The 1,153,433-nt window shown below is 45.0% G+C and overlaps 24 protein-coding genes and 1 long non-coding RNA gene across 56 annotated transcripts; 8 read left to right on the forward strand and 17 right to left on the reverse strand.

Moving 5' to 3' along the window:
• Positions 1 to 19,062: 19,062 nt before the first annotated feature.
• Positions 19,063 to 86,901, reverse strand: LOC119172084 (glycine receptor subunit alpha-2). Of its 2 annotated transcripts, none has more exons than XM_037423064.2 (9): positions 86,492 to 86,901; positions 31,581 to 31,663; positions 31,085 to 31,152; positions 29,096 to 29,319; positions 26,570 to 26,652; positions 25,732 to 25,866; positions 23,328 to 23,710; positions 20,521 to 20,553; positions 19,063 to 19,660 (listed from the first exon to the last, which is right to left on the reverse strand). In XM_037423064.2, exons 1-9 carry the CDS (start codon positions 86,617 to 86,619, stop codon positions 19,484 to 19,486), a joined length of 1,314 nt encoding a protein of 437 aa, XP_037278961.2. In that variant the 5' UTR covers positions 86,620 to 86,901; the 3' UTR covers positions 19,063 to 19,483. The 2 variants fall into 2 exon arrangements, with proteins under 2 accessions (XP_037278961.2, XP_075749013.1); XM_075892898.1 differs by having other exon boundaries at positions 31,581 to 31,666; positions 86,492 to 86,807.
• Positions 86,902 to 267,901: 181,000 nt separating this feature from the next.
• Positions 267,902 to 278,000, reverse strand: RpS27 (ribosomal protein S27). The gene is made up of 4 exons (XM_037423066.2): positions 277,883 to 278,000; positions 277,368 to 277,476; positions 276,558 to 276,668; positions 267,902 to 268,038 (listed from the first exon to the last, which is right to left on the reverse strand). Exons 1-4 carry the CDS (start codon positions 277,886 to 277,888, stop codon positions 268,010 to 268,012), a joined length of 255 nt encoding a protein of 84 aa, XP_037278963.1. The 5' UTR covers positions 277,889 to 278,000; the 3' UTR covers positions 267,902 to 268,009.
• Positions 278,001 to 278,324: 324 nt separating this feature from the next.
• Positions 278,325 to 287,175, forward strand: Rab8 (RAS oncogene family member Rab8). Of its 2 annotated transcripts, none has more exons than XM_037423068.2 (7): positions 278,325 to 278,486; positions 278,974 to 279,034; positions 279,118 to 279,178; positions 279,247 to 279,324; positions 279,437 to 279,526; positions 281,254 to 281,367; positions 286,944 to 287,175. In XM_037423068.2, exons 1-7 carry the CDS (start codon positions 278,363 to 278,365, stop codon positions 287,034 to 287,036), a joined length of 621 nt encoding a protein of 206 aa, XP_037278965.1. In that variant the 5' UTR covers positions 278,325 to 278,362; the 3' UTR covers positions 287,037 to 287,175. The 2 variants fall into 2 exon arrangements, with proteins under 2 accessions (XP_037278965.1, XP_037278964.1); XM_037423067.2 differs by having other exon boundaries at positions 278,328 to 278,486; positions 281,254 to 281,370.
• An 8,779-nt stretch (positions 287,176 to 295,954) lies between these two features.
• Positions 295,955 to 320,478, reverse strand: LOC119172714 (uncharacterized). Of its 2 annotated transcripts, none has more exons than XM_075892900.1 (13): positions 320,224 to 320,478; positions 318,858 to 319,031; positions 317,238 to 317,301; positions 316,428 to 316,504; positions 316,234 to 316,335; positions 314,790 to 314,991; positions 313,725 to 313,862; positions 304,920 to 305,020; positions 301,657 to 301,984; positions 299,253 to 299,336; positions 297,801 to 297,983; positions 296,489 to 296,610; positions 295,955 to 296,394 (listed from the first exon to the last, which is right to left on the reverse strand). In XM_075892900.1, exons 1-13 carry the CDS (start codon positions 320,347 to 320,349, stop codon positions 296,257 to 296,259), a joined length of 1,839 nt encoding a protein of 612 aa, XP_075749015.1. In that variant the 5' UTR covers positions 320,350 to 320,478; the 3' UTR covers positions 295,955 to 296,256. The 2 variants fall into 2 exon arrangements, with proteins under 2 accessions (XP_075749015.1, XP_075749014.1); XM_075892899.1 differs by having other exon boundaries at positions 313,692 to 313,862; positions 320,224 to 320,477.
• Positions 320,479 to 327,219: 6,741 nt separating this feature from the next.
• LOC142814299 (uncharacterized) lies at positions 327,220 to 340,598 on the forward strand. 2 transcript variants are annotated; one of them, XM_075892902.1, is made up of 4 exons: positions 327,220 to 327,436; positions 329,277 to 329,482; positions 330,691 to 330,710; positions 338,383 to 340,598. In XM_075892902.1, exons 2-4 carry the CDS (start codon positions 329,318 to 329,320, stop codon positions 340,211 to 340,213), a joined length of 2,016 nt encoding a protein of 671 aa, XP_075749017.1. In that variant the 5' UTR covers positions 327,220 to 327,436; positions 329,277 to 329,317; the 3' UTR covers positions 340,214 to 340,598. The 2 variants fall into 2 exon arrangements, with proteins under 2 accessions (XP_075749017.1, XP_075749016.1); XM_075892901.1 differs by lacking the exon at positions 338,383 to 340,598 and adding an exon at positions 335,115 to 337,249.
• Positions 340,599 to 340,648: 50 nt separating this feature from the next.
• On the reverse strand, positions 340,649 to 349,485 carry LOC119172087 (cholinesterase). Of its 3 annotated transcripts, none has more exons than XM_037423069.2 (3): positions 349,436 to 349,485; positions 345,648 to 347,176; positions 340,649 to 341,431 (listed from the first exon to the last, which is right to left on the reverse strand). In XM_037423069.2, the coding sequence occupies exons 2-3, from the start codon at positions 347,144 to 347,146 to the stop codon at positions 341,299 to 341,301; spliced, it is 1,632 nt and encodes a 543-aa protein (XP_037278966.2). In that variant the 5' UTR covers positions 347,147 to 347,176; positions 349,436 to 349,485; the 3' UTR covers positions 340,649 to 341,298. The 3 variants fall into 3 exon arrangements, with proteins under 3 accessions (XP_037278966.2, XP_075749020.1, XP_075749018.1); XM_075892905.1 differs by lacking the exon at positions 349,436 to 349,485 and adding an exon at positions 349,331 to 349,404; XM_075892903.1 differs by lacking the exon at positions 349,436 to 349,485 and adding an exon at positions 349,078 to 349,283.
• A 9,473-nt stretch (positions 349,486 to 358,958) lies between these two features.
• On the forward strand, positions 358,959 to 475,038 carry LOC142814300 (uncharacterized). The gene is made up of 2 exons (XM_075892908.1): positions 358,959 to 359,323; positions 474,823 to 475,038. The coding sequence occupies exons 1-2, from the start codon at positions 359,057 to 359,059 to the stop codon at positions 474,958 to 474,960; spliced, it is 405 nt and encodes a 134-aa protein (XP_075749023.1). The 5' UTR covers positions 358,959 to 359,056; the 3' UTR covers positions 474,961 to 475,038.
• On the reverse strand, positions 372,146 to 405,347 carry LOC119172088 (beta-1,3-galactosyltransferase 1-like). 2 transcript variants are annotated; one of them, XM_037423070.2, is made up of 2 exons: positions 405,113 to 405,347; positions 372,146 to 373,498 (listed from the first exon to the last, which is right to left on the reverse strand). In XM_037423070.2, exon 2 carries the CDS (start codon positions 373,487 to 373,489, stop codon positions 372,380 to 372,382), a length of 1,110 nt encoding a protein of 369 aa, XP_037278967.2. In that variant the 5' UTR covers positions 373,490 to 373,498; positions 405,113 to 405,347; the 3' UTR covers positions 372,146 to 372,379. The 2 variants fall into 2 exon arrangements, with proteins under 2 accessions (XP_037278967.2, XP_075749021.1); XM_075892906.1 differs by lacking the exon at positions 405,113 to 405,347 and adding an exon at positions 401,292 to 401,420.
• On the reverse strand, positions 440,749 to 519,047 carry LOC119172089 (uncharacterized). 4 transcript variants are annotated; one of them, XM_037423071.2, is made up of 19 exons: positions 518,825 to 519,047; positions 516,347 to 516,423; positions 513,686 to 513,824; positions 512,858 to 512,977; positions 510,153 to 510,203; positions 507,505 to 507,555; positions 497,825 to 498,089; positions 491,430 to 491,651; positions 480,786 to 480,873; positions 473,160 to 473,220; positions 472,700 to 472,777; positions 465,132 to 465,317; positions 458,516 to 458,565; positions 447,074 to 447,156; positions 446,934 to 447,004; positions 445,371 to 445,472; positions 444,131 to 444,232; positions 441,969 to 442,032; positions 440,749 to 441,114 (listed from the first exon to the last, which is right to left on the reverse strand). In XM_037423071.2, the coding sequence occupies exons 1-19, from the start codon at positions 518,888 to 518,890 to the stop codon at positions 441,008 to 441,010; spliced, it is 1,983 nt and encodes a 660-aa protein (XP_037278968.2). In that variant the 5' UTR covers positions 518,891 to 519,047; the 3' UTR covers positions 440,749 to 441,007. The 4 variants fall into 4 exon arrangements, with proteins under 4 accessions (XP_037278968.2, XP_037278969.2, XP_037278970.2 ...); XM_037423072.2 differs by lacking the exon at positions 512,858 to 512,977; XM_037423073.2 differs by lacking the exon at positions 465,132 to 465,317.
• A 1,050-nt stretch (positions 519,048 to 520,097) lies between these two features.
• Positions 520,098 to 593,434, reverse strand: Sin3A (SIN3 transcription regulator family member A). Of its 3 annotated transcripts, none has more exons than XM_037423076.2 (20): positions 593,303 to 593,434; positions 588,216 to 588,546; positions 585,084 to 585,180; positions 582,524 to 582,678; positions 580,620 to 580,920; positions 572,356 to 572,562; positions 570,989 to 571,075; positions 570,670 to 570,810; positions 558,493 to 558,681; positions 557,275 to 557,361; positions 557,030 to 557,148; positions 551,170 to 551,300; positions 550,289 to 550,386; positions 550,080 to 550,196; positions 544,161 to 544,451; positions 538,111 to 538,854; positions 534,632 to 534,979; positions 532,524 to 532,699; positions 525,071 to 525,395; positions 520,098 to 520,370 (listed from the first exon to the last, which is right to left on the reverse strand). In XM_037423076.2, exons 2-20 carry the CDS (start codon positions 588,518 to 588,520, stop codon positions 520,149 to 520,151), a joined length of 4,140 nt encoding a protein of 1,379 aa, XP_037278973.1. In that variant the 5' UTR covers positions 588,521 to 588,546; positions 593,303 to 593,434; the 3' UTR covers positions 520,098 to 520,148. The 3 variants fall into 3 exon arrangements, with proteins under 3 accessions (XP_037278973.1, XP_037278974.1, XP_075749024.1); XM_037423077.2 differs by lacking the exon at positions 593,303 to 593,434 and adding an exon at positions 592,031 to 592,168; XM_075892909.1 differs by lacking the exons at positions 520,098 to 520,370; positions 525,071 to 525,395 and adding an exon at positions 532,103 to 532,190.
• A 6,254-nt stretch (positions 593,435 to 599,688) lies between these two features.
• On the reverse strand, positions 599,689 to 726,198 carry row (zinc finger domain-containing protein relative of woc). 9 transcript variants are annotated; one of them, XM_075892913.1, is made up of 20 exons: positions 725,917 to 726,198; positions 687,085 to 687,481; positions 680,850 to 681,041; positions 679,168 to 679,368; positions 677,603 to 677,677; positions 675,625 to 675,721; positions 675,090 to 675,196; positions 660,466 to 660,619; positions 660,178 to 660,346; positions 638,846 to 639,161; positions 636,745 to 637,090; positions 631,719 to 631,916; positions 626,698 to 626,840; positions 621,356 to 621,526; positions 619,265 to 619,441; positions 612,923 to 613,154; positions 608,374 to 608,596; positions 605,473 to 605,660; positions 603,570 to 603,824; positions 599,689 to 600,266 (listed from the first exon to the last, which is right to left on the reverse strand). In XM_075892913.1, the coding sequence occupies exons 2-20, from the start codon at positions 687,418 to 687,420 to the stop codon at positions 599,755 to 599,757; spliced, it is 4,092 nt and encodes a 1,363-aa protein (XP_075749028.1). In that variant the 5' UTR covers positions 687,421 to 687,481; positions 725,917 to 726,198; the 3' UTR covers positions 599,689 to 599,754. The 9 variants fall into 9 exon arrangements, with proteins under 9 accessions (XP_075749028.1, XP_075749029.1, XP_075749030.1 ...); XM_075892914.1 differs by lacking the exon at positions 725,917 to 726,198 and adding an exon at positions 725,789 to 725,908; XM_075892915.1 differs by lacking the exon at positions 725,917 to 726,198 and adding an exon at positions 690,230 to 690,252.
• LOC119172093 (uncharacterized) lies at positions 700,288 to 705,343 on the forward strand. The gene is made up of 3 exons (XM_037423084.2): positions 700,288 to 700,428; positions 703,621 to 703,800; positions 704,803 to 705,343. Exons 2-3 carry the CDS (start codon positions 703,626 to 703,628, stop codon positions 705,018 to 705,020), a joined length of 393 nt encoding a protein of 130 aa, XP_037278981.2. The 5' UTR covers positions 700,288 to 700,428; positions 703,621 to 703,625; the 3' UTR covers positions 705,021 to 705,343.
• On the forward strand, positions 708,607 to 719,913 carry LOC119172094 (uncharacterized). Of its 3 annotated transcripts, none has more exons than XM_075892910.1 (3): positions 708,607 to 708,716; positions 718,472 to 718,656; positions 719,485 to 719,913. In XM_075892910.1, exons 1-3 carry the CDS (start codon positions 708,622 to 708,624, stop codon positions 719,667 to 719,669), a joined length of 465 nt encoding a protein of 154 aa, XP_075749025.1. In that variant the 5' UTR covers positions 708,607 to 708,621; the 3' UTR covers positions 719,670 to 719,913. The 3 variants fall into 3 exon arrangements, with proteins under 3 accessions (XP_075749025.1, XP_037278982.1, XP_075749026.1); XM_037423085.2 differs by lacking the exon at positions 708,607 to 708,716 and adding an exon at positions 713,317 to 713,455; XM_075892911.1 differs by lacking the exon at positions 708,607 to 708,716 and adding an exon at positions 715,528 to 715,598.
• A 39-nt stretch (positions 726,199 to 726,237) lies between the features above and the next one.
• Positions 726,238 to 848,859, forward strand: LOC119171412 (kunitz-type serine protease inhibitor PPTI-like). Of its 2 annotated transcripts, none has more exons than XM_075892917.1 (3): positions 726,238 to 726,699; positions 846,699 to 846,940; positions 848,682 to 848,859. In XM_075892917.1, the coding sequence occupies exons 1-3, from the start codon at positions 726,588 to 726,590 to the stop codon at positions 848,745 to 848,747; spliced, it is 420 nt and encodes a 139-aa protein (XP_075749032.1). In that variant the 5' UTR covers positions 726,238 to 726,587; the 3' UTR covers positions 848,748 to 848,859. The 2 variants fall into 2 exon arrangements, with proteins under 2 accessions (XP_075749032.1, XP_075749034.1); XM_075892919.1 differs by lacking the exon at positions 726,238 to 726,699 and adding an exon at positions 845,074 to 845,232.
• LOC142813971 (uncharacterized) lies at positions 726,739 to 797,376 on the reverse strand. Its single transcript, XM_075891936.1, has 3 exons — positions 797,106 to 797,376; positions 736,912 to 737,146; positions 726,739 to 730,355 (listed from the first exon to the last, which is right to left on the reverse strand). The coding sequence occupies exons 1-3, from the start codon at positions 797,374 to 797,376 to the stop codon at positions 730,118 to 730,120; spliced, it is 744 nt and encodes a 247-aa protein (XP_075748051.1). The 3' UTR covers positions 726,739 to 730,117.
• A 440-nt stretch (positions 848,860 to 849,299) lies between the features above and the next one.
• Positions 849,300 to 889,053, reverse strand: LOC119172095 (BPTI/Kunitz domain-containing protein). Its single transcript, XM_037423086.2, has 6 exons — positions 888,899 to 889,053; positions 886,892 to 887,076; positions 881,022 to 881,028; positions 862,548 to 862,617; positions 853,670 to 853,749; positions 849,300 to 849,595 (listed from the first exon to the last, which is right to left on the reverse strand). The coding sequence occupies exons 1-6, from the start codon at positions 889,026 to 889,028 to the stop codon at positions 849,408 to 849,410; spliced, it is 660 nt and encodes a 219-aa protein (XP_037278983.2). The 5' UTR covers positions 889,029 to 889,053; the 3' UTR covers positions 849,300 to 849,407.
• Positions 864,251 to 881,806, reverse strand: LOC119172716 (uncharacterized). Its single transcript, XM_037423865.2, has 10 exons — positions 881,671 to 881,806; positions 880,263 to 880,360; positions 879,764 to 879,817; positions 877,546 to 877,777; positions 876,687 to 876,846; positions 875,702 to 875,847; positions 873,774 to 873,894; positions 869,412 to 869,576; positions 868,860 to 868,988; positions 864,251 to 864,522 (listed from the first exon to the last, which is right to left on the reverse strand). The coding sequence occupies exons 2-10, from the start codon at positions 880,330 to 880,332 to the stop codon at positions 864,340 to 864,342; spliced, it is 1,260 nt and encodes a 419-aa protein (XP_037279762.2). The 5' UTR covers positions 880,333 to 880,360; positions 881,671 to 881,806; the 3' UTR covers positions 864,251 to 864,339.
• LOC119172717 (uncharacterized) lies at positions 881,223 to 884,818 on the reverse strand. The gene is made up of 3 exons (XM_037423866.2): positions 884,731 to 884,818; positions 882,853 to 883,313; positions 881,223 to 881,854 (listed from the first exon to the last, which is right to left on the reverse strand). Exons 2-3 carry the CDS (start codon positions 883,300 to 883,302, stop codon positions 881,630 to 881,632), a joined length of 675 nt encoding a protein of 224 aa, XP_037279763.2. The 5' UTR covers positions 883,303 to 883,313; positions 884,731 to 884,818; the 3' UTR covers positions 881,223 to 881,629.
• A 29,423-nt stretch (positions 889,054 to 918,476) lies between the features above and the next one.
• Positions 918,477 to 920,115, forward strand: LOC142814301 (uncharacterized). Its single transcript, XR_012894911.1, has 2 exons — positions 918,477 to 918,748; positions 919,806 to 920,115. It is a non-coding gene; the product is annotated as an uncharacterized LOC142814301 (long non-coding RNA).
• Positions 920,116 to 920,756: 641 nt separating this feature from the next.
• Positions 920,757 to 944,628, reverse strand: Scp2 (Sarcoplasmic calcium-binding protein 2). 3 transcript variants are annotated; one of them, XM_037423088.2, is made up of 7 exons: positions 944,510 to 944,628; positions 935,445 to 935,862; positions 929,204 to 929,256; positions 925,380 to 925,517; positions 923,993 to 924,104; positions 921,746 to 921,843; positions 920,757 to 921,115 (listed from the first exon to the last, which is right to left on the reverse strand). In XM_037423088.2, exons 2-7 carry the CDS (start codon positions 935,539 to 935,541, stop codon positions 920,996 to 920,998), a joined length of 618 nt encoding a protein of 205 aa, XP_037278985.1. In that variant the 5' UTR covers positions 935,542 to 935,862; positions 944,510 to 944,628; the 3' UTR covers positions 920,757 to 920,995. The 3 variants fall into 3 exon arrangements, with proteins under 3 accessions (XP_037278985.1, XP_037278984.1, XP_075749035.1); XM_037423087.2 differs by lacking the exon at positions 944,510 to 944,628 and adding an exon at positions 937,469 to 937,641; XM_075892920.1 differs by lacking the exons at positions 929,204 to 929,256; positions 935,445 to 935,862; positions 944,510 to 944,628 and adding an exon at positions 927,745 to 928,592 and having other exon boundaries at positions 925,380 to 925,506.
• Positions 944,629 to 950,302: 5,674 nt separating this feature from the next.
• LOC119172718 (neprilysin-1-like) lies at positions 950,303 to 954,755 on the reverse strand. Its single transcript, XM_075892921.1, has one exon. It carries the CDS (start codon positions 954,447 to 954,449, stop codon positions 950,784 to 950,786), a length of 3,666 nt encoding a protein of 1,221 aa, XP_075749036.1. The 5' UTR covers positions 954,450 to 954,755; the 3' UTR covers positions 950,303 to 950,783.
• Positions 954,756 to 960,473: 5,718 nt separating this feature from the next.
• On the reverse strand, positions 960,474 to 970,140 carry LOC142814368 (phospholipid-transporting ATPase ABCA3-like). Its single transcript, XM_075893089.1, has 6 exons — positions 969,945 to 970,140; positions 968,637 to 968,831; positions 965,253 to 965,374; positions 963,620 to 963,793; positions 962,254 to 962,476; positions 960,474 to 960,668 (listed from the first exon to the last, which is right to left on the reverse strand). The coding sequence occupies exons 1-6, from the start codon at positions 970,041 to 970,043 to the stop codon at positions 960,474 to 960,476; spliced, it is 1,008 nt and encodes a 335-aa protein (XP_075749204.1). The 5' UTR covers positions 970,044 to 970,140.
• Positions 970,141 to 972,413: 2,273 nt separating this feature from the next.
• On the reverse strand, positions 972,414 to 998,467 carry LOC119172719 (phospholipid-transporting ATPase ABCA3). Its single transcript, XM_075893090.1, has 18 exons — positions 998,207 to 998,467; positions 996,371 to 996,604; positions 994,931 to 995,218; positions 993,805 to 994,137; positions 992,930 to 993,047; positions 988,397 to 988,578; positions 987,485 to 987,607; positions 986,870 to 986,984; positions 986,338 to 986,492; positions 984,349 to 984,504; positions 982,760 to 983,230; positions 982,117 to 982,293; positions 980,277 to 980,612; positions 979,170 to 979,367; positions 977,097 to 977,403; positions 975,061 to 975,186; positions 973,770 to 974,027; positions 972,414 to 972,754 (listed from the first exon to the last, which is right to left on the reverse strand). Exons 1-18 carry the CDS (start codon positions 998,465 to 998,467, stop codon positions 972,414 to 972,416), a joined length of 4,179 nt encoding a protein of 1,392 aa, XP_075749205.1.
• An 88,289-nt stretch (positions 998,468 to 1,086,756) lies between these two features.
• On the forward strand, positions 1,086,757 to 1,090,612 carry LOC142814302 (uncharacterized). Of its 7 annotated transcripts, none has more exons than XM_075892928.1 (4): positions 1,086,759 to 1,087,360; positions 1,087,968 to 1,088,103; positions 1,088,162 to 1,088,563; positions 1,089,991 to 1,090,612. In XM_075892928.1, exons 1-2 carry the CDS (start codon positions 1,087,091 to 1,087,093, stop codon positions 1,088,007 to 1,088,009), a joined length of 312 nt encoding a protein of 103 aa, XP_075749043.1. In that variant the 5' UTR covers positions 1,086,759 to 1,087,090; the 3' UTR covers positions 1,088,010 to 1,088,103; positions 1,088,162 to 1,088,563; positions 1,089,991 to 1,090,612. The 7 variants fall into 7 exon arrangements, with proteins under 7 accessions (XP_075749038.1, XP_075749042.1, XP_075749043.1 ...); XM_075892924.1 differs by having other exon boundaries at positions 1,088,002 to 1,088,103; XM_075892926.1 differs by having other exon boundaries at positions 1,086,762 to 1,087,360; positions 1,088,017 to 1,088,103.
• A 346-nt stretch (positions 1,090,613 to 1,090,958) lies between these two features.
• Positions 1,090,959 to 1,091,607, reverse strand: LOC142814369 (uncharacterized). Its single transcript, XM_075893091.1, has 3 exons — positions 1,091,222 to 1,091,607; positions 1,091,063 to 1,091,162; positions 1,090,959 to 1,090,964 (listed from the first exon to the last, which is right to left on the reverse strand). The coding sequence occupies exons 1-3, from the start codon at positions 1,091,416 to 1,091,418 to the stop codon at positions 1,090,959 to 1,090,961; spliced, it is 303 nt and encodes a 100-aa protein (XP_075749206.1). The 5' UTR covers positions 1,091,419 to 1,091,607.
• Between the last annotated feature and the right edge of the window lie 61,826 nt (positions 1,091,608 to 1,153,433).

The following is a 1,153,433-nucleotide window of genomic DNA, read 5'->3' on the forward strand; positions in this document are numbered from 1 at the left end:
GCTTGCAGTACGCAAAGAAATGCTTCGCATATAAAAACAAAAAAGTATGCATAGCTAGTCAAATGGCCACTGGATTTCACTGAAGACACTTAGTATTTACAAAGCTCACTTCTTATATATATATATATATATATATATATATATATATATATATATATATATATATATATATATATATATATATATATATATATATATATATATATATATATATATATATATATATATATATATATATATGCGTGTGTGTGTGTGTGTGTGTGTGTGTGTGTGTGTGTGTGTGTGTGTGTGTGTGTGTGTGTGTGTGTGTGTGTGTGTGTGTGTGTTAACTGTGATTCGTTTCGTTTTAGTGCATAACCACTGCACTCCGTTAGAAAACTAATTTTATATCATAACTGCATCTCCTCACAGTTAAAAATATAAATAAAATTCGGCAGATTACACGTACTTTGGGAAACAACGTTATGTGAAGCATCCTAAGAGAACGGGAACATGCTGTAATTTTTTTATTGAGGAACACGTGATAGATATGGCGGTAAATATACGTACAGCCGTGGCCACATCTGTGTGTCACACGTGAGGAGCTCTGCTACTTTTCGCAGATCTACTACTTTTCAACACACGTCTGTGCATGCAACTCTTGTAGCCGTGGCCACGTCTATGTAGAGCCTGTGAGGAGCTGGTTTTCGCTCCGCGGGGCGAAACCTCGAGGCAGTTTCGGGCTCTGATGGAGTCAGCTTGACAGCTAGGCCACACATGCTATTGATACAGCACTTCACAGCCCGAAACTGCCTCGATGTTTCGCTCCGCAGAGCGAAAACCAGCTCCTCACACGCTCTACATAGACTTGGCAATGGCTACAAGAGTTGCATGCGCAGACGTGTGTTGAAAAGTAGCAGACCTGCGTTTAGAAAAAGTGGATGCCGATTTAGAGCAATTGGCACTCGACTATTGGAGAGCACAGAGCCGTCCCGTGAGCCTCATACTCAAAAGAAAACTCAGCTGGCATATAACCGGCTGTTTGCACTTGCACAAGTATATAAAAGGGAACATGAGCACTAGCAACAACAGAGGTACCTGATAACTTGGTATGAAGCACTGGTTCTGGTGAGCATGGTAGCCTTGGACGCTGCTACATAAATACTTACGCGGATGACACCTAACTACATTTCACGTTAACCTAACGTGACAACTGTATTGTAAGAGTACATATGTTGTGTTTATAAAATGGGATATCATCCCCATGGCACTGCATCCCCACTTGTCGTTTCCTGAACATTGATGTCTTTTGGAAAAGTAGTTCCGAGACCTGACGTGGCTCTGTAGTAGAGTACGTGATCGCCACGCAGTATGCTGGGGTTCGATTCCTGCTGGGACTCTCATATTTATTCTTTGCATTTGTCGAGCCAACGCTTCCGAGCCTTTTCTTAACGCTAACGCGTTGAAAGTATCCATGCGTTCTCTTGCCGTTGTTAATGTCAATCACCTGTGGCACTTACCTGCGGGCAGGTATGTGCCACTGTCCGGTGGAAAGTGTTTGACGACGTACCCGGCAGGATTGTTTTATTAAGCATGTCTTGACCAGCGCATCATAATCGTGAAAGCATCTTTCCCTCCCGTACTAATTTTGGTTCGTGCCAAGGGGTGATTACAAGCACACTCAGACATACGCGGCTAATTATATTGATACATAGACGCCAAAAGTCATTGCAGTACACGAAGAAATGCTTCGAATTTTATAGCCCACGTCTTTTCTTTGTATTTATTATTTGTTGGCTGCCCCGCCGCGGTGGTCTAGTGGCTAAGGTACTCGGCTGCTCACTCGCAGGTCGCGGGATCAAATACCGGCTGCGGCGGCTGCGTTTCCGATGGAGGCGGAAACGTTGTAGGCCCGTGTGCTCAGATTTGGGCGCACGTTAAAGAACCCCAGGTGGTCAAAATTTCCGGAGCCCTCCACTATGGCGTCTCTCATAATCATGTGGTGGTTTTGGGACGTTAAACCCCACATATCAATCAAATTATTTGTTGGCTTCAGTAGGTTGCGATTGGCAACATAAACAAGGTCTTAGAACCATTCGCCTTATTTCAATCAGTTTTCTGATTACCAAAACTGTAATTTCTGAGTATTTTAAGGATGTTCAATATGATAAAATTTCCTCCTTCAGCTTGGCAGAATAAATTTAAAGAGGACTGTATTGAAGTTCAAATCAGCAACGCTCCCAGACCCGGCAGACGCTGAGATCAGATACTTTCCTGTGATGCGCACGGCGCATTCGGGGTTGGGACATTGCCTCAGTTTCAAAGATGAATGAACTTCATAAAACGCCCACGACACCAATTTCGGTGGTGGCCAAGGCCACAACCACGGCGCCTTGGATGCTTGTTCGTTCTCGCGTTATGTATGACAAAGCAAATAACACCTTGACAGACGATTGGTTTGCGAGATTGAGAGGAATGACGCCTAACGTGTAGAAACATAAAAGACAGCAATAAGCGTGAGCAGCCGTGGCAGAAGATGGACGCTGTGTCGCGAGCAATACAAATAACCACATTTTCTGCACACAACCTCGCTAGAGAGGCAACACTCTTTGCGAATGACGAAAACAAGTCACCTTGTCTTCCTCATCTGGCACTTGTGAAGCCATATCCATCATACTCCGCGTCTTGGCAAACTACATAACGCAATACACTAAACTGTCTCATTGGGGGGGGGGGGGGGGGGGGGCTTTTTTTTCTTGTCCCATGAAACACTATGCAGTACAAAAAAATCAACAACACTAGTGTGCAACACCTTAAAAAATGAATAAAAGGTCATAATTCTTCAGACGTCTCGGCGATATTACGTAATAAATATTAAGAGACGAAGTACGCTTTGTGATACAAAGAAACCATTGTGGGGAATCGAGAATTCTGGACAATGCAATTTGAGATACGCAATTTTTTAAAAAAAACGCCCCCTAACATTCTGACGGCTTTTCCTGGCTGTGTGTGTGCGTGTGTGAAAACAGCTTCCTCTGCTTCGAAATGTAGTGAAAGTAACTTTCATGCTTTACAAACACACTTGTCCCGTTGACATGCTTCACAATAGAACATGAAATACTGCCGTAATACTGCGTAGTACTAGCGACCATTGCCATCAAGTTTCAGAACATGAGATTATATCGACTTCATATTTTAAAGCTAGTCAACCACTACAAAACGCGCACATGCTACTGCACCTTTAAATGTTGGTGCACACCGGCGACTAACAGTAGTCGCGCGACCATTTGCGACTGGTCGCAAACAGTCACGAACGGTCGCAAAGTGACTGCTTTGGCTAGTCACTTCCTCACTAATTTTTCAGTGGCGCGACTGCAGTCGCAAAGCTACTGGAACTAATCAGTGATGCCCAGATTTTTGTTTTTTCATTGCGTGCCACCTGCCACAAGATACAAACGATTGCGTTCCTCTGCGTCTGTGGCACCATGACCACCGCGGAGTACTTGGCTTGGAGATGGTGGGGCACAGCAGCTCGAGCAAAATGTCCAATTTACGTGGCGGCAATCGCAAGAAGCTAAACACCGTCAAAATAAAGAGAAAATGGAGTGTGCACTATCTTTTCTTGTATTCAGAATCGTTTTTTGTCTTGAACTTGACTTGTAACCACCTTCAATGCAGTGCATTCGGAACGCATTTGTGCTTCGCGCCTTGCCAACGACTAAATGCACCGCATTCGAGACGCGTTTGCGCTGCATTGTAGGCTGTGGCAAGTCAAGTTAAATTCAAGGACCGTTTCTGAATACATACCACTCTCGGAAATACTCCTCGTAGTCTCAGCGCAGCTCGGGAGGAAGGCGGTTTGCATGGCCGGCCAACTCTCGCGAGCGAAGGGACGGTCACACCAACCACCAGCTTTTTTTAGGGGCGAAGCTTCTTATAGCGGCACCCGTTCGTTCCTCGTAATCATAACAAGTCTTACATGTAACAAGTCTTACATTTTGACCTCCATGATGGTGCCGGTGAGAGATTTCTTCGGTGCGTTGTTGAACAATAAAAATACGCAGTGTGCACGTTAACTAAAAGCCGAATCCTCCTGTCTCTCATTCCTTCTTAGCAGCCATTGGCATGTACATTGAGCATAGAATGCATCCAAGCTCAATGGTTGCACACATGTTTGGGCTTACCTCAATGCACATCAACCAAGAGAACTCTCGCCGAAGCTCGGGCTTGTACAATCAAAGTATATGTGCTCTGCGAGCCTCTTCGAGTCCACTTCCGCCTGTTGACTCGACATAGGCAACATTCCTCATCAGCGCTCCCTGCCAGCCACCAAGACTGCAGTTATTCAAGAGCCATATCGCGGCTCGAGAACATCATACCGCCAAGATTCTCTCCCTCAAGTGTTCCTAAGTCACCTCCGTGGCTTCTGCCTAGACCACTTGTCATACTTCAGATTCCTTAGATTATGAAGAAGTACCTTGTATCATCGATAGGCCTAAAGCAACTTAATCTGCTGCACAATTATACTATGTACGACGGTGTGGCACACGTATATACTGATGGATCTACCACGTCGCGTACCTCCGCCGCAGCCTTTGTCATCCCGCAGATGAAGATAGCTCGACGTTTCAAGATAGATCACAAGACCACATCAACAGCCGCGGAACTTCTTGCAATTCGGGAGGCAATACGTTTCATGTCGACAGAACCCGCTCGTAAATAGACGATACTGTGCGATGCCCTTCAAACCTGCCCTTCAACCATCGATGTCTTCATGAGACAAGGTTTATATCATACTTTATCGATTGAAATTGCAGAGCTTCTTGGCATTTCTACAAAAAAAGGACATCATGTAACATTTCAATGGATACCTGCTCATTTTGGCATAATGGGCAAATGAAGAGGCAGACGCTGAAGCTAAGAGAGCTTTAAATAGTGCCCCGGAAGTGTGCATCGCATTTTCTCGACGAGATAGTAACATCCTACTGCGACGCGTAACGCGCAACTCCATCTTAGAGCACTGGCAGAAACCAGAACACCAGCACAAGCGGCTGCACAAATGGGACCCGGAAATGAAGTTCCGTATGCCTCACAAGTTAAAGCGAAGCATCTCATGCATTATCCACCGCATTCGTCTCGGTGTGGCTTACATGAGACGTTACACCCACTTCATTTGCTGTAATGACAAAGGTCCCAATTGTGGCCACTGTCGGTTACCAGAAACGTTCGAACATATATTTTGCGACTGTCCAGCATATGCAAGCGAACGTCAGCAACTGATATCTTCGATTGGCCGATATATTAGTCGACCATTAACCGATGAGGTTGCGTTAGGACCTTGGCCTGACGCCAGCAGCACACATGTGGTTATACGAGCCGTCATCGCTTTCTTAGAAGCCACTGGACTGGATGAACGTCTGTAGAGCTACCCAGCCTAATAAGAACATATCATCTCCCTACCTTACCATCGTCATTCATCACTCTTTCAATCCTCAGTCACCCTTCCCCAGTGTAGAGTAGCAGGTCAGAGCAAACTAGCTAAGGCCGACCTCTCTACCTTTCTGTAAATAAATTCTATCTCTCTCTACATTGAGCACTATCTGACAAGAAAGGGTTGCTACGTTATACTCGCTGGGCATAACCTCCTTGGTTTTAGAAACGTTTAGCGAGCGTTGGGTCGGAGTGCCATGAATAGAGAGAACCAGCAGCACACATGTGGTTATACGAGCCGTCATCGCTTTCTTAGAAGCCACTGGACTGGATGAACGTCTGTAGACGTTCATCCAGTCTATGAACTCGAGGTAATTAAAGGTGGAAAGTAGACACGAAGCGCAAGCCGTAAGTAAGTGTGCGTGTGCCACCTATCGTTTAGTCCTTGGAATGTCCGCTGTATGGCGGTGCATATGCGGAATATATGATGAAAGGTGCGAGATGGTGGTACTTAGAGTGTTGAATAGATGGACGAACGGGCACGCAGACAGATGCATGGACGGACTCACGGATGGCTGCACCGACGGATGGACGCATGGACGGACGCAGGGGCAGATGAATGAATGAACGCAGGGACGGACGTACAGATGGATGTGCGGAAGCACGAACAGACGCACGCATGGACGGGCGAACGGACGCACGGACGGTCACACTGATGGACGCGTGGACGGACGGAAGCAAGAACGAATGGACGTTGGATGCTTCGCCCCACTCTCATCATTCACTCCGTGGATATGCTGCCATTTTTTTTTCTTTGGAGGCTTCTGTGCTGCCGGTGCTGACACCATGGCGTAGCGCATCAATGCCGTGACAATATCTTGTTCTTGGCTTGAATCGAACTCCTTGATGCTGCTGGGAACGCTGTGTGAGAACGGACGAAAACACTAAATGCGGCGCGCTCCGTTCGCTCCGCTAACTCAGCTAGCGGCGATCAGTTGATCGGCGCCGGTTTCCAGAGTACTCGCTGATAACGAGATCCGGATGTAACTCTCCGATTCGCGACTTCCGGTCGCTCGCATGCAGCTTCTACCGGTGTGAGCATCAGTCACTTCCTGGTCGCCAGTCGCAATTGGTCGCGCGACGACTGCTAGTCGCTGGTGTGCACCAGCCTTAAGACCACGGAGTAGGGGCATAGCAAGTTCGAAAAAATTTCATACACTAAGTATTTGAAGTACACTCTAGAAACAGAATATCACGATTACGTTCAACATTTAAGGGCGAAGTTTAAGGGTACTCAATTTTTTAAAGATAATTGGATAAAACTTTCACCCTGCGTAACACTTGTCCAACGTAAAATGTGGTACCATTTCAAAACGCAGCTTGTCTCTATTTTGCTCCTAAAAATATTTTGGCCATACCATCACGTCGAAGGAGAATCTTCTGAAGAGAACGCGAGCATAATACTCGTGTATGCACTTCTGAGTGTCTGGTAATTGTTCCCGCTGGATAACCAGCACATAAATACTTTGTGGTTTAAGCGTGAGGCCCACGGGATGGTTTTCAGCTTTCCCATGGTAGGGTACCAACTACACCAAATCTCTAACCACTTTTTCTAAACACACATAAACACTTGGTGATTTATTTGAAAAATCAGTAGTGTCTTAATTGGAAGTGCATAAGAGATTTACAACAAAGTAGTGATAGTCTTTCAGGGACTAATGAGCATTGTACCATGATAGAAAGGAAAATTTCTCTTTTGACGTCAGACCTGCAAATAATTGTTTTGACTAGATAGGCATGCTTAATATATGTTATGAATCGTCTATGCAGAGAGAGATAGAGAGGGAAATGAACAACAAGAAAAAATTCAGGGAAGCAGCTACCCTACGCTGCAGCTAATGCAGCTACCCTACGCTGGGGAAATGGGAAGGGGGGCATAAAGATGAGAGAGAGAGGAAAGAGAACAGAGAGAGAAAAAAAGAGGATTGTCAGTCAATGGGCTGGCGCGTATGCAGCGGTGGCACTACACAAAATTTAAAGGTGGTCACGTAAACCTGAGGTCCTCAAAAAGCACAAGGCAGCAGCTTTGACTGCTTTTTGAGCCGAAAAAAGGCGAGGACGGTGTTCTAGTAGCATCTGCATAGAGAGTGGCCGATCGTCCGATTGTCGCAATGCGTCCGAAAGCTTCTGTCTTTCAGAGGCAAATCGAGGGCAATGGCATATCAGATGGTCGATGTCTTCTTTGATGCAGCAGACGTCGCATTCCGCATTGTCGGTCAATCCAATGAGGGTTGTATATGCTTTTGTGAAGGCAACCCCCAACCAAAGGCGACATAGAAGTGAAGCTTCACGTCGACGAGGTCGAAGTTCCAGCCGAGGGTTTATTTGGTATAGTCTCGTATGTCTTATGCTGGTGTGTTCCACTCCAGCAGACACAGACTACGTGCCAGGTGATGAAGTTGCTTTGCAGCATCAGTCTTTGACAAAGGAATCGGAAGGGTGTGCTCTTCTTGGTGCGATGTGCGAGCCGCGTTATCTGCGGAATCATTGCCACTGATCCCACAATGGCCAGCAAGCCACTGAAACTTGACCTCGTGGCCTGTTTCTGTGACGTGGTGAAGAAGCTTTACAACCTCGTAAGTTAACTGCTCATGGCCAACTCGTCGAAGGACTGACTGCATGCTCTGTAGGGCTGGTTTCGAGTCGGAAAACACAGCCCATTTACTCGGTCTCTGGTATTTGATGTACTCTAGGGCGCCAAGCAAAGCCGCAAGTTCCGCCGCCGTAGACGTAGTGACGTGTGACAGCTTGATTCGCAGAGTGATTCCTCTAGCTGGAATCACCACCGCACCTTCATAACCAAACTTTGTGGTTGAACCACCGTTGTATATGTGCACGTGGTTATTGTACATTTCGTGCAGAAGGTGCAAGCTGAATCGTTTTAGGGCTGATGAAGGCAAATTTGATTTTTCATGTATTCCTGGAATTGAAACACGTACTTGCGGAAGTGTCAGGCACCACGGAGGATACACCAGTTTCTCAGCAGGCGTAAAACCTGATGTAAACGACGCACGATGTGCACAGACAATTGCACTAAATTTTGTGCGGGGCCTCTCAGTAGCGAGGGTTGCCAAGTGGCGGCAAGGATTCCTAGCATGTTGCCTGAGGTATACGTACGCATCGTTTCACTGGTGATGTGCGTCATAATCGAGTAGTCCTGTGCAATGGCAATCGTTTCAGCTGTCGCTGCGCAGTGGGGTAAACCAAGGCATATTCTAAGCGCCTGGGCTTGAATATCCTACCTTTTATATCTAACACGTTCAAAACAAACATGCACACAATCCAAAATATTCAACATTGTCTATGCAAGTTTAAGTAAAACAAACCTACTGTACTTATTTTGTCACGCATTTCACAAGCCCACAGAGCGTTACCGAGAAACTAAAGCAGAATGGTGAGAAGAATGTTACCGACAAGCTAAAGTGCTGCTCCCTTGCACAATAATTTCCCAGCACTATCGCTCGCTTTAGCCTTTGCTCAACTCTTCACGCAAAGTGAAAATGTTTCCACTCATATTTCTATTGCGTATGCGCTCAAGTGAATAATCAAAAGGTTTGCTGTGTAGTTTTCAGCAACGCCCACAACCGCCTACACATCTGGTTTTCTTGCAAATCTCAATGGTGTTTTGAGACCTCATACATCATTCGGCTGCAAGCTACTTGTTTATTAGGAACCTTATGAAAATATTTCCTTTCCTCGTCTACTGTAATGCTCACAAGGATGTCTCCTTTATCATACCCGCAGTGAGTGCTCAGAAAATTGGGATACTCTTAAGCTTCGCCTTTAAGAGTTGAACGCGATAGCTATATTCTGTTCCTATAGTGCGTCCTTCAAACACTTAGTGTATGAAATCTTTTCGAACTTGTTATGCAACCCACTACGTGGCCTTAAGGGTGCAGTAGCGCGTGTGCGTTGTGTAGTGGTTGACCGGCTCTGAACTATGACATCATCCTAGGAACCCCGTGTTCTGACGCCAGATGTCAACGTACGCTTGCACCACGCATTATTACGGCAATAGTTCATGCTGTATTGTGAAGCATGCATACAGGACGCGTGTTTGGTAAAGCGTAAAGGTCACTTTCACTACATTTACAAGCAGAGGAAGGTATTTTCACTATATTCACGAGCAGAGGTGTGGCTGCGTGGTAGAACACACGCTTGCCACGCAAATGACCTGGGCTCGAACCCCCCACAAACGCGGATCTTTATTATTTATTTTGTTTGTATCTTTCTCAATTTTTCGGTCATGCAAAGACAAATTTTAGCTCACAACCAACGACGCCGATGCCAGAACTGCTGCGAAACAAGCTTCTTAACGCTACGGAGGTAAATCGAAGAATTTTATAGTCTGTCACTGTCATCCTCCCCACATGCCTCCATTCCTTTACTCTCAGATCAGCGTACTACATGAACCCACCAAAGTGCTAAATGTCTCAAATGGAAGAAAAAAACTTTATTGAAAAAAATTAAAAAAAACAGCAAGGTTACTGAGCCTGGCACGGGACACCCGGACATTTTGTGGGGTGAGGCGTAGCCTTTACACCGTTGTCCGGGCTCGCTAGATTGCCCTCAGTTTGTCGTGCAGATTTGAGCAAGTCAGCGCATTTAGCCAATGCTACTCGAGAAGGTCCCGTCCTATATTGTCCTCTCGGAATATTACCGAGACCTGTGCGCATTATCATAGAATATGTGCCGTATCTCCGTCTTCGTGATTACTGATGTTACAGGTCTCAAGAGAAACACGCGTGCAAAGAAATTTCAAACAAATGCGAGAATAAAAGCCATTCAACGCTACTGATATCATTCCTCTCTCACCACAACGCTTCAACATTCAGAAGCCGTGTTTACGACACAATGCGTAGAAATATAAATTAGGTGACAAAGCAATAATATGTTCTGGATGACGCATTTTTTTAAAGAAATATAAAAGAAATTAAAATAATTCTCGATTTACGTGTAGGGTATATGCCTTTTTTTTCCTAGCAGTGCGCATCAAGTGAGTTCGGAGTGCATTCACTTTACGAGAATAAAAACATGGAAACTCTCTTCTCAACATAATTGATCTATGCAAAACACCGCGATACGCAACATTTCAATAAATATCGCACTCGAAGACTCAGCATAAAAGGATTAATACGAGAAAAGTGACTATCGGTAAATATCTTGAACTCGAATGCGCAGCAAATAAAAACTTTATGATGTGTTCAACAGACGTTAGGCGTCGCAGGTGGGGTCAATAGTTTGAGCGTCGGCGTGACAAGATGTAGAAGAGGTAGACCGTTGCAACGTGTCCATGAATCTGTTTTCAAAATCGGGTTCAAGAGAGCCCTGCTGTAGCGTAAAGTTGCATTGACATCTTCCCATTCAATTGACACTGTTTGATTAAAGCCTTTACTAAGCTCTCGTCAATGACAAAATACCGCGCGGCGTTCTAACTCAGTGTTCCTTGTGACATTGCCTAAGTAGACAACTCGAAGCCAAAAGCAATGCTGTGTGCTCATATATCCGTGCACTTTTTATAGACGTCGAAAATTCGCTAATTAACATCGCTAGTGTAACTTTTAGTAATTATCTTTTCTCAATTGGCCTAGTGTTCACCTAGTATGCTTGGCCTATCTTTGTATATTTAACCTTCACTAATAAAACGTTTTGATTAAACTTCAACAATTGTGTTTCGCCTCATTGTGTTTGTGAGATTTTTTGTACGACATCTCTGCTTTTTTGCCACGTCGTCCTTCTGATTAGTCGTATAAGACGTTTGCTTAATGATTTGATTATCTGAAATGAAAATCTGAATAATCTGAAGTTCATGGGCTTCGATGCATCCAAGTTCGCATAAGTCTCTCAAGACGCGTGGTTTTTTTTTGTTTTTTTTTACAGTAAACCATTCGGTATTACAACATTGTCACTTAAAAGCACCTCCACTTCAGCACGAGCTTTGTCTGAAAAAAAATTGCTTATAACAAATCATACCTCGCTCTCGTCCAACTAGATTATATGACTGCCAATATGAAACATATAGCCCCAACCATGACAGTGGCAAGTCCTGGCGTATTCCGATCTAGTTAGCAGATTAGATACGCGGGAGCACTCTTCCCACATCTGATCACGAATCGAGTCCTGTCCTCAGCGGTGGCAAAAATGCAGTCTTCGGAAAACAGATGTCATTGTGCACATGGGATGATCAGGGGTTTTTATATACGTTAGACGGCTAGAGAAAGCGCGTCTCTTCCAGTCTAATCATTCTGTAATGACATGGTGCAGGATAACAGCAATAAACCGAGTAGACGGCGCATCATGCTAAGCACGTCGTCTGACTGGAAAAGCACGTTGGCTTCCGGACACGACAGGCCTAATCTACATCGGCTCTGATGGCACAACGTTGGACGCTTAGTGCTTATCTTCTGACTACTCGATCTGGAAGCGCGTGAAGAGCCGCGTTCTGGCTGAGAACTGGTGACACCTCTGTCGTCTTATGACAACGTCACGCTCCAACCACCCCTTAAGCGGGAGCAATATCTATCAGCCTCCAGGGAAGGGCGTGCGTTATATCGCAACAAGCGCAAACGAGAGCCATATGACGCAGTTCATTACGCAATTACGACAGTACGAGAAGGCAGCTTATCTTTAGAAAGAAAGGTTTCGTAATACCATTGAACCTGGGCCGTTCTGTTTTGGTGCTTCACGAAATGCAATTTATCGGCAAAAAATGCATAATACTAAGAAACATTATTTCCTTCACTCTTTACACGAAGGCAGTTTACACGAAGACAGGCGAGATGTTCTGATGCTATCACATAAAAGATAATATGGGACAGCAATTCACCAGTGGTAAGATGGAGAGACGGAGGAAATGGTGGTTTTCCCTTCCTCCGTTACCTCATCGTAAGCATACCTTTTTTACCCACCCACTGACATACCATACTATTCGTATACTATACATAATATACCTAATATGCTGTACTGTTATATATATATATATATATATATATATATATATATATATATATATATATATATATATATATATATATATATATATATATATATATATCAGTCACATGGTTCACGAAAATGCCTTATTTTCTCTAGTGGGAGTTAACAGCCGAGTTGTTACGACAATGGCATTGAGACCACGAGTACGCCTGTTTTATGAATACAGTTATCAATCACAACTCAAAAACTTTGATTACATTTACTTCGAAAACTTTGATTTCTCCCCCTTTTCACCAACTTGTTCAGCAAGATTTACTACGCCTCTTCTCCCCATTTCTTCTTGTCTCCTCCGACTTTCTTTGTACCAGCGCTTTGCTGTGTCAAGTCAAGTTGTTGCAAGGCAATGCAGTGATGCCGTAGCTCACTTTGGTGGTTTCACGTGACGGATTTCGGCCAGACTAAACAGCTCCGATTTAAAATGCACTGAACTGCAAAGAGAGCTTCAGCAGAAACTGGACAGTCAGATGGCCCCTGAAGTTAGTATTAACCCGGCTCTTTTGAATGCTGAGCGTTTCCTAGTCGCACAATGTCGCGCTTCGGCGTTGGCGGCAACGCTGTCCACACGCCCACTGCGTATGCTGGCGTCTGGCGTCTCGTGCCGCATGCTCGTGTCTCGTGCAGGCCCAAGAAGACACCTGCAAAACTGTCGCTCCCCTCCCTCTCTCCGACCTCGCAAAGCCGAAGCAGGCAGCATTGCTAGTAGAAAAAAAAGTGGCAGCGTATCCACGGAGTAAATGATGGAGAGTAGGGCGAAAATTCGTCCGTCCATTCGTTCTTGCTTCCGTCTGTCCATGCGTCCATCAGTGTGACCGTCCATGCGTCCATCAGCCCGTCCGTGCGTGCGTCTGTTCATGCGTCCGTCCCTGCGTTCGTCCATGCAGCCGCCCCTGCGTCCGTTCATGCGCCCATCCATGCATCTATGTGTCCGTTCGTCCATCTATTCAACACTCCAAGTACCACCATCTCGCATATTTTCATCATATATTCCCCATATAGAAGCACCACCATCCAGCAGACATTCCAAGGAATAAACGAGAGGTGGCACACGCACACTTTCTTACGGCTTGCGCTTCGGGTCCACTTCCCACCTTTAACCACCTCGAGTTCATGGTATATACTAGTTCACTGTATTCATGGCACTGCGGCCGAACGCTCACTAAACCTTTCAAAAACCAAGGAGGTTACGCCCAGCGAGTATGACGTAGCAAACTTTTTCAGTCAGATTGGACTCAATGTACATGCCAATGGCTGCTAATGGGAAATGAGAGGCGGAGAATTCGGCTTTTACTTTCTTACGGCTTGCGCTTCGTATCTACTTCCCATTTTTAACCACCTCGAGTTCATTCATGGTATATACAAGTTCATTGTATTCATGGCACTGCGGCTCAACGCTCGCTAAACCTTTCTAAAGCTAAGGAGGTTACACCCAGCGAGTGTAACGTAGCAACCCTTTCTTGTCAGATAGTGCTCAATTACATGCCAATGGCTGCTAATGGTAATCGCAGCTTGCGCGATAACTAAAAGTCGAATGCTCCTGTCTCTCATTCCCCATTAGCAGCCATTGACATGTACATTGAGCACTATTTTTTATTGTTCAACAACGCACAGTAGAAGTCTCTCACTGGCACCACCTTGGAGGTCAAAATGATATACTTGTTACATACTACGGGAGACAAACGGGTGCCATTATAAGGAGCTTCGCCCCTAAAATGACGGCTAGCTCTGTGGAATGGTTCCCTGGCCTCCCCTTATGTGTAGGCACTGGATCGCGCGTTCAGAATTCAGTCAAGGGCGTCTTTACATGTATTTCACTTGACGTTGAAGGCAACGCTTCTCCTTCATTCAATAAATAAGAACAATATACCGGGTGTTCAAAATTAAGCTTTATGATTTTTTTAAAATTAGGCGCTCGAAGGCACGTGAGAACCACTTGTGCAAATAAGTTAAGCGGCCAGGGGGACAGAAAGTTAGATGATAATTATCGCTGTCAGCAGCCCAATTAACTAAAATTTAATAATTAACTTTTTACTGGCTGCGGTAAGTTGGCATGTTTATATTGAAAAAATGTAGGCAGTGGTGTTTGTACACAGTTTCAGTTGGAAGATTTTTTCTAGCACGCCTGTGTTCCGAGATATCCGGCTCCAAAGTTTAATTGTCTTTCGCACGATTACGCATGCAAGAGGGTGAGGGTCCGCGCAAAGCTCCTCCCTAAAGTGACGCATCTGTTGCGTGTGGTGTTTAGTGTGTGAAGAGGGTGGAAGCGTAGGCATAGGTGATAGCAATTACCCTTGCCCTCTTCGGCCGGCGAAATCAAAAATCGAAGAACGCTTGCAACCAGTGTCGTAACACGCAACTGCAGAGCCTCTAACGATAGTGGCAGATACCATGCCGAGATAATGGTGCGAGCGGAGAATCTGGATGCCAGTGCGCGTGCGTAATAATCACTAGAGAAGCATGCGTGGTCGTTGCCTGGGCTACGCGAATAGCGTGACTGCTGATGTCCGAGTACTGTAACTTTTATTGAAACAAGAGCAACAACTCCACCAATAATAACTGAAACAGTTTTATCCTTGCTAACGCATATTTCCTGCTGCTACATAAGCATATTTCGGTCATGCACAAATCTCATCGAAACTCTTCACCTCTCAAGACGTCAATGCCCCAAAAAGTGTTCAAAATGCCTGCCTTCGGCAGCAACGCAAAGCATGAACCGCTGTCGCGTCGACTCGATGACTCGGCGCAGTACTTCTGCAGGAATACTCGCACAGGCAGATGTTATCCTGTCCTTCATGTCATTAACATCGCTGGGCTCTGTTACGTAAACTCGATCTTTAACGTAGCCCCAAAGGAAAAAGTCGAGCGGAGAAAGGTCAGGTGATCTTGGTGGCCAAAACATCGCTCCTGCGCGCCCAATCCACTGTTGTGGAAAACGTCTGTCCAACCAGTTCTTCGCCCTGGTAGAAAAATGTGGTGGTGCTCCATCGTGCTGAAACCATACTTGGCGCAGGTCATTCAGGGAAAGACTGCAGACAAGATCATCAATGACAACACCTAATATTTCTTCTGTGTACATCTTTCCGTTCAAGTTGTCCTCAAAAAAGTGAGGTCCGATGATCCTGTCCCCGAGTATGCCGCACCACACATTCACACTCCAGCGAACTTGATGCTTGTGCTGCCTCAGCCAGTGTGGGTTTTCTTGTGCCCAATAATGGGCGTTGTGAAGATTAACACTTCCATTTCGGCAAAACCGAGCTTCATCAGTCCAAATTATTCTGTGCAAAAAGTCATTTTCTTGATCAGTTTTGATGAGGCCCCAATTGCAGAAGTCAACTCGCCTTTCAAAGTCCGCCTCATTTAGGTCCTGATGAAGGTAAACGTGATATGGATGGAACTTGTGCTTTCTTAAAACATTTGTGACTGTTCCGATGCTGCGACCGCACTGATCGGCAATCTGTCGGATGCTGAGCTCTGGCATCGAGGTTACGCACGCGACAACGTCGATTTCAAAGTCTTCATCGACGATTGCCTTCCTGGTCCGTCTCGGAAGGTGGACAGAGCCTGTTGTGCAGAAGCGTCGAAACAGGTTTGTGAAAGTGGGCCTTGTTGGAAGGGGACGGTGTGGGTGGCGAGACGCGTAAAGCTCCATTGCTAACGAAGCGTTGCCATTCATTTCAGCCATTGCAAGCACCACGTCTACTTTTACTTTGGTAGAATACCTCACGCCAGAAGCAGCCATATTAGCTCGAAAGGACTCCACGTGGATTTCCTTGGTAGACCTTCAATGCAGAGACGCTGTGCTCTAACCGGAGGCACCCTAGTGCAGGACGGTCCTGCTAACGCGTTCACAAGAAGATGTCTCAGTGTGATCTAAAGTCACGAAAAAACGTCGCGAAAAATGGTCTCCTGTTATCGCGTTCATCAGGATCATGCGTAAGGCTCATGGCGCACCGCGCTGTCACATTTTGATTTCGCCGGCCGAAGAGGGCAAGGGTAATTGCTATCACCTATGCCTACGCTTCCACCCTCTTCACACACTAAACACCACACGCAACAGATGCGTCACTTTAGGGAGGAGCTTTGCGCGGACCCTCACCCTCTTGCATGCGTAATCGTGCGAAAGACAATTAAACTTTGGAGCCGGATATCTCGGAACACAGGCGTGCTAGAAAAAATCTTCCAACTGAAACTGTGTACAAACACCACTGCCTACATTTTTTCAATATAAACATGCCAACTTACCGCAGCCAGTAAAAAGTTAATTATTAAATTTTAGTTAATTGGGCTGCTGACAGCGATAATTATCATCTAACTTTCTGTCCCCCTGGCCGCTTAACTTATTTGCACAAGTGGTTCTCACGTGCCTTCGAGCGCCTAATTTTAAAAAAATCATAAAGCTTAATTTTGAACACCCGGTAGACGAAATAACAATTAGGCTTTTCGAAATCACATCCAATTACGCAACATTCACGCGATACCCCCCACCCTCTCCGACGCATTTACTCAAGTCCCCCTTTCCCGTGGGTAGATGCCGGCGGCAATTGTTTTATTATGCCCGCACAATAAGGTTGCATAATGCTCTAACTGATAAACAAGTATGTGAAGTTACAATTCGAAAGCCGACATGTGATGCGCAGCCACATTCTCTGTTGTATTTCATAAATAATAACACATTCGGCATCTTTCACGGAGTACGCTTTTATCAATTATACTCTTTTACATTACAACATTGAGCAAGGCAGGCAGGCGAGCCGTCAAATATTCATTATACATTTGTTTAGTTCAGTTAAGCAAATCAAAGCAAGAAATACTTGGGAGAGGGTGATATTTTTTATGAGTGGCAGTCATTATTGTGAGCATACCTATTGCTTTAGCAGCTTCACAGTACTACGATCCCCCGTACTAGTGCTGTTGAAGCTTTATTTTGTTAGTGACATGTCTGTATTACTAAGGAGCACTTTAAATTCAGTTCACCCTTAACATGCTAACTTACGAAGTGCCTTCTGCGTTTTCGATACTTGACTGAAGTCACTCTTTCTAAGATCAGAGTCACCATTGGCTCCTACGAGTTCGAAAAAATAACTGCGGCACCTTCGATCTATTGAAACCGAAGTAAAGAAATCTAAACATATCACCATTTCCAATGTATGCAAGGTATAAGCAAAAGTGTACCTTGATGTCTTGAACGCGATGCTTTGACATCACAACTACCAAACATGGTCGTCAATTTAAACCAACATTTTTGTCTTGGGTAACATCTGCCAAGCAACAATAAACAAGCAGAAGAACAATAGAAACACATCTACGGTGAGAAGAACACACACAGGAAGTTGTATTGGTCTGAATATTTATTGATTCGAAGTATTTCTTTCTCGAAATGATACACTTACACAAGTTACGCTGCAAGATAACTAGCACTAATCTACTCGCATTTCGACGATAATTACAAAAACCGAATGTACGACACCTGCAAACGCTTATCTCTCCTGACTAGTGTATAAGCTCTGAAAAAGTTCAACATCTTAAACTATCAACACGCAGTAACAGTAGAATATATCGAGAGAAAAAGACACTGTCGACAAACAAGCATGGTTGGGTGCCTGCTAATCGAGCGAAAGGGAAAAAAAGTATATTATAATGGTAACTTGATTTAAACATTCAATCGTGAGGCAGTTCTCATCTGTGTAGTTTGCGAGCTTTATTTTCGTAAAGTTGTGTTTATAAAGATGCTGAAGCAACTCGGTTGGTTCATAGTTATGTAACCTACACAACGGGCTATCGAGAAGCACTGGCTTTACTCCAAGTATGCAGAGTTTTCAGCCTTGAATCTCTTGACCAAATACATGAATACCAGGAAAAAAGCATTCATCTCCACGATCATTGCACCATGTTATATGGCTAGTTCCATCTACTAAGTTTATCCTGATCATGTGACAAATCAGATGTTTTGTACATGTTACTTCTATACAGCCATCATTTTATATACAACAATCTGTTTTTAAAAGAAATTTATTAAGATTTCTATATGAAACAAGTCATCTCTTCATTCTATACCTTTCTAACAAAGTATTGAAAGAAAACATATCACCAAGTCTCTCTAATTGGACAATATTGACATAATGAACACTGTTTGAAATGTATTGCTGCGTGCGGAGCCAAGCTTTTTCGAATAAATATTTCAGGCGCAGTCTAATTGCATCGCATAGGCTTGCAACTATAGGTCAAATTAACTGAGATTTACAGGCTCTAAGTTAATACTTGCTGTTTGCATAGTCGACGATGTTTCTTGTTTAAATGTGCAAATTCTCAAACTTTGCGATTGAATTTCATCTTTTCAAAATGTTTTACCTTCCTAAAATTGTAGGAAATCTTCCTGAGAACTGGGGCAGTAAATAAAAGTCTTCTTCCAAGAAATGAGAAGTCAAATTCAACATTTTTTCTCTTTCACAAGTTATTAAATGAGTGACATAATTTGAGGCTCCCGCCATCGCCAGCTAATACCTTTTAGTATCATACATTAAAAGTTATTTACAGTGCAGCAACTTTAAAGCCGTGCATGCACTAAATCACACCTGTGCATCTTTCTTTTGAAAGAAGAGCGCGTTTACCTCCCGGTAAATACTGCTTTATTGAAGAAGTTTCCAACTCGCTATCTAAGTGTGGCATCATTGTAAAGGACAAACACTGTGTCATTTAATCCGTTTCTGAGCTCTTCAAGCTCGTATAATATTGATCGGTAGTACCTCAGTGATAGTGACAATGAGAATAATCCGAGATACGCTAACAGACACAAAGCGTGAGGTGTATGAGTGATCTTTAGTAAATATAGATGTGCAAAAAAAGTACAGGAGCATAAATATCTGAACTTTTGAGATGCGCAAAACGTTATGCGGTAAAAGTAAGGCTCGTTCTTTACAAACAGCCAATGGGGTTGCGGCAACAACGATCAAGACTCGCGTCACATTCGTTTCATCGCTACTGGTGACCTTGGCCCGTTTACCTGTTCTTCTGGCTACAGGCCTCAGAAAAGATAGTAAGGCCAGTAAGCGATGCTGAACGCCAGGAATGCCATCGGGAATGCTATCCTGCATGTTTGGTCAATCCTTTTGGCCTGAACCTTGTGGTTATTTTTGATAGAGTCGGCATCAGTCGGTGAAGGGTTTACATCGGTGCCACTGGAAATGAGGTTGCATGGTGCCTGTGGGTTGGGAAAGAATTGCAGCGTTTTAGTCCCCGTTGATGAGGTCAAGCAATGAGAAGTTAAAGGAGAAGCCTGCATACACTGAGTTTATCCGCTTAAATTTGGCATGTGTAACACGTATTGCCCACTTTCCCGTCTTGTATTGTATTAAAGATGCTACAACACTTAGATTGAAATATTAATTGTAAATAATCAATTAAATCATGCTAGTTATGAAACCACAGAGAAGCGACCAAATAACGCTTTGCTACATGTACTCTGCTTTGCTTTGACATTAGGGAAAGCTTTATTACTATCACGCGAAAATTATTTTCAATCAAGCTATTATGTCTCTGATTGGAGTGAGCGACATGCAAAAGCACAAAACGAAAGTAAAAAATCTGTCGGCGTGTATTGGTGCAATCAACATTTTATCAAAGCACTCGAATACACCACCTGTTTACACGGAAGTTTCATATTGTTATAGAAATTTATAAGGTTTGAGACGCGGCACCAGTAGATTATTCGTTGCCAGCTACATCAGCTGCTGAAATTTGCAAAGTATGAAGTTTTCAGGAACCAGTCTTTGAAGTAACCTTTTTAAGAAAATGAAGTTCGCCAAATTAGGGCAAATTTTAAAAGCAGCAAACCAAGTGTTTTTTTTATTCATCTCTTTAGCGTAAAATTTTAATTTTCAAATCTATGCAAGATATGACAATGCATAACTCAGTAGGAAACAATGTCGCAGTTATTTGTAAGATAAGTTGTGTTACGCTTTCAAAGCATCAGTCACTGTACTATTGAATCTCGGTTATTTTCCTCAGCACTGAAGACACTGCTGATTGTATAAATAAAGCTAAATATCTGAGAAGGCTTACCAAGTTACCGTTGCACGCCTTTTCCGGAATCAGCTGAAACATGTAAAAAAAAACATATTGTAGACAACGGGAATAATTCGAAATATCCAGACATGAAAAAGCCCCTCACGTGCGTGATGAAGTGCTTCTGGTATAGCAGGCCCTTTCTTTTAAATATTTTTGCTTTCAATCATGCTGCTTTTTCACATTGCTCCACATTAAAAACACAGAACAGTTAGTCGATACTAGTGAAAGGCGCAAGTATGTGGCATAACAAAAATTATAATTATCTTAGGCGTATTGGGCGCCCAGCATTGTGCTTGTTGCAGTTACCCAAAGAGTGTTTAGAAAAAGCTCTCAAAGGCTGCTCTTCTAGCTTTCGCTGTGACTGTGCTGCGTGGTCCGCACAGGCATGACCTCATTATTATTATTATTATTATTATTATTATTATTATTATTATTATTATTATTATTATTATTATTATTATTATTATTATTATTATTATTATTATTATTATTATTATTATTATTATTATTATTATTATTATTATTATTATTATTATTATTATTATTATTTTCGCATCACAACTCGTGGACTCTCCTTAAACGCAGCGTGTTTCGAATGGCTTTAACAAAAAGAACTCGCAAATTTCAAGCGGGACCAGCTGGCTTGCTACACGTAAGGCCCTTACTTTAAAATTCCCTCTGCGTTTAATTGTGTGCATCAGCGCAAACTTAGGTCACTCGAAGCACTACAGAAGTTAGGCAGCACTATGCGAACTGTTTATGGCGACCGGAAGCCGTTAAGCCTTAGCAGGACAAAGTCGTTCCTTTGTCATTCTGTGCAAGGGTAAGTGGGCGAGTTACATGGGGTTTCAAAATAACGTCGCCACCTCACAGCCAGAAAAATCAAAAAACAGAGAATGCTTGTTAGAACTGCTGGTCACTGCGAGCGAGGCCTCTGCCCTTTAAATCGCAAAATATTTAACTAATATAATAACAACTTACAATATTTAAATGCGGCTAGCCACAAACTTACACTTCACTGTTATTCCTTTCCACTTACAACTTGCTCTGAGCGGTACAAACTGCAAAGCGTGCGTACATGGACAAAAGAATAAACTACCGCAGAGAACATTATGATCGTGTTAAATATTGCCTGAGGCGCCAAGATAGAGGACTGTGAGGGAATCTATGTGTTAGTGCCTCTTCACATGCTCATAAAGTCAGCTGAACGAAAAATATGTAAGCTATATTCTATAAGTACAAGTTTTCAGTCAGTAACTTGATGTATTTAATGAATTTCAGAGGAAAGTGTTACGAACTCCAAATATGTCCGCCCATCACACTTTACATCTCCAGCGGTCGGGTTTGTCTATTCGCTGTTTCACGAACTAACAGTAACTGAACGTGTGTATGTTTGTATTTTGTTGTTTATTTAAAAATAATTCAATAAATTTCACCCTCTCCTGTCGGCATTTTTTCATGGTACATATATGTCACCTGCTTTAGTGCAGAGGCGCAGATCTAAAGTACAAAAGACAAACGCTGACTAATTGCAGAAGACTTTACCTAAATATAAAATAGAGAGATAGAAATAGAGAGGTACGGCAGGGACGTTAACCAAGCTTTAGCTCAGTTGGCTACACAACACTGGGATGAGAAAAAAGGGGAATAATAAAAAAAAGAAATATAGAGCAAAAGATCCGTAAAAAAGAAATTGACAAACAGCCAGCCTGAAACAATGCAATTCGGTTTCACGCTGTTATTTCACAAGCGCTCATGAAGTCCAGTGGCCTTTAAGAAGCGCAAGAGAGCTGTCGTGCCTTTGCGCATACATAAAATATATATATTGGTGACTGATCCGCGACGGTGGTCTAGTGGCTAAGGTACTCGGCTGTTGACCCACAGGTCGCAGGATTGAATCGCGGCAGCGGCGGCCACATTTTCGATGGCGGCAGAAATGCTGTAGGCCCGTGTGCTTAGATTTAAGTGCACGTTAAAGAACCCCTGGTAGTCGAAATTTCCGGAGCCCTCTATATTCCATTCTCATAACCGTATGGCAGATTTGGGACGTTAACCACCAACAAATAATATTATTATATATAGGCGATTTCCGGACGCAATATTGAAAGTCAAGGAACGCTCCTTAGTATTCACATGCCATAATAAAAAAGCTTCACAAACGCGAGTGCAACCAAAAATGGAAGCTTCAACATTTATGTATAGTATCAACCCATTTGGTAAAAAAACAAGTCTATGCTTTGTACGATATAAGAAAACAGTTTCACCGCAATGGTGAATAAATTATTGTGATAGCAACAAACTGTAATATCATACGTTGTAAGACAGGTAGCTAACCCTTTTGCATGGGGTCTCGCATAACCCCACGAAACACTGGTGAAAGAGAATGTGGCCTATCAAGGGAGAGTTGTTTTTCGCGCAGTCTCTTACGCCAGTCACCATGATGGCGTAATATTAATTTCCTTGTGATTGCCAAGTTTTTCAATTGTTTGTGACTATATGCTGAAAGCGTCTTCTCACTACTACCCCCTGCTGCGCAGGTATTTTGTGCGACTCAGATTTTTCAAGAGAAGACCACATTCATAGAAAACCGTATTATCACCTGTACATTTCTTAAACACTGATGCTTTCTCTATCGCATGGTAGAGCTCAATCAACGCAGCAGCGACTTTTTCTAGAATCTTTATCTCTCTTTTGTTCTTTCTTTCTAGCCATTTGTCTCATTTCTCAGATGTTTTCACCTGCTGTATTTGCCTGAGATGGACGTCAAGCCTTGTGTCAACAATATTGTTTACGATACTCACAACAGCGACTTTGCTCTCCGGGACAGCTGTGAGTACTGAAGACGGTGACTTGGCAGTCCCGGGCCGCTTTCTCCACAGGTAGTTGACAAAAGTGAACTCGAGCAACGCGGCAAACACGAACATGGTGCATGCCCCCATCCAGACGTCGATAGCCTTGACGTACGAAACGGGTGGCAGGTTTCCTTGTATGCCGGCCCCCTTTGATGAAATTGTTAGCAGCGTGGTTACGCCCAGAGTGATTCGTGCCGGAATCGCTTCCACGTCGAGCCAGAACGAGACCCATGAGATGACCACGATCAATATGGTGGGCAGGTACGACTGGACAAGGTGGTAGCCAATGGACCGCTGCAGGTTGAACTCGGCTTTTAAGCAGCTGTACTCCCCTGCATGTTGAAGAGAATGAATTCAGCGAACCTTTTGTACCAGTGCTGCTAACGCGTGTGTTGGACACAGCATGTACACTTAAGTTTTTTTGTGCGTGTGTGTCTCGTGATAATTTTTTCCTTTTGAACAAAAAATATTAGGCTATGCAATATTCTACACCACTCATTAGGACTGATACTACAGCATATTACAGATGGCGATATGAAATGTTCTACTGTTTTTTTTATGTTCATTAGGAAATGATAGCGCTTTATACCGCCTTTTCCTTTTCGCTGAGAAGAAAATTCGCGAGAATCAGACAAATAAGAAATATCACATAAAAAATAGATAGGAGAGTCTATGCAAGTCAGTCAGGCCATAGATTATCAAATATTCACGAAGTTCAGCTGTGTAGCAAAACGAAAAACAATCCAAAATACAATCCAGCCATCTTACACAATAAAAGCTATTTAATTGTATGTGTTTCGGCTCGTCATCAATTATCCGTTTCATAACCATTTCGCCACCATTCCGCAGAACGCATTAAATATGCATAATTCCACAGTTCGTGGGGTTTAACGTTCCAAAACCATTATATCATAATAAGAGGCACCGCAGTGGTGGGCTCCTGAAACTCTGATCATAATTACCGTACACTGACAGCGCACAATACACGTGTCTCTACGATATCGCTTCCATCTAAATGCGACCGCCGCAACCGGGATTCAAGCACGCAATCTTCAAGTCAGCAGCCGAGTATCTTAGCCACTAATCTACCGTGGCAGATCAAAATGTTGTCAGACTAACACTGCATATGCACATGAATGTGCTAAAATAAATATAAAATTTTTTTTATGAAAGTTTCACTTAGAATATTTACGAGCGCTAATTCGTGAAATCAGACTTCAGGTTAGGTCATTTCGAAATTACAGTTGACTTTTGAATAACCTTCTTACTCCACTTACGCCTCAGCTACACATGTGGTAATTCTCTCGGTATAGTGTAAAACTGCTTTCAATGGCAAGTAACAGTGGCACGGATACATGCTAAAAACTTTCGCTGATATTCAACGGCACATTTAATGTCCTCTATTACATGTAGTGACAGCACACCTTTTTAAAATAATAACTAAATTACTTTTAAGGGCTGGAAATAAATGGACTATATGCCTCGAAACTCGCCGACACAATTGATAAGAAGGAATTTTGTACATTTTAATCTCACATCTTTATAGGACCAAGTTCGGTGAGCTCACGCAATGAAAGAGAATTAAATTTGTCGCCAAATTAGGCTTCAATACAACAAACCTTCTATTATCTTGTTACACGTAATATTAACGCATCTAATAGCCATCTTGTGGAAAATCGTACTCTCTAATTATTTTGTAAGGTGCGCAAAGTGTTCGGACCATAGCCATTCCCGAATGAAAATCGCTGTTTTTAGTAAAAAATACTCTGAAAAGCAGTTTACGACAGTGCTGTCCGGAACTACATATCTTTTTTGGCAGACTGATCTCTTGGCCACCTGGCCTTGATATTTATTCGTATGAAAACAATTAGGTGGGCACTCTGTTGACTCTTGCATTTAGGACGATTCTCCTATGTTTTCTCAACCATTCTTTTAATGCTTTTGTATATTCTATATTGTTTTTGAAAATGACACTTCTTGCTTCTTCCATTTGAGTGAGTATGCAGTGCTTTTGGATATATTTTTTTCATTATATTAACAGTGCTTGGTCAACAAAGTATTTATATTCCGACACTCAAATTTCACCTTTCCGCATTTCCACGTTAAAATAAATCATCGCCTTTTGTTTTGTTTGTATTGATAGATTTTCAAACGTAAGATAATTGACTTTCTTTAATTTGCGGTGCGTTTTTCAATGTGTTGCTCGTCAACCGTCAATTATACGCCTTATAAGATATGACAGCAATAAAATAACAACAAAATCCCGCACTAAACTCCTTCCTTTCCTGTAAAGGCCCTTGGCGTTAGGAAATGGTCATCGACATAACTAATTGCTCGAACACTGCACACTTACCAATATGGAATGTCTCGTTGCACAAGGACGTGTTCACGTTTTGAATTTCGAATTGAGGCAGCTTCATGTTTTCGTAAAGGATCACAGGAGCTGCTTTGGACCAGTGCAGTTGCAGCTCGTCCGTCGTCTTTGAGACTGCAGGAGAAGTTATGAAGCAAATATAAGAGAAATATACATTCTGTTGGGTAAATAAACTAAATATTTTGGATCAAACCAGAAGTCATGGCAGACACACACGTACAAACAAACACGTACATGTATTAATTATCTTGATATATTGATTCATTGAGCAAAGTGGCCGCTCACATGCAACACATTCATGAATCTCTTAACTCGACTTTGCCATTCTTTCATCAAGGTCGTTTGAAAACGAACAGCTTTTGTAACTTCTAGAACAGGTCCACAAAGTCTCCTAAAATTTCGCATCGCGGAAATTTCAAACTAAGGTTTATAAACGACAATACTTCTAATAAAAATTTCTACGTAACTTTCCACGTCTGAAAATATTATTGTAGGTTCATGTGCACTCATCTTGAAAATCTTTTCTTCCTCCAGTGATCTCGCATCTCGTTTGTCGAACTATTATTACTAAATGAAGAATTTTTAGTTCTTTTTACACCACACAGACCACGAAGCACAGGAAGCTCTCGCAATATACTTTAATCTAAATGGCCTTCGAGTGGTGTGGAAGAGGTTGCCTGGCATGTGCGAAGGAGTGATGTAAAGTTGCTCCTCACCCTTTATTTCCCACCTCATCGCCTACAGTGACCAAGAGTCGTCCTTTCCATTAACATACCCTACATTGATTCATTCGAGTTTCATTTATTTACCCACTTACATGAAGCAAGTTCAATGGTGCAGACTTGCGAATCAAGAGGGTACCGGTAAAGGTCCATCATGCAGGAAAACGTCAGCTTCAGCCTGCATGAAAACGAAAGCCAAATCTATTGCCCAAAAATCAGGCAACCAAATAATTTCTCATAAGAGGTCGTGTGGATAGCTACAGTTGATTTACTTGCTAAACAAGAGAAGCACAATCCGGTTACCAAGTTCAAATTTATGGTTGACATAAAAAAGACACAAGGTTGAAGCTCCTCGCTTCAATTTTTCGCCGTAAATATGCACTAAAATGACACATTCTTGACGGTTTTCAATTATAATCGAAAAATTATTGTTCCCAAATTCACTCTAACGCTTACGCAGGTGTCACGGTCAAAGCTGTGCCTAACTAAAAAATGATTGATGCACAGAACTTCCAATGCATATCCGCTTAACAATTGACCTCTAGGTAAATGAGTTCAACATTTAGTGTGAATTGCACAATGAAAACAGCCGGTCAGATGTGGCTGACATGAACCTAATCGAAATTTAAGCTACCGTTCATCCTCCAGAGTCATCGCTTGTGCAGATGTGTCAACTTCAGAAGTGCAAGGAGTATCGACGTGAAATAGACCTCTTTGTTAAGCCTGAAGTGGCACGCCCAATTTTGAATGGGAAATTTTGCCTCAGTACGAGTTTTATTTGAGGGTTGCAAAGAAGTGCACGTTAAAAAATTCTGTAGAGCTAGCGCACAATAACGACAAAAAAGAAAAAAAAGGGGGGCAAAGTGTCCTCTTTTTAATATTGTTACAAAAAGAATGAAAGACAACACTTTCTGTGGCTGAATGAACTTTTATATTCCTCGATTTCTTTTGTCTTTTTTTCAATTTTTTACAAAAATTTTTTTGTTTTAGGGGTGAAGCTTTTTTTTTTACTTTAACCTTATCATGCGTCACACGTAAGCGAGAGAAGAAGAGACGAAAAAAAGATGGCAGTATCTCCCGAACAGTATAAAAGATGGCTCTGTCTCATAGAAGTACATGCCAACTGCAGTTGAGTGAGGATATTATAGACGGCGCTGTACCACTACTCTCTGATTGGCTGCTACACGATCTGTGCCTGGGTACGCGGAGAACTAGTGCCTCTCTCAGTCTCCTGAATAGTCACCGTACGTGGCGTATTGTTTGTGGGACATGGACGAAGCCGAAAAGCGGGCGCGTTGAATACGCTTGCGCTCGGCTTCCTTTGCTCGCGTCTCGTCGGTGTTACCCACGCGCTGTCTGCATTCTCGAACGTGGTCAGACGCATGGACACATGGGCAGGCGGACGGACGGACGGACGGACGGACGATGGATGGATGGATGGATGGATGGATGGATGGATGGATGGATGGATGGATGGATGGATGGATGGATGGATGGAGGGAGGGAGGGATGGATGGATGGATGGATGGATGGATGGATGGATGGATGGATGGATGGATGGATGGATGGATGGATGGATGGATGGATGGATGGATGGATGGATGGATGAATGGATGGATGGATGGATGGATGGATGGATGGATGGATGGATGGATGGATGGATGGATGGATGGATGGATGGATGGATGGATGGACGGATGGACGGACGGACGGACGGACGGACGGATGCTTTGCCTCACTCATCATCATTCACCCCGTGAATATGCCGGGATTTCTTTTTTGAGCACGTGTCTATCTCAGCGTTTCTACGCTACAATTACAATTATTACTACCCTTCATCTGACAAAAATGCGAGGTGTTAACCGTCCTTCAAATAAATCAGATTAAACGCAACTTTTATTAAAGAGCATTGCCAATCTCGCTTTTTTAACATTATCGAATTGAAGTGGACAATTTGTTTTTCCCGTATGATTGTAACACATGAACAATGAGAGGCTGCAAATATATTGTGAAGTTTACCTTTTCACTGACTAATTTAGCCTTTTTTGCAGAAAAGTTCATTTGTACTTGCAAATATTTTTAAGAATAATATGTAAACGCTAATGCTCAAGTTCTTTTAAATGACTGGTGATAATTATACCACTATTTTAGCAGTGTGGATATTCTTTATTGATTTTGGTAGAGCTTAATGTACACGATAAAGCACGAGGTTATTAATCGCATATTCATAATGGACATAATGCTACGCAGGTTTTAATGATTCACGCATGTTCTCGTGGCATAAGCTGTGATTGCCCTATTTATTATGTAAACGCTATCTGTTTATCGCATGAGGCTTCGCAACTGAGTATATATGTAACTGAAGATACTGTCACTTAAATAGAGAGAGGGTGTTGGAAGCTTGTGCATGCCTTTCTTAAAGTATAATATTTTTACAAGTGAAATGTGTATTTCCTTAAATGAGTGTAAAATCATGAAATAACCTGATGCCACTTTCTCTCTTTTATTCATGTTATGGTTATATAAGGTGCTAATTAACATTTTCTAGTTTTGATAGGCATTCGTTGGATTCTAAGCAGTAAGTGGAAGTCCGAAACTTCTCTAAGCCTTCATACCCTCACCTGAGCATGTAGAGGATGTCACCCGAAGGGCTGATTCTAACCAGTACATTGGGCACCGTGACGTACTGGAACTCTGCGTGCTTCGCGTTGGCGAAAAAGACCTCCGGCTTCCAGATTCGTTGCACTAGTTTAGGGTCATTCAAGTCGAGAGGTCCACTGATGCCACTCATCTCAAAGCGGTCATCGTGCCATCGCTGACGCAGGTACAGGTCTACTTCGTAATCCTGAAGAGAGGAGATTGCAGCATTTATATTAACAAATAAAAACTTCTTTGACTTCTCAGTGTTACCAAAACAACTGGATTCCAATAGAATAAGGACGAACATTTTCTTTATTCTAAATTTACTCTTAGAAGAAAAAAAAATAGTACCGAGACCCCCTCTCCTCTTTTTTTGTGAGTTCTGGTTAGTGACGTATATGAATATTTAAGAAAACACGTGAACTCTTTTTGGGAATCATTATACTCCCATTAGAGAGTAGAGACACCGAAAGCGAACTAACGTGGCTTTTTGAAGACAATCATAAGCCTAGTGAACCAGAGTTATCGAAAGGAGTTACGAATGCTTGTTTTGTTTTAGGAGTGTTGGTTAACATATCTCCGAGTGCATTGATAAAGTGTGTAGCAAGAATTGTGAAGCACACTTCCTACGAAGCCTTCTTTCGTAAGTGCGAACCCCTGTTGGCGGTAACATTAGAAGTGTCCTCAATTCCCCGAAAATGTTAAAGCAGAGCTATTTACGCGCATGCCAGGAGTAATTACATTCATCCACAGCGGCTAACCAATACAAATTATTTATTGAACAATAACGGGACAATATTCTTGACAACTTTGCATAAAAAAAAGCGCTGCGCCAGACTTCTAATTTATTTGAGCCGTAAACAGAGACGTAAAACGAGAATAGCATCTGCTTTTTTTTAAATTACACGAAATACGCATTCCTTCATGCGCACAAAGCTACATGTTTCTTCAGAATAAAAAAAAAAGATGCAAGGTTAAAAAGTAATAAATGAGTTACAGGGTCGAACCACAATAACGGCTCTTTCCTTTTAAAAACGCAAAAAAAAAACGAAACATTAGCACGCGTGTGTTGATGCGGGCAAACCCACACACTTATTTCCAACAAGTGCTTCTTTCTCTCTGACACAGTATCTTATATAGAAAGGTCTCACCGAAGTTACGAAATACCGCTAGACCAATAATGTTTTTACTAACGTTACAAAATTATCATACTTTTTGATATTTTAGCAAAGAGCCTTATATTTCGGCATGTTAGGTTGCGACGACCAAAACCACACAGCAAGACCTAACCTTACTTGGTTATCACACATTTGGTATTCCGCTGAACTTACTTACAAAAGACGAACATCTGGTACGGTTTCACGCATGCTGGACGCAATTCGAGAACTCGGGCATCGGCCTGTCGTTCAGCCTAATGGCCTCCTAAACAGCCGCCGCATTCGTTACACGTGATCCACCAGACCATGAAATGCGAACGGCCATTTATTTTACTCATTGTTTCATTCTGCGTTCATGCTGTCAGCGTCGCGGTGCGGGGTAAGTTGGTTTCATGTTCTCAGCAGCTGGCGCTTTTGTAATCAACCCTGATTCCGGCCATCAGTTTTGTATTCTTTTTCCTAATACCCTAACGCTTGTCTATATAGCGAATACTTGGCAAGGTTAGGTCACATCACTTCAGCGGACAAGGAACATGTGAAATCTGCTTCTTTCACTTTAATTATATTATATTTTGCGCATATACCAACAGTGTGGCTAGTGCATTTGTAGGAGCTAAAATATCTGAATTTAAAGTATAATAAAACCGTACTTCTGTACTTTACACGTGATATTTTTACACGAATGAAAGAAGCTTAGTGTTTTCTTTCTTTCTTTCTAATTTATTCATAGAACCATATCAAGAATGTCACTTTTACCGCCGTCAAGCATATGCATTCGTCCATTTTTCAAGAAACAAAGAATTACCTACGTACCATGGTGGCCGGGTTGATAGAGCCGAAACTTCTTATGTAGATTTCGCATGCGACTTGTGTAGGTCCACCTAATAAAAGTTGTGATTATAATATTAAAAACGAAGTATAAAAGTCAATATTCAGGCATAGTGTTACGCGAAACACGGTGAATAACGTCTACGTTTTGGGTAACACGCCTCCATAATCTGCCGAGGCCTTTCAGCTATTTGTCTCAATCTAATCGTGTCTCCCGAAACAATCTATGTCCATACTAAAATGGTCCATAATATGTTCACATAAGAGTGTTTTGGAAGTATGTGAAAGGCACTTATATGTATTCCTTAATACTATAAAACTATAGGAATAGCCTAAATAATGCTGTGGCAGGGTTTTAATGGAGCTAAGTAGGCTGAAAGCTTAAACAGCAATGCGACAACAATTACAAAGACAAAAGTTTCACCGACACTGTGTACCGCACCAGCCGCATCATCATGATAAACAGAAAACAACAACTCACTCATGTGGCCCGTGGGCAGAGCCCTTCTGTCATATTTGCTCAGCAGTTTGTCCAACTTGTCCAAATCACCGACAGTCCCATGTCTGCTGCGAAAAAAAAAATTTTAAGAAAGTCGAGACCAGCGCAAGGCCATCGTGAAGGCTCTCTACTGCTGCTACTTAATTCACAAAAAGAATGAGATCGTCTGGAACCTATTCGCAAAATTTAGCCATGACAATGTCTGCCAATTAGGTCGTAAGTTCCTTTCTGAGATTGTACTTCCTGCAATCTTGTGGCTTGTCGTAGCGGCACGCGTGTACCTGGGACTCCATTGTGAGTGCATCTTGTGAGTGCAGATTCTTCAGCCAACTAGGAGTCCTAATCATGGTTTACTAAGAATGCGTCCCTTTCAAATAATTGTCCCTTACTGTTTTTCTCGCTCGACCCCATTTATTAGTAAACACCAACATCTCTCGCTACCAGATTTACTTTCATTTCGACGCTGTATGTTCTAAATGACGAGACTTGCGCGTGTGCACGTGGCATTTGTTACATTAAAGTAGTACAGTTTTTCCAAGTTGAAACCCTTTAAACTATTAGTGCATTTGGCGCAGCCGATGAGCGCTTAGAACACCGAGAGTGGTCATTGCTTTATCTAGTGGTAGCTAGAGAACTGGTGTCGCATTGTAACAGCCTCCGACTTCTATAGGCGATCATTCATCCGCAGTGGCTGGGCAAAAAAAAGGAGGAACAGTCGCAAATCAGGCCGAACGTCAATTTGCGTTTCTTGAGAACTGTGCGTTACACACGTTATTTTGAAGACATTATTTATGATATTTGAAAAAGAGAATTTCATTCTATACTAGTAACAACAGTTCAGATGAGTACAACTGGACCGTGTAACAAAATATTTTCAGTGGGACGTACAACGAAGAGAGCACGGGAATGAAGTAACTTACAGCTCTGCAATACTACCACAGATCACACATCACTGAAAGGAACAAAGATAATAAGAAACCCAAAAGGTCACTAAGCTTGAACAGAATCACGTAATATTTGTGAAGGACAGCAACAATTTCTTTCTCTCTGTCAGTCACTTCTAAAACGGGATTGATTGATTTGTGGGGTTTAACGTCCCAAAACCACCATATGATTATGAGAGACGCCGTAGTGGAGGGCTCCGGAAATTTCGACCACCTGGGGTTCTTTAACGTGCACCCAAATCTGAGCACACGGGCCTACAACATTTCCGCCTCCATCGGATATGCAGCCGCCGCAGCCGGGAATACTTCTAAAACGGGAGTAACAGAAATTCAATATTCTGATTTTTCATGCCGAACAATGGTATATAACGTCTTCTGATGAAGGCTTCTTCACTTTGCGTTTTGATCTTTTTGGTAAGGCACCAAACACGAACATTCTAACCTTCTGTAACGCTAGGTATGCAGTTCATTGTGATCGTCAGCATGCTTCGGCTAAAAAGCGCGGACGCCACAATACGAACAACATGACAGAAAATAAGAGTTGTTCAAATTAAACCCTCTTGCGCTGTCCGCCCGAAAAATCGGAGGCTCTGAATCGATGCCAAACAACGTGCCTCTGTAACACGTCTTTGGCCGCTACGCATTCAAACATTGTATTATGGATTGGTTTTTTTTTGCCACAGTTGGACAAGCGATCATTTGGAACCAGCCCCGATAAGACAGTCTCTGACTAGTGGGCAACGCATCCTGCCGTCGCAGTCAATCAAATTCTTTAACGACTTTTGGCATCTGGTTCAAGAAGGGAAGCTTTATTCCACACGTAACGGGCACATAAACAAACGAAACAACAAAAAACAAGCGAAGACAGTGTATACTCCTTTCAAACGAGCACTGCAACGCAGAACTTCCGGTCTATCTTTCTGTCGGTCTGTCTGATGAACGGTTTATTGTAACCCCATCCTCAACGCCCACCCCTCTTGATCTGGTGGCTGCGTTAATACTTGTGAGCATTGTGAATCAAAAAGCAAATATTACAATATTTGAGGCATAATATCACAACGTGAATGTTGGACAGTCTGTCTTTTCGTTTATGAAATGCATAGATACGTTATTTTAAAGGCCAAAGTGTCCATTACGCTGTGCTGACAGTGCGATATCCAAGGGGTGAATGATTTAGAGTGGGGCGAAGCATCCGTCTGTCCATTTGTTCTTGCTTCCGTCCTTCCATGCGTCCATCTGTGTCACCATCCGTGCGTCCATCCGCCCATCCATGCGTGCGTCTGTTCGTGCGTCCGCAAGTCCATCTGTGCGTCCATCCCCGAGTTCGTCCATGCACCCGCCCCTGCATATGTTCATGCGTCCATCCGTCCATGCAGCCATCCATGCGTCCGTCCATCCAACTGTTGGTGTGTCCGTTCGTCCATCTAGTCAACACTCCAAGTACCAGCATCTCGCATCTTTTCATCATATATGCGTCTGTCTGTGTGACCGTACGTGCGTCCATCCACCCATCCGTGCGTGCGTCTGCTCGTGCGTCCGCGCGTCCATCCGTGCGTCCGTCCCTGAGTTCGTCCATGCATCCGCCCCAGCGTCCGTCCATGCGTCCATCCGTCCGTGCAGCCATCCGTGCGTCCGTCCATGCATCTGTCTGTGTGTCCGTTCGTCCATCTCGTCAACACTCCAAGTACCACCATCTCGCACCTTTTCATCATATATTCTGCATATAGAAGCATCGCCATCCAGTGGACATTCCGAGGACTAAACGAGAGGTGACACACGCACACTTTCTTACGGTTTGCGCTTTGTGTCTACTTCCCACATTAAACAACCTCGAGTTCATAATATATACTAGTTCACTGAATTCATGACACTGTGGCCGAAAGCTCGCTAAACCTTTCTTAAACCAAGGAGGTTACGCCCAGCGAGTATAACCTAGCAACCCTTTCTTGTCAGATAGTGCCCAATGCACATGCCAATGGCAGCTAATGCGGAATGAGAGACAGGAAAATTCGGCTTTTAGTTAACGCGCACGCTGCGAATCTTTTATTGTTCAACAACGCACAGGAGGAATCTCTCACCTGCACCACCTTGGAGGTCACAATGTAACACTTGTTACGCACTACGACTACGAGGAGGAACGAACGGGTGCCGTTTCAAAGAGCATCACCCCTAAAAATTCTGATACTTTAACTAAAATGACCCGGTGCTGCTATCTACCAGTATCTCTGCGTTAACTCATGCGGCACCTCCAGACTTTCGTCTTTCGACGTCCTTTGCAGCGAAGCAAAGACGATATGTTAAATATTTTTCAACACTAGAATGCAAGTTGCTAAAATCGTGTTGCTAGCATGCCTTCCGTCTGTGACGATACTTTCTCCCCGTTCATTATGTTCGAAATCGCTTATATTAAATTCTCCCTGATTTATGTGTTTGTTTATCTCTATATGTTATTATTGAAATGATCAATGACTGGAATTTAGCTTCCTCGTATTAGACAATCTCTGCAAAACACGTGAGGAAACAAATGAGCAAATACGGCAATTAGCCTTAATTAAGAGTATCCAGCGACGCTGAACGACTCCAAGGCTAGTTTAACAAGGTTGGGCTTTCATTATATGTCTAACTGAATAAATTGCAACTAACGACCGGAAAGCGAAAAACATAGTAATTCCTACTTTATGTGTGTGTGTGCGTGGGCGAAATGGACCTCGAGACACACTGAGAGCGCAGAAACGAGCACCTCGTATCGCCTGTCGGTATAGAATGGAAGAGAAACGCAGCAGATACTGCGAAAGATGATGGAGGTGATTCAGGGAGGGTAATCTGCCAGCACGACTTGTTTATTGCTGCTTTCCAATGCGGCACCACGAGATTGCAGCCAGTGTGCCGTGAGAAAACTCGTGCGATGTCTCTGGAAGGACCATTTGTAGGGGGCACCCTGCAATCATGTGCTGCCTCCGGCTACAAGAGCTTCTTTTGGGGACTTTTTTTTGCGCACACTTCTTCATTTTTTATGCCAGCACAGTGGGCCGACCGAAACTAACTATGATGTGCGGAGTTTCCAAAGAGACAGATGATGACGAGAAACAGCGATAGCTTGGTCTGGCAAGAGTGTATCTACGCTGTCACTCCTCATCAGGTGAGAGAGAAGTGGGATAAAGGCTGTAGCCACAGACGTGTGCTGTATTTGCCGTTAGGTGAAGGGAAGTGTCTCAGCGCTGAGGAAGCCCCTCATTGGAGGACTGAAAGTATCGCAGTGTTTAGAAAGCCCCTGATTGGTCTAACACGACAAAAAAAGAAAACGAGATTAGGAAAGAATACAAAAACAAAAATAAGCGCCTACTCCTAAGTTCTGCTCTTAATCTGTTTCTTGGGAATAAAGAAGGGAAATAGGGAAGGAGTAGCCAGTGCCGCCATAATGACAAGAGCCTCTCCTATTTCAAGATTTCAATGAAAAAAAACAAATTCTGAGAATAGAACACCAGAAGTTTCAGCCCCTGTTGTCATGAAGTCCTCGCGACCATTATAATAGCCGTAACCTTGTACTTTGTACAATAACAGGACAGATGACTGCGTAAAAGTATGAGACCGAGTTGGGATCATACTTCGATAATTAAAAGCAGCTTTTCCCTCCTACCCTCTGACACACACCAATCATTCTATTATTCTGTATCAACACGGCCCAGAAATATCTGCTCCTAAATACAGTTTATAACGCGTAACGACAATGCAGAAATATTCCCAGCGTAAAAACCACATATAAAGAAAACATTGGTAGCTTATCTGCATTAACCCTAAATATTGAATCTGTGGAACATAGTCTTACTGTTCCGTAATTTTGGGCCAACAAAAAACACCAGGCCTGAGCGTTAGGCGCAGCACAGTCACAGTGAAAGCTGGAAGAGCGGCCTTTCAGAGCTTTTTCAAAACGCTCATTGAGTAACTACTGCAAGCACACTTGCTTGATACCTACTGGGGCAACAATAATAAACTTTTGAGTAGTAGGCCAACATTCGCTATGCTATTTTTCGTCATTCTTCTGAAAAGCGTGGTACCCGCAAAACACTTTCATGGAATCTTGTGCCGATTGTCCATGCAGTGGCTGACGACGATGAGGAATGATGGCTAAAGTGGGTATGCGCCACGTTTAATAGGCAAACAAGAACGAGCTTTTGTGATTGTTTTGAGCATTGTACGGCCCACTCGTTATGCTATTCACATTGTGCGACGACTAGTAATTCTTTCGCTGTTGTAAAACGCTTTAAAAGTCGTATTAACGCTATTGCTTTCCCGACATCAAGCCTGCATATGGAAAAATTGACAAGTCGCAAGCACCGTCGTACTTCAATGGAAGAATGTTGGGCTGGTACCCAGCGGACCCGGGTTCAAGCCCCACTGTGTCATTGGTGCAAGGTTCTTTTTTTCTAATTTCGCGCGATGTGGTTATGGAAATCGGCGGCGGCGGCGGTGGCAGCGGACAACATACACCTGCGCGTGATGCGAAAAGTTATCTGATAACAGCTTTAGCTGTAAACGGCTTGAAGGAATGTTCAAGAGTTAAAAAAGCAAGCTGCTTCATTCCTGTTCAAAAAGATACATGACTAGGCGCACATTATTGTGGGTTGCCAGTTCCTAAATTCGCCTGCTTGCTTTGTCATGAAGTTTCTACGCACCCATTGCGAAACTTTTGAACAAAGCCATGTTCAGTGAATTCACGAGTACCATTCTCGCATTAACGCTCCGCATTCCAGATTCTCCCGTCTCTCTCTCTTTTTTTTTGTAATGTTTTGCAATTTTTGTAAATTTTTGTAAGCGAGAAACCGCTACCGTTGGGCACCGCCTTCGTAACGTGAACCAACAGCCGAATAGCATTCCTTCAAGAGGTAATGCATACACTTGCAAAAACGACGACTCGATAGAACGCAGCTTGAGGAGCCAGGCGCTCGATGGAGCTGAGCCAAGCTAAACAATGTTTTCCTGTAGTGAGTCATTTGAAGCGTGCCAGGTGGCCTCGTTCATACCGAGGATAGCTATTGATCCGGTGCATCGTAATCATAGCTACCGTACTCCAGCAAGAAATAGAATAAAGGACAAAATGTTCTTTTCATTTCACTTTTGCCTGCAGAGCCACAACAGAACTTCATGGGCCATCTTTGCCGACTTGAATAAAGCTCGTGGTGTAAATATACTTCAGCCAACTCACCTCAACATGATTCTTGTTATCCGGGAGACAGGTTCTGTAAACTTACATTATTTTTTTTACAAAGCTGGCCCCTTCGTAATGTCATGTAAACAGCGTTTTACGAGTATGCGTTCAAAATACTTTTTTAAATCGCCACGAGGGAATGTAAGGTATATTTGCAACATCTTTAATGTTGAATTCAGGAACGTTTTCGTAATGCCTCTTGCATACCCACTCAAAGCCGATAACTGAAAGCAGCATTCTAACTTTACATTGAGGGAACCATTTCTTCGTCGTGCACCAAAAAAAAATATTTTACATGCAATGTTACACTCAATCGCACAAAAGAAAATGGTCGCAGAGTGTTTCTAGAGAATGAGATACTTAATCGCTAATATACGAAGCTCTTGATTTATTGCATTCTATTCTAAGAAGGGAAAAATTGCAGATGTTACTACTGCAAGTTGTGCCTGCCACGACGCTCGGGAGAGCGTACGATGATCTCCAAAAACAAAAAAAGTTAACGTATACTTTCAGAGAGAGCTGTATCTGTCGTCTCTGTTGTTTTTCTATTTTGTGCAGGTTTGTATTTGTACTGAATTTGTTGAACGCTACGTGCTCAGTCCAGAAGCCTTTCCAGATACCCGAAACGAACCCACTTCGTCTGCCGGCATCAAGGCAACGTACCACCTTGTCAGGACTGCTTTTGATCGCTGCCGTGAAGGAAGAAGGGCGGCATGTTTAGAACTTGTAAAAGCAGTATGGTCAAGTCGACACGAAAGGATGGACTGCGTGGTTGTCTGTTTGAAAGAGAGACGCTCAGTAAATCCTACAAAAAGTGGACACGCTTCCTTACGATGCAATGTTTCTTGTTTTAACTTTGCATCATCTCTTACATTAAAAGGTTAACAGTTTTTTAACCAAATTTCGAGTTTTGTGTTTCTTGAGTCGTTCACAGCCTCAGTCCTTGCTGCTCTATGACAACGAAGGGAGTGTCTGGTCTCAATGTTAGTCTTGCAGAGTTATTAAAACCAGGCTATTTCAAAGGTTGTGCTAGGCGTCGACTTGAGCTGCCGAACATAGGGGCGCACACCGTCCGGTGCGAATGCTGCTGCCAAAACTAGGCAGACCTCTCAATTATGGTGTGTTCCTGAAGATCATTCAGTTCCGATAGCATTAGAATTAGGGAGCGGAAACCAGTGATCAAAGGATCAATGAAAATTGTACATACGGTCATCTGCTCCACCATTAATTGATAACAATTACAGAGCTATTGAAGACGAAAAACTTCAAAGGACGGAAAGCACGCCACACATGCAGGGGCGGTACAGTACTGTTTGTTATCAAACAGATAGAGATTTGTAGCTTCTTGTTCGCGGCTCACTGCAGCCCTTGAACTACCCGCAAAGTAATGGTATCAAAAGGAAATAATGAGGCCTCTCTGACAAGAGCAAGTTACCAGTACGCTATTTATGCCACCAAACCTTATATTGTCTTTGATCTTTAGTTACGCTTGCCAGTACTGTTAGTTATCAAACAGATAGCTATTTGTAGCTTGTTGTTCGCGGCTCACTGCAGCCCTTGAACTACCCGCAAAGTAATGGTATCAAAAGGAAATAATGAGGCCTGTCTGACAAGAGCAAGTTACCACTACGTTATTTATGCTAACAAACCTTATATTGTCTTTGATCTTTAGTTACGCTTGCCAGTACTGTTTGTTTTCAAACAGATAGAGATTTGTAGCTTGTTGTTCGCGGCTCACTGCAGCCCGTGAACTACCCGCAAAGTAATGGTATCAAAAGGAAATAATGAGGCCTGTCTGACAAGAGCAAGTTATCACTACGCTATTTATGCTAACAAACCTGATATTGTCTTTGATCTTTAGTTACGCTCGCCATGTGGATCAGTGATTGCAGGGCCTTCTATGAAAGGTTAAAAAAATGTAGGTACGAGTGTTTCAGGTTCAAACCTGCGCTAATGTACTAACGCTGCTGTTATACAGATCACGCTGATCGATGTAAAGCCCTCCATCTAGTCAGGAGTTTAACAATTGAAATGACCAACGCATGAGGGAAAAAGAAGTTATTATAGCTTTTGCTGCTGCGCCGAGCTCCAAAATCCGACAGACGACATAAATTGGTGCCATTTTTTCTGTGATAGAAAAATCTATGGTACTTTTCTAGGAAAAAGTAATAAATATGCAGTCGGATAAAAATGAAAACGTAGAAAATGGTTGTCTTTTTTTTTTTCATGACAACCACGTGTAATTACGTGTTTCTATTTTGTGTCGATTCTTATTTGTACTGCATGTGTTGAACATTGCCACGTAATGTTTCTTCCTAAACAAACTTTATCTCTCATTTTTTTTCCGTTTCCTTGCTAGTGTCTCAATCCAGGTTGTTTCTTGCTTCCATTCGTGTTTTATTACTGGAAGTTTGCCCTCAGCTATCAAATGCACGAAGGTGCAAGTACAATTAAAATACGTTGTGCTCGATAACGATTATCAGGGTAATATGTACGGTCATCACAAACAAAAAACGGAGGAGAGGATCAGCGCAAGCCACTATCCGCGATGCGATCACTCGTGCTTATGTTTTTCTACGGGGACCGTACATTGCAGAATGTAGATCCACACGCAGTAGTCAGGAAAACAGTTTTCGTGTAACATCCCCATCTAGAGCTAACAATGTTTTTAGCTATATTCGTAAGGTCCGAAATCGTTTGGTCGTCTTTCTATGGCCGAATGGGACAAGCTGCACTCAAAGCCCGTAGATGGTCTGGAGCCAAAACACAGGTTGCCGATGGCGTCGGTAAAGTAACAGTTATTATTCTAGGCAGTGGGAGATACGGAAGGGGATGTCTTATCACAGAAGCACTATTATTGAGTGTTTCTCACACCACGAGCTTGCGAGAAATGTCATTCATGTTGTTTTCGTTTCATTATACCCATCGAAGATGCAATAACGAAAGGAATGAAATGGTTCGAGGGGTTCCTTTCTTCGTTAGTGATTTGAAGGTTGTTTGAGCCCCCCCCCCCCCCCCTTGATTGCAAAGGTATTCTTTTGGTTCACTTGAATAATTTTCTCTTTACGTCGCAATTACTCGGCTTCAGTATGATAAAAAAACTGCAGATAACATCCTTGGTGTTTTTTTTGTTTTTTGCATCACTGTTCCCTAGCTTAATTACGTCAGTGGAGATTATAAGACGTTATGCCACGAAAATTACTTGGCTGATTGCAGAGCAGCGTGTGATTTTGTAAATGCGTTTCCTGTCACTTATATTCCCATTTCCCCTGTGTCAATGGTATTGCACAAACATTTTACAAATCCCAGCCATATCTGTAATGATTCGCGATATTTTAGAATGCGAATAATAGAACACTTTTTTTATTCCAGTACTTACAAGTTTTCATTTGTAACATTATGTGAGGGGGTTCATACATAATAATTCAAGCATCACAGATCGTGAGTTAGTTAATACAGGAACAGGTAACTTCTAAAAAGTGAATAATAAATACAAACTATTCAATAGACTGAACGTATATGAAGGCGGAACACGAAATGTGCTATAAAGACACTTGGCTCAACCATATGAATTGAACAACGCTCAGCATTTTTATGTACTAGCCGAAAGTCCATGATATGCGAGAAAAAACACAGAATGAAAAAAGCTATGAAAGCATATTATGTAGGTGGTTTGTTTTTTTAAACGCTTTAGGGTCACGTATACTAACAGTTTTATCTGGAAGGTTGTTCAAAAACATAAGAGCACCCTAAAGCTTCACCTTTAGGAGTTAAACGCGATAACGACATCCTTCTCGTAGTTCGTACTTCGAACACTTAATGCATGCAACATTTTTGAATTTGCTATGTACCCAATACGTGACCTTAAGGGAATAGCTGCTGTAGCGTGGGTGCCTTTTGTTGTGGGCTACTGGCTTTCAACCACGGAGTCATTATGATAAACACATATTCTGACGCCCTTTGGCAATGGACGCTTGTACCACGCATTATTACTGCACTATTTCATGTTGCATTGTGAAGCATGCATACAGTACGCGTGCGTTTGTGAAACATGGAAGCTACTATCACTGCATTTCCAAGCAGTGGAAGTTCTTTTCACTGTTTTCACAAACAGAGGCGTGACCAGGCGGTAGAACATAGGCTTGCCACGTAAACGACCCGGGTTTGATTTCCACTCAAAACCAAACAACCCTGGTAAGGTTCCAAGTTTTTTATAATTTATTTATTTTAATTTCATCGTTCCCGATTTTTCGGTCACGCATAAGATGATGTTTTCTCGCTCACAACCAAGGACACCGACACCACCGCCGACACCGACGCCGAAATTTCTGCGAAACGATCTCTTTAACGCTATCGCGTTAATTTTCTATGACACGAGGTAATGCCGATGAATTGAAAGCCTTTGTTCGAATGAACAGGCGTTCCAAGCTTGGATGATTGTGAAGACGACCAGATATACGATGAGCACGGGTAAGCGGTAGTAAAGATGGGTGTTGACTGGAGATTAAGTTATGAAGGAGACTCATAAGTGCGATGTTCCTACGAAACTCCAGCGAAGGAAGTGATAGCGTTGATTCGATATCAGGCACGCTTGATGTGCGCCTGTTATCACGCAACATGAAGCGAGCTGCACGATTTTGTATACATTCGATTTATGATAAGTGGGGTTTAACGTCCCAAAGCAACCGTATGATTATGAGAAATGCCTAGTGGAGGGCTCCAGAAATTTCGACCACCTGGTGTTCTGTAACGTGCAACCAAATATGAGCACACGGGCCTACATTTCCGTCTTCATCAGAAATGCAGCCGCCGCAGCTGGGATTCAATCCCACGACCTGCGGGTCAGAAGCCGAGCACATTAGCCACTAGACCACCACGGCGGGGCATAGATTCGAGCGGATTAATCGGGCATGATTGATGAGAAGACCATGCAGACGAACCAAGTTCCAGCTGTAGACGGACAAATGATAAGTAAGCTAGTTGTTGCGTCGTTGATGGTGCATCCGGAATATTTCGTTTTAGGTAACCAAGTGTGCGTGAGGCCCTGGTTGTAAATTGTTTTATATGGTTGGACCAATGTAAGTCCGAATTCGATTGGTTCGACCAAGATAAATACCTAAGTATTTATACATAGATGTCTGGCTTACAGAATGATTGCTAAGCGAATAATCAAATGCTGAGTTGGTACGTTTACGACTCAAAGTAACTAACTTGCATTTGTCCGTGTTCAGGTTCATTTGCCAAGATGAACACCAGTTGCTGATTTCATCAAGATCCTGCTGTAAGGCAATGTGGTCAGTACTAGATGAAATCTTACGATAAACCACACAGTCGTCCGCGAATAACCTGATGTTCGATGCGATTCCGTCGGAGAGGTCATCGATAAAAATAAAAACAATAAAGGACCTAAATTAAAGTACCGTGGGGGACTCCAGATTTGACGTCACTTGACCCGAAGGAACGGTTGCCTAAAACCATGAATGCGAGATTATAGGACATTTTGAATCCACGAAGTTAACGAATGAAAATGTAAAGAGGAGAGTTAAGCTATGAGGTGGGTATGGGCCACAGGATTAAAGGCTTTAAAAATGTCAATGATTATACAGTCTGTCTGGAAGCCATCGGCCATATTCTGGTGTATTTCATGGATGAATTTTATGAGATGTGTTTCACATGACAGTCCTTTCCTAAATACATGCTTATTTCCAAAAAAAGACTTTCTTATTCTAAATACTAAGCAGAGTTGAAGCAATAAAGTGTTCGAGTATTTTTCATGATATGCTTGTAAGTGATCTGGATCTGTAGTTAGTGAGACCCCGTTTATCACCTGTCCTAAAGACGGGAATAATATTTCCAACCTTTCAATCAACGGGAATCTCACCTGTTGATAGGCATTGCTGAAATATGTAGGACAAGATAGTGCTAGAAAGGCTAACGGTCTTTTTTCAGCATTTCGGAGTTTTTGCCGTCTATGCCAGAACTACTCGACAATTTGTCTGTTTATCACTGTTTACCACGTATTTTGTCCGTTTGGCTTTGCACACACCGAGCCACGGGATCTGGTCATGTCAGGAAAGCCATTGATTGATCGTTGAAAGCAGCGTGGTCTCCTGGATTCGGCTCCAAATTGTCCGCTGCCAACTGCAGCCAGCCACCTGAATGATGGCACAGCCACGCCGACTAGCCGCACTTCACGAAGTTCGACAACCGCAAAAGTGACGTGTGGGGCGAGACGGTGGATCTCGAACTCTACTGCACGTTGTCAAACTTTTACAGCAATTTTTTTCAGATGATGGTCGGTGATGTTTTAGTGTATAAAGCGTGTGAGCAAGTAGAAACTACGGTTCGCACAGCATTCATCCTATGAGACCTACTACGTTCGTCTGTTTACGAGATACCAGCTTATGCTTCGCAAGAAATGACGTCACTCTAATGTCCACGTCTTAATTGTACCTCTGCTAACAAAGATCCCCTAACTCCTCTTTTTATTATCATATAATATTTAGGAGAATGGAATGGACAAACTTTATTTTTTTTTCTGCATGACGTGCTTAGCGCGTAGCCTGCGTCTCCCACGTAGGGTGGTACTAGGAGACGTTGGCACTTTTTCCAAAGCACTGGCGACACCTTTTCAAGGATATGAAAAGCACTAGAAAAATTCATAAAGAAAACAACAGTTAGGCATACTTCGCTTATGTCAGTTCATTCAACAACATAAAGAAAAACACACTATAGAATTCCTTAGAAGTGTGGCAGCTTGGGCTAGTTGGTATGGCATGACGATAGTTATAGCGCGAGAACAAAACGACGACACAGATTCCGTCAACCAACACTACAGTTCTCACAAGATGCAGTTAAAAGGACAACATATATGTTTTAAAATAACACCCCAGAGCTACCAGTCATATAACAGCGCGCAAATGGGGAAGAGAGACAAATAATTAAAAGGAAGAGACAGGGAGGTTAACCTAGACTAACTGGTTTGCTACCCTGTACGGGGGTGGGGAAAAGGGTCCGAAAGAGGATAGATATAGAGAGATATAAAATAAATGAGAAAAAAACACATGCACACACATTGCAAATGGGGGAAAGTCCCGTTAAGGGGATATAGGATGAGTCATCCCACCAAGTGACAAAGTGATACTCGGCAAGGTCCAACCCCGTGCTTAAAATCTGTCTAACGACGTTTTCTCACCGATTTCCAATTATACCACTTTCTTTTAAGCATTTCTTGATGGCTGGATGTGCGCGTTCTTGTAAGGCACTCATTGGTCATGGACGTAGAACTTTTTTCTAGACTGAAGGTCATACGGTCCAGAGCCATTATAACAGGTTCAGTTCCAGTGCCATTATAATAACTATTCAATCATGAATCACTCATAACACAAGGAGTGACCGGAATCTTTTAGGGGTGAAGCTCCTTATGCCAAAAGTCGCGCGTCCACGATGTATCTAGTAGTAGTAGTAGTAGTAGTAGTAGTAGTAGTAGTAGTAGTAGTAGTAGTAGTAGTAGTAGTAGTAGTAGTAACAGTAGTAGTAGTAGTCGGAGTCGTAGTAGACTGAGTATATACCTCATCAATACTAGTCGCATGTAAAGACAGACACTGTTGTTAGTGGCAGAGGACTAATGTCTACAAGTCTTAGTTCTTTACAGTGTACACTCAGCGCGACGTGTTAGAAAGCCTTTGAATATCGCTGCATTTAGAGCGCTGAAGCTGCGTCACGATGTAGCCAATGCGTTGACGGCCCGTTTTCTTGACCAATATCAGAAGGTTGCGTTTACGCTAATAACAAGAGTTCTTAGCACGAAGTAGGACAAATTCTGGGTGCGCTTCATCTCGATATCAAGTGATGGTTCATATCCATGTCCTGTTAGCGTACACTAAAATGCCCTGTTTGATTAGAGCAATTTTATTTGCGCTTTTTTTAAATGCAAATGGAATAAATAAACCATATCGCCACCAGTTCCTTTTGTTGTTGTTGTTTGCGTTGGGGTAAGCGCTGGCAATGGAACATAGAAGACCCTACGAAGACGGCCCGTTTTCTTGACCAATATCAGAAGTTTGCGTTTACGCTAATAAGAAGAGTTCTTAGCACGAAGTAGGACAAATTCTGGGTGCGCTTCATCTCGATATCAAATGATGGTTTATATTCATGTCCTGCTAGCGTACACTAAAATGCCCTATTTGATTAGAGCAATTTTATTTGCGCTTTTTTAAAATGCAAATGGAATAAATAAACCATATCACCGCCACTTCCTTTTGTTGTCTTTTTTTTTGCGTTGCGGTAAGCACTGGCAATGGAACATAGGAAACCGTACGAAACTATTCAGCCTAGCCAAAAATTAGCAAATGCTGCAAACAAAATAGCAAAATTAGCAAATTGGCAAAATTATCAATTAGCAAATTAAAAAAATTTGCAAACAAATCATGTGGTATGGAGTAGCCGAGGCAATATTAACCTCAACCTCTCCCCAATTAAACAGTTAGAACAGAACAGAAACAAATAGCCTTTGTGCAAGCGTGCATACACTTCCGAAAATTTCTTGGCTGTTCGAAGTAGCCTATAGAATAATTTCTTGTGCGCAAGCTCGATCCTTTACAAGTATCACAACAACAAAACTACATCAGAAATATAAGCAAACAAAGCAATTTGTCTTTTCCTCACGGACCTGCTCTCCTACCGCAAAATGTATTCAAACTCTCCAACGAGGTAAATGTGTGTTAAGCGAAAAAAACGTCCTTATCGTACATGTAAGCATGCCGAGTTTTGCTGTTTTTTAAGCTCCTTGAACGAGCGAATTTATTTGAAGCTTCACTGTATGCACATTCAATCTTGTCTGGGCATTTCTTGTTTGTTTCAAAAGACATGACCAATATTTCTACTGCACTTGAACGCATTCAAGGACGCGTTGAGGGTACTCCTTGAAACGGGATATCCTGGCGCAAAAGGAAAATAATCAGAGAAAAATAGCAGTTGAGTGGTCTAGCTATTTGCATAAAAAAGCCTGAGGTGTTTTTCCTGTCTTTTTTTCTTCAATGGGCTTCTCTCATTTCGCGTCTCAATTTCTCCTTCGCCATTTACACCCCACATTTTTTTTTCCAACAGCAAGAACTTTCATTCCTCATATGTCATCCCTACTGCGTTTTCCTCTTCGGCGCGATAAACATTGCTTGTTTAAGTGCTGCCCAAGAAGGAAGGTATTCGCTTAAATAGTTTTGATGTGTACGGGCTATTTTCACGCTCCAAGTGTGTGACAAGCGCTACACTTTACAGTGAACGCTCTTGTGCGGTCACAACAGCCAGTCTTTGTGGCGTATATGTGCGCCATCACCATCGCTGGTGTTCGTTACCGTAATTTCACGAAATGTAAAATAAACATTCAGAATCGAATCAGTATTGAACATGAACCCTCTGCGTGGCACTCGGGTATTCTACCGCAGAGCCAGACCAGTGCTTGAAACTCCGTTACAAAGAAAGCTACATATGTGATATGTCAGGAAGGAATCACGTTAACATACGGTAAATAGCACGGTGGCAGTGTAAAAGAAGAACTATAGGTGTCACACAGTGCCGATTGCGCCACGAGTAATCTGATGCTTCAAAACCCATTACAAAGAACTCCGCCTTAATTCGTCATTTTCATCAACCACAGTCCTAGCACAGTGCACGTAACGTCTTGCACATTTGTAGCGGGTACCTCGCTTCTGCGTTGAATGACGAATGATGTCATAGTGCGTGCGTCCGTCCTTCACAAAAGTTGTGGCGATTTATGGTATGGTGGGCACATTGCAAGTATACTTGTATGGTACATCCAACAAAGTTTACAGCGGGCTTTAGGGCCGTTCCATGCGCTACCCGCACAGCCACAACGCACGTGCCGGCACACGTGTCGCACACAAGCAGAGAGTGAAAGAGCGTCGCCAATTGGCTTGTCTCCCGCTTGCGTGCGGGAGGGGTCCCGGCACGTGCGTTGCGGCTGTGCGGGTAGCGCGTGTAAAGGCCATTAGAAAGGCCACACTTCCCGCTGTCGTTGTCACTGTGCTGAGCGTTCCGGGAGTGTGTATCCTTTTTTCAATGCCTGACACTGTCACGGGCATTAGGGAACCTCTCAACTGTGAGAAAAGATTACCAGATTTTGACTCCCCACGCTGTTGTTACCCTAGGGCAAGATACGCAGCAGTATCCCACCGATGGCAGTAAGTGGATGCGATGGACCGAAGTAGATTTCAGGAATGCCGAGACACCTCATCGATCACACCGCAGGCTTTCCCGCTATACTGAACGCTGGAAGCAGGCGGAACGAGGGTCGACGCAGACGTCACGCCACGTCATCGTGCGTCACTTGAGAAAGAAAAAACACGTTAGTCACATGACACTTACATTTTTCTTGAGAAGAATGACGTGACAGTGGGTGAGATGGAGTAGCACAAGCCCACTCGGGTATCGGGAAATGTCGTCATAGTACACGCCATCGACCAACACGTGCGTCTACGTGACAGAATAGGTTACACAGGGGCATAACAGCTCAAACATTTCCCACCATACCTTTTTTTTCTCTTTATTTTTCATTTGCAGAAACGTGCTGTCTGAACACACCTCCCTCCACTACTTTGTTTTTTGACACATTGCATAGAGAACGTCAATTTCGGTGCAGCAGGATTGTCAAGCCTGCTCATTGAATTCACGGGCTGTTTCTTTGTTTGAGGTCCACACAACAGGCTTCGAGAGCGCTGTACGGAATCACTCAATAAGTGTGCCGTTCCACTTTTCATTTATCCATTTTAGTTCATTTTCTATGCTGCAAACGTCTTCCATTCCGTAAGTCAGCCAGTCAATCATTTTCCCGCATTCCTCAATGTTCTTTTTTTTACCTCCTTTGGTCTTCGAATCGTTCTAAATAATTTCTGGGAATCTCTATTTCTTTGTTCCCAAGCCAGATGCATCCCTGCGGATGGGCCTCGCTCTTCAGCATCAGCAGATGCCTACTTGTGTCGCAATTTACACCGAGTGTGCTCGTGATTGTGTGTACCTTCTCATCTCTCTGCAACCTCTTTTCTCCCCTTCATCCCTTCCCCAGTGCAGGGTAGCAAACCGGATGTGCGTCTGGTTAACCTCCCTGCCTTTCTTTGCATTTTTATTTCTCTCTCTCTCTCTACACAAACTTCGTTTGATAAAAAAGAATATTTGGAACTTCGTCTACTGTTGACTAAACTTAGCTTAACGCTTTTATAACAGAGAAATGATGTACTGCATGTTTGCGGCTGCATGTGTGCTGACTTCATCAAATATTTCACGTGCTACGACCGTTTCTATTAATCTTTTACTTGTTTTGTTTTAACTTTAGTTGATCAATATGTTTGCACTTCCTTTATTAGCACGTGCCTAAACAATGTCTCCATTAACATCGTAGGGTTTTATATGAGAAGCATTCCTGATTTTTCAGGTTGGTCACCTAAATTCATGATGCTTAGCTTCAGGTCAAATGACAACTGTTATTAACTGCTAAACTGAAAGGCGGAAAAGAAAATACTAATCAGGCCAGCAATTCAAGTGAAGTTGAATACAAGTTACAATTATACAGCTCAATTTGTATGTCAGTCACGTCGTAAGAAGTAGAGTGACTTTCACGAAGTTGTTTTTGCAGTGGAATAAGTGACACCAATCTAAACGACGACAGTGGCGGCTAAACGACGTACGACAATGCAACACATCTTCTGTGACAATCTGCATATACTATCGCTTCCTCTAGCCCACCTTGACCGTATACCAGTGATGACAGTAACGATTCCAAAATGTCTTCCTGAAAAGTCATCACAGATTAAGGTGGCAAAGGTGCTATGGTTTATTTTGAGGACAACAGACTTGGACAGGCAGTTGTAGGCTAGAAGTGAAATCGTATACCAATAAGGCTGACCAACTGTGATGCTGTGTGATGGCCTCATTTCTTTCTTTTTCTCCTTCTTTACTTTTCAGACTTTCAAACTTCCCCGTCCAAGTTCTAGGTGTAGGGTAATCATTCTCGTTACTCCACACTTGTTGACATTCCTATTCTACTACAGAGCCACGCCATTTCTTTAACATTCCAATGTTTCTTTGCACTTCTGTTAAGATTTTTCTTTACGCGTAGCAAATGAGAATGTGGACAGGTTTCGCTCTGTCATCGCAAGCCTGCTAGACATTACTAACTATGCCTGCAGAGAACAGACAACGCTACACTCTGAAATTTTATAATCACCACACCATAGTTGTATACCTCCCCTGTTTTGCTTGCATGTGGGCGAAGTTCTAAAATGGCTATCTTGAAATCGTAATTTTATTCTGCTCCAAGGCATCATAGTGCGCCTTGTGCCTAGCGTACAAAAGCTCTTGGGCGAAAAGCATACCAAAAGATGAGCCATTCAAGTGCAAGCCAGCCATACCTGCAGTACCCAGTCATCTACTTTTCTCGGCAGCCGGGAGTTAAGTTTTAGCCGCAAAATAATGAGCCTTTTTTTTTTTTTGGTGAAGTCTAAAAATAGCGCCTGACTTCCAAAGCACGAAATCGGTTAATCTTGAGAGTACTCGCTTGCAACCTATTACACTTGAGCACTTCGCTAAGAGCTATTGTAAGCGCAGTTTTCTTTATCGTAAAAGGGCTCATATAGAAATGCACGCAAGAGAGACGAACGTGCCGAAACCGTCTTCAATGAGAAGGCGACTGCGGCCTAAGTGATGCTCATCTTAACAACGCTCTTCTTCTCTGCTGTGTTTTAAACTAAATGTTACGCGGGTATTTAGCACACAGCATGCAGCCGCCGCAGATGCTTTCCTAAAGTTCCAAAATTTCGTCTTGAGGCAAACTTTTAAACCATCATTTAAGACCAACCTTAATACTAGCAATAACTGGAGCATGCCTTGTGGTTCTCGAAACGACATATAAAGTTAGTCGACTTTAGATGTGGCGCGAGTCGACCATCAAAGGATGAGACTTATTGTCGGCTGCGTTTAAGAACACTTTGGCTTATCAAATCATGATCTATATTTTGTGCTCAAGTGTACATCAGCTCGGTCCTTTCGGCTTATTCATAATAATGCGAGTACTAATTCACAAAACGTTTCTGGGGTGAACGCTAATTGCACATGGCCGGCTGCTTTCAATGTTACTTGACGTCCTGGCATCTTCACTGGCATCTGCTCTGATCAGCACATTTAGAGTAACCATTTTTTATACGTATGTACAGACGACCTTTGCAAGGTCCATACGTCTCAATAATTGATATACTAATGCTTCATAATCACCATATGGAAGCCATCTAGTCTGTTTTTATTTACTGCTTTGCCGCGACTTTCTGCTGAAAAAAAAGCATATCTCGCTTTCTTTGTGAAGTGAATAAGGTTATTCATTTTTTCAGTGAAAGACTAGACAGCTCGGGAAAGTTGCACTCATCGAAATTCATAAATTTAAAATGAAGAAAACAGTCTTACTTTAATTCTTAACACAATAGCACATAATATCCTGTGACAGGGCTAATGCGGTATCAGCCTCTGCAGTGTTGCGCGTGCGCTAAAACGTGAATTTGGATGCGAATAATAAATATCAGGGTCCAGTCCGCTATTTCACCGACAAATTTTTATGGCAATAAAGCGTTCCACCACAGAGCCAGCTTCAAACTGCTCGTAAAAAATCTCTGCACAGGTGTCGTGTTGAACGGGTAGTCATGTGGGCATATTGAGCACTGAGTGGCAGAAGCGTAGAATCAAACCAGATGTTACACTCAATAAGTATGTAACGAGTAGGTTACTTAAAGCTGTTTTCTCATTATACAAGGCTCAGCCATAGTTCTTCATTATATTTATTAATATCATCCGCGACGCATGTTAGGCAGGGACGAACTCCGAGGCCAATTGCTGCTGCCACCACCGCACGAGGGCAGGGGCCGGCCTTCGCTGCAGCTGCGGTCACTGTTGCCGATCGGCGGCGTGAGCTGCGCTGCCGCTGGGAGGCGGCACTCACCAGCGACGAGCTGGCCGACCAGCTTTGGGCCGTCCAGCAAGCTGAAGATTCCGACCGGGTGCAAGGACTTTGAGCGGTCACCTGAGGCACCACCATCATAATCGACGGAGAGTGGGAAGAGACAGAGGTTAATCCCCTCTTCCCCCACCTCGCCCGATAAAACTGCTGGACTTTGAATAAAGTCTATTCATTCATTCATTCATTCATTCATTCATTAGTTCATTGATTCATTCATTCAACAAGCTCATCATCAGCATTTCGAGCCACTAAAAATTTCAGCAGTTCCCACGCACCTGGGAATCGACGTTATGCGAAGCACGCGGAGGGTAGGCGACCATGTTGCAACTTTTTTATTGAGCGTCACGTCATGAAATGACGCTACATTAATGTACAAATGTTTCACGCACAGGCATATGTTGAAGAGTTGCAGATGTTTATATAACCAGTTGTTTGCACTTGTGCAATGATGTCAACTAGAACATGCGTATTAGCAACACCAGAAGTTGATAGGAAGAGCTGATGCTCGCGAGGATACTGGCCCTGGACACTGCTACATAAATGAACTTCAGCGTATGACAAGTAACCACAATTGACTTTAACCCGATGTGATGGCTGTATCGAAGGAGTACATATGTAATGTTTTTAAAATTGGGTAGGCAGCACTGCAAGCTCTATTGACGTTTCTTGAAGATTAGCGTATATTTGAAAAGTAGTTCGGAGACCTGGAGCGGCTCTATGGTAATATTCTTCATTCCCACGCACAATGCTTGGGTTTGATTCCTGCTGGGATCCTGACATTCATTCTTTGCATTCGTCGGGTCGACGCCAGCGATGTCGGGTATTTCTTAATGCTCGCGGCTTAAAATTGCCCATGTGTGTTCTCGTCGTTCCAGGGTAGATAAAGTGTCAATCACCTGTGGTACATACCCGCATACCAGCGGCACATACCTATCTGTGGGTATGTGCCACTGTCTGGCGGGAAGCGTTTGATGACGTACGTGACAGGATTGTGACATTATTCATATCTTGACCAGGTGCATTGTATTTGTGAAAACATCTTACCCTCCCATGATAATTTTGGTTCAAGCCTAGTTAAGGTAATGACCACGAGAGCACCCAAACGTAAGCGGACAGACAGACAGACAGACAGACAGACAGACAGACAGACAGACAGACAGACAGACAGACAGACAGACAGACAGACAGATAGATAGATAGATAGATAGATAGATAGATAGATAGATAGATAGATAGATAGATAGATAGATAGATAGATAGATAGATAGATAGATAGATAGATAGATAGATAGATAGATAGATAGATAGATAGATAGATAGATAGATAGATAGACAGACAGACAGACAGACAGACAGACAGACAGACAGACAGACAGACAGACAGACAGACAGATAGATAGATAGATAGATAGATAGATAGATAGATAGATAGATAGATAGATAGATAGATAGATAGATAGATAGATAGATAGATAGATAGATAGATAGATAGATAGATAGATAGATAGATAGATAGATAGATAGATAGATAGATAGATAGATAGATAGATAGATAGATAGATAGATAGATAGATAGATAGATAGATAGATAGATAGATAGATAGATAGATAGATAGATAGATAGATAGATAGATAGATAGATAGATAGATAGATAGATAGATAGATAGATAGATAGATAGATAGATAGATAGATAGATAGATAACCAGCCTGCTCACGGCTGGTTATCTTTTCACCCACTTTTCTGTCTTCTTATTTACATTCCATTTGTTCTAATAAGTTCCCCTATCAATTTCTTGGCATTATTGTCTGTTTGGTCTCATTATTATTGTGTCAAAACACGGAACAACGAGCCCTTAGGTATACACTTCTTTCTCTTAATCATTAACGAGGGTCTCGTACTGGCAGACTTGGTGTCATTAGGTTGTATACGAGGGACTATTAATCAGCTGCCCGCTCGTATTAAGTTCACGTGCTACGTGACGCCACACATGCGCATAAAAGGGTGCTTCACACTCGCCGCTTGGCTACAGAGGGCGCTGACTGACACTCCCACTTCTAAATTCACGTATAAACCCCAAAAAAAGTGGATGGAGGGAAGGCCGCTGTGATAGCTCAGTGGTTAGAGCATCGAACGCGTTATTAGAAGATCGTAGGTTCGTTTCCTGCTCACGGCTGGTTATCTTTTTACCCACTTTTCTGTCTTCTTATTTACATTCCATTTGTTCTATTAACTTTTCCTATCAATTCCTTGGCATCATTGTCTGTTAGATCTCAATATTATAATATTATTGTGTCAAAACACGGAACAACGACGAGCCCTTAGGTATACACTACTTTCCCTTATATATATATATATATATATATATATATATATATATATATATATATATATATATATATATATATATATATATATATATATATATATATATATATATATATATATATATATATATATATATATATATATATATATATATATATATATATACTGCTTCTCTGTCTATTTGTGGCAAAATTTGTACACATTCGTCAAATTTCGCCTTAAGTGCACAGGGATTCGGAACAAGCACAGCTGAACGGCTGTAACTGATAGCGACAAACTGATCGTGTGAGCCGTAGTAGGACACTCCGGACTAACTTTGACTAACCCATTTGTTTAACGCGGCCTCAAAACTATGTAAACGATTGTGCCTGTATTATGCCATCATCGACATGAATCCGCTGTGGTTGGCAATCAAACACACACCTTCGTGCTTTGTATACTATAACATATAAGCCCCTAAGCCTGAAGCTATTGGTAAGTCCTAAGCTAAAATTGTCCTCAGAATAAATCAGTTCATATATATACATTTCAGATAGTATGCAGGTAAATTAAGATGCCCGATATTTGCATAGGTCTCGTTCTGCAAATATGATATTGTTATTATAAGCATAATCAAGTAATTACGCATGTTTCTCCTGGTCAAGCCCACGATGAAACCATGAGAATAAACTAAATATTGGAACCAGACCACAAGTAGCAATACAAATGCTGGGGATCTGTAAGTACGACATATTAACGACGTTGACAACGTGAACATGTAATCATATTTATATTTTCTTACCAAAAGCCTGCTTAAACTGAGAAGAAACAAAAAAATGGTACTTTAAAGTAGTGACCACGGCCTATTGCAATTTTTAACCCCGTCATAAAATTAGTTTTCATGCTCGTATTAGAAAGAACACCGTCAATAATCACGCACCGCAACTGAGATTGCCCGCAGCTGTGGTTTCCCGATACCACTCATTCCGCGTCTGCGCAACCACAATTGAATAATTCACACCGTGGATGGGCGTCCAAAGTTTCATCGACTGGTGCCATTATTTAGCACGTACTGCGAAGCTTGAGAGCATCCGGCAACACTGAGGGAGCGTGAATGTAGGCTGAAGACAGGACTCTGTACTTACTCTTTATTATTTGCATAGTTTTTTTTAATTGCTCAAAGCAAGCTCCCGCAAAAATATGTAAAGCTAGTCCAAACTTGAAAGCTCTTTTCGAACCGAACGACATTAGCTGTCGCTGAAAGGGTTAAGCTAGCGCGCTTTTAATCAGGTCAGGCCAGTGTAGTATGGTCAATATGGAGACATTTTTTTGTGAAAGCTACTTCAGTGTTAAGTCAATATGCCTTTTTGGATGGCTTTTCATTTCTATTTCTAGTTTCATGTTCAATCGCCTTTTTACTATCATGATGCCGTTGCAGCCAACCAGTACGTATGGCTAGCTTTATTTCGAGCTGCTGTGGTGTGATAAGTTATATGAAGGTCAATCTTCACTCGACGCTTTCCGTCTAAATGTCCAGGAAATCTTTACAACCGTCTAAAGTGTTTCCATGGCGTAAATTATGAACCATTAATGTTGAACTAAACCTTTGACGACAACGCAAACATCCAAGATCGTTGAGTATTGATTAGAAAACTGTGGATACTTCTAACCTTTAAACATTAAAATTTTGGATATTCACGCTCGGGTCTGAAGCTACCAGGCAAAAAAAAAAGCGGTCTATACGTCACCCATTTCATCAAAGTAGTGCCGCGACACTGTGTGTGGCTTAAATTTTTGTAGGCCGAATTGTTTGCAAACTTTTTTCTTCGGGCAGCGTTAACAGCCATTTAACGCATCTCGGTACTGATTCAACCCACAATTCAGCAAATTAAGATGAATCAAAATTACAAAGCACAGCTTAAAGTCGTTTTCTGAATGGCAGCTCTAACATGCCGATGTGCACTCCGTTTAAATCATCCACAATAACGTATTTTGAACAACTACAACAAAGGGCCATTCTGAAAAATTTATATGCAATATCAGTGTATAATATACCGTACAGCAAGAAATTATTAGTTTTGTAGAGGCACCGGGTGCAAGAAGTTTATGAAATATAACAAACGGTCGCCCTTGAGCTTACACTGTCTGACGCTGTATCGGTGAATGTAAAGCGCGATTACCGTCGTAATTTACAGTTGCCACGGTCACTTCTAGTCAATGCTTTGTCCCTGACAAATTTATGGCCTTTTACAAACAGTTGAAGACAGGCGTAATGTCGCCTGTGCACACGTTTTTCATTTTATCATCTCTTCTGGGCACGAAATTTCCAGCTTTCAGATAAACGAGACCCCACAAATATACTTTATGATGTTGAGCGCATTTCGTAATCATCAGCAAGTGAATGTCACTGTCGAAATTTCAAGCTTCCCTACTCAGACAGTGTCCTTCCTCCTTCTCTTTTTAATGCGAAAGAAGAAGGCTTGGTCAGCGCTTCTGGAACCTTTATTCACTCGGCTATAACGCCGGTGCAACTACGGATATTTCCTTCCCTTACGAGATGAAATGGGTGGTATCAGGCCCACTTTTTTTTTCTGCTAACACTGGGTAACGACACGTTGTTAAATGCTACCTAAAGTGCTTTAGTGAACAGCTGCGTCGGGTGTTTCGCGGACACTCAATTACAAGAAATAGGGCTCTGCAGTTCGTGCTTCATTACATTTGCGAGATCCACGTATTTTCAGCTATTTCAGTAGTAGGGGCACTTTCTACTTTTCTTACAGCATATCTGAAACTTCATATCGTCACCAAAAGCATCTTTCATTTAGAAGAGAATGCCGATTAGGCTCTTGTGGTCCAAAATAAGTGATTCCTGGCCACTCTGTAAACACAAGTTTCGCTCTGTACGCATGAGTTAGCTAGACCTTTAGTCTATTACAACCGAAATGCTTTAGAGTACGTTTGCGAGTAAATGCACGTACTAAGAATATTCAATGTGATAGGCGCAAGCAGTGAGATCGGAAGTACGTGTATTGTTCTGTTCACTTAAACAGGTCAATGGGCAACGAGCGACGCAAGTAAGCCAATGTTACACTGAAACGGGAGAAAAAAAAGTGCGAGGGACATGGTAATAGTATTTTGTTGCCGAGTTCAAGGAAACAATTGTACAAATAAACAAATAATTTCAAATTGTTTTTAAACAGGTATAGTTATACAGCGAAATCATCTAAAATATATTGAATTCAGCCAAGGAACCTACCGGATTATAGAGAGCGCCCCCAACCGAACTTCGTTCAGTTTTTTTTTTCTTCAGTGAACTCGTTTTATTAGTGCTGATCAGTTTTACACGTTCTCCTTTGTACCCGATCATAAGTATCATTAAGACAAAACAATTTTCTAAGCTCAACTTTATCTCAAGTCAAAACAAACAGAAAACCTTGAGAGTCATTGACGCGTTACCACGACAACCAAGACTTCTGTCACGCTCTGTCTCTTCCGCCCTTCCCCCTCACTAAGCAACTTTTGCTTCCGCGTAACATGTCCGCAACTGCAAACGCGCACAGAAGGCACTTTATCCATAAAGCACAAGTGAAAGAAACGCCTAGCTTACAGGGCCTAGTAAAACGTGGCTTCTTCTTGCCTAGTCATCAAGAACCAGCGAGCCATGTAAGCGAAGGAAGCGAGTGTGGCTGCTGACTCGGCAAATTTCTAATCAAAGTGGACCACTTGAAGGTGTGGCAAGGAAAAAAAGATCTAGTTGCCGGCACATGAAGGTCCATTGGAAACTTCCTCGCCAGTTTACACGAACAAGGCGCCACGTAACATGAGTAGAGACTGTCCGAAGAGAACTTTTGACGTGTTCCCAACAGCCTCGAAAACTAATTTTCTTTTTATTTTTCGCCTGCCTAGCAAGAACATCTCGCAGAATGCCTCGAATTGGCGTCCGCTGATCGGGCGTTTTTACACCTCCGAAACTAGAGAGAAGGCAGTCACGTCTGGGACTAATCCGATGTCTGCCGAGAGCCATGATTCGTATAAAGAAGCGCCGAAGGTTCTGCTTCGCCAGTCCACGCAAAACTTTTTTTGGGTGCTTGGGCTGATCGGCAAACCCGGCCTTCAACAATGTGGAACCAGAGTCCTTCAAGATAAGTGTGGAGAGATCAGAAGCTTCAGGAGTATACGAATAGTATACAAAATGCGTGACGTTTCTAGCATTCAGGAAAAAAATGAAGCTGAGACTATCAATCGTGGTCATTAAGTGAGAGATCACTGCATCTCATACCTGCAATTTGCGTGATACTATCATTAGAAGTTCGTAATGGTCTCAGTGTAATGATACTGTGTAGTGCGTGTACGTTTCCATTTTTCCTTTCTCGGCCTCTCTCTATCTCTCTCTTCTAGTCTGTCTCTTTTTCAACACCGAAAATGTTCTAGGTCGAGCCTTTCATGCCCGGTACCCATGGTAACGCTTGTGGGCATCATGAAGGGGTATGTGCCACGGACATTCGGTAAATCCCACTACTCAGCACTGGTCAATTAAAAAATAAAGCAGCTGTTAGCCCAACAAACGAATATGTGCCAGACAAACCTGTGCAGCCTATCAGAAAACTACCATAACCGTAAACGGGCATCTGCCAAAAAATTGGGTATATCCCACTATGGAACACTAAAAAAGCCCAACAAACAGTGGGCTTGCTACCATTGCCACGCCACTGTCCCTTGATACTCCGTTATTATTAAGGGGGTGGCTTTACTACAACCTCAGAGCTTACCAAAGAGTGTTGAATATATCTGAAAAGCTAGCAAAACATAGAAAAGTGTTAGCCTGGTGAAAAGAACGCCACTAGCTTCTCAGTTTTGTCGCTGTCTGGGAAGCGATTTAACTAAATGTGTGTGTGTGCGTGTGTGTGCGTGCGTGTGCGTGTGCGTGTGCGTGTGTGTGTGTGTGTGTGTGTGTGTGTGTGCGTGTGTGTGTGTGTGTGTGTGCGTGTGTGTGTGTGTGTGTGTGTGTGTGTGTGTGTGTGTGTGTGTGTGTGTGTGTGTGTGTGTGTGTGTGTGTGTGTGTGTGTGTGTGTTATTATATACCGCATTTATTATATACCGTATGTAAAATCAACGTTAAATTGAACTGATCCCCTGGCGCAATGTACAAGTATTGCGTGTGATTAAGAGCAAGAAAAATGGCTCTTGCCATGCTTGCTTCTCGGTCTTGGGCATTTGATGTAAAACTGTCACCAAAAATGGCGTGACACGAAGATAATTGAAGCCAAGTATACTGCGCGTTCTATTCAGCTGTCTAGGTTATTCAACTAAGAGCTTCAACATGCCTAGTTTGCTCCAGGTGAATCGCCAAGTGGACGTGCTGTTTGAATATTTTTTGAAGATTACTGAAGTCAAATATACCGTGAGTTCTATTCAGCTGTTTAGGTTATTCAACTAACAGCTTCCACGTACCTAGTTTGCGCCAGGTTAATTGCGAAGTGGACGTGCTATTTGAATTTTTTTTCATCCACTCTCATGCAACTTCAATTACCTGTACTTACTCGTCCCATCGTGAGGCACACACCTTCAACAGAAATATTTACCCGTTCTGTGCACGCCAGTGGGCACAAACTTAATACGTCTATATGAAAGAATCTCGCGTTTAATAAGCCTAAGTCCTGTCAACGTCGCTTCTTGATGAACATCATACTTCATGTGTTATAATAGAAGACTCTTCTGTCCGCCTATCCCTGAGGGTGCCAGGACAACGCAAATTTTGTGCTCTACAGCATCAGCTGGCAACGCGCGGTCAGTCTCCGCTATTCGCCGTCCAACCACATTACTGCGCAGGCACGCTCACTATTAAATTCCCCGAAACCACATTTTCAGGCACGCATAAAGGCTGTGCGAGAATGGCGACAATGCCTGGCTAGCGTTGCTGGGTCCAAGGCAGACACTTTAGCGTCGATGGCACATGCGGCTGGTGCACGCTGTTGACCTTCAGGCATAATGCAAGAGTTCGCTCGCATAAATGCAGCGCTGCTGGCCTTCTTTCAGTGAAACTTTTACTGAACGATAGACGCAGCAGCACGACCTTCTAACCATGCAATTCTGAGCAGATGCCTGAATACTACGACGCGCAGATTTCATTAAAGGGTAGCGGTGCGTGAGGCGCGTTGATTGCTTCTTCACACGCCAAGCAGATGGAATATTCGTCTCTGTGACAAGCAGGCTTGTCCATTCGTTCACTTATACATTATCTACAGCATTACAAAGACTCCACATAAACTTGCGTAACAAAATGATTGATTCATATGTGGGGTTTAACGTCCCAAAACCACCATATGAATATGAGCGACGCCGTAATGGAGGGCTCCGGAAATATTCACCACCTGGTTTTCTTTAACATGCACCCAAATCTGAGCACACGGACCTGCAGCAATTGCGCCTCCATCGAAAATGCAGCCGCTGTAGCCGGGATTTGGTCCCATGACCTGCGGGTTAGCAGACGAGTATTCTAGCTACTAGACCACCACGGCGGGACGTAACAAAGAGCCACTGCAAAAAGAAAGCGCATCAGACGCAACCGTCGCTGAAGATTTTAAAAGGTATTTGTTTTATTATTTCTGGATTGGTAACCTCAGAATTTTTCGCAAGATGGACTATGGAGGTTGCCCCAGGAAACTCCAACCACAACTTAAGAAATACAATAGGCCGAAACATTTTAACGCTATAGCGTTGAAGAGCTTGTTTTGTAAAAACTCCGGTGTCGGCGTCTGTGTCGTTGACTGTGAGCAAAAAATCCCCATTTTCTCAATGACTTAAATATTTATAGATATGCAAGTAAAAACAATGACAAATATATTTGGTTCAAGAGAGAATAGAACCCAAGCCGCCTGAGTTGCGAGCAGGTGTTTTACTCTAGAGCAACGCTATTGCGAGAAACTGCTTTAAAAAGACACACAACATGAATGTCATCTAGTGGAAGGCGTCTTTTTAACGTATCATATGTTGCGCGGGAGAAAGCATAGAATTGCACCGGTTGTGAAAGCATGTGATGTGCGCAACGAGTGGGTGCTTTAAAGACCAACCCATTACAAAGCGTATGGACATATTTATTCACGATCAGCTGCAAAGCAGTAAAAAATTGCCAAGCATTTCCCCGAGGGTGAACATGGTTAAGTGCGAATGCACGGGATAATGAAATGAGGGGGAGTAAAGTTAAAATCCGTTGGCATTCGCCAGTGAGTTAACGTAAACTGCCCCGTGTGATCACATTGCGATTCCCAGGAACCATTAGACCCTCTCGGGAAATCTTGGTGAGTTTACGCGTATATGTGAGAGTAAATTCACACTATAATGATGTTTATGTCCGCGGCCCGCTTCGCCCGCTTGCGATCGGCATCACGGGCCCTTCGCCGCGCTGCTTTGTCTTCAACCGACGCGACATCTTCAATGACGCCTGCAATGCTCGCATTCGATTGCGTTGTACTCGTTGTTGGAGGTATCGCCGTCGAGGTTGATGCCTGCGATGGATTCATACCTATGATGACTTGCCGATCTCGAGCAAGTCGTGGCTGCGCCGCGCAGCCACGGAGTGGAGGGCGGAGCGCGCGCAATCACGTGGTGTGTGACGTCACTGCGCCGTTGCTACAGATGCTCCTCTCCGCTCCTTGCGCCGTTGCTAGGGGAGAGGAGGAGGCACACCGCAGACGGCGGATTCAGGGTCTCTTATAAAGTGCGTTCGCACTTTAAAAAACCAGCAGGAACTCGTATTGAGCACTCGGCAAGCACGCAGTTAGGTTTTCGTGTTTGCAAGCAGCCTTCGAAGTCTATATTTATATCGTGAAAAATGCCAACCACCTAATGTAGTTAGGACAGAAAGTGTGGCCCGCGCTTTTGTGACAGTAGATCAACTGGGAACCACCATGATACGGAAGAACGCAAGCACTTTAGCCTAGTTTTTTCAGCCATTTAAGAGACGTTTGCTTTGCACAGAATGTATTGACCCAAACATGGTCACGCTCCCAATGCAGAATTTGCGTCAAGTTGTAGACTATTGTTGATAGCATGAAAGCCGAGCTACTGCGCCATGAGAGGCGTGTCATGAGCTGTAAAAAAGGTTCGGTAAATTTTCATCTAAATAAAGATGCAGTAATGTTCGCCGGGAGCAGTACGGAGAAGTAAAATTGGTCAAAGCGGCTTGCAATGTCGTGAAGAGATACTGTAATAAAAACAACTGTTTTCTTTTATTAAGTTGGTCTAAAATTCACGTTATGCTGCGCATAACAAACACATATATAGTTAACTTGTGTTACGAGAGTTGTTGTCTTAGGCGAAATTAGCAATGAATGGGATCAATTATATGGATAAAGGTATACATTTTTTTTTCACCCCATGTACACGGTAGCATACTACATACAGTGAACTCTCACTTGAGGGAACTTGGAGGGACCCGAGAAAGTAGTTCCCGTAACTGAAAGTTAACTAAACTGAATAATAACTATAATATGAAGCAGCATTTCACCCAGCAGATTCCGAGTCATAAGGATGAAACGCAATTTGATTGGGAAGGAATTCTGTAATTTTTATTTAAACTGGAACCCTCAAAGCACAGAGAGGGACAACGCTGTACTGTCCAGAGAGTCTACGTTTCCGTGTGCTGTCTCTAGCATCAGCTCGTTTCTGTGACCCAAAGTCTCGAAACTTTCTGATAAATTCTACAGCTTCGTTACAGGCACAAGATTTGAACTTGCCTGCAGAGCGTCAGTGCGGCAGAATGCAAAACTTTACTGAATTCTAAAAATGAGCTCGAGTACGTGTATTAAGCATGTTGAACTGAAATATTTACCATTCAGTAGTTTGTTCACCTGAAACATTCTTGTATAGAAAACATAAGAAAAACCGCCGGCGATTCTTTAAAAGTTTGTTATCCTGAAATATTTGTTAACCCAACATTCTTCAAGCGAGATCCCACAGGAATACCACCTGGTTGAAGAGGCCCGGTGACTCAATCTAAAGGTGTTCTTTTCAATGCTGCGTCTGGACCGATATCGGTGGAATGCACCGATATCGTTGCGCTAGTGGTAACGCGAAAAATCAAGCTGTTATAATTTTATTTCAACGGCGAAACTACATTGGTTTTAGATATAGTGACCACACGACGGCTATTCTCGAAATCATTACTGTTGTTTTCTAACGAGCGAGTGATGACATTGACGGGGCATTTTCATTCATCTCAAGCGGCAAGTTGCTTGTAATATTCATAGGATCTCAGCCAGGTCGCACTAACATCTGCTAAGTATTGTGAAAGCACTTCTTGTGCTTTCGTAGATAAAAAGGGATAGCTCTTTTTAAGTGTTAAATTATGAAAACAATTTCAAAACGAGGCTAGGGCCGCTGCACTACTGCCACCGCAAGGTTAGAGGTTATTCTTCCGGTATGTCACTGGAAAAGGCACGCAGTGATTGTAAGCAGCCTTTGACGTCAATGGGGGATAAATGTAAAAGTGGACGTTTTTACGCCATTGCATACTAGAATTTTCAAGCTTGAAGAGCCATAATCTCCGTTACCAGGCACCAATTTCGGTCATTCAATATTTTCTGGAAAAATATCCATCACGCTTTTTTTTTGGGGGGGGGGGGGGAGGGGCATTTATCGTAAAATGAACTTCTAAGTATTTCGTACATGTTAGTTCTGCCTATTGCAGAGCAGCGGTAATGTTTTGATGTAAAAGCAAATAATATGCAATGAGAGACGCTGTTTACGCTTCAATGATTAGCTGTGTTTACATGTACTTTGCATTCGAGCTTGGAATGAATAAGCTAACGCAGAAATAAATCCTTACAAAACACTAATCTTCTTATACATGCCACCCTTCGTACACAGAGGAAGAGTTACGATCAGAATGGCACTTCCACACAAACACACAAAAGTAACAAGCTAATCAAGTATGCGTGCACCTAATTAACTGCAGACTCGGTGCTTAGCGGTTCGCAGTGCAGGGGGCTTCAGTTTTCTTGAAAAGCCTTAATGAAGCACCCCGCCAAACTTTTGGGCTGGTAATAAGATGTTATTTCAGATTGATGGCTTACGCAGCCGCAATTATGTGCTTCGGAGTCAGTCACAGCGACCAACTACCCCCCTGACCCTCACTTATTCTTTTTTACGATAGCCGAGCATTCTAAATTTTTCTGGTGTTTTTAGCGCTATATAGTCGACTACAACCTAACAATAAATATAAGCTCCACTGACTGCCATCGCTGCCCCACTGAGATAATTTGTCTATGCGTTCTGTCAAATCACATGCACTCGTTTCCGTGACCTCGAGCACTTTTCGCTTGATTCAAATAGCATACAGACGCCTGTTGGTGGCTTTCGTTCTAAGCCGAAAAGTTTAACCTCCTGGTGAATTAATTCTTTGATTCACTAACATAACCTAACCTAACCAAGGTGCATTTTAGGTAGGAACGATGATATTTACTTCTCAATGCGCGCGGTACTTGCAATGACACTCGGAAAGAATTAATGGCTTGAGTATAATCTAGCTTTTGCGACCTGCTTACGTAGGGGATTGACAAGAGCACCGAGATCATGCAGGTAGAGCTCGTATCCATTCCTATGTTGTAACCGACTATACAGCATTCTTTTAGCAGTGTGATTTTCTAGGCCACTTGATACATGATGTGAAAGGTAAGGCTGTTACATTTCATCAATAAAGTGATGTACCGTTATATACAATCTTCATTGGTCATAAATGGTATGCTGCGTCGAGAGGTGGATTTGGTTTCGTCTTCGTTATTACTTCTTCGTGGTCCATAAAATGTAGAGACAGCGGTTCTTCTGTCGAATCTAGCCCAAAATTGCCAAAGACGAGGTATATTGCATGTTCCCCTGGTGGTTGCAGGATATTTCCATTCACAACAGATGCATGGTAGAGCGTATCGAAACTTCTTATACACTACAAGCCAGTCGTCTATGATATCAGCGTTAAAGTCTCTGAAAAATACGAGTTCCTCAACTCAAAGTCCGCTTCACGTTTTTGAAATTTTCATGCCGTTTCCCGCGTCTTATATGTGTACATTCATTTTCAACCATAGCAGAAAAAGAACGTTCCGTGGTCATCGTCGTCATCGGTACTTTGCATCTGCTAACGGGCTTCTTCATGCGCGTCATCGCCTTCACCGGACAACAATGGACATTGGACAAGCCTAGACCTTATGGTGCTTCAGCCCCAAGTGTGAGATTGAAGGTCTATAGCTCGTGATATACACAGACATCTTTCTCCTTCGTCCTCGTTCACGCTATAAGCTACACTCACAACGCCAACGGTGACTGCGCTCAACGCCTGAACGGGCGCCTACGAGCTGGGCTCTAAATGTGTGTGTTTAGAAGGGTTTGGATGATTTAGAGTACATGGTACTCTACTATGGAATAGCATAAAGCCACCCTAGATTAGGGTGGAAAGCTCTAGGGAACTCACCAGTGACCATACCTTCTGTAAAATATGTCTTTATAAAGAGCAGTTTACAATTTAGAGTACTTGGTCTTCTCCTACGGGAAAGCATAAAGACGTCCTGTGGGCCTCACATTTGATAAGGTCGTGTTGACAAAAATTACAGCCTGTTTAGAGAAAGTGTTTAACAATTCAGAGTACTACGTACTTCACCATGGGAGAGCACAAACACGGCCCTAGAAGCTTAGGAAAATGTTGAAATGGTGATTTCGGCCTCAAATGTCATGAGGCCGTGTCGGCAATTTGTGCTGAGGGGAAAATTTCAGAGAACAAAGAAATACTTCCGACCGAACTGTAGACGCATGGCTTTGAATGTTTCATACTTGCAGTGTCTCGCCGAAGTCCATCCAAGACTAGTCACGATACGATACAGACCCAGGATCGTGTCACTGGTTTCGTATCGGAAACTTGAACGTTCTTTTAAATTTCGCAAGATGTTCTGAAAATGCTCTCAACCAGACACAATCACACTGACAGTAACGGCGAACTTTTAACTAATATAATGTGTAGTGCTTATATTCGCCGAATTAACATGCTTGCGGTTGAAGCGGAAACCAAGTAGCGCGACCGTCTTTCACGGGATGACAGCAGGTGGGCCGGCAAGTGATTCCACGACAAACGGTTCAGAGGAGTGCCCCAAGAATGTTACTTTCTGCTGCCACAAAAAGTATGCCTCCTGCTACAACAGGTATTCCCCCTATAATGGCGAACGCTATACAAGTAAAAAAAAGAAAAGGCCATGGCATAGTCAGTCGAATGGCCACAGGCTGTCGCCGAACACGTTTTGGAGTTTACGAAAACTCCTTCAATTTTAACCAACCGTAATGGTTCTAGTTAGAGGTTATATCAGACACATTTGATATCGTTGCTCAAATATACTTAAGGGCCCAATAATAGTCAGGATAATTGCTGAAAGTATTTTACTGGATCCATTGAGAGGTTGTGAATATCTGCGATCGTCGCAGCTTCTGGTGGCGATGTCAACCACGCACTGCCTTCTACGTAACCTCAGAGATCCACTTTGGTGGCTCGCGAAACACAGCCCATGAACTACACCAGGGGGCGCACGCGTCGACGCGTGCGACTACTAGACGCCTAAGCATTGGATGAGGGTCAGCGCCCTTCAGAATATTTGCCAACGGAGTATAATATTGCCAAAAGAGTCAAGTTAGTAATTATTAGTAATACGTTAATAACTGTTAGTAATTAGTAATTTATTTCGGAGCCCACAGTATGGTCAGGTTGCTTCCGGCTCCCTCGTGCTTTTTCATTTTCGCCAACTGAAATTTCGTTACGCTGTCCCACTGTTTACGCAACGCACATGTTATTTTCAGCAGACCTCGCCGAGAAGCACCAACGCCTTTAAAAAGCACTAGCACTCCTTTCGGCACTTAAACATTGCCTTGGCGGGGTAATACAACACTAGGATCACCCATACCAGTTGTAACTTAAGAGGAACTTCTGTACCGTACTGAACAGCAAAACAAAGAAACAAGCCCACTCTAAAAGACCCGTGCCACTCACTATTGAGTGTGTGGAAATCTGTGCATAACTTATGCACTTCGCATTATTAATGACGGTGCAGCGACACAACAACGCACTTCTCACTCTTGAATACAACACAACCTTTGCAAAGTGCCGGGTCGATACATCTACGGCATTCGATATGCGTTCGTGTTCGGGCATGTCTGAAAGCGAAATGTGGCCCCTTCCTAACGCTTCTTTTAGCTCAATACCCCGCCGACTGTCCGCGCATCTATTTGTGTTTCTTTATTTTGCTGAAATACATTAAGGCACGCTATAGCATTTCTAATACGCGCTTTACGAGCCTGAACATAAACTTCCCCGCCTTGCTGTTTACGATTGCGAACAGCAGCTTCAGAATAGCAGTGTACGCCCGGCATCCGTCTCCTTTTCACGCATTGTAGCTTCTCGGCAATTGTATTGAGCATTAGCGCTGAATTGATATACACGGGTACAGTAGTCGTTCCTTTTACGAAGTAAAATTCGGTTTCACTGCTGTTTTAATGCAAATCATGCCATGAAAGGTAAACAGGAGAAAGAAAGAGAGAGAGAAAAGCAAAGAAAACGCAAGGAGGTTAACGATGTTGCAGCTGGTTCGCTATCCTACACGGGGGAGGAGGAAATAGCAAAAAAATAATGGAGAAGGGAAGGTGTAAAGAAACATAAAATAATACAATTGCACTTTCAAAAGCACTGTCGGGACCAGCATCAAGTAAAAAAAATATCTCGCGATGAAAACGTGGAAATAGAAGCCTAAGCATGAAAAATAGTACCGAATAAATGTGCAGCCAAGCATAAGTTTTTTTTAAGTCTATAATTTATGTGACGCCTATGGTGTTTGCGAATATGACAGCAAAGCAAAATCGATCGATGATGGCTATAGTACCGTATGATTCCTCCGAACTTTTTGATCATGATGGTGATCCTATCTTTTAGCAAGGTGATAAAACTGAGAATGTTTACTTGAAAATGCCTCTACCTTACTTCTTTAGGCTCACAACACTAAGACACTTTTCCTTAACAGCAGTCTACTTCAAATCAATATCTACCATTTGACATGGTGGAAATCGATTCCACCATGCTAAATGGTGAAATTAATTGACACAGTTTGACATGATGTAAATTCCTTTCTTTATTAATTTATTTCTCTCTTTTTATTTTCTTCCCGAAAAAAACGTGCCAAATCTTTCACCACGAAGCACCACACGGGCATAAAGGAGGGGTGAGCTGCTTTCATTAGCCAAAAACGCGGAACAAGCCTCAGAAGAAGCCATTGGGAACAGAGTTGACGTGAAAGCGAGAAAACAGACGGCCTTCTCAGCCCCACACGGGAGAAATTTGCATAACTGATCGCACATGCCCCTTCCCTGAATTTCTTCCTCCTGCACGCACCAGTTTTTTTTTTTTTCTTGCTTACGCAGGGAGTGGTTCCGCTTGCGCTACGCGTCTCCAAGTTCGCACAGGAAAAAGCACCTTCTCAGGCGTCTCTGAGATACGACTGGGCCACTTTTCCTCATAGAGAGCCTCATTCACGACCCCTTACAGGACACGTGGCCCCTTGAGTTTAGCTAGGCACTTGGATATGCATGCCCCGGCAGAGAAAAGCTGCGGAAACCAGAAGTTTAGTTGGGATCTGCCGTGCTTGTCAACAGAAGGGGGTGGTAGCTCAACGCTACCTAACTTTACTGTAATCTTCTGCGCAGGAATACTAAAGCTTCTTTTTCTTTTTCTCGCACTGACAAGTGACGTACGTCAATGGAAGCATCACCGGCGCAGCGTATGCACCGTATTTCTGTTTTTTTTATTATTTCTAGATTACATGGTTCTCCGTACCTTGAGCGCAGAGAAGGGAACCGTATTAACCTCCCTTTGATGCACCTCTTTCACTTCTTATTTTTGCAAGAAAAACGAGGGCGCTAGCGTGTGCTTACATACACGCGTTCTCAGTATTCATGACAAGTGCTATAAACGCGCACTTATGACGTTAACTATATATATACACTTCATCATGAATTACTAAATCATGCAAACGGGCACCAACCCAACAGTGTCCTTTGTGAGAATTGTGGCCACGGTGGTATCCGATATATTACAGAAACATGCACGGCTGTGGCACGTGACACCTAAGATGCACCGATTGTACGTTGCTAAGGTAACCGTGAACTTAATCGATCCAATTCATGGCCTTCCTAAGAGCTTTCGCCAATGGATAACCATACATGATAGCTATCTTCGGTGCACGTCTCTATTTGTGCACATCCACAAGCACATAACAAATTTCCGCTCCTGCAAAAATTTCTTTTTCAGAATAGTCGTATGATAACACTCACAAAGGGTGATAAGAACCAAAATGAAGCTTCCGTACAACTGTCTTATTACTTTCTTACACAATGAAGATAAATGCGTTTACGTACCTTTTTGAGCAAGCGGCTTCTTAACTTTTACAAAGAAAGCTGTTATGAGATCACAACTCGGGTTTCGCGCAGCGCCACAGTTGTCCACCACCACCACTGCCGCCGCCGCCGACGGTGTCCGTAACCACATAGCACGAAAGTAAAAAAACCTAGTACCAATGACACAGTCGGGCTCAAACCCGGGTCCGCTGAGTGCCAGCCCATTAGTCTACTACTGGGCCACGTCGGTGCTTGGGACTTATTGGCAAACTTGCATTAGGAAGGCTTAAAGTCGAGAAAGCAATCGCGTTATTACGACTTATAAAGCTTTTGATTGATATGTGGCGTTTAACGTCCCAAAACCACCATATGATTATGAGAGACGCCGTAGTGGAGGGCTACGGAAATTTGGACCACCTGGGGTTCTTTAACGTGCACCCAAATCTGAGCACACGGGCCTACAACATTTCCACCTCCATCGGAAATGCAGCCGCCGCAGGCGGGATTTGAACCCGCGACCTGCGGGTCTGTAGCCGAGTACCTTAGCCACTAGACCACCGCGGCGGGGCGACTTATAAAGCTTTTCAGAACAGCGAAAGAACAACCAGTCATCGCCCAATGCAAATATAGATTCGAGTGGGCCGTCCAATGCTCGAACCCACTACAAAAGCTTGTTTTTCTTCAGCTATTAACTGTGGCGCATACCCACTTCAGACATAATTCCTCATCGTCGCCAGCCACTCCATGGACGATTGGCACAAAATTCCTTGTAATAATTTAGTGGATATCACGCTTCTCAGAAGAATGAGGGCAAATAGCATAGCGAATGGTGGTCAACTACCCTAAAGTTTTTATTACTAATGCCGTAGTGGGAATCAAGCAAGTGTTCTCGCTGCAGTTACTCAATGAGTGTTTAAAAAAGGCTCTGAAAGGCTCCTCTTCTAGCTTTCGCTGTGATTATGCTGCGCCTTCCACGCAGGCCTGGCATATTTTTGTCGCGTAAATACACACACACGAACACACACAAAAACACACACACACGCGCGCACGCGCGCTTACACGCTGACAATAAATGCTGGATGGTATATATATATATATATATATATATATATATATATATATATATATATATATATATATATATATATATATATATATATATATATATATATATATATATATATATATATATATATATATATATAGAGAGCATGACCACATCATTTGACAGCTAAACTTCGCTAAACCTAAACTATTAAAAGCATACAGTCTTCTAGACATCGCCTTTCTTCTCGGTCTCATACTTAAAGCTTTCCGATACTCCGCAATTGTGCCATATTTATTGAAGTCAATATTTCTTTCTTAAAAGCAGGCAGCGGCTCTCTAAGGACCCATAACTTTTAATTTAGCGTTTCCCACGCCGGAACCAATTAGTCCGCCGGGTGAAATCACAAGGCTACAATCATGGTGATAACAATAGAAGATGAGCTTCAAATAACTTAGAAAATAATCCCTGACTTCATACTTAGCGAACGGTTCTAGACGAGCTCGTATGCTCTGGGGTTCGATTTTTATTTGCTGAAGGAGAGCAAAGCATTTCTCAGTGACGTTGACTATTCGCGATGTATTTCTCTTCGGGAAATTTCCACGCACCATCACCAGCTTCTTCAAAAAATAATCTTTACTGCCCTCTTACTGGGCTGCTTTTGGGTTGATTTCTATCTATAAAAAAAAACTTTCACGTCATCGTTGATCCGCGATACAAACACAACGTTAGCGGACGTGTTTTTATTCCATACTTTAACGCAATAGACTGAAAAAGCTCGTTTAGCAGAAGTTCCCTTGTTGATAGCCTCGGTGGTGACGTTTTTGGTTGGGAGCGAAAATTGGAGGTAGGTTCAAGAAAACATGGAAGACAGAGGTCCTTATCACTTTGACTTTTCCTCTGGCTCATTCTACGTCTCCAACTAAAAGCGAAGAAAGGCTAGCGATTGGGAAGCCTATAGGCTGTGTTTGTCTGTGATAGTTTGTGTGCGTGCTTGTAGACCTTACTATCGCATTCAACTCCTAAAGGTGAAAGTTAAGGGTCCCCAATTGATTAGAACAGCCAACACATTTATTGCGTGCATTTCATTCGCATACTTCAAAGCACTTTCCGTGTGCAAATTAAGAAAGCTTCCTTTTTATGCGAACAGAAATTCACAGGAATACTACGAGTTTTACTATTCTAACATCGTACGCTTTCATGTGCGCAGTCTTGAAGCCTTAAATTTGCTAGCCTGATCTATTGAGTAAAAGAAAGAGCGAAGCATGTAATAAAGAGTGGTTAGGCTCCACTAACGGAAAACCCGGAGAGGGACTAAGTATGCAGTATTCTGAAAAAGATTTTTTATGAGGCCCTAGTGGTGCCAAGCATGAAACCAGGTATATGGGGAAGCGCGTTTTCACTCCACTAGCGTCATCGGAAATCTGCACGTCGGAATGCAGCTTACTGCATAAAATGTAGCTTCTTCATCTTCTTCCTCCACTTCTGTTCCTGCTTTGTTTTTGCTTCTTCGTCTTCTACATCTTCTGCATCTTCCTGATCGCCATCTTTATCTTGATCTTGTTCATCATCCTCGTCGCCATCTTCATCTCTTCCACATAACGACATCGAGAACTGCAGGGCCAACACGATCGCTATTACTGTTTCCTTCAGTTCTTTCTCCAGCTCCAAGAACTGAACTTTTATAATCATCCAACTGCAGTTTGCATGCATCTTTGTAGGACAGTGCTTTCTATTGTACGATAAGGGAACACCGGATACGCCTGATGGATCTGCGATCGACAACCGACTAGGTATCGCTATAAGAAGCTTCGATCCTAAAACTCGCATTAATTGAACATCATGGGACTTCGTAGGCGTCGTGATTCTTTGAACGGACTCCTGTTTAGTACTCTTGGTAGTTCCATCGAACACTCTTCTAAGGAAAGCGATTTTTACTTCACTCTTTTCCTCATTGTTCTTCAGGACCGCGTCACTTGTAGCACTTTTCCTAGATGTTTAGAGTGCTCCTCTACTGACCGCAAGTAGACGAGAATGTCAATATAAACGTTACAGAAGATTCTCAAGTGTGGCTTCAAAACACTGTCTATCATTTTCTGAAACCGGGCTGGCGAACTTTCCCAGGGAATTCTGCTGTATTCATACACGTCAAATGGTGTAATGAACGAGGAGAAGCTCTTCGTTTCTTCTTGCAAATGCACTTTGCAAGAAGAAATGGTCCGCTTGTTTGCACTGCCATGCCGCTGAAGGTTCGCGAGCCCTCAACTCCTAATCAGCTTGCCGGCGCTGCCGTTTCGCTGCAGCTTCGCGAGTCCGCAACTCTGGATCCGCTTGTGTGCGTTGCCGTGCTTCAGCCAGTCTGCGAGCCCTCAGCTACGCATGCAGATTTGCCGCCTTGTATTCATTGTCTTGGCTGTCGAAAAGAAAGACATCGCACACTGGTAGCGAGTGACACAACAACGCCCCTAGCCGTCTTCACTCAAACCCAGAGCGCACGGTGAGAGTGAGCACTTTGCTGTCTTCGCTGTCGAAGAGAGATCGCGCGCCGGTAGGGAGCACGTGCTGCCGTGCCTGTCACGTCGATGAAGGGGCAAGCCTCGACCCTAAGAATCTTCGCCCCTAAATGTGCGTTCATTTTGTTTTCCTTCAAGACAGAGAAGCTGGCAGGGCTCACCTCTTGCGCCTCAACACTTTTAAAGACGATAGTCTTTCTTGGGGACCTTCGACGCCAATATTTTGGTCTATCTATCTGTCTTCACATTTGTCTGTTTGTCCGGGGTGACGATCGCTTTAATGGCACCAGACGATACCTCAAAAGGCCAACCCCATCCACAGCGCCCACCGATATTGCTCAAGTTTTAGCGTTCATACTTGTGCGATTGTCAATTAAAAAGCTATTATTGCGCATATCTGAGGCACCAATAACAACACGTCGTTTTGTATGTGAGCCTTTGTACTCGAGAAGGCACACACAGGTAATTCTAAGGACCTTAATTCTAAAGACACAGGTAATTCGAAGGACCTTATCATGCTACGCTGACAGTGCAACACGATGCTCAAAAAGGGAAGTGTTTCCAATGCTTTGCTAAGACGACGCCGTGGTGGCGACTGCCCGTCGCCTTACGTTTTACACCTTATCACCTCCGAGACAGGCGCGAATCTTTTTCCACGGGCGCGCACACGTTCCTCCGTTTTCGAGGATAACTGTCAGATGGCGCTCGTGTCTAAGGTGCCTCGATGTGCTCGTTCGCCTTCGCTGCAGGGATCGAGACTCTCTATTGCAGTGCTTCCAGAATACAATTCACTGATTTTCTTGCACGGAACATCAAATAAACGTTTTGTTCATTCTCTCGACACGCAAGACTATCGTCTTTCGGCGACATTTGCAGTGGAACATCCAAATACGGAGCCAATTTTTGTTTCTGTGTTTCACCAAAACGCTTAGTCCCACATGAAAGTTCAATTCTCCACGCGACTTTTATAGACTAGAGAAATAAATAAAAGAGGAAGGCAATAAGGTTGCCCAGAAGGTAGTACATGGTATGCTAACCTGCACTGCGATTGTAGTATCGGTGTTTGTCCGCAAATCATGTGTGTACAAATCTGGATATCGCTGACAGTTGTTAACGTCATCTGTAGGCTACACTTTTCCGGTATTTGCACACACAGCCGGTACTAGCTGTAATTTTTATTCATGACTTGATATGAATCTTGTATGTTGCTAGTGACGTAGTTGTAATCGCTGTTTTCCTTCTTCTTTTGAACTCTACGTCATCGTCAGGACGCTGCGTGTATAAATGAGCCACTTGCACCTTAACTGCTATGAAAAAATTTAAAAATTGCGACGCATTCACGATGACCTAATTTATGAAACCACATTTTTCAAGAGAAGCGCGCGAACTTGTATCTTGTGGCTTGATATTCGTAGTAACAAAAACACACTGCGACGAAGAAGAAAGGCAAGAGCATCTACAATGAACAGACTCACCGCTGTGTACACGATCCCTTGCGTGAACATTGTAACAAGATGAGAACTGAAACAAGTTGCGATTGGGCAATACATTGCGCTGAATGCGAGCGCATACCGAACTTCCGCCAGACACGCATCGCGCGCGGTTACTGAGATAACCTCGTCCACGAAATAAATGAGCCGTCGCCATCCATGTAGCAGGTCATTCTTGCAGCATCTCCCCTTCATCAAACTTTCAGACAAAGACATTGCCTATGTCCGCTGTAGCCCTTTCCACGCTATTATGAATTTCCCTTTTCTCAATTTTTCTTCGGCCTTTACAATCTTCGTATATTCTTCTTCTGCAAAAATAAATACGGTTGTTTGTTGTCGGCACTTGTCTTGTTTGGTCTTTCTGGTCTTTGCTGTCCTGCGTTTTTCTTTAACTACGAACATGTTGCGACGTTCAACTTATCATAAAACGAATGTTTTTGCATCAACGAAAATAACCACAGCCAGATCAACGTCTGCCCTACTTTTCATTGTGCTTCATTGTATCCGCTGATGAAAGCTCAAACTACGGTGCAATACTTATCTTTAGAGGTTGTAAGAAGCAGGGAAATATTGAAAGAGCTCTGAAGTAAACGCAGGACAAAGCAAGCTAGCACATTCTCCATATTTTAACCGCCACAATGAAAACTCGCTCCTGCTTCCGGGAATTATTATTCTTGAGCCAACGTTAACATTATGTGATAGTGTTACATTAGTTTGGGTGGAGCTGCACTCATTTATTTGTGGAAGAAAAGAAGTCATCATGGTTATCCAACACCACTTTCAAAAACATACGTCTATTTATTTTTTTGTTCTTTTCTAGTTGTTATATGGGTCCACGCACGAAAAATAAATCTCCGCGTGTGGTCACTAATATACATTGCCTCTTTGCAGTTTCTCTTTTTCTTATTTTTTTAAGTTAGTACCTGTCTCGTGGAACCCCCCCAATCATCCGTCTAGAAAACTAAGTGATGAATTGTGTCGTTATGTGCGCGAGATGAACAGGAAAGCGCGCATTGATAAATTAAGGCGTCAGTTACCATTGAACGATGTTGTCTCATTCCCATTGGAGAGTCACAAGGATTGCTACACTTTTCACAAATGTATATATATATATATATATATATATATATATATATATATATATATATATATATATATATATATATATATATATATATATATTTTATTTCAAACACAGAACGAGGTTTGGTATATTATATTACAGGTCGAACTTTGCCACACGTATTCTCAGAAGCACTAGTTCCTACAACTTGAGGCGTAGCTGTTAAATAAATTTATAATAGCCAAATATGTTCCATTCCGCTTCCCTTTCTGCTGGAGTGGGACATCACTTGGGAAGAATGGCATATCCGCACACATTTGTCCTAATATCTTCAGCGAACATTATAAGGCGAAACATCAACATCAAACTTAAAGCAGGATTGAAGACGCTTTGTCTCCCCAATAGTTTTTGGTGCAGGCAGCTTGATCATGACATAAGCTATTGGTACGGTCCCCACATATTTCTGAGGAGAAAATTAAGTACCGGAGCTTTCTTTTATCTGTCTCATGAACTTGACACCGACGTCATTCTTATTGCTCACGACTCTACCCGTGAAAAAGATGTCAGATTTATTTTTACGAATGCTGATAAGAACAAAAACATCTCTTGTAAGTTGAATATTTTCATTCGGCTAATCAACTTCAGAAGTGTCAGGCTCCTCATTACCAAAACATGACATGTTACTATAATAATTGTCAAAGACAACGGCCACAATTTCTTCCATTTTAAGGGTTTTGCATATTGATACGCTAGTGAGCGAACCTGCATCCTCTTAAGTCCGTAATGCATTTTGCTAGCCTTCAGCAGATATTCCTTCAAGAGCACTTCATCTTCTACAGTAAAAATCATTCCGCAAACGAAATTGGACTTGAACAAGATGTTATCTTTGTCAGCGCTATCCTTGTACTTCTTGACTGCTCGGCCAAGCACCGATTCCGACATCTTCAGAGCTTCTGCTACTTCCCGTATACTTTTCTCTTGGTCGCACACCAATGTCACAGCATGAAGCGTAATACTGTTCAATTCTTGCGCCCTATAGAGATGTTTTATTTTGTGCACTTTTATCATCAACCTGCAACTTGAAGTGAGCAATAACTTGCAAATGCATATTCACGCGAGCGATCCACGCTCAAGATTTATTCATTCACAAAACTTTATTTGTGTCCTGAAGCCTGGTCTTTTGAGACGGAGGCGGGCCGCGTCCACGTCGGTACCATCAGACCGAGCCTTGCGGTGTCATCGTGGGCCTCTTGGACTGCCCGTAGCTGGTCTCGATAAAACGCGCTTCGCACCATCGTCTGCCAGTAAAGCCAATGTTCTTCGGGGTCGTCGAGAGTCGCGGGACAGCCCGCTAGCATGTGTCTGATCCCAATGGTGCCATCGCACGCGTCACACTTGTCTTTAATTTCACTGTCAGGGAGAATTTTGTCTCACCTGATTTACCGAACGCAGTTCACAGCACTCCTGCTGTAGTCGACCTTTCGCGCTTATCCCATGTCACTCGACAACTTGAAGTCAACTAAAACTTTAAAACAGAGTAATATCAATATTTAAGACGTCCTCTTAGTACAGGCCTCGATACAGGTGATTTGCATGTAGTCTGTCTGTGTGCTATCTAATCTGATCTTCATGTCATCAGATATTTCAAAGCTTATCACGCGAAATAAATAAAAATAACTGTTTGTTGAGCTAATTTGCCTCAATCTTGAAGCTTGATTACTGCTCACAGTACAAATTTAACTGTGGGGAGGACTGGGACAAAGTCCCGTTCTGACCACACTTAAGCTGTCCCACTCCTCCCTAGGTCCATTGCCCAAGGTTAACAACGTTTAACGGCAAACGTTCTGGCATTAGGCCTATAGTTGTTCTTGGCAAAATGTACGACAATGATGCGTGTTTTGGAAGACAAATTGGTACTAGCGACTAAAAGCAGTTTCACTCTCAGATAGCAGATACTCAGATAGCAGAAACTTACTTTCGTCACGTGAAAAAGACGATTTCCTGTCCCAGAAAGCTGCACAAACCGGAGACGTCTACCAATACAGCAAGGCTGTCGGCATGTTAGCTCGAGAAATGGGACACTCGAGAAATACTCACTAGAGTGAGTATTTCTCGAGTGTCCCAGAAATAACTGTAAGAGAGATACACCAAGTGAACGTAAACTGATGTGAACTAAAATACGTAGTGTACAAATATTTACCCCTTTCATCGGTGGCACCTTGACCCTAAATCTTTTAATTTTACGTGCCCGATGCGTTACCCCTTCAGGTATTACTTAAAGCGCTTAACCGTTCACATCACTGGGTATCTCTCTATGTGTAATCCCCAGGACTGTTCATCAACGCCTCTCGTTGTAAAGGCGATCAGTGTGGAACGATTTCTTTTTTGCAAGAGGGTATCACGTCACTTGTTATCTTTGTACAAAGCGGCACCTGACCCGTCAAACCTCGCATGCTAACTTAAGGCATCAAATCTACCGGGGCGAAGGCCTTCCCCAGAATGTAAGAAAGCAGGAGAATTTTCGGATAGTTACGTTTCCGACTCATGAGGGGCGTGAGACCAGAAAGGTTATCTAATATACCAAAATGGCACCCGAAGAAGCATGGCAAAATGCGATGGCACGTACTCGTTCGTTCTGATATAGATCAGTGTTCACGATTATGAATGCTAGCCCTTCGGTGTCATGCGTGCAAGGGTACTGTTAACAACAGCGTGTTATATCATCCATACAAATTTATACTATAATGTTGTTTCGACAAAACAAAACTTTTGTGTACTTTCGTCATAGTTTTTCACTCTTTTGAAGACCTTGTCTGACTTGGATACACGGAAGTTTTCGTGTGTTTTTTTTCTGCACATTGTCTGAGAGCGTCATCAAGATGTATTGATCGCACGCAAAGGTTCGGTGGTGTTTTCGTGGTAATCATCTTTTCTCTTGCACTTATTAAGCAAATATCCTGAGAACACGGCAGCTCGTAATTCAATCAGTGATGAACCTATTTGCTAATTAAAGTTAAGGATGTAGGCCCTTCAGCTTTCCCTACAACGTCCCTTCGGCTTCCTCCATATTAAACTGCGCTGTGTAGTATAGGAAAAAAAAAAGTTTAGTATGTCGATAAATCTGCGCGAAGGAAACGACAAATGAAGTTTCAAATATCAGTAGGAGATGGAGGAGGAGGAGGAGGAGGAGGAGGAGGAGGATGGGCAACTGGTTCTGGTTTATCGTCTTCTGGTTGAAAGAAATTGAAGAACTAAGACAAAAAATTTAAAAAATGGCAGCATATCTGCGGGGTAAATGATGGAGAATGGGGCGAAGCATCCGTCCGTCCTTTCGCTCTTGCTTCCGTCCGTCCATGCGTCAACTTGTGTGACCGTCCATGCGTCCATCCACCCGTCCATGCGTGCATCTTTTCATGCGTCTACACGTCCATCCGTGCGTCTATCCTTGCGTCCGTCCATGCATCCACCCCTGCGTACGTCCATGCGTCCATCCGTCCGTGCAGCCATCCGTGCGTCCATCCATGCATCTGTATGTGTGTCCGTTCGTCCATCTAGTCAACACTCGAAGTACCACCATCTCGCGTCTTTCAACATATATGCATCCGTCTGTGTGACCATCTGTGCGTCCATCCACCCGTCCATGCGTGAGTCTGTTCGTGCGTCCGCACGTTCATCCGTGCATCCGTCCCTGCGTTCGTCCGTGCATCCGCCCCTGCGTCCGTCCGTGCAGCCATCAGTGCGTCCGTCCATGCATCTGCCTGTGTGTCCGTACGTCCATCAAGTCAACACTCCAAGCACTACCATCTCGCATTATTTCATCATCATATTGTGCATATAGAAGCCCCGCCATTCAGCAGACATTCTAAGGACTAAACTAAAGGTGGCAAACGCACACTTTTTTACGGCTTGCGCTTCTTCTCTACTTTCCACATTTAGCCACCTCGAGTTCATGGTATTTACAAGTTCAATGTATTCATGGCACTGCGGCCCTACGCTCGCTAACTCTTTCTAAAACCAATGTTGTTTCGCCCAGACAGCATAACCTAGCAGCCCTTTCTTGTCAAATAGTGCTCAATGTACATGCCAATGGCTGCTAATTTGGAATGAGAGACAGGAGAATTCGGCTTCGAGCTAACGTGCACGCTGCGATTTTGTATTGTTCAACAACGCATAGGAAAAATGTGCCCCGCCACGGTGGTCTAGTGGCTAAGGTACTCGGCTACTGACCCGCAGGTCGCGGGATTGAATCCCGGCTGTGGCGGCTGCATTTTCGATGGAGGCGGAAATGTTGTAGGCCCGTGTGCTCAGATTTGGGTGCACGTTAAAGAACCCCAGGTGGTTGAAATTTCCGGAGCCCTCCACTTGGGCGTCTCTCATAATGATATGGTGGTTTTGGGATGCTAAACCCTACATATCAATCAACCAATCAATCAATCACAGGAGAAATCTCCCACCGCAACCACCGTGCAGGTCAAAGCGTAAGACTGGTTACGCACTACGACGGATGATGAACGGGTGTCGCTTTAGGGAGCTTCGCCCCTAAAACAGGACTGCGCTATAGGCATGAAAGGCGTGTCTTTGTCCACCACATGTCTACAACTGATCCCTTATGCTAGATGATTTTGAAAACTGTAGCAAAACCCACGTCACTTTGCTGGCCTCTCATGCGTTCATACTGTCTCAATAGATCAAGTGATGGAAAAATTGCATTAGTTGCATAAGTGGCTACTCTCGTTTAAAGGGTATCGGTGTGCCAGCTTGCTGTATACTATCGATGGTTACACACGAAATGACAGATCCGGAGTCCAACTGCATCTAGAGTACAGCCACAGACGCCCTAATGGTTGTATTGTATAAATAGAACAGCATATTCTCTCGGTATGAAAAAACACAATCTATGCTGCTCAGATGCGAAGACTCAATGATTAAAAAAGGAAAATAAGGAAGATTTTTTTCCGAAAGCTAAGGAAGAAAATTCTAATTTATTATCTCTTCCTTAGCTTGTTATTCTTCACAGGGATGGAGTTAGGAAGAAGGCAGAACTAGCACGTTACTGTGATACAGTACACTGAGCTGCGCACACCGTTTCATAGCTTAATGTGCGCCACTGACGCATTATAGTAATGTATAAGTAGAATATATTCTCGCTATGAAAAAAAATAATGACGGGCACCTGGCTGGTTGTGAAAGTCTGTTGTGGCTCTTTTACGTGCGCTTCACCATTCAAGATTTTTATGTTTTTGTCATTTTTTCTGACACTGCTCAAATTGTAGCCACTGAGGAACAATCAAAGCCTTTCATCTAGTGTACAGCACCACTATTCTGATAATAGATTATTAGATATGTGGGGTTTAACGTCCCAAAACCACTATATTATCATGAGTGATGCTATAATGGAGGGCTCCTGAAAATTTGACAACTGGGGTTCTCTAACGTGTACCCAAATCTGAGCACAAGGGCACAGCATTTTCACCTCCATCGAAAATGCAGCGGCCACAGCCGGGATTCAATCCCGCGAACTGCGGGTCAGCAGCCTAGTACCTTAGCCACTACACCACCGCGGCGGGGCAGCGCCACTATTCTAAAGCCAATGGATCACCACAATGAGATGTGTAGAAAAGCTCGAAATGAGCAAGCCTAAGACGAATGGCTGCGAGCGTACTTCATGGATAAACGTATATTAACATTCATGCGCCTCTTATCGAAGATAACTCTACAAGAGAACTCTGCAATGGCGCAGGGCCTGCTGAACAGTTGTCAGCAAGACTACGTCATTATGTAAGCCTATTCTTGAGGCGCCCAGCTACATCAAGTTATCCACTAATCTTAGCGTCTACATTCAGACAGTGTTCCAACAATATAAAGAGACGTGGAGAATAATTAGTGTTCAAGGTAATACCGCTTCCAAATCTTTAAGCTCACTATCTCATGCCCGCTCCATGAATTTCAGATAATCAAGCGTTATTGCGAAATTTTCATGCCACAAGAAAGAAAAGAAACAATTTTTTACTCCTTTTTCAAACTTGTCAAATAGTCATTTCTGAGAGATTCATACTCGACACGTCCCTCGTTCGATTTCCTTTCTCTTCTGAGATCTCGTTGTAAATTAGACGTGTAATGCAATTTGCACGCCTACTTGTACGCACTTTCCAAGATTATATCGTCGAGTCACGTTTACATGTTTGAGCACCACAGAATCTCATTTGGACAAACGCAGCACGCCCATTGCGTTCCTAACTTACCTAATGGCTTCCGGTCGAATTTGCTCCGGCGCGAGCATCTTCTCCACCAAACACAAATTCTACTTAGGACTGAAGTCATCGATCTTCTGTAAGATTTGTACCGTAAGCACAAATATTTATCTCACCAATAAACTCCGTGAAAGACCATGTACACAACACCACTCGAACGCTGAAGAGATCAAGTCCTGCGAGCAGTATACGTAACGTTATTTTTGTGTGCGTTTTCAATACTTCCCAGTAGCGATCACCGATCTTCGCGCGCTGCTGATTACCGCTAAACATTGTGCATCTTTGCTGTTTTTAACACACTTGTGCTTACCGCGCCTCACCGCATTACGACAAATGGGATTCCGTCACGCTAAAACAATAAACTCGAGCAAACACTCGGATTTAAAGGCAAGTGACAGGCTTTAAACACGAACGCATCGTCTAGGTACTTTTCCTAGCTGTATCCATGGTGAATGTTGGCGCACAATAGAAACACACACCTTATTTTCTCATAAAGGTGGCTTACGCTGTGATTATCTTGTCATTGAGTGTATTCAAACAGCAGGAAACGTATCTTTTAATGAATCACCGCACGTACAAAGAAGAACGAAAAGAATGCACAGGAAAGAAAGCCTAAATTTAATAACGCTAGCTTCTATTCAACGGCGCAGTTCACGCCTCTGTCTTTACACGTTCTGTTCATTCCCTTTCTTTGCCACGAAAGCTGAATAAGAAAACAACGCGGTGGAGATAATTTTCTATTTTTTTTTAGCTTCTGTGTGATTCGAATACAAATAGAAAGGCGATTGCAGCATCCGTTCCACGTAACGCGCAGCTCGTAAGCCATCACTCATTCTCCGTTGGAAGCACAAAAATGCGCGCCATGTGGACCATTTTTCACAGTGGTCACGCACGTCGATAGCTATTATTCTGCTCACATCCGGTCCATCAGAGGCTGTCCGAGTTGCTCTACTGGTGTGCCGCAGCTGCGTTGCTTCATTACAACAGATTCCGCAGACTCGATTACGCCAGCATCGCTTTCATCCCAGGACTGACACACTATACCGCGATGCTTCCTGTTTTCTCCTCGGGGGAAATATCGTGAACCGAACTTCAGTGCGAAACCTTCTCTTTGGTAGCTCCTTTCTCACACCGCAAAATATTCTCTTGATATCAGGCGAACTTTGTCATCCAGCGTTGCTTAGAGCTGGAAGAGCGGACAATGAAGTAGATCAATTTAAGAATCCCTTGACGGAAATCTCATGAACAGCTTGTCGTTCGCGTTTGTTTGGTGAGTATTAAGTGTCTGCTACCTATCATCGAGCAACAATTTGTCATTATTTTTATGAATATAAACATGTTTCTCACAACTATTTACTTTATTAACTGCATCTCCTTACTGCCCATGTATTTTGTCTAGCTTTTAAAGACATCTATGAAATGTATGTCCGGTACAAGCTTTTCATTCTCTATGTTTTTATTTTACTGCAGATGTCTTAACAATTGTATACCTACTTCGATAATACGATCACGAAAAAAAAATAACCTCGCCAGTTGCGTAAGCCTCGGACCTTCTTTGATCAAGCAAGTATGATGCTACGAGCTTTGCGTTTGGTCCTTGTAGGAATGGCTTAATGAATACTTCGAGAGCTTTTCACACATACGATATAAACAGCGTTTTTCCTATAGCAATTTTCAATCGTCTCAGAGGGGTGATTTAGGTTAGATCCCCAGACTTTTTTAGGGGCGAAACTTCTTATGGCCTAGGGCAGTCCCTCGTCTCTACGAAGTACCTTGTAGCGTCTGCTTTATCATACAACAGATGGTGCTGCCCCATAGACATGCATGCAAGCTGCAGTTGGGTGACGATATACTAGATGGCGCTGTACCCATCCTACGTCGTCATCGCCATTTACCGTCTAGTTTCCTAGACCGTGCTGTCCCATAGAGATGTGTGCAATATGGCGATTGAGTGAATGGACACTATATGGTGTTGGAAGTGCCGCTGTTCTCCGATTGAATGTGTGGCGCGGGCTAGGCGGGGCTGCGTCGGCGCGCCTGTTATCTCTCATTCTCCTGTATCATTGCCGTACGTGTCGGATCGCGCATGGTGGCTCGAGAGGCGGCCGCCAAGTGAGCGCGGCGCCGGGTGCATCCGGAGACGGTGCGCGCCTAGGAAGCCGCTGCGAAACGGACTCAACGAGAAGCGAACTCCGGCAAGCGGTGGCGAAGCGCGCGTGGAGCCGGGCAGACCCGATTGATTGATTGATTGATTGATTGATTGATTGATTGATTGATTGATTGATTGATTGATTGATTGATTGATTGATTGATTGATTGATTGATTGATTGATTGCGTGAGATTCAACGACCCAGAACCACCGTACAGTAATGAACGACACCGTAGTGGAACGTTCCGCCAATTTCTACCACCAGGGGTTCTTTAGCGAGCACCCAAATCTGAGCGCCGGTGTGCTAATACTTATGTGCATGCTGGCGTAGTGGTTAGCGCCACGCGCTGCGAATTGAAAGGTCACTGGTTCAACACCCCGCGGCCGTACCTCTGTTTTTGTTTTTGTTTTCTTCGCAATTTGTTGATATATATTTTAAAACGTCATATCCATCACGCAAATACGCCAGCGCAGCCATAGTGAACCCCAGGCATAAAACACCTTTGTGTTATAATGTAAACCTACTTACTAAATTCTTCTTTATGGAGTTCAAGTCATACCATTCATTCCTATAGCATGATATGTATCTTCCACATCTCTACTTCCTGTATCTTGTTCTGCACAAGCTGAACTTAACAAACTTGAGTGGCCGCCTGTAGACCGGCTGTGCTACCACAAGTGCGTTCGTGATTCTGTGTATTTTCCCTTCTCTTCTTCTGTCTTCCTTTTCGCCTACTTTTATTTCTCTCCCTCGGAGTAGTGTAGCACACCAGACGTGCATCAAGTTAACCGCCCTGTTTTTTCTTGCATCTATCTCTCCCCCATACCCTTCCTCAGTGAAACGTAGCCTACCACTTGTTCTAGACTGGTTGACATTTCAGCCTTTTTTTTTTCTTTCCTGTTCCTCCTTTCTTTACACAAGTGAATAGAGTGAGCCTTGTAGTGAAATAATGTTATCTCGAGAAGTCATAATGAACTAAGAGAACACAAAAGGCACGGACATAAGTGCTCCGTTCTTATGTTTTAATGTTCGTACCTACTTAGTTTTGCTCTGTCTCTTGGTCCTTTTCTGGCTGTCGGTGCACGGCTCCAATCAATCAATCAGTAAGTAGATTAAATAATTAGTCAGTAATTCAAATTGTTTTCCACCTGGAAAATCTCAATGGCGTTTAGGGCTGAAAGCTGCTCTAAGAATTAGGAAGCTTGATTGGGTTCCTTAAGACTAATGTGTTTCGAAAAATGTGTTCGATGATATAAAGTACTCGGTACTCTACTATGGGAGAGCAGAACGCCGTCTTTAGAGCGAAGCTAGTGATAGTATGACAACCATTCCACGTTCTCTACATCGTCAACATTTAGCGATCATATTAAAAATATTCACAACAGATCGCAATACAACGTGCGCAGATTGTACTTTGACAACATTTTTTCAGTACGGACTACATCCAGTATTTACCATAGTCCGCAGAATTACGGTGGCATCTGTATTTAACCCAGCATTCATAACTCTATCATAAGAACGACGCATAAATAATTAAAAATATTGTAAATTGTGGTTTTAAAATTGAATAGGTTTAGTATGCAATTAAAGGAGTAGAATGGTGTGGAAAACAGCATCGAATTAAAATAACAATACAGCAAAGAATTCTATGAAGACGGTATACGCTAAAAGTGCGCGCAAACAAAAGAACAATACCCCATCACAAACTTTACGAGGTTAAAGCTGTTGCCTTGGGTGTTTACAACACACATAAACCAGTGGCGAGTAAAGCAGTAAATGGTAAATATTTTGCTGTGAGAAACACTGGCGCGCACTGTATGCTTACCCCCCGTCCCCTCCCTCCTCTGGTTTTGACAATACGTGAGCTCACTCTTCTCTGCATAGCCCTTCGCCACATATTCTATTAGGTACACAGATTCTTTTATGAAGATTCAGGGCTCGGAGAAGTTTCCAGACCATCCATTGAAATAAATTATCACTGTTATGCTTCACAGTGTATAACGCATTAGCCCACGCCTTTGACGTGGGCTAATGAAGCAATTGCCTGGTTTAACACGTGTTTCGAACCTATAAATATTGACTACAGAGCATGAGAGGTCATTGTGCCTCTCACAAGCCCAGGGTATCAACAATAGGGCATTTTAGCTATACTCGTGGTATCAGCGCGCACTAAACAGTTAAACATGTCGACCTAAACTCTTTTATATCTATATCTTTTGTTGACATCGCATCACTTCTACATTTCAATCCATATCCGGTATTAAATTTCTCATCATTAGCGCCAAATGAGGTACTTTACCATTATTGCAGCTGCCCGCATACCGATACTACTACACTCGCGAACTCGCGTCTCTCCTAACGTAGTTAGTGACGTGAAGTTCATTACAACTCACAGTTCATGTGAATCGACTAACTGCTTCAATATCACGAGAGCAAAACAATAAAACTATCTTGCCTTTTGTAAGTGTGTGTTACGAGAGCTTGGTCAAAAAGATCACCTTTGTGCCAGAGATAACGGTGCTGCCAGCAGCAGCAGCAACAGCGACAGGTAGAAACCCGCCGGAGGCTGCCCCGTCATGTACCTCGTAGACGACCCAAGCACCAGGCTCACCGTTGACGCAGGCATGGCATGTAGAAACGACGAGACAATGCCAGTTGTTACGCCACGTGACCAACGAGTGGCATAGAAGGAGACAACGGCCGAGTGATTCCCTGCAGTAGGCGAGGACGGTGGCGAGGAAGATGCTGGAGGCGTCCAGGAACGCGGCAGAGCAGCACGGGCGAACACGCGACGACAACGGAGAGTGTGGTGACGCTATAAGATTCCCGCGCAGCCAGCCTCCGCTTCTTCGGGACGCGACAGGAGCGGCCGCGGCTCGGCGTCCCCACGAGTTCCAGCACACCCGTGCCACGCGGCGCGCTGCTCCCCATCCTCCGCGTGCGTCCTCCTCCCTCTCTGCTCTCGCAAATATTCGCTCTCCGCGCCTCTCTTCCGCCTTTTGCCTCGTTCGCCCTCCTTCTCGTGCACTTCTCGTTCATAGCCCACTCAGCGCATGCGCTCTGCTCCTCGTCCGCGGCATGGAGGCCAGTAACACGAGTGTTTGAAAACATAAACCGAACTACGGTGCTCCAGACGGAGAAGAATGTAAACGGACGGTGAAGGCCCAGCGTGCACCGTCCCGTTATTCGATTCCGCGCCGCGTGCTCCCGTCGTAGTGGGCCACACTACTGCGCTAACGCCCTTTGGGTTGTTAACATTATTGTTTATCTCACCCACCTTAGACACACATTCTTGTGGCCTTATGATTGCATGCCACTCCGCATCCTTGCACCAAAGCTCTACATCTATTTTCTTCACCTACTGCACTCCCCTATACGATCCGTCTTCAAGAACTTTATGCTCACATGCCAGTGCGTCGACAATGGATGATGATGATGAAAATTACAAGCCATTTTTTTTTTCAAGTGTCGTATATTAAGCTCAGTGGCGTAACTGTAGCTTAGTGCATTAGAGCGCACAGGCTAGCAAAGACACTCGCACTTCCTGCTTCACCGGCAAAGATTTTCTTGACTGCGCATTTTCCGGTTAACCTCCCCGCCTTTCCCCTAATCTTTCTCTTTTGACTACGCAGCTTCCATGGCGCGCTGCTCATTCACGCAAGCGAAGCGTAACCTCGCACGGTTTCCTCCACTTCCCCACTAAGCCCCGCCTTTTTCCACAGTCACGACCACGGTCACCTACTGCCCTGATAGGGAACGGTTAGAATGCGCACATATTCACGGAAAAGGGTGGTCGTTTAAGTAGCATCTTTTATTGGTGCTATCGGTTTCTAGTTGGAATTTCATAATCAACGTCAACACAAACTTGATAGTGTGAGCCGTCACGTTAGGTATACGTTAAGTTAGAACTATTGGTAGCGAGAAACTTTTTAGGAAATAATAAGGTTCTCGGGGCTACGCGCCAGAACCGCCACCTCATAATAAGGCACCCGGAACTAAGAAAGGAAAGTTTGACCACCAATGTTTATCATATCTCGAGCTCCATGTTTTTGGATAAAACCGCAAAATTCCAAATTCCAATAAACAATTGTCAGTAAAATGTTTGACAATTTGAATTTATACGATACGCTGCAATTTTAAAAAGGACATTTCAATGTTCAGAGGACATTTTCAAAGCAGAAAGTCGTCAAGGGAAAGGAGCACACCTTCATCAGTGGCAGCAACCTATGAAATATTCTTGCGCCTATTGCACCAAGCTTCAACGTTGTATTGCGAACGTAGGTGTTCTGAATTCAACAATATGGGTTTGTATGTATATATGTTTGCGCTTTCAAACCTTCAAGCCGTCTAATATAAACTTCGTGTGTTTACATGTATCAGCGTTCAGGTATCATGCCATCGAAGATATTGGAGTATTGTGAATAATAATAATAATAATAATAATAATAATAATAATAATAATAATAATAATAATAATAATAATAATAATAATAATAATAATAATAATAATAATAATGATAATAATAGGTCATTTATTTTTCTACAAGAAAATGAGAATACTTGGACAAAAAGCTGAGAAGCAGCTTCACTATAGCACCTGCTCTACCCAAAGGTACACTTTCGCGATCTTAAATCAGGGCACATCAACAGTCTTATTAACAAGGTAAATCGACAGAAGTGGGAAAAAATGAAAGGTTGTAAAAACAGGATTATCAGCAACAATGGAGTGCTTTTTTCATTGAAATTAAATATTGTTACACAAGGCGAGGTAAATTAATGGGGGTTTTTAATGGGCCCTGAGTCCGCGATCACCGTATAATGATGATGATCTCCACCGCCATCGCTCGTACCCACTCAGAGGGATCGCAGTGGAGGCAACGTTGTCTTCATTTTCTACCCGCGCTTCCCTTGTTTTTCCTGGTAGTGATACTTCTTATCATTCCTCCGGTCTCAGACGAAGCCCTCTGGGCGAGTCATTCTTGCATCCTCCGTGTAAACGGCTTCAGGCACATGCGTGACATGCGTCACCTCTGTCTTGCTTGAACGTCGGCCACTAGTGGTGACACGTGCAATTTCATAGTTGACCTCGCTGAGACGATGAAGTATCACGAAAGGACCGGCGTAGTGTGCCAGTAGCTTTTGGCTCAAGCCACGTCTGCGTATTGGGGTCCACACCCACACTAGATCACCGGGGGCATAGGTTACATGCCTGTGTTGACTGTCGCAGCGAGTTTTGGAGGACTCTTGCGCTGCCAGTGTACGTAGGCAGGCAAGTCGACGTGTCTCTTCCGCACGACACAAAGTTTCCGCAATTGTTAAATCGTCATGGACGACAAAAGGAAAGATAGTGTCCAGCGTATGTCGAGGTGAGCGAGCGTAGAGCAGATAGAAAGGGCTGTAGCCTGTCGTTTCGTGTTTCGACGTGTTGAAGGCGTACGTGACGAATGGTAAAACTTCATCCCAGTTTTTGTGGTCGGAGGCGACATACATTGACAACATGTTGATCAACGTTCGGTTTGTGCGCTCGGTGAGGCCGTTAGTTTGTGGATGATACGCAGGTGAGTGTCGGAACTTGGAAGCACACAAATGAAGTAATGATTCGACAATATCAGCGGTAAATTGTCGTCCATGGTCACTTATTATCACGCGAGGAGGTCCGTGTCGGAGGATGATTGAATTCAACAAGAACTCCGAAACCTGGACTGCCGTGGCGGAGCATAAGGCAGCCGTCTCGCAGTACCGCGTCAGGTAGTCGGCGCATACAATTATCCACCGGTTACCTTTTGAGGAGCGTGGAAATGGTCCCATCAGATCAATGCCGACCTTTTCAAGAGGGGAACCGGGAGGCTTTACAGGTTGCAGGTGACCAACTGGACCCGAGGAGGGCCGCTTATGGCTCTGGCACTGCATGCAGCTGGCCACGTAGTTCTTAATTGTCTTGCTCATTTTCGGCCAATAGAACCGCTCTTTCGTGCGACTAAGTGTTCGTGCGGTGCCTAGATGGCCAGAGGTGAGGTCATCATGCGTGAGACGCAGAACAGACGTTTGGAAAGACGCAGGAACAACTAGCAGAAAGCGGGCGCCCGTCGTGGACAAGTTTCTCTGGTAAAGAAGACCATTTCGGACGCAGAATCGGTCTTCGCTTAATGAATTTCTCGCTCCAGGGAAGAGAGCTTTCAAGCTTGGGTCATTACGCTGCTCAGCGGCGAAAGTCACAGCATCGCGAAAGCCAGACGACAGCGAAGCGATAAGGTGGTCAAAGTTATCGCCTTCACAATCTGTCGATGGTAGCGGCATTCTGGAGAGGCAATCCGCATCAGCGTGTAGACGGCCGGTCTTGTATGAAATGGTGAAGACATGTTCTTGCAAACGAATGGCCCATCGTGCGAGGCGGCCGGATGGGTCACGAAGGTTGACCAGCCAACACAGGGAATGGTGATCTGTGACGATAGTGAACGGGCGACCATAGATGTATGAGCGAAACCGTTGCACGGCAAAGACTACCGCTAGGCATTCCTGTTCGGTCACTGTGTAGTTGCGTTCAGGCTTGCTTAAAGAACGACTTGCGTACGCCACAACGTGTTCCTTCTTGCCAGAACGCTGAACGAGAACAGCACCGATACCGATGCCACTTGCGTCTGTGTGAATTTCCGTGGGCGACGAAGGATTGAAGTGGCGAAGTATTGGCTGCGAAGTTAACAAACACTTCAGCTTGTGAATAGCGGCATCGCACTCGGAGGTCCACTGAAACGGGCTGTTCTTGCGTAGAAGGCTCGTCAGGGGGTGAACGACATTCGCAAACTTGGGTACGAACCGGCGGAAATACGAGCAGAGCCCGATGAAGCTACGCAGTGGTTTCACAGATTTAGGACGCTCGAACGATTCAACGGCCACTGTCTTTTGCGGGTCAGGTCTAATGCCATCTTTGTCGACGAGATGTCCTAACACCAATGTCTTTCGCTCGCCAAAGTGGCACTTTTTTGAATTCAATACAAGGCCAGCTTTTTCAATGCAGCTGAGCACGAGGTCTAGGCTAGTGTTGTGCTCCTCAAACGTACGGTCGAAAATTACGACATCATCAAGGTAACACATACATATATGCCATTTTAAACCACGCAATATAGAGTCCATAAATCTTTCGAATGTCGCAGGAGCATTACATAATCCGAATGGCATAACGTTGAACTCGTAAAGTCCGTCGGTCGTAACAAATGCCGTCTTTTCTTTGTCAGCTGCGTGCATCGGAATTTGCCAGTAACCTGATCTCAGGTCGACAGATGAAAAGTAGGACGCGGAATGCAGGCAGTCTAGAGCGTCATCGATGCGCGGCAGTGGATAGACGTCTTTCTTGGTAACAGAATTCAGTCGGCGGTAGTCAACGCAAAATCTCCACGAACCATCCTTCTTCCTCACTAGAATGATGGGAGCAGCCCACGGACTCGCCGATTCCTGTATTATTCCCTTTTCCAGCATCTCTTGAACTTGCTCGTTGATGATCTTGCGCTCCGATGGTGCCACTCGGTAAGGTTTCTGCCTAATGGGATGCGCCGATTCGGTGTGGATCTGATGACGTATCCGGGACGCTGGGATTAAGGGCCTTTGGCTGTATTTAGAAAAATCGAACACTTTCGAGTGCTTAGACAGAACGTCGAGCAAAGTATGACGTTCGCTTTGGTCAAGTGACTTGCTGACCATTTGTAGCAATTGGGCATCTTCTGAACCTTCTAAGCCTAGATGTTCATTTTGGCTTGTAGCATCAACAAGCGCAACCAGCGTCGTACATGACTCGGAACTAAATACTGCAAGTTTCATGCCGCCTGGCAGAATTGCAGGCTCCATGGAACTGTTCATTGTCCACACACCTGCCCGTCCATCAACGACTGACACTATACAATGGGGAATGAGAATGTTCTTTTTCAGGCATGCCGAGGGTATCGGTTCAAGCGTGGCGTCAAACGTGCCACAGTTGTTACTGGAACATGTCACAGGAACACACACAGCAAAAAATGCAGGAACGACTGTATCCACGGAGACGAAAAAGATGCATTCCTCTGGACAAGAATTTTCCAAGAGCGCCGTTGGGAAAGTACCGTGTATAGAAAGATGCCCACTTCTGCAGTCTACAGTTGTCCCACACTCACACAAGAAGTCAATACCCAAGATAACGTCATGTGTAGACCGCGGAATAACCGCGAACTCTGTGCAAAACTCCTTGTCACACAGCGAGACGTCCACAGTACAATATCCCACCGGAAACAACACGTCACCACTTACACCACGAAATGTCACCCCACAGTTCAGGCAAAACATCACTTTTTGTCCTAGCAGGTTCTTAAAATTTACACTCATCACTGAGACTGTCGCGCCTGTATCCACAAGTACCATAGTAGCCACTCCATCGACAACTACACGAACTTTATTCTTCAACATAAACGCTGACGGGGGTATATCTGTAGATAGCACCTGTGATCTTGCGGCTTCACCCCCACTGGCCGCACCGACTAGTTTTCCGGCGGCGGTGTACGTGCGCGTCGCCTTGGCGACGGCGATCGTGGAGCACGGGGAGCTGGAGGTGGCGTCAAACTTCGATCAGAGGCCGGCGAGGGGTAGCGTGACCCGGTAGGTGCGCGTGGTTTCCGTGACGTGGAGTGCGTATAGTCGAAATGTTGGTGATACAAAGGCCAAGACTGTCGCTGAAATGGGTGGTGGTCACAAGAACGTGCGATATGACCAGAGACGCCACAGTTGTAGCATGCCGGAATTGGTCGAGGGGCACGTGGCTGCCCAGTGCAACGACTCCTCTCGGAAGGCATGGGATAGTGGTGCCGCCCTTCAGGGGCACTGTAGGCAGGCGATGTTGGGTAAACAGGCGGGCGAAAACTTCGTTCGTAGTTGGGAGTTGGATGACGGGGGAATCCAGCCTGCCGTGTGCCTTGATATTCATAAGCGTCTGCAGCGTTGATCGATGGTTGCCATGGTGGAAGAGAAACAGGAGTCCGCGCACGTTCTGGTTCGTTTACGTACACATCCTGAAAATCGCTGGGGCGATGATAGGTCTGCTGAGATCGAAGCAGCTCTTCTCTGACAATCTGCCGTATGGTCAAAGCAAGCTTTTTAGGCGGCACTGTTTCAACACTAGCAACAGTGGGGACGTTGGACAGACGGCCGAATGTAGGAGAAATTCGTCGCATCTTGAGGGATTCAAAGGTACGACAATGCTTCATCACGTCAGACACGGAGTTCAAGCAGTCTTTCCCAATGAAGAACTTATACACGTCTTCGGCTATACCCTTGAGAACGCGTCCAACCTTGTCTTTTTCAGACATCCTCCCATTAACGATCTTGCACAGCTTCAATATTTCTTCAATGTATGTCGTACATGTTTCTCCTGGAAGCTGTGCCCTCTGAGACAATGTCTGCTCCGCGCGTTTCTTCTTTGCATCCGAATCACCGAAACAGTTCTGCACTTCTTCAACAAAACGTTCCCAAGTAGTGAACATGTCCTCGTGGTTCTCGTTGATGATTTGTGGGATTTAACGTCCCAAAACCATTATATGATTATGAGAGACGCCGTAGTGGAGGGCTCCGGAAATTTTGACCACCTGAGGGCGGTGTCAGTTAACGAGAATACGACGTGATTGAGCTGTTCGTTCGAGTCCAAGCCATTGCTTCTGCTCACCCGCTTGTAGTTCTTGAGCCACACGTCGACGTCTTCTCCTGAGGTTCCGCCGAAGTTTGGCGGCACTCTGTAGTACGGCGCGGAACCCATCGGAGTTGACCTCGAAGCGTTGGATGGCTGCTCTTGGGCCATTACGATCGGTGAAGGTGGAAGTCCGGCGAGGTGGCGGCTGCGACGAAGTCCTGGTAGTGAAGCTCCCGTCTTTGGGTTCGTCCTACCCAGCACCTCCAACCAAATTGTTACACAAGGCGAGGTAAATTAATGGGGGTTTTAATGGGCCCTGAGTCCGCGATCACCGTATAATGATGATGATCTCCACCGCCATCACTCGTACCCACTCAGAGGGATCGCAGTGGAGGCAACGTTGTCTTCATTCTCTACCCGCGCTTCCCTTGTTTTTCCTGGTAGTGATACTTCTTATCAATATTAATCAGTGCCAACCACCTGTAATGCAAAAGTAAACATCCAATATTAAAGAATTAGTGATCTAAAAGAAATATCCTCCGATAAACGCCGAATGTCCTCCAAAAGATAACTAAACTTCAAAGAACAGCTTGCAAATTTAAAAAAGGAAATAAAATACAAAGACACGCAACCCTAATTATGTAGTGCACTATTTATCGAATAACAGAAGTTGCTGTTGTGCATACCGAACGTGGAAGACCTCTCACAAAAAGCAAACCCTCTTGTCAGAAGGATTCTTCTGAACCGGGATTGCAAAACCATTGCAAACGCTGTAAGTGCGTCTCGCACCGTGATGATCCGTTGTAAACAAGTGCAGAGCAAACGTAATAACAACTCTCTGAAATGCTTTCTAGCACCAGGAGCGAGCCACGTGTGGAGATTTGAAAAGTTCTGGCATGGACAGTCTGCTTGTTCTCTGAACGAAACAAAACGTTGTCACAAAACTTTCACTGCCCCAGAAAGGAAACAATTGGTTCTTCGTGAACGCGACGTGACTGAACTTCACTACCACGTGGCGTCCTTTCCTTTCCACACATTTCTTTTTATATTATAACTACGTTCTCTTCAAAGTGTGGCTCAATCCTCCACGTCTAATATATTTTTTGCTGATACAATGTTGTCAAACTTTGAATTTCTATTCACGCGATCTTCGTGTATTAGTCTACGTATATGACAGGTTTTTATCGTAATACCACGTGACAGAAGCAGCGCAAAGATTACGAATCCTTTGTTGTAGATATTCAAGCATTCGCTCTTTATTTGGTTGGCCAAATGTCTGTTTCCCGTGCTAAATGATTGTCTGAACTCGTAGGAATGCCGCAAGAAGAACATAAAGTTTCCGTGCTCTCTGTTAGAGATTTGCGTGCTTTGTTGCAACGATGGGAACCTAACGTTTCTCGTAGTGAATGCTGCGTTTCGTGTCCTCAAAATGTTTGAGTATATAATAAGCATCTCTCAAGCAATAGACTCTTCCGCATTACTGTCACGGAAAGAAGTAGTGTCTGTACGAGCAATTCACGGAATTCTCAAAATAGCCTAGAAATAAAAAAATGGCAGCATATCCACGGGGTGAATTATGGAGTGTGTGGCGAAGCATTCGTCCGTCGATTCGTCCTAGTTCCCGTCCATCCATGCGTCCGTCTTTGGGACCGTCAATGCGCCCATACACTCGTCCGTGCGTCCGTACCTGCGTTCGTTCATGCGTCCATCCGTCCGTGCAGCCATCCGTGCGTCCGTGCATGCATCTGTCTGTGTATCCGTTCGTCCATCTATTCAACACTCTAAGTACCACATTCTCGCATCTTTTCATCATATCTTTCCCATAGAGAAGCACCGCCATCCAGCGGACATTCCAAGGACTAAACGAGATGTGGCACACGCACAACTTCTTACGGCTTGCGCTTCGTGTCTACTTCCCACCTGTAACCACCTCGTGTTAATGGTATATACTAGTTCACTGTATTCATAGCACTGCGGCCCAACGCTCGCTATACCTTTCTATAACCAAGGAGCTTACGCCCAGCCAGTACAACGTAGCAACCCTTTCTTGTCAGATAGTGCTCAACGTACATGCCAATGGCAGCTAATGGGGAATGAGAGACAGGAGAATTCAGCTTTTAGTTAACGCGCACGCTGCGAATTTTTATTGTTCAACAACGCACAGGAGAAATTTCCTACCGGCACCACCTTGCAGGCCAAAACGTATTACTGGTTACACACTACGACTACGACTACTACGAGGGACGTGCCCCGCCGCGGTGGTCTAGTGGCTAAGGTACTCGGCTGCTGACCCGCAGGTCGCGGGTTCGATTCCCGGCTGCGGCGGCTGCATTTCCGATGGAGGCGGAAATGTTGTAGGCCCGTGTACTCAGATTTGGGTGCACGTTAAAGAACCACAGGTGGTCAAAATTTCCGGAGCCCTCCACTACGGCGTCTCTCATAATCATATGGTGGTTTTGGGACGTTAAACCCCACAAATCAATCAATCAACTACGAGAGACGAACGGGCGCCGCTTTAAGGAGCTTCGCCCCTAAAAGAAAAGTGTGTTAGCTAAAGGAAGTGTTTCGTTGGGCTAGTGGGTCACACACTGTAAAAGGTAAAAACAACACAAAAATAGGCAAGACGAACAAAGAATCACGCAGAAAGAGCTGCTAGCGCTCATCATGTGTGCTTTTTTTTTTGTTCGTCCCGTCTATTTAGCGCTGTGTTTCACTTTTTGCAGATTTAGCCACCTTTCAGTTGCTTTGCTTGAGAAATAAATCCCGCTCCTGTCGTCTATTCATTAGGTATGTGATCGCAAGTTGTGCCATATGCACTATTCATGAGGTTTTTTTTTGTTTGTTTTTTTCTACCAAATCGCACCAATTCCAAGGCTGTTCAATGAGTATTCTAAAAAAAACGTTTCTTAGAACGCGCCGGTTTATTTGTTTCTCTTCCTTGTCTGCATGTGCTTGCGCGACAGTCGCGAAAATTAAATTGCCTGTTTTATCACATATGCGTGCTTTGTTTACTAGCTGAAACTTGTGAGCTCTTGTGTTAATAGTACTCTATGCTAAAGCTCGTAAGTGTTGCTCTCAGCTCACCGGCTATGTTTTAGTCATGTCGGTTTTGGTTTCAAAAAAGATATTCAGCAGGCAAAATGCGCTAAAAATTTTAATGTCTCAATAAAGACTCGGTGATGAAGGCACGAATCAGGAAACGCAAAAATAGACACACAAAAAAAACCATTCCATATGTTGGTATTGGTGTAGAATACGAATACAGATATTAAAACTACGTGGAACTATACTTTGTCAGTGACAACGAAAACAACCATTCGTTTGTTTTGGGGTGTGTTGTTTTTCGTTTTACTTTGTTTTGTTTTGTCTTGCTCTTTTTATGCAAGTTTACGCTTGAGTTTCGCAAACAGTTCACTGCGCTTTTTTTCTATTCATTTGTTTATTTATTTCTTTTTATTTATTGCTTTATATCGTCTTCATTTACACTACTGTTTTTTTCTAAAATGTTCTATTCGACATTTTTATTGTAACCCCATTCTTCAACCACTACACAGGAGTTAACAGTATTGTCCAATAATGAAATAAATAAATTTACAATTCATGCCTCCCCAAGTCGAGCAAGCACAGCACGTGTAATGCATTAAGGTCGCATTTTTCATTCTTGATAACCCTGGCGTAAATATATTATGCAAGCTAAACAGCTATTTCATGACTACATTATTAGTTGCACCTTCTCTGGTGGTTCTCGCTTTTTCTAAAGAATGAAGACCACACGACGGATATGAGTGTCATAAGAATGCCGCTAAGAAAATCTGAGTTCACTTAGGATAGTCTCTTATTGCAAGTATGCGATTTTTATTGCATAAAGGGCAGTTTCCAAGATTATTGGATCACTCATAGATGCCACTATAAGCAAATCATGGCGTATTAATAGGGTAAAGCTTTTCTCTTATTTATTGTCCTGGTTGACCTACTTGGATGGCAAATCGACGAGAAATTACGTCCGCCCAAGAAGCTACGCAGAAGGTAACTCTCTGAGCGTGAACCGCAAAGCATCGATAAGCCACTAATATTACGCAAGTCACTATTGTTACTAAAACTCACAAGGGTGCCTTATCGATTCACCTAAGATAACCCGCAGGCAAAAGCTTCCTCTTTTTTTTTTCTTTTTCTTCCCAAGTCGATTGTGTTGAGCCCCCGCCCCGGAAAGCTTATTTAATTCCTCCTAGGAGGCGTTCGTTTCCTGCAACTCATGTGGTTCTAGTAGCCTACGAGATTGGAGGTGTTACGATTTCTGGCACCATGCTTACATTCAGGATAGGCCGACCTGTGACGAAACAAAGATGTGAGGACGTCGTCATGGGTCTACACTTTATGTGACACCGAAATGGCGGCGCTCTGACGCCATCACAACGTCACAAGCTTTGGCGGTCGGCGATGTTGTGATTACGTCATATGGAGCCTCATCGCATGATAATCTTTCGAATCAGTCGTGTGGGTGCCCACGCCGAAGATCACCTTTCGTGTTTGATGCGGCATCTAAGGCTTTCAGATTAAAACTAAATGTCACACCATAAAGAAGGCAGCGCGTAAAAGTGCCACGGCACTCTACTATCCTCACCAGAGGGGCCAGTAAGAGTTCTCGATGCATCTCTTTTCTTATCACTTTAATTAACTTAAATCACTTAGCAAACAAATGACAGCGCGCAGTCTACAACCCGTGTTAGACTAAGAGCGAGGGAGTGTAGAGCGGATTTTCATTAGCACATCCCAATAAAGTTGCCAGCCCCACCGAGACGGTCGCAGAGCACCCGGGTCATCAGGCAGTCAGCGCCGCGTAACATTGTGGTAGATTATCGAGTTCCAGCTACTAGGCTTTCTAACCGCGCGTTTCAATGGAGCACGAAAACGATCTACTGCACGTGGCTGACAGAACAAAAAATACAATAGCGAAGACAAAAGTAAGTGCCGCCAAAAGAGAAGTAATTGCTTTTGTATGGCAAAAGAAAATAAACGAGTGCCTTCGATTTTCCTGACCGTCGAGATGTAATGGCCGCAGAGAACTCACACTTTATCTGAACATAGATAAGTCTACACGTTCATTTGAGATTGCCACAAAGTCATTTTCGTGGAGTTCAAACCCCATTACGACGCACAAATAATGTTGATACCCTAATGTCCCTTGTTAGATGTGTGTTACTTCTATTGTTACAAAACGTTACAACACATAATGTACACAACTACATGCACGAACAATTACGTCTTTTTGATTTCTTCATTATGGCAGTGATCACGTTGCAACTGACAAAGCTAGCCTGGCATTCGTAGTGGACTACTCCATTATTTCACAGAAAAGTGATTACAACAGGAGACACTTCATTGCGCCCTATCAGCGGTTCTTCTCAGAAGACGATCCGATGAACGCGGTAGTGCGTAAACCTCTTTCTCTCGTGTTCCTTGGGAGCCTCCTTCGTTCCACACTTGAAACGTTTGCTGGACCAAATGAAGTGCCGTCTATCGGCCACTGTATTGCATTCAGTTCATGATGGAGAAGTGACAAGCGTGACGCTGAAGTTCCTAGTGTAACAGCGATGCTTCTCTTACTGTTTAGAGCATTGATTTGCTTTTTTAGACATCCTGGCTTTTTTTTTTCTCTAGAAGTACGTCGCAATCTTAAAGTTTTGTTGTCTCACCATAAGTACGCCTAGTTACATTCTATGATCACGCTGTTTCGTGACCATCTAATGGTAAGAATAAGGCAAACGTTAAGACAAAGTCATTCAGATCGAAAAGAAGTTTTTTTTTTTTCGATCCCGCTGTTCTTCCATCGACAATCAGAAAAGATGTTACGAAACTGTTCCGCCTAGAAGAATTGGCACTATGCTATAGGCAATAAAGATAAGCAGATGCAGGTGTTGACAGGTATCATCCCGCAACTCCGTCTGCTTCTATCTGCTGCCTAGACGGAGGAGTGGTGGGAATGCAACGTTAATCAAGGTAATTTACGCCAAGTTTCCTCTGCGGTCAACCATTGCAGGGTTGTCCTATGCTGTCATGAAAGCTGTGTCATGAAAGCAAATACTTCAGCTGCTCGAAAGCAGCCTCACACTCAACGGTACATCGGAATGGGGCGTTTTTGCGGAGCAACTCTGTCAGAGGATGAGCAAGCTGGGCGAAGTCTTTGATAAACTGGCGAAAGTGAGAACACAGGCCCATGAAGCTACGGAGATCCTTCACAGACGTTGGTTGCTTGAAGTCTTGGAAGGCACTTATCTTTTGCGGGTCTGGCCATATACCGTCCCTGTCGACTATATATCCGAGCACATGAGCTTGCGCTCACCAAAATAACACTTCTTTACGTTTAAAACGAGACCAGGGTTTTTGACGCAATCTAGAACAACGCTAAGCCGATTGTTGTTTTCGTGGAATGTCTTGCCGAAAATTACATCATTGAGATAACGCATACATATATCCCATTTGAGACCGCGGAGGATGGAGTCCATGAATCGCTCGAAGGTAGCTGGGGCATTGCATAAGCCAAACGGCATAACGTTAGATTCAAATAACTCATCAGGCGTGACAAAAGCAGTGTTCTCTCTGTCAGACGGATGCATTGGTATCTGCAAGTATCGAGACCTTAGATCGACGGACGAAAAGTATGCGGCCGAGTGCAGACAATCAACAGCATCATCGATGCGTGGTAGTGGATACACGTCTTTCTTTGTGACGGCGTTGAGACGACGGGAGTCTACACAAAATCGCCAAGAGTTGTCTTTCTTTTTACCAATATAACAGGAGCTGCCCATGGACTGCTTGACTCTTGGATAACGCCTTTCTGCAGCATGTCGTTGACCTGATCGGCGGTCGCTTGCCTCTCTGACGGGGATACGCGATCGGGCTTCTGGCATATCGGTGTAGCATCTCGCGTGTTCATGCGGTGGCGCATACGGGATTCGGACAACATGGAACAATGCTGGTCTTGAGCGAAATTAAAGACTTCTGCGTAGCGTGTAAGCACCTCCTGGAGGACATCCTGCTCGGAAGGCAACGACTCATTGATCATGAGTTTCATCTCGGCTAAATAGTTGGGCGTAGTCTGACTGATGAATGGAGACGCTGAGACCATTCTGACATCAACTGTGGCCTGCTCCACAAAAGTTCCCAGTTTGAATTTAGCTGGTAGAACAACGGCCTTTGAGGCTGCGTTGACGCCCGCAAACAAGCATGCCCGTCGATGGCTGTAAGGACAGACCAGGGGACCAGCACATTCTTCTTGATGGCGTTCAGGCTTGACCAGTCCAGTGCAGGGTTCTGAGCGGACGTGAGAAGAGCATACGGCAACCAACATTGCTGTCCGACCAGGGATGGTCACATCTTCAGACAACGAAAGCGCATGGATGGGCAGAGCCGGAAAGTAGGCAACGCACTTTGTAGAAGAATCTCTCCAGTTCCACAGTCAAGTGTAGCGCGGCTTTCATTAAGGTCGTCTATCCCTAAAATGACGTCATGAGTTGCGCGAGCCAGTACAGTGAATTCAACTCGGAAATTTTGTCCACCAATCGTGAGTACAACTGAACAAATACCAACAGAGCATAACGCTTCGCCTCCAACTCCATGAAAAGTTTCTTTACGATTCCACGTGAACGTAACTTTGGGACTCAAGAAACGATGCTTGAAATGAAGACTCATAAGCGAAATATCAGCACCAGTGTCTACAGGAGCAAGAGTATCTACACCGTCTATACACATGCGCACTTTGTTCATCAACATCACAGCAGAAGGAGGCATTGCGAAACTGACCATTCCGCGACCACACCTCCATCGGCCGCAGCTAGTTTCCCAGCTGATGCGAGGAAGGAGACCGACGACGCAGAGACGGCGGCCGGCGGGAACGTGTCGGAGGTGGCGTTAGGCTTCGCTCGAAGGCGAGGGACTCGCTGCGAATCTCGTTAGGTCATTGCTGTCGGGGACGGTGGTCGGCCGAGTGAGAGGTTCAGGTTTCGTGCATACGAGGCGGGTACGTCGAAAAACGTGGCGGCGCAAGTGGCCGGCTGAGACAGAAGCGCGCAACATGCACTGGGAGACCGCATGTGTAGCACACGGGGACTCGTAGGCTTATACTAGCAGGAGCAGAGGTGGTAGAGGTATGCGGAGATGAGTCATCCTCCACAAGAACATTTCGTGAGGACGCATAGTAGTCTTCTGGTAGAGGCCTAGTTGACAACGGTCGGAGGTCCGCAGCGGCACGTCGAGATGATGACATCCGGTGGTGGCCGTGACCCGTCGGGGAAAACGGAAGCCGTGGGGTGAAATCTGCAGTTTCTGTGCGCGGTCAGTTTTCGACGTGGCGCTTTCGCTTCCAATAAGGAGGTCGTTCGGGGCACGCGGTGAACGAGCATTGGTGGCGAGCGTCACCTGCTTGAAGCCGTACGAGCTCTTCTCGAACTATTTGACGTACGAGGAAGGGAATGTGTTCGCAGGCGGCGACGTCCACACTTGCCACAGTGGGAACATTGTCCAAGCGCCCGAACCTGGGTAAAATTCTCTGGGTCTTCAACGCCTCCAATGCGCGACACTTCTGCTTGAAAATAGAAGGAGTTTTCAAGTTTTCTTTCGTTATCAAAAAATTGTACACGTCCTCGGCGATGCCTTTTAACAAATGACTGATAGTGTCTTCATCAGACATACTTGCGTTTCCAATCCCGCAAAGCTTCAATACCTTTTCGATGTGGATCGTGCACGTTTCGCCTGGCAACTGAGCCTTACGTGACAGCGCTTGCTCAGCTTTCTTTTTCATAGAACTCGTGTCCCCAAAGCAGGCCTTCAGTTCCTCAACAAATACATCCCAAGTGGTGAGGACATAATCATGGTTCTCAAGCCAAAGAAAAGCGGTCCCGGCAAGAGAAAATACTACGTTCACGAGCTTCGCCGGCGCGTCACATTAGTAGTAGCGGCTCACTCTGTTGTAGAGTTTTATCCAAGTATCCACGTCTTTGTCAGTTTTACCTGAGAATATCCGTGGTTCAGGTACCCAGTAGTTTAATTTTCAAGGTAAACGGCCACCTTGTGTCATGTCGGTGCACTGGTGGATGCAGCAGCGTAGTACGTCAACGGGATTGCTGTGTCGTCGTTCATGCTGATGTTGTCCGGGAGTACCCCAGCCAAGCGTCTGCTTCTTCAAAGAACTTCTGCTGCGGGGACCAGGATGGCAAACTACCCCGCACCGCTCCACCAAAGCTGTTACAGATGTTATGGGTTTATTTACACTGAAAATGCCAGCGCTCAACTGTCACTGCCGAATCACCATCACTCGAGAGCGTCCTACCTCTTCTTCTTTCTTGCTCTTTCAGTTCGCGTTATAAATATTTTCATTTCCCTTATGCCACATGTATCATGTGTCATTATATGAAACGTAAGGTTTTTGTGGCTAACTATTTGGAAAATAGTGGCTGAAAAACTTGAACAGCGATAACGGCAGTTGCTGCTGGCAGATATTGCCTCATTTGTTGGCCTGATATAAAGTTCGACACCGTTTTCACTTTAACGTTTCAAACGGTGTTCCTGAGTTTCAGTTCCTTCACACTTTCATTTAGAAAACTCGAATGATGCAAATTCGCTTTGCTGTACTTGGCTTTATAATGCTATGCACCGAATCAAATCGTTGCGTTCACAGTATTGTGCCACTATTTCACTCATGTTCTCCTGCAGGCTCAGGTCTTTCTTCCCACCACCCTAGCAGCCCTGAAAAACGTACGATAAGTGCGTGGGGTGCACACCTCATTAACGGCTCAGAGCAAACTATTCTCTCTACACACACGCGTGCAAAGGTGAACTACATGCGATAACGTCATTTCGAAAGTAGTTTCGTGGGATTAAAAGAATACTCAATGTATTCGCACAATAGGGACTGCATTTACTGACCTTTAATTTGCCAACCCTGCACTTTCCAAAAACAGCTTGCTTAACTTCTAAACTCGCCCTGTTCTTCTGGAGTGATATGAGCACGCAACGCGGTGACTCACGCCGAAAGTGCCTTTGGTACACAGAGCAGTTTAAGGGGAGACCTGGAGAGGACTTCCCGGCTTCGGGTGTGTTGTTTTATAAGTATTAAAATATTGTGGAAAGTTTAATTCCTCCCATTCAACTGAAAGGGCGTGATAGAGTGTGTTTTGATGTAGTTCTTTCTGGGTGCACCGAAGTTAGGAGACATAACAATCCACAGCTTTAATTTCGCCTTCATCCTGTGGTTGAAGTCTTCAGCTGAGCAGTTTTTTGAAGATTTGTAAAGTTGGTGCACTTCGCTTCACATGGGTCTTATTCTTGTGCGTCCCGTCAAATCCTTCGAGCACACAGCGAGCGTTTCGAAAATCGTCGCCAATCTAGGTCCACAGTATAATCTTCGCGACGCACACTGCGCTACTGATCAGCCAGAGCAAGAGTTCAGAAATAAACGCTCAAGTAAATTCACGAACGCTGTATTGGGAAAAATATTGAGCCATCAAAATAAAAATAAATTGTGGAAACAAGAAACAGCGAATTCTATCTCATGTGAGCAGTGTTTTTAAAAAACTTTGGCTACGTTCAAAAAAAACTTTAGATAGCAAACACGTCATTTTACGTTTTTATCGGCTCTCACAATCTTGATCAAACAACGCCCGAGTTTGCTGTAAGGTAAGCGGTTTTAGTAACAACACCTCTTTCCAAAAAAAAATGAAGGTGAGGTGAAAGTCTCGACAAGAGTGAATATTTTCGTCAACACAGCAAAGCGCACGTGAAATCAATTACTGTCATGGCAAACATGATTCATCTTGACAAAACGCTGTCTCAAGATACATTTTCTGTGCTGGCATTATTCATCAATTTAAAAGAACAGGCCACAAGCTCCCATAATTGAAATTAAGTGCTTCGACTATGTCTATCAATGGCTACTTATACTCATGACTACTTGGTAGAGCGAAGAGATCTGGCAGTTTTGCAAATTGTCTTCTTCGATATACACTATAGTAAACGACTGCACTGTGTTGGTTGTATCACGTGTTTCTGTTCATCTATCTACCTATCTATCTATCTATCTATCTATCTATCTATCTATCTATCTATCTATCTATCTATATATATATCTATCTATCTATCGATCTATCGATCGATCAATCGATCTGAGCTCTTCCTTTCCCTCTAATATTTATTTCATGCTTTGTCCAATCATTTGTGTCTATCGCTCTCTCTGTCCCCTTTTCACCCCTTTTTTTCGGACAGTTATTGTGCACACCAAACCCCCTTGTAATATCAACGACGGAATCACACACGCACACATTAAATATATATATATATATATATATATATATATATATATATATATATATATATATATATATATATATATATATATATATATATATATATATATATATATTTGTGTGTGTGTGTGTGTGTGTGTGTGTGTGTGTGTGTGTGGAGGGAAGGCCGCTGTGGTAGCTCAGTGGTTAGAGCATCGAACGCGTTATTCGAAGGTCGTAGGTTCGATTCCTGCTCACGGCTGGTTATTTTTTCATCCACTTTTCTTTCTTCTTATGTACATTCCACTGGTTCTAATAACTTCCCCTGTACTTTCTTTGGCATTACTGTCTGTTAGATCTCATTTATATTGTGGCAAAACACAGAAAAACGAGCCCTTAGGCATACACTTCTTTCCCTTATATATATATATATATATATATATATATATATATATATATATATATATATATATATATATATATATATATATATATATATATATATATATATATATAATAGGAACATACACTACTTCAATTCGTACTTCGTACCCCTTGGATACTCACCATCCAAAAATATACCCAAATGGAATTTAGGCAAGAATAGCTCACTAACAAAAATACCATAAAGTCAACATAAGCGAAAGTTAGAGTAACTATGTCTTAAGGTTCGATGTATAGACATCGTTTTCCGACTGCTTGTTGGGTAACGGCTTCCTTAGTGTCCCGGAACAGCTTCAGAAATGAATAATCAACTGTAGACAGGAGTGATTTTCTTTGTTTTCTCACCTTTTCTGCCCTTTCCTCATCATGCATGCACTGTGTCTTAGCATTATTTATTGTTACCTTACTTGTTTTTCTCTCATTCTCTCTTTTTTCTCTCTCTTGAACTGTCATCGAAAGAAACAGGTCTCCCTTCATGTTCTTTACGCCTGATCACCCTAAAGATTTCGTCCTTCGAGTGGAAATTCATCTTAAGTAAGAAAGATGGAGATGGGATATTTTAAGCACTGGTCTCCATTAAAAACGTTCTGCTCTGCTCTTTTCGCAGAGACTACACGTATAGCTGAACGGTAACACGCACCTCACCGAGTCGAGGGCGATCACCTATACTGGCTGTGAGGTGCAGCACCTATAAGAACACTTTAAACGATATCAGGTGTTTTTTTCTGAACACCGGCTCGATGTACCCGGATGAATAGGTTCAGAATGACGATACGAAACTGAAGATCAAAACCTCGGAAAATACGGGGGAATTTTTTCAGCTTACGCAAATTTCTAGCGAATATCCTAAGTGAGCTGCTTCGTTCAGCTCGGCCCCCGCGTTCGGTTATTCTTCGGAAAACTGTGTTCCCCATTTATTAACAAAACTTTCTGAGAGCGGGTGTACCGTTACGATAATTGAAAGTTTTCTTTCAAAGAATTGTTCTACCTATTTGAACGATGTCAAAGTTTCATGATGACCGCTCGTTTGACAAAATTTACCGTGCGGAAAAGCGAATCAAAAGAAAGAGATTGAAATAAGCGCTCGTTCTCGCAAATATACTCCCAAGCCGTACCCGTTCTTACAGCGAGTAATTTTTTCTTTTCAATCAATGTTTGTCAGAGTTCACAATCCAAAAATGAAAGCAAAAAAACTAAGAACAGTTATAGCACAACATGTAGGTTCACAATTCATGTGCACATGTCGCTTTAAGCAAATAGTCGAGCAACATGAGGAAAAGGCTGCCCAGAGAAATGTGAATATGATTGACGGGGTTTTTATTTCACCATCATTGTATTGTGCAGGCAGTTTTTAATGCTCTCCCATGCCAGGATAAAAAAATTCTGCTTTTTTCCCCGAGCACAACACTAACTTGACTTTTGGTGTATTGTAGCTCGTAGTCAAAAGCAGCAAATTAAATATTTATGTTGCTGTATTGACGCTGGATTAGCTTTATGCGTGGATCCGAAAGTTTGGCTAAGCAGAATTTCAACCCCCTTCCTTTTTTTTTTTTTGACGGGTCACGAGCACACCTACACCAGCCACATTATTTATCCCACGCGCACACTGTGAGCAATCATCAACTTTTAAACATGAAACCGTGGACAAGTACTAGCACTTATAGCTGGAAAGAAAAACAAAAAAGTAGTTTTTTTTATTAGCTACAGAGGTCGGCAAAGCCGAAATGGCCATGTTTAGCCCCGTGTCTCATTTTACCCCACCCTACTCTACACAAAACACCATGCTCTTGCTAAGTGGAATGTGAGCTTTTATCTTGATGCCATTTAGGTTTTTAATGCAGGTCAGTTATAGAATAGATGGCTAGTGTATTATGTCGACAGTCAAGACATTCTTGGGGGAAGGGGGGGGGGGTTGACGCGTACATCCTAGATTTTGTTTGTCGCCAAAGACTCGAGTTTTATCGAGATAGTTTGCCGATTGAGGCACTTGAGGTTGTCCGATGGCGTGATTGGCACAAATAAGACGGTATAGTTGTTCTAAATCACCTTCTGCTTCACAGTAAATGTTGCCGAATGCTTGTAAAGCATCCGGTGATCTTCGTTTTGGTTTCCGACTGTACACTAGGGTGAGGTCATTGTCGAAATCGTCACTGCTCGCCGAAAACAATTCGGTGTACTCGCTGTTGGCGTCGCTGAGTGCGCTGTTTAGTTTTTTCGAGGTGGCCACCAACGGTTGCGGCATGCTTGGACGATGCGGTGGTGAGTCTACTTCGAGAGTGGCCAAATGAAATTCCGATAGTTACGAGAGAAAAATGAAAAATTAGCCAGAAAACTGTCACCCAATAAACAAAAAACTGTGACTTCCAAGTATAAGTATGGGTCTATACGAGTGTTGCGAATTCGAATGTACTACACTAAAGGCGTGAATGTGTAATAAACCAGCTGAAGAAAGAAAGGCACGTTTTTTTTTTCATAAATGGTAGTCTAAATGGTGAAACTACACGTTACTTTATTGTTCTTATTGAAGAAAGTGGTGGTGGAGGCCTTCTGGCAAAGTGTTAAGGGTCACGAGCGATCTCAGCAACATTGAGTCACGCACTTAATTACGTACGTGCGAATTAATTATGAGGAGAACCCTCTGCTGAGCCGAACCGACGTTCCTGTTTCGAATCATTAACCCCTTACCCCCCAAAACTCGCGGACATCTGCGTCGTTCGCTGCGCTCCAGATCCGTAATTAATTACCTGCACACCATCGATGTTGAAGTCGTTTCTTGGGCTGCAAGAGGCTTACCCTATATCCGACTCAGTCTTTCGTCGTGATCAAACTAAGCTCAGAGGAAGCGATGTCGGCACCTTCTTGACCTTTCTTTCCATTTCTCGTTACTTTTTATCCTTATTATTAACTCATTTCGCTGTTATGGTCGTTTGCTTCATTGGAAAAAAAAAACAGCGTCATCTACTTACCGACAAGCGTGGGAGGCAAGCTGCCGTTTTTTTTTCTGTATTTGTGATGACACAATCTGTCGTAGACTGTAGCTCAATAAAAGCCTGATTAAAAGGTCATGTGCAAGGAAGCTACCCTAGCTTAGAGTAGTAGTACCCGGATAGTTTGTACTTTATCTCTTATAACCCTGCACTGCGTGTACGACGTCAACGGTTCGCTGTCGCCAGAACACGCTTCCCATTCTCTATGTAATCGAACAAGGTTGATGAAGAAGCATCTCCCGCTCAATTATGTCAATGCATCGCGGGGGCGCCTTAACCCTCCCCCCAAGTCTCCTCGCCTCTCCCTCTCTATAACGTCATTGTATGGGGCTTACTTTGTGCCGGACCCTCTTAGTTGACTGTGGGAACCACAAGGAAAACTTAGGCGAATAGCTCGGAAAACAACGCCGCGAAAATGTGTAAACCAAAAGAGTACAAGCAAGCCAGAAAAATCTTTTTATCACCATCGTTGCATGGCAAGAGAGCAAGAGAGGGAAAGAGACAACGATTAAATACACAAGTTAACTGGAATGATTGATGGCTGGGCGAGTTCGTAATCTATTACTGCGAAGAACTGCGTGAAGGAAACTGGGACGGGGTAGATACACGCACAAGCGCAGGGGTGGCCCCCATCTTAATATACCATGTACGGGGGTGGTTTGGCGTTTGTTCGCGCGTCTTCCTTTCCCTGGCTTAGTTCTCGCAGTTCTTCGTAGTCAGAGGTTTTCTAGATGCAAATGCTACCAACAAATAAGGAGAGAGATGGGCACACAGGTTCGAAAGAGAGAGGAGAAAGAGAGGTTAGAAAATTACAGGCTCCCTCATGCATTTGCATGAGACCCTAGAGTTTTCTATTTACACATTGAGGGAACTCTGGAGCTGGGGTTCATGAGAACTGTAACGCACGGCACTTCAATGATCACGGTAATGATTGGTAGTAAACAAATTTTTCCTTCGTACTTTCCGCTTCATTTGCTTTCGCGTGGATTTGAGTAGCTTTGTCACGAAACAACAATCAGCAAATGTTCTACAATTGCACTTCACCACCTTAGTCTTTTTGGCTCACAAAGTTCCCAACGGTTCGTGTTTTTATTCGAAACGAAACCAAAACACAGCAATAAACTAAGCCGCGAGTGTGTTTGAAACTGCCAGCACGAAGACTAGGCAAATTAGTTCACTGCCAATGGTAGCTGAACGATCACAGCACCTGAGTCCTCTCTACTCTATTCGTGATTCGAATTGGCAGCGAAAGCTACGTTCTCTTACGTCTGAGTCAATATACTTTGATCCTGCCCCGCATAAAATATACACACAAAAGAAGGTCGTTGTAGTTATAGTTATATACAAATGCAGCTGAACAGCAGGAAGCGCAGCTTTGAACAACATGCTCGAAAAGTTGAAGGCAAGACCTCTGTCAGTATAATAAGGACATCGATAGACCTTAACGTTACGTAAAAAGGAAGTACAAACACAGTTCCTTGCCAGTATACAGTATAGGGAAATACACATTGTGGACCACAATAAGTGATTTATCTTCACTCATAGCAATCAGTTATAGTTTGTCTTAGTAGTAATTAGTAACACTTTGTTCAATAAATGCGTAGTGGCTTGTTCGAGAAAGACGGTAAGTAACTTCAGGAAAAAAAGACAAAATAGTTTCAAAAAATGTGTTATCTGAAGTAACATTTCCGTGTTCAAAACTTTAAGCTCCGTATTAACAAAATGAAACAAACCAGATGTGAACCCCAATGCATCGCGAACAAAAAAACTGCCGAATATTTCAGAGGAATAGCTTGATAAAATTTTCACTTCGCTTCCTAGCGAAGCATCTGGAATCACGCAGACTAAGCCCCCTGTGCTGTTTAAATCCACTGCACTTTGGTGAACTCCACGGCTCGGGCAACTACAGACAGGCTAAAAAGCTTAGTGCCTTAGTGTGATTTCACTTCATGATCCGGGAGTATGTACATAAACAGCTTCGCGGTCACAATTAAGGGTGGAATTTGCAAATGCGATTTACCATTGGCCAGCCGTTTTCATTCATGATATGCCCATCGTCAAGATTGGCTGAAAGTTTGTCCCGAAGAATGTGCTTTTGAACGGTATGATTTGTGAATTAAAAGAAGCAAGTGGCTCCAATCAAACGGGGGAAAACGTATGCAAAGTACGGCGCAATGAAAATTCATGTAACAATAAATTTCGTCAAAAAAAAACGTTTTTGTTCTTGCGGGTGCTGTTATTTTTAGATTTTATTCATTTGTAAGCTAATGAGCGTATGACACAGGGTTCATGTGGAAGGTACGCGTTTAAATAACGCGTCGTGTCAACATATAGTCTCAGAAATTGTATGTCCTAAAGATTTGCCGTATTTGCTGACATCTTTTGGCATCGTCTTCAATGGTGTACTCTTCTGCCTCTCACTCCACTTCAAAAAGAAACCACTGCAGTTTTATTTTTGTCTCAAAGCGTGAACGCTTTGATATATGTATAATGTGCTGCTTTTGTCGCACAATACCTGTAATAAACATAATATTTAGGTCAACAATAGTCAGATGCATAGATAACATACACCTAACTGCCCTACACTAAAACGCTATAAAGGCGATGATTTAGAACCGTGAGCTTATATCTTGCATTGTGACAAATACCTCATGAACAATAAATTGTCGCCCTCAATATTTTTTTTTCATTCTGATTCATTCATATCGAAGATCTAGTTCCGGAACACTTGATGCCTTTAGAGGTCTTTTTTCGGTATATTTGATGTTTTAATAGAATGCGAGAGCTTTTTTTTTTACTTTCCGCTCATTAAAGTTCTATTGCTGCGGGGGGGCCAACAAACAAACAAAACGTGTACCACACTCGCCATCATTACCATAAGTGGCCCTGACTAACACTCCCAGATTCGCCTAAATATTTTCACAGCTGAAGTGCAAAAAAATAGACAGCGAACGAAGGGGACCACAACGAAGACCTTTTTTTTTCAGCTCCAGCTATAAAGATATCAAATACAAACTACCCGCACGAGTTTAGCATCTGCATCTACAAACTACCCCGCCTCACGCCTTGCTTCACATAAATACTCTATAACTTGAAATGGGGGTGACCGCTGCCGTAGCTATGCTGGCAAAAATAATAAGCTCGTATTTCTGAGCTTGCAGGTTCGGACTCTGCCACCGGCAAGTCGTTTTTTCGTTCATTTTACTTTCTTCACATGTATTACAGTACACTGCACATAAAACATTAACTTACCACATACTTTCGATTGCTTCATTATAGACTGCTTTTCCTCAAATGCTGCTTAGTAACATTGTGCTCCCATTGACAATCTATTATGTCATTTCTAAAACAAATTGGCTCGAATCTACATGTCACACTGTAATGTCGTCGAAAGACGATAGTCTTGCGTCTGGAGAAAGTGAACAAAACGTTTATTTGACGTTCTGCGCAAAAAAAAATCGGTGAATAGTATTCTGCAGGCGCTGCGTTAGTGTGCCTCGAGCGTGCGGTGTAGGTGAACGAGCGCATCTAGGCAGGTTAGACACAAGTGCCATCTGGCAGTTTTCTTCGAAAACGAAGGCGGGCAGCCCGCGGAGAAAGATGCGCGCCAGTCTCGGAGGGGATAAGGTGTAGAACGCAAAGCGATGGGCAGGTGCCACCACCGTGACGTCGTAGCCAAGCGTTGGAAACACCTTTTTGAGCATCGCGTTGCACTGTCAGCGCAGCGCGATTAAACGCTACATTCCTTAGAGTTACTTGTGTGTGCCTCTTCTAGTATAAAGGCAGACATAAAAAACATCGAAGCGTTGTTGTGGCGCCTCAGCTATGCGCAATAATTGCTTTTTAATTGACAATCGCACAACTATGCACGCTAAACCTTGACTAATATTGGTGGGTGATGCGGATGGGGTGGGCCGTTTGGGGCCGTTTGGGGTATCGTTAGGGCGGACAGACAGACAGACAGACAGACAGACAGACAGACAGACAGACAGACAGACAGACAGACAGACAGACAGACAGACAGACAGACAGACAGACAGACAGACAGACAGACCAAAATTTTGCGACGAAGGTCCCCAAAAAGACTATAGTCTTTAAAAACGAAGAAAAAACGACCATTCTCTTTCTATACAGGTAATGCTAGAGCACCGTCTCCACCGCTCGTGGGTTCACAAGGCAGTGGAAGCACTTGTGCACTTTTTGAGGAAGGTGGAGTTGTGCGAACGCATTTGGTTAGGTGGCACAGTTCCACAGCGTCAGCGATTTCAGTGATCATTTACTTGTATGCCTCTCTGGTGTTTCTGTTCCTGTTTGCATTCTCCCAACTTAATATAGCCAGCTAGACACTTGGGTAGTCTACTGCAGTGGTGTATCACTTACGGTGTTGGACTGCTGACCTAAAGTAACGGGTTACATCCTCGTAGCGGTGGTCGCATTTCATTAAAGGCGGAATGCTAGAGGTCCATGTGCTGTGCGATGTCTGGGCCCGTTAAAGGGGCCCTGCAACACTTTTTGAGCATGGTCATAAATCGCTGCTGATCGGTGGTAGAGAATTCCGAGAACACGAGAACCCAATATTACAACAATTCACGATAAACTATCAAAGTGAGCTAAAGATTGCTTTCCTTTCTCTCAACAAATGACAGAGCACGTTAAAAAATCACTTGTATAGAGCCTTCTATCAGCTATTGGCTCATTTGAACATGGCGCACCCGGTTGTTACAGGGATAGCCACGGGAGGCCGCAATTTGTCTACGCATGCATGCGATCACACTGAAAAAGTCCCTTATTCGAATAAAAAAAGCGCTCATGGTAACTAAACGCGCGTGACGTATTGTCTTTGCTCATGCCATCCCCCCTTGCTTAGCTTCCAGAGCTTTCATCGTCTTCGACGCTGCTTTCATTTGTTCGACGCTGCGACTGCAGCGTCGAACAAATCTTTGCAACTCCGTTCTTACTGGACGGAGTCGTGAAATTTTTGCAGCGTTGAATTTGTGAGCCATTGTGGTTTTTTTTATTGAATGCATTTCATGGTTACTTGAAAAATTGTTTCAGAGCCCCAATAAATAACATCAGATGGTCAGAACTTGCGGAGCCTTCCCCTACAGCGTTCCTCGCAATATTAAATATATCATAGCTTTAGTACGTAAATCTCTGATATATAAGATATTGGATTATTAGAGTTTTTACTATAGAACTCCTTTAAGTGCAAAATATTATGCTGAAACATTCATCGTTATTACTACACTAAGCGCGTATTGCATGTGTTGCCAGTTTCACCACGGTACATAAGACTACTTTTCTTTTCGTACAGAGATTGCTATTGAAGCAACTGATTTACTTGATTTTTACGAAGGGCACACACGGCTCTTACACGTGCACTCAGAAAAGAAAAACTCCAGTAATATACGAACCGTGAACTGAAAACCGCCAGAGTGTTATTTATGCGGCTTGAGCGAAATATCAATATAATATAATGGGTTTGTGACACCATAGGTACAAAGGAAAGCAAACAATGGCATTGTAAAGCACTTTCGCAAAATGAAACTTCCATGTATTATCATTCAGACAACATGATTCTGACATGAAACAGGTTTTAACGCATTTTGCTGTCGACCACTAATGTGTACTGCCAACGCCTAACACACAAGACTTGCGCGAGGGCAGCATTTGTGTGAACGCGGCGTGCCAGTCAACCGGCGAAATGGAATGCCACTGTTGCGGGGGGTAAAACACCCGCGGTTCATTAGTATAAGACGCGGTGACAAAGTGAAATTAATTATAACAAGTCCCATAGCTCCATTACTTTAAACAAGCAAGTGTGACCTGGGCTTATTCATTTACAGACTTCCGAACATATGCGTATATAAAACGTACTTAGAAACAAATACTGGCGACGCAGTAACTGTGGACCCCAGTGACCAATCACAACACTCTCGGACTGTTGTTCATTATATTTTTATTAGTCAGTGATCTAGTTCACCTTATTAGCCCAAAAACAAATGAGTGCGGTCACTTAGCTAACAGTGGTGGTGGAGACTGTAATAATGTTCGAAATATTCGTCTGCGCTGTTTCAATAAGAACACGATATTGGAACACGTTATTGGATATAACATTGGTGTCACCACCAAATGTTATATTTCTTCATTACTTTTGCCTTGTTTTCTTGGCAATTTATTGTTCCCACCTAACTTCATTGACTGCTCTTCGCAAACATTTCTTCCACACAATGACGGAAGAAGCAAGGCAGTCATATGGCCTGATTTACGCAATTTATAAGGTGATATTATCACCTGAATAATATTGTCCCGCTATCACAGCTGTAACAAAACTAGCAACAAAAGCATTAGTTCACAATTAACTTCTTATGGCAAACATTCATGCTCGGCTAAAGCAGATAACACTGAAAATAAGAGGGCATCGGTAAGCCCCGTATTATTATATTATTATTATTATTATTATTATTATTATTATTATTATTATTATTATTATTATTATTATTATTATTATTATTATTATTATTATTATTATTATTATTATTATTATTATTATTATTGATTCCGCACTCTAGAACCATAATATGGCCATAAGGCACGTCGTAATGAAGGGCTCTGGAGATATCATCAATTTGGTGCACTTTAATGTTCACTGATATCACATATGCAGTACCCTGCACAAACACCATATGATTGCTCTGGGCATGTTAAATAAGTTATTGATTGATTGATTGATTGATTGATTGATTGATTGATTGATTGATTGATTGATTGATTGATTGATTGATTGATTGATTGATTGATTGATTGATTGATTGTCGTCATCGTGCAGTTGAGTAAAGCGCTCCAAAGCTGAGCTCTGTTTATCTTCTCAATGAGAGATATAGCCACGTACACCATTCTAGGAACACCAGAAAATATTGCCACGCGCGCTACTTGCTTATGTGACTTCCAGGCAGCACCAAGATACGGCCAAGTAAACTCTACAGCCGTTGACCGTCCAGTCGTTATCATTCTGCAGGTTTCCTTTGGGCATTGTCAAGGCAATGTCATTTAAACATGAAATTGTCATTAGGATCTCGCCATTCCTTTCTTGCAAACTCCCGGTCTTCGTCACTTATTGGTTCCCTGGTTTCATCTATACTGCCACCCTTTATTCGGGCTTGGTGCGAGAGATTATTGGTCAGCTGCCAGTTCGTATTAAGACCACATGCTACGTGACGCCAAAACATTGCAGCACTGCTTTCCCTGCAGTCTTTTATTCGTTTCTACGGTTAGTCAAGTAACTTTCACTTGTCTAAAAAGAGTCTTCACGTGGTTTTTCATGGTCTCATTATTGATTAGTATGTGAGGTTTAACGTCCCAAAAGCACCATATGACAGTCTCGTTATAAAAAACTTGTCAGGACAGCAACTTGTAACATAAAATATAATGCTTTAACGCCAGTATAATCCACAACTGTGCAAATAAAATGAACTCTAACATTTTTAGCTGTCACAAGTTATCCCAGCCTTGCTGTTTGCTTTTGTCAATATGTACCATGCCATTACGAGCCCTCCATTGATAGTTTTGCAGCTACGAATATAGAATATCAAGAGACACGTGCAATATAATTGTGGTTAAATACAGGCAAGGGGAGCATTATAAGCTAACACGCAGAGTTAATATTTCGCAGAAGTGTTACCCGTCTGCACACAGCACCCTCACGAAAACACCTAGAATTTCTTATTTATTTTCTTAGGTTCAGCACCGCTCATTCAGTTCCAGCTGGTTTCGTTAAGCGTTACCTGAAGCTATCTAAAGTGAACCGTTAATTATTTTCAAAACAAACAGGCACACAACGGAACAAAACGGTTGCTCTATGAAAACAATATGTATTATTCTTTCTTGGTTTGGAACCGTAATTACGATCACATTACTGCAACGTCGCGGATGACGTTTCCTCAGAATACGTGCGTGTCGATGGAAAGCTTTTTAAAGCTTGCAAGCTTCTGCCTATAAACATTGTTTTGGTTTTTATGTGCTTTTTATATAGTCGAATGCGGTAAAAAAAACTACGGTATCTCTACTACCTTAAGTTCAAGAGGAAGAAGTAATCCCTTTCATTACTGGTTGACATGCTAGAGAGTCGAAGGGGTCTCAGCTATGTCACGTATCTCTGAACCAAAAAACATTTTAGTAGTTTACGTAAGAAGCCCGTGAATATGCTTAGTTTGGTACTTATATATTCTGACATCGAATGTCACAGCCCACTCGTTGCCCCCTTAGTGTCCCTGACAGCACCAAAATTAGAACGCCAATTCGGCATACCCTACTCATGTTTTATTCAGCTAGCCTCTGTCCAATTACGCGAAACAGTGAATGGCGTTGTTCGTTGTTGCTTCTCCTAGAAGAAAAATCTGAATACTAAGAGAAGACACCGAAAGAGCTGTGATATGTCTAATACCTGCGCAACTAAGAAAGAAACAAGAACACGTATAGATAGCCCACGTCATATATAAAGGGATGGAAAGTATGAGAAAAATGCTGGCAGCTGTCAAAAAGCATATATTGGCAATATGTTTGTTTATAAAGCTCGCTATCACATCCACAATAAAATATTTATCCGGGCCTGCCTAGTTACATGTGAATTGTTTTTTCGATCCCCTCGAGAGACAGAACTTATGTATGGCAGTCAAGATGAATTGTCGGCGCTCGCGATCGTTTGAAATATTGTTGCTGGTGTTTCGGTACTTTTCTGAAAATTATCAAGCTTGCACTGCAGCGTACGTATGTAAGACTTCATAGAATGGCTTTTTCGCGGCAATATTGTGCACAGGCTTGAAAAACAGTGCAAGAAATACATAAATACTCCACGCATCTAACAGAATATTCAATAAAACTTTAAAAAAGGCAGGCCTGTATTTTTTTTCTTCACCTCAACACTTTTTAGGGCATTGCGCAGAAATAAAGTCACGAATAAGATGAAGTATTCACGGCCCAACAAACGACATTACTTTCAAAAGTAAATAACTAATCATTACAAATACAAAATACGAGTTTGTGGATCAATCATTCAGGTGTGATTGTATGCTTCTTTGATCCTTTTCTGCGTTTTATTGTATATTACGTGAAATAACACTTTTCTCTTAAATTTATTCTTGTGGGCAACCCCTTTCTCCCCGAGAAGCTTAAAGCCTCCGCTTAGCGTGTAGACATCCTCAAAGGTATCGTTACTGACACAACTGCCTCGCATACAGTTCAAACAATTTGCCGGGTCTCCACGCACAGCATATAATACACATATCCGGCTTTCTATACGCATATCCTTCAGTTGTGCGGAATATTCACACCTCTCACATATTTTATGAGTTATGGGTGATATCAGCATGCACAACATGTCGTTTATTTGTCTAAAATGTTTACACACTATATATAGATATGCTAAATTCGAATTTCTCGGCTAGCTTTTTTTTTGCATAGTTACGTTCCGAAAATATTGAGAGCATAGCTTCGATTGAGTCATAATATTACACTGAAGTCTGACATCTTTGCGACATTTCGAGGTAACTTTAAAATACATCAATAAAAACGTACGTGACGCAAACCTTTATATAGGTTCATTTCACTTAAATGACTTCTCAGTAACTGAGAAGTAATAGAGACTTTGCCAAGGCACTACGAGGCCTAAAACCCATTCTTTGCAAAATTGGCACACGCGTTGGCACAAGGAATGCATTTATTGCTTTTCTTTGGTTCCCTTGGCTTATGTATTGTATCTTTCTTTATGCTAGCTCTTCTCACAATGTTATCGTGAAACTTAAAGCAATAATGAAATGGTAGTTCTGCGAAAAGAGAGAGGGAAAGAAAGATAACAATTTATAATGAAATTCCCGAAGATATTAGCCTGGTTTTATCTACTGACTTGCTACTTCAGCCATCGCATTATGACTATGATATACAAAATGATCACATATTCACGCAAATATTCATTACAGTCCGAAACACGCATATATTCATAATGTTTTCTGATGTGGGTCGCCCTCAAAATAGAATAAGATATGCAATATATGCTCCCAACTCTATGTGATACGTAAATAATATCAAACGGAACTAGCGTGGCGACCGAAAAAGGTGCCTGCATGTTTTGTGCTTTCGTTTCAGTGGCATGCTTTTTTTATCCCGTGCTTTTTAGGAACACCAAAAGAGAGCCTAAGCAACGACCTTCTGTTATATATTGCATTTTTCTTCCCACTGGCTCTTCTCACAGAAATTTAGTGGCCTTCAAAACACAATACAGTAAACTTTATTTTGCAGAATATATGAAGCTTATTTATCTAAAACAGCCCAGTGCTTTTTAATTGAAACTGAGAAAAAAACACTTTTTCTACTAACAAAATGGTGGGGCCTGCTCAAACAACTTCTTTCCAGAATACAAGTTTATATTATGGATAAAATCTACATAGCCCAATATCGTCAGTATTGGGGAGTAAAGTTGCTATTTGACTCGTAAAGATTTGAAGATTTTATTTGTGCATGCACTAGCTTGTAAAATAAGTGTAACAAAATTCTATTGCACGGTATAACCATAGTTTGAGATATAGTTAACGTCATCCTTGTGCTTTCGTCGGTGCCGTGTTTTGTCGCACGGGCCTAAGGGTGATTACTAGACTTGAAGAGCGAGTGGTGCTTCCTGGCATAATGCGCACTTTTCTGGACTGTCAGCAATGAGGTCTTCCCAATTCCTGTGGCGCATAGCCACTTAAGGAGTTTTGCAGGATAGAGTACGAACTACAGAGGGCCTAAACGGCTTCACACTAAATATAAAGAGTAGTGTGCACGCAGGTTGTTCATGATGAGGGTTTTTATAACGGAGCAAGGGTCACCGACCCCTTTAGAGCTTCACTGTTATAACGGAGCCAGAGAGAGAGATGGTATGACGAAAGGCAGGGAGGTTAACCGGAAAGCAAATACCAGGTTTGGTACCCTGCACTGGTGAAAGGGGTAGAGAGATACAAAAGTAAGAAAGAGGGAATTATAGATAGGAAGGGAAGCGAAAACACACACACTGTAATGTTAAAATCGACGAGGCGGGTTAAATTTGACGAGGCGGGTTGCTCCCAGAAACTTCAAAACGGCCTTTGACACTTTTCGGCGTGAAACTAGATAATTTCGGCGTTCCAAAACTGATTTTTCGGAAAGCGACTGGTCATCGAGGCGTGAAAACACTGCTGACGGGGACTGCCTTTGACAGCTGTACTGAGAGCACAAAGAAATATATCACAAGGAGATGCCACTCTATAGTAAGTAGACGTCGGGGGCGCTACCTGGGAGAACGCATGCGTATGTTTGCGTCTTTGTCCGAGTATTGTTAGCTTATTCTATGCTTTCATCCTTTTTGAAACATTGAGATCTCTTACACACTCTCGCTGATTTACATGGTTTAGATAATGGGAACTGACAAGGATTTGTTTGTTCATGTTTTGCCACCCTCTTGTGTTATGACAAAATACACACAACACACGGTTAGGTCTCTGAAAATCACATTACAGCACTCAAGGAAAACACGAAGGCTCTAAATATTTCCATTCCCAAAGCATTCTTGTGCCCCCAAGGCTTTCAATTATAAATCCTAATTAGATGAGAAGACTGCTCTTGAAGCAGTGCTTTAACCCTCGCACAATGAAACTGTGGCTTCCTTTCTTCCATCGGTCTTAGGAGAAATTATAGAAAACATGCTGCTTCAACTACAGCTTCCTTAGCGCCTTTACTGAATATTAATTTACCACTTAGCTTTGCTTTCTCGCTGCCGTATTGATGCTACGTAACCATCTGCTTACAGACGACCCACTTGCCTGTCTCAAACCATCTCCTGCTAACGAGCTCCAGCATTAACCACCGCAGATTACTAAGTTCCTGGCAACTTGAGCAGCAGAGGCTATTTGTGAGGAATATGTCGGTAAGCAGATGAGGCTGTAACTTATAAGTTGGTGAAAAGGCAAAAAAAACAATTCTCTACTTTTCAATACATCAAACTACACAGGAATAGCGCTTCAAGTACGTATGAACTTTATAAACGAGGCAGCTCTAAACAACACCCCTGTTTTCTTTTACCATACGTCATACCAAAACCAGAATGCTCGAAATTAGTAATTATGCTATCTATATTATATACCCAATATCTTCAAAGGCCATTTCATTATTTCTTGTTGCAGAGCTGTTAATATTTTCATTATACCAAGTGGAGACACCAGGAAACTATCATCACTGCCAATCGCAATGTGCTCTCTTTATTTTCTTCATCTTTGTCCTCCGCTTCACTACCAGTTCCGTGTGCCGATTTCTCGAGCACGGAATGAAAAAACGCGTGAATTAGTGACACTTTGCGAGCTTGTTCAACAGGAACAATAATTGTTGCGTCCAGATATCTATTTTTCTTCTTGGCAGCTTACGTCACTTCCAGTCATTTTCGGCATCATATCGATGGAAAAAAATCCTCGATACCCTACCTTGAAGCCAAATTTGTAACGTTTCAACAAATGTGCAATTATCAAGACCGTTTGACATTTGTATGTACGGATGGTTCTACATTGGACTAAAGCTCGAAAGTGGCTTTTGAAATGCGCACATATTAAATAGAAAAAAAGATTTCCGACTTTTTCGATAGACATCGTCTACAGCAACGAAGCTTGTTGCAAAATTACAAGCTTCAAAATTTATTGCTGAAAGCCAGCAAAAACAAAACTTTGTAATATATTTTGAAACCAAAGGAGCGCTGCAAATGATTAAGGAATTTTATTTTTATATATAATATAGCATCATATATGAAATGTTAAAAACAATTACCATCGGTTATTTGGATGGCCACAAGATATCTTTTCTGTGGCTTCGAAATTACGTAGGAGTGATAGGAAATGAAATTGCTGCCAAATTACTCACTGCAGCACACGAAAAAGTTTACTTGACACTACCGCCTATTTATTTCTCAGAAATCAAAAAGGTTGTTTCTGAACTGTGCCTCAGATTATGCAAGGACGCTTAGTTTGACAAAAATACAAAGTTGTCACTCTTATATCAGATAGATCCGTCTCTCCGATTTTCACCTAATCAAAAAATCGATAGACCACTTGACACACTACTGCACCATCTACGATTAGGTGTTCATACACACATTACTTTTCATGCAGCATAAAAAGAAGAAAGTCCCCGCACTGCGACCACCGCAATCATGTCGATGTGTCAGAGGAGCCTATTCCTTTAGAATGTCCGCAATACAATCAACAACGCGCTGAATTGAGGGATCGGTTCAACCGACTCGACAGCCGACCATTTACAATTAATAAAATACTTGGACCTTGTCCACATTCGGATAATGATAGGTGCGCAGTGGGCGCCCTCCGTGATTCCTTAATGGACACAAATGTAATCCACTGTATTTAGTCCATGCTATAGCATATATAAACATCCTGGATGATATCTACAGGGAATCAACTGCTACCATAGTGCTTCATAAAGGAAGCAACAGAATACCAATCAAGAAAGGTGTAGGGCAGGGGAATACAATCTCCCCAATGCTATTTACCGCGCGCTTACAGGAGGTTTTCAGAAGCCTAGAATGGGAACAGTTTGGGATAAGAGTTAATGGAGAGTACCTTAGTAACCTGCGCTTCGCCGATGGCATTGCATTGCTGAGTAACTCAGGGGACGAAGTGCAACTCATGAATACGGCGTTAGACAAGGAGAGCAGAAAGTTGGGTCTTAAAATTAATCTGCAGAAAACGAAAGTAATGTACAAAAACCTTAGAATAGAACAGCGCCTCGAGATAGGTAATAGTGCACTTCAAGTTGTAAAAGGCTATGCGTATTTAGGAAAGGTAATAACCGCGGAGCCGAACCGCAAGATTGAAGCAACTGGAAGAATAAGAATGGGGTGGAGCAAATTTGGCAAGCACTCTCAAATCATGACAGGTAGATTGCCACTATCCTTCAAAAGGAACGTATGTAACATCTGCATCTTGCTGGTACTTAGCTACGGAGAAAAGACTAGGAGACTTACAAAGAGGGTTCAGCTTAAATTGAGGACGACGCAGCGAGCATTGGAAAGAAAAATGGTAGGTGTAACCTTAACAGACAAGAAGAGAGCAGAGTGGATTAGGGATTAGGTCAATAGGACGGAATGGACATGGGCTGGGCATGTAGCACGTAGACAGGATAACCGCTGGTCATCACGGGTAACTAACTGGATTCCTAGAGAGGGCAAGTGGGTTAGGGGGAGACAGAAGGTTAGGTGGGCAGGTGAGATTTAGAAGTTTGTGGGTATATATTGGCAGCAGCAAGCACAGGACCGAGTTGAATGGCGGAACATGGGAGAGGCCTTTGTCCTGCAATGTACGTAGTCAAGCTGATAATGATGATGATGATGATGATGATAACTTACCGCTGTTTGTACGGAATCTATCCGCAATGTGATCTCGATACATGGCCTGTACTATGACGATGCATACTATGATAATTCATGCATTATAAGCCCTATAATGTATACTGTATTGCCGCGAAGGCGGGGATGGCCGTCGTTGGTGCGGGAATTTCGCGGTGGCCAAGGCATTGGAGGGCGATGCATCTCATCCTCGCTGCTTTTTAGCCGGTCAGAAAGCGACGCGATGGAGACAGCAATTGCCTTTAGGTCTCTTTCGCGGTTGGGAGCCTCTCGCGGGCAACGCAACTTGGCCGCGGCGCAGGTGGCGACACATGGAGGGGGCTGTTTTGTTACTGCGGTGGGTGCTATCCCAACGGGTGCTATTACAACCAAACGAGCGAACCGCCGCTTGCGTCCTCCGGGGCCATCGGGGAGCGACATTTGAGCACTTGTTTGCGCGTCAAGGCCATTTTATAGAATGCGCCCGTTTTCAGAAGCTGCCACAGTTTTGTTGCAAGGCAGGCTTCATGCGACCATGAGAACTCGGGTTAGATTGGTTATCCTCGGCTTGCCTGATTGGTCCACGCACCCGTGGATGCTGAAAAACCCTATTTAGGCAGCGAATCGAGCCCTTTTTTGGGGTGAGCGGACTCGGGGTCAACAGCGCATCTCACTACCGGAGACCAGTCATGCAAGCTGAGGGGTATGCCATCCTTTTTCATGTATTATATTACTGACTTAGTGCATTGTGTAAATTTAAGTTGTATTAGATAAATAAGCCCCCAATGAGTGCTCCCCGAAATCATCGTGTCCACTTGTCATCGCTTGCCTGTGTGGAGTTGCTCCCACACTTCTTCGTCTGGATGGTTATCAGATGTGCCTATAGCTTAAACAACCCCAAAGTTTCGCTACAGTATGTACATAGTGCCTCCGACTTGTTTTTTTTTATTTTGATCTTGATTTTTCTTTTTTGTGTGTTTATATTGTACTATACTGTTATGATGTGGGGATAGCCAGCTCTAACGTCGCCTACCTTGTCATGTTCTGCGAAATATAAATAAAAAATAACTCTTATGGGCGAAAGAACGAGTACAAAGATTGATTGATCGATTGATTGATTGATTGATTGATTGATTGATTGATTGATTGATTGATTGATTGATTGATTGATTGATTGATTGATTGTGATTCAACGTCTTAAAACCACCATATGAAAAATAATTTTCATTAGACACTCATAAAATCAGATGTTTTGCAATATAGAATGATGATGAATTATCTTTTGATTTAATCATGATGACTGCTTTGCACAGCACATGGTGCTCTCGAATGGCTGGATATCACTGTGGCTCTAACAGGAGACCAGTAAGAGAGTATCTTATCGAAAGTATCCTATCGTTTCTCAAGTTAGCAAGAACAAATGAGTGTGTTCATTTATGGTTAGAAAGAGTAGAAGCTCTGCTGACCATGAAAGGATTTTAAGACGTTATGTCTTATAGCAGTGCTAGACGGCCACCATAATTTATCTGTCATGATTGTTGCGTACTGTAATATTTTGATATTGGAGAATTGGGATTTGAGATTTGGTTTATTTCACCATAATTGGTACATAATAATATATACAGTCTGAACAAAGGTCGAATAGAAAAGAGGAAAAGTATCACACATGGGGAGGATAGCAGGGTACAAGCTGCAATATCTGCAGCTTGACAAGCCCCGCCACCTCGACACAAAAATATTTATCTTATCCCCCCATGTGTGAAGTTTAACCAGGAATAAAGACAAAAAGATTATGAGAGACGCCGCAGTCGAGAATTCCGAAAATTCTGTACCCCTGGGTTTCTTAACGTGCACCCTAATCTGAGCACACAAGGCTCAAAAATTTTCGCCTCCATTGAAAATGCAGCCGTTGCCACCGGTACTCGATGCCACGACCTGTGGATTAGCAGCGGAGTACCTTAGCCCCTATACCACTACGGTGGGGCAGAGAGAGAAAGAGCCTACAGATACGAATTGAAAGAAAAAAGTATATGATATATGTGGGGTTTAACGTCCCAAAACCACCATATGGTTATGAGAGACGCCATAGTGAAGGGCTCTGGAAATTTCGACCACTTGATGTTCTTTAACGCGCACCCAAATCTGAGCACATGGGCCTACAACATTGCCGCCTCCATCGGAAATGCAGCCGCCGCAGCCAGCATTCGATCCCGTGACCTGCGGGTCAGTAGCCGAGTACCTTAGCCACTAGACCACCGCGGTGGGGCTGAATAAATAAAGGCAAAAATAACGGGCAGGGAGAAAGAAAGTTGAGAAGGAACGCCGCGCGGTTAACCTGATACCAGCATCCAGTTTTCTACCCAGCACTGGTGTGGGGTACTAGGGGTAAAAAAGAGGGTGTAGAGAGAGAGAGAGAGAGAGAGAGAAAACAATGGAGATAAAAAATTGGTTCAAACCTACATTTTACACTCTAAATGTCGTCGAAGGACGATAGTCTTGCGTCTAGAGAGAGTGCACAAAACGTTTATTTGATGTTCTGCGCAAGAAAATTGGTGAATGGTATTCTGAAGGCCCTGCGTTAACTCGAGCGTGTAATGGAGGCGAACAAGTGCATCTAGGCACGTTAAACACGAGTGCCATCTGGCAGTTATCTTCGAAAACGAAGGCATGCGCGACCGCGGAGATAGATACGCGCCAGTAACGGAGGTAATAAGGTGTAGAATGCAAAGCGACGGGCAGGTGCCACCACCGTGCCGTCGTAGCAAAGCGTTGGAAACACCTTTTAGGGGCGAAGCTCCTTAGGGCGTGGGCTGTGCGTCCCCTGTAGCCTGTATGTAGCCACCTCTAGTTTAGTTCTTGCAGTGTTCACTAGATGGCGGTACCGTCCTCTGTATGTAGCCACCTCTCGTTTAGTTCTTGTAGTGTTTACTAGATGGTGGTACTTGTAGCTGATGATGAAAAGATGCAAGATGTTATAAACTAGAAAGCGGTACTTGTAGTTGATGAAAGACGCGAGATCTTATAAAATAGGAATGATGACACATATGGCGCGTGTCATTGGTTGAAGGCAATCGTTCGATTTAGTGCGGCGACGTACGCTAGGGGGAGCGATGTAATAAAATCGAGTGGGCGAAATGTACAGAGGATTCATGGTTTACCAGGTTTACCTCCGGAGCTTCGCCCACTCAGCATCATTCACTTCGTGGATATGGCGGAATTTTTTGAGCGTCGCGTTGCACTGTCAGCGCAGCGCGTTGAACGCTACTGTCCTTAGAGTGTTTTGTGTGTGTCCTCTTCTAGTATAAAAACGGACATACAAAACATAGACACGTTGTTATGGCGCCTCAGATATGAGCAATATTTGCTTTTTTAATTGACAGTCGCACAGCTATGAACGCTACACCTTGAGCAATATTGGTGGGCGCTGCGGATGGGGTTGGCCGTTTGGTGCCGTTTGAGGTATCACAGGCAAATATACAGACCAAATACCAAATACATACAAAAAGGAAAATACATACCAACATTTTTCCGTCCAAAGTCCTCAAAGAAAGACTATCGTCTTTAAAAAACGCAAGTTAACTCAGAAGAAGAAAACCCCCTTCTCGACACACACAGGAAGGGTTGTCTGGCTACAATCTTTCAGAAACGACGGTCGATCGCAAAAAAAAGAAAGAAAACGCACCAGTGCTTCGAGCGCCTTCTTTGACAACACATCCTGACGATGGTGTAAAGAAAAGAATATAGGAGACGTGGTCCTAACGTAACCTACCTTCTCACGGTCTTTCTTATTCTCACTTATAAAAAATGAAGAGTTAAAATAAGGTTACCGATCATAAAACAACCCACAAAAAGGACGTGTAGGCTCCCCCAATGGAAGCCTTCTTGTTGCCTCAGGCGCTCCATTGCTGGGCCACTGCGTAGTCTTCTATGTATTGCCCATAGCGACAACATCGCGCAATAGGACATAATCTAGTTTCTTTCGTTCGACTGCACACAGAACACTGCTTGCTACGTCATTACGCAGCCCGTCATTGTACTGACGCGAGAATCTATCAACGTAAGCGTCGCCACTGCTCCGCCACATAATGCAGCGAACTTCCTGAGGGCAAAGAGCTACGGGTCTTTGTCAGCGACTGAGACAGCGCGGCCTCATTTCTCGAGCTGCAGGTCATTGTCGCTCACCCGCCACATCATTCTCAATCAGCTCCTTCTCTTAACATTTTTTTTCTGCACACAGAAAAAGGGGGCAGCGTTGATTGATTGATATGTTGGGTTTAACGTCCCGAAACCACCATATGATTATGAGAGACACCGTAGTGGAGGGCTCCGGAAATGTTGACCACCTGAAGTTCATTAACGTGAAACCCGGGGAAGCGTTGGTAGTAATTCCAATATACTAATATAACTCTAGTAAATAAATCACCTCTTGCGGCAATTAGTGGTGTATTGAATCGCATTTCTAGACCGCTACTGCAGTAATACAATGACTTCGCGCCAAAGCTTTGCGAAAATTGGGTATTACTTTTTTTCAATTACTATTGACTAAAACACAGCATGTATCTTTTTTTCTTACGACAAGAAGTATTGACCAAGAAAGAGAAGAAATTTCTTGGACAAGTTAGTCTGAGTGCCGAACCTCAAACGGGAATACTTCATCAAAGACCTCCAAGATTTCAACGCAAATATATTCCCGTGGCCGTGAAGGTAAAGAACGCTCCAGCAAGACTCGGAATAAACTACGATTTTTTTTGTGCTCTGAAAGCTCTCGAATAAACTTGCTGATTTTTGTGCTGCGTGTAATCTTAACAACAGTCATAAACATTCTCTAAGCTTCCCAAACATTGTACCGTGGTCTGCTCCCATCATTGCTAACTGTTTTAGTGGGTTCAACACAAGTAGAAAAATCAGACAATAAACGCTACGCAGGTCGCAATACAAGGTACAAGAGTTTTGCGTGAACGAAAAAAGTTTGTCAAGTTTCGCAAAAGTAATCTCAAAATGTTGCAAAATAGTATCAACGTAATGTTGTCACTTGAAACTAACTGTGAAGCCAAATACAAATAATTATAAAGTCAATAATTTTAAAGTAGTTACTCCTGCAATTCAATGACATTTTATGAATAATCTTGCCATCTTTGTAAGGGGGATAATGTACTGCAATTTCACCTGCTTTTCTACAGTTGCATAACTTCCTTCTCTTTCATCTATATATTATCGATTATCTAACCCTAGTGACCTTATTCAAGGCTACAGCTGAAAGCTTGCCGATAACCATTCTAGTGGTGTGAACACGGTACAAAACTGTCATGTGGTGAAATATGTTTTGTACGGCTTTATTCATCGCCTTTTTGAGAATATTTTGCCTATTGTCACTCATTTTGTACAACCACTACGAACAATTCGCCCCCATTATCACTAACTCAGAGCATTTTTTCTAATGAAGTGCTATGAGGTTGAGTAAGCAACCTCTACTTTCGGTTTTGCTTCTGGCTCGGTGTATCTGGCTCCAGCTGTGACATGGCTATCGTTTAGCGATTTCATCTTCAGAGTGCACAAAACTTTTGATCAGGCAGTGCGGCTTATCGAGCGATAATCTATAGAGAGCAGCGAAAAGGCAGCTGAAGGTTGTATTGGTCAGGCATCGTCCCTTTCCGGAGGTAATGAAAAAGTGCTATGCGGAATGAACAGGAAAAACTTCCCTCTTGTAGGCTTGTCAGGAGATATTGGATCCAAAAAAAACTAAACTCAGATAAAAGGTAAGTTATGATCAGTGCTTAATCGCGCATGGGCTACTTCTCGGATGAGCAGAAAATGAGTACAGTGAGGCAAAAACTGCTCTTCAAAGGATAATGTTTTTCACAGTGGCTCGGATTTTTTTCTTTATTTTTTTTTGTCTTCGCGCAGACTGCTAACGAGTCCATATGCAATAGCCCCTTAAAACTAATAAACTTAAATACGAAAAATAAATATGACGAAGGCTACGCAACGTTTCACCACATGTTAAATTAAATGCCTATTGAATACTTGTTAGACTATTATTAGAATATGCCCACTTCGTCTGGAGCCCCTACATAAAACACCTAACCAATAAAATTGAGCCCATACAAAAACTTCCAGGCCTCTGCGGACTGCGCAACGCAGTCACAGCGAGAGCTGGAAGAGTGGCCTTTCAGAGCCTTTCCTGAACACTCTTTGGGAAACTAGCCGGGTACAAACTAAGTCATAAATAATCATAATTTCTGTGTAGTAGGCCGACATTCACTTTGCTATTCTTTGCAATTCTTCGGAGAATCATAGTGTCCGCGACACACTTGCAAGATATTTTGCGCTGACATTTTATGCAGTGGCTGACGACAATGACGAGCTGCCGTCGTCCTAAAGGCGCGCAATACGGTAGACCCGAGATAATTTTATAGATGTTGTTGCGGAGATAAAAGTATTTGCCGTTCTTATCATGTTTATAGTGCATGTGGGCATGTTGTATGAGCTGCTAACGCTAAGGAATATAAAAATGAAGAGCTGTACTTTCACCCAAAGTGACCAGCGAACCCTTATTGCATGGTGTTTACATCAGATCACCACTTCATATCTTTTGAAAAAAAAAAGCCAATGGTTTATTTTTTGCAAGAAAATCAATTTGTGCAAATTATCTCACCATTTTTTTTCTATAAAACTGTGTTTCCCACCAAAAACGTAGTTTTGTGCATGAAAAAGTTGAAAGGGTCTTTTACTGAGGGCATTTTAAGCTATCTGCATTTCGCCTGGTTTACCACTGCCTCTGCGATCGGCTCACTTACAACTAAGTGGCGATGTCACGTGATCAAGCTTCGTGTGACGTCACAAATATCTACTATCTACCACATCCTTATGACGCTATATGGTCGTGTCATCCCGGGATGGAGAATTTTTCCATCACTCATATCGACGCAAACGCCGTGGTACGCCTATGCTAGCATTTAATTTTTACTCCTGTTGAGCCATAGAATATTTTCTGTTTAAAAGCAAGAGGGAGGAAAGCGTTATCAGGGATGAGCACGTATCCCTCTCAATTACACAATAGTGTTTGTAAAACGTGTTTATTCTGTTAGGCATAACGGCAATACAAATCAAGCAACCTTGCATTCCTGGTTGACGAAGACCGCACACTTGAACGCAACCATATCAAGATCAGGTTAATCACATTACTGTTTTTATCCTCAGCCACCATAGTTTTTCATAAAAAAGCAACAAAATACCAATAAATAAGGGTGTAAGGCAGGGAGACAGGGCCTCTGCAATGCTATTTACTGCGTGTTTACCGGAGATTTTCAGGGCCCTAGATTGGGAAGGGTTAGGGGGTACGAATTAATGGAGAGTATTTTAGTGACCTGTAGTTTGCTGATGACATTGCCTTGATAAGTAATAAGGGGACAAATTACAGCTCAGGAATACGCCAAGTGGATTCAGCAAAAGCGTGTTGTCTTTTCCTCGTCTTCTTCCGCGTTGAATAGCACAGTCCGTACGCATTTAGGGTGAATGTAAGTTGACTAGCCCGGCTCCATGCCTTACTTTAGCAGAAAGTACACCGCTTACCATCGCTTGCTTTTCCCCATGACTTCTGGTCATTTCACCACCAGTCCTTCGAACCAGTCTCACTTCACTTCTTCACTGCTTTTTTTAGCACGATGAATGCCATAAAACGGTAGAAAATGCGATTTTTCCTAAAGCTGTCTGTGATCGGTACAGTCTAATGTGAAGAACCGCTACGTACGCCATCCTAAAAAGCACACTTGGTACAATATTAGAAAACAAGTCCCACATTAGAGCGAAGTCAGTGTACAAGATTCTGGTACCCACAAGAGTACTCAAAGATGCGTATGAATATTTTAATACACTATTTGCACCTGCACTATTTTTTCCGGTGCCTAAACAATGCTGTATATTGGATTGTGCGTTGCATGTTCCTCTATAAACCACACAGAAACAAGAAATTTCAAAAATTGCCGAGACTCAAACCTTACATACCGAAATTCGCATTATAAATGCAATGATTCTATTAAAACATCTATATCAAATTGCCGATGTATAGAACTAATCACCGTTCTTGCTATTTTTATGCATAAACTTGATATATGACAATTCAACTGTGATCAAGCTATGATCATAAAGAGAAAAAAAACGTGGCTCATCTATTCTTTGTAGGAATTGGTATCACACGAAGGTAAAACGCGTCCTTACAGAAGTATTCGAATGTTTACTGTATACAGATATAAGAGAACTTCCACCTTGTCTCTTGGAGTTTGTTAGCCATACGCCCCTTTATTACCAATGTACCCACGTTGCCGCTTGGTGACATATATGCATCGTGTCGACTAGCGCCCACGACTAATTATTATACAAACCTTTATGGTAGCTATAGTAATTAACAATGAGAGCCTTATAACAGAAAGTGGTGCGACCACCGGAAGAGCTTCGCTGATTCGACGTGGAACTTGGGCTAAGGCCGCTGCCTTGCCACCTGTTCAAAAGCTATTGAACAACACAGCTGGATTAGAGGGAAACTCAACACACGTCCTATCTTCGCTCTAGCCCGGAAGCACTTTTTCTTGAGGCAAGCGTGGGCAGGTATCACGCGACGTTAAATCCAAGAAAAAGGGGGCCCCGCGTCGCAGAGTGATATGTAATGTGAACGAATAATATGGGTGAGTCTGAGACTTAAGCGAAAATCACAATATACCTTATGGTGTATTAAACACTCACAATATTGACCCTTCCGTATTACAAAGGCCACGAATGGGACAGATGCATATCAACGACGTGTTGCAGGAGTTAATTGTGGAGGAAACTGTCATGATGCATTACTTCATTTTACCGCTTCCAGACGTCAAGAAAATCCCACCGAACAAGAGTACTGAGTAAAAAAAGTGGCAGATGTAAGACGCTCGTTTGTAAACACTTCATAATGTTTGACCAAGATGCAGTAGATAAAATGCCCGGCATCTGTTTCCGTGGACGGCAAGGTCCTTTATATGACTCTCACTGACAGATTTTTTTGCTGCACTGTCTAACTTTATGCAATTTTTTAATCATTACTGTAAAAAATACGTCACTGAAGTCTCTCAAGATACCGGCATAAAACACTTTGGTGCTAATAATAAGGAGTAAAATAAGGAAACGTAGATATGTCAAACGGGCGCGAGTCTCTTGCTTTTTATGGACTGTCAGGTTGAAATATGTGTACTTGTGCATTGCAGTGGCATTGTCTCAAGCAAGTTTCGCCTGTAAAACACTAGTGTAATTCATCAAAGCTGCCTTAGATGATTAGTTGACTAGGGAAGTAATCAAGCTTTTATCTGACGTCACGCGTGATTCACACAATAGGAATGTGGGAGAAAATATACAAGGGTAAGGTTGTCAAAGAGGCACGAGTCTGTTTGGATATGGTAATGTAGAAAAAGTGTGTGTGTCTGTGTCTGTGTGCGTGTGTGTGTGCGTGTGCGTGTGCGTGTCCGTGTGCGTGTGCGCGTGTGCGTGTGCGTGTGCGTGTGTGTGTGTGTGTGTGTGTGTGTGTGTGTGTGTGTGTGTGTGTGTGTGTGTGTGTGTGTGTGTGTGTGTGTGTGTGTGCGTTTCTGGGTGGGTTGTTAGGTATTGCTGTAATGCAAAAGAACACATTGCACCGTTTGTAATAAACAAGAAATTATCTGAAATCATGCGCCATTCCCCAACAACTGAGGCACAAAAGATGCAATGGTAACGTAGTAAATTCACCACGAGTTTGTTTAGTTTTCCTTCTCTATACAAAAGAAACAAAAAGAGACGAATGGACATCAGGTTGACATATCGTACCTGTTCATTACACTGTCACTCTCTGTAAAGCGTGTTTTGTCTGTAAGGTATTGCTGTTAAAAACAAAGCTACCTTGCAACATTTGCAGAGGTGGCAGTAATGAATTTTTCATCAAAAATCATGCATAGTTTTAAATAAACAAATGAGGCAATGAAGATTGATTGGTAAGGTTATCAAGCAGGCGTCAATCTGTTTCGCTACCCTACTCTGTACATAAGAAACGATAAGAGGCCAAGGCTCATCAGGTTTAAATAGGCGTACCTGTTCCTTACACTGTCATTGCATGTAAAGCGTATTTTGTCTGTTAGGTATAACTGTAATGCGACAAAGCCACCGTACAATCTTTGTAGAGGAGGGCAGTAATCAAGCATTCATCGAAAATCATGTGGAGTTCGCATTAAACATACGAGGCAGTAAATATGGATAAGCAATGTTGTCAAACATGCGAGAGTCTATTTTGCCACTCTACTCTGTACAAAATAATTGAAGAGAAGTGAGGGATCATTAGGTTTAAATATGCGTACCTGTTGCTTACACTGTCAATGTCTGTAAAGCGTGTTTTGTCTGTTAGGTATAACTGTCATGAAACAAAGCCATTGTAGGACCGTTGTAAAAAGTGGTTGCACGAAAGTTTTTGGTTTACTTTTTGGGGTAAGTTTGGGTTGGCATGCCTACCATTGCACTGCATTTGCTCCGGCTTTCACGCCCCCTAGTTCAAGCATGTCCAATCGGATGAGCCCTCAGCACACAGACGCGGCCGTTGTACGACCGTGGTTAGAATTGGTTGCGCGGATGTCATTTTTTTTTTGTTCCATAAGCTTGTGGTACACATGTCAACATTTGGCCGGCAGCATTACTTTTGTGGCACTGGGTCGAAGCATGTCCGGCCGGATTTGCCGTGAACGCAGGCATTACGGCACCAGCATGGTACCTCGCGTAGTTCAACAGCGCCGGAGACCGCCGAGCGTTCGTATTAACTCGGGATAAAGAAACCGGCCCCCATGAGGGGAAAAAGGTGGGTTTAGAAACGTCATTGTGACGACCCTCTAATTGCTTCACGGCGCTTTCAATGGGCCTTTTTTGAGACCCAGCGCAGCGCGTTGACTCCTCACATCGACGGAGCTGCGGCCCAGCCGCATGCTGTGTTCAAGGCAGCGCGCGTCGCGAAAATTTGGGGGTCACAGACAACCTTTCGTCACGGTCCCGTTTAGCTCCGGTAGCTCTCGGAAGCGGGTGGGCGGGCGACACGTGATAGCGCGGCACATGTAGCAGCGATCGGGCGCCCAGTTGACGATTTGGTGTGTATTGTCGCAGTGGCATGCCTTCGACTGATCCCGCGTTAATTCTTGCAAGTGAGCTCGTAAGTGGAACCACGGGTGGTCAGCAACTGGTTCTTTTTACAGCACGCAGGGGACAGGCGGATTATTGCCCCGTCGTCAAGAAGTTGACGTTTTACATGGAAGCCGTTCTATTGCTGCAAAAGCCCAGTACGTCTAGCTCTAAGATAATTGTGCGCTGCAAAGCCCGCACATGATGCTGACTTTTTCTAGTTTTGTGTTGTTTACGTTTTCGTTGTTGTGCTGTTTGTGGAGAGAGCATGAGCCCTCACGTGCAAGAAGGTCACGCTCTCGTATTGGGGTTTTGATCGACCAAGTGTACTGTCCTATCAGAGCACAAACAGGTGACGATTCACAGAGAGTTGTGTAAGGGCGGAGCACCGATGAAATAAGAAGAGGCCCCAGAGCTCTGCCAAACGTTCTGAACCAGGCTTGAGATGTTAGGCACCATCGGCTCTGTTGAGTCCCACAAGGTCGCCCTACAGAAGTGGGTTTACTTCCAAAGTGTTCCTTTTTTGTAACTTTGCTGTCTGTTCTCATGTAAGCTATGTACAGCTTTAAATATAAGTTTTTCACAGCTTACTAGGAGGTCTCCAGCGTTTCTGCTTCATCTTCAAGCGACCAGCAAGTCAATCGCCGCTATCGGAATAGCGGCAGCACGTTTCGTCTCCCACTTTGCTATACCACCTGGGGTGGTGCGTCTCCGAGTGATGAGAGTTGGTTTCTACAACATCGCAAAGAACCTGGATTTTACTGCCGTGTACCACATGGCGCCCTGCGAAGGACTAAGGCACCTGAGAATACTGAACCTAACGGAACCGACCCCCACGAGGGCTACGAAGCAGTAGGAACCCGCCATCCCCCCACCCCCCGAATGTCTCACGGGTTTATTTCGGGAACCCTCGAATCGGTTCAGCTGCGGCCCAGCCGTATGCTGTGTTCGTGCACGCCGTTTAAGGTGGTGCACGTAGCAAAACCACGGTGATCGCCGCGAACTTTTCCTCCCGGTACGGTGAGGTAGCTCTCGGAAGCGAGCGGGCCAGTGACACGTGAAAGCGTAGCCTACGTGGCGGTGAACGGGTGCCCGGTCTTCGTCCTTCGTGCGCATTGTCGCATTAACATGTCTTCGACTGCTTCTGCGTTAATTCTTGTAGATCAGCTCGTAGGTGGAACCACGTATGGTCAGCTAACGATTCCTCTTGCAGCGTACAGGAAACAGATGCATTATTGCCCGGTCGTCAAGAAGTTGACGTGTTACAAGCTTGTCGTTATTATGATCACAAACCCCAGTACGCGTAGATTTAGGTCTAGATAAATCGACTTTTTCTAGTTGTGTTTTATTTACATTTTGGCTGTTGTCTTATTTATGGAGAGGGCATGAGCCCTCATGTGCACGAAGATGACGTCCTTGTGGCGGATTTTTGATCAACCAAGTGTACTGTCCTATGAGATGATCAACAGGCGACGATTCGCTGAGAGTTGTGTAAGGGCGAAGCAACGAGGGAATAAGAAGAGGCGCCGGAGTGGCGCCAGACGTTCTAAAGTGGCCTTAAGGTGTTAGACACCGTCAGCCTGTCATTTCAAAGTTTTCTTTTTTGTAACTTTAATGTCTGTAACTATGTAAATTCGATACAGTCTATAAATACAGGTGTTTCTCAGCTTTCTAGAACTTCTCCAGCAATTCTGCTTCATCTTCGAGTGACCAGCCAGTCAATCGCCACTATTTGCATAACAGCGATACGCTTCTTCTCCCACTTTGCTATACCACTTTTGGTGGTGCGTCTCGGACGCCGAGTGGTGAGAGTTAGTTTCTACAACAAAACTTGAATTTTGCTGCCACCTTGCAATCTTTGTAGACATTGGCAGTAAGCATGCACCTATGAGAAATCATGCGTAGTTCCCAATAAACAGATGGTGCAGTAAAAATGGCGATAAAATTGGCAAACGGACGTGATCCTGTTTTGCTAACATACATTGTACAAAAGAAACAAAGAGAGGCGAAGGGACGTCAGGTTGAAATATGCGTATCTGTTCATCACACTGTCATTGTCTGTAAAGCGTGTTTTGTCTGCTATGTATTACTATCATGTGACAAAGCCAACATGCAATCCTTGTAGAAGTGGGCAGTAATCAAGCATTCATCAGAAATTATGCGAAGTTCCCAATGAACAAATGAGGCAGTCAAGTCGGATAGAAAAGGTTGTCAAAGTATCGTGCGTCTATTTTGCCACCCTACTCTCTACAAGAGAAATGAATAAATTCAGAGGCTCATCAGATTGAAATAACTGGAACTGTTCATTACACCGTCATTACCTGTAAAGCGAACTTTGTTAGGTAAATCTGTAATGCGAAAAGGCCACCTTGTAGTTTTGTAGAGGTGGGCAGTAATCAAGCACTCGTTAGAAATTATGCGAAGCTGCCATTAAACAAATGAGGCAGTAAAGTTGGATAGGTAAGGTTGTCAAGCGGGCATGAGTCTGTTTTGCTACTGTACCCTGTACAAAAGAAACGAATAGAGGTGAAGGTACGTCAAATTAAAATATGCGCACCTGTTCATTACACTGTCATTGCCTGTAAAGCATGTTTTTTCTTTGAGGTATTACGGTCATTCGACAAAGCCATCTTGCAGTCTTTGTAGAAGTGGGCAGTAATCAAACATTCATCCCATTTAAATGGGCTCATCAGATTGAAATAGGCGTACCTATTTATTACACTCACGTTGCCTGTAAAGCGTACCTTGTTAGGTATAGCTTGTGAGAATCGAGGCTAGCCCACCGCCTCTGCGCTGACTTTGCCGCCTCTTTCTGCGTTCTCATTTCAAGACATGACTTATCTTCTCCGCAGTCTGCTACACTGGGAGAGCAGGGAGTGACGTTTAACCCCTCTCACCTGGTAGCCGATGTCGACTGTGGCGCCATGTGCGGAGTCTCTCGAGACGTTTCGAGCACGCGCGTTGGGAGTGAGTCAGATCTTTCCAGAACGACTGAGGGCGAGCGCTTATCTTTTTTCCGTCCGTCTATTCCTATTGTTTGGGACTCGTCGGACTTCGAAGACGTCGACTCGCGACTGCAGCAAACGCTCACCTTTTGTCGCCCCCCTTCCCAGCGCTAGGTTGAAGAACGGTGTCGTGTCCTAGTGCGTGGCCACGCTACGCCGACCCGAAAACTTTCCGAAGCCAACGCGAGTGCATTTGCCCTCGCTCGAGCAACGAAGCCCTTTGCCTCGGTGTCCCCATGTATCATCTTTGCCCACGGAGACGTGCTCGCGGCACCCCTGAGTAGTACTTCGCGCCTTTGGAGCGGATAAGCCCATTTGCTTTCCCGCCGCACCTTTGCAACGGGCTCTGTACTGCGTTTTGGTGTTGCCGAAGACAGTAAAGTGTTGCAACCTTGAGCAGTACCACGTTCTCGCCACGGTGACGAATAACGCGTGCCCCTCGGGTCGCTAAGACCGCACCCACGCTAGTGGCCGCACGCCTTCGGGATTCGTGTACACTACACTGACGCCAAACGCAGTATCAAAATCTCTAAGATTTTGACTGCTCTTAGAGAGTCAGTTCGCCTGCGCAATACGGGCTCGTAGCAACATGCCTGCTTCGTGGCATTTTGTCCGCTGACATTTTTAGGTGGATACCGCGTTGCACAAAGACGCCATTGCCTCTATTGCTGGGCACCCTTCGGCACCCGTCCTTGTCGTCACCCCCTTTTGAGTTGAACACACAACCAACGCGGTAGCTGACGCGCTATCTCGTGCCCCCTGTGGTCCACCGAGAACCTTGATCCCGGTATGGTGGTTGCTCGCGGTGCCTTCGCGCAGGCAAGCGTCGGGGAGAAGCAGCGGCGAAAAAAGGGAGTACTCATGCGGACAAACCTTGGCTGCTAACCAGGTAAGCAGCGCACCCCGAAGTGGTTGAGCGGTGGAGCTTTCCGATGGCCACGATGCCGAGAGCGAACCCGTGACGCCGACGCAAGCGGTTGTTGCTGGGGTGCTGGGTGAGCACGGTACCAGATCCGCCATTTTGGGAGAATGGGAATCGCTTTCAGCAAAGAAGAGCTTTCGGCAGAATGATGCATTTGGTCGCGAAATGTGCGATGGTCTCGGAGAGACGGAGTGCCATGACGCTTCTTGCCCTGCAGCAGACGCTGATAGCGACTATCTCAGCGAGGGGGCGCGCTGATACGTTGCTTGCTTTGCAGTGGGCGCGGATAGGGGGCTCAAATTAGCTTGTGTCGCTGAGTCCCTGGCGGATTCGTATTTTCTGGACCATGACGGGCTCGTGCTGAAATATATAACCACTGGGGCTCTTCAATTTTCAGGCATCTGGCAGCCCTCTGGCAGCCAGAGCTAGCCAGAGGTAGCCAGAGGGTCAGTCCGCTAGTTCCGGTCTGGACAGAAAACAGCGTCGTGGTCACGTGTGTGGAGAATCTGTGACAACCCGAAGCCATCCGAAGATCGCAAAATCGAACGCGGGGACAGCCAGCGTAAACGTGAACAAACTCTACCGTCATGGCGGCAAACGAAACAATGCGCCGCGTGTGAGATGGTTTTTTTCTGCATTGTCCTTTTGGAAATACGTAGCTAAGCTCGCCAAAAAAATTGCCCGCAGCTTCCCTCGGGGGAACACTGAGGAGGATGCGGACCATATAATTGGTTAACGGGGTGTTAAAGTGCGACTTACTTGGGTCGATGGCTAAATTGGTTAACGTGGTTGTGAAATGGGGTGTTAAATTGCGACTTACTTGGGTCGATGGCTAAATTGGTTAACGTGGTTGTAGGAGGGGGTGTTAAATGAGTGAACACGTACACACGTATGCGAAAGGGTGGCGCTGGTCGAAGGGACGTCGATCATTGTGTTTGTGGATTCGTTGGAATTCATTTCACCGCGACCTTGGACGTCGACGCGCCGTACAAACCAACCGACGAGCGGCAACTGAGTGAGCGAGCGCCGACCTTGAGTATATATACAGCTCGACGGCGCATGCACTGTCAGCTGTTGAATGTTCTCGAAGCGCGACGCCACATGCGCGTCCACTGGAGAATCAGGAGAATTGTAGATGTCGAACGCAGTGTGTAGAGGAGGAAGGGTGCACAGATGGTGGAGGAGTGAAGCGCGCGCGGTGTGTAGAGGAGGAAGGGATGCACAGATGGTGGAAGAGTGGGCGACGGCACGACGGCGCATGCGCGCGCGTCAGCTGTCGAATGTTCGAGAAGCGGTGCGGACGGCGCGGACGGCGCGGACGGCGCACTACAAGGCGCGAGTATAAGATGCTCCGCATCTAAAAGCTAAAACAATATCCTCGAGTGTACGCATTCGGGGTACGACTTCGTACGCTCGCACGATCACTCACCGCGTTCGCGAACGAAACAGCCAGCTGACGAACGCTGCCTTGAGAACAATGCAATGTGAGCTGCCGCGACGCTCACGGCTTAACAAGCTAACGTCTCTTTAGTACATGTATCAGTCACTGCACAACACGACACGAAGTCACGCGAAAATGATCGTGTTCCCAAAAGAGCTCGAGGATATATACCTGCTCAGCTATCACGTATTATACGTCGCAAACACACGTTTGGTGAACTTACGTTTTTGTCTAAAGTTTATTATATGCACAGGCATCGGTATCACGAGTGCGCGTCGTATATAAAATAAACATTTGCATTACACGTTCTCGACCCATTTTAGAACTTGCCTTCGCCTCTTTTTCATACTTAAGTGGCACTTAACGAATGTCATGTATATCAGCTTTGATTTGACCTAACAGGTTATAGAACATACTCCGCGGCATTATTACGAAGAGGTAAAAAAATACAAAGCCAACGATGAAATGGGCCACGAAAGGATGTATACATTTCTGAATTCATTCCCTGTTTTTTTTCTCGCGCCGTATCATATATTATCATACCACATATGCAGGCTCATATATAGAAATAGGTTCGCACGCCGTTCGTGACCAGCGAGCATCACCAACAGTGGCAATCTAGGGCCCTCTCTCACCATCGAAGATCAATCGAGTAGTCAGGACAGAGGTTCTAATAGGTTCACGTACGCAAACATACGACGGAGCGAGCTAGTTTGACCACAATCATCTTCGCTAAGTGCACAGAACGCAGGCACAGCTCCACAAACGACTACTACGAAAAAAAAACTAACTCCATAGTTGTCACCATGCGTGCGCACGAACGTGTAGTACCTGCATAACTTTTAAGGCATGTGCACGACGGTGTCAACAGGCAAAAGTTCACCGCGTTATTCACAGAGAAAGCTCCATGGGAAACATAACAAAAGTGATGAACAGTAGCTTCAAACACTCGCCGCCACTCGTAATTGCCTCATCTGGCAAGGCAGTGCTCAACAAGCTTTAGAAGATAATGCCACGTGCACTGTGCAAGAATGCCGTGGCCACGAGTAATGACAAGGGAAGGCGCAGTCCTCAAGCTCTCACATTGCAATCCATCGAGTCCTCACAAATATCGCACCAAGCGCACATCGCACCTTTTCGGCGTTTGCTAGCCCGAAACCTGTCCAAAACCTTCCAGAAAGCTTCCACGACTAAAATGTCCTGGAAGCGTCTGGCGATCCTCGGGCTTCCTGCGGGTTGCCAGAACCGTCCAACCCGAGAAAAACGAACGCCAACCGGAAGTGCGCAGCAAGCAGCCCGAGAAAATCGAGCCCGTTCTGACTGGCTCTGGCAACCCACGGGTAGCCAGAAGTGTAAAATCGAAGAGCCCCCCTCACGACCAGTTGATCTACCCATTTAAGGTGGTTATGCCCAAAAGTCTGAGAGCCGCACTGTTCCGATACTCTCACGATGAAACCATGCCCGGTCACCTGAGTGGCTCGAAAGTTTTTGCAAAACTGAGCCGCGTTGCGACCTGGCCCAGCATGAAGCGTGATTTTTTAAATGCGAAGCATTTCTTAGCGAACTTGCGATTTTGAGCGTATCTATCTATCTATCTAGCCGCCTACGACTTTTAACTCTCCTGGCCATTTCTATAATGGTATTGATACCAAACTTGGAATGGCATAACATGACTCTATGAAGAACATATTTGACTAGTCGTAACATTAAAATCAGATATATATGTCATGAATGTAATGATTAATATTTCATGGTCCTGCAGCTCTTGCGGTGGTTTCGCTCACATAAGATGTTGCAAAACTGGTATGCTATGGCATGATTGCATGGCAATCACAAGCGACATACCCTAACACGAAAATCATGACATGCTTGTCATCTAACAACATGACTACATGTCGCACTCATGATGCGCTCGCGGTTGTTTCGCTAGCGTCACATATACCAAATTTGTTATTACAGTACGTGAATGCATGACGAAGGTACGCGACTGGTGCAAACAAGATAAACGTGAAATGCGTGTCATGTAACAACATGACTACACGCTACGCTCATGATGCCTTCGCGGCCGTTTCACTAGCTCCACATGTATACCAAACTCGGTATTACGCGAACGGACGGCATGGGTATATGACACATCCAATTATGATAGTCACGACATGCGTGTCATGCAACAGCATGACAACATGCCACACTGACGATGCGCTCGAGGTCGTTTTGCTAGCTTCACATATGCCAAATCTGGTATTACGTGACGCCAATAAATGACGAAGGTATTTGACTGGTGCGAACATGATAATCATGAGATGCGTGTCATGTGACAACATGACTACATGCCACAGTCAAGGTGCCAATACATTTCCACGTGAGGCGGTGCACGTGCTCGCCGGCGTTTGTTTCGTCGCGTCACGCCGGCGTTGCCACGCCAGGCGCTGGTCCTGCCATATACTCGCAGGTGCGCGCCGCGCTGCGTTGCTTTGACGCATGCGCGTTTCAGCGCGTTCGGCGTCCCTCCGTTTTGAAAGGATCGAGACGCAGTGTTCTCTGGTTAACGCATCGGCGCGAAATACAGCATGTCGCATTTCGCGCCGGTTGCCGGTAGGCCGCGCCGATGGACGCTGGTCGCGCCTGGCGTCCGTCGGGCCGGGTCCTGACGGACGCCAGGCGGACGCCAGCAACCGGGCCCTTTGTCTCGGTATCCCCGTGAGTCACCTTTGCCCACGGAGACGTGCTCGCGGCACCCCTGTGCAGTACTTCTCGCCCGTGGTGTGGATAAGCCCGTTTGCTTTCCCGCCATGCCTTTGCAACGGGCTCTATACTGCGTTTTGGTGTTGCTGCAGACAATAAAGTGTTGCGACCTTGAGCAGTACCGTGTCCTCGTCATGGCGGCGGTTAACGCGTGCCCTGCGACTCACTAAGACCGGGCCCACGCTAGTGGCTGTACTCCTTCGGGATACGTGTACACTACAAGCTGTTATGCGACAAAACCACCATGCAGTCTTTGTAGACGTGCACAGTAATGAAGAACTTATCAGAAATCATGCGAAGCTACTATCAAACTAATGAGGCAGTAAAGTTGAATAGGTAACGTTTTCAAGTAGGCATGAGTCTGTTTTGCTGCTCTACTCTGTACAAAAGGAAAGAATAGAGGTGAAGGGACGTGAAGTTGAAATATGCGTACCTGTTCATTATACTGTCATTTTCTGTAAAACATGTTTGTCTGTTAGGTATTACTGTAATACGGCAAAGCCACCTTGCGTTCTTTGTATAAGTTGGTAGTAATCAAGCATTCATCAAAAAAATTGCCCGCAGCTTCCCTCGGGGGAACACTGAGGAGGATGCGGACCATATAATTGGTTAACGGGGTGTTAAAGTGCGACTTACTTGGGTCGATGGCTAAATTGGTTAACGTGGTTGTGAAATGGGGTGTTAAATTGCGACTTACTTGGGTCGATGGCTAAATTGGTTAACGTGCTTGTAGGAGGGGGTGTTAAATGAGTGAACACGTACACACGTATGCGAAAGGGCGGCGCTGGTCGAAGGGACGTCGATCATTGTGTTTGTGGATTCGTTGGAATTCATTTCACCGCGACCTTGGACGTCGACGCGCCGTACAAACCAACCGACGAGCGGCAACTGAGCGAGCGAGCACCGACCTTGAGTATATATACAGCACGACGGCGCATGCACTGTCAGCTGTTGAATGTTCTCGAAGCGCGACGCCACATGCGCGTCCACTGGAGAATCAGGAGAATTGTAGATGTCGAACGCGGTGTGTAGAGGAGGAAGGGTGCACAGATGGTGGAGGAGTGAAGCGCGCGCGGTGTGTAGAGGAGGAAGGGATGCACAGATGGTGGAAGAGTGGGCGACGGCGCGACGGCGCATGCGCGCGCGTCAGCTGTCGAATGTTCGAGAAGCGGTGCGGACGGCGCGGACGGCGCACTACAAGGCGCGAGTATAAGATGCTCCGCATCTAAAATCATGCAACGTTCTCAATAAAAACGAGGTAGTAAAGATGTATAAGCAAGGTTGCCAAACAGGCATGCGTCTGTTTTGCTACCCTACTCTGTACAAAAGAAACGAAGAGAGGCGAAGGGACATCAGGTCGAAATATGCATACTTGTTCATTACACTGTCATTCTCTTTAAATCTTGTTTTGTCTGTTAGGTATTGCTGTGCTGCAACAAAGTTAAATCAAAGTCTTTGTAGAGGCAGGCAGTAGTTAATTTTTCATCAAAAATTATGCGTAGTTTCAATTTAAAAATGAGGCAGAAATATGAAAATGTAAAGTTGTGCAACGACCGCGAGTCTGTTTTACTTCCGTAATCTGCACAAAAACATTATGATCTGATGATTGATTGGTCTGTGGGGTTTCATGTCCCAAGCCCGGTGTTTATGAAAAACGCCATAGTGGAGGGCTCCTGAAATTTTAACCACCTGGGTTTCTTTAACGTATTCTGAGCACACGGGCCTACAGCATTTTCGTCTCAACCGAAAATGCAGCCACCGCAGCTGGGATTCAATCCCATGACCTCCGGGTGAGCAGCAAAAAAACTTAGCCACAAAACCACGTGCCGGGGCAAAAGACACGCAGAGAGGTGAAGGGTCATCAGGTTGAAAACATTGGGGAATTTTTAGACTTCGCTTTTGTCAGTTGATTACGATAGCCATATCCTGTCCCTGAAGCGTACTTCGATCCCTCAGTCAGTAACTTTTTTACTCTCCGGTGGTGTTCGAAAAGCTTATAATGTGGATTACTACAATGCAAGTTATAACGTTGAGAGTGGCTTGTGTCAGTGAAGCTTGTGCATGTAGTTGCATTCTTTGTAATGGCAGCATCCTTTAAACCTCGAACAGCTATGTGCGTGAAATGTTTTGAACAAGCAATGCACCCACTGCGTGGCCGTATGTGAAAAGGCACAGTAACGTGTGTTCTTTTTGAAGTGGGTAGCAGGCTTTAAATTAGGAAGTAATTTTGATAATCACATTTCCCGAGGTCCGATCTCAATGTACGCTTGTACCACGCATTATTACTGCGATATTTATTGTTGTATCGGGACGCATGTGTAAAGGACGTGAGTGTTTGTAATGCATAAAAAATACCTTTACTGCATTTCCAAGTACAGAAGGTTCTTTTCCCTGAATTTTCAAGAAGTATGGCTGTGTGGCAGAACACTTGTCGGCCACGCGATCGACTTGGGTTTTATCCTCACTCGCACCATTTTTTTACTTTCTTTATTTTGTTTGCGTCTTTCTCCATTTTTTGACCAAGCACGAGATGATCATTTTTCGCTCGCAACCAACGATGCCGACGCTGATACCTGGACTTTTGCGAAACGATCTCTTTGACGCCCTATTTGTTCGAGACACTGACATTGCCTGTGAAGCGTGTTTTGTCTGTAAGGTATTTCTGTATTAAAACAAAGCCACCTGTAACATTTGGAGAGGTGGGCAGTCATTAGGCATTTATCAGCAATCACGCGTAGTTCCCATAAAAAAGTGAGACAGAAAGTATGAAAACCTAGGGTTGTTAAGTGGACGCGAGTCAGTTTCGCGACCCTACTTTGTACAAAAAAGGCGAAGAGAAGTGAAGGGACAATTAGGTTGAAATACGCGTACCTGTCCTTTACACTGACGTTGCCTGTGAAACATGTTTTATCTGTTACTTATTGCTCCAATGCAAAAACTACCCTACAGCTTGAAGTTAGTGTCTTGCTTTTGGTGTATGTATCTCCTAGTAGCACTTCTTTTTATTCTCAAGCCTATCGTTCATTGTACGTTTTCTGTAGAATTCTTTTATTCCACTCCACTTTTTCTCACTGAGTTACCTCCACAGAGATAGCTATAAGTTCAAGGGCAAGTGATGACGACACAGTTGGCTAGTTCGTGTTGATTTACACACATCGTTGTTACCGGCAGCCGCATATTATTAGAAGTTATGAGCAATCACTTCTTTGATAGTTATTCACCTCCTGTGAAACTTTTTCACGCTTCTTCAATACCCCATTTTATTAAAAAAAACAACAGAGAAGTGTAATAAACTACCCTTCGTCACACCTTGTGTAGATTTCTGAGCTAAGTAGCTGTAGTAGAATCACAACTTGTCCAAAATTAAGATGTTTCAAAGCATAACTAGCGACGTTTCTCTAAAGAGGACAACTGAAATAAATTATCACCCATGCCTTCCTCTTAATTTACCTCTGTATCACTCTATTTCAAAATACTGTCTTGCTAATGAAAAAACTGTATCCGCGTAACCGATGCAATTTCACTTTCATTATCTGAACCATACTGCCACGCTTCAACTTCACGTGTTCTAACGTTCATGTAACCTCGTTAGGAAAGCCACCAACGGCCGCAAAATTAACGTGGTGGCAGTGCTTGCGACGTTCCTCGCGCGATCACAATTAGTCGTTAGAGTAAGGAACTTAGCGCGCATAGACAATAGGTTGTCTAGGTAATTAGCATTCCAATCTAGCCAGCTCTTAACACGAATGCAAATATGCCAAGAGTGCCCACAGACGATTCAGCTTCGAGGTACATGCGGCAACTTGGTATGAAAACTAGTTATCTTAACACATACGAACTAAGGCAGAAACAAGCATTAAACACCAAAGCAAAAATTTGAAACTTATACACATCAAGTATGAGAAACGTACCGTTTGTACTGTGTCCCGACGTGTTTACTTCCTAATTAGGAACAAAAATACTTTGACTGCGTTTTCTCAAAGCTAGCCTCAGTTGAGGTGCACATGGGAAAGAATCAATTGTTACGGGATGTCCAGAACTGCGGTAATGAATCATTAAATGCGAAGCCTTTCTTCGCGTACTGCAAGTACTTTTGGCATCTATCTATCTATCTATCTATCGATCGATTAATCTGTCTGTCTACCTACCTATCTATTTATCTAGCCGCTTACACCTGCGTTCTCTGGTGATCACTTTCTTAACTTGGCGTGAAATATAATTAGTATGAGAGGGTAAGATGTTTTGACAAATATGACACGCTGTTCATGACATGAATAATGTCTCAATCCCATGACGCACGTCATTAAACAGTGTCCACCAGACGGTGGTATTCCGGTATGTGACACAGGTGATTGACACTTAGTATCTACCTAAGAACGACGAGCACACACAAGAATAATTTCAACCCGTGAGCACTAAAAAAAAAATGAAATCGATAGTGTTGACCCTGCGAATGCAAAGAAAAAGGTCAGGGTCCCAGCAGAAATTGAACCCTGGCATTCTACGTGGCAATCAAGACTTCTACTGCAGAGCCATGCCAGGTCTCAGAATTATCGTTCAAATGGACCCTGATGTTCATGAAACGTCAATTGTGGTTGGAGTGCTGGCTATCAAGTTTTATAAACATTACATATTTACTTATTTGATACAGCCCTCACGTTGGGTTAACGTTATTTGTAGTTGATTATGTGGTAGTGTCTAGAGCTACCATCCTCGCAAGCACCGGCACTTTATACTAGCTTACAGCTTTTAGTGTTGCTCATACTCATCTTCCTGATGGCATCGTTGCGCAAGTGCACGCAGCTGGTTATATAACATCTGCAACTGTACAAGATATCGCGTGCAACCTTTGTACATACATTCAGCGCCATTTAATAATGCGTCGCTTCATAAAAAATTACAACACAGTCGCGTTCCCTCCACGTGCTTCGCATAACGTCGATTCCCAAGGGACGTGGGATCTGCCAATTTTTTATCAGATATTCATTAGATTTATGTAATAATACCTCCTCTCTTCGTTGAGGATTATGTAAACAAATTTTTTAGTGAACTAAAAATCACAAGGTGTCTGCATCTAAAAATTATACGTGGACAGTTGTACGTTTTTGTTCTAAATGAATTTCATTGTTTTCATATCTTTTGGCAATTATGAATTTCTGAACGCTCAAATAACAAAATAGCCTGAAAGTCCCGTAATTCAACCAGCACAATTTTATCTTTCCGCTACAGGCAGCTAAGTTTAGCCTTTTTTAGTTTTTATTTTAGATAAAATGATCGGCCCGGGACGATTACCAAGTTAAGATGTCACGTTCTGTTCCTCGTTTTTATTACTGAGAACTAGTGAAGGCTTCAGTCATTAAGCAAGAGCAATGTACAGACGCAAGGACGCAAGAGAAATATGCGCTCATGTCATCATGAATGTTCATGTTCTGTAGTTGAATGCGCGTTCCATAATCATTCAGCTTTCCAAATAGTTGGTGCCTCGCACCTCAGTTGCAGCTAAGTAGCCTTACATTTTCTTTATTCTTGATTCTTTGTTCAAAAATACCCTGCTTTGTCCAAGCGTGTGCAAGCTTGACTAAAAAACAGGTCCTGAAAGTTCGACTCAACGGCTGTTCCAACATTATGCCAAAAAAACAAGTTCTATTTTTCTTTAAAGGCCTGCCTATCGAGGTCCACTGGAGTTCATAAAACCATGCAATTTTTTTTCGCACCTGATAAGGATGATGCTTCCATCATGACTGCTCGAGAGCCTTCGTTGCCCGAGTGTAATATCCTTCTCAAAGTTATGTAATATTCTTCTCATCCCCGTCACGATACGCTCGTTGCCATCCCGCTATGGTCCTTCTTCTAACTATGTAAATTGCATCCGCCTGCACTAGAAAAATTCAGAGCAAGCGAAAATGTGGCAGATGCTGCCGCAGCTGTTCGAGTTACTATCTAAACTGATGAACAGGTGGGAAAGCGAACAAGAAACCGATTATAGTAACTAAGAAGGTCAAAAATGAGGTTGCAAATTTTACATTCGTTGCCACAGAGAAAAAATTGGTTATCAAGAAATTTAGCGTACGACTTTCGTGCAGAACCATTTCAAATATGTGGATTACAGTGTTGGAAGACAAGCATAACTTCAAGGTGAAAACCTCCAAACACGGGTACAAATTCACAAATACAGTGTAGTATATGCTGTCCTGCTTCGGTGCTATAACTTGGATTTGCGCAACTGCAAAGTGAAGCACAGAAGGACTGGAGAAATATTAACGCTTTTAAGCCAACAGCGACAATTCGGGACCATTTACGGCTTTAATGCGCTAGAACATTTGGGATCACCTCTTTTGAGTGAATTCAAGTCACAGCGGTCATTGGGCTCTTAAGTATTTCAATGGCTGACTACTGTAGATTTTTTGTTTATCAGTTCTTACAGTATTGAAGTGGCGAGAATGAAAAGCTACAGTAAAACTCCTGCGAATATTTTTGTGCGAACACTTTTTACTACATGCGCTTGTCTAAATATATGTACCATTTCAACTGCTCGAAATTATTGTTTATAATTTTATGCAGGATTTTTTTTTGTAATGAAGCAATGCCGCAGGTTTACTTCGCCTTGGAAGGGTATCTTAGCTCTTCTTGAAGCTATCTCCCAGACAGGCAACTAAGCCAGGTCATATATCAGCAACAATGCTTTGTAGCTGTTGTGGTCCTTTATACCTATATTATTGCTGTCTTCTTCAAGAGTGTTTAGATACTTTTGCCGCTCCTACTGACTGGAAATTGGCTAATGGCATGCCTGTGTACAAAAGCTCACCTAAAATCAGCGTTGTGAACTGCAGACCAGAGTCCTCGGCGAGTGTTACAAATAAAGTAATGGAACACAGATTGTATTCTGTCGTTGTATTATGCTGCATTTTCGATGGAGGCGGAAATGTTGTAGGCCCGTATATATTCTCAGATTTGGGAGCACGTTAAAGAACCCCAGGTGGTCAAAATTTCCGAAGCCATCCACTACGGCAACTCTCATAACCATATGGTGGTTTTGGGACGTTAAACCTCACATATCGATCAATATGCTGCATATTCTTAAGTACAGTATATTAAATGCAGACTAACATGGCTTTAGACAAAGCTTTTGTTGTTGTTGTACGCGTTTAATAGAATTGACCAATGATGTGGCCTTATCAATCAGCATAAGGCAGGTAATTTATAGCACCTTTCTAAATTTCCGTAAAGCATTTGACGTTGTGGCCCATGACCTAATTGTTAGCAACTTCAAAGCGTCGTCTTTTCTTTCACTTTTACTCCTTCCCTGTCCTGTGTTTCTGTTGCTGCGCTGTAAACAAGCTCACGATGAATCCCAACGAACTGGCCCACCTTACCGTCTTATTTTACGCCTACAATCGCTGCAGTGACCTCTGGCGTCTTGGGGCCTCTCTTATTCTTTGTCATGCTCTTCAGAAAGTTTAAACCAGGTGCACAAAATGAGAAATAATAAATATTTGGAAGTGTTTAAGCATCGCACCTACAAAGAAACACATATATAATGCATTTAGGTACAAATAAATAACGTTACTTTATGTAACGGTAAAATATGCCAATATCTAGTTTTTTTTATTTTCTATGAATACAACGTGGTATAGGCATGTACAGGCATGTACAGGAGGTTAGAAAAAAAAGCAGCACGCAAATTGGGCTTCCTACACTGAAACTTCGGAAAATTACATAGTCATATGATCGAACAACTGTATTTCACTCACGTAAGTTTAGTACTAGAGTACGCGAGTATCAGCTGGCATCGCCATACCCATCAGTTAGTTGACCTACAAACACAAATTTAGAATAGGGCTGTCCGATTTGTCCTGGGAATTTACTACAGTAGCCTCACTATCACTGAAAGTAGGCACGCGTTTCAGTGGCAGGAGTTGAAAAACAGATGAAAGTCCCTGAGACTCGAACTTTATATAGCACTTATTATTCAAAACCACGCATAGACAGGAACAAATACGTCACCCTGCTGTTATATTGTTACGGTGCATCATCGACAGGAGCAAGCGTGGCACTTTGCGAAGATGAAGAAGACGCCTGTGTGTTAGGTGCTTGCGCGAGAGGCAACTCAGACATCTTGTTCGGCTGCCGATTCTTGGTGGACGCTATCCTATAAGCCTAGACCTCACCCCGTCACATTTGGTGGAGGTGCTGGGTAACCGCCTCGCAACGGAACTTCGCAGCGGCCGTCGTTTGAAGGGTCATTCCGCAACGATGACGGAAAGTACGGCATCTGCATCTGCTCCTGGTGTTCCTGCGGCCGGAGATGATGCGGTAGCTACATCTCCTTCTGCAACCACAACCTTTGTGCTCGAACCCCCGCGGTATCCTGGCACGTTCAGCGGTTCCGGCCACCCAGATGAGGTTGACGTTGAAGATTGGCTGGCAGAGTACGAACATGTGAGTACTCGATACCGATGGGGCCCGACTCTTATGCTGGCAAACCTGCTATTCTATCTTAGGAGAACCGCCAAATCGTGGTATGAGAACCATGAAACAGAACTTGGGAGTTGGGCACTGTGCAGGGAGAAAATGCTGGACCTGTTCGGAAAGCCGATTGGAAGAAAAATCGCCGCGAACAAAATGCTCGCGTCTCGGGCACAGACCTCGACCGAGTCTTACGTCTCCTATATAGAAGATGTGTTGTCGTTCTGTCGCAAAGCCAATGCCGAGATGCCGGAGGCTGACAAGTTCGGGCATATTCTTAATGGGATTGTGGATGACGCATTCAACCTCCTCATCTGCAAACATTTTTCTACAGTGGACGCCATTATAAAAGAATGTCGGCGCTTTGAGCAAGCGAAGAGCCGGCGGATTAACAGCGTGTTTACCCGCCTTCCGAATACGGCTGCAACATCATCTTGCGATGACCGTGCAAGAACACAGCCACCACCTCTAGATTCATCGGATCAGGTGACCCGAATTGTACGGCGCGAACTTGAAGCCATTGCCTCTGCTCCGGCTCACACCGCTGCAAGTGACACCACCCCACTCACTGCTAACATGGTTCAAGCCATCGTCCGCCAAGAACTCGCCAGCATAGGTATTCCCTCGGTGTGCGCTTTGCCCAGCCCGCAGCGAGCTCCATGGCGTCCACCCTCGTCCTATCACGAGCAGCAGTTGACGGCCCGATCTCACGACCCTGCTGCGTGGAGAACCGTCGACAATCGACCAATTTATTTTCATTGCCACCGTATCAGTCATGTCGTCCGTTACTGCAATTACCGCTGGTCCTCGCCACCTCGGACGTCATCTCAACCTCACTACTGACAGGACAGCACCCGCTTCGCATCTGCCGCACAGCCTTTTCCACCCAACAACTACAGAAGGTTCAACAGCCAATCTCCGTCACCGCATGGTCGTCAGTCGCGTTCGCCTCCAGGACGTCGCCAGTCGTCTCGCTCACCGCAGACTCGCAGGCCGTCGTCCCCATTCAACCCCGCTCCTGCCTACCCGGCAAACTGAACGGTGCAGCGCCCGGAGGTGACGCTGCATTTTCGACTCCCTCCACAAATCCTCTCTTGACGCTTGCGACGAGACAAAGTTTGTTAGACGTTGACGTTGACGGTGTGGCTATTTCTGCCCTTATAGATACTGGAGCGCACATTTCTGTAATGAGCGCGAACCTTCGCCGACGCCTACATAAAGTGCTCATGCCTGCCGCTTCCCGCACACATCGTGTCGCTGATGGGAGGACCCCTGATGTTCAAAGGATGTGCACGGCCCGTGTGTCCATTGCCAGTCATCCTACATTAGTTCAGTTTGCCGTCATTGAAATGTGTCCTGAAGACCTGATACTTGGTTTGGACTTCCTGTCACGTCATTCTGCGCTCATTGATTGTGCCACTGGGGCTCTTCAGCTTGAACTGCCGCAGTTTGCCGATTTTCCAGCTGACTATTCTCCCCGTTTATGCTCTCGTCACCACGTTCGCTTGCCTCCGCAAGCTGCTACATATGTCACTTTGTCGTGCTCACGTCATGTGCCCGACGGTGACTACCTCGTCACTCCTATAGTCGACGTACTGATGGCCCGAGACGTCGCCCTTGCTCACACTGTTGCCGCCGTCGCTAATAATACAGTGGTTATACGACTACTCCACGTGAGTCTCTTGACTCAAGTTATTCCGCGAGACATGTCTTTGGTCACCCTATCTCCACTTGACAGCTGCAGCGTTACTGGTTTGGACACCGATAATACATCCCCCTGTCTTGGCCGCAATTACACTCTGCCTACAGGTGACATTAACAAGATGATTGCTCCCGACCTCACTGCAGCGCAAGCTGCCAGCCTCCGTAGTCTGCTAACATTATATAGAGATGTTTTCGACTTTGACTATCGCCCTCTCAGCCAAACAACTGCAGTGACTCACCGGATCAACACTGGTGATGCCAGTCCTATACGGCGGCGTCCATATCGCGTATCTCATAAGGAGAGAGAGATAAAGATACAAGGAAAAGCAGGGAGGTTAACCAGACGCACATCCGGTTTGCTACCCTGCACTGGGGAAGGGATAAAGGGGAGAAAAGAGGTTGCAGAAAGATCATCTCATAAGGAACGCCAAGTAATTCAGAATGAAGTGGACAAAATGATTACTAAAGACGTAATAGAACCATCATCCAGCCCCTGGGCCTCTCCAGTCGTGCTCGTTGAGAAGAAGGATGGCAGCTGGCGCTTTTGCATGGACTATCGCCATTTAAACAAAGTGACCCACAAAGATGTCTACCCTTTGCCTCGGATCGATGACGCCCTCGATTGCCTCTATGGTGCCGAATACTTTTCGTCTATCGACCTTTGGTCCGGCTATTGACAAATTTCCGTCGACCCCATGGATCGTGAAAAAACCGCTTTCGTTACGCCCGACGGCCTCTACCAGTTCAAAGTCATGCCGTTTGGACTTTGTAATGCACCGGCAACTTTCGAGCGCATGATGGACTCTCTTCTCCGAGGATATAAGTGGTCCATCTACTTATGTTACTTGGACGATGTCATCGTCTTTTCACCTACCTTTGACAGCCATGTAACACGTCTGTTAGCCGTCCTGGATGTTTTTCGAAGAGCTGCTCTCCAGCTCAATTCTGCAAATTGCCATTTCGGACGTCGCCAAATCACCATACTCGGCCACCTTGTCAGTGCCGATGGTGTTCAACCGGATCCCGAAAAGGTGCGAGCAGTACAACAATTTACTGAACCACGATCAACCAAGGACGTCCGAAGTTTTGTAGGGCTATGTTCCTATTTTCGTCGATTTGTCCGCAACTTCGCCGACATCGCTCGACCGCTTACTGATCTCTTAAAGAAGGACGTTCCTTTCGCATGGGGCATAGAGCAAGCGGATGCCTTTTCGGCTCTTATCCATCTGCTGACTACGCCACATACTGGCTCATTTCGACCCTGCATCACCTACAGAGCTTCGGACCGATGCCAGTGGCCATGGAATTGGAGCGGTCCTTAGCCAACGTCAGCACGGGAAGGACCACGTGATTGCTTACGCCAGTCGTCTTCTTTCACCTGCCAAACGGAAGTTCATCACTGAGCATGAATGCCTAGCTTTAGTTTGGGCCGTGGCGAAATTAAGGCCTTACCTGTATGGCCGAACTTTTTCCGTTGTTACGGACCATCACACTCTTTGCTGGCTGTCATCGCTAAAGGACCCATCTGGACGTCTCGGTCGCTGGGCGCTTCGTCTGCAAGAATACTCGTTCGAGGTCCACTACAAGTCGGGACGCCTGCATACAGACGCAGACTGTTTGTCACGTTATCCAGTTGAAACGCACGACTTGACAGACCTTGATTCAGATTCCTGCGTTCTCTCCATCCACGCTTTGGCTGATATCTCCACCGAACGACGTGACCCGTCGTTACTATCCATCATCGAGCGTCTGACCTCTGCTCCAACAGACCCTTCGGTTTGCCTGTTCGAGCTGCACGACAACATTCTGTACCATCGCAGCTTCAACGCTGTAGGCCCGGAATTACTACTCGTGCTTTTCCATCACCTGCGTACCAGCGTTCTCGAACAACTACATGACGCACCTACAGCCGGTCACCTAGGCGTCTCTCGTACCTACGATCGTGTGCGACGTCGCTTTTTCTGGCCCGGACTGTATCGTTCTGTGGTTCGCTACGTCACTGCTTGCGACTGCTGCCAACGCCGCAAGCACCCCCCTGTGCTACCGTCTGGCCTCCTACAGCCCATTGACATACCGACGGAACCATTCTTCCGTGTTGGCTTAACCTTTTGGGCCCGTTTCCTACGTCCACCTCCGGAAATAAATGGGTTGCAGTCGCCACAGACTACGCCGCACGCTTTGCCATCACTAAAGCACTGCCGAAAAGCTGTTCCACTGGATTGTCGCCAATGCGCCGACCCGGCGCCAACGTGACGCAACGCTCTGCGCGTTCCAGAACCTGCAACTGAGAATGGAATACCAAGTAGATGGAGAGGACATCTCTCCAGAGGATTGCACGGAAGACATAGGTTGGAAGGAAGCCGAAACGAGACGCTCAAGGAATAAGCAAGCCACGGTTAGCATTCCTGCTGCCAAGGGTTCGACCAAGGCTGGCGTTGCGGGAGACACTCGAACCAGTCATAGTAGATATGATACCAAGCATACAATCGTGCGAGCTGGACGCATGCCGCCACTACCCAAGGACTTCAGCAAAATTGTGCAACGACCACGTGGAGGATTAAATATCTCGAGAATCGGCACTGGAGCCGTGGCAGACGCGATAGATGATTCATATGTGAGATTTAACGTCCCAAAACCACTATATGATTATGAGAGACGCCGTAGTGGAGGGCTCCGGAAATTTCGACCACCTGGGGTTTTTTAACGTGCACCCAAATCTGAGCACATGGGCCTACAACATTTCTGCCTCCATCGGAAATGCAGCCGCCGCAGCCGGGATTCGAACCCGCGACCTGCGGGTCAGCAGCCGAGTACCTTAGCCACTAGACCACCGTGGCGGGGCGGCAGACGCGATAGTACTGGCGGCCGGCATCAAAGAGGAGGAGGTCATGCAGGACATCATCTGTTCCAACTTGCAGCAGAACATTACGGTGGCGAGCACTCCGGACCAAGAGAGAGCTTCAAGATACCTCAAGGTCGAGCAAATTGACATTGGAGGCAAAGTTTTCGAGGTTGGCGCGTACGCCACGGCACCACACGATACTTGTAAAGGAGTGATTCGCGGGATCCCCGTAAGTGATACTCAGGACATTTTGACCCGAAAGATTGTGAACGCGAACAACCCACTCACGCTGCAGGCAAAGAGAATCAAGGACACCGGGGCAATCATCATAGCGTTCGAAGGACACAAGGTGCCCAGATTCGTGAGATATGGACCTTCACTTTTGCAGTGCTCCCTTTACCGCAAGAACATCAATATTTGTTACGTCTGTGCAAAGCTGGGACATCGGTCTGACGTCTCCCCGAACCTAGCTGAAACCATCTGCAGAGGCTGCGAGATCAAGAACCCAGATAGCCTGCACCAGTGCAATCCAAGATGCAGGCTGTGTGACGGGCACCATCCCACGGCAAACAAAGAGTGCAAGAACAGGTTCTTAGTGCCATACGTCGTCAGGCGCAGACGTTGGGAAAGATCGCGAGCAGCCACAGAAGCCCGGGACGCATCAATCACATCGAGTCCAGACATCAACGACAAGCAGCTTATTCCAGCCTACGGGACCCAGAGCATCCAGACTACTCAAGAACAGCAAAAGCGGCCCCACTCCAGGGGGAGGTCGCGTTCCAGAAGAGGTTCTAGACCCAAGGCCCGCTCCCAATCACGGGGGTGCTCGAGTTCTCAAGGTCAACATCAGGGTCGGGATCAGCCTGGGCGGCACCCGAATGGCCAGCTGCCTGGCGTTCAGTTCGAGATCACGGCTTCACACCCGGGGAGGACGCCTGCAGTTGCATCGAAAGGCAGCTGGGCTGAACGAGTGCGCAACGGTGCGGCAGAGGTGATGACAGGTAAGCTGCCAGAGCATGATAGAATTGCACAGCTAGAGCAAGAAAACGCGAGACTTACAAAATCGAATGAGAGGCTATCAGCTGAGTTAAAGGAAATAAAAATTCTTCTCACTAAGCTAACCAGCGCGCAGTCTTCACAGCCAATGCCTCAGCCAGTCGATGTCCCTGTGGCTAAAAACGTGGGGGACTCGAGAACCACAAAAAAGTGGGCAGTCATGACAGAACACGTGGAACCCAACCAAACGAGCATGTCAGATATAAAAGAGGTCCTTAACACGTTCAGCAGAGTAGTAGCCAATCTTAGCGAGCAGATGGGTAGGCTACAGTCAAGCGTGGCGGCACTGGAAGAGCATATGACTTTGTGCATTACAAAGGTTGAAGCATAACTACACAATACAGCAAGGCCTCCTCATGCACCAAACTCACCCCTTCGGCCACCAATACTAGTGGTACCAAACCTGTCGACAGGTGCAGCATCAGGCTCTGGCCGCCCATGTAATAACCATGATGGCAGCTCCACGTGAAGCATTTCGTATCTGGCAATGGAACTGTAGAGGTTACCTTAAAAAAAGGCAGCCCTACAGCAGTATATCAGGAGCACCAACAAAAGCCTCATATTATATTATTACAAGAAACCTTTTCACCGCAAGCAACGTTGCCTAGATTCCGGCCTGTAATAGGGGATACTGAAGGGAGGGGAGTCTGCACCTTCGTATGCAACAAACTAACGCACGTAACCCACGACCTCAAGATAGAAGCAGGCCGGTTGGAACACGTCATGGTAGAGATCGTGCCAGGTACCAGCAACCGTCAGAGCATTTTCATTCTTAATATATACAGCAGTTCAAAGGAACAAAAGCAAGGGTTCAAGACGGTTCTAAAGAAACCTGTTAATATCGCCGGGGAATGTCCACTCGTCGTAGCAGGTGATTTTAACGCCCCTCATCATACATGGGGTTAGAAGTACAACACTGGGAAAGGAAATCGACTTTGGCAAAGTGCCAGTGAACTTGATCTCACCCTAATCACTGACCCCAGCCTACCAACAAGGCTTGGTACATCTTGCTGCAGAGATTCCACCCCGGACCTTACATTTGTAAGGAACATCAAGAAGGCCCAGTGGATGAACCTTGCTGTAGACCTAGGGAGTGACCACTGCGTTCTTGCCACTACCTTCTCCGTGGAGCGTAAAAAGCAGAGATAATTCCACTTCACAGATTGGGATAAGTTCAGGAAGATAAGGATGAAAAGGGAGCAAGATGGCCACAGACAAGGCTTGGAGCAGTGGGTCAAACAGATTAAAGATGACATCAAATCCATCTCCTCCACCATTACCACAGATTTTCCGGTTGAAAGAATAGATAGCCGGCTCGCTCATCTTCTTGAGGCAAAGCAAGCACTACTGAACCGTTGGAAGGGTCAGCGCCTGAACCGAAGACTGAAGAAGAAGATAGCTGAGGTAAACAGATCAGTCGAGGAACATTGTCGTGCACTATCCAGGCAGCAATGGAACGAAATCTGCAACTCTGTCGATGGTCAGATGCGCAATGGCAAGACATGGAATATGTTAAAGCATCTCCTCAACGAAAACACCACCAAAACCAATCAAAAGCATGTTATCGCTCGAATTTTGCACAAAGAGATAGGGCGCACTACAGAACAGCAAGTTTTGCAGCGGCTCGTGCATAAATACCTCCCAATCAAAAGAGGATTGGCACCACCAAGTAGACAGTACCAGGGCAGGGCCAATCCAGGTCTTGAGGGCGACTTTAACATCGAGGAGGTCACAAGAGCCTTGCATGATCTCAACGGCAGGTCGGCCCCTGGCCCGGACGGTATATCAAACAAGGCCCTTCGTAACCTTGATGATGATCCAATTAAAACCCTGAAGGATATGATCAATGCAGCATGGAAAGAAGGCAGGGTGCCGGAGCAGTGGACGCTGGCCAGGACGATCCTTATTCCTAAGCCAGGAAAGCCCCCTAACTTGGACAACATGAGGCCAATATCTTTGACATCATGTATCGGCAAGGTTGCAGAACATGCCATACTGCACAGGATAAACAAGTACTTGGAAGATAATGACATATATACACACAATATGGTTGGATTCAGGGCAGGGCTATCCACACAAGATGCATTGAAGCTTGTCAAACACCAGGTCATCGACAACGAAACGAGAGGTGTGAGAGCCATTCTGTGCCTAGATCTAGAAAAAGCGTTTGACAACATCCACCACTCATTCATACTTGAAGCAATTTCCAAGCTTGGTCTGGGGAAAGCCTTCTATGACTACGTATGGTCCTTTCTTACAGATCGGAAAGCCGTGATGAAGATTGCAGATATCGGAATCGCAGCAATCGAACTAGAAGCAAGGGGCACACCGCAAGGGGCAGTGATTTCACCAATGCTGTTCAACATTGCCATGATTGGACTGTCAAAGAAATTATTGAGCATTGAAGGATCGAAGCACAGCATCTACGCAGATGACATTACCATCTGGTGCACAGGTGAAAGCGAGGGGCAGATTGAGAGCGCCCTGCAAGAGGCGATTGACACCGTGGAAGAGTACCATCGTCCTTCTGGGCTCAAGTGCTCCTCGAGTAAGTCAGAACTTTTACTGTATAGGACTGCACGCCGGGGACCGAAACCCAGGGGATGGAAGCCGTTACACCAGATAGACATCCACCTCCGTACAAATCAAGGGGATTCCATCTAGAGGGTCGACTCCATCAAAGTCCTGGGCATGCTGATAGAGTCTACCGGCGCCAACAGCAAATCTATAGCCAAGTTAACTTGGAAAACAGACAGTGTGGTGCACCTCATACGCAGAGTGGCCAACAAAAGAAATGGGATCAAGTAAGACAACCTCATCTGGTTGAAGCATGCGTTTGTTCTAAACCACTTCACGTACGAGGGAGCAATGCACAACTGGTCAAGAGCAGAGTCCGAGACACTGAATGTGCTCCTCAGGAAAGTTATCAAGAAGGTCCTGGGCCTACCCATACATACCAGCACCGAGCGTCTGCTTGAGCTTGGCATTCACAACACGCTCGAAGAAATAGCAGAAGCCAAAGAGAGAGCACAGTTGGCAAGGTTATCTACAACAAGGTCGGGGAGAATGATCGTGCAGGAGCTGGGCCAACACCCAATGACAATCACGCACAATTACAATGATATCCCCGACAGCATCAGAGAGATTATCACGGTGTCTTCTATACCAAGAAACATGCATCCAGAACACAACGTCGGAAGAAGAGTAGCGAGGGCCAGGACTATACTTCGTCAAGTCTCAAACGAGGAACGAGGGGTCGTATTTGTTGACGCGGCTTCCTACGCCAATGGGAAAGCGTTTGTGGCAGTGGTGGTCGATGGGGCTGGCCATGTCGTCAACTCAGCGACGGTCAAGACGAAAGACCCAATCATTGCAGAACAGGTGGCCATCGCCTTAGCACTCAAGATGGATAACATTGAAGTCGTCTACAGTGATTCATGGCAGCACTACGGGCGTTCGCCAAGGGGACGGTCTCTGAACAAACGCTGAGAATACTGCAAGGCAAGAACATAATGCATCATCTTCTAAGTTGGTTCCCAGCTTACCTTGGGCAAATCAACGATTCCCCTCGCAATCTCAATGAAGCAGCACACGAGGCGGTGCGAGAACTCTCCAACCGCGCCTCCCCGTAGATGCGTTTTACCGGTGAAGGGGATAACCGGGAAATTCTTGCAACATATAACGAGCTCACTAAACATTTCTAACTGTCTAGAAGGATTTTCCCTTCACCCCACAAAAATCTAACCTGGCCCCAAGCACTTACATTAAGGCTTTTGCAAACGCGGATGTACCCTACTTTGAAAATGTTACACATCATGTACCCTGACCTATACCCAAGTAATCTTAGTCCACATTGGGGGGAAATAGCTTCATTAGAACACATGCTCTAGCAGTGCACCAAATTCGCTCATATATCGAACATCACCTCTGCCAGACGGGAGGCGGCAATCCGCAGCTCATCCTTGGCAGATCAGCTCTGGGCTGTCCACCAAGCCCGCGAGGCTGCTGAGGAGCTTGGCATCTCAGTACCCACGTGGGAGCTTCCCGCAGTACAATGATCTGTGTTTTGGAGGACCAAATAAAAGTTTATCCTATCCAAGCTGTTCCACTGACGTCGCTGACTTTCTCTTGTATGAAGTCATTCTTCATCACGGCGCTCCGCGGCAGCTGCTTACTGATCGAGGAAGGTGCTTTCTTTCACGTTTTGTGGATGACATTCTCCGCGCCTGCTTCACTGAGCACAAGCTTACCACCGCTTATCATCCACAGACAAATGGATTAACCAAGCGTCTGAACCGAACGCTGACGCAGATGCTGTCAATGTACGTTTCGCCAGATCACCGTGACTGGGACAAAGCACTCCCCTTTGTCACGTTCGCGTACAATTCTTCACGGCACGACACAGATAGTTATTCGCCGTTTTATTCGCTATTTGGCCGACATCCATCATTGCCATTTGACACGCTCCTTCCTTCGGCTGCCCCCTTGTCTACTGAGTACACCAGCGATGTCGTTTCTCGAGCCCATGCAGCCCGTCAGCTTGCCCGTGATCGGCTGCACTTGTCGCAAGCGCACCAAAAAGGCCGCTATGACAGTCGCCACCAAAGCGTGCACTTCTCGCCGGGGTCTCTGGTACTTCTCTGGACACCAAACCGCCCAGTCGGCTTATCAGAGAAGCTACTATCACACTACCATGGCCCCTACAAAGTGTTACGACACCTTAGTGACATGAACTACGTGATCGCACCTCTAAACAATGCCTCTTCGACCCCCTCACTCCAGACAGACGTTGTACACGTTTCCAGACTCAAACCGTATCACCCTCCTCGTTCGTCGCCGCCGTACTAAGCGCCGTGACGGCGCTTCTGCCGCAGGGGAGTGATGTTACGGTGCATCATCAACAGGAGCAAGCGTGGCACTTTGCGAAGATGAAGAAGACGCCTGTGTGTTAGGCGCTTGCGCGAGAGGCAACTCAGACATCTTGTTCGGTTGCCGATTCTCGGTGGACGCGTCTCTCATAATCATATGGTGGTTTTGGGACGTTAAACCTCACATATCAATCAATCAATCAATCAATTCTCGGTGGACGCTATCCTATAAGCCTAGACCACGCCCCGTGACAATATATTTCACGTAGAATATACCATGCCTTGAAGCTTCATGAATTTCCCTTTCAAGGTGGCATGTTTTTGTTATTCATTTTTAGTAGGACCGCGAGCGAGTGAAATTCTCTTCTGTCAGATATTGTACAAATACCCTCAACTTAGTGATGCACCCCCTACTCCGCCTATAAGGTCTGCTAATGGCGATGCAGGGACCTAATAAATAAATAAAATAAATATAAAAGAGGTACAGCGGAGCAATCTCAGGCGAACGATCACGGAAGCGCTACCTCAAGAACTACGCCGAAGCCGCCGACTGGCTGGTCTACCACCGCTCTCCATGGATCCGGTTGCAGACGGCGACACCAATCACTTCGTCTGGCGCTACGTGGCCCCGACACATAATACCACGAAGCTTCTCTGGGAGGGTCGGAGAAGATGTCGACGAATGGCCGAAACACTTCAACCGTGTGAGTAAATACAATTGTTGTGATGTGGCCTCCCGGTTGTCCAACGTCGGATTTTTTCTTCAAGGGACGGCGTTGGTGTGGTTTGAAAACCACGAAAAAACAATAATGACCTGGGAAGCGTTTGAGAAAGAAATAGCGAGCTGCTTCGGGGACCCATTAATGAAGAATAAGCGCGCTGAGCAAACTTTGATGCAGCATGCCCAAGTCCCCGGTGAAACATGCACAACTTATATGGAAGAGATTCTGAAATTGTGCAAGTCTGTAGACCCACGCATGAAAGAAGACGACAAGGTTGGGCATCTCCTCAAAGGCGTTGCTGAGGATGTCTACAATTTCCTCATCGCCAAGGACACCTTGGCATATGTAGCGGACGTAATCCAACACTGTCGCATGTTTGAGACACTGAAAGCTAGGCGCATCACTCCCAAATTTGGTAGACTTGCCAGCGTCACCACCGTTGCAAGTGTCGACGTCCCTCCAACTTCATCCGGTGATCTTGTGTCAATGATCAGGCAAATCGTACGCAAAGAACTTGGACGATGTGATGCTGTCATCCCGCTGAGGACACGTGCTAGCAACGCCTCCCCGCCATACGACGCAATGTGTGCTGCCGTTGATGCCACGCTATATGATGTGCCCCAATCAAGGGCACCAGAGCATCCAGCCGACAACCTAAATTATCGCCGCGGTTTCCAGAACGCCTCCCGCCAACCACCGACAATGGTGTCTTTGTAGGACGAGCATGGGTACATGGCGCCTTGTGGAAGGTTTGGCGACGTGCGTGAGGCCCCTGTGTGCTATAACTGCAGTTTCCGTGGACATGTGGCTCGATTCTCTGGTCAGAGGCGTCGCCCCCAGCAGCGCTACTACGAGGGATCATCACCTTCTCGACAAAACCGCTGGCGTGGTGGTATGCGCTCGATGCGGGACGCGTACGTTGGGGACGGCTTCCAGCAAACCACTTACAGTGATACACACGTGGGACGCAGTTTCCGCCGGAATTTAAGCAACGACTCGCCTTCCTCCTTTCGAAGCTTGACGCCCCCCGCAACACGCCGGTTCCGTTCCCCGTCTCCTGGTCGACGCGTCACCTCCCCACCTCCGGGAAACTAAGTGGTGCGGTCAATGGAGGTGAGGTCGCCGAATATTTTTCACTCCATCCACCTATGCCTCCACCCGTTTTTATGACGCAAAATAAGGTCCCTGTTGCTTATTGATGGACTTCCTACGATAGATACTGGAGCAGCTGTTTCAGTGATGAGTCTTAACTTCAAATTGTGGCTAGGACATAAAGTGATGTTTCGCTGGGACAGTTGTGCATCATTTCGTGCAATGAGCGGGGAGACGCTGTGCCTGATAGGTGTGTGTGTTGTTGGTGTCACTCTGTGCGACAAGGTGTTCGAGGCTGAATTCGCTGCCCTGACCAGCTCCACCCATGACATCATCTTGGGGATCAATTTTCAACGCGAGTGCGGTGCTATTATAGATTGCGGTGCTGGCGAGATTATGCTACTGGCATTTACTGACGATCCCAAGTGCTGTCAAGGATGTATCACCGTAATTGAGGATGTTGTTTTGCCGCCCAACTCGATGAAGAACGTTCGCGTTGACGCCTCTGCCTCGGACGCCGGCACGTTTGATGTTCTCGTGGTGCACATTCCTCTCAATAGCGCCAAGAAAAATGTGCTCGTTTCACATTGTGTTCTGTCGATCCGTGATAGGCGATCAGCCTTATGGGTGTCGAACTATTCAAATGAACCTGTCATGCTACCCTGTGGATTGCAACTCGCCCTCTTTGAACAAAATGTGAACAGTTTTATTGCATCTTCAAGCGATGAGACCATAGATCCTATTCGCGCAACGCACTATACAGAATCCAACTTTCTGAGTATGGTAAACAAGTCGCTATCATCACAAAAACGTCAAGCTTCGGTCAAAGTGCTTGCGAATCACGCTACTATATTTGAATTCGCGCAGAATGAAGAGCAAATAAGTGTACCCGAGTCGCGTACTCGCCATGGAATTGACCCTATCTGGCACATCACCACTCGAGTCAACCTCGTGCTGTTCTTCTACCACTCTTCCCCTCAGTATCGTAGCAATATATACAGAATGGGAGAGTTCGTTCAAATTGTATAAGTGCGCTATGTCGCTGCTGTGCCATTTTTGTCTGTTTGTATTGTGTCGTTTCCGAAGTCGTGTTTTATGAGGCGGCCTCACGGTGGCAATCTTGTTGTTTCAGGAGCTCCAACAACAACTTGCTTTCTTTAGTGTAATGAGATGAATCACCCACCTGACATCTAATGACGACAAAGGCCGCAAAATAGCACCTCGGCGTTACCTACGGTTTGAAGTCGTCTCTTTGCGACCATACGTGAAGGTAAAATGGAAGGAACTGAGCACTATGAATGCATTTTTTTTTTCTGCTTGCAGATGCCACGTCTATTTTTTAGAATTTTCTCGTTTCTTTTAACGGTTGCGCTTTGTTTCTGGAATTAATTAATCGGTGCAAACATGCCGGAATGTGGGACCACAGCGTTTGCTAAATGATTCCCGCCATCGCAACCCAGAAAAAAAAAGCTTGTTCATCATTTATGTTTCTGTTGTCAACGTAATATTTGTGGCAGTATATTCTACGTCAAAAATACCTAGTATTTCCCGGAAACTCGAAACTAATATAGCGCTGCAGCAACACTACTACACAGTAAGCACAGAGCATTTCACGAGAAGCCTATGCCTGTCAGCAAGGAGTACTCGCGAATCAAAAGCTGCAAAATTCCAACTTTAGGTCTAGCCCTAGTATGCAGCAAAGACAGACTCATCTTCAGAATACATAGTCATTCTTTTTGGATTGCGTGATTGAACTGCCAGCTATTTATCTTGTCGTTTGTTTCGCTGAGGATCTGTTTGAAGGCTAGCAATATTATCTCGAGTTTTAAGTCCCATAATCACGATATGATTATGGTGCACAACGTAGCGGAGAGCTGTGGAAATTTTGACCATCCGGTGTATCTTAATGTGCTCTGACATCGCACAGCACACAAGCATTTACTATTTCACCTACCTCGAAATGCGACCGCCACGAATGTGATCGAAATAGGGACCTTCGGATCCGCACCCGCGCCCCGTACCTACTGTTCCACCGTGGCGGACCCATTAGACGGCTGTGAATGCCGTTGCGAGTGCAGGCTCTTTGTAATACATGTAAACTCCGCATTCTGTTTACCATCTAGTTCCGCCTACACATCCTTGACGCCTCAATGTGCACAAATATTTTTTGCGGCACTGATTAAGTTTGACTGGCATATTTGATTAGCTAGCGCACGAACAATACAGCACAATAGAGCAGGCAGGCTGTCTTTAGCGGGATCTCTCGGGAGACAGTGTAGATGCTCTCGGCAGGAAACCCACTTCCGCGATAAGCGCAGATGACGGGTCTAACGCGTCATCACGCTGCAATCAACAAAACAAGTTATGTTGACGTCAGAGCCACCGTTTTCTTCTTTTGCCGCATATGTTCCCGCCGTCTGAATCTATCAGCGGCTGCTTGCGAGGGCGTGGCCGAGTTCACGCTTAAAAAGTTTTGTGTTTGGCGACATTACAGTGCCAAGGCCCAATTCGATACTATCATTCGGGCCGCTTTTGTTCAGGCTGTCGAAGATGCTGGCAGGCGAAATTATTTGCTCCCTTGGGAAACACGCAAAAGGGGCAACATGCCGAAAACTTCATTAACGTACCCGAGTACAAAAGAGAGGCTTTCATTGAAGACGTGCCAATGGTATTTGACTCCTCTTAGCGAGAAAATGAACCTGTGTAGTACAATAATATTGGTTCGGGGCATTGTTAGCTTACATTGATTGAGAATAACCGCGTTCGCGCTAGTTATGGTGAATCTGTCTCCGATCGTGTCAAGTTTATATATAAAGCTGCTGGTAGAAACGTGAGGCGTTCATGAAACAAACAAAAGAGTTTTGTCTCACGCAATCGCTCGAGGTTTGTGCGAAGTTCACGAACAAGTAAAGTACGTTCTATTCTCCACTAATGAAGTGAAGCGAAACATTTGTTCGTAGAACACGCTAGAGATCACTGAACAGAACTGTCTATTGCTGCATTTCTGGCTGTTCACAATCGTTTGATAGTGCGTCCATCGTGAAGTATTACTGTGGTGAGCTTGGCACGCAAAACCGGGAAGAGCACGTGATTCATAATATAGAGTAATAGTCGCTTTCTTTCATTCAACAAGAAGTTTAGCCACCTTAATTCCTAGCTTCAAAAAAAAACAAATTTTCTTAGCACGTTTTTAACCACGTATGCTGCTGTGTGTTCCAGATATTTCTTAGTACCATGGCCACCATATTGTGTACTTATTCACCATTTTGCGTATTGTGTGCACCCTGTATACTCAAATGTGTAATATCTTGTTTGTCGCGTTACAAACACACCTCTTACTTCGCGTAAGAAACGAAATAAATGCTAGTACCGAATACAGAAAGTCCCATTTCAAAGTTAAGTACGCTTCGTAGCAACGCTGTTACAAATTAGAGGTTTCATGCAGAATAATGACCATTGATTGCAGCGTATTCAACCTTTGGTGAGAGTTCACAGTTGGCAACGCTTCAGAGTGCAAACTTTGGAACAGTGGGTGCTGAATAATCAACAGAAGCCAAGCATAGTGTGCCTAACAAAGCTCGCTTAGATTCAACCACTAATCAGGGCGTGCAGAGGGTCATTGTCTGCCTAGGCGTGCTAAAAACGCACTGCTGGTGCGTCCTCTTACATTCATGGTATAAAAGACAAGGAACGCGTTTTCGCTCGTCAGCGCGGTGATAAGCACCGGACTTTCAACGTAGTAGGCACTTTCAACAACAACAAAAAATTATTTGTGCGCTACCAACTCTCGCCATCAAGCGTCTCACTGTACTGACACAAAGTGCTGTGTGTATACCAAGGCGTACTCAATCACCTCTGACTTTCGAGATGTGCTTGCAGCACATACGTAGACCGTCTTCCATCTTGGCTCGAACTTGTGTCTAGTAAACAGAAACTCACAGCACCGATGTCTGGCATAAAAGTACGAAGCTCGCGTGAATTTTTCGGGACCACCGAAGCAGATTATAAACGGGCGACAGAAAAGAACGTGAACCACGTTTCAAACTGATGATCTTATTTCACAACACATACTTTTTGGAAACCGCCTGTGGCAGATAGCCTGAACGCATGCTGCAATTCACAGGGTGTCTCACAAGTGCCACTGGGTTCATATTTGGAGCAATCTGCTGGATGGATGGATGGATGCTATGAGCGTCCCCTTTATAACGGGGTGGTGACAAGTATGCCACCAGGCTCGACAAAAAAAAACCTTTTTTCTTTTTTTTATGTTGGCCTAATGCCTCTACTTCGATAAATTCTATCTTAATGGAAAAAAGGTAAATTTTCAGCTTAAGTTCTCTGCCATTTACTGCACACTGTCCATATTTTATTTTTCCAATATTTATTTTTGTCCTTTCTCTCTAATTTTCTGCCACCAATACTCTAACCGTCTCTTACTTATTTCAATCGCGGGTGTGTTCAGCTTTCCATTGCTGTCCCTAAAACCCAAGGCTTCCTGTAGGCTCGTGCCCAAACGTACACCCGGGCGGATATCTCCACATTCAATCAGAACATGCTCCGCCGTTTCCTTATCTTTCCCGCAGCATGTGCATTGTTCTTCTTCTTTACTGAATCTTGCTTTATAACTACGCGTTTTAAGGCAACCCGATCTCGCTTCAAACAGTAAAGCGCTTCCCCTTGAATTATCGTAAAAAGCCTCCCTCCTTATTTCATTTTTGCCCTTTCGGTAGTTACTCAAAGCCGGTTTTTTCTCCATAGCTGCCATCCAGTAAATCCTCTCCGCCTCCCTGACTTTTCCCTTAACGCTCTTTGTTGACATATGGCTTACAATACCAGCCGTATACTTACTAGTGAGTCTTCTAGTTCTTTTTCTCCACTGTGTGTCCACGCTCTTCCTATACAAATAACGGAACACCTTCTCTGCCCATCTACTCTCCTTCATATTTCTTAGCCTTTCTTCGAACCTTATTTTGCTCTGCGCTTCCCTCGCCTCAAAACCTGCCCACCCCATATTGCCCTTTACAGCCTCGTTTGTCGTCTTCCCGTGAGCACCCAACGCGAGGCGTCCCACAGTCCTTTGATTTACATCCATTCCCGACTGCACCTCTGCCCTCATGCACACCACTGAGTTCCCAAAAGTAAGCCCTGGAACCATTACACCCTTCCACAGACCTCGAAGCACCTCATACCTATTGTATCCCCACAACGCTCTGTGCTTCATTATTGCCGCATTCCTCTTTCCTTTTGCTGCCGAGGCTTTTTCCTGTACCTCCATGTATCTATCACTCTCATTTACCCATACTCCAAGGTACTTGTATTCACTTACCCTCGGTATTTCTTGGCCGTGTATGGACACCGTCTGATCACAGGGATCATTGAATACCATCAATCCACACTTCGTTACACTGAATCCTAGTCCAAGAGCTTCACCTTCCCTTCCGCATATATTCGCCAGCTGCTGTATATCATCTCGACTGTCCGCAAATAAGACGATATCGTCCGCATAAAATAAACCTGGAAGCTTCTGCTCAATCATCATGCCGCCCTGTTTGTGTGACAGATTAAAACCAATGTTGCTACCTTCTAGCGCTTTTTCCATACTCACCATGTACAGCATGAATAACAGCGGGGACAAAGGACATCCCTGTCTGAGACCCCTGCTAACCTCAACGTTCTCTTTGCTACGCATTCCTTCCCACTCTATGCAAACTGTATTTTCTCGGTATATCTCCCTCAAAAGCTGTATACAGTCGTCGCCCATGCCCATTCCTTTCAATATATCCCACAAAATTTCCTGATTAACGTTGTCGTATGCCCCAGTGATGTCTAGAAAAGCCACGTACAAGGGCCTATTCTCTATTTTAGATATTTCTATACACTGTGTGAGAACAAACAGGTTATTGTCTAACCGCCTGTCGACTCGAAATCCGTTCTGAAGTTCTCCCAAAATATCGTTATGTTCGGCCCATGTTTCTATTTTCATTTTTACTGCTTGCATCGCCATCCTGTATAGTACCGATGTAATGGTTAGTGGTCTATACGAGCGAATCTTGTCCTTTTCTCCCTTGCCTTTATAGATTAAGTTCATTCTACTTTGTCGCCAACTGTCCGGTATTTGTCCGTCCTTTAAGCTTTTTTCTACTGCTTTTAACAATGCTTCTTTAGTGTTATGTCCTAGTTCGTTAATGAGGCTAACGGGAATCCCATCTAAACCCGCGGCAGTGCGCTTTGGAATTTTTCCTTCGGCCTTTTTCCAGTTGAAATTATCAAGTACTAGCTCTTCCTCTGTTGCTTTCTCCGCCACACTTTTACTCACCGGGGAGATCCCCTGGACGCTCTTTTGAAACGGAACGGCTGTTACCTTTTGGATGTAACCTAGCGCTTCGTACCCTTCCAATTGCTTTCCTCCTTCATCTAGAATATGTTGTTGCGTTGTGACAGACTTCCTACCTAGCGCCTTTATGTGGCTCCAAAAAATCCTAGGCGCGGCCTCCTTTTTTTCGTGTATCTCTGTCATCCAGCGTTCACTTTCACCTTTAATTTTTGCCTCTACCAATTTCTGTACAAGGGATTTTTTCTCTAAATATATTTCCCATATTTTTTTGACTTCGTCCTGCGGCCGCTTCTCCTTTTTTGCCTTTCTATGCTCCCGTGATGCTTCGCGTCGCTTCTCGATCGCCTCCCGGATTTCCTTGTTCCACCAACTTTTTGGCTTCCTTTTTCCTTTCCAGCAAACAGTTTTCTTCTCTTTCCCTATCTCCTTCGTCATTAGATGTAACAGCTCACTATACTCCCAGTCCTTGCCTGGTATTTCGCCTACTTCTTCCTCGACTCTTGCGGCTATATTTATTATTTGTTTGTCATTTAAATACGAGCTGCCAGACTTTGATTCCATGCTCATATTTTCAGTTTCGTATCCCATTTGTAATGTTATTCGTTTATGATCACTACCCAAGCTGTTAATGCCTTCCTCGTCTATCCTCATTTCTGTCAGTTTGTGGTAAATTCCTTCAGTCATGAGACAATAATCAATACTTGATTGCTTGTTTCCGACTTCCCATGTGATCTGGCCGTCACATTTAGGCCCCGTGTTAACTATCTCCAGACTATGTTGCTCGCAAAGATCTAGTAATAACTTCCCATTGGTGTCTGAATATCCGTCAAGGTCATGTATGTGGGCATTCATGTCCCCTAGAAGGATGATTTCGGCCCCATTACCAAATTCCTTAATATCCGCACTCATGCAATCCACTATCTCCTGATTCTTTTCTCTGCAGTTATTCCCCGTCCACAAGTAGGCTACTCCTAGCCACGTTTCCTTTCCACCTACTGTGCCCAGAACCCAGAGGTGCTCTGAACACGTCTGTTTCACTCTAACCCATTTGGCTCCGCGGTGAATTAGCATTCCTACACCCCCACCTTTCCTTTCCGATATGGTCCTGTTACACCCTTCCCAAACATAATTTTTAATATGTGGTGGCTCTTCCAAGTCTCTAAGGTGTGTTTCTGTAACCGCATACACGCCTATCTGTTCTTTGTTTAACTGCTCCTCAATCTCTAACCATTTTGCCTTCTTTCTGCCACCCTGCATGTTTATGTAACTAATTGCAACACGCGCCTTTTTCCTTTTTCTTTTACCTTTTTTCTGGTTTTTCGCAATTCTACCTGTCAAAGCGTCCTCCTGGTTGTTTTCCCTGTTACGAGCTACCCCGGACTCCGAAGGGCCCGTGAGCCCCCCAAAAAAGCTACTGCGCGTCCTGCCAGTCGCCAGCCCACCTCGTGTCCAAGCCTCTTATCGAAATGAATCTTGTCTCTTTGGAATCCACCCCACCTGTGCACTTCCCTGTTTAAATCCACTACCTCGAAACCCTTCTCTCGACTAATTCGCCATATCTCTTTGTTTGCGTCGACAACCGCTCTTTGCAAGTTGACGTTGCGTACTGGTACTTCCGGTACTGTGCATACTACAATTTGCACCTGGGGGGACACGGTGCGCATGTCATCCACCCCTTTCGCCAAGGTCGTCGCTAGTCCTGACGATTCTTTTTTCAGGACGTCATTTAACCCTCCCGCAATTACAACGAGGTTACGATTGTTAGCTTTAGCTGCGAGTTGTTCACCCGCTTGACTCATTACTGTCCCCAGCGTTTGTCCTGGGAACGTCCCTATCGCAACTCTCTTGTCGCCTTTCACCCTTTCTTTGATTGCCGCTGTGCATCGGACTAAATTTGAGTCACCGGCGATGATGACCTGTTCAGACATTCCTTCTGAAACCTGCACCTGGCTGCTGACTAGGTGACTAGCGTGAGTCACGGCTGCTGGTTTGCTCCCTCCCTCCCTCAAAACTACTTCCCGGTAGCTGGGCCCTGTGGCCAATGTATCTGCCTTTGTCATGCCTGTTTCCTTCATCTCTCCCGCACGGGGGGTCGTCGCCATAATGCTTCCGCCGTCACCTGCGTCTTCGTTCCCTTTCACGACCTTCGCTAGGCCCTTCTCGACTGCCCGGAGCCTTTCTTCCATGGCTGACGTTTTTTCTCGCTCCTTCGCCAATGCATTCTCCAGCTCTGCGATTTTCTCCATGAGCCCACTCTGGACCGCCATCATATTTTTCATTTTCTCCTCGAACTCGCACTGTCTACACTTGGCGTCATCTTCTGCTTTCTCCTCCGCACTAATTTCCACCTTCCACCCTACCCCGCACTCTGAACACTTTACGGTCTTTTTGACCATGGCTAGCTCAGTTTACCGATGCCCACGTGTTAGAAAACTGTACTAAAATACACTGGTCTAAGCCAAAAAGAACCACAATATTAAATAAATACGCTACACTTCACAGCACCTGCGCATGCACGTGGTCGGTCTACGCGCAGGCTTCAGCCACGTGGTGGCTGGAGAAAAAAGACACAGTACAAAATACTAATAAAAAAAAACGTACACAGTACTAGACCTAATCAAGCTTTACGCTAGCGCCTTACGTTCTCATAACGCTACATACAGAGGCAAGCTGGAAACATGCAAAAACACTTATCTGTAGCTGTCATTCCGGAGCTCTCCAAAAACACGTCCGACCTCCGTGCAAACGACGTGCACCGCTGTCTGCTTACGCCACCCTGCGGCGTTATTCTGAACTAAAGCGGCTCAAATTATTGATGAAGCTTTTTTGAAGAACCTAATGGTGCTATAGCGCAAAACTTTGAAATAATATTTATTTCTGTTTTGTTTTGTATGCAAGTGGCCTTCCATTAAAAGATCCAAAATAAGCAGCTTGGACACCACTTCCTTTAAGCCTTCACATATATTTCAATAGCGTGTCGTTTGAAGATTACAGAGTGTACAACAAACAAACGCGAGCAAAAGTAATAATCACTCTTGCAACGCTCGCTTCGATTCTTCTTGAAATAATTAACGCTATGGTACAGGCACGTGATCCCTTTTGCTTTCGACGGCAGCTTACCACTACCAGCATGCTCTTATCACAGCTATCTCTCTAGTCAGCAGCTACATTGTTATACTTGCACATCAAGAAAAACGGCTATTTCTAATACGCTGAATAAGTGAATGCAGCGACACGGTACTCACTGCTTCCTCTAACAACATATGCCAATATAAATTACAAGAAAATATAAAAAAAAATTTCAATATTTACTCAAAGAAGTTATTTTTTTCCTGTGATGCTTTCTGGCTGAACATTTGAAGGTGTCATGAAGGTAACGTTTGCACAAAATTTTATAATTTCCATAATAGAATCAGTAAATGTCTTTTAAGCTGGTTATAATCCAACGTTACTCAAGTTTTTATAGCCTGGCCGTATTAAGTAAATTGGTTACGCGAGAGCGACGAGAGTAGGTGGGATCAACAAACTTAACAAAACTAAATTTTGTACTCGCTTGACTTTTTTTTGGTCAAGAGTCTTAAGCAAAGGCACAAAGCAAAGTCCACTCACTCCAAGTTAACACAGATCGCACAATGTTGAAGGGTTGACATTGATCGAAACTGCGAATTATAGGCAACTAATACATCTGACGCTCTCGCTTATATCAAATATTTAAGATCCCAATATTTAAACATTTACAAGGCTGACCTTGTCAAGCTAAAGTAATACTATTTCCAACTACCAAAATTACAAGCGCTAGCGCGAACAACCACAGTATTAGGACTTTTGGGCCCCATTGAGACTTAACTCGCTTCAAAGTTACAAAATCTAATTTCACCATGAGGGTGACAATTCTACTGTCAGAGTCCGCAATTGTAACGACACTAACGACAGATGAAGACAGCCACTTCGCTTCATAACATTATTCAATTCATTAATGTGTGGTATCTTCATCCACTATATCATTCTTTCTCGAACACTAACTTAACGCAAAGGTATTAAAACTGCAAGACAAGGACGGCAAGAAGGGAAAAACACGTACACATTAGCGCGCGCGCGCGCGCGCGCACGCGTGTGTGTGTGTGTGTGTGTGTGTGTGTGTGTGTGTGTGTGTGTGTGTGTGTGTGTGTGTGTGTGTGTGTGTGTGTGTGTGTGTGTGTGTGTGTGTGTGTGTGTATGCGTGCGTGCGTGCGTGCGTGCGCGCGTGCGTGCGTGCGTGCGTGCGCATCTGTGCGTATTCTTCCTTCGTTCTATCTTTTTCGGGTATCTTAAACCTTTACGATACCATGAACCGACTAGCCCAACAACATGTCTTGCTTCGTTAACGTAAGCTTGTGACGCACAGCAAACCTGATAAGTGCCCTTCTACTATCTGGTTTGAAGAGCTACACGGCAAACGCCTAGCTCACGCGTGAACTCAGCGTGACGTCGATGCCTAAGAGGAACAGCGAGCGGCGAAATGTAAGAAATAAATACGCGCTCAGCATGCAAGCCGCCTTTACTCACAACACAACCCGTTCTTGTATTAACGTCCTCCAAACAGCGTACGGAAGCTTCGTAGAGATAAACAAGTTTTCGTTGGCTCTACCGCCACGTCAGACTTCTCGACCTCGATCACCTCGCTACTCTTCACGGCATGCCTACATAATACATGCATTCTTCGTTGGCTAAGTGCCAATTACAAGCACGTGCCCTCCATTAATAAACGCATTTCCTTCACCGTATCTTATACGGGCTTCATGCTTCAATGACAGCCTTCCCGTCTGCATGTTTTCTACCGCGCGGCAATTCGCACACAACCGTTAACGAAGCAAGGCTGGAAAAGCTGCATCAACCGGCCTTCCCTTTGATATAGCAATAAGAAATACCACATACTGTTTTCATTACCCGAGAGGTTGAGCAAATAAAATGAGAACGGTGAATCTCGTGTTTTCACGCAGGACAACCTGTTTCTCGAAACACAAATCTCTAGAAGTTTCAGCAATGCAAACATATCCCTCTTCGTAGACTAGGACCACAGAACTAGACAACAGCATTATGAGGGACTAAGCACTTAGAACGGACAAAATCCGAAAATTTGGTTTTTGCTGACAGTTGACCATATTAAATAGGGCGTGGTACGCGGTGAGTTAGTTCACTCTTACAGTCAAGATAACAAAAGTTCCGACATCAGTCTATGTGTATCAACCTATGCACCATGTCTCTGACATCACTTTTCGCCTGAACTTTTTTTTAAATAATTGTCTTAAACTTTCATAATAGCTTTCAGAAATACGATTGACGATTTTCAATTATTATCGCCGTACGAACGCAGAGAGACAGTGAAAGCCATTGTGCTCATGCAATCTACTACGGCGCAATTTGCGAGCAAGCCTATGCAGATATGCACACTCTAGACTAAACGTAGGCGACCAGACATAGACGATAGGATAACGTGCGTCAGGAGACTGGACACCAGCAACGCTTTTCACGAAAATCAGTGACAAATTGCATGCGCTGTCACAATTCAGAAGCACGTTTCCTTCACGTATAAAAAAATTATGGCGCTGAGACCTGGCACCCGAAGGCGAGTTACTTCCTGGTTTATATTTGACGCTTTGTAGCGTTCGCTTTCCACACGAGAAGTAACAGTAGCAGTTAAATGAATACATTCTAACCGGAGGCAAGCATCTATAACAAATGAAACCGTATATGAGAGACTAAAATTAAGGTGTCGTGTTATCCTTGTAGCTGCTGTAACCCTATGCTAACTACATTGTAGCCAGTACATACATTGTTACGCAGAACAGAGAAACAATTGAATCTAAAGCGAGTAACACGCAACTAAAAATGTGCTAACACATCTTCTTTCGTAACCAAACACTAAATAAACCAAAAGGCAATTAAAACTATTTTCTCGCAAGTTGTGCTTATCCCAGTCTCTGAGTTTCAAATTAACTTCAGTGAATGGCATCTCCTTTGACCCAACACCGTGTAGTTACATTACCTCACATATTGGAAATTTGTAACTGAATCAAAACGACAGCCTCACAATGAACGAACAGAAGTTATAATTTTGCAATTCATTGATGGCAGTTCAAGAAAAGAAGAAACAATAACGGTTCATCTCGGTTTTCCTAAAAACGTGATGCAATAAAATTACAGCAGCTAGCGATCGCAAAAATTTGACTTCTATGGACGACGTAGGGTACTCCAGCTTTTAGTAAGACACGACTAAGAACTATTTCTCTCTGCCATTCAAAGTAACACCTAGATCACGATAAGGCTCAAGCATGTAGTTCGTGTTGTCCGTGCTAAAGGTGTCTGCAACCTCTAACATGTGACCGATATAGCCGCCAAAGAAATTGGCTAGACTTAAAGCCCTCTGACTTAAAAGCCAAGGCGTAAGCTCAAGACATCTCAATTCCACGGAGCCCCTTGGAAGCGGACAGAGTATCACGTAGGGGTAATAAATTACGCTCTCTTGGTGCTTCAGTGCAGCGTATATTCCGTAAAAAGCTTTCACATAAATATTCATTACGGGACACAGAGCGGATACGCGCGCCTTAATAACTACCTACTGAGCTCACCCGCGCGGTACAATCAATTTGATCGCTAGGTCGTAGTAATATACTGTAAAACTCGCAATCACAGATAATCAGAAAATATTATGCGTTCATCAAATAGCAAAAGGGGGTCGCCTTCGCAGTAGGCGACCCCCTTAGGCTCACAGTAAGGCTTCACAGTAAAAAAAGGAACATGCGGCAAAGTTACATAACCTAAATAGTCTAGAGAAAGGAGATTACTCTACGTGAAGGCCTCTTCTTTGTGTTTCTTCTTCTTGCTGGTTATTCTTGTGGGCCACTGTATTCGTTGTTGCTCGCCATGTTTCTGTTGGATGTGTTGTTGTAGCTTTGCGTATATTCATTTGCAGCTCCCATAATGCAATGCAAAAAATAGACATCAACATAGCATAACAGCGTAAAATATTGCCATCTACCTGTCTGTATCATGAAGCTGAAAATGGTCGAGTTGATTTATGGGAAGCCCGTGAGGAGATCCACGGAAATATTTTTTTCGTTGAATCCCCTTACTATATGCTTTGTAGCCTCATGCTCCAAGTGTGTTGCTCACAATTTTTCGCCTTTTTATGAGCCTCATGCTACCTTGCTGACTTCAGTAGAACTTAATTTTTAAAAAACGTCTTTTTTTTCAATGTGAGTATAGAATGTTCAGCACATCTTAAAGCTACAATGAAACAAAATTCACTATTCACAAGGTTTGCGGAGCTAACAGTTTGCGCAATCATTAGGGGGATTCACACATTAAGTGGAAAATGCAGCAAAAAGAAAAGCAACCACCTAAACACGGTAAGGAGGAAAATAAAAACGAAGCAAGTTAGATAAGCGCATGTTCGACACATTTCAAAGCAACGAAAAGATATTTTGAAGGAACCTGCTCTTCGGAAGCTTAAGGCTAGCCTTTAATTAAAAGCCACAGTTGTGGCTATTTCACGCGAAGAAATAACGAAGGAAGGGTCAAGGGAAGCGCCAATCAGCGCAAAAAATGGCGCACAAAATAAGTATAGGTAAGGCTAGCCTTACCTACTTGTTTCTAGACCTTCTGGGAAAGCACTAGAACAGGGAAGTAGTCAGGAATCATTTTAGGATATGCCTTTCACTACACTTCGTGTAAGTTGGTGCGTGTGTTTGTATGTCTGCGTGTACAATGTAAGCATGCAAAATTTAAAAAATATTGGAGGGTTGTGAATCTCTCTATGCCCCCCATCCCTTTTCTGGATGCACCAATACACTAAGGGTTACGGAAAGAATTACCGCACGATGTTTATATCACTGATGTTTCGCAGCACACTGTCACACCGTGTTGCATTATGTGATGCCTATTTCTTATTGCACTAAATAGTTTCATAAAAAACAGTTGTTTGATATTATCAAATGAGGTGCATTCTTGTTAATTAAATTTTACGTCTCATGAAAACGCTTCTTCTATTTTTTGCTTCCCCCTCCCAGTCTTGTTGGCCGTGGTTGCTTGAGAATAGCTTCGTTGGTGCGATGGACGTGAACATACAAGAAGATAACGATAATAGCACGGGAGGTGACTATCAACTAACAGTTCATCATGCATTCATGTAGACGCATGAGAAATGATTTGTCAAAGCACATAAGCAAAAAGACAGAGTCATTCTATATTTATTTATATTACGGCAGCCGCCTGACATAATGAATCGAAGAATGTCGAAGCCCGTATTCACAAAAACGTTTAGGTCTAAATTAAAATTTCGTATAAGAATGTTTCCGCCAATCACGATGCGGGACACATCATTGGTAAATCCAAATGATGAATGGAAAAACAAACTTAGAGGAGAGATGTTTCGCCAATTCATACCCTAAATAACAGCAATGCCAGACTGGCGTTACCACGCAAAGACATTCGATTTCTCCGTACGGATAATAGCGTACTCTGTGCTGAGGTCCTTCCGGCATTACTTCACTGGCAACATTGTCTCTTCATGCGATCGTTTTTTTTTTCTGGGCTTACGCCCATTGCGTATAGTGTACGTAAGCACATCAACTAGTGCACAACGTATTTTCGATCATCCCTCAGTGCTCTTGATGTATAGTTGCGTATCAGTATTCTTGAGACTCTCGGTGCAATGGGATTTCCGGGTCCCATTGGCATCATCAAACGTAGGACCAAAGCCCATACTTAGTGTTCTTTTCAAACAGGGCCTGATCACTCTTTTCTGCCAGAGATAAACTGTCCGAGTAACGCATTAGGGCACCGTGTCCGTACCTCCCTGAACGAAACATGTTTCGCATGACGCCGCGAGAGCGCTATGGTCTGCGAGCTGCGCGCTTGACAAGAGCAGACAGCGAGCGCCGAAGAATGTTGACAACAAACCTGGCAGCCACGCACCAGCCGTGGCGAGTTGGCCGAGCGTGTCTAGGAAGCTTTGTTGGCGTGTAGGTGCGAACGAGAAATACGAAACGGTTTCCACAAGGTTTCACATTTCGACGCACCCGGAAGCAGCATCTCGTAATGCTGGGTGGCTCAACGGCGCTTACGTTGCAACGCGGCGCAGACGGTGATCATAATCTTTTCTCTCCCACACATGGCAAAACGCCAAGAGTGCGCCAGCGGCTTCCGTTCCCCGAGTTAGCAGCGCGGAAAGCTCCGGCTCCCGAGTTCCCGCTGGTGTGGGCGCCGCGGGACACGGGTAAAGTGAGGCGAAAGTGCTAAGCTGAGAGCGAATCAAAGTGGAAATGAGCCCGAAACACGCACGGAAAGAAATGACCCGCTTCCGCAACCACCAACGTAGGGCCTACTGTACGGCCAATGGCAAGAGGTGAACAACACCAAAGATATATATGTCGCTTCGTTCTCGAGGTTTCCACACTATCCTATTTGTCCCTCGTGTAACTTTACTGTGAATGTATAACGTACGCTTGCCTCCACGACTCTAGTCACTCGCTGAACACGCTTCGGTGTGGGCGAGCGTGCCATAATTCTCCTAGAGCGCGTCTACTCGCTATAGTCCGTTTCACCAGAATTGCGACAACGGTCCTCTACGAAGTTGAGATTGTCATGATCAGATGGCGTGACGCCAGCATGGCTCACTTCGTTTCATCCTGTGCGCTATGACGCAGTGCACCTTTTGCGTGACATGAGGAGGGACACCTCACTGATTCGCCTGTCGGTGACCCCTTTGCTACGCTTACGGTATACTGGAGTGCGCGTGCTGAATCATAAGAGATTATGTTCCTCAGGGATCTTCGCCATTGGTCGGCGGCCGTCTCTCATATTATGCCCTGCATAAGCATTGATTCAAACTTGCTCTCGCAAACACTTTTAACGTCAAACTTCTTTTTGTGTGACTATGAGTCTAGAAGCAAAGTTGTGAGAGTGCACATGGTTCTACATCCTGTGTCCCTGTGCGAACAGCGATGTTTTCATCCCCCAACATATTTCCAGCTATGTTTTCAAGTGTCAAAATAAGCTTACCGGCTTTCATTGAAAGCATCGCGTCATTCTAAAGTCGCTTTTTATGAACAATGCTGACTAGTTAAAATCAAGCCCCGAGCCCATATCTGTGAGAGTATCTGATGATTCAACTGTTTACATAGGAAAATTTTTGCCAGAGTTTTTGCAAGACAGGCCGGTAGGAAAGCCGGCTGATCTATGGCATAGAGCACTTGATAAAAACAAAGAATTTTCGTCCAAAAAACCGAATCCATAAAGAAGTTTATTGGTAAAAACGTTTATGTCAATATGTCACCTGATTGTTTTTGAAAGCGAGCGTAACACCCGTTTCTGTGAAGTCTGGGATGAGTTTTAGGGGCGAAGCTCCTTAAAGCGGCACCCGTTCGTCCCTCGTAGTAGTGCGTAACATGTCTTACGCTTTGACCTGCACAGTGGTGACAATGGGAGTTTTCTCCTGTGCGTTGTTAAACAATAAAAAATTCGCAGCGTGCGTGTTATCTAAAAGTCGAATTCTCGCGTCTCTCATTCCTCATTAGCAGCCACTGGCATGTACATTGAGCACTATCTGACAAGAAAGGGTTGCTACGTTATACTCGCTGTGCGTAGCCTCCTTGGTTTTAGAACGATTCAGCGAGCGTTAGGCCGCAGTGCCATAAATACAGTGAAGTAGTATACAACATGAGTTAGAGGTGGTTAAAGGTTGGAAGTAGACACGAAGCGCAAGCCGTAAGAAAGTGTATGAGTGCCACCTATCGTTTAGTCTTTGGAATGTCCACTGGATGGTGGTGCTTCCATATGCGTTATATATGATGAAAAGATGCGAGATGGTGGTACTTGGAGTGTTGACTAGATGAACGAACGCACGCACAGACAGATGCATGGACGGACGCACGTATGCACTCTAAAAAAATATCGAGTAAAAACGGTGTCTTTTTGTCCCACAACAATAATCGCCATCATGCTTGCGTGCGCTTCCTTTCTTGAAAACTCGGCGCTGGCCACTTTCCAATCGAGAATGCAATGTAACCCTGATAATGGGCATGTCGATCGTGACCGGAATGTATACCGGGCGCGGGGCGATAGCGCAAGGATGAAACGCAATATAGATGACGATTATTGTTGTGGGACAAAAAGACACCCTTTTGCTCGCTCTTTTTTTAGAGTATGGCTGCACGGACGGATGGAGGCATGAATGGACTCAGGGGCGGATGCATAGACGAACGCAGGGATAGACACCCGGATGGACGTGTGGACACACGAACAGACGCACACGAGTTCACACAGACGGACGCATGGACGGACAGAAGCAAGAAAGAATGGACGACGGATGCTTCGCCCCACTATCCATCATTCACCCCATGGATATGCTGCCAATCCTTATGCTGCCAAAATGGCAGCATAAGGATTGTTTCTTTATAACAGTAACAGACAAGTCAGCATCAAACCGCAAGTAGGTAATACCGACTATGCCAAGCAGATGTGTACGCCAACAATCTGCTAACAGTGCGTTTATGGGAGCTAGAAGCACCCCGTAGATATGCTGCTACGGCGAAGCTCCTTATGGCGTGACTTGTGCGTGCCTCGGTGTAGTGCGTAACCACCGGTGGCACATACCCGCAAGAGCGGTTCATAGAATGTCTGCTGGGTGGCGGTGCTTGTATATGATGAATACATGATGAAAAAGATGTGATATGGTGGTACTTGAAGTGTTCACTAGATAGACGGGCGGATGGATGGACATACAGATGGACGGACAGACAGACATAAGGGACGGACGCATGGACGAACGGACGGATGGACAGACAGGGGGACGGCTGCACGAATAGATGTACGGACGAACGTATGGACGGACGAACACACCGATGATCACAGGGATGGACGGACACACACATGGACACATGGACGCACGCAAGCAAGAACGAATGGACGGACGGAAGTACGGACGGACTGAAGAACGCTTCGTCCCACCAATCATCATTCATTCCGTGGATATGCTGCGATTTTTTTTTCGAATAGCATGCGAGTGCACTTTACATCGAACAACAAATACCTTCATCAATCAACAAAGTACTTTATTTTATATATACCGCGTGTTCACTTTATGCTTTTCCTGAAATTTAGCACTGGGAAGAACATAAAAATTTGCCATCTCTCCCCCTTGTTTGTTACGATGTTGGAGAGTGTACTAAGCATCTACACACTAAGGAAATCAGTTCTAGCCATGAAGACAAGTCTACTTGTCTTAGCGTCAGCCAGAGTGCACAAACCTCGTTCGCGGATTTTTTTTTTTTTCATCACAAGCTTTCATCATCCCATTCCTGCCGTCCTTAGCTCTTTAGTGACACAATCACAGTAGGCATGCTTTCGCCCGAGGAAAGACTCGCAGTTGCTCTTGACGCAATACTGTCGCATTTCATTAAATATAAAAGAAGAGTTTAATGTTAAGTTTAACGCGCGTTAAGTTCACCACCAGCAGGCCATCGCAAGCCACCGCGTGGTCCAGTGATCATGGTGACCGACCGCTGACCCAAAAGACACGGGTTCAGTACCGCTCGCGGAGGTCACATTTCACTGCAAGGGAAATGTGAGAAGTCCGGCCACTGTGAGACGTCATTGCGCGTCAAAGAACCCGAAGTGGTTGAAATTATCTGGAGACTCTATCTGGCGTCTCTCAGACGTTAAACCAAGCAAACTAGTTATCCCCGAAAACGGGGTCGTTGACTACGGCAAACAGCGTCGTTTCAGTCCAAAGTTTAGGTCAAAGTTTGGCTGTTTGATGTCTCTAAATTTTCGCAATAACTGCATCGCGAAACTTTCCCGAAAAATATTATCCACCACTGGAATGATTCATAAGCCATTGTACAGGAATACTCCAAACACGATTCCGTATTTATAGCGGTAGAAAGAGAAGTGGCGCACTTCACACAAGTTTCGCAGCAGTTTTCGACAAAAATATACGATTGCATGTCAGAAAACACTGTTGCCAATAGAGGAGGATATTATCTGCAGCGTGAAAAACTCACTCTGTTCTTATAAATTTCCGTACAAAGTTTCCAGTGTATGCGTGAAAAGTAGCTTATGATAAAGCATGTTGAAAACGTTGCGAACTCGCCAAGCTCCTCACTAGTCAAATTGGCGCCGGGTAGTTGCCTAAGTGGCCTCGTTAACAGTTCAAAAAACTGTCATTTCACAACGAGTCACGTTTAGTAGACATGCCGGACAAATACAGCGCCCCTTATATATCAAATTAAACTTGAATAAATTACTTTCTTTTGTATGCAAAAGTGGCGGACATTTACCGCCAGCATTTCTCCGCATAGCACGTGCGTTCACAGCTTTGGGCTTAGAGAGTTCACACTTTCTTTTTTTTCGGAGCACAGCTTTGATCTCAACGACGCAGCCTGACTCATTTATTCTACGTAGATTCAGTGCCCTTTCCAAACATGCGGACAGTTTGTAAATAAGTATTTACTTCATCTTACGCTGTACACGGCTCAGTTCTCTAAACATCTCACTACTCGGCTGCTCCTTCTATAAAACGGACATCCTTAACTCGTAAAATATTCATGGTTCTAAATTTACACACAATGTTTTATGTAACCCTCACTTGGTCTCCTTTTGTTTCTGACATACGGCACTGTGGTTGACCCATATAGTAATATTTTGTTTTGGTTTGTTTTTCATTGGGGCTGTAATTGTGTTTTTAATTTAATAAGATCGCGTAGAGCGAAGTTGCCCAAAGAGAGCATTCAAGAGCGCAGTAGAGCAAACAAACAAACGACGACACATGTGAACTTTTATTTGAGCTGAAACAAAACAAGGCTCCTGGATCTATAGTTCTAGAATTTATGCTGCAAAGGTGACAACGTCATAATATAAAATATTCTGGACACAGGTCTGAGCTATTCAGATCTTATTTTTTATCATTTCTCCAGTCGAATAAATCTACATAATCGCACTACATGTAAAATCTGTACTAGAGCTATCAGGTAATTCTAAATGTCACTAGCTCTGAAGATTATAGCATTTGGCGCTTCATTAGGATAAGAAATTATGATCTATGCATAAGTAACTAATTACCTACCTTTTTCCGAGTATTTTCGGAACAAAAAAAAACAATTGTCCGAATCGCACGATTATATATCTCGCAAGTGAATTTTTGTTGCTGACAGCGTGGGTGTAGCATACTGTGGGTAGCCTGATTCCTGTAAGTATTTAGCACAAATGAACCCAAATCGAAATAGATAGAAGTGTTCTGCAGGAGTTTGAGCTGTAGCATAGTAAGTGCTTTTAGAACTTGTTCTTCTTTTTCAATACGTGGCCAAAGCGAGGTGCGTATAGGTTAAACAGATAAGTGCTTCGACAGCCGTTGTGATTTTTGTATAAACAGTAAACTGTAGAGGACAGTTTATGAGTACTATTTGTGTGGTGTGTTTACTTAGAGAACCTCGTGTAGAATAACATTTCAAGCGGTCCTTTATTCACGCGTATTTACTGTTTTATTAGCATTTCACATCATATTTCACGAGAGTACATGCTCATAGCTTCTCCTTCTTTTCTCGGTCTTTTTCCTATTTATGCTTTTTATTGACTAAGCGTGTTGTTTGTTGACGCAATCTGTATATGCGTTAAGGTTTAAATAGGCAGGTTGTTTGAACTGCGTATTGGAATAGCTGGCTCCAAAGTAGCATAAGTTACCATCTGCGTGACAGTAAGAGCTAACAAAACCAAATTCATACACGCATAAAAATGTCGCATGTCGCACCTCTGGATCGTACATTTTCTACATAGCATTGCATCTACACGCAACGGTGTTCTTTTTTTTTTCGCTTACCGTAATATGACTACAAGCAACTTGCGAGGTTCTCCTTACAAAAGCAGCACTGGTTACAAATCCTGCATATCATGTACGCTGCGAATAAAATATGAACAAAAGCTGGGTCATTTATGTCTGATTTCATGACCAACCGAAATAAAACTGGACATCGCGAAGTCTACGGTGTACCGCACGTGAATAAAACACTACGTGGACCCACTAATGCAATGAGTGCAGCGATAAATTGCCACCGTACACATGGAGTGCCTCTGTTCGTGAAGTCGACTGAGTCGAGAGTGTTTGGCTGCAGCTGTACGTAAAAGAAGACCGCAGTCCCTATTCGATCATTCATTTTCTGCATAAAATGGACATAGCTAATGGTAACGCGTTAGCAGGGGTTTATATACCCAATCCCTGTAATATATGGTGGATCGTCAGACACACGTGCCGAGGAACATGCCTTTAGAACACGTATGCACGTCTTGGCACTGCACATGCCCTGACCACATCGTTAGGGTATGAAGCCATCCCTGCAGCATTTTCAATAAACACTCATTCTTGTTCTTGAACTCAGTCCGCATGTCATTCAGGCAGCCTGAAGACGTTACATCCTAGAAAAGTGGTAGTTGTCTTCTTGTACATTTCCTTTTCTTCACATTTACAATAAATTGCTTCTAATAACATCTCCTGTACTTTGCTTGGTTTAATTTTCTTTCAGTTCTCTTTAATATTGTGTCTAACGAAAAAAACGAGCCCTTAAATTTACACTTATTTTTTTCTGACCTTCGGCAAAATATCAAAAATCGCATTATTAAGCTAAGCTGTGCCGCACAACGGCATAAATTTTCAGCTTCTTTTTGGCCAGGTTGCTACTTGGTTCCTTAGTTCCTACTTTATAGCACAATTGCCGATCCCCCTATTCTAATGGAACTAAAAAAACGGCAGCAATAAAACTAGAGCTACTTTTTATTTTGCTGTGAAGCCAAGAGTTCACAAAAGATTAGCGAGAAACGACGCATCTGATGAAAAACCTTGGTAATAAACAGCATACACGACATCACCACCATTCGACGTGTGATAACGGAATAAAGCTAAAACTAAAGCAGCACTATTTCGTTTTCAAGCCCTGTTATATCAACGTGCCTGCTGAGAAGCAGTGTACTTAAATCACAACGCAAAGATTGCCGAAGCCGACCAAATACCTACTGAGGCAGTAAAACCATATACATCCGGACAGCATAACTTTGACGATCTCAACCGTGTTTGAAAACTACTTTTCCAGAAACAGAGAGCAGGATATATTTTTGATTAGGGGTGAAACTTGTACCACTTAGCAAGATTACGTTGGAAGAGTTTAAGCGAACAAACGGATGCCTGCACAAAGCAATCTCTGAAAGCTGTGTGTGTGTGTGTGTGCGTGTGTGCGTGTGTGTGTGTGTGTGTGTGTGTGTGTGTGTGTGTGTGTGTGTGTGTGTGTGTGTGTGTGTGTGTGTGTGTGTGTGTGTGTGTGTGTGTGTGTGTGTGTGTGTGTGTGTGTGTGTGCGTGCGTGCGTGCGTGCGTGCGTGCGTGCGTGCGTGCGTGCGTGCGTGCGTGTGTGTGTGTGTGTGTGTGTGTGTGTGTGTGTGTGTGTGTGTGTGTGTGTGTGTGTGTGTGTGTGTGTGTGTGTGTGTGTGTGTGTGTGTGTGTGTGTGTGTGTGTGTGTGTGTGTGTGTGTGTGTGTGTGTGTGTGTGTGTGTGTGTGTGTGTGTGTGTGTGTGTGTGTGTGTGTGTCGTGTGTGTGTGTGTGTGTGTGTGTGTGTGTGTGTGTGTGTGTGTGTGTGTGTGTGTGTGTGTGTGTGTGTGTGTGTCACAATAGCCACGTATTCAGCCTGGAAACTTTCCTGAAGTAGGTATATGGCGAACTTTTGATGACAGGCCCTTTCGAACTAGTCAGTATAGTGTGGTTATTTTTATTTTGGCAGTAATAAAATCTTAGAAACAAGATGCTATTGGCCAGTTCTCAAAATTTACTTTGAATGAACGACGTGGTTTATTCTAGAAGACATCACGACCGAACTAATGAGCGCTTAAACCGTTAGTGTCGTTCGATTTCTTCAGCGCCTCCCCTATCATTCTAGCGTTTCATGTTGAACGTTCGTGGCGATAACAACACTCAGGTTGATGATTGATGATGTATGTCAAAACGTCCATACACATTCGTCTTTCGTAGAATATCCAAAGGGGAGAGAAATAGAAATGCGGGCACTTTCTACTACATCACGCAAAGCTTGGCACTGCGAAGAACGGGCCCGTCACCGCCCGTACACTCCGTCGAGCGACACTTGCAGCTTCAAAATGCGCGGATTTCTCTTCGGGAACACACGCTTTCTTAGGACGCCCGATGACTCTCTGGACACGATCTGGCGCAGCCAGGCAAGAAGTTGCGCGTGATGTCTCAGTCGGTGGGCGTGGCTTAGCTATGCGCATGCGCGGCTTAGCCATGTGATGAGGTATTTGGTGGCTAGATGACGCAATGCTTGCTTCCTCTTTCTTTCTCTCTCCACTTCTTTCTATTTCGGTTATGTACTCTCAGTCTCTCTTTCTTTCTCTTTCTGCACTTCCTTTCAAATTCTTTTTCTCTCATTCTCCCATATTCTAGGCGCTATAGCACTACGCAGGTTCGAATACCGCCTCGCGAAGAAGTTTCCTCTTTTTATTATATATTTGTTCCCACCTCCTTGTTTCTATTTTTTTCTTTCTCTTTCTCTCAGCACTCGTTTCCTCGGTGTTATTACAAGCTCCGCCATAGCGGTTAGCAGCGGTATTAGCCCGAATTCTGTGGTGCATGCCCACTCATGATGATTACATTTTTGGGGATTAGCCACACATTTCACGACGAACTAGAACATCTCCGCTGCTAACATACTACATAGAATAACAGCGAGAACCAAAGTTGACTACGGCAGTCACTTGATCGCGACAACAATCAAGTAGTGGTTGTCATTCAAGTCGTTGCCTTATTCGCAGCCGTACAAGGCACTCCACTCAAGCAGCCTCGCGATCACAATAACTGGCGAGCACTACGCGAAGAGATCCAGCGCTTGGAAAGCGCCAGCTACACGACGCACTTCATACGCCACCATATAGACATTAGTCATAACTCTCCCAGCAACATGTGCAGGCTCGGCGCGCTGGGAAAGCAATCTCCTTAGATCAGTAGCGGACGTCCTATAGTAAATACCACCACCGGCACGTTCATGATTTATAAGGATGATGGAGTCGACCAAGACAGCGTCGCGAAGTTGTACGTCAAACGTTTCGTCTAACTATCATATCATGGGGACACCAGCCTAATTGGCAACGATGACATCAAACGATTCTGCTAGGAGCTGCGATAATAACTTCTACGTTTGCTGCTTACCTTATGCGACATCTTGTGCGTAACATCAGAGTATGGACCTGCAAATACAAAGAGAAACCGGAAATTAGATAAGGAAAAATAAAAGACCGCATACAGCAGTCAGACTGCATGTTTCATCCATGAAATTTAAGGCTCTTTTCTGACGTACAGCAATCGACAAAGTGAATGCTTTCGTGCACTTTCGCATACACTCATTTCGATAACACGGAAGTGAGTAAGACGAATGAAAAATAGCAAACATCGCGATATTTAGGTATGTGTTCACTGAATTCAGGAAAGGTATGAAGAAGCAATTTAGCGACTGAAAAGCACCGTAAGCGGTTCTTGAACAACTGGGAGTAATGATACAAGTTCGCCTGCGGAAAGACGAGGAGATGATGTCATGCTGTCTTTGTCCTCCCATGTTTCACGTCAACTTTCATTTAGTTAAAGCCTTTGCCGATGTCGCAGTTTTATATAGTCGATGTCAATTTCGCCCCTATTACGTTGTAATGCCATCTCCGCCACGTGCAGAAGAAACTGCAACGATCATATAGGTACCCAGTCGTTTAGTTGGTCTACGCAGCGCTAGCCAAGGCTACCATCCTCGCAAGCGCTATATATCAGGTAATCGCTTCCGGTGTATAGCTAATGCTCAGGTTGCTGTTGGCATCGTTTCACATAAGCAGGTGGCTACATAAAACATTTGCCACTGTTCGACATATGTTTGCACGTACAACATTTGTACATCTCTTTAGCGTAATTTTGTAACGTTTCGTCCAATAAAATGTCTACGCCACAAGCACCGTCCCTCAACATGTTTTGCATAACATCGCATCCCAAGGTAGGTGGGATCTGCCAATTTTTTTCGGTAATTGTGGGGCACAGTATCAATTTTTTTAGAAACCTGACGTCAAGTTGTGTTCAGAAGTTATCCACATGTCAGATATCAAAACGTTTTCTTTCAAATGGCATTATTAGATGACATGTCCGCGCTCTCCTCCCTCCCCTTTCCAACTTCTTCAATGTACCAGCCCTTGTAGGATTAACTGAGGCAACTGAAACCCTCGAGCTAAGTTTGAGACACCTGATATATAGCGCCGTTGCTCTCGTATACGAAGTGTCATTTAACAATCTTTGAAATGAAACTTGGTCCTTGAACCTTTACTCATTGCTGAAACGCTTGCTGGTGGTGCCTAATAGATTGTGCCCCTACTCTCTGCCCCCTTGGTTGGCCTCAATTTCTGAACTCGAACGCACAGTAAATGCTTTCCTTTCTATAGCGGTAGTTGAAGTTGAACATTATTCCAGGCTCTAAAGGATACTTTCAAAAAGACTGCCTTGGGAGCCATTTTAATATGTAAAGAGCCATTTGTAGGCTAAAATAAGTTATGTGACTACTGATTCGGTGAGCACCTGAATCATGTAATAAAACGGACGAGTGTAGAAGCTTCAAGGTATCACCACGCAGTTTTCTTGCAATACGATTCCTTCTGCGTGCTTTGGACCCTTTAAATAAAGCAAGTACAACGTACAGAATGGACATTTAAACGTTTAAAAGCATCGAGCTATCACTTTGTTTTTAGTATTTCACATGTACCAAATTACTGTCACATAAAGTGAATATACGATTTCCTTGTTTCCGCGGCGGTCTTCTGCGATTTTAGGAAATAATGATAACTGCCTTGATAATAACCACAAAAGAAATGTTATAATATTGTTTTCAAACATATATATATATATATATATATATATATATATATATATATATATATATATATATATATATATATATATATATATATATATATATATATATATATATATATGTGAAAGTAGATGCGCTTTCACATAACAACTGTTTATTGTGCCGACGCTTCGACAGGAACCCTGTCTTATTCAAGCAAAAAAGTAATTGAAATCTTCACAAGACTTGTACTCGATTTGAACAGCTTTGAATTTAACAACCAGTACTATCTTCAAATCAGCGGTACGGCAATGGGTACAAGAATGGCCCCAAACTACGCTAACATATTCATGCACCACATAGAGTCCAATTTTCTTTCATCTTGTAATATCAAACCATTACTCTATAAACGCTACCTAGATGATATATTCATAATTTGGACACATTCGGAAAACGAGCTCCTCAAATTCATACAGGCTTTCAACCAGGTACACCCCAGCATTTATTTTACACACACCTACTCTAACACTGAAATAAACTTTCTTGATGTACTCATTCGAGTTGACGATAGTGCGTTGGTAACTAACGTATACAGAAAACCTACAGACAGGCAACAATACCAGCACTTCAAAAGCTGCCACCCGCGACATTGCAAGACCAGCATTCCCTATTCCCAAGCACACAGATTTCGACGAATCTGCTCCCGCACCGAGGACTTCCACAAAAACAGCACACATATGCGCGAAGTACTCCTTAATCAAGAATACCCGCCAGCTATCATCGATGACGCCATCAAAAAAGCTGAAAATCTGGACCGCCAGATTCTTCTCAACCACCAGAGAAACGCCGACCAACACCGCAACAAAAACTTGCTATTAACTTTCACGAGCAACCCACCGAACATAAACAAGGTCCTAAGAAAACACTTTAACATATTGGAACAGAGCGTGCGACTATCCAAAATTTTCACTTCTCCTCCTTGTGTTGTATACAGAAGGCCGAAAAATATAAAGGATCATTTAATAAATTCAAAGATAGGTGTGAAATCTCAAATTGGGTGTCACCCTTGCGGAAAAAGCAGATGCAGGGTATGCAAACAGATGCAGACAACGACAGTGGCGAAAAGCACCCACTCGGATTTTAAGCACAGGATAAGAGGTGCACTAGACTGTGACTCAGACAACGTCATATACCTCCTGGAATGTGGGGTATGTAACAAGCAATACGTGGGCCAGACAGACACTCCGTTTAGAATTAGATTCAACAACCATCGAGCACATGTACGATCTCTGCCAGGCCTTCCACTTTCAAAACACTGCACATTAAAAGACCACAGCTTTGATGACATCAGGGCTACACTACTAGAAAACAACTTTCGAACAATCAGAGAACGGGAACAACAGGAATCTTATTTTATCTACAAATTTAACACGATAAAATACGGAATAAATGAACACCCAGGCACTCTGTCTGCGTTACGACAACTAAAAGACGCAAACGCTTCTCTCTAATCAGTCCGGTTTCATTACGACAATAATAATACCCGCTAACAAAGGTTTTGGCCTATGCATCTGACAACACAGAAATGATTTGCCTCATCAAGCACAGCCGGAACGCACAGATAAGTGGTCCCGGATGTCGTATTGTCCCCCCCCCCCCCTTTTTTTTCTTTTTCTTTTTCTTTCTCTTCTTTAAGTTGAAACGCACATTCTGTTCCTTCACTGACAAGGAGCTGACAACTAGGTGGTTTCGTTAACTTTTTCGTGCATGCGCGCATGTCTTCCCAAGTGAGCCGCAACTGTGTGGGGACTGTCTCGGATGTCGTACAGTCTCCCCCTCCCCCCCCCCCCCAATGGTTTTTTTTTCTTCTTCTTCAATTTTTAACGCACATTCTGTTCCTTCACTGACAAGGAGCCAATGCATATAATGAATATCGATGGCGGTGCCTCATTCACCGGCTTTTTCGCTCCTCCCGACGCCACCAGCATGCCCTTAAAGCGCTTAAGCCCTCCCCATTAACTTGTCATACACTTCAAAGAGGAACGAGCCGCCAGCGGACTACACGGAAAGGTGAAATACAAAAACGGTGGCTCCCTGCCCACTTGGGGAAGTGTGGGTGCGGGGGAGGTATTGTTGACAATGATGACATTCCTCATCTACCTCTGCCCTACTCTGTTGAAATGCTGCTCCTTTCTAGTTACGCCGTGTCGGTCTTGCTTCTTCTCCTAGATTTTCTATATTTTATTTAATGTTTGTCCTCCGGTTTCGCTGTTTCTTCTTTTTTCTTTTTTTTTCTCTCTCTCTCAATTGACCCCTCCCCTCCTGTCTCGACAGGATATAAAAAGGCACGGAACATATGTAAATAGTATTATTCCTTGAATAAGACAGGGTTCCTGTCGAAACGTCGGCACAATAAACAGTTGTTATGTGAAAGCGCATCTACTTTCATATTTATAACCTTGCGGCAACCGAAGTTATTCTTCTATATATATATATATATATATATATATATATATATATATATATATATATATATATATATATATATATATATATATATATATATATTTATTTATTTATTTATTTATTTATATATATATATATATATATGAGAGCTAACTGTCAGTAATGCCAAAAATTTTTCATCCACTTTCCTTTCTTTTTATTTACATTCCATTGGTTTTGATAACTTCCCCTGTACATTCCTTGGCATTACTGCCCGTTAGATCTCATTATTATTGTGTTAAAACACGGAAAAATGAGCCCTTAGGTATACACTTCTTTCCCTTATTGTCATATATATATATATATATATATATATATATATATATATATATATATATATATATATATATATGTGTGTGTGTGTGTGTGTGTGTGTGTGTGTGTGTGTGTGTGTGTGTGTGTGTGTGTGTGTGTGTGTGTGTGTGTGTGTGTGTGTGTGTGTGTGTGTGTGTGTGTGTGTGTGTGTGTGTGTGTGTGTGTGTGTGTGTGTGTGTGTGTGTGTGTGTGTGTGTGTGTGTGTGTGTGTGTGTGTGTGTGTGTGTGTGTGTGTGTGTGTGTGTGTGTGTGTGTGTGTGTGTGTGTGTGTGTGTGTGTGTGTGTGTGTGTGTGTGTGTGTGTGTGTGTGTGTGTGTGTGTGTGTGTGTGTGTGTGTGTGTGTGTGTGTGTGTGTGTGTGTGTGTGTGTGTGTGTGTGTGTGTGTGTGTGTGTGTGTGTGTGTGTGTACAGAGAGCTTAACTGCCGCGACAAAGCGCTTTTTGTAGGCGCTATTTTTATATGTTCGTGGCAAAAATTACCACACCTTGAAGAACTCCGACATTGGACGAATGAATATCTTTTTTTGTCCTGTTTAATACTGAAAAGATGCAGAAACTAAAGGTCACGTGCCTTGAAAAAAGCTTCTACAACGATTCGGTGCGTGGTTCGTGCATAGCGCACAAATCGTAGAAAATATACCATATATACGGATTCAAAAGATGCGGAAGAAAACTACATGTGTACAGGAATAGTCAAAATCTGTCAAAATATAATTAAGGAATGTTCTGCCGTACACCACACCAAAAACCTGGAATCGAGACAGAATAATTGGCACAGCACGCAGCAGTTAAGGAGAGAACAACTGACTATTTCATGTTGTGAGATAAGTTTGGTGCGACTCATTAAAATAATATATAGAGAAACCAACGTGTCGTCAAAAGTACTCAAGACAAACCTCTAAAATTGATGTTGGTATGGCCACCACAAAAGTGAATATTCTGTACTCAACTCGGTCTATGCATATATATGCTGCCTTTTTACTGTCAGAACGTTGTAAAAACAACTTGCTTTTTTTTTTCTTCTCTAACGCGCTCACTGATATCTGGTTTCAAAATGTCCTGTTGACGAGAACGAAAGAAGGCGATCTCACTTCGAGATACTTATTTTTTTGTTGTTGTTGTTGTTGTTTTGACACAATCAAGTGAGCCAGACAGACAATTAGGCATGGGAAAACGTAAAAGACATTTATTGTCGTTTTTACTGCAGTGTCGCAGTTATTAACTAAATTGAAGCTCATCATCAGCTTTTTGTACGTGGGATTTCTAACCCACAATCTTCCAACTACGTGACCTATGCTCAACCCATTCACCTACGACGAAATATGTTTACCCGTTTCCCTTCTTGTACATTGTTGTACTTGTAATCCCTGGAAGTGTTTGCCAGCATCATTCGTAGCCAAGTCTGCTGACGAGGGATAATTCAGCTAGAGCTCGAGGCATGTTTTGAAGCTTGGAAATGCCATAAAATGCAACAAGTGGGGCCAAGGCAAGAAATCTTGGCATATATGCGCCGAAGTACTAGACATTGGCTTTACGCAACGAGCTCAATTCATTTAGGTGCATCAAGCATAATTCATTAGAAGACCTTCCGCAGTGACCTGCATGCAAACGGAAAGTAATTTTGTTATGACCTAGCACATTTCTGGCGTGTTATACTTTGAACAACACATGGCAGCTCTCGCGTGCCCACATTTTACTGATTATTCGCTGCAAGCCAGCAAGAAAGAATGGTGGCACCCTCTAGTTCAAATATACAATATTAAACCCCAGACAAATTGGCTTTAGATTGGGATACTCCATTTGGTGTGCACATGTGGATTTGGAAAGTCGCATACAGCTGGCTCGGCATCGGCACGAATACTGTGCACTAGTCACTCTAGACTTAGCTAAAGCGTACGACAAAGTGGAGTATCCTATCCTTATCCAGCAGATGCAAGACTATCGCTTTCCAAAATATATTACATCATAGATTACAGAATTTGTGAAAGACAGAGAATTTTATTGCTTCTTGAATGGATGCTCTTCTAAAAGATATAAGCAGACACGAGGTGTACCTCAGGGCTCAGTATTATCCCCTGTTTTATTCAACATATTACTAAGTTCCATTCCAACTCATCGGGATATCCAAATTTACGTGTATTCAGACGATATTGCTTTCTTTGCAACAAACAGTCATCTGCACTCATTGTATCAGGCATTACAGAACTACATGAACACGCTGGAAGGATGGCTTGACAATATTCATATGTTATTTAACGTCAAAAAAAATGCGCTTCTGCCGTTCCCTTTTAAGGATCGTGCCAACATTTCCCTGATGTATCGTACCGAGCTCATTCCCCAGGTCGATTTCCTGAAATACCTAGGCATCGTATATAATAGGACGCTAAATTGGAAAAGCCATATAGACAAGGTTGGCTGTAAAGCGTCACGTGCCTTTGGGTGACGTGACGCTTTACAGCCAACGCAAATGGGGAAACGGAAAAACGGGATTGCGAGGAGTACATTAATAATGATTTACAAGATGTATGTGCGGCGTATTATGGAATTCGGGTGCGTATTATTTTCAGGCAGCGCGGCATACAAGATGAGACAGTTAATATTATTAGAAAGAGAAGCTTTGCGCTTGTGTCTTGGAGTCCCCAAATTTGTGGCAAATAATGTTTTGTATGTGAAAGCGCGTCCTCCACCTTTGTTAACTCGGTTTAGAATATTAACAGTTCAAACTTTCTTAAAGATATACAATTCGCCTCTGAGACAAGCGTCTTACGTTTTTATTCAAGAACCAACCGCATTCCTCGGAACACAGTGGTCTAGACTACACTCCTTTCAGATTAGGTTTGTGCAAGCGCTGCTAGAGCCTCTCAATGTAAATATTTATCAGATTGCCATAACGAAGATGCCTAATTCACTACTTGAAATTAAATTTGATGATAGTTTTCCCTCTAATGCGAAACAACTGCCCCTTCGATATTGAAATAATCGGTTACAAGATTACTTCACTCATCTGTCCATAAACAACATTATTGCGACAGATGCATCCGTATTAAACGAAAAGGCTGGAGTAGGCTTCATCTGTACTTCTCTCGACTGGTTTTTTTCAGTTTGATTACCAGATTACATGCCTATATTCATCGCGTAATTATTTGCTATAAATCTAGCGCTTCATAAACTTCCTGCAAGCGAATCAGAAGCGGTCATACTTACCAATTCTCTCTCTGCACTGCACTGTCTACAGCAAAAAATTTGACATTATTGAGTATGATTAGCAGTTTATTACCAGAAAACCTGAAAAAAATTTCACTTGCTATGGATACCGGGCCACTGCGGGATTTATCCAAATGAAATGGCAGACTCGTTAGCCAAAGCATATTTAAGCAGACCACTCTTATTTATTTTACCTGATTTCGCCTATGTAACAGCACTCAGATTTAAAAATGCTTGTTTGCACAAGGAAATAGCAACATTATCATTGGATAAAGTCAAAGACTTCATACATTTATGATTTTGCTGGAAAAAACAGTGGTGATATCTCGGCAGTTAGAAATTACACTCACCAGATTACGATGCAGAATTACGCACCTGAATTATTACCTACATAAAGCTGGACTCACAGGATCTCCGTTATGTCTCTTTTGCAAGGCATCAGAATCAATAGGTCAATTAACAAAAAGAAACAGCTCTATCGTTCAGCTAAATCACCTTCTGGCCAAGCACGTTGGAAATCGTACGAAACTGCTAATCGTACATATATAACTGCCCTAAAGGAAGCTAAAAATTATTACCTAACCCACACACTACCAGACATAATCAAAACAGACATTCGCAAGTCCTGGCGCGTCATTAACCCCCCTTGCGATACCACTATCATTCTAAAAGACACAGAAGGCAACATAATACCAAGTAACGCTTGCGTGATTACTCTTAATGACGCATTTTGCAATAATTTCTCGGTTTCAAGCAACATTCACCTACCAGACACCAGCGCATGCAACTATCTTATCATGGATCCTGTAACAGTACATTCATCTGGCATTGCTAAACTTATTGATAAATTACCATTTAACTAAGCTCCAGGCTTTGACGGCATCAACAGCAAATTTTTAAAAAGCACTAGCGTCTTCAGCTCCATCATATTGACCGAAATCTTTCAACAATCCATAGACTCATCTACTCTTCCTTCGCAATGGAAAATACGGAAGGTGGTTCCTCTGCACAAGTCCGGCAGCAAAAACTCACCCTTGAATTACCGCCCAGTCTCACTGACCAGCACCTGTTACAAACTTTTTGAACATGTAATTTTCACCAACCTGGTTAACTTCAACTCCAACTCATTTTTCACCACAGCTCAACACGGTTTCCGTAAAACTTACGCATGCGAAACGCAACTAATATCATTTACTCATAGTCTAAACTGTATTTTAGATCGCCTCATCTGTTGACTGTGTGTTTTTAGATTTTAGTAAAGCATTTGACAAAGTTTCGCATCAACTACTTCTTTTCGAACTAAGTCTTTTGAACCTCGATAATAACATACTGAAATGGATGGAATATTTTCTTTGTAACCGCCATCAGTTTGTCACTGCTAATAATCATGACTCACCTGTAACTGAAGTTCGTTCCGGCGTGCCTCAAGGTTCAGTACTAGGACCACTTCTTTTTCTAATTCATATTAACGACTTGCCATCTACATTGACATCTCATGTTTACTTATTTGCTGACGATTGCGTAATCTACCGCGAAATAATCAGTACCGACAATTCTAATTCTCTTCAATCAAATCTAAACCTCATAAGTGATTGGTGTAATACCTGGCGAATGCAACTAAATATTAACAACTGTAAAATTTTACGTGTTCATAGAAATTCTACCACCCTTCCATTCTACCATATGAATAATATCCCCTTAGATTCTATGAATTCATATAAATACTTAGGCGTTCATATAACTTCAAACCTAACCTGGTATCTTCATATTGAATACATAACCAGTAGAGCTAACAGCACGCTTGACTACTTACGTCACAAATTTTCTAACACCCCGTCATCTTTGAAATTACTACTTTATCAGTGATTAGTGCGCCCGAAACTAGAATACGCCGCAGCAGTGTGGGACCCATGGGACCCACACAACGAAAACCTCATCTCCTCTCTAGAACTCCTTCAAAACAATTCTGTTCGTTTCATTTTTTCCAAATATAACCGCACTTCCAGCATATTTCCAATGAAAGCTAACCTATGTCTTCCATCACTAGCATCACGGAGAAAAACAGCTCACTCAACTCTGCTCATAAGATACACTATCACCCATTTCTTCATGAAAACATCATTTCACAGCCACATTACTTATCGAACCGTGTAGACCATCGCTTCAAAGTTGGAATTCAAGCAAGAAACACCAACACCTTTAATTATTCATTTTTCCCTAGAACATCTCGACAATGGAACCACCTTCTTAATGACATAGTCCCCATCGTTGATAATAAACTTTTTCGAAAGGCTATAGCTAACATTGCTTAACCTGGAATTTATGGCATCTTATTATTATTGTAAAGTTGTATAAGCAGGAATTATTATCATGTTACTTTGTTTGTTTTTATTATTATTGCAAAGCATTTCCTTGCTACATTGTATGTACTGCTATTTCTAGTCGTTTGTTTTATTGCACTGTTGTAATACGTTCTTGTTCTGTTGTTTACTACCCAATTTTGTATAATTTTTCGTTCACCACTCCCCTCTGTAATGCCCTCGGGCCTTGAGGGTACAATAAATAAATAAATAAATAAATAAATAAATAATTTTTATCCTGTCAACGACATTCTTATCAAAGGAAAAGATACCTGGTCGAACCGATTGAGAAGCTAGGTTTAAAAATAAACGTGGAAGTAATTTTATCCTTTGGAGGGATTACATTATGTTATAGCCACAGGGAGGTTTACTCTGCTGTGTGTGCGTACATAATGGCAACAAAAAGATTACCTTGTTAGTCTATTGTTATTATTATTTACGGCTACGAGACTACCTGAATGCCTGACTTATAACTAACACACTTGATGATCCTGCCACCCGGTTCTTGGCCGATCCCCCTCTGTGGGCGAGTGCAAGCAAAACTGAAGGCTCATCATCATCATCAAGTATATGACTCGATCGTCCCTCGCACAGCAGCAACATAAACGGAGCTTCGACTGCCGAGCCGTTGATACACTGGGTTTGACAGAAAGGCGGAGTAGTATTATTTATGGAAATAGAAAAATAAGTGACAGCGTTGTCACAGTTTCTTGGCGACGGTAACCCATTTTTTACTTGGCTGTTACAATATAAGAAAGATTCCTACATCAGTGGAAGAGGAGGAGGAAGAACAACAAGAGGGGAGGCAAGGACTCTATTATTTCTCCCCCCCCCCCTTTTTTTTTCTTTTTTTCTGACATTGCGCCAAATTAATTTCACAGTCAAAACACAGTAATCATATTCCCCTAATCTAGAAAATCTATAGGTATTTACTTGCATTAACCACCGGCTTCTTGGCCAATCCCCCTTAGTGGGTGAGAGCCACAAAAGAAAGGAACAAGCAAGCAAGCAAACTTAACCAGGTAAATGCTTGGTTGGCTATCCTATGCTGGAGGAGTGAGAAAGGGAGTGAGTTCAAGAATTCTCATTCGTGCACAAAAACACGCAGTCGTTGTGCACGCTTTCGATATAGTCCTATCAATATTCATCGCACATATTGGTGCCCTAAAAAACAAAAAAAAAAACATTCGAGCACTTTCATCGCGTTGCGATTTATCACAGATGGCTAGAGACGTAGTATTTTCGCCAACAATAACGTTCGCTCCGAGTCTAGCGTGTGGAGTTCCTCTACGAGTCACCGCCTATGTGTGTAGTGTTTGACGCAGTCAAGAGATGAATTACACAGATCTTCGTCATCCTGACCGCATGACCTCATTTAATGAAACAAAACGAACGAGAGGTCGCCCTAGAGGGCGTACCTGTAGCTCGCCAAGAGTTAGTGTAGTAGATGGGTGTTATCTTGTTAACATAGCAAATGATGTTCCCTTTCTTGGTTTAAAGGAGATACGCATTTGAAGAAGCAAGAGAGAAAAACATAAAAGACAAAGAGTGTCATCTTACAGAAGTTTCCGGTCTACCAACCTAAACTGTGGTGTTCAGGAGAAGGGTTGGAAATCGGTATATGTCGATGCATTTCCTGCCGCGTGGTACTTTTCCCTCTCGAATTCACATTTATTATTTTTTCTTGGCCTAGTATTTCTAATACATTTAAATCCGGTAGTGCTTCAGTCACTTCATTTGTCTCTCACCTTCTATTGTTTTTTTGTTTACTTTCACTGCTTTTTTTAAGGTTACACTGTCGAAAAACTTCCCATCATCCCACCTTGACACAAAATGTGGGCAGAAGCAGCCCACGAAAACAAATGGCTTTAAAGAAGGAAGCAAACAAGACTATCAGGGAAAGTAGTAACTGCTCAAAATTCAGGTGTGGATTCGCTGCAACTATCCAAGGCAAAACAAAAAAATTTTATTCACATTAATATTACTTTGCGCTGTGCGATACAGCTATTAAATCCCATCAATTAAGTTACTTGGGTTTTCACTGTTCATAATCAGTGCTAACACATGAAAATTAAGTGTCCTATGTCTCCATTTTCTTATGAACCAATGGTGCTGATGTAAGACTTCTTCAGCACCACGCAATCGAGAAACAACACCACATACCTATTCGTGCATACCAGATAATTGCGGTAACTACCACCCAGACGAGGTTACCCAATCTGCACATGACGGCATATATTTTGTAGCTATATTGTTCTGAAGAATCGACACAGCTAAAAGGCTTCCTTCGCTGGCGTGTGAACTCATGCTTGTACAGTAACTCGGCTGAATTCCACGCAGGCCTGCATGGTAGGCGCAGCACAGTCGCAGCGAAATCTAGAAGAGCGACCCTTCAGAGCCTTTTCAAAACACTCAATGGGTAACTACTGCAAGCACACTTGCTTGGTACCCACTAGGGCATTAATAATAAACTTTTGGGTGGTAGGCCAGCATTCGCTATGCTATTTTTCGACATTCTTCTAAAAAGCGTGGTTTCCGCTAAACACTTGCAAGAAATTTTGTGCCAATTGTTAATGCAGTGGCCGACGACGATTGGGAACTATGGCTGAAGTGGGTATGCACTACAGTTAATAGGGGAACAAGAACAAGCTTTTGTGATGGTTTGGAGCATTGGATGGCCCACTCCTTATGCTGTTCGCATCGTGCGACGACTGGTTGTTCTTTCGCTGTTGTGAAACGCTTTATGAGTCGTATTAACACGATTGCTTTCCTGACATCAAGCCTGCCTAACGCTAGTTTGACAACAACTCACAAGCACCGGTGCCAGCGTCCTCAGGAAAGTGCTCCTAAAAAGTGCAAAGAAGGTAAGGCCACAGGTTGCCCTGTGGCTAAAGGTGACCTACAAAAGTTCTGAGATAGCAAAATGGCTACCGCGCTAACGTTTCCCATGTGTGTAGCGACACTCAACTTACGTGGCTTGAGGAATGTAAGGCGTCAGTGGCAGTTGCGCCCCGTGCTTGAGCAGTACAACATTGATGTACTTGCAGTGCAAGAGACTAAGATTTCTGCTGCTCGTGACGCCGATCTTGCACTGGAAGTTTTCCGAGATTACAATTTATAGATCAGCCCAGCACGTGGTACAACCACTGGATGCTTTTTATTAAAGCACTTAAATCATATTTTGACGTCACTACAAGCTGATGGTGAAGGACGCCTCATTTGTTGCGACTTACCTTTTCATTCCCATAATTGAAGGTTTATCTGTGTCTATGCTCCCTCCAAAGTGAATGAAAAGAATTCTTTTTTCCTCTCTTTAACTTCGCTGCTAAACACTGACAGAACTTTGATAGTTTTTGGAGACTTTAATTGTGTTTGTGACGTGAGAGATCATTCATATATAACAAATCATTATGATGCAAGTGCAGCCTTACTGAAGAAACTATCGAATGACCACAATTTAATAGATGTGGGAACGCATGCACCTTCCTTGGTGAGGTTCACGCACTTTCAAGGCATCTCTCATGCTCAACTTGACCGTGTATATGTATCTCTAAGCTCATGGTCTCACATTCACAATTATGCTGTAGAGCCCATATTTTTTACAGACCATTGCTTGGTCACTGTTTCTTGGGGTGCTGAAAATTTCCGTAACACCCCTCTAAACTGGGACCTATGGAAGCTTAACGTACAGTTGTTGCGCGAAGATTGTTTTGTTAAAATAGTAAAAGAATCAGTACAAGAGGTAACACAGTGTCGACATCTGCCAATTTTCGCTCAATAGGAAAGGCTGGAAAAGTTCAAAGAAAGAGTCAAGTATCAGGTAATTAGTATTTCATGCGAAACAGCACAAAAAAAAAGCTGAAAAACGCTATCTTTATGATTTACTTCACAAGCTCCATACTTTTGAAACTCAACAGCCGGTATTGTACGGGGACGAGATAAATGTGATTCGAGCACAGTTACAAAAACATGATACAGATTTATACAGAGGAGCTAAGATTCGTTCCCGTGTTACCAATTTCACTGAAGAGGAACCCACTAAAAAATTCCTCGAAGATGAAAAGAGATATGCACTTTCTGAACAGATACTGCAAATTGAGTAGCGGGGTTCCCTTTGCACAGAGACATGTGAAATAAGAGCCGCATTTTAAGATTATTACAAATGTTTGTTCACCGCGGCTGAGCTTCAGGAGAATTTTGAGGAAGAAGCTAACCACTTCATTGCCCTTGTGCCTCAGTTACAAGATGATGATAGACTCACTGTAGATGGGCCAATAACCAGAGAGGAAATTAGATTTGCAATAACAACGTTGCAGAAAAACAAAACGTCTGGCCCAGATGGCCTTAGTGGTGAATTTTACATAGCTTTTCAGGAACTTTTCATGCCTTTTCTTGAGCAACTTTTCAAAGAGGCTTATGACCGTGGTGAACTTCCTCCTTCTTTCCATCAGAGCCATACAACATTAATCCCAAAAAGTGCTAATCCTGACGCAATAAAGAGAGTTAACGAATAGAGGTCTATATTGTTATGTAACGTTGACTACAAAATATTTGCTAAAGTCTTGACAAATCGGCTACAGACAGTGATTACTAAATGTGTAGGTGACCACCGAACATGTGGAATTCGTGGTCGCTCTATACAGACAAACATTCATATTGCACGTTCAGTTCATGAGTGTATCGATGGTAGCATGGACCAAGTAGCCCTCCTTCAAATAGACCTTGCAAAAGCATTTGATAAGGTACAGCATGCTTTTTGTTCCGGCTCCTAAGACACCTGAAGTTGGGTGATGTACTATACAATGGTATCTCACTCTGTTATAAGAAGTGCACAACTATACTAATTGTAAATCACACACTTTTCAATATAATAGAGTTAAATTCATCTGTACGTCAGGGATGTCCGCTGTCACCTTTGCTTTTTGCAGTTTATCTGGAACCATTATGTTTAAGTGTGCTTCTAAAGTCTAGCATAAGAGGCAACCGACATGATGCTGAGGAAGTTAAAGTTCTAGCTTATGCAGATGACATTGCCTTCTTTTGTGCTGATAAACCCAGCGTTCAAGAAGCAGTCAACACTACTTTACGTTTCTGTGAAGTCGCTGGCGCCAGCATAAATTTTGATAAAAGTAGTGGATTCTGGCTAGGCATGTGGGCCAAAACTCCTTCGGTCTTCGCAAATATTTATTGGAATGCGACTCCTATGAAATGCCTTGATGTGCCTCTCGATAACTATCGTAACAGCGGCCCACACTGGACCGCTGCGTTAACTACGATCCGCCGAAAGGTGGCAACATGGCACGGACGGGAGCTGCTTCCCATTTTCGCCAGAGCGAAAGCGTGCAATATATTCCTTGTATCAAAGCTCATTTATATTCTGCAGGTGTTGCATTGCTCTCGGGTACACATTCAAGCCTTTCATGGGATATTTGCCTGCTTTATTTGTAGCTCTTCCTGGGAACCCTTGAGAAGAAACAATCTTTTTCTTCCACTTGAAAAGGGTGGCCTCGGCCTTGTGCATTTGTTCGTGCGACAGTTGGTGTTGCAATTTTTTTACCTCAAGGATGTGTGCCACCCATTTCTATTAGGGGTTCCTCGTAACCATCTATGTTACCACTTTCCTTTTATTGATGTCACAACAAGCGTCGCTAGGAATTGCCGTTGCGGGGATTGCTAAAACAAATTGTTGATACTGTCAGTTTTTTGGAAGCCAGGTTTACCTTAGAGTATTTGTATACTATTGACTCAACAAATTTAACCACTGCACTTGTGAATAACCTCTTTCCCGGACCTGTTTATTAAAAGATATTGGCTTCTGCCTGGTCAAGATGTATTATTTCGTGTACGTAGAATGTGTATATCGCCTTCAGCGAAAACATTTTTCTTTAAACTGCACACTTCCACGCTGCCAGTGAAAACGTGGCTGAATGAAAAATAAATATACGTACCCTGTACAGTGAATTGTAGACTCTTCAACCAACCTGATACTATAGAGCATTGTTTTATTCGACATTCTAAAAAGAACGTTAAGAAAAGAACTTCCAGTCACCGCTCATGGTATTAGGTTCCTTCCGTTCAAAAAGAGTCTGACTAATAATACTCCTTACGACCTGTTTATATTGTTGGGACTTTATTCATTATGGAAAAATGGCATGATTGATAGACACGCCGAGCCACCACGGTCGACGAGATCTGTCTTCCGAGAAGCAGCTGCGCAAGTGCGCAGTGTTGTCGAGACTATTGACCCCATTCCGGAGTGGCCTCCCGTTCTTGACGCTTGTGTGTGTTTGCCTCACTTCTGATGAAGTATGTTATGTGTAAATTACTGGTGATAATTTCATTCATTAAAGAAAAAAGCACCGGTGTAGCTCAGTGGCAGAATACTGGACTGGCACCCAGCAGACACGGGTTCGAGCCCCACTGTACCATTGGTGTTACGTCATGCCTGCCTAAAGCAAGTTTGACAAATTACACCCGGATTCAAGCCCCACTGTGGCATTATTGCAAGGCTTTTTTGTTTAATTTCGCGTGATGTGGGTACGGACACCGGCGGCCGCAAGCAACAACAACTGCGCGTGACCTGGAAAGTGATCTCGTAACAGCTTCCGCTGTAAAAGTTTTTTATCACACACCACGGAGAGAAGGTACGCTTTTTTTAACTATGTTCTTTTCCCAGCAGGCAATATCGAGATATTTGAGCCGACAGCGTTGCTTTTTTCCGTGAAAGAGAGTTTCCAGCATGACAAGTATTCATGTCTTCTATTCCGCTGACGTTAACCTTTAGAAAAATTAAAAATGAAAGCGCAACGGCGCCATATATGCACTTTTTATTCAAACTTCATGCACACGGCGATTCTTCGAGCCTCCATCTAGTATCCACTTGTCTCTGTCATTGCAAAACTTTCTTCTTTTCCCGCGTTTACGCAGTCTGTATAGAGAAATATGTCGATCTCGCGTTGTTTTTCGTTGTTACTTTTTTTTTTCGAAGTTCGACCTATACGTCCGCTACATGAAAGCACATCATATGGAGCCACAAGGCGAAAACTTCATTCGGGAAGTTGACCGAGCTTATGTATGCAGGAACGCCAGCTGTGCATCCGCCAACAGCAGGGGGACTTGAAGTATTTTTTTCTTTTAGATGGAGATGCCTCCTATGTTGAGCGATTGCAGTCACAAGGAAATAAACATATAGTAGCAAGACGACGCTGTAAGCTCGATGTTATCTGACAAAAAATCGATGTGCTCTCTGCGTTTACCATCGAGGAAGGCGCCGAGACGTGCGTGGGTGAATATCGTCCCTCCGGATATCTATATCAATAAAGGTATAGATATAAGCGTAGGTGTAGCAATATCCGTACAGACACGCCTCAGCATCTTCACAAATAAACGTTGACAGCTATGACAGGAAAGGCTTGCCTTCCATCGTAGCGTAGGGCAAAGAGACGAAATGCTCGATGTGGAGCTCACATAGTCTACACAAAGTCGGAATATATTTGTGAAGGCGCAACGGTATGCTTTTTTTGTGTAAGTAGGTTATTTTAATTCGCTCGGAGAGTTACTACTCCTGTCAATAGATCTCAGGGACAGCCCCGAAATGTAATCATTTTTCTCAGATGTGCCTGGCTTGGTGAAATAGTTTGTTCAACATGCCCAAATGGAGCAAGGAGCAGTTTTAATAACAGAGCTCTTGAAGCTTTTCGTTGTGCCGGTTAATGCGAACAGGAATTATCAGCACCATCAACCGCTACGTGCGGCCTTCTTCCTTTTCTACTTCTGCTTCGCTCCTACAACACGTGCGCTCATTTGTCCGGATTGGAATACAAAAAAACTATGATGGGCGAGTCTGTTACGCGAATAAACCTCACGTAACATCGCGTAACAACTAGTGCACAACAGTGACAGCAAGGTTTGGCACTGGTGCAAGTTGCCTTAGGTGACCCGAGGAGAGGCCTAGGTACACTGGCCGATCTAATGGACGCTCTAGAGCGTCTGGTGATTCCTAGTAATACGCCCGCTACTCTTGGAACTGCAGGGGTACTCCAACAAGGGGGCTTCATTGCAGCAGAATTTCAGATCACTAGTTAATAAACCGCATATAATACCATTACAGGAAGCCCTAGTTCTGCCGCATCTCTTCAAAGTTATTGAGCCAATTTCGGTCAGCCCGGTGGTCGGGGAGTATGCACGTTAGTGGATAAGAAATATACGCACGCACCTGTCTCATGACCTGAAGCTGGCGAGTTGCGATGTCGAATACGTCATGTTGGAAGTTCTGCTCAACACCGCAACCAGTGAAGAAACAGCTTATTTATAGGGTGCACGTTAAAGAACCCCAGGTGGTCGAAATTTCCGGAGCCCTCCACTACGGCGTCTCTCATAATCAAATGGCGGTTTTGGGACGCTAAACCCCACATATAAATCAATCAATCAACAGCTTATTTACACTCAATATTTACAGCAGTCCCAGAGACTCCTGACAGCAGTTTCCGGCAATGCTCAAAAAGTCCGTTGACCTGGCCGGCACCTATTCCTTTGTCCTTGTCGGGGACTTCAACGCCCCTTACGGACTATTGGGGTACGTCTACGACACGATCAAGGGCCGAAGGTAGTGGGAGAATGCCAACTGATTGGACCTCACAATCGTCACGGACAAGGCGTTCCCGACCAGAATTGGCAACTCAGTGGCACGGGACACCACCCCCGATCTGGCATTTGTGAAAAATGTTGAAGGAGCGGACTGGAATAGCACCGCAATAAATTTTGCAGCGACTATTACGTACCCGAGACCTGCTTCGACATCAACCGAAGTAAATTTAGAGAGTTCACCGTCAAAGACTGGGATCGTTTTCGTGAGATCCTTTGTAATGACATTTCACCCACCTTCAGAGATTTGCAGCCTGGCACGAACGTATCAAGAGCGACGCGGAGTCATCTACAAAGAACATTACCACTCACCTGTAGGTATCCATGATGGATAGCAGGCTAGCTCATCTGAATGAATTCAAGCAGGCGCTGCTACTCCAATGGAAGGCACAAATATTCAACCGAAGGATAAGGAGAAGAATCTCGGAGCTCAACAAGACTATCAAAAAACACTGTAGAACCTTCTTCAAGCAGCAATGGGACGAGGTCTGTGACTCGATCAATGGCCAGATGCACCATGACAAGTCCTGGGGCTTATTCAAACATTTACTCAACGAGGGCAACACAAGATCGAATCCGAGACACACTCTCGCCAGCGCCCTCCACGACGCAACCAGGTCGTGTTCCGGAGATGAACTGGCTGCCAAGCTCATGAAGAAGTAGCTGCCCCTGAAGCACGGAGACGAGGAGGTCCGGTTTCACGAGTACGTCGGCCCGGCCCGTCCGGAATCGAATGAAGAGTTCACCATGGCGGAGGTCAAGCAAGCCATTTTTGCACTCAATGGAAAGTCCGCGCCATGTCCCGATGGCATCACCAATAAGATGCTGCGGAATCTTCATGATGGTTCAATCGAATACCTCACAGAGGAGATCAACGAGACGTGGAGAAACGGTAGCGTCCCAGAAAAATAGAAGACCGCAACTACCATCCTGATTACCAATCCAGGCGAGACCCAGAATATTTATAACCTCCGACCCACCTCTCTTACGTCCCGCGTAGGGAAAGTGGTGGAGCACGTCGTCCTCAACCGATCAAGCCGATATCTGGAAGACAACGTCTATACTCAGAACATGATTGGCTTCCGAGACGACCTGTCGACGCAGGACGCCATGAAGATCATCAAGCATCAAATAATTGACGTCAGTACCGGGAACACTAGGGCCTTGCTCGGAGTCGACCTCGAGAAGGCGTTTGACAATGCTCTCCACTCACACAACCTGGCTTCTGTCACGGACCTCGAGCTGGGCCCCAAACTGTATAACCACATCCGTTCGTTCTTGACCGGGAGGAAAGCGAAACTGCGGATTGGTGACTATGCCTCTGACGAGGTGCTGCTGGGCACACGGGGTACACCGCAAGGCTCGTTCATTTTGCCCACTCTATTCAACATCTGCATGGTCGGCATTTCGATGAAACTGGCCCAAGTTGAAGGTGCCAACCACACCATCTACGCCGACAGCATCACAATCTGGTGCACCGGCGGTAGTGAAGGGCAAGTGGAAATTGCCATGCAAGAGGCGGTAGACGTAACGGAACAGTACCTCCTACCTACCACACTCAGGTGCTCCCCGACTAAGTCCGAACTCCTGCTTTGCCGAAAAGAAAAAGCGGGCCTATCCAAGAGTTACAAGCCGGTCTCTAAAAGTGACATTGACCTGTTCACTCGGAGCGGTGACCCAATACCAAGGGTAGACGCCATCAGAGCCCTGGTATGTTTGTCGAATCACGTGACGGCAACGGCACTGCGTTGCGCAAGATCACGGCAAAGACCGACAACGCTTTTCGCCTCCTTCGAAGAGTCAGGAACAGATGTCGGGGCCTCAAGGCGGACAACCTGCTTCGGCTCACCAACACCTTTGTGATGTGTCACTTCACTTACACGGTGGCCATGCACAACTGGCTCAGAGCAGAGCGTGACAAGCTTAATGCCTTCATGAGAAAAATTGTCAAGAGAGCCCTCAGGCTGCCCGTCAGAACGCATACCGAAGACTTCCTTCAGCTCGGCATACACAAAATATGGAGGAGATAGCCGAAGCTCAGGAACGGGCCCAGCTAGCTCGGCTCCCTACCACGCTGGCCGAGAGGTGGATGCTAGAAGAACTTGGACTCGCTCCCACCAAGAATTTGGCTAGCAACACACAATCAACCAGAGAATTAAGAGTGAAACTCTTCGTTGCTACACCACCCCGAAATTTCCATCCAGTGCACAACGCAGATCGTCACAGGGCAAGAGTGGTGACGATAGTTCAGCAAACTTCCAAGAACAAGACAGCGGCTAGCTTCGTAGATGCCGCGGAGTACTGAAATGACAAGGCTTTTACGGTTTCCGCTGTGGACACGCAGGGCAAGATCATCAACTGTGCATCGATTCGGACGACGAACCTCGAGGTGGCCGAGCAAGTGGACATTGCACTCGCCATGCAAGATGGTAGGAGAGACAGTGTGTATAGCGACTCCAGCAGCCATCAGGGCATTTCAGGAAGGCCGGGTAGCACGGCAAGTAGTTCATATTCGGAGAGGCGCCATAAACAGTGACAGCACCACACACAGCATCTTCTGGTTCCCTGCTCACGTCGGGGAAATTGAGAGGGTTCCTCTGAACCTTAACGAGTCGGCCTACGAGGCTGCGCGTGGCTTTACCGACCGCGCTGCCCTCGGATTGGGCGACTTTCCTCCTGGACACAGGGACGCTCCTAGCACGCACATTGAGATAACAAAACTCTTTTATTTAGATAGAAGGCTCTTCCCGCCACCTCATACTAAGCTAAACAGAGCGCAGGCGGTCACGCTCAGTCTCCTGCAAACCAACTCTTACCATAACACTGCGTTCCTTAATAGTATATCTATCCGGAAATTTAAACAAATGGTTCTTGCGCGGCTTGTGGCGAGGTTGCTACCTTGCCTCACGTGCTCTGGGAGTGTGGGTCACAGGGCCCGACGTTCAACAAGAAAAATTGGGACACGCTTTTGCGAAGTCCCGTCTTCGAAGATCAAATCCTGGCCGTCCAGCGTGCCCGGGATCGAGCCGGTAGGCTAGACCTGCCGGTTCCATCGTGCGATTAGCCAGGTGCGCGTTTCGTCGCGTTATGCCGGACCAAATAAAGTTCATTCACTCCCTCACTCAGTCATGTGACACGTTCCCACTAAACCAAGTAACAGCTGGTCCCGTGACTAAAAGCACAGCTCCGTGTGACAAGTCGCCACGTGACAAGTCAAGCTAAGCCTAACCAAGTTAAGCCACACTTATCACTACAAGCAAAAACTTCGCACATCCAGCGAAATATTGACTATAGCAAACTAAGCTAGGTCAAAAACTACCTGTGCTAGTGGTTTCAGCTTTGCTCCACTAATGCAAGCTGCACACTTTTTATCTGGGTCCAATGTTTCGGGACCCGTTCGGTGCCTTCCTCGGAGGATTAGCGTATTCGTTGGGGAAGCGGCACCGTCTCTTTTCCCCTCCGAGCCTCGGGTCCTCATTTCAATTGCGTCGCAAATACTGCGCACGTATACAGTGGGCATTCGTTCCCAACAAAAGATTAATGTTGCCTCGGGTATCCTCGATTCACCAAGACCCAAGCAGAAAGCTACTTTCTGGGATCACTTCAGTGTCTGTCGTAAAAACAAGCCAGAGGAAGAGACTTCTGCTAAAGTCTTGTCACATTCATCGGAACACCTCGGGCAATATTAACCGCTCGTTCGGAGCGATGCCTACCGCATACGTGCACTGCTTGGCAACGCGATGGAAAGGGAAAGACTATGTGAGAAGGGAAAAAACGACGAATTAGCGTTTTGGGTAAGGCTGGTTGGCGCATTAATGAACTTAAAAGAAAAAGAAACAGTGGACTGAACGAAATAAAGGCATGAGAAGACAGACAGTGCACTGATTAATGAGATCTAACAGACAATAATGCCAAGGAATGTATAGGGGAAGTTATTAGAACCAATGTAATGAAAATAAGAAAGAAAAGTAAGTGAAAAAGTAAATAAATAAATATATATATATATATATATATATATATATATATATATATATATATATATATATATATATATATATATATATATATATATATATATATATATATATATATATATATAAGAGAAAGAAGTGTATACCTAAGGGCTTGTTTTTTCGTCTTTTAACACAATAATAATGAGATCTAACAGACAGTAATGCCAAGGAATGTACAGGGGAAGTTATTAGAACCAATGGAATGTAAATAAGAACAAAGAAAAGTTGATGAAAAAATAACCAGCCTATATATATATATATATATATATATATATATATATATATATATATATATATATATATATATATATATATATATATATATATATATATATATATATAGTGGTGACTGATGCTAGAGGCGGAGAAGGAAGAAGTGCTTTGGAATAAACATGGGGTATGAGCCAGGCCACGTCTCCCAGTCATCATAGCGTCATATATATTGTCACATGGCCACCAAAAGAAGGGAAGGGTTATATTATTTAAACTGTACAGACCTAAAGACAGGTAATAAGATAAGAACGATGCCGTAAAAAAACTCTTTCTGTCAGAAAAAACAAACCATGGTTTCAGCATGCGCACGTGGACGAGAAACACGAAATGCAAAGCTGCGGTGCTGAAACGCGAAATATGACTACGTTTTTCGTTTCACGCACGTGTCATGAACGACACTGTAACAGTGGTTTATGCCGTTCAGTAGAAACATAAATTTGAATACGCTAGATAGAGGGAAAATAATAAAACCATTCGCAAGTTTAAACGTTGAAACAGGCTCAACCTCTACGTGCACAAGAGAAGCAGGAATCAAGCGAAAGTCACGTTTTTTCACACGCGGGTGCCCCGGAATAAGGGCACTATGAACAGATTTAATGAGTGGAACCGCAGCGAAAGCGTATATCGACATGACTTCAAAATCAAAATACTTTAGTTATTTTGAGCCGTCCGAAAGCGATCTATTGCTACAGGTTTATCGTTCGCATGTCGAAAAAAGAGGATTGAGTCTGTGCAGCGCGCTATATCTTGGTTCCGAAAATATATTTCTATGTAGGCACCAGGATGAGACACTTAGACGCATAAATATACTTTCGAGTGATGTCAGGGCTGCTGGCATATTGAAGTATTTCCTTTTCGTATCTGGCTGAAGATTAAAAAAAATATCGCGTATTGTAGACGATGTGGTTTGCTTTTCACATAAACGGAGGCCAGTCTGATGGAACTAAGAATTCCTTTCCCTAGCTTCGTCCTTATCCTCGTTGTATGCTGTGCGCATTCAAAATGCAAAAAAAAAGGGATACAAGCTGCCTATTAACGTGAAACATCTTCAGAAGGAGGCGAAAAGGTACAGAGTGTCCGAGTACTTCCAATTAGAATCGAACAAAGACAATTTATTTGACACGGTAATTAATTGTCTACACAGCCTTGGATTGACTATGCATACACAAATATAACAAATGATAATTACACGATTATGGCAGCAGAAAAATACACAATGAATCGAATTATTTGATCGTTTTTATACCCATAGCTCACGTTGGAAATTGTTCTGAGATATAAATTTGCGCAGAATGACATACAGTGAAGATTTTTAACGCTCTAGCGACACAACTTCGACGTAATCCAGAAAAGTGTAGTTGGAAGATTCGCTGGTGTGTTAATATCATCACCATTTTACAGGTCAAGTCATTTTTAAAATAGGTCAAAAGAGGGTGCTACATGTTAAGTCAATACCAAAATAGGTCAAGAGATTTCACCATTTTATCCCAAGCTAAGTGGGCGCCGAGGAGGCTGCAGATTTGCAGCTTCAACGTGCGAGCCCGCGAACGCCAGCCTCGCCAATAATTACGGCTAAAACGCCAGCGCAGAGGGTCTACGCCAGTAGTAGTAAGTGGTCCTTGAAGTAAATGGAAAAATAGCTCATTTCCGTCTTCCTTGTAGGCGACACGGCTAAGCTTCTTGTAAGGAATAAAGTAAGGTGATAAAAGGATTGTATAGAAAGAGAAAGGTAAAGAAGATGAAACACTCGCCACACAGGAGTGAAGAAAGAGAAGAGATAGGGAAGATTGGACACACGGTCGAAGGAGTCCGAGGACGGCGCACCACTCGGCGAGAGCTACATAGGAGATCGCGGACGACACAGCCGTTCAGCACGGAATCCAGCAAGTGAGCCCCTTTCGCCAGCGATGCATATCTACGGAAAAGAGAAGCGGTGGCAAAACGCCGGCTAATGTGGTGTAACCTTCCGCTGCGAAAGACTCAGACACAAGCCGAGTGACATCAAAGACAGGTGTAGCCGCAGCTTCTGCTCAAGCAAGCACAAGCCAAGCATCAACCGATACAGGCCAATCCTTATGACTACTCCGCAGCTTGTATACAGTTCCAATGACGTGGAACTGGCTCAATTTTAAATAACGACACTGTTTAGCAAATAGTTCCTTGTTCACACCGTAATAAAATATTATCATTATCATCATCGTCATTATCATCAACGGGTATTCGCCAGAAAAAATGGGGAAATCCCAATACTTTGAGCTGCTTCTCTCCACGCTGGATTTCACTTCTTGCTGTCTCCGCAAAAAAAAAAAATCAGGTTTTATTTTTTATTGTCCTCCTCTCTAATTCTCATCTCCTCCTCATTTATTTCTTCCTCCTCTCCACTTCGCAGAGCAGCGTTTTTGCTTCACGCTCGCCTCCCTTCTGCTACTCTGCTGTACTTGCCTCAGCCCTTTGCTCTCTCTCAACCCCGGGCTCACAACTCGTTCCCTACCACCCTCCATCCCACTCCTTCACTGCACTCTCTCCCTGAAATTCCTTCGCTTTCCCTTGAACCAGCTGTACTCGGCAGCGGGGCTTGTCCTATTCCTGTAACGCATACCCACCTCCGATATTCTGCGTCCGATTGCATATGAACGGCAGCTGAATTAAAGAGATGTGATGTTAAAACAATTGCATCTGGCCTGTTTGAGACATGTCGAGGTGAAGTGCTCCGGAAATTTCGTACGTCTATTGCTATTTAACATGCCCTGACTTCGTGCAGCACACGCGCCTACATGAACGGGTAAAACCATTGCAGCAGATGCCACAATAATCCTCTCGGTGATTCTCTTAAGGTTTCCATTCCTTTATTTATAGCTTTAAAAACTACAATCACATATACCTTATAGCACATCTGCATAATTAAATAATTCAGAAAAAATAATAAATCCGAAACAAGGGCGTGACATAGCGTACAATTCCAGCCACCACAAGAATGCCTGTTCACATTTATTTTTTCAGCAAGCGTTTAAGCGGAACTATTGAAACGCGGCTAGACTATAGCTCTACTGCTTAAAAGCCATTTTGCACGCTTCACATATATTATCTATGTGTCTTAGCCAAAATAGGGCAACGTAAGGCAAGCGCAAGGAGAACCTGCTTTTAAGCGCACTCTAGTTAAGTCAACATAAGCAAGAATGCAGCGCTTTTAAGTGTATACTAGACATGAATGCTGTATAGCTGTGAACTGGTGTTGCTGTACTGCATAACCCAACAAGTAGCACGTCTCTATGGATTAAAAATATAACTGGATACGAAATAACGGTGCCTGCAAACCCTCTGTTAAAGATTTTGTGCATTTTGCAGATCTCGAGCTGCGCATCGCGGTGAAAGAACATGGAACATGAAACAGTTCGAAAAAAAATCCATCTGTTTAAAAACCCGCTTGGAGAAACGTACAATTATCCTGCGGAGTTTCTTGACATGTGTCGCTCTTTTTCATATCAACGTCTAGTTAATGATACCTTTTCGCTGCCAAAATCTTTCTCGCAACGGACTTTTTTCCATTCAAAGAGAAAGCTTGGAAAGGGCGATGTTCGCTCCGCTTGAGGTAATACTTAGAAATATGCCAAAGTAATGAAATCACTTGCCTATGAACCAACACGGCAAACTGTTAATCAGTAGCGATAGATTTCAGCGGTGCATTGAAGCTTACAGTCATTCTATACGGGCTGTGCTTACTGGTAAAAAAAAATCTGAAGTACAACGCCCGATTACTACGTTTATAATAATACAGATGCGTTTTAAGCACTGCGTTTCTGTGGCCACCTATCGGCTAGGTACTAATTACATCAGAAAGAGGAGCTGTAAACCTTGAACAAATGTGTGCGAGTACAGCGCGATGCGTAAGGCGTTGCCATGAAGCACATTTATACGACAGAACGCTCAAGGCGTAAACGCCCCCTCTTCAAACGGTGATTTTCGCAGTAACAAATACTGTGCAATCTGTTTCGGCACTCATGGCCGTCGAAACAAAAGGGGTAAAAACCTGCCATAGCGTAGTGCTCCACAGCCGCAAAAAAAAATATTCATATCGTAATCACTGAATGAATTCGGACTTGATTTTAAATAGCGTGCTTTCATACCTCGGTGCTCAAATGTTTGGGGCAATGAGAAATGCGTAGCCTGATGTTCACTTACGGGTTCTTTCACGTCTGAGGTTTTCTTCCTTTCTTGTAGCAAACAACCTCCATTTTCGGGGTCTTATATACCGATCGATAGCCACCTACAATACGCATCTTGGTGGGAAGCATCCCAGATCCACGAGTAGAGAGCAGACGTTCCATACGTGACAGAATTCCTTTGCTGTATTCCTTGCTTTATTTCAGAGATGAAACAATGACTCGAATAACGGCGTCCACAGTGGCGCTGAGAAAAAAAATTTCGCTGACCATAGAGAACAGCGTACAGTTCCGAAGCTGCTGGAAGCACGTAGACAGACGTTACCACTTTCATTTCGTTGCGCAGACTCCAACGAAGTGCTAGGATGCTATAGGAAGTTCCCTATTGGCGCCTGTCAGCCCACTGGCAAAATATTCGGCCGTATCTTCTCTTCCTGAACGTGCCCACCTCCGCTTTGTTGGGGCAGAGCATTAGGAAGCGCAGGTATCGGAACTCGTTTGTGCTTTCTCAAAGAATCACCATGTCTGCGCTGGCTGGCTCCAAATGACTTCGTGTGCGAGAAAACGATGCTTTCCTGCGATTCGCTCTATCTAATGTAGGCTTCCGTCTTCTACACATGCCGCCTTTCTGTTTTGATTTGTGCGTATGGATAACTTATTTTTGGTAGTCTCCATCGCAGGTGGCCATAGGAAAAGAAAACGCTATACGCTTTGTATATAAGCGGTGATGCGAGTGAGCAAGCTTTAATTGATGTTTTTTATAGTTTGAGTGTCACTAGATAAAGTGTCGAGTAGCCAGAACTGCAGCTTTCAAACGAGCTATATTTTCAAATACATGCATCTGTCGTTACTTAAGACTTCGTATTGTTATAGCGTGTAGAAAAATTTGTGACAACATCATAACGACTATGCAAACTAGTACAAAGTCCAGCGTGGCAGTGTAGCGATTACGGGACTCGTCTACTGACCCGGAGGTAGCGAGTTCGATCCCCGCTACGGCAGTCCCATTTTCGTGGAGGTAAGGCACCAGAGTCTCGTGTACTGTGCGAAGTCACTGCACGTAAAGTGTACCCCATGGTCGAAATTTTGGGAGCCCTCCACTAACGGCGTCTTCATAGACATATCTAATCTCCATAGACATATCTAACGCCGAAGCTCAGATATTGTTATTAAACTAGTATAAACTTGCCGTATGACGTTGTTGTTGTTGTTGTTGTTGTTGTTGTTGTTGTTGTTGTTGTTGTTGTTGTTGTTGTTGTTGTTGTTGTTGTTGTTGTTGTTGTTGTTGTTGTTGTTGTTGTTGTTGTTGTTGTTGTTGTTGTTGTTGTTGTTGTTGTTTTGACCATGATTGTGATGATGATGATGATCAGTCACCTAATATTCGTCACTTACCTCATATAATTAGACTTCTTGCATTCCTTAGCTTGCTCCTGTTTGGGTGTTCGAGAAACAGACGTATGTATTGCTTATAGAAACAGTTTTTGAGTCCCCCTTCAATAACTACAAAATCTAGTAAACAATTCACAATGTTAAACTTCATGAAAGTTTACGTGAAAAACGTAGCCGACCACGTTTCGAAGTCACCCCGCTTTATTGTGCCAAACATAGCAGGCTGAATGCGATTACCGATGCATGAAAGCACCTTTAAACATAAAAAAAATGCACAGTGAGCCACGGCAGTCTACGGTGCTCGACTGCTAATCCGAAGGTCTTGGAATTGAATCCCAGCCACGGCAGCAGCACTTTTGGTGCAGGCGAGAATGCTTGAGGTATGTGTACCTCCATTTAGGCGCATTTTGTAAAATACCATAAGGTCGCAATTTACGAAGCCCTCCACCACGGCGCCCCTCATATTCATACCGTGGCTTCATTACGTTAGTGCTAAAGAATTATTATTAACAAAATTGCGCAAACGTGACAACACGTATACGTACGCGTTGAATAATGCCCCACATTTATAAGTGATGCATAATTGCAAACCTCGCCATTTTAAAGCGAAGGTAAGAATGTTTCTGAAAATCTGTCTGCAAAAAAAAAAGACAACTGACTTCGGTAGTATTGCAAAGTTCTGCAAATCATCTCTTCAACTCTGCCAAAAATGACAATAGTTATAGCGCGAGAACAAAACGACGACACAGAGACAAGAAGGACATGAAAGACTCTGTGTCGTCATTTTGTTCTCGCGCTATAACTATCGTCATGCTATACCAACTAGCCCAAGCTGCCACACCTTTGCCAAGAAGTCAAAAACGGAAATATTTGCCTGGGCATCAATCTATCTCCCTACACGCAAGAGAGGGTCCCCCTGGTGATGCTTTTATAATATTTATCATCCTGATAATCGATATACAATTGCCACTGCTTGTTTGTAAGTTATAATGCTCTGTCATCTGTAGCAAACAAGAACGTAGCAGTAAGCTATAGCATTGATAAAAGAAGGTTAAGGTGCGTTTCTCACAAAACCAGCACAAAATTCACGTACTTTTTTTCCCAGTGACAGCCATTATGTAGTTTGTGCTTTTGTAACATGTCTCCAGAAAGTACTTGACAAGCAGTTTTTTTCTCGCTTTCATAATGCGACGATGACTTATTTCCTATTTCTAAGTTCACAAAAAAAACGTTGCTCAGAATCTTTCTTTTGCGTAGTCTCAAGCTTATACAAAACTTGACCACTTCACTGAAGAAAAAAAACGTTGTTTGAGGTACACTACACAATCAAGAAGTCATTTGCATACACATTAATTTATAAGCAAAAGAAATATTACACTTAGTACATTACCTGTTCAATTTTTACTCTGCTTGTTCGTTGGTAAGGTGAGTCCGCGAGCTACACGGCATTCATTGTCAGTGTTACCCGAAAGAAAGGAAACAAAAAAAGCCGTAATTTTCACTCAGCTTGTTTTATTTTAATTACCCGGATTGTTCTGATTAGCCTGCCATTATTCTTGTTTAGCATGAAAAGGGCTTAACGTTATCAATACAACAATATTTCTTACATTTCCTTGTTCATGTTTTTGACAGTTAATTTTCTTTGGTTTCCTCTAAATAGCTTGCATTATATTGGTGAAAAGTAACAACACAGCATTACTCTTTCATCCCCCTTCAATGATTCACGCAGGATAGCATGATTAGCAGGGTGCTTCATTGATTGTTAGATACGCCTGAAATTTTTTGCAAGACATAATACTACTTTTTGACTTGAACGCTTTGCCTTGGTACTAGATTGTTCTTTTGACTAAAAAACACAAATCACTTCCTGTTTGTGTATGTCACTACGAAGCACATCCACAAAGATACATAAGCATCGTTAGTAACGGTTAACAAATTTAATCATTATTTGCACCACCTATCAACGCTAAGCATTACTAACTGAATTATCCAGATCATTTCTACATTTGTGACAAGTAGTTAGTAATCAATAGTACAACTCCAATATCTCTTTAAGACTGCAGCACAGAGAGTTTCATTTTGTTTATGTGTGCCTGCGGATTACATCTTTCTCAAGTGACGTAATATGACATGAGGTCCTCTTTATCTGCGCAGCAACGACATGAGTAGTCGCATCGCAAGGTAACCCTTTCAACGTTTAAGTGTAAACACGTGTAGCGCTACTCTTGTGCTGGTTACTACTCAACTACGGGAGCCTCAAACACACGAATGAATTCCGCTTGTCTCAACGACGCAAATTATACGGTGGCGATAGTTATAGCGCGAGAACAAAACGACGACGCAGAGACAAGAACGACACGAAGGACATGTGTCGAAGGTCTCTGTGTCGTCGTTTTGTTCTTACGCTATAACTATCGTCATGCCATACCAACTAGCCCAAGCTGCCACACTTATACGGTGGCTGTGATACCTTGAATGCATTCGAGATATTGATGCGCAATGTTCACAAATGCATTCGTTGTTCATATACCAATGTTCTCATAAATAAATTCACTTAGTATATCAAAATAGCGCGTTTTTTTTTCTTTTACAATTTCCCCTAAACATAACAAATTTATTAGGCAGCACGTGAGAGAAAACAAGAGGTCTTTAATACAAAAACAGAGCAATATACCAGCGTATACGAGGCACCTACATGCTATCGGGAAATTTACGTGCTGGCTTCGCATTGTTCATTTTCTGTGTTTTCCGGTATTCACGGGTAAAATTCGTGTCTATTGCAGGCCAGGCTGCATTTCAATTGAGTTCACACATTTGCCCAGGGGCACTTCGTACTAGGAGTATACAGCGCAAAACCACTGCCGCTTGTCGTACGGTCCGATTCCTTTGGTTCTTATAACAAATGACACTTCCAGGGCTGTCCGCAATCTCCTTCCACTACACTGACCACGCACAATGAACACCGCCAGCGAGTATAGCGAGAAAGCCGTACAGAAGTAGAAGAAACAAAATCCAACAAAGTGCCAATAACTCGTATTGGAAAATTTGCCGGTCTAAATTGCCTTTATCTTCGCTCTATATAACACCTACCAGGTTTCATTGTTAGTTCCTCCATTACGGAACTGAGATACTCTGTGCCCCACATTTCTTACCCAGTTCAAATTTTTATTCCCTGTTTAGTTGAGACTAAACGCCACATTCGGACTTTCTATGTGTCGTTGGCCGCTTGGTGATGGTGTCGACGTCGCCTTTCCATTGTGCTCATGAAGCGAGATTTATTCTATCTACCAGAGTTTTTCACAAAGCTACATCATTAAAAAATCCGCCACAAATAACTTCAATAACATGGCTCGACAAATGGCAGCTGGTTTTTACTGCCCGATAACACACAATGGCTAAATTTTTGACTGGCGGTGAAATTGGATCCCTATATTAAGTGGCGGTGTGAGGGACCTGCCACCTCCAATACGTCTAGACGCAATGCCAGTACCAGTCATTTCTGACCTATTGATTGAGTTTGCAGCGATTCAGAACTATTTATCATTCAATACTCCGGCCTTTACACATCAGTGCTGTAGCAACGGTGTTCTTTTATCCAAACTACAACGAAGCTGTGAGATGAATAAAGAAAACAGAGCAACTTCATTGAAACAAGGAGCAGTGTATAAATAGCAGCAGCGAAAGAGCGATGGATCAATTAACGTTGTGGAACGACTGACAGGTCACAGGAAAGGCCTATAAACAAATAATGACACATACATATGCATTTTCTGGCATTCCTAGCGATAAAGTTCCCACTTTTGTATGGTCTAGAAAAACTTATCTGTTTATGTACCGACGCTGGGGCCTTTTCAAAGCTCCAGCTATAGTGTCGAAGGACAATCAATAGTTTTCATACATTCGGGTTTGTAAATTTTATTTATAGTGGCAAAGAGTGTGTAGCTTATTCTGCATCATGCAATATAACTTATATTTCAGTTAGGTATATGGTATATGTAGGTATATGGCTAGTATAAGCAGCGATTGAGCTAAGCATAGCCAAGAAGTGATTATTATCAGCTTTATCGTTTTTCGTTTAGTAAATTCCGCTGTTTTGTTTGTGTTATTTCCCTAAAAGTGATTCTGTATAGCTGACGTGCACTCGTTCCTGTGTTAATCTGACAAAAGTTTCCACGACTGGAGGTACTATTTGTTTCGCTGACTTAAAACGACATATTCCGAAGAGTCCCAGCTTTCGTGTTGCCTTTATCTGAGTGACAGACATGGCATGACAAGGATTTCGTTTAAGTCCCGATTAACTGTGATACAGGGGAGCCATATGCACAGCCCCTTTCTTCGGATGAAGTCGGTGGATCCGCCTGCGACAGGACCAGAAGACGAATTACCGACACGATCCTAACGATATGAAAAGTTCTTGAACGCGAAGTGTTCCAGGAGCCTGTAGAGCGCGCGTGTGTGCCAAGTGCACATGCAGCTCTAGCCAAGTCTTAGCCATGCTGGTTATGGGGCGCCCTCTAGGATGTAACATAAGAAGGGTGTGTGTCAAATGAACTGGGTCACTTCTCCTGGGAACTCAGAGTGTGCATCTTTACTCCGTGGCCTTCGGGCTTCAGCTTGCCTCCTCGGCCGCCTCGGCTAGCACCTTCCCTCCACACAGGCAACGTTTAATCAAGTGTTGACGCCTTCTTCGAGGCAACAACTTCGTCTTGAAGAAGACAAGGCCCTTTGTGCAAACAATTGCTTCAGCGATGCCTCATCATAAAATTTTTTTCACATTTTTTAAGCTTCTTTCTTCCCCTTCATTTCTGCTTCGTTGTGAATTTATATCAATGAACGACATGCGGTCATTTCGCCAGATGTTCGAGGTGGTGAAAAACAGCAGAGTGTATAACGCACGTCCTTTATTTTATTTTAGGGGCGAAGCTCCTTATAGCGGCACCCGTTCGTCCCTCGTAGTCGTAGTAGTAGTCGTAGTGTGTAAGCAGTCTTATACCCGTGACACACGGGCCAAAGTAAAGTACTTTGAAGTGAACCCCTTTTGTCGCCTAAGGGGACCATTTGCAGAAAGGAGTGGCGCTGATGACACACGGCACCGGACTACTGCTTTAGGCGGTGCCTCAGAAGAACGCTGCAGAAAAAATGGCGCTGTTTGTGGAAGCAGCAAGATTGGAAATATTAAAAAGAATCTGCGCATGTACATCACATTCAGCGACGCCGGAGGATAAAACCGTTTCTTTTTATTGTCTGGTGGCTTATAATGCGCATACCTGTAATTTTCTTTCGCTTTTTTGTGTTTTTAGCAGCAACTAAGTTCATCTGGCAACTATGAACAGTCGGTGTTTTGCTGTTTTTTGTTTTTTGTCGTGCTTTTTACATGGCTGCGTGTAGGTGTTCTGTGATACTACGTCGCCGACACAGCAACTGCCGCTGCCAAGTCTAACATGATCGCGCTAGTGACGTAATGCAGGCGTTTGAGAGTATGGACAGACAATAGGCCTTCACTATTCAACAAATCGCACTGCTGCTGAAAATTAAAACATTTTCTCAGCGCAAAAAAATACTGACAGGGCACCGAAGTGTTGCGACACGTTTTCTTCTGTTGATAAATTATGCACACTGTATGCGAGAGTACTCCCTTCCTGCCAGAAAAGTAGATGCGGGATCTGCTTTTGCGAAAAGGATCTTTGCCGGAAAGGAGTTACTCCTTTGTCGTGTGTCACTGCGCCCGAACGCCTTTCCGAAAGATGTCCCCTTGTCTAAAGGACTTCAGGGTTCCCGTGTGTCAGGGGCATTACATTTTGACCTCCAAGGTGGTGCCGGTGAGAGATTTCTTCTGTGCGTTGTTGAACAATAAAAAATTTGCAGCGTGTGCGTTAACTAAAAGCCGAATTCTCCTGTCTCTCATTCCCCCTTAGCAGCCATTGGCATGTACATTGAGCACTATCCGACAAGAAAAGGTTGCTACGTTATACTCGCTGGGCATAAGCTCCTTGGTTTTAGAAATTTTTAGCGAGCGTTGGGCCGCAGTGCCATGAATACAGTGAACTTGTATGTACCATGAACTGGAGGTGGTTAAAGGTGGGAAGTAGACACGAAGCGCAAGACGTAAGGAAGTGTGCGTGTGCCGCCTCTCGTTTAGTCCTTGGAATGTCCGCTGGATGGCGGTGCATATGCGGAATTTGTGATGAAAAGATGCGAGATGGTGGTACTTGGAGTGTTGAATAAATGGACGAACGGACACACAGACAGATGCATGCACGAACTCACGGATTGCTGCACCAATGAATGGACGCATGCACGGACGCAGGGGCAGATGCATGGATGAACGCAGGGACGGACGCACAGATGGACGTGCGGACGCACGAAGAGACGCACGCACGGACGGGTGAATGGAGGCACGGACGGTCACACAGATGGACGCATGGACAGACGGAAGCAAGAACGAATAGACGGAAGGATGCTTCGCCCCACTCTCCATCATTCACTCCGTGGATATGCTGCCATTTTTTTCACCAACATTGAGTACCTTGTTTTATTCCCACATCATGTGGAGTGTTCAGTTAACCTGGAGGTCATGAGTTCGATCCCACCACGGCGTCGCATTTCGGTGGAGCTGAAGTACTATAGGTCTCTATACTATGCGATGTCAGTGCATGTAAAAAAAAAAAACACCGGGTGGCTGAAATATCTGGACCCGTCCCCTGATTGATTGATTTATCGTTTGATTTGTCAGGTTTAACATCCCAAAACCATTCACTATGGCATCTGCCATAGTCATAATGAGATTTCGGGACGTAGAGGCCCAGATATTAGTAGAATTAACAAGTGGCCGTCGTGTTTCTTATGACTTCCGTATACGACGAGCGCGCACATGTCATCTCGATTTAAACGATCATCCCGCTTACCAAATCATTCTCAAAACGTAGAACACAGAAACAATTCCACACTGTGACTTGCGACAGCCATCACAATTCTTATGAAGTAGGCATAAATGCCACTCTGCCCTGAACACATGCCAGCGCGACTCGAGAAAAACAAAAATAGCAGCACTGATCCCCTTGTAGACAAGACGCATAGTTGTGATAGGCGAAGCTCTCCCCAGTTGACGGTGCACTGGTGTGTCACGCGGAAAAAGACAGGCCACGAGAAACAAAATCAAGCAGACATTTCGTTCGCCTTTCCACTGTGAAGGGTAGTATGAAGCAGCCCGTTTTCAATTCTGGAGCCGATAGGAATCCATTTATTTCATCCATATCGCGTGACATGCTTTCAACACATGCAAGTAAACAGTTTTCGTGGCCACGACGTTGTAAAACGAACGCAATAAGTGGTTTGGCACATGTTCTCGACAGTTTCGGCATTTCGTAAAAGAGGGGGGGGGGGGGGGGTTCCACAACCCAAATATGGAACCTGCGTTTTGTATTTGGGTTATGGAACCGCTGTTCTTTTTGTGCAAAGGGCAAAGTCTTTTCCGGCAAAGCGAGCACGTTTCACGAGCTGTTCTGCAAATATGGGCGTCATCCAGAGGCCGTCGTCGTATCCATTGCGTAAAGCTAATCTCGAATGCAGGTCACGTTACTTCTGATATTCGTCTAGCACGAGCCCGGGTAAGGAATGTGATGTATTAGACATGCGCAAGTTTGCCCCCGGTAGGCGCGTTGCTAGTGCGTGTTTGTGTGCGCGCGCTTTTCGTCGCTTCACTTCCTTTCTTCGATTGGTGCGAGGAAGACAAATGGATCCAGTAAACTACCAGTAGTAGTAGTAGTAGTAGTAACAATAATAATAATAATAATAATATTAATGGCACTTTGACATCTCCCAACCACAATATGATTGTTGGGGACACCGCTGTGGAGGTTTCCAAGAGTTAGGATCAATCGGCGCTCCTTTAGTGGAGGGCTCCGGGAAAAAAAAAAGAACCCCAGGTGGTCCAAATTCCCGGAGCCCTCCACTACGGCGTCTCTCATAATTATATGGTGGTTTTGGGACGTTAAACCCCACATATCGATCAATCAATCGGCGCTCCTTAGTATCGCTCAGTACACGGGCCTCTACCACTTCACCTCCACAGAAATGCGACCGCCGAAGCTGGAATCGAACCCGCGACCTTCGGGCTGGCAGCCGAGCACCACAACCACTGTTCCGCCATGTATGGCAGACTGCGATGAATGACCCACAAGGTCGAGTTGTTATTTCATACTGACCGAACTCACTCTAAATATATTGCTGTGTCTATAAAATCGAAAGTGACGCGTAGTGAAATGTATGCAAAAATAAGACAAATTTCACCCGACAAAATTTCCAGGCGCATGTCTGTATATGGTGCGGCGACAGACCAAATTTATATCATACAGGCGTAATAACTAGCCCAGGAGACCAAAGGTATTCCTTGGCAAGATGAGTGAAACTATTAAGGAACAGCGGGGAAGGACAGCTCGCCAGCTCAGACCTGCCGGTTCATTTGGCACTTGTGAATAATGTCCGGCGGGCAACGTATACAGGCAATGAGGCCCGCCCTAAATATTCAAAGCACCATTTCGTGTTTCCACCTTTAATAGTACCTTTAGCTAGGCTCAGCATAATGATCAGTCGAAAAGAACTTGCATGATGCTTCACCTTCGCTTTTAGGAGTAGAACGTGATAGGGTGATCGGGCACCGTGTGTACTGCCTCAACCATGCCGCAAGGAAAGGAACATTTGGGGGCGTAAAATTAGGCGTTCCCTATAGAATACCTATATTACAAGTGCAGTCGTAAAGTGTCACGTGACTGTGCACGTGGTCAGAAATCTTTTCTCGGGAAGGGGTTCAACCATACTTATTTGTGTTCATGCATTCGTTTGTATGTGCGCGGGTAAGCAAAATTGAAAAGTTTCAGGAACAAGGGTTTGAACCCCTCCCCCCTCCCGCCATGGCTACGCCATGCTGTGCAGCTACATACCTTGCAATAGGGGTTGTGATGGGTGGAATTTCAACCACCCTTTCTGAAGTAACACAAATAAAACATGATTCTCATTAAAATAATGATGTTTTAGTGAAATGCCTATATAGTCAGACTAAGTACCAAATACGATCTGTTTAGCTGCGACGATGGCACCTTCTCGCTGTTCTTTGCAGCTCATAACGTGAGATAGAATATTTTTCATCCGCCACCCATCACAACGTTGGAGCGGGTCGCAGCGCTATAAGCTCGTTCCTCAATGTTTTTTCTTTTTTTTTCAGCCACTCATTTACCCATTACCGCGAGAACACATACCAGCAATTTAAAAGTAATTGTGAAGTTTGTAATTGTGAAGTCACTGCAATTTTTACAGCGAAAGCTGGTAGGAGATCACAACTCACGTCTCGCACAGTGCCGTAGTTGTCTACCGTCGCCGCCACCGGTGTCCGTAACCACATCGTGGGAAATTTGAGAAACAAAACATATTACCAATGACACAGTGGGACTCGAACCGCGGTCCCCTGGGTGCCAGCCCAGTATTCGACCCCTGAGCTATGCTGGTGCTTGGGACTTGTTGGCAAACTTGCCTTAGGCAGGCTTGATGTCGGGAAATCAATCGCGTTAATACGACTTTAAAGCGCTTTAAAACAGCGAAAAAAAACAAGCAGTCATCGCATAACGCGAATAGCGTAACTAGTGGGTCGTCCGATGCTCCAACTCATTACAAAAGCTTGTTTTTGTTCACCTATTAACTGTGTCGCATACCCACTTCACGCATAATTGCTCATCATCGTCCGCCATTGCATGAACAATTGGCACAAAATTTCTCGCAATAGTTTAGGGGATACCACGCTCCTCAGAAGAATGACGAAAAATAGCATAGCGAATGCCCTGCTATCCTAAAATTTTTATTATTAATGCCATAGTGAGCATCAACCAAGTGTGCTTGCAGCAGCTACCCAAAGAGTGTTTAGAAAGTGCTCTGAAAGGCCGCTCTTCTAGCTTTCGTTGTGACTGTGCTGCACCTTCCACAGAGGCAGGGCGTTTTTTTTTTTTACGACTTAGTTTACAGAAGAAAAACTACGGCCATTTCTGCAAACTGCGTCTGCCATATAAGGGAACTGGGAAAAGAAGCACATGAATCGAGAAACTCTACTATCGTTCGTCGCAACCACTATAAACATACAAAGGACGCGAAAAAAAAACGCAAGTGGATAAATCTAACACGTTTAATTAAAATAGACAAGAATACGAATCCCCGCAAGTACAAATTGAGCCCCTATCTTCCGATTTAGGTGTGCGATTCTCGACCAACTGACGGTATATTGCGGCTGTTTTAATCATCGATATTAATATCTGGTGTTTTATGTCTCAAAACCACGATAAGATTACGAGGCACGCCGCAGCGGAGGACTCCAGAAATTTTGACCATCTGGTTTCGTTTAAAGTGCACTGGCACCACACAGCTAACACATGCCTCTAGCATTAGGCTTTATTGAAATGCGACCACCACGGCCGGGGTCGAACCCGAGACCTTCTGGTCAGTCGCCAATCACCGTAACCGACTTTCATCGAAGCTATATTAAGAGAAACGTATATGTGTCACGCTCACACTATGACAAGGTCGAAATAAGATGAACTGGTAAACGTGAAAGGCCCTGACACCGTACTTTTGTTCTTGCACAATTGAGGTACTTCGTTCACGCACGTCCATTGTCTACCATGTTGGAAGAAGTAATATGCAATACCTAGAGGCGCAGAGGAAGTGGCTGTTTGCGTCACCGCAGAACTGAAACCCTAGCATTCTGCGTGGCAATCGGGTATTCTACGACAGAGCCACGCCAGGCGTCGCAAGTATACTTTTCGAATTCATCGTAATACTCGTGAAACGTCGACAGTGGTAGCAGTACTGGCTATATAACTTTATGCGCATTGCATATGTACTTCTATAATACAGCCGTAGCGTCGGGTTGACGTCAGTCGTAGTTCAGCGCCATCTGCTGAAGTTAACTTATGTAGCAGTGTCCAGAGCCACCATCTTCGCGAGCAACAGTCATTAATGTCAGCTGGACTCTTCTGATGTTTCTAATGTCCATGTTTCTGCTGACATCATTACGCAACTGTAAATAACTGTTTATATAAAACACATGCGGCTATTTAACGTGTGTCTGTGCGAGCATTTGTGCATATCTCCAGCGCCCCTTCGCAATGCCACTTGGGCGCCACTTCGAAAAGTCAATAAGAAGATTAGAAAACAGTCAACTTCCATCCACATGCTTCGCATAAGGTCAATTCCCAAGGTACGTTGGATCTGCCGAATTTTTTCGTACCACATTTAGTGCTAGAAAGTACGAAAATTTTCCGCCGAGTATACAACATTGCTAGAGGGTAGCATTCTTCAACGCTGGTTGCGTCGCCGGCTGGACCATGGGAGCTTGTTACGACGAGCGTATTCCCATGAAAATAGTGGGCATGTACTCTCCAGCCAGACAAAGCGAAGCTGTCACATTGAATGGCTTCCTCGAGTATCTTGAGCTGACGTATCGAAGAAAGCAATGGGCTACCATGATGAACGGGAGCACGCGTCTTTAGTTAGGTACACGTCAAGCACATGCTTCTACCTCCTACCGGAGCTCACCTCGACGTAGAGGAACGTTCAGGCCTGCATTGAAGAATCCGGCATTTCTTGATTAGCCGTGCTTTCAAAACGCAGAGTTTGCATTGTAAGACTGTTTGCCGTTTTCCGGAATCCCATGGTGAGGCGTACAAAATGACGATTCTGCAAACGTATAGTGCTAGACTTTGCCAGCAAGACTGTTTTGAGTTAGCAAGACTCACCAACCCCTCACAACCACCAAAGCACGTATACACAAAAAGCTAAGCGAAGTGTGCAGTGCGCGCGAAGGAGACCAGCTGAGGTAAGCAGGAGCCGAATTCACAAAAAATTTGTCTCGTAAATGCGTTTTCCCCTTTGTCAGACGGCTTCACTAATGATATGTTACATATCGTGATTGGCTGAAATATTCTCTTTGGAAAAATTTTAACGCAAACACTCTTTTCAGTACAGGCCTAGATTATGCAGCGACCTATAAAGTATCTGCGAGGTTGTACATGAAGCTGTATTTGCAAAGAAAGTGTAAGGTCCTGACTGTATCGTATTCAAAATTATTATTGTACACCAGTCTTTCTGAGGTGGCTAGACGAAGAAGTTACTATTTCCCTACATAAGCTCATTTAAACTCGTTTATCTATTTTTGATTATAAAGCACGTTACAGGAAATAACTGTGTCAATGGCGGATAGGATTAATTCACACAGCAACCCATATAATTCACAGCCATCAAGTGGAGCACATAAATGCACTGCCACATAAAGAGAAGTCTGCGGCATTTAGTAAGCAATGAGGCGACATTCATTAACTGACGTCACTCATATCTTGACGTCATTTGTGGGTCAGGTAGTGTCTCAAGAATACATTCGAAACGACTCATTGAGCCTGAAAAAAAAAACAAGCCTCTATTGCTGAAAATGAAGAAAAGACGTGTACATTTAAATGCTCGTTTTCTTTGTTACACACTATATTGACGAGAACTAACAGACAATGATGCAAATATATGCATAGGAGATGTTTTAGAAGCAATTGTACTGGAAATGTGAAGAAAGTGGATGAAAATGTAACTTGTCGTAGGCAGGAACCGAGCTTGCGACCTTCGAATAGCGCGTCCGATGCTCTACCAATTGAACCACGACGGCGGCTATACTCCCGTTCACTTTATAGGGTACGTATAAGCATTAAACGTGGGAGCATCAGTCAGCGCTGCCAGCAGCCATGACGGCAAATGTGGAACACTCGCCACCAGAATGCTTTCGAGGCAACGCAGGTATCCTGTGAAAAAACAAATAAATAAAACCACGTTATGATTGTGAGAGAGCCGTAATGGAGGGCTACGGAAATTTCGGCCGTTTGGTGTTTTTTAACGTGCACTTACATCGAACAGCGCACGGGCCTCTGCAATTTCACCTCCATAGAAATGCGAACGCCGCCACCGGGATATCAAGCATTCGTTGCGCAATTTCAATGTTTTGACGCCTGGTGTGATTATACGTTTCCGTCATGCAATATTACATGTGTTTATTGCACGCCCCGAACTATATATAACATTGACAAAATGCTTTTCTTTTTTTTTCCGAGACACTTGCTTGCCACGCAGGAGACAAAGGATTGACTCCCGGTCAAACTGAATATTTCTTATTTTTCTTTATTCACATCCGTCTCAAAATTTTTGATCACGAAAAACGTCGATTTTTCGATCACAACCAACGACGGCGGCACCGACACTTTTGCGAAACGCTCTCTTTAACGTTATCACGTTAACGTCAGCTCACTAAAACAAACTTTCTTGCAATTTGTTGCTGTTTTGGGGTGAAGCGCACACAACATTGACGCTGTGAAGCATTAGTAAGTGTTTAAAGGGGCCGCTGTGATGGGTACTCAGTGCACATGTGTAGTTAGGGCCCGTATTTCCAAACGCTCCTCGACTCGAAACTCCCCTTAAAGGTGTCCTTGAGGACTGCTTATCGTTGTGATTTCCGCAACGCGGAAAGTCTCAAGGATCCCTTGAAGTCGAGTTTCGAGTCGAGGAGCGTTTTTTTTTCAATACGGGCCTATGTTTCTTCATGTGCGCAGGGGCGTAGAGAGGAGGCACTGGCTCTACAAGCGCCAAAGGCGTATGCGCTACTCTATATGTGCATACTCGGTATACTAGACAAAGATATAAATGCTGATCGCATTCAGCAAGCCCCTGAGGGCGATGGCTCAATATACACTTCCACGCGCTGACTCGGGCAACGGTAGGAGTACCGTGGCATTTAGTTAGTGCACCGCTGTGAAATCGTATTTACGCTAATCCAACCTTGAGCCCCCTGCATATTCACAAACTGTCTAGTAAGCGTTACTTATATACGGGAGTACGGGCCTTATCCTGTCACAGTGAGAGTATCGAGACGCCTAAAGATTACACTCCCAAACTTCCGCAGATGGTTGCCAAGTGTGAAGTATGATTTTAGCGGGATAATCAGTTGCCGCGAAACTCCAACTGTGAAAGGAGCCTGTTCGAACTTGATTGGGGATTGCTATATACTGGCTTTTTTTGAGACTTCATGCATGTGCTATAGCTGCCATGTGGGCGATACAAGAGTTTAAACCTACACGCTTACGTCAGAACAATCTGAAGCCCTGCCAGGGCGCTTATTAGAGGCATAGATGATTATTCTGTAACTAAATAGGCGCGTGCATGCATTCATAATCAAGCACTAATAATCTGACAAAGTTTCATTCTCGATGAATGATAAAAATACTTTGGAGACGAGATGCAAGAGGCCTGTGCGGTGTGCGATGTCAGCGGACGTTATAAAGAACCAGATGGTCGAAATTTCCGGAGCCCTCCACAACTGCTTGTCCCGCAATCATATCATGGTTTCAGCGCGTAAAACCCTAGATAGTATTATTTTTATCAGAACCCACAACCTACAAATTATGCAGCTAAATACCCTACAAAAAAGTGGGTGAGAGACCATCCTTCATAGTAGCTCATATGATAGTGCATAGGAGGCGTAATGCGAAGGTATTGAGTTCGAATACAATCGACAAAATGGGTGATGTCTTGTCTAGTGTAGTTCATTTACTCTTAATTGAGAATCATTACACTGCATTCAAGAATCAAGAAATTATGTCCCTTATGCATTCCTTGACTTAATTATCTGTCGATTTCATTAGTTCTAATGAAGAAAACGAGCCGCTCGATCATTTTCCCGGAATTTACTTTGTGTATGCTATACCGCATCACAATAATATAGTGCAACCAAGCTAACTCTAGACACCCGACAATTACACAGATGCATCGAAGTTTTCCGGCTCACACTGACTTGTATTCATAAGGACAGCTACACATATACTACAGCTATTAGTTAGAGCCCCACTAAAAACTAAAGTAACACCAATCGTCATATATCTTCTGTCAGTGTGCACAAAAACATTTCACGATTTGAATTTCAAAATGCGAGTTTGTCCTCGAATGTTAAAAACGTTCTCGATCAGCCTGCGTTTGTACTGTCTGGACATTTTACGAATCTAATTTTTTTACGTATGCTTGCTCTGTCGATGACCGCGTGTTAGATATATGCATAAAAGTGTCGTAGAGGATCGACAGCCCCACGAGGTGTTTTTTTTCGGTCAACAAGCGTATTATGCGGGTAATTTTTTTTTTAAACAGGCAAATATGCATGTACAGCACACATCGCTGCGGGACTACGTCTTGTAAGTACGCTTTATGAAGATATTTGTGTACACAAATGCATAAAGCAGAATATGTAAATCACAGAACTCGCTGGGCTGGGGGATGCTATAAGCTCGCTGTCCACAAAGCGAGAACCATGGAAGCGAGACAAGGCTCCAGCGTTTGAGTACAGTTCATCATTAAAAATGACTCCCTGACAATCGTACAAACCACACAAATATTGCAAATATACGCTATGCCAATGCCAAGCGAGCCCTTATCATCGAAACACATCATAATAATCGCCGTAGTTTAACCGAAAAGGAAAAACTGACTGGTTTATAGAGACACCGAAAAAGCAATATATGTGAGCTTTAGACTCAACATTCCTTGTCTATAAGCGTACAGCGCAGTTATATGTCTTGTCTCTTCGCTGTGGTTGCAAGTGACGCAGGCATATTTACAGATGGCGCTAACATTAAAACTAGACGATGCCCAATAAATATACTGCATCATCTGATGCAGGAGCTTTCACCGCAACGCTGTTACTATTTCAGGCACCCTAAAACCTGGTATAACCACGTTTTTTTCTCTTTTTATCTATTTCTTGCACATCCTGGTCTACGGGTGTGAGATTGAATAACCATCTACGGAGGACATGAAATATGCGTACAGTGCATACTGGTTAATAACAAACTTTAGTTACTAACAGCGCTCAATGCCTGAAAATGTTGCCTTGGCATTGATGTTTTCACTTTTATATTGAGAATCAGAAAATACCATTATTGCTGTCGCACTTCCTCACTCGTGACGACAGCGTAGAAGAAAACACATCACCATTTTCAAACCACAAAGGCTGATGGCTATCACAGTATAACAGCAAAACTGTACTCTTCAGGATCACTAAATGCCACCTGTAAAGCACAGACACATTTTAGGCATATTCTTGTTTTGTATGTTCGAAGCTTTAGCTGACAGTACAACGCTAAAATATTTTTCGTAATGCGGCCATATTAGCTATATATAGTATAACGGAATGTCCAAGAAATACAAGAAATAGCACCATGTTTGAAAAAAGAGCAAAAAAAAAAAAACGACAGACACAGACAGGACGACCCCCTAAGCAACTTGTCCTACTGTACCTGCTAACTCAAATTGACACCAGTCATTTTTGTGTCACAGATGTATACGTACAAACACATGTAATAATGAACAATCTAGAACTAAGTTTTTAAGAAAACGCAATAAAAAAGGGGTTGATTGGTGTGAACGTCACCATTGTGACTCTTCATTTCCCCATCTTTGCAGAAATATTTCGTGAAATCCCTATTCCGTCCGCACTTGTCAACGTGGCGCGTGCACGTGTGTGTGTGTGTGTGTGTGTGTGTGTGTGTGTGTGTGTGTGTGTGTGTGTGTGTGTGTGTGTGTGTGTGTGTGTGCGTGTGCGTGTGCGTGTGCGTGTGTGTGTGTGTGTGTGTGTGTGTGCGTGTGCGTGTGCGTGTGCGTGTGCGTGTGTGTGTGTGTGTGTGTGTGTGTGTGTGCGTGTGCGTGTGTGTGTGTGTGTGTGTGTGTGTGTGTGTGTGTGTGTGTGTGTGTGTGTGTGTGTGTGTGTGTGTGTGTGTGTGTGTGTGTATTAGACACTGTTTTCACATATAAATAATGAAGAAAAAAGCAGCAGGATCTTTCTGACGAATCAGTCAAAGGACTGAAATAAAATCGCCAACGTTAAACCCATTTCTCGGTCTTACATCAAGGAAGTACACAAATTTATGCGTGAGCCCTCTCGAGCGAACCGTGCCTCGGAATCAATTAGTCTAAGTGCAGCCGCATTATCTTTTCTCTCAAGTATGTACATGGTTTCCTGTACAGTTAGGCCTTTCTGAACTTGCAAAGAAGGCTCTTTTGTTCCGGCACGATGTATTTCGACGGTCATTTCAACGGCAGAGACTACTTCCTTCGAATTCAGCGCTATTCTTTTTGTCGCTTCTCTTTTAACGGAGCAGAAATAACGTGGTAATATGTCTAAACATGCAAAGTGCTGGCTCTATTGGGCCATGTATGAACGTTGCCGCGCTTTGGGATTCGGCAAGCAAAGCTCTGCATTATCATAGGCTGGTTCCCGGTTCGCGAACTCTTCAGCGCAAATCCCGCGTCGGAACAAAGGCTCTTCCTGCTATGAACTTTCAGAGCTTTGCTCTCACCGCTCACAAAAGGAAACTTTCGAAGCGTGGCTATTCGCTAGCACACCTGAATAACTTTTCCGACACGGTGTGCACTGAAACTGCAGCATTTCGCCGCAAGACATAACTAAATGTGAACAACAATGCATGTATTTCCTTTGTGGTAGTTTTCCGATGCCACGCCAGAATCACTTTATCTGAGTCTTTACTACGTCACGCCGTTTGCAGGCTGATAACGCTAGACCTTTTTGTCGCTCTCTAAGCCCGGATCAGCCGTTTTTATGTGCGAGATGGGTGTCATGCTGCTCTTTGCGCCGCTGTTGGAGTGCTCAAGCTTATCCAATGCAGTGTGGGGGAGTGGCGCAGCGCAGTTTTCATCAGGCTTTACGGCTTCCGGTTGCCGTAAAAAAGAACCACAACACCACCTGATTCTTACGAGTTTGTCAACAGACTTGTGTTGAAAATTCTCTTGAGACAGGCTTCCGCACAGTGCCTATCCGGAACTAACACGTTGTTTCCAGTTGAGACGCACGGTGTATTTTTGTCCTCTAAAAAATCTGAGTTGTTTGGGGAACCAACAAATTTGTTATGGCCTTACGAAGAGCTGCGAATTAGTTGAAATGTTTTGGTGGGAAATTGAAGTGCGTAGAAAATAACTTCGGCTAAAAGGACAATCCGCATCCAAGTTGTGCTATGTGTACACATTCGTTCACGCAGAATAAGGAGAAAAACTGTCATCATGAAGTACGGTGCTAAGCTTGCCCTATAAGTTGAAATCCGCTCTTTTGATACGGTCGAAAATTTGAGTGTGATAGAAAATTATGATGCATGACTGTAAAAAGCGTCCATTTCAGCCGATATATCCGCAGTCATTTTCGCTGAAGCCAGCGTTCCTATAAGTGAACTTGTCTTCGTCAAAGATGCAACTGCTTTCCTCCGTAGTGAACAAACCCGAGCCAGTTGTTATAAACGTATTGTGGAATAGCGCTAAGACATACAGGAACACGGGCAAGTAAGACAAAAGAGGCAACACAATAGAGCCTGTGTTGATCGTGCGTTTCTGTGCGTTTTTTTTTTTTTTACTATTTCCCAGTGGCTTCTTCAGTAGCATGCTATTGTACTTCTCACTCAACTCTCTGCAACCTCAAAAGACGGAGGAAAACGAGCAAGCTTCGGCAAGAAGAAAAAATGAAACGAAGAGGACGGGGCTGTTAACAATTGATAGGTTAGCTAAATCTAACTAGATATTTAGATTACACTTTTTCTGGGTTGTTTTTTTTTTTGCGTGCGTATCAGTTCAATGTGGCCGCTGTTGCTACTGTACATCTTACTTATCCCCGATGCTACGTTCAAGAACATGCTAGAGATAAGAATCAATGAAATTTATTAGGCTGTATTATGTATTTTGACCCTTTGATATTTACACATGGGGTACCTAATATATACGCCGCTTACAAGGTACCTTGATGCCGTAAAATTGGCACATTAATGTGCGGTATTAGAAAACAACATTTCTCTCGTAAAATGGGCATCTGAAAGAATACGCCGTACAAATTACCGTTGTAATCTAAAATGGTCTTATCAAAGTTTCATTCGTTAGGGTATAATTTGCATGTATAATTGCGACAAGAAACGTACGTGGCGAACTCCCCTTTTTGCTTAAATTAGTTGAATTTTTTTATGTCGACGCATTCTAAACAATCCTGACATACGACTCACATCGACGTAAACATTAAATTTCCTTTGTATGGTACAGTGTGGCCAATCCCCCTTTTGGGCGTGAGTCAAGTTCTTCTACAAAAACAAACAAATCAAAACTTCACTGTAAAAATTTCTCAAGGAATGTTCCCGTCTGTAAGTTGTGGCTTCAACGAACTTCGCTAGTGGCGTGTTTCATTCGAATGCTCCGATCGAAGAACAGAAAGTTAGAATGGCCTTCGGCGAAGATATATTTCGCTCCGTGTGCTCTTGCCGGAAAATCTATGAAGGAAGTTTCCTTTATAAAAAAAAATTTGTTGAACAAAGTTTAGACACAATGCTGTCGAAGACCGGAAGAATGTGACATACAATGACAGTAGATGAATTTCAATGTAACAATTCCTTTCTTTAAATTGTTTTTTTTTTTGCGTTTTCAACAGAATGTGTGTCAGCAATGCATGGACCCAAGAATACATGAGCATCATCTCTCAAGATATACTTTTTGTTCCTTAAAAAAAAAAAAAAGAACACTGAAACCGAGTGGGAGTTACCAGACCTCGAAGACCATTGGGTAAGAAAATTATGAAATTTATTTTTATAGAAAGCCGGCGTGTTGGTTTATTTACCTATATAAGTTAACCCACGCCCACCGGATTTTTTTATTTATTAATTTGTTTAGAGTGTAGGTGTCTGTGTTTAGAGCGTCAGACATCGGAGTAATCAGTGCAGCAAGTCGTAACCTTACCATTTTTTTTTTTACTTCTAAATTATCTGCAACAGTGGCACCAAGGGCGATATTTCACCAAAGGCGTCGTATACTGAGAGCGGAAATGACGCTTTTTTCTCGGCTCGCCAGTATTGCCCTGGGGCGCCGTAAGCCAAAGGGCGTTCGAAGCTTGCGTTTCTCTTGACGCACGTGACACAGATAAACTCTAGATCCTCCCTCGACACTACCTCTCGCCAAGGGCAACACGGAGAACGCTAAACAAAAAAAAAGGGGGGGGGGGATGCTAACGAATGTCGCGATAGCCCCGGACCAGATGTGTCGTAAAATGAACCACGTGACTTCTTTCCTTTACGACGACCATCGAATTTTACGTATTACTCATGAGGCGCCTAAGAGCGAAGCGTCAAGAGGAAGGCAAAACAGAGCAGCGTACAGCATCGGCACTTGACCCAGTTTACAGAGCCGAGAGTATTGGCGATGCGTCGCTTAAGCGATCGAGTTTACCCAGTGTGTAGAGACGGTGTGTGTAAAGTAGCCTCCTGGTGGAACGAACCATAAACAGATTGATTGATTTGATTGATTGATTGATTGATTGATTGATTGATTGATTGATTGATTGATTGATTGATTGATTGATTGATATGTGGGGTTTAACGTCCCAAAACTACCTTATGATTATGAGAGACGCCGTAGTGGAGGGCTCCAAAAATTTCAACCACCTGGGGTTCTTTAACGTGCACTCAAATCTGAGTACACGGGCCTACAACATTTCCGCCTCCATCGGAAATGCAGCCGCCGCAGCCGGGATTCAATTTCGCGACCTGCGGGTCAGCAGCCGAGTACCTTAGCCACTAGACCACCGCGGCGGGGTGAACCATAAACATAGTACACGATTTAGTGTAAAGTCACGCGAATGATGGCCGTGAGCAGGTGCTCGAATCGCGCGAAGATCCCCAGGGACACACTTTAAGGTGCCCGTGACGACGTGTTTATTATAATGACCACCGACTTTCAGGAGCGGCAGTTAGCTGTTGCGTTGTGCTTTTGCGTTGTGCTGTTGCGTTGTGCTGTTGCGTTGTGCTGTTGCGTTGTGCTGTTGCGTTGTGCTGTTGCGTTGTGCTGTTGCGTTGTGCTGTTGCGTTGTGCTGTTGCGTTGTGCTGTTGCGTTGTGCTGTTGCGTTGTGCTGTTGCGTTGTGTTCGGTGGCTGCAGCCAGTTCGGTGGCTGCAGCCAGGTTCTAAAATGTTAGCTGTTGCGTTGTGTTGGAGTGAACGAGATTGTAAAATCCATCGATATTCGGCTGTGCGTGAAGGCCATGCACCGGCTATGCAAGCAACGTTTAAGCGTCTCGATATGCGTGCACGTTTTCAGCAACTGAGGTGACAAAAATGCGTCATTGTATCATCCAAAACGTATTGGCAATTGTAATGGCCTGATTAGGGTACAATGTGTTAAAAACAAGACAATCATGATCGAGTGTTATGTCTACATTGACGTGCAAGACATAACGAACCCCAACGACATCTTCCGCAGCGCCCCTCAAACCATCTAGACAATGTTATTTGCCCCTTAATGCTTCAGCCGCATTGAAATTTTAGCATACTGTGAAATATTTGCCGCAATTTATTGTTTTCCACGCCAAGGCATGCTTAGAGAAAATGCCGAGATATAAGTGCACCTGAGCAGTAAAAATGGGAAAAATATCGGCGACAATATTTACCATACTTGACAAGCGTTTTCTGAACATAACTCAGATATTAGGAACGATGTTACTGAATCTGAAAGTTAAATAATAATAATAATAATAATAATAATAATAATAATAATAATAATAATAATAATAATAATAATAATAATAATAATAATAATAATAATAATAATAATAATAATAATAATAATAATAATAATAATAATAATAATAATAATAATAATAATGATTTCATTGTCTCATGAAGTGATGCCTAGAAGATAACAGGCCTGTAAGAACCAAAAGGTAGCTTGCAGGACTAGTCCTTGCATATTAGCAAACGAGAGATCACAAACGTCAATGTGTTCTCAATAAAAAAAAAACATGGCTGATGCCTCTGTCATAGGGAGCCCCGCCGCGGTGGCCTAGTGGCTAAGGTACTCGGCTGCTGACCCCGCAGGTCGCGGGATCAAATCCCGGCTGCGGCGGCTGCATTTCCGATGGAGGCGGAAGTGTTGTAGGCCCGTGTGCTCACATTTGGGTGCACCTTAAAGAAACCCAAGTGGTCGAAATTTCCGGAGCCCTCCACTACGGCGTCTCTCATAATCATATGGTGGTTTTGGGACGTCAAACCCCACATATCAATCAATCAATCAATCAATCAATCAATCAATCTGTCATAGGTATCGGTAAAAGGCGAAAGTCAAGCGTGTCTTCACATAGGTTGTTGAACGTTTATTGTGTGCATTGTTTCGTCATAACGACAAAGGAATGAACGCTACAGCAACAAAGCAATGGCATGCGAAGAAGGGCAAGCAACACGCAATTTCAGGCTCCCTCCTCATGTAGAAAGGTCGCACGGAAATAACATGCACAAGACGAGCGCGAACTAAAAACTGTCACAGCTGGACACTTAAAGCGTGCTGCTCAAACACAAAGAAAAGCACACGAAACGAGCACACAAGTATACACAGGAAGAGCACGAACTAACCATAATATCTGAGATTTAACGTCGCAAAACAACGATATTGTTACTGCATATGTGATTTGGGTATGAGCCTGTGGGTAGCGGGAAACAGGCAGATTAGAGAAGAGGACGTTCGGCTAGCAAGATAGGCCTCCGATGCACGACCCCTTGAAGTCTACCAGTACGCCACAGCGTAATAAATACATTAGTAAACGTAACAGAGTGGTGGAGGTGCTGGGTACAGCACGTCGATGAGCCACGGAGCCACAGCTGTGTGAACTTCGCCGGAGCCGTCGTCTTGCTGGTCTGCCACCGGCTCATACCCAAATCACATATGCAGTAACAATATAATTATGAGACGCCGTAATGGGGAATTCCGGAAATTATTACCACCAGGAATGTTTACCCAGCACCTGAATCTGCGCCCACGAGCGAGCGCGAACTAACAACTGCCACAGTTACTTCTTCGCGTCTGAACAATGCGCTTCTTTCGTAAACGGCGCTGATGCAGCGAGATAAGTGACCACTGGGCTCTCTGAAGTTTCAACCGACGCCAGCTCAAGACGTACGATACAAAGCGTCCGGGTCTCGAAAGGAGTGCGCGCGCATCGCAACGCGCAGAGCTGCGACCGTTAAAGCGCACCCATTAAGCACACATGCGCCCATTGCGCCATCTCGCTCGTCATAACAAAAACACGCGGAACTCGCCCATCTCCGAGTATCGCCGACGGTAAACGGTGTATATAAATAGCTCACCGTTAGTATAACGAAACACGTACGCGGTTCATCGCCGCATCATATCGCACCGCGCGCTGTAAAGATAGCGGTCGTGTAGGTTCGACTCGCAATGGCGGAATTTTTTTCAAGTTTTTTTTTTATCTGCCATCTCTTAGTGTATATTTTGCAACGTCATATCCGTGACGTAAATACGTCAGTGGAACCACGGTGGACTCTGGCCTAAAATATTTTTGTGTAAAAATCTGCTACTTAAGGGGCAGGATATATAAAAAAGACAAAAGTGTAGCGTATTTACGCTAGATTTAAACGCAGTAAGAAAAAAAAAGCCTAACCCACAATAGCTGTATGATTATTATAATGGCAGAATATAAAGGCAGATTTACAGTTTGATTAAACAGTTCATATCATGTATAAAACAAACTATCAACAGACAATATAGAAGCATAAATAAAGCAGTGTGAAAGTGATCTTGGCATACCAGTAATAATAATAATAATAATAATAATAATAATAATAATAATAATAATAATAATAATAATTTTTTATTATTATTATTATTATTATTATTATTATTATTATTATTATTATTATTATTATTATTATTATTATTATTATTATTATTATTATTATTATTATTATTATTATTATTATTATTATTATTATTATTATTATTATTATTATTATTTATCATGCCCAGGAACAACCATGAGGTCATTAAGCATGCACAGGCAAAAATAAAACAATAAAAATAAACAAAGCAGTACAAACAGTATTTAGAAAATTTTGTTATGGATTGAACGCATTCTGCGACCCACTCGTTACGCAATTCACAATTTGTGACGCTGGACTGTTACTTTACTCTTAAGAAACACTCTATTGCCTACACATGTTAACATGATATCTTAACCGACACGAAGTGTGCAATATGTCCGTTTACAATAGAGCTTCAAGCGCAGAGGTGGCTCTGTAGTAAAGTACTTGCAGAGGACCGGGATTCGTATACCATTCTTTCTTGGGTTCTTTTTTTTTTATTTCGTTTTCTTTGTTTTTCACATGATAGTGGTTACGGACACCGGCGGCGGACAACTACGGCGCCGAAATCGGCTCTTGTGATCTCATAACAACTTTCGCTGTAAAAAGCCGTCTAAGAACCGGCTACCTGAAAAATCATTGAAGCGATGCCCTATAAACAAATACAATAAAAGTGAGAGTTGAAGTTATACGCTAAGGGTGAACGCGACAGCATGACGCTTCATACATTTTCACGCAATCTGCGGACTCGGGCAGCAAGAGGTCCTTACTAAGTGAGATTTAGGACTGCAAACTATCTCGGCAATCCAGTTGGCCCCGACGCGTTGTTGATTCTCTCGCAGCAATTAGACGGCTGTTGAATGTTCGTAGCTGCCCGATTCACCACGCTTTCAAATGAGAACGACTGACGAACGGAAGCTTGTTGCTGTAAACAGTGCGCGAAATGGCCAAACCATGTTTCTCGTTTCCGACGAGAAAGTCGCACGCTCCTGTAGTGCTCACAACGGCGTGCTGGAGGGTGCAAATGCGTTACAGCCATTGCAGCAAACTATAGACGCATGCGGAGTAACTCTGGTTGCGAAAGATTTACTGGCTGTTGCACATGCGCTTACGTCGATGTATCCTGGCAGGCGTAGCCAAGGGGAAATGGGGTGCTTAAACATACCCGCCCCCGATACACTCTGCTCTCTTTTCTTCCCTTCACGTCTTACCTATATAATTTCCCTTACTATATACGGCTCACTATGTCGCCTCCAGGTGTCTTCTCTTTAAGTACAAACGGGTGTCGAGAACATCTTAGTGGAAATTAATAAAAAGAAATGGACATGACCAGGGCCCTGCATGTAGCGCCTAGGCAAGATAGCCGTTGCTCATTAGGAGTAAAACACTGGATTCCAAGAGGAGGCAAGCACGTGAGTTGGGACAGTGAAGTTTATGAAACAAGGGAGAATCCTTTGCTCAGCAGAGAGCGCGATCAGGCAGATGATGATGATGATGAATACACGTACACATATAAATGCCGGCCCCAAAGTACATAAAATGTGGTGGAACACCCATCCCATTCTCTTCCAAAACAATATTACTGGCTAAGTCCATTGTTGTTGTTATTGTTGTTGTTGTTGTTGTTGTTGTTGTTGTTGTTGTTGTTGTTGTTGTTGTTGTTGTTGTTGTTGTTGTTGTTGTTGTTGTTGTTGTTGTTGTTGCTGTTGTTGTTGTTGTTGTTGTACGGGCAAAATATGTCACCTTGTACTTCCTATAGACAGTTTTCTGCAGCGGCGACCCAACGCATCCACGTTTGATCTAAAGGCCTTCTGATATCGTTTGATATGATTTTGTTTGCTATTATCTAAAGGCCTTCTGTCGCCGACGGCCGGCCGAATCGCCACCGCCGCTCCCGGGTTGAGGGCCAGCAAAGCGGGCGCAGCGATTGTAGGTTTAGGTGTTGACATGGCAGGCAGCGCGGTGAGCGCCGGTGTTTTATATATTCTCACAACGTCGCGCGGCTGCGCACCGTGCTCGGCAAACTGCTAACAAGTAGGCGCTTAGCCGTACCCCTGACACGAGAGACAGAAAGAAGCGTCTTCTCTTTCCTTTTCTCTTCATCTACTAACAAGTCACTTATATAACGAGACATATTTTCTAGCTACGCTCGCCCGCGCCCACATAGTCTGCACCGCCCGTTTCTCGCCGTAGGCTGCAGGGACACGTCCGCCACACGCCACATCGTGGCCGCGCCACCGAGGAGCAAGCCATGGTGCTTCGATGCCGTGATGGCATCTAGTTTTGCTTAAAAAAACTAGCTGTGAAAAAGCGCATATACCACGTAGCTACATTTAAAAATTAACATCATTCACTGAAAGCAGGTATATCTTAATTTTGCAATATGACTCCAAATATTGCACCAACTGAACCATTAAAGTAACTTCAAACTCAAGCACCATCGCAAATTTCACATGGTAATCGATAAATGTCATTTCAATTTTCATGAAGTAAGCAACTGTTTTTGGTTGAAATTGGTCATTTTTTGTTCGTACAGAAAAGTGTAGTCAAATTTAGCGGCAAGGAACTAAAAAATACGGGTAATGACAGTATAATTATTTTGAATGCACTCATTTAATAGTATAATTAGGTGAATTTCACACTTGAAGAGGCTTAGCTACGAGTTTTTATTTCTTGTTTATTTTTCTCTCTCTGTTGTTATGCCTGCGAGTCCACAGCGAACGTCCATGCCTCTGAAAAAGGCAATCTGTGTCAAGGCCAGCACGCGAGCCCGCCTGACGCGAACAACTCAACGGCGTCATCACGCGGCGGTGCCTTTCTGCCGCGCGCACAGTGAGTCACCTCAGCCAGCGAGCCCGTCGAAGCAATCGGCGCCTTCCTGTCTGGCGAGTCTGACGCAATGCGTGGCGACGTCACTCGTCCTTGGGTGCAGCCACGTGCAGCGCAGCGGCTCCAGATTCGATGAGAATGACGTGGCCCAGCGGCGACCCCATTGGAGGATTCTGACCTCACGGCCAGCGGCGCTTCTGGTTGGACATTTATTTACTCGAAGAATCCTCCCGGTGCATATAAAAAAAGCCCTGCGGCGCGTCGCGAGCAGTAGACCTATGTGTCAGAGGAGAGAGCTCGGCTGTCCGAGTCTCTAAGCTGTCGGCCCCAGTGCCGAATATGTAACGCCTCTGTATATATGCTGTACATAAACCTTGTTTAACTCATCGTCGTCTCGTACGCTAGTCTATCAGCTCTGCGCAGAAGCAGTCGCGAGCTGAGAAACCTACGCTACCAAACGACTGGTGACCGTGTCGGCGGAGATCGGAGCAGTGGCGCCTTCGGGACCGTGTTGGCGTCGCCGTCTTTCGTAACACTGTTTAACCTAACAACGCTCTGCGCATAAACGTTATGAGACCATTTAAAGGCTGTTCTCAAAATTAACTTGAGTGTCGCACAGCTGAAAATTACATCATGGTCACTCAGGATATAATATTGACAATATCCGCAAATTAGTGATTAATCAAGCCACGCTGACCTTCAAACAATGTACATAACACGCTAAATATTCATTTCCTTGCCAGCACAACTCCGCGTACTTCTCGTATTGTCTCCTGAAGCGCAAAAGTTTGTGCATTCAGCAGCAGTGCTATCAATATGAAAAGAAAGACTGATAAAAAAAGATAGACATGCCAATCATGTCATGTGCAGGGATCGCAACCTCAAGTAAAGTGTTCTCCAGTGTCAAGGCGATTGCATGACTTTTTGGCCGTCGCTAGACTTCGGCTTAATCTCGACCGCCTTGGTAGAACAGTGACTACGGTGCTCGGCTGTTGACAAAAAGGTCGCGGGTTCGATTACAGCCACGGCGGTCGCATTTTGATGGAGGCGAAATGGTAGAGACTTGTGTACGGTGCGATGTAAGTGCACGCTAAAGAGCCCTCTATGGTCGGTATTTCCGGAGACCTCCACAACGGGGTCTCATAATCATATCAATCAACACAACAAAATACTTAACGCCACAGAAGAAACCTAAGAAGTGTAAACGATTACACATACGAAGTACCACAACAGCGTGTCAATGTATATGCGAATTCATTTTTTCCAAAAACAATTCGTCAGTGGAATGCTTTGCCATTACCACTGGTTCAGTGTGATTCACTAGAAAAATTTGAGGAAGGGCTCAAAAATATTTTTTCTGTAAGCATGGTCTACTATGTTAATTTATTGCGAATTATGTGTATGCTTACTACGACTGCACTGTTTTTCCTTCAGCATCAATGCCGGTGTTTCCAATGTATGTCATGTAACATTTCCAAGTTCAAGTGTTGCTGTTTAAATCGCTGTATGATTTGAATGTATTGATGTTTGTCATTTTTAGTATGTCCCACCCCTGTAACAGCCGAAAGGCTAACAGTATTTGGAAAATAAATAAATAATTAAATATCATGGTTTTGGGACCTAAACCTTCAGATATTATCATTATTTCGTTTAATCTCCAAAACAACGTTGTGGTACCAACAGACAACGTCGTAAACCAAGGCAACGTAATGGCTAAATCTCGGCTCCAACGGCAAAATCTAGTTCCACGCTGAACCATCGCTCTACGTCCGCTGCAGCCCCACGGTCGATCACCCGGAGGCCATATTTGACACCTGAGATTGAGCAATGGCCTTCTTTTTGCAAGCAGTGTATGTATTATTATTTTCGGAGTTGGCGTATATCTTTATACTGCCGTGTTCCTCCTTGGACACACGTCTTCCACGACAGCAAGCCAGACACCCCGAAGATAAGCGGGAGAACTGGCTGCGCCAATGTAAAGGCAGAGCACGATCACAATTGCTCCCGGTCGAGGCGTCGCTTCCGATGGCCCGACGCGACGAATTCGCGCCTATCGATCCCTCCTCTCGCGTATATACCAAGGTATATGTATATACCGCGAATGCATTCTGCTTCTACCGTTTGCAGTGATAGCGGTCACCAAAGCACAGCAAGTGACGGCTCGAAGCACCCGACATCAAGAAGAACGGGATTGGTTCTCTTGCATTACACCTCAGCCACCGTAGCCTTTCCTCGACTTACCACCTTCGATGTCATCATGCTCTTCCCCTTTCCTTTTACTTCTCCGTCCCTACGTCAACGGTACACAAGGCCCTTACGCCGCCAACACAGCTGCGTGGAAAGCTTTATCATCAAGCAATAAAAGAAAAAGAAGAGACAGAACGGTATCGCGGTCAGGAGAGGCGCAATGCAGAGTCATTTGCGGTCAGATAGAACTCGCAATATATATTTCCTGACGCTGCTTTAGTGGCAAAGGCGCCGCCTAAGCCTTTTCATGCATTCTACGATTTGACCAACTGTCCAGTGCAGAATAGCAACGTCCGTATCCCGTTTGGGATACTCGTGTACGAACGGGGCTGTCGGGACAGCAGCCTTTGTCGTATGCATGCGGCTGCCGTTTACCTATATTGATTTATATGTGGCGTTTAACATCTCAAAACTACCATATGATTATGAAAGACGCCGCAGTGGAGGGCTCCGCAAATTTAGACCTCCTGGGATTTTTTACCGTGCACCCAAATCTGAGCAAACGGGCCTATACCATTCCCACCTCCATCGGAAATGCAGCCACCACAGCCGGGATTCGATCCCACGACCTGCGCGTCAGCAGCCGAGTACTTTAGCCACTAGACCACCACGGTGGGGCGTTTATCTATATAGTACATAGTTGTTGCATGAAGCGGGCCCTATGATCTGCATTTCAATGCGACAAAAATTTCATGAATAGTCCAAGCGCTATACTTTCATGTCGCCGCTGTCACCGTGACGTTCTATATGCTCTGCCAGTATTATTTATGTCACAAGGTGCACTGCCGATCTCGAATAAACCCAACAGGGTTCAAATTCCTCAGCACTGATTGGCTAACTTCTACAGTTCGCGTAAAGGAACCAATCACGATAAAGAAATTAGATGTGGATCAGGTCCGATCGTTATTAAAAGTGACCGCGTGACACCGGTATAACATCGAACCCATGCATCATGTTTTATGTGCGGTTGAAAGAGTGCGACAGCTGCAGACGATCGTGGCTCAAGTTGAGAAGAAACTCACTGGCCGGCTCTTGCGCGAAAGGCTCGTGGCAGAGTCCCGTGGAGGAGTTTGCGTGGGTTCGTCAGGAACTTCGTCTTTCGACAAACCGGATGTCATTATCCCCCCCCCCCTTTCGCTCTTTAATGGCAAGTCCAAAATGAAACCAGCTCCGCAATGGATGCAAACGCTAAATTAAAGCGATAATGTGCTGCTCAAAACAGCTTTCTTTTCTTCTCGGCTCTACGGGGAAGCAAGCGGAAAGGACACAGTTCTTGGAACGCAACGTCTGGGGTCTTCGGCAGTCATTATCAGCAAAAATTTGCAAAACCGTAACAATGCACAATTAAGGGACAGGTTCGACATGGGAAAGCTCGGGAAAACTTGGCCCCATTACTTCTAATATTAAACTTGGCAACTTCGGCGATTAAGAGAGACGACTTTACACCTCCTTTTATGGAGGGTGGTGAAATGTTCTTATGGTAACGTTGGCAGATAAACTAAAGAAAAGCTTACATATGTACTGACTCAATCTTATTAATATAACTTTTATGAAATGGTTGCAAACTATAGATGCATACTCAAGGACTGGCCGGATTGGAGTTTTGTGATTGAGCAATACCGTTTCTTGAGAAGATACGCGAAAGGTGCGCTGTATATAACCAAATTTTTTCAATCATTGAGCACATGTCGCTTTAATGAGCCCGCTCCAAGATAAATCGAGAGGGAATACGAGCCTCAGGTACGTATAATCGATACATTAGGAAGACAGCAGTCATTGAAAGAGCACGAAAAAACTGAATTAGTTCAACATCTATATAGTGAATGACACTAAAACAGCCTTGGAGCAGTTTATACTTCTCTGCCAGGAGTTGCACCCCAAATATAAGTGCGAGAAAGCATCATTAAGAACAGTGTGGTCTTATGGACATTTGATATTGCGGTAGGCGATGTAACCATGGGCGTAAAGACGCAAGTTGGCAAATTCATTAGTATAAAACAGAAAGAGAAGAGTGTCGAGGACATTGCATGCCCTATACGGCGTGCCGGAGGAAACATTAGCAAAAGGAAAGTCATAAAGATTATAGATTATATACGTATTATGAACTGGACTGCGCTGGAAACTTACAATACCGTTTACGAGTTTATAATAAAGCCACAGAAAGCGCGAAGGTCGTTTTACTCGCTGCAGCGGCTGCGTTTTGTTTTTTAGAAGCGTTTTGCTGAGTTAGGTCATGTAGCATGCCTATATAATAAACGAGTTAGTTGCTAGCCATACAACGTAGTGGGTGACATGCACATGCAGAGGCATCATTTAACCATATGGTGTAGTAGCGCAAATTTGACGGGGACGAAGAGGACAAGAAAACACGACACTCCTCTTCGTCCTCTTGTCCTCTTCGTCCCCGTCAAATTTGCGCTACTACACCATATGGTTAAAGGATGTCTCACCAACTAGCCCAGCTATCAACCCTACTGAACATGCAGAGGCGCAATATAACATTCAAATGCATTGCGATATCAGTCATGGTTTCGCCCATGTGGCCAAACTGGGGCTGTTTGCCTTTTTGTTTGTTTGTTTGTTTGTTTTCCGGTCCGTTAACGACACTGTACCAGAGAAGCAAATTGGTCAGTGAGGTAATAAAGTGTATGGACATTTGTGGCCTCGCAGTTTCACGTGCGATGTGGATTGCGCAATGCCTACAGTTTCTCTGTGAGGCGCACTCAATGAAAGACTTTACGAGAACAGCACGTAAACTCAAATACCGCAAGACCTACTGACTGTGCAAAAACACGAGTATCTACAGGGTATTTATACGGAGCGCTTAACAAAAAATGGCCTCGACCGTAGACATATATTGACGCCGACGGTGAACATCTTTATTATCTTCGGTGTCGGTCACTGCACAGTTAAAAATAAGAACTCAAATTTTAAGGCCTCATTTTTTTTTCTTTGGTTCCTTGTTAAATGTATCTCTTGCTTCACATGAAAGATAAATGGCGCCTAAATTATTTCGTTTTGGCGCAAACGAAGAAGAGCATGCCATTAATTTACCGTGGACTGAAGCCGGCGCTCTGTAGTTTGAAACAGCACATTAGCAGAATTAAACAAGTTTTTGTACACATTTAACGGAAAAAGAGTGAAGTGATAGCCGTTTGTTGACACACGGGCAAATGAGGTCGAGAATTAAATCTGTATATCCTAATGCGTGAGAGTGAAAACCCCGAAGCCTGCAGGTGTAACTTGTGGGGGTGCTGACACCCCCCCCTGTAAAGTTGTCTGCGCCGCGTGGCGCACGTGTCTCGCCCCAGGGCGTTATTTCGGTGGTGACCACCACCGGGCGATAGATGGCGTTGTGTTCGCTCTGAGTATTGTGGTCGCTCTGAGTGTTCGCTCTGAGTGGTGTGTGTGCGGTGTGTGATGTGTGTGCTGTGATGTGCCGCTCAGGTGAATGTCAGCAAGTTCTGCCACCCGCGGGTGCGGGGATTGTCTCGTCGGGCCTCAGCGACCAACGGGATACCATCAATGTGCGATGTCAGTGCATCGTCGCGATGTGTTGTCTGTGTTGAAATGAGGCCTAACTGGCCGCTCTCGTCGTAGCTGCTCAAACAGCACCAGCGCGGACGCGTAGTAGTACCAGCTGTGGACGAAAGGTGGCGCCCCCCTTCTACACCTGGGTGCGATGGCGAAGAGGGCGAAGAGGAAAGAGCGGGAGGAACCAATGGTACAGTGTGAGAAGTGTCGGAGATGGGCTTACCTAGATGAGACGAGCTTTCCATCAATGGAAGCAGCAGATGCCGCAGAGTTTGTATGCAACCTCTGCAGCACGATAGAAGTGCTTCAGGCAAGGATGCGTGCTTCGGAGACTGAGATTGACACACTTCGAGGAGTGATCTTGGCGGTAAAGGAGCAATTGCGAGAACCGCTGAGAGCTGCCGAGCACAGCTGTCCTTCCCGGCCGGTACTGACTGCATCCACAGCAGCGCAGACGCATTCGGTGGATGTCCTGCAGGAAAGGGATCAAGCGGTGGTGGAGTCGGAGGGTGGCCGGCCACTGCAGTCGGTGCAGGAGCAGTTGAGCTATGCGGTCGTTGGTGAACAGAGCGGCGAGGGTGCGCAGCGGGGTGGCGGCAGCTCCTCTCATACCACCGGCGAGGCGCAGGGTCTTCCCGAACGGACCCACGAGACGGGTGGCGTCGGCGAGACAATGAATCTGAAGCACGGGACTGCTGCTGGACTCGACGGGAGCAAAGCTGACGACCAGTCTCTCACAAACGCTCAAAATAATGAACAAAGACCGGGAAAGTGGAAGAAAAACAAAAAGGCTGCTTGCCGCTACACACCCGAGGTCCTAGTCGTTGGTGATGGCAATGCTCCAAGAATCGCGGGTGAGCTCCGAAGAATCTGGGGCAACAGTGTGCTCGTGAGGCAGGTCTCGGAGCGCAGGATGACGGCGGACAAACTGCAGCACCTGCTTCAGAGCCGCAGTGAAGGGGAAGGCCACAGCGCACAGCTGGTGGTCGTGCACGTAGGGGTCCACGATGTTCTCAAAGGAGTGCAACATGGAGATATTGCCCAGAACATCCGGCAGGCGGTGACACCGTATGCGAAGAGGCTGGTCATCTGCTCCGTCCCTGAAGTTAACACGAGAGGCAAGGCAACGCAGGCAAGAGCAATGCTCCTAAACGCAGAGCTAAGGAAGATGAGTGGAGCCGTAAAGGCAAAGTTTGTCGACCTCTCTAGGATGCTGGCAGGAGAAGGACGACTAGCCCAGGACGGCATTCACTACCTGGCACATACAACACGTGAAGTTGCGACCCAGCTGGTCCAGGAGACACGAAATTTTTTAGGACTACGCGAGCCTCACAGGAACAGGGGCAAGCCAACTCGCAGACCACCTCCAAATATAGGATCGAGAGTCCCCATGCCCGCCCTGGAGATACATTCCCCATCCCCGGAACCACCCAAGACCACAAGCGTGACCACCCACCAGGGGGAAATCAGGGCCGATGTACGGACCACCCCAGGGCAAACCCTCCGCGAACACACCCAGCCGGTTTACGCAGCAAACATGGCACAGCTAGCACCTTTGAGCACACCCCGTCCACCGGGGACGAGTTTGGCTCCGCCAACATGGGGGCCACATCTGGGCACTGCACACCCTACGAAGACCCCGTGGCAAGCATTCAGGCTCAGCGCAAGCCCCGAGCTGTATCAAATGGTTGGGGAAATGGTCCGCCAGCAAATGATGCGCCAAATAATAATGCCGAGTCAAACCACCCAATGATTCTGAAGAGCCGTCGAAGACACCACCACCGCAAACGCACAACCACCAATGTAAACGTTGGTTTTCTCAATCTTCATGGGGCGAGAAAGGCAGCTAAGTGGGCTGAGCTGTATAAGACGCTGAATAGCGAAAAGATCGCTCTGTATGGTGTGGTGGAAACTCACCTACGAGAGTTGGAAGAGCCACCAGTTGACCCCGAATGGCAGTGGGTGGGCTGCAATCGTACAGGGGATTGCCGCAAAGGAGGCGGCGCTGGTGTGCTGTGGCGCAGCAATACAGCCTGGATGCCAATGAAGGGTCCTTGTGCCGAGCACATTTGGGTTTCTGGGACTATTCTTGGTGAGCCAGTTCTCTTTGGTGTGGTGTATTTAACGGTGGCTAGTGGACCACATGACGGTAACGACAAAGTCCTACAGTGTATCATTGAAGATGTGAAACGGTGGGGTGCAGACCGCGAGGTGTTGTTGATGGGAGACTTTAACGGACACATCCCGGCCACTGACGGGTACTTGGATTACAATGGGAAGCTGTTGTTGCAATGTGCGGAGCAGCTCTCTTTGGAAATCGTTAACCTTCGCACTGACTGTGAGGGATGCTTCACATGGTGCGCTCGTACCAGCCGCTCTACCATAGACTATGCTCTGGTGACTGCAAAACTGGCCGCTCGCATAGCACAAGTGCATATTGATGAAGAGGGCCAGTTCAGCCTTGGAAGTGACCATAATCGCATACGGCTGTTGTTCTCTAAGGGCGGCTTTCGAACAGGCTGCATGTCACCTCCACCCAGGCGTGGCATGTACTTGCCGAGCAAGTCCGTGGAGAGGGTCGCCAAGGATTTTGAAAGTAGTCCTCAACGGCGGGAATCCCGCTCGTACAGTGAGTTCATGCGCGCACTGGACGCTGTAATGCGTACCCAGATGGTCCAGGAGAGGCCGGGACGCAGGCCACAGAACCCATGGTGGGACAAAGAAGTGGAGGTGGCGTGGAAGGAGCGCCGCCAAGCAAATCGGGAACATCGAAGATTTGTCAAAGGCCTTGACACTGAGGTATGTGCAGAGAAGTGGGCTGTGTATCTGGACCGTAAACACAAGGTACAGACCCTGATTCAGTGCAAGATAGCAGACTACAACCTTAGGCTGATCCAGTCCATCAGACAGGAAGGAAGATCTGCAGCACACAAATTTTGGACATACATTAGGTCCTTGGACAGAGCCGCCCCCCCGCCACCTCCTCTCATAGATGCGGCAACGGGGCAACCAGTCGGAGAGCCCTGTGAATACATTGCACAGCACTTCTCCCGGATTTTCGGGACCTCAGACTTGAATACAGACACCACCCTTAGTAAAGAGGAGGCAATCAGTCCTAATACCGAACGCCCCCCAAGCCAAACAGAACCACCCTGGGCCCTCTCAAGGTTCACAGTTGAACGGGCGTTGAAGCGGATTAGGGCTGGAACGGCCACTGGTCTGGACGGCATGCCAGCGCGCGTACTAAAGTGCTTGGGAGAAGACTCGAGGGAACAGCTCGCAGAGATCCTCACGGCCATCATCGAAGGCGAGCCCATCCCTAAAGAATGGCATGAAGGGAAGGTGATTCTTATCCCCAAAAGGGGCGGAGATGCGAGGAACATAGAGGACTACAGACCAATAACGGTCACCAGTGTTATGTATCGCTTGTTCGCGGGGGTCATCAAAGCATGGATGAGTGGCTGGGCGGAAACCAAGGGACTACTGACCGAGCTTCAGAATGGCTTCAGGCCAGGCAGACGTCTGGATGACAATCTGTTCGTCGTCACACAGTGTGCAGAAATAGCTCGCAGGGAAGGGAGAACGCTGTTGTGCTGCTTCCTCGATGTTGAAAAAGCGTACGATAGCGTGCCGCACGGTCCTCTCTTTGCATGCCTGTCTGACCTTGGACTGCCCCGGCTGCTAATCTCCACTATACAACGGTTGTACAGTGACAATGTAGTGAGTGTGCAGTTGGGTGCCATAACTACTGGCCCAATTCATGTAAATAAGGGTCTGAGGCAGGGCTGCCCACTGTCACCATTGCTGTACATTCTATACGCATCCAGAATAGAGCGGGCCTTGTTGAACTCCAACCTCGGATTCAGCATGCGTTTCAGCACAACTAGTGCTGAAGAGAACTTCCACCTGCCTGGTTTGGCATTTGCAGATGATCTGGTGGTTATGGCAGAGAGTAACCAGGAGTTGCAATCCCTCCTCGACATCTGCCAGACGGAACTCGCGAGTCTTGGACTTCGATTCAACACTAAGAAATCGGCGGTTGTCCGTCTAACTGGAGGGAGTACCGATGCAGCAGCGTTGACTTTAGGAGGAGAACTGCTGGCCACACGCAACGATTACAGATACCTGGGCGTCACCCTGTGTGTGGATGCAGCAAAATATAGTCTACACGAGACTGTGATTCGACAGACTGCGTTGCAGGCTCAACGAATCCTTCGTCGCCGATGCCTATGGGGTTGCAACCGATTTCAGATGATCCGGGACCTGTGGAAGATGGTTCACGTGCCGGGCCTGACGTTTGGAAACGCGGTAGTGTGCATATCGCCAACGACACGGGAGTGGTTGGAGCGTCAGCAGAGAGAGGTCGGCCGTGCAGCGCTCGGTTGCCATTATCGAGTGGCCAACGAGGCGATTCAGGGAGACGTCGGATGGTCCAGCTTTGAAGCTCGGGAAGCCGCCAGCAAGATTGCCTATCGGGGTCGTCTCACGCTCATGCGACGCACTCGATGGGCGCGCCGCGTGTTCGAGTACCTTTCGGCAACATGCATGAGGACTGACTGGACACGACGACTCTACCAGCTGGAGAAGAAGTATGGCTTCTTTGCAGAAGCCAGTCCTATTGAAACAGCAGCCAAGTGGACGGTCGAGGTCCGCATGCGAGTCAGAGAAGCAGAAGAAACCCGATGGCGAGAAGCTATGGAGGCGAAGTCCACTCTCGAGTGCTACAGGAAACACCAGGACAGCATCTGTGGGTCGCGCCTCTATGACAATAGCATTGGCAGCAGCCTCCTGTTCGAGGCGAGAGCTGGGGCTCTTCGCACTCTGGAGTACCGCAGAAAGTTTGATGCCACTGTGGTCAGCAACCTGTGCAGAGTTTGCGGCGTAGCGAGTGAGACACAGGAGCATCTCGTCCTTCACTGCAGGAGTCTCCCAACTTCTCAGGTGGAGGGTGCAACCCTCCCACAGGCGCTCGGGTTTCAAAGGCTTGATGAAGATGGAAGCAGCGACAATGGGGGGGGACGGTACGCGGTCGCAGCCACGAAAAGGCGGCTTACTGAGTGGTGGGCAACTATACGGCGGACTTAGGACCTAGACCACTGTGTGCGCGTCTCTTGCCTGTGTCGTTCAAGAGTGTGGATCCTTTTCTTGGTCCTTTCTTTTTTCTCTGTGCTTTTTGTTTTTCTTTTCCCACTTTTCTTTTTGAGGCCAGGACACTGAGTGTGTTCCCCCGTTGCAAAGGGGCCGGCCGCCATCACATCATCATCATCATCATCACCACTGTTGGTAGAGTGGCAGCGCCGGTGGTGGCCCCTGGCGGAAGGCGGGCCTTGGTGGTGGGCGAGCGTTGAGCGAGCCTCTTCTGCGCGTGGCGGCTGCCGCGAACGGTTGTCTGTAGCGCGGGTCCCCGGTGCTCGGCACCGCGGGCTTCGCGCCGGGGTCCCGCGTGTAAGGTCAGGCGTTGGCGACGCCGCCTTGGGTATGTGCTAGTGTGTTGGGTGTGTTAGTGTGGGTTTATCATGTTATTGTGTGTTTAGTGTGTCCCTGCGTTATGTTGTTTGTATGGTAGCGTGTTAGTTGAAATTGGTGTATCATTCGGCGGACGATATCATCGTCTAAATTAGTTAATAAATGTATGTATGTTGTGTGCTTTGTACCGACCGTGTCCACTGTGTCCGTTCACTCCGAGAGCGTGGCGGGCGATGCGCGCGTTCGTCTCGCCGAGACCCCACACTGGCTGCCCAACGTGGAGCTCTTGGAGTGTCGGACGACAGTTTTTGCGGTTCGGTACAGGAATTTTGTTAGAGCCGGAGTAGAGTAGGCCTAGGGGGGACTTCTTTGCTAGCGTCGGTGGTGTGCTTTGTTGAGAAGCGAGAAGATTGGTTTTGTAACGTGTTTCAATTTGTCGGCAAGTTGACTTTCTATTTTTTTTTTTGCTCGCAAGTGTTCTTATTTTTTTGTTGTTAGTTTTCAAAAACGTTGTTGAATTAGGACGAGAGCCATGCGGTCCGCATCCTGGGGTGAGCAAGGCCTAGAGCACGTGGTTTGTAGGCCAGGCCCGAAGCGAGTGAGTACAGAAGCCTCGTGGGTGGTCCGATTTTCTGTAAATAGCTTCTTCTATCTCTTTGGGCTCAGGGAGCCGGGCGTCGTTGCTGACTTGTATTGCGGCTCGACGCCGGGGCGTCGTGACACCGCCCGGGGCGGTGGACGCCGATCGCTCGGTAAGCTGCTGTGTGCGGCGAGCGATAGGGCCACCTTACAGAGTGGACGTCTCCTCGCGGCTGCCTCTTCTGCGCCTAGGCTGGGTGCTGGGTGGATGCCGGTTGTTGCCGAGCGACTCATTAGGCCTAAGGCTCTGCGCAGCCGCCTGTCGCACGTGGCACAACTAGGTGGATCGTAGCGTTGAGGGGTTGCGCTCTGCTTCCCTCACTTTTTTTTATCTTGCGATGCAAGGGTTAGGAAAAGTGATTTTTGTTTTATTTTGATGGGCGTCTCGGCCGCCACCGATGTATTAGCTAGCAGTACTAACCACCGTACCACGTGGCTGAAAAGCCTGCAGCTTCCTCCCCTGGGCCGCGCTCCTTTGTTTCTTTCGAGTTTTGTTTTTTGTTGATGTATTCAGCGGGAGGGATGTCATCCACGGCCGGCTGTCCTGCGCATCGTCAGCGTCGCTGGCCAGGAATGCGGTCGTGAGTTCGGGCGATGAAGATGCCTGGGACCTGCGCAACTGCCTGCAGTCCGGCGCCCTCGTGAGTGCTGGTCGCAACTGGAAGACGTGTCGGCGCTAGCGACGGATCGTCGCGCCGACGGCAACGTTGCTGTTGCGGGGCCGGTACTGAGGTGAAGTCTAGCCGGAGAGTGCAGCAGTGTCGACCAGCGGCGGTGTCGTGGTGCAAGGACATTATGGTCGTGCGATATCATTTTTTTTGTTAAAGCTTGTGTAGCTAATTTCTGATTTCGGGATATGGTTTAATTTAAGGTTGGGGGAATGTGGGGGTGCTGACACCCCCCCCTGTAAAGTTGTCTGCGCCGCGTGGCGCACGTGTCTCGCCCCAGGGCGTTATTTCGGTGGTGACCACCACCGGGCGATAGATGGCGTTGTGTTCGCTCTGAGTACCACTGTTGGTAGAGTGGCAGCGCCGGTGGTGGCCCCTGGCGGAAGGCGGGCCTTGGTGGTGGGCGAGCGTTGAGCGAGCCTCTTCTGCGCGTGGCGGCTGCCGCGAACGGTTGTCTGTAGCGCGGGTCCCCGGTGCTCGGCACCGCGGGCTTCGCGCCGGGGTCCCGCGTGTAAGGTCAGGCGTTGGCGACGCCGCCTTGGGTATGTGCTAGTGTGTTGGGTGTGTTAGTGTGGGTTTATCATGTTATTGTGTGTTTAGTGTGTCCCTGCGTTATGTTGTTTGTATGGTAGCGTGTTAGTTGAAATTGGTGTATCATTCGGCGGACGATATCATCGTCTAAATTAGTTAATAAATGTATGTATGTGGTGTGCTGGGTACCGATGGTGTCCACTGTGTCCGTTGACTCCAAGAGCGTGGCGTGGCGATGCGCGCGTTCGCCTCGCCAAGACCCCACAAACTTTCCCATGACCACACTTTTTTTTTTTTGCCGAAAGTGCGCATACCTACCAATATTTATTAATTCATTATTTATTTATTTATTTATTTATTTGTGCACAAAATTTTGGTATAATCTCAAGCGCCACGTCGCTACAAACTATACGTCGGCCTCGCACGTTTTACTTTTGCGATCTTACGAAGGTCATGGGATCGAATCCCGGCCGCGGCGGCCTCATCTCAATCTACTGGCAAAATGGTAGAGGAACGTGCACTTAATGTGGGTGCACGTTAAATGGCTAAAACTTCCGCAGCCCTCCATTACGGAGTTTTTCATAACCATATTGTCGTTTTGGAACGTAAAATCCCAACTATTATTATTTGAGCAAAACAAACGCCCGTGCAACAAAACTAAAGCTAAATATGGAAGACCGTCAGTGCAAATGACATTTTCTCAAGTTTGTGCTAAGGTGTGCCTTCTCAGTCAGTCTCTCACCGGCAAAGTGTCGGGCTAGGTGCAAGACTAGCTCAGGCTATAGTTAACACGCCCACCCTCAAATATTTTTTGTGCGTGTGTGTGGGTGGGCCACTTTCTAAGCATGCAGCGCCCCGACAAAGCGCTCCAGATTCTGCAGAAGTCGCATGCTCGTGACTCAGCCACGTGAGGCTGTGTGACCCCGCGTCTGCTTTGTACAGGTCGGCATCGACTGTATTCGGTCGAAGTCAGTAGAAAATGTTTGCACATTTTATAGCAGGCTGAAAGACTAAATGCAAGACTGCTTGCCGAAGCATCAGAAACATTCAGCCTTCTCATTTTGCTTGCGGTCATTAAACTTTCGACTCTCAGTGTGACTGCACATCTTGCTGTCTCGCCTGGCAGACTCGTGAGGGTTCAGAACTAGTCGCAGGATACGATCCCTTGTATGGCTTTATTAAATGATGTGAAGGCATGTAATGTACTAAATTGAAATTACCCGTTAGGGTGTTTCTCCCATATTATTTTGTTTCTTTACTATGGTCTTTTAATTCTTTTTTATTTTTATTTTTTACTTTTGTTGTAATACCGAAGGCAAAGCAACGGTTTTTTATACACTGACGACGGTACGCCGAGACAAGCCCCACTTGAACTAGTGACGCCCTCACGTGGCTCATCAGTGCACTTGCTTACCGTGCCCTCTCTCCAAACTGAATCAATATAACTGGCGCGTGATCCGAAGCGTACATGCAGAGAGCCACGAAAGCAAACCCTTTAAACGCGTCTGTTTCACCGTCACGTTTAACACATTACCATATACACTGACAGCACAGACACCATATCTGCCGAAAAGCTGATCTACTGCTATGGGTACGTCTCGGAAGCTTCTCCAAATGATTAGGCGCATGCAAATTAGGGTACCAAAGATTTAGCGAAAGAAAGTAAGTAGAATATTGTAGCGATGCAAAACAAGTCTTTATTAGGGCGAACTTGTGCCCACGAGTCAAATGACTATGGTCGTCAACTCCGAGTAGCCGAGCGGCACAGATCCAACTATCTTCCTCTTCCTCGTTGCCGGAGCGCACGAACGCGTGCCGCATGCCAGCCAGGTCTTGCCTGGTGCTCGTGCCACGATGATTGCGGTGGGCTACTTGAACGTGGCCAACCTGTCACGGCAATTATATATATATATATATATATATATATATATATATATATACATTGTCACGGACACGTGGTTTGTGCCATGGCTGAAGGCAGGAGACTGGATGATCAGATAAAACTGTAAATGTTTATTTGGGCGAACCTGTGCCCGGTAAATGGAAAGTCGGATAACACAGTAGCACACTTGCACTGATAGCGGCGAATGCAGCGCCGGCCTTCGATCAACTAACAAGCGGCGAAGCGTGACGGCATTTATACTATACACTCGTCATCGAACATTCTAGCGTTATCGCTAGCGGCGACGTGGATGCCAGAATAATCTGAAATGCTCACGAAGTGGGCGTAATCTCGACAAAATGATCTACTGCAGTCCTGAAGCTTCTCGAACACTGCAGGCGCGGTTTCCGCTGAGAATCGCGTACTACGTAACGGGGTGAGAAGAAAACTTGAGGAAGGAACGTGGCAATATACAGAGACCATTGGCTGCAGCCATGGCACCACCCTGGGTTTCTGTAACAAGGCCTATTGAGCCTGAAGGCCTCAGCTAGAGTTATCGTATATACTACATTTAGGTACATATGCATATGCAGTAACTCTAGTCTGCGCAGCCAAGCAGGGCCGCCTCTCACGTAGAGTTTGAGTAAGGAGTTAGGGCTGTGTTATTTTGACAGACCCACATCATGTGGTACATGTCCGTCACGTCCCCACTGTCCTATCACCGTAGGGTCTAAATGTTTTACTTTTACAGGGCACATCATCGTATTAGTTTGAAGTCGCAACAGAATGCGCTCATCCGCTTTCTTCAACACCCACGGGGGGGGTAGGGTATCAGCGATGACGTCCTTTATAATAATTGAGTGTTTTCCTACGCTGGTGGAGATGGGTCATTGTCTCACCGAGCAGCCCATCCTCCCGGGAACAGGCAATCATCAAGGATTCTTAGCAGCGAGCATCTATGAGGGCAATTGAGTGTACACAATAAAGCAACAAGTGGACGTAAAATTACACTGAAGCAAAACTAGTCTCACAAACTCTCTTAGTGCAAAGTCTGAAGAGTCTTTAACCTGCGGCCCAATTGAGACAAGTAGCGGGAACGCGCGTGCTACACGCATGCTGCAGCAAACCCACTATTTTCGTGAGCCGTGGCTGGCTGTCAGGTTCAGTGTTCCACGTCTTGGTCAGCTGTTTGCGGAAGGCCTTTTGCCAAGGGCACGATTGGGCGATGATTGGGCGACTTAACACGTGCTTCACTTACACACGTACGACCGTGCGGCACTCATGTTGACATTTCTCGGTTTTCCTAATCTCGTCACGTTCGCTACCTTTCAGCGTTGCAGGCACTTCAATCGCTGTAAACTTCTGAATTTCTTTTTTTTTTTACTTTCAGCCCCGAGCGACACCGGCGTTTAAACGAGAGTTGCACTGTACTTGCTATTACGCTTTAAAGTTGTTTATGCGGTGTGCTAAAAGTACTAGGCAGCACCATCCTTCAAATATTTTTTGCGGTGATAAATCATGTTTACTTTATCAGTTCTTTTGCGCACTATGCTTATACTCATTTTCTTTATGTGAAAGAGAAAAAAAGATGGGTAGAAGACGACGTTCGGCGTAAACAAACAATTTTGGAAAATGTGCGCGTAGATGCTGTGAACATGGACATTTCAAGGAATATGCGTAAAACTGAGTAAATAACACATTTTACTATAGTATACAGGTTGAAAGGCAGCAAAAGACGACACTGAAAGCATAAATAAAAAAGCAAGGCATTGGCGGCGCCTGTCCGTGACATGCTGACAACCACAATGACTTTTTACTAGAGTGAACTGTATACCAATCGAAAAAACGCAAGGTGGTCGGGCGGAAATGGGAACGGTTTTACTAAAGAAAGCAAAGTTTAAAAATGTGGCAGAATCTTGCAGAAGATTGCTTGACAAGTGGCAAGTGCATGCGCGTATGCGTCTGAGGGAAAATGTATGCGTCTAGAGGAAATTGCTTATTTTACCGTAAACAATCCCAGATGTAGTCAGCACTTCTGACGAAGTTCTCAAACAGGCGAAGGACAAATGTACAGGCACTAAAGAGCACAGCATTTTGAAGAATCTTTCAATTGCTGTGTGTTTCAGCGGTGTGTATAACTTTTATGGTTGGTCCATCATGGAAGGATATGAAACAGCGATGCTACTGGAATACCAGTGACATGCAACCGGAGAGGGACGCGAACCAAGAACCAAGAACGAACGACGACCACCTAATCTAAACGTTCGAGGCCAATCTCGTCCTCTAGGAGGCTCGCAGACCCGCGAAAACTTGTCACCGCAGGGCCAAGAGGGCAGACGAAGCGAGAGGGTTCCAGTACTACGAAATCCTCACACCTTGGGTGATACCGGGCATCGTTCGGGACACTGTTTCGAAATAAACGTTCATTTCTCTATCTGCCTAGATCGCTGTTTCACTCTCCTTTTCCCTCTGAGGTTAAGATGTTGATGTACGCCGAGAGCGACGAGAAAGAACGTGCTGGAAACGCCAAACGCTAGCGATGAGACGACGGCGAAGACACTGCACTTCTGTCAGTCCAATCGGGCTTGCAGAGAACAGGGTTTACTCATATGTACTCATTCAAAATCAATACCCGCTCAAACAATGGGTACAAATTCCTGTGCTCACCCGTTGCCTTTAGGAAACGCTGAAAAACTTTCGCGGAACCAGAAGTCCCCGGGTTAGCACACCGCAGAGCCGCGTAAAACGTGTGTTGCCCGATTAAGCCATCTTCCACGAATGCAAGGTTGACTTGTTCGTCGTAGCGCACGGCGGCTTCCTTTCTCTGCCCGCCACAACTTGCTGCCTTTATCTTTCCCGCAGTTGGTACCAGAGTTGTTTGGCATGCCAACTGAGCGAGATAACCGAGCGCGACCCAACTTCTTATATCGCTTCGCGAGGGGCGAGAAGGAGCGGAGGCAGGTGCTACGAACTCGAGTCAATCATTTTCCGCGCTTCGCCTGACCTAAAATTCGCAAAATAAGGAATAAGAAAAGACGTATACACAAAAGAGAAGTTCTTTACAGGAGTATCAATTTTTTTATTTGTAAAAAAATGTGAAAGTCAATAAATGCGAACATTCACATCAACCGCACTCCGTTCAACCGCATCTTATAGGATGCCAGGCAACCACTACGACCATGCATGTTTTTTTTTTGAAACCGAAACTAGCGCTCAATTTCCGGGGCCTGCTATGACACTGGACTTGATTGATATGTGGAATTCAACGTCCCACAACCACCATATGATTAAGAGAGACGCCGTAGTGGAGGGATTAGTAAATTTCGACCACCTGGGGTTCTTTAACGTGCACCCAAATCTGAGCACACGGACCTACAGCCTTTTCGCCTCCATCGAAAATGCAGCCGCCACAGCCGGGATTCGAACCCGCGACCTGCGGGTCAGCAGCCGAGAACCTTAGCCACTAGACCACCGCGGCGGGGCTATGACACTGGACTGAAGCTTTGGAGCATGTTCGGCGCAAATAACGTGACTGCTGTCGAAATGGAGGTTTTTTTTTTTTTTTTTTTTACGTTATGGTGCACAGTGACGCGAGAGGCGCAGCAATCTTAGTCGTGGAGTAATTTGTCTCCGCGCGTGTTAGTGTTCGGCTTGCACAGGCGATTACTCTTTTTGTGCCTTCTTGCAGCTGCGCAAGCACTGCTTCCTGACCAACATTGCTGGCATCAGTGTGTAGCATCGTTGGGGCTTTCTAATCAAAGTAGGCAAGCACTGGAGGCGTCTGTAGTCGCTGGCGCAGCTTCTAAAAAGCAGCTTCCTCTTCGTTGCTCCATTGGACGGCAACGTCTTCTCTCGTGAGGCGGGTTAACGGTAATGCGATGCGTGCGAACTCTGCGATAAATCACCTATAATACGCACATAGGCCGAGGAATTGTCGGACAGCCTTCTTATCAGTCGGCACGGGGAACAGTGCAACGGCTGCGATTTTTTCAGAATGAGGACGAACGCCTGCATGACTGACAACGTGGCCAAGAAATTGCAGTTCTTCGTAACAAAATTGGCACTTTTCAGGATTCAACGTCAAGCCCGCAGACCGTATGGCTTGTAAAACTATTTCAAGTCTTTTAAGGTGCTGGTCAAATGTTGCGGCGAAAACTATGACATTATCAAGGTAGACGAAGCAGGTTTTCCACTTCAACACAGTAAGCACGGTATCCATGAGCCTTTAAAAAGTAACATTGATTGATTTGTGGGGTTTAACGTCCCAAAACCACCATATGATTATGAGAGACGCCGTAGTGGAGGGCTCCGGAAATTTTGACCTCCTGGGGTTCTTTAACGTGCACCCAAATCTGAGCACACGGGCCTCAACATTTCCGCCTCCATCGGAAATGCAGCCGCCGCAGCCGGGATTTGAACCCGCGACCTGCGGGTCAGCAGCCGAGTACCTTAGCCACTAGACCACCGCGGCGGGGCTTTAAAAACTAACAGGGGCTGAGCATAAACCAAAGGGCAAGAATTCAAATTCATATAAGTCATCTGGTGCCACAAAAGCAGTCTTCTCGCGGTCTCTCGGGTCTACCTCGATTTGCCAATATCCACTCCTCAAGTCCATCGATGACAAGTAACGAGCACGTCGAACGCTGTCGAGAAAGTCATCTATACGAGGAAGTGGATACGCATCTCTCTTTGTCACCTGATTGAGCTTTCTGTAATCTACACAGAAGCGCAGGCTGCCGTCTTTCTTTTTAACGAGGACTACAGGTGACGCCCAGGAGCTTTTTGAGGGCTGAATGCTAGAAGATGCATCTTCTAGCATTTTGTCGACTTGCTCTTGTATGACTTCACGTTTCTTTTGTGCCACGCAATAGGGGTTTTGGTGAATTGGTCTCGCCATGTCCTTGGTAATTATCCGATGTTTGGTTAGAGGCTTGCGCCCAACTCTTGATGTTGTCGAAAAGCAGTCTTTGAATTCGGCCAGTAGGTCAAGAAGTCTCTCTCACTCGTTCTTAGGCAAAGTAGTGCTAACGTCGAGAACTGGTGTTGAATCAACTTTTGGTGCCTCGTCGACTACTGCCAAGCAGCTTTCTGCGTGTGTGATATCATCGAAGTAAGCGACGGCCATGCCTTTTTGAAGGTGCCGGCGCTCACCTCAAAAGTTTGTCAGAAGCAAATCCGTGCGTCCAGCAGCTACACTGACGATACCTCTAGCGACGGAAATGCTGTGTGTGAGGAGGAGCGAGCTTATTCGGTCTGCAACTCCTTCGCCGTCAAACTGGACAGCAGCTGCCACAGAAACAAGCGTGCATGACCGAGGAGGGAAACCACATCGTCATCAGTTAGACGCAATTGGTTTGGTTGCGCCTTCGGACAATCAGGTGCGCCCGAACTATTGCAGAACGTAATCAAACTGTCTGGGATATTGATGACGGCACCGTACTCTCGTAAGAAGTCCACACCAATAATTAGATCCTTGCAGAATGCGGCGAGAACGAAGAACGACGCAATGAAGGAAGAACCTCCTATGTCAATGCTCGCTGTGCATCTTCCAGAGGGCATCAATAACTGACCACCTGCCGTCCTTACTTGACGGCCTGTCCACGGCGTCTTCAATTTTTGAGGCGGACGACGAGGTCCTGACTGCTAATAGAAAAGTCGGCACCGGTGTCGACTAAGGCTGTCACTTTCTGGCCGTCAAGAAAAGCACTAAGGTCGGCGGTCACAATGTCGTCGCTCTCACGTCCTGTCGGCTTTACAACATCGTGTAATCGGCTTCACAACGTCGGGGCTTTTCATCGTCATCTTCATGGCCTGCAACCTTACCCCCGGAAGTCGCCACCCTCAGCTTCCCCGGCGCGGGCTGGGTGACCTTTTTGCGTTAAGGTCCGCGGAGATACGTCGGTGTGACGAAGGCGAATGCGCGGGAGAAGGAGAGCGGGATCGACGTCCCACACCTGGCTGGCGAGTAGGTATTGCCTCCTCGTCAGAAGTACGGTAGTCGTAAAAGTGAGAACGGGCTCCTTGGAAAGTGGCTTCCTCCCGGCGTGGTATGCATTCGTCGTTCGCAAGTCGATCGTCAGACCATGTTCGAAGAGGGCGTAACGAATCACTGCGGTGCCAGCAATGACGGGCAATATGACCTGCACCTCCACAGTTAAAACATAGTGGACGTCGATCGATTGTGAGCCATGCGTCTGTTCTTCAGAGCGGTGGACGTTTGAGCCTCCCATCTTGCGACGATGTCCATGGTGCTGCTGTGGACGGCTGGTGGTACGTCGGTAGGCTTGGCAATCGGCTCAGGCTCTGCTCTTGCGGCGGTGACCAAGGGGCCGCTGGCACTGGGCGGTGTGGCGGCGATATAGCAGATTTCTGCCATGTATTTATAGTCATACCAGTTTTTTGGGCATTGGTAGTGAATAAGTTGCTTCCACGCCGCTTTTCGTTTTCTATACACTCATACATTCTCTGTTCCACCATGGGCTAAACGATCCTCCTGTGTCTGAAGTTATTTTAAAAGTTGACTTTTTTTCATGCTCTTTTCAATACTACCCACAGACTCATAGCCCGAATGTCTTCCTGCATGTCCTTGCGAAGAATCAAAATAGACTTGAAGTCTTTTTGTAATCGGTCATAATTTACAACTGAGTCAATTTTTCAGTTAAAAATAGCCTGGGAATGTTACCCTCAAAACTAATAGGAAGGTGGTCACTGTTTGTTGCGCAATCTATAGTTTTCCGCGAAGATATCCTTAGTGAGAAGCTGAAGAAGGTCAGATCTATACCCAACCTAGATTGCCTCCTAACAAGCGTAACAGTGGGGAAATTAACACAAGATAATTGATTATCAACAGTCAATTCCCACAAGCGCTTTCCACTTACATCAGCATTGAAACCCCAAGACACGTGGTGTGGACTGACGTCACCATTTACTATTACATCCTTCCTGCAGGAAGCTAACATCGCATCTAAGCATCTTGTGCCCTGTACTCCTGCCGGAAAGTATGCGTCAACAAAATAGAAAGGGCAACAGCCTGGCAGAGTGATATCTAATACCATAATTTCATAGTTAGTATCCACGCACAGGTAGTTAATCTTCGCTCTATGACTAGACTTAGTTGATATAAAAACGGCAAGTCCACCACCTCTGCTAGGTCTGTCTAAATGAAATAAGCGATAATTTTAGGTAAAGTTTTTGTCCATTTGTAAGCCAGGTTTCTTGTTAAGCGATATCTGGGGAAACTTGCGAAGAAATATATGATGAATCTGTGGTAGCCGACCCCATTGATTAACGATTCCACTGTAATACTTTTAGGGAGCCTGTTTTGACGCTATAAACCAGCCGCAGAGACTGCTTGATCGAAGAAATCTTTCTTCAAAAAGTGCTTTTTTGGAGAGGTTCTCAAAGAAGTCTTTCTTTGGCAAGTATTTTTCAGATTTTGATTTCTGTGAAGACTTTTTCGAAAGGGAAGATCTGGAACGCTTCAAGGAATTTTGAGATTCCGCGTCCTTATCTGTAAATTCGTCGGAGACATCTGATATAGGTTCTGGATCTGCCCGCAGTATCTCATTGGAAGGTCCTGCAGGTGCGCATCATGTAGGAGCTGTCGGGCTTTCTGTCCGACAAATCCTGGGACGTCTGATTTTTCATATACACGGAAGCAACGATTTAGGCCAACTGAGATGATAACGATTCTGCCACGACTCCAATAAGATTGTTGGCAAGACCCTGTTCTATTGCCTTCTCTATGGTCTCTGTTATAGATTTTGCTAATGATGCATCCGTAGCAGCGGTACTGGTTTGCGTTCTCTGCTGTGCACGAAATTGTGAGGTGCATTTTATCGTCGGTGAACGTCTCGAGTGCAGAGTCAAACGGACAGCGGAACGATGCAGATTACATTTAAAGCCGAGTGCTTTGGCGGAAACGATGTGCTGTGCGTGGTTGCAGTAGCAACAAACTATGCCCGGCAATCCACGTCTTCTAGATAAGAAACAAGGGCTATGGTTCGGAATACAGTGCTCGCTGGAATTCAATTCATCAGTATTCCTGCAGCCCGGTTTCCTTCTTGAGCAGGGGGCGCCTATTATTATTCGTAATATGTCGACGAGCAGATTGCAAAGTTATATATCACACTACAATTCGTATGCCTGCATTCGCATACGTAGCGGCCAATAATTGGAACATAATGCATAAAACATAACGCAGGTAGGATTCGCAAACGTTTTTTTGTGTTTATTACCATTGTGTGCGGTGTAAATTTGAGTTGTGACCATTCAATAAAACTTAAATGTGATAATTTTGCATGACTAGGCGTCATTTCTTCCTGTTAAAACTAAGAAAAAAAACAGCAATTGTGCATGCTGAAGAACCTGCGTAAATGTAAAATCAATAAGCAAAGCTGCAGATATGACAGGCATGAAGCAAAATTTAATTAACGCGTTAGAATCTGTTCAGAACCGCTCAGTTCGGTTCATTTGTTCTAATTATTCCGGTACTGCTAGCACATCAGAAATGAAATCTAACCTTGACCTACCCAATTTAACTGTCCGGAGGAAACTGGCGCGACTGCATTTTTTTCATAAGATATTTTTTCACAATCCATCAATGAAGCGAGACCTCATTTCACAACCGTCATACCACTCATCGCGCATTGATCACCAGCATAAGGTTGCCATTCCGTTTTGCCGCACCAAATTCTTTTCAGCAGCCTTCTTACCGAAAACAGCCGCCGATTGGAACCACCTTCCCTCTTCCGTTGTAACAATAACAGACCCTTTGTTATTCAAGACTGCAATTTCTCAGCAATGCTTGTAATTATACGCAGTTTCCATTATCTATCTTTGTCTTGTATGTGCTTGAATTCTTATACATTTTTAGTTGACTTATGTTACCTTCCTGATTTGCGCATCTGACACTTGTTTCTTTATTTTGTCTTTTTTTTTCTTGTGTGTTATAAATGTTGTACACACCCCCTCTGTAATGCCCTACGGGCCCTTAGGGTATTCTAATAAATAAATAAATAAATAAATAAATACGCCGTTGGCTGCTTTAATTCATCTGCGGAAGATGCCACAAACGCCGCATAAAAGTTCGAAGAATAAGTTTCCTCGTAAAACTGTGGCAAAGTAAATGGTATCAAGCGCACTCGAGAACTAGCCGGCAATCGCCTTAGCACGAGTTATTTGCGATCAAGGGCCCATGAGAAGTAACTTGAGATCAAAATTCGCGCTAAAGCACACTGAATGACGCTACTTGTTTACCATCTATTGCGTCACATTCGCTTCATGTTTTGTTCTGTCGGCAGTGTTTTGTTTTTTTTTTTTTTTCCTCATAGAAATGGCGCTAAGCCCCATGAGCAGCCTTTTTCTGAACATAAGGGCTTCTACGGAACCTTCGCTACCAGTTTTATGTACCTCGGACTTCACTTTTACCGATTACAAATAAATTAGGAACTACGTGGGTTTAGTAGACATCGTCAAAATCTGACGTCACGGTGACTAATGCAAAAACTTAGTGGTGTCATTACCCGCAGTCCCTTTGCGTGTATTGTCCAATTTCTACAGACTCCAATTTCTACAGACACAGTGCCACCTGCAAAATAAGTCGCAAACCTAAGAGCACTGTCCACATTAACTATGCGAGCTCTATTACTGCCTAGAGTGCAGGAACGAACTAGGTGCCTTACGGTAGCTTTTTACTCCATCAGGTGGCCCATTACGCAATACTCCGCGATTTTGACAGAATTTCGAGCACTGTGACAAATCGGCAACCCGATAACACCGACTAGCAAAAAAAATGAACATGCTCTGGCGGAGCACAACGCAAGTTATCACACACACAGCCGGTCCCCTATGTACGCTGCATTGGGTCTCAATTTCGACTAGGAGCGACTGTGTTCTTTTCATTTAGCGAAACACCAAAAATGACACCATATACATGTACAAATTTTTGTCCATATCCTTAGAGCCAGTAGAAAATGCCACAATTGACTCTTTTGGCACCAGTCATTCACCGGGTTATGCGCTTCAGCACAATCATAATCCATTTCTTTGTTGAAAGAACAACAGCAAAATCTTTCGTATTCCATTCAACATTCTAATTTTCAAGCCACTATGCAATTGAAAAAAAAAAGTTTACTATTTACAAACTCTTACTTTTGACCGGTGTGCTAAAAGCGCGACCGAGCTTTTCTAGGTTGCTGTTACCTTTCAATTGGGCCATTCTCGGAAGGCAAACAAATGCGCAGGGTAGTCTGACGATGACGAAAAAAAAAAAAAGCTAGAACCGAAGTGCCGAGTGCACCGGAAGTAACAGCATCACCTTGACGATCTGGTGACATCCGGCTCCGCGAGGCCTCATGGAACGAACTTCTCACTAAAGTATTCCGGCATTTTACCCATAGTCGAAGAAGAAACGTCCGATTTGATCACAATCTAAATCATGTTCAACTCGGCTTCGCACTAAAGATGAAGTTAACATTTCATGAAGCACTACGGCTATTGACATTAACAACAATGTTTCGGCGTAAACAAAAGAGCGGTTTATTGGAAACATGATGTAAGCACAGCAGCTTGGATGTGGTACTGGACCATTTTATTTCCCTTTTTACAGCTGAGTGGTAGGTCTTAGTGCTGCTTTTTCCTGAATGAACATCCTGAAAAGAACAAGAACACAATTATAAGTCACACTGCACTATTTATCTCACGAATTATGCACACACCTTCTCACTGACCGCAAAAAAGTAAAACTAATAAACTGTAGCCCCATTCCTTACATACAGGTACTTCCACGAGCAAACAAAATATGTGGTATTATATACCATTTTATATTTTCCAGCAGCTATTTCTTTCTAAGACCTTATTTCCTATCACTCTCGGACAGCTTATAAATGAGAGACTGCTTTGTAATTATAACCCTTTTCCTGATGCCGAATAACTTCTAAAGCTCCTCTATGCTGCACTCATTCTCGAACAAGATGCTAGCAGATTGCACAATGACAGCATGGGACCGATTGCAAATGGCTCCAGCAACAAGAAAACACGCTCCCGTAGCTGCCACCAACAAATTAGGGGCTTCATTTCCACGCTGCACAAAGAGAGGTAGCATATTTTCTTATGTTTCATTTTCCCCCTTCGCGCCGATAGGTATAACAATGTGCAGAGCATGGGCCGACGGTGGTGACAGGCTGGCATGGACACGTCTGATCACATCTTTGATCCAAACATAGAAGTGCCACTGCATGCAGGAAGCAGCCCAGTTTCCAAAACTTTAAAAACACGGGAGGCTTGTGTTCCGAATCCCTATAAGATCTTTGTGAATATTACATGGTACTCCAGCCACCATTGTATTACTGAACTCCACTGTCCAAGTCGAGCTAGCTTTCACACTGTGTCATGAACCGGTGTGGCACGAGCACTTTTGACTGCGATCCGAACCCGTATGAATAGAGAGTTCGGCTTGGAGGTTAGCCAAAGCACAATTAAAAATGGCCATTTGCAGTGCCACCTCCCCATATGTCTGGATAAACCTTAGATCAGATGTGCTTGTGCAATAGCCATCACACGGCAAATCTGACGTCATTTACCTGCCTGCTGTCCCATGACGAAAACAAATATTTCAAAATGATGACATGACTTCACGAGGAATAAAACCTGTTAAAGCTTGCACGAACATGCATGTATGCTTGAAAATAATTTTTTATTACTAAAAAGGTCCTTCTACAATATAAACGCAGCCAAAAACGACTGACACCCTAGGAGCACAAATGACACGGCGGCAGTTAATTCGTGTAGTGACCAAACACTTGCACCATACCTGATCCCGAAAACATGTGCAATCGCACGAACATCCACAATAAAGGCAACAATGACAACAGAGCACAAATGAAACATGGTCGGCTTTCAGCCAGTGAAGTTAAGAACAGCTTAAACTTTCATGCATGCTATTACGTCTTCAACCAGTAAGTTGACCAAGTCAAGAATAAGATATTTAAGAATTACAAAAGTCGCATAAACCTAAGAGCCATTCCCCTAAAAGATACCTGGTGTTGAGACTAACTACACATTCGGTCCAAAATCGAATGCAAATGTGTTTCATGAACTCATCAGACTGGAAATGTTTTCATCCAATGGCATTAATTTGTGCAACAGAAAACAAATGACATTAGATTCGCCGTGTGACAAAGGCATAAGCATGCCCGGTCTATGCTCTGCAGTGTTATCCCTATGTAGTGTTAGAAAAAAAAGTAAAAGGAGCAAAAAGCAAAAAAAAAACAACAACACAAAAAGTGGCTCTCCCCGCCCACACAGTGCATTTCTGGAAAGGGAGACCCAGCAAATGAGCGGTCACACCGCATAATAGAAATGGCAATAGGCAGCTATGGGACAGTTGCAGCTTCTATCTGAATGAAAATGTGCACAGTGGAATAGGGTAAATACAACAATTACTTTCAGAATATCTGCAAGGACACAGTATTCTTGTTGAATTCATCTCTCAATGATTGCCCAAGTTAATGTGCAAGTATTCACATAGGCACGCAAACACACACTTTGTGCAACCTCTATTATAGTTTGTCATGGGCTGCATGTGACACTGCCCCAAATGTGGATGCACAGCAATAAACCGCAACATATATCTTGGGCGGAGAACTTCCACGATTTGAAGCCAGTGGCAAACGCTTCATAAAGCCGTTAACAGATTACAGGTCAATGAGTTTGCGAATGCAGACACTTATGTTGCGACTACGGAGGAATTCAGAAAGAATGACCTTGTAGTATCACCATCATCAATTTACTAGAATTTCACACAGCTCGTGCAAAGGCTTGAGGCGCAAGCCAGAAAAGAACAATCCCGGCAGTCCAATGTCAACACCTGCGCCGCTTCGGCAGTTCATAATAAAGTAACGAGATCAGCCACCGCCCCACCCCGCTGTTTGCATCTCTCACTACAACCATATTACAAACGCAAGCCTGAAAACATCAAAGAGGCAGTACAAAAAGGACCCTTACACCCCATCCACTAATGTGATGGGCAAACTAGCCCAAATCCAGTGTTTGTGCACAGTGGAAGAGCTGGATTAGGGATGGAAGCACTGGCTGATCAGACACCTTGGATAATTTACAAGAATGCACTCTCTTGCAAGCAGTGAAGATGCCAAAGCAGAAGACAAGAAACTAGCTTTGTGGCGCATTATACTGTGAAAGCAAGTCAGTTTTTTAAATAAAATGACCTCAATATAGCATACCCTTCACTTTTGTGATTGCCTAGGAGGTCAGTATCGAAATGGATCCTGCTAGGAACTGAGAGGTATTTCTCCACAAGTAAAACAAGGTTCACAAATGTGTATGCAGTAAATGCAGAAAAACAATGTCAGCAAAACATTTGGTTAGAGAATTTTCTGAAATGGACCCTCACGTTATATTTCAATGACAAAATTGATCTACTTTCAGAAAACCAAACCACATGTTACTATGCCTGAATAGCAGACATATATACATGCAATTTTAGAATTGGTAGAGGCAGGCCTAAGATAGTCGCAAAATTTGTTTCAAATAAATTACACTAAACCTTCGTTTAACAATACCTGAATAGACCAGGCAAATATGTTCCATTTAACAGGATGAACAAGGCAGAGTTGCCATGTTTTGGGCAGAGTCGATTGTAGAATTCTCTAGTCACTTGCTGCATTTTTGGGGCTTATTTGTATATTTCAAGCAAATAGTTATTTTAATGATCATCACGTTCACCAATGCATGTTTGTCGTTCCCTAATGGTGTGTTCGTCGCCGACATTGAGTAGTTGAGTACAGGTGTGTGCAGGGTTCTCAATCAAGAAAGATGGTTCCTAGGAGTGCCTTCCCGTTTTCCTACTAATACCCGTGCCACACAGGCATAGAAAATGACATTGGGTAGCGGAGGCATTCAGTTCCCGATTGACATTTATTTTGGCGGCGCTGCTACACGTCCAAAGTGAATGACGATTGACTTGATTTCGATCACAGCCCCTTCCTCGTGAGCATTGGGTGAGTAGCAATACAAAAATAAACAAGCATTTACAAGCTTCATACACATCAGATAATAAATAAATGTATAAGTAAGCATATTACGCTGCCGTTAGATTTCGTTCCTTACTTTGACAACATTTTAACTTGAGCCAAAGTTAGTGACATCCGCAGCGTAAAAAGATAATGGTGCCTGTCGAATTTATTTTACAGCGTCTACCAGCTAAAGATAAGTTTTTAAGCACTTAATTAAGTGATTAGTGTAAGTAAAATACGCAAAGAGTTTCCTTCCAGTCGAACCAAATGTCGATTTATACAATTACTTTATGAGCTGTGCCATCGAGAGTACGCATTTCTCAGTCGAACGAGTTCTGGTGTTGGCATTAGGTGACAAATGGCATTTGGGAAATGAGATTTCGTTCATCCGTGTTCATGGCATTCAATCTGAAAGCATTAGGAGGTAAATGCCGTTTCCTCTACACGCGCGGCACAGGTATAGGTCTATGTATGGGGCAGATTTTGTGCCTCCCATAACCTTCCTCCTCCATGAGCCCGCCTATGGTTGAGTGTTGAAGTCAAGCACACTTAAGGGAATCAACAAGTGATGTTAAGGGGAGATGCGGGTCGAACAGCGATTTTTTTTAAACAAGTCGATTTTGTGTTTTCTTGTGTTTTATATTCCTCCAAGCCTTCTCCTTAATATATTAAAAATCCAAGTGTAGAATCAACAAGAAGTTATCAAAAATACAACTAAAGCACTTGCGGTGGCTCGTGAAAGTGCGAAATCACCAGATTTTTGCGCACACGGCACTTCGCTCTACGGCTTTGCGAGCATGTAGGCCTAACCCTCTTCTCTCAAAGCCCACTTCGGTATAGCGGCAACCCCACTAAATATACAGAAAAAAAAAAAAAGTTTTCCCACTTCATTCTAGCGTGGCGAGTGGGCCTTCGAAGTCACGTGGTATGATCGGAGCCGTGCCATTGGTTGCGAGCATTCTGCCGCGCAGTCAGATGCGAGCGGTTTCTTCGTTCTCCTGATTTTGCGGAGCAATCAACGAACACAACCGCCCAAGTCAGGCAAAGTCAGAAACACTACTTTCGTTCACGGAAGTTCAATACGCGGCACCAGTACGAGGGAAGGCGCTCCAAACGCAAGCAGTGAGCGCCGGAGAGAGGTTTGTCTGCTGCTAGGTCTAGCCGTGGCAGCAGCGACACAGCTAATTCGATTGTTCGAGCTTTATTCCTAGCGTCAATGACTTCGTCGGTGCTTCAGAGTGAAAGATAAAGATTTTAGACGACAAAAGGAACGCGGAAGCACATTTGTGAGACCGATGCGATACAGGACCTCGTCAGCGGCACAGTATGCCCTAACTGCAGGCAGTGCGAGCTGTCCATTCGAGGAATGGCATGCAGACGATAAGGACTGGTATCATTTTCGGAACTTAGCACCGAAATCACGCATGTGCTGCAACTGTTTTGTCCACGTACACATCAAGCCGCGTGTATCCGTCATGCAGTGGAAACGAGACGTATGCCAGCGGCAATGCACCGGACATCTTCGCTGTGAGCGTGAAGTTGGTGGTCGCACCGCGTGCGATCGGCCTCCGACACGAGCAGCTTGTGCGGTTTTGTGCAATCATTGGTGTTCAAAAACCAGTGCGTTGCAAGAACTGCCATAGGAAAAAAAAAAAAAGTGCACACCACTGCCGAAAACTTCGCACGAACCTGAAAGCAATGGCCCATCACTGCAGTACCGAAAAAAAAAAAAAGAAAAAAGCCCGTCGGGAGGAGACAGTTGGCAGAGACTGTAAGAGTGCTGGATTATTCTGAAACTGTCAAATTTTTCAAGATAGCTTTGGTGACATTCTCTGTGAATTTCATGCAGATTGGTTGAAGAGTATAGTATTAAACATGTTTTTGAACTTTCAAACTTCTCTTTCTCAGTTCTTCATTTTTCGCAGTTTAGAGCTTGTGCACTATAATTTGTATGCTTTACGCAGTCGGATTGCAATGGAACTTGGCATGCTTAAAGTTTAACATGCCCCGAATTCAAATAAACAACTTTCAGAGGTCTCCAAAGCATATTCAGCTAGATAATTTCAAAAGCTTGTTCCTTGAGTGTGGTAAAACTCAAACTCGGCATTAGAATATTTTTATAGGCCAGCACACAAATGTTACACATTGTTTCTTTGCTTTATTGAATTCTGCAATTCATTAGGAGCAATATTTGCTATTTTTTAGGGCTTTCTTATGCTTACTATTGTTGCCTAAGCTTGCACAAAAATGCATTGTTTTTACAAATGCATGGTCTGCAAAAAATGAACTAAATGAGCCATAAAAAAAAAGCAGATTTGAAAAGAGGAGCTCGAACTCTATAACTGGTGAAAGTTTCATTGAGCTGTCACAAATATCCAAAGAAAAAGTTTTTCGAGGAGCATCTGCCATAAACCTCACAGTGGCAAATGTGCCTTCAACCGAATGGAGGCAAGTTAGCCAGAACATGGCAAATATGCTTCCATAGGCACACTTGGAGAGAATATTAAAAAGTAGCTATGGGCGTTCGTTGATAATTGGACACATTTTCAATGTACAAAACTTAAGGTGGTTTTTAAAACTGCCCTTCTTATTTCATGTTTCCTTTAATGATAATTAAAAATATCTTCAAGAACGGGACATCATGCTCCCGTAGCTTTTGGGCTCATTTTGTGACTAGAATTCACTTATTTGTTCAGGAAGATCCGGCAACATCGAAACAAGGGTACACATACAATTAGCAATTTTGATGAAAGCACCTTTTCCATTTAAGCAACAGTTCCGTTTGAAAGATTGAGAGTCTACAGTATTTTCAATGTTAAAGTTGGCGTACCTTAAAGCCTTGCAACGCTTTCAACTCCATACATTCGCAACATTATAGTAACAACACATACGGAAAGACATCCATTTCAAGAAGTGAGCACATGAGAATTCTGGCCTCCGACAATAATGATAGACTCCAGTCCATGCCAAGGTAATGTTACTTAGTGCTGCTGGTAACAGCCACTACACATAACTACTAAACATCAACAGGAGTGTGTTCAGTGCCACGCCCTGTTGTTATGTGATACGTAGTTATGACTATAGTCAATACAGACTTGTTTCTCTAACAATGGTTAGTCTAGATGTACACCACTATAACCCTCATATTTGCATCACCCAAGAAAAAGCTGTGCACGGCCAGTTGCAATAAGGGAATGAGATGACCTGCAGCTCATTATACATTGACAGTGTTTGTGAGGTTAATGCATCCGTATAATGATCTGTACTAAAGTGCTTATTTGGGCCGGTTGGTACATGGTCAACGAAGTGAAAAAACAGCGCGTAACACAGGACACAGGACCGTCTCTTCTCCGTCTCGTCCGTCTCTTCTCTGTCCTGTGTCCTGTGTTACGCGCTGTTTTTTCACTTCGTTGACCGTATAATGAATTAGGCAAAAATCTAATTTACAAATGAATGCCGAAGTTCCACAGAATTGAAATTTGACAATTCCTGTTAAGACTAGTTAAAATACCTCATTTTTTTGCACTGTTAGTGCCAAAAGAATGAGTATTAGAGCAATACAAAAAAACTAACTATATAAAGAAAAAAAGGAAATCAATCATCTAAAGCAGAGATCTGTAAACCCTGTCTCGATGCTGTGCCAGCGAAATCCTCACAGTGGCCGAACATCCCGCATGTACTTAAAGAGTGTACAGGGGTGGAAGCAGGCCTCAGTCATTTGGAGCAGCTCTGAAAGCAGGAATGCTGTTTTGGAGCAGCGAAGTGGGACTTTCGGGGCAGCCTCAAAGCACAAAAAGGTATTTTTTGGCAATGCAAGTTAGCCTTGGAGCAGATTTCTAGGGTAAAGTATCATTGTTGATTGAACTGTTTATTTCTTAACACAAAAAGATTCTGCTAGTCTCTAAAAAGTATTCAAGATTAGCCTACCAAACTTGGCGAAAATTGGTGTATGTGTATGTACATGTGCCCCCATGATTTATTACATCACAGCTTACAGAAGAATAACTTAGAGTAAGGGTTAAGTGATGTTTAGGGTAGCTGAACTCTACTAAGCCTCAGGCGAATGAAAACCATTCACCACCTCCGCCGACATGAGCAACTGGAGACTAGAGAATCTAGTAAGAGTTACTTTCGTTTCTAAATTCAGTGAGACTACAATGATAAATTCATAAAGCTGACGTCATTCAATTGCCGTAGCAAACATGAAGTTGAAAGGAAAACAGAGCTAAGCATTGCACTCAATGGCTAAAATTGCCTACACTTCTGAGAAACTTTTTAATGTTTATAAAGTGACGAAACACACCTGCTGACATGTACAAATGGAATTAAGAGAGCTTAAATGTTAATTTCTAATGCGACAGGACATATATGGACACTGGGCGCAATGGATTTCTACCGTTGCCATCAGGCTCCATATAAAAGTCCAAAATGATACCATCGCCCACGCATCAAATGCTTTAAGCACAAGTATAAGCACACAATCGCTAGGGAAAACGAGTGTGAAACATGTTTGACACGAGCTGGAAATCTTCCATTACATGATGGGTGCATGCGATTGAATCTCCCCACGCACAAGCCTGCAGTCGATGATGGCCCAATGGAAATGCCACAGCAGTCTTTCGTGGGACGAGGTGTCGGGTAAAGGAGGGGAGAGGTGGGCTGCGTGGCTACAGCAGAAACTGCGAATTTCGAACATAACAGCGCAGTTGCCGATCAGGGGTCTGATCGCACAGAGTCCAAAAGGGATGTTTACTGCAACTGCGGCTAGGCGCGCCACAGAACTTCAGTCGCGTCATGCATATACTAGCTTCCCCCAAGAGACACGACGCCGTGCGTGTAGAGGTCGGTCTAATGAAGTTCCTCTCAACATCTTTACACCTACCACGTCCTGAAGCATTTCCTTCACTATGAAGCCACCCTGTGTGGATAAGTGAAATTTCCTGCATCGAATGTCACCAGATAAAAACTAAGTTTTCGGCACACGGCACATCAACAATTGAAGAATTGGTGCACACACTGCGTAACTACTGTTAGGCATAAATTTTTCCTTGTGAATAAAAACAAATGCGGTACAGATCTTTCATTGAAAGTCATGATTAATGCACCACCAGCCTGTGAAAGGGTCGTGTGATGATTACCTTCAGTTAGCCTAGCCCGGCCTCCTGTTGGCTGGCAAAGAACTGTGGAGCATCCAACACACAGAACTACTGTCTGGGCATGACTGAACACTGTAGTGATCTTGTAGCATCCTGCAAGAACAAAGAAAAGTCAAATTTTGAGAGTTAGTGCATCCCTGAAACAGCATAATGGAAAACAAGCCACTTTTTGAAGCGGGTCACGGACTTCACGAGCGCCAGACAACACGATGACGGAAGCTATAATCACGTGTCCCTCAGTCGTCAAACTAACTTAACATCACATTTAACATGCAGCCACACGTACAACACAAACGAAGCCTCCAGCAGACATATCCCTACATTTCACTCATACAAGCGTGCTAGATAATACGCGAATCCGAATCCGTTAATCCCATCAATTTTTCATCGATTGTACAGTTCTGATCAAATCTGTCAAAACACGCCCGGTGCCTAAAAACTTACTTAGCCATCATGGGACTTCCGGTTGTTACACACTCACTGTCCTTGGGATGCAGGTTTTGCAATTTTTTAATTATATACCATATGTAGCCAAGCTAGTCACTACTGGCACATGAACACATGCTTTGATGGTGGCACGTCGGGCATTTTAGTCGATCACCGGGTTACCGCCGTTACTCCCGCTTTCTTTGAGCACGTTTCAGCGCTTTGAAAAGTCCTCAGCTCAATCGAGCAACTACGGGCAGCACAGAAAGCATGCGGCCATTTCGTGCCCGGTAACTTGCACCGACATGTCAAAACTTCCGACCAAGTCGCAATAGTTTGACAAAACTGACGCGAGATGGCACATACCAGGGCATTTAACGTCCATGAAGAATGACTTGGGATGCTGGACCAACCGCTTTAGCTTGCACTTCCTGCGCTCCTCTTCAGGCGAGGGATTCAGCAAGTCCTTAGCGAGCTGCAAGGAAAACAAAAGTAAACATATGAGCTCACTTTAACGGCACCATCTGCGCCACTGCATATTCCGTAGCTCCTGTCGACAGGTAAGCGCTTCTTGTCGCTTTCTCAAGCGCAACAGCGTCGACAAAGTGCGGATCTTCAGGGCACGCCGGTACTGCATGCGTCGCATTGCACTGTAATCCGTAGGCAGACATGGCCGGTACACGTTTGGGCAAATCCGCGCCGCACTTAGGCTTAGTAGCCGCAACGTGACCACAATGCGAGTGAAATAGCGACAGTTCGCCGCAAAACACTTGTGCAACAGGGAGCTTAAGCGGCATTCGTTTTACTGAATGAGTGCGATGCCGGCTTCGGTAACCACAAACTACCACGAGAACAGATTATTAGTTTGACACGACACTCACAGGCATGATTGCCGACTCGAGTACACACGGCGAAAAGGATGAGAAACGGGGCGAATTATTTACGCGAAGGGGCTTGATTGGAGCGCGATGCGGCTTGCAGTGTTCAATTTGGTTTTTGGTTTCGGTAATTGTATTACAAAACTTCTAATGCTTTAGGATTTAAAACAACACTTGATATTTGTTAGCAAAAACTTGCTTCAAACAAATATTTGCTACTTAAAATTATTAAAAACAAATGATATAATTACAATTTTGGCTTACCAACATTTCTACCTTCTAACACTCAACTTTATCGCAAAGCTAGCTTAAAAAACGCTAATATACTGCATAACATTTTGTGTGATAAATATTTACAGTAATGTTGCAAAATAAATGCAGTGTTGACTCTGGAATGCCGGGTTGCGCTTTAGGTGTAGAAGACATTGAGATTTTTCGGAAGTGACGACACGCATGTCTTCTTTTCCGGTTTAGTTGCTTGACATGGCGAAATCGTACGATTTTTTGTTTAAGTTGCTTCTCATAGGGGATTCTGGAGTCGGTAAAACGTCCATTTTGTTCAGGTTTTCCGATAACAAGTTCGACGGAAGCTTCATATCGACAATAGGTAACCTGTCACCAACTCATTCATCCTAACTCGGATTTCTTAGCGTACCTCGCGAGTGTCTCCTATGTGCTAGCGGCTTTCGTTGCTTCCAGCATAAATATCCATATTGGGGTATTAAATTGTTGTTAAAGATCTATACCGAAGTTATATAATCGCTTCCCGATCCATTGTTTAGCGGCGATGATTGCTCCCTTCCGTGCTTTCGCAGGTGAACACAGTGGTTTTCGTGTCGGCCCTCAGTAATACCGTTATCAAATGCTTGTGACTCGAAATGTGGACTTTCTCTGTCATGATATCGGCGCATATCAGGTATTGGTAAGATCGCCTTCACGACGCTAAAACAAATGAAACGCTAAGTGCACTGTAAGCAGTGGCGTTTATATAGTCGGGACGAGCGATGTGGCGTCGACGTGAAATTCGTGACACTGAAAAAACCAGTTCTGTTCATTGCGGCCGGTTAACGTGTGCGTCTGTGTTACGATCGCAGGTATTGATTTTAAGATACGGATTATCGAAATCGACGGGAAGAAAATCAAGCTGCAAATATGGTAAGTTCGTCGGCTCGTTTACACGCCGTCGCTCGTCTCTGTAGTGTCTGTCAATGCGTTTGTGTTTTTTGCGGTTTTTTTAGGGATACGGCTGGTCAGGAGCGCTTCCGCACGATAACGACCGCCTACTACAGGGGGGCAATGGTGAGCCTCGACATAACATTGTTGCGTGCTTGTGAGTTAAATGTTTTTGCTTTTCTTGCCATATGCAGGGCATCATGCTCGTGTACGATGTCACAAAGGAAGCGACGTTCGAAAACATAAAGACGTGGATCAGGAATACAGATGAGGCACGTTATATGTGACGCTCGTATCTCTTCTGCTGGGTGTCTTGCTCGTGCAACTCGTGCCATTTAAACTTATGCCACCTTGTTTCAACGTCTTGTTCGATCATTTGTGCAGCATGCAGCTGCGGACGTTGAGAAGATGATCCTCGGAAACAAGTGCGACATGAACGAACTCAGACAAGTTTCGAAAGAGCGCGGAGAGAAGGTACTACTAAATTAAACACTCTTTTATTGTAGCAAGTTAAGCGTATCTTTTTTGTACTGCATTTGGGTTGCTACTAAACACATGAGTTCGGTGTATTGATCACATGTTTGCATGGGGCACAGACACATTGCCATTTTGCATGCAAACAGATTCATTATTCATGCCACACAAAGACTCTTATCACATACAACAGCCAATGTACGATACACTAGGACCACAGCATTTAAGCTTTTGTGAAATTGGAACTCTTGACAGGGTCACGGTCCCACCTTATGAAACTGTGTATTGAGGATGTCACACTTGTTGTAATCAAAACTTGAAGTTTATTTACGATAGTTTGTTTCAGCAGTATACTTCATATCTCGAATATGAATGGTAATATTTTCAGCAAAAAAAAAAGATGGGAGGGCGGTGGAGGAGGGCAAGGTTTTTGCTTCTCAATACTGGCACCACTGCAAGCAGATCTGAAGTCATATTGTAACGGGTGCAAGAGAATAAACGTCAAAAACTAGTTTATTATGGGCGAACTTGTACCCTGAAAATTATGTACGAAAAGATGGAAGAATCCGCTAGAGCGTTCCAAAACAAAAACTGTTCATCTGCCAACGCACCTTATTTTTCTTCGCAGCTCCAACCCACACTGACTCGTGCCTGTGAAAAAGGGGCATGAGTCGTGCGGGCCCAAGCAAGAGTGCGCACAAGACTGTGGACGCTGATTCTTCTTAATGTCTGATATTGTAAACAGTCTCTGTGGCAATATATTGATGCTCAGTCTGCTTCTGACATTCTGCCAGCATAAGTTTTTTAAAAGTTACATCGACTTAATGTACACTGCACATATGGCTACTTCAATTGGTGTCTGGCCATATGTATAATACTTCAGTCTTGTAGTCTCGCTCCATGCTTTGCAACCTGCATGCACCAGATGGTGCTGCTGAGGCAGGGGCTCCATCTTAGGACTTTCACCTTACATGCTCAGTAATAAGCATCTAGTTGCTATGGGGTGGATATCGAGTTTGGCAGTTCCAAGAGTAAAGTTCCACAGTGCTTCAAATGCGGATTACAGAGAAATAGGCAGGACTACCACCCCATTTTTATGATGCATACTTGCACTTTTGCACTCTAATTCCAATTAATGGACAACGAAGTGATGGCAAAATAAGTAGTGTACAGAAACAATGCTGAGTGTGTTTTTACTCCATCATATTGCCATGTGTACTCTTTTTATTTTCATGTGACTTGGCTTCACTCAGAAAAACTGTTAGACATGCAACCATCACTACACGTAGGCTGCTGTGGAATGTTTGGAAACCAGCAGCAAGTTATCTTTTTGTCCACTTTTTTTTATTCAAATTTACATGACATTTACTTCTAATAGCATTTCTTATAATTTCTTTGGCATCATTGTATTTTGGTTCATACAGTAACGTTTCACAACAAGAGAAAATATACGAAGTGCCTTTCTCTTTGTACCCAGAGTTGGTACCATGATCTTGGGTCTGGAGCCAGCTACAGTGAGAGAAAAGTTCTTCTTCAGGGTGGCAGGGGGCTTCTTCTGTAGGGACTACTTATAGCATTTGCTTTGAAATGCTGAATGGTGTTGGGAGCAAGCTCAAATTTAAGGCATTCCCTCACCCCCCATCCTCCCTCACATCCATGCCATGCCAAGCTGTTTGCCTGTAATCTGTCCGTCACAAGTCAACATGGCACTTTGGTTTTGCTTGCAGTTGGCTATAGAACACAACATCAAGTTCATGGAGACCAGTGCTGTGTCATCAATAAATGTGGAGGAGGCTTTCTACACACTTGCGAGAGACATTAAGGAGAAAATGGAACGAAAGGTGGTAAGAATGACCCCTCCTTTTTTTCGTTCTTTTTCTGTGACTAGGAATTCGTTGGGGCCATATCCATAAGCAGAAGCTTCACACAGCACATCAAAGAGACATAAAATACACCTCGCAGTGAGAGACAGACAGAAAAGAAAATGAGGATGTGACTGGACAGGAAGAACATTTCTTTTTGCCTTGTCATTTCCTTACCTGTTCACTGGACAGCAGAGATAGATGTGCACAGGAAAAGTGTTCTTTTCAACATGGTTGTTTTATTACTAACTAATTTTTCAGGCTTTTCAATCAGAACTAGCCCAACCAGCAAGTAGTAGTGCTGCTGGACACAGAACAGCCACTGACTTGCAAAACACAGTTTATGAATGTTACAGCAAACTTGCTTAGTTTCTGGATATTAGTGTTCAAGGCCAATTACTGTTCAATACTGACTCTTTCAAAATTCCTGAACTAGGCAGTCATGTCTTGATGCTTAACAAAATGCACAATTTTCAAGACTACAATAATCACCTCTTTTTTTTTTTTTTTTTCATGCCTTTATGGCTTGCATCGAAGGTACACATAGCTAGCTGCCATGTCTTGTGCTGTCTGAATCGTACACGTTCGCTGTTGTTAAATCCTTTCTGTTCTCTGTCTATACTGCTATACATGTTCGCTTTGTGATTGAGAATCGTCTGTTGCCTCCTTTTCTCTTCTTCCTCATTTCAACTCTAGCTGGGTTCCATGATGGGAGCGCATAAGGTAACCAGTCGTCTCACACAAGTGAGCATCAGGACTAACAGCCTGCTGTGCGAGAGTCGGTCTATCTAGCCACGCAAAGCATGAATACTAGCTGGTAGTGCCAGTGTGGAGCATGTTTACCCAGTCGTTCCCCCATTGCCTCATGGTATCTTTTTCTTTTTTCTGTAGTCATATCAGAGCACTGAAGCATGCTACATAGCTTTTTAAGTACAATAGACGGCATTTAAAGGAGCAAAATGAGAAGTTTTATACAGTGTGAGTGTTTTTATTTTATTTTTAATTTGGGGTGGAATGTGGTGCTTTGAGCAGCTACATGTCACAGGTGATGATCATCTCCTGGTTTCAATTAAAAGACTGCATATTGTTCTTTGAGCATTTCGAGATTACTGGTATCTACAGTCAATACTAGCCCTGTATACATCATTTGGCAGCATGCAGTGAGGAGTCCACAGTGCTCTCCCGAATAAGGTGTCCAATTGTTGGTTGGCGGCGCCTCCAGTGTGTCTCATTGCTACTCCTCTATTGCCCCTCTGTCACCATTGTCAGATCATGACTTTCAAAGATCACAGTAAGTGGTCATTAAAAAAAAAAGTTAGAAAGCAGCAAAGGGCACACCACTGCTATCAATTCTGTCTTAAAGGGGGACACTGCTCTCAAGGAGCCAGATTTTTACTAAACTGAGAGAGTTGCAAAGCAATGCAGCATATCACAATAATCTGGATTCATAACTATGTAAATACAACAAAAATGAATATTCTAAACCCATTTTGCTCATATCTTTCAGCCTTTAGCTGAGGAGTATCGTCTGCAAATAAATTTTGAATGATGTGGCATTCTTTTAAACATAGAAATGAGGACATTTATGCAGAACTGTGGGATTTTCTTAGGCCCCACAGTACCAAATGAAACAGCTGTTCGTTATAATAAATGTAAACTGTTCCTATTCTTCATGCTGAGCTCGAGATGTTCACAAGCAGAATATGGTTTTACCATACAGTTCTTTCTGTCATCATGGAGGGTGAGTCGCAGAAGCAAATTAGAACCAAAGCAGTCAGCCTGGGCATGTTCATTGTTTAATTGAATTATGGTAACTGACAGACTTCATCCTGGCAAACCTATTCAGCGATAGCAAAAACCAGCCAACCAGCACATGTCTGTGCGCAGTCATGGACATTAGTGTCAGTAATAGTTGTATGATGTTAATTCTACGCTTAGACACACTAATAATTTTCTCATTCTAAGAAGTTATGCTTCATGTTGAAAAAAAGAAAGGGCATGCTGTGCAAGTGTTTTGCTGGCATGTTTGTTTAAACCGTAATTGGTCAAGTGTGGCTCAATGAGTTTTGTTGTACATTAGGCCGCTGTTACTTTTATCATTTTAGTGACTGCTTCTTGGCTAAGTCTCGCATGGTACCTGGGTAACGTTGACATAGTAGTGCTGTTGTAAAGCTGTGGGATTAGGTTGAGCAAGGAAGTTGATTTTATTTTTTAGTAATGTAAGCCACAAAGACTCATACAGGAGTGGAAATATAAACAGCGTTAAAAGGCCAACTGCAACGAAACAGCAGAATTGGCTCATAATGTGTAGTATATGTTGGGTAAGTAACGATAATGACAATGAAAAATCTAGCAGTTAATAACATACTTAACTTCTAATTGGTGCTTTAATTGTAAGCTCGCAGACAATGCGGCACTTTAGCAATGGGCACGGGCAAATCGAACATATACAGAAATGACGTAAATCTTATCCCGCCAACGCTCTGAGCAAAATTTTCTGCAACCGCACCCATTCTTCTTTTGCACGACGTCGGTCTGTTATTGACTGATTCAAGGGTTTCGATGCTTTTGTAGTACGATGCCATCAAAATTCACAGCTGTAATTGGTGCTCTTATTGTAAATGCGCAGACGACGCGGCACTTTAACAAAGGGCCTGGGCAAATCGAACATATACAGAAATGACGTAAATCCTATCCCACCAATGTTCATGAGCCAAATTCACTGCAGCCGCACCCGTTCTTCTTTTGAGTGATGCCGGCCTGTGATTCAAAAGAGTTTAGATGCTTTTGTAGTACGATGCCATCGATATGTACAGCCGCAGGCTACTGGAACACGTATGTCACGGCCGGGACCAGCTTTCATGCTTTTGAAAAAAAAAAAATGTAAAGCTCGGAAGGCTGCAAGTGATTGCAGTGAGGTGGAAGAAATGAGAGCTGTAGAAAAGTGTGGGGCCTTGCGTGGTGCTCTTTAAAGGTGATGACATTGTGTGCAAGCCATTTCTCTTCGACTGAATACCATTGAAAATGAAAAAAAAAAACATTCTCAATCCTGAAGCAGTGCCTTCAATATTCATCCTCTGCAAACACAAGAACAGGAAGTTCTGGCTAGTGTTAGGAGAAGTGCCGGCGTCAAAATTTATTTGTATCAGACGGTTTTAGTAGAGCATAAAACACTTGCAATAGTGTGTTTCACACGCTTCAATCTAGTGTAACACCATTACAAAGAGAGCGTAAAGCCGGTAAGACGATGAAGACCCGCGTAGCACTAAACTTTACTGCGGCAGCTCTGCACAAGTAATCAAGGTTGTAAGAGCTGATTAGTCTGCCATTTAGTTGCAGGTAGTCAAAGCAGCAAACTTTGACCAAGATATAGTTGTGCTCGATATACCTAGCGTGGTTTCAACATTTCAAGCATGTAAATATATTGAAACCAGCCAGTTCTCCAAGTCAGTAGGACAAGACAATAGGTGCCTAGCAGTTACTTCGAGAAATGCTGCAATAAGCGCAAGAATAGCTATGAGCATGTATCTTTTTTTCATACATGGTGCATGTTTACATAGCCTTTTTTTTTTCTTCAATATTTAAAAAAAGAAAGCTTTGGGTACGGCCATGAAGCACATGTTTTGGAGCATAAGATGACTTGCCCGCATTGGTCGGTCTGTCAGGCTGGGAACGGCATTGCTTCTGTCAGCTGTGATAGTGTTGGTCTTTTTCTAGTTTTGGTATCAAAAATATTGTTGGTAGGTTTTCTTCTTGGATAACCTCTTGCCTTTCAAAGGGGATATTTGGCAAGTAGCATTACCCCCTCTAGCTAGGCTGCAATGTACATCTGCGTTTTGAGGTGTGCGAAATTTCATTGCAGTTGGCCTTCAATATAAAGAAGATGTATGAAAGTAAGAACAACATTGGGCATTATTGTGGGTGGGGCAATATTGCGTGAATGGCGCTGCAGGAGTGATTGCACTGGCCGAGGAATATATGAGGCTCTGGCCGGGCTTTGCACTTCAGGCGAGCGAGGCTTTGACTGTCAGTTTGGCACGTTGACCGAAGGGAGTAGCGCTTCTCATTGGCGTTCTCATGTGGTGTTAGGACTGGTGTGACACACGATATTGACGGCACGAAAAATGAATAAAGCACAAAAAAGGAGACGCCGACAAATGTGTATGACACCACGTCCAGTATGGTAAGAAGGCAAAGCTATGGCCATGTCTATGCCAAAGATTTAGCTATGACAAACTGCAGCATTCCATTTGATGACAGAGACTTGAGACAGCAAGAATTCGTTCCAGAACGGCTGGGCATGCAAACGCGGACATTGACTTTACGTATCTTGCATTCTTTCTTGCGTCGGTGCCTACTCTTTTAAAACAATTGCATTTAGGACATCACAAAAGCATTTAAAGCAGCATTGTGCTTTGGGTGTGCAATAAATTTAAAAAGCCAAATTGGTTTGTGCGTCGGTCTGCTGACAAGCCTCATTGCCGCCAGTGTGACGTGTGCACATGTTTTGTTGTAAGTGTTGAGTACCTATTGTGATTTCCTTGCATGTACATTTGGCATGTTGCACATTTTCTTCTATGTCATCTGACACTATAGATTTTGAAGAAGACTTATTTTCTGCACGATTGGCATGCCCTACTTGCATGTCACATGGTTTGAGCCACTTCTCATTTATTGTCAGTGCCATTGAGAATTTCAGTATAGATGAGTTTTTGTGTGTTTTTTTATACATGGAAATGGAATGGCACCCATTGGGTACAGGACTTGATTAAGTAGAGATTAAGGTTTATCATTGATTGGCAGCAGTTGGGCAGTGCTGAAAACCTGCAGTCTCAAGGAGAATTGTTATGGCTATGCCTTGCCTTGCCACTGAAACCCGAATGCTCAACCTGAATTACTTTTCATTTGGCCCCATTGCAAATCTCCTTTTCACATTGAAAGCAGGGCAATTCTGTCGAGAGAGGGTTTTACCAAGAAGAATCTTTTCATTTGGTTAATTATTATTCAAGTTAGAAGTTTACCATAACTGTCCTGTTACCATGCTTCCAGTAGGTGAGATTCACTGTTCAAGTGTACACACTCTTATCTAGTCTCGGCTATCATCTGTAAGCATTGTAGCCCCATGTATTCTCCCAACTGCCAGAACTGAAGGCGAATGCATCACGTTCCCATGAAAATGCCTGCCTCTGTCTTTTTTTTTTCTATTGCGATTCATTCTGCTTTTCCAGTCGGAGCGTTGCACTCTTCTTTAGATACAGAATCGAATTCGTGGGTAACGATCGGCGAGGTTAGAAGGAGCGCATGTGACATAGACATGCCAGTCTGCAACTTTCACATCTCCTTTTCACGTTTCTGCATCTGTGTCATGCTAAAGTCGTGCGCAGCTTGGAATATGCAGTAGTCCTTCTAGTCGCACGTGATTGAGCGGGACAACCTCCTCCCTCAGGGGCTATGCTAGGCATCAAACCTCCAGTCATTTGATACTATGATCAAACCTTGCACTTATGTAAGGGGAGGCCGCATGAGCTGACGTACGGTACTGCCCTCTCTTCCAGGCGGCTCGGGCGCAGCCGAAGCCAACAGGCCCGCACCTACACTCTGTCGAGCCCGTGCGAAAGAGAACCCGGTTTACATGCACTCTCCTATGATGTCCGTGGACGCTGGAGCTCGGAAGAGTGCAGTGACTCATTTCAGTGCCTAACAAAGGGTGCCTGCCAGCTGCCAGAATCCAGTCTTCGATTGCCACGACGCGACGCAGCCAACGTTTTTTCGCGGGTGGCTGTCACGCGCCTCACCTGGCTTGCTACTCCTAGGCACTTCATATCCATCTCCCCTCGAGCGTGCGCACCTCACATCGCTGCACGTGCGGCCACAGGCATATACATATACACACAAAACGCCTCTTGTTTTGACCACAAGGTGCCCAGTCTTATTATAAACACCCATGTGAACGGCAATCAAAGAAAAGGTGCACTTTGTCTTCCACGGCTTTCTTCCGTCTGTACAGTAGTGCCTTATTTATGTGGGCGCACCAACACCAGGTAAGCTGAGCCTAGTTACTCTTGCACAAATGGTCATAGTTCTGCTGAACCTCAGTTTTGGCCTGCAACAGTTACGCTCACTCGCGTGGAAAACATAATTGCCGTCACTATGAGCCATGCCGAGTGCATGTACACAGTAACATTGTCCGTGTAACTGAACGTAACCATTGTGAACAGTAACAGAATAATTAAGCGACAGCTTGAAATTCAGTTGAAGTGGACTGTTTGTGACTTTGCAATCAGGCGTTTTACATAACAGGATTTACTTTGTGCAGGCTGAAGCAACCTCGACTTAACTGCAGCTGGTGTGCCCGTGTAACTGAGGTCCAAATAATGTTTTCCTTGGTCTTTTTTTTTTTTATTCCCCTGCATCTTGATTGTACTCCCAGTTCAAGGGCGAGTGCCTCTGTTACGAAAGGGTCAAAAGAAACAAAAAGCGTTTGTCTTGTGACTCTGAACTGATTGTACGTTTTTTATTTTAGATTGATGCAACCTTTACAGGGTGTGTTGGGTGTTTTGAAAGATGTTAACTGAACATGTGTACAGCGTTATAAACGTCCAGGTTGTTTTTTTTGTTTTTTCATTCTGCCAATCCTGTCCCCTTGTGAGTGCATTATTTCATTTCTACTGCTTTTATTTGGATCATTTTTTTTTATTAACGCAGAGCACAGAAAATTGCCTGCCTTTCTTTTCTACATTTTCAATGCCCAAGGACAAGTCAGCTTTATTTATTTTTTGTTTTTTCATTAATGCAGAGCACGGAAATTGCCTGCCTTTCTTTTCTACAATTTTATGCACAAGGACAAGTCAGCTGTATTGTGATTAATGTGACATTGCTGGCAAAACTTTACTGGCCAGCATTTCTCAGTCAAGAGTTAAGGTGAAGCATTCTGCCCTTATAACGTGGTGCTGAGCAAATAAAAACGCTGACAAGAACGTCTAAATGTGTGCGAGACCATCAGTGCTAGTAAACACAAAATCATACCTCGCAGCATACTTTGTCACCAAAAATCTGGCACCAAACTTGCTAATTAAGGGGGCAGGCTCGTCTAAAGACATATTTTTGTTCATTTCTTCAGCGATCCTGATCATACTGCACATGCTTATGCAGTTTTTCTGCTGATTTCAAATATGTAATTTTCCTGTAACTCATCTTGTTCCTGAGATAACTTAAGTTCACCACCTATTGTATAAGTCTTAAAAAGTGAAAAAAAAGTGCTTAATTAAAAGTCATATTTAAGATATGGCAACATGGACTAATGACTAGAGATTGCAAGTGTGCAAGAGTTTTTTTTGCTTTTCAGCCTTTCTTGGTTATTTTACAGCAAAATTAACTTTCCATTTTCATAAGCAGTCGCAATTGTGTTACAGTTTTAATAAGTAATTAATTTAAAAGGCTTGGGCTCTAAATCGTAAAGAAGTGCTTAGTTTGAAACATGGCAACATGGACTAATGACTAGAGATTGAAAGTATGCAAGAGTTTTTTTGTTTTTCAGCTTTTCTCAGTTATTTTACAGCAACGTTAACTTTCTGTTTTCAAAAGCAGTTGCAATTGTGTGACAGTTTCTCTGAGTAATTAATTAAAAAGGCTCGAGCTCTAAACTCTGCTTCCATACTTGCAATCTATACACGTACTGGTTTCTATTGCGAAAAGAATTATTGTTGTACCAGCCCTAGCTGCAGATACTGAGGCCTCAAAATTGAACAGTCATATATTTACTTATTCAGGAAAAGGAAAAAATCTGGTAACACCCAGTTTCTCCGAAAAACATCAATTATGGTGTGTTTCTCTTGCAATGCTCATAAAGGTGCTCATAAATTGGTAGTGAAGCTTCGGGCACAGGTGCTGGCAAATTATAAAGAAGCTTCGAAGTAGGCTCCCCATTTTTTGCGGCTTCAGCATTGTGCTCTAGCACCAAGACTCTGGGCAGTCAGAATGACATTACAAAACAAAACTACCACTTCCTGGTAGATGAAAATTTGCAGGGATATAGAAAAATACTGGGGGAAAGCAAATATGTCAATTTAAAAAAATGAATTTTTTGATCACTTTTTGGTCCCAAAGACCAGTCTGCCCCCTTAACCCGAGTCGAAAGTGGCATGAGCCGAAATGGAAGAACACATTGCGGTAGTTGACCGTAACTTCTTCACGTTTCATTCATGTGACCACGAATTCCTGACTATCTGTCAAATCAGTCATTGTATTCAAAGCACTGTTGATTCAACTTTTTTGTTTGTCATATGCACATCTCTTATTCTCTTGCCTCCTACTGTGCCTGAAAGTTTTACTTGTTTTTTTTCTTCATTTTCAGTTTTTTAACGGTGCTCTGAAGTTGCACCATATACTTTGCAGTTGCTATTGCATATAACTATATACATATACTCACAGCCCCTTTTTTTTTTCTTACTCAGCCTAGTGTGTGCAAACACAGCAGTTTTATACACTCAAGTTTGCAAGCATGCCCTTCTTTCACGCTGCCAAATGCTCCTCTGCCTATTTAAGTGTGTTAACCATCGTCACGTCTAATGCTTAACCAACTAATGCCGTTATGCACAACTCCTTTATCTTCTCAGTGCATCTGGAGCAACTTTTGCTTAAATGGCTTTTTAAATATCAATCATAGGGAGGGAGGGAACGAAGCAACAATCATGGTGTGCACATTTGCAATCCTCATAAAGGTGTTCATAAATTCGTAGCAGAGCTTCTAACGCAGGTGCCGGCAAATTATATAAAGAACCTTCAAAGTCTGTTCCCCATTTTTGGCAGGTTCTGCATGTTAACAGCACCAAGAATCTAGACAGAGTGACATTACAAAAAAATTACCACTTTCTGTTGTGTGAAAATTTGCTGAGAGATAGAAAAATATTTGCAGAAACTAAATATGTCAATTTTAAAAAATGATTTTTTTTGTCACTTTTTGGCCCCCAAAACCAGTCTGCCCCCTTATACAAAAGGGGAAACAATTCGTAGAAAAAAAATCTCTACATGGTGGCTGGCATCTCAGAATCAACCCTTGTTATAACCTTTTATACTACATTACCCTGGTGCCTCATTGGCTGTAACCTACGCACAAATCAAGACAGCCTTGTGTTGTCAGACAAGGCTTTTTGTACTGACTTACCCTTCATGGGTTACTTGTGATGGTAGTCTACATGCTAGACTAGTTTCAGTGTGACACATTCCCTTGCACACAGTGTTTGATGATGACTAAATACAAATGTGCTTCACTGTTCAGACACTCAGTACGGTCTCTCTATACACCACTTTTCATATGCTGAAGTCAACACATTCAGGTTGGCAGTCAGAGTTGTCGCTAGGCAGCATAGGTTGGTGTAAACTCGCTATAATTCAACGTTTATTAAGGATTCTAACCAATTAAAACAAGTAAAAAAAGTTAAGCTTGGCCTATGGTGTTATAAGTAGTTGAATTTGAGACTGGCCAGTCAACGTTATTGCTCAGTTATTCTTTTGACATTCAGGGGATTTGTCAGGGCATCTAACAATAGCAGTAGTCATGGAACCCAATAGCCTTAGAAGCAAGCCCATGTTTGATATTCAAGTCACCGTGGACATCTGTTGAAGAGACCACAAGTTTGTTTTTGGCTCAGTCGTCACAGAAGAGACCAATTCAAAAGTGTTTATGTTTGAATACAATCACATTCTATGCCCATGTACATTATGATTGCAAGTGTGCATACTAGAAGTAGTGCAAAAAAATAAATTGTGTTACTGCTTGGGTACATGCTTAGGCATCCACAAAACTCAGTCTTGATAAGGAAGCTTTGCTGCAGATACTGTTGGTTGCAAGTGCACATTTAAATTCAGTTCCTCATAACTCCACTGACTGTATAAATATAGATATGTGCTTTGCAGAAGTTAGAAGTTCAAGCAAGTCTACCATTTTGTTACAAGAAGTTTCACAATTAATGTTAACCTGGGAAAAAAAACAGCAAATATATAAGCACTTATGTGGGCAAAGAGTTTAGTTTATCGGTATCATCTGTTCCATGTGCTTGTAGCCGATGTTTCGAACTCTGGTGCAAGGTTTCTCAACTCGAGCCAATTCAGTCAAGGTATTTGCATTGCTCATGGTTTGCATGGTGTTCGTTCCTATTTACCGAGCCGATAGCAAGATATGTGCTTTACGGTCTTTACTCTTAAGTTGCCCCTTCGTGAAAGTTAATCAAGCTGACGAAAACAAAAACTTGAGCTATCTTTCCATGGGAACACACCTACTCCTTTGTTCGATGTAATATTGAGAGGCTTGAGATAATTTTTGTATAGCACTGCGACATAGGAAAGGGAATGGTTGATGTTTTGGATTTGACTTTTTTTTTTTAAAGGTATTGTGTATACAATAGGAACTTCACACCAAATGCATTAGCTCGCAATACCTTGATGCTTTGTACAGTATGACAATGCTATCCTTCTTGTCCTATAACATTTACACAATGTGTCTCATGCAGCCTGAAATGTGCTTTTTCAGAAACCCGTACTCTTCCTCTGTCTGTGCTACATTAGAGAAGTGTGTTTCGTAATAATGCCATTTGAAAACACGTGTTCCTCAAGAAAGGTTTGGTCCATCAGTTTGCATGACGAAGAGTGAAATGTGTTCATAGACATCTAAAAATAGAAATACGCATTAAATATAATATGTGCCTGCTACTCTCGGTAGTTGGGTGATGGTGATGCCTGCTAGGATCCACCTGTGTAGGCCTGTCAAAGCCAATGGTATTTCTTCAAATGGATATTGCAAATTCGCTATCCCGGTGCTGCTTTTCACATGGCTATTAGTAGAGAAATTGCAGTAAAATGACAAAGTTAAGACGAGAAATCTTGGATTTTATCACGAGCCCGTAGATAAAAAGTATTGACTGCATTTTGTATATTTGGTTTGTCTTGAAACATTGTGAACTGGTGTGGTGAATGTCAAAAAGGTGTTATAAAATGCTGTATATTACATTTAAAAGCAAGAGTGTTGGTGCTACGAGCAATACATAACTTGCAATAATTCATTTTCACACTGTCAGCAGAGCATACTGCTACATTAATACTCGCACAATTGGTAAACAGTGATATGAAAAAGTGGAATTGTCATTATAGGCATTCTTTTGGGAAAGGGATGTACATCGTCTTAGTCAATTAACAGTATTGAATGATCCTGGTCAGACGCATTTGCTTGTTACTCATAGGCAATTTTATGTGAACTCGAGGAAATATCAAAATGCACGGGGATGACGAGAAGCATGTGATACTGGTCCCTTTCAATAAAAGTTTTTTTTTTCATTAATGGTGTTCTTGCATTGATGTTATATGTTGCATCATTGTTTCAATTCCAGTACAGTGATGGCCAAGTGCATGAGGAAAATTAAAATCTGAAAGGTAATAATGGCCACTATTCAATTTCGTACTGATTTAGTTGAGCCTGGATCAGCGGTTCGCAGCTATGGATGCTTTGGGGACCACATGTGGACCACTAGAAGAGATGAGAAACCGCTCGCACTGGCAGATGGTAGTAACTAGGCTTGTGCGAATATTCTAATGCTTCGAATATTCAAATTTGATTCGAATTTAAATTATTGAATACTTCAAAGTATTCGACATAAACGAATAAATGTATAATAAACTACAAGTAACCGCCTGTAAAGGTGGTTTCACTGCAGTATGGCGGTGCTAAACCGTGAAAACATCTATTCAAAAAAATTTGCTCTGCCGCGAAGCCCCACTTCATATTTAAGGGGGCCCTGCAACACTTTTCGAGCATGGTCAGCAAACGCTGCCGATCGGTAGTTGAGGCTACCGAGAACACGCGAGCTAAATATTATAGCGCAGCACATGACCTATAATCTTCGATAAATTCTAAAGGTCAAATAAAAATTGCTGTCTTTTCTTGGTAAGTGACGCCACAATGTCGGAAATCGCTCGTCACAGCCACTGTATGAGCCATCGGCTGATTTGAGCATGGGGCGCTCGGTGGTTACTGTAGCCACTGCGGGTGGCCGCGACATGTCCACGTGTACACACGTGATTGCACTGAAAAACCGCATATTCAAAGAAAAAAAAAAGAGAAAGAAGGAGTGCTGAAGGTCACGACACGCACGCGACACATTTTCTTTCACTATGCCATTTCTCCCGGCTTTGCTTCAAGCGCTTTTGTCGGGACGAGAAGAGAGAATGCAATTGCAGCATGTGCCAAATCTTTGCAACTCCACTCATACTAGACAGATTCTAAAAAATTGTTCCGGCGTTTAATTCATCAGGTAATAAGCTTCTTTAGTGAATCCATTTCTTGAAAAACTGTTGCAGGGTCCCTTTAAATGAACATATTATCCTCAAATTGATTGATCATTTTCCAAGCTTAAAAGCTTGTTTTGCCGGCTTATACACTCTAGCTGTAATAGATAATGCTACATATTTTACAGGTTATCACTTACATCTTACTCAAAGTCAAATCGTGCTACTTCTCAAAGTTGTTTTGACTTCCTTTGAATGGAAAAAAATAAAGCATAGAGGCCTTGTTTAAAAAAATATTGTGCAGGTTAGTTAGGTCACAATAAATGTGCCCATTTTTCTTTATACGTCATATATTTTATTCGAATTCGATTCGAAATTACTCTACCAAAATCACTATTCACTTCGAACCTAAAATTCACTACTCGCACAAGCCTAGTAATAACACAACATGCTGAATGCCATATGAGCCCTTTACTTCTTTGCAGCACAGAATCCTCTCAACTGGGCTGCTTGCCAATAGTTATGCGGCATGCAGTCACATTCAACCTGTTTCTAACCGTGTTTGCTGTTCAAATATGCAAGCCTAAAAAATGAATGCATGCAGGCTTAAGTTCTAGAAAACTGCAACAAAAGGTTTACGCCCACCTTACGAAGAAGAAGCACAAGTACGCATCGCCGTAATGCAAAACTGTTTTGCGGTGAAGCATACCAGAAATCAGGACGGGCTGCTTTCAGTAGTGTCTCCAAAAACACGCTTTTCTTTTTTCAGGAATGGGTTTGAGAAATTTTGAGAAATACCAGCCTAGACATTGTATTATGGCAATACAAAACAAGCAGTTGAAATTGTGCAATCAATTTTCATCCAGTCACCAAAATAAGAGATGTAACAGCTGTCTTCACAGCTGGTAATTAAGAATGTCGATGGGATCGAGACGCCTTGAGAGAATGTAAACGCCAGGATTATTATTGGGTAATGCGTACGTCACCTTGGGTGTACCGTTATTTTTTTTCCTTCATTGTGCTAAACACAAACTTTAGTTCTGAAATGAAATTTCTAACACTGCAAGGCGGCGTAAGTCTCCATGTGGAGTACACTAATTCTGACTGCATTGGGCTTTTATTATGTGACCACAGAGGAATAAACATTTAGCAGTTGCATCTACGCTCCTTGAGACAGCCGAATAATGTCAAATTGCCGGAGAGCCATTTCGTGCTGGCGGCTTTTTTCGGCAGAAAAGGGAAATGCTGCCGTTTTGGTATCTAAGGGAAACTGATGCGCGTGTTGGTCGCGTTCTACCGCAGTCACTGAGCGGGAGTGCGTTCGGCCGCGCTCATTTCTAGCTCCGTGGCTGCACTCGGCCATTAGCATTTCCTTTTCTTTTTTTTCGTGGTTGTGGCTTTGCACCACAAGGAACCGCCAACTAAAATGTCTCTGTTTAAGCATGTTATTTTTCTATTTTTTGTGACGTTATCTGGATGCCTGCGAACGCCCATTTTAAATTGGGAGTTTCTTCTTCTAAATATTTGTTCCTCCGTGAATGTGACCGAGGCATCACATGCGAGAATTCATTGCAGTTCACTCCCATTGAAAAGATTACTGCAGATGCACAAAGTGAATCCTGACGATGGAGCAAAGCTCCTTGGAAACCAGTCCACAAGTAGTGCCACTGATCGTCGACGTGTTAGCGCTGCACAGTCGAAGTACAAGCGGCTTGCGAGCAATGCAGCATGCTGTACATGGGTTGTATGCATGCTCTAGGTACAAGCGATGTAGCGCCAGCATGGTCGGTATGCACGCTACGTGCACTCTGTGAATGATTCTGCACATGACTTTTGATGTATGTTGTTTGCTGCGCATGACGCCTGCTGGAAGAGGGTTTGGGAGCAGCGCCCCCGCCGCACTACACCTGTGCACGGTTGGTGGGCGCGCTACGTGCACTCTACGAACAGTTCTGCTTACAAAGACATGTCGTTGATTGATACGCTTGTTGAGAGAGAGTTTCGAAGCGGCGCTGTAGCTGTTCCGACGGCCGACGGGCACCTACGACGGTGACAACTGACACTGTGCAAGCCTAAGGAGCTGTGCTGTTAAAAACGCCACGATGGCCGCTATTCCAGTATGTGACCTCGCATTTGGCTGTACAGTGTCAGTACCACCATAAAAAACACAATGGAGAAGCCTTTCCTCTTGGGCATCCTTTAACTTTATTATGTTTAAATTTGCTGGCTGTGTCTGACAAACCAATTTGCCCTCCACTAATTAGTAATATAAAAAGATCAAGCCACTATCTAATGTGTACAGATGCAGCATGATTCACTTTTATTTTCGGTAAAAACACAGTGGGAAAAAAATATACAAAAGATGTGTTCACAACTACAGCAAGCGAGCCGAGATCGAAACGTGCCGCTGGCTAACGCGTGACAAGGTGTTCCACTCACCTAGTGCATAAAAATGCACGTACAATGCACACTGCCCATTCCGACTACTACGTCCCCCTCCCCCCCATCTGTTTGTGTATGAAAGTTTGTGTATAGAGATTCGAGACAGCTGCAGTGATGACTAGTGTTACGATGTGTGTGTGTGTGTGGCAGCTATCTCTCTTCTTCTTCTTCTTCCGTAGTTGAAGCTGGTGTGTCTGTATCGGTCTCTTCATTGTTCCACACAAAATTGTAATTCTTCTCCAGCCTGAGGTGCTTTTCAATTTCCTGTGTAGCCTCTTGGTTACCCATCTGTTTAATCAATATGACCATTAATAACAAGCCTGTAAAGTTTCTTTTCTCGTTGTATAGAAGACCAGAAATGGTTCAAATTGCAAATGCTTACCAGGAGGGTAACTATCATGTTCTGAAACTGTCTTGTCTCTTCTGGAGAAAGAACGTTCAAGCCTTTCGCTTCCTCGTCATCGTAATAACCAGCAGTGATTATCTTAACTTCAATTTTTCTTCCTGCAAAAAAAAGGTGAGGCCACATCAAACTTCAGCGATCGGTTGAACTTCAGCGATCGGTTGCTTGAATATCTGAAATAACATGGGCGCAGAAAAACTAGGGAGTCGCATTAAGGGAGTCCCATGTACGTGCAAGTGCATTCAGGCACTCTTGTGCACCTTCCACAGCGTCGTTACGCTCGCATAGTGCATGCAACACTGTGGTGTAAAGCCTCTGCTAGTAGTGGTGGCACTGCTGATCACTTTCACAGTTAAGAAGTTACTCGATACCACTGGTACCCCATTGCCCCATGCAATGCTAGCTTACCTACTGCCAAATCGACATTGCCACTGTAACAACTGAGAATGTCCTTCAACTACTATTTTCAACATCTGAACTTACAATCTCTCTGATTTTTTATGGTGCAAAACTACCTTCCATCCGTTCTGGTCAGAAACTAAGACACTCAAGGCTCAAGTAAAAGAAGTTTACGTGCAGATGGCACATAATGTAGCAAGAAAACTTGAGCATGTATCGACAGTGAAACAACTTGTCCAGCAGTGCCTGAACACAGACCGCAAAGGGTTAAAGGGGCCCTATAAAGCTTTCTTAGCATGGCCATAAAATGCTGCTAATCTGTAGTCGAGGCTCTCAAGAACATTCAAGCCAAACATTATAGCGCAGGAAATGGCCTGGAATTCACCGTTAATTTTGCAAGTAAGCTTGAAATCGTTCCCTATTCTGTCTACGTATGATGTCATATATACCCAAATGACTGCTGCACGTACCACAATTCATGGCCATTGGCTGATTAGAGTATTGTGAACAGGCATGTGGCAACCAAGGCTGCCACAAGCCTGTGCACTTCCGATCACACTGAAAATAAGCAGTGCTTTTAAAGAAAAACAAAAACTGTTTAAGAGCACGATATGCATGCGTGACATGGCTTCTTTCCCCATGCCATCCTTTCCTTTCTCTGCTTACGTACAGCCCGCTCATTGGGATGAGAGAAAAAAATTACATCACGTGACAATTTTCTAACTCGCTCATTTTGAGGCAACAGACTATAGTGAAGCCATTCGATAGTTGCTCGGAAAAATGTTGCAGGGTTCCTTTAAAAGTTATCTATCCCTTTTCCCAGGAGCTTTGGCAACAGCACTTCAATGGAGTCCTGGCTTTGCATCTTCACCTAGCATGCACCTCTGCTTACCTCCTGCAGAAACGCCCGCTTTCTGTAGCCTGTCTCTCAGTGCAGTTTCCAACTTCGACTTGTCCTCGGAAGGCAAATCCAATTCCTGGTATTTGGCAGTCTTTTTTCCAGGCTCCTTAGACCTACGCTGGCCATACCGACGGATACGAACCCGCAAGCTGCCAGCATCTTCTGGCTCTGCATCTGCCCCGATGTCGAGAACATTTTTACGAATGAAAGAACAAGGTAAGCCGTTGAAATGCAGTCCACTTACAATAACATTGAAATGCCAACAAAATCCCATCATTCTAACCGATAATTGTAAAAAGGAGGATAAGAAAAACAAAGGAGGTCAAAACTTTTTTTTTTTTTTTTTGCATGCAAGTTAGGTAGTGCTGCTATGTACTTGTTTGTAGAAAAGCCACGGTCTGTCAGCTTTGATTGCCTTACGCGAAGCTTGTGTAAATCTTTCTCAATAGCACCAAGGTGCTCCATGTAGCTGAGCTGGACATCCCTCGCGAAAAAAATGTCACAGAGGTACTGTATTATTCATTGGGTCTTCTACGATGAGAGTGCCCCCATGTCGTCGGAGTCACTGCTCGCACCGCTGTCCACAACACGTATACGCGCAACAATCGTCACATCTCCGAGACTCTCAGACGTTTCTGCAACATCGTCCACGTGGAGTGGTCCAGACACGAGGCATCTTCATTAAGCACCGACCAAAAATCTGGAAGATCTTCATCATACCACTTCTCAGGCCTCTTCTGGCATCGCTTCGGAAGTTGAAAAGAACAGCTTCTTTTCCTCTCGCTTCCTTGTGAAAGGCGCGAACGACTCGTATTTCAAGGGTGTGGGTGGGATGCAGGGTGCATAGCCGCGCATGCTGCCGACGTAGAGAGCTATTTTGGACGCGTGCCTTAGCTGGATTCGAACGCTATATCCAATATCACAACACTGGGGCATCTCAAGAAGTGGTTTATTTTACCACAGAAAGCATGCAAAAGTGGATGGTGCCATAATTGTGCATCGTTATATCTGATATAGTGTTATAAACCGTATCGTTTCAAGTGACTTCGACTCGTGACTTCCACAGGCTAAATTTCAATTCTGGGTAGGCCATAGTCTGGAACTCTAGATTAGTATTTTTGACCACGTCACGTCTTTCAGTACCTAATTCTAAGTACCCTGATGTGCTTATATTTTGCCACTTTGGAAATGCACGTACAATGGAGGGGAATAGTAGAACACTTAGCATCGGACACCTTACCTGCTAAGCTACAACAGTGGCTATCACAGGTTATGTGTAAGCACAAAATACGGCTGGCATGTACAGAAGTTTGTGCTCTGCCTGAAGAGCACACTTTGTTATCTCTAATGGGGTCCTGGGTTGCTTTAAATGCCCCTCACCAAGTTTAATGTTTGGTTGCTCATACTGATAAGCAAGGCCAGTAAGAAAACGAAGACATTTACTTGCTTGGCTCTCAAGATCTCCTTCTTCTTGACCCTGTTCTTCTTGACCGTCTTCACCTGGGTAACCTGAATTTTCTTCATAGTCTGAAGGTAGAGAGAAATGCGACAGTATTCTGTGATGAAGACCAGAAATTTGTGTGTCTGTAAACACAAATTTAAGTTTTGTGAAGTCTTCTTTAGAAGCATGTAAACCCTTTGCTGCTGAGAACCAATTCTTCTGTAGCTAGTGGCAGAGAGCGTGAAGCACATGCAAAAGCTCTCACTTCTTTACTCGTTCTCCCCTGGGTAACGCACATTCTATCTTCAATAATTTATTTATTTGGTGCGTGCGCACCCAAGATGTGTCACATGACATGTTACGTAGTCCTGAAGTATGTTTTTGTTGTGAAGTCCTCGCTTCTGAGACATACAGAGAATTTGCGACATACCAAGAAGTATGCAATAATGTTGCATTTTAGATAAATGAACTGCAGAATCAATTAAAGGTTGCTACTTAAAGTTGGAAAATAAAAACAACTCATTTTCTTTGGCTTCCTCTTATTTCAGGCATTAAAGGGTTAAAACTGCATTACAGAGTGAGATAAAGTTGCCTGAACTCAGTGTCTACACAAACATTTCTGAGCAGTTCATGAACTCAAAGCCATCAAACACCCAGCACTGGCGTTTGTGTGTCTGGTTTTTACATGTGTATCGGGTAGTGGAGTTATTCCCTTTGTGCCTATACTGCACACCCTCGTGGTCTAAACGCCGTGCTGGTTGCACTAGCTAAAAAATTTTCAGAATTTTTTAGCCTTGATTTGTGAATTTTTTATGCTCATTGTAGGCGTCATGCAATGATCAAGAGTGCTAAAAAGCAATGAAGGAACAGTGAGGGACCGTTAGCTTTTGCAACGATTTGCCTGAGAAAAGTTATAAAAACACCACTGGCCAGTTATTCAAACACTATGGAGTATGAAGTAGCATATTTGGAGTGAATGAACGTGACTGAGATGCACAGGCTAGCTAGGACATACTTCACTGCAAACACGGTATATGTACATTAATTCCAAGAAAATGGCTGTAGACAATGCACACCGGTTTCATACAGTGTGACCACCTGTAGCTCTGCCAACATGTGGTATAACTGCGTTCAAGGTGCTCTGTTGCCAATTTCCCTAAAATGAGGTCTGTTTTGTCCGAACATTTGACCGCATAATGTTGTATATTTATGTATTTCATTGCCCTATTAGCATACTAATACTGTGCAACATTTCTGCCAAATCCAGGTCTGGTTAGCTCACACAGTCGACTGTTACATTACAGCTAACACGAGAGATTTTGTCAATTTGATGAAATTGATAGAAACATCATTTATAGGAAATAGATAGTAAGTATTTACAACAGTAATCATTAGTTACTAGACTGGTGCATGATTTGCAGAGTTTAGACAGCTTGCAAAACCTCAGTCAGTTTATATAATAAATTCAGAAGTCACCTTGTCACCTCGCAAATAAAGAGTAACACTTACTACAAATGCAAACATTTAGCATGATTAGGACAGTAATGCTGACACAACACAATCGTTCGCCCATCTCGCCTTTGAACTTTCTCTTGATTTTTAAATGCTTCTATACATTATTGAGGTTTTTTATTGATGCTGAGATACTTTATTTTTGTATTTTTGTGCCTTGCATTGTATCATTGTTGTACATTAATTATATTTTTCATTGATGTTAAGAAATTTCACCTCTTTTGTATCTTGTGTTATATATATATACAATATATTTTTTTTTCTTATAATCCCTTTTTGGTATTACCACTACCATTTATGTACCCACTCCTCCTTGGGCCTGAGCTAGGCCAGCAGTATTTTTAAATAACATTAAAAAAGAGCAAAATTCAACAAAAATTATGCTTTTTTTGTAAATAATACAACCTATTATAAAGCTTTTGGGTATGCAAATTTGGAAGCTGCCATTGATGCAAAACAATGAAGCATATGGCATCACCACAATGGATTACGTGTCCGCAAGGCACCGCAGAACAATTATTGTGACAACAGAGTGACGATGCGCACTTCTCCACAAGATGTGGTTACAAATGCTTTCTGCAATACTTCCTTAACTAGAACTTCCAAAGGCCTCCTTACACACATATAGTACACTTTCGACCGCCTATTAACAACTAATAAAGCATGCAACATTTGCTTAATGGTATTCAAGACCATAGCAGTTTACCAAAGTTAATGAAACGTAGCAAAATGAAAACATTTATAGAATAAATTGTTAAAGTAAACTGTAAGTAAAAAACAGAAAAAAAAGACAGGTACGGCAATCATTCGCAGGTTAGCCATCCTATGTTGGGATGCTAAAGCGCTGCCTTCACTTCGCATCAGAATGAAAAGCAGCTTCAAGCAAAAACTTACCACCTCCTTCTTCAGCAACATCTTGATGCCCTTCTGTATTAACTAAGGAACCGGAATCGTCTCCAGTGTCTTCATCTCCCGCAACATTTTCACCGCCCGTTGCATCCTGAGTGGCATCCTCTGGCTCTCCAAGATGCTCAGTGCTTTGCTGCCCTTCAGCAACACGCTGCAGAGAAGTACTTCCTGAGCTTTCTTCAGCATCAGCCTCGGTATCGGCCTCCATCTGTTTGAGCCGTTTCATCAGTCTCTCGAGCACGACATTCATGTCTGCCTGACTGCCATCTTTGAACTGGGCAGTGGCTTCGTCATGAAGGTCGCCTTCTCCCTTCTGAAAAGTAGCAACATAAATGTCTGTCTTAGGCGTGCTATGCATAATCTCGTATCTATATGACTTTCTGACAGGCAAAAACAACACCTTTACGAAATATAAAATACGAATATTACAGTTACACTGAAAAAATGAAGCAATGAATGCCATAGTAACAAACTGTAATGTTAAACGAAGTAAAGCCAGAGGTTAACTTTTTTTAATGCAATTATATGTAACACTACAAAGTGCTGGTGCAAAGAAGTATGGCTACTCCAAAAAGCAAAGCAGTCTTCATGCTGTCTGTCGCGTCAACACGAAGAAGGCACTGAACATAGCACATACAATAGTATTAAAAACAATCTACTAATCCTTGTTGACGAGACAGTATGCAAGCCAGCATTTGTCACCACGCCCTCATGACCAAAGTTTGCAGTTGTTGCTGTAGCAAGCTTTATATGAAATATGACGGCTACAGCAGCGGCAAAAATCTGCCGAGAGTGTTCATAAAACTGAAAATGAAGTTCATTTTGGTTTTGTGTTCCAAATCACTACACGAGTGCGAGCCATACTGTAAGTTACAGACTTCAAACTGGTTATAATCACCGGATACTTTGTAATTTACCCTTAAATCCAAGACATTACTGGTATTCATGGTCACGTAATAGTAGTATGTTTGTTGATGAGTAGGCCGAGCGCGTCACAGGACCCCGGAGTGCTCCTCGATATTGAAACTGCCTTTGGTCCTAACATATGAGCATATAGTTAACATTACTGGTATTCATGGTCACGTAATAGTAGTATGTTTGTTGATGAGTAGGCCGAGCACGTCACAGGACCCCGGAGTGCTCCTCGATATTGAAACTGCCTCCGGTCCTAACATATGAGCATATACCGTAATTACTCGAATCTAACGCGCACCTTTTTTCCGGTTAAGCGAGTTTATAAATTGCATGCGCGTTAGAATCGAGTACGAACAAAAAAATTACGGTCAATCTATTGCCATCGGCAAATCCAAAATGGCCGCCCCCTACGTGCGTCGGCCATTTCTGCCTATGTGTTTCCCATGTGCGGCACTTCGTACGTGTGCTGAGGAGTTCGTCATCTAGTAGTGCATTAGCATCGACGGCGTGGAAGGGCCGACTCCAAAAACTCGATAGCACCACGATGCCGCTTTTAAAAGAAAAGTTATGGCGTGTGCAGAAACGGACGGAAATCGGGCCGCATCGCAATCGTTCGGAGTTCCCGAAACGTGCGTGCGGGACCGGCGGAAACAAAAGCAGAAGATTCTTGACCGCAAAGCTTCACGCAAAGGCTTCAGTGGACCACAGAAGGGTCGGTTTCCGCAAATTAAAGAGCTGCTCGGCAAGTATGTGCTTGAGCAGCGAGCGGCACAGCGGCCCGTGACGACAGAACTGCTCCAAGTGCGGGCTATGCAATTAGTCTTGGAAAAAAGGTCTAATGCAGAGCCAGTTTAAAACGAGCAGGTGCTGGCTAACTAACTTTATTTAGAGGAAAGGCTTTTCCCTCCGAAGGGGAACATGCATATGCGAAAAGTTTTGCGGAGGAGTACGATGAAAAGCTTCACAGTTTTCAGAGGTTCGTCCTAAACTTGCGGCGCAACAACGGCTACCTGCTTGGGCAAATCGGGAATGCCCATCAGACGCCTCTTTACTTCGACATGCCTGGCACCACAACCGTCGAGAAGAAGGGCGCGAAGCAAGTTCGCGTGCTGACATCGGTCCACGGTAAAACTACCGTGACGGAAAGCTCTGTTACACGTCAGATGGGCACAAGCTTCGCCCGTACCTCATATTTAAATAGAATACGCTGCCGAAAGGAGTAGTTTTTTCGAGTGGTGTGATCGTGCGGGCCGGCGAGAAAAATGAGTGCGCGTTGCAATTGATGTCTTACGTTTTTTTTTTTTTTCGCGGTGGAAATCGGGTGCGCGGTAGAATCGAGTAAATACGGTAGTTAACATTCATTTCGCACCAGGACAAATGAGTTTGGTTAAAACACGAGTGAGGTAGACAAAATGGCAGCAAAGAAGGACAAAGGAACCTTTTAAAGGTGACATTATTGCCAAACTGCTTGCCTTATTTCTTCTATATTAGAAGCTGTCAACCATTATTTAAGCGCAACTATCCCAACTAGTGATATGGAAGGGAACTAATACAGCACAGTCATGATGGTCATCGGCAAAACAGTGCATGAGATCGCACATCCATTGCTTCTAAGAGTGTGCACTCTCAACATGCGTATCAGGCATGCAGAGCTTGTTGCTATGACAGGACACTTCGTAATGCAATGAGTGTTGTTGCGCTGCCATTGAAAATACAAGCGGAACGTAAAAGCAGCAACAGAAAAAAAATGCTATCATGCCCTAGATAGTTCAGTTAAATATGCTAAGTGGCAAAACTCACAACATTGTCTGTAATAATACAATAATAAGTATCTGGAGTTTTATGTGCTAAAATTGCGATATAATTATAGAGACACATTGTAGTGGAGGGCTCCGCAAATTTTTGACCATCTGGTGTTCCTTTAACGTACACCGAGATCTCACAATACATGGACCTAAGCATTTTTCTCCCATCGAATCAAGACTATCGAGGCTGGGATAGTGCTGACAACCTTCAAGTGAATAGCTGAGCACCACCCCAGTGGAACACAAAATTGTCTATGAACTCATCACAAAACCATAAGCACACATGTTTGTTGTTTCTTTGTGCATTTCTTTTAACCACTCCTGCAATGTCTCAAACTTGAGACAGCAGTACCTGTAAAATGATAAATGACCAGCGCAAGTTCGTGGCCCTGTCCTTATTACATGGCCAAGTTCTCAGACTGCTGTTAAATTGACAACACAGAAACATGCAAATGTAGCAATTATACACGATTATTCAGACGTGCACTTTCACGCTAGATGCAGTAGTGAGTACAAGTAAACGCTAACCTTGCTGAACACTTCCTTGAACTGCTTTGCCACATCGTTTCGTGTATTTTCCAGAATGGGGGCTTCATCATTCTGCGTCTCGGCCGGCACCTCAGTTCGTGCTGCAGTGAAGGACAAGCAACGTTTAACGTTTTTGATTTCAAGCATCTCAAATGAGTACAACAATCACATGTTTTTTTTTCAAGCAGTTGATAAAGAAAAAAAGAGACCAGTAAATGATCAGTACTTCACAAAGATGACTCAACTGAAGTACACCTCTGGTGATTATCACAGTGAGGAGAGTGACTCATTCCGAGTGTAGGTTCAGATTTCACTTTTGCCATTATACAGATAACATTGGTTTACACATATGTGCAAGGTGAATGTATCCAACAGATGAATCAGCTTGTTTCATTCATCCAGTGAAGAAAATATGGCTACTTAACAGCCCCTCGAGTAGGAGTAAGCATTCCTTTACACTAAACAGTGCAATCAACCTATACCTCAGCTGGTAAAGGGACACTGAAGGGAACTACGGTATTAAGTCAACGTTGATTGCTGAAATGACGGTCCGGAAACCATGTAGTGTTACTTTTGTGCTAAGGAAGTGCTTATCTTGAAATAAAATCACGATTTAGTGGTCCGCATAGGCTCTTCAAAATACTCGCCCGAGTGGAACGTCTCATGTCACTGCTGCCATGCACAACGTTGCCCGGTTTTACTGCGCAGCCACCAACACTAGTAGCAATAGAACGAAAGCCGTGGGAGCCACAGCAACAATGACAATTCAACAATTTCCTGCCATTCGCTCAGAGATGGCAGGCGTTACTGGTTCAACTGGGCCCCGCTATATGGCACGACCTGTCCAGATTAACCATGCGAAAATTGAACCTTTGAACCACTCGCATTATTCCCCATAGTAACAACGTCCGGCAGTTCATTTTTCTTTGAATCAAACAGAAATGAACAAGCAGCATTTTATTACCTCCCTTGATGCATGGAAGGTTCTTTATTTAGTGCAGCTAGTTTGATTACTAGTTATTAATTTTAGGTGGTTCGTCTGACGTCACCAAGATCATTTTGAGAATGTCCTACTGTGGTGCATGTATTCATGCGCATTTACCTTAATTTCCTGGTAAGTAAGGCACTTTTGTTGATAATATTGAAACGAAGATGCGAGAGCCTACGGGGCACGGAAGAAGAAGAAGAGTAGTGGAGCGGTGCTTGGACTGTGTGGTTGGGTGAAGCGTTCTAGGCCTGTCTCAGAAGTACGCTGCTCTTTCACAATGCCATTTCACCTCATCTTTAAATAAACACAGTCACTCGTAACAGCTTGGTGGAGGTGCTGGGTACATCGATCTGGACGACCCAACTCTACCGATTTCGCGACAGAGCAGACGCTTGGCAGGCTTGCTACCGCAGCTACCAGACATGGAGGACGCGGGAGCAGGCCATAACTACCTCGTTGTTGATGAGCAACATGCTCACCCGCCAGGACAAGATCGCTGCGGCATGCCGGAACATCAGCCAAGGACCTTTTCGGGGCAGCCAGATGACAATGTTGACGACTGGCTCAAGCACTACCAAAGAGTGACTCGCAGCAACCGCTGGAGCACTGCTAAGCAGCTCGAGAGCGTGGTGTTTTTTCTCGTCGGCCTCGCGTCTCTTTGGTTCGACAACCATGAGAGTGCATTGACCACATGGGACATTTTCGTGGACGAGCTGAAGAGGTGTTATGGTGACTCAACAGCTAAGTTCAAGCAGGCGGAGCAAACGCTTTCACGCAGAGCTCAGTTACCTGGCGAAGCATGCACCACCTACATCGAGGCCGTCTTGAAGCTTTGCGGAATTGTGAGTGCGACCATGTGTGACGAAGATAAGGTAGGTCATCTGCTCAAGAGAATCGCGGAAGACGTGTACAATTTTCTCATCACTAAGGAAGACTTACACACACCTTCTGACCTAAGGAGACATTGCCGAGCGTTTGAAGCGCTAAAGAGGAGGAGAGTCCTACCAAAATTTGGACGTCTTGAGAATGTGCCCACGATTGCAAGTGTCAACCTTCCATCGCAGGACGACATCTCTTCTCTTATAAGACGAGTGGTTAAGGAAGAACTTGCTCAACTGCAAGCTGTGGACACCGCTGGTGTCTGCCATCAGTGTGCATTAGACCAACGGCCCCGTGAACCACAGGTACCTCGGATGCGACAGAGCTACTTTGAGCCTCGCCCGAATCACACCGATCGGTTCGAACGAAGGAGTGAACGACCACTCGAAAACCAGGAACGCAGGCAAGCTGCATCACAGCGATTTACTCCTCGGCCACCATCGCCCGGCTTTTATCAACCGACGAGGTGTACATCACCGGGGACAACTAGATGCGACACCCGTACTTGCTACAACTGCGGGCTACCTGGACACATCGCTAGGTACTGCTACGGTCGCCAGCAGCGAGCTCAACGATGTGTACACGCCCTATATACCTGCTGGCGAGTCTCGACCATTTGAGGGCTCTTTCCAACGGCAACACGCAGCACGTGCTGACTCTCCTTGCTCCGACCGCAGCGTTACCCCACCACCCGCACGCCAACAGCGATCCCCGTCTCCGCGTCGCTGCTCGGGGACGCCACCACCACTGGGAAACTAGCTGGTGCGACCAATGAGGGCGAGGCCGCAAAATCATCTTCCGTAAGACCCGCTTGTGTTGTAATGGTTGAGAACAAAGTGAGTGTGTTTGTAGACAATGTGAGTACTGTTGCGCTAGTTGATACCGGTGCTGCCGTTTCCATAATGAGCATGTCTTTTAAAAATCGCCTTGGGACGAAAGTAATGTTTGCTTGGAATCGGAGTGCTACGTTCCGCGCCATAGGGGGAGAAACGTTGAGCCCGGTTGGAGTTTGTTCTGTTTTACTTTCTGTAGGAAATCAAACGTTTCGAGCTGAACTAACGGTGCTTGCACGAGCGACCCACGACGTCATTCTAGGTATAAATTTTTTGCGGGAATGTGGTGCAACTCTAGATTGTGGTCATGGTGGGATTATTTTTCGTCCCGTGTTGCTGTCTCCATTGACGAAAGATACCGTTGATGACTGCTTGGAAGTGTTTTCCGTGTCTGAAGACGTCTGCTTGGCCCCGCGTACTGCAATGTTTGTGCGTGTTAACTCTTCGCGTTCTTGAGCGGGTTCTTACTACGGTTTAGCCGAGCCGAACTTCAGTAACGCACTTAAGTAAAACGTTATTGTGCCTCGTTGCTTCGTGCTCACCGTCGATGGTTGTGCCAATTTGTGGACTGTGAACATTTCCGCGCAGCCCATATATCTGCCTGCAGGACTTAAATTGGCAAGCTTCCAAGAGCAAAGTACTCTTACCATACGGTCACTCCAACTGTCGGTGGATGTAAAGAAACCCCACGCCAACTCGTACCCCGACTATTCTGCCAGCATTGACCGTATGATTAACAAGTCACTTCCATCAACTGAACGGTCGCTGCTGCAGGAGGTGATCACACACTACGCTTCAGTCTTTGACTTTGCCCAAGACGAGACGTCTACCGTTACGCCACCATCTCCACGTACGCAACACCGCATCTATACAGGCCAAGCACCACCAATACGCCAGAAGCCCTATCGTGTATCGCCTTCCGAAAGGAAAGCCATCGCTGAGCAAGTTGAAGACATGCTAAAGAAGGGCATCATACAAGAATCGTGTAGTCCATGGGCAACTCCTGTCATTCTAGTCAAGAAAAAGGATAATTCATGGAGATTCTGCGTAGACTATTGTCGCCTAAATGCCATCACAAAAAAAAACGTCTACCCTTTGCCACGTACAGATGACGCCGTGGACTGCCTGCATTCTGCCTCCTATTTTTCTTCTGTTGACTTGTGTTCTGGGTATTGGCAAATTTCTATGCATCCCTCAGATAAAGAGAAGACGGCCTTTGTAACACCAGACGGTCTCTTTGAGTTCAAAGTTATGCCCTTTGGTTTGTGCAATGCTCCAGCGACATTCGAGAGATTTATGGATACAGTACTCCGTGGACTAAAATGGGAAATTTGCATGTGCTATTTACATGACGTGATTATCTACGGCAAGACTTTTCAAAAGCATAACCACCGTTTGTCGCTTGTGTTTAAATGCTTACGCGAAGCTGGCCTTGTTTTAAACTCAAAGAAGTGTCATTTTGGAGAACGTCAAGCCCTCATATTAGGCTTTCTCATGGATAAAGAAGACGTGCGACCAGACCCACAGAAGACCGCAGTGGTTCGCAACTTTGAACCACCACGAACAGTGAAGGACCTGCGAAGTTTTCTGGGTCTGTGCTCATATTTCCGCCGATTTATTAAGAACTTCGCACAACTTGCCTCCCCACTGACATCCCTTCTTCATAAAGACACACCGTACTTGTGGGATGATAAATGTGAGGCTGCATTTCAACAGCTGAAATTCTTATTGACTTCAGGACCCATCCTAAAGCATTTTGATCCTGATGCTTTGACTGAACTTCATACCGATGCTAGTGGGCTAGGTGTTGGTGCTGTTCTGGTCCAACTCTGCAACAGCTGTCAGCACGTCGTAGCATATGCCATTCGGACATGGACCCGAGCAGAGAAGAACTACACCGTCACCGAGCTCGAGTGCTTAGCAGTCGTCTTCGCCATTCAGAAGTTCCGACCGTATCTACATGGCCATGAGTTCACAATAGTGACCGATCACCACTCACTATGCTGGCTTGTGGGACTTCGTGACCCGTCTGGCCGGCTGGCTCGTTGGGCGTTGCGCCTCCAAGAGTACAGCTTTTCTTTTACCTATAAGAGCGGACGATGTCACACAGATGCCGACTGCTTATCCCGCCTTCCTTCAGTTCACACCAACGCTGACGACGATGACATTGACGACTATTTAGTTTTTGTCTTGTCCGACTTCCCAAATACCAGCAGCTCTGAAACCCTTGCTCGAAGCTGCACATAACTCCGTCGACAAGCACTTTAAAATTTCAAATGGATTGCTGTGTAAAAGAAACTATTCAGCCGATGGCCTCCCGTTGCTACTAGTGGTGCCGGAAAGCCTGCGCCAGGTCGTCCTTCGTTCTGTGCACGATGACATAACATCCGGTCATTTCGGTTTCACACGTACGCTACATCGACTACGTGAGAGATTCTACTGGCAAAAATGTGGAAGACCACAATACAGCACGCCGCCAGCTGCGCTATATGTCAGCGCCACAAGCCATCCACCACTGCCCTGGCAGGTTATTTGCAGCCCATCCCACCACCGACATCCCCTTTTGAAAAAGTCGGCATCAACTTGCTCGGACCCCTTCCTAAGACCCCATCAGGCCACCGATATGTTATAGTGTGCGTGGACTATTTAACGCGTTATACGGAAACGGACGCACTGACATCAGCCACAGCAGCCGCTGTTTCTTCTCTTCTGTTACAACGGGTCATACTGCGTCACGGTGCTCCACGGGTTGTCACCAGTGACCGTGGACGACAATTTATCGCCGATGTCGTTGAAGAAATTTTGCGCCTCTGTGGCTCCTCGTATCACCACTCCACCCCTTACCATCCACAAACTAACGGTCTTACTGAGAGAACAAATCGAACTTTCACGAATATGCTATCGATGTACGTTGATGCTGACCACAGGAACTGGGATGCCGTCTTGCCGTTTGTTACTTACGCGTATAACACCGCCAAGCATGAAGTTACTGGACATTCGCCCTTCTTTCTGCTTTATGCACGAAATCCACAGAGTTTTCTGGACACTCTATTACCTTTCTCGCATCGGGAAGATCTGTCCATCGCTCAGACGTTGTGTCGCGCTGAAGAAGCACGTCAACTAGCGCACCTTCGAACATTGTCTTCGAACGAAGATGCGCGAGCCTACGGGGCGCGGAAGAAGAACAAGAGTAGTGGAGCGGCGCTTGGACTGTGTGGTTGGGTGAAGCGTTCTAGGCCTGTCTCAGAAGTACGCTGCTCTTTCACAACGCCGTTTCACCTCATCTTTAAATAAACACAGTCACTCGTAACAATATTGTCGTTTTAGATGTCATACATTAAGCTTTCACCCTGACATAAATTGTTATTTGACTTTAGTGTCTTTTTAATAGTGTTCATCTACGTAAGACTACCACATAGCATCTGGAGTTTTAACAGAACACGTTTAAGTGAAGAACATGTCCACAAGACTGTTAATCGAACATGTGATGCAACTGAGAATAAGAAAGGTTAGACGCACTGTAATGAGATGAAGGAACAAGGTTTTCTAGAGGCAGGAGAGAAAAAGCAAAAGCAGCACAGCTTTGCTCACTGATGTGTAATGGAGGTTATCTGTACTGAGGTCTGCAGGTGCAGAACAACAATAACAAGATATGCCAAACACCCCCACTTTACTTGAAAAGTTCACAGTGACACCTTGGATGTTCGCTATGAACATTTGAAATACAGAGTGGCCAGTTTAAAGGGCGACTGGACCTTTTGGAAAAAATCGACGGCAACTGGCTTCTACCTCATCCTTGCCACACATTTCTTTTTTTTTTAATTTTTTTAACTTTGCATGCTGTTTCAGCACGAAATTCGTCTGCCAGGCATTGGCATAGCATGCTAACAGCAAAGAAAATGTCAAAGCCAGAGACACATTTCCATAAAGCAGGTTATAATTTCAATCAACTTAAGATTTGTGTACTTCAGTCAAAATTCTAATATTTCAGAAACAAAGTATAGAGTTGCAAATCATTGATGAGTCCAATAAACTTTAGCCAATATCTTTTGAATCTATTCAGTAAAGTAGGTATACAACTATAGTTCCAGGTCCTTCTCCAACAAACGCAGACAATCTGAACAACATTGCCTCGGCTGCCCCAATGCCTCAATTAGAAACTAAACCTGCCACACCAGCCGAAATGGCGTTACATTTTCTTTATGTCTGCCTTTTAATACAGTATCGAGTGCATCTGCCTCCTTCCCCTCCGCAAATCCTGGCACCAAGGGGTGTGGAACCTTGTGGGTTACTGGAGCCTAGTCATCTGGATTAATCGCTGAAAAACCATCTCTTCAAAGAGTCCACAAGGGGAACCCAACACATTAACGGCTGAGAACTACTGGCATATACCGTAATATCTTGTGCAAGCAATTCCCCTAAGGTGAAAGATAACTCAACAAGATTTGGAGGGGGGCTTTGCTCGGGTGCAGTCAAATATTCAAGATGGTGGCAAAGAAGAGCCTATAAAAAATGCACACCTGTTGTGCTTCCAATGATATGCGTTATTGAATATGCTTGCATTTACTGTTCACTGAAACGGAGGGAATTCTTGTGTGAAATTTCATGTGTTATGGCAAGGGTGCAAAAACGTTGAAAGATTCCAACAATTTGCAACAACTCGAAATGCGACCCCAAGGCACCACAACTACACTGTAAAATTACTAAGAAATTGTGCACGTATTTAAAGGCTCTCAAACTTGGGTTCTTTAGAAACTGCTACCGCAGCAATCCGTGGCAGAGAACGAATTGAAAAAAAAAAAAGAAGAAAATGACAATGAGAGCAGGGGGAGACGCTCGCTAGGTCGCTGGGGCATATTTCAAGTCTCCCGAAAATGGGAAGGGGGCACTTGCTCAGGGTAGGCGCGCTTGCATTATGGTAAGCTTGGGAACATGTTATCTATCAGGAAGATGTGGCATAGTTAGCCGTGCATTGGTGTTATTCCAAGGTGTGCTGCTCATTGTTGCACTGGAACAAGTTGACAGCAAGACAGATTCTTGCGAAGCAAAGCGGAATTATACTTAAACTTGACTGGAGTAGATACATGCAAACAATGTCTCAAGGCTTACAACTATCTGTAATTAGGATAACTGACAACTTTTGCGCGGCTGTCCTCAAATGAAGCACCAGATGATCCAGCAGCATCAATGCCAGCTCCAGCATCCCAGCCCCGCTTTGCCGCTCACTCGCTCCTTGTTCCACAAGTACAGAGGGTGTTCTCCTCCGCAAAAAAAGTGTGACAAGATAATTGGCCACCCGATGGTGCCGCAGTGGAGTACCACTGGGTATTGGGTATCGTTGCGTACCCCACGAGACACCAACTCAAGGATCAGCTACTAAGTGTAAGGAATAGAACAAAAAAAACAAGGAATAAGGTTTGTAGCGACGTGGCCGCCACTGCGCACCCCCGCGGTCACAAACACCCTGCGGGGCAGCATTCCAAGCAACGTGCTGCTCTCCTCTCTGTTTCTCCTTCGTCTCTTTCACTCTTGCCACTTCTGGTGCACTGCATGCACCTGTTTTATATTCGACTCTCTGGTTGACAGAATAAAGTAGACGTTACCGAAAAGACATGTCCATCTCGTACAACCTGGCTCTACAGGTTTAAGGAAAGAAAATGCTATGATATGTGCTTCAGATTTGAATCCTTTATCTGAAGATGAAATGCATAAACCTCCATAGAAACTGACAATTGTAAGTCGTCCTCACAGCTTTTCACATTTTCTAGCACTGACGTGGTCCTCAGATGTCACAGAACAGCTTGCGCTAACTCACATAGCCTGCAGCTCACTACGTTCTCTCTTTTTTACTTAGTCGGATGCCGCTTCATGAATTTCAGCAGTCTACTCCAACAAAGCTCGAATGTCAATGCTGAGTGTATTTTTAGTCCTAACACTTGTTATGGCACATTACATTCGTTGTATACATGGAAGCAGACTGAATTATTCGAGCACTCATTAGATAACCATACTACCGACGAAAGGGTGAATAGTGCCCTTACAAGGCGTGTCAGTCAGCCGACCGACACTCACCATTTTCAATGTCTACCACAGGTTTCTCCACACCATTTTCAATGTCCACCACAGGTTTCTCCAGGTTCGTAACGCTGGGTTCTTTCTTCACGAAAGATTTGATGGCTTCCAGGTTTTTCTGCTGTTCGAGCAGCCACAGTTTTCTCTTCTCTACCTCCAATTTCTTTTCATCTAATAACAACAACCAGAAAAAAAATATTTCATCTTTACAAAGGAAATCTGAAGTGTATAACTGAAGTTGTGCATCTTGTGATGAACATAACCACAGAACAATTCGGCAGATGTCAAGCAAACTCACTACTCGATTCTAATGGACGCCTGAACGACAGAGTAATGCATAAATGAATATAATGTATGCACAGAGAAGAAAATAAGTTGCATTGACAGTGAATTTAAGCTAAAATGTAACAAACAAAGGTTTAAAAAACTGCCTGATAAAACAAAGTAAATATATTTTGTTTCTCAATGATGTCAGCATAAACCAACCTACATCATAAGAACTATCACTTAAATGTATTGTAAGTCAGATGTAACATCTCAATAATGATAAAGAAAGGGCAAAACCAGGGGGTCTTATTTTTGTTAGCTACAATCATGCAGGGGCATAAGATAAGGTAAAGGAAAGCATAGGTGAAATTTTTCATTATATTTACTGAAGTATACTAATGATAGACTCAATGTTGGTCATCTGCAGTCCTCCCAAATGAGCACCTATATTTATGCAGTGAGAAAGGGCTCTTTTAGCTTTCTGTAGACGTTTTTACAAATGGCACCCTGGGCGACACTATAGTTAATTTAGGGCAGCACAAATCGGCGTTATTTCCCAGTGATGCGAGAAGCTAAAAAAAAAATGCGAGAAGCTAGCAGTTCTTTAGATGCAACATCAGGGGCCCTTGGTCACCATTATAGTCAAAGAAAGCACAGTCATAACCTTGCACATTAAAAATAATGTGAACATTCCCACTGAGTACAGGCATGGGGCAGAATCGGCACTCCCTTTAGATGATTAGAGTTGGTACCCCTATTTCCCCTCACTCTTCCCCCCCCTGTAGATTATGCTCTATAAGCATGCATGAAGACAAATTCATAGTGACGTACTCTCTTTGACTTCCAGGTATTTCTGGTACTGTTTTTCGGTCAGCCTGGGACTGCAGGAGATGGTGTGAGGCTTGGACGAAGATATCCGCTTCAATGGCGGAAACGCACACACCCTCGATGTGTGCACCGTGAAGACATAGCTACAAGTTTCTGGCTCTTCCACGCTGTCAATGTAATCGGTAGACTCTTCATCGCAGAAGTACTAGATTAAAGAAAAAGAAGCTCATAGAATAATTTATATGAGCAAACAGCTGAAGAAACACTCCAATACTCTTTATACAGAATGCAGCAACATAAAGATTTTAATTGCACATTTTTTTTCGCACAAATCACTGTTTGTGACATGTGAGATAGAGTACATAAACACAGACTGGGTTGCATTCCTATAATTACCACTCAAAGTGTGTACAGTTGCCCAAATGGAACTCGCAAGAGCAACTTTTCCATGTTAGTGCCCTACCATGAAACGAAGGTGAAAAAAATTGTTCTGAGGGATGTGCTTTGTGGGTATCCACCTTGCTCTCGCCCTTTTCAGAACTAAATTAAGTGGTACGGCGAAGACACCCAGCATAGTTAAAAATTTTATGTGACTGTAGAGTTGTCTTAAGAAGCATTTGTTTCATTCTTTCGCGATTATACTCCACCACATTTTTTCCACACACTGTATTTCAACATATCTTACACTCAAACAAATATACATACTATTTAAACTGCAAACATTTCATGTTTCTAACAAAATATAAACTGAAAAAAAATTTCGGGGTTCTTACAATCTGAAACCGGGGCATGCATGTTACAGTGACAGACTCGAAATTAATTCGATCATATGGATTCCTTTAGAGCAAACTTCAATTCATATTCAATATTTTAGATGTTTATATGATGCAATTCATAATCATTAAAAAAAAGGCATGTTTTTTGGGGATGTCACATTGTGCAGTTACTGTGAAACTTATCTCAGCAGATACGAAAACGAAGAAAGGAATTAGGCTAAAAGAATATAAATTTGGGTGAGTTTGCAGGAATTCACAATTTAACAAGTGGTTGTCAGCTGTGGTGCTTGGCTGCCGACTTGAGGGACGTGGTTTCGATGCTGGACACAGCGATCTCATTTTAATGGAGCGGAAATGCTAGACGCCTGTGCACTCTGTGATGTTGTCAGTGCACGTTAAACAACAGATGGTTGAAATTTCCAGAGCCCTCCACTACGGCGTGCCTAATGGGTAATCACATCCTGGTTCTGGCCCGTAAAACCCTAGATATTACTATTACTGAACATGTAGCCCAAAAGAACAGGTCACATGAAGGAACGGGAGTGCTCGTCTGGTATTCCAGTTCCTACTGTACTTATATTTTGCACCACCAGTTAAATTCTGAGAAAATTGATGCTTTTAAAACTTGGAATATAGTAGATATGTAAACGTAAAAGAACCCCTCAGCTCACCCTGACTTCCGCTCTCCTCGGGACTCCAGTAATGTCACATTTGGAGCCGTGGCTGTAAACCTGGCTGTGGTACTTTTGTTGGCCTGTTTTGTTGAACTGTTCCTAGAAATAGGAAGGACAGTTTCAATAAAAAGGTAATTTCATGTGCAGTCATCTGTCTGGAGAACAGCAAACATAACATGTGAACAGCATACCAGGTTTGTTTCATTGCTCCAGTCAAAATCGTAGTGATAGAGGCCAAGAAATATGATTGCCCCTTCTGGTTTGCCATCTGAAACGAGAACACAAGCAATGAATGTCTCAATCAGGGAGAATTAAAATGTGCCACTAATACCACATTTGGATTTAGACACTCAATCGTTTCTATGTCAACTCATCAAACAGCATATTCACTAAGAGAAAACGTGAAGACTTTTGAAAGCATGACAGGAAGGCAGAAGTTGAATTACAAAACTTGGGAGCTCACTCAATACGGTTAGCTCACCTCTTGAGCTAAAAAATCTCAGCCCAAGATTTACATTTGTTGTCCACCAAACTGTACATAAAATTGCTGCCTGTGCTTCATTTTTTCGAACTACCAGTGTTAAGCTACTCTCATATAAGTTGTGTGTTATATATTACCTGAAACATAACTTCTTCTCTTTAAGAACTTCCACTCAACAATAGCATGAAAGTGCAATAAACCAGGTTTAAGCATTTACTAATTAAAACAAAGCACAAATACCTCATTATATGCTATTAAAACAGGCATTCATTTAAATGTATTACCGCAAAAATAAGATATGCAGCTTTTTGTTCATAAGCTACTCAATTTCTTATAGTATAAATTCGTTTCACAAGCATTATTGTGCGATCACTTAAGTCGGAAAAGCTTCCAGCGATTTTTGATAAATCAGTTTTACAAACTGAACATGGGGGTGCTTGCAGGTATTTTTAGCAAGTTTGTTCACACCTGTTAGTAAAACACTAAACAAACAGACAAATAGAGCTAGAAAATTTCTTACTTTCTATGTGAAACTGCTTAATCGACTTTCCATAGCACAGTTCATATGTCCACCAGTTTCTCGTCTGGAAAGACAAATACAAGTGATTTATCATCTTGGCATCATGCACGCATGTTTTGTTTCTTATTTTATAAATTAAATAGAGTAGATGAAATTAGATGTCTTTCACATAAAAAATACGATATGCAGACATGAACAATTAGGTTCTTAAATCCAAATAGTCAACAGTAACCGAGAGAAAATTATGCACTTAATTACTTCAACAAGTTAAACATGAGGATGATGATATATGATGTTTATTAGAGCAAGGGCCATTTTATGACCAAAGAGAACTTGTACATACCGAGTTTGACTAATGGTTATGTTCAGTGTCCGTATAAGGGCCTGAAATTCCTCGCACTAAAGCCAGGTGAAACATATAAGTATTCAAATTGAAAGACAATTCGTAAATTCCGAAGTGCGTTCGGCAAAAGCCTGTGCCCATTCCATTGGGAGTGGAGTCATCATCAAGCCGCTTGGGAGCTATCCGATCAACTCAACTGCTACAATGCGAACTCTGATGAAGGACCATTGCCACGCATGCTGCTATGCCATCACATGATTGACGAGATAGTGTGAGGGGGAGAGGCCACAGCGGGCAGGGGGCGAACTCAGCCACTAATTCTAGAGGAGGGGGGTCACCTAAACTGATACCGGAAAGGGGGGCGTTGTCATGACTTTTGCTTTTACCAGTAGAAAAACCCTTTACAGCACAAATACTGTTGATGTGTGCTCAAAGTGGTTTCACTCATTTGTCCTTATTCGTGATAGGAGGTAGATTACGAGCACTGAATTGAGGAGGGATGGTGCTGACAGAGTCTTTATGGGGGATCACCTCTACCGCCTTCCTCTGAATTTGCCACTGACAGCAGGCACTCATTTCAGGGCGTGGATGGACAGACAATCCGATGTTACGAGTACGAGCCATTAAAGGCTTTTGACTCAAATTCATGAGAGTTATATGAAATGTGTGCAGTGGGAATGGGTGGGGAACGGTCGTGACAGAAAATCTTTTCCGAGATTGTATGAACACAGATGTCTCATCAACGCCCTTATGTCCAAGGGCCGCAAAACAGGTGCTTCATGTAATGCAGCTACCGCAGCAGTGTTAAATGTAAAAATGATCACGTAATATGGTTAGACTGACATGGCTCAGAAACTATCTCATTTCTTGCTAAAACTGAGATTCTCTTGAGTCACAATCGAGATTCACAAGATTAATTGTGTTATATCAGTCCCCCCCCCCCCCAGTACTACAGTACTAGTAATTTCTTCAATCCAGCACACACTGTAGAGCAATGAATTTACTTACTTATTGCTACTATAAATAACTGTTCTAATGAAGAATCTAATCAAACAGTCATAAAAAGCAACCTTTCATAATATAATCATCATAAATGACTGAGCTAACTGCAACCTAGTGCATATATTGATACTTATGCATCAATTCAGAATGTTGAAAATAACAAGTATCGAACATACAGCACATTGGGAAACATGCCTGACACAAAATAATGCATTGAGTTCGCAACACAGCAACAGTTTCAGCTCAAGCTGCTGATATGGTGTGCACTGCCATACCTTAGTCAAACAAGGTGCATTTCTTAGTGGCTCCAGTAGCTTCAAGACGTCCGGTGCCTCCGCTTCAGGATCATCAGACTCTGCATGCTCCGTCGGGTAGGGATTCTCAGGCAGGGAGCACTGATACTCTTGTCCAAACTTTGTCATCATGAGCATTACCGATGCACCAATATCCTAGAGGCAAGACAAGCGACACATCGTGACAAAGCACACTTCAGGTAAAAATTACCTCTCACTTCAATTTAGCCCGGCACACACAAGCAGCAAAGGGAAGTGAGTTTCCACATTCTATTGCGGAGTTCGCAGCAGAAAATGTACTGCTTTGGAGCAGCCATGAGTGTTTTTTGTTTTCTTTTTTGCAAGAAAGCTGCTCACTTGGAGCAGCAGTCAGTGTTTTAAGAGATGAAAAAATACGCTCAACTAGTGGAGCTCAAAGCATAGTCAGAACGTCTCAAATATCAATATTTGTAATGAAAGATGTTTTCCAGAAAACAATCAAAGTAAACTGCAAGAAAATACAATTAACAAAATGTTTTATCAAACAGTCATTTTTCACGATTCACTAAGCTGAAATAGCCTGCATTTCAGTAATAAAAAGAAGGAATAAAGCAACTAAATGATATAAATGCTAGCTAAAATAATGAGATCAAAGCCTATAAAGCTGCATGCTACAATGCAGCTTACTATCATGCTAGGATGACAATACAGAGACTGTCTTAGTCTTCTTTAGGACCTACCAGTTGGTCACACGGTTAAAGTTCCTCATTCACTCAGTGCCATATTGGTGCAGGTTCTGGGCGGCTGCTAAGAAAAATCAAACTTCGGAACAGCACGCAGCAACATACCTCTTTCGGAGAGGCACTTCCATTACTTGAGCCCTGTCACTGCTACATTGCCATGCCAAAAGCACGTTCACTTCAGTCGCGCCTCTCTCAGCGCGCTTGAATTGGAAATGTAGATTGGTCTCAGCGAAGATTGGTATGCCCAGTGTGACAAGTGTTGTAAGGAACACGTCATGCTTTAGGGAATTACTCCCACACGTAGCACACACTGATTGTATAGCGACGCCAACCAGTTCTGTCACTGCTAGCTTATTTTAAATAACTTTATAAAAAGATAATGAGGAAAACCATTTCCGCAGTTCTCGCGCGGCAAAGAATATTGCGAACTTCGGTTTAACGATAATATTACGCAGCTTCCGACGGCACCTGTGTTTTGACTGGCGGCCGGCCGTTTTCAGCTTTCAATGAGAAGGTTTAGTTAAACGTGGACCAGCATCGGCGCCCCTATAGACATCTTAAAACGCACCGAAACGACTGATACACTGTACAGTGAATGGCGTAAACATGAATACTTGCATACTTACATCGCTGATCTTCACAGGTGTACTCACGATGTCAACCTCATATTTGAAACTCCTAAGTTCCTCCACATTGACGAACGCGTTTGCACATTGTAAAAATAGCCCTAGCAATGTGGCCGACGTTATCATGATAACTCAGGTGAGCCGACGACAAGCATCCGTGCAGGGAGAAATCACACGTAATCTCAAGCTGTCTCAGCTGTGCAAATGTGTAAATAACGAAGTGAGCGAGCGAGAAACTGCGGGTGCGAGGATCCGCGAGAGGCGGAATTCCATTGTTGTTGGATGATGCAGAGATTCGACTAAACAACAGCAGTGGGACGGTTTCGGTTTCGTTTCACCAACGTTCGTATGCAGCGTTTGTATTGTCTACCTCCTTTTGTGTATTCGACTGCTGCATTGCCGCACGACTATTCAGAAGTAATTTGCAGCATCTCATTACCACGCATTACGTTCAGGTAGCTATGAAATCATGGTGAACTTTCAGACAAACGAACGGCGATGGTTGCCTCCGGCCATCCGGCTAACAATAAACCTCGAAGTTCCGGAATAGATTTGAGCGCCTACGAACAGGACGAGTATACGAACGCTTACTACGTACTGGTTTTATTCGGGAAACACATGGAAATATAAAGCTTCTCTCGTGTGTTGTCCGTTTGCGCTCCAATCTATTCCAGAATGAACCGACGCGCCCTACAAAGCCTTTTATTGGCTCGAAGTTCGTGCGTTTGAGTGCTGAATACGCCTTAACAGATCCCGGGGCACGCACGCGTCATAATCTTCACGTAAATTTCTCACATTCGTTAGTTCGTTATCGCGTTTTGGCGAATTGCATGATTAACGCAGCAGGTTATTTATAAAAGGAAAACAATGTCAAATTGGAACACGTGCTCTGGGAACGAAACAGAAGATGAAGAGGACGAAGAGAGCACGTGTTAGTTCATAACTGGACTGTTCATCCGCGACCGGATATCCCTATTTGAAGATGTACTGGTACTATATTGTGACTTTGAGCCAATCACCGTGAACGTATTCAAGAAAAAAACAATTTAACACTCCTGCTTAGGTGTTAGCCCGAAAACACTTTTGCAAGAACTCTATTGTAGACAAAGTGTACGAAGGTACAGCGAAAGCGTAATAATTGATTAACTTGTTTGCAACTTACCAGCGGCTTGGAAACCAAGCAAGAGGGAATGATGTATATACCGTTTTTGCTCACTCCAAATCATGTTATTTTGTGTTGAACCCTATACACAATATATTTTTCTTTTTCCGACTTGGCAACAATTTTGGCGCTAAAATTGGAGGTCATGGCTACTATGGCTACTGTGATGGTTAAGGAGACGTTCGTCACTATGTTTGTTGATAGCGGACGAGAAATCATTAACATGAACTTTTTATTTCATGGCATGGGTGGAACGGCTGACGACGCACGGATACGCTACCGTGTGCAGCGCCGTTGAGTCGGACGTCGCGGCCAACCCAGCAGTCAGGGTCGCAACTCCTGAGGTTCAGGGTCAGGCCCCGGCTCACGAGGACCACGCCCGGTAGGCCTCGCCACGAACCTGCTCCCGGCCACTGCACCCAGGCAGGAGCCGTTCAGCAGGCCGCGTCCTTGCACCTTGCACCGGCCGGCGGACTCGACCCCGAAGGAACACACCGGAGCTCGACCTAGCCGACACGTACGGGTCCCACGTCCGGCTCAGGAACGCTCCCAGGAACTCGTCCTCTCAAGCGGCGCACTGCTTCGTCTGCCTTCGTGGCCTCCACCCTCGAGCTCTCTTTTCCGCACGTTCCTTCTTGGCCAGGGCACCGCCAGGTACCCTCGGGTGCACCCTGCAGCTCATGAGCCCGTGGCCCACGTCCGAGTCTGGCGCGTCGCTCGGCACCGCTCGGCGATCCTAGATTCAGCCAGCAACTCCCCTGGCATCTGAATCCTCGGCCACCCTGAATCCTCGCCCGGCTCCGTGATCCTCTGTGCACACTCCCACGTCTCGCCCGGCAGAACATCTCGCTCGTCCCTTGCCGAAGTGCGACGCTCTGGTGACACCGGCGCTTGATGGCATGGGTGCGGCCACGGAGCAGTCAACCCGCATCGGAGACGCGATGCTCCATGCGGGGCATGGCCAGCCCGTCCAGCGAAGATCGTGCGCCGAGACGCGATGCTCGACGCATCCGTGACCATTAGCCAGGCCACGTTCATCGCTGTGTCGAACGGCTGACCGTGGAGACGCCTCGCCGAGATCCGCGATGCCCTCGGCAAGGAAGAGAACAGCAGGCCAGGCCGCGCCCCGAGATGCAGTACTCGTGCCGGCAATGCCGCCCCAGCTGGTAGTTGGACGGCAGCAGCGTGGACGGCCGCGTTCCCTGGCCGGAACCTGGGTCACCTGCGTCCGACGCTTCAGCCCGCTGTCTCCCGTCTGCCGCTGCTTCGGCTCGTCCCCAGCCACAAAGCCCACTGCCACGTGATGGTCGCCCGTGGCCCAATCGTGGCACGCCACCTCTATGGGCCACCACTGGTCATCAGCTGATTGGCGCACAGTTGCCTCGTAATCGCACGTGCCTTCTTCTCTTCTTCATTTCTTGTTGTCGCCTTCGTGCCACCTGCTCTCCGCTCGTCTTCTTCAGTTCTGGTTTGATGCTCCTCGGCGTCTTTAAGTCCTTTCCGTACAATATCCCCCTGCTCAAGAAAGTTGTTTAGGGGGAAAACAACTTTTCTCACACAACAATGAACAGACGTCGCTCTTCGAGGAGGAGCCTTTCAGCCTCCATGCGAGCTATTTCACGCTCATGTTCCACCTGTGCTGCTAGACGTGCCTCCTCTCGATCTTTCGCTCTCTGGTTCCTCATTCTTTTTTTCTCAGTGCTCACCCATGCCAGCAAAGCCTCTCCACTCAGTTCCATCTCCTTCCCTAGCTCAGCTAGCTTTCTCTTGTCGTCCATTCTCGTCCGCCACACACAAACAACGTGAGGCTCTCAGAGGTAACGCGAGAGCTTGATCCTGGCAGGCTCGCCATTTATTGTGATGGTTAAGGAGACGTTCGTCACTATGTTTGTTGATAGCGGACGAGAAATCATTAACATGAACTTTTTATTTCATGGCATGGGTGGAACGGCTGACGACGCACGGATACGCTACCGTGTGCAGCGCCGTTGAGTCGGACGTCGCGGCCAACCCAGCAGTCAGGGTCGCAACTCCTGAGGTTCAGGGTCAGGCCCCGGCTCACGAGGACCACGCCCGGTAGGCCTCGCCACGAACCTGCTCCCGGCCACTGCACCCAGGCAGGAGCCGTTCAGCAGGCCGCGTCCTTGCACCTTGCACCGGCCGGCGGACTCGACCCCGAAGGAACACACCGGAGCTCGACCTAGCCGACACGTACGGGTCCCACGTCCGGCTCAGGAACGCTCCCAGGAACTCGTCCTCTCAAGCGGCGCACTGCTTCGTCTGCCTTCGTGGCCTCCACCCTCGAGCTCTCTTTTCCGCACGTTCCTTCTTGGCCAGGGCACCGCCAGGTACCCTCGGGTGCACCCTGCAGCTCATGAGCCCGTGGCCCACGTCCGAGTCTGGCGCGTCGCTCGGCACCGCTCGGCGATCCTAGATTCAGCCAGCAACTCCCCTGGCATCTGAATCCTCGGCCACCCTGAATCCTCGCCCGGCTCCGTGATCCTCTGTGCACACTCCCACGTCTCGCCCGGCAGAACATCTCGCTCGTCCCTTGCCGAAGTGCGACGCTCTGGTGACACCGGCGCTTGATGGCATGGGTGCGGCCACGGAGCAGTCAACCCGCATCGGAGACGCGATGCTCCATGCGGGGCATGGCCAGCCCGTCCAGCGAAGATCGTGCGCCGAGACGCGATGCTCGACGCATCCGTGACCATTAGCCAGGCCACGTTCATCGCTGTGTCGAACGGCTGACCGTGGAGACGCCTCGCCGAGATCCGCGATGCCCTCGGCAAGGAAGAGAACAGCAGGCCAGGCCGCGCCCCGAGATGCAGTACTCGTGCCGGCAATGCCGCCCCAGCTGGTAGTTGGACGGCAGCAGCGTGGACGGCCGCGTTCCCTGGCCGGAACCTGGGTCACCTGCGTCCGACGCTTCAGCCCGCTGTCTCCCGTCTGCCGCTGCTTCGGCTCGTCCCCAGCCACAAAGCCCACTGCCACGTGATGGTCGCCCGTGGCCCAATCGTGGCACGCCACCTCTATGGGCCACCACTGGTCATCAGCTGATTGGCGCACAGTTGCCTCGTAATCGCACGTGCCTTCTTCTCTTCTTCATTTCTTGTTGTCGCCTTCGTGCCACCTGCTCTCCGCTCGTCTTCTTCAGTTCTGGTTTGATGCTCCTCGGCGTCTTTAAGTCCTTTCCTTACAGCTACTTTTAGCTTGAGTTATGGCTCCTTTTTGAATCTATTCAACCGAAACCCTGCCCCTGACCTCCATTGATTTACACCACTGTTTTTTTCATTGCTATGTTTTTTTTTGTTATATCCATTGCAGATCTTCTTTAATTAAATGTTCAGCACTTTCTACAGCAATTGCTTTAACGTTATTTAGTCTACTTCATATAGCAATATCGGCAAAATTACAAATAACTTTGTTGTCAACTTTGCTTGACAAAAAAACAAAAAAAAACACGCCAGGCCTGCGTGGAAAGCGCAGCACAGTCACAGCGAAAGCTAGAAGAGCGGCCTTTCAGAGCATTTTCAAAGGACTCATTGGGTAACTAATGCAAGTACACTTACTTGATACCCACTAGGACATAATAATAAACTTTTGGGTAGTAGGCCGGCATTCGCTAGGCTATTTTTGGTCATTCTTTCGAGAAGCACGGTATCCGCTAAACACTTGCAAGGAATTTCTTGCCAATTGTTCATGCAGTGGTTGACGACGATGAGGCATTATGGCTGAAGTGGGTATGCACCATGTGCACAAGTTAATAAGGAAACAAGAACAAGCTTTTGTAATGGGTTGGAGCATTGAACGACCCACTCGTTATGCTATTGGCATTGTGCGACGACTGGTTGTTCTTTCGCTGTTTTAAAACGCTTTATAAGTCGTATTAACGCGATTACTTTCCTGACATCAAGCCCGGCTAAGGCAAGTTTGCCAACAAGTCACAAGCGCCAGCGTAGCTCAGTGGTATTATACTAGGCTGGCACCCAGCGAACCCGGGTTCAAGCCCAACTGTGTCTTTGGTGCTAGGTTTGCCAACAAGTCACAATCACCGGCGTAGCTCAGTGGTAGAATACTGGCCTGGTACCCTGCAGACCCGGATGTGAAGCCCCACTGTGCCTTTGGTGCTAGTTTTTTTTTTCTCTCGATGTGGTTATGGACACCGGCGGCGGCGGCGGACAACTGCGCAAGACCCGAGTTGTGATCTCATAAAAACTTTCGCTGTAATAACTAGGTATGAGGCGAATACAAATTACATCGGAATGGCGCACTCACTAGCAATATTTATAAGTGGAACCCTTTTTATATTTCACCAGATAAGCCTTACGTGACAGCTCTAGAGTTTAAAAGGCCTGTGATGCATTGAAGTAGGCTAGTTACCACTGAATAATTTCAAAGGCTTCACACGTCTAACACATGACTGAAAAAGCTTGTCACACCAGATTACGTTGTCGAATTCTGCAATTGAATTTTAGCCTTCGTAGGGCTGGTCTAAAGACCTTTGTTTCAATGAAATCAAAACACAAAACTTTTTTTGTTGTTCTGTCACCGACAATCTAATGTGAGAAATGCATACGTTGTAGCTTTACTTTTGAAGATAGGATTGACAATAAATGTTGAAGTAATTTTACCATTTAGCGTCACTACATAAGGTCAATGGGACGTGTACTCAGCTGCGTTCGATAACATAGGTGAAACAAACATTAGCAAGTTCGTTCACTTTGATTTCGTGCTATTCTTTGTTACAAATTCCTTTCAAATCAATTCTTTACATAACTTCATACAGTTTTTTTTACCAACATGTAGGTGATTATCTCTGCCATAAATTCCATCAGACATTCTGACCCCTCGCTCGTTTAACATTTTCTTTATTCTGTCTTTTATCTTCAACCATCTTATTTCCGGTGTCCTTTAGCTTCACAGGTTTTTACCTTCAGCCAGTGGCGTAGGCAAAAACTTCATTCCTGTGGTGGCACATCCTTGGTCCAAAATGGGAGCCGGATAGGCGAGTGTGTTTTGTGCTCCGTATCCCGTGTCAGGAAGAAACTTCAGCAAGGGTACGTGTCCAGTGTGCCGCCCCTGGATACGCCACCGCCTACAAGTGTTGCCGCCCGGTTCTTTGGCTATCACCCTTTGCCATGTTGCTGAGGAACAACCAACCAACTAGCCCCTTTGTGGACGCATGAGTGCTGTCAGGAAAGTTATCATTATCATTATCACAATACACAAAATAAGGCGGATCTGGGGTGCTATTCTGGACACTAATTCCGCCATATTGTTGAACTTGGTAATGGTGGCATTTTAAGCCAATCAGAGAGGTCGTAGCAGCTCACTTGGCCAATCAGCTTCGATCAATGGCAGAATTAGACAATGTTCAGAATAACACCCCCGGCAATCGATGATAATGAGGATCTTTTTATATATTCATTGTATAACTGCCATACCTTAGGGTCACTGTATTAGTCTATTGTACAAAGTGCATTAAGTGTCTTACCATATGCAGCCATATGACACTAAGTCGGTGAGGTCTCCCTGAAGCCGCGTTTGTGCAGCTTTTTTTCCCCTCACCCACCTTCATTTACCACTATGTTGCACATGTGTGTAAAAGAAAAAACAATAAATCAAACCAAATCGAGATACCATAGGAAAGGAATAAAGGATCCATTGACAGGCTCGTCCTTCCACCACAAGCATTTGTGTCGTATCTGTGAGTTCATGCATTTTTTTCTGTCGCTGATAGAACGCATAAAAAAAAAACTCTTGTGCATTATTCTACAGCACTTACTTTACAAGTAGTGGGTAATAACTATGCATATTGGTGCAACCGCTCGCTTAGTGAAGCGTCAAGAGGAAGAGGAAATCAAAGTTCGGGGCCGCTCTGTCGCTGGGCTCAGTCGGCCGTTCCACCTACCGACCGATTCGCGGCAACTGGCCCGACGGGGCACCCAAAATTTCCGACTAAGAGGCCCGTTGCAGCCCGCAAAAGGCCGCGAAAAAATTGACGAACTTCGGGCACATCTCCAGCAACGGTCCTGCTCTGAAGTCAAGGTGAGCGAGGCTATTCACGCGTCTTCTTATGTCACACGAACTGCGCCTCGCTTTGACAATCGACCCTTTTAACGCTGTTTCACTCTTGAATGCATTAAGGCCGTGGTTGCTTGATGTGAGAGTGTTGCGTGCTGCTGTTCTCGGCTGATCACGCGTAAGGGCTGAAGGCTGGCGGTAGCCCGGACGTAGATGTCTCGGTCAAGCGGTTTTTTGGTTAACAAATTGCACTAAAATAAACATTATTTACAAGAGGCAGAATATCCGACATATATTCTCAAGAGCAGTTATACACACACCAAACTAACTAGCCCAAATCGCCATTCTTCTTCAATACACACACAGTTCTATCAAAGTGGTGCCAGCACACTACGCATATATCTTATTGCGTATACGATTGAGTCACCTCGCGAATGTCAGTGGCTGACATGTCTATACGCGATGCTACACATACCACCACGGGCTGAATGCTTTTGACTTCCTAATCCATCACTGTTGTTGTTTTTTAATGCAAATTGTATACTACGACAGCCTATCCAAGGCGACATTGATAGACTCTCTGCTGTTAATGAACTTGCGCACATTTTACACGAAGGCTCATCAGGATCCAGCCACATAATTTCCTCTGGGTTGTGGTAAACATGCATGACATACAAGAATGCACTGCCAAGGCAATGAGACCATTGTGCGTCACCGCTTAGACTCCCGTGCCATCGCCTAAAAAGGACGTACTCCTAGTCTCCGCGGAAAGAATCTATGGACACTGGTGTTTTTAAATTTAACTTTCCAACCTTAGGCGAATTTATAGAAGTGAAGGTAACAATTTATGGCACGAAATTAAGCTCGAGTGGAATGCTAAGAAGACATTGAATCTCGTCAGATTCTCTTGTACCAGTCATTGATTTTCTTTTTTTTTTTAACGTCGGGTAGGTCCGATGACTTGTTCCCTCCAAATACAAAAGTTCGCAGCAGGTATCGGTTTTTTACTTTAAAAGCTGCCCCGCTAAAGGAATGCGTACTCGGTGCCGCACATGGTGTGGGGGCCTTCCTGTAAAAGGGTAACAGAAAGACTGCGGGTCTACTGCTCATATTGACTGGCAGTCCACTAGCATTTGTTTTTGGGTAGGCTTGCACACATTACAGAAAAAAAAGTGAAGACTAGAATTACTATTGCTTCATCTAAAATCTAACTGATTACACAAATATTGCGTTTATCAGCTTCTTTCCAATTTTATGTACCAAGCATTTCTTTGCTTCCAAACAACAGAAAAATAACCAGCAGCTGTGTGTTACAGCGGGCTAGATGGAGTGCTAAAATGAATAATCTGGCAGGGATAAAATGAAATCTGCTCGCAAATGATGGCACAAATGGGAGATCACTGAAAAATAAGGCCTTCGTCCGGCAGTGCCCTAAAATTAGCTGACACTGAAGGTGATGATGAAAGTAAGTTAAATGAATAAGTAGACAAATACAAAGCTGGCCAAACTTGACTTTTTGGTAGACTATCTGAAATTCTTTCTCTTTTTTTTTTGTTTACCGTTTTCAGCTTGCAGCGGTAGTCCAGTGGTTGTGGCCCAAGCAAACCATAACTATGTATACTAAACGGCCGCTACAATACCACCGGACTACTTTCAGAGAAGGGGGGATAACACCCCCCTCTCCCCCGAAAATTTTCAATTTTGATTTTGTATCACGCACACATGCGGACACACGCATAAAGCATACATAAGGTTTGGTTGAAGACCACCCGCCTACGGCGTTTATCATAAGTATGTCATGGTTTTGGGGCGTAAAACAATTATTACCAATGTTCTATCCGTGATTCTCTCGTCTCAATCGCAGCGGTCTTTTCCGGGGCCCCTTGAGTCTGCTCCAGGACCGGTATGGCGTGGTTGTGTGACTGCGATGACGGCACGGCGGAAATGAAAAAGGAACGGCCCAGGCCGCCGCAGCAGCAGCAACGAATGCAGGGCCAGGCGGCCGCCAACCAGATGCGCGCGCCGCCTTCCGAGGGCGAGTTGGCACCGGAGTTCTCGCGCCCGCGGCCGGTAATAACAACAAGTTCGCCGCGTCTTTTTATTATGTTTATCGATGGTGCACCGGAAGGTGCATTCGCACACCAGCGGCAATTATTATCGGTCACGAGGTATAGAGCAACGTTACTAGAACCAGGTATAGACCTTCTACGAAGCATTGCCAAGCACTGTAGTCATGACTTACTCAAGCAACGTGACTCTCCGTAGCAACGAAGTCAAAGAAAAAAATAATGAGCAAGTACCACGATTTCCTTTTGCGCATGTGGTTCGTAGAGCAAGACCTTCGAACGATTCCTCGTCCACTATTTTTTTTTTCGTTCACGTGAGCACGTTTGACCCTGCGTTGTAAATAGTCAGAAAACAAGAAGAAAAGAATATGAGCGGTCAAATGAACATCGTAAACAAGGATTTCTTCGCGAACGCACCCGTGTGTATTTCGAAACTATGTTGCATCGATCACAGTTGAAGAGCTCATAGCCGCAGTACTCTTACAAATAGGCAGCTGTGTAAAAAATATACATATATCAACGCTAAAACCAAATAACCTGTTAATTCGTCGCCTTTAGTTACACTGCATTTGCAGCTTTAAACAAGCATCTATGTAACCTCGCCAACCACAGCCCACCGTGGTGGCCGCAACGTGCATTAGCAGTTTTAAACAATGAAATGTCACTGCGAACGAGCATGCCCGCATTGTGAAACGCGATTTTCCTGTGCGAAAATACCAGGCAGAAGCAGAGATAAAATGGCTCGCGAAACGCTGAAAGCATTTTTCATTAAAATAGCAATCAAGCGTGGACCAGCAGGCGCTCAATGGTGAATGCCCGTCACGTGACCAAATATGGCGGCGCCCACGAGTATAACTCTGTGCCCCCCCCCCACCACCACCACCGAATAAAAAAAAGCCAGCATTGCACGTGATTACCTGGTAGTTCGGAACTGTTTTGTTATACACCTGTAATACACCGGTGTAAAGATAGAGCTTTACAGTCCGGCAGATTTGTGTACGAACCACAATTCACACATGTACATAGGTCAAAGATCCTCATGCCCGAATTTTGCACCATAAACTTCTGAATAGCAAACTACATGGCTACGCAGGTTTTCCCATTGGGGACGCTTTCTGGTAATTTTTTGCACTCTACACTATAGTTACACGATTTGAGATGCATATGATGGTGTCAGACACCGATTAATTAATGTGTTCTGCTGGTTTTCAGGAATTGGAAGGTCAAACCGAGTAAGTATTTCTCCCGTGAGTGGATTCCGAGTGAATGATGTCGCAAGTGTTTCAAGTAGAAGGAAAACATAACTCGTTAGCATTACAGTTTTGGCACTAAACGGTCCTCGTATAACTAAATAGGGTAACCAGCACTGGTACCTACATTTCTTCAATGGAGGCGAAATGGCAAATGCCCGTGTACTGTGCGATGTAAGTGCACGTTAAAGAACACTAGATTGTCATAATATGTAGAGCCCTCCACTATACCGCGTCTCTCATGATCGAATGGTGGTTTTGAGACATTAAAAAAACACCTAAATTTCTTGTGCGCAATTATTTATACACATTTTTCCGACGCTCATGTAAGAAGGACCATACCACCAGTTACGATCATGGTACTCTTTAACAATGAGTCCTGCCTGCTTGCTGCGCCATCTTGCGGCGCTGAAGTTAACCAGTGATAACAGAACGACCTGTGGTATCTGCAGATCGACTTCTATTTGTAATTGTAATAATCAACGTATACATTAGTAGTTGCGGCGATGGCGTAGTGGTTAGAGCATCCGCCTCGCATGCAAGAGGTCCGTGGTTCAAATCCCGGTACCGCGCAGTTCCCAACCGGATTAAAAAAAAAAAAAAAATCCGCGTGTTGATGGAACTGCATTAAGAGGCCTGGGGTGCGGCCTCACCGGCAAACACCGCCGAGAACGCACTCCCTCACCAGAGAAGGATTGGCCACCCTGGTGCAGTATCTGGCCACTACCTCCCACATGCTTACGTCAAATAACTCACGGCCCTCAGTCCCCAGCAGCTGCGAAGCAACTGACCATGGCGGCGGTCAGATCTGCAACGCAGCAGAGGGTGCTAAGAATCTCTGGATCCGGACAGGCCGCCATTGGAACCTGAACTTGGCAACGTTTAATGCTAGAACCTTATCTAGTGAGGGAAGTCTAGCTGTACTATTCGAGGAGCTAGAGGGTGTTAAATGGGATATAATAGGGCTCAGTGAGGTTAGGAGGACAGATGAGGCCTATACGGTGCTACAGAATGGGCACGTCCTTTGCTACAGGGGCTTGGCAGACAGAAGAGAACTGGGAGTGGGGTTCCTAATTCACAGAAACATAGCTGGCAACATAGAGGAATACTATAGCATTAATGAAAGGGTGGTAGGTATCGTAATTAAACTGAATAAAAGATACAAGATGAAGGTAGTACAGGCTTACGCGCCTACATCCAGCCATGATGACGCTTCAGTTGAAAGCTTCTATGAAGACGTGGAATCGGCAATGAGTAAGGTAAAAACACAGTATACTATAGTGATGGGCGACTTTAATGCAAAGGTAGGGAAGAAGCAGGCTGGAGACCAGGCAGTAGGAGATTATGGCATCGGTACTAGAAACGCCAGAGGAGAGCTACTAGTAGAATTCGCAGAACGCAATAATTTACGGATTTTGAATACCTTCTACCGAAAACGAGAAAACCGCAAGTGGACATGGAGGAGCCCTAATGGCAAAAATAAGAACGAAATAGACTTTATAATGAGTGCACAACCTGGAATCGTGCAGGATGTGGAAGTGATTGGCAAGGTACGATGCAGTGACCATAGAATAGTACGGTCTCGAATTCGCCTAGACTTGAAGAAGGAACGACAGAAACTGATACGCAAGAAGCCAATCAATCAGCTAGCACTGAGAGGGAAAGTACAGGAATTCAGAGTGTCGCTGCAGAACAGATACTCGGCTCTTAGTGAGGAAACGAACCTTAGTGTAGATACAATGAATGATAATCTAACGAGTATCATTACGGAGTGTGCAGTGGAAGTTGGAGGCAGGGTAGTTAGACAAGACACTGGCAAGCTTTCCCAGGAAACGAAGAACCTAATTAAGAAGCGTCAAATCATGAAAGTGTCAAGTAGAACAGACAAAATAGAACTGGCAGAGCTTTCGAAGTTGATTAATAGACGTAAGGTATGCGATGTAAGAAGGTATAACATGGAGAGAATTGAACACGCTCTGAAAAACGGAGGAAGTGTCAAAGCATTGAAGAGGAAACTTGGGATAGGCAAAAGTCGGATGTATGCACTAAGGGACAAAGAAGGCAAAATAACTACCAATATGGATAGGATAGTTAAAATAGCAGAGGAGTTTTACAGAGATCTGTACAGTAGCCGTGACAACCACGGCCTTAATACTATAAGAACTAGCAGTAACCCAGATTACACCCCACCAGTAATGATAGAAGAAGTCAGGAAAGCTTTGGAGAGCATGCAAACAGGCAAAGCTGCTGGTGAGGATCAGGTAACATCAGATCTGCTGAAAGATGGAGGACAGATTGTGTTAGAAAAACTAGCCACCCTGTTTACGAGGTGTCTCCTGACGGGAAGAGTACCAGAGTCTTGGAAGAACGCTAACATCATCTTAATACATAAGAAAGGAGATGACAAGGACTTGAAGAATTACAGGCCGATCAGCTTGCTCTCCGTAGTATACAAGCTATTTACAAAGATAATTGCTAAAAGAGTAAAGAAAACATTAGAATTCAATCAACCAAAGGAACAAGCAGGATTTCGAACAGGCTACTCAACAATTGACCACATTCATACTATCAATCAGGTAATAGAGAAATGCTCAGAGTATAACCAACCCCTACACATAGCCTTCATAGATTACGAGAAAGCGTTTGATTCAGTAGAAATATCAGCCGTCATGCAAACACTGCGGAATCAGGGCGTAGATGAAGTATATATAAACATTCTGGAAGAAATCTACAGGGGATCAACTGCTACCATAGTGCTTCATAAAGAAAGCAACAGAATACCAATCAAGAAGGGTGTAAGGCAGGGGGACACAATTTCCCCAATGCTATTTACCGCGTGCTTACAAGAGGTTTTCAGAAGCCTAGAATGGGAACAGTTAGGGATAAGAGTCAATGGAGAATACCTTAGTAACCTGCGCTTCGCCGATGACATTGCATTGCTGAGTAGCTCGGCGGACGAATTGCAACTCATGATTACGGAGCTAGACAAGGAGAGCAGAAAGGTGGGTCTTAAAATTAATCTGCAGAAAACGAAAGTAATGTACAACAACCTCGGCAAGGAGCAGCGCTTCGAGATAGGTAATAGTGCACTTGAAGTTGTAAAAGACTATGTCTACTTAGGGCAGGTAATAACCGCAGAGCCGAACCACGAGACTGAAGTAACTAGAAGAATAAGAATGGGGTGGAGCACATTTGGCAAGCACTCTCAAATTATGACAGGTAGTTTGCCACTATCCCTCAAGAGGAAGGTATATAACAGCTGTATCTTGCCGGTTCTTAGCTACGGAGCAGAAACCTGGAGACTTACAAAGAGGGTTCAGCTTAAATTGAGGACGACGCAGCGAGCAATGGAAAGAAAATGGTAGGTGTAACCTTAAGAGACAAGAAGAGAGCAGAGTGGATTAGGGAACAAACGGGGGTTAAGGATATCATAGCTGAAATCAAGAAGAAGAAATGGACATGGGCAGGGCATGTAGCGCGTAGACAGGATAACCGCTGGTCATTAAGGGTAACTGACTGGATTCCCAGAGAAGGGAAGCGGGTTAGGGGGAGACAGAAGGTTAGGTGGGCAGATGAGATTAAGAAGTTTGCGGGTATAAATTGGCAGCAGCAAGCACAGGACCGGGTTAACTGGCGGAACATGGGAGAGGCCTTTGTCCTGCAGTGGACGTAGTCAGGCTGATGATGATGATGATGATGATGACATTAGTAGTAAAATACATTGCTTTCAATTGGTGACAGAATTTCCTGCAAAAAAATGTGAGCCCCAATGATGCACGTAGTTGCGAAGCATATAATCAAAGGCTTCGAGTTCCAAAACGTAATGTCCCACTGAGCGTTGGACTCGAAATGGGACACTGCCGTTAAAGATATAGTGTTCATACCCACTTGCACTACAAGTTAAGGTACATGAAAATACATGCAGATTTGTCGGAAATAAAATATTCTAAGCTGACATATATTCTGAAGAAGGATGAAGCAGCCTTTCTCTTTGAGAAAGTCATGTAATTTCCCTGCAGTATTAAATTGTACCTTCCTACCGCAAACTAATGAATTGCAGATTTTTTTATTGATTTACCATCAGTTAGACTAAAAATTCGTGCATTTTAGTGCTATATGGGCACAGCAAGTACACTACAACATTAACCACCAACGGTACAAAAAGGCAAGCAGAATAGAGCCTTACTGAAAGTTACCTGAATATGTCATTCAACAAAGCCTTGAGTCTGCAAATGTGTTCGTAGAAACGTAGAAACAGTTCGTAAGATGGCGGACACAATAACTGAAAAATGGAACGGTCAATGACAGCTAGTTATTAACAAAAAAGAGCTTGTTTAACTGGTCCGCAGATTTTTCGTTTCGCGCATTTCGCATACCTCAATCCAGGGCAGCCTCCAGCTTGACAGCGATGAGGACGCGAAGTTACAGTGCCATGATCGAAGCGGGAGGGCCTAGCAGCAGCTCTCGGAAGAAAAGCTCCATCGGCGACGTTATTCGCACACCCGACCAGCCCGGCCAAGGGGTCGCAAAGTCATCGTCTCGCGATTCGAGGAAGAGCGACAAGGATGGTGCCCAGGCTGACGGTAATGGGCCATCGTCTACGAATGCTCCGGAGATCGACACCAAAGGCAGCGCGAGCAGTTCGAGCAGTACCAGCACTACGACCAGCGAGAAATACAAACGCCGCAAGTCCCGACGAAAGCATCGCCATCGCGACAGCGGACCCTGCTGCTGCCCAATGTACGAGGTGGAGGTGATCCAGACAGCCGGAGGAAAACAGAGACTTCAGCCGGGTTCCAAGCCCGGTATGCAGGTCGTCACCACTGAGACAGTCACCAAGCGCCTCTACACGTACAACATGAACATTGACCTGCCCGAAGGCGTGCGGATCAGTCCTCGGGGAAAGTTGGTCGAAGACCAGGGCGTGTCCGCCGAGAACCCTGCGTACGACAATATGCAGCAGTACGGCGCCCAGCCCACCTATCAGTCACCTTATGGACAGGCATACTCACAACCTCAGCGGCCACAGCTGATGTACCCGCCACAAGATCAAATGGGGGCACCGGCGGAACGCTATATGCAACTGCAGCAGCGGCAGATTTCCGCTAACGGTAGGAGTGCCGCCATCATGCAGATTTCCAGCAACGAGATGCTGCCACTTAGGGAGGTGTCACCGCCATTGATGTCGCAAAACTTGGGAGGCCAGATGCAGACCATCCGTCCCCTCCAAAAGGCGGACTCACTCGTTTTTCAGTGCTTGTGCGGACATGACCGTGGCGAGAGAAAGTCATCAACCACCACTACCACCACTACCAATACAAACACGTCGTCTACCACGTCCCCGACTAGCACCAGCACCAAGACAACTAGGACAAGTAACAGCAGCCGTAAGAAGGGAAGGAGAAGCAGCACCAGCACTACAACTACGAAGAGCGGAAGCAAAAAGAAGGGAAATAAAAGTGGTACCAGCAGCACCAAGACTAACCAGAAGAATAGCAGAAATAAAACCAGTACCAGCAGCACCAGCACCAAGACTAGCCAGACGAAGAACGGAAATAAAAGCGGTACCAGTAGCACATCTACCAAGACTAGCCAGACGAAGAACGGAAATAAAAGCAGTACCAGTAGCACAACTACCAAGACTAGCCAGAAAAATAAAGAAAATAGAAGTAGTTCCAGCAGTTCTAGCAGCAGCAGCAGTACCACTAGTACAAGCACGTCATCGACGCTCAAGAAGAACGAGTGCAAGTCTGGTTTTGTACAAGTGCAGATACGTTGTGACAAGTGCAAGCAGCGTAAAACGTACCTGGTCTGCAGGGTATGCTATAGCCGTCACAAGATAACAACTTGCAAGGATTGCAAGGGCACGGCCACCACGGAGTACATTCGGTATCCCTCGCAAAATGACCCCGTTCGTATGGCTGGCCGAATCGTACCATGCAGACCAGCACTACCATGTCCACCTCCGGAAAGCTACCAGCTGCAGCAGCAGCAGCTGCAGCCGTACGGTGAAGACGACATGCTTCGAGCTCTTTCCAACGCGAACGCTGCCTTGATAGTGTGTTGTAGCAGCAAGACAATGCTTCCTGCGAATAATGCAGGCGTTTATCGGGATCCTGGCGCAGCATATGGTCATGGGCCCGTGACGACCAACTTCGTGCTAGGAATTGTGAACGCAAGCGATGTCAATGAGAGTTCCAGCACTTCCTCCTCGACAACCACGACAACTTCGAGCTCACGCACTCCGGTCAAGTCAAGGCGCAAGAGCCGAACGCATTCCCGTGACAAAACACGCACGCGCTAATCCCACGCATATAGAGCCGGACTATGTAGTGCTCACTTGGCGCCGCCTTCGCATCTTGCTGCGCACTGTCCACCTTCAAGATTTCTATAATGGGAACGATTGCTTAATGTCTGTAAGCATCTAACCTATGTGTGAAATTAAGTGGTGACTTCTGACGGAAACGTGTGTTGCTTCTTCAAAGCTATGAAAAATAAATATCAAAACGAAACAAGGAAACGCAGACATAGCTGCGTAGTGTTCAATCTGCTTTGAGAGAGTATATTACCTTATATCGTTTGCGAGTGGAGCACTCACTTAGCAGGTAGCGCTGACATAAGCCTATAGATAGCTTTCGGAAGGAAACGGCATATCAATTTTACCACTTTTCTTTGGTATGCGTATGCAATATACAATCATGTGGACAGTTGTCTACTTTCAGGGTGAATAATATCGCTAGGCCTCGCACATAAGCTGAGGTGTGTGCAGAAGACTTGGCTCCAGACGGGCTTGTGTGCCCCGTTCTTACAAAGCGTTGATAGCTGCAGATTAGATAGAGAGACCACTAATATAGAGGTCATGTGCACGTCATCAGACCAAAAGTCTGTTCTGACTGCGCCGACGAAGAAGAGACCTGATTGATATTGACACAATTTTGAGGCATTGCAAAAAGGGCATTTTTGTTTCCTTGGCATGTAGTGTTAAAGCTTTCCACATACCGGATGTCGCGTCGTTGCGAAGCATAGCAGCTAATGGTATGACCGCCACAAAGCCTATTAAGAGTTGAACCGAGAATATTTTTGCGAAATAAGAAGGTCTGATGAAAAGGAAAATGGTAGCAGAAAACCTGGGAGCAGGAAGAAGCAGCTTTGCTTTTTGGGAGCTTTCTGCGTATTTACTTGTATATTCATGCTTCAACTGAATGGATGACCATTTTTTATTCTCGTTAATTTATAATAGGCAAGTTTTCAATATGTGCGCATCTTATATATGTGCAGCAATTACACTATCACACTGTTCGCCGTCGCTACTATACAAGGCCAGATGATTATAGCTTTGCTGGCAGTCACATCGAAGTGTTTTTCAACAAAGCTTTGAGTTCTCAGATATGTTCATATGCAGAGACACGGCCCGTGAAATCCAACGCACGGTGATAAAAGATACGCCGGTCAATGGCAGTTAGCTTGAAAAAAAAAAGAATTTTTTTAACCGTACCGCAGTTGCTTGTTTTGCTGCGTTTCGCATACATTTATCCAGGGTATTTTCGAGCATTACTGCGATGAGGACACGAAATTACAGTGCTATCATCGAGCCAGGAGAGCTTGGCTGCGGCTCTCGGAAGAAAACCTCCTTCATTGACGACGTCATTCGCAGATCCGACAAGCCCGGCCCGGAGCCCGGAAACTCATCGTCTCGCGACACGAGGAGGAGCGACAAGGATAGTGTCAAGAGTGATGAGACGGGTCCACGGATTGTAAAGTCACAGAGCAAAATCATCTCGAGCAGTTCAAGCAGTACGAGCAGTACGAGCACTACGACCACGGAGAGACGAAATCGCCGAAAGTCCCATCGCAAACACCATCCTCGCAACAGCGGGCCCTGCTGCTGCCCGATGTACGAGGTGGAGCTGATCAAGAGAACCGGAGCGGAAGCCCTACGAGAAAAACAGGGACATCTACCTGGTATCCAGCCTGGCATGCAGATCGTCAACACTGAGACGGTCGCCAAGCGTCTCTACATGTACAACAATGGCACCAGACTTCCCGAAGGCATACAGATGAGTCCTCCGGGCGAACTTATCGAAAACCAGGGCGTTTCGGCAGAGAACAGTGCATACGACAACATGCAGCCGTGCGGGGCCCAGCCCATTTATCAGACACCTTATGAATGGCCATACACACAACCTCAGCGGCCCAAGCTGACGTACCCACTGCGAAACCAAAAAGCGGCACCAGCGGAACGCTATATGCCAATTCAGCAGCAGCAGCAGCAGCAGAAGCAGCAGCAGCTTTACAGTTACGGTGGAAGACCCGCCATCGTGCAGGTTTCCAGCTACGAGATGCTGCCACTTATGGAATCGTCACCGCCATTGGTATCGCAGAACGTGAGAGGCCCGACGCGGATGTTTCGTCCCCCACAAAAGGTGGACTCAATAGTCTTTCAGTGCATGTGCGGACACGACCAGGGCGAGAGAATGTCATCAAGCACCACCACTACCAACACGTCCTCTACCACGTCCCTCACTAACTGCAGCACCAAGACAACTAAGATAAGCAGCAGCAGTCGCAAGAAGAGAAGGAAAAGAAGTACCAGCACAAGCAAAAAGAAGGGAAATAAAAGCAGTACCAGCCGCACCAGCACCAAGACTAGCCAGAAGAACAGCGGAAATAAAACCACTACCAGCAGTACCACCACCAAGACTAGTCAGAAGAAGGACAAAAATAAAAACAGTGCCAGTAGCACCGCTATCAAGGTTAGCCATAAAAAGAAAGAAAAAAACAGTTCCAGCAGTTCTAGCAGCAGCAGCAGCAATGTCGCTACTACAAACAGCTTCTCGACGCTCAAGAAGCAGTGCAAGTCCGGTTTTGTGCAGGTGCAGATACATTGCGACACGTGTGGGCAGCGTAAGACGTACCTGGTCTGCATAGCATGCTACAACCTTCACAAGATAACAACTTGCAAGGATTGCAAGGCCACGGAAGTCGGTGGATATCCTTCGCAAAATGCCCTCGTTCGCGTGGCTGGCCAAATGGCGGCGTACAGGCCAGCACTACCACCTCCATCTCCTCCTCAGCAGACACACCAGTCGCAGCAGCAGCAGCTGCAGCTGCATAGGTTGGACGACATTGTCGGAGCTCTTTCCAATGCTAATGCCACCTTGATTGTGTGTTGTAGCAGCAAGACGATGGTTCCTTTGAACAATGCGGACCGTTTTCACAATCCTGACGCAGCCTGCGGTCAAAGACCCATCATGACTAACTTTGTCCTCGGAATAGTGAACCCAAGTGACATAAAGAAGAATGCTAGCAATTCAACTTCGACAAACTCGACAACTCCGAGCTCAAGCTCTCCGGTCAAGTCGCGAAGCAAGAGCCAACCGCGTTCCAGGAATGCTGAAGAACAGTGCCGTGGGTCATCGCTCTGCACATGCGGCCATGACAGCCGAACCTGCCCAGTGTGCTCTGAGAGGAGGCACATGCACTGATTGATCCCTTTCGTCGAGCCGGACTACGTCGTGAACACTGGCGCCTTCTTCGCGTCCTTTTGAATATGATTACCGCTAAGAACTGTCCGTGTCCAAGATACCTATTGTGAGAATGATTAGTTAAATTGTACCTATTGAGACTGTAATCCGGCAGCGAAATTCACTGGTGACTTTAGACGGAAACGTCTGCTGCTTATTAGTGGGAGTTACGAAAACGTAGAAAAAAATCAAAAGAAGGATAAGCATACCCGCGCGTCATCATAACGTTAAAGCTGCTTCGAGTGAATGATATATACATTGCCGTATATGTTTTGCGAATGGGAACTGCACTGTAACTGCATCGAGCCAGCTGCTTAATTTAAGCCGATAGCTTGCCTCCAGCATATTTCTTCTCCTTTCTTCCTTTCATATATTTACCCAATATGCAATCGTGGAGAGGGTTGTCTACTTTTTTATTGTAATTTTCACATCCATGTAACAAAAAACTTCGCAAACACTTGTTTGGTCCCATAGCCTAACTGGCTAGTAGAGGGACCAATTGTGTGACATACCTACATACTTGCGCAAGCGGTTACACAGCGACAAAGGACATCAAACTGGATACAATGTTTCAAACAGAAGAGAAGCACTAGACCTCGCAGATGCAAGCAGCTCTTGCTTTCAATACTCCTGTTACAGTTGTCGAGGTAACATGCACGAAGACTTAGCTCCGAATGTCTTTATGTCGCATTTTCCCACACGGCGCTCAAAACTGCAGATCGGTGAAAATATCTCTTAATCTAGGCAGCATGTGCACGCCAAAGCATTAGAAGTTGGTTTGAACTGCACTGACGAAAAACCATTGTAGAGTTCTTACTTTAAGCATAGAAAAAGTATCATGGTGATTTCAAAGGGCACTCTCCATGATGTCGGTGCGTCACGGTACATCAGGAACATACACAGTAATTGAGTTGACTGAGTCGTTTATTTATGCTAAGTGCAACCTAGCTTGACAACACTCTTATATAGCACTGAAAATGAGAAAACGACAGTAACTTTCATGAATTGTACCTATATGCTGGGCAACTGATGAGTTCTGCACCAGTCTATTTCTTTAGAAGGCCACAAGGCGAAGTGTCCGCTTCCCTTAAATGCACCGAGGTCTCGTTGATGTCCAAGTACATTGGCCGAGCTTCACTAAAGCGGGGCCACAAGATGCCTTCGAATGTGGGAGGCATTCTGAAACAAAACGGAAATAACTTACAGCACAAGAAACGCACATTAAATTGATAATCCTTCAGAATGGCAACATCATACAGCCCTCCATATATTAAATGATGCTTGATGGCACCTTTCTCTTTATTAAATAAAAACGCGTCAAAATAACGCTGTAGCTCTTGCACACATTCAGAAAACAGCTATACAAAACGATTTTCGCGAAACGCAAGCAGAACCATCGGCGTTCAGCGTAGCCAAACAGTGTCCCGAGCCCGGTACACCGCATCTCTCGATGGTTTACCAGAGCTGGGTAACGTGGACAAGAGAACTGAAACAATAAAATGTCTCAAGTCTAAGTGCCCACAAAGTATGAACTTGGCAAAGTGGCAGTGGTTGAGGGGCGAGGAGGAAATGGGGGTCACTTTACTAGAATATTTGAAGTTTGTACGTGATATACAGACGCACCAATATTCATAAGGGCATATCGGACCCTCTGTGAAGTTCGGAGACTAAAGAGAAGTTTTGCAAATTATTTTTTTTTGCATAGTTCTATAAACATAGAGATCGATATCCTTGCCCAGTTCTCAACATGGTAAGTTGCAATCGATATAAATTACGCCACGGAAAGGTGTTGGTCCTGGGTTCCATCCCCGCACAAAGACAAATTTTTCAGGAAGAAGAGTTTTTTTTAGAAATACCTATGCATTCCCTCGTGGCTTGGTTGTCAATTTTTAAGTATAATTGATTATTTAATGAAATTATTGTTACAAAATCTAAACAGCAAAAAGTAAGAACTTAAGCATCAAAGAACAGTAATGTAATGTACGTGACACACGCTACCACTTGATTTAGTTAACAAGGTTATCTATACATATAATTAAGGGTGAAAAGAGGTAAATGTAATATAACATATTGAAAGGTCATGACAAGTCATGACAAGTCATGGCGGAATAAGGCGACACAATGGCGTTCGGATCTGTACCCGTTCAGTCTGGCAAACGCTATCTCGGCCTCGGAGCGTTGTCCCTTTGCCGATGGCAATGGACTTTCGAAGTTTGTTGTTCAGTTCACTTACTGGGCGCATCATTGCGTCTAAGGTATAAAAGGGCTATACTTCATCGATGCAACCATCCGCCATCAGCTCGAGATACTCTTGAGGAACTATAAAGGTGTCGTTTGTGTTGGCCTCATACGTGAACACAAGGTGATCTTCGGTAAGGTGTTCTAGGATGATGTCGTTGTTCCTATATGGTGAAACCACACGGAAGTGTGCAGCAGACGGTGGCGGACGCAAAAGGCGCGAATCCATACGAACACAAAATAGGCCCCTGAGCGGAGCTGAGACAACGAGGTCAGGAAAGCCGTTATGTTTACCATATAACGGTGGGACTGAAAAGTGTTTATACTAAGTCGTCAAGTTGGGCGCAATTGAAGACAAACGTACTTGTGCTTGTTTTGACCATGCAAGTTCGGTATCAAAAAGTTGACGTTGAAACCAGTAAGCATGAGTATATCGTTTGCACGATTTAGGATGTCGCGCCTATCTCCAGCGCATTCAAGAAAGATGAAAAGTAAGGGAGAAGAAAAATTGGGGCACCCTTAAGCTTCACCTTCAAGAGTTAAACGCGATAGCAATTTTCTGTTCCTAGAGTGTACTTCAAGCGCTTAATGTATGACATGTTTTAAAACTTGCTATGCGCCCACTACGTGGTCTTAAGGGCGCAGTAGCGTGTGTACGTGTGTACAATTTGTAGTGGGTGACTGGCTCAAAACTATGAAGTCGTAGTTTCATGCTCTGACGCCCGATGGCAATGTACGCATGACCACGCAATGTTACGGCAATATGTCATGTCGTATTGGGAAGCATGTATACAGGACGCGCGTGTTTGGCAAAGTATGAAAGTTACTGTCACTGCATTTCCAAGCAGAGGAAGTTGTTTTCATTGTATTCACAAGTAAAAGTGTGGCTATGTGGTAGAACACTCGCCTGCCAGGCAAACAACTCAGATTTGAACCCCAGACAGACCCGAAATTTTGTGTTTATTTTATTTGCAACTTTCTCGATTTATCGGTCACGCAAAGATGATTTTTCACTCACAACCATCGACGCCGACACCGACGCCGACGCCCGAATTTCTGCGAAACGAGCTCTTTAACGCTGTCGTGTTAAAAAGGTAAGATGTAAGGCTATAGCATCTCTCTTGATAGTTCCGTCACAAACAACTGCGAAAACTTCGGAAGGTTTGATGCACAATTTTGAAGAAACTGTTGTCTGAAACACCTGCCTATCTATCCGTGCGTTTTGTGCCCGTATATGCCTCGCAAGTGGTGCTTTAGCATTATAATTTTTCAGACATAAATACTACTCTCTTTGGTTCAATTGTTTCGCATTTCCGCAATATTGGTAACAGAAAAACACAACTCGTCTACAGGCGCGGACTGCACCTCTCCCATCCCGACCCAGTTTAAAATGATATTATTCCACGTCGTTGTACATTCTCATTATTAAAGAAGATTAGTGTCACTTTTAGAGCTGCAGACACCAATAGTCACAAAGCTACTGTTCATATGTCCAATCAGCCACTGTGAAAATATTGAACAGTGCATGTACTTAATTTTTTAATGTCTGATTCATTTTCTTACACATGACTAAAATAGCTCCTCAGTATGTTACGATTTTACGCCTATGCTTAAAAAGACACTAAAGAGGAACCATGACTAGGTTCAGATTAACGAACTGCACTCTGAGAACTCTAATGGCATGTGTTTCACTATCATATGTTCATTTATAGCGAAGGAAGTTCAGGTTAAGGTTTCTTTTTTTTTAATTTCACGCCGAAATATTCATGCGTGGCGTAAGGAATTTGAAAATGAATTTTCGGTACTTTCGCGGCATTGGCTGAATAAGATTTTCTGAAACTTCGTATGCTGAGTATGTGGCACCCACAGATTATACAATGTACTTCATCTTTGTCGATTAGAAGCTACGTACGACAAAGCAAACACCTTCAAATTCTCTCATGTCACCATGGTGTGTGGTACGGGAACCACAAGGTGGCGTCACCACCCGCATTTTCTTTTGGCGCGTTTCCTCGTTTACTAAGCTCCATGTCGAAGTATACAAGAGTGGTGTTTTCTGGATTGTGAAATTGTACTTTACTAACACGCAACAAACCGTTTTGCTCCTTAGTGCCCCTTTAAAGTTGCTAAAATCAGCCTCGTGAACATTTTGATGGCCTTTCTAACGCGCAGATTTCAGTGCATTTAATTGTGGTGCTCGGCGTCAATTATGCAATTTAGCCTGCAGTTTCAGCCGTTATTGCTTTCAAAATATTATAATAAAATATATTCTTCGCGCATAAAAACAATCATGCATAAGGTGGATAACTCACCGAGCATTCTAAGAAAGCTCGTCCACGTATTCGAAGGTGACATGCATTATTTCACTTAAATTTTGTTTCGAAAGTGTTCAGCGTATGATTGAACTGCGAAGTTAAAACACTGCGTTTCTCTAAGTAAACTATGGGACGCAAGGTCGAAACACAGTGGAGAAAAAAAGACAATTAATGCTCCTGGTTTTTAATTGACGTAAAGTGTGGTATTGTGCTAGTTGGTAATTCATTATTAAACTTCTCAGCGCAAAAATTTCAGACAACAAACCCCAGAGACGAAGACAAGCGCACAGTTTACTCCTGAATGATACGTGTAACTCAGAAAATAAAAAAAAAACATTTAGTTTTTACAAAGCTACGCGCACGACGCACGATTAGAGGAGTGCCATGTTACATGTTTCTTCATCTCCTGTTTTGACAAACCTCTTCTGAATACCTCACCTTCGGTGGTGGTATTCATTTTGCTGGGGTGTAATACAAAATACTTTACCACAACAGAATTTACAAAACTTGCGAATCAAAAACCCGTCGGGTAACAGAAATGTGAATTGCGTAACCGGCTTAGCAGCAAGAATGTATGATGCACAACTTCTCAAGTATATTCTGTATTTACATATAGCAGACATTTCCTGATTTGTACGTAACGCTCGTACACATCGTTTTAGCTATGACTCTGAGATTACGTAAGCTATGAAATTCAATAGAGCTGAATAGCTGAGGCCTCCAAGCAGCGGTGCAAACCACTGCTTCCAAATTAAGTGCAACGTCAGAAATGTGTCAACGCAGCATTGAACCTTCGTGGTGAAACAATTTGAGCATGAATGCACCCTTCCGAATTTACTCACCCTCGCTTGGCGAACGTGGCCCAGGCGTTCATGATGTTCAGGCTAAAGGTCCGGTCTGACTCTTCGAACTTGCCGGGGAACCTCATGGGCAGTCCGAACACAAGCGTCGTCTCAGGTGCGTGGTCAGAGTCCGTGCGGAAGTAACTGTCCACGTCTTCGTCGACGTAGTCAAGAACGTAGTAGTGCACGGTCAGACCGGCGTTGGACAGTTTGCGGGCGAACGTGAACGAGGGACAGCCGGCGGCAACGTCGGCGGCACCGCCTTCCACCAGTTCTACCAGTGTCCTGGCGTCGTCGCCAACGCTGGTCGCTCGCTTGAGGTAGTGGTCGGCTACATCGGTTGCGACGGGTCGCCTGTATCCTTGCGCGCTCAACAGAACGTGTAGTGCTACCTGCGCGTCTTCATTGGTCATATTGTTCTGTTGCTTGAGCGCCTCGAAGCGGCCTTCGAAGACCTGGGAAACCAACCTTTTGCCTTCTGCTCGGTTGTGGCCCATGAGGACCTGGGCGCTCGTGAATCCCCTCAGGTCATGAATAAGATCTGGGTTATGCGGCAAGAACTCGGTTCCGTGCGTGGGCATGGGGGCCTCAATTCCGTGGTGTCGGAGTTCGATCTGCGCGAGCAAGACCTCGTGCGCCGGACGACTCTTGATGCATTCGATGACGTCGTCCGGGTGCGAGACGATCGAGTGGCCCGTCTTAGAGCAGCCCACCTCGACGGCCAAAGCATCGGCCTTCAACAAACTCCTGCCCGTACTCTCCGCCGCTTTGGCGGCGTGCGCAGTTCCCCCTTGCATTATCACTCTTTGGAAGAGTCCTCGTGACCAAGGAGATAGCATCAGAAGTCGAATGGCTGCTATTCCGGACCCTTCGCCAAAGAGAGTCACTAGCGATGCGTTTCCGTTGAACGCAGCTATGTTCGTCTTAACCCAGGACAATGCGAACACTTGATCGAACAGACCCGCATTTCCGGACGCGTTGCCGTGGACCGCGTTGAGGAAGCCGAAGAAGCCGAGTCTGTAGTTGAACGACACGACGACCATGTTCTGCGTCGCGGCGAGCACAGAGCCGTCGAATGCGGGGTTGTCCGATGAGCCAGCCTTGAAGTTGCCGCCGTGGATCCACACCATTACGGGCTTGGTGCTATTGTCATTAACGGGTGACCACACATTAAGGTAGAGGCAGTCCTCGCTCATACCAGGACCTTCGGCGTAGTGCTCAGCAGTTGCATCCAGAACGATCTCTTGCATGCAGCGCTTACCGAAAGACCTTGTCCATCGCGGAACGGACCAAGAGGCCTTTGGCGACGGCTTTCGAAAGCGCAGGTCACCCAGCGGTGGCGACGCATAAGGTATTCCGAGGAAAGCGTTCACTTTTTCGCCGTACACGTTGAGCCGGAGTCCCTTGACATCCCCGCTTCTTGTTCGCACTATGGGGGGCGTCAATGCGTGCGCGACGCTAACCAGGAGGATCACGCCAGCGAAGCCAGAGCCGCGCATTATCTCGGTGTCAGTGGTTCTTCACCGGGGCTGTAACCGAGCGAAGTGTTAGAAATCATCACGAGAAAGTTCTCAGGCAACAACGAGCCACTTTTTCGAGCACTTTTTGAGAACGAAGACTTGAGCATTACAAACAAAGCGCGCAATGGTTGTGCGAGAATAGACGATTTGAGGTGTTCCGGAATTCATCCTCCAATTTTTTTATTTAATCTCAGCGCACTAAGGCTGCGGCGGAGCACAAAAAACAAGGGAAGAGGTATAGTGAATGAATACGCTGAATCTGACACGTGGAAAAAAAATGTTCATATAGACCCATCGAAGGAGTTGACACAAATTTAACGATTTTCTTTCTATTGAGACATATTCCTCGCTTTACACTTCACAAAATTATTACATTAAAAGGAAGTATCAATTTTGTTAATCGAATGAATGATGCACTGTCGTGGCGTGATGCACGAGATCGCGGTTTCGATACTTGGTTGCGGCAATTATAAGGTACTGGCAGTACATGAACCCAAGGTAATAAAAATTAATACGAAGCACTCAAAGACCTTATTTTAAGACAAAAAAATATGCGAAGAACGATGTTATTTCTTTTTTGCAGTAAAAAGTAACGTTTCCATTTGTTTCGGGCAAAGGTGAGTTTCGATGCCATCATAAACAGCAATTCTTCACGAAAAAAAAATAAGTGCTTTAGCGAGAAGCCTCATAACAAGCCGTCACACAATTGTGTAGTATCTACCACAAATAATTCATTGTACAGTCAATGTCAGAGGTTCACAAAACACCGGGTCTACCAAAAGGTTGAATTTCCGCGAAGTTCGGACACGTTTTCTCGAATTCTGGATCGTACTTGATGACTGTTCGTGTGAAATACGCGGTTCAAGGCGTTCAGTTAGAACTGCTCTGCTTTAAATTAGGGAAATTCATAGATGATGAGGTACAGACGGAATCACACTTGCCTGTAGCACCTAACCGGCTGCACTTAGCTTCCGTCATCTGCCGAAATACCCAAAGACAAGCGCCATAACGACACCTAACATAGCCAAACCACATGCGAGGCCCTTGCAATATAAAGTCAAGCGTGAGCAGAAGCTTGTATTGCTAACGTGAGGAAGCAGGTGCTCTGCTGCTCTGGACAAGTATACGGGTATCCACAGATTTCATTCTGACACCTAAGGCTCATTTAACGATTGTATAAATGTACGAGCTCACTTATTTTTTTTTTGCCTATGTTCACTTGTATGACACTGTCTTGTATGACATGGTACATAACTTAGGTATCGGTCACCTTATATCTAATGAAATCCATATATTCTTTCAGTCAGTGTATGGATTATTAGTATTTAGAATTAAATAGCTACAGTGTAGTTATATACTGCTGTAATTATCAATGCAACTTATGATGCTACTGCTGTTGAAAAGTACGTAATGTGTAACATGCTTGCCGCTATGGTTTCTTTTTTTTCGCGTAGTATGTACGCATTCTTTCATCTTTGTATCCCCACTCCTGCATTACAGCCTTTTTAGACTAGCAGTGTTTTGCAAATAAATAAATAAATAAATAAATAAATAAATAAATAAATAAATAAATAAATAAATAAAGTGTGATTCCATCCGTAAACCTCCGATACTCAAAGCACCCTGCTTGGAAAAAGGTTAATATGAAATCGCGAACAGTCTCACTATTGGAAAGTGCTACGACGTAATCTTGACGCCATAGCGGAATGCTAGGCGTCGTATAGCGTTTTCATGCTTGAAAAAGCGATCTCACTTTACCGCACGAGATTGACTTTACAGCATGAAAAGAGGGCCAAGTTTTGTTCTACATGAATGAAGGGTAAGGCGCAATATTGTCAGGATTGTTCCAAGTTCACATGCCCTGGCATAGCCACCACACAGACACATGAATATGCAAAATGAATACCCGCCTCGGTGGTCTAAATCAATCGGCTGCTGACCCGCCGCAGGTTGCGGGATCGAATCTCGGCCGTGGCGGCCACATTTTCGATGATAGCGAAAATGACAGAGGCTTGTGTGCTTAGATATCGGTGCACTTAAAAAACCCCAGGTGGTCGAAATTTCCGGATCCCTCCACTACACTACGGCGTCTCTCATAATCACATGGTCCATGGTTTCGGGACGTTAAACGTACCCGACAATTATTAGCAATGTTTGACCCACCCCACCATTTCTGGCCACACCCCTGCTCACGAGACACGGCTTGAGTGCTGCGGTTCACCCCTTGACAATGTTGCACCTCGAACAAAGCACGGAATGGAAGCTTACCAAATGGAGGAGCTCGTCGAAGTGGACGTTTAAAGAAAAAAGGGGGGGGGGGGCTAGAACGGGAACAATGTCGTCGTTATCTCGCTCAGAACAAGCACAAAGCCATCGAGACGGCAACTTGCGACACAAACACCGATATCTGCCCCCAGATAAACAGGAGAGACCGATTTCCAGGCCAGGCACCATGTTCACTTATCAAGCTGACGCGTACACACGTCATCATCCAGGCTTCTATGGGATGACACACGTGGAATAATTCCGGCATGCGTATATTTAGCCTATTGCGCACTTGCATTGTTCTCAGCAACGATGCAGGGGCGTAGCCAAGTGGGGAATTAAAGGGTGCCCCCCCCCCCCCCCCAGAATTCGCAATCTTCACAGCATATATATACAGGCGCACATACAAACGCGTGCGCGAACGTAGATAAATTCTGCGTGGAGAGCCCCCCCTCCCCCCCTTTCCCTTGGAAAGAAATTTCTGGCAACGCCACTGCAATGAGGTGTTCTGAACAGCGTTTCAGCGTTCAGCGGAGAAATAAACGGTGAAATTTGCGAACTTTATCGCACGCACTAGAGAGCTGCACTTTGGCTGTATTCTAAATTGACTTGAGATAACCATGCACTGCTTTCTTGCTGGCGTGAAAAAGGTACAAAGTACGATTACATAGGAGTACAAGCTAAACTAGATCTAAACATATTGATGCATGGTTGTTGCTTTTCTTCTTCAGTCGCGAAGGAACGTAACTTCGTGGTTATACGAAAGCCTTTGTGTGCATGGCTTGGCGGGACACATGCAGAGCGGACGAACCCTCGCGGAGCGTATAGTAAAGAATTTCTCCTGTAGCCTATATAGCTTAAATCTTTATAAATGATTTTTAGGGATCTCGAATTCCACCGTGCCGGCAACTGGGCATGCACATTCATTCCTCTTGTTAGCTTTCCCCTCTCGGCACTTTGTGTTGAATTACGTGATTACAGTGAGAGTTCTCACTTGGCAGCTCTAAATGGATTTTCATAAACGATGCCTATGTAGCAAAAAAAAAAAACGTTGCGGTGCAGACAAACGGAACTAGATCATCTGGCACCGTTACGTGGCCTTTACTAATGGTAAATGGTAAATTTTACTAATGGTAATCGTTGTGCGTAGAGATGTTCGTTGTGCGTAGAGATGCCTCGGTGGATCAGAGGCTATAGGGTGCTCGGCTGTAGGCCAGAAGGTTGCGGGTTCGATCCCGGCTAGCATTTAGATGAAGGCGACATGGTATAGAGGCCCTTGTACAGTGCGATCTCAGTGCACGTCAGAGAACACCAGGCGGTGAAAATTGCCAGAGCCCTCTACTACGGCGTCTCTAATGTTTGGTTTGGGCACGTTAAACTTCACATATCTTCGTTACTGTCTAAAGACCCACGTTACAGATACAATTATGGTGGTGGCGAAAATGATTGAGCCTCACGTGCTCGATTATAGGTGCACGCACGTAAGACGGACCGACAACTGCAGGCCAGAATGTGTGCTTTCATACCGATGGAAATAAAAAGAGCGGGAATCACAGTAACAGCTTCAAACAATATTTTCGCCAGCTGAGTGAGATTTATATTTTAAAATCGCATTCAAGAGTTACAAAACACCGCTATGTCACACAGCCCAGCGGAAAAGCGCTGAAGCTGGATTACGGGGTCGTTCACTTTGGTGTAAGTTATATATCGTCAGTTGTTTTTATGCGCTCCATAATTAGCACTAAAAATAAGAATATGTATATTATTATCCATTTGTGCTTAATTCCGCGCTGCTTACGAGGTAAAAAAAACGCTTAATCACGGCGCATGCGGGTGGAATGCACGCATACCACGCGCATGCAGGGGACCTAGTGTATTTCGCGAAGATAAAAGTGCCTTTCGTTGTTTCAAATGAAGCCGTTGCGAGTCTGTGCCCGTGGTGTCTATTTCTTCCAGGACCGTGTGTGTGTTGCGCAAAAGACAGTCACGTTTTCATTATGACTGTATATACCAACTAGCCCACCTATCAAGCCTGTACTGCAATCATATCGCATACCTTTGGGAGGGGAAACCCCAGCAACGACTACTAATGTGCTCATGATAATGGTAATACTCTTGGCAGCGTGCCGTCGCAAGGGAGGTAGAGAGGATGTCGTTGTATGCGTGGATCTTTGGTGGTGGCGCTTTGCTGCCAACCTGTAGGTCACGTGTTCGATCCTGGCTGTGGCGGTCGCATTTCGATGGAATATATGATATAGAGGCCCATGTTCTGTGAGATGCCAGTTCACATGAAAGAACACCGTGTAATGAAAACTTTCAGAGTTTTCTCACTACGGGATCTCTTCTAGCTTGGAGACCATGGTTTTGGAACGTAACACTACATATATTATTATTATTATTATTATTATTATTATTATTATTATTATTATTATTATTATTATTATTATTATTATTATTATTATTATTATTATTATTATTATTATTATTATTATTATTATTGTTATTTCTGTGCACAACTGAGGTGCCAGCGCATGCGAAAGGTAGAAAAGGGCGTGAGCTGTTCATAAAAACGAAAAGCTATGTTTAAAAACTATTGACGACAATAAACGCACTACTGAAGGTTATCTTTGGCATCTGACATTGCCTACCGACCATATAGCGTGTGCCCTGCATAAATTTAAAACAATACCATACCTGCGAGAAAGCTCGAGAATAAGTATTACGTGGAACGTCAGTAGGTGGCCGACGTGTTCCTTCAAAACTGTCTAATAAAAATGCTTGATGATCCGAAGTTGAAGTGTACGCGAAAAGAAAGTGTATCGATCTTTGCACTAACAGGATTGCCTATAGGTCTTGTAATAAAGCTTCAGTTGGTAGTCTGCACTTGCCTGTCCTTTTCTTTCCTTTCATGTTTCTGTCCGTTTTTTGCGCAGTCCATTATGAGTGGAAGGATAAAAGAATTTGCATTCGCGGGTCCTCCGTTGTGTGAAAAGGCGGCTGACGACATTCAGACTCCCTGTCCTTTACTTTCTCTGCATGCTCCTTTTGTACGCTGTCGAGCACGTATGTCGCCATTATTAAGTAGCACTTGCATGCATAAATCGTACAGAATGCCTCACGAAAAAAAAAGCACATTGCGTTCTGCGTTCGTAACCATGCACACATAACGTTGTCGTGCCGTGGTTAAGGTTGGCTGCTTCCCGTCATGGCGGGTCGAAGAACCAGACAGTCTGCTTGCACCACTTCGCGTGCAAGTGTCTAATGCAATCGACGCAAACGTAGCCTCAATGGTGACGCACGAAGCGAAATTTTCACTGCAGGCTTTTCGAGTTATACGTCTGACCTTTCGAGACACCGTTGTGCAGCCACTCGCTGAAGTCGCCGCGCTGTTGGCACAGTATACCTGCGCCGAATCTGCGCACACAGCAGTGGGAGCAGTGGCGTAGCCAGGAGGATGGTTTCGGGAGTGACCACCCCCTCCCTTTGCATTTTTTATTTGTGGGGTTTAGCGTCCCAAAACCACCATATGATTATGAGAGACGCCGTTGTGGAGGGCTCCGGAAATTTAGACTACCTGGGGTTCTTTAACATGCATCTAAATCTGAGCACACGGGCCTACAACATTTCCGCCTCCATCGGAAATTCAGCAGCCGCAGCCGGGATTCGATTCCGCTACCTGCGGGTCAGCAGCCGAGTACCTTAGCCACTAGACCACCACGGCGGGTCCTTTGCATTTTTTACATTTTTATGTAAATATATATATACACCCACACCTTCTTCTCACCTGCAAAAAAAAAAAGAAAAAAAATTGTTGATCCTGCGTACAGTGGGAATCGATGATATGCGATGCACGAATGAGGAAGGTTGAATGGTCACATTAAAATCAGCACAACGTTACGAGACGGACTTAAATATGCCGTACATGCCTTTCATGTCATGATTATTATCACTGCACCTGGGATTGGTGCTCAGTCATCCAATCACGTCACGTAACACAAAATTTTCTATATGTGAAGCTAGCGAAACGACCGCGAGCGCGTCATGAGCGTGGCATGTACTCATGTCCTTAAACGACACGTATTTCATGATGACCATGTTTCCACCGGTCATATACCTCAACCGTGCCGCAAGGAAGCGAACGACTGTAGCCGTGACATTGGCCGTTTCAGAGTGTTATCAAATGCCTCTTGCGAGCACAGTTGTCAAGTGCCCACTGTACGCCAACATAGTATTCCTTTTGAGAATTTGCGAAGGGTCCACTAAGTGTGCATAGCGCAACACGAGAACCTACGCAGCTGTTCGCTTAGTTGGTGTTTCTGCTTCTGACGATGATCGAATATGTTTGAGCGCCATTGTAATGGGTGGGCCTTTAAAACACCCACTCGTTGCTCAATTCACATCGTTTGACGCCTGGCGCGATTCTACGCAATATGACAGTCATGTAGTGTTTTTTTTTTTGAAGGAGTTTCAAACAACGGCATGGCTCTATGACAGTTAATAATTATTTTATTTGAATCTTTCCCAATTTGTTGGTCACCGACAAAAATAATGATTTTTTGTTCACAACCAACGATGCAGACAGCGGAATTTCTCAGATGCAGACGCTCTGACGTGCTCTAACGCTGTTGTGTTGAGGGGATATGGTAGAGTAAAGCCCCCCAAAAAAACCTAATTTGCAATTTTGACACCTAAAAATTCACTGTACTTAGAGGAACAAACCTGGGGAAGACCAACGTCGAGCGGCCGCTCCAAGCGGTTTAAATGGCGCGCCGAAGTGCGCCACGCGCCCTCTGGCGTAAGCAGTATGTGCACTTAAAACTTTTTCAACTTTTTTTCAACTTCAATGTACCTTTTCTCGAAGAGTGCTGAATTGATTTCGATTAATCTATGTATGTGTGAGCCAGAACAAGTTAGAAACAGTCTGAACTAAAAAAAAATAGGCATTTCATAAAAAGTGAGCTGGAAAAATTGCACAACAATACGACCCTCCGCGGCGCTGTGCAATCAGAATACTTTTTATTCCACAAAGACTTCATAAAAAGAAATGTAATATTTTTTTTAGTTGACGTGTAACCTATGCGTCTCTACAACAACATGGCTGAATATGGTTACATTCCTGATGATGATGATGATGATGATGATGATGATTATGGTGGTAGATTTTAGTGGCGCAAGGGCAACTCAGGCCAAAGAGCGCCATGGTTACATTCCTTTTGGTAGTTGCAGAGAAAAGGTACATTCAATAACTGAACCTTCATTAAATTTGGGAGTGGGCCATAGGAAAAATAAGCAACCTAGGCATAAAAAAGGGTGCCACTTCATACCCAGTGGCATTTTTTTGTGAGCACGTAAAATTTTATGAGAATAATTGCAACCGTTTCGAAGATATTACGCTAAAACTGTCATTTACCATTTACCCTACCATTATACCCCCTTATAATAGGGGCGGGGGGGGGGCACTTATTTGCGCTAATCAATCGGCAATGACTAAAACAACAACGATTTCATATAGTAACTCCATAACGTGGGCACAGAAATGCAAGGCAGAAGGAGATCTTATTGGCCGGAACTGCACCTCCTTCTCTGCTATAGGCATAAATTACCGGAAACCTGGCCATAGAGGAATTGCACCGAAACTTGCTGTTACGTTCCACCAGCTATAAGGAATATATCTTGATAACAGATGATAGGCGTGACATCTTTTTCACAAAAGTTGAATGAGAACACCTATTTGATTACGTAATGTTGACCGGTATTACTATACATTTTATACCAACGCGATGAACAAGCCAGAAATCGTGCACTTTGATAGAATTAGTAGGAGTGCTCCTTCACATGTGCAGCCAAGAAATTTCGACATATTACTGAGGCCCAAAGGAAGGCATTAATTCCGTTGACAGAAATCGTCCTCTCCTCGATTCCGCGCCACCGAAGGTCGCGAGTTCGATTCCGGCCGTGGCGGTCGTATTTTAATAGAGGTGAAATGGTAGATGAATAGGCGTACGCACGGGGGAACAGGGGGACACCTTCTAGTCACCTGAAAAAGGAGGGTGAGAGGGCACAAAGTCTGCCCCATACTTTGACTCAACAAAGGGGGGGAAGCGGTGCGATGAACTTTCCGTTTCTCTATATGTTCATTACTCTATTTCCCCCCCCCCCTTTTTTTTTACGCGCTACCCCTTACTTTGTCCCCTCTTTCTTTCCCTCTTGTTAATCTTCCCATCTGTCCTCTTCACTCTGACTTCCATTTCTCACTCCTTCTTACGCTAATTACACTATACCATACTACATACTATATACTGTATACTCTTCTAAGGTTCTGGATAGACGAGTAGTTATAAATACTTGCCTTGGGATCGTAGGCACGTGGGTTTGCGAGTTTTTTTTTTCTCCCTCTTTCTGTACTCGTTGACTCGTTCATCAGAGCCGGAGAAATCGGCACGCATTTTCTGGAAGCGTAAAAGAAGACGGAAGAAGATGACGAGCGCTGGTTCAAGATGATGACGATCATTTTCTGTTCACGGCTCAAGCCAAATGTCGGCCTTAAACAGCTCCGCTGTTAAAGACTTCGCATGACACGAGCTTCCGATAAAGCCTCCTTTTTTTATATTTATAGCTGCACAGACAACGTGGGCCGTTCCGGTGGCCCACAATCGGCCCTTCTTGCCCCACGTGTCTTCTTTCTTCCTCGTAGACCGAAAAGTTGAGAGACAAGTTCGCGTTGACTGGCAGGTTTCGCGTCCACATTAAGCCTCTTCGTACGCTCACATCTGGAAGACACGCGGCTAAGATCGCTCATTTTAATTTAAAGAAAAGACGTATTAGATATTCAATAGGCTGTATAGAGTGTCCACTGATTAAACTAAATCATTATTCTCTATTTTTAAGACCTTAGCAATGCTAGGCATCTTACTACACGACCAGATCTTCCGGACCTCCAGCTCCGGCATATCACATCCACCCTTAGTTCTGCGTATGGACCCGCTTCTCACATATACTGAAATTCTGAAAAAACCAAAGACTAGAACGACAGAAACTTCCACCCCCAGGGTCAAACATCAAACCTCCACCCCCAGTGTCAATTGCAGCTAGCGTAGCGTCGCCTACAGACACTGTCCTACCCCAATTCATACATATATGAAATATATATCCCGACGCGCGCACACACACACACACACACACACACACACACACACACACACACACACACACACACACACATACACACGCACGCACGCACACAGACACTCCACAGTGCAGGTTCTGCATCAATAAGACAGCTACCCTGTACCACATGATATGGGAGTGTCCACACAATCCCCCTTTCGGAAGCCAGGACACAACTCGACATGGAAGGTTGGGAGGCAGCTCTGTCCAGCTCGGATCCGAAGACCCAAGAGGTTCTCGTGAAACGTGCGCGGACAGCGGCATGCGCTTCAATGGAATCCCGGACTAAGAATCCCACTCACCTATTTACTCGCGCACAAAATCCTTATAAACGTTTCATTCTCTCTCTCTCTCTCTACGACCAGCTCGAATTTGATACATAACGCCTGAAGTTATGGAGTGCACCTATACACAGATTTTGACAAAAGGAGAAACAAGCCGAAAAGACAGACGAGAGCATAGCCAGTTCTTACACCGGCTGGCTACCCTGTCAGAACAAAATGCATGATTATGCGGTTAAGCTGTAAATGTACCATCCCTCTACAGTGGGTGACATCCTTCAATTCGTTTAGCTGTGCGCTTTGCCAGCGGAATTTGTGACATGTCCAATGGCTGTCTCTAAGAAAGGACGAACACGTACCTGCATTCCCTGTCAAAGGCCGACAGGCCGTACATTTATACTTGCCACGACACGCAGGTCGCGTGGTCGAGCCTGCTATAGCTCCGTAAAAAGAGGGCGAGAACTCACAAAATTAGATTTCAATAGAGGTCACGTTGTTGCTCGCTTACGAAGGTTTCAGAAGCGCCCTTTCAATCTTAAAAGGTGTGGAAGCCACCTTGTTACACAAAACAACAACTAAAAGCCAATCTCCTAGCGTCAGCCTTCCCAAAATAGTTCCGTTATGAACTTTCGTGCCCACTGCGCTTTAGAGAGGTCACTTGAAGCGAAACAATACTGAAGCACGCCTGAACGTTAAATTGCAATGAACAAAAACTGTACACGCGATAGATCGGTGCCAGCTTCCCCCCTGACATGTATGAAAAACGAGACCGCGTATAGAGGTTGTGCCCTTGTTTGCTGAGGGTGGTTCGCTGCTAACAATAGATCTGTAGAGATCCTCTTGTTTGACATCGACCATTTCCCCCGCTTTATTAATGGTGCCCATATACGTCTACGGACTCGATCGAGCTAGGCGAGGGCAATTTGTACATGCTCAGGTAAGCTTGACGGAACCGATCCTTAGACGGATATGCAAAAATAGCAAACAATGAGGCATTCGCATCTGACTGACACTTTCCCAAGAGGTGAGATTTGCGTCACATATTTAAACTTCTATCGGGAGTATTAGAAGGTACCTCGCATAATGGCGGTCATTATAAAAACATTACATTCGCTGTGCGTAGAGATGGTTACAAAAAGTACGAAAAAAAATCTTCAGGTAATAGGTATTTGAAGGTGCTCGTTCAATATGTTTTTTCTCTCTACCTCTCTCAGGTGTCGACCACACTCAGGTTGTCTCAAACTATCATACATACCATCTTCAGAAACTCACGAAGAGAGTCGTTGTAGCACATTCTCCGTGGTTGTAAGCTGCACCACGCGCTGTGAAGTATAACCTCGGTGATTCTAAGTGCAATAGAGCTATATAGAGGCCAGTAGGCGTGTGCATGTAACAAACGTGGAATGCCACAAACGAAATCACAATGTGTAGCCCCACGCAGCGAGGGTTTGGTTTCGTCATTTATTATTAAAAGCGCTTAAAATTACACAACCGACCAAAATTACTTCGCGTTGTGTCGAAGTTCTTCGTGCAGCTCAATATAGCAGGCGAGTCGCGAAAGCGGGTGAGCTGCTCAGATTCCTCGCGGGCGCCGTGCGCCATGGTCATGAACGGTGGGCGCAGGGCTGGCGGCGTTGCGCGGGACAAAGGCGTTCTCTTGGCCCCTACGGCACGTGGCCGCTTTTCGAGAGCTCCGTTTTCCTGTGCGCCCTCGCCGCCTCAGCCGTGCCGTTGCTCGCGGGGTCACCGGCCGCCGCGCAGGCAGCGCCCTCTGCGCACGAGTAGACGATCACGGAGCACGCGACGATCACGAACAGCAGGCACAGTGAGAAGAAGGCGATGGACACTTGAGCTAGCGGCTCGTTGAGAGAAAAGGAGGAGACGCTGCGAGAAAAAATAAATAAAGGTAAATCTAAAGCAGGAACCACCCATTGCAAGCTGTCAGATTGCGTTCAAGCATTACGCGATATGATATCACCTACAGGCATATATGCATGCGCAGCAAAGGGGCGAGAGGGCTTGGGGGGGGGGGCAGTCACTTCTCGCCCTAGTTCTCTAACGTGGGCGTCTATTGTGCCCATACCTTTACTTCGTAGGACCTGTACCGTCACAGATTGAAGTGCAGTTTTATGACAACGCGTGCTTTTGGCGATAATTATCGCCGTTGACGCAATTGATGTGGGTGACGTTCTTCATAGACGAGACCTCCGAGGAGATCATCTTTTCGAAGTACCAAGTTCAAGACGAAGCAGCGGTAGACCTACCTCGTGAGCTCAGCTCGGAAGAACTCGTAAACCTGGTTGTGGAAAAGGCAGCCGTAGACACTACTGAACTACGACGGAAAGGTGCTGTGAAAGTGAACTTGCGTGTGGCGACCTTCAACGACCTAGTTCTTGAACCAGCGCGTCGAAAACACTCAGGATCACGATCTTCGACGGAAGAGGTGAGCCTCGTTTTGAAAGCTTTTCAGCTGCAACAGGAACAGATGCTTCAACAAAACCAAATAATGACATCTCTTATAAGCTCTCTGAATGCTGAGAGACCGACACCTAATTTCGTAGAACCTGATGCTTTCGACGGTGTGTCTTCAAATCCAGAAAGTTGGCTTGATTTCTACGAATATGCCGCTGGAAAAAACAAGTGGCTCTCTGATGAGGCTAAAATCACCAACATGCGCGTTTACTTGAGAGGTGTTGCGCGAAAGTGGTATGAAACATGCATTCTGGAAGACAGTGACGACTCTTGGAGCCAGTGGAGGAAAAAGTTTTTGACTGTATTCCGAAGCAATCCAGTAGAAAGATGGAACACGGCGCTTAATTTCAAGTCTGAGCAAAGCTGCCTTGTCGAGTACTTCTTTGAGAAACGCCGTCTTTTAAAGCTGGCGGAGCCTTTGCTTCCATCTACGGCCGTAGTTGCCTTAATAATGCATGGATTGTACACCGCTTTTATCACGCCATTCGATCTCTACGAATACAACCGGCTCCCTTTCGGTTGGAAAAACTCGCCAGCGTGGTTCCAGAAGATCATGAACGACGTCCTAAAGCCATTCCTTGGTGTTTTTTGTAATGTGTACATAGACGACATTATAGTCTTCTCCAAAACAGAGGCTGAGCATCAGGACCATCTGTCTCAGGTGTTAAACGCCTTGAGCTTGGCACATCTCAAGGTTAATTTTAAGAAGAGTGTATTCTTTCAACAAAAAGTGGTGTTTCTTGGAAGAGTCTTCGATGGGAACACCAAAAGCACAAAACAAGAGTCCGTCGAGAAGATCTCCCAGTTGAAGAAACCATATGACGTCCATTCACTGCGTGTGTTTTTGGGATTGGCAGGACATTTCCGATCTTTCATAAAGGACTTTGCTGTCAAAACTAGATGCCTCACGCGCTTAACGCAGAAAGAAGTTCCCTTTGAATGGAGTGACGAATGTGAGAGAGTCTACCGTGACTTGGTGCACAGAATTTCTTCTGACCCCGTTCTGCGTATACCAGATTTCACTTTACCCTTTGAATTGAACACTGACGCCTCACATTATGGGACTGGTGCAGTGTTGTATCAAAAATGTATTGAAGCATCTGGCCGAGAAAAGCGACACGTAGTCGGTTACTACAGTTACACTTTCAAGCCGTCTGAAACAAACTACACTACTACGGAAAAAGAAGCACTGGCGGTTCTGAAGGCCGTTGACTACTTCCGCACGTACCTGGAAGGTACGAAGTTCACTTTGTTCACCGATCACCAGGCACTCACTCATCTCTTGAATATGACCCAAACTAAAGGGCGTATCGCCAGATGGGTGAATTACTTGCAGCAATTTGACTTTACCATCTCGCACCGACCAGGACCGCTTTTAACCGATGCAGATGCTCTATCAAGATTGATGGTACAAAACAACACAGAAAAATCTGAAGAAATCAATGAAGTGAAGCTGTGGGAAGGCTCAGAACAACTGGTTTTTACGGAAGGTCGGTATCAAGTCCCACCAACTCTTGTTTCCAAAGTGCTTTACTTGTACCACGATAGCCCAGAATCTGGAGGACACGACGGCTTTTGGCGTACCTACAACAAGTTGGTCAAGAGGTTTACGTGGCCTCACATGAAGAAAGACGTTAGTCAGTACGTTCGTTCATGCCATGTGTGTCAAGTACACAAAGTCAAGTATAAACAGCCTACGGACACCATGATACTACCTTGCCACTCGAACGTGCCTTTTGAAGTAGTTCACCTGGATTTCGCCGAACTTAACAAGAAACGGGAAGGAGTCAGAAAAACGCAAGCTTTTCTGCTGGCCATAGATGAATGCACCAGGATGGTCGCGGCACGAGCAGGAAAAGAAGATGCAAATAGCGTCATAACCCTTCTCGAAAGGGACATGTTTAGAACTACGCGGACAATCGTATGCGATAACGGCCCCGCGTTCAAGAGTGAAAAGCTAGTAAGATGGGCTCGAGATCACAATGTATCGATCAAGTTCTGTGCGCCATACCATCCTGCGGCGAATGGGCTTGCAGAACGTGCCATACGGGACGTGAAACAATACATCAAGATGTACGATAGTTTTCCTGGGGGATGGAAATGTTCTTTAGAAGCAGCCGTAAAACATCATAACCGATCCTACTCAAGTGGCTTGGGGTGCAGTCCACAGTACGCTTCTACAGGAGAGACCCCTATTCTGCAGGCAGACCGTGAGTTGGGACTCTTGGAAAACCTCAAGATTGTCGAGGAGAGGCAACAAAAATCACAGGAGGAGAGGTACCGAAAACGAATGAAAAAGAATTTCGACAAGAGGCATCGAGCAGACATGCCAGACATTCAAGTCACCGACCTCGTACTAGTGAGAAAAGGAATAAGAGATTCCAGTGCCAAATTTTATGGGCCTTACTTTGTGACCAAGACAGCCACCCAGAACGGAATTTTGAAGACTGTCTGGTACACTGGTGAACGTGGATCTGTTGAATGTGCTTCAATTGGGAATGTCTTCAAGTATTACCCCAGGAGGGGTAATTAAAAGAAAGCGGGAAGGGTGAAGCGGTATGAGCCTTTGGACAGAAGATGAAGAAGCGCGAGGGCCGGGGCAGGAAAGAAGAGGAGGATGAAGTGAAAAATAAAGCAGATTAAGATGGACGCCAGTTCCATACTGAAGCTTTAATGCTGTTCCGTTATTTTAAGTAGGAACACTACAATGTTGCCTTTAGCGAATGCGTTTCGCTTAGCGCCTCAACTGCCGGTAAGCCGGTGACCAAAAGCAGACTGTTATGAGGATCACGTTGTTGCTTCGTTATATATGTATTTTTTTTTCGTTCACTTTAAAGGGCCCCTAAACAGCCTTTGAAAATAGGTAGAACGAACGCGTTATTTTCCTACGGTGTTTCCCGACTTTGAGGCAGAGCTTGTGACAGCAGCAGTTTGTTCACGTGACGCAAGGAAGCTCTCCATTGGTCGATATGCGAGAGACATCACCGCTGGGAATCGTATTCCATGCAACCTGCTTTGCCATGCACGTCGCGTGCCGCCCGTTATGCCCTGCCTGGCATGACTATTGTGCGCGATCATTGAAACTGATTTCATTCACTTCGTTTTCTGCGTTTGCGACCGCGCAAGTGAAGGTATGCAGCCGAAAAGCGCAGAATCCTGACTCAACGCTTAGTGCTTACATTGCACGCGTTTTATGAATAAGTGGCGAGGAGGATGTAGCACTTGCAGGGAAGAGTACTGAAGTGGAAAAAGAAACTGTACTCTCTCTCCTCTATTCTCGGTGCGGTTTAGGGCCCCTTAAAAGCCCCTTCATAACTCGAGCAGTTAAAAAGGGGGGATGCGCTATATACGGTGAAATTTGCCCAACCCCCTACTGGGTGACCAAGTTTGTGTGCGCCTGTGCCTTCAGGACGTCCTATGGTGTCTGAAAGGCTAGTGCCTGTCAACACGTCAAGGACGCACAAAAGCGTCACTGAGATCACGAAATTCAGGTTCAGGAGAGTTGTGCCCAGAAATGTCGTGTTTGAAAGAAGTAGCCCTCCTTCACTTTCAGTTGTCTCCAACCATGGGCATTACCTGGTGAATGTGGCATTGAAAAGTGGAGCATGTATGGAACGTGTCAGATAGAGAAGTTCCAAGGCCATTCGCTGGATGATTGAGATGATCGGTGTAATTTATACTCGACGATTTGTTCGTCTTATTCATGCGCTGCTCCAAGCATGAGACAGCGCTACACGTCGAGACTGGATACACGCTTTTAGAACGCATCAAGTCGAACGACTACTGACCTTTCCAAATCGACCCTTCGAACTTGCAACATGAATCGTACCATGCATTTGTCCTATTAGCCAGACCTTCAGTAACCAGACCATGAAGCTTTGTAGCATGGTAGAAAACTCCGGTATGTCAGAACGACAATAAAACGGTTACCTTCTACAGAACCTTCGGGCGGTCCCGCTCAACGAAGCGATATGTCATTAAGTGGTATGTGCAGTATGTAGCAGCGTTTCTTTCTATTCTGTCAAAGTTTAAACCTACTAGCGACTACTGAAGTAACCCTGAATACTCATATTTGATTATCTCCTAAAGTGCGCCTGGATACTGCAAACAAATCTACGATGGATTCGCAGTAAAACAATAGAGCTAGCCAAAGCAATTAGTTTGAACTCTCGTACGGGAGCCTTTCCTATTTATGTTCTCATTCTCACTCAATAACAATGTCTTTGCCCCTGCCACAAAAGCGTTGAATCGTGCGTGACTGAACTCGGTAAGGTTTCTCAAATCAATGGCAATCAGTCACTTTTCTTGTTTACTTCTACTTTCATTTCCGTCTATGAATCTGTAAGTAAGTCGTAGCAGAGCACCACGTAGCTTTTATTTTTTGTTATTGTTTTCACGTTTCGTCAGTGACCCGTGCGTGGGCTGCGCACACTCACTGGTAATAAAAATTAAAAAAAAAATTGCCGGAGAAAAGAGAAAACTTCACGTTAAGCTGTGCACAAAGACATGACAATGGATTTCCGCCCTCGCTGACACGCGCACAATGCAACGTTGTAAAACTAAGCACAAGGCGGAAGACGACGGCACATAGACGGGAGGAGATTGGGCTAACAGGTCTGACACAAAAACGTCTACTGTTGTTATACAAACGCGAGAGTTAAACCTGTTTAGAAGACCTGGAAACGGGGGGAAACTGAAAGAGCATTTTCAGCGCGAAAGAACAAAGAAAAGCGCCACCATTTGAAGAGGCGGAGCCAGAAGAATTGACCGAACAACCGTCATGCGCTCTGGGAGGCTTTCAGTGTCGCTCACGAAAATAGGAAGCCAAATGTCAGTCACGGGTAGCACATGTGTGTCTGTTGCATTATGCATTCTCTCCGTTGCGTTGTTTCACAACGTTGCACTGAGCGCGTGACTGTCCGTGTGTGTGGGGGGGGGGGCGGGGGGGGGGGGGTAGAAAGCCATTGTCGTGCTTTTGTGCACAACGTAACGTGATAATATCTCCTTGCTCCGACATGCTTACAGACATATTCACGAAAATGAAGGTAAAAGTAAACCGCCACATGTGAAACCACGTGTATGGGCAGCGCAACTCATCCGGATAGCTTGTTTTTCGTGCGAATTTCGCAGTGCAACGATTAAGGGATCGGAAGCTTTCTGGGGGGTTGCACGCTCGACAGTAGCACACTACGTGTGCTGAAGCGTCAACAGAAATGTAAGACGGCTAAGAGGACTCGACGAATAAAAATAAGTACTAGCGTAATCAAAGAAGCAAAAAAAACTAAAAGACCCGCACCTTTTCATATCGTTTAATGAATTGGAGCCCCTGGACAGGGGGCTGCCAGTGGTTTAATCAGTGAACATGACAGCTAAATTCGTTTCGGGTCGTGCAGCCCACGTTGTTTACCAAGGACGTCAAACTGAGCGAAAGCTGCCTCTGTCTCACTGCCGAGGCCGGTCTGCATGTGCAGGCCGTCTTGCTCAACGTTACTAGAACCGTTGGTCTTGCTTTTCACCTCTGCAAGGGCGGCCGCTTTACAAAAGGCTCGAATAACAAGGCAGGTCACGCACGGCGGCTTCCGAGCGACACGGACGACTGCGCGAGCGGAGAATGCGGCTCGGGCCTTTCCCGCTCCGTTCTTCCTCGTCGAGCACGTCACATTCAGAGCGCGAAATACGAATCTGGATGACTGCATGGCGCGAGACGGAAGCCCCGGTAACGTCTCCCACTCGGCTGGTCGTGGGTCGTTGGGCACGGACGACTCGAGTGTATTTAGACAACGTGGTACACGTCGCATCGTTGCAGAGCAGACACTGATAACATTATTGAAATTGCTCCAAACGCGCGCGACAAGGACGACGAAAGTCGTATTGAAGATTTGACGAGGCGCTGGATCGAAGAACATCGGATATTTGTCGCTGGGGCTTACAATTTACAATTTTATATATCCCCTTTAGGCGCAGTGACCAAACATGTGGACGCAAATTGTTTTTGAAAGTTCTTTTGAATAGTGGAAAGAAAGAGCTAGATAAACTGCGGGTGTGGTGCATTGAACCATCTGCAAAGGCAGTATGCATTGACCATCTCTTGGCTAAGAATGACTGGCGCTGAGCACTCGAGGTCAAGGCACTACAATGCTAGACGGGTCGTTCGAAGTGCCGTCAAGGAATCGACGTCCAATGTGTAATTTTCGTTTGTCGAAATGAACGCGTTCAAAAACTAATCGCACACGCATATTAAGCCAATAACTTGATCTTCTAATGTAAAAACGGAACATAGCTGACGGCAGAATAATTAAAAATTTGATTACATGCTAATAGCAATTAGCCAAACTCGTACAAAACAAGATCTTAATTCCTCTTTTTATGTAATATCGAGTATATTTTACAGCAATGTTGTGCGAATTCGGCACATCTGCCATGATAATTCATGATTGAAAGAGTTACAGTGCAAGTTGTAAATAATGACTTCGTCTCCTTCACTGGTTGATAAATACGTATCACAATCAAAGCGGGGCCTGCTCAGCGTATTACAAGGGTGCGTTTGTGCGCAGTATATGAATGTTAATACATGACCTTTCTACTTCCTTTGTACCAGAATGCACCGAATGCATGCATGCACCGAATGCGTGCACCGAATGCATGCAAGCACGTACATTTGGTTGCCATCTACATTTGACTGTTAACCAGGGACGGCACCAGATTTCTTTATAAAAGGTGGGTGAAGGGAAAGGGGGGCAGGCAGGTGGCAAACACATGTTGTGTTGAGAATGTTCTAGGGGAAAAGCAAAAACAAAAAGGGAAAGTGTGGGACGACATTTTAGCTCCTTTAAACTATGCAAAATGAAAGTTTCTGTCATATATCTTCGTTTTTGAGCAAAATCTCTACCTCCGTGTTTTTTTTTTTTTTTTCACCTAGCCCCACTGGTGATGGTTCTCATCACTGCTGTGAGGCGCGAAAGTATGTTTTTCTCATCACTATCAGAGCCAAATCAGAAATATAAATTCTTCCTGATTGTACACAGGCAGAACATACATGTTGCTGCTTTGGTATCACACACGTATACAGAGAGGCTGATGAATTAACCGATGGGGCCACCTCTTACAGTCGGATGTAAAATGTAGCAGAAATGAAGGCACATAAATAAATGTGCCACCGAGACCATCACTTTTTTTCTTTTTGTTTATCCTTCATTCTGTTCACAGAGATGACAGCGGCTGAACTAATGGGGACACCAAGCCCATACTTCGATCAATTGCCGTTCGCATTGTATGGCTACAGCCTTGCGAACCATTCTTGTTTCCTTATATCGCCCACCTCTGCTCGTATTGATGAGCGATAACCTTGTTTAGCAGGGTAACTCTCTGATAACCAGTGACCGCCATCAAACGTTCGGATACTCGCCTTGCCTACACAGCTGCTAAAATTAGCACGCCGCTTCTCGCGACTTCGAAAGGCTTTTGGCGCTGTCACGCGCGTCACGCTTACTAGGTACCCTCGCCTCAACTCTTTCCAACTACATTTCGCACCTTCCGCCAATTATGAGGGCGAACAAACTTGCGCGTCAACAGGCTACCGGCGAAATGCTGCAAGCCAAAGCGTACGGCAGGAGGAGTTCAATTTCAATGAAAACAGGATGGATTTTACGAAGCGTCCTTCGAAGCCAAAACTGTTACTCGCGTTTAACAAACCTCCAGCGTTTTCGTTGTATTCCGCATGCGTCAACATAGTCTTCTTGTCGAAGAATTAATGAAGGAAGAGAAGTAAATACCAGATAAGTGTGACAAGGGGACGACCGCCGGTTAGCTACGTTGGTAAGAGTATCGAGCGGATAATCTGAAGGTCGCATGTTTGGTACCTGCTGCAGCGGTGAGTTATCTTTCTGTCCCTCTTCCTTTCTACATGTAAATATCCCAATTGTTACAATATACCTACAATTAAAACAGTACAATTAACGTTCCCTATTCTTTCCCCGGCCTCATCATCTTCTGGATTTCATTACGCTTTCCGTTAAATATGTTTTAGACGCCGACACGTTATGACTCCGTTTCTCCAGCGGTTTAGCAGAGTATACAGCCGATTTAGAAAACCTACTTATGCTCTCAGTGCAAGCCACATACCTGCGCCACATACCGCCTACTTTATAAACCTTGGGACAGGCACAAACGATTCGAGTATGGTTGCTGTCAATTCACGTATACCCACAAAGATGCGTTTGTGAATAAACCCGAAACATTGTCCAGACATTCGGAAAACACTCTTTCAGAGCGTGTTTAATTCTATATACATGTATGACCCCGCGCTCTTTAATAGTTATACTATACCAGTGCACCGATCCCAACGACACGCTGAGTACCAAGTAATGATAGGCAACTAGCTTAAACGGCGTTGATGCACGGTCACACCGCACCTGAAGGACGCCTTGGCGATGGTCTTGAGGAAAGGCTCGTGCTTCGGCTCTTCGCGGGCGACGAGCACGGCCGTGGACGAGGCCGCCGGTACGGCCGTGAACGCCTGCGTTGTGGCTTCAGTCAAGGTGTCCACGTCGTCGGAGTATTCGCTCAGCGAACCGGCTGCTTCGGCATCATGGCTGCCACTACGGGGCCTCCACCTGTCTTGACGTGAGCCACCGCTCTGGTCGCTCCTCGTGAAGTCGTGGATGCCGGCGTCCAGGAGCTCGCTCTTGATGTCCGCTTCGGCCGTCGACTGCTGATCGCCCAGCGCGGTCTCTCCGCTGGCGAAGCGCCCGCCACTGTCACTGCTGCTGCTGCTGCTGCTTAAGCTGCTGTCCTTTCCAGGCTGTGGATGCACGTCACGAGATCGTGGCTTGGGTTTGTCTTCTGGTTCTCCGCCAGCTGCCTCACCACTCGCGAAGGGAGAATGCTCATTTCGTCCTTTGGTTCTTCTCGAGGTCGAGCGGTTGCTCATTGTAGATATCGTTCGCTTGGGAACCCGAATGATGCTGAAACGCCGCGCGCCAGGCTACGCGGTTAATCTTCTTCTTCTTCTTATCTCGAAACGCCCCTATCTGGAGCCTGGTCACGACTGTCGGTGACCATCATCGTGTAGCGGCGTGAGAATTTGCAGTAGAAACGTCATTTCAAAGATGCTCATCTGATTCTTGAGCTAAACAGTTGGCCCTGCAGTCGAGGTCTTATATCTGGTCCACGTGAAGGAGCCTCGAGATATACTTCATGCGAATCTAACACTGTGTTACATCATCAACTATGGGGATCGCAGCTGTTCAACATTTGACCACTCAGTGCACAACAAAATAAGCTTGGCAAGATGCTGAAAAAATTTTTTAACTGCATTGTGAATTCTTATATACTAGAACTACTACGTGATAGTGGGGCTCGTCGTATAGTGGAAGATACCGGGTAAATTTTGTCGACCCAGGGATATTCTGCGCGCGCCTACAAAGCTGAGTACGCATATACACACTTCTTTTGCTTCTCCTCCTCATCGAAATGCGGCCGCATCGAGCCCACACTGCCACGGAGTTCAGCAGGACACCACCTCCGTCGTTGATATACGCCGGCGAGTGACATTGAAGACGGCAGCACCACGAGAGTCCACGAGATTATATTTTAACGCGATAGCGTTAGAGAGCTCGTGTCGCAGAAATTACGCCATCAGCGTCCGCACCATTGGTTGTGAGCGAAAATCGAGAAAGAAGCAAATAAAATCAAGAATAAAATTTTCTGTTCCATTGAGGATCAAACCCGGGCCGTCCGCTTGGCGAGCAGGTGTCCTACACAAAGCCACGATGTTACTTGCAGCTGATGCGAAAAAAAAAAAACCAACATAAATGTCATGTAGTGGAAGGAGTCTTTTTAACGCATTTTGTTCGACGGGTGTCACGATGAAAACGAGCCCGTTCGGCGATTGTAGGCGCATGTGGGAGGCCATCAAACTAAGTCGAAAAAGGCCGGGATAGTGCAGCCATCGCCGCTAAAAACACACAGGAATTTTCGAACAGCTCTAAAAAAGAACAACTATGTCTATCTAGCGGAAAACATATGCCTTTTTAGGGGCGTTAATCAAGCAAACAGCAAACGCTAGATAATGTGCTACCATCGAAGAAGCATTGTGAGACTCCTTATGGCCTCCGAGATGGCAAGCGCGCGGCGTGTATCTTTGAGGCCTTGCGACTCTTGCTTTAGATCAAAAACCTGTATGTGCCATTCGTGCGCGCGCGCTGGTCCAATCTATTTGTGTGTGTGTGTGTGTGTGTGTGTGTGTGTGTGTGTGTGTGTGTGTGTGTGTGGTGTGTGTGTGTGTGTGTGTGTGTGTGTGTGTGCGTGCGTGTGTGTGTGTGCGTGCGTGCGTGCGTGCGTGCGTGTGTGTGTGCGTGTGTGTGTGTGTGCGTGCGTGTGTGTGTGTGTGTGTGTGTGTGTGTGTGTGTGTGTGTGTGTGTGTGTGTGTGTGTGGTGTGTGTGTGTGTGTGTGTGTGTGTGTGTGTGCGTGCGTGTGTGTGTGTGCGTGCGTGCGTGCGTGCGTGCGTGTGTGTGTGCGTGTGTGTGTGTGTGCGTGCGTGTGTGTGTGTGTGTGTGTGTGTGTGTGTGTGTGTGTGTGTGTGTGTGTGTGTGCGTGCGTGCGTGCGCGCGCGCGCGCGCGCGCGCGCGTGTGTGTGTGTGTGTGTGTGTGTGTGTGTGTGTGTGTGTGTGTGTGTGTGTGTGTGTGTGTGTGTGTAGGAGTGTGTGTGTAACAAAACATATTATTGAGTATGCACTTAGCGGTTGAAGTGCGCACTAGGGACCAGATTTCGCTATGGCTTTTAACTCTTAAAGGCGAAGCTTAAGGGTCCTGCAATTTTTTTCGTGACGCTTTTGAGTCATTTTTGCTCATCCTAAAATAAGCGAGAATGTACTTCCAAAAAGGCTGGTCAAGCACAGTGCGCGATGTAAACGAGTGCAAGCAGTCAGCTCGATTGCATTGACCAATATGGAGTTGCGAATACGACTCTGAAGAGAGAATGACACAGACATGAAAGCGAAAAAAAGAAAACGGCCGATATTTTACATGAAGTTGAGTGACCTAGAGAGTCTAAATGAGACCTTGGAGTTAGTTACAAATAAGTTTCACAAGTTTACAGCATTTGGAACCAAACAAGCGAGCGAAAGTAATAGTCGCGCTGAAACAATACAGTCTTGGCTGCTATTGGTAGCATAACTATAAATCCCAATTGATAGCAGACAATAATGACGTTTAAACAGCGTGATATTCGCTTTATTTTTCATGAAATAAAAATTCTTCACGTAACTTCTGTGGGTAACAACAGCACTCACTTGCGTTTCTATGTTTGACGAACTGTCACAATTATTTTTTTTTTTTTGGCACTGTGACCCTGAAAAATGCGCACGTAGTTGCGCAAGCCAACGGGACGATTCGTATAAATTTAGATTCTTGGATATTCGAGATTTTAACAGATCGCAAGTACCATATACTTATGCTTCCAGTATAAGAAAAAAAAACACAGATGAAGCGCTTAGGCTTTCTTCATCGCACATCTTCATCGGCAAACACCGGTCTAAAACCAACAACGATCTTTCAACATACCATTCAACACCATCAGCTTGTCTTCTACGAAACACTACATCAGAACACTATAGAGGTGGTCACAAAATGCTATATCTGCGTGTATGGACGCGCTCGCTACAGACTTTGCGTGTATGTGCTACAGTGTTCTATAACTAACACAGCTGTACAGTGGTGGCTTTTCTGACTATCAACATTTTAAGCAACGCTGCATACTGAGATAGCTCTACCGAAGACGCATTATCCTGTATTCAAAACGTAATCAAATACGCATCACACAATGTTTAGCAGTGACTAAAGCCACTACTAGGCTTCGGCATTTTCCCGTGAAATGGTGAAATAGGAACAGTAATAAAAGCACAATATAAGGCCAAGTTCACAACCAAACAATACTTTTCAGAAGCAATGCCCCTGTCACAACAGCGAAAGGCGCCTATGAGAATAAGTATAGTTGCGTCGGTATTGAGAAATGCAAATTAGCAAGTATTTGATGTCACGCGGAAAAATAAACAACCTCTAGGTGTTTGTTCGTGCTATGCTCACAGGGAAAACAACAGTCTATCGGCCCGAATAAAACAACGGAAACATTAACCCTACGATTACTGAACTGTCTGGTCGTGGCGAGTGTTAAAAGCGTCCTTTAAGTTCACAACACCACACGTTACCTGCGCGATATTTTCAGCCGACTTTTGGTCCGCTGAAATTCAATAAATATGTTTCGCATCCTATATGGTCGTGAGATGACAGTTTTTCTCTTGGTCTGCGCTTTAAAATCTTCCCAAAAGTGGTGTATGGTTATATTAACAAGGAATAACATTTTTATAGACAGACGGAACATTTCTGGTCCCTAAATATGCTGGCGTGAGTACGTTCCATCTCACACAAATGAGTGATTGCGTACTTAGCGGCGCGGTCGGCCGAAATCGCCACGGAAATGTGCATGGTACACGGCGGTATATACTTTGAAACAACACGTACAGTACGCAAAACAGGCAAATTGCTCGGACGGTGAACGACCTGGAAGCGCAACATTGCATACAAAAAAACGACTTCCTCCATATAATAGGAAGAAATGAAAAATTAACATTCAATGTCCCTACGTAAGCGTCATGACACCGAGAAAAATAAAAACACAAAAAACAACACCGACATCGGTTGCCTCCTTAAGATCACATAAGCGTGAGATGATGAAATAAAATCAACAGATCGATTAGACTGAGTCGACGTCGCCAAGCAGCGTCCAGTGCGTGATGTCCGGTGAGTGTGCGGCGAGTTGCATCACAATAATTCTTGGCCTGTTCGTGAGATGTCGCTGCGAATGAGCCCGTTGTGATACAACTGCAGTAATGATCGATGAGCCATCGTAATGGAAACTTTGGCGCTGAAACAGGCACCGAACTGGTAAAAGTAATGAGTGAAAATGAACAAAAACAATCAGTACGAAAAGATCACAGAACACTTAGCGGCTTCGTCGCGATTTCGTCGTCACGTGACAGCCGAGGACTTGCGGCAGTAACAGAAGTAGGCGAAGTCAAACAAGAGCCGCTGGCACACGAATTCGGTGCGCTGCAGCTTATCGCGGAAGGCGACCATCTCCTTGGCGGTCGTGTAGTGCGCGGTCACCGCCCTCTTCACCTCGCACACGGACTCGATGCGCAGCGAGTTGAACCCTTCGACTTGGACTCGACGCACGCCGATGCTCTCGGCGCACGAACCGGTGATGTAGGCGTCCTCGATCGGGAACGGCCTGACGTGTCCCGTGGCCCGATACAGGGCGTCGACGACGTCGCCTCCGATGACGTAGGCCGAACCACCGACGTAGTCGGGATACATGTCGCCCGGGTACTCGTCGGCCGTCACGTACCACTTGTTGGTCAGGTCGCGAATGGGCTGGCTCATCTGGTACAGCTTGCCGTAGATGGCGTCTCCGGAGCGGGACTGCATGGCGGCGAAGAAGTTGCCCGCGTTGAGGTACGTGTCGTCGTCCACTTTGACGACGAACCGGGCGCCGGGGCAGAAGCGGGTCGTCCACCGGAGCATCATGATGGACTTGAGCGTAACGTTGCGGTACGAGTCCAAGAACGCCTCCTGAATGAGGTCGCCGTGCACCGAGGCCTCACTCTCGATGGCCGACTGAAGCCTCGAGTCGTTGCCGGCGCCCAGCAAGAAGGCCACCCGGTTGCCGGTGAATGCGAGGACGTCGCGTCCCCAGGTGCCTCGGATGGCGTTGCGGCGGTCGACGTTGCCCATCGCGGACGATATGAGGAATAAGTAGTCGATGCGGTGCCGGTGGTCGTCCGTGCCGTTGCCGCGACACAGTCCCTCCTGGTTGATGAGGTACTCGAAGGGAGGACTGTAGACGCGGCTGCTGGTGAATGTTCGACGTGGCTGCTGCTGAGTCTGCTTGGAACTTGCAACTGCCTGGGACGGCAGCGAGACGGGAAGCGCGAAGGACCGGCGCCGCGCAGTGACAGTTCGACCGTCATAGATCCGCGTTGCGCTGCTGGCAAAGTGGGTCAGGCTGGCCAGCACCGTGATCGCAGCCACACCGGCGGCCGCGAATCGGGCAAAGCGCCGTTTCCTCATGGACCACATCGCGGAATCCTGCGAAACAAGACGGAGAAGGAGGCGATTAAAGAAGGGTTTCAATGGACATTCTGAAAATTATATTTCATCCTTCAGTCGTGTTTAATAGAGTACGCTTCATTACTATCCATTCTTTTTTTTTAATTTCAAGATATTATCAATAATAGTAAAATAAAACATTCGCACGAGTTGTAATCCCTTATTAGAAACTGCAACACGCGGATAGCTGTGAGGGATTCCGTATAAGCAGATGAACAGCGATGGACGCACGACTCATGTGAAGGGAAATTCATTACGTAATTGCATCGCACAAATCAAACAATACAGAAGAAGTACACAGCAAAGCGTAAACTGAATGCAGCGTGTACGTTCGTTGCAGCACAGTTCTCGCCGTTATACCTTAAGCGACCATGCAGATGACACCGGCATAACAAGTTTTGTTCTTATCCACTGCATGCGCACTGTAATTCTTATTTCTTGAAATCACACAGGAAAAATCAAGCACCAGAGTGGTGGTGGCTGTAAACTGTAGGCTAAATAGACGCAAGTAAGACGAACTGCACTGCATTGCACGCACAAATACTACGTGCGTTGCCAAACGCATCTAAACGGGCAAACCAACAAAACTTCAGCACACGTTTAGCCCATTTGTACACCGCACTCTGATAAGACGCATATGCACACGAGAAGAAGCATGGAATATTGTATACATAGTATACTCACTCGACGGGACAAGTCATCAACGTAAACGGACTGCATTGCAAGCACAGAGTTTGCAGACAAGACCCCTCTCTATCACTCTTGACACAATTCAAGCACAGTGAAGCGTAGTCAGTGCCACGCACTGCTTTGCTGACCGCTTTTGTGAGGAGGTGGCAGATTGGCTCTACACGCAACGATTCGAAGCGTGCGCCGAAATCGCTGGGACGCAACTGCACCCCCGCAGCAGCCTCACATGGTACTACACACAGCCCCGCTGCAGGGCTGCTTCGCTACGCTCTTTACGTAATTGCACTTCGGCTCGGGGCAAAAAAAAATGAGAAAGAGGCCGAGAATAAGTACAAATTTAAGGTCGTAGGTCGCGCTCGATAGCACGGAGACCGCTATTAATCCATCGGAAGTATGGGACGACCTATAAATGGACATCACGTGCCCAGAAAGCCATATACGAACCGCAACGGATTCCGAGCGGCAAAGAAGCGTGCCTCATGAGGTGAATTGAAGTGCACTCAGAGTAATCAACGGCCGAAAGAAGCAGTGTCGGACAGAGGGAGATGCGAGGGAGGAAAGGGGGAAGGGGAGCTGTTCGGAAAGTAGAAGGATTTGGCTGAGCGTGGCTTACGTAATGGATATTATGCAACTAAAAACTGTCACATCCCGCGTGGTCTCAAACCAGTTGCCTCGGTTTTGGCTCATTGACGAGAATAGGTGCACAGGTGATTATATAAAACGCTATGACACACTTAAAAGCAGGTGCCTTTATAGCAAGTGTTTTGGCACTGGCCAATTAAGCTTTCTCGCTGTAAACGTCCTGCCTTGAAGCATTAAACAAATTCAATAAACGGCTGTTCAGGTCAAAATAACTATCGTGTACACAATGAATGTTTATGAAAGAAAAGAAGCAGCAATCATTCAGACAAATAAGAAATACATCTTTTATGAGATGTCTTAAGACTAGAACATTGTTAGTATTAATGTAGCATCATTCCAAGTGACGTAGGAAGGCATCTGAAGCGTTATCCAGAGTTTTTTTTTTTTTTAAGATGCGAAGCAACTTATGGTAGCGGCTTGTATCTTGTCCATCATCGTAGCCACACTAGTACTCGGAGCACCCACTAGATGGCTCTGCGGCAGAGCACTCGCTCCATTCCACCGCAAGTGAAGTGGAGGCAGCGCTCTACCGCAGACCCATATAGTGGTCGTATGAGTGGAGACCACTAGCGCTTACTCCTCTCTCTCTCTCTCTCACTCTCTCTCTCTCTCTCTCACGCACACACACACACACACACACACACACACACACACACACACACACACACACACACACACACACACACACACACACACACAGCATAGTAGTATGAATGAAGACATGTGCGGCGGATGCGAGGGTTTCCAAAGCGTCTGTGTGCGCAACCGTGAACATCTACGGTGATGAATAAAAAGTAGCTCTGTTTAAGTCGACACATGGCTGCTTTGCATACTACTCAGGGTTCCCTTTACGAGGGGGGGAGGGGGACTTTTAAAAGCCAGAAAGAAACAGAGTTAGCATATGCGAAGTGCCCCAGTGGACATACTATACTCTTACAGCAAGGCTTGGTTTATGCATCGTCGGAAGAACACAATTGCAGAGCTGGTTACGTAAAGAGACAAAGCTCGTGAAATCAAAAGGCAACTTGTACCGGTTGTCGCTGCGTTGCATGCTCACTTTCAACGTGGCTCTCGCATTGACAACCAGCCCGAGTCTATGCGCCTCCCTGGGAATTCACCACCATTACATCTAATAAAACAACAAACTTACGGCGCTCCGATACATCATCTACAATTGGCGAACGCTCCATCATCGAGGCCCCATGCGCTAATACCTGCAAACTATATACAGATGCTGCTATCCTACAAGACGGCGGAATGACATCATTCCTGAGCACTACGCATACTTTTGTCAGAGGCAACCAGCGTTATCTATCTACGGAAGCCACTCCTCTTGTGATGGAGCTTCAAGCCATCCACGACGCAATCGAGGATGCCTCTAAGCTGCCCACAATTAAGCAGATTGACGTATACACTGATTCTTTGGGGGCTATTAAGGAGCTCAAGAAAGTACACAAGGCGAAGGAGATCTGCGAGGCGATTCGTAAGCTGAACCATAATACAGCTACTTGCGTAAAAGTACATTGGATTCAAGGCCATGCTGCGAAACCACACAACATTGCTGCTGACCAGCAGGCGCACTGCCCTCCAGACATGAACTTTCCAGCCATTCCCCTTCCACCTCAGCCCCTAAACTTGCTCCGTACCCGTAAAAATGTTCTCCGGCAGGATACACGTGCTCTCAATCCACCGTGTGTCAGCTCTCTCCCCCCTCAACTTACTAGGGCGGAAGAAGTTGTGCTTAGGAGGCTTCGGGCAGGAGTGGCCCTTACACCGACCGTTATATCGTCATGGAACTGGTCACATTTACGAGTTGGTGATACGTGTCCGTATTGTCCCACTCCTGCGATGCAAGCAGATGCATACCACCTTTTATGGACATGTAAAGGGTTGCAACCAGAACGCTCCCGTCACCTCGCTCAAGCCGGCCTTCGCTACAGCGACACAGCCAGTAACAACCACTGGATACGTGAAAACAGATTCCACAAGACACTACTTCACTTCATACACAACACCGGCCTAACAGCACACATTTAACAAAAACATTATGCCTTAAAGGCAAGTCTTTGTCACAATAAAAAAAAACTAATGTCGGTGAGCTTTTGTGAGACACGCAGCTTCTATACAATATACGGTCGCCAACACTTGAACGCGCGTGTTTGATTCCAGGTCATAGTAATAATAATAATAATAATAATAATAATAATAATAATAATAATAATAATAATAATAATAATAATAATAATTGTGATGTGGAGTTTTACGTCCCACAACCGCAATATGGTTTTGAGAGATGCCGTAGTTGAAGGCTCCGGAAATTCGGATCATCTGGGACTCTGACATCGTGCACTGACATCGCACAGCAAACGGGCCTCTAGTATTTCGACTCCATCGAAATCATTCCTGGCCTCGGCGGCAGCGTTTCGCTGAGGGTGAAACGCAAAGAGTGCGCTTAGATTCGCGTGCACGCCGAAGACTCCAAGGGGTCGAAAGGAATACCGATTACCACTATGCCTCAGCCTCATAACCATATCATGGTTTGGAACGTAAAACTTGAGAAATCATCACTCTTGACAATGCGTGACCGGAAGCCAAACATAAAAGAGATGCACAAGCTCTTCTACAGACTACTTTACGAATGGGTTTCGACACCGTTAACCTCGTCATTTTGTATTCAGAGCAACTAAGCGAACAGTGCTCCAATATAAGGAAAACGGTCGGCTTGGAGTCACTTGGGGTTTCGGACACTTTTCAATGACCAATTTACCAGTTAAGAAGCCGTCGAAAATGCTTTGCCGGCATATAATAAGCTAATTGAAATAATTATTATATTGCCACGAGGAATTGTTAAGGCGCAGTACAACGCAGACGTTGTTAAAAGAGGAACGCTGACGGCATCGCTACGACTCATGAAGCCCGCCGGAAGGCACGAGCCGGCCCAGCCTGTGCACGAGCTGCTACCGAGCAGCGGAAAAGAAGAGAAGAAGAGGACGACGAGCGTTCGCTGCTTTCTCCCAGCTACTGTGTAGTTCTTTTGGCTTTGGGCACAAGTTCGCCCTTATTAAACCTTGTAAATAGGACGTCCCGGTTGTGAGGTTGTTATATCCGTTACATTTTCTGGTGGAGGTGCTGGGTACATGATTCCGAGCCCCACGCAAGAGCGAAGTCCAAGCACTGACCAGCCGCAACCAGTGGAGCTTACACCGGTGCACCAACGAGTCAGCCGCCGTATCCGAGGAGAGTTGCCAGAATTTGGGCCACTCCCTTCTGTATCAAGGGCATCGGTGACGGAGACAAGCGCCGCCACCACCATGACGAGCCAAGTTACGCCGGCACAACTCATCGTAAGCCAACCGGTCATCCCAAAGGTGTTTCATGGTGACCCATACGAGGACGCCGAAGACTGGTTAGAGCATTTCGAGAGAGTGGGAAATCTAAATCAGTGGAACGAGGAAGGCAAGCTGCGTAACGTCTACATTGCGTTGGAAGACTCTGCACGAGTGTGGTACGAAAACCACGAGGCATCTCTGACGTCGTGGCAAGAGTTTCGGCGGCAGCTACTGAGTACGTTCGCCAACAGTGATCGCCGGGAAAAGGCGGAAGCAGCTCTCCGCACACGGATTCAACGAACGAACGAAACTGTCGCGATGTACATCGAAGACATGTCCCGCCTTTTCAAGCGAGCTGATCCTGGCATGACGGAAGACAAGAAAGTGCGCCACCTCATGCACGGGGTAAAGCAAGAATTGTTCGCGGGACTCATCCGCAATCCGCCCCGTACTGTTGCTGAGTTTCGGTCGGAAGCAACAACCATCGAAACGACGCTTCAGCAGAGAGCCCGACAGTACAACCGCGACGTAGCCGGTGCATCCGCAGGAGTCTACTCAGCAGGCGTCGTGGATAATCTTGACACATTGCGCGAGCTCGTCCGGTCTGTTGTCAGGGAAGAATTAAGGAAACTGCAGTCACCTGATGTCACCCCCGAGCTGTCTCTTGCTGAAGTTGTCCGAGACGAAATTCGACAGGCCATGCGGGAGCCGCGGAGTGATGTGCCGGCGACACGACGGGCGGTAACGTACTCCGAGGTGCTCAGGCGACCTACTCTGCACTGTTCGCCGATCGAGACACCAAGTACTTATGTGCAGACAATGCGCAGCCCGCCTGAAATCGTAGAGGCAACACGCACTCCACCTCGTGCGAGAGAGATGATGCCACGGAAGAGCGATGTGTGGCGAGATGCCACACGTAGGCCCTTGTGTTTCCACTGTGGAGAGGCTGGCCACCTGTACCGATTCTGCCGATATCGTCAAGCTGGTCTTAGGGGATTCGCCATCAATGCACCGTGTCCGCGAAACGGCGAAAGACCTTCCGAGATTGAAGAATACCTATGCTCACGTCGGGAATTTGACCCGCCTCGTCGTCATCAACCACGCTCACCATCCCCTATGCGCTACCGCTCGTCTAGCCCACGTCCCTTCCCAAGCACGTCTAGGCAGCGTTCGCCTAGCCCAAATCCGGGAAACTGAAGAGGGCGACCTGTGGAGGCGAGGCCGCTGGCGACTTGGGATATGAAGATCCTCCACTGCGGTACGAGCCTGATAACGACGACTGTTTCCAGGTAAAGGAGTGCAGTACAGAGAAAATTACTTCAGACTTGCCGTTGGTGATTGACGGACTAGAGCTCAATGCTTTGATCGATACTGGTGCGGATTATTCTGTGATAAGTTACGAATTAGCGAAGCGACTCAAGAAAGTTCTGACCGAATGGGGTGGACCTCAAGTACGTACTGCAGGTGGTCACCTCATAACCCCTTCCGGCCGATGTACCGCAAGGGTCATGATACGGGGCTTCACTTACGTCGGTGACTTTGTCGTCCTGCCTGTGTGCTCGAGGGAAGTGATACTGGGAATGGATTTCCTACAAGCTAATGGTGCGATTATCAATTTACAGAGGTCGAGCGTGTCCTTTTCGACGGAGCAAGCTTTAAAGGTAGCACGACCAGATGAACGATGTACCACTCCACTGCGCGTCGTCGACGATGATGTGACTGTACCGCCACGGAGCAGTATAATGGTTCTCGTGCATAATGATGCATTCAGCGACTACGAGGGTGTGGCGGAGAGCAACGTGGATGTTTTCTTGAAAAGAGGCGTTTGTGTGGCACGAGGGATTATCCAGCTGCGAAACGGGTGCACAGACATCCTCTTGACGAATTTCGGTAACGAATTCCAGCACATCGCAAAAGGGACGGCAATAGCGTTTCTTCATGAGTTCTGTGAAGTGACAGAAATATGCAGTCTTGAAACGACGTCACCGAATGTGAAACTTCCATCTGATGCCTGCGACACAATATACGTAAATCCTAATCTTTCAGAGATTCAACGTCAACAGCTATACGACCTCGTGCGGGAATTTGGCAGCTGTTTCTCCAACAGTTCAAAGGTACGGCGCACGAGCATTACAAAACACAGGATCATAACGGACGAGACAACCAGGCCGGTATGCCAGCACCCGTATCGTGTTTCCCCTAAGGAAAGGGAAGTCATCAAGAAGCAGGTACGAGAAATGCTTGAAGATGATGTTATCCAGCCTTCTAACAGCCCGTGGTCATCTCCCGTGGTGCTTGTCAAGAAGAAGGATAACACGCTACGGTTTTGTGTCGACTACAGGAAACTGAATGCTGTGACTAAACGGGATGTATATCCCCTTCCACGCATCGACGACACGTTAGATCGACTTCGGTGTGCCAAGTTCTTCTCATCACTAGATCTGAAAAGTGGATACTGGCAGATCGAGGTTGATGAACGTGATCGCGAAAAGACTGCTTTTGTTACCCCGGACGGACTTTACGAATTTAAGGCTCTCCCGTTTGGTCTCTGTTGTGCGCCGGCAACGTTCCAACGCATGATGGACACTGTGCTTTCCGGATTGAAGTGGCAGTGTTGCCTAGTGTACCTAGACGACGTGGTCATCTTCGCGGCTACATTTGAGGAGCACATCAAGCGCCTTCGGTCAGTGTTAGAGGCAATCCGTTCGGCAGATTTGACAATCAAGCCAGAGAAGTGCCGATTAGCTTTCGAAGAGCTTCGTTTTCTTGGGCATGTCGTCAGCGCCCAAGGTGTTCGCCCTGATCCTGATAAGACGGCCGCCGTCGCAAGGTTTCCGGTGCCAACAGACAAAAAGTCAGTACGGAGATTTCTAGGTCTATGTGCGTACTATAGACGATTTGTGAGAAATTTTTCAAAGATCGCAGAACCCTTAACGAGACTTACGAGAGAAGATGTGCCTTTCCAGTGGCAAAACGAGCAACAAAGCGCCTTCAACGAATTGAGAAAGAGGTTAGAAAACCCCCCGATTCTTTCTCACTTTGATGAGACAGCCGACACGGAAATACACACAGATGCCAGTAACATCGGCCTTGGATGCGTTCTAATACAGTGGCAGAAAGGTGAAGAAAAAGTGATAGCTTATGCCAGTCGGACTCTAACAAAAGCAGAGACAAACTATTCGGCCACGGAAAAAGAATGCCTTGCCGTCGTCTGGGCCATCAGTAAATTTCGGCCGTACCTATATGGTAGACCATTCAAGGCAGTCAGCGATCACCATGCGCTTTGCTGGCTGGCGAACATAAAGGAACCATCTGGACGACTAGCAAGGTGGAGCCTCAGACTGCAAGAATACGATATAACAGTGGTATACCGATCTGGCAAAAAACATACCGATGCCGACTGTTTGTCACGGGCTCCTACAGACACACCACTATCAGAAGAAGACGACTTTCCGTTCGTAGGAATTGTCGAGACCACTCAAATAGCCGAACTCCAACGTACAGACAAAGAATTACTCCCGCTTATCGAACACCTGCAAGGAATTGACGTACAAGTACCCCGTATATTTTCTCGAAGCCTCGCATTGTTCTGCCTCCGAGGAAACGTTCTCTACAAGAGAAACTTCAAGCCCAACCGCGAAAAGTTCCTGCTTGTCGTTCCAGCAACTATGCGACAAGAAATACTTCGAGCGTGTCACGATGAGCCCACATCTGGACATTTGGGTGTGACGCGAACGCTTGCAAGGATCAGTCTCCATTATTATTGGCCCAAGCTACTAGCTTCAGTGCAACACTACGTCAAAACATGCCGCGAGTGCCAAAGACGAAAAACACCACGTTCTAAACCAGCGGGCCTTCTACAACCTATAGATCCACCGAAAGCGCCTTTCCGCCAAGTTGGAATGGACCTCCTTGGACCCTTCCCGACATCTTTACTCGGCAAGAAATGGATCGTTGTGGCCACTGATTATTTAACTAGATACGCCGAAACAGACTCTTTGGAACGAGGAACGGCAGCAGAAGTGGCCCAATTCTTCGTACACAAAATAGTCCTGCGACATGGCGCTCCAACGGTTGTAATCACCGATCGCGGAACGGCTTTCACGGCGCAACTTTTGAAGTGCCTGCTCAACATGACTCACACTGTTCATAGGAAAACCACTGCATATCATCCTCAATGCAATGGCCTGACCGAACGCCTTAACAGAACTTTAGCGGACATGATATCCATGTATGTGGATGTCGAGCACAAAAAGTGGGACGAAATTTTACCATACGTCACTTTCGCCTACAATACGGCTGTGCAAGAGACCACCAAAATCACCCCATTTGAACTAGTTTACGGTCGTGCTGTTACCACAACACTGGATGCTATGTTACCAATAGACCAAGATGACTACCCCCCCGATCTTGACGACTTTCTACAAAGAGCGGAAGAAGCCCGCCAGTTAGCAAGATACCGAATACGCCACCAACACCGCATCGATGCCGACCGCTACAACCGAGGAAGACTTGACACGCGATATGACGTTGGCGACAAAGTGTGGATATGGACTCCAGTACGACGACGAGGCCTCTCCGAAAAACTCATTTCCCGGTATTTTGGCCCTTACGAGATCGTACAGCGACACAATGACCTCGTCTACGAAGTCAAGCCTGCAGGCCACCTGCATTCGAGGCGACGCAATCCCACGGAGCGTGTACACATTGTACGGATGAAACCGTACTACGACCGATTCCAAACCTAGCCACCCCAATACCTTGACGTACTGCAACCTCATTTTTACAAACTTGCACACACAAAAAAAAACAGCCTCATCGCAAGCATCGGGGCGATGCCGCTTGAGAGGGGGGATAATGCCACGAGGAATTGTTAAGGCGCAGTACAACGCAGACGTTGTTAAAAGAGGAACGCTGACGGCATCGCTACGACTCATGAAGCCCGCCGGAAGGCACGAGCCGGCCCAGCCTGTGCACGAGCTGCTACCGAGCAGCGGAAAAGAAGAGAAGAAGAGGACGACGAGCGTTCGCTGCTTTCTCCCAGCTACTGTGTAGTTCTTTTGGCTTTGGGCACAAGTTCGCCCTTATTAAACCTTGTAAATAGGACGTCCCGGTTGTGAGGTTGTTATATCCGTTACAATATCCTGTCTTTTGTTATCTTCGTTTACCAATGTGTTAACCAGCGAGCTTTAGGATTCATGACTGGTGTCTGAATTAGGTGCTTCCAGCAAAAGAAAAACAAGAGATGTAGACTTTATTAATTTCCGGCAGATTGCTGGGATGGGCTACCACCTAGGGGCCAACGACAAAGCCGTATTTGTCTCAAACCGTCACAAGATATACTGCTACGTAAGTGATTCTGTTGAACCAAACGTCAGCGCTAAGAACGCACTCAAAAGCGCACATCAAATGGGAGTTTACAGCAGGGCTGCAGAATTTTATGCAAACATAAAATGCGACAACGCGTGTGATAACATATCGCTTTAGAACATTTTTTACCAACTTCAAACAAGCTTCACATTCCAGAATACCTGGACAGTTGCGAACGCCAGCACTAAAAGTGCTTTCTAAACAGCTTAAAGCAGCTATAGGTCTATGCGTAAACAGAACCTTAACGAAACCCCATTGCATAACTTGTCACTGAAGTTTATCCCTTAGCCTAAATACATCTATTACAGACCCTGAAAGCAAACAGTTTTTGATTAACTATCGAAGCACTATTAGGAAACGCTATTATGAAGCGCTGTTAAGAAACGATCATTGAGGTGTTGCTCAATGAAGTTATACTTCGCGAAGCTATATACGATGCGTGCAGTCACTTATCACATTGCTTCTTTTTCTCACACACGCACCGCTTTATCGAGCTGTGCTTGAAGTTATTTAGCAGACATTGACCCATGTACACGTATATACCGAGTGGTAGCGACAGGCACTCAAGGCTCAAGGGCAACATCGTTTCGCTAAGGGATATTCTGTCAGCGCCGTGTTATCAACGTTACGTACAACCTCGACATATTGCTTAGTGAATTTTAGAAGTGATTTAACTGCGCAATGAATTTATACATTTGTTCGTGAGTTTGTATAAGCAAAAAGACATGTCGAGAGTCGCCGAACAAACAAATGGACCAAAAATATAGACGAGCATTTATCGCACATGCAGAAGTAGCGCGGAGAACAAGCACCAATACATGCTCCCGTGAGATCTCATTTGTTTTCTAAACGTCACACGCTATTAACGAACCATTTCTCATGCTCTAGCAAAATGGGCCCTTGTCGCGGCATTTTGTGATAAGGTCTAACGTAGGTTATTTCTGTGTATAAAGGGAGAGAGAGAGAGAGAGGCGGGGGGGAGGGGGGGGGCTTCTATCTTATACTAACAGTGCTTACACTAGAACGACGTATTCGAAAACGGCGAGCGAGTGCTATGTAAGTCATAGAGAAAATGCAAGCTCAGCTCTTTCGAAGGGCCTCCGAGACTGGGGGTCACAGCTGCGCAACGCGACAGGCGATACGACGTCGAACCAACGTTCTAGAAACGTTGATGCCGAGTGTCGCAATTTTATTATTTTATTGCCTGCTGCGTTTGTCCCCGCTTCTTTCAGGAATTTAAGAGTGATAACCAGGACACTATAGCCCGAAGACATTCGCAAAAAAAAACAAAAAAAAACAAGGCCGCTTCCCACTTGGTGTAAACCGGAGGAAAAATGCGGAAATGGGCGAGCCGCCTCGTATTTATTCACTTTACTCTTTATTTTTTTTCAGTCGATGTTTAACTTTTTGTCTTTTCTTTTTACCCCCTTTTTTGTCGACGTTTTTCTTAGTATTTTCTTTTTTCTTTGCCTATTTCTTTTTTTCTTTATAATTCTCATTTTTCCCTTTTTTTTCCTCCCTTTTTCTCTATATATTGAGATCTCTCTCTGTTCATCTGTCTTTTTTTTAATCTATATATATTTCACCAACTTTCCATCCTTTTCTTGTTATCCCCATTTTCATCTCTCTCTGCACCCGTTCCCTCTCGCCCATGGGAGTTACTGCATCCCCCATCGGACAAATCGGGCGCACATGTTGTGCGAGCGGAGCAGGAGACGAAGAAGAGGACGAAGAAGAAGAGGACGACAAAGAGAGCGCGTGCAGGTTCATGATCATGGTTTTCTGTCCGCTCTGCACGGCATGACGAACATTTTAGCAGCTTCACTGCAAAAAGGCAAACGAAATTAAGTTGGCATGACGGAGTGTGTATATACGATTCCCCCACATAGCTGTATTATGTGCCACTTCCTCAAGGTCACCTATGACACGAAAGATCAGTCGGATGAAGAGACAATATCAAACGTCTTTACTATTAAAACATCAGGACAGGAACTTTTGGATGAACGCGCCGTTTCAACACGCCTTTATCCTAGGCCAACGCTTTCCTCTACAGAAGCGATGGCTTAAGTGGTTAGGTATAGGAAACGGTACGCTCTGTACACATAACAGTGACAATTAAAGCTACATAACGTGACGCGTTTCTATGGGAACGTGTTCGGCAGCGCGAGCATGTTGTAGCTACAGATTCGCTACCAACGTCCTTACAGTGGCGGCCACCTCTTTACGACTATTATGGGCCGCTTATCGTGCAGGAGTCTCACGGTATACACACATGGCGCTTGCAGACAATGCGCTGAAACGAACAGATAAGAAGGAGAGATAAGACAACAACACTTCAGTACCATTTTCATCGCCATTTTATGCTCTCCGTAAACTCACTTAGAGCGGCTGCCATTAACTCAAATGCTGAATACGCGCACCCCCAAAATCACACAGGTGCGTCTGCCCTCTAAACTGGCAACGCGTTCCTCACATCTTCTCCTACAACGCTACGAAGAAGGCGCCTTTACACTGTGTTACACACACTTTACATTGCAAGAGAAAACAAGAACAGCATGGGCGGACAGAAAGTTTGGTGGTCAGATGAGATTTATTCAGAGAGAATGTCGTGGCTGTACCAAGCACAGGACCGGGTCGACTGCCATGGAGAATGGGACGCCCCTTTTCTCTGCGGTGGGCTTATTCAGGTTGTCGATGATGTTGACATTGATAGCTCTTATAGCATAGGCCCTTCCACCGCTCCGAAGTGGCCAGGTTTATAGCAGGCGACCTCTAATCGGTCTCTTATCTTACTGATGGCACTTCTAGAAGGCCACCGGTACCAGGAAAAAAAAAGGGGGGGGGGGGGGGAACAGGAACGAAAGCTGGAGTGCAAAAAAAAAAAAACTAAATATTGCGATATTGCGGAAAACATCGCAATACTAGCGCTTCTTCTATATTTGGAGGATGAATTGGCGAGAGAAACGAACAGAACAGGCAGCGGTATTTACTTATATACTAAACGAAAAGAAAGGACGTAATACGAAATGGTGATAACGATCCGTTTAATTTAGATTTACTTCCGAGAACGGAGTAGGCAGGCTGAGTAGAGTTCGCTGATGATCGTCAATGTTACTCATCGGGACAGGGAAGATGTGCTAGAGTTAACATGAGTGCGTTCGACGTCAAACGCAGCCGTGCCTGCCAGATAGCAATACGCACGGCGCAAATTAAATTCCTCTACGTTAAACAAAACTGCTACTACTTCAACAAAGACACGTTTCATTTTCGCGATTTGAAATGATGGCTGAACCATTTTTTTTAAGTAGTCGCACGTTTCTAAGCGTAAATACTGAAACGTAACAGAGGAAAAGAGAGTGCACATCAATATAAACCCGCTACGAGAAACTGGGACGCTACTATTGTTATAGCGGTCAACAGCGTACAGGGGCGCTAACTGATGCACACATGGGGTCATCGACGTTTCTAATCTGTGGCCAGCACCTCCTCAATTAAACAGAGGGGACGTTGATGTGGCGTGTAATACATTTACTGGGTAATGGCATAGTGTGTGGCTAAGGTCGTGGATTGGGGGAAATCGCCCTACGCAAGCTCATTGTTCCTATAACGGCCTTCAACTATCCTGTGCTTCCCGAAGAGAAAAAGTAAAAGGAATTACAGGACACCCGCACAAAATCGTCAACACAGTAGTGTCATTAGAGACTATGAGCACCGTCAAACGTTAAGCATCGTCAAAGCCCCGCATGGTGCTTACAAACAACAGCTTGTTACGAGCCCCGCTAACAAGGAGAAATTAATATTTAATTGCAGGAGGGAAAAAAGGTGGGAGCGCGATGGCCGGAGTTGGGTGGCAGAGGGGGAGTAACAGAGACAAGCAATCAGGCTGAGCAACTATAGCGATGCGTGCGAGTAATGGTGTTGGGGAAGAGTATACATATATAGAGCAGATACGAGGAGATGAAGAGGGCGCCAGATGGGAGAAGGAGCTGGGTGGCAGTGACGACACGGACGCCTTCGCACTATCCGTTATGTACTCTCTTCACCACAGAGCCGCCACGACATTCAGTAACAATGGCCCCCGCCTCTCGCGACGACGAGCCGTCACCCCAGGTAACGACCGCTGCAACAGAGCCAGCAGCCCAGAACGGCCACCGAACTTCCCCAGTGAGGCTACCACGGCTGTGTGGATGGAGCAATTCACGCCGGCGTGTTCCACTTGTGAGCGTCTCAGTGTCGGGCTGCGTGTCGCGCCACGTATCGCGTTCCGTATACGGCACGCCGTTATAGGACACGGGTGTCAAAAACCTGTTGTTTTCGTCGGTAAGGTTCGCGAGGGCAGGATCTTACACATCTTACCTTTTTTTTTTTTTTTAACGGTAGCGACACGTTGTACTCAACTACCGAACTACGTCGTACAAATGTATGTAGACTCTGTAGAGCTAAAGAAAAGAATGGCACTTAGTGGAAGGACGCTTATATCACTCCACGGTTCGAAACAACGGCGTGGCGCTATACGGAAGTACACATGCATTACACGTCAGCTGCAGGTTCACTTGACCAAAACCCGCGATGAGAGTGCACTACGGAACAAGCTCAGAGCTTTAAAGCGATGTACCGAGCAACCCCACTTTCACTCATTGTACTGCGAAATGACCCACACAGACAGGAGGGAGGGAAAACACAGTGATATCCACCCTTTTATCATCTTTTTAACATTATATTTATCCCTTCGAATATCCTGCGGTATCGCTTTGCGAAGGCGTCATATCAGCAGACACAAAATGTACACTTCAACGTGCCCTAGAGGTTACCTGCATTGTGGCATTTGGTTTAGCGAATTCAGCAGAAAACTGAAGTATGAAAAGGCAATTCCGATTTTGTTTAAGAAACACAAGGTAGCCTGGCGCAGCGAAGCACGGGCCCATCGCCGCTTTCTGGATAACATTTTATTATTATTATTATTATTATTATTATTATTATTATTATTATTATTATTATTATTATTATTATTATTATTATTATTATTATTCATCTGTAGAGCTGGGCGACCGTCTTTGTTTCTATTCTGGTTGAAACTGGAGCCAACGCCCTGACGCTCGAAGTGCAAAATACGCCACTTGATGATTAATGCACTCTCGCATCAAAGTGTGTCTCCTTTCACGAAATACGCACCCACAGTACAACGCGGGCAGGCATGTCGCTCGAGCCTCCCCTCTTTTAGCTCAAGATCTCACCCACTCGTCTGTTTCATGCTTTGCCGATGCCATCCACTATACGGCGTTTCCACTCACCTTGCAGTAGTATCCGTAGATACGTAGGGTCAGATTTTATCCTCAGCGTCGACTGGAACCACTTCTTCTTACAAAGCAGAGCAGATGGCCATTGCACTAGATCTCCTTGATCCACAGAGAAGTGATATTTATACAGACTCTAAATCTACTGCTATGGCCTTCGCTTCTGGTTCCGTGTACAAGGAAATTTTTAGAACCCTCGCTCACAAAGAACTAACCCACCGCACTACTATTTGGCTCCCTGCTCACCTTGTCTCGAAGGTCGGGGGCCTTCCCAATGTCAACGAGCAGTAGCCCAATCCAAGGCCCGAGGCTTCACTTCCCGCACCGGGACTTGTGCTTCCCAGACATAGGAATCAGCCCCCAGCCTTCATTTTAAGGACATACCTTCAACGAAATCAAAAAGTACTACCAATTATGCCGTAAATCCTCTCCACTGCCACACGAAAAGTTGTCCACGCCACAGGCAATCTCCCTTCGCATGCTTCATACGGGAACATACACCAGCCTCTTCCCTTATACATTAAACCAACCCTTCATAACTTTGTCCGGAGAGTTAGGAGCTTCATTTTGCCCCTCTCAGACGCTGGAACGAAACAGAGCATAAAGAAGATGCATCGACATCTCCATATTTGTGTTAAACTCAAGACGTTCTCAAGTCTTTGTCTCTTATCACAGATAGCGCTAGGAGTATCGCGCAGCAGGGTGTATTTGTGGAAAAAAAAATGATTTGGAGTTTGTTGCCCCAGAGCGACAGTGGTCATCAAAATGTTAAAGCAAGGCTTCTTAATCGTTCGTCTAATCTGCCTACAGATATCGCCGTATCTTACAAATATCACCGCATAATGCAACAAAAGCAGCCACTTTTTCCTACAGCATTCGAATGAATTCCATAATACTGAGAGAGAGAGAGAGAGAGAGAGAGAGAGAGAGAGAGAGAGAGAGATTGATTGTGGCAGAAAAGCTGAGAGGTCAGCCCGAATCCATTTTCTGGCCTGCTACAGAGCGTTAGGAGGGGGAGGGGTGGAACAGAAATGAGAGAGAAGGTGTTGATGAAGGTTGCGATGAAGCAAACCCTTGGAAGTTCAAATCAATTCATAGTTTCTTGTCGAGTCCGGGATACTGCGGTTTACATGCGAATGCTAAAGCGGATGCCAAGATTGCCTCAGTTCGCCCCGCCGCAGTGGTCTAGTGGCTAAGGTACTCGGCTGCTGACCCGCAGGTCGCGGGCTCGATTCCCGTCTGCGGCGGCTGAATTTCCGATGGAGGCGGAAATGTTGTAGGCCCGTGTGCTCAGCTTTGGGTGCACGTTAAAGAACCCCAGGTGGTCGAAATTTCCGGAGCCCTCCACTACGGCGTCTCTCATAATCATATGGTGGTTTTGGGACGTTAAACCCCACAAATCAATCAAGATTGCCTCAGTTTATCGACCAGTCGCTAATGTTCTAGAGGCTACTGCAGATAAAACAGTGCTGCACAAAAAAAAAATTGCTTCAACATACCAAGCTCTGCAGTGACATCGTCCATAGCCTCCTATATTTTTTTGTGCCCGCGCATTAGCGCTAAATACATACGCGCCATCCGTCCCTTATAGTTTTGGCGCTCGCCGCCAGATGCCGCACCGATCCCATAATAACAGCAGACGACGCGGCCTATGCACGCTTGCGTTTATGACGGTCTAGAAACCGTCTACATTGCATTGGATTATGCGTATACGTTAAGAAGTGCGCACACACCAAATTTTTAACACAAGCACTGTATGCAGAATGCAATGTGAGCTTTGTTATTTGATTTCGCGCTCAAAGCTTGAGCACTTTTCGAGACAATGGTTTGACATGAAAATCTTTTGCCAAGTCGTGTTTGTCAGTCACACTCGTCGCGAAGTTCAGAAAAAGTGGGCGGAGAAACTTCACGAGCACAACCTCCAAAAGTTTTTTATGATGTCCCGGGGTCGAGCACTTGAGTTTGTCACGTTTCTGTAGTATTTGCGCGGCGTTGTCAACGGCAGCCTTCAGTGGCTGATTCATCTTTCTCGCTCTTGCGAGGAAAACTTCCGCGTAATTCTTTAGAGAATTTAGAACCATTACGAGCTCAGTTGACGGATACAGGAGTACACCTGGGTGGATATCTCCACATTCAATCAGAACATGCTCCGCCGTTTCCTTATCTTTCCCGCAGCATGTGCATTGTTCTTCTTCTTTACTGAATCTTGCTTTATAACTACGCGTTCTAAGGCAACCCGATCTCGCTTCAAACAGTAAAGCGCTTCCCCTTGAATTATCGTAAAATGCCTCCCTCCTTATTTCATTTTTGCCCTTTCGGTAGTTACTCAAAGCCGGTTTTTTCTCCATAGCTGCCATCCATTCTCTCGTTTTGCGCCTCGGCGCTCCGCCAGGAGCGCTCGCATCCCATAATAGCTCGGGGGACGGCGCTGAGGGACCGACCGCTCGGGCACAAAGTTATAGAGGAGGCTATGCATCGTCATTGCCAAGTCTTCAGGCTCGACTTACCACAGAAAGCAACCTTATCAGGAAAACTACCGGCCACAATTGGAACATTAATACACCCTTTCTGAACAGGTTACTACTACGCGCGGCAATCACCTGAAGCTGAATGATCTGTCGTGCATACAGTCGAGACAGCGATGAATGCACGGTGTATTGTCTGTATTGCAGATGGCTTTCTTTGTATTTTGTAGCAATGTTTTCTGTATGAACAATAGCCTTTTGTGTGCGCATTATAGTCTCAGGGCGAAGCCAATTGTCTAAGAGTTTGTGTGTGATTTGGAACCTGAAGGCATTGTGTATCTTGGCCGAGCATTCGTTATCAGCGCGAGCTTCTCAAGGCTCTCAACGAATTCCTGCACGAAATATGTCTTGACTTCATATCTTCGAAGTGTCTTCGCTGCCAAACTTGACTTACCACAAATTTAGAATCTAATAATCAACACTTTCCTTTATCTATATTTGCATTTTCCTTCCTTAATACTGTGTGGAATGTCATAACCTAGCCGCATTAAAGCCGAACAAATGGTGGCGATGCCACTGAAGTATACGCCACATTTACAGCATAGCTATTATGGTTGAAGTCCGTCGTGTGTCGTAGATAAAAAATCCTCATCATCGTGAAATGGTTACGCTAGCTATCACCACCTAAACACTCGTTACAGATGATTAGGAAGAGAAGCTGCAACGAGTGGACTTAAACCGGAGCTCGCCACCCGTTTGTTAGCTTGGCAATTTTTAGCGGATCAGCACGGTGAGCGGAGATTTGCCCGATTTCTGTGGCACATAGTCGCCGTAAAAAAAAAGAATAAACAAAGATAGAAAGACAGCAAGCATAACTGTATTAAATAGAAAGGGGTGCGACAAAGAAATGTGAGAGGGTAAAATCCTAGCAAAGTCGGGAAGAGCTATAGGTGCCCGCCAGCTCTCTGTTGACCCAGCCTTGCACGACTTTGCACAAGCTGTGCTATTTCTTTTTCTTTGGCGCAACAGAAACAATCGAGCAAGCCAGAAGAAAACAAGCAAAAGCGCAAAAGAATGCAGCCGCTGACAGGAACCAATCACTCATGCTGTCTGCTTCGTTCAACCTACGCACAAACAAAACTACTCGCGGTTTCGCTCATTGTATTTCCTCTCGCGAGAGTTGCTTTTTATGAAACCAGACGTCCATGCAATGGTTTCTCTTCGGACGGGAGCGGAACGGCTCCCGAGCTCCGACAGCGCCCCGTCCTTCGTACAGACGGCTAAATAAGGCACGAAGCCGGAGCCACACGCAATAACACTCCGACGGCATCGTCGACCAGGAACGGCAATCTGTCGGAAGGCTGCTGTTCATCTCCCGTCAGCGCACCCGCGACGCCGATATAAGAGGACCGCCGGAGATAACGGCCGGACACACCACCGTCGGGCCTATTCAGCGGTGTGCGTTGCCGGTATTTCAACACGGCGAGGTCGTTTGTATGTCCATCCGTACGCATTCCTAATCGAGGGAGAAGCTAACAGGGCCAAGCGCGCTCAAGCGCCCCATAACCTGTCGATAGCAGCCAGGCTTGAGTGCGACGACAAGGATTGCCCACCGAGCCTGCGCATAATTGGCCTACTATGTCGCAAAAAGCTGGAGTGCAACCATTTTGGTAATTTTAAAAAACCCGTGGTGGTGAAAAGAAAGAAAGAAAAGAAGACAGAAGCAAAGAAATAAATAAAGAAAGAAAGAAAGAAAGAAAGAAAGAAAGAAAGAAAGAAAGAAAGAAAGAAAGAAAGAAAGAAAGAAAGAAAGAAAGAAAGAAAGAAAGAAAGAAAGAAAGAAAGAAAGAAAGAAAGAAAGAAAGAGTTCCCATATGTGGCTTCTAAAATCACAAAGTGTGGAGTTTCCGAGTTCGATGCATTTATTTAGCACTTCAGAGAAACAGGGAGAAAAAACAGAAAAAAAATAATTTAAAAAAAGAACTGTAAATGCCGAACACCACAATTAACTACCAACAACGCCATCCCGGAGTTCCTCGATGCAGTTGTTTTACGTGATATGGCGTCAGCGATAGGCTTGTGACAAAGTTCAACTACCGCATTTACTCGCACACTGCCATCAGCGGCTTTGCCTCGTTTTTGTTACAATGCTGGCAAAATTATGAATAGTGCCGACAGATGCGGGCTCCCGTTTGTGGCACCGCTCTATTACGGTCCTGATTGTATCCCAAACTTTTCTGATTTGTTATAACGGGATTGGTGACAATTGCTGATGTCATCGAAAGGCTCTGAAAGCACTACGAACTAACACACTTACACTGGTGCTTATCACTATTGGGTTTAAGTCGTCGAAGTGTTGCTTAAGGAATCACACGGATCTTCCCGCTGGATAAGAAGCAAATAATTTATTTTCGCGTCAAACCGCATCGGCGTAGCCATATATATAACGTGTACGTATCGCCTCAGCAACCTTTCCGCATAAAGTACAAAAACTTGGCATGTAGATGCGGCACGAGACGCGGGCACACGCAGTGCACCGCCGACGCCGGATTTGCGACAATAGGTGCGACTATGAAATGCTCCGCATTAAAAATTCCTGGGTACGGCCCTGGTGGTGTTTAACTGCCCAAAGTGATTTCACGCTATGAGAGACACGATGGAGCTCACCGTATACCTTCGATCTTATGAAGTGCACTGACGCCGCGCAATACGCGCGTGTCCGTATGATTTTGCCTCCAACGAAATGCGGCCGACGCAGCCGGAGGAGGAGGAGAAAAACCTTATTCATCCCAAGAGAGAAAGGTGCGGTGGTGGAGTGTCAGAGGAGCCTCCCCAGCGTAGGTCTCCGCTACCCTCTTGGCCCAATCCAAGATCCGGTCCTGGACCTCGGGCGCCGAGCTGCACATAGCAGCCTCCCACTGCTCCGTACTATTAATGTGTAGAGATTTGGGTGGTGGGTTTCGAGTACACCCCCACATGATATGGTCTAGGTTAGCTCTTTGTTGACAGAAAATGCACAAAGAGGAGGGGTATATCGCAGGGTGTATAAGATGGCGAAAAGATGGGGTAGAAAACGTACGCGTCTGTAACTGGCGCCATAGTATTTCATGGTAGCGCGAAGCTCCATGGTGTAAGGGGGGTATATAGTGCGCTGTAGGCGGTAGTGATTTGTTTTATCGTGGAAGGTCAAAAGACGACCTCTCGCGCTGAAACAGGCCGCGTGGTCTAAGGCGCCATCAGAGGCCTGCGCTCGGCCGGTCATTCCTCGAGCACAGGTATGAGCCGCCTCATCGCCACTCAACCCCGCATGCGCGGGCGTCCATATGCGAGCAACGTCTTGCGTGGGAGGATGTTTCTTAAGAATTGAAAGGGCAGTTGATGAGATGCGACCTGCGCTGAATTTGCGTATGGCAGTTTTGGAGTCACTTACAATCATAGTGATATTGGGGATGGATAAACCTAAAGCGATGGCAGCCTCCTCTGCCTCCTCCGAAGAGTTGACAGTGACGGATGCCGTTGTGAGCACCTTGCCGTTATAGTCGACAGCAGAGAGGGCATAGGATGAGGAGGATGGGGATTCTGCCGCATCGACATAGAGCACGTCATTGGCTCCATGCAATTTTTTTCTGGAGAGCTTTTGCTCTTTGGATTCGGCGCTTAGTATGGTATGTTGGATACATGTTTTTAGGAAGGGGCGGTATGAGTAATTGCTTGTGTATGTTTTGGGGAATGTTGTATTTAGCATTGGTGAGTGGGATGAAGTCAATTCGTGTAGACGATAAAATGTGGCGACCTGCGCTAGTCGTCGCGAGCCTTGCGTATTAAGCTGTTAAATGGGCTTCACGGATTTCACATAGGGTATTTATGACTCCTGTCTGGTGGAGTAGTGCATTAGAGGTATTGATTGCAATGCCTAACGCGTATTGGTAAACTCTGCGGAGGAGGGTGTTGACCGATTCCTCCTCTGCTAATTTAAGGTGAAGGTAAGGAAGGGTATATGTGATTTTACTAATCACAATAGCTTGTATTACACGAAGTAACTCTGACTCTCGGAGCCCTCCATTTTCCCCTGAGATTCTTCCTATCATTCTTAGGGTGTTTTCAATGGTATTGCGCAAAGCTTCGAGCGTCTACGTATTAAGGCGGTTGTTTTGGATAAATAAACCTAGCACACGAATGCGTGACACTCTAGGAATGATGCACCCATTTATGTGAACTTCGATCAATGGAAATTGTTTGTTCCGACGATGAGTTGGTAGAAGGAGTAACTCTGATTTAGTTGGGGTACAATAAAGATTCATCTGAGATGTTAGTGCTGCTATTGTATCTACAGCTGTTTGTAGGGTGTCTTGAATGTGTCCATCTGAGCCTCCTTTCACCCGTAAGGTGATATCATCGGCATAGATCGAGAAGTTCAAGTCAGGGATACGTTGAAGAGCGTTGGGTATAGGTAGCATAGCCAGGTTAAAAAGGATTGGAGAGAGCACTGACCCTTGAGGTGTTCCGAAGCTGCCCAGTGTATAGGGTGAGGAATGTTCTGGTCCTAATGTTAATGTAGCTGTGCGGTCTGCGAGGAAGCGACGCAGCCGGGATCAAAGCCGTGTCTTTCTGGTGACCAGCCGAGCCCTGTGACGACGGGCCACTATGCATGGCGGCCTTTTCAGACAGCGGTGTGAATCATTGAAGACGCGCTTCGGGGCTGGTTGCGTTATTCGTTAGCTGGATAAACAGCAGTCGATTAGAATTGCAGACAGGGTGCCAATTAAAAAAAAGAGAGAAGCACAGTCGAAGAAGGCAGAGGACCACAATGTGGTGTGAAGAAATCAGGAAATTAGCTGTCATATAGGATGGAATCGATTGGCCAATGACAGAGGTAATTGTATGTCGTTGGTAAAGACCTTCGTCCTCCTGCAGGGACGTAAACAGGTAATAGTGATGATTTGACATCGTGGTGTTGCAGACAGCACGCAAAGATATGCATGGTTGCTAAATTACACGTCGGCACAAAAATCTCCGAGTGGGATAACTCACTTGTGGAGCCAGGTATACGCCAGCACGGTTAGGCCGTATGCGGTACGCGTGGAGACACACACCTGTGTACATTTGCTGATCTCTTAGCTACGGTGAACGCGCAGATGCCGAGATATGTTTTATACCCTTGCGCGCAGGTTGTAAATAGTCGTTCGTAAGACATTCCAAGTGGCGGCGATATACGTGTTGGGGAGTCATATATCCGCTGCGTCATAGTGCAGACGAGCGGCCAAGGGTAATTTTCTATGGCAACGTTTAACCCGTCCACGGGATACCGCACACGCAGACGCAGGCAGAGGCTGGTGCCACAGGACCCACGAACGTCATATCGACCTTAAAGGGAATCCTTTCGAAAATGCGATACACTGAAGTTTCCACTGAAAGTGTAAGGCTTCCAAATATCCATCGCCACTTCTCAACAACATCTTTGCATCCGTATTTGTGAGTGTGAATAAAGCGGGATCGAGAACACTTTCAGTTGTATGAAGTTCGTGCTGTGCGCGCACCTGAAGGCCAATGCAAGCTGGCGGAAAACGAACCGGCAGTTGGATTGATTCTGCATACTATAGGCAAACCTTTGCTGACTTGCTGCCACATGCAGTTATTTATCACCAGTCATGGTGGACTTGTAGTTTCGGTGCTCAAGTAAGCCCAAAGGTGCTCAAGTAAGCCAAACTTTCGAAGCAGGCGATATGCTCGAGCAATGCCTCCTAGAAAAGAGGCTCGAAGGGGGGGGGGGGGTGATTCTTAAATGAAGAGAATATAAAAGTGAGCCCCGTAACTGCCTCTCAGTGGGAGGACACCTCAACAGTAGCTCACGAGAGATATGGGGGTAAGGAGGGATTAAAAAGGATATGAATTAAAAGTATATAGATATAGAGAAGAGCAAAAGGAGAAAGAGGTGCAGGGACAGCCACATATGAACGAAAGTAAGGAGAAGATAGGAAAGATGGACACGGTCGCAGGAGTCCGAGGAAGGGGCACCACTCAGCGGGATCTCTTGTCGGCGTCAGGAGATGGCGTAGGGCGAGCCAGTCGGCCAGAGCTGCGCAGTCGTCAGCGATCGCGGGGGCACAACCGATCGGTACGAAATCCAGCGAGCGAGTCCAGGCTCGAGGCCCACGTGCTCTTATTTATGTCGACGTTAACGAACCCCAAGTGGTCGAAACTTCCTGATCTCTCCCCTCAGGCGGACCTGATAATCATGTCCTGGTTTTGGGGCGCACCTACAATTACTATTATAAAGTAATAAAGGCAATGCGATGCAAAGGCAATGCGATGCGCGTAATCAAGGCTTCCGACGTGCGCGTGCCAGTTTTCAGAGCTGGCACAGCGGGCCCGGCTCCTGTGTTTGAAGACGTGTCTCGAACACTCAGGGGGAAGGAAAAGCGCTTCCATGTACAGTGGCCAATTGTATCTCAAAAGAGGACCGGCCGCCCTGTCGCAGTTAATAATGAATGGCATGTTGCAATGGCTGTTTCTATAGCCTTGGAGCAAAGAGCTCCAAGGCTATATTTATCCTTCGAGCTGCATCAGTACACAAAGCGAAGTTTTGAGGTTAAGCAGCTGTCAACTCATAGGGCCCCAGACGGTCTGATAAAAAGAAAAAGGGAGAGAAGCACGGGGTGGGAGTGCGTGTTCTCTTGCTTATCCATGCTGTGTTGTGTTGACGATTCTGTCTTATGTTGCTACAATTGATGCACGCTTTGAGTGGCCCATGCACAACCTTCATGGAATGCACAGCGAACATACGTTCATATTGAACCTGTTCCTAGTTTAATTACTATTTTATCATCTCTGCTTACATCGGGTAGGCGTGGTGTCCCTTTTAGGTGGTTTCTTTTTTATTTAATTTTTTATTTTTGTGATGTCTTTACATATTGACAGCAACAACGACGTGTTGACATGACTATCTCCCTGCAGCCGCAATGAAAATTGAAATGGCTACGACTTTTAGAGTCTACATATAGATTGATTGAGTTCGTTATAGAAACGAAGTTTTCATTCAGTTATCTTTCTATTCCTATTCTTACGACTATACCTTACGAGACTGCCACCTCCATTCGATTACGTTTAAAATAGTTCCCTCTCTCTTCTTTGCCATTCCTCTGTCTCTCTTAACGCGAAGGCACCGAGCGTGGAACGGAGGCAGAGAAAACCCGAATTTCGGGTCGTTCTATTCTTGAACCGCCACGTTTCTGTCGTACAAGCCGGGGCGGCACCCTTTGCGTGCGTGACGCCAGGCGCTTGGGAGCCAAACGCGCCTGTGCCAACATGCCGCCGCAGCCTAAAGTGCCCCGTCTTTTTGCATTGGTGGCTCTTGCCCCTATAGAGAAAACAAACAAAAAAGGAAACAGCAACAACAAAGATCCACTGCCCTGTGGCACGCACCCATCAAGTCGTACAATAGCGGTTCGTTTTTCGTTCGTTGGCGCGAATGAACGCGCCACGACGGACACGAGCAGCACACGTGGATTCGCTCTTCTCGCCATTTCGTTTCGTTTACGGTGGCTCTTGCATCACTCTATCGAGCCTTTTATAGCGTGTTGCCGTTTCGGGCCGTGCGTGTGGTTGCCACAGATTGATGACACCGATGAAGAATGTCGTTCATCGTCCTCCCTGATTCCAGTTGCTGTCCAGAAAAGTAGAAGTACTTGGCGAAGCCTACTTGATGACGGCGTGATATTCTGAAATAGGATCGCTACGTGTTCGGTGCATTACTCCGCGTCCGGTATGAACCGATACGAACAGCCTAAAAAGCTACCATTGATGATCACTGCGCCGATTTATTCCGTCAGGTATATACCCGGTCCAGCATTCTGTGGATTTTAGTTTGTATCGTTTGTATGACCAGTATACTACATTACAATTGCAACCATATATATATATATATATATATATATATATATATATATATATATATATATATATATATATATATATATATATATATATATATATATATATATATATATATATATATATATATATACACAAAGCTTGGCACTATCAGCAAAACATAACTTGGTCGAACACTATCTCCGCTATTGGTCCCCTCTTTCCGTTACTATAAAGCACGCTGTGCAGCACTTTATCTGCGTTTGCGTCATTGCCTTTATAGCTTTGCGTTAGGTTTCGCGGGGCACGTCAGTTTCTGGCCTGTGATACCGCGAGATGCAGATGCGGCCCTCAGTGTTTCTTTTGTCACGTACGGTATTATTGGAAGCATTTTACCACTATTCCCTCGTCGACCCCAGACTCAATTTCCTACACAAATGACTCTGTTAAAGCATCTCGGTTAGAAGTGATGAATAAGACCGCTCGTATCAAGTTCCGCGGTACAATTCGCACACAGCAAAACGCATATCATCCTTGCGGATGTCACACCACCGGTTGCGTCGCTCGTCACATGAGCCGTACGACGATAACCTTATAACCACTCATGCGGCCATCAAGCTATAGACGATATGATCGCTCGCCTCGTGCTCTGGTCAGTCACTGAGTGAGGAAGAGAACAACTCATACGATTCGTCTTGTTCAGAGGTCATCCTGCGTATTCCAACGCATACAAACGTTGCACGTATATACACCCGTGCGCGATATGCAAAACTAGCAAGTCGTTTTGCTTATTCTTTCCTTGAGCAAAAACGGATTCGTGTCGGCACGGGAAGAAGCGCTTAAGAGATTTAACGAATCGACGTCGTAGTAATTCCAATAGAATGCGAACATACTGAGGAGACTGGAAGGGCGAGGGGGCTGTCATCATTTCATCAATAGCAAACACATTTTCAAGAAAAAAGTTCTTCAACTGCACATATTTAAAAAGCTAAATTACGCCGAGAGATCATACTCTTATTTCGTGACGCAATGGTTACTTGGTTAAATTAAAAATTCAATAATTAAAAGGAGCTTTGTGAAAACGCGCCCGAAACGTTATATTTGCTCTCAAGATAATTATGCGCTAGACCAGTTTTAGATATTTAACCACGGCGAAGCATTGTTAGCGAATTATATCGCATATGGCAACGAGGCACGAACGAGTTCATTCATAATTATCGTTATTTTATTTCTCTATTTATTTATTCATTTTTGCAGCTATGTATACTTACTAAACACAAGACACCAGGCAGTTAGGAATCGGTGGCGTGTGTTCACTAAGAATAATGCAGCTTCGAAAAAGAAAATGCACGAGATGCGGATGAGTTGCTGCTATTGTTACGACGACGACAACAACATTATTATTATTATTATTATTATTATTATTATTATTATTATTATTATTATTATTATTATTATTTATTTCCGTTATCTCGCCGATTCCTTCAACCGAATGCTAAGTAGCCCACTGTAAGCAGATGTATATATACGCATACGGAAAAGGACAAACGAACTATTTCGTCGTTTCAGAGCGAAAGACTGTATACGCTTTGTATGAGCTGATATGTTAAATTATAGTTGAGGCGTATGTCTAACAATGCCGGTTTAAATATGACAATTGAAAGCTTTTTTATTTTTTGTGTTCATATCACATACGCAAGTGTTTTTAAGTTTCAATTTTTGCAAGAGGGATTTAAAATTGAGAGCCCAATTCTTCCCTGTTCAATCAATGCGCTTACTGCCTTTGCACAAAGGACGTGACGAGGCTAGTCAAGTTTCTTGCCTGCTATCCTCACCCTCAATCGCACACTCTGTTGTGTACTAACGTACCTATGCGGTGAACGTAAACGAAAGCTAGAACCAAACCTCAAACAATAAAATGCGTATACGACGGTGCTTCTAGAACTCTGAAAATTGAAACCACGTTCACCAGCGTGATTCGACGTCCGTTGGCGCATTCTTTTCTCACGGCAGACAGACCGGCCCTTTCATGCGAGGCGGCATTACGTCGAGTCGATTTCACCACCATCGTCTTGGCGATGCTCCAATGAATTCTCGGTAAGGCTATACATACGTGAGGTGTCGAGCATCGCTCTGGGCGCCTGACCGACGAACGCGGCTGCATGGAGAAGGCGCCCACGTGTTCTTCGATATGGGATCCCTGACCGGCATAGACCGACATTTCACGTCTATACGCCGCGGTAGGCGCCGTCCACACACTGAGGCGCTTGTAGCAACGCCGCGGCGTGCAGGCCCCGCCCAGCCCAAAGCTCGCCAGCACTCTCGATGATCACGTGACAACTGGAACAGCAGCTCCAAAGCTGCCTCCGAGAGGCTTTGGAGCCGTCTGTCGTCCAGTTTGCTCAGCGCATATAACGTACAATATTACCTCCCTGTATCTGCGTTAAATGGCCGCGATGATGGCGCATGGGAATTAAAGTGCAGCTCATCTCCGCCTTGTTTGTAGCAATCAGTAAAACGCGTGCTGAATTCTCAAACAAAACTGGCGCGACTCCCACAGACGCGAAGAAGGTGTCGCGAAAAGTACATATGCCGAGTGAATTATCTAACTAAATGTCAATTGTTAAATTAATTATTAAATCAAGTAATTCGAATAAAATAACGGGATTCGGGTCCCTAAGTATCACTGCAGCTAAGGTGCCATTGTCGGAGGATAAGGAATAAAACAACAAGCTTGACAATTTGGGACGCCTGAACGTTCACCTAAATTTAGGAATTCTCGAAAGAGCAGTCAAAATTGCGCCGTAAGCGTTTAAAGTACTGTGCGTTCGTGTGTCGTCCCCCTGCAGGGTAGCGGGGCGCGTTTAACGAACGCCGCTCTAAAGTAAAAAATAAACACACACACACACAGAGAGAGAGAGAGAGAGAGAGAGAAAGAGACGGACCACGTGTTACAATATAGCAGAAACACTTGGATAATAACGGTTGTAATGAGGAGGAAACAGCGGCTCAACGGAGACGTCCAGCGTCAATGTGGAACTTTTTTTTTATTTATAAGTGAAGACAGAATCGCCGTAAAGGGCGCACACTGCGCATGCACTTGTCTCGAACAAAATTTTCCGCGGTGGCTCGGGCTCTATAAAGTGCGAGTAAAAAAACTAAACATACGCCGATCGACCCCACCGTCGCTACAAAGAAATACTTTCATCGTAGCGACTTTTCCTCGTCTTGTTGACCTCTTTCTGCTTGAAAGAGCAGGCAAGCACCTGTGAAGACGGCCGAGAAAAGGCGAAGACGGAGAGCTACCTCACGTTTTGCCTTTCACGGCTTGTGATGACGTCAGGGAAATCAACGCGAATTAACACGCGGTAGCCTGCACAAGCGCTCGTCGTAAAAAGTCAGGGAGCAGTGGAAAGGCCACCGACAGGTTCGAACGCGGCGATCTCGGATGCAAGGGCGATTTCTGTTATCGTGTTTCCTCCGTTATATTTACCGAACGAGGACGAGTGGTGTTTGAATGAACGAAGCAGTCGTGCAGGAAAGAAGAATAAATGAAAAAAAAAAAGCTCCGACGCTTTGGAGCGACGTTGCGTTACGAAACAGGAGAGGTGCAGCGCAATGAGAAAGATGACGACGCACGAACATTTGAATTGACGTGCAGTGTAGCTCGTGTGGCTCGGTTGGGAGTCATGTATACATTTACAGATGTTCCTAGCGACGTTCATCTACAGGCCTTGCCAACATTTTGAGCTCAGGAAAAGCGAGGACAGACCAGTACCGATCACGGGTGCTTACGTTTTCCTATGCCCTCGTCTACCGTGCTGTTGCACAATGTCGCACGCTTACATATACACACCAAATCACTACTAAACCAGACATACGAGATATGTGAGTGCATGCGAAGACAGCTTGCAACAAGGTCCCCGTCGCACATGTGCGCATATATATGAAATATTGAATATATCGTACGTTAGAACGAAATGGCTTCTTCTATCCTTGATCTTGCGTACTTAAAGTATTTATTTGAATATGGTCATAACTTGTGCGTCGAACAGGAGCAGCCGTTAACCACGGTAGTAAGGCTAGATCTTCCCTGGAGAGAGAGGCAGCATTGCTTAACACGTATTGTTTTCCAGACTCCTCATTTATCTTTGGAAGGCATAACCTGAGTTATCGGCTTAATCAGCCACTAGCTGCGGTGGGTGATAAGATAAGAATAGAAAAAAAAAGAAACAGACCCTTGCATTACACGTGCAGAGGCGGGATATATAGCCTTATGCGGCGTCAGGCGTAGGCGAATGACATTTAAATAGACACTTGTAGACAGACGGGGGGGGGGGGGGGATGCAAGTGTGGTCCTTAATGACTATCACAAACTGTATTGCAAGGAATAACGCTGAGGGATGGACAGTAACTATGACCGCATATACATGACCTGGCGGTAAACGGAGATTTTTTTTTTCGGGAATATTTACCTTTCTCTAATAATGTGCGTTCAATAAACTTGTAGCACCGAGTGCTAATGTTCCTACAGGTTCTGCGTCGGAACTCTCTATATAAACGTAACCCTAAGATGGGGATATATTTATTATGAGAGATGCCGCAAAACATTGTAGATAACCGATATAGTTAAGAAGAAAACTTATTAATGCAACAATGGTTACTTCGTAAAAGTAATAGTTCTTGAAAGAGAGGTTTTCATATATTGGTATCTGCGTGAATATTATGTTAAAAAATTTAGAATACATGAGTAATATTTAAACATATTATAACAATTGCATGAGAAACACAGGTTCATACTATAGCTGTAGAAATGTTTTGAGAATTTTTAGCTTAGAAATGGAACTTGAATGAATTGAAATTAAGGGTGAACTGCTACAATATATTGGGACTGCGAGGACGACTTGAGTTACACCCTTGCTACGCAGCTCGCAGGGTCGGATGACAATTAATCCAATCAGTTTTTTTAACACGTTGGTTTCCACACATAACCGTCGTTACTACGCGGTAATAGTGACACCGCGTTACAGGTGATGCAAAAAAAAAAAAAAACGCGGAAAACAAGAATAAGACGACTTCTGTATTCGCGCCAAGTCGAAGATTGTGCAAGTCGCAACCAGTTCAACGGCCCCAAGATAACGTTCTTATTTGTCTTTTAAAGCACGCAAAGGATAACAATTGTTGGGGTTCAACGTCCCAAAACCACGATATGATTATGAGAGACGCCGTATATAGCGCAGGGCTCCGCAAATTTCGACCATGTGGTGTTCTTGAACGTGCACTGACGTCGCACAGTTAACGGGTCTCTACCATTTCGTCTCCGTCGAAATTTGCCCTCAGCCGTTAGGATCAAACTCGGGACCTTTGGATCATCAGCCGAGCACCATAGTGACTCTGCCAACAAGGCGGACATCTTTTAAAAGCGGGAAATCAGGGAGGCAAGGTAATAAGAGATGTTCAGGTTTGGCGGTAAAAAGGTTATGCTTCAAAAAATAAAAAAAAAGTACAGCAATTGAAACCTAAATAAGCGATATGCACAGAATGCAAGCAGGCTTCGCTGCCAGTGAAAGTGATGGGAAAGCCGCAAAAGGCTCTAACGCCTACAAGGATAAACACGTGTTTCAAACCTATCGAATATATCATTTTTTCGTTTGTTTAGGAAACGGAGAAACACGGAAGGATAACAGGCGCACGAGCGACACCGACCACGCGCTCACTGTTAGTAAACGCGCGCCAACACGTCGCAGCTGGAGCATTGACCGGAAAACCCGCGGTCGTTTCATTCTCATCGTCGCCAGCGAAACCAGACCTCCACGTGCGTTTTCTGTATTCACATTACGTTCACGCATGAAGACGTTTAAGAACAAAACGGAGGCGATCAGCCTAACCGAAGCCTCCGCCCAGCCTATATAAGCAGCGATCACGTTATCTTACCTTTGATTCGACGTCGTCGCTGCGAAGCGCCCAGCGGCGGCATGGAAGAGTTCGGCGTCACGACGGCGGGCTCCGGCGATGCCCCGCCGTTGATCGGAAGAGGACGCCACCACCGCCGAAAATCCGAGCTGGTCGATCCGCTGCTCCCGACGCATCAGCCACACGGAGAAAGCGAAACCATCACCGGCACCACGGACGCTCCTTGCAGTGGCACCGTCTCAAGCGCGCGCACAGCGGGCAACGAGGAACCCCTTCGACACCAACGGTTTCACTTGTCGGCCGTCCGAAGCCGGCGATCCATTTCTCCGACAGCTTCTCACTATCGCACACACGACACTGCTGCTTCATCCGCGCAGCATTGTCAAATCAAATGGGGGCTGTACTCCGGAGCAAAGCTTGACAGATAGAGTGATTCTGTGGGCCGTTTCGTACGTATGCTTTGGCTTGGCTGAGTGGAGTTGCCTGCCCGGCGGCAGCGCGAAGGCGCCGGCCGAGGCGGAAAAGAAACTCACTAGCCACGCTCTCGCCCGCAGGACGCAGCCTCAGCAGCCGGCGTCGCGGATACACTGCGCCGTCTCTCCGGAGGACGCTCGCGAACAACTCAGAGCGCCGAGAGCAGCGCCACAAGTTCTTACGCTCGCCGCTCCTCTGTCTATTTCGGGCGCTCTTAGCGCGCGTTCTTTAAGAGTGCCTCGATGCTCGTGTTATTCCAGGGAGCCTGCTGGAGCGGGAAACTCCCGCCTTTTGCGACCACGGAGAATCCGCACACGGCTTGAAGCTCCCCAGGAAACGGCTTCTGTGACTTCAATATTGTAACAGCGCGCTGTAGTGCCCGAATGGATTTACGTGCCATCGACAAGTGCGGTTATGGTTCAAGAATTATCCTTTCAGACACATGCCCTGCCCCTGAGAGAGGTTGTACGGAACTCTGACAGCACTGAAGACGAGGCAGGCACTAAAGAGAGAACAAAGCGCGGCCTTGAGGGAATAAAAAAAAACGCTCAAACTCAGCGCACGCCTTCGGACTTCCAAAATAAAGTTTTCCCAAACCAAACCAATCTTCGTTCAGTGCTTCGTCTCGAGTCATTTCAGTGCGTGTTCAGTGCGTGTCATTTCATGTCAGTACCTTTACCAAAGCTGTTCGATTGGCCGTCATCGACGAACTGGCTCACCAACGTGCATTAGTGCCGTCAGTAGTACATCCTACTGCCCGTCCATGATTATCTTGATGTTAGGAGAGACGCTTATTTCTGCTAACCGCACGGCATAGCACGACACAACACCGGGAGAAGGGGAGGCAGTTGAAAGCAGTGAAGCATACAATAGATTAGATTGAATGAAAATGAAAGGCCACCTCCCTGAGATTAGTATACGAACACGGGAGAGTGCCAGGTCGCGCTACCTCTCTCGCTCAGGAGCGTAGTCAGGATTTTTTTTTTTTTTTTGCGGAGAGGGGTGGGGTGGGAAGGGGTTTACTAAACTTTATGTATGTGCGCGCATGCGTTTGCACTTGCGTGCGTTATATATGCGCGCAATATTGAAAAATGACGCGGGGTTTTTCCCCCTTGGCTACGCCCATGCTGTCTGCGCATTGGACACTATATAGTAACTGATCAGTTAGACACTGCTAACCCATCAGACACAGTTGCTGGCGACAGTGGCAACCGATCCCAGTGGCTTTCACATGCGACACTGGTGACCGATCCCATTGACTTCGACAGGCGACACTGGTAATCGATCACAGTGCCTTCCACATGCGACACTAGTGACCGATCTTAGTGACTTACACATGCGACACTGGTAACCGGTCCGAGTGACTTCGACACCGCGTGTCGCGGGATCGAATCCTGGCTGCAGCGGCTGCATTTCCGATGGATGCGGAAAGGTTGTAGGCCCGTGTACTCAGATTTGGGTGCGCGTTAAAGAACACCAGGTGATCGACCCTCCACTGGCGTCTCTCATAATAATATGGTGGTTTTGAGACGTTAAACCCCACATATCAATCAATCAATCAGTGACTTCGACATGCGACACTAGTGACCCAGTGACTTCCACATGCGACACTGGTGACTGATCCCAGTGACTTCGACATGCGACACTGGTGACCGATCCCAGCGACTTCCACATGCGATACTGGTAACCGATTCTAGTGACTTCCACACTTGAAGCGGATGCTGCTCGACGTTATCACCGCTGCTGTACGTGTGCGTTCAGTCAGTGCTATCTCCTTTTTCCCCATTTCTATTCCCCATTTCCTTAGCACAAGTGCGCAGAAGCCAATTGAAGCTTGACTCGACGAAATCCCTACTTTATTACCTCAAAAATTTATCACACGTTTGCACCGCTTTCATGTTCGACCGCGAGCACTTGATGTACGATGTACGAAATGCTGCATAAAAATATCACCTGCTTTATTAATAGTGAATCTTCGATTCTAAGATGGCACCAAATACTAGTGAATATCAGATTAATTTTTAAGGAACACGCATCTGCCTTTGCGAAGACGCTGTCTCGTCCATTGCCGACAAAGACGAGTTCTACTTTGCTATTATTCTAAATATTTTTTTATTTATTTTATCCAGAGCACAAGGAGACGTACACATTACTGAGGTGGATGGTAGATGTAATTAAAAATGTGAGCAAAATTCATTCGAATGACAAGCATTTTATGAAAACCTTAAAGGGGGGGGGCAATCAGTTTAATAGAAGTTCCCTACATCAAAATATCTACGCATGCAATACAGAATTAAGTAAGAACTTAGTTGCGCCCTTAAAAAGTCGGAGTGTCACATGCGGACACTAATGAGGCCACTTGTTCCAGTCATTAACAGTTTTCGTTTTTTGAGATTATTTTCTTTGTATATTACATAGTAGAGCTCCAACGCCGGGGCTCTACTATTGGATTTCCGGTAGGTCCACAAAGCGGTGGTCGGGCTTGCCTTGATTGTCCCAACGTGGGAACGACCCACTGCGCCCCGAGTCGCGCACTTCAACACTTTAATTAACGTTTTGCATTCACCCATCCAATTTTCGTACGTTTACAGGAGAAGCTACAGAGGTATTACGCCCACCGTTTGGTCGACTCGCGTTACAGACAAGAAAGTATTATCATCATACAGGTGCGTACTCTCTTGATCATCTTCATTTTCTGACTCGCTCAACAAACAGGTGCACCAAACGCTCGCTTTCCCCATTGGTCCAGTGGCCCCGCCTGGAGGCAAATACATATCTGCACCTGCGCTTAAAGCCCGCGATCCACCCAACCGCATGCGCCGATTTTCGCCCTTGGTGTGGAAGACAGCCAACACTTGCTCATATTACGTGGGAATTAGAGTTAAGGTCAGTCAAAATTAACACTTCTCAGATTCCGGCGCAAAGATTTAAGATGGAGCAGTTGGAAGACCTTGCTCGCCAGTGATAGAAAGGACCAGAAGCGGTGGGTTCTGAGGCCCTGGACTAAAAGGGCCCCATCTACCAGCTTCTAACCCTTACTTCTTTTCTTTTTTGTCTGCAATAAACGTTTTTCCATTCTATTCCCCATTGGTCGGCACGTTGACTTTTGGTTTGCCTCACTCCGACGCACACTGAGACTCAGATCTGGCCGAGAATTTGTGCCAGAGTGAGCCTGAGTGAGCAATATTTTCGTGTTTGAGTTAAGTTGAGAAACCTTTTAGCGCGTCTGTGTCCGGGTGAGTCCGGGAGGGGGGGGGTGATATGATTGTTCTTGAGTGAGGCAGAGTGAGCTCCACATTTCTTGCCGATCTCCTATCCAAGTTAATCATTACTATCAGCCGAATGTCAGTTCACGCTTATACTCACGTCTACTAACACATACTTGAGCGCCCTAGCGTTCATACGCCATCTCTATATTTGTCTGTCAGAGCACGACTTCACTACAGAAAGGCGGGAAAAGGAGATTGACTTCCCTACGCAATCACATTTTATAATATTAATCAATAATAATTATGGTAATGCTAATGTTTATTTTTCATCAATACATTCAAGAAGGACGGCTGTAGGAAAAAGATATTTTTCCAGAGCGAGCCATAAGCATTTCAATACCATCACGCGTAATGCGGAATTCATTAAATATTACATATTACATGCTTCCTGTCAACAGTACCATAACACCACTCCCACGGCGCGTTGGACGATTCAGACAAAAATTCTGATAGGAGGTGAAAGGGAGCGCGTCATTCTTATCTTTGCCCGACATTTCCGTAAATAGTACAACGTCGAAGAAGAATGAAAATTGATGTAAAAAAATTTAAAATCGTCTTGTCTATTTTTGAGGAACAAATATTTAAATTCAGACACCTCAAAGAATTCCATGTTCGGTGAAACCGGCAGCATTTAGTTCTTGCGAATAAAATACATGATTACTTATTTGATCCATTCTGAAAAGAAGAAAAGATTTGCAGAGAAAGAAAAAGTGGGAAATAGGGAGACGGAAAGGCCAATGGGAAATAAATAGAAAAAAAAGAGTGAGAAAAACAGAAAAATACAAAACAACAAGCACTCGAGCGTTACTAAGAAACACACAATGGCTACCAGAGCGTGTATATAAAGTAGAAGAGCGAGAGTTCTTCACATCGTGTTATACAAGAAAGGGGCTGAGGCCAAACACCTCACCAAAATGGAGAAACAGTCCAGTCTAAACTCTAGGTTGTCATAAATGTCCTTGAGGTGAATAAACATTTTAATAAATCGTGTGCTTGAAAAAGCGGTGGGTTCTGCATTACGGTCCTGCATACGTGTCTCCCATAATCTGTGCATACCCATGAGGAGAAACATGTCATATGACACTTCATCAAGCGATGCTGGTAGAAGGTAACGTATGGTGTGACAATGACAAAACTTTAGTCGTTCAGTGCTCACTGAAGGACACCTCAGAACATGTATAAAGCGTCTTTGCAGCTAACAAAGCAATGTTCTATCGTTTCCGGCACAATATGTAGACGCGGCAGTTAACATAAGGAACAAAAATACCTTTTCTTCTTAACGATGTGTTTACCGGCAATGTTTCAGACTGGAGTTTGTAGAAGAACATTTTTGAATTTGGTGGAACGTACATTTTGCACACTCACATCGTGGCCTGGAAGATCGAAGTTCAATGAACGGTACAACGGAGGCGGGAAGAGTATACTTGGTAGATCCTTATGCAGCACCTTGCGCCATGCTGTGTACATGTATTCAACGGAAAAGCAAGCTTTAAGGAGCTGAAATGCGAGGTAAACTTACTGCATGAATCCCCACAAACACGGGCGTTCAGATAAGTTGGGTGAAACGATTATGTCTGGTAAGCAATCAACGAATTCAATCTACAAGAATGAACGTATTACGGGATGGGAAAGGTCTCGAAAGAAAGAAGAATCTTGATACTATTTGCCATAGATAAAGATGATTTAGTTCCAATCCACCCTCACCTACTGGCATGAATATGTTCTCAGGACGCGTGCACTCATAGGAAAGTAGCGAAAATCAGATTTGATTGATTTGTGGGGTTTAACGTCCGCAAACAACTATTTGATTATGAGAGACGCCGTAGTGGAGGGCTCCGGAAATTTTGACCACCTGGGGTTTAACGTGCACCCAAATCTGAGTACAAGGGCCTACAACATTTCCGCCTCCATCGGAAATGCAGCCGCCACAGCCGGGATTTGATCCCGCGACGTGCGGGTCAGCAGCCGAGTACCTTGGCCACTAGACCACCGTGGCGGGGCAGCGAAAATCAGACTAAAGCGTAGTATATAAAATCTCACGCAATGTATAAACTACAATAAATAGTAAAGTTGTAGATAATTGGACTAGTTGGTATTGGTTCATTTTTTAACCGAATACGGGCGCGCACGCAGACGCGGACATAGAACAAGAAAATGCACACAACATAAGTGCCACTTGCAACTGAAGTTAAATTGCGAGCGACGCTTATGTTGTGTGCATTTTCTTGTTCTAGTCTGTGTGCACGCCCTCATTCGGTCAAAAGTGTTGCTAGGAAAGTATTGCAAGCTTCAGCTTTCCCAAATAATGAAAGTCGATGGTGAACAAATGTCTGGGCCTGTTGTTCAAGCTGAAGGAAGTGGTCCCCATTAATGCGCACTGAATCTATACGTATCTAATGGTACACCAAGGTAAGTGTAGAGGAGTTCTTGTCCCATAGATCCATGCGAACTGATTCGGCGCACTACTCCGCGATCCAACCCATAGCACTAAACTCTTAGAAGCATTTAAACGAGCTCCTAATAAAACGCCAAACATTTCAATTTTCTATAGATACCACAATTTCTACACCTGCTTTATCCGTACAAAAGAAAGCGATATCATCTGCATAAACTAATACTGTAACTTCACTACCTAACATACTGACGCCACGAATACACGAATACAACGAATACATTATACTCACAGTGGTTCTAGACAAGTGCAAACAGAAGTGGTAACATCGGGCATCCCTGTTTTACAGAAGAGCAAATAGAAACAGGTTTCGAGAGTTGACCATTAACAATTAGACGAGTTGAAGATCCATAAAAAAGTTTAACGCTCATAAGCACTTCTTTGTGAACATTGGCATGCTGAAAAAAAAAGAAAGAAAAAGGAACGAATGTTCCTTTGTAACACGATCAAAGGCTTTTTCAAGGTCTACCGGTAGCTTAGAAATGTGGTAGTTTGGTTTAGTTGGTATGACATGACATGTAGCATTACAAGCTGTTTTTGATAATCATGATAGTATTGAAGTCAAGAGTACGAGTGACATGTATGTTGTTTTGTATGTATCTCCCCCAATTCCACATGTCTGATGAGACCCGATGAGGATCGACGTCGCAAATCGCAAACTGTTTGATAATACTTTCACAAAAATTTTGTAGAAACGTTTGACAGCGATGTTGGCCTGTAGCTATCGACGAAGCGAAGTTTTTCCTTTTCAGAGGTTTTCTGTATAAATACCATGTGGCTTTTGAAAGAAGACGACGGGAGTGTCTCCACGTCATAACTTATTTGGAAAACATCCAGCAATATGAGAGAAAGCGTTTTTTTTTTTTTAAAGCTTTGCAAAATTCGTCTGAGAAGGCCATCTTGGCCAGGTGTTTGCGATAGAGGTAAGTTGTGAATTTCCTGCTCAATTTTCTGTAAAGTGATGGGTCCACTAATGACTACACATTCATCGTCCTTCAAGGGATTCACAAGAGAAACAAAACTAGCCTCGAGGTGAACATCAGAATCATCAGAGAAAGAACTAAATGAACTTTCACAATACTTTTCGAACGTCAAAGTAATGTCCCTTCTATCTGTTATGAGCACATCGCGAGAGTATAAGTGTGGATGGAATCACTTTATAAATTACATGGCATTGTTCACCAAGCGAAGCTTGACGCGTCGGTTGCTGAGAATTCAAAAGTGCGCCGTTTCCGATATTTATAGCGTGCCCCTTTGTAGCGAGCCACATCATAGCTTTGAAGTTGATATTTATTATTTTCAATGTAACTAATGTACGTTCCTGGAATTTGGCATTCCATCTCATAAAGATTGCAAATAAATTTAGGGAGCGCCTTTTCTCCACTCTTTCTATAGTAAAGCTGAACAGCGCCAATTTCTTTAGCTATATAGCACAAACTTATTGTTTAAAAAGCTACCAAGCAGCGAATATATGCAAACCAAATTTAAAAGATTACCTCCATGTCTTTTGAGCACGACTTACGAATTCCTGATCACAAAGGAGCTTCGCGTTCATCTTCCAAAGGGCCCAGTGTGGGCGGAATTGTTCCTGACAATTTTCACCAGTTTGCGCAATAACAATACAATGACCTAAGAACGACACTGATTCAGTGCTACAGGACATTTTACGATAAAGGAGCGATGAGAACACGTAAATTCGGTCAAGGCACGCATAGGAACTTCCCTGAACTCATTTATGCTGTTACCCAATTCGAGACATGTTCACCAAAAGTAGCCTTACTGTCGTAGAATGTGTGTGTGTGAGAGAGAGAGAATACAGCCTTTCACACAAAAATTCTACGACAGTAAGACTACGTTGGTGAACACGTTAATTGTGGCGCAAACATTGGAACACGAATAGAGGAGTTGAAGAAAGATTGGCGCCAACTACTAACTGCTTATTGACGGAAGCCAAGAAAACTTCCGAGCATGCGCAGATGCATGAACAAGCGATAACACAAATGTCATCCGGGCAGCTGTGTATTAAAAAAAGGATAACTCGGATTCATATAGCACCATTGATGTGTCACTGGTAGGGGCCGACCCCTTCCCTATGTTCAACTCTTCTCACAGATCCATCACCGTTTGACCCCTGATTTGCTTATAATCTTGACTTGCTCGAAACCTGACACAGATAGACGGCACAACGCCTGAAAGGTTTCACGTGCTTCTTTTGTCGTCTACGAGATTCCCCTGAGCTGTTGTTGCAAGTCCTATATTTTCGCTCAGAACCAGGACGCCCACCCTGAACTTTCTGTGAAACGAGCTCTTTATCGCAATAAAATAAATGACCTTAAAAGAAGAAAGTGGTAAAGCTCTGAAGTCTTCATTTCTTTTCGCCCTTCGTTTCATTTGTTTCCCTGTTGTTATATTGTGTATGGGCACCGTATTCGAGGTATTTGTGACAGTACACCACGCCGATATAGGTCGCAGACAGGAATAGAATGGCGTCGCAATCGGAAAAGGATCAGGAAACAAAGCGACCACTGCGTGACACAAATAAGAAAATAAAAGGGCGACACGCGGATGGATCAGAAATGTCACCGCTTTTTCCGAGCCCAAACGAAGCAGCGTTGTGTTTACGCACCACCGATGATTGTCACAATCTATACTTTCCCGTTTCGGCACAGTAACTCCCATTAGGCACCCGTCTCCGTGCGTTTGACTTGCCTAATATGATTCCATCCCTCGATTGGCTAAAGAACTAGCTAACACGGCCCAAGCTACTTGCACCGACGTAATCGATACTGTGTTGGTAAAAAAAAACGCACGATTTCTGCCTCCGCAGTTAACCTTTTCAAACGAGCCGGTCCAGAGGGCCCTGACAGCGGTCTAATTTCTATAAGTGATTAACAAATAGTCTGTGCGTTGGCCAGAATACCTATTTGCTCACATGCCTCCGTATATCGTGGCGTCCATCAGACGTATGGTCCGCGTCGATAATGACGACGAGAGGACCTTGTATAGCACCATGTCGCCAACGTGGTTCGAACAATGCGCCATTTTCACGCCGACCTTGTGACGACGTCCGTCCCACGCGACACGGAAAATGCGGACGCATCGATCACTCAAAATAAATCGCAACTCCCGGATAAGCACACGTGCCATTTTGTGCACTTCTTATACGGAGAAGTATCTTTAGGTATTCGCTTAATACTGTATATTAGGCCCCTGAATTGCACTCTAAGCAATACTAACGTGCATGCCACTTGTTAAACGCTTTTTCTGAATGGGCATCTTCAAGCAAACGCCCCGACACATTGTTCTGCAAGAGAGAAAAAAAAATGCCCCTACCTCCCCGAAGAGAATCGTGGAAAAACGAGAATACGTTTCTTGCGCCAAGAGAGTGTACCGTTGCCGCCAGACATTCGCATTCATTGACTTCTGCTACCGCCTTAAAAAGCGCCCAGCCAACGAACGGTCGAGAGTAAGAAGCGAGCGGACGGGAGAGTGGACCGCCAGCGTTCCCGGCTCGGCGTTGGTGTTTCACAGCGGCGTCTCGAGCACGCATTTCCGGATGTTCTTGAGAGGCGTCCAGCCAGCAAACGGTCGAGTGAGGCGCGAGCGAACGGGAGAGTGGACCGGCAGCGTTCTCGGCTCGGCGTTGATGTTTCACAGCGCCGTTTCGAGCTCGCATTTCCGGATGTTTTTGAGAGGCACCCAGCCAGCGAACGGTCGAGAGTGAGGCACGAGCGGACGGGAGAGTGAACCGCCAACGTTCTCGGCTCGGCGTCGGTGTTTCACAGCAGCGTCTCGAGCACGCATATCCGGATGTTCTTAGAAGCACCCAGCCAGCGAACAGTCGAAGGTGAGGCGCGAGCGGACGGGAGAGTGGACCACCAGCGTTCTCGGCTCGGCGTTGGTGTTTCACAGCGGCGTCTCGCGCACGCATATCCGGATGTTCTTAGAGGCACCCAGCCAGCAAACGGTCGAGAATGAGAAACGAGCGGACGGGAGAGTGGGGCGCACGAAGGAGAGAGAGCAAACACGGAGAGAAGTGGTGGAGCACTGCATTAGTCCTCTCCTACACTCTCTCGCACCACATGCTGCGGTTGCTAGAGGTGAGGATAAGCGCGCACGCCCGATCTTGTTGCTATATAAGATGGAGCAAGAGCGGATAGATAACACCAGCCGGCGCGCGGACACTGCGGCGGACAACGCCACGTGCCTGACATAGCCCGACTAAGAAAAGCACTCGCATTTAAAACAGGCGTTCCCACATACACTACTCTTGTACGCGCGCGTTTGTGTGTGTGGTTAGTTGTGTTAACTTCTCCAACACAAGTTCTACGTTAACCGAAGTGTCATAAGGTATGCCTGGATGCCCAAGTGTGTGCCATGGACAATCCATACGAAGGTTGTCCAAATGCAGGTAATCAAACTCTCGTACTAAGATTTAACAAAGCAACGTTCTAGACGGCAAGCTACCGTGGCCGGTGCGGTTAAATATATTTTCATAGTGGGCAAGACAGTTAAAGTGACCTCGCCTCAGACACATAAGAAAGAAATGAGAATAGTGACTTTCCGCAGAGGGAGGGTTACGAATCCTTGTGAGGTAATGCTAGCGTTTAGTGGCTTAGCCAGGAAGTAGCACACCCGGCGCGCCCCCCTTTCCTCACCCCCAATTTTTCTCGCCATGGCATATATATATATATATATATATATATATATATATATATATATATATATATATATATATATATATATATATATTTAGAGAGAGAGAGAGAGAAAGAGTGAGAGAGAAAACAGAGAGGAAAGGCAGGGAGGTTAACCAAGGTTGGCATATATAGAGAAAAATTACTGCTTTAAAGAGGTGCCCCCCCCCGAAAAAAATTTCTGCTTGCGCGCCTGATAGCGTTAACACAAAACTTTTACAAGAACATTTCATTCGGAACACCACTTAATACTCAACGCAAAATCGAACGACGACGGATAACGCCATTGTCATTGTATTTCAAAAATTGTGAGCTCGAAATAATCGCCGCTAGCATTATTTCCTGCGAAATCGCAAAATGTTTCAATAACCGAGTCGCCATATCGACAGATCATTCTTGGGCACTAAAGCGCACCATTCATTGTTGCATTGGAACGCTCCGAGGTACATCGTATGAGAAGTAATATAGAAGGAAAAAGGAAATAGGCAGAGATGCTATTTGCAGATGTATCGATATCCAATGCGTTACATACAAGGGTTCGGCGAATGGCGAAGGCAAACAACGGCCGGCCACAAAAAGTAACTCAGCCTGACACCAAGGCCCTCCATAAAAGCTGGGGAGCCACTATTTATCAAAAGGCTGAATTCATTACGGGAAGTAAATAGTAAGAATGGCACGTATGGAATACGCAGGCTCGAATATATATAGGCAACCATGCGTATAGTAAGCACACACTCTGGTATTGACTTGAGGCAGATGTCACTTCCTAAACCAGAACAACGTAATAATACAAATGGCGTCATCCTTTGTATTTTTTACGACATTCTCCCACGAAGCGTTAGGTACATTTAAAAAACAAAATTACTGAAAACGACAATGAATGTTTCTGTGAAAACCATGAAAAAAATGCAGGCACATTCACATACATTAGGCAGCTTCCCAAATATATATATATATATATATATATATATATATATATATATATATATATATATATATATATATATATATATATATATATATATATATAGTGGAAAGAATTAAGTGTGTACTTATGTGGTCGTTTTTACGTGTTTTAACACGATAATGAGATCTAACGGAGAATAATGTCAATGAATGTATAGCGGAAGTTATTTGACCTCATTGTAATGTGAAGGTGAAGAAAAAAAAATGTGGGTGAAAAGATAACTTGCAGTGACCAGGAACTAAACCTGCTACCGTCGAATAACGCGTTCGATGCTCTACCACTGAGCTACCAAGGCAGCTATCTCCCCAGTCACTTTATTGGGTTTATATGTGAATTTAAATGTGAGAGTGCCAGCGCCACCTGTAGCCATGGCGGCGAGTGTGGCACACTATTATGAGCCTGTTTGGCGTCGCGTAGCACGTGATCTTATTGCGAGCTGGCAGCTGACCAATAGCCCCTCGTATACAACCTAACGGCACCAAGTCTGCCAGTACTAGACCCTCGTTAATGAATAAGGGAAAAAAAGTATGTACTTAAGGGCTCGTTTTTCCATATTCTAACAAAATATTGATGAGATCTAACAGACAATAATGCCAAGAAATGTATTGGGGAAGTTATTAGACCTAATTGTAATGTAAATGTATGTAAATGCAGTAATAGAGCATAACACACATCAAATGCATTATTCGAAGGTTTGGTTCCTGCTCAACGCAAGTTGTCTTTTCACCCACTTTTTTTCTTCACATTTGCATTACAATTAGGTCTGATAAGTTCCACTTGTGAATAGGTTTATTAGTAGTTAACGACAACGGCAAGACAGCGTGATGAACCGTCCAGCAGAGACCGACCCAGCAGCGAGCCGAAGCACGAGACGGGAGAGCCGGGCGTTGGCGATGCTGCTCGCTGCAGGTACATCTTCTTCTTCACAATCGCCCCCGCTGAAAAAGGAGCCATTCTGGCGACTTAAGAAGTTTAAGGCAGGGGCTCATGGTACGGTTTCCGCCGGGAAACATGGACGATGTCACGTGCACGCCGGCGCATGTAGTCCGATCGGGAAACTGGTTCAATTAGGAAATTAACCGGAGAGGTTTTCTCCAAAACGGTGTAAGGCCCCTCGTACCGGGGGACAAGTTTCGAGGAGAGTCCCGGAGTTTGGTATGGGATGGCAAGCCACACGAGAGACCCTGGGGCATAGCTGGGATCCGGAAGAGAAAAGCTACGGTTTTCTTTCTGGCGTTGTTGCTCTTCCGAGGTGAACGCACGGGCGAGCTGGCGGCACTCTTCGGCTTGTCGAGCCGCATCGGAGATAGGTGGACACTCGGAAGCATCAGGACGGTAGGGAAGTAGGGTATCAATTGTAGGGGAAGGCTCACGTCCGTAAAGAAGAAAGAAAGGTGAGAATCCCGTGGTGGTTTGTATTGCGGTGTTATATGCGAACGTGGCGTATGGGAGAACACGGTCCCAGTTGCTGTGATCAGATGCCACGTACATTGAGAGCATATCACCTAGCGTGCGGTTGAACCGTTCCGTTAGCCCATTAGTCTGCGGGTGGTATGCTGTCGTTTTCCGATGAATCACGTGGCATTCCGAAAGCAGAGTTTCGACGACCTCGGAGAAAAAAGCGCGGCCTCTGTCACTAAGGAGCTCTCGAGGTGCACCATGTCAAAGGACAAAGCGTTGTAAAATGAAAGAGGCGACATCCTGAGCTGTAGCGCTCGGCAAAACGGCTGTTTCGGCGTAGCGTGTCAGGTGGTCAACCGCCACTATAATCCACCGATTACCATCTGGTGTCAATGGAAGGGGACCGTAGAGGTCAACACCGACGCGATCAAATGGCTTGGCAGGGCATGGAAGTGGCTGCAATGCGCCAGTCGCACGTGGCAGTGTTGATTTGCGTCGCTGGCAGTTAGGACAGCACTGCACGAATTTGCGTACAAAATTGTACATGCCGCGCCAGTAATAGCGATGGCAAAAGCGTTCATATGTTTTGAACACCCCGGCGTGGCCGCATTGCGGATCGTCGTGAAGAGAGGCGCATACTTGCGATCGTAAAGTGCGTGGAATGACCAGCAGCCACCGGCGGCCATCGGGAGCGTAGTTGCGTCGATGAAGAAGTTGATCGCGGATGGCGAAATGGAAAGCTTGACGTCGGAGGGATCGAGATACTGGAAGGTTGGGCGTGCCAGATAGATATTCGATGAGAGATGCGATCCACGGGTCATGACGTTGTTCGGTGGCAATCGAGTCGAGATTTAGCGATGACAAGGTCTCGAGGCGAGTGTTTTCGCACGTCGGATCTGGTGATAAAGGTGAGCGGGACAGGGCATCAGCGTCAGAGTGTTTGCGTCCGCAGCGGTATACGACGCGAATGTCGTACTCCTGGATGTGGAGTGCCCATCGCGCAAGGCGGCCAGAAGGGTCTTTCAAAGTGGAGAGCCAGCAAAGCGCGTGGTGATCAGTTACTAGATCGAACGGGCGGCCGTATAAGTACGGCCGGAACTTTCCAAGCACCCACACCAGAGCCAAACACTCTTTTTCTGTCACGCTGTAATTAGTTTTGGCTTTCGTCAGAGTGCGGCTAGCGTAGGCTACAACGTATTCTGAATAGCCGGGCTTTCGTTGAGCGAGGACCGCGCCTAGCCCGACGCCGCTGGCGTCGGTGTGCACTTCGGTAGGAGCCGTCGGGTCGAAGTGGCGAAGAATAGGTGGGGAAGTGAGCAGACGGCACAGAGTAGTGAAGGCAACGTCACATGCAGGGGACCAGGAGGAGAGGTTCACGTCACCGCGAAGAAGCTGGGTTAACGGTGACATGATAGATGCAAAATTGCGAACAAAGCGCCGGAAATACGAGCATAGACCTACAAAACTGCGAAGTTCTTTCATGGTCGTCGGCTTTGGAAATTCTGCGACTGCTCGAAGTTTTGCTGGGTCAGGTAATACGCCGTGCTTGGACACGATGTGGCCTAGATGACGAGCTCGCGTGCAGCGAAGCGGCATCTTTTCAGGTTAAGCTGCAGACCTGCGTTGGTCAGACAAGCCAAACGTGCCTGAGGCGAACGAGGTGCGTAGAAAAGTCATGGGAGAAAACCACGACATCGTCGAGGTACCTCACCCCGCACCTCCACCAAATGTGAAGAGGTTTATTAGTAGTTAACGACAACGGCAAGACAGCGTGATGAACCGTCTAGCAGAGACCGGCACAGCAGCGAGCCGAAGCACGAGCCGAGAGAGCCGGGCGTTGGCGATGCTGCTCGCTGCAGGCACATCTTCTTCACACACTATACATTCCTGGGCACTATTGTCTGTTAGATCCCATATATATATATATATATATATATATATATATATATATATATATATATATATATATATATATATATATATATATATATATATATATATATATATATTGGACACAGAGGGGTAGAGGAGGAGGAAGTCACTTGGTTCGGCCTATGTTCGCCATCATCGCCGATCGTCGCCTGATCTCTCCTGTAAATAAACATGATTAAACTCAGTCTAACCGCAACAGTATTATGGGGGAGGTGCTAGGTACCTAACCAAGCAACACGGTTCTGCAACAACCTGAGCTACGCCGAAGCCACCGCATTGCTGGGCTACCCCCATTACCGCTGGTGGTTGAGATGTTTCACTGTGAAGATGGAACTCTGAACCCCGCAACTGACGGCACTGCACCACCAGTTCCAGTGACACCTTTACTACCAACCTCAGCCGCAGCTGCTCCTTGGCAGCGTCAGCATCTGATAGATGTCATCGTCAAGAGCCCCGTCCTTTCGGGGGCAAATCTTTCGAGGACGTGGACGAGTGGCTCAAACATTACAAGCGGGTGAGCAACTACTACTCTTGGCACGCGGCAACTCAGTTGACTAACGTGGTGTTCTTCTTGAGGGACACGGCGCTCACATGGTATGAGAACCATGAGGACGCCCTTACAACCTGGGAACGCCTCGTGTCCGAAATCAAAGAGTGGTTCGGGGACACCGTGGCAAAAAGGAAGCAAGCCGAGCAAACGCTGCTGCAAAGAGCCCAGGTCCCAGGCGATACGTGCACGATGTACATCGAGGCAATCTTGAAACTATGCAAGACCGCAAACTCTTGCATGTCTGAAGAGGACAAAGTCGGCCACCTGTTGAAGGGCATCGCAGAGGATGTTTATCACTTTCTTATCGGCAAAGACAGCATTGGTACAGTAGCCAATGTCATATGGCACTGTCGCACTTTTGAGACGCTGAAGATGAGGCGCATTGCTTCCAAATTTGGTCAATTACCTCATGTGACCACGGTAGCGAGTGTTGACAACAACGCGCCTTCTGATCTTGCGTCTACAATACATGAGATCGTGCGTGAAGAGCTCAGTCGACACACTCGCGCGACGCCTTGCGAAGCTACACCCTTGCCGGTTCCAGACCAGCATCAGCATCATGTTTCCATTGCTGCAGCAGGCATCGAGGAGTATGACTGCGTTTCTGGCACACCACCGAGGCCGCAGCACAGTCACTGCGAAGACACCAGGCACCAGCGCCACTTCAGTTACCCTCGACAGCTGGCTGCCGCCTATCAGAACCCGAACGAATACGCACCTGCGTCACCACGCCCTCGCGATGTTTTCTAAAATGCATATCGTCGACCTCCTGTGTGCTACAGCTGTGGTGCTCCAGGACACATTGCTCGGTTCTGCCGTCAGCAGAGAGAGATGACATCGAGATACGAGCCATCGTCAAGACCTCCTCGCGGTGGCCACAATTATTATGACGATCCTTGGGGGTCCACGTATTCCAATAGCACCCTACGACAAGAGAGCCGGCGTGGAACCTCCCCCGCTTCTGACCGTAGCTTGACACCTCCGCCTGGCCGAACGCATCGCTCTCCTTCACCTCTATGGCTGCGGTCACCACCACGACTACCGGGAAACTAGCCGGCGCGGCCGATGGAGGTGAGGTCGCACAACAGGATTCACCTCATATACCTCCGCCAGTTACGATGGACAAAAACCAGATATGTGTGTCAATAGACGGATTGTGTGCAACGGCTTCAGTGAATACTTTTTATGAGCAGTTTGTTTTATGAGCAGTTCGTTTAAAGATAGCTTAAGCCGCAAAGTTATGTTTTACTATAAGGATTCTGGTAGATTTCGTGGCGTGGGCGGGGACATACTTCAACCCGTAGGAGTATGTGCCATCAACGAGTTGGCAAGAAAGGCGTTCCCAACTGAGTTCCTGATTCTGAAACGGTGTACACATGATGTTATTCTCGGCATTGACTTCCTCCAAGAGTGTGGCACTTTCGTCGACTGCGGTACGCGTGAAGTTTCTGTTAGCGGTGGTGATGCCCTTCCCGCCCTAGTTGAGCAACCGCTGCCTCCGGAAGACTTGCTGATTGTTTTCAAAGAGCTGACATTACCACTATAGTCTATGAGTTCAGTAGCCGTATCTACTCCAATAGATGCAGTATGTCTTTGATGCCATCGTTCAACCTCTCATGGTTCAGTGTGCAAAAAAAGATGTAATAGTGCCTCATTTGATTATTTCAATTACTAATGGCTGCGCGTTTTTGTGGGCACTTAATTCTTCGTCTGCGCCGATTATCCTTCCTCGAGGAATGAAACTCGCACTGTTCCATGGTGTCACGGAAAATTCTATTGTCGCCATCAACGACGAGGAAAGTTAGAAACACGTGGGCACTTCTAAATGGTGTACCTTCCATGAGCCCCAAATTTTGAGCATGATTAGCAAGACGCTATGGTTACATGAACAACAATTGGTCCAACTATTACAACGACATGGGTCAGTGTTTGACTTCGGCAAAAAGGGAAATCAACTGTCTTTACCATGCTCTCGACCACAGCATATCATTGACACAGGCTTTTCCCACCCGGTTCGGTAAAAACCTTACAGGGTGTCGTCATCCGAGTGGAAAATTATAGCTGAACAAATTCAGGAAATGTAGCAGAAGGGCGTTATTGAAGAGTCGTGCAGCCCGTGGGCAGCACCTGTGATTTTTGTTCGCAAAGAGACGGTTCCTGGAGGTTTTCCGTTGATTATAGACGATTGAATGCTTTGACTAAAAAGGATGTATATCCGCTGCCTCGGATCGACGACGTAACGGACTGTCTAAATTCTGCTTCATACTTTTCTTCACTCGATCTACAATCAGGATATTGGCAGATCCCCATGCACCCTGCTGACAAGGAGAAAACGGCATTTGCAACACCGGATGGACTATATCAGTTCAATGTGATGCCATTTGGGCTATGCGATGCCCCCGCAACTTTTCAAAGATTTGTGGACTCGGTCCTTCACGGACTGAAATGGGAGATCAGTTTGTGCTATCTGGACGACGTTGTTATTTTTGGGCGCACATTCGAACAACATAACGTTCGTTTGAGCCTCGTTCTCGACTGTGTGGGAAAGGCTGGCTTGGTCTTGAACTCCAAGATGTGTCGGTTTGGTGAATAGCAGGCCTTGATCCTTGGCCATTTGGTAGACAAAGATGGGGTCCGGCCTGACCCTTGGAAAACTGAAGCAGTCAGCACCTTTAAGTCACCCACGTCTGTAAAAGAACTTCACAGCTTTCTCGGGTTATGTTCTTATTTTCGACGCTTTGTGCCTAAATTTGCGGAAATCGTGTACCCATTGACCAGCCTCTTGCGAAAAGACGGTGCATTCGAGTGGACATCTGAATTTCATTTCATTTCATTTATTCCACCTTAAAGGCCCGGAGGCATTACATAAGGGGGGGCGGCGTACAAGGTATGTCGAACAACTCAACAAAACTCGAAGGGTTCCGAAACGTAAACATTCAAAGAACAAAGAAAAAAAAAAGAAAAAAAGGTACAATATGCAAAGTAAAACGCCAATATTACCAAATGCAAATAAAAAAGTAATGGTACAAAGGTAAGCTTCCAGAAAAAAGTGACGACAGTTTATACATTAGTTAAAAAAAAGTATTTAAACATTGGCAGGGAAAACAGCACATTCAGTTAGATTGCGACATGTGACATTTTAGCTTACTGCGGAAAATTTGGCGGTTATTACACGTGACTATATTATCAGGTAGTTTATTCCACAGTGTTATCCCATTGGGAAAGAAGGAAGTAATCATTGCAGAAGTGTGTCCATTTATTGGTGCGATAGGGTGACTGTGGTTTATGCGGGATGAAGTTCTGTGTGATGGTTGAAGGAGGACGTGCCGTGATTGAGGGTGATAATAGAAAGCATGCATCAGACACAATCGAGAAATGATACGACGAGATTCGAGGGACGGCAGTTTCAATGATTCTTTTAGTGCAGTAACGCTGATATCGTTAGAGTATTGGGAGTAAATAAAACGGGCAGCGCGGTTCTGAATCCTTTCTAAATCGTTAGTTAGATATGTTTGTGAGGGTTGCCAAATTGAGCAAGCATATTCTAGTTTCGGTCGGACGTACGTTTCATAAGCTAATTTTTTAATGTCTGGTGAGGCTAATTTTAGGTTGCGGCGCAGGTATCCGAGAGTGCGTGAAGCTTCTGAACAGATTATTTGAATATGGGTTGACCAGGATAGCGACGATGACAGATGCACTCCGAGGTATTTGTATGATAGGGTAGGGCTAATGGGAACAGACTTTATGCTATAGGTAAATTTTTCTGGGCTCTTTTTGCGGGTGAATGACATAATTTTACACTTAGTTAGGTTTAACGGCATTAGTGACTTATCACACCAAGTTACAATTAAATTTAAATCATGTTGAAGTTTAACGCTGTCGTCTGGTGTACAGATTGGAGAGTATAAAACGCAGTCATCGGCAAAAAGTCTTAATTTGGTTAGCACATTGGTGGGTAAGTCATTTATGTATATTAGAAAAAGGAGCGGGGAGAGACAGGCACCTTGGGGGACGCCGGACGTTACGTCGGAAAGAGGTGAGTCGTGGTCATTAGCGCTGGTGAACTGCTTACGGTTTTTTAGAAAATTTTCTATCCAGAAAATTATGTTGGGAGGGATTCCAAGGTTGCATAGTTTAGAGAGTAAGAGGTTATGAGGAACACGGTCGAATGCTTTAGAGAAATCTAAAAATATGGCGTCAGTTTGAAGATTTTCATCCATGAAGTGAAGAATATCATGTGTGAATTCGGCCAGTTGTGTTTCGCATGATAGTTGTTTCCGGAAACCATGTTGGTGATCGAAGAAAAATTTGATGGATTCCAGATATGTCATTAGGTTTGAAGCTATAATATGTTCGAGCATTTTAGATGGGATGCTGGTTAAGGAAATAGGTCGGTAGTTAGCTGGGATTGCGCGGTTGCCTGATTTAAAGATGGGAATAACCTGAGCTTTCTTCCAATCGTCTGGGACGTTTCCTGTTTGTAATGATTGTGTGAAGATTAGGCAAAGTATTTGGCTTGAGACAGAAACGGTATTTTTTAGTAATTTACTGTTAATACTGTCGCAGCCCGCCGAGGATGAAACTTTAAGATTGTTAATGAGTAGGAATATTCCTTCTGGGGTAATTTCAATTTCTGGCATCGCTACAGCTGCAGATTCGGGCAGTGTTACGGTATCAGTGGTGTTGGCAGAGGAAAACACAGACGTAAAGTGGTCATTTAAAGCAGAAGCGCACTGGTCAGCGTGTATTGGTTCTCCGTCAGCGTTAGTGAGGCTTATTCGATTAGATTGTGACTTGGGGGACAGCATGCGCCAAAATTTGCTGGGATTTGATTGAAGAATTGATAGTAGGTCATGGGAAAAGAATTTGATTTTTGCAGCTTTTAGTTCGGTTAAGTACTGATTAGCGCACGCGCGGTAGCGCTCCCACGCAGTTGAACTTTGGCTTAGGCGGGCCGTTCTGTACAAGCGTTTCTTTCGGTTACAGAGTAATTTTAGCTGTTTGTTAAACCATTGGCAGTTTGAATCTGATTTAATGAGGGTAGAAGGAATGTATTTGTTTTTGAGGTTAAGCATTGTAGTCTTAAAAAGTTCCCAGTTACAGTTGACACTTCGTTTTAGGTGCGTATTCCTAAAGTTTTCTAAGAAGTTGGCGAGTTCGTGATTAATCGCATCAAAATTTGCTCTCTTGTAATCCGTGATTACCTTCCGTGTGGGTGATTTCTTTTTAAGCGGGGAGGCGATGCAAATATGGATTAGGTTGTGGTCACTAAGACCAGGGAGCGTATTAATGGTTTTTATGTCGTCAGGGCTCGAAGTTAGCAGGAGGTCTAGTATGTTATTGCCCCTGGTAGGGCACGTAATAGCCTGGTGAAGGTTAAAATCAAGGGCAGTGTTTAAAAATTGTTGCTCTTTAGATGATGTCCCATTCGACGCTGAAAGCAACGACCAACTGATTGAAGGATAATTGAAGTCCCCAAACAAAAATATAGGTGCATTAGAATGTTTATTTGTAATGGTGTGGAGGGATTGATGAAGTAGGTCGCAGAAGTCGGGGTGGCTGTCTGGCGGCCTATAGCAGACGCCAAAAACAAATTTCGAGGCTCCGTTGGAGACAAGAACCCAGATTAATTCTATTTTATCGTCATGGAAAATAAGTGAGGATGCTAGAGTGTTTTTAATAGCTATGAGCACGCCACCTCCTTTCTTACTTTTGCGATCCCGGCGAAAAATTGTAAAATTTAAATTGGATGGAAACACTTCCGTATCTGTGACGTCATCATGCAACCATGTTTCAGTTAGTATCACCATGTCAGCACTGATATCATTTATGAAACTGCAAAGTTCGTCGCGTTTAGGAATTATGCTTCGTATGTTAGTAAATGCAATGTTTATGTTTAGAAATGCCATAGGACGGATACACGTGTTACACGGGGCGGAATGATTGCAAACCCGTCATGTTCTGCCAACAGAGGTGGCTTCCGATGATGCGCTGTTTTCAAATGTAATGACGGGTGAGTTCCGAAGTTCTGTGACTTTATCAGTTTTCGCGTCATAGAAGAATGATTTATTTCCAACAACAAGTTTGTCAACCCTCAGCTTAAATGCACACTTTTGTGGCCGAATGAATTTGAGTAATTTAGAGCGTGCAAGGCGAGTGGCTGCTGCAAAGTCTTCTCTTACGGCGAAGGTCGTATCTTTGAGCTTAATTCCGCAGCTCAAAATCTTTTCTTTTGTTTTAAAGTGAGCGATCTTTATCATGATTGGCCTATTCTTGTCTGGGGCAAATTTTCCGATCCGATGAGCACGTTCTATGGCTCTTGGTTCGAGCGTAATATCTAGTTGGGCGGAACAAAAGTTTATGACGTTAAGCTCTGATTCTTCCCAAGTTTCTTTAACAGAGTCCTCAATACCTAAAAAGAGAAGGTTATTGCGGCGCAGTCGATTACTAGCGTCGGTGTTAGCAGCTTTTAGCGTTTCAATTTCATGTTTGATTTTGGCGGCGTCATCGGGTACGGTGCCCGATGAGGGTTCGATTTGGACTGTTTCTAGCACTGAGATTCGGTTTGTTAGTGCTGAGAGAACTGTTTCATGGTTAGTTTGTACTGCCTTGAGCTGATTAATATCTTCACGAATGGTTAAAACGGTTTGCTCGAATGTGACGCTGCGTTCTGTCAACTCTAATTTCTGCTGACATCAGAGCCCATTTCCGTCATTTTGACCCATCTGCTCCTGCGGAAGTACACAGCGACGCAAGCGGTATTGGCATCGGAGGCGTTCTTGTTCAGCGTCGTAATGACAGAGAGCATGTCGTTGCCTATACAAGTCGTTCCCTCAGCAATGCTGAAAAAAATTACACTGTGCCCGAACAAGAATGCTTGGCAGCCGTATTTGCTATTCAGAAGTTTCGTTGTTACCTGCATGGGCGTACTTTCACGATTGTAAAAGACCACCATTTTCTATGCTGGTTCGTTACTCTCAGAGACCCTTCTGGTCGCCTTGCACGCTGGGCACTATGCCTCCAGGAATTTGACTTTAATGTTGCATACAAAAGTGGACGGCGTCATACCGACGACGATTGTCTTTCTCGTCTTCCATTGTCTACGACTGACGACAATACAGACACGTTTGACATCTGCTTTGGAACTGTTCTACGCGCATTTCCTGGTGTCACCACGTTCCAGCGGGAACAGCGCAATGACTTGACTTTAGACTCTTTATTCGCCACTGTCAGAAGCCCCAAGGGCAGTGGTCGCTTTTGTCTTCGCGATGGACTGTTGTACAAGGTCAATTTCTCGGCAAATGGTGCGCAGTATTTGCTAGTGGTTCCCCAAAGCCGGCGGTGCGACGTCCTTCATTTCATGCATGATGACCCGACGTCTGGCCATCTTGGATTCATCCGCACTATGCATCAAACTCAAGAGCGCTTCTACTGGCCTAAAATGCGACAATGTACGAAGCAATACGTCTCTAGTTGCGACAAATGCCAGCGCCACAAACGTCCTACAAGCAGTTCGCATGGCCTCATTCACTCTATTACACCGCCCCAAACACCTTTTGAACAAGTTGGTATCGACATGCTAGGACCGTTTCCGCGGTTTTGCAACAACAACCGCTGGATCATAGTCTACGTCGATCCCCTTACCAGATATGCGGAAACTGCTGCGATACCATCTTCCACAGCGGATTCCGTCGCCTCTTTCCTGTTACGATCCATCGTTCTTCGCCATGGTCCACCTCGTGTCATCATCAGTGATCGCGGTCGCCAGTTCGTCGCCGACACTGTAGAGGAATTGCTTCGTCTCTGCACTTCGCAGTTTCGCCATATCATCCCCAGACGAGTGGCCTTGTGGAACGCACAAACCGCGCGCTTACTAATATGCTGGTTATGTTTGTATCCTCAAATCAAAGGAACTTGGATAAGATTTTGCCATTAATCACCTGTGCTTATGATACAGCGAAGCACAAAACCACGGACTTCACTCCGTTCTACCTACTCTACACTCGACAATCACGCAGCTTCCTCGATACAATACTTCCATTCGAGCTCCATACGGACGATTCAGTTGCTCAAACGCTGTGCCGAGCTGAAGAAGCCCGCCAAATTGCCCATATTCGCACACTGGCATTGCAAGATCGCTCCAAGCAGAGGTATGATCAACGCCATGACACCGTTTTATTCGAAAAGGGGGACCTCGTGTGGTTGTGGACCCCTCAGCGGAGACGTGGCTTATGCCAGTAATTTTTAGCGCACTATGTCGGTCCATTCGTTATCGTAAATCGCCTGAGTGACTTGACCTACGTGGTGGCACGCTTGACGTCAGCTGGTCGTCAGTCAAGCCAAACACAGGTGGCGCATGTAGTTCGTCTCAAGCAGTTCCATCCCACACTACGCCAATGATTCGCCTCGTCCAGCGGGCTTCGTCTGTGAACCGGAGAATGATACGGTATGAGCCGGGCCATGTTTTGGGGACAAAGGTAAAGGAGGAGGAAGTGACTTGGTTCGGCCTATGTTCGCCATCATCACCGATCGTCGCCTGATCTCTCCTGTATATAAACATAGTTAAACCCAGTGTAACCTATATATATATATATATATATATATATATATATATATATATATATATATATGCGTGTGCGTGTGTGAGAAACGGGTCACTGACAAGGTCTGATGAAGATCTGACGTTTCAGAACCACATATGGGTTCCCAGTTCACCGAGTTCGACTAGAAGTCATCCATTTTGAAGTCAGTAGGTGACGCAACGAGCGTGCATAGATAGAAGGCATAGTCCATGCCTGCTATTTATTGTGGACGGCGTTGTCTTGATGATTAAAGATTGTAGAGGAGCCAGTGGGATGACACGTTCTTTTCCTTGGCGATGACAGCCGCATTGTTCCAGTCAATGGCGTTCGTCGTGTGGCTGTAATTAGGCACGTAACGTTCCTTGAGGCGTCCGGAGAACTTTCCTGTCTCGTCAATGTACACTTTACGGCAGTCAGCACACGGTATCTTATACAGGACTCCTACGGATGACTCACTCGGCAGCCTTCCTTTCACACTATCAAGCTGGTTCCAGAGTTTACTGGTGGGGACGTACGCATTGCGCTAATCATATCTTGAAAATACGCGTGAAAAATATGTGGGGTTTAACGTCCCAAAACCACCATATGATTATGAGATGTCGTAGTGGAGGGCTCTAGAAATTTCGACCACCTGGGGTTCGTTAACGTGCACCCAATTTTGAGTACACGGGCCTACAGCATTTTCACCTCCATCGAAAATGCAGCCACCACATACGCGTGAGTCGGCGATTCCTTCAACCAAGGTTATGGTCGCATGTGCACAGCTTGTCGCGTCGCTCTGTGAGCTTGGCTGTAGTATCCACTTTTCAGGTTTCCTGATGATCAGGATGGCCGTTGCGGCTTAGCTCCCAATGAATCATCCGTAATGTTTTCTTCAATGCATCATTATATGAGCAGACCCATGGGGCACGTCTTACCAAGGATGACACGACGGACGTATTGAGGCCGATAAGATGATGCGAATTAAAACCGAGATAACGACCTGTGCGCGGGCTGTCTATAGAAGGCGGGGGTGCTCCCATCCCAGAGAACCTCAGCGTCCAAAAAAGGCAGCACGTTGTCCTTCTCATATTCAACGGTGAACAGTAAGTTCGCATCCTGGGAATTCAGGCAGTCCACGAAACGTTGGATGTCATTGCTTCTTCAAAATGCAGAAGCAGCCATCGACGTACCTGTGAAACACTTTGGGTGCCGGAGGAAACGTTGCCAGAAACTTTCCTTCCAAGGCTTCATTGCTAGATTAGCCTTGGCGACTGAAACTGCCCCGCCGCGGTGGTCTAGTGGCTAAGGTACTCGGCTGCTGACCCGCAGGTCGCGCGATCGAATCCCGGCTGGGGCGGCTGCATTTTTGATGCAGGCGGAAATGCTGTATGCCCGTGTGCTCAGATTTGGGTGCACGTTCAAGAAACCCAGGTGGCCGAAATTTGCGGAGCCCTCCACTACGGCGCCCCTCATAACCATATGGTGGCTTTGGGACGTTAAACCCCACATATCAATTAGGACCAAGCGCCTTCGGATCTGCACAATGCCCTTGCGGCTTAAATCCATCCGGCGCCGCTCACAGTCCAACCACAGGTGGAAAACATCTGTGCGCAAAACCGTCTACAGAGTGCGCACGTCTACGAGCGGAAATAACTGCTTTAATAGGGCGGAAAAGTTCAGCGTCAACTACCCCGAACCACGCATATCAACATATCGTTCCGGATGCAGCACGGCTCTGTCACTGGCATAGCGGGCTTCCTGCAGCAGCATCGCCAACAAGGAAATGAGATAATGGCAGCTCGAGGGAACCGGATCGCGCCCAGAAGAAAAGCGACGCCGGCGCGTGGCTCAAGACACGAGCAGCCTGTGTGACTTCTCTTGAGGTTCTTCCTCCTTTCATGAAGATGGACCATCAGCTAGAGCAGCACCATGGCTAAAGTTCTGTCTAGTAAATACTTCACTGAACTGCGGCTCAGCATTTTCTCTCCCATCGCTCACAACAAGAATCTATAAAATAAAGACAGATGTAGAAAGAAACAGAAAAAAAAAGACAGGTGATGAATAAGGTACTGCGTTCGCCAGGTGGTGGCGGTGGTGATGGTTGTGGTGATGCCCCTTTTGGGCAGGGGAAGAGAGGGCATCAAGGCATCAGATCTCACAGGCATGGAACTGGCTTGCTTACACACACACACACATATATATATATATATATATATATATATATATATATATATATATATATATATATATATATATATATATATATATATATATATATATATATATATATATATATATATATATATAAGGGAAAGAAGTGTAGTGTATATCTAAGGGCTCGTTTTTCCGTGTTTTGACACAATATTATTGAGATCTAACAGACAATAATCCCAAGGAATATATAGGGAAAGTTATTAGACCAATTGTAGTGTAAATGTGAACAAACAAAAGTGGGTGAAAAGTTAACTTGCCGTGAGCAGGAACCGAACCTGCGACCTTCAAATAATGCTTCGATGCTCTACCACTGAGCTACCACAGCGGCTATTCCCCCCCCCCTCAGTCACTTTATTGGGTTTATATGTGAACTAAACGTTAAACGTTGAATGGATGGATTGATATGTCTGTACCCTTTAGACCGGGCGGTGGCTAGCGCCACCAAGCCGTAATACTAAGTGAACCAAAAGCTAGATTTATTTTTTTCCCTTTAATTAGTGAGGTTGATGACTCGTACTTTGCAGTGAAGGGTTTAATTTTCACTCGTGCCTTGACTTTAGCCACCAATCAGATAACCTCCTTCTAGTTAATTCTACCCGCTTAAAGTCTATTTTGCCCTCCCTGTCCCTAAACCTTTGAAAAACTCTGCGCCATCATCCTCAACTATAGGGGGAAGCCCTTTACAGAACATTATCAAGTGTTCGGCAGTTTCTTCTTCCTCTCCACACGCACTGCATAACGTTTCTACCCCTTCGTATTTGGCCTGATATGTCTTGGTTCGCAATAATCCCGTCCTGGCCTCAAACAGTAGAGAACTACCACGAGTATTATCATAGATCATTTCCTTGGCAATTTCCTGCTTAAAAGTTCGATAGATCTCTAGTGCGGACTTTTTAATGATGCCAACTCTCCACATATCGGTCTCAGCTTCCTTCACCTTTTTCTTAACCGATAATTCTTTTTGGCTTGGCCCCCTGCTGTTATCTAAGTATTTACCAGTCAATTTTCTGGTTCGCTTCCTCCATTCTGTATCGACATTCTTCATGTACAAGTAGCTGAATACCTTCCTAGCCCAACGCTCCTCCCCCATTTCTGTTAATCGCTTCTCAAATTTTATCTTGCTGCTAACTTCCCTGCCCTCAAATGATGTTCATTCCATATCACCTTGTACTCCCCGATTTGGTGTATTCGCGTGAGCTCCTAAGGCAAGCCTACCTATTCCACGTTGCTTAATTTCTAATCTTGCTTGAACTTCTGATCTCATGCACAAGGCCGCATTGCCGAACGTCAGACCAGGAACCATGACCTTTTTCCATATTCCTCTCACATCATACCTATTGTAATTCCACAGTGCCCTGTTTTTCATCACCCCTGCATTCCTGTTACTTTTAGTCGTCACGTATATTTCGTGTTCCCTTAGGCACTCGGCCTCATTGCTTATCCATACGCCAAGATATTTGTATTTATCTGTTATCTCTAGCATGACCTCCTGCATTCTAAGCTCACTACCTTAAAATCATTAAAAATCACGACTGCCGATTTTTCCTTACTGAATTTGAAATCTAACCTATCTCCCTTAATACCGCAGATGTCCATCAATCTCTGCAAATCTTCTTTGTTGTCGGCCATTAGCACTATATCATCTGCATACATTAATGCTGGTAGTGCCTGATCAATGAGTTTTCCTTGTTTGACTAAAGAGAGGTTGAAGCCAAGTCCACTTCCATCTAATTTGGGCTCTAATCCTTGTAGGAAGATCATGAATAACAACGGTGACAGTGGGCAGCCCTGGCTAAGTCCCCGTTTCCCCTCTGTGTGCTTGGATACCTGTTTTTTCCCCTTTATAGCTACCTTGTTACTTTTATAGATCTCCTTTAAAAAATTAGTGACTACATCTTCCACGCCTAGTGTGTCCAGTATTCCCCACAATTACTCTTGAACCACGCTATCGTACGCTCCATTGATATCCAAAAATGCTAGCCACAGGGGCCTGTGTTCCTTTTCTGCTATTTCGATGCACTGTGTCAGTGAGAACAGATTGTCTTCCAACCTCCTGTGTTTCCGAAACCCATTCTGCAGTTCCCCCAGCAGCCCCTCATCCTCTATCCATGCCTGCAGTCTTTCCTTTATAATCCGCATCGCCAGCCTGTAGACCACTGATGTCACTGTTATAGGACGGTAGTGTTCATGTCAGCTTTGTCCCCCTTTCCTTTATAATTTATGCCCATCCTGCTAAGTTTCCATCCCTCGGGAACTTCACCATCGATTATTTTTTTATTCGTGTTACCCTACAGGCCCCAGAGGAGCATTGAGTAGGGGGGGGTTACAGAAAAATCACAATACATAAAGCCTAAAAAAGAAATATATCAAAGAAAACAAAGAAAATTGTACAATGGAAGGGAGAAGAACAAACACTATAAGCAAATGAAGCAAAATACAAAATGAAAAAAAAATAAAGCATCTTTATACAAAATCAAGAGAACATATAAATTTGCAGTAGCTTACGAAATTTTACTCACTGCCTCTCTCAAAGTCTGCTTAGACTTCGGACCCAATGTCTTTATCAGCATAATTGGAATGCCATCTGGGCCACAGTAACTACTTTACTATTTGGAACCCTGTTCTCAGCCCTTTCCCACTCTCGTGAAAATGGAGCCATTGCGCCACTTGATTCATTCTTGTCTATTGTGGAGCATAAAGCACTTCTTTGTTGAAAATTTTCTGTCACCTTTGTTCTTATATATTCAATAGCTTCGTCCCCTTCTAGCCTAGCACCTTGAGCTGTAGTTATAAACCTCTCCTCTAGGCTTGCCTCATTTCTCAGGGAGTTTAGATGGTTCCAAAATTTCACAGCCACCTTTCTACCATTTTTTATGTACTTCTGCCAGCCACTGAGCTCCCTTTCTTCTAATCTTTTCATTGATCAAAAGGGATGCACCCTTCTACAGCTTAGAAAGATTTCCTATTTTCTTTCAACATCATCTGTCGGTTCACCCCGCTGCTTAGCACGTCTGTGTTCCCTAGAGGCTTGCTGACGTTTTGCTATGGCTATCTTGACTTCCTCGTCCCACCAACTCTTGGGTTTCTCTTCTTTTCCGGGGTAACTTGTCACGTGCCTTAGGAAGCTCAGTCTAATTAGATTCGTGTATGTCCACACTGTTTTATTATTTTCAGTGATTACTTTCTCAATTTGTTTAGTAGCTATTTCTATTTGGCTTTCTGAATAAAAATTTTCCTGTAGTTGCTCATCTTGTCTCCTTCCCAATTTCACTGCGCTTCCAAAACTTAGATTGATACGTTTGTGATCACTACCCAGACTTCTGGAGCCACCTTCATCTATGTGCATTCCCCTGAGCTTATCATACATCCTATGCGACATTAGTGCGTTATCTATCGTCGACTGCAGCCTTCCTACCTCCCATGTTATTTGCCCTTCACACTTCTCAGTACTGTTACACATCATGAAATCATGCCTTTCACATATATCCATGATCATTTTGCCTGTTGGGTCGGTATACCCATCTATATCTTCTATGTGCGCATTCATATCTCCTAGTGTAATTATCTCGCACTCTCCTCCTAACTCCTCAATGTCCTTTGATATACACTCTACCATTGCCTGGCTTTCCTTCTCTGGCCTTTGCTCCCGTCCACAAGTACACCAAACCAAGGAGTGTCATTTGCCCTGCCACTTTCCCTTTTAGCCATAAATGTTCCTTGCACTCCTCCTTGACCCTTTGCCAGTCTGTACTTTTATGAACGAACGCCTCTATATCACCCTCCTGTTCTATTACAATATTCCCACGCGTAGTCCGGATTGTTACGAGGTTGTTCCATGTCCCTAAGAGGTGTTTCTACAAAACCTGTATACCATCGGCCTCTCTTCCCTTAGCTGTTCTTCTATCTCTTCCCACTTCAGCCTGTTCCTGCCACCCTGCATGTTAATATACCCTATGTCTGAATTGGCTCGGCACTCGTGGCTGCGTCTATTTCTGCCCTGGACTCCACCTATCTTAGATACTGGTGCCACTTCGGAATCGTATCTGTCCATACCACCTGTCAAAGAGTCGCCCTGGTTGTTTTCCTCGTTACTAGCCATCCTGCACACCGAAGGATTCGCGTGCCCCCCAGAAAAGCTACAGCGCGCCCTGCAAGTTGCCAACCCACCTTATGACTTCGTCTCCCATCGAAGTGAATTCTGTCTCGTTGAAAACCACCCCACCTATGCACCTCTGTTTATTTCCACCACCTCAAAGGCTTTCTCTCGACTCATCCGCCATATCTCATGGTTTGCGTTGACAACCGCTCTTTGCAGGTAGCCGTCACACACCGGTACCTGCGGTATCGTGCATATCACTACCTGTACCCGAGGAGAAGTGGCACGCATGTCATCGACCCCTTTCGCCAGTGTGGTCGCTAGTCCTGCCGTATCTTCATTTGAGACATTGTTTTAACCACCTGAAATTATCACGAGGTTTCGTCTATCAGCTGTAGTTTTGAGTTTTGCGTTCGCTTGCCTCATGACTGCTTCCAGCTTGCGTCCTGGGAACGTCCCTACTGCAACCCTCTTGTCACCTCATTTAAACTCGAATCCCAGGCAATTATCACATGCTGTAGCGTCCTGCCACTGGGGATTGCTTGCACCTATGACGCCGGCTGCTTTGTCCCCTCCCAGCCCAACCACTACTTCACTGAAGCTGGGCCTGGTGACAATCGAACCGGCTGAACCTTTTTCCAAACTTGCTTGCTCTTTCTTCTCCGCCGTTCTGGTTGCCGGTGCCCCACTGTTCTCTCCGTCGGCCGCTCCTTTGTTCACCTTGGCTAGTGCTTCCTCGTCGGACTTCAGCCTTTCTCCCATTGCCCTCGTTTTTTCTTGCTCTGTCGCCGACGCAGTCTCCAGCTCTGTGATTTTCATCAGCAGTTCACTCTGGGCAACCATCATTTTATCTATTTATTTTTCCTCGACCACACATTGCCTACATTTCTCATCAGCCTCCTCTCCATTTGCTCCTGCACTTGGGTCCATTTTCAAACTCACCCCACATCCTGGACACTTTACAGCCTTTTTAACTGTCTTTACGACACCAATTGTCCTTATAACTTGTCTCACTCGATAATTACAAAACACAATCCCTGCCCTATGAAAAAGAGAAAGTCTAAGCTCTACTAGAAAAATTTGCGTGTTCCATGTACGTGCACCTCCCCCACAGGGTGACAAGAGAAAGAAACAAACACACACACACACACGCACAAACTAGTAAATACCTGGTGACTGACCCTCGGAAAAGCTGTACAATGTAAGTGCCACAAAGATTTTAACTGCTGCCCATTCATTATAAAGGCAAGCTCAAAACACGCAAAACCACTTATCTGCACAGTCGATCAGGAGCACTCAAAAAACACGTCCATCCACCGTGCCAGTCTGAACTCGGCCCTAACCTCATAGTTTGTTTCATAGGTAAAGAAATCCACAAGTTTCGGCCCTGGGTTCAAACCTTAGACCCAGACGAAAGTGACATCCTTTCCTTCTCGAGAAAACCGTACAAATTTTCATGTCACTTGGGGCTTCAAATAATCAAACTTTCACAGTACTTTATCCGCTCCTTTCCAGAAGCTTCACAGAAATGATATGCAAATCATTATTAGAGCACAGTCACGGGCTACATCAATACGCATGACGAGCGAATTTCCACAAAACAAACAAAATAGCTAGCGTTCCACTAGTAGAATTAAATGGCAAACATGGAAACAACACGGGTCATTTAACATGGCTAGAAACTAGTTTGGGGAAAATGCGGTGAGTTAGTATCAAAAATCCATTCCTTGTCTCGCGTTCCCCCATCCCTTCGCTTAACTCATATCATAGGCAACCGAACTGCTCCATCACTTGCCTGTCCCACCTCCGCAACATAGTAGTGGCCTCAATGTTTAAATCCTTGCTGCATATATATTCTGGATCGTCGGTCACAGTTCTGATGCTTGTCATACTATGAAATGGACTAATTATGACCCACAACCAATGCTCATCCCGGACAAGGTCTATGGTCAGGATTCGAGCTCATATGGGGCTATCCCCCAAATATCCGCGATGTTAGGCATTCAGCAGTGGCCACTGCACACAACGCCAACAAACAAACCTCGACTTTTAAGAGCTTCGCCCCTAAAACAATCTCCGCAACTCTTTCCCAAGGTCCAATCCCCCTCGCACGAGCAGTGACGCAAGCTAGACCACGGGAAACTTGACGTAATACTGAGCTCATCGATCGGGCCTTTGCCCTACGAAACGGCGCTTTTGTCCTGCGGTGACGCAGCTTTGGCCGCACAGTACTCATAGTCATTTTTGTCATTTTCCTGTGCCTCCCTCCGAGTTATGTACCGGGAGAAGCAGTGTTGCCAGAACAGCAGCCTCCAACAGGCATCTCGCTACTTTATCACTAGGAGAAGGGTGCTCCTTGATCCCATGCGGCTATGACACGTGCTTATGTCGTGGATGCCCTGCTCGGTCGTTGGCTGCATGCTAATTACATGTCGCTGACGTCGTGTCGTGTTGCCGAAGTGGGCAGAGTCACGACGACGGGCTATGCCTTCCCTCTTCCTGTGGCGGATAAAGATGGCGAGGCCACGTGAAAATTTGAAACCAGCTGAGAAGAATCTTTAACCGCTTTATCATCCTTATTATAGCCTGTATTCGCATAGTTCTTGCGGCAGCATGTTCACATAGCAAAATTGTGCATATTTCTCTTCCGAACAATTTTTTGTACCTCAAGGTTGTTTACTTGACCTCTAATTATGCCCGCGTGCCGAGCTTTTCAAAGTTTTGTGTGCCTTTTTCAGAGCTGTTTAAAAAGCCTCGATTTACCTTTACATGGCATACGTCATCGCTGATGTGCAGTTCCGAAAGCCGTCTACTTCCGGTTGTCGCGACTTCGCCAACTCCATGCTTTTCGACTAACCGCTGTTGCCGCTCCCTGACCGTGCTTCCTCGAATCACACCGGTATGGACTATGTCTTGTGCACGTGCATTCAAAGGATCGCCAACATTCATAAATCCTTGCGGCGACACTGTCGCAAAGGTCGGAAAGGCCCGGAAAGGAATAGGATTATTGGAACTTGTGGCACGCTCGCGGCTTGTTGCGTTGTCACGTATGGCATCGTTGATCGTGACAGCACTAAGCGCATGTTTACTTGAAATGTTTGCAAAAATAAGGGAGGCGCCTTAGGGGCCTTTCAAGTTTAATGATAATTTTCTCATTTGCCTTGCTGCTAAATAAATGCTGCTTTTATTATGAGACTCGCTCAGTTGTGGGAAGTCGTCAGATTATTACTGATAAAATTACTGCTCACTTTGCCTTCCCTTTGTTTTGATTTCTTAGTCAGCACCACATTTTTAGCCCATACATAAAAAAAGAACCTTGGCGTCCATGACGCAGGAGTTCAGTGTGCGGCTGCGAACGTGCTGTTCAGTTCTTTACGGAAAAATGTACACGTGATATGACACTGACATGTATACACTGAACCATCGAAATGTTTCACCCATTCACATTTTTGTGCACATAATTTTTTTCTAAACACCTTAACGTTGCAAGCGAGCAAAACTGATATCAGCTACAAGCTTCCACGCTACTTGGGGAGCAGTATGAATGTGCGGAAGCCCTGTCTCTGGAGCCTTCCCTCGAATGTCAAAAGGTGTCGCTGAGTATAATAAGGTGTAGAAGGCAGAAATTTTCAAGAAAAGTTTCACACAAAATAATCCGCCGCTATAGCGCTAGAAAATGAATGCACCACTCTAAGGAAACAAGACGTATGCTCCACGTGGCCTGTTCATTCGTTAGCGTAGATAGCGTGCCTTATTGACCAATAGAATGTACAAATCCCACCATGGGCAGCTTCCCGAAGACGTTCTCACAGCTATTGCATCCACACACGATATCTTATAGAAGTAGACTAGTTTTCGGTGCATGCGCACATTAGTGTTGCTGGATATTATCGTAAACCTGTGAGAAAGGAAAAGTCTCCGGCAGCCCACAGCGGTCACTGCAGGGACACTGCTGTCCGATTCGAAAATTGAGCAGACGTGTGTGTGCAAACATTTCATTGCAAAGTGAACGTAAAGGTTACAAGCAAAGTTGAATGCTTCAGGAGTGTGCGCACAACACAACGGTTCCAATCATGCCCCTTTGCTCTGGTGAAGCCCCTGCGTGAAATTGTGTTTCAGCAGCAATAACGTGTTCTAAGAGTTACTGCATAGATAGCTATCAGTAACTATAGCAATACTTTCAATAGCTAGTTTGGCATTCAGCACCAAAGCTAGCTATCTTTACTAGCACAAACAGTAACCCTACTAATGGTTTAGAAAGATAACCATTATCTTGCCCTAATACTTTAGAATTGCATTTTTTAGGATAATATCAAGTAATACACAATTCTTCTGACCCAGGGGAGGTTCCAGAATAATGAGGGGAAGGGAAGCGGGGCAACTTTAGCCCAAGTTATCTAGTGTGTCCCGGTATTAGTATTTCATGTTTTCTTCTTTTACCGCATTGACAGCTACTTCAGGCTCAGAGTTACAAGGTGCTAGCACATGGCAGCATACTGCGGCGACAGTATCTATGCATGCACTCTATGGCATATCATCAGAGAGATCGTCCACCGACAGCTGTTAATGAAGTACAACAATTAACATACCTGCTAAACCCGCTTTTCATGCGCAAAATCTAGGATGACAGTGAAAAGCAGATCCCAAGCTACATTTTTCGGTTTCACATGAAATCATGAATTTCCTGCTGCAAGCAATCTAATACTTGACTCTCGTGTTATCAGGGGTCTTCATTAGAGACGGGCAAACATTTCTTCTGCTCAAAAAGTGTTGCCAGCTCCCTTTAAGTTAGCAAAATCTTGGTTTTCAAACTACATCTCACCAAGTTAGCGAAAATTGTCAATCAACTGTAATATCTATGTACTTCTTGGAAATTATGAGTATTAAGATGAACAATTAATGCCTGCAATGGGCAATCTTTTTGATAATGTTTGATAAGGTTCTAATTAACAACAACCAAGTTTCATTGCATCTAAAAAAGAACTAATGTATTCCAGGCAGTTCAACTAGCCACATCGCTGAAAACAAGATTTTCCACCTGTTCCGTTTTACAGTATTAAATGATGGGAACAGTTTATTGAAAGATGGGGCTTTGAAACAAAGTATTATTACGGTGCTACACCTTACAACAATGCTTCACAAATAAAGTTCATTCACTCTCCCCTACTACATAGAGGATTCTCATTCATGCAAACTGTACAATGCCTTTTCACCCAAGGAGTCCATTTCATGTAAAACAAAAGCTACAGCACGATCAACTTGCAAAGCCGCGAGGGCCTACATGGTGGTATTGACACTTCTCAATGAGAGTCAGCAGCAGCCTTGTCATCACTGGGTTGCACATTCTCAGTCTTTGCTGTAGTTTCCTGCTTGTCACTATGTTCCTCCTCAGTCACAGGCTTTAAGGCTTGACAATTCGGTGAGAGATAAAGAAAAAGATTAATACATCATAATGCCACAGAAGATGTGGATAGTGACCACAAAGACCATGTTAATAAAGGTCTTCGCACAAGTTACACCGGTGTAAACATGACGAATGAGTGCAGAAATTTGCGTGCTAAGTGATCTCATTGCTCTAGTTCAGTATGCTCACCACAACGAGAAGACCTTTACGAGCTGTCTCGTTAACCCGGTCGTGCACCCGAAGATACATCCTTGAGCCTCGTCACATCTTCTTTTGCTCACCAACTGTTATACTACTAAGTTTTACCCCACATTTACTGGAGTTTAATGCATCGAAAATGCAACATAATTATGTAACATGCCGTGGCGGGAAAGTCTGGATTATTGAAGACCACCTAGAATTCTTTAACGTGCATCTGAACACAAGACATGTCACTTTTTCAATCTCCCCCCCTTACGGCTAGCATCAATTTATTTTTCTCACTAAATCAAATTTCAGCAAACATCTATAATTGATGAACTAAAAATTAATAGCCAAATTACAGAGCCACATTTCAATGTACACCATGTTGCATCAAGGTGTCATTCTTAACAGTTACAGAACAGCCAGTACTTTCAGAGATAGCCAAGGTGGCATTGCTGCCCAATGTCCTAATATTTCGGCTTTGCAAGCTTATGATGACAATGGGACTCAATTGCCCGAGCATTTTCATTCTAAGCATAAGAAGATTGACTTGTTAATAATAAATACATGTTGTTAATGTAACACCACTCAACATTATGCTGACTGATGGTTGGCTTAACCACTGCAAAAAGAGGAAATAGCAAAGTGCACATAAAATACGTACTAATACTTACAGTCCTTAGCTGATTCAGCCTTTTTGTGATCCTTATGCTCTGAATGCCGTCTTGGCTCTTTCATCTGGAAACAATCAATCAACGATTTTAATGTTTGAAATGTATGACTGTAACATTAATGATTAGATACCTCTTAGATGGGTTATCACTGTAGGGTCTTGATGCATAGATATACATTACTTTTTAAGGAAAAGCCGACAAGCACTTTTTAAAGGGCCCAGCCACACTTTTTAAAGTAGCCATCGAATGGATTCCATAAAAGAACTTATTCAATAATATTCAAACGGAGCTTCAATAAAGGACCCTCACGAATTCACCGCCGCAATAATTTTTAGAATTCGTCCAGTACTAGTGGAGTTACAAAGGTTCGCCGCATGCTGCAATTGCATTCTCTCGTCTTGACGAAAGCACTAGAAGTTATGCAGGGAAGGACGGCATGGGGATAGAAAAAAGCCACATGCACCTCGTGGCCTTGAGTACCTTCTCTCTCTCTCCCTCTTTTTTTTTACAATAAGTGGCTTTTCAGGACGGTCGCGCACACACTTGTGGGTGAGTTGCGGCCTTTCGCGGCAGGCCCACTAACGACCGAACGTGCCATGCTCAAACCAGCCAATGGCTGATACAATGGCTGTGACGAGTGATTTCCGAGCTTGTTCCGTCATTTGTCGAGAGAATAGAAAGAAATTTTTAGCTGACTTTAAGAATTTATTGTGGATTCCAGGCCCCACGCTGTGCTATAATAACATTTGGTGCGCATTTTCTCGGGAGCCTCGACTACCGATCAGCAGTTTTTTGCGACCATGGTCAAAAAGTGTTGCCGGGCCGCTTTAATGTTTCCTAGAATGATAAAGATGTGCGAACAAGGCCGTAAAATTGTTGCAGCCAGGCACGAAAAGCAAGGCACCGATAGTGACAAAAATGTAATGTTTAAGAATTATGCACAGTAAGGTCTCTAGTATTACTGACTGTAAAAATAGGAGTAAACAACTGCTTTCTAATTTAACGAGCATTACAAGAGGAACATGCACGCATACAACGCACATCAAACTGTAAACTTTCCTTGTCACAACTCTGGTAGAGAATGCAAGCAGAAGTTAGAAAGCTTCTTTAATACGTATATAATTGTGAGGTTGTGTCACATGTGAGCAAGATGTGCTGGTCGAGGCAGTAGCCATTCCAGCTCAATTAGCCTACGCACTCACCGAAGATTACACATAGTACCAACGTTTTGTGTGCTCCCCACATAGGTGTGCACGCAGGGGGAACACCAACCCACCCGCATATCATCTAAGCAGGACATCAAGTCCGCCTTTAACTCAGTCCGACCTGTTTTGTCATTTTTTAAGGTGCAGGTATACTGCAGATTTCGACTACATTCAAACTTCGATGTAACGAACCAAGATATGATAAAATATTGGTTATAACGAATTAAATAAAGGATACTCTTGCAAGAGATACAGTGTTAGGAATATACAACTATCTGAACGAAATCAAGTTTGTTGTATGCGAGAATTTGTAATTAGTTAAGTAATTAAATAATTCTTGCGTACAACGAACTTAATTTCGTTCAGATGCAACTTCATTATAATAAAGTTTGGGAGTATAATGGCTGCTGAGGGCCCCTGATGTTGCATTTCTGGACCAAACCATAAGCAGGTTGTGAGAAGTACAGTGTTTCCTAATCTTCAATTTTTTTTCACCCTTTACGCAGAAGGTGTGCCAGCGAATACACAGAAACGCATACACAAGGGAGTACACACGCATGCACGCTGGACTTTCAACTGTGCTTTATTTGAAAATACAAAGTCACAGAAGATTTTTCATGCATGTGCATTCTCACACAAACAAAGCACAGTTGAAAGCCCAGCATTCATCAGTGTGCATCACCTTCTTTTTGTTTACTTATTTACATGTTTTTGTGCGTTTGCTGGCACCCAGTATTTGAAATTCATGATGAACCAACTGGCCCAATAGCAAGCACTTACCTTCCACAACTCTTTTTTTTTTTTTTTTGTCCAAAAAAAGGGGGGGGGGGGGTGTTGGTTAAACTGGCCCCTGACCTTACCCTCAATTCCGTCGCAGACTATCATATTATGCCCACTGATACTGGTCATGCGAGAGCGTGCATGAAAATTTGGGCACGAAACAAAGCCACGTCTCACCGTCTCAGCCTCGGCTGTCGGCACAATAAGCATGTTCTTGAACTTGTTCAGGAGGTATTCCGCCTTTTTCTTGATTCTATCGTCCCCCGTGAACTTTGTGCACTGGAGCAAAAATATGCACAAGTGGAGGTGAATTAAGCAAATTTTCCAGAAGCCTTTAATTGACATGCCCTAACTTTGAGGTAGAGATAGGGCAACAATGAAGCAAGGAGGTGACCGTTGAGAGTGCAACGAACACTTAATTCAGGCTGCTGAGCACTGTAATTATGCCTTAGTATTCAATAATGGTGCAAATGATATAATGAGCAAGAAAACTCTTGGCATAATGGTGCAAATGGTATGATGACCACCTGAGAACTCTTGGCATGATGAAAACAAATGAATGAAGGCAAGAAAGTCAACTATTGGTAAGGAAAAGAAAAGCTTTATTGAAGTAGTGATAATATTGATGAAGTGCCTTTGAATGAGTTCTAGGCACAAGTCTGGAAAGGAAAAACCAATCACACGCAAAAGCATGTAATTGCACCGTGAATTCGAGCGGCTGCATTCGTAGAAAGACTCATGGGGACAAAAGAGTTAATAGATGTACAAATTGAAGACGGAACTATTTCCCTATTGCCGATGAAATGATCTTGACATTGCTTATCTAAACCTAAATTAAATTCTGGGGCTTCACGTTCCAGAAAAGCCAGATGCCGCAATCTGGAGCAATTTCGACTTTAGAGTATTTTTAACGAGTGGCAATATGTAAACACTATACAGTTGTTCTTGCACATTACCTTTATTGAAACACAGCGATGGTAGCTGGGAATTGAAGCCATGTCATTGTGCTTGGAAGCGCAATGCTGTGGCTGCTAATCTATCGCAGCAAGCTGCCCTTGCCAATTTAAATTTGCAGCGTGCCAACCAAGAGTGAATCTACTACTCATCTCTAACAAGAACACGGTAATACAAGGTATCATTCATTTTGTGTTGTAATTTCCACAAATATTTCTGCCTGCAAGAATACAGCAGCAAGATATGTTTGAAGCAGAATTATGTGCTTCCATATGCTTGCAAGCCTATAGAGCATAGCTTTGAGACTTCCAGAGACCCGTACAAATCAATAATTGTATTCATTTAAGTACACTGCTTTAATTACACACTTAAAACTATTGTACCTGAATTAAATACAAGTCATTTTTTGTAAGACATTGTAAATAGCTACCGCTCCTCTCACTAATGACATGACTGTGCTCACCTTTTTCACCGTGTGAATGATGTCTTGCTCCTTCAAAAGTAGTGAATGTGTCAGAGGCAGCTTGTCAAGTTCACAGAAGGCTTGAAGGGCAGCTTCTACATTCTGTAGAAAAGAAATATAATTGAAAGAGTGAACTACTTCTGAACGACCAGAACTTAACAATATACATGACGCTATTGTCTAATGAACAGTACCTTCCCTATCAAGAATGCTGTCACGTTCATAGCATGCATGCCATTTGTGACCTCGAGGTACTGCGCATGTAGCAACCACACAAGGAAAGGTATGCAAGATTGGTGAGGACTATTATAGCGAGACACCCCAAAGCATCAGATGGTGCCAACACTGCAATAAAGAGCGTGCAGGACAGATGGTGATTGTCGTTTATCAGAACGACGACCCAAATATGTATTTTTTTTTTTTGCAGTGTAGCCCACACATCCCCATCTCTTTTTTTTTTTTTACAAGTACCTGCACGAGCTACACAGATGAGACTTGTCTCGAGCACATCTTTAGCATCCGAGATTAGGCAATCTGATTTCAGTCATTCGTGAGACCAGCATCGATGTGTTTCTTGAATGCCAACACAAAATTCACTTCAGGAATGCCTCATATGAAAAAGGCAGCAATGGAAGCGACTTTTTAACCTTTTTGGAGTATACTTCGGAGCAGGAAAACTACTCCTTCTGAGTAGCCATAATGATTTCGGAGCAGAAAAAAATGCTAGTTTAGAGCAGCTATAGGTGTTTTAGGAGCAGATATTAAATATGCCATACCTTCAATGTAGTTCAAAGCATTGCCATACCTCGCAAATATTATTTATTATGAAAGATATTTACCAGACAACAATCAATATAGATTTCATGAAGCAAACAATGGCAAGTTGTCATAAATGCTGTGAAATTAGCTACAATTTAAAATACTAGTATACAAACTAGAAAAGTTGCGTGCCACATATTAAAAGTAAACAGAGTCCCACATAACTGTTACCAAATAAGCAGTACATAATTTCTATGAGATAAAAGTAATCCTGCTAATTTTCAGATTTCACCACACAAGCCTGCATGCCTAGACAAGAAAAAAAAAAAGCAGTCAAATGAGCTATATGCTTAATATGTCAGTTCCTGTGACAGATGGCATCAGAGCTGATAATGCTGCACACTAGTAGCACAGAGGAATGATGGTACGCAGATTTTTTTCAGTTTCTTTAAGGCTTACGAATCAGTCAAACAGTAAAAGCTCGTCATTTGTATTCTCTCAGCTTCATTTCACAGCAGCTTTGAAGCAATTACTAATAAAAATGATTACTGTTAGGAGCAGCATTTCTCTTTTGGAGCAAGTTATACCAGCGATTCCATTTCTGGAAAGGCCTTCTTTCAAATGGCAATTTTTGCTGATGTTAGGTGACCACGTAAGTGCAAAGTTAAGACTGAAGAGTGAATGCAAAGAACAAGGATGTTCTGGTATACACTTACACCAATAAATGTGTAATACGTATTTAAAGGTGGTGTATAGCATGTTCACGCCTTTCTTCCATACAGAAGCACAGATAGGCACACATACCTTGCCACTGATGCCGAGGCTATTCTTAATATCTCTATCCAGCTCGCAAATCCGTTTTTCCACTTGAGTTTCTGCACGACGAAGTATATGATTAATGAGACAAAGGCTTTGACACAATGAGAATAGATATTTTTCCTTACGTTTCATTTTTTCAATTTTCTCTTTGCGCTTCCTCTCCAGCTTCTCTTTCTTCATCCTTTCCTTTTCTTCTTCCTTTTCAGCTCTGGAGTAGAAGAAGGTACTAATAATGTAATGAGTCACACACAGTAAAACATTGTTTGACATGCTGCTGTACTGCTAAGTGCTTCAATCGTGTAGGTGTGTTGAGCATTTGCAGTAACATAGAACCTAACTGTTTTACTGCATTGGCGAACTTATGGTTCCTCCATTAAGACAAGAAAGCCGGGAATGCTTGTAGTACCTTCATAGGGAAAAACTGCAAATGCAGCAATTCCTTAAATTGTGCCTTATGAGCCATCTCTTCTCCACCCAGGTTCTTGGCAGATTTTTCAAATGTCAAAGTATGAAGTGTAAATGCCATGACCAGTTTACCTTCTGACAACAAAGCATTCACACGCAGGTGAAAGGAGTCTTTTTTTTTTATTCACTGTTTTATTTCAAAAAACGTACAATGTTGACAAAAAAGGTAAACAAAAATGCTGGCAACAGTTTTGTTGAAATTGTGAGAATTAGCAGGGCAAAAAAGCTAAAAGACAACTACATTGCCACTTTCTTCAATGGCCTGCTTGCTCTGTGAGGTGGGAAGACATTTTTATAGGCCAAACACAAACCTTCCTCTCTATAACTACGTAACTATAACAGAATTGATGAAATGCAAAATGCTGAAAAGTACATTAATCAAAGATACCGACACATTCCAAACACAGTATCTCTTAGAAGTGCTACGTTAAAATTTGGGTTTTTGCAATGTGTAAACAAAAGCAACAATAAATAAAGCTATAAGAGCAAACATCAATGGCTGAAATTATAAATAGATCCACGCAGGAAATGAAGATTTAATGCATCTTGGTGCTTTCCCTCCGCAACAAGACTCATCAGCTTGCTAGCAAGACACACGAGTGAGAAACAGAGCAGTGATGACCATAATGCCACAGTGGAACTATGCAAATATGCTAAATAGACAAGTGCCAGTAATTGACAGCCTTCATGTTGTGTAAATGAACACGAGAACGTTATGGCACCAAACATTTTTGGTTTGACTAAAACAAAAAGAAATGAACAGAACACACAGAATTCATATTTCATATGGTAATAAAAGTGAGGGCACAAAAAAGTAAATGCCAAGGTAATACTGCGCATGGCATAACAAAAAGTTACATGAGTATGGGCAATGATGTGATGATTATAAAAAAACAGCAAGTGTTTTTTTTTCTTTCTTAGTAAAAACAAAAAATGTAAAGAGTGACAATAATCAACAGACAAACCAGCTGGCCCCAGCACAGACGAAAGCGACAAAAAAACCATGAGCACTTGTAACTCGGGAGCAGAGACTAAAATACGTTATAAAGTAGTCCATCAAAGACGACAAAGAGAATAGAATGAAAACAAGTCAAGGTAGTTTTGCAGTTACCGACTGAGCATGAGAACACATTAAATACAGAGAAAATTTGGGAACAGGTGCGGAAGCAGTTTTCTTGGGGATGGCTTAGCGATGAGCATATCGAAAGCTGTGTACACTTTTTCCATGGATGACCAAAACTGCAAGCAGGAAAATTCTGCGAGGAGTAAAATGTCTGAAAGGGCAATACAACAGTGCTCTGTCTGGTGAAGTAGTGAACAAAAAAATACATATGGTGAAACAGAGTGAGGAGGAGATGACGAAAAAGGTGACAAATGAAAGTGCAGTCGATGTTCAAATCTTGAACAGGTTGCAGACGCGTGTGATGATTGCCATCAGTTTCTGGTCTCGTCTCTGGTGTTCTTGAATATACTCGTTCAGCACTTTGAGGAACCTGGTGAACTCCTCGCTGTTGTTTTCAGTCCGAAGCCCTGAAATCAAAATCTCTGCTAAGCACAGCATGCACCAAACGGTAAACATTTGTTGTCCAGCTTATTCAAGGCAGGAAAACGCAAATGCTTTCTTGAGGGCTACTTTCTGTCAACATTATATTTGATGATACATTCTTATTGATATAAGAAACACTTACACATGTTTTAAGTTTTTGCATAACGGGTGTAACCAAAATGCTAGTACAAATGGCCTGTTAGTAAACAAATACACATGTCTACGCTAATACTTGCGGGTCTGATCCCCTCTAGACTTTTCTGAAATGAGGCAGGAGAAACTCCCTAGAGCACTTAAAAAAAAAAGAATTCTACATAAATATTTTCCACAGGTTGATCTGCACATTAGATGATGCATAAATTCTCGAAACACACCCTACACTGCCTCATGATGAGGGAGTTCAATTTCTCCATAATGCTTTCAGCTTCAGCGAAGAGTGCAAATAAAAATCTACAAATGTACACATGGCCACGACAGCGTTCGAAAACTAGGCATTACTCACTGATAGCATAGATTCTACAAACACCTCAATGCACCCTCGGCAACTATCAAATCGTGCCATAAAGGCAAGCTACACATACAGTGCTCAACAGGTGCATGAAACGGATCATAAAGACTTCTGAAAATGGTTAAGTGAGGGGTGCCTAAACAAGAGGTCCAGAGTGCATTCAGGCTGTGTGTACCATTAGCTTATCCTAAGTCATCCTAAGCTGAAGGTGCACAAGGAAGCGGACAAGCACAAGCCTGACATGCTCTTCATATGCAACGAGTGACACAGCAGGAATGAGACAGCAGGCTCATCAGAAGTCCTAGCAGCCACAAGGTGTCACCTTCGCACACTATCAGAGTGCATGCTTTCACTCAAGCAACAGGGATAGCAGTAGTTGATAATAGCCCCTTTTCATAGATTGGCAGCCATACATGTGCTGATACAAAAACTTCAGCATGGAAAGCTGAGCCTAAAAGGGAGAGCTATATGCAAGACTTTATTTTTCCCTCTCTCGCAAGACTTTATTTTTCCCTCTCTCATTTTTTTTCGGCCTTCCTCGACTCACTGTATGCATAAAGAAGCAGTGTGTCTCAATCATGCTAGAGTCTTCATCTTGCATTCGTTCAGCCTTATTAACGTGGCTTGCAGTGATGAACCTATCGCGAGCCTTTCTTAATGCTGGCAATAAACATTTCAGCAATTCACTTAGTGTGGCCACAGATAAACATTTTTTTAACAATAACTAATTGAGGTTTAATGTACTTTACCATTTAAATATGCTTCACTTCTGATATCAACGAGATCTCTTTTATGACAGGCACGTTTGCAAACGCTGAAGAAAAGCTACAATCGAATTTTCTGGTAGAAGCAAAAGCAGTAACGTGAACTGCAAGAAAGGACCATTGTTCACTGCTCCTGGACACACCAAGAATAAAAAGTGCAGACTAACATGCCACAGATGTGCAAGAAAGCATGTTCCCAAGAATACAAGCACAGAGGAGCACATTCACTACGTATGGCTAATCACTATTCACAGCCTCATTTACATTCGTACAAAGACAACATAATGGCCAGCATCATTTTTGAGCAAACACAACTTGTCAATTTAGAAGCAATCCTGGAGCTAATAAAAAAAAGAAGATAAAAACAGCGCTTGGGTCCTGATATTCAGGGACACGGCCAGTGGCAAAAAACAAAAGTAAGGCACTGAAAATATTTGGTAGTTTTGATGTCACTTGCGATGCATCAGAGTTTCTACTAAGCAGCGGCACATATTAGCAAACATATCCACCTGCAGTAATAATGCAAAGCAGCGTCTAAATTTTTGCTATTCGTCGGTTTCACGGGGAGAACAAGGTCGCATACAATGACTTAAATGCCATCAAAGAATCTGCTAACACCAGAAGCTTACATGCGATTTCCCTGAAAGAATACAGCATGGTACAATGTCCAGTAAGACGATCTTGTTCTCCACGAAGACCATATAGACAATGTTCTTAATTGCAGAAAGTTATTCTACCATTTTCAAAAACAATCTTTTGTGGATGAAGTGAATTAAAACTAGCTCATCTGCTGTAGTTCTCCTAGTGGCCAACAAAAGCTGTAAAGCATTAGAAAAATAATGTACATATTTTCTTCCCTTTAATAACATGCATGAGATTAACAGAAACGAAAATGCACTGGCCATCAATTAGCTTCATGAGCCAAGTCTAAAACTTGGCTCTCGACTGCTGAAGACTACCAACTTCCAAGATAAATTACAATCTGAGCAATCAACAAATATCCAGATTGTATCATGACACTTTCCTTATTATAAAGATCATGGTCATAAATGCTTTGCCTGCTTTGAGACAATGGCATGGTAATCATGATCATATAATTGCCATAAGATAAGAAAGCATTTCAGGCGTCGTGAGTGTTTGCACATAAGGGGAGTGCTCATTTATGTATTTGCCACGTATTTATTTTTATTTGCACAGGCAATATTTAAAATATACAAAACATAGGCAAGGACAGAAAAGTAACAATGACAGACGCATGCACAAAATGCTCTTGTAGGAATAATTAGGCAAGCGCGCAGGTTACTAACAATCTGACAAGCAGTTAAAATAAAACCGAGATGCAGACATGCAGCTACAGGGGCATGCAAGAAACACACACACACACAGGTAGAGGAAACAAAATGAAAGAAGATTAAAATGAATGAATATTGCAGCACTCACCATTTTCTTCGTAGTGCCTCAACTTTTGCTCATAATGTTCTAACGGGTTGCTACTTCTGCAAACAAAAATGACCCTGTTTTGGTGGAAAGGAACTGCCGCGATCGAGAAGAACTTATGAAAATGCGGACAGCAATATAAAGGCAGCCAAGCAACTTTTCGCACGCGACCATGGCATTTCGCGTAGCGTGAGAACATACTGTACACCGCTCGCTGACGTTGCACGGTAGCGTTCAGAGAAAATTTTCTAACAGTTGAGGAAAACAAGCAACATTTCGTGAATCAGTACGAAAAGAAGAACACCATTGGCATTCGCAATGGAAGAAACCAATGATGCGGCGAAGAAACTTACGTAGCAACTTTAACAACCTCTGCATGATGAGTGAAGAATATATGAAACATACAAGACAATTCGAGCACTTATTTTTAAACAACGCATGTCCACATGTGGCATCAGTTCTGACAAACGCTACATCTTTCACGTAAAACTATAAACTGTTAAACGAGAAACTCATTTCACATTCTTCAACTATTGAAGCCTCTCACAGTAAAGCCAAGTGAGAGAATGCGAAAAATTGATAATGCAAACAGACGGGAGTGATTCTTAAGTACGTTCTCCATAACAACTCCAATATATACAGCAATCCTTACTTTTCGAAGTATGTTAGGCTGCAGAGGACAAAAAGGCATATTGTTATAAGACTGAATGCACCCTGGCTAACTATGAACCAGGACAAATGGCTGTTTCTGTAAATAAAAAATCAAGACACCCACACAACTTTTGCGGCAAATGTGCTGGCAAAGACGCAGATATGGGTGTGTTTGTGTGTGTGTGTATACATATCCACACCAAATAATCACTTATTACTATAACTAACCAGCGATTGAACGTAACACGCCTCTGCCCACAGAGACATTATTGAATCACACAGTAAAGCAGCCTAATGTGGGGCAATGACGAAAAAAATCTGCTAAAACAATTTTTGCGTTGGAAGCGTGCGTGCCCATGGCCACCGGATGAAAGAGCGCACGGGTACGACCCGTCGCGTGCTTCAAAACCGGCGTGACAGGTCTACCTAGTACCCGAATCATCGCTGCAGCGCCAAGGAGGTGGAGGGGGGCGAGACAGTTTTGACGAGCGCCTACAAAATCGCGTGCGCGGCACGCTTGCGGTAGTTACAATTGAGCACGTGCGTCCGTGTGCGACCCGCGAAATCTCTTAATATCCGTCTAGCACGTGCCCACCAGGTAATTACAGTTCTTGCTTTTACATAGCTGCAGCCCTTGCAAATTTTCGATATTGTCTTGACCGAGATGAATGGAGCCTTGCACACCGATAGGTTTCACGGAAGTAAGAATTGTGAGGTCATTTTACTCGGATCCTACAAGATCGCAAATAACTGATCTGGAAGAGCTACACCTTTCCTAATGCATCAAAATTCATTAGAGTAAATGCGAGTATGTCACTTCAGAAAACGTTGCTTCAGATTTATTCATTTCATTTAAAATAAGCTACCTCAGCATTTGCAGTTGACACTGTTAATTTAACACAAAATAAGATAGACTTTTTACTTCCTCCAAACACATCTATAGTATTCATACAATACAGCATCAGATGCAACAACCACGAAATATACTTAGCATGCGTGTGATCTCATAACAATGAACTCGAGCGTCTGAAATTTCAGTGACTGTAACTTCAGCACCGGCGAGTGAGCGATTAGTTATGAAGTAATATGAAAACTGTGAGACGAAAAGAGCGATGAAAGGCTGAGAAATGCCAACACAAATGTTTGCGTTCCTACGCTTTTTGAATGTTTTTCTCTATTTTCGTCACGACATTCTTAATAATAATGCAACTTATTCAACCTTACATCCAACAGTGAACACATAATTGAAACAAATTGCGTGAAAATATTTTACTTATTCTCAATTCAGGCCTGATCCTGGTATATTTTAAATTTTTTTTCCTCCTTTAAACCTTTACGTAAAAAACCAGTTAAAAATTGCTTCACAGCTGGGTAGGCAATATCTTCAGGGAGAATATTAGTGCATATTAGTTGGCGACACTCAGTCACACACAAAAGGTGCCCCGTTTCGCAGCCGACAAGCATATGTTTATGTTCACTCCCCCCCAACCGCTGGCTGCAAACGTTGTTGCATCCAGGAGTTTTGACACCACCTTCCCGTTTTCTCTTATCTCTAGCTTTCTCTTTATTTAATTCCCGCCTTATCTCTAGTTTCCTTCTATAATGCCTGCCTTTAAGCCCTTGGCACCTTTGTCATTAGTTCCGGTTATTTCCGAATGCTGTCGCGTTGTGGACGTCGTGCATCTCCCAGAAGGCCATGTGGAACCGATGTTAGTTTTTCGTAAAACAGCTTGACCACCCCTTCCAGTGAAGTAGTTCGGCTGCCTGTGGTTATTTGCGGAACGCCACACAGACTCAAACTTACACCTGCAAAACATGCGAAGGCAAAAAAAAGGTGCCGAAAAGCAGCTGGTGGGCGACAAAATCTTATATTTGAAAAAAAATATATATATATATATATATATATATATACACATATACTGGCAGCTGACACACATGTTGAGAGCCTCTAGCCGGGAGATTGTAAAGAAGGTCGTTTTGGAAAGAGCTGCCGTAGGGAGAAAAAAAATGGCATAAACCATCTACTATAATCGTCTCTGTTTACTTTTCACATTATTTCTTATTGTTTTTTTGTTCTGCCTCAATCTTGTGCACCCAGCTTTTGGCTTATGTGTCTATAGACAATAAAATCATCCATTCGGTATTTTCATATTGGTCTCTCTACAGGCACTGGCAAATCCCGATAGTACTCCTGCGCGCTTGTCGTCTGGCAGTCTCCGCCATGCTGTTCTGTTATTCATTACCGTTTATTTGTTCTACTATGTATCATAGACAAACTGGCACCTGTGCTCGCTGAAACCAAGGCACGTGTACTTGACTGCCCTACAGCAGCCATGGTTTTGTGATGTGTAAATATTAAAACGTGGCTGTCACTTACTGACCCAGCCGTGTATATTATATACACACATACACACAGTTATACCTGGATATAACGAAATTGATGAATTCCCGGAAAGTTCGTTATAAAAAGAATTTCGTTATATGCAGGTTCGGTACGAAAGTTCCGAAAATAAACGCCAAATTAAACAAAAGGGGGAGCGACGGCAGAGCTAACCCAAAATACCTATTTTACAGAAAAAACTGCGTTATTATTGCGATAGCAATTGTATGGACACTCTCTGCGGGTTTTTGTTGTCGCCGCCATGTTCCGTAACAATCCAAATTGATAACATGCCCCGTGCATAGCAACTTTTACGAGTGCATAAAAGCGCGCAAGCGCTGCTGAAGCAGAGATCAAATGAGTCAGTCCATCTCTATCGAGTAGAAAGTGCATAACATCTCCCGCGTGTCAGAACTGCCGTCGAATGCTGAAACATAAAGTAAACCCCCTGTCTTAAACAAGCATGAAACAACGCGAGGAGGGGGGGGGGGCCGCTTGAGTAGCAATAATGAACTTTGACTTTAAGGGCGGTCGCGATCACTGGCGCTTGCTGTCTCAGCTGATATCAGTGCAGTTTCAACGCGAAGACACTGTGTGAAAAAAGCGAAATGAGTTTTGTGCGCTCGGCAAACCCAATCGCTCCGGTCAAAGTCGAAAGCGCGCGATTCTCCCCACCGAAGGTTAAGCGCGCGCGCAGAAGCATCACCCCCCACCCCCCCTGCATTCGCGGGGCAAGGTACGCGTGGGAAATAAGCACGCGTCGGCGCATGGTGACGAGCTGGGCGCCGAGCCCGGGCGGCTTTTTTTTTTTTTCTCGAGTTTTCATGTATATGGGTATGTACACATATAGGGTAAATGAAGGCGGAAAAAAACAAAAAAAAACAGCCGAGACTGTCTATATACATTATTGCTATCGCAATAAATAAAAGCAAAGCTGAACGTCGTCGGGGGACACACCATGCGTGCGCAGTGAAACTATGCACGCGCGCACGACATCGAAAACGAAATACGAACGACACAGACATCGCGGAAAACTATTAGGTAAAGCACCCTCCATATGCAGCGCGGCCCCACTTATGAGACGCTAACTAAAAGCGTGGCACTGCCAACACGCAAAAGTAGGGTTTTTTTTAGCAGGGAGGGGGGCGGGGGCACACCAGCGCATGCAATCGCGAAGCGAGAACGAGGGGCAATGCCTGCTCGTGGGGTGCAAGCCCACCTCACACGGACGAGGGCCACGTACCCGCCACTGCCGCTTCGCTGGGGCGGCCGCGCAAGATGCATGCTCGTAGCAAAATGCCAAAATGCGGAGCAAAATTCCTAGATTGTCCTAGATTATAATATATATATATATATACACACACTGGGGAAGTGAATGCCACGCATAAATAAATATAGCTTGAGTTTATCCCTGCAATTTGATGATTTTGTTTCAGGAGTTGATGCCTATTATATTCAGCGTCGTCATTGCTCTAGATACAAGCCACTCCACGCCAGTGAAGCTGAATTACTTTCTATAACATGAAAAATATTCAAATCATATTAAAAGAAAAACGGCGCACAAAAAGACGGAGACAAAGAAGAGAACCACACACAGCAGCGCTGTGTGTGGTTCTCTTCTTTGTCTTCGTCTTTTTGTGCGCCGCTTTTCTTTTAATATGAATATACACCAACTCGCCCAACGCTCTATTCTGTTACAATATATTGAAATCATGTTTCTTTTATATGTTTTCAGCATATAAAAACTATGAATGTATATTTCCAAGTGTCCTAAAAATTAGTTGTCAAGCATTCTGCCTGAAAAAATGCGAAGGTGCTGAATTAACATCGCGAAAATTGAAATACTTTAGTTTAACACATCTTCATAAGTAGAACAACATTGTCACGCATTCAGTGCCATATAATTCTGCTACATCCATTGTAGATATTTTTTGAGCCTCAAAGCAAAAAGCTGGTTCTGAAAAAGAAAAAAAAAAGTGAGATGCTCGGCACGCACACGAAAATTCAATTCAAGATAGTGCCTACGTACTCTACTAAATACGCAATATGTAATTACTGCGATAAATGAGATAAAAAAACTGATTAGAACAACTGAGTGCGTCGCTGTTGTGACAACTATCAGCTAATTTGCTGCGGCTGCTGCCCGAGGGAGCCGCCACCACGCGTTTTCCCGTCACTCCTGTCCTCGCCTCGTCGCACTGCAGCGGCCGCAACTGCAACTACGGCTGTCCCATTGAAAGCCGCTCGACGCAGCGGGCCGTACCGCGCGTTTTTTCATCCAGCGGCCGTGGCGTGCCGATGCAGCAGAACACAAATGCGCCCGTTACAAAAGCCAAAGAAAGACCCAGTTAGAACCTTAACGAATTGTAACACTGCTAGTGTTAAAACATGCCGTAAGCAGCTCTTCTAAACAGCTCGTTACAAACAGATTAAAATATTTTGTATACGCCCCAGGTCGATGTGACAAGGAATCGATGCTTTAGCTCGACCACGCCACCATTTTCGACAAAGCAGGATTTGTGCCAGCGAGCATGAACTCGAGGCTGTTTTTGCCACAACAACGGAGGCAATCTAAAAGCTGCCAGCTGATGCTGCTAGTGTCACTGGTTACATCTTGGCTTAGCTAATCACTGGCTGCAGTCCCATTTCAGGCTTACAAATTTCACATTCGTTCCAATGGTACATACTAAGCAGTTCGAGACATGAAAGCTGGTTGCCACACCATTAAACACGATAAGAGATTGTCCGTCACTCCCATACAAACTATCCTGCACTCCTGAGTTGAGCTTTGAGGGACGTTGACCACAAGAAAATAATGCAGTGGTCACGTCGTGCACTCAGCTTGCAGGGGGAGGGGAAGGTAAATTTGTACTGCAGGTGAATATGCCTTTAGGGGGCCAAGAATTTCTAACCATCACTGAAACTTGGCCGGTAAAAAATTACAGCTACCTGAAGTCTTCGCAACCACAGGGACATTGTAGTGGTGAAAGCAACTTTCGTTAGAGAAGACCCACGTTTGAACAAAAAGATAAGTGTGCGTTTGCAAATAAAGGACAACATTGGCTCTTGTATGCCAGCTTGCCATTCCTGATCATGATTACTCGACACTGTGCTTTTTATCCTGCCCAGGCTAACATGTTAGCAACATAGACTGGACAAAAGGCTACAATGCGCCGCTGTAGCACTTGCTGACACCGATTTATATTTCTGTTTACACGAGCCTACGCAAGCTTAGCAACCACTACGGTCACTCAGTTATACAGACTTCAATGTGGTGCTATCATCCAGTGCACAGAACCCATGACCAACAGTGAAAAAACTGCCTGGTGCTGTGCAAATGTCCTCACTTTTTAACGCTAACTTGTGCACACCATGTCAGTGAAATGTGTGCTGCGAAGAAAATTATCTTCCCTGCTATCTGATCCCTCACTTTAACTGTTAAAACAACCATGTGAAGTAATGAGACAACGAATTCAAGAAAGTCATAAATGGCTTCGTTTGTAGCTCTCACTGAGGTGTGGTGAGATAAATGCAAACGAAAATGAATGAAGAAAGGTTTGCCAGCAATAGGGGCTGAACGAAATATCCCGTCGTATTAATAAAAAAAAGAGAAATAGGAGAAGGAGCTAGACATAGTTATCGCACACATCCATTTTTCTTGGATTGTGTAAATATTTGAGATTATCCTGTGGTGTCCCTCAAAGTGTAGATTCTGATACCTGCACTAAATCACCCACTCGCCACATAGATATGCTTAAGCACAGGGCCGCTGCGCTCGTAGTGTTTTTTTGTTTGGAGATGAGAAACACAACTTACATTTTCTTCTGCAGCTTTTCAAAAGCAGTAGACGCCTCCTTCAGACCATCCTGCGGAGCAAGAATAAAAGTGATAAGCAAACACTGGCATAGCCAGGAGGGTTCGAACAACGTGAAATATTTTCAATTTCACATATGCTTATATACACACACACATATAAACACCTGCATGAATACGCATAAAAGTTGGCTGACCCCATTGGAGTTCAAACGAGAGAGCCAGTTTGAACCCCACACTGTTTCTAAAGGCCAATGTTGGCCACTGACATTAATAACCGCCTCAAACTGCACTTTAAAGTGAAATCTGAGGCTGAATAGTTCCCATATACACTCCGTTTGGGACCTATAGACCGTTTCATCAAGCGAAGAGGATTGGACTAGCAACCAGCGCTTTTCACCATTCTGGAGCGTGCCGACAGCTTAGAGTGTAAAGGTTTATGCTTGGATTAGTGGGGTTTTCGAACAATATTATTCATTTCATTTATTGATTTACAGAGTACCTACAACGCCATATAGGCATTACATAGGGGGAGAACAAAAAACAATCAGCACTAAGGAATTCGTAGCAAAACAGCAGATTAGGTCGAACTGCAGATTTTCTTCTCTTTTATTGCGATGTCAGCCACCGAAACGTCAATGAGAAGCCACTGTTCCCTTTTTGCTTTTTCTAACAACTGTTTAAGGAATTAAAGATATCGATAGACATGTCCCTCTAGGGGGACATTCTTTCGCAATGCCAGCATGAACAAATAGGAAAACTTGCACGAAAGCAGCGCTTTACATGTTAGTGAACGCCTTGCTGCCCGTCGTCAGTACTGAAGGCTGAATGCATGCGTCATGTGTGTGCAATGCAAGATGCTTACTTCATAACTGTTGCGATAAGCTGTGATTCCTGAACACTTAGAATATTATTATTGTGTGCACACTACCCGCGTACTTGCAAAACAATCGGAGCATTTACAAATATCGATGGCTCCATCGCCAACCGTTATAGATAACATGGTGAGTGGCCGGGCAGTGTGCTCGTTTGTTGCGGCTTCGTGCCAGGGGCGATTTTCAGCCGCCGAGTCTCGCGAAGTGCTTTGCTTGAAATTGTTGCGGCATCATGATTGCTCATCACGATAGTCTTTACCTCGCCACTCGCGCAGCGCACGCCAAGACTTTCTCGCTAAGAGCGAGAAAGAGAACGCACTACGATTTCGGCTAGAGAGAGAGGATGACGCAGCCTCGTTTAGTCTTTCGCTTCACCTTGCAAAGTGGCAACGGCGACGGCACAGTCACTTCGGCCACCATCACATCTCTCTCATTCACTGCAATCTATTGTGTTGTTTATGTTACTTTCCGAAACAAACACTGACATGCACATTCGTCGCTACACCACTCCCAAAGCTCTGTTGTTTACCCTGTAGTTCTGCTACTATACGCCCTACGTTATTTCTTCCTAACATGAGGATTGCTTACCAATAAAATAGGACTCCGTACGATGGGATTCAATTTACCCCTTCCGGTGGTTCTTTCTTTTGGAGCTAAAGCACTGGATTTTCGCCACAAGAGCATTTGCAATGCCGTACGTGATTTACTACGCGAGACGGACGAATTGAATGCTAAGGTTGTCGAAATCAAGCTTATTCTCCCACAACATTAGTCTTTTTTTTTCATGAGTTAAACTAATAAGTTATTTTGGAAACAATTCATCCCTTAAAATCTTTAGATAATAAACGAATTCATTCATATAACAAGGCACCCCCCATTTCATGGCCGATCCTCCATGGTAGGTTAGGCCATTTTAATAAGGGTCAACCAAACGACCAACGCCAGCTTAATCCAACCAAGTGCACATAGCGCTACTGGACTGCTAGTTGTGTTTAAGGTAATATATTATGCTAAGTTACTTAGCTTACCCCCTATCTGATGGTCCTATCAATCCAACAAAGCACTAATTGACCTCGCATTGCATTCCTCAAAACTGCGAAGAGTAGATGGCGGGTTAATAATATGCCTATTAAAACGTTCTATCAGTCTCGAGCTGAATTGAAATGCCTCGCATACATTTCTTTCCTCAGAAGCTCTATGGCAGCAGAAACATCACGCGCAAAATCATTGCACCAGCAGAAGTGATGCCTCAGAGTAATTCAAGCATGCAGCCTCAGAGTGCGAGACAGCAGATGGAGTGGGAACCAAACACTTTTTACTTCCGAAGGATTGGTCATTGCAGTTTTTGGACCTTAACCTGACGATCTTGGATCATCATGTATGCTGTGCGTACCTCCCACGTAGTAAGAAAGATTTGTTTTTCTACGACTAAGCGCATTCCAAGACTGTGAAGGGCAGAATCGCTCTGCTTTGCTTGAAGTTGGCATTACGCAGTTGGCATTACACAGATCATGTGAGCATGTTACACAGGCTAGCTTTTTGAATAAGCTTCAAAGACTTTCCAAGGCCGGCAACCCTCAGTCTGTTGCTAGTTCCATGGTGGAATCCCTGCTGCAGAAGTTGAAAGGTAGCGCTGCCAATGCAAATGCACGCCCAAAGGAGCATGGCGTCAACATGGCGTCAACGTCTCCTGCGCATGGGCGTCAACATCTCCTTTTTGAGATTTAAGCGCCCAGCCGTAATAAGAACTCAACTTTGTGATGAGGTCCCCGGTGAGCTTTCCCCTTCCTCCAAGGGTTTCACAAGCACCTCCTTTTTGTCTTGCTACTAAATTGCGTAGGGCAGTGCCCATACACTTTTGGACGTGATTGACACAGTCCTCCTTCAGTACTTTTATGAAGCCGTAGACATCCCCTTCTTGCAAAGCTAGAAAGGTGTGGCTGTCACCATCTGACAAGAGTGTCGCGTGTATTTCAGGCCATTTTTTTTAGGGACCTCTCAAAGAGGAGCACAGCTGCCTGAACTTCCGTTTCGCCAGCTTTTTTGTAGTAATTTTTTTTTTTTGGCACACGTGGGTGTCCTGCCAAGCCTGATATGCTGGGTCGTCTTCCTTCGGTCCACGCTCACACCCGGCACAGTAGTTACTCAAAACTACGTAGTCAAGCACTAGGCCAGTGAAGAGCTTGATCACTGCACCCACGCATATGTGGGACGAGTGCCCGCACGACATCCACGAGCTGTCGTACGAGACTGCAATACTATCAGCATAGTCAATATGCAGCTCCTTGTACAGCTCGCGAACTGCACTCGCGCACTCGCCCATCACTTTTTCGGCCGCGCGATTAGCTGCAGGTGTCAATTTTTGCTTCACATATTTTTGCCGCATTTTCTTGTGAAGTCTGTGATGAGATATATTCATGGTCGAAAATATATCATTCATAGCCGCTTGACGGTTCCCTGTAGCCTGCATGGCTCGAGCGATGAGGATATCGACGGTGAACGAATTCACTTTTTGTGTGCCATTTACTCGCGGAGAGCTTCAAGCTTGCGCGATGTCGCCACAGTTCATGCAACGTGCACACACCTTCACAGCAAGGCCGTATTGCCTCTTCTGTCTGTGAATACTGACGCTTCCGTGGCAAATTTTACATCTCATGGCATCGAGCAGTTGACCGATGCAGCTAAGATCGGCGGTTAAAAAACTTGCCTCCTCTTCGCTTTGCTCCAGGGGGAGCGCCACCGGCCGATGCGTCGTTCCTCAAAAACTCAAATTTTTCTCTTCGACGCTGCCGTCGATGCCAGTTCCTGCAGCCTCGAATTAGCCTTTGTACGCCTTACTTGCAGCTCCGATTCCGTTAGCAAGGTTGTGTCACGGCGGACGCAACCACTGCTTTGTGAAGCGTCGGTGGCCGGCGGACCCACTGGGCCTAACTCCCCGTCGACTGTCTCGGGCGCCTCGGCGATTCCTTTGCCGTCGGCAGACGCGGAAGAGATGGCGGTCGTGGATTCTCGATGTGCACAATGTTCATCTGCATGTTCCGATGATGGATGTGCCGGCGATGCGTCAAATTTGGGAACATCGCAGTCTGGCGAGGCCGTCAAGCTTGCGTCGGCCGCATCGGCAGCGCGAACCATCCCGTTCTTCATTGACGCTACTCGCCAAAAGATGCGCCTTGAAGTTGTTCGCCTGAGCCTTTCTTCATTTTTTACCAAACTTATGACGGGTGTGAAACTTTCGCGGTGATCCCAGCATTGCAACAACTTCAATCGCGAGCACGCTGTCAAAGCACAGGCGGTATAGCGGCACAACACGTTGTTCACGCGTCGAGCAGACGATGCGAGCCCAATCAGCCAATGAAGTAGCCACCTCATGGTCACGTGCACTGAACAACAAATAGCGCCGCGTACATTGTTTTTTTTTCGGTTGCTTTTTTGCGCAGCAAAGTTGCTCGAGCGGGAATAGAAAAATGAAGAAACGCGCTTTCAAACGAGACCAAGATCGCGGCTATGCCTTTCGACAAACGGTAGCTCTGCGTCGCGAAAGAAGTGGTTTTTTCGTCAAATTCTGCACAAATCGAGCTCGCGAGTCCTCTTTGTAATGATATAACAAGTAAATTATCGCTTTCTGGAGTCTGAAAATTGGCAGGCAGGTGTAAAAATGCTTGCAGAATTCAAAAATGCCATTGAAAAAAAAACTGTTTTTTCACAATTTTTCGGTCCCAAAGACCCGTCCGCCCCCTTAAGGGGGCAGACTGGTCTTGGACATTTTTTGTTTATTTCTTCAGTGATCTTGATAAAACTGCACAGGGTTATGCAGTTTTTTCTGCTGATTTCAAATATTTAATTAGTTTTCATGTAACTCACTTTGTTCCTGAGATAACTTAAGTTCCTCCCCTATTGTTTAAGGCCACCATAGAAAAAAAAGTGCTTAATTAAAAGCGATATTTAGGATATGCCAACATAGACTAATGACTATAGAGTGAAAGTATGGAAGAGGTTTTTTTGCAGCAAAATGAACTATACACTTTCAAAAGCAGTTTGAATTGTGTTACAATTTTGATTGGTAATTAATTAAAAAGGCGTGTGCTCTAAATTCTGCTCCCATACTTGCATTCTAAACACATACAGGTTTCCACTGCAAAAAGAATTATTCTTGTACCTGCCCTAGCTGCAGAGATATTGAGGCCTCAAAATTGAATAGTCACAAAATTACTTTTTTGAGAAAAATGGAAAAAAGTGAAAACCACGGTTTCTTCAAAAAGTAACAATCATGGTGCGCATGTTTTGCAATCCTCATGAGAGGGCTCATAAATTGGTAGTAGAGCTTTAGACAAAGGTGCTGGCAAATTATAAAGAAGTCTCAAAGTCGGTTCCCCATTTTTTTGCAGGTTCTGCATGTTAACAGCACCAAGAATCTGCACAGTTAAAATGACATTACAAAAAAATTACTACTTCCTGGTGCGGGAAAATTTGCAGAGAGATAGGAAAGTACCTGCCGAAACCAAATATGTCAATTTTAAAAAATGAATTTTTTTGTCACTTTTTCGTCCCAAAGAGCAGTCTGCCCCCTTAAGCCAGAGGTGGTCCCTTATGTGCACTGCATGGGCCATAACCTCGAGAAGGTGGCTGCCCGTTACGGCAACCCAGTCGTTTTTTCAGCTCCCAACAAGCTGGCTAAATTGTGCCTGCGTATCACATGTGATGAGCCAAGGGGCTACCAGAAGCAGCACACTAAACTATTTAGGCACTGCGCACAAGGGGTGGTATATGAGACACCTCAAAGCTGCGGAAAGTCCTACATCAGACAAATGGGACACTGCATCGATGAGAGAGAATGAGGGAACATGCCAATAGTTCAGGCAAAAGTGATTATGCAAATCTTTCTGCGCACTGTAAAGCCTGTGGATGTGTGCCATGCTTTGAGCAAATGGTGATTCTCTTGGTAGGAGTAGCAGACAAACAGCTAGCGAGCTCTTGGAAGCTTTTTTTTATCAAAAACAAAGGGCCCAATTGTATCAGTGAAACATCTATGACGTTTTATTCCACAGAAATGCGGTTTTTCGATTACTTATTGCCTTGACCATGTCGCTGTACGACATTCGTTGGCTGTGCACGCATGCTCGGAATCGTCTTCTTTTTTCCTGTGTGTTTTTTAGACTGTCATTAAACAGGTGGTAGTTGGCGTTGTTCTTTCTTCTCTTTTGCTCTTCCCGTTTCCCGAAACGTTTTTTGCGGCTCAGTCATCTGCACCAAGTAAGCACCAACTCTACCAAAAACAAATCCTTTTGAAAGTCATGATCCCCTTATTGCGCTGCCCAATAAAGCAGGGGCGAGTCGAGAAACTGAAATGTTGTTTCTGCAGGTCACAACGTGTACCTGTTGGTACAATCGACAACGCAGCAGATCATGGTTCTAACGAACTACGCGCTAGTGGGCGTCGGGGGAGCGTTTAGTTCTGCTTGGGCTCTCGACAACTGCCTGCTATGATGGCCGTGCGGAGGCTCACCAGTTGCAGTACACAGAGTGTCTAGGCACCTATAGGCAATTAGGCACGAACACCGAAAATAGGCATTGATAGGCATTATAAAAACATTTAAAAAAACCTTTGTTAACCTGTAAATCGTGCTCGTATATCAATGAGGAACGATAGGAATGCAAGGTACAAAATAGGCATTTCCTTAAAATCCGGTCTCTACTTATGAACAATATGGACGGCACAAAAAGCGTGTCCTTATGAAACTGACCTGCTGTGTGACGGATGTCACCACTCCATTGCTCTGCTCGACGGTGAAGGACGTTCCTTTGCTTGTGCCCATCATTTCAGATACATCACGAAGCACCACCATGGGGACGTGCCGCGAGTGCTTGTCCGACTTGCCGCCTCGACGCTTCTTAGGTGGAGACTGTCGTGTGGGTGCTCCAGAGCCATCCTAGACAAAAATTGAAAGAACAGTGATGTCCCTCTGACTTGATCTCATGATATCGTGACGGGGCGAGACATAGGTTTAATGTGTAACGACCACAGAGAATCGGCAGCCAAACAAGATGGCTGAGTCGCCTCTCGCGCTAGCGCTTAAGACACAATCATCTTCATCTTCGGAAAGTGCCAAGCTTGCTCATGTCGATGATGCACCATAATATCACACTCCCCGACGGAAGTGGCGTCCCGGCGCTTGGTATGGAGGCGGCGAACTAGCAGGGCGATATGGTTCAAGTCTGGAAGCGTGGACAACATCCGTCTGAAGTGAGAGGGCTGAAGAGGCATTGTTCAGGAATGTGACCTCGCAATTCAGGTCTCCGAGTTGTCGTAACACTTTGTAGGGGCCATTGTAGCATGACAGCAGCTTCTCTGATAAGCCGAATTGGCAGTTTGGTGTCCAGAGAAGGACAAAAGACCCCGGCGGGAAGTGCACGCTTTGGTGGAGACTGTCATAACGGTCTTTTTGGTGCTCTTGCAACCCGGTCATGGGCAAGCTGACGGGCTACATGGGCTCGAGAAACGACATCGCTGGCATACTCAGTAGACAAGGGAGCGGCCGAAGGAAGGAGAGTGTCAAATTGTAACGCTGGATGTCGGTCAAATGCCAAATAAAACAGTGAATAACTAGCAATGTCGTGCCGTGAAGAGTTCTACGCAAAGGTGACAAAAGGACAGCTTTGTCCCAGTAGCAGCAATCTGGTGAAAAGTACATTGACAGCATCTGCGTCAGCATTCGGTTGAGATGCTCGGCCGCACCATCTCTGGATGATAAGCGATGGTAAGCTTGTGCTCAGTGGAGCAGGCACAGAGGATGTCATCCAAAACACGTGAAAGGAAGCACCGAGTAAACCGGAATATAAGTCGAGATATTTTCAGTGAAATAATGAGCTAAAGTCGCCCCTCGTCTTATATAGTGGAGTCTAGCCGAAAGTGCGACACTGTCTGGCAACATGTGGCTTGCATGTGCTTGTGAAGCCTGATGCGGCCATATCCGCATCCAAATCTAATCGCAGTCTGTTTTTTTTTTTTTTCTCTCCGTCTGTTTTCTTTGTGTTCGTGATTTGCTTCCGATCTGTTCTGAGTTTTCGCTCCGCTTGACATTGCGCTGCATTTTTAGTGGCCTTTTTTTTTTATTTCACTGAATATGTCTAGCGGTGCGAGGAGGCAGTACTCAGCTGCGTTTAAAATAGATGTTGTTGAGTTCGCATAAGCGAACGGGAATATGGCAGCTCAGCGCCGCTTTGGTGCATCGGAAAAAAAGCGTGCGCTATTGGAGGGCGCAGAAAGGGAAGCTGCAGATGTGCAATCCTCGAAAAATGTCGTTTCGTGGACGAAGTGCCGTTCATCCGCAGCTGGAGGATAAGCTAGCGGACTTTGTGCGGAAAGTTGGTGCGCGCTCGCTGCCAGTGACCGTGGATACCAATCGCAAGTAAGCCGTGGAACTCGCTCGATAAGCTGGGCTCACGAGAGAAGAGTTTCGTGCACCGAACTCTTGGGTGCGTCGATTTATGCGACGCAAAGGATTTTCTCTCCGGCGGCGCATATTCATCTGTCAAAAGTTGCCGGAGGAGTTCGAGGACAATCTCATAAATTTTCAGCGCTTCGTGAGCCGGCTTCGGGAGCAGAACGACTACATTATGGGGCAGATTGGCAACGCCGATGAGACCCCCGTGTGGTTTGACATGCCTTCGTCGACCACGATCACGCAGTGCGGCGCCAAGGATGTGAAGCTGTTGTCCACTGGCAACGAGCACTCGCGCTTCACCGTCATGCTGGCATGCATGGCAGATGATAGAAAGCTTCCGCCCATCGTCATTTTCAAATGCAAGACAATGCCGAAGGAAGTGTTCCCACCCGGTGTTGTCGTTCGCGTCAACAAAAAGGGATACATGGATGAGGCCATGATGCTTGAATGGATACGAGTGGTGTGGAACCGTCGGCCAGGTGCACTGCTGCGTCTTCGCAGCATGCTGGTGATGGATGCGTTTCGTGGCCACTTAAACGACGCAGTGAAACGCGCTCTCGGCGACGGGAAAACGGACCTCGCCGTGATACCAGGTGGTATGACGTCCACCCTCCAGCCGCTCGATGTTGTGCAAAACAAGCCTTTCAAAGACCGAGTGGGGCTAGAATACCAAGAGTGGATGTCCAGCGACAACCCCAAGACACCGACGGGCCACCTACAGAGGCCTCCGCTTGCGACTGTTTGTGGCTGGGTGCTTTCCACCTGGCGCTCCTAGCCGGATTCCATGGTGGAAAATGCTTTCAAGAAATGTTGAATCAGCAACTCGCTGGATGGCACTGAAGACGACGCCCTGTGGGAAGCGGCCAGCGACAAACTCTCGTCTTCAGAAGACAGTGGTGCTTCGTCGGACGAATAGGAGCAGTTGCGATGGTGGTTGAGGGGAGCTCCAACGATTGGGGCGCGGTGCGCCCAATTCGCAAATAAATGTGGTTCAGCAGTTTCGGTTTGTTTTCCTTTTTTTTTTCTTTTTCGGTAACCTGAACTTGGGGGGGTTGACCTATATTCCCACTCGACCTATAGTCCGGTTTATACGGTACCTCCCTCGATCAGTCGGCAGCTGCCACGTGGTGCCATGATGAAGAAGGACTTCATACAAGAGAAAGACACTGACATCAGTGGAACAGCTTGTTGGTAGCGCTCAAGTGATGGCGAAGCGTATGGCGTAATCTGTGGCGACTGCACATTTATTTCCAGAGGTACACATAGGAAACGGACCAAACAGGTCAAGGCCAACACGAAAGAATGGTTCCGTCGGTATGCTGATGGGCTGTAGGAGGCCAGACGGTAGCACAGAGGGGAGCTTGCGGTGTAGGCAGCGGTCGCAAGCAGTGACGTAGCGAACCACAGAGCAATACAGGCCGGGCCAGAAAAAGCGACGTCACACACGATCATTGGTACGAGAGACGCCTACGTGACCGGCTGTAGGTACATCATAGAGTGGTTATAGAACGCTCATGGAGCTGTTGGAAAACGCTGGTACGCAGATGGTGGGGAAGCATGAGTAGCAATTCAAGGCCACCAGCGTTGAAGCTGCGACGGTACAGATTGTTGTCGTGAATTCAAACAGGCAAACGGAAGGGTCTGTTGGAGCAGAGGTTAGACACTCGATGATGGAGAGTAACGATGGGTCACGTCATTGTTCAGTGGAGATATCACCCGAAGTGTGGATGGAGAGCACGTAGGGTCTGATTCAAGGTTTGTCAAGTCGGGTGTTTCAACCGGATGACGTGACAAACAGTTTGTCTTTGTGAAGGCTCCCCCACGAATAAGTATTCTTGCAGACGCAGCACCCAGCAACCGAGATGTCTGGATGGATCTGTTAACGATGAGAGCCAGCAGAGAGCATGATGGTCTGTAACCACGGAAAAAGTTTGGCCATAAAGGTAGGGCCTGAATTTTGTCACGGCCTGCAATAAAGCTAGGCATTCACGCTCAATGATTGAGAACTTCCGTTCGGCAGGCGAAACAAGACGACTGGCGTAAGCGATTACACAGTCCTTCCCGTGCTGTCGTTGGCCGAAGACCGCCCCGATTCCATGGCTACTGACATGGGTACGAAGCTCTGTATCTGATGCAAGGTCAAAATGGGACAGTATTGGTGGTGTAATCAGCAGATAGATAACAGCCAAAAAGGCGTCCACTTGCTCGACGCCCTATACCAAAGGAACGTCCTTCTTTAAGAGATCAGTAAGCGGTTGGGCGATGTCGACGAAGTTGTGGACAAATCGACGAAAATAGGAACATAGCCCTACAAAACTTTGAACGTCCTTGGTTGAACATGGAACAAGAAATTCTTGTACTGCTTGCACCTTGTCGGGATCCGGTTGAACACCAGCGGCACTGACAAGGTGGCTGAGTATGGTGATTTGGCGATGTCCGAAATGGCATTTTGCAGAATCGAGCTGGTGGGTGGCTCTTCAAAAAACATCCAGAACGGCCAACAGACGTGTGAGATCACTGTCAAAGATAGGTGAAAAGACAATGACATCGTATAAGTAGCACAAGCAGATGGACCACTTATATCCTCAGAGAAGGGAGTCTATCATGCACTCGAAAGCTGCCGGCGCATTATGTAGTCCAAACAGCATGACTGAACTGGTAGAGGCCGCCGACCATAACAAAAGCTGTTTTTTCACGGTCCATGGGGCCGATAGAAATTTGCCAATAGCCGGACCGAAGGTTGATAGATGAAAAGTATTGAGCACCATAGAGGCAATCGAGGGGGTTGTCAATTCGAGACAAAATGTAGATGTCTTTATGAGTGACTTTGATTAAATGGCGATAGTTCACGCAAAAGTGCCACCTGCCATCCTTCTTTTCAACGAACACAGCTGGGGAGGCCCAAGGGCTGGATGATGGTTCTATGATATCTTTAGCAATCATTTTGTCCACTTCATTCTGAATTACTTGGCGTTCCTGTGGAGATACTCAATCTGGATGCCGCCATAGAGGACTGGCATCACCAGTGTTGATCCGGTGAGTTACAACAGATGTTTAATCGAAAGGGCAGTCGTCGAAGTAAAAAATGTCTTGATATGATGTTAGCAGACGACGAAGGCCGGTAGCTTGCGCTAGGGTGAGATCGAGAGCAATCATCTTGTTAATGTCATTGGCAGGCACAGTGTGATTGCAGCCGGGACAGGATGATGTAGCATCGGTGTACAAACCAGTAACGTTGCAGCTATCAAGCGAAGATAGGGTGGCCAAAGACATTTCTTGCGATATAACTCAAGTCAGGAGACTGACGTTGTGCAGGGGTATGACCGCTGTATTATCAGCGACAGAGACAGCAGTGTGAGCAAAGGCGACGTCTCAGCCCATCAGTACGTCGACAATAGGAGTGACGAGTAGTCGCCATCGGGCACATCGTGTGAAGACGACGAAGTGACGTATGTAGCAGCCTGCGGAGACAAGCTAACGTGGTGGCGAGAGCATAAACGTAGAGAATGGTCAGCTGCAAAATCGGCAACCTGCGGCAGCTCAAGCTGAAGAGCACCAGTGGCACAATCAATGAGCGCACAATGACCTGACAGGAAATCTAAGCCACGTATTAGGACATGAGGACACATTTCAATGACGGCAAATTTAAATGATGTAGAATGTCTGGCAATAGACACATGGGCCGCGCACATCCTTTGAATGGCAGGGGTTCTCCCATCAGCGACTCGGAGAGTGCGGAAAGCGGCCGATGTAAGTACTTTATGTAGGTGTCCGACGAAGGTTCGTGCTTATTACAAAAATGTGCGCTCCGGTATCAATAAGGGCAGAAATAGTCCCACTATCAACGTCAACATCTAAAAAACTTTATCTCGTTGGAAGACTCAAGAAAGAATTTGTGGAGGAGGTCGACAATGCAGCGTCACCGCCAGGCACTGCACCATTTAGTTTCCCAGATAGGCAGGAGCAGGGTTAAATGTAGATGACGGCCTGCGAGTTTGCGGCGAGCAATACGACTGGTGACCACGCGGTTACGGAGATCGGCTGTTAAACCTTTTGTAGAAGTTTGGCAAAGAAGACTGTGTGGTAGATGCAAAGCGGGTGCTGTCCTGTCGGTAGTAAAGTTTAGACAACGCCAGAGGTGGCGAGGACCAGCGAGCACTGCAGTAACGGACGACATGAACGATACAGTGGCAATGAAAACAAAATGGTCGATTGTCGGCGGTTCTCCAGGCAGCCATGTCAAGAGATCGGGCCGTAAACTGCTGCTTGTGATAGGACGAGGGTGGACGCCATGGAGCTCGCTGCGAGTTAGGCACACCACCCACCGAGGGAATACCTATGCTGGCGTGTTTCTGGCCGATGATAGCTTGAACCATGTTAGCAGTGAGTGGGGTCGTATGACTTGCACCAGTGTGAGCTGGAGCAGGGGCAATGGCTTCAATTTCACGCCGTACAATTCAGGTCACCTGATCTGATGAAACTGGAGGTGGCGGCTTTGTTCTTGCACAGTCTTCGCAAGACAACATTGCAGCCGTATTCGGAAGGCGGGCAAACACGCTGTCAATTCGCCGGCTCTTTGCTTGTTCAAAGCGCCGGTATTCCTTTATAATGGTGTCAACTGCAGAATAGTTTTCGAAAGTGAGGAGGTTCAATGCGTCGTCCGCGATCCCCTTAAGAATAAGCCCAACCTTGTCAGCCTCCGGTATCTCGGCATTGACTTTGCGACACAATGCTAACACATCTTCTATATACGAGACGTACAACTCCGTCGAAGTCTGCGCCCAAGACGCGAGCCATCTGTCGCCCGATGGGCTTCCCAAACAAGTCCAGCATTTTCTCTTCAAATGTCGCCGTACTTCACCCACACAAGTCTAGCATTTTCTCTTTGCATGTCGCCCAACTTCCATGTTCAGTTTCGTGGTTCTTGTACCACACTTTGGCAGTTCCCTTGAGGTAAAAAATAAGGTAGGCCAGCGTAAAAGAGGGCCCCAACGGTTGCGAGCATTCAAGCGTTTGTACTCTGCCAGCTAATCCTCCACGTCCACTTGATTTAAATCGCCGGGACCACAAAACATGCCAGGATTCCATTGGTGTTCTAGCACGACGGTTTTTGTCGCAGGAGCAGGTGCAGTCGCACATCTTCCTCATCCTCCTCAGAGCAGCCGGTTGCAGAAGGAGAAGCTGCATATTCCGGCACTGTTGTAGCGAGATCCTGCAAACTATGAGCGCAGCAGAGTTCCGTTGCGAGTCGATATTCGGCAACCCCACCAAATGCGACGGGGCGAGATATAGGTGTAATGTAACGGCCACAGAGAATTGGCAGCCAAACAAGATGGCTGAGCCACCTCTCGCGCAAACGCTAAATGCACAATCGTCTTCATCATCTTCAGAAAGTGTCATGCTTGCTCATGTTGATGATGCACCGTAACAATATGTCCGTACAGTTCGTCAACCTCACAAAAATGCGTTCAAACATCACAGAAAGCTGGTCGAGGCATTAATTGTTGAACTATTGTAGTGAGCACAATATAATTAGCAACAATATGTGCAAGGTTAAAAAAAAAGAGGAAAGACTAAGAAATTCAATCCTCAACAAGACACTTTGTGCTGGACATGATACAATAAGTACAGGAAAACAGAAAAAACTGCTGCTGATAAATGATTTTCAAAGTTTGAAGACCCACAGTTTAAAAACAAGAACTTAATTCAGGGGTTTTATGCACCAAGACCACAATATGATTATGAAGACTAGAGCAATGGGTCTTTACAAATTAATTTTGACCGCCTGGTATTTTGCAATGTGCACATTATTTACATGAGTGTTTTTGCATTTCAGCCCCACCCAAGACTGAGCATCAAAGATTTACCTGTTCAGTCTCGGAATCGGAGCTGCTTTTTGCATCAGATTCTCTTTGCCTCTTCTTAGTTCTTGATTCCCACCATGACTAGAGAAATAAAGAAAATGCTGCATGTGAATGATTTATTCACTAGTCTGGGGGTAATTATAGTTTGCTAAAGTAAAGTAGAATTTCAATTAATATAACCCGTAGGGCTTGGGAAATAAATTCAATTTAACAGGATCTTCTTTTACTAAGAGAGATGTAGAGAAGTTATGTTTACGTTTCCAGAATGCAAACAGAGATGTAAAAAAAAGTTCTACTTTCTTTTACACAAGAATCTTTGAAACTGGCGTGAATTGTCATTTCTGTCTGTGAAGCACACAGACCGCTAGTTTTTCACTACCTTGCACCTTTACATTTTCACTCTACACCATTACATTCAAAACGCCCTGTGACAACATGAATAGCCATGGAGAAAGCTACCGACCTTTGATCGGTATCTCTTCTTCGGAGATGGACTGCTGGGTTTTCGTGCCGGAGCTGTCACCCTGGTAAGAAATGGCAGAAAATGATCATCGCATAATGAGACATATGCAGTGACTACAGATCACTTATGTCAATACTGTGGCTACAAAAGCAAAAGTAATACAGTAAAAGCTCATATATTCAGATTTCACAGGACCGAAAAAAAATGTCCGAATTAACTAAATTCATCATTGTCGAAAGTACTGTGGAAACAATCAACAAATGTCCGTTACATCAATGCACTAGCTTTTTTGATGAATATAAATGCTGTGCATATTTTGCATTCATGCAATGTGAAAGTCGAAATTTTCGCCATCCTGCGGCTCATTTCATAATGGCCACAGCCCGAGAACCTCGTGCATTAATTAGCCCAACAATTGATCAGCACCCCTTTCTTATTATGTTATGCCATGCCACCATTCGCACGTTACGGTAACTTTTTTCTGCCAGAAAACGAACGAAATTTGGTGCAGCCACTGATGCCTTTGCCGCCGAAAATGAGAGAGATAGGTTTATTTAAGAAAGGTAGAGAGGTCTGCCTGAGTAGTAGTATACTCTAGCCTGCTATTCTACACCGGTGTAGGAGAAAGGGGAAGAAAAAGAGCAATAGATGACAATGGACAGGTAAGGAGGCGATTATATACATTACCGCTAAGTTAGCGCAGTGCTATACAGCCCCACATTCAATCCAGTTGCTGGTGCGAAGGCTATGACCACTATTACAACTACAGTTGCACTGTTGGCATCAGGCCAAGGGCCCAAACCAATCTCATCAGTTGATGACCTATTACGATATCGTTTGGAAGAGGAAATGGGTCTTTGTCGTTCACGCCAGTATGTTGGGCAGTTTTCTTTATTGCCCCAAACCAACAAAGTGTTACATGCAGTGTTAAACCCAAATAAGCATGAAGCATTCTTCTGGCATTTCTGCCGTTAGCATACCTCAATGACAAAGATGCTAACGCAGACTGGGCACCTCGTTTGGGTTGTACTCAAATGACTTTTTCACTCCTTTGTGCCCTGCCCCACATTTGAGATGCTTTGTGCTTGCTGCTCTCCCGGGATTGTGCGAATTAACAGGCTAGCGGCCAATTATTCTGATCGGGACTGGAGGATTATATCCAAATTATCAGATTTTCCAAATTAACACGTGTCAAATTAATGAACTGTTAATGACAGAAAACTGAACAAAGACCGCTCACTGTCACAAACCCGGTATGTATCGGGCTAAACTGTAAAAAAAAGTTTTACACTTCCTGAAATATGTCTGAAAGTACACTCGCATTCACACCGATTCTTTTTTTTTTCTTAAGCTTTATGAAACCAGCACATATAATAGAGACAAGGACCCGTTTTTATTATTAGAGAACATAAAAAAAAAGCTCAAGTATTAGGCAAAGTTGGCTTCTCTGCATGGCTTCTTGTAAAAAATTCTAGAGGTATTGCTGGTGGTATTATAGTGAAAAATGGTATTGTCGTTTCATAGTACCGCCAGTGCGTAAAAATAAAGAAATGCGTGTGTTGACTGCTCACAATGTTCTTAAGTAAAAGAACTTGTGACGTTTTGAAGTGGAGCTAGTTAACGATATACTTCTGAAATTCGTGGATGTGCTGCGCTTATACAGGGGAGAACGAACCTGCCTACTTGCCTGCCTGCTGGTGAAGTCAACAAGCCTGGCAAGCCCACGACACGCGCACAACTAATGAAAGTGAAGAAAGTCGATATCCTCACAACACTTGGTTCAAAGCAACAAATGGCGTAAGCTGGGACTCACTCACTGCTTCGCATGACAATGCGTCAATCTGCCAGATTTTTATGAGGCAGTGTTGGCACCATGTACTGCTTCTCTTGGATTCATACTTGTAATCAATGCAAAATAAAGCTCAGTTGATAGTGCACTTCTGTTCTGCCATCTAACTCACTAACTTTGTTGCTTGGTGCTACAACGAAACTTCACCATGAAATACCTACTATAACACACTAGCACCCTTAACAAGCTTATGGTGCAAAAAAAAAAAAAAAACACGAAAGAAGGACAAATGCATACTATCAACTAAATTTATTCGTAAAAGCGCACACATGAGGAAGGAGTTTCTAGCAAAAGGAATCAGGTTATCATCTTGTTAAAGTTCTAATAGAGCAGGCACCTCAAGCGCGCGGTCCGCGAAGCTCTCAGTTGCGGCCCGTGCCGGCCTGCACATTTGTCTTCATTCCATAAGTACATATTTTTTAAGGAGTATTTTCTTGGGTGACTGGTCTCAAGCATTTGTTTCACTGAGGCACCCATGTGGTCACCATGTTTTAAAACCAGAACTGTACATGTTAGAGAAAATAAGTAACCCATTATAATTACGTTCTTTGAAATGCAGCTGATCACAATGGTCAATTACATCCCCAAAAAGTAACCAAAAAATTACGAAAATGTAATCGATCAAAATTTTACTGCGAAACCCAGTAACCCAAGTTTACTCAAACTAGAACTGTGGCTTGCGTTGCAGAAAAAAAGCTCAATGCCGCTTCTGTGATATAGTGTTACATGTTAAAATTAAAGAACTGTCGGTGCCGATTCTTCCACTCCACATTCCCTCGTCAAAGGAGCCCTGGCACACTTTTCAAAGAAGGAATGGGTTCACTAAAGGGGTTAATTGCCTCATGAATTCACCGCCGAAAAAGAATTCTTAGAATGTATCCCAGTGCAAGCAGAGTTACAAAGATTCGTCGCACAGTGCAATTGCATTCTCTCTTCTATCGTCCCGATGAAAGCACTGGAAGCTAAGCAGGAAGGGATTGCACGGAGGAACAAAATTATGTCATGCACGATTCACATGCCTGCTAACCGAGCAACATGAAAATTCGACACCACGGCATGGAGGGGGGAAGGGGGGTAGCATATCAAAAATTACCGAGACGGACATTTGCGGGGTAGAAGCGGGCTTCAGTCGTTTAGAGCAGCTTTAGAGCAGTAAAAGAGGAATTTTAGAGCAGTTTTAGAGCACCAAAAGGATGTTTTGGAGCAATGAAAGTTAGTTACAAAGGAAATTTTTAGGGTCACACAACTCTTAGACAAGTTTCTCTTTATCTGGTGAACAAAAAAATTCAAATGGTTATAATATTGAAAGGTTAAAGCTGAAAGCAAAGTAATTAAAACAAAAACAAGACGTAAACAATGCTTTGGATAGCTACTGCAGCCCTCAGACAAATTAAAAATGTTAATGTTAAAATGTCGAATTCGCTCATCAACATAAACTGACGACCAGAGATGAGCTAATAAAAGTTATTTTTATTTTATCCACAATCATCATCATCATCCTCATTCTCTGTCTGTGTTAGTCGACTGCAGGACCACGGCCGCTCGATCTCCCCCTTTTGGTGCAGCCTGCTGAGTAGTCTTTCAAACAAAAGAGCGCGTGTGAGAGCAAAAGTTGACTGACCAGCTACGATGGAAGGTGAGGACGCTGCACATATGCAGTGCAAGGGACGCAATCGCCCTTGAACTGCGTCGCATGAAGCTGTAATCCCACTCATACTCCCTAGTTTGTGACAGTCCTATCCCTCATCATGCCACCAGCATACGATGCAATCTTGTTCTTCCATACTGCTGTTAGTCAACGCTCTCTATCAAGAAGCTTACGAGTTCATTCCTGGCCAGCAGGGAGGGGGGGGGGGGGGGGGGGGGGCTTCTTTAGCAGCTTGCTAGAAAACAGACTTTTTCAGAAACCACTTTTCCGCAAAGCTCTCCCTTTGTGATAGTTGATACTGAATTTGGAGTATGTTTTAATTATTAACAAGATAGTTAGTGCAATGTTGAGCTGCCGTGCACAGAGGCGTAGCCAGTGGGTGGCACACCAGGCCAGTGCCCCCCCCCCAAATTTGCCTATGCCCCTGGTCGTACGAGCGAAAGCAAGACAAGAATCTTGTGCTTTCTCGCTGCTTCAATTGGACAGCCAAACTTGCCTTGTGCATCTAATGGAGCGTGTGTATGGAGAATCATCTACTCTAAAAATTAATTGTTGTTGGGCTAGTTAGTGTGCTTTCACATATTACCACAAGAATATTAGACCTTGCTTCACTTCATGTGCAACAGCGGTCTTACGACGCACATCGAATACAGACGTAGAGTTTGTTTTATAAAAACTGAGAAAAACTTACCTCTTTGCTACTGACAATATCGTGATGATGATGATGTGTGGTGTTTTATGGCGCAATGGCCATTTGATGGCCATATCGTTAACTCTGCTCCAACAATTTTTTCGCATATGTGCCCATGTCAATAAAACACCTCAATATCTATATTGTGGTTGAAATTTACAGCTGAGTAGCGATGATAGCAGGCTATATGTGTAGATTTTAATTTCACTGGGCTTGAATTAGCTCGTAAAAAGTCTCAAATTGCAGCGAATGAGCGATATAGACACAATAAAATCCTCCTTCTCAATAAATTATTATCTGGGGCCTTACGTGCAAAAGCCACGAAATGATTATGAAAATTTCCAACCATCTTCAGAAATTTCTAACCATCTGGTGTTCCTTAAGCGCAGTGACATAGCACTGTACACTGGCTTTAACCGCATGCATCACTCAGTCATCGGCCACTAATTCAGCTAAAGTGATGTAACATGTTCATGGGAGCATCTCTAAGTGAGGCATGATGAAGCAGTGATCAGAAACACATGGAACCGCTGGTGCAGATAGGTCACTCTGGCTGAAGAGAGCTTTGGGAGAAACACCTCCGTAGCTGATAGTTAGCGCAATAGCCGATGCGATGGGCTGAAAGGAAACTAGCACTCACAGCCAGAAAGGAGCATTTGGCGGGCTGCATCAAAGGGGAGGAGATAGAGTGGTTGTGGCAGGGCAAAGGCCTCTCCCAATAATCTATAGTTTACCTATCCTGCGTGAGCCGTTCCTATTTTTCAGACAATAAAGTTCCACTGCCGAAATGAAAACCGCGAGGAAAACAAAGATAAGCAAGGCACTCCATACAATAAAGTTCCACTGCCGAAATGAAAACCGCGAGGGAAACAAAGATAAGCAAGGCACTCGCCACGCGTTGCTAGGCAATGACACAAAGTTTTTTTATTACAATCTCGACAGGTTTTTGCCATCATCATAATTTTTCGTGTAAATTCGAAGTTGACAACATGCCCCGCGCATTGTATGTTCTCACACGCTAGCGAAAATGTGCGAGCGGGGATTATGAGCGCTGCTCAAGCAAAGATCAAACAAGCCGGCCCGTTTCCGTTGCTCTGAGGGCACATGCGATAACATCTCACCGTCAAAACAGCGGGATCTTAGCGCATGAACGAGCATGACAGACACAGAGGAATGAATAGTGAGTTCACTCAAGCAGCAGCTGTGAATTTTCAATATAAGTGCACGGCCGCAGTCGCTGGGCTATGCCCTATCTCAGCAAGCATCAGTGCAGGGCTTGTATAACCTTCTATGTGCTTCACTCTCAATGCATAGAGACTGTGCAAAACGTTCATTTCTACCTCGAGCAGACATATTCTATTACAGCATTTTGTGGTTACGAGATACCGAATCTAAAAGAGTTAGCTGCCAGCCTTACTTTGTATAACATTAAAATTTGGTGCGCCCTTCATTGTTGTGTCGTTGTGGTGAAACCGTTTGTGTAATTATTTATCACGTTGTAAGCGCGTGCGGTGTTGCCAAGCGACTGCCAAGCACAGCAGTACTGCACGTACCCTTACAACCTGAAACAGTGTCACCTGGCTACAGTTTTGCAACAGTCGCTTGGCAACAGTGTGCTCCCCCCCCCCCCCCTGCAAAAACACCTGCGATCTTGATAAGAGGATTCAACCATTTTGTTCACTTGACGCAAGATTCATGCATCGTGTAAGTTCAAGCATGGCACCGTGCATGAGCAAAAACGCGACGTGAACGAATTACACGGGATATGGATAAGGCGGCATCCCTTGTGTATCCAACACATAATGCTTGGTCAAAGACAAGACTCAGTAACTATGTCATTGTACGCGCAAATTGCCGTTTAGGCACAGCAGGTCAGATTGGCACAAAATGGCACAATTGGTACAGCACCCCTGCCTTTGCAACCTGCTGTCATTGCTTCCGTCCACTGTGGTTGCAAAAACATGACGCTTCAGTGCGTCCACCACTGTGTGTACAGCACCTGCAACCATTTTCCCCTACTATTTGTTTTCATGCATTCACACCTGTATTGCTTAGCGTCCTTGCACTTCAGGAAAATTTTCCAAAACAAAGGTCTTGCTCGATCGCTAATGCTTAGCAGTAAGGTCCACAAAAATCCAGTCAATAGGCATTCTGTGTGGATCGTACTGCCTTCGCAGATATTTTGGATGAAACTTCAGATGTTGCTCTGCTCTTCTCAATTCGAGCGTAGTTCTGATGCTTCTGTGAAGCAATGAGTCTGTCGGCCTTGCCATCATTCAAAACACTTACATCACAAGTGCCCATTGTACAGAATCCAAAATTGTCACTATTTCCTCGAAGTCACAAAGCATGGGATTTCAGCTGCGTACGAAACGCTTGCAAGTGCTTATTTGCTTTTGACACCAACACCGAACTTACAACTGAACTGAAGAAAACACGCAGTTTCTGCCAAGTAACAAACACAACTGACGCCTTTGCAGGTGGCGTAAGCCTAGCGTACAGAATGTGGGGGCCAAGACAGACAGATGCAAAAACCGTAGTACTTTTTCCATCGCCTTCTTTTGGTGCGGTGGTGAGCGTGTCCCGCAGCCACAAGCCTTCATCCATATGCGTGGTACAAACTTCTACGATATGAATGCAGTGAACTAGAAGTTAGTGGCAAGTGCTATCCCGAAGCACCGCAACTGTCCCAGCAGGAAGGCCTGACGTACAAACAAGTGCTATCCCGAAGCACCGCAACTGTCCCAGCAGGAAGGCCTGACGTACAAACATGATTAAAAAAAAAGCCTCTACTGTGGCAGCCAATTTTTCGGGTGACTTGTGAAAGCATTCGTACAATCGGATGACTAGATCGAAATTTGGGAGTGTCTCGGACAATTCGAGAGAGTAGGCAAGCATGGCCTCATGACCTTAAGCATCTTTTTTTTTTTTTTTCCTTCATATGCACGGATTTTCAGAGCACCCATACGCATAGATATAATCGAGCGCACCATGCTCAAATTAGGCAATGGCTAATACGTGGCCTGTGACGCTGTGACTTTTTAAGCTTGTCGCATTGTTCGTTCGACAGCGATTTTCAGCTGACTGAGAATTTGTTCTAAATTCCAGGCCGGAGCTGAGCTATATTATTTGGCTGGAATGTTCTTGGGAGCCTCGACTACTGATTGGCAGCAATGACTACCGATTGGCAGATTTTACTGACCATGATCAAGAAGTGTTGCAGGGCCCCTTTAAACAAAAATATAAAAAAAAACTCAGAGAACAAGCTCTTTCAAAAAGTCACGAAGTTGTATTTTGAGAAGAAAAATAAGAAGTCTAAGGTTTGAGCTTTTCAAAAACTTAAAATATAAAACAGACACCCACCCCCACCCATTCCCACAAACAACTAATCTTAAGAACTCCTAGTAACACAAAGATAAAAAAGAAATATTCACTTACGGAGCTTCATCGTCCTCTTCCTTGTCAACATCATTGGCTTCTGGGGGAACTGAAGGCTCAGCAGAAATGTTGTTTTCTTTAGTTTGGTCTGAAGAGAGTTAGAGAATAACACCACCATTACTTCAATTAAGCTTCAGGCAAATCTTTGAAGCAGTGAAGTGAAAGAGACAATAGTACATGAATTCAATAGACTGTTGGGTGTCGCACTGCATCGATGGCCACTAGATAAGTTTGTGTCAAAAGCATAAAAGCCAAGCAGCCAACGATGCAATTCATTCTCCAACTCCTTCAACACCATACTTCGTTCTATGGGACGTATGCCAATCGAATTTAATTGTGGGCTACTACAAGCTAAACCCAGGATTTGATTATGGGCTAAGTCCAAGAACACACTATCTCTTTAACTCATGGGATTCTTTAGCGTACGATGTTGCAGAAACAGCCCACAAATGCTGGCATCACTTTTTGCAGTGAAGGCTGTGCTTGCAAAACATAACACCTGCTCACACTCTTAAGTGTGCCAATGCATTCTGCCTGTTGACCTCCATTAACAGAACTTCGTATCCATCCCGGCAAGTGAAGACGCAAGACACACAAGTTGGGCCAGTCACCTCAAAACTCGGATTTCCCAGTTGAACAACAGTTTTATTAACTGCAAGACAAAACCAGTAAGAAGGTACACAAACAGCTGTACCAGATCATATCCACACCCGGGTGCATGGTGAAATGTGACAACTGGTGCAATGAATGACAAAATGTGCAATTCGCAAGATGCTCAACCAACAAGAAGCATTTCTGTGCTTTAAAAAATTCTGTCTTCCCCTAACAGAACTTATTTTGCAAAAACTTTTTCCTTCTCCTCTTTTAGCCATTTTGCAACATGTCAGAATCAATGAGTGTTGCACTCCTTGACAAAGGCTATACAAAAAAGCACGAGACAATGCATGAATATGGCAATGTTTAGTTAGGAAAATGAAAATTCACAAGAGAAGCTTTTGCTTACAGAATGTTTTATAGGCAGAAGTCACCGTTTCACAATTTTCAAGAAAAACAAAATCTGCCAAAGGAAATAATAAAGCCTACCTGTAATCTAAACATTTTCACATGCCGATTACAAAACGATACCACATTTTTGTCTGTAACAATGCAGTCAGAAATTAAAACAATGACAAATGACTGTAAAATATTGTATACAATTACGTGAAATGCAAGAACTGTGCCAATTTACTGAGGGAAAAAAGATCAATAAGCAGTGACTAATACCCCTGTCACACGCCAAATATAATGTCATTTGGAGCAAATGTCTTTCGTTTGTAATGTCGTTTGTTTACTGTCACATGGTGAAACTAATGCCATTTAATGAAAATGGCGTTCTCTGCCAAATGAGTTCCCGAAACACATTCACATTCGATCACGGACCAAATGGGCAGTCTCGACGCCATAGACGTTTAGGAAGATGACTGTTAACCTACGTGTACCTAACTTTTATCATTTGTAAATACAGTCAAATCCCTTTAAAGAGACACTAGTGTGCCTTCATTGAAACGAGGGTTCGTAAGAAAGTGCATATGTGGAACCCTGCTTATAAAAGACACCACTTATAAGAGGCAAGAAGTACTGCCCAGTGCATGTCTTAAAAACGGGTTCAACTGTATCTTGTTCTCTACTAGATCAACTTATTACTGGTTTGATGACTAAATATCACATGCAAAAGTTAAAAAAAAAAAGAATTAAAAAAAAGCTACTCTCAACTACAGTAGCTGGATGTCGACCATGTTTGATTTTTGTTCTGTTGTCGTTTTTGCCTGTATCACAGATGTTGATTGTTCAATAGCACTTGCTGTGGTGACCAAAGTGGTGACTACGCGCAACCTCTGCGGCCGTCTCATCTCTGCAGTAGGGAAGTCAGTTGTGTGCTCCACTTCAGCAGACTGTACTTGCGCCCGGTCGCACATATCGTCGGCCGTGTTGGTTTTCGCGTGTGTCATGGAGCCATGGCAAGTGTAAAACGGCCGTGTTTATACCCTAAAGCGCTTTTTTTATCATCAAAAATTATTTTTCTACATACACACACATTGCATGCAAGTTTTAGTATATTTTTATCTCTCCCAAAATCCAGGGCTCAGGGGGCTATAAGCTAATGGTCATCATTTCGGAATGACATTTGTTTCCATCGTGTGACAGCAAGCAAGTAAAATTACATTAGGTCCCCTTAATGTCATTTGTTGTAAATGGCATTAGATTTGCCGTCTGACGGGGTTATAACACTCATTTCTTTTCTACTATATTTTAGAAAACAACAATACAACAAACTACACCTCAAACTTCGAGGGACACAAGTGGTGACGTCCTGTAAATCAACACAAAAGAGTTGCACTCATTTAATAAATTTGTAGCAGCCATAATCAAATGCCTTAAAGTCCTAAACAAGCCAGTCATGTCACCTAGTTTTGCAAGCTTATGTGGACACAGCACGAGAAAAAATGCACGAGACCCCATACAACATGTTTTTAAATACTACGTAATTTACTAGTATTTGAGCATTAAGATTACTTTTTGCAGACAGAAAAGTGTAAGTATGTAAAACCACGGACATTTTTTGGAAAAACACAATTTAGGTTTTCACTCGCAACTTCTTTTTCTAGCTGTGTTTCACAAACTACGAATTTCAGGACGCAGCTAACGGATGTCGCATCACGTTCAGGTTATTTATAAGCAGGCTCAACTGTGTTAAGAGTGAAAATTATGCTGAGTGAAAGGCAACAATCCTTACACCTACAGAAATGCTATGTACTAACCAAACACTGCCACAAAAGCAAAAAAAAAAAAGTGCCTGTTATTCGTAATATAGCATATGAAGTAGACAGTTGAAAAAGCAAATGGTTTCACTTGAGCAATATGCGCTGCCTTCACAAAACTACAGATAAAAACCAAAAACAAAGTGGAAGCTGTTTCAGCTATGTATTGATTCAACGTACTATATCACGCAAGCAGACTTCACTGTATATATAAAATGCACATACCTATGTAGTACTATAAATCATTCCACATTTTTCAAATTTTTACAGCACTCACAGCAGCTACTACAGAAATGCTATGACAAGTGCTTTTTTTCTTTTCTCGACAAACCACAATGCACAATTATCCAAGTTCCTCTAATTGACATTATTACTTGATGTTTTCATGTGCACGGTACGTCGCTTATTTCACGTACTGCAGCTGAAACCCTGTCCATGACGCCCCACCTACACGTCTTGATCATTTGATTTTAACTGGCTTATTTCTTCAAGACTTAAAATTGAGCCAACCATTCGAAAAAGGAAGAGAGAGAGAGAGAAAACGCCACCCTGTGGTATAAGGCGCTTCGTTGATGACATGTGCAATGCAAAGGCTAATCAGCATGAAACAACTTGAACCAGGAAAGAAAATGTTTCATAACTTAGCTACTACGATAGATTCTGTAACTCTTTTTAGGCCTGATGGATGCCAATACCAAGAACAGACAGCATCATAAATGATAGTCCAGTTCTGTAACAGTGCTTCAGTAACAGCGGCACCAAATTAAATGTAGGACGAAAATAAATTCAGCAGTCCTTCACTAATCATGAAAACAGATGGGGGGAGGGGGAGTCTGCCAAGGGCGTGCCTGAAATAGAGCTTTCCTTTCTTCATAGGTAGTGGCTGTCCCCAGAACACTTAACTTCGAATGGGTATCGCGTATGACATGGACACAAAAGATACAGCCTTGGACAAAACAAGCATCTATATGTCTCTATCTTTTTTTATCCGTGTCTTACGTGCTACCCATTCAAAGTTAAGCATCTTTACCAACCTGCCCAACAAGCCACACTTGTGCCTTATTCCCAGAGCGCTGTTTTCATGCGAAATCAACATGGTGCCTTTCACATTCTTTCCAGAGTTGGTCAGAATGTAGAGCAACCCAACGGTAGCAGAACCATCCCACAATCAATGAAATGTGGACCGATAGTTTCATTTAGTAGGAATTTTCCTGAAATGTGCAATTCCTGATAGCAAGTTACGCTTTGTCCAGCAGGTCGCTTTTAGTTCACTTCAGTGAAATATTTCAACGAAGCACCCATAACAAGTGTGCTGCTTCCCAATCATTTTTCGCATTGTGGGCAGAACGGGAAAAATTAATAAAGGAAGGTTTTCTCAATCGTTGGTTGCGCACCTATGACGTTGTTGACACGTGGGAAGAAAAGTGGGAAGGAAGGCCAAGAGAGAAACCAAAACCAGCCAAAGTGGGTTGTCCTACGACCCCCCCTAACTTCATTACATTATTCCTCACAAAACTTTTCTGACAGCATGGTCACATCGTGCAAGTGCATAGTTATCTTACGATCACATATTTAAGACATTGGGGTTGCTTACTGGCCCTTCAAGCACTTTTTCAGCATGATACCAGCACCACAATGTTTTGCATAAGGTTTTTTAGCACTGAACATAGATTTATATTTGCCTTTTGCGTCCCTTCAACATACAAATGCTCAACAGGGCTTTTGAGTCTGTAGACTACCTCCATAATGTAAGTATGCACCCTTCAAGGCTATGGTGTCAACTAACAAACAAACAGAATAAAAAACTCTACTGAAAATGAGAGGGAAATTGGGGGAGTTGTATTCAAAACAAACAAAAATTGGCACCTACTGCCCCATGTTTGCGCAACATAAGAATGAACAAAATGCCCCTACAGCCATCAAGATTATCTAGCAGCACACCTTCGCTGAAGTTCACAATGATATGGAAGGTATCGAAGGATGTCAGCAGTGACATTAAAGTCAATTAAAAATTGCCCGACCCAGGTGTAATAGTAAAAAAAAAAGCAAAAAAATTTAATCTTGAAGATTCAACATATATCAGGAAACAGAATACTCAACTTAATAGGTGTAACAAAGAGCCTTTCCTACAAAAAGAGTTCTGGCAGTGCTAATGTGCGTGTTTATATTTGTGCGATGAATGATAACTGTCTACGACAAGTGCGATATGCGACTGTTTTTTCACCTTCACTTGCTTAAACTTTACAAGCATATATATATTGTGGGCATTCACCGAGAAGGAGTGCCTCGCCATCGTTTGGTCAGTGCAGAAATTTCGTCCCTATCTTCACGGCCGCCATTTCACCATTGTGACCGACCACCACGCTTTATGTTGGCTTTCGACACTCAAGAACTTGTCAGGACGCCTCGGCCGCTGGATTCTACGCCAACAAGAGTATGATTTTGCCATCGTATACAAGTGTGGCAGAAAGCATAGCGACGCCGATGCTCTTTCTCGCTGCCCACTACCAGCGGCTCCCCTCAGCGTTTCCGCAATCACTTTGCACAACACACCCTCGGAGTCCACGTCTACGGCGGTTTCCTCTCTCGCCTCTATGGACCAGCTGCCTTCGGACGACCCGCACGATTTTTCTTCTCGACAGCTGGCTGACCCACACTGTCGACATATTATAGGCTACCTCACTGGCAGTTCCTGTCCACCTAATGCGAGGCTCCGTCGCCAACTCTCGCAGTTTAAGCTGGACAACTCGGTGCTGTACCGCAAAATTTACCATCCTGACGGTCAGCGCTGGGTTCCCGTTCTACCCCGATCGCTTTGGTCCGAAGTCCTTAGAGCGCTTTATGACCATCCGACTGCTGGTCACCTTGGTTACCATAAAACCTACGATCGCCTTTGAAGTCGGTTTTATTGGCCAGGTATTACCACTAGTGTAGCTCGGTACGTTGGGTCCTGCACTACCTGCCAATGTAGAAAACTACCCACATCTGCTCCAGCCGGTACACTACAGCCTCTTCCGTGCCCAGCCACACCATTCAAAGTTGTAAGTTCCATTCATTCTTTATGGCCCCCTTCCAGTCAGTGCTGCTGGAAACCGATGGATAGTAACAGCCGTTGACCATCTGACGCGCTACGCCGAGACGGCATCCGTCACTACCGGTTCAGCTTCTGAAATTGCAGACTTCATCCTCCGAGCCATTATATTGCGTCATGGTGCTCCACGTGTATTGCTCAGCGAACGTGGAAGGGCCTTCCTTTCACAACTAGTGAACGAACTTCTTCGCGCCTCTGGCACAACTCACAAGACTGCCTCTAGTTATCATCCCCAAACTAACGGCCTCACTGAGCGATTCCACCGCACTCTTGCTGACATGATCGCCGCTAACATTCAACCAGACCACAAGAACTGGGATGTAGTTCTACCATTCGTCACTTTCGCCTACAATACGGCTATTCAGCGGACAACCGGCCACTCACCATTTTACCTAGTTTATGGACGCTCCCCTACTTCTTTCCTGGACGTCTCCTTCTTTACCTGCCATGCGGATTCATTTCCAACCTCTTCAGAGGAATACGTTTTACAGCTCGCAGAGAGCCGCCAATGTGCTCGTATAAACACTGAAGCCCGACAGCAAGACAGAAAGCTGGTTTATGATGAATCGCATCGTGCTGTATCTTTTCAACCTGGAGACGAAGTGCTCCTTTTGACGCCTATTCGCACACCTGGTTTGTGCGACAAATTCCAGCCACAATTTATCGGGCCGTACACAGTTCTTGAAGAAACTTCACCAGTGAATTATCGTGTGACGCCACTTGTAGCCCCAGCAGATCGCAGTTATCGAACTACTGAGGTCGTCCATGTCTCCCGTATGAAGCCCTTCATGCGACGTTCTTTGTCCCCTTGACTTGCCGCGGCCAGGCTGGCCGCTTTCACGTGGGGGAATTCAGTGTGGGCATTTAGTATACCAATCTTCTTCATCTGTACATTATCATCATTATCATGTGTTGCTCATGCATCCTCATCGTTGTCACGTAGCATCATCATCTTGGTTCGTTCATCTCAGCTGTCGGCTGCCGGTTCCTCGGGCCTAATAAAGGTCTTCCAAACCAAGACTTCATAATATATATATATATATATATATATATATATATATATATATATATATATATATATGACACCAGTCAGATGATAGCCATTGAGAAGCTTGTAGGCATCAAGCGTTGGTGGCAGAAGATAAACGAAATGATGTACGTATGAATCCCACCCATTCCGGCTGCTTACACCATTACAATGTGTGAGCTTCGGCTACAACTTAAATGATACAGAAAATGAACTGTTTTGAAGAGGCTAGCAATAGAAATGTGACATAAATTATATTCCCATAGATTTCTACCCATAAAACTTGTTAAATTGAAAATAAAATCTGTTTTAATGACTGAATCTTGACAAATATCGTGAATTGCACAACTGTTTGAACACGTAAAAATGACTTTGCCTTCAACACTGTCTGAGCATGTCAAGCGTGCCGAAAAAGCCTAAGCTTATGTAATGTAGCTCTTTCTTTTGTATGATTCCATCCTTCGTACCCACTGCTGGCAACCACTTGGTATTGGCGATAATATTAGCAGAGCATGTACAGGAAAAGGGACAGAACATAAGCGATAGAACATCATCGCAACATTATCCAGTTGAGTTAACTTTCACAAATGCCTCCAAGAAGAAACTATGTCTTGGACGCCAGCTCCAAAAGCCCTCACCTACCCTTTCAGCTTTCCTCCTTTCCTCCCGGTACAGTTGCTAGAGCCTCTCACGGTGATTCCTTGCAACCTGCTGCAGCGCCGCCGGTAACTGAGCAGATGATGTGATGCGCATCAGCGGAAAGAATGCCAGTGTTGTTGAAACTAACGGAGGAACTAAAACGCAACGAAACGCATCTCAAACGCGCTAGCGACGTGACGTCCTAAACGAGTTGAAAAGGATGTTGGGCAATCATCAGGAGAAAAAAACGCACGAAGACCGAGCTACAATGCCTGCTCTTGGGGAGCTCTTTTCGCATTGATTTAACGCGTTCATGCAAAAGGTTACTGTATTTACTCGCGTAATAAACCCACTCTTTTTTTTTTTTTCCAGAGAAGTTGACGCCAATTTGGGGGAGGGATTCATTGCACAAGAGAAAGGAAGTCACGGGAGTTGTAACAGCGAAAATTTCGCATGACTGTCTTGCTTGCTTTGGCCCGCGAAATGCTCGACGAATCTTTTTGGTAGCCCGAAGTTTTTCTAGTTTTCTCCCGTAACGATCGTGCACTGATTGACACCGAAGAGTCGTCTGGCCACTCGGTTCTCCCGCTCCAGCACAAACTCAACCAATGAAGTTTAAAACCAGCCATGTCGTTAGCATACCGGCCGAATAGACACTGCGCAGCAGGTGCCTAACGAAGTTCTCTACGACAAACCCGACAACAACAACACAACGTCAGATGGCAGCACACAAATGTTGCGTGCGACATGCTGGCGACGCGGTGGGCGTTGCGCTTTGCATGGCCTCCGAGATGGCGGGTGCCTGGTGTGTTTCTATGCCACGCACTCACCATCTCAAAGGCCATTCACTTTTTTTTGCTTTGCTTATGGTGCCATGCAAGTACAGCGGCACGAAAACAAAGAGGTTTCTCCTGCATTCGACAGATGGCGCTCTGCTGCAAAAGGCACGACTTAAAAATTTTTATTGACGCCGTCCGGGTTCGCATTGCTCGCAACTGTTTAGCATGGTTGCGAAACTATGTTTGGCTTTTATTGTGTTATTTTGTGATATAATGGCTTGATTTTATGTTTTTTTTTTTTTTCAATCGTCAACGGCACTAGCTTGCACCCTGAAATAATATGAACAGATACATTAAAAAACTTTTTCTTTTTCCAAGGACCACCAAGGTGGGGGGTGGGTTTACTATGTGAGTGGGTTCATTACACGAGTAAATGCGGTATGCGTTATTGAGCCGTGTTTTCAGCTTGCCTAGCAATCTAGTGGTGCTGCATGCCCAAATACTCGTTGAGCCCCAGGAAACAGAGTTGCCGGTACCTTTGGAGAGTAGTTTGAGTGACCAGCAACTCAAACCAGTTTCAAGAGATGACTGTGTGCAAACATGTAACCCTATACTGTGCAGCAAGGTGTAACCCACAGGAACGCTGCCGCAAAGCTGCCTGAAAGGACACTTCTGTCGCGAAATGTGCGTTAGTTGTAGCCTAACCTTCTAAAAGGAAATGAGACTGGCACTTGTTAGTGCTCCTCCAGCGCACGCCACAAACGCACAGTCAATCGCCCGCCCAAAGCAGCTGGCAGCGCTGCTCCACTGACACAACGTTGCGAACACAATCGCACTCGCCGGCTCCGGTGGTACAGTCGCTAGCGCCACCACATAGAGCCCGCTCTAAACGCATGGCTGCGTGCGCCTAACGGCAAAACTGGCAACTTCCGATACATAGTTTTTTTAGGTGGCATTGCACATCTAGCTGCAAAAACACACGGTTGTAAACAAATACTGGTACAAAATTTTTCCCTTTTCCTATGCTTTATATTAGGCAACTGCAGTTTATGTAATCATAGTATCATGTTTTAGTTCCTTGGGTGCACAAAAATCCATAACTATGCATAGCTTACTATGACGAATAATACAAAACATGCTCAAAATGAGCATGCCTTTACTTATGTTGGGCACAACAGTTCCAGACATCCTAAAATCTGAGGTTGTAGTCATAGCATGTCACCCGCAAGCTGGTTGGTAAGGCTCGTGGCAAACCGGTCAAAAGCAATGCGCTTAGTTTGCCAACAAAACTTAGGGTTGAGATAAGAGGAATAAGAAAGTGTGTAAGGCGACTCAAGTTTACACAGGGGCGACAGTAGGGAACCAAGCTTGTTCAACGCGCAAATATGCGAAATGAAGAAAGAAATTACCAATCCGATGAAAGCCAGCTTTTGGCAGAAAAGTTATCTGCAACTTGTGACCATTCTGCCAAGCTGACCAACATGCCTATCAATAATTTGTGATCTATGGGTTATGTGACACCATGTGATCACTATGTCTGCAGTGATGGGTGAAGAGCCCTGCTCAACAGACCCTACGCAACAAGGTTGCATGACACCAGTACAGATGTGACACACTTGCAGAATTTGCTGATGTGAAATGAGTAAATGAGAGTATGGAGCTATCTAATGAAGCACAAAAAAAATAATTTTTCAAGATAGGTGAAAAATAACTCTAAATCGAATAAAAGCAAGTACTTTTGACTATTTTTCAGCAAGTGGATGTGAAAAAGTACGAACAGGCAATTTCAGCCTTCAGTTGTGAAAACCCATCACGAGCAAGCCATTACCACCATTAGGACTACATCTACATTGTGCTTTGTCTATTCAGCGTCCTGCCTAAAAAAATTTGCATTTAATTTTTATATTGATGCAATGTTGGTGTGCTGAAATAAAATTAAGAGTGTAAAAAAAGGCACCTCATAACTCGATATTATTAGAATGCCCCAACTACCATTAATCATGCACAGTTACTACTCCTTGCAAGTAGAAAATAACAGGGGCAATGCAGAAAATGCAGGCATTTACTGTCATCCAACAACCACAGCTCTTAAATTTGAGAGCTGCAGTTGCCAGTGACCACTGCATTCCACACACAATGCTCTGCCTACCTCCTCATAGTCGTACACCTGAAGAAACCACATCCACAGAGCTATGTATGAGAGGTCTTCTTGATTCAGTCGATTATACTCATACCCAGTCACCGGAAGACGAAAAAGACAAGGGAGACAAAATAGTGCTAAAATTTCCCCTGTTCAAATGGCCGACCTACCAGAGTTTTCTTTGGCGGCAGCTAATTCTGCACTTGCATGTTTGTCCCGTCGCCGGCCAGACTTTTTCGGCGGCTTTGCACTGGGAGCATCGACGGTCTTCTCTTCGACTTCATCCATCTTCTCTTCCGGATGCTCGGGCTTGGGGGGTGCAGGGGCCTCCGGAGCAGGCTCCTCGTTTTTCTCCTTGTGGTGGTGCCTTCCTTTCTTCCCTCGGTGAGAGGCTACACAAGCACAGAAAGAATAAGCAGGCTGTTTAGAATAGATCTTCGAACATTAAACAGCAAATATTCTACAAACAAGTGTTCACAATTTACGAGATACTGAACAAAAATGCACTGATGCTACCGAGGTCTTCTGATGTGGAGCAATTTATGGAGCAGTAACATTTTCATTTTGGAGCATTTTGCAGCACTTGTGAGGAGGTAATTTCGCATCTGGGGATACGCTGGGAAAGAAAATTTCATTTACATTCAAGGACCTGGATAACTATTGTGAGACTCGCATGAAGAACTAGCAATATTTTTATTAATTGCAAATTTGTCATGAGTAAGGAGATGGCGAAGACGATGAAATGGGAGAAGCACAAGTGCGTGCATAAAGTAACACACTGCTCGATGTACGTGACACGAGCCGTAATGCAAGACAACAGAGCTGGCATTGTTTGCATGGCTACGGGAGAAGATGGTTGCATCGGCAGCTACGCCCTGTTGACGGCGCTGCGGGTGTTTGGTTTCGATAGCCGCGACACTGACACTCCGTGGCGTAGCCGTTGGCCTCGACGACGCTCGGGCAAGGCTCCCTGAAGGTGCTGCAGCATCTTTCAGCTGGTGTGAACACCCCTGTCCCAGTACCCTTTCGAACGCTGGCCAGCAGCAATTCCCGGGACATCGGACTGGTCTCGTATTAGGCCTAACTGACGAAGACGTCATGCCACGACGATGACCGGAAACAGGCCTACAGCAGCGTGACTGACCGTTCGGCATCAGAGTGACGATTGAAACGGACTGTCGACTACATCGGCCGCGGACCCAACACAACGAAGGTTGGACTTATGGCAATCAACAGGTTGAAGTAGAGAGAGATAAAACTTCGTTGTATCTATATACAGGGAGCCTCACAAACACTAGGTGGGCTTCTCATTGCAGAAGCCAATGGCGTCCAACGCAAGTCGGGCTCTGTTGACGAGGGCCTTCTGGCTTGCTAGGTCGGAGCAGCCAACAGGGTGCCTCCCAGTTCTCCCGGATGGGGTTCGGCTTTGGGGTGAGGCAAGGGGTTGACTGGCATGCCCACACTATGTGGAAAATGTCCGAAGACTTCTCCGCACAGAGCAGGCATTTTTCTGTACAGGCAGGATCGAGATACTCAAAAACTGTCGGGCACAGCAGTGCTTTTAAGAGTGTTCGATTCGGGCTACAAGCCGACGACAAGGTCAAGGTGGGCAAACTGAAGTTAGACTGTAGATACATAAAGCCGAAAACAGACTATGGTAACGTTAGTTTACTTTTGTAGATTTGATTGTAGATAGGATTTTTTCGTCGTTTGTTGTTTACTTATTGGGTAAGTTTCCTTCTTAGCTTTTTCTGTTTCGTTATTAAATCATGTTTGCTGTGCCACTTAGTGTCCTCTCAATTTATAGCCACTGGCACTTACCCCCGCGATCCATGACAAAACAACCATGTCATGGCTATACAACTGGCTATATACATCAAAAGAACTACAACTTCTACGCCTCACTCTTTGCTCAAGATCCCCTCCAATTCATAAACATCTTTACATTAACTCCTAACACTTTTTTTGTACTTCCACAAAAAAAACAGCATGTTACTCTGTTTACAGTGGAACTTCGATTATACGACTTTCAGGGGACCATGCAAAATCGTCGTATAATCCGGGCGTCGTATAAACGAAAAAATAAGAATATAGGCACTGATGGTCATTGTTGCCCCACAACAGTTGTCACATAATGCGTAAGAAAGTCCGCGGCACAAATCTACGCTGCTCCGATGAAGGTACAGTCGACTCTCGTTAATAGGAAGTTCACAAGGACCGCGAAAAACTTCAAATTAAACGGAATTCCAATTAACCACAATGAACGAAAAATACATTTATTTCAAAGCAGTTTATGAGAAAAAATCTGCGATTGCCGTTTGCTTCTGTTTGCTGAATTTTGCAGCAGAAAGCAAGTCCTGCAGGGTGTATATGTGCCCGAACGCTTCCGCGGCGTCGCTCTCAGCAGTGAAAAACTGCTGCGCGAGGGCAAGGCCTGCGGCTACATCAGCAGCCCGCGGTAGTGGCTCACTTGCGGCGGCGTCGTCGTCAACCTCAGTTTCGTAACTAGGCTCGCTGGGCCGACAGTGCACCGCACATTTCTACCGAACTGTCAGTGGCAATGTACTCCTCGAAAGGGACATCGCCGAGAGCTGGCAGGAGACCATCAACGTCAAGCTCACTTGTGTCTTCTTCCCCCACTGTACAAGACGCGTCATCATCTGCACCACTTGGTGCCATAGTAAATGCACGTGGAGCTTCGTCGCATGTGGAAACACTGAGTCTGCACACGACCGTAACGAGATAAACAATGAGGCCCTGAACCGGAACCGCCGGAGCAGCCACTTCGTGATCTGGGGCGCTGCATGCAACTGCGATGCCATCAGCTGACGTTTTGAGCTGCGGCGCTGTGGTCAACTGCAATGCCCTTGGGTGCCGTCGCACACGCATTGTTGTTTAGAACTTCGAAAACAGGAAATTTAACAAACATTACGATTTCCTCCAGGAATTCGATTGAAAATAAATTCAAATTAACCGAAATTTTATACCTCTAGCTTCCAATTACCGAGAATTTCTTCCTGTTGAACTGCATGCAAAACTGACGGGACCCCAACTCCACTTCCAATTAACCGATAATTCTGATTAAGTGACTTCGAATTATCGGGAGTCGACTGTAGATTAAATTACTTGAAAAAATGACAACCAGGCATTTTATCAAAGGTGTGAACAAAATCTTTATTCTCACCTTTTAAAAAAATCTGATTTTTTTCTGCGAGTTTGTCCAGCCACGATGCATCAGCCTTCTTTTAAGAGCTGCGACATCTGGCAGCAAGTCGCCGATCTCGTCGCGTGCGCAAGCAAACCGCCGAATGTTGTTGACGTAACACAACACGTCCGCGTAGGTCAGAACGGACGCAGTAGCCTCTGCAGTGTCATCCATCTCTTCCTCATCGGAAGTTCCCGCAGTGTGAGGACGCACAGTTTTAATAATGTCATCCAGCGACACTGCACTGCACACTGCAACGTCGTCGTCGGCACCAACATAGTCCGCGAAAGATACAGGCAGCTCCAGGTTGCCGAACTCTGGTTTGTCGTCAACAGGCACTGCAGCTTCACAGGTAGAACAAGCACCACTTCTATTAAAGCCGCAGTGCCTGAAGCAGTTGACAATGGTTTCTGGCGTGATTGCGTCCCATGCACTAGCAGTGTAGTGCATTGCATCAAGCACAGAAAGCTTCTTATCCAACTGCTTGCGTTCCATGCCCGCCAGCCGACGCTGCACCAGAAACTTCCGATATTTCTGCTCCATGCACTTGATGACGCCGGTGTCAAGCGGCTCCATCTGGCTAGTGCAGTTGGGGGGCAGAAATGTAACTTTCACATTTCTCAAATGCGACGTATCAAATGCATGGCGCATTTTGAAGCAGAAGAAGAATTCTGTTTTTAGCCCCCATTTTTGAGTCCAGCTGCTGCAGATATGTTGCAAACATAGCAGCCGTCATCCAGGCTTTCAGGTTGACCATGTACTGGCACGGCAGCCTTTTCAATTCTTGAAGCATCGCGGCTTTGCAAACTTGCCGATCACGAGGGCAGGAAGCTTTTCTGAGCCGTCATTAGCGCAAAGCAATACAGTAAGACGCTCTTTGCTTCGCTTACCCCCGTGACAGCTCTCTCCTTTGAATGTTAATGTCTGCTCTGGCTGCATATTATAAAATAATCCAGTTTCGTCCACGTTGAACACATCGGACAGCTTGTATTGCCGTATCAATGCCTGCAGCAATGCAGTCTACTTTTCGACAGTGTCGAAGCTGACTGACGAGCTCTCTCCACAGCAGCGGCTGTACACAACTCCACTGCATTTTTTAAAGCGATCGAACCAGCCATTGGAGGCTTTAAAGTCATCAATGCCACAGCGCAATGCAACTGTCTCCGCCTTCTCCTTCGAAATTGCGCCATCCACGGCAATTCCTGAACTGCGGGCCTGACGCAACTACTCAACGAGGGCAGTCTCCATGGCAGCATATTTGCCATCTTTCGCGGCCTTCCTGTTCAGGCCAAACTTTGCCGCATTTAGCAGGATGCTGCCCTTCTTTGCGAGGATCATTTTCAGCGACGACTCAGGAATGTTCAGGTCTCGGGCAATGCTGGCCGTCGTTGCTCCGCTTCTCCGCCTCCTCGATTATGCGAAGCTTTTCTCCAAGCGTCAGCGGTTTCCGGTTCCGCGACATTGCGAGGCGCAGCACTCGCAACCAAGAATTCGAAAGCTTCCTCACACACCAATGTCCGAATACTGAAAATTTTGCACGTAGACGCAGCAGCTTTGGCGCACAACCCACCGATGAGGCAAACACATGAAGGAATGGCTGAAAGGCAACAAGGCAGTGGGCCCATTCGATTTTTGCAAGCGCATACGTACGTCTGCGCAAGCTTCGACCAATCGCAAGAGGCTAAAACTCCCCAGCCCTCTGGTAGCTAGACAGCAGCTAGTTCCGGTTCCCGCGGCTGTCCCAAACGTAGACAGGCTCCACAATCGCTGTTCAACACGTCCGGTAAAACGCGAAATCTAGTGAAAGTTATCGCATACTAGAAAGCGAGCTCGAAATTATCTGCCATGTTACCTGCTCACAGCTGTCACTACAAAACCACCCAAAAGAAGGCAGAAAACAAAACCAAAAAAAAAAAAAAAGGCCCCAACGGAAGTGCGCAGTGCAATGCGACTAAGCAAAACGAATGCGCTCCGGCTGGCTCTGGACAACGTTGGCTCTGGCTAGCTATGGCCGACAGCGTGTCGAAAAATTGAAGAGGCCCTGTGGTGGCAGCGCGGATAGTTTGCTAGAACGTGCGGAGGAACAAACTCGGTTCCTCGGTTTCCAGACTTTTTTTCATCCGGCCGCAGTGTGCTTGCGTGGCAGCCTGCGTGCGTCATCGTAAGTTGTTTTTTTTCTCGGACAGTCCAGCTTAGCGTCGTACGAGGCGGGGCCGGCGTAAAATTGCGTCGTAGAATTGAGGTTTTCAATACATTAGTTCTATGGGGGTTTTGCCGGGACCAAGCCAATTATTCGTAAAACGCGGGTGGTCGCAGGACCAGGGGGCGTATAATCGAAGTTCCACTGTATAACCCTTTCATCTTTACAGTTTACGTTTGGTGATTTTGTTGGCAGTATATATAGTTTTTTTTTTTTCGGTTTGGTTATTGATAGTTCAGCCTTTCTCTTCCGAGTTTTTCTTTTTCTTTGTTGATTATTAAACCATGTTTGCTGTGCCACCCAGCGTCCTCTTAATCAAGCAATTAACAAGCCTGTGTCAGGATCAGAAAATCCCACAATTGTTTCTTCTCCAGCCCAGTCACTGACACTCATAGAGTGTGGAGATCGATTGGGAGCGCCTGACGGCAGTAGTTAACGACCTAGAAATGACTATGGAGGGGACTTTGAAGATGCCCAAAGATTACAGAATGAATGTACACACAACTTATTTAACAACTTCATCAGCCACTCCAGCAAGCTAAGCAACTACAACGCATCGCTTGCAAACCTTGCTCCCGTTGTGACAATATTAAGGTTACCAAGTTTCCATTTCAAAATCACCTTCAGTATCTAAATGATGTATGTGACAAGAGCTCCAACATTAGCAATTGGTAAAGGTCAACGCTTCATGCGTGAAACGAATGTGGCAGAGTTCCTACAACTTTAAAATATGTGTCAGCAAGTTTGCAGAGATCTAAGCGAGGAACAGCAGGAAAAACTAGATTCATAAATAACCTTTTCGGGAGCGCGAAAATTTCGGTGTAGCCAACAAGGTTTCTCGTGGCCAGCCCTGTGAATAATCGGAGTAGCGAAACTCCCCCTAGATTCCATGTATCAAAATCCAAACACGCTATATTGGCCGAGATACGAGGGAGTGTGCCGATTGTCACATCACCTGGTTGTCAACAAACTAATAAATGCAACATTTTGTGTGTTGCGCTGTGGCTCCCAGATGGCAACAGTCTGCTAACCCCCCTGAAGGATCAGCGAAATGCATGTCCGGGTTTGGGAACGCAGTTTTGCAACTGGTGTGATTGAATAACTGGTGCATTATGTCCTCTCCACCTCTGAGATCAAAGGAGCGCAACTCGTACACTTACTCTCCTTGGGCGCAGGAGGCTCCTCCTTAGCTGGAGAGACCGGTGGAGACGCCGTAGCTGCTGCTTCTTCATTATCTTCTTTAGGAGGCGACGGTGTTTCCTCTTCACTGGCCTCCTTGTGATTTCCTTCTTCCGCATCATCAGCGGGTGGTGCACCATCCCTTTCTTCTTCACTCTCAGAGCTGAACTTCTTGCGTTTTATCTTGCGGCCGCTGCGACTAAGACTGGGAGTAGCTTTGACAGAGGAATCCCTAGACCGGGAGCCCTGAGAGAGAGAGAGTAGTCACCACATAAGAGACACAATGCGAGATTACAAGTGCCGTATAGATATAACCTCATTACAACCAACCAAGATATAACGTAACATCTGTTATAACGAAGTAAATGAATAGTCTTGCAATAGTTGTAGTGTTAGGAATATAACTTTATAAAGAATCAGATATAACAGTTATTTCTGTGTATGATGTACAGTTAAACCTGGATATAACGAAATTGATTAATTCCCGGAAAAATTCGTTATAAAGAGGATTTTGCTATATACAGGTTCGGTACAAAAATTTGAAAAATAAAAGCGCAAGTTATATGAAACGGGGACTGAAGGCAAAGCAAACCCTCCTTTTACAGTAAAAAAACTGCATTACTATCACGATAGCAATTATATGGACACTCTGCGGGTCTTTGCCGTCACCACCATGTTCCGTAAAAAGTGCAAATTGACAAGATGCCCCCCTGCATCCTAACTTTTACAAGTGGGTAAAAGCGCACGAGCGCTGCTAAAGCAGAGATCAAATGAGTCGTCCCATACCTATCGCCTGAAAAGAGCATAACATCTCCTGCTGTCGAATGCTCAAACAGACAGCAAACCACCCATCTTGAACAAGCATGAAACAACGCGAAAGGTGGGGGCGGGATTGCTTGAGTAGCAATAATGAACGTGTATTTCAAGGGCGGTTGCGATCGCTGGAGCGCTTGCTGTTTCGGCGATTATCAGTGAGGTTTCGACGCGAATCCGCGATATTGCATCCCAAAAAGTTGGCTGCCAGCCTTACTTCTTATAACATTACAATTTTTTGCTATCGCGTTCATTGCGCTGCATTCAACGGGCCGTCGCGTTGCCGGAACTAATCGGCTGATTGCAAAAGCTACCAGCTTGCGAACTCGCGGCACGGCGCAAAACGGAAGCGCGTGACAAGTCGACCTCCGAAGATCCGCCGGCACCGTGGTCTCGGAGAGTTGCCATCAGCGCCTAACCGACATCCCATGGGTGGCGATGACACGGTTGTCCAAAATTAATAAAAGTTAGTTTCACCGCAAGGAGGAAGCAATGAATGCGTAACAACAACTTGGAATGTAATGCTGAGAACGGCAAGCAGATCTAAACGTGCAGCACTCTGCTCCCGCCCAAATGACGCAAGAAAAAACATACACAGGACTAGATCAAACTAACAACGTCTGTTTGATCTCGTCCTGTGTATGTCTCGTCACTGGACACTTTACACGCTGTTAAAAAAAAAAAAAAACAGAGGCACGAAATGTAATCACAGGTACAGATATGGGTGCGAAGTAACAAGAGCCCCAGTTGTTACTACGCTGTGTTTGAAAAGTGCACTCTTTTCGCAAACGGCACCTGTCCAGCGAGAGAGGTGATCTTCGTGCACTCGGCAACTAAACGCAATCGTTCCGGTCAAAGTCGAAGGCACGCGAGGATAAGTGCGCGTGCATAGGCATCATACCCTCCCCCCCATTCGGGGGGCAAAGTACGAGTGAGAGATAAGCGTACATTAGCGCATCATGACGAGCTGGGCGCCGAGGCAGGGCGGCTTTTTTTTTTCTTTCTTGAGTTTTCATACAGATACGTGAATGACGGCGGTGAAGGCAAAAAACCAGCCAAGACTGTCCATATACATAATTGCTATTGCAATAATAAAAAAAAGCAAAGCTGAACGTCCTCGGGAGGCCACACAATGCGTGTGCAGTGAAACTACGCCCGCGCGCCCGTTGGCGAAAACGAAGAGCGAACAACACGGACACAGGTACGAATACAGCGAAAAACTATTCAGTAAAGTGCCCTCCATATGCAGAGCGGCCCCACATAGATAACTAACTATATAACTAACATATATAACTAAAAGCGTGAGGGGGGGGCACATTTGCGCATGCGACCGCGGCGAAGCCGATTCGTGGGGTGCACCTGCGTGCCTGCCACCCCCGCTTCGTCACTGGAGGGGGGGGGGCAGCTGCGAAAAATGCATGCTCATACCAAAATGCAGAGCAAACTTCCTAGATTGTCGGTGGGGAAAATTCCTTATACTAAGGTTGTCTCCCGCGGTTACTTTTTACATAGAGGTCGCAAATAAACGTGCTTCTATGGAGCGATGGAGGGGAATAAAAAACTTCGCTATATTGAGGAATTTGTTCCATGGAGGTTCGTTATAAGCAGGTTTAGTTGTACACGCAAACCTCATTATACTCTTTAACTCAAGCCACATTGTAACAAAGTCACATCAGCCCCGAAAATACTTCGTTATGGCTGAAAATTCATTATAAACTTGCCAGTGACTAGACCAGCCAGACGTTCTCTGACCTCCAGTTACACATTTCTGTGACATAACGTTACAATACATTGACACTGTATCTATGAGAAAGCTATTCTTCACTTACTTCGTTATGACTGATAACTCGTTATATAAATGAGCCTCTTTATATGAGGCATTTAAAGAACCCCAGGTGGTCGAAATTTCCGGAGCCCTCCACTACGGCGTCTCTCATAATCATATGGTGGTTTTGGGACGTTAAACCCCACAAATCACAATCATCATTTATATGAGGCATGCTCCAGACAACAAATCTTGTGCTTTATGCGAGATGCCTCTTATATCAGTGTCTCTTATAAAGGGGTTCCACTGCATCTGGGTTAGTTATATCGAGGTTTGAGTGTTATGACAGCAACACTAGACCTCTCTCCGTTTGTAAACAGTGTGACGTCACTGGGGGCATCCCGCCCCCTAAATCCGGAGCAGGTGCTGGTTGGCAAGAAAGTTCCTCCGGCGGCATCTTTATGCATAGCAGAGTTGCGTGTCTGCATTCTTTCGACAGAAATTTCAACATTGCTATGTTCTAAAGTCACAGCTTTTGAAAGAAGGGGGTCGCGGAAAGGTCACTGCTCACAGTGTGGGAATTTGCTCGTTGTAATTGGACGGATTAAGAAACTTTGTTTAGAGTACTGAGAGACGCGACTAGTACGCAATGGGCTTCACCCAAGTTGATGGCAGCCATAAAAAAAATCTGATCTTTTTCAACAGCGAACGTATTGAATGTACAGGATTACTGGCACTTTGAGAAATATTTGCATGGCATGGATGTAAACTTACTCAATTTCCATCGTGGCATGTGCAATGCAGATTTAAACGAGGTACAACATTGGCGGCAGCATGGTTTTGAGCTGCTGTGTGCGACGTCACGGATAAAATTCTCACTTATAGCCCAAAAGTCTCTTCGGAGATGAATGAAAAAAAAAAAAAAACACTTCTTGCTGTGGGTTAGGCTGAAGTTAACATATCCTCGTGAAAATCAAAGTGAAGTTCTGCGACGGCGTTTCTCAATAACCCAGTGAAAATTCATGTGATGTAAAACCCGACGTCTTAATAATATATAATATTATCTGGCACAGTTACTTTGCTGCATTTGACAACTATAGCTTGTGGGAATTGAGGCTGGCCCGCTGCCTTTGCGCGGGCTTTGCCGCCTCTTCTGCCATTCTCATGTCCCGACATGTCTGCCCTCCTTTGCTGTCTGCCGCGCTGGGAAGGGCGGAGTGACGTTTAACTCCCTCATCCGGTAGCGGATGTTGACTGTGGCGCCGCGCGGGGAGCCTCCCGTGAGGTTTTCGCGCGCTGCGTCGGGAGCGGTGAGTACAGTCCGGGACTTCAAACGGTGAGCCACGCATTCTTTTCCGTCCGTCGAGTCCCGTCGCTCGGGGCTCGTCGGACTTCGCTGACGGCGCCTCGCGCCCGATGCGAACGCTCACCTTTTGTTGCCCCGCTGCGTACTCACGGCCGAAGGGCAGTACGGTGTCCTAGTGCGTGGCCTAGCTACGCCGACCCGTCTCCCTTCGAAGCCAACGCGAGCGCCTTTGCCCTCGCTCAAGCAACCGGGCCCTTTGTCCCGGTGTCTCCGTGGATCACCTTTACCGCGGAGACGTGCTCGTGGCACCCTGTGTAGTACTTTTGTGCCCGTGGCGTGGATAAGCCTACTTGCTTTCCCGCTGCGCCTTTTTTGCAACGGGCTGTACTGCGTTTGGTGTTGCCACAATAAAGTGTTGCGACTTGAGCAGTATCGTGTTTCCCGCCACGGCGACAGTTAACGCGTGCCCTGCGGCTCGCTAAGACCGGACCCACGCTGGTGGCCGTACTCCTTCGGGATACGTGTACACCACACTGGCGCCCAACGCGGTATCAAAAGCTCTAGCTTTTGACTGCTCTTAGCGAGTCAGTTCGCCTGCGCGATTCGGGCTCGTCGCAACATGGCTGCTTCGCGGGACTTTTGTCCGCTGTCCCTTTTAGCGGATGCCGCGTTGCACACGGAGGCCATTGTCTCTATTGACGGGAACCCTTCTGCACCCGTCCGTGTCGGCACCCCCTATTGCGGTGACGACACGAGGCGCCTAGCCGCTCCCTTTGGAGATGGCGCGTCGCTTCGGAATGGGCCTCTTGCCCTACCCGAACGTTATGTCTGCTTCGTGGCATGCCGCGTTGCACCAAGAGGCCACCGCCTCTATCGACGGGTGCGCTGCGGCGCTCGCCTGTGTCGTCACCCCTTTTTGTGGTGAATACACCGCTACGTGGTAGCTGACGCGCTATCCCGTGCCCCCTGTTGTCTGCCGAGAACCTGGATTTCGGTGCGACGGCCGCTCGCGGTGCCTTAGCACATGCAAGCGTCGGGGGCGAAACAGCAGCTTCGCCGCCATTCGGCGAGAAGGGTGAGTCCCCATGCGGACAAACCTTGGCTGCTAACCAGGTAAGCGGCGCACCGCGAAGCGGCCGAGCGGGGGAGCTTTCCGAAGGCCACGAGGCCGAGAGTGAACCCGTAACGCCGACTCACGGGAGTGAACCCGTAACGCCGCTGCGGTCCTGAGTGGGCGCGATACCAGACTCCCCCATTTGGGAGAATGGGAATTGCTTTCGGCAGCGAAGAGCTACTGAAGGCTCAGCAGAGTGATCCGTTTCGAGTCTCGGAGGGGCGGAGCGCCGTTAAACCGTCGTGACGAGGCGCGGAGCGCCGTTACGCTGCTTGTTCTGCGGCGGGCGCGATTAGGGGGCTGAAACAGCCCCCTAATCGCTGAGTCCCCGGCGGATTCATTTTGCTGGACCATGACGGGCTCTTGCTGAAGTATATAGCCACTGACGACGAGTCCATAGACCCGTTTAAGGTGGTTATGCCCAAATGTCTGAGAGCCGCACTGTTGCGATCCTCTCACGACGAACCCATGGCCGGTCACCTGAGTGGCTCGAAAGTTTTTGCAAAATTGAGCCGCGTTGTGACCTGGCCTGGCATGAAGCGAGACATTTTTCGCTATTGCCGTTCTTGCCGCGTCTGTCAAACGGTGAAATCAAGGGGTGGCAAACCGCCCGGTCTGATGAAACCGATTGTCAGTGAGCGTCCGTGGCAAGTGGCCACCTGCGATCTAATGGGACCATTTCCCAGAAGTAAGCAGGGGTTCATTCACCTGATGGTAGTCGCTGATCACTTTTCGAAATGGGTGGAACTTTTCCCACTTCGGAAGGTGACAGCGCGAGCGGTGCTTGAGAAGCTGCAGGAAGTGTTTTGCCGGTTCGGCTTCCCGGAAAGGCTCATCACTGACAATGCTTCGTATTTCACCGCTCGGGTGTTTGGTGTCACGTGCCGTTCCCTCGGAATTGATCACTGCACCACTTCACCCTACCATCCCCAGTCCAATTTGACGGAGCGCGTCAATCGTACGCTCAAACCGATGTTGGCGGCCTTTGCCGAAAGTCAAAGGGACTGGGCAGACCATTTGAGTGAGCTCGCGTTCGCTATTCGAACATCCGAGAGTCGCTCAACTGGTTTCTCGCCCGCCTTCTTAAATTTTGGAAGGGAGTTGGCAAACCCGGTGACCAGCGTCACTCAATGCCAGCTCGAGGACGAGGAGGCGCCGGCAGACTGCTCTGCTTATGTGTCGGCACTTCGGGACAGGCTTTGTCGAGCTTTCTGCAAAGCAAGGCAAAGTTTGGCGTCGGCCAGGGCTCAGCAGAAGGCCCAATATGACCGCAAGCATCGCGACCTAGTTTTTGAGGTGGGCGATCTTGTCCTGAAGCGCAACCACGCCCTTAGCGATGCCAGTAAGGGGTTCTCAACCTCGCTCGCTCCTAAGTGGCTTGGGCCGTACCGAGTGGAGAAAGCTTGCACTCCACTCGCGTACTTGCTGAAAGATCCCCAGACGGGAAAACTCAGCCGTGCCCATATCGCAGACCTGAAACCCTTTGTATCACGGTCTGACGAGCTCGCGCAAGAGCCCTGCGGCACTTCGCGCCAGCAACGAGGCACACCCGGGGCGGCGGACCGCATTCGGGCCCCGCACCGGTATAATCTGAGGAAGCGGTCACCTTTGTGATTTCGCGCCGGACGGCGGACTTCTCCGCAACCGAAGGCCCTCAGTTTACTGTCTAGCCTCAGTATGGGTTAGCTTCTTTACGGCCTTTTCTCGTAAAGAAGTTGACCCCGCCCTGTCTGCTGCCAGTGTTTCTTTTTTTTTTTTGAAGTGTTCATGCGTATTTTAAGTTTTTTTTGTCTATTAGTAAGTGTTCTTTGTGTTTATGTTTTTGCCAGATGTTGAGTGTCGTTTTGCTCTGTTTTTACTTTTTTTTTTCGTGTTCGTTTCGTCAACCGCGAAGGGAGCTGTGTGTGACCTTGAGTATCGGTGCTTGCCGGGAGAGAGAGAGACGAAGGACGCTTTGCGCCTACGCTCGCGCAGCTGTCGGCGGTGTGTGTGCGTGTGAGTGCGTGACGCTTCAGTGCGAGCCCGCGAAGAGTGCGTCGGCTTCCCCCCCATCGATGCGGGCACTGGGGGGGCATTGACCCATTGACATCAGACCATCCGGCTGTGCTCTGCTCTCGGCTGTCGCCGAAGAAGCCGTGCTGCCTTTCCACCATGGCTCCTGCGCGAGGCCAGCTGAAAGCAGCTATATGCTGCCGGCTAACGCCATTCGCAGCCAATTTTGGGTCGGCCTCCCTGAGCACTAGAGAGGCCCGGCTTCGCGCAACGTTCCAACTTCATCATCGAGCCAGAAATGCGGGGCCTCCGAAGCACAGCCGAGGCAGCGTTCGTCGGACTCGCTGCTTATCAAGACCAGCAACGAGCCCCAGCGGACACTGTCGCGCCCTTTTCCGCCCCTCCGCGCAGTGGACACTATCTCCCTTCAGCACCACGAACACTAGTGCCACGTTTCTGTGCTCCCTTCCGCAGTTATTTGTATAGTGTCATGTGTTTATTTTGTTATTTATGTTTTGTTTCTCCTTGTAATCATTTTTTTTTAGCAGTAGTAGCAGGGCTGGACTGAGGTTAGCTGTCGCTCATAGCAGTGTCATTTTAACTGCATGGGTGACGTCCGGCTGCCTTTTGCAGACCGGTAAAGGGCAAATTTAGGAGAGGGGGATGTGGGAATTGAGGCTGGCCCGCTGCCTTTGCGCGGGCTTTGCCGCCTCTTCTGCCATTCTCATGTCCCGACATGTCTGCCCTCCTTTGCTGTCTGCCGCGCTGGGAAGGGCGGAGTGACGTTTAACTCCCTCATCCGGTAGCGGATGTTGACTGTGGCGCCGCGCGGGGAGCCTCCCGTGAGGTTTTCGCGCGCTGCGTCGGGAGCGGTGAGTACAGTCCGGGACTTCAAACGGTGAGCCACGTATTCTTTTCCGTCCGTCGAGTCCCGTCGCTCGGGGCTCGTCGGACTTCGCTGACGGCGCCTCGCGCCCGATGCGAACGCTCACCTTTTGTTGCCCCGCTGCGTACTCACGGCCGAAGGGCAGTACGGTGTCCTAGTGCGTGGCCTAGCTACGCCGACCCGTCTCCCTTCGAAGCCAACGCGAGCGCCTTTGCCCTCGCTCGAGCAACCGGGCCCTTTGTTCCGGTGTCTCCGTGGATCACCTTTACCGCGGAGACGTGCTCGTGGCACCCTGTGTAGTACATTGTGCCCGTGGCGTGGATAAGCCTACTTGCTTTTCCGCCGCGCCTTTTTGCAACGGGCTGTACTGCGTTTGGTTGCCACAATAAAGTGTTGCGACTTGAGCAGTATCGTGTTTCCCGCCACGGGGACGGTTAACGCGTGCCCTGCGGCTCGCTAAGACCGGACCCACGCTGGTGGCCGTACTCCTTCGGGATACGTGTACACCACAAGCTTGTTTTCGTACTTATCCCTCCTTTAGGCCTGATACACAAACTTCTAACGCACATTGTCACACTTCTAACGCACATCATAGCCGTGGTGGAGCATATGAGCATATATGCATATTCGACAACGCTACTCATGCGTAGTTGTATATATCACCAGGAGATCATGCACTTTTATTTTTCTGCACGCCGCGTATACGCTGAGTACCCACTCACAGATAATCGCTTCGAATGTATTTTTACCTTGACTACAATGTCGGATCGTAAAGTTCCATCGACAATCGGTTACTGAAACTGGCCTACAACGAATACCAGTGTTTTCACAAACAGGACGCATCGCATTATTCACACTGCAGACATCACGCACAATATTCCCAGTTTCACCGTCCATAAAGATGAACCAATATTGTCAATGCCTTTCAACGCACACTACATGCCACAGTCAACACTGCACACTTTCGAAAAAGATGCCGCTGTTCCTCGCACAGGCCGCCACGTGTGTTCACTTCTAGTAGATAAACATCAGTAGATTTCATCACGCACTTTATCACACACCTAGACGTTCTCTGACACATGCCACAGCTAATGTTGCCACTGTGAGATGAAGATTAAGCTTTCAACAAGAAAAAAAAAAATTGCCCCAAGCACCGAGCGACTGCACTGCACTCAGCCACCGGCGGGAGTGTTTTGCCAACCACCGCCTTGCATGTGCACCGGTGACATCACGCTGTGACGTACTCCGGTAGAGGTGTATTGTTGAGGCTTCACATGCCAAAGCCACAATACGATTATAAGGGATGCCGCAGCAGATGGCTCTAGAAATTTCGACCATCTAGTGTTCTTTAATGTGCATCTAAATTTAAGTACAGTAAAGCCATCATATAACGAATTCCTCGATATAACGAAGTTTTTCTAGTCCCCACCATTATTCCACAGAAGCACATGTATTTGCGACCTATATAACAAAGTTACAGTGGAAGACATCCTTGATACATAAGTTTTCCCCCCGGACAATCCCAAAATTTTGTCACGAATTTTGTCGTTTTGGCGCGGGTATGCATCTTCCGACAAACTTCCCACGGTTTTCAATCCCACGGTATTCAGGTCGGCAGTCGAGCATCATAACCACTAGACAATCACAGTGGGTGGCTACGGCTATGAGCGTGCTGCCGCTCGAACTCAAGAAGCATGCAATAAATTCATAAAAGACGATTTACTGGAAACACACTGAAACGAGCTTGTAACGAAAGTTCACATGTGCTTTGGCGAAATGTCTCACCCGTCTTTTCGGAGTTTCCTGTTCGCCAGTTTTCTGATCATCTGCCGAATCCTAAAAGATACAAAGAAACAAACAATTCAAGTTAGTATAGTGAAACTTTCAGGCTTAGTTGAATTCAACAATGAGATAGAAGGTGCACTAAGGTTGTGAAGCAAGTTGCATTAAAAAACACTGTTTTCATGAATTCAATTTTTTTTTGTCTTGAGTCTTTCACAACTGCCAAGAGCAAAAAATTTATTTTCTACAGTCCCACAATTTCAATGACTTCAAGCATTATGCTGCCTACTTATCACAAAGACTTTTTTTTTTCTGTATACAGCAGGCCACTACATAGCCCCCATACGAGTAAGCAAAATAGAAATGAGTATAGTTAAAGGGGTACAGACACCATTTTTCGGAGGCTAGTTCGCACTATGATACAAATCTCCATACAGAGGCAGCTCTGAGCAAATGCAAGGATCGACGAATGCTACTATTTTATTTTGATATCGAAGTAAATCTTCCCGTGGCACCACCCTACAAACATAGGCACTAGCTTGACGTCGGGCTAGTTATGATGATGTCAGGCACCAAGACTTCTAAAATGGCCGCTTGTGTGTCACCAACGGCCGTGCAAATGGCATGATATTTTGCACGAACCGGTGGTGAGAAGCTCATACTATGCTGTAACGTCAGGGTACAGTAGGAACTGAAACTAACCTCCATATGCACATGTATTTGCGACTTCTATGTAACAAAGTAACCGCGAGCCACAACTTTGACATAACGAATTTTTCCCAGAAACAATATAGGAATTTCGCCCCGGATTTTGTCATTTTGGTACGAGCATGCAACTTCCGCAGGTGCCCAGTCGACGACTAAGCATGAAGAGGTGGCGGCACACTCTGTGCCCGCGTGGCCCAGCAACAACCAGGCAAGAGCAAGCACTCGTTATTGCACACGAGTTCACTTTGTCGATGCCTTTTGCTGCTTGTGGTTATTAAATATGTCAAGAGTGCTTTGCAATAGTAATTCCCATAATTTGACGCTTGGTGCGGTCCTACGATTTTGCTATGTCATAATTGTGCGCTAAAGGGACACTAAAGAAAAGCAATGACTTACTTTAGAATGATAAACCGCAGTCTGAGAACTTGCATTCGACATTTTTCACCATCGCAAATTCATTACTAATGGATACTAACAGGGAAAATCAAGGTCGAAGTTTCGTTTTTAAATTTCGCATCAAAATCTTCACGCAAGACGTAACAGAAAGAAAGTATATTTCATATTTTCGCAACATTGGCTTGATGAAATTTTCTGAAATTTGAAACTTCATATGCTAGATCTACGGCTTCAACAGTTCACAATGTACTGCAATTTTATCATTTATAAGCTACCTAGGACCCAGTAGAGGCCTTCAAAATTTATGAAATCACATTGTTTGGTGCGGGAACCTCGAGGTGGCGTCTCCCCTTTCATTTTCTTTTCGCGCATTCTCTCGCATATGACGTGTCGTGTCGTAGCGCTTGTGCGTCACCAAAACATTCAGAATTCCCGCTTGTGAGTCACGGACAGCCGTGCAAATGTCACGATATCTTGCTCGAACCGGTGATTAGAAGCTCATACCATGTTGTGACGTCACGGTACAGTAGGAACTGAAAGTGGTGCTCTTGGGACTGTGAAATTGAACTTTATTAATACACATAAAATCCTTTTGATCTTTTGTGTCCCTTTAAGGAGACTCCACCACTACATTAAAATTCTGTGGCATTCTTTTTACGAATGAGTTCTAAACGCCTGCACAGCTCTGTGGTGGAACGCCTGGGTGAAATTCCCCTCTAACCAATGCTTTATTATTTTTTTACTTGTATTTATCAAACTTTCCATCACTGACAACACTGTTTTTCACTCCCAACCATTATCCCCGACACACCGCCACCATTGAAATTCTGTGGAATGGACTCTCCAACCTTATCATGTTAATAGGTTACTATAGGTTGTCTTGTGAATGCTAGGCACGGTCCCTTTAAAGTTTTTCTTTGCTCTATGGCTGGACACGATGGTCCAAGAGGCTGTGAGGTTCGAAAACGTACCAAGTAGCGGCGGAATTTCGATAACAGTGCGCACAATTTATTAGGCCATTTCGTCACGAACCTCATACACATCTGCAGGCCACGATTACGACACGTTTCCAGATGTTGCATGCTTTCGTCACTGCATCCAAGATCAGGTTGCGCAAGGCATCTCAGAGGCAACATTTCGGCACATTTAGGTGCAATATCGTGCCTTATTAGGATGGTGCAGGAAATGTCGTTAGGCTCAATATGGCGCAAAAGTGGGAGAACTGAGAATAAAATTTGTGGATTTATCAACTCAATAAAAGTGTGCTGGCATGCTAGACACATGCACATTTTTAATGCCCTCGATAATTCGATAGTTTTGATGAACTTCGGCTTTAACGTGGCAAAGTAAACAAGTTTTTACAGTGACTAAAGATTTAAACTCTATAATCCTAATATTACAATCACCAAGATGCATTCGCAGGTCTACAGTGAATCACATGGTCAAGCCAATTTCATTCGTCCCTTCCATCCCACACTTTCATAAATACAAAGCAAGTAAAATGTTGGCACTCTACATAAACCAGGAAGGAAGAGATAGCATCCTACCTTTGATACTCTTTTGGTGGCCCTTTTCTTTACTGACTGTGCCTCTGGCTTCTTGAAAGGAAACATGAGAAAAAATTTAGTCATGTATAGTCCTCATACATGTACAGTAGACTCTCGCTAAACAGAACCTGAAGGGACAAGGAAAATGTGTTCCTCTTAACGGGAGTTCCGTTTACCAAGAGATGAATAACGGTGGATAATCTAAGCTAGGAACCGATCACGCTGTAGTAAGTTATTGTTCCATTTAGCCAGCAGTTCCGCTTAACAGATCCCAGTTTAGCGAGGGTCTACTGCGTAGCATGCACACACAAACACAGAGGCATCTACCCACAGAGGAAGGAAGAAAGCTGGAGGGTGGCTTTTATTAAGGTACCCACAGAAAATATACGCCCGCCTTAAGACAAGATTGTGTGAACACAGTAGATTGTCATATACTTGCATGCAATGACATTCTGCCGAGATGACCCAACAAAATGTGCAGCACCATGCTTTAGAAATAAACATGTGCTTCAAAATTCGAAGTTTATTCCAATGATGGTAATGCTTTTTCTTATTTGTGCTCGGTTTTGTTAATATTCATTAGCAGTGATGTGACTGGCTGACGCTATTTCAGAGCAGCCAAAAGTGTGTCTTCGAACAAGAAAAAAGACTTTTGGAGCAGCTAGAGGCGCACTGTCAAATAGAAAAATTTAGTTTAACACAGCTAAAGAGCCAAATAGGACAAAACTCAGCAGCATCCTGCAACCTTCCATGCACTTACCAGCTCGGACCACTTGCAACGTAACTGCCTATAGTGCAAAACCAGATACAAAGCGATCTTTCCTTACCCTAATGCATTCTCGCACAGAATTCTGTGTATATGCATAGATGTAATAGCACAGCCCCCAAGAAGACAGGCAGTGAGCTCACTTCTCAACAGCGGTGTGCCAGCCATAGAGAGAAAGCGATGTAGTTACAAAGGAGTCACTGAGCTAACTGATGAGTGGAGTGGGAAAAATGGGGGGGAAAAAAAGCTGCACTGTGCTCACTTTATGAGGAAGGGCTATCTGAGCACCATAAATACCTTTACTCCATTCACCTGCATCAAGTCACAGCACAGTTTTTTTTTCTTTGGTGTTATGGTGCACAAATATCAGGCATGTGACCTCAATTCCATCATCGGTGTTGTGCAGATACAAATTTGCGGTGCCGAATTATGCAGCTCACAAAAGCATGAGTAACTGGACAAAACGTGAAGTGTCCTGTGACTAGCACTAACAGCCCCTTCCAAATCTCGATACGCTTTCCTGCAGGGCACCAGTGTACTACGGTGAAGGTGGCTTAAGCAGCAGTCTCTTCACAGGTTAGAAGAGTAGCAAAAAAATTTTCTAACTGCTACACCCCCCCATCACCACTTCCTACACTTTTATATTTCTTTCACCGTGGGGTTAGGTGCCACTTCGACTCGCCGGCAAAGCGCGTTCGACCAGGTAAAGTAACGACGACGCACGTCCATTGGCCTGGCCACAGTATCGAATATCTATCTCTAGGACCGTAGCCTAGGCAACGGAAGTGTGAGACAAAAAAAAAAACAGAAAAAAGTTACATGTGCCACTAATAAGGCTGGCAACACCGGCGTTCGCGGCACGTCAAACTTGTTTGCACGAGAAAAATGTGGCATATGCTACTGGCTTTAATTCCTAACAAGCCACAGCCACGTTTTCAGGCTAGGAAGTTTACATTTGCCACAAAACATTGGTGGCTACAACAACGCATTTTTTTCTTGAAGTTCCGTCATCCTGCCGATAGGTATCCGCAACAGTCAGCGGATCGATGGGCACGCAGCGTTGTTACTTCATCTGGTCGATCGCGTCTCGCAAGCGTAGGGCGGGAGCCTATAATATCTCAAGTATATTCTAGGCCCTACAGTTAAAGCCTGCATGCTTTGACTGATGGCGCAAACTGCAGGTGGCCAACGTGGCCTGCATTTCTCGCTGAAATTAGCCTACATGAAAAAATTTTGAGCCCGGCTGGGCCTTTTGATGCAGTGTGGCGAAATTTCAGTGAATTTCAATCAAGGGTTTCGGCACAGCTCAGCACAACAATAGGGAATTGTGTCTAATTGGCACATTGTGCCTGTGTTCATGCAAACCTCGCTCATTTCACAAAAATGACACCAAATGTGAATATCACTCTGTATCAATGGCCCTAAATCATTCTGTATGATGATGGCATAACAATGAACTTGTGCATACAAGCAAGCACAGCAGCACGAACACACGCAGAAAAAAGGACATTTAAACAGCACAGGCACTATGCTCATCCTGTCAGCGTGTCTTTCTTTTGCGTTTCTTCCGCTGTGCTTGTCAATATAGATAAGATTTACACACACTAATCGAAACTTCTGTGCTGAATAGCATAACAACAGCTTCATGAAGTACTAAGTTCTTCACTTTCTATTTCTCAATTCTCACGCTTCTGTTTTGAAGTGAGGCACTGAGCTTAGAGTAGCATACTCAAAGTAACATGCATGCAGTAAGGCTAGTTGGTGCCTGCTGTCTTCTCAGGCATGAACTTGTAAGGCTCAGGAAGCATGTGAGGCACTGAGAATATGTTGAAGTGGGCACACACTAAATAAAAGTGGAGCAACCAAAATGGAGAGAGAAGTGAGGTTGGAGGGAAGGAGGCCAGCATGCATAGGTCGGCAGCAGCCAATGGGGCCTCACATTTTTTGATGGCTTTTCGTCAATGACCAATTCAGATTCCTCCTTCTCCTCCTCTTCTTCATTTTCGGGTGGTGGCGCATCCTGAACTTCTTTTTTCACTGCAGCTTTGCTGCCAGACCCCTGATGACAGGTGGGGACAATGTATTGACGGCCAGTGCTTTATTCCACAAGACATCACGACTCATGACTATTTCGTCACTATGGACAAATGTCATCATCCCACATTGAAAATTTCAGGAGGCCAGAAGCTGAAATGTGGGTCACAGCTGCTCGGAGCAAGCACATGACTATATTGCTCTGGAAACTATTTGGAGATCACTAAGTGCAAAAGTCAACATTCCTGTAGCTTTGCGAACAATCCTTCCGTAACATACACTCCTTAATCGTAACCAATTTAACCAAAGCAAACTTTGATTGCGGTTAACATAGCCCCTTAACCGTACTTGTCCTATCACTTAGCCCCAATGTCACCACAGACTGGCCCGCACTTGCAAACTTAGCTAATGTCATGCATATGAGCTTCAATGTTTGAACATACTTTGCAATGCTTACAATATACTTACAAAAACTACGTATGTACCATATTTGTTATAGCTGGATAAATTAATTTGCAGAAAAAAAGGAGGCAAGCTTTTACGCAATTTTAAGAAATAATCTGGCAGCTTGTAAAGCTGCCAGATTATTTCTGGCAGCTTACACATTATAATCTGTAAGGTTAAAAACAAATTAATGTAGCTGTGCACATGATACCAATATTATAGTAGTAATACAAAATAAGTTCTGTGTATGCAAAGCAAAACAGATTTGCAGAAGAGCTATTTTACTTACCCCTAAACCGGGTGGGGTGACAGTGGGATTGTTCTCTATTTCCCACAGACCTTCGTTGAAGAACTTCCTCTTTTGCTGTTGGCCGTACTTGTCCTTAAAATCCTTGTAGGCAAACAAGTCCTTTGGGCCAAGAGTCGCCCTAAGACATCAACAAACGGAATCAAACAGGGAACCAGTGCACATTCTACAAACAAGCTGACCAAATGAGTAGTACTTTATCATTACTGTCATAATCCCTTGCACAACATTTTGCAACATTCAATGAAACTAAGAATCGGAATGACAAAAAGTGTGCTTTCAATCAGGCCAGCATTCTCACATACAACTCAAACCTCGAAATGCCTGCCAATGAAACAATGATTCAATATGGCAAATTTCGTACTGAGTCTGTGTGCTCACAAGAAAAGGGACATCCACCTTTCAAGATTTAGTTTATGTTACAATCATTATCAGCACCGGTATATTGGGCTGGCCTGTAGTAATCACAATGCTTCTTAAGTGCCTCCTATACCTAGTTAATTACAGCAACTATATATAGCCACTTGTACTGCATTTCAGTGTACCACGGTGTTTGTGCATCCAAGTTGGTGCCACATGGCAAATCTACAGCCCCTCAAGGCACGCTGTTGATAAACGGTTTTCATTGCTAGTGACACAGAGTCTCATAGTCTTGCTTTGAGCATACAAAGTTTATGTGCCAGTCTGTGCAACTGCCTCCTGAGAAAGCAAACTGAGCAAGATGTGTATGGCCCCATGGTATGCTTTATACAAGAAAAAAAGGGTCAGTGAATGCTTTCAATACATTGAGCGAAGACCAGGTAAGCCCAGAAGATCACACAAGCTGTCAGAAGCTATCGCATCCCAGCCATAATCACTACTACTGGCTCGGTCGGCTGCCTCTGGTCATTTTCGGCATGAAATGGTGCCCATTTTGAATTCAACTTATGAAAACAGGCAAACCAAAATGCCTCTGCAGGTGCAAATACACTCAGAAAAACACAAAATAGAAATGCAAAGCATGCAATGTCACTACTACGACCTTTATTATTGAATAAGTAAAACGGTGGATAATAAAAGAGTGAATGAAGTTCAGTCTTCCTTCCCTTCAATACATTTTGCCCCAAAATGTAAGCACTGAAACACCAATACATAACTTGCACAGTTCCTGTCTATCGTCCGCCATCACCATGCTCACCAAGCACATACGTCTCAGTGACCACGCCATGTTCAAGTTCGTGCAACGGATCGTTTGGCGTACTGTGCATGTTTTGATGATTTGCCTTGTGTTCCTGACCGAGGAGAATCGTTCAGGACATTATGCAGCCTGCATCAAAGCTATGTTGACTGGAGAACTCGGGTCCTCCTCGTCTACAGAGTCCACAAATGAGCGAAACAACTTTACATGAGATTTAGAAACTTAACTTGCCCGTTATAAAATGACACTCGCACTCAAATAAATTGTTCAATATCCGGAAGTCCTTCCCATTTATATGCCCATAAGCCATATGCTCCGCTGCTCACACAGCTCTTTTGTGCGGTCGCGCGTGTTGGTGGTCACCCTTGGCAAACAGCACCTCTCCGCATCGTCTTTTTTTTTTTTAATCTGATTTACTCTTCGCATGCTGCAGTCAAATTTCCTGCAAATCGCCACTGCAGCCTACGGCGTTGACAGCAAATGCAAGAGCCGCACAACTTGACCCAATGCCTTCCGCTCCCATGTGCACGGCAATGGCAGCTCATACCGAGATTGTTCTTAGAGTTCCACGATGTAGTACTTGCCAGTTACGTATATGATGGGTCAGTTTGGTTGAAGAACAATCTTCAAGATTAGGCACAATGATTCTTCATTTCAAATATGCCCTGCAGTCAGCCTTCACTAATGAAAAATTCAGTAGGTCAAGGTGTGCAGCTTCAAGACGGTGTCGACGCCAAATATCTATTTTCTCGTCACTGCCTTCCAGGCCCTCTCCCATGCAAAGAGTGCTCTCTGCTGCACCAAAGGACAAAACTCCTCCATAGTGACCATTCAAGTCCTGCTGTCAGTCATTTTTTACTCAATTCATGTAGCTCAAGGAACATGAAAACACTAATATTTGTTAGAGCTTGTAATAGACACCTTTAATAGCATCACAAAACAAGCTTAGGTGGCTACTGTTTCAAAACAACACTTTCTATTGATTTGGCAAAGAGAGCAAAGAATTTACTATTACTGGAGAAATTAAGGGTTCAAGCTTGGACTCTCATGTGAATATACCAGTGTATATACCACAAATTGCAAAGTATTTGCTTTATGTATTTTAGGGAATTTCACCTTAGAGTGACAAGTTACAACATGAGTGGCCATTTCATCACAGCAGAAACAATTTTTTTTAAATACGGCTAGCTCAATGCACCTTTTTTTTTTATTGTCACCTCTTAGATGAACACTGAACCCTTAAAACCTGAACACTAGAACTTAATAAGAGCTGCACACGCAACATGAATACCACACGAGACATTTCTAATCGACCAGATTATCTGTCCTTGCAGAATTTTAAAATAAAAGTATTTTTGCTCAATTGCAATTTCATAAATCAGCAGAATAAACTGGATGCATGCATTCTACAAATATTGCACAAAACTTCTGGAATAAACCAAGTGCATGAAAAGTAAAAAGCTTACGTTTCATATGTGCCGTAGAAGAGTACTGAGTACTTTTGGGCTTTTGGCTTCGACTTATCTCCAATGCAGTCTTCGACCTATGTGGGAAGACAGCAATGCATTGCAATCAGACAACACGCTTATGCTGAACTTGTAGGTGCACCCTAAGACACAGTACAACCTTACAACCGAGCAAGGTTGCTCTCTCCCTTCTTTCTGCTCGTTTATAACATTAAGTAGAATTGCAATCAAGGATTTGTTTGGTGACAGGACTTTATCTACTTCATTCTTCTTATCTTTTTCTTTATCTACTTCTACACCCTTAAGGGGCAAGCTGTTAGCTGGGAAGAATAATATCACTGCACTTCACTAAAGCAGCCCTTCAAAAATACTGCTAATATACGGCGATTTCACATACTGTACCAGTATGATGGTCATTCAGTTTAGCTAGCAAAACCGGGGCGAAAACAGCATTAGACAAATGCCCAGCTTAAGCCTATCCATTTCTGTGTTACCTTTACAACTTTCCATCTCAACACTTAATTCTACCAAGCTGCAACTACAGTTAATACCCATGGTGTCTTTCTGATTTTAGCTAGTACCACTCGGCAACCAGCAAAAAAAGAAAACATGATGCAAAACTCCTCTCAAACAGGCTGGATGCACGTGACCACGTTCATAAAAGACCAACTTCTCAAACAACTTGCCCTGCTCAGCCTTCTTAGCCATCGAAAGATATGAGCACCATTATCCTCAACCTATCCTATGCCTAATGCAGGACAAAGGCTCTTCCCAAAAATTTGCAGTTCACATTGTGCTGCTGGAGCCAATTCTATTTTATGCTTGCAAACTTCATCAGCCTTGCAGCGTTTGGCTGCATTTCTCATCTTTTGGCATCTATTACACCGTTGAAGCTGCCTCTTCGAAGGATTGTGACTAACCCAGGTCCATTTCTTTCCATTGATGTGAACTACAACATCTATCTCTCCCTACTTGTTCTCAGACCCATGCTGCTGTCTTATCTCTCAATCCTATGCCTATCATTTCCCATACCATCATACACAGTGTGGTCCTTCTCAAGATTGTTTTAGAGTTTTTGTTGTCTTCAAACTTTTAGCTCAATATGCTGATAAAGCAAATATACAGCGATTACACACTTTTCACTTCAGGGAAAGCATTAAGTCACCTGTCACATTTTGGGAATGTCTTTCATACACCCTCTAGCCCATCACTATTCCCTTCAGTGAATTACGTTTTCATTAGCAGGCTTTCCTGTTAGTACTCACCTAGACGTGTGTATTCTTGCACATATTCAGGATTCCAGTTGCTCACAGTGAACTCTTCAGCTTTTGCCAGGATACTGAGCATTATCTCGGTTTTCAACACCCTCAGGTCTAGCCCTACTTTGGTTCTTTAAAGCAAAACTGCTATTTATCCAAATTGTATTGCTTTCACAGTTTTGGGCCTTAAATTGTATCATCAAACCAAAGATATAAGAATAAATAGACACCAAAACCAACCTCACATTTGCCGGTATCGAAACTGGATTGGCAAGTCGGATGTTGTGCGGAAGCAAAGCTAGCAGCCCTTTTATGTATTACACACATACACGTCTACCATGAAAGATCACACACACACACACACACACACACACCAAGAATGTCTCACAGAGAAATTTATAAATCTAACTAGTCTTGATGATCCCATGCCACAGCATGCAAGCCACAAATGTGCTTCACTAACTCTCCCGTGCACCACCGAACATGTCTTAATTTATAAAAGAAACGCACTTTGGGTGAAATATATGCACTTAAGACAAAACAATGTTACTGACAATGACTGCCATTAAACAGTGTGCATCTTTCAGTTGTAGTTGCTACACACTATCGATCTTTTCATACTTTAGTGATGTTGCCTCGTGAGCGCACACCATGAAGCCATGTATGCAAGGGAAGTTTTAAACATGCTACCGTCCGAATCGCAACTCCTGAATGTTAACCGATTCCTTCGATGCTTCAGGTTTCCTATGTTAGCAAGTAAAAAAGGTTGTGAAGCCAAGTACGATGCTATGAATTCAAGTGTTAAAGAGGCTGCTGTCTCCCAAAGAGAGCTCAGGCGGACCGGTTCAAATCGCACCAACGAATGCAACGTGCAGCAACAACACGGTTCCAACCTACGTGTTTCAAGCGACTTTTGAAGCCATGCTACGATCTGACAGTAAAGCATAGATTGTATGCCGGCTTTGTGGAGCTCTTAATGGAGGGCAGGCATTGCCGTAGCTTGCGTATTTATTGGCAGTTCCCTATAAGCAACGAACGCGGAGAAATCGGGCGAGAACCGGTAAAGAAAGAACAGGGGGGCTCGTCAGTAAACCGGGCTTCTACAATTAGTGCAACCGTGTTCTACTCGGGAAAATGGCCTGTCTACTGCCGCAGGGGTTAAATAAAATTGACAACCGCAAGCTCCGTTCAGTTGCTGCAATATAACGGAATCACTTACCCTAGCAGGCCACGGCGGGTACCCGCGTACCTTGGCGAACACGCGATCTCCAACGTTGAACGACATCGTAAACGGAAAAGAAGGGCGTCCACAACTGGACAAACGTGTGGCCGATCAATAACAAGCTTGTGTATATCACTAGCCACTACCCGAGAGTCGTGCTTCGTACCAGCGACTGCGCACCACAGCTACCGAGTGCGCGGCGCAGGTTCCCTGGTAGGCCTAATCCCGCTAAAATACAGGCGAGCAATTGACAACTCTAGCGTGGGAGAAGGCGCCAAGCCGGTAGGACAAACATTTTTTTTTTTTTTTAACGAACAGTCGCCGCAAACCAAATAAATGACGCCGCTTTTTTTTTTTTGCAAGTTACTTTTCCCAGTCGTTTTGTTGCGGCACTCCACCGCAGATTTTAAACGGGGAGGAGAGACTCGCACCGAGGACACGCTGAGCGCGCGCCATTGCAAACATTTAGCTTCGATGGTGATCGCACAATAACCCGAAGCTTCAAATAAGCTTGTGTCACTGCACAGCAACTTTCATGCGATCGAATCATTTCACACAATCTTTGTCATTCGTACAGATGGACTTTTTCAACCCAACAATGTTCCGTGCGCGTCGCTTTACCTAGAAGATAAGGCAGTTTAAGCTCTGCCTAAATACGATACGCTATTCTTAGAACTTAACTTGGCTAGCACACCGTGGCGGGTTAGCGTGTTACACATGCGCAGTGACGATCAACGCTAATGCTAAGCTCTGTCACTCCGTGTACCCACCCTACTCTGCTACGGTGTTCCAAATTGGCAGCTCTCCAAGTCGTTTAGACTTGTTGAAGGGTGTTTTTCAGTGCGAAGACCGTACACCAGTTCAAACAGAAGCACACAATAAACCAGACACAGTTGACGTGATGAAATGTTATATTTATAGCTTCTTTCAAATGGAAAGTGACAATATAAATACTTTGTACACCATCCGTATTAAACAGTCACTTTCTATGGCTTGTTTATTTCAGCACTGCAAAGAAACATTTCAACTGTTTCAAGGATCCAATGAAAAATTTACAAACATCCAACAGCATGCGAGTGCTGCTGATGTGATGAAACATGCAAGCCAGCTTGCAAGAGAGCTGTAGCGGCAAAAAGGAAAATGGCCACGCTCCCTTCCACCTGGCTTATTCAGTGTGCAGGCATGATAATACACAGCTTCTTCAGGATGGTCTCTTGCTGGAGTTTTACAGCTTCTGTACACCCCCCCCCCCCCCCCCCCAAGGCCGCTGCTTTAAATCCCTAGTCCCCACCCACTGTACACTCTCCGCACCGGACACCCTTCACGAGCGGACAGAAGGTGAAGTCCGGAAGCGTCGGAACGGGTGGTAGGGTGGCCGTGAACAGTCTTGGAGTTGGATGCAGTTTGTTGTACATTCGTAGCCAAGACCCAACAGCCAGTCCTCACATAACCTGTTTTGCTCAATGTCCACATTCTTTTCCAGCCAGACCTGGTGCCACTTGTTGAAGCTTTGGTGCATCCGCTGAGACACTTTCCGATGAGACTGCACAAATAAGCAAAGAAAGATTATCAGTGACACCTTGCTTAGATTATGCTGCAGTAGGAATCTACACACCATGTTGTCGCACCCGAGGTTCCGTAATGCTTTCTAAGTTCGTTACCCTTACCAAATCAAACTTTCACAGTATTTGAACAGCACGTCAAATTGAGCAATCAACAGTGAAATTTTTGAGGCAGCATATACTTTCTAGCATATAACCCACATCAAAAATGAAAAAAAAAAGATGGGCTTAAATATACAGTTGCAAGTTATACATGAATGTGCACTTCTAATTACTTTTTTTTCTGTGCAAGTTAAAGTAGCAGGTATTATGCAAGAAAATATGGTATGTGCAAAAATTCCAGCTGATGCATTTTTCCTAGAAAGAGCATTCAAAGGGGCCCTTGAAACACTTTTTTGAGTAACCATGAAATTAATTCACTGGAAAATCATATTGCCTCAAAAAATCAACGCTGGAAAAATTATAAGAATCTGTTCAGTACGAGTGGAGCTACAAAGGTTTGTCACACGCTACAATCACATTCTTTTTTCTCATTCTCTTTAAAATCTTTTGAATCGGTTCATTACGAGCTGAAAAGACAGTTTTTTTTTTAAGCGGCGCGAACAGAGGATGAGAGAAGGAGAGCTCGAAACACTTACAGCCTTCGGAAGCCAAATCTCTTTTCTACCCTCTCCAGCATCCGACCAAGAAGACACGTGTGCATGACGTGCCCCAACAAGCCAAACCCCCGTGCACGTGTTTTTTTTTTTTTTTGACCATTGTTTTGAGGTCTACTGCATGTTTCTGTGGGATGGTTTGGAAATGCTGGCTTAGACACGGTTAGAATACATGAGCACAATGAGTGCGCGAACGCGTAGGAGCTTTCCACAGTGGCCGCCTGCTCGATGCGCTAACCACGGGTACAGGAACGCATGCGTAACACCGGCAAAATAGCCCCGCATCGCGTTGCAATATTCCCGGGGGGGGGGGGGGGATGAAAAAAAAGAACGCTCACATTTCCTTATTGTCTCTTATTTATGCAGAGATTTATTATTCTTTTCAAGCAACAAATACATAAACTATGCATGCAATATTAAATTTTTGCCATGTCATGTGCCACTGTTGACAACGTTACAGCATATTCATCTACGTAGAGGACCAACGTCACTGCATTGCAGTGCATGTAGGGCCATTCATACGTGCACGTCATGCCCTCATTCTCTGGGCGGGCACCCACAAAAAGGAAGGGGGAGCAGCGTTCATCTAGAAATTTGACCCATTTCCGCAGCGCGTAGCATTGCAAATGTTGGCAGACGTGATCAACGCCTTATCTAGCAACATTTCACCGAAATAATTGAGCTTAAGTGCGATTGAGGTTATGTACGGAAATTCTCATTGCTGTCACTATCTTCTTGCAGAATCGTCGCAACGGTGCTGTCGCACTTGTAACTACCAGATCAGATAGCCACCTCCAAAATTAATTTTTCTTGTGGCTGATTACCTGTACGTGGACATGACGTACAAGACCAGTCATTGCCTCATCAAGGTGAAGGTTGTTTAATTATTACTTGTGCCTGTCACTGACTGCACTATTGAAAAAGTTCATTTCGACTTACTGACATTTGCGTTGGAATTATTGCTATTAGCGGTGCTCCCATGTGAAGTGAACATTACTACTTGTGACGCGGCGGTAGATCACCCCAGCACCTCACACAAACCATGATTTAGGACTACAAAATCCCTGGAGACTGTTGAGAAGAAACATGTACACATATGATCCGAGTATCCTGAAATTTTTGTAATCGTGTGGCAATACAATTTCATTTATTTTCCGAATATGATAGATTATTTGCAGATGCAGGTGCAACTTTCACGGTAAAGCGCAATGTATTTAATGAATCGGAATGATCCTAATTTCATTTGTGTTGCTTTGGCACACACACCGTATGTTCCCATCCCAGAGTGTCTATGCCTAGTTGTAATTATGTTAGCACCACTTGGCATATTTTCTTGTAGCACCCATTTCTTGGTGTACGCAACGAAAGCAACAATTTTCACAGTAAATCTACCATTTGAACGAGAGTCTGCGTATCCTAAGCTAAATTAGGCAAACTTTCAACAGCCTTGATAACTTTCACAGTAATGAAGCCTATCACTTTGTATCTTGAGAGGTTTACATGGCCCAAGTGAGGAGTAATCAGCAACATATAGCTAAAGAGCGGGTACGCGGCGGGCGCAGAGAAAGGAGACAAGCGGCGGCAAAAAGGCGTGTCCTTGCCGAGACGTCACATAGCCGCAACGGCAGCGACGCCATTGTTCGTTCTATGGAGTATGGAGGGATGACTACCACTGTAGCTCAGAGGTAGAGCATAAAACGTGTTATTCAAAAATCTTAGGTTCTGTTCCTGCTGGCAGCAAGTTATCTTTTGGTCTACTTTGCCTTCTTCATTTACATTGAAATAACTTCTAATAACATACCCTATACTCTACTTGGCATCATTGTCTGTTACTTCTTATTAAAATATTGTATCTAACAAAGAAAACAGGCCCTTCATTTAGATTTCTTTCTTTTGTACAGCACACTATAATTCGAACTTGAGAGGACCTTAGGGTTTTGTTTTAAAGGACTCCTGACACCAAATTTGGAAGCTTGAGATGCTTGTGCAAGAGTCCTGCCTGTGGGGACACTTCAGATCTATTATTAGTGACGAGCGTTGCCTTTAAGATATCTTCATTTGGCTTTGAAGTAAAGGGAAACAAAGTGCTCATCTGAGTTGTCAACACTGATCAAAATTTTCCTGGTTTGACATGGACGCCCTGCGTGAAGTTCCACGAGTAAAGGGAGTATTGTCGACATCAGCGACTTATTGGGACGCATACAATGTCCCTTCACCACTAGCAACCAGCAAGAACGATTGTTCGTCATCCCTCTCTCTACATCATTGCAGTGTGGCCAGGCATGTTGTCCGGCAACATGCCTGGCCACACTGCAGCAGGAGATGGCAAATGATCATGCTGGAGTGCAGATGGCGCCAAAACGACGAAGAGAAAACTGGAACTGATGGCAAAATTGAGATGAAGTTACAATGGCGCCTGAGAAAACCTTGACGCCGGAAGTGGATTCCCCGTTGATCGCGAAAAAAGAAAAGAACGGCAACAGTATTATCATCATGTTAAGCAGCCTTGCAGCGACACCATGAGGGGGTGACACAATCCCATCGTCGACAAAGGCGTAAGCCGCTCGACCAAGGCGTAATTCGGAGCGTCAAGTACGCCTACAGGGAGAGGTTGATCCAGCGTCTGCTGCTCAACCTCCGCCACGAGCGTCCCACCGACGTCAACTTGCGCATGGCTTTCGAGGTGGTGGCCGCAGCATGGGTTGTAGCATCCCCGTTGCCGATCGAAAACTGCTTCAAGCACGCGGGCTTCACCACCGCCGTGCAAGCATTGCGCTTCGGCCGCACCAGACGAATTTGGACGAAAGTGCACTTGACGATGAGAGTGGTGGCAGTGCAGTGCCTCTATCCCTGACCAACGCCTGGGAAAACTTCGAGCCATTGACATCAACATCCTAGATGAACTCACTGTTGATGCGTTTGTTGGCGCCGATGACGACGTAGTCGTGTACAAGGAAGTGACCGACGAGGCCATTATCGAAAGCGTGCGCGAAGCTGATGACACCGAGGACCAAGAAACACATGCGGAACCCGCGGGTTGTTTTAGATGCGCTGGACACCCTTCGCTTCTTCTTCGGCGTACATGACGATGACGTAGCAATGGACCACTATTTTCAGTGCGAAGGGAGAGCTTTGAAGTTGTTGCATGGTAAGGGTCGGCAAAGTAAGTTGACCGACTTCTGGCAATAAATTTATTCGTTCTGCAGGCCGTATCACTGCTTTTACGTCTCATACTCACGGCAACGAAAATCTCGTTAAAACTAAATTTTTTGGTTTCACCGGCGATTTCGTTATTGGGAGTTTTGACTGTACCATGAACATGCGTATCTGTAAAATGTCCACAATGAATACAGCTTGGAAGGTACTTCAAATTAATCTTGAAGTTTGCGTGAACAATCAACTTCCTGGTGCTACTGACACCCTCACATATTTGCCGTTTTTTCTTTTTTCCCCTGCCTTCGCATTGCAGAGCACTACGCAGGTTGGGAAATATATTTTCCACATACTGCAACTTGTGTCGCATGCATGCTGAAGTTTACTAAAAAAAGAGTTTTGCTCTCGTGAAGACAGAAATGTTAATACTCTCTCTCTCTTTTATTTATTACCTAATATGAACTTAACGAAGTGATGCAAGCACATCAATATGCCGAGACAACAGGGTCACATGGAAGTGCTGTCGAATGCCTTTTTTTTTCTCCTTAAAGCTAGGATATGTAGTGTAACATGAAACCATGCACTGGTGGTTTAGACACAGTTTCTCAATTGGTGCTATCATCTTATGCACCGAGAATTCGTGCCAAAGACCGAAGCAGGCAGCACAGAGTACTCCAACTAAGATGGCGGCAGTGCTGTTGTCGGAAACTGGCTGGCGCACACGCATATCATCCAGTGAGGTCGGTCTATTAGTACACGATGACATTACCGACACACTTAAATGAGACAAGTATTTTAGAACGAGGTACCCAAATAATTAAATCGCACGCCCACATAATTCAGCGAGCTGTTTCTGTGTCTGCACTCCTTACCTGCTGTGCTCGACGCAATGCCCGCCGGTTGTAGAGTTGACTTGAGCTGTTGACAACGAACACCATTTTAAACGAATTCAGGTTGAACTTGCACTGATTGTCCTCCACCACATCAGTTTTGCATGCACCAGCCGACACAGACGACGCAAGTGCAGCGCCGCCTATGGCTGCAGCAAAAGGCACCTCGTCATTGGTGCTCTCATCGTTGGTGCAAGGACTCTTATTGCAGGTGCCATTATTGTTGCCATTGCTATTAGCACTAGAAGCCAACTTCTTGGCTTCACTCTCCTGCTTCTTTACTTGCGGCCGGCGGGCTCGTACATTGCTGAAAAGAAATAAGAGAGAAAAAAAAGAATGAAGGAAAGGAATTTTTGAGAGCTCACAAGTTTAATGAAAACCAGCAGGTAGTGAAGCCAGGGAAAGCATAGTTGATGTTAACTGTACTGTCTTAAGTATATTGTAATAACTGGGATATAGATGAGCAGAAAAAGTGGGCAAAAAGACAACCCGCCGATGGCAGGGGCCAAACCTGCGGCCTTCGGATCACGTGCCTGATGCTCCCACCAACTCGGCCCAGTTGGGCGTGTAATCCGAGCGGCATGTTGTCTTTTCACCCACTTCGTTTTCTGCACATCTCTATTGCAATTATTACGATACAATGAAATATCGATAAAACGAATCTCATGGGACCGCTACAAATCATTTGTTATTTTGAAAAGTTGCTGCAGTGAAAGTACTAAGAGTTTTGCAAATGCGCAAGAAATCGTAAACGCAAACATGCAATTCACCTATCTGCGTTGCGTATACATTTGCAACCCCGTTACAGTCTGATAAGTGCGATAAAACAAAGAAAACATGAAATATTACGGAACAATTGAATGTTCACATTAGGCCCTCTCTTATACAATTTCAAAAAAAAAATTAACGTGGAAAATAAACGTTCGATCTGAATGCAGTGAAAATTGAGGCTTACAAGTCCATATGGAGGTGTGTTACTTAACAAAACTTATCGCATCAAGAAGCAATAACTTCCCGGGGTCATCACCCCGTGACGTGAGCAAGAAAGCTTCGCACAATACATTTCCAATAGATGTTTCACCTTCTTAATTATACCAGCATCGAGGAGTTGCTAGTGGCTAGTTGTGTTGGCAGGTGGGACCACAACACGAAGGTTGTGAAGGAATGGCGTGTCCTTCGAGTGGGATGCGCAGTTGTCCAAAAACAGCACACCACTGCGCCCCTTACATCCAGTCGTCTACCCACACCCGCCAAGGTAATGCAGGAAGCATTAAAAAACCTTGCAGGTCATCCACGGCTTCGCGTTATTACAAGGTAGATGAGGGATGTTCTGCAGGCATGTCAGGTTTTTGGATTTTACAATCATCTACGGCTTTATCATGTCGCTGCCGTTTTTGTTGCAAGAAAGCAACACATCTGTTCTGTTTTTGATGACCTTTCCACAGTGGCAGCACTCGCCTTTCATGCTAAACCATTTCCTAAATTGAACATGATAAAAAAAAAGGCCTAGTTCATCTGCATTGTAAATGTTGCATAAATCACAAGAATTGATTAGGGTGGGGAGCAGTGATAACCAGTAATCAATGGCGGCTCAATTCAAACTTTCTGCTTCCTCATTCACCTGTCCGTAGGAGATTCCAAGCCTCGCTCGAAAGCGACTTATCCAGTTGTTGGAGGCTGTGAAGTCATCAATGCCAAGAGCATCGGTAATTTTGAGTGCTCTCTTGTTAAGCAAGCTTCCATTAAAGTTGACTCCATAGGCCTGTGCTTGCTTAAACCACTTCAATAGCATCTCCTCCAGCTCCCCATGGCAAGCTCCATGGGCTTGCTTTATTGCGCCGCCAAATAATAAGGCATTCGTCTCAATCTCTTCTGGCTTCAACACTATGGTATTCATAGCAAGCGCAGGCAGTCCAAGTTCATTTGCCATGTTGATTCGCTCTCTCTTCGGGTTCCTGCCGACAACTGCTAAGATATTCAGCTTCTAATCGACAAGGGCTTGCGCTTCCTCATCGCCATGCTAGACACAAGTGTCTTGAATCGTGAACTATACTGAGCAACATGCAGTCTCGCACAGGGCCCGGCCTGCACATCCCTAAACCGTTCGGCATCAGTGTCAGAGCGGGCTCCATTGGCTGTGATATAAGTTACGTCGTTCTCAGCGTCGTGCCAACCACATGCACCATTGGCTGTGTCGCAAGTGACGTCATTTGTCTCGTTGCAGCAGTGGCACAGAGCACGCATGCATCAGTTTCTGTGGAGAGCCTCCACATGGGTAAGCCACGGACAACTACAGTAGGGCATCGACAGTGGAAACGTGAGAGAGCTCACATTCGCCAGGCCGATGGTGCAGTCCGGGCATGAAAACAGGCCCGGAAGCCCAAATGCCGGCAGAAACTGCATACCAATGATCCAACAGCCATAAGGGCCGCACTAAATTGCAAAAACAACTGTGCTACAAAAATAAATTTTTTTAAAACTGCTCGAAGACTGACAGCTCAGACGGTGTGTGTCGGAGGGAGGGGGTGACAATTGAAAGCAACAAAGAAACCGCTGTCACTGCGCGGCAGAAGTCTGCCACTTGGCCCTTCACAAACACGTAAAATGCTTTTTTTTTTTTTTTGCACACTCAATGAGATATTTGCCCACAGAATGTATCATACGACCGCAATTTGCCACAACGTCGAATGTTGCTGCTGAACAATCATATATTCCGGGAATGCATTAAGTGGTACGTATTAACACATAACTCTATGGGGGTATTTTTAGTTTTCGTGATTTCGAGCGTAAGAGTTGAGAAATCGTTTTAAGCAGGAGCGTATGAACGAGGTGCTACTGTATTTAAGGAAAAGCGCGATCTATCCCAATGTGGCCAGCTCAACTGCTGAAAGATGAACTCCTAAGAGTGCGCAGCGAAGTATCAGTGGTAAATACAGATTCCTCACGCTTATTCACACGCTGTTTCAAAGTAGTCATTGCTCTCATCGCTGTTTCCTTATCACAACAAATGGTATGGATCTAATCTGTCATCAGCTAAGCTCACCTGCATGCTTCGTCGTAGCAGTATGCATAGAGTTTGAGCGTTAGTGAAGCATGCACGGCTAATCATCGGCGACTTCATCCCATAGGTCACTCACGTAGCATTTTTCACTGCCTTTCACATAGCATTTTTCATTCCTTTCCTGCTGCTTCCAGAGCACATCTTGAACATTCAACCACCAACCAAATGGCTAGAAAACAGCCGTGTGACAAGCATGCAGGTAAAGCTGTTTGACGAAAACAAAGGCAATGACGGGGTGAAGCCTGATTTGATGAACAAGAGCCAGGCATTGATGATGGCTATAGGGCGGGTCATGGAGAAACACGCGGGTGTTCTGACGATGATGATAGTAGCAGCTACAGAGCTGGCTAATCTTTTCACAGCCGCGAGTAACTTTTTAAAAAACGCTATTCGTTATATTCGTGTTATGGAGATATAAAGATGATAAAGTTCGATACACTATTCTGAAAGATTCGGTATTTTGAAATTCGTAGTGGTGAAATATTTTTACACTATCCCAATGAAGCGGGATATTAAAAAAAATGCCACCCGCATATTCACACAGGAGAGAACTCGAGTAAATGCGTCGCAGAGTGGTGGAAGATTGCATGAATGTCGCGTAATTGGGTATGGTTTAGGAATGCTTAATTGTTATTTTGCACTAGCAGACGCTACCTGCTTCGGCCTTGCAAGGCGAGGGTGGGAGTAAACAGTTGGCACAAGATGCCACGAGATGCAAGCATCTGGCACAATACGCAAGACGCGAGCATGCACAGTGGATGTGTGGACATCGCTGCCGGTGCACGATGCATGACATCGTGCAACTAAGAAATGCTCTGCATTAAAAAGTCGTTCATCTGAAAAATCATTAGTGTGAGATTCACTATGAGATTAGGCTGTACACTTAAAACAGTACAGTTAACGTCCACTATACCTTCCATGGCTTAATTATCTGCTGGTTTTCATTAGTTAAAAAGAAAAAAAGAGAGAAGTGAGGCATTAAACCAAAAGTTATGGGCAAGGCTACAATGTAAACGTGGACACCACCTTTTAGAACCAAGCAACTAGTACCAGAAGAGGCCACACAAAGCTACTACAGAACCATCATGTTAGTAGAGTACACTGCAAAGAGCAAGCAAATGACACAGCACAAATGAACCTGGATGTGTTGAATACCATTACACTGCCATCTACTGCCTTCAGTTGTGGGAAACTGGAAACGGTGTTTTGGTGATACGATGTGGTGATACTGAGACCTTCCAAGATTATCATCTCATTTCAGAGAACGTAAAGTAATCGTCGCCTGATGAAACGGCTATAGAAATTTAGGAGGACACAAAAACATGAAGAGCTGCTCAACACAATAGCAACCGAATCAAGCATCACTATACTCATACCTCACCATAACCAATTGAAGGGGGTTCAGAAGGCTGGCAAAAGAATTTACTTCCTCAAAATGACATTTTAAATACATTAAAATAACATTTAAAATACACCAATTTCTATAAATATATAAACAGAAATTAAGCATTAGAGTTATATCTGTTCCTTTTAATTGAAGTTTAAGTAGTTATAGCAGATGCAGCATCATGTGTATATACAGTCGAGCATGCTTATAGCGAACCTGTGCGTGACGTGGCATTTGTTTGCTGTATCTCGAAGCTCGTAGTATAAAGTTGAGAGTGAAAGCACAGTTGCAAAAAAAAAGTTGCGAGTGAAAACACAAACTTTTTTTGCCCCAAAAAGTCAGTGATGCACGTGTTTCGAAGAGCAGAAGCGATAAGGGCGGTCTCGAGTTCATTTAGAACGGCAGGCTGCTCATTCGCCGAGGCCCGTGGCATGAGCTGCATGAGGCACTGCCTCCAAAGTTTCGTCGTTCTCGCAATCAGATTCCTCGAAATCGCTCTCCCGCGCACTTCATTCACAATGCCCCAATCCGTGCATGGTTCCGCAGTGTTGGCATTATCATCGGCCGTAATTAAACCGTCGCAACAGATGTCCTACCAGCTCTCCCAGGTCGGAGTAGATGCGCTGCCCCTAATTGCCGCCGCAGTTAGGAAGCTTCAGGCTCGGCATCGGGCCCGACTTCGACGAAGACGGCCTCGCGAAAACAGTTTCGCGCGCATGTAGTTGTCACCGTCGCCCACGAAATATTCACCATCTCCACAGCTGAATACCGGGACGCCCGAAGCGGCAAGTTGGCTGCCAGGTGGTCAACAGCTATGAGCAAGCGCTCCGCAACGAGGCACCTAACGCGCAGATTATGCTGAAGCCAAGCCGTCACACTTTTTACGTTTTCTTGAGCGGCAGGAAAAAGCGTGCTAGTCCTCCTTTCAGCCATCACGACCACACGCACACACCAAGAGCAAGCAAGACGTGCACACACGACACACATGCCAGAACGCGTGGAACAGCTCTGGACCCGTTTCCAGTCAGAAAACGAAACTAATTCGAGCCAGCGTGGCGGGCGTCGCGGAGAGGTGGAGACGGGCGAAGGGGTTATGATCAAGAGAGGAGAGCAGACTTGCGAGAGAAGGGCAAGAAGTTGCGATAAAGAGAGGGGGGGATGCTGCGGGAGGGCCACCTCGAAAACCAAAACACACGGGAGGGAGGCAGGTTGGGTAGCTTGTTTGAAAGGTCTGCGAAACTCGCACGCAGAAAAACTTGGAAAGAGTGCCTGCGCGCGCAGAAGTCAAAGCATGACCGCCTGGATGGGTGCGCGCGGCGGTGTTCGAAGAATCGGCGGCCGTGGTCAAAAAATCGTTTTGTTGCGCCGGTGGGTTTGCGTGGCCTCTCGAACTTTGATATTTCGCGACTCGTTCCGCGCAAATTAACAGCCGTTCTCGCGGTTCCGTACGGGCGCGGAAGGCATGCCGAGTTGAGTGCAAAGTGAGCGAGAACAAGTCCTAAACACGAAACCAATCACAAATTATCAGAGTCGGTGGGGTAGCGTACGCGCGTGCACTAGTCGCAGACTATCGGACACAGTCGGTGGCCGACGATGTTGGCAAATGGTCTGGTCACTCCAGGCCGGCGACGACAACGACAGTACCAGCGATCAAAAACAGGGTAGATGGCCAACCGGTCTTCGAACGATCGGTGGCAGTGTGAAAACACGAGCCTCTTCTGGCGATGCGGGGTGCTCAGAGTAGCGGGGGGACACAGGACAGAGGGGCGCGTAACAAAAAGCAGTCGGGGCATGGAGGAAGGAAACAACTATCCTTCCTCCACGAGTTGAGGAGAGCGGCAACTAGAGGGTCGCGGAGGCGGGGTCGGCATTTCACAATAAGAATGTATGGGCACCTCGCTGATGCCTGATCAGTGGTCGAAATTAGTTTCCCGGGAAGTCGGCAGACCGCTGACTCCGTTCGCTGTAACCGATCAGCGCCGCTCGGAGACGTTCAGTACGATTCTGTGCCGTTGAACCAATGTATATTTTCACGGTCACACGGATATTGTTCGTTTTAAGTGGGGCCGTTAAATGTGGGCTCGACTGTATTAGCACAAGCTTATACAGAAGCGATTCAAACGGCGGTACAAAATCCCAAAGCAGCAGCTCCCCGATGACAAATGGGCAGTTATGGTGCAATGTCTAGCAAGCTTTGTAATGTGATCAGTCTAGAAAGTGCCAGATTTCAGTGACATGACCACTGCACTACTTGCTGAAGCAATTGAATTCCTAACAATTTAGGAGTCATGTTGCTAGCTTATCACACATACACCAGCACATCACACACAACACACAAATCCACGTAAACCTGCCATTACCCGGATTACCAAACCACTTGGAGTATACTTCACACGGAGACATGTATGACAATCCTGGGCTCTGCCACCCAGCACAGCCCTCATATGCGAATCGCTACATGAGCATTTTTATTATATTTTAGACTTGGCACTCTAAAATTACCATGGACTACAGCTTCAGACTTGGCACTCATTAAAATTATCATGAACTACAACTCTGCGGCAGTCGATTAAAGTGCTCCCTAACTGCCTATTTTTTCCTCTACCTTCGTGAACTCCCCTGACATACACTTACTTGTCTCATGTGCGCCACATCTGAAACAGAAACACAAGAAAAGCTGAGCTAGTCAATTTACGCACAAATTTGTGTAAGTGCTATCAGTGACCACAACCAAGCGTTACTCCAAGGAAATGCAAGAGCAGTATAAAGAGTGCTTCAAAATGCCGTCGCAGATGCCCAAACAACACAAACCTTTTGTGTAACTCCATCTCATTAATACAACTCTATGTCATACAACTGAACTGCACAACAGCTACTGCACTGCCAAAAATCTGGACTTCACAGATTTACTGTTGACTGAACTCAACATAAGCAGGTTCAGATGCGTCGCATCCAATGCAGCCCTACAGATGGACGAGATTTCTTACCGTGGCAGGAAGACGGGCTTTTTTGCCAGCTGGTCTCTCAACTCGTCCGAGATTGAATCTTCACCCACCACATACTTGTCGACGTACTCTGACCATTTCTCCATCTCAGCGGGATCTTCAGACATGTCGCTTTCTGTATCAATCAACTCTATCGTAAGCTTGGTCTCCTTCTGGTACTGAAATGCAAAGGCAAACCATTTTATCATCAAACAGTCAGAAATTTTTGGGAACAAAATAAACCCGGGGGGGGAGGGAGGGGGAAGGACAAAGCGTATGACCAAGCAATAGCTTAAGAAAACCAGTACAATGTGCCCCCTTGAGTATCAGCTTGAACCCAAGCGTGAATGCAACGAAATTAACCTTTGCCTAAATTCACTAGAAGGACAACACAACATAAAAAACAACTTCAGATAAGCTCTAAAGCTGGTGATTATCTGAAGACCTTGACAGCAGCTCATCAGACAACATAAACCGCTGGTGCTATGCAAATGTGCAAAGTTCAGGACAAGACTGAAGATTTTCAGTTCACTGATGAGATCAGCATTGGTTTTGAATGTTCCAGGCTTTGCACGAATTTTAGCAAGCACACATATTATTCTATTCCTACACACTGCATTGTTACTTAAATAGAACGATAAATACAGACTTGACCCTTTGCAGTCTATTGTCGGGCAGCGCCCAACAAAGCAACACCGTTGTAGCGGTTCTCTGTTTCTCATTTCGCAGTTTTCTCATTGCAAGTCGCGCGCATTTTTAAAATACATGAAGCATGATCCCTTGAGGAAGGAGTGATATTAGTTTGATGAGGCTTAGTTTTTTTTACACTAGGGTGCAGCACCATGTTCAGCATAGAGCCTAGAGCATACCCACATAGGCACCGTTCATCGAGAAGCATGGCCACGTTTTCACCGGGTGCGTTTTACGGTAGTGCTTTTAGCCAAACCAATGACGACTTTTGTGAGGAAGAGAATTATGTGCCCCCACCAGACAGTGATGACAGTGATTCGACAGAAGTGAGTGACAAAGATGCCGAGGCCAGTGAAGCACCACCTCAGTTTTTTTTACAAAACCTTCAGTAACAACCCTAGCCAGGAGAATCCTTTGAGTGGTATCATACGCTGCCCGAATATCGCTGAACAAGTTGCGTGCAGAATACAGGAACAAAAATGAGTACCCTGTGAGCTTTTCTTCAACAGCCCGTGTTTTTCTTCAAGACGTCAGAAACAGGCAAAATAGTTTCGGAAAGTGGGTAAAAGCTTTGGACTGCAAAGGGCATGGCCAAAAGTATTGTTGCAGGACTAAGAAGGGATTTGTTTACAATCATTACGTGCACTATCGAACAAACATGCCAGTAACATGTTCCCCATTCAATTCAGTCCACTGCCAAAATAATCAAGTAAAACAGGTCTCACACTTCTGCGTTCAGATTCATAAATAACAGGCAATACCATAAAGGCTCTCAACAGGTTAGAGTTCTTGACCACATGTCACATGTGAAGAAGATAAAGGCCCACATCACACAATTCAAAACAACATTATAGGTCTTGTACATAAATGTCATAAAATATAATATGGTAAAATGTGTCCTAGGTCACTGCATAGTAAGTACTGAGTGAGTACAGTGACGAGCTTCTATGAGCAATAGTAACAATGCACCACTTGGGCTTGCAATCGCAACGCTTTATTATGGATGCACAAAAAATTGGTGGGAAGGGGTGCGCAATCATATTATTTGAAGCTATTTTACTTTGACTAGTGGTACATGCAGTATACAAATTACTGCATTTAAAGTGCAGAAGATCCAAATCATATGATGCACTGAGAAGCACATTAGAAGAGACTTATTATAAGGCAGCACTATTCCCAAACTTCTCAAACATCACCAAGCAATCATAAAACTAAGCATAGTAAACTCTCACTAAACGGAACCTGAAGGAACCAGGAAATATTGCATTTAATACGACAGAACTTAAGTATGGAATCAATCTATCAAAGGCACTTGTTTCATTAAAGCAGTTATGTTAAAGAGGCTTCCCTTTCCTGAGTGTCTAGTATAGCAACAAAGCATTCAAGCTTTTCTGACTACAGACATTGGAGGCAATACCAACCAGCACAAGCTTGAAGCAGTTGTCGTTGACCAAGGCCTGCTCGGCTTTCTTCTGGTAGCTGGACTCGAGGTGCGCACGGTGTGCGGCGGTGGCACATGCGCCCCCTGCGCCTCCGGCCCGCTGCTCCTCTGCAAAGAGCTCGGTGCAGCGCTGGCACGCCTCGTCGCACACGATGTGCTGCAGCTGCCGCACCGCATTCTGCACCACCTTGTCCAGCGTGAACACCGTGTAGGCGTGGATGCCAAACATCTCCCGAAGAGTGTCCTCGTACTGCGTGCTGTCCATGTTGCCATCCAGCAAACTCTTAACCATGTCCAAGAACACCGGATAGTAGTCCTCCACTTCAACCTGCACGAACACTCATTTCTCAGATGTGACATAACACATTGCATCATCAACTACATCATCTGGTGGACGGCGGACGATTCAAGGCGCTGTCCACCTATGGACCCACTGCGAGAGAGCCGTTCGCGCCAACTGCCACACACCGAAGAAACTCTCCAATCTTTACCGACTGCCCACCTAACCTCACCGCCAGGCATCACTGTGGCGCTACCGCGCTAACCATAAGTGGTGGTGGTGAAGATCGCGTGCAAGCGCTGCGCCACCTACTGCTCAACTACTGCTAAATGCAGAATATCTGTGGAACACGTGTGTGCCACGAGGTGCAAACGACTTTACAGGGGCGTCAGCGCCCCCCAACGTCAAGCTGATAAACGTTGCGGTGAAGTTTTTTCTGCCCAACTGCACATTGCCGATTCAGCCTTTAAATCAAGATGTCACCAACAGCATAAAGCACAAATACCGATCAAGGCTTCTTCGGCGAATTCTGTTGAACACAGAGCATGACCGCGACACCAAAGTCGACTTGTTGATGGCCGTGCAAATGTTGGCTGCCACATGAAGACCCGGCGTGACGTTAAGAACTTTTTTGCGCCTGCAAGGTTTCGTCCCGATGAGATGAACTTCGCCTGCACATGTGACGAGTGACGACGACGTCGGACCCGGGCAAGACGCAGAAACTGCCGCAGCATGAGCAGCTCTCAAGAATGCCGGCGTTGTACCGAAGAGTGTTGCCCTGAGCTATTACATTAATGCCAATGCGGACGTGAAAGAGAAGCTGAGTGATGCCAAAGTTTTCAGGAGTGCTTGTTGGGCTACAGCCACTGCAAATTTATCGGACGACGATGAAGCCGTTCATAATGTTCCAGCGGTCCCGACATAAGTGACCACATCGCAGCTGATGGACTACTTGGACATCTTGCTTCATTTAATTGGCACCCATGACGACAATGTCACCATGCAGCTCCTCAGAGAATGTGAGCAGCGCATACTGCCGTTGCTCGTGCGAAAGCAGTAAAAAATAAGCGATTTTTCTAACTTTTGGAAATGAACTACTCCTTTAAGGGGGCAGACTGGTCTTAGACATTTTTTGTTTATTTCTTCAGTAATTTTAATCAAACTGCGCAGAATCATGCAGTTTTTTCTGCTGATTTCAAATATTTAATTAGTTTTCCTATAACTCATCTTATTCCTGAGATAAGTTAACTTAAGTTCACCCCCTATTGTTTAAGGCCGTCATAGAAAAAAAGGTGCTTAATTAAAAGTGATATTTAAGATATACCAACGTAGACTGATGACTATAGAGTGAAATTATGGAAGAGTTTTTTTTTTTGTTTTTAGGCCGTTCTTGGTTACTTTACAGCAAAATGAACTATCTATTTTCAAAAGCAGTTGGAATTGTATTACAATTTCGGTGAGTAATTGATTAAAAAGACTTGTGCTCTAAATTCTGCTCCCATACTTTCATTCTACACACATACAGGTTTGTATTGCAAAAAGAATTATTGCTGTAACTGCCCTAGCTGCAGAGATATTGAGGCCTCAAAATTGAACAGTCGTAAATTTACTTTCTTGAGAAAAATGAAAAAAAAAAAACTGAAAACGCACAGCTTCCTCAAAAAGCAACAATAATGGCGCACAAATTTTGCAATCCTCATAAAGGTGCTCATAAATTCGTAGCAGAGCTTCTAACACAGGTGCCGGCCAATTATAAAAAAGCCACGAAGTCAGTTCCCCCCCCCCCCCTTTTTTTTTTTTTTGCAGATTCTGCATGTTAACAGCACCAAGAATCTGGACCGTTAGAATGACATTACAAAAAAGTTACCACTTCCTGGTGTATGAAAATTTGCACAGATAGAAAAATACTTGCAGAAACGAAATATGTCAATTTAAAAAAATGAATATTTTTGTCACTTTTTGGTCCCAAAGACCAGTCTGCCCCCTTAAGTGTTGTGCATATTTATATCTTTATTTACCACTTTTTCTGGAATAACGAAATTCACACTAAAACGAAATTTTTCGTGATCCCAGTGAATTCCAATGTAGCGAAACGACTGCATATCAATCAAATTAACCAGCAACTGCTATTAGTAAGAGTGCCGTCCCCTTACTTGCAAGAACACTAAAGGCCTCCTCTTTGTCTAATACAGGTGTTCGACACAAAAAGCACAAATAAAAATTAATTATGACCATTGTGCTTTTGACATGGTTATAGAAATAAATATTTCACTACTGCTTTTAGAATCTCAGAAAACTCTTGGAGATGAGTTTTCAGGCAAGTTTCAGATAGGCAAGTTTTGCATTTCGTCCAATGTAAGAAGCGAGTTTGGGAATGCAGTTTTAACTGAACTAATTATATCCTGCTATGCTGATAGCAGAACAAAGCTGGCAAAGAGAACATGTGAATGCGCACACAAAGGTATCACGGTAAAGTGAACAAAAAGGAGTAGGGTGCAGTATTACATTATGTCTACATGAAACAAACTTTTCAATTTGAGATGCTGCATGTGCATAAGAAAAAAATCAAGCTAAGCTACATAAGGATCATCACACGAACACTAATCTCTTGCCTGCGCCACATTTGCTGTGCTAGCATTCATACTAATATAGGAGATAGAAGTTGATTTTTTTAACCACCTAGGTAACATAGAAATTAAAAATTCTCCTCTATAAAGGACATTTCATTGCCCTGAAGTTGAATGACCAGGCAGAATTTATGCACAGCCATGACAGTGTATATGCAACTTCTTATGCTGATGATCTGATGGTATTTTTCTCACTGTATATCTGTATGGTATCGCGCGCAGTTATCTTGTAGACGTACATTTACTTCCATGTATTTATCCTTTCATGGCTGTAGTTGCAAGTTACATACACTCAAACCTCATTATAACAATCTTGCATCTTACAAGAAAACAAGTTTGTTATATCAAAAAATTTATTATGAAGGCATATTCATAACATTTAATTTATTGCAAGACTATTCTTTATTTACTTCATTCTAACTGGAACCAATATTTCGCTTTATTGAAGTTCGAGTGTACACAAATTGAAGCACGAAACTCAAGATCCGCAGGATCAAATACATGTTAAACTCATATCACCGCATTAACATGCACAACAGCTAATCAACTAACCTCACTCCGAGGCTTCAGCCGCAGTGCCACAGCAGTGGATTCTTTCCGATCCTTGCGCTCTTTTGCCTCGTCCGCAGCCAAGTTCATTGACTGCTTGTAGATTTTAGTGAGACGCTCGCACAGCAGATGGTGCAGCCGAAAGAACAGATACCAGTGATCGTTGACAAAGAACAGCGCGTACGAGTCGTCCGAGTAAAGGTTCTGCATCTGTGGCGCACTCAGCTGCGAGCTGCCGTCAGTGCTGCCGGCGCAATCCTCTGAGCCTGTCCGAAGTGCACCTTTGTCACATTCTTTAGAGTACGAGTCGTCCGGCCGATGGTTGGGCGTCGAGGGCAGCGGCTGGCTCTCGCCATCCTCAGTCTCCATGTCGTCCTCCTTGTCGACCTCATCGTCAGAGAGTTCGCCACGTGGCAGACAGAACAAGTCGGGGATGAACTGGCGCAAAAGCTGTTTGATCTTCTGCTTGTCCTCCTTGTTGATGCCCGTCTGCCGCTTCACGTGGTGGATGATCAGGTTGGCCGCATCCTCCAGAATGGACCGGTCGAGATAGGCCAGGCTCATGTGGGGGCCCGTAGGAACTTCACCAGTGCCTTCTTCCATCTGCTCCCGGCGCTCTTCGTAAATGGCTTCAATCTCGTTCAGGAGGCTCTTGGAACGCAGAAACTTGACGTCATTCTGCTTGAATGTGATGCCCTGGTGATCCAGCGACTTGAGGTAGTACTTCTCATTTTGTTCTCGCCAGACCTGTTGGACAAAAGCAAACACCAGGTTTCAGGCGATCATCCAGTTGATGGTATGCCAACATCACTGTCTGTTGAAGACAAGAACACACTGCATTTATGGGTACTATTAATTTATGATACCATATAGCATCACTGCATGGCAAGAAGCAGCTTTAGAACGCCTAAAGAGCAGCCATGAAAGAGCACACTCTTCATAAGGGGGGCACTTAAGTAAGGTACAAGCGACCCACGACACACAGCTACCGTAAAAACAGGAATATAGGTCGAACCGGAGTATAAGGTCAACCCCCTAAACTTTGTATATGAAAAATATCTGAAAAAAAAATTTTTTAAATCGCAAAGTATCCTGGCGTTCTCCTACCTTGATACATACACAACACAAATAGCTGCCCTGTGGTGACATTTCTTTTAATTTCGACACTAATCTTATTTAGTTAAACACTAGAAGGCCACTAAGTGCTGTCACTCAAACTCGTCCGAACTCGAATTCGACGATGTCGGTTTCTCACTAGTTACGTCCCAGAGTGCATCGTCCTCTGTTCCTTACAATGCGTTGCTGATGCAGCATTTGAGGAGAGGCTCGTGCACGATCTCTTCTGGGAAAGATTTCCAAGCTGACAAAACCCAGCCACAAATGATCGCGAGCGGTGAGCGTCGTAGGCGGCCCACCAGAATCTTGGGATTGTCGCCCAGGTCCACTTATTGTGGAGCTAGTGCACGCTATCTTTGAAGGGTTTATTGAGCACTACTTCCAGTGGCTGGAGGATAGATGCTAGTCCCCCAGGGATTGTGACAAGGTCGGTCTTGCCATTGAACAGAGCTCCCTTTACATTGGCCGTGAAGTGGCCTCAAAATGAGTCCAGCACCAACATGCTTGGTCACTGAAAAAGCGCACCAGACCACCAATTCCACATGAGCCACGTCCACTCGAGCATGAGGGGCCCATTCATGAACCATTTTTCGTTCGCTTTCACGATAACATCCTAGGAAAAGTCCTCTTTTGGTAGCCTGTTTCTCTTAAAAATGATATAAGGGGGCAGCTTCTTTCCATCAGCTGTGTACACGAGAATCACTGCAAATTGCGAATGCTCATTGCCCTTTGTCAAAAGCTTTACTTGCTTGGATTCTTTAGCAGTTACAATCTAGTTTGAAGGCATATCCAACCAGATCGGAGTTTCGTCAGCGTTGCCCCTGTCTCCCATCATACAGTCGAATCTCGATAGAACGAACCCCACATTGATGAACTTTTCAGATTAACGAACTTTTAAAAAACCCTGTGCCGACTGCTCAAAGCTTCAATGTAAAATTGTTTCACTACTACGTACTTCAAGATACGAAATTTTTCAGAATAACGACTAATTTGGTTTCGCTTTATATCAACGCCTCAGTACAGCGAACTCAAGTTCTGAAATCCATAGTGACCACCGAAGCGGTATGCAAGCAGACGACACAGCAAAAGGACGCCTTGCCTCTAGGAACACGCGCAACGGTGTGAAGGAGAAAAAAACGAAAGGACGACTTTTCTTTCTTTTTGTTGGAACGTCGATGCTGCAGGCTTACAAGTGCCAAGGCGAGGGCAACACAAGCGGGCAAGGTCGGGGAGGCAAAGTGGCAGTTGCGGAGCAAGAAGCATGGGCACGGAAAACCTGAGACAGCAAGGAAGCAGAAGCAAGGAAGCAGAAAACCAAGCGCGAGAAATTTTCTTTTTTAGCTCTTTATTTTCTTCGGAAGAGGCGATGACAGCCATACGCTTCTGGTTTTTCTTATCTTTGTCCCTACTACATGTGCTACAGGAGGCTTTGTAAGTCGTGTTCATCTCTTTTCGGTCATTACTTATCGCGTCCGCACAGCGGTGCCACCACAATAGAGAGTTTTAAAATAACATTTGCAGGCGCTGCGAGCATCGCCGGCATAGCGGGCGCCATACAAGCTTTAGAATAGCGTTTGCCCTTCTGCAAACTGCAATGCACAATCACAGCAACACTGTAGTCTAGAAACCAGCGCTTGCAGGCAGCATACGCGGCCGCTATTTCGGATTTTCTGCGGGCGGGCCGCGAAGGCGGCAGGCGACTCGCGTTACGACGCATGCGCAGTGGCAGCGACTGCACTGCAAGGGCTCGTGGTGCGCTACTCTAAAACCTTCTAATGAGTTCATCTCTGCTTGCGACGAAAAAGCGGAACCAGTTTTCGATAAGCGAGGAAGTGGATCGCACCATCGAATCGCACCACAGGAATGTGGATAAGCTGGAGACCTTCACGCTGCAAAGTTTTTGCTGCACGCATCAAAAAATAATAGTAATAATAATAAAAACAAATTTTTTTAAAGGAGCACTGACATCAAATTTACTCATGCCAAGATTTTTGTGCCAGCGAGTAGCTATAGACCCCGTAGCAGCGATTCATGACCTAAAACGCAACTGAGGGATGAATAACTATCACATTTACTGATTTATGTCACTGGTATCTAGCACTATTCAAAACGGCCGACAATCCCACCATTTTTTGCGCTGGGAGCACCAGCAGTGGCGCTACCTCGCGGTCACCTCCAGACCACGCCACAGCTGACCACTTCTCCACAGAAAAGAGTGACGTAGGGCTCAGCTGCTCCTCAAACATTTCGTCTGCTAGGCGGACACTGCAGTCATGCCTTGTCACCTGCGTTGCTGTCGTCGCCATACAAAGTGTCGACTCGTGTTCAATATTATAGCCTGGAGCTTGGAATCCCCGCGATTCGCGACATCGCAAATTATTTTTGCTTCGATCGACCTTTTGCAGAACAGGGATTCCGAAATGGATGCCGTTCCAAGTAGCACTGCAGAGGTGTTCGATAAAGCACGCTTCAGCCATGTTCGCTCGTGTGTCACAGTTAGCTATATAGGTGTGTTTTGGCATGTAAAGCATTCAGGTATACGCAGAGGGGTCAATGCAATGTAGCTATGGCAAATGAGCATCAGCGGAGAAATAGAATACGTTTACTGCTTGCCAGGTTCTTTTTTGCGCCTCCAGATGGTGCCACCTATCCAGCCTCTAGCGGTTAACACATTATTACCACTTTTACGCGGACGCAAATAATACAGATGAACTAAAATTCAACAATACCTGCATGTTACTTGTTAGCGATGATATCCGACTATACGCTGTTCCACTTTTGATAGCTTGTGGTCATGTGATGTGTAACACATGCGTGATATGAAAAGACAGCCTCATTGCGCTTTTCCCGTGCTTCAAACGAGACGACTGGAACTCACAACAATTCCCCGACATGCTGACCAACAAGCACACGTTTAATCATGCTCTTTTCTTTCGCCGTTCTTCTAAAGCTGGTTTTTATCTTGATAATTTCACGAAATAATTCAAACCGGTGCAACAAAGATCAGACGCGACGAGCGAGTGCGTTTCTGCGCTTCGGCGCCACGATAAGAACACTAGAATCGTACAAGTGATCGCTACTAGGGCATCGTCACTCAGGATGGTATTTGCGGAATGTATCACACCAAACACGTAGCACTAGTGCCGATGTCGCAGGGCAGTCTGTTTTTCGTTTTTTCTTAGCTTTTCTACATTGTTCGACATCGAATGAAAAGAACTTCCACGCGATAGATGCCGTCCAAATTTGGCAAAGAAGACCTATGCATACCAAGCGATCGAATGATGGGCACATATCGATTTTGAAATTTGATGTCAGTGCTCCTTTAAGTAAATGTGCATTTTTTAATTGTTCACTTATGCATTTGTTTTTCCTCGTGGAAAACGACTTCAAGGGCCCACCGTTTTAAAGGTAAGTCGTTTTGGTCGGTGGAAAATAAGTATGGTTAATTTTCGGGCTTTCACTATAACTACCTTTCAAAATAACTAATTGTCACAGCCCCCTGAAGTTCGTTATACCGAGATTTCATTGTATAGCAATGCTGTCGACAAAGCGCGATGACAAAGCGCTCATACTCGATCAGCTTATTATCGAAATCTTTGGGCAGTTTTCAGCACACGGAAGCAGGCTGCTTCAATGCTAAGCCCTTCCGCTTCATAAATCAGTGCACCCACTATGATGAGCCCTTGAATTGGATCCTCGTGAGCCCAGAGTCTCGCGTTATCTTGATAGCTTTCATGCAGATGCGCTCCGCGGTTGCGGGTAGCAACCTTGCAGGCAGCTCCCGGACGAATTCGGCAAGTAGTGTTTTTAGTTTGGGGTGCACTGCAGCCCGCCCATGAAACGAAGTTTTCGGGTAGCAACCTTGCAGGCAGCTCCCGGACGAATTCGGCAAGTAGTGTTTTTAGTTTGGGGTGCACTGCAGCCCGCCCATGAAACGAAGTTTTTTATTTTTATTTTTTTATTTTTTTTTCTGCAGGATGTAATGCGCTGCTTTTGGCTCCTCCAGTATCAGACGCTTTTCTCAGATGCACCGAATTCCCGTTGTGCCCCCAGGTTGCAGTGCACTTCAGCATACCCGATAACTTTTTTCCTTAAAGCCTATCGTAAACTGCTGTCGACTACCACTCATTTCTGAAGGAAATAAAAAAAAGAAAACAGCAGACTGACAAAGATAACCGAAGCAAAATGGCGTTGCTAGTACACTGTAGGCCTTGCCCTACGGTGCCACTGCTGATGCTTGCGATGGCAATGGGGGCTTTTCACTTCATTGCTGCCCATTCTTGTGAGACTTCCACATTCTTTTTTGCCAATGACCGGGATATAAGATAAGTCAACTTTTCATTGCACTATTCTTTTTAAAAAAATATTCATCCTATATTCTGGCCCTTACAGTAATTTCGGAAAAGCTACAAATAAACCCACAGACATCAGCTTTCCCACCCCATATATAAGTTTCAACTTATTTGCCCAATCTCACTGTTATTGTACAAAAATCAGCTAAAAACTGAGCGATTCAAATCAACAGAGTAACAGCAACAAAATATACTTCCATAACAGCAACAAAATATACTTCCAAAAGTAGCCTATCAGTTGAAAATGCAAGATATCAAGGACAAATGAAGCCTACAGAAATGAGTCATGTGACGCTACAGCATAGCATGGCCCCGCCGCGGTGGTCTAGTCGCTAAGGTACTCGGATGCTGACCCGCAGGTCGCGGGTTCAAATCCCGGCTGCGGCGGCTGCATTTCCGATGGAGGCGGAAATGTCGAGGCCCGTGTGCTCAGATTTGGGTGCACGTTAAAGAACCCCAGGTGGTCAAAATTTCCGGAGCCCTCCACTACGGCGTCTCTCATAATCATATGGTGGTTTTGGGACGTTAAACCCCACAAATCAATCAATTACAGCATAGCATGTTCTACCATATCACAGAGCCTACCTTGTTAAAGCTCTTCTGTGCCTCACGCCACTCCTCCTCCTTAGCTTTGAGCCTGCGCAGTACAAGGGGAACAGCGATGGTGGGGTTGCGCTTGAGGCCCTCGATGATGTCGGTGGCCTTGTCGCCATAGATGCGCCGAATGGCCTGCTGCTGCAGCACGTTCGACGAGCCTCCCAAGTTGTCGCCCAGCTGGAAACGCGCCTTGTCATCTGCGCTCATCCGCTGCAGCTTCTTCTGTATTGCCTCCAGAATACGGATTGTTGACAGGTTGGTCTCGACAACCACGTCCAGCTGTGAGAAAAAATTTTGCATCATTTTTCGAGAATTGACACAAAAGCCTTGATATGATTGCATGAGGTACTACACAGTATAGAATGCTTATAACGTAAGTCGCGGAAGTCCCGAATATCCGCACTATAACCAAAACAACCTTTTTCAAGGGCCGCACTTGAGCAAAACGTGTTGAACATGCAGCTTTGCGTGTCCGAGAATCGGAACATGCAATGCGTGCTTGCTAACATTTAAATTTCTGAATGTTAAAAAAATTTAACGTCCAAAGACACGCGTTGCATTTGAAATGAACACGAAAGGAGGGGCGGTTCTAACAAATGAAAGCACCATCGTGGAAATTCACCGACTACCAGACTACCTCGATTATGCGCACTGCACAATAACTATGTCGAATCACGTCCAGAATTTGACGCGTTGAAAGACACCAACCATTCGATTTCACGGGCGTGCACCCTGTCGCAATCATTCGCGAACCACTATTTGGGCACGACACGTGCCGCCTTCATTTTCATTTAACGATATGTATCCCTTCCCGTTACATGCGGCAACCGCGAAGAGTTTCGTTGATTCAGTACCAAACCGCAACTTAGATTCACGCAACCACTACCAATTGAAGCGCAACCAACACCGATTAGGCCTAGCTTGCCGTTTGGTCGCGAAAAGCTTGTCAAAAACACGAGTATTCAGCGTCAAAAAGATCACACTAACAGTGAACCAAGAAAAGCGTGCATAATACGAAGTTTGCGTTCGCGGCCGGTAGATTAGCAACGAGGGTCAACAACTCGCCAAGCTGACGTACGATAGCGCATCATAGAATAAAGAACCAATTTAAAGAAGGGAAACTGTAGCCTTGAGGACAGTACGCAAAATAAGCAGTGGTGGCGCATGGTGCCGAGGACTACAAAGAGATGGCGCTGAGTAAACAGAAAACGATCGGCGGGGAGACGGCTTCGGTGCTGTGTCGTGCCTGTGAAAGTGCGAACGAGACAATTGCGCATCTTGTGATTGAGTGCGGACTGATAGGACTCCCGCGCAAGGAGTCATTGCGCACTGCGCTGGCATTGTGGAGGAAGATGGAGAGACTGATCTCAAGGCATCGAGAGTAACGATGCGACACCTTGAACGCTGGAGGGCAGTGGTTGTGGCACAGCGGTCGAGAACACATGGTGGCGCAGTGTAATGACTAGAGGCAGTGCAGTGTCAAAGCGCGGTTATGTTAGCCAACAGAAACTGAGCGTGCCCTTGTGCTTTCTTCTAATATCCCCCACCCCTTTCTGTTTGTTCGGTTTTCTTCCCTCTTGCTGGACACGTTCGTTTGTTTTTTTTATTGTGTTTTTCTTACTCTTTTTCGATTTTTTTTTCCTTTTTATTTTTCATATCTGTGTGCTATAGGGTGTCTTTACATATGGTAAATACACCTGCCCGTTAAAAAAGGTACAGCAGCAAATCCTCATCATCAGCAGCGGAAAACCATTTTTTTTTTCCGTAACAAAAGAAAATGGCCACCTTTTTTATTCCGTACTGGGTACCTGTTCACCTATGCGGTTGCCTCGCCTGATTTTTTTATGGCTATCCCCCCCCCCCCCCTTTTTTTTAAACAGAAGTGGACGAAAGACACCGGACCTTGTGCAGAGCTACGGGTGTCTCGTTATCTTTTGCACGACTGTTTTAAGTGTATCGATACGCCCAGCAGCACACTAAAGCATCCTGCAAAACACAGTACTTGTTCAAACAACAATTACATAGAACCGAAAGATATTCATTAGCAGCTGGCACCAGTAAGAATAATGCACGACTGAGTACAAGGAACACTGATTGACAGCAACTAGCAATCATGTTTCAATGCAAAAAAAAAAATCTATCGTTTTAGAAGCATCACCGCAAGTCCGCGAAGGGCACACCTTTGTTTTCAGAGGCAAAACGAACAGAAAAGCGTGTCATGTTAGTAGAAACTATCATTACAAAACAGTCGTTAAAATCAGCATGAAGTGCTTCAGTAACAGCTACGAATTACAGCTCCTGCTTTCGTCGAGCATGGCTTTAACACCCACACATTTTATTGCATTACGACATGAACGATGTTATATGCACTACGGAGCGTGGCGACACCGGAAATGGTTATATGTACTCGATGCATGCAGCGCCACGTCGAGAATACGGTTGCAGTCGGAAACCTCCGCCAAAGCAGACTGAGGCAGCTGACAAGACACGATGCCCACGCAGATATTTAGAGATTAGACACACTGTAACGGTGCTTAAAGCTACGAAACAAGCGCTTGTCTTCGTGTGCCTTCTGCCCTTGTCCCGAGTTCCTAAGCGCTGAAAATCGACAAACGGGGCTCAACTTGCTCGGCGATATAGGCGTAGGGCACCTGTGACAATAACCCGGCCGTTCCCTGGAAGCGACCTGCAAGCTCACCGTTGGCGGAATGTAGCGTCGGTATGCTAATTACGCTAGTAATGTTAGTGTTTAGTGTTCTATCTTAGATTGAAATAACAACCAACTTATAGCCAATCAATTACACTACATATCGCTCCATTTATCTTTCTGGTGTGTAACACGGCCGTGACCTTCGAATTTCCCAGTAATATAAGGTTAACATCCCAGCAAGCCCGCAATAAATTGACAATTTGTGGAATTACACTTGAGGAAGTGCAAATCACTTTAGCGAACCCACGCTTCAACTTCGCCGCTGCCGATGAGAGATACGCGTTGACCACATCGACTGACTTGCTTGATTTTTTAACAAAGTATTTATGGTCACTTGAAATGAAGAAATACATTTTTAAGAGCTGCAAAATACTGAAATCTCTCTCACAATTTTATCGCCATGGTTCTATTACGAGCGCCGGCATGCACGCTGGATATCACAGCTAGGCAACATTTCTACGAGCGAAGGCCAGAACAAAATACAGGCTAATGCACGCAGTGGCAAGCTATCACATGTGCTGGTAAACCGAAAAACTTTCGCCGTAGTGTGCTAGGTTGCGTTCTTGTAGCCGCGCCAACGTAAGATCTCCAGATGATTCTGCTAGGGTACATTACACCGCCACGTCGGTCTAGGTGGTGGTGGTGGCTGGACGCCTGAAGCCAGTGGCCGGGTTCTCGTAGTCGGCGTCACAACGCCTCGCCGATTTGTTCACGTTTAAGAACACGTTTCCGACCACAACCGCTTTGTCGACATGGCACTGCATGCATCGTTGTGCATATAACCACTTCCAGTACCACTGCACTCCGTAGCACATATAACATCGTTCTTATGACATAGTGCAGTCAAGCTGAGGACCCAATGAGGTTGAGTTTCTAGCGAGCAAATCACGGTGGAGCGAAAATCGAGAGAAGCGCAAGCATTTAAACACATGCAGGATCAGTGCAAATGAACGTATTGAACAAATACACAACACTGGTAGCGATAACAAGGTCTCAGAGTAAAATTACAGACAAAAATAACAAATGTGCACACATTGGCCAAAATAAGCTACCTGTCATCGCCATTGAACTTGCAGAAATCGATGCCTTCACCGTACAGACAGCAACTGCAGTGACTTACCAAAGCGAATAAACACATGCTAGAAAGAAAACAGAACACAGAGGACCACGCCAACCATCGGATGAAAACTAACTGCACATATGCGCGTCGGCTCGCCTCGTCAAACAGCGACAGCGCATTTTTTCCACTTCGTCAACCTCACAGATAAGAGAATCCATAGTAGTCGCATGGCACCGCGATCGTTATTAAACAAATTCAGTGCTCAGGAGTACTATACACAACACGAAATTCAAATATCACGCTTCAATTATATAGAAAAGAGCACTTTTTTGCAAAAATGGTGGCTCTTATCGCTTAAAATTTTGAGCTTACTGTGGTGCCCCTAGCGGATCTTTTGGTCCTCGAGGGCAGATTTGAACAGAGCAACTATGGTACTTCTTTAGCTGTCGAACGACCTCGTTGTTTGCTCCCCAGCAAAGCACCCAGCGCTACTCGCCACCGTGTTTGTCACAAACAATTTCCGGCAACCGCATTATAACCGGTCTTTCATTTTGGGGGATTGCACAACAAGTGGTATGCATATACATGGGATTCTATGGGAGGGTAAACGGGAGTAGAAAAAGACCGCATTGTAAGCGGTTCTGCACTATAAGCGGTTACGGTATAAGTGGTCTGCACTGTATAATGAATCCAAATTAAGTGGGGATGTGGCAATGAGGAGGACGAGGAAAGATAAGCAGAAGGACAGGGAGGGAGGTGGCAATGAGAAAGGCAAAGTTGGTCAAAATGATCAATTTTTCAATTTATTTTTTTCTGCAATCTAGAGACCACGTCTTACATCATGGTGAAATATTAGACCAAAGTAAGGAGTAGAAGTTGAGAAAAAAGCATTTTGCTGCTGGGCTGTCATCAAAAGCTATATGCTAATAGGCTTTAGAAGGCGCAAGTTCCAAGCTTCCTCTTGGAACGGTGCCAACATATTGGTATCAACGTCAAGAGGACAAATCAAATCTCAAGATAGCCACGAGGCTGCATTTCTCCAATTATAAATAAAGCCAGCTTCCATCAGAGTTTTGCTTTCTCAGCTTCTAGCTCTGATTTCTTTGAGCTCCATTTTCTAAGCTTTCATTTTTTGAGCAGTTGCTGTCAGTCATCTGTGGGCCATTTCGCAACAAACAAAGATAAAGCCATTCCGTTTTCTGCACTTAGATCCTGAGACATTAGTGAGTGCCATAAAGTTGTCGCAAGTTGCGTGCCCATTATACAGATTTCTATAAATGGCTTTTTGTAGCAGTTGTTAGCAAGACAATACGCCCAAGACATTTGAAAGATTTTTTTTTTACTTACTTAAACTTAAAAAATAAACCATTACCATTACGGCATAGAATGAGCCCTAGTGAACAACCTTGTGCAGAAATTCTGATGAACTTGCTGTTAACAATGAGTGTCTATAAAATATTTTAACTCCAAAACAGCATTTCATAGCTTAGACAACAATCGACATCAGCATGGCAAATTTCATCACTTCATATTCATAAATAACAAAAATAGAGCTCATTGCCACATCCCTCTTGGGAGTTTTTTTAGCATGTATTTTAATCCAAGTATGTAAAGATATTGCATGGCACCCACCACTCCCCCATTTCTTGACATTCAGCACCACTGGCAAGGCATCGAACCTGTGACCTTATACTTAGAAACTCATCTCAGCCACTAAATACCAGTGCGGGATAGAAAGCTGTTCTAGAAACTCTTACAACTTTATTTCCCGAGAGTATTCTGCTGGCATAAACAACTTTGTCCCATTTGATTTAGATTTAGCTTTTGCAATGTCAGAACACACTGCATTTTACAGACTTGAGACAAGCTCACATGACAAGTTAAATTCAACTATGGTGCATCATTGAGCAATTAAAAATGCCTCTGCACGCATTTTTGCAACAACAATAAGCACCTTTCTCATTTTCTGCTAGTCATTTGCATCCCTGTTCAAGTGGCTCCCTCAGGTGATTATGCTACCTCGCACAAGTCAAGGTGTAGTAGCTACATCACCTAGCTAAACAACATGAAATGACACAGCCTCAGGAAGAGTCATCAACACCGATGTCACTGAAAACAAAGGAAGTGCTCAACCCACCTCAAAACGCTCGTCTTCACACCGGTAAATGTATTCTTCATACTGGGTCTTGCGCGAGCTTACAAACGTGGAATCCTCTGACCACGATGGAAACGACACCCAGGTGTCATTCAAAACCTGAGAATTGATCGAAAGACCAATGTCAAAACAAAGATGCACACTCAAAACGATACTAAAAGAGTCGAAGTAAAAAACAAAGAAATCCTTGCCTCTTTACAAAGCGGCGTCCGGCCACTGCACTTTGGCTGTACAACATTTTTTGGCAGTGCTCGGTAGCTGGCACCGTAACGTTTACAGGACGAGTAATCTTAAAAAAAAAAATAACAAGAAATCCCATTAATATCTTTCATTCAGAAATTGAACACTGAGACGGAAAACACATGCTGAATGTATGCAACGAGCATGCAAAAAAAAAAAGCTTGAATCTGCAGTAAGCCACTCGACAAGTAAACAAATTCTTCATTTCTCTAGATTAACTTCAAGACAACTGTTTTCAAGCAGCAGCCACTCCAAATTCTACAACTGATTTAACAATTTAGTCTGCAATTAACAAAGTATTGAGGTTAATAAACACTACTACAAACTATTGCTGGAGTAGAAACATATTTTTCTTCTTCAGATTTCATTACCTTATGCAAACACCGCCCAATAATTTGTTTAGATACAGTGTATAGCCTCACAAAATCACATTTTTGATAAGAGACAAATGGGTATAAAAGACACCAGTGTGCCTAGATTTAAGTAGGAGGTTCATGACAAAGTACCCTGCTTATAAGAGACACCAAATACAGAAGACAATAATTACTCCCCGGTGCTTGTCTCTTATAAAGGGGTTCAATGTATTAGAGAGCAGAATGTCAATTTTTCTTTTTTTTTAAGGTGTCCCCAACTGCACTGTTGCCTTATAATAAAGCATACTGGTGCAAGAAGATGAACAGTAATCATGCCTAGAAAGTAAACCTACAGTAACAAACAACAAAGCATTATGCAACTTATTCCCTGAGCACATAAAGACTGAAGCTTAAGCTCAGGTCCAAATATACAAGCCCTTCAAATGTCATTGATGAAGCCCAGGCAGGCGAAAGCGTACCAATTTCCATGGATGGATCGCCTGAGATGCGTTCCTGCTGGACAACTTTGTTGGGTATGGGCTCTATCTGTCCACCAAGATCCTTATACCCAATGAAGTCTTTGAACCACTTGAACAACTCTGGAAACTTCCTGTAACATGTCACAAAAACGCAGCTTTTTGAAGTACACGTATGAGTACCTCACATGGTGCACGTGAGCCGTGCCTAATAGATCGGTCCATGTTAATTACGGCAAAAAATACGTAAACATAATGCAAGACGACAGCACACTGCATATGTCTACAAATGGTTGTTCTGCAGAGCTAACATACTTTCTCAAGCTATGCGAATAGCAAAATTTTGGCTGGTAAGCAAATACAAAAAACTAAACATTGAATCCAAATTGAATCAAATATTCTAAATACTTTAAAGCATAATTAAAGAAAGAAGTTCAAGAGGATCCATAAACATATCTTTATGAGATGGCAAAATGAGTTTTTTTCTTTTGACTGGGTTGGAGGCATGGTGTTCCATAGTTGTCTTATCAAGGATGAAAACATGCAGCGGTTTACATGATTTGGTGCATCCAATGTGGCGTTGACAACATTTGGCACGTGAAAGGAAACGATGCTATTTCCTCGACCTCTCCTCCTCCAACTTTTGCGGAGGCCCAACTGATGTGGCAGACAAGGGCGCGCTCCCTTCAAATACAAAATTTCTAATCTGCTCCATCGACGCCAGTGTACAGAACATTTTAAATTTCAGCCACTGCAACATCTTGGTGTTCCGCTTTTTTACTTCCTGTCCGAATTTCATGTCTGAAAGGGCATTATCAAAGCCCCCACTTGTGCTGCGTGTGTCGTTTTGTAGGTTCAAAACAGCGCTTTTGCGAGTGTGTCATCGTAGCGGTTTCCGTAAGTCAACAATGCCTCAATGCCAGAGTGTTAAGAAGTGAGGCAGACCGAAAATTCGAAGGGGCCTGCATAGCAATGAAGTGCAGTGATGTCTTTAAGGATAGGCCCCATGAATGCATAAAGGCGTGATGGCAGAAGGCAGCGAATGTGCCACTACAGCTACATTCCAGACAACCCTCATGCCGATACAGCCACTCGGTTATTGAAACATTTTGTCATTTTGCAGAAAATAACGCTAGCAGCGAATATTTCGAGCTCAAAATTTTTGAAGTACAATGACAATGGCGTTATCCGTCGTCCTTCGATTTTGCATTGAGTATTCAGTGAGGTTCCGAATGAAAATTTCTTGTAAAAGTTTTGTGTTAACGCTATCAGGCGTGCAAGCAGAAATTTTTTTTGAGGGGGCACCTCTTTAAAGTAATAATTTTTCTCTATATATGCCAAACTTGGTTAACCTCCCTGCCTTTCCTCTCTGTTTCTCTCTCTCTCTCTCTCTCTGTGTGTGTGTGTGTGTGTGTGTGTGTGTGTGTGTGTGTGTGTGTGTGTGTGTGTGTGTGTGTGCGCGTGCGTGCGCGCGTGTGTGTGTGTGTGTGTGTGTGTGTGTGTGTGTGTGTGTGTGTGTGTGTGTGCGCGCGTGCGTGCGTGTGTGTGTGTGTGTGTGTGTGTGTGTGTGTGTGTGTGTGTGTGTGTGTGTGTGTGTGTGTGTGTGTGTGTACACACACACACATGGTGCAAGGACAATGGGCATATTTGTCTTGAACTATGTTTCTCATGATTTGCAGATTTTTTCAATTAGAACAGGGCCAGTGCAAATGCCACTTTTTTTGCAACAAAGAAAGTGAACACTTTGAAAACTTTGAATACTTTAGTAGCAGGATTTGATCTATGGTAGAATGCGAGTGATAGCCTGTAAAATATGATACATTTTTCAAAATTTCTTATATTTAGAGCATATAAGTCTATATAAGAAGTTTTCATTTAACATTCAAATGGGGCTGCACAGCAGTGCAGATTTCCCCTGGATGTGTTCTCCCGGTTTATACCCGTGCCACACGGGCACAGAAAATGACATTTGGTGGCGAAGGCCTTCAGTTCCCGAATGACATTCGTTTCGCCGGCGCTGCTACACGTCCAAAGCGAATGACATTTGACCTGATGATGTCGATCACAGCACCTTCCAAGTGAGCATTGAGTGAATAGCAATAAAAAAATTAAGAAGCATTTACAAGCTTCATACACATCAGATAATTATCAGATGTAGAAATAAGCGTATTATGCTGTCCTAAGTTTTAGTTTCTTGCTTTGTTTTACAACGTTGCAGCCGACCGTAACAACCTAAGCCAACACTAGTCAGACCCACAGCGTAAATAGACACTAAAATTGACAAGCGTTTCATTATCAATACTTTATTTTCTTCGTATAACGTTCAAAGCATCTTTTTAAGACTTTAGTGCAAATAAAAGACGGGAAATTTCATTTTTAGCTCAATATGATTTGTTTTATATACTTTCAGGTAAATCGCAGTTCGCGAGCTGTGTCATCGAGAGTAGGCATTTTTTCAGTCAACTGAGTTCTGGCGAAGGCAGTTGGTGGCGAATGGCATTCGAATGGCATTCGGATGAATGCCATTTTGTTCGCCCGTGTGGTACCGCGCGAATGGCAATAAATCTGAAGGCATTCGGGGGTAAATGCCATTTTTTCTGCCCGTGTGGCACGGGTATTAGAATCACTTTAATGCAGTGAAACCACATTTACAAAAAGTTACATGATATACTGTAGCCTAGCGCAGTGGTACGTGTGTAACCTAAACGTGCTGCCCCTTTGCACAAGACCGCTTAGTCCACCACCCAGATGCGCTGTCTTCACAAACATAAGAAGCTTGCCATCGTTGTGCCCATGTGCAATTAGGAATGAAGTGCACATGGTCAGCACTTTATCCTGGAAAATGCCTGGTTACGGTACAAGAAGCTTGGCAGAGACGTCATCAGCTTATCTGGCTACGTGCAGCAGACAACTAAGAACAATCAGCTTCGCACAGCAACAAATGCTGCACATCGACCAAGATTTTCGCACAGTAGCACTGAGTTCACATGTGTACAAGTATCAGGGAAAGACGTCAGCTTCTCTGGCCATGTGCAGCAGACAACTAGGAACAATCGGCTTCATACAGCAACAAATTCTGCGCGTTGACCAAGATTTTCGCACAGTAGCACTTCATTCACATGTGTACAAGTATCGGGGAAAGGCGGACGCTACAACACCTCTTCAGCCACAGCACTTTCGTATTCGGCGTCATCGTTTCCAATTGCTCAATGATAGAGAGCCGCAATTTATTCCACACTTTGCTGGTATCAGTAGCATTCATTACGAGAAGCAAAGAAAATAATGCGAGTGCTCAGCAAGTACAGAATGCATTCACAAGAGCCTGGGCGCACACCAAAATGCCCGATACAATAGAAGCCCTTTAATTCAGGTGAAAAAAAAAAAAACAGAAAAATGTGTGAATCAACCGATAGCTGAATTATCGAGAGTAAAAGAAAGCAAGCACTTGTCTATTACCCCCATCACTGCATTTTCATTTTCTTCAAAACATAAATCCAGTGGTTATTTTGCATAAGAGCAGCATAAAAGTTGTAATTCTCATCAGTGCTTCATCATCAAACTTCACTTCATTTTCATCAGACTTCATTTTAAATGTGACCACAGCTGAGGACCACGTTGTATGAAGCCAAAATGTGCTGTGAACACACCCCTTGAAACATACTGCCAAACCAAAACCAGCATGTGACTTTTTTTTTTTTGCCAGAAAAATGGCCAGCACCTTCTGGATCGTTTATCACAATGTAGAAAGCGAGTTTTATGTCAACGTCATGTACTGCGGCTGAGCCTGATCACCTCAAACATCTCCCACCATGTCTGAGCTTTGCGACATGGTGCACGCATTGCCTGAAGTCGAAAGGAAGCTACTGAGTGCCGAGACCAGTGTCGACGAAACCGTGGTCGCTAAAAGCACAATCATGGCTTCCATGCAGTTGGAAAGGGACGCGTGCGACCTACGTTCAGATTCAAAACAAAACTGCAGAGCACCGCAAGCAGTAATCATGGAAGGTGACAACACAGTTCTGAAAGTATATGGTGCAAACAAAACTACTGCTTGTTGCAGCTTTGACCAAAGCAGTTATCGACATGTTCATCAATGGTGCCCATGCAGTTCACATGTGCCAAGTGAAATCGAAAACAAAACAAGTTGGCCAAAGCTGCTGATGTCTTGGTTGCCAACAACACATTTGTCTTAAGATAGTGGATGGCAACCACGTCTTTCTAAAGGCCCACGGGCATTTCAGTTATTCTGAAATGTCATTTTCGCTCCTTTGCGTTGCAAATTTATGGTTTTGTGCTGCGTGTCTTGAGTATCCTCCATATTAACCAGGTTGTAGCCAAATGACCAAATTAATGAGAGTTTAATGCCATTAAACACATATGCTTGCCCCAAGGAACCTCTACTTTTTGAATAAATGAAAGTCACATCACCAAGCTTTTACTGTAAGTGTACTGGGAGGCATTGAAGCTATATTGTAAGCGGCTGTAACAATTTGATTGCTGATTGATTGATTGGTACATGGGGTTTGACGTCCCAAAACCACCATGTGATTATGAGATGCAGCAATTTAATTGCTTGAGCGAAATTTAAAAAAATTAATTCGTATTAACTGCCCAATATTGCGGGCAATTTCGCCATTCCTCGCAAAGTGAATAATCAGATGTCGACCACGTTTTTTCAGAAGTTCAAATATTCTTATACAGTCGGCGACCGATTTTCCGGACTCCAAAAATTCGGACTTGTTGGATATTCCGGACTTCATAAATGCACCGTCAGGGATCCCATAGAGCTAATGCATTGTTTCGACCAATTTTTCGGGCGAATTTGCCCCTGAAAGTTCGATTTTTCGGACTAAATCGCTCGTTTTGTGCCACGCCCCAAGCCATTGTGAACGCCGCCATGTTGGATTTTCCGTCGGCTTGGCTAAGCTTGGTCTTCAGATGCCTTTCCTGCCGTTTCGGAGGCCGTGTTTGCTTTTTAAAAGACGCGGTGATGAATGCCGTTTTTCCATCTTCGGTCAGCACTATCGTCATCACATCGCACGGGGAGGAGGCGAAAGAAGGATTCTTTTATTGTCGTTGCAGCTTTTTTCAGTCGCCATTCTGCACGTGTTGTGTCGCGTAGCGTCGAGACGTTGTGTGCTTCGCAGCGGCTATCTGCGGCATCGAATTTTGTGTTCTCGGTGCCATGGCTCCGCTATCTGTGCCATCGCGGGAGCCAGGTGATGTGAAGAAGCGTGGGAAGTATACAACCCTGACGATGGAGAAGAAAGCTGCCATAATCAAGCTAATAGAGAGTGGACGTTCGCAGCTAGATGTCGCCGGATGACGGTCGACGCCGGATGGCGGTCGTCGTTGTCGTCGGATGACGACAATGAAGACCGCCCGCAGCCGCCGGCAGCGGAGATCGCCAACGCGGTGACAATTTTGTCGAGCGTTTACGGCGATGATGTTACCTCGGCGCAAATACGGGCAAACCAAATTGCCTCCAAGCGTAGTTTGAGGCAAGGCAGCATCAAGGACTTTTTTAAACCGGCCTGATGCAATAAACTTCAGATTTTTGGCGAAAACGAATTTTTCGGACTGTTCGATTTTTCGTACTTTTTTCCGGTCCCCGCCAGGTTCGAAAAATCGGTCGGCGACTGTAGTCAAATTCCGGTGCAAATCAAATCAATAAGCACATCCTATTAGAAAAGACATTCAGAAGTTTGCAGAAGTTTGAATATTCCCAACACCCTAATGTCTGTTGTCTAATGTCTTGAAATGCAATGCGTATGACAATGCGTCTTCTTCACTAAAAGCATCAACTCTGAACGTTTTCAGATTTATATTAGTTTGTTCAGTGTACTTCAAAAAATCAACTTACCCAAGGAATGGTGTCACCAGGTGAACCAGCTCTGACCGCGACACGATTTCTTGGTTGTAGAGGATCAAACAACGAAGGAAATTCTCGTAGACCTCCTGCCCACGGAGAGCACGGCGAACCTGTTCAGTAGGAAGTTATGCACTTTCACAAAAAAAAGCACACACACCATAACATGAAACCATTCGTAATCACCCAATTGCAAAATGACAAAGCAATGCGGGCGACCATCAATGCCATTGCCGTACCTTGTCGAAGAAGGCAAACTCATTGAGGGTGCCATGCTTGCCAGCCTCGGCAAGGCTTACATCTTTCAGACTGGTCATCTTTTGTTTCTGCGAGAAACGGAAAAAAAAAATTAAGTTATCACTGAACATCACCAGAAGCGAAGCAAATGCAGTCTTAAGCCACATTTTTTGCTAATAGGCGGGCATGTGCAGCAACGATGCAAGGAAGCAAGTTTGCTAATGGCACAGCTAGGCAGAAAACTAAGCAACCTCCAAGAGCACAGTAGCTACTACAGTCATCCAAGCGTACGTAAAGGTATCAGGCCCAAAGGCCAAATCTTGCACACACATTTTATGTTTGCATAGTCTTGTAGTAGAAATTACCCTGAGGCTCGGGTGCAAAACAGTCCTTGATCACAGGATCACAATCCTGCTAAAAATGTTTTAAAATGACAATGGCCCAAGTGACCACCACGCATGAAGTGCGCGCGCGAAGTTTCAAAAAGTCTGCAGCGATAACTGTATGATATATCATCAAGTAGCCATAGAACTGTAACATTTCACCTTCTTGAAATGGTGAAAAATTGATTAACGTCAACTGATTGCTGCGTTATACCAGTGCACGTACGGTGATGAATACCGTGAACAACACAAATTTCTGCTCTATGTGCTGAGAAGCTAACTTTCTTATCGCATGTTTTTATCAACATTGTGCCCTTAATGCATTCGATCAACAAAGCAACCCGGTATTTCTAAATTAATCTTGTAAGCCCAGACATGGATATGTCGGGGACGTCTTATGGACTGGTGGAAGGGATGGGGGACCCCTTACAGCGGAGGGCAGGGAGGGGGGGTACGTAGGTAAATTAACACAAATGGTGCGTGAAATAGGTGCCTTTTAATGCTACCAAAAAAACATTTAAAAAATGTGCCACATCACTTCATTTTGTAAGAAAAAATGTAAAAAAAATGTTTTTAAGCGGGTGAGGGTTTCGTGGATCATAGAAATGGCCTCAAAGACCCCCTAGGGTCCACGAACCGCCGTTTGAGAATCAGTGTTGTAAGCATTTGGCCCATTGCTGTTTTTGTGCCCTTATAGCGCATGTAGAGTGTACAGAAACTTCGGGAAAACACGAGATAGTGATAAGATTGGTTTGTGAATGCAGGTGTTAGGGCTTTAAAAATCCTGTCAAATTGATCACAGGCATGAACACACCGCTTTTTTTTCAGCAAGTATACCTTTGTTACAGATCCTGACAAGTGGGACAATGGCCTCTTTAGCGGTGGGCCCGCCTGCTTGAGTGATGTGCTCAGGCCGGACACAAGGCTTGGCTTGGTGAGGCCCGTGCTTGGTTTCTTTGCTGCAGCTGTGTGGTCGTTGTTGACTGCTTTCACTGGTTGGAATCCGAAGTCCAGACTGTGCGTCACCTAGAACACAACAAAGTAAGAGCCATATTTTACAAAGTGAGATGGAAACAAAGTCTGAAAACGTTTATTGGCTTATTGATTGATATGTGAGGTTTAACATCCCAAAACCACCATATGATTATGAGAGACGCCGTAGTGGAGGGCTCCGGAAATTTCGACCACCTGAGCTTCCTTAAAATGCACCCAAATCTGAGTACACGGGCCAACAGATTTTTGCCTGCATTGAAAATGCAGCCGCCGGGATTCAATCCCGCAACCTCAGGTCAGCAGCTGAGTACCTTAGCCACTAGACCAACACGGCAGAGCTGTCTGGAAATGAGTCCCGCAAGTTTCTGTAGTTGAGAGAGTATATAATTTGCTCCATTGACCCAGTTACATTCACGAGTTGTACGAACTGTTTTACAATATTGTTACCAAAGTGTGTGTGGATATAAAAAACATTTATTGCGTTGATCGTGTGAAGGGAATATAAAAAGAAAAGCTTAGTGTGGTGCCACTACAGGCTGTTAGGAGTGGGCAAATATTTGAATTTCTAATGATTGTTTGCTATTCGATTCGCATTAGTATTTGCCTATTCGAATTTTCGAACTTCTCGAAGACAAATACAGTCAACGATTGATTGACAGTCGCCCCTTCAAATTATCAATGTGCTTCACCCCATCACACTGACATTGCGGTAAAGCTGCCTTTCATATTGCTACGGCCGCAAATATGCTTCACCCAAGCACACTGTGGCATTGCGGTGCAGCTGCCTTTTTAAAATTGCTACGGTCGCAAATGCTTGACTAGGGGTGTGCCAATATTCGAAAGTTTTGAATGAAAGTCGAATGCATTCGTAATATTCGTAATAAATTCGTTTAACCCACATACAAAAAAGTTTTGAATACCCATCTGCATACTCAACAATGCAGCGATCACTACAACTTCGACACGAGTGCTATATATAATACCTGCATGGAAATACACCAGGGCATGATGACGGTTACCAACCAATGCGCCAACATCTCTCCACAACAAACCTACCGGCAATAATCATCTTAAAAGAATCTAAATAAGGGACTGCCCGCTCGGCAGTATGCGAGGCTTGGCAGTTTAGCAGCGAACACACCGTTCACTGCCGCGACCTTGTGCGCGAGACCACTTCACTAAGGTGCATTTCGCTTGCTGAAAAGGAAGCAACTCACCGCACCTTCGTACGGTCCGGTGCTGGGCGAGCCCGAAGATATCCCCCTGTGCTACAGCAAATACCCGCGTACATAAGTTACAGCGACGGCGCCGATAGGGTGAGCATAGTAGGCGGCGCACTGCACGCAACTAGCCAGGGAGGCTCAGGTCGCCGATGCAGCAGGTAGCACGTCAGCCTTCGCTTACAAACGTACTCGCACGCATCGACGAAAGCCTGCCGAGCCGTGCGTCAGCTGCACTGTTCTACATATGCCTTGCCCAGGCATAGTTCCGAAATGATTTGATCGTAGCGGAAGCTTATGCAAATGAGCTGAAGAGTCTTTCCACGCAATGTAAAACAAAGATAAGGCCATGCACTTTCGGAAAAATTACAGTGGCAACGGCGGCGCACGTCAGGCGACGAAAATCTGAGCTAGTTACTGCGTGGTTACACTGACTTCCCGAAAGTGCCATTGAAATCCATCGTACGAGCATCTCGTTCGCGAGGCAGCATCGCCTGCAATAAACTATACGTATCTTCCTTGTTGCCACCTCGCTATTTTGCCAACGTCACTTTACTGTCGTCTGTAGCGAGTGCGCCAAAAGTGGTCGCAATGCGACAAAATAGTGCCTTCGCCGCTCGGGGTTGCGGCTCCATGAAAAAAAAAAGGAAGAAAAAAGAAAAGGCGTATTTGGACAGCATGATTTGGAACGTCCTTCTTTCACTGAACAGCAATAGTCTACCTTCGGTTGTATTCTTGCGTTATCACCACGCGGCACCGTACTCCTTCGTCAGCTATGACATGCGGCTATCAGCGTGACAGATCGCTCTTTAATAGGAAAATGGCAAGCGCACTGTTCTAGAGATAGAAAACGATAGAAAGCCAGATAGCGATACCGAGTATCGCTGCGTAGCTGAAAGACGTCCCAAGTTCTCTTATTCGCCTTAGTGTGTCAACCGCCGGTGAGAACGGGGCGAAAATGGGGAATTAAGTTGTCTATATTGCCCGCTGAGTATATCGGTCGATTGGATGCCCTTCGAAACTCCATAAAACGCTGCGTGTTCTGGCAACACTGGTCGAAAAAACGAAGATGGCTGCACTTGACAAGGTTCATCATCATCATCATCAGCCTGACTACGTCCACTGCAGAACAAAGGCCTCTCCCATGTTTCGCCAGTTAACCCGGTCCTGTACTTGCTGCTGCCAATTTATACCCGCAAACTTGTTAATCTCATCTGCCCACCTAACCTTCTGCCTCCCCCTAACCCGCTTGCCTTCTCTGGGAATCCAGTTAGTTACCCTTAATGACCAGCGGTTATCCTGTCTACGCGCTACATGCCCGGCCCATGTCCATTTCTTCTTCTTGATTTCAGCTATGATATCCTTAACCCCCGTTTGTTCCCTAATCCACTCTGCTCTCTTCTTGTCTCTTAAGGTTACACCTACCATTTTTCTTTCCATTGCACAAGGTTAACGCCTCCTAAAAAAAATTATGCCTGAAACGTGAGCCGCGAATGCGCCGCCCTACCCTCAGATTTTACCCTCCTCCTTCGGTACGAAGGCAAGCGTCTCCGACGGCCGCCCCCTGAGAACACAGCAATGCTTCCTCCGTGCACTTCCTCCGTGCTCTCACAGTTGCCTTCGAGCAGCCGTGATGTTACGTGGCAGGGCGGTACGGTTATGTCACTTGACTGAGCGGTACGGTGGGGAGCGGTCTCACGCGGCGGCCGGTCGCAACACAAGGCAGGAGACATGGCCTCCGAGATTGCGTGCTGTCAGGAGGCTCCCAATTGAAAAGAAAGCTCACATTCCAGGCATAGTTTTTCTATGAGGTTGCGGAACAACGCGGCACTTTCACTTCCGCTGTGCTGAAGTTTCTAGATTGTGGCATCGGATCGCGTTGCTTCGACGAAGGTGAAAAGGTGCTGGCCGCAGACTGCCTCATTCTCATCGGCATGAAAAATTTCACAAGCGAAAGAGCGGAAATAGTTGCGCCATGTTGCACAAACATCGAGCTGCTTTGGTGAACCGAATCAGATTTAGTTCTGTGGGGGAGCACTTGCACCCAGCCACCCTTTCCTTTTTTAATAGCGCGAAAGCCTAGTAGCGAGGACATCACTGTCATTTCAAGGCACGAGTCAATAAAGCCCATTGCAAACGGATGGGACACCCCTGCAACCTGCGCTCCCTCAGTGAGGGAACGTATTTTCGTCAGGGAAGGGAAACCGGGTCGGTGAAAAAAACTAGCAAGCCGATCTCTCCCTGGATGCTCTCTCTGGCACCTGCCTCAAAAGAAGCCCCTGGAGGCAAGGACGACACCGACCAAGGTTTAAGCGTCTACCCTTGTTATCTCTAGTCTCTCTACGCGATATTTACGCGTTGTTGCTAACATATAGCAATAAAGTGTTTGTTGACCTAGCCTGTTGCCTTATTTGCTTGAACCCGTGTAGCTGCTGCGACTCACGCTACGGATAGGGGACGTTAATTGTGCACAGTACGACTGTGCGCAGCTGGAACATTAGCTAGGTTTCTGCGTCAGCTGTACATAGAACGGACCCCCTACAGCTTATGTTGAAGAACCTTTCTATCCAGCCTGAGGTTGAAGAAGGCAACTGCTCATGTGTACCGGTTCTCTCCGAAACCTTTCGGAGAGAACCGGAACTTTCGTGCTGCGTTGCTACAGGCAAGGTCTTATCAGTTTCGAGGTAACTATGCTGCGATTTGTGCTGCCGAATGCATGTATACCATTGAGTTCCATTGTCCCGTCAAAAGCAGAGTACACATGCCATTCACTTGATTACAGAACGGAGGTATGCTCAGGATAGAATGCCCAGGTCAGTGTATTTTGAGATAAGGCAAATCGTAGTTTAGATTGTAATATGAGTGCTCCTTTCTTTACGTTTGCTGATACATGTTATTAGGTTTTTAATGAATAAGGTTGTGTGCTTTTAAACACTCGCTAGCTCGTGTTGGCAGTAGTAGATATTCAAAGCGGATATATGCACGCACACTACAAATGCATGGACATGATGTATATACGTTTGTGTGCGTGTATATACTGTGTGCGTGTATATACTGTGAACATTGTTCATGCGCTTCACATTTTCGTTACCCATCATCATCACTTTGGTCTAAGTAGCAGGGCTCTGACTAGAGTGGAAATAAAGATGCTTGCGGCTTGAAAGTCGTCTCACAAAAGATGAATTGTGCCAAACAGTGCCTCTGTCCCCTGGCTCTACCTGTTTCTTCACTCCTACTTCAATACACCCCTGGAGCTACGTTTTCGTTGTCTTTTGCACCAACACAACGCAACCATGTCTCAAGACAAGCCCTCTACCGCTGGACCATCAGCGACACCCGCCGCAACAGGGATCCCTTTTTGCTTTGTCACTGCACCTCTGAAAGATCCATCGATATTCGCTAGCCTTTGTGGGGACGACGTTAAAGACTGGTTGCACGAGTACAGTTGAACCTTGCCACAACGAAACTCACGGGGCGTGGAAAAAATTTTGTTGAAGCGAAAATTTCGTTGTAGTGAAATCGAAAAAAATATAGGCGATCTGAGCTAGCAAAACAAAGGAACGTTTATTTATTCTCAAAATTCAAAAAATGTCCGCTGCTTCCTACTCTTTTCCAGCAGTGGCACGATGTGATTCTCACCCCCGCATAACGAGGCCATGGTTAAAAGCACACAGAAACCAAATATGTCAATTTTAAAAAATTAATTTTTTTGTCACTTTTTGGTCCCAATGATTAGTTTGCCCCCTTAACACCAGCAGCTGTCCGCCGTCAAAAGTATCCGACAACACCGAGACGGAGACAGGGTATCGTAAAGCGGCGACTTTTGCATTATTCTATGCCATTCTTATCAGCCATCACTAGCGGGTAGCTGATTTTTTTGATAATGCAGACAAACAGCCGCTCTGATTAGTTACCGCACTGCCCAAGCGCGAGCATAATGATAAGCATCGGAATCAGGAAAAGGCATCGTGCCGCGGTTGCACCCAGCAGCTGCGAGAAGGAAACCATGAACTGAGCAACTGAGCTTCAGCTTCGGATCGTCTGCGGCTCAAAAGGAAGCCAGTGGCAAAACAAAAGTAGGGCAGTCTCACTGCCATCGCTATCGAGCAATGGCGGCACCCATGCTTGCTGAACAACAGTGGTTTCTGGTAGTACCAACACGTGTTTTATACTTCGTTGACGCAATTTCAGGCTCTGAAAAAGTATCGAAATGTTAAAGATTGGGTTCACTACATAGCAATAAGTATCTGAGCCTGGAACTGCATTGTAAAATTTCGTTGAAGCGACAATATTTATGCATTGACTCCTATGGACCTCTGACGGGGAATCGTGAAGTTTTCGTTGTAGCGAAAATTTTGTTGAAGCGGCATTTGTTGTAGCGGAGTTCGACTGTATCACCGTATGGGTGCCCTTAACCACTAGGACGACGCTGCAAAGCTTACCTGTGTCGCCTTCTACATGTCCACTGTGACCAAGACTTGGTTTTTCAACCACGAGCTCGAATTCCTTTACTGGACCACATTCAAGTGAGATTTTCGCCAGCCTTTCCAACCACTCAGACATCGCGAAAAAGAAGTTAGCGGAGCGTATTCAGCAAAACGGCGAGACCTACACTTCTTAGACAGAAGATGTCCTCTCCCCATGTCGCCGGGTGAACAGCTTTATGACGGAGACTGAAAGGGCGCCACCTGCACAAAGGCATTGATGCTGCAGCTTTCAATGCCTTTGCGGTGCAGAACCCTTCTACAGTATCAGAAATCATCACCACGTGTCGGCGCCTTGATGAGCTTTATCTGCTACGGTTACATCCTGACAGTCCTATCTGAACGCAACCAATGACACAGGACTGCAACAGCTTTATCTGCTACGGTTACATCCTGACAGTCCTATCTGAACGCAACCAATGACACAGGACTGCAACAGCCAAAATACAATTTGGAGCAACTTTTGAAGCAGCAAAATGTTACCTTTGGAGCACAAACATCCACATTTGGAGCAGATTACAGAGGAAAAGTCTGAGAACTTTTTATCATGAAATACCAAATTTGGAGCAGTACAAGTAAGAAGGCTGACATTTTGAAAATGTATATAAAATGTATTAAGACGTATCATCATCGCTTAAATGGCAGCTTAAATCTAAAGGTACAGCAAGCTGCTAATAAGTTGCTGGTTTTTGGTGTATTATGCCAGCTGCCCGCACTGCACGTGCAGCCCCTATTCTGCCGGCACATGAATTTGTCTGCATGACATGCTCACCAGAAATGTGCCCGCAGATAGGTCACATGGTCGTGGGCAGCCAATAGAAAAAAACTGCCAGCAACTTTTTTCCGTGATAACATGCCGCCACTATAGGCACGGCCTATAAATTAAAACGATAAAGTACGGGGTCGTACAAGCCAAAACTGATAGAAGGAGAAAACAGATACAATAGACTCTCGTTAATTAAAACTAAACGAGACCTCTGAATTTTGTTTGAATTATCAAAAAGTTTGAATTATCCGGCTACCAACCAAGGTTGGTAGCCTTCCTGTGACCCCCCCCCCCTTTTCTTTTTTAGCCTACTTTCTTTTTCCGTCACCCTACTGTCCTTTCATTCCTGTCCCCCCCCCCCCCCCCCCCCCCCGTGAGTGCATGCTTTTGGGTGCCCCTTGATTTCACAGCAGACATCACTGTTGCAATTATTAAACGATTGCGAGAAAGACAGTGGCAAAGCGTTTATATGGCGTGCACATGTGGATAAGGTGCAGCTTGCAGAAAATAGCGCCATCAACCACTGAAGATGAGTGAAATGCAACAAAGAAACTGTTTCCAAACAGTGTACGTGTATGTACATTGCGAAAAGCTAAACGACCTATTTTTTTTTTTTTTTTTGCATTACCACATTTCTTCCTTCTCCGGAAAAAGTTTTTATAAAATTTACCCCGCAAGATAAACGCACTTTCCAACTTCGCTCCGATTTGTCAAGAAAAAAAGTGCGTCCATTACGCAAGTAAATACGGTATATGACCATGTGAGGTCACAACACATATTATGATTAGGCATTGATTTTACCACTTTAAAAAAAATTTTAAGCATTTTAAACCCTAACTGCACGCAATGAACAAAAAGCAGAGGTATAAGGTCCACAAGTTTATCGGCCATTTACTGCTGACCAGACCTTTTAAAGACATCGTGGATTGCCAACTGCTTCTTTGCTATATGTGCCTTCTGCACAAAGCTCTCTATACCAGTTGAAAAGCATCACGGTTTACCATGCGTGTGCTTTGTTTCATACATTTGCTTACTAGCAAAGCCTTTTTTCATGAAGGCCTGAGGCAGTTATTTTTGATTTTCAGACTGTTAGGATTATATAAGCACACAAATTTTTAAATATTAGTGGGAAAGCAGCAGATATTTTCTCATATGAAACCGCAGAAGGTATGAATTACCCATTTGATAGAGAATAAAGAATAAAAGAATAAAGGGCCACCCAAAAAATTGAATTTTGTTTGAATTAACCGAAAGTATGAATTATCAGAGTTTGAATTATCGGGAGTCTACTATACATTGTGACCACCTAAGGCAATTTAATAATCGCTCAACAATTAAAGTACACCAGTGAAAACTGTCACACTGCAGCTTTTCTTAATGTGGCTGCCATGCAAGAATTGATCCAGCAGCTTCGTATTCACTAGTGATCATGGCAGCAGGGTTCGTACAGGTTTCCAAAACGAAAATTCAAGAATATTCAGACTTTCAAGGACTTGTTGAAAGTTTTTCAAGGACTCAAAGCGGCATGGGAAGTTGAAATGTTTCAGTCTAAAAGTTGCAAAAATTACCAATTTTATTGCACTTACAATGTATGGATATCACATTTATAAAAAAGAGCGTAGTCTTTATAACTTCTCACACCCTCTCCATAGGGAGAGGGCACGATGTCATGTCAGAAAGTTACACGCTGATGGGCTTCAACGCACATGTGTAGTCAGGCCTTAAAGGGGTCGTGCCACAATATTTGTGGCTTGTGCGCTCTTTGCTGCAAGCTTTAACTATAGCTCCAGTAAGCACGATACACGCACCAAGATTACTTATTCTCGCTATATAATTAGTCGCCTTTTTGATATGGACAATTTTCAGTCCATGTTTGTGGGGACCGAGTTGTGCAGTTACATAGCAGTGTAGCTGACCTAGCCACGTGATCGCAAACCTTTGCATACGTCATGTTGAGTATTGTCAGCTCTCGCACACATGCCACACAAGCACCTGCAAAACAAACTTGCCAGTACTTGCAGCAGCAGTGATGCTTTGCCAGTATGTACGGGGCGGAAGTCCGGAGGTCACTCAGCTGACTACAGATCTGCTGTAACATCACTAGAACTTCTGTTGCCCTTCCTGTAGAGCTAGGTCAGTGTTGAACGCACTCGCGATAGGTCTGGATTGGGAGAATGAGCATTTAGGTAGATCTGAGAAGAAACTTAAAATATATTCTTTAACGCATACGGTACATGCTATGGCCTTGAAATTTGATGGCACCATTCCATCAAGAGTGTCAGCTTGTGCACAGTTGACACTCGCAGCATGTTGCTCTGCAACCAAGAAGTAGCAACTGGGACAGAGGTTACTTTGCACTTATTCTGTCGCTACATGTGTGTTCTTTTCTAGTGCCATTCTTGCTTTGTTTAAGCAGCACGCTTCCAGTGTCGAGCTATAACAGTCGTTCATTAGCACTCGTCCTGTGCGCTTTCTTTTCGTGCGTCCTTCGTGCTTGAGCGGCGCGTTGCATGGATGGGGTTGGGTTGCTTGCCCTTCTCGCAACATTCTAATTTCTTGCTATCGCATTCACTGCCTCACCCTCACCAGAAACTTTTTTTTTTTTCACATGCACCTTTGCAAAATGAGATCATGTGCACCCACGCCCCATTACTGCTTCAGAAATGGGGAATTTGACAGGTTCACTCACGGTATGTACCACATTTAGGAGGTCACGATGTCGATATGAGAGTGCACTGCTCAGGAAATTCAAGGATTTTAAAGGATGGGAAAAAATTCTAGGACTTTCAAAGGCCTTGAAAATGCATTTTTGAAATTCAAGGATTTCAAGGACCTGTACGAACCCTGGGCAGGTAAGATTTTTTTCGTAATACAGTGCTACCACATGAAAAAAGATAGCGAAAGTTTTTTCAACCTGTAAATTCAACCCAGGACATCAAAGTCACAAACTCAACAAACTTGCCTAGTGCTACGCTTCCTGGCAAATACAGATGGTGCTATTTTTTTTTTTTCAAAACTGAAATAGAATAGCTAATAAATGTGCTGTTTTCAACATAATTATACAGTTAAATAAAAGATTACCGGTGAAAAAAAGTTGCATCTCTAGATTATTCAATATTCGGTTTGTATTCAAACAATTTCGATTTGTATTACAAAAAAATGTAACATTCACACACGCGTTTCCAAAAACACGGAAAATGATAAATGAAGCAGAGGTGGGGGTTCAATCAATGCCGTTCTGGACATAAAATCTTGGAAGAAAGTCTCACAAATTGAATGCTGAAGATCTTCAGCACCTGAAATTTCATGTTCTTATACATTGACGTAAATGGGACAGATTAGGATTGCTGAACTCGAAGGAAGCACGCCTTTGTCCACTGCGCTAGTGGAGCTCCCACGGAAGTTTAAAGAATAAGACATACTGAGAAAATAGCATCTTTGCATTTCACATGTAAATTGTAGTCGGCATCACTTTGACTGCACCAAATCATGTACAGTGGCGGTCAAAATTTTGGGGACCACGAGAGCGCGTGTCAAACAGCACCACTGTACCTTTTGACGGCTGCCTGCGAAGCTCAAAAGCACGAACTGCGCACGCGCGCCTTTTTCAGCTACCTGTCTTCTCTGCTCTCTTCAACAGCGCGCGCATTGGAACGGTAGAAGTGCAAGCTGTCACTCTGGCTGTCGGCGCACAAACTTTATCACAAGCGTCGGTTTTCGGAAAACTGACGCACGCGCGTTTTCAACAGAGCGGAGGGTCTGGGACTAAGGCGCAGAATGCGGCGCACACAGAGAACTGGCAGTACTAATTGCGTGTTTTCGTCACGATATCATGGCTCGATGTTTTGGCGGCGCGTGCACTCTTGAAGAGAGAGAGGGCTGGCAGGTAAAAATGGGCATGCGTATGCAGTACACGCTCTCGAGCTTAGCAGGCAGCCATCAGAAGGCGCCTCGGTACTGTTTGACACTCATTCCTGTGATCTGCAATATTCTGACTGCCACTGTGCATAAATGCGATTTGACCTCGTTATTGTGCCATTGTTAATAATACAACTAGGAAACACCACCTCCTAGCGTTTCACCAACCCAGCTGAAAGGAAAGATTTCATGTTGCCATCTTATGCATTAGAATATGCTTTGGAACCCTCTCCAACATTTTTTTTTTTTTCAGCAATTTTGCTTCAAAGTATTAAATATATATTCGGTTCCATTCGCACTCAAGCTTCAATTTCGTTTCACTTCGTACCTAAAACTTTGCCATTAGCACAGCTCTACAAGCTGTCAACCAAGTTGGAAAACGAACAAAAAATGTATCAAGAACAACTGTTAATGGTTGTTCGGATCTATTAGTGCATAAAAAGGCACGCTAATACCAATCACTGATAACAGACTAGAGTTTGTTGCATGTCTAATGCAGACGCGGCAACAGTATTTGCACCCACAAGGTTGCAGGCACAGCACATCTTCAACACATGCAGGACTATCAGTACTACACTTACTAAAATAACGTAAATCGAAAGTTCGAAACCCGTGGATGAGACTCGTTAGCACGATTAATTAATCGTGACCGACTAGATTAATCGTGACCCCTTCAGATTTTTTTTTTAACTGCAAAAATACATTAAGGGCAGATGGGAGTAAACATTCCAAGCTTTTTGAAGATTAAATATCTTTTATTTTTATTTGCTTTCACAATTTTAATTTCCCTACTATCACAACAAAAAAACTTTACTTGGACTGTTCACTAGATGGACGCATGGACGGATGCACAGACGGACGGACAGACAGACTAGCAAGATTTTATTTAAGCTCAAAGTAAGTTAGAATCGATTTTAAAGAGCAAAGAATGGCTACCAAAAACTAAAAAGAGCTCATTGTCTTGAGTTCCCTGAAAATTGTTATCTGGCTGCTCGCCATTACATCTTGTATCAGAAGTTCACTAAAGCCACATGCTCAAAATAATAATGATAGCCAAGCTCTCATGACGGGAGAGATCACTTCAAAAACTTATCTTTGACCATTAGATAAGCTTTGACTTGTACATTTAAAATGCCTTTTTTTCAACATCCATTTTTAGGTCATAAAGTTTATTGGCATAAGTTTGTCCAAAAATAAACTATATTTTACACATTCTATTCTGTTTTGAAACTGCGTTAATTTCTGTTATCCATAGTTCTCTCCCCCGTATGTAACACCGTTGTTTAGGGTACTTGAATAAATAAATAAATAAATAAACTTTCATGGCACAAAACGTGAACTGTTCAACTGATTACAAAAGTAATTACTTATTTGAAACGAACATAAAGCCGATACATAGAGCAGAAAATTTTATTGCCCTAACCTACAGATTCACGAAACTTTATCAAATCGCATCTCCCCTGAAACGATCATGCCTGCAGTCTGTTGATATTGCAACCAGACCGTGGCAGCCAATGATAACCTGTGGCTGTGCAAGTAACCGGACAGTGTCACAGCAACAAGCCGCCATGGCACAGAGCCTATTATAAGCACAAAGCAATGTTCCAGCACAGTCTCTCAATGTGAGACTCACCAGGGAGTGCGTAGAGGCCCCATTTGCATCGGGCAGGAACTGGCCAAACTCTTGGAGCAGGTCTTCCTGATTCTGGAACAGCTTGGCCACTTGGGCGTACACTTCGGACTCTGTTAAGGGCTTGGCACCTGTCTGCACCCCCTGGGAAAAAAACAGCCACAAACAGCATGCCTCAGCATTCCCCATTTTTATCTGTAGCAAACATTATCAGCATTACCAACCCATTATCATTATCAAAGCGCAAATAAAAGGCACCACTGTGTGCGTTGTCAAATCTAACAAGCTTTCTTGCGAGCTGTTCCCAGCAAACAAAACTGACCTCTTTAAGGTTTCGCTGCTCCTTCTGGTAAGTATGCAGTATCTCCAAGAACTGCTTGTAAATGTCTGGCTGGCCTTGGAAACGATTCTGTTCAAAAGCAAAAAAAAAAGGAATATTAAGATTGCGAAATGAGAACCTATATCAGCATGCACTCAAAAAGTATCACATACTGAGGCTGCAAAATCCAAAGTTATCCCAACATGCATTCAAAGAAGCTCACTTTAAGTTTGCACACAGACATAGCATAATTCAATGCCACTATTTTGCCCAAAGGAATAAAATACTACGGACTCTCATTAAAATCTGAAGAGAATAGGAAAATATGTTCCATTTAAGAGGAGCTCTGTTTACTGAGAGGCAAACGAGGGCCTAGATTCAAGTACAAAACTAATCATATTAGTGGCAACTGTTCGATTTAAGGGGGGACATGGCAATGAAAGCTATCTTTGTTATTTATCGAGATAAAGTGATTTTGACATGCAGCAGATGTTGTTCGTTGTGCTAATATCATAACAGAAATGTCTTTTGAGCTACCTAACGTAGTTTTTGAGCAATGACACTTGATACTTTCATTGTCATCCTCAATTTAATCAATTAATTAGACAAATTCGTCAAAATTTTTGCATAAGAATATTCACTGGAGCCCATTGTGTGCTTATGGCACAACAAATTTTATGAGATGTTCTGGACATGTTTTACTAACAAGTATTATAAAAAGCAAATTATAAAAATGTATATGATGTGCACACAAATATGGACAGCTTTACGGCACTTACCAATGTCTCAAAATCTTCACTGCAGGGAACAAAATGCCTGTATCTTCATTTGTTGCTAATAGCACTGTGACGACAAATGCTAAAAAATGAAAGCTGGGAAAATTGAGCTATAAGCTAGGAAAACGGAACTCAAAAGGGAACTGGGTTTTTTTTTTCATTGGAGAAATGCAGCTTTGTGGCTATCCTGAGCTTGAGTCCGTCTTCTTTAGGATGATGCCAATATAGTGGCACTGTGCCAAGGGAGAGCTGCAGATTTTTATTTTCTAAAACCCAATTTTCTCATAGATTTTGGCGACAGCCCACCAGTAAAATGCTTTTTTCTGAACTTCTATTTTGGTCTAATATTTCACCATGATATCATGTATAACATGGTCTCAGGATTGCAGAAAAAGTTGAAAAACTGAACATTATGACCAAATTTACAATTCCAAATGCCATGTCCCCCTTAAATAAGCAATTTTCTTTCAGATTTATGTCCACTGTAGAACACATCAAAATGGTCGAATGCTATAGCAATTTTCAGGATTCAATCAACTACATGATTGCGTGCACGAGTTCAAACAGGCTGTGAAGTTTCAGGAGTGAGCTTACCTTAATTTTGTTCACATAGTTGATGGCATGGTTGAACTCGACCGGCTGGCTAGCCTGCGACGTTGGGGCCGTAGCACTCTGCCCACCACTGGCCACTGCAGGTGGCTGTGGGGCCATGGGGGCCCCATGTGATGGAGGGCTACTATGGGGAGGCTGCCCTCCCCCCAGGCCACTGGAAGGGGGCCCACTGATAGGCAGATGGGCACTCTGTGAAAGTTGCAAATAAGTAGGTAAACGCACAGCAGATTGTTACAAATGCAATCACAGCAAGCTTTGCGATCTTCAAACCCCATTTATTCCTTGGCTATGCAGCATCCTCATTTAGAGACGAAACTTACTTGTGCCATTCCCGTGCACAATTGGCAAGGAAGAGATAGCAAACACCGATCTAACTGCCGTGTAACCCAGAGATTTAACACATAGGCCTTCGCATACTGCTAAGCATGAACAGTGTTGCCCCACAGGCATTCAGTACTTGTTCAAGAATGCTACTTTTGCACAGTCAACCTCACATTGTCGCGTATTGCAAGAGGGTCACACAATAATAGTTTTATTAAAGGGCAAACTTGTGCCCAGAAAAATAAGTAATTAAGTCAGCTAAAGCGTTCTACACGAATGTCTCTCTCGAACACCTTTCTGACTACCAGCAGATCAGGCCACTTCCACAAGCCTGAGCCTGAGAAGCATGTCTCGCGGTGCCGCAGAAAGTGCGCGCAGGTGCGCAACATTGTAGACGCTTGCATAGCTGCTCGCTGGTTCTCCTGGTAGAAACCTAATTTAAAGTAGTCTCTGCGGCAATATATGCATGAAGGTGTTTCTCGTCACTGACAGTAGGCCCAGCAATAGTAGGCAACCAAAATATCGACCCTGCGTGCAACAAAATTTATGAAAAGAGCCACCGCTTTCACGTACAGTTTCCAATCGCAATTCTGCTTTCAAACAGCTGGTCTTGCTGAAAACTGGTCGATTGCCAGAGTCACTTCCTGGTCTTGCTGAAAACTGGTCGATTGCCAGAGTCACTTCCAAGGCGGCTATCACGATGGACGACCTACTTACACTGATGGCATCACTTTCACACAACTTTTCTGGAGACTATAAAATATATTTGATGATGCACCGCTGTCTACGTTTCCTCCCGCCCAATTAATACAGATAACCTAACGAACATGCATTCATGCTGCTCACAAGCTTCAATGTGAACTTGCTGCAACATCAACGTGAAATCGATACCACAAAACTGGAAAATTAGAAAAAGCAAAATATGAAAACCATTTACTAAATGAGCTCTCTTAATAACAAAGCAAACAAGCTTGAACAAAATACCTATACTTTTTCTTACCATGTTTCCCTTCATGATATGTAGTATATAAGAGCTAGCGGTCTCGCACTACGTGCAGAAGCGTACTAAAAAGGTGCGAGCTTAGTTGGATGGAAGCCTTGGCTGTGCTACCACAGAAAGTTGTCACCAGGCATAGTAATCACAAATGTACAGAAGCTTTTTCACCACCATCATCGTCATCATTTCAAGCATCATTATCATTGTTCTTTTTTATACACTCCACCTACTGGTCCTGTGACCAGTGTGGCTATTAGCACTCAAGATGGCCAGCACAAACAAGACAAAAAAAATTACAGTAATCCCTCATTAACTCAGTCATAATATCTCAAAAAATTTTCTAGATGAGCAAAAATGCCAAAAAAAAGTGTGGCCAGGTCACTATAAAATAAAAACCGGTGCTGCTAGCAAAAGCTCCACTGCATGGGAGAGCTGCTGTAATAAAGGCAGAAGAATTCATAGTAAAGAAATTTTATTACTGCGGATGGAAAAACTGCATGATACTTGCCTGCTTGGCGTTCGCATTTGGTCTGTGAAAATCGTTCTCAAGCTGCTTTACACATCGCATGACCGCAGAACTGAAGTAAAACTTAGGTCATAGTGCTTTGTGTGCAGATCACGGGGAAAACAATGAGTATCAACTCACATTCGCGTGATCATCACTCCTACAGTTGCTTGACAAGGCAGATAAGAAACCAGTGCGTCCGCGGGAATTTAAAACTCGCCCTCCACCACAGCGTTCAGCACACATACCGTATTTACTCGATTCTACCGCCCCCTCGATTTCCACGACGAAAAAAAAAAAAAACGTATGACATCGATTGCAACGCGCACCCATTTTTCTCGCTGGCCCGCACGATCACACCACTCGAAAAAACGACTCCTTTCGGGAGCGTCTTCCATTTAAATATGAGGTACGGCGAAGCTTGTGCCCATCTGACATGTAATAGAGCATTGCCGTCACTGTAGTTTTACCGTGGACCGATGTCAGCACGCAAACTTGCTTCGCCCCCTTCTTCTCGACGGTTGTGGTGCCAGGCATGTTGAAGTAAAGAGGCGTCTGATCGGCATTCCCGATTTGCCCAAGCAGATAGCCGTTGTTGTGCCGCAAGTTTAGGACGGACCTCTGAAAACTGTGAAGCTTTTCATCGTGCTCCTCCGCAAAACTTTTCGCATATGCCCGTTCCCCTTCGGAGGGAAAAGCCTTTCCTCTTCATAAAGTAAGTTAGCCAGCACCTGCTCGCTTTAAACTGGCTCCGCATTAGACCTTTTTCTAAGGCTAATTGCATAGCCCGCACTTGGAGCAGTTTTGTCGTCACGGGCCGCCGTGCCACTCGCTGCTCAAGCACATACTCGCCGAGCAGCTCTTTAGTTTGCGGAAACCGACCCTGCTGTGGTCCACTGAAGCCTTTGCGTGAAGCTTTGCTGTCGACAATCTTCTGCTTTTGTTTCCGCCAGTCCCGCGCGCACGTTTCGGGAACTCCGAACGACCGCGATGCAGCCCGATTTACGTCCGTTTCGGCACACGCGATGACTTTTCTTTTAAAAGCCGCACTATGGTGCACTCGTCGAGTTTTTGGAGTCGGCCCTTCCATGCCGTCGATGCTAATGCACACCAAGATGACGAACCCCTTAGCACACGTACGAAGTGCCACACATGGGAAACACATAGGCATAAATGGCCGACGCGCCATGCCGACGCACGTAGGGGGTGGCCATTTTGGAATGCCGATGGCAATAGAACGACCGTATTCATTTTTTTTTTTTTCGTACTTGATTCTAACGTGCATGCGATTTATGAACACGCTTAACCGGAAAAAAGGTGCGCGTTAGATTCGAGTAATTACGGTAGTAAGAAATAAGCGTTCACACGACGCCGTCGTTGCCAGTTGGAGGCGGACGTTGCCTTCCACCCTCCCGGCCAAGATTTTGAGATATCCGCGGTCCCTTCCAAAAAATGTTTCAAGATAAAAGGGGCAAATACATTGCATCTATGGAAGGTTAATGCACGGCGAGAAAAAAGATTCAGCTTAACCGAGATTTCAATATGAGAGTGAGTTAAGGAGCGTTTACTGTATATGACACAGGACTATCCACTGAAAGTTTCATTACACAAAGAAAAAAAACAAACAAACCAAAAAACTTGACCAGAAGGGAAGGCACTAACCAAACATCATCTCTCCAGAATTAGCTTCTAATCACGCATGTTGCTGATAATTTATCACCAGTGAGAGCAAGTAATGACTTTCTCACGCACTAGTCTTTTGCTTTTATTATTTTATTTCATATGCTTCTGCTATTGCATGCGTGCGCTTATCCACCACCTCTCTGGAAGAAACATTGTCTACACGGCTAGTCGAATTTGCTACATTACTGCTACTATGATGAAGTGATGCAGAAGTATCGGTCGTACTATTGATGTTATCGATAGCTCAGTCCCTATCAAACTATTGATGGCAGAAAATCTACTGATAGCATCATCGATACAATAAAATCAACCACACAAAATCATGCAGTCAGCTTTTTGACCGCTGCACTAATATTAGTGAAAACATCATGGGTGGCTCATCTTGTAGCATATGTTCTTAGAACATATGCCAGGTTGTTTCACCCTAGCAGGAATTTAAAAAAAAAAAACACACCTACAGCTGGCTACAATGATCAATAATGTATACCAATTGGGATAACTCATTAAAAATAATGAAAATGTACTAATTGTTTATCATTTGATGCTTTTTATTGGTTTATAGTGCAGGATGAGATGAGTCACGTACTTATCATAAAGTTTTTATAAAAATGTCAACACTTTAAGAAAGAATAACATTGTTTTACCCTTGTCACTCCACATGTCAGACATGAATTCTTTTGTTGGAAAACACTCCGGGATCAGTGAAGTGCCTTATCTGGTTTCTGGACAAATTTCAGTTGCAAACAACTGTGGGCAAAGCAGTTTGGAAATGATAGTTTTCTTATCAGGCTATTCCTTTCCAAAAGTACCAATGGAGAAAAATGAGTTCAAAGATTTCACAAGCTGCCATTGATTTTCATAGGCAAAATAAATTAATGTGCCCAACTGCACAGTTAGGGCCTTTCTCATCAACAAGATACATATGCAACAAGAAGACAATTAATTGCATCGAATAGTCTCCATATTTTTCCTTCCTGGCTTTAAAGCTGTGAAGTTGCTCACAACACGTGTTCAGGCACAAAACAGACAACAAGCTGATCCCAATTAACTTGCAGGAGAAAAAACTCATGAACTGAGTAGCGTACAAACGCAGCAGGAATAACTTCGATTTGGTGCAAAACCAGTTGGGGATGTTCACATGACGTGTTTTTGCCAATCAGAATCTGTTCTGGTTTGCTAGCAACTCCGCTTTCACCATGGCTAAAAATGTACCTTGATTTGTTTGTCCTCTCGGGTACTCTCACTCTCAACAGTAGGTCTTCCGTGACTAAAAGGTACGAAAAACACTTCCTAACATGGGCATTTACTTCACCTTCGACTTCTTGCACAGCTGCATCTTCAAAAGGGGCGTTTCCGAGACATTTTTGACAGCTAATGCGCATTGCCTTCTCAAGAAGAGAAGTATTTTTTTTGTTATTTTCTGCTGCTCAGATAACAACCAAACTAGGCAAGCATGTTCATTAATGAACCAGCAATACAAAGCCGAAACTTAGAAAATGCCTATTTCTTGCTTTTCTTTCTTGAAAGCACTGCATCCCCCAATATGTTGAATCATTCAGGTATACAGAAAACAACATCACATTTGACAGTACTGTGCAGCTTCGAATTTATACTGCAATCTGTGATTTCATTATAAACATATCAAAAACTAAGTGTGTTCATTCTAAGCTGCAAGTACTAGTTACCTTCGAATGCAAATTTATTGATAGACATACTCCCGAACGATCACAGCAGAAATAAATTTTATTTCAGCAAAAAATTAGTAATAATTGTCAAGATTTTATGTTTCAGAACCACGATGTGAATAAAAGGAACGCTGTAGTGGAGGGCTTCATCAATTTCGACAATCTGATGTTCTTTAACATGCACAGACATCGCACAGTACATGGTCCATTCCATCAAAATGCAACCATCGAACTTGCCACCTTCAAGTCAGCACAAGGGCACCGTAACCCCCACAGCAAACTCTTCATTACACCAGCTTAATACACTCAATCATCAATATAACAAATGCTGTAGTAACAAAATATCGGTTATAACGAAGAAAATGAATAGCTTTGCAATAGATATAGGTTAAAAAAACTTTATAACAAACGAGCTTACTTTAGCTTAATATGCAACTTCATTATACAGTAAAACCCTGTTAATTAGGTCTTCATGGGACCGGAGAGAATGTCCGAACGAACTGAGGGTACCAATTATTGCGAGTACGGACAAAACACTTGAAGAATGCCTCCTACACCATCACTTTTATTTCTTAAAGAAGTATGTGATCATAGTTTGCTTCACGGACGCAATGTGCAACAAAGTCACAATTTTGCAAAGTTCCTGCAGGCGGCTTAGCCCACGCACACTATCCGCAAAAAGCATGCATATGTGCTCCAAAACGGCCAACGCATGCGCAGCCTCCGTCATAGTGTGACGTGGACGCTCGTCAGCAACACTTTCGCCCTCGTCAGAAAATTTCCCTTTGCCGTCCAAGACTTCGGCGACGATATTGCTATCGGTCACTGTGCCGGCCACGGCAACATCACTGTCAATTGCGAAGTAATTGCCCAGGGGCACATCAGCTGGCATGATGCTCACATAGCAGCCGTCTTGCTCTAAGCCAGTTTCCTCATTGGCCACCGCTTCCGGAACAGCAGCGTCGTGCACAAAGCCGCTATGCCTAAAGCAGTTAGCGACTACTGCAGGCGGTGCGTTGTTCCACACGTATGTCAGCATGTGGATTGCGCTTAGCAGGCTTGCTTCGTACTGCTTGCCTGACTCCATGCAGAGCAACATCCGCTCGAGTACCTGCCCTCGATAGTGGCGTTTCGTGTACTGTATGATTCCCTGGTCCATCGGCTGCAGGGAAGCCCTTGTGTTCGGAGGCAGGAATAGCAGTTCAATGTTCTCGAGCCCGGACACCTTCGTGTGCGCACTACAGTTGTCCAGCACGAAAAATACCTTCCGAGCCTTGGCCGCAAAGCGGCGGTCGAGCTGACGCAGCCAGGCTTGAAAGAGTTCGGCAGCCATCTAAGCCTTTCTGTTGAACCGGTAGTCGACAGGCAGCTGCTTAATATTCTTGAAACATTTTGCCTTCGCAAACTTCCCGATCACCAGCAGCCGCTCTGTGCCAGTCACGTTAGCAGCCAGAACTGTCACGCACACCTTACTTCACTTTCCACCGACGCACAGGTCCCCCTTAAACACGATTGTCTTGTCAGGCAGAGCTTTGTAGAACAGCGCTGTCTCATCAGCGTTGAAAATGTTGCATGGCTCGTACGTAATAAGGAGCACGGATAGTCCAGACCGCCAGTCATGCACAACACTTTCGTCAACTGCACCTCTTTCACCACGCACGTTGCAGAACACCAGCCCGTGTCGCTTCTTGAAGTGGTCGAACCAGCCTTCCGACGCATTGGAGGAGTCAATGTTCATGGTCATTGCGAACTTCTCTGCTTGTGCGCAGGTAAGGGGGCCGCTAAGGGCAAACCCGCATAGCACGAAACGGCAATCCAGCTTGGGATGCGCTGCCGTCGAAGCCTCTTCCTTTGGTCGCCAAACATGTCCCCAACATACACTTACATAATCTGCTCTTCGTTCTTCACATAAGTGCTCAGCGTGCTTTTCTTCACATTCAACTTTTCCATCACTTCTTTTCGAGATACTCCAGCTTGCAACGCCTTCAATATTTTCACATTCGCAGTCAAATTATTTGCTTCATACTTCGCCCTCTTCGCTGCGGGAGTTGGGGATACAGGACACCGAAGGGAAGCCATCCCGCCGTCGCTTGCGCGGTGGTCACGTGCACGCGCACAAAGTAGACAACACACACACACAAAAAAAAGCTGTAGGCGATAAAAACGAAATAAAAACCGGCGAACTTTTATAAAAACAGCAAACAGTAAGACTGCAGATGACACTTATCACGTACAGATAAATATTTTAAAGCACTTGAGATGAGCAATTTAACTCAACCATCATGCAAACGTGTTCGACGCGCAAGAAAAAAAGGAAAATCCTTAGGTTGCCCGTTGCTGATGACAGTAGCGATGCACTGCCTTCTATTTTGGTTGTTTAAACCAGCATGTGAATTTTTTTTTCTCAAGCGGCGATGGCAACGGCGGCATGTATACAAGGGGCAGAACGAATGTGAAAACCTTTTCAGCAGGCGCGGACATGGTTTTCCGGCCGCACTGGCATTTTCGCTTGAATTCTGCAATGCGAATTGTCCAGCACTCTTTTTTTTTTTTTTTTCGTGTCGACTTCGCGGCGCGGTTTTCCGGCTGCTTACGCTGGGAAACGAGTGAATTTCCAATGAGTTCGGCCGCTTTCGCTTGCTCTGATGTCAACTGTGAACGCGCTACGCCAGCAGCATGAGCGAGAGAACCGTGGCACTTAATTAAGAGACGGTGAAGACGGGAAATTTCAAAAGAACGCAGACTTTTTTTCAGCAAGGTGTAGTTGCGAATGAAGTTCTTGTTCATCATTTTTATCAGCTTTAAGTCGTTTTGGGTTCATACGAATTCCGGCTGATACGAATATTTTACGCACTGTCCTCGAATTCATATCGTCAAGATTCTACTATATCGATAATACTCTCAAAAGTTTATTATTGAAAGCTAAAAAAGAAAGCTGCCTATGCTGGCGACAGTCAGTTTGCCAATAGTTTTGAGTCACTACTATGACGATGATGATAGCACAGGGCATACTTGGACACCTTCGTTGTACAAGCAATGCTGCTAAGCCACTTGCCTTAATGCCTGAGGGAGGTGACGCCGCCACTGAGGCTGGTGGCACGAGAGTGGGAGCAGCGGCCCCCGCCGGAGCAGCTGCAGGGGGACCCTGCGGGACCGTGGGCTGAGCGGGCCCCACAGGGCCTCCCCCTGCCGTCAGAGTCGTCGACAGGGAGCCCGGCATGCTCACGTTCACCTGCTCGTTAGCCTGTACTTCAATCCGGTAGCCGGGTGGCAGGAACGTGTTAAAGCCAACTATGAGCTCTGGATGGCCCTTGAAGAGATTTGACACCCGTTGGATCACACCTGGCGTGTCAATGCTGCACAGCCAGGCAAATGCACAATACTTAGTGCTGAACTACGCAAACAGAAAACAGACGTTGGCTCCGTCTCAAGCTCCACTGTTCCTCGCAAAAGAAAAAAAGGACCAATCAATGCAAAAGCATCACGATACCCCTGTGACCACACCAAGTTACGAAAAGGTCAATTGAAAAAGCCAAGAATTCTGACACCAACGTAAGTGTTTTTTTAGAAGAGACCATAAATATCAAGGAGAAAGCCCTGATAGCCCTTTCTAAACAATTCACTTCTTCTTTTAAAGGGCCAGTAGACAGTCTCGTGGTCCCAAATTCTTAAGGATGAAATTACTGTGCACTTGTCAAATGTGAACATGTTGCCACAATAACTTTGGAAGTAAGTGCTGTGATAAGGAAATTACATGGCTTAAAACGACCTGCTTAGGCAGGTTTGAATTTCTCATTCATCCTTCCCACCTTCTTTTGCTCCTAGCAGAGAGGGGTAAGCGCAGCTGTTTTTGGCTACTATGCCTACTTCGTCAACGTCCCACAACATCAGCGATAAGTCATTGGCGCGCAGCCAACAACTGAGCAGGGCATATTCCACACGAGCACGTGTCATAGCGGCACGAGAAGGTAGCACGGTTAGAACAGCACACTTCCACTAGCGGTAAAGTAGCAAGTTGCCATTTAATCTCAAAGGCTTTAGTTCTGTCATTACCATTTCTCTCAGTAGTTCAGGGCACAGCAGTGGGCAGCGCAGGAAACTGAAACTGAACTGGGTAGCCAAAACTGCATCACTGCAGGGCCAAGGCGGAACTTCGTAGGACAAAAAACCAATCGACAAGCTCAGAAGTGGGTAACGTTGTGCAAAGGCAAGATTTGATCACTATGCGTACAAGGAAGATAAGTCGGTTGCAGCAGAGAAGCACGGGCATTGTTTTTCAAAATAAAGGGTCCGCGCTGCAACACTTAGAATACAAGAGAGCAGCAGTCTACTGCGCGAATCAGCGAGCTTATTTGCGAGGTTTAAAAAAAAAAGAAAAAACAGAGCCTGTTTATTATTGGTCCTCCAAAAAATTTTAAAAAGGCGCTAAAGAGGAAATCAATTTTTCGGTTACTAGTAAATTACCCTTTCACAGTTCCAAAATCGCCATGAGACGACGTCTGGTGAGAAAAGTGCAAAAAGAAAATGTAGGTGGCGATTCTTGCACCTAGCACCATGACGTCATGAATTTTGACAGTGTTTACCAAAGTCTGGGTAGATCGTAATGAGTGAAAAGGAAGCACAATGTCTGCTGATGGGGCTAGAAACTTGACTTGCAGAGTTTCAGAAAATTTTGTCGAGCTAGTGTCCGCAAAACACGACAAATACTTTTTGACATTCGTAATGTCATGTGCGCAGATTGAATTTAACAATGGTACTTTGACCATGATTTTTCTTTTTTAATAATGAACTTATGATGGTAAGCTTAACGACAGAGTTCTCAGAAAACACTTTAACAACCTAAACTAATTCATAGTTTCCCTTTAGCGCCCCGTTAACTGAGACAAACTGCAGTCTCCTGCCAAAAATGAACAAGCATGCAAAGTATGCAAGCATACAGTGATGCCAAGTAAGACTTGCCTTTGCGATTTGAATTCTTTCATGATGTCCAGGAAATCATTGTACACTTGAGGCTGGTTGCCAAACCTCAATTTGACCTGGTCGAGGTATGAAAGTGCATCTTCCACTTTCAACCTTTGGAATTGCTGCTGCCCATGTAGCTGAGGCGTGTGTGCCTGAAGGTCAAAAAGGGCACATCAGTGAGAGGCCCCCCAACAAACAGGGTGAAATGCCACCCACATTTTCACAGCAACTAGAGACTAAAGCTCACACATTCTCTTCAAAAGATGGACAAATACCAGATGCAAGCTAAAAGTCTTCACATCGTAAGAGCACCTGAATTTGCACAACACACAAGAAACTAACAGAAAGAGAGAAAACATTTGCCTTGGAAGATTCCTCTAGAGCTCTGCTCTCTTCAGAAAAAGGGATCATAGCTGCTAGAGCTGGAGGGCAGCAATGCCATGAGTCATTCAGGAACAAGGCCTAACTCTCCACCCTGCTGCCTGGCAAGAAATGCAGCCTAATATGCCACTTATATTCCAGGTTAAGCCTAGTTGAGAGAGCCAACCAATCAGAAGGTAGATAGAGGCTGATGATGATGTTACTACAACATGGCACATACCCACAACGAGGGACAGGCCAAGAATTCGTAAGCTACCCTTTGATTTAATCTGAAATATCATACCACAAAAATTGAAAATCAGAAGAAATGGCGAGTTGAGGGTTACATTATGGAGACAAACAGTTAACCTAAACAGCCCTGAACAAGCCAGTTTCAGTTTATTGTCAAGTGTCATTGCCTGAAAGGCTCCAACCAATCAGCTGATGCCACATTAAAACATGTGATTTTCGTCTTCATTCACTTCACTTACAGTGCTCTTGGTATAAGTATAAATAAAATTAGGCCATGGCTACTGAACTATTTCCTTATTTAGTGCACTTATGAGCCAATTTGCTGAGGACCAATATACACTTATTTAACTAATATTGAAACATAGAAGCACGCTAGAAAATGAAAGTCCAGAAGTAAAAAAAAAACACAGGCCAATTTTTTGTAATGGGAATGAGTCATCACTGCAGGGAAAACAAACAACCAAGGAGCATCGGAAATTGAAGGCTAGCTCTCCAAAAATGCTCCTTAATCTAGATAAAATACTTTTGAGCCAATTCGTAGAAAACAGGGGTGCGTGAAAAAGCTGTTTTCGAAACAGAATCGAATAGCAACATGGCACAAATCATAACGCTCGTGAATGATTTTCAAATACTGAGTAGCTATTTTTACACCTAAATCCCAATATTGTTAACAATTACTGATTGTTGGCCTAGTTGGCACTTGTTTAATGACATGCTGGCCAAAGCACGTCATCTCGATATTCACAGTTCTAGCATTACTATAACAAAGGGAGTATAGTGGTCAAGTAAGTCCACTCCCGACATGCACAAAAGTGATTAGAGAATGTGAACAATTACTGTATAGCCAGTAATGCCAGACTATTCAAGGAAGTGGCTTGCTGTTCTGCATATGTTGATGTTTCATGTTTGCTCTGTGCCCTCAGGAATGTAATCTCTTGTACCTCTGCACCATTTCTATGTGTATCTTAGTGAAGCTGACATTCATGAATATTCACATTCAAGGATAGTGTCTTCTTCAAATCAGTTTTCGAATCAGCCACTATTTGCAAGTATGAATCGCTTTCAAACAGTCGACGAATGTCATAAAAAGTTCAACTTTACCACAATAATAAGTACAAAATCGAGGCAAAGCACACTAACTTACATCCACACTATGAGCACAAAATAAGAAGCGACATCGTGTTGCAGCAGGTTAATTTTCCCAAAGAGTGTGACTTCGTCAACTCTACAGTGCTATTCAATTTGATGTCCGAAACTTTCTAACATTATCACACCTTGCTAGACAGCAGGCGTTTTGCTAAACACTGCCCCCAACGCTCTGCTGCAAGCAATAAGAGAAATATACGAAGCCTGCTTGCTCCATGCATCTTTTTACAAGGTTTAGAAATCCACACAGCCACATTTCAACCTCTCTGCATTGTTCTTCATGTTGAACCTATAACTTTTAACTTCATGTACAACGCGTTCGAACCAGCAGAACAGCAACACCACAGAACTAACACAACAAGAAACACAGCCTTCTAGAATTGTAAGCAGCACCTGGAAGACAGTGGCGCCAAGCACAGCTGTGAACTCTTATGAGTAAAAGTTCCTCCAGCAATTAAAAGCCCTGCCGTACATTCAGGCTAATCAGTGGCACTTGCCCACACAGGAAAATGTACAGCAATAATCGCTTGCTGCACCCAACCTGACTTAGCACACGATTCCACTGCAATAATTGGAAGCAACAATAAAGAATTAAAATTGTACAGTAAGTACTTCTCGTACTGCCCAATACAACTCAAACAGTGAAAATACCAGAAAAAAAAAGTGTTAACAAGAAATGACAAGATTTACATGTGGCAATGTACACCTTTCAAAATTATCAGTAAGCTGACATTTATGGTTTTGGTTAAAACTGCTCCAACCAACTTCATTCTATACCCTATAGACACAAAAGACTCACCTGAGCTGCGTGGGATTGCCCACCCACAGGGTGATGCACTGACGATGGGCTGTGGTTGTGACCCAGCTGGGAGAGGCTGGCAGCTCCCAAACGTGGCCTGCATTACATGCAAGGTACAATAAGTGTGCTGACATGTGCACTAACAATTTCAAGGCCACTGCAGAACACCGATGCATGTTCACGTTTAATGTATTGCCACAGCCCCTCGCTTCATCGGCATCTAGATCTGATTAAAATTTTGTCCATGTTCAAAAATTTACAACAGAAGGGCCAGTTTTAGCACACTGGTGCCACTGTGTCACAAGGCTCACACAATAAGTTTATCAAGCAACAACGAACTCTGCCATGATGGTCGACGGCAATGTGGTTGCACATCATGGCAATTCTCATGTGCATGCCATGCACACACGCATACCCCATCTGGGTCACGTGAAAATTTCGGCTAGCTGTTTGCAGTGGGTGACGCCTCGGCTTGCCTCTTTTTAAGCTTGAACGTATAGTAAGAATATCAGACGCGGCAAACCTGCTTTAAAGAATACGTTGTAGTAAACTTCTGAGAAGATTTACAAATCTCCTCAGAAATTTACTACAACATATCTACTTTTCACAAGTACAACGAAACTGCGAAGTAAGGAAGAAGAGTACACTTGTTCCGGAATCTTAGAGCAAGAACCTGACACGAAAAATTTACAGGCTTACTTTTTTTATAGATGTCAATAGTATAAACTATTTTTCGTAAGACGACAAAGTGCCACCACCTTAGGCTGTTAGGCATATGTTTTCTTGCTTTTCTATATTGCGACGTGAATTATAATATAAGGCCATAAAACATCATAGCCATCAACTCAACCCTTTTCATGCATATGCATTTACCACAACAGTGTTTCTTTAGTTGTTGAAGATGCAGAACACAAGGTTAACGCTGGAACATGGCGGTACTGAAACCTGTATATAAAATAGTGTATAGTTGCAGTATACTGCCACAGGTACTTATGTGTGCCACAAGTAATGATATCATACTTCATGAAATCAATTCAAGACATTCACCAAAAGCATTATTGCTTTGAATTTGTAAAGTAAGAGTCTATTCTTGTATTAACACACATAAAACACACGCCTGTAGACGCAATTAAAGGCTGTACATTGATTGTGTCACCAAAAAGCCTTCTCTCTCTCCCTTACTCTTCCACCTTCCTTAATTTTTAGCAGTCATGTCCAGAACCACAGCCCCCACCCACCCCCTTCAATGTTTTGCCAATGTCAATAGCCTTTTCCTCTAAAGCTTTGCTCACCTGTGATGCTTAAAGAAAGGTCAGAATAACACAATAACACGAAGGAAATTTTCTGTCTCAGTCTTGAGACCAAAGCACAACTGCACGGCATCTAATCAATAAAAACATGAAAACAATTTTGTGCCTTTAACTTTTTTTTTAATTCAGTGTAGAATGAAAAGCACTTCCACAAGTCCACAACTGCATTTGCATCACCCAAATTTCTCAAGTCTTATCACTCAGTCCAACTGTATGCCACTTGCAAACAACATTTCTATTCGTTTGGCACTCATAGTGCACCTGTCTTAAACTAATGTCTGGCCTGGACATTGAATGCCCTGCATTGCACTATCTTAATTTTGATCATAATATTATGGTAATAAAGATTTTGCTCGTGGCCTTGGGTCATGGTGCAAGCGGCAGATTGCCACTGGACAAAATTGAAATAGCACCTGCGCATGGGACTATCCATACAGTAGACAAGCCGACATTGCAGAAACAAGGCATCGGCAGTAGTCAGCTGATACCAGCCTTTCTGCACCTCCCTCCAACTACAGTTTGCGCACTAGGCCTCCTCATGGCTCTGTTTGTTTGCGCTAAATTTCCTCAATGCTATAATGAACCATAATGCCGTACCTCTTTGCCGAAAGGCTTAGTTGACCCATGACTGACCTCACTACATCACGATACACAAGAGCTACAAATAGTGCTTTGAAAGAAAATGCATGGCACATTACAGAAAGCAAGCAAGTCAGGAGATAAAGTGGCAATGACACAGAATAGTCATGCGATGTAATTAACTCATACCAGCTATACACTACTCCTGGGCTAGAGCACTGCGAAACTGGGAATCTTCCCCAAGATACTCGTATGTCAATACGCAGTGGAATGGTGCCGCAAAAGAGCATTGGGGCAAGAAGTGGCATTTAAGATGTAGACTGCACACGTGTTCATTCAGACATGTATTAACAAGAGGCCTTCTGTAACATTGTCACCATATTATTATAGAGAGACGAACGATAACGGAACTTGATTGATAAAGGCACACCAAGACACAAACAATTAAAAGCACCGACAAAGTGTGCGACCAACTATTGACTGCTTTACTAAGCAAGCTTTACTGCTTTCACTGTACCCATACAGTCAATAAGTAAATCTGCGATGCACTTCAAATTAACACTCCAAAATCAAGAAAAATGTAACAGAAACAGGCACAACAGACCAAACAATTTTGATTGTGGAAAGCTCACAGTAAATTAATACGGGCAAGTTTAAACATAATGCATATGTAGCTCCATCAAAATCCAGCAAGTCCTCCCAACTTCAATTTCAATGCAACAACCTATTCTACAACTACGCACTTCTGCTGCACCATCATATACTAAGGCTGCAAGTTTTTGCATTCCAAAATGTGATGGTGCCCACTAATTGCTATGCAAGGGTTTCCCAACAAAACATATATATATACTTGTCTACTTCACATGCCAAAGTGTAGTAATGGAGTTCAAATGTTTCAAACAACAGCTTTCCGTGATACTACAGCTGCCATGTTGAAAGAACACAAGCACACAAAGTCTCAACAAGTCAGGATAATGTGACCATTACAATCCTTATCCATCTAGCAATTTGCCAGAGGTTTGAATAGAGCTTCACCCTTATTAATGTCAAATTTACTCAATTAGAGGCATTAGATAAGGAGCAGAATTTCAGAAATATATATACATATATATGTATAAATTTCCATGAATCTGGCCCACCTCATTTCCTTTAGCACAGCAAAGCACTCGATTGCTCCCACAAATAATGTGCATGCCACACCAAGAATGCTTTTGCCCACAAGCGTGAACCACGAGAGACTCACTGGAAGCCAGCCGGCTGTACGGTGAACTGGACATTGGGTCCTTGCATGTTTTCACGATTGTCAGCGACAGCAGGGGCACCACTATGAGTAGAGTCCTGTAACACTGCGAAGGGTTGCCGAGTTTGTGAGGCAGGTCTGGCACGCGACCCCACTGCACTGCCGCCCACTATGCCGCCCCCACCAGGGGCCACCCCCCCATGTGTGGGCCTGTGGAAGCCGCCCGGCGATGTGTGGTTTCGGCCTGGAAACACTGCACCGGCCGACGAGTTCAGTCCAGGGTGGTGCTCTTCCAAACGGCGACTCATCCTCTCATCCTCTCCAATGTGCACAGCTGCGTCACAACAGAGAAACACCGTTCATATCTGTATGGCTCACAGTGAGAATAAAGTGAAGAGCAGGGAAGCGATGTGACACAAGTTGGCACACATATCAGAAACTCTGAAGAACCATATAATTTATAGAGGCAGCACAACCATCACAAAGAAGCTGCTTAAATTGCATGAAAACAAAACAAGATTAACTTGAAAGCATCGCAAAGCGTACGACTAACCATTGTACTGCGTTTGACACAAACATAGGTTCATTATCCTTTTAAGCAAATCAGTGGTTGTGCATCTGAACCTGCTAGAATGGAAGAGAGATCTAAACAAAAGCTAGTTACAGTGCTGGTATAAAAAGAAATATATACGTAGATGAAGGAGATGTCCACTAAAAAAGCCATTGGTCCCTATGGATCCAGTGAATCGAGGGGCATCATAAGAAATGTTATAGCCTAAACGGGCAGGGAGCTTTTAACTACTGTAACAGAAGGTTTCAAACCGTGCAAGGTCATAGGAAAAATAATCCAAGCCAAAGTGTATTTATCACACTTCAAGCAAACATCCTTCTACAATCAACAGAGGAAAATTCTTGAACACGTTTAGTCACACTTCCCACACACATTGATGGAAGCCAACTGTTGTTATCGAACAGCTGGTATCTGAGTCATTTCAAGAGCAGACACTGAGCATGCACAAGATTCCGCCCCCGATTCTCAACTTCAAAATAATTTGTCTTGTACTCTTAGACAACCATACACTTTCAAAAGGTGGTCATTTTGCACAGTCTGTAAACTACATATGGAATAAATTATAGAATGGCACTGACGAAACAGGGGCGGGTACTGTAAGGGTATAATTCTTGAAGCATACGTCATTCACTTCTCTACGATTGCTACCAGACAAGCAATATTGCCCCATCGCGGTGGTCTAGTAACCAAGGTACTCGGCAACTGACCTGCAGGTCGTGGGATCGAATCCCGGCTGCGGCGGCTGCACTTCCGATGGAGACGGAAATGTTGTAGGCCCGTGTGCTCAGATTTAGGTACATGTTAAAGAACCCCAGGTGGTCGAAATTTACGGAGCCCTCCACTACAGCATTTCTCATAATCATATGGTGGTCTTGGGACGTTAAACCCCACATATCAATCAATCAGACTGGCAATATTGCCACCTGCATATAATGGGTCAACGGAAGGAGCGACTCTCGCCTTAGAAGAGAAAAGAAGACCATGCGCTTCTTCTTTGCTCAGGAGACAGCCGTGACGGACGCAACTGACATTTTGACTCATTAAAGGGCTTCAGTACTTCTAAAGCCTCATGTCCAACTGGTGGAGGTGCTGAGCAGCCCGCATGGATGTTACAGACCCATCTAGGGAGCCACTCTTGCCCTCGACCCATTACATGCAGGTGGCAATCACACGTCACCTATGTGTATTCACTTCATGCAAACAGCACATGTAGACAGGTTTCTCGTGGTCTGGAATAAAATTAAGTGATCCTGCTACATTATAACACAGCAGCAGAAACAATGCCAGCTCGAGGATTCAACTACAATGCAGGCAATGGAAACCTTTTAAGAATCATGTGAACGTTTAGAGGGTCTACTTATCACAGGGCAGTTTGAAATAATCCCTTGTGTTCCACAAAACTGAATCTTAGACACACTTTTCCAAGCTGTTGTGTATGTGAGCTTGGTACCGTGGTTTCACACCTAACTGCAAGACAATTCAACTGTTCGCCCCTTAAGAAACCAGTCACTTGTTGGTATTTCTAGTCTTTCTGTGTTCCCACACACAAATAATCACTCAGTCTAATAAGCAATCTTGTTAAAGCATCACTTCTTTCCTAGAGCACTATTTTACTCGTTATAGTTTTTTTTTGTGCTTTAACTGAAGCACAAGCAAGCCTTTCATTTCGTCATAAGCGATAGACAGATGCAGGCCGTAGTCGGCATCAGTCTGATGTACTGCTTGACTCAGAATCTATGCCCAAAACTCTTATTAAAGAAAACCTGTCCTATTCAGTCTGTGTGTGATAAAACGATCCTATGCTGTAAAGAAATTTGCAACCTAACACTCTTCATTTTAGTCTCAAAATTCACAGCACAAAGCGATGCTTAAGCACAAATTAAATACGCTTTCAATGCATGCATCTGACCTCAGAAAGTGAGAAGGCATCACAAAGGGCAAATCAATCCATACAGTATCTGCTTCCCAAGTATGCATATGGTTACCCCCCCCCCCCCAGCCTTTTTTTTTTTGCTTTATTTGAGGCACAAAACGAGGTTTATATGTAATTCAAACAAGCTTTTTATGCCATCCACAAACTGGACAAGCATCACACCCAAGAAAGCAAATACATGCAGCACCCACTTCACAAATGCCGTGAGAACTTTTAAACATATGTCTTTATAACATTTTGTGTGTGATCTGGGCACAGGCAGATTGGCGCTGACCGTCACTTCTAGTCATGTGAAATTACGACTGTCGGCATATCAGGTTCGCAGCGGCCACGACACACACCGAGTTTCTAAACCACGAATATCGATTGTGCTGTTTCATGCAAACCCAACACGTAGGCGGAATTATATTTGTATACGAAGCAGTTGTGTCAATCACAGGTGGAAGAAAAGAAAAAAATGAGAGCCGCGAGTATTCATTTGACCAGCAACATTGAGACAGCGAGGTGCTGCCCTGAAAACGCCGTTTGAACTGCTTGAAAGAGGGGTGTACCGAAAAGGCAGTTTATACAAGGTTACGAACGTAGAGTTTCTTACGCGGGCGTACCGTAACAACGCGCCAGCCAAGGAACGATGTGCGTTCCGTTCGGCGGAAAGTTCCGCGCCGTTCCACTTTTATTTCGAACCAGACGAACTGGCCTGCTTCAGGTCCTTAGCGATCAGACGTCCTCGCCCGGGCGACTTTCCATTGCGAGACAACAAAGCGGCGTCCGAATCCACACACACCAAACGACTTCCTCGGCGCGCCACAGGGCATCCCGGATTCTTCCCCTTCCTTCGGCAGCCGAAAAAACAAGGGTTCCATCGGCTGTCCGAGCTAAGAGGACGAGGGCGGACGCGTCTGGGCCATCATCACACCCCGCTGGGCCGGAATTTAGACGCGGGCTAGTCGCGACGAGGAGGGAGGAAGAAGCTGGCGGCGGCACATGCGGGAGCTCAGCTGTACCACTCAATGGCAACCGCGACGCGAAACGCAGCCAGCGGAAAGGTCATACCCGCGCCCACCGATCGAGCTCGTGCCTTAACTTGAAGGAAAGCATTTTCACAGTCGCTAAGTTTCTAGAATCACACGCGGCACGGTGCATGTCCATGCCACGCCGAGTGCAAGAAGAAAAAAAAAAAGCGCGGCCGTTTTCAAAGTCTCGCCTCGGCGTCTCCGGCCGCCCGCGCAGCGAGACAGGGGCGCGATTGAACGTAATCGCCGCGATTTCAACCGCGGTGCGCACCTGAGCAAAGACGCGAGACCCGCCTCTTACCATTTCCAACACAGTGCTCCGCGACGACAACACGCTGCAGAATCCGTGACAGTTTACCAGCAAAGCGCACTGCATCCTCGCGCGAAGCAAATATGGCCGCGCCACACTACCAATACACACACACAACAGCGCTCTTCGCCAATACGCACGCACGATGGGGAAAGTCTAAGAGCGCCGCCGAGCGAGGGAGCATATCTCCGCTGCGAAGCCCTGCGTGCGCCTCGTCCTGCGTACCGCTCGTCATGACTGCGTCTTTGAGGGCTTTCAGAAAAACGGCCGTTCTGCAACATTGCGATCCGTCTGTGCGACTACGGACAGTGTTTTCTAGAGTGGCTGCTGTTCTAAGCAGTTCGCAAGATAGGAACGCGCCCCGTGCTTCAGTGGATCGTCAACAGCAAGCTCCGCCTTCTCCCACCTACCCTGCCGAGTAGACTCGCCCACGACGCTTGGGAGAGTCACCTGGCCCGAACGAACGTATGACAGGCGTATCGCTCTCGAGTGGACAGGGACAGTGCTTTCTCGCATCGTGCCCACTCGATGTAATCCAAAATAAGCTTTCGCTACCGTCGTGAAAACAGAGAGCAACCTTGATTGATACGGCTTTGACGTGGAACCGAACGCGAAACTTTCGACGCACGGCAAATCCGTGCGCGTGCGAGCATCCGCACCGTTCAAGCACCTGGTCAACGTTCAGAAAGCAAGGGTGCGAACAACGACGGCTCCTTTGCAGTTTCTCTCGAATCCACAGGGTCATCTTTGCGATATGAATAGAGAAAGCGAAACAAGGCTGCCAGATGAACGTATGAACGAAATGCAACTACATGCTCGCACAGCCTTGCACAACTGACGCCCTCAACTCAGACACAAAGACAAAACGCTGTATCACGCACGGCATAGCGTAGACGATTTATGTGACCAACTATTCGTCTTTGGGGTCCCGATCCGCAACTACTCGTTCAACGACGCACAGTTTAGTTCGAAACGCTATCGTCGCAAAGCGGTACTTCACGACGGTCGAAAAGTGTTGAAGCAGCCACCAAACGTTGAAACGACGGCTACGTACGAAATCTGTACACACTCTACTTAGTTTACCGAATTTATTTTCTTGTCAGCACGAAAATATTATCAATTAGCTTCGATGTTTGTAAAATTTCTGGTCCATCAGAACATGTAGCTTCGAGATGGCAAATCGCAAGCCAGACGAAAAATACGTGCACAGCTACAAAGTTGAACGTTTTATATCGTAAAGGTAATAAGTGTAAGTGCATTTACCTTTCTCGTGGTAACGATGAAACCGAATTTAAATGACGCGAGAACGAACAACTGAAAACCTCCGCCATGAAATCCTTTCCTGAATAACTACGTCACTAGTGTTTGGGTTGCCTCCGGCCAATCAGAATGCCCTAGGCGCCATTAAAACACAGAAAAACGAACGCGCGCGAAAAGAAATGATTGCGCGGGAAGCTGAAAACAAGGCTACGGATTGGCTCGTATCATCTTGAATACCTAAAGTTTGGTTAGGTTTTGGTTTCGAGTTCACGCAAGTGGGATGGAAGGCGAGCGACCAAAGCAAACAGAAGAGCTGGACGCCAGTCCTGTGCAATATTACGGACCACTATTAACTAATCAAATTCTAGTGCTTGCTCAATGATGTGCTGTTAGATTTGGTCAAGGTGAGCTCCAAGCCGAGAAAACTAAGAACCAGCATAATGCGGCATATGCTTCCAAAAGGTGGACAAACGAATGGGCTTCACGGCGTGGTCTGCTGTCCTTTACAGGGGAAAGCTAGGATCATTGGGGAAGGAAAACATGACAACGTAAAGCCCCTGATTGGCAAAACACATGTGTGGCAGAGTAAGATCGTACAAAACGGTGCTTGGACCCATGGGCACCAGCTGATAAGCGATGCACGGTGCAGCAACATCTCTAGCTGTGAAAACAGTGTGCATCCTTCATGAATGGTTTTAGTACTACGACAGTAATCGTTATCGGTCTTGCTTGCGTTTTCTATTAAAAAATAATTCCAAGAGATATTCCACGCATTGTGGCTGATTGCATGCGAAGCAATGAGCGAGTGCCGCATTTTCTTAGTCTTGAGCAAAAGTCTTGCGAGGTGAATGGTTAGTGTGCGTGTAATTTCAGTTGTGTGCATTTCAGGCGCGTACTTGACTGCACAGCTGGCGTATGTATATATTCTTGCGGGGAAGATTGCCGCGCAAGACGAGGGCTCACCGAAGCCGCCACCTTAATTAGGGCTCTCAGCACGCGTTGAGATGCAGCTGCGTGAGCTCAAACGGTGACATCAAGTGGTGCCCTGATTTCCTCTAAACGAAAGCAAGCAAGTCAGGAGATAAAGTGGCGATCACACAGAATAGTCATGCGATGTAATTAACTCATACCAGCTATACACTACTCATGTGCTAGAGCACTGCGAAACTGGGAATGTTCCCCAAGATGTTCGTATGTCAATATGCAGTCGAATGGTGGCGCAAAAGAGCATTGGGGCAAGAAGGGCATTTAAGATGTCGACTGCATACGTGTTCATATTCAGACATGTATTAACAAGAGGCCCTATATGTAACATTGTCACCATATTATTAAAGAGAGACGAACGATGACGGAACTTGATTGATAAAGGCGCACGAAGACACCGTCAGAGTGTACGACCAACCATTGACTGCTTTACTAAGCAAGCTTTACTGCTTTCACTGTACCCATACATCCCATCGGAATGTGGTGCCCATCGCGATCCTTTATGTTCCCCTTGGCACAGCTCTCGAACGCAGCTCTCATGAAAGTGCGTAGAGCACAAAATTTTGAGCGCGGTGACCAAACAACTCTGTGTCCTACTCTGCACTGACACTGCGCCCAAGGTACCCAAGGCTCCCTATACTCAAACACGCGGCTCGCCGATTTCTCGCATGAAGCCCGCGGTTGGTAGACTAGTCTTCATCCCATGTATACAATTTATGACTTTATTCGCTGTGCCGGCGCTCTGCAGGACTAAATTTGGCGAGTGCGGCCCGGAAGCTTAAGTGGTGCGAGTTTGAGAATGTCACAGCGGCTGCCAAAGTTAATGCCCTCAGCGTCGAGAACTTGTCCGTAAGGTCACGTGAAAACTATGTATGTAATTTTTATTACCATAGGCACGCGTAGGGTATTTTTTGGGGGGGCGAGGGGGGTCGATGGTTCCTCGCTGCGCCCCCTCCCCATATTAAGTCAATGTATGGGGCGCAGAGTGGATTGCCAGCATTGCAACCGAAGTTGACGTCGATCAGGAAGTACAACCAGGACCAAACTCGTGCCAGCCGTTGATGCACAAAAATGTCCCCACCTCCCCGAAGGGAATAGTGAAGAAATGCACAGCGTAGCGTCCATATAGGCGTTTCGCACGTACCCAGCGTTAGAAAAACGATGTTCTCTTTTCTTTCTTTTTTTTTTTTTACAGCGTGCAGCCAACAGCGCCATTCGCCCGACGTCACGAGAAACGCGGTATGCGTTTCCAGCTCCAGTAGCTAGCGCGTACGGTTGTAAATGCTATGAAGTGAACAAACCAAACAGCGTTCTCGGCGTTGGCGTTTCACGGCGGTATCGAGCACACATTCCCGGATGCTCTTGAGAGGTACCCAGCCTGCGAATGGTCGAAAGTGGTGGTGGTAGTAGTGGTTGGAAAAAAGGACTAGGCGCCCTATTTCTGCAGCACGGTTGGGAGCGCCTAAAGAGTGGGGGGCAAGGAGGAGAGGGAGTGAACGGCGAGAGAAGGAGCGGGTATGCACTGCACATACCCTCCCCTACACACTCTTGCACCAAATGTTCCGGTTGTTAGGGGCGAGGACATGGGCCAGGATAAACGCGTGCACCCGCAGCTGTGACTGTGGGTGACGGCGGTTGACGAATCTCGACGGACGCCTGACATAGCCCGACTAAGAAATTCATTCGCGCTTAAAAGTCACAGCTATAGGGTCCCTTATGCATTCACCTATAACACCTCGACGGTCATTCGAAGGTCGCAGGGTCGGTTCCTGCCCACGGCAAGTTATCTTTTCACCCACTTTTCTTTTTTCACATTTGCATTACAATTCGGTCTAATAACTTCCCCTATACTTTCCTTGGCATTATTGTCTGTTCGATTTCATTTATATTGTGTCAAAATACGGAAAAACGAGCCCTTAAGTTTACATTTTTTTATATTGTTCATTATTGATGGTCTCGTACTGGCAGACTTGGTGAATTTAGGATGTATACGAGGGACTATTGGTCAGCTGACCACCCGTAATAGGTTCCGTGCTACGTGACGCCAAACAGGCTCATAAAGAGTGTGCAACACTCGCCATCATGGCTACAGGTGGCTCTGACTGACGCTCCCACGTTTAAATTCACATATATACCTAATAAAGTGGCTGAGGGGATAGCCGCCATGGTAGCTCAGTTGGTAGAGCATCGAACGCGTTATTCGAAGGTCACAGGTTCGATTCCTACCCACGGCAAGGTATCTTTTCACCCACTTTTCTTTCTTCACATTTGCATTACAATTCGGTCTAACAACTTTCCCTATACTTTCCTTGGCATTATTCTCTGTTAGGTTTCATTTATATTCCGTCAAAACAAGAAAAAACGAGCCCTTAAGTTTACACTTCTGTCCTATATATATATATATATATATATATATATATATATATATATATATATATATATATATATATATATATATATATATATATATATATATATATATATATATATATATATATAATTCAATGGGCCAGTTAGTCTTCGTGAAGGTATGGGATATGGCACAACGAGAGCGTTGTCAACAAGGATAAATATATTTATTTCCCAACAGTTTCGGGAGGGGTCCTCCCTTCATCAGGGGATGAGTTATACTGACATGAAATTCCAAACTTCGTTTCTGCCGCGTCCCTCTCGCCTTGAAACATGTTTGCGAGAGTGAGAGGGAACTAAAAAAAGAAAAAAAAAACAAAAAAGGGGGAGAAAAAAAGAAAAGAAAGAAAGTAAAAAAGAGGAAGAACCACTGTCAACACTGAGAACGAAACCAACTGTCCTTTCTTTACGCACGCCGTCACGGGCCCTCCCGGCACCGCGGCGACGATCTTGGGTGGCCCGACACACGTTGAGAACTGAACAGCACGTGATAAGAAACGTATGTGGACGTACACGGACAGTTGGTTTCGTTCTCAGTGTTGACAGTGGTTCTTCCTCTTTTTTACTTTCTTTCTTTTTCTTTTTTTTCTCCCCCTTTTTTGTTTGTTTTTTTTCCTTTTTTTAGTTCCCTCTCACTCTCGCAAACATGTTTCAAGGCGAGAGGGACGCGGCAGCAACGAAGTTTGGAAATTCATGTCAGTATAACTCATCCCCTGATGAAGGGAGGACCCCTCCCGAAACTGTTGGGAAATAAATATATTTATCCTTGTTGACAACGCTCCCGTTGTGCCATATCCCATATATATATAAAATGAGATCTAACAGACAATGCCAAGGAATGTATAGGGTAATTTATTAGAACCAATGTAATGTGGAAAAGTGGGTGAAAACATAACTTGCAGTGAGCAGGATTTTTTCACCCACTTTTCTTTCTTTATATTTACATTACATTGGTTCTAATAACTTCCCCGTCTGTTAGATCTCATTAATATTCTGTCAAAACATGGAAAAACGAGCCCTTAGATATACACTTCTTTCCCTTATTTCATTGAATGAGGGTCTCGTAATGGCAGACTTGGTGTGTTTAGGTTGTATAAGAGGGACAATTAATCAGCTGCCCGCTCATTATAAGTTCACGTGCTACGGGAAAGAAGTGTATATCTCCACATACTAAAATATAACAAATCAATTTACATTGAAAAATAGTGCTGTGAGAACTTTAATGTAATTAATTTTACCGTGAAAGATTATTATTAGAAGAAAATATCAAGGTCAAATATTATTAAATTTTTTGCACCTAACCCTACACGCAATACATCACATTTGAAGCCTATATTTTCTATTATAGCAACATTGGCCCAACAAAATTTTCTGAAACTTGGCATGTTAAAGGGATGCTAAAGTCAAATAAGAATTTATGCTAGAGTGAAAGCTCAATGTATGACAACACATAAAACGACAATATTATCAATAAGAGTGCCTTCCTCTCCGAGAAATTAAGGTAAATGCACAAGAAAGCATGCGCCACAGTAGGACATTCTCAGAATCATCCTGATGACATCAAACGGACCGCCTACAATCAATCACTAGTAATTGATCTACCTGCACTAAATAAAGAACCTTCCATGCATCAAGAGACGCAATAAAATGCTGCATGTTCGTTTCTGTTTGATTCATAGAAAAAAAAAAGAACTATGGGGAATGGCGCGAGTGGTTCGAAAATTCAATTTTCGCGTACTTACACTGGACAGGTGGTGCCATCTAGAGGGACCCAGTTGAACCAAAAAACGTCTGCAATCTTGGAGCCAACGGCGGGAAATTGATGAATGGTTCTTGTTGCTGCTGTGGCTCCCGTTGCCTTCAGTCTGCTGCTACTAGCGCAGCAAAGCCGGGCAACGTTATGCCCGGCAACAATGACGTGAAACGCATAATAGTTTCCTAATATACACTAAAAAAACTCTGGCACCAGTGTCTATGGGAGCTGCAACGCACGGCGCTTCAGCAAGCATGGGAATGATGGGTAGTACACACATTTATCTAATCTTCGTACTTCTGGCCTGCTTTTGGCTCCGTGTGTGTTCGTGTGGCTTTGAGATGTTTTCTCACGAAACAAAAATCAGCAAATGTTCAGCGGTTGTGCTTCACCACCTTATTCTTTTAGACTTAGCCTTCTAAATCGGGTCACGAAGTTCAAAAGGGTTGAATCTTTCTTTCAAAACAAAACCGAAACACAGCAATAAACGACGCCGCAAGTACGATTTACCACCCGCAAGTACGAAGGCTAGACAAATGTGTGTACTACCCATCATTCCTATGGTCGCTGAACGATCACAGCGACATAGTCCCCTCTAGTTAATTTTAGGAAACTCTATGGTGAGACAGTCCGATTGGTCCGCTTCTTGAGGCTGGTAATTTGAAGTGCGCTAACCCGATGCGAACGACTAAAACGTGATTTTATTTCAAAATAGGCCCTTCCTTGGCACAAAAGTAATACTACGAGGTTTCTGGACTGCTATTTCAACAATCAATGTCGACCTAATAGTTGCCTTTAGTGTCCCTTCTAGTCTATTGCCCCCTTAGAGGCAATAGACTAGAATGTAGTTCATTTTTACTGAACAAGAACTACGCATGGTCTAGTAGATGAGGTGAAAATATAGGGTTTCACTGAGTTTGGCGCAGGAATTTGAGTGTGGCGTCAACACCCGCATTTTATTTTTGTGCATTTATAACTTACCAAGCACTTTCCCGAAGCAAGTGCTGTGACTTTGGAATGTGGAAAAGTGGCGTAATGCTCTGGGAAGAATCATTTCTGTCCTTAGTGTTCCTTTAACTAGAGCTAATGGTACCTGTCTCAGCAGCCAAGAAATCCTGGCCCGTACATTAATGAAGTTCTTTATGACAATACGTTCACCTGAAAGAGAAATATCGAGCGTTGTCAAATGGAGTGCAGGCAGAGAAGCACTGTGGTGTCATCAAAAAGAACAGAAAGACCTGGATTTGAACAAAATAGAATACAGAAGACTGATTTATTTTTTTCTCTGTTTTATAAAAAGAACAACACATCATACACTGCTGTCTAGCCTGATGCAGGAATCCAATGTAGGCCACAAACTGTCCTCCGAGCCATTGCTGCCTGTAGGCTTTGTTTCTGACGCGCTGCACTTGCCGGGGGTGACGTCAGGGACGCCATCCTCGTTTGCCAAAGCCTTTCTCTCCTCCTCACTCGAAGAGGGCTCATTATCTTCCTCCTCGCCCGCTAACTCGACTTGGGGCTCCAAACTAGGGGCTTCGTCAAGGCAACGGCGGGCCACACGGGTCGCAGGGCGCACGATGCGGTTCTGTGGCTCCAAGATCGGTGGCTCGGAGTCTGACCCGTCGTCTAGGATCATGCCCATGGCAGCCCACCGCCTCTTGGCACTCCTAGGTCCCACGAGGCATCGCTCTGGGCTACCCGATGTTGGTGTTGCCTTTGCAGAGCCACCGCCCAACTCGGTATCCCTGAATGATGAGTGCGAGGGCTTGCGCATCAGCCCCAAGAGATTCAAGATGTTTGGGCTCTCACTTTCTTCGGCGTCTAATGCAAAGAGAAAGAAAAGTGCTAGTGTGAGAGATGGTGAAAACACAAAACTACACCAGGGGTTGTTTTTTGTGACAACCCATTTTATTTCTCAGTCTTTTCTTACACAGCAAGCAAGCAGTGACCAATCCTAGCTATAATAATGCCATGGAAGAGACTGTGCCAATCACATTAAGTTACGATAATAGAAAATCAAACAATTCACTACATAATACAACACTAAGACTGCCTACAGATCAAAGGTACACCACATGCACACGTACACAAACACACATGTCAGCACACAAATACAACAATGTGCCATGCAAGCTCACTTCAGCAACGTATATAAAGTCCCACCCTCAAAGTACGAATGCCTTGTTTTGGTGAATGGAATGTTATTAATTATTCAAATCAAATGCTCTAAATGACAAGAGTTCTAACTCAAATATAATTTCTGAGCACATAAATATGTAGCATGAACAAACAACAGATACTCATGTAGGTTATTACAGTTTCCTGCATTTGTGCCACTGACTGACCAGCTTATGAACCTCTTTAGCACTGAAACCACCTTAAAAGGGACACTAAAGAAAAACAATGGGTTGTTATATATTCATAAACTGCACTTTGAGAACTCTAATGTCATACATTTCGCTATCATAAGTTCATTATTAGAGGAGAAAATCAAGGTGGAAGTTCTTAGAATTTCACGCCGTGATCTCAGTGGGTGACGTAAGAAATTTCGCAAAGTATTTTTTTCGTATTTTCGTGATATTGGCTCAACCAAAATATCTGGGACTTCGTATGCTAAGTCAATGGCACCCAGAGATTACAATGCCCTTCAATTTTATCGGTGAAAAGCTACGCAGGACCTAGTAGACGCCTTCAAAAATTGATCATGTCACAGCGTTTTTGGTGCGGGCATCTCAAGGTGGCATCTCCACCGGCAGTTTATTTTCGCATGTTTTCTCGCTTACCAAGTGTCGTATCGCGGTAAGAATGGTGTTTTCAGGATAGTGATATTGTATTTTATTAATATGCAAAAAAGCGTTGTGCTCTTTAGTGTCCCTTTAATGCTTTAACTAAGATTTATACAGTTCATAAATTTTAGCACGCCTAAGCCTCTCTTTCTCGATTGTAGCACAACTGTGATATTTTTCTTCTGTGCATCACCTCAAACCTACTTTCTCACATTCTGGTATGAATCTGCGACATTTGTATGGACACAAGACTAGCATGTGTGCAAGTGAACTTCGGTGTTTTGGAGCAACTCAGGGAGCAGGAATAATGCTGTTTTGAAGCAGCTTTGGTGCAGTAAAAGGAGAGTTTCAGAGCAGCTTTGGGGCACCATAAAGTATGTTTTGGAGCGGCACAAGTTCACTTTGGAGCTGCTTTCTATGATCAAACACCATCATCAACCAAATTATATTTGCTAAAAAATTCAATTCATTGGTTTTGACAAAATGATCCTGACTCATGAGCTTACTAGACTTATAACTAACAAGTGTGCATGTGTGTGTGTGTATGTAAGAGAAAGAGATATATATAAAACATGCCCCTCTCATACTCAGCCTGAAACGAAAAGAAAAATATATTCTGGGTGGTAAAAACATGGAAGTATCTTTTGCAAGGAGTCTCGCTAGTCTCCCCAGTGTTACACCTGATGTGTGAAACGAAGTGTAGATGATCGCAGCGCACTTAATTTGGTGGAAGTTTGTTATCCCCATGCTAATTAGACACACTACTCTGCTCATGTGCTTGGTGTGGAGTGAAAGGGATGAGCAATTCACAGATCAAATCCGTGTTTGGAGCAAAGGCGCCATGCTCTACACAACTAACCAAGAGATGACCCGAGTCCACGTCACCGCTCCTTGCTTCAATGAAACTGTCAGTTGTCGCTTAGTTTCACATCATGGTAAAAAAACCCACATATGCATTGCAGAAATCTGATAGTGTCCGTTTTGTTGCTATTCCAGTCTCTGCCAAAGTCTGGTGTAGTACTGTATTCCTTTATTGGTGGCGATGGGGCACATCAGAAGATGCACATTTGCACAAGTAAAACCCGCACTGCCATTCAGTGCATGATTGTGCCTCGTTCCCGGCTACTACAAACTATCGAGGTTTCACTGTATTGCTAGATAATTAACAGTTATTCATGTTGGTGCCACCAGTTTTGTGGGAAACCACGGTGCCGTTGTACGGTGATAAGTGCAATGAGACAAGTGCTAGCAAGCCCCATGAATGATCCGAGTTACAAGAGCGAGCTCCACTGGATATGGATGCGTCCATGTCCTTGCTGTAGCCAACACTCAGTGTTGCTCGGTCAACAGTAATAATTGGCCAGATTCGGTGGTTTACACTTCGAATAAAAAATTATCACGGAAATAGCCATTTATGCGCAGCAGGTCAGATTGGCACAGAATGGCGCAGCACTTCCCCCACGAGACTAGACTGACGTGGGAGGATTAATGAGCCTTGTGAGCTTCGAAACCCTGAGAGAGAGAGAAAAAAAAGAGTTATGTTATAAGGCTGGCGTCTGCACAATGCACAGCGGATGAGAACACGAATGCATGCGAAGCAAAGGTAGATTAGTCTCTCATCTTGCAGCTATTCGCAGTAAGAATTAAATGAAAAAAGTGCACACTTTCCAGTAGTGTGTTTAATTATTGCTCTAACATTTTATTTATCTATTTAAAAAACCAATTACACAAAGTATACATTGTGTCGAATAATTATCACAGCGTCAAGTGCTACTGTCGGCGACTCAAGAGCACAGTCGTCTCCCTAGAGGAGCGATGTCCCAGCACTACAGTCTATGAAGGGCCATTCCTTCATGTACGTCATCCGCTCACTCACTGGTTTTGCACCTGTGAGGAGAAGGGCAAGCTGCATTCAGCGTGAAATTCGACCCATTTCTGTGGCGCATAGCATTGCAAATTTTGGCCGACCTGATCGTGAACGCCCTGCGTATCATTGAACTCGTCAGCTCCAAAGTGTAAAACTTGGTGAGAGGCCCTTTGAAGGTGCAAAGTTGTGGCAATGCAAGTTTTTGACTCTAATGGTGGCCGAGCATTACTGCCATTGAACTCCAAGAACTGCTCACTTTCTTACAGTTACCTTAAAAGTTTGGAACCAATGGCAGGCCATAGTGAGAAGCACATGCTAATAGTTTAATTTGTATCGATTACGCACCTTGTTTTCTTTTGGACACAAGATTTGCTCGCCCAACTTTACGGTTAACCCTATGCTAATGTGGTATGACTAATGTGGAAAAAGTGCAGTGAAGGTTGCATGACAGTTGCCATAGAAGCAACCAACCTGTCTCATGGACAGAAGAGGTAGATACGTCGACTGGGAGTGAGTGTGCCGTTGCTGGCAGCTCACTGGAGACACTGGACGAGAACACCTCTGAGAATGGCTCATTCAGGTTGGTGTCCTCATCGTCCAAGTTGATCAAGGGCGGGAAATAGTTTGCCGAGTTGCCTGTCAAGCATTTCATCCGCATCGTCCGCGTTGTGGGACCACACAAAGAGACGGCAGCCGTCGTTTGGTTGCACGATACGAGGTGAGAAACTGTAGGATAAAGAAAAGAAAGGAATTGAAAAAAAAAAAGGCCCTAGGTACGACTGGGTATTAAGGGTGTTAAAGAGCCCCTAAACTGCAACCAATATTATATGCAAAGCATTTTAGAAGTCTGGCTTCTTGCTGTCTCATAGCAAGGCAGTAGTCCATACAGGCCTAAAACAAAGCTAACAATGGTCAAATGCAGTGCAAAATAAACTCCCAAGGTCTAAAATAACCTCACTACATAAATAGCTAGAAATTACTTGCAATAATCTACTTAAAATTGTAAAAAACGCTACTGAAACATCTGGCTGATACCCGTGCTGATACAAGAGAGGAACATTAAGTTAGGAGGAGAGACGAGCAAATGAGTAGTGCATCTACTGAAAGAACGAAACAAAAAAGAGCTACCTTTCCGTCCCGAAACACTCTGCTATCACAGTACCGCTTCGAAATTCTCGCAGCAATTAGTTCGTTGTCGACTTGTGCACAGCTGTAACACCATAACTAAATTTCAGCCTATGGGTGGTCTAAGGGCCATTCACCAGCATGTAAATATTTAAAAGATACAATAAGGCGTGGTAACTTCTACGATTAAAGAACATCAGCAATAAATTAACCACAGTATGAGCCCTCCATTAAGTGCTGAATTTAGACCTTTGAGGAAGCCATCAGATAAACGATCCTAGTATCTCAGTAGAATGCGGATTCCACAGTGTACAACTGATAAATGGACCTATGTCAACGACAACAAAGCACGTGGCAGCTACATCACTCTTTGAAGACAGTTCGATTGTGATATGGTCTTCGGTAGCACTCTGCCAAACTATAAATGCAGTCATTGCCTCTCAAGTTGAACAATACCGATTTTTCTTTGTTTTTTGAACGAGTTTTTTCACAATGTTCCAACATAGCAACACTTCTTATAATGCTTTCCGTGTATTAAAAAAAAGGGGGGGGGGAGGGGAATCTGTCAGCAACTTCACCTTGTATAAAAGGTACAATTTAGACCCATATAATAAATTAATGCCAATTTTACTGACTCTTATACTGAGGTTTAATACACAATTTAAAGGTTGTATTTCTTTATTCTGCGAGCGTGTTAAGTCTGACAAGGTAAATTGGGGTATCGAACATGCAGCCAGCGCACCTTTCGCCAACGGTCACACGAAACAAGGTTTTGTTACTCTGCTAAATAGTACTCGTATCACTTTATTACCTATTGCAATTAATAGCGCTTTGTTCAGATAAGCTTGAGAGAGAAGAATGATGTCATCAATCATTTCTTTTTTTTTTTCGTAAGGCAACCCATACAGTCATTATGAGGTGAAACATGATCGTGGAGAGAAAAAACTGTACTTCAGAATTACGTCCAGATTTTAGTCATAGTGGAAATGAGTATCGATATATTTTTCAAACCTTCTGTGAAATACCCTTTACAAATGACCAATAGGGATATGGGAAAGGCACTTTGTCAAATGGCAACGTTAAGTTACGTTTTATTTAACTGCCCCACCCCAGCCCTCACTGTAAATTATCAATGCAATTTGTGTGCGCACCGTGACCCTGCCTGTCTTTAGTTGGCAGGAACCTGTGATAGCATTCAGCCCCATTACGAAAATAAATAACATACAGTGCAGAAACAATTGCAGCTTACTGAGAGTATTTCCATCGCTAGACTGGAAGCCACACGGACAAGTTCCAGGCCTCCTGAGGGCAGGGGGCGCAAGACGCCAGAGTGGCACCCTGTTCTTGACTGCAGAAGAGTGTCGGCAGATCATGTGGTCAGCGAAGACCTTGGTGCAGTTGGTTGTGTACTTGCATTCCCCGCACCTGACGCAACGACTGCGTGGCAAGAAAGTGGATGCCAGCACTCGACTAGTATTAGTACGCCCCAATGCAGAATATCAAATTGCTGGCGATGAGAGGAACTCCCCATGGTACTACAAAGCAGCAATGCTATAAAAGGCAAGTGAGGGCAATAATCGCAAGTGCCAGCATCGACTTAGTTCAGCTGGATAGTCTTGTCTGCTATTAGAACTAGTTATGCACGAGTTATTTTTCTGGCGCTGAAATCGTTAAAGCACACTGCTGCAATGTGCTATCAATTATGAACCATTTTAAAATAGCTTCATACAAACGTCTACAACTATAGTTGTTTGTAATGATACGATGCCACTGCACTAAAGAGTCCGACAACTGAGTTTTATCGACACTTTTTTTTTGACGTCGAGACAAAAAAACTCACACTTTATAGTGTTTGTAGCTGTAGTAGTTACTCCCAAAAGCACATAGTTATACTACAAGCAGTATTTTTTGATCTGAAAGGCTCTGACCATGGTTGTACCTTTTCTCCAGCAAAGTTGAGAATTGATAGGGATGCCACCAGCCGTTCTCGTCTCGCGATTTGCCAACGCTGTCGTCGTTCTGTTTTCGCAGAAGTTCCGGTAAGTATGCTTAAACACCTTTATTTTGAGCTTTCAACTATTTTTTAAAATAACAACCTGTTACAACGAGATGACGTGGCATTACATGCCTTCCCTATATTTGTACCGCATTGCGTCTTCCTGCACCCAATGTTGCCTGTGCCTGCGTTATGAGTTGCTTGTCCCGGCGTCGTTACCCTTTCGATGCATGAGCCAAGCCAAGTCACTGAAAAGGTCAATACGCATATGCATGACTGTGCCGAGTATCAGTAACATCATTTCCGAGACGAAGCGTATATAGCAAAACTTCATCGCTCCAGAATCTTAGTGACCTAGAAACTATGTGCACGCTTTCATGAGCACGCAGAAAAGTTGCTCAAGACCTGCTGATAAGCATAAGACAATAACATCACGCGAAGGCAGTGCCACTTTAATGTGTGCTATTAACACAGGCTTATATGTACATTTTTATGAAGTAATATCTTTTAATATAAAGAAACAAACAATATTTAAATACTAACAAAAAAGTCGATCAGTAATCAACGGTCACATGGCCTGGTACATCGGATCCTTAATGCTTTTGCTGTTAGAGGCACCACAAGTAAATTCAATAAAGAAATAAAAATACAGATTCACCGCTAATGAAAAAAGCAGCATTGGTTTGAGTCAATGTGATGGACAATCATTCATACTTGCCAACCCTGCGGCATGGAAATTCGGGGAACGCAATAGGGAAGGAAAGAGGGGGTCTATTTTTATTACCATTACTTTTTTGCATGTAGGGAATTGCTCAGACTGAGACATATGCAACGCACTGTCGTTGCTTCCGAACACTGCGATTACGAAATGAAAGTGTTTCAGAGCCTCAACCATTGTATTTCCGGCATTTGCGGTCGTTTTCCCGATGATGGCAGTTGTCCCACGTCCGCACCCATGCCGCTTAGCATGCTCGCACTTCGGGGACATTTCCGGAAACAATGGTCCTGCCTGATCACTTGTGCTTAGCCGCAAGTTGTGTTATACGAGAATTCCCGCAAAGTCTGCACAGAAAGCACTGCTTTCGCAGCTCTTTTGGAGGAAACATCTGATGTTGCTTTGCCCTTCCGCCGCACGAACGTAGTTCTGATGCTTCTGTGAAGCGATACGACAACCTTGCCACCATGCAAAAAGCTTACATCACAGGCACACGTGGTACGAAATCCGTACTTGCAATCTTTCTGCGAAGCCACAAAGCAAGGAAAGTCGGTTGTGTAGGAGTTCAGAAACACTTTCAAGTGCTTATTCTTTGTTTTTGACACCACCATACAGCTTCCAACTGAACTTGGGAAAGCAAGCAGCTCCCAGAACCATGTAACAAACACAACTGATGCCTCGGCAACCGACGTAGGCCTAGCGTACAAAATGAGGGGGTAGAGAAATGAAAAAGTTGCAGTACCTCTTCCCCTAGCTTCTTATGGTACGGTGGTGGGCGGGTCTCCCGGCCGCCAGCGTTTGCCCGAATGCGTGGCGCTACTGTGCCTAGAACATACTTGGTGGTACTCTGGGGTATGGTTACAATAAACCAGTAGGGTAGGGGCGAGTGCCCTTTTGCAGCACCGTAACTGTCGCAGCCGAAAAGGCTGATGTACACGCGCAATCCAAAAAAAAAAAAAAAAAAAGTTATTGTGTTACAGTAGTCCTTTTTCAGGAGATTCGAGATATCATTATAGAACCGGGAGATCAGGTCGAAAACCAGGAGTCTTGATCCCGGATAATTCTGCAGAGTTGGCAGGTACGATCATTCCATCAGCAAAGTTATATTTCATTTCATGTTCTGGGCAGTTGTTGATTCCTTTAAGGCATGAAGGATTGGAAAGAACCACAAAAACAAAAATAAAATCCTGCATCTCACTGTGGTGCAGTTGTGGGAGTGCTAAGCTACAAGAAAACAGCAATAAAAATGAGTAAAAAAAACGAACATAAAAAAAAAAGCTTCATGAAGGAGTGCATAGCGGGAGGCGACACCTTTCCATCCACATCCTTCTCTGTCCATCCCACTCACAGTGACTGAATGAGCAGAGTAACAACAGTCTTCCGTCGATGGTAAACTCACACGTATTGGTGAGAGAGATGAGGATAAAAGTGCAACTCACTTGAAATGGTCCTCGTCAATGGGCTTGTGGCACTCGATACACGCGTGGTTCAGAGCCTGCGGGTCCAAATGAACGGCAGGCATTGAGAAGCGAGGTTGGCAAGAGGAACTGTTCAGGTGGTTGGTCGGGGAGATGGTACTGTTCAGAGCTGTCCTGCGGGGCTTCATATGGGGCTCAGGTACGAGTATGGGACTAGTGTCTGTAGTCTTCACTGCCTCCACTCCTGAGTGGGAGATAATGGAGTGACTGAGAAAACTTGTCAGGCAGAAAGTCAGGCAATGAGAGATGCAAGGCATGTTCCTTCACTCGCAACACCATAGATGCATGTTTCTTGTTTGTTTTAGTCATAATCATGAATGAAACAAGCTAATTATTACGATACAAATTGACATACATATATCTCAATGAGATCTGACAGACAAGAATGCCAAGGAAAGTATAGGGGAAGTTATTAGACCGAATGGTAATGTAAATGTGAAGAAAGAAAAGTGGGTGAAAAGATAACTTGCAATGGGCAGGAACAGAACCTGCAACCTTCGAATAATGCGTTCTATGCTCTACCAACTGAGCTACCACGGCGGCCATCTGTCCAACCACTTTATTGAGTATATATGTGAATTAAACGTGGGAGTGTCAGTCAGCACTATCTGTAGCCATGGCGGCGAGTGTGGCACACTCTTTATGAGCCTGTTTGGCGTCACGTAGAACATGAACTTATTACAAGCTGGCAGCTGACCAATTGTCCCTCGTATACAACCTAAGACACCAAGTCTGCCAGCTCGAGACCCTCATTAATGAATGAAAGAAGTGTATACTTAAGGGCTTGTTTTTCTGTGTTTGACAAAATATTAATGAGATCTAACAGACCATAATGCCAAGAAAAATATAGAGGAAGTTAGGAGACTGAATTGTAACGAAAATGTGAAGAAAGAAAAGTAGGTGAAAAGATAACTTGCTGTGGGCAGATATATATATATATATATATATATATATATATATATATATATATATATATATATATATATATATATATATATAGAGAGAGAGAGAGAGAGAGGCCACAAAGCTGAATGCCACAAAACCTGAACATGTTGAACCTAACTTGGACCACAAAATAGTTCAATACATTGGGTTTGGATAGAACGGATATGCACCTCAAGCAGTAGAGCTGTGCGAATAGTAAAACATTGGTTTCGAAGGAAATTCGAATATTGAAGTTGGAGTGCAAATAGAATAGAATAATTTTAGAATATTTTTTGAATACTTCGAAGTGAAATTTCATCAGGGAGAAAAAAGAGAGGATTCCTAAGCATGTTCTCATAAGATAACAACATGAAAGCTTTTTTTTTTGGCCAGGTTGGAGAAGTAATAAAAGGACGGTGTGTCCTAGTTGCCTTATCAAGAATCGCGCAATCTAAGTGATGCCAAACACATTACACGTGAAAGGTGAAGATGCTGTTTCCTCAGCCTCTCCTACTCTTTCAGCTTCCATAAAAGGCCAACTGACAAGGGCACAGCCAAACGCATTCTTCCTTCGAGTCCGGAGTACCTAATCTGCCTCATAGACGTGTACTGATCAGAGCATTTAAAACTTCGTATGCTGAAAATCGTTGGCAGCAGATTTTTCAAACTTTCTGGCCAAATTTATTGTCCAAATGGTGTTTACCTCCATCTTTAAAGCTTCCAGATCATTTCTACGTTGGAAGCAGCGTTTTTCTGAGTCGATAAAAATGCTGACATTGCAGTCTGAAAGGCAACTTTGCTGCAATGTGAGAGTGTGACGGGGTGAAGCATTAAACAAAAAATATCAAGGAGTCACTGTCAATCAAAGTTGGCCGTATTTAATTTTAAGAAGTTCAAACTATGAATAGTAAAATTTTGGTGCAAATCGAATAGAACATATAAATTATTCGGAGAAAAGTATATGAAAGTTCAAATATTCACACACACACCTATCCAGTAGACCTCAGCGCACTGCCTTAGTTCTTCTAGCTATAAATGCTTTTCACCACAGCACATAACCGTGCTGTATTGACGCTTAAAAAAGAAAAATTCTTTGTTATAGAGCATGAGCCATTTGTATATGGGACATGCATGCACTTGCGGGTGATTCAACGAGAGATCGATACCATGTCCGAAAGTTGATATTTTAGATTTGATTGGGTATTTCATATTTTGTGCACATACCATTCAGTAGCGGAAAGTGAACTTAGTTCTTTTTTTCCTTGACAACTGCATAATTTAGGAGGAAAAAGCTATCAATCCTATTTTGTACAAAGGAACCTATCTCGTCCCTTGTCATTCACGGATGTTGGCGGCGACATACAAACTCAAGTGTTAATGTTACGAAGACGATTTTTTTTATATTATATGAACGTGTAATAAAGAGTGCATAAGTATCGTTCCAAGCCTGTGGACTGAAGCAAACTGTTTTAAAAAATTGTCTGACAGGCAAAATTTTTTAAAGGTTGCTATAACTGAGATGTTTTGTTATTCTAAGGTGAACCTGCTAGTTTTTCATAGCTTGGTATCCTATTACAACTTGATGTTTACGATGCTGCCTGTTGCTGCACCTCAAGCACATGTTATCATAAATGGCCTCATACTTTCCATTTTCGCAACAGTTAGGCCTATTGAAAAATCAATATCTAAAAAACCACATTTTCGATCTTTCTTAAAATACCACAAAACACCCTCACAGATCATAGGAGGAGAATATTAAAATCATGCATTATTTTATAGGCAGCAACAATATTATGGGCACAAGTCCCAGCTTTTCGAGACTGTCGCTGTCGCTGCCAATAGAATATTAGATGTTTTTTTAACATTCATCATCTATGATCTGCGAGAGTGTTTTTGTGAGATTTTAAGACAAATTGAAGATGGCGTTTTTATATATTGATTTTTACATAGGCTTAACTGTCATGGAAATTGAAAGTTTGAGGCAATTTATATTAACATGTACTTGAGGAGCAGCAACAGTATTGGCAGGCAGCATTGTGAACATTATGTTTTATTAGTACATCAAGTAATGAAACACTAGCTGGTTTACCTTAGCAAAACAAGAAATCTCAAATATAGCAACTTTAAAAAATGCGGCCTGTTTCAGATATTTCTTTAAAAATAATTTGCTTCAGCCCACAGGCTTCGAAAAACACTGATGCACTCTTCTTTATGCATACATTTAATCGTAACATAAACTTGTGTTTTTACATTGCTGCTAACTTATGAGAATCACAGGGGACAAAATAGGTCCCTCCGTGCAAAATAGGTCCGATATCTTTTTTTTTTCCTGCTAAATTATGCTGTTAATAAAAGAACGAAGTTCACTTTTGGGCTACTGGATGGTATGTGTACAAAATATAAAGTACTCAATCAAATCTAAAACATCAACATGGGTACAAAAACTCATGTCGATCTCTCCTGGTATCACCATGCACAAAAAAACATGCGAGGGAAGGTGACAGACAAAATTCTTCAAGAAAAACTGATCATCAAACTGTGAAAAGCTTTACAAGGCAAGAAGTAGACAGGTGAGCTTGCTTTATTTACCACACTTGTGCAAATTGAGTGATAGCAATTGTTAAGTTATCAATTTATTTCCAATATTCTTTAATTATTTTCACAGGCAGTAGCTGGTAAGTGTTCTCGATCAAATTTTTGAAACAAGTAACTGTAACTGAAATCGGTTACCTTTTGTCCTATACCATATGGTGCTCACAGATCAAAACACTACATCAAAACTCTCCCGATTAAGACTGGTAAGCACAATTGCTCGAGAAAACCAATCTGGCCTTTAAAAGAAGCGGAGGCTCTTACGCAAGTGTTTGAGTCGGAATTACATCAACATGCCAAGAAGTGAAGATAACAGAAATGAGATTAAGTACATTACTCAGCCCTATTTTATTGTGTTTCAATATCCGTGACTACTGCACAAGTCTAGTGATGACATTTATAACTTCCCCAGACCCCAAGCAGCTAATTCCAGGTCAATTTATCTCAAACTTCTTTATGTTGCTCTTGAGCATACAAAAAAAAAAAAAAAAAGGAAGAAAACTTATTTCAGAACAATGAAAAAAAAATGCGGTCTAATTTAATTATTTTTAGACAATGGTAACTGAGGACACAGATTATTTAGACAATGGCAATTCGGGACACAGGTTATGCATAAAACTTAATTAAAACTTTATTGGAGACCACTCAGCAGTGCTGTCAGACTTACTGGGTAAAAGTATACTACGAAAAATTCTATTTATGCGCTGCAAGTATAAAAAGGCTTACATTTCTGAAAAGCCTCATATTCAAAATTGCTGTGTCACAGAGGCCCGACATAGAGTTCCAATTTACTGAGCTTAAGAAAAGCAATGCTTTCCAAGCGAGAAATTCAAACTGAAGGTAAAAAATATTCGCTCCAGGATAAACTACGCTTGCTCAAAGCGGTTACTCCAATCACAGGAACTGAAGAGGATGGTTCCGAATCTATACGCTCATGGGGACACTGCTGAGAGCGGACGGGTTGCCACCGTGCGTTTGCGACAAGTGTGCCCACCTGTTTCGTTGAGCATGGACACATGCTCCTTCTCCCGGTGTGCCTTCATGTCCACGGGGCTGAGAAAGACCAGACAGCAAATGGGGCAGCGGCGTGCGGACGTGCGCGCCAGGTGCTTGAACAGGTGGCAGTAAAAGTTCTGCACACCTATGCTGGCACAGTTGTTCGAGAACTTCACTATGTACACACGAAGGCAGAAACGGCACAGCAGTGCATTGGTTCCTGTGTGATCCTGCAGAGAACAGAAGAGCTATCGTTCAGCACAGAGAAACACAAAGCCCAAATAGATACACAAAGCCCAAATAGATACAAGCGAGGGTTGCATTATTTGCAGCCTTGGCAAAGCACTGCCTCATCCGAATGGCTTGTTTGGCAAGTTGGTGAATCACGATACTTGAAGTGCCAACAAGTAACTACAGGGGGTCTCAAGAAGACTGGAACAACGAATTTGTCTATGTCTTCTTGGGGCCCGTGTAGTGACACGCTGTTATTTCAAGTATCAAAAACGCTACCACCATACAGGAGACTCCCATTCAACGAAACTCTCTTAAATTAAATTGTCACTTAAATGGAACAGCAGTCTTCAATGTGATGAATTCTATAATTGAAATCGGTACCTCTGTTCATCTCTCAGTAAATGAAACTCCTGTTAAACGAAACACATTTTCCTGGTCCCTTCGCATTTGTTTAATAGTAGTCTACTGAAAAATGTTGCTGAAGGCTGAAGGTGTGATGAGGTCATTTTCACTGCATTTATGGAAGGGAATGGCTTTTGTATCGCGAAAAATGTGCAAAAAAATCATTTTTCTGTAAGTTACATCTTCAGTTTCCATAGCCCTTCTATCAGATTCTGAAATATCTTCACTAAAACTGCCTAAAAGTGCTTTTAAAAATTTGTTGCACTTGCCAAAGTGGCGAGAATTATTGCTGAAATCACGAAAAAACACCTATTTAAAAAAATTGTAGCTCCGTAACAGCGCCACAGGGCGCCGTTGCTTTAGGCTCATTGGAAAGAGCATTTCTCAGTGTTCCCTGCTTCAGCTGCTTCCTCTGTTCAAAAACAACCGCGCAAATAGCTAATGTTCAAAAGTCGTCTCGAGGCCTCTGATTGGCTACGTCTGCCATGTTGCTACAGCTTGCCTCACAATTAGCCGAACCGGGAGAGCATGTCTGCTGTTTGCGCCTTGGTGCGTCGCAATGTCACAACCTGTCAAAAATCAAGCCATTTTGTAGTCACGCATGCATACTCATTCCATGTGCAATGATAGACGCTCATTTAAAATTGTGCTGTAGTTAGACCTATAAGACTGCGACAAGCGGACGCTTAATCACGAGGATGCAATAACACCACGTACGTTGCGAACATTGCAGACGGGCATGTCAGACCGACCTGTAAATCTCGTAGTGATTGATATGCTTATCAGCATTTCGGACTGCCTGACGAAGGCCATCACGGAACCGCTCTTCGCACTCGCGATAGAACACGACGTTTTTGAAACGTTGGGTATCACGGCCGAGCTTACTGCTCGGAGTCGTGGCTAAGCTTTGCTCACAGTGCCAGTACGAGACAAATGCAAACTTTGTGGGCAAAGACATTGCACTAGCGAACTATCTACAGTGTGCTTCGTTGCAAGCAACTAATCAAATCGTCCAACGGCGCATTGAAACTATAGTTCGGCATATTGCGCATTGGCCGCAAACCGCCCGGGCGAGCTTGTCGTGCCGCATCCGCGCATTGCCACCCTAAATGCGAGTTCGAACACGTGACGCACCAATTTGTAGTCGCTGAGCTTAAACATTGAGAGGTTACTGATACCCCCTGTAAAGTTGTTTGCCCCGCGTGATGTACGTGTCTCACATAGAAGCTGTATTTCGGAGTGACAACTATTGAGCAATAGGTGGCGTGTTCGCGAGCGGTGATCACCACCATCGTCATCATGGTTGGTAGAGCGGTAGCGCCGGCGGTGACCTCTGGCGGAAGGCAAGCCTTGGTGATGGGCGAGAGAGTTGAGAGTCTCTTTTTGGCGTGGGGCGATGGCGCGGACGGCTGCCTCCAGCGGTGGGTCTGCCGTGGACGGCACCGCGGGCAGTCTGCAGTGGGCCCACGTGGTGAGTCAGGCGTTAGCTACACCGCCTTGTTTGTCATGTTGTTGAGTGTTGTTCACTATTGTGTAAAGATGTCCTAGCATGTTGATCACGATTGATGTTATAATAATTCAGCTGACGATAACGTCGATCAAGAAATAGTTAAATAAGTATGTGTTTGGTTCGTTTCGACCGCGTCTGCTGTGTCCGTTCACTCCAAGAGCGTGGTGCTCTCGTTTGCCATTTCGAGACCCCACAGCATATCACGTGCCGACTTCCCGGACTGTGCGGCTGAGTATATCAAGGTGAAGCACTGATAATGCAATATTAGGCGCGCTTAGAGCTGTGTTTGATATCGCCACGAGCTCTTCTGAACCTTCTGAAATAATGAAAGCCTCGCATATTGTGCTGTCCATGACTAGGTGAATGATGAAGTATATCAAAGGCGAGGTTTGCAAATAATTTTGAGTGAAGCAGGGACTCAGTGAGTGATACATATCTGCCCACTTTGCGTCTTCAATAAGCTGCTGAAGTTCCTATCTCAATGTCTTGGCCATAATGACTACTATTTGAGAAGAAGCCATAAACTGTCATAATTAGGACCACTCTTAGTATCTAATGAATATTGCCACGTTCCTTTCAAGTTTTTTTTATCACCTCGTTGCACTACGTTGAGTACAAACCGCACCTACGATGTTCGAGAACCTTTGAGGCTTTAGTAGATCGTTTTGTTGAGATTACGCCCATTTTGGGAACATCACAGATTGTTCGGGGACCTATGTCGCCGCTAGCGATAATGTTAGAATATTCGATGGCAAGGGTATAAATGCCGACACGCTTCGCCACTTGTCAGTTGATCGACGGCCGACGCTGCATTCGCCACTATCAGTGCAAGTGTGCTACTGTAACCAGACTTTCCGTTTACCGGGCACAGGTTTGTCCAAATAAACAGTTTCATCCGATCATTCAGTCTCCTGCCTTCAACCACGTCATGACGCCGTGGCAATATGAATAAATCGTCAAATACAATCTAGAGTGCTAATTATGTTAGTGATAGTATCAATACAAGAAAGCTTGCAAATTGCAACTGTATACGGCCTAATCAGACTATAATATCTTACTTTCCTGCCATGTCTATTTCGCCACTTGGTACAAAAAAACGTAGTTCAAAAGCCATGCAACATGTTCTTTGCAGTAAGAAAAAAATTAATTTTAAGAAAAAGGAAAGGGAACAATGACATGACATGAAAAACCACATGTGCAAGAGGTTCGGCATCATAGAACACACTGAAGCTCATAAACCTTTTGTGTTTTAGGGAAGCGAGGCACCTCAAACTCAAGGCAGTGTCTTCAAGAAACTGTACATCGCAAAGGAATCGTAAGATTATGACCGCTGTGCCTTTTCATTATCTAATATCATTGGCACAATTTCAAAAGCCATTTTCTCAAAATGATTTTTCTTGCTTCCTCCTTTGCCTGTTCCGCTTGTTTCTAGCCAACTACTGTATCTCTTTCAGTTCCGTCTTTTGCTCTATATTCCTCAAAGTGACAATATTCCTTGGGCATGACAATATTGCTCTTTCAGCATGGCCTTTTGATAATTAATAGCTATTTGACATGTTGCATACAGCCTCAATGCCTGTTACACAGTAACCTCATGAAATATAAGAAATAAAAAAAAATGTGTGACAAATAGAAAATCTGATTGCCGTGCCCTAGAAAATTCGATTGCCATGCCCTCAAAGCAGATGTCTTAGAATGCATAGCGCTTTGAACAAGTTTCTTATAATGTTTTTTAAGCGAGTCAAACTCGGAACAAGAGCAGGAAGAGAAGTATGTTGTACATCAAAAAGTATTGTACATCATATGTTCATGATATTTCAAGAGTAGCACTAAAAAAAGAAACATTTCAAAGAAGCGGGCCGATTTTCACCAAAGTCCATCAAGAAATAAGAAAGCGGCTAATGAGTGCCACATCCCCCCTTAATAATACACTAATGCTAGAACTCGAAAATGTACAACATATAAATTTGCAGGGAGCCGGTGCAGCATAAATTAAGGTACTGCTGCCGCTTAAAGCATTTAGTTTTTGCAAAGCAACTAGCTTACACATATGAACAGCTAAATAGCCTGCACATACACTTCTGATAATAAAAATAACTTGAATGGTATTCCTCAAGTGCAATCTAGTAGTAATGATAATTTTTCTCTCCACAGTACCTAAAAGTAAAAGTTTTTAAAAATGCACATGTCGAAATGAACACTGCAGTTTTATACAGCTGAGCCCACATATAACGGCCCCACTTAAAACGAACTTTTGCTTAAAACGAACAATATCTGCATGACCGTGAAAATATACATATTGGTTCAATGGCACAAAATCGCACTTACAACGAACGTCTCTGAGCGCCGCTGATCGGTTACAGCGAACAAAGTCGGCGGTCTGCCGACTTCCCGGGAAACCAATTTCGACCATGAATCAGGCATCGGCGAGGTGCCCATACATTCTTATTGTTAAACGCCGACCGTGCCTCCGCGACCCTCTAGTTGCCGCTCTCTCCGACCGCTTTTGTTACGCACCCTTCTGTCCTTTGCCCACCCGCTACTCTGAGCATTCCGCATCGTGAGACGAGGCCCGTGTTCTCATGCTGCCACCGATCTTTCCAAGATCGGTCGGCCATCTACCCTGTTTTCGATTGCTGGTACTGTCGTTGGCGTTGCCGGCCTAGAGTGACCAGAACATTTGCCAACATCCTCGGCCAACGATTGTATCCGATAGCCTGCGTTTAGTGCACGCGCATACACTACCCCACCTACTCTGATAATTTGCGATTCGTTTCGTGTTTAGGACTTGTTCTCGCTCACTTCGCACTTGGCTCAGTATGCCTTCCACGCGCGTGCGAAAGCGGGAAAACGGTTGTTAATTTACGCAGAACGAATCGCGAAATATCGAAGTTCGTGAGGCCACGCAAGCCAACCCGCCTGAGCAACAAAACGATTTTTTGACCATGGCCGCCGATTCTCCAAAAACCCCCGCGTGCACCGATCCAGGCGGCCATGCTTTGACTTCTGCGCGTGCAGGCACTCTTTCCAAGTTTTTTTTTACGTGCGAGTTTCGCGGACCTTTCAAGCAAGCTACCCAACCTGCCTCCTTCCCGTGTGTTTTGGTTTTCAAGGTTACCCTCTCGCCGCATCTTTCCCTCTCTTTATGGCAACTCCTTGCCCTTCTCTCGCAAGTCTGCTCTCCTCTCTTGATCCAAACCCCTTCGCCCGTCTCCACCGCTCCGTGGCGCCCGCCATGCTAGCTCGAATTAGTTTCGTTTTCTGAATGGAAACGGACCTAGAGCTGTTCCACGCGTTCTGGCATGTGTCGCGTGTGTGCGTCTTGCTCTTGGTGTGCGTGTGCGATCATGATGGCCGACGGGAGGACTAGCACGCTTTTTCCTGCCGCTCAACAAAACGTCTAAAGTGTGACCGCTTGGCTTGAGCATAATCAACGCGTTAGGTTCCGCGTTGTGGAGTGCTTGCTCATAGCTGTTGACCACCTGACAGCCAACTTGCCGCTTCGGGCGTCCCGGTATTAAACTGTGGAGATGGTGAATATTTCGTGGGGGGCGGTGATGGCTACATGCGCGCGAAACCGTTTTCGCGAGGCCGACTTCGTCGACGTTGAACCCGATGCCGTGCCTAAAGCTTCCGAACAGGATCACTCCGGCAGCGATTTGTTGCAGCACATCATCGACTCCGACCTGGAAGTTGGGTGGGTCATCTGTTGCGATGGTTTAATTACGACCGATGATGTTGCCAACACTGCGGGACCGTGCACGAATTAGGGCATTGTGAATGAAGTACGTGGAGAGAGCGATTTGGTGGAATCGGATTGCAAGAACGACGAAACTTTGGAGCCAGTGCCTCATGCAGCTTACACCACGGGCCTCGGCAAACGAGCACCCTGCCGTTTTAAATAAACTCGAGACCGCCCTTATCGCTTCTGTTCTTCGAAACGCATGCATCACGAACATTTTGGGGCAAAAAAAAAGTTTGTGTTTTCAATCGCAACTTTTTTTAAAAGCTGTGTTTTGTTTACTACGAACTTCGAGATACAGCGAACCGGTGCCGCGTCACCCTCAGTGCCGCGTCATGCTCAAGCGGGCTCGACTGTATAACAAATTCACATCACAGAAGGTGTTCTCGCAACAATTTCAAACACGTGAAAAAAAGTTGAAAAACTACAAAAAGGTAATGATGCCTACTGACCTCATGAAAATGGCTCACGACATCATGGTGAAATGACGAACGAAAGCCACACAGCTGACATGAGTAGGGCATTTCTGATGGGTTGTGGTAAAGCTTCATGTGATCAATGAGACTAGACACCAAATCAAACTCTTGGCTACAAATTTTACACACGATGCCATCCGGCTTTAAGTGAGCCTGCAAAAGATAAGTAAAGGGCACAGCACAATCAATTACTGTAGTGGTGGCCCTCAGTTCCAAAATGGCACACAGCGTCATGGCTATGTCTGAAAGAACGATTCACATGGTCAAAATTATTTAATGAAGTGAAGTTTATGTTCGTCGATCTCCATGACATTTAAAAGTTATATGGTCCCTTAAACATTTGTCAAAGATGAAAGCCATTTTCATGTTCTTTTTTTCTTCTCAGTCAAATGTGCTTTGTTGAGCATAGAGTACAAAACTCGGAGGATGCTTGAGCTCTGCCTTCAAAAGTAAAACGCGATAGCATAGTCAGGCCCCATTCACACTGCCTTCTCGATCGCTAGCCAGTCTTCGTTTTTTGGTGGACACCTCAACAGTGCTGTAAGGAAAAGATATGTGCGTAAGACTGTCCGTTTCAAACTATCTTGGAATGCCTACTCTAAGTACAGGGGCAGAGTGCTTGTGAGACCATAACACTTCTTTTTGCAAATTGGTGGCACACCCACCACGTGTCCATAAGGTAAACGCAAACCTGGCCTATTTTGTTGATGGTGTTGGTGGTATTGATGATGATGATTGAATATGCCAGTGTGCTTTGTAATTGATAGCTGAACCAACCACTCATTGTGCAATTCATATATTTTGATGCCTAATGTGATTCTATGCTTCTGACACGCAACGACACATGTTTCAAGGGAACTCCTGGCAATACATGACATTTGTACAGTTTTTCCCTGAAACCGTTATATAAGCGTGAGCGTAGATCTGTAGTAGAAGAACACTTGCTTGCAACGTAGAAGTCTTGGTTTTGATTCCAACTTTTTTATTATTTATACATTTGCATTCCAAATTATTGCCGAACGGGAATAATTTTTTGCTCACGATGACACAGACACCAAAATATGAACTCTTTAATGCTACTGTGTCCACATGGGAATGAACGAAATGCTAATGCAATAGTTGCTCCATTTACCACGCATACCAACGAAGTGCAACTTCCAAATATAATCTACATGAAAGTGCTTTTAACACACCCTCAGTGATGGAAGCGACTTTTTACTTTTTGGAGCAACCTCTGGATAAAAAAAAAGGTAACACTTCGGAGCAGTCGTAACGTTTTCGTAGCAGGAAATATGCTAGCTTAGCGCAGTTGTTGGTTTTAGGAGCAGATTGCAAAATATGCCACACAATCTTAGAAATTTAAAGCGTTACCGAAGTGTCACATAAATTTTAATATTTACTATAAAAGATGTTTCACAGCCTACAGTCAATACGAATCGCGAAAAACAAATGATTGGGTTACTCATCGAATGCCTGTGGTATAAGCTATATATTTAAAATACAATCTCGGTCACTTTCACGTATCACCAAAATAGCTAGCATGTAAATTCAAAATAGCTAAATGACTTGAAAGCTTGATATGCCAGTTTTTGTTTGCATAAATAAGAGCCAACAAAGTTGCATATTAACATGCTAGGGTCATAGTATACATGTTATAGTTTTTTTTAAGGTTTGAAAGTTGGTCACACAATTAAAGTTGCTCGTCTTCATTTTCTCAGTGCAATTTTCGAGCAGGCTTGGAACAGTTACTAAGAAAAATCCCAATTCAGAGCAGCATTTCTCTTTTGGAGCAGTTTGGAGCAGCGCTTCCATCACTGAACCTAGTATTCTTTCATTTATACCCCAATCTCGGTAAGCAGACAGCAGTAAGGAACAACAAAAGCCAACATATATGCACATGTTTCTCTCGGCAAGTTATTATGAATTATCTAAAAAGTTCGGCTTACTATGTTATTTGCTGATAAAATAGTTCTCTGCAATCCATTTGGATTCACATAGACACAAAATCTAAGAGCCATTTGCGATGTTCTACACTAAGAGCACAGCGACGTGGCTGCAAATACTCACCGCTTCTGCATGGCACTGCATGCTGTAAGGTGTTTCGAATTCCTTGAAGCAGTATTTACATATAGTGAGATCAGTGAGATCAGGGTTCCGCTGGCGGCTCCCTTCAATGTGATTGGTGATGTGCTGTTGAGTCTTGATGTTATTGGTGATTAACTTCTTGCAGATTGGGCACTGCCAAGAGGTTAGAAGCAAGAAAAGTTTGGCTTAAGGCAAAATATAAAGAATGAAAAACATGCCAAAAATCAGGCATCAACAGCAACGCCTGGGATAAACAAATCGTAGGTACTGCACGAATATCACTTTTTTTGGTTGGAATTGAAGTGGATGGCAATTACCATTAGAACGGAATAATTTAAAGGGGGGACATGGTTCTTAGGGCTCTCTCATTTATTTTTGAACCAAATGTGACAAAAGTTGGCATGCTTACTTAGTTTGTCCTCTGGATTCTAAAGATATAGTTATTTTTTCTGTAGCTTCATTAGTTAATTAAATAATCAAGATAACAATTTTTACTGTTCTTACCATAATAGAAAAATAACCACCTGTCAAAAATTTATAAGTAACATAGGGATTGACAGTAGAAAGCATAAGAAATGCAACATAAAAAGCACTTTTTTGAATGGGTCATTATTTATTACTTTACAGTACACTAAACTTCACAGCCCTGAATGTGGCCATTGTGTGGTCACACAAAAGACTAGTTTGAAAAACTTGCATTAAGACAAATCAAAATCTGCTTCCTATGTTGTGTGCTCCAAACATATAGCTTCATGCTGCAAAATAAAATATTCTGCTATCTGTAATAGTTTCAGATATATTGCAGTAATTTTCATGCAGGGTGTACAAAATTGCCAATTTGAGAAAATGAAGAAAACAAAGAATTCTACCTGTAAAAATGTATGCACTTATACTTACATAGCCATTGACATATAAATGAATGCTAGAAAGCCTAAGGAGTGCAATGCTGCAAGCTGATCAAAAATTGAACAAGTACTTCTCGAATTACAGCACAGTAAAGTTCATTTCATGTAACCAAATACAGAAATGTTTATATTAAAATAAAAAAATGAAGCTGCCCATAAAAATAGGCTCCGAGCATTGTTTTTTGTGCACATTTAGCTACATTGTGCAAAACAATTACAGCTCTAGCTGACCTAGGTCCACTTTTACCGAACAAGCAAAAGAAAGTGGTCAAAATCTGTGCTTCGAAAATAATGCTGTCAAAACTTAATTTCGCCACTCCGAGGGAAAAATATCATGGCACACATACTTTTAAACAGTTAATATGCACCGGGAATGTAATTGGACTGATTGTTTGTACGAGCGTGTCGTTTCTTCTAGTCCTGTAGCAAGTTGTCACCGTGTGCTCGTCTGCCGCGAGGCCGCTTATCAGTTCGGTGACTGTACTGACGGCGATGTGCGACAAATGTACGTGCGTCATCCACGATCCGTCGAATAACGCGGCGATGTTTTCCGGCTTGTCCAGAATAAGTTACCCGTAAGTGTCGCGAACCAAATTTGCTCCCTCACTCATCAATTTCGAGGCTACACGAGTGCCGAGGTGTTACCGTAATTACTCGAATCTAACGCGCACATTTTTTCCGGTTAAGCGAGTTCATAAATCGCATGCGCGTTAGAATCGAGTACGAACAAAAAAATTACGGTCAATCTATTGCCATCGGCAAATCCAAAATGGCCGCCCCCTATGTGCGTCGGCCATTTCTGCCTATGTGTTTCCCATGTGCGGCACTTCGTACGTGTGCTGAGGAGTTCATCATCTAGTAGTGCATTAGCATTGATTGCATGGAAGGGCCGACTCCAAAAACTCGAGTGCACCACGATGCCGCTTTTAAAAGAAAAGTCGTCACGTGTGCAGAAACGGACGGAAATCGGGCCGCATCGCGGTCGTTCGGAGTTCCCGAAACGTGCGTGCGGGACCGGCGGAAACAAAAGCAGAAGATTGTCGACAGCAAAGCTTCACGCAAAGGCTTCAGTGGACCACAGCAGGGTCGGTTTTCGCAAATTAAAGAGCTGCTCGGCAAGTATGTGCTTGAGCAGCGAGCGGCACTGCGGCCCGTGACGACAGAACTGCTCCAAGTGCGGGCTATGCAATTAGTCTTAGAAAAAGGTCTAATGCGGAGCCAGTTTAAAGCGAGCAGGTGCTGGCTGACTAACTTTATGAAGAGGAAAGGCTTTTCACTCCGAAGGGGAACATGCATATGCGAAAAGTTTTGCGGAGGAGTACGATGAAAAGCTTCACAGTTTTCAGAGGTTCGTCATAAACTTGCGGCGCAACAACGGCTACCTGCTTGGGCAAATCGGGAGTGCCGATCAGACACCTCTTTACTTCGACATGCCTGGCACCACAACCGTCGAGAAGAAGGGGGCGAAGCAAGTTCGCGTGCTGACATCAGTCCACGGTAAAACTACAGTGACGGCAATGCTCTGTTACACGTCAGATGGGCACAAGCTTCGCCCGTACCTCATATTTAAATGGAAGACGTTCCCGAAAGGAGTAGTTTTTTCGAGTGGTGTGATCGTGCAGGCCAGCGAGAAAAATGAGTGCGCGTTGCAATCGATGTCTTACGTTTTTTTTTTCCGTGGTGGAAATCGGGTGCACGTTACAATCGAGGGCGCGGCAGAATCGAGTAAATACGGTAGTTTCCTTTTCACGTAAGACTGCCGCATTTTCGAGCGGAGATCGCAACAACGTTGCAAGCACGTCGTTAAAAGTAGTCTACCTTGGTCTAGTTGGTCGACGCATGGCGCACTCCACTCTGATGACCCGTTGCGCAGTTCAAGGTCCCTTCGTCAGGCGGGGAGAACCACAATATCGGCGGGTTTAGCGATAAGACTGCACTTCCGTTCCGTCACTACAAAGATTGATATCTCTGGTAGCTTCACTTCTGCTTTTTACTTGCCGTCCTCTAACTGATGAGGCTGCAAAACACAGCCGTTCTCAGTAACGTTGTCGGCAACCAACGGGCACGTACGTGAGTTAGGCCTACACCGGTGACTCGGTGACCGCCGTTGACCGCGTTGAGTTCGTTATCCTCGTTGTCCTGAGCCATAGCGGGGATCTTTCTGAAGTTCATAGCGAACGAACCACCGCCACACTCGCTTCACAAGTTACTGTAGCACGGAACTTCTTTACTGCCGCAAGCAGTCAGTAGCGCCACGACAAAATGGCGCATGCCCGTGCGCGTCACGATGGTGAAGCAGACGACGAAAGCGCCCCTTGGCCAATCGGATGCCTAAATTTGGTCACGTGCCCCAAGCAGCCAACTGAATCGCGCGCTAGTGCTTCTCGATGACGCGTTTTTGCTAAAAAACCAATGAGCAAGGTGAGCCAGCGGTGACGGGAAATTGAAGATGAAGAACGACCCTTCCAAACAAGACCAAGATGAACACGATAGCTCGTGTGTAAGGGCAACAGTTTGGCGTGGAAAAAGCGCGATTTCAGCGTCAATTTGCGCTCACATTCATCTCACAGGGATGTTATAAATTGATTTTGCACCAGAAATAATGATGCGAGAAGCTAGAAACTTCTCAGATAAGTGCAAAAATAGGCACAGATTTCGAAAATGTCTGCTTCAAAAAGTCGATTTTTTGCGGTTTTTGGCCTTCTAAGACCCGTGTGCCCCCTTAAACAGAATTCGATAATACCAAGATTTGAATATTACTAGCAGGGTGCAAGTTATAAGCATAAAACACACTGTTTTAAAATTTGTCGCAACCCCCCCCCCCCAAATATAACACAATTTTAAGCTTTCAAAAAAAAAAAAGAATGAGTGGAGTGAATATGCCTTGAAGTGTGACTTCACAGTACAGCAGAACCTCAATGCAGTGAAATCCATTTTTTTTTTTTTCAGTTTGGTCACATACTGTAAAATACATTTATTCATTTGTTTTGAATACTTTAAAATTCTGGAAATCTTTATTTCATGTCAAAGCAAATTCGAATAGCATAATATTAATTGAAATATTTTAAGCCATAGAATATTTGTGCTTCGTACAGACATACGAGCTCCACATAGACATATTCTCGAACCAGTCATTTGTAAAGGTGCAGCATGACCAACACCTTTCATTTCCGTGATGTAGCAGAAAGGCCTGTTTAAAAACCCAAGGCCATAATGCCTTTGGCATGCACTGGTTACACAATTACTCGGCTGTTTAAGCAACTGAAGGCTCATGACTGATAACAGAGAGAGGAGCTGCATATTAAAGTGAGAACCAAGGCACCATTTTTTTAAATGCAAATGCATTTCTTAGTCGGGCTATTTCAGGCATCCGTTGGGATCTGTACACCGCCCTCTCCCATAGCAACAGCTGCGGGCGCACGCGTCCCTAGCAATTGTAGCCCCCACAATGTCACGCTTCGGCGTTGGCAGCTGCCAGCAACAGTTGCGGGTGCCCACGCTTATCCACGTCCCTATCAACTGGAGACCCCACCTCCCTGACATGAACATGACTTGGCATCGGCTCAATGCAGTGCGTTTGAAACGCGTTTCAGGGTTTGTGCTCCCAGCGTTTGTGTTGATAAGACGCTGAAATTATAGTTGTCAGGTTCAATGATAGGTTCAGTGCTTCACTACTCCTTCCCTCGCCGTTCGCTTTCTGTTCGGACGGGAGAGTGCACCCCACTCTCCCGTCCGCTTGCTCGTACCTATATATAAATGGAGCGAAGGGCGTGCCTCACTCTTGGCCGTTCACTGGCTGATGAATGTGTAAATAAATGTTTACTGTACAAATCCTCGTCTCGCCATTAATTTACGCCATTAAAATTACTATGTTGTGTACTCTCGGCGCAAGAAACGAATTCGCATTTTCCTCACGATTCCCTTCGGGGAGGTGGGGAAATTTTTTTTCTTCCATGAGCATTCCTGAAAGGCCTAACCTAAAAGGTCACCTCCTGATGGTAAATAACTAATACAACACAGTGGAGCACTGAAGCTTCACACATCACTTTACAGTAGACTGCCTTTAAGATACCCTAGTCCTCTAATTGAACCTTCTGGTACTGCAGAAATAGTTAAAGAACCGTTGCCTTCGTTCATTTTTTCAGCGACAACGTTAACATCTGCTGAGCTGAACTTCTTGTTGAACAAAAGAGATTTTCAAAGCTCTCTCAAGTTCATCTCAAAGGAAGTCTACTGCATTAAAATTAGTGGGCTCAAATGTTGAACAGAGACTGTATCGTATACACCCATACTGTCCCTCTCGTATCTCGAGAAGTGAGATTCTCTTCTGCATGCATGAACCACATCACTTGTGTCCCATTCTCTACTCATGCCTGGCGGAGTGCTGTTCTTAGGCTTATGGCAATGAGCCTTACAAACCTTGAAACAAAAGTCACCTCTTGTTTCTACAAGCTGGTTGTCAGCGGGGCAGGGCTTCTTTCTTGCATAATAGTATTCATCCAAAATGACGCAGTTTGGTGCACCATTCTTCTCGAACCTGTTGACAGTCTCCACCCCAGGGTCTGCGGAGCATAAATGACAATAACTTCAGCACGCAATGTGTTACGCCCTGCCAGAATTTATGGTCACTCCGCCTGCTTGCTCAGATGTCTTCAAGCTACCTCAGCCGACAGCTTCAGCGTATGTTGACACGAACTTAATCGCACCAACTATTAAGAGTTCACAACTTGCCAAAACATGACTGTTGAAGGAGCTTTACAACACTTTTCCAAGTAGCCAAAGAATGAATTCACTGAGGGAACGTACTGCTTCATGAATGTACCACTGCAAAAATTTTCAGACTCCATCCTGTACAAACAGAGTTATGAAGATTTGTTGCACACTGCAATAGCTTCCTTTTTCTATCGTCCCGATGAATGCACTGGAAGCTAAGAGGGGAGAGATGGCATGGGGAAAGAAGTTACATCACGTACGCTTCATGACCTTGAGCACTTTCTCTCGCTCTCTTTTTCTTCTTCGAATGCGGGATGTTTAAGTGCGATCAGGCACGCACATGCGGTCACGTCGCAGTCATTTGCGGTATCTCCAGTAATTCTCGAGCGCGCCATGCTCAAATCAGCTAAGTACGTGATACTTAGGCCTATGACGCAATAATTTCTGAGTATATAGCATCCATAGTCCAGAGAAGAGTAAGCGATTTTTAGTACACTGACAATTTACTGTAAATTCCAGGCCCCATGCTCCACTATATTATGTATTTGGCTGTGTTCTCAGGAGCCTCGAATATCGATCAGCAGTGTATTCTGACCATGCTCAGAAAGTGTTACAGGGCCCCTAGCTATCACCATACTTTATCTGTACCTGTGCTTCAATGTACGGCATAATGTAACACTTCTCCCCAGTATATGGCATGCAGGAAGATTCTATGCAACGTACTAGCGCCCATAGCAGGCTATCACATGTGTGTGATTTGGATGGAAACGTCACAAATGTAAAGAGCAGGTCAATGGCGTACCTCACATGATGGTGCAAGGAAACGGAAGATCATGTGCAGCCCTTTCTTCCGAGGTCATTTGAACTCTTTGCAATAAACTGCCATTTATACACTTATAAACTTTCTGTACAGGCTTCTAATGATAGCAATATACCAAGAACCTTCTAGAACTGGCTGGTGACATGCTGGTACAGTGTGTGAGAATAGGCATCTGTCCCTGAGACAGCACGGTACACTATTTGTGCACTCGTTATGCCTCACGGTAAGAAGCTTTGCATCATGAAGCTTTCTGATGAGCACAAAAACTTCCCAGCAATAATTGGTACATTGGTGTAAAGCTTCATCACGCTTTTACAAAAAGCCAGCAGCGACAGTTGCACGTGATGAGTGAGGATGCCGACTCAACCAAATCAAATTGCTGCTATTGTGTTGATTGCCCTCCGTACACGTTGAAGGAAAAATATCATAGAGCGCAAGTGTGCATCACTAATTTGATAGCTGCTTTAAGTTCACCAGATACAGCTTTCAAACACTGGTTTGATTATTTCTCAATAAAAAGTGAATGAACTTCCATTCCCTTCGTTCCATTCCCTTCGGAGCGGTGAAGACGGGCGAACAGGTTGTGATCAAGAGAGGAGAGCAGACTTGCGAGAGAAGGGCAAGGAGTTGCGATAAAGAAAGGGGTGGATGTGGCGGGAGGGCGACCTTGAAAACCAAAACACACGGGAAGGAGGCAGGTTGGGTAGCTTGCCTGAATGGTCCGCGAAACTGGCCCGTAGAAAACCTTGGAAAGAGTGCATGACCGCCTGATTCGGTGCGCGCGGCGGTGTTCGAAGAGTCGGCGCCCGTGGTCAAAAAATCATTTTGTTGTGCCGGCGGGTATGGGTGGTCTCAGGAACTTCAATACTTCGCAATTCGTTCCGCGCAAATTAACAACCGTTTTCGCGCTTCCGTACGCGCACGAAAGGCATGCTGAATCGAGTGCGAAGTGAGCGAGAACAAGTCCTAAACATGAAACGAATTGCAAATTATCAGCCGGTAGGATAGCATACGCGCGTGCACTAGACGCAGACTATCGGATACAGTTGGTGGCCGACGATGTTGGCAAATGGTCTGGTCACTCCAGGCCGGCGACGCCAATGACAGTACCAGCGATCAAATACAAGGTAGATGGCCGACCGGTCTTCAAAAGGTCGGTGGCAGTGTGAAAACACGAGCCTCGTCTGGCAATGCGGAATGCTCAGAGTAGCGGGTGGACAAAGGACAGAAGGGTGCGTAACAAAAGTGGTCGGGGAGAGTGGCAACTAGAGGTGTGCGGAGGCAGGGTCAGCGTTTAACAATAAGAATGTATGGGCTCCTCGCGGATGCCTGATCGGTGGTCGAATTGGTTTTCCAGGAAGTCTGCAGACCGCTGACTCCGTTCGCTGTAACCGATCAGCGGCGCTCGGAGACGTTCGTTTTAAGTGCGATTTTGTGCCATTGAACCAATGTATATTTTCATGGTCACGCGGATAATGTTCGTTTTAAGCAGAAGTTCAGCTCATCAGAAGCACCAAAAACATTAGGATGAGTAATAAAAAGAAAACACCACTTGTCCAAGGATGAGATAATAGCCCAAAGGAGCAGTTAAAAAACAAAGAAAAAGAACCACTGAGAGAATAATTATTTTCACAAAGGCTGCATGTGACTCCCACCTTTATTATTTTTTTTTCAAATTACACCAGATAAACTAATTAACCTCCACTACTTTAACTTCACGAGACAATGCAGAGTTTCTTAAGCGATGACGTACCTGCACGTCATCGCTTATATGTTTAAGAATGCACCTCTTCGATATTTTTTTTTCTTGCATGACATGTGATGCCACATTGTGGGAATGTAAAGAATTTTTTTCTCATGCTGGTATCTCTGCGTCTTTTTTATTTTAAATGCTTTACTACAGTGATGCGCCAGCTAGTTTTAAAGTTCCGCATTTACTCGCATAATAGACACACCCAAAGTTTGGCCACAAGAAATCACATTTTTATTTCTGAGCATAATAGGCACACCCCGAACTTGGCCGTGATTAGTAAATCCGTGCCGTATAATTTGCATAAATGCGATTCCACGTCCTAGCTCTTACCTACACAAAAGCGAAAAAACAACAACAAAAAAAGAGCTTGGCGGTGCTGCGCGGGCTCGCCGAGTGAGAAAAAAAGGGCAGTTTCTTGGGTGTCGGAGTAACTGCAACCATTGAACTGGCACCGGCGTGGCTCCGGCTGCTAGTTGGCAGCACGTGCTCTGCATGGAAGGTGCGATCGCATCCTTGAGTGCATTTTCCTGTCAGGAAAAGCGCCATCGTTATCGCATTTCCCACTTTGTTCACACATTTAAAAAGCTGTTCGGCTTTCCGAGTTGAGCTTTCGCCTTTGCTGCCACAACGTGGACTTCAAGCTCGGCGGACACTTTTGTCGCGTTTGATTTTCACGACACAAGCCTAAACATCGTATCGAGCGCACAGCTCTTAGATCAGTGCTTGAGTGCAATTTTTTAGACGCTCAATCTTCATGTTGTCATCTACAAACGTCTCGTGACAACATGCTGAACCGTTGGCTTGGCCTAATTAGTGGTGGCTGCTTTTCGGTGCAGTTCGCAGGCGATCAACGTTGCCGTTTTGTATGGGATCAACGTAGCTTTTCGTGGTGGTTCTACTTGAAGGAAAGGTGGCTTGAGTGATGCTTGTAACGCTCGAATGGTGGTTCGCAATTCGATTTCAATGTCTTAGATACGAGATGCGAGCCTGTCAAATCAGACGATTGGTGCCGTTCAGAGATAATGCCCATAATCTGGGTGGCCTGAAACGTAATCGGCCAATTTCTATGATGGTGCTTTCTTTTCATAGTTTTTTCTTCCTCTTTCGTTTAGTTGACAACGCGAGTCTTTCGACAATAATTTTTTGGAAATTTGAATGCACACCCCATCACATACCTCGATTCTCGGACGTGCGAGACTGCATGATCAGCACATTTTGCATTAGTGTAGCTTATGAGGAAGGCTCTTTTGGCTGTACTGCGGATATTCGTGACTTCGGTGACGTATACGTCATGAATGGTCTAGGCTGTAGCTGGAAATAAAATTTTCGAAAAATTTTCCCTGCGTAGTACCTTAAACTTGGAGCCGGATTTTGTGAAAAAAAAAAAGTGCGCCTATTCCTTCAATGTTTTCCTTTAATGTTTTACTATTTGCTGCGCTAGAATCTTTTGAAAGGTCGAGCTTTCCCCCTTTGTGTTTCCACTTAACACCATTAAGGGTACTTATTTTTGTACATCTGTGAGCTACACAGACATCGAGTGCAACGCATGTTTGTTAATAGTAGTGAAGTTTCTTTAGAATTTATCTTGCTGTTACTGATGAATAAGCTATGTGCATGTAAATAGACAAACAATTTTTATCCCGGGAGTCTAGATACTTAGAGGGTTGCGTGCTGCCTGATGCTATCATTATGAAGCTACTAAATAAGGAGGAAGATGTTAAATCTTAGAACTGACTCTTCTGCTTCTCATACAAGTTGTGCCCATAACAGTACCCCCAGCAGCAAAAATTTACAGAATGTGGACTTCATTGCAGACAAGAGTTTCTGCTCCTTTAGTGCATGACACTTCTAATCTAGAGGGTAAATGTTCAAGTCACGCGGACTACTGGAATCCACAGCCCTTATTTGGGAGTTTTACATGCAAACAAAGAAAGAATACAGTTTTATCGAAAATTATATGTCCCGCAAACTTTTGCTGGATGGTGTACATGCTAGGTTAGGTACTGTAGTTGAGCCGTGCACGATCGTGCACCAGGCTTAATCGAAGCCCTTTCTAATGCTCAAGTGAGCATCACAACAACTGCAGTTTCGAGAGCTGGTGCATAATAATGCATAATAATAAGTTGTCAGCACAACGAAATTCCTTACGCGTACCTGTTTTATCAGCTGCTCTTTTGGAGTGGTCGGCTGCCATTGCAGAGTCTGTGCCGTCATTACTTGCGGCATTGTTGTTATCACGAGCATCCCCTTCATCCTCCGAGCTGCTGTCACACACTATAACCTCGGGTTCTGCTCTGGGCACCTTCTGGCCAGATGTATCTGAAGCTGTTCCAAGCATGTCCTCAAAGGACACTGGAAGAGGGAATGAATGGCTGAACTTAAACATCAGACTTCAAGACATTAGACTGTAAATGTACCGTATTTACACAACCGTAGGTCCACCAGCATTATAATCCCCCGTTGCTGGGTCGACTGACAATTGAAAATGAAACTAGTGCTAGCAGTAATGAAGAGAAAAAACGTGAAATCACGCATGCTGTGGCATAGTTACAGCATGAAGTTAGTTTTTCGGCTCTACTTGTAGCATGTAATTATAGCATGAGCATGTTATTACATTTTTTTTTCTTTCAATATATACCAAGTGGATATCTGTCAGAAGTGCTGCTGCTGGTTGAGAGCTTGGAACTTTTATTAACAATCGACACTCCAATAAGAGCTGTATGCCGATTTTGAATTATTGACAATTGACGTCAATAAATTCCTATAATAGAAGGCGCTCACACTTTTTTTCAAGTCTAGGACATTTAAGGATTTTAATTTACGTTTATGTAATGACACATTGCAATTTTTGAAATGAAACAGTAACAAGTTCCTTTTGCGTTAAAGGGGTTTGGCCTACATTGAAAGGAACGTTTAGTTTCATTTAACCGTGAAGTGGGGCTTTGTGACAATGCTCGTACCATCGCTTCCAAAATAGTTTTTTCAACCAAGACCATTGCAGACTGGAACTTTTTGCCAAGTGCTTTTCAGTCCGAAGATATCGAAAAACAACGTCAACCATTTTTTCCTTAGTTTAGTTCTGGATGATGTATCAATATGCCGTGTGTTCAGTGCCTGAATGAATTATTGTGGTTTGTTCACTGTTTATGTGCCATAACACAACTATTCATGTGTTTTATAAGTTGTCTGATTCAAGTGCTGTGATATTGTGCACCTTTCTGTTTTTTGTCGCCCCTCCTGCTTAGGCCTAAGTATAGGCCTGTAGAACCTGTAAATAAATAAATAAGTAAATGAATGAACGAATGTATTAATGAATGATTGAATAAATAAATAAATAAAAATAATACAGTACCATCAACTCGCAATATTGCAACTATGGTAGGTTTGACTGTTTAGTTAGAATAGTGGGGCACTTACAGAGCCCAACAAATAAAAAATTTGTAAAAATCCCAAGGCCACACACAGAATGGTGCACAGAGAGAATGGAAGCAAGAAAATAGTGTCGTGTAACAATAGGATGCATTATATTCCGTAGGCTTGTGCGAATAGTGAATTTGGTCGAATAATTTCGAATGGTACGTATGACATAAAAAAAAGGAATATTTATTGTAACCTAACGAACCTGCACAATATTTTTAAAAAATTGAAAAAGGGCCTCTATGCATATGCCTTTTTTTTTTTCGTTCCAAGGAAGTCGAAACAGATTTGAGTATAGCAGGATTTGACAATCGGTAATGCGTAAAACCTTAAAATGTATTACACTTACAGCATAAAAGCCATCATAACAAGCTTTTAAGCTTGATAAAGTGATGAATTGATTTGAGGGTAATATGTGTTCATTTAAAGGCACCCTGCAACACTTTTACAAGTAGCCATGCAATGGGTTCACTAAAAAAGCTTATTGCCTTATGAATTCAACGCCACAAAAATTTTTAGAATCTGTCAAGTACGAGTGGAGTTGCAAATATTCGTCGTACGCTGCAATTGCTACAAGTGGCGGCCTCCAGCGGCAACCCTAGTAATGACTGAGCACGCCATGCTCAAATCAGCCAGTGGCTGATACAATGGCTGTGACGAGTGACTTTTAAGATTGTGGCATCATTTTCTGAAAGAAGATAGCAACTTTTCGCTGACTTTGAAGATTTATTGTGAACATCAGGTCACTTGATGTGCTATAATATTTGACTCGTGTGTTCTCAGTAGCCTTGACTATCGATCGGCAGTTTTTTCTGACCATGCTCAAAAAGTGTCGCAGGGCCCCTTTAAAATTAAAGAGGGCTTCGCGGCAGCGCGTATTTCTCTTGAATAGATACTTTCACGGCTTAGCATTTCTACACTGCAGTGAAACCACCTTTACAAGCAGTTACATGCGGACATTTGTTAGTTTATTGCGAATACTTCGAAATTTTCAATAATTTAAATTAGAATCAAAGCAAATTGGAATACTCTACTATTTGTTCGAATATTCAAAGCATTCAAATATTCTCATAAGCCTAATATTCTGTACTTACACCAGAAGCATCTACTACATTGACACATGTGCCCATTGAAAAGGGCAAATTCTAAACATCCAAAAAACCTGAGAACATGATGACACTGTTCTCAATCGGCGAGTTTATTTTATGCCTTTGCCAGCGCTGCCAATTTCGCATGTTTCAGCATCGTATCCCGAAAACTCGACCAAAAGAAATGTATTTTTGGCACATGGCATTTTGTGCTGTTATTGTAAGTGTGTTGCAAGTGCCACCACTATTTATTTTCTTGCCTGCATTTTTTTTTGCAATTTTTACTGTTTTGCATGCCAACAGCTTTAACAAATTTTTCGCTAACAAATTATATAATTCGAGTTTCTTGGTGCAACATTTGTAAAACTGTACCAGTGGCTGAAGGTTTAACGCTTTAGAAGGATTTGGGAAAGCTGGCAGATGTCTAGCCGTGACACTAATAACACTGATGTCAATAAAAAGAAGAGAAGAATCATATCAAAGAAAAATCACTTAAAAACATGCAAGTTCAAAATTACTAATTACTAGACATGATAGCACATTTCATTGCATTAAAGACATGCATGTGGTGCCCCCATTAAATAAAGCATGACAGCCGATGCTCAGAATGCATTGTTGACCCCCCTTTATCTCAATTTAGATAAATGGGCACTGTCACAATTATGAGCATGCAACACAGAAGAGTGCATTCACAGGTCAGAAAGAGGAACTTCTCGCTTATATCGTATTTGCTCGCGTAATGAACCCACTAGAAGTAATAAACCAATTCCCTTGGTCCTCGAAAAAAAAAATCTTTTTTAATGTATCTGTGCATTTTATTTCTATGATAGCCAGTGCCATTAATAATCAAAACAAGGTTACATCACACCATTACATCACAAAATAACAATGCAATAAAAGTAAAAAGGTAGTTTAAGAACTGTGGTAAACAGTTTCGAGCAGCGCGAGCGCAGACGACGTAGATCAAAATTAAAAAATAGCGTCTTTTGCGGCAGAGCGAAATCTGTTGATCGCAGGAGAAACCTTCAGCTTATAGTGCCACGCAAGGATAGCGACGCGAAAATAAATCAAAACACAAAGCGCAACCGTGTAAACGACGTGACGTATGTGTGTCCGCTGCCATACGATGCTGCATTCTTGTTGACGATCGGCCGGTACGTTAGCGACATGGTCGGTTTTAATGTTAACGTTGGTCATGCGCTGGAGCATGGGTGTTCGAGTGGCTGGACGGCACTTTCAGCATCGATCCGTACTCGTTGGCCTGTACACATGCTATACGCGCAGCCGCACAGCTCGAGGTGGGACCCTGGGGCAAGTGTCCCGGCATGTGTGGCGCGGCTGTGCAGACAGTGCATGTATTGCTTTGGGCTACATAAAAAAGTATGTCGCGCATTTCATGGGTCGAAACAAGGAAAGCTTTAGTTTGTGTGGAGCGAAGTTCACAAATAGAGTCTTCGCAGTCCTGATACTGAATTGAAGGCCAGCAGCGATTGGACAGCAAGCTTGATGCCGTCATGTGAAATTATTGCTGTTATAACTCCCTTGACTTCTCGCACCCCCCACAATTCTCGCACCCCCACATCGCACCCCCCACAATTCTCGCACCCCCCACATCGCCCAAGAAAAATATGATTTCTTTTTTCTTCGAGTAGTTATCACATCCCCGAAAACTGCCGCAATAATGTCGTCTGCTCGTTCCAGCCACTGATGATGATAGCGCGCGCCATCTCTTAAGCATCAAGCGTACTATTGCACAGAGATTCAATCCAATCCAAGCTAAGCCGAAGTGGCCAGTGCGCATTGCGGCAATACTGAAGCTGCACGGCTGCTTCGAGTTGCAAGTGATAGATCATGCACTAAGCAACGGCAACAGGGCTGCCTGTAGGGCCTTCGGAGTCTACGAGTTTTGTGTTCGCTACTGGTGACGGCAGCTGAAAGCCATCAAGATGCGTTGGGCCTACCATGTGCCTAAAACTGCGATTGATGGTAAACTTTATTTATTCAGGAGAAAGCTGCGGACGATTCTGTTAAATAGCCATCAGCCCAATACTGATGTCTTACGCTTACTTTTTGAGGGCTCCTGTTGAGCGTCGAACGCTACCGCTACGCCTGTATTGCCCACAAGCTTTGCGTATGATGTTTTAAGTCTCGACTACTTGCTCCCACTTTTTGTGTCTCAAATAAATCTTGCCTTGTGTTGAACCTCTGCTTTTATTGTTGAGGTAAGTTCTAAATAGTACTCCTGAAAGGTTGCTGTTAGTTGCTGGTGTGAGAATCTGGATTTGCGGCCACTTCATTTTCTTTTTCGCTCTGTACGTTTTCGTGGAAAGTTTTCCCCGCGTAATTCTCGCACCCCCCAACTTTGCATCGGTTATCTGGCAAAAAAAGTGTAAGGATTATGCGAGTGAATACGGTATTCTGCTCCCGCATAATGAACCCTCTCCCCCCTCCCCCAAATTGGCGTCAACTTTTTTGAAAAACAAGAACAAAAAAAGGTGGGTTCATTTCGTGATTAAATACAGTAATTGCTTTTACGCTTTCTGTTTCCATGAACTGCATTCTTTTTTTTTTTTCAAACTTAATTTTGTTAGGTACCTGTCTTGCTCTTAGCTTTGGACACAAAGAAAGGTGTGCCCACTACCAAAAAAAAAAAAAAAAAAGGCATGCAGATGTACCCTTCCACCCACTGTGGTCAAGCACATCAGCAAAGATGCGCCAGAAGGCCTCGCGTGCGTGGCTCGCGAACCGCTCCCGCCACTGCAGCTCGTCCAGAAAGCCCTGCACTGTCTCCAACTTCAGCTGGTTGACCATGAAGTGGCCGAAGACGTCCGTCAGGGATCGCATCAAATATGTGTGGACTAAGTCGGGCCCAGGGCGGGCCCCACAGCGTACGAGAATGCCTAGCTCAGCCAAACTGTTAAACTTGGCATCTTCGGTGATGATGACGGAGCCTGGCCTCAGCCACAGCTCGATGCTCTTTAAGAATACGGGCGAGTTCCAGCCCACGGCAACCGAGACGGCCTGCCAGGGAACGAGAGAGAAAAACAAAAGTTATTGCAGCACAAGCCTGTACCTCTGGGGCCACAGACATTCAAGCCAAAGAAAACCAAGATGGTGTTGCTTGCCATTTTGAACACTTTTTGTCTGTGCCTATCGCCACAAGTCGCACGGTATCGATGGCCTAAAATTGAAGTTTCCCATTTTCCAAGCGTGCCTGAACAACTAGTGTCATCAGTGGACAAAACGAACACTACTCTTAACATTTCCAATATCTTTTTTTAAAGTCTTTCGTCATGCGGGCCAAATGAAAAATGTCACTGAAGACAACTGAGGCAGCTTCGATGATGTGCCTTAACTCCGCAAAAAATGGCATGTTTATACAGATTCCAATGCATCTGCGGATGAGCTTTTGGTCACTGGTCTTATTAGCACCTTGCAGAGCAACAACAGCTCGTCAGATTTCACAAGCACATATAGTGAAAGATTGTCAAAACAGCCAATAACTTCACGAGACATCCTCTAGAAGTAAGACTGATAGCTCGGTGAGTTATGTATTCAAATTTTAAGTTTTTTCTTAGCGCGCACAATACATAGAGACAAGAAAGAAAAAGACGAGTGGTCGTCTGCCTCTTTTTTGTCCTTGTGTTTTGTTCACACTAGAAAAGAAAGTAAAAATAAGGTCCCCCGGCAAGTCTTGGTTTCCTCTTCACATTGTTTCACTGCTGCCCCATGCCTAGCGTGTTCCGACGGCAAAATTTCTTACCACTACCTCCCAACCGTTACTCGAAAGTTACCATGCACTGAATCGTGTTTTGCACAGGAAGACAGCTAGTTGTTGACTTCACTGGCGTATAATTGGTCATAATCTGCAGTAACATGTTACTGTTCACACAAGCTGTTCACTTCCTTGTGCTGAAGAAGAAGGCTGAAATTTGTTGACAAACTGCACAAATATTTTACAATATGACATTATGAAATGTATACACTAAAACTTTTTTGTTGTCCCTTTTGTGAACAAAGCATCATGCCTTTACATACGTTTTGTTTCAGCTCATTGAGTGAAAATGATTATTTTTTAATAATTTTGTACCACGTAAATTGATAGTAATGCTGTTTGAAAGAAAAAACCTTTCTTTAGTTTGGCACTACACACTTAAGTAACAGGTATGTTATGTTAAAGGCAAAGAAAAAAAACAGACTATACCACCTGCACACTGCCAGTTCCCATGAATAGGAAAGTAGTGCGATCAGAAGTGTAGTGCATAAAAGTATTTGGGACATTGCATAGTATACTATCCAGCAAACTCTGTATTATGTTACAACTCCCTGTTTAACTCCCTTGACTTAATCTGCTCGCGCGTAATGACCCACCCCTTCCCCATCTCGAATTGGCGTAAACTTTATAGAAAAACCCAAACAAAAAATGGGTTCATTTCGTGATTAAATACAGTAATTGCTTCTACAATATCTGTTTCCATGAATTGCTGTCTTTCCTTTCAAACTTGGTTTTGTTAGCTCCAGCAGCTGTCTTGCTGTTATCTTTGAACACAAGAAAAGGTGCGCCTACTACCAAAGAAAGGGCTAAGAGACACCCATCCTCGTCCATTTATTTTTTCAGGTCTATGTATGCATAAATCTGGGAGCATTAACCAGTGCCCCTCACAGCAGCAGCGCTCAATGCAGGACATTCCTTTTGCCCAACGATGTCATGTGGTAGGTGCACACTACGGGCTTGCAGATGACCAACAAGTAACCTGCCGGGAGAACTCGACCCACCTTGAGCCTCGTCTCGAGAGTGGAGCGGTCGAGAGCGCCTAGGACAAGGTACCGGCCCAGTTGGGCAGTCGCCACCTCGACGTGGATGCCCTGTCCCCCAAGCATGGCCCGCCGCCTCGCCACAGCACGGGCGCACACTTCCTGCAGACCGCGCCACACATTGCGCACCACATAGCTATCCACTAAGGCATCGGAAAGCACCGTTGCGAGGTCGGACTGGCGCGCCCAGTGGTACACCAGGCAAATGAGCTTCCACAGCGGCAGCCCGAAGCGTGCAAAGAAGGCGGGCTGCTGCAGCAGACTCTTGCGATTGCACCTGCGCACGTAAGAATCGCAGTCAGAAAAAAGTTAAACGAAAAAAAAGTCTCAAAACAAATCTCGCTTCAACAACATGTTAATCTCAATCTAGTGCACCCAAAAAAAGTGTCGCATTGCACCACCATACTACGTGTTACACAGAAATGATCACACGAAAAAAAAAAAAGTAATGTGAGCTGTCGTACCAGTGTTCTTGTTACCTCTTTGTTTTCGTTTTACTACTCGTGAGTGGAATAAGTTTGATGCATGTGTTGTCGATCTTCCAGCCGATGCTTTTTGTTTGTCAATACAAGACACGTGCTTTTCGTGAATATGGAGGCACTGCCGCGCAAACATGTGCCTTATGAGACTGTACAACCCTACAATAATGGCCACTTGAGTGATGTAGGTTGCATTAATAAATAACAAATAAATAAATATCCAACATAGGCTATGCTCATCAGTTTAACTACGCACCAGAGCACTGCTATTACACGACAAAAATTTTATGTAAGTTAACAAGATACAAACATGTATATAGCACATGCTGGAAATGTGCAGATGAAGAAAGAATAATACAAACCGGAGGACTACTGACAAAAGCTACAACACCAAGCTAAGGACGATGGACAAAGCAACATACAAAGATGAGTTATGTAAGTCAGACGACCAGATGTCTCAACAGTCGAGTGCTTGAAGAGGTCGTATAATATCTCGCTGCTCATCATCTCTTCTTTAATTATGTGTTTCTGTTTTTGCTTCTTTGAGCGGACTACTTATTTTCATTGCATGGCACAATAAAGGCCCGTAGCGCTAGTCTTTGCCCATTTCTTTGTCAATAATCTTTGGCATTGCACTACGATTCTCACTGGTAGTCGTGACATGAGAACTACAGTAGACCCTCACTAAATGGAAATCTTTTAAATGGAACTGCTGCTTAAACGAGACAGCTTACTGCAGCACGAGCGGTTTTATACTTGGATTCTCCACCCTCATTCAACTCTTGGTAAACAAAACTCCTGTTAAACGGAACGCATTTTCGTGGTCCCTTCAGGTTCCGTTTAATAGGAGTCTATTGTATTTTAATCAGCACACTCTTCGGAGTAGAGGAGCGCCAGCCGAAATGCACCAGAGTACTCTCTCATAAAACGACCTCAAGTACCAACAGTCCTACAGTGCAAGCACACTTCTACATATTGAGCAGCTTGTGCTCGCTTTAGACTTGAAAAAAGTACTTTAAAAGGATACTGAACAAAAAAAATCAAACGATTGGAACTTGACTTTACATGGCTGTTCTAATGAACACTGTACATTTTCGAACAAATGGCTGCATTGTTAGCATGTGGCAACAGCACGCCAGAGCACGTGGAGCTGCGTGTTGATGGCTGTGACTTGACGTCATGTGTGCGAGCAACGAAAGCAGCAGCAACAAAGGCTGGCGGCTGTTGAGCACTTTCTTGTCCTGCTGTCCTTTCCTGTGCACTTCTTTGCATTCCACTCTTCTCTTCCACAAAGGTACTGAGATGCGCCAGCAACAGGGAGTGTTGTTCACTGGTGGCGCTCTTCGTAGTGGTTCAAGGGACTGTAGCGTCGGCAAAGTAGGTTGACAGACAAAGGCAATGACTGGAATTGTTGACGAGTAATCTATTACGCAAGGAGCGTAGTCGCATGCTTTCTGGCGAGTCAAATGTCCCCTCCAGGGATGTATGCAGGACTTTTCGGAGGGGAAGGCCAGGCTAAAGGATGCCTGATACGTAAAGGTGAGTACGTGGCATAAACACCCATACTCAGCTTACACATTAAAAAAATGAAGGAGAGACTCATGACATCCAAGCTCCCTTCCCATGGTCACCTCTTCTAATCTATGGCGCGACTGCTACACGTGGCAGTTAGTGAAAAACTTATCAAGGTCATTTCCTTTTGCTAGTTCTGCCTAATAATGTTGCTTCAACCAGTTTCAGCCCCCAGGCTTTTACTTGGGCTGAAAATCATGGCGGCAAAAGTTTTGTCCAGTATCCCATTAAACTGTGTGGCAATTGCAAAAAACACTTTCATTTCCCTATTCCCACCAAGACAAAATTCCAATGACACTAGAAGTATATTGAGCCAATATGTAAAGACATGTGAGCTTGGAGGAAGTGACATTTTCAACGAAAAACAGACAATAATGTGTCTTCGTCACCCAACATGATCAGCCTTCAATTGATAAGCTTTTTGCCAATTTGATGATGATGACTGTTGATGGTTGTCTTGGACTAGTTGTTACATGGTCCGGTCATCCGGGCAATTTGGGTGAGGCCATTAGTGTATTGCACACATTGCATAGACAGGAAAAAAGTATAAAGAAAACAAACTTGGAGGACACATAGCTTCGGCTTATCTTCGAGTTATAACATGATAGCATAATCTGGTCCCATGCCCATCATCGTGTTCTCAACCGCTGGCCTCACTTCAAATCTCAGTACATGCTTGAACTGTCACATATGGAAACGAATGACTGTGCGCGTAACATTGGTCGTTTCAAGCTATCCTAGAATGTCTACTGCAAGTAGAACTGTTAGGTGCCTACAACACCATAACTATTTTTTTGCAACTCAACGAAGCATCCACTGCCCATCCGTAACACACGAACATATGCTTGAGCGTTTTGTAATAGGTGGGCTTCATTTTGCAATTCTTTGTTTTGATGCCTGGAACGATCCTACGCTTCTGCCTTGCAATATTACGAGCGTTAAGAAGATTTCTTCCACAACATAACATTCATAATGCGTTTTTTTTTATTGGTTTCAAGCAATAGTGAGACTCTGTGGTAGAACACCTACTTGCCACACGAATGGCCTGGGTTCGATGCTCATTGGAGCGGAAGTTTTTTATCATATTCGCATCTTATTTAATTTTTTGATCGTGAACAAGATTATATTTTTTTGCTCACAAACTATCACGCCAACAACGACACCACGATTTCCGTGAAATGAGCTCTTTGCTATTGAGTTAAAACCCTTCTGGAAGGTCTTACACAGGCGATTCCATGGAATGCACTCTTCGACTAGCTGTAATGAGTTGTCCAATAGACTGGTCTCATAAAAGCGCTGCTAGATAACGAGGAATAGACAAATTTAAAAAAGTACCATAGGTGCGGTGCTATTAATGCTGTTTGTACTTACGGTATAGCGCCCAACTCCAGTGCGGCCTCTATAACAGTGCAGTTTGAGCATTGGACTAGTCATAGGCCCTTTTCTCGCCTGAATGTTTGCTTAGCAGCAGCTGCTTTAGCCAGGCAGTTCTTCTAAGGTGGTACGACACCACAATTGGGATGCTAGATGAGAACCTATGCCAAGGCATCTTCATGATAAGTACATCGATACGTTGTGTTGCTTTGCATGTTACTGGAACCCTGCTGTTTTGAAACTGACACAGCTGCTCCGAGAAGTTTATGCGAACACCTCGTGTGCATAGTTGGTAGAGTTGCCAGTTTTACGGGATCCCAGTTGACAAAGTAGGTTGTTGTGAGCCATGTAGTTCATTCATCAGCTGCCATCCCGCAACCGTAGCAGTTTAAAGCCACTGGTGAAATGCTAGCCTGGGACTAATTCTCGAATTCAGCTGCCAGCACGATGCGAGATTGCCAATTAATCAAGACATGTGCCCTAGTTTTGGCTGAAGTCTGATGGCGGCGCCATACCGTACACTGCCTCAATACTTCTGAAGTGACAAGCTGCGGGTACACAACACATTGAACTAAGCAATTTCACGTTCATAAACTATGTAGCGGTTCATGATATACCTTTATTAGCAAGCACAAAAAAACAGGACAAGAAAGAGACAGACGAGCGCTAGAATGATATAACAACATTTTTTTTATATTAGGGGTATGCGAATATTCGAAAGTTTCGAATATTCAGCGAATATTACATTTGTAATATTCATATTCGAACTAACTCGAATATTCGATGTTCACTAATAATCGCTCGTAGGCTTGTGCGATTATTCAAATGCTTCAAATATTCAAAAGAATATTAGGGTATTCGAATTTGCTTCGGTTTGAATTTAAATTATTGCAAATTTCGAAGTATTCGCAAGAAACTAATAAATGCATACTAATCGAAATGTACTGCCTGTAAAGGTGGTTTTACTGCAGTGTAGGTGTGCTGAACCGTGAAAGCACCTACCCAGGAGAAATCTGCTGTGCCGCAAAGCCCCCCTTCAAATTTAAAGGCGCCCTGCAACACTTTTTGAGCATTGTCAGAAAACGCTGCCGATCGGTAGTAGAGGCTATCGAGGACACGCAAGTAAAATATTATAGCGCAGCACGCAGCGTGCGATTCACAATAAATTCTCAAAGTCAGCTAAAAATTGCTCTTCTCCCTGCAAATGACTCAAGCTCAGAAAGCACTTATGACGTATTTCCTTTTCCCGTGCCATCCCTGCCTGTTAAGCTTCCAGTGCTTTCGTTGAGATAAGAAGAGAGAATGCACTAGCAGCGTGCGAGAAATCTTTGCAACTCCACGCGTACTAGACGGATTTTAAAAATATCTGCGGCGGTTAATTCATGATGCAAAATAAGCTCCTTTAGTGAATGCATTGCATGGCTACTTGAAAAGTGTCGCACGACCCCTTTAAGTTGATGATATGTGATGTTTAACATCCCAAAACCACCATATGATTATGAGAGATGCCGCAGTGGAGAGCTCCGGAAATTTTTTTAACGTGCACCCAAATCTGAGCACACGGGCCTACAACACTTCCGCCTCCATGGGAAATGCTGCCGCCGCAGCCGGGATTCGATCCCGCGACCTGCGGGTCAGCAGCCGAGTACCTTAGCCACTAGACCACCGCGGCGGGGCGACCCCTTTAAGTTAAAATATTTCTCAAATCAATTCATTTTATTAAGCTTAAAAGCTAGTTATGGCGGCTTATATGCTCGAAGTATGATAAATCTTAAATTGCTATGTATTTTAAGGGCTATGACTCGCATCCAGCTGAAAGTAAAATCCTGCTACTACTCAAAGTTTTTTTACTTCTTTTGAATGAGAAAAAAAAATTGCATAGGAGGCTCTATTTCATTTTAAAAAATATTGTGCAGGTTAGTTAGGTCATAATAAATATGCCAAATGATAAATTTTAACCACATGCTCTGGAGGAGCCCCTCTTTAAAAATGAAAAATTTTCTGAGAACTCCATTTAATGCTCACGAGTCCGGTTCTCATACAACAACTCAAGGCTGTCCAGAAGGCCCACGATGCGGCGGTGAGGCTGGGCCTCCCCGTTTCAACGTGGGAGCGGCCCGCGATCCTACCCCTATAAAACGAGGGTGGAATCCTTCAGGACCCCAATAAAAGTTTTTCATTCATTCATTCATATATACTATTCGATACGAATTCATTTGACCAAAATCACTATTCGCTTTGAACCTAAAATTCACTTGGAGCAGATGACTAAGGCACAAAAAACATTTCGTGACACAGGAGAAGAAGAGAGGAAAGAAGAAATTAGCATTCTTGATCATAGAATGGCAAGTGCGGTCCCCAGGAAAGGCAACGGAAGCAAGCGAGATAACGAGTATCGCTGTGTAGTTGAAAAACGCCCCAAGTACTCCTATTTTCCTTAGTGACTTGATCGGATATGAGAACAGTGGACAAAATTAAAAAGAAAACTATAAAATTGGGGTCTTTCAAGCTAAACAGGCAGGTACGAAAGCTTTTCTTTTTTTTTAAAGTGCTACCACATAAAAAAAAGATACAAAAGATTTGTTCATCATGTGAATTGAACCCAACATCACAGTCACAAGCTCACCTATTAGTCTTATGCTTTCTGGCAAGTACAGATGGTGATATTTTTTTAAAATTTTTATGTGTAATAACTGACTGTACTAACAGTTGTACTGTTCGCGACCTAAATATATGATTGAGTAAAATATTACTGGTGGAAAAAATTGCACCTCTTAATTATTCGATATTCGATTCATATTCGAAGATATGTATTTGTATTCAATTTGTATTAGAGAATATCGATATTCACACACCCGTACTTTTAATATGACCACATACAGAAACCTAGAGTACGTCCATAATCCTTCATTAAAAGGACTTGATTTGAAAATAGAATAATTATAATGACAAGCTTTGCATGCCATTACCAGTTGAATGGGTTTAAATCCTGTTTCTTACAGTTCAAGCTCTATTTTAGACAAACAAAAAATGGCAAGTACAAGACATTATCGTTGTACATTACACTTTTGAATATAAAATTAATAAGCATAATCCTTTTGTGATGGAAACACAGCTTGGCATGCATATTACTTGAAAGAAAAGCCTGTAGTTGCTTCCTGGTAATAATGATATCCAATCATGATGTGGCAGCACAGAATATCAACAGAAATCCCTCATGGATGAATTTGAGCCGGTGGCTGGAGTTCACAAAATTTCAACACTAATCAGGTGTTGTGTGTCTTCTCTTCTAATAGAAAGATGTGCTCTCTTTTTGAATTGTTTTTATGAAAACAACATTAAAATAGACTTGAAAAATGTGGCACATTTCCTCTGCTATTTCTGGAATGCAAACTGAAGCCTTCAGCAAGTGCTAAATATGTGCAATGTTCGTTTTCGTTAGCTATATTACTACCAATGGTCAGTGCATGCTCAATATGAAAAGGCCTTTGTCTGGAGTAAATACTCGTTGCCTGTGCTACTGTGGCGGTATATCATCCTGCAACACGTGACAAAGGACTACATAGATGTGTACAAGTAAGGTGATACTGTCTTTCTTATGCAGTCTTTTCCAAAATACAGATCTGTGTTAATAATTACACATGCAATGCCCTAGACTGCGTAGATTCTTGATTACTCCACTAGAACAACAACAAAAAAAAAGAACAATTTCTGACCTACACTTTTTTGGCTTGTCACCACAAAATTAAAATTTTTGAAGAGACAGGGGTTCATTCCCTCTTGCCCAAAATCACCTCCAGGAAACTGCCCGACTTTATTTAAAAATATTCATTCAACCTGTGCGTGTACTTGTGCTCAACAGTGACTTGCTAGTGCTGCCATAACCACGGGGATACTACATTATATTTCTTATCTGTGCCCTAAAAGCAATGTCGTTATTGGTAATAAGCACATATAAAGGTTTCTGCTGCCAAGGGCTGCCTGATCCGACACTTGTCACTGACTTGTGTATTCGCACAAAAGATCAGCAGGATTTTGATAGCTTAAATCCATTCAAAATTCCAACAGAAGATGGAAGCCCCTCCTAAAATGAGAAATAATAATTCAAAAAATCCTGCTCAAGATCATCTTATAGTTGTGTGGAGCAGCTCGACTTATAAATACCATAGAGGTGCAAGTATGAACATAGAAACAATTGTGAGAGTGCAACTAGACAGGACAGTTGAAAAAGCACAGAGGTGAACAGGTCCACATCTATTCTTTTTCCTCTGTCCTGTCTAGTCGCACTCTCACAATGGTTTCTACGTCAAACACCAAATCACGCAACAGTCAACTTTTTTTAAGTGCAGGTATGGACCTTAAGTGATATCAGGTCGCGGGATTGAATCCTGGCCACAGCGGCCGCATTTCCGATGGAGGTGAAAATGTTTGAGGCCTGTATGTCTAGATTTAGGTGCACGGTAAAGAACCCCAGGTGGTCGGAATTCCCAGAGTCCCCCACTACGGCGTCTCTCATAATGATATGGTGGCTTTGGGACGTTAAACCCCAATAATTATTAACATTGAGTGATAGAGAACACTATACAGTAGGTGTGTACTTTGTTCGTAATGGCACAGCAACTGATGGCTATTGACATCTCACTGGTGCTTGCTTGTATGAAACTGCCGGTTGATATAGTGCAAGTTGAAGGCTGCCATCAAGAGAGTGCTTTATTGTGATAATTTTTGATTATTTGAAACTATGTGAGAAACAATGAACTTCATCTTATGCTGGGGGCTGTCCCCCTCACTCCTGCGGCATCTACAGCCCCGCGCTTGCGCGTCCCTTTTCCCTCTCTCTCCCCTCCTACGTTCCCCTCCCGTGGCGTCCACACCCCCAAGAGTGCATGTGCATCTCCTCTAGGTATCCTTCTACTCTACAGAGCAGCGCACAACAGGTGGTGTGACAACTACATACTCATCTGGGGTTGCACACGGTAGTTCTGAGGTAAAAAATGACTGAGCACGAGCGCGCCTCATTCTCTCCTGTGCAACGCCACGATGAGTGCCAGCATCAACGCCACCGCCAGTGTGAGCGTTAGCTAATACAACCTCTCAATAAAGTACACACCCTCCTACTCAAGCAAACAGTCTCCCCGCTGCTTTGCATGCACGCATGGCTTTTTTTTTAGCAGGAGATTGTGCAATTTTGTGTTACTTTGCGGGCAAATGTACAAAACTCCATCTGCCTGCAATAGGAGCTCCTTTATTTCCAACTAACAGGCCTGAAGTTGCAGGCTTAACTGAAAAAGCTATTTGCCATTGATTTCATATACTTTAACGATTACGTTCCTTTCTCAAAAAGTGCCCCCAAGGCTTCATTTACCAAAATATTCCATGTTCTGAATTCAATTACTAGAGCTGACAGAATGGCCAGGGGGTCATGTGATTTCTAAGAGTGTAGGAACCCTTAGCCTTTCTTGCCTAAAAGCGCATGTGGTAATCTAAGCATGACACGTGGAGAAGGCAGATAAACTTGCCATTCCAAGATTTTCCAAGGGAACTCGGACTTGCTCTTGCTGAAGTACAAGTTCTTGGTATGTAGGTTTGCAGCAAGTGTTCTCAGTGGAACCACAGTGCTCTTGATCTGCCATTGAAATTTGGCTCTATTTTCATAAACATCTACAACCAAAACAGCCATTTGTTCCCAATATGCAAATGACGATGCTGTTCGCTTTCCAAACAAAGCCAGAGTGCAAAAATAAGTCAATCCTTCTAAGCTTTCACCAACATGCATTAATGATTGTGATTCATAGAACACACTCTTAAGGCATTGGGCTGCGATGTCACGACTATAAGCTGTGCAAGTGGTGCTCATATCAATGCTGATGTGGAAGACAGCATTCAAATGCATATTAAGACCAATTCGCTGCTAGTGGCCAATCAAAAAGGAATCTACTTCGTACTTTTCATAGCCAGCACTGTGAACTTCGGCTCGGTACCTTCATTTAAAGAAAACAACGAAGACAAAACTCGATGTCAGTGAAAAAAACGACAGATTTTTATTCCGTCAGCAAAAGATAATGGTGTTTCTCACAGTATGTGCCTTATTCGAGGGCCAAAGCAAAAAGGAACAAGCCAGAAGCAGCATTATTTTTGTTTTTTCTTTATGTCCTAGAATATGACACCTAAGCAGAAGCTTACAGTCGTGAAAAGCACACGCTGTCACATTAACATCATGATGTCAAAGTGCACGGCACGCGAACGAGGCTTAATGAACAAACACACATTTTTGTGATAACACTGTAGTTCGTGGCCTGGACATCTCAGTCACCGCAACAACGACTTCCACAGGCCACCTCAGAAAGTCTGGCTAAAGAAAACATCACTGGGTGAAACTCTCTTCGCATTTGCGGCAACAAACAATGTGGCATTACAGATGCAAGAAAGGCAGGGTTCGTACAGGTTTCCAAAGCGAAAATTCAAGGATATTCAAGGACTTTCCAAGACTTGTTGCAAGTTTTCAAGGACTCAAAGCGGCATGCTAAGTTGAAACTTTTCACTCTAAAATTTAAAAAAAATTACCAATATTATTCACTTACAATAAATATATGAATATCGCAATTATAAAAAAAGGGCGTAGTCTTAAGAACTTCTCGCACCCTCTCCGACACTCTCTATAGGGAGAGGGCACGATGCCATGTCGGAAAGTTACACGCTGATGGGCTATAACGCGCATGTATAGTCTGACCTTAAAGGGGTCGTGGCACAATATTTGTGGCTTGCAGGCTCTTTGCTGCAATCTTTAATACAGCTCCAATAAGCACGATACACGCACCAAGATTCATTTAGTCTCACTATATAATTTGTCGCCTTTTTGATACGGACAAGTTTCAGGTCGTGTTTGTAGTGACCAAGTTAGGCAGGCACGTAGCAGTGTAGCTGATCACAAAGCTTTGCACGCATCATGCCGAGTATTGTCAGCTCTCACACACATGTGCCACATAAGCACCTACAAAACAAACTCGCCGCTACCTGCAGCAGCCGCGATGCTTTGCCGGTATGTACGGGGCGTAAGTCCGGAGATCACTCACCTGACTACTGATTTGGTGTGACGTCACTAGAACTTTCGTTGCCCTTCCTATAGAGCTACGTCAGTGTTGGACGTGCTCGCGATGGCCCTCAATTAGGAGAATGAGCATTTAGGTACACTTAGGAAGTACCTTAAGATATATTCTTAAACCCACACGGTGCTGGCTATAGCCTTGAAATATGATGGCACCACCCCATCAAGAGTGTCGGCTTGTGCACACTTGACACTCGCAGCACGTTGCTCAACAACCAAAAAGTAACAACTGTGACGATGGTTAATTTACACTCATCCTGTGGATACATGTTTTTTTTTTTCTAGCGCCCTTCTTGGTTTGTTTAAGCAGCACGCTTCCAGCATCGAGCTGTGACAGTCGTTCATCAGCACTCATCTTGTGTACTGTCTTTTTGTGCGTCCTTCGTGCTTGAGTGGCGCGTTTTATGTATGGGGTTGCTTGCCCTTCTTCAAGTGACATTCTAATTTCTTGATATCACATTCACTGCTTCACCCTCACCCCAAACTAAACTTTTTTTTTCACATGCACTTTTGCAAAATGGGATCATGTGCACCCACGCCGCATTAATGCTTCGAAAATGGGAAATTTGACAGGTTGACACACCGATGTACCACATTTAGGAGGTCGCGATGCCGATATGAGAGTGCACTGCCCAGGAAATTCAAGGATTTTCAAGGATGGCCAAAAATTCCAGGACTTTGAAGGGCCTTGAAAATGCATTTTTCAAATTCAAGGGTTTTCAAGGATTTCAAGGACCTGTACGAACCCTCAAAAGAAGGCAACTAACAGAGATTGATCTTCAACTGTGAGTGAACATACTGAAATATAAAAAATGACTTATGTTACGAAATCAACTCTCCGTCACACGGAGAGCTATCACCATCCATTACACAGCAACAACATAATCAGCGTGCCAGAAAACACACAAGGGCACTGAGGTTATTGAATAGCTTTTCGAAATTTTGATAGGTAAAAAAAAAAACGTAGTATGTACAATATGCTCTCAATAGACCCACAGAGTGAAATCCCGTGTTTTGTTTTTTTACATAAAAATGTATTAGCAATAGACTTCCTATGCAACCGGGATAAATGGTACAGTCTACAAGGCAACCTGAGGATACAATTTTGATCTACTTGTACAGCTCATTAAGGAGCACTGTACACATGACATAGCAATGGGAATAATATTATTAATAAAAAAAAGTGACAAAAGAGAGCGAAAACATACAAGTGAGGTTGTCATCCATTATACAACAATGTAAGCCACGAGATGGAATATAATGAAAAAGAGGTGGTCATACTGGTCATGTTAACTCTGAGCACTTTTCTATAACAATGAACAGTACTGGGGAGCTATTCTCACATTCTCCAATTCATTATCATCATCATCAGCCTGACTACGTCCACTGCAAGACAAAGGCCTCTCCCATGTTCCGCCACTTTAACCGGCCTTGTGCTTGCTGCTGCCAATTTATACCCGCAAACTTCTTAATCTCATCTGCGCATCTAACCTTCTGTCTCTCCCTAACCCGCTTCCCTTCTCTGGGAATCCAGTTAGTTACCCTTAATGACCAGCGGTTATCCTGTCTACGCGCTACATGCCCGGCCCATGTCCATTTCCTCTTCTCGATTTCAACTATGATATCCTTAACCCCCATTTGTTCCCTAATCCACTCTGCTCTCTTCTTGTCTCTTAAGGTTACACCTACCATTTTTCTTTCCATTGCTCGCTGCGTCGTCCTCAATTTAAGCTTAACCCTCTTTGTAAGTCTCCAGGTTTCTGCTCCGTAGCTAAGTACCGGCAAGATACAGCTGTTATATACCTTCCTCTTGAGGGATAGTGGCAATCTACCTGTCATAATTTGAGAGTGCTTGCCAAATGTGATTCACCCCATTCTTATTCTTCTAGTTACTTCAATCTCGTGGTTCGGCTCCACGGTTATTACCTGCCCTAAGTAGACATGGTCTTTTACAAATTGAAGTGCACTATTACCTATCTCGAAGCGCTGCTCTTTTCCGAGGTTGTTGTACATTACTTTCGTTTTCTGAAGATTCATTTTAGGACCCACCTTTCTGCTCTCCTTGTCTAACTCCGTAATCATGATTTGCATTTCGTCCCCTGAGTTACTCAGCAATGCAATGTCATCGGCGAAACGGAGGTTACTAAGGTACTCTCCATTACCTCTTATATCTAACTGTTCCCATTCTTCAGCCAATTCAGCCTCCACTGATTGGCTGAAGCTAGTGAGCAGCGTATCGCTTGTTTCCGGTCTTCCTTCCGCAACGTCAAATTGACGCCACGCAGCTTTCACAACTCTCGGCACAAATGAGAAAGAGAATGTATTTCGCCACAACAAGTGCTGCACCCCCCCCCCCCCCCACCCAGATCCGTCTTTAGATACACATCTCTAAGGCCGTGCATGAACTCTAATCACGTTAGCCCTTGAGTTACGTTTAACGCGGCCACCCGCCTGACGCCTCTGTAAGGTCGTTACGCATTCGCTGTATCGTTCGTGAAACAACACATTTAGACGAACATTCAGGCTAGTCAAGTTTCTTTAAGAGTCCTGTATCTGTACATTACGTCCACTTATTGCTTTTTACGTTGGGAATGTGCGGGCGGGTTCGGTGCGACAACGTAGTCAATAGTGGCATGACGTCAATACTTGCCGTATTATTGCGTAACTGATTGTGCTCTGGCGAATTGGACATTGTGAGAATAGTTCCATTGCAAGAAATGTTATACACATGCAAAATTCAATTTTAATCAAGTGCTGAAAAGTATAAACACACGTCAATCATGACCGGAATCGACTCAATAGTTTGAAAGAAATCTGGCACCAAAATTTAAAAATGGACCAATGACAAGCTCACTTGTAGACTACAACACTTTGCACACCAATATGCCAACCTAATAGCTAATGAGAAATACTGTAAAATGTCACAAAATGCAAGAACTGCCCACTTGTGCAACCCATTAGCATTTTTGTGCTATAACACAATCATACCTGCTACCATAATGAATACACATCGGTGCCACACCACACACTCTTGCCTATTCAGAAATTATGCCACTATGCTAATTTACCAAATAACCCTCGTGCGGCAGCGACAAAAAAAACAAAAACCAAGTTGGCGTTTATTCGTAACAAATGCTCCAAACTACTCATAGTTTATGTAACATCTAGTACAAATTCCAGCATGTTGCCTCGTGTCAACTGCTGGTGTTGTAAATGAGGTTACTTGCTCAAGAAATTCAAGCACTGAAACTCCATTCCAAACTGATATTTTCTGAACACACTTATCGACCACACTTATCGAACACAGTTATCGAACACAGTTATCGAACACAGTTATCGTCCGTACGTACAGCCCCTTTCTTAACAGCGCTCGAAGACCTGTGTGGCGTATCTGGTGGCTTCTGAGGGAGTGACCATGATAATACAGTCGAACACGGTTATATCGAAGCCACATATATAGAATTTTCGTGTATATCAAACTTGCAATTTATCCCCTTGAAATTCCTTTGTAAAAGCATAGGAATTCCCACACTTATATCAAACAGTATTTTTATCCGCCCTCGAATATATCGAACGCCGCGCGAACTGGAAGGTACGCTTCGACACTTGTTGAAAAACAATGCAGATATCAAGGCAAAGGCGGCAAAGCAGCAAATGTCGGGAGCCTGTCATGTGCGCGTTTCTGCCCACGGGAATGTAGAAAAGGCACTCTATGCCTGGTTTTTAGAAGTGCGTGCGAAGATCATTCCGGTGGATGGCCCAATGCCGATCGCCAAGGCCAAATGGTTTGCCGCTGTACTCGGTAAAACAATTTCGCCGACAACAGCGGGTAACTTCACAGATTTAAGCAGCGCTACAACATTGTTGGCAAAACCATTTCTGGCGAAAGCGAAGCTGACAGCAGCTGGGACATCCAGCAGTGGATGACAAAGAAGTGGCCGGAAATCTCAGTGAAGTTTTCTACCGCGGAAATCTTCAATGCCTGGCGAGACGTGAAGACGAACACAGTGGTCAACTGCTTCCACAAGGCAGGCTTCGAGACGGCGGAACTTGTGGAAACCGGTGAAGAAGACAACAACGAGTGCATATACAACGCGTTTCGAAAGTTGTGATAAGATCGAGACCAGCGTCTTCAACATTTCAAAAATGAAAAAGCAGGCTAAGGTTAACTATTTTTTTTCACACAAATAAATCATTTTGTTGCGGCACGTGTGCGGAAGTAGTTGTCTTTATTAAATGCACATATTGTAGGTGATGATTCGCTACAGGTAAGTTCTTCGGGCCTCTATTTTTTATATCGAATTTTTCATGTATCGAACTCATTTGCCATACCCTTAGAGTTCGATATATCCGTGTTTGACTGTAGTACGATATGAAACGTCATCACAGATGCACTGCTATCAAAATGATTCTCTACATTTGTTACATATGTGCTTTGCACTTGCCAATAGAACAAAGAGCTGGAATCTAGCCAAAGCCTGGGAAGGTTAGAAAAAGCAGCAGTAATAAGGCAGGCAGGCAGGCAAAGTCAAATCTTCCCAGCCACTTTGATTATATGCAAACATCACACTTATAAACAGAAAATATTTCTAAAAGATGCGACAAAATGAATTACGCCCTGTCTATTAACATTGTTTTCAGCCTACAATCATGAACCAACCAGCACAAATTTTCACCATTCCACGGCTTCACGATTGTATTTAGCTCGACTATGGGGAAGATTGTTCCAACCAAGACCACTATGCAGAGAAAAAGCCACAAATCTATCAACAATGTTAACACAACCAAGAGGCTCCTTTGCAATTATGATTTGCAATGGAGCTAAAAAATAGTGTGGCACTTTCAGTGACAAACCCTGCGCACGCTTACCACAAATAGTAGCATCACAATAATCAAATAAAAGGCAGCGCTTGAGACGGGCCCACAGCTGCTCTAATCAAACTTCAAAGTTATGTGAAAGGATAGCAACTAGTACACAGTCGAACCCCGCTATAAAAAAAGTCCACTACAACGAAATTACCGCCACACAACGAATAATTTTCTGTTCTTCGTCAGCCACCCATAGAAAACAATGTTAAATATGTCTTGTCACAAAGAATACTTTTCCTGGATATTTCTGATTTAACGAAGTTTTTGCGGGTGCTATTCCATAAGGAAAAGGAACTGGCCTAGAATTGCCACGAAATTCCGACACCAACTCGGTCATTTCTCGACGGCTCATGGTATCCAGAGCGCATAGTCGTATCATAACAACTATGTCTTCATCATAGACACGTTTTCTGCTACCACACACACATCCCGCTAAATTTATTGCTATTGAAATGCTCGGGAACAGCTCGTCCATCCACTATAACGCTTCCGGTACACTTGATGTACGTGCGGGCCGCAGCAGAATAGCAATATACAAGAACCCCTGCCATATGTTTTTGACGTTATGCTCAAAATAAAACTACCACTAGTTGTCACTAACCGTGCAATCGTGAATGACAACCACGTGTCGTGAAGGTGCACACGCGAGCAACGTGCACCTAGCACCGTAAGTGCATTCTGCCGCGACCGCTGCGAATTCAAATGCGGTCGTGTTGAACGCAATCATGGGCAATCACGGAAGTAGGCGCACAGTCGACAAGCACCGACTAAATCCAATATTTCATGCTGTAACGATGAGAACAAAGATAGCAACGCAGTCTTAAATCGCACACACAGCCAGCGCAGCGCGCACAAATTGAAAACTGAATTACTGTTTGCCGCAACCACTGCGCACGAAACTGCGGTCACTATAGTCTTGTTCATCGATAGCGAATACGATCCGAAGGTGCACAGCTAACACAGCCATCATGAAGCCATAAAACGACACTAAGCGTTACGGCTTTTCTGTCGTTCACTTATGGTCGCGGTAGTGCAGAGCTTCCGTCACTTTCAGTTGCAGTTATCAGTCAACCTCTAGCAAAGCTTTGGCATGCTCGTTCGCGGCTCTGCACTTGGCACGCCCCAAGGGTAGTTTGAATATAGTATTTTCTTCTGTATAAGCCACCCATGCATATAACCGACACCCCCAATCGCAAACCGCGAGAGGCCTTGTGTATTGCAAGAAGCCACTTTCTTTGCATTGCCGTAAAGCCATGCCATGAAGCCTACTTTTTGTTTAACTTGCACCCTAACTTAAGCTCCACATTTTCTGTATATTTTGATCGCATTATACACGAGAAAATATGTTAAAACAGTGTTTGGCCAGGTATCACTGAGTTAGCGAGAGTTTAATGCATGCGCTTGCTGGGCCCAAAGGAAGCGTCATAATCATTAGATCTTACCAAATTTTGTAAATTATAGATGAAATTTCGCTACAACGAAATTCAGCAACAGCGAATTTTTCTACGTGTCCTGTCCATTTCGTTGTAGAGGGATCTGACTGCAGTATAAATAAGGGATGCACGAATATCCGAAAGTTATTCATCGAATATTGAATTTGTAAAATTCGTCTTTGATTCTATTACCACATATTCGAAAGTTTGGAATATTTGATGTTCACAAATATTCATTTGCGCATACCACTGTGAAGAACTTACGATTTCGCTTATTTGCGATAAGAGCCTCAGTAGATCACTCAGTGATCACTACAACTTAGGTGTGAGTGCAGTGATGCCAGCATGGAAATTCACGGGAGCGTGATGACAGCTGCGGACGAATGCAGCAGCACGTTATCGCGTCAAACCCACCAACGATACGTGTGGCATAGAGGTTTAGTGCTCTTACGGTTCAAGTAGGCGTGCCGACCACACCGCCTGCCCGCTGCCGCGCCCTTGTGCGCGGGATCTGAAGTGCGTGTCGCTCGTGGAAACGAAAGCAATTTGCCACTGCCACATTGGCTCGACAGAACAGTCGTCACACCTTTGCTCAGTCCCGTGCCGAGTGGGCAGGAAGAGAAGAAATATTTCTATGCAAGGGCAAATGCACGCGTATACGTTACAGGGCACAACGCTGATGGAGTGAGCTTAAGGGGCGTGCTCAGCTTGACGTACGATGGTAAAGCATTTCATGTATAGCCCAGCCAGTTTTCGCTAATGAATCGCCGTACAAACGTACACTCACATGTCGCCTGCAAGTCGTTCGTCAGCTGTGCCGCTACTTCAGCATGCATACTCTCTTCAAAGTTCCAGAATGATTTCATGGAAGCAGATATAATCATGCGGATGAGCTGAAGGGTTTTTCCGCACAATGGCAAACATAAAAAAGGCCATGCACTTTCGGTAACGTTACAATGGCATCATCACCTATAGTGCTCTGTTGCTAACGGTGGTGCACGTAAGGTCACGGACAAATTAATGCGTAGTTCCGCTGCGTCCCCGAAAGTGCCTTTGAAAATCCGTCGTACGCGAATCGCGCTCTAGCGGCAACGTCTCCTGCATTTAACTCTCTGTTACACCGTTTCTGCGATCTTGCCCTTTTGCCAACGTTGGTTTACTGCTGTCGGCAGCCAGTGTGCCAAAGGGGGTCGCGATGCGGCAAAATGACAGAACAGTAGCCTGCCCTGTGGTCAGGGTACAGCTATGTGAACCAGGCTGTTCCTGAATACTATATAAATCTTGAAAACATTTTTAGTTACAATATCCCAGAAGGCTAAATGATGACTTTTGGACAACACAAACCCATGAAACTTACTTGTTGGATTCATCACAGATGGGTACAACTCTACATGGACACAAGTTGACCTCGAGCCACTAATTGTGAAATACTTTTTACTATAATGATTGGAAAAAATCAAATCAAATGAAGCACTGTCTGCTGAAAAAAAAAAAGTAAACAAGTTTGCGAAATTCCTGAAATTAAAAAAAAATATATTTTGTGATGTATTAAAGTTGTGGCGGAATTTGGATGATGTAATGCCCTGCAATGGTGAGATCAAATGAGCAGTGTTGCTGGAGCGAATATTTCGACAAGAGTACTTGTCTTTGTCAGAGCCGACACCTTCAGAGCAATGTAGAGATGAGGTAGAGCCCGTGGGTAGCGTTAAGTGACAAGGCTCCAACTAGGGTACCTTTTCAATGCAATTTGACAAAACTTACGGCACTGAAAAGGTAGCCAAAGTGTAAACAAGTAACAACTTTACCTATAGAAAGTCATATTCAACTGGAGCAACACTGCCACCCCACCCCCTTATTCATGTTATTTTGAAATGAACGAACACTATCACACATGTGATTATGACATTGCTGATGACACAAAGGCCATAGCACATGCAGCACTTAAGCACAAACTGTCACCAGTCATTACTGATTGGGGGAAGTGAAAGAACTAGTTATACCAGAGCAGCTTTCAATCTTCTTGAACCACACTTGCACAACAGCCAGCCACTATACACAGAATTCTCACACAATGTATGGCATTGCAGACTATGCATTGCAAATGATTGTGTTATGCATAAGTTACAGTGTGCATAAAGAGACTGGGAACAAGTACAGTATTTCACATGCTTTGTTCTATTTTAGACTGTAGCACACAGAAAATATGCCTAAACAAAGTTTCTAAAGGGCACTAGCATTTGCACGTGCCGATTTCACATTTTATCGCAACAAATCGAGTGAAGATTTCCAAGAAGGCATATTAGGAATATCTTCTTGCTCCACAGTTATCCAGAAATGAATGTGGTAATGCCTCTCTTCAATATACTTATTAAGACAAGCATAATCATCCAACTTAAACTCTCACGAGCTGGCCACTCAGTAAAAAAAATATAAAAAGACAGAGAAGTTGATGGGAAACCAAGTGCAGCTTCAATACACCTGAATTTTAAGGTAAAATTTGAAACTGTAGTAACAAGTTATGCCACTTGAATAAGGCAGGTTTAAGAACACCGGTTTCACAACAGACCACCTGCTCACATGATACAGCAACACTTGCCTTGTGGTCCAAAACGATACAACAATGCAGCTGAGAGCAGCAGTAAATTCGAAACCCACCAGGTACAAGAGATAACGTGCACCTTTTTGACCTTCAATTGAATGTCCCTCTTGCGGTCAAACAGGCTCACGTAAGGGGCCCAGAGAGCAGTGCCATTGGCCCTCTTAGATTGGGTGCTTGGGCAGCAACGACTGTATATGTGCGCACCGAGCCGTGCACCTGGCTCTTAGGTCTTTTGAATTGCAGACTAATCAAGGCGTGTGCAGCATTGGCCTGTAGATGCCCCAATGAATTTACACGCACTGGATTCTTGTGAAGCCTCTTATGCTGTGTAGTTAAATAGCTATAGAACCCACAACTTGGCTTTCCCCTGTACAACAATGTAATGTTTTGTCATGCAGGCAAAGTACATTTACGCCCCGTCTCATCACTACCGTTCAGCACTACCAAGGTTACGGTGTGTAAGCAAGTCACTCTTGCACAGAAAAACATAGTTCCAGACACAAATGCCTATCAATTGGCAGGGTTGAGACATTTGTGCTTGTTTGGCACCAGTTACTTCACAATGATATGTGATACGTTTATTCTTTTTCGAATTTCTGTTGTGTGCCTTTGATTGATGTATCAGTTAACCCCGGTAACTGAGGTTAGAAATCAGCATGGCAGGGCAAATGCAGATATGAGCACCCGCTTTGATACTAACTTATGCTTGCTATTCGCTCACTGCACTATAAGTAAACGGAAATCTGTTAAACGGAACTGCTGTTTAAATTGAACAACTGCCTCTGATAGGATCGGTTTCATACTTCAACGCTGCAACTCTGTTCTCCTCTCAGTAAACGGAACTCCTGTTAAATTAACCATATTTTCAGGTCCCTTCATGTTTCGTTTAACGAGAGTCTACTGCAGCGAAATGAGCCATCATTTTGTGCCATCTCAAGCTGAGTACAAAGCATCACATACGTTTTGTCATTGGTTGCGAGATCACCTCTTTGTTTAGCTATGCCCGCTAAGCGTAATGCTCCGAGAATTTGATGATGGCTTTTGCTATTAATGCAACAGTTTGAAACAGAGTGCTGTTGAAGCATCAGCACAATAAAGCAAATACATGTGTTTCTAACTTACGGGTCACAAAGCACACCATCAGGACTTGATTCGAAGCGGAGGACACCAGCTGTGATGGGTGCAGCCATATATATATTTTTTTTTTTTTCAGCAATACCGTCTCCTCGATTTTACTCGCCCTATGTGCTCAAGCTGACGCCAGCCAGGAGACGCTGAGCAGAAGACGCGAAGCGGATGAACACCTGTGGAGGGGTTGAACGCCCTTCTTGTTGGCTAAGGGGCCCCGTAGCCTTCACAGTGCTGAACGGAACTTCACACATGGGTACGGAGTGTTAATAGAGACACTTATGCCAAAGGGAAGCACAGACTGAAAGTAATTTACACAGTGCTTATCGGTGACTGCAGAAGAGGCAACACAACTTATCTGCATAATGAAACTTTTACGTGTGCAACACGAAGACACAAACGAAAGGTTCAGGACCAGCGTCCACCTGTGGTGTAAAACCAACTAGCCCACCTTTCCGTATTACTGTAAGTGATGGTCTTCTCATAATCACAATACAGAATTTTCGAGTTCCATGTATATTACCGAGAAATTCTTCCCCATTCATTCTTTTACCGCCTTTCCCATGGCAGCAGGCAGCCACATTCGCCCGATGAACTGTGGCCAAAAATCCAGCAGAAGAAAGAACCGGACGAACACTTTCCTGCTGCCCGCAAGGGTCACAAACGAAATGCATCGGATTCGTTGAATGCTCAGGATGAAGGACAGATTGACCCTCCCTGGGACAAGGACCCACCTGGCCTGGCGGCAGCGCAAGCTGTAGCCGTTGATCGCCGCACTGTCCGGCTCAAGCAGGGCCCTGCCGTCGCGACAGAACTTGCATGGCAAGTCTGTCTGGAGCACCCCACGCTGCGCCAGCCAGGGCACAGGATTCTGCCCATCCACTACCCTGCGGTACTGGGCCTCTACACAAAGCAGAGGTACACATTATTCGAGCCGTCTGAGCCGGCCGGTGGCGGCATGCTGCCGCTGCTGCCACCGGCACCCGACCTAGCGGGCGGGCCAGTGGGGGGGCTAGCCGTACCCAACTGCTGGATCTCTTCCTGGAGCACTTTGGAGGGCAGCACCTTGCTAGGCATCACTTTCACCATGAGCAGAGAGTTGGACGTCACTGCAGTGCTGCCACCCGTGATGAGGGGCACTTGGCGCGCCACGGGAGCAACTGCAGGCTGTTGCACCTGGGTGAGACAACAGCGAGCACCAGCTTGTCAACGACAAGGTTTCCGGAGCAAATGGTTGGTGGGGCACCAACGTTCCAGACCGTGACCCATTTTGGATAAGAACCAGAACAAGGTATGGAGCAGCCTTGGCAAATTCTACATATGCGAAGAAAATCAAATTGGACTGAGTAAAACAGCTTTCTACATCGTGGAGTCAGAAGATATGTTGACTTGGGAGTTTTGGTGTTTTTCATTTTCCTGGAACAGTAATCTGAGATAATCACTTTTGTAGATGTTGCCAAACTGTCACCTTCCATCTGCGCTGATTGGCTGATGAGCAAAACAGGAAAACTAAAGGTGCTATCTGATATTTGCAGCGACGTCACAATGGAAGTGAAATTGCAGAAAGAAAAAATATATGTTGGAGAGGATTCTTAGACATATTCTTATGAGATAGCAACATGAAAGTGTTCCTTTAGACTAGGTTGATAAAGCGCTGGCGCGTTGGTGTTTCACAGCTATTTTATCAAGCGTGAGGCAACGCAAAGGCCAAATTGCATTTTTGGATAAGATTTGGTGCAACCAGAGAGATGCGAACAATACAACGTGAACGGCAGAAATTCTATTTCCTCAGCCTCTACTCCTCATTTTTTTGATGAGGCAGACAAAGATGTGCTCCCTCCGAGTCCGGAGTTCCAAGTCTACTTGTAGACGTCATTCTATTTCCTCAGCCTCTACTCCTCATTTTTTTGATGAGGCAGACAAAGATGTGCTCCCTCCGAGTCCGGAGTTCCAAGTCTACTTGTAGACGTCAATATATACAAACATTTATATAAAAACAATATATATGAACATTGCAGCTATTTTTATTTTGTGTCATTGTTTGTATATAGGTTGTGTAGAACCATGCATATATTCATTTGATGCTTCACTTACACAATGCCCTGTTGGGCATGTAAGGTACTTTGAATAAATAAATCAGTAAAAATCTGAAATTTCGGATGCTAAAAACCGTTGACATCCGATTTTGCGAACTTCCCGCCGAAATTTGAGGTCAAAAACAACATTATTTTGACCCCACTCTGCCACATGTATTATCTCCATGTTAGAACCAGCGTTTTCTTGAGTCATTACAGATGTGATGGTAGCAGAGCTTAAAAGGCAGCTTTTTCGCATCAAAGAGTGTGATCGGGTGAAGCTTAAAAAAAAAAAAAAATTTGAAGGGGCTACTGCCAAACTGACGACTGTATTTGTCATAGGGAGGTTCAAATAGTCCTGAATAATACAATTCCAGTGCAAATCGAATCGAATAGCAAAAACTATCTGAAAAACATTTGAAATTTTGCCTATTAGCACATCTCTAGTTAACAGAATAGCATTAGCACCATGCTTGAAGAAAGAAGCCATATGTGTAAGAAATAAAGAAAGCTCGCGCTTCTTTTCACTTATTTCAAAAAAAAAAAAAACTATTAAATTGGTTTTGGTTTCCAAATAATTTATTTCAGACCACATGAACCAGCCCGCAGCATGATCCCGCCAAAGCGTACTAAAACTGTTGAGTGAGATTAACATGTCTTGCCGCCTGATGCCTTCCGCATCAGCTGTAGCGGCCGTGCTACAGTCGCTCAGTATTGTAGGCGAGCCTCGCTGCGCACAAGTTCTACTTTCAGTCAAGGTTTCGAGATATCCAAAACATGGCCGGAAAGTACTTTCTAAGTAATGGTCAATAAATACACTCCACTTACTGAAAACGGTTGAGTACCACGGCAAATTTCAGCTTAGCTGATCTTTTTTTTTAGATAAGAGAGAGTCAGGAAGGTAAAATTATGTCAAAAAGGTAAAATTACCTCAAATTTAAGGTGAGAACAGGTATTTATAGTGCTGCACTCAAGTGTCTCAATGGCACCAAGTGACGCTTCCTTGGTTGTCAAGGCAGCAGGAAATGCAATGCAGAATTCCGTTCTCCCTTTTTTGATGATGACTATTAGCAAAGTTTCATTAGGATACCTCCAATAGTGTTGACATTATAAATATTTTCTTGCATCATAGTTGTATGAAACTTGCATTGACACGTGGGATTTAACATCCCAAAACCACCAAATGATAATGAGAGACGCCATAGTGGAGAGCTCTGGTAATTTCGACCACCTGGGGTTCTTTAACGTGCGCCCAAATCTAAACACACGGGTCTACAGCATTTTGGCCTCCATCGAAAAGGCTGTATAAAACTTACAGAAAGCCTGTCGTGACAAAAGAAAGCATTGTAAAAGCCCACAGGTGCTCTTTTAACCATAAAAATGGTTCGTGCTGTGACATTCTCCATATATTTTTAGGGGCGAAGCTCCTTATGGCGTGGCTTGTGCATCCCTCGTAGTACGTAACCACCAGTGGCACATACCCGAAATAGCTGTCCTTACCATGTCTGCTGGATGGGGGCACTTGTATATGATGAATACATGATGAAAAGATATGAGATGGCTGTGCTTGGAGTTTTCTCTAGACATATGGACGGACGAACGGACTGACACACGCACGGACGGATGGACAGACAGAGGGATGGCCGCAAAAATATATGGACGGAGGAGGAGGAAGAAACTTTTATTCAGAAAAAAAAATTTGAAATGCAGGCAGTTTGGTCGGGCCCTCAGTCCAGGGCTCCGCTGGCACGAGCGGCTCGCTGGACCTGGTCAAGCAAAGCTATTTGGCTCTGCCTGTCCTCGTCCGCAAGCCATGCCTCCCACTGCCTGTGAAACATGTGTGGTTGCTTCGTGATGTGTGGGCTGTCGATGTGTGTGGGCCTCTGGGTGCACTCCCATGTTATGTGGCTGAGTGTTGGTACTTGTGAACACCACGGACAGGTGTCTTTATATCTTGCGGGATATATTCTACTTAGATGGTACAAATTGGGAAAGCTATTGGTTTGTATGCGTCTCCAATCCCTGCTTTGCTGGCTATTCAAGTCCTTATGTGGAAGCCCATATTCCTTTCGTTGCTTCCTTTGTTGGAGGAGGATGTCACGCGAATTGGAAAGAGGTTCAACGTCGTGGCCTGCCGCCGCTCGGTTGGTGATGCCTCGAGCTATACGGTCTGCCACGACGTTCCCCTCCAAACCTTCGTGAGCAGGACACCATATAATGTGATGGTCTCCTGTTATGGGTTTATTTAAAAATTTATACGCTATTTTAGGTAGCGTTCCTCGGAGAAACATTCGGCATGCCGCCTGTGAATCGGAGAGCACAACCACTGATTCTCCCCTGATTTCTGCGTTGGATATGGCTATGGCTTATATAATTACAATTATATATAATTATATTAATTATATTATTATATTAATTATATATAATTATATATAATTATAATTATATATATATGGCTTGTATAATTATATACATTGCGACCGCTATATTATATGGACGGACAGACAGACGAATGAACAAATGAACCGATGCACCAAGGATCACACAGATAGGTGGACGCAAGAACGAATGGACAGACAGACTGACGAACGCTGCGCCCCACCAATCATCATTCACTCCGTGGATATGCTGTGATTTTTTTATAATGATATGTGGGGTTTAACGTCCCAAAACCACCATACGATTATGAGAGACGCCGTAGTGGAGGACTCCGGAAATTTTGACCACCTGGGGGTGATTTTTTTTATCACTTCATTTGCATTTTTTTATGCAGAACATTACAGTTACGTTTGAATTAGAGTAAAAACTGAAGTAATTAAGAAAAATAGAACATAACGACTGGGGAACGCTATGCAACAGCATCAGACTTCATGAAAATCCATCAAGCCATAGTCATGCTATGCTTTCTTAAGTGGGTCTGTCGAGTTAAAACACACACCTAAGAAAACTGGCACTTAAGATGGGACGCGGCTTTCGTATAGCAAAAAATGACAAAAAAAAATCGATTTTTTGAAAATAAAGTTGTCAGTTTCTGGAACCGTTTTGCCATCTGATTACAAAATATCTACACTGAAAACGGCACAGAAGTGCTTCGGGAAATTCGTTTCACCCTCCTAGGTAGCAAAAATATTTCTGGAAATCGCGAGAAATCAGCGATTTTCCGAAAATTGTAGCCTCGCGATGGCGCGGCTGGGAGCTGGCTTTTTGGGCTCATCAAAAAGAGCATTTCTTCGTGTTAAAATTTTCCGCATCAGCTGGATCCTCCGTTTAAAAACAAGTGCATAAAAAGCAAATGTATGAAGGTCATTTCGAGGCCCCTGATTGGCTGCGGCCGCCATGTTGCTCCAGCTCGCCTCGCAATTGGCCCGATGTTCGCTCCGAGAGATCGTCGTCTGGTGCTTATGCGTCGCGAGGACATGGCTGTCGAAAACTGCTACTTCGTGACATGCTCACGGCTTGACGATCACTTAGGATATAATGGCCGAAAGGCATAGGCCTTTCGGCCATTGTAATGCTCCAGCCACTTTTGAAAGAATGATGGGCACCATTTTACGAGGCCTCAAGCGTAACACATGTTTATGCTACCTCGATGACGTAGTTATCTTTTCCACCGAGTTCAACACCCATTCAAATCGTCTCGAGCGCGTCTTCACACGGCTCATCGACGCTGGCTTTCACGGTAAATACGTATAATCCATCGAGTATGACAAATGCCGTTTTCGGTCGGTCAGATGCTTCCATAGGAACTTGCCAGTATCCAGAACGCAAATCCAGTGAAGAGAAGTATTCTGCTCCCTGCAAACAGTCAAGGGCGTCATCTAATCGCGGTAATGGGTAAACGTCCTTACGGGTGATCTTGTTCAAGCATCGGTAGTCGACACAGAACCGAACGGAGCCGTCCTTCTTAAAAAGAACGACCGGTAATGCCCAGGGACTGCTAGAAGGCTGTACAATACCCCGCTGGAGCATGTCAGTAAGCTGATCGTCAATAACACGGCGCTCCGACGCGGAGACTCGGTAGGGATGCTGCCGTAAAGGCGTATGGCTTTCTGTGTCAATCTTGTGAGATATGTGTGCGACTGAGGCCAGAAGCGTGGCTGTCAAAAGAAGCGCGAAACTTTTGCAGCAGGTTGACCAACTGGCTTCGTTCTGAAGAAGATGTTGCGACATCGATGGAGCGGTGGAAAGCGTCAAGGAGTGACTGGTCAACAACAGGGTCAGAAATGAGTGCGCCGAGGTTCGCAGAAAGTAAACTAGACGGAGCATCAAAAATGTGACGGGCGTCGATCGGATGCATGTGACCGAGACATTCACAAAGGAATAAAGGTAAAGGCCTTTCTAGCGTGTTGTACACGAACGTCTTCACGACGCCATGGTGGAGAGTAAGGAGAGCAACGGGCAGTGGAGAACATTTGCGTTGAATGAACAGGGCAGAGGGCGTAAATAGAACATCACCGTCGGAAATAGCGTCACACGACACAGTCACCAGCAGAGAAAGAGCACGGTGGTACGGTGGTGTCGTCAGAAACAGAGTTTATAATACGGTAGGGGGGCTTTGACAGCGTCAACATCAGGAAGTGCTGACAGCTCAAGTTCAGAGCGACTCCAGTCAATGACGGCATTATTATTTGCAAGGAAGTCCCAGCCGAGTATTAAAGACGATAGTCTTTCTTGGGGACCTTCGACGGAAAAAATTTGGTCTGTCTGTCTGTACATTTGTCTGTCCGCCCTAACGATACCTCAAACGGCACCAAACGGCCAACATCATCTGCAGCGCCCACTAATATTGCTCAAGGTTTAGCATTCATAGCTGCGCGATTGTCAATTAAAAAGCAATTATTGCACATATCTGAGGTGCCACAACAATGCTTCGATGTCTTGTATGTCTGCCTTTATACTAATGAGGCACACACAAGTAACTCTAAAGAATGTAGCGTTTATCGCGCTGCACTGACAGTGCAACGCGATGCTCAGAAAGGTGTTTCCAACGCTTTGCTACGACGTCACGGTGGTGGCAACTGCCCGTCGCTTCGCATTCTACACTTTATCACCTCCGAGACTAGCGTGCATCTTTCTCCGCAGGCTGTACGCCTTCGTTTTCAAAGATAAGTGCCAGATGGTGCTTGTGTTTAACGTGCCTCAATGCGCTCGTTCGCCTCCGCTACACGCTCGAGGCACTCTAACGCAGCGCCTCCAGAATACCCTTCACCAATTTTCTTGCGCAGAACATCAAATAAATGTTTTGTTCACTCTCTCCAGACGCAAGACTGTCGTCATTCGACGACATTTGCGGTGTAACATGCAGATTTGGAACCAATTTTTTTATGTCATGCGAACACGAGGGCAGCACTACGAATTCGACGAAACACATAATCCCTTTGATGACTCGTGTGGTACAGGCTGCGAGAGGTGTTACACTTTGTGCGTTCGCCATTCTAAGAGCAAGACCGGATAATGGCGTCAGAACTTTCAGGAGTTTGCGGCACAGGTGGATGGAAAGGACGGATAGAGCGGCTCCGGTGTCGACGAGTGCCATGACGACGATACCATCGACTGACACTTCAATGACATTAGCTGGACAGCCGCGAGAACTTGTGCATGGTGACGGGGACGTAGTTTGTGCCTCGGGAACTGCGGCCGTTAGTTTTCTTGATCGGTGGGTTCGGAACGGCGACACATAGGGGAAGGCGAACGTCGATGTGGAGATGGGGAGCGGTGGGTGGGGCCGAGTGAACGATCAGGGAGAAAGGAAAAGGAAGGAGGGCTTTAAGGCGCAGAAGAAAACTGAGGGTCGAAAGAGGGCATTCGTCGAATGTTCGGAGCAGCCTGGCGACGACTACAATAACGCGCCATGTGGCCAACACCACCACAAGCAAAACATATCGGACGGTTGTCGTAGGTCCGCCATTGGCCGGAGTAGACGACGAGTTGCGGCTGGGGGCAGAAAACCGCGGCCGAGGTGGTATCGGCACAGGCGGTGGTGAATAGGTAGGCAGCGAATACATAGGCGCTAGCTGGAACGCAGGCTGTCGAGGTCGAGCAATGGCGTCGACGTACGTAGGAGGTGCGGCGACTGGCGGCGGCGCACGGGCGGGAGGAAGAGCTTGTGCGGCCTGGTCTTGAATGAAGTCCCGGAGTGTAGACGTCAATCTGCGTGGTTGATCGGGTACACAGGACATCAAAGAGAGTTGACGAGCAACCTCAGCGCGGATGAACTCTTGGATCTTTGAGAGAAGAGAGGCATGGTCGTCTCCTATGCCAAGGGTGATGATTTGATTGATATGTGGGGTTTAACGTCCCAAAACCACCATACGATTATGAAAGACGCCGTAGTGGAGGGCTCCGGAAATTTTGACAACCTGTGGTTCTTGAACGTGCACCCAAATCTGAGCACATGGGCCTACAACATTTCCGCCTCCATCGGAAATGCAGCCGGGATTTGAACCCGCGACCTGCGGGTCAGTAGCCGAGTACCTTAGCCACTAGACCACCGCGGCGGGGCCCTATGCCAAGGGTGGACAGGCCGGACAAAGAGTCGTCGGGCACCGAGGGACGTCGGGTGGAAAGACGTTGCCTGCCCAACTCATCAAAACTTTGGCATAACTCGTTCAGTTTTACAACAGTGCGAGGACTCTTAGAAAGCAACATTTGGAAAGCGTCGCCCTCAATGCCCTTCATGATGTGCTTGATCTTAAGCTCTTTGAACATCGACCCGTTGACTCACCTGCAAAGGTACAGAACGTTCTCAACATAGCTTGTGAAATTCTCATGAAGCTGCTGGGACCGAGTATGCAAACGTTGATCGGCACAGTGTTTGCGTGCCTCAGGCCGTCCGAAAATTTGTGTGGGGCTCGTTTTGAAGACGGACAGGCTTCAAGTCTAACACCAACAGTGAACTAAAAATCATTCTACCTAAATACTAGAGACAAATCTCAAAGGCAATGCTTGCATAATACATGCGCCAGAGCCGATTACATACAGCAGATGAAAGCACACTGTGATCGCTAATTATCGGTCGAATGTAACCATTCGTAAAATTTCCTGCAATACAGTAAAAGCTCGTTAATTCGACACCCGTTAATTCAGAAATTCGGATAATTCGGGCGGCTCTATTGGTCCCGGCCAAAGTGCATGTTAATCTATGGGACCAAACCTTCGTTATTTCGTCGGAATTCGGCTCCGCACCGCTTAATTCGGACAAATGCTGATGGCTGCTGCTACACAAAAGTGTGATAAAGCAGCGCTGGCACCACTGGAGTGAAACCAAAACTTGAGTGGCATCGCCATCATCATCACTAGTGGGGGCGATCGCAGCGTCACCGAACGTCGGCGTCTTCTTTATTCTCCACTCAGCGCCTCCGACGCCATTTTCCCTTGTGTTGTCGTGTCGGAACCATCTCTTCTTGCAGAGTTCTCTTTTTCTTCCATTGTGACCGTATTTGCATGCCACCACCATCGTGCGCTACAGTGATGGCAACGCCAAAAAAGCGACAAAACTACGACGCGAAGAACTTGGCGACTAAAGTGAAAATTTTGGAAGCACTGAAGAACGGCGAATCGCGACAGCAGGTTATGACCAAGTACAACGTGAAGCGGAGCACGTTGGGAACGTACGTAGAAAAATGAACAACAGATTCGACAAGCCTTCGAAAGCGAGAAGTTTCATGCCTCTAGAAAGCGGTTGCGAACCGCAGCTCATCCCCAGCTCGAAGAAGCTTTGCTCCGGTGGATTACCGACTGTCGCAATGCGCATCTGCCTTTGAGCGGACCTCTCATCATGGCGCAAGGTGAGAAGTACGCTGCAATGATGAACATTGAATCGTTCAAAGCGTCAAAAGGATGGTTTGCGAGGTTTCGAGAGAGACACGAACTTGTCTTCAGGAGTGTGTGCGGCGAAAAGGCCAGTGTTGACGAAAGTGTGACCACCGAGTGGAGAAATGTGAAGCTGCTGGAGCACATCGCCGCATATGAACCACGTGACGTGTTCAATGCAGATGAAACTGCTCTATTTTTCAGAGCTCTGCCCGACAAGACGGTGACTTTCAAAGGGGACGCGTGCATTGGTGGCAAGAACTGCAAGCAAAGGATAACTGTGCTTCTTGCCACCAATATGGCTGGCACGGAGCGCTTGCCACTACTTGTCGTCGGGAAGGCGCTTAAGGGGGGACACGGGTCTTTGGAGCCGAAAAATCGCCAAAAAAGCAATTTTTTTGTAAACAGCATTTTCAGAAACTACAGGTATTTTTTTACAGGTGTACTGACTTTCATATCTCTCCGATTAATATTTTAGCTGTAATATTAAATTCCTAGCCCGTGCGCGTGCGGAATTCGCGCAGCTACGGACACCAAAAACCAGTTTTTTATAAATTCGTAACTCCATGTCTACAGCTGCACTCGCGGCCATTTTGGTATCGTTTGAAAGAGCAGTTTTTCGCCTTCAAATTCCCGCCACTGTGGCTTCTGTGCGTTCATTGGTTGCGGAGAAAACAACCATCAAAAAAGAGTAAAAACGCATGCTACGATTGGTTGTTTAGTGCACGTGACCGTTTCTCAGAGCATGATTGGCTGAAGTCGGCTTGTGGCGTCTGCTCTGGCTGCGTTGTGCGCGCTTTGCTGGCCCCCGTCGGCGCCGTTCCTGAATTCTGCGATCGACGATGGAGCGGTGTGCGTCGGCGTCTCGAGCGGGAAAGTTCCACTCAGTGCACAGATTCGGAAAGAAAAGAAAAAAAAGCCTCATCGCTAACACCACGAAGCGTCGGGCAGCACCAGCAGCGAGCGTCGAGGACGGCCGGTCATCAGCGCCAAGCATCGCCGCCGCCGAGCCGGCTGGTGTAGGCCTAACGGCTCCACCAGCGTGTGAAAGTGCTAGTGGAAGTGGCCGCGTTCGCATTGATACAAAAATCCTGCAGCCAGCAGAGTTGCACGAAAATGCGAGAAATGCCGAAGCCAAGCTACAAGAGCTGGCGTCAATTTCAGCAACGACGCGAAAACAAGATCGCCTAGCTGCTGCCGGTGACGGTGCCGCGGCCGACTCGGCTGACAACGTGAGCTTCGTCGTTGATTGATTTGTGGGGTTTAACGTCCCAAAACCACCATATGATTATGAGAGACGCCGTAGTGGAGGGCTCCGGAAATTTTGACCACCTGGGGTTCTTTAACGTGCACCCAAATCTGAGCACACGGGCCTCGACATTTCCGCCTCCATCGGAAATGCAGCCGCCGCAGCCGGGATTCGAACCCGCGACTTGCGGGTCAGCAGCCGAGTACCTTATCCACTAGACCACCGCGGCGGGGCTGAGCTGAGCTTCGTCGTCATCAGCTTAGACTGTGTGAATGACTTGTTGAGGTGCGTGAAGTGTAAAACTTGCGGCGGTGATGTGAATATCAGCAAATGCGATCGGGAGAATGGTCTGGCTGTGAAGCTTTTGATTACGTGCGTCAACTGTGGTGACATTTCGTCAGCGTGGAGTTCGCCGCGTGTGGCCGGGGACCAAAACATAAACCCATTCAGCGTCAACATCCTCGCAGCGCGTGCAATGCAAAGCACCGGCAATCGTCAAACGGCGCTCAACGACATTTGTTCTGCCATGAATATATCGCACCAGGGTCTGCACACGAAGACGTGGCAAAACTATGTGAAAAAAAAAACTGACGCCTGCAGTGGCCTCTGCTTCCGAGGAGTTGATGACAGAGTGCGCGAGTTCCGTTCGAGAGCTCTATCGCGAGCTCGGTACAAACATACCTGGCAACATCGCCGTTTCCTACGATGGGTCTTGGATGACTCGCGGACATTCTTCCCACATCGGCGTCGGAACGGTGATTGAGCTTTTTACAGGGTTTGTATTGGACTATGTTGTCTTGAGCAATTTCTGTGCAGCCTGTGAGCAGAAGCCTAAGGAGAACGACCCTTCGTACCAAACGTGGGTGGAAAACCACCGATGTCAAAAAAACACCAGCAAGAAAGCTGGTGAAATGGAAGTTGAAACCGCACTTATCCTTTTCCGAAGGTCTCTCTCCAAACACAACCTCCGCTACACAACCGTGTTGTCAGACGGAGACAGTCGGGCCTACCTCGCTTTGCAGGAAGAAAAGGTGTACGGCTACATGGACATCCTGAAGGAGGACTGCGTCAACCACGTCCAGAAGCGCATGGGGACAAACCTGCGAAAGCTGCTTTCCCACCACAAGGGGCATGGCCTTGGGGGCAAGGGCAGACTCACTGGAGATTTGGTCAACAAGTTGACATCATATTATGGGTGGGCCTTGAAGTCCCACAAGGGGGATGTAGATGCAACGCACAGGGCTGTTATGGCAACCTACTTACATGTCTCTTCACGTGATGATGCACCCAACCACAGCCTTTGTCCAACAGGCCCTGACTCGTGGTGCCGGCAAAATGCAGCCGAGGCCAAAGGACAGCCGCCGCCAAAGCACCGCTACAGCTTGCCCGCCCATGTGTGTGAAGCGTTGCTGCCTGTCTACGAGCGCTTATCGGATAGGAAGCTGCTGGAGCGGTGCCAGCGTGGCAAGACGCAGAATAACAATGAAAGCTTGCACGCCATGATCTGGGCGCTTGCACCAAAGGAGCGGCACGCTTCACTGTTTACTGTTGAGGCTGCTGTCGGTGAGGCCGTCATGAAGTTCAATGCTGGCTATACAAGAGCTGCAACAGGCATCCTCAAAAAGCTCAGCCTGACCCCTGGCCGGCAAAACTCGAAACGCCTGGCCGAGAAGGACAAGCGGAGGATGACCGCATCTGCTCGAAAGCATGTGTCGGCTGAAAATGTGAAGCAGGCCCTGGGAAAGCGCCACAGAGTTGACAAAGGTCAAAAGGACTATGTTCCTGGTGGATACTAGGCACTTGCTAGTGTAAGCATGTAAATATTTCCTGGTGTTTCTCATTAAATTTGACGTTTTGTGTTTTTGCTCATTTTCTCAAAAGCTGAATTTCTGACTTCTTGCAAGCTTGCCGAAGCAATATCTCAGCACTGCGGGTAGATAGAGCTATAATTCTTTTTTTAGGACAAAGCCAATGGGGTGGTGTTTGAAATGTAGCAAACAGATTTTTGAAATTTCTTTCGAGCAAATTTTAAATTTGCTTTATTTCTGGGTGACTGGTGGCACTATTTCAAGTGCTCAAGTTCAGTTAGCTGTAAAATCTCTTACAAGCAATTAATCAAAATACTGCTTGCTATGTTGCAATCACCAGTGTTTCTAGTATCTGACAAATGCAGATTATAGTTTTTTGATGAATACTTTTTTTTCTATTGTTACGGAAAAACATGGCGGATTACCTCTAATTATCTTGAGAACTAATTGGCTGATGGAAAAAATAATTGCATATTTCAAATCAGCAGAAAAAAAGCAACAAGACTGGCAAGTTTCGTTAAGTTTGCTTAAAAAGTAAGCGAAATTGTTTCAAGACCCATGTCCCCCCTTAAGCCACGTTGTTTTAAGAACGTCAAAAGCCTTCCTGTCGAGTACACAGCGAACAGGAAGGCATGGATGACATCGGACATTTTTCGCGGCTGGCTGCAGCAGATGGACTGGCACTTCACGTCGAAGGACCGCAAGATAATTATGGTTGTAGACAACTGCAGTGTCCATAACTGCACAGTCGAACTGAAGAGCATCAAAGTAGTTTTTTTTGCCGCCCAACACTACGTCTGCTCTTCAGCCGATGGACCAGGGTATCATTCACTACGTGAAGTCGAAGTACCGCAAGCACCTGCTAGAGCGAAAGATCCTATGCTCAGAAGCTGGAAAGTTGTATTAAGTGGACTTACTCGGCGCAGTGCACATCATCGCCCACGTGTGGAAAAACACTCCGCCGCAAGTCATCGCCAACTGTTTTCGGCACAGCGGTTTTGTGAGGCCCGAGCATGCAGCAGTAGCTGACGATGGCATCGAGGAGGTGTCAGCCGAGTCCACCGACGATGACTGCCCGACTTTCGATGCTGTCCTTCCCACAGATGTGACCTTTCAGGACTACATCGCGATTGATCATAGTGTCGCCGCGAGTGGTCTCCTGACCGATCAAGAGATTATTAATAATGTCACGGGCGGCCATGAAGACCACGATTCCGACGAAGAATCATGCGAGGAGATACAGCCGCGACCTCATCACACCTCACGGGAAGTCTCGGAGGCACTGTTAATATTAGAGGACGCTTGCCTGAACACTCCCGACAGCTTGCGTGCTGTTGGCCATTTGGAACAGTTAAGAAAAATTGTGATGTCAGCCGGAATCTGCGCGAAAACGCAGACGACAATTACAAAATACTTCAACAAATAAAGGTATGCTCCTGCAGCTTGATTTTAAATGTTGCTTTCCCTGTTCATTCGTTAATTCGGCATTCGGTTATTTCGGACAGTTTTTCTGGTCCCGTGAAATCCGAATTAACGAGCTTTTCCTGTATCGCGAAGATTCCCATTTTTCCTTTGGCTCAAGATGAAAGGCGAAAATTCCTCAAAAAAGTCAAAATTCCCTGCACGTAACATCACTGCGCTTCAGGCCACCTAAATTGTGAGCATTATCACGGCCAAAATTTTCTGCACTGAATGATACCAACTGTTCAATTTCATAGGCTCGCACCCTATATCCAAGACATCGCAATCAAACAGCAAACCATCATTTGAGTGTTAGAAGTGCCGCCCAAGACACCTTTTCTTCAAGTAGAGCCACCGAAAAGAGTTCCGTTGATTCGGTACAAACCGCAACTTTGATCCCCCGCGACGGCCACCTATGGGAGCACCAACAGTGATTGGGCCTAGGCTTTATGGTTCGGCATTTAGCTGCGGGAAGTTTGTACAAGACATCATGAAGATTGGGCATTGAAAAATCGCACTCAAGCACTGATCCAAGAGCAGCAGGCTAGATACAATGGTTAGGTTCACGGCCACGAATGAACTTGTGCAAGTCCGTGTAGTGGCAGCAAAGGCAAAAGCATGCGTCATAAAGCCACAAGATTTTTAATTTGCAGACGAGGTAGCAAACGTGATGATAACGACGTTTTTCCCAACAGGAAACTGAATGCGCACTTGACAAAGACGCGATTGTGTGTTCCATGAGCAGCGCGAGAGCCGGAGCCACATTGGCGGTGGTGCAAAGGTTACTCCGACATCCAGTAAACCACCCTTCTTCCTTACTCGACGAACCTGTGCAGCTGGTGCAGTGCTGCCGAAATCTTTCAACGTTTCTTATTTTCTTTTTGCCCGCTTCAGTTAACGCAAGAGAGCATTGCATTGCAACTGTCCAAATACAGTGATCACAACAAAGTTCTGGGTGCGTCTATTATGCGTGGAAATAAAAAAAATTCTGATATCTCGCTAATTTAAATGGCGGTGCATCTAATATGCGAATAAATACGGTAACACACGAAGCTGAAAATGCAGGATCAAGAAATTTTTACTGAAACCACATTCCAAGATATTGGAATTTGAATTATTGATAACCTGCTGCATCTACTTAACAACTTTCACAAGCACAGCATAAGCTCACTTGGGAAGACAAGTATTTTGCAAACGCTCTCTTAAAGACTACATTGACAATGTGAAACAAAAATGCTCACCGGTTTTGGTTGAGGGGGCTGAGTGACTTGCAATGGTTGCGAAGCGATCTTGGCCACCACTGGAGGAGAACTCGGCACAGCTGATGCAGTGGAAGGAATACTTTTGGCTGTGAAATAGAAAAAAGGAATTAGCCTCAGTAGCACCAAGAATCAAGCAATGAGGCTCAGGTTCCTTGCATCCCACATTTAGTATGTTCTGTTAATTTGAGAACCCGTTTCATTCAAACATTTCTCACAGGCCTAGTGAATTCAATTTAACAAGGTTATACTGTATCTGGCATTTTGGAAACTGCACCTTGTACTGGAAAAATAACTGCACATTTGAAATTAGCACAGAAATATATGTGCACTCAGGAAGTTTTATCAAAATTGATTGAGACAAATGTGTTTTTTCAATGGCCGCGTCCTCCCTCCCTTAATTTTTCTGTTGACTGCCCAAATTTTCAACCATTTTCTGTCTTGCCTTTGGAGTACTAAAAAATATTTGATTCTAGCCCTTCTCTAGAGTGTAACCTTTCAAAATCAGCCCCCTCACCTGGTGCACTGATGAGAAGTGGCGTATTTCCAGGTGCGAGCAGCACACCGGTGCGAGGGTCAAACATCAGATTTAGTAAGGTGGGGCTTGGTGCTATCTGTAGTGGAGAAAAATAAAAAAACAATATGTGAAAAGAAAGTGAAGACACTCTTTGCCACCAATATAATGCAAAATAATAATAAACACAGTTTATAAGCTAGCAGTGCAGGCCACACATGTACAATGCAGTGGTCTCTGCTCATTAATTAGTAGAATAGCAATCCCTCCCCACGAAGACACAATGCTTATAAGTACCATGATGACAAGCATGTAAATTTGAATATTCTGGCAACATTACTTACTACCATTTACTCACACCCGCTGAACTAAATTATGAAAAAGCAAGTTTAGGGTTTGTCAATTTCACTATGCTAACTTTCCACCACCTTGTGGGATTTCACTGAACTGCTACGCAATACTCTTGCTCTGTGTTCATGAGGTTCGATTTTCTGATTACTTTGCCAAAGCACTGCCACTTGCTGGCTTCCTTACTGGTTAGCTCAATCAGTAGAGCAACCACACTAGGAAAGACGCGTTGGTTGTGGGTTCAATCCCTACACCAAGCCTAATTTTTGGGCAACAAAAAGCTTTCTTTCCGAGAAAGTCACAATTATTTCCTTGTGTTTTCATGAAACGATTAAGTGGTGTTCACATTCCCTTTCTCGACCTTGTGCCACCGTTGTGCAGGATTTTGCAATGTCGTTAGAAAATCCTACTTTCATAAACGAAGCACCCTGACCACACGTACAAACACTGAAAACAGTTTGCAATGCAATATCTCACAGGAAATGAAGAATTCGCAATGCAACACAAGTGTACGATGCTGCAGGAACGAACTTCAGGCAAATCCGTGAACTAACCATCATTCCCATGACGGCTGAACCACTCTGCTTGAAGCCCTTATGTGTACTAGCACTAAACCTGATGATTTCACGAAAACTCTAGGGTGTGACGTCCCTGACTAATAAACTGTGCACAGAAGGTACCCTGTCATTCTTTATGAAAAGAAACACTTGATCACATGACCTGCTCTCTATAACGGCTGCCTACAGCATCTTGCAGCGCTTGTACAGCGGCCATAACTCATATTGTTTACCAATAGACGACACCAAAAGCCAACGTCTTTTCTTTTGCTATAGGTTGACGATGGTCCTGTAGGCAGCCACCACAGAGCGCAGGCCATGCGCTCAAGTGTTCCCTTTCATAAAGGGCGACAGTGTAAATTGCCGATTATCACTGTAACGCTCTTTCCATCCCTCAACGGCTCAGCATTTAGGTTCACTCATTAATGCATTACTCTGGGCATTTAAAATCGCGGCAGAAAGTGAAATTTCCTTGCTTCATCTGCTGATTGTGGGAAGTTGTAAAGGGTGCTCATGAAAAGGCAACGCGATCAATTTGGTAATATAAATGTGCTTACATTGTTGAAAAGAGGGGAAAAAAGACATGCACGCAAAGATGAAACAATCTCCTCTGCACCTTCTAAGTGTTGCATTTTATGCGCTATAGCTCGTTTTTGAAGGACGATCTGTCACCAACTAGCCCGACTGTCAACTTTACTTAGGTTTTGTTCACTATTGGCGAAAACAGTGTGCAGACAAACGGTACAAAGATAAGGTAACACAACATAAGCGTTTGTGCTGCATTGCCTCATCTATGTCCCATCCGTCTGCGCGCTGTTGTCGTCTATAATGTATCACCAACTTCAGACTTGCTTCAGTTTTGTGCAGTACTAGATATGTAACATGATGAAGCAACAGTGACGACCACATGCTCACAGTGACGACTATTATAGACCCTTCTTTTCCAAAACAATCACCCTGCTAGCTCTTCTATGAGGCACAGTACATAGGACCCAAGTTGACAAATGTATGGTAGCAGCTCCGGAAAACGCACAGATTGAAGCAAGAAACATGAGGTTACTTGAAAAGTTGCCTACCTTTACTGGTGGTGGCACGTTGCTCGTGTTATAAGAATCTTTAGGACAGCAATAGATGAGCTTGGCCCCTCTTGCCTAAGCACACAGAAGAACACAAAACATATCAAGTTTCACAGCACGTTCCCTACGGCATGCAACAATTTAACAATAATTTGACAATTCCCTGCAGCAATTATACAATGGTATTCTATCACTTAAATTATGTTTTGAAGGGTGCACGTTACTAGCCAGTAAACGATTTGGCTCGCTGCGACTGTACTGCATTAAAGAAAAAGAAAGGTTTTGCTTAGAAGCAGACCTCATAACACACATATTGTGAACAGCCAATTGCGTGCGTTCTGTTGCTGTACCACCCTACATATCCCGGACCTCACAGTAGTTTTGAAATGCTCCTTGGTGTCGCGACCGCATGCTATCAAATGGTTGTGCGAGAAGTGAGAGCGGCAGACCCTTTCTGCTCTTCGAGAAAAAAAAAAAAAAAAAAAAAAAAAAAAAAAAAAAAAAACAGAGAGGCTTTGCGGCAGGCACTCTAGAAAATTTTTGTTGTGGCCTTTATTTCTTGTTGGCGGCAATGACGCATGTCAGGACGGCTGAATTTGTAAAGCACGTTCAACGCGCAGTTATGCCATCATTCCCTGCAAGTACTTATTGACGAGGTTTGACTTATATGAATGAATTGGACCACAGGCGTGAGCGCGAAGGGGAGAAGTGGGGCGGCAGCCTTTAAAGAGCCTTAAGAAGAGAGGGGTGTGTGTAATGTCAGCCTGATACATTGACTTAATAGGGGGGGGGGGGCAGCTGCGACAAACCTTTGCCCCCCCCCCCCCAAAAAAGGGGGAACACTTCATGTGCCTACGAGTTGGACAACCCTATTAGACTGCTCATTATGAAAGCTTACATGGTGCATTAAAATAAGCACTGTATTGTAAATACGATTTGGCATCCATGCCAACAAACAACTATGTAATTGGTTTTTGACTTTGCAACCCTTACTTACTCAGAGGGTGCAATGATACTAAGGTGAGCCAACATATCGACAATTGAACATGCACGCACACGTATGGATGCTATAAAATGAGCAGCTTTAAACTGAACCTAATCTATAGTGCAGGTCGATTATAACGCTTGCATATTCCAGCAAGGGCCACACACGGGCGAGATATCCAGCTAAAATCCGCACTTTGCAGGCAAGATTTAACTTCTTTTTAGGACACCACAGCTTCACTGCAGATTTCAAATAGACATTGTTAATGCATGTACTCTAGTAGAGATAAGAAGTACGATGATGCCAGGGTATTGATTCTGGTTACATTGAATTAGGGGTTAAGGCTATGAGAGGGAAGGTTTAATAAAAGAAGCATATTTTGATAACCTTTGCTATATATCAAATCAAAATATATTGTTTTTTCCAAAAAGACAAACATAATCTTTTTTCTTCTCTACTCGAGTGTTTCTTTTCAAATCATAGCTACACAGTTCAATGCAGTATGGGACCAACTAGTGAAAAGGAACATCATGGACAATCCTATTGGCTGACAGTGCAATGAGCGAGCAAGGCTGCGCACCCGAGCATCATTGATGCGACGCATGCTGCGGTTGTAGGCACTCTGGGCCTTCATGTGAGCGTCCCGCTGAACTTGGGTCAGGGGTTCATCCTCGCACTCCAGCACGAGGGGCAATGTACTGGTCGTGTTGTCCACAATGCAGCGCACCACTGTCTTTCCAGGCTGCTTGGCTGGTGCCGCTGCAGCTCCTGGCTTCGGCACCTGTGGCGAAGAATGCGCATACCTCAGGGAGCCAAAGTGAAAAACGTGCCACCCTGCTAGATGTACAGGAAGCTGAGAATGTTACAGATACAGCGAGATTTAGTTTTTTAGCAATTGTCTACGTTGGCCACAGGCTTTGAACTGTGCTACCACGCCTGAACATATTATCATGTGACCTCACATCTTTAACATTAAACGCAATCAAGAAAGAAAGAGAGAGAAAGAATGATTTCCCTCTCACTTGCAGAGACGGGAAATTTAAAGCCAGGGGTGCTGTCTTTTCCTTATTATAATTATACAGTCAACTCTCGTCAATTCAAATTTGGAGGGACCTCTGAATTTTGTTTGAATTATCAAGAAGTTTGAATCATCAGAACTTCTCAATATATGACTGCACAAAGTGACATATTAATTTTATCACATATGAAGATTTCTTAAGTTTTTAAACCCTAACTTCCCCCAAGGAACAAAAAGCAGAGGTGTAAATTCCACAAGTTTATTGGCCATTTACTGCTGATCAGACATTTTAAAGAAATCGTGAATTGCCAACTGCTTCTTTGCTATCCGTGCCTTCAGCACAAAGCTCTCTATACAATTTGAGAACCACGATGGTTTACCGTACGTGTGCTTCATTTAAAACATTTGTTTACTAGCAAAGCCCTTTTCTTTGAGAGCCTGAGGTGCTTATTTGTCATTTTTTGACTGTTAGAACTATACAAGCACGCACATTTTTAAATAGTAGTGGGAAAGCACCAGATATTTTCTGGTATGGTACCGCAAAAAGTAGGAATTATCCAGATGACGAGTTTCAATTAAGAGGCTTTTAAATACATTGAAAGAATAGAGAGCCAACCAAAAATTTAGCTTTATTTGAATTAAGCAAAAGTATGAATTATCACGAGTCCAGTGTACTTCAGCACTTCAAGCAACAGCTTAAGTGTAAAACTTGAACACCTGAGAAAACAAGGGGCGGAGAAGATGCTTTTCTCTGGTTAAACCACATCACAACACAACCAACATTATACTCAGCTTGAAGACAAGACCTCCATGGCAACCTTACGTCAACAATCAAAAATTTATAATTATGAAAATAAATTGCATTGAAGGGCTTTGAGCTGCTACTGTTGTACTGAGCACAAGTACAGAACTATCAATGGTCAGTAATAATGGGGAACTAGATCAATAAACTAGATCAACAACTGAGTAAAGGATTGCAGTGACATAAAAAAATTCCAAACTTACGCAAGAGGTAAGCCTCTATTTTAACATCCATGGGCAAGACTAGATGTTTAACAGCTGGCCTGAACGTCCAACAATATGGCTTAAGGCTAATTTCCAACCGGTCTGAACGCTGATCTAAGTTTTTTTATTTTAGGTTGACCAAGGCCTTCACAACGAAAACAGAACGAGAAACCCCATTGAACACACACTGAGCAGCCATCAAAATGAACTTTCTGAGTCGGAATATGGGTACAGCATACCATGTTTGTGGGTGACACTGGTAGTTTGCTGAAGGAGCCTCCTTCGGCGCGGACCTCGGCCGCGAGATCAAAGTCCTCGTCCGAGTCCGCCCCTTCGGCAGCAGAAGTCGCGGCCAGGTTGTACTTTCTCACCGTGTCCGAGATCTTCAAGGCGGCCACGCGAGCGGCTCTTCGAGATGGCCGACTGTTGGGCTGCGCAGGTTCTCAGACTGTGACAAAGGATCTTCCCAAATGCCTTTCTTTTTTTAATCATCATCCATCTTCATAAACAAATATCAACTGAGGTGCACAAATGTTGAATTCACATGAGCACAAAATCAACACAAGGAGGGGTGAATCCTGTCATTCCAGACTTTCAAGAAACTGAAATATGGAGGAGAGTCAAAAGTGTCAGCGCAAGGAAAGATGCAATCTGTTGCCTTTTGTTATCCAATACAGTAGACCAAACTGCTGCTTAAATGGAACAAGTGCCTCAAATATGGTTGGTTTTGTACTTGCACCCAATGTTCACCTCCCAGTAAATACAACTCCTGTTAAGCTGGACATATTTCCCTGGTCCCTTCAGGTAACGCTTAACGAGAGTCTATTGCGATTCCAAAATGGACCAATACTCTACTCACTAGTACTGCACAATAATCGTGCCAGGGTTTATACAGGTATTGCAGGTAAATCTGCATCAAAGCAGCCTAAAAAACTTCAATCAAGCTCATGCTTGCCGTGGACAAGCTGCTATTGCAGGAAGGTAGCCATACTGCATTATCTACAATTAAGTTCTATTGAACTCTTCAAGAGATGGTACAACCAAAACTCGATATAACGCACCTGAATATAACGAAGTAAATTAAGAATAGTCTTGCAATAGATACCGTGTCAGGAATACACCTCTATAATGAATTTTCATTTGTAAAGAAGTTATTTTCATGTAAGATGCAACTTTGTTATAAAGAGGTTTGAGTGTAGTTGCTACAGCCGGCAGGGTCATATGCATGGTAAAATACAAATCATGCAGCGATCACAGAGTGCCATAGGACTGCGATGCATTTTAAACAAAACACAAATTATTAGTCTGGAGAATGCAACGTAACACTAGCAGCAACCCAGCACAGAAGTACATGTACGTTTCTTTTGCTCTGCTTGGGGTGCAGCGTTCATGGTACAAAGCAGAACGAATGTGACCTCATTCCAGTGTAGAGTTTCCAATACGGGGAGTTTGCTGGTGTGGCGCTATCCTACCCATATAAGGCTGATGGCACAGTTGAATTTAGGCTGCATTGTTAAAAAAAAAACTCCAGTGTTAAAAAAAGAAGAAGATGACTTCCACAATTTTAAAGGGCCTTAAAAATGCTTTTATATTGCGAAGCCCTTTAGAGTTTCAAGGATCTGTACAAATACAGTATATCTTAAAAGTACCAGCCATGTTGGGCCAAGATTGCTAGGACACGCATATAAATGGTGGCTCCACAAAGCCAGCAATGTGACTTTTACATAAGAAGGGGCCTCCAGGTTTTGACTTACAGAATTATCTATGCCACATTATGACAATCTTCAGGAAAGAAAGAGAGAGGGCAGAGGGAAGAAGGGGAGCAGCTTATACCAGGCATAGCAAAAAACTAAAGCGCACTTAGCCACACAATTTAATACCACATGTTGTAAATCAGATTTGATTAGCATTTGTTGAACACCGGGTAGGCACAAAAGAACCTCAAATCGTGGAATAATTGTAATAAATTACATCGCAACATGAAGGCCACAAACGCTGCTTTTAAGGGAAGATGCGGGTCGAAAAACGCGTGTTTTTTTCTAAATTATCGATTTTTATTTTCGCCTGTTTTGATAAGATTAATACCTCTACTGTTATGAAAAAAATAATACAGGTTGAGACTTAACTAGAAATGCTTTAAAATTTCATCTAAAGAGCACAAGGTGCCTATTAAATGTCGAAAGTGTGCAGTCTTCGAGCACCTAGCCGCCGATAATGCGCCGCCGCTCGCCATTGTTGATCGCATCAGTCGAAGATTCGAGCCTCAATCTTCAAATACCAACAGTTTCTCTCGCTGATGCAGTGCAAAAAATAATAAAAAGAAGCACTCTTCTGCATGTTTTTCGAGCGCCGCGACTGGCTTATCACATGGTACGAATCGGGGACCGCCATTGGCCGCTGCGCGCCTGTATGTGCTGTGAAACCTATTTGTGAGGTCCATGTCTTGTCGAGCAGCGCAGCTGAACATTGCTTTTCTTGTGTAATTATCTCCGTTATAAATGAAAAAAAAGCATCGTTTGCAAGTGAAAGCCGTTGTGCGGCTCACTCTGTAGGAATAGGCTATGAGCAGCTAGTCCGATTTGCGGCAGTTGTTGGCTTGCAAAAGCCAATGCATCAAAAGTCATTCACACCCGTCAGCCGGAAAGTTCTTGATGTGGCAATGGATGACATCAGCGCCAATCTTGAGAGGTCGAAAGAGCTCGCAGTGAGAGAACTTAGCAGGGACGACATTGCCGTTATGTACGACGGTATGTGGCACAAGCATGGCTGCATAATGGCATGACACTGGACTTAGTTTGGATTTCGCAGTCCTGTCGAACTTCTTCCTAGCTTGCAGTTGGCACAAGGCTCTGCCAGATGGAGCGGAAGTTTGGCAAGCGTTTCATGACCCTGTCTGAGCGAAATGTCTGCGAGGAGTTGGCTTGAAAAAGCCGAGAGGGACAAACTCATGGTGCTGGCGTATTTTAGTCGCAGTGGCCACTACAAGAAGGATTGTTCCTTTTGGTGTGCAAATTTCATCTGATTTAATGATATCTTTCATAAATAAAAATAAATAATTTTAACTTTAAAACTCGTTTTTCTCAAAGCACAAATTTTGCCATTTTTTTTCCCAAGGTGCCCCTCCTTTTTCGGGCACTTCTGGTGCTCGGATCTGCATGAAATTTTGCCCAAATTTTTTCCAAAATACGACAAATGCAATTATCTAGTTTAAATTTCAATATTTTATTGTATAACAACAAATTGTATGTATACCTTTACTAGGGTAGGTGAAATATGGACTTTTTATGTCTATTATTTTTCATGCGTATTACATATTTTGTATGTGTTTCCTAATTAGTTATTTGCACTCTACACTTTATTTGAAGCATTATGAGCTATGAATGGTAAAAAATTACAGAAGTTTAGGGATGGAAAGGGGGGCAAAAGGGTTAATGTTTTCACTTTGTTATGTTGCAGAGCTAAAAGTGTGTAACTTGCAAGAAAACTAATTATATATTTGAAATCAGCATAAAAAGTTCCATAAACAGCTCAAGTTTCATTGCTCTAGGGTGAATATTAAAAAAAAAAGTGTCTTCGAGTAGCATCTCCCTTTAATTGTATAACGCAGCCAGAAAGTTGCCTTCGAATTTAGAAAAACGTTAGTCAACTATCGAAGTTACTTGCATCAGCACCTTGATTTATGGTCACTAACTAATGCTGAATAGCTTCACATGCTGCTAGTTGTCCCCAATGCTATAGAAAATGAATCAATTAATCCAAAACCTGCGCTCAGTTCTATCGCATCTGTCATGCAGCACTTTCATACGACGTCATCACATCAACCTTGACACTCATCTTCCAAGTTTGTGTGGTGGTTGGGGAAGCAATCCAAGCGCCACTTAATGATATCTTTGCTGGTGGCGTTTAGCACAATGAAATTATTTTATGCAACTTGCTACTTGGTTTTTCTATTTTGCAATAAGTGAACTGACAAAACTTCCAAGAGGATTCTGGAACTTATAATTCTCATTCGACACAAATTATGAATTATAAAGTCCGATGGTTAAAGGAACACTTAAAAAAAAAAACAATTTCTTACATACTATTACAGTGCAATTTCACAGTTACTAAAATACCACTCTTACTATGAGACGATGCTTAGTAAATGAGAAAATGCACGAAAAGAAAATGCGAGTGGAGATTCCCGCACCCTACGAGTCCCACACCAAACATCACGACGTCATAAATTTTCACAGAGTCTACTGGCTCCTACGTAGTTTCTAATCACTAAAATCGAAGCACACTGCCATCTGTGGGCGCCATAAGCCTAACATAGGAAGTTTAAAAAAAATGTCCATGTTGCCGAAATACGAAAAATGCATTTTGAAATTCGCGACGTTATACGTGGAGATTTTGGCGCGACATTTAGAAAATTAAACTTCAACCTTGATTTTCTCTGCTAATAATTAACTTATGATAGTCAAAGTTGTGCCATTATAGTTCTCAGAGTAAAGTTTATCAATCTAAACCAAGTTATTGTTGAACTTTAGTGCTCCTTTAAAAAAGAAGATTTGCTCCATCAATGAAAAGCCAAATTACATGCATAAGTGTAACTGATTAATAGTTTATTATGCCCCTGTTACATAGACAAAAGTTAATGCAATTGTGAGAGAGTGCACACACAGTGCGACTTTGGCAATGCACTGCTGCATGAGAAAGGACATTATTTTTGGATCAGTGCTACTGGCAATGGGTGAAACACTAAGCACAGCTCGTATATGTTATATCAGCCGATTTCTGATAAATAGTTGTTCACTACAGTTAGGATGCCATTCAAACATAAGTGTAAATGAAATGAAAAAAAGTTGCAGATTAATTTCATTCATCACAACTGTGGCTCTTCAGTCTCTCTGCTTTGATAGGTGCAACTAAAGATTTGGCATGGTTTTCACAGCGTCATTAAATGCCAGTGTGACGCAAAACCTTTTGCGCCATGTGTCAGCAGTACTTGTCATCTTCACGATCGAACATCACTAGAAACACTTCGCAAACACACACATTGGGCGCTTTTCAGAATGTTTGTCAAATTATGCAAAACTATTGTACACTGTCCTTTTATATGAAAGGGAACACGCGAGCGCGTGGCCTGCGCTCTCCCGCGCCTTTTTACAGCAGATAATGTGCATTCGCTTTTCACGTCGTCTGTTAGCAAACAAAACAATGAGTCATGGCAATTAGACAAGCGCTGCTAGATTGTGCTCCCGCTCCAGTCTCAATGGGCGATGCCGCCAAGAGGAGATGCGCTTTCTTTATCTGTCGGCTGAGGGTGCAATAGGCAGCCATGCCAGAGCACAGGCCATACACTCGTGTCTGCACAGTGCTGCCAAAGGCACTTGAAATTGTAAACAGATATGGTCTTTATGCTCAAATACAAAGTATGGTATCCCGTCTTACACAGACTAGGTTCCTAATAACAAGTTAAGAACATCACATGAACAGCCCTACCCAACTTATTAATGCTACATATCAATTTAAAGACATGTAGTGCAATATACCAAATCCCTGGTTTACTTCGCAGCCTCACAAAAATTGAAGAAAAGAAAGACACGGGTCTTGGTAGTCGGGGATTTTCATCTATTCAACACCTGTGTTTTTATCCCCTTCAGACAAGAACGATAATGGCATTGCAAGAAACATGTGAAATTCACGTGGCATAATTCCAAGGCACTCAGTATTACATCACAAAAAAGAAAATGAATGAATGCATTGTTTTGTGCAGGTTTCATGAGCTAAAGTTAATGAGTTTGCAACTAATTATCTGATTGTTCTGCTACCAGGCAGGTTCAGTACTTGCATAAAATTAATTACCTATTAGGCCGCAAATGTATGCAGACTGTTTTCGGCTGTATTCGTTTCAAGCGGAGGAAAAAAAAAATACTTTTCACATTGGTCCTGAACCGCGGCATGTCGAACGGTCGTTAAACATGGTAGTGTTTCTCCCCAACTCCCAAAAACGAAAAGGGTGTGCTTGCTCGAGTGGGGGCGCTTGCTCGGCATTTTACGATAGCTTTTGTCTTTGCTGCTTCAAATTCACTTGTGACTTTGTTTATTGTTGTCTTTTTGACTTTTGCTTTGAATAAAATAATGGCTTTTTATGAACCTCATGAGCTGATTTGAATTGGTCAACACTTCATGCCAGATATTCTAGTAATTATAATGTTAAATTCGTGAAGAGGGACTGTTAGAACTTTGTTAAAATTCATCTTCTGGCACAGCAGCTGCAAGTCACACACAGCCGAAAGAACAAAGCTTAGGCAAATCCATGTACTACCCACCATTCCCACGCTGGATGAAGCGCCACGCATTGCAGATTCCATAAACACCAGTGTCAGACTTCCCTTTAGTGTACTATTACAAGAAGCAAGGAACAAAGAACATGTAATTGCATCCTGTGGCTCAGTGGGACAAACCATGAAGTTTTATGCCACGGCCTACCTCATCGAGGATGACGTTGGATGCCTCCAAGTGCTCCAACTCCCTGCTGGAGCTCTTCTTTCTCCGTTTGGCTGGACTTGTTTGACCGGTGTTGGAGGAAGGCGAGAGGCGCGCGGAAGGCACTGCGCCCTTACGCACCACACCTCTCTCACTAAAGTCGAATGGCCTGAAGTGGCGAGCGCAAACGAGCAATTCATCGTCGTCACCCACATCGTCTTCAGCGAGGCCTATGGCTGCGAACCACTTGGCACGCAGACTGTCCTCCCCTTTCTCGGGAAATGGGTGGTACGAGTTGGCAGTGCTGCCATCGCATCCTGGCACACAGCAGGACGACATTATCAGGAAGAGCACATCACAGTGGCATTAAGCACCTTCATAGCTCAGACATGCACCATTCCTGCAATGGAAGCAATTGCCGCAGCGTTAGAACGACGTGACACAACCTGTGGTAGGACTGCTGATGGTAACAAAACATATTCAACAATGACCTTCACTTGCTCATTCATAAGGTATGCACCCAATCTGGGAGAAAGCGTGGTGGAATACATGCACGATTTTTTTCTTCTTTTTCATCTACCTGCAGGTTAGGCAATGCAGCCAGCTGGGGCACAGAACTGACGAGATGTGTCTGATAAATTTAGCAAGCCGAAACGTGGGTTAGATCATAGCTACAGAATTTTTTTGCGGACTGTGTTCGTACTAGGGAAGCAGATTACGGGCTCCACTTTGTTCGCACTAAGGATAGCTCTAAAACGTAAAACAGAAATAAAAATGAATAAACACGCTTGACCTACCAAATCATTTAACAAGCGTATTCGGTCTTGCCGACTCCACCTTAGCTTAGAGAGTCCTTCGCATCGGGAAAGGAAAAAAAAAAAAAAACTGAACAACGCACGAGATATATATATATTTTTTTTAACTAAACAATAAACGATAATGAAATCCCGCTACGAGCGGACGTCTAGCACTCGTGTGCGGCACAGTGTTTGACCAGCGTTAATCGATTTGTCACAATGCGCTCCCGTGCATGATACGCGACCTCAAACAACAGAGCCCTTTCAGATTTCCTCCCGGCGTTCGTCACGTACAACGTGGGGGCAATCACTTTTCCCTGTTGCAACACATGTTCGAGGACGTTTCAGCCAGCCGGTGCGCTGCGATAAACGGACTGCGGAGCAGTTGCACAAGTCACTAACCTCGATTAAAGCTAGCTTTCCCAATTTCAGTTGGTACAGTCCGTCACGAGGGGTCGGTCACGGAGTGTACAGTCAGAGAGATCCTCCGCACAAAACAAAAATAAAATGGCGTCGTTACATGTCTACGTTTCCGCAAATGCTGATAAACGGGAAACACCGTCTAAACGATGGTCAGGGGCGTGCCATACCTCGCTAATACCGCAACGACAGCTCGAGTCAAGGCGCGTAGATTACAAGGAAGTAGGTCGACCAGTGCCGAACAAGATAAATACTCTTAACGAAGCCATCGGACAGATACCACGGAAAGCGTCCACTCGCGGTCACATAGTTGCCAACAGTGGTCTTTTCGGGTTGCCATAGTACCAAAGCGTATCCACTTTTGGTATTTTTACGATGCGATAGTGAGTTACCAGATAACGCGACACTGCGCTCGAAGATACTTCCTAAGGCATTTTCTTACATCTCTAACCTCTTCTGCCTGCCATTAGCTCGTCTCGTGACTTCAGTTCGCCACATTAGTTTGTTGTTTTGTCTTTCTTTTATGTCAATCTTTTTTTTTTCTTTGCTACGCATGTGCGCCATATGTATGACTCGCAACCTTCACATTTCCTTATGAGGGACGACAAACATATCCCAAGTGACGCTCGGGACAAAATACATGATGACACGGGCACACAAACTTGACCCTTGAATTGTACACCCATGCAATTTTAATGAACTAGCTCGCTCACCTGCACACAATATGGTGCCAAATGTTCGGCATCTTCAGCCACGAAAACTGTACAGGGGCGGCTATCGCAGACCAACGGAGAGTTGTAACGTACGTAATCCGTCGTTGCGCGCGTACAAAATCGCATAAACGAAGAGCTCGGAAATGTAGACTGGGGGAGAAAATTTTCAAATACAACACCGATGCCACAAATTTTTGCTCTTTGAAACCTCTGTGAGAGGCTCATTGGGCTGACGCTGTTGACATTTTGAGCTAACGTCATGCGTTAAGACTATTCTGCATAGTTCGCAATTCAAAATCATATAGTTCGCGATTCCTTTTGAGGGAGGTGAAAATTTCATTGAACATTATTTTTCGGTATTAGCACTAAAAATAGCTTAAGATTAGCCTTATTTCTCATTTTTAGTTGATAAAGCGGTCGCGGAGCACAGAAATTATGCTTGCGTTTACAAATTTGCGGTGCCCCATGGTGTGACAACATGGCCTCCGAAATCGGTATACACTTGCAAAGGCACGCAGGAAAAAGCCCGTCTAGGGGCGCCTCGAGCGCAAGTCGAATAATGGGCGGCGAGGAGAAGAACGAGCCGACAACGAAAACAGGTTCCGTACGTCGCAGCTGGTAGAAAGTGGTCGCAACAACAGCGCCAAGTCGTGATAAAGTCCCTCTGTCGCTGGCCGAGAGGCTTTATCACGTTGTTCCTCCTCCCATATAATACACTGTATCCACGCTATGCCGTCCTCTCGCACGACATGACGTAGGCCTTTTTCTGTTCGGATCGACTCGTGAAGACGCACCTTTCGGTTTTTCGTGAAAAGGTTAGTTAAAGCGCAACATAAGGAAGCGTTATGGGTTTCCGAAGTTCCAGTCTTGGCTGCCCTCCGACCAGGTCAGCGAGGGAGGGTGGATATTTGTTATCTCCGATACCGCACATTTGCCGGGTGAATGATACCCTTAATGAACAGCAGGTAGTTCTCTCGCGACGCACGAACTGGTGTACGAAGCAGCAATGCGCGGTCTAATGAAAAAAGAAAAAAAAACATGGTCGGGAACAGCAGGAAAGAAAAAAAAAGTAGGGAAGCAGCTCGATTAAATAATGGAATGTTAGGAATTTCAAGAGGCGCTAAGAATTCACTGTTAGCCAAAATGAAAGAGACGCTAAAACTTTAGCCGTGATCTAGAATCATCTTCCCGAAATGCAAAAAAGAAAGCCGCCCTTACCACGAGCTTGGCAAGCTTGTAAAGATCGAAGCAAGATTAAAAGGCGAGTGGGGCGAAGCCGTGACGTCGAAGATCTTTCACGTGATCAATGTGACGTCATACAAATGTCGTCGCTGTACGGGCAGAGATAAACTTATCGGCAAACATTTGTGACATTGCACACTAGAAGAGCAAGACACTTGACTACTGAACGTACCAAGAACATTTACAAAATAACAACTGAAATACTTGTTCAGCCAATGATGCTGATATTTTCGGCGCGAAATTCAAAAACGACATTTTTTGTTGGTCATTTTTCTGTCGTAATTAGTCTATTACAATTAAACCAGCGAGAATGCATTTGTATTCATGAATAACTCATAATTGTAATACGATTAAGTGTTTTGTCTAATTTATGTTTCCGAATTAAATCTGGTCTGTGTACGAGCTGCGCATTTCTTAATTTCTTTATGAATACTTTACGCGGTCCACATGTCACGCGATTTCACTTTGCATGAACATTTTTTGTTAGATTTCCACCCGTTTCTGCAAAATGTGTTGTCGGCGGCTCTTAGTTCTGTCAGGCTGAGACGTAGCCGGAAGTTTTGATTTTTTTTTCGGGGAGGGGGACGAAGGGTGAAGCAATCTTTATATAACAGAAGTTAAAAAACAGCGCTAAAAAGACGAGACAAGAAAAGAAAGGACAAGAAGAAAGGTCCTTTCTTTTCTTGTCTCGTCTTTTTAGCGCTGTTTTTTAACTTCTGTGAACATGAACCAACCAGCCCAAATGCGTACGCTTCTGCTCTTTATATAAGTTCATACGAGTGTTTTTATGTGCGCGCATATCTTCACACGTATTAAAACATTTAAGATGAAGTTAAACAAAATATCCCCCCCCTTTCCCCCCTGGCTTCGACAGTGCCGTCTGGCAGCGTATGCAGTGATATCTGTCTATCTATCTATACGCCTACGTGTGGGCGCTCTCGTGATCACCCCCTTAGCTCGCGGTAAACCAAGATAAATATGGCAGGCAGGGCAAGATTGCTTGACGAACATGACTGGCTGGTCATGACGCTATTAATGTCACAATCTCGTCGTGTACGTCGTGAAACCCTTTCCGCCAGACAATGGCACATTCAATCGGGTGGGCATGCGCCATTGATCGACGGATTATATCTACGCAGGAACGCGAGAGCATACACGAGGAATTTTGACGCGTTGGCGTCAAGAAAAAGCTGTCATCGGCAAAGTTGACCCGACAAACACAAAGAATAAATGTCAGGGTCCCAGCAGTAATCAAGCCCCAGCACTCTGCTTGGCAATGAAGTATATTCTACAGAGCCATGCCAGCTCTTGTAACTACTTTTCAATTGTGGTTGCAGCGCTGGCTATCCAATTTTATTAACATTACATGCGTCCACTTCTATGACCTAACCATCACGTCTGGTTAATGTCAATTGTACGTCATCCACTGAAGTTTATTTGTGTAGCAGTCTATACATCCTCGCAAGCACCAGCGCTTCATATCACCTTCTGATGTTGCTAATATGCATGTTGCTGTTGGCATTGTTACGCAACTGTAAGCAACTCGTTGTATAAAACACACGCGGATGTTTAACGCGTGTCTTTGCGTGCATTTGTACAAATATCTAAATTCATTGATGTGTGCAGTTTAATGCCCCAAAACTAACATATGATTATGAGAGACGCCGGGGGCTCCGAAAATTTCGACCACCTGGGGTTCTTTAAGGTGCACACAAATCTGACCACACGGGCGTACATAATTTTCGCCTCCACCGAGAATGCAGCCTGCGCAGCCGGGATTCGATCCCGCGACATGCGGGTCAGCCGCTGAATGCCCTAAGCCACTAGACTATGCACCGTGGAGGGGCTACAAATCTTTAGCGCCCCCATAACGTTTCGCTCAATAATAAAAAAAATTACAACACAGTCACGTTCCGTTCGCATGATACGAAAAACATTGATTCTCAAGGTACGTAGGATCTGCCGTATTTTTTTAAAGAACTTGCTTGCCATTTTAGCTCCAAGTGAAAACGAGAAATGGTCCGTAAGTGCGCCAAAATGAAAGTTCAGTGTATCCGGAGAGTAGCCATGGTGCTAGGCTGAAAATTTTCTCGCCAGGCATGCAGGGTTTGAAAGTAGCCAATTTGGCACAATGTTGTCATGAACGGTAACTCTGGACTTAAATCTCACGTCCCCCCCCCCCCCCTTTTTTTTTTTTTTGAGGTGGAGCACAAATGCATAGACATCAAGAGAGATGTACCGAGAGGAAGACACGTTACGTTATACCTCGAGGGATGGAACGCTGAGCCCCCTTGTGTATGTTCTTCAGATTAACAAGCTGCATAACTCAGCAAGTAGAACATTTCGAGGTTGATTTCCGAACTGATTAGCTGACCTTAAGTAATGCCATAACTGATGAGAGCGGTAAGATACCATCGCGTGTGCGTCACAGACCAAGAAACTCTGCCAGCTTTTTTTTTTAATCAAGAGAAGATGAAAATGAAGCAAAGTGGTGTTTCAGCGTTAGTAAAAGTTACTGTAGTCAACAGGCACGAACATAAAAAAAGCAGGGTAGTGAACTAACGATGTGGAATAGTATAGTCATCATAGAACAAAACAAACGCCGCTTTGTCTTAGAAACGGGTCGCCGCAACGCACTAGGCCAAGCCAGCAGATAGGGATCTCTCGATCTTGTGCGCCGCTTTTGGCGCTGATGCGCTATCTGCGTCCTTCCCCGCGGACGGCCTCGATGAGACTGAAGGAGTTTGCCTTGCGGGCCAAGGAGAAGGCCGTGGCGACTCGCGAGCTGCTGCTGCTGTGGACGCATTAGACGATTTTGATCCTGTTTTACGGGTTGTGCATAGAATCAATCTCATGAAATCAACGAACAATAAATATAAAGGACGTATATGCATAATTAATTGTCTGTTCTAAGAGTAGTATACTAGTGAGAATATACAAGGAAAGGAAATAAATGTGATTAAAAACTAAACCGCTGCGGATAGGGGTCGAACGTTCCACCTTCGAAGAACGCTTTAAAATGATGTTTTAATTTTTCATAAACCAGAGCGCAAATGAGAACTCGGGACAGATAACGATCAGGACGAGTGGTTGTCCTGGTCTCTTCTTGTCCCGTGTTCTTATTTGCACTCTGGTTCACGAAGAATGAAGGATAACCAACATGCCTAAACGTTCTCTTCTTTGAAATGAATACTCACCAATTCTAATTATTTTCCTTTTACATCATAATTACTATAGCAAAATTGAAATATGCAAGTTGTGTTCCCTACAGGCCCGTAGGCGAAATTTTTTTTCGGGGGAGGGAACTTGCCGAAGACCTTGATAAACACTTATTTTAATCTTTTTTTCTCGGTAAAACACCCCTCTCCATACGAATTCTGAGGCTACGGGCTTGGTCCCCCATGCTTGCCTTATTTAGTTTCACTGTCAGTTGATTTCATTAGGTTGTGCATCACAAAACAAATGAGCCCTGGATCAATCTTCCATCTTTCGTTCATTCAGATGGTGGTGTCACATTATTTTAGGGGTCAAGTTTGGTGCCGCCATATGGGCCTGTTATCCTTGCTGTTCTTTAACGACTTGACAAACAGTGCTATGACAGGCGCATATGTATGAATATGCTTTGCTTGGCGCATTCGATGTTTTATGACATTATTGATTCATACGTCACACTGTAAAGCAATGAGTAAACATTCGTTTACGAGCCCACAGTTGCAGAGCCCATATGTCTTAAGTGAAATCTTCTATGCTACTTTTAGGAGACTGGACCGCCAATAAGAACGTTTTCTCAAAATACCTCGAGATGTCTTTGTAAACTGTTCTTTTTTGGCCAAATCATTAAAATTGGTCTTTTGTTAATAATACTGATAATATTGTTGCCATTGGTGTCTCCAGCTTGGTGTTCTCTATAAACACATAGAGATTTTCACAATCTAGAGCTCGATTAACGATACTTTTTTAACAATATTTCTCAATTATTCAACTCAGGTGGCTGAGACAAATGAATAGTTTGGAGCCCGTCTTCAAGCTGAGTGAAGAAACTACAATATAAGACATCACTGAAAGAGACACAAGAACGGATATAGAAACTTTTTGTAAGCGACAATAACAAACATACACATAAAACTTTTCAGTGCTCACTTACATGACGTGGTAAGTTGATAACAGTAATAGTTGTAGGTTATAAACTGACTGCTATTGTATTATTTCGGTCTGGCGACAATTAAGGAACTGGAAGTAGATTGCTTAAGCCCCCGTGACTCGTTTCAAAAGATTGGTAGGAAACGTAAAGAGCAGATTAAAATAATTGGCGGTGTAGGAACGTCCCGTACGTAATTGTGATACTGGTTGAATGAATTATCCAGTACCAAAGTGGCAGAACCTGACATAAACCTGCAAACTTACAAAGAGGGTTCAACTTTAATTGAGAACGACAGAGGGAACAATGAAAAATAAGAAGAGAAGAAAATAGTAGAAAAGGAAAGACAAGGAGGTTAAGCAGTTTAGGACAACCGATATACTATCCTCTACGTGAAAACAGGGCGAGGTAGATCAATGGATGAAAATGAGAGGGAGCTGTGCGACAAATGCCTGCTGAATCTAGGCTTACGCCTGACATTGCCGCTGAAGACGACGAAGACATTGAAGAAAAATGGACTTAGGTTTTCGTAGCGAATGCTCAATTTGGTGTGCTCATGCCGACTTAGAGAGCCGAATACAGCTTGCCCGAAAAAGACGACAATACGCGGTACTAGTAACACTAGACATAGCTAAAGCTTATGATAGCGTTGAGCACTCAATTTTATTGAATTCTTTACACGAATGTGACTTTCCGCGATATATTGTTGATTGGGTAGCAGAGTTTCTAAAATCGAGAGAATTTTATTGTGCAAAGGATGGATGTCACTCATCTAAATTCAAACAGCAACGTGGAGTACCTCAAGGGGCGGTCCTATCTCCGCTGTTATTCAATGTGTTGATGAGCTCAATTCCCATTGAACGAGATATCACTGTCTACATTTATGCAGACGACATTGCATTTTTCGTTGCAGACAGTGACATTTATTCTTTGCATCAAAAATTGCAAAAGTACATGTATTCTCTTGAAATTTGGCTGCATTCAATTTCATTGTCTCTAAACATCAGTAAAAGTGCGCTCCTGGTGTTCCCTATAGCAGATTCTATTCAAATTTCAGTACTTTATAATCAGGAACCGATTCCACAAGTAGAGTCTATCAAATACTTGGGCATTATTTATAACGAGAAACTTAACTGGAGCCCTCACATAGACTATAACGTGGCAAAGGCACAACGAGCTTCAGGCTTATTGCGAAGGTTGAGCAACAAAAAATATGGGTTACGTAGACACACCTTATTAATGATATATAAAATGTACATGCGCCCAATACTCGAATTTGGGTGTATATTATTTTCGGGTGGCCCTACGTACAAAATTAAACCGTTAGTTCTATTAGAGCGAGAAGCGTTACGGTTGTGTTTGCGACTCCCCAGGTATGTCGCTATTAATGTACTATATCAGGAAGCTCGCATACCAACTATTCTTTGCCGATTCCGTATCTTAACAGTACAAACATACTTGAAATTTTACGGCTTATCAGCGAGACGGTCTGTATATGCCTTTATTAGTGACCCGACGCCTTCTTCCTCGCTCACTGGCCACGCTTTCGTACTCCCCAGATTATTTTTGTACAAAAGAAACTTGAAAGCATAAAGGTGGATATCAGATCGGTAATTGGAACCAAAGCATTAAATCACAATATTACGATAGAATGTGATGAAATTTTTCCCCCACTATCTAAGTTTCAATCTTCGAGTTACTTAAATGACAGGTTAGAAGACTACATAGCTCATGCGGAAATAAAGAACATAATAGCCACAGACGCTTCTGTGAATAAAGAAAAGGCAGCAGTAGGAATCGTCTCAGATTACCTCGGTTGGTCATTCTCGGTAAGACTACCAGACTTCACTCCGGTTTTCGAAGCTGAGCTCCTGGCTATTATTTTAGCGCTACGAAAACTTCCTTCAAACGAAGAGAGTGCAATGATAATTACTGATTCTCTTTCGCTGTGTACTACTCTCACAGCTTCAGAACAATCAAGAGCTCTAGCGACATTACAAACATTAGTTCCACCTCATGTGAAGTTCCTGAAGTTAGTCTGGGTCCCGGGACACTGTGGCATACGGTTGAATGAAATAGCCGATTCACTATCTCGAGCCACACTTGATGGCCCTGTGATCTCGGTACTACCAGAATCGGAACACATAGTGTCGATCAGATATAGAAAATGGGCTATTTATACGGATATTATGGAAAATATTACTAAATATACGGACTATCAGCACCTAACATACCCCTGGAAACCTCAGTGGAGTCAATCTAAAAAGTTAGAAGTTATTTTAACCAAATTTCGATGTCGTGTCCCTCCATTAAACTTTTACTTGCACAGAGCTGGTCTGGCGATATCCCCCCTGTGTCCATTCTGTGAAGAAACGGAAACAATAGAGCATTACTTTATAACATGTAAAAACTATTCATTAATTAGGAAAAGACTTTTAATTGTTCCGTTTCAAGCAGTAGGTTTAAATTTAACTGCAGATAATGTTCTAAGTTTCGGTGCCTTTAGCTTGGGACATTGCCACAGGAGCGTATTCGATGCTGTATGCAATTTCATTCGAGAATCAAAGCGCATGTCATAATAATGCCTGCTTAAATATATTTCTGAAGACACTTGTCTAATTTTGAATGAAATTTGCATATTCATTTGATTGTGACCGGGTGAGATAAGCTCGATTGTCTGGTCTACTCAAAATTTCTGTCTTCCACTGTAGTATTACCTCACCTTTTCTCTTCCTGATTCAATCTTCAATTATTTGTTTAGTTTAATATTCCTTTTTAGTTAATTATTATTTTCTATTACATCATTAGTTTTTTCATTAAGGATAAACCTTTTAATATATCTCATATAGGATACTTCTAGATTTCATGGCCAATCCCCCATAGTGGGTATGTGCCAGTGCGAAGGGGCAACAACAACAACAACAAAAAATGGACTTGGACAAGCGTATGTGACATTAGTGCCGCGTACCACGCTACAGTGACGGACTGTGACTGGCTGTGTGTGGGCCGAGTCAACGGAAAAGAAAATGATATGCGTGACCTCAAGGGACAGGAAGAGAGCAGAGTGGGTCAGGGAACAAACGGGTGTTAAGGACATCTTGGTCGAAATCAAGAAAAATGAGTAGACACATGTAGCCCGTAGGCAAGATAACCGATGGTCATTAAGAGTAACTAACTTGGTTCGAAAAGAAGGCAATCGCGCGAGAGAAAGACAGGGAGGTGGCAGATGAGATAAATAAGTTCGAGGGTAAAACGTGGCAGTATCAAGGCCTGATTAATTGGCGGAACATGGAAGAGGCCTTTGCGCTGTAATGGGCGTAGTCAGTCAAATGATGATGATGATGAAGAAAGTGACGGCACATATCTTGCAATGTTGCGTCTGTGATGAGCAAGCGATTTCGGAAGCACAAAAGATCACCACGCCTACTTCTCGCCTACCGGATATGGGTGTATCGAAGTGAGGTTAGAGTTTACTATGGCATCATGATGAAGAGCCAGCGTGATAAACAGCTCCTTCTTCAGCTGATTGACGTATAAACTCGTTAGCCATAGGTTCACTGTGGAAGTTGGAAATGGGAATCCAGCTTAATGTAAGTGTCCTCCCGTGCAAGAAATGCTGCCACAGGTTCACGGAGATACAGATGTATGTGGATAATCTACACATAAAACCAAAGCGGCAGGTATAGTTAGGAATATCATGTTATTGCACGCGACTAATGCCACTACTCGCACACTAAGAGAGCAACTGTGGCATCGCATGCCCTATTTAATTGCAGAGCTGATTCTAATACCGGTTCGAGTTTAACGTCCCAAAACCACGATATTTATTTATTTATTTATTTATTTATTTATTTACAATACCTACAGCACCCGCGTGGGGCATTAATGTAGGGGGGAGATGACATTTATATACATAATTTCAGAAAAAAAAAACATGTTCATAAATGTAATACATTTCAGAACAATAAAGAGAAAAAAATAAAGCAGAATGTCGACTAGCCATTAACACTGTGGTGTACCTAAAAGAAATAAAGCTACATAGTAAAGCATGCAATGGTGACACGTAATTATAGAATATACACAGCAAGATATGTTTAAATATAATAAACACTTATATACACACTCTTAAATACAGGCAGAGATTGCAAAAAGATCACCAAGAGTTAAAAAACAAAAAGAAATTCAAGCGTAGACTGCTAAAAGGAACAAACGAAGATATATTCAGGCTACGAAAAAAAAGTGATCTTGAAGCGCGACGCTGAATATTTTCGTGGACGCGGTTACAATTTTTTGATGTAGTTTGTTCCACTGCTGTATGGATCGCGAAAAAAATGAGTATTCAAAATGTCAATTTTGGCAGCGAACTCGCGCACTTTAAGTGGGTGATCAGTGCGAGCAGATATATACGTAGGCTTCAATATGTAGTTCTCTTTGTGAATACCAGTCAAACTATGGCATATTTTGTGAAACAGATATAAACGTAAAAAGTTGCGTCTGTCTTCAAGAAGGGGCCATCCTAAGGTATTCCTTATTTCTAAACATCTTTTACAAAAGTCGTAATCACCTGTGACGACACGGACCGCTCTCGGCTGCACATGCTCTGAAGCATCGATGTTCCCTTTAGTAAAAGTGTCCCAAGTGCTACACGCGTACTCCAAAAGCAGGCGTACATTCGAGATACAGAGGGGTTCTTTCAGGCTGGCCGGTGCTTGTTTAAAGTTATGATAATTATGATATGATCATGAGAGACGCCGCAAAGTTGATTCTGTCAAATGACTGAGGACGCATTTCACGGCATTAAAATGTATATGTGGTGATTGTTTCTTGTAAGCAAGACGAACGAGAAAAAACAACAACAGGAAAGCCAAGAAGTTTTTAGAAAGTCCACCCCTTTGCTTCAACAGTTACTCAGCAATTTTGCTTTGCATATTAATATATTATCTTGTTACTTTTTAGTCTGGAGAGATAGATAGAAGCAAAAGAAAAATAGGAACACACACACACACACACACACACACACACACACACACACACACACACACACACACACACACACACACACACACACACACACACACACACACACACACCGATGCGGTGAAATATTAGGTGTCGTTACAAATGCAAACCTATAAGGCATGCCGGCGTCTGTGTAGGCTAAATGAGCAATGGCTATGGAAAAATTTACTAGCGCTCTCGTAATAAAAAGAAAACAAAAGCTAAGAAATATATCGGCTGATGCCTCAACGAACTATTTAAAGATAGCATTACACTCTACCATACTTAATGCTTTGTGTTATTTTTTCTTCGTTATTATAGTCACTCGTAGCCATGAACTCAGTACCCACATGCAAACTTTCAGTACAATCACGCAGTTTTCCTTGCCGTATCAAAAGGTTTGTTGGTTTATGATGTAAAGAGATAAAGCATGAAATAGTGATCAAACTCGACTTGCTCAGCGAATAGAAAACATTATCCTCCCTACCTTGGCTGAATGACATCTTTTTCGCACGTTTTTTTATTTTTCTTATTTGAAAAGAGTGACAGAAATAAAAGGACAAAAAAACTTAAAAAATGAACTTCGCTTCAGTATACATATAATTATCAGTAACCTACCAATACAAGGCGACACAACCTCCCCGTGCCAATTCGACACTCTTTCCATGCACTTTTGTCACGCCACAATTGTGCTATAAAGCATAAGCTGGGGAGAGCCTTATCAAATTTCCCACTAAAGATGCCTCCCACAGTTATTTTCTTTTCTTTTTCTCGTCTGACCATGCGATATTTGCGAGAGCACATACACTGATTCACGGGCTTCAGGGTAAACTGGGCCGCACATGTAGAAGCCTGGAGAGGGCACACCACGCTCCAGAGACTGTTACGTCACAGGGACGTCGGTGAGAGGGTCGACGGCACAAAACCCACGCCTCGCAGTATGTAACCGAGAGGCAGCTAAGCGGGAGACCCTTTCAACACCTCGCACATTCAGCGCTGAACGAAGCGTGTTTCATTTAGAGACACTCGCGCCTTTAAGGTACGTACGTTCGCGGGTAGCAATTCAATCTTCGAAACTTTTTGTTTGAAGCTCGGCCAGTTGCCATTTCGAATTACCAAGTTTTTGAAAATGTAAACGTACTCTTCGTGTAGAGGCTGAATCAAATGTGTAAACCTTTGCCAGGTTGGTTATTAGAACTTAAGGTACTGCTTCAATTTGGCCTCCCCACCATGAAGGTTGGTAACTGCCTAGGTAATATATACGACCTGTTTAGCTGAAAGATGCCCAGTTTGTTAAGGTTCGGTCTTACTAGTGTTACATCAATCTTTTCAGCATGTAGTCAAATTGTTTTTGCCAAGTTCTTCTTGGCTGAAAGACTTAGTTTAGCTATTTAGGTTATGGAAAAGTTCTGTCTATGGCATGTATGGCATGCAAAAAAGAAAAGATCAATAGGATAAATTTGAGATGCCAGTGTGAGGAAAGGTTTCTGATAAAATTTTTGTGCCAAAATTTGTTTATGTGTAGCCACGTCCTTGATTTGAATGAAGTGGAGGCAGGGCAAGCAAGTATAGTTGGCTGACATTTTGTGCTCTGTGTCCAACGCCATACCAGGAGTGCCAATCCTTCGCTACGCCACTGTCCTTCTGTCGCATGCGTAATTTATCACTGAAGTGATCAGTATTTAACGTCTTAATCGGCATCTCCAAATGGTATCGGACCGTATGTTGACAATGGGCACCGCCATAAGAGGTGTAGACAGCACCTTTCGTAGTTTACCAATTGAGTGTTTATCAAGACCATGTTGACCTCAGGAAGCCAAGAAATGAACTTTACAAGTTTCAGGATTTATTACTGAGTCAGAGCTACCCAAGTACGAGTAATAGTATCCGCTTCGTTAGATTGATGTGCAATAGCAAGAATACCGATACAAAATTAAAAAAAAAAAACATCCAGCTCGTGTTTTCTCATTCGACTAACAAATGCGTTACTTCATTTTGAAAGAAGGAAGATTTAAAAAAAAAAGCACTTGCTAATCTATGGTGAGTTCGAGTTAATTTTTTTGTTGTCAATTTAAACTGGCAGAATTTCTGAATTGTTCCTGCTAGCGAATAAAAAAAAAACCGACAGGAATCTAGTCAACGGTTCTACAGCTGGGTTTGCAGATGATACCGGGCAACACGGTTAATGATCATTGGTGCAGTACGCGTGGCTCAAAATACATTGAACTAATACGCGATCCGTACTCGCTAAATGTCCAAGATCTAAGTTTCCTGCACGCCCTTTTTGCACCTCAGTGCTCTGAGACACAGTTCTCGTTAGAGACAACTGAAAGAAGCTCGCCTCAACCATGGCGTCGACGATTTAATTAAGAAAGCCTAATTGGCTCCCACAGCTACACAATATCAAATTGAAATAGAGAAACTACTTTTGCATTTTATAAGACTGAGGACGCTGACAAGCCAGGAGCGAGCCCTGGAAAGTCATACGTTTACTATCCTGGATATTATAAACTAAAAAAAAACAGTTTATTTTTTTTGTGAGCCCTGACTTACCACGTGCATGACTCTCTTTAAAGAGACAAGTGAACATTTCTTGAATTAGCAGTGCTTCTGTCAGAGAAAGTTGATGCAAACTTTGCGAAATAAATCATCAAGAAGGACGGGATGAAAGACGCAGTACAACAGGACCAGCGCGGAACAAATAACTGAGCTTTATTTGATGAAAGTGTTTTTTTAGTGTCACATGTCACCACCGGCAAGAGGCCACACGCACGAAACACCAAGTGATAGCAACTCCCATAAAAGCTGCCCCTTAATAAAACCGGAGCGACGTATAGTTGATTATACAGATGTACCTAGGACTTGTCTGTCACACTGAAGGCCCACATTATCACACTTTTAACATGTCAGTTTACATATTCAGCTCTAGTTAAAACATGACATTGCGCGTGCTTCTACGAATAAGCATAGCACTCTTCTTATCAGCATTCTCCCAATCAGCAAAATATTAAGGCGACTAAAACGAGGCAGGTTGAAGTAAGAAAGGTTGAAGTAAGGTTGAGGCAGGTTGAAGGTAGGTTGAAGCAGGCAGTAAGCAGAACTTGGATGTGACAGTCAGATTCTCGTCAGTAAGTCGTGACGCCCAAAAAGAGAGAAGTCATGCATATATTCAATGTGAATCATGTACGCGTGGCAGAGTGTGCCGGTCAGGTCGCTAGGGCTTCAGCTTATTATTGATTGCCTTCATCTTTGTCCATTTACACGTGAAACCTCAGCTCTTCCTTGCTCTGATGGGCGCAGTCATAAATCAAAGTGGCAACCACGTAAATTTATCAATAAACTACCACAGCCATCATAGACAGCATTTGCTGCTTCAGCTGTGGGCAACTGCCATGGCGATATTATGTTTTAAATACACGTTAGCCTTGTTCCTGAAGTGGAAAGGCACTAAAGAGTGACCCTGTCTCAGTTACGTAGAAAATGGCGTACTAACTATATGTTCTGTGGAAGCAAATCAAACTGTACTACACCCGGATCCACCATCCACTGAGTACGTGAAGGACTATTTCGCCGGTAATTGGTGCGACCAACTGAGGTTTAAATTTGTAGTTTTAGTCTGAGATAAAATCTACGAAGTGTAACGTCATTAATTTTTACATACGGAAAGAAGGATTCTGCGTTGAGGAGTTATCTCTATTTCCCTCACTGCCTTTATTTCATGTCTCAATATATTACATTGCTACAGATATGCTACAGATAGGCTGTGTAGCCGAGATAAACTCAATGACCCAGGTAGTATCCACCCAGATATGTCTACAGCAACTGATGTTTAGGGGAGATCCCAACATAACGAAACAGAGGGACATACAGATTTTACTTATATGCCGAATATCTTGGCCTGGCTAACATGTTGGTCATGAGACGTATTGTCATTGAATGAGTTGCGGAGATGCAGCGTTCTTTATTGTAATGACATGAGAAGTAATGTAATGCCACGTGCCAATGTCAGCCAAGCTTGCTACTCTACACGATTGATGCTCTGTTCCTGCGTTTATGTGGTCAGAGCCCTTACGTGTCCGCTTGTCGAAACTTCGGCTCCTGCGGCACTTTTATTTTCAATAATTTCTCAGCACTGCGAGCCTCCACCTTCTTCTCAATTTCTATATATAGAAGAAAGCTTGCTTGCACTGAATCAGCACAGCTTCGACATAATCTTGTATACGCTGTGCAGAAGCGATGCTTCGTTCGTGGAGCCTGGCTATCCTACTCGTGGTGCTGCTGGTCGTGTGCTCGGTTGTGAGGGCAGCACCACCGCCTAAGGGGGGCTCGTCCAGGCCTTCGGGAGGCTCGTCCAAGCCGGCTCCGACGGTACAAGAGACCGGTGGCTTATTTGACGCCATCAAGACTGCCAGTGAGTGAAGCAAAAAACAAGTAAAGACACACTGACGCACAATTATCGCGTGCTTGTTTGTTCACAGGTGCTAAAAGTGCTCTTCCATCTTTTAAAGCAATGACTTCTCCCTTCTTAGGAATCATCAATAAGCTTGGTGACAACCAATGTGCTGACAGCTCACATTGCGAGAAGGCTAATGATTTATAAAATGAATGTACAATCTCACGCGACGCGTGGCAGATTAGGACGTTCGAACGTCTTTAACTAAGAAATGGGTTTATTCTACCGTCCTTTTGCAACAAGCCCGTTTACAATTTCAGGAGAAGCTTTGGCGGAAATAGCGAGGCGTGACATTTAATCGTATTTAACAATCGAGGTGGCGAGGAGAGGAAAGAGGACGGGGGTGAAGACGAAATAAGCACACTTTTTTTGGTAGGGGGGGGGGGAATTCTTTGAAAGACCCTAATTAACACAACATAACAGGCAATTGTCTCGGAATGTTCAGCTTCAAAAACATGGCTACGACACGAATTGTACTCAAACAACCAAAAGAGAACGGACATATTAATGTTTACATCGGGCCATAGGCGCGCGCAGGGTTCCCCATTAAGAACGACCCCCCCCCCCCCCCCCCCGCCCTCCCTTTTCCCTTTGATCGAGTTCAAAAGAAGCTCTGCAGTGAAAATTCAAATGAAGTGATGACGAGCATCCAACGCCCTGTCTTTGATTCCCGCCTTTCCGGGCCTAAGATTGGAAGCAAACAACTCTTGGAATGCTACATCAGTGGTCCTCACCCGGCGTTATGATCAGCATCCCGCATGGCCATATACCATACACTGATTAAACAACGAAGGGACAGGTCTGTCAGAGCAAACCTATTGGGCAGACTTCGCGCCTCCTTCAGATGGTTAGGGAAAAGGCGGGTTGCCCCCTTTGCACACGCCTAGGCACCTGAAGAAGCCTTTAGTGAGTAATCCAAGTTGATTTATGTGGACTAAAAGTGCTCTTTTCGAATCGCAGGCGGACAGGTTCAATACGCGTCGGACAGGTTTCCCGTGAGCTACAACACGGCCGCCACGCGGTTCCAGAGCTGGGCCCAGGAAAACAAGGACAGCATCGCCAAGTCGGCCGTGGACGCCTTCAACTTCGCGCGCACTGTATTCAAGCCTCTCGAGGCCGAGATAGCGAGAAACGCTCCAAAGGCTCCCGCTCCAAAAGGTGGAGCTTCCAAGGCTTGAAGCCACGCGTGCGGTGCTTACCCAGTCACCATCGCTCGCCTTTCGGTCGAGAAAGAGCTTGGGTAGCGGAAGCAGACTGAATGTGAATATCGTTCACGGCAGCGGGAGTCCCGGAAGTGCTCGCGTATACACGTTGTCATGCGCGCTGCAATAGCCGGTCACTGTGGCACCGAAGGTTTGCTGGTAACTGTAGTACGTGGGTCGACTTGCAGCGATCTTTGATTGGCTTGACTAACATCACGGTGACGTGCGACATGCGTACTGAATCGGGGGTCAGGGATGAAATACTTTGTGCTGTAAATAAAGCGTTGTTTACATATTGAGCTTCGTGTAAAGCTCGGCTCCCGTGCAGGCTGTCAATGGGTGACGAAACTAGTTGTCGGCACCTTACGAGCAAGAAATTGGCTTTTTATTCGAAAATTTCAACAACTTCGAGAATTCTTTGTACTCACAGTAACGGTAAAAAAAAAACACACACAATTCTAGTGTTTCAAGCAGTGTTAACAGAGTCTGGGCATTTTGTTTAATGTACGATTTGAAGAACGTCTACGATTTTGCACACGAGAGGCTGTTTTTAATTATCTCGTGTGTTTAAATATATCAGTCTTTCAGTATTTGTGATATGTATGTTCGAACATAATAAAAAATGTTTTAGAGCTGAGCAGCTATCGTGTTTATTCATTGGGTGTCGTAACTTTATACCTGTCTTTAAACAAGTCAAGGTAAGCATGAAGACAATACAGTACCACTGACAAATATTCCACTTTGTTTTTCTGTCGTGGGACTCGTGTGCCACACAGCGCGTATCGACGTTAAGCCTAAATACCTGCTGTGCTTTTGAAGTTGGGCTGCAGGACGAATGTCGTTATGGCACGCACTGGAAAGCACCTTATGTCTTAAAGCAAAGCGGAAAAACTGGACTGGCTGGTATGGATCCATAATTTACTGGGAGCACACACGTAAGACGAACACACCAATCAGAACGCTTGTGGCATGTTATTCGCTGAGTCTTCGCCTTCCGTGCGCGCACCCCATGAATTCTGACCATTATGTCTGATTTGATCATTGCGCGTTGTAACTCATAACTAGAAGGCAGGAGGTCAGTGGGAATCCTCACTTAATGTTGATGTACAAATAAGCAGAGGTGAACATGAAAACAATGTAGTACAGTACAGCAGTTCTTGCATTATAGCATATTGAAGCGTTTTTCATTGACTGGCGCTGACGTCTGCTGAAAGCATCTTGTGCCGCCTGCAGTGACACATACAGATGACCACATTCAAGATGTGGCTCGTTATAGTACGATATACCGATATACTTTGACTTTCTACACGTCTACACACAAACATTAAGTAGTTCAGAAGGGCTACACACCAATGGTTTCTTTCTTCTTTTTTTTTTAAGGAGAGGTACACTGCTTACCAACCTAGCTTGTATGTAATTTCACGATCTTAGTGTTCTCGAATACTACGCTCCTACTGACTCAATAAAAAATGACCCTGCCTATCAAATTCAAGATTTCACGATGGCCAATTTTTCGAACTGGTAGCACAGTTCATCGTCTTGTGGTTTCGGTCTGCGTTTTAGCTATACGGATGCAGGAGAATTGGGGCAAGAAGCACAATTCCTTAAATTGGATTGCGCGCCTAAGAAAAGAGGGTTTGTGTGTGTGAAACAAGTGTACAGAGTCTGCCCAGTTACTGAGATTAACGTGGTGAATCGTATGATAGCTGGTTTCATTCCTTCGACTAACGACTCACGAATCTTATGAAATCTTGGTGCACCACTCGATCTTTAAAACGTAAAACGGCTCGACCAATGCAGTTGAGATAGCTTGGATATAGAGCTTCACCATCGCCATCTCTGGGCGCGCTAGCAAGTTGCTGCGATGAATCTTTCGGTACCGTGTTATGTAGAATTAATGAGGGATAAATGATAAGACATTTATATAGCAGAAATACGTCCCAGGTGATACAGTGCATGATACTTCTCCTTGGCGTAGCTGAAAAAGGCCCAAGTATCCTTACAAATATGTTCAGTATACGTAGATTCTAACCTATAGTTTGTGTTCGAGTGATCACGATGATCAGGAAAGCTCAAAGAGCTAAGTCTGGCAGCGTAGGCAGGGGGATTGTTGAAGGTAACGCGAAAAAAAAAACAAGAAAAACGGACAAAAGATTACTCTCAACTTTTCTTGTAATGCGTGCCAACTTGCCCAGCTAGCTTGTCTTCTGTCTAATATAAGATGTAAGATAGGTTGTATTACTGTGCCTTGGCTTTGTGAAAACCCAAGTAGGCAGGCAGAAACGAAGCATTCAAGGATTTAGAGGACACAAAACTAAGCACCTCTCGCTCTCTCCCTCTTTTGACCTTCTCAGAGCTACAGAGGCAGAGAGGAGAAGCTCACGTGGCCACGAACTGCAATAACTGCCTCGTTGCACAACTCATATCTCTTTGTAATCATCGTGGTTAAGTTCTTCGTCTTTGAAATTTATCTGCTTGATCGGCTGTTGCAATATCTGCTTGCCTTCGAGGCAACTTCCGATGGCTACTCAAAGTACACGAACGTCGTGACTGCGCCCTTATTTATGCAGCTGCGCGATTGATATAAATCTATGCAACAAAAAGTCGTCGTCATGTCGCGTTTTATAAAACCGAGCACGTTGTTTCTGTGCTTCGATATCCCACGTTAGGTAAAGCTTCTTGACCTTCATTAATACGACCTTGCATATGGAATTTAGTGGCAGAGCTCTTCGAAACAATGTTTTTTAACGGTCACGGTGTGTTGATATTCTTCCGGTCATGTGATTTTTTTCAGTTTTTATTGTTTTTTCTATTTCAACGAATAAAATCAGATGACACTCACCAACAAAATTTACAATGAAGTTTCAAAAGCATAGCGCAAGCAGTGACTTTATATAGAATTCACTTGCAGTGAGAGGCGAAGTTTTTATGAAAGTGACGAACAATATACACACAGAACAACGCTATTGCCATCTTGGACATAGCGGCCTGTATGAAGAGCGATTTCTTTCTATCTCTCTCTTTGGCAAGAATTGTCTCTATACCGTACAACTTGGCAACGGCCGTTCCGCGAGTACGTATTCATGGCAACCAAGATATAAATAAAACAAAACAAGAAAGGAAAACAATAAAGATGGCGTTGGCTTACTCAAGGCAGCTGTGAGACTCATTCTAACCTGGGGATTGTAAAGCCTGTGGCCTTTGTCGGGAGTGCGACAGTGTTTGAATACAAAATATCGGCTTAACGACATGGCGACGGAGTTCGAGGCAACCAGTTGCTCTTCTTTCAGGGTTGTTCGTCACTTTCAAGGTCAACAGCCATTTAATGTAGTTACCCTCTTCTGGCATTGGCTGAAACAGGCTCATCAAGTAATAGGGGGATGATTAAATATATTGTATAAAATATTGAGAGTTCAGTTACGGGGCATAAGACGTGGGTGGACGATAGGAAGTTACTTGCGACTGGTGTCTTTGTCTTGTTCACAACCACACAGGACCAGCGGTCAAGATGGCGTCCTGACCGTGGCATTATGGCATCCTTGGCATTCTAATCGTGTCGCTGGAAAATGCCGCGTGGATGCTTTTCATAGCCTGGTTGATCTACGTCCGTCCGCTGTTGTGTCTATTCTACCGCCCCTCTCAACCGCCAACTAAGAAAGGTGGACCGAAGCGGTACGGGACTCAAAGTCAGCCCTTTTATCCCAATAGCAATACTTATTTGCTGCTTGGCTGACTGGTAGATGCTTACTGCAATACTTAATATGCTAAAACAACAGATATGTAGATGGTGCCCTTTCCGGTCACGCCTTCCTTTTGTGGTACTTTCACCTGTGTATTCCCGTACTCTAATAACCCGCCTCCTTTACGTGCAAGGTTAAAGGCCACTCATTTTTTTATACAGGGCGTCCCACTTATCACACAGCAGAATAAAAAAAGTAACAACCTTATGCAAAGAAAATGTAGTGCGTATCGTTCCCTTTATACTGAAGTAGCGGCTACTAACTTTTTCACTGATGTCTCTTGCTAATTATTCTAATTATATTATAAACTAAAAATACTTGCCCAATTATCAAAATGTCGATGAGGTACATGTGCACATGTTGAAATGACATCTGTCGGTGCTGCTTCGGACACCGTATTAATAGCATGCTCATTTCTTTTTCTGTATAAAGAAAGCCCTCGAAATATGAAAAATAACGCGTGACTACGCTCACACCTGCAATACAAAGCAGCGCCCTCAAATAATCTCACTGGAAGCAACCGCTTTGCCTCTTTTCCGTTGCCAGAAACAGCGTTTTGCAACAGGTCGGGTGCCAACAACATGTGTCGCAGTTTTGCAAGGATTTCCTGATTGGACGTCGGGTGCCAACAACATGTGTCGCAGTTTTGCAAGGATTTCCTGATTGGACGTCGCTATCACGATTCATATCTCACGGTCAACTGTTCACGGCCGGATAACTGTTCCGATTAGAGCGATTACAGCTTGACTGTGCAGGACCAAGGCTGCGCGTTTCTTTAGACGGGAAGTGGCACATATAGCGCGATCCATGTTTTCTTTAGGGGCGAAGCTGTTAATGCCGCGGGTATGCTCTCTAAAAAAAGAGCGAGTAAAAAGTGTCTTTTCGTCCTACAACAATAATCGTCATCTATATTGCGTTCCATCCTTGCGCTATCGCCCCGCGCCCGGTACATTCCAGTCACGATCGACATGCCCATTATCAGGGTTACATTGCATTCTCGATAGGAAAGTGGCCAGCGCCGAGTTTTCAAGAAAGGAAGCGCACGCAAGCCTGATGACGATTGTTGTTGTGGGACAAATAGACACCCTTTTTACTCGATATTTTTTAGAGTGTGTCCATCCCTTGTACGTACAGGTGCGATCAAAAGTATGCAGACCACGGGATCGCGTGGCCGAATGCATCGACGCGCCAGGTAGCGACAAGACGAGACACCTGCTGCAGGGCGCATCCTACCTCATCACTTGACTTCTGACGTAGCTCTGTTGGATGCGATTAAGGAACTCGTAGCCGAAACGACAACTAGGTGTCGCTTTCTTTGCTCCATCGAATCTGTGCCATTCTTTTACATAGCGGCCACAACGGAGCCGCTTCAAGCGCCGGCTCGCGTTGTTATTGACAGGAGTTAATTACTATAGGTAAGTATAGCGAGCATCGCACAACCTGACGAAGCCAAACGCACAAAATAAATTTTTCCAGACCAGCTTGCCTTTGTCGGGCTTATCCAAGTTACACCTAAATGAGCAGAGCAAAGTCAAAGAGACCGAAATTAATCAAACATTAATAATTACACTGAGTTTAACACCTTTACTCTCAAAAGCGTCCTATGCAGCTACAGATGTCTGCATTAGGCGGATCGAGGCGTTATTTGTATAATTCTAAGACATCGAACTCGAGTACTTCGGGGGGGTTTCAATGTGACGCACGTTCTTCAGTAATATTTATAAATAATGTTAAGTCTAATTCAATTTATATTTAGGTAAATGAGACTCCACTTGGTCAGGAGTAATTAGCATCTTGCTGAGCTTCGATTCTCTGAGCTCATGAAGATTCGTCTTCAATTACATTAATTATTTGTCTTTAATTCAGATGTTGCTTCATTGAAACTTATAATCCAATTGGTTTGATGATGCTATGACGAACCAAGCTTAATCAGATTTTTATAGTTACCTTGGTGTTTACCTAATTAGGTTAGTTATGCAAACTTAGCCTAATTGTGTCATGTGGAATTTCAGTATATAGGGTACTTCAGCTGGATTTCAGACTAATATCCAGTTATAATTATTGTTCATAATAATTATCACTAAGTAGTCAGAACTTATATAAATTAGCATGGAGTCGGTAAAGAGTAATTAGTATTTTCCCGACATTGACTTCTGTGAGCTCATGGGGAAGTCGACATAGTTTAATTGGCCGCGATAAGGTTTGCATTGTATAGGCTAATTTTGCACGGCTAGGTTAAGGATGAGCATGACCCGCCGCGGTGGTCTATAGTGGCTAAGGTACTCGGCTGCTGACCCGCAGGTCGCGGGATTAAATCCCGGCTGCGGCGGCTGCCTTTCCGATGGAGGCGGTACTGTTGTAGGCCCGTGTGCTCATATTTGGGTGTACGTTAAAGAACCCTAGGTGGTCGAAATTTCCGGAGCCCTCCACTACGGCGTCTCTCATAATCATATGGTGGTTTTGGGACGTTAAAGCCCACATATCAGGTTAAGCATGACCATGATCAAGTTTGCCTAATTAGATTTGGCTATACGTATTTTGACTCATCTGGGCTCATCTAAGCCTAACTCTAAGCCTAACTAAATGAAAACGCCAAGCTGGACTGAACTTAACTAAACCTACTTACGCCTAACTTATGTTAGTCATAAAGTGCTTGACTACATTTGATTAATTTTGGTTACATTAACTTTGACTTAACTAAGCAACTTGGATTAGCACGGCAAGGACAAGCTGGCATGAGAAAATTTAAATTTGTGCGTTTGGCTTCGTCAGGTTGTGCGATGCTCGCTATGCTTACTTATCCTAATCAACCGGTATCAATAACAACACGAGCCGGCGCTTGAACCAGCCTTGTCGCAGCCGCTGCGTAAAAGAAAGGCACAGACTCGATGGAGCAAAGAAAGTGACACCCAGTTGTCGTTTTGTCTACGAGCGCCGTATAACCGCGTCCAACAGAGCGACATGAGAAGCGAAGTGATATGACGGGACGCGCATGCGCCCTGCAGCAGGTGTCTCGTCATGTCTCGTCACTAGCTGGCGCGTCGTTGCATTCTGCCACGTGATCCCGTGGTCTGCACACTTTTCATCGCACCTGTACGTGACCGCCTAGGTGCACATTTGCTAACTGCCCACTACTTCGTCCTTGAAAACATCCCACCACGCCCATCTCTCTATCCCGACTATGTAGAGCCGATCAAATACGAATAAGAAATGATGAGTGCCCTTGTTGGCCCAGTTCGTAAAATCAACTCATCCCGTCCCGAACTGCACTACACACAGCAAACTTATATAAAAATAAGTGGAGAGTAGGATGAGGCAGGTGCCGCCGGTCTTATGGTACTTGTTGCTACTAACTAACTAACTAACTAACTAACTAACTAACTAACTAACTAACTAACTAACTAACTAACTAACTAACTAACTAACTAACTAACTAACTAACTAACTAATTTGCATTTGTGTTCGGTGGACGTCCATGCTACACTAGCGCAACCAACGATACTAGAACGTTGGGCGTAACTGTATGAGTGTTGACACAGCTGCTGTACAGTGAATGGGTGGTAGAGCCATTGTCAGGCAGTCTCAGGGGACCTTACCCGTACTTTCCCTTGATATGTAACACGTTGAAAACAAGCAAATTAAATGAAATGAATAAGATCCAAAAGTGCCACAAGAGTGACGTCATGATGCTCCGCCGCGGTGGTGCAGTGGCTGCTGACCTGAAGGTTGCGGGTTCGATACCGGCCGTGGCGGTCGCGTTTCAATGGAGGCGAAATCGTAGAGGCTCGTGTACTGTGCGATGTGAGTGCACGTTAAAGAACACAAGGTAGTCAAGATTTTCGCAGCCCTCCACTACGGCGTCCCCTATAGTCATATCGTGGTTTCGGGACCTAAAACCCTAGACATCATCATCATCATCATCGTCATCATCATCGCCATCATCATCGTCATCATGATGTTCACAAGCGCGCACCAGCACAAAGCCGTGGGGGCGCAGCTGTAGTGATAGCAAACGTGCGACACTTCGCGGAAGCACTAGCGCAAATTTTACTCTGCCTGGCAAACTAGCCACCGAAACGAGCAAAATGCGCATAACAAGTGAGCTTATTCGAGGCCTGCCCCGATAAATGTTTAAGGGAACTTTGCGCGAACCTTCACGGGTTCACTCGGCTAATCTTAGCTGAGTGCGCAGCCTGTATACATAACATTCGCTTGGTGCGATTTTTCCTCGAAGTACGGAGCCCACGCTTACGTACTCTGCCCTTGATACTTTCTTTTTATTTGCGCTTGCCTTCTCGCATTAAAAGCGTGAAAACAAAACGGACAACAGCGGCGTGTTACCAATCGAAACTGGACTCGTCAGAAGCTGATAGACGAGGCACCCTTTCCGGGTGTGGGTGTCGTGTAATACGTCACTCCTCGTGTACGGCCTCTCAGGTGCTTCGGCTTACGTCACCAAGTGGAGGAGATAGGTAACTGGGAATGAAAGAGAGAGAGTTTGGAGCAGGATAGCCGCACGGCTTCTTCCCCGTAGAGAAGCCTTGGAAGAGAAAGAACGCCACAGAATAAAACAGGAGTGAGAAAGTTGAGAGGGCAGCGCCGCGCGTGTAGACGAGGCGCACATTTTGCGGCAGGCAGGCATCGGTGACACCCATTCGCTCACGACTCCAAGTGAGTATTCGCGGCTCCAGTGTAGACAAGTGTTGATGATTTTGTCAGTGACTTGTTCTTTCACAATTATTTACTACTTTGGGCATCTCATAGGGGTATATAATAATTCGTATCCTTACACGAAAGCAGCGTAGGTAAACTCAAGTGTAAATAGAACATTCTATACATAAAATCGTACTCAGAATATATTACTTCTATTTGCAACATATATACTTCTGATCTGACATTAACATACAACAATTATTCTTACATCGTACAAAAATCATCTTACACCATTGAGCTTACATCTTCTTACATCATTACGATAATTGAAGTTGAGAACACAGCCATGACAAAGAAAGGGTCTAGTGTGTGTGTTTTTAAATGCGAAAGAAAACACATCAAAGTTTTCAGTGTCTAGCTTTCAGAACATCTCATGAAGTACACTTTGCTGTTGCTATTTCTTTGTTGCTGTCCGATTAGTAGGTATAGCTGATGTCAAAGGATATCTTGGCACAGAAAAAGCCTTGTGCGGAATGCATTGAATGCTACTACAGGGTTCTAACAACAATTATTGTTTTAGACTTTTTATTGATAAAGCATAAAGCATTGCGAATGCGCAATATGTGGAACATCATTGCTTTATTTCGTGTCGTGCTTTCGTAAACGTCATGTTTTTGCAGATAATGAATCCAGACGTGGATCAAAGTTTACACAATAACCATTTAAAGTTACTTATTCGCAGATTTCGCACGACCGGCTTCGTTAGTAAGAATGCGCTTAAAGCTTATTTCTTATTAGTTAATGACATCGGCAGTCTCGCAAGATGTGATGCGAAACATGGACCTGCTTTTTTCATTCTTTTATGCCCAGTTTCTAGATTATTACCAGTGATGAACACTCGGAGAAGAAAAAAGAACATGATTTCACAAGTTGCCGCCGAGTACCTGTCACAAGATGAAGTTTTTTTTTTTTTTGAAAATTGAGACACCACGCTACGATATTTTTCTTCACGGAAAGAGAGATATAGAACGATAATGGAAAGACAGGGAAGTTAACCAGAGGAAGACTCTGGTTTGCTACCTGGCGCTTGGGAAGGAGAAAAATGTGTGTAAACGAATGAAAGAGGACAGGAGGAGTTGGTGACAGTAGACAAAAAAAAAAAGAAAGAAGGAAAGAAAGAAAAGTAGTGACTGCAGCACCGTCCAAGTACTTCACCGCAACAATGTCGCGAACAGCCACAGTTTGTCGTTCAGTCTGGTTGATTGATATGTGGGGTTGAACGCCCCAAAACCACGCTATGATTATGAGAGACGCCGTAGTGGAGGGCTCCGGAAATTTTGACCACCTGGGGTTCTTTAACGTGCGCCCAAATCTGAGCACACGGGCCTACAACATTTCCGCCTCCATCGGAAATGCAGCCGCCGCAGCCGGGATTCGAACCCGCGCCCTGCGGGTCAGCAGCCGAGTACCTTAGCCACTTGACCACCGCGGCGGGGCCGTTCAGTCTGGTTGCTTGCAGAAACCGCAACAGAGCCCTCAGAGAGGCTTGTGCTGCCGATCGGGCAGACCAGGGCCCCAGAATTTGGCTCTCTGCGAGGGAGCGGTAGTCAAGTTGTCCATTATGGCTGAGAGGGATGCTCGTTCCCAGTTGAATGCATCGTGTGTAGTATAGCGGGTGTCCAGCGCCTGTTATATTGCTTGGTATCAGTCGAAAGATAACTACGCCGAACAAATCAGGAAATTTCTGTAAGTTAGAAATGTAATAACCATATATGTCGTGCCCGAAGGACCGTACTAGTGAATAAGACTCTCAGCGATGCCGATGTGGATACAACAAACATTTGCGTTGTAAGGTACGGTTAAGTAAGTTTCCTGAGGCTTATTGATGCCCGCCCAACGTGCTGCTTCCTCGAACGTAACTACGTAGAATATTTCTTACTCGACAGCGGGAGCAGTCTAGAGAAGAAGGAAACAGACACCACCGGTTTACGCGTTGAATAGCACTTTTCTTTCCTTTTTGGAACACTACCAAAAGCGAGTTCCCTACGCACGCACCTTCATAAAGCGCGCGTGATTGCTTTTAAACGTACACACTCGTACGTTTGATGAGGGACACGCGCTGGAGGGAGTGGCGTCCAGAAGACCAAGGTCATCGTGCATCGTAAGATTCGAGACTTTGTATGCAAGGTTACAATTATAGCCCTTGTTTTTCGCACAAGGATTGACAGTTTTACGTGATCGAGTAGCGGTTGTGCAACACTGATTGATATATGGGGTTTAACGTCCCAAAACCACCATATGATCATGAGAGACGCCGTAGTGGGGGGCTCCGAAAATTTAGACCACCTGGGGTTCTTTAACGTGCACCCAAATCTGAGCACACGGGCCTACAACATTGCCGCCTCCATTAGAAATCCAGCCACCGCAGCCGGGATTTGATGCGACCTGCGGGTCAGCAGCCGAGTACCTTAGTTACTAGACCACCTCGGCGGGGCATGGTTGTGCAACACTGTGCAATGTACTGAGTGATGTTATTGCTTTATTGCCGCCTCGTCTGCAAGGGGTATACTGACAGCAATTTCCGAAGGTTAGATTAGCTTGCCATACAAACCTCCTGTGTATAGAGATGACCTCGAGCACTTAAAGTCAATTTTCGCACGATGCGCCTACCGGCATTGACGCTAGCGTGGCGCCCTGCTACTGTATCAATTTGGGTGACTTCATGCACCACGATGGTTAGTTGTGATGACGTCAGCTGTCAAAACATACAAAATGGCTCCTGGCGCGTCCCTAATGGAGCCATGGAGGGGAGCGACCATGTAAACTAAACGTCACAAGATCTTGCTGGAGCACGGAACGAGACAATCATGCTTGCGTCGTGACGTCAGGGTAAAGTAGTAAAAAAAATGAGCTTTTAAAAACACGTTGTAAATAATTTTCAGGGCTTACTCACGCTTACAAGAACATTTTCTAGGCTCTTGAGGTCCAGACCTTTCATTCGACGCAGAAAAGCGACAACTGGAAACTTTTGTGTCGGTGTACGACTTTGATTCTTCGGACGTTTGAGAGTTTAAGTGTTCTTTAAAAGAATCGCATTTTTTCCGCGAGAGGAGTTAGCGTAGGTCTCAAGTAAAACTCGACTCGTTCATCTTGAAGTGAATAATAAAGTGACTCCTGAGGTGTCCGAACGAAGATACTTCATGTATCCGCACTTATATGGACTTTCTATTTATTCATACAATTAGAGATTCCTCTAATCTTAACAATAATTCGACGCAGGCACTGGTTACTGCTCAATAATATACGTTGCTTTTGCGACAAAGTATTGAAAGTCAAATACCGACAACGTCAATGAAAAAAGTTATAATGGCTGGCAAAAAGTAGATTGTTAAAAGGCGATTACTGATACCGAGATTACCAATATCAACACCTAATTGTCCTGCCGATAGAGGCGGCGACCACTATAACGTTGGCTCTCACATGCGATTGATACGCATCTGGTATTTCCGTGCATATATGACCATAGCAAGATACCGCGAGCTCGCGACAATATATAGGCCAAGGTCGCACCGGTGCTGGCTCTGACGTCATTTTTGGCAGTAGTTGCGACAGGACCTACATTGTGGTTATCTTTACCTTATGGACAGACGTTCAGTGTAGCAAACAAGTTGAGCAAAAAAGACCTTCTTAGCTGACGGACAGGAGTTCTTGTGCCCTGGAGGCATTCTCCTTGCCGAATTGCTTGAAGTTTATTTATTTATTTATTTTTGTTACCTTCAATCACCGAAGAATTACAGAGGGGAACAAGTTTCAACATGGAAAATACAAAACAGCAACACAAAACGTGCTATATTTTATACATGAACAAGACTAAAGCAAAATAAGATCTCTATTCAGTAAAACGAAAAAAAAAGAACATGCCGGAAAGTTGATCGTCGTAGTCCGAGGTGGGAAACGAGGTCTCCCATTGCTCTCTATCTTTTATAGAGAGCAATGGGAGCAACAGCAAGCCTAAATTAAAGCAACGATATTTGAGTGAACTTAGGTTTCTTGAGCAGATTTTTTTTTTCTGCAACGTAATCACACGCGCCATTTTTTTTATGTAAACAGGCCATGCGTGAAAATTTATTTCTTGAATAGATATTGCGAAAGAAAGGAGATAGAAAGGGAGGTTCATCCGGACAGAAAGTCCTTCTTGATCGCCGATACTATGCGAAAACGGAAAAGCTGAGGCTGGGGCGCACTTTCATATTTCAGCCATTTTGTATGAAGTGGTAACGGCATCGCGCAGGTGCGTGAAATATATTATATACAGATTGACGTTTCGTCTATAGAATGACCACGCGCCCCTCCTAGAATTCAGTTGTCGGGAAATACAGCTCACAGATTCAGGGCGCACGTCTACTGATCGGTCCAACTCCAAGCTACATAAAGAAGATGCATGAAAGCCGATGGAAAACACATTGTGAAATAAAAAAAAATGTATAATTAGGAATAACGTGCTTTATGCACGCTGGTATGAGGTCACCTGGCTTATGTTTATGCAAATTTTATATTTATACAAGCCAAATAAACTTAGTTACAATATCACATAACGTCAGCGTTTCGGGATTGATGTGTTTAGAAGAATCTTTTCTCTTATTTATTTTTTACTCTCCCTTTCTCTTTCAACCCCCTATTCCCCAACCCCAGTGTAGGGTAGCATACCGGATACTAGCATCTGGTTAACCTCCCTGCCTTCCTTATTTATCGTTTCTCTCTCTCTCTCTCTTAGAGCAGTCGACATTTCCAGTTGTAAATACCAAACAGTCATCAGAGCTAAAGAGAACAGTCTTCGGGACATTAAGGTTGGATTAGATAAGCAAACAGATCAGAAACTAAGACGGACATGACAATCGGTTTTGGTTATAAGTGCGTCGTCTTTGTAGAAACGTATGCGTATATAATCAAATAGATATGCTGCTAACATATCACAGTTAATGAAAAAGCAAGTGTGCTCTCGCGAAGGAACGGTTCTTTTTGGGTGCTTTTCAGAACCTTCTTGTGTTGTGGTGAACACCTACGTCAAGTTTCTACAATGAATCGCTACGTGATTGCACTGGTTGGCGCGGCTCTGCTGGTAACAGCAGCCTCGGCTGCACCTGCCAAGGAAGCAGCGCCAGAGGGAGACAGGCCACCGGTTTCCGCCGGTGGACTCCTGGATGCCTTCAGATCAGTCGGTAAGCCGTCGGTGCTTGCATGCTATATACCTCGCCCCTGAACTTTGACACGTACTATACCGCGATGAAAAAAAAAAAAGGCGAACAGTGTGGCATCTATACGAGTTCCGATGTTGTAAAACACATTTATCTTTGATGTATTCAAGCAGCACCTTAGCGTCCGTTTATGACCATCGAGGTAAGCGCGAGATGAAACTAAATGCGGAAAGCAGACAAGTAATGGCACTAAACCGCTCGCGTTTCCTTCCATTATCCAATATACTACACTTTACGTCCCTATAGACGATTTCAGGTAAGACACGTGAGTGCCGTCATCTTGGTTTGTTAAACGAATGTTTTCTTATTTTTTGTATATGACCGCGTGAATGAACGAAGTCATGGAACGTCGCAATCACCAACCCAACTGTTTTCCCGCGCATGCGTCTACCGCATCACTGTTCGTTAAGTTGCAAAACATACAAAACGACAAGATGAAACCTTTCTTCAAATGGAGTATAGTGAACGTCCTAATAACCTTCGTATTGCATTACTCGCAGTACGAAAACAGCTTATGTGGTTTTTTTTTTGTTCAGCTGAGGGCTATCGCTACCATTTTCAACCACTACATTTTCAGCCCTAGTTGCAAAGCTTGTATGACCATTGTTTCTGCAGCGCACCCAGGACAATGCCTCACTAACTGCAATCAATCAATCAATCAATCAATCAATCAATCAATCAATCAATCAATCAATCAATCAATCAATTAGTTGAAAGTTCGAAAACATGCTGCACCTACGTAAAGGAGACAGTGACTGAAAGGGTCGTTCAAGGAGATGATGTTTTTTGCAGGAAGCGAGTTTCAGCGCGTGGCTGATGGTTTCCCGCTGAGCTTCAACAACGCGGCCTCACGCTTGCAGACGTTTGCCGAAGGGTCTGGCGACAACGTGGGCAAGTCTGCCAACGACGCCTTCCAGTTCACGAGGCAACTGTTCAAGCCTCTGCGTAACGAAGACGTCCAGCCGCCCTCCACGTAGACAACGACTTCGCGTGCTCCATTTGTTCGCGAGGCAAATGCTTATCTAAACATGCTCGATCTATAGGTCATACTCCGCACTGCGGCTGCTGGTCGCTCTAAATGTCTTACAAAAGAAACTCATTAAATGACTTTCATGGCGTTCGGTTATTCAGTCTAAGGTGCCGGAATGGAATTATTTGCACATCAGCGAGGAATTGTTCAAGGAAGACAATTTACATGTAATAAACAGTTCCATTTGGTCATAGCGATCATGATCTTAGCTGGCATACCATTCAGAATGAAGCTGCAACCTGCAAACACCTAGAACGTTTTCCTCCGTCTTTTTGAGAATCAGCTTTCATCTACTGCCACAATTGTACCTGTTCCTCTTTTTTACTTCTCGCGCACAAGTGTCTATCTATGTTATATTGCCATCTACACGCAATTTTCCATCACATTTTTTTAGGGGCGAAGCTCCTTCGGGTGTGGGTCTGTCCATCCTCCGTTGGTGTACGTAGCCACCAGTGGCACATACCTGTTCTAGAGCGGGTATGTGTCACAAAGGATGCGAGATGAAAGATGGCGGCACTTGCAGTGTTCACTAGATGGACGCACGAACGGACGCATGGACGGACAGACAGACAGACAGACTAGCAGACGGACGGACGGATGGATGGACGCCCGGAGCGGATATGTGCCACAGGAGATGCGAGATGGCAGTGCTTAGAGTGTTCACTAGATGGACGCACGGACAGACGGACAGATAGGTGGACGGACGCATGGATGGACGCATGGATGGTCGTGCGGACGGACGGAGGCAAGAACGAACAGACGGACGGAAGCACGGATGGTCTGACAGACACTTCGCCGCACTCATCATTATTCACTCCGTGGATTTGCTGTCATTTTTTTAAATTGGTGTTCGAGTGATTGATTTGATTGATATGTGGGGTTTAACGTCCCAAAACCACTATATGATTATGAGAGACGCTGTAGTGGAGGGCTCCGGAAATTTAGACCACCTGGGTTCTTTAACGTGCACCCAAATCTGAGCACACGGGCTTACAACAGGTGTTCGAGTGGGGGCCGACCTATATCAACCACCAGTGTTCAATTAATGAGTCCATGCACTCTGTAATAAGAACGCCTTCCAAGGGCCCTGACACAATATCCTAGTGTTCCATTACAAAACACCGAGTACGGTGCCCGCCCTTTTGAGGCATATACCAGTCATTTGATGGACCTTGATTGTGGGCGAAGTACTCAATCCAGGACCCCATGAGTCGCAGCCTCCATGAGCGCTCTCACAACTAGATTGAGCTGGTTCGGCGAGTTATACTCTAGAAAGCCAGACTTCCCACTGTCGTGTGGTTGGGTGTGGGATTGGGACACGCCCAAAGGTAGGTAGTAGGGAAAACTTAATTTTTTATAATGATAATAGGTGAAGATATAGAGGTTGCTACACACATAGTCCTCCGCAACCCTCTCTTCCCAATCCAGGATGGCCTTCGGCCGAACGTAGCCGGGGCAATCTGAGCACTGCTGCTGGTTATTACTGCTAATATCTTTGTGATAGTATACATATCATGCAGAAAAAAGTGAAGCATTCTAACACAGAGTACTTAAGAGATACAGATGTAGAGAGAAGGAACACCAACTGTCAACTGAAAGTTTGCACTGTTGCGGAAAAGAAGGCGGACACAAAACTAATTTGCGCCCAGGATTGGTTGAACCACCCGCCAATCTGATGATGGCATGCGGGTCTACGCGAAGGGTAACTTTAAACATGTCATTTTTTTTTTTCGCCAGGTAATTCAATCCTGGCTCACGCATGCATGTGGTAGCTTAGCGCTGGTGAAGACGAGGACAACGAAAGGAAGAGACCCAGGTGTGTTATTCTAGACATTGCCTTTTTTTTAAATTAGGTTTCGATCTAGGTTTTATCTATTACTAATACAAAAACTTTGTAGTAGGTATACCGCGCAGTGAGCATCAAAATTTCGTTCTGAAATTTGTAACATTCTCATTTCATAGATTTCTATACTCTAAAAACAAATAATATTTTATAAGACCACTCAATTATTGGCCAATCTCCCACAGTGGGTATGAGCCACAAGTGAAGGTCGACAAGAACAAGAACATTGCCAGGTGCCACCATGCTGTCATATTCTGCCAGTGGCAAACTGATTGGCCAAGTGCGCTGCTATGGCCTCTCTGATTGGATTAAAATGCCACTGTTATTAAATTATCTATCATCGCTGAGTACGACAAAGTCCCGAAAAGCATCCCAGTGTTTTTTTTTGTCCTCGTACTCTCCAGCGCAGAAACTACCACCTGTGTCCAAATGCACCAACAAGCCACTATTTTCCCACTTGTAGACTCCGCGTATGCACTTAGATGGCTAATATCTATACTCCAAGCCTCAGTCGTAAGCCTCGTCATCGTGCATGTATAAAACCACTCATTCATGAATTTTTGATTAATATTTGTAACTGCGACAGTGCAACGAAAGATTAGATTGTGTTCCAACGTTTATCGAACTTTTACACTTGATTAATGCGCAATTATTGTACCACGCCTCTTCCGCCCTACGTGAAGAAGCTACCCACATGCCCCTGAAGGGAACTTCATAAATTACACGAATATGGCCGCACTAAATATTTAAACGTCTTTATGCTTGTACCAAGGGTGTTTAAGTGCTCCATTGTCAAGAATTCCCCGTTTCATGTCTAAAGCCAAGCAGGGAGGGCCAACAAATATAATTTCCTTCTTTTCGGGCAGTTCAATGCCAACGAAAATTATGTTCTTTGCAATACACGAATTGAATAGCAGATAACATTAGTTGTCTCACCTATCACTTTTCAAGTTTTAGGAGCAACGCTCCTTAAGGCGTGGGCTGTGCGTCCCCTGTATGTGGCCACCCCTCGTTCAGTTCTAAGTATTACGCTAGCCACCGCCCGATCTAAAGGGTACAGCCATATCCATCCGTCCATCCGTCCATCCATCCATCCATCCATCCATCCATCCATCCATCCATCCATCCATCCATCCATCCATCCATCCATCCATCCATCCATCCATCCATCCATCCGTCCGTCCGTCCATCCATCCATCCATCCATCCATCCGTCCGTCCGTCCAAAAGATGCAAGATGTTATAAACTAGACGGCGGTACGTGTAGTTGATTATGAAAGATGCGAGGTGTTATAAAATAGGAATGATGCCACATATGGCGCGTGTCATCGTTCGATATAGTGCGGCGACGTACGCTAGGGGGAGCGTTGCAATAAAATCGAGTGGGCAAAATGTACGGAGGATTCATGGTTTACCAGGTTTACCTCCGGAGCTTCGCCCACTCATCATCATTCACTTCGTGGATATGGCGGCATTTTTTTTTTGCCGGACGTTTGCTTGTGCACAAGGTAGTCATAATTGCAACGTCTTAAGCAACGACCTTTAATTCGACATGTCTGTATAGTGAGAGCTCCATTATGCGTGCAATAAAATAAACGCCATGGTCCTTAGAATTACTTATGCGTACCTTTTCTAGTAAAGGACACACATACAGAATATTGACGTGTTTTCATGGTGCTTCAAATATGCGCAATAATTGCTTTTTAATTGACAATGACACAAGTATAAACGCTGAGCATTGAGCAATATTGGTGGGCGCTGCGAATGGGATCGGCTGTTTGGGGTATCGTTTGGACATTTTGGCGCCGTTTAGTATACCGTTAAGGGTGGACAAACAGACAAACGTACAGACAGAGAGAAAGACAGACAGACCAAAATTTTCGCGTCGAAGGTTCCCAAGAAAGACTATAATCTTTAAAAACTTGAAGCACGCGATAGGGTATATAATATGGCACCATGCGCGTCGCCTTCTCAATTTCCAGCCTAGCTTCGGTTCTCGGTCGGCTGCATTTCCGATGGAGGCGGAAATGTCGTAGGCCCGTGTGCTCAGATTTGGGTGCACGTTAAAGAACCCCAGGTGGTCGAAATTTCCGGAGCCCTCCACTACGGCGTCTCTCATAATCATATGGTGGTTTTGGAACGTGAAACCCCACATATCAATCAATCAATCAATCAATCAATCAATCAATCAATCAATCAATCAATCAATCAATCAATCAATCAATCAATCTTCGGTTCTCGGTACATGCCTCAACCGTGCCGTAATGGAACAGGAGAATGTGCGCGGAACATTGGTCGTTTCAAATTATTTTAAAATTCGTACTGAGAGTACAGTTGTTAAATGCCATGTACTCCATAATTCTTCCTTTTGCGATTCAGCGAGGGGCCCAACATGCGTCTATAAGGCAAAGCTCGAATCTACGCAGCTACTTACCTTTTTTGACACTTTGGGAGCTCATTGAGAGTACATATGTCTCAGCACTTTGTAATCAGCGGACATTTAAAATTGCTACTTGTTGATACACATTTGGACGCCTGGCGCAATGCAAAGCTTCTGCCGCGCAATATCACACCGATTGTGGAGACCCCTTTCACTACATGACATTCCTATACTGTTTTATTTTTCTACCGAAGATATTTCGCGCAATAGCGTACCTTTGTGATATAACATAAGCTTGCCACGCAGATGGCCTGGGTTTCATGTTCACTTGAACCCAGAAATATTTCTATTTTTTCTCGACTTTTCAGTCGTGAACAAAATGATGATTTTTTTGCTCACAACATGGCGCTGCCGACGTTGGAATTTCTGCAAAAGGCGCTCTTTCCCACTGCAGCAAAGATAACATGCTACACGAATGAGGCAACAAACCACCTTTAAGGGTGTAAACTTTTGAAGGTGCATGTATATTATGTGTACACGTTCAATTTGAGGCTGAGCGAGAGCCACCATAAACGCAACATTTACAAAAAACTATCTCGTACGAGCATGCAAGATGAAGATCGGTTCATTTTCATCGCCGGGAGTGAGCCCACGTATTCGCGGTTGAGCGTGCCTCCGGACGGGGCTCATGCGAGTAATTAATCACCCGCCGCTGCTGATGATCCCAAAGTTCTGAACTAGCCCGCTCTTCACCCGTTAATTATTTGAGGGGCGAGCCGCTATACGGCGGTTCGTTTCGCAGAACGCAAAACGGGTGGTTCGACGTCGGCATGATCTTTTTCATAAGGATCGTCGATGAAAACAAGATGAGACGCGTTTATGTGTTCATCTGAAGTTTTAAAATGCACCGTTTAAGAGGGCGTTTCACTAACATACACTCTGCTTTCTGCAGGCAGTTGCTGCAGTCTCGTGGATTCTCTATTCGTTCATTAGTTCTTCAACTGTGGGGCAAAATGCACGTCCCTTGCTGCAGCCCGTGAAGCAAATATTAACAAGAATAATCACAAAAAGTTATCACTAACTGAAACTGGGGCAGTTCTGATTCTGTGATAATGTTTAATCAGGAGACTGAGCCGAGCTTCAACGAGAGTAAGTTTGCGATTAGACTTGCTGTATACTCGTCAATCATGGGTTGCCATGGTTATACCGAGCCGAAAACACCATTTTGGAATCGTGCAATAAAACTCACTCACATGGTTGTTGTTTCCCAACAGCCATTAGTATTGTTGACTGATTGATGCGTGGGGTTTAACGTCCCGAAACCACCACATGATTATGAAAGACGCTGTAGTGGAGGGCTACGGAAATTTCGATCACCTGTGGTTCTTTGCCGTGCATCCAGATCTGAACACATGGGCGTACAAAATTTTTGCCTCCATCTAAAATGCAGTCGCCGCTGCCGGGATTCGATCCGGTGACCTGCGGGTCAGTAGCTGAGTACCTTAGCCACTAATCGCGGTGGCGGGGTGCCATTAGTTTTGTCCGATGCACCGTTCTACAATTCGAAACCACGCCCCCACCGAGTCATAATAGGCTTAACGTAGCGGAACTGCGTCGTTTGCTCGTCGGGCTGATAAAATGTCCGCACACGAGTCGTGATTATTGCTGGATATAAATGAGTTAAAAATTGTATCCCCTTGCGGACGGAACAATGCTGTGCAACAATGATCAGTTCCAACAAGTAAGTTCCGCTTTGGACAGGGCTGAACTTCCGGCAACTTTCAAATGATTTGGCAAGCCACAATACCGTAAAGTGCATCAAATACCTCAAGTAATACACTCACTTGGTGATGACTTTCGTTTTGGTACCAGTTGTAACGGTAAAATATCGTCACTTCTACTTGAGGATGCACTTGAAGCACATGCATGGACAGCTCTGGTTAACAGTTCCGTCACGTAAAAAAAGAAAAACCTGTTGCGTCCGGTGATGCCCGTGAGGTGGAGATGACGGCGATGACGAAGGGTGTACGGGTTCGTTATTCTTGCATGGTCGGCGAGGCCACCCGCTGCGGTGTTCAGGCGCAGTTATGGTCGAAGCTTAGCCACTGGCCGTGCTCGTACATGGGCGAGGTCATATTGCGAAAACACTCGTTCGCCTAGGTATGTGTAACGTAACCCCACAGCGTTGGAATAATCTGTAGTAGTCACTACAGCGTGCGCACAAACGAGAGACACGAAACGACGAAGCTGTCGATCACATCATTCGACTGCGCACGCGCCGTTACTTGTCGTCAGTACTCGCTGTTTTCAGGGTGCAGGTCGAACTGAAAGCGATGCACTCCGTTGTGTTCCTCGTTTGTAGGAGGTTGCAGTTTCCGGCCAAAGGCTGCAAATTCGCTACACTGAAGAACCGTGAAAGCTTCCAGCTTGTCCTTAGCGTATGCTTGGCGCCAGTGCATGCTCGCCATCAGATGTGACGTCATCAAACCCGCGATCCCTTTGCTGGTCATTGTGAGATGTGACAACTGGGTTCAATACTATAAACGTGGTCGAGGAGTAACCGAATCACGTATATGACGCATAAGTTGTCGCTGCACTGGTACGGTACTACTAGGAACAAAAACTGCCAAAGTGTGACTGTGCATGCCTATGTTGTGGAACATTGCGTGCACGAGTGCAACACATGTGAAACGTACGATTCTAGTCGTCTTCGGAGAAGCTTGTCAAGATGGCCGCATTGTCGTCGTTCGAAAAGGTACGTTTGTGTCAAAGAAATGTGGCCACGAAGTTGTGCTTAGAGGAGAACACCTTTATTTCAACACTTTCCAGCAATAGGTGTCGTGAGAAGTACAGCGTTTAGGAACACAAATGTACCCACTTCACGCACCGACTTTGGTAGCCGGCGTAGTCACAAAGTACAGCATACGGTAAGACGATGCAAACACATGGCATAATAGTTTCTTAGCGTATCCGTCTGGGTGAGCATCTATGATACAAAACAAGGTTGTTCTTATCCACAATATGTACATGGTATGTGTGCACTTAATGGGACATCCTACTTTCGGACGGGGAATGAGCGAACAGGACACTGCGGGAAGGGTCGTATCAGCACACGTTGCGGTTGATTGTTTGATTGCTTGAAGGATGTGACAGACCGAGGACCTCGACAGCAACTGAGATCACTTGCATTAGGATGAAATGCACGAAAAAGGTAACAGCCTCTTTTCCTCAGTTTCATTGCTATATACTTGTCAATGTATAGCATACATTGCCGTGAGCCTACATGTCACAGGTATTTCATTAAAAAAAAACAATGTTTCGTATTCTTTATTCATAGCTTTACAGTGTATAGGCTGGCGATTATTGACTCTAGTGTCGGTATTATAGCTCCAGCGTGGCATCGGATTGTATATTTAGCCACTCGAAAGCTATTGCATCTCCGCAACTGACCTGCCGCAAACACGTCGACGAGAATGTCTTTCGATCAAGTCAAGCCTTCCTAAAACGTTACCAAAATCAATGTCACAAGTCTAGCCCAAGATTTCCCAGTGGGTTTTACGTTCGTTTAGTTCCCCTGTAAAGGGTTAGATGAACTGAAATCGATTACCAAACGGTTACGAAACGCGTACACTTAACGGAGGGCCACTAAAAGACGCGAAACAAAATGAAACCAGGATAAGGATGCCGACAGAGCCACTGCCCCCTTTGAAATGCCTTCCTTTATTTAACATGTTTTGCTGTTTCTCGACGTATTTAGACAGCTGTCGTAGGGAAATGCACGATAAAAACAAATGGGGTTCAGCTTTCAGGCTGTGGTGAGCAATGTGTACTTATACGTGATATTTGGTTGTTAACAACGTTCTAATTCAATCAAGCTTGTGATTGCATCGGAAGATGGACATGTGAAGCTGAAGAAACTGCTCTGGAAGTGCGCCCTTCCTTATACAACGATCTGCTAAATTTATTTGTAGGGCTAAGCTTAGCAGTACATCGTCTGGTTTGATGTTTCTTGACCTAGCCCTTTTGAAAAGGTATGCGGAATATGCCAATCGAAACGAGTCAACGGAAAACCACGTAGATACCGGTTAGTGTCTTTTTGTGAGGTAGTGGTACCCTCAACGCGAATGCAGCACGTTCGCAGGTCTGGCTGTTTCATTCGACGAAGGCCAGTCGATGAGCGGCTTGCTTGGGATATGTGTATGCACGCATTGTGGATACGTAAATGCTCCTTCAAACCTTGACACGAACGATCGCCTCTCTTCCGGTGGCGTAATTTCCGGCCGATAAGCACCGACACAAAGGAGCGAACCTTATTAGATCGATAAAGAGTCGAAGAAAGCTTGATTGCTGCACCTCGTGAATCATGGTGCGATTGGGGGAGAGGGGGAAGGACACCAAGATTGAGCAAGGATTCCTGTGTGCTATCGCGAAGAAAGCGCTGCATTTTGAATCAAGAAGTAAGCACGATATAGAAACAGACATTTGCGATAGAGACAGCGTCACTCCTGTTTCATGTCACACTGATATAATATCAGGTTTATACCCGCCAAAGCCACGATGTGATTATGAGACATGCCGTAGTGGAGGGTTCGAAAAAAAAATTTACCACGTGGTGTTTTTAACTGGCACTCACATCGCACAGTACACGGGCTTCAGGCATTTCGCATGAATCGAAATGTGAACGCCGCGACCGGTATCGAACCCACGACCTCCGGGTCATTGTCATAGGGGAATGCATGAAAAAACAAACGAGGTTCAGCTTTCAGGCTGTGGTGATAAATGTGTATGTATACGTGCTATTTGGTCGTTAACAACGTTTCTAATTCATTAAAGCTTGCGACTGCATCAGAAGATGAACACGTGAAGCTAAAAAAATTGCTTTGCAAGCAATTACCTTCTTCACACTTGTGTACCTTATTGCAGGAGTATCGGACTCTTTGTGACTGGTTGATTGTCATTTTTATTTACCACAGAAAGTGGCGTCAAGCGCGTCACGTGGTGTGTCTCAATTAACTGTAATTGAGTTCGGCCACATCGGCAGACATATAGTAACCTTTATTTATAGTATTGAGCTTAATTTTTCTGGTTTTACTCATGTCCGGAGCAATTTGAACGCAATCTTCGGTGATGTGGCCTCCTCTTACATCTATGTATGTTTTGTTCTTAGGGCCCAGATTAACAGTTTGCAAAGATGGCTTGAGTCAATGCTGTAAGCATGTTTAGATGTACTTAGGTTAAGTCCTAGTGTCGATGAGGTGACCGTTTGGACGCATGCTTGACACCACTATATAATTTGTACCTAATATTCCTTAGTTCTTATCTGAAAACAAAAGGAAGGGGATTTCGTTTCAGGAGCCATCAATCAGTACATTTGCGCTTACATAAAATACTTTACAAGCACAAGTTTTATGCACTGAAAGAACAAAAAGCTAGGAACTCTTTTTTTTAACTATGATGTAGTAATGTGGATGATTATAGACCAAAGTTAAGATCTCAACAGCACAGTTGATCCTCCCCATTTTTTTAATTTCCTTGCCTGTTCATTGTTATGGCACGGATGCCACAACAACCTTTTAAGCTTGTGATAGCGACGGTGGTGTGCACACACTTTCCCGTGCTGTCTCCATTACACGGCTTTCTTCTCTGTACCGTACATGACCTCTCGGAAAACTTTGAACACCTTCGTGCCACCGAGCTCGACGTTTAAAGTAGTTCCCGAGGCATGTTGACTGCTAGCGCGTCATTTCGAGACCACCAGTAACATGACTGCACCGATGGCGTTCATGGGTGACTTAAAACGGTGAAGGCTTATGTGTTGCTGGTTTTTCAATACGTTGACAATAAAATCACGCAATCCTGCATCCCGTTACGAATTGATTTTGCAAAGTTAAAGAGCATATGAGACAAAGACCTAAAAAAACACCGACACACAAGACGTATATACGTCTACGTCTATCATGCTGTTTACCTTCGCAACAGGTCGCACCAACTTACCCCGACCATGGCACCCCAAGCCGATGTTCTAACCATGGTTTTTCGAGATATTATTCTTTGGGGTGCGATATCATCGCGATATCTCTGCGCTGTATCACGCGGAGGTGAACCGACTTGGGATAATGTGAACCACGTTGCACAAAAAGAACACGTGTAACAGTTTGAATACGGACGCCCTCTCAGAGGCCGAATCTGGCTGCGGCGGAATCTACGGCTGCCGCGGCGGCAGTTGAAGGAGGCGGCAACACTGAGGGCGGCTTGAAGTAGCACGCTCCGCAGAATGGCTGGAGATTGCCGGTGGCCGAACCAGACTGCGGGCCGGCTGGGGTGCTGCCGTTGGTTGTCCCGTGTCCCCCGGCCACGCTAGCCGGTGCCGCTGCGCACAGGGAGCCCAGACCACTGGCCAGGGCCAAGCACCTGCAAGAAATAAAAAAAAATCTTCAAGGTCAAAGACGAAGGCTTCTACTTCCCCACGAGATGCCTTGGTTCAGCGTGCATTTTAGAATAATTTACCCACTGCCGCTGTTCCCCGAAGATAACTGCGGAAAACTGCTGCTCCAAAAGGAATGCCTCCGACGCACCCCACGAGTGCTCACACTACCGCGTGGTTCTGGCCTGCCGGGTGGGCTTAACCGCTTAGAGGAGGTAGCGCTTCGGAGGCTTCGTGTTGTCGTTGCTCTTACGCCGGCAGTGACCACCCACTGTCCGCAACACTACCGCGCAGCGTACCCATGGAACCACGTGCCACTTTCGAGACGCTCCTATAACTGCAGTGGACGCGATACACTTGCTCTGGTCGTGCCCGGGCCTAGATCAAGCGCGCCTTCGTCATCTAAGAACAACCGGTCACCCTCCGGACTTACAAGGGTCGATAAAAGGACCATTACACCGACTCTGGTTGAACTTTATGCACAAGCGTAACTCGTTTATTTATGCGTGATGAGCCTCTGCTGTTTCTATGTGCATTTGTTATGCCAAAGGGAGTCTCCCGAATAAAAAAAAGTATTTTTTGTTGGAACGCAGACTCACCCTCGAACTCAGGAGCTTAAACCTTAAAGGGGTTTTGTTTTTTATGCGAGTGACCTCCACTGTTCAACAAGTTTACCCAAAAGAAATGACTGCAAGACACCATTGAAGCTACTGCATGACGCCAGTTAAGCTTAATTGTTTGTATGGTACTACCTTTTTATACATTGGAGCAATTACTCATTCAAAAAAAAAGAAAAGAAACAAGAGCCATGCCAGGATCTTTAAGGAAACAGGGTAAGCCCTATAGCCGCTAGGTATTTTGGCCGAAGTTATGTACCTTTTTCTCCATAACCTTAAAAGCTGCAGTAAATATTTCACTATAATTGTGCTCATGGCCGATTCCTCTTATTACAGAAGAAGATTTAGGACAGGAAGTTGTAATGCTCACTTTTTGTAATTTTTTTACATTAGGTACCTAATTATCACTCGATAATAGCTATTAGATGTCGTGTAGCAGAAAAACACGTTTTCACACAAAAATATTGCTAATTCTGCTTCAGTGTATTCCCCATTACGTTATATAAATACTAGTCCCAAACTATGATTCCAGATATTGTGGTTGCTGAGAAAGAAGAACGTAACTACAAAAGCATGTTCTGAGATGATCGCATAAAAAGTTCAAAATCTTCATTATTTCAAAAGTACAATGAGATAACAGTAAATTGACGGACCTGTTCTTTAGACATCCACCAAATACTTGTCACGAATATAATTTTTTTTCTTTTTGTGTTGAGTTATGCCTGGGGAGCCTTATTTGTCGCCTGCTAAGCAGCTGTGTCAGCATAGTACTGTCGACACAGTTTGAAGGGTGCGAAGTCCCTGCACTGTGCAGGGCCCTGGTGAAATTCCAAAATAGTTCAGAACATGCACACTGACTATATTGCCATCATTGAAAGCGAACACAGCATCAAGAGTGCATACATAGTGTTTGGTGCCCAAGGAAAACTTTTTTTTTCGGAGCGTGCCCCCACACAACAATCCAACGACTCGTTATGGTTTTGAGTTTTCCGATGGATGCATTTAGCAAAGTAATTCTGGATTAGCTAGTTCCAGATAATTTGGCTTAACAGCCTCAATAACAGATGCTGGGAGTTGTTCTTTACGAACAAATTGTTCACATTCCGATGGAGGCGGAAATGCTGTAGGCCCGTGTGCTCAGATTTGGGTGCACGTTAAAGAACCACAGGTGGTCGAAATTTCCGGAGCCCCCCACTACGGCGTCTCTCATAGTCATATGGTGGTTTTGGGACGTTAAACCCCACATATCAATCAATCAATCAATCAATCAATCAATCAATCAATCAATCAATCAATCAATCAATCAATCAATCAATCAATCAATCAATCAATCAATCAATCAATCAATTGTTCACATTCAACTGGGCTTCGTTGAATTTACACCAAGTTTTGGCGTCCTTTTAGCAAAAGCCGTGAGATTGATTGCTAGCCTTTAATGCCATGTGATGTTGGGTTACGCACCACTCGCCGCTTATCAGCCCGCACCAAAGTCTGGCTCATCTGCTCCGGACGATAATCTGTTATCGCACATGTGCCTTGATGTGCGTTCCCGCCCCCTTCGTTCACGGCGTGCCTTTATAATCGATACGCACCACGCCGTGGGTCATTCTTTTGTACACCTTCTTACGGCAAGTGTGCCGCATTAAAACTTACGTTCTTCCTTATTACGGCGTCTTCCTCTCCCGGATTTGAGCTCGTCTCGGTCAAACGTAATGGTGAAAATATGTGGACCTGACAGCTTTTCGCATGTCCTCCAAGCTGCCTGCATTTATTTTAATGGCCCAACAATAACAGTTTTGGTGTTGGACAATGATCACACTAATAAGACGTCTCCGACCAGATATATATTTACCAACAGAAAGCTTGATGCTTCTGCTTTGTTTTCGCAGTTCTGAGCGAATTATTTACTGAACGGCCCCACCGCGGTGGTATAGTGGCTAAGGTACTCGGCTGCTGACTCCCAGGTCACGGGATCGAATGCCGGCTGCGGCGGCTGTATTTTAGATGGAGGCGGAAATGCTGTAGGCCCGTGTGCTCAGATTTGGGTGAGCGTTAAAGAACCCCAGGTGGTCGAAATTTCCGGAGCCCTCCACTGCGGCCTCTCATAATAATATGGTGGTTTTCGGACGTTAAATCCCACATATGAATTATCAATCTTTTTTGGATGTGCTGAATGCACTCCAGCTTGCTAACTGTGACATCTACATATGACTATGGTGCTTGCACTGCATATAATATCTTGGTATACGTACTTATGGGGGCATGGTAGGCTGCCGCACATATTTTGAAATATGCCATTTCTAGAGAAAAAAAATATTCGTACTAAGACAAAAAAAAAAACCCACCTGATTCCGGTTCAGGAAAGGCTGCAGATTTCAAATAATGCAAGAAAAATAATTTTTTTCGATATTTTTGCTTACCCTGTCCCATTAAATAAATATATGGCTATGACACAGAGTACTGGTGTCAAAGATCATGAGTGACACTTCATTTTTGTTTCGTACCGACGGTGCTGCGTTCACAAGGCAGTTAATTATACTGTCAAAGCAAATATGACTAAACTCGACGTTCTGTAAGCGAGTGGGATAATAACAATGAGGTTGAACCTCATATTGAACTAACCTGTCCGTTAAGTGTCACCAAAGCGGGCGAGGGCTCACTTGAGTTTGCATAGAATCATTCAGCGCGAGAAATGTGGCCTGATCTCTCACTCTCTCTCAAAGTCGCAGCTGACTCTCCGAGGAACACGCGTTCTTGTCTTTCGAACAACGCAATCACGTATAGACCTGCGAAAGGAGAGAGTGTGCGTGCGGCGGTGTCCTGCCGCAAAACGCGCACGCACTGTTCTTCGATGCATGCGTACACAGCAGGGCTCGAGCGTGCACCGGGCCGGTTCACGAAGTGCCCGTCGGGTGGGAATAGGGAGGGATGGAAACAACGGGGAAGAAGGGAGAACACGAAGCATGCAATCCGTCCTCGTCGCTCGTTTCGTCGCCTGACTTCCGACGAGGGGAAATTGGGCAGGGCGAGCTCGCTAAATATTCATGGCCATAACCATTACAAGCTGTTCGCGGGCAGGTGCTGCTCGCGGCTGGAGAAAAAAAGGGGGCTGCGCCGGCGCTGCATTATTGAGCGACCCCAGTTCAAACACGGCCCCGCTCCCGGGCTGCGACGAAATCCGCCTCATTTCGCGAATCATCCACCTTGTTGCGGGACAAAAAAAAAAAAGTCGGGTCTGGCCGCGGCGACTTGCTGGTCATCGTGTACATACATAGGTCCGATCGGCAGCCGCCTGTGGTCGAAGACGCTCAGTCTCGGTGGTCGCTTTACCGTGGTGGGCGTAGCCACCCACGCTTTCGCGCCACCGCTCTGCTTGAACCTGGGACGACAAAGTCCTCGTTGAGAGACCATTGCGGATTCGGTTCGAGGATCAGCGAAAACGATGCCGTCCTGGCCGAGTTGGCCACGGCTGCCACGTTTCGCGAACGCGATCATTTCGCGTTCTGAAACTGTGGGAACCACTTCATGATGCTTCTTTTTTACTCAAAACACGTTTCAGCACTACCCGCGTAGAGATTACGTTGTAGCAATTGAATAACGACGGGATAGACACAAATGCAGTGTAGGAGAATGATATAGCGTTGGTATAGAACGGCTACATTAGGACATCAATGGACGCGACTCAGATTGAAACAATTAGACCTCTTTCTTATTCGCAAGTAGAGTCTCGCTACACCTAGATGCGTTAACGTCTTTCCGAACCTCATGCTGAATTAGCTTCCGCGGTGGCACAGCGGTTGCGGTGATCGGTCTGAACCTGAAGTCACGGGTTCCATCCAAGCAGCGGTGGTCGCATTTCGATGAAGGTGAAATGGAGGTCCATCTTCTTAGATTTAGGGTCTCGTTAAACATCGCTTCCAGAATGTTTATATATACTTCATCTACGCCCTGATTCCGCAGTGTCTGCATGACGGCTGATATTTCTACTGAATCAAACGCCTTCTCGTAATCTATGAAGGTTATGTATAGTGGTTGGTTATACTCTGAGCATTTCTTTATTACCTGATCGATAGTATGAATGTGGTCAATTGTTGAGTAGCCTGTTCGAAATCCTGCTTGTTCCTTCGGTTGATTGAATTCTAATGTTTTCTTTACTCTGTTAGCAATTACCTTTGTAAATAGCTTGTATACAACAGAGAGCAAGCTGATCGGCCTGTTTTCTTCAAGTCCTTGTCATCTCCTTTCTTATGTATTAAGATGATGTTAGCATTCTTCCAAGACTCTGGTACCCTTCCTTAAGAAAGCAACAGAATACCAATCAAGAAGGGTGTAAGGCAGGGGGACACAATCTCCCCAATGCTATTTACCGCGTGCTTACAGGAGGTTTTCAGAAGCCTAGAATGGGAACAGTTAGGGATAAGAGTTAATGGAGAATACCTTAGTAACCTGCGCTTCGCCGATGACATTGCATAGCTGAGTAACTCAGGGGACGAATTGCAACTCATGATTACGGAGCTAGACAAGGAGAGCAGAAAGGTGGGTCTTAAAATTAATCTGCAGAGAACGAATGTAATGTACAACAGCCTCGGAAAGGAGCAGCGCTTCGAGATAGGTAATAGTGCACTTGAAGTTGTAAAAGACTATGTCTACTTAGGGCAGGTAATAACCGCAGAGCCTAACCACGAGATTGAAGTAACTAGAAGAATAAGAATGGGGTGGAGCACATTCGGCAAGCACTCTCAAATTATGACAGGTAGATTGCCACTATCCCTCAAGAGGAAGGTATATAACAGCTGTATCTTGCCGGTACTTAGCTACGGAGCAGAAACCTGGAGACTTACAAAGAGGGTTCAGCTTAAATTGAGGACGACGCAGCGAGCAATGGAAAGAAAAATGGTAGGTGTAACCTTAAGAGACAAGAAGAGAGCAGAGTGGATTAGGGGACAAACGGAGGTTAAGGATATCATAGTTGAAATAAAGAAGAGGAAATGGACATGGGCCGGGCATGTAGCGCGTAGACAGGATAACCGCTGGTCATTAAGGGTAACTAACTGGATTCCCAGAGAAGGGAAGTGGGTTAGGGGGAGACAGAAGGTTAGGTGGGCAGATGAGATTAAAAAGTTTGCGGGTATAAATTGGCAGCAGCAAGCACAGGACCGGGTTAACTGGCGGAACATGGGAGAGGCCTTTGTCCTGCAGTGGACGTAGTCAGGCTGATGATGATGATGATGATGATGATGATGATGATAATGATGATGATGATGATGATGATGATGAAACATCGCTACGGCCCTAGGTGGTCTCCATAAAAATACTTTTAGGTGGTCAAAATTTTCGGGCCCCTTCATTATGACGTGCTTTATAATCATATCGAGACTTTAGCAAGTAGAAAATCCTAGCAATACATACATACATACATACATACATACATACATACATACATACATACATACATACATACATACATACATACATACATACATACATACATACATACATACATACATACATACATACATACATACATGTATGAACACTTCCAGTGGGAAAGAGGGAGAGAGACAGTATCTAGTTGGAGCACCTGAAAGACGACTACGACGAAGAGCTGAACTCGTGACAGTGACTGACACCTCTTGAACCAGGCAGTTGGTTTTATTCAATAAACCCCCTTATAATACATACATACATACACACACACACATACATACATACATACATACATACATACATACATACATACATACATACATACATACATACATACATACATACATACGTACGTACGTACGTACGTACATACATACATACATACATACATACATACATACACCAAAGAAATTTCACGCATATTTTTTTTTATTTTCTGCAAGGAGACAATTTTTTGTGCACACGTGAACAGCCCTCAATGTGCGGTTTTGAGTCTCACCTGTACTGCTGGTCCAGTTGCGCCTTCTCGATGCGCTTGTCCTTGGCGCGTCGGTTCTGGAACCAGATCTTGATCTGCGTCTCGGTCAGCTCCAGTCCCTCGGCCAACTCGAATCGTCGCGGCCGGCTTATGTACTCGCTGCGCTGGTACTCCAGCTCCAGTCGCAGCGTCTGCTCGCTCGTGAAAGTGGTGCGCTGGCGCCGCTGGCGTCCGTCCTTGCGTCGCCGTCGCTGGACTGCACGAAGAGACAGGGAGAGTGATTGCCACGTGGTGGTCCTGAAGGAGTCTGATTTATTGCTTGATGATTGCAACCATTAGGTAGAGGGCGTTACTGGCGGGCTAGTTTGTACCAACGCCGAGGTGTCGGTTGTGATCCCAAGAACACCAGAGCGAATTTCGGAACACTGACAAACAATTATTTCAAGGTGAAAACCTCTACTGTCTCATACTCGCCTCATGGCGTCCATCCGCCGTCCGTTCGTGCCTTGGAAAGGGGCGGCGGTGGTCTCTCTTTCACTCTCTCTCATCAATCACGAGATCAACCAGACAGAGTAAAAAAGACAATGAAAATAACACAAATATACAATATTAAAAGAAAACAAAAGAACTAAAAGAATGACCACGGGCTTTTGTCGAACACACTTTGGAATTTTTCGCAACCTTGTTTGTGTATCCATGCCGAAACATTTTGCGCTAGCGTTCTCAAGATCATGAAATCATTACTCAGATTATGTCTAGTGGACGGCTCGAGATTTCTTTTCACTGTATGGGGCTGTCGATAATGCTGCTATGTCTAAGTAAACGAGCATGCTAGTAGAAACTGCGTGACTAAAAGGGTGATGTGGTAGTTTAACGGTAAATATATTAATCACCATTGCAGCTCCCGCAAATAAGTTCAGGGTCGTAGGGTTGTAATGAAGTTGCTGCTGGGACAATATCAGTCAAAAAGGCCACGCTTACATGCCGAAAAATAAAACAAAAAAAATGCTCAGTGATGTGAACTGGCCTTTCGTAATTTGTCCGTTTAAGGCATTTTCATGTGCAGGAAGGTTCATGATGTTTAAAGTTGGCAACATAGTTACTTCGACGGTTTGGAACGACAGTTTGCTAAAGAGAACCTTCTTTCAACCACCTGCTTAATCAGTGTTACAGACAAATACCTAAATAGGTGCCAAGAAAATGAAAAGGCCGCCAAAGGTTGGCAATCGGTGCTTTACGGTGTTTATCGCCATTGCAAGAATAATGCCTTCCGCAACAGCGCGATTGTCATGGGCGCACAGGAGAAACCATCGCATAACTTCGAGCGATAAACCAGCATGGATTCTGCGCAATCTTCGTCTCTCCCATGCAGTATTAACGGAGTGTTGCAAGCGTGCCGGAAGTTCATGCACTGCCGATCTCGTCTCGCAGAAAGACGGCTGACGCGAACTACATTCGTTTATAGCAAACACATTTGCTTTTTCGTTTTAGAGCGAATTCCCTTTAGACAAAAAGGGAGAGAAAGAGAGAGGTTGACTCGTGGGCAGGGCGGCCCAAACATATGAACCTAAAGCGGGTAGCAATCAAGAGGTGCATCAAAACGTTCCTCCATGCGCACGCCATGGAATAAACCTTGTTTCAGAATTCAAAGAGCATTGTATTGACTGTTGTAGTGTAATCACGAAACCTCGTGTTTTCTACCCCGCAATGTCATAAACCCACAATTCCTTCTGCGTGCATTCGCACGATGCTCGTTGCAATCGGGGTTAAAAAAAAAGGCGGGTGTTCTTTTCGCCACTGATATCGTCACGAAACGTCTATACCTGCGGGAATATATACAGGTCGCTCATTAAGTGATGCGCGTGTATCAGTCGACAAAAAAACAGGCCGCGCTCTTTGATTTAAAAACCGTCCCACGTGATAAACGTACACGCACGATTTGGCGCCGCTCCTGAAAAGCGGGCTTTTTAAACTTCCATTGATGTTGCGGGAAGAAGACTGAAGCGAAAGAAAAATGACATTGCAGGGGGAGAGTGCGGTGAGGATCGAGTAAAACGGTGGAAAGGAGGCGGAGTTCGCATGTGTTCCCTTCATTAGGCTTAGAGGCAAACCGCGTGCGCCTGAGTTGCTTCAGCATCGGCTGCCGCTGCTTGAAACGGAGCTCATGCAGCTAAACACGCTTGTACACATTATCCATTTCTCTTGGCGCTTCTTTTTAATCTTTCTTTCTCTATCCTCCCATTATTCCGGGTATCGTTTTGAACGCGGAGATTACAGTTGAATCGCATTATTCGTGCTCTCTCAGTCTGCGAAAAAGTACACGCCGGCATTTTGTATGCACCGTTCTCGTACGCACTTTTCCACGCAATCGGTCGCGTTGGTCGTCTAGCAGCGCGTGCGTGGTATTGCGCATGCGTCCGTTGCGAGCCGCGTCGTATGTACGTTTGCGAGCCGTGATTGCCAACTGCTCAAGATTTGGGAGTATTGCTCATTTTGTAGGCGGCGTCGTCATCAGCAGCAAATGGCAGCAATGTTATACAGAGTCGAAAGCGCGTGGCACGCCGTTTTCGTTTCGGCAACCGGGGGAGGGGAGTAGCATCGAACCCGTTGTTACGTAGGAGTAAAGAAATGCGTTGCATCGAGGGGCCGCATGCACCGGCGACCATTAATATTACTAATGCGAACTCTGTATAACGAAACTTTTCGCATAACGGAGACCGCGGTGATAGAAGCTTGATGGGTCGCTCGGTCGGGACGAGTTTGCCGTGAGGTCGGTACCGATTTCTTTATTTCATCACTTTATTTATTTATTTTCGCTGCTCAGTGCGCCGTTCTTGCCACACTCTCCAGAAGCGTGCGCTTGTGTATCTAAAAGGAAAAAGGCAAAGATCGTTTCAGAAGCCTTCTCCCTTTGATACCAAGTAATAATAAAAAAGAACACTCCCAGTGTACGCTTATATGCGCGTGGCGGTGAGTTCCAACGTATTGCCGTGATCTAGTATACGGTGGGCCCAACTCGAATTAATCTGGCGCGGCCGGCGATCCGTTCAACTATTGAGATTATGATAGAGTCGAATGACAAATGGAACCGCGAAGAGGGATGGTTTCTATATAGCACTGGCGTGGGCAGTGTAATTCAACGTCGACGACCGTGAGGCCCGGATGTGCTTCAGGGCCGAAAGAGGGAGGAGCGACAGGCCATGTTGAAACAGTGTTGCCGAAATTGCGAGCGAAAAAAAAAAGGGCACACACTGTGGTCTGTACACTAGTATGAAAACGAGTTTTCAATTTTTATTCGGTGCACTTGGAATGTGCGCGAGGGCTGCGAACGTTTCTCTCTCTTTCTGGTGTACCGAATTGTACGTGCAGTCGAAGAAAAACGTACTCTGTGGAGTTCTTTCTACGCCGCTTCTTATTGCAACTACCCAGCAGGCCTTACCTTGTGTGGAGTAAAATATCATTTCATAGCGGGAGTCATTCGACATTCGAAGTCGGGCTAGTCTCACTATATATATATATATATATATATATATATATATATATATATATATATATATATATATATATATATATATATATATATATATATATATATATATATATATATATATGCTCAGTGATGTGAACTGGCCTTTCGTAATTTGTCCGTTTAAGGCATTTTCATGTGCAGGAAAGTTCATGATGTTCAAAGTTGGCAACATAGTTACTTCGATGGTTTGGAATGACAGTTTGCTTAAGAGAACCTTCTTTCAACCACCTGCTTAAATATATATATATATATATATATATATATATATATATATTGTGGTGAAGCCATCGAACAGTGGGTCGTCCTCTCCAGCGCCTTCTAGTGGGTTGCCCTTTTTAGCAAGAAGAGCAGCTCGTGCAGAGAGTCGGTACCCGCATTGACTGTCGCTGTCAAGCATCGTCGACAAGTGTCCGCCAATAAACATCTCAACAATTTGGTGGAGAGTGCTGTGCCCTTCTAACACCTTCGGTTAGCATTTGATGCCCCTGGAGCTTCGATCCCGCACCGTGCCATCTACCATGCACCAAGACGCCGCACAGCAAACGCTTCCTCCTGCGCCGACGCCATGTTCCGGTGTTCCCCGCATCCGCGACCCTCCTGTCTTCACCGGCGCGGATGGCACCGACGTCGAGGACTGGCTTGCTATGTACGAACGCGTCAGCGTCCCCAATCATTGGGACGAGGCAGGTAAACTCGGCCACCTGGTTTTCTACCTCGCGGGTGTGGCCGGCATGTGGTACAACAACCACGCATCTGATTTCCCGACTTGGTCCGCTTTTAAAACCGCCGTCGTCGACGTATTCGGCCGTCCTGCCGTTCGTAAGCTTCAAGCCGAACAGCGGTTACGTGAACGAGCACAGCAGACCGGTGAGTCCTTCACAAGCTACATAGAGAACATTCTTGACTTGTGCAAGAAAGTGGACGCGAGCATGTCAGAGGCCGACAGAATTACCCATGTTCTAAAAGGCATCGCCGACGATGCCTTCACCATGCTCCTGGCCAAGAACCCTCGCACTGTGGCAGAGATCATTACACTTTGCCAAAGTTACGAGGAGCTGCGACGGCAGCGCTCGATGACCCGTCGACCACCCTCACGTGACGCTGATCTCTCGGCCTTGTCAACACTTCCGGACCACACCGCCTTGCTTGCTGAAATCAAGTCATTCGTGCGTGAGGAAGTGGCCCACCAGGTCTCTTTACTGGCCTTTGCTTCCCCGCAACGTGCTGAACAGTCGTCAAGCACACTTCTGCCTCCCCTCCGCCGAGCCATTCAGCAGGAAATCGCGGAGGTCGTTCCAGAATATCACCAGCCGCCTCCAATATCTACACCACTCAGTTACGCCCAAGTTGTCGCCAGGCCACCCCCACCGATTCCTGTCACTGGCCCTCTTGGTTACACCGATACCATCGCCAGACCCCAGGCCTTCGGAGAAACTGTGCCGCCTACATATACCGACGTCATCCACGTGCCCCGTATGCCGCCCACTATGCAGTTATATCAGCAGCCGGCTCGCCCATCGCGTTCTTCGACATGGATGGGACCCGCGAACCGATGGCGCACTGCGGACAATCGCCCCATCTGCTTTGCTTGTGGTTGCGTCGTTCACGTTGCATGCTACTGCAATCGTGTGCAGCGACCGCAGGTCGCCTCCCAGCCAATCGAGCCGCTTTTATGACCAACCGCCACTGTTACATCGTGCATAATGAATAGCACAGCATAAACGGAGACATCTTGTTTATTTCATCTTCTTCCTTCTCCCCCGTGGCGGCCACCGAGCGCGTGCCACCGCACAGCGCTGTAGTCGGTAGCGACGCCTTATACCACATATCCCCTCTTGCAAAAAAAAAAAAAAAAATAAAATAAAATAAAAATAAATGGTAGAAACACACAAAACTGTTTTTGTCTACTTCCTAACGAAGTCCTTCAATTTCTTTGGGGTCTTCTTTTTACGCTTGCTTTTCCTTGCAGGCGCATTAAATCCTGGACTGGTCAAAGCTTGCGTGCCGTCTGGTGGAGATGCTACGGGGTCTGCCCTTTCATGACCATCCGCTCTTGATGTGTCCCATTGGGGCGCACTAGATGACCGATCAGATGCAGGGGACCAGTTCATAAGGGCAGCGGTTTCAGGCTGTAATGCATGAGAAGACCGATTAAATGCAGGTGTCCAGTTCATAACAGCAGGGGTGCCCGATTTCATTTTGTTGACCGCTCCGGAGTGAACTGCGATTAACTTAGATGCGTTCCACACACGCCCATCGTCCAAAAGGTACGAGGCCGGTCCCCGTTTTCCAATGATCTTCTTGGGCGCGGAAAATTGTGAAGACAGCTTACCGTGAGCTGCAGTTGTCTTAACGCGCACGTAATCACCAACGACGAAACTGGGTTCCTTGGCTCCACGTTTTTCATCGGTGTAGCTCTTCGAGATCATTTGCTTCTTTTTGACATGCTCTCGTAGCTGTTCAATCGCCCTTGACGGGTCCGTGCTGAAGCATCTGTCGGGCAATCCCAATATGTCAAGTCTGGTGCGAGGTTGGCGTCGATGAAGAAGAACAGCGGGTGTCGCACCAGTAGTCGCGTGAGGCGTACAGCGATATACTTGCAGGTAATCAAGCATGGCTGTTCGTACGTCACGACGTTCAAGCAGGGCTAGTTGAATGTACGACTTCAGCACCCTATTGAATCTCTCCACCAAGCCGTTAGCTTGTGGGTAATACACGGAAGAGTTGTAGTGCGTTATTCCACGCTCCGTGAGAAACTCGTCAAAGCTTGCTGAAGAGAACTGTGGTCCATGATCGGATACAATACTACGTGGGTAGCCTTCTCGCGCAAAAAGTTCAAGTAAAAACTTCTTCACTGTAGACGTGGTCGCATCTCGCACGAACGCCACTTCAGGCCACTTGCTATAATAGTCAATAACAGTAATCGCAAAACGGCAGTCGGCCGAAGCTTGCGTGAAAGGTCCCACAATGTCGATGGCAATTTTTTCCCACGCCGCGTCAGGAAGAGGAACAGGTTGCAGTGGCGCTGGAAAGGTACGTGCGGACTTGTCACAAGACTGGCAAATCACGCATGTGCGCACCAGTTCTTCAATGTGACTATCCATGCATGGCCACCAATAGGACTCTCTCAGGCGAGCTTTGGTACGACTAATGCCTGGATGTGACTCGTGGGCCAGATCCATAAGGCGGCGTGTCAACGTTGCAGGCACGACAATCCTGTCACCCCGGCATAGGATATCACTTACAACAGAGAGTTCAGCCTTCACGTAAAAGTAAGGTAGCAATTCTTTTGACAGTGATTTCTTGTCAGGCCAAGAAGTAGTCGTGAAGTGCTTAACTTCACAGATAATCTGATCATTGGCACTTGCTTCTTGAAGTTCTGGCATGGTAACTACGGGAGACAACAAACAGATAAATTCCTCTTCTGGTGCATCGCGGATTAAACTCTGGACGGGTAGCCTGGAGAGAGCGTCAGCCACGACGTTTTCGCTACCTTTCCTGTATTCGACGGTATAGTTGTAGCAGAGCAACCGTGAGGACCAGCGCGCAATCCTTAATGGTCGGTGACCGGTGCCTTTCGTCGAAAGAAGCGTAACCAGCGCTGCGTGATCCGTTCGTAAGATGAAAGGTCGTCCCCATAGATAAACGTGCCAGTGTTCGCAAGCCCAAACACAGGCAAGGGCCTCACGTTCGCCGACTGAGTATTTCCGCTCATGCGGTTGAAGTGTGCGGGAGGCGAATGCGACAGTTTGCAGTGAGGTCCCGTTGTCTTGCTGAAGTACTGCACCTAATCCATATCCTGAAGCATCAGTTGTAACGAACACAGGCAAGTGAGGATCGAAAAGATGAAGCACTTCGCAAGATGTGAGCAGAGATTTCAGGCGCTCCAAACTGCTCTGTGCTGCCGCACTCCAAACGAAAGAGGCTTGTCCTCGTAGCAAGGCGCGCATTGGCTCGACAACATCCGAAAAATGAGGAATGAACTTGGAATAGAAGCCTGCAAGCCCCAGTAGCGAGCGGAGTTCGTTAATATTTGTAGGTGATGGTGCTTTTGTTATCGCCTCAATGGATGACATCAACGGAAATAATCCTTTGGCGCTCACAACGTGACCTAGAAAAGTCAACTCTGCCACGTCAAAGACACACTTGTTGTTGAGCCGGAGGCCAGCATCAGAAAGACGTTGCAATACAGCGCGCAAGTTTCCCAAATGGTCCTCTCGGGATCGCCCATACACGATGATGTCATCAATGTAAAATAGGACACATTTGCACCCTTTCAAGATCATGTGCATCATTTTCTGGAACGCTGATGGCGCCGACGCCAGTCCGAAGCAAACCCTCTTGAAGCGAAATAGTCCATCGTGAGTGATGAACGTGGTAAGGTCACGGCTCTCTAAACTGAGCGGTAACTGGTGATATGCAGAAGCTAAGTCTAGCTTCGAGAAACGCTGTGCCCCAGCCAGGCTGTTCAGGAGCTCCTCAGTTTGTGGCAAAGGAAAACTGTCTACTACCACAGCTTTGTTTGGCTCCCGTAAGTCAACACACATGCGAATCGAGCCGTCTTTTTTTCTGGCTACGACAATAGGGGAGACCCACTCAGAAGAGTCGACACGCTCAATGATGCCCTGAGCTTCTAATTTCTGAACTTCTGCCGAGACTTGCTCGCGAATGACAAGTGGCAGTCGTCTCAGTTTGCTGGCCACCGGTTGTACAGACGCGCGAACTCTGACCTTGTGAGTGAAACCTCTCACAGTTCCCAGCTCTTTTGCAAATAGGTGCTCAAACTCAGAACGTAATTCTGGAGGTAGCACCGGAGTTTCTTGCGTCATTAGAAGACACCTGAGCGGTGACCCTTGGATCTTCATATCCAGAGCAGCGATGCCGTCTAATCCCAGAATGGTCGTTCCCCCAGGCACAACGTATAGTAGAACAGAAGTGCATCGGCCGTGAAATGAGGCAGTAGCAATGAAGCATCCTTGTATAGGAATTGCTGCCTTTGAATAATCGAGAAGCTGGACGGATGTAGACTTCAGCGGATACGCTTTAGAAAAATAGCGTTGGTAAAGTTCTTCGGCCAGGATCGAAACCGATGATCCTGTATCGATCAAAAATGGTACAGAAATTCCTTCTATTTCCAACGCTGCGTAAATTCCCTTCTTACGGCTCCAGATCTGACAAACACTTAAATGGTCGTCTGGATCAGCTGTATCGTTACCTTCCGCTACATGCTGAACATTCTTCTCAAACTTCCGCAATGACTTGCACACCTTTTCAAGATGGCCAATTTTCTCACATTGTCGACACCTATGTGCTTTGGCCTTGCACAGAGAGCTATTTGCAAGGTGTGCCGTAGAACCACAACGATAACATACTTGCTCTTTCGGAGATATGCGACTTTGACCGTGCATGTTATAGCAAGTACATGTGCTACAATGCCGTTCTCTGTGATTTGAAGTATCTTTTACACGATGAACTTGCAAGTCATTTTGTGCAAGTTCTCTTGCTTCATTAGTCGCTTGATCATGCTGTTTGGCAATGGTAAGAGCCTTAGAAAGCGTGAGAGACTCTTCCAGCAGAAGGCGTTCACGTAAGTATCCACTTGTGGTTTTCTCTATGAGCTGGTCGCGTATCATGTCGTCCGTTAGATCACCGAAATTGCATGCTCCTACAAGACTTCTCAGCGCGGTGACGTAATCAGCCGCAGTCTCACCTGGGGCCTGCGTACGTTGACGGAAACGGTGACGCGCTGCAGTGACGTTCAACGTGGTTTTGAAGTGACCTTCCAGCGTCGCGATGGCGCGGTCGAACACATCAGGACTAGGGGACGTCAGTGTACCTGCCGCAGCGCTCGCAGGCACGAGGCACGGGTCGTCAGTAGTCGTCAGAGTCTGGAAGATACGTTGTCCTTCCAAGCCCAAGCAGTTGAGCAGGATCGCCTTCCGACGAATGGCAGGTAGGTCGAAGGCGCCCGAAGCAACCATGTAATTCTTGAAAGCCTGGATCCATTGCTCCCATGGAATGTCCGGGTGTCCAGGTGACGACAGGAACGGAGGTGGCGGCTGTAGCCCCGAAATACTCATCGTAGAAGATGGTAGGCAATAAACGAGGGCACAGATGAGGTTCAGGCCGGTAGCACATGGGCTGGTGAATCCTCGTCGCCAAAATATGTTACATCGTGCATAATGAATAGCACAGCATAAACGGAGACATCTTGTTTATTTCATCTTCTTCCTTCTCCCCCGTGGCGGCCACCGAGCGCGTGCCACCGCACAGCGCTGTAGTCGGTAGCGACGCCTTATACCACAGCCACCTACGTCACCGTTGTCCCGCCCGGCTCCATCTATCCGCCGCTCACATTCTTCACGACGTCGCTCACTGTCGCCGATGCGGCCACGTCCACTAGAGGGTGACCAGGAAAACTAGTCGTCGCAGTCCACGAGGCAAGGGCTGCGACGCTGTCGAACTGCGGAAGCCCTCAGGAAAGACCATCGAACGTGATAGACGTGCTTGTGGATGGTGTTCGTGCATCTGCCCTTGTAGATACTGGAGCCGCCGTATCCGTGATGGACGCAAAGCTTAGCCGATTGCTGCGCAAAGTGACCACGCCACTTTCCGGGCTCTCCCTCCGTACAGCCAGCGCCCAAAGCATTCACCCTACAGCGATGTGTACAGCCCGCCTCATGATTCAGGACGTGATGTATGCCGTCGAATTCATCATAATTCCTTCATGCTCTCACGACGTCATCCTAGGATGGGATTTTCTCTCCCGCCACGACGCCGTCATTCATTGCGCACCAGCAGAAATAGAGCTGACACCATTCTCTTCTTTGACGCCGGCCGACAGTCCATCTACTGCAAGCAAGTTACTCGTCAGGGACGACACGCAAGTGCCTGCAAACTCGTCCGCGGCGGTGTCGGTCTACTGTGCAAGTCTTTCAGACACCGCTGCACTCCTCTCACCATCTCACCGTGTTTTCACAAGAAAAGGTTTGCTGGTTCCTTTCGCGACCGTGCAAGTAACTCGCGGCAGCACCACTATTTTTGTTCTGAACTCATCCCCGTACATTGTTACGTTGGTGCGAGGGGAATGTCTCGGCAGCGTGGAACCCATCGAAGACGCACAAGTCATGGATCAACCTGATGACACGCACTGCCGAAGTTCCGATACGCTTAGTGCTGTTTCTACATCTGTTTCATCATCCGCTGATGTATTTGGTCCTTCCATTGCCGACAACCTTACGCCGGTACAGCGCTCCCAGCTTCTGGCCCTGTTGGAAGAATTCCGCTCTTCTTTCGATGTATCTCAACCTTCTCTCGGCCGCACATCCACTGTTACGCATCGCATTGACACAGGCGCACAACCACCACTACGGCAACGTCCATATCGCTTATCTCCCACAGAACGCCGTGTAATCAACGAGCAAGTGGACGACATGCTACGCCGCGATGTTATTCGACCCTCTAACAGCCCCTGGGCGTCTCCTGTCGTTCTCGTCGCGAAGAAGGACGGTTCTGTGCGGTTCTGTGTGGACTACCGACGTCTCACAACAAGATCACTCGTAAGGACGTGTACCCACTACCGCGTGTGGATGACGCGATTGACAGCCTGCAAGGAGCCGAATTCTTTTCATCTCTAGATTTGCGCTCAGGGTACTGGCAAGTACCTATGGCTGAGGACGCTCGACCGAAGACCGCTTTCGTCACTCCCGACGGCTTGTACGAATTCAACGTCATGCCGTTTGGGCTGTGCAATGCGCCTGCCACCTTTGAGCGCATGATGGATACCGTTCTACGTGACCTGAAATGGCACACGTGCCTGTGCTACCTCGATGACGTCGTCGTTTTCGCTCCGGACTTTTCCACGCACCTTCAACGCCTGCGGCATGTTTTAACGCGTCTGAGTGACGCCCGTCTACAACTAAACCTAAAGAAGTGCCGATTTGCAGCTCGGCAGTTGACAATACTCGGCTACGTCGTGTCCAAAGACGGAATTCTCCCCGATCCAGCCAAGCTTCGGGCCGTGACCGAGTTCCCCAAGCCGACATCCGTCAAGGAACTGCGCAGTTTCATAGGACTGTGTTCCTACTTTCGGCGCTTCATCCGAAACTTCGCGTCTATCGTATCGCCGCTGACAAAGCTCCTCGGTAGTAACGGGCCTCTCCATTCTTGGTCATCTCAGTGTGACGACGCATTCACAAAGCTCCGTCGTTTACTGACGTCGCCTCCCATACTCCGCCACTACGACCCTACTGCCCCTACAGAGGTACACACGGACGCCAGTGGTGTCGGTCTCGGCGCTGTCCTTGCGCAGCGCAAACCAGGGTTCCCGGAATATGTCGTGGCGTATGCAAGCCGTACGCTTACAAAAGCCGAGACTAATTACACCGTCACTGAGAAAGAATGTCTGGCAATCGTCTGGGCCCTTACCAAGTTCCGACCTTATTTATATGGTCGCCCATTTGATGTAGTCACCGACCATCACGCACTATGCTGGTTGTCATCATTGAAAGATCCCTCAGGCCGTCTCGCCCGGTGGGCACTTCGCCTGCAAGACTACGACATCCGCGTGCTGTACCGCAACGGAAGGCAACATGCTGACGCCGACGCCCTGTCGCGCTCTCCCTTGCCTGACGACAATGCCCACGACTCAGCGTCTCACCTTGCCATTTCTTCCATTAGCATTCATGCCGTTGCTACTGAACAGCGCAAGGATCAATGGATTGCCTCACTCATAGACTTGCTGACTGATCCATCCACTACATCCACTCGCGCGCTGCGTCGTCAAGCCCACCATTTCGCCGTTCGCGACGACCTTCTCCACCGACGCAATTACAGCGGTGACGGCCGCCAGTGGCTACTAGTCATACCCCGCAGTCTGCGCTCTGACATATGCGAATTCTTTCATACTGATCCGCAATGTGCGCACTCCGGCGTATCGAAGACTTACCAGCGCATTCGCCAACGGTACTTTTGGCGCGGCATGTACCGCTATGTGCAGAAATTCGTTCGCTCCTGCATAGAATGTCAGCACCGCAAAACTTCAACGCACCTGTCGCCGGTAGGTCTGCAACCTCTACCTTGCCCTGCCAGGCCGTTTGGGCGCGTTGGCATCGATTTGTATGGGCCACTTCCACTAACGTCGGCCGGTAACCGCTGGGCCATTGTTGCTGTGGACCACCTCACGCGATACGCCGAAACTGCCGCTCTCCCCGCGGCTTCAGCGAGCGATGTGGCCTCCTTCCTGCTCCAACGATTCATGCTGCGACACGGTCCACCTCAGGAACTGCTCAGTGATCGAGGCCGCGTCTTCCTGTCTGAAGTCGTCGAAGCCATTCTCAAAGAGTGCAACGTTGTTCACCGCAAAACTGCCGCTTACCACCCGCAGACGAATGGCCTCACTGAACGCTTCAACCGTACGCTGGGCGACATGCTCTCCAAGTACGTCGCCGCCGATCACACAAATTGGGATTCCATTCTACCCTTCGTCACCTACGCATATAACACCGCCCCTCAGAGCACTACTGGCTTTTCACCTTTCTTTTTATTATATGGAAGGCACCCGTCGCACACCATCGACACTATACTTCCGTACAAGCCAGATCCGTCAGAGTGGGCGCCTATTTCTGCTACAGCCAAGCTTGCTGAAGAGTGTCGAGAGCTTGCAAGGACCTTTACAGCGCATGATCAAGAGCGGCAAAAAGGCATTCGCGCTGACACCAGCACTACTGCGCCCATGTTCCTCCCTGGAGCGCTCGTCTGGCTCTCGATCCCTACCACTTCAACTGGCCTATCTTCAAAACTATTGCCCAAATACGAAGGCCCCTACCGTGTCGTCGAACGCACTTCCCCTGTAAATTACTTGATCGAACCCATCGCACCATCTCCGGACATGCGCCGTCGAGGGCGCGACATTGTCAACGTGGAGCGCCTCAAAGCCTACCACGACCCGCTCATAGTAACCAGCTGCTAGGTCGCCAGGCGGCTCCCTCTTCGTACCCGGGGTAGTTGTGGTGAAGCCATCGAACGGTGGGTCGTCCTCTCCAGCGCCTTCTAGTGGGTTGCCCTTTTTAGCAAGAAGAGCAGCTCGTGCAGAGAGTCGGTACCCGCATTGACTGTCGCTGTCAAGCATCGTCGACAAGTGTCCGCCAATAAACATCTCAACAATATATATATATATATATATATATATATATATATATATATATATATATATATATATATAGCACACCAGCTCTACGGAACTTTATCAAGTCTGATATTGTGCTCTGAGCCCGCAGCACTTGTTCAATTAATGAGGATTTGATGAATTTTGATTTGTGGGGTTTAACGTCCCAAAAGCACCACATGATTATGAGAGACGCCGTAGTGGAGGGCTCTGGAAATTTTGACCACCTGGGGTTCTTTAAAGTGCACCCAAATCTGAGCACACGGGCCTACAACATTTCCGCCTCCATCGAAAATGCAGCCGCCACAGCCGGGATTTGATCCCGCGACCTGCGGGTCAGCAGCCGAGTACCTTAGCCACTAGACCACGTGGCAGGGCACTTGTTCGATTAAGAAGTTATTAAAAAAAAAGAAACGCGATTTGTAGCGAGATTTATAGCAGATAACTAGGCCCATGTAAGATAACGTGCTTTTTTTTAGACTAAACTTTGCGAAGTTAAATTAAGTGGTTGAACACCAACTTTCAATCTGCACTTAGCAACTACATGGAGCAACGTGACAAAGCAAGATCGAAGAACTTGTTATTACGAATTCATTTTCCCCGTTCATGTATTAGCATGCCTTAGTGTTGACGGAAGCATGTATAATAGGAGCTGTTTTATACCTCGAGGCAGCAAGGAAACGAAGATAACAGCTGACGAAACAAATGGATCTATGGTGTTTCTGTTCTTCGTTTCCGCAAGCGATTGCTCATTTCAAAGCGAAAGCATCGAACACTCGTTTATTAAGCATGAAGATGCTTCATGAGCGGCCATCCCATTGCTCATCGTCATGAGCTTCCTGTTCATTAGAAACGGGAAAGGGGTAAGGGAGGGCGTGCTTAATTCGAAAATGCGAAATTGATTTCGAGGCGCGCACAGTATACGGTCTGCCAAAGCACGCGCCGGTACCGCTTATAAACCGAGCTCCTCGGCAACCGAAGAGGAGCGCACGCACGGAAATAAATAAATAAAAAAGAACGAGTTATCCGCGCTTCTTGACACGTGTTCAGAAAGCGGGGCACATTTCGTCGAACGCGTGCGCGCAAATCGTCGGGGGGGAAAGAAAAAGTAGCAAGGGTTTGCTTTTCGTTTCTCCACCAAAGGCAGCGCACGTTGCTGGGCGAAAGTCGCGGTGAACAACAAGCGCCATCTCTCAGAGCGCGAAGCACCATTTTTCACTCGAGTCGAGCGCTCCCGCGGCTAGCAGAGCAGCCGTGCCAGCGACGAATGATGAGCAGAAGGCGCTCTAAATCAAAATCTCGGTACGCCAGCAGTTTGATGATGCTCCAGAGATGGCGCTTCGCGAGGGAAGAGTTCTCGTGCGAGTCGTCGGTGGATATTTGTGCGAATGCATATTCGCAGTGAAGTGTTTTGTGGTGCCGTTACTGTTGGCCTTAGCGTAATGGCACGTCAGCTGCTATGTGCTCGACGGTCTTCAGAGCGCCTGAGTTGGTATGAGTGATTTTTGAAGGCGGGAGAAAATGCTACGCGCGCAGACAACTTTTCGCAGCTGCCTTGTTTCTTTTGAGCAGACACTCGCATTCGCCCGGCCTGTAAGATTGCGTGCTTTACAACGGCGAATTAGATTTGAGCAGCGTTTTCGAAAGAGTCTTTGAAAGGAAAACAGATTTAGTACTTAGTTTGTTCTGTCGGCCGTTCGCGATTGTTTCTGCGTCCGTACCTATAATGGGCCTTGACAGGATATATATTTTTTCGCTGAGAAGTTTGCGTCACGGAAACTGCTAGAAGCGCGGCTTGTCGGAAACTGCACTCATTCATCATCATCATCATCATCATCATCATCATCATCATCAACAACAACAACAACAACAACAACAACAACAACAACAACAACAACAACAGCCTGACTACGTCCACTGCAGGACAAAAACCTTTCCCGCCAGTTAACCCGGTCCTGTGCTTGCTGCTGCCAATTTATACCCGCAAACTTCTTAATCTCATCTGCCCACCTAACCTTCTGTCTGCCCTAACTCGCTTGCCTTCTCTAGGAATCCAGTTAGTTACCCTTAATGACCAGCGGTTATCCTGTCTACGCGCTACATGCCCGGCCCATGTCCATTTTCTTTTTTTGATTTCAACTATGATGTCCTAAACCCCCGTTTGTTCCCTAATCCGCTCTGCTTTCTTCTTGTCTCTTAAGGTTACACCTACCATTTTTCTTTCCATTGCTCGCTGCGTCGTCCTCAATTTAAGCTGAACTGTCTTTGTGAGTCTCCAGGTTTCTGCTCCGTAGCTAAGTACCGGCAAGATACAGCTGTTATATACCTTCTCCTTGAGGAATAGTGGCAATCTACCTGTCATACTTTGAGAGTGCTTGCCAAATGTGCTCCACCCCATTCTTATTCTTCTAGTTACTTCAATCTCGTGGTTCGGCTCCGCGGTTATGACCTGCCCTAAGTAGACATAGTCTTTTACAACTTCAAGTGCACTATTACCTATCTCGAAGCGCTGCTCTTTTCCCAGGTTGTTGTACATTACTTTTGTTTTCTGCAGATTTATTTTAAGACCAATCTTTCTGCTCTCCTTGTCTAACTCCGTACTCATGAGTTGTAATTTGTCCCCTGAGTTACTCAGCAATGCAATGTCATCGGCGAAGCGCAAGTTACTAAGGTACTCTCCATTAACTCATATCCCTAACTGTTCCCATTCTAGGCTTCTGAAAACCTCCTGTAAGCACGCGGTAAATAGCATTGGGGAAATTGTGTCCCCCTGCCTTACACCCTTTCTGATTGGTATTCTGTTGTTTTCTTTATGAAGCACTATGGTAGCAGTTGATCCCCTGTAGATTTCTTTCAGGATGTTTATATATACTTCATCGACGCCCTGATTCTGCAGTGTCTGCATGACGGCTGATATTTCTACTGAATCAAACGCCTTCTCGTAATCTATGAATGCTATGTATAGTGGTTGGTTATATTCTGAGCATTTATCTATTACCTGATTGATAGTATGAATGTGGTCGATTGTTGAGTAGCCTGTTCGAAATCATGCTTGTTCCTTTGGTTGGTTCCATTCTAACGTTTTCTTTACTCTGTTAGCAATTACCTTTGTAAATAGCTTGTATACTACAAAGAGCAAGCTGATCGGTCTGTAATTCTTCAAGTCTTTGTCATCTCCTTTCTTATGTATTAAGATGATGTTAGCATTCTTCCAAGAGTCTGGTACTCTTCCCGTCAGGAGACACCTCGTAAACAGGGTGGCTAGTTTTTTTCTACACAATCTGTCCTCATCAACTTGCTGTCAGTCACTCTGTTGCCTAAGCAGCAAGGAGTGCGAAAGAAAGTTGCCACAATTCTCTGCTGCGCTACGTAAACTCCAGAGGGTTTCCAGTGTTGAAGGAGCCCAGTTTGATATAGCCTGAATGGTTTCATTTGATGAGGTAGCGCAGATTTGAGTAGCTATTCACTTTCCGTTCTTTAAATAAACGTGTGATGTTTTAAGTCCTCAGCGCGTGCTGCAAATAACACGATTATTGGTATTAATTATAACGAAAATAACAGAAAGGACTGCTTCGAAAAAAAAAAAGGAAAAGCAGCTGGCCATAAAGTACCTCTCGCATTTTATCAAATTTGAGGGAAATATTGGCAGAGGCTATTCATACGTGAACATCCCTATGTTGGGCTAATATTATATATACATGCTCATTGAAGAGAAAATTGAATGTCACAGTTCTTGAGGTTTGTATTATTTACCTTTTGAAACAGCAAATGTTACAAATGTTGTCAAGGTTCACGAATGTCATTGAGGGCAATAGTGCAATTTCAGTCGTGCAGTCGCACAACTCATATGATCTGGAGGCGAATATGCTGCAGGCCCGTGTGCTCAGATTTGGGTACACTTTAAAGAACCCCAGGAGGTCTAAATTTCAGGAGCCCTCCACTACGACGTCTCATAATCACATGGTGCTGTTGGGACGTTAAACCCCACATATCTATCAACCTATATGATGCTCCACCAACAAGTCTGATACACAACAGTCATTATTAACAGCTGATAAAGACTAAATTCAACGCGGTATCCCAAGCTCCTCATAAAAATGTTGTACCTAAATAAAACAGCGCTGAAAATGCTTACTGGACGCTACGCGAGTGTTGGACGTTTCGGAAGTATGTATGAAAAAGTAAACACGCCATATGACTGGAGAATGCGCTGAACAAACCTAACTTAGAGTAAACAATGCTGCACATTCGTGTTTACGTCCTGTAGTGTTGTCACTGTGAACGGGAAGCAGTTGCACTCTAATCGCTTCTCCCTTAGCGCCCCGCCGCAGTGGTCTAGTGGCTAGGGTACTCGGCTGCTGACCTGCAGTTCGCGGGTTCAAATCCCGGCTGTGGTAGCTGCATTTCCGATGGAGGCGGAAATGTTGTAAGCCCGTGTGCTCAGATTTGGGTGCACGTTAAAGAACCCCAGGTAGTCGAAATTTCCGGAGCCCCCCGCTACGGCATCTCTCATAATCATATCGTGGGTTTGGGAAGTTAAACGCCACATATCAATCAATGCTTCTCTCTTAGCAAAGATGATGGAAGCAACCCATTTCTGGACATGACATTTTGCGGCAGTTTAGGTTGACACACTTAGTTACGTATTCACACAAACACTCGATTAGCGCGATTAGCGCATTCGCATGCCACTAGGCAACATGTGCAAGAGCAACAGCTGTCTTGCTGCTACCGGTGACCCAGAAACTCATGCAACCAACGGAAACTAGTTTCTGGCGAGTCCGTTCTTCTCGAACTATAGCGAAGCTCACGGCGAGATCATAAACGCATTCAGCCAGCCGAGACATCCTCTGATGAACTTCTCTTCAAACCAGATGCGGTTCGCATGCCTCAATGACAGCTTCGAGCGGCAAAAAGCGTCAAAAGTGGCCGAACAGACTAGTATAGCTCACCCACAGTCAAACATCTCTCAAGCAAAGCGAAGGCAGATACATCAAATGCGTTTTAATGATGGTGCCATTGCGCCTAATAGATTTCGACCGAGCTTGAATTGCGTAAGCGTACGAAGCGATTGTGTGTATACGTAAGAGGAGGCTTAATAGAAATGCTCCCTGTGTTAATGCCACCGCCACCGTACAGAACCGAGTCCGCGACAGCTGTGTGACGAGCGCAAAGCGCGCGTTGGCGCGTGGCAACGCGGAAGGCGTCAAAGCGTGCGCGAGTCGGCAACAGATGCTCGCTTCCGGCGGCGAGCAGCTCAAGGTTTGCTTTGGGACGCGCGCGCGCGACCAACCGTGACTGCTTTAGCCGCCGACGAAGCGAGGAAGAAAGGTTAGGCTCCGAGAAGGCGAAGCTTGCGACCAGGAAGTGAGAAACACGTTTGCTTGTTCGATGGCTACTAAGATAGCTGCGTTTGTTTTGAAGCAGAAAAGCGCAGAAAAATAACAAAAAGAAGGAAGGGAGGGGTGGGGGTCGGAATGTACTTATCCGAGTGAATGTTTCAGAGGGCACCACTTGTGGTCGTGCTAAATAGACTGCGAACAAGATACATTTATGAAAAGCTTGATTACGCTTTTAATTATGGAGCACCTGTCACTTCTTGTAGCTGAGCGCGTTTATTGCTCTCAGACAAGACAGATGTAGAGAATTTCGTCCTTTGGTCGAGTCGGTGCTTCCTGTTTTGTAGTCACAGTCTTGAGGTGTAGTAGGGTACAATGAATGGAGTTTTCAGTAAGAATACAGAAGGCCATCAAATCGTCGGTGGGAGATAATCCCATGCTTATTAGAGACAGTCGACTAAATGAAACCTCTCCATGTAAGAAATATATACCAATGGACTCATTCGTTAGAATATTGTATTCTCATTTGAGAAATAATAAAAAAAATGAATACAACGTGTAGTATTCATCACGGTGGGAAGTTGACGAGCGACGCGAGCCAAAGGGGGCGTTAGTTTTCAGGTGAGACACATGATATAAATTATCGGCCGAGCATGCGCCGCCAGTCAAAACGTGGCGCAACGAAATTCGAGCACTTCTTTCGACGGTCGCGCAGTTTTCATCTCGCGGCAACTGCGTACGCCACGAATAAAAACGTACCGTTCATTGAGAGCTCACCGGCCTGTACGCTTGCCCACTGACGCTGGGATAACAACATTCCAGAATTATACACGCCGAGTATGTATATAGACATGTGAACAAAAGCGCATGGCAGCCGGGTGAAGGCAGCTATTATTCACGAATCTCGCAATACTGCCGTCACGTGGTAGATGATGGGAGGGACTCGGTACTACAACACGGGTGTAAGAGCGGGAGTGATTTCAGCGTGGGGATTAGAGGAGTGAGGAGGAAATGGGGGTTGTGGGCGATGGGTTGTGGTGTATAGGGAAGAAAAGGAACGTATCCCCTCAATTTGCGGCCATTATGAATCTCTTTTGTGTAGCAGCAGGTTTTTTGCCACGGGACACCATGCACCCTCCTGTCTGAGTATATCCAGGACCCCACACGGCTGGGAGGGGAGTTATCCCCTTCATACGTGATGCACTCCGCGACTGAGGCGCCCTCTGTGCCAATCCAACCGTGCCTTCCCGTGGCGATGCTTTCGCGCGCAACCGTAAACACGTGCCAAGGCGCGAGCTCCGAATTGCTCTTTTCATTTTATCCTGTGGCAGCATATTTATTTGCATTTCTATGCTACTTCCTGCACCACACACGTCGCACTCCCTGGAAACCCAATACTAACGTTCGAGCTCTCCAGCGAGGGCCCCGTTTACTGGCAGCGTATGCACGGCCAAAAGCATACATGTTATGCAATCGGAGAAGTTTACGATGCGTGGCTTGAATCTCCGCAGTGACCCGTCGGGCTGACTGAATGGCCATGCCGCTCCGCTGCTGGTCCGAAGGTCGCGGGATCGAATCCCGACCGCGCAGGCGCATTTTGACGGAGGCGAAATGCCAAATACCCGTGTATTTCGGTTAAGGTGCACGTTAAAAAACTCGAGGTGGTAGAAATTCGGGGAAACTGCACTGTGGCATGCATCCTTCACAATTATATCGTGGTTTTGCGACGTAAAACCTCATCTTAATAATATCGTTTTTGTTATTAGTATTATTATCATCATCACCATCATCGTCATCAATGCGATTGAACCTTCCCTCTGTTCCTTGAATTATCATTGGTGACGTAACTCACCCAAGAGCCTTGCTTACTCGAAGTTTGGCGCTACTTCAACAGTCCGAACCCCTTTTTTTTTTGCTATGTATCTTTTTTTGCAGGAGTGTTGTACTGTTTAATGAATACAGTGCTAGAAATATTAGACCCCATAGCGTGATACGTATTTTTAATCACTCAATAAACCAGCATGTACAGTTCTTCATTGAGGCTACTGTATTTGCCATCGACTCCCAATACTGTTCTTGTTTACGAAGAATTTGTGTGCGTACACGGAAACAACGCGCCATGCTAAGTCGAAGCCGACGAGAAAAACTACCCCATCCGATAAGCTCGGTATGGCCCCATCAAGCAGATCGTATACGTATCAGCTTTTGCCATGGCCACCTCTGTTAACTCGTTATTTCGATGAAATCAATATTGACTTTTATGTTTATCGAAGTCACGCGTACATACGTGCGCTTCGTTTCAAATGGCTATCACAAGTAGCCGTATAGTCGCTAGCGCGCTTGTCATGCTGGATATTTTATTGACACGGGTAGTCGACGTTTCGACGGTGGCAAAAGAAATGCCGGGAAAAACCTTTCGATCTGGAAAGTACAAGCACCAACCAATTCTGCTAGTACAGATGTAATGTGCAACGTCGACACCACTGAAGCGTTAACAGACAATAATAAGCTGCGTATAGCTAAAGAGAACAAACAGACAGATAGAAAGAGAGAGAGAGTAAATGGTGTAAGAGTATATATATCTACAGGATTAACCCCGATGTTCACACACGTTGCTATATGATGAGCATGCACCCTGTTATTAGGTATAGGCTATTCATACGGTGCGACTTGAAGCCATTTTTGGTTGCATGCGCAAAGAACACCCCTCGCCGCACGCCATATGGTTCATCCATTTGTAATCTTCGTTCGATTTGATTGTGATGAACAGATGGGTGTAATGCTTGCGTCTGTTGTAGCTCGGAAAGGGGTTCTCGCGTGCAGTAGCTGTTACAGTGTTCAGCTTGACTGAGCTCGTGTCAGCCGATGATGTAGCCACAATGAACCCGTTCTAAACCGTTGAAACTATTATGGTTGACCTGTAAAACAGCAATAATAGTAGGCGAAGTGCTCATTGCGGTATGAAATGTGACTGCTGAATTTGTGAGCATTAGAGCTAATACGAGGGTGGAGGGTGAGTTTCCTCTCGTCTCGAACTGCTCGCCAGCTGCTAACCGGCTAACGAACGAACCGGCGAGAATTCGCCCCGTTTAAACATATTTTGGGATGCTTCTTGTATGCAATACATACATGCGCGCATGAGAATATGTGGCGCTGACAGAAGACGTGGCAGCGTCCACTTAGGTACATTAAACTAGTATAAACAACGTAATACTTCATGCTGACAGGCCTCAGAGCTGCAACGCCTATGTTACACACTAAAAAAATATGTGTATAGGCCACACACATACAATAGGTAAGTACTCGGCAGCACGAAGACAACTTTCTCAAATTAGCTTCCTTGCACCATGCGCCTTTACATTCATAACAAGTCGGTGGTAACATCACATAATTGAATGATCGTTAGATAGCTCTACTTTGCTTATCACTTGGAAAGTATTGTGGATCTTGTTTTAGTATGACAAACCACCGAACTAATTTAATGGTCTTTTTGGAACGCTTATTGAAATAAATTGACACAGTGTAATTCAATCACACGAAAAAGACACGAGGCTTGAAGCTTAGTGGGGCTAATTACGCGGGAAAGTATAACTATTGCGCAAGCAGGCACATATTTATAAAAATGAAGCGAAATAAACGGTACAATGGTCTGAACAAACGTACAATTGCAGAAGCATTTGTACTTCTAAGCACAGCCTTATATAGGCGCTCGCCCAAAGGCTATTTAAAGTTCTGATGCGAGGATACAGAAGTGCCTGCACAAGTGAAAAAATGAATAAAATGAAATACATTCCATTATATACGTACAGGAGTCTGCGCACAACCTTTGACAACCGTTAAAAATGCGCTCCTAATTACGAAAACTGGTGCAAAGTTTTGCAAAGTTTGGTGCAAGGAGTGTCGTTTCGCTAAAACACAGATGTCGCTCATTCGAAATGCTCTAACACTATATTGCGTAACTCAACGGCCATATTGGCACCCTATAAGACTCGCGTGATGCCAACAGAAAAAAGGGTTGTTTCTAACAGCATTTGTGGAACCACGAACGACGTTCAAGTTAGCGTTTAGTACCGCGAACCCAGCACCTCGAATCATTATGAATCCCGAAATGTGTTCAACGAAGTTCAGAGAGGAGCAGACAATAGACAAATATATGGAAGAAAAAGGCGGGATTGTGGAGCGGAGTACAGGAAGTGTCGATGGGACGACGAACTTGCTACGTTCCCTGCTTCTCTGCCCCCTTCTGGGTCTACGGATCAAGTGGACCCCGCTAGTTAAGCACCGGATCTCAAGTTGAATTTATACTCTATTCGATGGGCCACTCTCAAATTCACTCCTGTGTATAGAAGGCCCATCTGCCGGATAGTGCGCAGAAGAAATGTGGTGGGCAGTATGCGTACGTCGCGTGAATGGCGGTCGTTCCCTCCAAAGTGGCCGTTTGTCGTTTTCGTCCGCTACAATACGAAGCCCGGTTTAAAAAAAAGTCATTGAGCGAACGCGCATACACAATCTCATCGAAACGGGAGATTCCCGCCGAAATCCCGAACCCGCCCGCCCGCCTCTCGGGAACAACTTCACTCCACCTTCCTCGGACAAGACGGCCTCTCGTCTAGTGTCGGCTCATGATGCGATATTCGACGGTAAAGGTCGATGGTGAAGGTGGGAGCGCGAGGGCTCATTCCTGCCGGTAGTGGCAATACCAGTTCCTTGCGCTGCAGTTCTGTGCAGCAATGTCCGACACGCAGCTTGCAAGGAGGCATGGTCGGTTCGACGAGTTAGAACAGTGGTTCTCGGCCGTCGGTGTGTCAGAGAACCCCCGCAGACTGGTCCAATTGATGGCGGACCCCTTGATGTGACGGACACGGGCTGATGTAGCAGACTCAGTTATTAATTGAGGCTTTGGGGTAGCCCGAGTGACCTTGGTCAAAATTTTGCAGCAGTTCTTAGAGCAGGACGTGGGACTGGGAATAGGTCAGAACTCCCCATCTAAAACTGAGTAGAGCACTATTGTGCGCCCAGGATGTTTTGGACGAGTTCGCACCCATCGAGAGATTTCCTTAGCAGGCTCTACACAGATACATATCCTCATTGCCCGAATTGCGGGAGAGATTCCTGTACTTTAGCCGACATGCTCTAGCCTGTGTTACATGACTTCAACTGGAGAGATGACTTGGAGAAGGTCATCACGTGCTCCAAACTGGAAGACTAGTTCAAGGCAGTCTAGAGGGCCCATGAGAGAGTGAAGAGGCTTGTACTGCCGGCTCCCACATGGAATTAGCCGATGGCAAGCTAGGGGTCCTCTGTAGGACTGCACTTGCTGACTCCTGTGGACTTAAATAAAGTTCCTTGTTTTTCCGTCTGTCACGAGCACAATGGCGTCATGGAACCCCACTAGAGAACCAATGAGTTATAACGTATATATTGGGACCGAGTTCTCAATCGAAGGTCGAGTACGCTGCTGCAAACAGCAACTGTGGCGCTTTTAGAACGATGGATGTTTCAGACTTGAAGGCCCCCTTCCGGTGTACTTTAGCAGCTAAGGTGCAGCACTGCTGAACTCGAGGACGCCGGTTCAATTCCTGATCATGAATGAGGCTGCATATCGATAGGGCTAAATGCTAAAACATCTATGAACGTTGACACCTGTACGTGTTGAACGACTTCAGGCAGTTACAGTTACGGTGTTCTGGCACTTAGTTCCTTTTTTGTTGTTGAATAGAGGTTTATTCGCGGCTTTCTTTTGATCCCCCATAACGTAAATGAAAAACGTGACACTTGCTTGGAGCGCTCGGACACGTCTTCAGGGTACTTGCATAGCCCCATAAACTAACATCTGTACTTAGTTTTCATATATCTTGCATTATTATGACAGTCCTTTTTTGTTTTTTTTGTTCTGCTTATACCATACACATGCCGTTCGCCAGGCGGCCCGCATCTGTGGTCTCTCAGTCTTGTTCACAACTCTCCTATGAGTTCTTTTGGAGTTGCACGAACTGTTAACCGATTTAATGTTTGCGCGTATCACTGTTCAGTGCGTGAGGTTCTCTCCAAATGCACATTTTAAATGGTACGAAAATTACACATATAAAAATAACGGAAATTCCCTGCTATCCTTTGTTAAGTGCCACATCTTATCCTCTTAAAACACTCGATGCCGTATACTGCTAGGAATGTCCCCAACGCGATGGCAACATACAGACACAGACCCGGTTTCTTGCGCGCGCTGAACCGAACAAAGTCGTTGCTTCCGATGGCCCTCGTCTAATGCGGGTGCGAAAGAGTGTGCATTTACAGTCAACAAACGGTATTCTCGGATGTTCTCAATATCCCCGCTCACTCATTTAATTTCTTTCGGAGAAGTGGGGACTCTTTTTGAGATGTACGCAAAGACAAAAAGAATAATAATAAAAAAGAAACGGGAGTGGTTCGTTTTTGAGAGGATCGATGCATTGGAGGAGGCCATTTGGGCACCGGCTCGCCTATAAAATGTCGCACGTCATCGCAATGTCCGCGTTGTGGTCGAGCAATCAAGGTGATCGAGCGGTGGTGGGACGAGCAGATTTGGCGAACGAGCGTGGTCCACCTCATTCGCCGATGACGACGATGGTCGAGGAAAAAAAGTGCAGCAACTCTTATGCCATTTGATTCTTTTTCATCGCTTATTGCTGGCCTGTACAATGAATGGAGAGGGAAGGGGGAGGGCGAGCTTTTTTGATTCGTGTTGAACACCTGCACTCGAATGCGGGCTTGTGTGGAGGCGCACGAAAGTGCGTGTCAGCGAGAACCAAAGTGCTATTGAATTCCTACACTTTAGCACTGAACGCCTCCACTCCCCACCCTCTTCAGCAAACCCATGGGAATTTACATCAAGAAAAGAAAACTTCTTAGAGACTCCCACTTCAGGGGTTTTAGAGGGGGGGGGGGGGTTGACGCGAACACGGAGGTAAGCTGCAGGCTCAATGAAAATCGGAGCAAAATGCACAATAAAATATAAATAAATAAATAAACAAATAAATAAACAAAATAAACAAAGCGTGAAACGTCATAGACTTTTTTGAAAAAAGCTTGTTCGGTTCTGTTCAGACCCCGCAGAGAATATTAAAAATTAAAAACAAATGTTTGTAATTATGGTGCCGGGTAAGCCATTAGAGGACACTTACAGCAAAATATTGAGCATCAAAAGTAGCCCTTTATTGTGTCCATATTTATCGAAATAACTCCGCATTTGTTTGATAATTAGAGAAGTCACATATTGCTATTTCAGGTTCCAAAACCACGATGTGGATATGTGGCGCACCGTACTGAGGGGCTATGGATTAGTGTGGACCTTATGGAGTTCTTTAACTTGCAACTACATCAGCAACATAATTGTTTTTGCGCCCTAAACCAAATCCGCGAATACACACACTGTAGAAGTCATGAATGTGGGAAGCGGATAGATTATAACAAAATTTCATGGCTCTGAGAAGCGCAAAGAGACCAATTAGCCGTATAAAATGCGAGAACATAAAATTTAACTGCGTAGCGTTTCTAGTTGCCTTCAGCAAGCGCTCCCCATTTCGGAAACAGAAAAGTTTTTCGTGTGTGACCTGTTCAATCATGAGGTAATTAAATAACAACGGTTTTAGTCAGTCACATGAAGTACGATCGAAAAGTTCCGTACGTCCTGGCATGCGGATTCAGACACGCATTCTGCTTTGCTTATTTTGGCTGGATCACGACCCCTGAGACAACAGAAGGAACTCTGGTTACCTGTGAATTCTCGACCCCTTCGGATCGATCAAGTGAAAGCCTCCGAGGTGCACCTTTTCACTCAAACCAAACAACTGTGCGATATCGACGCCTTGCTTCCACGTAGGCTCGAACGAGTCGTCTCCACTCTTTGCTCTTGAGGAGTGAGAATCTCTCGATGCCGACGAACAAAGGAGTCCCTCAATACTGGTCGACCGATTCCCACTCATTGTGATTACGTGCAATTGTTGTAACGGAGATGACCCACCGCCGTATAGACAACGCCGCTCAAGTGAAGACAGAAAGGACGCTGGTCGTCTAACAATACTGCGGTCTAACACGCCAGCTCCGTTGAGCCGATCCCCTCCGCCCAACATCCACGGAGGTTGCGATGCCGGATGAGAAGATCGCGGGGCCATGATGTCTTATGTTATTGCAGCCATTTTTATAGACGCCTCCAGTGCACAGGCAGGCGAAACGCAGGTTGGGAGAGTATGCATTTTCGTTAGCTTCTCTGTGTAGCCATTTCATCCCTCCAGGGACAGGTGAAACATGGGCCAAGTTTGCCCGGACAAAGCAAATAAGCTTGAAGTACGCTTTTATCCACTATAGAATTTCCTTTAAAAACAGTGTGCAAGTCTTTTATGAAGGCGGAAGCCTTATTTTGCTCTCACAACTCGTAAGACGCCTTACGCAAAAACGTCCAAATGAAAACAAATTAACATGACGTTGTGACGACGTCACATCGTGGCGTTGACGTGACGCGTGACTTGTTTTGACGTCGCCACGACGTGACGAATGAGTGAAATGTGTCCCTCTGTGATGTTGTCATCAATGAATTCATGAATGAGGTCACCTAGTGTTGTGATCTGATGACTTCATCACACGATTTCGTCGCCTGACTAAAGGCGGGTCGATTTCGGAAGTGCAACACCGGGTGAGGCGTTCAAAGCTTCAGAAGGCAGAAAGTGGGAAGAGGGACAACGCAATCAACGGAGAATTTAAATGAGCACTTCGCGAGGGCACACGTATTCGCTGGCGCTCCGTTTAGCATTGTATTTTGGGGCCCCTCATCAGCCTCTTCTTATGACACGAAAAACGAACTTATTATTCTCTCCTGGCGTTTCTTGTCTTTCTCGCGCACTTCATGACGCAGACAGTGACTGCCATGACGTGCATAATGTAAATGCTCTCTGTTGGTCCACATACATGGAATACTTCTTTTTATTGAAATAAAAAATTAACGAAGGAGTTCTTGTCACCGTTACTTGGCGACGGCTACCCTTTACAGTTGATTGGTACAAATATAAAAACAATAGCGTATACACATATATACAGTCCTACATGGGTGAGAGCAAAAGTTCTCCTATGGGCACAACAAACACGCAGACGCCATGCTCGCTTTTAACTTTTGTCCGCTCAGTATACTCGTCACAAATCTTCGTTTCTTCGGGGGAGTGTTGCAGCACCTTCATTGCTTTGCTATTTGTTTTGGATAGCCATGGACCGAGTATTTTATTCACACAAATGACCGCTCGGAATCTAACTTATGAAGTTCCTGTTCTAGTCGCATTCGGTGTGTGTCGTGTTTCGGACAGTCAAGCAAGAGGTGACAGATATCCTCGTCGTCATGGTCGCATTTTTAATTTTTTATTTTATTTATGATACCTTACAAGCTCAATGAGAGCATCGAGTAAGGGGGGTACAAACTTCAAAGAGTAATAGGGCGGTCATCAATAACATAGAATACACAGAAAATAACATCGTGATGAAGCGCGTCTAGTCACTGACACTCAAACAAATGTAATACGCGACTGTTTACCGATATGCAGAAAGCTTGAATAACAAGAAATTCAAGGTACATGAACAAAACACAATAAAGAAATTCGGAAGGCGTAGGTATAGATTTCAAGTGAGTAGCAACGGCGGTGCAACTGAGCAACAAAAACTGGGAGAATAACAAGAACTGGGAGAACAATGGCAATAACAAAAAACAAAATCAAAGAGAAATCGGAAGGCCGAGGTGCACAACATACACACGCATTTTCCAAACACACATACTGCTAGCCGTACGAAGGCGTTTACCAATATAAATTGCAAGACAACGGTGGGTACAGCAAAAACTAAAGAGAACCAAAGAGAAGTGTGAAACTAGGTGAGTGGCACAGCTGCAGCTACAAACATCAGTGAAGTTAAAGCGATTAGTGCGATGAAAAATGATTACCCACATGTTCGCGAAAAGAAACCGCATCGGTGATGGAGGCGATGCAGTCGGGAAGATTGTTCCATAATGATATAGCCTTAGGAAGCGCTGATAAGTTGAATGCCTTCGTTTTGCCGTAAATGCGAGTGACACTAAGGTGATTGTGCAGGCGTCTGGACATGCGCAATGGTGCTGTTAGGGGTAGCGTAGAACGTCTTGTGCTGTGAATATATTTATGCAGCAAACATAACAGTGCAACAGAGCGACGAACGTGCAATGGCGAAATACAATGTTCTTGTTTTAATGTTGTTACGCTGCAATGAGTGCTGTAATTGCGAGATATAAACCGGGCTGCTCTGTTTTGTATGGACTCTAGCATTGTGCTTAGGTAATCTTGGAAAGGGGACCAGGCAGAAGATGCAAATTCCAGCTGGGGGCGTACATGAGTGAAATAGGCGAGTTTACGGATGCCTGTTGGAGACTTTCGCAGATTACGACGGTGATAACCTAATGTTTTTGAGGCTTTCGCGCAAATAACACTAATGTCTGCCGACCATGAAAGATTGGGTGTTAGATTGACGCCTAAGTATTTGTAAGAAGTGTACATCACTATTGTATCATTTTTAATAGAGTAGGAATAATTGGAGTTATTGTGTTTACGACTGAAGGTCATAGCACGGCACTTGGAAGAGTTAAGAGACATCTGCCACACGTCACACCAGTCACTAATTAGGTTAAGGTCTGTTTGAAGGGTAAGGTGGTCGCCATCATTGTTAATAGCTCGATATAATATGCAATCGTCAGCGAATAGTCTTATATTGGAAGATATATTATTTGGCAAGTCATTTATGTAGATGAGAAATAATAGAGGTCCGAGAACACTACCCTGTGGAACACCCGAGATGACATCAGAGGGAGTAGAGGTGTAGTTATTAACCGTAGTGAATTGTTTTCGAAAGGAAAGAAAATTGCGGATCCACGAAAGGGTTAAGGAATCGAGTTTAAGTGCAGATAATTTAGATATTAGGCGGCAATGGGCAACGCGGTCAAAGGCCTTTGAAAAATCGATGAATACGCAATCAGTTTGTTTATTTTCATTCATATTGAAATGGAGATCGGTTGTTAATTCAAACAATTGGGTGTCACACGAGAATCCTTTCCAAAAACCATGCTGGTGAGGAAAAAAGAAATTATTTGATTCGAGGTGGCGGCGAACATGGGAAGCGATAATATGCTTCAGCAATTTGCAGCAGATTGACGTAAGCGAGATGGGTCTATAATTATCAGGTGAATGTTTACCTCCACTTTTATAAACGGGAACCACTTTACCCATGTGCCAATCATCTGGAAGTTGACCAGACATCAAGGACTGTTGAAAGATGAGAAGTAAGAATTTGCTCGATACGATTTTTGTGTTCTTTAGTATTTTTGTGTTAATGTTGTCGGGCCCCGATGAAGCAGATAGTTTAAGTTGGGCAATGAGGGAAGCAATACCTTCGACTGTAAGAACTATTGGCTGCATAAACGCCCAGTCGTAATCTGCGATGATTGGTATGTTGGAATGCTCTTCTCTTGTGTATACTGAAGAAAAGAACCGGTTAAATGCGAATGAACAGTCACTATCTGAGAGGGGTTTGTCGTCATCACCACGTAACGAGATATGCTGGCGGTCGGTTCCTGGGGTTAACGACTGCCAAAACTTCCGAGGGTTTGATTTCAAAAGAGACAGGAGATCACGGGAAAAATATTTGTCTTTCGCATCCTTAATTGCAGAGCAGTAGCTCGCCGCACACTCGTCGTACTTTTTCCATGCAGCTTCAGTTTGCTCATTTTTGGCGTTTTTGTACAACCATTTTTTTTTGTTTCTGAGCCGACGGAGTGACTTAGTGAACCACGGGTTCGACCTGTCATTCGTTATGGTAACTATGGGAACAAACTTATCGACCAGCCCGCAAACCTTGTCCCGGAAGATACACCAGTTTTCGTTGACGGTGCGAGTATCGAACAAGGGCATCATCCCTTCAACAAGGAATACTTCAAGGTCTGAGTTAATTGCTGCGTAATCGGCCTTGTTATAATCTCGTATAATCTTTCTATCTTTACCTGTGTAGCTAGATGGCACTTCTATAGGAAAATGGAGTAACTTGTGGTCACTTAGACCGTCCCGATAAGTGATTGGCCCGATAGTTTTAGGCGCATTACTTAAAATTAGATCTAATAAATTAGATCCACGTGTAGGTGCGTCAACAGTTTGGAAGAAGTTAAAATCCAGAGTTAAATTTATAAATTCTACAGAAGCACGACTAGGTGAAGAGAGAGACGGCCAATCAACATCGGGAAAGTTAAAGTCGCCGAGGAGGTAAACGTTTTCACACTGATAGCTTCGCACAGCGGCCGCTATACTCTTTCCGAGTTCATCGCTAAAGGAAGGACCTGCGTCGGGTGGCCGGTAGCAAGCGCCTATCAGTATTTTTGATGAAGCGGAAAAGTAGGCAGCCCAAACTATTTCGAGGGGTGAGTGAGTATCAATCAGAAACGACGACAGTGTATTCTTTATTGCGATCAAAACACCACCCCCCTTTCGTTCAGAACGGTCACACCGATAAATACTGAAAATATTCACGCCCGAGAAGAGTTCTGCATCGAGAATATTTCGGTGAAGCCACGTCTCAGTTATGAAAGCAACGTCCGTATTGCTATCGTCCAAGATCGAAGAGATATTTTCACGTTTCGGCAGCAGGCTACGGATGTTAGTCAACGTCACTGTTAGTGGTCGTACCAAGGTCGAGGAACGTGACCATTGTTGCTTAGGAAGTTTATTTTTGCCTGCTTTCTTATTTAGCTACCTTTGAGAAAGAACAACCGATTTTGTAGAGCTGTCATAAACGTACGTCTTGCCATTCATTTCTAACCTGTCTACTCGCAGTTTAAATGTCTGCTTGCTTGGTATCGCAAACTCGATCAACTTTTTCCGTGCTTCGCGGGTTGCAACAAAAAAATCCTGACTAATAGAATAGTCTGTACCTTTAAGTTTTCTTGATAATGCTTGTACGATTTGTTTGTCTTTAAACAGAACGAATTTAGCAATTATTGGTCGGCACTTATCTGGAGAAAACCGGCCAAGGCGGTGGACGCATTCAAACTGCTGGCTTGTAAGGGTGATTTGAAGATTTTCTTCGCAAAATTCAGTTAGTCTTTTCTCTGAAGCTTCCCAATCTTCATTAACGTCATCTTCGATACCGAAAAACAGAAGATTCGAGCGGCGCATCCTATTTTCTGCACCATCGCATCGGGATGTAATGTGCTGCAGTTGGTCATTTACACACTGTAAGCTATTCTCGGGCAGGCTGATTTCACCCGGACTGCGGGATGCAATAGACGCTTCCAAGGATGCAACTCTATCATTCAGTTGTTTAATTTGAGCGTCAGTTTCGGCCTGCTTTTCCTTAACTCCTTTGAGCTCAGTCAATATTGTCGCCTGTCCGGCTTTCAGCCCACGCACGCTTTCCAGGATGTCCACTAGAATCTTATCATTGGGTCCCGGGTTTAGCTCAACGTCCCCCGAACAGAGTAGCAGCAGGTTAATGACACTGTCACAAATTCGCGACGGCACAGACAGGTATCGCTTCACTGTTTCACATAAATTAGGGGGGCACGACACCGCTAGCAGACAGTAATTGCTGGTTTTAACACCACCGCTACTATTCAGGTAACTGACCTGTAACAAGAGCATCGGTGAACGCCCCATTCTTGATGCGATGCCATGCCCAAGTGAAGAGCGGTCCGGTGGGCGTTTATATAGGCTCGTCGGTGCGCAGATGGCAGATGAAGACGTCGCTTGTTGCCAGATTATGTGCTCTTTTTCTTCCAAACCTGGCGGGCCGAAGCATGTCTGATGACGGCAAAGCTGGCGTTCCGTGGAAACGGCCGGCCAGGATACGAAAGGACAGGAACTGAAGGCAAGATAAAGCGTCATCTGTAACAAGAGCATCGCTGAACGCCCCATTCTTGATGCGATGCCATGCCCAAGTGAAGAGCGGTCCGGTGGGCGTTTATATAGGCTCGTCAGTGCGCAGATGGCAGATGAAGACGTCGCTTGTTGCCAGATTATGTGTTCTTTTTCTTCCAAACCTGGCGGGCCGAAGCATGTCTGATGACGGCAAAGCTGGCGTTCCGTGGAAACGGCCGGCCAGGATACGAAAGGACAGGAACTGAAGGCAAGATAAAGCGTCATTTGTAACAAGAGCATCGGTGAACGCCCCATTCTTGATGCGATGCCATGCCCAAGTGAAGAGCGGTCCGGTGGGCGTTTATATAGGCTCGTCGGTGCGCAGATGGCAGATGAAGACGTCGCTTGTTGCCAGATTATGTGCTCTTTTTCTTCCAAACCTGGCGGGCCGAAGCATGTCTGATGACGGCAAAGCTGGCGTTCCGTGGAAACGGCCGGCCAGGATACGAAAGGACAGGAACTGAAGGCAAGATAAAGCGTCATCTGTAACAAGAGCATCGGTGAACGCCCCATTCTTGATGCGATGCCATGCCCAAGTGAAGAGCGGTCCAGTGGGCGTTTATATAGGCTCGTCGGTGCGCAGATGGCAGATGAAGACGTTGCTTGTTGCCAGATTATGTGCTCTTTTTCTTCCAAACCTGGCAGCCCGAAGCATGTCTGATGACGGCAAAGCTGGCGTTCCGTAGAAACGGCCGGCCAGGATACGAAAGGACAGGAACTGAAGGCAAGATAAAGCGTCATCTGTAACAAGAGCATCGGTGAACGCCCCATTCTTGATGCGATGCCATGCCCAAGTGAAGAGCGGTCCGGTGGGCGTTTATATAGGCTCGTCGGTGCGCAGATGGCAGATGAAGACGTTGCTTGTTGCCAGATTATGTGCTCTTTTTCTTCCAAACCTGGCGGCCCGAAGTATGTCTGATGACGGCAAAGCTGGCGTTCCGTGGAAACGGCCGACCAGGATACGAAAGGACAGGAACTGAAGGCAAGATGTAGCGTCACCTGTAACAAGAGCATCGGTGAACGCCCCATTCTTGATGCGATGCCGTGCCCCATGTGAGTTGGTTATCTAAGGTAACGCCAAGGAAGCGATGCTTTCGTGTGATTTTGATTCTCTGGCCATCCACAAAAAGCTTCAAGTTTTTCACTGTCTTTCTCGTGAATGGCAGAACTACTGATTTGGCGTGAAAAATATGCATGCTTCGCTCTTTGAGGTAATCACTTATTGCGTTTAGTCCTTGTTGAAGCCGACGTTCGATCACTTCCAGTGATTTGTGGGACGTCCATATGCATATGTCGTCTGCATACATGGATATGTTGAAGGCTTCGGGCCGCACTTCTGGAAGACCTGCCATTGCAGCATTGAAAAGAAGTGGACTTAGAACGCTTCCTTGGGATACACCTCTGCTCATGTTGAAGTGATCGCTGTCCCCGTTATTGGTTGAAATGTGTGTTTGTCTGTTACGCAGGAAGTTGGCGATCCATTGAAGGATACGACCATGAACCCCTAGTGAGGTAAGCCCGTACAGCACAGAAAGGTAGCTCGCAGAGTCGGACGCCTTCTTAATATCTATGAACGCCGCAACAACCATGTTTCCACAGCTCGTCTCATGTTCTACAAATGTAACGGGGTCGAAGACGCAGTCCATGGTGCATCGCCGTCATCTGAAGCCAGCTATTTGTTCTGGAAGAGAGTTGTTAGCTTCAATACACCACCATAATCTTCTGTCAAATATTTTTTTCATGACTTTAGATACACAGCTAGTGAGGATGACTGGTCGGAATGAGTCAAGCGAAAGCGGCAGTTTACCGGGCTTCAGCAGTGAGACGATTCTCACGACCTCTAACACATTGTAACGTACCCCTTCGTCCACGTGTCGTTATATATCCGTAGAAGAACTAGCATGCCGTTGCGTCCTAGATTCTTCAGAACACTGTACGATACGTTGTCGTGACCGCCTGCCGTTCTTACGCGGGTTAGTGATAGAGCACTACGGAACTCTAGTAGAGAATACGTGTTATCCAGTTGAGCACTTGATAAAGCGTATGCATCTTGGGTTTGCTGCTCTACAGCATTAGGCAGTGCAGTCGTGTTGTGAACCAATCGCCCAGTTCCAGTCAGCATTGTGCAAGACTTATTAGAAACATCTCGTTCGGATAATCCTAGAGATAAGGCCAATGCTCTGAATGGGTTTCGCTGAGATACTAGATGACTTAAAGCAGTGATTGTTTGCCAGATTTTGTGAAGCGGAGTAAGTGGGGTCAATGAACTGCAAAAATCGTCCCATTTTTTTTTCGACCTAACTTTTGCATGTGTTGGTTAGATTGGATGTTTGTGACCTAACTCTTCTTGTAATCTTCTAGCCTCCCAGTGTGGCGATAACGACGTTCTGCTCGTCTTCTAATTGCTCATGGGCGCTCATAGTCTGCATCTACACTGGAGTGGCCTGCTGGGACAGCTGTAAACCTTGTCGCACGGGAATAACTGCTTTTAATGCAGGACATAAATGTATCCAGTTCATTAACTCCCATCAAGTCACGTCCAGTATGTTCACGAAATAGTTTCCAGTCAGTTAGCTTTGAAATCAATGTGGACGTTTGCACTTGCATTTTTGCGTGTGGCATGAGAACCGGGCAATGGTCACTCCCTCGTGTTTCGAGGTCTGTACACCAGTTCATATCTCTTGCAATGTCAGGGGAGGCTATAGCCAAATCTAGACAGCTGGCGTAATTATAACCTCTTAAAAACGTTACTGATCCATCATTCAGTACCACAAAACCACATCGATCAATTGCTTTTTCGAGTGTTCTCCCACGTGAATCGGTATGAGTACTGCCCCACGTGGTATTGTGTGCATTAAAATCTCCACATATGAGGGCAGGTCCCTGGGCTTCACCCAATAAATGGACCAGGGATGATTCGGAGATGCGTATCGATGGTTGCAAATAAACACAAATTACGGTGATAATAAGTTTTTGGTATTGAATTTTGCACCCTACAAATTCTGGCACGTCCGAGTCCGGCGAGTATAAAACAAAAGAGGGTATGTCGCGCCGTGCGTATAACAGTGCCCTGCTCAAGCCAGGATTTCTTCTTGATGCATATGTGACATAATTATAAATCCTAAAGTCAGGGCCAACGTTTGTTTCATTTAAACACAGAATGGGGAAGTTATACCGAGCAACCAGCTTCCTAAAGTCTGCGCTTTTGGACCTAAGGCCATTGGCATTCCACTGAAACACAGCTGCGTTGCGGAAACAGTTGTTCATTTGTAGAGCCATTTTGCTATACATTTTTTTTTGTTGTACTGCTAGAGGCTTTAATGAAAAGACTGCGCTCACCTCTGGAAGGTCATTGGCCTGTGGAAATACACGCAGGATTGCCTTCAAATCAAGGAAGAGCATTGACATAACCATATTCACATCACTTGTTTTCGGGGCACGTTGCTCTTGTGCCTTTGGCTTTGACGAGGTGGAAGGTGTAGACGCTTAGTTATCTTGAGTTGCTGACGGTTTCGGTGTCCTGCTGTCGCTTGTCTGCCTTTGAACGCTTGGTGATCGTCCTCTACGGTCCGTTTTGGCTGAACTTTTGTTCTTCTGAGCTGCAGCACGCTTGGCTACCGTCGCATACGATAGTGGTGATGTACTCTTCTGTGATTTTGAAGTCATAGGGAGTGGATGTACAGCTTCAGGATCCGGACAAGGCGATCTCTTTTTTAGAGCTCTTCCAAGAAAAATGTCTTGTTGCTTTAGTCGTGTAGCCGCCTGGTGTTTCGGACAACCAGCATACGACGCTACGTGGTCTCCATTGCAATGGGCACATTTGGGATGATTCCTCGATGTACATTCTTTGTAATCATGTGCTCTTGCACAGATTTTGCAGCGAAATTGTGCATGACACGATTTGGCAACATGTCCATATCGTTGACAGTTGTAACATCGTGTAGCGGGCTGTAGGTACTCTTCCACCGGATGACTTGTAAAGCCTAGGAGAATACGAGGCGGCCGTGGCTTGTCGGGGGAAAACTCAAGAATTACACTGCCAAGTAAATGTGGCTCTGCTGAACAATCTTCATGACGGAACCATTTAATCTGTCTCCTGACAGATTACACCGCTGTCTCCTAAGTATTAAAGCAGTTGATCTTCACTGTATTGCACTGGTACTTGTCTAATCTTTCCTAGATACCTCACATACTACTGCGGTATATACGGTGCCACTTCAAGACCAGCAACATGGGTTAACTAAGGAAGTCTGGAGGATGCAGTAACTGTAGAGACACTTACGGAGAAGTTGTCATCTCTGTTGACACAGAACGACTGCACTTTCTCTTTAGCAGCAGATACTACTTCACTGGCTAGTTTGCTCAGGTTGACTTTCCAGAATAAAGCGCCAAGGTGTGTCAGCTTGAAAATTACGGGTATCCCCGCTGGTCAGGCTTTCTTGTACGTCACTGTTATGAAAGGTCTGTCTTCTGCTTCTACATCACAGTTCATTTCCGCGGAGTGGATTATTGTTGCATCGCTGTAATCCTCTTGATTATCAGTTCGTGCCTTCTTCGGAGTAACACACTCGTCGTCAGCGTTAGGTGTCGTCGAGGGGCTGTCAAAGTCCTGCTCGGGTCCGCAAAACACGGGATTATCTTGCTGTTCGGACGCATTCATCACTTCGTCTTCATCTGATGGGTGCCGGGAAGAACGGCCGCCACTAGTAGCCGAAGCTTTCGGACGTCGTGGCAGCCTAACATAAGGCTTCTGTGCCTTGAAGACGTGGCGCCTGGTGCACCGTGAAAGTGGTGGCCGAATCTTGGCAGTAAGATACAGAAGACGCGTAAGAAAACTTATATAATTGGCGAAAAACAGCAGCGCTAGGAAGCTCACGCCCAGTCACGCCCAGTGATTCTCCACTTTGCCTTTCTTTCGATATACGTGAGATATTAGATTTGTCTCTTGCACTGCTTTGCCCTGCAGCCGCCCTTCCATTTTTACTTGTCTCACGCAAACTATCGTGTGCGATAGACTGATTTCACTTCATTTTGCGTGCTTACGACCGTGCAAACGGCGATAACACTGTGAAGCCGAGAAGCGTGAAATGCCGACAGGCTCGAGCGCTTAGTGCAGAAATTGTTCCCGTGCTCTTAAGAAAAAAAATTGGCCCCGTCTCTGCATTGAATCTGCAAATGTCGCCGAAAGACGATAGTCTTGCGTGTGTAGAGAGTGAACAAGACATTTATTTGATGTTCTGCGCAATAAAATCGGTGAAGGGTATTTTGGAGGCGCTGCGCTAGAGTGCCTCGAGCGGGCAGCGGAGGCGAACGAGTGAATGTAGTCACGTCACACGCGAGACACGATTGCCATCTGGCAGTTTTCTTAGAAAACAAAGCGCGTGGCTTTGAGACAGGTGTGCGTGCCCATCTCAGAGGTGATAAGGTGTAGAACGCAAGGCGACGGGTATGTGCCACCACTTTCTTGTCTTAGCAAAGCGTTCGAAACACTCGCCTTTACGTGCAAGCGTTGCATGGTCAGAACAGCGTGATAAGCGCAGCGGTCCTTAAAATTACTTATGTATGCCTGTTCTAGTAAAAAGACACACATACAAAATATATACACGTTGCTATGGTGCCCCAGACATGCGCAATAATTGCTTTTTAATTGACAATCACACAAGCATGAACGCTCAATCTTGAGCAACAATGGTGGGCGCTGCGGATGAGGTCGGCCGTTTCAAATATCCGATGCCCTTAAGAGCGTACAGACAGACAGACAGACAGACAGACAGACAGACAGACAGACAGACAGACAGACAGACAGACGCAGACAGACATAAAATTTCCGTCGAAGGTCTCCAAGAAAGACTATCGTCTTTAAGAAGTGGCGAGCGAGATACACCGCCTGGGCAAAGGGTAGCGAAGGCGACTATAGGGAGTGGCGAGGGAGGTGTGGGGCAGTAGTGAATCGGGAACGCAAGTGTTTGTTTGCAGCTTACGGAGGGTTGCTGCCTCTCCCTAGTTGGGCTGGGGTGACCTGGTTGACAACTTCTTCTGCCTAGCCTGTAGTGCTCAAGATTTCACTGTACTTTTTGGGTTCGTCTTTATATTTACATAGTGCATGCTCTGGAAGGCCCACTAACACATTTTATGAAACCACTGAATACTCAGCCAATGCCCCACAGTGGGTGTGTCAAAGTCATAGGTGAACGCCCCACGTTTAGGACGTATTTATACCCCATGATGTGGATGGTGGGATAACCACCATGGTAGCTCTGTTGGTAGAGCATCGAACGCGTTATACGAAGGTCGCAGGTTCGGCCCGTTGGACGGCAAGTTATCCTTTCATCCACTTTTATTTCTTCAAATGTACATTACATTTACTCCTAATAACATTCCCTGGACTATCTCTGGCATTATTGTCCGTTATTTCTCATAATGTTGTGCCTAACAAAGAAAAACACATTTTTTCCTTCTAAGAACAAGAACAGTGCTTCGTTTGTTTAGTTACTTCTCCTTCTTTCTCTGTGCATTTTCCACGCTGCTATCCCCTGACATGTGCTGTAATATATATGTTCAAGCAAAAGCAAGCCATGTCCACATTTTAGAATCTGGGTGAAAATGCGTACATTTGGAGGCAAGGGGATGAATCTACAAGGAATCGCCTTTCAGATGTTTCGTGACAGTCTTGTCTACGTTTTGATCCTAGTTCATGGACAAAGTGCGCGGCGCCAGAATGACGCGGTGCTGTGCACTGAACTAATGACGAAGCGCGTAAAATATGCGAGACACAGGACAAGGGAAGGGACAAGGGCGAGAGCTCCCCCTTGTCCCTTCCCTTGTCCTGTGTCTCACATATTTTACGCGCTACGCCATTAGTTGTGTCTTACCAACACGAGTAACTTCATACTCTGTGTACAGCGTTCGACGGAGTGGCTGACAACGGACGGTCGTAACGTGCTGTTTTCTGCGAGAGATCGGGACCCGACTGACTGCTTGTCCACTCTTGGTCAGTGGGATTAACACTGTATGTCAAATTATAGCTGGTTCCGCCCGCATGGCACAGCTATGAATTTCATATACTGTTCATACTTTGAAGTTCCTGTTTTTCGTCTGATACGTTTATTTTTAACGTCGAAGATGACTTTCTTTCACACAAAACAAGCAAAACTACTGGAAGTACTGATAACTCTCACTATATTTTTTTACTTTTTGAAGTGCACCCAAGACATGCGCTGTGCTATGCAAAAAAAAAGGGGGGGGGGGTAGGGGGTAATGCGAGTGGGGTGCGAAGGATCACGACGTACATCATACCTGAATGCAAGTGGGCTCAATAGACGGCAATCAATCCGAGCGTCATTTGGGTGATAGATATGTGTTTGTATTTTGCCAGAGGAGCCAGGGCGGTTATAATTCCATAGGCGCTTTGCCCACTCATAGAGTACATGCACCTGTGAGAAAAATGGCAGGGGTGTTTTTTAGCAACGAAAAGACGAATTATACTCGCGTTGGTCTTTACCACATCGCACGACCGGTGTCGTGCCGTTCTCTCGAAAAAAGGAGAGAAACTGCCCCAGAACTCGTCGAGATCGTCATCATAAATAGCCTGTCCTAACCCTTTCGCGTGCATGAATTATGCAGAGGATGACACCTCTCAAAAGAGCCGTCTTGGAGGGAAGATTAGCGGGGGGAAAACAGAATCAAGTATCTCGGCGGGAAAAAACGCTATTAAAAATCGCTTAAGTGAATGCGCGCCGAAGTGTTTCCGAAGTATATTCCCGGCGCTGGCAGCGGCAAGCCACAGAGCTGTAGCGAACGGTCTCGTCATCGAAGCGCGGCGAACGAGATTAAACTGCTCCGAGATTGTGGATCGCAAATCGTCGATTAGGCATTCGCGCACTTCTCTTCTTCTGCAACCCTTTTTGCTGAGGCGTTGCTCCAAGATGGTCTTTAAGGGATCAATATGGAGGGGTACTGAGCGTGAGCGTTTACATCTTGCGATTAAAGAAAAAAGAAAATCGCGAGATTTTTGCATATATCCAACGGCGGCGCCAGCTTAGGGTGTACGACCCACCCTACACTCTTCTATTCCACTGTCATTCTGTTATAATCGCGATTTCATTTCGTACGGCGCCTGAGAAGCAGACTTCATTTCATGTTCTCGACCGGTGTCGAAGGTAGCGGCATGCGATAGCAGAATAGGATTGCCTTTCGATTCGTAAGAGTGGAATGAAGAATGCCTCCCGTACCAGTTTAGAAACAAATAATTCTGCTACCCTGTTTACGCCATAGAAGTGGGAACACGGCCTTCGCGACAATGCGACAAAGATCGGCCGGGCACTCATTCGTGGGCGGCAAGCTGCAGTGAAGACGACATAGGAGCCTCGCACAAGAATTTCTTTTTCGATTTTAACGCAGAAAATAATTTTAAACCATTCTGAAATTATATATGCCGATTAGTAGGGTAAAAAACGAGGTGTCCTGTCTTTCTTTTTGCCATATATTTGTCTTTTTTTTTCGCCTCTGTCTCAGTTCATACTCATCAAGACTTAGCTTTTTTAGGCTTACTTTCCCGTGCAGACAAAATAAAATACAAAATAATGCAGCCCATCACTCCTTTCTCGAAGGCCAATGCAGGACGGCTATGAAAAAAAATCAGGCGTACACAAAACGCGCCGTATACAGTCACAGCGTAAGCTGGCGGAGTGGTTCTTTGAAAACGTTGTAAAATATATTCGGGCCTTTACTGCAAATGCAGTGGTGATTTACTCACCGAGCAATAAATAATAATAATTGTAAGAGTATTGCGTCTCGAAATTGCGTTATGATTACGAGAGACGCCATAGTGGAGGGCTTCAAAATTTTTTGACCATCTGGTATTCTTTGAGGTGCACCTAGGTCTAAGCACCTAGTCCGCTAGCATTGCTTCTCGAACGACATGTGGCAGCCATGGCGAGAATTTGATTACATGACTATTAGAGGAGGGCGGGGGGCATTCAGCCACTGAGTCAAAAAAATTATCGCATTTTTTGTCTTAGTAGTGAAGCGTCCAATATCTGTTTCTAGGACGATATGCAGACCTACGTGCCTTTAGACATTGTTGACTCTAGTGGATGATTATAATGATCAGTGGCTCCATTTAAATCATGAAACAGTGGTTCGCAAAAGGAGGTCCACAGACTAAAGCGGGTCCACGAAGCTACTTTTGGGGGTCTGCCAATAACCCATTCTAAAAAATAAAAACGCGAGAAACCTTAGCTCTACTGATGTGAAACCTGTGAAGCCGCGAAGCACCGTTGTTTCCCATAGGGACACGTCAATAGAACTAAGCGGACATCGTCATAAAACATCGCAGATAGTCTCCAGTTGATCGCAGAAACTATTCGTCAGCCGACTTATTGTCCTATTTGCCACTAGGAGTAGCGCAGGTGGCTTTGTCTGTCACGTACGAGCACGCGTTCTGCCAAGCTTTTCCCGAGTTAACGCTTAGTTTTGTTTACCACCTGCTTTACAGTCACGGGAGAAGACAGGAGACGCCATGCTGGGCTACGACACATAATACGGCGACAGCCGGAGCGCATAAGGTGCTTCGCACCTAAAACTCACTTGTTTTAGAGGCACACTGTGTCCCGTGACAGTGGCCTCTTTGAATTTTTAACATGAAAGCGTTTTATGCAGAGGTATACCGAGATTTTGCTGACGTTTTTCCGTCACGAAAACAAGTCAGCGAAATAAACGTGACCAAAAGGCAAAGAGGCAAAATCTTCTGTTTCCAGGAGTCAACCCATGACTTCTCGGTCCACAGCGATGGCTGGCAGTCATTTAACCCACTACGCCACCGCCACAGTCATAGAGACTAGATTCACGCGCCTTTTATTTTACCTGTTGGTCTTTTTCATACTAATCTTGTTTGCAGGGTTATAGAATGTACTAAAACAGGGGAGTGCCCGGACTGAGCTTCGAAAACTGAAGCCCGAACAGAATCAATTCGATTGTGGCGCTGCGATCGGTAGTCTGCAATCTGTCATCATTTTAAGAATTGCCTGTGGCTACACCACAGTGGCTCAGAGGTAGACCACCCGTTTCCCACTCGAAAACCCCAGGTTCGAATTGCAATTGCAGATGTTAATGTTTTTTTTTTTTGCGTAACTTGTTATAGTTGTATCAGTTATCATTTCCCCTTGAAACTAGCTTTGATTTGTACCTAATGTTCCGACAAGTAACTTGAAATATGAAGTAAAACAGAGAACAGATGAATATAGTGGGAGTTATAGGGAGCCTGCATGACCGGTAATGCAGACTCCCTATTTCGTTTACTGTTTGCGGGCGTTACTCGTCGGACGCACATGCACCGCTAGGCGTTCACGTGGGTGGGTCAACATCAATCGGGGCTGTATCTGCCAAACACCACTAGAGATTGTGCTTGCTTTTATATATCAACTAATTCGGCAAAAACAGCTTTCAATTTCGTGTTATACCGACTCATTCGTGTTTCTTTCGTGTTTATACCGACTCATTCATTCATGTTTTTTTGCGTGCTTCACCGCATACCTTTTTGCATTGGGGCAGTTGAGATTGTTGTATCTTCTTCTCCATTAGATAAATGTAAAGCTTTTACTGCAGTTTTCTTCGGCACTTGCACGTAGACATGCTTTTTGTAGACTAGCATGTTTGAAGAACAATCATAACTAGAAAAATAATATTGTGGCTGCAGTACGCACAACCTATTGACAAGCTGAAGTCGAATTCACACAGAACTTTAATTTCACCCTTCTTTGTCAGGGAGAACCAAAAATTATACCATCTCCCACTAAAGGGAACCTTGACTAGCATGCGAAGCAGTGAATGGGTCGACTTAAAGTTCTATTCACCACGGACTCCTTGCCTGATGTTAACGCGTGCTTGCAAGTAGAGAACACTATGAATTCACTGTAGTTTCGTTGCTGCTACTCGTCACGAACTCTTGTTAGAGCACGCCACACTGGTTCATCACCAGGCCGCGCGGGAGCGCTTGTGTTCATCGCGCGTACGCATAGTCTCGTTCCTCGACGCCATCGCATGATTGTTGAGAGAGTGTAGGAGGCCACAAGAGCGTCTTACCTAGTCCCTTACACAAGCTGGAACGTGCTAGCGCGTGAGCACGTTCTGGAAAGGCTTGAGCCAGCTATTGCACGTGCGCAGTAAGGGTGGTTACGCACACCTGATTGAACTCTGGCATAAGCTTCTTCGCATCCAAAAGGCTTTTATTCCCCACTGCATGTTTTGTTAATTTGACCCCTTACCCTTTCCTCTCATTGCAAAGGGTCCCTCATCCCTTTCGACGGTCCACAAGTCGTCCGCGAAACATCCATGGCTGAGAACCACTGCGACACACCGTCTGTGTGTGGAAGTGGTAGCTGGGATCATTTCTCAGCAACCTTAAACCACTGTGTCGCAAGTGATGACCATTCTTTAAAAATGGTCTGCTGGTCGGCTGACTAGCAACTGCCGGTTACTATTCTTGGGTGATACAATTTATGTGTGCATTTTACTGCATCGGGAGGTGCAGCGTTACGAGTCAAGTTCACACTAGCTCGACGCGATTCATCGCGCTTATGGCTTTGCGTCTAACTGCTTGCGAGTAATGGTTTTGCCTGGTGTGGGTGAAAGTCACGGCTCAATTTTACCAGGAGTGCACGTATATGTACCATTTGTGATCAAGTGGATACCAGTAACGGACCGGGAGGATTAGCATTCGCACATCCAAATGTAGAGATAATGAGACAACTCGAAATGAAAGTGGACGAAGAAAAGTACAGTAGGAGTGGGCAAAAGCCAAGCCACAACTTCACGTGTTAGGTGGTCTGTATTCAGCTACACCACATGGTCAACCTTTTTTTTCTGTTTTATTTAAATGACAAAATCTCTTCGCATGGCAGGGAGATCTGATATTTGTGAACATGTATCTAATTTGGCCGCGAGAATCTAAGTCTTCACCACTTGTGCATACGATGGTGAAAAATAGCTACAGTCCTTTCAATCACACTTCTCACGCAGCATTTAAGCTGGGGAACTCAGAAAACGACGTATGAATTCGAGTTATGGCCAGAAGTGTTGCAAAGGAGTTCTGCGGAAACCCGGAAGGTGGCGGAAAGGGTTAAAAAAGGTTAAGAAAGAAGACAACCACCCGTTTGTGGCAAGAATTTACAAGGGCATCCGTTTAGATTTCTGAAAAAGGAAAGCCTCTTAGTTGCCGAAAAAATTCGTCCTGGTCTGGAGTTCGAACCCGGAACCAACGCCTTTCCGGAATGGTCGCTCTGCCGATCGAGACAACCCGGAAGCTAGAAATCGACAACGCGAGGGCGAGTCCATCGACAACTGAAAGCACATGGACACAAGTATTGCAAATGAGTTCTGCGAAAACCCCACAAAGTGGCGGGTTTGCCGCCTTCACTTCCACATAGCTGGAAGTCAAGGCGGCAGACATGAAAACCACGGCACTGTTTGGCTCATTCTCCATCTTTCTCAGAACATACCTCGCGACACGGCGACACATTGGCGTGACATGCGCCAATATCTGTGCGAAATGAGCCCAGGACCTTGCTCTCTCCCGCTAGGAGCTGATCATTAAACGCGATCATAATTTGGGCCCTCCCGTTAACAAGGCTCGAGCTCTGCGCGACCAGTGTGCCCAACGCTAATCGCATCGGTGGCTAGACGCTGCTCGTAAAAAAAAAAAGCGATATTTCCGGGGTGCGACGGCGTCACCGATTCTCGCTAACTGCTGCACGTACACCAGCTGGTCTCGGAGAAGCACCGACGGTCCCGATTACGCAGAAAAGCGCATAAGAGAACTAAAAAAAAGAAGAAAGAAATACGACGGGTCGCGAGCTGCTGCACGCGCGTGTCATTAAAGCCCTCACCCTGCCCTCCCGCACCCAACACCAACCCGAAAGCCTTGAGTCTTTTCTCTCCTAAATGGGTGTTCGCATTGCACGGACTGAGGTAGTCAAGCCGCAGGGAGGTCATTAAAAAAGAGGCGACTCCGGCTAAACGAGCACCCCACTGCGATGCGTGCACGCCAGCGATGCGTGCAGGTGAGTGAAGTTGTACGGAGAGGGCGTACGACAGTTTGCACACAAGACGGATGAGAAGACGTTCGCTTAAGTCTATGCTATACACTTCTTTCTAATTTCTTTTTTTTTTCAAGCCAAGCTTGTTAGAATTCTCGGAATTCCGTGACGTTGTACGCTCTGTCATGATTGATACTCCCTGGATCATGGTCTTGTTGGAGCGCAGCCGTTTCTGACGTGGAAATTTGATCTTTTTGTCGAGGTGACTTGTTTTTTTTTTAACGTTTCCCCAATTCACGGTTGCCTGGTTTTCAAAGGTCACGTTAAAAAGACGGAGCTTGCAAACACGGACACGAGAGAGACACCCGAAACTTCGTTTTAACATGAATAGCAACCAACTAGCTCAGCTCTGTTATGAAAAAAAAAAGAATGTCATAGCATAACCTGTCTATTGAAAACTTAATTGTCGTGCACAAAGCACGTCTGTGAAGGTCGACTGATTACCGGCATGGAGGAAGGCAAAAACTAAGAGAGCATTGAGCACTTAGAAAAAGAAAAGAAAAGAAAGAAAAGGAGTACATCAGGTACGCACATGCCAAGATTCGCATGCTCGTTTTTTCACGACAGGGCAAGGGCTCCTGGACTTTCTTTTTCTTGCGTGTATGGTACTCAGTGCTTTCTGAATATCTTTGATGTTTGCAACAAGGTGATGATAGAGAAATAGAAAAACTTTAGCAGGTTAAAACACGCTAATGCAAGGGTATCCAACGAGCGAAAACAAAGCGCACGCAAGAAAATGGCATGGAGGCTGATATGTCATTTCTTTTTTTTATGGGGCATAATAACGGTAGCTACAATTGCGGGTTATAGAGACACGAAGGGGTGTCCCAATGTCAACAAACTGTGCAGGGGACCTCCCATAAAGAATGAGTAACAAAAGTGCATAAAACGTAGCGTAATATGTACATACACAAAGTAAACACTGTAACACGATCTGTGCGACCAGCGAATGTAGCTTTTGTGGTTCAGTTTGGTAGTCTTGGTATCGATTACCATTTGGTGTTGTCGGAGGACGGAGGGAGCGGAAAGGCAGAAGACCGAGAGGTTAACTAAAAGAGCGCCTAGGTGTCTACCCTAGCTGGGGAATACGAAGGACATTAGAAGGATGAGAAATAGAGGAGGGAGGCAATGAGTCAAACTGACAATGATGCATTTACCTAACAAGATTGAAAGGCGAAAACCATTTTCTTTTACTTCCCAGTTGATTGTATTCATTGCATTCCAAAGCCTTTCTAACCCAACTTATTTTTGCACTACCTCAGTGATCGTGCCCCGCCGCGGTGGTCTAGTGGCTAAGCTACTCGGCTGCTGACCCGCAGGGCGCGGGTTTGAATCCCGGCTTCGGCGGCTGCATTTCCGATGGAGGCGGAAATGTTGTAGGCCCGTGTGCTCAGGTTTGGGTGCATGTTAAAGAACCCCAGGTGGTCTAAATTTCCGGAGCCTTCCACTACGGCGTCTCTCATAATCATATGGTGGTTTTGGGTCGTTGAGCCCCATAAATCAATCAAATCAATCCTCCGTGATCGAAAATTTTGTGTACTTCCCGTGGTTTGCAGGGTCTCCGTGACTGGCCCATCTTTGACCAAGTGACTACGTCATGTGTTGACGTCCTATTGTGACGCCATGAGATGCGACGTCACAGTGACATCACACCTTTCGGTGACATGTGCTGTCATGATGACACCACATAACGGCATCAATACAGGATTATTTATTTTTTTCTAAGGCCGTTCGTGATGTTAGGCTTCTTGCGATCTACTAGCCTATTAGAACAACTTTGAGTGGAATGCTGTCATGTTTGTGGCTGCGGTTGTCTTTTTTTCGTATTTATTTTATCGCACTCTTTCCACCCACCCTACCCATTGCCCTACCTATTGCAGGGTAGCATGCCAGGTACTATCTTCTGGTTAACTTCTCTGCCTTCCTCTTCTTATTTCCCTCTCTCTATCCTTTTTTGCATCACTTACACTGACGACGCTCACGGTCACTTAAGGTGTTTCATGAGGCACCGAAAGCTTTCGCCTCAATAATGTAATGAGCAGTGAACGCGCTGACGCATGCGGAATCGCACCACTAGCTAGAGGAATCCACAACAGCCCCTCATACGACCAGCAACGGGGACGGTGTTCCAGCAGCCTCTGTACCGAGAGCAGCCGATCGCTTTGAGTTAATTCAAATGTATTGTGAATAACGACGTTTGTCTGGAGCGCTGGATGTCGGAAAATATACTGTCAACTAGAGACCCACGCGCGATAACGCAGACATGTGCACTTCTATTCAATGTCGGAAAACAATAAAGAAATATGATCTACAATAGGGTCAGTTCATAATTTCTACGCCTGCGTTCAGGTTTTATTCACCTATATGCAGGACACACGAAAAGTTTCCTACGTATACTGGCAAACTAAAGCGTCTATTTTATCTCTCCCTCTCTGCATTTCTCTCACCACACTGTCTCTCCCCTAAAACGTTCAAAGGGCTGAGGTAGTGAAGCAAGATAGAAAAAAATTCGAAAGAACAAAATAAAACAAAGCAAAGAGAGAGAGAGAGAAAAAAAACTCCACATGAGGTACAGGGTGTGCATGACGGATGTCCCAGCCGCCCATTTTACACCCGCCGGGGGCAATCAATGGCGCCATTACGCCGTCCTTCTTTCTTTCTCTCCGTGCCTTCGTGTCTTCTCTTTCTCCCTACCTGTGATTCCCTTCCCCTCATCTCGGCGTCCCGTGCCCGACGCGGCAGCGGCGGGCCAGGCTCCCCCTCTCCGTACCTGGGGTGGATTTGGGGAGCCTAATTACAGTCGCCAAGGAACGCGGGGAAAGAAGGGCGGCCACCCCGCCACCTCTCGCTGCGCGTTCTCTCACCCAGGGCTCGCTCACCTATCTACGCCGTCACCACATTTCTTCCTTTTAACTTTTCTGCGGAGAGGGTAACGAGGAAGAAGGTTGAAGGACTATGTAGACTCTGTATATACTCTTGTTTTGTATTGCTTTCTTAAGCACTGCACACGCCGCCGGAGTGCTCTTCTTTTCTTTCCCACTCCAACCCTCACTCTCTATGTTTGTATTTCTTTTTACTTACGTGACCACGATCTCGCGTGAATGAGAGCCTGAAATCATCTATAGGGACACCTGGTACGGCTTATACCGATCTACTCCCCAAAAGAAGCCTTTGCGATGTACGTCGTACTAAATAGACTCGCAAGCTTCGAAGAAGTGGCTGTTTTCGAGCTAAGCACGGGCAGACCGGCTAATGGAAGTTGTCTTATCTCCCTGTCCCATTTCTCTCCGAAGCCTTAATTGAATTGCGGTTGGAGCGATTGACGCGAAGACATCGTAGAAGAGTGATCACTACGTTTGTAGAAGTCGTTTTTACTGTTGCGAGACTTTTTGTCGGGAAAGATGACTCTGGGACATGACATTGCTGGTCGTGCTAGGAGCGGGGTTCACACTCTTGAGGGCCGTCTTCTCTACCTGAAGCTTACCCGCACGTTCGAGACAAGATTGCTCAACTCTTCAAGGCTAAGGTATTAACAAACGTCCTGCCAGAGATCTGAAGGACATGAATGAAGAGGCATCTTAGCCAGAGATCTGACCTGTATAGAATTGTTCGTAAGAACGAATTCCAAGTACTGGCACTTTTATGAACAAAAGCAAAAAGTTTAGAACAGAAAAGTTTGAGAACATGAACACTGAGGTGGCGTCAGGGCAACTATATTACTTCGCCATGTTTATTATTATTATTATTATTATTATTATTATTATTATTATTATTATTATTATTATTATTATTATTAGTTTACATACTCCTCCCTACTCCGAAAAACTTTCTACACCTAATGTGGTGTTGCCTTGCCTCTTTGATCGAACGCATCGCAAGCTCTCTGCACTTCCCGTAACAATGTTTCATATCGACGGGAAAGACCGGATGACGAAGGCGTAAGTTAGGTTAGTCAGTTAGGTAAGAGTTGGAGAAACTCTGCGTATTCTATTGTAAAAGTGTGAGCTGACAAGCTAGCGATTGCGGTTGTGTGTGTGTGGGGGGGGGGGGGTAGGGATTTTAAGTGAAAACAAGAGAAAAGTGAGCCCCGTAACTGTCTCTCAGGGGGAGGACACCTCAACAGTAGCTCACGAGGGGTGGGGGTAAAGGAGGGATTAAAAGAATAAGATTAAAAGGTAAAAAAAATAAAGAGAGAGAAGAATGAGAGAGCGAGTCGCAGGGACAGCGAATGACGGAAGTGAGGAGAAGATAGGAAATATGGAGACGGTCGCAGGAGTCTGAGGACAGGGCACCACTGGCAAGAGCTCTTGTCGGCGACAGGAGATAGCGTAGGGCAAGTCCAGTAGGCCAGAGCTACGCTGTCGTTGAAGATTGGCGATGGAGATGGCGTAGGGCCAGCCCAGTTGGCCAGAGCTACGCTGACGTCGCAGATCGCGAGGGCACAACCAGTCGGCACGGAATCTAGCGAGCGAGACGTTTGCTGTTGTCGAGCCACGTCCATTCTTGAGAGCGGTACGGACATCCGAAGGTCCTCTTCGGGAAACGACCATGCTGCTTCATCGGCGTGGTCATTGTCTGCAATTCCGCAATGGCTTGGCAGCCACTTAAAATGTTGTATCCGCTTTCGACTGCTTAGCGGTAGTCTCGCCTTATTTCTAAGGGCCACGTTGTGTTTGAAGACGTCCATATTTTTTGTACTAACCGTATTTATATCTTGGTAATAAGTTGCCTTTATTGTATGCATATTAGTAACTCCCTGTAGGTCCCTACGTGGGAGACGCCCGCTACGCGCTGAGCTCGTCCTGCAAGCCTGAAATAATGTTTTTTTCATTTCATTCCATTAGAGCTCTTTGTGCGTTATATTTGAAATTTTGTGTATTGCTTGGTCTAACTGTATTGTAATATTTTAGTATTAGACTTTCTGTTTTGTATGTAAAATGAGTGTCCTCCTTTCAAGAATCGAATTGTGACCAGCAGTATGGTATAATAAATAAATAAATAAATAAATAAATAAATAAATAAATAAATAAATAAATAAATAATACACGCCAGCTGCTGCTGAAATATATGACGCAAAAGCCACTATAGTGTTTGTAAGGCTGACCTCTAGTGTCATTGCTTATGACCATTGATTAGTTGACTGCCGAAGTATTGATTTCACCGCACCTTTTTGTGTCGCAAGTGGTTGGGTTTCTTGGGTGTGGCATTCACGAAAGCATACTCTTATTTCATAGGAATGACCAACAGTGTGGTTTGAAACCTATATGCGGCTTTGAGGAGACCATTGAACACATCCTACGTCCGCTGCCTGTTCTACCAGTCTCAGTGACGTGTTCTTGGAGTCAAACTCGATCATCTTGATGCAAGACCGTCATCCGAAAAGAAGCGGCATACACAAGGCCTCGAAAGCCCTACTGAGCTACCTGAAGGCGATCGGACTTCACGACCATTTGTGGACTACCAGCGTGAATTCGCGTAGTACGTGTTTCAACAGTTCATTTCCTTTCCTTTCTTTCTCTTGGTCTCTCTTCTCTATCTTATCTAAGATCCCTCCCCACGTGTAGGGCAGCCAAGCTTAACCACTCTGCCTTTCTCCTTCGTTCCTCGCTCTTTCCCTCTCTGCCTTTCACGTGGTTTTGCGCTGTCTTCGGGATTAGCTCATCTTTGTCCACGCGATGACTTTTGAGATAACGTTGTCAAGTGAGATCGTAATGACAGCTCACAAATTTAGATTACCAGTGGCTCTACATGAAGTTATCGAGCCGTAATCCTGATCACGTGATCTTTATTTTGAATTTTCGCATCACTCGTGTCGACACCAACGCCACCGATGCCGACGTTCACTTTCAGCATTTGGTGAAGCATCTATAGACAAATTCCACCAGACTTACGTCATAAATATGCGGTGGCGCTGTCTTGGCAGGCAAAAGACGCTCTGCCTACCTCAGTTTCTGCTGGGTTTTCAATGGTACATTGGGTGTTCTCACTCGAGCAACGAGAAAAAAAAAAAAAAAAAAAAACGGTATGCCGACGAGCTGCGTCGCAGTTGGATTCGAGTCGCGTCTCACAACTTATATTTTGTTTGTTGGCGCACATCGCAGCATTCAGTGTTTTTGGCATTCGCAACGCTTATGGCGTCTCGCAACGTCGTTTTGTTGGCGCACATCACAGCCCTCAGCGCTTATGGCGGAAGTTACGCGTGGACGTGGCTATAATTTTACCCATAATGTCGACGTCGGCCTACCAGTGTTTACAAACATGGAATGGTTCTATAAGACTTTACTGAAAAAACACGATAACATTTTCAAAAATTTGTAACCAGCAAAGCACGTGAATGCCATTTTCGGGACGGCGGTCTGGGCGCGAGGGCTGAAATCGCGCGCATGCGAACGGCGTCAGCCGCGCAGGTGTGCCATCGGAGTGGGCGCGTGCCTCCCGCCGCGAGCCATGCGTCATCAACATCGGCGCTTGGGTTTCGGCCGCGGAAAAGAGGGTGGCGGCGGTTTTTTTGCGACCAATTGAACACCTGGCCGATACTCGCGCGAAGGCGGACAGCTGTCCTCCAATCAATTGGTCTTTGACCATTACACGGGCGACCGCTCATGATCGCTCACCTATCCCCCTCGTTTCCCCCCGCATCGCCGGACAAATGGGAGCAATTAAAGGCCGCCAGCCCAGTCGTCGATGAAGTAGCGTGCGCTCGTAGGAACGTCGCTCGCAATCAGTGATATCGGTATTGTGCTCGTTTAAGCCACACGGTGCGCGGAGGTGCTCGCCTATCTTGGACGATGTAGGCAAAGTCTATTAATTTTATTGTGGTCAAATTATTCCTACCGTTATTTTATCCGCATTCTGTGACAGGGTGCACATATACAAACAATGCAGAAGCTTGGGAGAAGAGGGATACTTTAGGAGATCGAATCGGCAAGCCGTCTTGTCTCCTTCAAGGTAGCCACTTGTCTTCAAGTTGTCTTGAAGCCAATTTAAAGTACATGCCCTATTGCATGTACATGCCCTATTGCAGCCGAAAAAGTATGAGCCAATTCTGAAGGCAGTGGATACGCTTTATTCAAACAACTGCAGTGTGTTTCCATCATTATCTACCAACAGTCTGTAGTACTGGCTACCATTGGCTAAAGTCAACTACTGTTGACTAAATAACAGATAATGTTTGGGGAATGAATAATAATGCTTTGTAGTCTTTTTATGAAGTGTCTAGCAATTGTAGAACGATGGTACACACTGGTTACATTGAATATGATTGGGTATCAGCGCTTATAACACCAAAATTGTCTTCAGTCAGTTTCAATTGGATGGCTGTGTAGCCGGCCAATTTTTCAAAGTAACCTAAGCAAGGGCTTTGTGTAACGGCACGTACCCGGCAGCGGTAGCTTTGTTGCTATGGAGATTCCATTGCAATGTACGTTCGATCAATATAGCGGCGGCTCAATTCCCATGTGAACGGAGTGTAAAAAAATTTCAAAAAAAAAAACAAGAAAGTGGTTAGTTCAAAAACAAGAAAGTTGTTTATTGCAAAGCTCGAGGGTGCAAGTTCGATGCCTGGTCATAGAGGCTACGTTCTGATGGGGGCGTGGTGCTAAGAAGACCCACTTGGGTGTCCATGTATTGGAGACTGCGGATTAATCACACCATGGTTTTGGTATGCAAAACCTTGGCAATTAAATATAGATGTATTATTATTATTATTATTATTATTATTATTATTATTATTATTATTATTATTATTATTATTATTATTATTATTATTACGCAATCTCAAGCGCACAACGTGAAGTGGAATGAGTTGATCACTCACTATAGCCATGCAAAACAGGCAGACTGCGTAGCAAAGCATAATAAGAGACAATTCCCTACTGATACCGGTTGGATATGCACCAATTGGAAGCTTGAAGCTTGTTTCCTCATGACGTCACGTGAACAGACTTCTAGCGCCGTGAATTGTGCCGAAATGTCGGGAAACGCCAAGAGAAAATAATTCACTTCTATTTTACATTTTACTAGGTTGTTTAGGGGCCGTTTGAGGAACTCCCAGGGGGTCACTAGTGCAGAACTGCCCACCAGCTTTGTTTGAACAAATTGATCTTTAGTGCCTTTAATTGTAACAAAGGAGTACGACAGAAAAGAGCACCGGAGGACAAGCGCAATCTAACAACTGGTTTATTTTTAAAGACTTTTGGTCTGTCTGTCTGTCTGTCTGTCTGTCTGTCTGTCTGTCTGTCTGTCTGTCTGTCTGTCTGTCTGTCTGTCTGTCTGTCTGTCTGTCCACTTCTCTGTTTGTCCGCCCTTAACGGTATCCTAAACGACACCAAGTGACCAAAAGATGCTCCACACGGCCGACCCTATCCGCAGCGCCCACTAATATTTCTCAAGGTTCAGCGTTCATACTTGTGGGATCGTCAATTAGAAATTAATTATTGCGCATATCTGAAGTACTGTGACAACACGTCAATATTATGCATGTGTATTTTTACTATAGAAGACATACGTAAGTAACTTTAAGGATCGTAGCCTTTATAACGCTGCGCCATGGCCATGCAACGCTTGCACGAAACGGCAAGTGTTTCCAACGCTTTGATAAGACGACACGGTGGTGGAACCTACCCTGGTTCTACACCTTATTACCGCACAGACGGGCACGCACGGTGTGTGCCCCGTTTTCCAGGATAACTGCCAGATGGCGCTCATGTCTCACGTGTGACGTGGCTTGATGCGCTCCTTTGCCTCCGCTGCACGCTCGAGGCACTCTAACGCAGCGCCTTCACAATACCATTAACCGATTTTCTTGCGCAGGACATCAAATAAACGTTTTGTTCACTCTTTCCAGACGCAAGAGTCTTTCGACGACATTTGCGGTGTAACATGCTGATACGGGGCCAGTTTTTTTACACAGAAAATGCTTTCGTACCCAACAAGATCTGCGCGATCTCGTCAAAGAACACATCATTCCGCATATGGCGATAACGTGTGATCACAATGCCTCAGATAAGCACGTCCAAAACAACGGAATACATTGAAGGCACATCTACCAACAATTCAGAAGAAAACACCACAAAGAAATCGCCAGTCACAGCAAAAGCTGGAAAAGCGGCCTTTTACAGCTATTTCTAAGAACTCTTAGGGTAATTGCTACAAGCATACTAGCATAGAACCCACTACTCCATAAATATGCATAATTTTGGTTTAGTAGGCTGGCATTCGCGATGCTATACTTTGTCATTCTTCGCAGAAACGTACCTACGGAGCAGAAACCTGGATGCTTACAAAGAGGGTTCAGCTTCAATTGAGGACGACACAGCGAGCAATGGAAAGGAAAATGATAAGTGTAACCTCAAGAGACAAGAAAAGAGCGGAATGGGTCAGGGAAAAAAATCCGGACTAAGGATATCATAGTTAAAATCAAGAAGAAATGAAAATGAGCCGGGCACGTAGAGCGCCGGCATGATAACCAGTGGTCATTAAGGGTGACTGACTGGATTCCCACAGAAGGCACAAGCACGAGGGAGAGACAGATTACTAAGTGGGCTGATGAAATTGTGAATTTCGCAGGTGTAACGTGGCAGAAGAAAGAACAAGACTGGATTGATGGGCGGATCATGGGAGAAGCATTTGCCCTGCAGTGGGTGTAGTCAGGCTGCTGCTGCTACTGATGATGATGATGTCCAGCCGCAGTTGACCATGCATTGTCAGGAATGTGGGTGCAGACATCACCCTAGTAGCGCGGACATTTTCAAACACCAAAGTCAAAACCACGAGCGAAATTGTGGAAGCCCATTGAATTGTTTGAAGTAAAATAAAAGCGTGTCAGCCATCCTTTAATTGTCTTATTAGATAAAGAAATTTCACTCCTGACATAATATATGTAGCGACGTTTTTTTTTCAGTTGTTTGATATGGAAGTATTCTTGCAGCATGGTATGGATGTACCTCTGATTCATTCTGTGAATTGTTGGGCATGTGGTGATCGGTAGCATTGAGGTCAGAAGTGATTGCTATATGTATTAATGATGTGTTCGAGATCATGCAGATCATGTTGGGGACTTGTGCCAATGTTTTTTTTTTCTTCAAAAGTAAATCAGTTGTTAGGCTGCGCTTTCCCATGTGCATTCTTTTCTTTCGTTTTTGCCATACGCAAAGGTGTTCAAAGTGTCACTTGTATTCCGAAGCCTCCCATTACGGCATGCTTCATTCTCACATCGTCTTACACGCTCGTAAATATTATGGAAGTAAGTTTAATTCTATCATACAATAGAAGTTCATGCTACATTGTAACAGAATAGGGAGCTGACGAATTCTCGTTCTTTTGTTGGAATACCTAGCTTCCTACCTCGAACGATGAAGTTAAATTCAGGAGTGTAGATTGATCAGGAAACAATAGAGTCTTCCTAGTTGTTATCGATTGTAAAGTAACCATAGAATTTGCACTTAGCTTAAGTAGTATGCTGAAAAGGTTGTTTTGCTTGAACTGGATTATGCTTACAGTCTTTAAGGAATACAAGTCTGACGCACACGCAGGTCTTTGTGGGATTTTAAGTGTTGAAGCACACGGAAGTACTCCATGTAATTTTAAAAGAGGCTTCATTCATGGGTTTTGCTAAATGTTGACTGCCTGTTGACTGCACAAGCATTATTCCTCACATAATGGACATCCACAAACTACCAAAGGGCGGTCGCAGCGCAGCTGTTATCAGACACTTCTTTAAAAGCAGTTGTTCGTAGATTACTCCACTCAACATTTTCAGTTCATACTAACACGCCTCGAAGATAGACGACCGATAGCGTTGGTGGTCTGCCGCTGTGGTTCAGTAGATATGGTGTTCGGCTGCTGGCCAGGAGGCCACGCGTTTGATCTCGGCCACAGCGGTCGCATTTCGACAGAGGTTAAATGATGGTGGTCCACTGGTTGTGCGATTTCAGTGCGCGTCAAGGAACACCAGGTAGTCGGATCATGTTGTCGTTTTTGTATGTAAAAACCGCGATAATAAAAATTGCTGTAGAAATTTAATGAACGACTGAAATGTCTTAAGATCAACGAACTATAGCACGCCCATAAAATTTTTGTTTTATAAGTTTACTTCTTTACAATGATTTGCATTGCCTGACAGACTAGTGGATACAAAGTTTTGTCAAGAAAGTCTCAGGATGTTTTAAAATTACAGGAACGTGGAACATAAAATTAAAGTAAAATGTAGTTCATTCTCTTGTTCTGCAGAATACCAATTCAATTTTATGAGAACCTGGAACTTGTAACGAACCTTCCTTTGGTTGGGGCTAAAGAAATAACAACCATAGACTTTGTGATGGGCTCGGTTCGATGCCATCTTCGGCAATTCGGTTAATAAACTTCAAGAACAGAGATGACTTAACTGATGTCCTGTATTTTCATGTACTAACAAAACTTGAAATAAAGGATGATGATGTTTCTTAAAAGTGTGTTCCAAAAGAAGAAGGACAGCGCTTGTGCTCGTTGTCTTTATTGTATAGATATTCATCACTTTCACGCTGATCATGAATAACCTCAATATTTTTGTGGCTTCTCTTTGGGTGCATGATAAACCCGTCTGTACAATTTTCAGACAAAATATCAGCCTTCTTGAAGAGGGAAAGCGCACCGTTGTGATAGAGATGAGCTTTCAGTAGAGGCGAAAATTTCTAATAAGAATAATTTGTTGGTATATTTATAACACTTATCATTAGTTTATTTATGTGCATGTTTTAACACTCTATGTTGGGCTTTAAGGTGTGTGAAAAACTATACCAAGAGATGACACAACTGCGCGTTGCCTAGCAACCACCCGACACAACTTCGTCTAACGCGCGCAACGGAACTATTCGGCCAACGTGCGCCATCTTTCTCCTCTTCGTCATCTTTGGCTTTGCTACCCAAACACGTGCGCCCTGTACGCGTGCTCCAGTTGCAGCCGATTTGACCGGTGTGGAATGCAATAACTCAAATGCGCGAGACGACGAGTACAGAGAAATATTTATTTGACAAAAATTGGGCGATCCTTAAGCTTCGCCTTAAAGGGTTGAAGGCGACAGCGATATCCTGTCTCTAGTACGTACTTCAACCACTTAGTGCATACATTTATAGCGTAACGTTACTCGAGAAGTTTAATTTGCGGATTACTACAATGTAATTGATAAAGTTGGAAGTGGCTTGCGTCAGTGAAGCTTTCGTATATAGCAGCATTCCATGAAATGGGTAGCGTGCTCTAAACCTTGAGCTCGCGAAATCTTTTCGAACTAGATAACATTTCATTTGCATTTTTTAGATATTTTAATCACGAACTAGGTGATAATGTTTCGTTCACAACCGACTACGCCGACACCAACGCCAACGCCAGAATTTCTGCGAACCGAGCTCTTTCACGCTCTATTATTATTATATAACTAAACTTATTTGTATGTTTCCTGGATAATGTTTCAGCGCTCAAATCTTTTTGTGGTATATTACATGAGATCGCAGCTCAACGCTTTAGTATAACACTTGTCTAGAGTTGGTGTAAACTTTATTCTCGAAAACAGAGCATACCACCATGTATTGTTATAACTTATCACTTTATCTTATTTATCGCAATTCCAGTCTCCTCAGCAACCACTTTATTATTATCCGAGCCTTAAAACTGCGTTAAAATCTTTATTCGTATAAATAAGCAGTGAATTTTCCCCGGTAAAAGACCATGAAAGTTTTGACAACTTTAATGTTTTATCCTTGCTTTATCTTAAGAGGAAAGCGCATATGCGCGTCCACTCGTCGCTACTACAGAGAATTCCGCTGAGGGCTTATTCGTGTATAAACTAATTCTACCAAAGCTGTTTCTAAAAGCAAAGCGCAATCTTTAGTTAGGATGCCGTTTTGAAAAACGAATACGTGCATCAGACTTTTGTATTAGCACTGTTCACTTACCACTGCGAAATTACTCATAGCCAGATTTTGTAAAGAGAACATCTAAAGAATTAAAGTGTCAGAAATTAAGACCATACGCAAATCGCGATTATTATGATGATGACTTGCACTGCTCACATGGCTTGCAAATTTTCGCTAAAAATATTTTAATGCTTATCGAGCACATATCTTAGAAATATTACCGACAATAATCGTAGGTGTAAGGCTCAAGAGGTCGCAGTAGTTTTCATTATACATGGACCGTGAGTAAAATATCACCTAAATATAAGCATTTATAGACTCTTCTAGAAACTGTTTCATTTTCTTTTATTATTAAAAATGCGTTTCTATGCCTATAAGCGGTCTTACAACAGCAAAAATATAAAAGTTTTCAATAAGCGTTTAACAATGTTTTTTGTGTATCTGGATTATTTCATTTTCTCATTCGCAAAAAGAAAAAAAAACTAACTATTTTAAGTAATACGCACCACGCAATTCAGCAATATCAATGAGCCCACCTGAATTTCAAACTTGTATGCCACAGTCAACTGTCCTTTAAATTTTTCCTAGATTGTACTCTTTATGCTTATTTGTTTCAGATTGTTTCTTTTTTTTTTGACACTTCAAATCATTAGCTTCAGACTTAATGTGGACTTCGCTACCTGTTGCTTCTCTGCATCACGTGTGTAAAGAAGGCTTCGCCGTTAAAACACACAGTGTGCAGAGAAGCTACCAAGCAGGACGCTGTTGCACCGCGTGGAGTTCATCGATATTTAATACCACGACTGCTTTGTCACCAAACAAACACAGTTCACTGGCATACTTTTTACAAGTATATTATATAACGTTTAACTTGACGAGATACTAGTTGCTTCCATTGCGGTGTTGTCACTACAACGTGAACCTTACTTTTGTCCTAATTGCAACGACACCGTCTCGAACTTTTTCGAAGCAGTCAAGATATTCAACAGACCTATAAAAATGAATATGTACGTATAAAGACACTTCTGATAGTTTATACATTCAGTTTTATTTAAAGACAGAGTTGAGACATCAGTGAACTGTGGCAATTCGAGATTAACAACGTGAACGACTTCACGCTGAGCTTGACCGGCTCCATGATCTGAGTTTTTCGATGGTTAACACCCGTAACGTAGCGTTTGTCCGCCGAAGCTCTTCGAAATTATAAACGTGGCAAATGTATAGGCAGACATTGACTAGCCTGCTTGTTAAACTCACAGAACATCGGCAAGGCGGCTGGATTCAAGGCGAAATCCGTCAGACTTCGACAGAAGAGCGCTGGCTCCAGAGCCGGAAACATGGCTGGCAGGAAGGGCCGAAACAGCTGGGGTCCCATGACGGGCGCCTGAGCAGGTGAGGCCTCGACCGGTGAACAGGGTTTCTCTGAAGCACCGGGAACTGGTGTGAATGCCGACGGTCTACCACCGGACGATGTCTTGGCCTCCAAGGTCCCGGACTCCTCAGTGGCCTCCGAGTCACCCTGCTTCATTCCGTCCCCGTTCCAACAACGCGACTCATCTGTACGCACAGCCGTGCCCACCTTTTTCAGCTCGGTCAAAGGTTTTCGCCACTTATTACGCTTCCTCTCGTCGCTTATTACGAACACCCGTTCAAATTAGATCGACGTTGCCGCGATTGAACCAGCGACGGCAGCGCGGGAGCGGCGGGGCCGCTAAAAGATGCGGTAAAGAGCAACAAAATTGTGCAAAGAAGAGCAAACAGAGCGAAAACGCTGAACGGAGAAGGCGGCTGTGAGTACGAGCGGCGCCTCCCATTGGATGGCACCGGAACCCACGTGATCATTTTGGAGCTTTGTATCACTTCTGGGTGGCCGGCGCACGTTCTCATTGGCTGCTCGGGGTTCGCACCGTTCTCGCGCTCCTCACCATCCGAATCGCGTGCGGCGAGGAAATCACCAGCCCCCTCCCCCCTGAACTGGCGCGCCGGGTCTGCTACTTTGCGCCGTGAAATTGCGGGGCGTCGTCTGAGGCTCAGGCGACAGACAGCCACAACGAAGCCCCGCGCTCTCGCAGTTGGGAAGTGAGGGAAAGGTGGGGGTGTGTGCTCGCGTTTCTTTAATGATATGTATATTGCCCAGAGCGGCGCGAAAAGCCCGAGGAGCAGCATAAAAGGTTCGGTCGAGTTCAGAATTAAGATATTCCGAGAAGGGGGCACTTGCCGCTGTCGACGGGCCGCCAGGCATGTGCCGCACTCGGGGTGTGATGGGGGCGGGACGGATCGTTTGGGGGTTATTTGGGAAACAGCCCGCTTTTGCCTCTGTACCCACAACTACACCGGTAGTGCGTTGCCGTATTTCTGCTCTCTTCTAAGCTCACCACCACTGTAAGGAGGAAGTGAATATGCCCCCCCCCCCCCGACATTCGCACGAGCAGCACACGTGAACGAGAGCCTCGTATGTTGAGAATGAAGATTTTCAGCGCGACCACTATAGCATTTACTCTCGAAAGCTACGCATTAGAATAATGTGTTTCGTGAATTGCAGATTAAGACAGCTGCTGCGATGCTGCGCGGACTCGGCAGTGAGCAGCGAAAAATGAAACGACAGCGAGACGTCTTTGTTTTAGCAGCCTTTACCCCCCCTCTTGTTCTGTCTTTTGTTTTGCGCAATCGATTTCGCGTTTTTACTTTCCTTTCCCTCGATAACCTCAGACTCAAGGAGGATACTTGATGCGCAGGTCTTGAAATCTCTGTGTGGGTCGCAAGTATGTGATTTACATTTCGAGTGAGAATATGCTTTCGCTTCAAATTGGGGCTCGTTAATACAACTTGTTTTTTTATGTGGTTTCGTTTTCACATAAACTGAGAAGTTAAAAGAGTGGGGTTGTGCGCTATTATCAGTTTATTATCACTGGAAAAAAAGTTTAAAGGTGCGTTACGCAATGCTGGATTGTTCGAACCTGGATTGCGTGTGCCTGAAAAAAATCTAGGGTACTTTGTAAAGTTCATCTGCTTCGGTACCACTTTTCAGGCTGCACATTGCGACTTCCTTCGCAATAAATATCTCGAAATTCAAGCACAAATTTATAATAGTAATAATATATGAGGTTTTACGTCCCGAAACCAAAATGTCATTATGAGAGACGCCGTAGTGGAAGGCTACGGAATTTAGTTCATCTGGTGTTTTTTAACGAGGGCTGACATCGCACAGTAGACGGGCCTCCACCATGTCGCCTCCACCAGGGTCGAACCCGGGACTTTGAGATGAGCAGCGCAGCCGAGTAGTCCCTGTTCCACCAAGGTGGAGGACAAGAGCACAAATGAGGCAGCTATTGGAGTGTGCGCCTCGACTGAATTGCATGTATGAAATTCTGAGCGGAAGCCCTTTACAGATAGTTTTGTTTGCAGATAATTTGCTTCGTTTAGATAATTTTTGTTCATATCGGATTACAGTTTTTGTTGATTTTTTTTATGTTCCTCGCGTAGCCATCGGCATTTTGTTTGGCTACGTTAAAGGTAGACTTGCCTGCGCACCCTCTAGGCATTCCGTTGCCGTCGACGGGTTCCCCCTGGGAAACGGAACAGTGAGCTCAGCAACGCCGACAGCAAGTCCACCAAACTGTATTTCGTGAACAGTGATAATTGCGACTTGTTCACAGCCTTAAACTAAAACGAAGGCTTCGGTGTACCTCACCACCTTCCACCACTATGAACTATGAAGCCCAAACGCGACTCCAACAAACTATACGCCACCTTATTTTTTTTCCCTTTACGCCATCGGAAAACCTAAGGTTCCTAAATTGACAGCTCATCTTAAGAAAGCTCAAGTCTCTGGTGCCAAACGACATTAAGGATGTACAAGTCAATCCCCACAAGAATGCGTGGCCATGGACGTTATGCACCCAGCTGGCTCTGACCAGGGTCGCATAGCACGATGGTATCAAGGTATAGGCCTATACATTCCACTAAACAATCACACGGTGATTGGCGTAATTAATAATGTGGATTTCACCATTCCTGGTGGCGACCTTCTGACCCTATGAAGGCAGGGTGTGACCATACGAATATTGCCTGATTATATCTTTTGGGCAACTAGCATTGCGTGAAGATTTTCCTCAAGGGCAACTCTTGATGGTAGAACTTCCACGCAAAAGCAGGACACGTTTTGTGGCGATTGATCTAATGCGTATAACTATTTAAATAAAGAAAGGAATTTATTCTTAAAATTGAGTCCTACACCGGACAAATTGGCGCACGCATTCTGGAAGCGAAGCAGAGGATAAAGGTGAGGACTAATGTGAAGAAGATGACGAAGAGAGCTTGCGAATGTCCATGAATGTGACAATCTTTTATATATGACACACAACAAATAAAGAGCACAATGGATATGTGGTAAGAAACCTAATAAAACGTTCATTAACGTAGTTTTAAGATGGAGGGGAAGCAAAATGCAATAATAGTATAACGCAAAGAGTACAGTTCACTTGAAAATAGTGTTAAAATAACTTTCTCATCTTGTAAATGCAATAAAAATAGCTTCTATGCTTTCCAAACGCATGCGTCTTGTACAAATAACTCAAAATGCTACATGTAATATCGCAGTAATATTGCGTGGTTGGAGCGTACATTGCCATCGTGTGTAAGAACATGTGATTTCGTGGTTTAAAGACAGGCACCCATTTCAAAAGACCCACACGTTACTGCGCGTATTCCTTTGAGACCACGTAACGGGTGCACTGAAAGTTCGGAGACATATCACCCGCATAATTGCTTGTGGCTTAAAGCATGCTACCCTTTAAACTGAATTCCGTCATATGCTCACTGACACAAGCCACTTTCGACTTCATCAGTTACAGTGTAGTAATCCACAATTTCTACTTCTGGAGTGACATTACATAAAAATTATGCACTAAGTGTTTAGGGCCGGAATATCGCGATCACGTTCAACTCTTAAAGGTGAAGCGTAAGGGTAACCCAATTTTTCGGCATATTCTTGAGGGAGGCTTCTGGTGTATGTTCAGTTGTGGTGCAGTGTTCGCACCACAGGGAAAAAAAGTTGGTCGCACCCTGCTGTGTTGCAAGAGGATACTTTCATTTGGCTTGGTTGGTTCATCTCCCGAGTGCTCTTTACAGGGTGTAGCCAGAGAGTGGCACATCAGGCCCGCACCCCCCCCCCTCTTCCCCAACAAAGTATTTTTTAAAGACGATAGTCTTTCTTGGGGACCTTCGACGGAAAAATTTTGATCTGTCTGCCTGCCTGCCTGCCTGCCTGCCTGCCTGCCCGCGTTTATCACCGTAGCGTTTATCACCGTAGCGTTTACCGACCGTAGCGTTTATCAACACGCCTGCCTGCCTGCCTGCCTGCCTGCCTGCCTGCCTGCCTGCCTGCCTGCCTGCCTGCCTTGAACGATACCTCAAATGGCATCAAATGGCTGACCCTATCTGCCGCGCCCACTAATATTGCTCAAGCTTCAGCGTTCACAGTTGTGCGATTGTCAGTTAAAAAGCAAATATTGCGCATATCTGAGGCGCCTTAACAACACGTCGATGTTTTGTATGTGTCTTTATACAATAGAGGGCACTCATAAGTAATTAAAAAGACCGTAGTGTTTATCACGCTGCGCTGACAGTGCAGCACGATGCTCAGAAAGGTAGGTGTCTCCAACGCTAAGCTGAGACTACACGGTGGTGGCCCCTGCCCATCACTTTGCGTTCTACACCTTATCACCTCCGAGACAGGCGCGTATCTTTCTCCGTGGCCATGCGCACCTTCGTTTTCGAAGATAACTGCCAGATGGCGCTCGTGTCTAACGTGCCTTGATGCCCTCGTTCTCCTCCGTTACACGCTCGAGGAACTCTAACGCAGCGCCTCTAGAATACCATTCACTGATTTTCTTGCGCAGAACATCAAATAAATGTTTTGTTCACTCTCTCCAGACGGAAGACTATGGTCTTTCGACGACATTGCAGTCAACATGCAGATTCGGGGCCATTTTTTTCACCACAGTATAAACAGTGAAGAATTACAATCTGAAGGGGGTGCCTTCCCCGAAATAAAGGAGGTGCCTCCTCATTCCACAGAAAAAAAATTCTAGCTAGGCTTCTGGCACAAAGTGTGCAAACGACAAAGCTGACAGAAACGCGTATGAAATGATTACAGTTCTGATCTTATCGGAATAACACCAGTCCAGTTCTGTTTCTTCCGTCTTCGTCGCTAGAGCACGCTATGAGCATTGTGTTGTGGTTACTAAAGTTGCTGTCATTCACCTACCATCCCCTCACGAAGTTTGTAGTGGCTTGCTGTCAACATGATCGTTTCATGTACACTTAACGTAGCAAAACGTGCCTGGAAATGTATAATACTAGTAGCCTTGTTCATTTAGACCCGTTACATAAGGATGTAGCGTAGTAACTACAAGGGCGCTTTATTTGCGAACACCCTACTTGTGACAATAGGAGTGTAATGAAATGGTGCCTCCAAGGGTGCTCGTAACGTAAACATCAGTATTAAACCATTAGTTGTGTAACATATTTTCACAGTGTAACCAGACCATTTAATTTATCAAGCGTCTGTCATGTTAAGGGATAATGTGTCACTCTGCAGAAAATTGCAAAGCAGCTTCTACATTCAGGTATTGTCTAGTTATCTGTGCTGTCTGGCATCAAGACACCTCTACCTAGTGAAAAATTGCCGCACGCACCCTGAAGTGACAAATGCACCAGAGCAATCTACACAAACCGCAAGTATTTACACACAGACCAATAAATATCGCCACTGTTGTTCTTTCTGTGATCGTGATGTGCTTTTACACCACGGCTATACGGGGTATGTCTGGCGAAAGAACAAAACCCGATATCACTTTGGCCACCAAGCACTATTTCAGATGGTGGGCTCGTATGAACGCGGAGATTTACTTTCCTAATTGCAGAATTATTTTCTAAATAACCGGCCGTTGTCACCACGTGCTTGAGAATAACGTTAGAGGCTGCCAGCGCTTTCGTAACGAGCCTCGTAGTGTTGGGAACATAGTCAACAGCACCGGCCAGTGGGAGGTACAAATGGCTGTATTTGTTCCTCGACGCCCACGCCATCACGCGGCGCGAGAAGTCGTTGGCTTGATATTTACGAGCCAGTAAATCACGATGATCGCTGGTCACTATAAGGCCCAAATAACGGAGGGTGACGATGCCACAGTTTCTCAGTTCCGTTCGCGTAGTAAAGTATATGTTCAACGCCTCGGAGAGCAGCAGCTGCAACACAGCAGAAGCACGAGACATTCACCTCTTTGCCAAACGTGGCACCGCGTCACGGGGACGCTTTCCTTCGGGAGCCGAAGTATACACAGGCCATTTTAGTAGCTGTGAATCCTCCGCTTGGGTGACGTCAGCGGACGAGTTTTGTTCCGTTCGCGGTGACGCAGCTGGGCTGCAGAGGCTAGAAACTTGGCCGGTTCAAAAACGTCGTCGTACAGCCCAAGTGCGGTCGACGTTGAAGCTGGCGGGGGCGTCTGCTGAGACACGATGACCAAGGCAACGCACAAAGCGACCACTACGATGATCAAGTAGAGGAATGAGAAGATGAGGCGCTCATTGTTACTGGCTGGCACTTTGTGTTCGCTCTTTTCGATGGCGGATTTTTTCACTGCCTCTTCGAACAGACATGTCGCGGGTTCCTGAGATGTTGTCCCGATCGTGGCCTGCTGCGGTAGGTGCGTGGCCTGACTTTCGGGGCCGGTGCTATGTAATCGAGAAAACTGCAGCTGCTCAAAAGGGACCCACGACTCTGGACGCATCGTCTTCTTCTTTTAGAGCAGGCGCGTGTCAGCGTGAGGCACCGTTCTTAGCGACACGACGGGGTATCTTTCTTCGAAGGTGTCGCTGCAGGCAGTACACTAATTAGGTTGGCCTGATTTTGATTCGATAAGGAAGGACAAATGTATAAAACATTGGTTTTGATGATTGTGTTTTGTCTGTAACTAATTCCTTCAAATTTAAACGTCCTTTGAGCAATCGAATTTTTTTTCTAAATTTAGAGTACTCACGAATCGAAACGTAGTTTTTTTTAAGTACACACCTTATGCAATATCTGCTGCCATTAAGCAATCGCCGTTTGCATTTACGCCACGTTGAAGGCTAGCGTGCTTTACATATGCACACATGAAACGACGTGTGGCACTCGATAAAAATGGCAATGCCGACACATTTTCACGTGCCATGTCGTTCATAATGAGGAAGTTAAGAAACTGAAAGAAAAAAAAAATCGGGACACTAACCTCCATGTTGTTAGGATTACTCGCGGCCGGCGAGAAACAGCAGGTCGTTGCGTTGTTCGAGCTATTGCTTACTACTTAACGCCGTTTTTACGTTCACTGGTCCAAATAAAGGCTGCATATAAATTTTCTTGAACAATTTTAACTTTATATATACCAAAGTAGGCGTGATGTTTACACTTGATGTGACACTGGACTAAATTGCTGATGGCTTCATTTTTTTTTTGGTGAGTGCCATAGTGGGGGGTGTATGCAGGATACATTTTTTGTGGGCTTGTGTTTAGTTCGGCGTATTTTCGTGCCAACCAAGCATCGCTCGCTTTGGCGAGGTGGTTTCGGAAGTATCTTTAATACGTTGTTTATTTGATTATGTATTGTTTACTGGCGTAACACTTAAGAGAAGCTCAACTGCACTTAGCGGCAACTTTTCTTGGCAGAACTACGAAATCTACACAACTGAAACGCTTGTCTGCGCACGTACCAGTAAATTGTACTTATTTTCATTTTTCAACTTTCAGAGGTTTTTAATAATAACTGGCGTTCTACGTCTCCGATTTTCATAGTTAGTTAGCTCAAGTGAATAAAGCTTGCTTCATTATACAAATAAAACAACCATGGAGAGCTTTCGGTGGAAGGACTTACTGTACACTTTAAATGTTTTGCTTTTGTTAATTTCTTTACGGCACCACGTTTTACACTCACTTGTTGTCGCAGTAAGCATAGCATCTAAGTTGCCGGCTAGACTATGTGCGGCAGCAAGGAGACCGTTTCGATTTCCGAGGTAGATACACCTCAGATTATGACAAAAAGCGGCTCTTGAAAAAGGCGAAGTTCAAGTACCAAGCCAAAAAGTTTTCAAACAGTGGAACACGACAATTCAGCAGACTAATTTGGTTGCTTTTACGCTGTTCCTAGGCATTCTGTAGGTTCTAGCTATAGGTGATGCTGGTTCCCTAGTAGCGCACTATGTTGCTGTTATATTGCTGCAATGTTTTTTTATGATTGGCTGAATGCTGCTGATACCCTCTGTTGATGAAAGGACGAGCCGTCATGCCCATGGCGAATCCCACCCATCCACCTCTTCTTTATTGCGAACACTGCTCTGATCTAAATGTTGATATCGCAACTCCTCGTCTTCTACATACTTTTTAACACCCTCCTGAGGTCTGCGTAGAGAAATCCATACTGCAAGAGAGATGTGGCAGCAATGTTTCCAATAGACTTGTCAGAATGTTAAGGAGACATTGGGCAATATCAATCAATCGGGCAATATTGTCTACACGTTGTGAGTATGTTTCCAGCGTGTGCACAGGGATTCAATGGCTTCTTTTCGTACTGTGCATTGTTCTATCTTGGTAACACACTGTACATGAACATAGACTGGCCATCGTATTTTGCGACCAGTCAAAACGCTGAGCACACCTTATCGTTCAAATTTCGACAACCGTCAAAGCAAAATAGAACACTCAAGTGCACCACAATACATGCACTCAAACTGTGGTCAATTTTTCTGCTTATTTTTTTTCGCTTGTTATATGGCTTAAGTTGCCTATTTGTGTTCAATTGAACTACCCCGCATGAAATTACTCTACTCCCTGGTGCTACAGACGATGCTGCACAAAGGACAGGCGAAAGCACAGTCACAAAGAAGCTCCGCCGTGCTACGAGCTCCAATGAGAAAACCGAACTTCTGTGCCGTTGGAGCCCAAACGCAGCCATAAGTCCAGCGAGCCAACGCAGTTCGTGCATGAAAACTCAAAACGCTTGCCTTGGCTTTCTCATTGCGCCACGTGGGAACGCAAATGATGAGGCTCTGGGAGATATTGCGCGTCATCTTGTTTTTCTTCGTAAACGTCGAATGCACTAACAACCGCAAAAGTTTGTGGAACGATAGATGCACAACAAATGCAAATTTCCGCCATAGGAGTGCTTAATGCTTGTAATTAAGCTGGTGACTGTATAGGTCGGAATGCCAAGTGCAGTATGGAACATTTATATCGAAATTACATTCCTAGACAAAGTGGAAATTTAGGTTTATCGAACATTTCGTGTCCCGCAAACTTTAGTTATTGACAGTACATATGCCAGGCCCCGTAAATTGAGTGCCAGTTTCTATTTTAAGGAACATGCGCGCTCATGGCGGTGAAGGAAGGCAGGTTGATGAAGATGTTCACATCCATTCCACTTAATGAGTGTTTACAAATGACAAAATTTGATTGAACAGTCAGTCATCTTTTTCTTCATTTTCCGTTTCTTATTTTGTTCATTACAAATCAGGCGAAGCGCCGAAACTGATTGACCTGTGTCCATAGCACTTGCCCCCGCTCACCCTTGTCATTCGCTAGCGATATCACAAGCTGAATCGAGCTCGGTTATCTCACTCGCCAAGCATGAATACGGTAAAGTTAAGGCACGCGGTGGGGCGTGCAGTGCACGGAAATCGCTGTACAGCCATGTCGAGCAGGTAAGCCACGCCTTAGAAAGAAATGGCTGTTTCGAAGCATCACATGTTTTGCGTGGCTCTGTAGTCTGTTAATCCAGGGATTTTCAGTACCGCGAAAATTTTTCAAGCTTTCAAATGACCGCAGATAAGTGTAAGTATATTTGGGTCAATTATTTGAGCAGGTATTTCTTTTACATGAGTAGGTAAATTAGTAAACCCGGTTCTTTGAAAGCCTTACTCTACTGACATAGATGCACTGTCACTATATTATTCGTCACGATGAAAGCGTACCTGCCGCTAGCAAAGTTCATTTAATGAAAGGCTTCAGTGCGTGCTGGTTCGACTACACAGTTTTCTCACCTTTTAGTCATGGCATGTATAGTTCAACAACTGATATGGGAATAAGTGATAAGCTGCATCCTGTTCATGGAAAATCGTGAAACTTTTTGGTTATTTAGTTCTAGTAGTGTCCCTGAAATACAAATAATGGACTCAATACTTTCAGAAATAGTTCAGCAAGATATGTCGCTGGAGCCAGCGTTACGACAAGTGGACTTTTCTTTGTCAATGCAATGCTGCTGCCCGGACGAAAACAAGCCAACTCACCGAAACATTGTCCCCAGTGTTATTCTCTGTTAACGATTTCCCATCGCTTCATGCCTCTATCTTCTCCTGAACTTCTATCTTTTTTCGTACTCAAGTTCTCTAAGAAAAAAAATTGGCCCATATCTGCATGTTTCACTGCAAATGTCGTCGAAAGACAACAGTTTTGCGCGTGGAGAGAGTGAACAAAACGTTTATTTGATGTTATGCGCGAGAAATGGGGTTAATTGTATTCTGTAAGCGCTGTGTTAGAGAGTCTTGATCCGTGGAGCGAAGGTGAACGAGCGCACTGAGACACGTTAGACACGAGCGCCATCTGGCAGTAATCTTCGAAAACGCAGGAAGGTGTGCGAGCCCACGGAGAAAGATGTGCGCCTGTCTCGGAGGCGATAAGGTGTAGAACGCAAAGCGACGGGCAGGTGCCACCACCGGGTAGTCTCAAAAAAGCGTTGGAGACACTTACCTTTTTGAGGATCGCGTTGCACTGTCAGCGCAGCGTGATAAACGCTACGGTCCTTGTAAATACTTATGCGTGCCTTCTCTAGTATAAAGATACGCATACACAATATAGACGTGCTGTTATGGTGCCTCAAATATGCGCAATAATTGCTTTTTAATTGACAATCGCACAACTATGAACGCTGAGACGAGCAATATTGGTGGGCGCTGCAGATGGGGTTGGTCGTTTGGGGTATCGTTAGGGCGGACAAAGACAAATGTACACACACACACACACACACACACACACACACACACACACACACACACACACACACACACACACACACACACACACACACACACACACACACACACACACACACACACACACACACACACACACACTCACACACACTCACACACACACACACACACACACACACACACTCACACACACACACACACACACACACGCACACACACACACACACACACACACACACACACACACACACACGCACACACACACACACACACACACACACACACACACACACACACACACACACACACAAAGAGAGAGAGAGAGAGAGACAGACAGACAGACAGACCAAAATTTTGGGGTCGAATCTCCCCAAAAGAGACTATTGTCTTTAAAACGTGTGAGACGACATAACAGACGCGATTGAGTCAAGTACGGTGGGGTGCAATGATGGTGACTTAGTCAAGTACGCAGAGTTTGTTAAAGTTTTTTCACATTGGTTCAGATATTCTGGCGAATGCAAGAAGTGGGGTGCAGTACGTAACAGGGGCTGGAGAAGAGGAGGACAACACACTAAAGGCGCCTGCGTTGTCCTTCTCTTCTCCAGTCCCTGCTACATACTGCACCCCACATCTTGCATTCACAATTAACCATTGCCAACTAGCCCAAGTGGCTGTTTTGTTACGGATATTCTGGATTCGAGCTTTGCTGATTATGTGCCTATTTCAGTTTTGATTTGAAGGTGCTTTCGCAGATTGACACTTCGACACTGCGCGTATGTCTCTGTTTTTTAGAAAGAAACGTCTGATTAGAAAAATTAAGCTTTACTTTGTCTACTATACAACAAACCGAAAATGTTTAATTAAATATAATGAATAGCTGTGTCACCGGAGCGGACGTGCAAGTTGGCACGAACACATTCCACTTACTTGAGAATGCGAAAGGAGAGGTTCCACTGCAACCCTGCAACCCCAAGTTGTTAGTTGAGCGCTCGTGCTGTGTGCCTCTTCTTTTCTCTGTGTCTGTGTTTACCTCCGCGCTCCCAGTTCGCTGAACTCCTCCGCTCGATTTCGTGTCCTTTCTTTTTATTGGGCGACACCACCAGTGGAGTCATAAAATGAGTGTTTTGTTTGTGAGTTATTTCTAGCTGGACACCTAGCAGTCGCCAGGGGTAGAAGCGGCGATGCAGCAGCGTATCAGCACGCTAGAGCGCGTTACATGGGAGGTAGAGAAAGTTTCCATCCCATGCGTACTTAAGAAACACCTGGCAGATCCCACGTACAGTGGGAATCGATTATATGCGAAGCTCGAATAAGAAATGTTGATATGACACTTTAAAAACAGCCTAATGTTACGAGGTGGAGGTAAATGATACCATACTTGAATTCCGTGTCATGATCATCATGTTTAGATGTGTCGTTTATCTTCGTCATCTATTCACATCACGTGAAAAAAATTTAGTATATGTGGAGCTAGCGAAACGGCCGCGAGCACGCTATGAGCATGGTATGTTGTCATGTTCTTACATGACACGTGTGTCAGGATTGTCATGTTTGCACCAGTAATATGTTTCGTCATCCATTGGCGTAACGTAACACCAAATTTGGTATATGTAAAGCAAGTGAAACGACCGCAAACGCATCATGAAGAGCCAAATATACTCCAATGTAGCGTTAACGCGCACACACGCTGGGCACAGCGATGCTACGTTAGCAAAACGCGAGCACTCATATTCTGACACCAGGCACAACCAGCGTCCGTCGGCACGGCCCGACGGCAACCGGCGCAAAATGCAACTTGCTGAATTTCGCATCGATGCGTTGCCCAGACAGACCGCCAGGTGGCGCCAAGGAGTGCACACGCGTTATTATGGTATTACGGCCTGGTGGCGCTAGCCACCGCCCGATCTAAAGGGTATAGCCATATCCATCCATCCATCCAGCGTTCACATCGGCTCCATCAATCATCGTGCCTAGCAGCAGTTAAAATCATGTTACTACCAGTGAAACTACGGTAATTGTGCAGGAAGACGTCAGGTACACGCTGACACCACCTTTTTGGACAAGCGATCCCGGTTTCCTCTGAGAAGTGAAGACCTTCAGCAGAGCACGCCAACTCGCCACGCTAAGCCTCGCGGCAAAGCGGAACGCGGAGGCCTGGCAGCCAGCTCTCGGCCGACGCGTCGCGCTGCACCTGCCCGAACCCTAACGGACAACGACCGGAACTAGCCCAGGCACTTATGGACACGGATGACCAAGACATCGAAACCCAAGTGAGCTCTGCGCTGAACGCCAACGAAGATTTCCTTTCACCTGACGAGGAGCTACAAGGGGAATCTACTAGCGACGCCGAGAACGAGGAAAAAGACTCTGCGGAGGAACACGACGACGAAGCCAAGAATGGTCAGTGGCAGGTAGCAATGTCATTGTGACAGCGAAAACGCACCAGGAAACAAGTACGCGCAGCCAGTGATGACAGCGTTGCTCGAGGCATAACTGAGAGCAAGAGCTCCGGCGCTAAAACGCTTGCAGAAGAGCGACGCGGAAGAGCATATGAAAGGGGCCGACGACGAACGCGCGCGGCGCCGCTGCCCAAAAACGATATGAAGGTTATCATGCGGCCCAGACCAGGGTTGGATTGGATTGGATTGGATAAACTTTTATTTGGTCCTCCAAAACACAGATCACTGTGTTGCGGGCAGCTCCCACGTGGGGACTGAGATGCCAAGCTCCTCAGCCGCCTCGCGGGCTTGGTGGACAGCCCAGAGCTGATCTGCCAAGGACGAGCTGCGGATTGCCGCCTCCCATCTGGCAGAGGTGATGTGCGATAAATGAGCGAATTTGGTGCACTGCCAGAGTATGTGTTCTAATGAAGCTATTTCCCCACAATGTGGACAAAGATTACTTGGGTATAGGTCAGGGTACATGATGTGTAACATTGTCAAAGTAGGGTACATCCGCGTTTGCAAAAGCCTTAATGTAAGTGCTTGGGGCCGGGTTAGATTTTTGTGAGGTGGAGAGAAAATCCTTCTAGACAGGTAGAAATGTTTAGTGAGCTCGTTATATGTTGTAAGAATTTCTCGGTTATCCCCTTCACCGGTAGAACGCATCCCCGGGGAGGCGCGGTTGGAGAGTTCTCGCGCCGCCTCCTGTGCTGCTTCGTTGAGATTGGGAGGGGAATCGTTGATTTGTCCAAGGTGAGCTGGGAACCAACTCAGAAGATGATGTGTTATGTTCTTGCCTTGCAGTATTTTCAGCGTTTGTTCACAGACCGTCCCCTTGGCGAACGCCCGTAGTGCTGCCATGGAATCACTGTAGACGACTTCAATGTTATCCATCTTGAGTGTTAAGGCGATGGCCACTTGTTCCGCAATGATTGGGTCTTTCGTCCTGACCGTCGATGAGTTGACGACATGGCCAGCCCCATCGACTACCACTGCCACAAACGCTTTCCAATTGGCGTAGGAAGCCGCGTCAACAAATACGACCCCTCGTTCCTCGTTTGAGACTTGACGAAGTATAGTCCTGGCCCTCGCTACTCTTTTTCCGACGTTGTGTTCTGGATGCATGTTTCTCGGTATAGGAGATACCGTGATAGTCTCCCTTATGTTGTCAGGGATATCATTGTAATTGCGTCTGATTGCTATTGGGTGTTGGCCCAGCTCCTGCAGGATCATTCTCCCCGACCTTGTAGTAGATAACCTTGCAAACTGTGCTCTCTCTTGGGCTTCTGCTATTTCTTCGAGCGTGTTGTGTATGCCAAGCTCAAGCAGACGCTCGGTGCTGGTATGTATGGGTAGGCCCAGGACCTTCTTGATAACTTTCCTGAGGAGCACATTCAGTGTCTCGGACTCTGCTCTTGACCAGTTGTGCATTGCTGCCTCGTATGTGAAGTGACTTAGAACAAACGCATGCACCAACCTGATGAGGTTGTCTTCCTTGATCCCATTTCTTTTGTTGGCCACTCTGCGTATGAGGTGCACCGCACTGTCTGTTTTCCGAGTTAACTTGGCTATAGATTTGCTGTTGGCGCCGGTAGACTCTATCAGCATTCCCAGGACTTTGATGGAGTCGACCCTCTGGATGGCATCCCCTTGATTTGTACGGAGATGGATGTCTATCTGGTTTAACGGCTTCCACCCCCTGGGCTTCGGTCCCCGGCGTGCAGTCCGATAAAGCAAAAGTTCTGACTTACTCGAGGAGCACTTGAGCCCGGAAGGGCGAAGGTAGTCTTCTACGGTGTCAATCGCCTCTTGCAGAGCGCTCTCAATCTGCCCCTCGCTTCCACCTGTGCACCAGATGGTAATGTCATCTGCGTAGATGATGTGCTTCAATCCTTCAATGCTCGATAATTTCTTTGACAGTCCAATCATGGCAATGTTGAACAGCATTGGTGAAATCACTGCCCCTTGTGGCGTGCCCCTTGCTTCTAGTTCGATTGCTGCGGTCTCGATATCTGCAATCTTCATCATGGCTTTCCGATCTGTAAGAAAGGACCATACGTAATCATAGAAGGCTCTCCCTAGACCAAGCTTGGAAATTGCTTCGAGTATGAATGAGTGGGGGATGTTGTCAAACGCTTTTTCTAGATCTAGGCACAGAATGGCTCTCACGTCTCTGGTTTCATTGTCAATGACCTGGTGTTTGATAAGCTTCAATGCATCTTGCGTGGATAGCCCTGCCCTGTATCCTACCATACTGTGTGTATATATGTTGTTATCTTCCAAGTACTTGTTTATCCTGTGAAGTACGGCATGTCCTGCGACCTTGCCGATACATGATGTCAAGGATATTGGCCTCATGTTGTCCAAGTTAGGGGGCTTTCCTGGCTTAGGAATAAGGATCGTGCTGGCCAGCTTCCACTGCTCTGGCACCCTGCCTTCTTTCCATGCTGAATTGATCATATCTCTCAGGGTTTCAATTGAATCGTCATCAAGGTTACGCAGGGCCTTGTTTGATATACCGTCCGGGCCAGGGGCCGACCTGCCGTTGAGATCATGCAAGGCTCTTCTGATCTCCTAGATGTTAAATTCGCCCTCAAGACCTGGATTTGGCGTGCCCTGGTACTGTCTACTTGGTGGTGCCAATCCTCTTTTGATTGGGAGGTACTTATGCACGAGCAAGGACTTGAAGAATTACAGGCCGATCAGCTTGCTCTCTGTAGTATACAAGCTATTTACAAAGGTAATTGCTAACAGAGTAAAGAAAACATTAGAATTCAATCAACCAAAGGAACAAGCAGGATTTCGAACAGGCTACTCAACAGTTGACCACATTCATACTATCAATCAGGTAATAGAGAAATGCTCAGAGTATAACCAGCCACTATACATAGCCTTCATAGATTACGAGAAGGCGTTTGATTCAGTAGAAATATCAGCCGTCATGCAAACACTGCGGAATCAGGGCGTAGATGAAGTATATATAAACATTCTGGAAGAAATCTACAGGGGATCATCTGCTACCATAGTGCTTCATAGAGAAAGCAACAGAATACCAATCAAGAAGGGTGTAAGGCAGGGGGACACAATTTCCCCAATGCTGTTTACCGCGTGCTTACAGGAGGTTTTCAGAAGCCTAGAATGGGAACAGTTAGGGATAAGAGTCAATGGAGAATACCTTAGTAACCTGCGCTTCGCCGATGACATTGCATTGCTGAGTAACTCGGGGGACGAATTGCAACTCATGATTACGGAGTTAGACAAGGAGAGCAGAAAAGTGGGTCTTAAAATTAATCTGCAGAAAACGAAAGTAATGTACAACAACCTCGGCAAAGAGCAGCGCTTCGAGATAGGTAATAGTGCACTTGAAGTTGTAAAAGACTATGTCTACTTAGGGCAGGTAATAACCGCAGAGCCGAACCACGAGATTGAAGTAACTAGAAGAATAAGAATGGGGTGGAGCACATTCGGCAAGCACTCTCAAATTATGACAGGTAGATTGCCACTATCCCTCAAGAGGAAGGTATATAACAGCTGTATCTTGCCGGTACTTAGCTACGGAGCAGAAACCTGGAGACTTACAAAGAGGGTTCAGCTTAAATTGAGGACGACGCAGCGAGCAATGGAAAGAAAAATGGTAGGTGTAACCTTAAGAGACAAGAAGAGAGCAGAGTGGATTAGGGAACAAACGGGGGTTAAGGATATCATAGCTGAAATCAAGAAGAAGAAATGGACATGGGCAGGGCATGTATCGCGTAGACAGGATAACCGCTGGTCATTAAGGGTAACTGACTGGATTCCCAGAGAAGGGAAGCGGGTTAGGGGGAGACAGAAGGTTAGGTGGGCAGATGAGATTAAGAAGTTTGCGGGTATAAATTGGAAGCAGCAAGCACAGGACCGGGTTAACTGGCGGAACATGGGAGAGGCCTTTGTCCTGCAGTGGACGTAGTCAGGCTGATGATGATGATGCACGAGCTGCTGGAAAACTTGCTGTTCTGTAGTGCGCCCTATCTCTTTATGCAAAATTCGAGTGATAACATGCTTTTGATTTGTTTTGGTGGTGTTTTCGTTGAGGAGATGCTTTAACATATTCCATGTCTTGCCATTGCGCATCTGACCATCGACGAAGTTGCAGATTTTGTCCCATTGCTGCCTCGCTAGTGCGCGACAATGTTCCTCGACTGATCTGTTTACCTCAGCTATCTTCTTCCTCAGTCTTCGGTTCAGGCGCTGACCCTTCCAACGGTTCAGTAGTGCTTGCTTTGCCTCAGGAAGATGAGCGAGCCGGCTATCCATTCTTTCGACCGGAAAATCTGTGGTAATGGTGGAGGAGACGGATTTGATGTCATCTTTAATCTGTTTGACCCACTGCTCCAAGCCTTGTCTGTGGCCATCTTGTTCCCTTTCTATCCTTATCTTCCTCAACTTATCCCAGTCTGTGAAGTGAAATTCTCTCTGCTTTTTACGCTCTACAGAGAAGGTAGTGCCAAGAATGCAGTGGTCACTCCCTAGGTCTACAGCAAGGTTCATCCACTGGGCCTTCTTGATGTTCCTTACAAATGTAAGGTCCGGGGTGGAATCCCTGCAGCAAGATGTACCAAGCCTTGTTGGTAGGCTGGGGTCTGTGATTAGGGTGAGATCAAGTTCACTGGCACTTTGCCAAAGTCGATTTCCTTTCCCAGTGTTGTACTCATAACCCCATGTATGATGAGGGGCGTTGAAATCACCTGCTATGACGAGTGGACATTCCCCGGCGATATTAACAGCTTTCTTTAGAACCGTCTTGAACCCTTGCTTTTGTTCCTTTGGACTGCTGTATATATTAAGAATGAAAATGCTCTGATGGTTGCTCGTACCCGGCACGATCTCTACCAAGACGTGTTCCAACCGGCCTGCTTCTATCTTGATGTCGTGGGTTACGTGCGTTAGTTTGTTGCATACGAAGGTGCAGACTCCCCTCCCTTCAGTATCCCCTATTACAGGCCGGAATCCAGGCAACGTTGCTTGCGGTGAAAGGGTCTCTTGTAATAATATAATATGAGGCTTTTCTTGGCTGCTCTTGATATACTGCTGCAGGGTTGCCTTCTTTTTAAGGTAACCTCTACAGTTCCATTGCCAGATACGAAATGCTTCACGTAGCGCTGCCATCATGGTTATTACATGGGCGGCCAGAGCCTGATGCTGCACCGGTCGATAGGTTTGGTACCACTAGTATTGGTGGCCGAAGGGGTGAGCTTGGTGCATGAGGAGGCCTTGCTGTGTTGTGCAGATATGCTTCGACCTTTGTAATGCGCAAAGTCATATGCTCTTCCAGTGCCGCCACGCTTGATTGTAGCCTACCCATCTGCTCGCTAAGATTGGCTACTACTTTGCTGAGCGTGTCAAACACCTCTTTCATATCTGACATGGTCGTTTGGTTGGCTTCCACGTGTTCTGCCATGACTGCCCTCTTTTTCGCGGTTCTCGAGTCCCCCACGTTTTCAGCCACAGGGACATCAACTGGCTGAGGCATTGGCTGTGAAGATTGCGCACTGGTTAGCTTAGTGAGAAGAATTTTTATTTCCTTTAATTCAGCTGATAGCCTCTCATTCGATTTTGTAAGTCTCGCGTTTTCTTGCTCTAGCTGTGCAATTCTATCATGCTCTGGCAGCTTACCTGTCATCACCTCTGCCCCGCCGTTGCGCACTCGCTCAGCCCAGCTGCCTTTCGAAGTAACTGCAGGCGTCCTCCCCGGGTGTGAAGCCGTGATCTCGAACTGAACGCCAGGCAGCTGGCCATTCGGGTGCCGCCCAGGCTGATCCCGACCCTGATGGTGACCTTGAGAACTCGAGCGCCCCCATGATTGGGAGCGGGCCTTGGGTCTAGAACCTGTTCTGGAACGGACCTCCCCCTGGAGTGGGGCCGCTTTTGCTGTTCTTGTGTAGTCTGGATGCTCTGGGTCCCGTAGGCTGGAATAAGCTGCTTGTCATTGATGTCTGGACTCGATGTGATTGATGCGTCCCGGGCTTCTGCGGCTGCTCGCGATCTTTCCCAACGTCTGCGTCTGACGACGTATGGTACTATGAACCTGTTCTTGCACTCCTTGTCTGCCGTGGGGTGGTGACCGTCGCACAGCCTGCATATTGGATTGCACTGGTGCAGGCTATCTGGGTTCTTGATCTCGCAGCCTCTGCAGATTGTTTCAGCTGGGTTCGGACAGACGTCAGACCAATGTCCCAGCTTTCCACAGACGTAACAAATATCGACGTTCTTGCGATAAAGAGAACACTGCAAAAGTGAAGGTCCATATCTCACGAATCTGGGCACCTTGTGTCCTTCGAACGCTATGGTGATTGTCCCGGTGTCCTTGATTCTCTTGGCCTGCAGCGCGAGCGGGTTGTTCGCATTCACAATCTTTCGGGTCAAAATGTCCTGAGTATCGCTTACGGGGATCCCGCGAATAACTCCTTTACAAGTGTCGTGGGATGCCGCGGCGTACGCGCTAACCTCGAAAACTTTGCCTCCAATGTCAATTTGCTTGACCTTGAGGTATCTTGAAGCTCTGTCTTGGTCCGGAGTGCTTGCCACCATAATGTTCTGCTGCAAGTTGGAACAGATGATGTCCCGCATGGCCTCTTCCTCTTTGACGCCGGCCGCCAGTACTATCGCGTCTGCCACGGCTCCAGTGCCAATTCTCGAGATATTTAATCCTCCACGTGGTCGTAGCACAATTTTGCTGAAATCCTTAGGTAGTGGCGGCATGCGTCCAGCTCGCACGATTGTATTCTTGGTGTCATACCTACTACGACTGGCCCGAGCGTCTCCCGCAACGCCGGCCTCGGTCGAACCCTTGGCACCAGGAACGCTAACCACGGCTTGCTTATTCCTTGAGCGTCTCGTTTCGGCTTCCTTCCAACCCATTTATTCCGTGCAATCCTCTGGAGAGATATCCTCTCCATCTACTTGGTATTCCATTCTCAGTTGCAGATACTGGAACGCGCAGAGCGTTGAGTCGCGTTGGCGCCGGGCCGGCGCATCGGCGACAATCGCCTCCTTGGTTAGGCCTACATCCCCCGGTGGCGTTGCCGTGTAAAAATGTCCCAAAAAACGGTTTAAAAGTTCACTCACCGGCACAAAGGTGGTATCTGCTGATTTCTTGAGAACTTAGGCACACGATGAGAGTAAAAACTCGGCGACAAATTTGTGAATACCACAGGAAAGCATTCTTGAAAGCAGGAGCCGATCTTCGCGCGTCCGCACTGGTCGGCACCTAGAGCGTCTCCCTCTCCAGACCAGGGTTAGTTGTGAAGGAACTGAAAGCATACCAGGTTGCGCGAACGATAGAACATGTGAGTGGTGACCCGGAGCCCTGTAACAGCCACAAATTTCTGCTTCGCCGTCGCAACGGATCAAACATAATTATTGCAAGCACTTCGTACGAAGATGTAGCAGAAAAGATCTCGAAAATAAAGACACTGGAGCTCAATGGCACCAACTATCCCGTAAACACCTACATATCCACTTCTGCTGGATACTTGAAAGGAGTGGTACACGGATTAGAACGCGAAACGCCAGAAGCTGAACTCCTGAGCCATCTCCGAGTTCGCACTCAAGGAGTGATAATTGTTCAAGCCCGCATGCTCGGACAGTCACAAACTGCAGTGATCATGTTTGATGGACAAATACTACCGTGCTTCGTGTATTATTACGGTGGCGAAATGCTGTGCGTGCCTTATCAACCCACACGGCAGTACTGCAAACTCTGCAAGAGCCAGGGACATAGGACGGATGTTTGTCCCACACCAATGACAAAAGCGTGCAGCAACTGCCGCCTAAGAGACTCACCTGAGGACCACACTTGCGATCCGGAATGGGCCCTGTGCGGCGGACGCCATCCCACGGCGGCATCAGAGTGCACCAAAAAGCTCAAACGCGTCCTTCAAAAGGGCCGGTCGCTGCTGTCGCACCAACACAGCACACCACAAATCGCTGGCATACTCAAGAGACGCTGGTTCAGCACGGAGCGCGAGGACTCTGCACCACCAGGTGGGGCCCGTTCCAGTTCCCGATCCAGGTCCGGCTCTCGAGACTGCTCCAACTCCAGGAATGGTGACCACAAGCAGGCCCAAGCAAACCAACAACTGCACAAGGGCAAGAAGGCACAGAAAAATAAAGCAAAGAACCAGGTCAGCTGGGCAGCAAAATCCTCACTACACTCACACCAAGCACCACAACTCATGTGTCTAGAACGCGAATTAGAGATAATGCGGGTGAGAATAGGTGACCTAGAACGCGAAAATAGGGAACTAAAAAGCAACAAACGCAGCACCCGCAACGAAACTCTATACCCGCCCAAAGTGGCCAGAAATTGCAGACGCAACCGAATGCAGGAGGTGACTCAATGATTACGTCGTCGATGCTGAAAGAAACATTAAAGGAAGTTATACCGACAATTATAGAGCAAGTAATCATAAAGGTAGATGGAAAGCTCGAGATTCTGGACAAGCAAAATCCAGGCTCAACACATCGAATTCACGAAAGCCTTGCGAAAGCATGCCACAGGCATCAACATCAGAGAAAAAGCTGAGAAAATTTAAAACAGGCCCGGATTGTCGGTCATGAACCAGGAGACGCATAATGGCTAAATATCAAACCCAGCGGTCAGAAAAGTGTGAAATATGGCAGTGGAACTGCCATGGTTTTCGGTGGAAAAGAGGGCAACGGTTGCAGCTGGTGGTGTCGCAACAAAAGCCACCTGCTGTCATAGCAGTCCAGGAAGCCGGAACACAACCAAAAGTACGGGGTTACGAAACTTATAGTACCGGGGACGAAGAATGGAGAGTTGCTACATTAGTCGATAACTCAATTACAGCAATATGTCATCAGCCCATAGAAGAGGCGGATATCCCGCATATCATAACAGAAATAACCTACAAAGGGAGCCATGGAAAGAGCGCCTTCGTACTTAATATCTATAGTCCCCCAAGACAAAAGAGAACAGCGTTCTACAAGCTCTTTCAAGAGACAGCAAAACTGGCGTAAGGGAATCCATTAATCATAGTTGGGGACTTTAATGCCAGGCATACAAGCTGGGGATATAAGTTGCAAGACACCAAAGGCAAGAATATCGCAAGACAAATAGAGAAACTGGAAATGACACTGTTAACTGACCCTGCAATACCAACGAGAATAGGCAACAGCGTATCCATGGACGCAAGTCCGGACTTGACGATAGTACAAAACTGCCACAGCGTGGACTGGTACAACACCCTTGAAAACCTGGGTAGTGATCATTACGTACTAAGCACTACAATCCACACCGGCCGAATCCGCAAACACATCGGCACAGCTAAAATTACAGACTGGCATGCATATAGAAAATCGCTAAAAGCGCACGTGACTTCCATAGACGAGTTGGACGAGTGGTGTAAAATAATTCGAAATGAAAAGCAAATGCGCACCAAAACCGTCGCGAGAACAGATGACACCCCTGAAGTAGACGCTCACCTTCTCCACCTGTGGGAAGCAAGAAGAAACCTCAATAAAAGATAGAAAAGGCAAAAGCGAAATAAGAAACTCAAAGCGAAAATTAAAGAAACAACGCAGCAAGCCGAACAGTACGCTAATCAACTCGCGACAGCCAACTGGGAACAGTTTTGCGATTCACTAAATGGAACCCTAGGAACAGCAAAGATATGGAATATCCTCAGAGCCATGATTGATCCTCTGAAAACTAAATGCGAAGAAGAAAAATCTCTAGAAAGATTATTGCACACATATCCAGGCACGCGAGATGACCTCCTTCAAGACATCTATATTAAGTGTTTCGGCGCCCGAGCCATCACAGCCCCTTACCAGGCTAAATACACTGGGCTGCCAAACTCAGAACTGGATGAACCTTTCACGTATACCGAGGTCAGAGCGGCAATCGTCAGCATGAAACGCAACACAGCGCCTGGGGCGGATCAAATCACCAATGCCATGATTCGCGACATTAATGACGAAGCAATAACAGCGCTTCTAAACTTCATTAACAAACACTGGGTGAATGACACTATACCTCAGCCATGGAATCATGCTGTAATAATTATGATACCCAAACCGTGAAAGAAATCGGCAATAGAAAACCCCAGGCCAATCTCTCTTACCTCGTGCTTAGGCAAAGTGTTTGAGAGATTAATAAATGCCAGACTTCAATGGTACCTTGAACAAAATAACTTGTAGCCAAGCACCATGTTTGGTTTCCGCTCAAACCTTTTGACACAGGACATCCTTCTGCTTTTAAAGGAGGAAGTACTAACAAATGTTCCAAAAGCAGGAGAAAACATTGTCATGGCTATCGACATAAAAGGCACTTTCGACAACGTCAGCCATAAGGCCATATTAGAGGAGCTAGCAGCGACAAACTGCGGTCAAAGGACGTAGAAATATGTACAGAACTTCCCTACTAAAAGAACCGCTGTTATCAGATTAGGAGAAGACGAATCCAATGTCTTTCACCCACCGAGCAAAGGCACACCACAAGGCGCTGTGATCTCGCCTACGCTTTTCAACATAACCATGATTGTTATGGCCAAAAAACTGGAAGATATTCCCGACGTCCGACACTTTTTTTATGCGGATGACATCACTATATGGACAACAAAGGGTAGCTTGGCGGAAAAAAAAGAGCGGCTTCAACTGGCAGCTGAAACCATCGAAAAGTACACTAAAGAAAGCGAACTTTAGTGCTCAGCAGACAAATCGGAACTCATTCGGTTCTCCAAGAGTAAAAAAACATAGGACAGACCCGAGCCTCCGCCTTGAGGTCAAGCTAAACGGCAATATTATTCAAGAGAAAACGACTGTTCGAATCTTAGGGATGTGGTTACAGTCCAACAGCGATGTCTCCACACACTGAACATGCTTAAATGAACAGCTCAACAAATTGTTCGTATGATAGTTCGAATAACGAACAACCGTGCTGGACTGAAAGAACAAGACGTGCTTCGTTTGGTAAAGAGCTTAGTCATCAGCAGACTAACATACTCGCTACCCTATCACAACATGAATAAAAAGGAGAAAGAAAAAGCAGACAAAATAATAAGGATGGCGTATAAAGCGGCTCTGCGACTACCACAAAGCACTTCAACTGCGAAGCAATTAGCGCTCGGACTTCACAATACATTTGATGAGTTGGTCGAGGCGCAAGTAACCACCCAGATTAACCGCCTGCTACAGACGTTAACCGGCCGAAAACTTCTTCAGAGGATCGGCCTCGGTGAACAAGTACATGCACACGGAAGAGCTAAGGAATTGTCTTGCTCAATCAGAGCCTGGTACAAAATATGCCCCCTACCGAAGAACATGGACCCAGTTTTACATGCTGGAAGACGTAAAGCAAGAGCCGCTTACATAAATAGACAAAATATTTGAATACGGCGAGATTTACTGACGCTGCACCAAATCGGGCAAATGCAAAGAACATGGTTGCCGTGGTCACAGACCGAAAAGGAAACGTCACAAGTTGTGCCTACATAGCCCAAGCATTTATTACAGAACCGGAGGAGATAGCGATCGCGCTGGCAATCAAGGAGGGCAGGGAGCGAAAAGCCCCAATGACAATAACCACAAATTCGAAGGCTGCATGTAGAAATTACGATAAAGGTAGAATATGTATGAAGGCCTTCCAAATTCTAACCAAAGCTCAAAACGATTTTCCAATTGAATACACCCAAACCATTATCTGGGCGCCAGGGCACGAGGGTGTCACCGGGAACCAGTTTGCGGATGAGGCGGCTCGAGGCTTCACAAATCACCGAGCTTCCTTGCACACTGCAATAGAGGATCCAACGCCCCTAGACCCTAACTTTGGTACAATTGTTCAGTATTACAGGGACAGTAGAAAACTGTATCTAGCACCACATAAAAAACTCACAGCAATGAAATCGGGGGCATTACGCTGAATCCAAACAAACACATACACGAACTTACACAGGCTGCATGTTTTCTGCCACACAGCATACAGAGATATATGTCCATGGTGTGGGGCCACACCAACTCTGTTTCACATCACGTGGGAGTGTACGCATCACAATGAAGAACACCACAACATGAACAACACAGAGGAACAATGCTGTCCAGCGCGGCCATTTTTGATCAGCGCTGGCTGGTCCAACGAGTAGAGATGATGGCTAGGGCCAGCGAAGCCCTGGAATAGGGGCCCGACCATTTGGAATGATCCGCGTTATGCGCAAATAAAGTTTTCTCTCTCTCTCTCTTTCTGCCTAGACAACACTGCATCTCCCTTTTTTTGTGACGGAGGTATGCCGGACGTGCTGAAACGCACATGCGTCAAAGCAACACAGCGCGGCGTGCGCCTGCGAGAATATGGCAGGACCGGCGCCTGGCGTGGCAACGCCGGCGTGACGCGACGAAATGAACGCTGGCGAACACGCGCTCCACGTCATGTCAAAATGTATTGGTGCCTTGACTGTAGCATATAGTCTTGTTCTGACATGACACGCATCTCACGATTATCATGTTTGCACCAGTCACATACCTTCGTCATCCATTGGCGTCACGTAATACCAAATTTGGCATATGTGAAACTAGCGAAACGGCCGCGAGCGCATCGTCAGTGTGGCATGTAGTGATGATGTTACATGACACGCATTTCGTGATTTTGTGTTTGGATGCCTCATTTACCTATGTCGTTCGTTCGCGTCGAGTAATACAGACTTTGGTATGTGAAGCTAGTAAAACGGCCACGAGCGCATCATGAGCGTAGCATGTCGTCATGTTGTCACAGCACACGCATCTCATGTGTATCATGTTTGGACAAGTATCATATCTTCGTCATCCATTCACGTCCCTTAATATCAGAGTGAGTGGGATTGACTTTATTTAAACACATCTTAAGGAGGCTTGGAAGGGACCATTCCGACCCTTAATTCAACCTGGAGGCTCCACCCAGGATGGCACTGACATGCCGAGGGCTTGTGGCGATGTCTTGGGCCCCATGAAGACCAAATTTGGTGTAAGTGAAGCTAGCGAAATGGCCGCCAGTGCATCATGTGCATGGCATGTAGTCATATTACGTGACACGCATTTCATGATTATCATGTTTGCACCAGTCACATAACTTCATCATTCATTCACGTCCCGTAATACCGAATTCGATATACGTGAAGCTAGTGAAACGACCGCGAGTGTACCATGAGCGTGGCGTGTTGTCATGACTTGTCATAACACAAAAATCATGACACTCATGTCATGATTTCCATGTTAAGGTCTGTCGCTTGTGTTCGCCATGCAGTCCTGTCACGCCATGCCAGTTCTGCAACGTGCCATGTCAACGAAACCATCGCAAGAGCTGCAGGACCCATGAAATGTGAATCATAACATTCATTACACACATTTCATGAGTTTCATGTTATGATTAGACAAATATGTTCTTCATACGGTCTTGTTATGCCATCCCAAGTTTAACAGCGATACCATTATCGAATCGGCCAGGAGAGCTAAATGTCGTAGGCTGCTAGATAGATAGATAGATAGATAGATAGATAGATAGATAGATAGATAGATGTTAACGTTTCGTCAACATTGCCTGAACGCATTCGTTGTTGCTCTACATAGGACAACATTATCAAAGTCGTTACCTTACACCAACATTTTGTGCTATTAGGGTTGTTTCGAGTCGTTGCTGAGCGATGCTAGATTGGTTCTACGTATATTCTCAGCACATTTTTTTATTTTTGTATTTTTGTATTTTTTATTTTTGCATTTTTCTATTTTGTATTTATTTTTTAACTCTCCCTTTCTCTTTCAACTCCCTATTCTCCAACCCCAGTGTAGGGTAGCATACCGGATACTAGCATCTGGTTAACCTCCCTGCCTTCCTTCTTTCTCGTTTCTCTCTCTCTCTCTCAGCACAGAAGCGTTCATGTTGAATCGAGGACAGTAACAAATATGCCCGGATGTCCAAACTCTAGAGACCGAGAGTCATGATGAAACCAAGCTGCGTCACTTCTCACAGATGTACGCGCACGTCGTCGTTTGCGTAGGCCTTCCTTTGCTTCGGGGTCTCTTCGCAAACCACCGTTGCCTCTCCCGTTCCCTAGGATTCTCTCGTTGTGCGCACTCAAGGTCCTCGGCTCGCCGCCGTCGCTTCACCGCCATTTGTGGGCTGCGAAGTGGGAAGTAGTGGGACTTGCCCAATTCCTATGGTACATACCGTTTATGATAACGATACTTTTCTGATAGGCCCCGCAAATTATAGCTAGTATAAACAGCTTCGCTGTTAAAGTGCCAGTAAACAGCCCCGAGGCCCAAAAACTGCAATGAAGAGAAATGTGCGCACTTTTACGTGTGAACATGCTGCCTATCTATCCCGAACCGCAACCCTCGAGAGAGGACTGTGAGGCGGCCCTTCTCAGCTGTCAGAACCTGAAGGCTCAAAAGCTGTGGTTCAACGGACGCGGGCGACGTTGCTTGCTAATGGAGCTGCGGAATGGAGCTATTAGCAAGTACGGTGAAGGGAGGAGGCCAATAAGGCCTCACCCAACCCAATCACCTGAGTCATGTGCAACCGTTTAACTGATATTAAAGACTTTTACCAGCACCACCACTTCAAGAATTTCGCGAATTCATGCTGTAAATAAGAAAGTTACTGATGTTGGATCATCCATTTAAGAAGAACGGCTCTTTGGGCTAGTTGGTTGGAATTCATGGAATTCATCCATTTAAGCTGGTTTCAAGTTTTCGTGTAGCCTCGTCACCCTTCTCTGACATAGCCTTCCCTTCCTATGGCGGTGAAGGCGTTAGCCCGCCGTAGCCCGGCGTAGCCCGCCCAGGCATATCCCGCCGTAGAGTCCCATCGCCCACTTCGGCGATGTTACACGACGTCAGCGATACGTCATTGACGTGCAGCCAACGGTCGAGCAGGGCGCGGCACAAAGTGACATGTATTTCCATCAGCGGAAAGGAGACTGTAATTGAATCACATCATTTGAACTACATGCCAAAAGCAAATGATCAACAAACTGTGCAGCCAAACCAACACTATTTAAGTTATTATTTAACACGTTTTGTCGACATCAGTTGGGCTATCGTCATGAAGAATTAATCTGGCAGCAGTGTGCTCATGTCAGTCCAGTCAGGCTTGCGAAGGACTGGGGCCTGTCATGTAGTCAAGAAAAATGAATACCTGCTCAAATAATGAACACAAATACTTGTGTGAACCATTTACATCTATAAAAACTAAGAAAAAATATTCTTAGAACTGGTGATCCCTGGAGAGCCACGCAAAACATGTGATGCATAGTTCACCGGCTCTACGTGGCCAACTGCGGCTTACGTTCGTTGCACGCCACATCGCATGCCTTATCTTTCCCAAATCCATTGTTTGCACTCAAACAAAGCGAGGTAACCGAGCGTGAGGAAACGCATCGCTAAGCGAATGGCATAGGTGAGTGGAGGCAAGCATTACAAACACAGGTCAACCAGTTTCCGCGCTTCGCCCAACTTAAAATTCATAAAATTAGAAATACAAACTCATCCATAGGCAAAATAAGTGTTCTTTAGATTTGAACCAATTTCATTTATTTCTAAAAAGCTTGTGGAAGATAGTAAATGCGAACATTCACATCGATCCCACTTCATTTAGCCCATAGAGTATTATTGTAGGAAACTCTATGGTAGGATGCCCGGCAACCGCATGAGCACGCCTGTTCCTTGAAACCAAAACTGGCACCCAGTTTATGGGGCCTGCTCGATCAGCGAAGCGAAATGCTTAGAGTGAGCAAGCCTGCAGTCACAGTCACAATCCACGCCTCCAGGCTAACTTCTCCTGTACTACACCGGCATGTTTCGAACGGCATTGTTCGAGGAATTTTTGTAATGTTGAAGAATTCGATGTTGCCAAAAGCATGCGCGTGCATGCTTTTAGAGATTCATGTTTTTTAATCATGCTTATTGAACCTGCGTATCCGAGTGCAGTAAATTCAGCACGGCTAGAGTCCGGGCACGGCTGGTACGCAAGCGCTAATGAATGGCATGTTAAATGCTTGAGTTCCGTCTAAGAACGAACTCCGTTTTCCTGACTGCACGAGTAATGACGATGGCCTAGTATATTTGTAAACTGTCACCACATTAAACATTCGGCCTCGTGCACCAGCGGTGACGCTACTGCTAGCGGCCTACTGATGGGGCAAATCTGTCAGGTAGGCTCGGTACATACTACCATAGAGTACCATTCAGTTCATACGTGAACACTAGTTATAGGGATTTTCTGTAGCACGCACAGGATTTCGTAAAGTATCGTTCATGCACGGTAACCAAGCTGAAATAGAATTTCTCATACCACGGCAACTGAGTAGTGTTAGGAGGGAGGTGTATAACAGTAGGTGGTGAGCTTCCAAGGTTTGGGAAAGCATTTTCTTGTCTTATACATCTCAGTGCAGTTCGAGAAATCATCCGGTGAGAGTGGCACGGGTCGTAGTACGTCCACACGTCGCATCTGTTACTACGCTAGCAAATGGGTCGACGCTCCCCCGTTCGCCATGTTGAATCGTACATTACGAATCGGGAAAAAAACTACATTCTTCTCACAGCTTCGTTTGTGGAATCGGACGGTGCAGCTTCGATCCCTAGAGTTCTTTCGATCTCGCGAGGGCATTAAACGCTCTCGGCGGCTATAGTTCTGCAGAGGGGGTTAGAGGCGTTTTTGGAAAATTTCCATACATTTATCTTTTTGTCGTGCTCCGCCCCTTTCCTTCGCAAAAAAAAAAAAATTCTGGCTACGTGTTTGGTAGCGCCACATTTTCCCTCAGCCTTAAAAAACAAACACATTAGAAGGTCCTATAGCGTTTGTAGTTATGCTTCCACAGGGTGACTTTTCAGCATTGAATAAAAAAAAAAATGCCGCCATATCCACGAAGTGAATGATGATGAGTGGGCAAAGCTCCGGAGGTAAACCTGGTAAACCATGAATCCTCCGTACATTTTGCCCACTCGATTTTATTGCAACGCTCCCCCTAGCGTACGTCGCCGCACTAAATCGAACGATGACACGCGCCATATGTGGCATCATTCCTATTTTATAACACCTCGCATCTTTCATAATCAACTACACGTACCGCCGTCTAGTTTATAACATCTTGCATCTTTTGGACGGACGGACAGACGGACGGACGGACGGATGGATGGATGGATGGATGGATGGATGGACGGACGGATGGACGGATGGATATGGCTGTACCCTTTAGATCGGGCGGTGGCTAGCGTAATACTTAGAACTGAACGAGAGGTGGCTACATACAGGGGACGCACAGCCCACGCCTTAAGGAGCTTCGCTCCTAAAATTGCCCTTATTTTAGGGTGTGATTGATGGCAAGGTTTTAAAAATTTTAGATGACCAATAAAAAGAAGAAAACAAAATTGATGTGCTGTAAATTAAACACTATTGTATTTAGTGCGGGCGCGCTTTAATTGTAAAGCATTTAATGAAGGAATAACGCCCCGCTTTAGGAGGCTAAATGTATTCTTGAATTTTTGTATTTCTACGTTCATTTCACCCCCCCCCCCCATATCCTGTATTTGATGAAGAAAGTGGCATTTTGCTTTATCGAAAGCCTAAACTGGCAATGGTATATAAATATCGAGCGTGAATTGTGCATTTTATATTAACATGAACCCACATCAAGCTGATAAGCTTTGCGCACATTCCATAGATTTGGTTTGGGAAAACTTTATTATCGCACATTCCATGAGGTAGCACATTTATGTTTATACTTTCTAACGCCTCAGCTGAACTGTACATCCATTGGGTAACGCCAACTGATCACACACACAAAAAAATGACGCCCCCGGGGTGTCTCGTTCCTGAAACAAAAGCCGATCTCAAATGCCATATACGCTTTAGTTCATTGCACTTTATATAATGCTAAAAGATAGCGAGAGCTGCAAATACGTTGTGGCTAGTATACGTCATTCTTTCAAATGACAAGCATTCCTTAGCTAACTTTGGCGAGTTTGAGCGTATCTATCTATCTATCTATCTATCTATCTATCTATCTATCTATCTATCTATCTATCTATCTATCTATCTATCTATCTATCTATCTATCTATCTATCTATCTATCTATCTATCTATCTATCTATCTATCTATCTATCTATCTATCTATCTATCTATCTATCTATCTATCTATCTATCTATCTATCTATCTATCTATCTATCTATCTATCTATCTATCTATCTATCTATCTATCTATCTATCTATCTATCTATCTATCTATCTATCTATCTATCTATCTATCTATCTATCTATCTATCTATCTATCTATCTATCTATCTATCTATCTATCTATCTATCTATCTATCTATCTATCTATCTATCTATCTATCTATCTATCTATCTATCTATCTATCTAGCTTCACATATACCAAGTTTTTTTCTTATTATGGGACGTGAATGAACGGCAAAGATATGTGACTGGTGCAAACATGATAATCATGAGATGCCTGTGATGTAACAACATGACCACATGTCACGCTCATGATGCGCTCGTGGCCGGTTCGCTAGCTCCACATATACCAAATTTGATAGTGCATGACATGATTAGACGACTAACATAAATGACACGTTGAAACCTGACAATCATGATGCGCGTGTCATGTAAAACAAGACTACATGCTATGCTCATAGCACACTCGCAGCCGTTTCGCTAGCTTCACATATACCAAATTTGGTATCAGGTTACGTGAATATATGATGAAGGTAAATGACACGTGCAAATGTGATAGTCATGACATGGAAGTCGTGTACAGCATAATTTACCTCCGCATCATAAGGTTGTGCTGATTTTAAAGTGACATGTCAACCTTGCTCATTTGTGCTTCGCATATGATTGATTCCCACTTTACGTGGGATCTGCCATTTTTTTATTTGCGTATTAGCAACTCACTAATACTCTCGATCTCACGAGTGATGAAGCTGCTTGCTAAGCTCTGCAACGGTGTTCTTTGTATGCCTTCGGGCATCTGGGAGTGGAGAGAAATACTTTATAGTGTCTTACAGTCAAACCCGCATGTATCTAACCCGCAAAAATCGAGGAAATCAGTTCAGTATATTGTGTAATATGCTATATACATTAAAAAAATCACTGGGTATATGATGACCAAGTTGACTTCACTGCACTGATTTAAAGCAATGAAATAAAGGCTATTTCATGGCAGAAGTGGGGTGGGAGAAGGGATAGTTTAGTTTTCATTTATCTGCGTTGTGAAGCTGGTAAAGCGCATTCTTATCAGGAATGGGTTATGCGTGTGAAAATACGGTATCGATGTAAACAGTGTTTAGACATCTTTATACTATTTTTTTTGTACATAGCGGCGCGTACTCGCCGGCCGCCGTAAATTTTCAGCCCCAGTTGACATTAAGTCGTCTTTGTTTTTAACACCGTACTCAGCATGCTTCCTTGGGAAGCTGTACGTAGCCGCAATTTCGGACTTCTCCACTCTCTAATGTGTTCATCATCACCAGCTTTGCGGAGAGCAGCAGGTTTTTTCTCTTTACAGCAGCCATCGCGTGAGCAGTGACGGAGATAATGACGAGGAAGAGTGCGGCGGCCGCGAAAGACGGACCGACGGGCCTAACGACGGGGATGACGAATCATAGGAGGAAATACCTGATGGAAAGTAATTGTTTCAACTCACTCCACGCAGCCCTCACCTGATAACCCCACTCGCCATGCTGTTGCACACAGACACACACTTAAAAATTGTGTATTTCGAGATTATTTCCGCCACACAGCTAAAACACAAAAGAAGGTCAAGAAGGGGAAGATGGAAGCTTGCAATGAAAACCAACCTACAGAATAAATGTGGTTATAAGAGAGCTCACGTCAATCGTCCGATTTTGCCAACATTTGTCAAACGCTAAGTCGGACAACATTGGTCAACATCACCAGTGTTGTGTTGTATGCAAGTTTGCGTTGTGTTGTATGTGAGTTTGACAATCGCACATTCTGCACACAATCATGTGCAACAGGTGCGAGTGTCAAACTAAAATCAACACATAAAAATTGACATGAAAAAAAAAACGAGACAGAAAGAAAAATACAGCAAATAGAAAGGAAAGAGAGAAAATAGAGAGATTGAGTTAAAGAAAAAAAACAGAGTAAGAAAGTTGCAAAAAGAAACATACAAAAAGAGTTAGAAGAAACATAGAGAAATAGAGGAAAAGAAAAAAAAAGTCACAGCTTTGCCGCAAAGGCAAAGCAATGAACGTGATACAACAAATTGGAAAGTCACGCGCCGAATGGCAAGCAGATCGAAACATGCCCCGCGTTTCTCACGCCCAATGACGCACGAAACGTACTCACAGGTGCAGATGAACGCGAATAAGCGCCTCAGTTGTTACTGCGCTGTGTCTGAAAAGCGCTCCTTTTTCGCAAATGCTGGCTGTGCAACGATTGCAGTGACCTTTGCGCGCCCCGTAACTACAACAGAATCGTGCCAGTGCAAGCCCAACGCCAGCCAAGATGTAGGATCCTTCCCACCGGGAGAAAAGGGCACGCGAGAGATTGCCCACTTCCCTCTTCTAAGCGGGCCAAAGTACGCGTGACAAATGAGAGCCACCGCGTGCTCATTGCGCCATTTTGGCGATAATGCCAGAAACACGATAGCTCCCCCCCTCCCCCGAGATGCCCGCCAACAGCGGTAAGTGGTAGATATAAATAGCTTGCCGTTTGAACGTTGAAGGAGGTACGTTTCCGTGTCGCAGTGGTTAAAGCCTGGCATTCATGACGCGGAGGTCGCACTTTCGATTCTGCGCGCCGGTGTCTTTTTTCTGGATTCTTTTTTGCGCTTTCATATATATATATATATATATATATATATATATATCGCGAGCGCTGACTATGTACTTCATCTTCACCGGTATGACCAAACCATTGTAGTGATCATCATCGTATGTCAGGCGGGCTGGCTCTCTGGCTCGTGCGTCTGGATTAAAAAGATAACCTGGTTGCTGCCGTACCGGACGTGGTCTAATAATATATATACGTATGCATATACGGTGCATGACATCGATGCTCACGTCGACGCCGATGCCCACGCCAACGCCGGCGGCGAAATCCAGCTGAGAGCGTCCATATAAATGCTATCGCAATAACAAGAAAAAAAAGGAATGCTGCTATTCCTTCAGTCTTGGAATCACTAGTGTAATCTGCCACATTTTTTTTTGTTTGGTCCGTGGCACTCTCACACAGCAAAACTGTTGAGCAACCTTTTTGTAAAGAGAGAATAAAACACATAGGCATATGGGTACAACAGCGCAGATGCTGACGTAGACTAGTTGTTTAATTAAAGACGGGCGACAGTTTTGATTAAGGACACAGAGACCATGATATAGTAAAGAGGGATCGTCAGGGTAACAGCGTTACGTGGCAGCTCTTAAGAGGTGTTCACAACTCTTCTCTGAGAATGCCACACTAGCGAAAAATGAGGACATACAAGCTAGATTATTAATTAGATCTGAAAAACGTGATAGCCTGCAGCCTCATTTAGTAAGAATTTATTTTTCGGTCCCAGATAGAATCAGCATTTCCGAATGTCGGTTACAGTGTGCGTGGCACTGAGGCCAGTTGAGCGACCGTATTAACTGTATTTAGACTCTCGACACTTTCAATCACATAATTTGTTGAAATTACCACACGTGCTGTTGTTCCTCTCTATCCGTGTTTTCTGCGATTCTCTATGTATGAGTAAGTCCTATACGAACAATTTCAAATTTAAATTTTTTTCAAAGGTCACTCCTTGATTAGATTAGTTTTCGGTCACGATGAGAAATGTTCGCTGCTCGATCACGATAGTTTAAGCACTCAGTCAGGTTGATGGCGTAGATTGCAGCTGTCATGACGGTCCAAGAGCTCCATCGTAATGTGCTGATTTGTTTGATTAGTATAATAGTATACGTCATACGTATACGATTAGTATAATGACAACATACGTCATCTTTCTAAAAAACAATGTGTCCACAAATTTTACGAATACCAACATAGTTTCTGTGTTTGTTGAAAATGTATGTATCTTACTGCGTTTTTGATCATTTTTTGGTGTATTCCTATTTTAATATTGCGAGAAATGAAAATTCTTGTTCATATTTGCTCCTTCTGCTGCTGTTATTGTTCTGGGAGGTGGGACCAGTCAAGCTGCCTATATGCCGCTTTTATCACACCATCCTTGTTGTTTAAACATGTTTTGTATGTATTTGGCAATAAAGTTCACTTCACTTCACTTTAGTAACTTCCTGGTACAATTAGATGATACGGATTAAGCTTCGCTAAATAGGCCCTGCTACGCTCCTTTTTCCATCAGCCCATCTTCAAATAACCATACTTCCTTGTGAACAGCTCCTTACAGCATTCAACAGCTGAAAATTTTATTGCCACTGGTTATTCATGTTGGAAAATGCTCGTTCTGTGAATGGAGCATGGGTCCTTATAGTAAGTTATGTCACTGAATTTGAACAAAGATAAAGCTTTATTTTTAAACATTCACTTTACATGATAGTTTTGGTTTCATTGATATGTGGGGTTTAACGTCTCAAAACCACCATATGATTATGAGAGACGCCGTAGTGGAGGGCTCCGAAAATTTCGACCACCTGGGGTTCTTTAACGTGCACTCTCATCTGATCACATGGGCCTACAGCATTTCGCCTCCATCAAAAATTATGTGATAATATAAAAGAGGTGATGGGAGGTAGACAAAGAATGGTGAAAATTTCGGATGACGATTCACCGCAATGGTGAAGTGGAGTGGTGACTATTCTATTCGTGAAGCGACTCCAGTGGGACAGATTCCTTAAAACTCGGTTTTCAAAGGCCGCGGCAAACGTACGTCAGTTTGCCTCACGTCGTTGGGATGGCGCCAGTATACAGCCACAGTGGCTTAGTGTTTGGAACAAGACACTGTAGATGACGCTACTGTACGGAAGTGTCGTCAACGTGCGGCGGTTTGTTGATACAATTCTCCCCAGGTTTAACATCAAACTATGGCTATTTCTTAGCCATGCTTGCAGCTATACTGAACAAAACCCTCGTTTTTGAGGCTTGCTGTTTATACAAAATTTTTACTATTTCAAAAAAATGCCCTAAACTGGAAGACAGTAAAACTTTTAAACATAAACAACTGTCTTCAATTAAAAAAAAAACGAACCCAGTGTGTACAAGTGGAGCAAGGCTGGAACTATCAGTGAGCTAGTGTAAGACCTAGATTTTTCTAAGTTTTCACTGGTATTGCCATGGTTTGGCTAGAAGTACAAAGTATGGCTAGGTTTGGCTATTCTTCGGTTTTGTGAGTTCCACGCACCAAGTACATGCAACATGGTTTTGGCGGAAACGTGTCACCTGTATTTTCAATTTCAATTTTATCATTTCTTCTAGTACATACTAGAAACGGTTCCCGGGGGTAAAATCTGCCGTCAGCAGCTTGACTTGCCTGAGGAAGCGTTCTACATGACAGCGCGAGAATGGTAATCATTTTGTTGTAAAACTAAAAAAATAAATTTAATAGCTAAGTTTGGCTGTAGGTATTACGTAATTTCTGGCGGGAAAACTTCCTGGGACATTGTTACGGAGTTTTTATCATCTCACGGGTTCTTACGTCGTGTAACGTGATTCTAGTTACGCGATGCTGGATTTTACGTAATTTTTAAGGGAGACTGGTTGTTGGTTGAGGTTATGTAACGTTAGTCAAGGGACTAAATATGTGATGTCGCGTGATGTATCACCCCGTGACTAAATAATACGTGATGTTACGTTTCTTATCCAGATGACCAATTGTTACGTGACGTTTGTCGCGTGACTGGATGTTACATGATTTTAGCTAGGTGAGCAGTTCTTTTTTATATTAGGCAATTTTTACTCTCGCGACAGACTCGCCCCTCATGGATATTGCATTCCACGCCGTAAAAAAGGGCGAATGTGTGAGAGCGAAGCCGAAGATGAAAAGTAGGATAAGCAGATGACGTTCCGGCTCACCGTTGCTTGCGCTACCAGGCGTGATGAAAAGCTTCACCTCCGATATTGAAACGAAGGGCCGATTAGTTTTGCCCTTTAGTCTGTCGAGATCATTGAAATAATTGCTGCCATACTAGGAAAGCCTCACACTGAATCAATAAGAAAACAAAGATAAGGTTATGGTTCTTCTAACTACATTAGTGAGGTACATAGATAGATAGATCAATAGATAGCTGATAACGAATAAACTAAATCACGAGGCCCTTCTTGTTCAGATTTGGGTGCACGTTAAAGAACTCCAGGTGGTCGAATTTTCCCGAGCCCTCCACGATAGGGCGTCTGTAATAATCATGCAGTGGTTTTTGGACGTTAATCCTCAAATACCAATCATCATTCACGGGGTCCTTGAGTGGGCCCCTAGACAGATGCGCTGCATTGTTGTGGACTGTGAGAGGGCATTGAAATTTTCGAGATCCATGTTCGTACTTTTGTCATAAAATCTATAAAAAAATCAATGTACTTACATCACTAGTTATTTTACCTATATCAGTGCTTTGTTGCATCTTCGGTGCGTGAGAACTCCTGACTAACACTTGGATGATTTAGCAACATATCCCGAAACACCCCATTCGTCGGGAAAAGACGGTGGTCTCATCCATGCTAAGCGTGTAAGGAGAGGAGGAGGAGGAGGAGGAATAAATGAGGAAGGACAGGGAGGTTAGCCAGTTCTCAGACCGGCTGGCTACCCTGTACTGGGGAAGGGGGTAAGGGGGATAAAGGATGAGAGAAAAGGGACGTTGTAAAAAAAAAGAGAGAGGAGGTCATCAGACGATCCATGACGCTGTTTACAGTTTGTCTCTAAGACCACTTGCCCGCAGAAAGCGCAACAACGCTCTCAATGCCTTGCGTGCAGAGGACGGTCTCGGCCAGTGTCCTAATACCCTTTCTTCCGACAATTGGCGATTGTCTATTCTATCTAAAGCTTTTGACAGTTCTTTTCTTGGCACGCTGAAGCGGGGACACTCGCAGAGAAGATGGGAGAAAGTCTCTGCGCAGCCACAGTGGTCACATGTCGGGCTTCTGGCCATTCCGATTCGAAACGAATAAGCATTTGTAAAGGCCACCCCAATCCACAGACGGCACAAAAGTGTCTCCTCTGCTCTGGTTATTCCTGATGGAAGACGGAGCTGTAGGTGTGGGTCCAAATTATGAAGGCGGACGTTGGTGAATGCCGGTGAATTCCACTGAGTGAGTGTCAGTTCTCGTGCAAGTGATCGAAGCCTTCCAGGGCGTCCGTTCTTGATAATGGTATAGCTACACAAGGGGCATCAACATGAGCAGTTCGGGCTGCTTCATCTGCACGGTCGTTTCCATCAATGCTGCAGTGGCCTGGTATCCATTGATACGCTATGTCATGTTGTTTCTCTATAGCCCGGTGATGGAGCAGTCGTATTTCAGCAATTAGCTGTTCGTTTGGTCCATGACGATATGGCGAGGCAATTCCCTGGAGAGCTGCTTTGGAGTCGGAGAATATTGACCATGTCTGTTGCGGTTCTTCAACTAGGAACTCCAGAGCGGCACGAATGGCGGCGAGTTCTGCCGCCGTGGATGATGTCAGATGCGAGGTCCTGAACTTTATCGTGATGGATTTCTCCGGAATTACCACTGCGTCTGTCGAACTTGTTGAAGTGACCGACCTATCCGTGTAAATGTGAATGCGTCCACTGTGTTTCTCATGCAGAAACAGTAATGTTGTTTGTTTTAGGGCCAAATTTGACAAATTTTTCTTCTTTTGCATTCCGGGGATGGTTATCAGGGCTTCCAGTGGATGTAGACACCACAATGGTAACGATGGTCTTGCTGAGTGCGTGAAGTTCGTGGGAATCACCATGCGATGTGGGGCAATAATAGAGCAGAACGCAGAGCATGGCCTGGAAGTTAAAAGGGAGGCGAGGTGATGCGATTGAATCCGGGTGGCATGTCTTATGTGCGTTCTTAAAGCATCGACTCGAATGTAGGTTGTGATAGGGTGTTCATGAGCGATTTCGACAGTCGCTGCTGAGGATGCGCATCTCGGCAGCCCGAGGCATATTCTCAGTGCTTGAGCTTGTAATGACTGGAGGACGTGTACGTTTGTTATGCGGGCCTTGCCAAGCACAGGTTGGCTGTAGCGCATGAAGCCAAGAAAAAGTGCAGCATACAGTTGAAGCATGGCTCGTACCGATGCACCCCATGATTTTCTCGCAAGAAGCCTTAGGACGTGGGTGATCATGGTCAGTTTCTTCTTCATGTAAGTGATACGAGGGCTCCAAGACAAATCACGATCTATTATTACTCCCAGAAAACGGTGAGTCTTTTGATAGCTGATTGTATGTCCATTAATTCTGATGCGGTATGGCGTCATTGTCTTGCGCGTAAACGCAACTAGTGAGCATTTCTCATATGACAGCTTCAGTCCTCGTCCTTGAAGGTAGTTTAACGTCAGTGTAGCCGCTGTCTGAAGCCTGGCTCGTACGTGTAGACGCGTGACCCCTGATGCCCAGATGCAGATGTCGTCCGCGTATATCGACAGATGTACGGAGTGTGGCAGGACGTCAATGAGGCCGATGAGCGCAAGGTTGAAAAGTATGGGGCTTGGGACCCCACCTTGAGGTACGCCGCGATAAGTATGATGTTGCCTTGTTGCGCCATCTTCTGTCTGAACGAAGAAGATTCTGTCCTTCAAACAGCTGTAGATCCATTGGTAAACGCGGCCTCCCAATCCAATGCTGCCCAAGGCGTCCAGGATGGTTTCATGTAATACATTGTCGTATGCAGCTTTAATATCCAAGAAAAGTGCCGCTGATAATCTTTTTAGGCTCTTCTGCTGTTGTACAGACGTGACAAGATCAACAACATTGTCTATGGAAGACCGTCCACGTCGAAAGCCGGTCAAAGCATCGGGGTATATATTGTTATGTTCCAAGTACCACTCTAGGCGAGTCAGCACCATTCTCTCCATAACCTTTCCAAAACAGCTGGCAAGCGCGATGGGGCGATAGGAGGCCATGTTCAGAGGCGATTTGCCTGGTTTGAGCAGGGGCACAAGGCGGCTGCACTTCCACGAAGGAGGAACGAAACCGTTGCTCCACGAGTCATTGTATACAGCTAGAAGGGCACGCCGGGCTGTTCGTCCTAGGTTAGCAAGGGCCATGTAAGTGACTCCATCGGGTCCAGGCGATGACGAGCGCTTGCATGCTGCCAATGCTGCCTGAAGCTCCTCTAGAGAAAACATATTGTCCATCCGAGTGTCTCTGGACACCGGCGCGTTTCGTAGGTTACTCATGTAGATCCCGGACCCCTTGTTTGCAACCCTGGCACAAAAGTATTCCGCTACATCGATTTCACGCCGGCCTTGGTGGAGAGCAAGGCATTTGAACGGACGATTCTGTTGTGGCAATGTTCGTAGGCCGCGGATTATTCTCCATATTTGCGAAAGAGGTTTGTGGGGATCGAGCGGCTCACATAGTGACTTCCATCGTTGCGACTGTAGTGCATTGATTCGACGTTGAATCTTCTTTTGTAGACGTCTCGCTTCCCTCAAGTCGTAGATGGATTTCGTGCGCCTATAACGTCGTTCGGCGCGACGACGGATTGCGCGAAGTCGCTCCAACTCCACCTCATATTTGCGAAAATCTGGCAAAGGTCCACAATTAAACGTTGCCTCTTGAATAGCGGCCTTCATTATACCTTCTAGGCTTTTAAGAGAACCTTCTTGGTTTCTCTCGCATTGCTTCTCTGTGGATGATCTGTACTTTGACCAGTCTATCCGTGAAGTAGGCGCGATTTGCGACTTGCTTAGCCTCTTGATTTTTATATAGGTGGGGATGTGGTCACTGCCATGCGTTTCATTGTCCGCAAACCACTGCACCTTGGTGTTCAGGCTACTTGACACAAAAGTTAGGTCGAGACAGCTACTATATGTCAGACCCCGTAAAAACGTGGGGGCGCCGTCATTTAAACAATATAGTTGGTGGTCAGATGCAAAGGAGGACACATCTCTTCCACGACGGTCTATCTTCTGGCTTCCCCACAGGGGGTGATGAGCATTAAAATCACCGGTAATAATCCATGGCTCAGGTGTCGCTGATATAATGGCGCTTAATCTTGCTGGGTCGAAGCGGCCTGAAGGCGAAATATATACTGCCACTAGCGTGAAGTTCACGTTCTTACGCTTAACTGTCAGGCACACGTATTGGTTGCTGTCATCTGGTGTTACTGGATGCTCAATATATGTGAGTTCGCACCTGATGTAAACAATGACCTTACTGGTTTCGTTACGGGTTGCAGATCTGAAAGCCTCGTATTTAGAAAGTCGTATAGCATTGTGAAGACGTGGTTCACAAATTACGATAATTGGAAACTGATTCTTGAAAACATATGGTCGAAAATCCGAAATGCGGGGTTTAAGACCTCGGGCATTCCATTAGAAAATTGATGCCTCTTTCACTTGTTTACGGAAGGGCTGCAGGGAAAAAGCCATGGTGCTTCTGTAGATTTGATAGCGCCGGATTCAAAGCGTCCAATATTTGAAGAGCGCTGTGGGCAGCCGGAGTCTGAATATTATTCAGGAGTACTCGAATTGTCATCATGAGGGTCTTAATCACGTCTATTATTTCGTTATCTTGACTGTCATGACTTACTCGCTCTGAAGTAGCTTTCAGTGGGCGATGCTGCCGCTCTACTGGCGGTGTCAATGACGGCAGCGCTGGCCACGCGTCAGGGTTAATGTTTCTTGCGTCTTTCTGAGGATGCTTGTTGTTGGCACTTGTTGATGCTTGTGGTGGTGAGTGCGTGATATGGGGTAGCGGTGTATCCCTGGCCTTGGCAGAGGATGTCCTAGGAGTTTTCCTATGGCGCAAACGCCGACGTCGCACTTTGGCAGCAGCCTCCCTGTGGGTAGAACCATCTCTGGCCATCTGCCTCAGCACTTGCATTTCCTTCTTCACATTTGGGCACTGCTTTGATGACGCCTCGTGAGGACCTTGGCAATCGCCGCATTTGCGATGTTCTGCCTGGCAGGCTTCCGTGTTGTGCGACTCCGAGCCTCGGGAGCACACAGCAGAACTTGTGCAAACAGCACTCACGTGTCCTATTTTACAGCACTTCCGACACTGAAGAGGTTTCGGCACGAACGGCCGTACTGTGTGTCGAAAATGACCAACTCTTACTTGGGTTGGGAGGCTGTCACCCTTAAAAACTAGTTTCACGCATCGTGAGTTCCCGAGAAGGCGGGCTTGCAAGATTATAGTAGCTTCCGTCACTGGTTTGATTAGAGTGGGAAAATCAATATCGCTGATAGAAGTGTCGACGTCGTAGATAACGCCTGCCCTAGAATCCTTGCCATCTGGTATGAAAGAACGTACGTTGATGTTCCCGAGCACATTCACCTTGGTCAATACGTCGAGAGCAGTACGTTGCGTAACGTCTATCGCCAGAACGTTCTTGCGGCCATTGATTCTCACGTCTGTTATTTGTCCCGGAACGAGCGCCTCAAGTGACATAGACGTGACCTGGCGATTAAGTCGGTTCATGCTGTCAGCGGCATTCAGCGGGACAAACAAAATAGTGTGAACCGGTGGCTCTTGAATATTCGTGGTGGCCTTACTTTGGGAAGGAGATGTCGTAAGCAGCCTCCTCTTCGCCTTGTGTCTTGCCACGGGCACAAAGTCACTTTCATCGGTGCTCTCATCACTGGCCGTAGAGTACATGAGCGTGTCCTCACTGTCGACGTCACTTGGGTGGCCGGAGCGCTTTCTTAGAGTGGCCACAGACGACGCGGGACGTATGGGCGGAGGCCCTGGTGATTCTACGTCCATTTCCGCAGGCAGAAGAGCGGCGTCTTCCACTAGCACCAAAGAAAACGAGAAAAAATAACAGAGACTGAAACCAGTGTTCCACTCAGGAAAACCGTGTAAGGAGAAATTTTTTCAGCGGTGGGGGGCTTAAATAACCTTGACGAATCTTTGTGAATATGTTTGTACGTCTGCCTGTATGCACAAGATCTGCTCCTCGAGATGCCGCAATGATCTCAGCTGCTCACAAGAAATGCGCTTGTGGTGACATCCCTTATTTGATTTTTTCGAATTATCCTGACAGTTAATTTGCACTTAGGTACACTGAGCGGTGGAACGTAGAACGCATCTGTCACTCCGCTTACGAAGTCGATTGACTGTAGTACGTAAGTCCACTAACAAAAAAAAAACCTTTGTCGTCGTTATGCAGCCAAGCTGACCACGTCTCGTCAAAACGCGTTCGTCAAAAACACGAGATCTATGGAGTTCCTTGCACTGTTCCGGGCGCTACATCTTCACGTGGCTAGTATCTGTTAGTGCCTAGTATCCTAGTATCTATTAAGTTAGGAAACAGGAAAAGTACAAATTCAGCTCCCCTCTTCTTTTAGATGCGAAGCAGCTCTTTTATTAGCCTGACTAACGCTATCCTTTCGTCTGTCTGTGCAAACGCACCGCAACACGCTCCCCTCACCGCAGGTGTTGGAGCGGTGCCAAGTAAGTCACGCCGAGCTGCACGTTGATGTCACGCTCCCCGCCTCACCGTGGTGGTCTAGTGGCTAAGGTACTCGGCTGCTAACGCGCAGGTCGCGGGATCGAATCCCGGCTGTGGCGGCTGCATTTCCGATGGAGGCGGAAACGTTGTAGGCCTGTGTGCTCAGATTTGGGTTTTGATATGTGGGGTTTAACGTCCCAAAACCACCATATGATTATGAGAGACGCCCCAGATTCGGGTGCACGTTAAAGGACCCGAGGTGGTCGAAATTTCCGCAGCCCTCCATTACGGCGTCTCTCATAGTCATATCGTGGTTTTGAGATGTTGAACCCACATATCTATCAATCAATTATGAGATGCTCCCCTCTCAGTGCGCACTGACGTCACTCTTCCTCGCCGCGCCCGCAGCTGCTGCCTCGTTGGTTGCCCGCAATACTTGCCGCTACTGAGGCTCGCTCCGCGACCACCACTTGCTGCACCGCGAACTCCTTGGTTCACGCGCAAAAAGGAGTTTCAGAATACCGTTTGCAAGCGCTGCGGGCGTTGCGGGCGTAGCGGGCGCCATACGAGATTTAGAATAGCGTTTGCCCTGCTGCAAACCGCAACGCACGATCGCAGTGACACCTTAGCCTCGAATCCAATGTTTGCGGGCCACATGCGGGCCGCGATCGCCGCACGCTACTTCCGATTTCCTGCACGCGGGCCGCGAACGCGAACGCCCACTCGCGTTACGACGCATGCGCAGTGGCAGCGACTGCACCGCAAGGGCTCGCGGTGCGCTATTCTAAATCTCGCTAATGAACCTGACACGCGCCTAACGTACGCGTTGAAACATATGATTGAAACTTACGCAAGCCATGGCTTCAAACGAATCTTCAATCGCTCACTGCAGTACCCGCGTTAGCGCCGTTCAACCCGTGGCGCCATTTGTGCGCAACGCTGCTGCTTCGCATCCCATCAGGATTCCCTTTAGGAAGATGGTGTGAATTTTTTGTCGCACCATGTTGGATGATAGTTGCTGCTTTTTGACCATCTTTCTTCCCCTTTGCTGCATTACAAAGAACCCATTAGAAAAACAGCTTCTTGATTCAAGACGCCACTTTGGTGAGTCGCTTGTTTGCTTTCCTTTTTCACACAAGCAATCCGTCCTCCTCCGCCCTATTGTGAAGACGCAGGTAACCGCCAGATTGTGACACGCCCTCAACAAAAAAAAAAAAAGAATGGTTAGAAATATAAGCCTCACATCGTCCTGGACACAAGAAAGAAGTTTTCAGCCATAATGCAGCTGTCAAGAGCTGACTAGGATACAAAGAAATTTCCGACCATTGTCGTCGTGTTTAAAATTGACAGCGCCTGCAGTCTGCTCCTAGCACAGGCGTGCACCGCACGTTTTCAGAGTCAGTAACCGATATCTTGAAAGGTTAAAATAACATAGCCCACATAGTCCTCTCTTACTACCCTCCGCCATTAGCATTCAAAAAAGATAAATTTGATAATTAAAACCACATTGAGAAGATGACATGAGTTTGTCAGTTAGCCTTGCCGAAACTTTGGCTCCAGTGCCACTGGTTGTTGGATCATCGTCCTTCTTTTCAGACCTTTGTCTTCTTTTGAAATTCTTCACAGTCCTCTGTATAAATGCTATTCTCTGCAGACCAAAAGTGTAATTGAGAATATAGACTGACTTTTGAAAAAAAAATGTTTTTACAAATCACCACACGGCATAAATTAAAAAAAATGCTTCCATGTACCTGTTTATACATATAGAGAGAAATTTCATACAGTTCTCATTAAAAGTAAAGCTTCTTAAGTTCATCCTGTTATGGTACTGGAATACGGGACCTTCGTGTTTTTGATGGGATCCGTTTGCCATGTGAGCTAACAATGAATACAGCATAATGCGACGCGAAGGACAATTAATCGAAAACTAAAGAAATGGATTCTTCATCGATTGATTTGGTTGAAGTGTGTTCGTTAACCTGATACAGGAACCGTTTCTTCGATACAATCAGCATGACATTGTTCATGCGTGATTGCCCGGTGTCCGTGAGAGCTGCGGTGTGTGCCTCTCGTTTCTTTTAATCAGGAACTTCGGTACCTGTATACAGATGATGTTCATTGCTTGAACGTGCTTGCAATTAGCCAGGTGAAGTTGTGACTGGTTACTCCAGTTTTGCGCCTTTTGCGAACTACTTACGATTACGTGATGGGAAATGATGTCTTGTCGGAAGTTGTGACAACAAGAGCGCCAGTAAATTTTTCCATAGTCATTGCTCATTTAGCCTACACAGACGCCGGCATGCCTTATAGGTTTGCATTTGTAACGACACCTAGTATTTCACCGCATCGGTGTGTGTGTGTGTGTGTGTGTGTGTGTGTGTGTGTGTGTGTGTGTGTGTGTGTGTGTGTGTGTGTGTGTGTGTGTGTGTGTGTGTGTGTGACATTTTCTTCGTTGCTCTTGCGAGACAACGCCTTCAACCATGTTTTCTCGAACTCCATTATGTATTCCCGACGCAGGTTCCTTTCGTTTTGTGGGTGCGTTAGAGCCTCAAATGTCCGTCCTTATTTGAACTGGTTTATGCTGTGTTTGGTGGTTAGTATTTCCCTTTGATGTGTTTTAATAGAAATATCAGAGTTCGCTATGTATTTGTTGGCTGAAGTCTCATCAACTATTTGACCTACTCGATCAATGCCTCTCAAAAGTCGCTAGCAGAGGCTTCTATTAACGTGAATGGTGAAACACACGAGCTGTTTGAAGACTGCTCTGGGGATTATCTCAGTCTTGTTCCTCTTCCCATCATTCAGTACCACGTATAGGGCCCCTGGGCATTCATGATGTGCCATTGCCTATTCAGACCTCGGCGCTTATACTCCGTTTCTTAAACGAGGCATGTTACGGGGGTCACCGTTGCTTGTTTCTGCATGCATGCGCCTGGAGCTACATCTTTATACAAAAAAGCGTAGCGTTGTTACCACGGACATGCTGATACCTTCCGCCGTTAGTTCGGCGAAATCTCCAGAGGAGAATGTCTTCTCGTCCATCTTTAAGTAATTGACCCGCCACGGTGATCTTGTGGCTATGGTACTCGACTGCTGACCCGCAGGTCGCGGTGTCGAGTCTCGGCTGCGGCGGCTGCATTTTCGATGGAGGCGAAAATGCTGTAGGCCCGTGTGCTCAGATTTGGGTGCCCGTAACAAAAGCTCAAGTGGTCGAAATTTTCGGAGCCCTCCACTACGGCGTCTCTCATAATCATATGTTGGTTTTGGGACGTTAAACCCCACAGATCAATCAACGATCTCCTGAAGTAATTAACGAAACAATCAGTGACACAAACGGATGCCTGTCGCACGGGTGCACATAAATATGAGACGCAGCTTCCAGCTTTATCCTGCCGGCAGCGGCGAGGTCACAACTCTAGTTCTAAGCGACACACTCTTCTGTTACGCCGACTAAAGCGCGTTGTTCAGTGGGAGCAAGAGAGAGATGGTGTGTCGAACGGCTGTTGGTTCCTTCTCTCCCGATTATTGTTGTTGTTGTTGCTTCCGACGCCATATATAATTGGTGCCTGGTAACAAAAAGAAAGACATCGCTCCTTGGCTTGTCTGTGTGTTTATTTATTTAGTTACACACTCTCTCATTCTGACTCTGACGTAGAGATCTCCGTGAAATTCAGCTGCGGGGCCACTATTCAAGTGGTGAGCAGCTGGAAAGTGTTTCAGGCCTAGCTGCTAGAAAAGAGGGGGCGGGGGGAGGAGGGGGCTCATTTTATCTTTCCATCAAAAGCAACGCTGGCTTTTTTTTTCCCATCCTCTGTTCGGTTCACGTTTCTTTATAGTTATATTTTAACTCTGCAAATATTCCCCCGTTATATTCTAGCCCACAAACACACAAAAAAATGTCTCTCCTCCTTTTTCATTCAGTCTTATTCCTGCGCACCTCTCTTCCCGTCTTTGTTGTGTCACTCACACGCTATTCGGGGCATTTGCAGGTTGTATGGTCCATCACACAAAAGGCGGCGTTGGTAGGTTTGCTCGGGCACTATAAGACCTTTCGTGTAAGGCATCCTGCGAGTCTTGGTGAGGGCTCGCGCGGAATTTTTTTCCATTACGTCTATTTAGTGATTTATTTTTCTCTTATTTTTCCTCTTCCTCGTGCTCACGGAGTACATGACGGCTCTTCGTTTTCCATCTGACGCGTAGCCAGAGCTCGCCGTCACTCTCGTCTCGCAGTTATCGTCGCATGCTTCTGTAAACGAGCAGGCTGCCTGCTTTCAGGTGTTGATGAAGTAGCCTGCGGCAACCTGTGGCACTTTGAGGATTGAAAGCTACTCGAAATGTATAGTGTGCGGCACTTGTTTTTGGTGGCCTTAATCGTATGCTTGGCACTGACAGGTAAGTCGCGTCGCTCCCTTAGCTGGAATTTACCTCGTGACCTTTATTTTACAGCGTTTAAATTGTCGGCATGTAGTGATCTGCTGTAACTGCTTTTGCTCGGAGATTATACTATGAATAGTGGGTTACAACCTACGAATAAATAACCACTCCGCCCCCAATACTACAGTGGGCCTGTCATTCACTTGTGTAACAAAGCTATTGACGATTTCGGTTCTCACTATAAGCACTTTTTCACTAATAATGCAAACACTATGCATAAAATTAATAAATGTTCGCCGTTTCTTGTTAAATTGTTACGTTTGGCTGAGCCGTGAAGCCGAAATTTCAGATAAAATTTGCCAACGAGTAAAGTTTTTTCGACCTAAGACTATCGAAACGAACCCGTGCTTATACGGCCTAGTCATATGCTTGAAATGTGGCAAAGGTGCCGCCCTCTCGAGGCGTCGTGGGAAGGTGACCGCTGTGGGTGGAGCTCACATTATTAGGATGCAACCGACCGTAGTTTATATCTGCCGATCGGGTCTGTTCAGCCATGCACCGATGTTTGCTCCTGTGTTGTCTTAAATCGAAACTGCTCTACAGTGACTACCTTAAAAAAAACTGAATCAATATATAATTGAAATCGACACTGCGAAGGCCAAACAGCACACAAAAAGCAGGGAGCCAAAACGACTTGAAACGGCCTCGGCTAGCCTCATCCCGGCGAAGGACAGTCAGAGAACTATGGACTTTTTATTATGGCAACGTATAGTAAAGACAAAAAACTATGCGCATTTATAAACCGCCCATGCACATTGTCGCTTTGTAAAGCGTTTAAGTTCTACCCACTTTTAAACTTGTCACACATTCTCCTTACCTTTAATTAATTAGATGCCCTGTGCACCACACCCCAAACACCACGCTTTTATTCTATTCATTACCTTCAGCTGTGCTTTATAACGCAGTCAACCACTACAGCTGAGTTTGGTGTTCTTGGGCGGGGTCGCCACTGACTTTCGAGTGAAATTCGCCAAACGACGAGCAAAAAGTCGCCAAAAAAGTTGCCACTCTCCAAATGTGTGGCTAGTGTGGTTATAAAAATCCCAGTGCCATCTATAACCACTCAAATATCTTGACGTTTTTCAATGCCAATCGCATCAGTCGCTTCGCCACGGAGTCGCAGAAAAAGGGTATTCATGCTCGAGCAGCGTTCATAAATGCTAGCGCCTCATAACAAAAGTTTGTGATGATTTGAATCGTAACGAATACAGAGCGACGCAGTCGCTACAACAACAAAAGTAGGGGAATTTTTAAAGCTGCAGGAATGCGTAGCATTCATGCACATTTAAATCGTCGCACTTATTCGTCGTGTTCTCTTAGAAGCACACAGTCACGAATGGAATCATGCAGAGCATTTTTTTTAAAGCAGCTCATCCTTGCGGAAAAGTAACAGTAGATCATTAGACAACATATGTGCATTGCAGAAGCAGCCGAGGCGAAGAAGGACAAAAGAGACGAGGACGAGCAGGACAACCCGACAGATCAGATGGTCAAGAACGAATGCTGGCTGAAGCCAAACTCCCGTCGTTGCAAGGATTATGTGCCACGCTGGTTCTACGACACAACGTACTTGCTTTGCAAGCCGTATCTCTACGGCGGCTGCGGGGGAAAGAAAGTTAACGCGTTTAGGACCTACGACGAGTGTATGAGGCGCTGCACGTTCGAGGTGAGTCCGGCTGGATTTTCGTTTAGTTGGCAAATTTTCACGACTGCTAGCTACAGTGTCGCTTCTTGGCATATGCTGGATTTTGACGGATAGCACAAATGAAATGACGTTGCGTAACTGTGCATTTCATGTTGTGAAGTGGCTGACGTCTTGCACATAATTAAGCATCAGTTTCACAAAAAACATTGTTAGAGGAAAGGTAATGGTACTTGGTCAGTGGAAAAACATGGCGTGATGCCAATGATCAAAAGATTTGGTTGGCTTTTTTGAGAAGGATTTATAACATTTAGAAGGATAAGGCCGCTTTAACTAACTAACTAACTAACTAACTAACTAACTAACTAACTAACTAACTAACTAACTAACTAACTAACTAACTAACTAACTAACTAACTAACTAACTAACTAACTAACTAACTAACTAACTAACTAACTAACTAACTAACTGGCGGATTAACTAATTAACTAACTAACTAAATGACTAATCCACTGACTGGCCGACTAACTAATTAAATAACTCAACAACTAAGCAAATAACTAACTAATCAAATAACTAACTAACTAACTAACTAATCAAATAACTAACTAACTAACTAACTAATCAAATACCTAACTAACTAATCAAAGAACTAACTAATTAACTAACTAAACTCATTATGTTTGTCTATAGTGGTTATGGTGTTTGACTTTGCACTCGCAGGTCGCGGGATTGAATCCCGGCCTCAACGAGCGCATTTACGAAAAAAGACGAAAATGTTCTGGGCCTGTGTACACGTGAAAAAAAAAAAAACCCGGTGGTAAATTTTTGAAGCCCTCCACTAAGGCGTCTCTCATAATCATATCGTCGTTTTGCGACGTTAAAAACCAGAAACTTTTATTTAGAACTAACTAAGCTTAAACTTAACTTGGTATTTTACGTTTGGTGTACTGCATGTGTTAAATGTACAGGCGGATGAATATCGGAGAGAGCCACTCTCATCGAAAATCCAAGCTAATACGTTGTGTCCGATAAAATACGATATTATATATATTCAAGTTTGTTAGCATTGAGGGGGAGAGATGAGAGTAGGGGGAGATGATTGTTAGCATGGAGCATCATAAGTAAAGGGTTTAGATAACAACGTAGCTGTAACTGGAAGCTCTTTACCTAGACCTGCTAGCAACTAATATAACGCGAACCGTATACAGATGTCGTGCAAGCTCCGAGCGTTTGAACTACTTCGAGAGCGGCGAGCCGTATTAAATAGGCATAACTATACAACTTCCGAAAATCTCTGGAGTGAGGTCACAAGTGGATCATGCAAATGCTGCACCGCCACATACGATTCCTAAGTCTCGTTCGGAATAAAATAAATCTTGGACTGTTTGTATGTCAACAATACCGCCTTTTTTAATGATTAAACTACATGGCATTAGGCGAGGCGCTTCTCCCAGATGAGAGGAAAAATCTATCTAAAGATGGCTCCAGGTACTGATTAGTATTTGTTTGCTGCATGCCAGAAGTATTAAGACCAGCGGCAGTATAGGCGGGTGAATAATAATCGTGGAATAGTTGCTTCTAGGCTGGATGCGCTAAGCTTACCAACTTTCCTGGTTTGCGATGTCACTTGAACGTTAGCAGTTATAGTGGCAGTATAGCACAATGCTTGTACATAACTATAAAATTTACGCACATAATGGCATACGCGGAATACAGTGGACGTGCATAACACGCCCTTCATCTTTTGCATTATGCACCCAGGTTCCTGAAGTAGGAGGAAGGTCCGGAGGCCAGGCTGGTCCGCAGGCCAGATTCAAGCGAGAATAGGGCACGGAGAATGACATCCAGCTTGAACATGCTCTTGACTTGTTGTTTTAAAGTTAGGTGTTTGTGTTGCGGGAGGTATTAGGTTTTAAATAAAGAGTGAGCGTTGGCCCTACATGATGTTGTTCTTGCTTGGGAAGGACGCGCGCGCGCGCGCGCGCACACACACACACACACACACACACACACACACACACACACACACACACACACACACACACACACACACACCTGGTGATTACGTTATTACGAATGATGTAATCTGCAATCGTGACGTCACCATGTCACCACGATACGCCAGGGCCTATGACCTCATTATGACGTGACAGCAAAATGTAAAATCACGAGATGGCGTCATCAGATGACTTCGTCTCTTTGGCAGTGCTATCCTCGAGGCAGTGTAAAAACCATCAATAGGCTGATGCCTCCCCCTCTCCCCTGGAGTGCATTAATGCAGCAGAAAAGATGGCTTCCGCCATCAAGTCGTTTTAGACGAATGCGTAAGAGGCCGCGACCACGTGTCCTGTTTAGTGGGTCTCCATTCGAGAAAGGAGGTGAAAGAACAGTGCATTTATTAATTTATGATGTAAACACAAAGAGCGTGACGGCAGATATAGCGTACATCACGACTTCTGCAGCGTTTGGAACGCAAGATAAGTCATCTCAGCTGCAGGAAAGAAGGCATTGTCTACGAGTTTTGAAACGGTTCGCATTGCCCTGGCACCCGCCATAGACGAAGTCGCGACAGGTTCTGGATGAACTGTCGAAGTAGAAGGATGGGACGAAGGCACGGCAGGGTCCACGGTCAGGTGGGAAGAAGCACTGCTGGGGCCCACGCTGGGCGCTGGAGGCTGGAGTGGGAGAAACAGGCTTGTATGCCGAAGTTTGCAAAAAACATTTGCTATTCGTTGTGCTGACTGTGACCACTACCTCATCTCACGTGCAGTCTAGGTAGGAAATAAGTTATATAAGTCAAATTAATCTGTAATTGGTAATAAATGAATTCCTTTTGCGGACTGATCAGTTAGCACCGTAATGAATTACTTCTGGGGAGAAATTTCAAGAAAATTAGTAATTAGTTTCTACGTCACTTTTGGTGCAAATATAGCATGCCCACTTTCTTTGTGACATAAAACATTGACAAGAAAAAAATGTCTATGTATCTACATATTTCACTGCAGATGTCGTCGAAAGACAATAGTCTTGCGTATCGAGTGAATGAACAAAACGCTTATTTAGTGTTCTGCGCAAGAGAATCGGGCTCCGCCATGGTGGTCTAGTGGCTAAGGTACTCGGCTACTGACCCGCAGGTCGCGGGCTCAAATCCCGGCTGCGGCGGCTGCATTTCCGATGAAGGCGGAATTGTTGTAGGCCCGTGTACTCAGATTTGGGTGCACGTTAAGAAACCCCAAGTGGTCAAAATTTCCGGAGCCCTCCACTACGGCGTCTCTCATAATCATATGGCGGTTTTGGGACGTTAAACTCCACAAATCTAATCTAATCGCAAGAGAATCGGTGACTGGTATTTTGGAGGCGCTGTGTTAGAGTGCCTCGAGCGTGCAGCGGAAGCGAACGAGCGCACCTAGGCCCGTCACACATAAACATGAGCGCTATCTAGCAGTTATCTTGAAAAATGAAGCGCGCGGCGTGTGCTCCCGTCTCAGAAGCGATAAGGTGTAGAACGCAAGGCGATGTGTAGGTGCCACTATCGTGTCGTCTTAGCAAAGCATTGGAAACGCTTGTTTTTTCGTGCAAGCGTTGCATTGTCAGCGCAACGTGACAAACGCTACGGTCCTTAGAAATACTTATGTATGTTTTTTACAGTATAAAGAGATACGTACAGAATATTGACGTGTTGTTATTGTGCTTCAAATATGCGCAATAATTGCTTTTTAATCGGCAATTGCACAAGTATGAACCCTGAAACTTGAGCAATATTGGTGGGCGCTGCAGATGGGGCTGGATTTCGGCCGTATCGAGTATTATTTCGGTGGACAAACAAGTCTACCGACAGACAGACCAAAATTTTTGCACCGAAGGTCCCCAAGAAAGACTATCGTCTTTAAAAGGGAGAAAAATAACTAGGACAGGTTGATCTGAGTGCTGAACGACAAGCGTGGAAACCAGGCAGGACTACGGAAAAGCGGGTAGTCCCTGAGCTCGAACCTTGAAATAAGGTAGCTTAAGGTAACTTAATGTCAATTTAATTCCCAAGTAGTCTAATTGCTTTTCAAAATAATATTAATGTTATGTCATTACTTTTTTTCGTCAGCTGTAACTTATAGCGTAAATTATTTACATTTTGAAGAATTCTAAAGTAAGACGGTAATTTCTGCTCGTGTGCGATAACTGACAGGTAATGTCACTTCTCTTAATATGCGGTTGAAATCGCTTTAAATAAAAATCACGGTGTTTATGCAAGAACTAAATTTGTTCGTTAATTCAAGGTGCCTCATCTTACAACACCATTTGCAGCTTGTCATCGACCACCTGCTATAGATCCTAAGGATCCTGAGTTAGTTGTACACCTTCCACTCGACAGAAGCAGCAGCAACGACGACGACGACGACGACGACAACAACAACAACAACAACAACAACAACAACAACAACAACAACAACAACAACAACAACAACAACAACAACAACAACAACAACAACAACAACAACAACAACAACAACAACAACAACAACAACAACAACAACAACAACAACAACAACAACAGCAGCAGCAGCAGCAGCAACAACAACAACAACAACAACAACAACAACAACAACAACAACAACAACAACAACAACAACAACAACAACAACAACAACAACAACAACAACAACAACAACAACAACAACAACAACAACAACAAAGGTTTTCCCTGACACGTGCTCCTACTCACCCCAGTGCTATGGATGCACGTGTGTCCGAGTGCGTACGCGACTGACGCGTGTGACAGGATGCAAAGGAGAAAGCTACCACGGCTCACATCCTTCGCTATTTTAGGTTATATCTGAGAGAAGTCAGTGAGAAAACGAAAATCCCGCCACAGCGTGAGGCTGCAACGATGATCTACGCTCAAGAGACACAACTCAAGGCCGTCCACTAGGTCTCGACAGCTCTAGAGAGGCCGCTACCGAGCGATACCGAGGATAGGGGGCTGCGGCTCTCTCAGACCCGCAGAAGGAGCGAGGGAGCAATACCTCGAGGAGCAGAACGCACGAGGCTGACATAAAGGCCACTTCCCGATGAAAGCTTGTCTTCCCTGCTCGGAGGGAGCCTTATCGACTCTGCAGGCATTTTAGTTGAAGTTCTCTCTCTCATGCGCTCCTAAGAAACGAATGAAGCTGTATATTAAGAGCAAACCTGGTCTAATCCGCAACGAAGAGGAGTAGGAAAAGGATTTAGGGCCAATGCGTTAGAAAAGGAAAAACAACCACGCAAAGTAGAACCCTGAAGACTTGTGGCCGTAACATATTACAGCAGAGGTCTGCGGGCTTTTTGTTCAACGACCCCAATGCTGCAACCACTATGTACGAGAAACCGCTTCACTTGGACAGCTATTGCTGGGGGCTACTTTGCATTTCCAGTAAGCAGTTGGAGAAACGTTAGCGAAGAAAAAAACTGCAATGAAACGTTGCATGTCTTTGTGTACAATGCATGCAACTTGATACTTATGTCAATGTAACAGATCTATTTAGGCCTGCAAATATTGTTAACAGAAAGATGCAAAGCATGGGAGATAACAGGGAACCACCGAACAAAACAAAACATAAAAATGTAGCAGGAAATCTTGACACCTATTCAGCGACCTGAAGTTTACGGTGATTTAAATGTAATTGTTCAAATCACTGACCGTCGTGCTATAGTTACGTTTGCATGAAATAGTAAGCAAGCATTGGAATTTTGCCAGCTTCGTTCGTTACTACCGGAAGTTTTTCCGGTTACACGGTTACACCTATCTGCCTTCTTCCCTTTAAATTTTTAGACTCGCCCTTGTCAGGCCTGGCAGTCACGTTTACTTCATGCAGTCAGGTTTATTTAGGGCAAAGTCGCATATTGTTTGGCCATACATGTTAAAAAAAAAACAACTATGCTTGCAGGTTTCGTGTAGCGCAAAGAAAAAGCCTTTTTTTTAATACTTACCTGGTGCCGGGATTACCGTGATCAAAAAGCCTTTTTCCTCTAACAAGCCGTAAGATTAAGGTAATAATGACAAAGCAGATATACTCCATATTGCATAAATCATATAAAAACTATGCAACTATGAAAAAAGTGCTTGCTTTGTCGAACAAAATAGTAAATGGTAGTAATAAAAGGTCTTTAGGTCAACTGAGGTCTAACGAATAGTTTCCTCTTTCAAAGCATGTAATCGGCTTTTATATACAGTTTGTTCTTTTTGTCTGAAAAGCACGACATTTTAAAGGAGCCAGAGCAGACTTTTCTATGCGCCTTTTTCGACGTAGAGTCGCTTGCCTAATTTTCTTAGACGTAGATTAGACACCACAGACGAGCGATTCACCAATGCGGTTCACAAACAATATACTTTTTGATACATCGTCTGCGCTCTCCACTGCAGCTCCTAAGATGCCACTGGCTTCAATAATTATAGCTAACACGTTGAGACATGTGCGAAATATGCACGTCAGAGCATTATAGAATTGTGCAGCACGTGCATGAAACCTTTCTAACTGCAGGAGTACTTCGAAAGTAATCACGGTAACGCTCGCAAACACAAATGCCGATACTAACTTAATCAACTGCCTAGAAACGAGCTCGCCAAGGTATGCTTACCTGTAACGAAAGCGGCTACCAACAACACTGCCAACATCGCGAGCCGACACATTTTCGACAAGGAAAGATGGCGGTGACCGTTCGCGATTGCCGGCGCCTCGAAGTATCAAGTCGATCACTCGAGCTCGCGCTACTTTTACCTTGCGAGGAAAGGATGTTCCGGTTTTCTGGGCGCGCCGTGTTGACGTACGTGTCGGCACGTGGTGGTACAAGGCATCGTCTGCGCGCCAACTCGGACGAGCAATGCCGCTAGTGTTTTGCTTGATCAGGCGGTGGGATTTTCCCCAAATTGCCAGTGAGCGAGAAATCATACCGGTTTATTTCGCAGCTAAACTGAACCTCGAGAGTTATTCCGATTCGTTTTTCGTGCCACTCTTTGACGCCGTGCGTTTTCCTCCATGTCATTTTTCAAGAATAAGTGGACATATTTTGTGTTAGGAGAAGTAATAATAAGAGTAATACACATATAACATATGTGTTTAGCAATACACATACACATACACATCTGAATTTACTGAGGCTCGTTTTGTTTATGTTTTTTTTTTCAAAGTTTGTCACGTGTGATTCCGGTCTGTTGTAAACATTAGTGGTGGCAATTCCTGTGCGATAAACACCTTAAGTTTCAATGATAAATATATCAGAGGACGCGTGTGTTTATAGGATTTGCAAAAAAAAAGAAGAAAAAGATACTGTGGCTAAGCCTGCGGGGCTGCTGACCCGAAGGTCGCGCCATCGAATTTCAGTCGCGGTGGTTGCTTTTTTGATGGAGACGAAAATACTTGAGGCCCGTGCGCTTAGATTCAAGTGCACGTTAAGGAATGCCTCGTGGTGAACATTTCCGGAGCCCTCCACTACGGCGTCTGTCATAATCCTGTGGTGGTTCTTGGACGTTAGACCTCAATAATTATTATATTTCTAAAAAAATTGCGAATGTATAGTGACGTCCTGCAGCTTTTGCATATATAGAAATGCTCATGTTAATCATTCAAAACTTCTTAACTAGTTGTTAATCATCTTTTGTTGCTTTTGTTAATAAGTTGAACGTCACTTCAGGTGCGTCTCCGCCTCAGCCCACAGTCCCTGTATGAAGGCGCCTCACGTCACTGCATATATATATATATATATATATATATATATATATATATATATATACTGTATGGTCTGAAAAAAAGCGCACTGCATTTATTGAAATGTGAGAAGGGAAAATGACTATCTGAGTAATTCAAATGGATCTAGCAGTTTTTCTCTGTAAAAGACGAGGCGTAATCATGGGACGTACATTTGTTCGGTCTAGCTTTGTTTCACGCTGCTTGGCTATCTGCGGCGTCAGGGCGCAACCTGCCGGGGTGTGCGGTCATTGAGGGCACAGCTGACTCATGTCTGTCAGTCAGGCATCTAAGGGCCAACCGACCGACTGACCCACCGACCGACCATTTTGACTGACGCCCTAGCCTAGCAATAAAGCGGGCTTTGTCGAGCGAAACTCGGAAAGGATAAGCGAACTTAAGAATACCCCGAAGAAAGCAGAAACATCTGGAAGCGCTGTAGACGAGGACGTGAAGGACGTCCTCCGGACATCCTCCTACCATCCGTTATGGTGGAAACTGTCGACACCGTATCTTAGGAAATGTTTTTCTTCCAAAAAGATGAAAATTGACCAAGAAACAGTGCACGCCCGCTGCTTTTACAGAAACACAATAAAAAAAACTGTTTCTCTATTATTAGTAAGTCTCTTTTACACAGTACGACAAGGCTTGTCGCGATTTGACCCTTGGCAAGTGAGAAAAAGCGTAAAAAGAAAATGCATGCGACGACGCCACTGTGAATTTAACACCACAATAGGCATGACGTCATAAATTTTTGAAGGCGTCTACCAGAGCCTATGCGGTTCCTATTCAACAAAAATGAATTTTGAAATAAAACTTTGACCTTGATTTTATCTTTGATTGCTTAATGTATGATGGCCAAATGAATTAGTCAGGTTTTCAAAGTGTAATTGATCAGTCTAAACTGATTCATTGGTTGACGTCAGGATCCTTTTGATATTGTTCGTATATGTGAGTATTGTTCCACAACATTGAATGTAGCAAACTTCGTTGAGGTTATTAAAACGTGTAATGAGACCACTCTCCATAAAAAAACCAAGCCAACAAAATCTTCACTGTGGTGGGTTTTAGAAATTGAGCATATTTTTAGAGCACATTCATAAACAGTGAACTGTCAATGAACTATTGATATCTAAAGTTCATTGACTCGGTGGGGTGTTTCTTATAGATGACACTGTTTTCCGCTAAGTGGAAGTTATGTCATGTCTATGCAGTAGTTGAAAGGAGAGTTTGGGGTTACATTAATATGAATTGACATTAAAGCAAAATGCTCAAACAGGCAAGTCGAGAGCAGAAAGGGCGTAGCTTATCGGGTCACATTGGCTTATAGGAAGTGTTATATTGGACAAACCGGACGCTGTTTGTATAACCGATCAAGTGGCCCTCTCCTCTGCTATGAATGGAAGAAGAGTAACTGTTATAGAAAAGAACCTGCAGGATTTTCCGGCCCGGGCTCAAGCCACGCGGAAATTATGTGCGGTGAGGCATAGCATTTCACCTGCTTCCCGGGCCCGCTAGACTGCGTACAGTTGGTCATGTGAATAGGAGCTATTTAAAGCACGCAGTCATAGCTCCTCGAGTCCTAAGTTGTACTCTCTGTATATTTACTCGGGTATCTCTGTATTTCCAGAAGATATGTGCCAGCGAAAGCTGTTATGAGATCACAACACGGGTCACGCGTGGCGTCGTAGTTGTTCGCTGCTGCGGCTGCCGCCGTGGTTCGTAACCACTCATCATAATAATCATCATCATCATCACCACCACCATCATCATCACGACTACGTCCACGGCAGGACAAAGGCCTCTCCCATGTTCCACCAGTCAACTCGGTCCTGTGCTTGCTGTAGCCACCTTATATCTCATCTGCCTACCTAACTTTCTGTCTCCCCCTAACCCGCTTGCCTTCTCTAGGAATCCAGTAATTACCATTAATGACCAGTGGTTATCCTGAATGCCTCTCCCATGTTCCGCCAGTCAACTCGGTCTTGTGCTTGCTGTAGCCACCTCATATCTGATCTGCCCGCCTAACTTTCTGTCTCCCCCTAACCCGCTTGCCTTATCTGGGAATCCAGTCAGTTACCATTAATGACCAGCGATTATCTTGTATGCCTACGCGCTACATGCCCGGCCCATGTCCATTTCCTCTTTTTGATTTCCACAACGATATCCTTAACCCCAGTTTGTTCCTTGATCCACTCTGCTCTCTTCTTGTCTCTTAAGGTTACACCTATCATTTTCCTTTCCATCACTCACTGCGTCGTCCTCAATTCAGGCTGAACCCGTAACCACTATCAAAAGACAAAAATTTAACACCAAAGACATGTGGTGACATAGTAGGATTTGAACCCGGTTCTACTGCGTGCCAGTCCAGTATTTTACTAATGAGTGGCGATGGTACATGCATGGCCTCGTTCGCAAACTTGCCTTAGACAGGCTTGATGTCGTGACAGGAATCGTGTTAATATGAGTAGTAAAGCGTTTTAGAACATAAAAGGATCAACCAGGCGTCACAAAATGCGAATAGCGTTACGAATGGGTCTTCCAATGCTCCAATACATTACAAAAACTTGTTCATCACATATCAACTGTGGAACATACCCACTTTAGGCGTAACTCTTAATTGTCGTCAGCCTTTGAATGAAACACAAAATTCCCCAAAAATTCGCATGAAAGTCGTTGCAAGTGTTCAGCGGATAGCACGCTTCTCCGAAAAATGACGAATGATAGCGTAGCGAATGCCGGCCTACTACATAAAGCACGAGTATTTATGGCATAGTGGGTACCCAGTAAGTATCATTTTTGCATTTATTCAAAGGGTGTTTAGACAAAGGCTCTGAAAGGTCGCTCTTCATATCTTAGCTGTGACTGTGCTGCGCGGTCCATGCAGGCCTGGCGATTTTTTTTGATATCTCTTGAAATGTTTTTGTCGTAGTGGGTTTGCCTCTCATTGAAGCTTTTAGTGTTTTAGTATGTCATGGTACGTGACCAGTTTATTAGTTAAAGTTCCAACTACAGCAACACTTTAAAAACTGGAGCCCTCACGCAAGGACTGGTTTGAAAAAAGTAGAGATTGGCAGCAAATAAAAAGTAATTTGTGACTTTAAACTTGAATCGGGCCCGCCGACGTTGTTTTTTTTTCAGGGGAGCATACGCCCTAGCTCCCATGGCAGTCGGCTTGAGAAGTTGTAACTTGAAAATTTTTCGGGGGACTTTTAGAGAACTGAAACCACCCTTTTTCATTGCAGCGCATGACATTGTAAGCTCCAGCGTTGCCATGAAAGACTACTTGGCATATCAGCGTCTTTGTGCGTCTTCATGTCCTTGGTCACATTGAGTACTGACATTAGAGGGCGTTGAATTCGACATGGAACTTAAAAAATTAGGTGAACACAGAAGCGAAGTGGCTTTACCCTCAAGTTAAAGTGACCCTTTATTAAGATCATGATGAAGAAAAAATGGCAGATCCCACGTACCGTAGAAATCAATGATAAGCAAAGCACGAATGAGGAAGGTTGATATGTTGTAATGATATCGGCACAACATTACGAGGCGGACCTAAGTTATGCCGTACATGACTTCAATGTCATGATTATCATGTTTGTGCCCAGTATTTGTATTCGCTTCCGATTCACGACACGTAATACCAAATTTCGTATATGTGAGGCTAGCGAAACAGCCGCGAGTGCATCATAAGCCTGGCATGTAGTCATGTTCCTACATTACAAGCATGTCATTATCATGTTTGCACCACTCATATGCCTTCGTCATTCATTGTCTTCATGTAGTAGCAAATTTGGTATATGTGAGGCTAGCGAAACGATCATGAGCGCACCATGTGCGTGACGTGTAGTCATGACTTACATGACACGCATGTCATGATCTTCATGTTAGGGTCTGTCGCTTGTGTTCACCATTCAATCATGCCATACCATACCAGTTTTGCAATATGCCATGTGAACCAAACTACCGCATGGGCAGCAAGGTCATGAGATGTGAACCATGACATTCATTTCATACATGTCACGGTTTTCATGTTATGACTAGTCGAATATCTTCTTCATACAGTCATGTTATGCCATACCAAGTTTGGCATCGATGTCATTATTGAAACGGCCAGGAAAGCTAAAAGCCGTAGGCGGATAGATAGATAGATAGATAGATAGATAGATAGATAGATAGATAGATAGATAGATAGATAGATAGATAGATAGATAGATAGATAGATAGATAGAGTAAAAGTCACCAAAGTTTGCTACGAAATGCTTCTCAATTAATGTGAAAGACGGGATGCTTGGGCATCTTATACGTGACACCGTATTTAGTTATGAACAATAGAATGTGTGCTAACGTTATTGGCATGAGCGCAAGGTGCCCGATATAAAACAGCAGTAATGCAGGCTTCAGTGCAGGCTTCATTACTTCAGTCGCAGTAATGCAAGCGACAAATTGAAGCCAGTGGCATACTTGAAGATCTGTATGGCTTAATCTACTGTGTCTTCTAAATTCCTTTCGGGGATTTTCTCTTCTTGAAAGTATACACGGACAACGTTTACAGCATCCACGTACTGAATACCGCCCGGTGAAAAAGCCACTGAAACGAAGGACTTGGATTTTCCCCTTGTTCTGGCAGGCACCCGATATCAACTGGCATACTTTCTGATCAGCTGCAAGAAAGCGTGGTAACTGGCTTGGTTGCGAACGAACACAGAGATGTCATATGCATAAGCGATGATGCTCATTGACCCATGGCTGTCATTGGAAAGCCCTGAATAGTAGGGCACGTTGCCACTTTCCTTTGGTTAGAGCATCTATAGAAGGAACAAAGAGCACAGGTGCGATTGGGCATCTCTGGCGAATACCTCTTTCAACAAGAAAGCTTGTTTTCTCGATTCATATGTGGGGTTTAACGTCCCAAAACCACCATATGATTATGAAAGACGCCGTAGTGGAGAGCTCTGGAGATTTCGACAACCTGGGGTTCTTTAACGTGCACCCAAATCTGAGCACACAAGTCTACAGCATTTTCGCCTCCATCGGAAATACAGCCGCCGCAGCCGGGATTCGATCCCGCGACCTGCGGTTCAGCAGCCGAGTACCTTAGCAACCAGACCACCGCGGCGGGGAAAGCTTGTTGTCTCCACGCCATTGATGAGCAGCCGTCTGCTCACGTTAACGATTAGTACCCTATGCAGAAGACGTACTGCTCAGTCATTTAGAACGTTTGGAGAACACCGAACATGGTTAGGAGAAGGTGTTCATAATTTACAGTACGAAGTGCCCTCCTATGGGAGAGCATAAATCTGTGTGTTTAGAAAAAATAACAGCATATCCACGGAGTGAATGATGGAGAGTGGGCCGAAGCATCCGTTCGTCCATTCGTTCTTGCTTCCGTACGTCCATGCGTCCATGTGTGTGACCGTCCGTGCGTCCCTTTGCCCGTCTGTGCGTGCGTCTGTTCGTGCGTCCGCACGTCCTTCTGTGCGTCCGTCCCTGCGTTCGTCCATGGATCTGCCCCTGCGTCCGTCCATGCGTCCATCCGTCGGTGCAGCCATCCGTGAGTCCGTCTATGCATCTGTCGGTGTGTCCGTTCGTCCATCTATTCAACACTCCAAGTAGCACCATCTCGCATCTTTTCATCATATATTCCTGATATAGAAGCACCGCCATCCAGCGGACATTCCAAGGACTAAACGAGAGGTGGCACATGCACACTTTCTTACGGCTTGCGCTTCGTGTCTACTTTACACCTTTACCACCTTGAGTTCATGGCATATACTGCTTCACTGTATTCATAGGACTGCGGCTCAACACTCGCTAAACCTTTCTAAAACCAGAGGTTACGCCCAGCGAGTATAACGTAGCAACGCTTTCTTGTCGGATAGTGCTCATTGTACACGCCAATGGCTGCTAATAGGGAATGAGAGACAGGAGAATTCAGCTTTTAGTTAACGCGCACGCTACGAATTTTTTATTGTTCAACAACGCACAGGAGAAATCTCCCACCGCCACCACCTTGCAGGTCAAAACGCAAGACTGGCCCCGCCACGGTGGTTTAGTGGCTAAGGTACTCGGCTGCTGACCCGCAGGTCGCGGGATCGAATCCCGGCTGTGGCGGCTGCCTTTCTGATAGAGGCAGAAATGTTGTAGGCCCGTGTACTCAGATTTGGGTACCCATTAGAGAACCCCAGGTGGTCGAAATTTCCGGAGCCCTCCACTACGGCGTCTCTCATTATTATATGGTGGTTTTGGGACGTTAAACCCTACAAATCAATCAAAACGCAAGGCTGGTTACACACTACTACTACGACTACGACTACGAGGGAGGAACGGGTGCCGCTATAAGGAGCTTCGCCCCTAAAGAGTTGTTAATGATTTAGAGTACGAGGTACTCTACTATGTGTCCTGTACCGATTCGGGATTCCGAGTGCAAATAAAGCCAACTCTGTGGGAGGTTGATCATAGGCATCTATCAATTTAGCAATGTGGGAAGGACAAGGTTCTTATTTAGCTTTGCTGAATTTGTCTGCTAAGCTAGCTGTTTCTCATCTTTAGACATATAAAACCATACTGGACAGCTTTCTTCAAGAAGTGAGGAGATTTTGTTAAAACATAGGTGCACAACAAAATATGAGTAGATTGTATACACATATTGGTATGGTAGCGCTAATAGGCATTGAGGAGGCAAGTTGAAAAGCTATCACGCTCTTGAAAAAGTGGCAGCATATCCTCGAAGTGAATGATGGAGAGTGCGGTGAAGCATCCGTCCGTTCATTCGTTATTGCTTCCGTCCGTCCATGCGTCCGTCTGTGTGACCGTCTATGCGTCCGTCCACCCGTCCGTGCGTGCGTCTGTTCGTGCGTCTGTCCCTGCATTCGTCCATACATCCACCCCTGCGTCCATTCGTGCGCCCATCCGTTCGTGCAGCCACCCGTGCGTCCGTCCATGCATCCGTCTGTGTGTCCGTTTGTTCATATATTCAACACTCAAGTACCACCATCTTGCATCCTTTATCATATATTCCTCTTATAGAAGCACCGCCACCCAGCGGACATTCCAAGGACTAAACGAGAGGTGGCACACGCACACTTTCTTACGGCTCGCGCTTCGTATCTACTTCCCACCTTTAACCACCTCGAGTTCATGGTATATAATAGTTCACTGTATTCATGGCACTGCGGCCCAGCGATCGCTAAACTTTTCTAAAACCAAGGAGGTTACGCCCAGCGAGTATAATGTAGTAACCCTTTCTTGTCAGATAGTGCTGAATGTACATGCCGATGGCTGCTAATGGGGAATTGGAGACAGGAGAATTCGGCTTTTAGTTAACGTGCACGCTGCGAATTTTTTATCGTTCAACAACGCACAGGAGAAATCTTCCACACCACCTTGCAGGTCAAAACGTAAGACATGTTACGCACTACTACGAGAAACGAACGGGTGCCGCTTTAAGGATCTTTGTTCCTAAAATTCTGTTGACGTAGGTCAAGAGTATTTGAGAATGTCTCATGCTCCCGTCCATCGGTGCCAGGTTGCTGTCGTGCCCAACGAAGCTATTCAGGGCGATCTCGGCCGATAGAGCTTTGAAGATCAGGAGGCGGTCAGCAATATTGCCTTCCGCGACAACTAGCTCTGCATGCCCCGAAAAAGATGGGCGCGGCGTGTTTTTGATTACCTGTCTGCAACATGCATTTGTACTCGGTGGGTGAGGCGCTTCTACCGCATCGAGAGCAAGTTCGGCCTCTTTCGCACCCTTCTCAGCGCCAACTCATCCACCGAGTGGGCAAAACAGGCACGGGAACGAGTGCGTAAAGATTTCCTAGTTCCGGTTATTTTATTTTTTAGTTTTTCGATTACTTTTGCAAGTCTCCAGTCAGGAGGCATCCAACTTTTTCTAAGTGAGTGATTAACAAACCCAAGGTCTTCAGGATAGATGTCGGATAACATTTTTAAGATTCCTAAAGCGACACCATCTGGTCCTGGAGCTGCGTTTGGCAGAAGACGAAAGACATGCGCATGTTCCTTACTTCATACTTACTTCAGCAAAATCATTCCCGTATGAAGTTTTTACCACCTTTATTTGTATTTGTGATGTAAATATCTTCTCTAATACTAATGCAATTTCAGCTAATATATCTTCAATTTTTTTTAGGAAAAATAGCTGCGTCTATACTTACGGGTGCTGCAATATCTTTACGATTACGGAGAAATCTGAAGAGAGTTTTCTTATTACTACTCTTAGATTACTATAACGTTTTTCTTCATAATCAACTTTCGCTAATGATACTTTTCTCTTAAACGTAGCTTTATCATACGAATAATTTTTCCAATTAGTAGGACATTGGTTGGCAAGGAGTTTTTTCCATGCAGCTTTCCGGCGTCTATTATCTACAGCGCATTCCGAATTCCACCAGGCTGATAGAGTTTCCTTCCGTGAAAGATATAGTGAACTGTTGTTTTTTTAATCATACGCTTTAGAGTTGAACGGAAGCCCATACTTTCCATTCTGGACAGGGAAGATAATGTTGACTGTAAATTTTTTCTGACTTGAAGTAGTCCACAACACTTTGCACCTGGTGGACTACCATCACTAATGGAATGATAATTTCTTACTTTCTACTTGTAAATTCATTTACGACATCCCTCTGCTCATTGTCGTTCCGTCTACTTAAAAAAAAGAGCAACCACCAGAAACAAGCTTGATTCCGATTATGTGTTTTAATGAAAGTGGCGTTGCGCTGCCGCACTCAAAGTCGCAGGTACAATGCACGCCGCACTTAAACTGAAAATTGAAACGAACGCATCTTAAGAAAGTCGATTTGAAGTGTTGTCGCACTCTAGAAAGAATTCACCCCCTTCCAAGTCTCGCAATATTGCAAGTCCGTACAAGCGAATACAACCATATCTATATATACCTCAGTCAGACAATGCGCTTGATCACCGGCAGTATGTGGGGAATACTCTCAGTCAAGCATACAAGGCCTTTGCAAGTACAAATAATCGCAATGATGCCCGTCAGAATAACTACCGCATATAAATACGTTTTTGTGGGGGTGGGCTTCTCGCTCGGCGAAGTGGTGGCGCCTTATCACACCGCGCCGCACTCAGCCCCATGTTTGTGAAACGTTTAGTGGTTTTAAGGTGAATAACGCAAATACTTATTGCCTTTAGTGATAATGTCATTATTTTACACCCAGACCGTTCACTTTAATTCGGTTTTGAGCATTGCTAGCCCTGTTATGGGCTGTATAGAGCACTTTACTGTCAGCATGATGACGCCCTATAAGCTGAATGGACGACAAGGTGGACCCTTATTGTGCTTCGCAGCCTAAAGGAACACTCGACCATGTGCCTGGGCGGATGTTCGGTCAAGATTGATTGATTGATTTGTGGGGTTTAACGTCCCAAAACCAGCATATAATTATAAGAGACGCCGTAGTGGAGGGCTCTGGAAATTTTGACCACCTGGGTATCTTTAACGTGCACCCAAATATGAGCACACGGGCCTACATCATTTCCGCTTCCATCGGAAATGCAGCTGCCGCAGCCGGGATTCAATCCCGCGACCTGCGGGTCAGCAGCCGAGTACCTTAGCCACTAGACCACCATGGCGGGGCGTTCATAGTCAAGATGCAATATGTATTTCATATTGATTCCAATCGACGTATACAGTAGGTACATTTCTCAATATAGTGGGGATAGTTCGGTCAAAGAGGGTACAGCCAGCGCCACCCTCTCCAAGACTTCTTAGTTCGTAGAACGGCTGTTGCGACGACGTCCTCTCCTTCCATGCCAATCTGGGGACAGGAATCATTCAGCCTGCTCCCGATCAGATAGTGAATGGCCCAGCCGAAGTTCCTGCGCCCCAGGTGGCGGTAGGCGTAGTCGACCTGTAAGACGAACCCAAAAACTTGTAAACGCTTTTGCGTTAAATAGCTGTAATTGCGGTCGCTTATGTCACCTATGCTGTGCACATTTCCGGATGTTCTTGAGAGGTGCCGAGCCAGCGAGTGGTCGAGAGTGAGGGGCGGACGGGAAAGTGGGGCGCAGGGAGCAGATAGAGCGAGCGGCGATAGAAGGAGCGGCGAAGCCCTGCACCTACTCTCCCCTGCACTTTCTCGCACCACATGCTCCAGTTGCTAGGGGCGAAGATAAGCGTGCACACCACAGCTGTTGCTATGGGAGAGGGAGAGAGAGTAGAGAGATAATACCTGCCGGCGCGCGGACACCACCGTGTACGCCGTGGACAACGTAGGATGCCTGATATAGCCCGACAAAGAAATGCGTTCGCATTTAAAAATGTATGGTTCCAGTGAGAATCTAACCCAGGTCTCCTCTTTGACAAACAGGTGTTCTACCATGGAACCACGCCAGTTCACGGCGTCTGCTCACCTCCCCACCTATTATTCGCCACTTCGACCTGACGGCTCCTACCGATGTGCACACCGACACCAGCGGTGTCGGGCTATGCGCTGTCCTCGCACAGCGAAAGCCCGGCTATTCAGAATACGTTGTAGCCTACGCTAGCCGCACTCTGACGAAAGCCGAAACTAATTACAGCGTGACAAAAAAAGAGTGTTTGGCTCTGGTTTGGGCGCTTAGAAAATTCCGGCCATACTTATACGGCCGCCCGTTCGATCTAGTAACTGATCACCACGCGCTTTGCTGGCTCTCCACTTTGAAAGACCCTTCTGGCCGCCTTGCGCGATGGGCACTCCGCATCCAGGAGTACGACATTCGCGTCGTATACCGCTGCGGACGCAAACACTCTGACGCTGATGCCCTATCCCGCTCACCTTTATCACCAGATCCGACGTGCGGAAACACTCGCCTCGAGACCTTGTCATCGCTAAATCTCGACTCGATTGCCACCGAACAACGTCGTGACCCGTGGATCGCATCTCTCATCGAATATCTATCTGGCACGCCCAACCTTCCAGTATCTCGATCTCTGCGACGTCAAGCTTTCCATTTCGCCATCCGCGATCAACTCCTTCATCGACGCAACTACGCTCCCGATGGCCACCGGTGGCTGCTGGTCATTCCACGCACTTTACGATCTCAAGTATGCGCCTCTCTTCACGACGATCCGCAATGCGGCCACGCCGGAGTGTTCAAAACATATGAACGCCTTCGCCATCGCTATTACTGGCGCGGCATGTGCAATTTTGTACGCAAATTCGTGCAGTGATGTCCTGACTGCCAGCGACGCAAACCAACACTGCCACGTGCTACTGGCGCATTGCAGCCACTTCCATGCCCTGCCAAGCCATTTGATCGCGTCGGCGTTGACCTCTACGGCTCCCTTCCATTGACATCAAATGGTAATTGGTGGATTATAGTGGCAGTTGACCACCTGACACGCTACGCCAAACAGCCGCTTTGCCGAGCGCTACTGCTCAGAATGTCGCCTCTTTCATTTTACATCGCTTTATCCTTCGACATGGCCCACCTCGAGAGCTCCTTAGTGACAGAGGCCGCGCTTTCTTCTCCGAGGTCGTCGAAACTCTGCTTTTGGAATGCCACATCATTCATCGGAAAATGACAGCATACCACCCGCAGACTAACGGGCTAACGGAACGGTTCAACCGCACGCTGGGTGATATGCTCTCAATGTACGTGGCATCTGATCATAGTAACTGGGACCGTGTTCTCCTATACGTCACATTCGCATATAACACCGCAGTTCAAACCACCACGGGATTCTCACCTTTCTTTCTTCTCTATGGACGCGAGCCTTCCCATACAATCGACACCCTACTACCCTACCGTCCTGATGCTTCCGAGTGCCCACCTGTCTCCGATGCTTCTCGCCAAACCGAATGTGCCGCCAGCTCGTCCGTGCGTTCACCTCAAAAGAGCAGCAACGCCAGAAAGAACACCGTACCACCGCCCTTTCAGATCCCAGCTATGCCCCAGGGTCTCTTGTGTGGCTCGCAATTCCACACCAAACACCGGGACTCTCCTCGAAACTTGTCCCCCGGTACAAGGGGCCTTACACCATTTTGGAGAAAACCTCTCCAGTCAATTTCCTTATTGAGCCAGTTTCCAGATCGGACGACATGCGCCGGCGCGCACGTGACATCGCCCATGTTTCCCGACTGAAACCATACCATGAGCCTCTGCCTGAAACTTCTTAAGTCGCCAGGATGGCTCCTTTTTCAGCGGGGGCGATTGTGAAGAAGAAGATGTGCCTGCAGCGAGCAGCATCGCCAACGCCTGGCTCTCTCGGCTCGTGCTTCGGCTCGCTGCTGAGTTGATCTCTGCTGGACGGTTCTTCACGCTGTCTTGCCGTTGTCGTTATCGACTAATAAACCTCGTCACATTTAATACTGTGGCAGAAGCGTGGATTCGCACCAGGTGTCAAAACAAGCGCATTGTGGTTTGAAGCTGCCCGCCCACCACAATATGCGCAGCTGCGTAGGTGAACGTGGTGCCCCAAGGACGTGTCGTGGTTACTTCACCAATTCGCAAAAGGAATAATTACGGCGTAGTAAGCATTTCTGAACTCCACGTGCAGTAGCTGTATTAAGAAAGTTCGAAACTAATGTTGCCTGCAAAAACATTTCATTCCTTGCGGCGCGGTTGATGGTGACATGCACGGGACCGCATTACGTCTCCGCATTCTACTCTTGAAGGCAAAGCTTAAGCGTCGTTGAGCTTTTGATCAAAAGGAGAAACGTTTTGGGTGGCTAGTTTGAAGCTCCATTTGGTACGTTGTTCCCCTGGCCTGACCGTGCCGTCTGTCCGATTGGTTCCTTATTGAGAAACAAATGTATCCACGATGAAGCTAACAACGGCTACAGTGTGCGAATCATGTGACACCCGGTGCCACTGTGCAGGAACGGACGACAGCGGCCTGCGCGAGTGTTCTAAAAGGGGCGCTGGCGAAAACTTTGTGGTGACGTATGCAACACGCCATTGCATTTGCTATGATGAATATTATTTTAAAATTGACTTTCGAGTAAGATGGCAGATCTGTATAGTATGAATCTTGCACTAAAACAAACAAACAAACAAACAAACAAACAAACAAACAAACAAACAAACAAACAAACAAACAAACAAACAAACAAACAAACAAACAAACAAACAAACAAACAAACAAACAAACAAACAAACAAACCAAAAACTGTGCACAGTGTGAAATTAGATGGTTAGAAATTTTACGGCTATTCTAACTGTTCTATAGTGGTTTCAGTTGTTTCAATACTTATATTTCGGGGCACTGCTCTGCTGTATATATTGAGGCGTCCTTGTGATTGAAGGAGTTCCGTGAGTGTCAGCCAGGGTCTCGGCTCCTGCTCTGCTCCTCCTCGGCCCGCGCTCCGGGCGCCAAGTTTCGTGTTCTCCATGCGTCGCGTCTATCGACCAATACTACATACACTGACCCCCTGGCGTGCATATAGCTATATAATAGGAGAATGTGGCAGCGACTGCTGTAAAATATACTTATCCCGTTTTATTACAGCCTGTTGGCAGGAATAATCAATTACGCTTGGAATATAAAGCTATTAATAAACCAAAACACGTTATTTGTGCCTAATTGTTGGTCCTGAAGCAGTCTAGACGTGGGATAGTCGACCAGCGCTAAACACCCATAAAAATATTGTTACGAGAAGGAGACCGATTCGGAAGAGTAGGCACAGATATATTTGCAGCTGGTTAAGCAAACAGCGCCAGCCATAGAGATCTTTGTCTTTTCTATCTCCATGCCACTGGTACGTAGCAATATTAAAAAAAAATTCTATTGTGCGGGGTCATATCAGTGCCCAATTAACGACGGCATGAAGAGGCACACGAGGTCAAGTGCTACATTGTTTTGTAAAAAAAGAATAGCTTTATGGGGAAAACAACATTATATTATGTTATTCCATTGCACCGCTAGAACCATAATCATTCTTTTTCAACATCACTGGCATGCACTGCTAGATTGTTTTTTTCTTGCTTCATGTTGTTTCAATTTTTTTTCTGAAGTGTTCTTCGTAAATTTTTATATGTAACACCTTGTAACAGCACTGTATATAATTTCGACAATTAAACAAAATCCGATAGTTGAAAGTAGTGGCTGTTTTTATGGGCATTTTTACTTCAGGTATTCGCCTGAGTTCCCACTGCTATTACGTTATTAAATTAGGAAGTTCATGTGGCAGGTGGTCTCACTTAGAAGACAGAAACTGCATTTATTAGCGACTCCGAGAAGCCGCTAAAAGGCCGCTGTCATCACCTTTGACTTAATGGTGTCCCCTGTTTCGTAGGTGGCCAGAGTCACTCCGTTTTCCGTGTAGACGTGGGCAATGGCTACGCTGGCTTCCGGTGCTATGCCTGGATTCAAGACGTTCGTTTCACCGCAGACCTGTTATGTACCAGAAAACAGCACAGAAAATGATTCTGGGGTATTGTAAATGTCTCATAACGAGAAATGTGTTGAACAGAGTACAGGGCGCTGAGTACAAAGCGCAACAGAAAATAGCGACGAGGAAAACAGCGCACTCCAATGACTATAATGTCGAAGTTCAGAGGGATAGAGAAACGTCTGCCGAAGAAAAAGTTACAACAAGTGGTCTTCTTCGAAGCAACAACACAGGAACACTTGTATATGAACACCTGGGACGATGCCGAGACCACATGTCAAAACATTGGCTCTAGGAGCACCCCTTCTTTCTAATATTTTTCTTAGTTACTATAACATGTGTGAGGCAACGGGGCGGCTTTATTCTCTTCCGTAGTATAGCACCAAGTACTCTAAATGTTAAGCACTTTTTCGAAACACACTCACGTTCGAATAAGGCACAGCTTCTCGGTCGACGCATTGGCTTCCGTACATCGCCGCATTGTCCCAGCCGGAATCCATTACGAAACGGGACACTATCGCACTCAGCGACAACAGAACGGTCACGTATTTGGGCGTCTCCGCCGCATTCACCAACTCCATGGTCGTATCCTGCATTATAATTGCGACATTAGTGACAATCTCAATCATGCCAGCGACACCACGTGTTTGAGTTTCTGTCAAAGTATTTACCGCATACACTTATGCAGTAAATAGTCTGGATGGGGAAAGATAGCTGTATACATATAGCAGCTTGACATGCCCCACATCCTTATGTTCTATGCGGCATACAAGACAGCAAAAAAAAAAAAAACATTGCAAAAACGTTATAAACAAACAATGCACATGTCGTACGTGGAGGCAAGTAATGGAACTGACTTTTAAATTCAAGACAACGTCGTTTGGATCCATCAGAACAGAAGCTTTTATAGTCACTCGATACATTATATGGAAGAAACCGTTGTAATCTCTGTATGAGCTACCACGGCGCACACTTTCTCATCGATGCAAGATGCTGACGCGTGATTTTCGATACCTCGATAAGTTTATGTGATATGCGTATTACATATCGCGAGGAAAAGCATCCCTCAAAGATTGCATTTGTAGCCGCAAATATGCTGCGAGGTCTGATCAAATAGCTTGCACAATACGTGCAATAAACAAGGAAAAGTTCAGTGACGCTAAGCATACTGCCTAATGCGAATTATGTGCGCAGCTTCGGGTTGGGGTAACGCCCACTGTGTTTGGGCTATGGGCCGTTCATAGTTATCGCAGGGCAACACTCGTTGCTTATTGGCACCGAAAGTGCCAGCCCTCGAGTGCTTCGTACAACACCCTATGCATTGCAGGCATGAATATAGCATGAATAATTAAAGTCCCTAAAAAGAAAAGTGTACAACCATGGTTGCAACTGACAGAATGGAGTGATATTCTGCCAGTGTATTATGACAATGTGATGCAGTGACATTCTGTCAATGAACTGGAAATGTACTGTGCACTGCACACTGCCAGTTCTAACATAGGAGTCTCAAGATTGGAGAAGAAAGTTGAGAAAATGTTATAGACCGTGAAGCGTGCAGTGGAACAGAACTGCCCTGTGGTGTAGTGGTTACGGTGCTAGGCTTCTGATTGATTGATTGATTGATATGTGTGGTTTAACGTCCCAAAGCCACCATATGATTATGAGAGAAGCCGTAGTGGAGGGCTCCGAAAATTTCGACCACCTGGGGTTCTTCAACGTGTGCCCAAATCTGAGCACACGGGCCTACAACATTTCTGCCTCCATCGGAAATGCAGCCGCCGCAGCCGGGATTCGATCCCGCGACCTGCGGGTCAGCAGCCGAGTACCTTAGCCACTAGACCACCACCACGGCGGGGCTAGGCTTCTGAGCAGAAGGACGCGGGTTCGACCCCGACAGTGACGGTCGTATTTCGATGGAGGTGAAATGCCTGAGGCCCGTACACATTGGTTTAGCAGTGGAACAAAGAACTACAGGTAGTTGTAATGTCCGCGGCGATCTAATACGGCGTCTTTTGTAATCATATCATGGATTTGGCGTGTAAAAAAAAAAAAACTCCGATAATCTTACTAAAGGCTGGTACACTTTCTGAACAAAGGACATGCTTGAGCGTACAAGTGTTAATAGTATATTAACCAAGGAGAGGCTGCCGAAAGCTCACATTTATACTCCTCTCTCTGTCTTCAAGTTAGGATCCACATGTAATTGCTGTGTTATTGTTATGGGCTCTCACTATGCGAAACATTTGTTATTGACTGTTTTGGACGATATTCCCGGAAATAGGTTGAGAATGTGCGCCTTTTAAAGAATTTTCAATTCTCGACGCTTTCTGTAGAAAACTTTCTCAGTTTCAGTGAATGAATCTGTTGTTTCCAGCCTTCCACACGCACCTATATTCCCTAGCGTCGGGTTGACAACTGGTGCCCCTCTCCCCCGCTCATTACAAGCAAGACTCGACTCGCTTCCCACGGCAGTTCGCGAGCCACCTCCATGTAGAAATCAACACGTTTTATTGTGATAGCGATTATATGGACACTCTCGGTTGAATTTTGCCGCTGGCGCCGGCACTACGTCACTCATGGTATATGTATACGTATCAATATATATGAAAACCAAGAAAGAGAACTAACCCATAGAAAGACTCCAGCACGCGGAATCGAACGTCGGACTTTTTAATTGTGAGTGCGAGGCGTTAGCCACTGAGCCACGAAGGAGCACCTTCTTGAATGTTTAAATGGAAGGCTATTTATATCTACCACCTACCGCTGGTGATGCGCATCTCTGTGGGGGGGGGGGGGGCGACTATCGTGTTTTCAGCATTACCAGCAAGATGGCGCAATGAGCGCGCGTCGCCAAATCGTAACGACGCGAGTGTTTTCCTATCTAGTGGTGGGGACAATTGCGCGCCTTGGCTGGCCTTGGGCTTTTACCTGAACAATTCTATTGTAGTTCGCAGGCGTACAGAGGTCACTGAAATCGTTGCACAGTCTCCGTTTGCGAAAAGACGCCAGGCCCGCGCGGAAGGCGAAAGCTAGAAGAGCGAAAGCTAGAAGAGTGGCCTTTCAGAGCCTTTCCTAAATACTCATTGCGTAACTACTGCAAGCACTCTTGCTTGATACCCACTAGAGAATAATTAATAATTTTTGGGAAGGCTGGCATTCACTATGCTATTTTCATCATTCTTCTGAGAAGCGTGGTATCTGCTAAACACTTGCAAGAAATTTTGTGCCAATTGTTCATGCAGTGGCTGACGATGATGAGGAATTATGGCTGAAGTGGGTATGCGCCACAGTTAATAAGGCAAGAAAAACAAGCTTTTATAATGAGTTGAAGCATTGGACGACCCACAAGTTACGCCATTCGCATTGTGCGACGACAGGTCGTTCTTTCACTGGTCTGAAACGCTTTATAAATCGTAATAACGAGTTTGCTTGCCCGAAATCAAGCCTGCCTAAGGCAAGTTTGCAACAAGTTCCAAGCACCGGGGTCGCTCAGTGGTATAACACTAGGCAGGCACCCAGCGGACCCGGGTTCAAGCCCCACTGTGTCATTGGTTCTTCAGCTTTTTTTTTAAATTTCGCGCGATGTGGTTACGGAAACCAGAGGCGGCGGCGGACAACTGCACTTGACCCGAGTTGTGATCTCATAACAGCTTTCGCCGTAAAAGGGCGTGCTCTTCAGATACAGCAAAGTAACGACTGAGACGCTTATTCGCGTTCATCTGCACATGTGAGTACGTTTCACACGTCAATTGTGCGTGAGAAACGCGGGCACGTTTCGATCTGCTTGCCATTTGGCGCGTGACCTTCTAATTTGTTGCTATCGCGTTCTTTGGTTCGCTTTTGCAGCAAGTCTGTGACTTTTGTTTTTACCTGTCCAGACAGTCTATGCTTTTTGGATCCCCGCACCCCGCCCGTACGTTCTTGGGGAGAGACAACTCCGGACATAACAGAAACACGTGCGTTTCTGTTATATAAATCACGTGCGTTAATCCCACGCGACGTGCGGGTGCCCGCACATATATTCGCGCATAGTTGAGTAATGCGTCTAAATACCTTATGCCAAAAAGCTCTTTTTTACTTTCAGCCTCGAGAAACAGCAGTTGGAAACGACGCCCACACCAGCGTGGTGGTCACACTGCCCAACGCGGGGCTCGAAAACACGTTTAGAATGGCACGACTCCAAGCTGCTGTTTCTTTTAAATTGCCATTGATCTGAACGATTATGTGGTGGGCGACTTGTACATCTGCCTTACGTGTGGTTGTCGCAGTATTCACCTTTACCAGTGCGGTATTTCGTCACTATTACATGGTTGGCCAGCCTTCGTCTAGTGACACTGCCAAAAGCTGTCCCACCAAACTTTGTCAGTGCGACTTCACCTCGTCAATTAAAGGCGTCTGCGTGGCATTATCACGTGAACTTACTGTTCAGATGTTCGGCCGAAGGCATAGGCAAGAAATAATTCGCACATAGGACAGCAATGCATCGAAGAACTGTGTACAATGGGTATAGCGCTTCCTATGTGTAGCGAAGCAGTTCTTATTCGACGGTTCCACTTTGGTAGGCGTAGCACTGGTCACGAGGTACAGCAGGGTGGCGAAGGTGGGACTCGTTATGAGAGGAAGGGCCATGCCGCGTCAGGATAGGTGAGTGCGAGGCTTGGTAGAAAGGGTGAATCAATGAGAGGCGCACAAATATTGGCGAGGGTGAGCCTGACGAAGGGGGCACCAACTTCGCTGTTTAGACCGTGTTGGCGAAGTGCAGGTGGCCGCGCTTTTTATGAGCTTACCATGGCGGGGAGGGGCACGTGCAAGTTGTTGCTCAGTATGGTCGGCCCGGACACAACGCACTGCGTAGTCGGCCAGTGCCAGATGTGCGTGTACAAGACGAGCAGGTTCACCGGCTGGGATCTGAAATCACATCGGACCCTAATAACCATCGTTATAATCGGAACTATCGTCATCAGTCAAGGCTGCTCTTAACTACAGCTCTAGCTATAGCCATGTCGGGAGCCCATTCTTTGTTTTATGAGCAAGCATATCTTTGTTTTTCAATCTACGCGATTGTTAAACATTTAAATGTTGCCCGTGATAGCTTATTGAACCTTATTTTACACATAGCCCAATAGTTCTCGAACATGTTTACTTCTCATCGATTGAAGCAGTAATGTTTCGTTACTGTGGGAAATCTTCATACTTGCTCCACGAGAATATGTCATCTGCAAATTTCAAATCACTGAGGTATTTACTAGTGGTCCTTAATACTCAATATATTCAACGCAGCCTATTCAACGCTCATATTATGCGTGCAATAGAAAATCTAAGGCAACTACTTCCTCTCTGCCCGAAAAGTGACCTTATCGGTATTTTAGACTTCACTTCATAGTACTTTGACGTAAAGTAGAATCACGGAATTAAAGATTCTTCAAGAAGCAGTAGAAATCGGCACTTTACGAACCATATTGGAAGGCGGAGTTACCTTAGGCTTGAAGACTCTTCGATGCACTTGACAAGACATAGTATAGAAAATGCTTCATACGTTTTGAACATTTGAAAAACAGACACGCGGTCATTTATGGCGAATGGAATTCGCCTTAATAACAACTCCATCATTTACATCAGATAGTCGCCAGAAGGCGCGAAAGCGTTAAATAAATGTGCATTGTAGCAGTCACGATCTCTTTGACCATGTTTGCGCGATCCGGCGGAACACAGTGGATATCTTTAACGGGAAGACTTCTGCTGTGGCCCTTTTCACGCTTTGCTACTCTTGCTGTTGCTGCTGGCTGCCGCTAACATATGCGATTTCCGTATGACGAACACCAGTCTTACGTTTATCTTCCCGTATTGCACCTACGGTATCGTAATTACCTTCCCGCTTGAATTTTTTTGGTTAAAGCCTGTTTAAAAAAAGCATCTCAGAAAAGTTCATTAAAACATCACCGATAACATCCTGCAAACCATACTGCGGCACAGGAAATGGTTTGAAAATGCCTTTAGTTAGTTACAACCTACGAATAAATTTAATCCCCACCCGCAAACTGCTTCGCACCTGAAATGAGCTGCGTTAAGAGAGTCGCACAAGCGGATGACTTTTAAAACCATGAGCACTATTGCTGTGGTAATATAAATACCACGCATACCTAAAACTAAATGCTCGACGTTCACACCTAACGTATGAATTTTGACCAAGCATCAATACACGCGAAACTCGCACCCGTAATGCCACTGGCTGCTGTGGTCACATTTTGATTAGAAAACAAAACACTAGTGGCCCGTGTACTGTGCACGTGTTGCCAGTGCATGTTAAAGAACGCCAGACGGTCGAAATTTTCAGAGCGTTCCACTACAGCATGCCTCATAATCGTATCATATTGCTTTGTGACGCAAAATCGTAGATATTACAATAAAAAGCAACATACCAGAATCATTGATCCAATTAGATCAATTAGTTGAAGTTTTCGTAAACCAGAGACACGAGCATGTGTCTGGGCGGAAGCACTACCTAAGGCGTGCTGTAAGCACCGGACGTCACGGAAATGAGTGAAAGAGATTTGATGGAACATTTATGTAAATCGTCTCCGACTAAGAGAGTGATTGCATTAGGGGGTGCGTGTATCTGTTCCCAAGTTCTAGCCGCCTGTAGAAAGGACGCGACCCATCGAACCCGCTACTGTGAATTCCACTGAGTGCATCGTTAGGGCGAGGAACTACTCACGTGGAAATCTTTTTCAGGACAGCAGCGAGGGCAACTTTTTCCGCCGAAAAGTTTGCGAACCACGCTTGTATACCCAAGAGAACGTAGCGGCGGTGGTCCCTCTGGCCGGTCATCGAGTTCGCTGCAACCTGGAGTGACTTGAAGCGCTGAAGAAGGACCGAAGCGTGTTAATTACGAAGACATTCAAGGTCATTGTTCATATGCAGGAAATATCAGTTAGTCTAAGCCCACCTTTATGCGCCAAATGTGCGCGTTCTCCTAAAATGGGGCTGAATAAAGAAATGAAACCTGAATCACTCCAGCATTCCTGTCGTGTTTCCGAAAGATTCGTTTAATTTTTTATATTTTTTCATTATCGAAATTTGTAGCTTCTTGGCCTCATAACTGAGTTTAGCGAATTTTTTTCTCATGTACTCTAAACTGTCATTCTCTATATGACAAATATGCGCCAAATCGAATCAAATAAAAGAAATAAATATTAAAGAACTGAAATACTCATTCTGTTTTCCCAAGTCCTTGCCCACTGAAAGCGTTCATGGCTAGGTTTCGAATAACAATGAACTTACTTATTCATAACTACACTGCTGTTGATACATGGCATGGATGAATAAAAAGTGAACACTTCCACATTTAATTTCAACACAAAAGCACAGTGTGCAAAAACGACAATGAAAATAGAAACAACAAAACATTGATAATATGCGTCAACATCAAAGTGGTAAAGTACACAACACATTTGATGTATTTTGACAATCAAAAAATAGCAACGCGTAAGATATTACAACGATCAATACTGAGCAAGAAAAAGAAGGGGTATATCGGTTATTTCATGCGCAGTTGAAAATCACACGGTGTGCAGCGTGGTGGACCCTATAAAGAACTGCGGGCAGTAGCTAGGAAACTGCTATCGAAATGGGAGCATAATGAGTATTTGACTAGCTTAAGCTTGAGGTCAATCTTTGATGCAGCAGTGAAAGTAACTTACGCCCAGGATGTTGAGGTTGAAGCGTGCGAGCGTGTTCAACGTGCCGTATGTGCCACTGACAAACGTGAGTCCGTGGTGTCTGACGTTATTTTTCCAAAGCTTAATAAATTGGGTCACGCCAGCGGACGTCTTCAGTTGTTCTGATGACTCATCGCCTTGCCTGTGCAGGGGTTTTGGCAAAGAGAAAAAAAATAATACGTCATTGCTTCGTATTTCTGACAGCAGCTTCTCGATGTTCATCACCCAAGTCGACGCAAGGAATTTTAGAGTAAAAAGCATGAGGTTTAAAGATATACGAATCTATTTATTCCATCGCGTGAACCATCGCGTGACAACTTAGTAAGTGATGCAGCACTTTTGAACAAAAAAAAACGAAAAGAAAAACTCAACGCTTATAGATCTTTTTTGAAGGTGAAGAGGATTTCCTCCTTTCTGGACTGATGCACGGGATCATTAAAGTCGACGTCCCAGACTGAGCAGTGAATTTTCGGGGGGGGGGGGGGGGGGTCACGCATGTCAACAACAGCCCAAATAGATTCGCCAAATATTTGGGCTGTTGTCAACAACAGCCCAAATAGGACTATGACGGCGCCCAGGGTGCCTTCACTTGAAAGGTCTATATTGACCAGTTCGGTAAATCCTAAATATGGCGTGCTGAATATAAATCCGTGCTGGCGAGACGCGACACGCGTAGCCCTGATTACCATTTTGAGCAAGTAAGCTGAAACACACTGTGTATCTCCAAGAAAGAGCTCTGACAGTGAAGATTGACGCAGACTGTGGCCTAGAAAATCCCAGCTTCAGGTTGGACTGAATTGCAGTGATGCTGAAGACAGTAGCAGCCTGCTAGAAGACTCACGTGCTGTGCACGGTGATGCCGTACTTGCGCGTCTTCGAGGCCGAGGCAGCCAGCACGAGCTGCCGTATGCAGCTGGAATTTGGCCACTCCATGAAAGTGTACCTCTCGTCCAGCTGGTAGTAGACGATGTCACAGAACTCGTCCGGCATCGGCGCCATCTCGTTCGCTATGTTCTCGGTGCACTGATACATGCACACCAGAGGCTCCGGTCCGACGCCCGCGATGCCGCCATCTGTGAGACAGCGAATTTCGATTAGAGCAATAGAACATGTTTGAAAACGTAGCTGTATTAAGGAAACCGAACAATTAGATTTATTTTCTTGGCTATAGCTAGCACTTAATGCAGGACACGTTTAACAAAGTAGCTTTGAGACGAGTGTTCCGCTACTGTAAGCTGGATTCCGAGGGTTTTGTGAACCCAAATGTGAGGAATGAGCTTCCATACGTGTTATATACCTATGCGCCCCTTTTCAATTAATGCTTCTTGAAACTAACGACTTGAGCCCACTTATGACGATAGTTATAGCGCGAGAACAAAACGACAACACAGAGAAAAGAAGGACATGAAAGACACGAGCGCTATACTCTGTCTCTTATCTCTGTGTCGTCGTTTTTGTTCTCGCGCTATAACTATCGTCATGCCATACCAAATAGCCCAAGCTGCCACACTTCTAAGTCCCACTTATGAGCCATTTCGCGAACTGTCAGTGCTATGAAATACGTAACAATTTTGAACCCATGTCGTTTTGGAGACTTCACAATGTCGAGCGGCCAGTGCTTTCCCATTGCGCTCTGCGTCTTCTGGTTCTTACCGTTTCTCGCGTTAACGTTGAAAGGGCATTTTCAATGCTCAGTGGCGTCAATGGAAAGGAGCACGTGTCTATCGCTGACAGCAATCTCACCAAGTATACTGGCACGTTTTACAACAAGCTTTAATGTAAGGTTGTTATACGAAAGCTGTTATGTGTTCAGGTATTTTGATTGTGCGTATACATTATTGTCCATTCAAACGTTCTGAGAAAAACAAAATATGCTTAGTCTGTTTTTATATCTTAGTATTCAGATATGAATTAATATAAGATTTTCGGGTTTTGAGAATAACAAAAAAAAAACCCCGTATTTCAGAAAATTGGGGAATTATTTGCGTGAAATGAACTCTGATAAACGCCGAATTACCGCCAGAAATATAAATTCTGATAAGCATCCGCTGATTTTAAACAAAAACACCAAAAACATGTAACCCTATAACATTGTATCTTAGAAAGCTTAAAGCGCATGTAGACGGAGATGAAGCGGCATCGGAGATGAAGCGACCTTCGAATAACGCGTGCGGTGCTCTTCAAACTCAGCTACCTTGGTGGTTATCCCCCTATCCACTTTATTCAGTGTATACGTGAATTAAACGTGGGAGTGTCAGTCACCTCCACCAGCAGCCATGGCGGCGAGTGTAGAACACTCTTTATCGGCCTGTCTGGTGTCACGTAGCACGTGAACGTATTGCGAACTGGCATCTGACACACAATACCTCATATACTACCTAAAATGCACCAAGTATGCCAAGACGAGACCCTTGATAATCAATGAATAAAGGAAGTGTATGTTCAAGAGCACGTTTATTCTACTTAGACACAATGTAATAAAACCTAACAGACAATAATTGATTGATTGATTGATTTGTGGGGTTTAACGTCCCAAAACTAACAGACAATAATGCAAGGAAAGTATAGGGGAAGGTATCAGACCTTATTGTAATGTAAATGTGCAGAAAAGCTGCTGAAAAGATAACTTGCTGTGGACAGGAAGCGAACCTGCGACCTTCAAATATCGCGTTATTTGAAGGTTCGAATGACAGGCTACTTTTTCGTGTTCAACGTGCGCAAGATATACGATAGCATGACTTAAATAGTATGGTTGTGTAATCTAACAACCTGTTGGGCGATCAGGTTTACTAGGAGCAAAGTAACGGTCTCGATAAGCAAGGAAAGTACTGAATGCCCTTTTTTATTGCTCCTGTTTCTTATACTAAAGTCGTAACCTATTACGCGTGGATGAAGGATAACAAAACAAAAATAAAACACAAAAAAGATAGAGAAAAACATAACTGCTGTGAGCCACTCTCACGTAATTCCATTACAAGATAAAGCGTTTACAGAAAATTAAGTGTGTTGTACTCGAACCTTACAAGGCAATTAGTAAAAAGAACATTGATCTTACTTACCGACTGCACGTTGGCCTTTAAGGCTAAGGATACCTTTAAGCTGGGCAACATCACCTGAAAGAAAGATATTAACAGCATAAAACAACATATAAAGCATCATGCAATGTTGACTAATGTAGAGTAAAATAAAATGCGTAGTGAAAGCACAGTGAAGTCACTACCCAAATATGTGAACGATTTGTAGTGGTGGCTGACAAAACCATAGTAGTATAAATAGTAAGGGTTCAGCCGCTTGACGTTTCGAAATTGCAATGTTAAGTTCGTTTGTATAAAACCAAACTATAATGAGTGCATATACACGTATAATATTAAGTAAAATTGGGTCAGTTCGGGTTTGGTAATGAGTGGTGCTACAATGTAGGCGTGATCTTAAGCAGTACACTAGAGACTAGATAGTGCCCGGGACAGATAACTGTATATTAAATGTTTTTACTCGAAAAAAATATCAACGGAATATTAATAGAATCCAACCTAGAAAGGTCATGGCAAGAGGACGTACCCCTTCCTGTGTACAGTGGCACCGCAATGATCACATTCATTAGGGCAAGCACTATGAGTGCAACGATCATTTTGGTAATGATACCATCCCTGAACAACCTGCGAAGTGAAAAGAAAATAGGTACGTCTCACCAGCGTTCATATACCCTCGAAGTCTCCAGGAGCACTAAGCGCATCATCATCATCATCACCGACAACAACAACAACAACAACAACAACAACAACAACAACAACAACAACAACAACAACAACAACAACAACAACAACAACAACAACAACAACAACAACAATAATAATAATAATAATAATAATAATAATAATAATAATAATAATAATAATAATAATAATAATAATATTGACAGGTGCAGCTACTACTACGATTATAACTTACTATTACTACTAAATCTTTGATAGTGCTCCTACTACAACTACCTATTCTGTCATAGCACTAACATCAAATTATCAATGACCTGGAAACATCAGCGATGCCAACACTGATTGTTCCTTGTGCTATACGTTTCATAAGTGATTTTTCCGGGATGCACAGACAAAAGCGGAAAAATCGGAGACGCTTTTGCCTGCGTGCTGCGTCAGGATACAACTTCGCGTAAATGCTGTGTGCACTTTGCAGCACTTTGCCGATAGGAGTCGGCCTATTTGCGCATTGGCTCTAATTTAAACGTTTTTGCAAGCTTGGACCAAACAAGAATTCTTTAAGGGAGAACTGCTATTCGAAACGAGACGATTTTGTTTTGCTTACCAACAGCCTGAAAAACAGAAGAAGAAAAGACATAACTTAAGGTCAACAAATGCGTAAAAAACTAGCACTCAGAACACTGCGATAGTGCATGAATAATAACTTAGTAAACTGGGATGTCTCATTATCTAGCATATTACATTTCTCAAGCGTGGGTGGTTCTCACGCAAAATAATGGTTATGTACCTTTTTGAAAATGTCACATCGTTGAGCAGTTTTGCCTTAACGTCCTTTTTATAGTAACTAAAACTCTGAAGCAGGAAATCTCTCGGAGTGCTTTGTTATACTTGTAGCATTGTTTATCAGTTGCGAAAAAAGTGCTGACATGTTTCTGCCAAGATGTTTTCCCAGTTAATAGCAGAAAAGCGCGAATAACGGCAAAAAATCTGCGCATTTTTTGTTGATCAAGTGGCTGTCAGCAAAATTTCACATTCGAAAGACGACAAAGCTTTCGTACACAGGTATAACATTACATATTTCCGGCGCGAGAAATTCAGGAAATGTTATCGCTATTTTTGCGTCCTCAAACGAGGCGCCTCTGTAATAAAAATGTCCGCCATTAGAAAGTCGACATGTAGGCCTAACTAGAACAACTTCTCTACTTATTTCTTTCACGTCCTTCTGAAAGTTAAGTGTGGTGATGTAATCGTACGAGGCCTGATGTTGCGGGCGTCGAGAATGACTCTGTGGTGCGCCGACCAGTCGCTGTTGATGGTGTTGGTAGTTGTGTCCGTGGCATCATAGCTCGGTTCCGAGTAACGCAGGGCAGCCTTGGGTCGACCTCGCACCACCAGGGCAGGGTAGCTGCATGGCACTGCCACTTCACCGACCTGTTTCTGCAACAGCCGAGGGGCGACAGTGATCAGCCCCACCCGTATATTTACACATCGATGCAGGCTTTGCATATGCTGCAGTACGCATAATACGTCAGGTGTGCACAATCGCACATTTGTTATGATTAATGTTGGGTGGGAATATTCGAAGTCGATAACTGTAAAAGCAGCAACAGCTACTGGGCATAACTCTATAGCGAGTATAAAAGTTCTCACTATACAATTCTGAAAAATCTGAGCAGAAGTTTTTGATGGAGCAATGTAGTTGACGTCAGAAAATTTTTGAGCGTGAGTTCGCGCTCTTACGACACACCCTAATACAATAATATTTGTGTAACTACGATATTACTATGAGAGACGTAGTAGAAGGGGAAAGGGCTCCGGAAATTTCGGTTCTCTGGTGTTCTTTTACGTGGACTTACATCACACAGTACCGGGCCTCTAGCATCTCTCCTCCATCGGAAAGTGAACGTTGTGGCTGGGAGCGAACTCGCGACCTTCTTGCCAGCAGCTGAGTATCCTAACTGCTACTACACCGTGGTACGATTTCTTTCGTCTCTCCGACCCTCCATCTTCTCCTGAACGTCGGCCTTGTTTAGTGATACGTGCGTCGCTGTGATTCAGCCACCCGAGGAATCATTAGTAAAGCATTTACCGATGACTTGAAGGAGTACTGACGTAACTTTGATGCACTCAAAAAGGAATATTTTTTGCTTCCATGATTCGCATTATCACCGCTCTCCGCACACCGGAGCCAGGCAATCTGCATAAAATATTTTACCATAAAAGCACGAGGAAGCAACCCATTCAAGTTTTGGAAGTCTTGAAACATGCGGGATCAAATATGTGCAAGTGCGTGTTTCTCTCAACCCACCGATGAGTTTCTGGAAGTCAAATCCCATAAGCATCGTTAAATCGGTTCGGATGAAGTCTTTGCATGCAACTCTCAGATATTATTTTTTTCTTCGTACAAAAGTACTTAAGTTCGACGTTACACATACCCCGTACAACGGGCTCGCTTTGTTGGGCAGGACACCCGGTCTGGGCAACACGAGGACGGTCTCAGCCTCGCCGGACGTGGAGATGCAGGCCTCGCTCCCTACGCTGAGAAGGTCACCGACAGCCATGTACGCGGTGGGTGACTGCTGCTGCGGAGACGGCATCAGGTGTTTATGGTGGACGGGCATCTGGCCGAAGAGGGGCGTCGGGTAGACTTGTACTTGAAGTGGTGGCTGCTCCATGCCCCGTGCCTCTAGTGGCGTTGGCGTAGGCTTCGGTGTCACCTTCGCACCAGTGCTCGATGGATCTTGTGCCTTGCGCGATGCGCGCGTTCTTGTGGAGGGCGTGTAGTGCAGCAGCGCCGCCACATCTTTCTGTTCCCGACGATTTCCGGCCTTAGCGGTCGTGCCCTGGTCCTCCTTGCGAGAGGCGAACTTCTTTTTCGACTTCATTGTACCGTAACCTGAGGCGCAGACATGTCGATTACAAATAGACGTATAATGTCACAGGGTAAGCTACCAAACTGTAAACAGGCACCTTGTCTCGATGTCATGATTATATTATTCTCAATTAAAAGTTGTTTTATTGATTGATTGATTGATTGATTAACACTTTGATATGAATGCGAATTTTTCGCGCCATTAGCGTCTAGATTATGAGTAAAAACAAAGATCTTAAAACTGCAAGATCACTCAGTGTGTAAATCGCAAGTCACAGCTTTAACACCATCAACGCCATAAGACGCTACTAATACACTGAATTCATAAAAAAAGCCGATGAGACTAAGGAGAAGGAGAATAAGTGAGCCAAAAGTTTAGAGGTCTTCCCATACACTGTTATGATTCCACCACAACAATGAGCAATCTTCAAACTCTGCAGGCCGACGGAGCGAGCGCCCGTATTTATTCAGTGTACTCTTACGCCTAGTTCACACTTAATACGTTTTCTACAGTGAGCAGAATTATCCTGTCGCCGAAACACAGCGTCGTTGGCACTGGACGTGCCCCGCGCCACCGAATACAGCATCTACCATTAGGCGAACGCGCGATTGATGCGCTGTCACCCGTTTTTTGTCGCGTCTCGCAAATGCCACTACGCTACCCGGTCGTGCAGACTTTGGTGATTCTCGTAGGCAGGAACCAAGAAGACAGTACTGTTTACTTTGCTGGCAAGACGCTCTCTTGTAATGCAAGAAAAGCCGAAAAAACGTTCGACGCAAGCGGCGTTGGTGGTATTGTCTTGCTCTGCTTGACTGCGACGCTCCCGAAATTGGGACGTGAAGTAGGCTACTACTCAGAGTGAGTTAAGCTCCCATTGGCTACTACATTTTAGTTGCGTGCACAACGACAAGACAAGCCAGTCGGGCTTGGCCACTATTTTTAAAATTCATTGAATAACGCTCCTATTGTTTTGGCGTGACCGATTTGGCGGCAGACGCCACGAAAGTCGGTCCGAGGGCGATCGACACTGAGAGGGCCCTTTCGATGGATCTCGGCGCCGCCGAATCGGTGCCCTTTCGGTGGCCGGAATGGAATGTTCAGTGTGAACGAGCCATTACAACGATGTTCCGTATTCTGTGGCATACGAAGGCGGTGGATGTGATGCAGCATTACGAAAATTTCCCCAAGCGGTTTTCCTCAGCATGCACGCTCAGTGCAACGAGCAAACAGATTCCTCACGGAGTCAATGATTACGGCAGCGATTACGGCTGTCGAGAGAGGAAAGCATGGCATACTATTAGGTGAACGTCAAGCAAACCAGGAATCACACGTGCTTTGTAAGAGCTGCAGGAGTTTAGGGTTAAATGTGAAGACGGCCTACATAATTATTCTTCTTGAAACGGCTCAGTTGAAGGCGTAGCGAGACAGAAGTTTTCATACCTTGCGTGCGTTTCTTTCGCTTCAGAAAACGCGAGACAGTCGCCCTTAGTTAGCAATGCGTGTAAGTATCGGCGAACAGGGTTCGTCGGGGTCAACCAGCAGGGAACGCCAGGAAATCCTTCTTCTCGGGTTGCAGCTCGTGATCTCCAACGGGATGATGATAACAATAAGGATGATGATCCTTGCTTGCTTGTTTGCGCCTTTGTTCAGGCTCTTACCCACTAAGGGGGATTGGCCTGGAAGCCTGCGGTTAATGTAAGTGAACAAGTAATGTCTAAGCACGGTAAAAGGTAGAGTGATTAATTTGTTTTTAGATGCGGAGCATCTTATACTCGCGCCTTGTAGTGCGCCGTCCGCACCGCTTCTCGAACATTCGACAGCTGACGCGCGCGCATGCGCCGTCGCGCCGTCGCCCACTCTTCCACCATCTGTGCATCCCTTCCTCCTCTACACACCGCGCGCGCTTCACTCCTCCACCATCTGTGCACCCTTCCTCCTCTACACACCGCGTTCGACATCTACAATTCTCCTGATTCTCCAGTGGACGCGCATATGGCGTCGCGCTTCGAGAACATTCAACAGCTGACAGTGCATGCGCCGTCGTGCTGCATATATACTCAAGGTCGGCGCTCGCTCGCTCAGTTGCCGCTCGTCGGTTGGTTTGTACGGCGCGTCGACGTCCAAGGTCGCGGTGAAATGAATTCCAACGAATCCACAAACACAATGATCGACGTCCCTTCGACCAGCGCCGCCCTTTCGCATACGTGTGTACGTGTTCACTCATTTAACACCCCCTCCTACAACCACGTTAACCAATTTAGCCATCGACCCAAGTAAGTCGCAATTTAACACCCCATTTCACAACCACGTTAACCAATTTAGCCATCGACCCAAGTAAGTCGCACTTTAACACCCCGTTAACCAATTATATGGTCCGCATCCTCCTCAGTGTTCCCCCGAGGGAAGCTGCGGGCAATTTTTTTGACAAAATAGACCATTTTTTACACGAAAAAATACAAAGCAGAATGTTTTGAATGACTTACAACTATTCATGATACTTGATCATTTAGTAGGTTAAATTATGGTTGCGTAATAATCAAATGGAAAATTTATCTTGGTTTGGAAAAGAGTTGATCAGTGACTCAGCAAGGGAATGTCCTTGTGTCACACAGGAATTCGCAGAGGGCCCTGCAGCAGTTCCAGTGCCAAAATTCCAATAAAGAAGCCCCAAGCTACAGAACATTCGCAGTACTAAAGAGAACTCCCAATTCTTAAAAACATTACAGGAATTTTTTAGTTTTGGTGTAAAGGCGAAGGAAGATTCGCTCCTGCACCTTAGTGAGGCCCTTGCAGGGTTTTGAATAGATGTGATGGCCAGATTGATAATATTTTATGATCTCCTTAAAGGTGTCAACAGGATTGTCTTTGAGGTCTGGATTAATACGGGATGACTACATGTTCCGTGGAGTTGTATATGAAGCTCTTGCAGATGGCCCCAGTAGCCATAGAGACAGATTTGTTTATTGAAAACATAGATGTGATCCTTTGCGCCAGCTGCAAGAGCGGCCTGCGCTTAACTGAGACTTACCGGACGTATGTGCAATGTTCTTTTTTTGTTTCAATATAAAACGATTCCATATTACAGACATATTGGTAGGAATATACTTGATGTAGGTTCAAACTATGTTCATGTATCACGCTGCTTTGTCCGGGGTTGTTTTTCTTCATTGCCACGGTGATGGGTACACCTGGCGCTGGTGTTATGGACGTATATGATGTGCAAGCAGGAGCATTAAGCACCAAAAATAAAACTTTCGATAACTCAGCCAGGCACCTTCGCTAACAAATTTGATTTGTTGCTTCGGTGACGATAAGCTTCCACTCAGTGTGTTTCCCACGCCACGCGGTAAATAAGCGCTTACTTTCAAATTAGAATAGTCTTAGCTCAACCTTAAACTACGGAAGAAGCACGCTGAATGTCACCCTTGCCAAATAAAACGTTCCAGGACTTCCTCGCATACATAGAAGTCATTTATACAAGAAATTCTTTCTTGCACAAGACAATAGACGTCTCAGGAATCCACCAGGGTGCAATCAACTGAAGACATGTTTAATGCGATGGCAAGAGCGTTTACTGCGATGCTTCAGACAAGTAGCTTCAACCGCAGGTTCGCAGGCATTCCTCTCTAGAGGAGAATCGATTTTCGTTTCCTTGACACCCTCCATAGATAAAATCTTGGCAGGTTCCACTGGAACTGTCGTAGTAGTACGACGGGAAGTAGGCGTAGCACAGGCCCCTACTACGTGGAAGGTAGCACAGGCTGGGCTTGCCGTGCGCACTGGCGTCTGTAAAAGAAAGCGTAGAGGAATAGAGAGAGACGTTTGGATAACTAGATACATTGTTCACGTTTTATAGAGTGACGGGAAGAGGGGGGATTATTAAGCAGAACTGGCAAGTGCACTAATTTTGTCTCATTAAGAAAAGCTGCTAATACAGCCCGACTGAATGTTGGCGAACTATTTTAGACTGTTCCGATAAGATCTTGCGCACGACACGAGCAGTCGAGTTCATTAGAGAGCTAACGCGAGCACCAGTGATAACGCTGCAATTTTTTATCAGTCGTCCGCGAAAGACAACGCGTTCCGCCACCGATGAGATTAACGACAGGCGACGACTGCAATCGCCACTATTTGTGCACAACGTGCATTATATGTACTTAGTAGTTACGTAGATTTCAGGGCACCTGTCTGCTCAATGACAAGTTTCGCCCCTATCATTGTGACGGCTGTATTATTCACCGGCACTACCACGTGACAGTATAGCCGAAATGCGAGCATGTATAATAAAAACAAACATTTTCACAAGGGCATGTCTTCGTCTGGAGATGACTTCCTTTCACAAGAGTCGTCTCAACAACAGCCATCTGATTGAAAACTCTTGTAGCAGTTCTCGATGCACATTATATTACCATTATTAATTACTGTGATGGTCTGCATTCGTGTAAGCAACTGCGCGACAAGGCAACTGGCTAGTAAATGCCCAGTATTTTTGTAGACCGCTAGTGCTGATAAACCGAAGTGTCTGCGTACCACGACACTTCTCTCCATACAAAACCATTACGCTTCACCTCCCGCAGCAAGAAGTAGCCGCCCGACGATGCGTTACGTCTTCATGAGTTTTCTTGCATAATTATCTACCCTTAAACATAAACAAAACATAAACTGCGATAAATCGTGCAAGCGTCATTCCTCTTGTCAGCACCTTTAGAAATTACTGAAACATTCCTTCGTCTTTTAAGATGTCGCTGATACACGACATTAAATTCTGATTTATCCTCGAATTAAGCGTATTATTTTTACCTTAGCACGTACTCATTACTTAACAGCCAAAAATATTGACGACACTGTTTTACGGATGGTCCATTAAACGACAAATGCTACATTTGACGCTTGCGTAGCATTGAAAAAGTGGCATGTGCAACGTCGAGGGGACTTAAGACACGCAAGCGTGTTATGGCTGGGTGTAATTAGTTACCACTTGGCAGATAACTTTAAGCTAGAATGCGGAAGTGTGAACACAGCGAATCTTCATAAAAGAAAAAAAAAAACGCTGGAAATCTATAGCGAATATAGTAACATACAAAAATAGTTTAAAGTTTAAATGTAGTGTAAGAGGACCACGTACTTAGATGTAATGATATGACTATATGTGGGGTTTAACGTCCCAAAACAACCGTGCGATTATGAGAGACGCCGTAGTGGAGGGCTCCGAAAATTTTGACCACCTGGCGTTCTTTACGTGCACCCAGATCTGAGTATGCGGGCCTACAGCATTTTCGTCTTTATCGATAATGCAGCCGCCGCAGTCGGGATTCGATCCCGCGACCTGCGGGTCAGCAGCCGAGTACCTTAGCCACTAGACCACTGCGGCGGGACGTGCTAAGATGTAGGTTTATGTGAAAGAGTGCCAGGTGGTGGAAATTTCCGGAGCTAAGCACTACAGCATCTCTTGTATAGTCACATCACAGTTTTGGAACTAAAATCACCAAGAAGCATTATAATAGGTCAAGTGCAAAATGAATGACACAATGTGGGAGGCAAAGGTTAACGGCAAATAACTGACACCCTTCGCATGCTATAATATAGTTAATGTAGAAGCTGAACGTACTCTGGAGGAAGATGGCCAGCACGAGCAAGACCGCCAAAGCGGACATTCGATGCATAGTTGACACGTGCGATGCGGCTTGGTCGTCCTTGAAGAAATTCGCTCGAGACAGGGCGACGCTGTTTAAATACATTTCGTGACCTCCATCCTGGCGAGCAATGTCACACGGGGTTCCGGTTTTCTTGAGACATCCGCGCACGCGCTCCCAAGGGCACGCAGGAAACGCGTGCCGTATTCTGCTGGCTTTGAGTGTGCGTGGAGTTACGAACGAGGCATACATTTCTCCATAAAGAAAAGGCATTGCGTAAGTAAGCTCTTCCAGTGCAAGTATATGTAAAATTATATATGTATATGCAGTATATGCAGTACTCATTAACGTAGCCATGTAAAATAGCGCCGTTATGTTGGGCGCCTTCGTGTCACCACAATATTCGAATGTATATCGGGGTGGGGTCGTTTACAGGCATGGCTTTTTTGAGTGTGGCTCTAATAGAAGATCATACAAAGCTTGAGTGAAAGTGCGACAGATGACTTACCGAGGAGACATTTTACGCTACAAACGAACATAGATAATCAATGCATCATAATTGCTTTGCGGCCATTATTGTCGAAGGACTGACTGATAAACTAGGTACGTAACACATACGAGATTGAAATACGTTTAGGACTGCCTGTAACTCCTTGATTAACGAAGCGATTACTCGGTCACTGCCATTAAATTCAATAATATAAGCCATTTGTTAACAATTTCATACTATGCATGCGTACAATAGCCCCCTACAGGAGACGAATAAAAAAATGGTGATCTCGGGTTAACGCTTTCTGCCATTGGCTGAAGGATTTCTTGAATGCTATGTGCGGTGTACAAACCAGCTGAAATATTTTCGTACGAATATTTTTAGCGTAAAACACTTTTGCTAATAAAAACCGAGGCAAACAACAGACTCACTCGGCAACCGTGGTAGGTGTTGACTTAAAATAAACTGTTGGTAACGTACAATGATCTAAGCCTTGCAAAATGAATGTATTTACACCTATGTCCGGAAACAAACATTCGATGAAAACAGCGAAAAGAAAATGCTGGGCAGGGGGAATACTTCAACACTGACGCAGGCTATACCTAAATTAGGAAATTAAGAGTAATTTGGCTGTCAGTTGGAATCAAGAAGAAGAAATGCGAGTAGGCAGAGCGTGCATGAGAGGTCATGGTAACAGCAGGCCATCTTGAGTAACAGACTGTAGTCCAAGTGATGATGAGGGCGTGAAGGGGACGCGGAAAGTTGGTTGGGCAGATTAGATTAAGAATTTTGCGGGGGCGAAGTGGCCACAGCAAGGAATAAGCCAGGTCGACTGGCAGAACAAAGGAGATGCCTTTGCCCTGTTGTGGACGTAGTCTGAATTGTGATGATGATGGCGATGATAATGATGAGTAGGAGGAGGATGACATACGTTGGTTATTGTGGTCGCCCTTTGCAGTCGAATGAAACTGCAAGCGCGTAGTTACATATGGTCGTCTTGGCAAGGTTCATTTTCAGATCGTAGTGGAGCTAAGGTAAGGAAACGGTGCACTGAAGCGCATCTATGACGTACAAGTTGGTTCAACTCACGCTTGCCTTTATTAAACACGTTATTTCTAAGCAAATACCATTTTTCTTGTTGCTGTGTGGCCCACTTCACGCATCTCTCATTTGCGCAATAATTCTTGTTTTTATTTATTATTTCTTTTTTTTGTTTATCAGTGCCTGTCGTTATGCTTAGTGGGAATGAGATCCGTACATGTCTAACAGCGAGGGGAAAACCCGAGTTTCTCATTTCATGATAACTTTATCTTCTTTTTTATGTTTTTTAGATTTGATGCATGTTTGTGCAATGACTGCTAAGAAAAATTCCTGGCGCGAGAATTGCTCAACCCCATTTGGTATCAGCTTCTGAGTTTGTATATATATATATATATATATATATATATATATATATATATATATATATATATATATATATATATATATATATATATATATATATATATATATATATATATATATATATATATATATATACATACATACATACATACAAACACAATATATTTAGACACAATATATAGACACAACTTAGCGGTTGTCTTAGTTTTATTTCCAACGGCTTCGACCGGTGGACAGGTCTTTGTCAGGGTTTCTGAATAAGTGCGACACTATGCGAACATGCCATGTCGATGTGGCATGTTCTTAGGCATGTTCTTAGACGATGTGGCATAAAACTTAGACAACCGCTAAGTTGTGTCTTTTTTCTTCTCAAGTACGTTTGGCTCATTTGAAAAACTTGCAGAATAATTGAGATTGAGAAAGCACGTCATGGCATCTTAGTTTATGTATAACAACAGATTTGCGTTGCTTGCTAGAGTCCTAATATTCCTTCTGTTTGACGCAGCCTGCAGCTTGTTTTGTTAGCTGGCTACGCGTAGCGCTGAATTACACGCCCAGGATTGCGCACACAAAAATACCAACTAAATTTGATGGGAAATCGACCGCCTTTATACGGCTCAACAGGTACAGTATCGGACGAAGGCTGCAGCTTCAGTTCGTACGAGGGCACGCTAACATTTTTTTCAATTTCTCTTTTTCAGAAAGTTTGCATTCACAGCGTTAAGTAAGTCGTCGGACTCAAATAATTGACCTCTGTGTATGCGTAGGTCAAGAGTATCGATAAGAAAGAAGGGCTATACATGGACAGTTGTGGACAAAACACACACTATTTTCTCAAGCGGCAAACAATTGCGTCAAAAGGAATAATATCGTGAAAATGAGACATCGTCGGTAGTGAACTATGATAGGGGATAAAGAAAATATAGCAAAGGTTCGTAGCAAGCCAGAATCACAAACTTAGTTCAGGCAAATACTTGTAGTGATACATTTCGACCATCTGATGTCCTTTAACGTGCACTCACATTGCTGAGTACACGAACCTGTATCGTCTGATGTTTTTAACGTGCACTCACATCGTTCAGTACACGAACGTGTATCATTTCGCCGCCATCGAAATGGGACCGCCGCGACCACGATCGAACCCGTGACCTTTGGGTCAGCAGCTAATCGCAAACCACTACAGCGTACTCTGCTTCTTTAGTAATATAATTATTTATAGTTGTTTTTGCAGGGCAGTTATCACGACTTGAGCGTCTCGCCATGAACCTTCGCTGTCATTTTGTTCTCAAAAGGTCGGATTTGTGGGTAATGAGCTTATAAAAACCCCAAATGAGAGAGCCAAATAAGAGTTAGCGATGCTATTCTTGATAATGTTTTTATTACCTTAAAATGAAACTTGAAACAGAAAGTCGCCCGTGCTTATGCCACTTCTCTCTGTGCAGCTCACGGAGGCAAGTTATTCCGAGAATAAAGGGCTTGTTTATGCATTGAAGAAGAACGGCTATTTGGGCTAGTTGGTTAAATTTCATGGTAATAAGGGTGGCAGCGCAAGCACGAAGGTGCTAGAAGAAACGTGAAATGAAAGGCGAGGCAAGGAAAGCAAGGAGGACAACACGAGCGCTGTTTATGGCACGAATGATTTATTAAGCGCTTTAGCAGACTTTTTTTTTGTTAACGCAAATAAGAGTGTGGCTGTATAGCGTAGGTGGCGTGTCGCAGTAGAGACTGACAAATTGTCATTGCTCACAGGAAAGCAATAAAAGGAAAGTTAAGCGCGTGTTTTCGAGCGTCACATCATCGTTGCGGCCGACCATATGTGCCATAAAGTTAAAGCCACGCAAATTCACTTTTCGTGGAGCGCGCTGTGAGGTGCTTTTATTCATAATATCATTCATTCATTAGGTTCTGAGAAATTGCTGCTGACAGCTCTTACCTCGCAGGTTTGTAGAACCTGTCTAGAAATTTAAGACCTTGTTTTCTTAATTTTTATTTTCACCCGAAACGTGTTTACTCGTGGACACGAGGAGGAACATATACGAAGAATTCGCAACAGGTGTCGTTGATTAATGCCTGTGAAAATGTGCAACTTGAGCGTAGCTTGCTTCGTGTGATCCTATACGACAGTAAAAAGAAGTTGCGACAACAGTTCTTCCTTCTTGCAACAGGCGTATTGTAAGAAGCGCCTCTACAGTTTTGTTGGCGTTTAAGGAACACACAAACAAAATGAAAGAAAAACAACCAAAAAACAAGCACACACATTCAAGTAATAAATGCCTTCGCGTTTTAGAGGCGAGTATAGACGACGTTACTATTGATATACCGGTGCCGTCGTATCGGGCTTTTTATGCAGATGATTTGTCCGTTTTTTTCTGTCCCACCAAAATTAGCAGAGTCACGAAATGCCAAAGGCATCTATAGCTTAGTCATTTTCCTGCGAATGAGCCTTTTGAAGTAGCGTTTATTTAGTTTGGCAATGAAAGCCCTCTTGTGTTTTTTTTTTGTTGACGACGCCTCTGACTTGCGGTGGAGTTCTACACGCTGCAGTGGATGTATACTGACTTTCTCCCCTTTTAACGGATAGCGCTAGAGAGCGCGTGTCGCAGAAATTCCGCCATCACCGTCGCCACCGTTGGTTGTGAGTGAAAAATCGTCCGTGAGCGAAAAATTGAGAAAGAAGCAAATAAATTAATGAACAAAATTTTCTGTTTCATCAAGGGTCTAACCCAGGCCGTTCGCGTGGCAAGCAGGTGTCCTACCACAGTGCCATGATGTTTTTCCTTTATTTCATACACGGCGTGCTTCATACACGGCGTGCTTCATACACGGCGTGCTTCATACACGGCGTGCTAAACTTCATACACGGCGTGCGAAGAGAAATATAATACTATGCACAATGAACATAAAAAAATTACACGGCCGTCAAGTATGACTATAACACATCACGTCCTAGAATTCCTTCATGTAGGGCTTCTACCCTTTCTAACTGTGAAGGTACCCATTTATCTGTTCTTACTACCTCGAGAAACCTCGAGTTACTATCTTTGAAATACTCTCTTGCTGGCCTCCTGTCGGGGTGACGGTAATATCCAGCCATTCTAGAACGCCATATACTGTGCAAGGCAGTCATCAGGATAAAATCGAAAGGTAATTCATCATCATTCTCTCTTGCTAAACACCCCAATTACATTAGGGTCTAGCCCCGCCGCGGTGGTCTAGTGGCTAAGGTACTCGGCTGCTGACCCGCAGGTCGCGGGTTCAAATCCCGGCTCCGGCGGCTGCATTTCCAATGGAGGCGGAAATGTCGTAGGCCCGTGTGCTCAGATTTGGGTGCACGTTAAAGAACCCCAGGTGGTCGAAATTTCCGGAGCCCTCCACTACGGCGTCTCTCATAATCATATGGTGGTTTTGGGACGTTAAACCCCACAAATCAATCAATCATTAGGGTCTAACGGAAACTTTTTTTAATTGTCCTTTGTAATACGTCCCAAAAATAGACTCCTTCCTAACAGTGCAGGAAAACGTGGTGAATAGTTTCCGGTTTCTTACAGATTAGATAGTGAAATCCCCAAGGCACATAAAACCCACTCTCCTCTAGTGAAGCTCTTACAGGAAGTGTTTCAGTGTGTAGATAAAAAAAAAAAAACGTTTTTGCACTTGGAGCTGCTGGCATTTCTTTTACTCGTTTAAGTACATTCTGACCTTTGCGCGCTGTATATAGCGCTCTGTAAAGTGGGATGGAGCATAGTGTCACATAAATCTTTGCACAGTTTTTTCTTTCCAACAGACGACAGGCAGTCAGTCGAAAAACAAACACATAAAAACTGCACGCTGACCACAACTTCCTTCGTGAATCCTTGCACAGCTCTGTGGTAACATGAGTGCACACAACAAACTCAGGCAACAGCCTACTTAGTCTTGCTTGACACACTGTTAGCAGGAAAGAATCTCTTGTCTCGCGGAAAAAGAAAAACCTATTTACTGTTTGATAAACAGATGTCCTAGCCCAAGGCACACACACTTCACCCGTTTAAACAAATCCATGCGACAGCACCTTTCCCAGTTTGACCCCCAGACAAACATTGCAAACACCCGATGTAATTTTTACACATTGACCCGGGAGCAGTACAGCACTTGCATCACATACCATAGATTTGACACACACACACACACACACACACACAAACACACACACACACACACACACACACACACACACACACACACACACACACACACACACACACACACACACACACACACACACACACACACACACACACACACACACACACACACACACACACACACACACACACACACACACACACACACACACACACACAGTTGCATGCAGTAGCCCTAGAAAACATCGACAGATAAGTTGCATTCCACCTATTCGCTTTCTCTTTAATTTCTTTTGTTTGCTGTGTCCAATATTCATCAGTACTTTTGTATGACTCGAGCGGAAATCCCAGATATTTAACTGGTGTTTTTGTCCATTTAATGGCTGCGAAAAATTCTGGGGTTGAATATCCATGGAGAAAGCGGAGGCATTTACCCCAGTTTATGTGGCTTCCTGTAACTTTAGCGAAAGATTTAGAAACACTGATAGATTCTTCAATGCCTTCATAGGAAGCAACAAATCTCAACATCATCAGCGTATATGAGTACTTCGAACTGTGAGGATCATACTCTAAACCCACTAATGATGTCGTTCTGCAATATCGACCGACATAATGTTTCAATGTAGATGCAAAACAACAGTGGACTAAGGAGGGTAACCTTGACGCACTGAGCGCTGAATTCAAATGGAGGGGCCCAATGTCTTGTTGGTTATTAGTCTTGTACTACCATTTCAATATGCCATGGCTACACCGTCCATAATTATCTTACCAACATTAATGTGCTCCAATACTGCAAACGAAAAAGTGTGGGCGACGCAATCAAACGCTTTGTCTAGATCCAGCTGGAGTATGGCCACACGAACTTGACTGATGTCTACACATTCGAGCATAGACCACATTTCATGAACATTTGTTACAAAGGAACGACCTTTGATTCCACATCTTTGGTGGGGACCGACGATATCTTTTATTACTGACTGAAGTCTAGCCACCAAATCTTTCATTAGCTTTGTGTAGTCTACGTTTGTCAGTGCGATTAACCTGTACGCTGTGACGTGCCTGTGCTTGTCAACCTCATCTGTCTTCGTAATCAGAACGGTACGTCATTCACCAAAAGACGGTAGTAATTTCTTTTCCTCATATGCCTCCACGCATGCAAGTATAGGAGACAATTCACTTTTAAAACACTTGTACCACTTGGCACAAAGACCATCTGGTCCCAGAGACTTGCCGAGATTTAACTTATTAATCGCCCGGTCAACTTCAAATGCAGATATAAGTAATTCCAAAGCGCTTTTTCCTTCCTCACTCACTTGTGGCATGCGTCCTAAATATTCTGCTTTTAATCTTTCTAGGTTTACCTGTTTACACGCAAGAAGGTTTTCAAAATGCCTTGAAAATACGCATAAAATGCTGTAGGTATCGGTTACTTCGTGAGCATCCTTCTCGATTTTTAAATGTGAAGCATTTCTTGGCAAACGTCGGCGACTTCGAGCGTATCTATCTATCTATCTATCTATCTATCTATCTATCTATCTATCTATCTATCTATCTATCTATCTATCTATCTATCTATCTATCTATCTATCTATCTATCTATCTATCTATCTATCTATCTATCTATCTATCTATCTATCTATCTATCTATCTATCTATCTATCTATCTATCTATCTATCTATCTATCTATCTATCTATCTATCTATCTATCTATCTATCTATCTATCTATCTATCTATCTATCTATCTATCTATCTATCTATCTATCTATCTATCTATCTATCTATCTATCTATCTATCTATCTATCTATCTATCTATCTATCTATCTATCTATCTATCTATCTATCTATCTATCTATCTATCTCCTACGACCGACTTTTAGCTCTTCTGGCCGTTTGGGTAATGGTATAGATACCAAACTTGGTTTGATATAACATGACTGTAGGACGAACATAACTGACTATCTATCTATCTATCTATCTATCTATCTATCTATCTATCTATCTATCTATCTATCTATCTATCTATCTATCTATCTATCTATCTATCTATCTATCTATCTATCTATCTATCTATCTATCTATCTATCTATCTATCTATCTATCTATCTATCTATCTATCTATCTATCTATCTATCTATCTATCTATATATCTATCTATCTATCTCCTACGACCGACTTTTAGCTCTTCTGGCCGTTTGGGTAATGGTATAGATACCAAACTTGGTTTGATATAACATGACTGTAGGACGAACATAACTGACTAGTCATAACATGAAAGGCATGACATGTCATAAATGTCATGATTTACATGCCATGGTCTTACTGCTCTTGCGGTTGTTTCATACCTATGATATGTTGCAAAACTTGTATGGTATGACCTAACTGCATGGCGAACACAAGCGACAGACCCTAACATCAAATGCATGACATGCGTGTGATGTTGACTACATGACTACATGCCACACTCATCATGTGCTCGCTGCCATTTCGCTAGCGTTGCATATTGATTGATTGATATGTGGGGTTTAACGTCCCAAAACTACCATATGATTATAAGAGACGCCGTAGTGGAGGGCTCCGGGAATTTCGACCACCTGAGGTTCTTTAACGTGCACCCAAATCTGAGCACACGGGCCTACAACATTTCCGCCTACATCGGAAATGCTAGCTTTGCATATACCGAATTTGGTATTACAGGACGTGAATGAATGACGAAGGTATGGTACTGGGGCAAACATGATAGTCATGAGATGCGTGTCATGTAACAACATGACTACATGCTACGCTCATGATGCGCTCGCGGCCGTTTCGCTCGCTTCACATGTACCAAATTCGGTACCACGTGACGCGAACGGACGATATAGGTAAATGACATGTCCTAACACGATGATCATAACATGCGTGTCATGTAATAACATGACTACGTCCCACACTCATGATGCGCTCGCAGCTGTTCTGTTACCTTCACATATGCCAAAATTTGGTATTACGTCTCGTGAATGGATGGCGAAGGTATGTGATTCGTGCAAACATGATAATCACGATAATCATGAGATGCGTGTCATGTAATAACAATAATACACGCCTCACTCAAGGTGCCAATACACTTCGACGTGAGCCGGCGCACATGGGTGCCAGCGTTCGTTTTATCGTGTCACCCCAGCGGTGCCATGCCAGGTGCTGATATACCCCTATAATATATTATAGTAGAGATCGGTGGATGTGACCACTGACCTTCATTGTGGATCTGCATGCCTTATATTCGCAGGCGCACGCCGCGCTGCATTGCCTTGACGCATGCGCGTTTGAGCGCACACAGCGTCCTTCCGTCACGAAGAGAGGCAGACGCGGTGCTGTTTAAGTAACGTCGTCGGCGCGAAATGCACCATGTCGCATTTCGCGCCGGTTTCCACCGGGCCGCACGACGGACGCTGGTCGCGCTTGGCAGCCCACTATAGAGTACTCGCGTTTCGCTAGCGTGGCGTCGCTACGCCCAGCCTGCGCGTGTGTCAACGTTAGGTCGGAGCATATTGTGCTCTTCATGACGCGCTCGCCACCGTTGCAATAGCTCCACATGTACCAAATTTGGTATCACGGGAAGTGAATAGACGACGTAGGTAAATGACACGTCCAAGCCTGATAATCATAATATGCATTTCATGTAAAACATGACGACATGCTACGCTCATAGCGTTCTCCCGGTCGTTTCACTAGTTCCACACATACCAAATTTGGTATTACGTGACGTGAAAGGACGATGAATGTAAATGACATGTCTAAATATGATAATCATAATATGAATGTTATGTAAAACATGACTATATGCTACGCTCATAGCACGCTAGTGGCCGTTTTGCTATTTCCATATATACTCAAGTTTGTATCAGGTGACAGTAATAGATTACAAAGTTAAATGAAACGTCCAAACATGATAACCATGACGTGGAAGTCATGTACAGCATAATTTACCTGCGCGACTTAACGTTGTGCTTATTTTAAAGTGCCCTATCACCCTTCCTCATTCGTGCTTCGCATATCATTGATTTCCACTGTACGAGGGATCTGTCAATATTTTTTAGTAATTTCGTGGAGCGTTCGGTTTTTATACCCCTAACGCTCTTCTGGTTGGCGTCTCTCCAGCAGCTAAAGTCTCAGCCCTAGCACGGACGAGTGCACCGCGGTAGCGTTCCTCGTCATGCAGTGCAAGCTTCTGCTTAATATTGTGTATGTAAATTTTGTACTCTCCCGGTTGTTTGCACTCCAAGTCAATTAGTCTTTCCAAGGTCATTCCGTGTTCCTTTTAGATGCGGAGCATCTTATACTCGCGCCTTGTAGTGCGCCGTCCGCACCGCTTCTCGAACATTCGACAGCTGACGCGCGCATGCGCCGTCGCGCCGTCGCCCACTCTTCCACCATCTGTGCATCCCTTCCTCCTCTACACACCGCGCGCGCTTCACTCCTCCACCATCTGTGCAGCCTTCCTCCTCTACACACCGCGTTCGACATCTACAATTCTCCTGATTCTCCAGTGGACGCGCATGTGGCGTCGCGCTTCGAGAACATTCAACAGCTGACAGTGCATGCGCCGTCGTGCTGTATATATACTCAAGGTCGGCGCTCGCTCGCTCAGTTGCCGCTCGTCGGTTGGTTTGTACGGCGCGTCGACGTCCAAGGTCGCGGTGAAATGAATTCCAACGAATCCACAAACACAATGATCGACGTCCCTTCGACCAGCGCCGCCCTTTCGCATACGTGTGTACGTGTTCACTCATTTAACACCCCCTCCTACAACCACGTTAACCAATTTAGCCATCGACCCAAGTAAGTCGCAATTTAACACCCCATTTCACAACCACGTTAACCAATTTAGCCATCGACCCAAGTAAGTCGCACTTTAACACCCCGTTAACCAATTATATGGTCCGCATCCTCCTCAGTGTTCCCCCGGGGGAAGCTGCGGGCAATTTTTTTTATTTCTTTTTCCTCTCGTAACTCAACGCGCAAGAACGATCCATAGCTTTTATTTTTATTCGATGCTTGAACTCTTCTCATTGCTCTGCCATTTTAACTTCATCATACATTTTTATTTCATTGATGCACTTCATTACATATTCTGTGCGGCGATGGCGTAGTGGTTAGAGCATCCGCCTCGCATGCAAGAGGTCCGTGGTTCAAATCCCGGTGCCGCGCAGTTCCCAACCGGAAAAAAAAATCCGCGTGTTGATGGAACTGCATTAAGAGGCCTGGGGTGCGGAGTCACCGGTAACCACCGCCGGGAACGCACTCCCTCACCAGAGAAGGATTGGCCACCCTGGTGAAGGGAGCCTACATGAACGGCCGTTTTTAGGGTGGAGACATCTTAATAAGTGCCTTCAAGAAACTCAGCCAAAACCAGCGGGCAACGGGGCACGCTGTTGCCAGCTTCCACCAAATTCAGCATAGTTTTCTGTGCGCCGCCATTTTGGAGTCAGCCGCCGCTCCCTCCAGCTACGCGATGTACGGCGCAACAAAAAGGAGCCGACCGAGTGACAGCGGCGGTTCTCAGGGTCCTGTAAGCGACCCAGTTCTCAAAGTGAGCGCACGAAGAAATTCGCAGCCCACACACAAACACTTGCGACATAATACTGAGGTTACGCTGACACGAACGCAAGCGTGGCAACAGCTCAGACTAGCGAGCGCGTCTCCGTACGAACGCGCGGACGCGTCCCGTTTGTGGGCTTCCTACTCGCAATGCGTGGACGCAGCAACGACAACTTCGGTTATCTACTCATTCGCGAACACCGCGAAACACATATACGTATGCCGCAGGAAAAAACAGTGAACGAAATACGCAGTACTCACAGAGCAAATACGAGACGCACTGGTGGGCTCCCAGCCGTCTCGCTTCACTTGAGCCAGTCATAGTTGTCGTCGGCCAGGGCTCGCTGGGAAGCGGAACACTCGCACCCCCTTTCTGTTGTGGTTAGTGCAGAGCGGTACGCAGCATCCAGGCATTCTAAGGCTTCACCTTTTCCCTCCATTACCACCCCTCCTCCGCCCACTGCGCAAAAAAGAGCCGTGGGACGACGTCCTCCGCGACGGACCTCCCGAGGTTCTGCGAGTCATCATACAACGGGCTCGACACGTCGCCGGAGTCGTCCTAGGGACCCTGGACTAGGGGTCCCTCCCATGCTTTTTGTTCTACCTACATAATAAAGATGTTTGTCTCTCTCTCGCCGGCAGCGTTTAACACGCTACCGCAACGTTAGACGCCGTATTATTGAGAACTAAACGCAACCGGGCGTAGAAGCAGTGCGGGCACCAAGATGGGGCGACAGCGCGGCGTTGCTGTCTGGCAACATTGTGTTTTGGCGGGCGGTGGTGCGTTGGCGGCATGTAGTGGGTCAAAGGCTGACATCACCCTAAAAATGGCCGTTCATGTAGGCTCCCTACCCTGGTGCAGTATCCGGCCACTACCTCTCACATGCATACGTCAAAGAACTCACGGCCCTCAGTCCCCAGCAGCTGCGAAGCAACTGACTATGGCGGCGGTCAGATCTGCAATGCAGCAGAGGGTGCTAAGAATCTCTGGACTACACGCCGCCATTGGAACCTGAACTTGGCAACGTTTAACGCTAGAACCTTATCTGGTGAGGGAAGTCTAGCTGTACTATTCGAGGAGCTAGAGGGTGTTAAATGGGATATAATAGGGCTCAGTGAGGTTAGGAGGACAGATGAGGCCTATACGGTGCTACAGAATGGGCACGTCCTTTGCTATCGGGGCTTGGCAGACAGAAGAGAACTGGGAGTGGGGTTCCTAATTCACAGAAACATAGCTGGCAACATAGAGGAATATTATAGCATTATTGAAAGGGTGGTAGGTATTGTAATTAAACTGAATAAAAGATACAAGATGAAGGTAGTACAAGCTTACGCGCCTACATCCAGCCATGATGACGCTTCAGTTGAAAGCTTCTATGAAGACGTGGAATCGGCAATGAGTAAGGTAAAAACACTATACTATAGTGATGGGTGACTTTACTGCAAAGGTAGGGAAGAAGCAGGCTGGAGACCAGGCAGTAGGCGAATATAGCATCGGCACTAGAAACGCCAGAGGAGAGCTACTAGTAGAATTCGCAGAACGCAATAATTTGCGGATTTTGAATACCTTCTACCGAAAACGAGAAAACCACAAGTGGACATGGAGGAGCCCTAATGGCGAAAATAAGAACGAAATAGACTTTATAATGACTGCACACCCAGGAATCGTGCAGGATGTGGATGTGGTTGGCAAGGTACGATGCAGTGACCATAGAATGGTACGGTCTCGAATTCGCCTAGACTTGAAGAAGGAACGACAGAAACTGATACGCAAGAAGCCAATCAATGAGCTAGCACTGAGAGGGAAAGTACAGGAATTCAGAGTGTCGCTGCAGAACAGGTACTCGGCTCTTAGTGAGGAAACCAACCTTAGCGTAGATACAATGAATGATAATCTGACGATTATCATTATGGAGTGTTCAGTGGAAGTTGGAGGCAGGGTAGTTAGACAGGACACTGGCAAGCTTTCCCAGGAAACGATGAACCTAATTAAGAAGCGTCAAATCATGAAAGTGTCAAGTACAACAGACGAAATAGAACTGGCAGAGCTTTCGAAGTTGATTAATAGGCGTAAGGTATCCGATGTAAGAAGGTATCACATGGAGAGAATTGAACACGCTCTGAAAAACGGAGGAAGCGTCAAAGCAGTGAAGAGGAAACTTGGGATAGGCAAAAGTCGGATGTATGCACTAAGGGACAAAGAAGGCAAAATAACTACCAATATGGATAGGATAGTTAAAATAGCGGAGGAGTTTTACAGAGATCTGTACAGAAGCCAAGGCAACCACGACCTTAATACTATAAGAACTAGCAGTAACCCAGATGACACCCCAGCAGTAATGATAGAAGAAGTCAGAAAAGCTTTGGAGAGCATGCAAAGAGGAAAAGCTGCTGGTGAGGACCAGGTAACATCAGATCTGCTGAAAATATGGAGGACAGATTGTGTTAGAAAACTAGCCACCCTGTTTACGAGGTGTCTCCTGACGGGAAGGGTACCAGAGTCTTGGAAGAACGCTAACATCATCTTAATACATAAGGAAGGAGATGACAAGGACTTGAAGAATTACAGGCCGATCAGCTTGCTCTCTGTAGCGTACAAGCTATTTACAAAGGTAATTGCTAACAGAGTAAAGAAAACATTAGAATTCAATCAACCAAAGGAACAAGCAGGATTTCGAACAGGCTACTCAACAATTGACCACATTCATTCTATCAATCAGGTAATAGAGAAATGCTCAGAGTATAACCAACCACTATACATAGCCTTCATAGATTACGAGAAGGCATTTGATTCAGTAGAAATATCAGCCGTCATGCAGACACTGCGGAATCAGGGCGTAGATGAAGTATATATAAACATTCTGGAAGAAATCTACAGGGGATCAACTGCTACCATAGTGCTTCATAAAGAAAGCAACAGAATAGCAATCAAGAAGGGTGTAAGGCAGGGGGACACAATGTCTCCAATGCTATTTACCGCGTGCTTACAGGAGGTTTTCAGAAGCCTAGAATGGGAACAGTTAGGGATAAGAGTTAATGGAGAATACCTTAGAAACCTGCGCTTCGCCGATGACATTGCATTGCTGAGTAACTCGGGGGACGAATTGCAACTCATGATTACGGAGTTGCACAAGGAGAGCAGAAAGGTGGGTTTTAAAATTATTCTGCAGAAAACGAAAGTAATGTACAACAACCTCGGAAAGGAGCAGCGCTTCGAGATAGGTAATAGTGCACTTGAAGTTGTAAAAGACTATGTCTACTTAGGGCAGGTAATAACCGCAGAGCCTAACCCCGAGATTGAAGTAACTAGAAGAACAAGAAGGGGGTGGAGCACATTCGACAAGCACTCTCAAATTATGACAGGTAGATTGCCATTATCCCTTAAGAGGAAGGTATATAACAGCTGTATCTTGCCGGTACTTAGCTACGGAGCAGAAACCTGGAGACTCACAAAGAGGGTTCAGCTTAAATTGAGGACGACGCAGCGAGCAATGGAAAGAAAAATGGTAGGTGTAACCTTAAGAGACAAGAAGAGAGCAGAGTGGATTAGGGGACAAACGGGGGTTAAGGATATCATAGTTGAAATAAAGAAGAGGAAATGGACATGGGCCGGGCATGTAGCGCGTAGACAGGATAACCGCTGGTCATTAAGGGTAACTAACTGGATTCCCAGAGAAGGAAAGCGGGTTAGGGGGAGACAGAAGGTTAGGTGGGCAGATGAGATTAAGAAGTTTGCGGGTGTAAATTGGCAGCAGCAAGCACAGGACCGGGTTAACTGGCGGAACATGGGAGAGGCCTTTGTCCTGCAGTAGACGTAGTCAGGCTGATGATGATGATGATGATGATGATGATGATGATTACCTATTCTAAGAAATACTCGTCAGTGATCAAAGTGGAATTAATCTTCCACAGCTCATATAAAAAAGTTCCACCTTTTGTTTTCTCTACCATATCACATTTAATTTAACAATGATCGCTGAAAAATATTATTTCAAGCTTCACGTAAATGCGATCAAGGCGTGCATGGCTATTCCCCTGAAAATGTGTGAAACGCGCTTTCCACGTTCCTTTCATACAGCCACCCACGTCTTCTAAGTCGAATTCAGTAACTATGTCTGCTAGCGTCCTACTATTTTTATCGTACATCGATCTCGCCCGTTGAGGACGCTGTTAAAATCACCAAGTAATACAGATTTCCTTTCCGTAGTGAAGTGCTCTTTTAGGGTTGAAAAAAAGTGAGCATTTCTCGCAAATGTTTGGTGCATAAATGCACACAATACGCCACGGACATTCATAAATACAAAATCGCAGGAAACCAATCTACCAGACGAGCAAGAGAAGGTATCTTGCACTACCAGACCCGGTAACGTCCTAATGAACAAGACACAGCATGCAGACGTGCCTATTGCTTGACTTAAAATTGCGTTGTAACGCGCCGTAAACCTCAACACCATGCCCAGGGTCTCTTCATCACCACATATTTCTGTTTCTTGTACATCTAGTACATCCAGATCTTGATCTACGAGCAGCCTGTAGACTTGGCTCTGTTTACGCTTGGCGGCAAGATCTCGAACATTTAACGTTTTAAGTTTCGGTGCGAAAGCCATGTCTACACAGTGAAGAAGTCAGCCTGGGGCATGATGCTTACCTTCAGGGTCTAGCACAGAGCTAGACATCCTCAGAGCCTTCAGGTGGACCCATGACATTGGAGGACAGTGGTGGCCAGTGTTTGTTTGATATCAGATTGGGACGCGGCCTTGTGCTACTGCGTCGGAACGCAGTCGCCTTCGCAGGTGGCTCATCTTCCTGCTAATCACTGGACGCATCGCTGTCCTGGAGACTATTCGTGGGGTCTTTTGCTTGGCGCCCCACCACTGGTACTCTCGGTCGACACTGAAGTTGTTCGCTTAATTCCGCCGGCTCGGGATCCTTCAATGGGGTGCTTGTGTAGCCTTCCTAAGTTAATCGGCTGGCTCTTGAGTATCCTCCGCAGGTGCCTTGTCAGCTTGTACTGTTGGTACATCACCACCTGTCGGTGTGGCTACCTGTTGAAGCTTCTGGGTTCACCATGTCACCTGCCCCTTTCGCCGCGCCTTCAGCCTTGGTCGCGTCCATAACCAACTCTGCTGTGCCCTCACCTTCAGCTGATCCGATAGCCGATGCGTTTGTACGTATGCACTCATCTTCGCTGTGGCCGAACCGCCGACAACGCGAGCATCGGGTACCTTACACTCTCGCTAACACGGCCGGTACCTTGGCAGCGCACACACTGCATTGCTGACCAGGTGCAACCACAAGTGCCCATTCATCAGTCACCCTAATTCAATGCGGGTGATCTTCAACCTTTACGACGCTCTTGAGCTTAAGAAGCACATACCATGTGGTTGACCCCTTGTCGCTGACTCCTTGAACGCGCCAATGCTCTCGGGTGGCTTGTATGACCTTCCCAAAGGCTGCCAACGCCGTTCGTACGTCTTCATCGATGACACGCCATACAGTAACCGATTAAGGCACAGCCGCACCTGCTGATCCTGGAGGTCTACGATGATGCAGCGTCGCCCCTTGACTTTCAGCTCCTTCACGTCCAGCAAGCGTTCCCTAGCGTCCGCGTTGCTCATCGTGACAGCCCAGACATGATTTATCTGTTAGGCCCCCAGTGTCAACACCTCCGGCAGCAGTCCTGTAGGGCTGAGCGCGTCTCGGAAATCTTCTACTCGATATGGTCTGCCACGCGCATCACAGTGTAAAAACACAGTGTTTTGCGCGACAAGTTCCTTGGGCAGTGGTGGCAAAATAATCTGGTATCCTGCGTCTTGATGTTCGGTCAACCTGTTACCGCGGCTAGTCTGTGCGGCAAACGCCACTCCTACGGAGCACTCTGCCCTTGCGTCCAACGCGCGTGAGTGCCGACTAAAGAATTATAAAGCCACGTTGCTAATTTTCGCGAAAAAAGGCTACATAAATGCCATGTAGTGGAAGGAGTCTACTTAACGCATTTTGTTCAGGAGTCGCGACGAAAACGAGCTCATTCGGTGATTTGTAGGCACATTTGGGTAGGCCATAAAACTACGTCGAAAAAGGCGGGATAGTGCAGCTATCACCCCTAAAAACACACGGGTGACGGGAACTTTCAAACAGCTCTAAAACTAAAAATGGACAACTATGTCCATCTAGCGGAAAACATATCATGCCTTTCCAGAGGCGTTAATCCAGGAAACAGCCAACGCTAAATAATGTGCTGCCATCTGTGAGATATTGTGAGACTCTTTACAGCCTTCAAAGTGGCGAGCGTGGGGCGTGTATCTTGGAGGCAATGCGAATCTCGCTTTAGATCAAAAACCTGTATGTACCATTTTCGCGCGCGTGTGTGTGTGTGTGTGTGTGTGTGCCACCTGTGAGACATTGTGAAAAACGTGTCTCCTCTACAGCATAGCGCTGTTCTAGCAGCGGGAAGTGGCCACACTGGACAGTCAATGCATTACTATAGTTTGTGTGCGTTTGTGTGTTTGTGAGTGGGAGTGCGTGTGTGTAACAAAACAAGTTAATAAGTATGCAATTAGCGGTTGAAGGGTGCACTAGGGGCCGGATTTCAGTATCGCTTTCAACTCTTAAAGGCGAAGCTCCAGGGTCCCCCAACTTTTTCCTTCTCTTCCCTTTTTCTAATCTTTCTTGTCCCTTTCCCTAATCCCTCAGTGTAGGGTAGCCAACAAGATGTCTTTGTGGTTAACCTCCTTGCATTCTCCCTTTGTCTGCTTCCTTCCTAGTTATTTCATGTAGAAAACGTCAACTTTGACTGCTGATTGTGACGGCACGTAGCCACGTAAATAGGGCCATCTATGAACGTCTATTTTTCTTTTTGCAAAAATGATTTTTGTGAAAAAAGACAAAATGATGACGCTTTAAGGGGCCCTGCAACAACATTTTAAGTAGTCAATACTGGTGATAGAATGAATCCATTAAATGAGCTTATTGCCTCACGAATTCACTACCAGAAAACTTAAAATCCGTCCAGTAAAAGCGGAGTTACAAAGATTTGTTGCATGCTCAAATTTCACTATCTCTGCTCTCGTCCTGACGAAATCACTGGAAGCTAAGCAGGGAAAATATCGCGAGGAAAGAAAATTTGTCATGCATGCCTCGTGATCTTGAGCACTTTTTATCTTCTTTTTCCACATCGAATACGCACATTGTCGGTCCTACCGCGCGCGTGGACAAGACGTGGCCTTCCGCGCCATATTCAAATCAACCATTGGCGGTTATATTGGCTGTGCGCAGTGATTTTTGAGCTTGTATCGTAATTTTTTGAGAGAATAAAAGAAGTCACAGCTTTGCCACAGCCCCGCCGCGGTGGTCTAGTGGCTAAGGTACTCGGCTGCTGACCCGCAGGGCGCGGGTTCGAATCCCGGCTGCGGCGGCTGCATTTCTGATGGAGGCGGAAATGTTGTAGGCCCGTGTGCTCAGATTTGGGTGCACGTTAAAGAACCCCAGGTAGTCTAAATTTCCGGAGCCCTCCGCTACGGCGTCTCTCATAATCATAGAGTGGTTTTGGGACGTTAAACCCCACATATCAATCAATCAGCTTTGCCACAAAGGCGAAGCAATGAACACGATAGCAACAAATCGGAAGGTCACGCACAGAACGACAAGCAGACCGAAACAAGCCCCGCATTTCTCACGCACAAATGACGCACGAAACGTGCTCACAGGTACAGATGAACGTGAATAAGGGTCTCAGTTGTTCCTTTACTGTATCTGAAAAGCGCCCCCTTTTCGCAAACGGAGGCTGTGGAACGGTTGCAGTGACCTTTGTGCACCCCGTAACTACAACAGAATCGTTCTAGTGCAAGCCATACGCAAGCCAAGACGTATGATTTTCCCTACTGGGAGATAAGGGCGCGCGAGAGATTATCCACTCCCCTCCTCTCCGTGGGCCAAAGTACGCGTGAGAGATGAGAGCCGCCGCGCGCTCATTGCGCCATCTTGCTGATAATGCTGAAAGTGCGATAGTTCCCCCCCCCCCTTCCGTAATCTCGCCAACAGTCGTAAGTAGCTGAACCGGTACGAGCGTGTCAGTGCTGCTCACCACTGGGATCCCACTCTCAGGCTCGCCAACGTGCTTTTCTACCTTGACGGCACTTACCGAACATGGTTTGAAAGCCATGAAGCCGACATAACGAGCTGGGATCTTTTCTAAGAAAGCTGGGATCTCTTCTAAGAAAAGTTCCACGACCTGTTTGGCGATTTATCTGGTCGTCAGCTCACTGCGAAGAAGGCTCTTGCCACACGGGCCCAGTCTTCTACTGAATCATGTCTCCTACATTCTTGACGACTTCGCCCTTTGTTCTAAGGCTGACCAGTGGATGTCGGAAGACGAAAAGGTTAACCACGTCTTGAAAGCATTGCCAACGATGTTTTCAGCCTGCTGGTTTTTAACAATGTCTCGAGCATCGACACCATCCTTAAAGAATGCCGACGTCTCGAACAAGGTAAAGCCCGCTGCGTAGCCCAAAGCATCGTGCGCCTTCCGAACACAGCGGCTACTTCTTCGTGAGACGACGCCTTCCACCAGGCCCCTCTATGTGACAACCTCACACGCATCATTCGTCGAGAAGTCGAGGCAGCACAACCGGTAGCCACGCCATTCCCGACGCTTGCGCCTTCCCCGACCACGATCTCTTTGATACAAGCCGTCGTTCGTCAAGAGCTATCGAATGTCGGCCTACATCCTGTTCCTGCCGTATACTCTGCTGAGCCTTCTTATCGTCCCCCTTCTGCTCCTGGCATCCAACGCAATCTGTTCGAATGGCGTACCCTTGATGACAGGCCCATATGTTTTAACTGTCGACGCGTTGGTGATATCGCTCGTCACTGCCGCAACTACTGGGCTCCACCGTCACACTATGCACCTCAGTCTCAGGCCACTTCGGTCCGCCAGTCGTCCCCATCACTTTCTCTATCAACGCCGATCACATTTTCCGCTCTTGCAGCACCTCTGAGCAGACCTCGCTACGACCGGTCACCGTTCCCTGCTTGTCGTCAGCCCCGGTCGCCCCCACAACGCCGTGCTGCCTCCCCGACCTATTCACAGCAACTCCGACCGGAAAACTAGACCGCGCAGCTTCTGGTGGTGGAGCTGCGTTGACGACCTTCGTAAGAAATCCCCTTTTAACGTTAACGATGAACTGGAACCTTTTCGACGTCACTGTCGACAATGTTCGTGTCAGTGCATTGATAGATACTAGCGTGTATGTGTCCATTATGAGAGCTAACCTTTGCCGCCGAGTTTAAAAAGTTGTCACGCCTGCCCTCAACCGAACTGTACGAGCCACCGATGGAGGAGCTGCCACAATTCTTGACATATGTGCTCTGTGAGAGTTTCTATTGGGGAGAGAAGCACTGTCATTATTTTTGCCGTTATCGAACATTGCCCTCATCAACTAATCCTTGGTATGGATTTTCTAGCCACACACTCTGCCCTCATAGACAGTTCAGCTGGCTCTCTCCATCTCGATTTACCTCTCTTTTCCGACCCGACCAGCCCACCGCAAACCAGCCTCTGCTGCATTGATTCCACGAGCCTCCCGCCTAACTTTGTCACACTTGCCGACTTATTCTCCACGCCGCCAGTACCAGACGGTGATTACATGGCGGCCCCGATTCCTGCCGTGATGCTTTCGCATGGGGTTGCTGTGCCGCATATGAATCTGACTATTACGAGAAACTGCACCTCCCTTCCACTGGTTAACTTCTCTCTCACCACCCAAGTTCTACCACAGGGTATTTCCCTGGCCAAAATTTCCGCTCTCAAAGACGACCATATCGAGCTTTTAAGAGGGGACGATTGCTGCAGCTCAATCAGTGGTTCCACTCCATCACGTTCTTGGGGCGCCGACATCGAGCAAATGGTGTCATCGGACCTCACGTCTGGGCAAACTGCAGCGCTTTGCCACGTTCTTGAGGGCTATCGTAGCATTTCCAACTTTGCCAGCAGCTCTTTAGGCCAGACGACCATTGGCACCCATCGCATCAATACTGGCCATGCGACTTCCATTCATCGACGCCCCTACCGTGGTTCTGCGTCGGAGCGTGCATTAATACAACAGGAAGTCGGGAAAATGCTTGCGAAAAATATTATCGAGCCTTAATGCAGCCCCTGGGCTTCTCCAGTCGTCCTTGTTAAAAAAGAAGGATGGAACATGGCGCTTTTGTGTCTATTACCGTCCCCTCAACAAAATTACAAAAAAGACCTTTATCCTTTGCCTCGCATCGACAGCGCACTCGACTGCCTATACGGTGCTACTTATTTTTCAACTATTGACCTTCGGTCAGGCTACTGGCAGATAGCCATCGATGAGATGGGCCGCGAGAAGACCGCATTCATCACTCCTGATGGTCTTTATCAGTTCAAGGTGATGCCCTTTGGTCTGTGCAATGCGTCAGCCACATTTGAAAGAATGATGGACTCATTGCTCCAAGGGGATGGTCCACCTGCTTGTGTTACATTGATATTGTTATTGTCTTTTCGCCCACATTCGACTCACATCTCGATCGTTTATCAGCTATTCTGGACGTTTTACGTCGAGCCGGACTTCAGCTTGACGCCTCCAAGTGCCACTTTGCTCGTCGTCAAATTTCCGTGCTCAGTCACCTTGTCGATGCCCAAGGCATGCGTCCAGGCCCAAAGAAAATTCGCGCAGCCACAAACTTTCCCGTCCCGAGGACCACAAAAGGTGTCCACAGTTTTGTGGGGTTGTGCTCATATTTCAGACACTTTGTTAAGCACTTTGCAACCATTGCACGCCCCCTCACAGACCTCTTGAATAAAGATGCCTCGTTTATTTGGGGCCATGACCAAACGTCATCGTTTTCTCAACTTATGACCCTGCTTACAACGCCACCAATCTTGGCTCACTTTGACCCATCAGCCCCAACTGAGGTTCACACGGACGCCAGTAGACATGTCACAGGAGCTGTGCTATTGCAGCACCAACGGGGACAGGACCGTGTTATATCCTACGCAAGTCTATCTCCAGCCGAGCGCAACTATTCCATCACGGAGCGCGAGTGCCTCGCCCTTGTATGGGCAGTCACCAAGTTTCGCCCATACCTGTACGGGCGCTCATTCCGTGTGGTCACGGATCATCACGCGCTCTGCTGGCTAGCCTCCCTGAAGGACCCCACAGGACATCTCACTCGTTGGGCCCTACGCCTTACAGAGAACGAATACACGTTCTCTGTAATGCATAAAACAGGGCAATTACATCAGGATGCGTATTGTTTATTTCGCTACCCTGTGGACGAAGCAACCGATACTGACGCTATCGTGGACGTTTTTTCCGTGTCGCAGCTGCTGAACATTGGCGAAGAGCAACGTTGGGGTGCTTCTTTACGAGCCATCGTTGACAAACTAGAGTCAACGCCTCGCGACCCGTCCCTAAGAATGCTTTTGGTGAAAGACTGAAAGACGGCATCCTATACCGCCATGACCTTAATTCCTTCGGATCTGACTTACTTCCTGTCATCCCAGCGCACCTGCGTTGCACTGTCCTGCACCAACTTCACGACGCTCCCATGACGGGTCATTTGGGCGTTTCTCGCTCATACGGTCGGGTACACCATCGGTTTTTTTGGCCTGGACTTCCCCGCTCTGTTCGACGCTATGTCACCACTTGTGAGCCCTGCTAGCGTCGCGAAACGCCGTCAACCCTCCCAGCCGGCTACCTTCAGCCGATCAACGTTCCCACTGAACCTTTCTTTCGAGTTGATCTGTTGGGCCATTTTTCACTCTCCACAGCCGGAAATAAATGGATTGCTGTTGTCACAGACTACGCGACGCGGTACGCAATCACACGACCACTCCCGACCAGCTGCGCTACCGACGTTGAGGACTTTCTGCTGTACGACATATATTAGTGCACGGTGCTCCCCGCCAGCTTCTCACCGACCGTGGCCGCACTTTCTTATCAGCTATCGTTCACGAAATCCTGAGGTCTTGCCATGCCAAGCACAAATTTACTACTTCGTAACATTCCCAGACAAAAGGCCTCACGGAGCGCCTCAACAGGGCCCTAACCGATATGCTTGCCGAATACGTTGCGCCAGACCACCAGGATTGGGACATTCATTTGCCGTATGTGACGTTCGCCTACAAGTTATCCCGCCACAACACTGCCGGCTATTCGCTCTTCTATCTCCTTCAAGGCCGGGACCCAACTCTACCCGTATAAACTTGGCTACCTGCGGCCACTGAATATGCCGGGGAAGCCATCGCCCACGCCAACCACGCACGCCAAGTCGCCCGTAACCATCCGCAGGCCTCACAGGCGCACCAACCACAGCTCTACGATTCTCACCATAGGAACGTGCTCCTTTCCTCGGGTTCTCTCGTGCTCCTCTGGTCACCCACTCGGCGTGTGGGACCGTCTGAGAAACTGTTGTCGCCCTACACTGAACCATTCCGTATCGTTCGCCAAGTGACAGACGTCACGTACGAGATTGTCCCAACCGATCCAACAAAGTCATCGTCAGCTCCAAGCGACATAGTTCACGTGGCTCGGCTAAAGCCCTATTATTCCCCTTCAACATCATCTGCGTATATTTAGTACCGGGACGGTGCTTCTACCGCCGGGACCCTATTGCAAAAACCAGCGCCACTGGGTACCAGCATCCAGCGCCATGCCTGATTATAAGCGCAGTATGGCGCTGGTACCAGCGCCTCCCAGCGCAGGTACTGTACGCTGGAGCGGCAGCGTCCCAGTACTCTGCGCAAAATGGCTTCCCAGGGATAGAACAGGGGTGCCCATTCGCCATAAATAAATAAATACATAAGTAAAATAACGCGCAATCACAATAAAATTAAAAAAAACAAAATTGAAAAAAAAAATTAAAACATCTCTTGACGGGATTAGAACTCGCTACCTCCTCATCTCTAACTGAGTACGCTACCCACTACGACACGCCAGAACGTACCCATGGTGTTGTAAAACGACTATTTATGGGAAGAACGCGCCGTTCAACTTCATGTTTACAAGTCGCACAGTCAAGACTGATGCGATATTCCTTTCCAAATAACAATTGCGTCTTGAGTTGACAGTGACAAACGGCTTCCGGGAACCGAATAACGTGCACATATTAGCAAGAGCGCAAAGTTTTTTGAAGCATCTACATCGTAACTCTGAAAAATCTGAAATTGACTTGAGGAGCAGCCACAGATTGTCAGCTGTTGCTGCCGATAGTCTTTTTTCCTTTGATAGTTGTTTCCAGCACTTGCTACTGGTTAACAAGTGCAGATGATTTAAATGTCTTGTTTGGTAGATATCCACGCACACGAGTGAACATTGAGTACTTTTTTTTCGCGCAAGCGACGATGTAGCAGTACACATCTGGCGTGTAAGTTTACATATTTGCAGTTATATCGATACCTGCAACTAAAAAACTGCCAAAGAAATGACTAATGCAATTCGCTGAAAAAGTATGCCAGTATGTTACTTCACTAACACGTTCCAAATTACCAACTCAAAATTGCGTGTTCTTACGTACGAGTCAGAGAAGTACCGGCTCCTGCGCTCAGAAGGAAGCTTTCGGTGACAGCCTGCGTTGCTGAAAGCACGACACATCGATTGTCGCCGCTCCTTGTGCGGGCACCGCACATGCGGATACATGATCAATTTAGGCTCAGGGATGTCCAAACTGTACTTTACAGTAATTCTTACACTTTAGAATTGTGTCTACTTAAAGTAATAAGCGCCGGCAGCAGGTACACCGACGCGCGGGCAGCACGATAGACCTCGCTGGGACGGGGCACTGGGTAAGGCTGCTTTCGAAGCAGCTCAGTTGCGATACTTGAAGTTTCTTCATTTGAGCTTCACAATATTTCTAACGGTTACCTAAACTGTACCTGAAGTAAGTGGAAGGTCAATAAATGCCAGATATGCATTTACGGAGTGGAGATGGCGAGTGGCAGCCGTTTTTCTGGCCTCCGCTGGCATTAAACAGTGGGCGTGCCAATGTACAGATATATGCAGTTATATCAATACCGACAATTAAAAAAACAACCGTAGATATACCAATGCAATCCGCTGAATACGTATGCCAGGGAGTCAGTTCACGAAGGCGTACTAAATTACCATCTGAAAATTGCGTATTGTTACATATCAGTCGGAGAAGTACCGGCTAAGCGCGGCCGGCAGCTTTCGGTGACAGCCTGCGTAGCTGAAAGCATGACGTTCGATCGTCAGCGCTCCTTGTGCGAACATCTACACAAGACAAAATAGTTGATTTATGTTCACGGATGTCTAAACTATACTTTACAGTTATTCTAACACTTTAAAGTCGTGTGTACACGAAGCAAGAAGCGCCGGTAACATATATACCAACGCGGCTGGCATGACAGGTTTAGTGCTCGCTGGGCCGGGCACTGGGTAAGACCGCTTACGTATGCTCGGTATCTGTTGAAAATTACGTATGCTCAGTATATGTTAAGCTAGCATCTCTCCCTGCTTTCGAATCAAGCGTTTTGTGTTCAACGACACCGAAACAAAACACGGCACACGCTACAATATCATGCACGCTGCAGCAGCGCTGGTAGAAACAGTGCGTGCTCCAGTATTCACCAGCGCTTGCCAGTGAAAATTCCGGCGCTTCCAGCGCTTCGCAGTGCGCTCCAGCATCACAGCGGTTGAGCCAGCGCCCCTACTAGTGCGACACAGCCTTTTCCCAGCGTGCCCAGCGAAGGGCCAGTGATTACAAGCGTGTACTAGCGTCTCCAGCATGTACCAGTGCCAAAAAAAACCTACTGGCAACACGCTGTTTTTGCAATAGGGGGGTTATGTTACACAACAGCCGCTAAACGCGGCTGCATGAAAAAGGAGGACGAAGTGAGCTTTTGATTGATGCTGGACTGGCGCCATCTTGCTCGTCGAGTTCTGTGCGTTGTAAATAGATTATTAAAGAAGTTACTCGTAACATTAAAATAGTTTGCCATTTGAACGTTAAATGAGGTTCCCTTCGGTGGCTTATTGATTAACGCTTAGCATTCATGACGCAGCGGTCCCGCGTCCGATTCCGCACGCCGGGGTGTTTGTTTCAGATCTTTTCTTTTTTGCGTATTCACACACACACACACACACACACACACACACACACACACACACACACACACACACACACACACACACACACACACACACACACGCACACACACACACACACACGCACACACACACATCTGTATATATATATATATATATATATATATATATATATATATATATATATATATATATATATATATATATATATATATTATATATATACATTATATATATATATATATATATATATATATATATATATATATATATATATATATATATATATATATATATATATATATATATATATATATATAATGAGATCTAACAGACAATAATGCCAAGGAATGTATAGGGGAAGTTATGAGAACAAATGCGATGTAATTAAGAAGAAAGAAAAGTGGGTGAAAAAATGACCAGCCGTGAGCAGGAATCGAACCTACGACCTTCGAATAACGCGTTCGATGCCACGAACAGGTGTCCACAGAGAGCGCATGGTGGTTGAGTGGCCGTAGCGTTGCATATAGTCAAGTAGATTCTCCGTGAGCGGTCACAACGTGGTTTATTTCGACGTTTCGGCCTAGAGTCTGGCCTCAATCAGGATTGATGAAGGCCAGACTCTAGGCCGAAACGTCGAAGTAAACCACGTTGTGACCGCTCACGGAGGATCTGCTTATATATATGCGGTGCGTGATGCCGACGCCGGCGGTGAAATACAGCCCAGACTGTCCTTATAATTGCCATCACAATAAAGGCAATTGTCAACTGACGTTGAGAATTTATTGTGAATTCGAGGCCACGTGCTTGACTACCGATCAGCAGCGTTTTCTGACCATCCTCAAACATTTTTGCACGGTGCCTTTGAGATTCACCTTGAAGAATTGAATGCTCAGCGATATTCGGCATTTCCGCGACACGTTATCTTTCATTTGCTCTGACCTCAAGTAAGGAAACCACGTTAATCGCGTGACGCAACATTCCTTGTTTGTTCGTAAGTCCAACTTACCTGTTATTGTTTGTCGTTACATGCAATGTTCAGTTTTTGATTGCTGCACTGTTATTTGTGAAGTTCTGAGTGTCTTGTGCTCTTTGTTCCTTTGGTATTTCAACGTTCTCACTATGTCACTTTCCACGTAAGCACACGCACGCACGAACACATATACGCATTGTACTGGTGTTTACTTTCACTTCACTTCACTTTATTACCTTATTACCTTAAATGTAATACATTTGACCAAATGTATTACATAAGGGGTGGGGAACATACAACAAATGTAATACATATGCATGATGGGCATAAGTATGAACAGGGGTAACCAATACAGAAATAAAATAATACATGTGCAGGATCAGTATACATATTAACAGGCGTAAGACCTTGCAAAAGACAAAGCGAGAACCAGTGGCACAAAAAGGAACAATGTAATGTATTCAAATTGAAAAGAAACGAGTGACATTTTGTATAAATTTGTCTTTGTCCTTTCTGAGTGCGTGTATTTTCGCGCTTGTCTCATCATGAACCTTTACCAACACACCCAACTGGCAGTCATCATAAATTTTGAGTAGCACATTATGGTGGGGAGATCAGAGGAAAGGCCATTTTAGTCGGAAGCTGCACGAAAAAAGAAGGAGGCGGAAAATGTCGTGGTACGGGCACGTGGCCGGCCGACATGAAAGGAATGAGTGGTGCGGTGAGATGTGCGGGCAGGAGGCAAGATATAGGGTGGGAGGCCGAGTTGACTGTGATAGAGCTTGTGGCGCAAAATGAGGCTGGCAACTTGGCGACGAATGTCACCATGTTGCCAGCCTCATTTTGACTGTATCTAGAATGACTTTTGTCTCTAGAATGACTGTCTCTAGAATGACAAGTTGCCAGCCCTAATAACTGTCTCTAGAATGACTTTCAGTCATTCTAGAGGCAGTCATTGCGAAGGGCATAAATATTGTTATTTGTTATATGGCATACCTTGAGGATTGTTTTCTGCCCTCTTCAATGGCGATTTATTAACGCCACTGTTTCATTCATGCAAAGTACGAATGTATTGTTATTGCTTGTACTTACTCCAAAACTTTCACAATCTGCAATGCTGTAAGCATTGCTTTAACTTACAATGCCTTACGGGAACGCCAATTTGAGATTTTCTGTATATTTGAAAGTGTTCGTGTCTAGGCCTACGAATACAAATAAAATAACGTTAAAGCTGATAGCCCTGTATAATCAAAGGGTTGGTACAATTACTATGCAGACTTGTTCGCGAAGCGAAAGTAGTACGTTTCTTGCCGGTTTGGCTTCATTCGAGGCTTTGTTATAGTGTTTAGCCTTACTGGCCGTGCTGTTATAGGTCACACTAGCCAGGTGTAAGTTACGTCAGATACAAGTGCCCAGTGCTTCATGTTTAAAAATATCTCTCCAACACCTGAGCTTGATTTAGCGTACCCTATAACAGGGATGGATGCCAGCTAAATACAGACTTGTTTGCTTTCACACCTCGTTTCTCAGCACCGAGAACACTGCTTCTTTGCGAAACATCGTAGGATTTCTCGTAAGTAGTTTGTCCTGGAACTGATCATAGGAGCAGCTGGTCGTGTTGGGCAAGCGCGAAAATTGTGGACATGACTTACGTCGATGAAACCTTCGGTCCTAGGGCACAGCACTCCATTCGAGGTTTCCGCCAGCTCTAACTTCACTGCCAGACGTTTCGCATAATAGCCAGGAGAGAATAAAGAGGTACTTGTTTGTACTTCACAATGAGTGTGCCGATATTTGACCAGGTTGTACATTGTGTTCTTGTTGTGGCTCGGCTGACCCTCCCAATAGCCCCTACTAATGCGTCGCGTCACGCAACACGACCGGCGAGGGATCACAGCCACTCCGCCGGCGTTGCAAACTCTATCGCTCTCCACGAAACGCGCTCTGTATTTCGCGTTTTGACCAAATGTTTTAGGCGTAGACTTATAGCCCGAAGATAAGCACTTCGTCTTAGGCTTAACAGCGTGGCATCAAGTGCTCTCTCGATTTTTAACTGCATGACTCAAATGTAGTTAACAAGTGTAGAAGCTTGAAGTGATGCTCAGCGATGCAGCGGCTGGTGGTCTTGGTTGCTGCCCTATTCGTGCTTGAGACTGGAATTGTTCGTGAGTCGAACTTAGATTCTTTACTCGATGCGAACAAGGATTTTTTTTCCGATGATACTTCAGTGCTTTTGTTTGAGTCTACCACTACTTGTACATACATGCTTGTATGACCAGCGGAGCGCCAAAACATGGCAAAGGTACTTATCCGTCGCATAAGACATGTTATGGTGCTAGCAGTATTTTAGTACAAAGGCACTCTCGGCATTTTTCTGTGTTGCAATGTGTTTTTGTGTAATCGCGATGTCGTCGTGCGGGAGGCAAAGATCCTCAGTCAGACCCCATCGCCTGGCCCCTCATAGGTCGGAAAAGGTAGTGTTTGTAAAGCATATAGGTTTTTGAAGGCAAAGTCTATACAAGTGCCACGATAGGTAGTCACAGTACCTCTGGATACTTTAGCTGAGTGCAAGGCTTGACTTGTTCATCTTGTGAGCTTGAGCATGAAGTTTCACACGCCAAACAGGATGAGTGGGGAGTCACACGACTTTTTTGAATGTCACAAATGTACGGTGCCGAAACTGCCAAGGTCTGTTGAGATCAAGCAGATACCTACGCACTATTGTCTAGAGTCATAATAACTTGTTTAGCACTAGTGCTATGAGCGCTGAATGCTCAACACGCACGTCTTGCACATTTAGGACCGAGAAGAATGTAGCATCGCGTAATGTCACACGTCATCAAATATTGAAGGTGCACTTATGTCATTTTACATTCCGTAATATATCTTATGCAGTTTTGAAGGCTTAAACAATGTTTGAAAACGCGTATGACAAACTGTTTGTTGATAAGCAGCGCTTGTTCTTTTTTTAGAGCACCTGATCTCTTTTTAGATGTAGCAATTATGCGTGCTCAGACGTAGTTTTGTAAACAATGTTACGTGTTTAGATATGAGTGCGTTTTGTACAATAGCGTTTACTTCAATAATGTTTTGCGAACCTGCCTTATCACCGGCCATTCTGAGATAACTTGCCTCTTTGAATTTGTTTGTCCGTCTAGAGAACGGTCTTGCATTCGCTGATCTGTTGAGAGAACACACTCTTTTTCTGATCTTTCATTGCAGTAGTCAAGGCTCAAAGAAGGCAAAGGCTTTGCACCCTTCTGCCAAGTTCAGGAAGCTGCTACGGCCATTACGTACTCTACTTCTACGACACCATGTTCCGCAGGTGCAGAAGATTTGTGTACGGAGGTTGCGGCGGAAACGCGAACCGATTTAGAACACTCCGCGAATGCCGACGCATTTGTGAAGAAGCTGACGAAGCGGATGACATTATGAAGTGGCGTATGCGGCCAGCAGGCTACTAATAATGAAATGACATTGTTATAAAACTGGCTTGCTTTTGAAGAAAAAAATAGAATACGCTAAACTTCTACCTTCCTGACGCTTCTTGACTGCCTTAGTAATGATACACTGGTGTAACGTTTTGTAGTTGCAGGACTTCATAATTCTAAGTTGAGGCGTGCCACTCCAGTCACTTTTATGTTTTTTAGACATCGCCAAAGTTTATGAAGTGCTCGGCAAAACAAAAAAGAATTTAATGACTACAGTCGTAGTTGAACAAAGGCATTTTGTGGTTCTCGCACAAAGTATGCAAGAAAATCAACATGGCTTATAACTAAAGCCATCGTTTAGACAAGCGCTTTCGTATTTATTAAGGGTGCGACTTGAAGACAACTTCGCTGCAATTTGAAGTTTCAGCCTTGAAGAGTACAATGCCACTCGCAGAAACTGCCTCAGCGACTCCTCGTAAACTAGATTTTTTCATAGTTTCACGCTTCTGTCATATCCTGGACTGCTGCCTTTTGCAAAATTATGTGCGCGCATCAGAATGCTCACATATGTGATACTTGTTACACACAGTGATTGCGTAACATGTGCATATGCGCACATGTTACGTATGGTGGTTGTGCCACATGCCTTGGAGCATTAACCATACGCGACCATTGTTTGTAACAAACAAACAAACACAAAAAAGTAAGGGACTAGAAACAGCAACTGAGCCACACATGCAAGGCCCTTAGAAGGATTTATTTTCGTATAAAACAATAAAACGTTGGTTTTCTGTGACTTCACGTGGAATACCACTGAGATGATAATTACATCGTTCCACCTGAATGTGCACGAAGTGAGTGCTTGGTGAGCAGACAATAAATAATGCTGCACCTCGTTGTTTGGGGTTGCTATACATTTCGCAACCAAGGCTACATTCATGGCATGTAAGCGCGTGAAGGGGAACCGAGACGAAGCTAGAGTCAATGGCGGAAGTCGAGCCTTCCTGTGATGAAGTTGCCGAGTGCACACTCGTCTTCCGAAGTGAGGTACTCCTCGGCAAGTTCGCAGAAGTAGTCGTAATCCAACTTCCTCGTGTCGTTCTAAACAAAAGAACATGCAGCGTAGAGGTGAGACAAAGACCACTCGCTATTTCGAACGATGCCAATGTGCAAGTGGTGGAGGACTTGCACACACATGCAAAAAAGATGCGCACGCCCTGTGACTTTTCGAATAATTATTGAATAAACAGGCTCGGCAAACATGTGGGTTGTATTAGGTAATAGATTATCAGTATACGTAATTGTTCCAGGTGAGACGCGGTGCCAAAGAACGCAATACAAGCAGAAAATGCTTTCTATTGAAGTAAGGGTTGTTGAACTAGTGGTTTATAAATACAGTAGACACGTTTGAAGTGTGTGGGCGCAGGTTTCATTGTTCTTACGTATTGCTTTCTTCGAGCAGTTGAAGCGTGTTTGCTGATTGTTATGTAGATTGGTGCATAGCTCGCACATCTGCGGGCATTTTAAAAGTATACTGATTATTAATGCGATATGTTGTGTGGCCAAATATTGAGTCCTTCAATAGATATATATTCAAGAGAAGTATTCATAAAGTTCGAAGAAAAGGATTATCAGCGAGAAATGTGTCAGGCCTAGCGACACGCTCAAAAGAATCTAATCCTGCACAGTTATAGAACTACTAAGAAGCGTATAAAAAAGAAAAGGGCCAACCTCAGTCATAATTAGGTAACATTGCCTGGACTGCCTTTGGGGTATACCGAAGTCCTCCAGTACGTAGCTAAATTCGTCGCTGTCTATTACACCATCGCCTGCAAACGAAAAAAGCGGCATGAATAAGGATAACAGGGTATTTATCTGAGCATCTCTATATGCATGTGCGTGTGAGAGGAGGAAGGGGGGGTTGCAACTTTCTGGTCCTCTTAGGAGGGTACTAAGTCCATCTCACACCTCTACTCAGTAAGACCTGTCCCGTCGTGGCCTAATGTGCATGGTTATGACCATGCAGCTTTTGGACAAGGACCCCTAATGTTGCATTCGAAAAACAATTTCATTTCGACCTACAGCCCCCCCCCCCCCCCTCCCGCTCCTGGAAAGCTGGGGTCAGCAGCGCTTTATTGCTTCATTTTAGTCTTTGTATTCAAAGAGAAGCTTATTTTCTTTCGAACTCTTTCAATGGGGTGATGGGGTGGTAAAAACACGTCCCTACACTCACTGCCCATCCACTTGTAGAGAACCCTCCGCACGTCTATGCCCACCCATCGCCCCAAAATACCCGGGCAGAGACCTACGCACAAGCTCCTGCCCATGTTCACCGAAAACAGATTCATAATGATGTACCTTCACATGTACACAAAATACGCAACACTTACAGCCCACACAGGTGACATACCCCTTCGCACAGTTCCACAGGAAAAAAGATGAGCACAATATGAGCATTACGGTTTTGGGATGTCATGAGGAAACACACACTTCAGAGACGACCGACATGAGAATGCGACACACGCAAGCGCTTCCGTTGCCTGTCGTCTCTGTCCGCCTTGGTGGAATCGTGGCTAGGGTGCTCAGCTGCTGACCAGGAGGTCATGGGTTCAATTCCGGCCATGGCGGTCGCATTTAGATGAAGACAAAATGGTAGAGGAGCATGTACTGTGCGATTTGAGTGCACGTTAAAGAACACCAAATGTTCCAAGTTTGCGGAGCCCTGCACTACGGTGTCTCTCATGACCATATCAATTTTTAGACGTAAAACTCCAGATATCATTGGGTAAGATTGGGTATATATGATCTGGGTATGAGCCTCTGGGTAGCGAGGAACAGGCAGATTAGAGAAGAGGACGTTCGGCTAGCGAGATATGCCTCCGGTGCACGACACCTTCAAGTCTACCGGTACACCACAGTAGAATAAACACATTCCTAAACGTAACAATATTGTTACGTTTGTCATCTACGAAGTTTGGACTATAGCAGTTTCAATGAAGCATGAACTAATCTAAACACGCACTTTGCCAAGTTACAAAAAAAGGGTTTATTATAGGCATTTTCGTTATTAAAGGATCAGTTCGAAGTAAGCGCATGTGTTGCCACCACCTCCCTTTCTCCTTGCCCCGTCGTGGTGGCCTAGTGGCTAAGTATACTCGGCTGCAGACCTGCAGGTCACGGGATCGAATCCCGGCTGCGATGAACGCATTTCCGATGGAGGCGGAAATGCTTTAGGGCCGTGTGCTCAGATTTGGGTGCGCGTTAAAGAAACCCATGTGGTCAAATTTTCCGGAGCCCTCCACTGCGGCGGCTCTCATATCATATGGTGGTTTTCGGACGTTAAACACCACATATCAATCAATCCTTTCGTCCCTGCATGGTTGCGCACGCTTAAGTGTTCTGCGATAAGAAACCAACCCGCCGAAATATCAGTGTTCTAGCCCAAAGAACCAGAGGTCGGAGCGGTGAAATTTTGACACGTGGCGCTGGTGTTCCCCAGTACGCCAAGAGTGGGAGTGCCAAGCACATTCCAATTTCTAAAGCGGTGGTCGTCGGCAGAAAACAGCCCATCTTGATGTTGGCCCGTCCGAAGGCCCACATCAAATGCCTGTTCATTCCTTATCATCAGACTTGGCTATGCACATGATTTTATTTTATCTGTTTTTTTTGTCCGCATGTAATTATCAGCCACTGTATCTCTATCGCAGTTGGCCCGAAAAAGTTGCTTGTAGGCGTGCCTTCTGCCGACCACCCCTGCTTTGAAAAATGAAAAATCATGCTTGACCCTTTATCGGCGTCTAGGGAAACGACAGCGCTGCATGTCCTGATTTCGCCGCTCCGGCGACTTGTTACTTTTTCTATTTTTCCGCTGCGGTAGGGCGCTTTTAGAACATAATAATGACCATATATTTTTAAAATTTATTCACTTCACCGAACATACGAAAACCATCAGACGCCACGCGGCAGAGGGTGACTCACCTGTCCTATCGTACATGTTGAAGCGGAACCAGAGGTAAGTGACAAGCCATTTTGGCGCGCCTTCTTCCTCGTCCTGGCTTTCTAGCTTTGTGCGACGTTCCCAAAGCTTTATCTGAAAAGCAAAATTAGAAGCTATTTTTAAAAAGATGAGATGCTAGTTAAGTGCTTGAGCGCTGCCTTAATGTGCAGTCTTGAGAAAAGGTGACATTCATGTATCTTTGCTGTCCGCGCCGTCTATTGGTGAGCCGTCTGCTGTAGAGAGCATTTATCTGACAAATTTTATTAGAGAAATGCACTCGACAGTAGAAGGCTTGCGACTTGATGGCGTAGAGAGCAATTTTGGCTCGCCCTCATGCGGTTTGTGTACTTCATGCTACGTGCTAAGCTTCCCGTTGGGGCTCCACGGAAGAGTAACAACCAAACGTCAACAGATAGGAATGTTTCATTTTGTTCTGTAAAATATGACCAGTAAAGTTCAGCATAACACTGAAAATATCTGCAGCTTCATTAGACACTAATTACTTTGTGAGAGTAACAACCAAACGTCAATAGATAGGAATGTTTCATTTTGTTCTGTAAAATATGACCAGTAAAGTTCAGCATAACACTGAAAATATTTACAGCTTCATTAGACACTAATTACTTTGTGACACAGGTAAAATGGAATGTTTATACTGATCTGTCACGCGAAGTAACATCACATGACTTCCCGTGAATAAAATATTTGCTTGTAATTACTTGCACGCGTGAAAGGCACAAAATCAGGGACGAAATTATTTGCGTCCAGTGTGAGTGATTGAGTAAGATATTGACAGATATCGAAAACGAACAGAGGAAGCTTGTGTACGGCACGCTTAAGGTTTGTGTTTCGCAGTGGTTTAAACGTGGGATGCGTTGTACAAGAGGGCATGATTTCGTTGTCCAAAAAAAGCACTTGAACCCTGGTCAAAATCTAACAAGTCAATGCTAGGTACCAATACTGGAAGGAATTTTCTCGCCGTAAATATCTGGATAATTTTTCTGCGAATCCTAAATGTTTTGTTCTTTTTAAGGGGGTCTGCACATGCTTGCGTTCGTATGAATTTTTTACGTTTCCTAAAATAATATTTATGATCAGCGACATTGATTTGTTATTGTTTTGTCATTTTCTGAAGACTTCCAAAGTATTGTGCAATTCAGTTCCCGTATTCTCCTATGCTCCGCTTTTGATAACAAAAATGCTGGAATAGAGTTACATGTTCTGTTGAGATTTTTATATTCTTCAGCTGAGAAAGAAGAGCAGTAACCACCAGTGAAATGGATCCCACCACGTGTTTTCCTACAGATTTCACATCTATTACGTGGCCTAGTTTGTAGTTAAGGCAAAGCTATGTTAGGCTTATCCTACCCATTCTTCGGAGGTGATCCTTTCGTCCGAGTCACAGTCGGCATCCTCCCTAAGCAGCGTCCATATTTCATCGAAGAGCTCCTTCGTCTTGTCGAACTTCGGACACCCCTCTTTCCAGCCGTTCAGCCTGCAGATGTGCTTGGTATAAAAAAGCACCAAGGTTAGACGTGATAGGACATTGCTTGACCAAAACAAAGGGACTTACGTGAAGGATTGCGTCCCGACTTTGGAAAATATTTCATTTTCTGTGGTTAAGACCCCTCTAAACTTAAAATGGATGAATACACGGTGCGCTGGAGTACTTGAAGTAATTTGAAGTTAGGTTTATTTTGCTTGCTCAGACAACCCAGCGCAGTAAATAGGGTAGTTTTAGAATGAAAAAGTTATTAAAGGGCCCCTAAACCACTCGTTGATCAGAGGTGGTTTCTTTCCCACTTTCACTACCCTTCATACGGGTGCATCTTCCTCCTTGTCCCTCTTATTTCTTCATAATAGATGTGCACAGCATTAGGATCAAGCGTTTGAAAATATCAGTATTTCGTGCTTTTCGGCTGCACATTGTTACCTGCGCTTTCGCTGTAGAAAACGTGCTAAACGAACCGAAATCTATTGATCACGTGTGATAGTCACGCGAGACGACAGAATAGTTGACGAAGCAGGGTAGGATACGGATAAAAACCAATATTCCTTATTTCAGCATGATCTCGCGTTGAACAGACTTCCAGCGTCCCGAATCGGACCGAAAAGGCTAGCGGAGTATAAGAGGCCGTTTCACTGTATTTTCAGAGGTCGAACGTTCGGGGCCCTTTAAGGACAGCTTGTGACAGATTGCGTTATTGCGTAGTCTGCGTTCAAATTCTTGAGGTGGCGGATTATAACAGAAGGTTGAAATGCATAACAAAGTGATTAAGCAGTTTGTTTATTTATGTCTGAGAAAAATATATTACGATGCATATAGGTGGCATTACTAGTCACGGAATGGTCATCACGTTTGCTGAGCACCCGAAGAATAGCGCCACCTGGAGTGAAATGTGACGGCTGCGTGAATTAAGGTGTTGTGCCATTCCACCTACCGGGAACATTAGCACGCCTCTCACGCGCGTCTACCAGTGAATATTTTTTTTTTGTAAATACGATCTTAAGAGTGCAGCCACTCAAATAGGTGGATCAAAAGATTACTGCACCCTTGCGCGTTACCTTGCAGCGCACCTTTTACCAGCTGCACGAAATTTGTGAGCGAAAACGTGTCAGGCTGAGCGACTGGACAAAAAGTAGTTTATTGCTTTTCATGTTGTTGAGCTGCAAAAAGACACGCGGCGTCACTCCATTTAGTTTATACGTACAGGAAACAAGATTCCGACATAGTGATTTTGGCGCATTCTGGAAATGGCTGGGACAGTGAATTGTGTACGCGGGGAAAAGCCGGAAACCCACTAATAGCGTCCATAGCTCGAGAGATCAAGGCAACGTATTTCGTCATCAGCCTGACTACGTCCAATGCAGGACAAAGACCTCTCCCATGTTCCGCTAGTTAACTCGGTCTTGTGCTTGCTGCTGCCAATTTATACCCGCAAACTTCTTCTTCTCATCTGTACACCTAACCTTCTGTTTCCCCCTAACCCGCTTGCCTTCTCTGGGAATCCAGTTAGTTACCCTTAATGACCAGCGGTTATCCTGTCTACGCGCCACATGTCCGGCCCATGTCCATTTCCTCTTCTTGATTTCAACTGTTTAGGGCGTATTTAGGTCAAGGGAAATACCTTCAGAAAATTTAGCTATAAAAAATGTTGCTGCGCGTCGACCTCATTGAAAACACGCGCTTTCTCTTTGCCTCGTAACATCAAAACGACACATAAATTACTTTAGCCCAGAGAATACGCTGCGACAGCTGCGGGTGTTTTCAATAGACACAAGTGACGCTTCGTGGGTGCGTCATGCTTCTACAAAAGCGGGCATCATGTGGGTGCTCTTAAAAATGCGAGGCATTTCACCGAAAGTAGGCTGGTAACTCAGGCGGTTTCTGTAAAAATGCATTAAAACATTTCAAGCTGAAACAGAAAAAAAAAAAACGAAAGAAAACGCAAAACCCTAGTGATGTTGACTAGGACACAAGTACGGCCAGGCTATAGAGCGGCACGTGCGCACATGTGCGTGCCGCTCCTATAGCCCGGCTGTGACATGAGCTATTCCACAAAACTATAAGGACAAAATAAACACTGGGCATTTTGTAAATTAAAAAAAAAGAGAAAAGATTGCACACATTGTGGGAAGTCTATCGCTTGCACTCGTGCCATATACGAGCACAGCCCAATGTTTGCGAACTGTTGGTTAATTCATGCTGGTATTGGTCGAGCGCCAGCTTTACCTGAGTAATACTGGCAATCCGTTGTTTTCGTTAAGTGCGTCGCACATTTCGGTTTCCAGTGGAGAAATACGCAGCTGCTGTTTTTTTTGTTATTTTTGTCGTGTCCAAGCCAGCGTCAGCTGTATTACAGTTTACTGACATTGGAGAAAATGCTTGTTCCAGTGAAAGGTATTCCGTTAACGTTTTAGAGTTTAGCTCGTTGCTAAAAGATTCGTGGGGACGTTTGACACATACATAAATAAAGTTGATTGCAGAGGCCACGTATCTAAGAGGCTGAAAAACAAAATAAGCCCTTGTTTTTCCTTCGAACAATCACTGGAGCAGACGGACCCTATTCACCAGAACTTGCAATGCTTCATGAACACCCAAACTTTTTAAATAATTTGTGTCAGCTTTGTGACAAAGAGACGAAACAAAGAGCAGGCTTGGAAATGTTGATTTACAGACTGGGAAGCCATTACTTCGACATCTCTTACGTGTGATTTTCTACTGACGTACACCTGGTGGTGTTGTCACGTAATTTTTCAGCTATAAACCACCTGCGTCAGGGTTTATACACGTGTGTTAGGATGTGCAATGGACGAATTAACCCGCTTATTCAAGTGGTCCAGGACACAACTCACTTAAGTGAATGTTGCCTAATACATATGTGTTTTACTCTTAATACATATGATGCCATTGCGCCACTAAACACAATATATCATCCCCATGATCATAATTATCATCATCATTATTCGTGGGAGGACATTGTCATGTAGGAAGAACTGGCGCCGTTGGTCTTCGGGGCCCATGGTTGCGGTAATGTTTGCCTAAAGCAATAACTTCAAGACCGAGAGACCGTAAAAGCTACGCCCCCCCCCCCCCGCGTCGGCATCTATTTTTCAAGTGAATAAAATGTACTTAATAGCAGCAAGAGGGCAGTAGACAGAGGCCTAGGATAAAATATTTACCCTTTCGATTGTTTCTTCTGTTCTCCGCACCTAGATTTTGAATTTTTCGCGCGAGTCTCTGCTTTTACTGAACAGTTCACAGATGGGGCTGCTAGTCCGAGAGAGCAGAGCTACTCGTTCGGTTGCGTGTTGTTTGTGAAACCTTTAATTTGTTTTTAAATATAGACATCTATGTTTTCATAGCAGTAGTAAAATGATGACTTTGTCTTATAGTCTACGTTGTGTGTATGACGCTGCGGGAGCTGTTTGTGTGGCATAAGGCGTACCATATTGCGCCGCCTTTCCTAATGACGTGCGTTTATTTGCTGTTTGTAGCTTTTGTCTTCTATTCGCTAGAAAGGAGGAAGGAGGTTGTATTTGTAAAAAAACTAAACAAAACACACACACACACACACACACACACACACACACACACACACACACACACACACACACACACGCACGCGCACACACACACAGAGAGAGAGAGAGAGAGAGAGAGAGAGAGAGATGAAGCGTTTAGGACGTACCAGCCTGGCTTGGTTGAAATCGTCGATTGTTATGACCCCATCCTTGTTAAGGTCTGAAAAGGAACGATTGCTCATTTTAAAACAATAATATGTGTGCTATGGGTTTTCAATAAGTCAGAAAAGCAAGCTTTGTGAAACATAAGCAAGACTTAAGGTCAAGTTCCACCATTAAGCAGATGCCAATCCGAACTACCAGCTAAACAACAACAACAACAACAGCAACAACAACAACAACAACAACGACAACAACAACAACAACAACAACAACAACAACAACAACAACAACAACAACAACAACAACAACAACAACAACAACAACAACAACAACAACAACAACAACAACAACAACAACAACAACAACAACAACAAAAACAACAACAACAACAACAACAACAACAACAACAACAACAAAAACAACAACAACAACAACAACAACAAAAACAACAACAACAAAAACAACAACAACAACAATGATTGTTTATTAACATTTTTCCAGTGACATTGATCTGTTAAGGCTAGCGCAACACATTTAAAATCTGCTAAGTGAATAGCGTAAATTGAGAAACTCGTCTTATATAATGTTTTTTTTTTGTTTCATTGAAGAACATCGGGTTATCAATTATATTGGATTCGATGTAAGTGCAGTTCACTTCAAAGCTTCATATGTTGTTAGAAGGAGTCGAACTAAAGCACACATGTAGCAAGAAAAGAAAAATAACAAGGAACTACAGGAAAGCAAATTTTGAGGCCATAAATGATGATCTTGCGGTATTCCTTGATGTTTTTTTGAAGGATTATGATGAGCGAACTGTTCAAACTAATTGGGATATGTTTTCTTCCGAAGTTCGCCGACTAACCGATAAGTACATCCCCACGAAATTCATTACGACTCATGCACAATGCCCATGGTACAACCCAAGCATCAAACGCCTATCACACAAAAAGAAACGTTTATATCGTGCTGCTAAACTTTCTCAGACTAATGCAAAATGGGCTGCCTACAAAGAAGCTTCTGATAGCTATGTGACAGCTCTAAAAAATGCTAAAGAAAATTTCATGTCGAATGGAATTTCACCTTCCATGCTAAAATCAAATGTGAAACAATTTTGGCGCACTATTAACCCGACGTCTAATGATTCCATCTCTCTTCTAGATATGTGTGGTGATTATATTTCTGAAAGTGAATGTGCTGGTGTCCTTAATGAAACATTTGTAAACAATTTTTCGCATAAATCCAACAGCTCTTTGCCACACCTACCTTACTGCAATTACGTCCAAATGCCACCAGTGAACATGGACGCTCCTGGTATTGCCGCCCTTATAAGCAATTTGAAGTTTCATTTTTCACCTGGTTATGACAGCGTTGACGCTAAATTTTTGAAAAATACATCTACAACTAGCTCAATCATCTTGGCAAAAATTTTTCAGCAATCACTCGATCAATCTACGCTACCTCTTCAATGGAAAATCGGGAAGGTGGTTCCTATCTATAAATCCGGAAATAAATGTTCTCCTACTAACTATCGCCCCATTTCCCTTACTAGCACCTGCTGCAAGCTTCTAGAACATGTATTATTCACAAATCTTGTAAATTTCCTCCAATCAAACTCCTTTTTCACTCCTGCGCAACACGGGTTTCGTAAAACATACTCCTGTGAAACACCGCTCATAACCTTCACTGAAAAACTGCACACTATCTTGGACAGTTCGTCTCAAGCAGACTGCATTTATTTAGATTTTTCTAAAGCATTCGATAAGGTCTGTCATCAACTCCTACTTCACAAACTAAGTAACCTCAACCTTGATAGAAACGTGCTACAATGGATTGAATCATTCCTTACCCGCCGCACCCAATTTGTTCATGCTAATGGCTTTAACTCTTCTTTCAGCGAAGTGCGCTCTGGGGTCCCACAAGGATCCGTCCTAGGGCCCCTTCTATTTCTTATCTATATTAATGACCTCCCTTCAAAATTGTGCTCTAATATTCATTTGTTTGCAGACGACTGTGTGATATTTCGTAAGATTAATAATAGTGACGACATTAGAATCCTTCAGTCTGATCTAACCGCTGTTTCTAACTGGTGCCAAACTTGGCTGATGGAATTAAACATTAACAAATGTACGGTTATGCATGTATCCCGCAACCCCAAGCATCAGTCAACTTATTACCTAAACAACATAGCTTTAGAACTAGTTACATCATATAAGTACCTTGGAGTGCACATTACAACTAATCTCAGCTGGTCAACACATATTGAACATATCATCAACAACGCTAATAGCATGTTAGGGTATTTACGCCGCAATTTTTCTAGAGCCCCATCGTCACTAAAATTATCGCTTTAGAAATCCTTAATACGCCCCAAGTTAGAGTACGCAGCATCAGTATGGGATCCAAGCCAAGAAAATCTAATCGCTTCTCTCGAGCTTGTTCAAAATAATTCCGCTCGCTTTATCCTGTCAAACTATAACCGTACTGCCAGCATATCTTCAATGAAAAGCAGCCTTTCCCTTCCCTCTTTATCGTCACGCAGGAAACTTTTTCGGTTAACCATGCTACATAAAATATATTATCATTCCTTCCTGCGCAACGAACTCTTACCCCAACCACTATACATTTCCCATCGCATTGACCACCGTCACAAGGTTGGCATTAACTATTATCATACAAATTCTGCCACTCAGTCATTCTTGCCCCGTTCGTCCCGGGAATGGAACCACCTTCCCGCTGAAATTGCGGGTATCACCGATAACCAACTGTTCCGTGCTGCCTTAGCCAATATTGTATATGCAGAAATATCTGATGTTTAATCTGTGTTTGTGTGACCACATTGTTGCGATAATACTAATTTGTTTTGTCTTTCCTTTTCCTTTTATGTACACAACGTTTTTTGTAACCATGCCACCTCATGTTATGCCTTTGTTCTGTACCACTCCCCTCTGTAATGCCTCTGGCCCTGAGGGTATAATAAATAAAGCCATTCCAAACTATTTTCTCGGAGAGGTCTTGTAACACGAAGCACCGGCTTGAAATGTCCTTTGCAATACTTTAAGCGAATTCTACCGGACACACGTCACGAAAATGCTGCGGCGCAGTCGTCGGGCGTTTGATTTCGCGCTTTAGGCAAAAGCCACTATGTCTACCGCTGTAAGTTGCTTCTGGGTTTTATCGGGTGTGAGCGCTGTTTGTTGTCGTGCAAGGAAGGAAAAAAAAAGCAATGTGCCGACTAGCTATTATGGTTATTTGCACGGCAAGGCACAAAATAGATGAAAGAAGCCTTGCTTTTTTTCAGTTTCCTGTTCATGAAAACCATCGCAAAAATTAGCCGCAGCTCTACAGACTTCTTTTCTTTTAAGTGTTGTGGGGCGGCATAGCACACACGGTGACCTTAAAGGGCGTTAACATTGCGGATACCATTGTATCGGATTACTGTATGGACAAGCGTACGGGACAGGAAAATTCTGGCTGCGGTTGACTCCAAGAGATTTTCCTGTGTTATAATTAAGGTAAACAGCATTCTAGAAACTTGCCGACTCTGTTTACGGGCTGTATGTACGTGTTTCGTGGTCTCGCCCTGAGCCTATGAAGAGAGTTGCGGACGAGACAGGTACGTAGCTGCATTTTTCCCATGAAGTATTATCGCAAGACATGGGCTTAACTGGAGTAGAGGGGGGTACAAACTTTTCTTCAAATCATTTTCAACTTAGCTTGGTTTTATATAGAAGCGCACATACAAACTCACGCGGGAACATACACAGAGTGAGATTCAAAGCCCCCGAAAAAGATTTTTGGCTGCGGTTCTTTCGCAAGCGTAACATAGATGAAAATATGTCCGAGATCACCCTTGTCGTTTGCTCGTTTGCTTGAAAAACTTCGGTGCATTTGTTACATGCGGATATTTACCGTAACGTTCCTTCCTTTGTATTTGCACTCCGCGCAATTGCGCAGCGCAGTCAAGTGACTCTTGCTGAGGTACGTGGTTGTTTTATTAGTTAAAAAAAGTAACATTTGTTGCTTCATTAGTTAACAAAATAGCAGTTATACGTGCACAGGATCGCAAAACATGTGTAGTCCACCCAGACTCACTCGTGAAATATATTTAGCTTTCTGATATACAGTACTCTCGAATACGAGTTGTTAGTGCTCGCAAACCAATTAAGTCATTTTTGTTGGAAGAGATGACAACATGAGATGGATTTATCAGTAACTTCGGTGGAAGAGTCGGTGGGGAGGGGAGGGGCAGAAAAAAATCAAGTCACCCGCTTATGTAACACAAACCTCTATATATTTAATTGGTGTATGAACGACACTGCTTTAGAAAACGTTTAAATGGACGTACGATGTGAATCCAAGTAAGGCTAACAGTAGTGCTGAATAGATAACATGTGTGACCTAGACTGCCAAAATGGCGATGAGATTTCGCAAACGAGTAACATTTCTGCAGTTAAGATACCTCATGTTTCGATGAGGTTCTCACAGCTGGAGCTACACGCCAGTATGACTCATATGTTGTGGCCACCGCTTGTAAACATGCGGATGCACGACGACGTGTGTTGCTCGGAGGCAGCTTTTTTTTTTTTTTTTTGCATCTGCTGCGCCAGTTGTAACGTGATCGTAGAGGTCGGTAGTGAGATTTAGGCTGCGATGGCTGGATGGAGCCAACCCACCGTGACGTCACTACAAGGGTCATAAATATATCTACGGTGCCTACCCTGATTTGTAGTTAGTGCAGTAGTACGTTGCATTCTTGGCAATTGTACCAATGAGCTTTTTATAGGCAGGGTACGCCTTGAAGTGTAAATACCTCGACATCAGTGTCATACAAGTCAGGAATACTAACATGCGTAATGACCTTTTCTTTTCATGAAATTGAGTACATATTCTTGCTATTTAACGAATTAACACAAAGTTCAATACACCATACTAATGAACCTTTTTAAAAAAGTATTGGGTGTTATGGCTGTACATGTCTGAGGCTTAATGCGCTGTGGTTCTATGCACGATATATTTTTTGAGGAGTGTGAGATTTATATGTATATTTGACGCTCTTGTTTCGTTTCTTTAATATACGAGAAATGTCAGATTAGAGCCTGATTGGGGGCTATCAACATCAATCAGAAGCCTTCATGCATGCTTCACTGAAAGTTCGACATTGAGTGAATTAAGTAGTAGCCTCTTGCTACGGATAAAAACGGCTTATGGCAAGTGAATGCATACATCTCTTGAAAAAAAAATTCCGATGACATTTTAAATACGTCATCACTAGCCATTCGAAGTTCTGTTGTTTCTTCCTTCCCCCACTTTTTTTGGGAGGGTTGTTTTTATAGTTGCTTCCCAAAACTATAACATCGGAATGATATCTCTGTAGCTACGACAGTGGAAGACAGATTGGACCATGACGTCGGAAAAGCACCAATTTCAACGAGAAAAAAGTACATAGGAAAATAATTTTAAGCAGCAAAAATGGCAAGAACCTTTTCTTTTCCTTTCTTTGCGCACCGTTCAAAGCAATATTGCCAAATAAAGAACAATCCCAGTTACCCGAGAGAGAGTCACACCGCGGCTCTTTTGTCAAAGAATCAGGCCGAATTGCGAGAATTACCGGCGAGACACTTCTGTGGGGGAGAAGGGCTGCTTAGGCGAGGGGGGAGGTGGGGAAGAGCATTAATGACTAACAATTGCAGTGGACTTGCGGTTTGTCAGCGTAGCATTCCACTCCATAACATTCTCACGATAATTATTCTTATTGTGAAGTGCACGACTAAGGTAAAGATAACTTATACGTGCTGTTAGCGTGCCAGAAAAGTAACGTAACTGAGCGGAGTATGGTTGTACATACGCCGGGTAAATAATGTGGGAGTGCGCATTACTAGCACACAACCCCGCGAGTTTTAGGCATGTACCTAAGTTCATAGTGGGGAATCACAAACTAAGGTGATCTGCGCTAGCGATCCAGTTTTCTTGACGACAGCGGCTTAAAGGTGGTCAATAAGCCACGGCCATCTATAGAACTAAAGATCACCTCTACGCACAGGAACTCGTTGAAGGCCAATACCAGAACCACCCACATTAATGTATTGTTTTTAAATACAGTCTTCACTAACTGACCCACTCATCCTGTATGCCATCCTTTGTGCCAGCACAAAGCCGTGATGAAAGAATCTATTCGAATCGGTTTTCCCGGTTGCAGTAGGGAAAGAAATGCTTTGAATAATAAAAAAAAGGAAGCACTGACTTTACCGTAAAAAGTGTTGAACTCGCAGAGCAGCTTCTTGCGTCGAAAACACGATACCCTGGGCTCCTTGGAACCGTGTACTTTCTGCAGCAACTGACCCATTACGAAGTTTTCGTTGGCACGGACACGGAGCACAAATGGCACCACCGGCAGCAGGTCGAGAAAGGGCCCACAGCTGCACCCTTCAACGCACCGTGGCTGTCATAAGGGCTCGCGGCGGGCCGTTCGACGTCGGCCACACTTTAACGAGCGACGAAAGAACTGCGCAGAAAGCGGCGTGTGTACGGGAGGACCCGTCGGAACGACGCCGAATTCCAGTCCACGAGTGCGGCGACACCGACCGTGCAGTTGCAGAGAACGCTCCGCAAAGCCGTCGCGCTCAGAATGCGTGGCGTGTCATCGTAGCAGCAGGTAGACGCCGCACTGCAATATAATGTCAAAGAGACGATGAGGACATAATGGCTCGATGGATGTGTTTGTGGCTGATCACACAGATGCGACATTCCACAAGGAGGAGATGCGGTTGATTGGCGTCAGAGACTGACGTGGGGAAACATGATGTCGCAATGCATTCTTTGAAAGTGCAGGTGACGCATATATGAACACTTGCGCGTTTCAAATAGTTCAACGTGAAGGTACGTCGGTGCTTTAGCGAGCATTCATGAATCGCAGCTGTGGTGTAGCCTTTGCTCATAGATTAAACGCACATGGAAGGGTGAGGATACTGGTCGAATTAGAAGGTGCACTGAGATGACAAAAGTTGTTAGACTGCTCACGATGTAATCAGAAAAAAAATGTATTATTGAGATAACAGGTAATTTATTATGCAATAAATAAACACCAGATAAAAAGGAGGCTATAAGAACTGGTGTTTATCGCATCCAGGTGCACTTGTTGTGGTTATATTGTATCAAATACTTCGTTTTTTTTCTCAGTGCTTCACTTTACTGACATTGATGCTGTCCCAAAGTAGAGTACCAAGTACTCAAAATCGTCGATTACTTTTTCTAAACACAGATTGAGAAAGATAGATCAAAAACTCGATAAGAAATATCTGCATATAGGTGGAATGAAATACAAGATGTACATTTGATGTAAGCGACCCATGTTTGCTATGATGACGACGCGCAGTTATTAAGAATATCTACCAATCATCGCGCATATATCCCGAACCCGCCATATTGGTCTAGTGAATAAGGTACTCAGCTGCATAGCCGTAGGTCGCAAGATCGAATCCCGGCCATGGCGGCCGCATTTTCGATGGCGGTGACACTGCTTGAGGCCTGTGTACTTTATTAGGTGCACGTAAGGAACCTAAATTTCTGGAACCCTCTTCTACGAAGTCTCTCATAGTCATATGGTGGTTTTGGGACGTTAAACCCGAACAATTATTACTAAATATACCGCTTTCGAAGTTTATTCTAAATACCATAACCGATGTGTAAACTTGTCATCTTGAATGATATTAACGTGCTTGCTTTATTGTAAACACCATCATATAATAAACTATTTTTTTATGGTGAATATACGAAAAGTAGGCTACGTAATTGAGGACTTGTGAGACAGTCGAAGGGATAGAAATAAGTGAAATAAGTCTAACCGTGGCAAGTTGCAAATGCGTTTTTTTGAAGACACGATTTGCCATGGGGGTGTTAGCCATAATAGATTCGGCGCGAGCGCAGGAGTCGTTATTTGTCCACGCTAAACATGGTTAAGGCCACGTAACAACTTGCCCTAGCTGGTTCCAGCCGCTATAATTCTATATACGTATTGACGAATACAAAGAAGGTGAAAATGATGATCATCATCGTCGTTATAATTAGTCGATGTAGAGTTTTGAAGTATTCAGCAAGCAGGTGAAGGTAACAGGAGGAAAAAAAAATGTGTTTATAAGCGTGACATCGTTCTAAAAATAAAAGAAAAGACGCTTTGGAATCACGACAGGAAGCAGGGGAGACGTCCGCTGGAACGCGAAGATATCAAGTGCGCGCCCGACGATATCCCGAGAAACAAACGACGTTGCACTCACAGTTGCGGCAGCAGCAGCGAAAGATGCAGCTGAATCAGCGGACAACCACGGGCAGCTCTTCGGAAATTGGGACACTAGCTGCGCCGAACAGAGACCCTACACAAGCTCCGAGTTGAAGGTTTTCAGGGCCTCAGACAGGCCGTGTGACGGCGCCGCTCGCTGACGCACGGTCGGCCGCAAACGCAGAGGAAGGCAAACGTCGGGACTGCGCAAGCGGAAAGCGGTCGTTCTGTTCTTCATTTTTGCTTCCATACGGCTATTGCTCCATTGTCCGAGGCGCCACACGCGGCTTTTGCCGTTCGGAACCCTACGATAAGGCCTACTCCGAGTTCGTTAGCTCGGAATGTGGGCTACGGCTGCCCTTCCAGTGATAGTCGCACACGTTGCAACAACACCGAAGGCTGAAACTTCAGCCGCAGCTTCAGATAAGATCCTAGATTGAAGAAAACCATTGCAAATCCTTCAGCTACGTCGTCTCTCTGACGTGTGGAGTTTCAATCAATCAATCAATCAATCAATCAATCAATCAATCAATCAATCAATCAATCAATCAATCAATCAATCAATCAATCAATCAATCAATCAATCAATCAATCAATCAATCAATCAATCAATCAATCAGTCAAATATTGCTGAGCCCTATTGTCAAATCTTACAATCTTGGGGCACTGATGTACAAACTTACTCATATGAGTAAATATTACACGCAACGTATTCATATTTGGTAAAGCGAAACGCCATAAATGAGACTCCCCTCCCCCTCTCGCCGACACTCACACACAAGTGAAAGGAAGCAATACCGACGGAAAAACAGTGGAGAAACCCTTACACCGTCTGCCTTACTTTTTCCTTTTTTTTTGGTTCCATCTGTTGTGCATCATCACAGGAAATGAACCCGTCCATGACAATATGCCGCCTAAACCACGCCTGCAGACGGTGCCGAATGGTTCTTCTTTGTTGCTTCACACTCTAGCACTGTGCCAGCCATCGCTAATTTATAACACTGTATTAACGATGCCGTTCTACAGTAGGAAAACCATCATGACTGCTCTCAAAAGCGTGAAGAAAATATACGATATAATTCGATCGATAGATAACCCCGTATTTATGTTCTACGGGAGCGCTCTACAAAGAAGACAAAAAAAAATGATTAGAAGGTGAGGCTAATTTTTGGGTTAGCTGCATGGTAGGGGCACGCACTCGACAGCATTCATGTGGCCTGGTCTATGCCAGGTGTATTTTTTTTTGTTAAGCATGAACGAAAGTAGGGTAAATCTCAGGGCTGGTTTTCTGTCTTATAAATAATATTATTGATAACTGACACACAATGAAGCGAAGGAAAGTAATTCTTGGCCTTTAAATTTACATTTTTTTTTCTTCATTTGTAGAAGGCCTGTTTCTGGCAGGCTTGATGTCTGCCAGTGGTATGCGAGGAATTAATTAATAGTCAACCACCTGCTCGTAATAAGATCACGTGCTGCGCGACGCCAACAGGCAAAATGAAAAGTGTTCCACACTCGCTGTAATGTCTACTAGCGGCGCTGACTAACATTCCCACGTCTAAATGCACGTATATACGCTATAAAGTGGACAAAAGGATGACCACCACCGTAGCTCAGTGGTTCAGAGCATCGGACGCGTTAATCGAAGGCCGCAGTTTTGGTCCAGACCGATGAAAAGTTACATTTTTGCCACTTTTCTTTCTCCCCATATCACACTACTATTACTACTAATGATCATCGTGGAACATTTTACAGCGCAACACCAACTTGCACAACTCGTGATTCTACTACTAATGACATTCCCAATTAATTTCTTTGACATCATTGTCGGTTAGTGCTCATTAATATTATGTCAAACTTGTGTCGCGTACGCTGTCGAAGCGGATTACGTATAGGTCGTGTAGAAAGAATGGCACGGTTGAGATCTGTTCTGTCAGATAACCCAATTATCCTAGCTGCTCACTAGAACGGCGCCTGTTCTTTCAATGAACTCATTCAAATTATTTTGTTAATTATTTTCAATGAGTCAAAAGAATTTGATTTCTTTTCGAGAAATAATTAGCCCTCATCCCCAAATAAACGTAGCCCCGATATCGTGAGTGTCCCATATATCTCTTAGGTTGAACCACAACCATCGGTACTAAAAGACTGGCCCTGAAAAGACGGACAGAGGCAATGAATCGAGGCACCACAAACACCGCCTAACAACTGCGAATGCGCACAACAGAGATAATGAAACTTGTAAGGCACGAAAACTTGTGTGCGCTTGCCCAGGCGTTAGAACATACCTGTATACCACCCTCGGCACGCATGGTGGTCTATGAGAGAGATAACTGTTAAATCATTTGATTCCCTTTTTTTACAAAAGTTAATGTAAATTGGTGCCCGGATGCGCTGCCGCTATTGTAGATATACCATGCACCAACCATTAGACGGATTCCACCATTCCTGTGTCTATACGAAAGTGTGAATGGATTGAATTTCGTTGTGCTTGCGCTTTCGACAAAGTAAAGAAAGATTAAGATGGCGAGCCTTTGGTTAGCGATTCTTTATGTTTCAATAATATCTGCGTAATACAGCAGCCGGTCTGCCCTGTGTAGAAGCGACCGCCGTAAAGAGGAACCTCGTACACCACACCAGCCTGCAGTAAGGGAACCTGTTAGTTTGTTTCACAAAAGAAATATCGATCCGCTTCTTGTCATTATGCACGCATTCTTTCTCTAAGCAGAGGCACATGTTTCACCTAGATTTTTGAAGCCGTATGTACAACCCCCCGTTCTTAAGCCTGTGAGGTATGCAATGAGTGAGCTTCCCTGAGTAGACGATTCCTTAAGACACTCGCCTTCAAATGGTGGCTACGCGTGTTCGAAACTCGGTTTACCAAGAAGTTAAAGAAGTATAAAGAAGAAACTCGGTTTACCAAGAAGGAACTGCGGCGATGGTGTAGTGGTTAGAGCATCCGCCTCGCATACAAAAGGTCCGTGGTTCAAATCCCGGTGCCGCGCAGCTCCCAACCGGATAAAAAAATCCGCGTGGTGATGGAACTGCATTAAGAGGCCTGGGTGAGGCCTCACCGGTAACCACCGCCGGTAACGCCCTCCCTCACCAGAAAAGGATTGGCCACCCTGGTGCAGTATCTGGCCACTACTTCCCGCATGCATACGCCAATTAAGAAGTATAAAGAAGTAATTGCTCAGGTCCTTCCTCAGTTAACCTCTTCCTCCTAAAGAAGAAACCAAATGCATTAACAGTTATCTCTCACGTATAGACCACCACGCGAGATATAGTCATCGCCTAATGCCCAGACATGCGGAAAAAAAATTTTCGTGACTCCTTTATTCGCAGTCGTTACTCTACGTTTGTGGGGTATATTCTATTTGTGTTTTTTGCACGTACGCTCTTTTAGCATGAGCACTTACCGACTCACTCAGCCTTCTGTTATTCGAAGAATTACCAATTTCGCAACCGATCATAATTTATTACAAGCCTTTTTTTTCTGAATATTCAGAAAACTGGAAGTAAGTGTTCAACCGGAAGTGATTAAAAAGATACTAGCCTATCACTCGTTGCGTGTGCTACTAAGAGGGTAAAGCGCGACACAGCTATGGTTCGGAAGCCGCGTGGCCCATGTACTGTACGCATGCGCAGATCGCGGATGCACGTATACGTACACGCGTTTCCGTACTGAACGCCACGCGAGGATATTCCGTAGTGTCCAAGTGCAACAGCTCGTCTTCCGCCACGTGGGGTCAAAAATGTTTTCAATCAGCTATTTTTGGTCAGTGTATGTATGAATATCTGACGGCGCTGAAATCGCGAGCACAAGAATAACACGAAGACAGGACGAGCGATCACTTTCGACTGTTTGCATTCTGAAGACAATAGGCATATCAAGGAGCTTTTTCATGCTGATTTGCAACGGACGTTCTGACTCTCCTTGTTTTTGTAATTCTCACTTTTCTAAAAAACGCGCACGTTTGGCATGTTTTTTGAAATGAACCTTCACAAGTCTGTTGTTTTCAGGACATGAATGCAGTTGAAGGTGAAAGCTTGTCCAGTCTGTACATGTTTCTTTATTTTTTGATCGCGCGATCCTGTGTTCTCTCTTTGTGACTTGTCACGCTCGCTCGCTCACTAATAACCCTGAACATGCGTTAGCTAGACCAGCAGGAACTCAATATTGTCATGTGTTTCAGGGGCAGAAAGCATGGTACGAATATGGTGCACGCCGTACCAGACAACTCCTTATCAATTTTGACCTCCTCTGTCTCTCTCATGCATGCCCTAAACGCTGAACGGTACAGGTCTGTTCTTTTGTTTAGCCTCTACCTAAACGCGTCGGCTATGGTGAGAAATCTAACCCGTGCCCTCAAGACAATTACTTCTCTATTTTTTTTTCATGTGTGTGTGTACGGGAGGTGGGAAAAAGGAGGCGTTGGCTTAGCAGTCCTAAACCTTACCTGCTAAGCTATCACAGCTGCTCGGTATATAGCAAGTACCACATTCTTCGAGAACAAATGCAAATCTAATGAGCTTGAGTGTGATTAAATTACCAAGTCTACCTTTGCTTGAGTATGAAGTTTCTTGGCCATCCAAAGTTTAACGACCTTGTTAAGCAGTCTGTATTATTATGTTAATCTGTGTTTTCTGGTCATATACTTATTTTGAGGTGTGGCATTATTTGTTAAAAAGGAATAGAACCATATAGCCTTATGGTCATTAGACGTTTACTATAAACATTTCAATGATTACAAAGACTGAACTTTATTGGACCAGTTATCTGTGTTAAGAGCCGTGAAGACTTCCGTTTTCAACATCGCTCTGAAATTTGTATAATAAAATCTTGCTTTGTTTTAAATAAGTTGGCTTTCATAAAAAAATTGCTTTCCTCGGGCAGCTCTCGCAGGAAGCGATCTTATAACAATGCTAACGCTAATATTGCTAAAGGTCGGCTGCACCATAGAAACATCTCGATCAATCACTGACGACGACAAGAGTGGTAGCAAAGAACGCTGAAGTGCTTCGTTGTGCAATGCCCGTGCATTCGACACAGTCATGCGTTACTGTGTCCCCACATCTATTGTGTTTTAAATAGCGTAGGTTTGAACTTTCATCGCTTTGTCGAAGGTAGACTTACCATTGCACAATGGCGTTGGAAATGAGAAGTGGAGATATTGAAATCACGCTCAAAATACCCCCCTCTCCTGCACTTGCCTCCCGGTTTCTGCCATTTTGGCTGACGTCTAAAGGTAAACATCTATACCCCGTCTTCTTGTTATTGAACAGAACCGCTTAAGTGTCACTGACCTCGCGGGCGGGCGCTCAAAGATTGTACCACGCGATTCAAAACAATTTTCTCTTTCAATACGAATTGACGTACTAGCACTACTCTGTAATGACATGGTTTGTGGCGGGCACTGTTGAAGGTTGGATGTCGAGTAACTACAAATAATAACCCCACGTACACAATAAGTAGTATAAATTTGGGACGTTAAACCCCACATGTCAAACCATAATTAATATTGATAAAGTAAGAATAATATTTGGTGGGGTTTAATGTTTCAAAACCACGACATCATTATGCGAGGCACCGTAGTTTATAGGGTTCCGGAATTTTCGACCACCTGTTGTTCTTTAACGTGGACCTAAATATAAGTACATGGGCCCCGAGCATTTTGACCTCTATCGGAAATGCGGCCGTCCTGGTGCACAGTATTGACTGAAGACACGCAGTATTGAGGGTGTGTTCACTTAGCAGAAATACTCAGTATAGTATAAGTGTTTTTATTCACTTGTAAAAACATTTTTACAAGTTTCTAGAAAGAGATATACTATTCTAAATTGTGACATAAAAGAGAGATTGAAGGGAAATGCTCGCGTAGCTCGAAGCAATTTTTTTTTGTAAATTTTGGGAGACATATTGAATACCTCAAAAAATTAGTCAATGGGCCTTTGAAATTTTCATGTTATCCCTGAACTTATACAGCCCAGTCTAATACTCATCAAGTACTTAGGTGCTACGTTGAAGTACTAATTCGTAAAAAAAAAACACGGTTATGGTAACAAAAGTCAGAAAGGAATGAGCAGAGGGGGAAGATGATTAGTGCGAAACACTTGGGGAACAAAAACATCTCTCAACTAGGCCCTTGGGTACAAACATCTAGTGCTTCATAACGCCACTTTCCTCGGTGGGTGTGCTTGCACACTTCTTGGAGACACACAACTGTAAAACTGTTTTAATTCACCGACCGCGTCATTTGTCGCCAAATTTCGCCGCTAAGTGTGGTTTGACATCATTAAAGACTGGTTTACAATTAGAGTGAAATTCATATGACCTCCATTCATGACAAACTTATTTGTAAATAGGTCGTCAGATTTTAGTAAACCACGAGGCTTAGCGACAATCCGAGTAGTCTCATCGAAAGCCTGTCACTGTTGTATAGCATTAAAAAAACAGCCTTGAGAACTTGTGAGACACTGACTGTTCTGTTTTATTTTGCAAAGCTTGACAACTTGGTGCATATGTTTCCTACTTCTCGCCACTTGTAGTTGCATTAAAAGTGTAGAGAATGCTAGAGACTCCAAAAACCATTACGACAAATCACAATACTGTAATAATCGCTTGACGAGTAGGCTAAGAACCGTCAAAAAATAGATCTCTGCTAAATAAATCCTTGACACTCTCGCAAAACAGTCGTCACTACACCTGATGATGCACTATAACCGATGTCATACTTTGTGAGTGACTTGTGGACGGGGTTGCATATGCGAAAACTACAGGTGCAGTTAAACGACAACAGATTATTATGGATCGCTACAAGTTCTCCGAGTTGATAACACGTTAGAAAACTTTCAATCGAAGACTCCGGAAGCGACAACATCGACAAGCCGACCTGATCGACCGGTTAGCATTCGTATCCACGTATTCAAATTGACGCCTCACGCAAGAGCTCGAGGGGTTGTGCATCGGCGTTTGCAGGGATTTCAGGCGGGCCGCACTAAAGTGCGCGCTCACAAACACACAAAGGCAGAGACTCACCTGGGCGGCGTGCAGCGAACTGTAGCGCAGGGGAAAAAACAATCTGCGTTGTCGGTGAAGCGAATTCCTCTCGCCCCGCCAGGACTCCTTGTCAGTTGCTGGGAGGGACGCGAGGCGCTCGGCCGCGCTGGCTCGGCCAGGTGCGGCGCAGGTGGCCTCTATTTCCAGTTGGCCGACACGGCTGCTTTGATTTACGAAGAAGCCGCATTTAAGGCGACGCAAAGAGAGCGACGCAGCTTAGGGAGAACGACGCGCTGCGAGCCGACGGCTCCGAGCCAAGAACGATGAAAGGGGAGCTGTACAGGGGACAGCTTCTCTCAATACACGTCTCCAGTTTCCCCTAACTACAACAAGACAACTTCGGAATTACAATTAGGCTGCGCTGATTATCAGCTGCAACCAAGAGCTGCAGTGATGTGTGTTTGGATGAAACAGTAATAAAAAAATCACAAGGCCCATTTGTTTGTTTGTTTGTTTGATTTAGCCTTAGAAATTACTGCACACATTCTTCCAAGTCGTCGTTCTTCTTGGTGTCCTACAGGAACTTACAAACTTGGCACAATTCACTCCATGGGATCGGCCATCACTCGGATGGTGCCTTGATTAAGAACTTATTTTTTTTTTGAAGAAATAGCTTCATAAATATTTACTTCAGTTGTTGCTCATACAATATATAAACGAATAAAATTGTGAAGAAACGAACAGAAATAATCCACACAAAGATAAATGGATGGCTGTGGCCAAAGAGAAAAAAGCGTCTTGCAATTAAAAATTGATTAAGGAACTTTTCACTATTCCGGTTTTTTAGTCTAGACCCGAAAAAAAAGCCACTTTTTTTTTAGTTGATGTAGAGATCTTCATCCACTGCCAACCGAAGGCCTTCTACACAAGATATAGTTCTGAATCGCCTCCGGGATCGGAGGCAAGTGATGACTACATGTGATTACGCCAGCATTGCACGCGGCATCACTGTATGTGACCTCATGATGACGTCACAAATTTTAGTGATCTGCGTAGCCATTATGACGTTATCACGTGATTAGTCTTTGCATTTCTCGTATTGACATTGACGATTCGGAATGCCGACATCGATGATCAAGGAGGAGGAGGAATAAATGAGGAAGGACAGGGAGGTTAGCATCGATGATCAATGTTCCTGTTTCATGTGCCATCTGATGCTTTCTCTTAAATGCGAATAATCACCGAGTTTTTACGCCTCAAAATCAGAATCAGAGGGCTCCGGAAATCTCGACGGCCTGGAATTGATAATGTGCGCCTAAATCTAAACATGCAATCGCCTACCATATTGCCTCCTTAGAAGCGCTGCCGCCGCGGCCGTGATTCAGTCCCGCGACCTTGCTTAAGAGAAACGAGTACGATTTAGACTACTTCACGTCCTTCCGAATTAGCCTCCTTCCATCCCGTTACAACACTACGGCGTGCTTTCCTACAGGCTACCGGAAATTATCTTCTTTTTTAACCTCAAAGCAGTGTCAGTGGTCTCTCAGCTGTTTGCAGTAGCAGTTTCCTATGAAGACTCCCATCTCAGTTTCGCAGCCAGCTGTGCTCACTAATTTTACGTGACGTTCAATGGGATTTCATGTTGAAGATGCATAATGTTACTGTACTTCCATGTTGCGAATTTCAGGATGACACTTCAGTGTTCTGACAGGTTCTAGATGAGTTCTGAATACAAGTGGTTGGCTAAATGCGACTAAATTTCGCTTTTTGATATGCTTAGCGCTTGTCTTTGCAGCATTCACACATTTAGTAAGACACCGAAATGCAGTTGGCAATATTTCCTTACGAAGGGAAAGTTATAGGCTCACTGCAGTTTGGTGGCTGGGACCGTACTGCTATCTTAGTTTGTCCGTGCGTATTGTGGTATTTTTATTAAGTACTACACTGATAACGAGTCCTTGGTAAAATTCCGGGTCATACAACTTTGGCAGACAAGACGCAATAAACACCAGAGGAAAGAGGATACTATGAAGTCACTGCAACGAATTGGCAGTTTTTTTTTTTACTGAAGTAGGGCTCAGTTTTTTTTTGCTTTTTTGGAAGTATATTTCATTTGGCTGTTGTCCTTATTCGAAGATTACGTGAAAGAAAAGCAATGCCTAACATAAGATATTCAATCAAACTTCTTTTTTTTTGTTAATTCCCCTTGGCTATCTTGCTACTCCATGAAAAAAAAAATCAGCAGATCTCACGTACTTTGGGAATCGATGTTATGCGAAGCATGTAAAGAGAAGATAACTGTGTTGTAATTTTTGTTGAGTGAAACGTTAACGAATTGACGCTAAATGTGCAAGTGTTGTACGCACAGGTATACGGTAAACAGTCGCATGCTTAATGATGAGTAACAACGCTAACTGCAACAGAGGCATCAACAACACAAGAAGCGGCAAGCTGATGTGTGGCGCTTGTACCAGCGAAGTCGGCAGCCCTAGACACTGCTGAATAAATGAGCTTCAGTCGATGACGCTTCAAAACAATTGTCGTTAACCCGACAAGTAGTCTGCATGATAGGCCGTATGTACTGTTTATCAGATCGGATAGCCCACACTTCAACCACAATTGACGTTTCACGAACATTACTGCCTACTTGAATAGCAGTTCCGGGACCTCGCGTGGTTCTGTGCTAAAATACTTGACTGCCACGCAGAATACTGGGGTTCGATTCCTGCTGAGACCATGACATTTATTCTATGCCGCCGTGTGGTTAACGCTGCCCATGCCCACTTATAGGAGCGAAGGCCCATAGGGCCAATATAGCTGGCGTCCATCTTGCCCCACAAAACCCAGGCAGAAACTGTTTAGCTGCACTATAAAAAACGCATGTGTAAACAACCGACTTTATATGTAATGAACTACATGACAGCACGATACATGATCGCCCACGCCGTCCGTCCATTCATATGCCCGTTCATCCCACCGTCAGCGCGTCCATCCAATCGTCCATCCATCTGTTCATCCATGCATGCGTCCAACTGTTCTTCGTTCCGTGCATACGCCCACCTATCAGTCCGTCCGTGTGTTCATCCGCCCATCGGTCCGTCCTTTACACTAGTGGGTGACTTCAACGTTGACGTTATGGACCTTAGGCCCTATTGCTCCGCCCAATCGTCATCACTCACTTCGTGGAGATACACAGATTTTTCTTGACGCTCTCGAATTAAAACTACCCATGTGTGTTTGTGTAGTTCCTTGGTTGATACAAATTGTCAATCACCTTCAGTGCATTACGCAACCACAGTTGATCTTCACCGGACCTGACGGCTGCGTCGTAGGATTACATATGTTATGTTTATAAAATGGGATAGCCATCACTGCATCCCCGAATGACGCTTCACTGACATCACATCACAATCTACTTGAACAACAAATGCGAGACTTGTTGTGGCTCTGTGGTAGAATACTTAGCTGCCACGCAGAATTATGGGGTTGAATTCCTATTGGGACCCTGACACTTTAAATGCGAAGCATTTCTTAGCGAACTGCAGTGACTTTGAGCGCATCTATCTATCTATCTATCTATCTATCTATCTATCTATCTATCTATCTATCTATCTATCTATCTATCTATCTATCTATCTATCTATCTATCTATCTATCTATCTATCTATCTATCTATCTATCTATCTATCTATCTATCTATCTATCTATCTATCTATCTATCTATCTATCTATCTATCTATCTATCTATCTATTTATCTATCTATCTATCTATCTATCTATCTATCTATCTATCTATCTATCTATCTATCTATCTATCTATCTATCTATCTATCTATCTATCTATCTATCTATCTATCTATCTATCTATCTATCTATCTATCTATCTATCTATCTATCTATCTATCTATCTATAGTACAGTGTGGCCAATCCCCCTTGTGGGTATGAGCCAAAATCTTCTAGGTAACAAGACAAGACAATCATGGCATGAAAGTCATGTATGACATAATTTACGTCCGCCTGGTAACGTTGTGTTGATTTTAAAGTAGCATTTATCAACCTTCCTTATTCGTGCTTCGCTTATTATCGATTCGTACTGCACGTGGGATCTGCCAATCTTTTTTCTGTAGATTCGACGGGTCAACACAGCCCTTTTCAGCTTTTAGGGGCGAAGCTCCTTAAAGCGGCACCCGTTCGTCCCTCTTAGTCGTAGTCGTAGTGTGTAACCAGTCTTACCTTTTGACCTGCAAGGTGGTGCTGGTGGGAGCTTTCTCCTGTGCGTTGTTGAAGAATACAAAAAGTTCGCAGCGTGCGCGTTAATTAAAAGCCGAATTTTCCTGTCTCTCATTCCCCATTAGCAGCCTTTGGCATGTACATTGAGCGCTATCTGACAAGAAAGGGTTGCTATGTTATACTCGCTGGGTGTAACCTCCTTGGTTTTAGAAAGGTTTAGCGAGCGTTGGGCCGCAGTGCCATGAATACAGTGAACTAGTATATACCATGAATTCGAGGTGGCTAAAGGTGGGAAGTGGACAAGAAGCGCAAGCCGTAAGAAAGTTTGTGTGTGCCGCCTTTCGTTTAGTCCTTGGAATGCCCGCTGGATGGCGGTGCTTCTATATGCGGAATATACGATGAAAAGATCCGAGAGGGCGGTACTTGGAGTGTTTACTAGATGGACGAATGGACACACAGACAAACGCATGAACGGACGCATGGATGGCTGCATGGACGTAGGAACACATGGACGGACGCAGGGGCGGATGCATGGACGAACGCAGGGATGGACGCACAGATGGAGGTGCGGACGCACGAACAGACGCACGCACGGGCGGGCGGATGGATGCGTGGATGGTCACACAGACAGACGCATGGACGAACGGAAGCAAGAACGAATGGACGGATAGATGCTTTGCCCCACTTTCCATCATTTACACCATGGATATGCAGCCATTTTTTTTCTTAACGCTCATGCGTTGAAATTACCCCTGTGTGTTTTCGCTGTTGCTGGGTAGATATGAAGTGTCAGTCACCTGTCGAACATTTCTGCATACCAGGGGCACGTACTCACCCACGGATATGTGCCACTGTCTGGGGGAAAGTGTTTGACGACGTACATGATGGGATCGGGATATTATTCGAGTCATCACAAGCGAACCGTATTTGTCAAACTATCTTACCCTCCCATTTGGTTTACCCCAAGTTAAGGGGGTGATCACGAGAGCGCCCAGATGTAGGTGGCTAGGTGAATAGATAGATAGATAGATAGATAGATAGATAGATAGATAGATAGATAGACGCTAAAAGAGCTTGTGGTACGCAAAGGAACGCTTCGAATTTAACACGAGCAATTTCACGATGCTTTACTTCCCTTTCTCTCAACTATCTGAGTTTATTTTACTGTTAGTGCTCCAATAAACTGCTAATAAATTGCTTTTGCATTGTATATAGCCAGGTGAAACTTGATATTACGTTTCAAAGCTTCTTTCTTACTTCGTACCCATAGAAGTCTGAGTGAGGTGATCTTTATACTGCTTCTATGCGCTACTTCGTGAACGAAAAAAAAAAAAGCTTTTTTTCGGCGAGAGCCAGCACAACATGAAAAGTGGTTTAGATAATTGCATGCTTTAATACGTCGTTAATGGGATGGTGGTTACTGGCTATCTTGGTTTTTGAGATTGCGACCGCATGCCCGAAAATTTCATTGAAGAGGTTTTGACATATCTCAGGCTGCGAAATGTTTTTTAACACCATATATATTCCTCTAAAACGAAGTGAAACGCAATATATGACCGAATTCTGTGCCAGTTCCATTTATTTTTCATGAATTGGTCCCACATTCAGGAAGATATGTTTAGAGTATTAAACAACTGTGTTTGCAGTGGAAGCATGCTTTCCATATGCAGGAAGTGTCACTTTAATAAAAAGGGTTCATCACTGGACAGCTTCGGACAACAACATGCTTTGAAAGGAGTCTAGGCAGTCTCTAGCAAAGCGCACGACAAAATACTTTAAGCTAACATGTCCACTGAGCTGTAAAAAACAAACTAGAATGATTGAATGAAGGCCCCGTAAGAACGTTTGTATTCCATAATTACAATGCCACATTTTGCCATATTTTCTTGGGACATCAGCTTACACAAGAAACATCCGGGCAAAGGCATTTTTCCCCCGAGTTCCAAGATGGTCTGGGCCGCGCGGATGACGTACAGGTGACAACAAACAACGCACCTGAAGCGGCATTTTCGTTTGGTCGCAGAAGCGTTCGTTTACGCAGATTCATTTCAACACTAGCTTGACTAGTGGTGGTGACTGCAGTCATGATGCTTGAGGAGGGTAGAAACACTTGTTGAACAAGTTCTCGCCCGATGCGACGTTACTCTGCTTGCAGTTAAAGGCGTCCTCAAACTCTCGCATGCTCATCACTGCTGGGTCGATGAGGTCCATCTCCGTGACGTTCTTGCGCAGGAGCACGACTTGAGAGAAGTGCTGCTCCCTGATGCTCGTGCAGAGTGTCCGCACAGCCGAAATGAAGAAAAGCTGGTCAGGCGTCATTTGCGCGACACCCTGAAGCGTGTCGTCGTCTCTGCCGTCGACGAAGATTTGGTACGCCTCATAAGCCACCCGAAGCGCGAAGACATCCGTCACAATGCTCGTACAGTCCGGGTTTGTGTTTGGGTCCAGTCCTTTCTTGATGTAATCCAAAAGACATTGGGTCTTGTCCTTGAAGATTGTCTTCTGCTTGTCGTCTTTTAGAATTCCTTCAGGCGTGTGGAACATTTCGTTAACGAAGTCGCGGGAGACCATGGTTCCGAGGCCTCCGAAGGTAAGGCCCCACGGACGCCTCGTGTCGAAGTAGGGAGGCTGCATGGCACCGGCCGGTACGATGAGCGTGTTGTCGCGCACGTCGTAGAAGGTGGTCTCACGCGGAGGCCCAACGCGCCGCTCCAGGTCCACTACCCGGGATGGGAAAATAAATTCGGCCAGCCTGCGATGCATGTACGGCATCATCGGAGGTGGAGAGAGGTAGCGCTGATACCGATTCCGCGAGGCACTGATGTAGCGATTAAAGTACGATCCGCTTGTCGGCACGCTGTCGTAATAGGCGTTTAGTCTGGAGAAATTTTTTATCCATTCAGGGTAGCTGACAATGTAATCCATTCTCGAAAATTTTGACTGCACGTCTAGAGGGGCCCATTGAAACTCTTTAAGTACGACTTGGAACCCTTTCATAAGAGCATTCACTGACCGTGCAGCAAAGTCGAAATGGTCCTGAGAAAACACCGTTTCAGCGAACACACGTCCCACAGCGAAAGGCATCACATCGTTGACATCTCTGATGCAGCTCCTGTCGTACGGGAACCTTTCTTCCTTTAGTCTCGCCGTCATGAACGCCTCTGTCAACTCTCGGAAGCTAGTGCCAGCGTGCCGCATAAAGTGATGAACCGCGCGCCACCCTACATAGTTCATCATGCGCCGCAATGTCTGTTGGTCTTCAAAAAGCATGGACACACCTTTGAGGTACCGCAAAGAGCGAACCAGAACAGGAGTGCTTTGCCTGATGTCTGATTTCACTGGAGCCACATCCTCTAAAAACTGCTTCCAGTCAACACCTTTGCTTTTCAGTTCACTTGTCAAGTCATTGAGTGTAGTCCTCTTAAACCTTTTTTTCCGGCAACCTTCACTGCAGCGATGTGCCATGTTGACTTCAAACGCCATAATTGTTGTAGCCAGCTTGTCTACATCCTGTCGTCGTGGTCGCACTGCTTTAAGAACGTCAGCAATGTACGCTTTATAACCAAGCAAAGTGTCACTTTTGTGTTCTGCAAACTGCAGCAGCGTACCCATGGGCACAATGAAAGTGGAGCAGTCAAGCGCAAACACTCTAGCCAGAGTGTTTTCGGGGTCGGGTAGCATCTTCACTGCTACGACTGCACCGACACCGGAATCGCGGATGAACTTTGCTAGGCTGAGGTATGGGCTCGAGAAAAAATTCGTTGCGGCACTTTCGGAGTAAGGCCATGAAGAAAGTCCATAGTCACTCAGTAATTGATTTATCAGGTTCGTGTTTTTCGGTTGCTTCTTTGGCTCTTCTAGGCATAGCCTGTAGAGTTCAGTGGCTTTTCTCACGGCCTCTGACTCGCTAGCCCTAGCCTGATAACTGAGTAGGGCTGTCTTCATCTCGGTGTACATGTTATCAACAAAAATGCGCTCGGAGCCAAGGACTATCTTGCGGTAGTTCTGTGGTCCCTCGTGTATCCAACTTTTGCATACGTAGTCGTATATGCTGTCGCAAGGCTTCACACTTGCATTCAACACGTAAAAGAGGTGAGTACCAGCCGCACTGCACTGCACGTCGCGACATACGTGATCGTCTTCCCCGATTGCAGAAGGCACTGGTGGACTGGTCATCGAAGCTCGCCGTTCGAAATCGTAAACAATGATTATGTGGGAGATGACAACGAGGATGAAACATGCCAGGAGGTTTGCCAAGAACAGGCGGCGCGGGATCAGTTGCCTTTTGCACTCCACTTCACGGTGCACTTCGTTGTTCATCATGGCGTACAGTGCAGGATCGTTCCCATGCTTTTCGGAGACTTTGTGCGGCTTCTCAGGTTCCGGCGGGACTTTCGGCGTTTGCTCGGCAGGCTTCGGAGGTGGCCTATTTGGTCTCAGTCCACCTGGTGGCACGGGCGGGTGCCTAAATGGGGGTACAAAGGTTCCAGCCTTTTTTTCTGATGTCGGCGCTGACGTTGCTCCCGGTGTTGGCCCAGATGAAGTACCACCCGACGTAGGGCCTGACGTAGTACCCGACGTAGGGCCAGACGTTACACCTGATGTAGCACTGGTTGGTGAAGCTAAGCTAGGTTTTGCATCGCCTTCAGGCTTCGCTGGTTTGCTTGCGTTCGTAATCGGGGCTTGTTGCTTCGGAAGCAGTGGTTGCTTCTCCTGGTCTTTTGTAGTGGCAGTTCGAGCAGATGTGCTGGACTCGCTGCTATCGGAGTCACTGCCGGAGCTAGAACCAGACGACGATTCGGAGGACGAAGACGCCGTTGCTTCTCCAGGTTGCTTCTGAGGTAGTGGCACAGGGGCTACCAATTTCGCCTCTACGGCAGTCACTGGAGCGGCGGTTGGTTTTTCTGCCTTCTCCTCCGCTTTGGACTTTACATTGTTCGTTCGAGTAGTAGTAGTGCCTGTAGTGCTTCCGGTAGTACTGCTGGTACTGGTGCTTCCACTCGTGCTAGTAGAGCCGGTTGAACCTGTGGTACTTGTGGTACCACTACTACTAGTGCCCGTGCTGCTGGAGGCACTGGTCGATGTTTCGCTTTCCGAGCCCTCGGTCGAAGAGCCGGCGGTAGTGCCTGTGGAAGACGAACGACTGCCTTTCTTACCTTCTAGGGGTTGTGCCGGCGGTGGGGGCTTCGGAGGAGGTGGTGGTGGTGGTGGTTTCTCGTCAGTTGGTACCAAAGGAAGTGGCTTTAGTGGTCGCTGGTGTAAATCCTTTATAGCTGGGCGTTGTTGTTCCTCCGCGCGCTCGTCCAAAGGTACCAGTGCCATAGACACTGGCACCGCAGTGGCCTTGGGTGCTTCCTCGGAGCTTATGGCCCCCTCAAGAAAGTCTTTCACGATATCCACGTTGTCTCCCGCCACGGGGGGCATGGGAGTGAGGCCATCTTCTTTATCAGACTTGTCCGGCCCTGGGTCCCCGTAGTCGACGCTGCCGATACTTTTTCGCCGATGCTCACCGAACGGTGGCTGACTGCCCAGCTCACCTTCGTTGACACTGATGGACGGTCTCCGGATGTCACCATACTCGACCAGTGGTTGTTCGGGTGGCTCGCGACTCTTATGCTCTGTCTGGCTGCTCAGCGGGCTAGTTGAACCAAGCGACGTAGGTAGGGGCTCTAGCCGGGGTTCACTTTGACTTTTGTCATCCAGGGGCATGAGTAGCGCCGGCTTCTCCCTGTGCTTCTCCGAGCTCATGGTGAAGCACGACGAGAGGCGGCTGGTTTGACGAGTCTTTCAGCTCGACCGATTTTCCGCGCGGCGACACTTTGCCGGGCCATCCGCTGAAAGACGCATGGACCGGCCGTGAACCGACGGAACCCTGGTGGGACCGGTGCGGCGCTGTCGGTGATTCCTCGCTAGGTGCACGGTGGGCAATTTACGTTTTTATGGCGCGGTTCCATCTTGAAAGAGGTGGAAATAATAAAAAAAGGCTTGCCGGGAGCGAGCTCTCGAGCTGGGCCCAGTGGCTGGCGCGCAGCGATCGGTGCTCCTTCCGCTTGTTTTCTTCTTCAATGTCTAGCTTGCTTGCTTGCTTGCTTGTACATTGATTACTGGTGCCAACCCATTACGGCACCTTAATCAAGAAGTCAATGGGCAATGTAAACGTGAACTTTAAAACATAAACAATTAGTATATCAAAAAATTCTAATTTTTAGAAGTAGAAGGCTAATTTTAGTTATTAGGTAAACAACTAAATACATAAATACTATGAATAAAAGCAAAATAATTATATTAAGCGCTGGGAATAACAAAATAATCACTGACACATATAATATATTCGTATTTTTTCAGAAATATTGAAGAAATGACTCCTATCAATTCATTAACAAGAAGACATTCTTATCTGAACGGGGTGCTTACAAAGAGTCTCCCTGACGTTCCTGTGGCTGGCTGTAGTATGATGAAGTGGCCCAAAAAGTAGGCATGCGACAAAATATGATCTTTTTCGTCATTGAATGACAGCAACAGAGAGAGTGTGATATCATTTTCAGGGATTTCTGTATTAACTCTCTGAAGAATAATGAGACGACGATGAAGATGATGATTATGCCTCAAACATGGCTCATACCTTCTCAGAGAAAGAAGTAAAAAATGTATCTTAATTAGTGAGGCATTTTCGGTATTGAACATCGAACACCGAGTGAAAAAGAAAGTAAGTAAAACAGAAAGAGTGCAATAATTTCTTTTTACCCGTTAAGGTCACACAGTAAAGTCGTTATCTTCAACAGAAATAAATGTGATGAAAAACACCTTTTTATGCTAAGTTATTTTTTCAGTAAAAATGTTCACACAGGTAGGAAAATATAGTCTTATTTGTGTTGTTTTATGAAAGTAAAAAAAATGGCATTAAAAGCGTTTTTGTGGCTGAAGCCCAATGCTGAAGCACAGAAGGTCTTAACTATTGTCCGACTTTTTCTTCTTCAGTAAAAGCTTACTCCACCGCTTTGAGTTGTCATCAGCTCCATTATTTTCTGCTACAGTGCACCACAAATAGTTAGGAAACGAAGAAAATAAAGATGGCACATTAGCGATACATTCTACTGGTAATATGCTGAGTTTAAATTAATTTTGTCTTGTTAAATATTTTAAAACTGGTGTCACATTGCGCGCAAGACAGCTAGAGCTATAGAATTTTTGTACTTGTTTCCTTTTTCGTATCTTCAGAAAAGTGATTGTAGCACACAATTCTGCATTTTATTTTGAAATTAGAGCATTATATCGACCTAAAATTATGTTGGAAGTGCGCTTGAACGAAAACTGAAGTGATTCCTTGCTGAGCCCGACGACATAACACACACGCATAGGTTTTTTTTCAAGTTAGATGGAAAATATCGCGTCGAAAGCAGCACTTTATTTATTAAAGTGAAGGCTCGGCACTTTTTTTTTCATATTTTTTATCACTGTGAGAGGAGTCGCAATGTCACCAAAAGCTTTAGCCAATACGCTGTTTCTAAAGTTGAGGACCAAAGAGCAAAAAATACCAAAACCTATGCTTTCGACAGTCAGGAAGCGAAACGAAGAAAACGAGTGTACAAGATCTATGAGAAAGCTAACATCTCAGACTAAACAGGTTTTACGAATCCAATGCAGCAGTTGTAAACACGCTTACCGGATTCAATGAACTCAGAGACATCACTTCGATTTGGTTTTCCACGGTCAATGCCCACAACTTTATATACGGTCGTAAATTCAGGTATTGCTGAGGTTTCGTCGTCATATACACCAAATGATGAGACGGAGAGAAGCTGAGATGGTTGGTGTGTGCAAAGACTTCGGAGAAAGCCACTGGGCTCAGCAGAAGAGGCAGAGGTGCAGATTGAGTACGACATCTGGAAATAAGATACACTACAAATTTTGCGCTGCACAGTTTTTGAATTGTCCCCCTGTACCGTCTGCATCGGGTCTTTTCGTGTGAGAAATTTTGCGAGAGAATTACCACTTAAGGTCTTCAGCAGGAAACGGGGCATGTGTTGTCCCACTTTTTCAAGGACGCTTTATTGCTCAATGGGACACATACGTCACACTGTTAGAGATGAAGCCGCTTATGAACGAGGCTTCTCAGTGAGGACTATGGCGTGACTGATGATGAATTTCATTCGTAAGCTGCTTCGCATCTAAAAACGAAACTTGAAGGAGTCAGAGGGTGGTTCCAGAGGAACTATGTCAAGGTGGCGACTCTCTTTGGTGGGTAGTGAAGAAGGGTCAATAATTGCAATAGGTACTTCTATAAATATTCCCTGTTGAGGTGGAGCTACCCATTTGGCAAATTATACGGCAGTATACTATTACTGAAACTGACGCCACCCACCTTGGATGGCTCCTCTCTCTCTCTCTTTTCGTGATGCAACCAACATTTTATGACCGCCGTCTCCCAAACCGCTATCCCGTTCGAACCACTGTCTATTATACTTTGCCTCTATTGAGATCATTCACTCACCGATTACGCCGCCAACGCATTCCTGAACGCTATCGTGTTAAGATTTCCACAGTCTATTCGCACCGTTTCTGGGTCAATACGGACTCCGCATCACTTGCACCCCACATCACACGAGTATGTACCGTATGTGGCCGAGTCAGCCAGTGAGTGATTAACATTCAGTTCATGTGAGTTGCCGGGCTGGGCTCTCTCCTATAGAGTCGACAGACAGACCACGTCTCTCAGACGATTTGTTCACCAGCTGTATCGGCCAGAGTTCATTACGTAGTCCGCAGTGTGGCCCACCAACCCACCCAAAGGTCCTCATCGAAAGCCAACTCTCTAACTTTGCCAATTATTACTGGAAGCTTCCAGAATGTATGTGCTATAGGTGTCCCATTACTGCAATAATTGCACTGGTTAGCCTTATACAAATCAGGATAACATCCGCCATCGAACGATCTGAACCGATATGAGTTTGGTGTGAGGAGGTAGGGGTATTCCCATCGCTGAATTTTAGTGTTGGGTAATGTCAGTACATTTGGTTAGTCTCACCGCCGATGGCCGAGCCGTGTCCACAAGCCGTAGCTGCTCCTTGTTGTTTATCGACGTAAACAATGTCTCACGAAGCAGAAAATGGATTAGCACGTGACAGAAACAACCCTATGTAGTTTCTCCACGATATACCATAATTCTTAAGCCGAAAGATGGGTGGATTCGACGAGTTGCAAATACTGTGCGAAAAACCGCTCATTCTTACACAGTTAATCGGTCGTCTTACAACATTACGCAGAGGAGCATTTTGTTTCTCCATAAAGCGCTTAGACGATCGTTTAACGCGTCTTGATGCCATGGTGGTTTTTTACCTCAACACGAGCAATACGCTTGTTGCTCGTATAATGTGTGCTGTCGTCTTAATCTAAGGTGCAGCGGAAAACGCGATCATTTGATTTTCATAGCATAAGTATGTTCAAGCGAAAATAGAATGACCAGTACAAAACAATAAATAAAACAATGCTTGTAAGGACAGCACGGCTGACAAAGGCTATCAAACAACGCACGTACAGCGCCGTTCCTTTTCTTCGCTAGTTCTTGCCTCTTGCGCTTTTCTTACGCGTGTGTGCTGCAAACGTGTCTAAGCTTCTACCCTTCATATTAAACCAACGTAAACAATGCATTCAAAGCGACAGAATACGACGTTTACGTATCCTTCAGCGAAAGCCATTAAGCGGGGGCAAATAGTGGGCTGTGAAATAAACTTTATAAAAATAAATACAAAAATCTGTTGTAAAAATTTATGAGAGAGACCGACGGCGAGGAAGATAAAATATCGCGGCATATCCACGGACCGAGTGATGATGAGTGGGGCGAAGCGCCGGAGGGTTATATATACAAGTACTGTATATATTAAACAAGAAATTCTACACTTTGTAAGTGGTAACTATACGTCACTTCCGTTCCCCCTTCATTATAACGGCTTTATGGTCGGTGAAGTGGTGGATCGGTGACGGGGCAGAGTGGGATGTTTGCAAGGACAAAGTAGTGGGTAGTTTGCAAAGGTGGAACTATAGGTGGTCACGTACAAACAAGGAATATACACTGTGAGACAACCTATGGTTCTTTAACGTGCACCTGGATACATGCACCCGACCATCTTGCACTTCATATTCGCTGCTACTCAACAGCGTTCGCTTCGTGGTCGGTGGAGTGGTGGATCGGCGACAGGCGTAGTGGGATGTTTGCAAGGACGAAGTAGTGGGCAGCTGGCGAAGGTAAAACTATAAGCGGCCACGCACGTCCATAAGTACATACATACATACATACATACATACATACATACATACATACATACATACATACATACATACATACATACATACATACATACATACATACATACATACATACATACATACATACATACATACATACATACATACATACATACATACATACATACATACATACATACATACATACATACATACATACATACATACATACATACATACATACATACATACATACATACATACATACATACATACATACATACAAGGAATGGACAAACCCATGCCTTTAGGAGCTTCGCCCCTAAAAATCCCTTTCCTGCAATGATGCCCGGATGCACAAAATGGACTTTAACTCCTCACGAATACGGACAAAGAGCGCTCGCGCAAATGGCTCACTGTTGTAAATGTGCCATCCGGCTTGTCGGGGTAGCATTCCAAAGATTTATTTGTGCAGTAACTCACACAAAAGCTTTAGCGACATGAATGAATTATAAGGCGTTTTGTTACTGTAAACGAGGTTGTGGGCTCGATTATCGGCTGCGGCAAGCTTCATTAAAGCAAAAAGAATAAATGACCATTTTTCCTCGTTCCCTTAAACATTCGTATAAATGTTAATAGTTTCTTCGTGGGCCCTCTCACTACAGCGTTTCCTTTCACTCTAGATAGTGGTGGATACAATCGTGGCTTACATTTGCCTAAAGTACGTTATAACACAATTTTGAGATGTGGGGCTGTACAAAATAGGCCTCATGAAAACAAGTTGAACAATGTACGAAACTGCTGAAAATTCGAACCATGCAAATAAACCTTAGCTGACCCACTTTAATCCCCAGCTTCTTACTCCACCGTCGCAGTTTCCAGCATTACAAGCTACGGCAGCGTATGGTGATGTACCATGGTATCATCCTCTCACGTTGATTGTTCAGTGCATAATTTGAGATGACTATAGCATTTATATTGTATTTATTGAGCCTGATTAGAACGTGATTGCTATGGCCTTGTGCATTCGCCTTTAATTTTGTCAATAGACATCTGCGGAGAAGAGATTTTGCATGTCGTGAAGAGTAAGTGGGTAGGTGGGCTCGTATTGCAGAACATATAACACGAAAGAATGGTGTCCACATTAGCCCCGCCACAGTTTTACAGTATCAGAATAAAACACTTCAATAAATTGAGTGATTTCTATAAGTGATTGGAGCAGTGAACAGAACGTTAGTAGCGAAGATAAATATACATATATAAAAGAACATGGTAATGAGCAATTATGTGCTACGTATACGCCATACACGTAGTTATATACATTCCTATTTACAGTAGCGCCATAAGATATCCGAATGATATAAAGTCCTAAGGACCGGAATTGTAGAGTCATATCATGCACAGCACTATGTACTATCATATGCAGTGGTCCGTATGTCGGCTGCATTGACAGCCAATGGAGCACCGCCGCAGAGCGCAGCACAATGCACCGCAAGCCAAGGGCACGCCCACTCAAATTTTGAAAGGGGATCAGGGGGTTGAAGCTAGGGCTAGGGCCTTGGTAAAATTGATCTGCTTGCGGGCGTAGCTGACGAAGATCTGCTCCAGGGTGGTGTCGCACACGTAGAACTCCTTGAAGCGGTATTTCTTCTGTATGACCGCCATCTTGGAGAACATCTCACTCCAGGTGGTGTAGGTCGTGGCGATGCGGTACTCGAGCACGCCCTGCAGGCCAACGAAATCCTGATGTCACTACAGGAACACCGAAGAACGTTACGTGATTTTGTCCATGAATCAATGTTGTTATATTTATTGATAACAATAGATTTGTGCATAGATAATGAATAGGGGAAAGTCAAGTCGTTGCGTATTTAGACCGGATGTAACCAATGTTGTCAAAACAAAAATTGTAGGTGACCCTGTTAGCTGACTTAGATACTTGGTAGATGCACCTGAATGTATTTGTTAGGTTAACTTCTCGTTGCATCGTCGCAACATTCTCAGCTGCTCATAAGAAAACAGACTGTCCTCTTAATGGACTAATCCACCTGTTTGGCCCTTATCCCATTAAAATTAAAATAACTTGAACAAAAGTCATCAATTTATTTCCAGTTTTAGCTGTAGAAAGCATTGTTTGCATGCTCAAAAAACAGAAAGGGCCCGAGTGGAAGTGCTCGGAAAAAACAAGCATTGCCAATTTCTGCATCATCATAGCGACCCTGCGCGCTTTGAATCGAGGGGGTGCATATAGGGAAGTAGTTTACAGACTACGCTGAAAGATCCTCTCAATTTACCGAATATACACCCTTGCTATTGTTTTGTTCCTCAGTTGCAAACTTGCGCTCAGGTGGTGGTATTTTGAGTATGTGACAATTTGAACGAAAACAATGTTGCTGTTCAGGCACTCTTAGAATGAAGAACTCCTATAGGTTCTAGTATCTGCGGAAGGAAAGTTGAAAGCAAGATACTTTGTCTAATAGAGAGCCCTTTGGAAATGACGGCATAGATGAAAGTTTTTGAATTGTTCTAAAGAATTGGATTAACTGTAAAGTCGCTCGCGAAATTTCACGTGAAGCCAGAGTGCCACCTCAGATTTAAGGCAAGTGACACACCAGGTACACGCAGGTTTCATGCAAGATACGAAGACTATATAAATGAACGCGCTCAGCATACACACACAATGGACTATATCCGAAAACTTCCGCAAATGCTGATCACCGTGCAGTAATACCTCTTCTATATATAGTTTTCTTTCAAGGAGGTTTGAATATTGAAGCAAACTTGTGAAATACGGTTTTCGCTGGCGGCGCTGATGTACACGAAGAGCCCACTGCCGAGGACCGTACAGAAATGCCGCATGTCGATGGAGCGGCGGTCACATGAGCATTTTGTATGTTCCATTGTACAATAACTGATGATCAATCGACTGTGAGATTGTTAATGGTCAGCCGTTTCTGATTCAGCTATCTGATCTCTTGTCGAAGTGACTCGGCATTGTGGTCAATATATGAAGGTGTGACTATCGTTGTTGCTGGTAGCAACTGAAGTGATGCGTTGCTAACAACGTGAAGGAAGGCTCAAACCCGGCTTGATAGAAGGAAACAGAAGGGAGCATGGCGCAGTGCCACAAACTGATAGAAAGAAATAAGAAAAATAGCAGTTCAGGCGCGCACCTGCCAAGCTTCGCTAGCCCTCCTTTTCCTAAAAGGGAAGCGCTCCTGAAGTTACTCTGCATGACGTACTGTCACTGAGCAAATAACGCGCAGTGATGAGGCTTTGAACGTGAAGGGAAAAACCAAGCGATGCTTGCCTGGAAGGAGTGGTCGAGCTGGCAGCTGTGGAACTCGGCCTTCATGTCCTGCGTCAGGTCTTCTTGGTACTCCGAGTCGTCAAAGGTGTCCTGACGCAGCCTGATGGTGATCGTGTAGCCACGGCCAAACTTGCTCTTCAGCTCGTCCACCGTGCCAATACACTCGAGCTGGCCCGAAAGCATGATGGCGATGCGGTCACAGAGCCCCTCGCACTGCTGCATGCTGGGAGAAAATGGAGAAGTGGACACGATTAGCATTCGTTTCACGACAGGGACGAAGAGAGAAAGAGAAAAAAAAAAACAGTATGGCTGAGACAGATCAGTGCGACCATTTTGTTATTACAAAACTGGTTTCTCGCAACGAAAGCAGAATTTGAATGGATTGGTGCTTCTGCTGAAACGATGTACTGTATTTTGGCTACTGAAAATGGATGGACACGCTCTAACGCAAGCCCGAACAAAGAGCAGTTGCGACAGCGACGATGCGACTGTTCCCACTTGCATTAGGTCATTCGCTCTTGTGCCATTTCCAACTTTGTCGCTTGTGTGTAACGAGTGGCTTAAGCATCACGTGCGTAGTAGTGAATGCATCTTTGTAAGACTGCTAACCCAGAAGCTGCTGGACGTGGGTTCGATACCGGTCATTACAGTCACATTCTGATGGAGGCGAAAAGCTAGATGCCAGTGGGCTGTGCATTGCCAGCGCACGTTAAGCCCCAGAGTGACGAAATTTAAGGAGCTCCCTACCACGGTGTGCATCATAATTATATCATACTGTCATGACCCTGAAAATCGCAGACAAGAGTGTTTACATGAAAACGAGAAGTATCTGCTAAGTTTGTCGGCAGCAAGGTAGGATAATGTGACTGTTTTTAAAAAAGGAGGCACTAGTGCAAATTCGCACAAGTGGATGCAAGTGTCGATTGTCCCTTCTCATGTCTAAAAGAGCCATCCATGGAACAGCAGATGTAGTACACAACATGACGTAACGAAAATATTGACGTTCATTGGCCTCTTTTATAAAACCAGTAGCCCTCCAGCCGAATCACATAAAACTACATCACCCTGACAAATGAGCCAATAAATGCCAATATTGCTTGCACTAAGAACATAATATACACAATGTATATCCCGGATGCGGTGTTGCCGACAATCGACTCGCCACGGAAGTCAACATAAACGAACCGCGGAACCACCCCCACGGACTTCCCTCGAGAGACCACCATCCACAAGTTATAAAGATGAAGACCTTCACGCAATCTCGCTTGCCAGGTGGTGCCACTGGCATCTACGTGGGACTCGGGGTGAACTGGCCGATTTGGCTGCTATTTGTGGGCTCTCAGCACCATTCCAAGATCGAACGAACCTGTTGGAGGTGACCAGCATTGCGCAGTCTGTCATCTCGCGGATGATGCTGAGGCTGCGCCGTATCTGCGCCTTGGCCGCCATATCGACGCCAGTGCTGGGCTCATCCAGCAGAATGACGCTGGGCAGGCCCACAATGGCCAGCGCGATGCACAGCTTGCGCTTGTCGCCCGGTCTGCACAACGAAACGCCATCGTGCATTTACCACACTATAACTCAGATGACCAAAAGTTACTCATAAAATGTAATTAAATTACATCCCGAATTGCTTTCAAGGCTTTCAACAGTGTAATTACTACATACAGATGCCCGAAAACAATGATAATATATAGCCAGTACGTTTGAAAAGTAATGAAATTACTTTGAAATTAGTTAGAGAAAAGCTCAATCGTGCACGAACTATTTACATTTCATTTACAGCACTTATGGTAGACGCCAACATTACTCCTAAAAGAAATTTACATGACAAACTTTGCTGAATTACACTAAGTTACAGCTGGCTAAAAGTAATGACACTAAGTCACTATTATGTTTGAAAAGTAATAATATTACTAAGATTTTACTTTGAAAAATGTTCTTTCATGCACAGCCCTTGTACCGTTTACATGTACGGTACTCGCCGATTTAAACGAGACAAGTTAGGGCTAAGTAACGAACGTACTTCCGTTTGCAACGTCTTTAGTTCCGTTCGTCTCGGTGTAAGATTCGCTGAACTCCTAGACCAGCGCCAACTTTATTTTTAGATACCGAATTCATAACGACGTATCGTTTTCGCGAGTGGACGCGAATTGCTACATTAAAACATTAGACGTGTTGGAATTCATGAGTACTCTACACTGGTCAGCAAGCTTAATACTAACGCTGCACAGCGTGTACTGAAACAGTTTCATTGAAGCTAGCGACACGTAGCCTGCGGTTATGTTGCCAAAATTTTACCCATGCACGCCGACGCAACATCCAAGCATACCTTCGCGGCTGGCATCAAATTAGTCGACGTCACGCGCGGGAGCGTTTGTGTTAAGCTTGCTGACGACTGTATGCCACGTCATTGCAGTTTATATAAAACGGATATCTAAACTCTCTGTTTAATTTCTACGTTTGCGGTTTGGCACTCAGATTAATCTGTCTTTGATTTTCTTTCTTTCATCGGTCACAATATATTTTGTTTCATAAAGGAAGTCAACGTGCTATATTTTGGTAAAAATTAATTTGGAACGTAATAAGTAACATCTGAAATCCCTGGCTTGGAGAAATAAGTTACATTACTAGTTTAACGGCTCACTAAAGTAATTGACTACATTACTGCAAGTGCAAGAAAAAAAAGGAATTATTGTAATTTTTCATCTGCCAGGCTTGCTCAATGCTCAGAAAGATACTTCAGCCCAGCGTAAATGTAGTGCCACTGCGTTTATTTTTCGTCTTAAGATACCAGCGTTGGTGTTCACAGCCGAAAAAAAAAAATCACAGGCCTTGGCGAATCGGCAAATTCAGTTTTAAGAGCGATACAGACTAGGCGCTGGATGAAGCGGACGTGCCAGCGCTATGCGATACTAAAAATATGCTTCCCACATAAGCTAGATATTAATCGTGCTTGCGATGCATGACAACGACTCTGCCACGGTCAAAGCACCCACGTGTAGTTGCTGGTGATATCATTGGCCACGGTGGTCAGCTCCATGATGCACAGCATGTTTTTCACCATCGCTGTCGTGTCGTCGGGCCGGAAACCTCGAAGCACACAGAACAGCTGGATAACCTGCGTTCGTAGGTCTACCATGAATGGTCCACTTCGTCGCAATGAAAGTATAGTCGGTCACTATTTAACGGTGAACTATCAGTGGTTATGGAGCTCTACTGCAAAAAAAGGTCATGGGTTCGATACCGGCTGCGGCAGTTGCGTATCGGTGGAGACGAAATGGTGAGATGCCCGTGTACTGCTCGGTCAGTAAACATTAAAAACCCCAGATAGTCAAAATTTTCGAAGCCCTCCATGAAGGCCTTGCTCAATCATATCGGTGGTTCTGGCACGCGAAACGCCATGTTTTTTAACCTAACAATAAATGTAAACTCTGCGCACGACCATCACTGTCCCATCAATAGAAAGCTTGAACAGATGCTCTACCAATCACAATTGTTCAACCGCGTGGCGTGAAGAGTGCAATGTGTAATTCATATAGGCAATTTCTTATTGCAGACACATGCTCGCGTCCCTGGTTCTCAATCATTTTGATTTTTGATTCTGCTGGCTGCAACGCGATCGAATTGTGTAAAGAGTTCGATGTAAAGAAATCAGCAGAGACATGTAATTTAGCGCTACTTTTGCGTCAGGTGTTCGCTATGCCACGAACTTGCCTCAGTGAACCAGGATTCAGCAAGTGCGGACTGTGGCGACTTCCTGAATCACAAAGAATGAAAACGCTAAAAAAGAGAAGCTATGATTTAGTTTAGATCGACAAACTGTACTCTGAGAACCCCAATGCCATAGGTTTGACTATCGTAAGCGAAAAAAATCAAGCTTAATGTTTCATTTTTTTAAAATTAGGTGCCTAAACTTCCTTGCGTGACGTCAACAATCTCCAAATGCATTTTTTGTAATTTCGCGGCATTGGCGCAGCGAAAATTTCGGAAGCTTCGTAGCTACGTCTACGACACCAACAGGTGACAATGTACTTTATTTTTATTAATTATAATGCCCCTGTCACACGGGCACCCTGAAGTCCTTTAGACAAGAGGACATCTTTCGGAAAGGCGTTCGGGCGCAGTGACACACGACAAAGGAGTAACTCCTTTCCCGCAAAGATCCTTTTCGCAAAAGCAGATCCCGTATCTACTTTTCTGGCAGGAAGGGAGTACTCTCGCATACAGTGTGCATAATTTATCAAAAGAAGAACACGTGTCGCAACACTGCGGTGCCCTGTCAGTATTTTTTTGCGCTGAGAAAATGTTTTCATTTTCAGCAGCAGTGTGATTTGTTGAAAAGTGAAGGCCTATAGTCTGTCCGTACTCTCAAACGCCTGCATTACGTCACTAGCGCGATCATGTTAGGGTTGGCAGCGGCAGTTTCTGTGTCGGTGACGTAGTATCTTGTAACAGTGGAGTCAGCTCAGTCGGTAAGAAAAAACCGCGCGTCCAGTGGACTCAAAAGGAGACCTGGGCGCTGATAAAGCTATGGGAGGACCATTTGGACGCCTTGCAAGTGCAAAAGCACAACGGTGGAGTGTACCAGGCGATTGCAGAGAGCCTCACCGACACCGGTATTCCAAATTCACAGAAAAATTGCCTTCGCAGCGTTTAGCTCATCTTCGATGGAGCCGAGGGCGACAAGAGTCAGGCCCACCTCAACTGTTGCTTTATCTCTGTCTCTGCGCTGACACATCGCAGGACCACGATGAAACGCGGCACGCCGTCACTGACCCAGCTGGACGCAGCCATGTAAAAAGCACGACAAAAAACAAAAACAGCAACACATTGACTGTTCATAGTTGCCAGACGAACTTAAGTTGCTGCTAAAAACGCAAAAAAGCGAAAGAAAATTACAGGTATGCGCGTTATAAGCCACCAGACAATAAAAAAAAAACGGTTTTATGCTCCGGCGTCGCTGAATGTGACGTACATGCGCGGATTCTTTTTAATATTTCCAATCTTGCTGCTTCCACAAACAGCGCCACTTTTTTGCAGCGTTCTTCTGAGGCACCACCTAAAGCAGTAGTCCAGTGCCGTGTGTCATCAGCGCCACTCCTTTCTGCAAATGGTCCCCTTAGGTGACAAAAGGGGTTTACTTTAAAGTACTTTACTTTTGCCCGTGTGTCACGGGTATAAGTCGCGTAGGACTCAGCAGACGCCTTTAAAATCTATGACGTCATGGTTCTTGGTGCCGGAGTATGAAGGTGCGTTCTTCACCCGCATTTTACTTTCGCGCGTTTTATCGCTTACCAAGCGTCGTTGTGGTAAAAGAGGTGTTTTCAGGATTATGAAACTGTACGCGAAAAATCCTTTTGCTCTTTTGTGCCCCCTTAACGAGATATGGCATAGAACTAATAAAAGTGCAATAATAAATTCGTTTCCCTAAGTGCGCCTTCATGTGTTTGATATGAAAGGGAAGAATATTTCATACCTAATTAATTCAAGACAAATTTGACTAAAGATCTTGTAGTTTCTCGTTCCTGAAATAATTTCTCTGCGGGAATCTTGACAAAATCGCTTTTTGTCGCCAGATGCACAATGTACGGTTACTGCAGTACATTTGTTGGACTTTATGCTAACTGCAGCTCTGTCGTTTTTTTAACAGAGATTTCTCACTGTAACACCAACTCCTGTGTAATTTAAACCATCGAGTCATTTGTTGGCTGCGCGTAAGAAAAATCAGGCTATTGCCAAGAAGCTGCGCTATAGAAGTGACGGTATTATGGGTATTGTGTCCGTGTCTTGAAGTTCAGTAGTCTAATACTTCAATTAATTAACTTATTCAGTTAATAAATTAACTAACTAAATTTACACATTTTCGCAACGAAAAGGCAGCTCCATGTGTTAATTGTCATGGCACTGAAAAAATACTGAGCTCGAGGTCTCTAACTTCATTCCCGGTAGTGACCGACATGTTAAAAGGTGTGGTTGAATGCGAATATGACTGTGTGCTGAAATTTAAAGTGCGTGAAGTTAATATCATCGCATTTTATGTTCTTTCTCTCTGTCTCATTGATGCAGCCTCAAGCGTATTCAAAAATGAGCCTTAATTTGAATGCGTGGCCTCACTCCAACCCTTGACCTGATAATACATTAAGTAATGCAATCGGCAGCGACCATAGTGCCAGTTTTAACTGATGACGTCACACCATGATGTCATATGACGGTAGTTTGAGTCAATTTTCTGAGTGTGGTAGTTAGAGACCGCGTGCAACCATGCCTGTTCACCAATATCTTGGTTTCCCGCACCGCGTTTCCTTGTGATGTTTACTGATAAACGCGTTCGAAACATTTTACTTAGGTTTTTGACAAACATAACCTACGCCCTGCCGTACCTCTCGCCCGGTAAGGTGGTCGGGTAGGCCAAGGGCGTCGGGGCAGTAGCCGACCTTGGAGGAGTACTCCGTTGGAGTGCGTGACAGTGACAGTGAGCCCACGTAGACGTCACCCGACGAGATCTCGGAGAGGCCCGTCAACAGCTGCATCAGCTCCGTCTTTCCTGCCCCGGTAACGCCGATTATGCCGAGGCACTGCATGCGCGGAAGCCTTTCGATGGAAGATTCGTTTTTGAACTATCCGTCAGTGTTACCTAATGGCTGGTTGTGCAGCGGCTTCGCCTGGTACGAAAAGGGCACGAAAAGGGCACGTGTGTCGGTGGGGAATTGCTTGATTCATTGATTGACTGACTGATTAACTGATTGATTTGACACGTTTGATCTTAGAAGTAGGTGGATAGGTGGTCTGGTCACCATTGAGGCCAACATGATTTCTGACCATGCGCTTTACTTTTATTAATTATAAAAGAGAGGGAAGTGTTCGAGGGGTTTGTTACTTTGTTAGACATAATTTAATGATATCAATAGGGAATTACTGATTATATTTATGTATAAAAAATAAACGACTTTTCCCTCGAATCTGTGTCTCACGCTATAGGTATTGAAGTTACTCAAGTTACAATATTGTTACTTCAATTATTCATTAAATCATGCTATAGAGTAACATCGGAAGAGTAAGCTTTCCAGTAAGCCACTTCATAGTTTGAGGGGTCTTTCTCGCCGTTGCAGTCATGAAGTTTCTCAACAAATCAGGTGGGCCGTGGCAGTAGTTGCTTATTTTTCTAAGCAATAGTGGGGCGAGCCGACGTAAGTGATGTGGCATATCTGTGTGGCGACATGTTGCTTGCACACACCCGTGATAGCATCGGTCGTCTTAGGTCACTGTGTGGTCGCCCCTCACGAGCAGCAGTGCGATCTTTGTCTGTCGCCAGCGTGAAGGAGCCCTAAAAGCTCATTCCCACTTGCGACCATTACCGGTCGCGCGGCCATTTACGATTGGCGACGAAAGATGCGACCCCATGTGACCGATATTCACACCAGCGTGCGACCTATAACCACCGTCATGCAGAATTCACGTCTGCCCGCATTGTCAATGCCTCATGAGATAAGCTGACGTCCTGTTATTGGACATCAGATTGGTTTAGCGCATTGCGACTGCAGTCAAGCGATTGGAAAATAGAACAGCGAGCGACTGAGCAGTAGTAGCCCTTTGCGACAAGTCACTTTGCGATTAACTTGGTCGCGCGACCAGTGCTTGCTCTTTGCATGTCTGAACAAGCCTTAACACGAGCAGGTGCGTGCGCTTACCTGGCCAGTCTTGAGGATGAAGCTGACGTTGTCGACGCTGCTGCACAGACCGAAAGACTTGGTCAGCTTGCTCACCACGAGCGCGTACTCTGGCGGCATGGGTCCAGAGCCGAGCTTCTGCACCCTCGCTGCTTCGTGCCCGACGTCCGAATCGAGCGGACACCTCGCCAGTCGTGGTCCCTCCTGGTACTCCTGGGGCGAGCCCGCACGTCTGTTCCTGTGGAACTAGATAATAATAACATTTGTAGGTGTTTTTACGTGCAGAGACCCCAATGTGATCATGAGAAACATCGTAGGGAAAGGGTGCACCAATTGACCACCTTGGTTTTTTAAATGCGAAGCAGCTCTTTGACAAGCCTGTGTAACGCTGTCCCTCCGTCCGCACCACGATCCCCTGGCCGCAGTGTTTGGGATGGTGCCAAGTAGGTCCCGCCTTCCCTTACAGTGCGCGCTTGTTGACGTTCATTTCCCTCTAGTCTTTCACCACTCGCTGCGTGTCATCTCTCTTCAACCTCTTCACCACTCGCAACGTTGGAGCGCACATCGAGCAAACAGTCCTTCTGCGATGAAACTTACAGGAAACCCAACCCGCCTCCTGTGTCTTTGTGTTTCAAACAAACATTCACTCGAGTAAACACTGCACCGAGTTTCGCTTCAAACCGCTCTTCTGGCACCCGCGTCAACACCCTTTTCAACCGGTTCAACGCCGTGCGCACCGCTGCTGCTTCGCATTCCATCAGGGTTTCCTTTCGGAGAGATGGTCCATAATTTTTTAACGAGCACATATGTTACGAACACGGACCATTAGCATTTCGCTTCCATCAAAACGTGGTCGCTGCCACCGGGATTCGATCCCACGACCATTGGATTATCAATAAAACACCATAACCACGCGACCACAACGACGGGTGTGGAGTTTTACGGTCGTTCATAGGGGAGGCGGTGTCAAGGTGTCAAAATATTATCTTTACTGCTATAACTAGTTACTTCATTTGCGATGTTTTTGTTTTTCTTGTATTTGTGCCTATGCAAGTTACTGTTATTGCAGCGCAGTCTGGATATGCGATAAAGAGCCGATTATGCGGGCGTCCTTCCACTGCTTTCAATTTATGAAACTACGTATTTATGCAATATGTATACTACCATCGTGGTAATAAAAAAATGTGAATCATTGCAAGAATTCAAACAATCGATAATGAATATATTTCTTGCTCTTGACGTGTATGTGTTTTAGAACTTTGTTGTAAAAATGACTAAATAATAATGACAATGTTCCACGACTCCGACATAATGTTACAAAATATTATTGTTACAACTATAACTAGTTACTTCCTTTGTGGTATTTTGTCGTTTTTCTTGTATTTGTGCCTATGTTCTTATTGTGACTGCATCATTACAATAATTTCATTACTTTCATTATGCTACTACTTTAATTGGCGATTATTTGCTTACTGTATTATTAGTTAGGTCTCTCTTTATTTATTGAAGAAGAAAGTTGATTTTTTACTTTTAAATATGTTGCTTCTGCTGCCCCAGTGCGGTAAGACCTAGACAGGAAGTTTAAGTCCTCCTTTTGTCTTTGCTCGAGTGCAAACCCCGTATACGTGTTATGCCCAAAATAAAGGTTGAAAGGGTTCCAGATTGTCAGCGTCGATGAAATACGCTACCACGAACTTTAGGCTAGTCAAACTAGTTATGCAAATAGCTCACCAATTCAGTTGTAAACTATCACTACGTGAGTAGAAATGTTATGGCTTGCATATAGCGCCCTTGTTGTCTAATGAAAGCGAGATTTTTATGCACTCGCGTCTTTCTGCTGCGCAATGAGTAAAAAGTCAATTGAACATTTGTGGGAAGGGTTGTGTAGTGTTAGTACCGGAAAGAAGAGCAATGGCTCGATGCGATAAAAGGAATGCAGGGTTTCCCCGCAGCGAGCTCTGCAACTCTAGCTCAATATAAAATCTAGACACGCTCGCTAGACTGTCAGCGCATGTGACGCTATCACTACTGGGCGCTAAGGCCAGCTAAGCTTAATGTTATCTCACCCCGTTTATCAGCCGAAAGCTCACAACTTCAGGGTGACATAACCGATATGGCTAACAACGCGGTAATGCAAGCTCATAGACGTTAAAGGGCCCCTAAACAACCTCTAAAATACAGAAAAGAGTGGGTTCTTCTCTCTCGCTTCCCACCTTTCTGGCACAATTCTTAACGCCAGCAGCTTGTTCACATGACGTCAGGATGAATTAAGCTCTCCATTGGTCGGCATACGGCTTTTCCATGTAGCCACATGCCAATTATGTTTTGCCTCGCAGGACCATCACGTGCGAAGAACACGATTTCACTTCGTTTTCGGCGATTGCGACTCAGCAGGTTGAGGTACCGGGTACAGTCGGAAATCGCCAAATACTGACTGGCGCAACGCTTAGCGCTGACATTCCACGGGTTTTATGAAGAAACTGGTGACGACTAGGAGATGGCGCTTAAAGGAAGGGTAGAGAAGGCGATGAAAATAACTACTGTCTCACCTTTGAAGTCGGTGTGTTTAAGCGGTCCTTTATAAAAACACATACGCAAGTAGGAAGAACCAACGGGTAATTGAAGGTGCCCAGCGTATACCTTCGCTCGTAGCTTCCTGTGGACCCTGGCGTACGCGGTGGAGTCCATGATCACCACGAAAGCGAGCAGCATGACGGCCTCGGCTAGCATGACGAACACCTCTATCATGACGGCACCCGACAGCTCGTACGGCTCTGCCATCACCTTATGGACCTCGTCCATGGTGTCGTTTACGTTGCGCGATGTTAACACTGGGCCGAAGACGCCAGAAATGGTAATAACGTTATGCAATTAAAAATATATTCTGAAATCAACCGAAGAAAAAAGTGCGATTCTAATAAATTAGTCACTAAAGTCATGATGCACTTTAGACCTGCCACAGAAAATTTATTATACAAGTAATGTGAGATCTTGATCAAATATGTGTGGTAGCGTTTTGCTGCACACGCGACCGCACTCACACCGTACTGTGGTCACAGATTTGAAGTTACCAAGTCACAGAACACAATAAACTTTCGTCTGTACCATCCTCGTCTCGACTGGCACGAGCGTTGGCTGAACCGCTGCTGTACCTTTCGTGATGCTACGGCATCCTGTGCGTGCGCACACTATTGCACATCATACTACAGATACTTGACGAGCTTTCCTTTCACTTGGGTCAAATTCCACACATATATATTGTTATGTTGCTTTCTTGTGACTGGTCAAAGGTAGACGATGGCTTAACGGATACAGAGTACGTCTGTGGCGTCGGGACTGTTAGTCGGCTACAAATAATTTTTTAATATATAGAGTTTAACGTCCCAAAATCACAATATGACTATGAGAGACGCCATAGTGGAGGGCTCCGGAAACTTTGAACATCTGGTGTTCTTCAACGTGCATTAACACTGCACACTACAGTGAACTTTAGCCTCTACTATTTTGCCATCATGAAAATGTGACCGCCGCAGCCGCGATCGAACCCACGACCTTTAAGTCAGCAGCCGAGCATTTTACCCACTGCTCCACTGCAGTGGACAGGTTCCAAATCAAATCGCTATGTATTTTCGGAGCTATCTCGACTGCACATACCGTCTTCATCAAAGTTCCCTGCTTACTCAACGTGTAAATGAAGAAATGAGATTACAAAAGCACGGAATTCATTACGAATGACCCATTTGCCACGCGGCACAGTTACACAAGTCGAACTATACGTGAAAGCGAAGGCGACAAGCGAAGGTTCGCGCAACTGTATAGCCCGAGTAGCTTTAGTTGAGGCCGTACCACTGCAACAGTACTTGAGCGACATCGTGCGCCCGAGCATGACGTTCTTGCAGGCGATGGCGAGCATCTCGTCAGAGGCCAGGCAGATTTCGTTCTCGCGCTGCAGGCGCTGTAGCTGCGATATTCCGCGCGTGAGCGTAAAGGTGGGCACGATGCGGAGCAGGATGTCCAGCGCCTGTGGAAGCAACGAGAGCAGCCGCGCCTCGGCCACCGTCTGCGCGAAATGGGCGATCACAGTCTCCAGGGCACCCAGCAATCCTGAAACAATAGACATGAAATCACCGGCAGGATTCAGATGAAAAGAAAAACAAAAAAAAAAAAACGCCAGACTTGCGCGGCAAGCCTCAGCGAAAGCTTGGAGAGCGCCATTTCTAGAAACCGTCGCAAACTCACTTGGGGCTACCAATACAAGCATGTTTGCTAGGTATCCACATTTCCAAGAATCGATTCGGTGCCTGATGACGCTTAAGAATTATGGCTGAGCAATTTGCAATGGGTTGGAAGCATTGAACGACCCACTTGACGCGTGGTTGCTCAATTCACATTGTGCGACATCTGGTTATTATTATACTCTTCTCTCACGTTATATTGATCACGTTAACGTGGTTCTTTCTTGACATAACGCACACATAGAGTATTTGTGCACAAGAGTTTCGAGCACTAGTAGGGATAAGTGGCAAAATACTGGAATAACACGGAGAAAGCCCATGTTACCACCCCATTTTATCCTGGAATTTTTTTCTCATGTCGCGCGATAGCAGTTTGGGTCTTACCGACACCGGTAGTGACGGCGGTGGACAGCTACGGCACCTATGTGGTCTCCAAATGGCTTTTATTAACAAAAAACACGCTGTCATTTTGTCCATTTGGTGAGCCCTATTGTAAATGAATTATCAACACATAATATACATGGTGTTTCAGAAATATCAGACTGTATTCTGGGTTGTCTTCTTTCACTGCTTCTGAGCTGTGCGTAAGCTGTACTCGATGTTCATTTGTTAATCAACAAGTAGGCGTGATGAACACGCGTTGACCATTTCAATATCACTTTCAGAGAGGTGACAAGTCATTGATACACGGACGTAATTATTCTATTGATGTATGAATTGTCACAGCTATGTTTTCGCTTGCGCAAAAGTTGTGTGTGTTGAATGCTAATTTGCCAAGTAAAAAAAAAGTGGGTGTTACATGTGTCCACTTCCATCGCTTCATCTTCACGTGTCACTTGCACGTTTAAGAAGCGAAGGGACGTTATGACAAATAGCAGTTTGCCAATGAAACGACAACTCACCGATGAAAAAGAAGAAGATAACCATAATAGAGAGGGCGAACGAACTGTCGCTGAATAAGGTAGACGCCAGGTAGCAGAAAGGGACCATGGAGAGAGCGTGCGCCACGAAGAGAAGAACCAGCATGACTGCATGACAAAGGAAGAATTGTACAATTCATAGTGCAGAATTTAAATGGGTGTGGTATTTCGGTTCGCGCGTGGGCGTTAGCGGAATGCCGCCTCATCATTCGCTGCCTGTTTCGTCTTGCGACAGTTCATTTAAACACAAGCGTAAAAATTAAGGTCTCCTAGAAGCGCTGGTCATATGAAACTAAATAGTGACCCTTTTGTTCAGACAGAACATCTCGAGACACTCCGTCAGTTTTAAAGTCACGCCTGTATAAATGTAGGTTGGTATTAGAATTGTTTTAGGTACTAATAATATGCGTGACATAATTTTAGGGCAGACGCTGACTTCAGTCCTAATATCTTCTTCCTGCGTTGCATTAAGAACACATCAGGTTCTTCCAGCTATGCAGCGATTATTTGATGTTCATGTTGGACATGTATCCAAACTGGTAAGTCAAGTTTCATGCTCTGCTGAACAGTCCTTTTTTTCCTTCGTCTAAACGGAGCCATGAAAAAGTGCACAACACCAGTGTTTCACGATTTATTTGGTTGACGGGACACCAATGTACAAAAAAAAACTGCATCAGAAATGCCACTTTTGAAAGTTACCGACAACTTTTTATCTAGACCAGCTTCATTAAGTACATAAAATCTAAATATTTCATTTCAGTGCTTCAAAATGTGCTCGGAAAAGGTAAACTTATGAGCATGTGCTCCGTTGTGAGGCGTCAAAGAGCTCGGACGACGCTCAAACTTCGCTTTCAAAGGTAGAACGCGATAGCCCAATCGGGCCATTTGAAAGTCGTTTTCCCAATCCCTCCTGCTGCAAGGTAAGCCAAATTGCGGGCGCCCTCCTTCTCCAGTGTCAACGCTTTTGGCGTGATTATGTATGGCGAGCGCGCTCTTGGAACACTTTTCTCTCGGGTATGTAGTGAAACTTCCGCTACGCCCTTCCGCGGAGTCCGTAGAGGGTGTCTTGCTGTGAACATGCTAGAAAATGTATATGTGCTGCGCCGAGCGGCTAAACGGATCGTGCTGTGGAGCGAAGGGTCACTAGTATCAATTTCTGGACCCCTCGAAGCGAAGATTTTTTTATTACTTCTTTTTTCACATCTACCTCGAAGACGGCCGTTCCTCAAGTATTCGCTCACGACCATGGCTGGTTTCATGCTCGCAACTAATGACGCCGCACCGACACCTGAATTTCTGCGAAACAAGCTGTCTAGTGCTGTAGAGTCAGAGCAACTGAGGAGTGCTAGAACACCCGGTTGCTTGTGACTGCTGTAAAACTTCAGTGGCCCCTTTTGAGTGGGCTATCAGTCCGGCATGCATTAATCGCTTTCAAAAGGGCACGCATTTCGCAAGGGCACGCATTCGCATGTTTAGTGTTCTCATTCCATGGGTAACATCAAAACGATTTGAAGACGTAGGCGCACAAAGCAGCGGCAACAACAATAGAGTATGCGTTGCTCTTTTTTTTCGGTTGACTTGATCCGTATGTATGAGTCTCTTTAAATAGACACGTTAACCCTCATTTTGTTGCCACAGCTCTTTGATGATGACATAATGATAATCAAAGAAGGTTTACATGACTCTTTGAAGAGATTAATATATGCCTGACAAGTAATGAGTCATGAAACATACTCAGATGAGCTTTTTCGTGTAGTCCAAGGATTGCTCCTTGTATTCTATTGCCCCCCGAAAGGTGTGAAATTGATGAAAGACTACACGATCCTGATATGTAACCAAAATGTGCTCCGGATCTACCACTGAAAAGTATCTCCCCCCCCCCCCCAAAAAAAAAAGTGATCTTGAAAATTTCCCCCAGAACTGCTCACGAGAATCTTGCCACAAAGTGCGGTTTTGCGGTGAAGTGCCATACAGAGAAAATTAACTCTGACGAAAGCCGGAAAAAATGTGGCAGGCACCTATGTACTCGGCTTTCTGGGCGTATCTGTGGCTGTAGACAATGGTGGGCACAAAGATCACGGCGCAGGACGTGGCGAGCAGGGTGTCGAAGATAAAGTTGCTGAGCCAGTAGACGGTACCCGACACGCCAGTCATCATCTGCAGGTGCTTGAACTTGGAGCAGCGCTCGGTGATGGGGTAGACTACGAAGCTGGCCACGTGAAAGCACAGCGCCAGCGGGGTGAATATGCCCATGAGCACTTCGATGAGGAGCGCGTCAGCGCTGAGAGGAAGGCCGGCGAAAAACAGCTTGCTCTGCACCAGTACCTGTAGGGTAGCGCAGAACGAGCTTGCTGATTAGAAAGGTTGCTCCTCGGGCGACTTAGTCATCCATAATCGTAGTATGCATTATCATGGCATATAAACAACAACAACAACAACAACAACAACAACAACAACAACAACAACAACAACAACAACAACAACAACAACAACAACAACAACAACAACAACAACAATGTATTTATTACTGCGGACTGTAGCGTTTTAAAAGATACGTTCCCAGTTGACTTGCGTTCCATTTGTCTTACAAGCGAAAAATTGGCCCCGTATCTGCATGTTTCCCTGCAAATGCTTCAAAAGACGATAATCTTGCGTGTGGAGAGAGTGAACTAAACGATTATTTGATGTTCTGCGGGAGAAAATCGGTGAATTGTATTCTGGAAGCGCTGCGTTAGAGAATCTCGATCCGTGCAGCGAAGGCAAACCAGCGCATCGAGGCACGTCAGACACGAGCCCCATTTGGCAGTTATCTTCGAAAACGAAAGAATGCGTGAGCGCCCGCGGAAAAAGATGCGTGCCTGTCTCTGAGGCGATAAGGAGTAGAACGCAAAGCGACGAACAGGTGCCACCACCGTGTTGTCTTACCAAAGCGTTGGAAATACTTGCCTTTGAGCGTCGCGTTGCACTGTCAGCTCAGCGTGATAAACGCCAAGGTCCTTAGAATTACTTGTGTGTGCCTTTTCTAGTATAAAGGCACACATAAAAAACATCAGCGTGTTGTTATGGTGCCTCAGATATGCGCAATAATTGCTTTTTAATTGACTATTGGACAAGTATGAACGCTAAGATTTGAGCAATATTAGTAGGCCCTGTGGATAGGGTTGGGCGTTTGAGGTATCGTTTGGTGCCTTTAAGATGATCATTACCGCGGACAAACAGACAATTTTACAGACAGACAGACAGACAGACAGACAGACAGACAGACAGACAGACAGACAGACAGACAGACAGACAGACAGACAGACAGACAGACAGACAGACAGACAGGCAGGCAGGCAGGCAGGCAGGCAGGCAGGCAGGCAGGCTAAAAATTCGGCGTCAAATGTCCCCAAGAAAGACTATCGTCTTTAAAACCAATCCACAGGCTCACACGAATTCTTCAAAGATGACTCAAAGCCAAAAGCCTTTCGGCTCACTAAGTCAATCTACAGATCCTAACCTGACTCCTGCCGTGAGATTTCTGCACTTAACGTCTGCCTACGTTGCCTCTAAAATCGAAGGCATTGCATTATTTCCGCATGATGGTCAGATTTTTCCTCTATCCATGATCTGCCCACTCTTGAACTAGCGGGAATGTCACAGCGTGACGTCACTTTGTTACGTCATGTTGACACCATACTGAGAATGTAAGAAACTTTGTTGATCTATATCATCATGACGACGTCACATGGTGTTCACGCAACCGACAGTCAAATGGGACTTTTCCTAGTCCGAACAGCACCCCTAGTGAAGATCACCGAAATCGAAACTGGTGGCTCTTGGAGTTCGAAATTGCCCTCCACATGCCGGTAGGCAATCTCTGAGGCCTGCGTTCACGATTCTTTTTGGGGAAAACATTTGCATGTTTGCGGCACCAGATGTCACTTGGTCCGCGCGTGTCGTCACGTTCTGGCCACCAAAAATCGTGGCGCATGCCATGCGCGTGCCTCTTAGAGGCACGGTACGGTGTGCATGCGCAGGCTACCTACCAGGAAGAGGCCTATTTACTTTCGTCTGAAGTACCACAGCTCGCCCTGCTAGCAACACTGCACCTGCAAGTTGTCCTCCTCGCTGTCACCGTTGTCGTTATTGCTGTGGTTGTCCACGAGCGTGTCATTGTTGTACGGCTGGTTGTAGAGGAAGAAGCGTGCTGTCGGACGCCCAGTGATGTTCCTCAAGAGTGCCGAGTGGTACATGTTGACAATGAGTGGCGCCGCGTGTGGGCACTGGCCGTTGAACCATAGCGTGACCTGGGCCGAAAATAGGCGGCGCGTATTCAACAATCTTTAGTGTACAAGGAAATAATATTATGACGATTGGCTGAAGTTAAGGTTATAAGAGCGGTGAGCAAAGAATATCCCTTACTTACTATCATCTTTTTTTTACCATCCGTGAACATTACTCAACGTTTGTCAAGCTTAATCACTGTTAACAAACACTTTAAGTACAGAGCTAAACGTATGGCTCCTCGTACAATTATTCAGCCCATCTCCTACCTTTCTCATAAGTGGTGGTTCACTTTGCATGGAATGATAGCTTTTCTTTACATCAGTATTCGCGTTTATGTGAATAGGAGAGTGGTTTGCGTAGGCGGTATTAAACCCGGGAATTGTATGTGGTAGCAGAACACCAGTCATATGTCACCATGGTAGGTTGTACAAAAGTATGCAGAGCCACATAGTACAAGAAATTGTACAACTGCTCGTCTCAATGTCTCCCCAGTCCTCGTGGTATTTTGATGCTCTGCACAGGATGTTAAGGTTGCTTGGCAGTGGCCTTTATGTACATTTTTTAATTACCATGCTTAGCAAGAAGATGTTCTATTAGAAACACGCCTGTGTTCAAATTAGCGTGAGCTTCAATAAAGGTGACACAGATAACGCGCGCTTCTGCTTGCTTTTGTCAGGGTTAACTTGGTGCTTAACAATAAGAATCAGAACCTACTAATTGGCTAGTGTTCGTTAAAATTGTCAGTGGTAAGCCAGTAGGTGTTCGATACCCCTTCCCCGCAATTTTTCAGCTCCAAACGCGTATACTCAACGTGCACACATATAAACACACGCACGATCACACATCATTTTTCGTCTAACACCCCTCTTTCCGGTGGAAAAAAAAACTAAAGATGCCTGACTTCACTGTCGATGGTAAGGAATACAAACCGGAGAGTCTTCGTCGAGAACGGCGCCGAATAGCAAGAGGTAGGTGTAAGCCCTCGGTTTGTCGTAGGCATAGTCGAGGAGGCGCGAGTTGGTGTGGTCCTCGCTGATGTCAGTCAGGCGGACGTCCTCCTCGGCAAAAATATTAATCAGGTGACGTACCACGGGATCGGTGCTACCATTGGCCGTCACAAAGCCTACCGCGGGCACGTGCAGAGTCCTGACGGAGTAGAAGAACCGGTCCTTGTAGAAGTCCGACGACACTATCTTATCCTCGGTGAACAGGTGTTGTAAGTAGGTCGCCAGCAGCAGCATGCACACGGGAACAACACAGCGGACCTGCGCCAGGAACCTCTTAGAACAACACAGCGGACCTGCGCCAGGGACCTCTTAGTCTTCGAAGCATTCACCACTCGTGAAGCGGGCAACGAAAAATTTGCATGCTTCCTCATGAACTTCTCTAATATGACCAGAGCGCCATATTTTCTCATAAGTCTATGATACTTCTTTCCTCCCCTCCACCGAAAGGCTTTCAGCCCCTGACACAGGTGTTGGACTGCCTCTGAGACCAGAGGTATGCTTGAGTACCTCACGTAGTTTCCAGAGCCTCCGGGATCAGCCTGTCTTTGACCCAGCGATAACGCAATGCATTGACGTTAAGACACTATGACGTTATGATTGCGTCGCAATTTTGGTGATATTTGACGTTATGGCGTCACCATAGAATCATGTCGTCACGTAATTTCCGCATCCCTCGCTTTGAGGCCAATGGTCACTTTTTGAGTTTTATAAGGTCTAAGGACTTAAAAACTCTAAAATCGCAGGGACTAAGGTGGTACAAAGGTTATACTTTTGTTCTGAGCGATTTACATATCGCATTGGGGTTTGTAGGAATGAAAGACTTCGCGAGGAAATCGGAATAGAGGAAAGCTTGGACGTACCGTCTGACACCCAGCACAATCGAAAGACGAGAGCCTTTGGCGTCCGTGGTGCTATTTGGCCATAAAATGACATTTGCACAATTGAACTAGATATATGCATCACCAGCCTTTAACCTCAATAAAACGTACTGAGGAATATGTTGGCATTTAGGCGATTGACGGGTGAGCGCGGTAATCTTAGTTGGAAACTGGGAATCTTTACGTAAATGCCAGCACATGGAACTACTCCCAGCGGGTATTGTCGCCGGACACTTGATCCTGTCACCTTTGTCAGACTGGCCTATTCAGAGTATTCAAGGGCCACGGAACGTTTTCAAATGTGTGCCTAAAGATTTGAATTTTAATAAGACACAAGGAAAAGTTGCGAAAAAAATGACGCACAACACCGCCGACACAGACAGCACCCGCGCAAAGGGTCGTTTCTGTCTCGACCCTAAACGTGTGCATTCAGACTAACACAGAGATATGATGGTGCCCATATTTGAAGGGTTAACGGGCCACTGAAAGAGCGTGTACCTTCCACTTTAACATTTTCTGGTTGTCCAGAACCTCATCGACAACAAAACCAAGACAAGCCAGCAAAGTGCAAACGTGACACGGTTCTTTGACTATGGCACCAAATTATAACAGACCCCTAGCAATTCATGAACGGGCAAACATACTTCGTTAGGCTGGTTGGCCTTCCAAACTTACCGGTTATTGTGAGTTAAACCATCACGGTAACAAGTTCGCTTACCTTGACACACTAGAACTTAATTTGCCTGATAGGTAAAAAGTGCATCGAGTAAATCGCCAAAAAATATCGCTGGCAAAATGCAAGAAAAAAAAAGAAAAGGAATTTCAAACTTCCTTATTAGCGTCGAGATTCTGGACGCAAGAAAAGTTGTCTACAATTAACTTACAACAGGTGGATGCCAGTCACGAAGCCAGACGTAAAAGCGCTTTTTCAGTAGCCCTGACAGTTGGCGTAGAAACCTCTTCTTGCCGGGAGCTTGGCGGGGCTTGTACACGGAGGTGCAGTCGGTCAACGCGGTGGTCCCCGCATCGACGCCTGTCTGTATAGTGGGGTCGTTGGTCCCCTAAAATACAGTGGTAACGCGGTTCTACTTCTCATTTTTCGGAAAGCGGGTAACCTGTCCTCTGAAGTTTTATAGTGTATTGCACATGCTATACAGTAGTCTGGAGCAGGTGCTCATTGCAAGCATCCCTAGAATTTTGACGGCAGTGGCACTTGTGTCAACGGCACTCTTAGCAGCACTCAATGTATAGCCTGTCTCTAACCACATCCATATACTAAGTCAACAAGACCAGCCGGAGTGACTTATGTGTAAGGCTTACGTCTTACACACAAGTTACGTATAAGTGTAAGGCTTAGGTGTAAGGCTTGATCACGTCAATCTCCTTCCCAGCCACGGCGGTGCAATTTCGATGGGAATGAACTGAAACAACCACAACTAAACCACCGCTTACTTAGTTCTAAGTGCACGTGTAGACCTGAATGCCCTTCTCCCATTCGGGCTATTTTACTGTTGAGATAGACAGCACCTTGTCCAAAACCTCCTCGAGAGATGACATGGCGACGCTCATGGCGCCAATCTTGAGGATTTCTCGGTCGCGGTCCAGCTCTTTGAACATGGCCGTCAGGCGTCGGCTGCCAGGGTTGACTCCGATCGCATACTGGACCTCGAAGTTGGTGTCCAGCTTGACGACCGCATTCGGGATGTAGCGCTTGAAGAGGGCTTCGATTACAGTCGCGTCGCAGCCGGGTTCCTTCAGGATGCGGATGTTGTAGCCCGCGCGGAAGCGCTCTCGCAGGAATCTCGGAGAACCACTGCACCAGAGCAGACCTTTGTTCATTATTCCAATTTTGTCGGCCAACGCGTCAGCCTCGTGCACGTTCTGCGTGGTCAGCAGGATGCAGCAGTGGCGCCTCGCCTTCAGCAGCAGTTCCCACACCTCGCGCTGACTGTGAGGGTCCATGGTGTCCGTCGGCTCGTCGAAGATCATGATCTTGCACTGGGGCAACGAGCACACAAAAAATATTCATTTATAGACCCGATTCCCGATCACGCAGTTGAAAAACGAAGTTCGCTGCGTAATTGCTCGCGTAAAACCCGCCCAATATACGTAAAAAAATGAGAGCTGAATTCAAAAGGAAATACACGCATTCTGGTTGGCAACAGTAGCTTCACGTTAGTGCTTTCAAGTCATAAAAATGCTAACTTAGCAAGAATGCGTGGCACGTATGATAATTTTTAGACAGTTTTATACGTATCGTTAAGCTATGTTTTATTAGCGAGAAAACATGCAATATGTGAGCAGGTACTGCACTAAATGCTTCTTTCTTCTTTTTTCTCTGAATTTCTTCTTTGCTAGCAGAACGTATTGCAAAGAAAATAGTATGTACAGAGGTTTCTTTCTGAAATCCTCGTTGAAAAAAAATACCCGTGTGCTTAGCATTAAATGCACGTATTCGAAATCGAAGAGGTGAACATTTTCGGAGCCCTCTCCTCCGGCCTCACACAATAGGACGGTATGGTGGCTTTGGGACCTAAATCCCACAAAAAGTATTAAGAAGGGTTTTAACTGAATACGGTGATCTTTTGTTATGGTGGAAAACAAGGATTGAAAATTTACCCAACAAAAAACTATCTTGAAGTTTTGGAGGCTATGTGGGCTTTTTGTTTACGACGCGTCTTTTAAGAACCTACATGGTTTTTCCCCGACGTGATATTGCCCCGAGCGTTATTTTCGCTTTTTCTGCATTCGGTTTTCGCGCTCAATGAGCATCAGCAGAGACTGTCGGCGCTAACCGCGACTCAGTGTTCTAGAAGCTTCATCATTGAAGTAGGTGGTTTTGCCAAGATTACGCGCACAAGGCGACCATTGGAGATTCCCCTGGAACTTACGCGGAAAACTTACGCGGAACTTACTCTGGAATACTCGATGGCACTTGTATAAAAGTCGACGCGCATCACCACTGATATCAATGGCCGACGCCCAGTTCGCCGTTACCAGTACCAGTGTGCCGTGCTTTTATCTGACTTTACGGTCACCAGCCACCAGTACGGCCTAGTAAACAGTTTAATTTTTAGTTTCAATAAACAGTTCTGTCAAATAAACGGACGACTCACTTTAGAGGCTACAAGGAGCGCAATGGCGACGCAGAGGAGGCGCTTCATCCCGTCAGACAGGGTTGACGGCCGGTAGCTCATGTACGGGGACATCTGGATGTCCGTGAGCAGCAGGTTTATCTCCGGTCGAATCTTGCTCATACGCAGCCCCTTCAGCTGCGGTACAACGTATGCAGGGTCAACTGGCTGGGATACATCAGTTAAAGGAACGCAACAAGAATGACAAAAGAAAACAAGAAAGGTCAAGGCACAGTCAAGAGATATGATGGTTACCTTAGTCCCATCGAGTCGTTTTCGTGGTTTCTAACCCAACACGCAAGCCCAGGTGTTTCATAAACATTTATTCGGATGTACTAATCCGTCACAGAGGAGGTTTATGTCCACTATGACTGTGACGCCTGTTACATGACAATGGTGAATACGAACGACAAAAGTTAAGCTATTTGACAGAAATTCATGACTAAACAACATAAGGCTTCCAGACACGTACACAAAGTGAAAGAAAAAGGGACATGAAAAGCATTAGCGTAAATTACACAAGTCGCGAAAGGCAAAGAAACAGCGGAGCTGATCGGCACCAGGCTGTTCCTAGCCTTTAAAAAGTTGTGCCTTGTTTCGCTAAGTTTTATAGGTTTATTCGAATATTCACCGGCTATACATTAACCAACGTATTGGTCATGTATTTGAATTCAGCTAAGCTAAACAAAGCATTATCTAAAATTCAGTGGTTATTGATCAATTATCAAATAGTCTATATTGGCTGTCGATTGACCATTACAAGGCATACTTCATGCGTTTGGAGGTAAAGTGATTGCATACTAGCATTTAGTAGAACGTATGGGCTAATAATCGATTATCGATTAGCTATTGAATACCGACCATTACAGTCGATGATTACAAAGTATCGTCCATCCAATTACGCCTAGACAAAGCTTAAACAAGCGTTCCTTAGAACTCCTTGATTATGAATCTATTATTTATTAGCTATTAATTGACTGCCCATTGGCTATAAATTGGTCATTGCAAGAAATTGCCATTTATTTTGGGCTAGGCTACACTCAGCCCTGCAATTGATTGGTTAATAATCGATTATCCTGCAGTTTTTGATTGGCTGTCAATTGGCTATCACGTGATATTGATTGTTAGACTGTGCTTAATTAGTCTCGATCATGTTCAACCAGACCTGACGAGGCTTAACTAATCTTGACTTACACTGTCTAAACTAGACGAAGCCCAAAGTTTTTTTTTTCAAAAGGCGCACCCACCTATGGTGAGCTTAAACATGGGCTTGGATACATGTCTGCGAGTCTTCTGAGCGTCTTAATTTTGGCTGCAAAAAAAAAAAAAAAACTGAATAGGTGCTGAACCTGCTCTTGAAACAAATGATTGCAGAATTGAATTATGGGGTGTTACCGATGTAGAGCATTTTCTGATACGCGTGCAAGGTTTGCCGCTGCGTCCGTGCGTCTTTGCTCCCTAGGTCTAGTTCAGATCCTGGGCTTGGCAGAAAGGGTAGCAGACCTACACGCCATAGGCTCCTATGTCCACTTAGCCGCACACCTATTTAGAAGTTGTTCCCGTTTTCTTCTATCGCGAGATATAAGTCTCTAAGAATGGGCAAGGAATACCTTATAAATGAAGTAAGATATTTCTAGTAAGACAGATACAAAAAATGAACGAATGAATGAATGAATGAATGAACGAGCGAACGAACGGTATACTTCCTGTCGGTATATTTGTGCGAGGGCGGGCATGCAGGGAATGTGGCACTTACCCATCTTACTTCATCCTTGCACTGAGTACTGATCGCAAGGAACTCAGTCAGAGAATCTTCGGAAAAAGAAGGGGGGGGGGGGGGGTTGAGTTCCTCCTCCGCCTCCCCTTACCCGTAGCAAAGAATATCACGCAAGCCTATGCTCCCTGTAAATGCTCATCACACTGTAGCACATGCTATTATCGGAGGAGACGCTTCAAGAAGAAAGCTCTTACCATGCCAAAGAAGAGCAGATGTTCCTCGACGGTAAGCTCATTGAAGAGCACGTTGTCGGCGGGACAGTACGCTATACGCTCCCGCGCCTCATCAGTGTGCAGCACCACATCGTAGTTGTCTACAATTATCTGTCCACTCGATGGATGCACAAGGCCTGCGAGAAATGGCAACAGCAAACGTTTCTCTGAAACTTCATCTACTACATTTAGCACGTAAGAAGAGGTTTAGTATAATACTGTTGAGGTATGTTCGGCATCTCAGGAGTCTATTTAAAATCGAGACAAGTGTGTAAACAGGCATGCCCTCTCCTCAAAATTTCCATCGTTAAGTTCAGAACATGCCTTGCTGTGCGCGAATTGCACATATGCACTACGATAGCTGTACCATATTAAGTTTCCACGTGCATTTCTTCTTTATTAATGGCTTTCGTTGGCTGTATAAGCATATAAAAGGTAATATCAAGATGAATCATGGCTCGAACTCTTCCCAAACACTCAAGCGATAAAGAAGAATCACTGAAAGGTGTCTTGCCTGTCACCATCTTGATCACAGTTGTTTTGCCGGATCCACATGGACCGAGAAGCACGGTGATCTGATGGCGGAAGATCTTCAGGTTGATATGTTGCAGCAAAAAGTTGCGATACAACTGCAAAAGATTGCGTATCTTCATGTACACATAAAAAAACTAATTTTACACATCTAAGAAGTCTAGAAAAACATGACTGTGGTGGTCGGTTAAGTACGCTCGACTTCCGAGTATACAATGGGACCCTGCATTTTACAACCACAATCCTACATTTTTGTGCAGCTGGTATTTTCTATTTTAAGCTCAAGGTATTTACTGCATTCTAATATTGATATTTTGGTCTTATTTAACTCGTGCTAATATATAAAAGCTTACCTTCCAAGTTATGTAAAATACAGGAAAGCGTGTTTCCAATAAATTTAGCTAATTGATTTTTGTATTGTGCTGATGTCTGCATCACGTGATGTGGACATCGAAGAGAAACGACACATGCTATTTGTAAAATAAAGTGCTTGACACAGAAACACCATATTCGCAGTCGCGACACTGGCGCAAGTACAGATAAAGGCTTGTTAGGTGTACGCAGCCAATAATATATAACACAAACAACTTTACTGTACCTTCTTAAGGCTGATGACTTGTATAGCTGGAATTAGATGTTGCGGGTCTGCCTCGAAGAGTGTTGGGTCCGGGTTTGGGCGGCTCTTGACGTTTTTCGCGGGCTGAGGCATCCAGTAGCTTTTCTGCAGGCAGAAAAGAAAACTTGCAAAAATTTCCTACCGTGTTTTCAGCCACCTGCCTTTCAGATTTATCTACTCATAAACATCACTACTTTATTTTCGTCCAATTCCCTGTACAAGAAGGGGGAATGAAACTTTAGTAAACATAATTATGCTGTAGTCACCATTGCTTTTGGAATACTATAGTAAAGTGAGTCAATTTCTTGTGATAAGAAGCGAGTTAACATGTGTAAAGAGCGACGATCTCAATGCTTGAACAGAATGACGGTTTTAAGCACAGCAGTAAGAGAGCAGGGAAGCGTTTATAAAGAAAAAGTTCGTGCGTAAAATATATTCTTATTACAGAAGAAAATGCAGCTAGTCATGTGCATGGGGATACGGTTTGACAATCTTTTTTTATTAAAAATAACTTAAACAAATAAACCATGCGGTAGGCAAGTAGTACTCAAATAAGAGCGATGTTGCCTCGCACACACGGCTGATGGTTAGTGACCCTTGTGAACTTCACAAGTTACGTAAATATTTGTGCCCTAATCATGTCTGAATACCATATGAAATGGGACAGTGATATTTATGTTACATGGGATGCACACTATTTGGTATTATATTTAATGCAGGTGTTACGAGAGCCATGTTTAGCGTTTTAGCAACGCTGTAGTCAAAAGGCAACCCATCTTAACATCCAGTGCAGTTGCTGGGGTGCCTGTGAAGTTAAACTAAAGTGAAACAAAAATCAAAGGGAGACGTTTCTTCGTTGCTGTTACAGATCAGTGTTCTGTGAAATATTCGTACCAAGAAAGGAAACCACGGTGGCTTGTGAATGCCCGGGCCCCAAGGTATAATGTTGTCCATGTACCAGATGAGAAATATCATCAAGAAGCAGGTGCACACGTTCACCATCAGCAGGTCCGACAGGCTCACGTTGTCCAGAGTGGACGCAGAGTCGTTCATATTGCTCCAGTTAACACCGCCACCTGTTGAACAAACATTTAGATTGAAAGAGTGACGCAGTCAGTTTCCTGATTGAAGTACGATTGCATTTTACAAGTTGCTTGCCATTGAAGCCAATATATAGCAAGTAGGACAAACGCGTAATGATAAGAAGCCAGCAGACGGAGGCGCACTGTGAAATGATTATCGTTTCAACAGTGATAAGGCGCCACTGATTCATTGTCTGACGAAAGCCATCAACAGCGTCACCACACGGTGTCATTCCCAAATGATTAGAAAATGTCATGTCAATGGTCACAAAACAACCTTCCCATAGATACGGAAGCCCATTGAATCGCTGGTCAGGGTATTTCAGGCACGTTATTTTTGTTTTGGCAATTTTCGGACGAAAGTCTTAAAAGCCTCGTAAAACGCTAAAACTTACTATCCCGTGTCGACGGCGACCATTTGAGTGATGCGAAAAGGAAAAATGGCTTAGCTTGGCTATGTCAACATGTACGCAGCGTGTGCTAACTTCTGGCGATGCCACTTTGCTGGACTTTCCTCATATTACTCTGGCGTCTCCAGAGCACGTTTAGTGCCTGGTAATAAGCTCAGCCGCTTATTACCAGGCAACTACTTCGGGATCCCATGAGTTAAACTCCAGGTTATTTACTGTTTTGTTCACGCATTATGTATGTGACATTTGCTGTAAAGCGCTGTAACTGCCCAGTTTATTAGATGGCCAGGTTCCTCTCAAGCTGCTGAATGCAGCTTTGTCGCCTCGTCTTTTCAAAACCTTGCTGCATAATAATCCCTATTCAATTCTCCACCATTCTGCGCCAATGAGCTGCTACAGTTTCGCTCTCATTTTCTGTTGATATATCATAGTGGCAGACACTCCGTTATGCCACGCAGCGGTGGTCTAGTGGCTAAGATACTCGGCTGCTGACTCGCAGGTCGCGGGATCAAATCCCCGGTTTGGCGGCTGCATTTTTTAGGGAGGCGAAAATGCTGTAGGCCCATGTGCTCAGATTTGGGCGCACGTTAAAGAACCCCAGGTGGTCGAAATCTCCGGAGCCCTCCCTTACGGCGTCTCTCGTAATCATATGGTGGTTTTGGGACATTGAGCCCCACATATCAATCATATCAACACTCTGCTATACGCATACCATCCCTGATACCTCTGCGCATGCACGCACAATGAGATGCGCTATCAAGTGGTTGCAGTGCAGCTTCAGACGACCACTGCGCAATGGAGGCACACAGCTGGGCACGCACTGGCGCTAGTGCATCTTCGCGGCTATCACGTTGCTCATCTGGAATGCGAAGATCAGCAAATTAGCGCACCAGCTGTGTGCCGTGTGATGCCACTGCTGCTCGGCGATGCGCAGCAAGGCTATCGATAAGCCGCGTGAAACTGCCCAACCTAAGCCGCTGTAGCTCTTCCTACAACGTAATCACCCTATGACGCCACAATATAAACATGTGTGTGACACCACCAAGACGTCACATGAAGATGTCACGACTGTAGTATTTTGGTCCACAGCAGGCCTATCACGGAGCTAGTGTGAAAGCACGCTAGCTGCAAGACACTTTCAGAGGCACGCGGACAAGGGGCAATACATCGAATGAGTGGAGAGGTACGTCTTTCACCTTCAAGTCGTCTTAGAAAAGTGTGTAAGGAACTATGAGTTTTTTCTTGTTTTTACCATAGAAAAAAAGCACGCACATTCCATGATTGATATGTGAAGTTTAACGTCCCAAAACCACCACATGATTATGAAAGACGCCGTAGTGGAGGACTCCGGAAATTTCGACCATCTGGGGTTCTTCAACGTGCATCATTGAACGTGCAGAATTTAAGCTACAGCATTTTCGCCTCCATTGAAAATGCAGCTGCCGCAGCCGGGTTTCGATACCGCGACCTGCGGGTCCGCAGCCGAGTACCTTAACCCTTAGACCGCCATGGTGGGGCGCGCACATTCCTTTAGACAAGCTGCTAAGATAAATGTTCTTGAAATTTTAAGTGTTTCACTGAACAGCAATAGTTATTTCGAATTTGCTTGAAATAAGTTATGCGGAGCCCTTACTTACGCTCAGGGTGGCCGGCCCAAAAACGGTGGCTGCTTAGCTGCTCTTCCGCGTGACGTCACTTTATCATAGTCCCATTTTTTAGTACAGCCCGTATTGTGCTGAAGGGCATGATGTGAACACTCGTGGTCGCTAGCAACGCAATTTGATGTTCCGGCTGTTACGCTATACGACACTTAATACAGATGCTACTACAGTCTGAACGCGGCTTCACTAGCATTCATGGTATTCGAATGTCAGGCGCGTTGAGACATTCTCTCGTCAGTACGGGCTGTTTAATTCGACCAAATCGCGTGGAGCGATTGCATTGCAGAGTTTGGCGTCAACGGCGATGCACCATGGTAAGTTAGCTCCATGACTGTTAATACAACTCTTACAGGAACATTGTTATCAGTGTAATAAGTGTGAACACAAAAATGTTAACCCACAGTCCTCATGTGAGTCGAGGCTGTCAACTTAGTTACAAGAATTTCGGAAGGCGATTAACTTTCCATAAGCATGAATGTTGCATGGTAACCTTTCTGACATTTTAATATATCATTTTCTTTATTTTTTAAATTGGTGTTATTTTTGGTAGGCTCTGGAGTTTCATTGCTTTCTATTCAAAGGTGCACCATAAAATCCTAAGTAATAGTTCGATGCAAAACTATGGGCCTGATTTACTTTTATATCTTACAACGGCTCGCACTACACCCCTGATTACAAGCATGGCAAAATGCGTTTGCGAAATAGGTACCTGAGCTGCCCGGTCTGAAAACGTGAAATATGGAAGCTGCGATGATGTGAATCTCGTCCATCAGCTTAGCCACTTTTTCTACTTCATGGTGAACGCCTGCCTGCTTTAAACGCGCCGCCATAAAACGAAGCAGTGCATTAATACGCCACGCGATGGCGGCACCAATCCACTGAGCGGCGTCATTGTACTTGAGTTGTTCTTTGCAGCAGTACATAAGTAGCATGCAGCACAAGCATCACTGTGAAGAAACGCCGATGGCTTCATGTAGATTTTCAGTGTTTCCTTCCTTGTCATTTCAATGACAACGCGAACATGGCAAGTTTATGCGGCGTTTGTAAATTTAATTCAAGAGAGTGCAGTCGCACTCGTAGTCTAATTGTTATTCCCGCGGATTTGGCAAACTTGATTTGGCGCGCCTTCTTGACGTACTTTTAAAAGCACAATTGTGAATTACCAGTTGTTCAAGCTAGTATTAGTTATTAGGATATTACTCCAAAGCATTCCTATTTTGTAAGAGGCATTGTGCGGCAAGAGACAAAGTGTATTATTTCCACCCATATAAAACTCAATACCAATTCACTCACTCATTACTTTCCTTTTTTTTTTGAACGTACTCCCGCAAAATCTCCATCTGGTACACGACTGAAGAAAATTTAGGAACGTATCATTGATAGTTTACTTTCAGTCCATTTCAAATCCCGAACTTTGCTACATACCACCATTACTTTCATTTTACATAAACACAGTGAAATCTCTTATGCGACTTGCGTTTATTAGAATTAATCGAAAGCTGGTCACGCGATATATAGGTGCTATTAATGCCGCTCCCAACTGGGCACATTCTTGTACAGGGAGCTTCCAACTAAACCTAATAAAGGTGCGTTCATTCTGTTAAAAATTCAAAATAAACATCGCAATGATCATTTATTAGCCCGTACACCACAGGATTTTGTCGTCAATAAGTTTTTTTTTTCAAATAGTAGGATTTCTTGTTCAGCCCAGACTTAATTCCTGAAAGCTTGCGAGACTTGAAACTGTTTGGCCCTGCTTTTTTATTCAAGCTCTATTCACCTCGCGTGCTTTTACAGTGCTTCCTGGATGGCCGCAGCTTTGAATGCGCAACGATGTCAAGATATGACGTCACGGCAACGCACGTCACAAGAAGGCCTATTTACGGGGTCTGACCTGCTCGACCAGTGTTGAAGGCGCTCAGTTGTTTACGAGAAGCTCGCGGTTTCGGTCCTGGTCGTGGTTGTCGCATTTGGATGGAGGTGAAATGGCAGAGCCCCGTGTGCCGTGCAACATCTGAGCCGGTAAAGAGCTCTCGACTAAGGCATCTCCCATATTTATAAAAAAAAAAATCGTAGTGTAGGGACTTAAAACCTTACATATTAGTATCAAGTCACCACATGCTGATTTGCTGCGTCAGTTTATGTTGACGCCGACAGTGTTTTTTTGTGGTTGATTAATCCTTTCAGGCTTTTGTCTAAGGAAAAAAAAATCGCTTACACAAATTTACGGGAATGCCAAGTGCTGAATGAATTGAATGCCTTCTCTGCACTTACGGAATCGCTCAAATCGCTCGATGACCATGAATGCCCAATGGAGGCCCATACCCGGTGACGTGGATGTAATTATCTTGGAGGCACGGCTGCGCAAGTAGTAGCCACGACCCAGTGGGTTCTGAAGCATCAGGTAGGGAAAAGCGATACTGCAGATCCAGTATATCATCGAGAAGATAATCGAGAGCCGACCTGGGTGGAAAATACGGTGAATTGTACCTCATAGCTTGACATTCTGAAATAATTATGCCAACATGAACATAATGGGAATCACTCAGCTGTCAAAATAAGCTGAGCTGGAGGAATCTGGCCGATAATCTCGCCTCTGTGCGAAATCAAAAATTTAGCCTGCAAGATGACTACACGAAAAACGGGCGTCTACGCCACGTTCCTGTTATCGCATAAGGACAGCAGTAGCATGGTATAGCAACAGGGCACAGTGGCATAAGCCATCACTAAATAAGCTGATACGGCATCGGTATAGAAGTGAAATAAAAACTGACAATGGCAAGCTGTTTTATCTCCAATGTTGTTTAACACTAACAATGCAAAAGCGTTGTTGTTGAGCGGGTTCAGGTCATGTCAAGTATTGCATGGCACGGAAGCAATAAGCCGATTTTTCATTACGATAAATCTATGAACTATTTTAGTCAAGTAATTTGTTCATACTAGCGAGCTTATCGGGACCTCATTCTGTAAGTTCCACCATTAAAACGGCATAAGTCTGATTGATTTTGCAGTCACAGATTCATGCAATCAGGAGTCGAATTCGCAAACTTTCTTTTACGCAAGTGTGTTTAACCATAAGTCAGTCGGCCTCGTTAATATTATGCCCCGCATCATGATTGGATGAAATGTTCTCGAATGGAAATTGTTACCGTAAGACTGTTGTCAATAGGGACCCGGTTGCTCCTTAAGCATTTATAAGGTTGCACTAGTTCATGCAGTTGGTGAATAATTAATTGATTAGATAACTCACTGCTGGTGAGCAGGACGGAGACGAACATGGCGTGCAGGATGCTGAGGCTGTTGAATGTGATGAGCACGACGAAGACGAGCAGTGGGTCGGAGTAGCTGAGTGCCGGCTCGGTGCCGAGCACGAAGAGGAAGAGCATGCAGATGCAGCTGAGCAGCAGGGTGGTGAACGACGCGCTCAGGAAGTGGCTACCCCAGTAGATTAGATCGCTCGTGCCGGCAATGCTCAGCAGCTCCTGCGTGAACAAACTGCTATAGAATGTGCTCAAGACAAGATCGGGCGTTTATGTAAGGTGCAAGTAAGGTGTCAGGTACAAATAATTTCTTTCGCACTAGTTGGTGTAAGTGCAGCCAAGGTTACACCATATTATGACCATATTAAATGTAGGGCGTCTCTAATGAAAAATTATGGAACAGAAAATGTCACTGGAGTCAACGTTTTGGCGACGTTTTGTCTTTGTGAGGGTTGTCACTCTGATGAGAGTAGTCTTGTTGTAACACTCCAGTGATATTTCCCGTTTGGATATTTTCAATAAACTTAAGCGGCTACCTTCTTGAACCTATTCCTTGTTTCATTTGTTAACACGTGGCATACGTTGGATGATTTACAAAGCAGGAGACCTGCCAGCTGGGTGACTTGGTACTGGTTAATAATGTTCACAGTTTCACCACGGAAGTAGTCTCGTGCCCATAGCGTATTTAAGTGGAAAGTTTTCAGTGAAGTACCGTAGCATAGATTGCGCTTGTGTTGTATGTTTTTTTAATGCCTTTGTTACTTTGTTATAAGTGGGAGAGCTGAAGACACATTGGACAAACGAAGTCTGTGGCTGTCGAAGTGGTTGTCTGTGGTTGCCAGACAACCAGAACAACTGTTGAACTGAGTGAATTTTTACTCAACAAGTTGTTTTATCTGCAAGCTTTTAAGTGTAGTTAATACCTGGATTTAGCCTTGTTCAATCGACCGAGCTTTCTACCTCACCTCTGAGAAAGTTTCACAGCCAGCTTGAGTGAGTGAAGTGGGAGGCGTACCCGCATTCCAGAGCACTTCTCATCCGTGATCTTGGCGACGACCGAGGCGAATGGAAGCAGGAAGCCGACGCCGAAGTGAAACACTATGCGGCTGTAAGTGCTGTTGAAACCCTCGGGATAGAAGGCCGGATAGGGAAAGCGCTGCAGCTGCAGTTGAGGCGGCGCAGCCGTCGCCTCTCCGAAGAGTGCCACTGAAATTTGGTGCAACATGTGGTGCTCCAGAGAGTACTGCAGGGGCAGCAGGGCGTTCATCTCGCTCGTCGAGTACACGTTCAGCGGGCCGGGAGTCTGAGGCAAGTGCGAACGACCAACGAGCGCTTCAGACGTTTTCTCGACAAAACAGGTGTTCACGCTTTTTTGTATGTACTACATTTCAGTGAAGATTAAGAAAATTAACATTCGAGTAACCACGAAATGCCTGTAACTACGAGACTGCACCAGTGCACATTTCAGGTCTTGTGTGAACCACGAAAGTGAAAACTGAAAATTTGAACTCTAAATTAGCTTAAGCAAGACAGGGTCATTATATATATAAAAAAACAGGTAGAAGCCTTGTTGTTCTACCATCGCTCTATCGCATTGCCACATTTATTTCTGTACAGCTGCTCACTTATCATTGCGCACAAAATGTGCCACATATTAGTGCGCCGGCGTGGTAGTTCTTTTTGGAGAAGGGATATAAGGAGTCTGCGAATGCAGAAGCCCTTCAAGAAACTTTTGGTGGGGTACCAATACCGTTGAAACGTCTGCAGTTCTAACGAAAATGATCGCTTCGCACGTCTGAGTTAGGCCATAACACGCTCGCTTACTCGCTATACAGCTGTTCTGAGGCAGTTTATCTCCAGTCATGAGACAGTCTGCCACCACTTTTTAATCGATGTACTCACGCCTGTCCTCTCTATCTTCCCAATGCACGGGTAAGACAAATATTGCGGATTTTGAATTTGAAGCCGCGCTCCATAGCCATGTACACTGTCGTCGTCCTTTATGAAAAGGAACACGTGAACGCGTGGCCTGCGCTCTGCGGCAGCTGCCTACCGCACCGTCAACCAACAGCAAAAGAAAACAGGTTTGCTTTCAGCGTCATCTGTTGAGAAAAAAAAACGAGTTATGGCCGGTAGACAAGCGCTGCTAGATAGCACCGCATCCCTGCTCACACATGCAGTGCGTAGTCCACTGCCAACATATCGATGGTTGTGCGCGTGACGCAAGCTGCAGTAATCGCCCGATATCACTCGCCACGTGAGCGGTGAGGGAACGTAATCTAGAAGCACTTGTCTGCCAGCCATAACTCGTTATCGTGCTTGGCCATAGATGACGTTAAAAGCTAACGTGCTTTCTTCAATTGTCGGTTGATGGTGCTGTAAACAGCCGCGGCAGTGTGCAGGCCACGCGTTCGCGTGTTCCCTTTCATAAAGAACGACAGTGTACATGCCTTACCTCCAGATCCTTCCAGTATCGCAGGTGCATGTCGAACCCACGGCCTTGCATACGGACGCGGTACCGTATCTGGTCCGGCAGGTTGTGCACGTTGCTGAGGTCCTCCTCGAAGGCGACGCCCACTACGGAACCGTAATGGTCGAAGCCACGTTCCACACGGTCGTCCAGTTCAGCCGGCGTTGCCACCGCCTCTGTGGACTCGATGGACAAATCCTCGCATACCTTGCGTATCACCTGCACCCACTTCGTGTCAAGACATCGAGTCTGGATGCATTTCACGGGTGCTGACGTATCACCTAATATTATTATAATTTATGGAGCTTTACATCCTAAAACCGTCGGGTATTTATAATAGTCGCTGTAGCCTAGGAAACTTCGAGCACATGGAGGTTTTTAGCGCGCCCCTAAATATAGGCACGTGGCCCTCTAGCTATTCTATAGAAATACGGCCGCCATGGCTTCGGTTCAATTCATTTATTTTTGGTTCAGTAGCCAAGTTCACTATCCACTAGGTCAACATGGTGGGTGACATCACCAAAAGATCTCAAATTCTTTGAGTAAATCACAACAGCACAAGGCCTTTACTATTACACGCACGCTCAAACAGCTTTGGCCAGTATGTAGTTCATCACGGTTTGGCAACTGAAGGCGATGGAGTTGGAGATGTCACTTATGTTGTGCGCTCGCGTTTCAAAGAGAATAAAGTGCCGCCACTTTTGTCTCAGGCCCTCTGACTTGTGCAAACTTTCGTTGATTCATAAAGCATATAAAGTCATTCCGCTACAGCTAGTGATGAAATACCGCGCTCAACATTTCCGTCCGTGCGTTCACGGCAAATGCATATAATGTCGATTTGAGAAGTCGTTTTCTCACGTCGATTTGAGAAAATGCTGAGTTTTTGAGAAGTTTGTCATCACAGCCAGGACTCTTGCATGACACCACTGTGTTCTCACGAGTCAAGGCTGAAATTTCCAATAGCAACTCGATTGGCTTTTCAGCTGAATATCATTTGCAAGACCCCCTCCCCCCGAAACACTGAACCTAATAACCATGCGTAAGTGAAGATATTGCATATTGTTGCTTGTTATTACCAATCAAGAGTTTGTCAGAGCTACAAAATGTGCTGCCCTGGTGAGTATTGATTCACTGAGCTACGTTTTATTAACTCATCTACATTTCCAATGAGAATACCTAACATATTTTTTACGCCATATATTTTGCAACCTATGGCAACCCTCACTGACCCAATGAGTTTTGCACAAGTTTTGCACAGCTTTCTTAATATTTATAAAGTTACATAGCTTTGAATATCTCTTAATCAATGTTTATCAGCTTAGACAGACCAATAAATCCAGATCTCTCGAACAAAAGACTCTCTCGTTTCATTGTTATGCATTTTGTTATCTTAGATAACGTACTTATTTTTTCAAGAACCTTACATAACACTTTAGTAGCTGCTTTTTAAATCGCTCATGCTACATACTGCAGCTTCAATGATCAATTTTATGTTGTCGTCTTTTAATCCTAAAGACACATTGTTGTTTACGATAACAGTCACGGATTTACCCAATTTTCTTCTAGTAAATATGTGAGAGTGGTAACAAATGTGTAAGTTGTACACGCGTACATGTTGTATATAGTATGCCTGCATATATGCTGTATATACTCTTTCATTTGGGTAATTTTTTATTGGGAGACATTTTACTTCAGAAGCACTGCCACTCGAGGGAAACAGTATTTTGTGGAAAGTGCTGCCCCGGATAGCATCACGTGATCATGGGAAGTAGATGTACAGCATTGAGATATGTGATGGAGTGGAAGTATCAATGCACCCACCTTTGCGAGCAGTTCCACGTCAGGCGTGTAGAGTATCTTGGTGGCGGTGTATTCCCAAAGATGGAGTGGCTGGACACGCGCGAAGGCCTCTTCTGGCACGGGGTCCCCGAAGCGCTGCTGCAGGCTGTCTTTACCGATGCCGTACATGGCGATGACTGTGAACGCCAGCTCGAGCAAGGTCCACACGACGTGACGGCGGATCTGGTTGATGTAAACGTCTTTCCACAGGATTATGTACAACTGGCGGATAGAGCTGCCCATTTCTGGCACATGAATGTACAGTGCACGAGACAGCAACGTTGTCACTGCAAGTGGAATCAACAAAAAAACACACAAAACAAATAAAAAATAAAACAAACGTTACCGAGTTTTTCTGTAAACGTGCAGCATAAACATTCACATTCTTTAGGCAGTGTGCCATGGAACTTCGAAGGCTTCGGTACCGGCCCATACAATCAGAAAACATTGCCACATTGTCTCGGTTTTTAATTCAAATTTTAGTTACTGCTTGAAGTACTGGCACGATATCGGTTTAAAGTACCGACTTCAGTGATTCGTTATAAAAAAATCCAGTGATACCCTCGCCGCGTATATTGGGATATCAGTTTCTTCGGCACAACCAACACACAGGCTTATTAAATGAAAAAAAAAGAAGCTATATTCATGCAGTCACTACGTCTGAAGAATCATACGGGCCTATGACATTCTCAGCTTCTTGGTTACATCAAATTACATAATGCCAGAAGCAATGTACAGAAAAGACACAATAGACTAGAGCTTAATTCGTAACCGCACGTTTCCATGTCTTTCATGATACTAGTGCAGATATACAGTTAGTATTTTATTATTCTTATTCTATAAATATATCAGAAGGAAGCTATACAACACAAGGGTACGGCAGTTAGGTTTACCTTGAGCCTCAGTGTTAGTCTAACATTTTGCCCTGAGCACACAGATCTGACATTTCTCACAGACTACGGGCTTGACTGAAACGGGTGAACAAGGTGAAAATAAGACGATTTGTTGCTCCTCATTAATTTCTTCGCATGCGACAGCTTAAAACTTACGCAGCACAAACAAATCCGGCTCCTTGGGGTCAGAAGTTTTCGCAAATAGGTTGGCGACGCTTTCGGCTTGGGGCTGCTTACTTGGCCGTGCTCTTTTCCACTTCTTGATTCTGATGCTTATATTCTCTAGCTTGCCAGAAACCTTCTTTTTCTTGGTGTTCAATTCAGCAGCGTCCTTAGGTGCTTGTTTGATTGCCTTAATGCCGTACTTTGAAGTCTTTTATGAAGCCTGCTGGGTGGCGGAATTGGGCGCAGTGTTCGATGTCACAAGAAGGGGTGGATATGTAGATTCGGGCGCCACGCACGATTCCTTTGGAGCGGGTTCTAGGAAAAAGGGTGCCGTCAAGAAGGCTCTCCAGTTCAAGAAATGCCTCCGCAACTCTTTGGCCTGGTACGTTTCCTGCCGGAGTGCGCCTTTGCTAATTTTCAGGCACGCTTTTGCTTCAACGTCGACAAGCTGACAAACTGCTTGACGGTTTCAGTGTGCGCTGCAAAGAAGCCTTGTGGAGGACGTTTCGAAAATGAGGACGCCGCGAGCCCGCAAGCGACGGATGCAATGTCGGCTAGAATCTGTCCACATTCGGCGTCGAAGGGTATTCAATCTTGCGCAGCTTAACTTTGAGAGACACCAGTTCGGTTTAAGAGAAGCGCTTCGAGGATTTCGGGGGAAAGGCTTAGGTCCGGGTTGTCTGGCTTGTGGGCGTCTCGGCTATCGAGTGGGTGGTTTTTAGCGACGATTGTCCCCCTTACTGTTCGGGTAATTCCGCTTGATGCAGCTGGAGTCCTGGTTCAACGGTGCTCTGCCCTTCGCAACAGCATCGCACCTTGTAGGTTGCTTGAAGTAAACAGCCTGTGCAGGCGGATCTCACGACGAGTCTGCTCAACCGCGACCCTAGAAGAAAAAATGACGGTGGCTTTGCTTTCACCTGGTCGGTTCCACGAGCTCGCGTTCGATATCACGAGAGCCCAACCTCGTGCTGACTCGCCAATTGCTGTGGTGGTATTTGTTTCCTGAACAACAATGGTTGCAAACTAAAAAGCCTAATTATAACAGAGGGCGATCGACCACCCAGTACAGTGTAAAAAAATGCACGGAAAGAACTAAATTAAATTACAACAAGCCCCATTCACCATCAAAAGCAAGAAAGAGGGATGAAACTAAATTTAAATAAATTGTATATGATGAATTTTCATCAAAACGCAAACGATTAAGACGTTAGAAAAAGAAAACGATTCATGCGAAAAGCACCCTTATCAACTTATTCAAATAATCATACGTGATCCACGTTGCTGATGGGGCCCATTTTTTCCCAGATCGCAAAGGACGATACTTCTGATACCGTTTATTAGTTAATGCCAATAAAGTGTCACATGCTTTATAAAACGCAAAAATGAACCGGCGTCTTGTGACGGCGTCTTTCGTGGGCGTCTCCACAAGTCATGCAAAATTAATTATCGCCCAATGACACTACAGAATGTCAAAGTTTGGGACGTTATAATGACGTGTTAGTGAAGTGACGTCATTCCATGCATCTTAGCTTGGTACTCTGTGAGCCCATAATGAAGACGGTAGAAAACAAGATGGTGTTCTTCCAATTCTGCGGCAGTGCGAAACCTAATTGGGTGCATAAAGTTATATTGGAGGGTGACGGCGCAGTATCAATAATGCAAGCGACTGAGTAAAAAAAATCATGGCATATCCACGAAATGAACGATGATGAGTGGGCAAAGCAGTGGGATCATTCGGTGTTACCGTAAATAACCCATGACACAGACCATCCCCACATCTAAATGAATGCCAAGTGGTGCACAGTTATATACAATATTTATTGTTCATTAATGTTGAGTTGTCAATTTCATTTTGCCTTCATTATTAGAGCTTTATGGTATTGGATGTGGCTTGAAGTTGGCAAGGACGAGGCCTGTGCATGCTCCTTTGGTGGTTGTTTCCAGTCATACGAAATGCATCGTAGAGCGTATCGAGACGTCGTATACTGCACAAGCCAGACGCTGGTCATTGTCCATGATCATCATCGTAATCATCTGCATCATCACCAGCGTCATCATCACGTCGTATAGTGGGTACCTTGCACACTGTGTGCCGTAATGACAAAGAGAAGGTGTGATCTGGGTGATGATTACGATAATAGTGAACCTCTCGTATTGCTGGCACCCACCCACAAAGGGGCTTTGGCCAAGAACCAGATGGCAGATTCTTTAAGTTAGTTAGTTGTGCATTTAAAAACACTAAATGAAATTTCAGTAAAAAAAAACAAATCGTAAAATGTATGAAAATGCTACACGAGCTAGCAGTCAGGCAGTCGGATAATCTGGGAGCCGAAGATATTGATAACAATACACTAACAAGACAATCTTTTTGCTACCATTATGTACGCACACACAGCAGAGCAAACCTCCCTGTGGCTATAACCTACTATGATGCCTCCGAGGGATGAAATTACTCCCACGTTTATTTTTATTCCTAGCCTCTCAATCGGGTCGACAAGGTATCTTGTAAAGACGATAGTCTTTCTTGGGGTACTTCGACGCAAAAATTTTGATCTGTCTGTCTGTACATTTGTCTGTTTGTTTGCCGTAACGATACCCCAAACGGCACCAAATGATACCTCAAATGATACCCCAAATGATACCTCAAACGACCAACCCCATACGCAGCGCCCATTAATAATGCTCACGTTTCAGCGTTCATACTTGCGCGATTGCCTATTAAAAAGCAATTATTGCGCATATCTGAGGCACCTTGACGACACTTCAATATTTTGTATGTGTGTCTTTATACTACAGAAGGCATACATAAGTAATTCTATGGTCCGTAGCGTTTATCACACTTCGCTGACAATGCAACGCGATGCTCAAAAAGGCAAGTGTTTCCGATGCTTTGATAACGCGACACGGTGGTGAGAACTGCCCGTCGCTTTGCCTTCTACACCTTATCGCCCCCAAGACGGGCGCGCACGCCTTCCTTCACCTGCAGGGTGCGGGTTCAAATCCCGGCTGCGGCGGCTGCATTTCCGATGGAGGCGGAAATGTTGTAGGCCCGTGTGCTCAGATTTGGGTGCACGTTAAAGAACCCCAGGTGGTCTAAATCTCCGGAGCCCTCCACTACGGCGTCTCTCATAATCATATAGTGGTTTTGGGGACGTTAAACCCCACATATCAATCAATCAATCAATCAATCAATCAATCAATCAATCAATCAATCAATCAATCAATCAATCAATCAATCAATCAATCAATCAATCAATCAATCAATCAACGCCTTCCTTCGTTTTCGAAGATAACTGCCAGATAGTTCTCGTGTCTAACGTGCCTCGATGTGCTCGTTCACCTTTGTTGCACGGATCGAGACTCTCTAACGCAGCGCCTCCAGAATACAATTCACCGATTTTCTCGCGCAGAACAACAAATAAACGTTTCTACGTGATAGCGTTAGAGAGCTCGTTTCGCAGAAAACCCACCGCCGGCGTCGGCCCTGTTGGTTGGGAGCAAAAAATCGTCTGTGCATCTGTGATAAAAAAATCAAGCTACCGGGATTGCCGCGAGAGACCGCTACTTGTCCACGCGTGCGCGCGCGATCACACTGAAAAAGCTGCGCATTCGAAGAAAAAAAAAGTGCTCAAGGTCACTAGGCGTGGTAGTTTCTTTGCCCTGCCATTCCTCCCGGCTTAGCTTCCAGCGCTTTCATTGGGACGAGAGAAGAGATAATGCAATTGCAGCATGCGGCAAACCTTTGTAACTCAACTCGCAGGGAAGGGATTCTTAAAATATTTGCGGCATTGAATTCGTGAGGCAATATGCTATTCTACTGAATTCATTTCATGGTTACTTGAAAAAGTGTGTCAGGGCCCCTTTAACGCATTTTGTTTGACAGGTGTCTCGACGAAAACGAGCCCATTCGGCGATAATAGCGCACGCTGATCCAATCTACTGTGTGCGTGTTTGTGTGCGTGCGTGTGTATGTAACAAAACATATTAATAAGTATGCACTTTGTGGTTTAAGGGTGTACTAGGGGCTGAATTTCGCTATCGCGTTCAGCTCTTCAAGGCAAAACTTAAAGGTCCTCCAATTTTTGTCCACTCTCTCTAGACGCAAGAGTATCGTCTTTCGACGAAATTTGCAGTGAAACATGCAGATACGGGGCCATTTTTTGTGCGTATGTCACATCACGCTTTCTGTACACGTGACATGCTTTCACAGGCTTCTCAAGACAATTTGACATGTACGCAGACGTATTTCCGAACCTCTCAGTGTACTTGTCAAGAACCCGCAAAAGACGAAGGCCGCCGTAGAAAAGCGTATCTGTACCTTAACGGATCTCTGCTGCCATGTGATCTGCGAGAAAAATCTCCGCAACAGGTACGCGCTCCTTAGGTGGGCTTCAGTTTTTCTGAGCTATTGGAGAAAAGGGGTTCCCTTCAGCTTCCCCGCAACTGGAGTTCGGTGGTACACGAGTAGTCGGAAAAACCCCCAGCGATTATAAACTGAAAAATGCACCTGCTGCATCCTACTGTCATCCGCGAGGTTTTGATCCTATGTGGTTTTGGCGAGCGGAAAGTTGTTGGAGACGTTACCTTTTTATATACTCCTGCGGTAATTCAAGATCGAACAGACGGTCAAATATGTTGTGCACTATAGCGAGAGTAGAGAGACGTGAGACGACGTCGAAGGCGGGCGGTGGGGCCGTGCTAATCTCACCACTTTATTCGTAGGCTCAAGCTGAGCGGCAGCGGCTACCAGCGTCCGACTCGCCAGGCGCGTGAACTCGTTCTGTTGCTCACGCAGCTCGAGCTAAGCATGAGCAGCGTGACAGGCGTGGCGTAGTGGCTGAGAAATCGATGATGATGATGAATGGTGGTGATGATGACGCTTCATGCACTTTTTGCAGTCTTGGCTGTCCGTCGCAATCAGACCACACTTCTCTTCCTGGCAGCTCCGGTGCAAAGCCGTATAGTTTTCATAACCTCATCCGATGGGACCGTGACCCGTGATCAAGCTCTGGAGCAAGCCGGGGTGGGCTGTGAATACCATCAACAAGTGGGGCTGTGTGGCTGTCTTGAGGATGTCTTATTCCGTGATGCTTTTGCCGGTGGCAATCAGGACAACTCGGCCGCCACCCGCCCGTCTCCTCTGTGCACGCTGGTCCTGGAGGACGATATGAAGGACGCTGTGATGGCCCCACTAGCTGCGGACATACGTGCTTTGCTCGCGTTCATCTCGCCGGAATCCCCGACTCGCGGATTATGTGCTGCGGCTTTGGCCGCTCACGACGCCATCGCACCTGTGGATTAGCTCATTGGGGTCAACAGGAGTCACCATGTGAGTCTGAGGGACCTCGTTATTCTTTCTTTTGCCCGTGTTAAACCGTGCACTCCACTGTTAACCCGGCTTTCTCGGCGGCTTTCCCGGTAGACAGCGCGTGAGGGTTCGTGCGTGCGTGTGGGAGACAGACTGAATACGCTTTTTTCCTACACTTACATACTCTTATATCCTTTGTTACTCAATCTCTCATCCCCGTCCCCCTACCCCATGCGGTGTTATTGATGTGACTTCCAAAGGGAGAGACAGTTACGACCCCGCACTTATTTCTTCACTTTTTTCTCTTTCAATCTACTCCCCAATTAAGGCTGCAGAAGTTGCGTTTTTTCCTTTCCTCAATCTTTCTCTCTCTGTCATCATGGCGTGGGAGAAGAAGGAGAATTTCATTAGTAATGGCCAGCGACGTTGATTTGGGGTGGACCTCACCCTCAACCTAGGCATCAGCCACGAACCCTTGGGCTCGGGCAGCTTCCTCGACTCGCCGGAAGGCTCACTATATAAATGTGGAGCTGATCAGACCGTCCTCCCAGCGCGCCCTGCACTTTGAGACTGCCGCTTATTGATTTATGTCTGCTTTGTGGCCAAAACACGAACATTCCCATAGTATGTGGGAAAGTGTTGCCCTTTCATCGAAAACGTTGCACGAAGCTCATTTTTTCTTTGAACGTGTGGCTTGCTCTCTGAGGGATCACAAGCATGCACACGAGTGGGCGCGTAGCAGCATCTCGCGACAGTCGCGGTAACTATGTCACCCATAATGCTCAAATCAGCCAATCATCGTGAACTTTGGTTTATGGAATGCTTATCTGAGTTTGTCGCATCCTTTTTCGCGAGAAGAGTTAGCTATATATAGCTGAGTTAAAAAAAGTTTCAGGCCATGTGCAGCGCTGTAATATATGGCTCACATGAAGTCAGGAGCCACACTACCGATCAATTGATCGATCGACCAATCAATCAATCAATCAATCAATCAATCAATCAATCAATCAATCAATCAATCAATCAATCAATCAATCAATCAATCAACCAATCAATCAATCAATCAATCAACCAGTCAATCAATCAATCAATCAATCAATCAATTTTTTGTTATTGGTGTCAGAAGTGCTATACATAGCAGGTAAATATGCAGGAGCAGATCCCAAGGGTTGCAAACAGCAAGCGGGACCTCCTATGATAATAAAAAGGAAAAACGATAATACGAACAAGAAAAGAGCATCTTTTATTTTAAGTATTGCAAGTAAGAATGACATTACCAAGTATTCAGATTAGCAGTTTAAGAATTGAATACAAACGAGAAAACTTCAGAAAAGTTCACAGAATGCAGCAGTTACACATTAAATAAACTTTTTAAAATTTTCCCCTAAACATATTAATGTGCATTATATCTTTCAGGTCACGGGATAGTGAATTATATAATGAGATTGATAAAGAATAATGCTCATTTTTTGATAACCAGCGTGAATTTTAGTTATTAAAAGATCGGCAGCGTTTTGTGACCATGCGGACCATAAAGCGCTCTGTTAGGAAAAAAAAAAGAAAATAGGCGGCTTTCACCTTGGCCTCGTCTGGGGGAAATGCGTAATGGTCCGCGCGAGCCTTATAGAGACTGTAGGGTACACAAGAGATCTTAGGTGTAGGCGATAACCGAACCTCTTGGTTCTTGCTGCTACGCAAGCGACTTGCGGATTCACGTGGAAAGCAAGCCTTTGCATACCCTCGCTCTTACTCTGAAACTCGATATAGGAGCGAAGACGTTTGAATAAAAAGATTAGATCGTGTGAAAGAGCTAGGGCAGTTACTTGATGCCAGTGCGCTGCTATGTTATATTGGCATAGAATCGTGATGGCCTCACTAAGGTTCGTTGCTCAAATATAAGTGCGCTGGAAGGTTTCGGCGGTCACGTTTTCACGGCGTTCAGTCAGAGAAAGTCTAGCAGTTTTTGAGGTTATTGGTCTGCAGATTTATAAGCACTTAAAGTATTATGCGGCAGACATGGCAAAGAACTCAGCAAAAAGTGGCTTATAGCGTCACTCGCTGCCTTATAAGCAACGTTTACTTGTTTTCTTCTCTTTTTTTTATTTTGTTTACTGCCGGATTTTACCATGCCTGCCCTTCAAGCCTCCCTTGTTGCCTAAGACTCGTTCATCACTGTCTGCTCACGCTGAAACTGATTCTGCGCCACAAGAGACGTGATCTGATGGCTATATCCTTCGATCGCACTGGCTGAGGCAATTTCACCCCCGATTATTTGTTTATTTATTTATTTATTTCTTTAGGGCCAAGTGCGTCGGGGCCGTCATAAATATGTTCCTAGAGTTCTTGCAAAACGCTGCGCGTATACAAACTCTAAGTAGTGGCGAAATGCATCAATAACCCAACCCAATGTTTCATTCTCCATCGAAAGACCTTACTGCATCTTTGCTCCCCACTTCATCCATTGTTGTATTTTGCAGATCAGTAGCGCCGTCTTGGTTACCTGACTTCGACACAGCAGAGCTTTTGGCTTGCATGAACATTGTCATGTGTCATGTACTTATTAACGACCATGAGTGTGTATGTGTGGGGCAACCCGAGCTGTCGAGATCAACGAACCTAATTGAAGCCTCTGGACCTGCTTGTGACGGTGTTCAGTTGCCGTTAAAATGATTGCGTAACTTGACACGATGGGCGTCGGAAGCGCAAGAGAAGTGCCACGTCTTACAATATGTAGATTGCTTCACAAGTATGCACGGCCAGTCTTCGATGGTATCATGATTTACGCACAGAATGCACTAAAGGGAAAAAGATGAAGACACCGTCATGAAGAGAGGGTGACAGCTTGAGCCTTTATGTATTTCCGTGCTCTCTTTGTTTGCAATAACTGCTAGGGTATAAACCAGATCTCTAGCGAAATAACAATTTTCTACGCCCTTGATAGCTGTCAGAGCGAGTAAATTACTGGATGATCTTTAACGAGCTTTCGGTAAAGTTGTTTTGGTAACAGCATTATTGGTTGCACACATAAACTTGGCCGTGTAACAACATATCGGACTAGCTGGCGTATAGCTGCAAAAAACATGGCAGCAGTCTATATGTGCAATTCTGGTGTCTTTTCTTTCTTTCTTTTTTTCTTTCTTTCTTTGTTCCTTTCTTTCTTTCTTTCTTTAATTTATTTTCCCGCGTTCGCTCCTATAGTCCTACGCACATAGCGATAAGAAGTACCGGTGCTAAGTTCTGGCTATTGTGTTCCGATTACCGTGACAGTGGCGGATCTTCCCGGCTCTAAAACTTCGATAGTTGTAGGCACTCTGGATACTGTCTGCCGTCCTTAATACTGGCCTGTCTCACAGCGCCCACATGGCTTGTCTTGTTCGACAGAGGGGCCGAGAATGAGCTTCGGTTCTTGACAGCAATGTATGCGCAGCGCTAACATCCTCCACCTTTTTCCGCCATTCTTCTTCACCTCCTCCCGTTCATCCATATCGTGGCCTGCTGAAGTACTACCGCAAGAATTTCCGCCTGTATCACCACACTGAGTCGCCGCAGCGGCGGCAGCCTGTCTCCACTTAAAGCTGAGGCTTTGCTGCAGGCAGCACCGCCATCAAGCATTTGTGTTAGACAGTGAAGCTTAATCTAGATTAGAAGAACTTGCAGAGAAGCAGGCACTCAGAGAGGGGAGGGGGAATCGCAGAAGAGATAGGTTCAGTCAGGCTCGATACTTCTGGGCTTACAAAGTGTAATTAACGCGGAATACGGCATCACTAGTTCCTCGGACAACAGACCACAGGCGAGAAAGAGAAAAAGTGAGAGAGCTCTTCCCACGGTTGCGTGATAGTAGGACAGACCTCCCTGGACCCTCGTTGGTCCTGCACACCACCAACCCATTTGCATAGAAATGAACCTATTTATCCGCGTTGCTTGACGAACACATCGAGTAGTGTGTGCACTAGTCAAGATCTTTGTTCGGTGGTCGTAGAGTACTGAAGTAATTTTTCTATAGTTTTCCCGCGATTAGTTTTTTTTTGTGTATGTGAAGCCCAATTTTCCATCAAGTACACATTATACAGTGCCAATTAACAAAACACACGTAATATTGTATGTCGTATAGTGTTAGCGCTTTGATTTATTGTCCGAAAAAAAAACCACCCCTGTTCGTGATTTTCTGTCTTCTTTTGTTGGAGCAATGGGACTTATTTCTGTATTTTGTTTCAAAAGCTTTCTTGATGCTGGACTCTCGAACGACATATATAGTATTATACAGGCAACTCTAAAGACAGCCAGTGTTGTGATTGAATCAAGATAATATCTGAGAAGATGCAAAAACTCAACAACAATCAATTATTTGCATTCACTTGCCCTTCTTTAAGTTTACCCCGGTATAAGTAAATCAAGCTGTCGCTAAACTTTAGTTGGTGGTTCATTCTGTGAAACGTTTGCTTTCTTACTTATTAAAACAAAAACAATACATGCGGGTTTTTTAAGTCTGTTTGTTGATGTATCTCGAATGCCTTAAAGAGCAATAAATCGTCTGTCCGACAGCTGGCTTCAAAGCGGGCTGCCTCTTAACGAGAGATTGTATTATGCCGGTGTTCACCAAGCCTTCAGTTACGAATTTTTGCCATAGAAGTGACGTCAGAAAAATACGCATAGTCAGGAGGCAAACAAACAAACAAAAAAAAAACACCAGGCCTGCGTGGAAGGCGCCGCACAGTCGCAGCAAAAGCTGGAAGAGCGGCCTTTCAGAGCCTTTTCAAAACACTCATTGGGTAACTGGGGCAAGAACACTTGCTCACTTGCTTGATGCCCACTATGGCATTAATAATAAAAACTTTAGGGTAGTTGGTGGCCATTCGCTATGCTATTTTTCCTCATTTCTCCGAGAAGCATGGTATTCGCTAAATTATTACAAGAAATTTCGTGCCAATCGTTCATGAAGTGGCTGGTGACGATGAGGAATTATGTGTGAAGTGGGCATGCGCCACAGTTGATAGCTGAAGAAAAACAAGCTTTTGTAATGGGTTGGAGCATTGGACGGACCACTCGTCGCACGTTATTCGCATTGTGCGACGACTGGTTGTTCTTTCGCTGTTTTAAAATGTTTTATAGGTTGTATTAACGTGATTGTTTTCCCGACATCAAGCCTGCCTAAAGCAAGTTTGCCAGGAAGTCACAAGCACCCGCGTAGCTCAGTGGTAGAATACTTGGCTGGCACCCGGCGGACCCGGGTCGGAGCCCCACTGTCTTTCGTGCTAGGTTTGCCAACAAGCCACGAGCCCCGGCGTAGCTCAGTGGTAGAATACTGGGCTGGCACTGAGCAGACCCGGGTTTCGAGCACCACATTGTCTTTGGTGCTAGGTTTTTTTTTCCTAATTTCGCGCGATGTTACGGACACCGGCGGCGGCGGCGGCGGACAACTGCGCGTGACCCGAGTAGTGATCTCATAACAACTTTCACTGTAAAAAAGTTCCGCCCACAGGAATTGAACCCAGGGCCTCTAGGTTCACGAGAAAAGATGCCAGGCAAGTTATGAATTACGCCATGGTCACATACTCTGTGCGCTTTATAAAATACGTCTTTTATATATACCACTGTCCTCTCACAACGTTCTTGGTAAGGCATCGTTTTTTTATTGAAGTATCATTGAATTATTTGTGGGGTTTAACGTCCCAAAACCACCATATGATTATGAGAGACGCCGTAGTGGAGGGCTCCGGAAATTTTTACCACCTGGGGTTCTTTGACGTGCACCTAAATCTGAGTACACGGGCCTACTATTGAAGTATCGTAACCTGGCATCCGGGATTAGTTCCTTTCTGCGTAGTTCCTAAGCGTCCATTTCTATCGGCATATTACAGCCCTGCCACGGTGGTCAAGTGGCTAAGGTACTCGGCTGCTGATCCACAGGTCGCGGGATCGAATCCCGGCTGTGTGGCTGCATTTTCGATGGAGGCGGAAATGTTGTAGGCCCGTGTACTCAGATTTGGCTGCACGTTAAAGAACCCCAGGTGGTCAAAATTTCCGGAGTCCTCCACTACGGCGTCTCTCATAATCAAATGGTGGTTTTGGGACGTTGAACCCTACGAATTAATCAATCAATCAATATCGGCATATTACAATAGAAGTGCCGTTTTTTCAACGACTTTATACACCCCCAAGTGGCGACCTTGCCCCAAGCGTCGCCGACACTCATAGCATCGATCCATACCAAAAATGGCGCTACAACCCCCCCCCCTCCCCCTAGTTTAGCGGGTTCTCCATTCATGCTCGCCCCACGAGTAATCGCGGCCAGCTAAAGGGAAGACATGACGCGCTTTATATTTCCCTTTGGTCGGGCAGTGGCGTTCAATAACCTCAACGTTCGGCGGGTAGCTGAACTTAGCTCAAGGATGGCGTCGAGTGAGTGGCGCTCTCTGGCTGTCACTTTGATTTATCTGGTTCCGCTCTCATCATTGGGACCTTTAGCTGACATTAAAATTTTGCTTCCCGCTCCGCTCAGCCAGTCGGCAGTTGTGCCACTGCGCATGCCCTATACGGTCAGGCGTTGAGCTTGTGAGCGGACCGTCGTAATGAGCGAAGGATCACATGACGCGAGGAGAAACGACCAAAATGGGAGCCTGCTGTGCCACGACTCCGCGCTGATCGGGAAACGCAGTGGTGGTTCGGCAAACACGCATGTACCGACGGCGCTTCAAGGCACACAAGGATTTGTGCCTCTTCCGAGAAGTCGTATCAGCCAATCCCTACGAGAATCTGCGCATGTGGGGTGAAAAGAGAGAGAGAGAGAGAGAGAGAGACAGAGAAGGAATGCAGGAAAGATAGGGAGGTTAACTAGACTATGCGTCCAGTTTGCTACCCTACACTTGGGGAAGGGGAGAGGGGAGTAAAAGAGAGAGAGGATAGACACATGCCACATCGCACACACAATGCCGAGTTTCACAGGCGGTCCCTCAATGAAGTTGCTGTCAAGTATCTCAGGAGGGCTCGTGTGGCTTTCTGTGCTGATGTGCTGCGCGACCAGGCTCCTAAGATCTTTGCTTCATTAAATGGCCGGTCATCGAGTCTATTCAAGGCACACTGGAGAGTCCGGCGATCTTCATCAAATTGGGCACAGTGGCACAAGAGATGTTCAATAGTCTCTATACAGTTGCAGCTTTCACACATGGATGAATCCGCCATGCCAATGCGATGGCTGAATGACTTAGTAAACGCTATTCCAGTCCACAGCCGGCACGGCATTGTAGCGTCACGCCGAGAAATCTCGGATGGCAGTTGTTTCTGGAGTAATGACTTCAAATTCTTAGGGCGTTGATTGGAGTTAGGTGGAGAATTCCAGTGCGCTAGCGTGGCATTATGCGCGATGTGACGAAGTTCTCTAGCTGCGTCTACTCTTGACAACGGTATTAACAGTGTGGGCGCTCCATCGTGGGCACATCGGGCAGCGTCGTCAGCGAGGTGGTTACCACTGATGACACAGTGGCACGGCAACCATTGTAAAACAATGTCGTGTCTTTGATTAGCAGCGCGATGACGAATTTCATTAATACGATACACCATCTGGTGGTAGTTTCCACGTCGTAGACTTCGCACGCATTGAAGGGCTGCTTTGGAGTCACAGAAAATGGCCCATCTACTAGGGGATTCTTGCGTAACAAACTCCACAGCGGCTCGAAGAGCGGCGAGCTCGGATCCTGTAGATGTCGTGACGTGTGATGTCTTGAATTTGACGGTGATTGATCGAGATGGTATGACAAAGGCACCTGTCGAACTTCCTGAGACCGAACCGTCCGTGTAAACATGAATTCGGTTAGCATATGACAAACGCAAAAGGTCCAGTGAGATCTGCTTGAGGGCTGCAGATGACAGGCTTGCCTTTTTACATATCCCCGGCACTTCAGTGAGTTCCACGAAATGATCTAGAACTAACACTCGGGATCATAAATGAGCGTCTCGAGGTGCTTCTTTGGTATTTCCGTCAAAGAGATTTCGTGAATATTCGACAGTAAGCGAACTTCTGTGACAACAGTAACAATTTAGTATTTAATAGCAGCCACTCTTTCACCTCTTAAAAAAAGCTTTTTTTAGTTTGATTTGCCACAAGGCAATGTGGTGAACGTGCTGCCTCGGGGCAGGGCGTTTGAAACGTGTTTGGGCTGCCTTGAATGTTTCGATTGTAGTCCAGCTCCAAAGGAAGCTGACAAAGAAAAGAAAAAAAAAAAGCTCATGCGTCATACAGTAAATGAATTCACACTCTTTTAAAACAGAATTTTCCATCTTGCTATAAGATAAGAACTATGTTTATTTTATTTTAAAACAAATTTTATGCACTGATGGCATCACGATAGCGTTGACGTAACGACGCTATATATACACTAAAATTCAGAACGTCCGGCTCCAGTAACGTTGAGCGTTTGAAGCGAAACGGGAAACGGAGCACCAAATCTGTCAGCTAAAAGTGCCTACTAATTACTGCAGCAAGTATCTTGATCACAATTGTTTGTTTAATCAATTGATGAGTGCTACTCGTTGAGGTGAAGGTGTGTGGATATACGTCAAGCTAGAAGCATTCATGCTAAGCTCTGCTATATATATATATATATATATATATATATATATATATATATATATATATATATATATATATATATATATATATATTCAATTAACTTGCAGATAGCACATAAGAAAAGGATCGTATTTACTAAGGTTTCGGCCGTGGCACGGCCTTCGTCAGAGGCCGTGCCACGGCCGAAACCTTTGTAAATACGATCCTTTTCTTATGTGCTATCTGCAAGTTAATTCAATATAGAAAATACCCGGACCTGTCGTGCCTTCCCTTCAAGTTCTTCTATATATATACATATATATATATATACATATTTTACTTTACTGTTTAACTGTTTCCTAAGACGGAGGGATAAATTATGTTTTTTATGGCTCTAATTGGTGCCTTTCACGTATTATCATCTCATGCTCTGGCTTGTCTTTTTTATTTTCTTGAAAATATTATAAGTGTGCTATTTTACATCGCTGCTCAATATTAACGTCGTCACTCATCGAAGTGAATCTCATATTTAGTTCGTTCTTTTGTTCGTTTTTATAACATCACACAGCATGCGTGTTTGTTTTTGCGTGGAAATACAGCGCTTGAAAAACGTGGCGCAACCGCATATGACGGCCGCAAATGTTGCCACCTCGTATGACGAAAATTTCATCACTACCCATTGATGTGTGTGTGTTTATGTAAGCGCCGGCTGACGTGTGGATCTGGCTTTGCCGGTTTCATGGAAATCGCCAAGCACGCCAGTTTACTACAAAGAAAAGGCGTCAGCGTTATCGATAAAAAGTGCGACGGCAGCAGTATCCTTTCTTTTCTGACCTGTTGCTACGTTTCTGAAACATTATTTCGAAAAATAGAAACTATATACGATACAGTGACACTCTTTGCGATGGCTCAAGACTGCATTGACAAAAAATATCGCCGTTGGTGTCACTCTTCCTGCATTCTTGACTGTTTGAGTGCACACCAGGAAGCTTCAACGAGAGAACATCGTCCCATTTTGGCTTATATAGTGGTCCCGGTCGTGTGCTGTCCATATCAGGTATTGCATAGACCTTTGATTAAGTGTACTGTGAAGGGAGCGCGAAGATGAAGAACGTCGCGAGTGTCGTGAGGGAGTCTGCGAAGAAGAACGACAACATCTGCTTGATCAATAGTTGCGCTAGCTGTGAGGTCTTTTTCGAAAGTTGGAAGCTTTCCATCATTCGTCTTCAGAAGTATTTCGAGCTGTTCTTTTCCTACTGTTTGTGGCTTGCGGTTTTCTTCACCTTTATAAAGGGGTATAAAAAAAAAAGTCCGCGAGACTGGGAGTGACAGGTTGTCAAAGTTTTATATGGATTGTGGTGGCTCATGTGGCATCACATTTATTTTTTTATTTATAGATACTGTTCCTGTATATTTATATATGTTTTTATAGATTTATAAATACTGCGCGTTCTTATGCCTATTACATCAGTAAAAACAAAAGAAAACATAAAAACATAATCATTCTACAATCATAACAAAATTATCACGTGGAATTAGAACTCACTAATAAAAGAACAATATGAAGCAGTACACCACAAAACGTAACCAGATAATAAAAAATAAATGCAAAAGATGATGTACTGACAAATGAAGCTTTGTGAGCTAAAAATTAGAATATGAGCTAAGTGTTTCAAGAATACATCTGCGGAAGAACATCATACGGTTTCCTCGGTCAAGGAATTCCATTCGTTAATAGCTCTTGGGAGGAAGCTATACTTATAACAATCCGTGAAAACACCAGGAGCACGAATGAACATTACATGACGACGTCTCGAAGTTTCGCCATGAGGAACATGGCGATTATTAATCAGGTAAAAGATATTTAGGTATTTCGTATATAGTTCGAACCTGAATTGTGGGTAACCCTGCTATTGCGCACAGTTGAGATGGTTAATGCGCTCACTGATATTATTGTTACTGCTTACCCTACTGCTACTACTACTGGTGCTAGTAATCTGACGCGGATTGAAGCCTTACTGGCGCTGGGAATTTAGTAATATTTATTACCTAACTCATATGAAATATGTTTCGTCGGAAATATCCTTACATACTGTGACCACACTTTGTGTCACTATATATTGTCAAGGTACGTGACGTCACGCGCAGGAGGAGGAGGAGGAATAAACGTTTATTGTGCGAAACGGTATAGCCATGAAAGTTCCGCTTCTACTCTAGATGAGAGGTCTCCTCGTTTTAAGAACCCTCTGCTCTTCGCTGCATCCTTCGCCCTGGCGACGGGATGTCTTTATTGGTTCAGGTCCTTCGAGGGGAACTAGGCCTCCCACGTTTCAAGAAGGTGTGCGTTTTCTTGAACAGCGCCACAGGTATTCGGCGGCGGCGATAGATCGGTATGTGTATTGTATGGGCACTCGAGGATCATGTAGGCCGACGTGTCGGGTACGTCGGAAATTTGGCAAAGATATTCGTGTAATGTTGGGTGCAGTCTGTGCATCAGTATACCATGTGTGTCGCGTCCAGTCACAGTTTCTAGGTTTCATTTTATCTCAGCTATATTCACTTGGGTCTCCGACTCCCAATTGCTACTCGCAGCTGAACTTACGTAACTGCTTGCGCATAATTGGAAATAACGAAGAACATTATAATTAAAAAAGAATCGCATATAAGATGATTTCAGCCACGAACCGAATCATGTATGTACTACATAAGTCACAGTGCACTTGGATTATATTCGATGACAGTTCTGTTATTATTCAAGCATTCTCAAAACCTTTCGTGGTTATCAACTGTTTTTGTTTCCTGTACGCTCGAATGAACTCTAGTGTGCGTTGTCCCATTTTAGCGCTCACTGCTCACCTTCAGTTTATCATTGTTATACGTGCAATCGTTCTGATGCAGGATCTCCATATAATTGGATGTCTCATCACTTTCCTACCTAAATCCGTGAAACAGCTAACGGGTTTGAGTTGGTCATGCTTCAAAAATATTAGTTATTGTCACCTTGGTACAACTGCACAAGTCCCAGAAGCTGCGCTTGCTAAATTCGGCAGTCTTATTTGCACAACAGCTCAGGGTCACGTGATCCATCGCGTCACGGCATGCGATGTTGATGACCAAGTGGCCCGTCGCTGCCGAACCTGCCTCTGCACGGGAGTAACGATGGTGGTAGTATAGAGCCGTGAAGTGGCATGGGGTGGGGTAGATTACTAGTGACAAGCAAAGGCCTGACAGCAGTAAAACAGCGCTGATTTTATAACGTCAGCGAGAATATTGCCCTTAATTGAAATGGTATGACGTCGTCCATTACTTGCTTGCTCAGATCGCGTCAGTCGAACCCTTGAAGTGCAAACAGGCTCACAACGTAAATTGTGAACCAAATGTTCACCATTTACGTTGGTTACACCATTTTGTGAAGGACGCTGACTGAGGGTCAACAGACTGCGTTCTTAATTATTGATATATTCCGCCCTGTTTACATGCACACTGAATCGCGGTCACGTTTTCAGGCCTTGTGATACATTTTACTTTGTGTTTCTTGGACTGCGTTTTACTACAATAAGCTTTCTCGGAGATTCCACTCAGTTAGGAAAGGCAACTATCTCTTTTTAGGCTCTTGCGTTTGTTATTGAACAAAAAATGATGTTTTTTAACGCTGAAAGAGTTTAATTGGGGTCGTCCGGTGCTGTATCATTGCCTGCCTTTCTTTCTGTAGTTGGCAGTGTTTGCCTCTTTCCTTTTAAAGGCCACTTACAGCTTTCTCGAAAGGAACAGACGTCTCGCGTTTCGTAGCTATATACTTTTAGATGTTTCTCGTATGGCGTAAAAACTAAAGATCAAAAACAGAACTGAGACCAGAGACTTTTTTTTGTACATGTAGAAGTGCATCCAGGTCATCAAGGCACCAATAAATTGTATCAGCTGCCTCTTTTTTCCTCTCTTTCTCGCGTGCGTTTGTGTAACACATGTGTTGTTAACGTCTTCAGGAAGAAATGACCGCTTTTCATCTTTCCAGTGAGAACAATCACTATTTCGCAGTTAGATGATTTCTCTTCTTCTTCTTGAAGCGCGTGAGAAATGTCGGGGCCTCTACGGTAACGCCTCCCTCCACGCTAATTTCTGTGTATCAGCGAATCAGACATGTAGATATGTCCATGATGTTCATCCCTGCAGGCAGAAGTGCCGATCGTAAGTCTTGCCTAAGCTTTAATCACTGGCAACGCTCCTTCGATTGTCGGCGAGAAGACGACCAACACTGCAGTGATGGGGAAAAAAGGAAGAAGCCTGCAGCGCATAAACGTGACTCTATTCTAGCTGTCATATTTTTTCGCCTCTGTAAGGACTTTTCCTTTTTCGTTTGCTTTTTAATAAATATTTTTCAAGGATTTCTTACTCGCCCTCACATGAGGCGATTGCTTCGCCGGGAGTTCGGCTCTCTCCACGTAGGTTGGTTTGTCTTTCTTTTTCTTTGCGGTTTGTTTCTCTCGTGTCGCGGGTTTTCGGAGGAATAATAGTTCCACTTCTGATCGACTTCAGCGCATGCAATGTTACTACAGAGATCTTTTTTTAGCATATGTTTTTCTTCCTCCCAGTAAATGCCTTCCTTTGAACTTGTGATGTTTTATAGTGCCAGAAAGGGATAGTGAGGGTAAGAGGGGGGCACTACTGGTATGCGACTTGAACGACCCTGAATCTGATTCATACAAACTGTGAATTATGACGGGAAGATGGACGCAAGTGCAGCCCACTCCTTCATGTGCCGTTTTTTGTGAAAGCAAAGAAATCACCTTTTTCCTTCTGTCCTGTCTTCTAGGATTATGGTAGTAGTTGTTGTTGTTGTGTTGTTGTTCAGTTTCTCACTGTTTCTTAAGATTCTTGCGTGACCTCATCAAGCGTCTTCATTCGTGCTCAGCATTGAACCATTTAGAACCGGCTGTGCACGATGTTCCAGCCAGTATTAAACCTGACCTCCATGTTGCTTCTGTGTCAGAGCCTTATTTTTTCTTTTTTTGTGTAGTCCCGGTTTTTCTCGTTCTATATTTAATAGATCCAATTGATGCTGCCGGAATATAACGCGGGGGTCGTTGGGACGACTATCTTTCACGGCTACACGCATAAATTTAAGTTTTCTTTTTACTGACTTTCATTACTTTCTCATTTTCATGCAGGCCAGAAATTAAACTCACAAAAAATGGTTGAAGTAGCGCCTTTTTCAGTGTAAAATAAAAATGCTCATTTTTAGAAAACTTACCTTTACAATGTACAGAAAACAAAGTTATCATAACATTCCAGTAATAGGGCACAAACACTTCGACACACATGTGCCACGACAAACATGACTACGTTGCTATGAAGACATCATTGCTCTAATATACATGACACTGTTGAACATCATGATACAAGAGTATAACGATGCAATAGATCCAATGAAACAGTTGGTTGCAAACGAAGTAATGAATAACTACTCAACGGGCACTGCTTAGCACCATGTCGGTCAAAAAATCAGTTTTACCCTTTTGTTTTTTCACCATTGACGAAAGGGCCCGACCAAATCCGCAGAAACTCGTGCTCCCCAAGGAAAAAAAGCTCCTCAGAGAGGAACGCGAGGATCTCTCGTCTCACTCTCCCAGTATCGGCCACAAAGCACGCCGGCAGCAGTCCCAGCCCAAGCGCCAGATAAAGTCCCGGAGATGTCCTGGCAACACTGCTGCAGTTATTAGTTTCCAAGGGCGGTTTCCAAGGGCGATGCTGGGGCACCAAGGGCCGTAGCAAAGCGGCCATTGTGTCCACCACTTTAGAATCGGCCACCTCCATCTCTGGGCAACTAGCCTCCAACTGTTGGTGAAATGCCAGAAGGGCTCGATACAAATATGGTAATTCAGTTGATTGGGGATCTTGGTTAATTTATCTAGTCGGCAGGAAGACACGTAGAGATGGCCCTAGATGTTAGCGAGCCAGTGTCCGAGCGAGCGCGCCATCATTGCTTAGTATTCGCAGTAGAGTGCGGAGGCACAATGTAGAAGCCGTGACGGAAATGGCAGGGAATGCAAAACCGTCTTGATCTCGTGGTTGAGCTAACACCAGATGAGATAACAATTCTGTGCCACCAGACCAAAAAATTTAACTCATGCAGCTTTGCACTTTCCTGCAGACGCGGGGCGGTGGTTTAACAGGATGGCAAAAGTACCAAACTTTTCCTAGGTACACCGTTTGAGTTAAGTATCGGTGTTCGAAGAGGGGGTATACGAAGTACCTTGCTGCTTTGATATCACTTTGAAGAGTTTGTACAACGGATGACCAGATACTATCCTGTACACCAAATGCAGTGAAAGTAACTCCGAGTATGGCAATCTCAAGAGACCACTGTAAAGGCGACATGATGTTGATACTACCGCTGGGGTTGCCAATGAAAAAAATACTGGCTTTTAGAAAAGTTTTACCTTGCACCAGAGATAATGCCGAAATCATGGAAAGTATCATGAGCATGCTGCAGTGACTGTTCATTGTGTACATATAGAGTAATGTCATCTGCATATGCAGTGACCTCGACTTGAGTGTTCCCGGGTAGGGGTAAGCCTCGAATCTGTGGGTGATGTTCAAGGGCCCTTAAGAAGGGTTCTAATGCAAGAATAAATAACACTGGGGAGAGGGGACACCCTTGACGGACCCCACGCGTGACTTTAAATGGGTGGCCCTCACGGGAATCTATGTAAAGGGTACTTTCTGAATTACTGTTCATCACGTGGAGGAGGTTAGTGAACTCATCCGGGAACCCGAATACATGTAAAACATGTAGTTTGTAGCCATGTTCTATGAAATCAAAAGCTTTCTCTTGATCTAATGAAACCAACAGTTCTTGCGCACATCGGCTAGTGGTGTATTGAATGATGTCTTGCGTCTTTTCGACGCTCCCGACTCTTTTGAAAAACGACAAGCGAGAAGAAAGCACGTATAGAGCAAACATTGAGATGTGTAGTCAGGAATAAAATGAACTGACAGCAAAATAATAGTTTGTGCGTGCCTTAACTTCGAGCCCGAAGGAAGTAAGGACCCCTTCTCGAAAGGCTGCAGAGAGGAACTTAGATACACAGTGTAATGGAGCTAGAAAAAAAAAAACCGGAAGCGGGCGTTATTTGCGTCTCCGGGACAAAACTGTCTCGAAGAAAACCAGAGTGGCGTAAGGAGGAGCTATCGTTGCCATGGCAGCTCATCCGAGGTTTATTTTCAAGAAGAGAATCCTGTGCAGGAAGGCATCTGTCACTAGACTGGACAGGTATCATGTGCCCAAATTCGTTCCTTCCTTTCTCTCCCTCCCTCCTCCTCAACTCTTGCCGTCGTATACCGTGTGTCGCGATGTTTCAACACATTCCTTGCTGTAATAAAAGGGCATGTGTCGGGAGAGGAAATAACGGATATCGATTTTTTTTTTAAACGAGGGAGACTCCTTTAAGTGCGGCCGTAGACCTGGATTCTCACTGCGTATCAAGAAAGCGGCGTATGTTTGCCTCTGTATTTTGTTTGCACATTGCTTTTTTTTCTTATTACAGTAATCGTTCGGTCCCAAATATGAGACTGGGTGCTTCTCTCTCACTCTCATTTTTTTCTTTGAAATCCTCGAGCGTGTGGCTTCGTTAATTTCCGGTTAAAAAGAGATATACTTAGGCGAGTTTGTAAGGAACCTTGATGATATCCAAAAACACAAGGAACACAAAATACACAAGAGAGAAGAAGAAGACAAAGCTACGGCCCCACCGTGCTGGTCTAGTGGTTAAGGTACTCGGCTGCTGACCCGCAGGTCGCGGGATCGAATCCCGGCTACGGTGGCTGCATTTTAGATGGAGGTAGAAATGTTGTAGGCCCATGTGCTCAGATTTGGGTATACGTTAAAGAACCCCAGGTAGTCGACATTTCCGGAGCCCTCCAGTACGGCGTCTCTCATAAGCATATGGTAGTGTTAGGAGGTTAAACCCCACATATCAATCAATAAAAAGCGACGCTCACCTTGTCTAGTACTTCTTTATTGTGTATCTTAGGTGTCTTACGCTTTTATGTGCCAACATCTCTCATTTGAATCATCGCTTCTGTTGCCGCGTGCTTTTTAGTCACATGGATAGTATACTTTTCTATTACTTTAAGTCGCAGGCCTTCTGTTTTCGGCAGCAGGAAAGTTAGTCTTATGTGGTTTAGGGGAACTCGATGGAACTGTTTTGCGTCTCGTGTTTGGGCTACATGAAGATTGCGAGTCGCGACTCAGACACAGTACCGCTTGGGTGACACAGTGCAACAGTCTTCGCACAGTACATAGGGCACGTACTCTGATAAATGTTCTTACCTTTCTTCTATTCTTGATGATAGGTAGGGTTTAACGTCCCAGAACCACCATATGATTATGACAGAAGTCGCAGTCTAGGGTTCCGGAAATTTCGATCAGCTGGAGTTCTTAAACGTGCACCAAATATTGAGCTCACAGCCTACAGCAATTTCGCCTACATTAAAAATACAGCCACTGGAGCCGGGATTCGATCTCGTGACTTGCGAATCAGCAGCCAAGTACTTTAGGCACTAGACCACGGCTGCGGGTCCTTTTGTTCTGTTCTTATTCACTTTGATAAACGTTGCGGTTTACGCGCTTTATGCGATAGGTTTGTGTTCAGTTCAACGGGAGAGCCGCCTTTTCACTTTGGGTTATTAAGCATGCGTTTGTTTGTTGGCTCTCCTCTTGCTTGTTGTACCAACGAAATGAGACCTAAGTGCATGCGTCTTGACTCATGCGATGTTGGGTGTAGTGCAGTATAAAGGCCAGCAGTGCGTGGCTATCGCGTTTAAACTGCAAGGGGTTCACTATGAGGCAATGCGGACGTTCTCGTGTGCCATGATGCTGCATTGCATGCATTTTTATAATAAGGCGCGATGTTTAGTGGTGCAAGTGCCACAATTAGCATGAAAGGGTCCTGCCCGAGGAATATTTATATGACGCGCTCACAATCATGACATGGTTTTCTCTATTAGTTGAGGCTTATCGTATATATTCTTGTGTATGCATCAGATGGTGCAGCGCAAGCTACACTGTGGTGATGGAGGCTATACGGAGGATGTTGACCTATGTGTAAGGACTTAAGGGAAGAAGTGGTAAAGTTTTCAGTGCAACTTAAAACCATAGCGTTCTCTTAGATAATTTCGCTGATGAACCTCTGATATAGGCTTCAAAATAGGCGTCAAAATAGAGTGACCGACTCTTCAATTTTTACTAATAGCCACCCTATTTATGTTGCTTTAATCATTGGGGAGAGGGAAAAAAATGCGCAATTGAGATGCCGAGATTTTCGTTCAGACGTTCAGACAGCAAACGTGATTTAGTGTATGTAGCGAGTGAGCCAGGGGTGCAGCAGCCCATTGTTCGAGTCCCGCACCCTCCTTTGGTAACCACTCTGGCATCCAGAACATTTGTCTTCGCTCCCTTCGTACAGTCAGCGGCACACTCACATGACATCACAGCGTGATCCATCGGTGCGGTATTGTGTCCGGTGGCCATGGCAACGCTTCTGATAGTCTCTCGGTCCATCCACCCTCGCTTCAACCTGCGTGCCCGAACAACGTGGTGGTTGGGCGACTGTCGGCAAGTCAGCCGGCGTGCGCGCTCGCTTGCCGGTGTCCGAACTAATAACTGTCATTCGCTAACAATGAGCTCGTCACCAGCTGTGCCTTCGTGAAAATTGCAGGTTGTGCGTGGTGTTGCCCTGTGCGAGGAACTTTTGTCGGACTGCCCCGCGCACGGCTGCTTCACCGAGCCTGCCACGTGTGTTTGTATTTGGACCCCCCAGTCCTATACGTGCGTGGGGCGTCTCTAGTGTGGGAGCTGCCGGTCTGCTGGCTGCATAGTTGCCGCCAGCTCACCGGGAGTGTCATTGTTTCTCCGTCTCTACAGTCAGTCGTTGCGAGCACCCAAGCCAGCAAGCAATCTTAAGCGTAACTTTTGGGCAACGTCTCAGTACTCGGTCAATAGCGAGCTGGCTTGGCAGTTCTCATCCCGTAAGCCCTAGTAAGACAAGTCGCATCCTCATAAAGATGCTTGCTATACACATTGAATGTACTATTGCTTGATCGACAATCCATCTTCGTGGGGAATTGACGTCGTGTTTGTATGTATTTCGTAAGAGCATGTCATGTGTATTTCGTAATGCCATGGAAACGCAGCAGCGCCATAGCAGTGCTGCACGCGAGATGCATTGTCATGCAGGCTCCTACGTTATACTGCATTGTTGTCATCGTCACAGTGTTCGAACTGGGATTCACTAGCGGCCTTTTTCCGGATGAAAGGAAAAGCTTCAATCTTAGCGTAGTTTCTGGTCATAATGTATGCTGTTGCGTGATCTGAGCAAAGAGGCAAGAAGCGATGCTAGGTCCATCAATATTTTGCTGATGTTTGTTCAATAACACCTGCTTGCTAGAAGTGAACCGAACCTTTCAGAAAGTACGCCAGCTCTATTTTAAAGTTTTGCCGCGAGTGGAGTTTCTTTTGTGGCAATCTAGAGCTGTAGTTTTTAAAGGGACGCTAAAGGGAAACAATAAGTTCAGCTAAGATGAAATATTTCTCTTGTGTAACAACAAACTCACCATTCCTCGCGAGAACAGAGCATTTGATAGAGAGAAAATGACGAAATGAAAAAAAAATTGTGGTTCAGTCGTTCAGTTGGAGTCGCAAATAGCGTCTGAAAGAGATAACCGTAGCTGTTTTTAACATCTGAGGTTGCAAATATTTTGGCACGTGTCTTCATGTAGCGACTTTGGCTCAAAAAACTTGAATGCTTGGCATACCATGTTTCAATTCCTTGCGCTATTGTGAGACGTCCCTCCTAAAGCGTTGGCTGACATATATTTTTCATTGCTGCACCATGAAGCGCTCTCCCAGCCACATCTATGAGCTTCTCAAGTTTGCGTCATTTCCTATCTATTACGTTTAGCAGGCTACATTTTACGTTAAGGGCCGCATCCGTGATTCCGGTCTTTACAGCCTCATTTATTGGAATGGCTTAGATTTTGTCATAAAAGCATTCACAACAGAGCACGATATACCGTTTTCATACTTCTTCGTTTTTGACGACACGTACTATAATACACTCTGAAGATACAGCGATTGGGCACGTTCATTCTGTCGTCCACGAATTGTTCCACAAGAGCAACGGAGAAGTGAGGGCCTTTGCAGATGTAACGTCATTTTGCCGATTTCCTTAGAAGCCGGTCCTTCGAACAACTCCCCTTAACCTCTTTCTGTCTTCATTGTTGCGTGCAAGTGTCGAAATGCCCTACTCCCCCCCCCCCCCCAACCTTTCTTTCTATCACTTTTCGTGTCGTTATGTTTGTGCAAGATTCTCCGGCAACTCGCGCCGTGTTTACGACCAAGGAAAAAAAAAGAAAGAAGGATCATAGAAGCGAAGTTGTCGTTCCGACGCTGATTTGGTTAAGCCTTGGAAATACGACGTCGTCTGGTGCCCCCTCACACAGGGATGGCGAACAGTCTCTCAGCCTTGTCGCTTCGCCGGCCTCCTAATCTCTACCTCACCGTTCCACTAGCAATGTCCCAGCCCTAGCCACCTTTTGTTAGTGGTTCCCCGGTGGGAGAACGAAATAGTAACACCTTTTCGCTGAAGCAGGTCACGTTCGCGCGAGACGGGGCCTGCCGAAACGCCAAAATAGCCGGGCGTTTGCGATGGGCCGTAGAAATATATTTATATATGTATAGATGCACCTGCGACGGGAAGCACACGTTACCGAAGGAGGCGAAATTACAAGACTTACCCAAGATTAGTGTGCATTACAATCCACTCCTCCCCGGTCCTTACTCCGCTGTCACATGTCTTACTTGCCCCGCTGCCGGCTCGTCGCATGGCGTTACAAGGGACACCCTGCTCCACCACTAATTTTATCGGCACTCTCACCCCCGAGCGCTGCTGCACGGCTAGCGTGTGTACGTACGTTGTCGTCGCACCCAAGCTGTACACGTTCCCATGGTGCGAAATCGCTCGCGGGTGCAAGAAAAAGGCACGTTCCTGCTATACGTTGTCCCAGGCTTTATTATCTTTTCTGTTTGCGACCATGTCGTGCTTTCCGTATCAAGCCTTACGGTTTGTGTTGTGTGCATCGGCGGCGAAAACAGCGCGCAAGAATTTAAATTCGATGCGCAAGTTAGCGCCAACAATGCGTTATCAGCGTGCTACTTGATATGACTAACTTAATTTTGCGGAAATTTCGTGTAGCGCCTACGAGTATAAAAAATGTTCTTTGTCTCATTCGTGAGTGCTGCACGAAATTTCATCATGAACACCAACAAATCAGGTTAGCTTACAATATTAATTGCTCCTAGAGCTCTATAGTTTGCAGGTGTTTCCCGCCGCGAAGCCTAAACGGGCTTGTACACTTTTCTCCTTTATGAAAGGAAACAGGCGAGCTCGTCGCCTGCTGCTCTTCGGCGGCTCCGTAGAGCTCTATCAACTCCGAGCTAAAGAAAGCACGTTCGCTTCAGGCGGCATCGTCCGGTTCGCGACCAAAGCGGAAGCGTAATCTCGCAGTGCTGTTCACTGGCCAAGACTCATTGTTTTTTCAGCAGATGACGCCAAAAGCGCACTTACTTTCTTTATAACCGTGAGCTGATGGTGCTGTAGGCAGTCGACGCAGAGCACAGACTCACGCGTTGATTGATTGATATGTGGGGTTTAACGTCCCAAACCCACCATATGATTATGAGAGACGCCGTAGTGGAGGGCTCCAGATTATTCGACCACCTGAGGTTCTTTAACGTGCACCCAAATCTGAGCACACGGGCCTGCAGCATTTCCGCCTCCATCGGAAATACAGCCGCCGCAGCCGTGATTCAATCCCGCGACCTGCGGGTCAGCAGCCGAGTACCTTAGCCACTAGACCACCGCGGCGGGGCCAGACTCACGCGTTTCCTTTCATAAAGAATGACAATGTACATCTACGTGACATGTGGGAGTTTGCTTTGTCCCTTCTACACAGAGCATCAACGCTTCTTTCTGGTTATGCACTTGCATGTGTATTACGAGGCCTGGGGTGTGGCCTCAGCGCAAACCAACACCGGTAACGCACTCCCTCACCAGAGGATTGGCCACCCTGGTGCAGTATCTGGCCACTACCTCCCACATGCAGACGTCAATTAACTCACGGCCCTCAGTCCCCAGCAGCTGCGAAGCAACTGACCACGGCGGTGGTCAGATCTGCAATGCAGCGGAGGATGCTAAGAATCTCTGGACCCGGACAGGCCGCCATTGGAACCTGAACTTGGCAACGCTTAACGCTAGAACCTTATCTAGTGAGGGAAGTCTAGCTGTACTATTCGAGGAGCTAGAGGGTGTTAAATGGGATATAATAGGCCTAAGGGAGGTTAGGAGGACAGATGAGGCATATACGGTGCTACAGAATGGGCCCGTCCTTTGCTATAGGGGCTTGGCTAACAGAAGAGAACTGGGAGTGGGGTTCCTAATTGACAGAAACATAGCTGGCAACATAGAGGAATACTATATCATTAATAAAAGGGTGGTGGGTATCGTAATTAAACTGAATAGAATACAAGATAAAGGTGGTACAGGCTTACGCGCCTACATCCAGCTATGATGACGCATCAGTTGAAAGCTTCTATGAAGACGTGGAATTGGCAATGAGTAAGGTAAAAACGCAGCATACTATACTGATGGGAGACTTTAATGCAAAGGTAGGGAACAAGCAGGCTGGAGACCAGGCAGTAGGACATTACGGTATCGGTACTGGGAACGCCAGAGGAGAGCTACTAGTACAATTCGCAGAACGCAATAATTTACGGATTTTGAATACCTTCTACCGAAAACGAAGAAACCGCAAGTGGACATGGAGGAGCCCTAATGGCGAAAATAAGAATGAAATAGACTTTATAATGAGTGCACACCCAGGCATCGTGCAGGATGTGGAAGTGGTTGGCCAGGTACGATGCAGTGACCATAGAATGGTACGGTCTTGAATTCGCCTAGACTTGGAGAATGAACGACAGAAACTCATACGCAAGAAGCCACTCAATGAGCTAGCACCGAGAGGGAAAGTAGAGGAATTCAGAGTCTCACTTCAGAACAGGTACTTGGCTCTTAGTGAAGAAACCAACCTAAGCGTAGATGCAACGAATGATAATCTGACGAGTATCATTACAGAGTGTGCAGTGGAAGTTGTAGGCAGGGTAGTTAGACAGGACACTGGCAAGATTTTTCAGGAAACGAAGAATCTCATCAAGAAGCGTCAAATCATGAAAGTCTCAAGTACAACAGACAAAATAGAACTGGCAGAGCTTTCGAAGTTGATCAATAGGCGTAAGGTATGCGATGTAAGAAGGTATAACATGGAGAGAATTGAACACGCTCTGAAAAACGGAGGAAGCGCCAAAGCAGTGAAGAGGAAACTTTGCATAGGCAAAAATCGGATGCACGCCCTAAGGGACAAAGAAGGCAAAATAACTACCAATATTGATAGGATAGTTAAAATAGCGGAGGAGTTTTACAGAGATCTGTACAGTAGCCGGGACAATCATGACCTTAATACTAAAACAACTAACAGTAACCAAGATCCAGTAATGATAGAAGAACTCAGAAAATCTTTGGAGAGCATGCAAAGAAGCAAAGCTGCTGGTGAGGATCAGGTAACATCAGATCTGCTGAAAGATGCAGGACAGATTGCGTTAGAAAAACTAGCAACCCTGTTTACGAGGTGTCTTCTGATGGGAAGAGTACCAGAGTCTTGGAAGAATGCTAACCTCATCTTAATACATAAGAAAGGAGATGACAAGGACTTGAAGAATTACAGGCCGATCAGCTTGCTCTGTGTAGTATACAAGTGTCACGAGTCCCGTTAATTCGGGAGGCGATCACCGGGCTAATTCCAAGGGCCGAAGTATCGGCCCCCCGAACCGCACCACGAAAGCGTGAACAATTTAGAAGTGGTCCTATTTGACGTGCTAGTGGACGCCGGCTGTGGCCCAAAGAACAAGTCAGAGCCGAGAGTTGATAAACAAAACAAAATTATATTCTCAATTATGGCAGATCAAAACGATACACAAGTATGCACACTCGGCAACAGTTGAATACAATATGTCACCAATCAAACAATGTACTACACAGTACAATCAGCCACACTCGAAACAACAGACACAGCCAACAATACGCACTACAATGCAGTCGCATGCATTGAACAACCAAGACACTTAAAGACTAAAGAGTTAGAAATCTTATTCAGTCCAAAGTTCTTAGAACAAAAGTCTGGTTGATACTCTTCCGAGAATCACTCACTCAAAGTCCAGCGTTGTTGTCGTTCCGCTGCTTCCGAAGTTTCTCTTCCAGGAAACCTCGCGTGAAACACGCCGGCTTCACACACGCAGCTGTTGCCACGCGTCTTCGCTCGATAGCGGTAGACACACACTCTTGCCTGTAGCTCGAGTCTTCACCCTTCAGGTGGAAATCCTCTTCCTCTCCTCCTTTGTCACGGAAGACAAAAGGCTTCGCCCACAAGGCGGAACACCCTACACACTCTGGCGCATACTTTCTTCTTCTCCTGCTTTGCCACTAAGGACAAAACCTTCACCGACAGACGTGGCGGAATAACCCCACGCACACTGGCGCTAACTTCCTTCTTCTCCTGATCTCCCATCTCTGCTGCTCGGTTAAATACCTTCCGCGCGAGATTCCAGAAAATTCTCATCATTTCGTCGGCGCGATGCTCAGCGAAGGCTGGGGGAAAGCGCGAGACGGTACTAGGGCCGTCCGCGATGGATGACGCAACCCTGCATCACCACGCCCCTTTCCATCGAGAATGTTCCAGGGCTTGCTCAGCCGCCGATGAGAGGAGGTTCGGCGGCGAACCCACGCTTCCGAGGGGAGAGGGACGCGCGCCCGAAAGTCTTTGGATGCTTGTTTTCTTTTTTATCGTTGACCTCGAGGTGTCTCTCCGTAGCTTCGTCGCGAGAATTTGGCGGCGCGCCCTTTTTTGAGCGCTCGTTTTGTGACAACAAGCTATTTACAAAGGTACATGCTAACAGAGTAAAGAAAACATTAGAATTCAATCAACCAAAGGAACAAGCAGGATTTCGAACTGGCTACTCAACAATTAACCACATTCATACTATCAATCAGGTAATAGAGAAATATTCAGAACATACCCTACGACTATACATAGCCGTCATAGATTACGAGAAGGCGTTTGATTCAGTAGAAATATCAGCTGTCATGCAGACACTGCGGAATCAGGGCGTTGGTGAGGTATATATAAACATCCTAGAAGAAATCTACAGAGAATCAACTGCTACCATAGTGCTTCATAAAGAAAGCAACAGAATACCAATCAAGAAGGGTGTAAGGCAGGGGGACACAATCTCCCTAATGCTATTTACCGCGTGCTTACAAAAGGTTTTCAGAAGCCTAGAATGGGAGCAGTTAGGTATAAGAGTTAATGGTGAGTACCTTTGCAGCCTGCGCTTCGCCGATGACATTGCATTGCTGAGTAACACAGGGGACGAATTGAAACTTATGATTACGGAGTTAGACAAGGAGAGCAGAAGGTGGGTCTTAAAATTAATCTGCAGAAAACGAAAGTAATGTACAACAACCTCGCAAGAGATCAGCGCTTCGAGATGGGTAATAGTGCACTTCAAGTTGTAAAAGACTATGTCTACTTAGGGCAGGTAATAATCGCGGAGCCGAACCATGAGATCGAAGTAACTAGAAGAATAAGAATGGGGTGGAGCACATTTGGCAAGCACTCTCAAATTATGACAGGTAGATTGCCCTTAAGAGGAAGGTATATAACAGCTGTATCTTGCCGGTACTTAGCTATGGAGTAGAAAACTGGGACTTACAAAGAGGGTTCAGCTTAAACTGAGGACGACACAGCGAGCATTGGAATGAAAAATGGTAGGTGTAACCTTAAGAGACAAGAAGAGAGGAGAGTGGATTAGGAAACAAACGGGGGTTAAGGATATCATAGTTGAAATCTAGAAGAGAAAATGGACATGGGCCGGGCATGTAGCGCGTAGACAGGATAACCGCTGGTCATTAAGGGTAACTAACTGGATTCCCAGAGAAGGCAAGCGAGTTAGGGGGACACAGAAGGTTAGGTGGGCAAATGAGATTAAGAAGTTTGCGGGAATAAATTGGCAGCAGCAAGCACAGGACCAGGTTAACTGGCAGAACATAGTAGAGGCCTTTGTACTGCAGTGGACTTAGTCAGGCTGATGATGATGATGATGATAATGATGATGATGATGATGATGATGATGATGTGTTAGTGTAGAACATTTCAAGCACTGGTTTTAGCGTTTCGTCTAATGGTTCTTAGAACCATAGCCCTCTTCTATAGCAGGTGCCACGGGAACCATACGGCTGTATTTAGGACGAGCTGTCGTTGCACCTATTTCAAGCAGCGCAAGACGTGTCGTACGGAAAATGATTTATGCTTGATTACAGCTCACACGTTTACGCCGAAAGATTTAAACAATGTGTTGGAAAGGTTGCAAAACACACAGATGTTGGCGAAGAAGGAACTAGACAATTATCTGTGCCGCTTTTCTTTTTAACTGTATATCTTCACCTGTGTGCGCTGTAACCATTCAGAGATGCAATAGCAATAGTTCACAAAGCCATCCTAATAAGCTTAGCGACGCATAGAGAAAACAGGATGTAAGTGCTCCAGTACCGGATTCTGTGGGGCAACCATGTTTATATTTTTTGACCGCTACGTGGGCCTTTCAGCCTGTTTTCGAGTTAACATTAATGTCAAGAAACATGCTCCTAAAGCCTCGCGCATACAGAATAAAACGAGTGTACCTGGCAGACGATTCCAATTTCGCCAAGTTACATCTTTCCGTTGACCATGCGGGCTACACAAGGCTGCGCACCCTCTCTCTGTATAGACCCATTCCATGTTTGTAAACACTGGTAGGCGGACGTCGGCATTATTGGTAAAATTATAGCGACATCCTCACGTAACTTTCGCTCCCATTTTCCGGCGGGAAAGCCCGACTCCATGCCCCGCGCCATGTCGTTGTCAGATAGGAAGGAGACGCTGCGCCCAGAGGCGCTTTGTCTCAGCGTCTCACGTAACTCATCAGCCCATCATCATCCATACGTCTGTCCCTGCATGTCCTCCCCCACACCCCCCAGGGTCGTGTGAGGGGGAAGTTTTGTTTTGGGCCGACAGCCATACCCGGCAAGGGGACCGTCGCTCGGCGCCAAACAGACGTGGCCTGCCTCGCGGCATACAAGCCAGGGAGACCCAACATAGGGTCTCCCTGGCTTGTATGTGTTTCGGTGTTGTGATCTTCGATCACAACACCGAAAGCGGGCATACCCTGACAAGGTGGGCTATTGCAGTGCGTGGGGCGTGTTGGGGTCACGACCAGTCTCCTGACCGCTAGGGCCGAGCGAGACAACGCCATCAGCGCTGAGGCTGCAATGTGCGCCAACAAACAAAATGATGTTGCTAGACGCGACTCGCCATCACATTCTATGTTTGGCACACAACCGATGAGTCCGCGTCGGGGACCAGTTCACCCGTTTTACGGCTGCAGCCCATTTTTTTGCGGCAGTAAAAACCAATAAAAACTTGTGCTGCCTTTCTTATGCCTTTAAGTACATCCAACCACGACGTAGCTCGTCGGCATACTATTTTTTTCTTGTTGCTTGACTGAGAATACCACATGCACCATCGAAAACACAGCAGGAACTGCGGTAGTCAGAGCGTCTTCTGCCTACCAAGCGAAACCAAACGCCCAACGAAAGCGCCACCGCATTTTCGTGACGTATGTCCGGTGGAATTTGTCTATAGGGAGAGGGCGCGGCGCCGCGTCTACACGGCACGCTCTGACGCGTTGTAAGGCGTTGTATGGTTAGGGCTTAGGATACTTCGGCCTTCTGCCACCAGGGTTTGCGGGGAATGGGGTGTGTTGGCATTCCTTCAATATTGATGCAGCAGAAAAGGAAAAGAACAGTGGAATAAGCAAAAGAGTGGTTAGTTTCGTACCCACTGTGTGTCCCTTGATCGATAACGAACGCTGCTAAGGGACACCTCCTTGCGTCTATACTGCGCGGAACTACATAGGCCATAAACGGTGCAAGCGTGAACGCTTAGGCAGAAAGAGATGTGTTAGCGCGGAGCACTGCGATTTGCCAGAGCCGCACGCCGCATCGCCCAAGGGCTGGGTTGCGTACCGCGCCGTTGCAACAACTGGGTCGACGTCGCCTTTCGTCGTTATGTTAAGGGGAGGGAGCAGAGAACCATTGGGCTGATATTTTGCCTCCTCCTTGCAAGCCTTGCTTTCCCACACTTTTCTATATATGGAGTTATATTGGAACCGAGGCATTTGGGTCACGCGCACCTGTGGAAGTCAGCGTACGGTGCTGCTCGAGCAAATTGTGTTTTCCCCGCTGCCGTTGCCTCGCTGTTTTTGCCGCAGGTGCTCAGCGCGGCCTACGCCACTTATTTTCTTTACACCGAGAGAGCGTCTCTTTAGTCCGTTTTGCTTTTTGAGAGGACGTTTATCCACCAGCGTAGCCCCAGTTTGGTCAGAGAGTGTTTTTTTCTTCAAGCAATCGGAGCTTCTACAAAACTCGGCAACACTTGACTGTTTGTTTCAGCTTAGTGGAAGTAGCGAGAGCGGAAATGAGATGAAAGGAAACGTAACTCTGTGTTTTCCTTTTTTTCCTATCTCACCTTAGTGTATTTTGTTACGAATGCTGACCGCTCCTTAAGTCCAATCATACTCAGCGGCTGTCCGTGTCACTGCCTTGTCGCCTGACAGCAAATTGGCTTACTTACTTGCGAGGCTTGTGTTGCCATTGTTTCAACGAGGCACTGGCCTAAGAAGAACTGAGCGGTGTTTGGACAATGTGTGTGACGTGTGTATTATTGGCCGACATGTTTTGAGAGGCTGGTCTTGGCTTTGTATGACCTCATTAGGGGACGTTTCTGTAGATGCGGATCATATATGTATCTTTGAACCTGAATAAAATGACTATCAGAGACACCTTTATTACTGATAAGAGTGTGGAGCAATTTGCCCAGTTCAAAACGAGTGCATTCACTGACATTAGCGACAGTCCATACGTATAACCAATATTCATTTTGTCATGTTCGCTCTTTGGCATGAGATTATTTTATTCTGTTTACTGAAATTTGAGAAAAAAAAAACAACTTTACTGTATGCTTACTTAAAGGGGATTCGTCGACTAGGGCGTGATCCTTGGAACTGATCTTGGTAAATCCTGGAGGAAAAAACAACTGCGTAGTCACCAAAATACCATAAAATAAAAAAATTTTTCCAGCATTATATTCTCAAGTAAAAGTATATAACCACCATTCCATAGGAATGTTCTCGTTTTTTTTCTTTTTGCTATACTGAATTAATATTGCACTATCTGTGATGAACTATGCAATCCGATATTGCAGAATTGTATGCAGAAAACGAAAAACCAGTCCCACTCCTTTGAAGGAGATAAGTAGACAAGCTGACAAACGTGCTCTCAATCTTTTTATATGTTCTTTGTAGTTTTCACATCACAAGTTAATGCTAGTCGTACGCGAAAATATGAACCCGAGAAATGAATATTTAAATGGGAAAACATAAAACATTTACAATTTGCTTTATACTTCAATCATAAGCAAACTTGATTTCTCTGTGCCGTTTGTTGTTTCACTTAGGTTCGCTTAATTTTTCTTTTAGCCTTTAGAAACTTTACATGCAGATACTGCTGACAAGAGAATGAAACTGGACATACTGGTAATGCATAAATTATGACGTAGCGCTCCAGTTTGACAAAGAAGAAGCGGAGGAATGAAGACGAGCGCCAACTTCCAACAAGGTTTAATTAGGAGCGCATTCATATATACTCCCGAAATGCTGAAAAGAAACAAATAACTCAAGCGGTCGACTGCCATGCGAGAAAATTTTATATTCCCAAGAGCTACAAGTCTTTTGGCTAGCCTGGCGCAAACACTTTTACGTATACTGTATTCCTCAGTGCTCGTGTTCCCGCGTCTTCTAAAAACAAAAACAAAAACAAGAATTGATTTTTTGCGTGTAAGCGCGATTCTTTGCTTGAGAAGGTCAATTTGACGATTTGCGTTCCTGCTTACTTCTAAAATCTTGGATGTCTACGAAATACATTTTCCGCCTTTTGCTCTCTCAGAGTTTGCGAACGGCTCATTTTTCGTGCTAACCTGATCACTCGCGTGTTTGGTTGCTTTTGTACATGCAAGTGGCCTAGCAAATAGAGACTACTTGTTTGTTTTCGTTTGTGGCCAGGAAGGGTAGAGAGACCGGTTGCCTTATACTTCATATACAGAAAAAGATTGTCCGGTTTATTAACTTGCGGTGCTCTGGCAGAACCATCAAGTCACTGTTTGTTTCCTAGAACTATAAAAAAGTCACCAAGCACGCGCTAGCCTCCACAGGTTGATAGCCTTTTGAAAAAATTTTGAAACTGTAGCCACTGTTCCAGCCCGTATCGTCTTTCCGGGGCTGTTGGGTTTCTAATTACGGCCATTTTGTTCTCGGTGCCCCTAGCCTTTCTTTCGTATTTATTTTTTCTCGTATGCTTTGCTGTTTTATGTAGTTGTTTCCATCCGTAGGTTAAAAGTTGTCCCGGAGTACGACAGAGGAAACTGTCACTGTGATTCTAAAAAGCAGAAAAAATATGCTCCACCCGCGTACAATACATGCATGTATACGTAGAATCCTGACGTAAGCTGTCTTAGTTTTCCGTAAGACTCTAGGTAGGGAGCATAAGTTTCTATAAACAAATTGTTCCTGTTTCTGCCGAAAATGCCTTAATAAAATTTCGTCTTAAGTGAAAACAGGCACTTAGATATTTGGTACGTGGGACTCCGCTCCACCCTTTCATGCTAATTAATAATCGTGTTGACAGTGGGGCATAGTGTCATTAGAGGAGTGCAGTAGAGGACGACGCGTAACAAACTTCAATTTGCCGGCCAGTTTTGCTAGTAAAGCGTGTGTGTGTTCCTGTGTGCATGTTTCCTACGTAACCGTATGGTGTAGCATGTGTAATATCATCATGTTGGCTAACAACAACAACAATATTAACAACAACAACAACATTAACAACAACAACAACAACATTAACAATAATAACAATAATAACAATATTAACAATAATAACAATATTACAATAATAACAATAATAACAATATTAACAATAATAACAAGAATAACAACAATAACAATAACAACAATAACAATATTAACAATAACAATATTAACAACAGCAACAATAATAACAATAACAACAATAATAACAATAACAACAACAACAATAATAACAATAACAACAACAAAGACGATGTGCAAGGACTGTATTTGTTTTTGCGTTTGCAGTCTTCTCATGTCTCGGCATGTTTAACTGTTTAAAGCTGTAACTCTCTATGTATGAGAGTTACACATTAGCAGGTAATAAGTACCGCTAGATTAGTTCACTTCGGTTCACGCTGAGCACACGAGCAGAATAAAAGATAGCTAACTAGTGCAAACAAAATTTTGCGAAGCATTTCAGCTCAAGATTGTCTATCGAGTGTTACGAAGGTGGTCCGTCGTGTCTCCAAACATTTGTTTTTGTGAGAGATTCGCTGTATCCACCTTCTTATTTTTGCTTGTCTGATCTTTCAACGTCAGCTAGATCGTTAACGTAACTTCTGATGTCGGTTGAGATTCGAAGAAGTCGTTTAAACGTTGGCTTCTAGGCGTGTGGATAAGGCAGACGGGAAATGAAGAAGGGAGTGGGATGTGACGTTTGCCAATGAAGTAGCCTATCCGTAAATTCATAAGAAAGCGAGTTCGTATACATTACAGGCCGCGCTTCCATATGCTCTCCTCTCTATTGTTTTGTTAATTGTCCTTAAAATATACAGTATAATTTACTCTATCAGGAATGCGCAAATTTTAATCTACGTGTATCTACGAGCACTATTGTTCAGTCTTTCGTCTTCACTAATCCTGAGTGCACTTTCGGAATTTAACGAGTATTCCTAATTAGTATACGGGCACCTTATGATGAAGTAGGTAAGTTTGCAAGCAGGGCTTTTTTGATATGCAGCTCAAGATGATACACTACCTTTGTTCCGGTGACACGTGGCACGACTCGTAATATACCAACACAGATAAATTATGCTTTGACAGTGCGATTTCCTACTTTATAATGATAATAAAACCATCTCATGTCATTATACAACGTGGTAGAGGCTGATGTTGCTATTTCATTGCTTGCTGGTGGCTGGAGGCTTTTTCTTCATTGCAAGTAAAGAAATTACATAGTTAGGTTTAGCACCAACGTAATTGAGACTGTCTTCCTACTCGTTCATTAGTTCAGTGAGATCACGAAGTAGTTGTTTAGAGAGACTTCCGACTCGGAGTTGCATTGACAACAGTCAAGTTGTGAGAAGTAATGAACGTGTGCTCGATATAGCACTTCTCTGAAAGCATCATTGTTACACTTAAAGGGCGCTTCACCAGGTGACATAACGAATCTTAGAGCCGGAAAGTTACTGCATGCCCAGTAAGCAGCCTTATGCCAGAATAATTTTTATTATCGGTGCATTAGAAGCCGAGAAAACGAACGTTTTGAAGCGGCGCGAAATTATAATGTGTGGAGGCGAGCTTGAAACCTTTGTCGCTCGCCCCGTGCAGACAGCTCTGAGCCATGTTCCCAACGAGGGCTGCAAAAGTTGTGTCTTTTCCTTTCATCAACCTCTCCTCCTCCACGCGTAGCCTTCGCAAGCCAAATCTTTTTACTGGCTTTTTCAGCAGGTGAGATGGTGAATCACATGATGCATACTCATAAGCGCCTTATGTGCACAGAAATTCACGTGCACGTGACTTACCCGAATTAGCCCCAGCGCACAAAACACGAGCGGTATTTTGGAGGTGTCCTCTGTGCTTCTGCTTAGAGAGCCTTAATTCGCGCGCCACCTAGGCGGCACGAACACGATGGCTCCTTACTTCAGCTCTGCAAGTTATGCCGAATGCGCTCACGCCGATCCCTTTGCTTTCGACCTATTGCTAAGCGTCGAAGCCGCGACATTTGCAAGGATGCGAGACTAGCGGTATCATGAGCCAGTTCCGCATGAACATTTAGTTGGACGCAGGAGTGTAAATGGGATTGAGCTCTGGAACTAAGTAGACAATTAGTTCTGTTGTAACGGGTGGCGTCCACACGATGTGCAAAGTGCGAGAATGCAAACGCATGCGAAATGGAGGCATAATAATTTCGCATTTCGTTATTCTTTGTAGTAAAAATAATAAAGAAAAAAATATGCGCGAATTCTGTTTGTGTGTTTTGTTATTGCTGTCAAGTTTTATTCATCGATTCAAGCAACAAATTTCACAAAGTACATATGTCGCGTCAAATAATTATCACAGCGTGCACCTGCTACAGGGGGCGATGTCAGAGCACATGCAGATGCGTAGGGGAGCGGCGTCACACAGCGCTACCAGTTACGTAGGGCCGTTCCTTCTCGCACGTGAACCTGTCATTCTTTGTATGCGCGCCCACGAGAAGAAGGGCAAGCAGCGTTCAGCTTGAAATCTGACCCATTTCCTTGGCGTGTAGAGTTGCAAATTTTGTCAGAGGTGCTTGTGAACGCCCAGTCTACGCATAACGCTTGTCAGCTTAAATGGTCAGACTTGGTGAGGAACCCTTTAAGAAAAATGTGTGGGTGATTTCTTTGGGTGAGTCTTGACTTGTCAAGTGTACGACTCTCTTTAAGGAGACACGTTAACTTTCTTGTGGGCCTTACGATTTCCTGAAGAGAATTTAACAACCTCCGAAGAGTGTTGACGTGTCGCTTTAAATAGAGTACTACATATGAAAAGTGAAAAGCCAGGACTCTCGGCGAAGCGTCAAAACACTTTACTTTGCCCCGCCGTGGTGGTCTAGTGGCTAAGGTACTCGTCTGCTGACCCGCAGGTCGCTGGTTCGAATCCCGGCTGCGGCGGCTGCATTTTCGATGGAGGCGGAAATGTTGTAGCCCCATGTGCTCTGATTTGTGTGCACGTTAAAAAACCCCAGGTGGTCGAAATTCCCGGAGCCCTCCACTATGGCGTCTCTCATAATCATATGGTGGTTTTGGGACGTTAAACCCCACGTATTAATCAATCAAAGGACTTTATTTTTCTTAAACGTTAAAAGTAAGATTCGTCGTGATTGGAGGACAGAATCCCTGTCGTTCACTCTGCTATGTTGACTAATCACGGAGGTTATGAGGTTGCAGAGTGAAGCCGGATCATTCAGCAAATTAAAACATAAGAAATAACAGTTTGTATTTCTCTTCAATATGGCCTCCTGTTACTAATATTTTTTTACAGTATAGATTTCATTCGCACTTCGTGCCACTACGCTTTAGTGTCAATGGATGACGATTCTCCACAAATCTGTCCACCGTGGGCGATTGCGTAGTGAAAAGCGCCATCTGGCAGTTATTTTAGAAAACAAAGCGGGTGGCTTTGAGACGGGTGTGTGCGCCCATCTCAGAGGTGATAAGGTACAGAATGCAAGGCGACGGGTAGGTGCCACCACCGTCTCGTTTTAGCAAAGCGTTAGAAGCACTCGTCTTTCCGTGCAAGCGTTGCATGGTCAGCACACCGTGATAAGCGCTACAGTCTTTAAAATTACTTATGTATGCCTTTTCTAGTAAAATGCTCACATACAGAATATATACGTGTTGTTATGGTGCCTCAGACACGCGCAATAATTGCTTTTTAAATCACAATCACACAAGCATGAACGCTCAACCTTGAGCAACATAGGTGGGCGCTGCGGATGGGGTCCACCGTTTCAAGTATCCGATGCCGTTAAGAGTGGACAAACAGAGAAATGTACAGACAAACAGACAGACCAAAATTTTTCTGTTGAAGGTCCCCAGGAAAAACTATCGTCTTTAATATTTGCCATTCCCCATGTTCCGTTACATCAAAATTTTGATTTATATATTCTCGCTTTGCCATTTAACAACCTTCTGGTTATATCAGATAACCGAAATAATTGAAAGCTGGCGCGGCTTTCGTTATCTCGTGCGTTTAAGGAAAATTTTTAAAATTCAGTTATAAAAGTTCGTATCAGTTTTCCCTGTAGCTTTGCGGTATAGTTGGATGAATGAAATTTTTTCTTCATTTCTAAATTCATGTTTTATTATGTGGAACTGTATAAATCAAACTATCTATGTTTGAGGTTGATACCAGGTGTTTTCAGTAACAGTGTTTGCCCTATACTGCAAGTTTCGCTTTCGTTCCGCATCAGAACTGCGTCCGTTTCTCCTAGTTTCTGAAGTTGTCCTTGCTCATCGATAGAAGAAAGGAGCGGGTTGGATTAGAAAAGCCTTATCAGTACAAAAAAGTAGTTTTATTCCGCTCTTCTCTTTATGTGCATTATTTCGGGCACGCCGTCTTGTTCGCGTTCATGTTTTTCCCAAGGCGCGCCTATTTTGCATCAGCACTGTGGCTGCAGCAGTGCAACGTCAACACGCGCGCGCAGGTTTGTTTGTGCATCACTCGGTGCATGATATCCGAAATCGACACATGTATCTCTCTATTTTCTTGTTCACATTTTTTTTCTCTTCACTTTTCTCTAAGCAACGTAGGTGTTCGCGGCATCAGTATGCGGCCGCGCTGTGGTTGCGGTGTGGGGAAAAGGCACATCATACGGTGAGAAAGGGCAGAGCAAGCGTTAGGAAACGAGAGTCGGTGGTTTTGGCATCGCGTGAGCGTCATCGTCGTCGTCACAGCATGCATAGATGCCGTGGCAAGATGTCGTCCCAATGTTGTTTGCTTTCGTTCGCGCTTTTTCCGCCCGCGTGATGTCTCATCTCTCCGGCTCCCTACGTTCCCCCCTCTTTCATTTTCGCCACATGCGCTGTGTTGTGCGCCACGCTTTACGTTGAGCCGATACGCTATGCATGATGTTTTTTCCGGCGTCTTCCCTCTATGCCTCTCCCCCACTATTCTATTCTCGTTTCTTTTCACATCGTACCGAGCAAACTGCTGATGTCGGCGGAGCGCCCGCCTCTTCTTGCGAAAACTCCGCACCACACAGCGGTCGTTCAAATGGGAAGAAGAAGGCGTGGCGTACGATGTCTCCGCTGGAGACCTGCGGCGACATCGGAGCCGTCTTGTTCTTCGCTGTCGCGTCGTAACGGCTTCCCACGCGCCAGTCAGGTCGGCGTTCATGCATGGCTTACTGCTCGTCGTTCTTGTTGTTGTTGTTGTCTCTAAACTATACAGAGTCACGGCCGCGATAGAGAAGCGGCACACGCGCAATGGGTGCCGCTTTTAAAGGCCGGCCATGACAAAGTATGTGTTGTTATTCCCCCAGTGTTTTATTTCTTGTACATCTCCTCCTCGTACTTCTCACATTTTCTATCTGAGAGCTGTCAGAATATTGCGCTTGTCGACCGGCGTCTCCGTATGGCTAGGTGCGAGGAAGGATTGCAAAAATTGCGTCGCCAGAGATGTTCGGCTTCTGTTACAGCTGCTGCTGCTGCTTCTATATTGGGTTCGAACCCCGAGGCGTATCGGTCACTGCTACTTGAGCTGTCGCGGCCGCCGTGCCGTCGTTTCTTCCTTCCGTGGAGTAGTTGAGGAGAGGCTAGGTGTCTAGCGCATAACATATGCGGTCTTTCGCGCCACGTGCTCGATATAGCTGTTGCCGTCTTGCGTGGTTTCTCTTTCTTTCTTCCTTCTCCACGCGTTCGCCATGTCGTGTTCACTCTTTCTTATATTCCTTGTTTGCTTTCCGTCGACTTTCGCTTCTTGCGCGATGAGGGAGATACGATGGGACGGCGTGTCTCACGTCGAAACGATGACGTCTCACGTTGCCCCAGAGTGAAGCGCTTATCATTCTTTGTATACTTTGCTTGGGTACCAAGGAGTGATTTCCACTTTTTTGGTCCCCATTCGTTGTTGTATTTCCATTTGTCCCCTTATATTTCGGCCATTGTCGTGTCTGCAGGCCTTTGTCATGTATACGTCGTTGTGTCTCCTCTGGGCGTGTAGATGATCTTGGACATCGTATCGTGTGGCAGCTTGACGTCGATTGCCGATGTCGCTCAGGAATCGGAATACAACAGAGTACTATTTTTGGTCTGGACCTGAGAGTATTTATTTATTTCCAATACTGCTGCTCTCATCTGAGAGCGTAGCAGGAGGGCAATACAAAAAGTGCAATATATAAAACATAAAACATTTCAGGAACAATGAAATATCTAATAAATGTAAAAAAAGAGGTTACAATAAATATAAGGCAAGAACAAATAGCGTTTACCAAAATATATACAATGAATACATTTATCACACTATTGAGACAGGCCTGTAGTTATATCCTCTCTGTGTCGAGGATTAGTTGCTTGTGCCTTCAATTTTATTAACAAATTCCGAGAATGATTTGGTGTTTGTGATCGATGGATGTACTTGATTCCATTCCCTAATGGCAAGTGGAAAAAAAGAATGCTTGAAGGTTTCATTACTATATGAATATTCTGTTAGTATATTGGGATGCTGTTGGCGTGTAGGTCGGGTTTCGGAAAACGAAATGTACTTCGACACGTTTATCTTGAAACTGTTGTGAATTATCTGAAACAAGAATTTTAAGCGGGCTTCTTTCGCCCTTTCTAACAGCGTTTTTAGATTGGATGCGTTTAAAAGGTAAGTTGGGGAGTCAGTGCGCCTGTACCTGTTGTGAATAAATCTTATCGCTTTTCTTTGCACTGCTTCCAGTTTCCTTATGTTAGTCTTTGTATGCGGGAACCAAACCACGTTGGCATATTCTAAAATCGGTCTTATAAATGTCTTATAGGCAAGCAGCTTTATTGGGGTGGGAGCTAGTTTTAGGCTTCTTTTAAGAAAAAATAACTTGCGTAGTGCTGCTGCGGAAACGTTATCTATGTGCTGGGTCCAGTTAAGGTCCGAAGTAAGCGTCACCCCTAAATATTTATGTTGGTTTACTTTAGGTAGCATGGTGCCGTCGACTGCATAGTTGAATATTGAGGGCTGTTTTCTTTTAGTTATTGTGATCACAGCGGATTTTTTTACGTTTATTGACATCTGCCATTGTTTACACCATTCGGATATTGTGTTTAGGGAGGCACTCAGCGCAAGGTGGTCTGTATGGCTATTGATTTCCTGATATATAACACAATCGTCAGCAAAAAGTTTTATGTTAGAGTCGATGTTTGTTGCAATGTCGTTGATATAGATTAAAAATAACAATGGTCCAAGAACTGATCCTTGTGGTACGCCTGATGATACAGAAACGGTTTTCGATGTAGCTTGTTCAAAGAATACGAATTGTTTTCGATTGAGCAAAAAGTCCTTAATCCAACTGGCGAATGAGGTGTTACCTAAGATGGCTTCCAATTTCGCAATTAATTTGTTATGGCAGACACTGTCAAATGCTTTTGAAAAATCTAATAGGACCATATCTGTTTGACTGCGGCGATTGAGGCTATGTGCAAGGTCATGTACAACTTCGGTCAATTGTGTAATAGTTGATAAACCGTTTCGAAATCCATGCTGGTTGGGAGAAAAAAAATGTATTTGTTCAAGGAAAGATGTGATGTGTTTAAAAATAACATGTTCTAGTAGTTTGCACGATGTACTTGTAAGAGATATAGGTCTATAGTTCGATACCAGGACTTTATCTCCGGATTTATGTATTGGTATGACTTTAGCTAATTTCCAGTCAGACGGTAATTTAGCGAGCTGCAAGGATTTCCTAAAAATTATTCCGAGATATTTACTACTCCATTCCGCGTACCTTTTAAGAAATTCGTTCGGAATGTTATCGGGACCACTAGATTTCCTGGGATCAATTTTCAATAAAAGATTCATGACACCGGCATCTGTAATGATTAGGTCATCGATGGTCGTGGTAATGCGCGAACTAATAGAGGGTACATTTTTATTTTCAGCTGTGAATACAGATTGAAAAAAGTTGTTAAATGACTCAGCTTTATCTTGTTTTTCTTTTGCAGATAGTTGTGTCACTGCCCCCTTTACACTGAAATGTTTCCAGAACCTGCGAGGGTTATTTGCAAGGAAACTCGGCAGAGTTACGTTAAAGTAATGATCTTTTGCCGCTTTGGTTTTATCTCGTAGATCAGTCTTAGCGTTCTGCAGTTTTAAAGTTATCGACTGGCTTTGGTTATTTTTTGCTGTTTTACGAAGACGATTCACGCGACGTTTTGAGTGAATAACTTCACGCGTGATCCATGGGTTTGACCTCTGCTGTTTTCTAGTTTTTTGGGGAACATACTTATCGATACAAAAAAATATAATTGATTTGAACTTAATCCATAGAGCGTCTATGTCACATGATGCGTCCGACGCGAGTTGTGAAAAGTTGGCAAACTCGTAGTCTAAGTGTGTTAGTATGCTGTTGTCGTCTGCTCTTTGAAAGTCAGCAATCACAGACACTTCGTCACGATTGATTTGGGTATTGCTAATAGGTAGAATGCATAGCGGTATATCGTGGTCCGAAATGCCTTCAATAATACTCGATTTAACGGCACTTATCGGGAAGTGTTGGCTGAGAAGGATAAGATCCAGGATGTTTTTAACGGCACCTTGTGTGCGCGTAGGCTCAGTTACGATTTGTTGAAGGTTAAAGGCAAGCATAATATCAAGGAGAGCTTCAGAGGCTGCTGACGAGTGATGCATAGTATTCCATTCTATGTCAGCAAGATTGAAATCACCCATCAGCAGTACTTTCGAATTTCTCACATTTTGATGCATGAATTCTTGAATGGCCGATATACTTTCATGACCCGATGACGGGCTCCGGTAAACACACCCAATGAACACAGTCCCTGAGTCACACGTGAGTTTACAAAAGATTGCTTCAGCTTCTAAATTGTGCGCCAAAACGTGGAAGGAAAAGCGATTCTTTATCAGCAGAGCAACATATTTGATGTCTAAAAAGTATTTGATGTCTAAATATGACCAGGCTTTATTAGGCGGCAGGTGATACGCGAATAAGTGGCTAATTTGCAGGCTTTTGTTTGTCGACGAGATGCATACGGTTGTTGCGTCTATCGGTGTAGTACATGGTTAACCCTGAATGTACTTTCTTGCCATCCCATGTCTTTGTATAGCTGAGCTAAGGATGGTGTTCGCGTCTGAGAGGTGGTGTTCAGTGACCATGTGGTCGGTCGGTCGGTCGGTAAGTTGGTCGGTCTATCTATCTATCTATCTATCTATCTATCTATCTATCTATCTATCTATCTATCTATCTATCTATCTATCTATCTATCTATCTATCTATCTATCTATCTATCTATCTATCTATCTATCTATCTATCTATCTATCTATCTATCTATCTATCTATCTATCTATCTATCTATCTATCTATCTATCTATCTATCTATCTATCTATCTATCTATCTATCTATCTATCTATCTATCTATCTATCTATCTATCTATCTATCTATCTATCTATCTATCTATCTATCTATCTATCTATCTATCTATCTATCTATCTATCTATCTATCTATCTATCTATCTATCTATCTATCTATCTATCTATCTATCTATCTATCTATCTATCTATCTATCTAGCCGCCTATGACTTTTAGCTCTCCTGGCCGTTTAAATATTAGTGTCGACACTGAAATCGGTATGACATAGCATCACTGTATGACAAGCATAATTGACTCATCATATCATGAAAATCCTGATATTTATGTCATGAATGTCGTGATTTACATTTCATGATCTTGATGCTCTTGCGGAGGTTTAGCTCACACGATATATGGCAAAATTGGTATGGTATGACATGACTGCATGGCGAACATAAGTGACAGACCCTAAAGTGGAAATCATGACATGAATGACATGCAAGTCATGACTACACGCCGCGCTCATGGTGCGCTCACAGCCATTTCACTAGCTTCACATATACCAAATTTGGTATTATGGGATGAGAATTGATGATGAAGGTATGTGACTGGTGCAAACTTGATGATTATGAGATGCGTGTCATGTAAAAACATGACTACGTACCACGCTCATGATGCGTTCGCGGTAGTTTTGCTACCCTCACATACACCAAATTTGGTATTACGTTACGTGAATAGATGACTAAGATAAATGACGCGTCCAAACATGATATTCCTGACTTGAGTGTCACGACTGACGTAAAACATGACTACACGGTGTGTTCATAAACCGCTCGCGGCCGTTTCCCTGGCGTCACATATACCAAATTTGGAATTACGTGACGCGAATGGGCGACTAAGGTAAATGACACGTTCAAACATAATATTCGTGACAAGCGTGTCATGTGGAACATAACTACGTGCTCCACTCATGGTGCGCTCGTGGTCATTTCGCTAGCTTCACATATACCAAATTTGGTATCATGTGACGTGAATAGACGACGAAGGTAAATGACACGTCCAAACAGGATAATCATGACATCAAAGTCATGTGCGGCTTAATTTACGACCGCCTCGTGACATTGTGCTGATATTAAAGGGGCATATCCACCTTCCTCATTCGTGCTTTGCATATCATCGACTCCCACTGTACGTGATATCTGCCGTTGTTTTTCGACAGGGCACATCTGAATCGGCCAATGAACGCTGCAATTCATTACAGCCAGGTGGAGAGAGGAGGATTGGCGAGCAAACCACTATAACGGGCTAAAACGAGGAGGAAGACAAGCGCAACGTGCCACATTTGTGCACGTCTGTTTTACCTCTCCACATCCCTCTTTCCATCTTTCCCCGTTCTTTGGTGTCGTGTAGCAAGCGAGATGTAATTCCTGCTAGCCTCCCCACCTTTTCTTCTCGTAACTGTCTCACTCTCCTCAGCCTGTTTTTCATCTGTTCGTTTCATCTATTCAATAGCCCTGACTGTGAGATATTTAGATACTCTCTCAGAGAGTCGGGGCTATTGTTTTCTTTCATTTCTGCTCGCATCGTTGGTTCTCCGTGTGCGTGCCCATGCATGTCACCGCTCAATTAATAGCGCTGCCGAATGGTTCGGTTCTTCACTAAATCAGAGTGCATATGTGTAGAAAAAGAAGCGAATAGAAAAACAAGGAGGAACTTTTGAATAAGGCGTGCATGCCGAGCGTTCGTTAGTTTGACTCGAGTTGGGCGCTATGACAGATAAATCCCTGTCGTTGCCGCATAATTTATCTGTTAGCACAAGGTTGTCGAGCCTGAAGAAGCCAGTGAATAACGTACGCAAAGAACACAGAAAGACAGTTAGCGGTGCACGAAGACAGCGCGCTTCGTGCACTTCTGCAGCAGTACGTACTGCAGGCGGCTGCTAGTCACCAATTAAAAGCATAAAACAACAGCAGCAGAATGATGGGCCTGAAAGTTTGTCCTGAAAGTTCGCAGAGCAGGATAGGAATAGAAAGAAGCGTAAATATAAGACATACTCAAGTGAGCACAGGGTCCGTACGACTAAATGACGTGGACATGCCTGAAGAGGGAGAAGAATAGCGTGGAGTCGAAGGGCATTAACTGGGATGGCCTTACATGCTTTTCTGATTAATACGGCAATAGCAAGCTCAATTCTTTGAAAATTTGCTCGCATCTTTCTTAGGTTACTCTTTTTCTTTTATAGGTCGCGGGTTCGAATACCGGCTGCGGCGGCAGCATTTCCGATGGAGGCGGAAATGTTGTAGGCCCGTGTGCTCAGATTTGGGTGCACGTTAAAGAACCCCAGGTGGTCGAAATTTCCAGAGCCCTCCACTACGGCGTCTCTCATAATCAAATGGTGGTTTTGGGACGTTAAACCCCACATATCAACCAATCAATCTTTTTATTTTATACGGCGGATCGACTGTTGAGAGGAGGAAAGGGGGAGTGGGTGCCTCTTCGCAACCGGCTGCTTGCGTCAGCCACGCTCAGTCGATAATAAATATGGCGTTTACTCGGATCCCGTCACGCTCATTACCACTTTGACGGCACGATTATCAAGAGGCGTGCAAAGAAACTTTGTTCATGCAATGCCTCTTAGTTTCCTCCTGTATTTTTTTTTTGTGCGTCTGGGGGGGGGGGGGGAGCTGGCTACCGGCTGAAATAAACGTTCCTCGAGGCGCACGATTTCATGACTGTTAGATGAGAGCGCGTGTAGATATGATTTGAAAAAAAAAGAAGAAGAAGAAAACGAGGCTTTCGTGCTCTTGCATGGGCAAATTACGTTTCCCAAACCTCGCTCTTCCTGAAACTTTGTCGAACTCTCTCTCTCTCTCTGTTTCATATCTTCGTTTGTTTTAAACGCCCTGCCGGCTACGATAAATCTAAGCTGGTGAAAACCAAGGCTTACAGGATTCGGCGCAGCTTAAATGTACTAAGTGGTGAGGAATGACGGGAAAGCTAAAAAAAAAGTCGACTGCTGTAGTACAAGGCGAAAAGAAAAAAACGTCTTTGACACTGAAAATTGCGGGAAAAAAAAGAAATCGAAGGCGGGACTTATGGTCTTCAGCTATATGGTCAGCGCTATGCTTTTGCGTGGGAATTGTAGTTGAAAAAAAAAAGAAGCGATAAGATGGCACGAAAGTTGCGGTGACGCAGTTAAACGAACTAATTGAAGCGAACTCGGCATCTCCTTCCTATCTTGGCGGCTTTGACTGGTGCAGCGGTGGTTCATCGGATCGTCAATATTTGTACAGATGGACCTCCAGCATCCAAATGGAGACTGGGTAAATACAGAGTAAAAAAGGTTCGGAGGTTTGAAGAGAAAGACGTGACAAGGTATGCCTTCACAACCCCCTTCCCCCTCCCCCTACGCTACGCATTCCCACTAGAGGGCAGTCGCGAGGACGCCGAGTCGCGGCGAAGGTTTTTACCTCTGCCTTTCCGGACGCGTGCGCTCCAATCGGCCTCCATTGATTGATATGTGGGGTTTAACGTCCCAAAACCACTATATGATTATGAGAGACGCCGTAGTGGAGGGCTTTGGAAATTTAGACCACCTGGTCCAATCGGCCTCCAACCTTCTTCTTTGTTGAAAACAAGAAAAAAAAAAGGACCCGAGTGATGGTTATTTTCCATTATCGTGTTTCTATCTTTTTCGGTATGTTCGTGTTGTGCCACATCATGCCCGTCAAAATCATTCATTTGGAGTAATCCTCTGATTCGGGTTTGGGTCGCGCCATTTGCACCCTGTGGCTGTCCGGTATTTTGTTTTCAGTTTTTCTTTCTTTGATTGCCACGTAATGCGTCTTTGCCTGGCAAGAGGCAAGTTGCCTGGGTTTTGGTGCATGTGGAATGAGAATTTACTGATGATAACGAGGGATCCTTGTCATACACAAGTTTTGTTTCTTTCTTTTTGTCCTTGTGGAGGCACGGCGATACCCGCAAGAAAAAATTGTACAAGTAGATTAGTGCTTTTTGATTTTATACAAGCCACGATTTACAAGAGTACGGGGCATGAGCACTAGCTCGCGGGCTGTCCTGGATGATTAGCGGTGTTATAGTCCATCGATACTCTTTCAATGGTTATTGAGGGACTATGGATTTATGGAGAACCGTAACACGAAAGGCACAAGGGGATGCTTTTCATTTGGCGCTCGTATATTTTTTTTAATGTGGCATAAACTTGCCTGGCATAATAATTTTGCGCGTATGTGTATTAAATGTGCACCGTTTTACAGGCGTTGTCTGCACTTTGGTAAGCGAGGAAGTGGCATTAAAAGAAACCCTCCTCGTCACAATAGAATTGGATTTTTGCGCTAGCAAGTGTCAAGTAGAAACACTTATGACCATGATGAACTGAACACTTATCACCAGGCGTCAGATTATATGAAATGTGTAACTAGTGTGTGGTGTAAAGCTGCCTAGCCTTCATAAGGCCTCATCCATAATTCTTCATCGATTCACCCTCATACACCACAGCATCATAATTGAAGCGCGCAGCAACAATGGTGCGCATATGTCTTAAGGAACACGTAGGAAGTGCTTCGATGCTTCGTAAAATGCGACGTTTCATTGCGTGGTGGGCACCTCGAAACTGTACTCGCAGGTGTTCTAAAATAGATTACTGCGGAACCCGCCATGGAAGCAACAGTGGTTATGGTGTTCGATTGGTGGCCCGAAGGTCGCCAGATCGAATACTTGTCGCGGTGGCTGCATTTTTCGGTGGATGCAAAAATGCCTGTGCATTTATATTAAAATGTCTAATGAAGAATCACAGGGGGTTGCAATTTCCGTAGCTCTCCACTACATCGTCCCTCAAATCTGGGCGTAAAACCCCCAACTATTATAATTATCTGCCAGGGAAGGCACCAATGCTGCAGCTTAGTATGGAATTGGTTGCATTGGTGCACGTGTTTCTCGGTGTTCGCCATACTGGAGCAGTAATGCACTGCGCAAGGGAGAGGGGGGATGCATGGAGAAGGTTTAATCTACACTTTTGTTGAGCACTCAATTTGTGAGCATCGGCCTTCGCTTCAATCTATTCCTCCTCGTGTAACTCCGCATGTAGAGGTACGTTAATTATTCAGTGCAGTGTGCACTGGATGCTCATTGTGCCATGTCATGGATGCACACGCGTACCTTACTGATGAATTGTGTGCTCTTTCTTTGGTCTATTTTCGCATTCTAGGTGTTCTATTTGTTTCAGTGACTTCAGTGATGGCGATGGTGGCTCTGTCTGCTTTCATTTTTATTCTGGCTGTGGCGCGAGCGACAGGTTACGTGGTGTGCCACATCCTCATCCATCTCCATTTTCTACGCAACCACCCTTCACTGTCACCGCTTTTCTTTTGTTTCAAACTTGACCTTACTTCGCGGGAGCTCAACAGGCAGGCGGCATTTTTTTAGTATTTCGTAGGACTAGTTGGTTAGGTATGGTCCGAGGGTAAAAACGTCTGGCCCGCCCAGACGAAGTGAGAGAGAAATACGGTGAACGCACGGCTGCCCAGTTTTGCACTCTCGGATAGTGCTAGTGCCACCAGGCTACTAGCATTTTCTGCTTTCGCGCATTGGTGCCTGCGCAGTCTGCTTGCCTATCGCGAGAGATTTACAGGGTTTAGCTCCAGAAGTTATCGGGGTGAAAATCAGTGTTCCTTCCTTCTTTTTTACTTTCTCTCTCTCTCTTTCTTTTTTTCTTTCTTTATTTATTTGTTTCTTGATTTTTTCTTCCTTTTCTTTTTTCTTTTTCTTTCTTTCTTTTTTTTCTTTCTACCTTTATTTCTTTCTTTGCTTCTTTCTTTCCTTCTTTCTTCCTTTCTCTTTTCCTTTGCTTGTTTCTTTCTTTTTATTTTTTCCTTTCTTTCCTTATACTGCAGTTGCACCATATATTTTTAATTATAGTTAATACCTCGTCCAAACGATGTTCCCACAAGTTAACCTGGTTCAGTCGACCATAGTGGTAACGTTTGGATTCTATTCTGATTTATTAAAGAACAAAACAAACGACAAGAAGGTAACTGAGCAAGACTGCCTGTGTATTTATGATCGCGGATATTAGGTTGTATCAGGTGGATATTAGATTGTTGGCTGGCTTATGTCTTTTGAATTCATTTACGTGCAGGCTTAGCAGTGCATGGACGTTTTGTATCCTCTGACCTCTTTGCAAGGTAACTTTTCGTGCTTGTTGTAGAAAACAGATTTTGTGCAGGTTAACGCCTTTATTGAAGGGTGTTAACGCTGAGGAGAATCTTGTTGGCCTTAAATCCAAGTAGACTGTTCACTGAACTTCAAACGGAAATGGAGCGAACAAACCGTGTGAGAAGGTATTACCTGTTCCAGCACAGGAAGAATAATAAACGGTGCGGAAGGCAATTTTTTTTGGTACCTTAAAACGATGACGCCGTATCTCACTTTTTTAATCATGAACGTCTGTTGACACGCCGTTGATGAAAACTTGAATGATGTTCTGGCGGAACACTTCTGAGATTTGTATGCCGGGTAGCAGTGTCCACCTGCGGGAACACCGGCATTGCCTTGCTGTCTGCTACACTGCATCATATTTAGGTTTGCAGTAGAGCATACTTTACAAAGAAACCAATTTCCTGATGATGACTTGCGGAGCTGTAAGCTCTGCCGCAATAATAGTCTTTGTGCGGCAGAGCACGCTTCACAAAAGACATAATTGGGTTGATTACTCCGGCACGTTACGGAAGCTTTTCTAAATCCAGTTGTGCTTAACGTTGCACTTAGGCTGCTGTCAGTACAAGCAATTTCTATAATAACTAGCGCAAATAATGGAATTCCGATTATTTCTGGATGATTGAAGCGCCGCAATACGAGAAAAAAGAAGAGTATGGAAAAGATAGTGGACTGCACATACTATGCGCTGATGTCATGTAAAAACTTATCTTACATGAAAATGACATTTCGCGTATAGTTACGTCTGTGTTTCTTTTGTGTGTTCTACCTTATAAGCCTACATACGTGTAGAAATGCGATGTTAGGTAAAATTTCTTAATATATGAGTAATTTAATGGTTGTCATAAACAATTGATTTCTGTTTGTCACTATGATTTTATCCTCTTTTTTTTACCTTTACAATGAGTCTGAAAGCCTTATATTCACTGGTAACAAATATATCGCATAGAACGATTACAGTTTCCTCTAGCTTATGTCCTGCATTTCTAACGCTTCCTCTGTGTTCACACCTATTTGTTTGCTTACACGAACATAAATTACGTTGTTTGCCTTACATAATTTCTTGTTTTATTTTGCAATGGGGGCTACCTTTCTGTTTAACATGGCAAAACTCATGAAGCAGTAAGGCAGCCAAAAGGCACACACCACCTGTTTGGAATTGTTCATGTATGGAACAGCTGTAGTTCGTAGCCCACCTTGGAAAAGCGATCACCACAAAAACAAATGTCTCGGCCAATTCAATTCACGGCCGAAATTTTGCCTTCCATATATGTATTTGCTCCTTAGTGTAAAGGGGCACCCCTAGAGATTCTACAATTGCAACGGTCTTGTCCTTTCGTACTGCCCAAGCATGGTGTCGACTGTTCGCGTCCGTGAAAGCTACGTTTCGTTCAATCGTCCTTGGCGAAGAGGCGAGACTGCGGAGTGGTTTTTAGTCGTGGATTTCGAAAAAATGATTGAGCGAAGTAGGTGGAAAGTGAAAGCAGGTATAGAGAGAGGGTAGCAGTAGATCGTGTGACGCGAATCCAAATTGATGGAGAGGGATGGGGACGTGATTCAACTAATAACCAAAGGCGCGTCGCGTGCACCGCGGGATCCGGGGACATTTATTGCCCCGCCGGCATGATCGTTCCCGTAGCCTGTATAGCAGCGGCAGCGGCGGCGCACATTGTTGATCGAATGAATGTGGATATGCTCCCGGCGCCAGCGTTTCGGCAATCTCCCCGACCTCTCGTGTTCACTGACTGCCGTCGCGTAAAGCTCTCTTGGTTTTTGCTTTCTGTTTCTGTTTTTTTTTCACACTATATGTGGAACGAGTTTCTGAATTCTAGCCGCAATGAATTACTTCCGGGGTTAGTTTCCTACTCGCATATATTCAGGTCGCTTTGTTTTTGCTTCCGCTCCTTTCTTTTCATCTGTGTGCAAGTTACTGTCATTCTTTGTTAGCAGGATCTTTTTTTCTTTCTTTGCGCATTGATAATCTGGAAGTTATTGATGCTATAATTATTTTTTTTCGGGAGCCTCTGGACAAAGGTTTATCCAGGTGCAGCAGCAGTGAAACGAACATTTTTGTTTCCAGTCACATGCCTTTGCGTGATATTTTTGTTTGTCTGTTTGAATTCACACCTTTACTTTTTTGTGTATCTAGGTACCTTGTACGTTCACTCATTTTGATGAACGCCTCTTCACTGTGAATAAATAACTTATCCTCCGTTTAAAACAACGTAATGATTACAGCCGAAACATTTGTGATACGTGACTTTATAGAAGAATGACCGTTAATGTTTGCGATGGGTTCTCGTTAATAGTGTTGCGAGAACTTGGTCGTGGTGTTTCAATATGTCGTTTCATAAGTGAATACATCGTTCGTTTGTTTTTACATATCCAGTGTTATGTACAATACTCACAGAAGAAAAAACAAAAGGTTAAGGTTAAGTAATGCACTTACTTTCATGTCCAGCATCATCAATTCTTGTTAAATTGGCGTAATTCTGTCTCGTACAATTACAGCAGAGCCAACATTTTCTTTAGGACTAAAACTCTCATTTCTTTCTTGCATGCAAGTGAATTTCGCTAGAATAGTAATTATTTGTAGGTATCGAACGAGCACATCTTTAGTTTATCTGAAGAACTGTGTCTATCAAGACCTCATTACTGAAAAAAAAAAAGGTGGTACGAGAGACGACTTGCTTTATTTCTCGGATTTCACGATAAAACAGAAAACGTGTGTTCAACTTTTGTGATTTCACTTTGTGGCTGTTTTACGTATCGGCAATTTTTTTTGGCTGAAAAAGTCTCTCATTGACATTAGTCACTAATGCCTTCAAAATCTTTTCTAACCTTCTTCGAGTCACTTCAAGATGATCTTTGTTAATGGCATTGTCAGAGGAGTGTTTCACTTCTCCTTAGTGTACTGTCGTGATTCGCTTTTCTTCACTTTTTTTACATGTTTTTTCTACATGCGGTATTATGAGTGACCCCACTTTTTTGAGAAAACACTTTTTTTTTTGCTTCGCTTGTGTAAGTTTCACGTTCAGTTTTTCAGATTCTGATGTTTTTTTTTTTTACACCTGCACTCAAAGTCTTCGGAATGCCTAAAAGCAGTGCGTGTGTAGTGGCTGTACTCTTCCTCTTCTTTTTTTGTTGGATAAAAAGCTTATGTACAGCGAACAAACCCTGAAATAGCTAGTGTAGTTTAAGGATTTCCGAAGGATCACCTAATATGTTCAGACTTCTTAATAACAATTTTGTATAGCTATGTGCTTTCGCTAGTTTGTGTGCGCCTTTGCTGTGCCACGATGCCATACGTAGTTGCCATATGTCGGGCTTAGGCCATTTGTTTTGATGTCACCAAGGGGCACTGTAGTGTCGCGCTGAACATGCGGTTAAATTTAGCAGCTGCTGTTGACGCAACAGCAATGTTTTCTTCCTTTCTTCATCTACTTCACTGTTTTAATTAAAAAAAGAGCCATTCAGTGTACAAAGCAACCACCTGTTGTAATGGCAGCCTTCTTACCCTTCTAGATCGAAAAAAAGTGGTTTGTCCACATTCACGAGTGGGTAATCAATGCTTTTTTGTTTACTATTCCGCGCGTAGGAACAGCATGAAATCTGAGAAGTGTCAACTTTAGAGGTTCTCACTTAAATAAAGCTCATTGTTGTGATAATTGTACTAACATATACAATAGTGTTTGGTTTAGGTGATGTTTACACAGCTGGTTACTGCTTTTTGAAGTCGTTGCATTTCCAATGATAGCGTTTGTGGTACTGTTGGTAACATCCGTTTAACAAAGAACACGAGCTCTAGTTAATGTGAATGTTTTTGGTGCAAGAAAAGTACTGGTTCATGCTGAATGTAGGGGCAGACGCGTACTTTCGGCTACCGACATTGAAAAAATCTTTTGGGCTTCGTTAAGGGAGCACTTTAGGTCCGAAGTGATTATTTATCCTTCACACTGTATGGCGTAAATTAAAAAAAATCCTTTAGGGTGAAGAACTTCCGGTCATGTCAAGCAATTTAGGTGCATTCAACGTTGTACTGAGATATCGGCACACCGCCATTTGTTTTCTGCGTTACTAGGTCTTGAACACTTCTCCAAGCCCCTTCCGCTTCGCATGCTCGAAAAACTCCTGACTTGGAGGTGGAACTATGTATCGTCGCTTTGCACATGACGATGTCGTCGCGTGTAATTTCTTTTCTTGAAGAAATATTATGTGTCTACATTGTCCTCTTACACCTCTTTTTATGACTGTTTTTTTTTGTCGTCTCGGGAACAGTCTTTCGAAGTGGCGGACACAGTCGATGATCTCTCCCTTACGTAAAAGCTTCACTGAAAAAGTCTTCATTTGCGTTCTGACTTTTTGTTTCCCGTGTGACAATCACCTAATATTATTCTTATTTTTCGTTCATTTCTTCGTTTTAAAGACAGAAATAAAGTGGCCTCCGTGGTCATCGAGTGGTGCTTGAATGTTTGTATAATGCATGCGCCCGCCCGAGTGGCCGATCAATCAAGTGGTTTTATTCTTTTACTGGAGGAACATTTATTTATTACCGGGGCTTTATTTTTTTTTCGAGAGGAGCAGTTCTTATTTATGCCTATTTATGTGTTTCTTGCCTCTCTTTATTTTCTTTTTTTATATAAAGCAGTTCGCCAGTGGTCCACGTGGCATGAAAAAAGAAAGAAAGATGAAGAAATGGGATCAAAGATCCCAAGAAGAGAGAAAGAGAAAGCGAGTGACACAAATGTTCCTAAAGAAGAGAACTTCTCGTGGGGAAGACTTGTACTGTACTGCTCTGTAACTAATCAAGCGAAATAGGGAGAGGAGTTGGCGACGTAAATCTGGTTCCTCTCATCAATAATCCGGTTTCTGTCACGAAAGAGAAAAAGGCAGAGGAATACTCCTACTCCGTGTCATCTTCAAGGCAGACGGCGTAAGCGTAGGTGGAGTTTCGCCTTTCGTCGTTCTTTCACGCTTCCCTTTGTCTTTTCTCTTTTCTGTAGGCGGATCGCGTGCTGCTAGAGCGCGCGTATACAGCGTTCTGTAGGAATGACAGGATGTCGGAGGCTTGTTTATCGCAACGCGAGTTCCTTTATATACGCATATTGCGAGCGAGGCTGTTGGTTATGTTGCCGTGCCGTTTCTGCCTTACTTTCTTCCCTGGGCGTGTTTCTACGAGGCAGGAGTCGAACCGCAGTACCTCCTGGTCGTGTCTGTCCTTCAGAAGATGTTGTCATGGAGCACCAGAAGCGCAAGCAAGATCGAGAAGTCAGAGAAAACGGGCGGTTTTCGTCGGCGCCCTCAAGCCGGTGAAGAAGACCAGTCCTCCGACGTCTTTCCGGTTTTGGACAAACGGAGCCAGTTCGAACGCTGAATGAAAAGAGGAAGCTCCATCCTCTGTGTTGGCACATTGGAGCGTCTACTTCTTCCTAGCGCACGCTCACTTTTTCACGCCCCTCAGTCAGTCCCTTTTGAAGCAGTTGCAGGTCTTCGCTGACTTGCCTTTGTGGCTCTGCGTTTTAGAGCAGTCGCTGTCTCTACTTCGCGGCGTGAGCTGCTCATGGCCTCAGTGTGCCCGGCGTCATCATTCTGCGCTCTTTTGCGACAATTCTGCCTGCTCGAGGAGGACACTTGGTCGCCTGGTCGCCAATGGGGCGCCACTGACTGCGCTCTCCCGGCAAAAGAAACTGCAAGCGGACCAGAGGCTCTTTCAAAAAATCCATCTAAATAACTAAGCCAAGCGCAAGAGCTATGGTAAGCGCTATAGCTAGGTCATTTCGCGTAGCCACGGGGTATGGAGCCATGCCTTGCTGAAATCAACGTATTCTCAATATATATATATATATATATATATATATATATATATATATATATATATATATATATATATATATATATATATATATATATTTGCCTGCTTCGTCTTTATGCGCACCTTAGCTTTAAAATTGAAGTTTATGTGAGCGAATAAATACCTGTGCATGTTGGTATGATCAGAAAAAATAAATTCAAAACAGTAGACGCAGACTCGTTGTTAAAATTAGTACAAACTTTACTTGTCATACATCCCAAGCGCGCACGAGGGCAGGAATGACGTAAGACACGAATGTGCAGCGCTTTGTGTTGTATTGGGCTGTAGGCATGTGTGCACGCTTGCAGATTCTTTCGTACTCATCGGCTTATTACGTGGTTCGTCGATCCCCTCCCGAAAGAGTAGGCAGACACTGGGCTCCTCCAGGTGACAATAGTCAGCTATCTCTCTGTGTGTTTTCTTGGAATGCATTGACGAATGCTCAAGGACTGTTGTGGCTGAGCCAGAAAGAGATAATGCGCAAGCCGTCATAGCACTACTGAACAGAAAATGTTTAAGGAATTGAAATGCATTGTGTCTGAAAATGGGCCGTTGTTTAGAAGCCAGGAGCTTGAAAAGTGAGCACAAGAAAAAAAAACATCATTTTGAAGTTTACAGCCTCATATCACTCCTCCGCCAATGTGCTCACAGAACGAGTCATATGACACCCAAAACAGTACCTAAGCATGTACGTGAAATTCCCAGGAGGGCGGAAATGTTGCCTTCAAGCAGCTGTGTCGAATCACAGTAGATCCCATGGATGCAAGTCGTTTGTAATTTCGTCCCCAGTATGCGGCCTCCGGTGAACCAGCGTATCCATCTGCAGATTACACGCTGATAATAAAGACAATGATACACGTCTAGGAGACCAAGAAGACTGCAGAGAGCCAAAGAAAACACACGGAGCCGCTTAAACGATCATTTGACAAGCGTCACAACGACTCTTATTACTCTAGGTGATCTAGTTTTGTTACGGAAAGGTTATGGCAGTCATAGTGCAAAACTGTTGGGGCCATCTAAGATGACCGAAACTGCTACAAAAGACGGAATGTTTAAGATCATCAGCTATGTAACGGAAGATGGTGTCATGGAAATAGCTGCCATCAGCTATGTGATTCCCTATATCTAGCGGAGGGCCGAAGAAAAACCAGGGACAGTGTAGTGACCAAACGACGACAAACAGCTTTGGTGGGGAACTGGGATAAGAAAAAGAAGAAGAGTAAGATCTACTGTCTCGGTCAGTGTTGGAACGTGATATTTATTAGCGACTTGCTTTGAAATATAGGTCGATATGAAAACGCACTTGAGAGGAGGTCAACCTCTTCTCGGCCTTGATGTGAAGTATGTATGAATAGGATAACGGAGTTTGAAATCTGATGAGCCGCGTCGAAATTGATTTCCTCCTCGCTGTTTCAGACGCCCTCCACCTCCTTCCTTGTTGGCGCGCGTCTTGTCTGCTTTCGGCACACTCTGGTAATTCACCGAGACGGCATAGCTGGCCACTTACAAGCGTGTGATCCCCTTTCGGGGACTCTAATAGCTTAGGTACGCCAACTCGCATCTCTTCTTTGCCGGACGGGTCTCGCCTTAATGCTTCCATCCTCATACGTTCAAGGGCGTCAACACTGGAGGAGGCCTTCGTGTCTCGTGGACTCTTTGTACGTGCTAACGCAGGTATATGCGGAGCGAAAGAGTTCGTCTCTCCTAATGAGGTACCAAGCCGGAGCTCATCAGGGTGCCGCTTCGAACTTGTCATCTGTACTCGGAGAAGTTTGCCTCACTGGTGGCCTAACGAGCGAGGCTCGTTATCCTTTCGTTGCAGGACCAGAAACTCATTTCGCATTGGTGGCCTCACGTCGTGCGATCAACGTGTGTCAGTCGTTCTATGCCTGGACTGGAGTTGAAATGCACACCTGTGTGGGTTTCCGACAGGATGTGTAACGTTAGCATACCTGCATAATTGTCTTTTTTTTATTTTTTGCCTGCCCCAAAAGGGCGCTTTCTGTTTCTTTGCTGTTGCCACCCCTCATCAACTACAGTTCCCTTTGGCGTGTTTGCGGAACCCACCTGTCATCGCTTGCTTATACGACATGCTCACCGTCTCTGAAATTATTAGCTATGTTTCTGTTATTTTTCTTGGTCATTGTGGTAATCCGCGTTCATTAGCTGCCACACTCCTCTGGTATGTCGGTGACCAAGCTGCAGGTGATGTATAACACGTGTCACTCTTTGCATTTTAGTAAGTGCCTAAGTAGCGCGTAATCAGTAACCTATAAGTCCACATGTAAGTTTGTATAGTGTTTTGCATGTCTGCGTTGCCACCAAAAACTCCGTCCACACAAATTGGTTCCGAAACACCTATAGACCGGAGGCGGTGTTCCGTTTCCAACTGTAAGTCGCGTATCTATAGTATTCATAGTAGAAAACCGTGTGAAATAACGAAGACGAGAAGGGCCCAACAAACGGTTCGCAGCAGGGCAAACGCTATTCTAAAGCTCTTATGGCGCCCGCTTTGCCCGCAACGCCCGAAGCGCTTGCAAACGGTATTATAAACTCCCTAATCTTTTTGTCAATACGTTAGACGCGCTGATAATACATGCTGATACATAATAGAAGCTGATACAGCCAATACAGTCTCCCCTTTTTGCTTGCGTCACGTTCTAACAACATTACAAAATTACAACTAAACCAGGAAGCAATTTGGAAATGCATTGCACTGAATGGGGATGCTCCCGAGCTTCCATAAGACGCGCATCTTACGCGGGTACCGAGAAAACTGGGCCCACGAAATAAATGAAGCCTTCGCCATCCATGTGGTGGGTCATTCAAATATCGGCTATTTATCAAATAATTCACAAGGAGATAAAACATCTCTGAGCGTTCCACGCTACTGAGCTGATCTTTCCCCGCTGCTGGGCAAAAAGATAGATGTGCACATGTGCGAGGATAATCCTCTGCCTCTCCTCTACTTTCTTTCTTTTCGAAATGCCCATGTATTTGTATCGCAAAATGGGCTCAATTGTTAGTGATCAGTGCTACTCCCATTAGATTTTTTTCGTCTTTGTTGTTTCGCACTGTTTTCTACTATGAATATCAACAAGCCCAGGTATCATAAATGTACACGGTGCCTTGCCAATGTTTTCTGAAGTTGATCAATTTATTTTAATGCACATAGCACAGTTTACAATGAAAAATACCCCATGAAAAAGCTGTCAAAGTATACAAAAGTTGTTATATTTTGTTATCGGCTCCTCCACTTCAAACCTTCGTTCAAACCTTCAAACCTTCAAACCTAGCGGCATCGCATAGCACCTAGAAATAGCTTCTACGGGCTCCTTCAATATGAATTATAGCGGCTTCGCATGGCATGTTTGTTTCTGACAGAAACGTGCATGCGAATTTGTGGTTACTTGTTCATCTTTCTGAGTAGTTGGTAGCTATGTAGTGATGCGTAGCAGGGTTTACAATTATGAGTGCTCATTGTAAGGTGGCTTTAGCACAAAAATTACACTGATTTTTATATTCTGCAATGGTTTTCTCTGTTTAAGCGTTCAACCAAAGGATATTGGTGGGTCTTGCACCTTTCACAAACGTCAAATGTTTATAGTAAAGCAATATTTATAGGCGTAATTTCTACTTTGGATTAGTGTTCATTGGATACAAAATAGCCGTAATGTCATATTTTAAGTAATACATTTTCAACAAAATTGGCCTCGTGCCGTATTTTGTTCCTTTCAAAGACCATACGAATCAATGTAGTGTGTGGTATGTTTTTGAGATAGCCATGAACTTAGGCTGTGTTACGTTGGTGGCAGAGATGCGACCAGAGACATGAACTAGCCTGTGTCACCAGGCAGAAGAGCGCGTTTATTGGCCGCTTGAAACTTATATCATGAAAGGGGGCAGAAAGAGAACAACGAGAGAGAGAATACAAATGGATGCTGTGTTCTGCGCGCACTTCGGTAACCACTGGCGTTGCAACCCTTCTACCACCTTAGTAACCATAACGTTCCACCAGCTTTTGAAATGCGAAACATTTTCAGCAAACTTCAGCGACGTTGAGCGTATCTATCTATCTATCTATCTATCTATCTATCTATCTATCTATCTAGCCGCTTAGGTTTGGGTGCTCTCGTGGTCACCCCCTTAACTTGGCGTGAATCAAAATTAGCATGGGAGAATAGGACGGTTTGACGAATATGACGCGCTGGTCAAGGCCTGAATAATGTAACAATCCTGTCATGTACGTCGTCAAACACTTCCTGCCAGACAGTGACGCATACCCATGAGCGGGTATATGCCACTGGAAGGCGGGTATGCGTCATAGGTTACTGACACTTAGTACCAACTGCGGAATGACGAGAACACACATGGGCAATACTAACGCGCTAGCGTTAAGAATTACCCGACATCGGCGACCTGTACGCAACAAATGCAAAGAATAAATGTTAGGATCCTAGCTGGAATCGAACCTAAGCATTCTGCGTGGCAATGAAGCATTTTACCACAGAGCTACGCCAGGTCTCAGCACTACTTTTCAAATAGACGCTAATCTTCATGAAACATCAATCGTGGTTGCAGGGCTGCCTGCCCAATTTTGTAAACATTACATATGCACTCCTTAGATAGAGCCGCCACGTCGGGTTAACGCCAATCGTGGTTAGTTGCCTTGCGCTGATGTTGCTTTACGTAGCAGTGTGCAAGGCCAGCATATCAGCTTCTGGTGTTGTGATACGCATGTTCCAGTTGGCATCGTTGCGCATGTGCAAATAACTGGTTATATAAACATCTGCCACTTTCCAACATATATCTTTGCGGGCAACATTTGTACATATATTTAGCGTCATTTCATGACGTGTCGCTCAATAAAAAATTACAACATGGCCACCTTCTCTGCGTATACTTCGCATAACTTCGACTCCCATGTGCTTGGGATCTGTCGAACTATTATTATTTTTCTTCTAGTTGACTGTCGTATTGGTTGTGCTACTGCAGACGCGTTCTTGGCGTCTTAGATCTTCGCGTCGTTTTCAGGTATTGCCAATTGACCATTTGCGGAAAAGCTTCTGCGCATGCGCGGTAACGGCGCAGCTGGCGCCCTCTATGGGCGCTTTGGTTTTGGTTAGAAAACACGAGCCGGGCCGGCCGTCACTCGTGCATCTCTGTGCCGTCACTGAACTAAGTCGCCTCGCTTTAGCAGCGTACAGAAATGCCAGCGCACTGTGTGGCCTACGGCTGCACGAATTATTTTACTCAGAAAGGAAGCACGCATTTCTACAGGTTCCCGTCCGCGAGGCTACGTGCCGAAAAGATACATGTTGGCAGGTTTCACTAAGTCTGAAAGAAAAAAAAACTGTTGTTCACAAAATCAACGGACAACCTCGAACATGTATTTACAGACGCTAAGCCCGCGTCTTGCAACATCGAGCTTTTTAGGTAGCACCGCAATGAGGTAAAGTACTCGATAGACGTGATCTTGTGAATGCAACAATGTGTACCACGGCAGCACACAGTCTCGCGTATATCCGTACATTGTAACGGTTCGCAAAAAAAGCCGCCATAGTGCGCGAGGCTGCGCTTCGATGTATAAGCGCAAACCATGATTGATATAGTAGCACGGGTCGTTTATAATCACAAAAGCGGGAGCTGCAGCAGGTATAAGCACTGGGGTAAGCTCCTGTTCTATGAAGAGAACGTAATGTTCCGATAAGGGAACTGCATGCTAACTCGCAAGCGCATAGGCGCAACATTTGTTTACACACATTTTCGGCAATCGGTGATTTGCACTACAGACGCTAGTAAAATCAAAATATCTCACCCAGCAACACAGTCGCAGTGCGCTCCAACGATGCGACCGGTAGCCACGACGAACCATGCCGTTGTTACATACACGCCGGACTTCATGGACGATGCGCACGCCGCTCTCACCAGACCTAGTTCGTCATCAGATGTTTGGAGGTTCAACTTCAAGTGTTTGACGTATCCTTCTTCCTTGAAGGACCAGCCGCGATGAGCCTGGCGAACGGTCGAAGTAGCGGAGTGTAGGTACCGCCACACGTCGTCGTTGCTCAGGCTGCAACGCGAAAAATCCTCGCTCCATCCCGTTTCCACAAACGCAAACGGGATGTTTTCTTCTTCTATCATGTTGTTTCCGTAAGCAGCGCACGTCTCCGGCAAAGAAACAACAATAAATCAATAAAACAAGCGCACGCGAGCCGCCGAACGCTGCCTAGCACATGTTAGTTCACGAATGCCTTTCCAACCAAAAGCGCGAGCGCTGCTTCCCTGTTTAGACGGCAGGTGGCGCTCGCTTTTCCGCAATGTGTCAATTCCCGAGTGTCTTTGCTCTCCAAGAACAATTCCTTGTCGCACTTTCGTACTTGGTCCATATGGTGACGGACAATCTCTGCCTCAGTCTCCACTCCCAAAAGTCGAGCACCGGTCGTGGCCCTAACCCTTCCCGGCGTCCATTTGCCGCCCGCTCCGTAATTTCGCACATAGACGGATTGTCGTGGTGCGAAATTCTAGTCAGAGTTTTCCGTCGGCTTTGCTGAGACGCTGCGGTGGTTCTTTGGCAAGTCCAGTCTTTTCCGCAACGGTTAGCCCAAAAGTCTTTCCGAAGGTGAAAAACCGGATTGTTGAGGAGTGTTTCTATAGTTGCAAAGCACTCGGGCCAGGGCAGTCGTCAACTCGGCGTTTCCAGTCTTCTTTAATGCGTCTTTAACAGTCCGCACAGCACGATCAGCCAGCCCATTGCTCTGTGGATGATGTGGCGATGTGCTAATGTGAACAATGCCTTTGCGCTCCACGAATTGACGAAATTCGAAACCCCTGAAAGTTGTACGCCATAGACAGTGAAAGATGTTCTATTATCTCACACCACCGTACGTGGTATACCAAACTGGGCAAACATTGTTCTCAGGGCCTGGATGGTACTGCGGGAATTGACATGGGCTACCGGCACCGCCTCGACCCATTTACTATATGAATCAACCACAATAAACACCATCTTGCCACGCAGAGGTCCCGCATAGTCAATATAAAGCCGCGACTACCTTTCGCCCGTCTCTGGCCAGTTTACAGGAGTTAGCACGGGTGGCATACGGAGTGCTTCAACGCAGTTGTTACAGTTGGAGGCTACGCGTTGTATGTCTTGGTCCAACCCAGGCCCCCAAAATATCGACCTTGCTCTAGCCTTCATTGAAGACGCTCCCTGATGTGAGTCATGCAGTAGCATGACAAACTTCTTACGGGCGGCCGTAAGTATCACCACGCGTTGACCCCGGTACAGCAGGTCATTTTCCACCGACAGTTCAAACCACTTCTCATAATATTGTGAGAGTTCATCCTCTTTTTTCTCACTTCGTGGCCAACCACTGCGGGTGTGTTTGCATACTTGAGAAATGACGTCGTCTGTCACCGTTAATGCTTGCAGTTTTAGGGGCGAAGCTCCTTGTTTAGAAAAAAGTTTATTTACAGCATGTACAGAACACAAAGGCTTCATACCATTCCAGTAACAGGGCACATACACTTCGGCACATCTATATTTCACGACTAACATCACTACGTTAAAGTGAAGACATTTGCTCTAATATACATGATTATGTTGGCATACATGTACACAAAAATTCAATGTGATATCACGATACAAGGGTATAACGATACAATAGATCCAAATGAAACACAATTTGTAACAAATGAAATCATATATAACAACTCAACGGGCGCTGCTTAGCACCAAGTCGGTCGAAAAATGAGTTGTATCCTATCGTGTTCCACCTTGACGAAAGGGCACGACCAATGCCGCAGAAACTCTTGCTCCCCGAGGAAGAAAAGCTCTTCGGAGAGGAACGCGAGGATCTCTCGTCTCATTCTCCCCAGTATCGGCCACAAGGCACGCCGGCGGCAATTGGCAGCTACGGCCTCACATCGGTTTCTCCAAACGCTGAACAGCCTCGCAACTATTAAGAGAGCGGAGAAGGGGCTACGCGGAAATCGGCCGTTGGACACGAAAGTTCGCACACCCTGTTCCCCGAAAACCAGCATTAACCGCACGCCAAAAAAAGGCGGGAAACCACACATTCAAACGTCGCGTGTCGATTGGTCTCTACCATGACGCAGTTGGGGCAAGTGGAAGTGCGAACTACGTGCCATCGCTGCAACCGATCTCGCGTGGGGAGCAAGCCCCAGCCCAACCTCCAGACAAAGTCTCTGAGATGCCCTGGCAACACTGCGGCAGTTATTGGTTTCCAAGCGCGGTTCAATACAGATCGACGATGCTGGGGCACCAAGGGCCGTAGAAGGGCGGCCATTGTGTCCACCACTTTAGAATCGGCCACCTCTATCTCTGGGCACGTAGCTTCCAAACGTCGGTGAAATGCCAGAAGGGCTCGATACAAAGATGGTAATTCGGTTGATTGGGGACCTTTGTTTATTTGGCTATCCGGCAAGAAGACACGTAGTGATGGCCCTAGATGGTAGCGAGCCAGTGTCTGAGCGGGCATGTCATCATTGCTTAGTATTCGCAATAGAGTGCGGAGGCACAATGTAGAAGCCGCGACGGAAACGTCGGGGAATGCAAAACCGCCTTGATCTCGTGGTTGAGCTAACGCTGGACGCGATAACAATTCTGTGCCACCAGACCAAAAAAATGAACTGATGCAGCTTTGCACTTTCCTGCAGACGTGGAGCGGTGGTTTAACAGAATGGGAAAGGTTCCAAAATTTTCCTAGGTACACCGTTTGAGTTAAGTATCGGCGTTCCAAGAGGGGAAATTCGAAGTACCTGGCTGCTTTGATATCATTTAGAAGAGTTTGTACAACGGATGACCAGATGCTATCCTGTATACCAAATACAGTGAAAGTAACTCCGAGTATTGAAATCTCAGGAGACCACTGTAAAGGCGACGTGATGTTGATACGACCGCTGGGGTTGCCAATGAAAAAATACTGGCTTTTAGAAAAGTTTAACCTTGCACCGAAGATAATACCGAAATCAAATCATGGAATGTAACAAGAGCATGCTGCAGCGACTGTTCATTATGTACATATAGAGTGATATCATCTGCATATGCAGCGAGCTTTACTTGAGTGTTACCGGGTAGAGGTAAGCCACGAATCTGCGGGTGATGTTCAACGGCCCTCAAGAAGGGCTCTAATGCAAGAATAAATAACACTGGGGAGAGGGGACACCCTTGACGGACCCCACGCGTGACTCTAAATGCGTGACTCTCACGGGAATCTAAGTAAAGGGTACTTTCTAAATTAGTGTACATCGCGTTGATAAGGTCAATGAACTTATCCGGGAATCTGTATGCACGTAAAACATTTAGTATGTAGCCATGTTCTATGAAATCAAAAGCTTTCTCTTGATCTAATGAAACCAACAGTCCTTGCGCACATCGGCTAATGGTGTATTGAATGATGTCACGCGTTAACCACGTATGGGTGTGTATTTCTCGGCCCGGAACAGAACAGACCTGGTGGGGAGCGATTAATGTTGCAAGAAATGGACTGATTCGGCGCACCAAAATGTTAGCCAAGAGCTTGTAATCTACATTGAGCAGGGTAATAGGGCGCCAATCTTCTGGTCGCGTGGACATTGGGTCTTTCTTGGGAACTGGTGTTATGCGGCCTTTGTGGAAAGAAGTTGGAAGTGTAATATCTTGGAAACACTTGCGAATGACACGTGACATAGTTGGACCAATAATAGGCCAGAACTGTACATAAAACTCTGCAGGGAGTCCGTCAGGCCCTGGGGCCGATCCCTTTTTCATTGCGTCTAATGCGCCTTTGATTTCGTCATCGGATGGCGGTGATAGGAGGACGTCGTTTGACATGTTGGAATCATGAGGTAAATCTGTTAGCAGAGGATGCGAAGAAACGGATCCTGGGTAACAGACATTAGCACCAGATTTAGCTATTGACTCAAAGTGTTGAGTGAATTCCTGAAAGTCGCGCGTACCCGCAGCAGCTGGGGTGATAGAGTTCAGCGAGTGGGCAGGCGAGCCTGGTGGACAAAGCAGAGCTCTGCGTGCATACCTTAGCACCTCAGGGTGCGCACAGGGTGCACGTGTACAGCGCCAAGCTGCAGCCGAGAGTGAAGAAGCGCGCATAATACGCTGGTACCGTTCAACGAGCTCCTCTTGCCATGCCCGCATTACAGTGGAAGGACTGGGATCTTGATTGGCAATGCGTATCTTCTGGATTAGCAATGACGCATCTTTCGACATACGGGTGCAAAGTCCTCTGCCCGACGCACTGCAATGATGACGCCACTGTTCTTTGAGGCGATCCCAATCAGCTACATCGGCCCCAATAAGCGATGCGCGTAACGCTCGGGATAATTTCTCCGTAGCCTGAGAGTCCTGGAGGACGCGGCAATCGAGACGCTATGGTCTGTGAACCGTTGGCGTCCCCGTTGGCAGGCGGAGAGATAACATAACCGGCCGATGGTCGCTAATGTACACTGGTGTCGGTGGCAATGACATTACCCCGGTGTCATGAACGTAGGTTATGAGACTGGGGGATGCATACACGCGATCAATTCGGCTGCTCGACGCTGCTCGACGCCAAGTATAGGCATAATTACTGCCATGCACACTTTGATGAATGTCACTCAATGCCAATTGCTGAACTAGACGTTCGAGTTCTGTGGCATTCCAGTTTGACTGGCCGCGACCCGGACCTCGAACGTCTGCGTATGAGTCTAAAACACAATTGAAATCCCCTAAAAGTACCACATGTCGGGAATTTAAAAAGAACACATCAAGAGATTGGAAGAACGCGTTTGAGTTCTCGCGTGCCGCTGGGGCATACACGGCAACAAATCTTATTCTTAACGAAAAAAAGGTGCAGTCGAACGCCAGCACGCGTCCGAAGGCACCGAAGAAAACATGATGGTCACGTAAAAGACCTCGGTTAAAAATAACGACTCCGACGCCAGTCGAATGCGTGCTGGTGTACGAAAATAAACAATCAAAATTGAACGCGCGCTTGAAAGCGAGTACATCAGAAAGCTTGAAAAAATTTGTTTCTTGCACGAACAGCAAATCACAGTGCACTGAACGTGCAAAAGCCAATACCTCAGCCTGTTTTTGTGGATTTCGGAAACCTTGAACGTTAAAAGTAATAACTTTTAGAGTAAGAGCCATGGGGAAAATGAAAACATAGTATAGGATCACGCAAATGCAGGGGTACCTTTATCAGGTGCGGGAGCCAATGCCCCGCAAGTGGCTGAGTCATTTGTTCCGGCCAGGCGATCCACCGAAGGCTCGGGCCTTCCGGGATCGCGTCGAAGTCCGCAGGGGACTTCTGTCTCTGGTGGGGGCTTCTAAGTAACGAGTAGTTATCCGGTGGCGTTTGGTGTCCGGGTTTTTAAGCGAGGATGGTACAAAGACGTCTCCACTATCCTGGCTTATGTCACTGGGGCTGGTGTCTTCGTAAATTTGTAGGGGCGCCTCACTCGCGGTGCTGTTGGAGTCCTCGTAGATGCAGGCGTCGTCGTCTTGAGATGTAGACTCCTCGATGACACCTGAACTTGTTGTCGACAGAGCAGCAACGCGAGGAGCCTCAGATGCAATATTCCCATCCGAGACGCCGTCCTCACGAGGCGCTTCGTCTGACGAGGGCTTGGCCTGCGATTCCTCAGAAACGGCCACGGGACGCGGGGAACTTAAGTTTTCAGTACCTGGAGGGATTACCAGGCCCGGAATTGTTGGGAACGCAGTGGGCGTCTGGTGCAGCGTCGCGATTGGCAAACCTTGGTCGTGGTCGGTTACCACGGCTCGCGTTGACGAATCGTCGCACTTGTTCTTAGATGGCGTTCCTGGTTGAAGTGGAGGGAAATCCTTGGATGCCGCCTCGGAATACGATGGCCTGATGGTGCAGGCCACGGTGGCATGCGGGTCCCCACAACGGCGACACGGCAGCGAGCAGCCTTTCCCATCGTGGCCATAAACGCCGCACCTTCCACAAAACGGAGCTGTGCAGTTCATGCGGAAGTGCCCACTGTCTCCACATCGACGACACACTCGCTGGATGCCTTTATAGTCACAGGTTACTCGATGGCCTGCAACCTTGAGGTAGTTGGGCACCGGTGACGAAGCCTTCATTTCCATGCGGACGTATCGCGTCCCAGTGGTCACGGTTGGGCGCGATCCCATGAGTCCTCTGGTGATGTGCAGCACCTTCCCGTAGGGAGAGAGTGCTTGTGCGAGGACTTCGCTGGGTACGCGGCATGGCAGGAACAGGACGGTCACTTGGGTCAATTGGGGTTCCAGGGGTAGGATGGCGACGCGCTCTCCTCGGATGATAAGGTGCGACGCGTCTACGATTTGGGCCGATGCGGCCTCACTGTTGACGGTAACTTGGTAGTTCCGGCCTCCAAAGTGCTGAACGCAGTATACTTCTTCGATTCCTACTATTGAAGACGTCGCGTCAACGACGTCTTCGGGACTAGTCCCCTCGGGGACGACTACGTCGAAGGCTAGCGCCTTCTTCGGGGGCTGGCTTGCCATGACGGGCGTCCGCCAGCCCAGGGACGCCGTGAGACGCTAACGACGACGTGAGACGCTATGACGCTCCTTATGGCGTGGCTTGTGCGTCCCTCTTAGTACGTAACCACCAGTGGCACATATCCGAAATAGGTATAACATTTGACCTCCAAGGTGGTGCCGGTGAGAGATTTCTTCTGTGCGTTGTTTAACAATAAAAAATAGTGCTCAATGTACATGCCAATGGCTGCTAATGGGGAATGAGAGACAGGAGCATTCGGCTTTTAGTCAACGCGAACGCTGCGATCCTCATTAGTAGCCATTGGCATGTACATTGAGCACTATCGGACAAGAAAGGGTTGCTACATTATACTCGCTGGGTGTAACCTCCTTAGTTTTAGAAAGGTTTAGCGAGCCTTGAGCCGCAGGGCCATGAATACAATGAACTAGTATATGCCATGAACTCGAGGTGTTTAAAGGTGGGAAGTAGACGCGAAGCGCAAGCCGTAAGAAAGTGTGCGTGTGCCACCTCTCGTTTAGCCCTTGGAATGTCCGCTGGAAGGCGGTGCTTCTATATGGGGAATATATAATAAAAAGATGCGAGATGGTGGGACTTGGAGTGTTGAATAGATGGACGAACGGACACACAGACAGATGCATGGATGGACGCATGAACGGACGCAGGGGCGGATGCATGAACGAACGCAGGGACGGGCGCACGAACAGACGCATGGCCGGTCACACAGACGGACGCATGGACGGACGAATGCTTCGCCCCACTCTCCATCATTCACTCCGTTGATATGCTGCCATTTTTTTCATTTGGCACAGCAGCGATGTCCCGCTGATCTAGGGATAGAAAGAGTGGCGTGATGTCCTCCAGTTTCGATGCATTCTGTGGTAGACGGCTTAATGCGTCGGCGTTGTACAAAAGGCTCCCAGGTTTAAGCTGCAAACAGTACCCATAGGCGCCTAGCGTGGTAGTCCATCTCTGTATCCTAGCTGCTGCTATGGTAAGGGTTGGCTTGTCCGCCCTTAAGAGACTTAGAAAAGGTTGATGATCAGTCAATAGAGTAAACTCTCTTTCAAGTAGATAGTCGCGAAACCGTGTGGCGCCATAGACCAAAGCCAGTGCCTCTTGCTCACTCTGGGAGTAATTCTTCTCGGCCGAGGTCAATGTTTGTGACCGAAACCCAATCGGTCTATACTGCCCATTCACTCGATGAAAAAGAGCAGCTCCTACACCATACCGTGAAGCATTACACTGAGAGAACAGCTGTTTTGGCGAGTCAAAATGAGTCAGTACTGGATCGGCACACAATGCCTCTTTAGCTTTTTCAAAAGCCCCCTTTTCTGTGGCCCCCCATGGCCATTTTTCCAAAAGTCGGTACAGCAATGCCAGTAGAGTTGACTGGTTCAGTAAGAACTTGTAAAAAGTTAGCATACCCCAAAATGATCGCAGGTCTTTGACATTCCGAGGGGCGGGAGCATGTCTGACGGCCTTAACGTACGTTTTTTTAAAGACGATAGTCTTTTTTGGGGATCTTCGACGCGAAACTTTTTGTCTGTCGGTATATTTGTCTGTTTGTCCGCCCTTACCGGTACCTAAAACGGCACCAAAGTGGCCAAACCAAGCGGCCGACCCCATCCGTAGTGCCCACTAATATTGCTCAAGGTTCAGCGTTCACAATTCTGCGATTGTCAATCAAAAAGCAATTATTGCGCATATCTGAGGCGATATAACAACGCGTCAATATTATGTATGTGTATTTTTTACTAAAAAAGGCATACATAAGTAATTGTAAAGACCGTAGCGTCTATCACGCTGCGCTGACCATGCAATGCTTGCACAAAAATGCAAGTGTTTCCGACGCTTTGCGAAGACGACACGGTGGTGGCACTTCCCGTCGCCTTGCGTTCTACACGTTATCACCTCAGAGACGGGCGCACACACCACACGATCCGTTTTCCAAGATAACTGCCAGATAGCGTTCTGTCTCAGGTGTAACGTGATTTGATGCGTTCGTTCGCCTCCGCTGCACGCTCGAAGCACTCTATCGCAGCGCCTCCAGAATACCATTCACCGATTTTCTTGCGCAGAACATCAAATGAATGTTTTGTTCACTCTCTCCAGACGCAAGACTATCGTCTTTCGATGACATTTGCAGTGTAACATGCAGATACAGGGCCAATTATTTCTGTTGGGTGCAACAGAATGTTTTCTGTTGGGTGACCTAGATAAACCACCAAGGCCTAGTTTTTCCGGCACTTGTCGGCGCGAAGTTTATAGCCGTGTACTCTGAATTGCTCCAAAACCTGTCAAAGATTTACGTAGGGCTTGTCTGCAGTCTCCGAAATCAAAACATCGTTCAAGTACGCTTGCACCCTTGGTATTCATTGCAGTATGAACTCGATCGTTCTCTGGAATATTGGCGGTGCTTAAACAATTACGAAGGGCAACCGGTTGTAGCAAAACAACCCTTTATGCGTGTTTATGACAGCCAGCTTTCGCGAGTCCTCGTCCAATGCAATCTGGTTGTAAGCGTCTCGTAGATCCAAGATACTGAATATTTCTCCACCTCGCGAATTAGCGAAGATGTCATCAATGACTGGCAAAGGGTATCACTTCATTTCACACACAGGGTTTAATATTACCTCAAAATTTCCACAAATGCGCACAGCACCGTTGCTCTTCAATACCGAGACTACTGGGGTTGCTCATTCTGCAAACGGTACCGCCGATATTATGCCAGATTCGACTCGTATATCTAGCTCAGAAGATTCCTTCTCAAACAGCAGAAAAGGAACCTTTCTAGGTTTGCAAAATTTAGGGACTGCCGTGTCCTTGATGTAAAGCTTAGCTGGCGGGCCCTTGACTAATCCAAGACTTTCCGTGAATACGTCTGCATATTCTGCCATTTTGGCACCAGTTCCTGCTGGCTTCTGTCGGCTTGCCACGCTCGGGGGGGGGGGGGTATGACATGTAGAAGCGGCGTTCCTTTTACTGCAAGCTTCTCCCATAAGTCTCGTCCACACTGGCTGGGACCTTCACAATCTAACACGGTAAGGTTACAGTCGATCTCCGCCGACATATAATTTGCCTTCATTGCCAATGTGTCTAACATGGGCAGTTTGCCCAGGTAACAAGAACCACTGGCGTTGCAACAGACTGCTCAAAGTTTTTGTATTGAAGTATTCAAATTTACAGTGTAAAGGAGAACGCATGAGCATTTTGAGACACTCTGACTCATTATTTTACCACATATGTTTTAACGTTATTGATATGCCCATATTTTAACTAAAGAAAGAGCATCAATAAGGTGGTGCTATTGCAAGGGCAAAACCTTATTTGGGTAGCCGTCGCATTCATGTTCGAGGTGAACACAAACGGAAAATTCGCTCTTCTATTCCCCAATTTCCTCTTTACAGGTGGTAGCTCTCTCTCTTTCTCTCTCGTTCTTTGTGCACGTGTGTTCGTGTACATGCGTGCGTGTGTATGTGTGTGCATTTGTTTATTGGTTTGTGTGTGTGTTTTGCAATATTAGACGTGAACTTAGTTCAGAGAGAGAGCATTCCGGTATATAGAAATAATAAAAGAGATATCATGTTGTTGCTTTATGTGGAAGGGGGATAACTTTAAATTCATACGTGCAGTAGTTCGCGCTTCATGGAGATGTGAAATACGGGCGACACAGAAGAAAATATTTTGTTTGTCGAAAAGTATGGCCATTGGACGCGCGTATAAAACTTTTCTTTCGCAAGAAAAACAGGCCTATTCACCCTTCTTCGCCCTCCTTACTCTCCACACGAAAAATAATATGAAAGAAAAGGAGAGGTCAAACACTTTTTGAAGAACGTGTGCTTGCTAGCATAGTTCTGGGGCTGCGACTGCTGCGAAATTTTCATTTCGACTCTTGCCCTTCTCTAAGACTATTTATTGCATTTTATTTGCTCTCTTCTTTTTTCTTTCTTGTTTATTTTCCCCATTCTGAATCCCCAACTTAGAGCAGTGTTTTTGTGGCCCTCCTTTCTGTTTGCGCCTTTCTGTTCCCTCCATTTTAATAGCCATTTCACTCTTACTCAATATCATCCGTGGATCAGTGGCTAGGGCACTCACGTGCTGCCCCAAAGGTGGCGGGGTCGATCCCAGACTCGGCGGTCACGTTTCGATGGAGGCAAAATGGTAGAGGTCCGTGTACTGTGCTGTCGGTGCACGTTAAAGAACACCAGATGGTAGAAATTTCCGGAGTCTGGCACTACGGCGTCTCCAATGGTCATATCGCGATTTAGGATTGTAAAACCCCACATGCTGCATGCAAAACTCCATATCTATAACACCGACAGTTCTTGTTGACTAAGACGAGGTTCCAAGGCCACGTCGGTTCCGCGATCCCGAATACCTCGCAGTTATCCTCGTGGAATGTTGAGTGCAGAAGGTGACTTACTCCACTGCCATCAGGACAGCATGCACCGAGTCAAACTTGTGGCTCACATTCATATACAAGCTAGATATTCCACCCTCGCACTTTTGCCCGAGAGTAAACGCTTTATATTCCAAAGACGTCGACATCGGAAGCGTGGTGCATAAACTTTGTAGGGCTCAGCTAGAGATAATCACGTACAGTTAGGGACAAACGTATTGAGACTATGAGGCACTAGAGCTCAATATTCCCACTGCTTCGACAGAGCTTTGAACTTTTCGTTTAGAACTTTTGCTAAAAGATGTTAACGATATGTACATTAGAGCTTGGCCAAATGCACGCACAAATAGATGCGAAATTCAAAGTTTTCTCAGACACAAAGTGGCACCTAAACATGCGACGTCGACTCTACGTGCCCCAAGAAGCGTAATATCCAATATTGCGGTCTGGAAATAGTTTGCTTTTTCGCAACGATGACCCCGGAAACTCAACCCGATATCCATTCCCAGGGACGAACAGAAGCCATGCGCGTGTGCGTATGGGGCAGAACAAGGACATTTGTAGTATGCATTTGACGAGCAATATGGCATGCGCTTCGAAGCCAAAGCAGCCGCGCCAGAGAAATAGCGCGAACTTCATTCGGTGCATTTGTTTTCGCCGTTTGGACTCCCTGTGATATGGCTTCTTTCTGGGGAGCCTTTTGTGTTTCGGATCTGCCTGTGGCTCGCGTGTGCCCGAGAAAGTGGGAGTCAGCGTCCAAATGGGCATTCGGTGGCCGTGTGCCCGAGCGTCTGTTTGTGCAGCCTCCGCAGCTCGTTTGCGTGGCCGAGTCAAAGGGAAACGCTTTTGGCTCAGCGGCGAGCGATGAGGACCCGCCGTGGCTCGGACGTTTTTCCGGAGAAGAGGGTGTGCCGGTCAATGATTAGCCGCATCGGCATTGCAAATGACCTTCATGGGGGCACTGATGGATGTTCCAATTAGGATTGCAATTTAAACGAGTGCTTGAGCTCCCGTTCCTGCCGGGATTGACTCGCTTTGATCGTTGCTCGCTTTCTTTTAGTTTTGTCTTATGTGCTTAGTTTTGCCTGTAGTACGTGCGTTCATGCTTGATGTCATCCTTCGGAACTATAATAATTATTCGTGATCTTCGTGGCTGTACATCTATGCTTGATGACGTCTATGCTTCATGACGTCATTTCTTCTACAGTAAATTTCTCTTTCTTTTTTTCTGTTTTCTTTCTTTCTTCCTTTTTTTTCAATATACCAGAATAGGGCAGTCAACCACATGGTTCTATAGTTTTTGTGGTTAACATCTCTGCATTTGGTCTCTCTATTTTGTTCTTTTCTTCCTTGATTAAAAAATTATATAAGAAAGAAAAGAACTAACTTGATTATGGACAATGCTTGAACGTCGTTTCGATTACAAAATGACACCAGGGTTTGACTGAATATTTCTTTAGAGAGAAGGAGAAAACAATAAAATGCAATTGGTATGGAGAGGCCTGGTGATCTCGAGTGACGGCATTAATTAAAATGCATGTTCCTACTAATGACGACCCATTGTGTATTGCGAGCATGAGTGTGTGCGTTAGTCTTACCTTTTTTTTTTCTGGCGTGCTAGTATTTGCGAATGCCGTAAGTGCTTAGTGTGCGTATACCGATACGCATGATCCATCATTGTTGATTTTCTATATAATATCGCGTTTCCAGAAAAAGGTTGATTGCTCTCAAGTGTTGATTTTTTCTCCCTGATTGTACATTTGAAACGTTCATCAGCCGAGTAACTTGAATGCATTTTTTTAGATCGGTGGCATTGCAAAAACGGTGAACATTTTTAATGGACATCTAGCAGCTGCATTAAAGTCTGATTATACATCTTCAGACTATGTATGATGATGTCTCAGGGTCGATCTAAGTTTTTTATCCTCTGTTGCTGTCTGTAGAAGTAGAGCTAAATGTTTGACCATGGTCTTTTCGAAAGAAAATGTGCTCTAGTGTTGAGCTTCTAAGGATGAAACAATGGTGGCTGAATTAATGAAATAGTGCGTGTGTGCGCGCGTGTGCGTTAGGACTAAGGAGGAAACAACTTTACTTGAAAGTGTAGGATAGCCATTTTTTTTAGTACATGATGCTTTGAGCTTAGCGATGTGTTGGGCCCACACGACCAGCCTTAGTTGACCCCGAAGTTACAGCGGGCCAAGGCTCTCAACCAACGCTCGTTGGTCTAGTATGAGCTGGGCTAATCAGTGCGGATATTCGACAGCCTTCTACTATAAGCTGAGAAACGAGGTAAGATTTGATATTCGACATTTTAATGTCACGTAAGAAACAGCGCAATGAGTGTGCGTTGTGGTTGTCTAATACAAGGCATGTGTTTTTCTCGACTCTTTTTTCGCGTGCCATCTGGCACCTCTTTTCATTAGGCATGACGGATACAGTTCGTAAGCAATTTTACGACTGTTTTAACTACGCAGGCACTGTCTTTCGAATCGCTCTGGAAAGGCAAGCAAGACGCAAAGAAAGGTACGTGGACAAGTGCTTTGTTATACTTGAGAAAAAAAAAACACGGAGAAAAAAGAAAAGAACGTAATAAATTCTTTGAATGGCTTAAAATTCATAATAAATTGATTTTTTGTAGGTTAAATTATAAGTGTTTAGCAATAAAACGCTGAGTGTAAGCTTGGTTTGGATATAAAGGTGATCAACGACTCAAAAAGTATCTTCTTATGTCAGAGAGACATTCGCAGAGGGCCACGCAGACGTTGCTGTCGCTTAATTCTAATGAAGCAGCCACAAAGAACAGAATATTCGGAACACATAGTGAAATGCCTGGTTTTTTAAAATAAAGCATCAAAATATTTTTCCCTTAGATTTTTCAAACGGAAACATGTTAGTAGAAAATTGTCGATACTTTCGTGTCCATTAATGCTGGAACACAAAGGGGATGGCACCAGAACATATTTTGTTTTAAGTGAAAATGAAGCGGAAGTATAGGACATCACAATTTTGTTATGGAGACTTTAGATTTTCTGACAGCTTTCCGCAGCGAATTTCACTGCGCTCTCGTCTTTCTTTTCTATTCCTGATCTTATTCCGCGTTCCTCTTTTCATTGCTAAGTGTACAAACAGCCAGCGCTTTCTCGACACCTCCGCTGCTTCGCCATCCGGAGTGAAAGGACAACGAAATTGATGTCTTCATGGTTTTTTCTTTATTTTTTTTAGCCTGCCAACCCGTCGACATCCGTGTGGCAGTACAGTACGGTAGGTCACCCGCGTCTCCTGCTTCCAAAGACTGTTCTGTACTTGTCACTCTACGCTCGTGCTCTTTAACGCCTACAGCCCCTCTTGGTCGTCATACTGATCTAGGTTTAGGCTTCCCGGCGAGGTGTTCAGGCTGACGCTGCAGTTGCTGCAGCTTCGGAATTTTTCACTGGAGCTCTGCATCACCGTCTCATTCGATAATATAATCTAATGTGACGTGTGCGTTGTCGCTTATGAGTTCTATTACAAAGCCAATCTATTTCTCTTTCTCGAAACAGCGTAGGTCGTCAGCCTGTCTTTGTCGGTACGTTACCTCAATGTTTCTCTAAGTATATTAGCTGCCGTGTTTGCTATTTCTTACACTACTGGCCTGGTCTGTCTTCTCTAATGTCCAGATTAACATCTGTCACCATTCGCCTTCAGAAAAGAGGCGCTGCTGTAGCAGCTGTCGTATCAAAGCCATGTCGTCAAATAAAAAGTAATCGCAGTGTGTTTAAAACAACACGAGATGTTTTAGAGGAGAACCAATGTCAGATGTGAGCGTTTTGCCCCGTTCGCCATATTCCTTTCTATATTTTATTTCAATGCAGAGAGAGAAACGAGTCATGCACCATTTTAATGAGAACTATGTGGTGATCTTTTCAGGGGCATTTCGCTGTGGCTATGTATGCTTGGACTGGGTCACTTCATAATTATAGTATAAATATGATTATAATATGAAGCATGGCTACGTAAGAACGTAGCGACGATGATAGGTGAGGCCTGCTGTGTAGTTGTAGTAGAGAAACGGAAACGGAGTATAAAGAACTCCGCAGACTAAATTTTCCTTGAACTGCGCGTACAATTCAATGCACCAGAAAGGGAGGAAAACGTTCGTAGCCCTCGCGTAAATTCCAAGTGCACGCAGCGCCGTGTGCCCTTTTTTTTCCGCTCGCAATTTCAGCAACACTGTTTCAACATGACCTGTCGCTCCCCCCTCTTTCCGCCCAGAAGCACATCCAGGCCTCACGGTCATCGACGTTGAATTACACTGTTCACGCCAGTACTATATAGAAACCATCACTCTTCGCGGTTACATTTGTCATTCGACTCTATCATAATCTCAATAGTTGAACGGATCGCCAGCCGCGCCGGATGACTTCGATTTGGGCCCACTGTATACGAGAGATCACGGCAATACGTTGGAACTCATCGCCACCCGCATATAAGCGTAGACCACGAGTATTTTTTAGTTATTTATTTTAAATGGGAGAAGGTTTCCGAAACCATCCTTCCCTTTCTACTTTTTGATATAGGAGCGCACGCTTCTGGAGATTGTGGTAAGGGCGGCGTACTGAGCAGCAAAAATAAATAAATAAAGTGATGAAATAAAGAAATCGGTACCGACATCGTGGCAAACTCGTCTCGACCGAGCGACCCATAAAGCTTCTATCACCGCTGTTTCCGTTATGCGAAAAGTTTCGTTATACAGAGTTCGCATTAGTAATAATAATGGTCACCAGTGCATGTGGCCCGTCGGTGCAACGCACTTCTTTACTCCTACGTAACAACGGGTGTACCGAGGCACCAAGTCTGCCAGTACGTGACCCTTGTTAATGAGTTAAGGAAAGAAGTGTCATAAAATTAAACTCTTGCATACAAGGCAGCAAGCGCCTGTGTTCATTTCCTAATTTCAAAAGCGGGATGCACTGCCAGAGCCATTTTTTTGGCTCTCCATGTTCGCAGGTTGCCCTCGTGGCTAAGTCTAGAAGCAGCCGTATCGGTTCGGACGGCTGCCCTGTAGCTACAATATTTATTAAATTTTTTTCCTCTTGCGTGTTTTTACTGGCATTCACTGACCGTAACGCATTCGCGTCAGGCACACTTTATTGCTCAACTTTCTATTTCTCTCCGATGTTCTGTTTCATTCATCCCTGCACAATCGCTCCACGGTGAAGTACTCTGCAGTCCGTTCTCTGAGTGGGCCCTGCCATGGTGGTCCAGTGGCTAAGGTACTCGGCTGCTGACCCGCAGGTCGCGGGATCAAATCCCGGCTGTGGCGGCTGCATTTCCGATAGAGGCGGAAATGTTGTAGGCCCGTGTACTCAGATTTGGGTGCACGTTAAAGAATCCCAGGTGGTCGAAATTTCCGGAGCCCTCCACTACGGCGTCTCATAATCATATGGTGGTTTCGGGGCGTTAAACCCCACAAATCAATCAATCAATCAATCAATCAATCAATCTCTGAGTGGTAATCACTTCGAGGCCATAGGGGAGCGCCTAAAGAAGTTTCATTGAAGTAACGGGAAGGGAGAGGGCATAATACACCCGAGCTGATTTTGGAGAAACACAACTTCCACGTGCCACAGCATCGTGCCTGCGGCCCGTTCAAGCGGAATAGTTTTTTGTAAAATCTCGTATATAAGCACACCGAGTTACGCCATACACACCTATTACTGATTTTAGAAAAAAAAATCACAGCATATCCACAGAGTGAGTGATGATGAGTGGGGCAAAGTGTCCGTCCACACGCCCATCTGTCCGTCTGTACGTTCTTTCTTGCTTCCATCCGTCCATGCGTCCATCCGTGCGTCCTTACGTGCGATTGTCCTTGCATCTGTATGCCCATTCGTCAGTGCGCCCATTCGTCCGTCCATCCTTGCATTTGTCTGCGCATCCGTGCGTGCCTCCATTCGTCCGTTCGTCTATGCGTCCATCCGTCCATGCGTCTGGTGGTTTTGGGACGTTAAACCCAAACAATTAAAATAACTGAGCACCACCTGTTTGCGTATCAGCCAATTTCATACGAAATGCGTTTGCGGCGTTGCATGAACACGTCTGGTTTGTTGCATGGTAGGTGGGTTCAAAATTTTATTGAAGTCAGCCAATATGAACGCTAACGCACAGCGGGCAATGATGTATTTTTTTTGGTGACTATCTAAAGTAAGACTCATTATGTGTTAATGAGAACTGGCCAACCTCCATGTCCATCCTTCCTTCTCCATTATGTGTTGAAGAATTAGTGCCGCAGCGTCTGCAGAAACGCAAAAACTGGGTGAGGACTTGTCATCAGTGAGGCATAGCAAAAAAAAAAATTGCCCGCAGCTTCCCTCGGGGGAACACTGAGGAGGATGCGGAGCATATAATTGGTTAACGGGGTGTTAATTGGGTGTGGCATACTGCTTGGCGCGCCACGCCGCTACCTCGGCGCGCTTGCGCTCGCGGGCAGCATCGGGATCGGCCTCTCGTCGCCGATGCTTGCACTCGGCTTCCCGTTTTCGAAAGTCCGGGTCCTCTTGTCGACGCTTACGTTTCAAAGCGGCCGAATCCGGTGCTGCTGCTCGACGCTGACGTCTCTCAGCGGCTTCCCGTTCTCTAAGTTGAGAATCTTCCGCTCGACGCCGACGTTTACGTTCGGCGTCGCGAGCTCTTCTCCGCGCTGCCTTGTCTTCGGACGACGACTTGGTTGCGGTTCCTCCAACACTTTGGCCGGCGCTGGTCGAAGGGACGTCGATCATTGCGACCTCGGACGTCGACGCGCCGTACAAACCAACCGACGAGCGGCAACTGAGCGAGCGAGCACCGACCTTGAGTATATATACAGCGCGACGGCGCATGCACTGTCAGCTGTCGAATGTTCGAGAAGGGGGAGAAGCGCAACGGCGCATGCTCGCGCGTCAGCTGCCGATGTTCTCGAAGCGCGACGGCGCATGCGCGCGCGTCAGCTGCCGATGTTCTCGAAGCGTGACGGCGCATGCGCGCTACATTATACAGCTAGCGAATGTTCGTGAAGAGGAGAAGCGCACGCGGTGTGTAGAGGAGGAAGGGTGCACAGATGGTGGAGGAGTGAAGCGCGCGCGGTGTGTAAAGGAGGAAGGGATGCACAGATGGTGGAAGAAGGAGGAGGAAGCTTGCGGACGGCGCCGCACTACAAGCCTCGAGTATTAGATGCTCCGCATCTAAAAAAAAAAAACGGGACGTTTTGTGTGCACGAGAGAATCTTCACCACGCCAATTTGTTCTCCGAGATACAAATAAAATAAAGTTGGGTGCTTCATCGTAAGCTTCACTGCAAGGCACGGAAGAAGTATTCGCATGCCTGCCTTGCCTCCTTCATACTTTCTTGTTTTTTTATCTTTCTCCCACTGTTTCAGAGGACAATTCACGAGGTCTTGAGAGTGACACAAGATTCGCACACCACTGAACAAAGGGCTTCTTTCTGTAACTCAACCTTGCGCAGTGTGTTTCTTTTCCTTTATGACATACTTTTCTTTACTTTATATCAGCCACTTGCATACCCTCGTGCTGCTTCAGTGTAACTTTTTTTTTGTTTCAGCAGAAGAAAAAACAAATGTGTAGAATCGTGTCTTTCACATTCTCAGCCTCTCTCTTTTGTATTCATTTGTCTGTGCGCTACGTTTTTCGACATTTTTCAACAGGCTCGTTTTCTGAAGAGTTTTAGCTCAGTTTGGGTGCGGTACTCGCGATAACCAGAAAATTCATCAAGTGAGTGTTTTGAGCCGGCTGGTGCAGGCGCGTCGTGGTGCTTCATTGATTACTGAAAGCTGGTGAACAAAATTAAATTCCCGGGACTTGCCTCCTGTGTGTGCCCTCCCAATTACCCTTTTTTTCTGTTTGTCTTACTAGCATCGTTTATTCTTTTTTTTCTTTTGAACTTCTTTTATCGTATTCATAAGTAGATGAATAAGAACGAGGTTGAGCAAGTTTGACAAGCATTCTCAAATTATAATTTGTAGATTGCCACTACACCTCGAGAGGCAGGTATATAACAGCTGCATCCTACCGGTACACATCTACGAAGCAGAAAACTGAATGATTACAAAGAGGGCCCACCTTAAGTTGAGGACAAAGCAGCGATAAATGGAAAGGAAAATGATAGGTGTAGCCCTAACGGACAAAAATATAGGAGGGTTTATAAGGGAACAAACGGGTGTTAAGGACGTCGTAGTGTAAATTAAGAAGCAATGGTGATGGGCAGGACACGTAGCATGAAGGCAAGATAACCGCTGGTCATTAAGGATTACAGACTGGATTCCAAAACAAGGCAAACGCGTGGGGGGGTGCAGAAAGTTAGGAGAGCAGATGAAATCAGTGAGTTTGCGGGTATAAAGTGGTAGTCAAAAGCACAGGACCGAGTTGACGGGCGAAACATGGGAGAGATTTTTGTCCTGCAGTGGGCGTGGTCAGACTGATGATGATGATCTCATTCATGCTTGTTCTTGAAGATAAATCTTCTATTGCGGACTGTTGGTTTACACTGTTATGCGAGTTCCTTGCTTTGTTGCTTGAGACATTTGAACAAAAAAAGGCCATATGTGGTATGAATATTAATGCTACCTCAAAATACAGTGACCAAAGCGTGGTTTATTTATAACTGCAAGGGGGTTTAATAGCGACGCCAGGTAAAAGGCAGACAGCCGGTACGGAAACAAATGCTCGGGCAGTCCAGCGTCTACAGCTCGTGCTCCTGCTCGCGCTTCGCACTCAGCGATGGTCCCACTAGTCATTGCCTTGCGAATTCCCCACTACAATAACATGTACTTAATCACGCATCATATCAATGTGAATATATCTATAGCGTCTGTAAACAATGTAGCTATCTTGTCTCAGTTGTTTTCAACATCGGAGACTGACCTTGCGTAGTCTCCCACAATGTTGTGAAGATCTTGGTTTAGTTTTAAGGTAGCGATGAAAGGTTAGGATTTTTTATGTTATTGATTGATTGATACGTGGGGTTTAACGTCCCAAAACCAACATATGATTATGAGAGACGCCGTAGTGGAGGGCTTCAGAAATTTCGACCACCTGGAGTTCTTCAACGTGCACCCAAATCTGAGCACACGGGCCTACAGCATTTTAGCCTCCATCAAAAATGCAGCCGCCGCAGCCGGGATCCAATCCCGCTACCTGTGGGTCAGGAGCCGAGTACTTTAGCCACTAGATCACCGCGGTGGCACTAGGATTTGGATATTTAGATATGTACAACAGCCGGAAGTGTTGTGGTTGCGCAACTTGATGGCAGTGCTTGGAGGGAGAGTCAGCAAATTGGGCTCCTAAAAAGATAACGCGCCAGCGAGAATAATAATAGAGAGCTCTATCAAAAAACATGCATCCGGAGCACGACAATGAAAAGAAGTTTGCAAAGGGCAAGGTATACACAGAGAATAGTTCATAACTCTCAGAATGGGGTGTGATGTGACGTGGCATAGTACGCATTTAATTAGAATAGGGCTGTCGTTCTGGTGAACTCGGACGGTGATCCTGGGATCCGAACAAGACCTTGTCGTTATGACGTCGCCAACTTTTGGAGACGTAAGCCAACACTTGCTCTCATGTAACAGTGGTCGGGAAGCACATACCGCCACAAGCAGGCGATAAGCTATAGGAAGCCAATATTAGCCAGCGGTAGCCACTGCTGTTAGCGTACAAGTAAAAATTATGGTAGTCGAAATGAGTTGTTAAATATTGTCGGAAACATACAGTATTACAGAATGCTTGCTGAAAAGTCATATAGGACCCTGTATTTTGTACTGTGTTTTTTTCTTCCTACGCTACCTGATGACGAGGCATAGAATGGCATTGCCCTATAAGAAAAGAAAGAGCGAAGGGACATTCTCTGCGGGTAGCTTTTCTATGGGGTCACTGCAATTTGCCGCCGCACCAAGGGGAGGAAGTGACCGAGCAATGTTGGAGACAAAACTGCCACGCTCCGCCGAACGTCTCCGCATGCTCGCGGTGCGTGGCGCTCCTTTGTCTCTTCATTTCCCGTTGCTGATCAGGCGGCGTCTTTTTATTCCCAATGCGGCCAGCAAAAGTACGCGTGCTCCTGGGTTCTCGTTTTCTCCACCATACAAGGCCACATGTGCACGGTTGCGAGAGCTGCAGACATGAAAGAGAGAGAGAGGCCTCCACATTCCGAGATTCATTTATTAGCGCAGTGGGCCGGCTTCACCACTAAACTGGATTATTGCCTGCGTAGCAGCCAATGCGTGGCAGATGTGGCAGTGCGTCACTCTCTCTTTACCTTATGTATTTTCTTTTCCGGCCATGTGCAGTTAGGGCGAATGACGCACCAAGGGTCGAAGTTCGTGCACAATGTGCTAGCTTTTTGGTTCTTGCATAATTCTGTCTATCCTGCACGTTTTCGCACAACAGTGTAACTTCTCGGAGGGCATTTGTCGCGACAGCCTTCTGCGACAATACATAGACGCTGCTGTCAGTGGCACAATTTTTTTCGGGGGGGGGGGGGAGGATGTTCTATTTGTTTTTTCTTTAAAAGAAAAAGCCATAATCTGCAGGTTGGTATCATTTTATTGTGGCTCTCCAGCGCAACTTTTGTCGCGTCTTTTGTCGCTTTGACATGTTTCGCGATGACGGCAAAGGATCGAGGGAGGTTTAAATAAAATTCGACACCAACCAGATTTTTCAGCGTTTTACATTGCCGTCGGCGTCTCAGGCATTTAGTGAAAACTCCAGATTGATTCAGTAAGCTTTATGGAAAGGTGGACAGGGCTGTTCGCGCTGCGGGACCATGAATGTCACAATGAAGCAGTGCGTGAACTTTTAAATAAGTTTTGCTGCAAAGACCGAAAGGATTCAATCATACAATTTAGTGCGGTTCAAGATAGAGGCATTTCTTTGATTCTCAGCTATGAATAGCCTATTGGTACAGGTAATATGCAGTACAAGTTTCGCTATTACTTTTTGTAGTGTAAATAAGGCCAGTGATGCAAGTATAAATAGGTAAAAATAGGATTAGTGTAAATAAGGCCTGTGATGTGATGAGACTTACCTTTGATTTGAACGAAAGAGAAGCATTTTGTTTGAGGAATGGGTTTCTTTATCAGATGCAGCCAAATGAATCTAAAAGACAATTTGACCAAGAAAAGCATAGGAGTGGTTTTCCTCATTAACTTTACGAAGCAGAAAAATTATGACGTTGTGTACAACAGTTGATATCTCCCGTGTTTCAATTGGCTTAATCCTCAGTTAGATTCATTCGCTTTTGCTTTGCATTTTGACAACTGCATAGGCTTGCCCAGCCTAGAGTGGCTTCGTGTTTGAGCATTGAAAAGCGCCAAGCGTACAAGCGAGGCACCCAGCCTATGAGGCTACTCCAGTGTGATTTTTGTTTTCGAATCGCCGTGATATTAGGAGCATCTGCGCCGACGACGTGATGCACTCCTAGGCACCCCACTCCTGAGCTGAAATATGGTCAAAGCAAGTGTTCTCGTTGTATACAAATGCACAGGGAGACGTCATGATATCTTTGCTGCAGGTGCGCTGAGCTGCGTGGAAAGAAGGAAAGAGCAGGACGATTTCTGTTGTGCTTGCAGGATTCCGATTTAGTGGAAAGCGCTTAACGTTACTATACCAGGCCCTGAGCTGAAGTTGTTTCACCGTTATGATAAAAAATAACGACAGAGAATGAGGATGAGAGACAGTGGTGAGGATGATGCGCTATTTACTCGCCTATATCTCTCTTCCTCTTATTTTTTTCCCTTTTTTATAGAATTGATGAAGCTTCAGGGCTCAGGGTAAGGTGCAGTATAGTATTCACTGGTACTATAAGGGTCTGCAACTTGTATATGCAGGCACTGCAGTCAGCAATTAGAAGATTTACGACGTTACTTCGACAAAATCACAAAAGCGAATGAGTAAATGGTGCCACATCTGAAATTATTTCTCTTGGAAGTAACTTGAGGCCCGCAGTTGTCATGCGAGAAATTTCTTGTAGTTTGACTTGGCACAAAAAAGTGTGGCAGCAAGGCTTTGTTTATGAAGCAAATAGAAGTTGTAGGCAAGCTGATTAAACAGTGTGTAAGCTGACAGACGCATTTAAGTGTGTGGCATGCTTTTTATTTTCTCTTTGTGTTTCGCGTCATGCTCACTTTTGACGTAGCCCTGGCCGTGTTTATTGCGACCATGACATATCACTCACTCACTCACTCACTCACTCAATAAATAATAAATAAATAAATAAATAAATCTTGCCATGAATAAGCAGATTGCCTAGTCTTCCATTTTTTTCGACTGAATCTGATCTGCAGATTGCAGTGCTGTGGTGGTCGCCATACCTTGGCCCTACATGACGTTATGCGGTTTTATATGTATACATGTGATTGTTTAAATGTCATGCTTGAAGGGCTATTCACCAGGCCACATAACAAATTTTTGTTATACGGTAAAAGTTGTGTGCCACAAGAATTTTTTCTATCAGTTCATTACGAGCTTAGAAAAAAAAACCATGATGCGAGGAGGTGAGCGAGAAATTCTTGCCATTCGCATGGCGTAGCCTTCGCAAGCTTGATTCCTTCCCTGTCCTTTTTGGCATCTGAACGGGAGAATAACATGACGCATACGCATGCACACGTCATGTGCCCGCCAGGTAACGTACGCATGATGTGCCAGAGCATGATGTGCTCTAATACCAGTTATGGGTGTGACAGTAATCGTTTCATGAGCCAGTGCTGCATGAACAGTTGGGGAAACGTAATAGAATAAATGGGTTTAATGAGTGGTTGGACACGCCAGAGACTTATTTTCGTTGTTGAGGCTACGGCTGGCGTCTCCTCGACCTATAGGAGGGACGTCAACGCACTGTTAAGTACGCAGAGCCATTCCCTGTCGTACGTCATCTCTTCCTTCGCTGTGAACGCTTGCCATTCAGACGAAAGGCAAGTGGCGTTCCGGTTGAAGTAGGACCTGTGGCGCAATTATGTAAAAGTTCCAAATCCGGACAAAGGCGGTCTCTTCCATTGAGTCGCACGCGATTGGCCCATACAAGCTGTGACGAATGCTGTGACGTTATGAGTGACGTGGGCTAGGGTGTCACGTGACTCTTTTTTTTTGTTTTCGGAGAAAGGCGAAGGAACGGTCGGAGAGACTGTCCGAAAGCAACCGGATGGATTGAAGTGGCTGCGAGGTGGCCTGGATTGGATTGAAATGGAAAAAATGCGCGACTTTTCGGCACCGGGGCACTTAGACAACATGGCGTTTCCCACTGACACGGTACTTCGCCTTGCCTGTGCGGTAGCTTTAACCGAGCAGAGGCGACAACGCGAGGTAAAAGATGCATTTGAAGGTTCAGCGAAGAAGAGTTCCGGCAATGTTTTCGTCTGTCCAAACGAACAGTGCGTAGCTTGTGCGACGAACTTGACCCTATCATCGGATGCCAGCGAGCCAGTGGCCTTTCAACAGAGAGGAAGGTGTTGTGCGCGCTGCGATTTTTCGCCACCGGTAGCTTCCAGAAGAGCATTGGTCGCGAGGAACACATCGGCATGTCTCAGCCGGCGGTGAGCAACACCATCCACGAGGTGACGGAGGCGATCATTACCGTGGCTGCTAGAAAAAGGGTGGCGGACTTCCTACTGACAACAGCTGCTAAGGATGAGGCAAAGGTGGAGTTTGTGCTACGCGGTTGCATCCCAGGGGTGCTGGCGTGTGCCGATGGCACGTTGGTCCCCATTCGCAAGCCAAAGGTATTCAGACTGGCGGACACGGCGAGCTTCATGTCCAGAAGGGGCTATTATGTCCTGAACGTCATGATCGTAAGTACTGTTAGGATCGTTTATTACTCCTCTTCGGAGCAACTGTTCAGTTGTGACGCCAAAGCTGGAAAAACTAATAATGCAACGAATGAAAAAGAACCTGCAGGGAATTGGGTGCGAGCTAGATGGTGGCTCGCAAGGCCTCGGTAATAATAAGTGGCAAGTGTTTTGTGCGTGAGCCAGTTGCCGTTTTTGCACTGGCTTGCATACGCAATTGAATTGTGCATTTTAGAGGTAATCGGTAATATGGGCAGCAGGCGTAGCAGAAGTATATACACGACAGGGAAGTATTTCCAACACGAAAGTGCTTACAATCACAATTGCACGAGCTGGCTTTGGTATTTACGAGTGTTCTTTCCCAAGAGCAACGCGTAGCTTTTCACTTATCGATCATTCAGTGGAAGTCGTAGCCATGTGTACAGCAGAGGTGGGGTCGTTGCCCCCACCCTCCCCCCTCCTCAGTGTGCTACACCCTGTGTTTCCTTCTAAGGGAAGCTCCTTGTACCAATGACTGTACTAGTACGCATTGTTTCCTGCATATGCATAGAAAAAAGGGATTTATTCTGAGTATAAACGCAGTACTATTTTATATAGCTCCTCATCGCAGGTGTGCAAAGCATGGCTGCGCATAATTGTCCTAGACCCATGATTCCCAGATTCGTGCCACGACTCCTGGGTGTGGGAACACAACCCACTGCGTGCACGCCTAGCTGCACATCTGCAGCCTGGCGAATATCTGCTTGGTAAGTATTAATGTGTACTATCTGGGCAGAGCACTCAGCTTTTATGCTTACATTGCAGGAGACGCAGGCTATCCCCTCAAGCCATGGCTCCTAATTCCAGTCCTTGGCAGTCAACCGTGCAACACTTCCGAAGGCCGATACAACAAGGAGCACGCATCCATGCACAATGTTGTGTAAAGGTGTATCGCCGTGTTGAAAAGCAAGTTCCGCTGCTTGCAGCACTTTCGAACGATGCTCTACAACCCCGATCGGGCAGCGCAAGTCATCTATGCTTGCTTTGCTCTCCACAACATTGCGTTGCATGCTGGCGACTGGACCTTGGACGAGTATGTCGTGGACATGCCACCAGCTGAGGATGACGATGGAGAGCCAAGGGGGAGCCATATGCTCACACCACGCAATGTGCTGCTCAGAGACGGCAGCAGCGCTGTCTTGGACATTTTTGAAGTACACAGGAACTGTGAGTTTTCATGTTTTCATATCCCACACATAATTTATTTACACTGATTCTAGTGCACCTAGACATGAAAGGGCTGTGTTTGCCAGATTTGAATACACAAAGTACTTACTTGTGCTTCAATATGAAGCAAGGTGGCAATGTAAAAATGCTGCATTTTCTTTAAATGGCACATGAAATATGCAACAGAAACACCCTTTTTCATATTAGCGATCACAGTCACAACAGACTAGATTGGAGCAAGCATATATGAGCGGCACTCTGTGCTGAATGTTGCTATCACAAAATTGTGCGAACAATGCAGCGTCTCAAAATTCTTTTCACCAGAATGCATAAAAATCGAGATGCCATTAGTAACGTGTTGTATGAACACATCATACATAAGTCCGTATCTTCTCATAGTGACTGACTACAAGCATTCAATTGTGCACGCCAGGCTTGACGAGCAATTGTGCTCGTCAAGTTGTGCTGTTTTTTTGCTCATTGTCCTAAACATTGTGTGAATGTTAAAATAACATTTAATTTGAATTCACGACTGCAGTCATGCTGCAATGCTAAAAAATACGCAAATCAAGACGGCAAACAACAGGCGAGTTGTTTTGATAACATACAGCATGAATAATTCGCTCAGCCATCTCGCGGCTCCCAAACCATGCCACGTTCGAAATTTATTCCCGCAAAGAGTCGTTTACAATGAAAACTAGATGAAATCAATCGCTGGCATGTTGCTGTGATGACCATTTTTCTTTGTAAAACTGTGCGAGATGACCACTTACTAGCTTAGCGCTCCCAAACAAGATTCAGAATGTAGTTGTTGCATCTTAGCCTCATTGTGCTGAAATGAAAATATCACAGTGAACTGCAAAACAGTGTGATGCAAAAAGATATCACATTACTACACTATGTGGTAATGCTGAATAAAAATCACAGTGAGCTAGAAAACACAGTGGGACAATACAAATATCACAGAAACATTAACAGAAAATGTCAACTATACACTCGTGGTCTCCGTGTGAATGACTAGACACCTTTGAAATGTGGGTAAAAAACACTGCCACTAGAACAGCTCGAACATACATTGAGAAATGCATATATCGAACATAAAAAATGCTGCACTCCTTGTACAAAGTAAATGCTAACCTAAATCTAGTAATATGTACTAAATGCAAACAAAAAACGAATAATATAGAACATGAACAGCAACACGTAAACATATCAAAAAAACTAAACCAATTATGAATGATAAAAAGTTGAAAACATGGCGAAAAACAAACTAAACTATGTATATGTCTCCCGAAGCGTATAAAATTGAACATGAACAGCAGCACCTAAACACATTGAAACCGACAAATCATTAATGAATGATGACAAGAAAAAACATTGAACACATGACGAAAAATTAAACTAAACTACGTATCCCTTTCTCGCAGAAAGCCCTCAGCCATGGCCAGTGCCCTCCTGCACCGCTGCCGCCTTCTCCTGTGCCGCTGCCACGCGCCGTGCTGCAGAAGCGATGCAGGTGGTTGATTTTTCATCTCCCACAGCACCTGCGATGAATCGTCATGGTGTAAATGTTTAAGTGAGCTGCCGGTAAACACTTAACCATCTCGTGGCTGGAAGATGCTCCTGCTGCCAAGAATTGCAACGGGCACAACAATTTCCCCTCAGTTGAAGATCAACTGGCCTGATGGCATCCTTTGAAAGTGAGAAGCTTTGTGTACAAGCTATGCCCTCCTCGTGCGGACCTACAAACATTTGTTGAAACTGCTCTTTATTAATGTCCTCAAATGCATCTCTCACCATGAAAGAGCCCCAGGGCTAACCAACCTTTTGCCCGGCAGTTTATCATTGCAGATACCCGATACCATGCCCTCAATACAATGCATGGTTCTTGTTTATAGCCCAAGTTGGTTTCAGTCATCATAATAGAACATGGAGAATGCTTATGCCCCTTATGTAAAATGTAAACAAAGGGTCTACTCACCTTGAGCACCTTGTCGCCCTGCTCAAGGTTCCAGTCCTGCACTCAATAAAGCACTAAGTTCTCAGATGCTTGCGTGTTACTGTGTCACTGCCATCTACAGCCGCTTCAGTGGCCTCCACATCCATTTCCACTGCAGCAGTGGGAACATTCGCCTGCTGGAAAGTGTAGTAAGCATGATCTTTCAGAAAGTGGGTATTCGTTACTCTGGCTTTTTTGCAACCTTAAGTACTAAACATCTGCGGAAATGTTCTGCAGCTATTCAGTGGTCATTGATGTCATGTATTACCATTTTAGTGCATGCACTTGCCTGCAGTCATTGCGTGTTTTATGATAAATTATTACCCCTTGTACTGCAAGGGCTGCAAACTGAGATTTTAGTTAAACCTACCCACTTTTGATTACTTCTCGAGCACTTTATTCCTGTTTAACAAGGTTCCGCTAAAGGCACCCCTTCAGATATCAAACTCTGTCATGGTACCGCTCAGGAACCCGTGATACTGCGGCGGCAGAGTGCTTACCTGTAGACAGGTGAGACCAAAGACGCCACTGAAGCATGTCATCCCAGTCAACAGTAGAACCCGGCCGTGGAAGCCAGGCAGCCAACCCCCTCCAGTGCCCCTGAAAATATACACTAATGTCACAGAACAAATTGCCCGTGCCATTCGACGGTCACTCACGTTTGTGCGTCTCTGATGGCGGCGGTGTCACGGCGGGCCTCGTGCACCGGCCTGCGCCACCAAGCCTGCCATTCCTGCGCAGGCACTTCATGGTTCAGCGCGTCGCTGAGCTCTTGCCACAGCCGCCGCCGTTCGGCGACGGTGACGCCGTGCCGCAGCTCGATGGCATTCGCCACGAGCTGGGGATGTTCGTCCATAAAGGTGAGCACCAGCGCGCGCTGAGCCTCGGATAACGCCGATGAGCCGCTGTTGCTGTTGACTACTGGTACAGTTGACCTCCGCCACGATTGCGCTCGACTGAGCCAACAACTTCGAAAGTTGCGCCGTTTAGGTTTGTATAGGGGGGGAGATATGAAAACAGTAACTGCTTGAAACGGGGTTGTACTTAGCGCCATCACGTACCGTCCCGCTAAATTTAGCGTTACTTCAAAACAATAATGAGAAAAATACGTTTATATTGTGCCGTATTCCTTAATAAACGTTTGAAAACTTGTTCCAACACAATTTGATAATGATCAATAGTAGTTAAACATTTTTCAACACGTTACAAACACCTTTCACTTTGCTATACGGTCCCCAAGGCCACGTCAAAATGATGACGCGAGGCTTCATTTCGCTCATTGGCTGTTCACTTCCCTTCGTCCTCGCGACCGCTGCGGACCGCCAATTTTTTGACGTCACCGACAGACCGCCTCCGTCCGGATTTGGAATTTGTATATAATTGCACCACTGTATCCGTGGCGTGGGGTATTCCAAAACTTGGCGAACGTGATCGCACACCCTGTGTATGCATTGTGCTCGTCTGCTAGCAATGGTTAGACCTGGCGAGCAATCCTTCAAGGATTCAGCGGAATCGATTCGCGTGACCACCCAATCAAGGAAAGGGACATCGATCACAAATCTGCGGCAGCGATGTGTGCTCGGTAACCTATCTTGCGATCTTTGGTGGCTTCTCGTCCGCTGGTGCGGGTTCATCGATTGCGCTTCGAGATCGCCACCGGTCAGTGCTTCCACTTTCTCTGGCTTTCACCTTCCTCTTGCCACACAGCTTGCCTCACCTTCCTCTTGCCACTTCTTCTGCCACAGCTTGCGTCACGCGGCGACACGCCGCTTGCCGCTTAAATCATGTACCCCTGCTTTTTCTGGGCTCCGCCAAGGTGTGTCTTCAGTCTCACATAGAAAGGTTGCAAAAATAAAATAAGTTGCTTTTTAAATGCGAAGCATTTCTTAGCGAACTTCAGCGACTTTGAGCGTATCTATCTATCTATCTATCTATCTATCTATCTATCTATCTATCTATCTATCTATCTATCTATCTATCTATCTATCTATCTATCTATCTATCTATCTATCTATCTATCTATCTATCTATCTATCTATCTATCTATCTATCTATCTATCTATCTATCTATCTATCTATCTATCTAGCCGCCTACGACTTTTATCTCTCCTCGCCGTTTCGATAATAGTATCGATACCAAACTTGGAATGGCATGACATGACTGCATGAAGAACATATTTGACTAGTCATAACATGAAAATCATAACATTTATGACATGAATGTCCTGATTCACTTTTCATGATTCTGCAGCTCTTGCGGTGGTTTCGTTCACATGGCATGTTGCAAAACGGATATGGTATGACATGATTGCATGGCGAACACAAGCGACAGACCCTAAGATAAAAATCATGACATACGTGTCATGTAACACCATGACTACATGCCACGCTCATGATGCGCTCGCAGCCATTTCGCTAGCGTCACATACACAAACTTTGGTATTACGGTACGTGAATGAATGATGAATGTATGATACTGGTGCCAACATGATAAACATGAGATGCGTGTTATGTAGTAACATGACTACATGCCACACTCATGATGAGCTCGCGGCCGTTTCGCTAGCTTCACATATGCCAAATTTGGTATTACGTGACGCCAATGGATGGCGAAGGTATGTGACTGGTGCAAACATGATAACCTTGAGATGCGTGTCATGTGAGAACATGGCGGCAGGCCACAGTCAAAGTTCCAACACATTTTGACGTTACGTGGTGCGTGTGCTCACCGGCTTTCATTTCGTCGCGTCACGCCGGCGTTCCGGCGTTGCTACGTCAGGTGCCGGTCCTGCCATATACTCGCAGGCGTGCGCCTCGCTGCGTTGCTTTGACGCATGCGCGTTTCAGCATGTCCGGCGTCCCTTTATCACAAAAAAGAGGAAGACGCAGTGTTGTCTGGGTAACGCATCGGCGCGAAATGCAGCATGTCGCATTTCGCGCCGGTTGCCGTCGGGCCTTGCCGACGGACGCTGGGTCGCCTGGTGTCAGACTATACACCAGAGCACAGCGAACTCAGTGCTTGCTGCCATATTGAAAAGCGCGTGGCGCCGTCTGTTTCAAGCGCGGCGAAGCAACACTCTCAACTGCCAGGCGAGCAGACGCTCTGCAAATCTAAATCGAAACTTCGAAACTCGAGTCCGGCTGTAAGCATGTTTCGCGCTGTTCCTGCGCTGGAACTTTATGCTGATGTCGTGCGAAATGTCGATGAGACCTTCTTCGACAGTCCAGAATGTCTTCAGCATGTGCATTGCAAACTACGGAAGCAGCTGCACCAGGTACGTACTATTGCGACTGAAAAAAAAACGCGAACAGCGGAAAGCGTTGCTTTCGACTCAGCCGAACTGCGGCGTGCCTTGGCTGTGACAAGGCAGAATTTGTGCTGTAAGCCGGCGTCAACGTAGCGCTAGAATCTGACGTTAGTTATAGCGCGAGAACAGAACGACGACACAGAGATAAGAAAAACACGAAGGCCTTCGTGTCCTTCTTGTCTCTGTGTCGTCACTCTGTTCTCGCGCTATAGCTATGGTCATGTCATACCATCTAGCCCAAGCTGCCACATTGCTAGAGGCTGGTTCCAACTTACGCTCATGCACCGCATGTGTATTAATTGCCATTCCTGACGGGTACTCGGAACACACGCACGGTGCAAAAGTGCCAGCCAGAACAAGATTTTAAAATTCCACGATGACGCCGGCTGAAAGCACATGTAGATTCGCCAAGTGACAGTCAAGGCATGTCGTACTTCGACCGGGTCGAAAGTCATGCTTTCCGCGCCGTTCACGTATCACGATAGTAGGCCGTTGCAGTTGTACTAAACATGCGCGGTGCGTGCATCCGTGCGTGAGTCGTAATACGTATATCCTATTATTGACATGCGGCCTGCAAAAGAGTACGGCAATAGTTCTGTGCCTCATTTTACAAGCCTACTGCACGCAAATCGCTGCTGTAAAGTGAAACAGCTGGAGTCACGCTTGAATAAACGCAATAAGTTTACTGACTTGTACACTTCACAGGGCTCGTAGTTTTTTCTGCTGATTGCGATTATATCCTAAGGCGGCGGAGCTGAGCGTTTTTCGTTGTGGACGGAAACCTGTGCAGTCGCAAAACATCCCACTGGCACGATTCTCGCGATCCGCTGTGAACTTCACAGGCAGTGCTCAACAATCTCTTCCACTTGCGCTCATTGTTGTCGCATCAGATGACAACGCAGTGGTACCCAGATGACATATTATAAGCAGGCGCAGCGCGAACAGGTGCGTTTTCGCTGTTTAAACTCCCAGAGCCACTCCTTGCCACGCTAGCGAGGCGCGCCTTGGCAGTTGCAAACAAACTATGACGTCTCTGGGAGCAAGGCTATACCGCCAAAGGCACCTGGGTTCGAGATAGGCGTGCTCTCGTCTATAGAGTGCTCGCGCTTTGCGTAGCATCGCTGTGCCGAGCGTGCGCGTGCGTCAACGCTACATTGGAGTATAATGGGCCCTTCATCACGTGCTCACGGTCGTTTTGCTAGCTCCACATATACCAAGTTTGGTGTAACGTGGCGTTAATAGATGGCGAAATATATGACTGGTGCAAACATGGTAACCCTGACACGCGTGTTATGTAAGAACGTGACAACACACCACGCTCATAGCGTGCTCGCGGTCGTTTCGCTAGCTCCACATATACTAAATTTGGTGTCTCGTGACGTGAATAGATGACAAAGCTAAACGGCACATCCAAACGTGATAATCATGACACGGAAGTCATTTACGACATCATATACCTCCACCTCGTAACGTTGTGCTGATTTTAGAATGACATATCAACATTTCTGATTCGTGCTTCGCATATCATCGATTTCCAATGTGCGTGGGACGTGCCAATTTTTTTTTCTCGGTTTCTTATCGTTGTTGATAAATCTCACTGTTTTTCAGTGCCAATGACAAACGTGATCCTTTCATTCTTTCTTTCTTTCTTCCTTTCTTTCTTTCTTTCGTTACAACTCATGGTGCTCTTTCTTGTCATTGATCCGCACATTTTGCTCACAAACTTGTGCGGGAATATACTAAACTCGACAGAAGCTGAGCTGGGTGCTCTGTATTGAGCGAACACTTCGTTACACTATACTGCAGGCACGAGCGGGGCATCCAAACACATTTTCCTCTTCATTTTTTGTCACTCACCACACCACTTTCGACAAAGCGCTCCTCATTAGGGAGGAACCACCACGACATTCCTCCCGAGAAACGTTTCAAAAGTACATGTATTAACTCCAATCCAGTTCCGAGTGAAAGGCGTCTCTCTTCCTCGCCCCGTATCTTCTGGGAGTTACAAAGGAAAGCTCGTCATCGGGAAGAGATTATCGCAGAAGTCAGTTCTCGTCCCACAATGACGAGGTATGTGTCTAAAAAGATCCTTTTATTCTTTTTGAATAGCATAGAGAGTACCGGAGGAGAAAGGGGGAGGGGAGATGGTGAAAAAAAAAAACGTTTCGCGAATTGATATTGTTTCTTGTCAATGGGAAAAATAGTTATTCTTTTGCGCAAGGTATATTGTATTGTCTACATTATCTTGTACTTTCTGTCTCCAGTCGTCGCTTGATCAGTACAGCCTTTGCTCAGTGTAGCTGTGTGCATCGTACCGGTGCATTTCCCGAGTCAGTCTAGGAGACATCCTCGGCGGCCGTAGCACCTCCTCCCCCCTTTCCTCTCTAGGCGCCCGTCTTTTCCCCATTTTGTCGCGCTCAGAGTCCTGAACACGGGGTGGGGCTAAGCCACCGCCTTTTGTTCCGTGCCTTTTCCGCCCGCTGCCCGTAACGAGCTTTTAACGATGCGCCCGTCCGTTTTTCTTTATTCACGTAGAAAGAGCACAACCTCAAGTTCATGGCCGGCGAGTCCATTACACCCAGTCTCCACGCTGCCATCTAGAGCACCATGTTTCTCTGTGCGCATTGCTGCTACCGATGACAGCGACACTATTTATTGATGCGAAACAGCTCTTCGACTAGCCTGTGTAACACTGTCCCGTACGTCCACACGAACCTCCTCGCCGCAGGAGTTGAAGCGGTGCCAAGTAGGTCAAGTTACGAATTGGCGTTACAATTGACGTCACTCTCTCTCACTCGCAGCAGCTGCCGGCCCCTCCACCCACTTGCAACGCACTTCTCTGTCGCTCACCATTTCCACCACCCGGAATGCTTAACCACACGTTGAGTGGAAAAACTAGACAGATTTAGTTGCGCGTCCGCTGCGGCCGCATGGGAGCAGCCTGCCATTGAAAATGGCAGCAGGCTGCTTCCGGATGGTTGCTGTGGACGCGCCACTAAATTTGTCTACTCTTTCAGCTCTGTTATCTGCGATGAAACTTACGCGAAACCCAACCAGCCTCACGTGTCTTGGCGTTTCAAACAAACGTTTACTTGAGTCAACGCTACACCGAGTTTCGCTTCAAACAGTTCTTCCAGCACCCGCGTCGGCACTCGTTTCAACCGGGTCAACTCAGTGTGCACCGCTGCTGCTTCGCATTCAGGGTTCCTTTCGAGTAGGTGGTTCATAATTTTTACTCTTCTTGTACGCACTCTTTTTGTGTAGATTTTTTTGTACAATCGTGGTCGGAGCCACTTTTTCTCCCCCCTCGTCATCAGTGTCTCGCTTGGCATTTCATCTTCCGTTTGCTACGTTTCGCGATTATCGTAAGAGTTCGTGCGTATGGCGAAAACCTTTCAGCACTTCCGTGGGTTTATCTGTGCTCGCGGGGTAGTGGTTAGTATAAAGTTAGTTTGTAAGGCAGTGGCATCTTATTGACCGAAGGGTAGGTGTGATGTGGGTGAAATGTGAAAAGAAATTTGCTGTCTGCTTCCTCGCTAGCGTAGAATATTACTACCATCTTATAATCGTTTCCTGTGACTTATTCGCTCATCGGTATGCCAGATGGCAGGGTATGCCAGATGGTATGCCAGATGGAAAATCTGGAACAATGATAACACATAGTCTATGGTGATGTTAGTAGAGCATACATAGGGGAAAAAGGGGTGTGAGGAGGTGCTGGTTGAAGAATTCCACAGTTGCAAAATTATTGCGACAAAAGTTTCTAATAAGCCAGAATAGCAATATAGAGCAAGCGCACCTGCCGTTGACGTAATACAAAGTATCACATACATCACAGAGTTTCATATCTGGGACGAGTAAATTACAGCGTAACACGAACGCTGCCACAGATCATAAGGCACAATTTTCAGTTGCTTTCTAGCTACAAGCGTAGCCCCGCAACGGAAGTCCATGTTGCACAATCTCGCGGATGCAATCGCTGGAATAGAAGCCTTAGAATACCAGCCTAATGAATTCTCTTTCCTCTAAAGGTACACTTCTGTGTTTTCAGATTTTATTTCTTTGAGAGCCTCAATCGCGCATGACTTTGCGTTCTGCCTGAAGCTAATGCACCTGTATAATGAGGCATTAAATTGGCTCCGATGCTACACTTCGCCTTTCTTTAAAATGCGCCCAGTTCTACTCCTTCTGATATATTCCCAGCTATTGTTTTCTTTATTCGTTGCCATCTTACATAGCTCCTCCTGAAAAAGGATAATTTGATTATCAATCATGCTCGTCTTTCATATAAAAGCATAGAGGTAGTGAGAAAGCAAACAATGAAAAGAGTAAGTAAAGATATACATGAGACGTGTGCTCAACGTAATGAGGTGTACAAGGGAATAGCGAAGAGGGAAGATAGAGAATGAGAGGGAAGGCGTTACTGGAAAAAAAGTGTATCGCGACACGATTCACGACCATCGCAGATTTTTTCACTCTTCTACCTTAAAGGGCCTTGAAGATTTTGAATTTTCTTAATCCTCTATACTCTTTCAGTGTACATAGCTTTCACGCTACCTTTCTGGGTCACTCACTGTTCATTTCATTATCGTTACTTAGGCGCCGGCAAAAATTATTTAGGTCATGACGCGTTTTCCAATATAAGAGCCGGGTTTGCCTGCGCTTCGCTGTCTGTTAAACTTTGGTTGAGTTTTTGTTTCTTAAAAATAATTGCGACGGATATGTAGCATTTTATCCGGTTTCTTCGCAATTGCTAGTGCGCGTCTTTTTTTTTCTGTTATCTTAGCTCAATTTTCGAATTTATTCAGTAGCGCATGTTTGATAACCTTAACTTTTTCCTCTTTCTTTGAGTCTCTTAATGAAGCGAGGAAAACGCTTCGGATGTTATGTAAAGGTAATACCCTTCGCGCTGCCACGCATACATACATTTGTGGTTTTTGTTAGTGTGTGTTTTGTGTGTGTGTGTGTGTTTTGTGTGTGTGTGCGTGCGTGCGTGCGCGCTCTTACAGTGGAATCCGGCTCGCGTACATCGATGTTAACTACACATGTGTATCTGATGTTTGTGTGGGCGCTTATGATTTCTCATTACCGTTGTAATCACTAGAAAAAAGAAATTCAAAACACTGATAGTTTTCATCACGTGAAATGGTGTGTTGATGAAACGCGCAGTTGAGAGCATGTGCGAATTAGCTCTCGTTGGTGTGAATTAAAATATTCAGCACATGGCGTTTAACGTGCCCAAACCGTAATACGATTACGAGAGACGCCATTGTGGAGAAATGCGGAAATTTCGACCATCTGCAGGGTGTTCTTTTGCGTGCACTGAAATCCCACAGAACACGGGCCTCCACCATTTTGCCTACATCAAAATGCGATCACGGCGGCGGGAACAAACTTGAGACCCTCTTTGGGTCAGTGACCGAGAACCCTAACCACTACATCACCAAGGCAGACTGCGTACGTTAGGGTGAAAGTATCGCATAAAGCGAAACTCCTGGCGCAATCAGGACTCGAAAGTAACAGCAAACTTTTTTTTTTACTTTGCAACGTTTTCCGTGTATTACGGGATGTGGTATAAGTACATATATTTCTGATTTGCTTTGCTTGAACGAAACTACCAAAATGAAATGCAGGTGATATATGGGGAAAATGATGAAAGACACCATGACCAACTGATTCGTTTTTTTTTTTGTAATTGCTAGGAAACAAAGAGGAGGATTAGAAACATAAAGAACAGTACTACTATGACAGGGAAGAAGGCTTTCACTTCGACGACTTGACCAAACGGTCAGTAGCGACTTTTCTTTTTTTATCGTTTTTTGCTCGACACAACTGCTTAAAAAGTGAACTGATAATTTATATGAATGTTAACATGATATAACCTCTTGTGCTGTCGGTCAACAAGGTCAGAAGGAAGATTTCGTTTCGCCATGCAATACATAACTGCTTGTCTAATGTGAGAAGAGGGAATGGCTGCTCACGGTGGTATATCCGTATCAGACACCTTCGACCCATCTACGGAAATAAACCACAGAGAAGTTAAAGTTTGGAAATGCGGGCTTTTTATTGCAGACAATCATGCGCGATTTTGATGTACGGCCGGGGTCATGTCTAAACTAGTCAGAAGGAACATTCATTTCATTTGATGCAATCCAAAGTAACAATGTCCAATCCAAAGTAACAACAAGTACTGGTGCACATATCGAAGCCAGTGTACAAATGCTGTCTGACAAGTATGATGGAATACTTGCAGCCATTAAAGAACACGATGACAAGTTGTCAGATGTGAAAAGGAAAATTGATTCTGCAGAACCAAGCTCAAACACTAAAGAAATTGAAGGCATAAAAAGGTGAGCTAAATGAACTAGAGCGCCATAACAGAAAGCTAAATCTGGAGTTTCATGAAATTCGTAAGACTGAGCATGAGAACTTACTGGAGAAGGTCAATAAAATAGCTGCGTCAATTGCGATGCCTGCTCTGACAAAAAATGATGTCACCGCAATACACCGCCTTCCTTCTAAGGCGGACAGGACCCAAGGCATCATTCCACGTTTCTCACGACAGTAAATTCGAGACAGCTGGCTACATAGTCGTAAGAAGTTCAGGGATGCCAATTCTGTAGTGATGATTCAAGAGAACTTAACCAAACAAAAGCGAAGTCTACTTTGGGAAGAAAAATAATGGGCGCGAGAGAATGACGTCCGTTTTTTTTTTTTTTGTGGTGTGCGAACGACAAAGTTCTAATGAGACGCAAGTATGGTTTTCTTGCTGTTCTTGTAAAGAGGAGGGAGGATTTCGCGGAATTGACTTGAACATAAAGATCGTTCATAACTTTACTTCTAAGGAACCATATTCACTTTACCCTCAGATCTGCATAAATACATCGGAGACAACTATATGTCCGGAATAAAATTTTTCCAGCTAAACTGCCAGTCTGCGAGAAACAAATATGTATCACTAGATTCCTTCTTTTCAGAGCTTTATTTCCGATTAGACATCATAATGCTGACTGAAACTTGGTACACGAATCATGATAACCCATTTTATATGCCTGGCTATAATGTGTTCTGTGTTACTCGTACGCACGGTCGTGGAGGTGGTGTCTACTTATTTGTAAAAGTAACCTTTGATTATCAATTCCTAACAGAATTTTGTTCAGAATCTGGTCGTTAAATGCTGACTGCTGTCCTGGGCAATCACGTCATCTCAGTTATGTACCGTCTTCCATCTGGAAGTATTAGAACTTTCACGGCTCATTTGGAGAACTTATTTAACCATGCTATACTGAATAACAATGTAACTGTTTGTGGCGGCGACATTAATGTTGACATGCTGTCTAATGAAACTTCTAAATATGAGATGACGTGTTTGTTTGATAGCTTTGGATTGCCTAACATTATTAACATGCCAAGAAAGGTTACTGCCAATTCATCTACATTAATCGATGTTTTTCTTACGAGCGTTAGTTCTTAAAATATTAAAGCTGGGACCATTTCACGCGACATAAGCGGTCACCTTTTCTTTATTCTAATTATTAGACAACGAATAAAAAAGAGACGACTTTCTATACCAATGCGTCATATAAGAACCAAAAATGTTGAAAATTTTCGTCAGAAACTAGTTCATACGTCCTGGAACGATGTTCTCGTTAATGACAACCTCAACAATGTTTTCAATACAATCGTAGAAAAATTCAAGGAATGGTATGACCATAACTTCCCTCGGATTACCCACCGCCCATCTAAAAAAATTACGAAGCCATGAATCACACGGGACCTGTTGCATCAAATTAATGAAAAGAATGGATTGTATAATGCATTTCTAGTTTCTCGTGGCCCACAGCTACTTAGCATCTTCAAAAAAGTTTGTAGTGATTTAAATAAAGTCATCCAAAATGCTAGACAAAACTACTTTCATAACATCTTTATGCAATCAGCTGAAAATTCTGGTTCTACTTGAAAAAAAAAAAAAACATCACTAAAGTACTAGGAACACCCAACTCAAATAGTGTAATTACAGAAATTAGAATTAATGGTTGTGTTATTAGTGGTAGTAATTTATCTAATACATTTGACGATTATATAGTAAACTTCGCTTTTCCGGAAACATCTCTTGATGCAACGTCATACGTTTCGAATAAATGCCTAAGTACTATGTTTGTAAGACCTGCTTGTGAAAGCGAGGTATATAAAACAATCATGCGGCTTAGAAATAGTAAATGTTGTGAATGTTCTGATTTTCAAATCAAACCAAATAAATATGCTGCCAAAATAATTACTCAACCACTTTCTGAAATCATTACCCTTTGTCTGACGAAAGGAATTGTTCCTGCGGTACTTCAAACTGCTGAAGTGTGCATCTTGTACAAAAAGGGAGATAAGAATAATTTAGCAAACTATAGAACCATCTCAATTTTGCCAGTATTTTCTAATATAATAGCAAAAAATCTTCATTCTCAGCTAGCAGAATTTATTAACAAACATAATATATTATGCGACGCACAATAGGGTTTCAGGAAAAATCGATGGACAGAGCTTGCTCTACTTGATCAGAAAGAGTTGATTTTGAATAGCATAGAATGTAAACAACTAGTACTTGTTATCTTTGTCGATTTCAGCAAGGCTTTCGACTGCTTGAATAGACAGTTACTTTTACGTAAGCTAGATTGATACGGTGTACGATGCGTTGCCTTAGACTTGTTTGACTCGTGCCTAAGTGAAAGGAAACAATACGTGTGTATAAACAATTTTTCTTCGACTAAACCAAACTATCTCGGAGTATCGGCAAGGCAGTAATTTAGGTCCGTTTTTGTTTAATTTATACATAAATGACATTGTAAATATAGATTCCTCAGAAAAATATGTTATTTATGCGGATGAAACAAGCATATTTTTTTGCACATAATGATACTGACCAGTTGATTGAAAGAGGAAATAATATATTAGGAAAGATATATAAGTAGGCATGTTCCAATTGACTATTATTAAACACAGAAAAAACCAAAGTTGTTATGTTTCGAGCAAAAGGCAAGCAGGTACAAGTAACTTTTCCGGTCTATCTCCGTATCAGTCTGATTCAAATGGTGGATAATGTGAAAACATTAGGTGTTGTATTTTCAAACAACATGCTATTTGACACACAAGTACATTGAGTAGCGACAAAAACGGTACGTGTACTTAATATAATTTATCTCAACACTCATCTACTTCCGTTAAAAATAATTCTTATTATTTATCATTCTTCGTTTATGTCCTATGTTAACTATTGCTTTAGAGTATGGGGTGATACAACACAAACAAATATCGATAAGCTCAGTAGAATTCTAAATAGATCCCTAAAAGTTATCGCTGAGAAAGAACCTTATTAATTAGTTATATTCATACAACAAAGATATAAACTAATCAGTTTTCGAAATCTTTACAATTACATTTGTAGGAGTATAAAAAAAAGAGCAGAAGAAAAAAACTGTGCTATCTGAATTAGCCAACCTTCAACTTTCGGAGAATAAATATGATGCCCGTAAGCATAACCTCTGGTTAATACCACGGTAATGCACAAAATATGATGACCAAATGATACGCAATGTTATTCCCAGAATGTTGAATTATTTAGGCAGCATTGATGCAAATATAGAAAATATGACCACAAAAAATGTTGCATCATTGTTCTTATAAATATTCACGATGTTGTTTGCCCTTTCGTACCAGTTTGACCTTTTATGCATTCTATAACACATGTATACATAGCCTTGTCAAGGGAAATGCTGTATCTGTTTTCGTTTAGATTATGTAATTATATTGATTCACATTACCATATTTCTCTATGTTTTTTTATTTGTATGCCAATGCTTCCGACCCATTCATTTTAGGTAGCGGGAGCTAGTCAAGCTGTTTTAATACAGCTTTTACTCCCGCTATCCTTCATGTAGTCTCAAACATGAAAGTAAAGATTAAGTTCAATGGCATAACGAAATATGTATTTAGAGCTAGCGTTTCTACAAAGACTGGTGCGCATTGTATCTTTGTATAATATGTGTCATAGTCACCAACCGCCATCTGCAGTGTCAAGTCAGGAGTTAAACCAGGTTAGCATCTCGGGGGATGTCATTAAAATTGTATACAGAGCCATCACATTCACAGTTACTGTTAGTCATTTCACGTGCCCGTTTTGCTCTGCCACGTTTAGAACTTATGCGAAGCACACAGTTTTTGTCGGTAAAGCTGAGTGCGAAGGCTTGTGGACAACATTTTGTTTCGCCGGCAGGCGTATGTTTGTGTCAGCATTTTACCCAAAGTGCTCTCTTCCGCAGCGGGACTGATTCTAGAGATGATGATTATAAAAGAAACAAAAAACCTGGTTATATGAACCAAGTTGAGAATTACTTGCGTATCTGACTTCTTCATTTCGTGAGGAAGGGGAAAAATAGAGAAAGTGGTCAGAAGAGCCGAATAGGCACGTTCTAGTGCGTGTAACTGTTCTGTCTCGTGAGGCAGGGTTCAATCGATTCGACGTTTCCGCCGCACTGTGTATAAACGTGGCAGTTCCTGTTCACCACCATCAGTTAGCCTAACGTAAGCTTCGTTGCCGTTGCGAACTGCACTTTTGTTTTCCTCGCCCCCCCCCTCTATGGCCGGAAGCGGCCGCGCTGCGCTTCAGTAGCGTTCTGGCCTACCCCAGAGCTTACGACCTTGCTTCACGACATTGACTAAGGTCACATTGTCGTTGCAGTCGGGGGCAACCAAGGACTCTGTTAGGTAGGAAGCCCCCGAGAAACAAACAAACGAAGCTGATTGGCCGCGGGAAAACGGAAGCAGGCATTATTAGACTCCCCTTCACCCACACATACTACTAACGGTCGGGAAAGAATAAGTAAGCCGGGCTCTACCAGTCGAAGGAAAGACTTGCCCAAGGCGACAGTATTGCCGGTCTCTCTTGCCGAAATTTTGATGTCGAAGAAGACGGTGCACGCTACCCCGAAATATTCAGGTGATGTCGACTTCTTAGAAAGCGTTGGATGAGGTGTATAGGTGTACACCGTATTACAGGGTGATGATCGCACATCTTCGGTGGTATCGCGCATGTCAGCGGTGAAAGGAATTGTATCGAAAGCTTCGATAACAGAAAAAGATAAAAATAAACAAATAGAGACACGGAAAGACGATGGGCGGAAAGCCTTCCCTTTGCTATTAGCCCCTTTGCATCTTCCATTCTTTTATTTTTCCCGCACTTATCTCTTCTAATGACATTCCGGGCAATGCGGGGGTGACAGAAGTAAAGGGAGTCATGGGTCGAAGGGAGGGTATGTTTGTAAAGTGTTCCCGCACGCAAAAGGAAACTGGAGTTTGCAGAGAAGCCTGCCTGTCCACTGACAGGGTGGCAGCACAAAGGGTTGCTCGGTGGTAAGAAACAAAACAAAGCGAGAAAACAAAGGGCATGGACAGGGCAGCGAAGCGGGAAGACGGGAAGGAAGAGCGCTTTTGTTTTTGCAAATGGTGCGTGATGCCTGAGAAAACAGAACGCACTCAGGGACAGCGGTATTGCATACAAAATACGCTCGCTCACTCTTTGTCGCGACGCCCTGTTCCGCGCGCTTTACGCTACATACACTTCAGACCAAGGAAGAGGCAAAAGGAAGCAACAAGAAGAATATGGAGTTAGAGGAATAACTGGGTACATATTGGATACGCTTCGGCAGCTGTCCCTCTCCTGCGGGACCCGTACAAGTGAATAAGGTTGAGAGCTGGGCTAGCTGGTGACTGATGAATATTTTATATGGAAAAGTAGCACACTTTTCACAAGAAAAAAAAATTGAAAAAGAGAACGCGACACTCGCTACATCCTCGTAACTAAATTTATTTCAGAAAAAAATACTTCACATATACCCCCCCCCCCCGAGTGACACAGAAATGAAACAACAGTCGACGAAAAATTATTTATTAGCATATGTAGTACCCTGAAAGATATGACATTACCGGAACGGGTAAGAATGAACTTAGTAGCCCACAGTCCTTTTTATGCAAGGGACAAGTTTTCGCGCACTTTCAAGCGATTACAATCAGCCATGTGAAAAGTGCGCAACTAAACCGTACTGTATAATGACGGCACAAGTCACCCCGACGATGCTTCCCTAAGTGTCCCTTTGGCCCCGCTGACTGGATATTTGGGTTCACGAATGAAATGACGAACCTGCACGGGCTCTCCCTTACACGTTCACGCAGGCCTCAGTTTCGTCCAAACATGGTTGTGCGCGATTTTGTTCCACTCAATGTATGTCTAGTCATCGCGCAACTGTCTATGCGTGCGTGCGTGTTCGCCTGCCGACACGCGTGCATCAATTCCTGTCGTTTCTCCCGGCGTGGACGATAAGGCTTGCTGGAATCTGCTTCAAAAGATACGTCATGTTCTTATCACTAGAAAGTTATACAGTGGTGTTGAATGAGTATTAGGGAAGAACTTGTGAAGGTTGTACAGTTCCAGTTAGGCATGTTAAAGCGATCGCACTGAAAACAAGCCTTGCGCACCAATGTCAAGTGTGGAGCCTTTCTTTGCGTACTGCAAGTATTTTTGGCATCCATCCATCCATCCATCCATCCGTCCGTCCGTCCGTCCGTCCGTCCGTCCGTCCATCTGTCCATCCGTCCATCCATCCATCCATCCATCCATCCATCCATCCATCCATCCATCCATCCATCCATCCATCCATCCATCCATCCATCCATCCATCCATCCATCCAGCTGTCACGTAAGGTTACGATTAGCTGTAATTATTCGCAATGCACTCAAGTTGATTGACAGTTTGTATCAACCAAGGAACGGCACGAACAGACATCGGTTTTTTTTATTCGAGAGCGTTAAGAAAAATCAGTGCATCTCTACAAAGCAATTGATGACGAGTGAGCGAAGCTGTAGGTTCTATTGTGGATGGAATTTTGTGCAAAAAAACGGGCAAGAGGGAAGAGAGCAGAGGCAGGCGCAGTTTATTCCTCTTAGCTATAGGTTCTAAGGTCCATAATACCTACGTTCGTGTCACCGAATATTATAAAGGACGGACACATAGATAGACAGACGCACGGATGAACGGATAAATGGATGTATGCACTGATGCCCCGATGCACGGATGGAGGGACGCCCGTATGAATGGATGAACAGATGGATAGATGCACGGATGGATGGATGTATCGGATAGGTGGACAGCGTGAGTGATCTTGTATTGTGCTCTCGTATAGTTGAGTACGCATAAAGTCAGCTGTTCACCATATGCTCTCGTTTTTTGTTGTGCGGGTGTTAACTTTCGGTTTGGTAATTGTGGGGCGTGATGAACGCCAACTAGGTCGGCCCTGGAGCTTCGCGCCTAAATGCTGACATCGGCAGCGTTCGCCAAACGAACGCAAACAATAAATATTATAGTCCCAGCAAAAATCCAGCTCCAGTATTCTGCGTGGCAATCAAATATTCTACCACACAGCCACACCAGGTCTAAGAACTGCTTTTAAAGTAGACTGTAATGTTCGTGAAACGTCGATTCTGGGTTCAGAGCAGTCTAACCAATCTCAAACAGTACATACGTACTCTTATCACAAAGCCATCACGTCCGGTTAAACACAATTGCAGTGAAGTGGCATCCACTGAAGCTAATTTACCTAGCAATGACCCAGGGCCGCCATCCTTGCAGGCACAAGCGCTACTTATCAGCTAACCACTTCTTTCGTTGCTAATACCCATGTTGTTCTTTGCATCATTACACAACAGTAAACGTATGACTAACATATGTCTGTGGGTCCAACAATTACACCTATGCGTTTCGCTCAATAAAAATAAGGAGACAGTCATCTTGCCTACGCACGCTTCGCATAACATTGATTCCCTAGGTACGCAGAATCTGGTGAATTCTTTCGTTGTTTTCCAACTGGTCACACACTTGCAGTGAGGATGCAAAGATGATGTTGTTTTCCTTAGAGCAGCGAGATCAATGAAATCTGTTCAGCTTTCTCAACGGTCTTCTGCTGAATGCTCCGTTTGCTGAAGATAATCAGCCCCGTCTTTTTTTCACCACGTCTACCCTTTGTTTTTAAACCCGCTTTCTTAGCAAGAAAATGAAAGAACAGATGTGACAACGAGTGGGAGTACACTTCAGAAAGGGTACGCTGGCTAGGGCGTCGGGTTTGAAGAAACATTTTCCTGTCAAATATGTCTTCGGCACCTCTGAATTGTTTTTTTTTTCTGAAACACAGCTTTTCTCCTTGTTATTCTTCCGAAGAACTCGATTCCCGTATGTGTAGCCTCACTCTATGAAAATGTTATTTTTCGCCCCCCCCCTTTTTTTTTGAAAATTTGAACATGCACGAAGTAAAGCAGTGTTGTATCGTTTTCTTTTTCTGGGTTAGGTTAATCGAACATAAGAAGAGATTTCCTGCAGCTTATTTATATTTGTCAAAGAAATATTTCCGATATCCAACATTTACCGAAAGGCAAAGTAAAAGTTGCGGGAACTCGAGTGGAGTAGAGAAATGATAGTGGGCTGGGCAGTGGGCTCGGCAGCAACACCAAGATGCAGTGCTCAAACCCGCTGCTGTTTTTCATGCAGATATTGCTTGGCTTGCTGCGGTTATCATCAACAGCGGCACAATGGGATGCGCTACAGCTGCAACATTTAGCGCCTAACACGACGATCGAAGGACTACCGCCCCATGACGTGCTTCGCTACCGGCCATGTGATGGCGTCCCGGGCGGCGCTACACTACAATTCTTGGAACCGGCAGATCTATCGGCATCGAGGATCACAGCTATAAAGCAAGCTCCGCAAGGACCGTGTGGCAGTGGGCTCGGCAGCAACACCAAGATGCAGTGCTCAAACCCGCTGCTGTTTTTCATGCAGGTGAGAAAACGCAACGCTAAATCTTATCATAGCGATGACGTCTGCCTACTTTTGCTGCCGTGCCCACGGTCCATAACGCTATTGTGTGAAATGTTACACGATGTCATTAATTCTCTAACATTTTTGTTGCTTCTCGGTGGCGACATCGAAGAAAATCCGGGACCTACAGTAGCAGAACAGCTAAAACTGATAGCTGAAGACATTCAGGAAATTAAGAACGGAAAAACTGAAATCAACGAAAAGTTGAATGCAATAGATAAAAAGATTGAGAAAATCGGCGGGCTTGAAAAACAAATAGTAGACTGCACGAAAAGAATATCGGAGCTGGAAAACGGTCTCTCGGCTATGGCGAAAAAAGTCGACGAGCTAGAAAACAGAAGCCGGCGATCTAACCTTATCATTTATGGTGTGAAAGAACAACAGAATGAAACGTCTAAACTTTTACACGATGTGGTTGCGAAAAATATATTCCAAGATATACTAGAATTCACTACCTCAGGAACAGAGAGAATTCACCGACTCGGTGCTCGAAAACCGGGTAACGAACAAAAAGTAAGACCAGTAATCCTAAGGCTATTGGACTACCGTGACAAAATTAACATCCTAAAACGGTGTTCAAGACTCAAAGACACAGGCTTCTCGATTAGCGAAGACTTCTCCCAGCCAATTCGTGACATCAGAAGAAAGTTGTGGCAAAAAACAAAAGTCAATCGTGAGCGCCATGAGAAGGTCTCATTAGTTTACGATAAAGTTCGCATAAATGGCCGCCTATTCTCCTGGGACAGTGAACGAAATGACATCGTTGAGGCTGAAAAAAACGAAGAACAAAGACGCGCAAAAACGCGACACACTCGCAACCATCCACGTTGACACTTTTGAATGTGAATTGTCGAAGCATTATCAATAAAACACATGAACTCGAAGCTGTCCTACTGTCTTATCAACCTGATATTGTAGCGCTCACTGAAACGTGGATGCATTCCGGTATCCTAGACCACGAGGTAGTACCGCCAGGGTATGCGATTCTACGCAAGGACAGGAAAACGAGAGGAGGAGGAGTAGCCTTATTAATTCGTCACGGTATTCCCTACACAGCTATGCCCATGGCATCTGACATCGAAGCAGTATGGTGTAAATTCTACGTCAAGGATGAAATAACCTACATTGGCGTCGTTTACAGACCACCTGATGCTGAAGTTTCATTTTTAGAAGCACTGTACGATTATATGCATACGCACGCTCTTCGCGGTAAAAAAATCATTGTAGCAGGTGATTTTAACCTGCCTGAAGTGAAATGGGACTCGCTGAATCTGGCGACGAAGACTGGCAACGTGCTTGCTGATATCATGTTCACATTTAACCTCACACAAGTTGTTACAGTTCCTACACGTAATCAAGGCTCTTTCGCTTCTATTCTAGATCTTTTTTTTGTAAGTGATCACTTTTTAAAATATCCTATTAACGTAGAAACATTAGAAGGCCTATCTGATCATAAAATAGTCTCGTGTTGTTTGCAATATCCAAGCGCTATTCATACGAAAGCTACAACAAAACGGGTACCTGCTTTTAAAAGAGCGGACGACGCTGCCATCATGACATACCTTGCTCTCGAATTTTCCAACTTTTTGGACCTCTACTCAAATGAACACTCAACGGTAAATATGATATGGTCAACATTCAGTAATATTGTCAGGCACTGCATAGACAACTTTGTTCCAACAGTTACAAAAAGCATCAAAAAGCACAATCCATGGATCACGCGCGACATAATTCATATGAAGCGTAAACTAAAAAGGCTCAGAAAAGCTCAGAAAGTTCACCCACGCAGTTGTATTGCGTCGGAAATCCCTGCACTAGCTAGGTCCCTTAAGAAACAAGTGAATTTGGCAAAAAAGCGCTTTCTCAGTCACTCTTTACACAGTTTTATCAAAACAGCGCCTCATAAGTTCTGGCGATACATAAGTGTGAAACATACTAACAAAGCCTATACGCCTACCCCGGGAGGAAAACAGACAGCCGATCATTTCAACAGCTACTTTCAGTCTGTTTTCACCGCTGATAATGGCCTACTTCAACGCGACCAGTTCAGACCAAGTGGCGTAGATACACCATTAGATACCCCCTTCATATCGCAGGCGGGTGTATTATCCCTCTTGCTAAACCTCGACGAAAAGAAAAGCACTGGTCCAGATGACATTCCAAATGCCTTTTTAAAGCGGTACGCTGAGCCTGTAAGCAAATTCCTTCAGCTAATATATTTAAAGTCACTTCGCGTTGGTCATCTTCCAGCTGACTGGAAATTAGCAAAGATAATACCCGTGCATAAATCAGGTGATACGTTTTCCCCTGCTAACTACAGGCCCATATCTCTGACATGCACATCTTGCAAAATACTGGAACATATCATCCTGAAATATTTAACAGAGTTTGTCGAAAGTCACAACATATTACACTCCAATCAGCATGGGTTCCGCAGTGGCCTGTCGACTGTTACTCAATTAGTAGAAACGCTTCATGACTTTGCCAAAGATGTTAACAGCCAACTACAAACAGATGTAATATTTATGGACTTTTCAAAGGCTTTCGACCGGGTTTCCCACCTGAAGCTTAACTATAAACTAAGATGTCTATTAGGCGAAGGACCACTCACACGTTGGATTGAAGATTATCTTTCAGACCGTTATCAGTACGTACAGTACAATGCCCATGTATCTGATACTGTTCCCGTTCTATCTGGTGTACCGCAGGGTTCTGTATTAGCCCCGATGCTATTCTTACTATATATAAACGATATTACTAAGCACGTCGACGTAAACATTAGATTATTTGCAGATGACTGTGTACTGTACCACACAATCAAAACTGAAGATGACCAAACAAAACTTAGTAATTCTCTGTACAAAGTGTCTCAATGGTGCTCAGACTGGCAAATGGTGTTAAATGCAGAAAAGACAGTCTACATGAACATTACTAACAAAAAATCAACACTTACCTTTCCTTACAGTATCAACGGCACCCCACTACGAAATGTTTCACAGTACAAATATCTGGGTGTAACGATAAGCAGTGACCTAAGCTGGAATGCGCATGTGCAGCAAATTTCTAAAAAAGCAATGAATAAATTGTTCTTTCTCAAACGATCGCTTGCCGGATCTACCTTTGAAACACGTTCTCTTGCCTACACCAGTCTTATCCGACCGACATTGGAATACGCCAGTATTACGTGGTTTCCACACACTAAATACAACATCGCTGCGCTTGAGCGCGTACAAAGGAAAGCTGTCCGTTTTATTTTCAATCGCTACAGGCGTAGCGATTCCCCAACAGAACTTCTTCGGCAGGCTGGTCTCACTACCTTGTCTAACCGAGCGAGAGTGCACAGATTGAAATTCCTATATTTGTTGTTAAAAAATAATTTTAAGATCAACCCCAGGTCATTTGTTACATACAGCTCTGCCAGAGAAACGCGACACAAACACAAATTCACGTTAGAAGAATTTCGTCCTACTAATAATGTATTTCGCTTCTCTTTTTTTCCACGAGTTGTAAGAGACTGGAATGCCTTAGATGAAATTACTGTTACTCAGCCTACGCTAGAATTATTCTCTGAACTCGTGGAGAGAGCTGTGTGACACAGACACATGTCACTCTGGTTATTGTTATTGTGATATGGATGTAGTATGCTTGTTTTAATCTCTTGCTGTGTGTAAATTTAGAGTGTGTCTTTTCGTTTATACGTGTATATGTCTATTTATTACAGAGCGCATAATATGCTCTCCGCATTACTTCTGTACATTCATGTATAAATCAACTCCCACCCCTGTAATAATCCCTTTGAGGGATTGGCAGTATTTTGAAATAAATAAATAAAATAAATAAATAAATAGAGTGTTTCTCAGGGCACTGTAGCGGTGGAAGTTCTATTTCCTTGTTCACAGTGAGCCTCATTTCCTTCTAGAAAAGGGAAGTGATGAATGCGCTGTTCTATTATGCAACGATTTTCCTTAGAGGAACGATTTGCGGGCGGCCGGGCTTCCTGGCTTAAGCGCGCTAAAGTGTGGTTTAAGCGCCCGATTTGCACGTTGCGGATGACCCCCCCCCCCCCCCCCCCTACTTCCCCAACGTTGCAAGAAGCTTCCGTAGGGCTTTTGCATATTCACAAGATTATAATATTGTTACGCCTGAAGTTACGCCTGTTACGCCTGTTACGCCTACCTGTTCATCCTACTACCCGGCCCCGTTCGCTCCTCTGCCACCATCAGTATGTGTGACAGACGTTCGCGAAGCTAGGGCTTCGTGGCCACGCCGAGACTCATTCGCGTCTGACCAGCGGTATGACCAACGTCTTCGTCCCGGCCCCGCCCCACAGAGGCGCGCAGCTCCCGTTCAGCAATCTGCTCCACCCCGTTCGGTTAGGCGACCCTACACAGCCCAGCGCTCTCAGCAGTGGTTCGGCGAGCGACCCCTACCCATCTGCTACAACTGTGGCGTCGAAGGCCACATTGCCAGGTACTGTAACTACCGGCAGCCGCCGAGGTACGACTGGCCACCGAGATCCCACCTGTCCGACTTTGCACAAGCACCAACGTTCCCTGGAAGCGCATCTTACGAGACACCAAGGCCGCTGCGAAACCGTTCTCCAGCCTCTGACCGCAGTCTGACACCCCCGCCAGCCCCTCGCTCCAATCGGTCGCCGTCTCCTAGGCGCCGCTACCCTTCGCCGCCTCCGGAAAACTAGGCAGCGCGGCCGCTGGGGGTGAGGTCGCTGGTGATTCGCTGCAAGAAGAGATACCTCCACCGGTGCTTATGTTTAAAAACAAAGTGCAAGTTTTTGTTGATGGTGTACATACGATGGCTTTGGTGGACACTGGAGCCGCCGTGTCGATCATGAGTGCTGCGTTCAAAGCTCGTTTGGGAAGAAAGGTGACCTTTTTGTTGGAGAAAGCGATAACGTTCTGTGGCGTGGGCGGCAACTCGTTGTGTCCGATTGGTGTTTGTACCGCGGCAGTGTTACTGAGTGATCAAGTGTTTGTGACAGAATTCACGGTTCTTCCGCGGAGCACTCATGACATCATTCTAGGCATAGATTTCTTGCGAATGTGCGGAGCCACTGTAGACTGTCGAAATGGCGAAGTTATCATAAGTGACGCTGTTCCTCATGGACTTATCGAGAATTCGGGTACGGAAAGCGGTGCGCTCCGAGTCTATGAAGATACCGTTATCCCGGCCTTCTGTGCTGTGCGCGTTCCAGTAGCTTCTTCGCATATTAACGACAATAAGACCAGTTTCGATGCGCTAGTGGAGCCTTTCCATCTAAGTTGTATAAAGAAGAACACGTTGGTACCCCACAGCATAGTTTCAGTGAGTGAAGGTCGTTCAGACCTTTGGACAACGAATTATTCAAACGAACCGGTGCTGCTACCAGGAGGACTTAAGCTAGCGTCGTTTAAAGAATACTCGCCAACAACAGTAGCTGTCCTCAGTGACGTTCGACGGGATGAACAAGTGACCGCCTGCTCAGACAGTTCGAAAGTTTTACCTATGGTTGATAAGGCGCTGACTGCCGACAAGCGCAGAATGCTTGTGGACGTTTTGTTAAAGTACTTGCAAGTTTTTGATTTCTCCCAGAGTGACCATACGCCTTCCATTCCTCCATTTCGTATACGCCATAGGATAAATACACAAACAGCACAGCCAATCCGACAAAAACCGTACCGAGTATCGCCGTCCGAGCGCAAGATAATAGACAATCAAGTGCGTGAAATGCTCCAAAAGGGCATCATTCAAGAATCATCGAGCCCTTGGGCAGCTCCTGTGATCCTTGTGAAAAAGAAAGACGGTACCTGGAGATTTTGTGTCGACTATCGCCGTTTGAACTCCATCACGAAGAAAGATGTTTATCCTCTTCCACGAATTGATGACGCCTTGGACTGTCTCCATTCGGCGTCATACTTCTCGTCTATCGATTTACGTTCAGGCTACTGGCAGATTCCCATGCATCCAGCGGACAAGGAAAAGACTGCTTTCATAACTCCAGACGGACTTTATGAATTTAACGTGATGCCGTTTGGATTATGTAATGCTCCTGCCACATTCGAAAGGTTCATGGATACCATTCTGCGTGGCCTAAAATGGAACGTCTGTATGTGCTACCTAGATGACATCGTGATCTTTGGGCGCACATTTCGTGAGCACAACGAACGCGTGGACATTGTTCTGGAATGCATTAGAAACGCTGGCCTTGTTCTTAATTCGAAGAAGTGTCATTTCGGCGAGCGACAAACCTTAGTACTTGGGCACCTTGTGAACAAAGATGGGATCAGGCCTGACCCGAGCAAGACAGCAGCTGTGAAAGCGTGCAAACCACCTCGCTCAACGAAAGAGCTTCGCAGCTTCCTAGGCCTGTGCTCGTACTTTCGCCGATTTATTCCCGCATTCGCCGACGTTGCCTTCCCCTTGACCAGTCTGCTACGTCAAGGTACTAGCTTTGAATGGACACATGACTGTGAGACGTCTTTCAACCAACTCAAGTTCTTACTCACATCGCAGCCCATTCTCCGACACTTCGACCCTTCGGCGCCGACCGAAGTTCATACTGACGCCAGTGGCATTGGCATAGGTGCAGTTCTAGTACAACGACACAGTGGAAAGGAACATGTCATTGCGTATGCCAGCAGAACTTTAAGTAAACCAGAACGGAATTACACAGTGACTGAGCAAGAATGTTTGGCACTCGTCTTCGCTGTACAGCGATTCCGTTCATACCTGTACGGTCGTCCCTTCCAAGTGGTCACAGACCATCATTCCTTGTGCTGGCTTGTAAGCCTCCGAGACCCATCTGGCCGCCTGGCACGCTGGGCCCTCCGCTTGCAAGAGTATGACTTCACGGTGTCATACAAGAGTGGCAGGAAGCACGCTGACGCTGACTGCCTTTCGCGGATGCCGCTTACTACAACACTTTGCGATGCCGACAATTTCGATCACCTAATTGCGTCAGTGACTCCAGTATTCCCGGACAAGACCACCTTTGAAAATGAACAGCGGAAGGATGTCAGCTTGGAGCCATTATTTGCTGAAGCACGAGCGTCCACTTTGGCCGGACGCTTTTGCGTTCGTGAAGGATTACTTTACAAGAGGACCTTCTCGGCCACGGGTTCCCGCTTCTTGCTGGTGGTGCCGCACACACTCCGTTCCTCCATTCTGCGCGCCATGCACGACGACGCAACTTCGGGTCACCTGGGAATGACGCGAACACTCCTTCGTACACAGGAGCGATTTTACTGGCCACGCATGCGCCAGTCAGTTGAGCAGTACGTGGCCAGTTGCACTCAATGCCAGACGCACAAATCAGTCACGACTGCTCCGGCTGGACTTCTACAGCCTGTGACGCCTCCCAGCACTCCCTTTGAGCAAGTTGGCATTGACCTCGTGGGCCCTTTTCCACGCTCGGCAAAAGGCAACCGTTGGATTGTAGTGTGCGCCGATTACCTGACCCGCTACTGCGAAACGGCCGCCCTGCCATCTGCGACTGCTGGCGAAGTATCCTCCTTTCTCCTGCACTCTATCATACTGCGCCACGGACCTCCTCGCGTCATAATAAGCGACCGCGGCCGTCAGTTTACGGCAGACGTTGTTGAGGAACTGCTCCGTATGTGTGGCTCGGAACTTCGTCATTCGACACCTTACCATCCACAGACGAATGGCCTTACTGAACGAACGAACCGGACACTGGTGAATATGCTTTCAATGTACGTGGCGTCCAATCACAAGAACTGGGACGACGTCTTACCGTTCATCACGTATGCCTTCAACACTGCCCAACACGAAACCACCGGCCACAGCCCTTTCTTCCTTCTTTACGTTCGACCCCCTCGTTATACCCTGGACACTATCTTTTCGTTTTATGACAATGACGATCCTTCATTAGCTGAAACACTATGCCTTGCAGAAGAAACTCGGCGTCTTGCCCGCCTGCGTACTATAGCATCGCAAGACCGCTCAAAGCTCCGCTACGACAGCAAGCACCGCCACGTCACATATGAACCGGGAGACCTTGTAATGGTGTGGAAGCCTATCCGCAAGCGTGGCTTGTCCACAAAACTTCTCGCCCACTACACTGGCCCATTCGTTGTCCTTGAGCGCCTCAGTGCAGTAGATTATAAAATAGCACGACTGACAGCTAGTGGGAGACGATCAACCAAGACCGAGGTTACCCATGTGGCTCGCCTCAAAGCTTTTAGACTGCGGGACGATGCATGAAACGCGCGGTGCGCTTCGTCTGCGAAGGGGGAAATATTACGACGTGTATGTGCCGGATTGATAAGAGGGAATAGAAGTGTGGACTTAGGAAGAAGAAGATCTCTCGGCAGTTTTATCCGGTGCGGCCTCGCCATCCCAGCTTCCGTTCAATAAACCCCCGTACCCCTACTTCAGGCGTAACAATATTATACACATAAAAGAAACTTGTTTCTGCCTGCGTTACTTTCTTATACCCTTGTAACACACGCAGCCTAAACCATGGTTAACGTGTAACTGCGGTTCATTAATGTTACATAGTACGCGAAATGCCTGTTATGCCACTAAATGCGGTTGTAGGAAACCGAGCATGCCAACCTCTGTTTGGCTGTGGTTAACCGAGCTTGACATGCTCGAGGCGGCGTCCATGGAGGGTGCAGTTGGCCGCCATAATGTAACATCTGGGAACCGTGGTACAGGCTAACCACAGTTCACCGTGGTTAACCGTGGTTGGTTGTAACAGTGGTTAATTTGTCTGTGTAACAAGGGTATCAGGGTGTACACTCATCGCCGTGGTGTCAAGGGACTTTGGCCCACATTCTAAAGCTATTCAACGTTTGGGCAGCGCAAAATATTTCATAGCTAGTCAGCATGCGTCACCGGTTCACCGCAGCAGTTATAAAAAAATAATGCCACATAGTTCAGTAGACGGGTGAAGCTTCGATTAATTCGCTTAAGTGTGGGTATAGAGCGTCTATAGTCCATAGATAACTTGAAAACGCGGTGGTACGTAAGTGCCGCAAATTTTAGCACGTCATATATGTAAGAGAGCTCTGTCGGGTGATATATTGTAACGTCTGTATTATGTAGTTTTGTGTGACAATGTTCAGCTGCTCTATTCTACTATCACGGACCATCCCTTGAGGCACGGGAATCCAGGAGCTCCCGGCAGGAGGAGGCCTTGCGTTACTATACCTCCTCCCCACCCCACGTTCGTTATCTCCCGTCTTCCTTCCTAGCAGTGTTTGAAGCCCAACTCGAGGGCTTTAAATAAGTAAGCAAGATGCAACACTTGGTCTCCGCTATAGCGTTGCGTGACCATAAGCACCTGCTTGCTATAGTATTAACTCGAGCCACCACCACAGCCTTTCCACCAAACTGCGCGCGCACTTTTCTATTCACTTGTTGCCATAAATTTGAGATCACGTGACCACGCTCCTTTCCCCCTCTCCTCAAATCTGGCCCACCCGGGCTGGTCAGGCATTCGTGTCTGTCGTCTTCTCGCTCAACCATTCGTTGGTATTTCCGGAGACTGTGAGTGCAGCTTGAGGGGCTCGCTTGGCGGAGAAAGTTGCTGCTGGTCTTCGTCCTCGTGGATATTTCACTGCACGGACAAGCCCGTGTAGTGGTTTGCGGCAAAATAGGCCAGCCTCTCGAGATGCGAAGAGCGCCTACCTACTGTGGTCGCCTTTCTAAATATTCACAATGGCTGGTGCCGACAAGACCCTGGTCATCTATATTCCCTTTCACAACCAAGCCAGTGTGCTTGTACACATATATGTCTGATTTTGTTGTTTTTCTCCGAGTTTCCTCGTTCGAGCATGTGAATGTTTTTTTTTATACACTTATCTTTGTACTCCTCCATTTCAGGACCCTAAAGTTTACCTTAAAGTAAGATGTATGATGCGACAGCCCTCTGGACTTCCTCACTTATTCTCCCAACAGAGATGGCGAGCAAGACGCGTGCACTCGGATGAGACCCCATTGTCTTTGTCGTGGCCTCACTGGGAGATTATGTGGTTGTCGTGGCGTCTCTGCCGTCTAAATTGTTTGCTTGTCCGGAACCAGTGCGGTGGTTTGTGTACCCTCGATGCATTCCGCGTCTCACGCGTGAACGATTTTACACTGGGACAGATCGTGAATTTCGCTCATGGTAGATTTAGGAAGGATGGGTAGGGCACCACTGACTACGCTACAGTGGAAAAAGCTAGACCTGTTTCGGGTTGGGCCCACCCACTAGATTTACGGGCCTAAGTATACATGAACCCTTCCGTACGTTGCGGTGTACGTTGTAGTCTGCTCGTTTCTATTTCTTTTTGGAGCTTGCTCGTCAGGTTCTCAAGCCAGATCGAAGTCCCGCGCCTTTATCTCAGTTACAGGGGAGACCGCCGGTAATCCAGCTGTTACTCTGATTTCAAGAATGCTTACAGCGCCCCTATAACCTGTATTTCCTGTATAGGTCTGCAGAAGACCTACAGTATTGTTAAATAAATCAATAAAGTAATAAATATTCATCCTTATAATTATTTTGTACAAGAATTTGTATATTTGTACAGAGAATTAGCGGGTTTCCCCGATCTTCTCCGAGCCAGCTCTTCGATCATCATTCGCTTTGTGGATATGACGAAATTTTTTTTGTAGAGTTCCCTGTTTGTTTAGCAAGCATGGTTTGCAAATCAACAAAAAGACGGAGCTACACGTAGAGTTACATCCTCTTGGCTGATGAAGTACACGCGCTTGTTTCTTGCCTCTGCGTGCATAACTTGCGCAGTTGGGGTGGTGGCATCCATTTTTCGTTGTTCGTCGACGGGTATGAGTAGAGTTTTTAACGCTGTTACGCCTGGGAGTCTACACCGAGCGTCAATGCTTCTGCAAAGGCAATCTGTGTCAAGGCCAGCGATCGAGCCCGCCTGACGCGATCAACTCAACGACGTCATCATGTTGCGGCGCCGGTCAGTCTTAGGCAACTCAAAGCGAGCTCCCTCAGCCCACGAGCCCTATGAAGCAGTCGGTGCCTTCCAGTCTGGCGAGTCTTACGCATTGCGTGGAAACATCACTCGTCCTTGGGTGCAACCCCGCGCAGCGGCTCCAGATTTGATGATCAAGACGCAGCCCAGCGGTGGGTCCGCGTTGGAGGATTCTGACATCCCGGTCAGTGGCGCTTCTGGTTGGACTTTGGTGACGCAAAGATCCATCCGGTGCCTATAAAAAAAGCCAAGCGGCGCGTCGCCAGCAGTTGAACTTTGCGTAAGAGAGAAGCCGACGTATGCGTGCGAGAGAAGACATCTCGGCTCTTCGAGTCCCTAAGCTGCCAGCCCCAGTGCCGAATATGTAACACCTTTATTTCTATGCTGTACATAAACATTGCCTTAACTCACCGTCGTCTCGTCCACTCGTCTATCAGCTCTGCGCAGAAGCAGTCGCGAGCTGAGTAACACACGCTACCAAACGGCTGGTGACCTTGGCGGCGTAGTTCGGAGCAGTGGCGCCTTCGGGACCGTGTTGACGTCGCGCCTTTGTAATAACGCCTTGACTACGCACATTTCAGTGTCCGTGTGCGGGACACTACTGTTTTCTCTCCGAGTACGAAAGCAACCAAGAGAAGCACTCACTGGTGATCTGGTGGATCAACGGCGTGAGTCGAGCAGCTAGGGATCATTAACGTCTGGCGTTTACATCGGTTGCGCACGAGGGCCCTTCGGGGAGAAGTGAGAGGAGGCGTGAACTCCGAGGCTTTTTTGAGTGATTCCCGCCGATTCAGGGTGGCTGCCAAGGCGCCATGGCGTGGCAGTGTGTGCTGTCCTTTGCATTATCTCCGTGATCTGTGTGTATGTGTATGTGTGAGAGAGGGAGTGGAGTGGTGATACCACTTTTGCAGTCGGGTTTTATTGTTGGGTGACTCACTTTACACTCGGGTTGAGGGATTCCAAAGAAAAACCACGTGTCTGAGGAAAGCGGGCCTCTCTCCGAGGAAGGTGCGATAAATTTTTCCTGGCGTTTACCTAGCTCGTACACACTGTACCAGATGTGGCGTACACCAGTTCGTGTTTCTTTTACTCGGGTCCAGAAATATTCGCACAGTACGGTGGTAAGCTGCAAGGCTTAGCGCTTACAAATGCGAGTATAAATGTGGTTTGCAACTTCTGAGGTGACGATCCTCTTTCATCTTTTCCTTGAGTTTCTTGAGCCTTTTGTTTTTGTTAAATTGTGCTGTCCAGTATCATTTACGAGTAAGATTTCCTGGGTCTTATGCTGCAATGCGGTTCCTGCTTTTGCTGTTTTAGTTTATTGAAGGTTTCTGCTTGCCAAGCTTTTGCCAATGTTTTTACAAGCTAGATAAGACTGTTGAGACAAGCTTGGGAAGAAAGAACTTCGAAATTGCGGATTTTATACCTCATTAGAGAAAGCAGGTGAAAGGGTGTTGTCGCACCAGCCAAGCGTTGTATAAAACACAACTTCACTGAAGCAGGACGCGTACAATTAACCGCAATCATGTTTTCTTGGTGGTTGTTTAGCAAACGCGTTGAAGTTCATGCCGACAAGTGATCTGACATTCATGTGGTCAAAATTTTTACTATCATTGAACGAATGTGGGCGCAGACTGCAACGCCCATGGTGACCTGTGAAAATGTGTTGTAGTGCAATATAACTCGATGGAATGGGAGCCGCCGCTTTCACTGCGCTGCACACACTTAGCGAAACAACCTGTATTGGCTGTGTTGTAAGGCAAGCCATCTACGCTGTGGCTTCGGCTCGAAGCCACCACTGCCGCATATGATTAGGCAGTACGTGGCGGGGAGGACGGATTAGGGCGCTGAAGACAAGGAGGAAGTGCTGCTCGCCACTGCCTCTTTCTCTGTGTAGGCATCTCTTTTTTTCGCCGGCCCCTACGAAGTGAGCTTTCCCTGCTCTGGGAATTACCCTTTGGACCTTGCCACCCATCGCGCCACTTGTAAGGCAACGTGGGCTCTTCGCATTACTTGGCGTTCTACCACGACTAGTTTAGGCGATCCTCTGTGGAATTGGTCGGGCATTTTGGTGGGAATAAGGAGAGCCTGGTGATACGCACCAAGCTACTTTGTTGAGTCTGACACTATAGGACATATGTGTTCCTTGTGCTTATGAATCAATTTATTGTGCTGATTCTGGATGCGGTTTTGTTTTTGTATAAAAAAGTTCTACAATTGCTGATGCATCAGCAGTACGCCAGAGTTTGTTGCTGAAAACCTGCCAACCTAAAACTTATATCGTATGCTCATAAGTTGTTCCAAGAGGTCGCGATAAGCGAGACAGGAAATGAAGTAAATCGCAGCTGGTTACTACGTATCGTATTCAGCGCGCTGTATATGAAACTCAACTGATGTGGCCTTAACTCCTTTTGTGCACCTGTCCACTATTAAAGTTGAAACGGAATACTTCACGACTGCTCACAAAATAGTTCGCAACACATTACAGAGATATTATGTTGGCGAAACCTTTGTGTGGTGTTAGTAATAAAATCTCGTGAATTGGGTTCAGTCTGAAAACAAAAGGGTATCCATGGAACATTATACTTCGTAGAGTTTTCAGAATTAAAAAAAAAGAACAGGTATGTGCATTGCGGGACCTCACTTGCAATCACAAGTGATTTCAGTAACCTCCCTGATTTTCTTCCCAAAAAGAATGATTTTCACATCACATAAACAATGTGATTCATTAGAGAAACGAAGGTTACGTTGCCGTTTCATATGGCGAAGCCATGAGCTCTCATTTTTTTTATATTTCACGATAAGACAACAAGTCGTTCACTGCTGGCCTACGTCATCGATAACACGGCCACGGCTTTGCTCTTGAAAGTGGTGAAGTGCGAGAAATAGTTATGTTGGACAAGCCGTTGGCGTGAACATTGAAACCTCATTTTTTTCAGTGTTTACTGAACGATTCTGAATTCTCTTGAGAGGTCATTGACTTACGTTGAGAGCACGCAAGCCGTTCGGACGACCTGTTTGGCGTAAGCAATGCTTTTAACCGCGCTTCTAGCCTCCTCCTCCGTAAATGAAATTATGAATCGTTTCGCCGCAATATAAAATATCCGTTGCGGTGAGGTTTTACACGCAGCATTGGCACTACCTCAATATCCATCCCTGTCACCTCGGTTCACTACGTACATTGTGTAGTCTCGCAAAACAAAACCAGATTAAATTATATGAAATGCTTATAATTATATTGCAGCGATACTTCGGCATCCTTGAGCACAAATTGTAGCATCGTGTATATTTTCAAGGGTTTACCTACTGCTCGCGAATTACTGCTTGTAAATTCTCTGCTATACTCTTACCCCGAAGGCGAGATGTGTGCGCGGAATTATCGTTCGTTGTGGCAACACCCAGGCGGAGAAAATTTCAAATCGATCTGTTCACTTTGAAGTTGAAGGGAGGGGGGTGAGGGGGACGCTATGCCGAGAATGACTGCCTGGCGAAGGTTTTTAGGCGCAGATTCTCGACGCGCCGGTGGATGTATTCGTCGGGCGTGCCACGAGGTCATATCGGTGGCGTGGGAGAAGTGTATTACTGGCGCTCGCTTATCAACGCTCTCGTAAATTGCTCCCGCGAGAAGATGAGGTCGTTACTGAAGTAAGATTGCCTACCCCCCCCCCCCTTCTATTCTAATGCCTTTGAGGGTGCAGAAATAGGCAAATGTGTATATAGGACTTTTGATGTAACCCCCGAAATGACACTGCCGAGAATTGAAGTCGGCCCCATAGTTGCTTGGCGCTTGCTTTGACGGCGAAGTGGGAACGCGGCGGTCCCACTTTCTTTATGACGGGGCCATTCTCGGCCAGACCGCGATAGTTCCCCTCGCCGCCCGCGAGGGCTTGGTTAATTTGAATTCGTATATGTCGACTTTTGCCAGCCCTTGCCGTGCTTGCCAGTGATTGCCGTGGCCTCTTAACGCATCGAACGATTTACATGTACATTGTCTTTGCTTTTCCCTTTGTTTCATCTTCCCCAGGAAATGACTCTCTTATAGCAGCCAATGACAGAACACCTGATTCCTTCCGCCTGGTTACGTACTTTAGCTCACTACGCTGCCAAAAAAAGGCAAAAAACGATGATGAAAGAAAGAAAGGAAATATACGGAAGATGTATTGATGAGAGTAGAAAGCGGCGTTGAGGATGCTACGAAATCATCAGTAAACCCTCACGCTCGACATGGGTTGTACTCAATGTAGTTTGCTGGACTAGGTTAAATACAGAACTTTGACGCATTACCAGCCCTTGAGCGAAATAAGAAAGAGGGTTGTGTTTATACGGGGAAGCGATGTCATACGAGGTTGTCTCTATGGCGCCTTTTGTCTGGTAGGGAGCAAGTGTCGATGACGATAACAAAGTGCTTGATTGGGCTGGTTGGTGCTGCATGGTAGACGAAGAAAGTACTTAACAGCGCAAATAACCGGAGAGGATAGAAGAGATGAGAACAGAGCGCTGATGACAACGACGATTCTTGTTGTTAGCATATGCGCAGCATGACAAGCCGCAGACTTAAATTGAATTTTGCAATGACCACCGTCGCAGTGGTTGGTTGGTCGCCTCGCACTTGACCGAAAATTCAAACAAATGCATCTGACAATTATGTTCCCATTGCCACCCAATATTTCTGTCCTGTATACGAACTTCATTGAGGTGTCCTAAGAGAATTGATGAATAGGAAGTGGTGGAATGCAGAAGTGTTTCAAAATGCCAAGACCTGATGCTAAGCAAAATAATTACCAATATTTTTGCCTTTCACGTATGCCACTTTTTGTTACGACAAAGGCTGTATAATGTATATATATTTGTTTTCCGAACGGCACCAATTTCACTCGCGATAATGAATCTCCGTTTTGAGTCCACGGTGGCGATCTCCTATTTCTTCGGCATTTTGCTGTTCAAAAGACGCTCAAGTAATAGGCCGTTCCAAGGAGGGAATACACTGAAGATTGTTGCTTTTTGTTAGCATAGCCCGCTGGAGCTGCACGCAACAGCGCCTTTTGAGAGGCTTCCACGCTTCTAGCAGAATTATTTGTGAGCAAAATTTTTCGAGCTGAAAAAAAAAAACAAAAAAAGGCCCCGCCGCCATGGTATAGTGGCTAAGGTACTCGGCTACTGACCCGCAGGTCGTTGGACCAAATCCCGGCAACGGCAGCTGCATTTCCGATGGAGGCGTAAATACTGTAGGCCCATATGCTCAGATTTGGGTTCACGTTAAATAGCACAAGGTAACCGAAATTTCCTGAGCCATCTACTACGGCGTCTCTCATAATTATATGGTGGTTTTGGGACGTTAAATCCTACATATCAATCAAACCGATTGATTCCGGCCTTCTTTCGCATTACGTCCGAATCTGGCCTTCCGCTCTGAGAGAGAGAGATCGCGGTGCACGTTTGCGGCTTTTGTATAGGCCTGCAAACGTAGCCTCGTTTCACTTTCGCGCATGCGTCTCTTCCAACGAAGGAGGGAGAGAGTGAGCGCCCCTGTCCTGCGATCAATTCGTCAACCATCAAGTTGGCTCAATCCCAACGTTTTATAGCCCTGGTTTTTTTTTTCTTTTTGGACGAAGGGAAATGCAACTATGCCTGCGCGGCTTCGCCATCAGTGCTTGCGCTATCTCGAGATGAATTTGAGAACGATGACGTTAGTTTCAGTTGTACAAATAGGCCTTGCTCAAAGACGTTTTCTTGCTTCATCTCTTCGGTTCCCCCATTTTGAATGGTTACCTTCGGATGAGTAGTTGAGTAATGTTGCTGAGGCCGCCTTGGTTTCGTTCTACATCGAGGGTGCAATGAAAAAATAAAAACATCAGAACGTCGTGGATCTGGTTTGACTGGTTTAGTGACCATTTAATCTTTACAAAAACATTTAGACACCATTACGCCATCCCATTCAGGAATGCAATCAATGAGTATGCTGTATCTTTAGAACCGAGACGTGCCTTTCAAATGCTTCATTGCGGCATGCGAACGGGCAACCTCTAAACAACATAATTAACACAGTAACGTTAGACGCACGCCCATATGTAAATGTGGCTCCTAGTTACACATGCGCAGTGGGGTTTCCACGCTTAACACGGCAACTCGATAACTACGACTTGTTTAGCATACTCCGATATGAACACAGCAGAACACATTGAGAACTAAATAAATAATGAAAAATAATGTTATATTGACCGTATGTATCCGTTAATGTTTCTATGCCTTCTATTACTACGGTTCGTGCTCAAAGCATTCCTTACCGGAAATATCAGGAATACTTTGGTGTGAGTTGACCATCTCCTGTCTTTCTTACGAAGTTGCTACAACACGAAGGCAAAAGTTTGCCTTGAGACAAGCGGGCCTTGTAGAAAAGATAATCTATATCATGTTCGGTTAATCGTGCAGTTACTGCAAAATATAAATAGAAATCAAGGTTCAAGTGAATGTCTATTGAGGATAATGTTGTCAATAAAGTCACGAAGAAAAAATTTAAAAAGTTATTTTATATGACAACGCTAACTCACCGAGACATAATTATGACTCAAGCTTTCCTTTAGCTTGTTTTCTAAAAAAGTACTGCGAAAGAAATACGGAAATACAATATCGCAAGTTCACAAATAAAGTAATGATAAATTGCGGGAAAAAAAGGCTTTCCAGAAAAGCAAGCCACCTACGGTCCACGGACTGCGGGTGTGCCGCCTGAAGTCGCCTGTGTGCTTTGACGTCGACTGCATACACAAACCACGTTCGTCGCTCTGAGCGTGCGCTCATAGCCGATCGGAATCGAGCTACAGTCCGGAAAGCCTCGTGGCATTTCTCTCTGCTCTGACCCAACAAAGTTTCAGGAGTTCCAGACAACTCTTATTAAGAACGGCAGTGCTAGGCCGTCTCGTTAGATCAGAGAAAGGGTAGAATGACACGTGCACCATAGGACGACGCCAAAATCCGAGTGTGAAGGACAGACTAACACAGACTTTCTTGTCTCCACTTGCAAGCTTGTTTACTACCAGTTTGATATCCGCTTGGAGCTGCCGTGTAAACGCGCTAATAACGTCGCATTCGGCTCTAGGCAAAGCCGGCCACCGAACGAACGCTTCTATTCACGTAGGATTACGACGCTAAGCTATGCAGAGTTGTTGAGGGTGGGGCTGCCCCAAACAGAACAATCGAACAGCGACAATGTACGCGAGTTTACAAGCTGACTGGCACGTGAAACCAATTCTTCCATTCATATTTGCTTAGTAGGGGGAAATATATGTATATATAAAAACATGATGAACTGGAAATTCGTTGTGTGCTTTGAAAGGAGGAGTGGGCTCTACAAGGTCGCAAGCTGACAATCGTAACTTCCTGTACTGTTGTGTTTTCTTCTCTCCCTACTCCTCCAGTCTCATTTTCAATTCATACCCTTTCTCCCTCATCTGCTCTGTTTGTCATCCATCTCTATCAAAAAGAAGCACATCTTAGAGCATTTCGAAAACCATTCGCACTTGTTTGATTGTTTTCAACCAGCATAGCTGTGCGGCACTCTCTGTAGAATACTTCGTTTTTATTAGCGTGAATTAAATACCGCGGAGGTTGCGTACTCAATATGATCTTTCGCGTCGCAGCGTACTGCAGTGCATACACAATGAAAAATTATACGTGAAAGTACTCAGTGCCATGGCGTTTCGAAAGAGCAAACAAAGTATGCTTTTAAATACTGTTTCTACATGCCCTGTATCCCCACTGAAGGCTGAGAGGTTAGCATCGCACAACGTTTAGTAAATAATATCGACCTAATTTTCACAGTAAAGATGAAACCAGCAAACTGCCCGACAATGCGGCCAGCGCGCGCCGCCGTATACAGTTGATGATGCGGTTCAACATCACGCTCCTCGAGCATCTGCGCATGCGCGAGCTGCGGCCGGCACATGACTGCAGCACTGGCCCCGTGCTTTTTTGTGTTGCTCTCCAATAAAGTTTTCATTTTCCTCTTCTCCCTTCATCAACGTCCACAACCTCTCTCTCTCTCACTCTCTCAATTTTTATCTTTTTCCGTCATTTTTTTTTGCGTTCCACGGCCTTTATGGTTTGACTCAACCCTGTCTCTCACCTATTCGCCACTTTTTCATGACATCTCTCGATGTTCAAACACCCCACCCCCTCCCCCTGTTCATCTATGTACCCTGTTTTCTCGAGTTCCTTTTCAGCTGGAACCATCTCTGCACTCACAGTTTCATGGTTGCTTCGTTTGAACATGCTCCGGGGAAGCGAAGCGAGGTAGCGTGCGTCTCGACTTCATCGCGAGGTAAAATTGTAAATGAAGAAATCAATGGCGGGGACACTAAGTCGTTTGCTCCCTGCGATTTCCACTTTGATACAAGATGAACTCGCTCTTCTGCAGTGGAAAGCGCCACGCTTCTCTAATAGATACGAGCTAATCAGTGACCCTCTGGCACCGAACCTATGCTTGCATGAGACAACACAAGCTCACTTGCGCAATAGAGGCACCTGCAAACCAATTGATGACGTTTCCCGCATATTTGAGAGGAAATAGCCACCCGACAGGGTGTCTGCACGCAGGCGCTGTCGTTGCATTTGAAACGATGTGGAAGTCAACACTTAGGCGTTGGAGTTACCCAAGAGGAAACCGAAGAAACGAGGCGATGTTTACCCATTCCTGTGACCCTCAGACGTTTGGGCGTTTCTATAGGGAATGCATGCGCAGCGTATATGCCAACATAGATGCAACAATCTGGCGAGGATAGTGGGAGGTAGCTTCCTCTCACGATGTTTTCTGGAACGGTTCATATCGCGCTTCGGTCGTGGCGTCGGCGACGGCTTCCTGGGCGAGATAATGCGATGAATCGCGCACGTATGCAAATTTGTCGTTGACACAGCGCCTTCGCTTTTCCAGCCGAACGTGCGTAGGGCTATACAACGGAAGAAGGGTATTGTAAGCGAGAAAGAGAGAAAGGGCCAGTAACGGACTGGGAGGCGAGGGGGAGTTTGACACGGAGGTAAATTCGACTTTCCTCGGCAGGGGTTCGTGGTACAGCAGCGAAGCTGCGCGCCTGTGTTTGCGACTTGTGGGCGACGAAGGGCTGCATGCTGGTGCTCCGCTTCCGTGCTATGCGCTCCAGGCGACGCGCCCAAAACTCTGAGCTTGCGCAGTTGGAGGGAAAACGACTTAGCGGAAGTGTGTATAGACGTTTTTTTTTTTTGTGGGCGCCGCCATATTAGTAGCGGGTGGCCCTTTTCTGGTCTGGTAACCGATCTGGCATGCGGGAAGCTCGCTTTATAGTAGGAAAATATTGTCACCGTTGGAATAGCTGTAGGCTGCGTACCTTCCGTTCATAGCCGAGGTTGTGCATCGGTGTCGAAGTCGTTGCGGTTTGTTCGCCCGAGAAGGGCTCTGAACATACCCGAGTACCCGCGGAAGGTACAAAGTTTTTCATGTCTGAGTTTGCAAGCAATAGAAGCCGCTGCTCCTTGTCAACAGGAAGACGATGAAACTTGAACAGTCCACAGCCACAAAAACTCTGCGTGAGGTGATGCACATGGCATGTTTCTTCCGACAGCAGTTTCCTTTTTTTGTTGCACCCAAAAAGAGCGCAGTGGTTCCTTGAGGACCAATTCTTGGCCGTCATAGAGATGAGTAGAAACAAAATTCGCTGGTTGGCTTAATACATGGCAAATCGAACGATAACTCCACACATACCAGCATCAACACACCCACTCCAAGCCGTAGCCCGCATGCCAGAGAGGAGGAATGTGTTGGTTGCCAGACTCGACCTCCTCGCCCAATGCAAAGGTCTATAGAAGAAAAAAAAAACGGTGGTCGTAGACCGTAGGTGGAGGCTGCAGCACGTGACATTGCCTTATTGTAACCCTTTTATTTTCTTCTGCTTCCACCCCAATCCCTACTCTCATCGATTTGTGTGCGCGTGACAAACACGCCAACCGAGCCAGAGGAACAAAGCGTGCACGCCTGCATGGCAGTGTGTTTGTGTGTGTGTTACATGCGCGGGGCTTCGCATTCAGCTGGGGAGCTCACGGCAGCGAGCGGCGCTGCCGCCACGCTATGCGGAACTGAATCCTTCGTTTTCGAAGTGTTCGCGCGTGTCTGTCGCACGCAGCCTTCGGCCGTGCACACTGCGTACACAATATGCGGCCTTGTGCTTCGCTCGTTCGCACGCTTGGGTGTCGTGTCGTTGCATTACCGAGCCGAGCTGTTTGTTTTGCCTTAGTTTGCTACGATCTGATTTTACTTTTTTCCTCCCTTCATTTTCGTTCGGGGCGTCACCTCTACACTGCAATGGTTTGTCGATTTCACAGTTCCTTGCACAGATTTTGTGTTGGATGTTAAGAAACATCGCGATTATTCGGTTCGCTCAGCTGCGGTAGTATGACCTTTTTTTGTGGCTTGCGGATTTTTTGATTGCGTACTTTTAGCGGCTCACTTATTAGGTGTTCTATTATGAAAAAAAAAAGAGTTGCACCATGCTATAATGGTCATAACAGTTTGGAACCTGAGACTGAATAAAAATAAGCTCTTCTATTTGGTATCTGCGATTTACGTCACGTTTTATATTGAGGGTATAGTAAGCTACTTAATTTGGAATGCTGCTCTTGTGGCGAGTTCCTGCAAAAAAAGTATTAAAGAAACACACTTATTCAAAACAACTCATAACCATTTATTCTGGAGGTGAGAGCAATAGAAAATTGTTCATGAACTTTTTTTTTATCTCGTGAGAAAGGGAGATTTTGAAAAAAAATGTCCTTTGGGAGCACAATATACGAGCTGCATTCAGGAGGCACATTCTCCGAGCAGAGTGTTCGAATACGGAACGATGGTTTCAGCCGCAGAAAGTACTGAAAAAAAATTTGGAGTAAAAGTTGTGTATTTATTTTGTTTGTTTCTTTCTTTCGTTCATAATTTCTTCCCTTATGTGCACCCGACCTCATCCGCGTTTATTCTATACAGCGCGTGCTGTCTGGGCCACGTTAGTTCGCACCGTAAACTGTGGCGACGTGCTCTGATGTCAGACATTGTCCCGTCGTGCGGTACTCCACCACAAAGAGGATGTAGGTCGCTTGCTGCTCGAGCTCAGAGTCAGACTGGCCAGCGCTGCAACCGATCTTGCAAATACATTTTGTAAATATAGTTACAGTATATTGATTCGTTACTCGCGTAACAATATCTACGAATATATTCGCCAAGATACAAGCTGATCAAACATGGAGCATCCACGTCACCCGCCTTGGTGGTCTCGTGGCTATGGCGCTTGGCTGCTCACTTGATGGTCGTGGGATCGAATCCCTACCACGGCAGCCATATTTTGACGGCAACTGAATGCTACAGGTTCATGTAGTTAGATTCAGGGTGCTTTAATGAACTTCAGGTGGTTGAAATTTCAGGATTCCTTCACTTTGGTGTCCCTCATAATCATATCATAATTTCGGGACGTCAAATTACTGCTATTATTATTATTATTATTATTATTATTATTATTATTATTATCATCATCATCATCATCATCATCATCATCATCATCATCATCACCAACAGTAGCCACGCCGAAAATTTATCTAATGCAGTGGGAGAATGGCAGGGAAGTTGAACAGGTTACAGCCAATTTGCTGCCCTGCATGGGACCTGGGGGAATCGTGCGTTAAAGAAATACTCAGGACTGAGTAAAGCAGAGAACAAGTGATACGCGCGCACACCTAGCAGCGTTCGTCTTCGCTTCAGTATGTAGAGCTAGACAAGTCTTCAATTGACGAACCTAATTTGAAATAGAAGCGCTATATCACAGTATTTGAACCATCAAGGAAGTGAAATGTCCTGGACAGGTTTCGCGTACGTCAGCCCAGCTTGCGGATTTTTCAGAAAGTCGCTTCCGTAGTCATTGTCACAGTCTCGTGGCTAGTCGCGACATGGCGTTCACTGTCGGCTGATGCTGCTGTCTGCTGTTGTCGTCCTTGTGAGAAGGTCACGTTTTGGGGGCCTCCTGTTCTCGCGACATGTCTGTTCTCTGAGGCAAACTATTGTTTGGGCGAGCGTGTACGAAAGTGCGAATCGCTATGTATTTTCGACCCTGTTTAGCGCCTTCTTCTTCTTCGTCCTTCTCGCTTTCCTATGAGAAAGCCATCGTAAGGGCACTCGAATTCTTCCTCAGGGGAGAACCGACACCTGCTGGCGGAAATCAAATTCTGAAGCTCCGGTTTCGGCTCCCTGGCTTCAAAGAACGTGATCAGGACGCAGAAGCGCCGCGTATGAGATGATCTCATCTGTGATTACGCTGAGGGTTCACCTTCGGCGTAAGTTATGTTGTGGCATCCGAGTCAGAATACAGGAATACCCCTTCTGCCTGGAAATGTACTTAACATCGTTAAAGGTTCAGCATCAAAGAAATACTTCCCTTAAGACAAGAAGCATGGCTTGCCACTCAGGGCTTTCAACATTAAAAAAAAAACCTAGAAAAACACATACCGAAGATACCGTCCATGTCCTCAGGTGATTTCACAATGCATGAATATTTCTGCCTCGTCCCGACCATGGCGATTCAACATTTTAAAAGTATGCCGAAAAAAAAAAGAACTCTACATCACAAATGCGCGAGTTGCCGAGCGCCAACAAAAAGCAGCACACAACAGAAAACGGTCCTCAAATGCCCCCCTCTTCAAAAGCTTCATTTTTGTAATTTCTCCGAGAAAATCAAATGACCCTGCATACTTGTACAAGTGTACGACCAAATCCGTATGCAAGATAACATATGTGAAAAGAAGGGAGAAAAATGCCCTCGAAAACGTGGGGACTAAAAAAACAGAAACATTGCCTTCAATTTTTTTTGTCAAAGCAAGTGGACTGCATATCCCTTTCAAATACATTCATGCGCACGCAGGCAAAATGAAAGCGCCCTCAGTGAACAAAGTGGACCGTCTGGCGGGTTGCTGTAGCTGGCCAGCGCTCCTTCACTTCTATCGCCGCAGCTACTAAGCTGCGCTTTCGACCGTGGAGCAAGCTTCTTCTTTTCTTTCGAAAGTAAAGAGTGGGTCACTTGACACTCATTCGTCCTTCGCTAAACGCTCTCCTCCCCCCTCTCCCCCATCCCTCCGCACTGCCTCTCCCGTCAGCTTTTCCTTTTATCGAAATACTCGGCGTCTCCTGTCCGGCTCGCTTCCAATCTTCTACCAATTCCCGAAGTCCTTCTTCTCAGCAGTCTGCCAGGAAGCATCCAGCGGGATTAAGTATGTCCTTTTGCTGTTGCTAACAACATCGTCACGAAGGAGTACAGGCGTGCGCGAAACCTCTAAGTCTTTTTGTTCTCTCCTTTTACTCTGCGTTCTGAAGAATCTGAAATCCCGCAATCCAGACAGCGGCATTCCCGACTGACCGAGAAAAAGGGTTATTGCATTCTGACTGCCACACACATTCGAAGACTGCGATAGTTTAACAGAGTGTGACGCCGCCATGGTAACGCGAGAGAGGCAATCAGTTGCTCTTTCACTTCGTCTTTGGTGATATCCCGACAAACCCGGTGGAAAAGTGTCCTTCCACGCCTTGACGCTTAGGTTAAGCGTTGGTTTAGCGCACATGACACTAGTGGGCCGATAAGACCATAGCGTCGTTGAGTTACCGTAGTAGACGGATGTGCACCTATTCTTTCTTTTAAATTGGCGCAAAATGTGTGTCAAAGAAAGAATGACAGACGTTATGTACGTCGCGAGTGAATGCGTTGCGTCTGATCAGGGACTGGAAAGAGGGACTAGTTGATGCAACTAAAAGCCCGACCTAGCCAATTGGACTAAAATATAATAACGTGACGAAACTACGGCACCAGTGCACAACGCAGCTTTGATGTGGCGAAGTTTATTTCATAGGAATCAAGGGAGGGGGCTGAAAACGACAGAAAAAAAAAAAAACTCATATGACAGTCGCCCAAAAGTAGAAAAATGAAAACAACTTATTCACGCAATCTGAACACGTAAAAACGACTCCTAGAGATTTGTTGTTTAATTGGTTCTAAGGTGGTATACATGCAAATAGCGTCCTCTGAATTGCAGAGCAATTTAGGGGGTCAGACAGTCGCATGCTGTGGTCGTATGGTGTCGTCGTCGTTAGGCGTTAAGCAGGCGAACCAAACTGGAGCATTACCATTTTAGCGCATGCGCGAACCAGAGAGAAGTCTTCTTTCTCTTGTTCTTAGAGAACCTTGGCGATAATAATTACGCAGCCAAAATCACACATGGCACAGCTGTTTGAGCATGCGTTTGTGTTTGTTTGTTTGTAGCATTTGCGCCAGAGAGGTATTCTTCCTTCAAGCACCTTGACGAAGAGAAAAAAAGTGGTATCATAATAATAATAATAATAATTGTCGGAGTTTAACGTCCCAAACTACGATATGATTATGAGAGACGTCGTAGTGGAGGGTTCCGGATATTTCAACCACCTGGGGTTCTTTAACGTACAGGAGCCTCAAGCATTTGCACCTTAATAAATGTAAACAAAAAAGCACGAATAAAACACATGGAAAACGCAAAGAAAAAGCACAATGAAAAATAAACGAAATCGAAGAAGCTCACCCAGCTCCACACTTCCCTCAGGCTTGGCACCACTGGTGCGAAGCTGAATCAATTTCTTTCTTTTTTTTCATTCCTCAGTTGCTTTTACAAGCTTTCTTCAAATCCCGAGCCGACAGGCTTTTTCGTTTATTTTCTAGGCGCCTTTGTTATCGTTCTTTCGCTGGCAGTGTAGACGAGAAGAAAGAATGTTTATGAGAAGAAGGGCAACTGACGAAAGAGCTTACTCGGTTTTCCTTGCCCTACCACTTTTGTTTCCGCAATGTGGCTTGATTTCACTGCTTAGGTGGAGACTGCGGATTCGGATGTGAAGTCGCAATATCCTCTTACGTAATATCCATCCCTCTTTCTTTCTTTCTTTTTTTCATTCTTTCTTAGTTGTTTTCTCCTTCTCTCTCTCAATAAGTAGCTAAGCTTACCATGAAGATCTTGTCGACTCACGGCGCATCTTTTATCAGCGTTTTCCGACGTTGCTGGGGACGATAAACTATTTCTTTGCCGCAAAACGGAGACTGATTCGGCCTTTCAACGAGGTAGGATTCAGCATATTGCTAAGGCATTGGGTTCCAGCTGTTTGATTATATAAAGGTTTGTGAAGGGATTCCCAACCGTTTGCTGTTACGATAGCGCTGCGACACGGCTTTGACGGCTCTTTATCCAACGAAATACAATTGGGGCTTTTCCGCTAGAGTGATTTCAAAGTTTTCACGTGTAGGGCCGCCTTAGTATACTTCATGTTTGCTCAGCAAGGTGGATTAGGTTTCCGAAACAGGAAGTTCCGTTCTACAGCTTTGTTAGCTCACCGCTAAATCAGATCACAGATGCCAAAAGCGTTCCAACATTTCTGCAGCCGGAAGAAGTGATAGACAGATAGATAGATAGATGGATAGATAGATAGATAGATTGAAGAATTATATGGAATATGAAAATCTAGGCACGTGGTATTGAACAACAGTGGATTAATTCTTTACATATCAGGTTTGCTAACATGAGCTTGAATAAGATGGCCTTGGAGCCCCGTCTTTGTCATTGCGGGTGAAAGAAACAGTTACAAAGAAATTCCAAAGAATCCTGTTTGACATATGTGGTAATCTACACAAAAAATACGCCTTAAATTGAGTGGCAGTACATAGAGCAAGAAAAATAGCGTAATGCGAGAGAACACGTAAAAAAAAAAAGAATTATTTACGCACGAGTATAGAAACAAGTGCGTCACTTTGATGCCTGTTTAGAGGTTACCCCACCGGTCATATCAGTTTGTGTGCTCTATGAATATATAGGGCCGTGTTTCAGGCGCCCCGTTTTCAATATTACCCAGGTAGCACCGCCCGACGCTAGTCGTGTTATGTGGCCGAGTACGCGGTACCACGTTTCCTGAACTGTGATTGGCGGCCGCAGCCAACTACGCTTTTATTGCCGTTATTCACACGTCCGGTTCCTATACCACATATCTCCTTCCTCGTTGGAATCCCTTATTATTCGCACGTTTCTTTTATTTTCAGATTCAGGTTATAAGATAATCATGTGAATTCAGTTGTTGCTTGCGTCTTTCTGGTGACATCAATTTGGGCCGATTCGAAGAATGCCATAGTAATTTGTTCAAATTCTTTTGCGGCACGAGGATGGCTTCAGATTTTCTAACAATTTTCTGTCTTATATTATCTTTCCGTCGTAGAGAGAAACCGTGACGATGCGACGTACGTATTCACCACGGAATGTTTAATTTCAAATGAAACCTTGCGACGTTATCGTCTTCTTTCACTCTAACCTAGGAAGACTGCACAGTTCGCCGCTAGCGGGCTTCGTCTTTCTCTCTCTTTTTTATTTTTTCCATCATTCTCGAGCGCAAAGGGCCCACGCTATGGAATCTTGCACGCCGAGATGCGTTATAGCTGCGCGCCGTTCATTTCTCAAAGTAACACACGTCTTCTTAACGCGCGATTAAATCTTCCACGCAGAACGTGCCGCAATATGTGACCCACTGAAATGAAGAAAGATTATTGCCCACATGGCCACCGAAGAGAATTTGTATCAATGTGGCTGGCCTGTACTGCATACACAACCAAGCTCTCTAGTTCTATTTTTTACCGCAGGTGTTTGAAAGCGCAGCGTGCTCACTTGGCCTTTTCGGATGCTTTTCGGAGTTCTGGTTTCAGAGTTTTCAACGGGAATAACTGCCTTTGTCTTTAAATTTCAGGGTGCTCAATGGCATCTCAGATATTATTTTGTTTTTCGACAGCGTTTCTGCACTTCTTGCCGTAGTGCGGGTGTGTATTGTACGAAGCTTTAAAATATTGAGCCACAATATTACCCCCTTTGATTTGGCCTGTGCACTTAAAGGGGCCTTCTAACGCTTGAAAACGTCGGTGCCGACTGCATAACTCGTAGTGGCGTTCGCCAGAACTACTGCGAGCGGAAATGACGCCGGAAAGTTGCCGCCATATGATTGGATAAATGTAATGATAAAAGTAATCGCAGCATTGCATCAAAATAACGGTTACTGTTGTATTTATTTTGCTCATTACATAATTTTTTACTCAATGCGACAGAGTTTAGAGTTCTCCGACTTTTCCAGCTTGAAAACTTCCGAGTGAGTGAAGAATGCGCCAAACTCTATGTGCTGGAGGAAACGCGCCGCTGACGCTCCGGGCATCGTTATTTGAAGAAACTAAAAGAACAAATTGGCAGATCCCACGCACAGTGAGAATCGATGATATGCCAAGCACGAATAAGAAAGGTTGATATGTCACTTTAAAATCAGCACAACGTTACGAGGTGGAAGTAAATGATGCCGTACATGACTTCCGTGTCATGATTATCATGTTTGAGATGTGTCGTTTGCCTTTGTCATCTATCACGTGGTACCACATTTAGTATATGTGAAGCTAGCGTAGTTTCTTTTAATGTTCTTACTTGATACTCGTGCCAGGATTATCATGTTTGCAACAGTCATTTCTTTCGTCATCCATTTGGTGTATGAGGAGCTAGTAAAACGGCTGCGAGCGCATCATGAATGGCCCAATTGTATACTCCAATTTAGCATGAACGCACATGCACGCTGGGTACACTGAAGATACGTTATCAAAACGCAAGCACTCTATTGTCTGACGCCAGATGCGACCAGTATACGACCAGCGTCTGTCGGCGCGGCCCGACGGCAACCGGCGTGAAACTCACGTCGATGCGTTACCCAGGCAACATTGCGTCTCCCTCTTTTCGTGACGGAGGGACGCCGGACGCGCTGAAACGCGCATGCATCAAAGCAACGCAGCGCGGCGCGTGCCTGTGAGCATATAGCAGGACCGATGCCTGGCGTGGCAACGCCACGAGCACGCGCACTGTGTCTCGTTGAAATGTATTGCCGCCTTGACTGTGATATGTAGTCATTTTCTCACATCACGTGCACCTCATGATTATCATGTTTGCACCAGTCACTTACCTTCGTCATCCATTGACGTCACGTAATACCAAATTTGGCATATGTGAAGCTAGCGAAATGGCCGCGAGCGCATCATGATTGTGGAATTTAGTCATGTTGTTGCATGACGCGCATGTCGTGATTATCATGTTTGGATGTGTCATTTACCTATGTCTTCCGTTCGCGTCACGTAATACCATGTTTGGTACATGTGAAGCTAGCGGAACAGCCACAAGCGCATCATAAGCGTAGCATGTAATCATGTTGTTACATTACACGCTTCTAATGATTATCATGTTTGCACCAGTCACATACCTTCGTCAATCATTCACGTACCGTAATACCAAATTTGGTATATGTGACGCTAGCGAAACGGCCGCGAGCGCAACATGAACGGGGAATGTAGTCATGTTACATGAGACACATGTCATGATTTTCATGTTAAGGTCTGTCGCTTGTGTTCGCTATGCAGTGATGTCATACCATACCAGCTTTGCAAGATGCCATGTGAATGAAACCACCGCAAGAACTGCAGGACCACGAATTGTAAATCATGTCATTCAAGACATATATATCATGCTTTCCATGTCATGACTAGTCAATTATGTTCTTCATAGAGTCATGTTATGCCATACCAAGTTTGGCATCGACACCAATATTGAAACAGCCAGGAGAGCTAAATGTCGTAGGTGGCTAGATAGGTAGATTGATAGATAGATAGATAGATAGATAGATACGCTCAAGGTCACCGAAGTTCGCTAATAAATTCTTCGCATTTAAAAATGTAATAGCGTTGATATTGATAAGTGTATGGAGGAAATGGCACGCGAAAGGAGGAAGACGACAACGTGGTTGTTGTGGGTTGGTCTCTCGAGCTTCCCCCGTTGGCCTGCATGACTGTGCGCTCTTTCAGCCGTTAGCAAGACCTGCTGTCGGTGATTAAATATTCCCCGTTACATCTTTTGGTGGAGGTGCGGGGTATTCACACAACCCGGCTCTGGAAATCCGCAGTGGACGCCAGCTTTGTCCTGCCGCGATGCCCAAAACAGGCACTCAGGCAATAAATATAATCGTGAAGTGCGTGATCAGGCAATAAATATAATCAAGTGCGTGGCAATCCTAATTACCACTGTCGAAAATGACGCGCACCATGTAGTCGAGATGTTATGGGTGCTGCGTTTCAAACGCGAAAGAACAATGGTCTTTCTCGAATGCTTCATTGTATTTGTATAAAGGCAAAATACTAATATCTGGCACACATGTTTAGAAATGTTAAGACTCACATGGCTGAATCACAATATACGATTAGGAGAGATGCCGTAGTGGAGGGTTTCCGAAATTTTGACCTCCTGGGATTCTTTAATGTTCGCTGACGTAGCGTAGAATACCGAGGCTTGTGGACTGTCACCTGCATCGAAATGTTGGCGATGTCAATTGTACTTATCCAAACACCAAATACCTACATTAATTGGACATACGCGAAAAACTATATAACTGCTAACATCGACGCTTGGGTAACGTTCGAATGAGCGTGAACGTAAACTTACTTGCAGAAGATCTCATACAAGGTTACAGACATTGACTCTTATTTGCGACAGTTTAATGCTATTTCCTCACTCACTACTGTGTGCAGTTGGGGTGCCACGCGTCGCGCTAGTGAGCTGCGCTGGCCAAAGAAGAGTTGCTCTCGTAACTGTGAAAATATGTAGGATGGTGTGTTGCTTGGAAACGAGTTTCTCTTACTTTTCTTACGGAAAACCACAAACCTGCTGCGAGTCCTCAGTTTTCAAAGAACAGAACGTAAAATTTAACGAGAGAAAATTGCCCCCCACCCCTCCCCTCAAAAAAGATTTCACAAATTTTGTGGCAAAAAAGAAAAAGAAAAGGGGAATGTAAACATGATACAGCCTATTGATCCGTAGGTTCCGTAACTTCAATTAATCAGACCCACTCACGTCTGAAACAAAAGTATGCATGTACGTTGCGGGTTTTTCCAAGTGCGCTGGAACTGTCTGATACGAGCTTGGAAGGCGTTTTCGATTAAAAAGCAGGAGAAGACCACAAGGATGGCAAGAAAGAAAATCGAGAGGGAAATGATCGTGAAGATTAATGTGGCTGCTGACACATATGCATTGGAATCCTTCCAAATCCCACACATTTCCACTGCTTCTCTTCTGCTTCTTTTTATTATTTCTTTTATAATAGGTGGTTTCTCCACACAGCGACGCTGCGAAGAGTGGCAAACTTTGCGTATCTCTCGCTGTCTGAGGTGACGTCGCATAAGTTATTCGCTTTCACTCTAGGAGTATCATTAGGCAAGCGTTGTTGAAAATACAGACCCTTACGTCTCACAAGTGTCTTCTATTTTCCGCGTCACTACAACTCACCTATGCTCACGTTTTTCCCCCGCACTCCCTCACACTTCTTTTATGTTTAAGTCTTCCGATGTATCCAAAGTTCAATCCCCATATTGTGGCGCCCATATTTTTTTCTAAGGTGATTCTATTACCTTTATCTTTAGATGCTCAATTGAAGATAAAATAAAAGTGAAGCTACAGCACGTTGCTCTAGTCGGGCTGTGTAGGAATAGTGATCAAACGTGCCTTTACGCTTCCGCTCTTCACCTTATGATCCTTTCTCTCATGGCGCGCGTAACACCTGGAGCACTCGTGCGCTTATTCTCGCGTCTCTAGCCTTCTCCAGCTCAGTAACGCCACACAGCCTTTTCTATTTGTGCGATTGAACATACTTTGTCGCATAGCCCCCTGTCTCAAGTCTTCTGTACCCTCTTACGCTCTCTCTTTCTTGCACTAGTTATTGTCCCTGTTGATCCCTAGCCTCTTCGTGAAAATTTTCTGTTGCCGCTTTCTTTTTTAATTTTTCAGCGACTTTTTTGCCTCTCGCGAAGAGCGTGGAGAAGCGCTTTCTTGAAGCGTGTTTTCTACCGTCTTGTTCAGCACGCTTCAGGCAAGTCTTTAACTGTGGTTTCTTTCTAGCGAGTCCTTAAGAAGCGAGCATCGTTGGTTTTTATCGCGTTTTCTTGAAGATGCCTTCCCCTCTCCCGCTATATGTCCTTTTTTTCCTCGGTACGCGTGAGAGCTATGAAAGCGCCGGGCTTTGTTTCAGATTGGCAGCAGCGGTTTTCTCACGTGCTAGAGAAAGGAATTGGAGGCGCACACCTTCTATACGGTCGTCCTTCTCAGAGAGTTGTCTCCTTCCTGTGTCGCCTCCCCTATTATTCGGGACTCCGCGGTGCCAATCGAGCCATCTTATTTTCTCCGCCATCTATTTTTTCCTCTTCATTTTCCTCGCCAAGCTATAAAGGGAGGTGAATGGCGGAAGGCTCCGACTGACGTTAGTTAGAGGGAGGACGTTTTTTATCTTTTGACGACAAGAATGGAAACCACACACGGTCGGGAAGGTGGCTAAAAAAAGAAACAAAAGTTTGTGACTGCTGCTGCGTTTTTTCTTTGATAAATGCACGCACATACATCTGGCTTGGCGAAAGATAATCGAGCTACGAAGAGACGAACTGGAACGTCGGAGCAAAGGTGCTCCACGTAACTCCCAGCGAATGAAATAACTGGCGAGAAGGAGTGAGGGGGCATGTGTATAAGAAAACGGGGTGGGGGTTAGAAAGAGAAAAAAAAATGACCTCATGGGAAGCCGGTAATAAGTAAAAAGTTCTGGAGTAAAATATCTGAAAGCTCTCGGGAGACGCGCCCAGGCAGCAGTTCGTCGCTCGTTCTTTATTAGCATATGAATGCAGTCTCTTTAGAATGGCAGAAACGCAATCTTATCAATTTCTTGTCATCTTTATATTTTTCTTTCTTTCAGCGTTGCTGAACCGCAATATCAAGTCTTCATTCAAAAGGGGGAAGAATTCAGGTGGTTAAAAGTGTTTGCATGAGCAAAATTGGTTTTAACTTCACAAGTAGCTTCCATTGTGAGTGTGGTGTCCTTCATATTTATATGGCATTACCCCTGCCTTTCACCCTCTACTTCTGACATAACTTTTGCAGCATATTTAGAAGTGTACGTATCTCTGAGGGCATGCTCGTACGCTTCTCTCGCGCAAGGGAGTGTTTTTCTGGGATTACTCGGTAGCGTGTTTCACGAAGCCCTGCATCCAGAACTTGCGCGCTGGTCGTGAAACGTGTCTTTAAATGAACTTAACACGCAATGGAGAAGCAGGGCTGAGAGTAGACACCCAGTATAAAGTATTGCGGAATACATGCGCTGCAAGTATAAAATACAGATGCTAAGATACAGTTTTGTTTCACCACTCACAACAGTACGGGATATTTTTGAGATGCACTTGCGAAAAGTTTAAAGAAGTATGTAAATATATATATATATATATATATATATATATATATATATATATATATATATATATATATATATATAACACAGCCATTGTGTCAACAAAAAGTGGCATACGTGAAAGGCAAAAATATGGGTGACTATTTTGCTAAGCTTCACGCCTCGGCATTTCGAAATGCTTCTGCATTCCACCCCTTTCTATCCATCCATTTTCTTAAGACATCTCAATGAAGTTCGTATACAGAACATAAATATTAGGTGGCAATGGGAATATATTGTTTGCGTTTTCGGTCAGCAGCATCCCAATATATATATATATTTGGGATGCTGCTGATACTCAAGAAAGACACTTATTAGGTGCATCGTAATATTATGAATAATATTGCAGTTCATTGAAACCTGCAAATAAACAATATCACCTGAATCGCACACGAACACCAACTAGTGAGTTGCGAAAAAGAAGACGTTTGTTTTACACAGGTGTGCCTCGCTGAGGAGGTTCTTCTGTCAGCTGCACAAAGGCAACAGCAGCGTCGGCTTGTCTGCTCGACAATGCATCGGTTAAGGTTGACAAAAACGTCTTGCACTAAAAATGTCATCTGAAGTAATATTTCAACCAATATAGATACGGGATATATTACCAGCCAATCCGGATGACCAAGTGGAAAACGCTCTTACTAAAAAAAAAAAAAATGTTTCGTGAATTTGACGTGGGGGTAATAAACGCCAAAGCCATGATTCGATTACGAGGAACGACGTTATAGGGTGACTCCAGATTTGTTTCCACAGTCTGGGGTTATATTGACCCGAGACTGCGTGTGAACGACAACGATGATGTGGGGATTTAGCAGACACCATGTAGTGGGCCTCTGGCTTGACTCAACAACAAAGAAGACAATCTTGCGGCTTAGCTGTTGAAAACACGCTGCTTTCGCTGCCTCAAGGCGTACTTGTGCTTTGTTCGCGTTGTACTGCGACACTGGTGGAGGTGCTGGCCCGCGACACCACCTGATGCTCCACACTCCCACGGGGAGCCGTTCATCCAGTCCAGAAGCACTTGTCGACACTCCCGTGCATCGCTTCAGTCGTCGCTTGCGAAGCCTCCCTCCAGAGTTCACCCCCTCGCAGGAACACTCTACAAGGCAGCGCTCACATCTACCAATGGCAACCGCCAGTCCACAACAGTTACTACGAGACAGCAGTCCACCAACCCCATCTCAGGTAACCTTTTTTTCACCGCTGGTGCCTGATCGCTTTGGTGGTGGAGCACATGAAGACGTCGAAGACTGGCTTGATCACTATGAACGTGTCGCCAACACCAACCAGTGGTCTCTTGAACAAAGGCTTTCCCGCGCCTATTTCTATCTCGACGACAGTGCTCGTACTTGGTACGAGAACAGAGAAGGCAGTTTGTCAACATGGAGTGACTTTAAAAGAGGGATGATTGACACATTTGTCGATGTTGACCGGCGCGAACGTGCGCAACATATGCTCGAGCTACGGGTTCAGAAACCCAATGAAACGGTCGCAATGTTCGCTGAGGACATGGCCCGTCTCTTCCGTAAAGCTGACCCGCACATGACCGACGACAAAAAGTTACGCTACCTCATGCGTGGCGTTAAAGAGCAATTGTTCGCCGGACTTTTGCGGAACCCGCCAAGCACCATGACAGACTTCATCAAAGAAGCTATGGCTATCGAGCGGGCGCTTCACCTACGATTCCGACAATACGATCGCTTGTCCAGCAGCACCCACATTCAACTCGCCGCTACGACATCTGATAATCACAGCTCGTTACGCGATTTAATACGAGAGATTGTTCGCGAAGAGCTGCTGAAGCTGCGGACTCTGGTCACGGAACCACCCACGGCGTCTGTCGCTGAAGTCGTCCGCGAAGAAATACGCCAAGCGTTTTCGGCAGCTGATCCTACTCACGATCAGCGACCCATGAGCTACGCAGCCGCGCTTCGCCGCCCGCCGCCCGTTCCGCCGTCGTACTGCCAGCCATCGACAGCCGTTCCTTGGTCGCCACCGCAAGAACAGACACCGCGGCGCCCTTCCGTCGTGCCACCGTACGAAATGCTGCCGTACGAAGAGCCGTCTCCCGACGAGACACGGCATTTACAACATTATGAGCCGTTGCGGCGTCCTGTTATGCCAGCGAGTCCTCGTCAAACGACCGTGCCTCTGAAAAAGGCAATCTGGGTCAAGGCCAGCCCGCCGTCTGCCCGACGCGAACATCTCAACGGCGTGAACACGCGCGGCGCCTCTCTCGCCCACGTGCATTGAGTCATCGGCGCACGTGACAGCGAGCCGGCGTTCTCGTGCCTGGTGGTCTGACGCATGGCGCGGCGACCCCCCATTGGCGGAATCTGCTCGGACGACCCGCGGCGCTTCTGATTGGACACTTTGGTTGGACCCGGTGCAAATAAAACAAGCCCTGCGGCGCGTCGCGATCGGCGGTCCTATGTGAGAGGCGTCCCCGTGTCGGAGTGCCGACATGTGTGTGAGTCAGCGGTCTTAGGCGAAAGGCTGAACTATGTGTTAGAGAGAAGAGCTCGGCTCTTCGAGTCTCTGTCGGCCCCAGTGCCGAAATTGTAACGCCTCTGTATATATGCTGTACATAAACCTTGTTTAACTCACCGTCGTCTCGTCCGCTCGTCTTATCAGCTCTGCGCAGAAGCAGTCGCGAGCTGATAAACATACGCTACCAAACGGCTGGTGACCTTCCCGGCGGAGTTGAAAGCAGTGGCGCCTCCGGGGCCGTGTTGGCGTCGCCGTCTTTCGCAACAGTGGTGGCTTCGGCGGGATCGGTCCGCCGTTTCTCAACAGTGGTTGGCAGCTGCGGGATCGGCCGGCGTCAGCGACATCGATGCGGTGAGTGCCTGATGTTTTCCCCTCAGTTCACCAGACTGCTCTAGCTCAGGTTGTAGTAGTTTAGAGAAGGGCTGTGTGAAGCATTAGAGTGAGCTTTGATCGTTTCAAGCAAAGTCGAAGTGCTTTGAAACCAATGTTAATGCGGAGGGGGTAAACACGGGAGAGTGAAAAATTGCTTGCGCGTCTTGCTAGTTGACTTACAGTGGGTACGGCAAGTAAATTGTTAACAGGGGCAAACAGCAAGAGGCTAGTGTGAACGATGGAGAACCTTAAAGTGAAGGAACTCATCGAAATTTGTGAGGAACTCGGCATTACTTTGGGCCGTGCGAAACGAAAGCAAGCGATCCTTGAGATCATGAAGGATGAGGGAGTGTCGGCTGAGGAAGTCGATGAGGCCTGGGTGGATATTAAAGCACGCCGTGAGGAGGCTGAAAGGCGCGAAGCTCGCGAACGTGAGGAGGCTGAAAGGCGCGAAGCTCGCGAACGTGAAGAAGCTGAAAGGCGCGAACGTCGCGAGCGCGAGGAGGCCGAGAGACAAGAGCGCCTAGAGTTGAAACGACTAGAATTGGCAATCCTACAGTGTTCGCAGGCGCCTAGCGTAGCTTCTCCGACGAGTCAGGTCAGCGGTATTAGAATTCGGGATCAACTGCCACCGTTCGTAGTAGGCGAGGACATGGCGAAGTATCTCGTCAAGTTTGAACACGTCTGTGAGCGAAACGCTTTGGAGCGGTCTCTTTGGGCGCAGAACCTGTTAGCTCTTCTTCCCGGCGAAGTGTCCGACGCATTAACTTGCTTGTCTAGGGAAGCGTTTGAGAGCTATGACGAGGTTAAGGAAGTGCTCTTGAGACGTTATAAGTTGTCACCCGAGGCTTTCAGGCAAAGGTTCCGGTATGCTGAAAAGGGGAATGAGTCACACGTTGACTTCGCGTTTCGTCTTAAAGCCGATTTAATTGAATGGCTCAAGGGCGAAGGTGTTTATGATGATCGCGATAAAGTGGTGGAATGCGTTGCACTGGAGCAGTTCTACCGCTGCATCGAGGATAATGTCAGACTTTGGCTGCAGGACAGACTTAGTGAAGTACAGCTAAACAAGGCAGCAGAGTTAGCTGAGGAGTATTATACTCGCCGAAAGTTGCACAGCAGGGCAGTGCGCGTTGAAAAAGATGAGAGAAAAGAGGGCTTTTCAAGGAAACCTGATCAACGGAAACCCGTTCCGCACCGTAATTTCAAAAAGGACCCATCTCTTACTAAGGACAGTGTAGGGGAAGGGCAAGCAGAAGCGGAGAAATCGAGTGAGGTTTCTACCACACAGGCATTTGAATCGGAAAACAAACGGAAGCCGCTAATCTGCTACAACTGTAAAAAGGAAGGGCACATCGCGAGAAACTGTCAGGAAAAGTTTGCCTTCGCAACGATCCGAGAATCAGAGAAAAACATTCGGTTGTTGGAGCCGTATCTCCAAGAAATTAGGGTGAATAAGAAAACGTGCCGAGCACTTAGAGACTCAGCGGCAACCATGGACGTTGTCCATCCTTCATTGGTGTCTCCGGATGACTTCACAGGAGAATGCGCGTGGATCAGGCAGGTCGCCGAGGAGCAGAGTGTTCGCTTACCAATCGCCACCGTTGTCATTGAAGGCCCGTTCGGTAAGCTTTGCACCGAAGCGGCTGTGTCTGCCGCGCTGAATGGTCGTTTTTCTTATCTTTTCTCCAACAACTCGGAGCAGCTTCTCAAAGAGCAGGGCAAATCGTTCTTCCCCAACTTAGCGTGCATGGCTCTCACGCGATCGCAAGCGCGGAAGCTATCGCGGCAGCTTGATCTGGTTCCATGCGGTGAACTCTCAAGTGACCTTGTCGGCGGGTCGACGGAACCCCAGAAAGGAAAGTTTCCGCATGAGTCATGGGAGCAGTCACGCGAGCGGCCCGTCGTCGACACGACCGGCGCGGTTTCCGGAGAAAGGGGAGACGACGTGGCGCCATTGAGTCAGAGCGAGAGGGTTGCAACGCTCTCGCCTGTAGCGGAAAGTTGGAGCGAGCTGCCGAGAGTTGATCGAGAGACGCTCATTGGAGAGCAACGTGAGGATTTCTCGATTGAAGCGCTAGTCGAAAGCCAAATTGAAGCGCGAGTGGAAAGCCAGAAAAACGCGGCAAAAGTGCTGTCGAAGGAGCACTACGAGGAATCGGTGAAGAAGCGTGCTTTTGAAGTAGGGAGTCAGGTAATGCTGCTGCAGCCATCCAAAAGGAACAAGCTTGAGGTTGATTGGGAAGGGCCCGCCAAAGTATTATCGAAGCCTTGCGATACAAATTATGAAGTGAAATTAGGAAGGCGGCCGGACAAAATTTACAACTTGATGAAACCCAATGTTCAACATCAAGCGGTCGTAAATCTGGTGCTGAATGCTTCAGTGGAAGAGGAAGCAGAAAATTTGAGTTCTAGTGAGGTGATCGAAGGGAAATCGAAAGTAATCCGGGAGCAGATAAACCTAGAGCCTAGCTTAAGTGAAGGAGGACCTGAGAAAGAGGACCTGAGAAAGATTGGTTCCGAGTTTGGAGACGTGTTTTCGGACCGCCCCGGAAACACGAGGGTGATCGAACACGATACCGAGCTCAGCGGTGAGGAGTCAATCCGTAGCAAGCCGTATCGTTGTTCCCCTGTGCAACGTCGAAAGTGTGAGCCGCTCTTGGTGCCGCATAGGTATCGTCGCCTAAAAGTGGCCGGTTACTGAGGTGGAGCATGTTGCTCCACAGCGCAACTTTGACGTTCGCTAAAGAAAAAAAAAAGGGAAAGGTAAACGTTAATGCAGGTGCATTGAGCAGTGCGTTTAGTTAGTACCTTCTCAACCTTTCGGTTTCTGGCTGGCGATTCGGGGCAAAATTTTGACCTCATCACGACCTGGGCTGAGCGCTCTCGTTCAGAGTGATCTCAAGGGGCCAACTTTGTGGTATTCTTATTCGTTACGTTGTTGTACGTGAAAAAAAAAATTGAGTTGTCATTTTAGGGGTCTTTTGTCCCACATGTGCCTCTGGATGTAGAGGGAACAAAATTCCGATAGACACGTAGATAGGTATATGTTGTACTATACTTTGTCTGGTGTTCTGTCGGGTGACCGAGGGCACTTGCTTGTGTCGTGTGTTGTCTGTTGTCGAACCGTTCTTAGCAAGTTGCAGAACCATCGACAAGTGCTGAACCCGAAGATGGTCAGAAGAGACGAGTGAAGCTGGTCAGCAAGTTGTGGCGACAAGCCAGTGGAGCTGGGATCCGTCGTCAAAAATGGGATGTGTTCCCGGACCAGTCTGGAGCTGTATTCTCCCCATGGCCCTGGAGGCGAACCTGGAGGGACCAGGCGAACGAGCGCACCTGACATCCGAGCCCCGTGGAAGCAGCTCGTCTTTCCGGTGCATTGTCTGGCGGCGGGGGTGCTGTTATGCCAGCGAGTCCTCGTCAAACGACCGTGCCTCTGAAAAAGGCAATCTGGGTCAAGGCCAGCCCGCCGTCTGCCCGACGCGAACATCTCAACGGCGTGAACACGCGCGGCGCCTCTCTCGCCCACGTGCATTGAGTCATCGGCGCACGTGACAGCGAGCCGGCGTTCTCGTGCCTGGTGGTCTGACGCATGGCGCGGCGACCCCCCATTGGCGGAATCTGCTCGGACGACCCGCGGCGCTTCTGATTGGACACTTTGGTTGGACCCGGTGCAAATAAAACAAGCCCTGCGGCGCGTCGCGATCGGCGGTCCTATGTGAGAGGCGTCCCCGTGTCGGAGTGCCGACATGTGTGTGAGTCAGCGGTCTTAGGCGAAAGGCTGAACTATGTGTTAGAGAGAAGAGCTCGGCTCTTCGAGTCTCTGTCGGCCCCAGTGCCGAAATTGTAACGCCTCTGTATATATGCTGTACATAAACCTTGTTTAACTCACCGTCGTCTCGTCCGCTCGTCTTATCAGCTCTGCGCAGAAGCAGTCGCGAGCTGATAAACATACGCTACCAAACGGCTGGTGACCTTCCCGGCGGAGTTGAAAGCAGTGGCGCCTCCGGGGCCGTGTTGGCGTCGCCGTCTTTCGCAACAGTGGTGGCTTCGGCGGGATCGGTCCGCCGTTTCTCAACAGTCCACAGCTTCGTAAAACAGACGTCTGGCGCACCGTGGATAGACGTCCACTTTGTTTTACCTGCGGAGGTGTCGGCCACATTTCTCGTCATTGCTGGCACCGCGTCGACACGTTTCGACCTCTTCGGCAATGGTCTGACGATCGACGCCCCAACGACGACTACCCACCACGCCGGGACGCTGATTCTCAACGACCTTCCTTGTCTCGGTTCCATTTTGACAACCGCCGTGTCAACAATGACGACAGTGAGCCTAATTACCAGCCAGGTTTGGGACGTCGACCACGTTGTCCGTCTCCGGCATATTCGCCTTCGTCGCGCCACGGCTCTACAGCCGACGCCAGCAGAAGGAGGTCACCAAGTCCACGCCAGGGAAACTGAAGGCGGCGACCTCCGGGGGTGAGGTTGCAGGCCGCCAAGGCGACGAAAAAAGGCCCCCGTTACTCTTACCACAGGACGCCGTGAAGCCGACTAGTTGTAACGTTGGCGAAACTGTGACCACAGATCTTACCGTTTTTGTAGACGGACAGCAAGTAACAGCCTTAGTTGACACCGGTGCCGACTTTTCTATAATAAGTGAAAACCTTGCCGTGCGCCTAAAGAAAGTGAAGACTACGTGGACGGGACCTCACCTGAGGACAGCAGGCGGCCAGCTGTTGATGCCTGTCGGAAGGTGTACAGCGAGACTCGGCATCGGCGGCTCTTCTTTCGTGGCGACGTTTGTCATCCTCACCTCATGTTGCAAGGACCTGATCATAGGGATGGACTTCTTAAGAGAATATGGTGCCGTCATCAACATCCCGGACCGTTCAATTACGTTCCGCAACAGCCCTGGTTTGGTTGACTGTTCAGACGCAATACGTAACACTTTACGTATAATTGATGATGATGTGGTCGTCCCGCCACGGTCATGCACTCTTGTTTCGGTGGAAGGGCACGAAGCGTTTGATGGCGAAGGCATTGCCGACCAAATTGGCTCGCTGCTATTTAGCCATGGCATTTCGGTCGCACGAGGTATCGTCCGTCTCACTGGTGGGTGCACGAATTTACTTTTGACCAACTTCAGTACTGAGCGCCGGCACCTTCCGAAGGGCACAGCTATCGCTTCTTACGACAATATCGTAGACATGCGAGGCAGTTTATGTTTATCGGTATTAGACGAAGTGCCTAATCAAGAACCAGAACCCGTTCTCGATGTTAGTCCCACTCTGTCAGAGGATGACCGACAGAGACTTCTTCAGCTACTAGCCGAATTCCACGACTGCTTTTCATCGACCTCACGAGTTGGTCGAACACCTTTGACAAAGCATCGAATAATCACCGAGGACACGGCGAGACCTATTCACCAGAACCCTTATCGTGTAGCTTTAAAGGAACGCGAAGCCATACAACAACAAGTCGCGAAAATGCTTGAAGATGATGTAATTGAACCGTCACAGAGCCCCTGGGCATCGCCTGTAGTGCTAGTAAAGAAAAAGGACGGCACGCTGCGTTTTTGCGTGGACTACAGGAAGCTGAATCGGGTGACCAAAAAAGATGTGTACCCGCTCCCACGTATTGATGACTCCCTTGACAGACTTCGGCACGCTCGCTACTTTTCTTCCATGTTCTTGAGGAGTGGATACTGGCAGATCGAGGTAGACCCAAGAGACCGAGAGAAAACCGCTTTTGTGACGCCAGATGGTTTATACGAATTTAAAGTCTTGCCTTTCGGTTTGTGCTCCGCGCCCGCGACATTTCAAAGGCTTATGGACACGGTACTTTCGGGATTGAAGTGGAAGACGTGCCTAGTCTATCTGGACGACGTTGTAGTATTTTCAACGACTTTTGACGAGCATCTCCAAAAGCTGGAAGTTGTTTTACGTGCCATACGGTCTGCGGGCCTAACATTGAAACCGGAAAAGTGTCATTTCTGTTTCCACGAACTTCAGTTTCTCGGTCACGTCGTCAGTAACGCAGGCATCCGACCCGATCCTGGAAAAATTGCCGCTGTCGCACGGTTCCCAGTACCCTCCAATAAGAAGGCTGTCAGACGCTTCCTGGGCCTTTGTGCCTATTATCGCCGATTTATCGCAGACTTCGCCCGCATCGCGTCGCCACTAACTCGTCTCACAAGAGACGACGTTGCCTTTGAGTGGAACGAAGAACAGGAGGCTGCCTTTAATGACCTGCGTCAACGTCTTCAAACGCCCCCAGTGCTTGCCCACTTCGATGAAGAAGCCCCGACGATGCTTCACACAGACGCGAGCAATGTTGGTCTGGGAGCTGTGCTTGTGCAGCAGCAAGAGGGCACAGAAAAGGTAATCGCTTACGCAAGCAGAACGTTAACACGTGCCGAGGCTAATTACTCTACAACTGAGAAGGAATGTCTCGCCGTGGTATGGGCGGTTTTAAAATTTCGCCCGTATTTATATGGCCGCCCCTTCAAAGTAATTAGCGACCACCACTCATTGTGCTGGTTAACAAGTCTAAAAGACCCTACCGGGCGATTAGCGCGTTGGAGTCTCAGGCTGCAAGAATTCGATATTGTAGTCGTACACAAGTCAGGCAAGCGACATATGGACGCCGACTGTCTGTCCCGTTCACCCATCGAGTCGGCAACCCTACCTGAAGAGGAGGAAATGGCATTTCTCGGTGTCCTCGACACGACCGCCATTGCGCAGCAACAACGTGACGACGCTGAGTTGCTTGGCCTAATTAACTACTTGGATGGCAGATCTCAGAAGGCGCCAAGAGTTTTCGCAAGAGTGTTGTCATCATTTTGTTTACGGGACGGAGTACTCTACAAAAGAAACTTTTCGCCGACGGGATCCGCCTATCTGCTCGTCATCCCAGCAACCCTTCGTACCGAAGTACTCAAAGCATGCCACAACGAGGTGAGCTCTGGCCATTTGGGTTACACGAGAACGTTGGCCAGAATACAGCAAAAGTATTACTGGCCGAGACTAACCACAGCCGTGAAGCACCACGTTCGTACCTGTCTCGACTGCCAGCGACGCAAGTCACCACCGACTAAACCAGCTGGCCTCCTGCAACCCGTACAGGTCCCAACAGCTCCATTCTACAAGATCGGCATGGACATTTTGGGCCCACTGCCTACTTCTACTGCAGGGAACCGCTGGGTTATCGTCGCGACGGATTATCTGACCCGTTATGCTGAGACAAAGGCTATCCAGAGAGGTACAGCAGCAGAGGTGGCAAGATTTTTCATCGAGAACATTGTACTGAGGCATGGTGCACCAACCGTCGTGATCACAGACAGAGGAGCCGCATTTATGGCAGCTCTTTTGGATCACGTCCTCGTGCTGAGTGGAACAGCGCATCGTAAGACCACCGCCTACCACCCACAAACGAATGGGCTGACAGAGCGTCTAAACAAAACCATTGAAGACATGCTTTCGATGTACGTAGACGTTGAACCCAAAAATTGGGATGAAATCTTGCCGTACATAACGTTTGCGTACAATACGGCAAAGCAAGAAACGACGCGCCTGACCCCGTTCAGCCTCGTTCATGGACGAGAAGTACGAACTATGTTAGATGCGATGCTACCGCACGAAGGTGACGACATCGACCCATACGCCAACATGTTTACGGAACGCGCGGAAGAAGCTAGGCAACTTGCACGTTTACGGATCCGCCAGCAACAAGAGCACGATGCAGGCCGCTACAATGCTCACCGCAGAACAGTTGTCTATCAAACTGGCGACAAAGTATGGGTTTGGACACCCGTACGGAAACGAGGACTTTCCAAAAAGCTTTTAAGAAGATACTTTGGGCCTTACCGAGTACTGCGACAACTGAGTGAGGTTACTTACGAAGTTGTTCCCGACAGTTCGTGTAGTACCAATCGTCGCCAGCCCCATCCTGAACTCGTTCACGTAGTGCGCATGAAGCCTTACATCAGCGAGTGATTGCGTGAGACTTTTCTTTAAAAAAAAAAACTGCATTATTGACTTCGCATCGGGTCGATGCTCTTTGAGAGGGAGGCAAATGACCCGAGACTGCGTGTGAACGACAACGATGATGTGGGGATTTAGCAGACACCATGTAGTGGGCCTCTGGCTTGACTCAACAACAAAGAAGACAATCTTGCGGCTTAGCTGTTGAAAACACGCTGCTTTCGCTGCCTCAAGGCGTACTTGTGCTTTGTTCGCGTTGTACTGCGACAATATGACACATGCCCAAATTGTATTTTTTATCCCTCTTTAAAGGCGTAAAAACTCATTTCATTTTGTGCACCATCACACTTCACATGAGAGCTCTCGCTCTTCGTTATGGTAACAGGTGTCGTAAGGTTTGAGCTGAACGGGTTGCAGTGTCAGCGCCGTCAACCGCGACTCGATTCGAATCGCTGCTGTTTACGAAGTAGTCTTGCACTCTTTTCCCTCG

The sequence above is a fragment of the Rhipicephalus microplus genome, chromosome 4 (assembly GCF_043290135.1).
Source record: "Rhipicephalus microplus isolate Deutch F79 chromosome 4, USDA_Rmic, whole genome shotgun sequence".
NCBI classification, from domain to species: domain Eukaryota; kingdom Metazoa; phylum Arthropoda; class Arachnida; order Ixodida; family Ixodidae; genus Rhipicephalus; species Rhipicephalus microplus.

Coding starts and splice junctions, on each gene's coding strand:
- RpS27 (XM_037423066.2), bottom strand. Junction 276,669..277,367: donor CATGGACGTTAAATGCCCTG/GTATGTGCCATC, acceptor TTGTTCTTGCAG/GATGCTACAAGATCACTACA. Junction 268,039..276,557: donor CCGGGCTAGGCTAACTGAAG/GTAATCATCACA, acceptor TGTTCTTTTCAG/GATGTTCATTCAGGAAAAAG.
- Scp2 (XM_037423088.2), bottom strand. CDS start 935,541: ATGGGTCAGTTGCTGCAGAAAGTACACGGTTCCAAGGAGCCCAGGGTA. Junction 929,257..935,444: donor CGAGTTCAACACTTTTTACG/GTAAAGTCAGTG, acceptor GTTCCTTTTCAG/ACCTTAACAAGGATGGGGTC. Junction 924,105..925,379: donor GGATCACCTCCGAAGAATGG/GTAGGATAAGCC, acceptor TTTGCTTTTCAG/ATAAAGCTTTGGGAACGTCG.
- LOC142814302 (XM_075892923.1), top strand. CDS start 1,087,091: ATGTCTCAGCCGGCGGTGAGCAACACCATCCACGAGGTGACGGAGGCG. Junction 1,087,361..1,088,001: donor ATGTCCTGAACGTCATGATC/GTAAGTACTGTT, acceptor TAATTGTCCTAG/ACCCATGATTCCCAGATTCG.
- LOC119172094 (XM_075892910.1), top strand. CDS start 708,622: ATGCTTTTCATAGCCTGGTTGATCTACGTCCGTCCGCTGTTGTGTCTA. Junction 708,717..718,471: donor AAGAAAGGTGGACCGAAGCG/GTACGGGACTCA, acceptor GGTGCTTTTCAG/AACCTTCTTGTGTTGTGGTG. Junction 718,657..719,484: donor GGATGCCTTCAGATCAGTCG/GTAAGCCGTCGG, acceptor TGTTTTTTGCAG/GAAGCGAGTTTCAGCGCGTG.
- LOC142814299 (XM_075892901.1), top strand. CDS start 329,318: ATGGCGTGGTTGTGTGACTGCGATGACGGCACGGCGGAAATGAAAAAG. Junction 329,483..330,690: donor AGTTCTCGCGCCCGCGGCCG/GTAATAACAACA, acceptor GCTGGTTTTCAG/GAATTGGAAGGTCAAACCGA. Junction 330,711..335,114: donor GAATTGGAAGGTCAAACCGA/GTAAGTATTTCT, acceptor ACCTCAATCCAG/GGCAGCCTCCAGCTTGACAG.
- row (XM_075892913.1), bottom strand. CDS start 687,420: ATGTCGTCCTGCTGTGTGCCAGGATGCGATGGCAGCACTGCCAACTCG. Junction 637,091..638,845: donor CTCTCGAGACGAGGCTCAAG/GTGGGTCGAGTT, acceptor GTTCCCTGGCAG/GCCGTCTCGGTTGCCGTGGG. Junction 619,442..621,355: donor TGCAGTGCCATGCAGAAGCG/GTGAGTATTTGC, acceptor TATCTTTTGCAG/GCTCACTTAAAGCCGGATGG.
- LOC142814369 (XM_075893091.1), bottom strand. CDS start 1,091,418: ATGGACGAACATCCCCAGCTCGTGGCGAATGCCATCGAGCTGCGGCAC. Junction 1,091,163..1,091,221: donor GCCATCAGAGACGCACAAAC/GTGAGTGACCGT, acceptor GTATATTTTCAG/GGGCACTGGAGGGGGTTGGC.
- LOC119172719 (XM_075893090.1), bottom strand. CDS start 998,467: ATGGGCAGCTCTATCCGCCAGTTGTACATAATCCTGTGGAAAGACGTT. Junction 988,579..992,929: donor CGAGCGATTTGAGCGATTCC/GTAAGTGCAGAG, acceptor TTTGTTCAACAG/GTGGCGGTGTTAACTGGAGC. Junction 982,294..982,759: donor TCGAGGAGGTTTTGGACAAG/GTGCTGTCTATC, acceptor ACTGTATTTTAG/GGGACCAACGACCCCACTAT.
- LOC119172717 (XM_037423866.2), bottom strand. CDS start 883,302: ATGAAGTCGAAAAAGAAGTTCGCCTCTCGCAAGGAGGACCAGGGCACG. Junction 881,855..882,852: donor AAGCGAGCCCGTTGTACGGG/GTATGTGTAACG, acceptor CGGCTGTTGCAG/AAACAGGTCGGTGAAGTGGC.
- LOC142813971 (XM_075891936.1), bottom strand. CDS start 797,376: ATGAAGCAGGGTGACTCGGAGGCCACTGAGGAGTCCGGGACCTTGGAG. Junction 737,147..797,105: donor AGCCGCCTTGCCGATGTTCT/GTGAGTTTAACA, acceptor CTCTTCGTGCAG/TCCAGCGACGGCGACGCAAG. Junction 730,356..736,911: donor CAACTGGACCAGCAGTACAG/GTGAGACTCAAA, acceptor TATTTCTTGCAG/GTGCTTGGCCCTGGCCAGTG.
- LOC119172095 (XM_037423086.2), bottom strand. CDS start 889,028: ATGTATTTAAACAGCGTCGCCCTGTCTCGAGCGAATTTCTTCAAGGAC. Junction 853,750..862,547: donor ATCTATCCTGAAGACCTTGG/GTTTGTTAATCA, acceptor GTTGGCGCGCAG/ACGATGCCTTGTACCACCAC. Junction 849,596..853,669: donor GAACATCCTTTCCTCGCAAG/GTAAAAGTAGCG, acceptor CTCCCACTCCAG/CCTCCAGCGCCCAGCGTGGG.
- LOC119172089 (XM_037423071.2), bottom strand. CDS start 518,890: ATGTCGTTCAACGTTGGAGATCGCGTGTTCGCCAAGGTACGCGGGTAC. Junction 512,978..513,685: donor TCACCCCACCCGGTTTAGGG/GTAAGTAAAATA, acceptor ACCTGTCATCAG/GGGTCTGGCAGCAAAGCTGC. Junction 444,233..445,370: donor TCATTCACACGGTGAAAAAG/GTGAGCACAGTC, acceptor TTTTTGCTCCAG/TGCACAAAGTTCACGGGGGA.
- LOC119172088 (XM_075892906.1), bottom strand. CDS start 401,399: ATGTCGGTCTATGCCGGTCAGGGATCCCATATCGAAGAACACGTGGGC. Junction 373,499..401,291: donor AGCGATGCTCGACACCTCAC/GTATGTATAGCC, acceptor CTTGTTTCGCAG/GATTCCGCGATGTGGTCCAT.
- LOC142814368 (XM_075893089.1), bottom strand. CDS start 970,043: ATGCCGCCAGAGTACGCGCTCGTGGTGAGCAAGCTGACCAAGTCTTTC. Junction 963,794..965,252: donor GATATCACCAGCAACTACAC/GTGGGTGCTTTG, acceptor TTCGTTGTGCAG/ACCGGGCGACAAGCGCAAGC. Junction 960,669..962,253: donor AGCTCGACCACTCCTTCCAG/GCAAGCATCGCT, acceptor GTTGGCCTGCAG/GGCGTGCTCGAGTACCGCAT.
- LOC119172093 (XM_037423084.2), top strand. CDS start 703,626: ATGCTTCGTTCGTGGAGCCTGGCTATCCTACTCGTGGTGCTGCTGGTC. Junction 703,801..704,802: donor TGACGCCATCAAGACTGCCA/GTGAGTGAAGCA, acceptor TTCGAATCGCAG/GCGGACAGGTTCAATACGCG.
- LOC119171412 (XM_075892917.1), top strand. CDS start 726,588: ATGCCTATGTTGTGGAACATTGCGTGCACGAGTGCAACACATGTGAAA. Junction 726,700..846,698: donor CATTGTCGTCGTTCGAAAAG/GTACGTTTGTGT, acceptor TGTGCATTGCAG/AAGCAGCCGAGGCGAAGAAG. Junction 846,941..848,681: donor TGAGGCGCTGCACGTTCGAG/GTGAGTCCGGCT, acceptor TTATGCACCCAG/GTTCCTGAAGTAGGAGGAAG.
- LOC142814300 (XM_075892908.1), top strand. CDS start 359,057: ATGTGGGTGACGTTCTTCATAGACGAGACCTCCGAGGAGATCATCTTT. Junction 359,324..474,822: donor CACGATCTTCGACGGAAGAG/GTGAGCCTCGTT, acceptor GCGCTTATACAG/GGGAGAACGAACCTGCCTAC.
- Rab8 (XM_037423067.2), top strand. CDS start 278,363: ATGGCGAAATCGTACGATTTTTTGTTTAAGTTGCTTCTCATAGGGGAT. Junction 279,527..281,253: donor CGAAAGAGCGCGGAGAGAAG/GTACTACTAAAT, acceptor TTTTGCTTGCAG/TTGGCTATAGAACACAACAT. Junction 281,371..286,943: donor AGAAAATGGAACGAAAGGTG/GTAAGAATGACC, acceptor CCTCTCTTCCAG/GCGGCTCGGGCGCAGCCGAA.
- LOC119172718 (XM_075892921.1), bottom strand. CDS start 954,449: ATGAGCTCGGAGAAGCACAGGGAGAAGCCGGCGCTACTCATGCCCCTG.
- LOC119172087 (XM_037423069.2), bottom strand. CDS start 347,146: ATGCGCGGCTCTGGCTTCGCTGGCGTGATCCTCCTGGTTAGCGTCGCG. Junction 341,432..345,647: donor GCCACGTTCGCCAAGCGAGG/GTGAGTAAATTC, acceptor GTTTTGTTTCAG/AATGCCTCCCACATTCGAAG.
- LOC119172084 (XM_075892898.1), bottom strand. CDS start 86,619: ATGCCTGCGTCAACGGTGAGCCTGGTGCTTGGGTCGTCTACGAGGTAC. Junction 26,653..29,095: donor GACATCCTCTACATGCTCAG/GTGAGGGTATGA, acceptor GTTTTCATGCAG/GCTGAAGCTGACGTTTTCCT. Junction 23,711..25,731: donor CAACGAGACATTCCATATTG/GTAAGTGTGCAG, acceptor TTCAACATGCAG/GGGAGTACAGCTGCTTAAAA.
- Sin3A (XM_037423076.2), bottom strand. CDS start 588,520: ATGAGTCGCCGTTTGGAAGAGCACCACCCTGGACTGAACTCGTCGGCC. Junction 558,682..570,669: donor GGGCCTCTACGCACTCCCTG/GTGAGTCTCACA, acceptor GTTGTGTTCTAG/GTGACGCACAGTCTGGACTT. Junction 534,980..538,110: donor GGCTGAAGCCTCGGAGTGAG/GTTAGTTGATTA, acceptor GTGTTCGTGCAG/GTTGAAGTGGAGGACTACTA.
- LOC119172716 (XM_037423865.2), bottom strand. CDS start 880,332: ATGATCGTTGCACTCATAGTGCTTGCCCTAATGAATGTGATCATTGCG. Junction 875,848..876,686: donor TCAACCTCAACATCCTGGGC/GTAAGTTACTTT, acceptor GTCCTTCTTCAG/CGCTTCAAGTCACTCCAGGT. Junction 869,577..873,773: donor ACGTGCCCCTCCCCGCCATG/GTAAGCTCATAA, acceptor ATTATAATGCAG/GATACGACCATGGAGTTGGT.
- LOC119172714 (XM_075892899.1), bottom strand. CDS start 320,349: ATGATAACGTCGGCCACATTGCTAGGGCTATTTTTACAATGTGCAAAC. Junction 319,032..320,223: donor CACCTGTGAAGATCAGCGAT/GTAAGTATGCAA, acceptor TCTTGCCTCTAG/GATATTGGTGCATCGGTAAT. Junction 297,984..299,252: donor AGATCTTGAGAGCCAAGCAA/GTAAATGTCTTC, acceptor ACATCGGGGCAG/ATGCAGAGCCAGAAGATGCT.